This window comes from Lissotriton helveticus, chromosome 2_1, assembly GCF_964261635.1.
Source record: "Lissotriton helveticus chromosome 2_1, aLisHel1.1, whole genome shotgun sequence".
In the NCBI taxonomy this organism is placed as follows: Eukaryota; Metazoa; Chordata; class Amphibia; order Caudata; family Salamandridae; genus Lissotriton; species Lissotriton helveticus.
In genome coordinates, this window is record NC_136059.1 from 2,091,965,786 (window position 1) to 2,093,119,218 (window position 1,153,433).

Below are 1,153,433 nucleotides of genomic sequence, written 5' to 3' on the forward strand. Positions count from 1 at the left end.
TCGGTACATAACTAGATAAAAGGTCAGCGCCAGAGCTGTTATGTCAAACAAGGTAGGACAAATATAGGTAAAAGGTCGTACATCAACATAGGTCTATATTGGGGTACATTGTGCCTTTCCTACCAGTCATATTTAAGGCAGTACTGCCATGTCTACATACAGCTTTAAAAGAAAAGCCCTAAGATCATTAGAGGAGGATTGGAGACACAGAGATGCTCATAGGGACCTTAGGATGAACTTTCTTAATTAAGTCTTTTGTTTGGTTCCTTTTGCACGCAGCGCTACTGACACCACTGTGTTCGAGCGTGTGAATGGGACTTGCATCAGGCCTTTTCAATCAGTTTATTTAAAATGGGCCATGAGACTGTTGGAGCATAATATTTTTAAATTGCATAGTGAGTCCCAGCAAATATTTTGTGTGGTATTTTATGATAGTGTGCTGTGCTCAGAACACCAATAGTTCCTTCTTAAAATGGGCATCTGCATACTTTCAAGCTGGCAGAAGCTGTGCAGAAAAGCTTTGCTATCTTTTTTCCTGAACAGACCTAAAAACTTTATATCTTAATTCTGCCTGTGAAAATACTAGCAACATGATTTTCTAGATTTAATTTAATGGTGAAATCAGATTTTTAATAGCTTAAATTGGCAACTTAATAAAAATGTACTTTAAGCTGCCTTTGCGAAAGTTGACTTACAACCAGTTTTGCAACTGACCCCTCCAGAGGTGAAATAGTTATTCTGGCTGGGAGACTTTATGATTTTGGCTCTGAAGATAATAGCCTGTCTCTGAGCCCAGGAAGAACAAATGTGATTTAACTGCTGACCACTCTGAAGAGATTAGCTCCCTGGGAGCATACAGGAACAGGTGGCAGAAAAAGGCAGCTTTAGCACAACCTCTTTTGACTTGGAGAGCCCAGCTCTTCCTGTCATTTCTCTGGGCAATCATAGACAGGCAGGCTCCAATTGCAGTAAGGGAGAGAGCCAATTACCCCTGTCAGGTGTGAGGATAGCACATCTACATAGGGGGTGGCTAAGGAGCATCTCTGGTGGCATTCCATATAAAGCAAAGGCTACAGGCTAATTTAAAAATAGGGCCTTGTAGAAGTGTTGCAAAGGGAGGTGGGGGACTGTGAGAAAATAGAATTGGGTGACAGGGTTTTTACAATCACTGGCTTGTGCACAGGATAAATCTGACATGTCTACACATCACCATTCCAAACATTCCTGGATCTGGAAAGACTGCATTTGAAGAAGGCAGCACTACTGGAACACATGCCTGACTCCTGTTGGAAGGGTGTCACTTAAGGACTTTTGAATTCAAAGACGGGAACTTCTGTCCAAAAGAAAAGCTGATGGCATCCTGTATGCCTGACTGAGGAATAAAAAAGCAGGAGGATCCCTGACTCAAAGAGTGCCAAACTGACCACAAAGGACAGTCATCTGTAGGAAACCTAGCTGGAGGGAGACCGTGTGCCTGCCCTTAGGGAATGTGATCTGAAGGACTGATCACAAGGAACTTTCACAGCATTATTTTACACTTCTGAAGGATTAGGAGAAGTGCTGAGGCTTGCTCAGGAATATTGTACATGAGGCAGGCAAGACAACTAGGTCCATCTTGCTAAAAACCATTTGCTTCACTGGAAACATGTTCAGCTGGACCTCCTGGTAAAGGCATCCAGACTTGTGGGGCCGCACCTGGCTGCAGCTTCCAGTCTTGTCCTGCAGGAGGATTTTTAATTCCCAAAAAAGTGAACAAGGTGACTCCGAACTACAGACCAGTCCCAGCTAGAGCTTATGGTGCCAAAACAAATAGCTTCAGCTTAAGTTCAACTATGGCATATTAGATTTCGAGGGAGCCTCACTGACCATAGCCTTGTCACCCTGGAAGACTTTGACTTCCATTATTGAGAATAGGTTTTAAGGTTAAAATTTTAACTGGAAGGACACCCTTAGTATGTCTTACCTCAACTCTACTGTGGTCAGCCAGAAATTGCACTGTAATCCTGACCAACGGCAAGCAGCAATTTCTTTAAAGTGCTTTTTATCTAAAAAATTATAATAATTATGATTCCACTTCCATTTAACCTACTGTAATGATTTTGGTTTCTTTGTGCTCATTAACGTTTTATCTATTTGTCTAAATTGGCCTGGTAATTTAATTGTGTTGCCCTATTTACTTTAAAATCGTGGCTTACTCGGAATGGTGTTTTGAACCAACCAGAGTGGATTTATTAGGTTTGCAGAAGTACTTCCTTACCTGATAAATAGCACTATGGGCCTGATTCTGATGCGGTTAGGAAAGCATTCCCACCTAGAGCCCGATTACGATGCAGTTAAGAATGCCTCTTAACGGAATTTGCTCCTTCCGAATCAGATCGGGAACATCTCTTCCCAACCGAGGGCCCGATTACGATGCAGTTAGGAACATTTGCTCCCTTTGAAGTCAATAGGAGTTCAGCCAAATCGTATCTGAAAGCATCCGAATGCATCGTACTCAGTCGGTTGGACTCTCCCGATCTGAGTGGGTCGGAAACCATTTCCAAACCAATTAGGTCGGGAAGCTTTCCAAAACGCATCAGAATCGGGCCCTTAGTATGACATAGGCCATCAGAGTAAATATGCAAATGACATTACCAACTAACTTCAAATTGTAACACTGTAGAAAGAGAACTGGGTTACTCTTTAGCTTTCATAGTATTCAACAGTCCCTACTCTGCTGCCTAACACATCCTATGTGCTCCTCACGATCCATATCAATTGAGCCTTTCTCCTGGTCGTCGTTGTGTTATGCAATCCATCCACCTAATCCATGTTACACCTAAGGCATAATGTCTAAATATCTAATGTTTTTGAATAGCTTCTTTCTTCATAATATCCCTAGATTTTGTGTTATTTTTTTGTGGAATAGTTTTGCTGGCATTTTGACTTTGGGCCCTGCGAGACTACCATTCAGATTTTCAGTGTGTCTGTCTGACCCCTAAGCATTTGGTAAAATTCGCTAAATCTAATTATGTGTTTAACATTTAAGTATGACCACTGTACCTTGGTGCAGGAAAAGTGCCAGTGGCATTAAATGTATATGTCATATGTGACATTTGGAGTGTAGTGAAGATTTTCAACACCCTTGTGTGACTGTAAGCTAAAAGGGTGAATTCTAAAACATTTCACTAACTCAAGCTGAACAAAAATGCTTATAAAACATACTTTTATACATAATTTAAATCACCCTAGAAGAATCTGGCAGACCACAAGGCTGAGAGCTTAATGTATGGAAGTGGGACATGTTGTATGCGAAGAACAATATAACCCTCTAGTCGTTCCTTATATAGATGGCATGTTTGTGTTTGAAAGTTTTTTCCCACAAGTTAGTATAGGAAAGTGGTAGAAAATCTAATCAAAGTTTAGTTTTAACATTTACCAAAAATCTAGTTCAATGATAAAGTTTGATTTTTGCTAACTGTAATGAAAAATGATTTGAAAAAAACATGTGAGGAGGCCAAGAGGAAGTGCTCCAAAGTGGATTAGTTGAGATGTAGGTAGTTAGTTAAGATTTGATCATGATTTGTCTCCAGTCCTTATCCACCATGCATTTTAACAATTCCTCTCACCAACAATTCACCAGAACATAACTGAAAAGAAGAGACCAGATGAGAAGAAGTATTATACTTCAATTCTGTTTTTGCCTGGAGAAAGGCTAATGGAAATGTGTTTATCCTTGTACCATTGCTTTTGATGAGATCACAAGGGTCAGTTTGGCCAGCCTCTTATTGCCAAAAAATAATCTCAATCTAACCAGTGGGCTGCTGACTAGCCTAGACTATGTTAGTGGCGTTAATGAGTAGTTAAAACATTTTCACATAGCTCCATCATGCTCTGGACCACAGAAGCCTTTCCATTTGTTAGTGAGACATAGCAGAGATTAAGGTATCCCACGTTTTCAAGAAATAAGGGAGCTTGGCTTTAGCAGGACACAGTGACAAAGAGGTTTCTCTCACCCTTACAACTTTGAGTGGACTATCCTAAAATAGCACCAAAATAATGGAAAGCATTTGAGGTTGCCAACCTGAAAGAGCCCTGGGTCTGCCCATATCTTTCCCGCCTCTACAATACAAAACAGTTTATGGCTAGCTATTTCTTCTATTTATCTTTATTGATAGAGTCGAATTTTCGTCTTTTACAATATTGCATGTAGTATTATAATACCATGATTTACATTGTCCTTTTTTAACTTGAAGAACTTATAGTTTTATCTGGTTCCATTAAATCAATTATGACAACGTTTTGTCATTTTGTTACTTAAATGGTTCTTTTACTAAATTGGTTTGCAAATGTTATTATTTAGCTTTATGTCTTTAATATTGTTTTGGTACATGTGAGAAATTGATTATCTTTGGGGTGGGTGACTACCCACTTTCAGGAACAATCCCAAACCTTATCAGGGACAACCCTTGAAATTACTAAATTAATCTGATCTCAACCCACTTGTAGCTATTGAATAGGGCAAACAGGCTTCATTTAGGGCAATCTGTAAAGTATTTATGCTGGTCCAAACATTAATAAGGTAAAAATGAGAAGTATTAACCCCCCCGCCCGCCAAACCAAATCTGAAAAATAGAGTAAAATATAATTAATAAAAGGACACCAAAATCCAAAAAGGGGAAGTGGAGATATGATTTTTCAAGTTTTAAGTAAAAATAGTGCCATGAGAACAAAATACTAGTTTGACACAGACCCCGAAGGAGTGTGAGTCAGCCAGACCAACCAGTTTCTCCCTGGTCAAAGATTGTATATTTTGAGTTTAGTTCTTTAAGTCTCAATCCACAGGAGTATTTTCTAAAGCCGTCCAGGCGTTTTGGGGAGGCAGTTAGCGACTCACAGGGTACCCAGTTGTGGCCAAACTGCAAGGTCCAGTCCAGGTCAAGTTGCCACTGGTCAGCTGGGCACTTGCAGGGAAAGGCCTCTTGTAGCTAGTTGTCCTCCTGTAACGTTTACAGGAGGTCCAATGTGTGGCCCTTGGAGTCTACAGCATTCTCCTGTATAGAATAGAGAGCTGATCCAGTCCTTTCAGGGCTCTTTTCAAGGTTGTAAACGGCAGGTTCAGTCCTCTTCTACTCTTTCTCAGGTCCAGAAATATTATGAAGTGGTTGCCTGGAGGTGCCACATGTGTGCCTCGCATGTCTGGGTGGTGGGAGTGACTTCTGGGCATGCCCTAACCAATTGGGTAAAAGTTACCAGAACCAACCCTACCCAATCTGGGCATTTTAAAGTGGCAAAAGCTTAGCAGCTACAGTAATCTAAGGCTCAGAGGGCTGGGCTTGTGTGTGTGTACAGGATGTATTATGGTAATCATAGTATCCTCCCACATCTAACCCTAAAACCAACTTTGAAGCAGTCACTGTATCCCCAATAAATCCAGAAATAGAATTCTTGTAAAAAAATTGATTTTCCAACATCCAGACAGTGGATACACACACATTGTCTTGGCATCCTGTTCTCGCCCACTTAAGTGTGCCACAAGCCATATATTTAATGTCCCATAAGACCTGTCAAGCAGAATTTAACACTCCAGCAGGATTTGACACTGTAATGTTAAAAAGAGGTCCAGAGTAATTGTAGCCCGCCTCGGGGTGGGGACGGGGCAAAGGTTGGGCCCTGCCCAGCCATCAGTTAACATTTACCTGTGACATGGGAGGCCTCTTTGAAGTGTGTGCTAAGTGTTATATGTAAAGCTTCAGCAGACCTGTTGAGAAGGATTTGATATTTAATCAGGATTTGACTGTAATGTCATAAAGATGCTCACAACCACACTCTGCATATTCTGTTAGGTTCTGAGGGGTCAGCCTGCTGATGGCTACTGGGAGGCATTTCACAGCCATTCACATCTATTCAGAATATTACTGGGTAGCAGAACTGGGAGAATTAATGAAAATTGGTCTCTTGAGACTTCAGGAGGGAAATGTAACTTTCTAAAAGAACATTTTCCTCAGTAGTTAAAATAATTCTGACCTCATCATTGAATTGGGGGTTAAATAACTATTAAGACAGTTGTTTCAATATTTTTCTAGCTATTTCGTTACAGAAAGTAGCTTTATTAAATGTAATATTATTACCCAGTGTTTTGTTTTCTTCCCAAACAGCCATCCTTGCTACAGTGAAAATACCTTTTGGGGCGATTTCACTGTAAGGACTTGTTTAACATCGAGAGTCTACTTATGAGCTGGTTTGTGTCAGTCTTGCCCCACACAAAAGGAATCAAGAGTGATGCAAACCTTATGTGTGCTTAATAAAGCCATTCACTGCCACTTTGTGTGGCCTTGAGCGGCTCCATAAATCTGGAGCAAGACAACACAGAGCAAATCACTGCACTGCCTTACTCTGCCCTGGGAAGCCATTCCATGGGTGTTGAGTGGGTGTTCCAAGGCAGCACCCATGGTTTATGACGCATTACCAGATTTCCCTGGACTGTTAGACCTAGGAATGCACCAAAAAGGTATGCATTCTCAGGTGAGGTGTAACGAGGAGAAACATTTTTATTTATCCTTGTTACTTTCTCTTTCCATGTGTGCTGCATTCTTCATTCATTTCCACATCACGCAGTGCAGCAGGGGGACTTGCTGTGCTGCACTGCATGATATTCTCATCAATAGGCCTCTAAATTCCTACATGTTCTTCTTTTATGTAACATGCACCCTGCCTTATGGGCAGTAAGGCCAACCCAGGGGTGAATTATAATTAAAAGAAAGGTTTTGACTTGTTAAATGGGTTATTTGGCGGGTTGAACTTGCAGTTTAAAACTGCAACAGCCAGGCTACAAAATGTAGGCCTGCAGTCATGTTTTCATTGTTACTCAGTTTTGGCTGCCTTGGTTATCGCCCCATCACAGATACAGAAGCAATAGCCTTGCATTTGGCACATTTAAGTTCAAGATCTCCTGAACTTGGCACTTTCTGCAGCTCCGAGGGGTACATCTGACACTTTTTGCCTCAGGATCCCTTGTACTGTCCACCTTGGTACATGTGCCCAGAGACATGGTGCAGAGCTGGGGTCTGGATCTTCCGTTTATGCAAAGCAGTTTCAAATTGTGCACTTAGAAGATAATTTCGCACTGGGTCCTGTGATCGGAAGAAGGAACTCCAAACAGTATCTTTGTTCCATCTGTACCAGGACTCCTATGAATTTGAATGGTGATCATACCTTTATTCTAGCACTTGACCCTGTGCAAAGGTGGAGGCTTGGACAATGATGGCGTTTTGTCAATGTCCAGGCATTTAAGTTTTTTTTGTCTTGTACTAGAACTGCAATGACCTTTAATGATGTTAGCTGGTCCCTGTATACTAGAACAATTTAATTCTTTGCACGTGTAGCATGGTTTTGTGTATGCAATTAATGTTTTATTCTCTGGTATTTTAATTGCAATGGTTTTTAGTAACCATGCCAATAAAGTATACTTAAACTTGAAATCTGACACTGTAGTAGGTGACACAAAGAGTGCTGCTGCCCACTTGTGAAATTGAATTTACACAGCCCTGGGTACACTTTGTACCCCATGCTAGGGACTTATAGGTAAGTCAAACATGCTAATTGGGGATATGCAAATGTTACCATGTTGAAAGGGGAAGCACATAACCTGTAGCACTGGTTAGCAGCCAACATAATTATAGGATCCAGCAAAAGGTGAAATATTTTATGTGACCCTGTTGAATAGGCAATTTATCAACAGTACTGCTTAAATACATCACGTGGAATAAAACTCTGTGTTAGGCCCTTGCTACCAAGGATTAGGTCTAGTTTACTCATTTAAACTGTGTTTTGACCAAGCTAGATATTGTAGTGGTAAATCATGGCATACTCCATTCCAAAGTAATTATCCAAACTCTCACAAAAGGTATATATTGTTTATCAGTGGCTAAGAGCATGGGTGAAAATGACCCCCTACCTCCTGGAAAAGTGTTCATCAAAAACCCATCACATATTCTTTTTCACTTCTAAATGTTGGCCCTCAAGATTCTAATCAGATATGGCCATCTTTCACTCTCTACGATGCTGAGATGGCCTATCTTATTCTTAACAGGGGGTCTCCATCAGACTTTCTCAGCCATGACTGACGACTTGATGCACTATAATTGGGGAACAGAAAATTGCAGGCTCTAGCTTACAGTTGCACCTAAATTTAACTTGCTACTTATATGCTTCCTACGGAGACTCTAATAACCATCATTCCATCCACTTGCCTTATTTTACCACTCAGCCATGTCTCTTTACTTTTCAATTAATGAACTTCATATTTTGAAATATGGCCAAAAGGTAACTGTCAATTATTGAGCACACACAAACCGTGAAGTGTGTCAGTCTTCTGGCATTCGGAATGATTTGCGCCACATGACGTTCTTATCTAAGCTGGAAACATATTATACTTTGCATGCAAAGAGTTTTCATCACTTCAGAAACTCTTCTCTATAAGTGTTTTTACAGAAAAAAAGATTTTATTTCTTGAATTTTTATGTAGTTTGATAGGTTGCATTCTTATGTTCAAAAACATAGCATCAATGCATTTAGTGGTAACCCTTCATCAGAAGGCTGCATTCATCCAATGTATCTAAATATTCCTGCAGAGATTAGAGTGCAGACACCGGTCAACGTCCCTGAAGGGAACAGGGAGGGCTGCACAGTTAGGAATTCCAGCCTGCACGCAAGTGTGTGATTCAAAAGCAAGTTACTGTAGATATGCATTTAAGTGGTTTCTGATGTGGAGTCCTTCAAAACAGTCATTATAACACACTACATAAAGCTGTCAATAATGGTCCCAATACCCTGCTGCTCTTCAACTTGTACATGTTTTACAACATAAACACTTAACGAACAATGGAAACTCTACATCCACTCTGAAAATGATGATGCTCAAGTCTACCTACACACTACCAGCACTCATCAAGCTTTTACTGGGGCATTTGATGTCCTTAAAGCCAGCAACAAAGACAATAAAATGGAGCAACCTCAAGCTAAGTAAAGAAAAAATACTTCACCTAAAGCCCCATTCCATTCTGATTTCTGCATTGTTCTGAATACCCCTCCAATGAAGCCGCCTTCTTTGCCTGTCTTATAACCCATCTAAAACAGCCAATTAATCATGTTATAAACGTAGTTGGTGTATGATTTTCTAGGAGTGGTAACATTGAGCGATCCAGCATTATACATCCTGTGACATCCTGTGGGTGGCGAGCTATTTAAAACAAGCATGGTTACAGCAAATAATATGCAGGCATCCTATGGTACTGACTCAGATACATCCAAAAGATTCAAGTTTGCCGCAGCAAGACGTATTGCTGAGCTGAAAAAAGGTGATCCAGGCAGACCAATCTTAAGCAGATTTCTCATTTAGGGAAACACACTGTGCCAATGTGCCCATGGTTACCTTCAACAAAAGGACAACCATTTACAAAATTGGCCTAGACATAATCTCAAACTTCTTGAGATTCAAAATCTTCTTTGACTAGTACTTAGCTTACTATTTAGACTTATCTTGTCAAGGTTTGTGGTACCAGTTCGTAGACATCGTACAGTAAGCATAGGGATCTTTTTGCAAAAAACTACAGACTACACTATTTACCTGGAAGTATAGGCAGACTGTAAGAACCAAAATTCACCTTTGCTTTCAATTATATGCCCTGCATACCAATTTATATTTTAGCAAGCCCTTCGTTCTACTAATCAGAATCATACCGTCTCGAACACAGAATTCTATATTTAGGATATTGATTGATATCTCTATTTTTCATCTTCTTAAATGTTCCATACATTTGAACAATCCTAACTAAAATTTTCATATTTTAGAAAAATCTTCCTAAAAAATGTGTTTGTATGCTGCAGTTTTTTTGGTTGTGCTTCATTCTAGCTATGTGTTTTAGTCAATTGTTCGGAAAGGTAATACAAGTTGTTATATAGAAACTAGCAAAGATCCTCACTTTACCTCCTCAGGAAGTGTATAGATTTGGTGCTTTCCCAGGTGTGCATGTTTTAATAAATCCAATTTGTTCTGCGTCACCTTACTCATGATTTTTTAGGCCACTCAAAGCTATGTAGGGTGGCTTTGCATGGCTTCACAAATCTTTATAAGAGCTGTGCGTCACGCATATACCACTTTACATGGTGCAAAAGTGATGCAGGATTCTCATAAATAAACCCTAAGTCTGGTGGCATGCTTGACATCTGGTTGGTGCTGTTGTTCAAGTCCAAATCCCACACATTACTATTGGGGCCTTTGTTGTAAGCAGTTGCAAGCTTCATTGGCAGACACATACATGAACATACACATAACAACCGAAAAATGAACAAAGGCAAACATTCAGCCATGCAACAATGTTGGAATAAAGAAGGCTGTGCAATAAGCCAATAGACCTATTGTAGCAGTTTGGGGAAGTGAGTTATTGTTCTTTGTCTTGGGCCACCATATTTTGCTAATACAAACACAATGCTCTAGCTCCAAAAAAGGCTTATGGATACATCATTAGCAAGATTTCCAATCTCTAATGAAGAATTGTTTATAAAGATGGAAGTGGAATAATTCTATATTTTAAAAAACTATGCAAAATAGCCAGATTAAAAAAAATATTGTTCGACACACATGAGAACTTTTGAACCTTTTAGAACCACATAACTCTCATATTTAAGGGACAGGTCTGATTTGCCTATTTTGTCCTAGGCTGGGAAGGGTAGGGGTTGCAAAGCAATGCACTTTTAGTAGTAAATGCAATATGAGAGGGTAACTATGTAAAATTATCGAAGAACTGCATAGCTTATACCCTGTCAAAGATTATTTTTCTTTGAAATGCATTAGACTGGATACATATTCTGAAGGGTCACAGCGGGAGACTGATAATTTTTTAATAGTGTGAAAGGTAGCATTGTGCGCAGCCTATTGAAACTATGACCTACACTCTAGTTTTCAAATCCATGTTTTCTTCCTATTATTTTTATGTTAATAATTAAATATCTGAATGTAGTAAGAATTTTTTATACAAAGAAACACGTTCTGAACCTTCATTGTAATATTCAAATGCTATTAGAGTAATTTGTTCGATCAATACACCGCTGTTGTCTTCTAGTGTACTTTAACAGTAACTGAGGGGAACTATGCTTTTAGATGCCTTCTTTTGCCTTTAAGATATGATATTTTCTTTGTAACGGAGCTGAACCGATTGCTAATGTCTGGAAGATGTCTGTCATTTTGAAGGTCTAGATTATGAATGATATGAAACTACTAACTAATAAATACATTCTACAATACTGAAATCAGCTTGGTAGCTGCCACCGACTATATAGCGAGTACCTCAATAACTGTACTGCTTTAGTTGTTCTGTGTAGAAGTCACGCTACTTATCTGTGCACATCGTTACATTAATATAAACAGCCCTTTTAATGTTTCACTTTCATAAGACTGCACCAGATATGTTGCCGCAAATGCAGTTGTTGTTGTGAAGTATTTTCTTACTTTGGTCCTCATTGGGAAATATGTTATTTTGAATTACATAGGGTTTTTTTTTTTTTAAGTCGACAGATAGGTAACATTGAAGTGGGTATTCATTAAAAGACAGTAGCGACGGGTGCAGCACCCCCTACATTAATCCAGCTTCCACATCCTCTGAGCTCATGCTGAACCAGCCATTAAGCCCACTTCACCATTCTGCATTCTGTACATTTCATGCCTCACTCTAAAAAACACACAGAAAACTAACAATGAGATAACACTCATGACAGCAAGACGCACATATGCTGATCATTCCATACCCAACACCACACACACCACAGCCCAACATCATAAAATAGGGTAACATATCTAATGTAATCAGTTACACCAAATAGCCACAGAACCTCAGAGGCATAAACATCTTCCTACCACTTTGTCTGCAACATGTGGTATTGCTTCTGCAGATGAAATTTCCAACGGAGTCCCAGTATTGTTGTCACAATTTCTGATGCCTTCTTGCGTTTTACCAAAACATTCTGCCGTTTCATCAACATTTCTATCACAGTCCAAATGACATTGCTATGTTCCTCCAAAGTACCAGAATTACTATACTGATGTCTAGCCAAATTAACAAGCTTATGCTCTATAACATTGAGTCTGCACGATGAAATACAATTTAAATTCTAAACGTTACCACTATAACACTCAGCTTTTACTATATTAGAAAAGACTTTGGTGACTCCAACCGGATCAGACCAACTAGCTGCACCCTTGATGGAATCCTTGGTCTATTTGATTTCGGACTTTTGTTTCACATTAATAGACATTCTGCTGCTTTGTCTCCCAACAAATGTAAGAAAGACATCTTGTCTTTTTTTCTTGACCTTTTTAAAGATACTCAAAAAATCAATGTACTTTTCCATCATAATCTTGTTTCTTAACCACCACAGAAATGTTTTGACCTAGCATACTGTCCCCTCTACAACTCAAAAATAAAGTTGCCTGTCACACTGTCTGCTGTGACTATATACGTCAATAGTATAGCTCAGGGGACCTTCTTCTAAACCAACCCTCTTTGTTATTGCTAGCTGAATTGACTCCTTAATGATGTATTAAATATTTCCACTTGCCCTTTATATTCAGGGTGGAACCTGATTATGCTTGATCCGGTACTTCTTAAGGAGTTTTTGAAAGACATTCCTTGCAAAGTAGGAATCATTGTCTAATGTAATGATTTCAGGCAATCATTTGCTGCAAAATACATCATTCAAAAAGTAAATATTCTCCTCAGAATTCATTTTCTCTATTAGGTCATCTTTTCGCTATTATTGTAAAATAGTATACTGACACCGTTCCATAACCAAAACAGTTTCGTAAAATGTAAGTGGTCCAATAATATTAATACATAACATTCTCCATGGACTATGTTTTAACTCCATGTGTATTGATTCTGGAATGCATGAGTCAGCCATGTTATCACTAGCTGACAGAATTTTCATTGTATAACCCAAGAATCTAAAGGTTCATCCATTTTTGGCCACAAGTAATGTGACCCAATGCGTATTTTAGTCAAGTATATTTCTAAATATAATCTGCCAACATAAAAATTGTGCATTTCAGACTCTCATGTGGGATAATTTTATCATCTTGCACAAATCTTCACATCCTAGTTTATCCTGTAATTTGATAATGGATTGAAATTCTCCAAAATCATTATGCTCTTTGCCCTAACCATCATTCTGAGGCTGGTATACAATTGGTAAGACTTTATCATTCCAACATTCTTCAACAGATTCATCAGCAGTAATGACCTCTTGGACATCCTTGCTAGTATCAAAAACTGAAAACCCAGCTTTCTATTCTTCCTCCACATCGTCACACAAATCATCAACTATTTATAATCTAGATATGCATGCTCATTGCTTCTCCCTTTAACATATTTAATTACATATTAATAAAAACAAGTATTTGTAATGCAATCGGTCTTGCCTTTGGGACATTATATGCATTTAAATTTGCAGCACATTAGCCTGGGTGCTGAAACATTTACTGTTCTTTAACATGGAGGGAAAGTAGGCACCAAACTGCATGACACATCAGGTATGGGAACACATGGAGAGAAACATTGCCTTTCAGCACAAAATGGTATAGTCCAAAGCTCTGTGTTTAATATAAAACCAAGGCCTTCGGTGGTCATATCACTGAAAATACAAGATTTAAAAAAAATATTATTGTCTACGGGTGCTCGTGGAAGACAATTTCTATGGACTGGAATCTAGAGAATGCTAAAGTGATTCTGGTATTTTACTGACCGCTGCTGGTCGTTTTCTATCAAGAAAGTTAAATAGAGGCAGTTGCCAGAAAAATAGAAAAAAGAAAATCCCTTGGCAGAAAGCAATTCTGGTATTTTACTGACCTCTGCTGATCGTTTTCTATCTAGACAGTTAAATAGAGGCAGTTGAACAGAAAAAAAGTCCCTAAGCAGAAGATAGATAAGGGCTGATCTCTAGAACCCACAAAGTACATACACATATACGTATATACTAAAGTATAGAAGTGTATACTAAAGTATATACAAGAGGTCTCAAATGCTCCGCCTAATGAAGTTTGGCAGCTAATCTGGATACACATGCTATTATAATTTTGCCACCACCTGGAACTAAAAAGGCATGCTGTTTCCTTTGTATTCCTGAGGTACTGATTGATGCCTCCAGCGAGGACCAGTAGAAGTACCACTGGACTCAGGATGTTATAGTAAGGCCTTATAATATTATAAAAGCTATAATTTTAAAACAAAGAAATGCTGAAATTCACCAGTTATAGTAAAATTATAACTTCAGCCCCCACCAGGATCTGCTTATATCCTCACATATTACATCAATCATGACATGTTAAATTATATCATTGATAACACTATAGTCATAAACAGCATGGAGCTATTGAGTGTACATGGGTGGGTTCATACCATGGAAATAGCATAAGTCTCAGACGCAGCATTATTGTGCATGTTGAAATGTATGTGGTGCACAAAGTTTGGAGGGCAATTAAAGAGGCAAAGCCTGAGTGCAACTAATGTTTGCACACAGGTATGTTTGAAAGTAGGTTGAGGGTTAAACCTCGGTTTAATGTTGCTTGGACAGGTGTTATTCACAAACCATAAGCTATCTCTGAGAAAAACCTTGGAGCCATGCTTTCAAGCGTGAGCCAAGGACTGCTTACATAAACCATGTGTACTCCGTGGAGCAAAATCTTTAGCCTTAGCAGGAGCTCAGTTACAACTAATATTAAGACTGTGGGTTCTTGTTACCATGGCAATTCATTCGGATTCCCTTCACCAAGGGACTTTATCTTTAATGCACCCATAGTTCACTCACAATTACACGTCAATAAGCAGAAGAATGAGTGTTCATGGAAAACAATAGGACACTTGCTGCTTTAATACATGCATTGTAGGTTAATGGTCAACCATATCTGCCTAAACTCTTCAAAGTCAATGATACGGCTGATAGATCCTGTAGACCATCAACCTTTCTCACACATCTCGTTGACTGCACTGGAGCTGAAGCAGACACTTAGGAGTGGAATTGTAAGGCAAATCAATGCTGTCACCAAGATTTTATCTTAGTTTTCAATATTTTTATTGAAGGAAAAGACAGAAAAACATGTTACATTTCCAATATAGACTACAACGGAAAACACAGATGCTATATATTTCAAATGGTAAGGGTGAATGTTAGAAATTACAATATTTGTGTTATGGGCCTTCTGTCTTTGCTTGTCTAATTCTACTGTCTTTAGGACTCTATGTGTTTTACCACTGCTAGACAGTAATAATGCACATGTGCTTCTCAATTCAATCTTGTGCTGTACATTTAAACTCAGTTTGGTCTAGTCAACTATCCTAAAAGCCAATGCACCCATGACACAGTATGTTAAATGTCATTTGTGGGCTGGGATGTATTTACATCACGCTCATTTATGACAACATTAATTGTATGGCAGGATCACCACTGTGCTTTCTCTTCATTGCAATATTAATATATTACAGGAACCTATAGAAGGAAAAGTGCTTTCGTCATGTAGGAAAAGAAAATGTTTGCCATTTTCAAAATCTAATCTTTTACTGAAATACTTTATTTCATAAAAATGTACTTTGTGTTGCCTGTGCAAAAAGTGGCCTGAATTCAGTTTTGGTATTCATCATCTGTGCTGGGAGAGTTAACAACTCTGGCTCAGATGACAGCAGTCTGCCTTTGAGACAGATACAGCTGATGGGTGTTTACTGCAGACAATTTAGCAGGGATTAGCTATTGTGGGAGTAGACAGGAACAGTTTAGAGAACAAAGCATATCTTTTACACGGACTTATTTGTTTGGAGGTGCCAGGGTAAAGTGTCTCCAGTTCATTCCCGGGATCTTCCTAGACGGGGAACATCCTTTACAACGCAACTTTTTCAACGCAGTACCTTTACCACGCAGGTATTACAACACAAGTCGTTACAACGACTTGCACTGGGGGGTGCTGTAGGATAGGGAATAGTTTCATTTACTATCCAAAACCTTCCCTACTATTCACGGGGACTGGAGTTGGAATAGTAAATTAAACTGTTCCACTATCCAGTGCCCCCCAACGCAAGTCGTTGTAACGACTTGCGTTGTAAAACCTGCGTGGTAAAGGCATGCGTTGTGAAAGCATGCGTTGTAACAACATACATCCCTGACAGACTCTATCATCTTTAGGGGTGAGAAGCAGTTAATGACTGGTGAGGTAGGAGGAAAGCCCCTGTACTTTGAGGTGTTGATTAAGAGCTAAAGATGAGATTGCCTGGTGGCAGATGATTTGTGCCATATTAAAACAGTTGCCCCTGTGAAATTTTACAGTAAGACAAAGAAGAAGTGCTGTAAAAAGGAGGCAAGATACTGCATGACGATATCTAGGATTGGGTGGCAGAAAGCAGACAATCATGGAATAGTGCACAGAATAAATCTGACCACTACCTCTGAACATTTTTGGACCAGTTAAGATGCCACTTCAAGAAGGCTGCAGAATCCAGCTGAAACTGATCTGAAGTGGCTGCCCTCCTGTTTGACTGCTTCAGGTAACAAAAAGCAGAAGAACTCCTGATGCCAAGAAGGCCCAGTTGACCCTGAAGGACTGGGCCCTGCAAGTGACCTGCCAAGAGAGAGACCTGGGGGCATATTATCAAGGACAACATTAAAAATTATCGCCACTTTAGCGGCAGAAAACTGCCGCTAAAGCGGCGATAAGCGGCGATAAAGCGGCGATAATGGGCCTGATAATATACCCTTGAAATTCCAATGGAAGTCCATATTCTGGTGTGAACATGGGCTTCTATTGGAATTCTCCAGGGCATATTATCAAGCCCATTATCAACGCTTTAGCAGCACTTTTCTGCCGCTAAAGTGACGATAATTGTATCGCCGTTCTTGATAATATGCCCCCTAGTGCCTAGAGGCATGCCATAAAGATCGAGGGGTTGGCCAGAAGGAACTTTCCCTGCATTTAGGGAAAAATTGATTTTTTTCTCCTCTGTACAGCTAGGACAAGATGCTGAGGTTTGCCCAAGCAGTTGCTACTCAAGGCGGACAAGAAAATCAGGTTTGTGCCACTCAAAGTTTTTTTGCAATCCCAACTGGTTTGATAGGTCTTCATGGTGAAGGTTAAGCTCGGTGATGCCCTGCCTGGCTAGAGCTTACAGCATTGTCCAGAAGGAGAATTTTAACTTCCAAAAAAGTGACTAAAAGCTTGATTTTGAATTCAGCAGACACGTTTCTCCATCACAAATGTGATGGATATTTATTTATTTATTTTAACGACTTGTAGAGCGCCTGGTGACCCGAAGGCATCCCCGCGCTGTAATGATTTTGATATCCAGATGAGATGGAGGAGAAAAAAAAAAGAAAAGGGGGGACGTTATTTCGGAAATAGAAGTGTTTTCAATTTTTTTCTGAAAATAAGATAGCTGGGTTCCAGTCTGAGGGTACGTGGGAGTGAGTTCCATCCGGTGGAAGCTTTCACAGAGAAGCGTCGGCCTCCAGTGCGTGTCTTTTTAAATTTGGGGATGTTGGCTAGATGTTCATTCTCGGACCGCAGGGATCTGGGAGCTATATAAGGAGTTATCAGGTCGCTGAGAATCGGAGGGCCAGCTCCATTAATCAGTTTGTAAGCCGTGCACATGGCTTTGAATTCCACCCTTTGACGCACCGGGAGCCAGTGCAGGGCTTTGATGGCAGGTTTAGCTGACACTCTGGAGGAGAGGTTCATGAGTAGTCGGGCTGCAGCGTTCTGTGTTCGTTGTATTTTAGCCAAGGTGGCCTCTGGGGCACCCAGGTAAACCATGTTACTGTAGTCCAACTGTGACAGTATTAGCCCTTGGACTAGGAGTTTTCTGGAGGTGGGCGGGAGTAGGGGAAGAATCTTGCGGGTGGTGCGCATAAGCCCAAAACAGGTTCCTGCAGTTTTGGCCGCTTGTGTTTTCATTGAGAGCTCGGGTTCTAGCCAGACTCCTAGGGTCTTAATTTCTTTTTTCGGGGTGGGAATTTCCCCGAACACGTCTGGCCAGGCTGATGGGGGGATGGTCACTCATTGCTATCCCATGAGCATCACTTCGGTCTTCGACCCGTTTAATTTGAGTGATGATTCACACATCCAGCCATAGATTTTCGTAAGGCAATTTGCCAAATTGTCTGGGTGGTCGTCTAGTTGGGATAGGGAGACGACCAGCTGTGTGTCATCCGCGTAACTCACTATTTTGATGCCGAGGGGTGTCACCACGTCTTCAAGGGGGGCCATATAAGCATTAAAAAGCGTAGGGCTTAGAGATGATCCCTGGGGGACCCCGCTCGTGAGGGGGAGGGTGGACGAGTGGTGATTGCTGTCCCATACCTGGAAAGTGCGCCCGGCAAGGAAGGACTCTATCCACCTGAGCGCCATCCCGGTGAGCCCTGGATATACCATTGAACATTTTACAAGTGCATTATATCAAATAGCACTATTAATTTGGTGAGTGGGATATATGTCACTTTGTGATGCAGTAACGGCCCGCCAAACATCATCGAGAAGACCGTCAACAAGCAACTGGCCGCCTTCCTCGAGACGAATGGCTCCCTCGACCTCTCGCAGTCTGGCTTCCGGGCCAACCACAGCACCGAGACCGCCCTGATCGCAGCCACAGACGACATCCGAGCCCTGCTCGACAATGGAGAAACAGCGGCCCTCATCCTCCTGGACCTCTCCGCGGCCTTCGACACTGTCTGCCACCGCACCCTAGTACAGCGCCTCAGCAACGTCGGAATCCAGGAGAAGGCACTGGAGTGGATCACCTCCTGCCTCACCGGAAGGACACAGAGAGTCCGCCTCCCCCCGTTCAGATCGGAGGCCACCGAAGTCATCTGCGGCGTCCCTCAAGGCTCCTCGCTCAGCCCAACTCTCTTCAACATCTACATGAGCCCCCTCGCAGCCATCGCACGCCAGCACAACCTGAACATCATCTCCTACGCCGACGACACCCAGCTGATCCTCTCCCTCACCAACGACCCCGCCACCGCCAGAGCCAACCTGCACGAAGGGATGACAGAAGTAGCCAAATGGATGTCGAACAGCCGCCTGAAACTGAACTCAGACAAGACGGAAGTCCTCATCCTGGGATCCTCACCCTCCGCCTGGGACGACTCCTGGTGGCCCCCCGCCCTGGGCAGCGCACCCAAACCAACTGACCACGCACGCAACCTGGGCTTCATCCTGGACTCCTCCCTCTCCATGACCAGACAAGTCAACGCCGTCTCCTCGTCGTGCTTCCACATCCTGCGAATGCTACGCAAGATCTTCCGATGGATTCCCACCGAGACCAGGAAGACGGTCACCCAGGCCCTCGTCACCAGCCGTCTGGACTACGGCAACTCCCTCTACGCCGGAACCACCGCCAAACTCCAGAAGAGACTCCAGCGGATCCAGAACACCTCAGCACGACTCATCCTGGACATCCCCCGCCGCAGCCACATCTCCGGACACCTGAGAGACCTGCACTGGCTCCCGGTCAACAAGAGAATCACCTTCCGGCTCCTCACCCACGCACACAAAGCCTTACACAACCAAGGACCAGGATACCTCAACAGCCGCCTCAACTTCTACGCTCCCACGCGCCAGCTTCGATCGACCAGCCACGCCCTCGCCGCCGTCCCCCGCATCCGAAGAGCCACCACAGGAGGAAGGTCCTTCTCCTACCTGGCCGCCAAGACTTGGAACTCCCTTCCGACCCACCTCCGCCTGACCCAGGACCACCTCGCCTTCAGGAAGCAGCTCAAGACCTGGCTATTCGAGCAGTAGCGGACCCCCCCCCCCCCAGCGCCTTGAGACCCTCCGGGTGAGTAGTGCGCTATACAAATGCTCTGATTGATTGATAAAACAGGCCTTAAGTCTGAATATAAAATCATGAACAAGGGCGCAAGGATGGCACCTATTTGATCTGCAAACCAACCTCAGAAGCTACGAAGTTGAGGTTGTAGCTATTGGAGCACTTTAGGCCAAAATTAGCAGTTTTAGTGGGAGCTTGATGATAATGCATTCAATGTCAAGAGACCCCTAACAGTCGCAGACTTAGGCAATGCCCCCATGGAAGATTTTAACTTTAATTTCAGAGACTATGGACAGACATATTAAAAGGTTGTGCAACGTAATACAACAACCAATTGCAAAGAGCAAAACAGTACATAGTTTCGAAGATATGGTACTGTTTTTGCCCTGATACACTTTAGACTGCCATGCACCAATGCACACACCCTTCCACCATATGGCAAGGGTGTGTGTGTATGATTTCAAGTATAGGCTTTCTACTGGTAAGGTACCCTTACAGTACAAAATATTACCATTAGTCATAATTTGAAATTTTCCATGCTATGCGTGTTTCACATAGTGTTGCCACCTGGCCACTAGTATTTCAATATCCTGGCCAGTACCACTATAAGCAAAATCAGATAAAGCTGGAATTGTTTGCCCTTATTGGTGCATACTTCAAACAGTGAATATAAATAAAAAAACACTTTTACATGTGTTCTAGGGCTGCCTTAACACTCCCTAACTAATAAGTCAAGTCAAGTTTTTATATGGTTTGGTACTCCACTGAGGACCACAAATGATATAAAATTCAATTCTTACAGCTTTTTAAAAGTTCTCATGTTAATACAAAGATAAAAGAGGTTTTAAAAATGTATAACGTTTATAACAAACTAATTCATTAGGGGGAGTTTTACAAGCGATAATCAATTCCTTGACGGTGGTGATGCGGCATCTGAGGTATATAGGATACAGATGTTTTGCTCTCGCCGCTACTACTTTTAGATTGGGGCATATGAACAGTAGATGCTCTAAGTCCTGCTCCCCGCCGTTACATAGGCTACATATTGATGACTCGTTTTGATGCCATTTTGATGTTATAGATTGGGTGGGTGGAATGCCCAACCGGAGCAGGATGATTAATCTCCTAGCGCCGTGAGTGAGATTAAAATCTATGTAGTTCTGGGTTTTCTTAAATACCACTGATTCAGCAAAGTTTTTATATAAAATTAGTTTGGCGCAGTGCGATAAGTCAAGGTCAAAGCTTAGTCTTGGGGTATAGCATTTTAAGAAGAGTTTCAATTAAGGCGGTGTCCAAGTCAGCAACAGATCAGTACTAATATTCGCCAGTTTGAGGGCGAAAGACATGTTTTTATAAAAAACGTGCTTCGTAAAATCATTATCAAAAGTCTCTGTTTTAAGCAGGGAGCGAAGTGTACCATCCTTTGCATGGAGCAGGTTGTATGCCCACCTAATGATGTTTGCGATACCTCGAGAGTAAGAGCTCGTGAGCGATAGTTCAAGGCGGAGTGCTTGTACTGGGATAGACTGCGCTACTTTTAGCATTTTCCTCAAAATGTTTCCTTCTTTTAGGTCCAGGAATGTCCACTGCTTTATAGGTATGCATTCCAGGGCATACGATAAAACTGCAGGGATCTTCACACTGTAGACTTTAAGCAGGGAGGAAAAATGTCTATTTCCCGAGACCACATATAACCTTAGCAGTGCTCCTGCGTGTACCTCTGATTTTCTCGACACGTTTAGAAACTGGCGGTTGTTTTTTAGCGACTTAGAGAAGATCCTACCCAGATAGGTATACTCCTCAACTTCTTCGATTTTTTCGTCACCGAGTCTCCAACAATATTTACTGCTTTTTTTCTTCCCTGAAAAAGAAACTATTTTTGTTTTGGCTAAATTAGGTATTAGGAAATTTTCCTTAGTATACTTATACAGGGCATCCAGATCATTTTGTAGTCCAAAGGGGGTTTGGTCCAACACTATAATATCGTCCGCGTAAAGTAGGGTATGAACTTTTTGGGCAGCTACCTTTGGTGGGAAGTTTAGTTCTTGCTGTAGATGCTGAGGCAAATCACTGAGGTATAAGGAGAACAACAACGGGGCAAGGAGGCACCCTTGCTTAAGTCCGTTAGGGGTTGGGATCGGGTTAGTCAGGCCCTTTTCCCTCCCCATTTGTACTTGGCACCAGGTGTCTGTATGCTATGCAATTATAATTCGTAACAACTGCTCAGGGATTCCTAATTTCTTCAGTTTTTTCCATAGGGTCACTCTGTCCACTCGGTCGAACGCTGTGGTAAAGTCGATGAATGCTGCATACACAGGCTGGGATTTAACTACCACATATTTGTCGAGGATAGTTTGTAACATCGCGATGTTGTCTAAGACTGAGTGCTTTGGCCTAAAGCCTGCTTGGTAGAGCGGGATCAGTCCCTGTGTGAAAGCCCATTTTTTTAGTTGATCAAGAACCTCTGCAGCAAAGATCTTTCCCGTAGCATCCAGTAGTGCTATTTGCCGGTAATTGCCAGGGTGTTGTCTCGGTCCCTTTTTATATATCGGTATGACGATACTACCCTTCCAGGATTTCGGCAATTTCCCTGTATTGAGGATGAAATTGAAGAGGGGAGATAGTATCATGCTCCATCCCTTAGGGTCAGTCTGAAGGACCTTAATAGGTATTTGGTCTGGGCCGGTGTCTCCTGTTGTTCTTGCCTTCCTTATATGCATTTCTGCAGAAAAGGGGGACACAGTTCCAATGGATGAGGTAATTCCTTCGCAGTTGTTTGTGGGAGTTATAGGCCTTTCATAGTTAGTGTTTAATTTATACAAGTTGGTCAAATATATCTCCCATTCTTTAGGGGGGACTGGGATGGCTTGCAAGACCTTTTTTGTGCCTGTTTCTTTAGCGATTAGTGACCAGTAAGTACGGTGGTTGTACTGTTTTGCTGCTATCCGCAGGTCGACCCAGTTTTTATCATGTGTTATACTTTTTTCCGTTGTTTCTCCCTCTTGCGTTGGTTCTTTAATTTATTAATTTCTGCTTGTCTTGATATAGAGGGCCCCAGGAACTGTGATCTTATTAATTTATTTAACCTTTTTGCGCTTGTAGATGGCCTACTAGTTTTATTTTTGAGTCTTGCTGGTACAGCTTGTTGCAATTTGTGTTGGAGCGTTGGTTTTAATGTCTCGATTATCGTCTCAAAGTTTGTTATTAAGTTGGAGGAATAGTTTGCTTGAAGGAGCTGCTTAGTATTTATTAGAGTGGTGACTTTATTGAGTGTATCGGAATTCCAATATATCTGCCTTTGGTTTGTTTTTACCGTAACTGTACTGGATTTAAACATGATGTGGCTTGTTGGGCATGTGGTCGTTGTCCATTGGGTGTGTAAAGCCAGGATGGCATGGTCGCTTCCTTGGACAAAGTAAGTCTGAAGCTGTGAAACAGACCCATACGTATCCAAACTGCAGATCATGTAATCCAAGAATGATTTGGAATTCGTTCCCTGTCTCGTATAAGACGCGGGGATGTCACCTTCCACATTTCCATTTAGGATAGTTCCATTTAGTAAAGGTAGTGATTGTAATAATACTTTCCCCCTTTTGTCAGCCTTGCTTCTGGTCGGGAACAATGGGACTGAAATTTCAAGAGCTTCCTCCTTATACCAGCTTGCCCATTTAGATATTTCTGTGTTAGATAGTTTTCCGTTGAGGTCACCCTAACTAAAAATTAAAGTCAACAATGGCAGAAAAGCCATGGTAAAAATAAATACATATGATTCCAAATGACATCCTATTTAGTATCATGTCAGGGCCTTTGCAGACTATTCAAACAACAAGTGGCCGGTAAGTTCTCGTGGAAAGGTGGCAACCATACTCACAGAGTTGAAAAAGTATTGTAACTTTTCTCAGAGTTTATGCCTGTCCCTAGAAGGTGTTAACTTTTAATTCAAAATCCTGTCTAACATTTTTTTCATTTTAGTATATAGAGCTTTGCAACAAAGTCAATAGGTAATTTCATTCATCAGGAGGCGAGAGCACCTAAATACCAGAAACATTTGTACTCTCTCACAAAAACCCTGGTTCTGCAATCACTAGAATACTGAAAACACGCAACAGGCAGAAACGCTTTACCTTGCTCGCCGCTCCGATTCTCAGGTGATGCTGAGGTGGGAACGCTTCACTGTGCGGCACGTTTTTATGCAAGACGGAATCCCCTTGGCAACAGTAATGGGACCAGGGTAACGGCACAAGCGTGAGTTTGCCAGACGTTAGGCATGCATTGAGAAGTGATACAAGAATAAAGAAAAGACTGCATTCGAGAATAAGTCATGAAAACTGTAAATGGACCTGTGAGACATTTACTGCAGATTAATTTGTAAACAAGGGCTAACACTGTACGATGTGTGAGATGGGCTGCACCTTGTAATTACCCTAGTCAGTTTCTATATATATATATATATACACAAAACATCCAACTCCCACAAAGAAAAACTCTGTGGAAAAAGGCACAGGCACAAAGTGGTTTCAGGATTCGGCATCAATTTATTGGATCATGTCGCCCTCAATCCCAGGTACAAGATATATATATACATGTAAACGGAGTACATGGACATTGCTTTACAGATACCACTTGTTGTATCCAAAAGAGTAATGTGTGCCATCAACAAGCGTTGACAACAGGTGCCACCGTCAGCTAGCAAGACCCCGATGACCCTCCAAAAGCCCATCTCACACAGGGCAGGAAAACGGAGGAATGGTGTGTGAGGTGAAAATGACAAAGTAGTCGTGGAGCACGGATGACCTCGAGAGGGTCCCAAAAGTCCTCCTCAGGGCCATAGCCTTCCCAGGCAACAAGTACCATAATTTAAAATGGCATAAACGAACATCCTTAATGGCACTTACTTCATATTCTGAATGGCCTTGTATCATGATTGGCAAAAGACGTTTCGACAGAACACCTTGAGCGGGCTTCAACAGAGATGTGGGATGTCTCAAATTGGCCAACAAATTTTGGGTGAAAGATGTTTTAATTTTTGACTCTGATGTTTTATGTAGATAACCATACATGATCTCCTGGCGAGTAGTCGGGCCCTGATTGTCTCTTTCTGTCTGCAAACTTCTTATATTGAGACTTAGGATGTAATGTTTCGTAACCGTTTGATCAGTTGTGTACATTGCGCAAAGAAGTTGTATAAATGTGGTATTTGGTAATCTGTAGTTGAGGACAAAATTGTCAAGAAATGGGGATGCCTCCCCTAAACAGTAAAGAAGGGTGAGATTCCTGTGGTGGCATTGCATAAGTTATTATATAAGTTATTATAGGCAGATTCATCAGCCCAAGAAAGAGTTAACCATGAACTAGGTAAGGTGGATAATTAACAGCGTATGTATTGTTTCAACTCCTGGTTTACTCTTTCGGTTTGGCCGTCAGATGCATGTGAAAACTTGCTGTACATTGTGTCTTGATCTGCAAGGCAGAACACCAGGCTTTCCATAGTTTTGAAGTAAATTGAGTACCACAATCTGAAACTATGGATTTTAGTAATCCGTTATAATGTATGATATTCTTAAGTAGAAGCTGTACAGTTTCTGCCACTGTTGGTAATCCTGCATATGTGATAAAGTGCACCGTTTTTGATAAGCGATCTACAACCACCAGAATGGTGTCCATTTTTTGGTCTTTAGGGAAGGCCATGACAAAGTCCAATGATATGTCTCCCCAGACTCTGTTGGGAGTCAACAAGGGTTGCAAATAGCTTTTTTTTTTGTGAGCGGTCAGGCTTAGCTCTCCTGCACATATCACAGAGTTGCACATAGTGAATTATATCTCCTCTCCAATGTGGCCACCAAAAGCTCCTGTTGATTAGTTCTAGGGTTTGTATTTGGGCTAGATGTCTGGCCATTGGGTTGCCGTGGCAACATTGGATGACTTATTTTTGTAACGTAGTAGAAGGCACATACAATTTTGATCCTTGAAAGAGCAAGTGATCCTTAAAGGATCGACTGTGATCCTTTTTTGCCTTCAGTAGAGACACTGACCACTACAGTGGCGTTAGTCTTTTCCTTCTGACTTGAGTGGTTTCCAGAGTCTGCCTATCTCCATTGGTTCTCCTGCATCAAATTAACTTTTGTTTGTCTTTGGACACACAGAACGACAAATCATAACTTTATTTCTATCACCCTTATGTTCAAGTATAAGTGGGTCTAACTGTAAGGATAGGGCTATTAGGTCTTCACAAAACATTGGTTGGGGATCTATTTGTGGAACTTGATCCTTTAGATCTTCTTTCAATCCCTGTTAAAATATAGTGAATATTTTTTCTTGAGGCCACCTTGTCTCCTAAACAAGGTAATTAAACTGTGTTAAATAAGATTCCAAATCCTTATTTCCCTGTTGTAGTTCCAGCAGTTCTCTATCAGCATAAACAGTCATGATTCAGTGCTCAAATACCCATTCAAACTCGATTTAAAATTGCGCCAATTAAAGAGAAGTGGGTCATCAGAGTTTACCAAAGGAATGGCCCTCATGGCCGCATCACCACTTAATTTCAATATCAGAAAAGAGATGCGAGATTGTGTGTCAGGGAATGCAGTCGGGCGCACCATAAAGTGCAATTGCACTGAGTCAGGAAGGTTTGCACTTACATGGGGTCACCAGCGCAAAGCTCTGGAGAAGCTAAAGAAGCTGGGGCTGTCATGGTGACTGAAACCATAGGCTGATGACTGTGTATACCACTGGTAGGATTGGCTGTTCATTCAAGCTTTGGTATAACCTGAGATTGGCCAATGTGGTCAGTGCGGGGGGCTACTACTTATATTTGGAGGGTCTGCATCAATTCGCAAAGCTCCTCCAATCGCTCCTCTCATTCTTGGCCAGTAGCCCCTGCCCTTCAAGTTTATGACACTAAAGCAGACAGCAACGCTCTCTACCTAGCAGAGGTAAGGGGATTCGATAGGGCTGACGGCCTCTGTAAATCCGGGCACAGGTTCCTTATAGATCTGGTGATGTTACCTCAAAGTGTCCCTCTCTCTCCCTTATTGCTTGATATGGGCAGGCGGTCGATCGGTGATGTAGCCAGGTTGCGCCCACTGCTCTTTTGGGCTCGCATTAGGCAGACCCCAGAGCTTCTCCTCTTTGCTGAAGCCCTTACTGAGATCATACAGTTATACCAGTTGCAAAATAGGCTGGATTTCGATTGTTAGAAAAATGTTGACAGCCATAGGTCTCCAAGCGCTCTGGGAAAGGTAGTAACCCCCAAGGAAAGATATAATTTTTTTATTGAAGTCCTTTAGTAACATTTCTGGTTGACATCGCATAATAAATTCATCAAGAAAAAATACAAAAGAAGAAGAAAAGTAATGAGGCATTCAAATACAATAATTGGTAACAAATAAATACCCTTCTCGGTATCCCTCCCAAATTTCAATCAAAATAAGATCCCCAAATTTTATCAAATCTTATTAACCCCCCTACTCGCGAAGCATACGTTTGTTCAGTTTTCTTAACTCTCCTCATTTTCAGTAACCATTCATGTATGGATGGTATCTGTTCTGATTGCCATTGCTGTAATAGCAGAGATCTGGTCACTGCCATTGCAATGTAAACTAATTTAGCTAACTAATCGGAGAGCTTAAGATCAAAATAAAAACCATATAGCATCAATTTTACGTTCACAAAAATCATAATATTATAATGAGTCTTAAAAAAAGCAAATATCTCATCCCAAAATACCCCAATTCGTACACAGTGAACCAATTAGCCGGAGAGTGATATAAGCACCTAAAACAATTTGCTGGGTAATTAGGGTACATTTTAGAAATGGCAGCGGGTGTCCGATACAGCAGCCATTTACCAAAAAATAACATTCTCCGCCAATTGGCGCCCCGGAGCATGCTAAAGTTACATTTGTTAATAGTTCTCCAGGTATTCAGACACAATAAATGATTTTCCTGCTCCTTCTATTTTTTGATGGCTTTTTGACTTAAATCCATCTCCTTGCTCTGCGCTAAACATCGCTTCCAGGCCCCAGGTTTTGTATCACACTCATTCACGAGAAGATCATTTATAATTGGACTTGCTTGGTTCAGCTGTGTAATGTCCAGTTGAACTAAAAATGTATGAACCATATTGTAATACCCTGACAACAAAAAATTCCTATGAGTCAAATGTACCATTTCTATCGGGGTTATCCATAATCCATTTCTCAAGAAATCTATAACTTTAACAAAACCTGCCCCGGCCGAATTCTCTGCTAAATCTGACCCTTGTGCAATCCCCAATACCGGTAATATGCTAGCCAGCAAAGTTTTTGCATTTATGGGGGGAAGTGAATATCTTTTAAATAAGGTGCAGCGTATTAAAAAAAACATATTAGTGTCTTATAGCGAACTAATATGGGAGATGTGATTACCTGTAGAGGGGGAGGTATCTGAATGTCATTGCACATTAAATCGAAAAAAAAAATTATAAATACATTTTTACTTTGGGTTTGACCTGTAAATCTTGATAAATACTGCGCAAAGTAAGTATTATAGTAGTCCCTAAGATTTGGCAGGGCGAGGCCTCCCTGATCCAACTCCTCATATAAAGTGCCTATGAAGGGGATCAAAATTTAACCCATACAGGTCTTTGATTGAGGCTGAAAAGAAGACTCCCAAATATCTCTTAGGCTTAGTATTGATACAGCTACATATATCGGGATGCAGTTCAGGATCTCCGCCCCCACATACCAAAATTTCCGTTTTCTTTTTATTAATGTGGAATCCCCCCAAGGCCTCGAATTCCTCAAAGATCTGAAATACTCTGGCTTGGGAGCGAATTTCAGGTTTAATTAGAAGCATGATATCATCCGCATATAATTTAACCTTAGCCATTAATGGTATCGGGGGAAGAATATCCGCGCAGTTCCTCAATGCAACTACCAATGGTTCGATAAAGAACGCAAAGAGGACAGGCGATAGTGGGCAGCCTTGCCTTGTGCCACGCTTGACTAAGACCGACCCAACCTGCACCATGTTTATAATAACATTGGCTTTGGCACCAATATAAAGATTTTGAATTAGGGTTATAATTTTACCCGATATACCAAAATTCTCCAAAATAATAAGGAGTGTCTCCCAAACCACCAAATCAAAAGCTTTTTCTGCATCTAATAACAAAACTAAAGCAGGGATACCTCTTGTCTCAAAATAATCTAAGGCTTCAATCAAATAATGAGTATTAGTGATCAATTGCCTACCAGCAATAAAACCATTCTGATCCGGGTGGATCAAATCAGTTGTGAATTGATTAAAGCATATTGAAAGAAGTGTTGTTGTAATTTTATAATCAGTATTCAATAAGGTAGTGGGTCGGTAAAAGTTTGGATCTTTAGGATCTTTCCCCTTCTTCAAAAAACTCACCACGGTACCCTCCCTAAAAGAATCCGGAATCAAGCCTCCCTCCAACATAGAATTCAATAATTGTAAAAGTATATCAGAAAAAGCTCCAAAAATACTTTAAAAAACTCCGCAGGCAGGCCGTCTGGACCACATGCCTTACCATTTGGAAGCTCTTTAACAAACAATTCTAATTCTTCCATGGAGAATGAGCTTGCCATTGTTGATTGCTCAATTTGAGAGAGAGTGGGTAATGCATACTTTTTAAACATTTTTTTCAAATTTGAAAGGTCTATATTATGTTGCTGACTATAGATGTTATTGTAATGACTAAGCATTATCTTCCCTATATCAACCGGATCTACAGTAAGTGGGCACTTTAATCCTCTTATCAAATTAGCAGCAGCTTGCTCTCTGACCTGCCAAGCTAGGAACTTCCCTGTAAAATTACTTTCTTCATATAATTTCTGGGATTGTCTATGGAAGATCTCCTCACTTTGGGCATAGTAATCTGCGCTAAATTCCCGTTTCGCCTCATCAAGTTGATGTTGAATAGTGCTAGATGGATTCAATGTCTTAAATTACTTAACACTTGTATTTTTTGTTCAAGCGAATTCTTCTTAAGTCTAACTGCTTTAAATATGGCTACATCCTTACCAAAATGAATCCACGGATAAAAGCCTTTAAAGCATCCCAGACCATGTTAAGTGAGGCTGATTCAATGTTACGAGAAATAAAGCCTCTAATCTCTATTTTTAAGGAGTCGACCCATGCTACGTCATTCAGATATTGGTTGTTAAACACCCAACGTTTAGGGGTTTTTACAATTTTCCCTAAAACAAACTCGGAGGCTAACATGGCATGATCAGAGAACCCATTATGAAGAGTCCTCTGTTGATTAAAGTTATCTGGAAGCCAAAAAAAAATCAATTTGTGAGGATGACTTAAATCTCCCTGACCAACATGTACATTCTTTTTTCGCCGGAAAATGTGTGCACCATGGATCGCAGAGGTTGAGCGTTATTTTATAGTTTAGGATGATTTTCAGCGATTTTGGCTTGGGCTGTTTTGTAGATTGCGTGGTAGAGTCCAAAGTGGAATTAATCAGAATATTAAAATCACCACCAATGATGACATCACCTGTCACCGTCAAAAGAGATTGAAACATCTCTTCATAAGCTCTAAAATTATCTTCTACTGGTGCATAGAAGCTTACAAAGGTAACATGTCTTTGTCCATTTTGAATTTTACAAGTAGCCCTACACCAGCGTCCCTAACCACCTTCCTCAGAATGTATAATTTCCGCGTGGATATTCTTATTTAAAAATAATGCAACCCCCCTCTGAGATTCCATGGCTGAAGAGAAGCCACGATAAGAGGCCCATGCTCTGAACATTGGAAACTCGGCTAATTTTAGCGAAGAAATATGTGTTTCCTGTATGATTATTACCGAGGGGTTCTCAGTTTTAATCCACATTTCTATGACCCGCATTTTCTTTTTATTATTTAAGCCATTAACATTAAAAGAAACTATTTTCAAATACTCCCTACTAGACATCCAAAATAAATTCTAAATTTTTTCCACCCAACTCTCTCTTTTCCCTATTTTGGTTGAACCTACCAAGCAAGAAATGATAGAACAGAAAAGCACAAAGGACTTCATTTTTTCAATACTTTTTCCCCCAATCCCCCCCAGTGACCCCTTCCCTCCCCTTCATACTCCACCACCTACCCATGACTTCCATCCCCCCATCCTGCGGCCCTTCTTTCCTCTCCCACGCCAGCCTCAGACCTCTATCTCCTAACACGTGGGTGTCCTGTTATTACACCCCTCGGACCCTGGAACCCTTCCTCCTCCTCCTCTTCCTCACCTTCACCCCCACAATAACCCCTGCCCAGCTCTGCAGAAAATAGACAAGCAATTCCCTTTGATACACCAATTACTGAGTGCACCTAAAGTCTTCTTCTAATCTTCTGGTCTTAAAATAACCCTTCAGTTGTAATAGCGAAGAAAAAAAAAGAAAAAAGAAACCTAGAGAAAAAGAAGAAGACAAAAGAGAAAGAAAAAAAAAGGAGAGAGGAAAGAGAGCACGTTGTGCTCAGTAAGACAATAACTTTTTCTCTCTTTACCCTGCTAGAAAATTCTACCTCTTTTCTTTCTTCGCTCTCCCCCCTCCCTCTCTCGCCTATTCCCTCTCCCCCTCCTTTTACATCTTGTGCCCTTGAGAAATTTCCTTCAGTAAGTCTTGTGCTTCATCCAAATCTACCAACATATAGAATCTGCCCTTTGCCAATACTTTCAGTTTAGATTGCTGAGCAATCATGGCCTGGGCACCGTTGGCTTTGAATAGATGAAGCATTTTCACAAACTCCTTCCTCCTACGTGCTGCCGCTGCGGACATATCGGAAAAAATCCGGCATTTGATTGTCTCATTTACTGAGAATTGTCTTTGCTGAATTGCTTTAGATAAGATAGATTCCTTTATCCGGGCGTCTGAGAAATTTAGTAGAATTGTGCGAGGTAATGTGGAGTTAGGAAAGGGTTGGGCTGGCACCCGGTGCGCTCTGGTTATTGTTAAATCCCCTTCGTGTTCTGGGATTACTTTCTGTTTTAAAAAGGAGGTCACCCATTGCACCGTATTCGACCCCTCTAGCCCCTCAGGAACTCCCACAATACGGAGGTTTGATCTTCTGGTATAATTTTCCAAATCGTCCAATTTGGTTTCCAATGCTCGTCTGCTCTTAGCAATCACTGTAACATCTTTTTTAACCTCCATCATCTGATCCTCCAAGGTTGAGATTCGAGTATCAGCTACTTGAAGATGGAGTGGAAAGCTGGAGACTGAGTCCTCGATCTTCTCCAGTCGCTGATGGATTGAGGCCAGTTCGGCTTGTTGAAATCTTTTCAGCTCCCGAACCCCATCCAATATTAAGTTCAGCATGTCCTTAACTGTCATCTGGATTTCACCTACGGACTCAGTATTCATGTCTAGAATGGGGTTGAACGGAACAATTAAAGATGTTGAACGGGTGTCCACAGCCGATGGTGAGGGCGACTTCCTTGATATTGATTGAACAGTATTAATATCAGTAGTGATTGATTGAATACAGTCCAGTGACAGTGCTGCTTTGGCTGACTCATCTTTTCTTTGTACTGTCAATAATGATGTTTGCTCATCTTGATGAAGAATCAGAGCAGGCATTGGAATAGTATTAGATGCAGGCTTGCTTATTGCAGGGGACTAGGTGAGACCAGAATTAGTAGTGACTGATTGAGAACCCCCTAAATTACCATCCATGTGCAAATTTTGAGCTGAGCAATTTATAGACTGTGCCGAGTTTATGCTGGGTTTTTCATAAACAAGGGAAACTGTTTGGATCCTTTAAACGAACCAGCCATTTTGTTTTTAACTTCATTTGGACCGTCATGGTCGGATTGAATAGGATGCGCAGATTGGACAGGATGGAGAGCGTCCGGACCAATACTTAACCCCCTTGTTTCGCCCGGTACCGGGCTTTTGGATGTGCTGGTTTGAATTAGTTGTTCAGTCGAAGGTCCCTCTAGCTCATGGGTACTCATAGTACGGCCCGCGGGCCAGGGGTGGCCCGGCAATCCTTCCCTGGCGGCCCGCGGACCTTGCAGACATCCTACCAATTTATTTTGTTTTTCGTTTCAAGATTGTCTGCTGCAGCGCGACTCTGAGAGTCTCCGCTGCTCTGTGGGGGCCAGGGGCGGGCAATTCTCACTCAGCCAGAGTGGAGCTGCAGGGGCCTAAGAAGAGGTGGAATACAACAAAGCCTTTAACAACCTATGAAGTGCTTTGGTGTGGCTGTGTGTGTCAGGAAGCTGTCTCACCCGGGCCTGACACACAGACAGGGTGAGATGACAGAGGGTGACAGAGGGCGGTCGAGGGACAGAGACAGAGGGAGGGATGGAAAGAGAGGGAGACAGAGGGAGAGAGGGAAAGGGAGGGAGAGAGAGAGAGAGAGAGAGAGACGGGGGAGAGGGAAAGGGAGGGAGAGGGACACAGAGAAAGGGAGACAGAGAAAGGGAGACAGAGGGAGGGCGGCGACAGAGGAGGACGATGGAGGGAGTGAGGGTGATGGAGGGAGTGAGGGTGGCAGAGGCAGTGAGGGTGACGGAGGGAGTGAGGGTAACAGGGAATGAGGGTAACAGAGGGAGTGAGGGTAACAGAGGGAGTGAGGGCGACGGAGGGAGTGAGGGCGACGGAGTGTGGGCGAGGGAGTGTGGGTGAGGGAGTGTGGGCGGGAGTGAGAGGGGGAGGAAGTGGGAGGGAGTGAGAGAGAGAGAAACAGACATATGGAGGGAGACAGAGGGAGGGAGGGAGGGAGTGAGGGAAACAGAGGGAGGGAGGGAGGGAGGGAGAGAGGGAGGGAGAGAGAGAGTGAGAGAGAGAGGGAGTGAGAGAGAGGGGGTGAGAGACAGACAGACAGGGAGGGAGGAGCGAGGGAGGGAGGGATAGAGAGAGAGGGATCAAGGGAGGGAGAGAGGCAGGGAGAGAGGGAGCGAGAGAGGGAGCGAGAGAGGGAGCGAGAGAGGGAGCAAGAGAGGGAGGGAGAGAGGGATGGAGGGAGAGAGCGAGAGGGAGGGAGGGAGAGAGCGAGAGAGGGAGGGAGGGAGAGAGGGAGGGAGAGAGGGAGAGAGCGAGGGAGGGAGCGAGGGATGGAGAGAGCGAGGTAGCGAGGGATGGAGAGAAAGAGGGAGGGAGGGAGAGTGAGGGAGAGAGAGGGAGCGAGAGAGGGATTGAGGGAGACAGAGCGAGAGAGGGAGGGAGGGAGAGAGGGAGCGAGGGAGGGAGATAGATGTGTGTATGCCGGGTGTGGTGGCGCAGTCGAAGAAGGCATCCGCTGCAGGGACCTGTGATCAACCTCATGGTCATAGTTTTTATTGTTGATCTAGCCCCGCCCCCTCCCCCACTGACCCCGCCCCCACCGGTGCGGCCCTCTGAAACAAACCACACTGTAAATTTGGCCCCGAGAGAAAGTTTGTGAGTACCCATGCTCTAGCTCATCTGTACTTTCCTAAGACTCCTTTCCAATCGTCTTGGTGGCATCCTTCATTTCCTTAGCCTGCTGCCGACGAGCTTTTGCTTTGATCCGGGTGTTTAGCAGGGTGTTTAGCAGCTTGCCCATATTGTCAAAAATTGTCAAAATTGCCCCTTACTGATACTAGGAGTTCTCTTTTCCACTCCCTGAGGTCAAATAAACAGTAGGTTGTGCTTCCCAAATTCTGCTTCTCCCAAAACACGGAAGAGAAAAAAAAAGGACCTCTTATCTATCAAGTGGGTTATAAGTCTCGAGTTTCCTTTCGTGGGAGAAGAAAAAGAAGGCACCGAAGGTATTTTGTTTTTTTAAACCTTTTCCTCTCCCCTTTCTCCTTATTATGTATCTAATATCAGATTACTGAATGCTGAATACAAATCAGTCCAAAATCCTGGAAACCGTCCCGCTATGCATGGGACACTGCCAAGTTGAGCAAAGTCGGTATTGCAGGGAAGCAACCCCGGGGAGCATTAACTTAAACCCAAGGCTGCGCTCAACTGCGGTTACAAGATTGCTTTTCTCGGAAAAACACCAGCTATTTTGAATCCGGCATCCAGCGTTCAATCGTCCTCAGCGCGGAGACATCAAAGTATTGTGTTTTTATCTAGGAACCTAAATCGATATTTCAATTTTATGCCCTTTCTCGGTTATAATCAATAATATCCCTATAAAGGCATAGGAATCATATCCATATTTAGTCGTAGCCCATGCAGTCACATTAAGCAAGGCTACTTCCCCGGACTCCTAGAAAGCACAACGAGTTCTCTAAACAAACCAAACCTCCAGCAACCTGGGAAATCCCCCTTGCTTTTGTTTTGATTCCGTCCTAGAACTCCTGTGAAGCACTGCAAGAACGGCCAGTTCTTAGTGACATCTTTATTGACGTCTTATATCCAACCTTACGTCAAACCCGGCACCTTTCAGGTATAAATATACCAACGATGCCTTAAGCAAACACACGGTGGTGGTTTTGGAGCAGAGCAGCTATCTACTTGCCCGAGAGCCCAGCTGATGTGAGAGCCCACGGACGCTGCCCCTCCCCTTTGACGCACTGAGAGAGACGCTGTCTTTTCTCCTGCCGAGAAATCCAGCTCCGGTGTTTCCAGATACCTTCGCGGGTTACTGGGATATCGAGTCCTGAGAGAGAGATACAAGACCTCCTGCTTTCCACGTTAGTCAATGTATATATGTATGTATATATTTTATCTATTTTAAAGTAGCATATGACTAAGAAACCATATCCATGCTTTTACAATATTATTTTATAATTCTCCTTTTACTGTACACACTTTACTTTACTATGAGTATTGCAATTGTGGCAATTCATTTCTCTTGCCTGAGAAAGAAGACTGCTCAATAAATAACACCTTTTATTGAAAACGCCCGTCTCTCTTTTTTCTGCACTCTGGTTAAACTAAGTATGCACACTTGACTGAGCGAAAAATAGCTGTCTATTGTTTTCACACGACTCTAGAGATACACTCTTATTCTGAGGGAGCAAAGTTGTCATGTTTTATGGTTGTCAGAAGCTAATCCCTTCTTGTCTATCCAGGGAGGTTAAACTCCTCCCCGTTTATTCGAGAAAGTTTCTAGCGACCTCTGAGCTAGCTGGCAAACCTTAAGTCTAATATAGTCAGTAGAGACCTAGATGACCTCAGTCCTACGTCTACACTGCTGTTTTTATTATTCCAATGCGCAGAGCCTATTGGGAATATAGGAACTTCACTACATGGGGCCCAACGTTTGGTAAGGCGATAAATCTAACGCAAGACGTTAGAGTAACTCAGTCGTGCTTTTTCACACAGACCCTTTTTCCAGTAAATACTCCAAAAGACGTCTGGAGTGGGTAAAAGGTTAAAATCCGCCGGAACTTAGTAGGAAGAGATTTCTATGCATAGTTTCTGGTTTAGTCAACGTTGAAGGATCCAGTGTTCCAAAATATTGTGCACCTAATTTTTGTTTCCTTGAAACTTGATCTGCAACAAAAAAAATTCTGTCAATTAAAATGGGAGAAAGTGATGACGAAAGGGAGGCAGCTAGAATAGCAGCTCAACTCCAAGCGGATGACACAAGTCTCCAACAGAATGACCCGGATGCTATACTCATTCCGGTCAACATAAGAAAAACTATAACTCTTAAACTTATAGAAAATGGACTAACACCAAGAGGTGGTACAGTCATATTCATGGTAGAGGCCCATGAATATCGACAGACAGAGGTATTCTATTCATGGATAAACTTTCCAGCAGCAAACGCTGTCACACACGACTTCCACTATTACAAAATAGAGGAACCTCCGGAAGAATACACCCCTTTCGAGGAGGTGGAAATCCCATTAAATTACCAAGAGCACCTGCTCTGGTTTAAAGGCGCCCTAAAACATAATAATCACATCACCAGGCTAGGTCCACTAGGTAGACCAGGAGCAACGTGGCCGGTTCTAGCCAGCTACACACCACATCCAGGCATCGAAAAGATGTCAGACCGGGAACTTTTAGCCCACATAAAAGTACTAATTAAAATACATAGACAATTAGTCCAATATGTAATGCGGACTTCAACAACCCAACCAGCTATTAACATTCCACAGCTGACCCCTCAGCAGGGGAACACAAATAAAATTACACCACAGAACATACAATCATGTCTGGGTAAAGTACCCACAAAACGGGAACAAATTCCATTCTGGTTAGCACAAAAAATAACTCAAATAGAGGCAGTATTTCCGGATACTACCTCTACTGAGAAACACAGAATTCTGACTATCTGTCTTTTCCGATGGGGATCGCACCACATGTGGAGGACTGTGACACTTGGGGCACAGTCTTTGCTTCCATCTACACAAAAACACATGGTGTCCCGTCTATGACGGTGATACCAGATGTACTAAGACAGATTCAAAATGAATACGGTCCAGAACCTGCTTTAACTCTGGGTATGAAATTACTGAAAGACTTTAAGCAGGTCTCGGCTATATTATTAGCCAACATAAAAGGAGAAGCAGCATCTGTGGCGATCCGCCAGAAATTGAAAGAAACAGATATAGCAGACAAACCAATTGAATTTGCCAGAATCATAGAAAAATCCTATGAAGAACTAGGAAGAGATAGTTTGGGTGGGAAACCAGTAAAACCCCAACTAACTGAAAATCCTGAAAATGTATTTATTAAAAATAATCTAAACACTCCAAAAAAGAGCTGGGATGGAAATAAACAATCCACTCCCAAAGAAAAAAGATTCCAGTCCAGAGGAAGGTCTCCTCGGCAGAGAGAAAGATCTCGGGACCAAGGACACAAGTCTCCCCAGAGGGAGACCTCTGAGAAAAGATACAACCTTAGAAATAGGGATAATCTGAAGAAACCTGATAGATATCAAGATATTGATACACGTCCCTCTCGATCTTTTCAGACTTCCTCGCAGAAATCGGAAAGAAGAGGACGATCAGAACACAGGGAAGGGCACGTCAAGTCCAAAGACAAGGAACCTGCTCATCAAAGTAAAAAATTTAAATTTCCTAGAAAGAAGGTAGCCAGTATTAAAATAATTAAACATGCCGAGGATAGTGAGGACACAACTGAAAAACAGAGAGTGGGCCCAGACAATGCTAGACAGCGCAGCAGAAGTGACAATAGCTCGCAAGATCCTGATGAATCATCTGGAGACAGTGGCCACGAATGAGTACATTCAGGTGGAAACTGCAGATACCAGAGTTAGCAAACCTCATAAAATATACGAAATAACATTACGTATAGAGGGAGATAAGACTAGGAAAGTAAGGGGATCAATTTTGGGATAACCTTAACAAAGGCTATGACATCCTTTTAGCTGAGAAAGACTGGCCACCAGAGTTTGTCAGGGAGTGCCCTCATGGCGAAGAAATGATTATGCCTGCCTTCTCAAATCATAATTCGATTCATAAAAAATATACATATGCAAGAAAATGGGCAGTAGCCCAAGCTCCTGCGTTATATAAAAATAATGTTGGATGGGATGAGGACTCTCCTCCTCACAAAATCCAGTTAAAATGTCAACCAACTGCACAAAGGCAGTATCCAATTAAGCAAGAAACTAAAAAACAAGTCAGGGAGATCTTAGATCAACTTGAATACCAGGGGGTGATTGAAACATGCACCTCACAAATGAACAATCCTTTGTTTCCTGTCTCCAAGCCAGACGATTCATATCGTCTAGTTTTGGACTACAGACACCTTAACTCATGTTGCAAGACATTTGCAGTACAAAACTCACACAGTGCAGCACTAATGAATAACATTGTGCGCAAAAAATACAAAACAACATTAGACATCTCAAATGGATTCTTTTGTCAAAACATTGCACCTGAAAGCAGTAATTTGACCGCTTTCTCAATAATGGGGTCGCAGAAATTTCTGTCGACTCCCACAGGGATTCAAGAATAGCCCAGGATTATTCTTGGCAAGAGTAACAGAGTTACTACAAATATATGATGATGAAGCATTATCATATGTCGATGACATCTATCTAACAGATGATGACTTGGATACTCACTTGAAAAGAGTGAACCACATAATACTTGGGTTCGCAGCAGAGGGTTACAAATTCAACTTTAAAAAGTCACGAATTGCCCATCTAACTGTCCTGTTTTTAGGATATGAATTATCAAGTGAAGGCAAAAGCTTAGCGGACAATTTCTTAAAGAAATGCGCTGTACTCCAAGCACCATAAACGCTGAAGAACTTACAATCAATACTAGGTTTCCTGAATTTCGGAAGAACATACATCCTAAATTATGCAGAGAGGGTTAAACCTCTCTATGAATTAATAAAACCTGATTTTAAACCAATCAATTGGACTCAAAATACACAGAAATTTTGAGATCATTGCAAACAGACATGTTAGCTAAAACAAAATTGCAAACTCGCGAAAACACACGCAACCTTGAAATCCGAGTCATCCCAGGAAGATGCAGATTCACGTACCTGACCTCTAATGAGGGAGAAAAGGTACCAATAGCTTACAAATCACATTTGTACACACAAGCTGAAAAAACATTCAGTCCTGCGGAAAACATTGTAAATGTGGTTCAAACAGCTGTAGCAAAAGAAAGAGCCCAAGCCCAAGGCAGACAGATAACTGTTTTAACAGCAGAATCAGCCTTTGAGGCATTAACAAGCCCACGCAATTTGACTACCGTGGCACTAGATCCAAAATGGATACAATGGGAAAATTCTCTTGCTACAGAAAAAGTGAAATACTATTTTGACCCGGAACTGAAAAAATTAAAAGATCTAGCATATGAAAAAGAATATTCTCTGCCAATCGAAATTCTGCCTCTCGAACGGTACAGATGTGTAATCCACATGGACAGATTTGCACAACATTACGATGTAGAGAAGAAATCCTACAATGCTGCGTGCGCGATTGTTAAAGGTCGCTGGCGCTGTGGTAAATTCAGACCAAAAATCACAAAAACTGAATTACTGAGAAAGTGTTCGGCTCAGCGAGCTGAAATCAGATCTTTAAGGATGGCGCTTGAAAATGCTGATCGTGAATTCCCGACACTAATATTGTGCATTACTGCGTCAAATCTTACAATAATGACTTGCAGAACTAGGTTCAAAACGGTTACAAAGATGACACAGGTGCCACAATAAAGCATAAAACACTTTGGGAACAAGTAGTTTGTTTGCAGAAAGAACTACAAAAGACTCACGTGATACATACACTGGGTCATCAGCGTGATGGCATTCATGTTGCAGGGAATTCATTGGCTGACACAGCCAAAGCGGAAGCAACTAAACAGGCTTCCGTAGCCACAAAAAAGCGTTCAGAAAAATTCATAGACGGGAAAACCATGCTGGCGGTAAAAACGTCTTCAAAAGGCGACTGTGCAGCATTACCCGTGAACTATCCACTCAATTATACATACATAATCGATGCAAACTCCGTTCCTTTTGCTCGAATCCCTGGAGTGGGGGATAGAGTAATTCCAAACGAACAGGAGAATCTTCTTGATTCAAGAAGCACATATGGGATTAGGTCTAAGGCACCAGAAGATCAATGAATCTCTGAAAGAATTACAATTAGAATACTGGTGGCCGGGAATGAGCCTGCAACAACACAAATTTGCAATAAACTGTCCAATCTGCAACAGAGATCACAGTGGCGAACCGGCCGGAGTATTGCCATGGCTCTTCGTTTAGATAGTGTAAGGCTATCTATACGCAAAACCCAACAGGGAAATGCGACCCATTAATATTTAAGACAAGATTCACTTAAAATGTAGACACCAGCGCTCGGCTGACGCCAGAACTGTTATAAAAGATTTGCGAGTCTATATTGGCACATACGCAATTGGCATGCTACATTCTGACCAGGGTCCTGCTTTTAGCTCTCGAGCTTATAAGGAGGCCATGACCAGCATGGGCATTGCATTGCGGTACTCTTGTCCCTTCCATCCTGAGGGAAATGGGATTGTGGAAAGAAAAAACTGAGACATAAAGCAATCTATAACGGCAAGGGTATTAGGTTCGGGTGATGGGTGGGTCAAACATTTAACAAGTGTCCAACGTAGTCTTAACCATCTGCCAAGAAATTCTCTAAAAGGTTTCAGTCCGTACGAACTATTGTTCGGTACTAGAATGCATATTCAGGACTTAGATAGTCAGACTTCAGTGGTAGAAGAAAAATGCTTTGATATCAAAGACCATTTGGCTATTTTACAGGACTTAAATGAAACAAAAAAAGACCTGAGCAACGTAAAGTTAAAACAGCAGCCAACAACCACTGACGATGAACCACCTGTCCCAGCAAGGCCTGTCTGGATTCAAAGATTGGGGATCTGGTCAGAGAGAAGATCGCGGTGAAGACGGAATTTGGGCCTTCTTACAGAAAAGCAGTACCTGTCTTAGCTGTCAGCAGAACAAGATCAGTTGTATTACCGCCCCTTGCTGGTAAAAAGGAGAACCGAGTTGTATCAATTGACCTGGTAAAACCACAATCATGTGGTCAATAATAAGTAGTAGGCCCAGTGGACTCCCAAGAAATAGCAGAGTACCAAAATTTGCTACAATACAAGAGGTTCAAACTGAGAGACTAATCACATTTGATAAACCTACAGTGAATCAACAAGGACTATGCAACAAAGCCATGGAACTTATGCCTCTTAAAACCCAAATTGCAACAGTTCGTCAAGAAACACCTGTCTACAACGATGTAGCCTCAGACTATGCTAATGAGACAAAGAAAATTCCAAAAGCAAATGAAAATCCGGAAGCGATTCCAACAATTGACAGAACTGCATCTGGCTACTTCATCAATTTCGATGACTTTTCTGAGGATCCAAGCGAGCCTGAAGAAACGCCAACAACAAAAACTTTGAAAGACAAATTAACTGAACTCTTTCATCAACTCAAAGAAACCTATCTGATTTCTCCATGGATTGAATTTTGGATTGTGTTAGGTGTACTTTGCCTCCTGATTTGGCTCATCATGGTTCTTTGTTTGGGAAAATTCATTGCGGGAAAATATAGTACAATGGACACAGCAAGTCAGGACATCAACTTGGTCCTAAAGCCACACAAGTCATCTCACATCGAGAAAAGAGAACTATCATCAGTGAATGTCACAGCCAATCCAATACCCGGTGGGGTGGCATGGGACAAATCTGATTACGAAATCTATGGCCCGGTCGAGCTCTTTAAATATCCACACCAGTTCAAGGTTTCATTAAGCGACTTTGTAAAACCGAGTACATTTTGGGACTTTGAAAGTATTAATGATATGATGTCAGATTTAGTAATGTGGGCAAAATTTACAGAACATGATTATTTACAGGGTTCATCTAACTATGAAGAAATGTACTGCTACAATCACTTTGCACACCATTATTTGCATAAATCTGCTCAACCTAGAAATTTTTTAAATTGTAATTAATGGGAACATTGTGCAACTCCACCAAAAGGTAGTTCAAAAACATTTTACGAAAAATTCCCTTACTTCTAGGGGTTTAACACAAGTGAAGCAGAAATGTTTTATTTCAAAATGTTAAATAAGACAGGGGTGAAAACAACACTGACAAATACTAAATTGATCTATTCGGAAACATTTTATGAAAAAATGACTACATTTGGTTTTGTTTTTTGGAAAAACAACATTGAAACAAAAACCATCTGGGGTACCAAAGATTGGCAGGTCCAAGGTATAGAATCATTATTTAGAGCCTGCATGATCCCAGAACAAATTATATCCTTGAATGACACCATTCAACAGACAACCTGTCTTGGCCTAGCCAAAATTAAAGACTTAAACAAACCGTCTATTCCAAAGCCAACACCTGACAGTAATAGCACTACAGATGTTGAGATAGACGTATCCCATATTTTTAACCAAAACAGAACACATCCTGATTGGAAAAAATGGTTGATCTGGCCCACAGACACAAATAACTGTCAAGATAGATTCCTGAACAAAATACAGGGGTTCAAATTGACCAGGCCAGACCCTAGATACTCCCAGAGACAACATCCAGGGATAGTTACAACATACAGTGTAGGGAAACTCTGCCTCGAATGGCTACAGAAATCCACACTGGCAGAAATTAAGCAACACTTGACTTTACTTAAAGACGGTGCTGACTGGCATGATTTCATAATGGGACCACGCAAACAGCGTCAAAAACGTTTCATAGCGGCCGGTATATACGCTGCGTACAACGAAGCTTGGAAAGAGACGCAAATTGAAACAGCAGAAAAAATACGGGAAATTGACCGTATTAATTTGGAAAAATCACTTTCTGTTGTGGACAATGGGTTAATGACTCTGTCCTCCAGAATATATTCACTGGACAGTATTGTATCATCTGCTATTGATATAATAGAGCAGGACTTACTAATGTTACAACACGGTCAGTCCCAATTACGTTCTATGTACAGCTTGGCTGGACATTGCAAAATCTGCGTTCAGGCTACGTACCATGGCGTTTATTCAACACAACGTCATTATTCTCTATCTTTAACCTTACTGATAAACAAATCAGTTTGGCACAAAAAGGAGCAGACTATACGATTCTGAGCATTGAAAAACTTGAGAGATTACCACTGACAATGTCAGAAAGACCTGTCATTGAATGGATAAAATACGGAATAATTACAATTCCGATAACAACTTTCCAATTTAAAAACTGCAAAGAGTATATACCAGCGGGCCAGTATGAAAGATTGGGTAAAGGGTACATCAAGTCATCATGGACATTACCTTATACACAAACATGTTATAGTGAAAAGGAACAGAATGTATTTCTTAGTGGCAACAATTGTAAACGATCACTAAGCGGTATACTTCTGTGTCAAGGTATTAACTTGCATGGGGCCTGTGAGGGGACTTCAAATAACCTTTCATGTCACCAGCATGGCACACCTGCAACACAAATAGAGCCATTCTTCAGACGGCTTTCTAACGGGAGCTATATATAATAGTGGACCACAGCTGTTGTGGCATGGTGCCAGGAAAAGCTTATCTGGTGAGCGTTAGTTCCATGGTCACTTGCTGTATGCAAGTATTGTATCCAAACAGCACTCCAGACACAGAGGCAACAATTTGGCCTTCTTTGAATATCTCTTCTATTCGAATTGATACTTTAAGCAGAATTAAGTCTGTTCTTTTACAGACAACGGTGCCCTTAACGTCATCAAAAGAAATGTATGATCTGCAAGTTGCAAGGACAACGGCAGAGATACATAGCCTTTTATCAACAAATTGCCCCGTTCATTTCGCAGAAATGCTAAGCCAAATCCTAAATATGTCAGATACCAGTGGTATCCCACATGTATTTAAGACAATTTTTTCGGGACTGTTAACACCCTTCAAAACAGTTCTGGGCATTTTTCCTAATTTTGTCCATTCTGTCTTTGGCGGCCTACCACTTCTTTTGGGACTCGTAGCAGGAATTTTATTTTTGATACTTCTGCTCCGATATGGCAAGCCAAGTCGCAGACAAGACTCCAGCAACGATGGAAGAAACGATCCTAGCTATACGCTATCGGGACCGCATAACTAAAGTGCTTTTATTAGCCCGGCTAAGAGATCTGAATATGACCTGGTTTCTTGCATTCCGACCCATCTGGCAGAATTGCATCTTACCTGTGCTTCGATGTATGCTATGCGGAGAAAAATGCGTGTTGGACGTCTGTCTTACACTACCATCAGCAGTACCATTGGATACTGATACTTTGCTAAGTTCTGTAACGGCTCATGCATCGTGTTGTCCCCAGCGACTACCCATTCTGATGACGGCATTCGTTGAAACTTCGCCACTACGATTAGGTGGTAGTGAAGTACGAGATGAGAGCAACATCACCCAGGTACGACCTTCTGTGAGCATTGCTGATCCTAACATCGATGATAGCAATCATTCTCACGACTGCACTGTTGCGGCATTTTCAAACTTGGTCGAACTTTCACCTGAAGCCGTAGACAACTTTTTTGCGAGTCTGTCTGAAACGATGTTCTCCCCTGAACAGAAAGAATAACTTTTTAAGCAACAAGCACACAGCGTTCCCTGAACTCTGAATTTGGCCTTCGGCTTTGATAAACAAAAGCTACTGAAAATATTTGGAACTATTTTAAAGCAAAATAATTTTTTTGCCCGATTCCAAAATATTTACCTTTTTCAGGCACTTGGACTCTGCTTAAAGTAGAACTATTCTTAGAGAACAGAGTTTCTATTTTTGGGAACTCTAGAGACAATATATTACCTCAGTCTCTAGCACATTTACAGCAACTGTATTTATATGTGATGAAATGGTCTCGACCTTCTTTTCTGTATTAAGAGCCATTTCATGTGTAAATTTCGCAAATCGTTCAGCTAATGTTTATATGCATCATTTTAACTGAATGATTACACTGCTTGCAAAACGTACAGTACCAATAATCCTTTTCATGTATTTCGCATACACCATTTCAAATGCAGAAAATGTATTTTGGGGTGGGTTGGAATACACATGCACCTTTAAATGTTTACTATTGCTTAGTTTTAGTAATGATGGACATTAGATCGTGGAGTGGGTATTGTGTTTTTATCTAGGAACCTAAATCGATATTTCTATTTTATGCCCTTGTTCGGTTATAATCAATAATATCCCTATAAATGCATAGGAATCATATCCATGTTTAGTCGTAGCCCATGCAGTCACATTAAGCAAGGCTACTTCCGCGGACTCCTAGAAAGCACAACGAGTTCTCTAAACAAACCAAACCTCCAGCAACCTGGGAAATCCCCCTTGCTTTTGTTTCGATTCCGTCCTAGAACTCCTGTGAAGCACTGCAAGAACGGCCAGTTCTTAGTGACATCTTTATTGACGTCTTATGTCCAACCTTACGTCAAACCCGGCACCTTCCAGGTATAAATATACCAACGTTGCCTTAAGCAAACACACGGTGGTGGTTTTGGAGCAGAGCAGCTATCTACTTGCCCGAGAGCCCAGCTGATGCGAGAGCCCACGGACGCTGCCCCTCCCCTTTGACGCACTGAGAGAGATGCTGTCTTTCCTCCTGTCGAGAAATCCAGCTCCGGTGTTTCCAGATACCTTCGCGGGTTACTGGGATATCGAATCCTGAAAGAGAGATACAAGACCTCCTGCTTTCTATTACCCAGGTACGGAGCTGACTAAGCCCTTAAAGAGAATTCTTGAGTCAGATTCTTGGCAAAACAAACTTTACTTAAACTGCTACTTACTTACTCCTTCCCACGTATTAGGCTTAGGTCAGGTACACCGGGGTAGGCGTATTTAGAAGCACCAGTTGTCTACGCTAGTCAATGTATAAATGTATGTATATATTTTATCTATTTTAAAGTAGCATATGGCTAAGAAACCATATCCATGCTTTTACAATATTATTTTATACTCCTCCTTTTACTGTACGCACTTTACTTTACTATGAGTATTGCAATTGTGGCAATTCATTTCTCTTGCCTGAGAAAGAAGACTGCTCAATAAATAACACCTTTTATTGAAAACGCCCGTCTCTCTTTTCTCTGCACTCTGGTGAAACTAAGTATGCACACTTGACTGAGTGAAATAGCTGTCTATTGTTTTCACACGACTCTAGAGATACACTCTTATTCTGAGGGAGCAAAGTTGTCATGTTTTATGGTTGTCAGAAGCTAATCCCTTTTTGTCTAATCAGGGAGGTTAAACTCCTCCCCGTTTATTCGAGAAAGTTTCTAGTGACCTCTGAGCTAGCTGGCAAACCTTAAGTCTAATAAGTCAGTAGAGACCTAGATGACCTCAGTCATACGTCTACACTGCTGTTTATATTATTCCAATGCGCAGAGCCTATTGGGAATATAGGAACTACACTACAAAAGGAGGCAGAAACCGCCGCGCCGTTTCTTCTCCGTTTTTTTCTTTCCCCTCACACTTGAACAGGACAAGCGGGGCAAGCTATAGTCATAGTGCACGCCAAAGAATGCCAGAGAACGCCAGCCGCCGGCCGCCATCAACCCCTGACATCGGAAGGAGGAAGGAAGGAGGAGCAAGGTGAGGCAGGGATTCCAGGTGACTGTGCGGAGGCGTGGACTGCGCCGAACAGCCCATCCGGTCACGTACCCTGCTTACCAACCCCCAAGGAAATATGAGCTCAAACGTGAGTACTGGGAATGGGTGGAACGACGGGAAATCTGCAACCTAATGTGGACAGTTTAACAGCAGAATTTTATTTACATAAACAGATTAGATATTTAGAGCCTTTTTTAGACACAATCCAGGTCCCCAGGGACAGGATGTTGTTTATGCATTTTAGATTCGGAACTCATAAGTGTTGTCCATTTTACGTTCGCATGCCCGGCATATAACATCTTGAGGGCAAAGTGGCTAAAACCGATATGTCAACAACTGGCAATACAGGACTATTGGGCAGCCCTGCAAATCTTTAGGTCTTATCCCAGACCCTTTTATGCGCGCTGCGCGGAAAAGTTTCTTGGCCAGGCATGGCTGATTAGATGAAAAGCCCTTTCGAGAACAGCACAGCATAATTCGATCAAGCCTGTGGCGAAACTGCCCCAAGGCCCCTAGGTCGCCTAGCCAAGCTCCAGAATCAGATCTCATGCACAAGCACTTTATTCGTTAATAATTCTTGTTGATATTTCAAGGAAGGCTAGAGCCTTTTATCAAGTGTAATAGGGCTCTCAGCCAAATCCATAACTAAGATTCTTACTAAAATGAAACATTATGTAGTTTTTTCCCCCTATTTTTGCTGCATACATTGTATATATTTTTATTGATATGATGTGTATTCATTTTTAACCAATTGAACCCAACAATTGTGCTACGGGTCGTGGGGCTGATAGTCTATTTTGATGTATTCTTTGTGTATGTAACTTTTTATACTGATGTATGTTGTATTTATCCTGTACTGCAATCATAAAAGGTTTTCATAGCCTTTATGACATCAGTTGTCGAAATAAAGCTTTATATCAACAATGGCACATATTTTTAGCACTACCTGGGCAGCTCTGAGGTATGTTTGATAACTGTTATTTCGAGGAAAATCTGTTTTTTTTATTTAAACTGAGGTTGGAGACCGGAAGGAATAGGCAAGAGGCTCAGAGACCAAGCAGGCACAGGGGACGGGAAATGAAATGTCGTTTTTTTCTTTTTTTTATGTTTGCTTTTTGTGATGTCAGACTTCCAATCTTGCTGTTGCCCAGCAACACAATGTTCGTATTTAAAAAAATTGCCGTGCCTTTAGCAGAGTGCTTCTCTGACACTGCGACATGTCTCTTTATTACTAGCACTTTTTGCTGCTTCCTCAGAGCACGTGCGGCAGCAGATTGAGGATAATTAGGAGACCAGATGACAATTCCACTGTGATGCCACATCATGAGGAACCAATAAAGGATTGATAGGATAATTCCATTGACAGACATTTAACATGCAAGCCTACTAAGATGATTGGAGCTGATAGAAAAGGCAATTTGAACGTGTCTCGGGCATTGTTCGAGTTATTGATGTATCACTACCTTGTGTGCAGTGAAAGTGAATAATAAATTCGAAGATAAACTCAAAATATATTTGATATGAACAAAAAAGTGGTTTGCTGATAAATTAATAGCAGGAAAACTAGCTAAACAAAGGATGCCAAGGAGTAAGCTTAATTTTAAAGGGTTACTGCATAATACAGTCTGTGGAGACAAAGGTATTCCTTATGCCTTTGTGAACAATAGGAGTCTTATTCCATGCATGTCATTAATTATCCTCAGCAGAGGTTCTAGAGCTTTGCCATTTTTAGATGAGGTATTCTGGTTTAAAATTGAGTCCTAATACCTTGTTTCTTGCCTGTGTTTGAGCAACAGCGATTAAGTAAGCAATTCATTTGCTGTTTAATGCTATGTGTTTACTCGCTAGCACCACAATACTCTCTAAACACCTCAATATCTATAAACCACCATGCTTTCTGAAATCGAGCAAGACAATATCAGAAAATAAGAAGAGTGTCAATGGCAAAAACCTAATATCCTTCAATCGAACGTCTTAAGGCAACAGGATCATTTCAAATTTAGAAAAAGGCCTGTTATGCTTTCTGAGCCCCCACCCCAGAAATTTCTAGCAACTCAAATCATCAGAATGTCAGTAGACCCACGTCGTACTCAATTGACTTTACTTGCAGCTGACCACAGGTCTTACACTTCATGCAATTATTTGGGCCTTAATGACACTTCTTTTCCACTGCAATTAGAAAGGTACTTCCGAGAGCTCTCAATCTTCCGGGCACCCTCTCTATCTACCGGTTCCTCTCCTCTCCATGCCTTCCCCTCCTCGTTTCCTTCCTTCCTTTCTGGATCTCTGATCAAGATTCGGTGGCATGTCAAACACCCTATAAATTAGCAATGCATACAATTAAATAAAATAACATCTCTGGACTATATTTTTGGCAATGTAAAGCATTTTGCAGCTCCCAACTGTCATCAGCTCTTTCGCAGTGTTGAAATGGAACACATATTTAATTATGATATATGTACAAAACCCTGTGTAATGAACTACAAATTAAATATGATCAGGGCCACTGGATGTATGAGATTGTGTGACTGCAGAGGTTTTCGCACAATTAAGGATGTGCTGCATTTGCCACATACGTTATCATCTGCTGCATGCTCTTCGGATTTTAACAAAAACAAATGCTGTTTCTAGCTCAAACGGCTGAAAGGTTACTAAAAACAGCAATATGAGCTCACGCATTTCGGAAGATCATTCGCAAAGGTTAACTACTTATGTTTCAGTTGCTCACTTATGTATTTTGTTGTTAATGTGGTACTATTAGGTGAAATCGTTGCACAGACATTATTACCATGTCTAAAAATCACAAAATAATCAAGTGATACTATCAAAACGTGTGCTGCATTATTTGCATAAATCGTCGTTTCTTGCTGCTTACTTTTGTGCTCCCCTGTCGCAAAATTCCAATGGCCCTGCATATGAATATTAACCAACCTGCTAAATAGAATTTTGGAGGATTTGACTCTAGCGCACCACATTCTACAATTATAAACAAATCATCATTAAATCAAAAGCAGAAAGGTTTCTACAAACTTCAGTGGAGCATTTGTCTTGATCCTTCAATGACCCTGCATCCCATATGTTCATTGGCTCATTAACAAACTGCCTGTTAACAGGTGAAATATGCTGATGTGGTGGGTTTGTTACTTTTGAAATAGGCTGAGATCGACTTGCATAAGTTTGATTTGCTCTCAGATGTGAACAGAAGAGCATGGAATAGTGAATGAAGTGCATATGATATATAATTTCAATCACTACTTTTAAAATGTGAAGCCTTAAATAGGACGAGGATCAAGTAGAGAAGCTCTGGGGTTTATGACCTGAATACATCCAACTACACTTAACAGATGAACTCCTGAGAGGCAAAATATGCTATTGGTTACTTTAGTAAAGACGAAATGCCTATCACTTCAGGTTAGATTTCTCTTTTTGTAGTTAGGTCATATTGTCCTGCAAATGATTAAGCCCTTCTCGAAAGGGCACAAGGCTTAGTTGAGCATAAAAGAAGTGATGAAAAGCAGCGCAGAGCTTACGTCTTGAGTAGAAGATTTATGCAAATTAGCTACCATTCCCATCTTAAAGTTTAGATTTGTATTTGACAGTAGGTTGGAAAAACTAAAACACATTCCTCTAAAATTACACAGGCCTATACTTCATACTGCCATTATGAAATAATGGGGTAACCCAATCTATGTCCTTGGACCTGGGCATCAAGTGGTACAGAAAACAGTTGGCCCTGGACCTTTCTTTTATCAAACAAAGCAAATTTTGGGAAAGATTATGATTTAAATCTAACTTTATGCATGCATACAGTCGGCAAAAGGTTATTTAATCCAAACAAAATCCTTGGATGTGCATCAGGCAAATCCTGATGCACATCTAAGGATTTTGTTTGGATTAAATAACCTTTTGCTGACTGTTTGCAAGCATAAAGTTATATTTAAATCATAACCTTTCCAAAATATACTTCACTCAGTACATTTTGTAATGAACCTGCATAGCATACAATGTCAAAGGTCCGACGACTCACTGTAGCTTTGATGTTGCTGGGGTCAAGTTAGAAGTGCACAGGAAAGGACTGTGAGTGCACTTCACCCACCGCATGTGTTATAGAAATATTCTACAAACACACTGCTAAGAAGGTACAGTCAGGTAATATCTTCTGTGTACACCAAGGAACATGTGAGCGACTGCAGTGGCAGCAAGTAAGCACTCTTCCAGCTTGTGCGGGCCTATGTTCCTTCCTTTGTGGACATGTGGGTAATCACGAGCACTCATTCTTGACAGATTGTTCGATGCCAGAGGAACGGGCAATATCCCACTCTTCATGGACCACACCTGAATTCTTGCTTCGTGACGTATGCTAACCATGACTTCACTGACACTGATGATTCGACACACAATGCCATATGTGGTGACATAATGGATAACAATATTTCAAACTATATATTTGTCACTGTAAAAAATGTGATTGTTTTTTTTGAGCAAGGTGCTTCAAGTGACATCAAGTACAATGAAAGAAAAGTTCAGGTTGACTATGTTGTCCCTCAAAACACTGAAGTAGATAACTTGCTCTTATTGAGAGGTGTCCCATCTAGTTTAATTGAATGTACACTTCTCATATTCTATTAGCTGGGCATAGCTAGATGATTCAGAGGAGAGCTATTCACAATATGGAGTCATCTCACTAATTCATCCTACCCTATGAGGAACAGCTTAATTGACTTTTTAAGTGGTGATCTTCCACTTTTCTAATCATCATAGAGACAAACCGTCAAACCAATTGTTTAAAATCCGTGAATGCTCTCACCCCCACCACCAACCTTGGCATTACACTACAACACCCACATATTATAAAATGAAAGATGTGTCCTGCCTCCCCTTCCACCACACCTGGCATGAACTTCACACACCCAATTATTAAAAAAAATAAAGACCTTGGGGCAGATTTACAATACAATAACACAGCCCGGTGCAGCAAGTTATTTTGCTGCACCGCATTGCGTTAGTTTGGAGGCACAGGGATGCAAAATATTTACAACAATATGTTGCATCTCTGTGCTTCCCCCTGCTCTGGCTCACAAATAGCTGCCATGCGACGACCCAGGCATATTTGCACCATGGTGCAAGGACGCCTGCGTCATGGAGAGATTGTTTATGTGCAAGAAGGATTCCCTACCAGCGCAAAAGCAGTCAGAAATGGCGTTTTCCAACTTCTATGTGTGATGCATTAGCACACATTGAACTTGTAAAACCTCTTTATTTAAAGGATTGTTTATGTGCAGGAAGGGACACCTTCCTGCACATAAACAATCACCAGAGGAGAAAGTAATACATTTCTCCTCGTTGCGCCTCCCTACGCCTCCCCTACGTAGCATTCAGACGCATTTCCAGATCTGGAAATGTGTCTGTGTCCATGTGTGTTGCGTGGGAAAACCCACATCAACACCCATGGAATGCCCCTTTCATGCAAAGTGCTGTGTGTAAAGGGGCCGTATTTACAAGGACAGGAAATGCCACACAAGGTGGCTTTTCCTGTCCTTGTCAACATGGGGCAGAAAAATGCGCTGCCGGTGCGTCACTAAAAGTGACAGACTGGCAGCGCAAGGGGCTTGTAAATCTGCTCCCTTGTGTCATGGCACACACCCCTACCAACATCTGGTCGTTGTTCACTTTCATTGCCAAATTCATAAATAAAATAACAGTTATCTCTTGCCCGCCATACTCTGCACCTAACCTGCCCATTCCCACCCTAAGCTAGTCTTTCTGCTTTCAGTTTGTGGGGGAGGGACAGTACCCTGCTGACTGCAGCGTTGTAAGAGACCTTGTTACAGCAAAATGCTATTTTTTGTCAGCCGTACCACTGATAGACTCACATTGCTTACTGGGGAGATGAAAGTTGGTGGTACTGGGATACAACAATATCCCTCTCAGGGACCTTTGAGAGGTTTGAGAAGGCAATAGTGTTTGCAGACTATCAAACTATCAACCTTCTTCCCACACTTTATTCTGGAATACGGAGACTGGAAACCGCCAGCATCCTAGTTAACAATGGCCTGCCAGCAGCTGACCTAGGTCAGTGCTTCCCCTTATTGAGGAATGAAAACTGCTCCCATTGCAGAAGCAATTGGTTAGGTCTTTTGTCAGGATGACCAGGGTGTGAGATAAGTGATTCCTCTCACCTCAGGAAAGGTAGCTGTAGTATTTTAGTCCATACATACATGAAGAGATGGAGCCGAGGCAGATGTGGTTGAATTAAGTAGTTGGTTTATTAAGCCATTAGTAGGTTAACAGAAGGAATAACTCTGGAACAAGCAGCCCCACCAGGAGCAGCCTCCTAGCTACTCAGACCATTCTCAACTGCCAACTCTCATACCAAGCACCCAAGCATTCCATACAAGTCAATCACACCAACATTCTTACTTGGAACACTCACACTGGCTGAGAAGCTAGAAGCAGTGAAATGCAGGAACATAAGTATATAACTCAGAATACTACATTATCCTCTTCCTCACGAAAAGAAAAGAAAGAAGAAACAATCAGCGAAGAGAAAAACTATAGACAATGAAATTACAGTTGATGATAATAATCCGTAAACCCAGGGATGAGGAGAAAACCACACCACGAGAGGGAAAACAGACAAACAAGAAAAAGAAGGAAGAAAGAGACAGTAAACACAAGCACTGACACTATCCTCTTCCTTTAATATTGAAAAAGATAAAGATTTTCTCACAGAGCAAGTGAGTAAGACCTAGAATGAAGGAAAGACCTCCAAAAAGGTAGACTGTGGTAGACAAAAACCACTCCTCAAATGAGGAACTCAGAAAACTAGGGCCAAACCCAAAACGAAGGTGTACATAGGACAAGCCTAAGAACACACGAAGCACTGGAAGGTGCAGCACAATGTGGCAAAATTCCACTCCTCATGTGAGGAACACAGAAAATAAGAGGCTACTCATAATTGAATGTGTTACCAAGGAAAGACCTAAGAACACACGCGGCACAAAATGGTGCAGCACATTGTGGCAAAATTCCACTCCTCATGTGAGGAACCTTGAAAGTATGGGGTCTACCCATAAACGAATGTGTTATAAGGACATACCCAAAAACACAGCGGCACGAACAGGTGCAGCACAATGTGTCAAACCAACACATGAAAAAAGTGAAGCACAACCAGCTTACACACAAGACAAAGTGAGCCAAATAATGCCTACACGCAAATGAAAACGTGATGCACATGGCGACTTACACACGACACTGAAAATGTGATGCACAGGGCGTCTTACACACTGGACACGAGACCATGCACACAGATTATGTACAACAAAGTGTCCAACATAGGCAGAGAGGGTTTAAAGTTCTAAGAAGAAACTTAGACCCTATAACCCAGACATGAGGGTTAACTAATGGTAAAAAGACGATGAGGGGAAATGGGACTACAACCCAAACCCATCCCAAAAACAGGGATACAATGATACACAAATGAGGGTAAGAGAACCCTTAAACAAAACTTTTGCGCAGACATGAGTAAGAGAACTCACGTACCAAATTTAACCACAAAAATGAGGGTGAGAGAACCCCAAAATACGAGGGTGAGAGAACGCTTAATCAAAACTGTTGCGTAGATTAAACACAGTTATGCAAACATGAGGGTGAGATAACCCATTTTACAACGTGACACAGTGTTAAAATGATAAAGAACTGACACATTCCTTAAATAAATATTCTGTAGAAAAGACAACATGCTTGTTGATTAATGTGCAAGTTAAAAACATGTTTGGTGATTAACCACAGTCAAAGGTGTGCCTGTCACCGGGATGATGGACAGGCAAGACGTATGTGCAGGAGCTTGAACAATTACATAATGTTCCACGTTGAACGGAACTTGCAGGTGAAAGTAGCTTCAAACACTCGAGACTAAAACTAGTAAACAGCTTGAAACACTCGTACCTTGCTGGCGGAAAAGGAAACAGCACCTTGCTGACAGGATTCCTGATATGGCAATACCTCGGATGAGGTCGACAACGAACAAGTGATGAGGAGCACGCAGAGGCACAGGACAACCAAGGCATAATTGCGTAAAGACCGGTGTAAAATGTCCCGTTTCCTGAAAAGGAAAATACTTTGCTAAACGAAGAGCTAGAAGGTGCACTTTGGCGAGTGTCCGTTGACTTGGACTCCGACGGATGAATGGAGGAAACGGAGGCTCGTGAGGCTGGAGAGAAAACTTTATTGAGAACAGTGGTTGACAGAACACCACACAGCATAATCGATAAAGTGAATGCTAGTTCGTGCAAAATCCAAGATGAAGGCACGCTCAGGGAACGTAAGCCGGGTGGCTCACGGCGCGCTCCTGCTCCTAAACGTACAAGTGTAGCAACACCAACCACGAACGTCACAGAAGGTTGATGAGAGGCTCCGCGCGGCACTGCGCACAAGGTAAGTTGCACGAGGCATTTTTAAAATTTGAAACAAAGCCCAACTCTCCAAATGAAAAGCCTTGCAAGAATACACGAAAACGTCTATAATCATGAAGGAATCCAGTCACCAAATCGGCCTCCGCCCAATTAGACAGCGATGCTCAAAGTTAAGAATTAAGTACATCCTTCCAAACTGTCATGACGGTCGTTTACAAAATAAAACAGGCAGTCACAAGAAAAATGAGTCCACATCCAAACAGATAGATAAGCCAAAAGCCAAAATAACAAGACCTTTAAGTAAACTTTCACCGGATTAAACTTGTTTATGAACAGGCTGTTAAAACACCCAGATACTGAGTCCAAAGGTAGTAGCTGTACCCTGTTACCTTTAGGCACTATGTTAGACGTTGTTTCTTACGTTGTTTCTTCAGCGTCACGTAGGCAGCTTTAGAGATGAATTTCGATGCAGTGGTGGGAGCACCGCGTACCTTTTTTGAGAAGTTGGTTCTTCTGACAGCTTTCATGCTGATTTTCTGACATGACTGCACCACTGGTCTAGGGCTGTCTGGTTTTCTGGACACTGGTGGGGCTACTTCGCGTGATTGTTGAGGTTCCTTCGTCTTGAAATACTTGTTGCTTGTTCCACATTAGTTACTAGTGAGTAGAAATTCCTGTCAGATGGCACGTTGCACGCAGGTAAGTCTCCTCAAGATCCTCGCCAAAAATAATGTAGTATTTTAGTCCATACATACATGAAGAGATGTAGCCGAGGCAGATGTGGTTGAATTACGTAGTTGGTTTATTCAGCCATTAGTAGGTTAACAGGAGGAATAACTCTGGAACAAGCAGCCCCACCAGGAGCAGCCTCCTAGCTACTCAGCCCATTCTCAACTGCCAACTCTCATACCAAGCACCCAAGCATTCCATACAAGTCAATCACACCAACATTCTTACTTGGAACACTCACACTGGCTGAGCAGCTAGAAGCAGTGAAATGCAGGAACATAAGTATATAACTCAGAATACTAAAGTAGCTAGGGAAAGTTAAGGAAATTCATGAAGTTGAAGGCACCAATGCAAGCCCTGTCCATTTATAAATAATTGTAATGTGTAGAAGAGAACACTTCATTCCATCTGTAGACAGCTTGGCACTAACCTAGGTGGAGGAGGTAAAGTCCCAGAACTAGTTTGGTGTGGCTTGCTCATTGACCTAGACACCTCCAAGGGCAGAAGGGTCCAACCATGTGGATTTGTTTCAGAATGCTGGACTGGAAACATTTGCAGTAAGGCAAACAGGATGAGCTGCAACATTAGAAAGGGGTGCCACTGGAAACATTTTTCTCATGGGTTAAGGAGTGTCTGGGATTCACCCTCACCTAGTGGCTGGTGAGTTCTACAAAGGTAGCACCTCACCCAGCTCATTAGAACACTTTCTGGACCAGTGGAAGAACAAAAGAGGACTGTAACTGCTGAATGTAACCTGTGTGTTGACCTCAGTTGCTGAACCTGCTTCCAATTGTACCCAGGACTGAGAGGTCGACTCAAAGGATCAGTTGACTATCCTCCTATGTGGCTACAGGGATGCAGCAAGCTGCAAAAGGCCTATTTCCTGCAGTGACCAGTTGACCTGTACCTACCAACTGGACCCTACTGGTGGCTTCTGTCAGAGGGAGTCCTGGCTTCTGTTATGTTATGTTATGTTATGTTATGTTATGTTACGTTGTTTTTGTATAGCGTACGGCTACTCGGACTGGAGTGTCCCGACGCTTTTTTTCCACCCACGGCTGATAAAAGGTAACACAACACAGTAAAAACAGAAACCACAAAAAAATAAAAGAACCATTTAATAAAGAAAAAGACTAAGAGTTAAAAAGCCACGTCTTCAGGCTCCTCCTGAACTGAAGCAGATTGGGAACGCTACGTAAGGAAAGCGGAAGCGAATTCCACACCTGGGGAGCTCGACAGCTAAAGGATCTACCTCCAGCACGAGCCTTCCTTACTCGTGGCACCACAGCTTTAAAAAGGGATTCCGAGCGGAGAGAACGAACTGGATGATAAAAGTTCAACCTCCGCTGCAGGTATCCCGCCCCTGATCCATGCAGAGCTTTATGCATCAGGGTCAGGGACTTAAACAGAATCCGCTTCCTAATAGGGAGCCAATGAAGCTTCTGAAGCAACCCCGAGGCACGGGCTCGCCTACCAAGACCGAAGATTGCCCGGGCAGCAGAGTTCTGCACCACCTGGAGCCGCTGGACCAGGTAATCGGGGAGGCCAAGAAAGAGAGCGTTGACATAGTCCAGCCTCGAACCGATAAGAGCCTGAACGGTAATCCTCCTGTGCTCCTCCGATAATAGAGGCAAAAATTTGCGGAGCATCTTCAGGATTCCGTAACAGGTACCGGCCAGGCCAATAATGTGGGTTCGCAATGCCAACTGGTTGTCTAACTTGACGCCCAAATTTTTAGCAACCTGGGAGGACTGAGCGGGAGGATTCATGTCGGACGGCCACCAAAGCTGCCAATCTGGCTCGACGACGCAACCAAAAAATAAAATCTCAGACTTGCCCGAGTTGGCCCTCAAACTGTTCCGTTGGAACCAGTCGAAGACCAGCGCCAGGCAGTCCCGGATTCTCTCTCCATCAAACTCATGATCTTTTCTGCAGGTGAAGAGGAGTTGCGTATCGTCGGCATAGGAAACGATCTGGGCCCCATGCGCCTCCACCAAGTCCGCCAAAGGGGACATAAAGATGTTGAATAGCGTGGGGCTCAACACAGAGCCCTGTGGAACCCCAACTCCCAATGGCGGCATCTCGGCGGAGCTCTGAGAAACCCAGACCGTCTGGCGGCGGTCTTCAAGGAAGGAAGTAAACCACCTGAGCACCGTCCCCCTGAGGCCGATGTCATAAAGCCTCGCTAGAAGCGCCTTATGGGGGACGGTGTCGAAAGCCGCCGACAGATCCAGCATGACCAGCATGGCCCTTCCGCCGACATCCAAAGTCTCCCTAATAATCTCAGTTACCTCCAACAGGGCTGTTTCCGTGCTAAAGTTGGGACGGAAGCCCGATTGCGATGAATGGAGCAGATTGTTAGCTTCCAAAAAGCTCGACAGGACACCGTGGGCATGTTTTTCCGTGATCTTCGCCAGTGCAGGTAAAAGCGAGATGGGCCTGTAATTCGCCAAAACCTCGGTGTCAAGACCCGTTTTTTTTAGGAGGGGGATCACCATCGCTCTTTTCCAGGAGCTGGGGACCCTTCCCTCCCTCAAGGAGGTATTGAGGACAGAGTTGACCAGGGGATTCACCACCGCCGCCATCCCAGCCAAAAATTTGGCAGGGCATGGGTCAAGTGGCGAGCCACATTTAAGATTGGCCAATAACATCTGAAAGACATCACAGGCAATAGTAGGGAAGTCGGACAGCGTCCCCGCAGACATCTGAGGAGGACTACAGTCCACCCTCTCACCAATGCCTGCCTCCGGTCCCTCCCCGAAGGTGGCCTGAATGGCCTTGATCTTACTTTTGAAGAAGCCAGCAAGATCGCGCGCCCAAACATCCGCTGAAGCTGGCAGGGGCGGATGGGAGCTGGGGGTGGTAAACTCCTTCACAATTTTAAAGATCTCCTTACAGGAGTTCTCCGCTGCCTCAATCCTCCTTGCCAGATAGTCCCTCTTGGCACCAAGGATGTCCCGATGGTAGGCCTTCACAGCCGCCTTATAGGCAAGCTTTGCCTCCCCATCGTACATGCGGCGCCACGCCCTCTCAGCCATCTTGCACTGACTTCGGGCCACACGGAGCGCCTCCGTAAACCACGGGGCCGATTGCCGAGCCACCGTGGACCGGGGGGCAGCCTTAGGAGCTAAATCATCCAGCCTGTCGATAAGCCAGCACTGCAGAGACTCCACATCGCTGTCTAAATCACCCGAAAGATGGCAAGGGTGATCCAGCAGCGCCTGCTCGAGTACATCAGGTGTCACTCTATACAATGCACGCGAAGCTGGTCTGAGCAACGTGGGCGCTCTATACTCCAGGCGCGCCAATTCCATCACTGCAAAGCTAATCAACCGATGGTCAGTCCAGAGCATTTCCCGCGTAGCAACCTCTGTGGGTGGGACAGATGAAAACACTTGATCCAGGGTATGCCCCTTCTCATGTGTAGGCCCCGACACGCAAGGCACAAGACCCAGCGGAGATGTAACATCCAACAGTTTGGCCGCATCCGAGTCATCTATCACATCCAGATGAAAATTAAAATCACCGGCCACAATGCAGTGCTGTGTGGTCAGTGCCAGCTCAGAGGTGGCCGTCTGCAGATCCTCAAAGAAGGTGCCCACCGGGCCTGGTGGCCTATATACCAACAAGCCCTTCAAGGCCTGACCCGGTGAGAGCCTGATCGTAAAGGCCAGCGACTCGGCATTCCCAATGGAATTCAAAGGAAGTACTGAGCATGGAACACTCTTTTTCACTACCACAGCTACTCCCCCTCCCCTGCCCCTCGCTCTGTCCATCCGGAAGATGTTATACAACGGAGGAATGGCAGCGAAGACGTCCGGATTGGACGCCTCTCCCAACCACGTTTCCGTTAACAGCAGACACAGGGGATTTTCTGCGACCAACAGGTCGTGGATATGCTGGGCATGGCGGCCAACCGACCTCGCGTTCAACAGCAGGCAAAGATGTTTCGCACCGACGATGGCCGGGCGAGGTGCCGCAGTGCACGTCCAAGCCGGCGTCCAACCACAGGCCGGGCAGCGACATTTGCCCCTAAACCGACCCGGGAACACCGAGCAGCATGAGCGAGAAGTGGCCTGCAGATCCCGCAGTGACGCAGAGGAGTAGCAAATCATTGCAGCCCGTGTAAAGCCAGAGTCTCCCGCCGCCCCGACGCCTCCTGGCGCGGACGGGCAGGACTCTGGCACGACTCAGGCGCAGTGAAGGCGCGCCCGCTGCGCGTCACCGCTGCGCGCTGAAGGGGAGTGTTAAGTGGGGCGGGCGGAGGAGGCCCCGAGAGCTAGAGCGCTCGGTCCGGCACCCACACCCAAGATGGCGGCGCAAATGCAGCAACAGGCTGAGAGCCCCCAGATCCCGGACCCGCTAAGCAGCGGTGAAACAACTATTATTGTGCAAGGTAGGGGCCAGTGCCCTGTTAAAACAGGGATGCGCTAAAATAAAATGCCCCCTAAATGCTAAAGCGAGCGTTTCCTCGAAAAGCGCAGCGCGCTACCAAATTACACCAAAATAAAGATAAAACAAACGTTTCCTTAAAAAGCGCTATGCGCTGTCAGGCAGAGCAGCGAGCAGCGTGCAGGTCGCCAGCCAGGTGGAATGCGAATGGTGAATCAGGCTGACCCGCTCAAGGCCAGCCTTAAGTGGGGCGGGCGGAGGAGGCCCCGAGAGCTAGAGCGCTCGGTCCGGCACCCACACCCAAGATGGCGGCGCAAATGCAGCAACAGGCTGAGAGCCCCCAGATCCCGGACCCGCTAAGCAGCGCTGAAACAACTATTATTGTGCAAGGTAGGGGCCAGTGCCCTGTTAAAACAGGGATGCGCTAAAATAAAATGCCCCCTAAATGCTAAAGCGAGCGTTTCCTCGAAAAGCGCAGCGCGCTACCAAATTACACCAAAATAAAGATAAAACAAACGTTTCCTTAAAAAGCGCTATGCGCTGTCAGGCAGAGCAGCGAGCAGCGTGCAGGTCGCCAGCCAGGTGGAATGCGAATGGTGAGGCTGTGAGTCCGCCTTCCTCGAAGCGGGACCCGCGGAGCGGGTACCGCAAGAAGTGGGTTGAAGGAAATTAAAACAAAAGGCTCTGCAAGATGTAGCAACAGCGTCCAAGGCAGAGAGGAATCCCTTCTACTTGATTTTCCTTGGGTTATACGAGCCTTAGAAGAGAATAAGAGTAACTGCCCTAGAAAGTGTGAAAAGTATTCCCAAGACCTTTGAAGCTTCAGCAGGACCGCGTGCAATGGTGTACGATTTAGAGAGCACTTCATTGCTTACAGCTTCCAAGGCTTGCCAAGCTGAACGATTTTGAGCTCCAAAAAAGAGACAAAAGTAAAAATCTTGATTGAGTGAAGGTGTGAAAAGTATCCGACTAACATAAGGAAGATATTTGCAATTTAATGTAGATTTTTAAGCTCTGAGCTTCTCCTACCAAAACCAGTGGCTTGAATGGGACTTTGGCAAACAGGTACCCACATTTAAGTAGTCTTCGTCATATACACCCTTCAACTTGGCCTACTGGAGGGTTTCAACATTCATTTCAGAGAGTACATCAAAAGGTAAAATCTTTGACCAGGACAGCCTGCATAGTGTATCTGACTTCCACTCCATAGCAGTTGGTCCACAATCACAGACAGGCCCTGTTCAACTGTGAACGGTGCCTTCTGACGGGCACTTTTCTTGCTACTTTTTGCCATACAACTTTACAAATTCATGTTTCCAAAATCAGCTGTCAAGAATAAAATGTTCTTTATATTCAGAAATTGGTTGTGAGATTATTATTATTTTGTGTTTTGACAAGTGTTCAGTACTGCTAAATACCTTATGCACTTTTCCTTATGTTAAGAATGTCTGCAGTGTGCAATAGCAACACTCAGTTGAGCTCAGATTTATTCATGAGACGTGTATGTTGAACCTGACCGGATGTTGGACTTATTACTTGAGAAGGACTCACGTCCTTCCCAACTAATAACCCATTTGCATACAGCACCTCTATAATACTTGTAGAAAAACAGCAATTGTTAACTTTCTCATCATAATGTTGAAAATCATTAACACTTGTTATGAAAATCGGTGGTGACAAAGATATTTCAGTTGTGGTAGCTAAGGCATGCAGGTCTATGGTAAGTGATTTATGTTGTCCATATGAATACATAAGACCATCTCATTCTTCTGTGAAACTTGACGTGCTTTGTGTGAACCAGAACATGAACTAATATTCTCAAAGGATTACTCACAAAGGTGTGGAAAGGGTTAACATTAAAAGGACAGTGACATTCTGCAAACCTGCAAACATACAGGATTCTTAGCACAATACAGCCTCATCGGTGCGGCAGCTATTCCGCCGCAGCGCTAAGGGGGCGGGGCGGCCGCACGGCGGCCGCATGCTGATGACGGAACCACTCCGTCATCAGCCGCGGTTGAGCTTTGCTCATGACGGAGCGGTTCCGTCATGGCCCCGCCCGCTCAATAGAACGCGCTGCACAGGCGCCAAATCAGCACCGCGCAGGCGCGGCTGCCGGGCCATGACGGAACCGCTCCGTCATCAGCACAGCCCAACCGCAGCTGATGACGGAGCAGTTCCGTCATCAGCATGGAAAGGGTTAAAATGTGTATTGAGGTCACTGCTGCAGTTCATGCTGCTATTTTGTGACAGACCAGCTGCAATGACCACTGGCACTGACAAGAACATTTCATGTATAAAGGACGATACCACAGTTTGTTGAGAGATTCGTAGTTATGTGTTTGATGTTGTCTTATTCTAGGTCTGAATGGGAACAAGAAACCAATCAAATATATGGCTATTCACCCAAGTAGGCTTTGTCCCTATTTCTTCAATAACATACTGACTAGCAGCTGCCAAATAAAAGTGCTTTGTGACAACAGTGTTTTAAAAGCCAGCCATATTATTACCTTAAAGCAAAAATAGCAGGGTAGTTTTTGAAATGACTGCTTACAAACAAAATAGCTAGTGTGAGATAATCCTATTATGCGTTTTCTTTCTGGAGCAAATTGTGCATAGTACACTATCATTTTCCATGGTGGCTTTTCCTGTAAAATGATTTTTAGTCACATATGTGAGATCAATGAAGCAAGACATAATGTAATAATTGAAAGCTCGTAACTAACGTTACTTGTTTCATTTGGAATGCTGTTTGCATGAGATTTGTACCATTGCAGGCTTTGTGTACTGAGGAAACACCCAGCATTTCAGGTTTCTGAGGATATTAAGTCTCAAACTTCCATGAACACTGCCCTGTGAACGCAGCCCAAAGAAGCACTCATTTCACATTAATATTCAAGCCTGAAGGCACCACAAACGCATTCTTCCTCGCTGATTTGCTCCAGCACATGTAACACTAAAAGAAATATGCCAGCAATTCAAAGCATAATATGTTTGAATGGGACACTGATATGACTGGTTTCAAAAGAACGAAGATAACCTCCACACCATGAAATGGAAAATTGATAACACAAATTGACCTATTTGGTTTAAGATTCAACATGAAAATAGTAACAAGATAGAATGTGATGTGTCCTATGCTCTATGCTGTTAAGATCCAAGTAGCTAGTTTCCTTTTTAGGTCTTGCTGGCGTTGCAGCGCGAAGCGCTGCAGCCAACGAGACTTATAGCCGCCTTCATCCCTGTCAAGGGAGTATCAGCTGTGAACGAGCCCGATACAGACCTGGGCACGAGCCGACCCAGGTCTGTGAACACGCTTCAAGGTTGAGCAGCTTGTGCACGTTTGTTGGACGTCAGGCGCCGCAAGCGCCGCCAGACCAATTATCCCAGCATGAAACTCTACTTCCTGAAGCCACAAGACCAATTATCCCAGCAGGAGTCTCCACTTCCTCAGGCGCTGCAACAATTATCACAGCATGAAACCCACTTATCACAGCATGTCAACAGGCGCCCCAGGCTGCTGGAGCACTCAACTATAATTAATGTGCAGTTGAGTGCTCCAGCAGTGTGGGGCGGCTCTCTGCATGCTGTGATAATTATCACTTTGGGGCCTCATGCTGTGATAATTAGGGCAGCATGCTCTATTTGCAACACTGAACATTTTCAAAGAAGGCAAAGCAGCGACATTCATTGGAGACACTCACCCTCACTAACCCTCACGCCCTCACCCCCCTCACTCGCCCTCACCCCCTCAAACCCCCTGACCCCTCACACACCTCCTCACCCTCACACACCCTCACTCTCACACACCCTCACATACCCTCACACACCCTCACACACCCTCACTCACCCTCACACACCCTCACACACCCTCTCACCCTCACACCCCCTCACACCCTCACACCCCCTCACCTTCACACACCCTCACTCACCCCCTCACCCTCACACGCCCTCACCCTCCCACTGCCTCACCCTCACACCCCCTCACACCCCTCACCCTCACACCCCTCACCCTCCTCACCCTCACACCCCTCACCCTCACACCCGTCACCCTCACACCCCTCACCCTCACACCCCTCACCCTCACACCCCTCACCCTCACACCCTTCACCCTCACACCCCTCACACCCCCTCACACACTCTCACCCTCACACACACTCACCCTCACACACTCACCCTCACACACTCTCACCCTCACACCCCTCACATACCCTCACACACCCTCATTCACCCTCACACACCCTCACTCACCCTCACTCACCCTCACTCACCCTCACTCACCCTCACACACCCTCACTCACCCTCACACACTCACACCCTCACCCTCACAACCCCTCACCCTCACACCCCCTCACCCTCACACCCCCTCACCTTCACACACCCTCACCCTCTCACCCTCTCACCCCCTCACCCTCTCACCCTCTCACCCTCACACACCCTCACCCTCACACACCCTCACCCCCCTCACTCACCCCCCTCACTCACCCCCCTCACTCACCCTCACACACACTCACACACACTCACACACACACCCTCACATACCCTTACCAGCATAGCATAACAAAACATAGCATAGCATAACGAAACACAGCACAGCATAGCATAACAAACAAAAGCATAGGATAGCAAACGCACAGCATAACAAAGCATAGGATAGCAAAACACAACAAAACATAGCATAGCAAAACACAACAACGCATAGCATAACAAAACACAACAAAACACCATAGCATAACAAAACAAAGCATAGCAAAACAAAGCATATCATAGTAAAACAACAAAACATAGCATAACATAACACAACAAAACATAGCAGAACAAAACATAGCAGAACAAAACAGCATAACAAAACATAGCATAACAAAACATAGTATAACAAATCAGCATAACAAAACATAGCATAACAAAACATAGCATAACACAGCAAAACATAGAATAGCATAACAAAACAAACCATAGCATAACATAACAAAGAATAGGAAAACAAAACATAGCATAGTAAAACAAAACAAACCATAGCATAACATAACAAAGAATAGCAAAACAAAACATAGCATAGTAAAACAAAACAAAACATAGCATAGCATAGCATGACATAACACAACAAAACAGCAGAACAAAACAGCAGAACATAACAAAACATAGCAAAACAAAGCATAGGATAGCAAAACAAAACATAGCATAGCAAAACATAGCATATCATAGTAAAACAACAAAACATAGCATAACATAACACAACAAACCATAGCAGAACAAACCATAGCATAACAAAACATAGCATAACAAAACATAGCATAACAAAACATAGCATAACAAAACATAGCATAACAAAACATAGCATAACAAATCATAGCAGAATAAAACATAGCATAACAAAACAGCAGAACATAACAAAACATAGCATAACACAGCAAAACATAGAATAGCATAACAAAACAAACCATAGCATAACATAGAATAGCATAACAAAACAAAACATAACATAACAAAGAATAGCAAAACAAAACATAGCATAGTAAAACAAAACAAAACATAGCATAGCATAACATAACACAACAAAACAGCAGAACATAACAAAACATAGCAAAACAAAGCATAGGATAGCAAAACAAAACATAGCATAGCAAAACATAGCATATCATAGTAAAACAACAAAACATAGCATAACATAACACAACAAACCATAGCAGAACAAACCATAGCATAACAAAACATAGCATAACAAAACATAGCATAACAAAACATAGCATAACAAATCATAGCATAACAAAACATAGCATAACAAAACAGCAGAACATAACAAAACATAGCATAACACAGCAAAACATAGAATAGCATAACAAAACAAACCATAGCATAACATAGAATAGCAAAACAAAACATAACATAACAAAGAATAGCAAAACAAAACATAGCATAGTAAAACAAAACAAACCATAGCATAGCATAACATAACACAACAAAACAGCAGAACATAACAAAACATAGCAAAACAAAGCATAGGATAGCATAGCAAAACATAGCATAACATAACTTAAAACAAAACATAGCATAGCAAAACATAGAATAGCATAGCATAGCAAAACATAGAATAGCATAACATAACACAACAAAACAGCAGAACAAAACAGCAGAACATAACAAAACATAGCAAAACAAAGCATAGGATAGCAAAACAAAACATAGCATAGCAAAACATAGCATATCATAGTAAAACAACAAAACATAGCATAACAAAACACAGCAAAGCATAACACAGCAAAGCATAGGATAGCAAAACACAGCAAAGCATAGGATAGCAAAACATAGCAAAGCATAGGATAGCAAAACACAGCAAAGCATAGGATAGCAAAACACAGCAAAGCATAGGATAGCAAAACACAGCAAAGCATAGGATAGCAAAACACAGCAAAGCGTAGGATAGCAAAACACAGCAAAGCATAGGATAGCAAAACACAGCATAACATAGCGCATAACATAGCGCATAACATAGCGCATAACATAGCGCAACATAGCGCAACATAGCGCATAACATAGCGCATATAATTAGCGCATAACATAGCGCAACATAGCGCAACATAGCGCACAACATAGCGCGCAACATAGCGCATAACATAGCGCATAACATAGCGCATAACAGCGCAACATAGCGCAACATAGCGCATAACATAGCGCATATAATTAGCGCATAACATAGCGCAACATAGCGCAACATAGCATAACATAGCGCACAACATAGCGCGCAACATAGCGCGCAACATAGCGCATAACATAGCGCATAACATAGCGCATAACATAGCTCATAACATAGCTCATAACATAGCGCATAACATAGCGCATAACATAGCGCATATAATTAGCGCATAACATAGCGCAACATAGCATAACATAGCGTGCAACATAGCGCAACATAGCGCAACATAGCGCATAACATAGCGCATATAATTAGCGCATAACATAGCGCAACATAGCGCAACATAGCATAACATAGCGCGCAACATAGCGCATAACATAGCGCATAGCGCATAACATAGCGCATAGCGCATAACATAGCGCAACGCATAGCGCATAACATAGTGCATAACATAGCGCATAACATAGCGCATAACATAGCGCATAGCATAGCGCATAGCGCATAACATAGCGCATAGCGCATAACATAGCGCATAGCGCATAACATAGCGCAACATAGCGCATAGCGCATAACATAGCGCAACACATAGCGCATAGCGCATAACATAGCGCAACACATAGCGCATAGCGCATAACATAGCGCATAGCGCATAACATATCGCATAGCATAGCGCATAACATAGCGCATAGCGCATAACATAGCGCATAACATAGCGCATAGCGCATAACATAGCACATAGAGCATAGCGCATAACATAGCGCAACATAGCGCATAACATAGCGCATAGCGCATAACATAGCGCATAACATAGCGCATAACATAACGCATAGCGCATAACATAGCACATAACATAGCGCATAACATAGCGCATAACATAGCGCATAGCGCATAACATAGCGCATAGCGCATAACATAGCGCATAACATAGCGCATAACAGCGCATAACAGCGCATAGCGCATAACATAGCGCATAGCGCATAACATAGCGCATAACATAGCGCATAGCGCATAACATAGCGCATAACATAGTGCATAGCGCATAACATAGCGCATAACATAGCGCATAACATAGCGCACAACATAGCGCATATCGCATAACATAGCGCATAACATAGCGCATAGCGCATAACATAGCGCATAGCGCATAACATAGCGCATAACATAGCGCATAGCGCATAACATAGCACATAACATAGCGCATAACATAGCGCATAACATAGCGCATAGCGCATAACATAGCGCAACATAGCGCATAACATAGCGCATAGCGCATAACATAGCGCATAACATAGCGCATAACATAGCGCATAGCGCATAACATAGCGCATAACATAGCGCATAACGCATAACATAGCGTATAGCGCATAACATAGCGCATAACATAGCGCATAGCGCATAACATAGCGTATAGCGCATAACCTAACCTAACCAAGCATAGCGCATAACCTAACCAAGCATAGCGCATAACCTAACCAAGCATAGAGCATAACCTAACCAAGCATAGAGCATAACCTAACCAAGCATAGAGCATAACCTAACCAAGCATAGAGCATAACCTAACCAAGCATAGAGCATAACCTAACCAAGCATAGCATAGCCTAACCAAGCATAGCATAGCATAGCCTAACCAAGCATAGCATAGCCTAACCAAGCATAGCATAGCTTAACAAAACACAACAACACATAGCATAGCTTAACAAAACACAACAAAACATAGCATAACAAAACAAAACATATCATAGCCTAGCAAAACATAGCATAGCATTCCAAACACAACAAAACATAGCATAGCATAACAAAACATAGCAAAACAAAGCATAACACACACCACACGCACACAACCACGCACACACAACCACACACAACTATCTATCTATCTATCGGCCTCACTCTATCTGTCTATCTATCGCCCTCACTCTATCTGTCTATCTATCGCCCTCACTCTATCTATCGGCCTCACTCTATCTATCTAATCACCTTCACTCCATCTATCGCCCTCACTCTATCTATCGCCCTCACTCTATCTATCGCCCTCACTCTATCTATCGCCCTCAGTCTATCTATCGCCCTCTCTCTATCTATCTCCCTCTATCTATCTATCTATCTATCTATCTATCTATCTATCTATCTATCTATCTATCTATCTATCTATCTATCTATCTATCTATCTATCTATCTATCTATCTATCTATCTATCTATCTATCTATCTATCTATCTATCAATCTATCAATCTATCAATCTATCGCCCTCACTCTATCTATCGCCCTCACTCTATCTATCGGCCTCACTCTATCGGCCTCACTCTATCTATCGCCCTCACTCTATCTATCTCCTATCTATCTATCTATCTATCTATCTATCTATCTATCTATCTATCTATCTATCTATCTATCTATCTATCTATCTATCTATCTATCTATCTATCTATCTATCTATCTATCTATCTATCTATCTATCTATCTATCTATCTATCTATCTATCTATCTATCTAGCTATCTATCTATCTATCTATCTATCTATCTATCTATCTATCGATCTATCTAACACCCTCACTCTATCTATTGCCCTCACTCTATCTATCGCCCTCACGCTATCTATCGCCCTCACACTATCTACCTATCGCCCTCACTCTATCTATCTATCTATCGCCCTCATTCTATCTATTTATTTAGATACTGATTGCCATCACTCTATCTATCTGTCTAGCTATCTATCGCCCTCACTCCTATATCGCCCTCCCTCTATCTATCTATCGCCCTCACTCTATCTATCTATCCCACTCACTATCTATCTATCCCACTCACTCTATCTATCGCATCACCACAGCATCACTCAGCACCACCACAGCATCACTAAGGGGCACAACATCACTATGCGCTACCACAGGATCATTGAATGCAACAGCATCACTAGTCGCCACCACAACATCACTCAGCGCCACCACAGCATCAATCTGTGCAACCATTCAACAACAACTGGGTCAAATATGATCTCTCAATGTTTCAAGCTTTATTACAAATGTCACAAAAAGAGGTTAGTATTTCACTTCTGTTCTTGGATTTTCGTCACAATAAAATACACTGAACATATTCTTCACAAAAGTTATTTACAAAAGTTTAAGCTATTGCCATTATAAATTACAATAACTTTTATTTTAGTATTAATTATTAAAAAAATTCAAAGCCATTGTTATTTGTAATATCAATACATCTAAGTCACGTGAATACAACACATATTGCATTACAAATGCTATAGGTGTCACAAGTTATAACTATTGGCATTGTAAATGACAAAGCTATTATTTTTGCTATTTTCAAAACCAACACATATATAAAAAATGTGTCATTTACAATACCAATAGCTCAAACTTTCCTACTGCGAGACCTTATGCATTGCAAATGCTTGTTATGCATTGGCTCCAGGGAGGTTGTCTCTATTCTGCTCATTTGTAAAATTGAAAGACGACTAAAACCAATTGTAGCTGTATGGTGCTTTTTTGCCTAGCATCATACATATTGCCTACTATTATTAAATGAGAATTAGTACGATTTAGTTGAGTCATAGTGACACCTGTTACTTACTGAACTTAGAAATTACAGTTTTCACATGTGTTTTATTGTCATATAGAATTATAGATGGATGTCTGTGAATATGGGGGATGTTTTTTCACAAAGGGGGTTGTAAGTGACATCAAAAGCCAATGGGAACAAAGCTCAAGTGTTTGACGATATCAATGACAACCTCGAGGTGAAACACTTCCCCATTATTCACAATTTAGCCATCTATAGTGCTATGTTCTCAATGGTCCCCTCTATTAATCTGCCCCTGCTTCCAACATATGAATGAGCAGAGTAGTAATGAGGGAGCATATATAGTGTGGTCTACCATCCAATCTTTGAAATGAAACATGGCCACCTACCATCCACTCCCACAACCCTATGAAAATTGTCCACCCAGTCTCAATCCAAATATGAAATAGAAAGATTTGATCTTCTGCCACCCACCCTCACCACCCCTCCTGGAATTTGCCCTCCACCAGACTGAGAAATAAATACCTGGGGTCATATTATACATGCAGCACATTTTCTTTGTTTGCGCCTTTTTAAAAGTGCGCCCGGCGCTAACAAGGAAAATGCACCAGATTAGGATGAATGCTGCAAACCTGCACTGCACTAGGGAAGCACATTCATATGAAAAACGGAGCAGCTGCTTTGAAGCTGCTCCAGGTTTCACAGTTCAGGCGCCAACTTACCTACACCTTTAGAGGGATTAGCGATCCCCTTGCAGGCAGGTGCAGAGAGTGACTGCACCTGCCTGCAACAAGATGTCTGGGTGTCCATAGGATCCCCTCCCCCCTCCAGAGTTCTGCAATCAGAGAGCGCACTGATAGTTTGCAAAAGTTTAGGTGGCACATTTTTAGTGCACCTTCAGATATCTTCTTTGCCTTTGCACCAGCATCTATAATACGGAGCAGGCACAAACGCAAAGGGATTACCTCATTTGCATGGGGCAACACCCACAGGAATATGAATAAATACCCTCTGGCTATAGTGGTGGTGCCAGCGCTCTCAGTATTACATAAGGGCCCACACAAGCATTTGCGGTCCCTTCTGTAATACCAAAGTAGAATGAGTGTAGAAAGATTTTTTATTGTTTCAGTAATACCAAAGTGCCCCGGCGGCACTGCAAGCGGGCTTGAATGCCCATCGCACCTCTAAGACACTGGTATAAAACAGCCCCTGGCATCGAGCCACCCACCCGTACCACCCTCTGAATATTGTGCATCCTGCCCACATACAAATATTCCATAAATATACTTTGCCTCAAGTCATCCTCTGCAGCATCCTCCTGTCCCAAACTGAAAAATAAATACCTCTTGCCACCCACCTTTGACTATGCCATGCACCCACTTCCCCCAGAGATGTCAGAACAATTGGTAACTACTTTGATTACCCACTGTTTTGGTTGTTGACGTTACAGGCTTGCAATGGAAGCCATATACTTAATTAGTATTAATACGTGTGGCACCCCAGTTAAAACATCTGGACTTGAGAGTGAAGCCAGCAGGATAACCAGAGATACATTCACCTCTAATTACTATCTCAAGGTATAAAAGTTAGAAAATGTTGCCAAATGGTGTAATATGTACCTTTGTTTATGTGTCTAGCAGTAGGCCCCTTACAATCTTTATTGCTCTGTGGGACCGCTGCTGCTCTAAAAGAACATTTTCACTGCCAATCGCAAAGGAGAAGGGGTCCAATCAAAAAAACTAAACGGTCCCCTGGGGACCCATTCCCTATGGTTTTGGCTTACCACTAATTTGAAATTGGTGGTTAATACGATTGTTTTGTAACCGCATATGCGGTTGCAAGCAATCTTACATCCCACTGCGACTCACTATTGGGATGGCATGCCTCTTGGCATGCCCCTTCCTAATAGCGACTCACAAAAACTATTTTGTGAGTCTGTGGCAGGCTACTGACTCCCAAACTAGGTTTGGTACTTGCTACAACCTTTTTTAATGGTTGTAAATGGGTTGATTTCCCATTTGTGATCGCTGAAAGCAGTTGTACATGTGGCCCTTGGTTTCTATTTTGATGGCTCTTTAGCTGTGTTCTTTAACTTATAATTACAGCAGTTTTTCTTAAATTTGTCATTAAACTTCTTTGCTCATGTCTATGTTTAGGGGAGGGAAAATATTAGCTTGGTCTTAGGAAGTTCAGGGCAGGCGATCCCTGGAAGAAGGCAACATCATGATTGTCTGTGGGCAATTGTTCTATTTGGAGCTTTTACCTGCATGTATGACAAAAACATATTTCATTATTTTTCATCTACAATTCTAAATCAAATTCCTTTCAATTGATTGTGATTTCAACTGCCCAGGAACACCTCTCTATATGTGCTTAGTTGATTTCAAGGCGGCCTTTGACTGTGACCCACAGAACAAGCTATGGGTCAAACTTCTGCAATGGCGCATTCCACCCAACTTCTTACGAGTAATTAGGCTGGTATATTTGGACACATGGGTCAAGATAAAAATTGGAAATGGCACGTACGTATCAAAAAAAGTTCAAACAACAACTGTAATAAAACAGGGCTGTGTGTTAGCCCCCCTTATTTTTAATTTGTATTTAGCTGATCTCTCAACAGAGCCAGATGGGAAGATAGGTCACGCACTGAGCGTTGAGGGATAACAAATGTCACACATTCTATATGCTGATGACCTATTATTGTTTAGTAACACTCAAACAGGCCTTCAAAGGCTGCTCAATTCCCTTGGGATTTACACTCAACAGTATCGTCTGGAAGTGAATTTTACAAAAACAAGTGAGATGGCATGCAATCGTGCCCCACAAAATAGTCGAAAATGGCTTCTTAAGGGCAATAGAATTGATGAGGCTACCACCTACATATACTTAGGGGTCAAAATAGACAAAAACTGCACTTCTGCGTCTGAGAAGAAGGTGATAAGGGGGAAAGCACATTGATGGATTCTCGTAACTGGACAGATCCATCGGAGGTCACGACCTGAAACCCATGGGACCATTATGAAAGCCAAATTGATGGCAACTCTTGCGTACGGATCAGAGATAGTGCAAGGTGACGAGGCTCCTCTGCTTGTTAAACTGTTGATAGAAGCCCATAAACAAACCTTTAGGCATTCCCAGGTCGGCCTCGCCTGCACATCTCTTACTAGAATTTCTACTTACAAAACAGACACTTGCCAGGCCAGCGGTGTTTGTAAATCTCTGTTACAACCTGTGTGCAGCAGCCGAAAACACTATGGCTAATCCAGTTTGGTCCAAGATCAATCTACAACAGGGAAATGGCCTGCATAAGAACCATCTTGAGAATAGCAGTAGGACGCTGGAACTCTATGAGCTGTGAAACTCTAAAATTCCTGGGCAAACTTTTAAGAAATCTGTAAGTAAATCAACCAGATTGCAAAGTTGGGCGGCAGATAAGGAAAGTTTGTCTAGACGTCGTCATAGGTGGCTGTTGCTGAAATCATATTCTACCCTGAGAGAATCACTCCTGCTTGCAGCACCTTCTCACAGGAAGATTAAACAGTCATTTTCGGCCCTAAGATTTGGCGAGGTAACCACATTGGGCCTCATGCCAAAATGGATGATGTGTGGCTTAAGTGAAAATCGGACCTGTCGTTATGCCATCAAGGGATCGAGACTTTGCTCCACATTGTATGAATCTGTCCAGTATTGATCGACCAACAAAGAACTCCAGTATGACGAGAGTTTCTTGACTGTGGAATTAAGTCCTGCAGGACTGCACTTGTGGAGTCGAAGGACCCCAGTAACACAATTTTGAATATTAGACAAGTCCAGTTTTTTTTACCATTTTCAAGAAATGAATTAGCATACAGGTTGAGTGTTGAGTAAACCTGAGGGGGTCCTTGAAACTGACAGTAGGCTGTGACAAAACCGTAGTTTTAAGGTAAAACTCACATGAGCAGGTAAACCCCTAGGACACACTGCTTGGGACCGCTATATTAGCTGTTCCCTATCCCACTATGCTGAGGCAAAAATGTAATTAACCTGGCACCTTTTTACCTTGCACATTGGCATTTTAATGATGCATATCGGCACTTTTTCAGGGGGAAAAAACCTTGTCAATTTAGTATGGTGCATATACCCGCTTTGGTCCTGCACACAAGCACTTTAATTATCTATAGCAATTTATCTATGAGAATTCCAACTGCCCGCGTTGCAAATTTGGACTTTATCCATTAGGGAAAAGGCCAGTCCCCGACCAGTCATCTCGATCCATCTAACATCTGTATTCGGCATCTTTATTTATATAATTAGGAAGGAAAGTCAAAAGTTTGATGGTCTAGTGTCAAGATGCCCAGTGGCTGAAGAAGACGTATGACAAGTCATTTAGTCTCTTTTGTATTCATTTGTAATCTTTCTGAATTGTATGATTGAATCAGGTTTATGGTTTTAATTGACTAATAAACTATTAAACTACCTAGTAACTGACGAGTCTAGCTCTGGTTATTTATGTTTTACCCATACTTGTTATCTATTGTTCCGTCTAATAGAATGGAATATACTTTGGCAAACTATTGTAAATTTTTTTCAGACTCGCCTACGTAAGCACAATTCTTTCTTAATAAGATACGTATATTTTGTGCCTCTGGGCAGGCAATTGAGGTTCCATCGGACATTGCTGCTTCCTAATCTAAAAATGTGCATTGTTTGTTCAGAGAGGACTAAGAACATAACATATCGGAGATTTGGTGGAGAACCCGGCAATGGGAAAGTGAATTGTACCAGATTTTGATACTTTTTTCCATTTCAATTCTCACTAAAGATTTTGAATGACTCGTCAAGTTGCATTGACTACAACGTGAAGAAGGTGAAGCACTGATTTTGTTTTATCATATAAAATATAGGGGTACATACACAAGAACGCTTGATAACTACCGCAAGAGTAGCGCAACGCAACTTTCAACATCGCAGCCTATTGCGGGAAAATAACCCTGCGACAATGTGGAATTCACAACATGGCGGTAGCATGCAATAATTTGCCAAAACCGCTGCCAATGGCTGCGATACAACCACCTCGACGAAGATAAAAACACAAATCCCACCGCAAAAAAACCTGCAATGGGCTAAAGCGCGACCAGAACACAGTGACAACCAGCGCAAGGGCAGCAATACTCACGCGCAATGCGGGAAAAAGCACATGAACAGCATACAGAAAATGCCACAGAACAAAATTCAACAACAGCGGAGTACCACAGATGCACCCTGCTCAACTGCAGAGTACAACATGTACACCACAACATCCAAGCAGCGTGGAAGAACAGAACCGACCGGCACACCGCATGATAGAGACCAGTGGTAGAAAAATCAGAGCCACAGGAGCGACACACCCACCGTGCAGCATACGAACATAAGCTGGAGTGCACCTTGACATTGACAACCTCCCGATACAAACAGCAACCCCTCCACAATTGAACACAGGACACAACTGGTTCTGCAATTGTGCACAACCTGGCAAATCACATCTGAAACCGCAGGAAAAGATAACATGACAATTTACAAGTACAACCTGAAACCTGCAAATATGTTTTAATCACACATGCAGTTCAGTTGGACATCTTCTACTGTTAAATGATTGCCATTGATGGTCACAATGTGATGTGCTCATGAGAAGTAAGTGTCAAAGATGGTATTCCTTTGGGCCATTCGTGCCACAGCTGCAGTGGGATGTGGGCCACCTATCCCATCACCATCATCATCGTTCAGTACCTCTGGAACTGGGATCCATGGGGCCATGGTGTGAACACAGATGTTGTGCAACACACAACATGCAACAATCATTTGCACACGATGTCTGGGCAGTACAGGAGCTTCCCACCTGTACCGTCCAGGCACCTGAAACGTGACTTCTACACGCCAAATGTGTGTTCAACGATGCCCCTGGTGCGAATGTGGGCCACATTGTACTGCCTCTGGGCGGGTGTGGCCGGGTCTCGGAGGGGTGTCATCATCCAAGGGTGAATATCCTTGATCACCTGTGACAGTGCAGGGAGAAAAGAGTCAATATTTGGTTCGGCAGGATGTGATGGCAGGTCCACCAATCCAGTGACGCCTGGGCTATCTGTGTGTGGGGTGAGTGTAAGTCAGCCCTTAGTGAGTAGCTGGTGCTGGCAACTACACCAACAGTCATCAGGCACTCAGAAATGCCTTGTCAGAATGACAATGGGGGATGACTTGAGTCGCACAGGGCTATTAGCCCCGGATGCACAGCGGCTGACATGGGCCCCACTGCCAGGGGACGCTGACCTGCTGGATACTGGGGTAGGGCCATGTGGGTAGAGCAGTGCTTCAAATGTGTTATGGCTGCATTCCGCATCTCCACACGTTCAGCTGTTGTGTGGCTGTGGTGCCATGAAATTTCTGTATTGTGTGCAGGGGTAGCCCAGGGTGACCATGGAGTAATGTGGCCGTGTCTAGTAGGGGGTCGTGTAGTTTGACATGTTGAATGTGGTTTGGTCATGTGTGCCTCCCCACAGTTGTGCGTTGGAGGCTTTGGGATGGGGGGGGGTGTTGATTTGGTACTTGCCAACGCGCAGTTCCGTTCCATATGTGCCATCCTGGAAGCGCTGGTTGATGATGGACTGTTGGAAGATGGAGGAATCATGCACACTGCCTGGGTAGTTGGCAACGATATTACTGAAGAGTCCCCGGTGGTCCACTATTGCCTGCACATTGATGGAATGCGTGTGTTTTCTGTTGCAGTAGAGGTGTGCTATATCCGCAGGGGGCACAGGTGGGACATATGTGCAGTCAATTGCCCCCAACACGGCCAGGAATCCGGCTATGGTGTAGAAGCCTTGCTTTGTCTCCAGATGTTCCTGCGCAGTGTTGGGGAAGTTATGGTACTGGGGTATGAAGCTGAGGATGGCATCCAGGACAGGAGGGATGAACTTTGATAGGGTTGACTGTGAGACCCCTCCGACTCTGGCAGTTGTTGGTTGGAAGGTACCAGAGGCCAACAGGTGCAGCACATCCAGCAGCTTTGTCTGCGGAGGGATGTTGGTTCTCCGCTTTGTTGGGACCATCAGCCTGTGGGCGATTTGGGTCATGTTGCAGAGAATGGTTGCCCTTTTTGAGCCTGTAGTGGCTGTAGTGGTCTGTGGAGGGAGTTCTGTGGGGCGGTGAGGCAGCGCGCAACAAAATTTGTTTTATTTATTTAATTGTTTACTTACTCAGCGCTGCCTCTGTGGTGGTCCGCGGGGTGGTGCGGGTCCAGGTCCTGGGGGTGGTGGTGGTGGGTGTTGTGGCCCCCCTGTTGGTGCTCCGAGCTGCATGATGAGTAGCTCTATGGTGTCATTTGTTCTTCCGGTATGGCTGTGTGCGGGGCTCCATTTCATACCACAGGTAGTCGCCCATCTTTACACCTGCTTGAGGCAGGTGTTAAATACCTGCGGCTACCGTGGCTTATTGCCTGTTTTTAGTTCGCTTCGCGGATCTGTCAATTTGTTGTGAAAGTGGCGGTGTTGTTTTTCGTGTGCTTTTGCACAGGAACAGTTACTCTGCATCTTATTAGGGTTAGTTGGTGGTGTCCACCATGGTATTAGGTTTTGGGGCAGTTATCGAGGGAATACTAACGATGTCTGCTGTTTGCACCAGCTTGTGAAAGTGGTGTTAGTTCTATCTACACTTTTGATGTGTTAAGGTGGAGATAAATCGGAGGCAAGTCCTTGTGAATCTGCCCCATAGTCTGTTGTACAAAAACCATGCAGTGGCATAACGCAAAACGATTTGCCCCACCAGCAGGATGTGATGAGGGGCCTCTGAGTCCTATATATCACAAAGACTCATTGGTCTTGGGTTCAATGGGTGCATCCTGAAGGGTTGGGGAAGGGCTGTGCCGCAGAATAATGTTAAACACATTAACTTGTTCTAGGACAAACCTATTCCATATTTTTGGTTTCTAAAACCCCAAACTGCATTCCAAATTTCTTTACAGGTTCCAGACTACCTGCATCATAATGGTGATTTTCGAGCTATTCGGCATACAGACTTCACAAATAAAACAAGTGAAATGTCAGATATTTTGAAACGCTCATATCACCTCACATAGGTCTTTTCATTTCACTAAACCAGGTGCTTCTCATGGGAGTCCATTTGGGCAGGACTCAGAGAAAAGTGTTTGAGGATGATGTGGGGCCATCGACTATTAATCAATTAAATAGCATGGTTGAGAGTCGGAAAAAAGGCTTTACTTGCTTGATCAAATATAAAATGGAACATGTTGTTGCTTTGGAAAATGTGTTTCTAGTTAATTAATTTGGCAAACTGCCACTCAATTGATATGTGAATTTTGTGAGGTGGGCGTCGGAGAAAAGCATCAGAAAAAGCACGTGAAGTCTGAAGTCACGTTCCAATGCATTACTTCCGGATACATTTACATTTTTCAGTGACCCACGCAGTGCCCAATGATATATGTTCTGTTTTTAAATACCCAGTTCTAGAAATTTCTAAAAGAAAATTTCGTTCTGCCAGCTATGCTCGAACTATGCTAGTAATGATAAGGTTCGCATGTAAGCAAGCTGATTTATGCGGTTCCATGTTTTATTCAAGATATTACATAAGGTGGTTCTCTTTTTTTGTGTATTCGGTCACGCGTTCTTATTTTTGTTTTAATTTTTTCTCCAATACCCCATTTCAGCCCCCCTCTAACTTACCTTATCGCAAAAATGGGCAGGTTTTTCTTTTTGGTCGGTGTGATATCACAGAGACAGATTAGCGCTCTTGAAATCTTTTATTGTGAGTGTTTACATCATTACTTTTTATACTTATCCTTTCAGAAAAGATGCTCATTTAGGAGTGATAAAGTTTAGAGAAAGTTGTTTTGTGGGTGATCTTATCAGTGAGGATCTATTTATAATATTGATGTTGTGTGCCTGGAAAACTAAAATTAAAAAATCTTACTACATGGGCCATACCAGCTTGTAAGAGTGAACAGGGACATACGTTTTTAAATGTGTAATTGCCTAGTTCTAGTGGTATTCAGAGTTCCTGTTACTGATGCTACTGCCGAAAAAGCGCTTCAACGCCTCATCAGGGGTAGTAACTGTTATAGAAATGCAATTGCAATACAACACAATACAATATGCTTTAATTATTTGGTGGTATAGTACCACTGCACAATTAGTCACTTCTTACTTTACCACCCAGGTGAAAGAGCTGGCAGTAATTAAAGTTCTGTTCAGGTGGCGGGAACCTCTCCTGGCTGAGCACAAAGTCCATCACTTGCAGTGCATTTATTATTTCTATGGTAGCATTCGCCATGGAAATAGATCTCCATGGGCAATGCCATCAGATTATCAGATTGCAATTAGAGTTGGTAGATTAAAGTGACCAACCATCTAAAATCGGGCCAGTTAGCTTGAAAGGTATTTTTTTCGTTTTTGGGAGACCTAGCAAAGGTCGAGGGAGTGCCCTTTGCATGATAGACTGAGCAGCCTACCAACACCTTTTTGTGCTTTATTACATGGGAAAATAAAAGCAGCATTATCTGTGATTTGTCTAGTCATCGTTATGACTCTAGCTTAAGTTGCATAGAGGGTTATTGTTCCCGGTGCAAAGCACAATGCTACTTTACGTCAAGGAGGCATACCTTGGGTGGTACATGTACGTTACTATGCACCTCGTCGTCCTTCGTCATCATCCCTACTCTCCAGAAAAGGAATCTACCCTAAGCCAATCACAAAGCTGCATGCAGGTTGTCATTGGTCTGAGCGCTGGGGTATAGATGGGGAATGGGAGACTGGGCATGTTCTCCACCAGCCTGTAATGCAGCATGGGTGGAGAACATGCAAAGTATGCATGACTGTTGGGCCAGCCAATAAGTCATTGCATACTCACAGAGAGCCCACCATCCCCCCCCTGCTTTGAGAGCAGAGCAGCCCTGTCCTGCTCCACAAAGATGCCACAGCAGACACAAATAAAATGATAATAACAAGTTATTATTATTTTATTTTTATTTTGCTTCCACTGCTGAAAGCAGTGGGGGGACGCTCCTCCGCCTTAGTGGAGGAGCTGCCACTGGTGTGTGTATTGGTATAAGGCAGTCTAAGGTATTCAAGCACTACTGGTAGAGCACAGGGACTATATCACAGTAGAAGTGGTGTGCATATGCTCTCTCCTTTTCACATAACAAACATTGGCACACTGTGTGCCACAAGACCTCAAGCAGGCCCTGGTACAACCTCTGAATAGTAGCGCAGGCTTTACTGCCTGTTTCATGGACTTTTTTCTTACAGTAAGACACGATAATACAAGCTCCCCTCTTACTATGGAGTTTGTTGAAAATAAAGTTGATGTGTGTAAGAGGAGTGTAATTTTCCAGAGTACTTCTCCATTAATAAATGCTGCAATAATATCCAATGACTTCAATTCGTTATCTTGGTTTTCCTCCAACTTAATTTTTTCCATCAAGTACTTTTCAAGCAACAATGCAAAGTATCTGTTCACCAGCATATTAAAATGATCAAAATCCAACATTCTTGGAGAGTCGCGCGAGCGCGTCGACCAAGATGGCCGCCACCGCCGGAGCTCCGTAAGTCTACCAGCCCAATTAGCCGGATAACGACGAAATTCTAGTCAGGTTTTCACAATTTACAGCGGCGCTTGTCTTCTAGCACCATTTCCTACCTGCTGCTTTGTTTTTGGGCGATTTCTTCGAGGGACAGTGATTTTACTCGCTCCTCGGTCCCTTCCCCTGCCTCTGCTCCAGCTTCTGCCGGCTTGCTCTGCTTGAGGAGCGGAGTGAATTCAAGGAAAGGGCCTGGCTTTGGCCTGGCCACGCCCACGCTCTTGTTTAGCTGCTGCACCAAGCCTTTTTGCAGTACTTTTGAGGCATTTGCATCCTTTTTCCCACATATTTACTGAAATTTGAGGTGATTTTTACTTTTTTGCAGTTTTCTGACATAAAAGGTTATTTTTTCTCCTCAAGATGGAAAATAAAAATTTGCCTACTAATAAAAGGAAACAGCAGATATCACCTCCACCAACTAAGTCTAAGGTTGTTGAATCTTCTGAACCTTCCCTTGCTTTGATTTTTGAGGAAATTCAAGCGCTGCGTCTGAATACAGACTCTATTGCCACTGAAGTGAAAAATGTGCGCAAAGATATGGCTTCAATCTCCATGAAAGTGTCTGATAATTCTATAAAAATTCAGGACAATAAAAATAAATTAGACGCTTTTACTCCTTTGGTGAGTCAAATAGTACCAATGCATACTCAACTGCTGGAATTGGAAAACCGTAATAGACAATACAATCTTCGCATTTTCAATCTTCCTGAAGAGGTTGAGGGATCTGATTGCCGATTATATCTGGAGTCCTTGCTTCCTGGTCTCTTAAATATCAAATTTCCCAAAAAATTTGAAATAGATAAGGCTCACAGAATTCCCTCACTCAGGAATCCTCGCCACTCGAAGCCCAGGCAGATGATTTTTAAGGTTCTGCGACACCATCATTTGGTCCTTATCAGGAAAGCTGCAAGAGATATTCCCTCCCTCTTAGTCAATGGTTGTAAAATCTTTATTCATCGAGATTTTGCTAAGGAAACGGTTGCTATTCGCAAGGAATTTTCCTCTTTTCGTCCACAATTGCGAAGCCTTGGTTTTAAGTATGGTCTATTTGATCCCTCTACGATGAGAATCTGGAAAGACGCCTTTTCTAAATCTTTTCATCGTCCTGAAGATTTGAAACTCTTTTTAGCGCAACAAGCTTCACCGTCAATGGACACTCATGATCCAGTTACTTGAAGACGTCTACTCTGAGTTTTCCTGGCTTATATACTTCTCTCTCTTCACGGGCTCCAACGGTTTCTATGGCCATGCTTAAGGAACGTGTGTGCGTCTCTATCTTCTTATTTATGTCTCTGTTTCTTGTTTGTATTTCTCCCTTTTGTATCCTTCCAAATATTATTCTCTACATAGAGTTACTTTTTCGCTGTGGCTGTCTTTCAGTTCCTCTTCCTTTGACTCGTTTCCTCTCCTCTTCTTTCTAGCTCCTAATGGCTAATACTCACTCTGTTAAACTTGTTTCACTTAATGTCAAGGGCCTGCGGCATCCAGTAAAATGCACAAAAATCTTGGACTACCTTGGTGCCTGCAAAGCTGACATTTGTTTCCTTCAAGAAACGCATGTTGATGATAAGATTTTACAATATATGAAGAAAAAATGGGTTGATAATATTGTTTCCTCACCTGCATTAGGGAAGAAAAATGGAGTTGCGATTTTCTTTGCAAAACGGTTGCAATGTCAGATTCTTAGTAAGTTTAATGACGCAGAAGGTAGATATGTTCTGGTTAAGGTAAAAGTTTATGACTCAACCTTCTATTTGCTTAATATTTATGGCCCTACGGCTGATGACCCGTTCTGGTCTGCTATCACTACTGAAGTTCTGAAGTTAGGACAAGTTCCTTTGATTGTTGGGGGGGATTTCAATGTGATTATTGATCCGTTGCTTGATAGGCTTTCCTCTGCAAAATTCCGCCCTCATAAAGTTTTTTATGCCTTTAACTCTTTCCTTAGATCCTCCAAGTAGGCTGATGTTTGGAGAATACACTTTCCTACTGATAAATGGTTTTCTTTTTTCTCTAATTCCCATAATTCTCATTCAAGGATTGATTATTTTTTACTTACGCCTTCTTTAATCCAGTCAGCTGACAATCCTGTTGTAGGTAATATTGATATCTCGGTCCATGCTTTAATCTCCTTTGTTTTAAATGTGTCCTCTAATTTTAGCAAACAAAATAGATGGCGTATGAACACGAATGTTGTACTTAATGACACGCATAAACCTAAACTATTACAAGCTGTTCAGGACTATTTTTTACTGAACCCTGATGGTTCAACTTCACTTGTTAATCAATGGGATGCGTTCAAGGCTTACATTAGAGGTACCACAATTTCTATTATGGCCCATGCAAACAAGCAATTTCACTCTAAAGTTAAACTTTTGGACAAACAAATTGCCAAATTTGAACGTTTATTTATTTCTTCTAATGATCCTACACACAAATTTACCCTACAAAAGCTTTGTTATGAATTTAACGCTCTACTTAGTACTAGAGCAGGGATTCAACTTGCAAAATCCAATGCCAAATTTCGCTTTAATGCCAACAAGTCTGGGAAACTCCTGGCAAATTATTTACGAATCAAGAAGGATAAGACCCAAATAACCTCGATTCGCGGTGCTAACGGCCAAGTTGCTGTATCCCATAATGACATTGTCCAAGAATTTTTATCTTTTTACTCTACCTTATATAGTAAACCTGATATCTGTGATGATTCTTTAATTGACTCATTTTTAAATAAATGTAATTTACCTCAAATCTCTCCCTCCGATAGATTAACTTTAGATTCCCCAATTACTTGTAATGAGATCTTAATAGCTATTAAATCCCTTCCTAAGAATAAATCCCCAGGCCCTGATGGTATCCCAGCTGAGTTTTACAAAGAATTTGATTCTCACCGTTTACCTTATTTAAGTGCCCTTTTTTCCCATTTTGGTTCCTCTGGCACTATTTCGGGCTCCTTTACGGATGCTTTAATCATTGTTCTGCCAAAACCTGATAAGGACCCTACCCTGGTTTCTAATTATCGTCCCATTTCCCTAATAAACCAGGACTGTAAGCTTTATGCTAAAATCCTTGCCACAAGATTAGCTCCTATCCTTCATTCCATCATTCATCCAAATCAATCTGGTTTCATGAAAAACAGATATTCTGCAAACAATACCAGAATGCTTTTACACGTTATTGAACAAAGCTCTCACCTTACTTATCGTGCAGGAGTGATGGCTTAAGATGCTGAAAAAGCATTTGACAAAATTCATTGGCAATTTTTATTTAAAACTTTATTGTCTTTTAATTTTGGTACTCACTTTATTCGTTTGATTTCTGCCTTATATTTTGCCCCCACTGCTCGTTTGTTTATTAATGGTCAGATTTCTACTTAATTCCCACTCTTTAGAGGTACTAGGCAGGGTTGTCCCCTTTCCCCACTGTTATTTTTATTAGGAATTGAACCTTTTCTTAATTATATTCGATGCTGTGATGCTATTCAAGGTGTTGCGATAAATGATGTCACTGTTAAAACTTTAGCATATGCAGATGATGTGTTGTTATTTATTAACAATCCTCTCTCCTCTGTTCCCTCCCTCTTAGACATTATTAAACGTTATTCTGTAGTTTCAGGTTATAAGTTAAATGTAAGTAAAACTGAATTTTTTCCTTTAAATGTTTTTTGTACACCAGATATGCTACCAAACGCAGATATTCTTTGGCAAAACATTAAGCTTAAGTACTTAGGTATTTTATTTGCCTCTTCATTGCCTGCTACGTTAAAACTTAGGGGCATATTATCAAGCCTGTGCGATAAAATTATCGCCGCTTTATCGGCCGAAAACGGCCGATAAAGCGGCGATAATGGGCTTGATAATATGCTCTAAGGAATTCGAATCGAAGCCCATGTTAGATGTCTTCACATCTAACATGGCCTTCGATTGGAATACCATAAAGCATATTATCAAGCCCATTTTCGCCGCTTTATCGGCCGTTTTCGGCCGATAAAGCGGCGATAATTTTATCGCACAGGCTTGATAATATGCCCCTTAATACGGATTTTATACTTGATTACATCAAAGACAAAACATCCAAATGGTCTCCCCTTCATCTCACCTGGTGGGGGAGAATGGAGGCTGTAAAGATGAATATTGCACCAAAAATCTTTTATTCTTTGGCTATGATTCCCACTCAGTTTCCTCTTAAATTTTATAAATATATTGATAAACTGCTATCTAAATTCCTTTGGTCCAACAAAGTTCCTCGTATTGCTTACAGAAAATTAAAACTGCCCAAGTCCCAGATGGGATTTGCCCTTCCGGACTTTTACCTTTACCATAAAGCTTTTATCTTAAAACAAAGTTCCTTGTGGTTTACAAATTCACAGGTGGTCAAACCTCCAATTTGGTTTGATATAGAGTCCGCAATTGTACGACCCTTTTCATTGCCCTCTTTGATGTCAATGTCTTCTGCATCCAAGGTTGTTCATCTGTCATCTATAATTAAATCCTCTAGATTAATAATTAATGATTTGGACTCTAATTTTGATTTACCCTTACTCTCTACAGTCCACTTGTCTTTATGGCATAGTGCTTTACTTAAACTAAACAGAAACACTAACTTCTGGTCCTCGTGGATTTGAAAAGGAATGTTATATCTTAAAGATGTATTTTGTGGAAATGCCTTTATTCCTTTTGAGCAACTACAGTTAAAGTTTGATATCCCGGCTTCTGATTTCTCAAAATATCAATCTTTATGTAACTCAATTTTGGACTCTTTTCCCAATGGTATTCCCTCTTCCACCACTAATGACCTATTAATTTACCTCACGGCTGTTACGTCATCCCCCAAAGCAGTCTCAGTTTTAATAAAAAATTTACCACCTCTCAGGGCTCCAATGTTGGTGCAATCTCATCTTTTTTCTGGATCACTTCGTCATATGTTATTTGAATGTACAATCATTATGAAATTTTGGGTGGATGTTTGGAACGTCATTCTGAACATTTTACCTTTACATGATGATATTTCTTATGCTGTGTTAATATGCAAGTCGGTTGCCCTCACTCATCCTCTTAATGATTCAGAGGCAAAGTTATTTAATTTTTTAATTACAGCTGCTTTAAAATCCATTACTTTTTGTTGGAAAGACGCCTCTTCTCTTTCAGTTCATGCTTGGTGGTCTTGGATTACCTTTACCAGAAGAGGAGCTCAGCTGTCTCTTAAAGGGGTTACTCAAAATTCACAGTCATTTCAATCTTTTTGGTCACCTATTGATTCGTATGTTCTACAATGATGTGATTAATATATTTTTCTGTCTCTTGATGATTAATTGTTTCTTTAGTTGCCATCTTTGTTATATTTAAGCAATTTGTAACTCCATATGTTCTGGTTTTTATGATTCTATGATATCTTCATTCCCTTGTCCTCCCTTCCCTTTCTCTCCCTTCCCTCCTCTTCATTTTTGGTTTATTGCGTATCATATGTCTCAATTACTAATTTTCGCATGTACATATTATTTTTTATGTATTGTAATTGTTTATTTCTTTTGTTACATGAAACTTCAATAAAACCGTTTTGAACTTAAAAAAAATCCAACATTCTCCGCTGCAATGTTGATAATATCCATGTTAGTATCAAGGAATAGGAGAGGGCAATGCTGAATGTGAGCCTAGGTTTGGCACCAGCACTTATTTCTTCACACCAACTTCTATTTATGACAGTTTAAAACCAGGGGCCTCATTTATGAGAAATGACGCCTCGCTGCATGAAAGCAGCGATGCGTCACTTCTCAGTGCGCACTCCTTGTGACATGATTGATGCGTCATATTTACAGTATGACGCATCATGTCGCAAGGAGTAACAGATACGTCAGCATTTCTGACGTATCTGTAAGCGCAAAAGTCACGCATTGCTGGAGTGTGTCACAAAAGTGACGTAACTCCAGCAATGTGTCCTTTCACATGGGGAAAGCCCCATGTGAAAGGGCTTGCGTCAGTCTTACGCCTGCTGTGAGACAGGCGCAAGATTTTGACACAACTGCGTCCTAAAAGTGACGCAGTGAAATCTCATAGATTTCACTGCGTCACTATTACGAGGCCTTTTGCAGGGGAACGCCCCCTCTGCATACATTGTACCTGACGCAGGTATAATGTAGCGCAGGGGTTTACAAAGTGACGCATCTGCTTAGATGCGTCACTTTGTAAATAGTGCGCAACAGGAGGCATGTTTTACGCCGCTGATGCGTCACAAAAAGTGACGCATTGGAAGCGCAAAACTGACGCAAGGCCTCATAAATGAGGCCCCTGATGTCTATTTTTTAGATGGTACATCGGCACAGTACTTAACAATTCAAAAGGCAAATAATGCCCTTGAGTCCAGACCATTCTTACAGTTTTGCGTGACAATGAATAGTACAAATTGTCACCTTTGTAGGAGTGTTATGCCTAGTTGTTACCAATGGTACTGGCTTGTGGCAGATCTGGCATGGCCTCCTGGGAAATACTTCTGGGCCCTGGCACTTTTTTTCTTTTACAAATTAAACGTTTGTAGTCAATTACATTTCATTCATTTAGTGTTCCAGACACTGTGCCTATGTGTTAAGGGCATGCTAACATCAACAACATGCCTGCTATTCATATTCTCCATTGTTTACATCGATAGTGCTTTAACAAGTATTGACTACTGCTTTCAACATGTTGTACACGTCGTGTGTCTTTTATGCAAGGGACTGAACTCCGCTAAGCAGTGTTTCTTTTGGCTGCTGACCTTTTCCTTTGATTGTAAAGTACCTCTCACATGTACACATTCCTAGTCTGACCTTTCAAGTCCTCAGGTAAACCTGTCAACAGTAGCCATTTGCAATAAAGGCTGTGTTCAGAAATCATGGTGTTTCTTTTCCTTACATATGTTAGCTGCATTTCAAGAATACTAATGTTTACTGAAAGGGCTAGGGATACGGAATTCAATTCACAAGCATGTTGTTTTTCCACCCATAATATAGGTGCATGAGAAGTGCACCCTGCTGCCACAGGTAACAGAATCTGATACACATTCTGTCTTTGTGGAAATCTATGTCGGAAACTTTTCTGACTTTAAACTGAATCCCAAGAGTATAGCAGATTTCCTTTTAAAAGCTAGAAACCTTGAAAGGCTCTTTTAGTATGAAATTCTAGGTCCACAAGTCAGTGCAGAGGCCAAAGGGATCGATCTGCAGTTCTCCCTCCAAAACGTCCAATTAATCATAATCAATCACGTGGTGGTGTAGACTAAAGCCAGGGCCGGACTGGGAACCGAAACCGGCCCTGGCACACTGCTTGGCCAGCCCCCCTAGGGGAGAGGAGGGGGTGCGGCCGAGCTGTTTGCAGGTTCCCCCAAACCTGTCCTCTAAACAAAACTCTATTCTAGAAATGTTGCTAGCGAAATAGAACACAGGGTTGTGAATTGACCAATATGGTTAGTGTGTGCTTTTACAAAAAAAAAATGTAATTTACCTAACCACCAGTCGTCTTACAAAAAAATATTTTATACAAAAGTATGCATGATGAATAACTCCATAACGAATGCACTAAAAAGCTGATACTACACAAGTGCCTGCAGTGCACACCACTTTCGCTCATGCTGGCAGCTCCACAAGTCTATTCCTTGCTGCCAGACAGTGAATCTGAAAGTCAAAGACCCTCACATCGGACCCTGTCACCTATTCCTCTAACTCGCTCACCTACTTATCCCACTACCTACCTATACCATATACTTGCTCACTCCCCTCAAACTCACTCATCCCACTCACACACCTAGCTATCACTCATCTATCCAGCTCACTCAGTAAGTGACTCACATTCTTCATTCACCCACTCACACAGAACACTTTGCAGCTCACTCCACATGCCTACAGACTCTAGCACGCTCCTTATCATCTGTAATCAAATTAAGTTCATTCCCGTTCAGCCTCTGTGCAGCATTTCACTTCCATCTCTGTCACAGAGCAAGGTCTACAGGGCACTCCTTGTACACACCCCTGTTCCGTGAATACACTGTGCAATCCATGCACACTCACTGCACAAAGGATGAACAATTTTCACAGGCAAGTTATAGGCAGAGATTTTGTTAAGACAACTGCTGGAACTATTATGTCACTCTCCTGTAACTCTTACAAGTAAAATAGTCAGATTCAGCTGCTGCAGAAACCAGCTGGTATTTAATGAGTCAAAAGTTCAAATGCCTGCCGGTTGACTCCGCCTTTCATCTTCCCGGGGTGAATGAAAAGTGTGGCATGTGGTTGGCAAATTGTGTTTACTTTTTATAGCAGCACGGAATTAAAAGGTCTTGTTAAAAAACGCTGAATAAAAATATGTTCTTCTTACATAAAATGCAACAAGATCCCCACACCAGCATTACGAGGCATACTTACTGTTACGGGGAGCACCTGGATGCCTTTGGGGTTTCTCTGGAAGACTCTGCTGCTGGCGCAGTGGAGAAACTCTCTCTCTCTCGGGGTGCTGGGGAAGTGTTTGTCACTTTGAATAAATCCACGGGCTGGGCCGGAATTAAAAGCAATGAAAGCTTGGTTAGGCCCCGGCCCGGCCCGTGGATTTATTCAAGGTGACAAACGCTTCCCTTACTCAAAGTCAGATCTGACTTTGAGTAAGGGAAGCGTTTTTCATCTTGAACAAATCCACGGGCTGGGCCGGGGCCTAACCAAGCTTTAATTGCTTTTAATTCCGGCCGGCCGTGACTCCCCCAGCGACAGTCAGGCCAATTAATTAATTGATCCTCACCACTCACCTGTGGGCGCCAGGTGGCCGCCAGCAGACATGGCCCGGGGCAGGCCACAAATGGTTAAATAAAGGATGGGTTGAGGGCCTCTCTCCAGGCTCAGCTCCAGCCTCTCGTCGTCTCACTCTCTGGCCTCCTCTGCCTCGCAGACAAGCGCCCTGTTTTTTCGGGACCCCCATGCGATTGCTGATGAGCACCCCTAACCAGGCCCACTGACTCCAGAAGCCCACCCTAAGGGTCAATGACGCGCCGCGCAGACGTGGTGGAGACGGAAGACTCTGTGCAAGGTGCTGTGCAGTCAGTGCCACCACCCAGTGTATGATTTTTTTAAATAAATATACATTTTAGTGCTATTAGTGCTGGCCAGGGTGGTGCGTGCAGCACCACCAGGTAGCAGCTGCATTTTATGCAGAGAGGTGTGAGTGTTTTCTGCTCGGTGACGCCAGGGTCCAAATCGGCCCCCAGGAACAAAACCGGCCCCCTGCCACAAAACCGGCCCCCACCCCATCCAGCCTACCGGGGGATTGCCCGGTGCCCGGAGTTGCCAGTCCGGGCCTGACTAAAGCCCGTGGTATGTCTCGCTTTGACAATATAAGATTATATCTACAGTGATCTACTAAACATACTCATGAACATACTCATGAAAGGTTGCAAAGGATACTGAACCAGTTACTTAAGAGTCTGGGTTCTGACAATGCTCAGGAGGCTCCTAACTGGAGCGTTGTGGGTTCTGAGAAGGTAACCGACTGGAAGGATATGTGGTAATGTACATATGTTTATGATGTTGTTTGGTACAGATGGTGGGCAGGTGAAGAAGATCTTGCAGGTTGCTCTAATGCACTGTTTCTGTATTATTTGTTGGGAAAACAATAAGAAGATGACGAAAAGAAAAACCTTATAAAGTGGCTATTAAGCGGTTGGTTTGAATGCACCATTCTTCCAATAAAAGGCAGGATCAAATTAAGTTTTTGCTACACCAACAACAAAGCGCTCCAAAAAAAAGGTCCAAACTATCTGAAGAACTTAGCTTCACACTAAACCGCAGATAAATAAATCTTCTTGTTGGGTAAAAAATAGATTCACCTGCATTGTTTCAAGTGGATGAAAAACGGAAAGAGATCCATAGGAGTACATGGCCCAAGAATCTGGAATACTTGTGACTGCTCCTTGAGATCTGAACTCCATCACTGCAATTCAGGTTGGTCCTGAAAGCAGAAGTGTTCAGAATCACTTTTTAACATTTCTTCCAAACCATTAATGTCTGCAATTGCATGATATAAGCTATGAGTGGGCCACCCATAAGAATGGATTTAATCACACCCTGATTTGAGCTTTTTCTTTCATTGTATGCTGTTTTGTCTTCACTTGTGTTCTGAACTTAATAAACAGTAGCATAGCATATTAAAAACTCATAAATAAATAAACACATTAACTAATTACTTATCTAGTATATGTAAAGTAAAGGACATAATGTCATCCATGACGCATTTCGCTCCGTGAAGGAGCTTGTTCATATATATATAGTCACAACAAGGTTCCCCTTATGGAAGTGCCACACAGGTAAGTTGTTTCTCCCATCTTAATTCACGAAGATTGCCAGCAGTTCTTGATAAAAACAACATCCCATGATTTTACCAGACGCGTTTCGGGTCCTCGTGACCCTTAATCATTGGCAATTTCACACGCAGAACAGGACCGGCAAAATGCAACATTATATAAAACAAACACCTCCCCAGTGGGCGTGGCCACTCCTGTGGCCTCATGGTACTTGAATTTGCAAGTTTCAAAACTCAAGTGAGTCTGTCCTTCTAATGCATGCAATTTACAGTTTTTTTAAACACCCCAGTGGGCTGATGCATAGTCTCTCATAGAACAAGCTGCATTTTAGATTCTTCGTGACGGATTACCTCCCTAGTGAAAGCCGGATGGCCTCACCTCAGGGACGCTGCGCTTGCAGCGGGGCATCTTCCGTGACCATGGAATGCCGCTAAACACAGTCACAACAAGGTTCCCCTTATGAAGTGCCACACAGGTAAGTTGTTTCTCGCATCTTTATTCACGAAGATTGCCAGCAGTTCTTGATAAAGCCAACATCCCATGATTCTGCCAGACGTGTTTCGGGTCCTCGTGACCCTTAATCATTGGCAATTTCACACGCAGAACAGGACCGGCAAAATGCAACATTTTATAAAACAAACACCTCCTCAGTGGGCGTGGCCACTCCTGTGGCCTCATGGTACTTGAAGTTGCAAGTTTCAAAACTCAAGTGAGTCCGTCCTTCTAATGCATGCAATTTACAGTTTGTTTAAACACCCCAGTGGGCTGATGCATAGTCTCTCATAGAACAAGCTGCATTTTAGATTCTTCGTGACAGATTACCTCCCTAGTGAAAGCTGGATGGCCTCACCTCGGGGATGCTGCGCTTGCAGCGGGGCATCTTCCGCGACCAGGGAAGGCCGCTAAACACAGTCACAACAAGGTTCCCCTTATGGAAGTGCCACACAGGTAAGTTGTTTCTCCCATCTTTATTCACGAAGATTGCCAGCAGTTCTTTATAAAACCAACATCCCATGATTCTGCCAGATGCGTTTCGGGTCCTCGTGACCCTTAATCATTGGCAATTTAACACGCAGAACAGGACCGGCAAAATGCAACATTTTATAAACAAACACCTCCCCAGTGGGTGTGGCCACTCCTGTGGCCTCATGGTACTTGAAGTGGCAAGTTTCAAAACTCAAGTGAGTCCGTCCTTGTTGTGATATATATATATGTATATATATATATATATATATATATATATTTATATATCTATTTAGGTATAGATATTTGGCCCCTGGTGGGTTGCTCTGGGTCTCATTCCTTCCTCACAGGGCCTAGAGGAGCACTGTATCACTACCCTGCCCCCATATATTACTTTTACAACTAACCACAAGAGAGAGGACTAAGTTCCCCATTTCTATGATGGCTGCCTTCAACATTTTTCCTCACGTTGGAAAGGTCTTGGACATACATATATCTATATATATATGTTAGAGAGAAGTTTTTAATTACATTTTGTTTTCGTTCATTCACTCAATTTATAATTAATTCACATGCACATGCTTAAAAAGAATGATTTAGTCATTCCTCTCTTTTGCTTTTTGTATGAAACTGGATCTCTATATAGTGAACTAAGATGAAATGGTATACAGATGTAAAAGTAGAAAATTTTTACACTCTATTTGTGATAGTGTGGGTGAGCAGTTAAACTTATTAGAGGGTCATGCTAAGCATTTGTTGCACTCACAGAGGCAATAAATGAGACGCACGTTCAGAATAAATCTGAGACCAATTTGCTAAATAACACTGATTTTAATATAGTTTTTTGACCAAGACCTTCATTCACAGCTTAGTACTTTTCTTGTTATTAATTTTCAGAGTTGGAAAAATAACTCACAGTTGCGAGCAATTATGCATAATAAAGGTCTCTTAAGAAAAATAGCAAAATGTAAAGAAAATTGTGCAGTTGGTTCTCTGGGTTCAGCTCCAGGTTTTAGGATGGTAGCAAGGCCAGGTCCAATGTTCCACCAGCAAATCATTTGGATCATCCCAGATTTTGCTAGGAGCAGGGTGCTGAGGTAATTGGTAGCAGGGGGTGACTCAAAACAGGCTGCACAAGGGTACTTATATATAAATCCATGGTACCCCAAACAGGGGCATAAGGGCCTCAGGAGCACAGCTGGTTTGTCAGCACCCAGGCAAGGCAGGCTGAGTGCAGAGTAGGTAGGTCAGCCGGGCTCTGTGTATAGGTCAGGAGCAGGCTGGCTGCAGGGATGATTCTGGGACAGCTGGGACACTCACAGAATAGGTCTCTGGGGCCTCAACGTCCCTTGATGAGTTCTTAGGCAGTTGGAGTCCAGATTAATCTTTTTGTCTTGGTGTCGGTTGCAGATGATTCGGTATCTCAGACATTGCTACAGCACAGCTCCGCTAGGTCCTGGTGTCCTTTAACATAGTAAGAGGACAGATATGACCTGCCAGAGCTGGTCTAACTCTTCTGGTTTGGTTGCTGTGTCGGCATCGCTGGGGAGAGACTTTGTTGGTAAGCTGGACTCTGTGGGTTCGGTGCCTGTGCACCTCAGGGGAGTAGTTCTTTACTCCAAGGGAGTTCTCTGGTGATTGTTGAAGGGCTGGAGGTGCTCCATGGCTTTTGGAGGCCTCACAGCAGCAGTACAAGACAACACACCACAATGATCGAGTCCTTGAGGCAGACGGCTGGGTTTCGCGCAAAACTTCTCCAGCAGGAGCGCTATTCTCTTGGGGTGAATGTTTGATTTGTTCAGCCTTCCGTTCATCATCTGTTCTTTTTGCATTTGTTACCCTAAGTGGGAAGGGTATGCCCAGATGTGGATCCCTTGCTGGCCAGAGACAGACGGCCTGAGGGTAGGTTCAGACCCTGGTACAGCGAGGACCACAGTGGGTCCTCCTTGCAACATTTAGCGAGCATCCCTGTTACGTCCCTATTGAAACACCTCCACTCTCCCCTTCTAGGTGCTACAATTTCCAGAAGGTATATTTATACCTCCGATAATAGCTCTCTCATATTTTTTTTACACTACCAGGATTACTACCGAATCCACAATTAAGGGGACTTGACCCATAGTTCCAAAAGGTGAAATAGCACATGCCGCCCCCTTAGAGTAGACAAGGATTTTGACGGTCCTGAAGAATTGCCTAGATCCTCTTGGGACATTTTTGAGGCAAGCAACATGTTGACCCCCGGCACAACTCACTAGGACTGACACAGGTCTAATCTTCCTCTTAGAGTCCATGACTCTCTAGTCTGTTTTTAATCATGGCCCAGGTACTCTGTAAATAAAAGGGTTGGAGAATCCAGGAGCCATTTTTATTACACATTCACTATGCCACTTCTACTTACTATAACAAGGCAGCCTCACACACATACCATCTAGATTCACGACGGCAAACCGAGAAGACCTCCGGCAAAGAGCCCCCCTGTGGGGCCCGTTATGTATTGCAGTGCAGGCCCAACGAGGAGCTGCCCTATGATGAAGCATACAACCCCCGGGTGTGTGAGGGCCCTTGCTCCTTATAGGAGCTATCCCTGGATAAATACGCCCATCTTGACTCTACCTAGCACATTACAGGAACTAGCCACCACTGTCGTGGCCTGCCCCCTTGCAATTTCTCTCTCCCCCTCCGCCGCCCCCTCCCATGTCACCACTAGGAACAGCATACCCTTTCTATGTATCAGTCCCTTGCTGGCTGTACCAATGGATTCAAGCTAGCTTGACTGATGAGGGGTGTTCCCGTGAAACCGGTCCGAGGATGCTTGTTTCCCATCCAGGGAGGACCCGGCTTGGCAGTTAGGGTTGGACTGTTCGCATGAGGAGCATGTTCAAGACTGATTCATATGACTGGGTCCAAACTGGAGTGGCGTAGTGAGCAAAAGAACGATGAATTTAACCCAGATCTTCACCCACCTATGACCACTGCCATTGGGTGTTGGGCATAACCCTAACCCTGGTTAGCTTATTCTCTCCAACACAAATAGAAGAATTTGTAAAGTGGGGTCCAAATCACCCGCCCCACTTTAGACGTTGTTTTGTCAGAATGTGGGCTCACCTCCTAATCAAACTAATCATCCTGCCTTTCCTCCCACCAAAAATGGAGCAGAACAGGGGGGTTGGCATCCTCCTCTAACTGGAGATGCCTGGGTTGCATTTCAAAGGTGTTATCGCCTTTGAAGCATTGTGCCTTGGAATGCCATTCAGGCCTGGAGAAGGAGAGAAAAACCTCCACCCAGAGCAGGCATTGTTCCTGGCCTCTAAGAGGGAAGGGTCTCACCTCATGTGGCGAGAAACATGTCTGGTTGTAGCAGGCTGGCTAGACTAGTCAGGGACCACACCAGTGTTTCGTAGATTTTCAGGGGGCACCTCTAAGGTGCCTTCTGTGTGCATTTATTAATAAATACAATATTGGAATGAGTTTGCATTTATTAAGACGAGATGGTTGGTACCAAACATCCCTGTGTACAGTGAAGCCATCATGGTGCTGGGGAACCCGTAATGATGGATGTCCAGCCCATGTACTCCATATGACTTCCCTGTGCACATACAATATTTGAGAATTGAGTTAGATATTGTAGGGTCATATCTGCACAGAAGGATATGACCATACATGCGGTATAGTGTCCCCTGACTTAAGGCAGTATGGCCTGCAGTAGGGGTGGCATACCTATACCTCTTGCAGTGCCTGAGGACATTGCAGCCACACACACACAGCCTGCAATGGCAGTGTTCACTGCCTTGGGAATGGTTCCCTGGGGTGGCACAATTTATGCTGCAGCCCTAGTGGACCATCTTCAGTCCTAATGTCCTAGGTACCAAGAGTGCCATTTGCTAGGGACTTACAGGGGTTGCTGAAGTTGTGCTAATTGTGGTACAATTTTAGGAAAGAGCTCTGGCACTGGGTACCTGGTTAGCAGGGACACAGTATACTTTCATTCAAAATTACATCATTTCCAGGCAAAAGGTGAGGGCTACCCATGTCAAAAAAGGCACTTTCCTATACTTTTGTTTTAAGGCTCACTTACGTTTCTTTTTACTTTTTTCTCTTGAGAATTGTCCATGAAGCAACATAATGGACAGAGTATGTAGTAAATCTTGTACTGTAAGAAAAGGGGAGACCCTATGTAGTATAGGGGTCGAGACATATGGATTGCTAGGGCTTGATGAAGTGTGGGGAGAACATATGTGACAATTGGATTAAGATTTGTGTTGCCAAATAATTCTAAAAGCAAATGTATGTGTAATGATTCCAAATCAGTTGTCTACTTGGGCTTAACTACAGGTTGATGAATGAGTTCATGGTTGAAACCATTCTACAGGACGTATTGACCATGTGTCATGAAATGTTCTATGAATGTACCTTTGCTCTATTTTTATGAGAATCGAGTTTCCTCATTCTGAAATGAAGCAATGACTAAAAAGGAAATGTTGGATGAAAAGAAAGAAGACAACACAATGTTAGATGAGTCTTCTGTTTACATTGTTTGACAAAAAAAGCATGTGGTCACTTTAAATTTGCATTGAGGATGGCTACGCCCATCCATGATCAAGCCTCTTGGTGTTAGAGGTGAAACACGTAGGTTCTTGGAGGACTACAATGCTACTGGAGATTTGAACAATAAAGCACATTAAATTCTCCATCAAAATTGGGAATACAGTGCCTTTTTTCTGTAAGGAGCAGGAAAGTGGAGTAATATATATATATATATATATATATTAACAAAAAAACAAAGGTTACAGAGATGTTAAAGTTAGGTTCAGATTTCACTCGTAGAAAACCAGTGAAATTGAGCAATTACAGTTACCTGAGCTAACTATAACTTACGCCCTCAAAAAGCACTGCTTATGACTTCACCTATTACATCACTCATGACATGGCCGGTGACATCACTCATGACATCACTGGTGACATCATCCAGTGAGTGTAAGTATTTTCTAAAAGTTTATGATTGTTAAACATATATACTAAGCTCCTACAAAAGTTAAATTAGTATACTAGGTATACTATTAATCAGTGATACTACTCTTAACATACATTATGTGAGTGGCTGTGTGATTTTGTGTATCCATGTGTGAGTGGATGTCTAAGTGGCTTTATGGGTGTATGAGGTGATGTATGGGTTTACAAGTGGATATGTGAGTAGCTGTGTGGGTGAGTGTGTAGCCGTATGAGTGGCTATATTTGTGAGTAGCTGTGTGGGTGAGTGAGTACGTGTGTGAGTGGCTGTATGGGTGAGTGAGGGGCTGTGTAAATGGCTATATGGATGGGTGAGGGGGTGTGTGAGTAACTGTATGGGTGAGTCAATGGGTGTCTAAAAGGCTGTATGAGTAATTGACTGTGTGTATTCATGGCTTTATGGGTGACTGAATGGCTGTTTGGTTAAGTGGGTTGGTGTGTGAGTAGCTGTATTGGGTTAGTGAGTTTCTGTATGTGAACGGCTGTATGTGTATGGGTGAGTGAGCAGATGTGGGAGTGTGTGTCTAGATTTGTGAATGAGGAGTAAGTGGTTGTGTGGGAATGTGAGTGAGTATGTGAGTGCGCGTATGGGTAAGTATATGTCTTTGTTGAAAGGCTGTATGGGTGAGTGAGTGATTGTGTGAGAGGCTTTATAGGTGAATAAGTGGGTGTATGAGTAGCGCTATGGGTATGAGTGTGGCTGTGTAAGTGGCTTTATGGAAGAGTGACTGGTTGTATGAGCAGCTATATGGGTGAGTAAATGGTTTTCTGAGGGGTTGTAAGAGTAAGTGAGTTAGTATGTGAGTGGCTCTATGCATGAGAGAATGATTGTGCCAGTACTGGTATGGGTCTATGAATATGAATGTGAGTGGTTGTGTGAGAGGTTGTATAGGAGTGTGAGTGGGTGTGTGGATGGTTCTGTGGATGATGTCATCAGTGATGTCATCTGTGATGTCACTTGTGATGTCATCAGTGATGTCACAAGCCATGTCATGAGTGATGTATATGTGAGGTCAATCAATCAATCAATCAATCATATTATTTGTAAAGCGCGCTATTACCTGTGAGGGTCACAAGGCACTGGGGGTGGGGGGTGCTGCTACTGCTCAAAGAGTCAGGTCTTGAGGAGTCTTCTGAAGGCCAGCAGGTCTTGGGTCTGCCGTAGGTGGGTGGGAAGGGTGTTCCAGGTCTTGGCGGCGAGGTGGGAGACCACCAGGAGTCGTCCCAAGCCAAGGGGGTTGATCCGAGGGTGAGGACCTCCGTCTTGTCCGAGTTCAGCTTCAACCGGCTGTTCCTCATCCATTCGGCGACGGCCTTCATTCCTTTGTGTGGGTTGGATTTGGCGGTGTGGGGGTCCTTGGTGTGCGAGAGGATCAGTTGGGTCTCATCGACATAGGAGATAATGTTGAGGTTGTGCTGTCGGGTGACATGGGTGGGAGGAGCCATGTAGATGTTGAACAGCGTTGGGCTGAGGGATGAGCCTTGGGGTATACCGCAGATGATCTTGGTGGCCTCGGAGCGGAAGGGGGGGAGGCGGACACTCTGTGTTCTGCCGGAGAGGAAGGAGGTGGTCCAGTCCAGGGTCTTCTCTTGGATCCCGGCATCATGGAGGCGTGTTCGTAGTGTGCGGTGGCAGACAGTTTCGAAGGCGGCTGACAGATTCAAGAGGATGAGGGCCGCTGTTTCTCCATTATCCAGCAGGTACCTGATGTCATCAGTGGTGGCCATGAGGGCAGTTTCGGTGCTGTGGTGGCTGCGGAACCCGAATGGGTCGGGTCCAGGATGCTGTTCTCCTTGAGGTAGCGGCTCAGCTATTTGTTGACGGGTTTCTCGATGACCTTTGCCAGGAAAAGGGGCAGGGAGATGAGTCGGAAGTTCTTGAGGTCCTTGGGGTCCGGCTTGGGTTTCTTGAGTAAGGCGTTGATCTCTGCGTGCTTCCAGCTTTCCGGGAAGGTTGCTGTCTCAAAGGAGATGTTCATAAATTTCCGGAGATGGGGTGTGATGATTGTGCTGGCTTTGTTGAAGATGTGGTGTGGGCATGGGTCTGACGGTGACCCGGAGTGGATGGAGTTCATGATCCTGCAGGTTTCGTCGTTGTTGAAGTTGGTCCAGGAGAGCAGGTGGTTGGTGTGGGTGTTGGTCGCGGGCGGGAGGTCTGAATGGTTGTCGAGGTGGTCGTGGCATTGAAGCTGTCGTTGATGTCGGCAATCTTGCGGTGGAAGAAGGTGGCCAACGAGTCACACAGTTCTTGCGAGGTGTTGGAGCTTGGGTTGGAGAGTTCCTTCAAGATGTTGAAGAGCTCTATGCTGTTATGTGCATTGTTGTGTAGGCGGTCTTTGAAGTAGGCCCTTTTGGCGGTTCTGATGAGGTGGTGGTGTCTATGGGTTGCATATTTGTGGGCTGCATAGCTGTCTGGTGTTCATTCGCGGAGCCAGTTCTTCTCCAGTTTTCAGCATGTTCGTTTGGAGGCCTGGAGGTCTTCAGTGAACCAGCAGGCTTTCTTGCTGGTGTCGGAGGGTTTCTTGATTGGGGCGAGGGTGTTGGCGCAGTCGTGGATCCATTGTCTGAAGTTGTGGGCGGCGGTGTCGGGGTGGGGGGGGTTGGCAGGTGGGTTCTGGGCGAGGGTGGTGGTTAGCTGATCATCAGTGACTTTGCTCCAGCTGCAGCGAGGCATCTGCTGGGTGTGGTAGTGCGTGGTGGGCTTCCTGAAGGTGAAGTGGATGCAGCGATGGTCGGCCCAGTGGATTGGTTGAAGGAGACATGGGGCTTGCGGAGAAGATGGGGTCGTGCGTGTGGCCAGCGGTGTGGGTGGGTGTAGTGATGAGTTGTCTGAGTCCCAGGTTGGCGAGGTTGGCGATCAGGGGGGTGGAGTTGGTCTCGCTGTTGTTCTTGAGATGGAAGTTTGTCCCCGAGGAGGATGTAGTCCGTGGAGGCGAGGGCGTGTGTGCTGATGAAGTCGGCGATCGAGTCGCTGAACTGTGATCGTGGTCCGGGGGTCTGTAGATGAGGGTACCTCTGAGGGTGGTGTTTGGGTTGGTGTGGATCTGAAAGTGCAGGTGTTACGTCGGTGTTGAGGGTGTCGTCAGTGTTGGTCGAGACTCTGAGGGTGTTCCTGTGGACGATGGCGATTCCTCCTCCTACTACGTTGGTGCGGTCCCTACGGGTGATCTTGTAGCCTTCCAGGATGGCTATGGCGGTGTCGGTTGCTGAGGCGGGGTATAGCCAGGTCTCTGTCAGGAAGGCGACATCAGGGAAGAAAGAGTCAAGTAGGTCCCAGAGTTCAACGGCGTATTTGCGGGACGAGTGGGTGTTGAGGAGGATGCATCTGAGATAGTTTGGTTCGTTCCTGGGCGGTGGTTTGGCGGGGCGGTAGCTGCTGAAGCTGCAGGTCCGACAGGTGAAGGGTCCTTGGGTGTGCTTCGGGCTGGCACTGAAGCAGGTGTGTTCTCGTCCAGGGTTGAGAGCGTGGAGGGTGCTGGCATCGTAGCGGCGTAGGGCGTTGTCGCGTATGCGGGGGCCAGGGGTTCTAGACAGTGCATTGTGGAGGCGTAAATTATAGTTAGCTCAGGTAACTATAACTGCTGAATTTCTATTTTTCTACGAGTGAAATCTGAGCCTAACTATAACGTTCCTTTAACCTTTTTTTTCAGTGAATTTCTAAGGTTTTCAAATTCTATTTCCTAACTATAACGTCCTTATAATCTTTGTTTTTTTCAGTGAATTTCTAAGTTTTTTAATGTTAATTTGTAACTATAACATCCCTGTAACATTTGTTTTTTTCAGTGAATTCATAAGGTTTTTTAATTCAATTTCTTAAATAGTAGAGCAAGAGTGTGGAGTTCCCCAAAAGCTCTCAGCAATCCCACTGTGTGGGATTTTCTGGAGGTAGTAGGAGGGAATCATGGCCCCCAAGGACCCTCATCATACAAGGGAACTTCATCCCTTAATCAGTAGTGCTCCAGTAGGGGCATTTGCAGAGTGGTGGAGAAAGGGGGCGGGCCTCGGATGAGCTCTCAACAATCATGCTACGTGGGACTTACTGGAGGTAACAGGAGGAGTTGGTAGCTCCCAAGGACCCTCAGCATCCAACTGGATGTCATCCCCCAACCAGTAGTGTGCCAGGAGGTGTGTTTGCAGAGTGGTGGTGAAAGGAGGCAGGGCCTCAGATGAGCTCTCAGCAATCCCGCTCTATGGTACTTACTGGAGATAAGAGGAGGTGTTGTTGGTCCACAAGGACCTTCAGCAGCGAAGGGGACTTTACCCCACAACCATTTGTGTGCCAGGAAGCCCCTTTACAGCGTTGCTGGGAATAGGAGGGGGGTGGGCGCACTCTGCCTCACGCTCCAGCACTCAGTTTGTCCCAATGCATCATAATAAATGCAGTGCATGATAACACTTTCTTCGGTGTCAGGCTTTAGTTTTTCACCCTTGTTGGTGCCTTTGATGATTTACCCTTTCTTTTTTTTTAGGGGAGGGGGCGCACAACCTGCCTCTCCCCAGGCCAATTGTCTCCCCTCCTTTAATTCCTGCATGCCCCTAAACCTGGCCCACCCAAGGGCCTTTTACTAAAAAAGAGCGAGGGCCTGCGCTTTTTTTTTTATTGTTTGCTCTTTAAAAAAAAAAATGTCTGTCCTGGCAAGGTCTCTCGGGAATCCCCCCAAGGGGCCGAGGGGGTCAGGGTATTCCGACCCTGCCCCTTTCTCTTTTTGTTACATTTCATTTGGGGGAGGACTTGGCTGAAGCTGAGTCCTAAGATGGCTGACAACACTTCCTGGTTTGAATTGTTGTCAGCCAATCAGACTTGAGTACAGGAACTGTCAGATCCTCTGAGGATCCATGTCCTTATATATACACATTTACATGTATTTTAAAGCTCTGCAACTACTTAATGGATTTACACCAAATAAGGAAAAAGGCACTTCCCTGGACCAATATCTAGCTTTCTGCCAAATTTGGTGTAAATCCAGTTATCAGTTCGAGCTGCAGCCGTGTCTAAAGTTACCTTTGGAAATTAAAAAGGGGAGAGGAGTTGGCCTAACGGCTAAGGCTCTTGACCTTGGACCTGGGGATCTGGGTTCGAGTCTCGGTAACGACGCCAAAAACTCCTGTGATTCTGGGCAAATCACTTAATCTCCCCGTGCCTAAAAAATGAAAGTGTGTCCTCATGTAACGTAACTGGTGCTATGTAAAGCGCTCTGATAACTGATTCGGTTCGGGTCTAGTTCGCGCTATATAAAACACTGCAAAAAATAATAAAATGAAAAACACCAGTTTGGGACACCCCCTTTTTTCGGAGGAGTCCCCACTTTAATCTTGGGTCGGCCCTAGAAGGTCGGTGCTTGTTGCAGGGCATGAGATGCCCTGTGTACTATACAAACAACTACATCCAGTCAAAAAGGAAATGCACACTCCAGGAAGTCGATTGGCTAATGGGCTCCTGGGGAGACTGCCTTGCATTGAGTCCCAGGGGATGGGTCTGAAGGGCAAATATGTAGCTCAGTGAGGGGGGCCCATTCCCCAAACCATTATTGGCCAAGGGCACGGGGTCACAAGGGCCATATCCCCTCCCCAAACAAATATATGAGGCTGGCCTGAGGGGAAGGGTTCCCAGAGCTATTATGTTTCCTGTGGTGGAGCCAAAGGCACACCCTTTCCCATATTTTGAATAAAAATAAATGTGCCACCCTTTCTCCCCCTGTGGTCCTTGATTACCACAGGAAATTATATTTTTTTAAAGTGTGAGCCCAAACTGTTTGTCCACTGTATCACACTACTACCACTGCACCTCTACAAAAATGGTTTTCAGCCGGGGAGAGAGGGGCCTCTGGAACCCCAACACCTCCACCCACAGCACCTAGTGGGCAGGGTATCCCTATCCTGCCTCCTATATGGTTTTTTACGCTTATTTTTTAGGACAGTTGACTCAGTCCCTGACTACTAAAATGCCTGGCACCACATCTTTTTTGACATGGTGGCTACCAATCTTTTCTTATCTAGAGATCGGTCTGCTCCACATAATGAAATATCTACATATTTTAAACCTTAATTTCACAAAAATTACTGAATGGATTTACACCAAATCACTAAAAGAACACTTTCTGGACGAGATCTAGCTTTCTGTCAAATTTGGTGTAATTCCAATCCAGCGGTTTTTGTGATCTCACTGTGTTCCATTTTCCGATGGAAAATGAATGGGCCAAGCAGCCCTCGCTTGACAAACCACCTCGAAAAATTCCAGGAAAGAGCTGAGGTGGATAAAACTCTTTTTTGAAAAGTTCTAAGAAGATTTGTCAGATGGCGGCAAAGTTATAAGCAAACTGCATTTCTTACGTCTTAATAAACTAAACACAAGAATTAAATGACAGTGATGGATAAATGTTCCTTCCACTGAACCAAGGGAGGGAGATATATATATTTTTTTACTTTTTTGCTTTAACCATATTTTACTTTTTTAGTCATACAATGTTTGCTAAAGTATTAGCATTATTAATAAAAATGAGTATAATTCGTATATCGAATTAATATAATGGATATATTTTAATATTAATATATACAGAGCATAAATCTCCAAAGTATTTTTGTAGCATTTACAGTTTGAATGAATAATACTATTACTTAATCGGGCATTACTTGCTGGAATCTGTTTTCCATGTATGAGAATAGCTGCTCAAATGAATACTCCATTGAAGGGAGGCACTTCATTAAAAGAAGTAGCTAATTAAGGTGAGGCAAAATCCAAGTGCTTACAGAGGTATCAGTTTATCCTCAGTGAACCTTTAAGCAAAGCAGTACGTGCGCTCTTTGAATGTTGGTGCAACATGTGGTGCATCCCATAGCCGAAATGTACTTTTTGCATATCACTTAAAAAAAAATATTGGTCCTAGTGGCACAAGTGCACCACTAAAGAACAACAAGCTAATTGACAAGTTCGACTTTGTACGCTTTATGTGCGTTACAATATCCAGTTTGCATTGTAAATAGAAGTTCATTAGTAAATATCTTAGGAAGTTTGTATGAATAATTAGACAATGCTATGACCTTTTGTAAACCAAGACCCATCCAGGTGGAAAACTTCTGTTGTATACATTGTGCTGGTTACAGAGGAGAAATACTGTTTCCCGCCTGAAGCAACAAGGTCAGTGTAAAGGCCTCAAACCAAGACGTAAACTCGTGATGTAATTGTGCAATTATTATGATTGGTTCAGGCCAGAAGACACGACTAGTCACTGGTGCCTAAATCATCTCGCAATTCCTCGAGTAAACAATAAAAACGATCCTGGTGAGTGACAAAAAGGCACAAACTCTAGATTTCAGGACTTCCGAGGATGACTAAGAGCCTGCTGAGCGTCCTTTCAGCCTCGTGTTCCCTCGCCACGTCCACAGCTGCCCAAGTTACACATTCAGCGATTCCTTTCACAGCAAATAGCTATTGCAATTTGTAAAGTATTTTAGAAAAGAGTTGACTCTGGCTTAGATGCGTGCTAATGTTTTGGGACTATCCTTCTTGCAGTCAAGATTGGCGTTGGGAATGCCAGTAATTGTTGCCAGGGGACGAGAGAGGCTCTGCAGCATCAGTGTCTGGAACCTGAAGGCACCACTGACAGCTGTGCACTGACTTCTCAGCTTTCCCTCTATAGCAGCTCATCTTGCAGCTAGGGAAAGTGGGCGCTAGGGACGCTGCCCTACCATACTAAGCTCGTTATTTAGGTTACAGGATAACTGTTGAAATACACAGTGGGATTCAACTCGAGAATTGGTATTTTACTGTGAAAAGAATGGCTTAAAGTGTTCACTCCACTTAAACTCGAGAATGCCTGGATGAGGTTGTGCACAAAAAGCACGCCGGCTGCACTTCTTCCAGTGTAATCAAGTGTGTGTTTGCAGCGGGCATTCTTACAAAAAAGGGATCTGTGTAATTAAAATGGTGACTGCATCCAGAGATAGCTTTGTAATTTCACAGCAGGTCACCGAGTTAATCAGGGCTGTCTTTGTGTCACTTTATATTCCACTTCTCTCTTGTGGTGTTGTCTACTTTGTACATTTGCTTCTCAGAGTCAATGATTGCCTGTCTACCTTAAACACAGAAAGAAGCAGATACAACGATAAACTGATGGGTAGGTAAGTAGGTTCGGGGGAGGGGGTGTTTGGGGTGTTACATCTCCCCTAATAAATGTATTCTCTGATAAATAGTTGGGTACAGGTGCTTTCAGCCAGGTATTGTGAGATGTCAGTCGGATTTCAGCCAAATCCTTACATACACACAGACAAAATCGCACTCACACTCTCTCACTCTCTATTTTGAAAGTTCTTAAAAATATTGGTTATTGCTTTTTTAAAGAGGTTTATACAGCACGATCTAGACCTGAAGGTATCAGAGAGCTTTACATGAGCACCAGTTACGTTACAGATGGACACATAGGGGAAGATTTACAAGCCCCTTGCGCCACTTTTGCGTCACTTTTAACATGGGAAAAGTGACGGAAAAGTGACGCAAGGGGCTTGTAAATCTGCCCCATACATTTTTTGTTAGGCGCAGGAAGATTAAGTGATTTGCCCAGAATCACAGGATGTTGAGCGTCCCTGCCGAGACTCAAACTGTTGTGTTCTCTCTCTTAGTACTTCTACCAATCCGCATTACTGGCCTTTACACTACCACTTACTACACTCTCATGCACCCTGCTTGTTGGGTTATGTATTTAAACATTATATGCCATCCTGATTGTTGGAAAATTTGAAGTTCACCCCTCCTCCCCCCTTCCACAATTGTATTGACCAAGCCACGCCTCTGCTGATGGGGTGCATTATACACGACCACACGATGTACCAGTTGGTGCAAACGAAAATAACAAGGATGGACACGACATGCAGAATGTAGTAGCAGCAAGGTCCTTTATCTTCATCGACAGAAAGCAAAGCAGACACTGAATAAAATGCCCAGGAAATGATGAGTGCACGCTCTTTGTCAAAACAAATTAGTTTTCTGATACAATTGCATGGACATGCCCCACCGGTAAAAGCAACAACAGCAATCAAGCGATCAAATCACTATATCTTATGCCCTATAACTGGAAGCATGTTACATGAAAACTAGCCTATGCAAAATATAAACGGCAAAAAGGAATGTTTTCTGTACATAACAGAAAAGCACGAAACATACCTATGTGATTTGAAACAAAACCTACATAACGCCCAGAAGAGCATGGTATAAATGCTGCTTTACTCCAAACAAACTAAGGCAATAAATGAACTCGATAGAAATATACGATACACTGCACAGTACACACCAAAGGAGAACAACACATACAACTATGCTTAATAAATCCATAGCCATAAATGCTCAGCTCTTCGTGCGCTGTGCTCGTGCAGGTACTCAACTGAAAATGCTAACAAAGTACAACCAATATTATCAGCCCTACATCCATACATATCAATGAAAGAAAAACACAACTATAGAAACCACTAAAATACCTCAGCTTCATAGGAAATGTATCTATGGAAAAGCACCGCAGAGAAATATGAATAATGCACTGACAGCCTGATAACCCTCTCCCAACCATTTGGCACATCATGTCACTTTATCACAGATTCCACAATGCATGTGACAAACACAAAGGGGCATATGTACAAGCCCTGATCACCATCACAACATCACTATTACTGATGTTATGGTGGCGATAGGGGCTGTGCCTTATGTGCATGGTTGCGCAAACAATATTATGCCATTTGAGACTCGGAATGAGCCCCGGCGAGCATGACTGCTTTATCCATGCCTTGACGTCTCATGTGCGAAGCCCCTCATTATTAGGCGCCTCGTGTCCCCGTTTCTTCGGGGTGGTGCTCGCCCTGCGGCGGGACAGCAGCAAATACATCCAGCTCCGTGGGGTCTCCGTGGGGTATTGTTAGCGCAACCATCGGAGGATTTATTCACAGACTACACCTCCCAGAAGCCAATGTGAACTCTTATACAAAGTTGTCCAATCAGGACTCACGATAGAAGTTAAATGCCTGGGAAGGTGTGGTATCACTGCGCTTTGTCCTTTAATCACCCTCCGAGGAAGAATAAGTTCGAAATGCATCAGGGTGTGGACCGCTGCTTTTAAGGACTGGCTTTACATAACTGCTGTACCGAATAAAGCTTTTGGGGAAAAGCTTCCTGTGTCTGTGTGCTGCCTAATCTGTTGGACACCCCACGGAGCTGGATATATATATATATATATACATGTATATATATATATATTACCTACTGGCGGTCGCCAGTAGGTATATATAGTTAGGATTTTTTCTCTATGGGATTTTTGAAAATTCTATGTCTAATAACTTTGGCGTTTGTTGACGGAATTGGCTGAAATTTTCAGGAAAATGGCACATTTTGTTTCTGAGCAGCCCTTGAAAATTTGGGGGGGTTCGTCAAGGGGGGGCCGAGAAAAAAGGGGGGTCCCAAAACGTGTTTTTAACATTGAGTTTTCCATAGGGCGGTTGGCCTCACTTTTAGCCCGAACGGCTGAATGGATTTGCACGAAACTTGGCAAAATTGTAGGGACTGGTAGCCCGATGTGCCTTTTGTAGGTCTCAATATATGTGCTACAGTGGATTTTGAGAAATTAACGTTTAAAAAAAGATATATATCTGTAACAGCGGACCGGGCAGCGCTCCAGGATGCGTACTTTTCGCGCAACGGAGCTTTGTGAAGCGAAGCTGATTGGTTCTCCGGCGTCTGTCAACATTCCAAACAGTCCGTAGCGGCCGCCATCTTGTCTCTCGGTAGGATCGAGAGACAAGAGGAGGCGAAAGCGAAGGGGCAAATGACCATAAGGGGGAATAGTAGATCCTCGCTGACCCCCTAGGTTTGATGTGGAGGTTTTAAAAGGGCCCCGCGGGGCAAAAAAAAAAAATAATAATACTAATCGAACGGCTGAATGGATTTGCACGAAACTTGGTAAAATATTAGGGACTGGTAGCCCGATGTGCCTTTGCTAGGTCTCAATATATGTGCTCCAGTGGATTTTGAGAAATTAACGTTCAAAAAAAGATATATATCTGTAACAGCGCTCCGCTTCGCGTAACGGAGGTTTGCGAAGCTGATTGGTCATTCTGTCACTGGGCTATAGTTGGGCTACATCTGGCTGATATTTGGGCTACATTTGTTTTTTTTCGTCTCTGGCGGCCATCTTTGGGCTACATTGGGCTACATTGGGCTTCATTGGGCTTCATTGGGCTACATTGGGCTACATTTGGGCTCCAACATATATATAGGCCAATGTAGCCCAATATATATTTTTCAAAGTTAATGTTCGTAAAAACCACTGGAGCATATATCTTGAGACATAGCAAAGGCACATCGGGCTACCAGTCCCTACAATTTTGCCAAGTTTCGTGGAAATCCATTCAGCCGTTCGAGCTAAAAGTGAGTCCAACCGCCCTATGGAAATGAAGGAAATGAATGGGTAATTTGTAATTAGCAAATAGCTCATCGCAAACTAGGAATGGTAAAGAATCGCTATTTATTCCTTAAAGTTCGCTATTTAGGAAATGCAAAAAACTTTGATGATACATATGGCGGTTCATCTCTAACAAGATAAGAAGCATAGGGATAGATTTATGATGACTGGCGCATCACCAGGGATGTGTTAGTCATTCTGTGCCGCTGTTCCGTCACCTATGGTGTGCTGCATTTACAATGCGGCGCATCATGGGGCAAAAACAGCACAGATGCGTGATGTATCTGTGCCGTAAAGGTGGCGCATTGCTGGAGTTGTATCGCAAGTGTGATGAAGCTCCAGCAAGGGTCGGGGGTGCCCCTGTCGCAGGGTTTCTGTTCTCACACAGAACTGTGGACAGAGGATTGGAACCTCGGCGAATTAGGGTGTCCCAAAACTCACCTTAGTAATCAAAAACCCCTTAGCAAGCTAGGTACAGTGTCACATTGGATATAACAAACTCTCAATGTTTAGACAATCCAGAATATGAACTTATAGTACCTCAGGATACGTGGAACTCATGAACAGTCGGTCGTTATATATTTCTTAGAAACCAGAACATGGAGTTAAGAAGAACACATGTGTATTTGAAATGTTTATTTACTAATGCCGTCTTCTCAGGCGTAGTATCTTAGATAATACAAGTACACATATTATCAGTAGCAAAATTACCAGCATAGTTACTAGTACATAAAAAGCGAATGGTGACAGTATGTTAACATGCTGTAAATGAATAAGAGTTAGCAACACTTATAAGCAGCCGCGGGCCGTGGAGGGAGTTACGGTGGGGCAGGGAGGCGGGGAGGGGGAGGGGCAGGGTGGAGAGGGCTCCACCCTGCTTCTCCCCCTCCCCGCCTCCCTGCCTCACCGTAACTCCCTCCACGGCCCGCGGCTGCTTATATCTCACCCTCCCTAATACACATATTATATTATTTGCTAAGAAGGTCTCTTTGTGTTGGTTTAGGGCGTGCCCATACTTTAGTGTCTTAGATTTGAAGGAATCACATCAGCATACACCAGCTCTCTCTTCATGTGAACCGCATCAAGTGTTGTGTATGTGTGTTCGGCAAAGCAATATAAAACCCGCCTCATGCCCAGAATTGGCAGAAGTTGCACTTATGTTATGAGTATGAAGTCGTGGAGATCAGACCTCATAACAATTCTGTATCGTGTTGTTCTTGAAACTTTAGCACTCGCTGTACAGATATAGTTCAACAAGCAAAGCAGATAGTAGAGCAATAACATATTATTCTCATGTAAACCACGATGAACTACTAGGTTGAAAGCTAAAGCAACAACTAAGTGTCGTGTGCAGAAGTTGCAAAAAAGGAAAAATGGCGTTTAAACCGGTAATGAGCCCATGCTAACTTAACACGGTGTAAAGATATCCAGGACCTAGATGACACCTCTCCATGATCCGGAAACGAACTGAATAAGATAATAGAAGTGCCATCTCATGAGAGCAGATTGCAAGTTTATATGTGGACGGTCCGCAAGGTAAAGCATTAAAAACTAGGAAAATTTAATGCTAAAGAAAAATAAAACAGCCAAGTACTTTATCGAGTCTTAAGCCAATAGGCAAGGTAAATAATAAAAACTTGACAAATAAGTCAATGAATTGTCAATGAAATGCTAGTACTCAGCATATCAAACATGAAAAAGGTCTATGACATAACTGTGTATGCAAAATAAGCTGCAACAGCCTCCAATAGGAAGTCACCGTCTTCATCCGAAAACAGTTCAGCCATCCAATTTAAAAGCGGAAAAGAACATACGTGCTCTCCCAGCACCGGATCCTCTATCACCATCAGAGGACAGCTCGGTGGGTTTTCAAGAAAGCTCTGTTCCAAGAAAGACTGTGTTGCCGCCAGTAAATTCCAGGGACCAATTAGTCCATGCATCAATGCCACAGCCATAATCCTTTCGCCAGGACAAACCAACTCGTGAGTAATGATAGGAGTCATCAGCTGATTAAAGTCGACGTCAGGAGAAACCGGTCCGCAGATACACAAATCAATGGCCCAATCGAAATCACAGGTCAGGCAGTGAAATACAGGCTGGACACAGGTGAAGTAGGAGAATCGAAAAGATAATCCATATGCCGTGCTTAATATCGCCAACGGCATTGTGCCATAATATTCTAGCATGCGATTGCGGAACAGTGTCAGCAGCTGCAGGGCGGGAGGTTGCATAGGAGGGACATCCATATTTAAAAATGTAAAAAAGCACAAGAGCGTCCGCTGGTAATGCAAGTAAAAATGGCAATCCACGAAGCAGAGTGGAAAAAATAGAATGAAAGAAAGCAGGGATGACTCCAAAGATTTTCTCAAATGAAGTCACGAGACCACTGGTAACAACTTTAAAAAAGTGCGCCAGGGCCTTTGTGGAGGATGCGGTAAAGATAGTCCGAACCATCTTGCTGAAATGGAAAGGCAAATCTGAATTGAAAAGGGTCTGCACCTCTGTACGGGTGTTCGCTATGTGAAGCACGAAAGTTTCACGGGCCGAACTCAAGGCCACCTCTCTCTGAGACAAAAGAGCTCTTATTCTTGCCATGCCGTTGAAATCTGCTCCCAAGGTTGGTATTTGTGGCGAGATTGAAAACTCCCTATGTTCATGTGTGGGAGGAAATAGAACATTTCTGCAGCAAATAACCCGTTCACTTACTGTTACGATAAAAGGAATACTTTTAATTAACCCAGAACAATCTTCATTATTGAGCATGAAATAACTACCATTTTCCAACAACTTGAACGTGGGGATGATAGCAGGAACTGGCGTGCCTTGCAACACGCAAGCCATATTTGGTCGGTGTTTGTTGCATGAACCGTGTAACTGTATGTGCCTACACATTAGTGAATGATCTGGCGTCTCAGTGCATTCCTCTCCATTCAGATAAACTTCTTGATCATCTTTGAAACATCTGTATGTGTATGGAAGCGACCAGACCTCATGAAGAAAAGCACTACCTAAAGGTTCATAACGACCTATTGGTATATATTTCATACAATTTGAAAACTTATATAAAGCAAAAGGCAGCGTTATTAAACCGTGGATAAGGCACGTTGCCAAAAAACCCGCAATCCTCTGCTGATGATGTCACTGAGCATGTCATGAATGATGTAATATGTGACATCATCAGCAGTGGATTACGGGTAATAGTATCTCTAGTTTACTCCCCTATAGCTGTCTTTCTTTTAACATAAGTGTCTGTTTCCTTCCCTTATACTTACTGTTTTTGGTTCGCTTCCGGTTCGCGTACCGGCGAGCGAACTGGGAAGCGAACTAAGAGAAATAGAGGTTGGCACAGTTCCAAATATTGTACCAATTTTTTAATAACGGGGAGGTAGTTCTGAAAAGAACTTTTTTTTTAATTGTTTTTGTTGTTTTATATTTTTTTTATTATTTTTCGGAACATTTTTTTACTTTTTTTTGAATTTTTCTGAACAGTTTTATATTTTTTTGGGTTTTTCTTGGAGGGGGCAATGAAAACGATTCATTGTAAAGGGCTCAACAGGAGCAACAAAACAAAAAAAAAGTATTTATTATTTTGGGCGTTTCGTACAAACTTGCATATGATAGTCAATAGCTCTGTTGATCAGAGTGATGCTTCTTTCTCCGTAGCAAATGAATCCATCGCAAAATACGCAGATGTGTTTTACTTCACCAAATCTCATTTGTATATTTGGCACCATCTCCCTGCCCTCTGGTCCCGTTACTTCCGGTACAACAGATCTTCTGGCCATAATAGGGAGATTATCTAGGTCGTTCCGAAACTGTGCAGCACTGTAGTTGTTAGGATGCCACCTAGTCATATGGCGATGCATTGTGTAGTTTCCGAAACTGTATTTTTTCTCGGTTCCTCTGGACAGTCTATCTTGACATATAAGGCAAGTTACGTATCTTGCATTTACTTTTTTCTGACCTTTGGGAATTTAAAAAAATTGCCAAATGAAGTTTTCTTTCCGGTGAGACGTCCTGGGCTCCTCAGGCAAAAACTGCCTCTCTTCGTGCTCGTCGTCCTGTTCCTCTTCTTCCTCTTCTTGTTGAATTATAACTTGAGCAGGTGGTCCACTCTTCCTTGGATGTGGTGGAGGTGGTGGGGAAGCACCAGCTGAAGCTACTAAAGAAGCCATTGCTCAGTGATCACAAAGGGTCTTTCTCTCACAATGATGAAAGTCAGAGTGAGGAAAGAAGGAGGGATTTTCATCATTTGGGAAAAACAAGAGTTCTCAACCAATGAAAAGTGTTCATTTTAGATTATATGACCTAGTCTTACATCATTAGGAAACCAAAAGTGAAATGAACCAATGAAAAGTGTTATTACCAAGTCACATGACCTGCTGTGTTTACGTTAAGCGCTTTGCAGGGCCTCCCGGTTTGCTTCCAGAAACCTGCGCTTTGCGACTCGCTTCGCGTACCAGTTCGCTAACGTAGCACGTCATATGACGTATCACGCGACAACGTGAAACGTCATGCGGACGGGAGGCGTCACGATGTTGTTTTGTAACGCGGCAGTTGCGGTAAAGAAACGTTTACCGGCTCGCGGTCTATTTCACGGCATCAAGGTCAGCTAACGGGAAGCTTCCCGATTCGCGAAGTGGGAACGAAGAAAAAAAAATATTTTTAAAAAAAATTATTCATAAACATATAAAATATATTTTTGGATTTAAAGAAGAATACATTTTACAGCTACAGATATTAGCTGTTAAAAAACCAATGAAATTCACTGAAAAAACCATAGGTTATAGACCATATATAGTTAGGAATTAGCATTTACAAAACCTTGAAAATTCACTGAAAAAACCATAGGTTATAGACCATATATAGTTAGGAATTAGCATTTACAAAACCTTATTTTACTCACACAAAACCATTGAAATTCCATATATAGTTAGTTGCACTAACTATATATCGCGCACACGCAATCCACTGCTGATGATGTCACATATTACATCATTCATGACATGGTCAGTGACATCACTGATGACATCACTGATGACATCTCAAATGACATCACTGATGACATCACTGATGACATGTGATTTGACATCAATGACCACATCACTGATGATATCATTCATGTGACAATACAATGCATCTCCTCACATTTTAATATAACCTCTGTTTCACCCAGTGTTAAATACAGAGTATAATTTTTGAAACCATTGACACACCAATACTAGTTACTACATACGCACTCACTGATTCCTATGTCTACACACACATTCACTCATTCACCCATACAATCATTCATACATACAATCACTCATCTTTACACTATCATATGCACTCATACACCTATACAGACACTCACAGTCTGCCACTCATCCATGGAGTTACTCACACACGTAGTCAGTCCTGTTAAAGAATCAATGACACTTCCATTTTCTTGTCTATACAGTTAAACATAGAGCACCTTACATTTTCAAACATATACTAACACATACTTACCTTCTTATAGAATCATTGATACAAGTACACATTGATCTGCACAGAGTCACACACCTCCCAGCCAGCCAGCCACACACACACTCAGTCTCCCATACAAATACTTGGACAATCAATCAGTAACCCATATAGTTAATCATATAGCTACTGATCAACACGTGCAGCAGTTTACAGAACAACAGACATAATGATGCTCAAATTAAGATAGTTTAGTCACTAACCCATGCACTCAGTGAGACACATTTAATCACTCACTCATACATTCAGTCATGCACCTACTAAATCCTTTGTCCAGATACTTATACTTCCACTCATTCTTCAATATGTAAGACACATTTTAACTTTACAGAAACACACAGTCACTGGATGATGTCATCAGTGATGTCATCAGTGATGTCATTTGAGATGTCATCAGTGATGTCATCAGTGATGTCATTTGAGATGTTATCAGTGATGTCATTTGAGATGTCGTCAGTGATGTCATCAGTGATGTCATTTGAGATGTCATCAGTGATGTCATCAGTGATGTCACTGACCATGTCATGAATGATGTAATATGTGACATCATCAGCAGTGGATTGCGGGTGCGCGATATATAGTTAGTGCAACTAACTATATATGGAATTTCAATGGTTTTGTGTGAGTAAAATAAGGTTTTGTAAATGCTAATTCCTAACTATATATGGTCTATAACCTATGGTTTTTTCAGTGAATTTTCAAGGTTTTGTAAATGCTAATTCCTAACTATATATGGTCTATAACCTATGGTTTTTTCAGTGAATATATATATATATATATATATATATATATATATATATATATATATATATATATATATATATATATATATATATATGTATATATATATATATACACATAAATATATATATATATATGTATATATAGATAGATAGATAGATAGATAGATAGATAGATAGATAGATAGATAGATAGATAGATAGATAGATAGATAGATAGATAGATAGATAGATAGATAGATGTTCAAGGCATGTAGTTAAGAATAGTAAATCTGCACTTGCCTATTTGAACTTGCCTTCTCGATATTTTGGTCCTCGATATGTTTGACATGATTTTATGTCCACGCAATATATTTCTTTCTGATATTCTGTCAGTCATCCCCCTTAATATTTATAAAAGGACTTTTCGTTGTGCCCATCTTGGCTCACAGTTTATTGAACTTGTAAGCAAGATTAATTTGCCACCATAAACCCGGACGGATTTTCCAGAGTATTAATCTTACACACCTTGCCTGTTTAGAAGATTCGCTTGACTAAACAAACTTTCCCATGCATGAACAACTCACAGATTGAGAAAGCTGCATTGTACCTGTTTTTTCCCTTTACGTTAATTACAATTGCAGCCATTCCTTTACAAAATGTGTTCACAAAAACAGACTTTTTTAAATTGGGATTCGGCAAGTCATTAATCTGAACCTGATTGAACAGTGGGATCCTAACAAGCAAGCAATTACTATTTAGTGCTCAATCAATATATCATACAAATTGCAATTAAAAGTCTGCCATATAAAAGATGCAGAGCAGTAGCAGTCATTGTACAATAATTAGAAGGCAATAGACTGTAAAATATTTGCCTTTAACTAACATACTGTTGTTTTATATGGAACATTTTCTGTTCAACATATTACATTGAAAATAAATGTTCATACTACAGATATCTTTAAAAGTGATGCATGGATGTTAATTTCGACTCATAGTCCCATGCTTGCATAGACGCATCATCAGCGTAAATTGAAAGAGACGCAAATAGACGACCTCCAACTAAAAAGGCATCACCCAACCCTTCCTTATACTCCAAAATCCACATCTGGGAAGAAGGCACAAATCAGCCTGAAGAGTGGTGACATAAAAAGGGCGAATGGCTGCAAATTAAACAAACAGACTACAGACATGTTGCTACTCACTAAAAACAAACATCTGATCTCACATATTTTTCGTTATCAATAGTTCTGGTAAGCATATTTATTGAAGTGGGCTTAGTTTGGAATGCCATTGACTGGGTCCAAAACTAACCCTGCCAAAAAAAAAAAATGACATAATGTTTATCCAACATCCCTTATAAATCATCGTTGGGCAATTGAAACTGGTCGTCTTACCAATGGAGTATTAAGCTATACGTGTAAGAGGTCCTTATTGGATCCATTTTACAAGATGCTATCAATATGTCCTCGAAAAAATGCAGGCTTTTGTTAAAGAAACTAAACAAGAAGGTCCAAGAAGTTATCAAACTACAGACCTTTCTCTAATATGTCACGCAGGAGTCAAAATAGAAATGCGAAGTAAGAAAGTATTTTCTAAAATATTTGGAGCCACCCAGTCTGCTTCATCTGGATAACATGGCATGTTGTCGGTTCTAGTCCTCAAATATGTCCCACTAAACCTTGTCCAGCAAGGAATAGGAGTTTTACTAAAAGGCTGTTTAACGTTTCATAACATGTTCCTGCATGAACTGGTTAAGAATCCAGGAGTCCTGGTTGACTCATATTAACATTGTCACTCACATTTTTATGATGACAATGTTTTTTTCCAGCTGGCCAAATGTGTTCCTTTTACACCAATTCATGCCAGAAAACAAGATATGTCATAAAGAAAAGTATTGACTGCCAGAAATTATTTTACACCACCTCAATGAATGTTTATATTTTGGAGTGCAATCAGCTTGCGAACCTATACTCATTTAATTTTCACTTGAACAAAACTTGCTTTTACATTTGAAAAAATGACTTTCAGCTTGAACTACCAACTTTCAAACTATTCTAATGTTTGGACGCTTCTTAGCTGTCATTCATTTGCAGAAATACCATCCTCCCTGAACTCTCTGAATGTGTAACCTGAACCTTCTGGTCTTTTCTTCCACTATTGAAAACATAGGGTCTTTGATTTACTATACACATCTTTATATATCTATTCTACATAGAACAGAATCTGCGTTAACTAACACTCATTGCCTTACTTTCCTTATTCTATATAAACATTTAAAAATAATCTCTTTCAGTAGTTTCACTGCTTGTTGTCAAGCTCTGCCTGTCCACTTCTCAAGATATCAGGAACTAAACATTGTCTCCCATTGCCTCACCGAATGGTACAGGGGTGTACCAACCAATTTTACCAAAGTTTATTAGTCTTGTGATAAAGTTATATGTCACACTGGGATAAAATGAAGTCAGGCCATATTACCAAGATGTGCGTTAAAAAACACACATCGCACATTTCCCTATCGCCGGATTTTATCGCCGTGTTAGCGCGTCATTATCAACGTGCAACACGTAGGCGATATTGAATCCGGCGATAGTCGGCGATAGGGAACATTAGCGCGTGAAAACAAGCATTGTTGTCACGTGCTAATGTGTGCCTTGATAATATGGGGGGGTGGATTCAGCTTTCTGATCCACACCCCCATGTTATCAATGCCTAACACCTGATCAGAGCAGGCGTTGGGAGACCTGCGATAAACGCTGGGATGCCCTAGGGTAGCTATGCGCTCTATAAAACCCAAAATCAAATCAAATCAAATCAAATCAATCAAATCATAAACGAGTTTATCACAGGTCTCCTTCTCCCAACGCCTGCCTTGGTAATAGGGTGTTACCACCTCCAACCACATTTTACATGTGGTTGGACGTGGGAACGCCCACTTTGCATTTCATTAGCGATGTTTCTCGCTGACATGCCAAGTGGGCTTGAGGCAGGCGTTAGCATGCCCTTGTTAATAGACCTCTAGTTGTATCTCCGCTTTCTCGGCACAATTCACCGAAAAAGCGGTGATACTTCACCTTGGTAATATGGCCCCCATTTTTTCCACTAATAAATGTATCATTTTGTTTTCTCTTCCTACTTCGTGCATTGTGAAATACGCTATTACTCAGAGCTAACACCCTCTGTTATCCTGTTCATTACCTACTTATGTCCTGTAATTGAGCAAATTGAGCCATATTATCATAACTTGTGAACCCATTGATATATGGTACCTACCTCGTGGTCGGACCAGAGACTTGAGCACCGCAACGTCACTGTCACAATGACATAATTAACTATGTGAAACCCAGCCTCTCTAACCAATTGGATCTAAAACAGATGCTTTAACCCTTGGCAGAGCAGATGATGTATTATACTTTGAAAGTAATTTGAAAAGTTCATGACACTCAACTGGAGTTCACGTGTGGCCTCTTCTCTCACCTCAAGAAGAAAGTAAACATTGCCCTGAACATCACCACCTCAGTTTACTCAATGAATAAGTGTACAAAGAATTCCAATAAGTCATTTACTGACAACACCCTACATGGAATACGCAGAGACAGGACTCTAGAAAGACAATGGAACAAACCAAAACTCACTTTAGATCACATTGCATTAAGAGTCAAGGGTATACATGTTAGTCTACATTAGATCAAAATAGCATACCTCAGTCTCGCATTGGTGGAACTGATAATATGAAAAAAGAGTCATTGTGCATCTTCAAAGAGATGGTATCTACCAGCTCTTGAACCAACATACTGGTACCTTCCATTGAAATGTGTGATAATTTATCCTATTTCAGCAACAAAATATCTGCTCTAAAATAGGGCTTCTCAAATTCAGCCAAGCAGCTTCAAAGACTGTATGGCACACACGACTGCTTGCGAACCAAGTACAGTTTTCTCACCCCACTGAAATTTAATAATATTATTTGTCTCTATATATATTTCTTTTGAACTAAAAACATTTTGAGTATTTAATACTTGTCCATTAAACAACACTATTGTCATCATAGGGCCCACACTGTGTTTTGAAAAATGATCTGATATCCCAGGTCTTCAGAAATCCCTAGAATTTCACTTGAATTGTAAAATATAAATATAACAGTGTTGCAGGAATTCTGCAAAGGAGCAGAACTATACTTGGGACCATAGAACATCAGTATGTAGGGGAGTGAGTTACCATACCACCTCAGTATCTATGAGCCCAAGTCTGACCAGCTATAGTGCCTCACTTGCCATCCTAACCTTTCCAGAAAGACAAGTGGTTTGGAACCCGAGAACACACTACCGACCCTCTAAGGAATCGTGGTAACAGGACACACCCTTTCAATCTCTCACTCGTACTTGTCCACAATAAGATAATAAAGAGACACAAAGGAAGTGTACTATTTTTATTTAAACCATTGTGCTATAATATGCAGTAATTGCAACATAATTTATTAACAGGTAAATCTTACTAATGTCATCAACATAGTTAATAATCCATATATAATAACGTGCCCTGTCATGTTATCTGACAGAGCTGCCTAAATCCTCCCCCACTACCAAAGCTAAGTGGTTATAGATTATAGATTAGTTTGTGGTGGACCTCATACCTTAGCACACATAGGAGGATGTTCTACAACTCGGCTGACGTAGTGTTCTTGTCTCAGGACCTTTGCTTAGTGAGTCAGTGGAACGCTATCCCTAAGTTAAAGGTTCACTGTATTGCTGATTACAATATTGGGTGTAGTGCTGTATGAAAATTTGTCTCTTTTTAAAGTATCTGTGGAATTTTGTATACATGTTTTAAACTCTTTATTGTAATATGTATTTTGTTTAGAGACAAATGGTCTAATAAACATACTTTTACTACTACTACTACAGTGAGTCAGTGTTTTCTAGAACCCCTGCTGTTTCTAGTTATATGACAAGATATGTGTATTCAAGACAGCAGCTGCATTCTCCTATTATGTCTGGGTGCTAGTGTCTGACCCCAGAAATTAAAAGGGGTGGTGTTGTTTGACCTTGCCTAGGCTGTTCAGAAATCCTGGAAAACAAATAAAATGTGAAAACATTTGGTGTCTCTGTGTAAAAATGCACTCTGGCACAGAAGCAAGTTCAATATTTAGTAATGCGTGTACAAAAAAGAGGCCTACAACATGCATAATTTGGCTAACATAGAGAAAACGACAATGGGCCATGTGAGAGAGACACGACTGGAACATAGCTTCAGTGTGTTTATAAAGCAATAATAAGAATTATAGGGAAAGTAATGTCTTGTGCATTAATACAACTAGATTTATATGGGATTGTATGTACTACAAAAACAGTTGTTAATAAAGGCCACATAAACTTTTGGTGTTAAAGAAAGTAATACAAAATCCACAAGGAATACTTTTGACATTTACTTCCTAGTTAGATCTGTTTCAGCAGTGCCATAAATATTAATAACACAATAAAAAAAATCTGAGCACTGGCAGTAGACAAGCATCGATAGGTTGTTTACCAGCTCATGCTGTCTTGCTTATAATGATTCACTGATAGAATATTGGAGCTAAAAACATTGATGTAAAAAATCTCAAAAAAATATATAGAATATAAAAATATCGGCTCCCGATACTTAAACAGGCAAGTACAAAAATATTGAATACAAAATATTGAAGTAAAAAATATACATGTAAAAAATATTAATTTAAAAATATATATAAAGTAAAATAATATATATTAAATATATAAAATATTAATATTATCTTTCCAAAATACATTTAATTTAATATACATTTTAACTCAAAATAAGAAATAAACCTAATTTAAGAAAATATAAACACGCAAACATAATAATGTATACATATACACATATTTACTTTAAAACAAGTTAACTATTATCTTTATTGAATTGTTAAACTTGTAAATTATATATACATATATCAATCATTTAAAACTAAAACACATTCTATAATTAATTAAAACATTAAACTATTATAACAAAATCAAAACATACATTTCACAAAACAATAAATACAGCAGTAGGGAAAGCGTTGGATAGCAAAATAATTAAATTTACTATTCCAACTCCAGTGAGTCAACAGTAGGGAAAGTGTTGGATAGCGGAGGGGTAAAAATTACTATTCCCATGCCAATGAGTGCAACAGTTGGGAAAGTGTTGGATATCAGAGGTATAAAAAATACTATTCCCACTCAAAGTGCAACAGTAGGGAACGTGTTACATAGCAGAGGGACAAAAATTACTATTCCCACTCCAAAAAGTGCAACAGTAGGGTAGGTTTTAGATAGCAAAGCATTAAAAATTACTATTCCCATCTAGAGATTGCAACAGTAGGGAAAGTGACGGATAGCAAAGGGGTAAAAATTACTATTCCCACTACAAAGAGTGCAACAGTAGGGAAAGTGTTGGATAGCGGAGGAGTAAAAATGACTACTCCCAGTCCATGAGTGCAACAGTAGGGAAAATGCTGGAAAGCTGAGGGGTAAAATTACTATTCCCACTACAGTGAGTGCAACAGTAGGGAAGGTTCTGGATAGCGGAGGGGTAAAAATTACTAGTCCCACTGCAGTGAGTGCAACAGTAGAGAAGGTTCAGGATAGCAGAGGGGAAAAAATTACTATTCCCACTCCAGTGAGTGCAACAGTAGGGGACGTTTTGGATAGCAGAGGGGTAAAAATTGCTATTCCCACTCCAGTGAGTGCAACAGTATGGAAATTATTGGATAGCGGAGGAGTTTAACTTACTATTTCCACTCCAGTGAGTCCTGGCTTTCCAGCCATTCGAGCCACTGAGTGTTCGAGAGCGGCAGCACGTCGCTGAGTAGCAGCAGTGAAGGAGACAGCGAGGGCAGCAAGGTAGCTGACAATCGAAAAAATACCCGGCCAAAAAACAGCCAGGGAATGTCGGGCGGCTTTTCCTTCTAGTCACTCACCAAACGCTCACCAAGCACCCATCGGTGCTGTTAGACCGTCAGCCAGCCAGCCAGGCCAGCGGATAGAGACAGAGTTCTACACCCATTACATCAGGCATCTACATCCAGCTGCGGCCTGCGGGTGCGGCAGGCTGCGAGCAGTGGCAGCTGTGGTCACAGCTGCGGAGCCCATTCGGTTCTGTCCGGAAAGGGCTTGCCACAGTCTTTGACTGCCGATTGCCGTGGTGATAGCGAGCAGACTGACCAGCTGTTTGTGAGTCCTTCATGAGTGTTTTTTTCTCTCCTTTTTCTCCCTTTGTATATGCCATATACGTCTGCACATCTGCAATGTACCTGCAGCCCCATATAATCATACAACTAAACTTTAACTGCAAGCCCTGTAACCCTGCATCACCCCGAATCATCAGTTGCCTGTCACCCTAAGATCACCAAATGTGGAGAGTGGAGGGGAGGTAAGTGGAGGCGACCAAGAGGAGAGTACTTTGCCATACAGGGAGTGCCATCTCGCCTACCTGTCTGGGGGTCTTGCCTGTGCCAGTCCCCTTGTGTCGCTTGGCACTGTGCGTTGATGCCGCAAGTTGGGTTGGCACCGAGTGAACTCAGTGTCGAATAGCAGCCCCAGGGAATTTATCTGACCCCTTGCAGTGTATCTGAGAACCTGTGTATCTGCAACCAGCCCTTCCTCTTGGAAGACTATGGGAAAAACAAAACCAAGGACTGGAAACTGATTTGGAGTGCAGTGCTGCGGAGAACACAGAGGAGGTTGCGGACTGCGCACCTGGTCTACTAGGGACAATGAGGGCTAGAGAAGCACAGTGAGAGGAGGGGTGGCTGGCAGTAGGCAGTCAGCAGTTAGCATCCTGCGGCATTAGCTGCCAGAGTAGTCCCGGGGGAGACCCAGAGTACCCAGCAGTCCCAGCAGAGGCCAGTTCAATGGCAAGAGGCTGCAAGTGGTGGGCAGCCAGTGTGGGATGTGTGGAGGCCGAAGAGGACAACGAGCCAACCAAAGAGGAGGATCAGAGGGTGCCTGTCTAGAATACTCTCAGTCCTGGGAATATTAGGGCCTGCCTCATCAATGCTGGATCATTGAAGAAGCATTTTGTGGATGTGGCGGATTTTATTACTGACAATTGTTTAGATCTACTGTTTATTACTGAGACTTGGCTTGATGCTTCTTCCAACCCCATTGTGGCCTTGGCCACTCCTGAGGGTTTTAAGGTTCATAGAGTCGACTGCCCAGTGGGTAAAGGTGGTGGTTTGGCCATTTTGTATAAGGATTGTTGGACCCTTCATAGTGAATCACCATCCGGTTGCGGTGACAGTGAGGCTACGGACTTTAGCCTTTAACTTTCTGACCATTTCACTTTGGGGGATCCCTGATATATCGGCCACCGAGCTCAGGTAGGAGCTATTTGGACACATGTGGGAATGTGTTTGCGGAGTGTGCTCTGCGTTCTTCAAATTATGTGTTCCTTGGGGATGTCAATCTCCATCTTGATCAAACCGATTCTACTGACTCTGTCGCCTTCGTGGACTCTTTACAATTGGCCAACCTCTCCCAATGGGTTAAGTATCCTACCCACCAAGGAGGTAACACCTTGAACACTCTGCTCTAATTTTGCCCTGTTGGTGGAGAGGCCGAGACCAGTCACCTGGTCAGATCACTAGCCAAAGGTCAGTACTACGGGGCTCGCATTGATCGGGCCAATAACTATGCAAAAGAAATCTTTGCTATTGTACAGAATTTCCTGGCACCTAGTGCTCATGTGACTGGGGCTCCAACGTCGGGGACCTGGTGCAATACTTTGGCACAATTCTTCAAAGATAAAACCACCAGCATACAAGAAACTTTTTCTACGCTGTCTTGGAAGCTTTTGAGTGGGCTGCAGGTCGGGCTGATGGCTGACTCCACCCCCACGTTTTCCACGGGATCTTGATGGCTCTTAAGTCAGGATCACCTAATGACCCATGTGCTGCTAGGCTTCTGTCAGTTGTGGCTGACACTATTAATGCTGAAGTGAACTTAATGGTCAACCAGTCACTCTGAGAGGCGTATGTTCCAAAGGTATGGAAGCAGGCGTTTATTCTGCCTCTCCTTAAAAAGTTGTGTCTCAATCCTTTGCTTCCTGAGAATTACCGCCCTATTTCGCTCATACCTAGTTTGGTCAAGGTTCGCAAAAAAATCGAGACCGACCAACTTACTAACTACGCTGAGACATCTGGCTTGCTCCAACCGGCACATTCGGGATTCCGTGCATCTTATAGCATGGAGTCTGCCCTGCTTGAAGTGTCAGAGGCTATTCGGGAGTGCTTGGATGCCGGCGGGAGGGCCGCATTGGTTATGCTAGATCTCTCGGCGGCATTCAACACTATGCCCCACTCTCTGCTTCTTGATCGTCTGTCAGAGATAGGCATTTCTGGCTCAGCCTTGAGGAGGATCAGGTCTTTCTTGGAAGACCGGACACAGCGATTCTGGCTTCCTCCCTGCTCCTCGGAGCAGTTGCAGGTAACCACTGGGGTGCCGCAGGGGTCATTCCTTAGCCCCCTACTTTTTAACATCTATGTGACTTTGCTGGTCTATCTTGCGGAGTCACTTGGGGCTAAGGTGATGGACTATGCGGATGACACCCAGCTCCTGTTTTCATGGTGCAGGGAGGATGATTCGGTAGTGGCGGCACAACATTGTCTGTGTTCGGTTTTTCCAGTGGCTGGCTAATGCTCAGCTGAAATGTAACAAAGGGAAATCGCAAGTGCTCCTCTATGGTTTGTTCACTTTATACTTTAAAGAAAGGCTTTGGCCCTCTGGCTTTCCCCATCCTATGGCAGACAAAATTGCCGCAAAAAACCTGGGCGTCTGGTTCGACGACAACCTGAATTTCTCCACACAAATAAAGAAGCTGGCGGGCACATGCTTTGGCACTGAAAATCTTGAGGAATTTCTTCCCTTTTTGTCAAGGAGTGCCAGAGAAACAGTGGTCAGGCTCTTATCCTGTCCCGCTTGGACTATGCCAATGCCCTACTGGTAGGCAGCCCAGGCTACCTTGTTAAGAAATTGCAAGTTGTTCAAAACTCGACGGCCAGATTGCTGTTTGGACTGACATCCAGGCACAGTGTGCGCCTTCATTTGTGTTCCTTGCACTGACTTCCAGTTGACTCGCAGTTGAATTTTAAGATGCTGACCATCGCTCATAGGGCCCTCCATGGGGTTGGCCCCATTTATTTGCAGAGGAGGTCTGCTTTTTACACACCAGGAAGACAGCTATGCTCATCCGCTCAGTGGCTGTTACAGACCCCCAGGTTCAACCGCCAAAGACTGGGAGGTGTTTCATTTGTGCAAAAAGACAGTCTGGCTTGGAACTGAGGTTCCATGAATTCTGAAACTGGATCATAAAGGTCGTGGTTCTGTTACAATTTTGGTAACAGCGAACCGTAAACAGTGAGCTCAGCAAGCATGAGTGTTTTCGTCATGTTACACCGATGGATTCACTGTGTATTTGACGATTTCGTTCTGAAACCCTTGGGTTCCATTTTGTGCATGGCAGCCATTTTATGGTTGCCCTCACATAGGCCCATGACTATGGCTGAACAAGTCTCTGGGACATGTGCAACTTAGCTTGAGTTTGTACTGACTCCTGTTTGACCTGAAATGAACTGACCCTGCTGCCTGAAGCTGACCTTGCTAAACCAGTTCTTGCCCTTTAGCTGATCGAGATAGAGATTAAAGAGCAGGACATTGCTGAGTTTATGATACACGCACACACCTTTCTATCTTGCGTCTCATCTGTTTCTGTTCCTTCTTTATGGCCTATTTACGATGGGGATGTGCCCGTTTTTATTATGGGTCCGATCGACCTGTCTGATGAAAAATGTTAAGTTTAACCAATGATTGATTTTGGGCTGGACAAACTGAAAAATGGGCTTGTCATCATGATACTGCTTTTGTCGTGGAAACATGTGAGTGGTCAAACTGTAAAGAAGGAATGTTTGATTTTTTGCATGCTTGCAAAAGCTAGGACTGCCCCTTACTTTTGTGCTGAGTCATGTAACCCTAAAACATATAAAAGGCCTCTGTCCTCTGTATTCCTCAGACTGCCTCATTCAGTTGCTACGGCTTCTGTGTGACGTGGCCTCACTTATTAAATTTAATAAAGATGTCTTTTCATATTTCAGCTTCTCTGCCAAGTTCTTTGTTATATTAGTAAGTATTCCCTGAGAATGAAGATTTACAGTTCTTCAAAACACGTTGCCCTGGGCTCTCAGGTGTATTCAGGACCCACTGCTTTTGAAAAAACTGAAAACGTTGCTTTTCAAGTTGCTGTTTTGTGCTCACTCTGGTCCTTTCCTTTTGTTAGCGCTGGGACACTTTCGAGTAGCTGCGCGCTGTATAAATTTAATATAACATAAAATAACATAAGAGAATAAACAAACAAACAAAAATGAGTACGCGCAAAAGTGGATCCTTGTCGCCTAAGGGTTGCATGGCCGAGCCCCATCCGAAAACCAAAATTAGAGCAGGTGTTACCTCCTTTGACATTTAGCCCACCACAAGGCATAACAATCTGGAGACAGGACCAACAGGACCAACTCAGAACTGCTACAATTTGACACAGCCTAAGATTTACACAAAATTTCAGTTTTTATAAAAACCCAGGGGATGCCGTCTTATCAAGCTCAATCGCAGCGCTAGGTCTTAAAAGTCCGATTTCAACACTCAAATGATTCGACAGTGGGATAAACAGGACACAAATCAATGACAAAAGCACGACATTTGGCATAAAAAGGGACCCCGTGTTGAATGACTTACCATCTCACTCACATCGAGCGCACAGTGCATCAGCTTTAATATCAGCTGCGCAAAGTAATGCCAAAACACTGCCGCAAGGGCCCCAAAGTCACCCAGATGCTGGAGTGCCAAAAGCAATTACACCCAGCAATCTAGAAACAACAAGGAAGCTGGCAAAGCCTCTTGGACAAGCAGGAACACATAGACCAACAGGAAGATGGAGGTCGTAGAGGAAAAATAGGGAATAATTATAGCACAGAAAAGGACTTGACAATAATAGAAATAGGCATATCACCAATTGCCAATAAAAAAGCAAGGATCAACTCGACCTCATCGCCAGATCCCCGTCTGTTACTGTCATCAACTCCTCACAGCACGGAACTAACATTAAGACAAGAGTTAGAACATTTAAAGGAACTCTGCAACATTGATGCAGGGGACTGGGATGAATTACTGACAAATCCTACACAGCAAACACCAGTGTGTCCCAGGTTGAACCTTCATAATTTCCCCACACTAAAGAACATAGAGCTGAAAGGGACCCAGGGAAGGGATGCCCTATCACTGACGCCTGACTTGGAAAATTCAACCAGTCTTCAGCAAAAATTGAACTCTGAAAATGCCTGGGCTAGTTTACTTAAAACAGTACAACTTCTAGTGGAAGCCCTTCAGTATCAATCAAACAAAATGGACTCAGTTAACTGTATTAAACACACTGGCAGTGTACGTGGTGACAATTGAGGAAAACTTGGTGCTCTGAACTCACATGTTAAATTACGAGAAAGGGAGCTAAACTGTGGAGCTCCCTAAGATTGCCATCTCTACCACCCAGCCAGACCATCAATCAGAAAGGGTGTTTAATTACCGATCCATCATAGACTCTAATGCTAGAGGGGATGAGAGAATAGTTGAATGAATGAAATATGATTTATTCACGCGCTACTATGCCCACTGGGCGTCAAGGCGCCTAACTCAAAAAGATTAGCTGCGGGCAGACAGAGACACGAGCTCACTGATATGCTTTGGAAAAACACCAAGTTTTCAGAGCTTTCTTGAAAAGATCCAGAGAGGGCTGTAGTTTAATCTCCAAGGGAAGAGTATTCCAGAGCTGAGGCGCCAGAATAGAAAAGGCCTTGTTCCCCCATCTTACCGTCTTAGCGCGTGGGACTACCAGTTGGTTAAGCTCTAACGAGCGAAGACATCTGGTTGGCACATACCTAGAGAGCAAAGAACCCAAGGCATCAGTCGGGCCTGCCCTCAAGGCGCTATAAGTAAGACAGAGAAGTTTAAAAGAGACTCTGAAAGGGATGGGCAACCAGTGAAGACTCTTCCTTGCCGAGGTCGCGGAGGACATCCATGGCAGGGCCAAAACGAAACGCGCCGCGGCATTTTGCACAACCTGCAGGCGTTGAAGAAAGCCCTTGTTGGCCCCGGCATAGAGTGAATTACAGTAATCCAGCCTTGAGCCAACAAGGGCGATCACAACCTGTTTTCGTGCCTGTGGGGAGAGATAGTACGCGATTCTTTTCAGAATCCTGATGACGCCCCAACAGGTGGCCACTGTCCTATTCACCTGCAGCTCCATGGAGAGCCGGGTGTCAAAAATGACGCCTAGGTTCCTAGCAGATTGTGTGGGTGTGGGGCAGATGCCTAAGGATGAAGGCCACCACTCACCTGACCACATTTCCTGGTCTTTGCCGAAGACCAGGACCTCCGTTTTGTCACCGTTCAGCTTTAATGAGTTGAAAATCATCCAGTCTGCAACCAGTTGCATACAGGACTTAAAGTTGGACGCGGTGACATTCACGGAGTGAGTCAGGGACACCATAATCTGCGTGTCGTCGGCGTACGACACGACCTCCATCCCCTGAGATCTTACAAGTCTTGCAAGGGGGGCCACATAGATATTGAACAGGGTCGGACTCAATGCCGACCCTTGTGGTACCCCACAATGCAACGACTTGACAGGGGAGAGGTGCTCCCCAAGCATCACTCGTTGCTCTCGCTGGTGTAGAAAGGAGTTCAGGAGACTCAGGGCCGGTCCTGCTACCCCTGCCTCCCTTAACCTAGATGTTAAAGTACCGGGAGACAGGGTATCAAATGCTGCTGTTAAATCCAGCAGCACTAGCACGGTCGTCTGTCCAAGATCAACTTTCCGACGGATGTTATCCGCGACCTTCGTCAGTGCAGACTCAGTGCTATGTAGCTTTCTAAAGCCATGTTGGGACCCATCCAAAAATCCTGATACATCCAGTAAGTTGGAGAGATGACAATTCAGATGGGCCTCCAACATCTTAGCAGAGGCCGGCAAAAGGGATATGGGCCTAAAGTTCTTCAATAGACCAGGGTCAAGGGTGGGCTTTTTAAGAAGTGGTTTTACAATGGCCCTCTTCCATGCCACCGGGAAGATACCTTGCTCCAGAGCTCCATTCATAATTTCCAACATTGGAGGAAGAATAGTGTCCCTACAGTCCTTTAGTATTCTCAAAGGAACCGGGTCCAGGGGAGAAGCAGATTTAGTTTTGTCTAACAGGAGGTTAAGACCCTCCAATGAGAGCAAGGGAAATTGGTTCAAGACTTGGGGAGAAGACGCATCCCAGGATTCAAGCTGTTTAACTCGGGAGAAGTCTTCTTCACTAAGAGTGTTCCTCTGTGATTGAAGAGCCACATAGATGTCATCAATTTTATTAAAGAAGAAATCTGAGATGTTATTACATAGCTCCTGTGAAGCAACCACGGGATCAGGTACCTGGAGTGTGCATAAGGAGTCAACGATCTTAAAAAGCTCTTTAGAGGACGTAAGGGAACAGGTTAAGTTGGTAAAATAATCCTGTTTCACCTTAATGACCCTATTTTTGTAGACTCGTAACAGGTCCTTATAGACTTCTCGATCTCTGGGATCCCAAGACTTGCGCCAACATCGCTCCTTCCTTCTGCATTTTTGCCTAAGGAGTCTCAATTCTTCCGTGAACCATGGAGCTGTTGGCTTATGTCGTGCCACGTGTTTGAATGAGGCGGGCGCTAACTCATCGACTGCTTTAGTAATAGAGTCAGCGAGTTCTAGAGCCGTCTCATCTACCATCCGCTGGGATGTGATGTTCGTGCTACGAATAAAGGGGGCCAAGGCCTCATTCGTAATATTCTTAAAGCTTCTTTTGAGGCATTTCTTGGTCCCTACCTTGACCTCAGAACGGGGCATGTCCAGGAACAATGGAATGGCTAAATGATCAGACCAAACTATCGGCAAAGGAACGCCGACAGTTAATCTTTGATCATTAGAAAATATCCCATCAAGGATGTGGCCAGCCTTGTGGGTTGGGTGCAACACTCTTTGGACAAAGTCACAAGCTTCCAAGGAGTTAACTAGGGAGGATGTGTCCTTAGATGCCAAATCCTCTAGATGAAAGTTCGTGTCACCTAGGATGGTAAAGAGCGATCTGCCAAAGTATGGTTCCAAGATCCTGAAAAGCTCCGAGCAAAAGTTAGCTCTGGATCCTGGGTGTCTATATAGAAGAATTCCAGTGAAGGAGCTCGAGGGGGCATTCACAATACAAAAATATAGGGCCTCAAATGAATCTGTCGGAGTCGATAGAGATTTTATGGTGCAGGAGAGTGTGGACTTAAAAAGAATGGCCAATCCACCTCCTCTGCGTTGCACTCTATCTAGCCTCTGTAAGGCATAGCCTTCTGGAATGGCTAAAAGGAGGTCGTGGCCAGAGGTCTCAGAGGCCCAAGTCTCAGTGATAAAAACCCAGTCAGGTTGTCTAATGCTTACAAAATCATGAAAGTCAATGTTATGTTTAATCAAAGACCGCGCATTAATTAAAAAGCCCTGCTTGGGTTGAGAAATTGGCAGGCCAGGGGGAGAGCGAGCAAGCTTCCTAGCAGCCTGTAAAGAGAATTTAAAAGATGTTTTACACGAAGGGCAGGACCTCGCCAGCCGTAGGACCTCCGGAAGGAGCCGATGGTGACAGCGGCTCACCGGGGGTCTAAGAAGCGCCAAGTCACGAGACAGTACCTCGCTAACGGACCCAGCGGATAAGTCAGACATCGCAGGATCCAGCCCGTCCTGCAGCCCGTCCTCAGCGCGGACGGGCGCAGACGGGCTGAACTCAGGCGTAACTCCGGCGTCAATCAGGCGTCCCCGCTGCGCGTAACCGCTGCGCGTCTGCATGACTCACTTATATACACGCCTAGCGTCCTTCTGACGACTAGAGCGTGAAGCCTACCTTCTAGCGCCAAAAAGCGGCACCAAATACATCCAAGATGGCGCTACCAGGAGGAATTACGCCGGGAAGCGGACCCGCCCAACAGCGGTGAGTATCCCAAAAGTTAGAGTGCAAGTGAGGGCCAGGCACAATTAAGAACAAGGAAAAAACGCTAAAACAAACAAAGAAATAAAACGAGGTGAGTTTAAAAACGAGCAGCAGCTCTGGTCCTGAAGCGCACAGAGCGCATGCACAGGTCGATTATCAGCTAGCAAGGAGGAGCAGGCAATTTTCCTGACTTAAATACACGCCTAGCGTCCTTCTGACGACTAGAGCGTGAAGCCTACCTTCTAGCGCCAAAAAGCGGCACCAAATACATCCAAGATGGCGCTACCAGGAGGAATTACGCCGGGAAGCGGACCCGCCCAACAGCGGTGAGTATCCCAAAAGTTAGAGTGCAAGTGAGGGCCAGGCACAATTAAGAACAAGGAAAAAACGCTAAAACAAACAAAGAAATAAAACGAGGTGAGTTTAAAAACGAGCAGCAGCTCTGGTCCTGAAGCGCACAGAGCGCATGCACAGGTCGATTATCAGCTAGCAAGGAGGAGCAGGCAATTTTCCTGACTTAAATACACGCCTAGCGTCCTTCTGACGACTAGAGCGTGAAGCCTACCTTCTAGCGCCAAAAAGCGGCACCAAATACATCCAAGATGGCGCTACCAGGAGGAATTACGCCGGGAAGCGGACCCGCCCAACAGCGGTGAGTATCCCAAAAGTTAGAGTGCAAGTGAGGGCCAGGCACAATTAAGAACAAGGAAAAAACGCTAAAACAAACAAAGAAATAAAACGAGGTGAGTTTAAAAACGAGCAGCAGCTCTGGTCCTGAAGCGCACAGAGCGCATGCACAGGTCGATTATCAGGTCGATTATCAGCTAGTTAACTATATAGATTCCAAATAAGGTGGGATAAGAATCAAGCCCGCCTCTGCTGAGGTTATGGAGGATCTGTCCAGCACTAGGCTGCCCTGCACTGGGCTAGCAACAAATATAACTCTCACCAACCAGAACAGAGTAGAAGAAGCAGCTACAACACTGGCCCAAGCAAGCACAAACCACCACAAGCCCATTTGCCGGTCAAAGTAAGATAGCCAAGTGAATGACCTCAACAAGAATGGGAAAGTACTGGAGTTTATATTAGTATATAGATCAAGAGGGGCACAAGACATATTAAATTCGAGGGAACATTCTTCATTTATTATCACATATACCCTCGCTATCGGAGGTAACCTCAACAGATTTGGACTCAGTAGAGTTTGTCAGCCAAGGTGATCCTCAGCGGGGTGAGGTCAAAAAGACAACATGGATACTGGAAAACATTGTACAAAAGATATTACTGGAAAGATTGACATTTGAAAACTGGGGTTTGAAGATAAAAGCTATCAACAATTTAATAAATAAAGCAAATTTCGTAGCGCGCCCTGCATCGCTAAATGTGATGCAGCATGCGATACGAAATTTGTTTTATTAATTAAATTGTTTACTTACCTCCAATTATCCATATTCTGGTTTTTAGCACACCCCCCACCCTGCCCCTCCACCGCCCTGCCTTTCTGCCCCACCGGAACTCCCTTCACGGGCCGCGACTGCTTCCCACACTTCCCACCATTTACACCTATAAACACAACAACACACGTCTAAAATTAATTAAGCAATTACCATAATTAATTACTAATTAATTAATGTAAAATATTTAACGACTAATTAATAATTCATCAATGAAAAATACATTCCTTCCCACCACTTACACCTATAAACATCACAACACCTAAAATTAATTTCACAATTACTATAGTTAATTTAAATTAATTACCAACTAATTATTAAATCATTAGTAATAAATTAATTTACACATTTCACTCTATAACATCACAGTTAAACAAATATGAATAAATAAAAAATATTCAATACATTTTATATAAGTAGTTCCTATCCCATTCCCCTATAAACCCACAACCCACTACAGAACTAAAAACCCAAATTTCAAATTAAAAAAATTCAATAACGACTAAAAATAATCAATGCATTTAATATAATTAAATTACTTCCCACCCTATTCCTGTATAGACCCACAACCCGCTACGAAACTAAAAATGCAAAATTCAAATTAATGTATATCACATACATATAAAATATATGCTAAAATACATAACATTAATAAAGAAATCAATATTTTTAACAACTATATTTCTGCAAACGATAGTAAACACTTCGATATTTTAAACATCGATATTACTTAACTAAAATCGATATTCTTGACCACGATGTTTTGTCTGTCGATATTTCTGATCCACAATATTTTAACTCAATATTTGTGGAAGTCGATATTTTTGCATCGATATTCTGTATCTGCATCGCTTAGAATATATGCTCTTGGGTTTACATCATTATGTACTGAAGCGGGATCACGTGGACTTAGATTACAGATACTTAATTCAAAGCTTGTATGCAACAGTTGCTCATGTTTTTCGTTCCACAATACTTCTAAAACAGAGCAGTGATACTGCAAATGAGTGACATGGTCCAATCACTGCTCCATTGACACATTCCTGAGGCTTGTTGTACATAAAAGCCTTCACCTATGATTGCAATTCGTTCCAATGCTCGAGTGTGAAGAGAACGTATTCTGCAACTTTTTACCTTGTTGAATTTCTCATTTATAACTTGTTTCAAATTGCATTTATTTTGGACTGGAGGAGGCGGGCTCCTACAAAGGACCTTACTTAAAGATATGTAAATGCCAGGAACATGATCTTTGAGAAAGCAATTCTGCAATTTATTGTTACTTTTTATTGATTTAGAATTCGAATTAGAACCCCATTTTACTGAATCTCTGATTCACTAAGGCTTTGCACTTTCACAAAGTGACTCAAAGCAGTACATAGCTATTTACTTTCCAACGCAAAGGGCATTTGGTTCTGAAAAGGTGCCATTTTCTCACCTGAAAATGTGCCTTGCACAGCATTTCTTCTTTGAGGCGTTGCTAGGGCAATATTTATGCAGATAATTGCAAACACCCATAGATTTTGACACTAACCCTGATCTACTTCAATACCAGATGCTCTTTGCATCAAAAACTAACACCTTTGGTAGAAGTCGTTAACAATGGAAATGTTTTCAATTCTCAAAAACCCGTGCATTGCATGTGTGTTAAGGTTCACAGGTTAAATCCAATGCGTGGGATGCTTCTGAGTTTGTCTAGGCATGAGAGTTTGTATTAAAAAAATATACTTCCACTATAAATCCTAAGCTCCATAGCACACACTTATCTCTGCACCATTGTGTGAAGCTGTGTGTTGATCAAGGCAGCTTTGTTGGAGGGCCAGAGCAGGGGATGTCAGCAGCAGTTATGCTTTTTCCTGTGGGCACTGCAGAATAACAAATCAAATGCTGGCTGTGTTGCATTGCATGAACAATTATTACATTTGATCTAATAGTCGTAGGGCCCGATTCACAGAATGAATTTAAGACTAAATCATAAACTTACTACTATTTGGTATTCACAGAATGCACTTACTACTTTCGGGATTCACAGAGTGAACTTACTACTTTCGGGATTTACAGAATAAACTTACTACTTTCGGTATTCACAGAATAGATTTAAGACTACTAACTCTAAGTCCGAACTCGGGCCGGAAATTCCGGCCTGGAGGCGGAGCTTCCAGCTTGGGGGCGGAGCTTGCGGCCCGGAGGCTGTGCTAAATGGGGGGTCAAGGCAATATCATACGCGGATGACACTCAATTGGTCTTTCCCTATACAGACACGTCAGAGGCAGCTTTTAGCAAAATCAGGGGCTGTCTTCGAGACGTGGCCAAATGGATGAACACTAATAAACTCAAAATGAATGCGAGCAAAACAGAGGTCTTATTTTTTGGAAATCTCAATCACCCACCACCAGACCTTTGGTGGCCTATGGAAATGGGCCCTGCCCCATCTCCTGGTACCCATGTAAAAAACCTTGGAGTAAGGTGGGATGAGAACCTGTCCTTCTTGCCGCATATACAACAGCTTACCGCTGGCTGCCTGCATAAACTCAGAAATTTACGAAAATTCCTGCCCCTGTTACCAGTCGAGTGTCGAAAAACGGTTGTTCATGCAACAATCACATCTCGGCTCGACTACTCCAATGGCCTTTTCCTCGGTCTTCCCAAATATGCGGTGCAACGCCTACAGATCGTGCAGAATGCGGCTGCGAGATTGATAAAACGGGTCCCTTTCAGACAGCATATCTCTCCGCATCTGCACGAGCTGCACTGGCTGCCAGTGGCCAGCAGAATTAAGTTCAAGGTTCTTACCTTGGCTTTTAGAGCACTAAAAGGCTCATGTCCGAATTACCTAAAAATCCGACTCCCCCGTTACCTCCAAGAACGAGAGCTCCGCTCTAACTCCCTGCTCAAGCTTATTACTCCGCGTGTGAGGAAAGCTAGACTTGGAGGCAGGTCCTTTTCTGTTGGCACAGCTAAACTTTGGAATACCTTGCCCCCTGCCATCCAATCTGCCACTACAGAAGCTAGCTTTAGGAAGCTCCTAAAAACTTGGCTCTTTATGCAATAATCTTGATCTTCCCTAGGACTATTCGCTCTTGGCTGTAGGACTCCCCAGCGCCGGGACACCTCACCTGAGGTAGCTGTTCGCGCTTTACAAGTATCTGTATTATTATTATTATTAAGTTCATTCTGTGAATCGGGCCCTCTCTTTTAGAGTAATTGCTGCTTCACCATGAAATTATATTTTGTTCATGAATAAGCCTCCTCCAAACACATGGGGCACTAGGCAACTTTTATACTCTGGTTGAGCTACAAGAACGCCACACTTTCGTCCTTGAAATGTAGTGAATATAGCATGCCTTCAGAGAAGTGAGGTCTCTATGTGCACAGTGGTGTATTTTCATCCATGTGTTCTATGCAGTGGCGGCTCCTCCGCTAAAACAGAGAAGCATTGCTCCTCTGTGCAAGGAAAAATAAAATAACAATGACATATTGTTATTGTCATTTTATTTTTCCGATTGCATGTAGTCAGTGGCCTGTGTGGGGCAGGGTGGGGCTGGCCAGAGCAGGGGAGGTGGTTTGCACTCCCAAAGCGTGCATTAACCATTTTGCCGGCCCTCTTGGACCGAAGAAACAATTCATGCGCACTTTGCATGTTCGTTCCAGGCTGCATTACACAGCCTGGTGATGAAGATGCACAGGCTCTCTGTTCCAGTCTAGGTGCTTAGCCACAGCGTTCAAACCAATCACAACACTGCATTGCAGCATTGTGATTGACTATGGGGGGCCTCTGAGTCAGGTGCTTCAAAACTACTGGCCGGACTGCAGAAAGGAAGAAGGAAGAGGATGAAGGGGATGCAATGGTGGGGCATCCATTCTAAGGTAAGTGTGTTTTGTTTGTTGTTAATTAACCCCCACCAGCCCCGTCTGGTAGCAGCTGCTACTGGCACTATGATTATAGTTCCAGTACTTTTATAAACCCTCTGGTGATTCTACTCAAAGTTTCATCACACACAGTTTTGCAGTGCAGGGCCTGGAATGCAAAATAGGGTGTGCCACCTCTACTTGTCAATTATCGGGAATACTTTGCGACAACAGTAGCTGTGTTTAATTGAAACAAATGTGCTTGGATACATTTCCATCAGTAGTTCAGCATTTCAAAGAGTGCAACAGAAAATCTGATAAGCTATTTAACACAACTTTTCTCACCCCTTAATGTAAAATGTAAAGACTTCATGAGGGCATGTGTAGTACGAGCATTCCTCACCCCCTTGTGGAGACTTAAAGGCAACCCGTTAATGACCCAGGTGCAGTGTGTACCTGGAGAAACTCTGACAGTCAGTTTCTTCTTCACTGTTAGTATTGTTGCAGATATAGCCTTATCCCACAATTAGAGGCTGGCTCTGGCTGAACAACTCTGGCAGTTTAATACGTGAATCTGTTGCAATCAGTCACATGGTAATTTCAATAATATTTTACAAATTCTTCTTTCTTGGGTAGGAATATCGGTAGCATATTTACAAGCCTCTATCAGCACAAGCCTCTATCAGCACTGTCACTTTTTTATGCTCCTGTAGCATAGAGCAATTTTCAATATTTACAAGGTGGCGCTAAGCCAATTAGTGTCGCTTAACACGACCGTGTAAATATACCCCTTTCTGACACAGTCCTCTCCTGCTGGGGCGTGTAATGGGTGGAATGGGTGGTGTGTAGACGCTCCACAATTTTCTAGAAAATATGCTCTTTTGTTTCCTGAAGAATAAGTTGAGGGATAATCAGACCTAAAATTGAATAGAAATATGCCCACACAAGTCATTTATCAAACATTCCCACCAGCAAAATGACCACCACCTCAAACACCTTCCAGAAAATCGCAAGATTTTCACTCAACACACTTCCTCAACACCCCCAGGCACAACAGCTGATCCTTTTTCAGGCTTCCTAGTTCACCTAACGTATTCATTACTTCTGTCTGTTTTTCCTTACCCATCAAGATGCTAGGAGGGATATATTTTATTGAACATCAATATGAGTTCAGCTAAATTGGAATTAATAGATTTGCCATGGAATTGCCACCAAAGTATGTCTCTAATTATTCACAAAGACATGCTGGTGGCCTCTTAAAATTACAAGGCTGCACTAATTTAGTAGCTGGTTGAGACTACGTTGTTTCTTCCAAAGTGACAGGAGCATCACGATAAATAGATTTGCAGCTAACACAGTTAAGAAACACAATTATGAAAGGCCAGTGAATTAAATTAAATGTAACATTAATTTCTGAACATAATCATTAAATAAATAAATACATGATCACATGATCTTGAATCACATCCACACATTTAGAACTTTCAATGTGGAAAACGTATTTCAAACATATAGGACTGTATACAATGTATAAGAAGTACAGTAAGGAAAACAATAAAGTCCCTCAATATGAATGCCTTGGGAAATTGACCTAATTTCCTCCCTCGCCTAGGCTACTAATGCCAATTTGGAAAATCTCAATGCCCTGAAGTGTACTGACTACATGCTTACAACAATCAAGTATCCCAACTGACTGTCTTCTGAATAAAGAAAGAAATTCAGGACATTATGCATTCTGGACAAGGACCATATTACTTACCCAACCTGCTGGTGCCATGCTGGCCACCTAAAACAAACTCTCAACGCAATCAACAAGATTCAAGTATACTGGGAAAAATGTTCTGCTTCCTCTATCTATTTGCATCAGAGATAATTTTCTAAGATTCATCAGACTATGAATATACAAAAGTTCTCTCCTTCCAGTTTGGGAAAGCAAATGAAAGGAGAGAGGTTACAATCATTAGGCAGATACTTTTGTGACTATCATGCAAATGTACAATTTGCAATGCCACCTATTTGGATACACATCACATTGCAAATTGCATTCTCATTTGCAAACCAATTGATTGAAAAATTCCAAAGATGTCTTATAGAGGGTTCATTTGGTATCTTCCAATGTAATCAGTGCACTTTAAACTTTAAAAAATGGTGCCCCTAATGTTACATTATCACAATTACCTTTTGAAAATTTCACATGGTTGTATTTACATTTTCAATTGCCCTCGTATGTACATTCTCTTTTCATTATATTGTAATGCATAAATGTTGCATTGTTTGACAAGGTTGTATTCTATTACCATGTTTGTTCAATTATTATGCTGAGCATCTTGGGCAAAAATCCAGACTCAATTATGTTCAAACTGGGATCAAAAATGGAGGAAGTGTAGATCTCAAGGCTATGATTGTCAAGTTCAAAGAAAATAGTACTGCTGCTGGATTCAATCTAAAAGTAAAAAACAAAATCATATTAACAAGAATCTTACAAATTCTTAGAATTGACAATGAAGCAATAGAGAGCATCAAAGACTCCATTTTCTTAGGATCATGGCTATTTCAAGATGGTGATTGCAGTCCTGAAGTCAGAGGGCAGCTACTACTAGGCGGAAAAGCATTGCAAAGCTTGGACAATGTGATAAAGAGGACAGCAAAGATACAAATCTTCAAAGAAATGGTCTTTGCTGTGGCAAAATATGGATGTGAAAGCTGGACAACTAATAAAAAAATTCATTGAAGAATTGATTCCTTCATACTCTGCTGCTGGGGAAGTCTTTTGCGTATTCCAGGTACTGCTAGAAAAAGAATCAATCAATACTTGACCAGATCAAGCCAGAACTTTCACTAAAATTGATTATGATAAAACTTAAATTCAAATATTTTGGCCACCTAATGAGAAGAGACTCCTTGGAAAACAACATTTATGAGAATGATGAAAGGAAATGGAAAAAAGGAAGACCAAGATCACAGTGATTAGAAACAGTCAAGAATTATAGAAACAGGATTCTTCCAGACCTAAAGAATTATGTTATCGACAAAAACAATTCTAGGAATATTATTCATTGAATCTTCAAGAGCTAGACACAGCTGATAGGATAGAACAATAAAAAATGCTTGAATGTTGATCCTTGTGGTCAGTTACATTTTCAGAATTGTATTGCCATTTAACATTTAGAATAGACTCAGATGTACTGGGTAAGGTTTGTGGTTAGTATTTGGAGATAGGGTTTGAATAAGGAGCAATCATTAGAGGATGGGGTTTAGATTAGGGCTCCAAGGTGTACTAGACAATATACGAGTAGGAGCAGGGGAGGAGGTTGGGTTAGGGGTTGCTGTTAGGGACCAGCCAGTAGGAGTTGGGGTAAAATCAGGTTAGGTTTCAAATGTAATGGTGATCTTGTAGCTGTTAAATACAAACTGCATGATGTCATGGTAGGTGCTTTAACTAAGTAGAGGACACATTTTGCTGATTTAGTGGCTTTAGTTATGTGAAAGAAGAGAGTTTGACTTCGCCTTCCACAAATATATTGAGTAAACTTCTACATTTCTTTCCCTACATGAATATAGTTATCATATTGAATGAATGTGTGTTGGCATGATACTGTAATACTGGTTGGTAAGTCACTGTAAAAATTCTGAGCAGATTCTCCACTTATTTCAGACCATGGTGGTACAGACATATCTAAAGTTAAAATAGAGAGAAATTATCCAACCAACACTATGCCAGTCATTCTGGCTATCATTCAAAGAATTATCAAAGCAGAAGGCGTTACGTTTGTTTCATGGTGTCCTTTATCAAAGTGGCAGCAATTTGTTTTGAGGAAAGTCAAGGTATATTTGCCAAGTCACAAATTATGCTGCAGAGCTTCCCTAAATCTATAAGAAGGAATTTCTCCCTACAAGTATTAGACTTGACACCTTTGGTGTGGTTTCCCCAGACTTTTTGCCTCTACCTCCTATATATTTTATACTGTGCTAGATTTAGTTTTTGCTGGCTTAGATGCTTTGGGCACTTTGCCACTACTGATCAGTGTCCAAGTGCAAGTGCTCACTGTGTAAATTGTTATTACAAAGGGTTCTCCCTGATTGGCATATTTAATTTACTGGTAAGTGCCTACTAAAGTGCACAGAGTGTGCCAGGGTCTGTAAAATCAAATGTTGCTAGTGGCCTTGCTTCAGTGATTGTACCACCCACATGAGTAGCCCTGAAATGGTATCTCAGACCTGCCACTGCAGTGTCTGTGTGCAGTTCTAAACTGCTATATCGACCAGGCAAGTGCACCCACTTGCCAGGCCCTAACCTTCCCTTTTTGTACATGTAAGGCACCCCCTATGGTAGGCCCAAGGTACCTTCTTGGGCAGGGTGCAGTGTGTGTGAAAGGTAGGACATGTACTGGTATGTGTGACATGCCCTGATAGTGAAATACTGCCAGTTAAATTTTTCACTATTGAAAGGCTATCTGCCCCATAAGAGAGAATGGGAAACAATATGTAACATCTTACAAGCATAACTTCCCATTGGAACAAGATAAAGAATTAAAGTTTAGGCTGCCTGAACTCAGAATTTAATAACACATCTTTTAGTAAAGATGGTTTTTAAATTGTGTGTTTGAAAATGCCACGTTTTGAAAGTACAGAATATCATTGTCCATAAAGGAATCATTAAACAACATTCATCATTCAAAGTATTGTCACAGTAGTGATCATCAGTACATTCATACAGGGAAAAACTTCATAAACATAAGATTTATACAGATGATTATTTAATTCCAAAAGTTTTTTCAAATTTAAATTGCAATACTGGCAACGGACATACTACTGATGTTTTACATTAATTTGTCTGAAGTATATGGAACACCTTTTGCTTACAAATCATATGGAAAACAAAGCACCATATTAAACGAGGTCAAACAAAACATTTCATCTGATTTATGTTCTGTGTTATCAGTACATCTATAAAAGCTAAATGATGTTCTTTAGTCGACGTTTCGGTCCCACGTCGGTCTACAAGATCCCCGAGACCATCAAAAGGATGGTATTTGTTGCACATCCAAATCTAATATAATACAAAATATACAAACTAAACATCCCTGTATTTACAAAAGGTATCATCTGCTTCACACTCAAGACACAATGGTGATCCATAACCATAGTGTAGTCCCAGCAAAACCGAAAACATGCCACCTCACAAGTGTATATAAAAGCTCTTGTGATCAACCACAAAAACACAAAAATGTCAATATTATCTACACAAGTAGCCATTAAAAGAACCTAATCGCTTTAACAAGATACTTCCAAAGAATGTCACATGAGAGACTACCCCTCTAGTCTCTTGAATCCAATAAGTCTGATAAACCATGAAAACATAGCATATCCATTTTTTAATACTCCATAAAGCTGACTCCATTCAAAGTTCAAAAAGTATACTAGTCATATCCAATAATTTGTGAGTATTATGCTATGTACCAGCACTTTGTGGTGTTTTAAGCTGAGGTGTTTAAGGTTTGGCATGATGGCAGTGTGCTAATTTGATACGTTACTTTGCTTCATGTCTTGGAGGTGAATGTAGGTCTAATTCATTTTGAAGACATGTAAGTATTGGATATGACTAGTATACTTTTTGAACTTTGAATGGAGTCAGCTTTATGGATTATTAATACATGGGTATGCTATGTTTTCATGTTTTATCAGACTTATTGGATTGAAGAGACTAGAGGGGTAGTCTCTCATGTGACATTCTTTGGAAGTATCTTGATAGAGTGAGTAGGTTCTTTTAATGGTTACTTGTGTAGATACTATTGACATTTATGTGTTTTTGTGGTTGATCACAAGAGCTTTTATATACACGTGTGAGGTGGCATGTTTTAGGTTTTGCTGGGACTACACTATGGTTATGGATCACCATTGTTGTCTTGAGTGTGGAGCAGACGATACCTTTTGTAAATACAGGGATGTTTAGTATGTATATTTTGTATTATATTAGATTTGGATGTGCAACAAATACCGTCCTGATGATGGTCTCGGGGATCTTGTAGACCGACGTGGGACCGAACGTCGACTAAAGAACATTGTGTTGCTTATATAGATGTTCTGATAACACAGAACATAAATCAGATGAAATGTTTTGTTTGACATCGTTTAATATGGTGCTTTGTTTTCCATATGATTTTTAAGCAAAAGGTGTTCCATATACTACAGACAAATGAATGTGAAAGATCAGAAGTATGTCAGTTGCCAGTTTTGCAATTTAAATTTGAACAACCTTTTGGAAATAAATAACCATCTGTATAAATCTTATGTTTATTAAGTTTTTCCCTGTATGAATGTACTGATGATCACTATTGTGACAATACTTTGAATGATAAATGTTGTTTAATGATTCACGTATGGACAATGATATTCTGTGATTGAATATACCCAATCCCAAAGGGATTATCGGGTTGCCCTATCCTATTAAAAAAAAAATTGAAAGTAGACATTTTCTTGTCTAATCATTCTGTGGGCCTCTGCCTGTTTGTGGATTGACTGCCTGGTTTTGGAATGACAGAGGCTTGGGATGCACACTTTCATGTAGACAGCCACAGGGGATTTGGGGTGTGCCTGGCTCTTCCCGGATGACTTAGAGCTGATCTGAATAGAGATCGGCTGCATTTAGAGTAGTAAGAGGCCTTGCACCTGTATATAGCCTGTCTCCCTTGCACAATTATGTCGACACCCCTTGTGGTCATACTGCACCAGTGAGGACAGAACTGGTTCGGACTGGGCTCAGAGACCCTGCACAAAGAGAACAAAGACAAAGTGGGGTATAAGTAGTAGACCTTAAACCCCAGAACTTTAGGTCACTTCTGGACTCAAGAGGAACCTTTGCCAAGAAGAAGAGCTGAAGAGCTGTGAGGAGGAGTGATACCCCTTTGATGTGTACTGTGTGGAGTTGGCCTGCAGTTGCTGTATCAGCCAAGGAGAGCAAAACGACTGGAACTTTGCTGTGAACCTGCTTGAAGAAGATCTCCAAGGGCCTGACTGTGCTGGCCTCCTGTTCTGAAGTCTCAGGGATACAAAGATTTCACCCCAAACTCCCTTGAACTCTGCTGCTGAGATTTCTGACCTACCAGGAGGTGCCTATGTGTGGTGTGGGCCTCTGGAAGCTGTTCCCGCTTTTGGGAGCTGGAAGACACCTGAAGAACTGAAGCAATTGATGCATTGCTTTTCTTGCAGATTTTTTCCCTGATGCAGCAATCCTATGCGAGAGGAATTTCCTGTCGCGACTGCATCGATTGCCAAAGCATCCTGGATTTCCACGCATCGCACCTGTGCAGCAGGTTTTCCTGACGCATCACCTATGGACCAGAATCGTCTTGGATGGACGCATCACTTCCCCCTACAGTCCAGATTTGACGCATCACTTCTACTGTAGGCAGCAGAACTATTTCATCGCCTCCCCAAGGACTCAGGAACAGACGCATCTCTTTCTTTCGTGGCACTTCCCATCTCTGCGGCTGTTTGGCCTTGTGAATTTTGACACATCTACAGGTACTCTGTGTAGAATCACGAATCCATAGTTTAATGTGGACCAAGTTACTTAAATCCTTTGAAAAGTCATATTCTTATTACATATATGTTGTATTTTTGTCATTTTGGTCTTGTTTAGTTTAGATAAAAACACTTTATTTGTCTAAACTGTTGTGCTGTCTATTTGTCATGTTATCACTGTATTACTATTTGTTTTGAGTACATATCCTTTACACATTGCCTTTGGGATAAGTCTGTCTGCTTGTGCCAATCTACCCAGGGGGTGAGCAGGGGTAATCTAAAGTGTGTATCCCCCTTACCCTGACTAGAAGCGAGGGTCCCTATTTAAAAAAAGGTACCTACGTCGACCAACTAGAGACCCCTGTTTCTAACAACAGGCATCTCATTTGTGAGATGCGTGCACCGAGGTGCCTATGGCTAAGCTATGTCTATGTGTAATTAGGTTTAACTCTTAAAATTCACGACTGGGATAACTGTTTCTTACCTGACTGTGACAATGATCACCACATTTCAGCCTCAAGTTGCTTATGACTCGCAATATGCTTTATAAATTAAGGTAGGTAGAATCTGAAATTCTTCTTCCAGCTCTGCCTTGCCGCTTCATTGGTGCAACCCTAGAGTGGGAGAAATGATACATGGGTTTACATACTGAAAGGTAAACGAAAAAGAAAAAAGTTTTGCAAAATTTAGATCCATCTTGAAAAGATCTACTTGAGTGGGAGGAACATATACAGGAACTTTTGATGTACATCCCTGCTAAGACATGCAGCTACAAACAGTCATGCATTGGCAGGCTGTCGCTAGTCTCCTATTTATCCATCGGAAAAATGTGGCATTCAAGGTCGGGCACAAATATAATACATTACACCTTGTTGTTTTTTCTATTTAAAAAGTTATATTTTAATATCACAGATACGTTAATTTTATTAACACAGCGTTTGTCTTGTTTTAAAGGATGGTGTCTTCTAAATGACCTCATAGTAAGACAAATAAATAATGTGTTAATAGTGTACAATACCGTTCCACTAGAATGTAACAACGAAAGTGTTTCTAAAGACCACATAGTATGAAATAACTATTCTGTTAGTTGCATTATATACTTAATAATATAACTTTCTTTCCTGTACAACTTATCTTCCAATGGTAAATAGTTTCGTGTTTATTTACCTCGTAGATGAGTGGCCCAGGTAAATATTGTCACCACAACATCCTATTCATACAATCCAAACAAAATATGTCCCTAGCTAAAAATGGAAATGGTTTAATTAATGCATGAACGAAACTCCCATTTCAATACCACAATTTATGCCTATATGTTCTCATATTCAGATTTTTATAATGATGTGTATAGAGTCTTTGATAATGGAAAAGGCCAGCGAAGGTAGCCCTACTTCGATGTAAAATACATAGAATAAAATGGAGTTTCTGTATATCGTGTCAGATTTCATTTTTACTGAAAATTGAATGATTCTTACGTGCTCTCTTCACTTGTGTTTAAAATAAGAATACAAGTCAGAAATAGTATTTTAGATACTATACAAGTATCAAAGCTGTTCTTATTAGTACCAATATCAGAGATGTTACTAATACCACTTTGATTCTATTTGACATCTGCTCCCAATACTGCCCGATTGTAGAACCGCACACTCTATTTACCATTAGCCTCATATCAGGGACATTGAACTTGTGATAGGTGGGAGCTGTTCTCCAAACAGAGTACTGAAACCCGAGACTCCTCTGTGCCTAGGAAAAATTGTATCATCATCATTATATTTAAATCGTTTTAATGAATTAAGTATGATTTATCAGGAAGCCAAGGTCCTCGGGGCAACCATAAATCTCTATTTTCCGAACTTTGATTACAATTCTAGTCGTTTCTGGGCTAGACGGTGGCTTAACCCCAATATTGGAATCCTTAACTAAACTTCAGTTCTGTTTAGGCAGTGAAAAAATGGCTTCAGACTTACCCTGTGTAGCCTGACAGCAGGCTTGTGAACTCTGCTGCACAAGCTTGTCAAAATCACCCTTTTCACATGTAGGAAAACCTGATTTTAAATAACCCACACTGTTGCTCACAAGGTAGAATACATAATATGTAAACGTGCAAGATGTGTGAAATTTAAAATGGCATGTTTCCCCAGTGACTAGGCCCAAAATAGCATTGTCAATATTTAGCCTGCACCTGACACACAGAAATGGTCAAAGTATTGGTTATACACTTTAATCCATAACTCTTGACCTACATCGGCAACAGACTCCATTCATTTTTGAAGTTTTGTAAAAATGTAATCTAATTGTGAAGTTGGATGTTTATTAGATATATTGGAAATTTAACTTTAAGAAATTTGCCGTTTCCCTGCATTAGCTCTCCAGCAACCACCCTGCCTGTACCTGGCCCCAAATAAGGTGAGAATGAGGTGTGAAAACTGCTCCCATGGCAGGAACAACGGCCCAGGAGTGGTGAAGTATTATTTTTCCTTGCAGGAAGGCCTGTTAGGGAGAAGCCAGGGACTGGATTATCTTTAATGGGGCCAGCTCTGTAAATAGCAAATGCTAGGTGACACATGGAAAGTTCCAGTTTAAGTCCAAATAGTTAGACTGGCCCAAACCCAGTGGTAGGAAAACTAGTTTAAGTACCGTAACCACAACTCTGGGTGGACATGCATGTTCTGCAAAAGGGAAAAATAATTTCTACATCTTGAATGTTGAGATTAACTGGCATTCCGGTATTGTTTGGTTCAAAGCAAACAAGAATTGCTGTAAAAGTGCTTATGGTTGCCCCCAAGAACTTAAACCCCATTTGTTAGAGATTGCCCGGGCATCTCATTCACCCAATAGTTAGTGTCAGGCATAAATGTGACAAGCACCATCCCCAGAACAGTCACTGGACCTTCAGAAGAGAACTGGACCAGTTATCTATGACCTGAGGGGAGTCCTGATGGACTGACTTGCTTCTCCTATACTCAGGACAAAGAAGTGGACTCCAAAGGTCAGTTGAGTGACCTCCTGTGTGGTTACAGGGAACAATTAGCTGCAGGCGATCTTCTCTTTGAAGTGCCCAGCTGATCAATGGTAACTGAATTTTGCTGTTGACCACTGCCTGACACCTTGAGAGTCTCTAAGTGCCTCCCCCTGAAGTCCTGGGGGCTTTAGAAGCATACAAGTGTGGATGCGTGGGCGTGAAAGAAAGTTTGGAAACTTCTGAAGCTTTTCCTACACAGCTCAGAGGGGCCCATTGAAAGAATTATCTGACCAGCAGTTCCACAGTGTCTGATTGGATTTCAGCTTCATCCTACTCAAACCTTCCTGCATTCTGCACAGGGATTAAGAAAATTTTGATTGAGAAATCCCCAAATCTCCAGAGCGCCAGCTGGAGTAACCTGCTTCAGGTATCCGAACTTTGGTTCCACGGTGGTGGCTACAATTTTAGTGGCATCTGCGCAGGAAGAATTGTGTTTCTCAAAAAGTGACAAAGTCTATTTCAGTGTTGAGACTTAGAAGAAATGACAACCCTTTTCTTAAAAAAAGTGACAAAGGGGCAGATGTATCAAACGTTTTTTTTGTCGCAAACGATGCTATTTGCAAAATAGCAGCGTTTGCAACAAAAAAATCGGAAAAGGCGATGTATCATTGAAATCGCATCGCAAACTTAAGGAATAGCAAATTTTGCGATTCCTTAATTTTGCATCAGCATTTAAGGAATCGCAATTTGCGATTCCTTAAATGCTATGTATGAAGCATTCAGGTTTAGTGATTTTACACTAAGAAATCACAAATTACCACCAACTTGTAGTTGGTGGTAATTTGCGATTTCTTTTACAAATGAACTTTTTGGCATTTGAAAAGGTGCCATGTGGCGCTCATACATGCCCTTAGGGCATGTATGTGCACCATATGCGCACACATGTAAATTTCAGGGGTGCAGCAGGGTGTTCTTAAGACACCCTTGCACCCTTGAAAATATTCTCAATTTGCGATTCGCAAATTGCGAATCGCAAATTGAGAATAACTTCACATTCATTCCTATGGGCCTCCTGGCCTGTAGAAATGAATGGGAAATTATTCCTTATTTGCGAATTCGCAATTTGCTATTCGCAAATAAGGAATTTTAGGAAATTGCTAAAAAATTGCGATTTTGTAGATACATACCATTTTGCAATTCTTAAATAGCGATTCTCAAAAAATCGCTATTTGAGAATCGCAAATAGGTATTTTAATACATCTGCCCCAAAGTCCCTATCTGATTTGGGACTTAGAAACCTTTCAAACTTTTTGACTTCCACCAAGACCTATCCACTTGGTCTATCTGTGCATAAATCCATCACAGTCGGTCACAAATTGCACATAGGTTCCAGTCCACAACTTTCATACATATCATTAGCGCATAGTGCTTTTTGGAGCTATTTTTACTCAAGATTTTAAAAATTCTCCTTACTGTATTTTTACTGATGTTGTGTCTTTTTAAAAAAAAAAAAATGTTACTTTATTTTTCTAATTAGATTTGTTTGTTTTAATTGCTTTGTGATTTGCCTATTTTACTGTTTTTGTACTACATACATACTTTCCACATTGCCCTTTATTAAACCTTCTGCTCTGTGACGTAGCCACAAGGGTGTTGAGCACAGGTTTACTTAGTGACTTTGAGTGTTTACCCTGACAAGAAGAGTTACTATTCCTTGAGGTGGACAGTCATCCATCCCAAATAGTAATCTACTTTCTGAAAAAAACGCTGTCACAACCTTAACATACCTTCATTTTCAGTTATATCTGAAGAGAAAACTCTGCAATGTAAATAATATATGCATTTTCATGTTTTTGATATAAAAACGTAATTTTTATTTCTGATCAGATTCACTAAGATTTTGATGTGAGGAGATGTATTTTACTCATCGAATACTTCGGTTTGCTCCTAGGAGTAAACCAGAAGTGCCTGTGACTTGCTCCTTAATCCAAAGAAAAAATTAAGAGTTCCACAAGAATAAGTTTCAGCAAAATCTTTAGGATAATGAGCTTATATATTTACTTATTAGTTTTGTATGGAGCACATACCTTAACCTTGCTGGGGTGACACCAGAGAGTATGTTAGATGGGTGACCCACTGTTTGTTCATGTCCGTCTACCTGCCACAGTAAAGTAGTGAATTTCTGAGGTAATGCATTAACCCGCAACACAATATAAAGAGGGGGGGGAAGGGAGCTAATAGAAAAAGGCAAGGTCTAGTACCAATGCTCCCTAGAACTAACGTAGTGCTCACTAAGGGGTAACTGTTCCTAAAGAAAGAAGAGCAGACAACCTATTATGGTTAAAAAAGTGTTGAAGTGTTCTCTCAAAACGGCTGGGTGTTGGTTGATGGTGACGGAATTTCTCCTTTTGCATATAGTGCCCTCACGCACAGTTGCGAGTGTCATGCTTCATCATCGGGCGTGGCTCCTCATGGGGGTGGCGCTGCTGTCCTCCACGGGCCTCGCAAGAGGGCTCTTTATCTGAGATCTTTTAAGGAGACGCAGTAGTTGTGCATGTGGGTGTGTGGGCCTAAAAAAAGTGAATGAGCGAGTCACAAAAAAAACCTTGCGGTACCCAGAAACGATGTTTTCAGTGGTTCGGAAGATAAGGTATAAAAACAAGGAATGGGGAGCACCTCTTATAAGCAAGTATGCCGGAGGGATGAGTGTCTTCCTGGTGATCTCAATATCTGTGTAAGTGTGTGATCGGTGAAGTTAGGTCAACATGTTTCGCGCTTCGAGGTGGTCTCTAATGGATCCAGGAGCGCTTCGTCAGGACCATGAAGTGAAAAATGAAAGAAAGTAAGAGTAGGAATCAGAGAACAGGCACGCAGTACTCCCACTGTACCTATAGTCAGGTGACAATGCATCTACGCGCTAATTGGAACGCCTGGATCAAGTTCATTTACCCAACACCTCTATTCAGAATGGCTGGCCTCGCCGGAGCTCACAGCGGTAATGAGGATGAGTCTAATCACGCTCCCCTGTGGTGACCAATTACCTGCCTATCCGCTTGGAGTCCCCGGTTCTCGTCGGGGATTGGGTAAAGGAACTCGATCCAAGCGTTCCAATTCGTGGGTAGACGATTCACAGGGAAATTTAATATTTGATTTAATTTTCTCTCTGCATCGTCCCTCGAAATTCCCCCTGTTAGAAATGTGGAATTCCGGTTGGCTAAGGCTTGCGCCAAAGCCAGGCAGAAACCACCATTCTACGTCAGGGCAAGGAAGTCACCGGCCAAGATAACCCCTGCTCACCCCCTTGGTAGCTTGGCACAAGTAGTCATGCCTATCTCGGAGGCAATGTGTAAAGCATTTGCGCACGCACCCACCAGCAACAACATCCCAGGCCCCCCACAAAAGGAACTCCACACAAGGTTATATATAATGATAGCCTTTGTATTATATCAAACACATTAGATAATAACCACACAATTTACACTGTGCCACTGGCAAGGGCGGAATTTACAGGGGATTATATACATGGGACAGGGCCACCCGGACCCCTGTCAGGAATAAGCGCTTGGTAGAACTAGCACTTAGAACATAGAATAATTGTAGCACCAAATAGCAAATGTAGTACACAAGCGGTGACCACTGGTAACAGGGATGTACCTCCTACGCAATCCTAACCACCGTAGGCACATATCACGCAGGGAACCATGAACACACTAGCATAACCTATACTAGATAAAACAACCTCCTAAGCATAAACATATGTCTAGAGGTATCAGAACACAGGGTGCGCAAAACATACTACACACAGTACATTTCCTAATACCCAAAAAGCAGTAGCACATGAATGATAAGAGCACATAAATCACATTAGGGTCCAGGTTGTGTCACTGCGCCAAAACCTAAACGGAGCAGCTGCCCACTACTTGCTGGGCAGCTGAGGACAAGAACAGGGCCTAAATGCTGCAGCTGGCACTAAGTGCTGCGCAGCTGTGGAAGGCCAAAGTAGGGGCGAAGGAGTGCGACTCACTCCTGAGTCCAGAGACATGTCCCTAGAAAGAAAGACCTAAACGGTGCAGCTGCCCACTACTTGCTGGGCAGCTGTGAAGCAAACTGCGACACGGGGCTCTCACTAGCCCTTCAGAACATTGCACCAAAACGTTGGAGCCCTCTTGGCTCTAGAAATCAGCATGTCCCCCAAGGAACTGCGGGGGAAGGGACAAAATGGGCCCTGGCACAACGGTGCCCTCTGGGCCCTGCTAGGGCTCTTTAAAATAACGTTGCCCCCGCTGGATCCACGCACGGGCTCTAGGACAATGTCTGTGGGGCATGGGAGCCATCTGGCTCTGAGAACGCTGTGCCCCCACAGAGCGCACTGGCTCCTAAAATCATGATGCCCCCATCGGTGGAGCCAATAGGCGCTCAGAACTGCTGGGACCACTGCTGGTGCGGCCCGCTGCCCAGGGGTGGGCGCCCGTGGAGAAAACAACCCCGAGCCCTCTCCTTACCGGGCTCCAGGGGGCAATACTCCTCTCCAATGCACAGGGGGGGCAGGCACCGGCAATGTGCCTCGCGGCCCCCCATCTCCAGACACAGGCGGCAGTCATTGTGGGGCTCTCTCACCTCATGAGAGCCCAGTCCTCAGTCTCGACACGCTGGTCTTCACCCGGTCCCCCATCTCGGGACCGGGACTTTTGCAGATGGAACCTGCAAGGCTCCGGGACTCATTTTCTGCAGCGCAATGGCTTCCTGTGGCGGCGGGCAGCATCTCCGGTCTCCCTCTCAACACGGGAGACCGGAAAGGTGGGACAAAGGCTTCTCCCAGGCAGGGGGAAGCGGAAAGGGATGCACTCCAGGCCCCTCCCACAGTCAGGCGGGCGCGGGCCTGGCTTCCGGTTTTGCCACGGCGGCGGCATCTTTTTTGTCGGAGGCTATAATGAGGGGTAGGCACCCTCGGTGAAGAAAATAAACATAGAAGCGTAGCGGGCACCCCCTAAGGTGCATATAAACGGGGTGGGTACCCGTAAATAAATAATTAAATAAACGGGGTGGCACCCTTATGACAAAATGAAGGCGGGCAAAGTCGCAGGGTAGGCACCTGCACCCACCAAGATTAAATAAGCGGGGTGGGCACCCGTGAGGGCCATAAAAGGTCTGGAGCTCTTCCCCTGAGGGAACACGACAGCGCTCTGCCCCCTAAATGCAGAATAAAGCGCTTCCCAGGCGCTAAGGGAGAAAGAAACCCCAGTTTAACAAAGCAACTGGGGAAAAGGGACTTTCAGGAGGTCCTGGGCATAAAGACATGGAGCAACTAGCTCCCCAGCACAGGGAAGCCCTCCAGCAACAAAGTCCATCAGCAATCCAGGAGTTGGGCAGGGCCCAGGGAGGCAAGCCTTCCCCTGGGCCCCAGCAGCAGCATGCCCCATTAGATTCAAGTCAGGGACAAGAACATTTAACATGAGGTCACAGCCTCTTTTTATACACCAAATCCCTTTGTCTCCAAAGGTGCAGGCAAGGGGTAAACCAGATGCAACTGGTTCCTGAGCATTTTGTTTTGCTCAGCCCCTCTCCCTATTCACAGGACAGGCCAGGGACATCATACGCACCACAGGGGGTGGAGCCAGCATTGTGGAGCGAAAGCCCAGCCCTATTCAGATCCCAGGTGCAGCCCCTCCCTGCCATCAACATGCAGATCTCCCCATTCACCACCGGGGCAAACCCATCCTGACTCCTGGAGCCAGGCGCACCAGCCAGCTCCAGACAATCACAAGCCAGACAGTCAATTCACATTTACTGCACAGGCAGGCCAACTTCTAGAAGTGGCACTCCCACACCAGACACATGAATGCCGCACACATCATCGCGCTGTAAAACCTAAGGTCGGGGACAATCGATATTTGCCCGGCGGTATTGCCTCTGTAACCCACGAATTATTAATCAATGAAGAGGCAGGCGCTGGAGACTGGAAAGCAGGAAACAAGGTTTATTCTCTCCGGAGGAGAACACAACAAAACAGACAGCAGGTATCGTCATGAGGTGCTCTACCCGCATCTCTGAGGCCTGGCCTCTTATACACAAGTTTGTCACTTTATTGCATGTAACACATTCCCGCTAATACTTTGATGTACGGAAAGACATCCCCGGGATCTCCCCCTCGGGCCCGTTCCCACACACATTTACAGTAGAAGTCCCCACCCCGGTCACAACAGGTGATGGTTATCGCGCAGCTGGATATTCCGCCGATTCATGGAATGTGGGAGGTTCGATTGGATCTCGAGGGGAGGGGGCTTTGATCAACTCGGGGGTCCTTTGATGAGGGAAGCTTCCTACTGTACGGAGAGGGGCGAGGAATAGTATCGGCAGAGCTAGGTGTTGGCCTGGGAGCAAGGAAGACAAACGGGCACAGGAAAAGGGGGTTTTTGTATCAAAGGGCCGGGGACTATAAAAAGAATGAAGGGAGGGGTCGCGCTGGGAACAGGATGGGGCTTTGAGGCAGAGCTGCGCTGAAGAGGGGTTTATGACTCAAAGCATGTGCGAGCGAGGGGGGGTTGGTCAGCGTGCAGGCTTGGTGAGGGCGAAGGGCTATGTCGGGGGCAAGTGGCATGCAAAAAGGGCTGTTCCGATCAAGGCACCTAAAATGGCGGGCGCGCACGACAAAAGTGTGGCATCAGGGGAAAAGGCAAGATGGCGCAGATAATGTTCACCAAACCGTACTAATTTTCCACAGTCCTCCCTTTAACATATTCAAGACATCTTGCTGATCTATTTCCTATTCAAGTCTATTATGGTGGGCATAAGAAAAAAGCAGTAGGAACCCAGGTGAAGGAGTCGTAAACATTTCATTTAAGATCTCTAGTTTTAGAAGGTGGGCCTATTGATAAACTTTGATAAACTTGTTTGCAGGAAAGTCATAGTAATGTAATACAAAAAAATGATTCTGTAGCGGGCAGTGAGTACATTGCATACAGGTTATTATATACGGGCTCTATATATATTTGGTTGGAGCATAATCAATACAATGGTGGCTGGGAGAGAAACGAGACGTAGCAAAAACGATGATTGAGGGTGTCAATGTTCGAAGTTAATGAGTTCTCCGTACTGTTTGTCGTCCTTTGTTGGCGCTGTGGAGCACCGGCGGTGGAGCTAAGGGTCCAGCTCTATTCTAGGTCCCGTGTTGCAGGGCACGACCTTTTCCTCGCGTTTCTGGTCAAAAAGGTCCTTTTCGCCCTGTGTCCTTTGGAGTCGATAGTCAAAAAGTTCAGATGGAAGAAGAGTGTAAAAATAGTCCATAGGGTAGGTCGGAGAAAAAGGGGGATGGAGCAAAGGCCAGACCGAGAACAGACTAGGGGAACGGAAAATTTCAGGTTGGCGGGCTCATGACCGAGTTTAGGGAGCGGGGACCTTTCGGCACACATTTGAACATTAGGCAGGGGCATCAGGTTAGCCCTTTCCTCTCACTTTGTCGGAAATAGTGCCTCGTCCTGCAGCTCCTTTCTGTCGCGGTCTCGCCTCGGCCAACGTCGCAGGTGTTCCAAGATCTGTAGTCAGGCCACGTGCTCCCACATCCGGTCCTTCTTTCCTCCGACAGTCGTACCCTTAAATGAGTTCAAAAAGACAGTCTTTAGAGAATTGGCAGAGGAAGGTAATCACATAAGTCTATTTCTCTCCCAGCTCCAGGTGAATGAGAATAGAAACGTCCGATATATTAGGGTTCACAACTGACATATAAATGATCGATGGTGGGCCTGCTGGATTTACTACGACTTTCCTTCACAACTATTTATTATAGTCACAACAGTTCATCTGATGGAGACCCACCTTCGTAATACAAGCCTGACAAAGCTATACCATTCTCTAGGGGTTTATATTTACAAAGGGTGTTGCGAGCTATCAACATGGTACTAATAGGTATCTCGCTGAGGGACGAACATAGGCTAAACATTTTTCATCTTATCAATGCATCCTGCCTTTTAACTAAACATTTTCACTTTTCAACAAGGTTCATTGTAATGGTTTTCTTCGCTTAGGTCTAGTCTTTAACTTTGTAAAACATCATTCTGGTTCCTATGCAGCCTCTCACGGCCTGATTACTAAATTAGAAAAGACAGGGGTCTCATGGGAAGAACAACTAGGGGCATAGAAAACTGCAGTGAGGGACTATCATCTTGCTTTGTGTTATGAGGGCATTATTTAGCAGAAGGCCACAGTTCGGTTGGTAAGCGTTCAGTGATATTTTTCGAATTCCCAACTCTGTAGTTCGCTCATCAACAAATTATTCCTAGGAACAATGGCTGGCCTGCGTTAGTCATAAATTGACCCATCTCTTACAACCGGGGGTGAGGGACAGTAAAAATCTCATCTAGGGCAGCTGATACAAAACTGGGTGCGTCCTGGGAAGATGGGAAGGTTTCGATTACCTTTACGGTTTGGGGATTGCGACAATTCAGAACGTGGAAGGTCGCGTTATCTGGGGCACTCTATTCCATCAGGGGAGCCGCTGACATGTAGTTCCCTTATTACGAGTCAGATTAGGGAACCTCAGTCGTCTTACCTGTCCTTTCCCTTATGGTCAATTCTTGGTTTCGTCGATTTAGCAGAAAGGAGAGGTAGTGACATGGTCTCATGGTGATTTTATTACAGACAAGTTTTGTGCAAATACTGGCCGTATTTGGAGCCAATTGGGTGGTGCGCTAGGGGTGGCAGTACGCCAATTTCGGAGCTAATCGCTCGGAAGAGTGGGAGTGTGAAGGAAAGAGAGAGAGAGAGAGAGAGAGAGAGAGAGAGAGAGAGAGAGAGAGAGAGAGAGCAACAGCAGGCTAAATAGTACACGTGCGACATGGAGAGTGGCAGTGTATTTAAGAAAGGCTATTTAATGCATTACACAGCAAAGGGCATTTACGGGTCTGCGTTAGAATCTTGAAAGCATGCAGTTTGAGGCGGACGAGCATTAGACAGGGTAGAGGGGACATGCTTTGAGAAAGAGGAAAAAAGGGTACCACTGTGTCGCATTTTCTTGCATTCTTGGTCCTTCGACCAGTTGAGTCAACGCTTCAGTCACACACACACATTCTCTCATAGTTTCGAACATACGTGACATGGGTTCATTCGTGCAGCATGGGTTAAGGGTGATCATTTTTCATCAGATCATACTAAATTTATGGGCTCGTTAGCTACGTGAGTAGTTTGTGGGCGTGCTTAGGCGCCACCTTGCAGCGTTGGTCCGCTTCGCGTATCGGACGGGGCGAGGCTTCAGATCCTCGCCATACCTCGGTTGCGGCCCCTGATGTAACCTGTAGAGGGAGGGAAAAGAGGGGAAGGGAGGGGGACAACATTCGCGCATATCAAATACATGTATTCGAGAGTCCTTTACTTACCTCATACTCGTCTTATCCCCTCGGGATAGAATCCCTGGGGTTTTTGGTTTCTGGGGCCAAGGAGGGGGGGGATGGGGGCAGTGCGATCCATAGGCTGTGAGTAGGGAAACGTAAAAAAGGAAACCAGAGGTACCTAGTGCGAGGTATCTAGTTCGTAGATGTATCTCACTATCGGGGTCCTTAGATCTCCTTCAACGCTGTGACGTTCTAACGTTCTTCAGTTCTTTGGTCAGCTCTGTTCCCTAATACCTTTGAGCGTCGTACTTTATAACATTTACATCGTTTTATTTTACCCTTCTTTTACATTCCATCATTTATACCGTTGAAGGCAGAGTATCGTGTCGTAGATCCGATCCTTCCTCCGGGGCTGGGCAACCATCTTCTAATAACCTTAAAGAGAGAGCAGAGTAGGGTGCACAGAAGAGAACTCTCCCGCCGATCCCACATTTTTAAATAAAGCATGCAGTACCCGTTCATAATTTCGAAAAACCTTTATTTTGCAAAATCATTTCAGTACGTGGATGTATGAGGGTGCAATCGTATTTGGCCGGACACGGCAATGGCTAAAGTGCGTACAGTGGGGGTGTTGTTTTGCAGCAATAAAAACATTCTATCAAGTGGTTGGGGGATCGGGGGCATTTTATGTCATAATAGTCAGACTAGTGGCAATCAGATTTCCTATATGCATACCGTGTGCGTGCGTCATAAGCGAGGTTATACATCAGCTATAAATATATAAAAAATATAATACATTGTACATTTGTAATCATCATTTTTAACGGGATCCTTTTTACATGTTCGTCGAGTGAGCTCTGCTTTCTTCCTGTCAAGTGTACAAAGGATCATATATGTCTCAGAACATCAAGTTTTGTATTAGTAAAAAGGAACACCACGAGGTGTACGTAAGTTCCTATCGATACAGGCGCCATTTTGGGCGGGGCCGGGTTAGTCCGGAGGTAGCATCAGAAAAAAGTTTCCTACAACCGGCGGTTGGACCAGAGTCCTTTTCGGCAGTTCTAGAATTCATGCTAACAGAGGGAGTGGCAATGTTATGTTTATTTTGTTGGCGATCAAGGCAGTTGTCCCTTACCGGAAGCCTGCAGGGGCCGAGGGCTCCTCCGGGTACCTTTGCAGACTCTTCAAGGCTGTGGAGATGTTGTCGGAGGTGGGGGCTCGTGCTCCGGTGGGCGAGCGACCGAGTTACATTGCTGTTCAAAGTTACTCTAGCGGCCGAGGCCCGCCTTCTAGCGGACCCAGATGCCATTTTGAGGCCCTGCAGTAGTCCCCTCTCGTCGAGTCTGCAAGAGTGGAAGAGACCTTCCTGAGGACAAAATAGGGAACGGAACTCTGTGTCGTGGAAGCGGGACGTTCGGCTGGGGTGCAGCTGTGATGCCCCCACTTGGGGGGCGAGGGAGACTCGTTCACGCCGTCTCCTTCTCCCGGTGCACTCCAGGCCGCTCCCTTTCATGGGCATGCACGATGGTCTCTCCACACCCTGTGCTCCACAAGGCCCATGCCCAGTGCTACGGAGGTATGGCCACCTGCGGCGCACATTCGGTGCTGCACAAGTATCGGTCCAGCCATTGCATATTCAGTGCTCCGAAAATATGGGCACCATTCCACGTTCGGTGCTGCGCAAGTACTGGGGCACCACCGCCTGGCTGGGGGAGTTCGGCGCTGGGCCGGGGGCTGGGAGACCTCCTATCCATGGAGGTGGGAGAGGCTCGTCCGCGTCGCCTCTCCCTCCCAGCCCAATTTGGATAAATTGTTGTGGAGGTACGTGCAGGACATCCCGCCGCCCAGAGCTGCTGCGGCTGTCACGGAGGGGAAAAGAAAGAGGTGTCTCGTTCTTCTCTGGACCGGGCTTCCTTAGGTTATCGGCTGCAGCCGGACTCAGTTGGCCCCGGTCTCTGGCCATTGGTGGCCGGACCGGGAGGACATGTGGCGGGACTGCCTGCAACTATCCAGGGCCGTTGCGGCTGGGCCGGGGAGGCAGGTGGCGGGACTACCTGCAGCTACCCAGGGCCGCTGTGGCCGGACTCCGCTGGCCCCTGCCTCTCCTCCGGCTCCCCCATATGTTAAGATTTCCTGACCAAGTGTTGGCAGCAGGGCCCGCCTTATATGGGTTGCCGCCGGTTGGGCGTAGCCGTAACCCTGCCCTACTTTGGAAGGTTCCAGAATGGGGGGGGGGGAATGTTCTGTTGACTTTCATTTTCTACAGTTTACCGTTCTTGTTTCTAGCGTTATTGTTTCTTGCTTGTTATGTTAAAAATAAAAGTTCGTGTTCAACAGTGGCTTACTGATTTCGTTTCCCATTCCTTTCTTTCCAGGTTGTTTCAAGCTAAATTTCTGTTAACAGAGTTTATGTAACACGACAGCACGTGTAGAGGGATGACGCAGATTCATACATTACGTACACACAAACTCAGACGGGGAGATAGTAAAAGTATGACATACAAGATCCAAAGACAAGCATAAAAACAGTTATTGGCCATAATTATCTTTTTCCGTCTGTTAATTTAGGGCTAGGCTGGGTTCCCGTCTTTACATTGTCCGACCTAGGAAAACTCGAACATGTCGCTGAAATTGTTCTGGCGAAATCTGTGCCATCGGGCATAATCGAACGTGGTGGTTCTATCTGGTCTGTCCATGTGAGTCTGATTCTTCTTTGTCTCGCGCCTTTTCCCTTTCTGTCGGCCTGTTACTCCTGTCGGCCCTCTGCCCCTACTCACGCTCAGTAGAGTCGGGCATTGGGCTTTCCAGTGTCCGACATATCTACAAAAAGCACATTGGTCTGGCCCTAAGTCTGGCCGTCCTGTGCGTAGTGTCGGGGGATAACCTTCGGGTCGTGGTGTCCAGGGGTTGTCCTGTTGATATGTTCCTCTACCTGCTCTGTCCTCGTCTTTTTTCTGTCGTTGCATTGCCTCTTTTCGCCACATACCGAGACTGTCGAGCATAATAGGCGTTGTCTTATTATTACGAAGGGCTATTTCTAACGTTTCTATTTTATCAAGGTCGAAGGATCCTACCAGTGGCCACTGTTTGTCTTGACTTTCTTTGGTATACCTGTGCCACAATTTATTATAGGCTATGGTGACTAATCCATAGTTTATGAACATGTCCTTATTAGGGGTACCTTCCAGCGGAGCTAGATGATCCACCTCTAATAAACGGTCCGGGCTGAACCAATTATCAATCAGTGGGGAGAAGACAGACATGACGGCTCGCAACGAGGGACAAAAAGTCAGCACTGCCTATCTTATCACTGTGCGCAAAGACTAGACAGAATATTTCTATTCTACGTTGTTTGCAGGCAGTGAATACCTCATGAACCAATAACAAAAAATAACCAATAACAAGGAACAACCAATAATAAATAAAAAATAATAAAATAAAGTCAATGGGGAGAGTAAGTAGGGCGCAAAAGTCTGCGTCCTCTACCCTTTCACTATCCGTAAAGAGGAATCTGTTATTTCCTGTTTGCAGACAGAGAATCTCCAGAAGACAATCCGTGAACAGTAGTTCGGGGTCAAAGAACCCAGTTAATCAGTGTGGGAGAGGGAATCTCCCGAAAACCGTTAATAAATAATAGGATTCAGTGGGGGAGAAAAATAGGCACGACGGCTGCGTTACCTATCCTTCACTGTTTGCAAAAGGGAAAGAGCCTACTGTTTCTCCGCGTGCAGACAGTGAATCTCCAAATAAGTTAACAAAGAGTAATACTAGTATTTTCTGAACAATCAGTCAATTATTTTGCAGTTTGTCGTGTTTACACGACCTTACCCGGACCGCATGGACAGTTTCTTGTCTTCCGAATCCAGCGCCCGATCGTCCTCTTTTTCTCGTATTTCTCACGGCACTCCTAATGGTTCCCAGTCAGGACCGTAGATCACTCGAGAGAGGTCTGTTCGGAACTAGTGAAGTTCGGATGATCGGCTGCCAGACGAGGGTCTATTGGGCAAGAGCTCTCCCGATCGTTGCAGTCGTTCACTCTGTCGTCTGGACCTCTCCCACTGGATCCACGAGTCGCTGATGGGCCCCACGCTTGGGACGCCAATTGTAAAACCTAAGGTCGGGGACAATCATTATTTGCCCGGTGGTATTGCCTCTGTAACCCACGAATTATTAATCAATGAAGAGGCAGGCGCTGGAGACTGGAAAGCAGGAAACAAGGTTTATTCTCTCCGGAGGAGAACACAACAAAACAGACAGCAGGTATCGTCATGAGGTGCTCTACCCGCATCTCTGAGGCCTGGCCTCTTATACACAAGTTTGTCACTTTATTGCATGTAACACATTCCCGCTAATACTTTGATGTACGGAAAGACATCCCCGGGATCTCCCCCTCGGGCCCGTTCCCACACACATTTACAGTAGAAGTCCCCACCCCGGTCACAACAGGTGATGGTTATCGCGCAGCTGGATATTCCGCCGATTCATGGAATGTGGGAGGTTCGATTGGATCTCGAGGGGTGGGGGCTTTGATCAACTCGGGGGTCCTTTGATGAGGGAAGCTTCCTACTGTACGGAGAGGGGCGAGGAATAGTATCGGCAGAGCTAGGTGTTGGCCTGGGAGCAAGGAAGACAAACGGGCACAGGAAAAGGGGGTTTTTGTATCAAAGGGCCGGGGACTATAAAAAGAATGAAGGGAGGGGTCGCGCTGGGAACAGGATGGGGCTTTGAGGCAGAGCTGCGCTGAAGAGGGGTTTATGACTCAAAGCATGTGCGAGCGAGGGGGGGTTGGTCAGCGTGTAGGCTTGGTGAGGGCGAAGGGCTATGTCGGGGGCCAGTGGCATGCAAAAAGGGCTGTTCCGATCAAGGCACCTAAAATGGCGGGCGCGCACGACAAAAGTGTGGCATCAGGGGAAAAGGCAAGATGGCGCAGATAATGTTCACCAAACCGTACTAATTTTCCACAGCGCAGCATTCAATCTCATGAGTTCGCACATACCAAACTCGACCCTGCACTCCCCACGCCTCAGGAATTACCATGGACACACATATTCCCCATGCATTCCTATGGGAGGGCAGGCCACTCTCACATACGCACTCAGAGAGCGCACACACTTTACACTGCGCCACAGTGCTAAAGTGCGCAAAGACCAGAAATCACTATACTTATGTCATATTAAAGGCAAAAAGTTCAGGGGTGAACCTGCCAGAAGGGCCAAGTCCAACACCCCCTTACTGTCCCACTGCCCCACCAATGTTACCTGGACAGACTGCCAATTATGACATGTGGGAGTTTGAGAGGCCCATTACATCAATCTGCAGTGCCCCCAGCCATCATTTTGCGTTACACCACAGGCCTTGTGGGAATCTCCTGACTACCCCCTGCCCCCACCACCTTAAAATTTGGTACATCTTTTCTGCCTTGTTACAAGATGACATCTCTGAGTCCTCCCCCAGCATCTCACAGGTCTGGCCAGGGTAAGCATTGTGAAAGTACTGTCCTGACCCTTGGCTCCTGAGTCTGCATAGGTGGGTGCAGCATGACTTTTCAATATTCTACTAATGTAACACTGGAAATACTGGGAAATTGTTTCAGGCCCGTGTTTTTTTAGATTTTACCAAATTCAATTCAATTCAATTCAGTTAATTTATATAGCGCGCTACATACCCAGAGGGTCTCAAGGCGCTTGGAGAAGGGTGGGGAATTACTTGTCGAATATCCATGTTTTAAGTTGCTTTCTGAATGCTAGGTGGTTCTGAGTGAGGCGAAGGTGAATGGGAAGTGAGTTCCATGTTTTAGCCGCCAGGTAGGAGAAGGATCTTCCTCCCATGGTGGTTTTGTTGATGCGAGGTATAGCAGCAAGGGCTTGGTGGGAGGAGCGTAGCTGGCGGGGGGGGGGTGTAGAAGGAAAGTCGTGTGTTGAGGCATTCGGGTCCAAGTTCGTAAAGTGCTTTGTGTGCGTGGGTTAGGAGGCGGAATGTTATCCTCTTATTAACGGGGAGCCAGTGGAGGTTTTTCAGGTGACCGGAAATGTGGTCTTTACGCGGAATGTCTAGTATGAGTCTGGCTGATGCGTTCTGGATGCGTTGGAGTTTTTTCTGAAGTTTTGCGGTGGTGCCCGCGTATAGGGTGTTTCCGCAATCCAAGCGGCTTGTAACCAGTGCGTGAGTGACCGTTTTTCTAGTTTCTGTGGGGATCCAGCGAAATGTTTTTTTGAGCATGCGAAGAATGTTGAAACAAGATGATGAAACGGTGTTGACTTGTCTGGTCATCGAGAGTGAGGAATCCAGAATGACTCCCAGGTTCCGTGCGTGGTCTGTTGGGATGGGTGCTTTTCCAAGGGACTCTGGCCACCACGAATCGTCCCAGGCGGAGGGGGAGGTACCTAAGATAAGGACTTCTGTTTTGTCGGAGTTCAGTTTCAGACGACTGAGCTTCATCCACTCGGCTACTTCTCTCATTCCTTTATGTAGGTTGGTTTTGGCGGTGTTAGGGTCTTTGGTGAGTGAGAGGATCAGTTGAGTGTCATCAGCGTAGGAGATGATGTTGAGGTTGTGTTGGCGTGCGATGGCCGCGAGGGGGCTCATGTATACGTTGAAGAGGGTGGGGCTGAGTGAGGATCCTTGAGGTACGCCGCAAATGACTTCAGTGGCTTCTGACTTGAATGGTGGAAGGCGGACTCTCTGGGTTCTTCCGGCAAGGAACGATGTGATCCATTCCAGTGCTTTTCCTTGGATTCCGATGTTTCTGAGGCGTTGTAAAAGGGTGCTGTGACAGACTGTGTCGAAGGCTGCGGAGAGGTCGAGGAGGATGAGGGCGACTGTGTCTCCATTGTCCAGTAGAGTTCAAATGTCGTCTGCTGCTGCGATGAGAGCGGTCTCAGTGCTGTGTTTGGCTCGGAAGCCTGACTGTGAGGAGTCAAGGGATTTGTTGGTTTCGAGGAAGGCGGCGAGCTGGTTGTTGACAGCTTTCTCGATGACTTTGGCCGGGAATGGAAGGAGCGAGATGGGGCGGTAGTTTTTCAGTTCTGTGGGGTTAGCTGTGGGTTTTTTCAGAAGGGCGCTGAGTTCGGCGTGTTTCCAGCTTTCCGGGAAGGTGGCGGAGTTGAGGGAGCAGTTGATGACGTCTCGGAGGTGAGGTGCTATGATGGAATCTGCTTTGTTGAAGATGTGGTGAGGGCATGGGTCTGTGGGGGATCCTGAGTGGATGGAGTTCATCAGGCGGATGGTGTCCTCGGTGGAGATTGGGTTCCAGTCGTTAAGGGTGTTCAAGGGGGGTGAAGGTACGGCAGAAGGTTGGGTGGGTTGTTCTCCGGGTTGGTTGTCAAAGCTGTTGTGGATGTCTGCGATTTTGTCGTGGAAGAACGAAGCAAGGGAGTCGCAAAGGGCTTGAGAGGGGGTGATGTCGTTGGAGTTGGCAGTGGGGTTGGTAAACTCTTTGACGATGTTGAATAATTCCTTGCTGTTGTGGGCGTTGTTGTCCAGTCGGTCTTTGAAAGCGGCTTTCTTGGCAGTCCTGATCAGTTGGTGGTGTATGCGGGAGGCGTTTTTGAAGGAGTCCCTGGTGCTGGTGTTTGGGTCTTTTTTCCAGGCCTTCTCAAGGGAGCGACAGAGTTTCTTGGATATCTTTTTTTTTTTTTTTTAAACCTTTATTTATATAGAAGTGTACACCGCTATTTAGCAGAACATCCCGGGGGCACGGCAGCATATCGAAAGGCATATTATCATGGCATACATCGTTCACAGTTCCGGATAAGTGAGGTTCAATTTTACCAATAAATCAGGATGACACCAATAACGTAAAAGCTGCAATATAACATAAAGAGACGTGGGTGTCGGGAGCCTAACCGTAAGATATAGTCATACATCGGACGAACCAAACCAAAAGTTCCGCATATTGAGACGACCACAAAGAAGGTATGGGTCACATAGCAGAGAATCAGGATATACGTGCATTCAAATATTACGAGCACCGAATAGACGCCCGCCCAAGTACATCAATAATGCAGCAACAGTTAAGACATGAATCACAACAAATCAATGAAAAACTCAGGGAATTATCCAATAGACCGATCCCACATCCGAAGAAAGGAAGAAAGAAAAAGGAAAACCAAAAGAGCGAAGGAAAAAGGCCATAGAAATACAAAAAAGAAAAATAATAAACCCCAACCCCCAACCCCCCCACCCCGCACACCTGTAGATGGCTACGGCCTACCCCCCTAGCAGCGTGCCTGTCGCCCAGTAACTAAACCCGAAATATAGAAGAAAGAGGAGAAAGAATAGAGAGGAAAATAAGGATCCGAAATATAACTGCGAGGGAGGAGCCAGAGGATATGATCAAACACTTCGGCCACGACCCTCCCCGACCAACAAATGAATAAGTATCAAATCAGTACTACATCTTCACATACAGCAAGAACCACAGGGAGGGGGAGGAGGGAGAGATCGTAACGTTTCACCGTGTCAACCGTGTCAGAATACAAACATCAATGCAACGGGCAGGTAGACCAGCAAACTATCATGTCGTGTAACTCACCCCCAACCCTTCCTGATCACGAAACCAACCCAAGAAAGGATAATGTGGAGCGGACCACCCAATAAAAAATAATCATAACGTAGGCCAGAGTCACGACAATGATATAAATCAGGTAGAGCTTTCGTACGGTGGGAATACAAAAAGTCAATTAAGCAAGTCAATTGTAGCAGTAACGACAAGGCAAGCAAAGGCAAGCCGGAGTCCAGGTGCGCAGTTCGACAGTACAAAGGTAACCCTCCAGAACAAAAGTTCGAATCCAACGAAGCGGGAGCAAACAGTGGCCCACCATGAGTCCCAGGTACCCGGGAAGGAGCAGATCTCCGTGGCGTGTGGAAGTCCTCGAAATCCAGGCGACGAGGAAGCAGAGGGTCAAAAGTCAGCGGCCCATCAAGCGGCCGAAGAACAGCAACAGCAACTCCTGGCGCAGCCGAAGGGGGTGAAGCAATGGCGGCATCAGGACGACAGGGGTGCATAAAAGAGCGGCGGCCCAAAATGGCGGCGAGCCGCACGGGGTCAGCAGAGGCACCGGGGGCCAAGACAGCGTATAATGACAACAAGGCGTCCAGGACATCTCCGGGCGTGGGCGCCCGAGTACACACCCAGGCCTCTGCACAATCCGGCCGGCAAGGAGCATCGGTGCAGAGCGGAGTACCCCCCACGTTGTCGGCAGCCATCTTGTGAGTTTTGCCGCCCCACACTTCACCGTGGGCCCCCAAACAGTTCCCAAATGTAGGACTTTACAGACCCCCGGAGGCTCCCAACAACGGCCTCACCGGCACAGGATGAGAGAGCGCCCGATGGGGGGGGATCCTCTCCGAACAGCGGCAGGCCCCACAAGCAAGATCCAGGCGCGGGGTCCAGGACCGCCGGACAGGACAAAGGCGAAGGGACCCCTTCACACGGTCAGCCCCCGACACAGCTCGTCCCCCTCCAGCCGCACGGCCCAGTCATCGGGCCGGTTCAGGATCTCCGGGGCACACGCACAACGGTTCCCACCAGTGGCTCACTTTCGCGGCCGGGGCCGGCAATCTCTTCTCCGCCGGTCGGGTCCCGCAGGAATCTCTTCTCCGCCGGTCGGGTCCCGCAGGCGAGGTCCCGGTCTCGAGCGCCCGGAGGCTCCAATCTCACCGAGAGCACAGCTGCGGATCCACAGCACCCAGGGACCTCCGGATCAGACGGTGAGTAAGAGTGGGTGTTCAAAGGTCGAATTCTGTATGGAAATAGCGTCGCAGTGAAGGATATATGACAGGATAGTCGGAGTTAGCCGGAGGGTCGACGGAGCCGAGCTAAAAGGCGGCCATTACGTCCGCGAGCTAGGCTCCTCCCCTTTCTTGGATTTCTTAAGATCATCGTTGAACCAGGGGGCGTTTTTGCTGCCTAGCTTGATTTGACGTTTTTTCAGGGGTGCTAGGTTGTCGGCGCTGTTGGTTAGCCATTGAGTGAGGTTAATGGCTGCTTGGTTGGCGTTCGAAGAGTGGGCAGGGGGGTCTTGAAGAAGCGATGAGGAGATCTGGTCGATGGTGATTTTGTTCCAGTTTCTTCGCAGAGTAGGTTGGGGATGGTTGTGGGTTGTGGTCTTTTTGTATATAAAGTGAACGCAGCTGTGGTCCGTCCAATGGAGAGCTGTGGTGTAACTGAACGAGATATGTTTGCTGGAGGTGAAGATAGCGTCGAGTGTGTGACCTGCGTAGTGAGTGGGGGAATTAACAAGTTATTTAAGTCCGAGGGTGGCGAGATTGTCCAGAAGGGTGGTGGTGTTGCTGTCGTTGCTCTTTTCTAGATGGAAATTGAGGTCTCCCAATAGAATGTAGTCCTCGGAAGGGAGGGCGTGTGGGGTGATAAAGTCAGTGATGTCTTCACTGAATTGTGCACGGGGTCCTGGTGGTCTGTAGAGGAGGGTGCCTCTGAGTGTGGTCTTGGGGTCGGTGTGGATCTGGAAGTGAAGGTGTTCGGCGCTAGTGAGATTGACGTCTGAGCTGGTAGAGACGCGGATGGAGTTCTTGTGGACGATAGCGATGCCTCCTCCTGTTTGCTTGGTGCGGTCTTTTCGAATGATCTTGTAGCCTTCCGGGACGGCAATGGTGATGTCTGGGGCTGAGGAGGCGTTCATCCATGTTTCTGTTAAGAAGGCGACGTCCGGAGAGATGGTGTCTAGTAGATTCCAAAGGTCGATGGCGTGTTTGTGGACTGAGCGGGTGTTGAGCAGGATGCATCTTAGGTGGTTAGTGTCAGGTCTCTGTTTGGTGTTATTGGATGAGGAGTTGGTCTTTGTGCCGTCATACTTGCAGGAGTTGCATGTGAAGGGTCCATGGGTGTGTCCAGGGGCGGCTTGGGCGCAGGTGGGGAGTCGACCGGGGTTGAGGGCTAAGAGGGTGGAGGCGGCGTATGTAATGCGGGTGGGGTGGGGGCCAGGGGGTCTGGCGCTGGGCGCGGGCTTGGCGCGGACGGGCGTAGACGGGCTTACCTTTGGCGCACCTTCAGCGTGACCGCAGCGCGTGGACGCTGCGCGTTGGTTCATCTGCTTCAAATGGAGAGTGGAGGGGGCGGAGCGTGGGAGGGTCAGCTGGGAGGCGGGATCTAGGTGCAGGGAGGGTCTGGGACGGGCCAAGGGGTCAACACAAAATGGCTGCAAGGCAAACAAATGCACGAAAGCAAACCATCCAAAGCGCCACACACCTCGAGGTGCACCACAACCAAAGCGCTAGCGGAGATCAATGCGAGGCAAGCAGCACCACACACAGAGCCATCTGTCATCAATGTCAGCCGTCCAACAACACGAGCGCTGCACACAAAGCCCAGCAAAACTTTCCCGCACTGCCACCAAACCACGCAGGACTCGAGCGCCCCACAACGCCACTCAAATGAAACACAAACAGAAGCCACGAGCGCTGCACAATGCCACCCAAACGAAACACAAACAGAAGTCACGAGCGCTGCACAACGCCACTCAAATGAAACACAAACAGAAGTCACGAGCGCTGCACAATGCTATACAAATGAGATATAAACAGTACAGCAAGTGGATTTGCAGTAGTATATACTATACCACCAGGAGAGGGAGGGAGGGGAGCGACCGTTTCTGCGTGGAGCAGGATGGTCACAGCTCTACACGAGGGCAAGCGCAGGCTCAGGTATATTTTAATGTTTGCATAAAAGATAACATAATATAACATCTATATAATGATGATTGGTGCTGTTTTTAGTGATGCACCTGTCGCATTTTAAATATAATGTTGGAACATTATATTAAAACTTATTATTATACTGATAAAATGAAAATGTATGTAATTTTGGAAACCGAATACAAGTGTTGCCAAGTAATACGTACTAGAGTCAAAGTGTTGTATGCAAGTAACTACTGTACCTTTACTCCAGCCCACTTTCCCAGTAGCCAGACAAAAATCAACATAAATGGAAACTCGGTTTAGCATTGTAACCAACAGTAAATAGCAATGCAGTTTGCCAGAGGACACTACACCCGCAAGAAGCAAGGGGCATATCAGCAAGACAATTATCGCCACTTTAGCGGCCGTTTTCAGCCGCAAAGCGGCGATAATTGTATCGCCCTATTAGCAAGGTCACGCTATCGCGTGAATCCTTGCCTCATCTCCCTTTCCCTTAATGCCCAGCTTTGGATCTCTAATGAGATGCAAAGTTGGCGTTGCGCCCCAGAATAATGGGAGAAATGTCGCTAAGCGACATTTCTCCTATTATCAAGTCTCACGCTAACCTGCAGAGCAATAAGAAAAGTAGCGCTAACCTTGGTTAGCGCTACTTTACTTACGCCTGCTTTTCATTTGACTTAGCCGTGATATCCAATGGAAGGTGGATATCATGGCTAAGTATGCCCTGGCCTATTACCAACATGGCGCCAAACGTTGTGCGATTATCGCTGGAATCCCAGCTATAATTGCACATTTGGCAGCTAACTCGGTTGTTTTCATCGCTCTGGAGATAAGCGTGGCTGATAGCGCGCTATCTCCACAATAAAAACAAGCGATAGATGGCAATAATTATCCTAGCGCTAAGTGTCCTTAGTGATAATTATCGCCAGTTGTTGGTGATATGCCCTCAAATGTCTTCTTTAAGGGCAAAAATATGCGTTCACCCTTCAACTCCTTAACACCACAAAACAATCTTGAGTGGGTGCGGGGGCTGTGTGGTGGCGAGGGGGATGCCTCCGTATTTGGTATCCACAGAAGCGGGAGCAGCTAATTGATGAGCATGGGTAAAACGATTTCTTGCACAGGAGTGGAAGAAGCAGCCATTGGAGAGTTCCGTTCAGCATGCACGCGCCATTCATGATGAGGGCGAAGAGGGCACCGGAAGTTACTTCATTGCCCTGGCGGCGAAACTCCCACGAGCTCAAAATGAGGATAAAGAGCACCGTACAAAAAATGTACAATTGAAAACGTGTTTATAGACTATCAGTGAGGGAGGCATAATGGCGTCTTCCATCATCGCCTGTCATGCAGATGACAGCGTATAAAACCTGCACTCCTCCGTGGCTCTTCTTCCTTCTCGGCATTCTCTGCCAACGCCTGCTTTAACAGATGCCTGGCGTACACGAACCATATGATTTATTGCTTCGTTCCATCAACAGGGCGAAGGAAGCACAGATATATTTCTATTTCCCATTCCTAATGAGGTTTCGTCTACATATTTTCAGTGACAGAAGTGGTTCTTTTTTAAATTGAGCTGACAGTTTATGGCACAGGGCAGGCTGTAAATGTTGTCTTTTTCCACAAATATTTGCTTCGAATGCGTCATGCTCAAAATACTGAGCAAGCTAAAAAGGATTTTTGTATGAAATAAATGGTGGACTCCCGAGCGAGTTTTTTAACACAGCAGCAGCACAAGATGGCGGCTGACCTTACAAGCTCCTGACTCCACTGTTGTTCAAAGACACTTCTCCAGCTCAAACACAGTAGGGTTTGCAGTACAAACCTATAGTATTTTATGGAATGCAGCCCTGGGATTGATAGTATGACCCCCAACTTTCCAACTCTTCTGCTGAAGTCTATGCTGCTTTGCTGAATGCAATGCTTAAACAAACAACATGTGAGTGCCGGAATAGTAGTTCTGGTTGATTATCATTACAAACCAGAAGTGCAGAATCCTGCTGCACCCGTCTTCGTCCCTTTGTGGTGCTGGTGGCCTCAGCATTATCCTGGTCCTTTCTTGTGGCCTGCTCTTTGCAGCTGTCAACAAGGACACTGTTCTCTTCCTGTACATGGGGATGCATCACTGAAATTCAGGAAGCTAAGACCTCTAGAGTAGGACAAGAGGAGGATACAGCATTGTGCGTTTGTCTCCCCTATCCCTGGGGTAGCTGATGGTGCAGTCTAGATGATGAGAAGCACTATCATAAAGCTGTGTCGCTTCATCATAGGCAACAAATTATTGAGAAATGCATTTTAACATTTAAGATCTAGGCCTTATGCACTTTTTTGGCATATGCATTGTCCATCTTGAACAGTCTAACCTCACTATAGTAATTAATATCCGATACCAGTATTCTGTACAGCTTTGCTTACATATTGGCAACATAGCATGCCTTTCAATTATTGCATCTTGGAAATCTGCTAAAGTAAAATGAGTATTTATTGGCAGCACTTATGTCATTCGAGGCACTGTTTGCGATGTTCACTTTGGTCACTTTAAAAACTATTGGGCTCAAGTGAACACTCTGGAGGCCAAATTCCCTTACATTTACCTTCCAAACTTAAACTGGGCTCCCAGAATAATTTCACCACCTAGTCGATTTTACATGATGTTCTTTCTGTGAGACAAACCAAAGAATTAGCATCCTCGAAGACAATTTCTCTAAAGTCTAAAGTTTGCGATCAGGTTTCTGGTCCTGATCTCCACCTAAATGACACAGAAGCATTCACAAACATTTGTCCTTAACCTGTACGATTTGAAAATGCAGCTTGGGTCTGACAGCAGGAATTGACAGTCCCATCGCAGAATATTTCATATTGTGCAGGTTAGAGAGTGAGAAGAGAAGGCTGCTGGATGTTTGATGAAAAACTGATTTTACATCTTTTGAAACTGAAGTGTCTATCTCATTTGAGTCCAACAATGTGCACTCGATTGCCTCCTATTTAAGGCTGACCTAAATGAACCAATCATTTTTCGCAGGACTCACCATGGCGTGTGAAGGAAATCTGCTATAGAGATCCCATTACTTCTTTTATGAGTATCCAGAATGTACATCTTTCAGGGCCCAGCAGAAGACATATATGTCACCTGAAAAAAAGTAATGACTATACAATCATGGCTTTAAGCATTAGCTACAAGCACTGATTTCGAAACCTGGTAATGATGTGAAATTGCGAGGATGATCCCCGCAAATGATTCTCTCACCCAGGAGAATCGAGGCTGTAGCTGGATAAAAGGCACTGTGAACTGATGGAACTTCCAACAGGAACCAGATCCGATGATCTTTGTAAATAGATCCTCTTACAATGAACACTAGTTGAGTCTGATGATACCATGGCTACTTTGCTTCTTGTTTTGTTAAGTTGGTGCTAGTCAAGGGGGATTACATCGATCTTGGGGTTATGAATTGTTGCAATTTTAATATTAAACAAGTTTGAAGGTTTTATAGCAAAATGGTAAAACCTGATTAGTTCCACCTGTACGTATGAGACATTAGACTATTCTTAATACACTTCCGTATTTAAGTATTTAATTATTATTTCTGGTCACCCTTTCTGTGATTAGGGCCCTGATGCTTAACAAGCTATAACTTTACTCCCACCACATCCTACTCAAAGTATCTACTAACAAAGAGAGGACTGAAGCTAGTTTTTGGACAGGATATACTCAGGGACAGCTCTTCTGCTATGGCAGATTGTAATCCCTCTGCTGAAATGAAGCAGACAAAAGTAAAATAAAATGACAATAACATTATTTTATTGTCATTTTATTATTCGTTCGTTTGTTTATTTATTTCGAAGGTTAAAAACCATCATGAAAATACATCACAATAAAAAAAAAACATGATCATAAACTTTCTCGACGACATCTCATTAAAGAAAGGAAAGGGGCATCACATTTAAACAGGAGAGTTATTGATACTAAAAGGGCCAGAGTGCAAATGACATATAAAGAGTCCAAGTCACATAATAGATAGCTCCGTTGCCTACCAATTTCAACAGCCCATAGTGTTTCTCAGTTTAAAAGCAACTTTAAGAAAGCTTATAATGGCACATAAGGTTCGCATTTCGGTGGCTCTTTGCAGAAACAGTAAGGCAGATTTGGCATGGATGATTTTGGAGTCTTTTAAAATCCCTACTAAAAATCTTTGACGGGGTGTTTTAAAATAAGGACACAATAATACAAAATGAAGGGTGTCCTGCGGAGACCTATTGTCGCAGCCGCAGGCACCCTTCTGCTCAATTGTTGGAGTAAACCCTGATGGGTGAGCTAAATTGTGGTGCAACAAATTGAGCCTAAAACGAGTCAATAAAAACCTCTCGTGCTGACTATGCAATAAAAAGAGGTAAGGTTCCATGCCAACTTGGTTTGAGACTAGTGAATGAGCCACTACCGAGGATTTAATAGAGTCAAACTCCCTCCTCCTGCCCCTAAATTTGTCCAGCAATTGCCCTTGTACCGAGTGACTGGTGTATATGTCCACCAAGGATGGGTCCAGAAATAATCTTTGTTCATCTATTTCCCCCAGGGTATCTTTAATGTATTTCAGCCAGGGGATTTGGAGGGATTTTTCTTTCGTCAAGCAATCCTGGATGATCTGTCTTGATAGTTCCGCGTGAGGATTTAGCCAAATTTTGATCCAGGCCAATATGGGTCTCAGTCTAATCAAGTCCGCTATATATGTTATTCCCAGCTCATTGTGTGTTACTGCAGCGGAAGTGCTCAGCGGGAGTTTTAACAGTTTTTTTAAAAATTTCTCTTCCTCGCTTTGAATTAGTTGAGCATCTCTGAAACCCCAGACTTCAGATCCGTAAATAGTCTTTGAGATGCTGACTGATCTATACAGGGTCAGCACCTGCTCTGGGGACCACCTTCCCATTCGACGAGCAAAGTTTAATATGGCTCCATTAGCTGAGACAAGTCTCCTCGCCCTTTCCTCTACCAGCGGGGCGAACTTTAGCTTCTCGTCGAATAAGAGACCCAGATATGGGAATGTTTTAACGCTGTCCAGGACATGATCCCCCAGTTTAAATACAAATTTCTTCTGGGGTTTCTTCCCCACTATCATAATGAAGGATTTTGTCATATTTACAGATAGGTCCAATTTTCTCATAAAATCTGCAAAACCCTTAATTAGGCGCTGCAAGCCGACCGCCGTCCGGGCCAAGAGGACGGCGTCGTCGGCGTACAAAAGTACTGGCAGATGACGTGAGCCCACCTTTGGACAATCGGTTCCCAGTGCTAAAAGATCACTCTCCAGGCCGTTTATATAGAGGGAAAACAAAAAAGGTGCCAGGATACACCCCTGCCTGACCCCGCCCGAGCACAGGAAGGGATCGGTACTCACCCCCCCCGCACTGTAGCGGACCTTGGCAGTGGTGTTCCAGTGGAGTTCCCTCAAGATGTTGATGAGGTCCGGATCAATCCCCAGATTAAACATGATCGACCATAGTTTGACTCTGTTAACATTATCAAATGCAGCTGCTAAGTCCATGAACCCCATGTACATGGTACCTTCAGACGCTTTGGTGTACTTAGCAGTAAGCAGGTACAGGTTGAGGCACTGGTCGGTGGTTGATCTCCCAGCTCTGAACCCATACTGGGTGTCCACCAGGATATTATGTGTGTCAGTCCAATCCTGTAGACGATTGAGAAGTGCCCTCCCCAGTACCTTAGCAGAGACGTCGATGAGCGAGATTGGTCTATAACACTGCGGGCTGTCCCTACAGCCTTTCTTGTAGATCGGGACAATCACCGCAGTGGACCATGATCTCGGCAGGCCCGTTTTGATGGCAGCATTCAATACTCTCATTACCACTGGGGCCCAAAGATCCGTATTGCTAAGAAAAAGATCCGGCGGGGTTCCATCTGGGCCCGGGGCTTTATTTCGTGTTAGCCCTAAAATTGCCTTAAGAGTTTCATCCAGAGATAATTCGAGTTTTTCTGCCCTTGGCCCCCTCCAGATTCCGTCACCAATGTCTACATCCTGCTGGTTATACAGGGATTTGAAATGGGCGATCCATTGTTCCGGCAAAATGTTTGAGCTGATGACTGGGGAGGTTGAGTCATGGAAACATGGTTTATTTATAATTTTCCAGAACTGGGTGTAGTCCTTGTTTTCACCGGCCTCCCTTAAGTCTGCCCAAATTTCCTTTTGGAGAGTGCTTTTTCTAATCTTAACCTGGGTTTTGTAGTTTTGTCTACAGCGAGTAATTTCATTTTTGTCCCTTGGTGTCATTTTCAGGCTCTGTTTTAAGTCTCTTAACGCTTTAGAACAATTAGTATCAAACCATCTGGGCGTGGATTGCAGGTTTACGGGCTTCTTGGTTGTCAGGAGTTTCTCTATAATTTTAGTTAAGAGTTCAAATGCCTCTACTACTCCTCTGCCCTCTATTGTGACATCTAGACAGGCCTCTATGTGGTCTTTCCCTTCACTGGCTAATTTAACATAAAAATCTTGGGGGTTAATCACTGACCACCTCAGGCGTCTCCCTTGATCTGTTGGTTTGATTTCCACTTGTTGGATCACCCCTGATGCATTTTTGATGAGATCTTTCCCTTTAATTTCTACTATAATAGGGTTGTGGTCACTAAAGGGACTCCACTCTGTCCTGGTATTTATGATCCTTTCCCTAGCCCAGGCAGATATCATGACGTAATCTATTATAGAGCCCCCTCCTTTACCCTTAAAGGTTGGTATTGGGCATTCACCAGCCTTATAAGCGGCTAGATCCATAACCATAGTAAGGGCAAAGTTTTCTAGTAACTTCATTTATTATTCATAATAGGATATGCTGCATCAAGGCCTCCAGGCACTTGGGGGTATATTTCCTAAGTTTTAGCAATGTGTTTGCGTCACAAAAGTGATGCAAATCGACCCAACATCTTTTTTACGACTTCACTTTCCAGCGCTAAACCAGTTTTGTGCTTAAAATCACTCGAAAGTAGCGCAAAGCAACCGCTTTGCAATACTTAACACCAAGGTGGCGTACCATGGGTGGTGCAAGGGCAGTCCCATGCAGCCACCCAAGGTCTCTGATGCTAAGCCTTATTTATTCTCAAAAGTAGACAGGGTGTAGCATGAGAAAATAGCGGCCATTTCAAATAGACACTATGAAAGAAAAATGTTTTAATTTCTCCTTTTTTCCGACTTTTTATGTGTGCTGCGCTGAACAGCACACATACAAAGTGGGAAAAGGTTTAAAGTTAGTTTAATCATGGTATTTTGTACTGCAAGCGTTCCCTTCCAGTACAAAACGTATGCTAGACTCACGGAGACACCCTTGCACTATGGTGCACATGTGTTTGTGGCACCATATTTCTGCACCAGCGCTATTGAGAGGTGGTAGAGTGTCATATTTCTGTAAATATGGTGCTCTCCTGCTCTCTCCTTCTCACACAGCGCAGCACTTTCGGCTGCTGCACTGCGCTCCCTGAGAATCTAGTAGATCTGGCCCCGGATTTCATAGGAGGTTTGGCAAAGATATTCTGTAAATGGCAAAATCCTGACTACTAATAGGTGGAAATTTCGACCCCGTCATGTCATATCCTGCTGTGGTACCTACTCACTTTTCCATTAGTGTAACAGCCAGAATACGTCTCTGCAGTGTTGCTTGATACAGTCTCTCTTGAAAATTCATCTTCTAGGTACGCGGGTTTCAGACTATAAATCCTGCATTTTCGTATGGGCTTTGATCACATTTCCAGTATAAATGCGTCCAACCTCTCTAATCTCCTAAATCAATATATGGTGTGAAGGTGTGAAATTATATAAATACTGTTACGATTCCAGTTTCAGGAATCCTAACCACATGGGTGCCTCGCTGTCCGGGTGCTACTGAGTATAGTGTCAGTAGTGAAGTATAAGGATGAGAGAAGAGTATAAAAGTAGATATGAAATCTAAATATATTCAATTGGATATATCATTTTGTCCGTCATGTCACGCACGTATTGTGCTTGGTGAAAACGAAAATATAGTTTCTTCTTTACATGTACAAGCCTGTACTCACCTTTTTTGATGTACATGGTCATTTCTTCCACTTTTACACTTGCAGCAGTTTGTATCAGAACCTGCCACCTGTTCCACAGGAACCAGGTTTATGGGTACCATGACAAGGAGGCTAACATTTCATATTTGACCATCACTGGTCTTGACCTCATTGTTAAACAATTTCACAACTTGATTTGGAAGTTGAAAGAATGATTAGACAATGTGTAGAATGTAACAGTGATAGAGTGTATTACTCATATTCCCTGATGGTGTACAGGGAATTAACTCTAGGCCATGAGAGACCAGTTTTATTGATATTGTTGGTCCATTAAATGGCGAGAAAGCAAAGCCTTATTTACTGGTAGCAGTGGATTTATGCTTACTATGGCCTGAATTTTTATATGTCGGAGACATTTTATTCAAGTCTGTAACAGTATTTTTACAGTTTTTTTTCCAACATTAAGAGTTCCCTTGTTCTGTTTTGACAGACAATGGGACGCAGCTATGCTGAAAGGAGGTTGCATCTTTCCTGAGTGAGTGTGGCATTTACCATGTGAAATGTTATTTGTACCACCCCAAGACCAATGGCATGGTGGAGGTTTCTAATAGGACAATTAAGGACGGCATTTAAAATGGTGAAGACAGTTGGGCAAATTGAAAGAAAGTTCACCAAGAATATTTGAACCCTATGGGTTAGTGCCCCTTTTCTCCACAAGCAAGGCATGTTTTGTGATATTTCTAGGTAAAAACCACATTCCACTTTGGTGCCTCTTTGGATGAGCTGGAATAAAGAGTGGGTGCATGTTTCGGTGAGGGATGATTGGAGGACAAGGGAATACAGCAAGATGGATTGGAGGAAAACGTATTTTAAGAACTGATAATGTAAGGAGAAAATTAATGTTAAAGTTGGTGACTATGTGAGGATACATGCTCCAGTTGGTGCAGAAAAATGGACGAAATTCACTAATACTAGGAAAGTGTTCAAATTGTTTAGCAATGCTGTCAAGACCAAGTGATGGTCACATATGGGATTTTAGCTGCTTTCAACGGTATCCATAAACTTGGTTCCTGTTGAACAGGGAGTGGCTTCTGATACAAGCTGCCACTGTGGTGTGATAAGTAGGCTCACTCACGTCAGAATAATGGCATGCTTAAGCGTGTTCAAGTAAGCAAGGCTGCAACACAGAGTGGTAAGAAAAGTAATGGACGCTCCACTCTGTATCTGGAGCATTATTTAGTGTCGTGATTTTTTGTACTTCTGTGTTTTTGTTGCTATTGCAATTTTTCCCATGTTTGTTTATTTGTAAAAGATAAAGATGTGCAATGTCCTCTCTGCGAGTACATGCAGCATTCTAAAATGTAGAACTCAGTGACCCAAGTGGAGAGAGTTTTATGTGGGAAGAGTTGTGGCAGTTGATGTTCGTGGCTGAGACGGAGAAACCTGTGCTCACCTTTCCTGTATGTACGTGATCATTTCTTCTACTTTAACAATAAGGTGTCAAAAATATTCCTTTGTTGGGAGCAGGAGGGCAGTTTGCGGTGTGAACGATAATGTGTCTTCACGAGACTCTGCAGACTTCAGTTAGAGTAGGAAAGAACATCCCACGGTCTCTGAACTGCTTGACACTGTGTCCTCAGAGAGGTTTAAAGCTGGGAACTCAGTCGCCTCAGGAGAAAAAAAATACATCTGCACAGTTTCTGCTTTTGAGTCTAGTCTGAAATGTATGATCCTTGCGAACAGGTAGGAAGGGACATTGACAAATAATGCATAATTTGTGCAATAGCGTCATTGCCTCGTCTGCCAGTGAAGATTCCAACTGAGTTACTAGAATGAGTTATCCCCTTGACAAACGTAATTGCCTCATTATGCTGTAAGGAAAGTTGAAGTAAAATCCTGAGCACACTGCGTGTGTTGTAAAGCACGATGGGTCAGAACTAATCATATAAAATTGCCAAGGATATAGAAGCAAAATGATGAAAGGTGAAGTGCCCTGCAGAGGATGTTGCTAAAAACTAACGAAAAAATCTCAAGTCTCACACATAAGAGTTTGGGAACCAATTAAACTATTTAAAGAAGCCTCCCAGAAAAAAAATGCATACTATGCATAGATTAACAAAATATGTAGGCTTTCTGAAGTCTGCAGCACTTAATTGTAGCAGATCATTATAGAAGAATAGTTCAAAATGCAAAATATAACAAAAATGGAAGCATTGATAGAAATGCATTTAATTTGTGAGTTCATTTCCAGAGTACTCCCACAGCAATTTAGGTCGGAGGGTCACATGTCAAGCAGAGGGCACTAGGCCCCATTTTTATCAGCTGGGGTCTTTCACCACTGATATCCAGGGTCCCCATACTGCAGACTGACCAACTGGGAACCAAGGGGCACATGCATCAAGGTAAATTGCATTCGCAAACGGTGCCAATTGCAAAAATCGGCCGTTTGCGAATGCAATTTCCTTTTTTGGGATGCATCATGTTTTTTTAATTTTTCGCAATTTAAGGAATCGCAATTATGTTGCGATTTCTTAAATTGCGATTGCATTTAAGAAATCCCAATTGCGATTTCTTAAATGCAATGCATCACACTTTAGAGATTGCGAATTCGCAAATAGGGAGAGGTAAATTATCATGAAGTTCACCTTCATGGTAATTTGCGAAAACCTTGAAAAATGCACAAAAGTGCATTTTTCAATGTTCCATTTTACACACACACATGCCCTTGGGGCATGTGTGTATGAAAAATGTTCTTAAAGTTAAATTTCAGGGGTGCAGGGGGTGTCCTTTGGACCCCCCCTGCACCCTTGAAATAGCATTCTCATTTTGCGATTCCTTAATTGCGAATCGCAAAATGAGAATGGCTTCACATTCATTCCTATGGGCCTCTAGGCCCATAGGAATCAATGGGATGGGATTCCTTAATTGCGATTCGCAAATTGTGAATCGCAATTAAGGAAAATTAAGAAATCGCAAAAAAAATTGCGATTTCTTGAAGCATTGCCGTTTGCGATTTCTTAATTGCGATTCCTTAATTTTCGCAATTAAGAAATCGCAAACGGGAACAATGATGCAGGTGGCCGCAAGTACCCCTTTTAGCGCTTGACTCCCAGGGTAGCGAGGCGAAGGCAACCTAGGATTACTCAGGGACGTGTTGCGGCCTACTCGCAGAAGTCAGCAATGAAGCAAAGAACACTAGGACTATAATATAATAGTACAATAGCACTTTTTTACACACTGCTAAATACTATGCACAATTTTATAAACAAATATAGAATGGCACATGTAAGCGTCAATGGTGACACACGTGGCTGGTGAACATTAAGTTTGGTGGGTGTAAACACTGGTCTTGGATAGATAGAAGCAAGTGAGTGAAGCAAGTGAGCCGATCAACTTCTTGGGGGGATCGAGGGATAAAATCGGGTACATTTTATAATGCAAGTTTCACATAAACTGGGTATCAATCATTAGGCTGAGGTAATATGAATTTTTATGCTCAATTGTGTCCCCTACTACGTACCCCAACGGCTCCATGTATGTGCCTAAAGCGCATGTAAGTTCCCTCCATAACCCGCTATGAAGACGCAAATACATTTGCGTCCAACGTTAACATGTCCTCTTTCTAATCCGCCATGAATGGATCGATAATTCAGTTCCTAAGTGTGCCGTGCCACCGTCTTTACATGGTGCACTTTCATGTTTTCATGGCTCTGGCGAAGGCCCTGATTTCTGCCATCAAGCCTTTTTTCCTGACTTCTGCCTCTGAAAACTGCAGCGAGGACCTGCATCTGCATCCCTGAACTTTGACTTACTCTCTACGCGGCAAGTGGTGCCCGGCTCTGCCTGACTGCCTGCCAAAACTGTATTCAGCCTTCAAGTTATCTGCTCCGCTCCTCGAAAATACATTCCTGTCTAGTAGTTTAGGTAAACATCCCCCCAGCTGCAGAGTAAAGGGCCCGGCTTTTCTATCTCCATGTACGTAATTCATAGCTCCTGTCGCCATGGTAAGCCCATAGCCCTCGCATTACACGTAGACACACATGCACGCATTAGCAGTCAGTATAGAATAGCCTCTGCCCGAGAGACCTTTTCTTTAGATAATACCGTTCTCCAAACACAAAATACCAGATATGATTTAGGAACAAGTTGATCTGACCCACCAGACTTCTGTCTCTAATCCTAGCGTTAAATGTCAAGTCCCCTTCACCCTCCAGTTCCACGTCAGTCACACGTCATGCTGCTGCACGCGCATCTCTGCCATATATTTCTGCTGACACTGCAGGATTCTTCTAGGGATCCACCCACTTCTATGACTGAAATGCTGAAATATTTCTTCTTCTATGTGACGTTTCTGGCACCCACCTCCGTGTACACCCTTGTGCACGCCTTCTGATTACATATTGTTACGCACATGTTTCTTATCTTGTTTCTTTCAGCCGTTACGCCTTCTGAACCCATCACCACTGTAATGATATTATATATACTGCGTACTGTTAATAAATCATGGTACATGTCCATGATTCCCTTCCTGAACCCTCGTGGTGATGGATCATGCTACCTGGTTCGAACCAATTCCATTTTATGGAATAAAACCCCTTAAAACTCAGACGCCACGGACTCTGTGTCTCTTATTTTGATTGAGCTATTTTATTGAACTTTACCACATAGAAATTAGATATCAGGTAATTTAATTTACCACAGAAATTGGCACCCCAGATGGGACACTCCCCCACCTTACGCGCCGGTGGTGCGTTGCAGCCCTGGTCCCCTGCCACAGCCGGACGGACACTCATGCGCATCCACAGGATTTCCTGTATCTCCCTCAGGCCAACGGAGGTGACTGAGACTGTGATTGATACCCAGACGAGGCGGTGAGGAGTGCGGAGGATCCCGACCCGAGTCCAGCCGAGAGTGCAAGGTCCGAGGTGTCTTGAGGCCCACCAGTTCCGAAGTACCTACGTCACGAGTCGAGTCGAGTCCAGTCCGGTGTCGAGTTTTCCGAGGCCTTCTGTTCCGTGCTTCCCGGTGAGTACCTTTGCTGGGGACGCATCTAGACGGGTGCATTAGTTTGCCCCGGTCGAGACGGGTTTGGGTACATAGACCCGGTCTGCACTGTTTAGCAGTGTATCTGTGCTGTTTAGCAGTACATCCAGTAAATGTTACTAGTTAATATGTGGTTTTAATGTCGTGGTATGAGTGATTGTTTGATCTACATTACTGTGTATTTATGGTGTTCGAGTTCGAATAAGTATCAAGTATCAAGGTTCAAAAATGCCGCTGTTCAGTAAGTTACGACGGTTAGGAACTAGAAAGGGGATTCTAGAAGAAGCAGTACCTGTTCCACCTAGGGACACTCCAGGGCACTTTATGTACCACAAGCATGGCTTAGATGCCATACTGTACTTAGACTTGTGGGTCGATTATACCAAACACTTAGAGGAGAAATATAAATGGCCTGTTTCAGGAACATGGGATGCCGAGTGCATCATGAGAGTAGAGGAAGCATTATTGAAAAAGAAAGCCCGACAGTCACAGAAAGACGCCATAGAATTATGGCGTAAAGAATCACATAGACGCACAGAAAAAGAATTCAGAAAAGCAGAGAAACATAGAGAAGATTCAGAAAAGACTCGAGAAAACGAATTAGTCAAGGAAGGTATACGAGTTCGAACAGAACAAGTAGACCGACAATTAAGTACGCTTAATAATGGCATGTATCCAGTTCGGGCCGAGGGCCTGCCCAAGGCGACCCCAGAAGTACCAAAGAATCTGCCCCTTCCATTGGTTCCGACTAAATTACGTCACAAGACCGCAGCAGAGATTTTTCTTTCTTCCTATTTGGATGATGCAGCCCCAGCTTATACTCATGCACCTGCCCATGTGCCCGTCCCACCTGTACCTGCACCCCATAATCAGCAGCCCCCGGGTCCGCAACAGCAGGTCCTCGCTGCAGCTTTGGTCCCGAATCTTGCACCCCCTATAAATACCCTTAATCCTTTTGGGATTGGCATAGTTCAGGTCCCAACGCAGCCAGGTTATGGTCAAGCCTCCGGCTCAGGAGGCGCATCTGGAGGTTTTCGAACCCCGCCGCAGTTACATCGAGTGACAATGAGAGATTTCGCAATGGCGCGGACACCTAAAGGTGCCGCAGCAGAACAGCTCAGACAACAGCTTACAGATTGTAGATACGACACTGTGCCTGGTACGTCAGGACCCATGTTGTTAGCGTCCTTACGCTTAAGACGAGTTACAGATTATCTGATAATGTTACCAGAAATGCCAGAACATCTAGACAAAATGTATCACTTTATTAGAACAGGAGAAGGACCCGAGAGTGTTGGTGACGCCATGTCACGTCAGAAAATTGAGAACAAAGGTTTAATTATGCGATTTTTGGTAAATTGTCTGATAAGAGAACAAGATCAGGCAGGATTTCCACAAAGTGAGATGGATAAATTGAACAGATGGAGTCAGAACATGGCTGAGGGTAAACATGATAGAGAGAAAAGTATACATGCTATGGTTAGAAAGGTCCGTAAAGAAATCATAGATATACATGCTCGTCGAGAAACTGAGGAGCCACTCGAATCAGACGATCTAGCCTCCTCCCAGGAGGAGGATGAATCAGAGAAAACAGTAGAAACATCGCAGCAAATAAGTCAAGACACGATAGCCTATGTAGGTAAGGGTAGATACTTTGATAAAACGTTACGCCCAGAAAGCAAGCGACTTTTTCACTCTGCTATGTCAAATCCGAAAACGCCTGAACATCTATTTCAGGCTGCCGATAAGGTACTTCAACATCGGATGGGGTACCATGTACTCAATTCTATGGATGAACAAGAATTAGCCAGGTCAGCAGTGCAATGGGCTGACAATTCTAGTATGTATAATGATGACACAGTAGCACAAACCTTTTTGAATCTGTCCCCAGACGAACAGCGACTGGCTGGTATGTACATGATACAACACCTTCTTTTATTGTATAAATGCCAACGTTCTGATCCAGGTCCCTTATCTGATGTACTAATAGAACTACTCATGAATAAATGGAGAGGTCTAGGTACCGATCTAATTAAAGTAATTCTAGAACAGCGACACAGATATAGTGCTTTCTTGAACCCACAGTTTGTTTCAACCCCACCCCCAGAAAGGAAAATGGTATACTTCGACCGACAGAATCCCTTACGAGAAGTACATCCAGTCCAGAATGCCGATGACACCCTTAGACGTGTTTTCGTGTACACACCGTTATCTAAAATGGAACTATTAGAAATGAAGAAGATAGTACCTAGTCATGATAAAGATCCAGCAGGTTTTCATCGTGAAATAAAAGACATGTTACTTATGGGAGACTATACCTATCCCGACATTATGAAAATATTGAAAGTATTACTGCCTGCCGGTATTTACGAGAAACTCAAAGAAAAAGACTGGGAGGTGGGAGAGCAAAAGATTGATTGGGCTGCATTAGAGAATGAAGAAACGGCTCGAACCCCAGGTCTAGGGCTTGGGGACAAAACTAAAGCATTACCAGGATTGTTAGTACAGGTTCTGCCAAGATTATTGTCAACTAAAAAGGAAGACTGGGGTGCAATCTCAGCCTGCAAACAGAAACCCGATGAAGACACTAGTGATTTTTATTCTAGGTTTGAGAAATGTTTTAATATTAATAGTGGCCTGAAACCAAGTAGTGAGTCATACCCACATCTTTTTGTACTGAAACTAGTTGAGAATTCCTTGCCTCAAGTTAAGAATCATGTATTAAAGGTCGAGAGCACATGGCAAGCAAACGCGCCTTCCCAGATGTTACAAATGTTACAGTACCACCAGAACAGAGTCAGGGAAGAACATGATCATGAACAAAGACGTATGAAAGACACAAAAATGAAAATGTTAGTTGCTCAGTCAGTTCCAGCTGACAGTCAGAAAAACGGCATGACACAGTCCAATAAGTCAGCAGTTCCCGTTAAAGGGACATGCAACTACTGCAAACAGCCAGGCCATTATATAAATGAATGCACTGTTTTAAAATACAATATAGCAACAGGAAAAACTAAGGAGAGACTGCGTCCTCCTAGACAGGATCAGGTTCACCAACACGTACCCCAGAATGTACAGCCTATGCCTGCTCCACAACAGACAGTACAGACCATAGCGGTACCCCAGCCACAGCCAATTGCCTCAACACAACACGCAACTCAGCAGATGTACCAGTATGCACAAACTGACTATCCCGAGTATCAGCGATACACATGAAACAGCCTAGAGAGGGAAGTTGGCTTGCCTCTCATTGAGATTCCTGTAGATCAAGAGGGTCCTTATGTACATAGTCAGGTATTAGGGAAAGATAGAAAGTTTTTGATTGATACAGGGGCAAGCAGAACAACGATAAGTCACGACGAGGTTCCAGGGGCACCCCTCTCAGGCTCACAGAATGTTTCCCTTGGTTTTTCAGGAAAACCTATTATTAATGAAGTATCAAAACCAGTTCCTCTAGCAATTGGTCCGTTATCACAAACTACAGACTTATTGCTTACGAAATCATGTCCAGAAAACTTGTTAGGTATCAAGACACTGTAGGCTCTAGGAGCAGTCATATGTTGTTCTCCGGAAGGAGTTAGATTATTTTTACGTGACTTTAAAGGTCACTATGTGTTGAGAGATATTGATCCCAGGTTACAGAATGTTCCTGCACAGTTATGGGCACAAAGCCCAACTGATGTAGGTTGTATGCACATTACACCATATCGAGTTACACTCAAGCCAGGAGTTGTCTTACCCCGAATTCGACAATACAAGTTACCACCAGATGCTGTAGTGGCTTTACTGAAAATCATTGACAAACTCATTGCCCAAGGAGTGGTTGTAGAGACCGACTCCAATATCTGTAATTCCCCTATCATTCCGATTCTTAAACGCACTGATCCAAGTGCACCACCAGTTTATCGATTAGTGATCGATTTGCGCGAATTGAATAAATGCATTGTGCCACAGTATCCTGTGGTCCCAGACATATCGTCTTTATTGACTGCAATTGATTCTGAAGCCACGTTCTTTACTGTAATTGATCTGAAGAACGCCTTCTTTAGTATCCCCATTAATCCGGATAGCCAATACCTTTTCGGATTCTGTTTAAATGGTCGAAGCTTTAAATTCGCACGCGCACCTCAAGGATTCACAGAAAGCCCCAGCATCTATAGCCAAGCATTGAAAAGACAGCTCGACAGTATCCACATGCCTGACAATACTGCCCTACTCCAGTACGTCGATGATCTGTTGATCACCGCTCGAAGTGAACACGAATGTGAACATGCCTCACTGACAGTCTTACATTTTCTGGCTGACAAGGGACACAAGGTGTCCCCTTCGAAGTTGCAATTCTGTGTTCAGCAAGTGGTTTACCTTGGGCACTTGCTGTCCAAATGGGGAAGACAGCTAACACCCGACCGTATCCAGTTAATTGTAAATATGACACAGCCCAGAACACAGAAGGAGGTGCGGGCCTTTATAGGCCTCACTTCTTATTGTAGACAATGGATCCCTCAGTATGCATTTCTAGCCAAGCCACTTATACAGTTGACAACACAGGAGGCAGCGTCATCGACTGTCCTCCCTTGGACTCAGGAACATACACAGGCTTTTGACGAATTAAAGAAAGCTTTATGTCAAGCACCAGTCTTAGCGACACCAAGTTACAGCAAACCTTTTACACTATTTGTCACAGAACGTGAAGGTACTGCATTGTCAGTCCTCACTCAAGACCAAGCAGGGTCACACAAACCGTGTGCCTATTTCTCCAGCACATTAGATCCAGTAGCCCAGGCTTTGCCTGCGTGCTTGAAATCAGTAGGAGCAACAGCTCTAGCAATCAGACAAAGCGATTCTATAGTGTTAGGACACCAATTGACAGTACAAGTTCCACATTCCGTGGAAGTTCTTTTAAACCGTACACAGACTCAGCACTTGACTATAGCACGACTAACAGGTTATGAATTGACATTATTTCAGCCACACATAGAAATCAGACGCTGTAACACATTGAATCCAGCTACACTTTTGCCATTAAATATGACAGACCCTTTGGCACATGACTGTGTCGAAGTCATTACCATCATGACGAAACCCAGACAAGACTTGACAGACACCACATTACCAGATCCAGACCTGACACTTTATGTGGATGGTTCATGTATGAGAACAAGCACAGGAGAGTTAGTGGCTGCATATGCAGTAACAACAGAAACTGATGTCATAGAAACACATCGTATTGACACCCTGTCAGCCCAAGCGGCAGAGCTCATTGCTCTGACCCAAGCTTGTATTCTAGCCAAGAACAAGAAAGTTAACATATACACAGATTCCCGTTATGCATTCGGAGTTGTACACGACTTCGGAGTCCTCTGGCAAGAACGAGGTTTTTTAACTTCACACGGTGCCAAGATCCAGCACGGTCCCCTCATTCAAGCTCTGTTAGAAGCAATACATTTGCCTACAGCAATAGCCATCATGAAGTGTAAAGCACATATTAAAGTCACTGACAACATTGCCCAGGGCAACGACCTGGCAGACCGAACCGCCAAGCTCACAGAACAGACTCACACACCTGACTTGACGAAGACAATAATCCCGATGCCTACTCATTGCATGACAGTTAAGGATCCCGCCCTAGATGTAATTGACATACAGACACATGCTACACCAGACGAAATCAGGAAATGGACTGAACTGGGAGGGATCCAGACAGAACAGGGATGGATGACGAAGGGAAAGGCCACATGGTTTCTCCCCGACTCTATGGTTCAGGTTATTATTACCACAGCACATAGTCCTGCACATTTAGGAGAGAAAGCCATGTTAGACAGTATTCAAAACCTTTGGTTCAATAAACATTTACGAGCAGCAGCAAAGCAGAAAGTGCGTACTTGCATGATCTGTTGTCAGTTCAACCCAGGTAAAAGCATTCCCGTAGAGCAAGGTGGATTTCATCCTCCCGATCACCCTTTTGAAGTCCTCCAGATGGATTATATCCAGATGGAACGTTGTCGAGGATTCAAATATGTCCTCGTAGTTGTCTGTGCACTTTCCCGTTGGACAGAAGCATATCCAGTCCCAGATTACACTGCTCCGACCACTGCCAAACAGCTGGTACGTGAATTTTTCCCACGGTACGGTTTGCCCCGTGTCGTGTACTCAGATAATGGTCAGCCATTCTCGTCCGAGTTAATGAAACAGGTATCACTCCTGCTCGGCTATCAATGGAAGTTTCACTGTGTCCGACATCCCGAGGCAGCAGGTCTCGTGGAACGTCACAATCAGACTCTGAAAATTCGTCTCGCCAAGATTTGCAAAGAAAAGGGCGTAGACTGGATAGTTGCATTACCCGTTGCCCTCTTCTACATGAGGATGGTAGCGCATTCGAGAACAGGGCTATCCCCGTATGAGGTGGTCTTTGGCAGGCCACCGAATATGTGGGGGACTCCTCTGCCTAGAAAAATCACAGATGTTGACTGTAATATGCTGACAGATTACCTTGCCTCCTTGATGTCTGCACTACAATCATGTCGTTCACAGGTTGCTGCAGCCTTTCCCGACAACACCGATGTAAAGCCACATGGGATCATTCCGGGGAATCTTGTCCTCATTAGGAACTTTGATCGGAGGAGTCCGCTGGAGCCCCGTTGGCAGGAGCCGAAACTTGTCCTGCTAACCACGAGGACTGCAATCAAGGTCGAGGGCCGCAAAGGGTGGCTCCACTCCAGCCACGTCAAGATATTTCATGGACTGCTTCCAGTTACAGACTCTCAGCCCTCCCCCTCTAAGGACTGCCCAGATTTCAGTGACTCTAAACTTCCCCTGATAGAGAAAACTCAGTCCGAGGAGTATAAATCCAAACTGAGGTCTAGCAAGTCAGACAGTTTAATTGTTTAAGTCCTCCCCTAGGTGAATCGGTTAGACCTGATTCTGACATGTTCCCGCTAGACCCCGATAGAGAGAGAGATAGACAGAAACAGCTCAAGAAACGTGAATATTGTAAATCTCTCCACAGTCACTGCATAGTGACATTATTGATTATGTTTTTTCTGAGTCTTATGATTATTGCTGCAAGTATACTGTTAAACTTGTACTACCCTATTTTCAAGCATACACATTCTTCTTCAAATGTTACTATCGAGCACACTTTCAGTGAATTACCCCCGCATGAATTGGCATACAGACTTGCGCTGCGCAACAATACATTCATTAGTATGTTACAACATTCCCATCAGACCAGCAATGCTACCAATTGTTGGATATGTGGCCGACTCCTCCCCTATCAGAAATACAAGGGAGTTCTGCCCCTCTTTCCATACCCGTTCACACACAATGGTTCCTGTGGTGCATGGTTTAGTTTAATAAATTCCTTAGATTCTGATTCCGTAGTTTACCAAGGCAATTGGGTATGGGGAAATCTGAACACTGTTCTGCACAAAGTATGTTTCCCTGACAAGGAGGGTCTTCCCAAAAGGACAGGGACCGATCTAGAAAACGAAGTATATGGATTAGGTAATTTTACACTTAACCTCATGATTCTGAATGTCGAGTCCGAAACCAAGCCAGACTTACCCTCTATGTCAGTATTACCTGTTAAAGGTGAATTATGTGTCAGAAAGAATGGTTCAGTACACCTAGGTCATAGCGAATGTACCACTGTAGTCAAATTCAGTGATAAAGGCAAGTCTACATTCAAAGCTTCCCGTCATTCCTATTTTGTTTGTGGCCATACAGCATACATACGTTTACCCCTAGATTGGGATGGTACTTGTTACATTGCATTCCTTCTGCCACCTGTTTTTCTAGCCCCACCTGACTATCATAGGAACTCCCACCTAGTACATACTAGACACAAGAGAGAACTCCCGATTGTCGATTATACTGAAACGGCATGGGAGCAATATACAGATTTCAATAAAGGTTTCTTTCCCTACTTAGGTACTGTCTCGAATAGTAAGCTGATACGTAGATTGACCAGAACCCTTGAAGCAGTAGTGAATGAAACTACTTCCGCCCTAGGCAATTTAACAGAGGAACAGTCTGCTATGAGACTTGTTGTCCTTCAAAATCGTCTTGTTCTTGACGTCATCTTGGCCGATAGGGGCGGAGCTTGTAGAGTCATCGGATCGAGTTGCTGTATTTTCATTCCACAAAACGCACCTTCAGTATATAAAGCCATTACCCGTCTTCACAAAATTGCTAGTCAGATACACCAGAATCCAGGCACCTGGACTTGGTCCGGTTGGTTCTGGAGCGTGTTATCCACTTGGGGATGGAAAGTCCTATCCTTCCTAGGGATAGCCCTTCTCATAGTATTCAGTTGTTGCCTATGTCTACAATGTGGGCCGACGATATGCGGTTTGTGCGCCACATCATGTATTCCCCATTCAAGTTCAAGTTCAAATTCCCGTCAGAAAAAGGAAGAGCAAATGATGTTATATGAACACATAGATGGATTAATGAAGATTGATATATCATGAAGGGTCCGTAGGGGACAAGGAGGGAATGAGGTAATATGAATTTTTATGCTCAATTGTGTCCCCTACTACGTACCCCAACGGCTCCATGTATGTGCCTAAAGCGCATGTAAGTTCCCTCCATAACCCGCTATGAAGACGCAAATACATTTGCGTCCAACGTTAACATGTCCTCTTTCTAATCCGCCATGAATGGATCGATAATTCAGTTCCTAAGTGTGCCGTGCCACCGTCTTTACATGGTGCACTTTCATGTTTTCATGGCTCTGGCGAAGGCCCTGATTTCTGCCATCGAGCCTTTTTTCCTGACTTCTGCCTCTGAAAACTGCAGCGAGGACCTGCATCTGCATCCCTGAACTTTGACTTACTCTCTACGCGGCAAGTGGTGCCCGGCTCTGCCTGACTGCCTGCCAAAACTGTATTCAGCCTTCAAGTTATCTGCTCCGCTCCTCGAAAATACATTCCTGTCTAGTAGTTTAGGTAAACATCCCCCCAGCTGCAGAGTAAAGGGCCCGGCTTTTCTATCTCCATGTACGTAATTCATAGCTCCTGTCGCCATGGTAGGCCCATAGCCCTCGCATTACACGTAGACACACATGCACGCATTAGCAGTCAGTATAGAATAGCCTCTGCCCGAGAGACCTTTTCTTTAGATAATACCGTTCTCCAAACACAAAATACCAGATATGATTTAGGAACAAGTTGATCTGACCCACCAGACTTCTGTCTCTAATCCTAGCGTTAAATGTCAAGTCCCCTTCACCCTCCAGTTCCACGTCAGTCACACGTCATGCTGCTGCGCGCGCATCTCTGCCATATATTTCTGCTGACACTGCAGGATTCTTCTAGGGATCCACCCACTTCTATGACTGAAATGCTGAAATATTTCTTCTTCTATGTGACGTTTCTGGCACCCACCTCCGTGTACACCCTTGTGCACGCCTTCTGATTACATATTGTTACGCACATGTTTCTTATCTTGTTTCTTTCAGCCGTTACGCCTTCTGAACCCATCACCACTGTAATGATATTATATATACTGCGTACTGTTAATAAATCATGGTACATGTCCATGATTCCCTTCCTGAACCCTCGTGGTGATGGATCATGCTACCTGGTTCGAACCAATTCCATTTTATGGAATAAAACCCCTTAAAACTCAGACGCCACGGACTCTGTGTCTCTTATTTTGATTGAGCTATTTTATTGAACTTTACTACATAGAAATTAGATATCAGGTAATTTAATTTACCACAAGGCTCTGAATGAAATATCACAATACTTTGGCGCAATGCAAGCCTTATCCACGAGAAAGGACACTGGGTTGAGGATTTTTCAGTTTAATTACCATAAACATTTGCTGAACAGATATACGTATTACAGAAAGCCTAGTAATGCAGCGTTACATTGCCTATCATTTTCAAAATGTATGTTGAATCTTTTTTCAAGTATTTTTTCCATTCTACCCCTTCATGGTAGGTGCTAAACCATCATATTATGAATCAGTTTCTATTTGGGAAAGTGTGAAAACTAAAAGTAATACACATCTCTGCTAGACCTGGCAACTTTAGGTTTTTTTCCCCTTTACATTTTGCCTTTTGCCTGCACATTTTTGCTGATTCGTTTTTATTGGACTTAGGACTCGGAGCCCTCTATCTCTGCTAACCAGTGCTAAGGTGCATGTGCTTCTTCCCTAAACATGATGACATTTGTGTAAATCTGACTGGCATATTTGTTGTACTGGGAGGTCCCTTGTAAATTGGCATACCACATACCCGGGTCCTATACTTCAAATGCTACAGCACTGATTGTGCCTGCTGCTGCAATGCCTGTGTGTGCAGTTTACTGTCAGGTCGACTTGGCATTTAAACCAACTTGCCAAGCCTTAAACCACATTTTTATTACATATAAATTACATATAAATCACCCCTAAGGTAGGCTCTAAGTAACCCTAAGGGCAGGGTACCATGTACCAAGTAAAAGGCAGGACATACAACCTATTTCCTTTTTCACTAGTGTGAGGCTTACCTCTCTCATAGGCCTGCACTGGGAATTCCGCAAAACACTTTTAAGCTGTATTTCCTGATCGGAGAGGAGTAGCCTTTTCATGTTGCAAATATTTGGAATGGTAATGACAAATCCTCCTTATTGATGAAGTTGGATTTAACATTACTGTTTTAGATATGTCACTTTTAGAAAGCAGATGTTTCTCTGTACTTATTGCCCCTTGTGCTGTTAGGCATGGCACCTTTTGACGTGTTTCCCCTGTCTTTTTGCTTTCTGACCTTCTGGTTTTTGATGGTGTGCTGGACTTCATTTTGGCTGGGTTAGTGTATTTGCGCACTTTCTCACTGGTACTCAGTGTTAAAGTGCAGGTGCTCCTGCAGTAAATTGTGGTTATGGATTGGTGTTTCCATGATTGGCTTATTTGATTTACTACTAAGACCCTAGTACAGTGCACTGTGTGCGCCCTGGACCTGTTAATCAAAGGCTGCTATTGAGCCAGCAGCACTGATCGTGTCACCCACTCAAAGAGCCTTTCCAAGGATTCTCAGCCCTGCCACTGCAGTGTTGGTGCGTGGTTTTGACTGCCATGTTGACCTGGTAAGTGCACTGACTTGCCATGCCCTAATCATCCCTTTCCTTACATGTAAGACACTTCTAAGGTAAGTCCAAGATACTCCCATGGGTAGGGTGCAGAGTGTGTGATAGATTGGACATGTACTGGTGTGTGTTACATATCCTGATAGTTAAATAACGTGCATTTTGTTTTTCACTATTTCAAGGCTATCTGTCTCATAGGTTAACATGGGAGTGGCCTTGTAACACCTTATAAGCATATATTTTCATTGGGACAAGAGAGAGAGCTGGAGTTTAGACTCCCTGGACTCAGAATTAAAAAATATATAATTAGGTGAAGATGCTTTTTTATATTGTGTGTTTGAAAATACCACTTTTAGAAAGTGGGCATTTTCTTACTTAACCGTCCTGTGTACCCCTGCCATTTGTGTATTCACCGGCTGGGTTCAGAGTGACAGAAGCTGGGGATTTGCATTCACAGTAGACAGACATCAAGGGGTGGTTGAAGGGTCTCCTGCCTTTCCGGAGTGTCTCATAGCCAGGCTGAATAGACCTGGCTGCTACTAGAGTAGTGGGAGGAGTTGTCAATTGCACCTTAATGGACTGTGGCTGCCTGCCACAACACGATCTACATCCCTGTAGTGAAACTGGCCTGAGCCAGGCATAACTGGTTTATGTGTGCCATAGGAACTTTGTTTGTGCCATCTTCAAAGGAAAATGTGGTATAAATATTGGGGCCCTGACCTCTGTGGGATTAAGGAACTTGCCAAGAAGAAGAGCTGGAGAAGCTGCGAGGAGAGACTACCACTTTGCTGTGTGCTTTGCTGTGTTGGCCTGCAGGGGCTGCTTCTGTCTTGGGCAGTCAAAGGACTGGACTAGACTTTCTACACACATCTCTTTCTGAGTGTCTTTAAGGGCTTGAGGTAGTGTTTGCCCCCTGGTCTAGAAATCTCAGGAATATCAAAGATTTCACCTACCTCTAGGTACCTGCATCTGGAACTGTGTGTTTCATTTGCCACAGAGGGAAAAAGCAACCTGACACATCAACGAAGCTGCTGCTGGCTTCGTGACCTAAAGGCACCGCAGAGGACACCACCACAATTCGCACGCCAACCCTGGCTTTACCGATAACGCTGTCAAATGCCGCAACTGAGCCACTGCTTGCACAGTGACCTGTGGGCACTGCACTCCGCACTGCCTCACTTCACACACCGCCTTGGTCTCACAGATGACGACGCTGCAATCTGACATCCACGCCACTGCCTGCACCGTTGTTTGGAAACACCTCTCAAAAAGTTACACGATGCACCTCCCCATCCCACACCGCAGTCTTTGCCCACTGATGCTGGCTTCATTGACTCCAGATCATCTGCTGACAAAAGCACTTCAACAACAATGACACTGCTGCTTGCACCGTGACCTGCCAGCACCGCAACAAGCACCGCAACAAGCACCGCAACAAGCACCGCTCCACTTCGCACCTCAGCCCTGGACTTACCGATGCCACTGGACAACCGTCACTGATCTGCTGCTGGCACCGTGACCTGAGGGCACCACACACTGCACTACTCCACTTCACACTGCAGCCCTGAAACCTGTCGACACCGGCGCTCCTGACTTCAGCCACACAAAGTTCGCTCTGCAATGCCTGCCGACACTGGCACTTAGGATCTCCTTGCAAGGTCCACAGTGCCCTTCATTTCTAAAGGTACTGTTTGCTGGTCTTCCCGACACCATAGCTGGCCTGTGACGCAGCGGTCATTCAGAACTGTTTCCTCAAGATGCAGTGGTTGTCCCAGATGGAATTGTCAACTTCAAGGAGCTGTTTTATTTTTGCTTGCTGAGATGTTTGGATACCTGTATGTTGAATTCTTATCGTTTGGTCTTGTTTTGCACGGAGAAATATTGGCTATTTTTCCAAAACTGGTGTGGTGTCCTTTTGTAGTGTCTTAATTTTATTACTGTGTGTTATGTGCAAATGCTTTACACAATGCCTCTAAAAAAGCCTGACTGCTCGTGCCAAGCTACCAAGGGGTGAGCAGGGGTTATTTTAGGAGTTATTCTCCCTTACTTTGATGAAAAGAAATGGTCCCTTCTTGTTCAAGGTGCAAACCATCACCAAATAGACCCCATTTCTAACAATGCCTGACAGCCTGTATCCAATACAAGGCTGGGTTGGGTGACAGCTACACTTTGTATATTACCTCTAGACAGCCACAAACACAGGAAAGTGAGGCTCATCTGCATTCTGATCACTCATCTGCATTCTGATGGGTCTTCCTGGGTATGGAGGAATGGGAGGGCCTGACAATTACACTTCAATAGGTAGTGTCCTGTCCACAAAGGGCTGATTTATCCCCCACCCACAGACAGCGTGACAGATAAGACTGGGTTGAAAGTGATCCTTGTGCACTTCAGAGACCGGCTTTGAAGTCACCTTCTACATCAAAGGCACTTTTAGGTATAAGTACTGGATATCTGATCCCCTGAAATCAGACACTTCTGGATCTTGAACTGAACCTCTGCCAGAAGGGCTGCTGTGCTGCTTAAAGGACTAAACTGATCTGCTTTTCCGGAAGGACTGCCTTTGTGCTTGTTGCCCTGCTGCCTGCTGCTCCCTGACTTTGCTGAAGGAGAGCTGGACGCTGCCTTCAATCCAAGTGTTCTCCAAGGGCTTCCTGGCTTGCCTCCTGTTTTCTGAAGTCTCAGGGGCACAAAAGACCTGCTGTAAATCTGCTTGTGCTGCTGGACTCTGCCCTCTGTGAGTCCTACCCTTGCCTGAGGTGAACTCTCTAAGTTGCTGGCCTCTGAAGTGGGTTCTTCAGCTGTTTTATTCAAAACCGATGCATCATCACCACTGTGACAATAGGAATCAAAGCATCGACACCAACGGAGAGACTGTTCGAGGATAGCAGTTCCACAGCCTGTGCGGCCTGACGATGATGCTCTATGTGGATCAACAACAATGAAATGTCTTCACTATGGCGAAGCTTGACAAAGAAGCAGCAACCTGACTGCATGGAAAACATTGACGCATTGAGCTCTCAGCGTCAATGCTTTGCTTTATCCAAGGTATGTTCGTAGCGGCCCTTGCATAGGTCCTGTAGCCAGCCTGCCCTCCATTGCGGTTGGCCTGATCTTTGGATTGCACCGATCCTTCGTGACCTCAAGTAACCCTTTGACTGCTAGTGACTTCTAAGCACTATTTTTGCATTTAATCTTTAAAAATGTATATCTCGACTTCTACTGATTGGCCTTTTGTCATTTTCTTTTTTTTTACTCAGATAAATATCCTCTGTTGTTCTAAACCTGTTGGAGTCATTTTGTGGGGTATTCATTGTGTTACTGTGTGTGTGTTGCACAAATACTTTATACAGTGCCTCTTTAGATGTCTATCTGTTCTCTGTCAATCTTCCTGAGGGTGAACAGAGGTTATCATTTAGTGTATGTCTAGCTTACCCTGACTAGAGTGGTGGTTCCTGCCTGGCCTGGGTGCATACCTCAGCCAACCAGGAATCCCATTAATAACAATCTCATCATAATCACAGGTCAAAAACACCAGAGCTGATAAACCTTGTAGCATCACAAAGAAATGCTACTGCCCAACTATATAAATATTTCAGGTTGAGAAAAATCACACACCTTGCTGGAGCCTCCATCAACAGTCCCTTTAATATCACAGACAGACGTATCAATGTAAATGTTGACATGCCTCCACAACACATATATTATGAAATAACAGCCATAGGATAACAGGTACATTTGTTCCAAGCAACAAAAAAACCAATTTGCCTCCTGCAATCACCATGAATTATGTTGAGAATGCTAACTCTAAACAGATTTAAAATATGCAATATTTATTTCAAGAAAAATCTTTTTCCTAGTTTCAGTTTTTGAAAATACATATTTAAATGTGACATGTATAATTTTTTATTTTGCTTCAATTAACTCAATTTCCTTTCTTTTTTTAAGTAAACACATGTTTAGTCCACAAATAGCAGCTTGTCCTTTTGCCAAGCACTCATGCTTACTAGTGACATGCAGGGACAGATTATAACATGCCTACTTATCATCATCAAATATCTGGGAAGTCATCACATGAAAGGGTTTTTCATCAGCATTATGCAAAAGAGAGCCACAATTATGTTAAGGAGACAAATAGTCAACAATAAAACTCACAGTATGTTACGAATGGGGTCAGTATCTCATGTGACTTCCATTCAATCCCTTTCACTGCAGTAAACACACAGAAAGTAGCTATAGGAAATTACCATCCTTTGGTGGTGTACCCCCAGATTTTTGCCCTATCTGTTTTTTCTAGCTAAAGAACTCTATGCACTTTACCCCTTCTAACCGGTAGTAGAGTGCCTGTGATCTCCCTTTTTAAACAAAGTCACATTGTCATAACCTTAATTGGCATATTTAACTTACCTATAAGCCCATAGTATATAGTACAAGGGGTACCAAGGGCCTATATATTACATTTCACTAGATGAATGCTGCACCGATTTTGCCATCCACTACAGTGACAGTGTAAAGAATGGCCTCAAACCTACCATTGTAGTCTCACTAAAGCAGCTCTTAAACTTTAATACAACCTGTCAAAACAAACCCTTTTGACAGGTTTAAACCATTCTTTTAAATGTTATTAAATCAGCTCTATGTTGGGCTTTCGGCACATAAAGCACAGTGTATGGCATTTAAAAGTACAATACATAGAAATGTGATGTTACACGTGTCTTTGAAGTGAAAAGGCCTGAAAAGCTATTTTCACTGAAGCAAGGTTGGCTGCTCTATAGAAACAGACTGGGTTGCAACAATAAATTTAATAATGTTATCTCCAACTGGAAAACACCTAAAAATTTAATTCTTAGTCTTGTAGTAATGCTTATTAAAAGCACAATTTACATGTGAGGTCGGATGTTTTATAAATATTATAAAAAAGGAACTTTTAGAAAGCTACCCTTACCCTCCCTAAAGCCTCTGGAGGCTATTTTGCGGAAGCCTCTAGCTGCCACCCTCTGACTGCTTAGACCTGAATGAGGTATGAATGCTGCTCCCAGAGCATGGAATAAAGTCTTAGGAGTGGGCAGGTGCTTCAGTTCCTCTGGCAAGAAGGACATTTGGGCAGTGCCCCGGAGGCGAGGGCCAGATGTACAAAGCTTTTTCTGCTCATAAATGGCCCTGTGAGCAGGAAAAAATAATTTCTTGATGTACCATACTCTATTTGCAATTCGGTAACGTATTACCAAATTGCAAATAGGGTTTGCAATTCGGTGTCAGGAAGGGGTATGTTAAGGTGTTCCTTCCTAAAACTGAATCGAAGTGGTATATAAGAATGTTTTGCAACCAAAATGTGGTCACAAAACATTCACATTTTGCCACCAACTTGTAGTAGTCCTTCGCAGATGGAAAGGGGTCCGCCAGGGTATGGTAGTACAATCATGTTTTCAGAGCAGGCAGTGGTCCCAGGGACCACTGCCTACTCTTTAAAACTGAATAGAAATCTTTTCTTTTTTACTTTTGAAACCCATCCCTTTTTCCCTTAAGGAAAATGAGCTGCATTTTTAAACAAAAAGCTTTATTGTAAAGCAATCACAGACATGGTGGTCTACTGACCCCAGCAGGCCTCCCTGTGTTGTTACCGATTCCCAATGAGGCACAAAATAGTGACCTACCTCGTGAATATTAATGAGGTAGGCGTATTGTGACCCCATTAGGATTCGCAATATGTGTGTAACAAACATTGGTACATCGCTGTTTGCTAAAAATGTGCAATTAGGAAAACATAAACGGGATTCAACGTACATCTGGCCCTTAATTGTCTTCAAAGGGGGCCTCCCCTATCACATGTAGATGACAGGTGACACCTGCACAAGTATCTTCTTTGTTCTTTGTTCCCACAGCCAGACTCTAATACCAGTGGAAAGTAGCTGCCCCAAAACTGTTTTAAAGTAAACACAAATGTCATTGCCCTGGTGTGGGTACACTGGCTCTGCACAAGGGGAGAAGGGTTTCAGCAACTTGGAGTTAGGCAGAGTGGGGCACTGTGGGATACTTTGCAGTAGGGTATACAGGAAATGCTGTAAAATGGGTTGGGTAACCCTTGGGAACTTTTACCCCACTGGTTACAGTTGTGTCAGCAGTTATTCCCACCCAAAGGCTGGTGCCAAGCATACATCTGGCACCCACAGTACCTGCCTCCGAACAATACTGGACCTGAGGAACATCAGAAGAGGACTGAGCTTGCTGTCCACAACTTAAGAAGAGCTTTGAAGGACCCAACCTACTCTCCCTTTGGTAGATAGAACAAGGATGTTGACTCAAAAGGTCATAAGGCTGACATCCTGTTCAAGCTGCAAAGACACAACAAGCTATGATAGGCCTTTCCTAAAACTATTCAGATGACCAGTTTCAGCTAGACCTACCTTGTCATTGCTGGTGGCTTCTGCTGGAGTGAGCCTTGGCTCCCAGGATCCCTGGGCTCAGCTATCATGTATTTATTTTAACATCCTGAGAAACCTGGAACTTGGAAACTCCTTGGATCCTTAGACCTTCACAGCACCAGGACAAACATGCCAAGCCAATCTGCGTAAGGTACGTTGCCACTAGACTTAAGGTTCAGGTTTCCCCTACTCAGAGCTTTTCCGTTGCAGAAACTCCAGTTTAGCTGGACATTGCAGGGGAAGGTATAAGCCTTGTGGAACACTCCCCGGCTACTGCCTTCAGCATTGCTTAACCCTCTGTTAGCTCAGCAAAAAGCAGTCAGGCTTATCTTAGAGGCAATATGTAAAGTAATTATGCAGCACTTCAAAGAGTATTAAAGTGAAAACACAACACAAGAAAAAGTCCTACCCAATTTAGAAAAATATAGAAACATTTTATAATGTATGTGACATCAAAATGACTAAAACTGAATCAGTAGAAGCCGAGATTTGCAATTTTAAAGCTTTGAGTGGAAATAGTGCTTAGAATAACAAAGTAACCAACGGTGTTTATCTTGTCGCGCCAGACTCGGTCAAAGTCACAATTTCAGGCCCACCGTGATGGAGCATGGTCCTGGATACAGGGACCCAGTTAGGTCCAATGAGCAAACTATCTTAAATCCTGGTTTGCGGAGCATTGTGAGATCCAGAATTGAGGATGTGTCTTGCAGTGGCAGTTTCGAGGACATGCGAAGTCCTGTCTCATTGTCGAGTATGCCATCAATGAGAAGATGTGATGCGAGTCCTGTGTCGAAAATGTGTCGTGCACCAGGGGTTTTGAAAATGCTGCAATGCGGAAACCTGCATTGTCATCAAGGGTGCGGTCGACAAGAGGCTTGCGATACTAAGTTCAATAGAAAAGAAGAGTTCTTGCTGTTTCGTTCCACAGCGACCGTCTGCACCACCATGCCTGTATTCTGGCTGGTTTTCAGATTCCTTGGGGAATAATATCCGAGAAGCAGACGTGTATGGGGACGCCCACTTTGTATGTAATAGGTTTAGGTGTAATTACACTAGGTATACACCCTGCATTAAGGGACTGTTATATGGACGTGATGGGATGTTAAATGAACCGTCTTAGTAAGATATTTCTCGCAGCTGTCCCATTATTGTAGCCGGTTTGAGGTTAACTGATTAAGACGCCTGTAAACTTAGACGTGGCCTTGCTGGTTATTTTTAATATTCATTGAGATATACATTCAGGATAACATCGTTTAATATAATACCTTTCTGTGTCAGGAACGACGCCTTTAAACTTGGGTGTGGCCCTGTTGGTCAATTTTAACTTTTATCAAGATATGTACAGGGTTACTACTCTAAATATAATACCGCCTTTGACAGGGAACAAAATCCAGTAAGAAATCAAACGCTCTTCCCAAAAAGCCTGGAAGGGCTTGACCGTACCTTACTATAATGCCCTGAAGAAGTCCTGTAAATGGATGAAACACATCGGCTTCCCGTTGTGTAGAACGCTGAGTTTTTCCTGGAATAAAAATAAAGGAAAAAGAAAAGAAAAAAGAAACACTGAAGACTTCTTTGCTTGCGATACTAAGGCCTGCATTGAGGATGCATCGTGCAGCTGAATGTTCCCAGGACACTGTAGGCTGTGATGCAATGTCTGGCACCTGGGCTGCGGTGCTTTCAGTGCAGGTGCTAGGAGATGCATCATACAGCATCGGTTCTGCTCACAGGGCCACAGCTGGGCTTACACAGCACATTCAGGCCCACATTCATGGGTACATGACTGGGGTGGCTCAACTTGGGGGGGGGGGGTAGGACTCACACCAAACAGAGTCTAGGTGTTGAGGTCAAGGTTATTGGGGCCTTTTCTGTCACTGAGACTCTGATCAGGAGGGTAGCCAACTAGCCCTTGGAGTCACTGTGGTGGTCCTGCGTTCAAGATGCATGACTAGTACTTTCACTCAGGTAGCAAGGCTACAGAGTTGCAATCCTTTTTGCTGAGCAGTGCAGTAGTCCTTTTGAATCTTCCACAGGTCCAGGGGTATACTGAAGAGTCGATTCCGAGGGTCTATCATTTTAACTGGCGCCCACTTTGAAGCAGGAGTAGGTTCAGGCGGTATCTACCTCTAGAGGGACTTGGAATTTCCTGCCTTCTTGGCCTGGCACCAGCTTCTCTGGGGTCACAAAATACTAGTTTCAAATCCTTTGTGGGTGTGTGCTCAGGCTGAACTTTTGTGATGTGCAACTGTTGTAGGTGACAGCTCCTCAAACCTCATCCAGTTAGAGAAGATCCATCTTGCCAACACCTATTTCCCCTTTGTCTCACTGTCTTGGAGCCAAACACGAAGACCAACCGCCAGCTACATTTAGTCATGCGAACCAGCATACAGGCTGCAGGCACCAATTGGTTAGGACAAGAAAATGCCAACTTTCTAAAAGTGTCATTTTCAGAATTGTAGCTTAATATCCAACGTTACCATAAAAGAAGGTTTTAAATTACCATGCTTTAGACGTCAAATTCAATATTCCAACGTGCTCCTATTTGAAAGTTAGCCCTTATTAAATGTAATAAGGTAACCCAATGTTATCCCATGTGAGAGGAAGGCCTTGCAGTTGTGAAAAACGAATTTAAGAGTTTTTCACAACCAGGTCATGTAAAAGGTAAAAAGAATATGGCCAACAGTTTAAATACAATACACTCTGCCCTCTGGGCTGTTTAGGGCCTACACTAGGGGTGACATATGTAATAGAATGAGAGTTTAAGACTGTGCAAGGGGGTTATTTTGCCAGGTTGAAACTACACATATAAGCTGAACTGGCAGGCCTGAGACATGATTACGGTGCTACTTAATTCAGTGCTACAATCAGTGCTGGAGGCTCTCTAGTAGTATTTAATTTACAGGCCCTGGGTACATGTAGTACCACTTTGCTAGGGTCTTATGAGTAAATTAAAATGTGCCATTTGGGTGTAAGCCAATGTTAACATGTTTAAAGGAGAGAGCACAATCACTTTAGCATTGGTTAGTAGTGGTTATGTCCGCAGAGTCCTAAAAACCAACAAAAACTAGTTCAGAAAACAGGCAAAAAGTTTGGGGATGACCCTGCAGGGCCGGTCCAACAATCTCCCTTTATGCTTTACTTTCTCTCAGTTCTGCTTACGTCTGTTCCTGATCACAACACAGCCCATCTTACAGCCCCATCACAATCCAAAGATCACCACAGTTCATTTTACATCTCAGCTTGCTTCACAAGTCACCCCGGTGCTCGGAACAGAGACAACCCACTGTGTCTGACAAGTAATAGACAAGTAAGGCTGTTATCTTTGAAACTGTACCACGCAACCAACCAGTTTGTCTCTGTCATGGTTTGGTTCAGGGATTATAGCATTTGACCATTAAAAGTGTTCTTAATTCCCCTACTCTTATCAATTAAAGATTGCGGAGGAGGCAGAAAATTCACGTTTTTTTTTTGGCAAACCGACCGATTGACACTTTTTTGACACTTTTTTTGCCTGAACAGCACCATCTTCTGTAATACCCTTCCCTCCCTGTTCTTTCACTAAGGGTATAAACACAAGATTGGCGTCTATCATAAATATTTCTTTTTAATATTAATTATTCACAATTTGATTTTAATGTGTTCTCTCTGTTCTCATTTGTGTGATGTTCAAAGCTCAGAGAAGCAAAGGGAATATTATAAAACTATTGAAGTATAAAACAGATGTGGAACATACAGACAGTATTCAAAATGACAGACACGGTTGAGAAAAGCAATGTACAGGCGTCAGTGCGCAGTGTATAAAGCATGGACAACACGACACACTGCGTGGAAAGATAAGACTACAGAAGACATGCTGTAGAAATGCTATAAAAATGTCAGCCCATTGTGTATGCTATGTAAAGCATATGCTTTTAAGCAGTACTGCACATAGACGGCACAGGACAGTTTGTTTACTACATGGAGCAGATTCGAGATTCCAATGGACATGCTGAGCAAAGCACAGGCCGTACTGCCCTAGCTACCCAATCGCCTTGCACGTCGAATCACGTACATCAGGGGCATGCGTGGATTCCTGTAGACGAGTCCATCTGCAATAACCTTAAAAGACTGTCAATTTGGGGATATCACTGTTACTTTGAGTCAATCTATTTTAATTCCTTTATTTGTTTCTATGTCCCAGTCATTGTGAAGTTAACATAGAATTTTTGGTACAACCATTGGTGTATTTTATTAATATCAATGCTTAAAAGTGATCTGTAATACAAAAAACACTGCCAAAATGTGAGTAGTTTTTGTTTTTCATTAAAAACAGACAACAAAGGACTTGTTTTAAAAACATGCAAAAAAATGATGTGCACGCATAGATTTAGTATATAAACCTGAATTATGTTTGTTTATGTTTATGTTTATGAATTTTTTTTGCGCGCAAATACCCGAGGGTGTTTTGGCGCAGATCGGACTCCTGAGATGAAGCTGCCTTATAGTTAGTGGTCAAATAACCAAGTTTTCAGGAGTTTTCTAAAAATGGTAGGGGTTGGACTGGTTTTAATGAGCAGGGGAAGGGAGTTCCACAGCTTGGGGGTGGCAACTAGAAAGCGCCTGTCTCCCCAGCTGGCAGTCCTGGTACGCGGGACAGCAAGAAGATGGGTGTTAGCAGAGCGAAGATGTCTTTGTGGGGCATAAATACGAAAGGCATCTTTGAGGAACCTTGGTCCGGAGTCATGAATAGCTTTGTAAGCTATGCAAAGAGCTTTGAATTTTATACGATTCTTAACTCTTAGCCAGTGTAGATGGCGTATAGCCATGGTGGTTGAGCGACGACTGGGGATGTTAAGCAGGATTCTGGCCGCTGCATTTTGCACGGACTGCATTTTTGCTAAAATCTGTTCCTGTGTGCCAAGAAAGAGGGTATTGCCATAGTCCAATTTTGAGAAGACAAGGGTGGTAATCAAGGTTTTCCCGGCTCCTGCCGGGAGGTACGGCAGCAGCTTTCTAATTTTTCTTAGCATGAAAAATGATGAAGAGACCACCTTGTTCACATGGTGTTTGAACAGCAGTTTGTTATCGAACACAACACCGAGGTTTCTGACCTTGGCAACCGGGGTCGGGGGTGGACCCATTTCACTGGGCCACCAGCTGGAAGACCATTCTGGTGCAAGGTTGCCAAAGGTCATAACCGTGTCTTGTCCGAATTAAGCTTCAAGCAATTACTAGACATCCATGAACTGATGGTCCTTATTCCTTCCTGAAATCTTGCAGCCACAGCTGGCCCGTCTTTGTGTATTGCCATCACCAATTGGGTATCATCCGCATAGGTGGTAAAGCGGAGACCCTGAGCTTTAATGACTCTCGCTAAATCTGCCACATATATATTAAATAAAGTGGGACTTAGTGCCGAGCCCTGTGGCACCCCGCACGGTAGGGTAAATGTTGGCGAGCAGAAGGATCCTAGTTTTACTGCCTGGGTACGATTTGCCAAAAAGGAGGCAATGAGGTCCTTGGCCTTATGGATCACTCCCAGGGAGGTGACACGGTCGATCAGGATGGAATGATCCTATCTATAGTTGTTTGGAGGAGGTAGTTGCATGCACATTACCCATGCTTTATGCCACTCGCCAAGCTCGAATATTGAATTCAGTTGGCATTTAAATGTTTCTTTAATTAGAAGATCTGTGTACTGCCGTGTATAGCATATAAATGTAGATAGGTTCAACGTTTGAAAAGCACCTAAAAATATGCACGTTCACGCATAGACATAAATGGAAACATGTTTGCCTTTGCAGTAATATTAATCTTTTACTAAATTCCCTGGGGACTGGTCTCTGGCGAGGGTTGGGAAGACAGGCTCACACGGACCCCTCTGTCTACTGTTCGTTCAGGTTTGCTTTATGACTTCAGAAACTCTGGCCTAGTTAGGAGCAGAGATTGGTGGGAAAGTGATCCAGCTGGATCTAAGAGCTTATCTGCTGTGACAGAGGCTTCATCGGGGATCCTCTTCTTTGGTTTTGGTGGGCTTCATACACGATTCTCCTACTTGAAAACCCTATCAGCTGCCAGGATAGAACAAGGGTATACCCTTTTCAATCCCCTTTCTGTCCTCCGTTCTGATAGGGACGTTAGGTAAAGTGATAAAACCTCGTCTCTGCCCAATCAGGCTCCTGTTCTGTTCTGTTCTGTTATGTTATTTGTGTCTTTTATAGCGCTCGGCTACTCAAAAGAGTGTCCCGGCGCTTTATTGACAACCTGAAAAAGACAAACACAACACAGAGATTAAAAGGACGGAGTCTGGAAAATAAAAGAGGGTCTAAGAGGCAAAAAGCCAAGTTTTCAGGCCCTTCCTGAAGGTCAATAAGTTCGAAGTACTGCGCAGTGTCAAGGGCAGAGTGTTCCAAAGCTGAGGAGCCCGCAACCTAAAGGAACGACCTCCGATACAGGCCTTCCTCGCACGAGGAACAATGGCAAGAAACATCGACTCTGATCTCAGAGAACGTGACGGACGATAGAAGGCAAGCCTCCTTTGAAGATATTTAGCCCCCGAGGCATAGAGGGCCTTGTGTGCAAGAGTCAGGGCTTTAAAAGCTATCCGCTTCCAGGTAGGCAGCCAATGAAGAGAGTGCAACAGGCCGGAGACTCTGACACGCCTGTGCAGGCCAAAAATGGCTTGCGCTGCCGCATTCTGGACCACCTGCATCCGTTGCAGGAGATACTCCGGCAGGCCCAGATATAGGACGTTGGCGTAGTCCAATCTTGAACCAATTAAGGCCTGTACCGTAGTCCTCCTATGATCCTCGGATAGCAAAGGGAAAAACTTCCGAAGCATCCTGAGGAGACCAAAACAGGTACCAGTGAGGGCAAGAATCTGAGATCTTAAGGTCAGATCGTTATCAATTTTAATCCCCAGATTCTTAGCTAGCTGAGACGATCGCATCGGAGGAGACATATCGGCGGGCCACCATACCTGCCAGTCAGGATCGGATTGACAACCGAAGAAGAGTACCTCAGATTTATCTGAGTTGCACTTGAGGCTGTTCAGCTGGAGCCATTCAAAAACAGCCCCAAGGCACTCACGAATACTCTCTCCATCAAAATCCTCTCCTTTCCCGCAGGTAAAGAGAAGCTGGGTATCGTCGGCATAGGATACGATCTGGGCCCCGAAAGACTCAGCCAATGCCGCCAGAGGGGTCATAAAGATGTTAAATAGATCTAAGATATACTGTTCTGCACAGGGCACGCACAGCATGTCTATGGATTGTGCTTGTGCGAAAGTAACAAAATGAAAAGCACCCCTCAGTCATGAACAATCCACGGAGCCCTTCTGATGCCCCTCCCCTGTGCTAATGATTTGAACAAGTTACTCTGTTAGCAGCACAGGTCATTGTAATTGTAATGAGAAGAAACAAAATGGCAGAAATCTACACACAATTTTGCTGCTTGAATTTATATACAGAATTTTCTCCTTCTATTCTTACTGGTTGGTCAGTGCCCGAATGTTCCTATGCAAAATCCGCCACTGGGTGATACCCTCAAAAGGCCGCACACTGATGGGGAAGGAAGGCCCCACCCCCAGTCAGGAAGCCTCCTAAAAGTACAATGCACCCAGCGCAATGGGAACAGCATTAACAGTCTGCAGACCATCAAGTCATGAACAAAGAAATACAATGCCTCACTCCCATGAGCCTAATCCAACATGTCAGAGTGTGTCCACGATAAATAAAGGCAAAATATAGAGTCAAACACAATGGAAACCATAATTAAAAACCCCCAGGATGATACCCCTGCAGTGACTTACTGTCAACAATGTCATTCATTGTAATCTTTATTTCGGCCCAATTGAGCCATAAAAGATGCATAAAAACATACATACAATCCATTCTCAAAAAATGATTTCATACATAGGGATAGCACAGAAGGGTTTGGAATTTGTAATGTTAAAAGGTTCTAAATAATCTAAAAAGGCATATGATTAAAACAGTAAAATCCTGCAAATAACAATGTACATGTCGAAAAGGTTCTCAACGTTGAACACAATCCTTTGTGCAAAGCTCCTTCCTTCTACTATGAACCTGGCTAACAAGAAACCACAGTGGCGAGTAATAAAAGTTCATGCACTTCATTCTTAACCTCTACACACATTGTCCAGCTCCAGGAGAGGTGGACAGCTCTTATTAATTTCCCTGGCAGACTTTAAGGGAGAACGACTAAATGTACCAGGGACTTCTCTTGCTGCTTGGCACCCTCCTGGCAGTTTCCAGAGCTATCAAAATCATTGTGGGTGCCCCTGTCCTTCCTGGGGCACCACTTTCCAGTAACATGCACATTTTGTTTGGGAACCAATGATTTTTTGCAGCGATCTTTACAGCATGCCTCAATGCCTTTGAAGTCTTACTTTTCATTCTCATTTAGTGTTAATTTCAAGCGCCCATCATTTTGCTCTCTCTTTCTTATTTTGCTCAAGTGCATCTGCCCCCAAAAGAGGGGCGCCAGGAATATTTCTTTTTGAATGGCCAATTAAAGTATAAGACCTGCACAGGCCATAAACAATTTACTCAAGATCCCATCTGCGACATGCTACCTGTGGTCTTGTGCTGGGCAGAGTTACACAGTAGTACTACTCACGCTGCCTGCGCAGGTGTACTCATTTGTACGCAGTTTCCTATCCCAGAAGTGTGGAAGGAGCTGGAGAGCTGGATTCTACCCATTGGCTCAATGGGATCAATAGAGTTTCTTTTTACAGCTCTGGTCCATGGGACATGAACAAAATCAGACCTGAAGAGCCCCACATGTCTTCCTGACAGCCACAGGTAATAATAGATGACTCTTTATGACTCCCATCCCAAACTCACCACACTATGCAGGTGAATGAACGATAAAGGATTTCTAATATTTTTTTTAAAAACACCTGATGACTGAAGAGCTATGATGGGGGAAGAGTGTGTCACGAAACGAAAGAACAATTCCAGAGTCTGACACTGCTGTTTAGTTCAAGAATATCATTGTTTAGAAAGCTCGAGAAGAATACAAATAATACATTAATACTCGTGGGTCTTAATCTTTGGAAGGAAAGGTGTTTATTTCTTTCCTCGGTGCAGCCTTCATTTATGCAAGAATGTGCTTCTATTATAATCGTACAGTTCGCTCTTCCTTACACTTCAATGTTTTGACATTGTTCTATTTTATAAAAAATTGCGTACATATAGCTCATGAAATAAAACCAATCTGACTATGTCGTTTATCTCAGAGGTGTATGCCTTCGTGTTACTCTGCTCATTGGTTCAATGTATGCCAAAGAACTGGTGAAAGTCGAGGAGTTGTATTAAATACTGGGGGCCTCATTTATGAAAAGTGACCCATCGCTGCGTGAAAGCAGCGATGCGTCACTTCTCAGTGCACTCTCCTTGTGACATGATGGATGCCTCATATTTACTATATGACGCATCATGTCGCAAGGAGTTACAGGTACGTCAGTATTTCTGACGTATCTGTAGGCGCAAAAGTGACGCATTGCTGGAGTATGTCACAAAAGGGACGCAACTCCAGCAATGTGTCCTTTCACATGGGGCAATCCCCATGTGAAAGGGCCTGCGTCAGTCTTATGCCTGATGTGTGGCAGGAGTAAGATATTGACGCATTTGTGTCCCAGAAGTGGCGCAGTGAAATCTCATAGATTTCACTGCGTCACTTCAACGAGGCTTACTTGCGACAGAACGCCCACCCTGCATACATTATACCTGGCACAGGTATAATGTGGCGCAGGGGTTTACAAAGTGACGCATCTACCTAGATGCGTCACTTTGTAAATAAGACGCACAAAAAGTGACGCACCGGTGGCGCAAAAGGGACGCAAGGACTCATAAATGAGCCCCCGGGAATTTATGAAGGGTACAGGCTTACATCTAGCAATAATCTCATGAAGGCTTAATGTATAAGTAGCATAAATAGGGTTTAAATAATAAGTCGTTCATACCTGTAAGGTTTTGCGGCTGGTGGTCAAAATGACGATGAGTGATGCAGAAGGTGAATATACTTCTCATAGTGTACGGACGTGTGTGTGTGTGTAGGTGTGTATGTGTGCCACACATGCATGTTTGTAGAGTGTGCCTATGCATAGTTCATATATAAAAGAAACGTTTTTTTCTCAAGAAATGATTTCTTCTTAAATAAAATATTGTGAAGCAAACACGTTACCATCTGCTTGCTTCTCAGCAGTATATTTATTTATTTAGCTATCTATATGGTATATTAAATGATATGTGTTACATTACGGTTACTTCAGATGACAGAACTCTAACGCACGGCACAATTGATGGCAATGGGCAATTTCTAGGGAAATAACCTTTACAAGATTCTTCAAAAACTTTACAAAAAGATTGATCCTTCTGTTACACGACATTTGAACAATTCCGTTTTAAAGGTGTCATCTCTTGAATTGTAGATATATTATGATTCTGCCCTCAATTATTAGTCATTGATATTTGACAATGTGCTCTTAATAGGAATCAATCATTTTGAATATACTAACTAGCCCCTGGCAATGATGTGTGCTTGCTTGGGTCAGTAATAATGTTTAGTTTTTATGGATGATCGAAATCGGAGGTGTAGAGGAAGGAGGTCAGTACAGGAATTGAACTTGCCCCAAATGTTTGATTTGTTCCCCATTCTGTCTATTACTTGTGTGTCGTTTGCTTTCTCACCCTAAGTGCATCAGTTATGCCCAGATGCGGGTCCCGGGCTCGCTTTGCCACTGGAGTCAAGCTAGACTGAGTGGTGATACCCTGAAACCGGTCCTAGGATGATTGTTTCTGGTCCAGGGAAGACCTGGCTTGGCAGTTTGGGTTGGACTGTTCCCATGAGGAGCAGAGTCCAGACTTATTTGCAAATGGCTGGGTCTGAACTGGGGTGGCTTCCTGAGCAAAAGAACAATGGATTTAACCCAGATCTCTCGACTAGGGGTGCATGCTTGATTTCTTTCTCATTCCATCCATCATTTGTGTGTCGTGTGGTAACTTGGGCCAGTAATAATCTATCGTTTTTGTAGAGGATCAAAATCAGACATGTAGAGGAAGGAGGTCAAATGCAACATAGAAACCTATCAGGGACAGAAAGGAATTGAACAGGATGAAGGTGAATTAGGATGCGTCACAAAGGCAAGGAGAAATGCACAGATGGGAAGATCATGTCCACAGAAGGCTGTGTAGGACTTTCCTCTGCAGAATGCTAAAAGAGGGAGCTTGTCATGGATTTCAGTGGTGTACTTTCCAAACTGTCTCGACAAAGGTTCTGTGCATGTATTAGAGTGGTGCAAGAGCACAGAGGAAGCTAGGAAATGACCTAGTACAGGACTCTGAGTGCAGCACCACAGGTTCGCAAGACCTCTTCCACCACATAATGCTCATCAACTCCCAGGGTCCCTTAACCCCTTCGCTGCCAGGCCAACCCCCGCTCCCCCGCAAGCCATGTCTTTTTTTGGCTATTGGAGGTAGTTCGCGCTTAGGCTTCTGCAACATTTTGACCACTTAAGGTATCCACGCCAAATTTGCGTCCTTTTTTCCAACATCATGGGGATTCTAAAGGTACCCAAGGTTTGTGGATTTTCCTGGAGGGGACCCAGAAATTAGCCAAAATACAGCTACATTTGGGTTTCTTTTTTGGAAAAATGGGAAAAAAGGGCTCAGGATGAAAGCGCCTGCTTTTTACCTGCAAATGGTATCAAAAAAGGGGCTGTGATGCTAAAATCACCCTCTTTCCAGCTTTCAGGGACAAGCAGACGTTTGTCAGAAAACCAACATTTTTTACACAGTTTTGGCATTGTTTTGGGAAGTAGCCTCTTTTTGCTTTTTTTGTGCTTTCAACCTCCTTCAAGTTAATGGTACAAATGGGTATAAAAGCAATATTGGATCCTAGAAAGCTATGCATTTTAGAAAAGTAGAGAAAATTCTAAATTCAGCACAAGATCATTTGTGTAGATCCTTTAAGTTTTTCGTATAGAAACTAGCAGTTGAAAATAGAAAAAAATTAAAATTAGTTAAAAAACAACAGCCATTTGTGCCAACGTTTTTACTTGTAACTTCTACTAACTATGACAGATGTTTAAAACCAATAAACCATTACATCTGCTGAATCCTTCTGGTTGTGGGGCTATATAGGACTTGTAGGTTCACCAAGACCCCAAGGAACCCAGAGCCAATGACTGAGCAGCGTCTTACAATAGTTTTTTAATATGTACGGGTATATAGCAATTAATTTGGGAAAATGTATACATGGAAAAATCGGTATGAAAGACACCTATGTATTTCTGAAAAGTTTAGAAACAGTAGATATTTGCACATTTCCGAAATTGGGACTAGCATGAGAATAATAGGTCATTTTTCAAAATGACTTCTTTTTTACACATTGTCTTTCATTTGGAAGGCAGAAATACATCGAAAGTCAAACGGTAATAACAGTTGCTCTAAAATGCTGTGTTACTCTAAGTCTCCCGATAAAAAATGGTACCTCACTTGTGTGGGTAGGCCTTGTGCCCACGACAGGAAACGGCTCAAAATGCAAAGTGGACACACCACATTTATACAGAGAAAAATGACCCTTTCTTTGCAAGGTGCCTAGCTGTAGTGCTTGACCCCTAGCTGTGCCGGCACTCAGGGAAACCTAGCAAACCTATACATTTTTGAAAACGAGACACCAAAGGGAATCCAGGATGGGGTGACATAATGGGCTTTCACCAGGTTCTGTTAACCAGAATCCCTTGCAAACCTAAACAATCATAAAAAAACACATTTTCCTCATATTTCTGTGGTGGGAAGTTCTAGAATCTGCGTGGATCCACATAATCCTACCCACCCAGCGTTCCCCAAAGTCTTCTGAGAAAAATGGTACCTCACTTGTGTGGGTAGACCTAGTGCCAGAGACAGGAAATGGCCCAAAACGCAAGGTGGACACACCACATTGCCTAGCTGTAGTTTTTTAACCCTAGCTCTGCCGGCACCTAGGGAAACCTAGCAAACCTATACATGTTTGAAAACTAGATATCCAGGGGAATCCAGGATGAGGTGCCTTGTCTAGCCCTCACCAGGTTCTGTTACCCAGAATCCCTTGCAAACCTAAAAAATTGTCAAACAAAATACATTTTTCCCACCTTTCTGTAATGGAAAGTTCCGGAATCTGCATGGATCCACAAAATTCCACCCACCTCGCATTTCCCAAAGTCTTCCGAGAAAAATGGTACCTCACTTGATTGGGTAGGAGTAGTGACCGCGACAGGAAATGGCCCAAACCGCAACATGGACACACCACATTTTCACAATGAAAAATGACCCTATTTTTGCAAAGTGCCCAGCTGTAGTTTTTGAATCCTCTGCTGGCACCTAGGGAAACATAGCAAACCTATACAGTTGACACCCGGGGGATGTCATGGAGGTATGGCTCGTGTGGATCCCCCAACGTTTTCTTACCCAGAATCCCCTGCAAACCCCAAATTTAGCTGAAAAAATCACCTTTTCACACAATTTTGTGTGGGAAAGTTGTGGCATCACCGGGCTGACACAAGTTTTCTACCACTCAGCGTTCTCCTGGGTCTCTGGATAAAAATGGTGCCTCACTCGTGTGGGAGGCCCAAGTACCCGCAACGGGCAAGGGCCCAAAACGTGTTGAGGCAACATCAAAATTGCCTATCACAAAACAACCTGGTTTTGCAAGGGAGGTCACCTGGATTTTTGGCCCAGTGCTCAGCCGCCAGCTAGGGAAACCTACCTAACTTGAAAACCAGGTTGGTTTGTGATAGGTAATTTTGATGCCGCCTCACTAGGTTTTGGGCCCTTGCCTGTCGCGAGTCCTTGACCCACCCATGCGAGTGAGGTACCATTTCTACTGGGTTACTTGAAGAAAATTGGTGGGGGGTTAGGAAATTTGTTATTACTTTCTGCAGCCTGAAAATGTTGGCACAATAATGCAAGGAAAATGTGATAGACACATTTTGAAGTTTGCAGGACATTGTGGGTAAGATAACTTGTTGGGATGCAATAGAGAGACATCACCATGTACTCCCATGTCCAATATCTACAGTTGGTATGTTATTCTTAGATGGAATGTACACCTTGGCAGAGAGACAAAAAAGACAAAGATTACTGCACAGCCATCTATTCCTCAAGCACACACACATACTGGTTGGATTTGGCATGAGGGCGAGTGATGGTTCAGTATATAAAATGTTATCACCATGAGATTTCACAAAAATGAAATGCACTGTCAATAATTGAAAGGACAAATAACTGAACCAGTGACTTGCAGCTCGTGAGCTGTAAAGCCATGTCAAGGCCCCAACCACTTTACAGGCCATTCACACACCTTTCATACGTTATACACACAAGACCATTCACACCACCAGGCACAAAACCAACACATTACAACATTCATAAAAAGGGACAAGGTACACCCTGCTGCAGAAAGACAGAAAAGACAAATATTTCTGCACGAGCACCTATTCCTCAAGCACACAGACATACTGGTTGGATTTGGCACAAAGGTGAGTGAGTGGGCGGGCACACACAGCCCAGGATTAGAAGGGCAATAGGAGCAGTACATACGACTCTCCTTCCGCCCACCTCTTCGCACACACACTCCACATTTTTTAGCGGGAAAGTCTTTTTTAGCCGTGGGAAAAAGGTGATCAGGAAAGTGGCAATCTTTTAATCTAGCCACATCCTCCACCACTGCTTCTTTAGAAACTCCTGCCAGTTCTACTAAAACAAGGCTGCCTATCAAAGACTGCTGAAACTGAACAAATGTCATCGTTGACTCTGCAGAACAATCCTTAAATACAACAAAGGCATTGTAGCTTGCTAGATGGAATACATGGATAGCCAACTTCTTATACCAAATGAACGCCTTACGAACAGCAGTGTAAGGATCCACCCTCTGATCTACTCGATCTCCACCACCCATGTGCTTATTGTAGTCTAAAATACACACAGGTTTGCGCACTTCAGAAACCTGACCCCAAACAGTCACAGGTGAAGTACTTTCATCATGGATAGTAGCCAGCATATAGACATCACTCCTAACAGAAAATGTCAGCTTTATTTTTACAAACCAGTTCTTTTGGGTAATCTTTATGCTTAGAGCGGATTTTGCCACAAGCAACAGTGTCCACTTTGAACAATTCCTTGAACAATGGCACAGCAGTGTAAAAGTTATCTACAAATAAATGGTGACCTTTGTTAAAAAGTCCTCTGCTCAGTTCCCACACAATTTTCTCTGCAACTCCAAAAGTGGACAGACAACAAGGGGGCTCAACCCTGAAATTATAGACTTATGCAGTACTACTCTCAGACAGCATATACATGTTAATTCCATAGAGTGCCCTCTTGCTAGGAATGTACTGCCTAAAAACCAATCAACCCTTGAACAGGACCAAAGACTAATCCACAGCTATTTCTTTCCCAGGTACATAGTTCTCTGAAAACCGATCAACTAAGTGTTCAAGGACAGGCCGTACCTTAAAAAGAAGGTCACAATCAGGGCGATTGCGGGGCAATGCAAAAACATTATCAACAACATGCAACACCAGAAGAAGAAGCAAATGCAGATTACGATTCATGGTTGCTGGAAATATAGCTGTTGCCATCAAGGGATTAGTAGACCAATATGAAGACAGAGATGGCTTCCTAATCAGGCCCATCAAAAAAGTTAAACCTAAGAACTTCTTCAGCTCATCCAGATTTGTGGGAGTCCATCGGGTAGCTCTAGAGTGGGGCCTAAGTCTGGCACTGTTGTCCCTCATATACTGTTCAGCATACGAATTAGCCTGCTCAACAATCTCAGCCAAAAATACATTGTCCAAAAACAACTGAAAGAAATTTATAGGCAAAACATTTAAACAATTCACTCTACACCCTGCAACACCATTAAAGACAGGCAGCACCAGCTGCACCATGTTTGGGTCAACCCATAGTCCAGTACTTCCAATGGGAAGCCTTGCAGACTCAGGCTGCAATCCAGATGCCTCTTGCTGCACTATCGGCACATCAGTGTCCTCCTGCAAAACAGGCACTTCATCTGCACTGAGAGTAGCTTCATCTGCACTGAGAGTAGCTTCATCATCAGATGATTCCATGTGAAGAGAAAACTCACTGCCTGAATCTTCCCCTCCCTCCTCTGCCTCATATGCAGAGTCAGTATCATAATCATTGTCAGAAAAAACCTCGAAAAGCATCCCAACAATCTGCTGAGCAGTCATCCTGCGGCTAGCCATAATCCTTAGTTATTCAAGTAACTTGACAAATAAGTCAACAGTACCCAAAGTGTATAAAAAAGTAAGAAACAAAGTGTGGATTTATAAAACTAAAAGAAAAACTACAAGCATATAGCAGTAGCAAGTAAAAATCTATCAATACAAAGCACACACAGACCAATATACAGTAAAACAATCCACTCACTTGCCAGAGGCAGCTCCTACTCTGCACAGACACAGCAAGCACCAATATCCCACTAAAAAAGAAAGCATAAAATAGATTACACAAAAAGCAACACAATACACATTGTACACAAATACAAGGAAAATGCCACAGATAATGAAACAAAAGCTAAATAGGCTTCTAATATTACAAAATTTCCAAAAAAACACATTCATGAAGGTCACATTTGTAGTAAAGAATATAAAAAAACTTTTCCTTACCAAACACTTGCAAATAAACTGCAGATCTACCAGTGCCAAAACCGCAAGCACAATTTACAACAAAGCTTTGACCTAAAATGAAAAGGAAAAAACAAAATGTTATGATCACAAATAATGGCACATAGACCATCAGCTGAACACACAAAATTTCCCCAGGGGCACATGAGCTTAAAAATACAAGGCCTATGGGGGCAGAAAGTGCCAGAATACACTCCCCAAAACATTTTGCACCATAAACAATAAAATTCCTGGTGGTCTTGCAGAATTCACCCCCTTTTGGCCCTAAAAATATATGGCCGATCTGCCTCAAGGGGGCAGAAATAACCAAAACATTCATCCCCAAAAGGGGAGCAATCCTTGCACAAGGATCCCCATAATTAACCCTGGCATCTAGTGGGTTTCAACACCCCCTATGGGGGTTAGATCAGCAGTAAAAATGGCTGATCTGGCCCCGGGGGGGCCAAAATAATGGAGGTAAAAAAAAACACCCCCATGGGAATGACCCTTGCCCAAAGGGTCATTCCCAAAATGCGCACAAATAAATCATAATCATGGTCAGAAAAAAAACTCGAAAAGCATCCCAACAATCTGCTGAGCGGTCATCCTGCGGCTAGCCATAATCCTTAGTTATACAAGTAACTTGACAAATAAGTCAACAGTACCCAAAGTGTATAAAAAAGTAAGAAACAAAGTGTGGATTTATAAAACTAAAAGAAAAACTACAATTATATAGCAGTAGCAAGTCAAAGTCTATCAATACAAAGCACACACAGACCAATATACAGTAAAACAATCCACTCACTTGCCAGAGGCAGCTCCTACTCTGCACAGACACAGCAAGCACCAATATCCCACTAAAAAAGAAAGCATAACATAGATTACACAAAAAGCAACACAATACACATTGTACACAAATACAAGTAAAATGCCACAGATAATCAAACAAAAGCTAAATAGGCTTCTAATATTACAACATTTCCAAAAAAACACATTCATGAAGGTCACATTTGTAGTAAAGAATATAAAAAAGCTTTTCCTTACCAAACACTTGCAAATAAACTGCAGATCTACCAGTGCCGAAACCGCAAGCACAATTTACAACAAAGCTTTGACCTAAAATGAAAAGGAGAAAACAAAATGTTATGATCACACATAATGGCACATAGACCATCAGCTGAACACACAAAATTTCCCCAGGGGCACATGAGCTTAAAAATACAAGGCCTATGGGGGCAGAAAGAGCCAGAATACACTCCCCAAATCATTTTGCACCATAAACAATAAAATACCTGGTGGTCTAGCAGAATTCACCCCCTTTTGGCCCTAGAAATATATGGCCGATCTGCCTCAAGGGGGCAGAAATAACCAAAACATTCATCCCCAAAAGAAGAGCAATCCTTGCACAAGGATCCCCAAAATGACCCCTGGCATATAGTGGGTTTCAACACGCCCTATGGGGGTTAGATCAGCAGTAAAAATGGCTGATCTGGCCCCAGGGGGGCAAAATAATGGAGGTAAAAAAAAACACCCCCATGGGAATGACCCTTGCCCAAAGGGTCATTCCCGAAATGCGCACAAATAAATTCCCTGGTGGCTAGTGGGTTTCTGCCTCCCAAGGGAGCTGATTGACCCAAAAATGGCCAAATCAGCCCTCAGGCGGGGCAAAACATAGATAAGAAAATATCACCCACGTGGGAGCGACCCTTGCCCAAGGGGTTGCTCCCAAAATATGCAAATAAATTCCATTGTGCCTAGTGGGTTTCTGCCCCCGTGGGGGCTGATTGGCCTCAAAATGGCCAAATCAGCCCCAGGGGGGGGGGGCAAAACATGGATAAAAAAATATCACCCCCATGGGAGCGACCCTTGACCAAGGGCCACTCCCAAAATGTGCAAATAAAATGTTCCTGGTACCTAGTGGGTTTTGCCCCCCCCCACCCCCAGGGAGGCTGATCGGCCTAAAATCAGTCAGGGCCAAAAAATGGATAAATATGCCCCCATGGATTCCTGCTCCACGATCGCGGGGCTCACCCACGATCGTGGAGCAGGAATCCATTAGAAACAGGAACCGGGGGAAAGGAAAAACTCTTTTCTTTCCCCCTGTGTCCGTTCCCCCCTCAAAAAAAAACCCTGAGAGAAGGACTCACCTTTTCCTGTCCTCTCTCTAGACGCGCTGGAAGCAAATGGCTTCCAGCGCATCCCCAGCAACCTATGATAACATTTGGCGCGCCGTGAGCACGCCGTCATCTGATTGCCGAGGGAGGCGTTGGGGGAGGTAGCAGAAGCGCTTCCGCTGCCTTCCCCAGTGGGGGCATGTATGGGGGCAGCCCACTGGGGAGCGACAGCACTTCCACCATGGGCCAGTGCCAAGACGTAATGGTTACATCCTCGGCACAGCTCCGCCGTTGCTGAGGACGTAACCATTATGTCCTCGGCACCGAAGGGGTTAAGCCGTAGGTATTTTTCACACGTACACACATTCTCCCTCTTACAACTTCTTCTTCTTCTCTCTTTTACATGCCTTTTCCCCTTACCCCTTCCTCATTTTTGGCTCCTTCTTCTCCACTTCCTCATGGGGAAGAGGCCAGGTTGCACCTTCAGCTTTCCTCGGACATGTACCCAGTCCTTTGGTGAGTTCTTGTTATTTGTGACATTCACTTCAGTTTGGAGAGACCTTCTTAAGGGCTTTAGTAGAGACAATCGCAGATTTACTAATCTCTCCTTGAATCTTCAGAGTAGTCTACTGTCAGAAAGGACAATTCTAATTTACTCAGTTTTTGAAACTTTTTGCTCCATTCTCTCGTCATGTTTCTCTTTTGAGCTTTCTAGTATTTTGAGTTTGAAGGGGAAAGTTATGTCAGGCATTTTGCTTTTGTTTATTCATGCATTTGTTTATACCTTTAAAAATGTGCTACCTAGTGCCTGTTTTAGAGACCCAGAGACACTTCAAAGCAGAGAGAACTACATCTGTAGTAATGGGATAAATAAGTAAACTACCTTTAAGACGTGTCACTTTCATAGGGCCTCTTCACGATCCAGGCTCTCTTTGTTAGTTAGAATAATACTTGTATAATATTTCGCTTTTTAAAATAAAATATTGTTTTGTGTTAAAATAAGTCTTATGCCTGTCTTTAGTTTATTTCTAAATGCGCTCAATTTTGTCTGGTAAGGGAAATGGCATTGAGTGAGATTACAAGATGTTCCCAGGATCACACTGTACTATGACCTCAGAACCTCGTGTGGTACGCCTCATGGTTGGAGATTGGTTTATTCTATTTCAGGAAATGAAGACACTAAAAAATGTAAAGAGAACGAAAATAGTACTCCCTGTTCCACTGCTCAAATACCAAAATGTCTGTATGGGTTTTTTTTGCAGTTCATTACAATGAACAAAAGTAGTTTCAGGATCCTCTGAATATTGTACCTGAGAAGACCTGCAGAGAAGAGAAAGGAACTTTAGTTCCAAAGCAACACTTCAGGCCAGCAACCATTTCCTATCCACTGGACCCCACACTTAGGTCACTTTTCTATTTGGGATAAACAAAAAAATGCAGCCAATATTTCACCATGCAAGCCAACTGGTGTTTCCATATAGCCCAGTCCTAGGAGCACTCTTTGGGCCCCACCACCTACACCGCCATCAGATCATTGAGGAATGCCACCTACAAGACATTACGACGAAGGTGACACCAGGATAGAGCCAGAGGACACCATGTCACATTCACGCACTCTAGCTGACTTACATAAATTAAGATTAGATCATACATTTTATGGGATTACATTTAATGCAAAATTCAGTAGAACGCATACGTTTGGTTGCTCTACTTTCAATTTTCCAAATGTTGCTTCTTACGCAGACTATACTGAGATTATCGCCCCTATCAGAAAAAAAGATTACTAACACTTATTACAACGTCTGTAGCTGTATGACCACAGTGGCAAACTGGATATGTCGAAATTACCTTAAATTGAACAGTGAGGAAACCGAGTTACTGGTCTTTCAAATCAATCTCCTTTCTGATCTCACAACTTCTGGCCCACGGAATTGTGTCCTGTTTCAGTCCCAGTCAGTACAGATAGAAATACTGATGTCATACTTGACAACAAAGTGACCTTCCTTTCGCACCTAACCAAAATTGCTGCAGTTTGTTTCCCTGTCCTCCTCCTAATGCAGAAAAGTCTTCCTTTATTTCCCATCCGATTATGTAGGACGGTGGCACAGGTTCTAGTTTCCTGTCATCTGGATGTTCCCAACACTTTATCTTGGCCTCACTTGTAATCCATGCAATTGTATACAAGTTGTTTAGAATGCTGCTTCTAGGCTTCTGGTAAACATTCCTGCTTGTTATTCCATAAGACAACACCTGTGTTTGCTTCATTGGCTTCCTCTACAGAAACGTTTAGCCCTTAAGGCTCTCTGCTTTATTGATTGTACACTCAATCGTAGAGACCCATTTTATATGAAACATAGGGGCATATGTACAAGGACTGGGGAAAACTACCGCTAACACTTGTTAGCTGCAGTTTTCTTACTACTGTGTACTGCTAAAAACGATCGCCTTGTTAGCAACGTTTGTACGTCACTACATGGCGATAGCTTCAGGGATCAGCGGTGAAAACTACCACTAACATTAGCATGATTGCGTTAGGAGTTCCAGTGTTAGCGGGCGAAAACCAACGTCAGCCCAATGTAAGTTTTTTTTTGCCTCTAATGGAAAAAATAGCCTATCAGTCGACCTCCAATGGAAAATAGGCAACAAAAACAATGAAATGCAGAATAGAGAAGCCAGGGCCAAGTGCAGCACACATCAACAAGCCACCCAACATCCAGGATGACCAGGATGAGAGCCTGGATGCCTCGCAGGACCTGCGTCTGGAGGCTGGATGTCTCACTGGACCTGCGCCTGGAGCATGGATGCCTTGCTCGACCTGTGTCTTGAGCCTGGATGCCTCGCTGGACCTGCCTCTGGAGCCTGGATGCCTCACTGGACCTGCGTCTGGAGCCTGAATGCCTTGCTGGACCTGTGTCTAGAGCCTGGATGTGACGCTTGACCTGCGTCTGGAGCCTGGAGTGGGATGCGGAGGAGCTGTGGAGTCGATGAGCCGTGGCGGTAGACATTGAGGCACGGCAATCGCCCGTACATGGTGGTAAAGTCTGGCCAGTCGCATGGAGATACTTTGCTGACCTGTGTGAGAAGGCCGCCTTGCACCCCTTGGAGCTGTGAATGGTAAAAGCGATCCTGCACACCAATGTAGGGAGGTCTGCATCGCATACTATGATCCACCAGTACACTGGGGTGCACAGAGAGGATTACCAACAGTGGACAGCACCTCTCTGCATTACAGGCCAGATGAGGTTGCGGTGGCCGGACACTGTGGAAGGTGAGGGCCCTGAGATGCGCCAAACTTGTGTTGCGGGAGCACTGCAAATCCATGCCTAAGGGGGCACTGCTGCATCAACTGCATCTGGAGGTTCCCCAGCGGTCTTGCTGGCAACTGCTGAACCCACTTGGCTGAGGCTCCTGCTGCCTGAGTCACAGATTTGGAGATTTTAGCCGATTGCGCCACCAAGGTGTCAATGTCCAGGTAAGGAGAAGGTGGGACACATAGCGGAAAAGGCCCAGGGGTCGAGTCACCCAGGCCTAGCACCTATAGATGATGCACCCCAGTGTCGGCTCATGCACTATGGCGGAGGTGCGTCGCCCCACTGTTTCCAAGCAGTGGAAGAAGAGGAACAATCTTGATAACTTCCTGATGTTATTGTGCCATGTTTCCTTTGCGGGCGGGAGGGTGGGTAGGGCTGCTCCACTCAAGGAGCAGGGCAGGTGCGGAGTGGCATGCCCACTCAAGTGCACAGTGACTGGTTCGTTGGCCCGCTCAGGCCTCAAAAAGAAGTCATGCGCACTGTCCTGTTCTCAATGCAGGCTGCATTATAGCCTACATGGAGAAAATGCCCACATCTCCAGAACCTGGCTGAACGCCTCTTCCCGGCGCCAATGACCAATCCCAACGCTGCATTGCAAGTTGTGATTGGCTTAGGGGAGTGAGCCTGGCTGCCTACTTCCTGTTCCTGGAAGCAGTCTCAGGAGAGCATGAACAACGAAGACACAGGACCTGGCTTCGAGGTAAGAGTTCGCTCATCTAAATATTTACAACACCCGCTCACACACACACACCCGTGTCCACCCCCATCCAGTGTTCTTTTCGGTGTTTCCCACCTCCCAGCTGTCCAGTCCCCCCCCCCGCTGCACTTCTCAATGGCGGCCGCTGTGCGGCCATGCGTAGCGGTCGTACCACTTGTGTGCCAAAGGTATATATGTGGTTACGACGCATACCATTATGGGCCATATGTTTAAAAATAGAGTTTTGCAATTATTAAATTGCAATTTTCAGCAAATTGCAATTTGAGAATCGAAAAATGCATATTCCATATTTGCGGCTAAGAGACCCATAGGAATGAATAGGAAGGCATTCTCAATTTGCCATTAGCAAATAGAGAATCGCAAATTGAGAATGCAACTTCAAGGGTACCAGGGTGTCAAAATGACACTCTGTTGCACCCCTGAAATGTGCATGTGTGCACATGTGGCAAACATACATGCCCTAAGGGCATGTATGTGCGCCACAAGGCACTTTAAAAAATGCAAAATAGTGCATTTTTAAGTGAAATCGCAAATTACCACCAACTTCAAGTTAGTGGTAATTTGCGATTCCTTAATGCCAAATCGCACTTTCTAAGGTGCTTCTTATATTGCATTTAGGGAATTGCAATTTGCGATTCCTTAAATGCAATCACAAAATAGGGAATCGCAAAATTTGCGATTCCTTATTTTGTAAGGGGGTTTTAGTGTGCTACATTGCACACTGCTAATTCTGCGAATTTCAGCTTTTGCGATCGCAAATTGGCTTCATACATATGGCCCTATATCGCATTCCATTACAATGCATGCTAATACTAGGCATATTGGTACAGTAGGGAAACCTTGAACCCTAAAATTAATCTTTGAGCCCCAAAAACACACACTAAAAATCATATTTGACCCAAATGCACTCCCCAATTTTCATGATTGACCCCAAAACACACCCCAAATTTCAAAGTTTGCCCCATATTACACCCCACATTTCATCCCCGACTCCCGAACCCAGTACCCACCCTAAACATTAAAAGTACCCCATCACTGACCTCACAATGCGGTGTACTGGAATGCAATGTAAAGGCACCTGCGTTGTTGGATTTGCGTTCTAAGGGCATTACGATGTAATGACTGCGTTGAAATGGACGTCTCCCATGCCAAAGGCAAGCCCCTATGCGTCCGTCTGCCCCTGGACTGCGCTCAGCACCAAGGACCCTTCCTCTCTGACAATCCACTCCTACGGCGCCAGCTTCCTCCTCGCCATCAACCCTGGATGCCACATCGCCTGCCAGGACCAAAATCTGCTTCAGACGGGACATCGCCATCGCCATCACTGACCGCTGCTAAATCACCCGCAAAGACCACCCCGACCATCCAGGAGGAGACATTGCCATCACCTACAGAAGCACACTCCAACGGACCAAGCACTCTAATGACCCAACGGTGACCATGGAACGCCTCAACTTTCTGATCCGGACCAACCCCCAATCCCATCCTTTGCGGCACCCTCATCTGAAGGCCCCCCGAGCCATGGACACTCATTCTCCGATATCATTGTAGACCTCATTGCAAACCAGGCTCTCCCATCCACCAACGACATCCTACTCGGCAGCTCAAGTTCCACCAGGACAACCCTAGTGACAAGAACACTATCCCCTCCTGGGGTAGGTCCCCAACATCAGCCTCAAGCAGCAAGCTACATAAAATAACACACAGTCGAGCACGTCTGCTCGACCATCGGGACCTTCAACTACAGCCACACCACCGGACTCTCCTAGATCTACCATCATTTTATACATCATGTCTTCACCATGCTCACTGTACACAACTGCCATCATCGCCCATCTCACAGATGGATCAAGGCCACTGAAGTACGTCTTGTCAACTCCCTCAGCACCACCACTCCACCAACGCTTACAGATGATGACACCGCAACACGCAACCGCCACCGATGGATCTCCAACGGCACCCTTCAAGAACGGCACTGCGTCAGAACCTTATGCCTGCATAATGGCAGGTGTAAGGGTGATGCAGTGCCACAGGTTTAGGCTGGCCCCATTCATTTCTGGAGTTGCATCATGGTTGTGACACGACTGCAGCAATGGGTGACTTAAGCGCAGACAGATACGGCAGGATTCCAGATGTGTCTGTCATTACTTACGTCATGGAGCGCTGTCCAGTAAATACAGCGCATTTGGGGTGTCGCAAAAAGGGGGTAGTGAAAAGTGTTGCACCGCTGTCTCGCCGCAGGGTTGCAACACTTTTGATGAGTGAGGCCCAAGAATGCGCACTATCTTATTGATGGTACGCACTCCTGCCCTGTAGTTTTGTTGCAGGGCAGCGCAGCAACATTGCTTGTAGCGCCATTCAGCAACAAAACCTGCTGAAATGAGGCCCCAAGGGTTATCTACATTTTTAAGGCCAGCTATTTTTTGGTCTTAAATAACTGCCTCTAACTACAGTTAGAGGCAGTTTTTTTGGTCCTCCAAACATAAGGAATCCCCTTGTAAATATTGCTAAGTGGGGTTAGTGGCCGTTTTTGCATGGGAACGCCTCCCGTGCATGTCATTATCGCTAACAGAAGTGGCGATCTTTATAATGGACATTTTCACTGGAAAACTGCCACTAACAGAGGTTAGCGTCAGCTTGTACATAAGGCGATACAAATCTCGCTGCAAAACCGTTGGAAAAGGGCTGCTAATGAGGCGTTAACTCCTTGTTCATATGCCCCATACATTTTCCTGATTTACTCCACCTCACTTCCTAAGTTCCTCCATGCTGTACTTTGCTACTGGGCCCAGAATCCCCATAAGTACGCATGGAGGTGGTCCTTCTCTTACGTAGCTGAAAAAGCCTGGAGCCGGCCTCCTCATCCCATTAAGGTCATGTCCGACAATTCTCTATTTAGGAAAAAAAATAAGATCAAGCGTTTACAAAATTAACTATTCCTCTTCATTCCGAGTATTCAGCGCCAAAATGCCCTATGGTGTTTATGTGCTCTGTAATTTCCAATTAGTTTATTTATTCTGTACATAGAGCTATTTTTATGAGGAATACACCAGATATGTGTGTTTGGTAGATTTCAATGGTCCTGGGTAATTAAATTAACTGTGGTCACTGCACTGTACCCTACTGCAATGTACCCCACTGAACTATTTCGCCCTGCACCACTGTACTGTATGGCACTCTAATATACCCCACTGCACTTTATGGATTTTTAATTTGACAACACTACACTGTACCACACTTAACTTTATGTAACTTCACAGTGCACCACTAAACTGTATGCCACTCCACTGCATGGTACCCAACTGTACTCCAGTCCAGTATATGCTATTCCACTTTACGCCACTCTACTGTAAACTAGTCCACTGTATGCCACTCCACTGTATGCCTTTCCTCTGTATGCCACTCCAATACCTGATTCAATGTTGTTCCACTCCACTATGCCACAATATACTGTACCACAGTAGACTTCACAACACTCTCTTCCTGTCTATATTACCACACTCTACTTAGTAACACTCCACTATACAAAACTAAATTGGATGAATATTCCATATTTGTTACTAACATTAGAAAAACTATTGAAATTCACAAAGAAAACAAAGGTTATAGATAAGTTATGGTTAGGAAAACTTTATTTATGTTTCCTATACAAACGCAACTTAAACTAAACAAATATTAGAAATTCTAAGGTTTTGGATATATTTTTAATTTATCCTTTAAGCACCACTTTCAAATTAATATCAACCACAATAATACTTATGCACCACCTTAAAAATCATATAACTCATGCACCTCTATACAGAGTCTAATCACCTCAATCGCCACATTAATTAACTACAACTCGTTACTGGGCCATGCACTATAATATGCCACATTATTTATGATAAAATAGGTATTGTTATTAATACAATAATTTTACATGCTATAATGTCTGTAATATGCATGGGTATAGGTAGTGCATGAAGAAGGCGCGAGTTATAGTTAAAGTAGTATGACAAGTGAGGTGAGAATACTGTGTACAGAGCTGCTCGAGTTATATGAACTTTATGGTGGTGCATATGTATAAATATGAGATATAAATGTGACTTAAAATAATTTGAAAGTAGTGTATTAATGATAAATGAAAAATATAAATATAACTTTAGAATGTCTAACATTTGTGTAGTTGGGTGTGTGTAGCAAACATAAATAAAGTTTCCTAACTATAACTTATTTTTAACCTTTGTTTTTTGTAAATATTCTTAATATTAAGAGCAAAATGCCAGGTAGCATGCTGTTTTGCAGTAAGATGAAGATTTACATTTATAAATATACTGTAAACTTCTTCTTTTATTTATCAGTGATTGTATTGAAACATTAGCGGTCCAAACTGGAACAATTCATGTAAACAACACTATTGGTTTCTAGTAACCTATAGTTAATGGAGGTAATGACAGATGTTTGACCCATTGTCTATCATTCCAAAAATCTGTAAATAACTTGACGGCCAGTCATTTGACGTTTCTCCCAAATCTTTGCAGTAATAATTGTGAACTGACACTTTGTACTGTGCATTTGGTATTACTGTACTAACAGATGATGAACATAGGAAAAAAGGTAATAAAATGTGACATTGATTTCAATCTGATCCAACTAATATTAGCAATTGTAGGGAAAGGTAACCTTTTAGCATGTTTACCCCCAATTTGTGGAATGACTGGCTATGGACTTTTTGAACACTGGAGCGCTGCCATCCAGCTCTCCATATATGTGGCCTGACCTGATAAAAGCATAAATGTAGAATTGGCTAATTGTGATTGGCATAGGTAACTTACCTATATGTCCCTATTCTATGGTAGCTAATGTAGCCTGGGTCTGTATATTGGGGGGCATACTATCAGACTGTCACACAATGCAGTGCAGCAAGATTTTTTGCAGCGCTACTTTGCATGATGGTAAGAGGGCAGGAATGTGCCATATGTAACATTTTAGGGCTCACTACAGTCCCCTTCTTGCTATCGTGCATTATGTTATGCCTAGTCTCAATGCATGTAAGATTGCTTTTGTGCAAGAAGGGGCACCTTTCTGCACAAAGCAATAATTTGAGGCTTTTTCCTCTTTCTAGGTGTGCAGCAGAATGCAGCACATCTAGAAAGAGGGAAAAATAAGGAGAAATAAAGATATTTCTCCTTGTTAAGCCTACCCTGGTAGGGGTAGAATGTTGACGCATTCCCAGATCTACCACTCATGGAAATTCTGGGAATATGCCAAAACCCATGACTGGCAGCATGGGAACATGCAAGCTCCACCCATAGAACGCCTTCCTGGGCAGAGTTATATAAGGGAGCATCTTGCGCTGCCTTACATTAATCATGATTTATCAAGCACCGCAGGGCCACGCTAGGTGGCCCTGCGTGGCTTGGTAAATCTTATCTAGAATTTGTGTTGCTACTGTGTTACATTGTGTGGCACAAGGGTGACACAAAAGTTTGATAAATATTGGCCAAAATGTCACTAGTGGACTGCATCGTCCACCACTAAAGTGAAAATGCAAAGAAGGTCTTCGGTACTGCCCCTGAAGCCTGAGTAAACAGTTTCAAAACTGCAAATTCCACCTGGCAAAATGAAGTTTTTCCCAGGCCTAAACCTTCCTCTTTAATACCTGTAAGTCACCCCAAAGGTAGGCACTAAGTGCCCATAAAGTTGTCCTGGAATGTCTAAGCACAGTGCTCCAAGAGAATTATTTCGAATTCAATAGATCCATATATAAGCAGGTACAAGGAGTATCTATGGGCGCGGCATGCGCCCCGAATGTGGCCAATATATATATGGGTGAGTTCGAGAATCGGTTCATATATAACGAAATTGCCCCTTTTTTCGAAAACATCTTCCATTGGCATCGTTATATCGATGATGTTTTCTTTATTTGGAGCGGCCCAGAAGAGCAACTGGGGGAATTTACCTTGTGGCTTAACCTATGCAATCCTTGCCTTAAATTTAGTACCAACAAAAGCAAGATCAGGATTGAGTTTTTAGACATCTGGATTTTGGCATCAGAGGGACGAATAGAAGTGTCATTGTATGTGAAGCCTACAGCCCGCAATACTCTCCTCCGATATGAGAGTTTCCATCCTTGGTGCCAAAAAGACGGGATACCATTTAGTCAATGTTTGAGGCTAAGACGTAATTGTACGTCTATGCGTAATTTTGAACTGCATGCTGAGGAATTAAAAACTAAACTTCTCAAACGCGGCTACCCACATAGGCTACTTAAAGATTCATACAAAAGGGCCAAATACTATAACAGAGATGCGCTCCTCAACCATGAGAACAAGACAACTGAATCAAAACTGGTCTGTGTGATACGCCATTCTAATTTCAATAACCATATACGACAAATTGTCTGTTCACAATGGCACATACTTAATTCTGGAACCGCAGCAAGTACTATTCCTAAACCTATTTTTGCATTCCGCAGGAATAAAAATCTTAGGAACTACTTGGTCCACTCCAAACTTACATCAGGACCCCAAACACTTCAAAAATCCATTACTGGATCCGATCCTGTGCTGGGTACTCATAAGTGTGGACATTGCCACGCATGTGACTCAGCCATTGTCTCTTCGGAACTGACATGGGGCAAAAATAAATTCATTTCTAAAGAAATGACAAATTGCAGATCCTCCAATGTGATCTATCTCATCTTGTGCCCTCGCCCCTTGGGGTATGTGGGCGAAACTAGTCGAGAATTTAGATTCCGATTTAGTGAACACAAGTCAGCCATCAAAAATAACAAAAATGGGGCACCATTGGTGGCTCATTGGCAAGAAAAACAACATGGCCTCAGTGACTTGAGATGGAGAATTCTGGAAAAGGTACATAAGCCTATTGACAACAACATCAACGGCTACCGTGCTAAAAGAGAGGTCTTTTGGATCTACTCTTTGGGCACGGCAGAAGTTGGGTTGAACGAATCAATCCCCTGGCATAATGCCCTTTCATAATGCCCGCACTTATTGAACTGACGATTTACTTGGATCGGGGATTGGAACCTCTTATTATACTCGTACTGTTGCTGTAACTAATTTGCCTCCTTCTGAGATTCCATGGCACTCCGTCTGGTTCTGAGCCACAATTATCCCTATTTTTTGTGACCTTTCAGTATATTTTTAATTCATTCGTTTTTTTAATTCCTATTTTTACAGTTGAATTGTCACATATTATTTGTTCTTGATATCACCCTTTCCATTATCCCATTGTGGCCATTCTGTCTCGATCCCCTGATCAGACTACGCCGTAGGCAGTCTCCATTCTACCTCTGGGACCGCGCATGCTCACGCGGATAGTCACGGGCAGTCCCCTCTCTACCTTTCTTACCGCGCATGCTCATGCGGTGTGTCATGTACGTTGGTGGACTGCCCTCCGGACCTCAGGTGTACCTGGTTTACATGGGCGGGCTTTCTGGCTATGTATATAAAGATCTCCCCCATGCCGGTCTCTTGTCCATTTCGGCACCCTGGTCGGAGCCTCGCCATGACGTTTTGAGAAGAGATGCGCAAATCCATTGTGGTAAGTTTTTCCCACTCCTGGACCTATTTAGTTATTTTCTACACTGGTGCCTCGGTTACCGGTGGTTTCCTGACCTGGGGTCCCGTGTGTTTTTTCTGTTTATTCTACAGTTCTGAGAAGTCGCTCTTTCTCCCTTCGGGGGCACTTGGTTAAGTACCTAGAATATCGAATTGAAAACGTGTGTACCTTGTGTGTCCATCGTCATCTGTCCGGCAGGTAGCGACAGCCCTGAATCTTATTGTATACATTTATTGTATCTATCATTCTGTTCTGAATATTTACAGAAGAAATTATTTGCGCCCTGACGAAGGATTGGTCAATATCGGTCCTGTTCCGAAACGCGCGTCGGCGCTCTGTGCTGTTTTGTTTTTTGCCTTAATTTTGTTAATTGTTTTCTATGGTGTATATATATATATATTCTGTATTAACTGTTTGTATATACTGTGAATTGGTATGACTGATGATGGTTTGGATGGGTGTGATTGGTAGTTGTAATGAGGGTATGAGAGGGTTGTGTCGCATATTATTTGATATGTAAATGGATTTTGTATATATTTGTATATATTTATGTCATTAGAATTGTTGAATCAATGAATGAAAAAATTCAAAAAATAACAATAAACAGATATGTTTTCTAAATAAATTTTCTTTGTGTGGGACTGTTACAATGTTAATAGGTTAGAGCTTTTGCCTTCAATATATATCTAGATTTAGGGGGGGGTTCCTGTGTTTATGACTACTGTGTTCTTCCCTGCCTCCTCCCCTAATATTTGAACCCAGGTACCCTCTAGTGTTTTTGATTGCAAGAAATATCTACAACTTTGAAAAAAAATGTCTCTGGTTTTCTACATTTGATTTTGATCATTTTGGTGTCTGTTTTCCCATTAAAATGTTCTCTATTTTAATAAATTAGAGTGGTATTTGTATTGTGTTGTCATGTCTACCCATTAGCTGGTTTGAAGCTGATAAATGCTTTACACATTTCTCCTAAATTAAGCATATCTGCTCTGTGCTACAGTTGCCAAGGGTTCAGCAGCTCAGGTTTAAATTATTGAAATATAAGTTGACCTAGTTAGGAACAATGCCATTATAATTTGAAGAGGACTACCATACCCTTAAACTAATACTCCACTTTCTCACAGTGCTCTGCACTGGTTTCTGCACTGGATTCCTCATTTGGTTCATTATAGGTGTTATGTTATATATATATGTTAATTTAAGCAGTCTAGCTAGCCACATGATGAACATCGAGATGTATATGTATTATGGGTTGTGTAGGTACTTGTCTGGTGCTGCACAGTTTTGTGCGGCACCTCTAAGCTTTTGTAATACTAAGTAAAGCAATGTAATGCTTTGTGTTACTTTTTGCCATCTTATGCTGCTTTCCACCACCACAAAAACTTAGGGGCTGATTAAGAGTCTGGCAGACCATGAACCACCAGACACGTGGAGGCACGGTGGTGACAGTCTCCTGACGACCCTATAACAATCAGGGTTGTCAGATTGCCAATGCCCAGCTGCAGCCACCAGGGAAACTCAATTCCCTGACAGTGTTGCGGCAGTCAGGCGGCAGTAATACGATTGGCGAGATCGTTGTGTTCGCACCAAGCATATTACAAGTTTCCTTTCCACTATGTGGCCTCACGCCATGTGGATGCATGTGCACCCCTGTGTGCATAAACACAAGTTTCTACAGTCCATGCCATGGAGGAACTTTTTTTTTGCATTCCCATTGCGGGTCTCATTTTCTGAGGCACTGCTGTTGGGGCACCAAAAACCAGCCCACCAAACAGGAGGAATCTCCTATTCTGGCTGGTGGCCTGACCACGGGTTTGTCCCTGCGGCGGTGGTGAAAGCCCTAGGCAAATCATGCCTTGTATGCTTGTTATGCACTACTTATATCTCTGTAGGTTAGGGGCTTTCAGTCCATGCATGATGGTTGCTCTCTCCCCTTCATAAGGTTACATAAAATATGGATTTTTGAGCCAAATGAAATTTTGACTCTCCTGATATTCTGCCATTGCTGGAACAACCTGTTTTTTCTATTGTTACTATTTTCATAAGTTGATTATTTACTTTTATTTTATTCTATACAATTTTCTCCTGTAAAGTAACTGTGGGGAAAAGCATTTGTCAGAGTCTACAAAATAAATAATACTAAGATAATCATCTACAGACCTTGCACTGGCTCCCCATGAGGGAACACATCCAGTTTAAGACCATGTGCGTAAGCCATCGGATTGCTCATGGCAAGGGCCCGTTTCATCTCCATAGGTTACTAACCATATACCGTCCCAAACGCCTTCTGAGATCTATGGGCAGTATACAGTTCTTGGTTCCCCGCATCTACAAATCACGGATGGGTGGGCGTTCTTTTAGGTTCTTGGCAAGTAAGCAATGGAACGATCTCCCAGTGGAGCTCCGTATGGAACCGTCAGAAACGAGGTTCCGCCAGAAACTTAAGACCTATTTGTTTCCCGTAGTTTAGTATCAATCCTCCGCCCTCTTTCCCTTTTCCTCCCATTAGTATGAGGTGATTTCTGTCTGATTTTAGGTGGGAAGGCATCCTAGCGCGGAGACGCACTGTTTTAGTGTATTCAGGTGCTTAATACATGTTTTTATTATTATTATTATTATTTGAGGGTAGTCCAACAAAAGTTACAAGAGTCTGTAATTCTTGCATTTTGAAAAGTACAGAGTATCACTATGCACGCAATGTATGATGATAGCAGAAATCAAGGAATACTCTTTGTAGGATTGGTTGGAAAGGCTCTAGTATAGTATATGTTTCACACTACTGGCATTTCACTTACTAGCACACTTTGCATCTTACAATTCTGGCACAATTTTGTGCATCACGGTACTATAAGTTTTTTTTGTTGAATTGAGATTTGAGCGATGACCATGCCCAATGATCATGATGTTCTTCTCTTGACAGAGCACTTAAAGGAGAAACTAGAGGATTACATGTCTCAATTTCCAAAAGTGAGGATTGTGAGAACAAAGAAGAGGGAAGGGCTCATTCGAACTCGGCTGCTAGGAGCATCATTGGCTACAGGAGAAGTCTTGACGTTCTTGGATTCCCATTGCGAAGTCAATGTGAACTGGCTGCCCCCCTTGCTAAGTAAGTTTTTCTTTAACCTCTTCATAACTCTTTTTTACAGAATGCTTAATAATAGTGGTGACTGTAAAATATATCTGGAATATAATGTAATAATGTACAGCTGTACCACTACACTTCAAGTAAGATCAAGAATGCTGCACTACCCATGAAATGAATGGCAATTTTATAGCATGTTCCACTGGTTGTTAGCATGTTTCTAATTGCTTCATTTTCCACCTCCACACACTTTATCAACCACTGATAGCCTCTGTTTCTACTGTATTGGTCTGTGCTGTGTGCTCCTCCTCCATGCGTTACTCCCTTTTCTATTGATTACTCCAGGTTCATCCTCTCTTCACAAACATCCTCTAAATTTTGGACAATATTTCTGCAGAATGCTTTGTAGCTCTGTACTTTGGTGCGTGCTATACATGTACATAATGTTATAATACTTGGAAATTTATGGGGAGTGTGTTCATCATGAGTTCCAGCTGACATTTCAGTATTTCTATTGAAGAATGGTCTGAAAGGCCAGTTGAAATATAGGCTGGTTTGGGCGGACATCACCTCTGATATAGTCTGCATTATTAAACTTGATCCTTCATCAAGAAGAGCCCCCAAGGCCTTACAACAATTTGGCAAGAAGTGCCAGTAGCAATTTCCAGACTCCATGGGTCGATACAAGAAACTCATCGTATTGAACTATAAACTGGTGTACAGCCTTGTTTGAAACATGGGAATATGGTTGTTTACCTGGCAAAGTTAGATACCTCCCCTCAATGCAACTGGAGATAAAGACTAGGAGGGTTATTTACAAGCCACTTGTGCCACCAGTGCATCACTTTTAATGACTCTCTGGCATCACAGAGTGTTTACCCATATCAACGATGCCATGCTAAGCCACTTTGCATGCCTTTCCATAGCCTCGTAGATATGGTGTAAGGCAGCACTGCACAAGTCACTGCATTGACTTATACTTCGTCAGGGAGGCGTTCCTTGGGCGTTGTGGTGGGTTTTCCCATGCAACACCCATGAATTTTGACGCATTCCCAGATTTACAAGAATCTTTAAACCAGGAATGTGTCAAAACTTTATGTCTCCCCAGAGCAGATATAGAAAGGAGAAATATGTGTATTTCTCCTTGATTTATCCTCACACAGCACACGCAGAAAGAGGAAACACCTCCTTGGATTGTTTTTGTGTAGGAAGGGTCCCCTTTCTGCACAAAAACAACCCTGCCAATAATTCAGACATCCTTGCACCACGGTGCAAGTGTGTCTGGGTTGGCACTAGGCAAAATATCAAGAACCGGCACCGGCTAAAAAGACAGGAATGCACCGTATCTCGTGAATACAGTGCATTCCTGCTCTTTTGACTTTGCATAGGGCAGCACAGCAAAAACACTTGCGCTGCTACCCTACACCAAATCACTGTAAATGAGTCCCTAGCTATCTAAAAACGAGTGAAGGTATTTATTACTATTAAAGTCGAAGCTTTAGTCTATACTACAAGTACAGTAAATGTTTGTGAAAAATTGGGTTCTTGGTTGATTGGGGTGTGAGATCTGGCCAAACAGCAACCACAATCCCTTGCAGGGTGGACCACAAAAAGTCACAAAATTAACATGTGCTTAGGAATATTTCAGGTTTTATTAAAAATGACTGCCTCTGACCTGGACACATTACTGAGAAAATGTTTCTGATAAGGTAAAGTTCAGCAGGGCAAAGATACAAGAGGTGTCCGAGGTGGAAGTGTTGTTGTTGGATATCTTTAGATCGAAGCCGCAGTGAAGATTTATAAGTTCGGACTAAGTCTCTGGAATGGAATTCAGAAATCACCAGTGGGATGAGGCAGAGGAATGAAGCCAAAAAACACTTCCCCTTTAGCGTAGGACTGCTGAAAAGAATGTGCTACTGTGGAGAAGAACATAGCCAGAGAAATTGCAAAGTCAATCCAACCAACGATGCACCCTAGGCAGCTTGATGAGCAGGTTGATCCCAGTCTCCTCCTGGTTCTCAGTGCAGGTTTTGGCCAAAATTCTAGGTTTTGTGATTTGGCAATCTGGACCCCTTTAGCACCACAACCAAAAGTCCAGGATTGGTGGGACACCTCTCAGGGGTTCAGGACCCACTCGGGCAGGGTCCGGGTGTGAGTTAAAGATGGTGGTAGCCTTTTGTGTCCTTGTGACTGTGAACAGGAGGCCAGCAAACTAGCCCTTGGAGTCACTCTGATAGTCCTGGGTGTACATAAAGATGCAGAGTTTAACAGCAGGGCTAACCTCTGAGAAATCAAGTCAGGCTCCAGGCAGCAAAGCAGTCCTTCCAGCTATACCAGAGCAGTCATGCAGACTGCACAGCAGGTCAGAGGAGCAGGCAGTTCTCTGAGAGCCCTTCCACCGGTCCAGGCGTGAACTGAAGAGTTGGTGTCTCAAGACCTATTTCTATACCCTGGCGCCCTCCTTCCGGAAGGTGGGAGAAGCTTCTAGACAGTGGCTTTGAAGTGCATGGAATTTCCTGCCTCCCCTGCTGTGGCTCCAAGCTGGCTGCAGTGACAGTGTGGTGGTCATAGGTCATTTACTTAAAGACAGGGCACTCCCTATTCAGTTACATAAGGGGCTATGCTTATCTCTGTCCCCCATCCTGCTAGCAGATGATCCTTTAAAGCACACCTAATCCAGCTATTGTACGACTGTCTGAGAGGAATTCACAAAGTTTTACTGTTAGTTACAACCATTCATGTGACCTAAGACAGGCTGCGAGCATAAATGAGTTCATGGCAGAACAATGCCTGCTTTTAAAATTGTAATCAAAAACTTTACTTTACTATTTAGAAGGGTTTTTCATTAGAATTCAAAAGACAACAGGCATTACATGGCTTTCTGTCCCCATTGAAAATGACAGTTTATTGAATGTAACACGGAATCCGCAATGCTATCCTATGGGAGGGGTATGGCTCACACTGATGAAAAACAAATGTAGGAGTACTTCACTACAAGAACATGTCAAACTTAAAAGTACATATCCAAATTTTAATTACAATGCACCCTGCCCTATGGGATACCTCGGGCTAACCTTAGGGGTAATATATGTGTGATGAAGTGGGAGTTAATGGCTTGGCAAAGGGGGCGTTTTTGTCAAGTCAACATGGCAGCTTAAAACTGCATTCATGCTGCATTGGCAGGCCTGGGGCATGTATGTTATAAGGTGATACTTAACTGTATGTCACAATAACTGCAGCATGCCCACTGGTAGCATTTCATTTAAAGGACCTGGGTATATGGCATACCACTTTACAACTCTACTTCATAAGTAAAGTAACTGTGCCAATTAGGTGTAAATAAATGTAATCTTGTTTTATGGGAGTGAGCACAAGCACTTTAGCACTGGTTAGCAGTGTTAAAGTGCACAGAGCCCCAAGGCCAACAAAAATGCATTCAGAAAAAGGTGCTGAAAGTTTGGGGGTGACCTTCAGATAGGACCAGTTCCAACAATGGTGAGTTGAGATGTGCATTCCGTTTCCCCTTGGAGCAGAAAACACAATCAGTAACATTTGGTCTCTGGTTTCCCATTTGTGAGAGTACTGACATCTCAGGTAGCATACAGGCCACACTCTGGGGGAACTTGGCTGCTGAGTGGGCAGTGGATTTTTTCATATGTGGGGTTTTTATGTGATATATATGACAAGTCCTTGCTCAAGATCTTGCAGCCAGATGCAGACAGATAGTGTTTCTGTACGTCTAGCTAAATTGGCCGTAAAGCTGCAAGAGTATAGATATAATGTGGAACACATTCCAAGATGGAGCAACACAAAAGTGGATTGCTTATCTAGCTTATTTTAGGCTATTGTGGAGGTGATAAGGTTTATGATTCTTAAGAAATGGTGCCGTGATTACAAGATATAGTAATGAAAGGAAAATGTGATATATCAAAGGAGGAGTGGGTGAATGTGTAGAATGAAGATGGGAGTTTGAGCGAGGTGGGATAATTGATAAGGAGAGGGGTGATAGAGAAAGTTGTGAGAGTGTGGAAGCAAGACTCTATTTCAAAATGTTGAATGAAATGACAATTGGAAGGAAGGGCATGTTTGTCCTACTTGTACTGTCGTGTATTTCTATAGGTTCTGAATCAGTCCCCCTATTCCTGACCCTATTCTGGTTAAACTAACTATCAAGTTAACTAACAGTCAGCCCATGAGGCAAGAAAAGCCCCCATGATGCAGATACCGTTATCTGACGCAGTCACACTACGGCACAGGAACGTGTTATCTGATTAGGTCATAACGCTTGAGATCTAATTAGACAAGCGACATTCCTCCAGCCCCTGATAAGGCATACGACGTTCTCATAACAAATCAAACCTATGACAACCTGGAAAATCCGTGCGGCCATTGTTTTGATTTCACAGAGAACTTTAGTAAAGAATGTGCTAACGAGCAAGTCGTATGACATCTTTATTGACGTATCTATGTCCATCCTTACGTCAATCTCGGCACCTTTAAGGTATAAATATTGCCGATCTTGCCCTATGCGAACACACGCGTGGTGACAAGACGGAGCAGCCATACTTGCCGAAGCCGAGAGCAGAAGCAGACCCCGCTGGCGCAGCCCCGCCTTCCTGACGCGCTGAGAGACGCGCTGCTATCTCAAGCCGAGAGACCCAGCATAATACCTACAGCAGTAAAGGCCTAGGCCAGACGTTAACTAGGTCTACTACTGTCGATACTAGACTTAATTTTTGGGTTTGCCAGCTAAGCTCAGAGTTCGCTAGAAACTTTCTCGAATGTTCAAGGAAGGAATTAACTCCCCTGATTAGACAAGAAGGGATTTAGTTTCTGACAACCATAGAACATGACAACTTTGCTCTCCCCTAATCAAGAGTCAATCTCGAGAGTCGTGTGAGCACAAGGCAATTATTTTACTCAGTCAGTACGTGCATTCTTAGTCTCATCAGAATGTAGAGAAAAGGAAGAGACGGGCGTGTTCAATAAAAAGGTGTTATTTATTGATCAGTCTCTTTTCTCATACATGAGAAATGGATCGATATTATTGCAATACTTATAGTTAAGTAAAGTGCATACATTAAAAGCAATAGTATAAAATAATACTGTAAAAACATTGATATGGTTTCTGAGCCATATGATGTTTAAAATGATTAAAATATATTTACATACACATATACATTTGACTAAACGTACTCAACTGGTGTTTCTAAATACGCCTACCCCGTGTACCTGACCTAAGTCTAATGCGTGGGCGGGAATAGAAAGTTACAGTTTAAGTTAAGTTTGTTTTTGCCAAGTGAATAACTAAAGAATTCTCTGTGAGGGGTTATTCAGTTCTGTACCTGGAATTTAGGATGAATGAGGAATGGTATCTCTTTCTCTGCTCTCGATATTCCAGGCTGCCTGCGAGGGCTGCCCGAAAGCGCCGGTGCTGGGTCTCTCGGCTTGAGATAGCAGCGCGTCTCTCAGCGCGTCAGGAAGGCGGGGCTGCGCCAGCGGGGTCTGCTTCTGCTCTCGGCTTCGGCAAGTATGGCTGCTCCGTCTTGTCACCACGCGTGTGTTCGCATAGGGCAAGATCGGCAATATTTATACCTTAAAGGTGCCGAGATTGACGTAAGGATGGACATAGATACGTCAATAAAGATGTCATACGACTTGCTCGTTAGCACATTCTTTACTAAAGTTCTCTGTGAAATCAAAACAATGGCCGCACGGATTTTCCAGGTTGTCATAGGTTTGATTTGTTATGAGAACGTCGTATGCCTTATCAGGGGCTGGAGGAATGTCGCTTGTCTAATTAGATCTCAAGCGTTATGACCTAATCAGATAACACGTTCCTGTGCCGTAGTGTGACTGCGTCAGATAACGGTATCTGCATCATGGGGGCTTTTCTTGCCTCATGGGCTGACTGTTAGTTAACTTGATAGTTAGTTTAACCAGAATAGGGTCAGGAATAGGGGGACTGATTCAGAACCTATAGAAATACACGACAGTACCTCGACAGGGGTTGAGGAAAAGAGTGTGTGGCCTTGTGTATAAAGATCACTTGGGACCAAGCATGACTGTGAAGCGATTCAAGGAGATATTTTGGTGGCCAAAGATATTTGAAGAGGTTGTTCAATGGGTAAAAAGAAGGCAAAGCATGCAAGCAAAGGGAGAAGAAGCTGATGGTAGGGGGAGGAAAGATTTAGCACATACAAGGACCAGGAGAGCTGTGGACAAAAGTGTATGTAGGTTTTCATTGGACCCATGATGAGTTTTCCTGTTAATCTGAGATTTTCAGATGTAATGGTAGATGTGCACATAAAAGATTGAACGTAGATTTTTTTCAGGAACAAAAAGACAGGAAACACATTCATGATTTTGAAAAAAGTGTTTGCAAGAAAAGGTATACTGGGACAGATAATGACAGACAATTTACATCCAATTAATTGGAAGGCAACAGATAAAGGCTTAAACAGGTTCAATGATGCATGAACAATCATAGTCAACTACCTGTGCAACACTCCTGGAAATGTATTTCTTTTACTCTTGCCATTTTATATTTATAGACCAGCAGAGATCCTTTCAGAAAATTGTCCAACAATGTTCACAAGTTTTCAATCAAAGATCGACCAGTTCTAAGAAAAGTCAATTATCTTACATCTGTCAATGAGAGGATTCCAGATCTGTATTTCCAGATTTGGAAACTCTTTGATCTCCTTTAACTCCATTAAATCACATCCTGAAGTTTCTCTCTGGAGTTACCTTCGCTGAAACTGTCAATATTGTCTTTTTGGAATTTGAATTAAATTTGTTACAATCTCAAGATTTACGGACACTAGAATCTCTCTTTTCTCAAAACTCCCCAAGTTTCTTTAACTCTAGAGGATTAATCAGCCAAAACGCCCTTACTTGAAAATACTGAGGCCCACATTTCTCATACGTTCACACAACAAAACAAATCAAGCCACCAGGCCGCGCTGTGTGAAGGGCAGACATTTGCTGTATTTAACATTTTACAGTGTATTCCTGTCCTTTCCTTGCTCTGTGTCATAGTGCAAGGGTGTCTGTATTTAAGGCAGGATTGTTTTTGTGCAGGAAGGGACACTTACCTGCACAAAAACAATCCTTAGAGGAAGAAATTAGTAAAAATAAAGATATTTATCCTTATTTCACCTCCGCTGGGTAGTCATAGCATTTTGATATATCCCAAGTCTACCACTAATGTTAAAAATGGGAATGTGCAAAAATCCATGGATGGATGCATGGGAAAACCCAAACTCCACCCATTGAATGCCTCCCTTGGGCAGAGTAGTGGTTTGCAGCGATTTGCACTGCTTTACGTTGCTCCAGATTTATTGAGCCATGCAGGGCCATGCAGGGGAAACTTGCTTGGCTTGATAAATCTGACTTTAGCATTGCATCAGCCTTGAATCCCCTTGCGTGGCGCAAGGGCGACGCAACACTGTGATAAATCTGGCCCCAGATTTCCATAGAGGTACTTAATAAGATTAACAAGACTCTTTTTCTGCCTGCAACTCAGTGATATTCTTCAGTTTCTACACTCCATTGCTGCGATTGATTCTTCCTGGTAATCCAGCTGACTAGCAGTTTGTCTCAGTGTGTTTATAGCGAGACTCCACCCTGGTGAGCTCTTGCAAAAACTTCCTTCTCGTACAAGGTCCAAGATAACTACTAGAACTAGCAGGATTTCATGAAGCCCCTGGTTCTGATCTCCATATGTAATAAACAAAAGCACTTCCTGACGTAGAATGCCTGGATACAGAAAACCACTAATATGTTCAGGGCAACTACTAGTAACAAAGAGTGAACTCGAGCTGGGGCAAATATCAATCCTTCAGGGTCTATACAGAGGATGCACAACAGGGTAACTGGCAGAGATTTTTTTCTGTTGAGACTTGGTGCTCATGACAGGTACTAAGGACCTTGCAGACTCCCGACAATCTATTAGACTTGAGGGGAGTATGCATTATGGTACACGTGTCATTTCATTTTGCTGTTTCAGTTGTTATGCATATCAGTTATGTGTTTTGGTTAACATTCTATGAGGCAAGTGATCTTGATGAATGCCGGATCAGGGCATGGGAGATTGGTCCTTTTCAGATATGGTAAGTGTTGGACCTGGCCCTCCCTTCAGGGTCCCACCCAAACATTTTGTGTTTTACCCTCCACTTTCTGCAGAATTCATTTTTGTTGGCCTTTGGAATTTGTGCGCTGTACCACTGCTAAAGTGCTTGTGTTCTCACCCCTAAACATAGTTTGATTATCTTATTCCCAATGGACTTATTTAATTTGATTGTAAGTATCTTGTAGAGTGACATACCATATACCCAGGGCCTGTAAATGAAATGGTTCTAGTGGGCATGCAGCACCTATTATGTCATCGACTTACGTAGCATCTTAAAATAGGTACCAAGCCTGCCATTAAAACCTGAATGCAGTTTTAAACTGCCATGTCGACTTGAGAGTTAAACCCCCTTGCCAAGCCTTAAACTCACCTTTAATTACATTTGTCACCCCTAAGGTAGGCCCAGTTAGCCCATAGGGCCGGGTGCTGTAGAACCAAAGGTTTGGATATGCAGTTTTAGGTTTTAAAAGTCCTGGCAATGAACAAGTCTGAAATTCATTTTTCACTACTGCAAGGGCTATCTCTCTGATAGGATAACATTGGAGATGCCTTATTACATTTTATAAGTGTAATTTCCAAATGGGAAGAGATGACCATATGATGTTTGGTGTCTCTAGAATCACAATTTAAATCCCTAACTTATGGTGAAGTTGGATTTTAAATTGCAATTCTGAAAATGTCACTTTTTTGAAAGTCGGTATTATTTTTCCTTTAGCCCTTTTGTGCTTGTGGCCTGTCTTGGGTCACATAACTGGGTGTATCTGACAGACTTTGTGAATTCCTTGATACCTCTTGTCAAGATTAGATGTGCCTGAATGGGCCATCTGCTGACAGGATGGGGGGCAGAGCTGAGCACAGCCCAAATTGCCACTGAACAGCTTGTGCTTTGCCTTCATAGAAATGTCCTAACAACACTGCATCGTCACTTTAGCCAGCTTCGAGCCAGGGCAGGAAAGGCAGGGAATTCCATGCACTTCAAAGCCACTGTCTAAAAGCTTCTACCACCTTCCAGAACCAGGGCACCAAGGCATAAAAAAAGTACCTCAGATACAAACTTTTCAGTACACTATGGACCTGTGGATACTCTACCAGGAACAAGGACTGCTGTGCAGCTGGAAGGACTTCCACTCTGCCTGACTGATGCTCTAAAGGATCTGCTGTCCTGCTGTGCTCACCTGCTGCCTTCTTGCCTGAGGAAGAACTTGACCTGCAACTTTTTTTTTTAAACATATTTTATTGGCATTTAAGTATCAGTGGTACATAGTCAATTCGTTCCCCAATCACAACCATCTCTGGTCCACAGTTCAGAGTAGTGTCTCTAGCTACATAGCTGTTCACTTCGCCATATCTATACTTGTTGCGTAACTCTCTGCCGTGCTATAGAACTCTAGGAGTAAGGGACTGCCGTCCAATATGATCATGAAACAGTTCTACCCCAACTGTCCCCTCCACCTCCCCCATGCCCTCGCTGCTGTCGATTAACCTGCCATTATGTCTCTCATTGCACGTGTGATCTGGGTCTCACTCTTTATAAGCTACGCCGGAGGCCGGACTCACGGAAACCTTCAAGCCTGTAAATGTTAGGGTGCTATGGTCTACTTATATCGCCCCCTATCTTCCCTCCTGTTCCTGGCTATGAGGGCTAGCCGGTCGTGACCTGGCCTGAGGTGTGCTGGGAGCAGACTCTTGATCTACGTTCTACAGATCATCTACTAATACTCCCCAAGCCTGCGCTCTCTCTAGTCTGCTTACGCCCCGTTGCGCATTCCGAAGCAGTATTCTATGCTCGCAGCCCGCCCACTTCTCTAATTCCCGCTTCCATCAAGCCACCCCAGGACCCGCTGGTGCCTTCCATGTGCTAGTGAGTTCGTGTTTTGCCAGTATATATGCCAGATCCTGGAACCTTGCTGTAACCTTAGTCTTAGCGGAGTGGGAGAACTGGTTGAGCAGCACATGACTGGGGGTGCATGGGATCTCCTTCTCTATGATGGGCGCTGTCTCTCTAACCACTTCGTGCCAGTACCCTCCCAGCTGCGGGCAGCTCCATATCATATTGATGTAGTCAGCTCCCACCTCCTGGCAGCGAGGGCAACTCACATCATCTTGGTGGAAATAGCGATTAATTCTGTCAGGTGTGATGTATGCTCTATGCAAGGTGTAAAAACGAATTCATTGGAATCGTGCATTACGGGATACCTTGGTGGCCCGGAGCAGTGTGTTTTCCCAATCCTTATCCTCTAAAGGAGTCCCAAGGTCCGCCTCCCATTTACCCCTCAGCCCCTCCAATGGCCTTGTGGAATCCCGCTGAATGGTTCGTTACAGGCACGATACTGCCTTGATGTCGCATCCCACCTGGCTTATGTATTCACATGTGGAGTGAGTGGGTGGTTCAGTTGACCCCTGTCCCCAGTGCCTGCGCATGGCCCAGTGACCACCCCATATAGTAAAAAGTGTCCATGCAGAATGTCCCAGTTTGCTCGGAAGGCCGCGAACGTGAGCAGTTCACCGTCGCCATATAGGTCCCCTATTTTCGTGACTCCTACTTGCTCCCATTCCTCTAATCCCCCCAGTGGCCCCCATGTGGGAGCACCTCAAGTAATGCCACCGGCATCTCTGGGGAGTAAGGACGTTTTGTTTGTGTCTTCTGGAGACACCTAGCTCAGCAGTTCCGTATCACCCTGTGTTCCGAAGAGCTTATCTTACGCTGTTTAATGGTGCCCATTAGTGTGCTCATGACATCCACCCTATTCGGGGTGAATGGGGGCTTCCTCCTCTCCAGATCTAGACTACCTGCCACCCATTGCGTAAAGCGTTGGAGTTGTCCTGTCAGGTAATAATTCTCCATATCCGGCACTGCTAACCCTCCCTCCATCTGCGCCCTTCTCAACGTAGCTAAGGCCACTCTGTTTCTGCCGGATCCCCAGATAAAAGTTGTAATACGTGAGTTGAGCGAGCGAAATCTGGCCCTGGGGATCCACACCGGTAGGGTGGTGAAGAAATATAGCAATCGGGGCAGGGCTATCATTCTCAGTAGGGCAATTCGCCCCGCCACCGACAGGGGTAGCGTTCCCCAGAAAGTCATGCAACCTTTTAGCGATCCCAAGGTCCCCCCTACATTCCCCTCCTGAAATCAGAGAGGTCATGATATACTTTCACCCCTAGGTATCTAAAGCAATGCGGCTCCCATGGTAGGTCACGCAGGTCTATGGGGGGCGGGACATCTCTTGTCACCGGAAAGAGTTGTGACTTCTGCCAGTTAACGCATAGTCCAGTAAGAGTTCTGAACTCTTCCATCATCCGCCGGACCCCCTCTAAAGCAGCAACAGTGTCTTTTAGGAATAGCAGGAGGTCGTCCACATATAATGCAATGTGATGTGTCTGGTCACCTAGTCGGATACCCTCATATGGCTTCTCCGAGCGTGCTACACACGCAAGTGCCTCTATCGCTAGAGCTAATAATAGGGTGGAGAGGGGACACCCCTCCCTCGTGCCCCTCTTCACCCGGTAATTCATGGAAATGGTGCGGCCCGTGCGGACCCTCGCCACTGGGTCCTTATATAGTATTTTAAGCCACTAGAGGAACCCCTGTCCAAGCCCCATGCACGCGAGCACCTCATACAAAAATTCCCATTCGAGACTATCGAATGCTTTCTCAATATCGATAGCAAAGATCACCCCCTCCGGAGCGTCCTCCATGCCCTGCTGTAAAACTGTGAAAAGACGTCTGATGTTAAGGGTGGTATTTCTACTAGGGATGAATCCTGCTTGGTCGGGATGGACCAAGGAGGTCATATGTGGCAGCAGTCTGGTGGCTAATATCTTACTTAGGATTTTAAAGTTTAAATTTAGCATCGACAGCTGTCAATATGCTTGCCACTCCATTGGGTTCTTGTCAGGCTTGAGCAGGGAAATCATTACCGCCTCTCGCGTTGTATGTGGTAAACTCCCATTGTCCCATGTTTCCCCGTATAGTTCCACCAATCTAAGCGTTAGTTCTGCAAGGTATGTGGCATAGAATTCCTGTGATAGTTTGTCGGTGCCTGGGGTTTTCCCTTGTGCCATAGCTTTGACCGCCACTCTGATCTCCCGTTCTGTTATTGCGGGCCCCAGTAACTCTGCCTCCTCGGACTCAAGGGTGCGAAGCGGGAGGAGAGACAAATATTCTGCAATCCTATCTATTTCGCGGTTGCCAGTGCTTTTGTACAAGTGGGCATAGAAGTCACGGAATCTGTTATTAATCTCCTCTTGCCTATGCAAAGGCTGCCCTATCTGGTCATGTATTGTCAATATAGTACTTACCCCGCTTAGACGGGTTGGCAAGCCATGCCAACAGTCACCCTGCCTTGTCCCGTTCAGCATGCGTCCTCTCCATGTACTTCTGGTAGTCGAAGCAGTGCAGACGCTCTTCCTGAACTGCTACCTCTTCTTTGGCCTCTAGTAGTTCCTGCCTAAGTTCTTGGTGTTCCGGCTGTCTACGCTCTAAGTCTTTGAGTGCCACATCCGCCCTCTCTATGTCTGCTATAAGCGTCCTACCAACCCCAATAGATGTTGCCATGCACCGCCCTCTGATTATTTATTTATTTATTTATTTATTCAAAGTTTTATATAGCGCGAACAAGATCCTTACAGATATCAGAGCGCTTCACAGTGACAGGGTAGGGGCAGTAGGAATGAACAGAGGTAATGGGAGCAATGTAGTAGTCACTAAACATGAGAGGAAAATAATAACATACATAAAACATATCAATATACAGTACGGTAAACAAGTAATATAAGACGGCACAAGTCATTGATACCACTACAGAGGTGTTCAGGTACAGGCAATGCAGAGTCCCTGATCCAGCACCTATAAGGTTCAGGAGATCTTGGCCAGAAGGATGGTTTTCACCTCTTTCTTGAAGAGTGCAGTGGAGGAGATACACCTGGTTTCAGGAGGGAGCGCATTCCAGATGCTGGGTGCCATTCCTGAGAAGGAGCGCTTGTAAGTTTTCACTTTCCGGAATCTACGAGGTTTCAGGAGTAGATTTTTTGAGCTTCTATTGGATCTCGAACCTCCTGATATAGACAACTTTTGAGCGAGGTAGTTGGGTGCATTGTGGTGAACGGCCGCGTGTGTCATAACTGCAATTTTTAGTTGTATTCTGGCTTCAAAAGGCAGCCATTTTAGGGACTTTAAGTCTGGTGAGATATGCAAATGTTTTCTTGGGCCAGTAATGAGTCTTGCGGCAGCGTTCAGGGAGGCTCTTAAGGGTGCTGTTGTGGATAGCGGGAGTCCACTGAGGGCCACAATTCCGTAGTCTATTCGAGGGATGACTAACGCTTGTACAGCAGTTTGGAAGTCTTCAGCAGGGAGGAAGGGTTTAATTTTCCTCAGTGTGTTGATTTGGAAATTAGATGCTTTTGTGGCTTTGCTGACGTGCTGCTGCATGTTGAGCTTGGCGTCCAGTGTGATGCCTAGGGATTTCGCTGAGTCCACGATGGTGGGTTGGACATTGAATGCAGTTAGGCTGTTGAGCCATGTTTGGGTGGTGGAAATTTTCGCTGGGGGTGAGATGAGAAGGAACTCAGTTTTCAGAGCATTAAGTTTGAGGTGATTATCGGCTAGCCAAGATTGAGTGTTGATAAGCGTGGAATTCAGATGTTTGATATCTTCCGGAGATTGAAGCTTTAGGTACAGTTGTGTGTCGTCGGCGTACATATGGAATTGGACATTGGAAGCTTGGAGCAAGGTGGCGAGCGGTTCCATGACGAGGTTGAACAATGTGGGGGAGAGGGAGGATCCTTGAGGAACACCTAGATCTGCAGGCACAGGTGAAGATAGCACATTGTCGATCTTGAACTTCTGAGACCGGCTGTGAAGGAAGGACGAAAACCATTTGAGAACAGTTCCCGATAGACCCATTCTAGTGCTTAGCAGCTCCAGCAAGTTCTCATGTTTGACCGTGTCAAATGCTGACGAGAGGTCAAGAAGGATGAGGAGGCAGGACTCATTGCGATCAAGAATTTGGAGGGCGTCATCAATTATGTGTGTCATAGCTGTTTCCGTGCTATGTTTCGATCGGAAGCCTGATTGATGAGAGTTGAGGAGGTCAAATTGGTCAATGTGTCTTGTTAGTTGGAGTTGGACACATTTCTCCAGCAGTTTGGCCAGGGTGGGGATATTGGTGATGGGCCGGTAGTTGTTTAGGTCAGACGGATCAGCTGTAGGTTTCTTCAGTATAGGTGTGACTTGCCCCACCTTGAGGGAGTCTGGAATGAGGCCTTGTTGCAGGGAGCAGTTGATGATTTTGGTCCAGAGAGGGAGGAGCAAGGGGATGAAGTCTTTTACAGCATTCGCAGGTAGAGGGTCTGTGAGATGATTAGAGGGCTTCAAGGTGCAGAGCAGTTTGTGTATTGTTTCTTCCGAGTAGGTATCGAAGTACAGCCAAGATGCCATGTTTTTAGGTTGAGTGTTAGCCATTCTGGTGTGGTTGGGGAATCGGCTTACATCCATGATGAGGTCATTTCTTATGTTGTTAGTCTTTAGCTTAAAGAAAGCAGAGAAGTCTTCACAGTGTGGTGTGTCGCTTGTTGGGCTATTTGATTGTAAGGGTTGTGCCTTTGTTTGGGTCTTGATTAGTTCGAACAGTTTTCTTGGCCTGTTTTTTGCTTGGTCCAACTGGCGGCTGAAGAAGTCCAACTTTGTGCGCTTTATTTTCCTGAAGTAGGCATTTCTCTTGTTTTTAAGCCTTTTAAGGTGCAGTGCTGAAGGGTCCGATCTCCAGGTGCGCTCTGCCATTCGCATCGAACGCCTGTCGTCATTGGGTCTGTCGTCATACCAGGGGTTAGAAGTTTTGGTGGAGATTCTCTTCAGTTGCAGTGGGGCGACTTCATTGACTAATGTATTCATAGATTCAAGGTAGTGGTCAGTCAGTGATTGGACATCCGAGGCACCTGAAGGGGGAAGGAGGAGATTGCCGATGTGGGGAGGCAGAGTGGAGGGGTTGAGATTCTTCATGTCCCTTTTCCATGTTTTGGATTTGATTGGTTGAGCCGTGTTAGGTTTAACTTTTTCATTGATAAAGAAGGTGATAATGTGGTGATCTGACCAGTCGCAGGGTAGAATCGTCTCCAATTGTGTAGAGTTCTCTTTGGCAATGATGAGATCAAGTATCGCGCCTTTGTCGTGTGTTGGTCTATCGCATATTTGGGTAAGGTCAAGCGCATTAAAGAAAGTTTAGAGACTATTCACCACTGTGTCTTTCTGATCATTCCAGTAGAGATTGAAGTCACCCAGGTAGACTTGGGTGGTCTGCAGACCGGCATTGGAAGTGATCATGTCCATGAGTTTTTGGGTGAATATGAGATTGTCACCAGGCGGGTGATAGATGATTTGTAAAGCACAAACTTGTTTGCCCTCGCTGGTGATGTCGAGGCAGAGGAGTTCACAGGAGGAGAGGGAGGGGGAGGTGACTTTAGTAACGGAGAGGTTGCTCCTAAAAATGCATGCAATTCCCCCGCCCGTCTTGTCTGAAGACCTGTCCAGCCTAATGATGCGATAGTTAGGGGGGACTAGTATGTCCAAAATCGGGGTAGAGGCTTCAGTGAGCCAAGTTTCTGTTAGAATGGCTAGGTCCAGATCCCTAGCTGAGACGAGATCAGCGATGTCGGAGGAGTGTCTCTGGGCCGATCTGCAGTTGAGTAGGATGCATTTGAGTTTGGGAGAGAGAAGGGTGGTCGAGCTTTCTAGAGTGAGGGGAACTTTTCTGAGGTTGTTAGGGACGGAACCTCTGTTGTTGAGTGTTGGGAGCCTCAGAGGGTTTGTAAGAATTGTGGGTATGGGGATGTGTGTGCTGGATATGTGTTTTTCCGGACCTGGGCCATAAGAGCGTAGGAGAGAGCATAGGTCGCGGTCCGACAGTGGGTTGAGGACACGGCGGGGGCGGTGGGAGTTGTTGCGAACGGGGATAGTCGGCCAGCGCGGATGTCGTTGGAGGCGAGGGTATGAAGGGCGGGTGCGTCCTTTGTAGGGTAGAGGGATGATGGGAGGTAGACTGGGCTGTGCTGAGAGAAGGTCTTTGATTGCGTGGACGTCTTTTTTGATTTGTAGAATATCCTCTTTGACTTGTTGGAGGGTGGTTAAAGTCAGGTCAGGAGGTGCATTGGGGATGGCGTAGGTGGTGAGAGCCATTGGTGAATGGTTGTGTAGTGAGCTGGAAAGCGGGCAGGGTATCGAAGGGGGGGATATACTAGCGTTGTTGGAATGTTCTGCGGTGCATATGGGTGGGATGGCATTGAAAGAGTGGGCGTGTTTGTGGGCGGGGGGTGTGGGTGAAGTAGGCGGTGAAGGCGGTGGGTGGGAGGCATAGGTGGTGCCGTCAGTGGGAGACGGTGCCGGTGAGTGGAAGAGTGAGTGAAGGCTGAAGACAGTGGGGGAGACAGGAGGGTAGTGAGGGCCTTAAAGGCCTTCCATTCCGCAATTCTAGAGTCCGTGGAGGCCGCATTGTCAGCAAAATATTGTACGATATGTTCCCTAGTCTCGCGTTGGAAGACTTGGTCTTCCAGGGCTTCTGGCTTGAGGCGCCATGTAGGGATGGGCTGTGATACCATCCCCCCTTTAGCCTAAGCATGAGCAGGTTATGATCCGAGATTGCTCTGGTCAGGTACTCCGCCCCCCCAAGTTGGGTGCAAATGCCCGGTGTACTTAAAAAAGTGTCTAGGCGGACATGTAAATCGTGGGTGTGGGATAGGTGCGAGTAGTCCCTGTCAGTCGGGTGCGCGCTGCGCCATACATCCATTAGTCCCCAGTGGGCTTGCCAGTTTCGAAAGGATCAAGCTACAGTATGTACAGGAGAGTCTCGAAGTGGCGGGTGCGATCTATCCAGTTCGGGATCCGCTATGCAATTGAAATCCCCCCTATTAGGACCGCTCCAGTCATGTACGGAGCCATCACACCCAACTATTGCTCCAAGAATCGAATATGATCTGCATTCGGGCCATACACATTTACAAGGGTAATATCCTGCCCATCAAGTCTCCCAGAGACAAGCACGTATCATCCCTCAGGATCAATTTTATGCTCAATAGGTTGAAAGGGGACTCCCGCTAGCACCCAGATCATGACTCCTCGGGCAAATGCTGAATATGATGTGTAAAATCCAATGCCTGCGGAATGCTGGAGCATCGCTATCTGCACTCCCCCCCTATTCAACTGACAGAATATTTCATACCATTTGCTCATGGAGTGCATGCCCCTAACATTCCATGACATTATGTTATAAGTGGCCTGTGTCGGGTGCATGAGTGCTCATACTCCCCCTTGTGCGCGCCCCTGTACCCAGATCCACTTTGCGTGCCGCGTAGCAGCCCCGTGCGGGATATCATGCCCTGGCTATTCCCCTTGTCGACAGCAGTGCCCCCCCTGTTAATATCAACCCTAAATAAACATCCCAACTCCCCCTCCCCAGGACAAGCAAGAACTTCTCTCCCATCCAAACTATGTCTGAACAGCCAAAATCCGGAAGCGGTGGTTAGGCCAATGTCCGCCTGGAGGACAGCTGTCCTCTACGCCCCCTCGGGTTCCCCCCCAGCACAGGGGTCTCGAATAAGTACCAAGGGACCCCTCTTGGCAATGTGTAGGGTGGTACTAGCGCCATGCCCCACCTCGCCTCGATAAAGTCTTGATTATACTTGCGTGGTCCGCTTCACATCAAGTCGTCTGCTGATCTGGGAGTTACATGCGGCATGGCCTGGCTGGCATCCCCCACTGAGCTTAAGCTGATCTCAGAGTCCGAGTCCCTTTCCTCCTCTCCTGAAGGCGACGGTGAGTCCCGGGCGAGCGCTGCGCTCAATGAGGCCACCGCCGCAATCGCACTGGCTCTAGCCCAGTTCGATTCTTCCGTCGTCGGGTAGTTCTTTAGGTCGTCCCTCTGTCAGGAGAACGCGCCAAGTTTTTTTCTGCTGGGTTTTTGTCCTTCCATTGCGGCCCTTGGGAATCTTGCTCCTCAATCCAGTCCCAGACATCCTGGGGGGTGGTGAAGAATGTAGTTCCCCCCTGAGCGCACTATATGAAGTTTGGCTGGGAATACCATAGAGTAGGACACCCCCATTTGATGCAGTTTCCTTTTGACCGCGATGAAGCACGCTCTCTGTTGTTGCACCTCCCGGGAGAAATCAGGGAAGATTCGTACAATGTTGTTGTCCACCTTGAGTTGCCCTTTGAGGCGTGCCTGGCTCAGTACATGATCTCTATCCTAATAAAATAGGAGGCGGGCCACTACCGGCCGTGGCGGCCGGCCCGGTTGTGGTGCTTGAGCCGGGACTTTGTGTGCCCGTTTTAAGGCGAAGAATGTTGACAGGCCTTCTTCCGCCATAGCTGTGCGCAGCCAGTACTCAAGGTATGCCACCATGTCGCTCCCCTCAACTTTTTCGGGTAGTCCTGTGACTCTAATGTTGTTTCAGCGGGCCCTGTTTTCCACATCTTCTGCGCGTTGTTCGAGGATCAGGACTCTTTTTTCTATGTCTGAGACCTTGCGTGCAGTAGCTGCTACTGGCGGCTTCAGGCCTTCTATCTCCTCTTCTGCGACCGTGACCCGGTCAGCTAGCTTTCTATGGTCTATGATTGTGTCAATCTTGGTCTCCACTGCCGTCTGCGATTTCTGTATGGCCTGCAGGATGTCGTAAAGTGATAACTTCTCTTGGGGTGTCGCCCCTTCCTTTGTGGTCCGTGGGCGTGATTCTCCATTTTTGGCACTCGTTACCTCTTGAGGTTCGCGTTTCTTAGTAGTTCGACCCATGGTGCCAGTGGCATGGGCGTTCGCTGCCACCCGGTGTGGTGTTCAGATTGACGTGCTGCTCCGCACGCCTCGCTTGCCGTTTCTGGTTCCTGGGTCATGACTGTGCCCGCCTCCGCTATGTAGTGGGTAGGTACCAAGTCATGGCCTCACTTCACTCGTTTTGTCAGATGGCGCTTTATCTGCTTGCCGATATCTTCTCTGAAGCACCCTGGGTCCACTGTGCTTGTTGCGGTCAAATTCCTCCCTTACTTCAGGACCTCCTGCCTCTTAGGCCTGTCTCCTCCTAGCCGGGCAGTGTTAAGTCGCGTCAGGCCTGGAGTCGCAATTGCCACTGCAGGCTCACAAGTGGCTCTGTGTGCTCGTATGTAGCTGAACAGAGTTTCAGCCCACCTTATCAAGTGGACCCGTCCCTGTCGCCTTCCTCCCACGCATACCTCAGCATTGGTGACTGCTGCACTGTCTTCCTGTATGGCCCAGTCGTTTGGCTACAAGTCCGCAGTGGTGCCCCTCCACCTCAGACTCAGTGACTGTGTTGCAGTCAATACTATCCCTGGGGGCCACCGGGGCCAGTGATCTCACCAGTTCTATCTCAGTGCGGGTCGCTCTGCAGGCCCGGCGTGGTGCGCCGCTGCTCCTCTGCTTCCTTTGTCCCTCTCGTGTTATGCCAAGCCTCACCAGGCATCAGTCCAAGCCTCTCAGGGGTGCCAGGCACCGTCCTCAGTGCATAAGTGCTCTGCCGTATGTCCCGCCGTGCCTGCTGCCCTCGCTGACAGATTCTGTCCCCACAGTGTTCTCCCAACACTACCTGCTGTATGCGGCCACCATTTTGTGTCCCAGTTCCAAGGCCCTGAGGATTGCGGAGCACTGCGAGCTTCTTGTCACTCTGGCCGTGCAGGTGCTCCTACCCCTCCCGAGCCAGTGCTGGTTCTCTGGGGCCAGGTGTTCAGTGGCTACTGGTGAGTGCCCTCCTGTGCCGGTCCTGGGGTCCGCTCCGCCCAGTGCTGCAGTCTTACTAGCGCCGTTCACAGATCAACCCTCCGGTTGTGCTCCCCTTCAGATCCAGGCACTCCACCGCATTCAGCAGTCCGCACTTCGTTCACCTTGGGACACAACCGCCGCACGGCTGCCATTTTGTCCATTCCGCCCCACTGCGGGTCTCTGTCCCTGTAGTGTGCACCCATCACTATCTGTTGCATGCAGCCGCCAGCCTGTGCCCTTGTTGCAAGTCCGTGAGGGTTGCGGATCGCCGCGGGTGTCCTGCTACTCTGGGCCGCACAGCTTCCCCGATCCCTCAGAAGTCAGCGCTGGCTCTCCGGGTCCCCATCAAAGACAGGCAATCAGCAGCCAACGGTGAGTGTCCTCATGTGTCAGTTCCGGGGTTCCGCTCCAGTGAGCGTCGCCTCCTCACTTGCGGGTTACATAGACCAGACCTCCGGCAGCTCCCTCCTTCCACTCTGCAGTCAATGAGTTGGGTATACCACCGTACTCGGCAGGTTGCACGGCGTCCGTCTCAAGGCTACTACCACCCGCGGCCGCCATTTTGTCTGTCCCGCAGTTTTGCAAGTCTGCCCCCAATTTATGTCTGAGGTGGGACTTGCAGCCCTCGGCAACGCGTTGCCCCAGCGCCCTAGAGCTTCCAACACCTCCTGGGCCTATTTCTGGGCTTGGGGCCCCCTCAATCGGTCAGGATGGTGCTGGAGAGGGGATCACTGGCAGGAGCTCCGATTCAGGCTCCCGTCTCCATCGGCCAACTTGACCTGCAACTTCATCTTGACCCCAGGATCCCAGGCCTCCTGATCTGAGTCTCAGGGACTCAAAGGGCTCCCCAATCAGTTCCAGGATGACCCAGCTGTAATGAGTTCCTGTAACCTTAAAGGTGCCCCTCAGGTCTAGGACCCTAGATGTGGCTAAGCATTCTTAAAATCATGCTGTTGGGCTGTCTGCCACCTATTTGCATCGAGACCGTACCACTCGCACTGAAATTCCTACCTGTTTCTTCGCACAGCGCACACCAATTGCAAGCGGAGGACCGCTAACGAGAAACACCAGCCTGCTTGTCCACAACACCTGCCCTGCTCTTTAGGCCATGCTGACCACTGCCTGCAACACTCTCCTTGCTCCCTGCAACCCTCTCCAAACAAACAGGAATCCTAGCACAAGACTTGAGAATAATCAAACTTCAGATGGACTAATATGGGGCTGTGTCTGAGCCGCGCTCCATCACGGTCAGCCTGACCTTTTGACCTGGCCCAGCACAACCAAGTAGACATAGTTGGCGCTTTGTACTTTTGGGGGCTAATTTTTGTTTTAATCTTTAAAAATTCATAATTCCTGTTCTACTGATTGAAATATTGTTGTTTTAGTTTTGTAATATTTAATAAATTGAGCTCCATTTTTCTCACCTGTTCTGGGTATATTTTTGTATGGTGTTATTCACTTTTTACTGTTTGAAGTGTTGCAGGCATACTTTACACATTGCTTCTAAGTAAAGCCTGATTGCTTTGTGCCAAGCTACCAAGGGATGAGCACAGGTTAACTTGGGGTTTAATTGTGCCTTAACCTAAACAGGATTGTGGTTCCTGCTTGACCATGGCTCACACCCCAGTCAACCAACAACCATATTTCAATTTGTAAGCACGCCAAGAAATATACGGTCCCATTAACAAACTTTTCTCCTAGCGTAGTACAGCAATCAAATTTACTGTGTTAAAATTAACACGGAGACAGCTGTAGAAAGACTTGTCTGTTGCTGCTGTTTTGCCTTTTGCTGGTGCTCTGATAAAGATGCCTGGCAAGAGTCACAACTTCGCACCATGGTGCAGAAGTGACTGTACACATCTAGCATTGGATTTGTCCTGGAAGCATACCCTTCCAGTACAAATTCCATACCTAGACAAACTCAAAAGAATTTCACATATTGGATGTTTTCTGGACACTTCATCACACAAGCAATGCGTGGATTTTTTCATGACATGAATATATTTCGTCTTGTAAATACATGAGTTTTTAATGTAAAGCCAGTTCTTGCAATCTTAGAAGATCAGGCTTTGTGTCAAAATCGATAGGTGTTTGTGCTGATCTGCTCAAGTATCTAGCCCTTGATACAAAGCAGGGCAAAGCACCTTTTACATTCAGAAAGGGTCACCTATCCAACACAAAATACCCTTTGCACTGGAAAGTAAGTGGTGAAAATCCTTACTAAATCAGAGTCACAGTGTCATCAAATATGAAATAGGATGTACATTAACTACCTTGGTGGCAATTGTGTTACTGTGGGCAGGTTCTGCAGAGGACCTACAGTAACAAAAGCAGCAATGCTTCATAATTGCACCCCCCCACCAGTTGGGGGACAGGTCCAACAACATTGCCAGGACTGCTTTGGGTTCCCAGTCCAGCCCTAGCTTTGTGAGTCATGTCAACCTTAAGAGCATCAAGAGGGTCCAAAGCACAGTTTTAATGTTCCCTGGTAGAAGGCATCTGTATTGTCATTTTATTTCATAATCTCATAAGCCAGGCAGGAAGTATCAGTGCAAGGCTAACAGTATATTGACTTTTATGGTTCTCTAGTCTGTAGTCATATACCTCCTCTTCCCATTTTGAGAAATTATTTTTCCATGCTTCTATGTTCCAGACAAGGGAGGAAAACAGAATAAAAATTGTTTTTATAACTGAATTCCCAGAACAGATGGTCTGCTATTGACTGCTGTGTTTGGACTTCAGTTAGAGCCTACAAAACTCTATCAGGCACAATTGTTGAAAGATAATCAATTAAGACACTCTGGAGTTTCAGAACAGAAACAGAATTGTGTCTGTCTTCAAACTTCCAAAGTAATTGAAAATCCATGACCTCTCCCAATCACAGTTGGTGGCTATCAATATAGCGTTACCAATAGATTTTTTAATTCAAATAATGACTCACAAGGACATTGCACTTTAAATTTTGATCCCTGAGCTATCAGTGGATCAGGACCTATGATTCAGTATTCCTTGATCCATGCTGGGTGTGCAGATGAATGTAGCTCTCTTGCATTACTGAAATATCCAATATCATCCAAAATGTCAATATGTGTCTGCACATTCTTCTTTTGAACAAAAGACCAAAAAAAGTGCATGCTTTGAAGTCAGTTCAAATAATCTTGGCCAGAGGTATCTAGCATTTTCCCTGTTGCAAACAGCCCGATTCACAGAATTGGCCCGTTTGTAACTGGAAAAATGCATTTTGGTATGTATAATTCACGAATTGCGATTCAGTAACATGTTACCGAATTGCAGTTCGAAATTGCAAATACATACCGATTTGGTATTAGGAAGGGGCATGTTTAGGACATCCCGTTCTAATACCAAATGGCAATGGTATGTAAGAATGTTTATCAACTGAAATGCAGTCGCTAAATATTTGCATTTTACCATCTACTTCAAGAAGGTGGTAACCCATTCTCCTTAGTGAATGTTTGTAAAAAAAACTCTAAGAGCAGGCAGTGGTCCCATTTCTTTTTTAAACACAACCTGTTTTCCTTTAAAGCAAATGGGCTGCATTTAAAAAGAATTGCTTTCTTAAAAAGCAATCTCAGACATGGTGGTCTGTTGGGTCCAGCAGGCCACCAACCCTGTGGTTTTAGCGATTCCAAAAGAGTCGCAAATTGCGACCTACCTCATTAGTATTCATGAGGTAGGTAGATTTGCTACTCACTAGGAATCGCTAAATGAAATTCTGTGAGTTTCATACATTAGGAATAATGATTACCTAACCTAACGATTCAATGAGCATCGCAATTATGCAATTGCTGTTCCCAATATTGATGTATGTGGCCCCATACCAGCTATTGACTTCAAGGAATTACTTTTCAAAAGCAAAGTATTTTCTCTGGTGCAAAATATTTTTTGTTTCGTTTTTCTAAACATTTGGATAACTTGACATTAATGTGCGTTTATCAAATGGATCCATTTTATCATGGATATCGTATTCCAAAGCCTTTTCTTCTACAAACCATTGTAATTTGGAAATTTAGTCTAATTGCTTCAATTGTGGTGGACCAAGATTAAAGGTGCCAGATTACATTGCGATGTTAACAGAAATCTTAGGGCAGGAAGGTGTGTTCCTTAGGACATGACATTATATGGTAACTTACACTTAAGAATTTGTAACGTGCTGCCACATTTATAGTGAAGCCAAATTTGCATCCTTGTTTTCCCACATGCGGAGAATTGAAAAGACACCCCTTTTAGGGATTTTTTTGAGGAAGTTTCTTCAAAAATAACCGTAAATATGGCAAGCTTGTTTTTTTCAAGTAACAGAAAAAGTGGTGATCAAGAAAATTAATATGTTTTTTATAAAAAATACTTCAAAAAGATGTTTGCTGTGCTAAAATAGCCGTCTGGTAAGCTGCATGCTGTGCAAATTGGTCCTAGATATTTTACATTGCTTTCACTTCGCTTTTACACTGCTTAGCAAATCTTTGCAATTGAGTACGAATGGTTTGGTTTTAGAACTTTTTTTTACATATTTTAAACCCTTTACCTGTTCTCTCTCACTACCTCCCACTGCAGTTCCTGCCAATTGCAGAGAGGGTAGCAGCCCCTCCCCCTAGCTTCACGAGCTTCCCTTGCAGTTACAGTCTAGTGTTCTGTTAGACGCTAGCCATAAAATGGCATGCTGGGCCGGACGCCAAGGGCAAGCCTGTCTGCGCCTGTCCACACCAAGACTGCGCCAGCACCAGGACCCCAGGCAGTTTTAACACAGAACAACAGAGGAACATAAAGTATGCTAGTAAGGAGTTTCGCAACTTAAGGTATGCACTGAAGGGTGCCTTAGACTTGATCTGTCCTACTTATGGATAGGTAATGGGTCTAGCTGCGAAGTCTATAGTTACACACTGATACTATCCTGCTGCCATTAGATATTCACTCTCCTCCTCTATACCACTGTGCCCTAGTGAACGCCATATCCTTGATTAAACACGCCATAGAAACAGCCATTCTTATCAACTTCTAGAAACTCGATATTCTGTTTATTACTACAACCCAGGCAAACTGCATGTCTAAGCCTGATCTTTTATCTGCAGTCCCCCCTGGCGACATAATTTCAGACTCGATCGACCTTTATGAAGAGGAGGGGGCTTTGAATTATTTACAAAGTCCAGATTAAGGCCAAATTTGCTTTATCATCAAATGAAGACTGTGAGGCTCTATCTTACTGGTTCAAAGTAACCAAAAATAAATCCTTTAAAGGCTTACTCATTTATCGCACACCTGGCCTGAGTAATAGGTTTCTTGATTCCATAAATACATTACTTGAAGACCTGGTCTTTACCTCAGAATTGACAATTTTGGGAGACCTACATTTACACCTTGACCAACCAGAAGACAAACAGTCTCGAGACCTGTTGGAGACTATGGATAATTTTGCTACGCAAACAAATGTTGGACGGAATGCTGAATAAATCATACATTCACCCCCAGTCAAGATATCTGGGTTAAATCCATTGTTCTTTTGCTCACCATGCCACCCCAGTTAGACCCAGCCATGTGCAAATGAGTCTTGACCCTGTGCCTCATGGGAACTGTCCAGACTTAACTGCCATGCCAGGTCCTCCCTGGACCGGAAACAAGCATCCTGGGAACGGTTTCCGGGTATTACCCTTCAATAGCCCGGCTAGCTTGAATCCAGTGGCACAGTGAGCAAGGAACCCACAAATGGGCATACCCATCCCACTTAGGGTGAAATGTGCTTTAAAAATTCATAGCTCTGTTTCTACCTATTTAATTTTTTTTGTTTAGATGTAATTTAATTTATTATTATGGGATTTGTCTTGTGTTGTGTATTCAGTTGATTACTGTTTGAATACTTGAGAGTTACTTTAAGCTGGGGGCATGGATATAACCTACATTCTTTGCCTCTGCCTCACACCAGGCCACTGGGAACTCACCACAGACTTGGTTCCGTACCTCTGTCAGTGGAAAAATCTCTGGTTTTCCCCAGTTTATGTGTAATCCCAAAACGATCTACCTCAGTCAAGAACAGTGGGAGGTTGTCAGCGGGGTTTGGCAAATATAGCACAATATTGTCTGCACAGCGTCACCAATAGAGGACTAGGCTTAAACTGCAATCCCGATAAGAGAGGCTTCCCTGGAGGTATCGTACTAGGTGATGCATCGCTATTATGAAAAGTAGTGGCAATAGTGGACATCCTTGCTGAGTGCTTCGGGAAATGGGAAGTGACCCAGTTAACATGCTGGTAACTCTAATGCGTGCTGTTGGTAGGTGGTATAATAAATGTATCAGCCCGCCAGGACGCTCAGTCTCTGCAGTGTTGCATGAAGAAAAGGCCACTCCACAGAGTTGAAGGCCTTCTCGGCATCCAACAGAGCCACAATGGCCAGAACGGTCTGATCTATTCTATAAAGGGCAGCAAAAAACGTTTGCAAGTTCGGTGCAGTAGATCTGTGCAATATAAATCCAGCCTGTGCAGGAGAGACTATCTGTTCCATTAATAGCACCAATGGATTGGCTAACATCTTGGCTAATATTTTGTAATCAAAGTTTAATAGTGAGAGAGGCCTGTATTAGCCGTTCCGCAGTGGGTCCTTCCCAGGCTTTAAAAGTAGGACTATAACCACTTCTCTAACTGGATGGGGAAGAATTCCCATCTTTAACGCCTCTGCAAATACCTCTAATAAGTGGGGTGCAAGTAGTTGTTTATAGACCTGGTAGAAAGCCCCTGAGAAACCATCCAACCCGGGTGCTTTGGTGCCATCAATAGCATCAATATTTGATTCAGTATTTTAAGGCATTATCCATCGCCGATCACAAACCAGCGTATCTTGAAATCTTACGACTCGGTAGAGATGACCTGATTTTACGTACAAGCTTGTTTTTACAAGAAGCAGTTCACTCACGTGCCTCTTTGAGCGATTTCTAATGGTATAAGAGCACATAATAATGTTTGGTGTATATAGTTATTATCACCTCTTTAGTCGAACACCAACTTAGGTGCTATTTTGCAGGTATGTAAGCTCAAACAAAACTAATTACTCCTGCACCATGCTGCTAATAATGTAATATTGCTTACAACCAATTGCACTTTAAATCAATATGTTGCTGCTGCTAAATGCCTGCCCAACCCTTTTTTTATATCTTTGCAGCCACAAATGCCCAAACACCATTACTTGTACCTGCACGATGCTGCTTACACTGTGTACAGCTAATTGCACTTAATTTTTAATATGATGCTGTTGCAAAATGCATGCCCAAACATTTTTTACTTTTGCGCAGTCTTGGAAGCTTAACCATAATCAACTACATTTGTATTATGCTGTTAAAATTCCTCACAACTAATTGCACTTTATTATACTATGATGTTGCTTTTACATGCCTGTCTAATTGTTTTTAAACGTTAATTTTATTGGTTTGTTTACTTGTAAATTGCTATTATGGTAGTGCTGTCGTGTATTATGCCTTTTTATATATTGTATATAGTTGTCATTTTTCTTATCAAATTTATGTGTTCTATCTAGCCTTAGGCACCATGGATCTAAATAACATTTTAAATATGAACCTATATGAGAATTTTAATAGGAGTTGTATTTTTTGTTGGTGGTGATTGAATTGTGCTTTTATGGATCTTTGTATCCGAGTAAAGATTATTGAACTTGAACTTGAATAGCATCAATGGTTTTCATAATTTTTTTCTTGGTGAAGGTCTCACTTAGGAACTGCTGCTGTGCATTCGAGAGCCAAACCAGCGCCACCTCGTCTAGGGAGGCAGAGGTGGCCTCCAAGTCATTTGTCGATTTGGAGGTTTATAGATCAGTGTAATAATCAGTGTAATACGCCAGCAGTTTCCGTTGTATACTGAGTGGGTCCTTCATGTACTTTCCCTCTGCACCCTGTAGTCCTGATATATATGAGAAGCCTCACTGTGGCCGCAATAGCCGAGTCAGCGTGCACCCCAGTCACTCCTCCTAACCGTGCCTATGGGCTTTGGCATACTTTCCCCAAAAATGAGCCTCTCTCTCTGCTGCCTCCTGGTACTCGGCCAGCAAGGCCGCTCACTTATTAAGATAGTACGGGTATTCCCCATGGGCTGCGCACAATCTAAGGCTGACAATTCGCTCTCTAAGCGGAATGTTGTGCAGCGCAAGTCTCTCAGAATTCCAGACTGTTTGGATATACAGACCCCTCTAGTGTGTGCCTTAAAGTCCTTTCACAGGAAAGCCTGCAAAGCAACCAATCCCTCATTGAGGGCAAAGTATTGAATTATGGCCATCCGTAGCACCGTCCAGATTACAGTCATGTTAGGGAATCGCCACTGTCGCTCGAACCCAACCGCTCCCGGTACGTGCACACACAGGACAACCGGCGAGTGGTCTGACAGCATGCAGGAGAGGTGCCCAACATTCAGGACACAGGGAGTGAGAGTGTTTGATAACAGCCAGTAGAACACGTGGGTCCATGTGTCATGCTGCTATGAATAGTGAGTGTATACGGTTGCCTGAGGGTGTCATAAAGGCAAAGCATCTAGCAATGTATGTGTAGCACAGAGAACCTGCAATACCTTTAGCGAACACTGCTTATTGATAGGGGTCGCAGCCCTGCTGTCACGATTTGGGTTCAGCAAAATGTTGAGATCTCCCAGAATAATATAGTCTGCATCCACTAAATCTATTTCTGACTGTAAGTGCTGATAAAAGGGAGGGGCTTCTATATTCTGGGAGTACACATTGATGAGCAGCACTCGGTGGTTCGCCAGGTGGCCTGTGAATAGTAAATACCACCCCTTCGATTCGGTGATTGTGAATATGTGCTGGAAGGGCAGTGTCGTACGTATCAGTATAGAGACTCCCCATGCGTAGGAGCTATAGTTGGAGAAGAAGCAATGTGATTTCCAGGTAGTGGCAAACTTAGACAAGCTTGTGGATGCTAGGTGTGTTTCCTGTAGAAACATTATACCCATCATGTGTTGCTGACAGTGCTGCAACACCTGTCTGCAATTGCGCATGTTATTTAACCCCCTTACATTCCACGTCATAAATGTGATGTCTATATATGGTTGAACGTCCACTTTGTGTGCCATATAATGCGAATGTCATACAGTCCTTCGAACAACCAATGGAACCATGATATGTGACACTAAGAGCATAAAATAAGGAAACCCAACTAGCAAAAGAGTGCCTACAGTTCCCATCCCCCTCCCACCACCCATACGTGGCAGATCCCTGCTAAGTACATCCCTTACAGAATTAATTTCCCAATTTAAATGCTCCCACAAACCACAAAGGGCCATAAACAGGCTCATGTGTGAAGATCACATGGGGTGGAAATGCCATGTCAACCCCCGCATCTTGTATCATACAATGTGTTACAAGTGTTTTATAGCCCCAGTGATATTTCTCAACATCTGCTAAACATTAAAGAAAGGGCAGCATGTTCGCATTGAGTGAGGAGCTATCAGGGCAGAGATGCATTGATATGCAGTCCCAAAGTCAGCCAGACGGGAAGAGGTCCACACTGGTATTTGATTGGTCATCAGGTGGTGAGCTTCCTGGGAAGGTGTCCCCCCCCAAACGGCGCGCTGTTTTCTCAAAGTACTTCTTACAAAAGGCTTGAACATCAATGGGGCTGTTAAATATGCCCGGTTTACCGTTGTAGTGTACTTTGAGGTGGACTAGATAAAGCACGCCATATTTATGGCTCAGATTTCAGAGTGTGGCCTTCACTCCAGTTTATCTACGTCATGATTCCTGAACAAGGAACGTAAAGTCGGGGAATATGGACAATGCTGAGCCCTGCCGGGTCAAGGGGCTCCTTTCCAGTGCCAGCCGTAAGACAGTGTCTCGGTCCCTAAATTTAAAGCCTACCAATTATGGGCCTGGGAGGACAGCCGTGGTTAGGGCACGGCCCTAACGATTGGTGTGCTTGCTTAGCATCAAACATAGCTGTAAAGAATTCCACTCCTAACAAGTCGGTTAGCACTTTGTCAGTTTGACAAAGTGATTTAGTCGCCCACTGTTTGTTGACTCTGGGATGCATATAATACATATGTTATTCTGTCAGCTCTTCTCATCTAAGTCCTCGTTCCTCATGGCGATTGTTTTCATCAGCTTTTCCATTCGGTCCCGTTTCTTGGCCATCCATGCTGCCCCATCTTCGAAAACTGATATTCTGCCTTCCGCCATATCTAGTCAGGCAACATGCCGATCTATACGTCCCCCCAGAACGTCCAGTCTCCTGTCTAGAGCGCCAAACCTTCCATCTAGGGCCTTGAAGCCTGAGTGAAATTCTGCTGTTTCTTGGGGGGGCTCCCTCCCATCGCTCCCACCACCTCCTCATCTGTCATATAGTGATTCTGTGACACCCCTAGTTTTTGACAGTGCCAAATGGCAGGCGACGCTGTTTAGGGTCTTTGTACACCATTGCAGCCATGTATATGTGATTGCCCCGCTCTCTGTGTGTCCAGGTCTCTGTGCAGATACACATGGTTGCCCCCTGCAGCTCAAGCAGCTCCTCAACAGGGGGATATCCAAAGGTTTTCTCAGGCTCAGTCTCTTGCTTTCCACCACCGCTGGTCAGGGCGGACCACTATGGCTGCATGGAATTCCCCTGTAGTGCAAGCTGCCACTGTAGGCCCCATCAGAAGAAGGCTGATGCCTCTGGGTTCAACCGGGAGGCGCTGCAGGCAGGACAAACCAGATGTGGCTAAAAGCAGAGCAGGCAAGAAGGGAGGACGGGCAAAGGGAGAAGGCAGTGGGGCAACCCAGCATGGCCTTGCGACCAAGGGTCTAGGTCGCCCACAGCCCATAACACCACAGGGCCTCCGGGAGCATCCCAAGGCCACCCTTACCTCTATGCTTGATGCTGTTCCTGCTGTTGCTCATTTGCTCGACTCCGCCACCATTCCCCCCTCACCAGAAATACCTCCCAGGTAGGCCACAGCAAATTGATCCGGTCTTCTGCTCTGCAACCCCACTCTCCGGACGGCCACTCGGTTAGATCAAGAAGTGTAGGGCGCTAATCAGGCCATTGCCTCCTTCCCACAGCTGCTGGAAGCATGCTGAAAAATTCTCAGGGGAGGGGAGGATCACTGCTTTCTCTTGTAAATGTCGCAGGCCTCTGCCACCATTCTCAACCAATCTGGAATTTGGCCCAATGTTTGCAGCTCCTCAGTAATGCCTCTCCACTTCCGGTGCACCTCACAGACTTGGGGCACCCGCCAGGGTGTTAGGCAAGCAAACACTGTGTGGGGATGCAGCCATGCAGCCCGGAAGGGCTCCGATGTGTGGAGATGTCGACGAGCTTCAGCTCCGTGCGTCTATTATGGTCTGGAGCCTGGCCGGCATGTATATAACCTTCACGTCTGCAGCGGGAAACATCCTAAACCACGATGATTGAACCACGACTCACCTGAACAACGAGGAGAAAATAACGAAGACTGCTGAAGAACATCGGCCGGAACTACGAAAGGCTGAACAACGAAGTATAACGTATCCTGTATAACGACACTCCTCAGAATTAAGGGAAGATTAGGTGGGGGGGTGGGGGTCTCCCCCCCAAAAAAAGGATAAATAAAAAATAAAAAAATAATGGTATGCGTTGTCAAAGCATACTAGAATAGAACATTTAGATCAGTTTTTTTTTTTTAAGTGGTTCACGCAAGAAATATTGCAAGTACAATAGTGCCATCTAATGGCCAAACACGAGATGTTTAATTTCATGGTTTAGGAAGTCGTGCTAAAAAAGATAGTGGTTAAAAATAGCTCGTGGTTAGGCTTTCGTCCTTAAGGCAGTCGTGGTTTAGGCAGTAGTTGTTTAGACATACAATCGTCTGCAGCACATCACTATGAGGCCACACTCATAGCACCCACCAGTATGTTAAATTTGTTTCAATATAGAAGTCCAGGGCAAATGACTGGGTGTCAGTCGATTCAGTTCTTGATTTACATAACATTTTTAAAATTTATGTTTTCACAAAGTACCACCAAACTACAATCTAAGAATCTTTTTAAATACATGTCTGTCAGTAATTGGGTCATTTATTTGGTAGATAGTGACTCCAACCAACTGAATACAAATATTCTGGTTAGGCTAATGCACAGTTCTTAGAGAATCTATGCTCAATGCCAAGTTAGAGATACAGCTGAAGCAGCAGATTATCCCAATAAAAATAAATATAGAATACAAACAGTGCAAACTATTTTAAAGTAAAAAAACAACACACACTAAAACCACAAACCAATTTAGAAAACGAGAAACATTTAATAAATAAAAAGACATCAGTAAAATCAAACTCAGTTAAGGAGAATCATTAGCATGATTTGTTTTAAGTTCTAAGTCAAAAAACACCTGGAAAGATGAAGCCCTATTTTAAATATATTATTGATGTTTGCATAGGCATGGGCGTGATTGCAAGCCCACCGTGATAGAACAGGATGGAGTACGATTAAACAAAATATGTTGCCCCAGTCAAATTGTTTACCTTCTACTTAGTATACAGTTTGGAGATCAAAGTGTTCCAGCAAATACCAAGGCAGTAGCAGGTGAGGTTCTCTTATAGTCAGATACATCCTTGTACTTCTGATGAGGCCATTGGTTTTGGTGCCACCTGCTCAGAGCTGTATCTAGCTATATTTCGTAATCACTAAGATCAATTTTCAGATGATAAAAACTCTCCAATGGGACAAGGATTGCAGTTCCGGCAAAGCAGGCCTTCATGAGGTTAGATATTTCATTACCACAAGGTCCTGCTGAATCTGTATTTTGAGTGACAAAAAAAATCTCTGACCAGGACAAGCCAGCTTTGTTGCCCGCCTTCAGTTCGTTCTCCCTTGACAACTCTAGGGATCTTATCCCAATTCTTCCACTTATTTCCGACTGCTGGAAAACTGTTTTCATTACTGTCAGTCGGCAGCCCATAGGGCCTTATGGCAGGCTGTAGCATCAGGTCTCTCTCGAGCCGTGGGTATTCCATGGTCCAGTCCTCTATGGTCCGCTAGTCCGTCTTGGAGCCGGAGTCCGGCTGCATTTTGTCTCCTTTTGTTCAGCTAAACAAGAGGTGAGCCACCTGACCTTTTGAGAACACATTCAGCCCTCCAGTAATATTTTTTAGCATGGTCTTCTTTCAGTAACTGTTATCTCCACTGTTTTGGTAATGTTAGGCGGATGTGGTGGTGAGGAATATGCCTCCTTTTCACGCATGCCGTCACCCTGCATACAATTAAAACGCAGTTGTTACAATAACCGCGTTGTAAATATGCATATCATTACCCCGCAAGTCGGAACCCGACTTAAGGAGGGGGGCGCTGGATGTTTGAATAGTATAATTTACTATTTCAACCCTGTCTGTGCGGACAGTAGGGAAGGTCTTGGATTTTAAACCCAAAACCTTCTCCCCCCTCCGCAAATCATTGTTTCGACTTGCAGGGTAATTGTATGCGTTGTTACAATGCAGTCGTTGTAACAAGCATGTTGTAATGGCATGTGGGGTGACGGCTTTGTTGTGAGGGCTGTTTACCGGTGGTGAATCTCCTGCTCTTGAAACTTTCTCTGTGAAGGGTACCCTTCACAGAGAAAGTTTCAAGAGCAGGAGACCGACGTTCGTGCGATTAATACCACGATAAATCAGTCTACCCAGACAAGACTTCTAGCAGAAACATCTTATCCGCAGTTACAATTGACGTTATTTATCACTGCAGAATTTCCAGTTGAATATACTGAAGGTGGCAAACAAGTTTGATTTCCGCCCTGTCTTTTTAAAGGAGCTTTTCTCGAAAAATGTAGTCATGATGATGGTCTTATTGATGCCTACAAGCAAGACCGAAACGTCGACCTAATCACCATCTCCACAGCATTAATGCATGAAGGATTCCCTTGTATACCAGTGAACTTGGTCTTCTTCCTTTTTCCCATGGAGTTGTTGATATGTTATGAATTGAATTGTTGATTTATATGTACATCCATTCATAACTGCTAAGATTTGATTTATCTCTTTTTATCCCCATGATTTGTATTTCTTGATCGATTCAATACTAAAAAAAATTCAGATAAAATTAATTTGCTGTGTGCTTATTTTACTCTCCTTTTCCTTATTCTAATTTCATTGAATGCCTATGAACAACATAAGAATGATTTAGTTATCCTGTGGGTACAACAGGGTTCAATTACTTAATCAACCCTTGAATGATATACGTTTAATCAGATTTACTTAGTCTATAAACAAAATCCCTTGTAGTTATTTCCTATTTCGAACTATCCATTGCCTAAGCCTACAAGGGTTTATTGGGTTACCCTACATCTCTTTATACCTCTAGTTATAGCACTTTTTCGCTTTATTGTAAAAATTCCCTGAAGCCATACATTCAAATTGGCTGAGTCAGTTCTGGACTTTGTTCCTCACCTTTGTCATGAAAGCTAAAGTAAGTAATCTTCAATACCAGTTGATCTTGAAACTACAGTACAATACTATGGAATCAATTGACAAAATTCCACAATATCAAACATGTCAAACGCTCTTTGCGCAATGGATGAGGACATTATTATTATTTATGAATTTATATAAAAAATAAAGCCATTTTAGATATGTGCCTCGCTATTAATAATTTCTTTGAAAACAAATTGGGTAAACAGAGGAAGGCTATGAAGGCTTCAGCATGTTTGACATGGTGAAAATGCCTTAAGTTTCATAACAATCCCTAAAATAAGTTTAGTACCACTTATAAAAACATACCTGAGTAAGCCATAATCATATTTGAGAATATGATCCTTTGCTATGTTCCTCAGCCATGCGCACTCTAGTACAGTTCTATGAAAAGTTCATGTGGTACGGCATTGCATGTATATCTCCACATTGTCCAATGTCAAATGTGAAAATCCCCAGTGAAGGACATATGAGAACGATTGCTCCAACAAACAAAACATGTATATGGAAGGAAGACACGTTCAGAGTTACGAAGAAAAAGTTATCATGTTTCAGTGTAGAGTCAAAAAGATTCCAGGGTGTTACTTTATTTGAAAAACATTTTTGTCCCAGTGAGATGAACCTGCCAATAAAGAGAATGGTAGGTTTATAGCACAGGTCAGTCCTACGCCTGTACGACCCTGCTATTCAAAGGCACCTAGCTGCACACGTGTGATTCATGCACTGGCTGATACAAATGGCAGGTGAGAGACTTTCATATATGCCTACTGGCAAACTTTGTAATTCCTCGAAGGTATGCCAGTGGGAATTTTTGATCTGTCTGGAGCGGTTTAGAGATAAAAATATGTTTTGACAGGAGGTGTCCAAGCAGAGGAAGAAATCTTCCCATTGTTTCTTTTTAGTTGTCCAGAAAGCCTTTCTTCAACTAGTTTTACTTATGCAGTGATCAATGCCGCCAGCTGTATGCAATTGATCAGCTGTGACAAATTGCTCCCTCTGGGTATTCTGGAGTTTTTTTGCAATACACCTCAAATTCTGAAATAGAAGCAATTTCTTTTCCAGAAGACGTAAAAAGTGGTTATGAGTCACTGTCTCAGGACGCTGCGGCAGCCGGGTGCAAGTACGTGTTGTGGGCTGACAATGGTTTGCAGGGGTCGCCGCCTGCATCAGCCTTCCCTGCACACGAGGGGGCAGATTTATGAAGGCCTTGCGCCGCCGGTGCGTCACTTTATTTGACGCAACGGCGGCGCAAACAATGCGCCCTATTTACAACGTGACGCATCTAGGAGATGTGTCACGTTGTAAAGCCCTGCGCCATAAGGAGGCGTTCCTGCGCAGGGGGGGCGGGGCGTTCCTGCGCAGGAACGCCTCCTAAAAGTGGCTGAGTGAAATCTATGAGATTTCACTCAGTCACTTTCAGGACAATGCTGCGTCAAAACCCTGCGCCTGCTTGAAGCAGACGTAGGTCTCGACGCAGCATTGTGGAGATGGGTTACCCCCGAGCCTTGCTGGAGCTGTGTCGCGCTTGCGACGCAGCTCCAGCAATGTGCCACCTTTAGGGCACAGATGCGTCACGCATCTGTGCCGTTTCTGCCCCATGGTGCGCCGCATTGTAAATGCGGCGCACCATGGGTGGCGGAGCAGCGGCGCAGGATGACTGGCGCATCCCTGGGGATGTGCCAGTCATCATAAATCTGCCCCCACGTCTTTGCAGTAAACGTTGGCCCCATTGTTTCTAGACACCAAAATGACCTTATTGTCCAGGGATACCCGTCTTCTTGGTAGCACCAATTATCAGGATGGCATCAATAAATATTGCATAACTCGTCCTCCTGTTTTTCTCTTTTACTGTATTAAAATATTTTTTAAACTTTCAGTAGGAAAAGTGTTTTCCAGCTTTCATATAGATTGCCGAATTACACTGAATCTTAAATGTGGCAGGGCTTTGATATTGGTGCTTTCAAAGCATTGACGCTGTGCAATACAAGGCAAACCCTTATACTGAGAACCAGGACTTTTAAGTATACTTATGGACATTTTTCTGTAACCTAAAATTGGAAACAAATATTTTTGAGCACACCACTCCCCTCAGCCTCGGTTTACCTTTTTTCCCTGCTAGGAACTATAGGAAGCTTGACATGCTGGATCATAATTTCATTTACTATGCGAGTGGCAGATTTTGTATAGGTCCATCCCAGGGTGGACCAGTTACGGCAAGCAAATCAAAACAATCATTTCGAGTGGAACATTTTCCAAACCATAAAAACACAGGCTGCACAGAAGCTGCCCACACCCATATTTTATATTGATGGGGTGCCATGGTGCCCACCTGGGACATCCCATCACATTTTGTATGTGGAGGTCTACGGTGAGAGCCTCAGGGCCCCCGTGACCCAACGACTCACTGCTAGCATAGAAGCCAACATCTTTAATTATTTTCTTTTTAGTGGGGTGCCCCGGTGACTACTTGGTGCACCCCACAGCATTTGATATGTTGGTGGATGCCCTGACAGCCTTGTTGGCTCCCCTGCCAGCACCCATCCTATGTGCTAGTAGGAGCCATCATTGCAGTTTTTCTTATGCTCTCACTGGGCAGAAGCGATTCTAAGGTTCCCTACCCGGGATGTGGCCCGGGAAAACATTTTGTGCTCCAACTCAGTGGGAGCAGCTTTCTGCGCCCGCTTGCTGGGAGCACAGTACACGTTCCTGTCTGTACTCTCGGGCAAGCAAAAGACGGTCCCGGGTATTGAGGTCCCTGGGACACTGTTCCTGGGCTGGCCCCAGGGTATGAGGTGCCCCTCCCCATTTTAAAAAATATATCCCAGCAACGGGGTCTTTGGGGCCACATTGAGGTTTTGGGAAAGGTGTCACCAGCCCCATCCCCATTATATAAATAATGGCCCCATGGGATGGGGGGACTTTCTTCAGGCTCAGGAATGGGGAGCTCATTTATAAAACAATGGCCCTTGGGGATGCTGTCTCCAGGACCTAATGAAGGCTCAGAGCTGAGGGCTGCATTGCCCCTAAAAATATAGTGCACCGACCACCCAGAGTCTGGCACATCCTGGGGTTTTATAAAAAAAAGGGCAGAGACGACGCATTTGTTTCCTTTTTAAATCAGTGCCATTATCCACAGTTTGTGAGGTTAGTCAGATTGGACTACACCTAATTGGCACATTTAATTTACTTGTAAGTCCCTAGTAAATTGTACTAAATGTACGTAGGGTCTGTAAATTAAATGCTAATAGTGTTCCTGTGGCACTCATTGTGCCATCCGCTGGAGTAGCACTTTAACCCCTTCGCTGCTGGCCCGTTTCCGCCGCTGTGCGGTAAACAAACGAACAGGGCGGGGCCGTGACGAACCCCAGCCGTCATCAGCACACGAGCACCGCGGAGCGTGACGGCTGGGTTTCGTCACCAGCATGCAAGGGGTTAAAACATGTCTTAAGCCTGTCGCTGCAGTCTGGAGTGAAGTTTCAAACTGTTTTTTCAACCTGGCAAAATAAACCGATAAGTCACCCCTAAGGTAGGCCATAAAAGCTCATAGGGCAAGAAGCAGCGTGTGTAAAATGTAGGTCATGTGGGTTTATGTTTTACATGCTCTGGTAGTAAAAAACTGCAAACTTTTTTTCACTACTATAAGGCCTAGCTCTCCCTTTGGCTAACACTGATTTAACTTATTAGATTCAATATTTGCTCATTTTGGTGTCAGAGCAGATAGATAAATACTGTTTAGACTCATTTTACTGAATTGTAATTTAAAATCCCCCTTTAATGGTAAAGTCAAATTGTAAGTCACAATTTTGAAAATTTCACTTTTAACTAGTTGGCATTTTCTTTTCCTAACCATTTCTGCCTGTTTTCCGGGCCATATGAATGTGAAAGGCCCTGCTGTTGGGGTTTGTGTATTCCTCCCAAACAGTGGAACAAAGGGGATTCAGTGTCAAGAGGATGGGCAATCCTGCCAGGATGGCAGGGGGCGGAGCTGTTCCCTACTCCATTTACAATTCAAAGAGACTTGCCTCCAGCACACACAAAGGAATCTGACACCAGTCTTTTATCACCCTAGGCAATTTGGAGCCTTGACGGGGGAAGGGAAGAACTTTTCATAACCAAATGTGAGGATAGTAGAGGGTGTTTCCCCACACACAAAGGCGGGCACCAGGTGTATATGTTGGACCCTCAGAATCACTCTTTAATACGCTCCTAGACCTGTGAAAAATTCAGAAGAAGGACTGCCCTCCTGCCAGAAGGACTTCCTTGCTTCTGAAAAAACTGCCTTGCTGCCCTGCTTTCTGAAGAAGGAGGATAAGTGCCTGCTCCTTGAATCCAGGACCACAAGAGTAACTCCAGGGGCTGATTGGTTGCCCCTCTGTGTGAGTTGCAGGGACATAAAATGTTCCTGATGCCTTGCACCCTGCTGTTGGCCTCTGCTGGAGTGAGTCCTTACTCCCCAAGTGGTGTCCACAGGTCCTGGCCATTTGGGAGTGGTGTTGGTGGTATTTCTCGAAAAATCTGAGACTTGCAAACATTTTCACCAAAAACTGCTTTGAGAACAGACAGGAGACTGGGATTTACCCGCAAGCCAATGGGATAAAAGTCAATCAATCAATCAAGCAAACATTTGTAGAGCTCGGCAAATCACCTGTGAGGGTCTCGAGTTTGGTCCCAGTGTGTTATCTTGTAACCTTCGGGGATGGCGGTGGCAATGTCTGGTGCAGAGGTGGGGTTAATGCAGGTTTCTGTGAGGAAGATGGCCTCTGGGGTGTTGCAGGTGTACATGTTCCAGACCTCTGTTGAGTGTTTACTGAGTGAATGTGAGTTATGTAGGATGCCCTTGGAGTTGTGTTGTGGTGTTCTTGTCGATGTAGCAGGTGTGGCCTTGTTTGCTGTGCCACTGGTATCATTGGTTAACATAGCTGATCTAATACTCACTCACAAACCTAACCTCCTAATCCGAACTGAAACATGATTAAAGAGTCGTCCATGCCTATCCTCGACATACTGGTTCCCCCCAATCATGATATCACCAGACTAGACAGACCTGCATTCACCGGAACAGTGTCTCACCTTCATCGAGCAATTCATGGATATCCTGACCACAAATACTGGTCAACAAAATACCCAAATATTCCTCGGAGATCTCAATCTCCATTGGAATGACCTTAACGACCCAGTGGTAAATAGCCTCAAAACATTCCTCTCAGACCTTGACTTTATCCAAATCTGCAACAGCCCCACACATTTCAAAGGCTCAATCCTTGAATTGGTTATAGCCAATCCTGAGGCAATTCAGCTTAACATGATCCTCCCATGTGATTGGTCTGATCATCATTCCATCACTTTCTTCATTAAGGAATCAGCTAAACTTCGCTCAGCACAATCTACGAGGCCTAAAATATTGAAGAGGAACCTAAAAAATTCCATACCCACATCCGCCAGTGTCAACCTTCTGCTCCCCCCGGAAGACCTATCTGATGTTCAAGCTCTGACAAACCACTACTTTACCTCTATGACCACGATATTAGACACAACTGCTCGGTTGCAACTGAAGGGGCTCTCCGCAAAAGACTCTAAACCCTGGTACGACGGTAGACTCAATGAGGACAGACGAGCCCTAAGACTAGAGGAAAGACGATGGAGGCTATCACCATCCCCAGACCCCCTCATACTGATTAGAGTCACCAGAAACTCCTACTATAGAAAGATCAGACATTCAAAAGCAAACTTGTTCAAAAAATCAGTTAGGCCAAGCCAAAGATCGACCCAAGACACTATTTGAAATAGTCAATACTCAATCTATTGACTTATCTCACCCTCCTGTAGCTGGCACAATGCATACCACCAAGCTGCGTTGAATTTGCCTCCTTCTTCACGAAAAAGACAGAACTCCTAAAGACAGACCTATTTAATGCCTTAGTAGCTCAGACTGATACTCAGAAGGGCATATCATTTCCCACTCTAACCACCCAAATCACTTGCACATCTAAGATCGCCCTAAAAAATAACGCCCCCTGGTCCTCCTTCACAATTTATAGAGAAAAAGCAATTCTAAAAGTGCTGACGTCCTTGAACCCCTCCAACCACTTCTCAGACCCTCTTCCAGCAAACTACCTAAAAGACTTCATACCGCTGCTATTGTAACTTTGGATAAAGATTATCAATGCCTCCCTACTCCAAGGAATCATTCCTGAAATTCTCAAATCGGGGCAAGTATCACCCAACCTAAAAAAAAATGACTGCAGACCCCACAGACTTAAATAATTACCAACCAATTTCGAAAATCCCAACTCTGGCTAAAATCCTAGAAAAATGTGTACTCATCCAGTTGGACAACCACATCGCCAATGTCAACTGGCTCAATAAATACCAATCTGGTTTCCATGCAGGGCAGAGTACTGTATGGGCTATGATCTACGTAGTAGATGACGCACTAAAAATCCTAGACCAGAATGAAGCCTGCCTGCTAATCCTGCTCGATTTATCTTCGGCCTTTGATACCGTCAAACATGATAATCTCCTAGACCTCTTGAAATATAGAATGGGCTTATCAGGGTCAGTACTAAGTTGGTTCACCTCTTTCCTCCTAAATAGATCCCAAAGTTTGAAGGTCAATCAATCCCTGTTCATGGCCATCCCAGTCACATTAGGATACTCGCAGGGCTCTTCCCTCTCACCTACACTGTTCAACCTATTCATGGAGCCGCTCACTGATATCCTCAACTCAACAAATATCTACTATCACATGTACGCAGATGACATGTAACTCTATTTAAAGATAAACTCTCTGGAGGACATCAAATCTCTCAATCTAACGCTACAAAAAACTCAGTCTTGGTTGACAGAAAACCACCTCAAGCTAAACACCCTTAAAACTGAATTCCTACTAATCGGTCCACCTAACCAATCAGCCATCATACAAGAATGGCTTAAACAACTTACAGTGCTCAACTGCCAACCTCTTATAATTGATTCAGCAAAATAGCTAGGAGTAACTCTGGACAGAAATCTAAACATGCAGAAACATATCAGTACAGCAGCAAAAGGAGCAAACTTTCAGATGAATACCATGAGAAAATTAAAACCCTTCCTACCTGCAAATGCCTTCAAGCTAGCAGTCCAAGCACTAGTAACCCCTAGACTAGAATATGGTAGTGCAACTTTCTGTGGTCTCTCCAGATCTACAACTGCCCCTCTAAGTGCATCAATCAACTCAGTGGCCAGGCTCATCACAGGTTCCCAAAAAAATTGCCACATTTCGCCCGACGTCAAAGCACTCATCTGGCTACCTTTCGAAGCAAGAATTAAAAAATAAATCGCCTGCATGATGCACAGAGCCCTACATCACAACACCCTAAAACTGGTTCTCTCACGCGGCAACAGATCCTCCAGGAGCACCGGCAACCTCCTTCTGAAGCCACAAAGATTTGCCAAAAAGAAATCATATAACCACGCCTTTTCTGGAATTGCTCCAAGTATTTGGAATGCATTTCCCCAGGCACCAGACTGAATACTTCTACTGCCTCTTTCAAAAACGAATCTAAATCTCTTCTCATTACGAAATTCACTTGATCATTGTATCTAACTCTCAGAACGACTAGCTGTATAGTAGGACATTACTTTGAAATACCGGATTTCTTTTGTTCAACTACATTACTTGTAAAGCGCTCTGATACCTGCAAGGGTCATGTTCGCGCTATAAAAAACCTTCAAAATGAAATTTAAAAAAATAATTTGGTTGCTTCAGTGCTGAAGGTGAGGCTGCAGCGTTGGCAGGAGAACGGTCGTCTGGTGGTACGCAGGTGGTGTGTCCGGGGTCCAAGGCTCGGAGGTCAGTCATGGTGTATCTTTGTGGGGTGGAAGAGCCAAGGTTCCTGGTGCTGGATGCAGCCCAGAACTGGACGAGCGCAGATGGGCTTTGCTTTGGGGAGCTTTAGGTGCACCGGCAGCACAGACACGCTACAGCCTTCATTAAGTAGGTCCTGGGAGGAGGGAGGGATGCAGGGAGGAAGTGGGCTGGGCTAGGCAGAAGCGGGAAAACAGGCAGCAGCCAGGAACATCAATGGGAAAAACAAGGATAAACAGTGAGAAAAAAACTCTGAAAAAGCAGGAGAAGGTGCTCACAAAATGGGGGAAAGCAAGGAGAAAGCAGTAAAAAATTAGGCAGAAAGCAGGAGAAAGCGATGCAGCGGCACAGTATAGCTGGGCCTGGGACCTGCTTAAAGAGGTTGAGCTGTGGCCTCCATTAAGTAGATCCTGGGTGGAGGGTGGGACATTGGGAGGTGGTGAGCAGGGCCTGATGGGAGGTGGGAAAACGAGCAGCAGGTGGGAGTGGCAATGGGAAAAACCAAGATAAACAGAAAAAATGAGGGAAAAACAGGAGAAAGTGCTCAGAAAAACAGGGGAAAAGAAGGTGAAAGCAATACAAATGAGGCTTGAAGCAGGAGAAAGCACTCAGAAAATGGGGGAAAGTAAGGATAAAGCAGTACCAATAAGGCAAAAGACAGGCTAGAGCAATGCAGCAACACGGGACAACTGGGTGTGGGAAAGTGCATAGCCGGTGGGATTGACATCCCTGCAGCTCCTGCTACATTCTTCTTCACATTTTCGGCTACAGTCTGCAGCCTTATCACACTGTAGAATCTTGACTTCTGAAAAATTATTTAAGTCCAAAGGTAGAATTCTTTACTGAATCCTTGTCCAGTTGCTCCCAACTATGATGCCTCCTCCTCCTCTCACACAGCCTCTGCCTTGCCCCTCTGAAACTCTACCTTCTCCTTAACTTTTTCAATCATTTCTTCTGTGTCTGAAGGGAAGCCCAGAGAGGGTCCATCCACCCCTTGTATCTGACCTGCACTTAGTCGTGGTCAGACTTAACTTTTGACTTTGAACCGGTCTTTCTCGGCCAGATATCCGTGGTTGGAGCTTTAATCATTTAGGCTCTATTGTCACTGAAAAAAGTTCAAATTCAAAACTCAGATTCTACTGATTGGATGCAATTCGTTTTGATGTCAATTTATGTATTAAAAATTACTCCATTATTCTAAATTAGTTTGGGATTTTTCTTGTGCTGTGTTTTCACTTTATTGTTATTTGTGTGCTGCATGAATACTTTACACACTGCATCTAAGTGAAGCCTGACTACTTTTGTGCAAGCTACCAAAGGTTTAAGCACAGGTTAATCTAGTGACTTTTTCGGTTTACCCTGACAATGATTGTGGTTGCTTCTTGAATAGGGCTTCACCCCCCAACCAATAACCCACATTCTTACACAGATTGAGGTAATGAAACAATGTTAACATTGTTTTGTGATTTCTATGACATATTCAATTGTTTGATACAAAAAAGGATCAGACCATTGATGGTCTAAATTCATTAAATGTAAGATTTAGTAGAATTTCCAGTCAAGGGTTTTAATACTTACTGGTATATTAAATAGGTGTCTTCTCTTTTAGAATACTCATCACATTGTTATGTACCAATGGAGTACGGTTAGTGCTATAGAGTGCACTATTTCAGGACACAATGGTGTGGTCGCGCAGCGGACGTGCCGCTGGTGCGCCGAAGGCGTGCGTAAGGCAAGCCCATCTGCGCCCGTCCCCTCCTGGACCGGGCCTAGGGCCAGAATCCCTGGTTCATCCATACGTGTGTCCCGGAGGTATACAAGTAAAGAATTGTTAGAGTTTTCAAAGGCCAAAACAAAATGCTGCATTTTGAGTTTGAGTTAAGATAAATCATTCTGTCTATGTGGTTTCTCACTCCCACCAACACAGACGATCAGGGCATTCCAACCTACCTCGCTTTCTCAGAGTGTTGAATCATTAAAACATTCGGGTATGATCGAAGCACACTGCGGCCTTACTAATGTCAGGTCCCACACCAAACACAAGCATGAAATAGCAGACATGATATCTATGCATAAATTAGACGTGCTTTTCATCACGGAAACTTGGGCAAATGCAGCTTCGGACCAGGACTTTGTAACAGCAGCCCCTAAGGGATTTCGGTCTTTTAGAGTAGACAGGCCAACCAAAAGAGGGGGCGGAGAGGCTGTTATTTTTAGGGAGCAGTTAAAGCTAGTTGCTCCCCAGCTTCCACTCCTTTCTAAGAAGCCCTTCATTTTGCCATTGAACTAAATTCTATAAAAACCTTTAGAGCCATTCTACTCTATCACCCCCCCCCCAGGCGCTAGAAGAACCTTTATTCATAATCTAGATGGATTTATGGAACCTGTTCTCGCCAGTAATGAGTTTACAATTTTGGGTGATTTCAATGTTTACCTAGAAGATAGTGGGGACAAGGAGACTGTAGCCTTGGTAGAGACGCTAGGGCCTCTAGGCCTATCTCAGACGGTGCGAACACCTACCCATGAGGCAGGACACCCACTTTACGGCATTTTTACTTCTGTGCATGGACTAATAATAAAAGAGACTCTCCCGCTGACATGAACAGACCATTCTTTAATCAGATTTTATTGTTTAGTCCCAAAAGCCCAGTTGAGAGGGACGACAAAAAGCCATTCACATACACGGCCTGGAACAAAGTGGAAAAAAAACAATTGTCCAAATGTATCTGGACAGAACGCGTCCGCTGCTAAATGTTCCCCCTGAGTTAGCAGTCACTAAATGTACAGACTGGCTAAACGAGGCCATTAAGGCCACAGTATCCACTGGGAAAATCTCAGGGAATCGGAACTCGCCATTGGCCCCCTGGTTCACTGACCCCAGCAAAAAGAAAAACAAAAGTGTAGTAGACTCGAAAGACGCTGGAGAGTTAAATACAACATAGCGGACAAAGAGATATATAAATCCTCTCTAACTCAATATAAAAATCTGCTAATATCGGGAAAAAAGGACTTCTTTACCAAACAGATTGAGAGAGCCACAAATACCTCAAAATAACAGTTTGGGGCAGTAGAGAAACTGTCGCCTCTATCTAAGAATAAAAGAATCAAGACCGTTCAAGATTTCTGTGATATGATCGCAGTGGCTTTCAAAAACAAAGTCATAGACATCTATAACGCTTTTTAAGCTACCCCCTCTCGCAGCCCCACTAATTCACCTCTGACCCCGAACCTAAGGGAAATAGTCTTCAATGGTTCTCTCAAATTTTCCCAGATGTAGTGGAAAAACACATTAGAGGAATTAAATCTGGGTCCCCACTTGACCCCTGCCCACCTGCATTTCTGATAGATATAGCGGAGATGGTGAGCCCTGAGCTCACAGTAATCTTCAACAATATGTTCATCTCGGTCAATTTTCCATCTCTATGGAAAGACTCCTCCAGGCTTCCACTGTTAAAAAAAAACAATCTGGATGTGTCTAATCCGAATAATGACCGCCCTATAGCTTGGCTGCCTCTTCCAGACAAAATAATAGAAAAAATCATGAACAAACAGTTAGCCCAATTCATCCCGGAAAACGAATTACTTGATCACTCCCAGTTTGATGTCCGACACAAGCACAGTACTGAAACAGCATTAATTAAGGCCACCGAGGAGATCAGGACTCTGATGTACAGAGGGGGCATGGCCTCCCTTGATCTTCTTGATTTATCAGCTGCGATTGATACTGTTGATCACAACCTTCTGCATCAGCGGCTGGAAATGGTGGGGGTCATGGGAGCGGCACTGGCCTTGCTTTCCTCCTTTCTGAAGGAAAGGAGACAAACAGTGACTTTGGACAAGTATAAATCAGATCCATATGTCCTCCCATGCGGATTTCCACAGGGATCATCTCTGAGTCCATCCCTTTTTAATGTGTATGTATCTGAACTCGCCCCTTTGATCAGAGAGTTCAGCTTTAGTCTTACGTCTTACGCCGATGACACCCAGATAGTGGTTGCAGCGTACAAACATCAAACCTCCCCCACTCTACAGTTTCAGAACTGTATGAGGGATATAAATAGATGAATGAGAAAACAGTGTCTTAAGCTTAATTCTGAGAAGACCAAGGTAGTAGTCTTCGGTAACCTGCAATCCAGACGGGATAATCTCTGGTGGCCGGCGGAGATGGGTGAACCGCCAAAACCAGCTCAGAAGGCAAAAAATCTGGGAGTTTTGATTGATAATAAACTAGCACTATCTTACCAGACAAATTCCATCGTCTCTGCCTCCCACTTTTTGATAAAGAAACTCAAGAAGATTCTACCTTACATCCCCACTGACTCTAGATAGATGGTTGTAACCACACTGATTCAGTCACAATTGGAGTACTGTAATGGGCTCTACCTAAGTATGCAGAAGCAATATTAACTCCATGCATGCGGTGCATTTTCCCGCAGTGCGCTGAAGTTTTTAAAAACCCGCGGTTCATGACGAGCTCAGCTCGTCATGAGTGTACGAGAGGTGTACCTCATGACGAGCTGAGCTCGTCATGAGCATCGAAGGGGTTAAAAAAGCTCCAGACAGTTCAAAATGCAGCTGCAAGACTTCCGCTGAATGTCCCTAAGCACAAATCAGTAGCCAAGGAAATTCGTTGACTCCACTGGCTTCCAGTGGAACAACAAATTAAATGAAGTCATTATGTCTAGCATACAAGGCACTGAGCAACACAGGATCACTATTTCTTAGAAATCTCTTTGCCTGGTATGAACCGTCCAGACAGTTACGTTCCACAGGTGCTAGACTTATGAAAGTTCCGAAAATACAATCCTCAAGCTGGGGCGGCCAAAGTTTCTCGTATGGCACCGCAAAACTCTGTGACATGTTCCCAATGGAGCACAGAACTGCAACCTCCTTCACCATCTTCAGGAAAGGGCTTAAAACCTGGCTATTTCAGAACTAGAAGCCTTAGCTGGGCTTACCGCAAACCTAGCGCCCAGACACCTCCGGTTATTTCCCCACTCAATAAATATTACTAACATAACATATTTAACACTAAGTAGTTGTGAAACAAATGATCAATGCCGAACTACTTTTTAAATAGCCCTGTCTAGTTAGCCTGTTTAAGTGGGTGTGCCTCAAAATACCAAGATTACCAGCCCAACTGCTGAGTTCTTTTCAATAGCATGTATCTGATTTTAGTGGGTATGTTCTGCAACCTGCCATTTGTAATAAATCTCTGTTGAGATGCGCCATGGGGACTAAAATCCCTGAATTGTTTCTATCTAGCCCTAATAAATAGTGTCTAGAAGACAGCATCTGGGTTAAGAGGTGTGGTGCTCTCCCTCAAAGAGCTTGGATACTATCTCAACTTTGTACCCCTCATCTCACTGTCTTTACGATTCACAGGTTATCAGCCATTCATGGCTTTGATCTTAGAGGTTACACAGGAGTAATTTTACTTACAAACCTTATCCTCAACCTTTACATGTCTTAGGATGTCCTAATAGTCATGGTTCTTTAAGTGGCAAACTTAATTTGCTTCTACCACCTGCATGTTTTTGTGGCATATGTCTGTCTCAACTAGCCCAGATATGAGTCACTTCTCCTAGTCAATATCTTTCCATTCTTCAGGCTATGGGAGGTGAGTCCCCTGTGGTCTGTTGTGATGTATTCATTGAAGTTGCATCCAGTATCCAAGAATCATTCAATCCTCTCTCAGTACTCAAATTCTGGTTTCCAATGTATTGTTATTAGCATGCTTGAAGGATATGGAAGTCCAAAGCATATATCCCCTTCTTTCAGTCTTGCTCTAAGCACTAGAAACTCTGCTTTCCAGGTTGGTCTCAGGAGAAAAACCTTATAGCACCCCATGGTGGAATGTACCAGTTTTTGTTGACTGCACAAAGTAATTATTGATGCTGAGGACACCTGTTAGTCACGTACCTGAGTCCTCTTTTCAGTTTCCAGTAATGGACTCTAAATCTGTGTACTCTTTGGAGTCCAGTGGAGGTTCAAAAGTTATAGTACAACCCTGTTTTCTTCTGAGGATATTCCTATAGTAGCCCACTGAGACCGTTTAATACAGGCCTGAATCATCTGTCCAGCTCTACCACAAAATAGACACACTCACTAACTTACTGCCTGTTATGCCAAATGGCATGTATGGCAGCAACGAAGGACCTCCACTACTGTCTTTCTTCAACAAGTTTCTGTATGGTGCCCCAGCTGTGATTCAATGTCTTCATTTCTATGTCCACAGATCAACTACAGGTATTCTTTGGCCTGCCTCTCTTCTGTTTGACTCCTGGGATCCAATGGCGAGCTGGTGTTGTGATTGAGTCTTGTTCCCTTCTGATGGTTCTATCCATTTCCATCTTTTTCTTGTAATGATGGTGTTCATGCTCTCTTGCTTGCATCTGGTGAGCAGTTTCTGGTTGGAGATAATTCTTGGCCAGAAAACGCACAAGAATTTCTTCTCTGGTTACTGGTGTGGAAGACTGACAGTTTAGTGATGCCACTTTCATCATCCGCCAGTATTCTGATCCATACAAGATTGTAGACAGAACATAAGTCTAAAAAAGCCTCAGGATTGTGTTGGTGCTATACTGAGGGGACATACAGACACTTTTAAAGATCCTGAGGGCATTCCTGGCCTTGTTCAGTCTGATCTTGATGTCACTGCTTGTCGCACCATCATGTCTGATAGCACTGTCTAGGTAGGTGAACTCCTCAGTCATGGCTAGGTCCTCTACATCCACATTGATCGGTAGAGGGTTTGGGATTTTGAGTGGCATGACATCTGATTTATTCATGTTGATCTTCAGGACCATTTGCTGTACATAGATTTTGCGGTGAGACATATTTTCCTGCATATGCTGTGTGTGCGAGAGAGCAAGGCTAGATCATCCGCATAGTCAAGGACTTTCAGTGTGGAGGATAAGGTCCATTTGACGCCTCTGCCTTGTCTCAAATTGTGCATGGCATCACCCATTTGACAACTAAGTTGAAGAGCAATGCTGATCATGCATCCCTGCTCACACTGGTCTTGACTTTGAAGCTATACTCACTATCTCCCACCTTATAGGTAATATTATCATAGAAGCTCTTTATGAGGATAACTTTCTGCTGTGGTAGGCCATAGGATATCAGAATACACCAGAGGCTGTTCAGCGGATACTGTCCAAGACTTTCACAAAATAAATAAGTTGATGTAAAGTTTTTAGGGCCATTCCCTTCCTAATAGCGACCACAAAGCCATGTATGAATGTTTTGCAACAGCAATTGCGCTCTCAAAAAATTACCACCCTCTTTAAAAGGGTGGTAAACACTCGCAAAAGGGAAGGGGTCCTCAGTTGAACACTTCAGTTTCTGCAAATCCAGGGGAAAATATTTTTTACGGGATGCAAGTGGTCCCAGTGACAACTGCATGCCCTTAAAAAACGTTTAATTTTTCTTTTTTAAATGCATCCCATTTTCCTTTAAGGAAAACGGGCTGTATTTTTAAAAAAACAGCTTTTTTTAAAAGCAGTCCCAGACGTGGAGGTCTGCTGAGCCCAGCAGGCCCCTGGGAAGGCCAGCCATTCCAAATGGGGTCGCAAATTCCGAGTGGCTCATTAATATTCATGAGCCTCGCATTTTGTAACCCCATTGGGAATTGCAATCAGTATCTCTGACACTGTTGTACAGTCTAAATTGCGACTTGCAATTTAAGATGCGCAATCGAGCACAAATTGAAAGTCGCAATTTAGAATGGTCGTACATCTGGCCCATAGTCCGTGCATTCCAGAATCTAATACTGGGCTAGCACTTGGCACTCATCCTGTCAATAGTTTCCTAACGGTTTTGACTACTGTCAATCATGCCTGTCTATTTTAGAGATTCTGGAATTCCCTTGTGCCCCAGAAGATTTATTGCTTGCCTTTTCCTTAACAAATGCTTCCAATGAGACAGAGTTGTTAGCTTTGTACCCAATCCCCAACCTGGAGGACCAGTGCATTGCAATTTGTCTGGTCTTTACTCTTTGACCTGTTTGGGTTGTGTGACCCTGCCAGGAAACTACACACTTGCCAGCTTAGCTGTCTCGGTCATTGAGACATGCAAGGCCCTGAATCACTTCAGGGTAGCAATCCTCTGAGGAGAATATAGATACAGGTCACCCATATATGAAACTCTATTTTACTTTCAGTCACATGATCCCTCACAGCTCTTACATGCCCTGTTTCCCTTCTTGAGCGAATGACTCCACTGAAACCTTCAATTCATCAGATGAGGAGACACTACAGAAATCAGAATGGCTTCCTCTGGACTATCTTCTTTTGTTTCTTGTCTCCTATAAACTACTTTCAGTAAGCAGTGCTAAATCACAAGTTAAGAAGAAGAAGTAGGATGTTGCAGATAAACTAATTCTTGCTTAAATTATTCTTTCACTCCATGTTGAAAAAGAGTACTTTCAACACAGTTAGTTTCATTTACCAGCTGATGTAAATGAGGCACATATGTCAATGCATCCCTATCACCATGCGGAATACCAAACAATTAATCCTCAGTCAAGTACTCCAAGCAAGGATATTCAAACATCATTGTAAATGTTAACCGGAAGAATAATCACAAGACTGTAAACAAGAATCCAAACTGGTTACTAAAGGACTTGCCTAAGCCAAGGCTGATGAAGTAAGACAGATAATCAGGTAAACCACTTTGACGTAGTGTTGATGCAATTGTGCAGAGGAAAAGCATAATTTACCCTAAGAGAATACAAAAGTTCTCTTGACTTCACTGGATCACAAGGAAAACATAAAATATTTAGAAAAGACCACTGGGATCTTGATGCTGGGGTAATCTTTAGCAGCAAATTCTCAAGCCTCAATTGTTGTAACACTCATGAAAGGTCCCTTATGGGTGATCCAAAGAGTTGCTCAAGGAGTAGTTTGAATCACAATCTGTGGAGGTCTTGACACGGGGAAGGTCTCCTGAGTCTTTTTCTTGATTGTCCGTGGAACAAGTGGCTCCTGTTAATAGCCACAGTACCACCCTGCACAGAATAGTGCATGCCAAAAATGTGCCAAGCGTCCCCTTGAGAGCATCCAAAAAGACCTGTTTGGCAATCTATCTGCTCTTGATTGAACATGAAGAATAATACTGAAGGCACCAGCAAAGCATCAAATTCTCACTGACATCAGGAAAGCGAAGAGAGCCAAGCAAAAATTCCAGCTGTAGAATCCGGAAAAAGCTCAAACTGCAAAAAGTTTGAAAGAGGGTGAAGATTGCAATGAAAAATAAGAGACATAATGTAATACAATACATTTTCCTCTCAATATTGCCTCCTGTATATATGATTCAAGAAAAAAATGATATTACAGGAATAGAATTCATTTTCTTTTAGACTTGGAAATTCGAATAACATTCTATAGATAGGCTACCATCTTGGGAAAGATTTTTTGTAAGTTTGGCAACATCAGTTTTCAGAAATGCATGACATTAGGAGGTAAATGTAAAATCCCAAGATTGAGATCCTTTGATCTGCAGTGAATTCTAGAGTCCCTGCAGCCCTTTTAGCCTGGTGCTCCTGGCATCTCAAAGAATTCCCAGTTGGTGGGGATGACAGAGTCATAGGTGCAGGCTATTTCAAAGTTTTCCTGGGCACCCCCATTTTTTGCTGACTGGTGCTAGTAAGGGTCAGGTACTTATAAGAAGGACCCTTATAAAATAGTTTGTATATGCCATGGTGATGGTGAAATTGCACATTTCACTCCCCAAATTGTGATAAAGTGCTTCCCAAATCGACTTTTGTGCTAGGAGCACTGTGGAGTGAGGATCTACAATATTGTTACATATTCAGAACCCCCGAAGTCTCCCCTAGGTGTCCCAGGGTTGGTCGGGGGTCCTGTAGATATAGGCACAGTCCATACAAAATATGTTGGAGAAATTAACCAGTTAATTTTTCCCATAGCACAGCCCCAGCCACATAGGTCAACAATGAAGTCACTTATTATTTAATAGCTAACGCTAGGCTTTACAGAAAAATATAATTCATGGACTTAGGAGAATGGCATTGATAAATCCAACAACATGCTGTTGTTGAATTTATCATTTAATGTACAGAGAAGTTATAAGACATTCTTCTCTGTAAGCCAAAATTCAGCCTTCCAGAGATCTGTTCTGATTGGTCCGAGGTAAGTGGATTAGCCAGACTGCTTTGCTGAAGTGATAAGTGGCACCTGGGGTGAAGAGCCATTCTGGAAGGAGAAGGTTCTGCTGCATAGGAATGTCAGAGCAATGGGGAGGGGTCGTAAACCATGAGCTTCAAAGGCTGACAGACAGAGAAAGCCAGGTCCATCTTTGCCCACACCCCCTCTGAACCCAGTCAGATGGCAGGCTTAAGGAAGGAATGGGCAGATGCCAGGGGAAGGGAGACTATGGAGATGAACCATCCTGGATGTCGGTTTAACCAGCTCTTGCCTCTCTGCTGAGGCTTCTGCCATATTGAATTTTGGAGAAATAGCGCTTTCTGGGAGATCATTGTGCAACACTTTGGAGTAAATGTTCATGCTCTGGTGTGTTGCCCTGCGTCTCACTGTACATGAGTGCCGTCCTGTGTGACCAGAGAGAACACTAAATAAGTATCTGAGAGTTACAGTGCCTCTCAGATCTGCGGCTTGAAACCACAAAATAAGAAGGGTCCATACTGTAAGTTTGGTTTGCACAAAACAGGCCCTGCACTCTAACTGTGCCTGCTGCACAATCTGGAACTACAGTCCTGTGGATAAAACCTCCTTCTAAAGGGACAAATGAGTTGACTCCTTGCAAGCTACAGGTTAACAGCTTACGTGGACGATCACCACCAAGAATCCCAAACCTAGAGTGACTCCAGTGGATTGTGGGAATTGAAGCCCCAATCTTTCAAGTACCATCTTTCTTCAGGGTTATATGTAGCGCAAACTTAACCCGAAGGTATCTAAGCACTTTACATGAGCACCAGTTCTGTTACACAAGGACACAATCATTTTTGTTAGGCACGGGGAGATTAAATGATTTGCCCAGAATCACAGGGTGTTGTGGCCGAGACTTGAATCCGGTTCCCCAGATTTGAGGTCAACCGCCTAGCCGTTAGGCCACATCTTGGAGCTTCCAGAACCTTGGAGTAAGTTTTGGACACTTTGGAACCCTCAAAGGAACTCCAGGAAGAAGTTCCAGAAGTTTGGAGAACTTTGAAGCAACTTATTAAAAAAGCGCCATGGCAACCAAGCCTGCAACCCTCAACCATGAGCCGGCCTGTCATCCAGGTTCATCCTGTTGAAAAGCTCTGCAGGTCCGACTTTCAGAGTTTGACCAGTAGCTGGTTGAAACCCAAGCCGGCGAACCCTCACCGAATCCGGCCTCTTGAAGAGCATTGAGGGATCCCAGGAGAAAAAAACACGTAAAAGGTTATAAGTCTGAAGGTAGACGAGGCGACCGAGACCAACCACAAGAGCCAACCCACCTTCATCCGAGAGCCCGCCTTGACCTCTAGTTTGTTATGATATGACATAATAAAAATTATTTATAGAGCGCACATACACTAGCAGTTCCTTGGCGCTTAAGTGGAGGGGCTGAAGTCACAGCATGCGGTGATGTTAGTTGTATGCTTGGGAGAAAAGCCAGGTCTTGAGCGACCTCCTAAATTGAGAGTAGGGGGATATTAGGCGGAGTTCGGGGTGCAGGGAGTTCCAGAAGAGTGGAGCTTGTGAGGAGAATCTCAAGCCACCATGTTTCTTTTGCATCTGAAGGCGCAGGGGCCAAGAGATTGGAGCCAGAGGAGCGTAGGACGCGGGGAGGGACATAACGGTGGATACGGGAGGAAATGAATGAGAGTCCCTGGGAAGAAAGGGCTTTGTGCATCAAGCAGCAAAGTTTGAAGAGGCTGCGCTGGGCCACCAGGAACCAGTGAAGGCTCTTGAGGAGAGGTTTAGTGTGGCTGAACTTTGGCTGACCATGGATAAGCCTGGCTGCTTGGTTCTGGGTAAGTTGGAGTCGGTGGGATTGGTACGCTGGTATTCCAACGTACAGGGAATTCGCATAGTCAATGCGGGACATGACTAGTCCTAGAGTAACTTGGATAAGGGCTTCATGAGAGAGGAATCTGCTAATTTTCATGATACGGCATAAGTGGAAGAAGCAGACAGAGACCACCGAGTTGATTTGGGCCCTCATGGAGAGGTCATTGCTGATGGTGACGCCTAGGCTCTTGACCGAGTTAACAGGGGGTGGTGGAAAGCCCAGGGAGAGGGACCAGAAGTTGGAATTCCAGGGATTACCTGGAGGCCCCGTGAGGACCAGCTCGGTCTTGCCAGGATTAAGTTTGAGCTGGTTTACGTTCATCCAACTGCTGATGAAGGTCATGGTGGAGGGGGAGGGATCGATGTTGAAGATGAGCTGGAGGTCATCTGCATAGTTGAAGATGATTACTGATCTTTTTTGGAGTTCGGAGATCAGGGGGAGACTATACAGATTGAACAAAAGGGGGAGAGGGAGGAACCCTGTGGGACTCCGCAGGTGATGTTTTTTTCTCCGAGGTGAAGGTGGAGAGGCGAACCGCTTGACTGCGGTCTTGGAGGAATGAGGTGAGCCACCTCAGCGGCGGGCAACGGATGCCGGCGTTCTCGACCCGATCGAGAAGGACAGCGTGGTCGACGGTGTCGAACCCCGCCGACAAATCCAGGAGCACCAGTGTTTGTGAGGTGTTCAGATCGGCCCCCTTTCTAAGTTCATTGTGGACAGCCAGGGCAATGGATTCAGGTGAGTGTTGAGGCCTGAACCCAGCTTGGTGGGGGTCTAAGTAGTGGGAGTTTTCCACAAAAGTACTGAGGCAGTTTGCTACGAAGGCCTCCAAAATTTTGCCCAAGAAGGGGAGTAACGAAATGGGGCGGAAGCTACATAGTGCCCCAGGGTCAGCTCCTGGTTTTTTGAGGATGGGGGCGAAACTATCGCTCTTTTGAAAGAGTTGGGGACCAAGCCAGAGGTAAGGGAATTGTTAAAGAGAGAGAGGGGAGGGTCATGAATGTTAAGGAAGATCTCCCGGGCAATATGTGGGGGGCAGCTGTCCCGTGGAGAGCCGGAGCGAACTTTCCTACGGAGGGGAAAAAAACCTCCTGAGAGATCAAGGGGAAGTTGGGGAAGAGAGAGGAGTTACGAGGTGCGTCGCAGAGATCAGGGGTGAGGCGGCCTTAGGGATACTGGTTTTAATTTTTGTAATCTTCTCAATAAAAAAACTGTTGAGTGAGTGTCAGAGGGATTGTGAGGGATTGTGATGGCAAGGGTTTGATAGTAGCACGGTCGGGTTTCACTAGTTCTTTAACTATTGAGAAGATATCTTTAGCTTTACAGGATGAGTTCAGGATTTTGGAGGAGAAGTATTCAGTTTTAGCTACAAAGATGGCGGATTTGTAGTCTCTTAAGGCAGCAAGGAAGGTGGATTTTTTGAGGGGACAGTAGTCCAGTCTCCACTTGTGCTCAATTTGGCGTAGAGGTTGTTTCCTGTCTTTAAGGTCCTTAGTGAACCATAGCTGGGCATCGTGGGGTTGTTTATTATTGAGTTTTTTCAAAGGAGCAAAGGTATCTCTCGGTTGGGCTATTGAGGTCTTTGGCCTGTGTATGAACTGAGAGTGGTGAACCGGAGTGTTGGGGGAGACTCGGTATAGACGTAGCGAGGGAAGCACAGAGGGTAGGGATGTCTACCTGACTCCAGTTCCTGATCATAAGAGAATTGGAGGTGCGAGGTTTCATAGTGGTGGGTTTAAGGATGGAGAAAGAGATAAAAAAAAGTGGTTGGACCAGGCACAGGGGTAGATCTGGAAATTAGAGATGTCTAGGTTTGAGACCCCGGCCTGGTCCAAGATGTGTCCTTTAATGTTGGTGTTACAAAAGAAGGGGTTTACCCATTGAAGTCACTGGGAACTGCTGGGTGCTAAATGGTACATAAAGAGAGAAGTCCCAGTACGTGATATCAAATTTACACAAAGCTTAATACAAATAGTGAAATAAAATGCATGAGAAATACCAAGTTGACACACTGTTATTTAATCACAATGTATATTAGACTGCATATATCATTTTCCGCAATAAAAATGCATTAGTGCCCCAGGGAGTGAAAGGGTGGGATAAGGTGTTAAGTGAGACAAGAGGAATGTGCAGAATCGAGCATAGTGAAGGGAATAAGCCCAAAACATGAAAATACATAACAAAACATCACTCTGGCTACAACAGAGAGCCTGTTTATGAAATAAAGCAATCAATGCTCATCAAATAATTGTCAACAACGTGCTACCAGCGCTTATGTTACTATTCTGAATGTTGGTCGCGCAAGTCGGTGCGGGGTTGTATCTGTCGACGTTTTGACCCCAAAGCATAGGATTAGGTACACGTGGGACCTTAAAACGGGGTCTTCATCTGGACATACGGGATGTAGCGGGGCAGGTTATTCATGGAAAATAGGGCCTGCCGGCTCCAAAATGGATTGGAGAAACACAGAACAACTTTAAACGTTGTCAAATGCGCTGGAATCTCTTTGTGTCAATTGCCTCATCACGGTCAGCAAACTAGTCAACTGACGGGTCCATCAGAGCCGTACGTCAGGGAGAGAGCCGCAAACGCGGTCTGAGTATTCTTAGGAAAAAGCCAGGGGGTCCTCTATGACAGACGAGTTAACAGTGGTTTCATGTGGGTGGCCACTTTAATGTGCTGGGTAAAGTTCAGACCATTTAGTGAGTCTGTGAAGTCCCTCGAGCAAGCGCTTTCGCACTGGTCGTAAGGCCAGTAGTTGAAGTCCCCTATGATGAGGATTTTGGCCTGGTTTATGGCCAGGTCGGCTGTCATGCTACTAAATAACTGAAGAAAATTCGGTAGGTGGGCAGGTGGCCTGTAGAAGAGGGCACAGGTTAAGGGGAGACTATTGGAGTCGTGTTTGAACAGCAGGAAATCAACCAAAAGGATTTTGGAGGTGGTAATGGAGATGATTTTGTGGAAATGAGAGATAATGGCAGGGACCTCTCCCCCTATTTTCCCCACTGGCCTGTTTGTCTGGAGGATATAATAGTTGTCGGGGATGGCAGCCAGAATATCCGGAGTGGATTCAGGTGTAAGCCATGTTTCTGATAAAAGCAAGATGTCTGGCTTGATGGAGTCTAAGAGATAAAAGATCTCGAGCTGGTGTTTGACAAAAGAACGAGTATTTAGATACCATATGGATAAGTGGTCTTGGTCAGGACTGCAAAAGTGAGGGGGAGTTATAGGCTCTAAGACCCTGGGACTTGTGAGGGATGTGTGGGGAGGGGGCCCGGGGGAGGGACGGGAGTGGTGTTTGTTGACTGCAGTATTCTGACGGTTTTTAGGGAGCTGAGAAGGTGTGGGTGAATAGGCCATTGTCCCTGAAGAGATTTAAGCTCCCTTGATGTGTAACTTTGAGGAAATTGGGCAGGGTGCGTGGTCGTTGGCCCCGGTCGGCCGCGGACAGGCGCAGACGGGCTTGCATTTGAGCGCATTTGGCGCGCCAGTGGCGCGTGTCCGCTGCGCAACTGGAAGCACATCCCTAGTTATAGGAGGGGACACTGTGTTAATCACGGTGCTCCACCCCCAACTGGCGTACCTTCAGCGCGTGTCCACAGCGCGAAGAGAATCACAGCCCCGGTTAAAGGCAGCGGCACGGTGCTAATCTCGGTGCTCCGCTCCCAACTGGCAGCTAGGAAAGACTGCCATCCTGTGTGAGCCTGCACCCTCCACAACAATCGGGGTAGCCCCGCGGTGGACTGGGCTGCAGGCAGCAAGTGCAGGAGGTGAGGAAAATTATTTTTAGAAGTAGTGTGCAAATAGCAGCAAAGTGCGGGTTTAAAATACAATTTAAAAGCGAGCAAGCAGCAGGGTGCGAGTGTTACTTATGTGCGACTGCTGGGCATGAAATCACCGAGCCTTATGTCCCCCACAATGATTTCCACAGCGTACCTTCAGCGCGTGTCCACAGCGCGAAGAGAATCACAGCCCCGGTTAAAGGCAGCGGCACGGCGCTAATCGCGGTGCTCCGCCCCCAACTGGCAGCGAGGAAAGACTGCCATCCTGTGTGAGCCTACACCCTCCACAACAATTGGGGTAGCCCCGCGGTGGACCAGGGTGCAGGCAGCAAGTGCAGGAGGTGAGGAAAATTATTTTTAAAAGTAGTGTGCAAATTGCAGCAAAGTGCGGGTTTAAAATACAATTTAAAAGCGAGCAAGCAGCAGGGTGCGAGTGGTACTTACACTGAAAAGCTCCGGACGTCTGATTTCCATAGGTTTGACCGTGAGCGCATCACAAGGCAAGACGGTGAACCCTCTTCGAATTTGAACTGGTGGAGACCTTCGAGGGACCCGAGAGTAAAAACTCCAGAAAAGTTTCTTAGTCAGCAGGTAAAAACTTTGAACAAGGACTACTGCGCAGAGCTCCATCTCGGTCAGCCTGGAAACGTTGACTTTATTCTCAGTCTAGCGCGACCAGATGTCCCAATAGCATTACAGGTTTCCATGTGCTATATAGTGATAAATCTTTAAAAAATCATATATACGATTCTCTATATTGGATTATTTTCGTTTTGGCGTCATTTTAAAGATAGCACTATTCTCTATTAACTATTTTTATAAATTGGTGTTGGATTTTTAGTTTGTGTTGTGTCTTAATTATTTACTGAATTGGTGTTTTTAAATGCTTTACATGCCTGTCTCTGAAGTTATGCCTGGCTGCTTGCAGCCAAGCAACCAAGGGTTGAGCATGGGTACAGACCTATTCTGAGCCCTATATTGTGCTATTGGCCTTATTGCCAGTGGTTGATATAAATTAACAACTACTAATAATCCACTTTCCAGAACAGGCTCTTTCGAGGATGTAACAAGTTGACATAAAAAAGGACTGCAAATATGAAACAGGACAAGGAACAATAATACCTAAGGCATTAAGGAACAGGGACAGATGAAGTATAATATCAAGATAGGTACTGGTAAATCAAGGAATCAAAGTACAGATTCACACATAAAATAGGAATAGGTCTTCACGCAAAACAGCAATTCAGGTACAGGTAGAGTCTCAGTAGTAAGCCGGTTGAAATAACTTGCAGCACTGAACTCAAGAAAAATACCTGGCTGTACTGGAGAGCAGTACATGTCCAGAGATGAAGAGCCAGGTAAAAGCAATCAGCCAAGTACTCAGTATCAGAACTTCAACAATAGAGTGAAGGTTGCATTGGCACTTGAAGAGGGCAAACAGACTACAGAAGGCACATGAAGGCTTGCAGAGAAACCAGAAATTGAGTGTGGATCTCAGCAGAGACAGAGAAGTTTGGAAAACCTATATGAAAGCATTAGAGAATACGTATGGACTAGAGACTATGATGACAAACAGAATTTCACCTGCCAACATTATCTTGGTAGGTTTTCATGCAGGAATGTGCTACATGGACCAGCATGCATCAGTGTGCCAGTGTAAACACCAGCCAGGGCTGGAATGAGAAGTTGAGCAAGGTTTGCAGCATGGCAGTGCTGTATTGTGAACCGTGATGAATTTTGTGCCTTCAATGCCCTTGGAAGTGCCTCCTGGTGGCAGAATGGCAGAATCCTGATAGGTTTAAAGACCCACCATATTAAGTGTCAAAGTTCTTTCCAAATGTGCTGCTCCTGTAAACAGCAGAAACCCATAATTGTTTCGAGGATGTGGATTAAATTATGTGAGAGGCTGCCTCAGGATATGATGTACACTTATGTAAGTGGACACCTTGCATTGATCCAGACAACCCTTATGGTGATTTTAGTTGCTTTAGACAACCTTAGAAAGCTCTGTAAGTGGTATCTGTAGAGAGCAACCTTCAGGCTTAGTCCAGAAGGAGTGTAAAGCAGCTTGTTTTACCAGAACACAATCTTATAGGTATAGATTAGGTGAAAAAGAACCACACAGTGTATTTATAAAAATATGTATTTATAATAAGACACTCATTAACACATTCAGATGTCTCTTAGCAGCAGATATACCCAATGCACGCAATACTTCTCAATAGAAACAGGTACTTAGCATAGAATACACAGTGGTCCCCAGGGGGAGACCAAACCATATACTAAAAAAGTGGTATGCGAACCACAACTCGAGTCAAGACAATACTCAGGGGATGTAGAAGTGCCAGACCCAAGAAACCACCCAAGGTGAGTATCTAGGAGCCCCGCAGAGGTCATGTGCAGTGCAGGAACATGACTTCGTTCTCCGTACAAATCAACGTGTAAGTAGCGGTTGCAATTCTAAAGAAAGAGGACCCTTCCCAGTGGAACCTGAAGAAACCCCATGAAAGACAAGAGGGTGGAGAGCCACCCCACCCATGGATACCCTTGGAAACAGGTTACTTGCGCCAGGGAAGCCGGGTGCATAGGTGTGAAGTGGCATCGAAAACCGCTGTCAAACTCAATGGGAGACTTCAGGAAGATGCTGTTACTGGAGAAGGTGAAAGTGTCCGGAAGAACCCAAAGGTGGATTCAAGATGTGAAGAACCTGCAAGCAGAGGGTACAGAGTCTATGCCAAATGGGAGTGAGCAGGGAAGATGAATGCCCACCAATATCAGGGGTTGCAGCAAAGCTGACGGTGACCTTGAAACTGCAGCGATGCTGTGGATGACCAGGAGCTGGATACGAGCCGTCACATGTCAGATGTCAAGAGTTGAGGGGTCGGTGTCCATCGGGAGCAGCAACAAGCCTCTGCAACTGCAGCCAATGTGGAAGTTGAAGAAGGTACAATGTCAGGACCAGCAAGGTCCAGGAGACTCACCACAAGCAGGGAAGTCAGGGCAGACTCCGAGCAATCAGGGGAGCCCAAAGAATTCAAAGGTGACCCTCCATAGTACCCAAAGGCAGTGGAGTTGCAAGAGGACCTCGAACAGCTCACTAAAGAAGCAGGCCCATGGTGCAAGCTGGAGATGCTTGTGGTTGTGGCTACTGAGAGCCCAAATATCTTGGTGGAAGGAAGCCAACAAGTCTTTGCAACTGCAAGTTGACGTAGTGCACAGGGGTTCGGTTCCTGTGGCTCTGACGAAGGATACTAGCCTCAAACTTGGTGAGAGGACAGGGCAGGCCTCAGGGGATGTGAAGAACCACCACCTGTGTTGCTGAGCCTTTCAGACTCTATGGGAGCCCAGGATCAGCAGACCGGTCAGTTTACTTATTGTCCGGGTCTTGAAGACTGATACTGGGAGCACTGAGGGCCTAACAGAGGGCCTTTACAGTGCTTGAAATAATACATCCCACACCGTTTACGGTGTGGGAGGGTATGATTCCATCATGTTTGATACCAAACATGATAGGGTTTGATACAGCCAGTTTTGAGATGGTCATCGCGTAATGACGAGGTGCCCTTCTATATGTTGCATAGATGTCTCACTTAAAAACTGGGAAAATGGACTCCGAAGGCTGTAGGGGTGTTCTGCTCATGCATGGGCACCCTCACTTAGAACCAAGCACCCTGCCTTCAGGTTTAAAAAGGCCTGCTGTGTGGGTGACTTATAGGTTTTAAGTGCAGTGACCCTAGATATAGGGAACCTATATCTTTCGTAAGTGGGGTTAGCCCCAGCTTACACAGGCTGCAATGGCAGGCCTGTAGTGACAGTGTGAATGGCCTCCCATGGGTGGCATAATACATGCTTCAGCCCATGGGGGTATTTATGCCCTGGGTACTTTATTACCGTATACTAGGGACTGCTAAAGGTATCCCAGTAACCAATCAAGGATGTACCTAAGTACTTACCTTAACAATTATGGGGAGAAAGCAGAGAGACTGGGGTCCTGATTAGCAGGATCCTAGTCACACTAGTCAGAAACAGCATAGCACCAGGCAAAAAGTGGGCATAACCATACAAGGAGCTCCTACTTTCCTACATATTACAATTCACAATTTCTGAGCAGATCTGAAAAGTGCTTAATACTATGTGATAGATGTATGCATTTGAGCTATGGAAATACTCTTTGACTCAGGACAGGTGACTAAGCCCAAACTTAATATTTCATCCTTTACAACTTTTTGTTTTTACCTGATCATGCAACTGTTATGATTTGTAGGTCACCTATATACAAACAAGCATTCTCCGACTAAACATTAACAATCAATGCCTGAAGCAAAACAATTAAGCTTTATCAAGTACTCCAATGCATTTATTTGTACTGGATTCTTGTGGTGTCTGTTTGATGTAATTACAGCTCTCTGAATCATTTTGGTATAAAGGTAACGAGTTTCCCTGAAATCCTGTGGGGAAAGGGGTATTACATCACTCCAGATTGCATCTAAAACATCCAATCATCAAAAGGACAAACTTTAATGAACATAATAAAAAAATTGATGATTTGATCTAAAATGGTGGACACAACTTTCTAATTTTCTTTGTATCATATATTTCTGTAAATCATTTGGCGTTACATATAACACACATTACATGCTCCTGCCAAAAGGTTAACAGAGATCACAACACAGAATGATGACCTATTTATTAACTGTAAGGAAACAAAGCACCTAGTAAGCACTAGTAGCCTGCCCAGAGAAGCATTAATTGACCCTGACAATCTAATCAATACAATCTACGTAAGTGCTCAATCAATGCTCAACTACACCTACCCAAAAGAGCCACGTAGTTAGCAAAATCCTATACTCAAGAAGGTCAATTAAGGTTTAGTTGAACAATTGTTTGAAAAAGTGTGAAATAATGAGAGCTCACCCAGTTTTAGCATCAAGTTCAACTTGCTGTACATAAATGGTTATTTTGTGTTAATTGAAGCATACACGATAAGTCACTTGGGAATACTTTGGTGATGGTTGTCAAAAACTAGTGTTTGTGCAAATGAAAGGAAGTAAGTGAATAAAATAATATGTTTGTTAACAATAAAAATAATGTATATTGCAATATGTGTAACAAATTGTAAAAAAGTGCCTCAATGCCTCCTATGAATGCATTATTGAATTCTGGACATTTATGCAAGATTGAACTTTTCAATGCAAAGAATGTTGTTAGAAACTTGTTTTTTGATTGCAGAGGTATGCACACTGTCCAAGCAGGTACCACAATCATAGCCAGTGTATGTGTAGTAGAAACTAAGGGCATGATGTATGACCAGTGTTAATTGCGACTCACAATTTGCGCTCGATTGCAAGTCGCAAATTGTGAGTCACAATTTACAATGTACAACAGTGTCAGAGACACTGATTGCGGTTCTCAATGGGGTAGCAAAATGTGAGCCTCATGAATATTAATTAGGCACTCGCAAGTTGCGACCCCATTGGGAATGACTGGCCCTCCCAGGGATGGTGGCCTGATGGGCTTAGCAGACCTCCATGTCTGGGATAGCTTTTCAATAAAGCTGTTTTTGTTTTCTTAAATGCAGCCTGTTTTCCTTAGAGGAAAACAGGCTGCATTTAAGTAAAAAAAAGGAAATGTTTTCGTTTAATTTTTTAAGGACAGGTAGTGGACCCTGGGACCACTGCCTGCCCCCCAAAATATTTCCCCCTGTAGTTGCAAAGGCGAAGGGGTCCCCTGGGGACCCCTTCCCAATTGCGACTGCATTACCACCCTTTTGAAGAGAGCGGTAAATTGCAGATGTTTTGCGACCGCAGTTGCGGTCGCAAAACATTCGTACATGGCTTGTGATTCACTATTAGGAAAGGAACACCCCTTCTTAATAGCGAGTCGCAAAACACTATTTTGAGAGTCGCAAAATAGTGTTAGTACATGCCCATGAGTAAAATTGCATTCGAAAACGGGTCGCAAACCCGTTTGTGCATGCACCTTTCCATCGTACATCTAGCCCTAAAACCATACCTGTGCTCCCATTCTGCTAGTTTGGCACAGAGCAATCAGGCTAAAGTAAAGAGGCAATGTGCAAAGTGTTTGTGCACACACAGTAACACAGTGAAAACACCACAAACGTACTCCCAGCCGTGGCCCGTCCAGATAGGAGCATTGGGCCAGGTGGGGGAATTTCGACAGATGACGACGAGGGAAATGTAATTATTAATTTATTTTCCCTCATGGTCATCTGTTGAATCCCCCCCAATCCGGCCCCACCACTCTTACCTGCATGGGCCACTCCTGCGTACTCCACACCAGTGTAGAAAAATAGCCAATATGTATCTGAGTAAAACAAGACCAAAATGACAAGATATGAATTTTATAAGGTTAAATCACAATGCAGTGCTTAGAAGTTCATAGTTAGAACTGGGGCTAGCTGGTCGTGCTAGACCAGGACAAATCCAAAAGTTCAGTCCGACTGCGATGGAGCATGGACTGGATATAGGAGTCACGCAGACCCACTGAGAGTACCTTGGATGCATCGAAGCTCAGGGACAATGCATTAAAAAAAAAGAGAGAATGCATTGCGGTTGAAGGCAGTGCATTAGTTCTGAAGTCGGGCAACGTCGTTGATGCATCGATGTCAAGAGCACCATGCATCGGCTCTGAGGTGTCGATGCCGAACTGCTGAGCTGTAGGCAATGCATACCACGAAGCACTGCAAGGCCAGGAATGCATCAAAGTTGGGGACGGTGTGTTGAAGATGTCTGCGATCCAGTTACTGAGACTCAAGGAGCAGTGGGGATTCAGAGGTGCTGCATTGGCAAAGTTGTGGCTACGTTGTAAGTCAGTCATTGCGTTACTCATTTGGCAGGCAGTGTCCACAGCTTTGGTACAGGCAGCTGTGATACGTCAATATTGCAGAGAAATGCGACGGTTCCGAACGATGCTTCTCTGTCCATTAGTTGGTTTCTTGGTTTGCAGTGCCAACCACTCACTTCCAAGGACCCAGGACTGGATTTGGCACCACTTGGCATAGCAGGACTCACAGCAGAGCAGCCTAGGTGCTGGTAGCAAGATGCAGGTGAAGTTTTTGTTATCCCTGAGACTTCAGGTAGCAGGTCAACACAACAAAGCAAGCAGCAAAGTGGCTCTGAGTGTCAGATGTCCAGTACTTATACCCATTTCAGCCTTTGAAGTAGAAAGACTTCAGAGAAAGGTCTTTGTAGTGCACAAAACCCTGGCCTTCCCTACCTTGGCTCCTGACACACTGCAGGGGGATATGCAACTCTTTGCGTCAGGGGAGGCGCAGTCCTATTCAGGTATATGTGTCAGCTCCTCCTTCTCACTCTAGCTCAGGACAACCCATTAGCCTGGTGATGGGCCATCAGGATCTGCAGGGCACACCTCAGCTCCCTTTTTTGTATGATTGTCGGAGGGAATGCACAAAACCCAGCTTTCACCCAACAAAGACTTGTATTCCAGAGGCAGACAAAGGCACAGAATGGTTAAAGTAATAAAATGCCAACATTCTAAAAGAAGCATTCCCAGACCCGTAATTTAAACACCAACTTTACTAAAAGATGTGTTTCTAAATTGTGAGTCCAAGATACTAAACTTACTCTTCCTATGAAATACAAGTTTATCAGTTCTTTACCATCAGGACATGTAAAATTCAAAAGCATATGTCCTACCTTTTTAGGCCTGGCAAGTAGGTGAGCTTGCATGGTCGAAATGGCAGTTTGAAACTGAATTCACAGGCTCTGCAATGGCTAGGCTGAGACATGTTGGAAGGGCTACTCATGTAGGTTGCACAATCAGTGCTGCAGACCCGCTAGTAGCATTTGATTTACAGGCCCTGGGTACAGATAGTTCTGTGTACAGATAGTGCTGTGTACTAGGAACATATCAGTAAATCAAATATGCCAATTGTAGAGAAAACATCACATTTTAGACAGAGAGCACATGCACTTTAGCACTGGTCAGCAGTGAAAAAGTGCACAGAGTCCTAAAGCCAGCAAAAAAGAAGTTCAGCACTCAGTCAAAAACAGGCGTTCAGAATGCAAAAGGTCTGGGGAAAACACTACAAACAATGCCAGGTCTAACAAATGTATATTTCAACAACGTATAAGGAGAGTTACTAATGCATTTATCATCTTAATAGAAATGGATATAATCTATTCCTATGAGGGAAACTATATATTTCATATACTAAATAACTTTGAGGCATGATTGATGCTTTAGAAAGCTAGTGAAATAAATATCTACTATAAACGAACGTTGCTTCATCCTGTTCCATATATCACTATTGCAGCTGGTCGAGAATAATTATTTTTAATTTATCTGCAATGTTTTTAATGGGCGCATCTTCATCAGTTCTGCTTTTTTAGAGAAAAAATGGAGAAACTCCTATTTAGATTGAAGTGGGCCCTATCTGTACCAAGCGAAGAACGTGTTCTAGAATCTTGCCAACTCAAAAACTGTCACAGTGTCAAAGGTTAATATTAAATTATTAAAGTAGACCACTGCAGTGTTAAAGTACACTGTTAAAGTAGACTATTGGTGTGTTAAAGTAGACTGTGAAAGTGGACTATTACTGTGTTAAAGTAAACTGTTATGGTATTAAAGTAGACTATTACATTATTGAAATAAAGTATTACAGTGTTAAAGTGGACTATTACAGTGTTACAGTGGACTACTACTGTGATAAAGTAGACTATTACTGGTGTTTACAGAGTTTGGTATTCCCAAGGGTTGATGTATTGGTTGGGAGGCAGCTGCACACATTGTCCCATTACTGCTTCCAAGAGAGACTGTCCACCCATTCTCTGCCCATACATAGTGATATGCAGCGTGTGTGCTATCTTCAAGTAACCCTGTTTTGCTATGTCCAGTGCTTCAAATGTCCAGCAGTTTGTCTATGCATTTCAATTCTTATCTTCATAATTTTTATGAGCATAATTGCCCGCAGTTTTTACAATGTGTGCTAGTTGCCCATGATGCATTGTGACACCAAAATCACCTTACTGCTTGATTGTGTGAGTGCAAACGCAAAGCCCTTCAGTAAATTCCATGTGATATTTTAGTTGAAGGGTCCTTTTAGAGATCTCGAGACCACCACAACTATCAACAGTAATGCATCTCTTGAATGGCATATTCAATTGTCATATGTGTCATAATGAATGCATTGCGAATAGACAAAGTTTAGAGAAATGGTTCCCTCTCATTAAAAGTTTTTAACCCAAATGCAGAAGAATAAAATAGACATTTTTTCAGCACTGCGCTCTTGGAGCCAGAACAAGCACTGTTGTTTATGTATCCCTGTACCTTGCATGTTATCTCCTCAGTTGACAGATTGAGGACATCTGCAGCAGATGAGTGACACAGATATAGATGATTTGAGTTTTTGCGAACCTCCTTGAAAAAAATAATTGTTTCTAATCACCGACTTGATGCATGAAGTCCTGCGTCTGAAAGGTGGCTCATGTTGAGTAGAAAAGGAAAAAGGTATGACTGGCATTGCAGGGCATGTAGTAATAGACAAGTCCCCTAACCCTGAAAACCACAAACTTCTCACAGCTGGAGTATGCTGAATAGCCTGGAGTCAAGGTGCATGTGCATTTTTTCATGTGATGCTTTAATTTTTCAGACCAGATTGCACTAAACCACAGGACCATTGTGTGCCCGATGATTGACGTCATTGACCACAATCACTTTGGATACGAGGCGCAGGCCGGAGACGCCATGCGGGGAGCATTCGACTGGGAAATGTACTACAAGAGAATCCCCATTCCTGCTGAGCTTCAGAGAGCTGACCCCAGCGACCCCTATGAGTAAGTAGCCGTGACCGGTGGTGGGAAGGGGGTATCAAAGAATGGGAGATGTCGATAAGTTGGGCCAGTTTTATTGTGGATGGCCTGAAGATCATTTACTGCAAATTAAAGGCAATGCACACATTGGTCAACACATACAAACCACCAAAGCAGATAGCAAGATACCAGACTGAAGCTAATGACTGTGCAGATCATCTGATGTGGGTGAAAAAATGTGGGTAGGAGTTCATAAGGAAGAAACAGAGGGGTCTGGAGACTGAAGGAGGAGCATATTATCTCTCATATTCTCTCTTGGTTGTTTGAGGGCAGATAAACTACTGTTGGAAATGGATTAAAAACAGGGTATAATCTTCATAATTCCCCACAGCATTTTTGGCATAGTCGCCATCTCATGGATTCCATGTCGGAGATAGTGTAGATGCAATGGATGAATCAATGACTAAGGGCCAGATGTATCAAAGGGTTTTGTCCATTCTATGGCTATGGGGAAATGTGTTGATACATATGACCCAAGTCCAGATTCCAGTCACACAATGCCCATTAGACTGAAAGGGCTTGAGTCCCCCCCCGTTGTGTTCCGTAGCCCCGACTGAGGCTATGTGGATTTCTGTACCAGGGAAAGCCTCAGAAAAGTACAGCTGGTGAAGGGTGTATCAGAATAAACATTTTCTTTTCTCCAACAGACAGCTTATCACACTGCTTGCAGTATGCTCAAAAGAGGCGATGGGGGTCCCAGGTAATTCACAAGATCAGGACAAAATTCCCACAGTGGGGCTTCTGATTGTGCAAGTCAGTGTGCTTTACTGATCACCCTATGTTTTAGATAGAGAGAATGCTTGCCCATTAATGCTGGTAAGTGACAGCACATATGCACTTTAAAGGCAATCCTGTCATCTTCCTGTGCTTCCAAGGAAATAAGGCAAACATTCAAAATTGTTCCGATTTGTAGTTGCATTTACGTAGTGCCTACTACTTCTTCTGTGAGGGGTAATAAGCACTAAATAAATGCAAAAAATTGAAGAAAGAGTTTGCTTCATTTTTTAAATGCAACGACTATCCTGCAGTCCAGAGTTTTCAATAGATACCAAGGGACCTGGGTGGTATCTCTGGTTTTGGTTCTTAAAGTGCCAAGAACCGACTAAAACATAAGAATAGGCAAACTAATGTTGGGAAAATAGAGGTGGGGTGGATGGAGAGCAAAGAGGGCCTGTGGGTAGCAGTCTCAATACTCTGGGGCAAATATTCCTGTTACCTGTCATTTTCAATTTGTGCAGTTTTATATTCAGCAAACCCGGGCCAAAGGCATCAGGGTGCTTTACATGAGCACCAGGATACATTACACAAAATCAGATGTGTTTTATGGATGGGGAGATTAAGTGATTTGCCTAGGATCACGGATGTTGAGCTGAAGCTGGGATTCAAACCTCGTTCCCCAATTCCAAAGTTGTCAGCTCAGGACGTTAGGCCACATCAAGTCAGTTAGTATTGGCGTCAGTGGCAGCTGGTGATCTTTGTAAGTGGTGTGGCGTAATACTGCCCAAGAGTTTACCTCATTTATTTCAAAATTTGCCTCACTTATACTCATTCACATTCACATTTAAACCCAGATTAACAATCAATTTGCTCTGGGTTTGTGTTACAAAGGGTGATGCATACCTGCGCAAAATGTTTTTCTTAATTCTGTTTTGCACTGGAAAGTTGCCTTAAAGTAACACAAAACAGTGCACGTCATTGCTTTGTGTCACTCTGCATTAAGGGAGCATGTCATGGGTTGTACACGGGCGTTCCAATGCCACCTCCCATGGCTTTTGATGTAAAACCTTATCTACCTACAATAGCAGAGAGTGCTTTGTGCAGAAAATACATGCCACTTGAAAGCAGGAATTAAAAAGGATAAATGTTTTTATTTTGCCTAACATTTCCCTCTTGAGCTAGAAACACATTTTCTTTTGTTAAAACCTGGAGATTTTGCAGCAAATGATGGACTATGTGTCAAATGCGGCTAAACCATAATTATGAGAAAATTGCCACTGCTACATAATCGCATATTTCCAGTGGCTCTGTTGATAGGACTGGAAGCACAGGCCTACCAAAGCAGGTGTAATACTAGGGATCCTGCCCTGCTGCACTTTGTTGCTTTTTATTGGCTTCAGGGATGCACTGCTGTGCACCCTGCAGCCCCATTTTAGAAGATATACTGTGCTGCATGAGGCATGTGCTGTTTATCTGCTAAATAAAATGGACTGTGCCTCTATTAGGGGATCATAGTGGAACTACGCCCCTCAGACATCTCACAGTCCACCTCTCAGAATGTCCTTGTGTGCCATTTGCTCTATTTTGTTTGGTGGACAGACATTTAACAGACTGAAGTTCTGGATCAGAATGATACTGTGTATAGACAGCACCTGGCACTTCAACCCTAAATGCTTTCTGCCACAGCAGCATGGTTTTCCCCAGATTGCTGTGCCCTTGTGTGTTCTACCTTTTTATCAGGGTTATCATCTCTGCAAGTGGCAGTTGGTGGTTAGAAAACCTTACACCGAAGGGAAAACAGTACCTGCTCCAAATGTAAGACACATTCACATTTCAAAGGATCTAAACCGGTAAGTGTAGTCCTGTGGGTTAACAACCTTCTTCAGAGACATGGTCCAGTTTAGCCTCTATTCCATTGCCCAAAGGTAGTCACCTGGACCTCAGCACTGTTCATAATGCCCTATGTCCCTCTTGTCCGTCTCTCCACATGTTGCTGCCTTCTCTCCCATTCCCTGTCATCCTCCCTTTTCGTTGTTCTCATCCTGCCCCTTTCCACCCCATACATTTCTGAAGTAATGAACATAAAGAAGAAGTTTACAACAAATCGCACTCTGGAAACGAAGAGGGTGTGACAATAAGAGGGTATAAGAAGAGAGGGTAAATGCAGACATTATCACTATATGTCCAAACTCTTGCTAAACTCCTGCACACATGCTGCCAAGTCCATGCATACATAGTGGTGAAACCCATTCACAGACAGAGCAGAGGCCGAACACCCATATTCAGTTTTTCTATTGAGCTGGTGCTGAGTTCCTGCATACATAGTACTGCGAACTTGGGCAGACAGAGCTAAACTCTTCCAAGTATTCAGGCTAGCTCCATGGCTGACAGCGGTGAGCCCCTTTACAGATGTAGATCGAGGAGAGCCAGTTCACAGTCAGAGTTGAGCTCTTTCTGTATTCATTCCTATAATGTAAATACCAATGTTCTGTGGGAACTAAGAAACCAGGACCAGCTAATTTTTTTGTGGGAGTATCACACATCTCTCACCCAGGTTAATCTTCTTGATAGGGAGTGAGGATGAGAATGTGGGAGGGAGGATAACAGTGAGAAAAAAGGGAGTGAGAGAAGTAATTAAAGAGAGAGAGAGGGTGTGAACAAGGTAGATACTAGTGAAAGAGAATCAAGCATGTGTGCAAATGTGGACAGATAGGTGAGAAAGAAATGAGGAGAGTGTGGCTGATATGGAAAAGAACAGAGATGGGATGTGAAACAGGAACAACCAGCGTGAAAAATCTATGAACTACACTACAACAACAATGCTAAGGCAAACCTTATGTTACACTATGTTATATGATGTTATGTGCTGTTGAGGAATGTTATGTTATGTTAAGGGTATTTGTGAAGTGCACAGCTCACCCTGGAGAGTAACCTGGTGCTGAGACAGCAGGGGTTATGTTGGCTGTGACTTCTACTTGTCAAGGTGAAGAGCCATATTTTCAGTTTCTTGCACAGCCCAAGTATTGAAGAGGCAGCTCAATGTGTAGCAGTTTTTAGTGGTGGGTTGTTCCTGACTTTGGGCACGAGGTAGGGGAACGCAGGTTCTTTGCATGTTGAGGATTTGTGTGATTTGTGTGATTCTGGCTGAGCAAAAGTGTCTGGTGAGTGTGTTGCATGTGGGTCAGTGAAAGGGGAGACCATGGAGGTCTTTGTCGGTGCAGAGTCATGTGAACACGGGGGAAAGCTTCAGTGGGAATCTGGCCATTGGGTTTTTTATGGTATGAAGTCTTCTAGCAGTCCGACAGAGTGCATTGCCATAGTGAAGTTTGCTGGTGATGAGGGTCTGGAGGACCATCCTGCATGTGCTGACTGGAAGCCATTTGAAGATTACCTTGAGCATTTGAGAGTATGGAAGCAGGAGGTGGGGACTACATTGATTAAAGCAAACTTTACAACATATTTCTTCCATTTCATTTGCTCCCTTCATAAGAAGTCTACCTTTTCCCTGTGTCACAGGGTAGTGCTGTTTGTGGATGGTGCCAATACCAATCTCCAAAGAATCATTTTTGTCACCAGCATACATTTGTTTTCAGCCAATTAAGCACTGGGTTGGAGTGAAGGTGTTGCACACGTGACAGATTCACTTGGCAGATATTTTTAGAATTGTTAAAGGTGGTCTAGTCAATTTTTACATTGTGTTTCACATGGAGCATCAAACATAAACCCTTCACATACTGAAGTACTTTGGCATTTTATATATTCACTTCCCTGGCATGGTTGAAACATGCAAACCCCATAGTGAGTGAATGGAGGCAGCAGCACCTCCTCAACAATGGCAGAAGAGCGTCTCCCCACTGGCTAAGAACCAGCAGCTGAAAAATGAAACAATATTTTATTATCACTTATTTTTTCAGCTGCCGGCTGAGCCACTGTGTAGGGAGGGGTTCGGGGATGCGATGGGAGGGAGGAGGAATCGAGTGGTATGTGCACTTCTAAGTGTGCATGTCTGTTTTGCTAGCCGTCTTAGGCCAGCAGTTAGGTTTCTCCAACCCAGCTGTATTCCACAGTCGGGTTGAAGAAACAACAAAGACTCCCTGTGCCTGACCAAATATTAAACCACCTCACTCAAGCCAATCCTGCACTGATCTCATGCTTGGTTATAGCATTAGAGCAGCACATGGATTGCACAGGGAGCCTCTGATGCTATTCCCAGTGTCTTCTGGGACGAGGTAGCAGAGGAACATCGAGGCACGAGGCAGCCTGCAGCTTCAGGTAAGTCTTATTTTTTTGTTATTAACCACCCCCCAGTGCTCCCAGGTTCCCCCACATCCGCTCCACCTGCCTCAGCACTTCTTGTTTGTGTCAGCCACCACTGAATTGAGGTGTAAAGTATAAATCTTGTGAGGGCAGCTCAGCTTCAAGAATGCAATAACAGGGATTTCTTGCAGGAGCCTCTGTTATTGCATGTGTGCTAATTGTTAAAATATGCCTTGGTGGCACCACAAACAAAGGGAAGGGCTCCAGTCATGGTTCTCTCAAATCATGGTCCCCTCAGTTAAAAAAGCTCCTTGTAAACCCATGTACTGCTAGATGCACATTCCAGTTTCCTACGAGGGAGCACCAGGGATCTGTTCAGGTGAAGGAACATTTGCTCCGCAGTGTGAGTGAGGTGAAAGGCGTTGTGAACTATGTCAAGATACAGGAATTCTTTGAGAGTAGTGGAGCAAGGTTATGGGCATGCACACACTTTCCCATATGCATGGGTCTGCACTCAGGTCTCCTTCTGGTTCTCTGAATGTAAACATAACAAGAAGTAATGTAATTTTTACATGGATTGAGCTACTTCACTAATATGGCTGCCAGCACTACTTCCCATGATGAATTTTTGTTGCAGTATGCACACATTTTAATCTGAGCATCTTTGTCTAACCTTCTTTAATTTGGAGAGACAGAAACAGTGACTGAGTGCAAGTTTAGCTTAAGTGTAGTTATGTATTTTATTGAATAAATGTAACGCTAACAAATTGGGAACTGGCTAAATAGTTATAATTTACAATATAGCCTCATTGCTCTCACAGCAGTGGTTAGCCATTTTAAAGCAGTATTGCAGGGCCAACAACTGAAAAAAGGTTAATTAACTGTTTGAACACTACCTTAGATGACAGAAAATACCACATTGACAAAGATACACATCCCCATCACAATCGCTGCTCCACATGGATAAGAACATTGAAGATTATTGAGACGTCATTACATCTTTGAGTAGAAATGCATCTATTACACATTTTGGTGCTTTTATTACATAAAAAGCAGTGGTGTTAAGCCCAAATATTTTTGAGGAATTGTGAAATATGGAAAATATTCCATGGTTACAGGTTTCACATTGTCCAGCCTACTAGGATTATGCAGCTTGGAGGACCAGGGTATTCGAAATGATGCAAGAAAAAATAAAAATTATCGGGCCCTTTATCTGGAGATTAGGGGTGGGTGGAATTTGCGTAATTGGTTACGCAAATCTCCGCGAAACGGTAAAAAATCTCAGCGAACACGCAGAAATTCCGCGAACACGTGGAATTGCTTGTTTGCTATGCTTTTTTACTGTTCACAAACGCTGTTTGCGTGCTCGGGGAGAAATATCTCGCGAACACGCATTTGAGAACGCGAACAAGCATAAAATTTCGCAAAGTCGCGGAATGCAGAACTTTTGGCAATTTCGCGTTCTCCGCGGAACGCAAAATTACCCAAGTTCCGCAAATTCCACGAGCGGAACGGAATTTACCACCCAGGCCTACTGGAGATATTATTTTCATCGGTTTGAGCTGGAAACAACAATTTTTGTAAAATCAGCATATTTTGGAAATTACGTAGCTAATTCAGTAAATACATAATTATGCTGTAAACTCTGCAACTGCAGAGTCACATAAATCCACTGATCTCACCATTGCCTATAGTTTTATCAAGAAAGTATCTGTAACAATTAATTAAAGCCTCAACATTTTAATTCCCGTCACTGCCTGGTTGATACCTGCACTTTGAATAAAACAACTTGTAATACAAAGCATACATAACAAGTACCTTATCATTTCATTGTGGGATTCTGGTGACATTTACAAACTACAGGACTAAAGATATCACCAGAACCCCTCAATGGTAATATTAGACCAAATTATGCAGTAAATAGTTAAGCATGCTCTGTGTGTACTTAACTTTAAACCATTGTGTAAGTGTGCAAGTAGGTAAACCTCAACCTTAAACAAGAGACAAATCATTGAGATGGTAACCATGTATATGTCATAAATTCCAAAATAATTTTCATTTGGTCCGCTCACTAGACACCATGAGTACCATGAGTGGCCAAATGGCTAAGTTAAAACATCAACAGATCATGAGTGTTCACAAGGAGTGGTGAAATTGGATGTTTGAAGCTTTCTTGAAAGTTTGATTCATCAACTAAGGAAGGAATTGTGGTCTAATGCCTAATCTGTGGATCTGAGGGCCTGATTTGAATCCAGCTTGGCATTGACTGAAAATTGTGCAGGTGTGGGAAATCACTTAATCACAATGTAGCTAAAAGTAAATATGTGAGATACTAGTGTGAGTGTTGGTGTAACAAAAAGATATAAGCCATCACTTGATGAATACTATCTTGCATTATTTTCCATCATCTCCCCTAATGTGCAATGCACTGTGGCTCTGGGGTTAGGTCTATGGTATAGAAATACCAACACACAAATGCTTTTAAATTGTGAACAGGTACCCAGCTTATTATTCACTGGGGATGCCCCTTCCTTTTGATCTTCTGGTGAGCCCTCTTATCTTGTCAGTCAGGTAGAAGCCCTCCATGATTTTCTTTTTCCCGGTTTATTCTTCTCACCTCAAGTCTACTTCTCAATGTCTGCGGTTGCACTTTCTTGGGCACATTGGGAGATTTGCCCCACACACATCTTCTTGTTCCCTGGAAGCCTGTCATCATTATGCAGTTCATGCTACTTTTAATCAGAAAATACACTTTTCCAGTAACCCTTCAGTGCTTTCATTTCTGACATGCACAGGACTCGCTTGGTACCAACCATCATGCAGACATTTGATGCTCGCAGGTCTGGTGCACACTCTCTGAACTCCAGAAGTGCTCGGTGTCTCAGGGATCTGCATTAATGTGCTACTGCAGGAAAGAACAGGCATGAGCATATGTCTTTTGTATGAGCTTAGTGCATTAAAACCAAACCTATTGGCCTTCCAAACGTGTATTTTAATGCTTTCTTGGTTCCCAGTGTGCGAAATGGCAGCCTCACAAACACCGTTTAGTTCTACCAACCCCAGCTACCAAACGTTTGGTTCAAGTTGCGCCCCCGCTAGATTCCTTGCTATTGAATACTCCTCTCATGTTTGATGGAAGTGCTCAGTCTACTGCCACATTTTAAGCACTGGGGCTACAAACTAAAACATTGTCACTCTGACATGATAAACTTTGAGACTAGCTTTCGATTCCAGGGTTTTGCAAATCAAATAGTTCATTTTAACGATTTGTTCCCAAACAACTAGCTCTCTATTTTCATTTATAATAATGTTTCTGTTTATTTAGGTGTTTGGTTGGTGTATTTTCTTGAGCAGGCATGGAAAAGATATCTCAGTTTAGTTCAGAAATTGTGAAATTCTGATGCAGTTTCCGTATAAATGGCTTGCAGAACTAAAAATAATTTGTTTGCCCTCAACACTTACTCAAGTTCTTAAACTCGGTGCAATCCTGTAATCAGAATTGAAGATTTTTAATTTTAAAAAGTCACACTCAGGTATAGAAGTATGTAGTAGCACACATGATGTTTGTATAACTAATTATTTTTTTTTTATTTAAATGGCTTTATTTCGACATATAGAATATCTTTAAAAGCATACATACAAGTAAAATTCATTTCAAAGCATTTAAAGATAAAAACGTATTTTAAAAAAAAAAAAACCCTTGCATGATCTAAGTCTGCAATTTTTACTATTATTTTTTTTTATTTTAGGGGAAGAATATTTAAATTACCTAAAATAGGCATGGTTATAGAACAGGCCGTAAAAATAAAAACATAATTAAACAATTTGTCTAAGTCTTTTTGACCGAATCCGCCATGCCCACCCAAGATACTTCGAGGTGGCGCATGCATAAAAAGTGCGAGTGTCTGAAACAAGAATCCTTAGTGCCTCATTGCAATGTCTAGTTCCCAGTGTACGACACAGGGGTTTTAACCATTTCATCCTTGGAACTTTATAGGCAGGGCACTCAAATAAAAAGTGAGGGACAGATTCATGGCGCTGTGGGCAGAAGGGACACCATGGAGCAGTCTGGTAGGGAATTTTCCAGTGGCTAGTAAGATCCTTTACAGGGAGAAGACCAATTCTAAATTTAAAATACAGGGATCTTTCCCAAGGGGCTGAGATTATGTCCAGATACAGTTCTCTAATGGGGACATCTTTGGACTCCATAAAATTTCTGGTCGACTTACAGATCGAGGCAGAAGAGTTCCTTCTACTTACCACCCAATTCCAATAAAGCTGTTTTATCGTTGATTTGGGCGGGGCTGACTGTTGGTGCCATGCTTCTTCCAGCCCCAGATTGGTGAGTAGTGCTTTAATATCCGTTAGCCACTTTATTTTCGCCCAACCTGTCGATCTCATTATCTCCCGCAGGCCATCCGCATAACTTGAGAGCTCAGGGACTCTCCAGATGCGGGCCCACAAAAGCAAAGGGCGTAGCTTTGCTAGATCTTCAATCGCTAACTAATTGATTACTGCCTCTGCTGTAAAGCGTGCTTGTCACATGTCCGAATGCCGTCAGCCTGACTCACACTTGCAACCTTCTGTTGTGAGAAAACGTGTACCGTTAGTTCTTATAATAATAACATGTTTTAATTAGAGTGCTTTTTAGACTCCCACAGCAAAATCAGGGGCTATATAAAAATAAAGGTAAGGATGCTGAAAGGATAATGAGACAAACTTTAATGGCCAGCGTGAGCTGTCAAGCACCTTACTGAAACAACAAGCGTCTAAGAACATTTTGCCCCTGATTCTGAGTTTGTGGGAGGTTTCTGACCCCTGCACTAACCTCTGTTTCCTCAGAGGTTGGAATTCCAAATTGGATGGTATATAACACACTCGGTAACCTCCGGGTGCTTTATAACTATACCCTTTGTTACATTGGAATATGGTTTGGTATTTGCCTAGACATATGAATTTTGGTGCAGTAAACACGCAAAATAAGCATGTTATTCCCCTACAATTTGAAATAGATCCATTTATTGCACTCAAATAATTCTGAACCCTTATGCAACAGATAAATCCGGGTGCAATAAGTAGCATCATCAATCTAACAAACTTGGAATCATGCCCATTGATTACAATTTGGGGACAAGTTGGCTGCATGCACACCTTCCTGCATACCATTTATACATGTGCTATACAGATATCCTCGCACACCAAGTCAAATCATATGGAGTTTCTGGGACAATATTTTCACAAGATACCTCAAAGTAACAGAAGATGCAAGCCTTGACAAAAAAAAGTACTGAAAGCACATAAAGAATACACATGGGCACGGCATCAAGGAGCAAAGATCAAACCTTATTCATAAACATATACGTACCTAATAACTAATTACTAAATGATAAATATGATCCACACCCTACTGAATGTTCACAAAAACGGATATTTCACTGATACAATAAGCTAACACTTGAAAATGCTCAAAACTGAGCAATAAATATCATGAAATAATACAGCGCTCCTAAAAGAAAATATGCATATCTACTGACCACAATCAAAATAAAGGGCCTTATTTCGATTTTGGCGGTCAGGATACTCAATCAAAAATGTGGCAGGTGTCCCGTCACATGTATTGCAAGTGCATTACAGTCAACAATACTCCAATGACAGACAAGGTGTCTTCCATGAAGTTTTGTGATAACCCTGCCCATCAAACTCTAAGGCCCAAAGTACAACACTTAAACAATTACAAAGGTAAAAACCCGCCATATTGCATTATTTTAGTACATGACAAAAATATCACATTCAGTACGTCGCCCTAACCTCAATCTCTCAAATTAAGTCCAGGTAAATCTAGTTAAATAGAGGTAGGGATAAGAATAATAATTGTATACTTATCGTTTTGATGTAATGGTAGGCGATCTAGTGAATGCAGTATTATTTTTAACCTCAATGTCATATAACAAAAGCGGCCATTGGGGAAGAAAATATCTGGAAAAAGTATTCTACGCTGAAAGATTGTAGCAGCAATGCATCTTTCATCAAATTCTTATGACCAGGCACGGCCCGTGACGGGCGTGCCACTGTGCAGTGACGTGGGTCGGGGGAGGGCAGCCGCACCGGTAGTGGGAGTACCGGCAGGGCGGTGACGTGGGGAGGGGGAGGGGCAGGGTAAGGGCTAGTAATGTATGGAATCTCGACCTTAACAGGTAAGTAAACATAACAATAAATAAAACAAATTTCATTGCGCGCACTGCATCACAAAATGCAATGCAGTTCGCGCAACAAAATTCATTTTATTTATTTTTATGTTTCCTTACCTGTTAAGGTCCGGTTTCCATACATTACTAGCCCCCACCCTGCCCCTCCCCCTCCCCACGTCACCGCCTGGCCAGTACTCCCACTACCGGCCGCTGCTGGGGGAGGGGCAGGGTGGGGTGTTGTAAAATGCGGGAAAGGGACGATTTAAGGTAAGTACCGGAAAGAAAAAAAAAAAACTTTGCTGCGCGTGCTGCATCACATTTGGCGATGCAGCGCGCGCAACAATTTATTTTTTTTTGTTTGGCATTTTACAACACCCCACCCTGCCCCTGCCCCGCCCCACGTCAACGCCCGGGGGAACGCCCATCACGGGCCGTGCCTGCTTATGACTGGACATGCATGGCACCAGGCATTCCCACTGTTGTCAGTCTCTACAGCACCCACCCATCAGGTACACACTCTTTCACAGCTGATGGCCCTTATTGGTCCACTCCAGACTCAGGAAACTCTTGTAATGCAGAGCTTTGTACATGACGGAAGCGAGACATACCGGCCAAGCGCATGCAACATAACAGGTTGCAGGCAGTCAGTGACAGACTGTTATCTTCCATATGCAACTGTATAAACCTTCAATGATTCATTAATCGGACACCCAAAAACTGCAAAGCAGGTCTGATACTATGCGATGATAATATTTTTGTGCAACGCCGTTGTCATTACTTTTCTTAAATGTGAAACTTTCCCCAAGTGAATTTCCAGTTGCTTGTTCTAGCTGAACCAAGTGTTGGTTTCACTCTGTGACACAATTATTCAATCTATGTTCTTGAGGGAAAGGAAATTCTGAAGAGAATCTGAATCATAACATATTCTATTCTAACTTGAAATCTGTTTCATTATCTGTGCTATGTTAATTATTTTATTGGAACAAACGTGGTAAACATATGGGTATGACTTTTTAGAAGCAGTAGGAAATTCGTTCTACATCAATTAGCATTGTAAAATCAATGCTTGAGAATTATATGAATGTATCCAGTAACGGACGATAAAGTTTAGATGGCAGTGTAAACAGCTAATAGAAATTCCTTTTTACATTTTTGGAAAATGCTTTTTTTGTTTTTAACAGTCCTCATGCATGTAGTTCCTTTTTCAATGATCTCAGATATTAACAAACACTATTTTTAAATTTAGTTGTTGAATTTTCTTCTTATACTTCCCCTTTTTATATATGTGCATACTGCTATGAATTGTTTCTTTTCAGTACTTGGTTTTAAAGACTCTGGGATATTCACAAGGACACAACTTCGAATTATCCCCACCGTAACGCAACAAATGCGAAGATAGATTTAACACCCCATTCACAAGCTGGTGCAAACTGCAGACATCGCCAGTATTCCCGCGATAATTTCCCCAAAATGTATCCCCACGGTGGACACCAACAACTAACCCTAATGAGATGCAGAGTGGGCGTTCCCGTGCAAAAGCAAATGAAGAAACCACAACACCACATTCACAACGAACTGCCAGATCTGCGAAGCAAAACAAAAACATGCGATAAGCCGCGGTAGCAGCAGGGAATTAACACCTGCCTTCTGCTGGTGTTAAGAAGGACGACTACCTGCAGCATGAAAGGGAGCCCAGGCAAGAGCCACTCGTGAAGACCCACAGATCCCATGAAGACAATGATCATGCAACACGGATACCCATGAGGGCCACAACACCCCCCGCAACCACCCCAGGACCCCCCGGTCCCTTCCCGCGGACATACAAATACCACGCACGCCACAAGATCCACAACAAGTGCACGATGACGCACAGTGCCTAAATAAATACACACATGTGTGGCCAGAAGAACGAGAAACAGACACACAGCAGTAACAACCAAAACCTTATTGAAACACAACACAAAACTGCAATGTGGAAGACTCCTGTCGGGTCCACCAGGGACAATCTCTACGACACAGCCTGGAAGAGGAAGCACAAAATCAGGACGTGTGTCGTGCGCACATCAAAGGAGTGAGACACAGAGAAATAGAGAAGGAAAGTGAGCCACAGAGAGAAAGAGAGGGACGGGAAGGAAGGGAGAGAGAGAGAGAGGGAAGTGAGATAGAGTGTGAGAGAGAGAGAGAGAGAGAGAGAGAAAGAGAGAGAGAGAGGGGGAAGGGAGATAGAGTGTCAGAGAGAGAGAGGGAAGGGAGATAGAGTGAGAGAGAGGGAAGGGAGATAGAGTGAGTTAGATAGAGGGAAGGTAGATAGTGTAAGTGAGAGAGAGGGAAGGGAAATAGAGTAAGAGAGAGAGAGGGGAGAGATATAGTGTGAGGGAGAGAGAGAGGGAAGGGAGATAGAGTGAGAGAGAGAAAGGAAAGGGAGATAGAGAGAGACAGAGAGGGAAGGGAGATAGAGTGAGAGAGAGAAAGGGAAGGGAGATAGAGTGAGAGAGAGAGGGAAGGGAGATAGAGTGAGAGAGAGAAAGGGAAGGAAGATGGAGTGAGAGAGAAGGGAGAGAGAGAAACCGCCACCCCTGCGCACAAAGACCCCACTGCTCACCAGCTGCCACCGGTGTTTCCATCAGTAGGCACACCGCATGCCTGTGCAAGCTCCAAGCCCCTGTCTTGCCACCTTGGCATGGTCCACATCATGCGGGTCCACCCCGCGGCCCAGTATGTCCCACACGTGACGCTAAGTCCTGAGTCATCAATGGCGGAGATCACATTAGTGCACACATCATCATCGCAGGCTGCACACCCGCACAGCAATTACGTGTGCCACCAACCCTGTGCTACGCCAGTCAGCGCCCCGTGGTGGTTGACCTGTGTTGGCCGCAAGGCCTCGGGTGCCACTATCCCTATGCTACACCAGTCAGCGCCACGTGGTGGTAGGCCCTTGTCTGGCGCAAGGCCTCAGTGCCACCAACCCTGTGCGCAGCAAATCATGGACCCTTAATGATTGAGCACCGTGGAGCGTCCATCATCCAGTCATCACCAGCAGAGGGAAATGTGACGTTGTTGGCCCCTTATATTAGCGGACTTGCATGGCCTGTGCCGGATGGGTGTAGTGTGTGTGCAGACCTGCCCTCATAGAGTGGCTGTGACATGCTGACAACTAGACCAGTGACCTGCACACCACCAGCGAGTATGCCTGCGACAGGTAGCTATGTGGGCCACCCCTTGGAGCGTCAGCGGAGGGGTCCGGCCTGGCTTACGCCGGACCAGTGCAGGGCTTGCAACAATGACTCGGGGGCTCTGGGTGTGGTACAGTCCATGTCCAGACAAGGAAGTGACTAATGCGTGTGTCCCTGTTGTAATGTCAACGGCACCCAGGACACAATTGGCAATGTTTATTATAAACAATGGTTCTGTCAGGTGCCTAAGATAATTATTCCAAACACATATACATCTTTCTCAGGTTATTTTATGATAGATTGTCAAATACTTTGGTCAGTCTTCTAATGAAAGCCTAGTAAAACAGCAAATCCCAAACAAAGAGGACAGAGTGAAAATATCTTTTTAATCAATGAATTATTCTCATTCATGAACAATCTATTTATAATGCATGTAGATTAACCATTGAGACAAAAATTACTTCATTAAAGGCGGCGCATATAGAAACAGTGCGTGCATTGTGACATAAAGTGCATACGTGCGTAAAGTGAGTTTTATAAAAGTGAGTGATTGTGAGGGGGAGAGGGAAGGAAAAACTTGCAAGGCCAGTTTCAGTATTGTTAATTGTAATGTATTCAGTACGCCACTACACAGCCTTAATAACTGAATATCTTATACTGGTCCAGTAGTTATCGTCGACGTTTCGACCCTTGGACGCCTTGATTATGGGTCTGGGGCGGGTCCTCTTCAGGACAGGGGCAGGTGGGGTAGTGGATTCACGCCTGTTGGTCAAAGAGATATGCCATCAGGTAGGGATTTGTGTGAAATTAATAAATGAATTAAAATCAATCATATAATCAAACGCATGCGGGGTAAAGTCAGGTTACTGACTTACTGTGTGAACAAATCTCACCCGTGAGATTTGTTCACACAGTAAGACAGTCACCCGTGAGATTTTTTGTTCACACAGTAAGTCAGTAACCTGACTTTACCCCGCATGCGTTTGCATTACTCGAGGTGCATTTCCTTCGGGATTTCGCACTAACAGCCAACTTCACCCCCTGTGTTACAGATTGCTAGAAGCATTGCGGCTGGGATTTCATATAAGTATTGCCCCTGATAGAAAAGGGTTGTATGATTTTCATATACTGGACCCATGATGAAGTTTGTACAGAATCACACTCGTTTCAAGTACCTCGGTGAGTCATAACAGAGTGCTACTCCTATTCGGTTGATTGAACACCCCATGAGCAACTAATGTTTTGAATTGTCCATACTGTAGCATACCCCTTCTCATGCATAACCTTACTTAACTTAACAGAATCACAGAATATAGGAACCAGATGGCCTATTCCAAAGGGTGACAATTCTGAAAACCTTCAAGGTCCGTAATCATGAAGGACCTTTAGGTGAGTGCAGCAATAATCACAGTGCTCACGCTATTTTAATTGATTTTAATTCATTTATTAATTTCACGCAAATCCCTACCTGATGGCATATCTCTTTGACCAACAGGCGCGAATCCACTACCCCACCTGCCCCAGTCCTGAAGAAGACCCGCCCCAGACCCATAATCAAGGCGTCCAAGGGTCGAAACGTCGACGATAACTACTGGACCAGTATAAGATATTCAGTTATTAAGGCCGTGTAGTGGCGTACTGAATACATTACAATTAACAATACTGAAACTGGCCTTGCAAGTTTTTCCTTCCCTCTCCCCCTCTCAATCACTCACTTTTATAAAACTCACTTTACGCACGTATGCACTTTATGTCACAATGCACGCACTGTTTCTATATGCGCCGCCTTTAATGAAATTATTTTTGTCTCAATGATTAATCTACATGCATTATAAATAGAGTGTTCATGAATGAGAATAATTCATTGATTAAAAAGATATTTTCACTCTGTCCTCTTTGTTTGGGATTTTCTGTTTTTCTAGGCTTTCATTAGATGACTGACCAAAGTATTTGACAATCTATCATAAAATAACCTGAGAAAGATGTATATGTGTTTTGGAATAATTATCTTAGGCACCCGACAGAACCATTGTTTATAATAAACTACTCCACCCAGGTTCTGAAGGATACTGGGTTACCCCGTAGCGATTTACAACAATAGGCAATGTAGCACAAGGTGACAGGCATCCCACTATATGAGCATCATTGACGTAGGTGAAATCACTGTCCCCACACATTCATGCGGGAATGATGAAAGACATGACACAGCAGTGCATAACTGGATGTTTATTGCACATCCAGTGGAGTGTTGCAGCTGGAGCGGTACAGGGTCATGCCAAGCACACCACACAATATGGGCCAGTGGAAGGCCAGCCGGAGTCCATCTGGGGATGATAGGTACTGGGGAAGAGAAAGGGAACAGTCCGCAGTCTGGTTGCCATGTCATTGGTCATCAAACAGGAGATGGCAGTCCATGTCACGGTCCAAGTTGAGTGCAGCGGAGTGTATTGGGGTCAGTGGGAGGTCATGAGACCATGTGCGACACCAAGCAGTAAACAGGCCAGGTGGCGGAGATGAATGCTACTGCCTCCTTCTGACATCAATACCAGCCACGTCCTCGTATGTGTGCTCTGCCCCAACTGTGGGTGTTGCAGTACCGACTGCGGCACTGTGTGTCACTGACACATCAGGGGCCAGAGGAGGATTGTCAGCAGCACTCTGTGGCAGTGGCACATCAGGTTCCGGAGTGGATACGCCTGCCACACTGTGAGGCACTGACACACCAGGGGGTGGATATGTGGACAGTGTGGGGGCAGCAGCATTCATCAGCGCCACGCCTTGTGGCAGCAATGCCATGCTGCAAGGCATGGTAGATCCCAGCTACATTTTACTGATGTGCAGTGGTGGCTGCCATCCTTTCCGCTTCCATCTGCACCATGTCCTCCATGAGCCTCCGCATGTGTTCCAGCTCACGACTGGAATCGCTGGAGTCAGTCTGAGCAGACAGGTGTTCTTCTCTCCGCATCATGACTCCAGCAATGTCAGTCAGGGCTCCTTGAAAACAATGGAGTGGGTGTCCTTTAGGGACTGGAGCTGGTCCCTGATGGGACCTAGACACCCATGGATGGTGTCCATTTTGGCAGCCAAGTGGCCAAACCCCACCAGCACTTGCTCTGCCGTCTCCCTCTGGCCCTCCAGCACCGGCGATGGAAGGCCATGGTTTTTCCTGGGGGTCTTGGGAGAGTGCCAGGGCTGTGGGTGCCACCTGCTGGGTGCTTTGGGTAGTGGGTGGAGTCTCCTCGATGTAGCTGGGCTGCCCTGATCATAGAGGTGAGTTGAGTACAATGTCCATGATGTTTTGGAGGTTTTGGACGTTGTCCTCCTCGTCATCAGTGAAGAGTGGCTGGGACTGCTCTGCAGGGAGGGTTGACGGTGCCCCTGCGATGTGAAGGGGAGATGGTGTATTATAATGTATCCACATGTATGTAGCCACATGGTACAAGTTGACATTTATACAGCATGTCATTGTACATTGTGACAGTGTGTGGATCAGAGCCATGACCCAGAGTCATTGTGGGTGTGCCCTGCTTGATTGTGCATGTGTGCCATTGTGGCCCTCTCCACCCGTCCCCCCAATACCTAGTGGTCACTCACTTTGTTGTGGTTGTGTTGTGTCCTGTCGAACAGTGTCCGGTCCCCCGACTCCGGCCACAGTCCCCACACTGATGACTGTTGACACCAGCTCCTCCATGTCATACAGCACGAGCTGTGGCAGTGGACCCTCACCTTCAGTCTGCATTACTGTCTTCTGGTTGGCTGCGAGTTTCTCCTTGGTCATTCGCTTGATGTCAATTCATCACTTCTTGGCCTCGTCCATTGACCTCCTGTGCTCTCTGACGGCATTCACCTTGTCCACGATGTTCCGCATTATCCCATTTTTTGTTCCAAATGACACGTTGGAGGTGATGAACAGTTATTGATGGTGCTCCATCACCTCCGTGACGAGGATCATGTGTTCCTGCGGATTGAACTTCGTCTTCCTCTTCTTCTTGTCCTTGCCCTTCCCTGTCCCCGAGGTTCCAGGCTGGTCGTCCTGGGTTCTTGTGGGGTTGCGCTCGTCCTCTGCGCCTGCTCCGGCTGCCTCAATGGTGCTTGGATGTTGTTCAGTTTGTGTTTGTGTGTTTTTCTTACTTTTATTTTTATTTTTCCTGCCTGCCATGTGTGTGTTGCAGGCCAAACGCTGCTTATCGCTGATTTCCTCATTGCGCTTTGACCCACCGAATGTTTTTTCGCGTTGGGGTTTGTGTTTTTATCGCCATTGGGGTGGTTGTAGCGCAGACATTGGCTGCGGTTTCGGCAGACTATAACATGCTACCACCTTATTGTGAATTCCACGTTGACACAAGGTTATTTTCCCTCAATCGGCTGCGATGTGTAAAGGTGCTTTCGCTTTTTTTAGTGATGTTTAGCACATGTTCTTGAGAATATACCCTTTAGGGGCATATTTTCAAGCCCCCATCGCCACCACAACGTCACTTTCAGTTGTGGCGATAGGGGCTTACCCCTATTCACAAGGCAGCTTTAGGCTCCGTTAAGTGGCTTAACGTGGCTTAATCTGCCTTGTGAATAGGGCCTCATCACGCTGTTTTTAGCGTGAAAGGGGCGTGCAGAGGGTTTTGCAGTGGGCGTTCCATCGCAACACCCATTGAGTTTGACGCTACCTCCTATTCACAAGGGCAGCGTAAATAGGATGTAGCACCAAACTTAAGACCAGGAAAAATCTAGTCTTAAGGTGGCGAAATAAGGAGAAATGCTTTATTTATGCATGAAGCAGCACACATGTAAGTTGGAAACTGGCATTTAAGGTTTGTTTATGTGCAGGAAGGGACACCTTCCTGTACATAACAAACCTCCCTACTTGCAGACACCCTTGCACTCTGGTGCAAGGATGTCTGCGTTGGCGCTAAGTTGTGAAACTTAGCCACATCGCAGGAGGAAACGCGAGGCTGCATCATATCCTTGAGAATAGAGTGCAGCCTTGCGTTTCTGAAGTGGCGAAGAAAGGCGTTAAGCCAAGAATGCTAACGCCTCTCTCCGCCACTTCCTTGAGAATATGGCCCATTGTCTTGAAGACCAAGTATAATCTTTTTAGATTAGGCAAAACGCGAGGCCCATTTGAGGCTATCTTTGGAAAGTGATTCAAGTTGTTACAGTTATTTACAATAATACATATATGCTAGGCATCAATCCATCACCACATCATCTTACTTAACAATGAATCGTTAATTTGATTTGTAATGCAACTATTCAATTAAACTAACTTTGTTGCCTGTGCTACGCCAACCTCCATATCATTGATGGCATTTTCTTTCTATTGATGTAATCTCCCAAATCCTAATCAAGTTCTTGCAAACATTTGTTTATCAAAATGTAAGTGAAATCTTAATGGTGAAAATCTGTATATCGTCCATTGGCAAAGGTAGTCTTAAGAATTGGCAGATCAATCAACTATGTGAACAAATGGGCATGAATATCCTTATCTGCAAAGAGCTAGGTTTTCCTTGGGTCCAAAATGTTTTCTCTTTTTTCCTCATAAATTTAGCACAAATAGATTTTCAAATAGGATTTTCTATCGAATTTTAATTCCATAATACTCACTCCAAGATGCCTAAAATCACCTAATCCTAACATCCAGCGTACGAATCTCGATAGAAATCTGATGATTAAGTCAAATTTTTCTCCAAAGAATCATCATGTGTTGAGCTTACTTCAGCTGTTAAAAACACTTAAAGTTAGGTCCACCAATTTCCTCAAGGTAAGGTAGCATTCCAACTTCCAGATTCCTGGGATTCTGCCTGTGTTTCACTTTCTGTTGATTCCTCAGTTAGCAATTTCACTCTGAAAATCAATGGCATGCAACTCCATTGCCCATTTAGCCAGGCTGAAAACGAAAACGATCAAACTTGTTTTTCAGATTCACCATGCTCCATAATGAAGGTGGTAAGTATTTCTTGTCTAGGATAATAACTTGCAAAGGAGTAAGTCAGGTGATGAGGTGGGCATCATGCACTGCATGTTGCCCACCTCCCCACTCACACAATCTGCTTATCTCCACTGAATTTCACTATGACTGCTCCAGTCGTGCAACATCCTGATTAGTACTCATATAAATTAATTACATAGCTTGTATTTTACACTTGCTGAGACTGTGAAAAAATCTTTGTAAGATAATAAAAATGATCTTGTTTTCTGCTATTTGGCTAACTGGACACTTCTTCACAAACACAGTTAAAAATAACAACTTAGGACCTGAAGTACAAAGCCATTTTGCAGTCCCAAAGCCTGCGATTTGCAAAATCACAAGGTTTTCAAATGCAAAATGTTTTTTTTGGTACGTATCAAACCCATTTTCCGAATTTGTAACATGACACCAAGTTGCAAAATGGGTTTAGTACCCACAATGAAACACTGTTTAGAATGGGTGTGTTTAAGGCGTCCCTGCCAAATAGTGAATAGTTAAAATATGTATCAATGTTTCGCAAATGTAATCCTGTCAAAAAACATGTACACTTTACAGGCACCTCAAAGGAGATGTCAACCTAGTCACATTTGAGAAGATGCCCCCAGGGAACCTTTTCAGTTTGTGAAAAAGGTTTGTTAGAGATTAGGCAGTAGTCCATGGTATCACAACTAACTCTCAATTAAATAAACAAAACAAAAAAAGCTTTTCTTTCTAAATACAGACTTATTTTCTTTAAGGATATCGAGATTCAGTGAAAAAATGAAAAGGTGGACCTTATATAAAATTAGAACAAACATAGTGGTCTGCTGAATCCAGCCGGTCACCATCTCTGTAAAGGCATCCAATCGTTCTAACATACAATTTACAATGTTTTTTATTAATATTGATTAGGTATTTTGGATTGCAATTCACTATGGTTAGGAGTTTTGTGAACCAACCTATTGGTACATAGGTCAGGTAGCAAAATTCCTTTCCATTCGAAAAATGTCTGTGCACGATTTTGCAACCACTTTTTGCAAATGGAAATTTCGTATTTCAGGCCCTTAGTCTATAAGTAATGTAAAGTAATCTGCAGCAGGACATCCAACTGTGACCGGGTCAAAAACGCAACACTGCATGATGGACGAAGGTGAAGATCAGCTAGCACTTTAAAAAAAAATAATGGATTCGGACTGACAGTAAAGACATGAAAAAGAGTAAAATGTCAATTGACATAATTAACATAATTAATATGACAAATCATCCACTTCTGCACTATGTAGGGTCAGCCACCACGTCAAAGAGAATAGATGATTTAAAAGAGAGCAGACATGTAAGACAGCAAGTGTTGCTGAACTAAAGTACTTGACTGTAGGTGTGAGAGCATGAGCAATGTCAACGACCCCCTTTCAAAAAATTATGCAATCAAGTATTTTTTTTGGCAAGCAAAGTGCTTCTCTGGAAAGATGATACTCGCCCTGAAAAAAGGAGGTTTTCGTGTAGAAACACTTAATGACATGTCAGGAATGTAATGACAAATCAGAGGCAGAGGAGTGTTAGTTTTTTGAGGCTAAATAAACTTGATGACGGAGGGTGAACAGGAGATATTCTCTCATTTGTCTTAAATTAAACTTTGTGTTTCCATTCAATTTTTTTACTCAAAACTTAAAAATGTATAATCTATTGTTCCTTTAATTTGATATTAATTCTTTCTGCCTTTCTGTTTCTTAAAATGTTTCCCATGTCACAAAATTGGTTTTGGAATATTAATAGTTTGTTTTTGGTCTTTAACCCCTTCTGTGCTCATGACGGGACCACTCGGTCACGAGCCACGGACGTGCTGTGCTGGTGACGGAGTGGTTCTGTCACGGCGCGGCCGCCCTTCCTGCGTGGCAGTTTTATTGAGCAGGCGGGGCCCTGACGGAACCACTCCGTCACAAGCACAGCGCACCCGTGGCTCGTGACAGAGTGGTTACGTCACGAGCATGGTGGCGCAACGCGGCCCCCCTGCTCCCCAGCGCCGCGGTGGAATTACCGCCGCGGCCAAGGGGTTAATATTGCATTGGTGCTGCTTAATTACTAAAGACATGTTTCATGTTGTGGGAGCAGAAAAAGGTGCTAACTGTCTTTTATGGCATTTGAGGCAGAGCTGGAAAGTAGAGGTATCCAGCCAGATCCTGGTTCTGGCAGTTATTTCTGGACCAGATCTGGGATCCAGCCAACCCAGGTAAACATGCTCAATTTGTCTTGGTGTCATTTTCCAATACCAAGACATAATTCAGCAACACCCACATGTTGTCTGCATCCCATTCGCAGCAGCAGCCCCACAGGCATCAAGAGGCCATTCTTATTTTCACTTCCAGCCGAGCCCAAAATAAAAGTCTGATTTAAAGGCTCATCAACCCTTCTTTTTGTAAATGTCACCCTGACTAGGAGCTATCTGGAGCCTATTACTTAGATACTAATGCAATGGAAGCATGTAAGGGCACACAGCTTATCACTTGACTTTACTTTAGAGAAACTGTGACGTGGACGTAGGTTTTTCAACTTTCTTCAAATCCGATTTAAGAGATCTTCATGCACTGTAAGAATGCACAATTTTTCTGTGTTTATGAGTAAATATGCAAATAACTATGTTAAAGGCACCACATCATTATTTTCATGTAATTCTTTATAACACTACTCATCCAGTAAAGGGATTAAGAGCATTTTACATCCCACACATAGGCAGGAATAGCATATTGTATTTTTTTTTTTTAAAGAGCTTTATATAACGCTGGGAAGACCCAAGAGTATTAGAGTGCTTTACCACATTTACACAGGCAATAATATCAGACAGTAAGTAAACAAAAATAACAGAGTTGAGCGTTACAACTGGATTGGTGGTGAGAGAAACACCACTGCACTTAGAGATGGGAAAAGGAAAAAAACTTTTTTTATACATACAACCCACTTTGCATGCTTCATCATTCGGTTCACCCTGAATCCTAAACGTCATGGTGGACTCAACCATGTTCCAGGGAGCTTTTTTGAGAAGTGTTGACTTTTTTATAGGGGGTTTAGGATTTAATAAAAATCCCTCATTCACCCCAAGATATCCCTTTATTAGCGGGGTGAGTGGGAACAGTTAAATATATGGGAAGTGGCAAACAGGATATTATGGTCCAAAGACCATGATCTAAATTCGCTTTTCGTAGGATCAAAGGCTTGATTTTACTAAGGAGTTTTAGGTTGTAGAAGTCACTCCTCACTTTATTCTTGAGCTCATGTTTAGGCTTGGGTCCAGTGATTCGGCAGAACCAGTCATGAATAGGTTGCAGTTGAGAGAGTGTATACGTTTTAGCCGCTCTTGGACCTCTGGCACTTTTAGACATTATATGTTAAGAACATTTCAAGAAATGCAAAGTCAGGTTATGAAACATAATGCAGTTATTTTGCTTGCCTGTACTAGCAAGACTTCGTTACTTCCCAAAGGAAACCTTCCTTGCAATATTAGAATATAGACAGATTGAGGAAATAAACAAATAAAGATCTAAACCCACAACCTATAGTTTGCGTGCAGCTGCTTGATGCCAGTAAATTGATCACCATGCTATATTTTTAACTGGAGGTAACAAAATGATCTCAGTGTCAAAAGCAGTAGGTCACTTGCCTTTCAACATGAAATATAAATCTTTGATCTGCATGCTACACAATCTATTTTTCATGAGGCACATTAACTCTATGCTAATTTGAGTCAAAACTGCGATTGGACAAAACACAGAACTGCTACCCCAGAGCATCGTTACATGCTCCATACATTACAGCATTCAAAAAGGAAACAAAATCGTTTTATATGAGGAAATTTCTCCCATAAATCCCTATAGCTGAACGTCTGTCTATTAACCTGTCATGTTTGATTCAAAGTTCACGCAAGCCGCTCATTAACCATTTATGGGCTTGTATATACGTTTTCTTGTAGTTTTATGGTTCAAGCTGCTTTATGGTAATCTAACTGCTGACTGTTATATATGTTTATATGCTTTCCTGATGCGTAAACGTCGTAAATCAGTAATGTCTTGTAATATATAAGTTTTGGATTGTTGAAATGCTCCTGTAAACTGCTCTGACGCCCTATGTAGAGTCATATTCGCGCTATAGAAAACACTAAATAAATAAATGAATAAATAAATAAATAAATAAAATCTTACTGCTTTTAAAATCCACTCAAAATTGCAGGGCACACAAAGTTCTCTGCTGCAGGTGTCTATAAAATATTAGAACATTGGAATGTGTGGAACTCCATTGAAAACAATGGAGTGCTTCGGGCTTCTAATAATTGGTAGAAGAATGAAGCTCCAACGTTTCAGTGTTTGATTTTGTTCAAAGCTGGTGCTGTGAACAAATGCCTCCCTGAGTTCTATGGGATTTAAACTCCCTCGGGCTCAGAGAGGCATTTGTGTTTACTAATTAAAACATTCTGCTCTCTAGGGGCGGAATGTTCTAATAGTCTTAGAGTGCCCCATAGTGGGCTCTAGTCACCATTAAATGCTTGATCCCTTGTTAAAGGCCCTCGCCTCCAGCTCGAGCCTTTAATGCTGGAGCGAGCCTTTATTGTCCTGTAGAGCCCGCTACGGCAGGCTCTAAGGTGTTATTATAGAATGAAGGAACTTTGTAGTCTATTAAGTAAGCTAAATCAGATTTACTGTCACATGTCCTTGTTGCCAATTTCTTTGCAGCAGATTTCTTTAAAAAAATATTGAAGTGGACTTTCAAAGTATGCTTCTCAAGCCCCGCCTCTTGTGCCTCCACCCCTTCTGCTCTTCCACATCTTCACCCCAAACATTTGAGTTCCCGGAGTGAATTGTTTCCAATTCCAGCACTTATGTAAGGTAAATGAAAAAAAAAACTAGGGTAAATAGGAATTTGTGACTAGAAGAATGGAAGGATGATGAATATAATGTATTTGTGAAAAGAACCAGAAGGTAGCGCCTTCGGCAAATGGAAGAAAAATTAGTGAAGAGTGTCAGAAAGAGATAGATTTCTAAAATGGCTCCGCTGAATCAAATACAATTAATAATTAGGAAACTTGTCAGAAGTCTGTACCAATAGCTTAGAGTAGCAAAGCAACCCAGGAAGTATTTTTTAAGTAATCCAGACGTCCTTTAATATCGCTTCCTATGTTATTTTTTAAATACTTGTTGTGCACGCTATATGCCAAATAATATGGTATTTTTACACAGACACGTTCTCAGAATTTCGCCTCCTCTGCTTTTGCTTGCAAATCCAAAACTAAGAGCGCATCAGTGAATAGCTCGTAATGAGTTCCTATGAGATAATCACAGACTGCAAATTACAAGCGATGTAGAGATGCACACCTGTTCTGCTTAGCCATAGTTGTAAATACAAATGAGCTCTCTAAGGCGTTCATTTCTTTCATCCCAAGTGTTTCAAACTCTGCCTAGCTTGTGGAGTGGTGTGCTAATGTCTAAGTCTGACAAAGTGGAGTCTTAGTTTTAAGATAGATAATGTTTCCTTGTTAAGGAATGGTAGAAGAATACTTCTGCAGCTGGGTGCCCACAGTTGACAACTGAGGTGCTCTGGATGGAGGCCTGAGTTCAAGTCCCCGCAAGGGGGTGCACAGCCTTCCACTTCCCTGAAGTGGATAAATTGATAACTTTAAATTGGGTAATAGGAACATTCGTTATTTGCAATGCCTCTAAATATTTGGACCTGTCAAAAAAGCAATCATTATGAAATAAGCAAAGGTTTATGGAAGTTTTTTGTGAAGGGCCTGACCGTGGAGGACTAGAAAATATAAGGTGCAATCTGCACACCTCACATTTGCATTTACAAAGGGGTCTGTAAATTAGTAGGTATGCAACCTGTGCCCAATTTCAAGTTGGAAATGTTGGAATAGAGAATAATGCTCTATTAGCTCGTGTTATTCCCCATTCCAATGTCAAAAAGTACATATGTGCTAGTTGCTCCGGAGATTTACAGCAGCTTTTACATTCTACAAACTAAGGGGCATATTAGCAAGAACCTCGTTAAAATTATCTGCGTTTTAGCGGCAGGAAACTGCCGCTAAAATGGCGATAATGGGCTTGCTAATATGTGTTATAGAATTCCAATAGAAGCCCATGTTAGATGTCCGAAAATTGCAAAAAACACAGTTGATGGACAGAATGTAGAACAATGTCAAACATTCACCCCAATACCCGAATCTGGGCCTAAATCCATCGTTTTTTTGCACTCCACACCACCCTGGGTTAGACACTGGCTATATGCAAATCAGCTCTGACCCTGTGCCTCATGGCAACAGTCCAGCCCGAACTACCAAGCCATGTCTTTCCCAGACCGGAATCAAGCATCCAAGGACCGGTTTCTGGCTATGAGCCTTCATCAGCCTGGATAGCTTGACTCCAGTGGTGTGGAGAGCCTGGGACTCACGTCTGAGCATACCCAGCCCACTCGGGGTGAAAATTGCAAAAAACACAGTTGATGGACAGAATGTAGAACAATGTCATACATTCACCCCAGTACAAGGATCTGGGCCTAAATCCATCGTTGTTTTGCACTCCACACCACCCTGGGTTAGACACTGGCTATATGCAAATCAGCTCTGACCCTGTGCCTCATGGGAACAGTCCAGTCCGAACTACCAAGCCATGTCTTTCCCAGACCGGAATCAAGCATCCAAGGACCGGTTTTTGGCTATCAGCCTTCATCAGCCTGGATAGCTTGACTCCAGTGGTGTGGAGAGCCTGGGACTCACGTCTCAGCATACCCAGCCCGCTCGGGGTGAAAATTGCAACAAACACAGTTGATGGACAGAATGTAGAACAATGTCATACATTCACCCCAGTACAAGGATCTTGGCCTAAATCCATCGTTGTTTTGCACTCCACACCACCCTGGGTTAGACACTGGCTATATGCAAATCAGCTCTGACCCTGTGCCTCATGGGAACAGTCCAGTCCGAACTACCAAGCCATGTCTTTCCCAGACCGGAATCAAGCATCCAAGGACCGGTTTCTGGCTATCAGCCTTCATCAGCCTGGATAGCTTGACTCTAGTGGTGTGGAGAGCCTGGTACTCACGTCTGAGCATCACCCATCCCACTCGGGGTGAAAATTGCAAAAAACACAGTTGATGGACAGAATGTAGAACAATGTCATACATTCACCCCAGTACAAGGATCTGGGCCTAAATCCATCGTTTTTTTGCACTCCACACCACCCTGGGTTAGACACTGGCTATATGCAAATTAGCTCTGACCTTGTGCCTCATGGGAACAGTCCAGTCCGAACTACCAAGCCATGTCTTTCCTAGACCGGAATCAAGCATCCATGGACCGGTTTCTCGCTATCAGCCTTGATCAGCCTGGAAAGGTTGACTCCAGTGGTGTGGAGAGCCTGGGACTCACGTCTGAGCATACCCAGCCCACTCGGGGTGAAAATTGCAAAAAAAAGTTGATGGACAGAATGTAGAACAAGGTCATACATTCACCCCAGTACAACGATCTGGGCCTAAATCCATTGTTTTTTGCACTCCACACCACCCTGGGTTAGACACTGGCTAGAGGTCCTGCACATCTAACCTGGGCTTCTATTGGAATTCTATAACGCATATGAGCAAGCCCATTATCGTCATTTTAGCTGCAGTTTCCTGCTGCTAAAACTGCGATAATTTTACCGAGGTTCTTGCTAATATGCCCCTAACTGACATAACACCTGCAAATAGCGCACATGTAGTAATCAGTTATCTACGGCCTGTTTTAGTCTGTGGGCTCTCAGGCAGAAGACAATGGGAATGACAGGGGACCTATATTTTTATTTTTATTTTAGTTCAGCTTTTGATCGTACCATCCTGTGAGATATGCTTTATCAACTGGCTAACCCCAGTAGCTTACTAGCAATTCTCCAGGAATTGCATTGCCATAATTGGGCCCAGGTAGAAATGGATCGAAAAGGGACTTTGTCTACAAGATTCCCTCTGGCTAACTGTCTAAACTGGGGTGGCGGAGTGAGCTAAAGAACGGTGATGGATTAAACCCAGATCAGTTGACTGGGGGTGAGTGTTTGTATTGTCAACGCTCCGTCCATCACCACCTTTGGTTTTTCTTTGTTCGCCCTAAGTTGGCAGGGTATGCTCAGACGTGAGTCCCTTGCTCACTTTGCCACTGGAGTCAAGCAAGCCTGGCTGAAGACGGCTGCAATGCCAGAAACCGGTCCTGGGAAGCTTGTTTCCGGTCCAGGGAAGACATGAATGTCTGAACTGGGGTGGCGGAGTGAGCTAAAGAACGGTGATGGATTAAACCCAGATCAGTTGACTGGGGGTGAGTGTTTGTATTGTCAACGCTCCGTCCATCACCACCTTTGGTTTTTCTTTGTTCGCCCTAAGTTGGCAGGGTATGCTCAGACGTGAGTCCCTTGCTCACTTTGCCACTGGAGTCAAGCAAGCCTGGCTGAAGACGGCTGCAATGCCAGAAACCGGTCCTGGGAAGCTTGTTTCCGGTCCAGGGAAGACATGGCTTGGCAGTTCGGGCTGGACTGTTCCCGAGAGGCACAGGGTCAGACTGATTTGCATATGGCCATGTCTGAACTGGGGTGGCGGAGTGAGCTAAAGAACGGTGATGGATTAAACCCAGATCAGTTGACTGGGGGTGAGTGTTTGTATTGTCAACGCTCCGTCCATCACCACCTTTGGTTTTTCTTTGTTCGCCCTAAGTTGGCAGGGTATGCTCAGACGTGAGTCCCTTGCTCACTTTGCCACTGGAGTCAAGCAAGCCTGGCTGAAGACGGCTGCAATGCCAGAAACCGGTCCTGGTAAGCTTGTTTCCGGTCCAGGGAAGACATGGCTTGGCAGTTCGGGCTGGACTGTTCCCGAGAGGCACAGGGTCAGACTGATTTGCATATGGCCATGTCTGAACTGGGGTGGCGGAGTGAGCTAAAGAACGGTGATGGATTAAACCCAGATCAGTTGACTGGGGGTGAGTGTTTGTATTGTCAACGCTCCGTCCATCACCACCTTTGGTTTTTCTTTGTTCGCCCTAAGTTGGCAGGGTATGCTCAGACGTGAGTCCCTTGCTCACTTTGCCACTGGAGTCAAGCAAGCCTGGCTGAAGACGGCTGCAATGCCAGAAACCGGTCCTGGGAAGCTTGTTTCCGGTCCAGGGAAGACATGGCTTGGCAGTTCGGGCTGGACTGTTCCCGAGAGGCACAGGGTCAGACTGATTTGCATATGGCCATGTCTGAACTGGGGTGGCGGAGTGAGCTAAAGAACGGTGATGGATTTAACCCAGATCAGTTGACTGGGGGTGAGTGTTTGTATTGTCAACGCTCCGTCCATCACCACCTTTGGTTTTTCTTTAACTGTCTAAGGAACCACATTGTTTTCTTTATTTTTAGTAGATTTGCACTACTCCCTTATTGCTGAAAATGGGGGGTAAGCACTTATAGTGTCTCCTCTAAGCAGACGACCTGGCCATTTTAGACCAGACCCAAGTGGGCCTTTAGAGGAAGCTGAAAAGTTACACTTCGTACTGTGTGGCTAATAAATTAATGGAGAAAACAAAAATCTTTTATTTTGGGGAAACAACAAAAGCATATTAGTGGGTGCTTGGCAATGATATGGTGAAGGAGGTATCCGCATATACATATTTAGGGATGCTGTTCAATAATAAATTACATTGGACGCCTCATTAAGAAACAGTGGAGCCACATGCACTCTCTACAACTAGAGCGCTGGTAACATTTAAAAAATCATATGGTGGTAAATCTCTGTCTCCGGTATTTACCACTTAAAATGCTATGGTCACAAGTCAATGCCTATTCGGGGTAGAACTGCTGACTTTCAGCACAGAGGCTAACTGGGCAAGGTGTGAGTGTAAAAGCCTTACAAAACTGCTAGGGCTGCCCAAAAGTATTATGTGCCCGGCAATACGCTTGGAAGGGAACCTGTATGCCTGGAACTTTCTAGCCTTTAAGGCTACATTAAGCTGCTGGGATTAGCTCTGGACCTAGGAAGATCAAAAATTGTCAGGCCTGTTGTGCTTTGGAACTCTCAAGAAGCAAACTATAATGGGCTGCACTTGTTAAAAATAGATTAGAAGAAATTTCAGCGATGCTGAATGTAGGCACATTTAGAGTATCAGAGGCATTCCACTTATCAAAGGGGGAATTGAGGGAGGCCTGCAAGAGAGAATCTAGGATAACAGACCTCAATTATGCTGTAAGAAAATCCTCCTCGAGTTACATGTTAGAGTCATGGGACAACCAAAGGAATAAATAGCAGCATTCCCGAACCCTCAAATGCGCATGTTGCCTTTAAAATTTCCGGTGGCGCTGAATTTCCAGTATTTAAAAGTGGAGGTATTTAATGCATTTTTTGACTCTGCAAATAATTGTACCTGTGGGTTAAGCGTGATAAAACAAAATGCTAATTTTTTATTAGATTGCCCGCACTTTTATAAGATACGACGTCAGATTTTAAAGCCTCTCTTTTTGAAAAATATAACACCCGTCATCTCAATTAGGCATTGGCACTACTCACAGACATGGAGTCCTTTGATGTGGCCTGCACATTAGCAAATTTCTTAAAAACAACCTTGGGCTAGAACACAGCCGTGGTCGACAGTGGACGATATGGAATGAATTTTATGTTGAGTTTTTGGGAGGAGTGCTGCCACTCAGTGATTTTATGTTGTGTTTTAACCTCTTGGATGCTATGGGAATTCCCCTGCTGTGCTGGGATTTTGTGATCCTTATTGGTTCATGACGAGCTGGGCTCGTCATGAGCGTGCGAGGAGGCTACTGCATGACGAGCCCAGCTCGTCATGAGCGTGGAAGGGGTTAAAGGGTGATCAAATGTGGGAGGAAGGAGATGGCTGTTTTAAATGATTTTAATAGATTGTGCATAGGTTTGGGGGCTCCTTGAGACCAGGGGGCTTATTTGCAAGCCCCTTGCATGTCTGGTGTGTCACTTTCAATATGGGAAAAAGTGACGTACAGGCAGTGAAAGGGGTTTGCAGATAAGCCCCAGGTGCTCTAAGTTCAAGGCCCATCTCCTCCCTTCACATTTGGCTGCAAAACCTTCATTCAGGTCCAGTTTGAAATATGTAATCCACCATTGGGTCAATGCAGTTTGGGGTGGCTGAGGAATGGATTCTTTCTCAGGATACTTTAGATTCTGTGTCCTGCTGAAATCTTGAGCTTTTAGGTCAAAGGCTTCTCGCCATGAGCAGCCCCTCACTGCTTGGGTTCCATTGCTACTTCTTCAAGTTCTTGGGTTTTATGTTCTGAACTTGGAATTCAAAATCTTCCAGGAGTGCAAGGCCTGAAGTCACAGACAGGCAGGTCCCATGAGGTTGGATACCTTCTGTGTGAAATCCCATTGAGAAAAATGTAACTACCTCTGCGGTTCTCCAGAGTGCTTCCAAATGTACGTGTCCACAGTCAGAGTTTCTGGATGAAAACGAAGATAAGGTTTCTGGAAGTAAAAAGAGCCGGATAGGCTACAATCTATTGGAGGATCAAAAGCTAGTTGCCTTCTCCCAGTTCAGCATGTCACCTTACCATCATAGTCTCGCATGAAATTAATTTTCCTCTACTTCAAATATCAAGTTTTGCTACAATGCTGCTAAATGTATTCATACATGCGCATCTAGTGACCTTAAATGGTCAATATACACATGGTGTTTGGTGACATGCAATTTTAAATAGGATACTCCCTTCAGGCAATGTACCACATCTTGGATTCAGTAGAGAGCTTCCATAATTGTGTGATATGGATTTCACAGTTATCCTCCAGTTATTTTTCTGCATTTTGTTAGTAATTTAGCATATTTTACCATTAATGATGCCTTGGGAGGTGTTCTTCTCTGACCGGGTCATTTTAAAACTATTTGATAAGCAGACCTAATTGATTGCCTTGTCAAAATGCAGCCTATCACTTTGTACAAATGTTAATGGATAGTTAGATATAGGGTCCAAGGTAATAAACAATCATTTGTGCCTTCTGCCATTTAGGGAATGTAGGCAAATATCTGCATTGTTAGTATGCATTCTTTAAAGCTGTTAAAGGAAAAGGAAATTTGGATCTAAATTATTGGGATGAAAGGCATAACTTATATAAAATCTGGGGATGTGAGAAAATGTTGATGTAAAGTAAATGTATATCCAAGTAACTCTCCTGTGATGCTCAAGTTTGTAGGCCCTGGAGGTCAGCAGATTCTCGGCAGGCACAAATGTTTAAGGTTCCAAATGGAAATAAAATACACTGGCCATAAAGTTCAGATCAAGATTTTTGGGCTCCCTTAAACCAATGCATTCATGGAAAGCAATTGAATCTCTGAAGTGTGGCGTGGTGACCGGCAAGGATAATGTACCAGCATTTATACTGGGATTCTTGGGCTAAAAACTCCTGATCTTCTTTTAGAGAATACTCTTTAAGGATTTCATTCCACAGTCTTGGTTTGGCAACATGGTCAAGCTCATCTTAAAATTAGCGACCTGAGAGTGACATCTAACCCTAAAATGATTTTGCTAAAGTATGCAACAGCCAATTGTAAGCTAAAATTGGAATAAACCTGTGGTCTCTCTGCAATTTAATTAGTTTTACTTAATATTACTTTGTTGCACTTTGTGATTGGTGGCAAAGGAAGATTAACTAAAGAAATTAATCTTGAGAACAGGCTCGAGTAAGGCTGTGTCGTTGTTCTGGTACACTTCAGCAGGGCTCGAGTGTATGGTAGACGTGGGTAGATGCCGTCTACCCTCTATTTTCAGAGGGTAGATGCCATCTACCCTTCTGCTAAGCTGGCTGCTTTCTGCGGAATGGCACGTTCTTTCCTACTTCTACCCATTATCATTTTCTAACACCGGGACACTTTCAGCAGCGCCTGCATGCTGTCTGCTTTTTTTCCATGCAGCAACGTGCAGGCGGGAAAGGGGCTTATCAGATTCCAGCTGGACCCACAGCAGAGCCCGAAGGTAAAGGGCCATTAAGCCTCCTTTTGTTGGAGTATCCTGGCTGGGAGCTATCGGGAGCCTCATGCCTAGATGTAATGGAGGGAAACACAGGCTCACCTCTTATCACTTCACAGGTACTTAAGAGAGAAATGCTTGTGAATTTGTTCAGTTCTTGTATTTAAGAGATTTCCACACACTGTAAGAATGTCATATGTGTTGCTCGCCCCAGTATTTACACAAATAAAATTTTAAATGCCACTAGTTTATTTTATTTCATTTATAGTGCTATAGCTTTACAGTAGTGGTAATGATCTATAAAAAAGAGATAAAACAAAATAGTGGGATTCATATTGTTATTAGCGCAACGTGTGTTGTAAAGCACTCTGACACCCTGCATTGAAATGAGTAGTACCACTACTCATCCCAATGCTGGGTGTTCGAGCGCTGTACATCACAAGTACAATTGTACATTGACAATAAATTATATGTCAAAAGATCTCTGCAGCAGGTGCCTTAACCCCATCAGATATTTTAAAATACAGACTTTGAAACCAATTAAGCAGAAAAGATTTACTACCACGTTTCCCTTTGTTGCCAATTTCTTTGTGGCAGGGTTTAAAAAAAATAAAACTATAAGTTGAGGCCCAGAATTACTTCGGGTTGAGTTATTTTGGCACAACCCCAATGCAAAATTATAATTTAAATATTGTAATGCGCTTACATGTTCTCAAGATAGACCTGCTAAATATAGGTGCGTTGTTAAGATCTAATGTCACTTTCTGTGATGTTGTGGGTTGTGATGCTACATACAATGTCATGTGCCGTGATGTCACATGCCATGATGTCACTTCCTGTGATGTCACACGTAGGGATATCATGCGCAGTGATTTCATGTACATTCTGCATAACTTGGTGATTCTCCCTACTTCAGTTAGTACTTCGCCGATCTTCGATGTCACTGAAAGTGGGCGGGTTTAATTTAAATTAGTGAATATTTGTGCTATCCGGGAGTATGAATGTGCGCTCGTGGACATTTTGAGTTTGGCAAGTAAGGATCAACTAATGAGGGTTTACGTTCATCCCAAACTTGATTTAATAATGCATTTCTAATTCATCAGCTGTTTACATACGCCAAGCCTTTCACTCATATTTTACATTTCTAACCCAGCTTCTGTACGTCTCGGGAAACCTTTCTGCATTCACGCCAGTGCCTCTGGGCCGTGCTGAGGCGGCCGGCTGCTGCTCTGCTGTCATCCTTCCAAGCGAGTGTCGCATCTGTATAAACATCACAAGTTAATCAAAATCTAATATTGGTGGATTTGCCGTATGACGGGGTCAGAGAGGGGGGAAAAAGCTTCCCCACACCAGCAATATGCAAACATAAATTTGAAGCAGGTGAAGAGAGAGCACGAGCGGATATATTCTCTTCACGTAAATAAAGCAGGCGCTCCAGTGACGTTCGGGAGACGCAGCTGTTTTCTCAATGAGAATGTGGATTGGTTTAGTGCCGAAATTCTAGACGTCCTCCAAGTAATTCAATGTGCATTAATCACATTGCGGTCACTTGTAGTATTTGAAAAAACGAAATAACTGGGGTTCTTGCGCGCAATCAATGTAATCACATTAGATTGGGTTTCCAGGAATGTGGTAAAATTAAATAGATTTGTGCAGTTTAATTTTAAAACTGGTGTGAAAGAGCGATCCAATAAACAAAATGAGGCGGGGAGTCCTTGAAAGCAGAGTATTTATTCCAGCTGAAAGGAAATCACAAGGCAGCCTCAGCTACATACAGCATATTTAACAATTCATCATTAATCATGGGCAGAGATACCCTCTCAGCAATGGAAATTTCCATACAGCATACTGATAAAAAAGAAAGGCTTATTTGGTAAAAGTAATGAAAAGCTTAACAAACAGCTGCTACCTAATATTATGTCAGTCGGGTTTATGGGAATCAAAATAGAGTGGTAGCTTCAGGAGGGTCAGGTGAGCATTGTGTGTGCCCACAGAGTCATTGCACTGACCATCAGGAAGCACCAGAGAGGGGCAGGTGAGCATTGTGTGTGCCCACCGAGTCATTGCACTGACCAACAGGAAGCACCAGTGAGGGTCAGGTGAGCATTATGTGTGGCCACAGGGTTATTGCACTGACCATCAGGAAGCACCAGCGAGGGGCAGGTGAGCATTGTGTGTGCCCACAGAGCAATTGCACTGACCATCAGGAAGCACCAGTGAGGGGCAGGTGAGCATTGTGTGTGCCCACCGAGTCATTGCACTGACCATCAGGAAGCACCAGTGAGGGGCAGGTGAGCATTGTGTGTGCCCACCGAGTCATTGCACTGACCAACAGGAAACACCCGTGAGGGGCAGGTGAGCATTGTGGGAGTCATGTCAGCAATTACACTGACTACCAGATAGTACAAGAAAGGGTGAGGTGAGCACCGGTGTGTGTCCTGCGAGCCATTGCGTTGACCTTCAAGAAGCACCAGAGAGGTTCAGGTGAGCATCATGTGTTCCCTGCGAGCCATTGCACTGACCATCAGGAAGCACCAGTGAGGGGCAGGTGAGCATTGTGTGTGCCCACAGAGTCATTGCACTGACCATCGGGAAGCACCAGTGAGGGGCAGGTGAGCATTGTGTGTGCCCACATAGTCATTGCATTGACCACCAGGAAGCACCAGTGAGGGGCAGGTGAGCATTGTGTACCCACAGAGTCATTGCACTGACCATCAGGATGCACCAGCGAGGGACAGGTGAGCATTGTGTGTGCCCACAGAGTCATTGCACTGACCATCAGGACGCACCAATGAGGGGCAGGTGAGCATTGTCTGTGCCCACACTCATTGCACTGACTATCAGGAAGCACCAGTGAGGGACAGGTGAGCATTGTGTGTGCCCACAGAGTCATTGCACTGACCATCAGGACGCACCAATGAGGGGCAGGTGAGCATTGTCTGTGCCCACACTCATTGCACTGACCAACAGGAACCACCAGCGAGGGGCAGGTGAGCATTGTGTGTGCCCACAGAGTCATTGCACTGACCATCAGGAAGCACCAGTGAGGGTCAGGTGAGCATTGTGTGTGCCCACAGAGTCATTGCACTGACCATCAGGAAGCACCAGTGAGGGGCAGGTGGGCATTGTGTGTGCCCACATAGTCATTGCACTGACCATGAGGAAGCAGCAGTGAGGGGCAGGTGAGCATTGCGTGTGCCCCCATATTAATTGCACTGACCATCAGGAAGCACCAGCGAGGGGCAGGTGACCACTGTATTTGCCTACAGAGTCATTGCACTGACCATCAGGAAACACCAGTACGGGGCAGGTGAGCACTGTGTGTGCCCACAGAGTCAGTGCACTGACAATCAAGAATCACCAGTGAGTAGCAGGTGAGCATTGTGTGTGCCCCCAGATATATTGCACTGACCATCAGGAAGCATCAGCGAGGGGCAGGTGAGCACTGTGTGTGCCCACAGAGTCATTGTACTGACCATCAGGAAGCACCAGTGAGGGCCAGGTGAGCATTGTGTGTGCCCACATAGTCATTGCACTGACCATCAGGAAGCATCAGCGAGGGGCAGGTGACCACTGTGTTTGCCTACAGAGTCATTGCACTGACCATCAGGAAGCACCAGTGAGGGGCAGGTGGGCATTGTGTGTGCCCACATAGTCATTGCACTGACCATGAGGAAGCAGCAGTGAGGGGCAGGTGAGCATTGCGTGTGCCCACAGATTAATTGCACTGACCAACAGGAAGCACCAGCGAGGGGCAGGTGAGCATTGTGTGTGCCCACAGAGGTATTGCACTGACCATCAGGAAGCACCAGCGAGGGGCAGGTGACCACTGTATTTGCCTACAGAGTCATTGCACTGACCATCAGGAAACACCAGTGAGGGGCAGATGGGCATTGTGTGTGCCCACAGAGTCAGTGCACTGACCATCAAGAAGCACCGATGAGTGGCAGGTGAGCATTATGTGTACCCACAGAGTCATTGTACTGACCATCAGGAAGCACCAGTGAGGAGCAGGTGAGCATTGTGTGTGCCCACAGAGTCATTGCACTGACCATCAGGAAGCACCAGCGAGGGGCAGGTGACCACTGTGTTTGCCTACAGAGTCATTGCACTGACCATTAGGAAACACCAGTGAGGGGCAGATGGGCATTGTGTGTGCCCACAGAGTCAGTGCACTGACCATCAGGAAGCACCGGTGAGGGGCAGGTGAGTATTATGTGTACCCACAGAGTCATTGTACTGACCATCAGGAAGCACCAGTGAGGTGCAGGTGAGCATTGTGAGAGCCATGTCAGCAATTACACTGACTATCAGATAGTACAAGAAAGGGTGAGGTGAGCACCGGTGTGTGTCCTGCGAGCCATTGCGTTGACCTTCAAGTAGCACCAAAGAGGGTAAGGTGAGCACCATGTGTGCCCTGCGAGCCATTGCACTGACCATCAGGAAGCACCAGTGAGGGTCCGGTGAGCATTTAGAGAGCGCGGTGAGTAATTACAATGCCTGTCATATAGTACCAGAAAGGGACAGGTGAGTATTGTATGTGCCCACAGAGTCATTGCACTGACCACCAGGAGGCACAAATGAGGGGCAGGTGAGCATTGTCTGTGCCCACATCCATAGCACTGACTATCAGGAAGCACCAGTGAGGGACAGGTGAGCATTGTGTGTGCCCACAGAGTCATTGCACTGACAATCAGGAAGCACCAGTGAGGAGCAGGTGAGCATTGTGTGTGCCCACAGATATATTGCACTGACCATCAGGAAGCATCAGGGAGGGGCAGGTGAGCACTGTGTGTGCCTACAGAGTCATTGCACTGACCATCAGGAAGCACCAGCGAGGGTCAGGTGAGCATTGTGTGTGCCTACAGAGTCATTGCACTGACCATCAGGAAGCACCAGTACGGGGCAGGTGAGCACTGTGTGTGCCCACAGAGTCAGTGCACTGACCATCAGGAAGCACCAGTGAGGGGCAAGTGAGCATTGTGTGTGCCTACAGAGTCATTGCACTGACCATCAGGAAGCACCAGCGAGGGTCAGGTGAGCATTGTGTGTGCCTACAGAGTCATTGCACTGACCATCAGGAAGCACCAGTACGGGGCAGGTGAGCACTGTGTGTGCCCACAGAGTCAGTGCACTGACCATCAGGAAACACCAGTGAGGGGCAGATGGGCATTGTGTGTGCCCACAGAGTCAGTGCACTGACCATCAGGAAGCACCGGTGAGGGGCAGGTGAGTATTATGTGTACCCACAGAGTCATTGTACTGACCATCAGGAAGCACCAGTGAGGAGCAGGTGAGCATTGTGAGAGCCATGTCAGCAATTACACTGACTACCAGATAGTACAAGAAAGGGTGAGGTGAGCACCGGTTTGTGTCCTGCGAGCCATTGCGTTGACCTTAAAGTAGCACCAGAGAGGGTCAGGTGAGCACCATGTGTGCCCTGCGAGCCATTGCACTGACCATCAGGAAGCACCAGTGAGGGTCCGGTGAGCATTTAGAGAGCGCGGTGAGTAATTACAATGCCTGTCATATAGTACCAGAAAGGGCCAGATGAGCATTGTGTATGTCCTGCGAGCCATTGCAATGACCTTCAGGAAGCAACAGAGAGGCATTGTGTGTGCCCTACAAGCCATTGCATAGACCTTCAGGAAGAACCAGAGATGGTCACGTGAGCACCTTCTGTGCACTCCCAGCCAGGGAAAAAAACATTACAACGCATCGTTACAACGCACTACCTTTACAACACAGCTGTTACAATGCAACTGCCTTTACATCGCATGCCATTACAATGTAGTCATTACAACGCATGTCACTACAACGCATACCATTACAATGCATACCATTACAATGCACTATAAGGTAAGTAATGGAGATTTTTTAGTTTTAGGGTGGGTATGGGTTTTGGGGTAAATGGGAATAGTAATTTCCAGCCCTACATTATCCAACACTTTCCCTACTGTTGCACTCACTGGAGAAGGAATATTAATGTTTACCCCTACACTATCCAACACTTCCCCTACTGTTTCAGCCACTGGAGTGGGAATAGTAATTTTTACCCCTACACTATCCAACACTTACCCCACTGTTACCCTAAAAGTATTATGCGTTGTAATGGTATGAGTTGTAAATCATGTGATATAATGGTAGTTGCGATGTTAAAACCACGCTGTAAAGGCATGCGTTGTAATTGTTTGCGTTCTGAAGTCATATATTCCCCAGCCACTGCACTGATGTTCCGGAAGCACTAGCAAAGGTCAAGTGAGCACTGTTTTTATTCCGAGCCACAATATTACTATTTTGGAAGCATCATTAACCCTTATTGGTTCTGAGGAAAATGTTGCAGGAGTATTCCAGTATATGACAACAGCTCCAACATCTCTGCAAAAGGTGAAAATTAGAGGACACTGAACACTCTAACATCGATGCAAAGTGAAAGGTGAAAACAAGATATTTGAAATATGTGTAAGTGTGTGAGAATTTCCAAAACTTTGTTTTCACAACTTTCGCAAAAGTCAATGGAACTTTGCTTTGTTCAGAAATGTTTTTGCTTTGGGACATCCGAGTGAAAATCAAGACTTTTGGAACAATTTATTTTGCATATATCTACTTTTAGGGTGATACAATTGTTACTTAGAATTATATTTTACAGAAAGCCGTATTCCTTTCCTCCCGGACAATATGTGCAAATACAAGCGTAACAAAATTTAAGCTTGCAGAGAAATATTCTGCATACATTTTGCAGCATGCAATTTTGTTGTAAATATGCAAGTAGAATGGCACATGGCAAAAGTTTCTCGCCAAGAAGAGGAAAGTTTTGCACTGGTGAACTAAAATTGTAAAACTTTGCAGTCTTCGTAAAAACGAAAATCAATTACTTCATAAAATTTGGGCATAAAAAACATTGTACTTGCCTACCTAATACATAAACTGTACAGATTGACGCAGAGTTGCGTTATGACCCACTGTATGCATCCTTTTTAGGTCGAGCCTGGTCACCGCATGCGCTGCTCTGCAAGGTATGCTGTATTGGAGTATGGATGTGAAGCCCTGCCCACTCTCCACCCATATTTGTCATTGGCTTGTGTCATTGTCCTTCCTAAATGTTGGCTTCTGATTCATTAACACGCTTTTTAGTCCCTCCTTAGTACAGCCTTTTCTTCATTTGTAACCTCCCATGAGACTGGCCCTTTTGCTTCTGTTGTTACACGGTAGGTCTTATTTAGTCTGTAAGCAGTATTTTCGTTAATGGGTTTCTTGTACTGCATGTACGACATGCTTCCCTGCCACATTCAGGACGCCATGCGCATTTTCACTTTCCAAGCAGCCCGTGACAATGGCGGCTGCTTCTTGGAAATGAAATAGGTCTGGTATTTACAACAGTTTGAGCTATTGGCATTGTAAATAACATTGTTTTTTATTTATGTGTTAATTATCAAAACAGATTTAAAAAAAGCCTTGTCATTTACATTGGCAATAGCTTAAACTCTTGCAAATGCGAGACCTATTGCATTGCAAATGCTTGTTATCAGAAAGCTTCTAATGAGGGCCAATATGTGCATATTCTGGAGACCGATTGAATCTCTGGCTTTAATCACAGGTGAACAGCTGAGAGGCTCATCAGGCTTCAGTTAGAGTCACTTACGTCTTCTGATTTCCTCTCCAAACATCCTTCTTCACAAAAGGACATCTGGCTTTGCACTTTATGCTCCAACTGGAGCTGCGCGTCTGCCCATATGTACAACATTTTGGCACTGAAAAACCGGAACAGGAATTTGGATCAGCTGAAGAGGGTAACAAAAGCAAAAGACAAGCACGATAGTTAACATCAATCTTAATGATGAGGCCAACTCTTATTTTTGGAGAATTTACTTAATTGAAAGCAGAATAAACTAGTGTAATATCCTGCTAAGACCTTGCACTCATGCACCTGGCACAAACAATCTTACATCATTTTTACATGGTGCATTAGTTGTGCTTGTTCCTCTGAATTTGAGTAAATGAAAAATGTCTTGGAGTTTATTATGGTTATACATAAAAAGCATTTATTTATGTCGATGATCAAACTCCATTTATGGTAAAACCCACTGTACATTACTTCAAACTCTCTGCATTTCTCCCCATCCTTGTTGATAATCAGGACTAGTAGTACTGATCGGGAAATCTGCCACAAACCCCATAAAAAAGGTATTTCTCAAACATTTAAACAAAACAATACTCAAATAGAAAAATGTGGGACAATTTTATCACATAATTTCTGTCTGATTCCTAGCTATTTTTCTTTGTTTAAAGAAAAATTAAATATTATCCAGATGCCAACAAATATTGTAATGCAACTAGTTTAAACTTCCTCTCAATCCAATTCAATGTGTATTAATCTATCCAAAATATGTTTCTTAATAACTATATCACTCTCTGTCAATAGTGTTCACATGACTGGGTTCTCAATATTTAAGTTGTATGTTACTGCTGTGAGACATCTTATCCACTTTTGAACATAATAGCAAAAATTATCAATTAAACTCAGTTATTTTTTTGCATGTTAAACTGCAGCAGTAAGAGCCCCCAAGTTCTTTTAACAAAATACACACATAAAGCAGGGTGAAGCCAGTGAACATAAGTTAATATATATGATGCTCTTATATAGAGGCAAATAAATAGGCCACTCACCCACACAGTAGTGGAGGAAATTAGTTAGGGTAGTAGTTATTCTTCACTAATTTGTAAACATGCTGCCCAAGCTTGTTCAGAAAAAGCAATAGTATGGACAAGAAAAACATTAGTCAGTCAGTCGGTCAACTTTATTTTGGTTGGGCAAACTATAAAATTGCACAGTACAAATATATTTTGAATACTTAAATATTCATAGGTATACAACGCATTCCAATGACAGTGGAAAATATTAAAAGGACAACTTCAGTCATAATATATCAATTAAGAATATGCTGCCCCGAAAACTAAGATCAGAACCAGCGAGACAAAAAACCTCAACAAGAGAAACCTTGAAAAAGTGCTCCTGAGGGATCTACTATGTCTCCCTGACTTTTTATAATATTTTCTAAGGCGAGCAGATCAACGACTCTATGGGGTGTCTAAAGTAAAATGATGCTCCTTCGCTCTTGATACAGAACAGATGAATTTTTTGTACTATGGAACTTTAGACTGTTGAATGTCTTCCATTGATTCCAATCATCTTGAAAATGTTTTGGTAAAATCTTCTGACAATGAGGGTCCATCGTAACAGAGATTTAAACCTAGTGTTCAAACCATTCATGTACACAGGAATTTTAAATGGTGATACAACCCTAAGAGTGTTGTATGCAATGGCCTTGTTGTAGACCTTGTTCAAAGATTGTGCAACAGTGGGTAGGATCATCATTTCCCTAACATTCTTGCTCATAGCGTTTTCTAATGACGAGGGGCCCCCTAATAAAATTCACAACAGCAGTGCAGTTGCCAATGGGGGCTAATGAATACAAATATCTCATGCCAATTCTATAAGTACAGGGGTGTTGCTTTCTCAATAGTGGCAGCAAACATTTTTTTCTTGTTTGGTAAAGTGCACAAAATAATGGAAAGTGCAAAGTACTTTGTTTGGACAAGTTGTCACAGGGACATGGGATAAATTGAGCTGACCACCTTTCTTGAGGTGGAAATGCTGCCAAAAAGTGCACTGTGCCTAACCAAAACTTCGTCAGGTAAAATCAACATTGTGAGTTAGTATTAACAACTAAATAAAATAGAAAACAATTAGCTATAGGACTTGCCTCCACAGGACATATCATTCCAAAATGCTCCTACGACTGCTAGTGATGATTGTTGGCCCTGATACAAAAGGCAATTTTAATGCTGTCTTTGACTTTTGAGGTCATATTCTGGGGGTTTTCGAAAAAGTCCCATAAGCCAATCTCGAGCAGTGTACATTTCAGGTAATGAAACCAGGGAATCTTACTAACAGTAGAGATGGCAAGACCGTCCCTGTTGATATCTCTCAAAGAGGCTAAATATTCAGATAGCTAAATCTTTACCCATAATAACAGAGGAGCAAGGCCAACACTGTTCCCTATATAATCCAGCCCTAATTCAGGGTGGCAAAATGTTGTAGGTGCACTTTTCAGCACCATCAATACTCTACTGATAAAATTATTCTCTACAACTTGAAGCTTATTGCTTCTGCTATATCCTCAAACTCCTACACTGTAAGTGGTGATGTATAGGCATTTTGCTTTATAGAAAGCTAATAGTTCTTTTACCGGTTTCTGACCCAATGTAGCAGCAGTCTGGAAAAGCGCATCTGAGGCTCTAACTGTCTGCTGCTCTCTTAAGGTCAACAGGGAATCCGAAGTCAACTGAGAATTAAAAAGGATACCCAAATACGAAAAACTTTTGGCTTTTTCTATCTCTTTTTCCCGCATCATAAAAGTTTTTAATTTTGTAGACTTGAGACCACATACCATGATGTATGATTTCCTAAAATTAACTTTGAAACCAATTGATGTCATAAAATCAGTAAAAGTGTCAAGACTTTTCTAGAGACTCATAGCAGTCCTTGCCAGCAGGAAGATATCAGCGTATGAGAGTAATGGTACAAAATACTTTCCCATCCTTGGAAAACCTAACTTCTTCTCTAATAAAAATGCCTCTAGCCCATTTATATATATGAGAAATGCAAAAGGGGATGAAATTTAGCCCTGACGAACCCCCCTGGTTGAAGCTGGTTGCCGTGTTCTCTCGCGGTGGTTCTCCGTCTGAGTAGGCGTAAGCGGGTCTAGCTGGACTGAACGATTGTGTTCATGGGTAGAACCCCCCGGGCGGCCACCAGTTCGAGTTTGTGAATCTTATAAACTCGTGAATGTTTTCCCATAATTTTTGGGGACATTTCCTCCACTGATTTTGAGACATACCCAGTAGAGTACGGATCCCTGAGACCTACATCTAGTTGGGCAACCCAATGATCAGACTAAGACATGGGTAACCGGTGGATTTGACTGCGACAGTCCTGAAGAAGACCAGAGTGACCTTTCGGGGCACAAAGAAAGCGGTCGAAACATGTTGACTCGAGCAGTGGTAGGAGGGAAGTCTTGAGAAACCTTATTTTCTCACAAGACATTCTTTTCCCATCCTTTCTTTCCTTTTAATCCTGATAAGGGTACCACAATTGGTTCTAATAAAGTATTTCTTTCTTTTGGCACCCCTAATCAGTTTTAACACACGTCCTTACTGCACTAATTTTTGTCACACATACATCAGATCCACGAGGTGTTCCTTCACACACGGTATCACTCATGTATGTTACTCGTTGTACGTATTTACGTATCATGTTGTACGTCTTGTAACGTGGAATTTATTATTTTTTTCCCCTCCCTGATGCTCCGCCCTGGATGTGGCTACACCAGGGCGTCTGTAGCAGGCCCTATGATGAAGCATGTCACATACTTCGGTATGTGAGTGAGGGCAGTTTTTTCTAATTTGGGAACTTCCCTTCCTTATGTTGGTGAACTCTATATACCCATGTTGTATGTGATGCCGTGTTCTCTCCCCTTTCCTACCATATTTTACGCTGACCGTTAGATTTGCATGTAACCTATGTAGAAGGGCAATCAAAGCTGCCTCACTCCTATCCCTCCCATCATTGCCCAAAACTTGTCCCGATTGACAGTGTCCAAAGCACTCGATAAGTTCATGAATGCCAGATTAATCAAACTCTTCATTGAGCATGTTTACTTGCTGACAATCAGAAACAAGTTGAGACACTGTTAAGTCGTGCCCATACCCCGTCTGAAGCCATATTGTGTTTCTGAAAGAATCCTATTCGCGCTGACCACTCTTCTAGTCATGCCAAGAGAACCCTACCTAGGAACCTTACTGTCACATCAATGACTGATTGTAGCCTATAGCAGGCTGGGTCATTTCTGTCCCTCTTTTTATAGACTGAGACCACCACAGCCTCTTTCCATGTCATAGCCAGTGGGCCAAGAATCGCTGCTTTAAAAATGCTAGTTAAAAGTGGGGCCCGCAAGACAGGGTTGCCCTTAAAAGGTTCCAGTGGCACTCCGTCAGGACCTGGACCTTTCGGACAGGTGCCCTGTGATATTGCAGCCTCCACTTCTTCCACTGAAATTCACATACTTAACTGGAGTTCTTGATTTGGAGTATGGACCATCTTCACACCCTGTGACAAACATTAGTCAGTTAGATATATTTGGACAGTTAGGTCACCCATGAAATGCTGACTGTATCTAAAAAACTAATCTTTTAGAGCACAAATTGCCTAAACATGCTATCTACATTTGTGGTGAAATAGCACCACTGTAGTGGAGACAAACTTTAGTCGTTTGTTAGAATTGGGGGTCTCTGATTGGCACAGGTATGTACTTGTGACAAGCAGGGACCCTCTCCTCTAGTCAGGGCAAAGGACTACTCCTAGAAATAACCCCTGCTGACCCTCTAGGCGTCGTGGCATGAGCAGACAAGGTTAATCCCCAGAGTATATATGGTTAAGCATTTGCCATAATACACACAGTAACTTGCCAACCCACCACACAGAGACACAAGACTGTTTTTTCTGTAAAAATATACTCTTTATATATATACTTTCAAGCAGGCTTGCATTACAGGCTTAACGGTTCAAGAATGGTTCCAGTTAGTTTCTAAAATGATACCACAGTTCTTAAATGCGATGTTCAGTACTTAGAATGGTCTCAATAACTCTAAAAACAGCTTCACAGCACTTTAGGCAATGTCTAGAGCGTTGTTGCGCTGTTCGTTAAGGCCCGGGCGCTTCGTAGCTCTCCTGTACGCTCCATACGATAAACAAAGGAAGGGCCTCACTAAACCTCAGATGCCTCGCGTTAGACACGTGCGGCGCGGTCACTGCACAGGAGGGGTACGGGTCATAGTACTCGTGGGCGACTCGTACCGCAAGGGCAGATGCAGGCTTCAGCAGACACTTCAGTCCGGGGCGCACCGTACAGGACGACACGGGGCACAGTACCTTTTAGAGACTTGGGAGTTCGAGGCGCACAGTGCAGAGGTCAGACGTCCCACGTCGCGATGGTTCCCTGGTGCGATGCGAGCTATGGCTCGAGGCTGGGCAGTCACAAGGCACTCCGGTTGTCGATGAGTTGTGGGGAAGGCTCTCACTGCGGCGTACGCTTTGACCCTGGAGGGGGAGCGGCCGGCTGCGGTGCGAACGGCGGTACGATCCTTAGGGACATGACGTACCCCAGCCGTAGTACGCGCCGCAGCTATTCGCTTCAAATAGCAGCGGGGTGCTTCTGGAGCACGTTGGTCAGGAGAAGAGAGAACGCAGGCAGAGTCCGTCGTTACGGTGTGAGCTACGACTCGTGGCCAGAAGCTCATGGTGCTTAGAGTGGACGGCTCCCTTCTTACGTTGCGAGCTACGGCTCGGTTTCGACCACAGTCATGGTGCTCGGGCCGGCGGGGGGCTGGTCCTTACGGTGCGAGTTGCGGTGCAGCTTGGCAGGAGTCGCGTTGTTCGGCGGGACGGAGTGGCACAGGTTCTCAGAGTGCGTGATGCAGATTTACGACCCACTTCGCTTTTCCTGATTAGGGCTGCAGGGATAAGCAGCGCAGCTAGCAGCTCTTCCTTCAGTGGGGGGGATAGCACCCAATGTTCCTGGGGTACAGTTCAGGGGGCAAGTTCACAAGCAAGCCCTTGGAGATTGTTCACAAAGATGCACAAGTAGATTTCAAAAAGTCCTTCAGTCTTTTCTCCTCTCTCCTTCATGCAGCGAGGCACCCACCACAGGCCAGTCTCTCAGGCTAGAGACAGTAGTCCTCCATGCAGCTTTCCCAGGTCCTTTTCTTCGGGCAGAGTTTCTTCTTGGCGTAAACAGGATCTAGTTTCTTAGGAGCAGGGCTCCTACATTTATACTGAAAATCCTTTGTTCTTGCAGGCCAGGGGACTTGAGCCTGGTTAAGGCCATTTTTGGATCAATTTGTTTTGGTGACTCTGGCTTCTTCTTTCAGGGTGCAGGGCAGAGACATCAGACGCTCCGCAGGAGGTGGAGCCAGCATTGTGGTGGCAGAGCCCAGCCCTATTCAGAGTCAATGGTCACTCCTCTCACCTATCCTGGGGGTAATCCCTCTATTCACCACCTGGCAGCCCAGACTGTCTCCTGGAATCCCCCAGCCCTGTCACTCACAGAAACCAGACAGCAGATACACATCCTAGCAGAAGCGGGCTGAAATGGTCAGGCAAGCAAATGCTAACTTTCTAGCATTCGCAAACACAGGATATTAAAATAAACTTTACTAAAAGAAGTATTTTATTATTCTGAGTTCAGGCATACTAAACTTGACTTTCTACCATGTTCCCTGAGCCTGCTGGGATTTTAGAGTGTAATAATTCCAGTAGCCCATTCTGGCCTATGAGAACAGGTATCCTTACAACAGTGAAAAACAAAAATGGCTGTAATTCACTATTAGGACATGCCACACACATCAGGGCTTGTCCTACCTTATGCTTACAATGCACCCTGCCATTGGCCCTACCATAGTGGTGACTAATATGAAGTTAAGGGACGGTTTAGGGACTGGCAAGTAGGTGTACTTGCGCAGTCAGCATGACAGTTTCAGACTGCACGCAGGTTCTGCAATGGCAGACCTAGACACATCTTACTAGGCCGCTTCTGTGGGTGGCACAACCAGCGCTGCAGGCCCACCAGCAGCATTTGTATTTACAAGCCCTGGCACTCCTGGCGCACTTTACTGGGGACTGACAGTAACCAAATAAGCCAATCATGGAAACCAATCAATGTATACACTTTTCATCGGGAGCACTTGCACTGTGGCACTGATTGGCAGTGGCACAGTGCTCTGAGCAGCTAACACCAGCAAAACACATGAGGCACATTAGCAAAAAGTGGAAGGGAGACTCACGCCAAGGTGCCAGGTCTAACATCGTTTATGTACGTTTTGTGTATTGGGTAACTTGAGGGATGGCGGCTGCCTTGAGAGAATTTAGTGTGAGATGACTACCTCATATGCTCTGTATTAGAGAATCTAAAGGAGTGGTGTTTTTGGTAGCTCTGTTTCCTTCTAGCACATCAGTGGGACTTTCACTGATTGAAGTCCTCTGTCTGAATCTGTGGAACTACTGACAGAAAAGTTTAACTGAATAAATATTACCAGAGAATGTTGTGTGAACCGAAAGCAAGCCAATTTCTTGTGTTTGTTTCTCAGTATATACTGACAGATTAGTGCTACTATAAACCTACTTAGAGAACTGGTGTAGAGCCATGCAGCGCTCCACAAGTGTAGAGGGGAGGCACCTGCATCCCAAGTCGCTTAACTTCCATGAGTACAATTTTATGTTCAATTTTTTGTATTAGTTTAAGATAGAGAGTATAAATAATTAAGGTACTACAACATGTAATACATAAATAAAACATCTTGAACAATAAATAATTAATCAACAGAATACATATGAGCAATAATATATATAATGGATAAACTCTAATAAAAACAGATAAATGAGAACCTCATCATGTCATTTCATTTGTATTACATTTAAGTAAGAATAATTGATCACAGAAAGGATAAATGAAAAGACCTACAAGAAAAAAGAAAAAACGAAGAGAGAAAGAAGAAGATAAAAAGGAAAGAAAAGAATAAGAAGATAGAGACAGAGAAAGAAGAAGAGAAAAATAGAAACGTACTCCAGCCTTACTAAAAGAAAAGTGAAAATCAATCAGCAGTGATAAAAGGATATTGAGCCACCAGACCCTGAGAGGCTAAATGGATACATTTATCAAGCGATCTCCATACACCAGAAGAGATAAAAGGGGTATATTGTCCCTCCTCCACCAAAGTGTGAGCACCGTGGAGAAACGAAACCCATGCCCACCATGTGTGATATGATAAGGAATTAAAGGATTTCCATTCTGACAATATAATCTTAACAGCTATTGATAACAATATATCTAGAAGTTGTAAATCTAACTCGTCTAAAAGAAGTGGAGATGAAGCTGCCCAAGGACCCAACAAAACTAGAGGAAAGGAAAGCTCAAACTGGATATTAAAATTAGTAATAAATGCCTGTGGATTAACTCCCAAAACGTTTGGAGAAGGGAGCACTCAAAAAATATATGCTGAGAGGTAACAGCAGCCCTTTTACAGTTCCAGCAAAGATTATCATCTTTAAGTTTGAGTGTATACAGACGAGCTGGGGTCCAATGTAGAAGATTGATGGTGAAAAACTTTGATTGAATCAGAGAAGGAGCAATTGTATTACGTAGGGAAAATTTCCCAATGGTTTTCCAAGTGTCCAGTGTAATATGTTTGAATACATCAGAATCAAAATTGTGTATCCAATTTAGCTTTGTAACCGTAGAAAGAGATGTCGGAGTGATAAACAAAATCATATATATCTTAGAAGCAACCTGTCCTGCCCTACCCCAAAGCTGTAGGAGAGAAACAGTATTTGAGTGTGGATGAAAAGTACTTTTGGACAAAGCTACCTTAATTTTAAGGAATTAATAGAAATCAATATTATTGAGACTATATATTGAGGCCAAAGAAGAGAAAGGTGAAGAATCATTGTTAATATCATAGAAATGCTTGACCAGTGTAATGCCTTTGTTGGGCCAATGTAATCTTGTCTCCGCGTCCACCTGAATCTTAATCCTGGCATTGTGCCACAAAGAGGACCATCTAGAGTTTTGAATGTGTAAGGACACTCTCCTATCAATCCTTTTAAATGCCAAAATGGTGTCCGATATGATACGTCCAGAGAAGGGGAAAGTCAATGTAGACACAGTCATCAAAGCAGAGGTAGGTAAGGGAGAACACAAATATTATTCAATATACAGCCATAACGGAATATGCCTAGTATCAGAAGAAAACCATAGAGCCCCCTGAGAGGCTAAGAACGCCGACTGATATAAGCTCCAATCTGGGAAATTACAAACACCCATATCATAAGATTTCCTCAATTGTTTGTACGCGATCCTAGCACGTTTGTCATTCCAGAGAAATTTAGAGGTGAACACATCCATTTCATGAAAAAAAGAAGAGGAGAGATTGATAGGGAGCATCGATGACACAAAGTTGACAGTGGGAGTTATCTTCATTTTCAATGTCTGGAGACGTCCCCACCATGAGATAAACTTAGTCAAACAGGCCTCCAACAGCTTTTTCACTTTATCTAATACTTGAGATTCATTATTAGAGACGGTATCCGACAAAGTCGCACAAAACCAAATCCCTAAGTATTTAAGCCGCTCAGACTGCCACTTGTATTCCGCATCTCCCATGTGAGAAGAAAAGCATAACCGATTAAGAGGAAACATTTCAGTTTTGTCTTTGTTTAAAGTATACCCTGAAACAAGACCAAATTCTTTGATAATGCGAGAAATAGCAGGAATTGCTCTTTTTATATCTTCTGAGAAGATAAGAACATCATCCGCATACGAGGCCGTTTTGATGAGCTGTGAACAAAATTGAAATCCCCGAATGTCCTGATTAAGATTAAGTAGTTGAAGAAGCGGGTCAATAGACAATAAAAAGAGAAGTGGTGAAAACGGGCAACCCTACCGGGTGCCCTGGCCAAGATCAAAGAAAGATGAGGTAGCTCCATTATTCTTAATATTAACCTTAGGTTGAGTATATAATGACATAACCATTCCAATGAACGTATCTTCTAAGTTATGAGATTGAAGTACTGCTTTAAGAAAAGGCCAGGATTCCTTATCGAAAGCTTTCTCAGCTTCAAGTGCGATAGCTGCCGACGGAGAACTGAACCCCTTTGCTTTCTCTAAAATATGACAGAAAGTGCAGATATTATGCCATGTGTACAATTTTAGAATGGAGTACTACTAATTGTCGGTTTTTTGGAAGGTTGGGAGCTTTTTGAGTTAATATATAATTTGCGGTCTTGTGACTAGATAATTCCATTAAATAATATTTTCTTAACATGTAAATAAACAGTTATTAATTGAGCCAAAGTATTTTGTGTAGCATTATTACAAAACTAATAGAAGAAACTGTCCCCCCATTTGCTGATCTTATCTTGTAATCAATCACTTTATGTATGTGCATTGAAAGTTATGTATATATCTCAAAAGAAAATGCCCTATGGAACAATAATCCCTTAACATAATGATTTTAAATGTAAAATCGTTCTTCTGTCACACAATGCGTGCTAGAACAGGGTGCGTATTTCATCTCATATTGACAGTGCTTAAATCATTAGGGGCTGTACCATGATATATTTTTTACCTCCAGGGCTTCAATTGAATTAATTTAACCTCACATTTATCCGTGCTAGTGCTTTAATTTCAGACAGCAGAGCCCAGAAACAGGCAAAGCTTGTCCACTGTTTCCGAGTTGGTGTGTCTTACAATAAAGCAGTAACTCAAATATCGAGCCAAATAAATTAATGTACCCCCTGGTGGCACATAAAACCCATTCTCTGATCTGCACTGCGCCATAAAAAGCCATCATGACACAGACCCCCTTACCTGCTAATATTTGATCAGGCTGTTCTTGTTTGAGGCCTATTGTTCTTAAATCGAAAAACCTTTATCTAAAATTCACCTGAACAGCAACGGTTCAATCGTGCAGTAGATCCCTCATGACTCCTGCAACATATATTTCATCTCCGTTTTGCCATTCATGATACTGGCTGCAGCTTTCTGAGTGGGTGTTTTAATCCAATATTATTCACTTTTGAGTGGAAACAAAGAGGCGTGGATGGGCAGCTGACCCGGGTGAATTGGATAATGATGGCTGGATTGAGGCCATGATGGCTGCCAGGGAACTGGAGATTTCATGAGACTGTGCTTGATTCAATTTAAATATTTTCGTAGGATCTATTACACCCCAAAGAAGCTGCACAACATGGGTAGATTTCCCACTGCGCTGTACCCTAGGTAACAAGTGGAAGCTAGGACCTTCTTTCACGTGGCCTGGACAGGTTCTAAGACTCAGTGGTATTGGGCTCTGCTCCACTGCACATTACAGGGTGTGATGGGTGAACGGTTTCAGTTGGATCCCAAATGCGCTTTGCTTGGTGTAACCCATGGCTGCGAAGGGTCGGGAGTAGGCAAATTGTTCTGTGTGTGGGTTATTTCATCACTAAACGCAATTCTGGAGGGCTGCTAATAACCATTCGCTGTCCGAATGGCTTTGGGGTATGGACTGTTGTTCCCTGGCAGAATAGAGTCTCAGAGTCTCCGTGTGCTCTGGTTTTTCACTGTCTTGTCTGATCTGAAGTCTGTAGTGAAAGGGCGAGATTTTGATCGATACCTTATATCTATTGATCCAAACCTCGATCTGGTCGACTGAACCTTTGTTGCCTGTCTTGGAAGGAAACAGTACACCTATCTGCAAGTTAGTTCACCCAATAAAGGACTCTACTCTCAAAGATCACGGACAACTTCTAGGTTTCAAAAGTTTATTGTAAAGATATAATGAGCTGCAAATACAGACATCTCAGAATGAGATTCACGAGATACACAGGTCCAATTACATACATGTGCTCTCGAAAAGCCCTCAGACGAGCAACAGAAATCACTAACACAAGTTCTAAAAATAGTAAAGCTATCAGCATAGACGCATATCGCTCCTTCATTTAGATTGGAGGAAAACAAACACAGGTTAGGCGTCCCTACCCTGTTCTAGATGGTATCCCTACTTAACCAAATCCCAACCTAACAAAGGTGTCAGCAATGAATGACCCCCAAGGGAAGTCACCCACTCTAAGTCTCTTGGTGAAAACCTAAAGTTCTCCAGTCATGACCCCTCACTGCCTACCCATCCGCTCTCTAAAGGGTCCTCAGGTCTCTGCTCTAACTCCACCCAGGGGTGCTGTCCCTAATACAAAACAGTCAACAACATTTGAGACGCCCCTTGCGAAACGCCTCTCACGTGGTGCAACTTCAGGCTTTTTCCATGATGCTTTGTATTGGGCCTCAGACGTTAGAGTTGACCTTGCTTCTCAGACTCTTCTCCGGCCCGCTGATACCCCTTAAACATTCCAGAACCCTCCTCCATGTCTGGGCCGTCCACTGAACAGACCTCTATTCATTCATTTATAATTGGATCCCCCCTTTCCTGTTGCAGACAGATATCTGCCGCCAAGAACCCAACTCTCATAGACTTCTAAAAAGGCTTGCAACATTTCTCAGCCCAGACATGTACGTGTAAATCAATGCTAAAACATTTCAGGCCTACAATATTTCTCATTATGATTATAGCATTCAACTTCTTCATTTAATTAAAGCATGTTAATACTCTTATTTTATTATTCAGTAAACATTTTTATAAATCCTGGCCCATTAATGCAATGACCAAAACGTTAAACAATCTATGTCGTGAAAAGAAACACCTTCCCTTTTAGCTCCAGCTCTGGCCCTGAGGCCTACCACGTTCTGCTCTTAACCACATACCACCTTATGTTTAGCAGCTTCACGACATGGATTCAAAAAAAATAATCACATCTAATAAAGTCATATAATGTCACATTTCTGTATTAGTTCCACTTCTACTTAAATCTCTATATTAGCTATACATTTAGAATATAATTTCAGATACTATTAGCACTCATGGCATTTCTCCTCATGTTTTGTGCTTACTACAGGTAAGTGTGATGTACTCATACAATTAAATCAGTTTGCGCTCTCTCAGTTCCCCCCTTTGATGACCTCTCGGGGTCATCACTAACATTTAAACTGCAGTTATTGCTGGCATTCTCTGCGCTTCCAGAGCTCTCAGACTCCTGTACTGATTATCTTGTATGGCAGCCAATCTCTGCAACTGTTCTCTTTGGGCCCTTTCTAACCTTCTTGCTCTGTACCATTTGAATACCCTCACCAATCCCCACAATACTATCCCACAGATCAATATTATGATGATAGGCTTTAGGATATACCGAATAAAGCTTTTTCCTAAGGTGGAAAACCACCCTCCAACTGTACTCATTCCGTGGCCCACCTTTTCCCAGACATTTTCTCTACTCAAGTCTTCGATCTCCTTGTGTATATTAGTTATGTTCTTAATAACCTTCTCAAGGGGTTTCGAAAGGTCTGGAATGTAAGTGCAACATTCCTGGACCTTCAAAGCCTTACAGACTCCGCCCTCTTTTGCTAATAAGACATCTAATGCAAGCCGATTTTGAAGAACCATAGCCCTTATCGATTGCATCTCTCCTTCTACCAGCATTAAGGACTGAGCAGTGCTGGCAGACAACCTGTCGACAACTGTTGCCAATCGTCTAATTTTAACATCATTAAGGATTATTCCCAAAAGAGGGAACATAGCTCCAAAGACATCTCCAACCATTTCGGCATCACCTACATCTCTCCTTCCCCTCGATGATGTCTGACCCTCAATGATCACTAAGTCTTGTGCATGATATATTTTGGGGAAGACAATTGCCAAGTAACATGATCCATACCAGTTGTCAGGTAGTCTCACGTAAGCATTTCTTCCACATACAAAATACACATTTGGAATCACTTGCATTCCCTTCAGAAAATCCTTAGTGTAGTACTCTAAATTAAAAGCATGTTCACAGTCAACTTCACCCACGTATACATTTTCATAATACGTTTTGGCTCGGTGAAGACATAGCTTTCCTCTCTGCGCTTTATCTAAAGCTATTGGACCACTACTACCCTTTCTCTTATGTGACTTCTCTTCCTCGGTCCAATCTAATTTCCCTTGTCCTGATTTTTTCAAAATCTTTTGTCTCCTGTAACGATCATCCACCTGCCCTATGAACTTTTTCTCGACTTCTGACACCTTGCATGTCAGATTATTTCTACGGGCATGTGAAGTATCTAAGGTAATCCAAGGAATGAAGAACTTGGCCAATCTGTCTTCACTCTTCCAGTAATCCCATTTGTTCATCTGCTTATAATTTGGGACTTCTGGCAACACTGAATCGTAATTTGAGAAATAGTATTCAAAACTATCTCTCTCATAAAATATACTAAGCAATAAGCTACATGTAATGCCATATGTCAGAGGGAGGTGATGATAGCGAATTCCTTCATCTACAGACGCCGGCAACTGCATGCAGACGTAGCAATCCTTAACCTCCATGGCATCCACGTATTCATATAAAAGTTTAGCATAAGCATTTGACCTAAAGTCTCCTTGGGACTCGTCTACATGTAACCTGCGGGCTTCTGCAGCCAATAACGCTTTCTCTTGAGTGTTTTCCCTTTTCTCACCAGCAACCATAGGTGTAAGCGTTACTACAGAACTCACATCAGTTACCTTTACCTCTTCTTCATGTCCCTTTACATAAGAAATTGTTACCACTAAAGCTATTAATATTATCACTCCTACTATTAGTGTACCTATTATACATTTAGCTCTGCGGTTCGGGGTGCCGGCCTCCATTTCGTCAGATACTATAGCTCTCTCTTTATCTTTGCAAAAAGTTCCTTTCCTCTCGTTCCTTTACAGTCTTTTTTTAATCCTTTTTGTCTTTTAGAATCCACACAGCTGGAGGCTGACAGCCTTTTTCGCAAAAGTCCTTTAACAGTTCAAAAAGACAACCCTAGCCCTTCTCCATCAACTCAAGGGATTCCCTAAAATTCTCTGCTTCCTGGGCGCTAGGTAATCTTCTTTTTCTGCTTGCTTTATTTACAAAATCCTTTAACAGTCAACTATCAGATTTGTGGTTGCAGCTTCAATAGCATAGTTCAATATTTCCAAGCGAAGAGTGTGCTCTTCATGTGCTGTTATCTTTGTACCAAAGTCGGGGAATTGCAATTCTGTAAGAAACATATGTTTTAACTTGCTGAGGCGGGGAGGTCTGGGGAGCACGAATGTTAGTGACCCTTCTTGTTCGACACCGGGTACCAACAGTCGTATTTCCACGGTGATAATGGGCTCAGAACTGGACACCACCACCGCTCGGATCCTCCCTGTCTCCGGTTTCACAGACATTTGTCGCCAGATATGTCCACTCAGGTGTGGAGTATCTCCTGTTAGGCACACGCACTCTTCTTGACCTTCTTCGGTCCGGTGCCTCAGCGCCCTGAGCACCTTCTTCTGGGTCTGAGTCTTCTGATATCGGAGGAAGGGTTGCTTCTGGAGTTGACCTCAGGCTAGAGCTCCTTCTTTGCGGCCAATTTGCTTCTCCACGTGCCCTTCTACTCCTTCTCCTTCTGGTCTGTTCTCGCTCTCTTTCAGACCTGTCAGGGTCAGACTCGTACTCCCAGCTACTTTCTCCTTCTGTAGCGTCTTCAGTTTCGCTGTTGTACTGACCGTCCTCAGCTTGGTCAGACTCGTTCCCTGCTTCCGCGGGCACCTCTACAGCTTGACTAGCCCCCTCTATGGCTTCTTGGTCCTCAGCTGGACGTCCATCCGAGAGAGGAGCTGTTTCCAGAGGTGCTGGAACCCTTTTCGTATGTGACGCGTGGATCCAATTGGGCAGGCCTCCCACCTTTACAGCCGTGTTTGTGATCAGGATGACCTGGTAGGGCCCACGCCAACGAATATCCAAGCAGCTTCTTCTCACATGTTTCTTCACCAGGACCCAGTCCCCAGGATACAGGTCATGGCAAGGGCCCTGGCACGCTGGAACCTCTGCAGCCTGCACCTGAAGGGACACAGAACGCATGGCGTCAGACAGCCCCTTACAATAGTCCAGGATCATATCATCTGTGATATTTAACAGTGCAGTAGCTGGAATAGATGGCAGCCTCATTGCTCTCCCCATTAACACCTCATGTGGTGACAACCCTGTTCTTCTGTCTGGGGTACTACGAAGGCTCATGAGAACTAATGGCAGGGCATCAGGCCAACTCAGAGTCGTTGAGGAGCAAACTTTAGCTATTCTGGACTTGATCGTGCCATTGATTTGTTCCACAATTCCTGAAGCTTCTGGTCGGTAACTGCAATGTAGCTTTTGATCAATATTTAGTGCAACACAAATCATCTTCACAAGCTCGCTGTTAAAATGTGTTCCCCTATCTGATTCCAAAAAGGCCGGCACCCCGAAACGAGGGATAAGTTCTCTAAGCAGTAACTTAGCCACTGTGAGGGTGTCGCACCTACGTGTAGGGTATGCCTCAACCCATCTGGAGAACACACAAACAACCACCAGGACATAGCGGAGGCGGTTGCATCTTGGCATTTCAATGAAATCTATCTGCATTCTGTTGAATGGACCTCCAGACCTTCCTATGTGACTTAGTGCAACTGGTGTTCTTTTTCCTACATTCAGCTGCTGGCAGGTCACACAACGCTGGCACACTGCTTCTGCTGCTATTCTAAACTTAGGATTGTACCAAGTCTGTCTAAACACTCTCAGCATAGCATCTCTCCCTAAGTGTACGGGACCATGTATGAGTCTAGCCATTGGACTCACCATCTCATTGGGCAACACTGCTCTGCCGTCTGCTGAGACCCAAAAATGAGTCTCACCCATTACACATCCTGCCCTTTCCCATGTTTCCTTTTCAGAATCAGGAGCATTTTCTTGCATTATTGACAGTTCATCCCAAGTATCAACAGTTTCCAGTATCATGGCTAATTCAGTTCTTACATTTATTCCACCCACATCCACCTCTGTGAAAGAGTAACCTTGTTCCGCGCAATACCGCGCAACTTCATCAGCATATCTATTGCCTTTCGAAACAAAGTCCTCATTTCTGGTATGTGCGATGCACTTTACAACTGCGATACTTGCTGGACATTGCAATGCTTCTAACAACAGGCGCACAAACTCTCCATTGCGAATGGGAGAGCCTGAAGAAGTCATGAACCCTCTTTGAGACCATAACTGCCCGTAATCATGAACTACCCCATACCCATATTGGCTGTCGGTGTATATGGTGACTCGAATTTGATTGCCTGCTAAGCAAGCACGTGTCAGGGCAATAATCTCGGCTACCTGAGCGGAGTGTACTCCTTCCAGGCACCCAGCTTCCACAACTCCTTCAATTGTACAAACAGCATAAGCTGCTCTCAATTGCCCAACTTCGTCTCTTACACATGAGCCATCGACAAAGAAAACTTCGTCTGGGTCGGTCAGTGGCTCATCTACGATGTCGGGTCTGGGTTTGGTGCATAGTTCAGTCACATCGAGACAGTCATGGTCTGTATATTCATCATCATCATCAATATCATTTGGAAGTGGCATTAAGGTAGCAGGGTTCAAAACAGAGCATCTCTTGAGGGTCACATTCTCTGCAGCAAGAATAACTTGCTCATAGCGCGTGAGCCTACTGTTGGTCAGATGCTGTGTTTTGGTCCTGGTCATCAATAGTTCAACAGAATGTGGAACGCACACCTCTAACGGGTGCCCCATGACGATATTTTCACATCTCTCAATGCTGACACCCGTTGCAGCAACGGATTTGAGACATCCGGGCAACGCTGCGGCTACTGGGTCTAAAGTAGCCGAGAAATAAGCAACTGGTCTACGGGCATTCCCATGGATTTGGACCAACACAGACAACGCGCAACCTTCTCTCTCACAACAGTAAAGAAAAAATTGTTTATTGTAATCAGGCATTCCCAATGCCGGAGCACGACACAGGTCCTCTCTCAACTGTAGGAACGCCATCAAACAGTCTTTGTCCCATGGTACCGGATCACTCACCTCCTTGTGCGTCAGTTTTTGCAAGGGCTTTGCCTTCAGTGAAAAGTTCACGATCCACTGTCGGCAATAACCCACCATCCCTAGGAACATCCTGACCTCTCTCTGTGTCTTAGGCGCATTCATTTTCATGATCGCCTCTATTCTGTCTGGTGACACCTTTCGTTTGCCTTTCTCAATTCTGTGTCCCAAGTACTGCACTTCTGTCAGGCAGTACTGCAATTTTCCCGGGGACACCTTATGCCCATTGGCAGCTAGGTGATTTAACAAAGCAATGGAGTCTTCCCTGCAAGCTTCTTCTGTTTCTGACGCCACAAGGAGGTCGTCTATGTACTGGACCAGAACTGACTTCTGGGGCAGCACTAGACTTTCAAGATTTTTCTTTAGAAGCTGGTTAAAGATCGATGGACTCTCTGTATACCCCTGAGGGATACGACACCATGTTAGGACGCGATTTTCCAGCTTAAATGCGAAAAGAAAATGGCTATCTTCGTCCAAAGGGATCGAAAAGAAAGCCTGACAAAGATCGATCACAGTGAACCACTCAGCTTGGAATGGAATCTGAAACAGTATCACTGATGGATTCGGTACCACTGGACAACATGAAACGACTATGTTATTAATCTTTCGAAGGTCCTGCACTATCCGAAATTTCCCATTTGGTTTCTGCAGACCCATAATCGGGGAGTTACATGGACTACCCACGATTTCTTTCAGTATTCCCTGTTTAATCATAGACTCGATCACGGGTTTTATGCCTGCAATCGTTTCTGGAGTCAATTTATACTGGGGTGTTCTTGGGAACTCAGCATGCGGTTTCACTACAATTTTCACTGGGTCCACCCCTTTGACCAATCCAATCTCTTCCCCAGTGAAATCCCATACTTCTGATGCCACTGTCTCTCTCAAATCCCAGGGAAGCTCGTCTACTGTTAAAGTAGGGTACAGCTCCACACATATTCTTGAGTTTGCAACTTTGAAATCTGCATCATCATCATTAGTCAATACCTCCACTCCCTGGGGTGTACAGTATATAGTACAATTCAATTTACACAACAGGTCTCTTCCTAGCAGACACACAGGGCTTGAATCGCAAACCACAAATTGGTGCTCATCGCTGTACTTCCCTATTTTCACCTGTACCGGTTCTGTCAATTGGCTGGTTATTCTCCTGTTTGCGACCCCTACCACCTGTATGGTCTCTCCAGACATGGGCAGGTCTGGAACTGCAGCTGATCTGATCGTGGATCTAGTGGCTCCTGTGTCCACCAGAAATGTCGTAGGGCACCCTGCTACTTCTGCTTCAACATAGGGTCCCCTCTGATCTACCTCTAAGGCTGCCCCAAGGGTGCAGTCTTCTCTTTCCACTCTCTGTCCGGTTAATGGGTCCACATAATAGCACTCTTCACCTTCCACAAACAGGGGCATTTGTCTATAGGTCTTACCCATACTCCCTACTCGAGGAGGTTGCGGGAACTGGGCTCGGGGAGGAGCCCCCCCCCCTTTGAGCACCTTTCCTTGGTATGGCGTTACCCCTCTTGTAGGTGCGCTCTGGACCTCTTCCTCCTCTATCTCTTGCTCTCCTATCTCTACATTGTAGGGGCACTCGCGTTTCCAATGCCCCAGCTCGTTACACTGGTGGCACCTAGTCGTTTTCTTCAAGGTAGCGATGTCTATTCTGGGTCTAAAGGTGGAACTCTCCTCATTACCCTTGTTCTGACTGTACTGCTTCTTTCCTCCTGTACCTGTCCCTTGCTGCTGTTGCTGTGGTCCCCCCTTCCCGGCTGCTTGCATCTGTACCACCATCAACTTTTCTTTTAGTTTCTTAGCCTTGGAATCTATCTCATCACAGCAGTACCTGGCATATCTCAATATTTCGTCTAGGGGTTTACTTTGCCAACAGATCGAGTGTTGCTGAATCATTAAACTAATATCCGGTCTCAGTCCCAGGACGAACTTGGACACGAATTGCCCTATGTCTTTTGGATCCATTACATCCAAGCCGCTATACTGTTTAAACGCCTTCAGCAATCTCTCGTAATATTCATGAACTGTCTCTTTGGGTTCCTGTCTTGTTCGGTCTATTCTGACCCAATCTATGTCTTGCATTGGCACCTTCTCTTTCAGCCAAGTCATCACTCTCTCGAATTTTGCCATCACAATCTCGGACGGCCCATTAGTCTTGGCATCTCTCTCTGGCTCCGTTGTGGGCCACTCAGCGCTAACCTTGCATGCTGTCCATAGATCGCCTGGTACTACAATGTCAAACAACGTGTTCAGATCTATCCATAGGACCTTGGACATTTTTACAAACCTCTCGACTTGCTTGTACCACTCCACAGGGTTCTCTCGTAACTTGGGGAAAGAAGTGGTAAAAGCAGCTAAATCTCCCCTACTCCAAGGGACATGTACATAGTTCCCATTTGCAACTTCACGCAAAGGGTAAGCTTCTATTCCCTGCTGTCCTGGTGTCATACCAATCATGCTTCTTCTGCCGGTCCCTTTCTTGGACCACCTCTCTTCCCACTTATCTAGTGCCCTCCATGTCCTTATTCCAGTGATCAGTTCCCTTATATGTGTTTTCAGCCCAATCGTTCTCCTCTCATCTAGGTCTCGATCTGAGTAATGTAGCCTGTGGTTACCCTGTAATGCTTTGGTTCTTGACAAGTCCACCATATATTTGCCTGCTAGTTCGACTAACTTCTCATGGACTGCTCTCGCCTTTCGTGTGATGTCCTTTGCCATATACAGTATTTCATCCTGTTCATACATTTCCATTCTTTCTAAAGGCAGGGTACCATCTACCATGTCATCCAGATCTGACCTTAAGCTGGAGACATCAAGTCTCTTGGCTTTTATCTCAGCTCGCAATATGTCTTTTGAAGGGGGCTCACTGGTCTCCCTACCATCCCAACTTCGAGCTCTGCGTTTGGGCTCAGGAGAGTTAATGGGTGGCCTCCCTTGCTCCCATCTCTCCAGGTCCCATGCTCGGCCATCCGATCTTGGAAGGTGATGGAACACGGGCCTGTTATCCCTACTCTCTCTCTGCCCACTCTCGTCTTCTTCTCTCCTCTCACCGCACATCTCTCTGTTATTTTCCCTCTGGTCGGTACACTCCCTTTGCCTCGTATCGCTCAGTATCCGATACGATCCTTCCTGGTTCCCCATATTCCCTGGGCTGCGCTCATTTCTATCATCACAGGGACTATGGTGCGACCTCTCACAACTCCCATTCAGTTCTCTGGTGCCAGGTACACAGTGTGGACACTTAAAGCTGTTCCTGTACTCTTGCGCTCTCCTCTCTCCCTCACTGAGTATTGGGCGCGCCACCCCTTCACTCCCAGGGCCCCCGTTTTCCAGATCTGTTCTACCTCCATTCCGGGCCCAATGGGTGACTCCCCTACTCCCTCTACAGTCCCACTCCGGACTACTCTCCCCAGCCCCGCAGTGAGTCCGTGTTCGGCTGTCCTGGCTTTCCCTTTCTGCTTCTGCAGCATTGATGCACTTTTGAGCCTTCACTGCCTCATCCCACTGCTTCATGTACTCATTTAGCTCTTGAAAGGATTTTCGTCCAGATCCCCTCAGATCCATTGGCCATCTGGGGCCCCCAGGATCTCCCCCTGGGTCCCCTGCTGTGTGCATCGGGGTGCTCCACTCTCTGGGTATCGGCATCTGACTTGGGGAATTAGTGGTATCGTTCCTCCTTGCCTGCTCTGCTCTTTCTCTGTCTTTCCGTTTCCGTTCTTCCCCTTTTGCTCTCTCTTGGTCATATATCGATATTATAGGACCTATGGTAACAGGTACCTGTAGTGCATCTGGTAATGGGTAGGATGTGGCGCTTTCCGTTTCCGGCGCTCTTTGTACCACAAACCTACCGACTACCTGTTGCACCTGACTAGGCTGGAGCAACTCTTTCTTTGGCTCAGGATCCCACTCTGAACTGGGAAGCGGTCTATGCTCTCCTGCATTGCCCCCCTTTGCTCCTTCAGTATTCTCGACCTCTCCCCCTGCTCTATTATACGGGGGTGGCCTGTCTGTCAGTAATCTGTTTATCAAGCTATCCTCTGTTTCGCTTTCATCATCTTCTTCTAGGGGACTTTTATTTACTGGCGCCTCTAACACTGGGTACAGTTTATTTATTTCCAAATTATGCACTCTCCATCTTTTAGCATCCGCGTCCCACCTGGCATCCTGCACTGCCCTTACCGAGCGTTTCACCCTTTCTTGTCGTCTGTTCATATTCCTTTCATGCGCTGCCCTAAGCCAGGCATCAAGGGCTTCGAACTGGGTTGGTCTAGGCAAGGGTCTCTTTGAGGTCATGACTGATTTCAATCGATGTAACACCTCTAATCTGAACGTCCCGTACTTCGGGAACGTCAGTTCCTCATTTCCTTCAGTAATCTTACTCCACTCTGATATCCAAAGGATCGTATGCAACCCAACATTCACTGCCATATAACGAGCTGGCGTACCCTCCGGCGGGGCTTCTTCCCCTTCATACGATCCTCCCTTCTCTTTCTTAAACAGCGCTTTCAACCATTTAAAACACTTCATAATTATGCGCACAAAATCCAGCCTCGCTACTCTGTTTACTTCCTGATGACAATCCACCAATCCTGTCGCGGCTTTGCTAGCTTGGCCTATCACAGCGCGGTCTTTCTCCTGTCGGCCAATCACGTCGCGACCCTGTCTGACGTGTTCGCTAGCTGGCCTATCACAGCGCGGTCTTTCGCCGGTCAGCCAATCACTGCGCGACACCACCTGACGTCACTTTTCTCCGCTTCGCAGCAGCACCCCTCCTTTCTCAACTCGTCTCCCGGTTATGCATGCGTCCCATTCATACACCGAAAAATGACTACTTCCGACCAAGCGGTCACTTCTCTCGACTGTACGTCCACAGTCTATCTGTAATTGTCAACACAACTGACGAGATGTCTATCGTCTCTCTGATAGGTTGCTTACACACACAGTAACTTCCGACCAGCGTCCGTTACTCACGCACTCACTCTTACGTTCCCCCTATCTCGGTCTCTCGGGTGATCAATGGTACCTCATGACCCCCTTCACACTAGTTGACAATTACTCTGGGTGTCCGATACACCCGAACCACTTAAGCTCTCCTTGAACTTAAGATTTCCACCGGTTGCGCGCGCTCACAACCTGTTCCACAGTCACTCTACAGACATTCAACTCCGCCAGACATTACAACATAGATACAATACAAAAACACCGCAATCTAACACGCATAACCCTTTATACTCACTCTCGACCGATACTGCTGCTTTTTCTGTCTCACGTCATCCGGATCTTCATCTGCGGGCTATTCTTCCGATCATCGATTTCTAGGGGCCTTGGGGTAAGCTAACCTGGCCTAGGTCACCGTCCTCAAGAAGGCAACCATCCTCTATAGCTACCAACTGAAAGGGCGAGATTTTGATCGATACCTTATATCTATTGATCCAAACCTCGATCTGGTCGACTGAACCTTTGTTGCCTGTCTTGGAAGGAAACAGTACACCTATCTGCAAGTTAGTTCACCCAATAAAGGACTCTACTCTCAAAGATCACGGACAACTTCTAGGTTTCAAAAGTTTATTGTAAAGATATAATGAGCTGCAAATACAGACATCTCAGAATGAGATTCACGAGATACACAGGTCCAATTACATACATGTGCTCTCGAAAAGCCCTCAGACGAGCAACAGAAATCACTAACACAAGTTCTAAAAATAGTAAAGCTATCAGCATAGACGCATATCGCTCCTTCATTTAGATTGGAGGAAAACAAACACAGGTTAGGCGTCCCTACCCTGTTCTAGATGGTATCCCTACTTAACCAAATCCCAACCTAACAAAGGTGTCAGCAATGAATGACCCCCAAGGGAAGTCACCCACTCTAAGTCTCTTGGTGAAAACCTAAAGTTCTCCAGTCATGACCCCTCACTGCCTACCCATCCGCTCTCTAAAGGGTCCTCAGGTCTCTGCTCTAACTCCACCCAGGGGTGCTGTCCCTAATACAAAACAGTCAACAACATTTGAGACGCCCCTTGCGAAACGCCTCTCACGTGGTGCAACTTCAGGCTTTTTCCATGATGCTTTGTATTGGGCCTCAGACGTTAGAGTTGACCTTGCTTCTCAGACTCTTCTCCGGCCCGCTGATACCCCTTAAACATTCCAGAACCCTCCTCCATGTCTGGGCCGTCCACTGAACAGACCTCTATTCATTCATTTATAATTGGATCCCCCCTTTCCTGTTGCAGACAGATATCTGCCGCCAAGAACCCAACTCTCATAGACTTCTAAAAAGGCTTGCAACATTTCTCAGCCCAGACATGTACGTGTAAATCAATGCTAAAACATTTCAGGCCTACAATATTTCTCATTATGATTATAGCATTCAACTTCTTCATTTAATTAAAGCATGTTAATACTCTTATTTTATTATTCAGTAAACATTTTTATAAATCCTGGCCCATTAATGCAATGACCAAAACGTTAAACAATCTATGTCGTGAAAAGAAACACCTTCCCTTTTAGCTCCAGCTCTGGCCCTGAGGCCTACCACGTTCTGCTCTTAACCACATACCACCTTATGTTTAGCAGCTTCACGACATGGATTCAAAAAAATAATCACATCTAATAAAGTCATATAATGTCACATTTCTGTATTAGTTCCACTTCTACTTAAATCTCTATATTAGCTATACATTTAGAATATAATTTCAGATACTATTAGCACTCATGGCATTTCTCCTCATGTTTTGTGCTTACTACAGGTAAGTGTGATGTACTCATACAATTAAATCAGTTTGCGCTCTCTCAGTAGCATGTTGTGCATCTAATCCATGACGCCCAGTCCAATTACTGGTGTACATACCTTTTGTGCTTCAAAAAACAATAAAAAGAAGTTAAGAAAATAATGTCTCTTCCAATAATGCCTTCCTATCTGACTTCAACAATGCCTGTGAAAATATTAAAAGAAACTCTTTTCATGAACACTTTGGTCATTCAAATTTCCCTTTTCTTTGACTACCACGGCAAAATATGCACAGATCTCTTTATTTTCGCCGCCCTCCTGGTTCAATCAACACCCTTCTATGTTCAAGACGCCTACCAAAGGCATATTCTCCGAGATTATACTAAAAAGATGGGGAAAACACCTTAAAGAAAGATGCCTCTAATTTGAAGCCCCTGCACAAAGGAAAGAATTTGAAAAACACTTGGAGCAGCAGAACACACGGCAGGACTGACATTCCATGGATGGGCCCCCATCTGGAATGAAGGGACACTCTGGTCTTGTACTTACTTTGACTCTTTGGACCTGTGCGTACAGGGCCAGCTGTACTGGCCATACATCTTCTTCTGTGGGATAGTGCAGGGTGGACTTTCTGGGGATCCTAGAGGAGAGAGTTCCCCTGGAACGTCTGAACACTGGCTCTGCAGAGGATGCCCTAGGAGGGTGACCCAATGACTGCTGCTGGGCCACATGCACCCTGAAAATGACTGTACGGTTTTGGGGCTTGAAGAGTACAGGCATGTAGAGTAGCCTGCCCTTGAGGGTCATGGGTACTGGTGAAGACAAAATCCAAGATCCCCACAGAAGTGAAGGTGCTGAAAATGCCTGGAAGCCCTAAATCAGGCTGGAGAGCTGAAAGGAAAGGAGAGCACACCCTGACCTTTCCTTCATTTGAAGAGGAGCATTTCGAGAACTGACTCAAAGAAAGCAGTGAAAACTGTAGTGGCTAAAGACCACTACAAGGAGAAACATGCTGTAAACCCTACAAGAATTGGATCATCAGGGGAAGATAAACCAGCTTTTGTCATGCCTACTCACTTGCAGTATCCCAGCAGTTTCTGATGCCACTGGGATGAAAATTCCCTATCACGCTCAGTCTATTAATTATCCCACATGTACGGCCAGTGTTCTGGGGGTGGGGAGAGGAGCAATTTTGAGCAGTGCCTATCTGCCTGCTCATAAAGAAATAGCATCCACGGAGAGGTATTGAGGGCTGGCAGGGCTCACTGGAGGGTTGCTAACTTTTTTTTACTACTCACACAGGATGGGGGAGCAAAGTTTTTAACTTATTTCACCTGGAGCACCAATGGGCCTATAAGAAAAGGACCCGCATGAGTGAGGGTGCTCCACAGGCCTGGGTGCTTGTAATGCATCAGTCCAATGCCTTCCCTGATGGCCAGGAGTGAGGTGCAGAGAGGAGAAGGCAGGTGGGAATGGAAACAGACTGGCTGGCTTCCCATGGCACAGAAGTGTGTCGAGCACGGAGCAAAGTCAGGGGCTGAGCAGTCTTGGGCACCCGTACAGCCCCTATCAAATTGAAATCTGGAACTCCAAAGGAGAGAAATGGACACCTGCCATGAAGAACATGTATTCCCACTTTATTTACTGTCCTCCTGCCTGGAAATTTCAATACTCACCCATGAGATTTGGTGGCCTCCACCCTCAAGCGAATCAATTTCACACAGCTAGAGTACACTTAATTAGACAACAGATTAGACAACAGAGAAGCCTGGTTAAACCTTATTTACGCATATTTATGAAGGAGAGACTGTCCTGTTCTAACACTGTGAAAATGACACTGTCAAATGAGCAGGCCTACTTCCTACTCAGTTCAAGAAGTGTATTACTCTTGTGGGTTTAATCACTAAATGTTTGCAACCCTTAAAACATGTGTTGGTGTATCTGACTGCTGTGTGTGTGTGTGTTTCTAAGTTTGTGTGTGAGTCACCATTACATTTCTAAATTCAACCAAGTCTTTTGACCTTTTTTTTTCAAGTGCAGCATTGCTTCAGCTTTGTGACTAGGGACAAGAGAATGGGTTGAGGTGGATTTCTAGAAGGTGGTTATACATACATTTGAAAGACATAAGCCATCAAAGTGCAATAATCTCTGCAATAAGATAGCACTCTGGGTTAATGTTTCTACTGCACAGAACTATGAGAAAAATGCTGATGACAAGATCTAATCGGGTTCAACAAGAAGAGAGATAGGGAGAGTCGCGTGACACTCTTAATCCCCGGTCATATATTCATAAACAAAAAAAGAGTGTCTAGAGAAGTGGGTTTTTAGGTTTTTGCCACAGTGGGGAGCAGTAGACTCAAAATTATGAGACGACCTCACTAGGACGTTTAAAGAAAGCCCTCACTCACCACCTAGTGATGACATGCTTCATCATCGGGCTTCACCAAAGAGACCGAATGTCTCTTTGGTGTGCTGCAACGCCAGAATTACTGCGGAGCGGGATAGTGAGTTAAGGGCGTGTTGTGTGATACTAAACTAGTGAGTGATGAGAGTTTAAAAAGAGTCAGTAGTGTATCACAATGAAAATTTTATTCTATGACCACTAAAGACAATAGTTAAAATAATGTGTATGGAAGCAGTCCACATTAAATTGAGTGGAGGATTCCTATGCATCAGTCGACATGTTTCTTGCCATCAAAACGGTGTAATTTTACCCGGCAATTCTTCAGGACTAAAAAGTGTTCTATACCCTGGTGGTATGGACGCGCTAAGGCCCACCCTTACCTAGGGGCGTGAAAGTGAAAATTCAACAAAAAAGGTGAAAAAGTGCAAAAAATTAGGAAGAATAAATGGCTTCCTAATAACTCCTGGTTTAGGAGACTTCGATTTTGCGGTTACTGCACTTTTCTGGTGTCAAATTGAAACACCATGGATCTCCGGAGGGGAGTGGGAGCGTATTCGGCACACCGCCCTTGACGCTCGGCACCCTCAGTCTACCTGCATCGCCCTCAGACTGGATCCTGAAGATGATCACACAACACGCCCTTAACTCACTATCCCGCTCCGCAGTAATTCTGGTGTTGCAGCACACCAAAGAGACATTCGGTCTCTTTGGTGAAGCCCGATGATGAAGCATGTCATCACTAGGTGGTGAGTGAGGGCTTTCTTTAAACGTCCTAGTGAGGTTGTCTCATAATTTTGAGTCTACTGCTCCCCACTGTGGCAAAAAACCTAAAAACCCACTTCTCTAGACACTCTTTTTTTGTTTATGACAAGATCTAATCTACATATCATAACTGAGCTAATGCACCAGTTGCAAATGCCATCTTTCAAAAGTTTATGAAATAAGTACCATCTAGTTGAGCAGTATTAGTAGCTATTGTTTGCCAGCAAGGCTTTGAATCTGTAACTTACAAATCACAAGTAAATCTCTGCAGTTTGTGTGTTACACACTGAGCTGTTCAAGTGATTATAACTTATTGTATGCCTAGTAATACACATTTAGATTTCTTGAAACTGGTTTGATTGTCTTGCATTCTCACTATGGTTATTTCAGGGAAATGTCTGCTGTCCTCTCATCTTAATTTTGCTTTTAAACTTTATATTGTTTGTTGTATACTGAAAATGTTGACGTGGTTCAACTGCAGAAGTTTCATAAATCAAACTTCTATAAGGCTCATTGAGTGTAAGGAACTCGTCAAAGCTTAACGTTTTTAAAAGTTTAGAGTTTGGACAAATTACTTTTTAGGCCTTGTGCATCACTATCTTCATTCCAAGTCATGTTCATCAAAAAAAAGTCCAAATGCATGAGGTCTGTGTATGCTTTGCCACTTTTGTTACAGCTAATAAAATGTCTTTGTCTGTTGCGTTTTCTTGTTCACTGACCATGTTGAACTGAGATGAAGTAGACGGTGCCTACATCCCCAGCAGTGAAAAGCACTAGTCTGGCCACAAACTATTTCCTGTTGGGGTTTGCCAAGCCTCATTGGCATCGGTGCATGATATAAACCATCCATCTATGTGAGTGGAGCAGTTTATATTTAAGCAATGTTTGCACATTCTGGCTCCAGATCAATTAGGTAAAGAAATAAAATAAAAAAGAATATACTTTCTATTGTTTGGAAGTTATAGCCAAGAATTATAGGTCGGAAAATTATATAACTCTTCTGAACCTGATCTCTAGACCCCCCACTAGGCCAGCAAATGATATTAGAGCATTAATTAGAGCGGCCTTGTGCGAAGAATACAGGTTGCTAATTCTTTCATTTATCTGTAGCCCTTGCACAGAAAATCCATTTACTTTTGAGCTGTTTTCTAGTTATTAAATCTCTGAGGTCATTAAAACCATTTTTGAGAAGCCGGTCTGTAAATCACAGATGCCAGAAGGTCGCCATCGCGGCACATGGGACATGGGCTGCTTTCAAAGCTCTCTTTTAATGGCCTGGCGTCGCTGAACGGATGATTCCTGCCAGAGCAGCACATGGCCCAGGTGTCGTTATTTCTTCTTCAGTGGTGTTACAAGATCAATTGACTTTTTCCCAGTTTGGCTAGGCGCAGGGGTGTTTTTTTCTGACACTGTTGTGCATTTCATGCGGACTCCCATTTCACTCAATGCCACGCCACAGTTTGTTCTATTAACATACAGAAGCAGAGTGTGTAAGGGAAAGTCCTTTGTTGCTGTTACATTACTCTTAATACAGAACATAATGAAACAAAGAAAAAGCAAGCAAAATACTGAAAGTAGATATATTGGAAGAATGTGCATTTAAATCATTTTTTTACAAGCAGTCCTGGCCTCAGCCTCAAAAAATTAAAAATGTTTGTTAATTTGTTGACCCTCTAGCCACTTTCAAATCGCTTGCAGTCTATGGTCAAGCCCAGCAATATAACACCTTTAGGTGACCCAGAGTAAGGCCCAAAAATGTGCCACTGAGACTACTGGAAAGGGTCCCAGAGGGTTCAACATGCCAGTTTAAGGCTCCCAGCACAGAGGACTTGCAGATTATCAGGGTTTGATGGAACATCTTCTAACAGTATCTGGACCCGTTGTTGGGCAAGACAGCACAGGCTTAAGCCTTAAGCACCAGGTCAGTAAGGTACACAGTAAAGATTAAAAATGTGATGTGGCTGTTCCCTCTTATGAAGCAGTGTTTGTTCCCCGGAGCATGCAGATGGAGCTCTGTTTCACAAAGCATCTTTTACATGGCCCATATTTGTTTTTTTATTTTGGATTATGCAGTGTTGCACTGAGCATACATGTGCTCAAGGAGACACATCTAATTACATACATGAGCCTGGGGGTTCAATAGATAGATGAAATGACTCCCCATTTACAACAATGCAATTGTCCATGCATGTTCTTCTACACAATGGGGCTCGTTATGATGTTTAGTGGAAAGCCTCTGCCTGACAGTCGGAATCTTCCTGACTGTGTCAGAGCCCTTCCGACCGACTTGGTCTGTTTACAGTTTGACTGCCTGATTACGATATTTCCGGTTGGAACGTAAACCAGCCTGTCATTCCAACTCAGTTACGACCAACTCGCGGAGTATACCTGTCGATCAGAACCACACCCTATGGACAGCGTTTTCACCATCTGATTTACGATGTCGCATTCCAACTGCCTTTCCGGGTCGGCTTGTTCAACATAGAAAGGCAGTCGACAAGTGGCTTTGGGGGCCCTGGCAGGGCCTCTTTGCCCCGCTGCCCACGGTTGGTGGCCGAGGGAGTACCTAAGGTACCCCCGTGAAACCCTGCACTGTGTGGCAGGTGTGGCAGGCACCATGGGGTGCCTACAACAGGATGGCAGTTTTTGCACACACACCCCATTGCCCCATAGGAAACTGTGGTATGGCCGGTTTTTGGGAGTAACACGAGCTTCCGTAGGTAACAATGGGAATCTGTCAGTCGGTCCCGAATCCGAGACGTATCGGAGGAGGCTTTCTGCCCGACATTGTAATGAGCCCCTATATGTCTTGTTATAAAGCATGTATAAAATTTGCGATCACTACCAGTAAAATTATTGATTGGAGGACAAATCAAATTACCTTATGCAAACATGAAAACCGTAAGCTAATGTCATCAATAAATATGGTCATCGAACAATAACAGTGCTATTGAAAATAAAACCCTGAAATGTTTTGTTGTAATTCACAATATGTTTATACGATGATGTATTTCATGACAGTGCTATTCAGGTAGAAAGCTAAATGAAGTGTAACAGTGGTTCACTGTTTTAGGTGTTTAGAGTCTGTCACTTGTGCTCCAGCAATAACATAAGTTTTCCTTTGAAATGAAATAGAGAGTTTGTTATGAAATCCATACACACACACAAACACACACACACACACACACACACACACATACTTTCAACGTATCTTCCATTGTTTTGCACTTGAAACAGAGTACAGATATGGGAAGTACGTATGGAGTATCTATTTTTCTCACCTATTTCTAAGTATGGAAATATAGTCTGGGATTTTAGATTACATGATTTCCTTGGTATGTCTGCTTCAGGGCATATTTTGTTGTATGAAAATGTAATAACATTTTAAATCTGTAATTCAAGATATGAAATGTGTTCAAGTAAACTGGGCAGACAAAGCTGCAGTGAAGCTGAAGTTTTTTTATCGTTTAAGTTTATTATGTATTTGAAAAAGAAAATGTATTCTGCCATAGCTTGGTGCAAGTGCCATTACAAATGACATACATATATTGGTCTGTGATCACACCTCATTTACACATTTGAAGACTACGACATGCTAAGTCCTATATTTAAAGATTAGCCACAGATGCACAGGTTGGAAGTGAGGTACTCATGGGGTCTGCCAAAGAGACATCTATGTTTATAAATATTCAATCCTTCCCAATCAGAGAATGAATTGAAAAATCTCATAGGTGCCGGGCTAGATAGTTCGTTTGAACCAAGTGGTTGCTCAGACAAGGGTATTTTCTTTAAAGTTGAGCAGGCAGAGCTGGGACTGGTAGGGTGGTTTTTCAAGTCAGGGATGAGCTTCTCAGAGCTGAGGCAGGTAGCCACATCTATAGGTTTAGAGTGTAAAGTAACTTTGTATAACAACTACCAAATCTTATACTGAGGACAGGAAATTCATCACTTTTGATGGACACTTGTTGTAAAAAGCCTCAGTTTAATATTAGGATTGGCTAGGTCTCTTTATTAAAAATTAATTGATTTACCATTTAAAAATACCCAGTCCAACTCCATCCGATGAGGGAATCTGCCAAGATCTGAAGAAAATATAAACGTCCCTTATCTCTACTGAGGAATCCATGACTTTCTGTTACAGTGTTGGAGAAGTTTAAAGTCTGTCCAGGTTCACTAAAGATTTTCAACCTATAGAAAAGGTTTTTTAGGACTGGAAGGAAGAACGTTTAACAGGGCCAAACATCAAATTCAATCTGATTGCACTTAAACAGTTTGGTCACAGTGAGTCAATGACTTGGTCTGCTGCACGAAAGAAACGCTTACATTTTTTTGCACTTCCTACAAATTAGCATGCAAAACATTTTCCCAATGTTTTCCTATTTCTTGATTTCTTTCAAACTTTTGATATCTTTTGTTCCAAATACATTTTTGCCTTGCTCTTAACATTTGACATTTTAGAAATATCCAGTGTTATTTCGGTGTTTACTGTAACTCCCTTAAAACAGATCACTTTTTGAAAGTTTATTTTGGAAGTTCTGAATATGATCATACACCTGAATGTCTTAAACAGTTGGCACGTCTCTCATTCTCTTGCTCAAATCATATATTGAGAAGCGGGGCCGGTTCTAGGATTTGCGAGGCCCTGGGCTAAAAGGGAATGTGCGAGGCCCCTCAATGTAGATAAGTGGCCCCTTGCAAGGAGACCATTCACAGTCACTGTGGGAGACCTATTGTCCAGCAATTTGTCGCCCCCCACAGTTTTAACTTTCAGCACACAAGCATTTTTCACACCTTCAGTCCGATAGGTGTGAGAATTGCTTGTAGGCTAAAATTTAAAACTATGGGTCGCCAAAATGATGGACAATGGGCCTCCCACAGTGTCTGTGAATGGGTCTCCTTTCAATTGAAGGGAGCGTCTCCCTCCCTTATGTATCCAGATACCATCCCTGAGAGGCCCGGGGAGGCGGGCCACTCCATTTCAAAGAAAGGTAACACCTTTCTTTGAAATGGATCGCCAGGGAATCGACAGGACACATCACCAGTGCGTGACCCCATGCTGGTGGGCTCAGTGCGAGGCCCTGGGCAGCTGCCCAGGATGCCCATGCCTAGCACCGGCCTTGTTGAGAAGTATAAATATAGGGGTAGATTTACAAGCCCGTTCCTCCACTTTTGCATCACTTTTAACATGGGAAAAGTGACGCAAAAGTGGCACAAGGGGCTTGTAAATCTGCCCCATACTGCCTTAATGTATTGCGATGAAGTTGTGTTTTTCTTGAAAAATAAATGAACCTTATAGAAAAAGTAGACGTAAGTTCTATAAAAATGACCTTTGAAAGTAAGCTCCAGTCTGTGAACAGAATGTGCTCTAGGGTTGATGTTTTGTTGACAGGCAGCTAGTGAGCAAGAAACAACGAGCACATAGCTGTCAGAACACATAGTCTGCTTTTGCTGGTGAACGTGGTGGATGTTTAGTTTCAAGACGAGCCAGAAAGCAGGTGAAATGCACACTGTGCTCATGCATTGGGCTCTCCAAGTCTTCTCCTCTGCCTCAACTCCTCCCACTTCACGATCCGCCCCTTGGAGCGCGAGCGCAGTCTGCTCGCAGCAGAGGGACTCCCAATGACATGGCCGGATGGCTGTGAAACACGCCGTAGCCTGAAGAGCGGCTTTTCAGTCGTTCAGCACTTTGCGCGCTAATCTCTACTGCCCGACGGTACAGAGATATTGAAAAACAGTCTCTCTGAAGGCGAATTTTTCGGAAGCAGCCGAAGTGCCCCCCGCCATGTTCATATCTCGAGCCTGCACGTGGAACCGGGCTCTTTTTAATTGACACCTGCAGCTAAACCATGTCTTAGAAATGTTTCCAGAGTAGGGGAAGTTACCGTTCTGTCAGTCTAATGTTTCTCAAGTGAGGAGGCATATGTACTGCAGAGGTAGGAAAATCCCCACAGCAGAAAGAGCTCATTTCAATACCCTCTGAATGCCTGTTTCCATCGGAGATTAAGGCGAAAGTAGTCAGAATACAGCACCTTCAAACCCTATAAAGGGAGTTCTTGTCTGCATAAAAGCACCTGCTCTCTCTCGCTAATACTTATTGACAGCCATTGTATCTTGCAGCGAATAAAGACCTCACACTATGAGAAAGGGTGACTGCACGCGATTAAATAGGCCTTGCCGAGAACTCGCTTCCACTGACCTTGAAGAACACCTTTATACATGCCGGAAAAGCTTTTCTGCCTACAGAGATGAATTAAATTATGCCTGTTCGCTGCAGCACAAATAAATCCCTTTCGTAAATGTGATTCGTTAAATGCACATGCAAGCAAAATGCTGAATTTTAAGCCAACAGTTCGCATTGTTTGTTTTCATTTCCGTAATAGGCTTATGTTACCTTGATCTATGAAATTGCCTGTTGGCCTTTGCTGGCCAGCCGTTCTGTCACTCTCACAAAGAGCTCTCAGGGCCTGTGTTTGACGGTGAAATAGCTGTTCTACTGAATAAGAATTAAACTGTTCTAAAAACATGTTTATCCAGTAGCTAATTCGAGCCGTGGTTGCAGGTGGCGCCCGCCGGTACTTACTTTTCCTTATCAGACTGAGCCAGAGCTTGAAAGAGAAAAACCCACAAAAGGGAAAGAAAGCAGAAAAGATCGACAGAGAAGACAGTGACAAAGGGCGAAAGCAGAGCTCAAGAGAAACATGACAAATTGAGATCAAGAGGCAGGGAGCTTGTGGTGATGGAATAAAGAGGCATGAGGTGGAAAGAAGACTACACCGCCTTGGTATTCTGCACCCCTGATAATCATTGAGCAGGCTGCAGGGTTCTGAGCAAAACTTTGTGCACCAGCACTTAGAAGCATTTTTTTTAAGTCAGGCAGTGCAGCAAGTCTCCTTGCTAAGCTGAGCTGTGTGATAGGGAAAGGGCAGGAATGCGGCATATTTAAAAAAAATATGATGCATTCCTGTCCTTTCCACTGCGCTGACGCACAATGGGTTTCATACAGGATTGTTTTTGTGCAGGAAGGGGAACCTTCCTGCATAAAAACAATCCTGAGAAGATTTTTCCTCTTTTTATGTGCTCTGCAGCAAACACCGAGAAAGAGGAAAAAACAGAGGGGAAGTAAAAATATTTCTCCTCGTTACGCCTCTCCTGAGGAGGCGTATGTTTTTTTGGCACGTTCCCAGGTTTACCTGTTCTTGTAAATCTGAAAATGGGTCAAAATACATGGATGTTGCATGGGAACACCCTTGGAAATGCCTCCCTGGTGCAGAGTTATGCAACGCAGCACTTTGCGCTGCGTTACACTACTCGAGATTTATGATTTTGTGGCTTCATAAATCTCTTTTTTGAGTTGCGTCTCTCTTGCACCACGTTTTGTGGTGCAAGAGCCACACATTGAGGCTCGTAATTTTGCCCCTTACTCTTTTACAAATGAAGCACAGCGTTTATCTAGATAAAAACAAAACCAACATTGAAAAAATGCACTCAAAATGTGTCCTTATTTATAGACCCATATCTTTTAACATTTGCAAATATTCTTCTTTGGAGATGAAACAGCATCATCTTATAAAGTTATATAATTAAGACTTTGAGGCAGGCTTCTGCCTGTAACAGTTTGATGTAAGGCGTATACCTTACCTTTACAACATTCTGGTGAAGATGTAAGCCTCTGTAACATATCAAGTAACATATCACGTATATCCTGAAATGTTCCTTTAAATTAAGAAAGACGTGCATGCTTCCTGCTGCAAGACTCATCCACGCAATTGGAAAGAGAAAGAAAAAATACTTTGGGGCATATTATCAAGAACAGCATTAAAATTATCCCCGGTTTAGCGGCAGACAACTGCCTCTAAAGCTGCGGTAATGGGTTTGATAATATGCCCTGGGGAATTCCAATAGATGCCCATGTTCACACCAGAACCTGGACTTCTATTGGAATTCTCAAGGGCATATTATCAAGCCCATTATCGTTGCATTAGCGGCAGTTTTCAGCCACTAAATCGGCGATAATTTTTACCGCCGTTCTTGATAATATGCCAAAAACAGTATGGGCTCTTCATCACAGTTAACGGGCCAATGTAAACCGAGTTCTCCTAGCTCGCACCGCAAATCAGAGTAAAGCTCCATCAGTCCAAGCCTTCGCATTGAGGCTTCGACCACTCATGGGGACTGCCAACGTGAATCTCCATCAACGCCTGCCCGGAATGCCGGCTGGCTGTATACGCTTCACCTACAGCCTCATGAGAGGCTCTGCCTGCTCCTGGTGGCCCACATCAGCGTGAAGGTGACTCTTGGCACTAACTTGAGAAGGTAAACTTCAGCTGGCCTAGCCTAGTGACTGTATCTGACCTGTGCTACCTGAAACTAAAACAGGGTATCTATTGGGCAATCCATGCACAAAATAAAGGGATCTCGGAAAGTAATAAATCACCTGAAAGTTTCCTTAAGAAGGACAAAGGAACTAGCCCACCAAAGTAGCATGCTTCATCAACGGGGCTCTCCTTGCCATAACAATCTGAATGACAGCTTGGTGGTCTCCCCCTGGAGATCTTTAAGGTTGGTTGTGAGAAGGACGTCCCTGTTAGACCTGGCATCCTTGGTGTGTTTTCCCACATTTTGCCTCAGAACTCCTGTTTTTTCTAACTTCATTTTTGGTGTCCTTAGGGGCATACACACTTTACCACTGCCAACTAGTCCTGAACTGCTTGGTCTCTCTCCCTAAAACATGGTTAAATTAGTTTATGCCAAATTGGCATATTTTATTTACTTGTAAGTCCCTAGAAAATGGGCACTATATGTGTCCATGGGATTGTAAATTAAATGCTACTTGAGGGCCTACAGCACTGATTGTGCCACCCACTTAAGTAGCACTTTAAACATGTCTCAGACCTGCCACGGCCGCCTATGTGTGTGCTGTTTTTAAACAGCCATTTCGATCTGATAAAAGGAACATTTTGCCAGGCCCAACCTTTCCTTTTTAATACATATAAGTCACCCCCTAGGGTAGGCACTGCACAGCCCAGAGGGCAGTGTGCAGTGTATTAAAAAAGTTGATTAATAATAAACATATAGATTGGTCACCTGTATTATATATTTCTCTAGTTTTCAAATTGAGAAAAAGTATTGGAGTCCATGGGTCATAATTTTTTTTATATAAATATTTATTAATCTTGTAGTCTCTGATGGTCTTGAAACTCAAATATTTATGACAATATCTTACAAATAATTCCTAGTCAACACGTGTTTCTTCTCATGTGGCATGTATGCCTGGGGTTTTCTCAAAGCAAAGAATTGCTACAGATGCGGGTCTTCAAGTAAGGTCTTCTGTGGTGAAAATGCTGTGTAATTCAGAGCACAAGTGTATTGTATCAGTCCCTGTAGTCATACTTAAAAAGTTAGATATGTACTGTTAAGTTTTACATGTCCTGGAATGAAAAACTCTTACATGTGTTTTTCATTACTGCAAGGCCTACCTCTCCCATAGAATAGCATTAGAGTTGCCTTGTAACATTTATAAGTGAAATTCCAAATGGGAATAGGTAACCACTTCATGTTTGATGTCTCTGGAATCACAATTTAAAATCCTAATTGATGGTGAAGCCAGATTATAAATTGCAATTCTGAAAATCCCACTTTTAGAAAATTGGCATTTTCTTACCTTAGCCATTTGGTGCCTGCAGCCTGTTTCTGGTCAACTGACTGAGTGTAACTGACAGTTTGGCTCTGTGTATTCTTGCTAGACAGTCACACACAATGAGGAGCTTAGCTGTGACTTGCTGGACCATCTCTTACACTTGAATAGGCTGTGTCCTCTCTGCACACAAAGGGCTGCATACCCCCTGTAGTTAGTCTGGACCCAGGGATAGGAAGGCAGGGCATCCATGCGCTTAAAAGGCATGCCTTCAGAAGAGTCTGCTCACTTTAAAGGCACCCCTCTGTATAAATATCTCAGACACTAACTCTTCAGTACACTTCTGGGCCTGTGGATACCCTGCCAAGCGGAAGGACTGCTGTGCTGCTACAAGGACTGCCACTCTGTTTGACTGCTGCTGTAAAGGAACTGCTGCCCTGCTGTGCTCACCTGCTGCCTCTTGCATGGGGAAGAACAACTGGACCTGCAGCTTCATCTTGAACGCAGTGACTCCAGAGGCTAGTCTGCTGGCCTCCTGCTCTGGTACTCATCGACATAAAAGGCTCCCCAGCATACTGCACCAGCGACTGGACCTTCAGCAAGTTCCTGACCCCAAAGTGATGCCTCTCAGTTCCTGGACCCTTGGTGTGTCTTAAGGTTGCTGAAATCAAGCTTTTGGACTCTTCATGACAGTGAATGAGCCAATTTGCACCGAGTTCTCCTCGCTCGCACCACCAATCTGCGTAAAGCTCCACCAGTCCAAGTCATCTCATTGCGGCTTCGACCTCTCATGTGGACTGCCAACGTGAACCTCCTTCAATGCCTGCCCAGGACGCCGGCTGGCTGTTTGCACTTCACCTACAGCCTTCTGCGGCGTTCTGCCTGCTCCTGGTGGCCCACTTCAGCGTGAACGTGACTCTTAGCACTAACTTGAGAAGGTAAACTTCAACGGGACAAGCCTAGTGACTGTATCTGACCTGCATTGCATGGTGGTTGGCCTGGATATTTGAGTCTTAATATAGCTCACAACAAGTTCCTGAAGTGATATCTCAATGCTGTGAACAGCAGAACGATGGTTTGAAAGCAGCATTAAAGCAACCATGTTTTAAGGTGTTGTTTGAAGCCAGACATGCTAGTACAAGCATGTATGTACAAGGGAAGCTTGTTCCATTGGTGCCGTCCAAGGTAAGAAATGGCTCTCCCACCATATTTCACTTTGTGAATACGCTGGGAACATAGAAGCAGTTCATTACTAGATCTTAGGTTCCTGTTCGGAAGGCATCAAGTAAGTCTGCCCTGTAGGTATCGAGGGCCAGAACCTGCCAAAGCTTTTTAGGTCAGGCAGACCTGTTTGAATAATGCTCTCTTTCGAATGGGTAGCCAGTGTAGGGCTCTAAGCGTAGGAGCTGACAGTGTCCTTGGAGGTAGGTTGTTTCCCATACGGGCAGCAGTGTTTTGGACAACCTGCAATTTTGATAGGAGAGATTCATTAGAAGCGAGGATTAGGGCATTGCCATAATTCAGATGACCTATTATTAATTCCTGGGTGAGTGACTTTAGGGAGCTCAAAGCAATCCATCGAAAGTTTTACATGAGAAGGAGCACATTGCCAAAACAAGTACCACAGATGGAGATAATCTGCTCTCTCATCAACAGTTTATTATACCCAGGTTCCTAGCCATGCTACTGGACAGTGGGGTTGGAACAAGTTTTGCCGGCCTCTAGTCTTCCATCCAATCGAGCTGGGCTTTTCAAAACAGCAGAATCTCTGTTTTTCCCCCATTGAGTTGGAGACACTTGCTGTACATCCAAATCACAATTTTTCTCATGTAGGTGACAAATCACTGTTTAACAGTCGCAGTATAGTGATCGATTGAGATGACCAACTGAGTTTTACCTGCATAAGAAAAAGCTTTGAACCCGCAGGACTTGACTAAGCAAGCAAGGTTGTCTTTGTAGATGTTTAAAAGCATAGGGCTCAAGGAGAACCCCTGAGTAAACCCCTTGTCTAAGGCAGTGGTTTTGGAATGGAAAGTGCCCATACAAACAGTTTGGACCTTGTCCATAGCAAATCCGTCAGCAAGTCGAGAGCAGATCCCTGGATGCCTATCTGATGAAGATGCTGCACCAAGATGCTGCCGCCGATAAGTTGAGCAGGACCAGCATGGTGGGGTTTCCAACGTCTAAAGATAACCTGATAGTGTCTACCACTGCAAGCAGTGCTGTCTCAGTGCTGTGGAATGGGCTGAAGTCCGATTGAGAGATGTCCAACAAGCAATTGCTCTCCAAGTAGAAGGACAGCTTCTTGATGACATGGGTCTCCAAGACCTTGCCCAACAGCGGAAGAAGAGATATGGGATGACAATTAGTTGCATCCTTGGAGTCTGAATCAGGTTTCTTCAGGGTAGGTGTAACATGTACTGCTTTCCAGAGCTGTGGAACCGAGGATTGGTTCAGGGTTTGATTACAAAAAGTTGTAATCCCAGGTGTGAGAATAGGGGAGAGAGTTGTCATAATCTAAGGAGGACAAAGATCAGAAGGGGAGCTAGATTTAGCTGTAGCTATCTAATCAAGCATCTGAGTTGGAGAAATAGGCTCAATTCTTTCGAGTACCACTGATGCTAAGTTTCATGGCAGATCAATGATGCAAGAGTCAGTTATGGATATAGTCGTGGAATTGAAACTACGGTAGATGTTATCAAGTTTAGTTTGAAAATGGCTTGCCAAGGTGTCGCAGAGAGACTGAGGTGAGACTGACTGAGGAACATGCCAGGGATTTAGCAAAGGTGCTTAATATTCATATGTTTTCACTGTTTTACTGTTTCAAATATTGCACAAATACTTTACGCATTGCCTATAAGTTAAGCCTGACTGCTCTGTGCCAAGCTGCCAGAGGGATGTGCACAGGTTAATTAGGGGTTTGCTTGTGCACTACCCTGACAAGCATTGTGACTGCTGCTTGATTTGGGCTCACACCCCAGCCACCCAACAACCCAATTTCTCACACTCCCTTTTACTAAGCTAGATACAACCGTAGGAAGGAATAGAATCGCGTAAGGGGTGGTTCAATTTGAAATCATAGGTTGAGAGCTTCAGATTACAGCAATAAAAGCAGGGCATTTCGGTATCCGTCCAACGCAATACCTTGATGATGTGCCAACATCTTGCTACACCTATGCCGGTCTGGTGCATTCATCAAGACTTGGCCCCGCTCCTACCTATATCATACCCTGCTGTCAAGGTGTGTCACTAATATGCCAATCTAGGATGGAGATTGAGGAGAAAAAGATAAAAATTGTGGTTAGAATGTCTGTACGGTGGAATCACTGCTTATTTGACCTAAGGTTGCTAACCTAAAGCAACCTAGCTGCAGCTGTTGTCTCATCAGGTAAGTGCCAAGTACTGGTCACCCTCATGTATGGAGACTCCAATCCAGGGCCCTTACTGCAGGCCAGAGTCTCCCTACACATATATCAATATGTGCACTTGTGGGTTTGTGTGTGTATAGGTAGATTCATAGATCGATAGATGGATATATGATAGATAGAAAGAAAGAAAGATAGATAGATAGATAGATAGATAGATAGATAGATAGATAGATAGATAGATAGATAGATAGATAGATAGATAGATAGATAGATAGATAGGCAGGCAGGCAGGCAGGCAGGCAGGCAGGCAGGCAGGCAGGCAGACAGACAGACAGACAGACAGACAGACAGACAGACAGACAGACAGACAGACAGACAGACAGACAGACAGACAGACAGACAGACAGACAGACAGACAGATAGATAGATAGATAGATAGATAGATAGATAGATAGATAGATAGATAGATAGATAGATAGATAGATAGATCTCGTGAAAATATTCAGAAATGAATATAATAAATAATGAAGCTATCGAAAGGCACATATTGAGGTTCTAAAAGTAAATTTAGAGACAGAGGAACCATTCAAACAGTCAAACAGGCATGAGTGCTCATGTAGTAATTCTTCACATACTCCTAAATGCCTTTGTAAAATGATCCGAATGTTTGTAACAGTTCTAAAATGAGAATTATGCCTCTCAATACTCGTGCATTTAGAGCCACTACCGCGAAAACCAGAAGACCAGCTTACAACATCCAGCAAGATAATGTGCCCACAACATCGACTTGACAACAGGGTACGAGAGACAAATGTTATAAAAAATAAAAGCTCAGAATATGCTTGCAATCGAAACTTCCTCTAAGTGATGCCAAACCGCTGATGGCGCTAATATTAGACTTTTCACTCGATTCAGTTTTCATCTTGCATTTTCCTAACATTTCACTTAGCAGAGTGACTCATCATTTAGAGTTTGCCAGTCTAAAAATTGTTTTTCCCCTGGTTGACTAATGGATTTTTGGTTTAACCCACTGGTGCTCTCAGACTAATGCAGCTGAGACTCGGCCTGCCGGCAAGCAGACTTTCTTCAGATATACAACACAGATATAGGTATATTCATGTACTACAGTCAGCACATGGCTGATGCGCGTGTCTAACTCAGTCTGCACATGCAGCCATATATTTAGCCAAACAATGTTATCATTCCAGGTCCCCTGATGCTCAACCAAGAGAAACTACAATTCTGAAGCTATTACAACTAGCACCAAACTTCAAGCTTGTGTTCAAGATATTTTATTGTTTTTTGTAGGTGAAACGACAATACAAAAAAACTAGACATTTTTTATATTTATAACAAATATATATATATATATATATAAAAATATATACCTAAAATATGTAAATGTCTTGAATGTTATCGGAAAAGAATAGTGAATACGGAACAAACAGTGGATACTTCTCATAGCATTACGCTTTCAACTACATCTATAAAGGATGATAAATATTATTACTAAATACTCTATATGTATGTAGTTATATAATCATCAATCAGTCTCCATAACTGTTTAAATAAAAAGGTATTTTTACATGCTCCCTTTGTTGCTTGGGTATGAATTTACCTTAAAATATGAAAAGACAAGAGGCGTTTGGCAAAGCAGGAACAAGTTGGTTTAATTAAACGCAGTGACCTGGAGAGTATCGACAGAGTAGTGTCTGAAGAAAGTCTCTCATTGTACAGAAGTTTTGCTGACCATTTATACCGTTCAATACAATAGGTACAATAAACTGATATGGCATTCTTAGCTTAGTGTAGTGAATCGTCTTGTGTAGCCACGAGACATGCATGGTTGTAGTGAGGCTTCTCGGGGCTGCGGATGCAATTGTTATGCAATGTGCTTTGGTAAGGGGCCCCAATCTCCTCTAGGACCACCATCCTCTGTCTCCCAAAAGTTCCCACTCCTGCTCATCTGTTTGAACACCTCAGGTGATGAAAATCTAGACAACTTCTTCTGTACCTTCTTCGGGTGCAAGAGTGGTCAGGACTTCATGAATACAGAAGGTGTCACATCACCTGTTGTCCATAAACAAGAGGCCATGAAAGCCCAGTTTGATGCTGGAAAGCAGATTGACAAGGTTAATCATGAAGTGGGTGACTAGGTACTGATAAAGAACCAGATTAGTACAGGAGTTGTTGAGATTTTTGTCACATTTGGTCGTCAAAACCGGTGAGCAGAGTGTCAGCACTTTTGGGAGACAGAGGCTGGTGGTACAAAAGGAGTTTTGTGCCCTTTACTGAAACACAAGCACAGATTATAAAGGAATATCCCAATCTTGATATTGACCCTTGTGAATGGTTTAATTGGTTACAAGAAAGACGATTGTCCACTATCACAGGTACTGTCGCTGCTGAGGGTGAGTCGATCAAAAGAGTTCATACTATAGCCTCACATGGTGGAGACAACAGTGTGGAAATAGCCAGGGGCGGAGGACGCCAAAGAAGGTTGCCTAGCAAGTTTGAAGATTATGTGTTAGACTAAGCTGTATTTTGTTATTCAGGAATCTTACTTGTTCATTTGTTGTACAGCGATTTGTTGTATTTAATGTATTATGCTTCCAAACCTAATTCTTTTTTTCCTATGTTTCTTTTTTTTTCTTCTTTTTTTTCTTTTTTTTATTTCAAATTATTTTTATTGAGGGAACAAAAGGAAATTAAACAAACAATAAATATTATTAATACTAATACTAATAATAAGGATACATAAGATGTATAGTGCAGTGGCTGTCAATAGATTCAATAACTGATAATGGAGAAAGTATAAAATTACAGAGGTGAACACATGTGTCAAATCATAAACGGTGTACAGCCATGATTATAGTAGAGAGTAATAAATAAATAGAATATAGGAAGAATGCAGATATAAAATACAAATACAGAGTGCCGAATGCCAGATGCCCAATACAAAAGTAGTACACATCACACATCAAAGGTAGCGGTTCTATCTCAATTTTACAATAGGTGGGATTACAGCCTTTAGTTATATCTTCCTAGGGCAGAAGTACATTTCACATACAACAGTTCGATAGTCAAGCAAATATTAGCAATAACAGGTACGTCTACGGGGGATCAAATGAGAAGGAAGAGGCATCGAGGGATTTCCAAAGTTTCTTAGTGGAAGCACGCTGGGGGGAGGAATGCAAGGCGCTGGTATCTGTACCTCTAATGCAAGATACCCATTCCTGCCATATCTTAACGGAGACTTCGGAGGCGTTCTTCCATTTACATAATATTACCTTACACGCCAAGGTGAGTAGTAAGTCTAGCAACTAACGGTCATTATCATTGATTACAGTTGGGTCCAGAGCCCCCAGGATGACATAAACAAATTCTCTTGGAGGTTTGATTTTAAGGACATGTTCTATGCAGTTAAATATTTTGTCCCAGTAGTTTCCTAGCGAGGGGCAATGAAAAAACATATGTGCTAGATCTCCTTCGGCCAGATTACAATTCCAACAATTGGGTCTGTCTCCTAATTGGAGTTTAAATAGCCTTTGGGGTGTCCAGAACCCCCTGTTAAGTGTCATATATTTAGTTTGTGACAGTATTGGAGAGACTTTGTTCACAAGAGCCGTGGCATGAATTTTGCTCCAGTCGAACGCAATCCCCGTGGTGTTGGGCTCCCCCTCCACCGTAATTCATTAAGCTTTTGGGCTTTCCCCGGCACAGGAAGGAGAAGTTTGTATACTTTTAACACAAAATGACACGCTGCTTTGAGGCATGTCAATTGTGGTATAAGCCATGGTTCCTAGGGTGTGAGAGAGCGTTTTTTTCCTATGTTTCTGGTGTATGTTTTCTGTTGGCTGTAAAACTTTGGGAGTTAAGTGCCATATAGTTTATCTGCACTGCTTTTAGTTTTCTTTATCCTTACATTCCTTGTTCCTTCCAGTCTCTTTTGAGGAAGAAAATGTTGCAGGGAATAGTCTCATGTAGCCACAAGACATACATGGTTGTAGTGAGGCATCTTGGAGCTGTGCATTCCATTAGTTATGCAATGTTGTGATTTGAATATTGTCCCATGATAGTGGAGTGGTACGCCATCTGTGAGCCTCATCGCACGATAACCAGTTGCAACAGAGACTCGCAGGTGAGGGGCACACCTGGTCATGGGTGTGTCATACTTGCAATAAATCCTCATTAATTTATCTTTTTGGCTGTCTGCCTCATTACTACACATGGTCATAAACAACTAGTAAAACCATCTGAAAAGGGGGACACAGGTGGCTCTAGTGTGGGCCAGTGAGTATGTGTCCAAATGTCCGATGCGGTAAGCGTGTGATCACTGCGTGTGATGTGTATGCTGTGTCCTGATTGGCTGAGTGTTCCTAACTTTATGTTGCATCTATCTTTGTGGTATTTTGGGAATGTGCGCTGTTAGACTTGACATCTTTTGGCGTGTTTCCCTTGTCTTTTTTACTTTCTGACCTCCTGGTTTTGACTCTGTTTTTGCTGGTTTAGTGTCTCTGCACACTTTCTCACCACTGTTCAGTGTTAAAGTGCAAGTCCCTCTGTTCTAAATTGTGTTATGGATTGGTGTTTCCATGATTGGCAAATTGGATTTACTCTTAGGTCCCTAGTAAAGTGCACTGAGAGTGCCAGGGCATGTAAATCCAATGCTACTAGTGGGCTGCGCACAGTTGTAACTGCCATGTTGACCTGGCAAGTGCACCCACTTGCCAGGCCCTAAAACTTCCCTTCTCTACATGTTAGTTACCCCTAAGGTAGGCCAAGGCATCCCTGTGGGCAGGGTGCAGTGTACGTGTGAGGTAGGACATGCAGTGATGTGTGTGGCATTTCCTGATAGTGAATTACTGCCAATTTCGTTTATCACTGTTTCAAGGCTACCTGTTCCCATAGGACAGAGTGGGCAGTTTGTTTATGACATCTTATAAATATAGCTGACCCTGTGAACTAGGTAGAGAAATAAAGTTTAGTATGCCTGAACTCAGAATCTAGGGCCCGATGTAGGTAATTAGTATTTACCGATTCGTAAATACCGAATTTTACCGATTCGGTATTTACAAATCGGTAAATGCTATGTAGGTATTTTTACCGAATAAATTAACGAATCGGTAATATTTGGTAATTACCGAATCGGTATTTACTGATTCGGTAATTGCCATTGATTCCTATGGGCCTTGGGGCCCATAGGAACCAATGGCAATTACCGAACCGGTAAATACCGATTCGGTAAAATTACCGAATTGCCAAGGGGGACAGGGTGTCACTTTGACACCCTGTTGCACCCCTGATTCAGGCTTGTGTGCCATGTGACACACATAGATGCCCTTAGGGCATGTATGTGTGTCACATGGCACAGGTGTACATGCACAGATGTCCATGTACACAGGAATTCGTTATTTATCATCAAATAGTATTTGATGGTAAATAACGAATTCTAAAGGGCCTGTGACACTGTTTTCAGTGCCACCTACATCTAGATTTACCGATTCGGTAAATTTACCGATTCGGTATTTTACAGAATCGGTAAATTTACCGATTCGGTACATTTTAGGCCCTTTCCATGTCACAAACCAAATACCGGTCGGTAACGGCCGAAATCGGCCGTTACCAACCGGTATTTGGTGACCTACATTTGGCCCCTAAAGATGCATCTTTTAGTGAAGGTTATTTTTACATTCTGTGTTTGAAAACACCACTTTTAGAAAGTAGGTCTTTTCTTGTTCAGACATCCAGTAGGCCTCTGCTTGGTTTGTGGATTGACAGTCTGGGTTTTAGATGACAGGGGCTGGAGAGGAGCAGTGGATACAGAAGTCTGATGAGTCAGGGAAGGGCTGAATAGACCTGGGCTGCATTTATAGTAGGAGTAGGAGATTTCCTTTCACCTGAATTGGCCTGGTCTGCCTCTGACAATGCTCTTTCCACCCCCTGCCAGTAAGCTACACCAGAGAGGACAGAACTGGTGGGACATAGACACTCTCTGCCTGAGAGGACAAATGATTTTGGGCTATAAATAGTGGGCCCAACCCCCTGAGCTTTAGAACTATTTTGGACTAAGAAGACTGCCAAGAAGAAGAGCTGGAGAAGCTGTGAGGAGGAACTACCACTTTGCTGTGTGCTTTGCTGTGTTGGCCTGTAGTGGCTGCTTCTGTCTTGGGAAGTGAAATGACTGGACTTGAATTTTCTGCAACTTCTTCTCTTTGAGTATCTCCAAGTGCTTGAGGTAGAGCTCTCCCCCTGTTCAGAAGACTCAGGAACAGCAAAGATTTCAAGTTCTTCTGCCCTCAGCACTGGTGACTGCGTGTTTTGTGCTGTAACAGAAGAAAAAGCAACCTGATGCTGTCTATGATGCTGCTCCTGACTCGGTGTCCTGAAGGCACTGCAGAGGGCACCGCCGCAATGCTGCACCGCAACCCTGGTCTCACTAACGACGCTTGCTGATGCCGCCACCGAGCCGCTGCTTGCACTGAAAATCGACACTGCTGGTTACACTGTGGTTCGAGGGCACCGCTCGTAAAGTTACACAACGCACCACCCTCATTCCACACCGCAGCCTTGGCCTACTGGCTCCGGTGCCATCGACTCCAGTTCGTCAGCCGAGGACAGCGCTTCAGCAACAACTACGCCGCTACTTGCACCGCGACCTGACAGCACTGAGACAAATACCGCATCACTTCGCACCGTGACCCTGGTCTCACCGACAATGCCATCTGATGCCGACACCGAGCCACTGCTCGCACCGCGACCTGAGGGCACCTCACACCGCACCACTGCACTTCATCCCGCAGCACCCGCCACCCGCCTGACTTCAACTGTGAGGAGTTCGATCTGCAAGGCGTGACTTCAAGGGCCTGACGACCCCTGCATTGACTTTCAGAACTGACGCTTGCGGACGCTGTGCTTTCTGAGATCAAAGAGAGGTCGCCGACGTTCTATATCTCCAAAGGTACTGTTTTGCCGGTCTTCCTGACACCTCAGCTGGCTGGCGACACCACAGTCAGCCAAAACTCTTTGGACTTTGTTGTTCACGACGCTGTGATAGCCTTAGACGGAGCTATCGACTTCGAAGAACATTTTTTCTAGGTTATTTTGATAACTGAAGATTTCTAAATATTGTATTGTGGATTTCTATAATTTTTTATCTAGTCTTGAGTATATAAAAATATTGGATATGTTTCTAAACTGGTGTGGTGTCCTTTTGTAGTACATACACTGTATTACTGTTGGTTATGTGCAAATGCTTTGCACACTGCCTCTCGAACAAGCCTGACTGCTTGTGCCAAGCTACCAAGTGGGTGAGCAGGGGTTATTTTAGGAGTGTAACTCCCTTATCCTGACTAGGTAGAAGGGACCCTACTTGGACAAAGGTGCAAGCCCTTGCCACCTAGAGACCCCCATTTCTAACACGCGCCTTTGGCCAAACTTGTTTCATTGGGGAAAATTTCCGCTGACCTGTTTATGGTGTAACTGCCTATCTGTGAGATTGATCAGGGTTTTTCCTGGTTGCGCATTTGTCTTTGGGCTAACTCATTCTGTAGGCTTGAGTTTTGTCGAGTGCTAGAGGACACTAGCAAAAGCTGCCAAAAGTAACCAGCAAACTCCTCAACTGATGGGGGCAAGGGAGATGTAATAAAGGATTAAAAATGCATTGTTAGATGGAAAGAAAAAGCTCATCAGAAAAATGGGTGGACGGACGGCCATCTTGATTCGTGAACTCGTGAGTCTCAGCACCAAACTTCAAGCTGCTGGAACAGCTCTTCTTCAACTCGAAGTATCAAAGAAAATCTGAGAGTCTCCTTTGACTACAACTAAACAAGAGTGTGGCATGTCAGGGGAATGAGTGAAACAAACAAAAGGGACCTTAACACATCCTACATAATTGGGAATCTCATTACTGCTAAACTAATCCGTTTTTGATGAGTATCATTAGTGACCATTTCTGACTAAATACCAAGTCATAGTTCCCCAGAATGAAAGTAATCCAGAATCTGGCAATAGCATAGGAGCTGTATTGTTTTGACATCTGTTAGTTTAAGCAGAATGCTAATATTTTTATTTCACTCTCACCAATGCATGAACTGCACAGATGCTACATATATCTCAATAACATAATTGAAGTAGTGCTCATTGAGAGATATGACAAAAAATAATGTTTTGTTTTATTGGTCACATGAATGCAAGTAAAGCTTCAAGAAAATCAAACAGGCTATTGAAAACACTACTGAAATGGCATACTTTGATCCAAAGCTTCATTCTGAGGTTGTTGTTGATGCTAGCCCAGTTGGGTTGGACACAATCCTTGCACAGCACAGCAGAAATCCAAATTCTCGAAGACATATTGTGGAATAAACAAGTAGAAGTTTGTCCCAAACTGAACATGCTTATTCACAACCTGAAAAATAATGTTTAGCAGTGGTTTAGAAGGGCTGATGGAAATGTACTTGTTTTCTTATTTGGAAAGCTTTTTATGCTTTTGACAGATCATCAAGCATTGTTGACCAATTTTGGCAATCCAAAGGCCAGGATACCTCATTGCATTGAAAGGTGAGGTTTACGATTACAAAACTACAGGTACACCATTGTGCACTGTTCAAAGAAAAAACAAAACCCGGCTGACTACTTCTCACAATTGCCTTTACAGTGCCACAGTACCCCTTCCATGACAGCTGAAACCTACATAAATTTTAATGTGAAATCAACCACACCAGTTGCCATTTCGTTGAAACAAATGGTCACTGCCATGAGCCAAGATATTGACATGTTAAGACTAAATGACATTATTACACTACAGCCTTGGAACCAGCACACTCAACCTCTTACCAGTGACATAGAATACCAGAAGTTAAAAAATGGCAAAGATAACTGTCTGTTACTCAAAAGGGCATTATTCTGAGGGGTTTGAGAATTGTTATTCCAGAGAGCCTGACTCAGCAGGTAATTGAAATGTCCCATGAAGGACATTGTGGAATCGTTGCCACAGAATGAGCTCTCCGAGACTGAGTCTTGTTTTCTCATCTCAATCAGAAAGTTGAAAGAGAATTGAAGGCCTGTCAACTATGCAACTGCCTTTCATCAAAAACTACTCAACACACCTTAAACATAACAGAGTTGCCAAGAATGTATGGAAAAAATTGCCGTTGGCTACTTTGGTTGTCTTGACAATGGACATCACCTGATGGTGACTGTTGATGAATACTCCTGTTTTACATTGATGGAAGATCTCTCATCTATCACTCAATATAGAGTCATCGAGAGATTAGACAGCATGTACATGACATGGGGTGTTCTTGCAATCTTAAAATCTGACAACGGCTCACCTTTCAACAGCCGAGAATTAAGAGACTTTCTCAGTCATTTTTATGTGAAGCATCAGAAGAGCACACCCCTCTGGCCACAGGCCAATAACCTTGCTGAACGTTTCATGAGTAGAAAGCTCTTCAGCGTGCTGTATTGGAATAGCTCAACCATAAAACTGTTTTAAATTCTAACCTTTGAGCTTACCTTTTGACCCCTTACTCGACCACAGGTGAAAGCTCTGCAACTTTGATGTTCAGGAGTACCATGATGACCAAGTTACCTCAGTGGACCAACAGAAGAACAAGTACTGAGGAAGACACCCATATAAATGACTTGGATTGTAAAAGAAAAATGAAGACCTATGAAGACAATCACTGACATGCAAAGGACGTCACTTTAACTACAGGAGATTGAGTGCTTGTCTCTCAGTCTAGAAAACAAAAAATCTGATACTCCCTTTGATGCTGAGCCCTTTCATGTTGTTATCAGCAAAGTACACATGTTGACTGCTCAACCTCCTGGGAAGTCCATTATGTGAGATTCCTCCCATTTCCAACATGTGGCTCATTGCTCGTCGGGCATTGTTGTCAATGTAGAGACTGGGTCTTAGAGGATATAATTGAAAACTGCTTTACTGATGTTGTTCCTACATCGCCAACGCAAATCATGGGCACTTCTACTGCCTGTCCCGAGTTTCCAACGGCACAATCAGGACATGTGATCAGAGCCTCAAAAAAATAGGGACGTTATTAGGTCCAGCATACATGCCCCTTCAATATATGATACAAGAAGATATGCAGTTCCTGAGAGGAAAGGAAGAAAGGAAGAAAGGAGGGGATATGGGACTAGTCTGTCACCAGTTCAAGGTTATAGGGGCAGGGGATTCCCCCTATAGCAATTAGGGCACTCACTCACCCGGCTGGGTGTCATGCTTCATCATAGGGCTTGCTCCTCGTCAGGTCAGCGCTGCAAAACCTGACGGGTTCCCTATGAGGGGCTCTTTGCTGGAGATATTTTATTCCGAAATGCCGTTGGGTGCTTTGTGGGTATGAACTCCAGCATGGTTATTTCTGGGGGTGCTACAGCACCAGCTGCACCTCTACTTCTAGCACCTATGTTTAGAAATGCAGAATGATCTCAGCAGGTTCAAGCAGATTTGAACAACATTCCCCTGCCGTCGCTAAAACTCACATTTGAACAGTCAACAAAAGCATTATAGTTCCTTGGCACAAAATATATATATATATATATATATATATATTCACTGAAAAAACCATAGGTTATAGACCATATATAGTTAGGAATTAGCATTTAAAAAACCTTATTTTACTCACACAAAACCATTGAAATTCCATATATAGTTAGTTGCAGTAACTATATATCGCGCACCCGCAATCCACTGCTGATGATGTCACATATTACATCATTCATGACATGGTCAGTGACATCACTGATGACATCACTGATGACATCTCAAATGACATCACTGATGACATCACTGATAACAACATCCAGTGATTTTATGTTTCTGTAAAGTTTAAATATGTCTTACATATTGAAGAATGAGTGGATGTATAAGTGTCTGGACGAAGGATTTAGTAGGTGCATGACTGACTGTATGAGTGAGTGATTAAATGTGTCTCACTGAGTGCATGGGTTAGTGACTAAACTGTCTTAATTTGTGCATCATTATGTCTGTTGTTCTGTAAACTGTTGCATGTGTTGATCAATAGCTATATGAGTAACTATATGGGTTATTGATTGATTGTCCAAGTATTTGTATGGGAGACTGAGTGTGTGTGTGGCTGGCTGGGAGGTGTGTGACTCTGTGCAGATCAATGTGTACTTATATCAATGATTGTATAACAAGGTAAGTATGTGTTAGTATATGTTTCAAAATATAAGGTGCTCTATGTTTAACTGTATAGACAAGAAAATGGAAGTGTGATTGATTCTTTACAGGACTGACTAGGTGTGTGAGTAACTCCATGGATGAGTGGCAGAGTGTGAGTGTCTGTATAGGTGTATGAGTGCATATGATAGTGTTGTAAAGATGAGTGATTGTATGTATGAATGATTGTATGGGTGAATGAGTGAATGTGTGTGTAGACGTAGGAATCAGTGAGTACATATGTAGTAACTAGTATTGGTGTGTCAATGGTTTCAAAAATTATACTCTGTATTTAACACTGGGTGAAACAGAGGTTATATTAAAATATGAGGAGATGCATTGTATTGTCACATGAATGATATCATCAGTGATGTGGTCATTGATGTCAAATGAGATGTCATCAGTGATGTCATCAGTGATGTCATTTGAGATGTCATCAGTGATGTCATCAGTGATGTCACTGACCATGTCATGAATGATGTAATATGTGACATCATCAGCAGTGGATTGCGGGTGCGCGATATATAGTTACTGCAACTAACTATATATGGAATTTCAATGGTTTTGTGTGAGTAAAATAAGGTTTTTTAAATGCTAATTCCTAACTATATATGGTCTATAACCTATGGTTTTTTCAGTGAATTTTCAAGGTTTTGTAAATGCTAATTCCTAACTATATATGATCTATAACCTATGGTTTTTTCAGTGAATTTCAATGGTTTTTTAATAGCAAATATCATAAGCTGTCGAATGTCAAGTACGTGGTAAGTGAAAACATTTTCGTGTTTATGCACACTGATCTGCTTTGAATGGTGCCCCCCCCCCTCATTTCTATTAGGAGTACTCTCTCTTTGCACATAGTTAAGGGTAGTTAACGCAGGCCTTTGCCCCCGTTGTAATACGTCGTGCCTGCTTCTCTCTCCATTTGATTGATTGTTATCCAAGTATTTACTGTTTTAGAATTGGTTCTCTTTGGTTCATTCTCTATTTACAAACAAACACAGAGTCGCAATACTCTGTTTAGTCTTTGCAGATAACGAAAAATCGTGTAAAAAAAAAAAGAAAAGGAATCGAGCAAAATCAGTAGGCCACTAACGGGATCTCTTTTTGACCTCGCTAAAATAGAAACATTAGGAACAACCCCTCATGACAAATACAAAACTAGTGAAATGAACTGAACTCCACACAATGATGGCTGCAAAACAGCTCGGCTCCGCCACCCACCCCGCCCAAAATAACGATAAAGAGCGGCTGCCATGATTGGTTGCGGAATGGCCACGACGGAGCTACGAAATGGTACTGCTCTCATGCTAACCCCAGCTTCAGTCTGAAACATCCAGAAACACTGTAGACTACCAATTCGATCAGTTCCGGTAGCGCCCCAATGTAACCCGGTAGAGAAGAACTAGCCCTCCCCTCTTTGACTGATGGTTCTTGTTGCCTGTCCCTTCTGTTGTCATTTAACAGAACTATTTAGCCTGCTGAAAGGGGTTGTGTTCCGACCGCTGGTTGGTGGAGACATTTTGACTATATTCTGGACCTGCGTTATCGCGTAATGCGTCATATGACGCGCCGCGTTAGCGCATCCGGAAGTCATCCGGGGCGCGCAGCGCGTAACGTAAGCATAACAAGTCATGTGACTTGTTAATAAAACTTTTCATTGGTTCATTTTACTTTTCTTATTCTAATGATGAAAGGCTTGGTCATATGACCTAAAAATTACGCTTTTTATTACTTCCGAACATTATTTTTTCTTAAATATATGTTATAATGTTCCAGGCTAATGTACTTTCCCGGAAAATTTACAACTGTCCTGCAAGTAAAATATATTCTTTTTTCGAGAAAAAGACCGTTTCTTCGTCCCATGACGGAGCCGTTGAGCAAAAGAGGGTCGACCTGCTGTCTTAGTCGCCGATACGCCTGAATATGAGATTCTTATCGATCACTTTATGTTGCAGGAATAGAAAACACAACAGCCCTTGACCATTTATCTTTACTGCGTTCCTTCGTATTATACCTTTTACCCTTCATGTAATTGGTCTGCTTTATTTCACTGGCCTTTTAATGATTCTAAAACAGTGACTATTATTAAAAACTTTACCAATGTATATACTACTACCATGTTTTCTTTTAAAAACCTTTATTGTGAAAATTTCATTATACAAATACGAGCCTATAACCACGTGGGCCGGCCACGGAGCAAACTGTAATCGTATATGATGAGTACACATTTACACTGTAGAGGAACGTAACGGGCGGGCCATTAGGTTGCAAGAACTAAGGTGTCTAACAGTTACGGAATCGGTGGACGTACATTTTATAATTAAAATACGACAGGGCCAGTTACAATAAAATTATCTAGATATACATTTGCGGGCAAGTACCATGGGTGACGTTAATTCGAACTTTCAATAGTACAGTAATCAATAACACATCAGAACTTAATATCAATAGGGATGTCGAAATATTCAATCAATTCTCGTCCCCGCCCGCCATGTGCTTCAAAACTGCATACGTATCTCGTGATTTCAAGGTTCTGCAACCAGTACACAACAAGGAGTTACGAGTCCCATTTATTCCGGCGCCATTTTGGGCGAGGACGGGCAGGTCCAGGATATAGTCAAAATGTCTCTACCAACCATCGACTATGATGATGTTCATATGCTGTATTTATTAGAGTAACACTCATCTGTCCACATGAAATTAATTTGCCACAATCTAAACATGTCATTTTAATCTTTCCAAAGTTCTTCTAAATATTTGGGACCGTTTCCCTTGCCTCTGATGCTGTCAGTGCCACTTCTTTGATGAATGTACTAGCAGGTCAGGGGTTCTCCTCCAAATCTCTCTTTTATGCAGCACTATAATTAATTGGTGCCACCTCTCCATATGACGATGCATGGTATAGTTACCATAACTATTTTTTTTCGGTTCCTCTGGAGAGTTCATCGTGGCAGATGAAGCGTGTAACGTACCGGGCATTTACCTTTTTTTGCATGTACAGGAAAGGAAAAAAAAAGATCGAGCGTCCGAGTTCTAAGGTGTCCCAGGGCCATTTTAGTGGACCAGGCCCAAATCCAAAGAACAGGCCGCCATTTTGAGAGTCCTGTTGCAGCCGCCTGTCGCTGTAGCATCAAGAGCAGCCGAAACTCAGCTGAATGGCAACTGAAACGGTAAAGGGGCGCCCCACTACAGCAGACGAGCCTCCACCTAGGAAGGCCCGTTCACGCCGCCTCCCCCCCCCCTTCGGGCACCCCACGCCGTTATTCGGAGCAGTATTGTAGGATGGCCACACCAGTGCGGCAACTTGCTAGACATCACCTCGGTGGTAACCGAATCTCAACGCCTTGTGGTGTCTTCTATTCAGAAAACATTGTTATGCTGCCTTCAACCTATTCACCGCAAGTGCGCACACAACTCAACTGCATAGCTTGCTAGACACCAACCCGGTACCATCCGGATCTTGGAATCTCAGCGCCTTTTGGTGTCTTCTTTTCAGAAAATATTGTTGCGCTGCCTTTGGCCCCATTCGCACATCGGTCCGCTACTGACGCCATCTCACAAGCTAATGGGGCGCCCCACGCCGACTTTCAGCATTGTAGGATGACCACACCAGTACAGCAACTTGCTAGACATCACCTCGGTGCCATCCGGATCTCGGCACCCCACTGCAGATGTAGTGCCTCTCAACTATGAAACCACCACGGTGACATCCGGATCTTGGCGCGTTGTGCTGCCTTCGGCCTATTCGCACATCGGTCCGCTACTGACGCCATCTCACAGGCTAATGGGGCGCCCCACGCCGACTTTCAGCATTGTAGGATGACCACACCAGTACAGCAACTTGCTAGACATCACCTCGGTGCCATCCGGATCTTGGCATCTCAACGCCTAGTGGTATCTTCCATACAGAAAATATTGTTGCGCTGCCTTTGACCCCATTCGCACATCGGTCCGCAACTTAGACATCACCTCGGTGCCATCCGGATCTTGGCATCTCAGCGCCTTGTGGTGTCAGTCAGAAAATATTGTTGCGCTGCCTTTGGCCCCATTCGCACATCAGTCCGCTACTGACACCATCTCACAGGCCAACAGGGCGCCCCACGCCGACTTTTACCATTGTAGGATGGCCACACCAGTGCCACAACTTGCTAGACACCACCTCGGTGCCATCCGGATCTTGGCATCTCAGCGCCTTGTGGTGTCTTCTATTCCGAAAATATTGTTGCGCTGCCTTTGGCCCCATTCGCACATCGGTCCGCTACTGCCGCCATCTCACAGGCCAACGGGGCGCCCCACGCCGACTTTCAACATTGTAGGATGGCCACACCAGTGCGGCAACTTACTAGACACCACCTCGGTGCCATCCGGATCTTGGCGCGTTGTGCTGCCTTCGGCCTATTCGCACATCGGTCCGCTACTGACGCAAACTCACAGGCCAACGGGGCGCCCCACGCCGACTTTCAGCATTGTAGGATGGCCACACCAGTGCTGCAACTTGCTGGACACCACCTCGGTGCCATCCGGATCTTGGCGCGTTGTGCTGCCTTCGGCCTATTCGCACATCGGTCCGCTACTGACGCAAACTCACAGGCCAACGGGGCGCCCCACGCCGACTTTCAGCATTGTAGGATGGCCACACCAGTGCTGCAACTTGCTGGACACCACCTCGGTGCCATCCGGATCTTGGCGCGTTGTGCTGCCTTCGGCCTATTCGCACATCGGTCCGCTACTGACGCAAACTCACAGGCCAACGGGGCGCCCCACGCCGACTTTCAGCATTGTAGGATGGCCACACCAGTGCTGCAACTTGCTGGACACCACCTCGGTGCCATCCGGATCTTGGCGCGTTGTATTGCCTTCGGCCTATTCGCACATCGGTCCGCTACTGACGCCGCCTCACGTGCCAACGTATTTTCTCCGCATTTTATACCCTATGCCGCATAACAGGTCATGTGACTTGTTTATAAAACTTTTCATTGGTTCATTTTACTTTTGGTTTCCTAATGATGGAAGGCTTGATCATATGACCTAAAAACAACACTTTTCGTTGGATGAAAACTTTTTTTTTTCCCAAACGATGAAAGCCCCACCTTGTTTCTGGATGTTTCAGACTGAAGCTGGCTTCAGCATGAGAGCACCACCATCTCGTAGCTCCGTCGTGGTCATTCCGCGAGCAATCATGGCAACCGCTCCCCACCAGAAGCCTACAGGAGTCGGGGGCCCCCAAAACTTTTGATAAATCCTCAAGGCGGAGGGGACGCTTTCGAGAATGGGGTCCAAGACCTAGCAGACAAGCGTCCGATTTCCAAGGTGTCCCAGGGCCATTTCAGTGGACCAGGCCCAAAAAGGAAAGAGCCTGCCGCCATTTTGAGAGTCCTGTGACAGCCGCCTATCGCTGCACCGCAAGAGTGGGCGCAACTCAGCTGAATTGCGGCTTTTGACACAGTGGACCAAAAACGGACGGAATGGCAACTGAAACGGTAAAGGGGCGCCCCACTACAACAGATGACACTCCACCTGGAGAGGCCCGTTCACGCCGCCTCCCCCAGGGCGCCCCACGCCGTTATTCGGAGCAGCATTGTAGGATACCAAAACCAGTGCGGCAACTTACTGGACATCACCTTGGTGCCATCGTTCTGCTGCCTTGGAACTATTCGCACAACAGTTTGCTACTGATGACCCACCCCCCGCGACGCCCCACGCCAGAAATCTGGACGTTGTGCTGCGTTGGGACTATTCGCACAGCCGACCGCTACTTCGTTGTTTTTCCCTAAAAATGTTTATATGTTATTACTGTTTTTGTTTTCTTGTATATATTTATAAGTTATTAAAGTTTTATAATCTTACTACTTTGTTGGAGTGCTATATATTTTTAATGTGACACATAATTGTAAAAACTTTGATGTACAAAGAGTCATCCCTGGCATCTTCCGCTTCAGGCTCGGTCCCCTCCCCAATCACAATACAGGATGGTTTTCAGATAATAGGAACGCGTCTGCTGTGACGGATCTCATCGAGTGTGGGCCTTGATCTACTATAACTCCTTTGAAGAGGGGTGATTCTTTACAGCTGGGGCCATAAACTACATCTGCAGGGCTAGCTGATACCCTAGGACCGGCCTGGACAATCGGACACAGAGGAAAAGGAGTGTCAGAGGGTGCGGTAGTGAATAGGGCGAAAGGGAGGTGTCGGGCGGGCACAGGGTGTGATTCTCAGGGAAGAGCAGCGCAGATGGGGGGTGGTTTATTACCCATGCATAAGACAGAGAGCGGGGGTGACCACTGCCTGGGGGAGATGCTTGCGAGGGTGGGGAGTCATGCTAAGGATCGACAGCGTGCACAGAGTGGGTCTGGTCAAGGCATCTAAAATGACCGCCGTGCACGACAAAAGTGTGGCATTTGAAAAAAGGCAAGATGGCGCAGACAATGTTTTTCAACACTTCCTGATTTCCTTCGAATCGAACGTTAACAGACGTTGGGGCATATTACCAAAGTTAAGCGATATTTATCCCTAACGATGCTTAGCAACGATTTTTTTACCGCTAAGCATCGTCAGAAATTATCGCAGATAAACCTTGCTATTATCAAGGTTTATCGCAAATACGATAAAAAACGACCGCAATGCATTAATATCGCTGAAAACTCAGCGATATTCATGAATTACCGAGCTAATGCTCTTAGCCATGTTATCCACCTCCCATTGGATAACATGCCTTAGAACTGCTCAGGGCAGGTGCTAGCTTTTGGAGATATTCGCGCTTATCGCGAATATTTCCAAAAGTTAATAATAGGAGATAGCGATGTTAGCGACTGTTTCCAGTCGCTAACATCTTGGCATGCCCACTTTGCATGTCATTAGTGATAAATATCACTCACATGCAAAGTGGGGCCCAAGATGGTCGCTATCTCCTACTAGCCGTCGCTAACTGGTGTTAGCAACAGCTAGGTAATACAGATATAATTTTATCTCCGCGAAGCGGAGCGCTGTTACAGATATATATCTTTTTTTGAACGTTAATTTCTCAAAATCCACTGGAGCACATATATTGAGACCTAGCAAAGGCACATCGGACTACCAGTCCCTACAATTTTGCCAAGTTTCGTGCAAATCCATTCAGCCGTTCGATTATTATTATTTTCTTTTTTTTTGCCTCGCGGGGCCCTTTTAAAACCTCCACATCAAACCTAAGAGGTCAAGGAGGATCTACTATGCCCCCTTATGGTCATTTGCCCCTTCGCTTTGGCCTCCTCTTGTCTCTCGATCCTACCGAGAGACAAGATGGCGGCCGCTACGGACTGTTTGCAATGTTTACAGACGCCGGAGAACCAATCAGCTTCGCAAACCTCCGTTACTCGAAGCGGAGCGCTGTTACAGATATATATCTTTTTTTGAACGTTAATTTCTCAAAATCCACTGGAGCACATATATTGAGACCTAGCAAAGGCACATCGGGCTACCAGTCCCTAATATTTTACCAAGTTTCGTGCAAATCCATTCAGCCGTTCGATTATTATTATTATTTATTTTTTTTGCCCCGCGGGGCCCTTTTAAAACCTCCACATCAAACCTAGGGGGTCAGCGAGGATCTACTATGCCCCCTTATGGTCATTTGCCCCTTCGCTTTGGCCTCCTCTTGTCTCTCGATCCTACCGAGAGACAAGATGGCGGCCGCTACGGACTGTTTGGAATGTTTACAGACGCCGGAGAACCAATCAGCTTCGCTTCACAAAGCTCCGTTGCGCGAAAAGTACGCGAACTGGAGCGCTGCCCGGTCCGCTGTTACAGATATATATCTTTTTTTGAACGTTAATTTCTCAAAATCCACTGAAGCACATATATTGAGACCTACAAAAGGCACATCGGGCTACCAGTCCCTACAATTTTGCCAAGTTTCGTGCAAATCCATTCAGCCGTTCGGGCTAAAAGTGAGGCCAACCGCCCTATGGAAAACTCAATGTTAAAAATGTTAAGGGCTGCTCAGAAACAAAATGTGCCATTTTCCTGAAAATTTCAGCCAATTCCGTCCACAAACGCCAAAGTTATTAGACATAGAATTTTCAAAAATCCCATAGAGAAAAAATCCTAACTCTATATACCTACTGGCGACCGCCAGTAGGTAATATATATATATATATATATATATTTTCCATTGCTGGTTCCCTTTGCCACTCAGACAGCGCTCAAAGCGGGTGCGGCGCCCTGCAGCTGAACCACGCTGCTAATCCATTTGTCACAGCTCCCTCACGAAGGAACAGATTGGGTCGCACTCCACGGGTTGTTTTTTGCAAATTTTTTATTTTCTCATTACATTCCACAGGCAGATGTTACGATCTACGCGTTTCGGTATTTCAAATACCTTGATCACGATCTGTGATGTCATCAGTGATGTCACTGACCATGTCATGAATGATGTAATATGTGACATCATCAGCAGTGGATTGCGGGTGCGCGATATATAGTTAGTGCAACTAACTATATATGGAATTTCATTGGTTTTATGTCAATAAAATGTCCAGCTAACTATATATGGTCTCTAACCTATGGTTTTTTCAGTGAATTTTCAAGGTTTTGTAAATGCAAATTCCTAACTATATATGGTCTATAACCTATGGTTTTTCAGTGAATTTCATTGGTTTTTTAAAAGCTAATATCTATAGCTGTAAAATATATTCTTTATTACGTGACGTATCACGTAGCCACGTGAGACGCCTCATGACGCGTCGCATAACCGTGACGTATCAGCTCTGCAGCGCAAACAAAACCCGTAACGTAAGCGTGCCGGACCACGCTTACAGATATATATATTTTTTTTAGCCTTAATTAGACAAAATCCACACGTGCACATATCTTGAGGCCTTGCAAAGGCACATCAAACAAACAGTCCCTACAATTTTGCCAAGTTTGCTGGAAATCTATTCCCTTCATTTTTTTTTTACTGTTTCTCTTGGTTTTCCCCTTGTTACGCTTACCGGGACGCTACCCGGTACGCGAACCGGACGCTCCAAAAACACAAGATGGCGGACTCCCGTTACGCTGCTGGTTAGCTGCCCGGTTCGCGTACCGGGAAGCGCCTCTACCGCGAAAAATCGCGGGGGACTTTAATATCCCTCTCATCAATCCTAGGGGGTCAGGAGGGGTTTACCTTGCCCCCTTTCCTTCATTTCCCCCTTCTTTTTTCACCACATCTTGTCTCTCGAACCTACCGAGAGACAAGATGGCGGCCGCTCCGGACTGTTTACAATGTTGACAGCTACGCTGCCGGTTAGCTGCCCGGTTAGCTGCCCGGTGAGCTGCCCGGTTCGCGTACCGGGACGCGCCTCTACGGCGTAAAATCGCAATTTTTTTTATTTTTTTTATTTTTTGCCCCGCGGGGCACTTTAATATCCCCCTCATCAATCCTAGGGGGTCAGGAGGGGTCTACCTTGCCCCCTTTCCTTCATTTCCCCCTTCGTTTTTCACCACATCTTGTCTCTCGATCCTACCGAGAGACAAGATGGCGGCCGCTCCGGACTGTTTAGAATGTTGACAGACACCGGAGAGCCAATCAGCTTCGCTTCGCGAAGTTCCGTTACGCGTCAGGTACGCGAACCGGGGCGCTAACCGGAGCGCTGTCACAGATATATATATTTTTTTAAACGTTAATTTCTCAAAATCCACTGGAGCACATATATTGAGACATAGCAAAGGCACGTCGGGCAAACCATATCTACAATTTTGCCAAGTTTCATGTAAATCTATTCAGCCGTTCGAGCTAAAAGTGAGTCTAACCGCCCTATGGAAAAATGAATGGGAAAAACGCGTTTTGGGACCCCCCTTTTATCTCGGCCCCCCCTTGACGAAACCCCCCCCAATTTTCAGGGGCTGCTCAGAAACAAAATGTGAATAAACTAATGACCGTCGTCAATAGACCCTTTCCGCACTACTTTTAGCAGAAATCCATCTGCTACTTGTATTCAAAATTAAGATCCATATGCTTTTGATATTTTCAACAAATTTATTGGTGAGATTTTTCTCAAAAATACGTAGTCAAATAAAGGAAACATATTATACGGTCCCATTATTTCATATTCATTTTTACTAATTATGCAAACAATCCATTATATATATGGTATTTTAGGAAATGAAATGGATGATGTTAATGGGATTTTAACAGTTAATCGGAGAATGTTTGAAATCAGGAGTATATGTTAAGTTCTGGAGTATAATGCGGTTTATAGACGTTAAGTTTATAGTGTAATATTATCAGTCTATTCAAGACCTCGCATGTATTTGTTTATATCCAGAAATAACTGCCATCACTGGATACGAAATCAGACATATCTTGTATTTCTGAAAATTCAATCACATCGAATCGGTAAGAAAATTCATACAAATAAGGTCACTATAAACTTAACGTTTGCATAATTAGTAAAAATGAATATGAAATAATGGCACCGTATAATATGTTTCCTTTATTTGACTTTTCTTTCAGAACCCCAGACGAAGGGGCATTCTGCCCCGAAATGCATTGGGTTATTTAATTTTGATTGAAAAATTGGGATTGGCAAATGTTTTACTCATTCTTGTAATGCTTATGTCTGAAAATGTGAAATGTAAATGATTATCACGCTTTCATGAAAAAAAATTTGAGTAACAGAATTAAAATGCTGTAAAAAGGAACACTTCTTTTTTGTAGTTGCATGTTAGAGTCCCAGCAGCCATCAGGGGCTGGGCCACTTTCAAGTCCTTCCTGCACAAAAACAATCCTGTCTACAATGCAGGCACACGTGTGCCATGGCGCAATGGTGCCTGCATTGGAGCTAAGCAGTCTAAAGGGTGCCAGAGCAAGGAAAGGACAGGAATACGCTGTATATGGCACATTTCTGCCATCTCACACAGCGCAGCAAGGTGGCTTTCTTCTCTGCGTCAAAGCTTAATAAATCAGCCCCTTAGTCTTTTCTGTTTCTTATGATTGCGTGCCACGGGTAATATCTTTATTACAACAATCAGTCCCAGGCTGTTACTAATCAGACAACTCAAATATTCCATTACGTTCGAGGCAATGTTTTCAGTTCTACACCTAAAATTACCATCGAAATGAGAAATACCACCTGCAGAACTTGGCACTTATCTGATAGTAAATAACCGTGATTTTCTCTGTTGGGATCACAGTAGGCATGTCCTAATTGTATTTACCAGTCCTACAAATCACATCCAGGCAGAGAAAGATTAAACATGAATTCAGTCCCTGCAGAAAATGCTTTGGCACTACGACTGATAGGCTTGCTGGCCCAAATTGCGTCTTTATTACTCGTAATGCTCCCAATGGTTTGGTGCATGAGCCTCTCGAGACAAAATACTTCTCCACCTTTTCTTAAATTACACTGAAAATGGAATTTTGTTTTATTTATGGCTTACGAGTTTGAATTTAACTAGAACTATAAGCCAGTCTGGTCAAAGTTTGTGCAGTGGGAATGTCATATATTCTTCTTTCACATGTTATCATCAGCCAAGCAGCAGGTTAAAAGGTGTTATTTTTTTTAGAAATAAACACTTTTATTTTGTTAGCTCACGCTGCAATATATCATCCTTTTTTTCTTTCATAGTTTGTACGTCAAGTAGATTGGAAAATGTGATTACTGTACACTTCATAGTTCTTTGTCATACATGAAATATGACAATGTAAAACTAAATTTATGATGAATACTTCTTTTTCAGTTTGCGTGTAGGTGTGCATTATTCATGTACCCTACATCCTATCACCGTAATATATCATAAAAACTTGCTCTTTTTAATGCAGCACATCTTACCGCTGAATTGCAGGTCCACGTGGTAAAATGTGTTGCTAATAGCCTGTGTCGTTGTACTCACTCACATTAGCAGACCCCCTGCAGTGATAGACTTTTCTTGACTACAAATGTACGAAATTGTTTGGTTTTCACAGGGTTAAAAACATTTTTCTTTAAAATGTTTATATAGGTTATTAAGGTTATATAGATATTTGTGCACTACAATTGTGCTAATATTATGATGGAAAATTAGTTGTAGAAACATACTGAAACTCAGAGATTGAGAATATGAATGTTTTACATCACAGCACTGACCTTGTGTCAAGCTTATGCTGCAGCCTGGATACACCTTCAGAAATATCTCCTAGGCATGGCACCCATCTCGAATTTTACCTTAATATACATCTAGATGAGAGGCGCCGTACAGACTGTCAGCTGAGAACGTTGTTTGGTGCTGCAAGCCCTGTGACCATTCTGGAACATTGTGTGTTACTTTCTGTTTTGATCTCAAGAAGAACTGAACCCTCTATATATTTATATTAGCCCTCGCGTGCTTCTTTGTACCCAAGACACAAGTCCAAAACAGAAAGTTGGGGGGATAAATAAGTTAGGCAGTATGCAAGTGACATCATGGCATGTGATAACATGGCAAGTCACATCTCGTGTAACATCACAGGAAGTGGCATTACAGTCCATTACTTCACAGGAAGTAACATCACAAGAAGTGACATCAGAGCTGCAAGTTTACACGTGTTTAGCAGGTCTATCATGAGTACATCAGAGTGCATTTTGAGAATTAACAAAGGAAAGCTCAATCAATCAGGAGTTTGTTAAAGCGCAACTACTCACCCGTAAGGGTCTCAAGGCGCTAGGGGTGGGGGGGGGGGGTTGGGGGGGTGCAGGTTCCATTCCATCAAGGAGGGGGTCTGTCGAAGAGCCAGGTTTTGAGGTTTCTTGCGAAGATGGGGAGCGATGTTGTCTGTCTGAGGTGGAGCGGAAGGGCGTTCCATGCTTTGGCCGCGAGGAAGGAGAAGGAGCGGCCTCCCGATCTGGTCCTTCTGGTGCGGGGGACCACAGCGTAGGAAAGCTGGGCTGATCGTAGGGTCCTTTGGGGTGCGTGGAATTTGAGTCGGCTGTTCAGGTATGCTGGTCCGGTGCCGTGGAGGGCCTTGTGTGCGTGGGTGAGCATCTTAAAGGTGATTCTTGCCTCGACGGGGAGCCAGTGGAGTGTGCGCAGGTGCTGGGAGATGTGGCAGTGTTTTGGCAGGTTGAGGACCAGTCTTGCGGCGGCGTTCTGGATGTTCTGTAGCTTGCGGATGAGGTTTTTGTTTATTCCGGCGTAGAGTGCGTTGCCGTAGTCGAGTCTGCTGGTGACCAGGGCGTGAGTGACTGTCTTTCGGTGTTCGAGGGGGATCCATTTGAAGGTCTTACGAAGGAGGCGGAGGGTGTGGAAGCAGGAAGATGAGACAGAGTTGATCTGGCGGTCCATTTTGAGCTCGGAGTCCAGGATGATTCCCAGGTTGCGTGCGTGGTCTGTGGGGGTTGGCGGGTTTCCGAGGGCGGTGGGCCACCAGGTGTCACTCCAGGCGTCGGGGTTTGGGCCCATGATGAGTACTTCTGTTTTGTTGGTGTTTAGTTGTAGGCAGCTGTTTTTCATCCATTTGGCGACGGCTTCCATGCCTTCTCGAAAGTTGCGTCTGGCGGTGTTGGGCTCATTGGATAGGGAGAGGATGAGCTGGGTGTCGTCTGCATATGACACGATGTTGAGTCCGTAGGTTCTGACGATGGGGGCAAGTGGAGCCATGTAGACGTTGAAGAGCGTCGGGCTGAGGGAGGAGCCCTGGGGGACTCCGCAGGTGATAGGTGTGGGGTCCGAGAGGAAAGGGGGGAGTCTGACACGCTGTGTCCTGCTGGAGAGGAAGGAGCAGATCCAGTCGAGGGCCTTGTCCTGGATTCCTGCATCGTAGAGTCTGCGTATTAGGGTGCGGTGGAAAGCTGGGTGGGTGCGGTGGAAAGCTGACCAGTATTAAGGCAGTGACTTGAGATACCTATCTGAAGGAATAAACAGCCCAAATGTGAATGAGGTTTAGTGTCTGACTAACTACAGTAGACAAGCCACTAAGTGCTACAAGCTAAGCATTCTAAACGCACAACGCACAAGCACAGTTCATGTATTGAATTGAAAATGCTACAAACTGCAATTGTGAATATGAAAACTGTAAAATGTATTACCCTGCTAACATACCACCCTTATATATTCTGATAATAATGCACATTTTGACCATTATAAAAAAAATGCAAGTTACACACTGCATTTGATATTCTGACCATGACTAACTATATCCACTATGTAGGATACAGTTACAACTGGACATTATGCTCATACATTCATTCAGATATTATAGACCATACTATATTGCCACAGGATGTTTAGCCATGGGAAATGAGTAATTAGTGAGACGTGTCACATCATTAAACCCTAACATGTAGGTAACAAATCACTTATATACATTCCATCAAACTGCATATAATTTATAATGATAAGCAGTAGGATCTACCGTCTTAGGCTAAGTGGTATCCACATTACAATGAACATGCAGCCGTCTATTAAAATATGGTAATGGATTCGAAAGAGGCAAAGTAGGGCACATGAGATCTATGAACATTAGTGAAGAAAGACATGTGCTGCCAAAAAAATTTCATAACAGTGACATAATTATATTACCAAGTTCATGGTGCTGAAACACCTTTCTCAGTCCCTTGAAGTCACTGGTAGTGATTTTAATGCCCACAAAACAGATTGAATTTGTTCTGTAGTCTCATTCCCATCATTGTCAATATAGTCTCTGAAATCTGATATGGCTTTACATTTTAAGAAAGAATCTCCTGCACATGTTTATACACTAAAACAAACTACATATACTCAAAATTACTCCTGTGCATTTGGCCTGGCCTACCAGGAAGTTGTTTTTGCAGCCATTAATGCAGCAGTTACACAAGAACATGCATGTAGATGGTATCATGGTCCTTAGGTACATGGACAGCCAGCACTTGCTGAGCATATATGAGATTCTGGTGAATGCTCTGTGGGTGTGACTTCTTCTCTTACAATGTCCTAAGAAAAGTTTTAAAAAGAATACAGTGAGAGCATTTCTGCATTCAAGTATCAAGCGGTCAACATCAGCAAAGAAAAAGTATAAAATATTGGAAAGATTTTGAAATCCTTGAAAGGCTTAAATATATCAAGTAAAACATTAAACAGAGTGGTGAACTGACCATTTAGCTGTTTGAGTTAAAAGTATACTACTGCAGAAACCTTTGTGAAGCATGCAGATTTGTCTGAAGCTCAGCCAAACCACCTCAGACTTTCACCGTTGTCAAAAATGTATGTAATTGGAACCCCAGAGATAATTATGAACATCTAAAATTATGAGATAGGCAGATTCAGTTGTTAGAGTGAGACTCTAACAACTACAGAAAGCATTGCTGAAACTTGTCAGACATATAATTGGCCAAGGCTTGGGACACGAAGTGTGAGCTTCATCCTTGTCATGTTTGGAGACCAACCGGTGTGAAGTGGGTTATCAAGCCAAAGAACAAGAGGTGTATACACCAACACTCCTGATTTAGCCAGAAGACTCACACTTTTTTACGGTACACATAAAATAATGTTGTCTTTTGTCACTATAAAACTTCCTTTTCCTAAGACTTGAACAAACCTTCTCTGCCACAAACCCACTCCACCAGTAGTACTACTTGTAGTGCAGCACATTTCAATGTAGATGTGATTAGTTAAGCTGCCTGTGCTCTTAAAATATGAGCTTCTCATCCCATGTGAAGTATGTGTACCACCATAATTATCACATGTGTCTGTGGTGGGCAGCTGCACTCATTTTTAGGAGATTAGGGCTCATTTTGCACCAACAGACAATGACCTAGACTAAAAGAAAAAGAACAGAAATGGAAGAAAGAAGGAGAGAAAAAGATAGGGAAACAATGATGAAGGCAGAAAAAGAGATGATGAAAGAACCTGTCACGATTCAGCTCTGGTGGTTGTACTCTTTTAAATGACGTGGTGTGACTGCTGGAATCTAAGTTCCAGAATGCTTAGGGCTGAGTGAGCTGGCCTTTCTCTCTTTCTCTTGCCTTCTTAGGCATTCCCTTTCCTGTTCTCAGGTGCTTGTCACCTGATTGTTAGTGTCTGAGTCCTTCGTGAAGATACTCGTTCCTGGATCCTATTAGTGAGAGATCGTTCTCACCCTTGATGCGGTAGCCCATAGACGCGCTGGATTGATACCGCGAAGACCGAGGATTGCATCAGTGTTTGCCGCGCTGAGCTGAAACACTCGTATTGGCGTAACCTGGAAGCGTGAGGAAACGCTCTTTACAGAGAAGCGCAGGACCCGCTGGACTTGGAAATACTTGTAGCTAGTGTAGCGCATGCCGCGCTGGATTAGACAGGCTCTTACTCGTGAGTAGAAGGGGTGAAACAGCAGTGGGGAAATCTACTGAACTGTTGGACACACGCATTTGAACGTACACTCATCTGGTGCAGATAAGTACTGGTTTGTCGAGTTGTGTGGAGATTGCAATTCCACTTTAGTAATTACTCTCTGCCTTTAAGAGACTAGTGATTACCTCTGTGAACTTTTATTTTATTTTTGGATTTACTTTATTTTTTCTCTTTTGTGCCTTTTTGATTGACAGAACCTGCAGCAGTGTTTAATGTAAGTTAGTACATACACATAGTTGATATCTATCCCGCAGAAGTTGTATGTGTGAGGTGACGTGTTCTTTCTTCCTCTGCAGGGTCCTTGGCTAGGAAGAAGTGATTCTAGTACCTCTATTTCATATCAGACCTGCTGATTTACACTGCTGCATATTTATGGTTTATTTATCCACTTTTCCCCTTCCCCTGTTGTGATACCCTTTGTTGGAGTTATACAGCTACTCACGGGAGGTATTACATATAGGGGAGGTCAGAATCAGGCATCTGGCATCGCTCCTGCTGTATCCGGTTTATAAGAGGTTAGTCTACTCATGTCTTGGAATATGACAGAGTGACAAGCCCACGGTGTAATTACGGCCTGAGCGATGGATACTAACACTGTTCTAACCTTGGTGTTGGAATCATTGACTGCTCTACGAATGGAAGTGGAAGCCTTTAGAGGGGAACACACTGATTTGTGCAACGAGATGGTCACAGTGAGGAGGGAGGTCGCAGGCCTTTCACGGGGTGGTCTTACTGGTACACATGGGTGGTCCTACATCAGGAATTGGACGCTGCCCCCCCTGCCGCTAGGGATTCAGCGCAGGGACAGAGTGGGGGAGCTAGCCCTTCCACCATCCAGGTTATACAGCCTCTTCAGCTTCCTCTTTCGCCCCCTGAAAGATTTTTTGGGGATACAAAAAAGTTTAACATATTCTTGGGGCAATGTAAGTTGCACTTTAAGTGTAAGCCGGCCGTCTTCCCTGATGGCCAGTCCAAAACAGCGTTTGTCATGTCATATTTGGGGAGCAATGCTGCTACCTGGTCTTTTCCATTAATAGAAAGAAATTACCCAGTTCTTTTTAACTTCTCCAAGTTTTGTGAAGAAATGAGGAAACTCTTTGATAGGAAGGCTCACTCTCTATCTTTAGACAGAGAACTCATCACATTAAAGCAGGGAACGCAAGACCAGTTGTCATATATTACGAATTTCAATAGATTAGTCGTTGAAACGGAGTGGCCTCTTGAAAAACGCACTTCACTGTTTTATCAAGGACTGCGCAGTGAATTGAAAGATGTATTGGCACAGGTTGTTCATATGCCTGCCACTTGCGAGGAACTAATTGATTTAACTGTCCAGCTGGATCATCGTTTACAGGAGAGAAAGGGAGATAAACAAAGTGGTGACTCTAGACTCCTGTTTACCAGACCCAGGATGTCGGCAGAAGAAAATGCACCCTCTTCAGATGGAACCGAACCGATGCAAGTTGGTGGTATAAGAGGTCCTATTAGCTCCGAGGAAAGACAAAGAAGGAGACAGTTGAAGCTATGCATGTACTGCGGAAAGGCTGGCCACTTTATTAAGAACTGCTCTTCTAGAACCAAACTCCCTTATAAAGAAGAGGCAAGAAGGGAAGAAGGTGCCGGTGGTGGAGTGGACCGACCAGCCGGCGGGAAACTAAATTCCTCAAACATGACAGAGACTCCTTGTTTGAGGTCAGAGAATATCGAAGTATCCCCGCTCTAATCAACACCATACAAAACTCTGTGGCTCACATGAATGTGTGTGTAACATTGGAAGTATTTGCAGGAAAGGTCGAATTGGTTCATGCACTCCTGGATTGCGGAGCCACTGGAAACTTTATTGACCAAACGTATGCTCACGAATTGGGTATTTCTTGTATCCGAAAGCTAAAGCCAGAACCGGTAAAAGCAGTAGATGGTACGGCATTGACCTCTGGACCAGTGTGTTACCACACTCAACCTATTCCTAAGCAGATGGGAACAACGCATTTTTGAAAACATACAATGTGACCTTATTGATGCCCCGAACTTTAAATTGGTATCGGGCATGCCATGGCTAACTACACATGATCCCCACGTGCAATGGGCCGCAAGGACCATCAAAATGAATTCCTCGTTTTGTGCTGAGCATTGTACGAAAGAAAGAAACATGTTAAGACTCTCACAAGGAAAACCCTGCCGTGTTATTGGCATCCAGCTGCAGGGTACAGGCGGTGTACCTGGTAACGGCCTTACCCGAAGTCTATGCGGACTATAAAGATGTATTCAGTGAACAGGAAGCAAGTCGGTTACCTCCCCATAGGGAGTACGATTGTGTAATCGAATTAGAACCTGGCGCAAGCATACCTTGTAGCCGGATCTACGCTCTCACGGAGCCTGAGAATACATATTTACAGTCATACTTACAAAGGATGTTGGCCTCTGGGTTCATACGCCCTTCCACTTCACCTGCCTCTTCGCCGCTTTTTTTTATTTCGAAGCAGGAATGCGGCCTAAGGGCATGCATTGATTATAGGGCAATTAATAGAGTTACGAATAAGAACAGGTATCCTCTTCCCTTGATACCAGTGCTGATGGACCAGCTTAAGGGAGCCACTGTGTTCACCAAATTAGACCTCAGAGGAGCATACCATTTGGTGAGGATCAAACGAGGGGATGAGTGGAAGACAGCCTTCCGTACAAAATATGGGTTGTACAAATACCGCGTTATGCCCTTCGGCTTATGCAATGCCCCCGCCGCCTTCCAGTTCTTTATGGATGAAGTCTTACGCGGATTATTGGACGTCTCGTGTATGGTCTACATTGATGACATTTTAATATACTCCAAGACGGAAGAACTTCATGTACAACACGTGAAGGCTGTGTTGAAACGTCTACAGCAACATACCTTGTTTGCTAAACTCGAAAAATGTTTGTTCCACGCAACAGAAGTGGAGTTTTTGGGATATGTGATCGGCCCAGGGGGTATATTTATGGATAAAAAGAAAACTGATGCCATCATCCGTTGGGAATCCCCTACTAGCGTGAAAAGTCTGCAAAGCTTCCTTGGATTCTCCAATTTTTATAGGAGATTTATCAAAGGATTCTCCTCCATTATACAACCCATGATGTTACTGCTGCGCAAAGGAACTCCTTTTTGTTGGAATGATTCAGCAGAGGCAGCCTTTCAGTCATTGAAGAGGTGCTTTATTAGTGCTCCTATTTTGCGTCATACAGATCCGGAACAACCATTCGTGTTGAAAACAGACGCTTCATACTACGCCTTGCGAGGAGTCCTTTCCCAAAGACACCCTGATACAGGCAAATTCATCCTGTTGCCTTTTATTCCCAAAAAGTTGTCTCCTTCTGAAATTAACTACAGCATTACAGATAAAGAACTGCTGGCAATAAAAAGAGCATGTGAAGAGTGGAGACATCATCTTATGGGGCAAAATACACGGTGGAGATTTACAAGGACCATCGCAACTTCCTCTTTCTGAAAAGTGCAAAGGCGTTGACACCTAGACAACTTCGGTGGTCCTTGTTCTTCGCGGACTTTGATTTTCTCATGAAATATCGCCCGGGGCCCCAGAATGGGAAGGCTGATGCCCTGTCCAGGCCCGCGACTACTGCCAATTCCCTCTTGAGAGAAGAAGACGAGGAACCTCCTTCTATCTTGCACAAGGCTTCCTTTCAGAAGGGAATATCAGCCGTGACAACATCAGAGAGTTTCTTGGATGAGGTGAAACGGCGATGTGATGTCCCAGATGAACATGCCTGGGTGGATGAAGATCCTCTACATCGGTGCAAGAAAGAAGAGTTACTGTTTCACAATAAACAGCTGTATATTCCTACACGTCCATTAAGACAACATGCTGCAAAAACGGCCCTGTAACAAAAATGGCCCCCAGGGGCCCAAAACTGGCCCCCTCACCCGTGCGACACACCGGGGGATTGCCCAGTGCCCGCTATGTCCAGTCCGGCCCTGGTTTTATCTTTTGTAGGTGAAAATGTTTGCACATAATTGCATTGGGAATTTATATTTTCAGTTATAGGAACTTTAGCACATAAATTACTGACACATATTAGCATGTACCTAAAGTCTGATATAAAAAACCTGAGTTATGTTACACTGCATAAAGCGATGTCTCGGGCAAATTAAATGTAGACAACGCTGAAGCAAGATGCATTCCTGAAGATCACACTAAAATATTATACAACAGCAAAAGAGTGACTAACGGCTCAAAATAAATAGTGAAGTACAAGCAATAGAATTTGCAGCCAGATACATGCTAAGAAACAAAGAGTGTGCGACTGGTGAAAAAAACTTAGTTTTTTAAAAAGAACCCTCACTCACCAACCTAGTTCGTGACATGCTTCATCATTGGGTTCCCACCAGGGAGACCGAATATCTCCCCGGTGTGCTAATCTCAATGGTTGCACCAAATTTAATGTGCCCCTCAACTGAGATATAAATTCATTAGTGCATAACCCCGTAAGAATTTAAAACTACACCACTCTATCTGCACAGGGAAAAATGGTCACCGTAACTTGGGAGATTTTATGGTATGAAAGCGACTTACTTTTTAGATAAGTAGGCTTTTCTACATGGGCTCTTCGGGGAATCCTTAACGCCGAGCTATTTCTAAACAGAAGAAAACAAAGCGGAAAAAAGCGATGTCCGTTAGGGTATCAGCGCAATATTTACCCAGAACGTTAGCGGTTCCCCGGGGCTTCCAACAGTTTTTCACTTACTTCAGACTCAGCGACTCCCCACAGGCAACCTGTTTAAAGCACATCCGCGGCCCGAACAACACAAGACGGTTGTAACGCGGAAGTAAAAGTAACAGAGAAGGGGTCGAAACGGCGGCGTGAGGTGTGTGTTTTAAAGGGGTATTTGTATAATTGAGGTTTTTGGAACTTTATCGACAGATGCACGGCCAGACAAAAGTACCATCTCATAATTAAAAACGAGTGGCGCATTGGTTTAGGATGGATCAATAAATGTGTAAACTCACTGTTTAGGTGTTTAGACAAAAAGAAGGGGCTGTAATAGGAGAGGTAAACTCTCAACTTCAATTTACAAGCTTTATTGGCAATCGTGCCAAGTGGCAAAATGACTCAGTATTAAATGCTGAGATGGCTGCAGTCTCAAATAAAGTAATGTTGAGTAAAAGGAGGGTTATAATCTAGAATCTAACTTAATATTAAGTGAAAACCCTTTTGAGAATAAATTCAGAAGATGCTTGTCTATATTAAACTTGTGAATAGACTGGCCCAAGGGGTAAATCTTCTGTATGTTAGCTGTATGGGCTGCAAATGGAGGTGAAAAAATTAAAGAGAAAGGCCAGAATCATGTTTTTAGGCAACCGACTTGATCTTATTGGTCCATATGGGATTACTACTAATAAATCAACGCCTCATCGCTGTGCCCCATGAGATGTCATCATTAAGCCCGGAAAGGTGGGTGGAAAGACGGTAAATCCACTGCTGTTTCTTTTCAAAAAGTCCTCCTTGTGATCCCGCTTCTGGTTGGAGTTGCTCTATATTAGTCCACCTGATGTCGTTTGCGGTATGATTAGATTGCAAGAAGTGAGCCGTCTGTTTAGTCGTGTTCTTTTGGCATCTTATATTACTGCGATGCTCGCAGATACGTTGTTTTATTCGTCTTGTGGTCATGCCCACTTATTTCAGTCCGCAGGGGCACGTGATCATGTACACAACGTTACACGAGTTGCAATTGGTGTGATTGCATTGTTGCCATTGTTTTCCTGGCTCCAAATCCAAAACTTTCGTACTGGTGGTCAGATGGCACATGCTAGACCCCCCATTGGTAAAATGCCCCGTGATCGGGGGGAGGCCCCACACATTCAGAACGGTTTGCTCTGCATCTCATTGCTGGTTCCTCTGGCGTGTATGTACTACTGAGTCTTTTAAACTCCTCGCCTGTTCATAAGAGAAAAGTGGCTTGTCCCAGTCATGTTTGTTACTCTTAAGAATATTCCAGTGTTTGTTAATGCAATGACTCACGGCATTAGATATGGGATTGTAGGTAGTAACACACGTCAATGGAACGTTCTCATGGGGGTCTTTGGGATAGTCTTCCAGCAAGGCATCTCTATGCTGGTTCTTGGCTCTTTTGCAGCTTTTGTTCAGAATATGATTCAGGTATCCTCTTTTCTTCAGCTTGTTGGTTAGATCTCGGGCTTGTTCTTTATAATCTGTCAACTTGCTACAATTCCTTCGGAGACGTAGATATTGCCCGAAGGAGAGATTCTCCCTCAGAGGGCGTGGGTGAAAACTTGAATAGTGAATGAGGTTATTTTTAGCCGTAGATTTATGATAGGTCTTGGTCCGTAAGTGATCTCACTCTTTGATAATTGTAACATCCAAGAAGACAATTTTTTCCTTGGCATAGTCATGTGTGAACCTCAGGTGGGGGTCACGGGTGTTGAACCAGTCAAAAAAGGTATGTAAGACCTCCTCAGGCCCCTTCCAGATAATCAGCACATCATCAATGTACCTTTGCCAAAGGGTTACATTTGATTAAAAAGGGTTGTTAGGACAAAGGATAAATTTACATTCGAGATTGTAGACATAGAGGCCCGCTACACTTGGGGCAAAAGTGCTGCCCATAGAGGTGCTGGTGGCCTGCAGATAGATCTCTCCTTGGGATTCCCGGGTAGCACAATCAACCACAAATGCCTGGGAAGTAGTGAAATCCCATTAAGATTGTTCAAGGGTTTCTGTTATTTCCCTTATGGCGTTGTCCTGTGGTATACAAGTATATAGACTTTCGATGTCTAATCATACTAGGAAACAGGGTTCATCCGGCATCGTGACTGCCCGCAGCATAGCTAGAAGGCTTTTGGTATCTTTGATATAGGTACTGGTCACCTGTATCAGTAGTCGCAGAACAAAAATCACAATATTTTGACAAAGGTTCAAGTAAAGAACCTATGCCAGAGACGATGGGTCGTCCAGGAGGGGGTACTTTGTTTTTATGAATTTTTGGAAGGGTATAAAAGTATGGTATTCTTCCTTCCGATGTAGTCAAAAAATCAGACTCTTGTTTCGTAATATGTCAATCGCGTTCTGCTGTTGTCACTAATTCAAGGATGTCTTGTTTGAGAGAAATTGAGGGATCTTCTCTGAGACGAACATAGTTGGTCGTGTTACCCAGGAGTCGTCTGCACTCAAGGTCATAGGCTGCTGCATCCTGGATGAGGATTCCTCCGCCTTTGTCAGCACTCTTTATGACTATGTTGGTATTATTCAGGAGGGATTGTATGGCCTGGAATTCAGTAGCTTTTAAATTCTTGTAAGGAGATGGTTCTTCCAAAGCTTCGACTTCATTAAAGACAGCTTGTTCGAAAGCTATTATCTCAGGTGGTACTGCATGTGGAAAGGGGAAGGTAGATTTGAGTCTAAAGCCAGTGTCACTTGAAGACATCTGGGTGGACTCCATCGTCTGTTTTTCGATGAAGCTCTTGAGTCTCAGTTTACGAAAAAAATAAATGATCACTCTAAAATGCCTATTAATCTCCATTAGATCCACCTGTTTGTAATTTCACAAATATTGTTATATAACAGTGGCAGTCCTTGCCTCCTCATACTCCTAGACTTCTCTGCAGTATTCAATACTGTCAGCTCACAAGCCCTACTCAGTAACCTGACTTCACAGATGAATCCCCTACAACCTGTAGGACCTTTGTGATTGCAGCATCCAGTTTGGCCCCCAGTTGAGATTGTCTTCCTCCTGAAATATATCTACATCTGAGGGTAAACAATTTCAGTGGAACCCACCAGCAACTTATATCTGACGGCACTCATTTCTGGGTAGGCAAAAGTTGGTGCTTATGTCTCACTCATCCCCAGGGAAGAAACTGTCACTTTTTCATATTATATTGCATTTCTCATAGGATAAAACTGAGTAATTTTACAATCCTTTACTTCAGCACTGCTTTTTGTTTGCATTATAGTCTTTGATCCCAACCTCTGAATTTCTTTATCCTTGTAATATATTTTTTATTACATTTAACTTTTTCAACTAATGTGATGTGTACCATTACAATTTTTATGACTTAATTTTATTGTTGTTGAGTAACTCTGGTATATGCACAACTTTTATTCGGAGGAAGGCCTTTGCAATTGAGAACAGCTTTTATGTTTGAATCAGGCATTCTTCCCAGAAATCAATTTACCATTGTCAAATTACATGGCCTTTTTGAGCTCATCTTTAGACTGTCTCTTTCTGTATAATATACTGACGTTCTATATTTGTAATTTCATAGTTTAGTACACACCGTGTATGTACGCAGCACAGCTAAAACTCACCTTTTAAAACACATGCAGGAATGAAACGATTACATGGTTTCTACTGCTATGCACCTGGGGTCTGGTAGTCAGTCCCAACCAATACTGATCAGACAACACCACTGTTCCTCAACTAAAAAGAAAAACGTAAGGTCTACCATTCCAAGAAACCCCGTCTTCAAAATGTAACACTTTGATTATTTGCACTTCATAGGTGTCAACGAAAACCCCCCTCTCATTCTAACAAAGTCTTACTTGCTTTTCCTCTTCTTTACATCCGCACTTCTATTGTACAGTGGTCCATTGCTTTAGAGCAAGGCTTGCAGTGTTTGAATAGCCAGACATACATACCCTTGAAATTGCGATGGATGCTCATTTTAGTCTAATTGGATCAAATACAGAGGTATTATCCACAAAGATTTCCACACACATCACTCGGAGTAAATCCATTGCATGGCACTCCCTCCACTGAATGACAGAAAACTCTTTCTTTCAAGTTGGAGAAAAGTTAACAGTCCATTTACGAATTTCTCAGGTGGTATTAGGCTTCCCTGTAGCAAACATTGGTTGGGTTAGTTTATGGAAAGACTAGGACTGTGTCACTAACATTTTAAAATAGCACCTCTAGAATTATAGATAGCCCTCGCAAAGATGCAGCCTTTCCCACAAATATTACAACTTTTCTGGTTCAAGAAGAAATTGTTATCTCCCTGGATAATAAACTGAATTGCTTTTCTCATTTACACACTGGGTCCACCTTAGACTTTTACAGATCCGAATGCTGTTACAGGCATGGTGTGGAACTCGCCAGTCTCCTTCCCTGTCAACAGTGCCAAACATATCCAAGACTGCACTCGTCACAGACAGCAACCAGGGAGAAGGAGGATAGGGATATGAGAGAAGGTACTCAAGGGACATCTTTGGATTGTATTCACTGAGTGGCAATGCCCTATTTAAGGAGTGGAAGAGGTAGCCAGTAGTGACAAGGACCAGAGGTGGATGGGAGTGAGGGTGAGCATCTGTGGCAAGACATGACATCCTTTGCCTTTCAATAATAATTGGTGGATAATAATCTGACCTACCCATAAGGGCACTGAGCTACTTTGCCACTAGTCGTGTCCTGCTTGCTTGTTGGTAGAGCTCCCACTGTTAATGAGACTCAAATGCTGGTAGGTTTGGAGGCCAGTAGAAGAGAATTGGCTGAAAGACCTGCACACAAAAGCACATAAAAATATGGACGGCAGAGGTCCGGGTTATTGGGCCAAAAAACCAAGCTGGTACCAGCCTGGCAGGATTCTGAGATCCAGCAATAGATCACTTCTCACACCACTCAGAATCCGTACTATTAGAAATGGAGGAAGGCAATTTTCTTTTCTCGCACCTGCTCTCTGGAACCAACTGCCCCGCACCTCCACAACATCTCTGATCATAACTATTTTCACAGCGAGCTGAAGACATGGCTGTTTGACAACTAACTAGCCCTCCCCTTCCAAGCTGACCCCGAGCTGTCCGCAAGTGCCATGAGACTTTCGGGTGATTTGTGCGCTCTATAAATGCCCCTTGATTTGATTTGAAAGCTCTTCAAACATGCGTATGTTCAGAGTTTATGCCAGTTTGATAGAGAATGTGGACATAACCCAGACAACATTTGAGGTTGCAATGGAAGGAGGAACCAAATCTCCAAAGTTTTGTGATTAAACTGTTCAATTTATTGAAGAAATCTTAAATTGAGGTTCCAACGTTTCCTCATTATATTAATTCAAACTATAAACAAAAGGCAATCTCTATTTTGAAATTGACTATCGCTTTTTAAGGACTGCTGAAAAAAATTTTATTTACAAAAATGATGCATTACATTCCAAAAAAATGTACATATAAATTGAAGCCCTGCTGGTCTTGATGAAATGTACCAATTATTTATGGATTCATGTAGATCGATGTTACATTATAAAAAGAGTACAGACAAATTAGAACCATTCACTTTTCTGTAAACTTTCCCTCTTTACATAATTTAGTAATCGCTGTACTCCTATTTCCAAATGCAGTGTTGTATTAAAAGCATCACGCACAGGATAACATCAATTTATCAATATTTCCAAAATATTTAGTGTAAATAATATTTCCTGATTCAAAATGGTTGTGAATCACCATTTACGATTCTGTCTTGTCTTACATTATTGAGAGCTATTGAAAAAGAAAGGTGGAAAAATGAACCTTCAAACACTTAAGGGAAGTGCCAGAGTAGGAAATCATATACATTTTAGAAGTTACCTTAAATAATTTATAAAAAATATTCTGCAAGATGCTCTCATTCTTGTGAAAATTAGTGCATTATTGAAAGCACGCCCATGATACTTCATTTGAAATGTTATAACATTTTGAAATATTAATTACCCCCCAGATTTACTAGAGTGAAAGATATTTCCAAGTTTCTCCCAAGTGCCCAGAAATTACCTATCTATGCAGTTAATGGGATTCCCTCACGCAGATACACTTTCCTTGACACTCAGTGTTCAAAACATAAGGAACGCCATAGATAACCATTTAAACTAGAGCGATACACGCTCATACCACTGTGCATGTGGCATAACCCAGAAGCGGAAAGAATTCATCCTAAGTGAGGGTCAGTGGTTTGTTCTTGGAAACTGATGGCTATCAGAAGTAGTTAACAGAAGGAGTTATTAATTCTAAAATTCAAATGAGTATTTACCTTAAAGTATGAGTGGGTAAACCAAATATATACAATTCAGGAGGATAATTAAAATAAACTCAAAATATTTAGAAACTGTCTAGATGTACAACATACTTGAGATCAAAACTCCCTCCCTATGAGTTATATATGGAGATAGCATACATGTGTAGAACCACTGGTGCAGCTAGAAGTTTGGTAGACTTGATAGAAGTAACCTCTCATGCAGGTGGCTTAATTAGCATGATTCTTTCAAATATCATTGGGGCATATTAGCAAGGAATAGCGATATTTATCGCAAAATGTGCGTAGCGCTTTTTTTATCTCTGCCTATCGCTGGATATGTCAGCAGAGAAAATATGCTACTAGCAAAATTTTTCTCCATTATGCTAAAATATCCAGCGATAGCGGCGAAATGCGTGAATATAGCTGAAATCCAGCTATATTCACGCATTAACACTATCACACATTGGATAAACAGGTAAGTCATGTTTTAGTAGGCAATTGATTACAGCGATAATCGCGCTTAGAGTGATTATTTTTATCGCTTTGCCTGCCTTGCTAATAGGCGATAGCTGTGTTAGCGACTACTTTCAGTTGCTAACAGTTTGGGTACACCCACTTTGCATGTCATTAGCGATAAATATCGCTGATATGCAAAGCGGGCCTCAAACCGGTCGCTATCGCCTAAAAGCTGTTGCTAACTGCTGTTAGCGACAGCTTGCTGATTGGGCGATAAAAATATTGCCGCTTTAGTGGCAAAAAGTGCCGCTAAAGCGGCGATATGGCCCTTGCTAATATGCCCCATTGTTTTAAGACTATTCTTGCCTGCTCTTTGAATGTGAATAGGAGTGTAAATGTACTGGGGCTCTTTAAATTGTCTTTGACAAGTCTGAAGAATTACATGTTGGTGAAACTGAAATTGCTACTTTTACTGCTGTTATATTCATCACCATCTTCAAATCCGCTTGGGTTGCAATGGAAGATGGAGAACACTAGCAGGCTTCTACAAATGGTAGCAACCACAAGCAAAGTTCAGGTGGGTCATTCTGGAGCTGTAAAAAGCTATTGTGGAATGAAAGGAGAATGTTGGGCATTTTTAATGACCAGCTGATCTGCCTACTTTTAACACAGGTAAGTCTATACTGTCCTACAGTTATATACGCACACCTGCTTGTGTTCTCTTTATGGTAGAGTAGCTCCCATCAGGCAAATTTGTGAATGTACTTGTGAGTATGTAACTCCCTAACTGGGTTTTGCACAATCTGGTTTTCTAGCATTGGAAATATTTTACTTTCAAGAGGTTAATATTTGAAGAATTGCCTTCAGAATCAAATACTTGAAGGGTTGGGAAAATTGCTTGTGATTGAATGTGGTGTTGCATGAACATGAAATGCCTTGAAAAAAACGAGAGACAAGCCGCGGTTGGCAAAACAGGAACAGTTTATGGGAGCACAATAACAGGCATAGGGCCTGAGGACTGCCTCAATATACAATCGGATGGTTTCTGACTACATGCGAGAGCGGATGCTGGTGTGCCTGCTAAGAGCAAACGAACAAAAACATTAGAACTTGAATACACTAGCAAGACGAGAATTGAGATTTTGGTCCCTGAGCGACGAACGCCATAGGAAGCCAAGCGGCAGAATAAAGAAACATGAGTGTGCAGGTAATGATTACATGCAAGACGCAACCAGCACAAACAATTGCCCATTAGCAGCCCACAATACTCAAGACGAGAGAAACTAGTACACCGGCACACGAATACGGGCAGAATTAAGAGATACAGCCCTTCTCAACGAAAAGCCCCTGAATATACTGCTCCCACAGTGAATCGAATTCCAGATTGATCAATGCCCTGATGAGAGTTTGGGAACCCTGGTGGCCCCAACTCGAAACGCGTCGGCTTACTGGCTACTAATGGGAACATACTAGTATATTAAATATACATTAGGACTCTGTGAATAACTCTTTAATGTTCCCCGGCATTTGACAGTGTCTGTTGATAAACCACGAAGTAAAAAATTTATTGTTTTTGTATAAGTCTTGTCACGATGTTGTTAGGTTGTGTTTCGTTCATTTTATGAATATATTTTCTGTTTTGTATAAAATGTGTACATGTGTAGTTAGTAAGTTAGAAATGTCAGTGTATTTGTTTATTTGTACATAAACACACGTATGAAATTTTTCTAAAAATAAAAAAGTAATTGGTACAAGTTGAGGTACCGGATCTACCTAATTTCAATAACGGTGTGGTCCACATCTAAATAATTATGTGTTACTAAATAAGAAGGGTGCAGGCATTTGTTTTGTTGTATTGCTCAATATACAATCGGCAGTCATGGTCTTTATACAGTTCATTGAAACAATAAAATAGTTCAGCCAATCCTTTTGTGGTAAGGAATGTGAATTTCTGTCTTTGGAGCCATAAATTAATGTATTTGATAAGGAATCCAGGTGGGCCTCGACTTTGCGTGGACATAATGCAGGTAGTGGGTAAAGTGTCCAGATGTGCGGCATGGTGAGCGTGTGATCACTGCGTGTACTGGGTGTGCTGTCTCCTGATTGGCTATGTGTTCTAAACTTCATGTTACATCTGACTTTATGGTGTTTTGGGATCGCATGCATCCCTTGCCATGTGTGCTTTATTGGGGCCAACCTCGGGGACCATTGTGGTGTTGCTGCGCCTATCTGTGGGGTTGATCTGGGATTTCCCGTTTGCCATTTGTCTGACGGCTATGTGCCATTCCACCTTTGACCTGTCAATCAGTAATCTCTGGCCTGGGTCTCAGGGTCTGCCTATCTGATTCAGGGTTGACGTGAAGTTCATAACGGGTGAATTTGTCAATAAAGATGCAACTTTGTTTCTATACATGAATGTATCATTATTCATATTGAGATTGACTTTTTCAATATTAACAGTGTCACACAAGAAGAAAACTCAAGAGACAGTCTACTAAAATCAAATAACTAGAGTTGACACTTAACTTGGCATGAACATGGGCAATATCCATTGACAATGCGCATGCATGTGTAGTTAAAATCCATTGGACTTGCATCCCAGCACTAATTTAAAGCAGTGATAAGTGATTAATAATTTAAAGCAGTGATACGTGATTAATAATGGCAAGGGTGCTGATGTCACTGGAAAAAGTTGTGTATTCTGGGTTTGCAAGGGATTACTAAAACTGGTCTGGTCCTGCCGGGTGCATTAAGCATACACCATACACATACATTCTATCTCTATTTGGACAGTGCCTTTCAGCAATTGACCTCAGTGTTTCATATAGCTATATGCATTAGCTCGAAAGCATGTCCATCAGTATTGTTCTCAAACCATTGCATTATATGGATGTGATGATTTAAAAGAAATATATATATTTGCACACACTGGTATTTTATGCTGCTGGAGCCCTTGCAATGTCTATATTTGCTGCTCTTGAACCCACTCAACTCATTCATTGCTCCCACCCAATACACTGCTCTCCATTGTTTTAATGCTGTTTTCTGAGAAAATAGAAGCAACTATCTGGCTGCTGTTTTTGTATGCTGCACTCAAACACAGGAAGGTCAAGACTCATGAAGACCTTCTTAGTCACTACAAGACATAATAACAACATCCAATGAGTCTTTTCACAAAATGAAAACAAAACATGCCTCAACAGTCCATCCTACTGTCTACTGGTGTTCCTCCATCTACCGATAGTTCTTCATCTACTGTCATGTTCCTAGTGTATGATACAACCCATGTCTGAGCCAAGTAAACAGCTTGCCTCAGAGCACCTAGCCGGACAACAGGAGGCACACTTACAAGACCAGGTACTGACATTTTATCTTCCTGGTGTGTTGATGGGCAAGAAGAAGAAGCTGGGTGTGAAAACTTGGGGACGGTAAACTTGTGATACATACCCTGCCCATTCCTGCTCTGAAAGCTGTGTGAGTTTGCTGTCCACTGACAGTCATAATATTGAGCACCTAGGCACAGTCATAGTCACTGATAATTCCATCTCCACCTACAGATGTTGATTCATATGCTATCTTCCTACAAGCATCCACTCCCAGGCATAAAGTTTACCTGACAGGTGCTGGTGAATGCTATCATTACTTACCAGTAACTCCATTGTTCGGAGTTAATTCTTCCTTTTTACAGTACTCCTAAACATATTAGGAGGTGACCTCCTGCCATAGGCCCATCCACTGAGTTTTCATCAGTTTTATTTGCTTTCTTTATTTTTAAGTAGAACCATCCCCCCTTCCTACAAAGAGGCAGACCACAATCCATATTCTTGTTCATAACAAGCTATCCCAAAAAGTACCTGGCCTGGAGATTACCCTCCCAAATGCGAGGTTTGGTGGAAAACTACAGCTGTAATGAGGAAGAATAAACTTTGAGTAATGGAATTACTGTTGAGTAATTATAGCATTACCTCCTTGTTTTCTTCCTTGCTACAGCCCTATACATATGAGGAGTACCAATGTTTTGAGGGTAATCTAGGCCACCTTCCGACCTCTACCCCATCATTAATGATAATATTAGATATTTCATAAATGCACCTGTGAAAACTTTGGTGGAGTGCTGCCAAATTCTTACTCCAATGCTTCTGTAAGAACTTTGAAACCAAGGGCCAGTTGCATGAAAAAAAAATGTTCAGATTCCCTAATTGTAAAACCTTGCGATTCGCAACTATGGAATTGGAATACTGCATGAATCAAAGTGTGTTGAACACTCTCTGCAATTACTAGGGGATTGCGAATGACGAACCTCATGAATATTAATGAGGTAGATCATAATTTGTGACTTCCTATGAATTGCAAAAATCACAGGGATGGTGACCTGCTGGGTTCAGCAGACCACCATGTCCATGATTGTTTTTAAATAAAGCAATCTTTTTTTTTTAAAGCAGCCTGTTTTCCTTAAAGGAAAATAGGATACTGTACAAAAAGAAAAATTAATAGTTTTCCTTTAATTTTTTAAGAGCAGGCAGTGGTCCAGTTGAGCATGCGATTTCAGTGCGATTTCAGTGTTTCCAAGGTTCAAAATAAGAGCTTCCAATTCACAAAGTCAAAAGCTTTTTCAACATCGACAAATGAAACTATGTATGCGTAAAACAGTTATCCTGTTGCAACATTTACCTTTGGCCTAAAGTTCTTTATGGTTTTATACTAATATAAGAGTGTAGTATTAAGGATTCTTTTCTTTTTTAGGGAAACAAGTTAGGACTATTATTTTAAATGAAGGGGGTATAATCCCCCCCTTTCAGGACATAATTAAACAGCTGCATGAGCGTATGCTTTAAATACTTAATCATCAATATGTACTATTCTGAGTGGTAGCAATCTTCTCCTAAAGCTTTACAATGTGGAAGTACCCTCACCACACATTTGTTTGTCTCAGGCGAAGCAAGTTGCCTGCTACCTCCGCTGCCAGAGAGGGAACTATGACTAGACATAAACATCTTTCGGAATCCTCATTCAAGGGATTGATTCTCTCCCCATAAACCTTATGGAATGGAACTTAAAGATACACCCTATTCTCTTTTCCTTCCTACCTTTCTATTTTCCCTGTTGTTGGATCTTCTATTTTGTTAATTTTGTTTTCCACCAGTTGTGTACGAGTGCTCCATGCCAAGAATCTACCACTAACGTCTCTTTCCTCATATAACTCTTGTCCATATGTCTGGGAGCTTGTAATCTCCTTCTCCAGCACGAAAGTTTGTAAATTCTTCTTAGCTAACTCTTTGCTTGGTAATTTAGTTCATCTGGTCCCTGTTACAGCTTAACTTCCGAAATTTGCACTGCTTTTGAAAGATTTAGCAACAGCTCATTTTCTGTCTTTATCCAAGTTCTTCTATAGGCCATGATTTCACACGCAATGTTGATTTGTTAGCCCCCAAATAAATTCTGATGATACAGAGCCTTCATTTTCCAAGAAAAAAGATGGGGTTTGTAATGCGGAAATGCTTCCTTCGATAGCAAAGATTTATTAAGGGATTAAACCCTGCCTAGAGGTTTTCCTAGAGGGCCTCTAAACTCGCAAATAAACAGCTGTATGGTATGAGAAACAGTTATGGACCTATATTGCCACTATATTTAAGAGAGATTCAGTAATAATAAAATGATCTAGCCTAGAGGCTGTCTGGAAATTGGCAGAAATGTTTTCTTTTTTCTTCAATCCAGCATTTAATCTGCACCAAGGGTCGATAAGGGTCTTTAATCTTGATGTAGCTTGCAACCACTCTGGGCTTCCTTTGCTTAACCCTGGGGTTGCTCAAATCCATTTCTGGGACTTTTAACACAATTAAAGTTCCCCTACCCCATCATATTTTTAGAGAATTGATCTAGATGAAAAACCAGTTCATGCAAGGGCTCCATCATGTCTGCTACCGAAACATATATTGACACGAACACTAATGTGATTGGTCATGTATCGCCTATCATTTGTACAATTGCCCATCTCCGTTGCTTATCCATTAGTGATTTGAAATTATAGCTCCTAAACAACTTGCTAGCTAAAACAGCTGCTCCCCTTTGTGTTGCAAAGGTGGCAGAATGCTGCACAAGTTAGTATGGCCTCACATGATTTGCGTCTCTCTATACTTGGTAATATGGGTCTTCTGTAAACACACAAAGGTTGGATTCTGCCTTTACTGCCAATTTAAGATGGTACTCCACGTCTTCTTCTTATTAAGCCCATTAACATTGATTGACATTATACTAAATGTATTCCTATCCATACAGCTCTTCTATATAAATCCTACTGCCATATAACCCCGACCATAATTTTTCTCCATTATCATGATCTCTCCTACTGCCCACTTCCTATTTATGGAGGTCATTTTCAGATCTTTCAAAACCTGACAATTGTTAACTACATCCCTGGCGGCAGCAATATTTTTAGGCTCTGGCCTCCCGAGCCTCACCCCTCCACACCTCCCATACCCACTTCTGCAGTGTACCCCTCACAAACAACCCTGTTTATGTCTCCCATTAGATAACCATGCACCCTCTTAGCCTTTCGCATGGATGCCCTGTTCACCCTTCGCCCACGAATGTGATGACTACTTTCAGTGCCCTGACCCCAACAACACACTCCCCAAACAACTCAATAAACAACCTGAAAGCAACAAAAAAGTAAAAAGGGAGAATAAAGAGAAAAGAAAAAGAAGCGAGATAAAGTTTTCCCCCAATATTGCATTACATACCGAACACTCAACTATTTATGTATTTTTCCCACTGAAGTTTGTGCAACTATCTTCTTGCCAACTCAACCTTTTGAAAAATCTTGAACGTCCCATTCAGCAGCACCTTCAGTTTTTCAGGCTGCTGTAAAATGGCCTGGGCCCCTCTGCCTTAAACTTGGGAATCAGTGATCTTAGTTCCTTCAGTCGCTTTGGAGTCTCGTAAGTCATATCAGGAATACCTGCAAGCTGAAGACGTCTGAAGATTTAAAGCTCAGTTGTCTGATTGCCTGCAATATGATACACTCTTGAATTATGAAATCTTCAAAATTTACTAACGTTGTGCATGGCCATGCAGAATTGGCATACTCTTTAAAGGGAACATGATTCGCTCTCATGATCATCAAATCATCCTTAAACTCTGGAAGGACGTGGGTTTTTATTAAGTTTTCTATGACCTCTACTGGTGAGGATGCTGATTCTTTTCTTTCAGGTATACCGACAAAGTGCAAGTTTGATCTCCGTAGATGATATTCCTGATCTTGGAACTGGAGCATACTTGACTTAATCTCATTTGCTTGGGAGGCCTTAGCTGATTCTAGCTCATCTTGAACGTCCTCCATGGCACCGTTACCTCCTCAAGCTGGGCTGAATATTGATCAGTTTTCTTCTTGATTTCATACATTTTGCCACTCAGTGATTGGCAGTAGCGGCTCCTGGAGGGAGTGTTGCGGGCGGCAGGGAAGGGGCATGTTGGGGGGTAGTTAATTCCGCCATATGGCTGATCAGAGTTAGGTAAAGAAACAAATAAATAAAACGATTAAATTGCGCGCTGCAATGCCAAATGTGTTGCAGCGTGCGCAATTTAATTTGTTTTATTTCTTTATTTCTTTTCCTAACTCCAATCAGCCATATGCCTGAGTTTACTACCCCCACCCTGCCCCTCCCCTGCCTCACCGACCCGCAACCCTCCCTCCAGGAGCCGCTAATGGTGATTGGACCAGTGAATTTTGAATTTGCTTTAGCTCATGCATCTCCCCTAAACTAGTAGTCATCAGCTTCTCAATTCTATTATTGGGGAGCTGAGTACTTGCATCGATGTGAGCCTAGACTGAGTAAGTCCAATCCCTTTCCCCATTGTTTAGGCCTGTAGTTACAATGGGCCCCTAAAACCCCTGATTCTTGGCAGAGGTTTGAGCCACATGAGAAGCTAGGGGTAGATTAGATACTGGGTGAGAAATCTTAGAGGTATATTCACAAGAACGTGTGATAACTACCGCAAGAGTAGCACAACGCAACTTTCAAAATTGCAGCCTATTGCGGGAAAACAACTCTGTGACAACATGGAATTCACAACACGGTGGTAGCATGCAATAGTGTGCCGAAACTGCTGCCAAAGTCCGCAACACGACCACCACGACGGAGATTAAAACACAAACCCCAACCCGAAAAAAACTGTGATAGGCTAAAGCGCAATAAGAAAACAGTGGCAACCAGTGCGAGGCAAGCAATACACAAGCGCAATGCGGGAAAAAGCACAAGAACAGCATACAGAAAATGCCACCAGATAAAGTTAATCAACAACAGAGTACCACTGATGCACCCTGCACCAACTGCATAGGACAACATGTACACCACAACATCCAAGCACTGTGAAAGAACAGAACCGACAGGCGCACCGCATGAAAGAGACCAGTGCCAGACAAATCAGACCCACTTGAGTGACACACCCACCGTGCAGCATACGCACATAAACAGGAGTGCACCTCAATATTGACAACATCCCGGTAGGAACAGCAACCCCTCCACAACTGAACACAGGATACAACTGGTTCCGCAAATGTGCACAATCTGGAAAATCACATCTGAAACCACATGGAAATGTAACATGACAATGTACAAGTACAACCTGTAACCACAAATATGTTGTAATCACTTTAATAACACATGCAGTGCAGTTGGACATCTTCTACTGTTGCATTATTGCCATGGACGGTCACAATTTGACGTGCTCATAAGAAGTAAGTTTCAATTATGGTATTCCCATGGGCCATTCCTGCTGCTGCTTCAGTGGGATGTGGGCCACCTGCCCCATCACCGCCATCATCGGCCTGTACCACTGGAACTGGGATCCATGGGGCCCTGGTGCGAACACAGATGTTATACAACACACAACATGCAACGATCATCTTGAACACGATGTCCGGGCTGTAGAGGAGCTTCCCAGTTGTGCTGTCCAGGCACCTGAAATGTGACTTCAACACACCAAATGTGCGTTCAATGATGCCCCTGGTGCATATGTGGGCCGCTTTGTACTGCCTCTGGGCGGTTGTGCCAAGTCTCGGAGAGGTGTCATCATCCAAGGGCAGAGTGCATATCCTTGATCACCTTTGACAGTGCAGGGAGAAAAGAGTCAATACTTGGTTCGGCAGGATGTGACGGCAGGTCCACCAATTCAGTGACGCCTGTGCTGGCTGTGTGTGGGATGAGTGTAAGCCAGCCCTCAGGGAGTAACTGATGCTGACGACTACAACAACAATCATCAGGCACTCAAAAATGCAATGTCAGAAGTACAAGGGAGGATGACTTGAGTCGCACAGGGCTAGTGGCCCCGGATGCACAGCGGACGACACAGGCCTACTGCCACGGGACACTGACCTGCAGGAGACTGAGGTAGGGTCATGTGGGCAGAGCAGTGCCTCAAATATGTCATGCCTGCATTCCGCAGCTCCACACATTCAGCTGGTGTGTGGCTGTTGTGCCATGAAATGTCTGTATTGGGTGCGGGCGTAGCCCAGGATGACCATGGAGTTGTGTGGTCGTGTCTGGTAGATAGTGGTGTAGTTTGACATGTTGAATGTGGTTTGGTCAATTGTGCATCCCCAAAGTTGTGCTTTGTGCGTTGGAAGATTTGGGCTGTGTGGTGTGTTAATTAGGTACTTACCAACGAGCAGTCCTATTCCATATGTGCCATCCTGGAAGAGCTGGTTGATGATGGACTGCCAGAAGATGAAGGAATCATGCACACTGCCTGGGCAGTTGGCGACAATATTAGTGATTAGTCCCCGATGGTCCACTATTGCCTGCACATTGATGGCAATTGTGTGTTTCTGTTGCGATAGTGGTGTGCAGTATCCGCAGGGGGCACGAGTGGGACATGTGTGCCGTTGATTGCCTCCAACATGGCCAGGAATCCGGCTATGGCATAGAAGCCTTGCTTTGCCTCCAGCTGTTCCTGCTCAGTGTTGGGGAAGTGAAGGTATTGGGGTGTGTGGAGCTGAAGATGGTATCCAGGACAGGTGTCGTGAACTTTGATAGGGCTGGCAGTGAGACCCCTCCAACTCTGGCAGTTGTTAGTTTGAAGGTAGCAGAGGCCAACAGGTGCAGCACAGCCAGCAGGTTTGTCTGCGGAGGGATGTTGGTTCTCCGCTGTGTTGGTACCGTCAGCCTGTGGGCAATGAGGGTAATGATGCGCTGAATGGTTGTCCTCTTGGGCCTGTAGTGGGCAATGACTTCCTCGGCATTAGGCCTGTGAGAGTGGTGTGTTTTCAGTAGGTGCGCTGTGTTACACTGCGCTGCCTCTGGGGTGGTTCGGGGGGTGGTGGCGGTCCTGGGGGTGGTGGCAGTGGGTGTTGTGGCCTCGTTGGGGCTCCGAGCTGCAGGATGATTATGTCCATGGTGTTGTTTGTTCTTCGGGTGTGGCTGTGTGCGGGGCTCCGTGGCATACTGCAGGTAGTCGTCCATCTTTACACCTGCTTGAGGCAGGTGTTAAATACCTGCGGCTACCGCGGCTTATCGCCTGTTTTTTGTTCGCTTTGTGGATCTGCCAGTTCGTTGCGAATGTGGTGTTGTTGTTGTTTTTTGTGTTTTTCTGCACGGGAACGCCTACTCTGCATCTCATTAGGGTTAGTTGGTGTTGTCTGCCGTGGTGTTAGGTTTTGGGGCAGTAATCTCAGGAATACTGACGATGTTTGCTGTTAACACCAGCTTATCACGACTTTGGCTGCGATAAAGTGCCGTTAATTTGGCAATAGCTCCTTGTGAATATGCCCCTTAGTGTTCATTGCCGAGACCATACTTTGACTGCTTCTGGTTCCTCCCTATACCTCCACTTGTCTCATGTTCAGGTAGTTGTAAGCTATGAGAGGTATCACAACGGAGCTCTGCTCAACAGTCCCCCTCCATTAAGGACCATTTCTCCCTTGGCCAGAAGCGCCTTGTTGGCCGCCCTCCACTATATTATTGCGGTTATCTTTGTCAGAGCCAGCCAGTCCACATTTTGCCAAAATACTGCTGAAAACTGAACACAGTCTGGCTCCTCCCCCTTCTGTGGCTTCTCTCAGGCTAGATGCCTAGGTAGACGTTTGAATCCATATTTTTTCTTCCATAAAGCCCTCTGTAAAAGTGCTTGTGCCCCTATCCTCTCCAGATTGAGCAGTTCTCATGCACACAACTGGCCACCTACACAAGGCTCTGACCCCGCAGAAGATTTTAGCAGGTGCTGTACCTTTTGAGTTGTTCGTCATAGCGTCAGCCCCACCTGCCCTTTCTCCAACCAATGACCCTATCGTTGGGGAAATCTGCTGTAGCCTCTCCATCAGCAGTCTTTTTAATGCTGATTTCCATCTGGCCCTACTCCTCTGGGGATATATTGGGCCCTTCCTTGGGGATGAAGGAGTTTTTTTGTTCATCGGGCATTGGCAAATCACTGATATTACCAATTGTTAGTTATTCCGACTTGCAACTTTCAGCTTACCAAGTCCATTAGCGCACACTATCCAGTCTTTTGTGCCTATGTCTTGTTTATCGCAGCCCTGTTGCCCAATTACACAAAGCACAGGTGGAACAACTCTTATCTGAGCCCAGCAATTACCGAGATCACCTCTCCAACCCCCAATGGGCCGCTGATATGCCCGTGTTTCTCTTAGACTCTCTCCCCCCTCTACATTGGTTAATATTCAGCATGCAATAAACAATATGACATATCATTTGTATCTGCTCCAAGTTGATTAATACACCAAGATACTTTGTTGCAGAGGCCATCATCCCCAATTATCTTCTAATTTTGTCAAATATATTGTTAGACCTTGTCCATTTGATGGGTTTCACCCCAAACTTTTTATCCTTTTGCCTCATATTTTTCTGACCCTGTTTTTATTGGCTATAAGATTCTGGGCACTTTACCACTTCTGATCAGTGCTAAAGAAGTGCAAATTCTCTCTGTATAGATTGTGACAATGATTGGTTATTCATGATTGGCATATTTGATTTACTTGTAATTCCCTAGTGAAGAGCACGATGTGTGCCAGGGCCTGTAAATCAAATGCTACTAGGGGTTGTATAGCACTAGTTGCCCCACCTGCATGAGTAGCCCTGTAATTGTGTCTCAGACCTACCACTGTAGTGTCTGCGCATGCAGTTATGAACTGTTATTTTGTCCTCAAACCTTTCCTTTCCATACATGTAATGCACCCCTAAGGTAGGCCCAAGGTACCCCCATGGGCAGAGTGCAGTGTACATGAAAGATAGGACATGTACTAGTGTATGTAACATGTCCTGATAGTGAAACACTGCGTATTTCATTTTTCACTGTTGAAAGCCTATCTGTTCTATAGGCTTATCATTGGGGTTGCACTGTAACATTTTTACATGCGTAACTTGCCAAAGGGACAAGATAGGAGAATGAAGTTTAGACTCTCTGATCTCAGAATGTATTAACACACCTTTTGGTAAAGGTGTTTTTTAAATCCTGCGTTAGAAAATGCCACTTTTAGAAAGTGGGCATTTTCTTACTTTACCATTCTGTGTGCCTCTGGCTGTTTGTGTATTCAGCATCTGGTGTGTGAATGGCAGGAGCTGAGATGAGCACTCACTCAAGACAGTCCCTGCGGGGTTGAGGTGTGCCCTTCCATGCCTGGGTGACTCATCGCAGGGTTGAATAGACCTGGTCTGCATTTAGAGTGGTGAGAGGAGTGTTGCTTACACCTGCATAGGCTGTGTCTCATTTTGCACAATGCTGTCTTCGCCCTCATGGTCATGCTGCACCAGAGAGGACAGGACTGGTTTGGACTAGGTTCAGAGACCCTTGCCACAAAGAGAACAAAGACATTTTGAGGTACAAGTATTACACACTTTATATTACTTCCAGGAGCAAGAGGACCCTGCCAAGAAGACGAGCGGAAGGACTGTGTGAGGAGTGCTGCCTATTCAGTGTGAGGGGTGGGTTGGCCTGAAGTTGCTGCTTCTGTTTGTGGTGGAGTAAAAGGGCTGACTCTTTTAGCCCTGCTGTGGTATTCTGCTTGGGAAGACTCTCCAAGGGCCTGTGTGTGATGGCCTCCTGTTCAGGGAAACTAGGGGACAACAAAGTTTCTGTGTTGTTTGCGCTGCAACCTACACATTCACAGAGCCTCTTGTGCTTTGATCTGCAAGCTTTCTGTGTGCTTTATTGTTGCAGGAGCACCGTGGGTTCTAGTATACTTCAAAGCTGTATCTTTTCCATTGTTTCTAAAAGGAAAAGCGTGTGAGGAGTGCTTTGTTGGGCAGCCAGCATGGAGGGTGATGTTTAAGGATCTTTCCTTCACCTTTGTTTCTTTCACCACACATGTGAGCGCTGCCCTGGCCCTGGCCCTGGTGTGTTATGCAGAAGGGAGGGTAGAGCTGGTTCGGGAGAAAAAGCTTTACCTCTCCCTGACAACTACTGGATGAAGAAACTCGGTTTGAGACTGCCGGTTGGCACAGCATAAAGGATGCCTCGCTCCCCACTGCTGTCCTGCTGCCTGAAGTCTCCCTTCAGCAGGATTTCTTCCGAGAGGTGAGAGGGCTGTCAGCAGTAGCGGGAGGCCCGGCAAGGTCTCAGCATGCGGGGAGGACCGAGCAAAGCCTCCCCGCCAACTCGGCAAATCTTTGGAGGAATGTTACTCCCCTGGCTATCATGGCTGCCGAGTGGGAAGGATCCTCGACTGAAGTCTTGCCCGGAGAGAGGGGGATTAAGTCCTTGCAAGTGCTCACAGCTGTGCCACATACCCACAGGCAGCTGCTACAGGATATACTGTTGGGGGCATTGTGTATTTGGTATTACAGGAGCACTGTTGGCCCAATTGGCCCAAGACCGGGAGAGGTCTCCTACATGTTCTTTTACCCTCAGCTGCACCACGTGATCGCGGGCAGCGACCGGTGGCATATCTTTGGAGGTATGGACAAGTTGATTTGGCAACGTGGGCATCTCTTCTGGCTCCCCACCTGCTACCTTATATACCTAAATATTACGAAATATGTTATTTCAAGACTTGCGGAGTATGTGCAGTTGGAGAAACAAACATTACCATGCAATGTCCATTTCCTAATGGTGAGCGATATTTATAATACTAGGAGTAATTATGCCAGTGCACCATATGCATTTTTATGACAATTGCCTGGTGAAAAAGTGACTCATGTAACTGTGGTCTAGTGTGTTTAACATACTGCAAAATGATATATGATCTATGTGACATCATGACCAGGAGAGCGCCGAATTTACTGAAATAGGGCACTATCCTCCCTTTTCACTAGCGCCGGTGCTGAAATCAGCTGCCATTCACCACAGAGCCACCTTTGTGTCATGGTGCAAGGGTGTCTCCATGAGTCTAGCATAGGTTTTGTTCTGGAAGGGTACCCATCCAGTACAAAACCTATGCTAGACTCACTGAGACGCCCTTGCACCATGACGCAAAGGTGTCTCCATGGCGAATGAAAGCTGATTTCAACAAAATACTATGCTTAGGCTGACTTAAACCATTATCCCTCTTTGTATCTTTGTATGTGTGCTGTACAGTGCAGCACATGCACAAAGTCGGAAAAGGAAGGCTAAATGAAAGCATTTCTCCTTCCTTGCACCTACTTCAAAAGGGTACAATTTTCTGGCACTAAACCTTGTCTATTTTATTTAGTAAACATGGTTTAGCAAAAGAAACCTTGGGTGGTTGCATGGGAACCTCCATGATCCACCCATGGCCCAACCCCAGCATTAAGTAATGCAAAGCAGTGCTATTCATTGCTTTGCATTACTTTCATGTTATTTCCAGCGCTAAACAAGTTTAGCGTTCAAAAGTAAATCGGAAAAGAAAGATTTTGCACCGACTTTGTGATGTAAGCACGGTCAAAATCTTAGTAAATCTCCAAGTGCACTGTGAAAACGTTGTGGCTGTAGTACAGTATTATTGTGCAAACTTGTGACTTACATGCTGGTTTATTGACAAATCCTACTGACTTCAATGCTGGAAACAGCAATCTTCTGACTACGAAGCTGGAAAAACTGTTAATGCTTGCATGACTGTGATGCTTTATGCTGGTGCAATAGGGACCTCGCTTAGCTATGGTGCCTTACAAAGTGTGGCATTGTAAAGCCTGAGTGGTTGTGGTGCCAGCAAAATGTTGTTTTGCATAATGGAGCACCATGGATAGATGACGACTCCTAGTGCTGTTTACATATGGAAGATTGTGAAATATCGCATTATGTCATTACCGTAGTTCTGGTCTGACAACTCTGGCAATGGTAAAAATGCTTAATAGTACTTAGCATATTTGCCTGGCCTTTTCACTCAAAATGGGTTGTTATATTGTGTTTTTATAATGCGCACTATTACCTACCATGGTATCCTGGTGCTCAGCAGGTGTGTGTGCCTACCCCTGCCAATAGTATATTGGTTAATTGTATTGACAGGTCTTCAGCTTTTTGTGGAATTCAAGAAGAGAGGCGTACGCTCTGATGTGGAGTGACAGGCTGTTCCATGCTTTAGGAGCTATGCAAGAGAATGCCCAACTTCTGGATCAGGTTCGGTGTATGCATGGGATGTGTGTGAGTAGCAGTCCTGTGGAGTGGAGGTGTCTTGGTGGTTGGTGGAAGGAGATCTAACTGTTCATGTAGGTAAGGCCAAAGTTGTATAGTGCCTTGAATGTGTGTGAGGAGTTTGAAATGAGACCATTTGTGTATCAGGAGGCAGTAGAGCTCCCTGATGTGTGCTGTGAGATCTGTGTGGGAGGTTGAAGATGAGTCTGGCTGCCGAGTTCTGAATGGTTTATATTCTTCTAGTAAGTTGCTTGGTGATCCAGCCATATAGGGTGTTCCTGAAGTCTTACTTACTGGTCACAAGGACATGAATGACAGGTTTTCTATTGTTGCTTGTAAGCCATTTGAATATCCCCCTCTGCATCTTCAGAGTGTGGAAGCAAGATGCTGTGATGGGGTAGACTTGAAGGCTATGTCCAATTTGCTGTTGATTATTTTGAGATTCCTAGCATGGGAGCTGGGTACTGGTGTGGTTCCAAGTCCGGCCGGTCACTAGTTTGAGCCCATTGGTGAGATCTATGTTTCTCCTTTGTCAGTTTTGAGCTTGAGACAGTTGGTTTTCAAACAGTTAACAACTTCGGTCATACAGGAGACTCAGAGTTTGAGTTTGGTAAACCACTAATCACAAAGACATGAAAATGCCAGGTTTGGGATGTGCAGTTCAAGAAAACATTTTCTACCAGGAGTCCTTAGTCATGAGGTATTAAAACAGTTTAAAATAATTAGAGCAAATGCTAACCATCTTCAGGAGCCACACTCTTCTTTTGTACCTGTTCCTTTTATATGTATATGTGCATGCATGCAATTAATGAAGTTGGAACCTATTAGCAATGCAATAGAGCACAATACTAACGGAGTGGAATTACAATAAATAATTTGACCTCAAGAAGGAAAGCTCAGAAGAGATTTAGGATTGGAGTGATACAGGTCAGAGGCCTGTTAGAAAGGTTCCATTTATAAATTATGCAGGACAGCTAAGGATGAGAAAGGGGACTTTCAAACCTGAGAGAAGGAAGAGGGGAAACTGGGCTTTGCTGCAGGGCAGTTCTGTAAACAGACAGATACAATGCAACCCAGTGATGTTGAATAGCTGGGATTTCAGTTTATTTTGGAAGTATCAAGAGATGACACCTGTAGAAAGTAGAACAATATGGAGTGCTTTGTGAACAGTTTCTGATCTCAGTATTTATGATGCTTCTCCTTCAGATGCTGCAGTATTCATCAGAGATCTACACCGTGGCTTTATACTATGGTGGAGTGCTAATGTTCAGGTCCTTGGAGGTTATACTGCAGTCATTAAATGGGCTGTGAAAAGAAAGAGGGAGCCAGGGGAACTGTCTGAAGGTTAGATGTACATCCTTCCCTAGAACATTGATCGGGAGAATAGCTGCACGGTGAACAGTCTTATGATAATCAGGTGGTGCCACAGGGGCTTTCACAAATGTGTCATTACTGCATCTTTCAAAATGTGATAGGATTAGTACTTCAAACGCAATTCTGATGTCTGGGTCTGATGAAAAAAAACTTCACTTTGAGGAACAAAATAGTTGGTGTGGGTCGTTTTTTAACTTGATTTTATCTTGGGCTATATAAAACCAAGGTATTTGGCACCATCATTTAAATACATTAAGACTCCTTGTTGAGAGCCAACCATGAAATTGTTATTCATTGCTGCCATTGATCATGAACACAAATTCCATCTTTGAAGTGTCACGTTTGAGGTAGCCCCTTGATATCCATGCTTCAGTCATGGTGAGGTATTCCTATAGATGATCGATATCATGCCCAGAGGAAAGCTTCAATAAGCAGAAGAATACCATCTGCATACTGATGGATATTGATGGCTTTGCATTGTAGGAAGACATTAATGATGGTTGACAAGAGGACAAAGCCTTGGGGAACCCCACAGACCTTGGTAATAGATTAAGATCCCAATTACTTTTTATGTAAGAGACAGGCTCTGTTTCTTAGGTATTAGGTAACCATTGGATGATAATGTTGTGAAATTCAATACAGAGACAAGTATATTGAAAATTGCTTTTAGGTTGACAGTCTCAAACACTGCAGAGAAGGAGAGTAGGAAGAGTGGAAAGTAGTCACTGTGGTTGTTTATCTGATGTGCTTTGTTGATTATGGCATGACAATGGCGGCCAACACTGTGCTGCATTCCATCCAGAACACAGACTGAACACAGGAAGTCCTAAAGAAAGTCATTAATTTGATCTCTCCATGCTGCTGTTTTGAGACTACCTTCTCAGTGAACTTTCCCTGGAATCACAGATAGGTGATTGGCTAGAAAGTTAGTGCAAAGTGGAATGGAAGCTGTTTATTCTGGGGGCATTACACAATGGCATTACATACTGGCATTGCCAACTTAAGGTACCCTCATGGTGTTGATTTTGTGAGTCTTAGGTTTGAAGACGATATTGGCTTCTGCTCACTTCCACCTGTAATATGTGAGTAGTGAATAAAGTGTGTGTTTCACACAGTACTTAGTTGTACTTAATGGGCTGCTTTTGTTGGAGTTACACAGATAATCGTGTAACTTGTGGAGAAATATCAGATAAATTAGATTTGAAAGCTATGCTGAACTAGCGCGTCGGTCTGTCTTGTGATGGAATACATCTTCTTTACTGAAGTAGGAAGTGGCAGAAAATGAGCGGCAAGGTGTTGTGGGGCAGCTATTTATGTGCAGTACGGGACCACAAAGATAGGTGGACCACTGTATTGTCTTTTCGATTATGTTTGGATGGTCATTGTGCAGAACGCAGTAGTCTTGTTGGACCAAGATATCCAGAATGTGGGGGATTGAATGGGAGAATACAATTTCTGAAATGAAAATTACATTTAGATTTTTGTGAGATGATGATGTTAGAGATCTCTGCAGCATTCATCATTACATACTGAGAAGTGATCATTTTTAAAGCATGTTTGTTCTTTTGGTGAGGCCTGCGTGTCTGGGCATGAATTAGTAGTCTCTCCTTTTTCTTTGAAGAAGGTTAGTACCTGTTAGAATTGGTGAATTAATTGTCCACTAGCTGGCTACCAGGGGTCTCATGTATGAGGCCTTAAGCCTTGCTTTCTGCTACGGTGAGGTTATTGAGCTGGCCAGGCCGTACACTTATTATTAGTGACTTTGTTTATAGCACATACTCTTATAGTTGACTAAATTAAGTACATTTGCATTAATACACCTGATTATTTTTTTATTAAACTATCTCATTCGTTTTTCTTATCTTTTTAGGTTTGGCTGAACAGCACAGTAGTTAGGTAACCTATTGTTACCAATTATTTTGCATACAAAAAACATGGACTTTGGCTCCACTAACAGCCTGATCCATCATTGGTCCGTTTTGCGAGTCCTTAATAGCGATTATTAAGGAATCGCTATTAAGGACTTGCAAAACGGGATTCATGTAGGAATCGCTAAATAAAGTGCGATTCCTACACATTCCTTATTTGCGATTAGCAAATTGCTAATCGCAAATAAGGATTAACTCCCCATTCATTCCTATGGGCCTAAAGGCTCATAGGAATGAATGGGGAGTTATTCCTTATTTGCGATTAGCAATTTGCTAATCGCAAATAAGATAGCGATTTCAAGGGTGCCAGGGGTGTCCAAAGGACACCCTGTAGCACCCCTGAAATGTAATCTACATTGGTGTTGCGCACACACATGTCCAAAGGACATGTGTGTCTGTGTAACATGCAACTTAGAAAAATGCATTTAAACTAATTTTTCTAAGTTTTCGCTATTTACCACGAGGTTTGACCTCGCGGTAAATAGCGGCCCAAAATTACGAATTCACAATTTTAAAATGGTTCATGAATTGCATTTAAGGAATCTCAAATAGAGATTCCTTAAATGCAATTCCTCGCAAATATGCAAATTCTTTAATAGCGAATTTTGCATTTGGGATGATGAATCCCAAATGCAAATATTGCACTCGCAAAGGGCCAGATTCTCAGAATCTGGCCCTTTGCGAGCGCAATTAAGCTTGATGAATCAGGCAGTAAGTGAATTATTTTATGTCTGAAACTACATCCAATCATTGCCTTGATTCTCACGTTCTCGTATGCGTATTCTATAAAAGAAGGGATCCTCATTTGCTACTTTCCCAGCATTCAAAGAGCCAACAGGGATGACTTTGATCTGCTGTGCATTAAAAATAATTCTATGTAAGTCATAAATCAATATTTCTTCAGGGGATTCGGCATGAGTCGCATGACATTTTCAGTGGCTTTAGCTAAATCTTGTTTTTTTCCAACATATTGCTCTACCATTAGAGGTTTACTTGATCCAATTCGACATTTGCACACTACCCTAAAGAGTTAAATGCCTGTGTATGGTGGTTGAATAGGTTGTAAACACTTTCTAAACTGAAGGCACCATAATTATGCTCTGAGTGGGCTGCTGAATATGTTTAAAATAAGTATTGAAAACCTCTTGCACCTCTCACAAAGTTGTTCATTTGAGGACAACCTAATTTAGAGCACACTTTCATCAATGCAATGCCATACGTAGCCATTATATATTTGGGTCGAATCAGAGGTCCGGAGACCTAAAGAACATTACAGGCATTTCCTCATGATCTTTGTTATGTAATATTGAATTGGAGGATGTTCTACTCCTGTGGAGATGATATCTGAATGCACCCTTCCACTAAATATTCACAGTAAAAGTAGATCACATTGATTTTCAAAAACTGTTCAATATATCACTATTGGCACTTTGACTTAAGATGCAGCCTGGTTGAATGTGCAAGTATGGGGTGAATTGATATCCAGGGTAGATGGGAGAGTACAATAAATCAATGTAAAATTATTACATCTAGAGGAATGAACTCAAGGTGTTGACACTTTCACACATATCAGTTGCAGAATTAATGCTGGCGGCATGTCTTTCTAGATTTACAAATCACATTTTATTGTTTGAATGAGCATGTGCAGTAATTCTATTTTTCTATTGACTGTTTAAAATCTAAAGTAGACTTTGTAAAGCTGGTAAAGATCCACTGTCTCGCAAGAGACACAGACTACCTTAAAGTAGTGCCTAGCACATAAATTCCAAATGGTCTCTTAACCCATACATAATATAGGGTATCTAATTAATCCTTCCAGCGGGATATAGTCACCAAGGAATTGAAACAAGCTATAATGTTCACGTTCTTGAGAAACAAACAGCAAAGTGCATGAGAACTTTCATCATGCATTCACTCTTCCATCCCCAAGTAAGAATTCAGAAGCTGAGATCATCCACTATATCCAAGACTTTGTGAAAATGGAACACTTCCTTCCTGATCATTAATTGCAACTCCTCAGGGTCACACAGTCCATCTTTGCCCATATCTAAGAAAACCTTTGGTGCCTGTTGATGCAGGACTACCTGATGTTCCTTACTGCTTCTCCACCTGTTGGAAGCCTATTACGCAGTGAATCGTGAGATTCTCTTGGAACTGCTAGAGAACTTGACCGGAATGTCATGCAAAGTCTGCAACTGATTTCATGTTTTTTTCAGGCGAATGCCAACTGATAATACTTGGCATGACATCCTTGTCATGGAAACACGTATCCTTTCTTGCTTCTCATTGTCAATTGCCAATCTACAATTCAGATAACACATGAGACAGATATAGCCCAGGTGACCAAGCAGAAATGTCCTGGTTGGTAGACATATATTACTAGAATAGGGATAATATTTACAGGATTACAGATAGAAATCTTCCTTCTTGGTACCTAAAAAGAGAATTTACTGTTTCCATGTCCAGATGATATAAAAATGCCTCACAATACCACAGAAAATGCAACATCCTGGAATGTGGAGTGAGCTGGAGCTCTCCTCCCATATTACAACTGTTGTAAAGAGTAGTGACATAAAACTTATGATGAATAGTTCTTTTACAAAAAGAAAGGAAATTACATTTTTATGTCTTTAGAACTGTATTGAATATACTGTTGCAACATAGTCTACGTTAGCATGCAAAAGAAAGAAATTCTAAAAGTCCAAAGGGTTTGGAATCAGACACAAAATCTCTGTCTCAAACCTAAACAGTCTGAATGCATCATCATAGATCTAAAATAGCTACACTATGTACATTCTATCTTGCCTTCCATCGAACACAACTTGAATAATCAGACTTTTCATTACACTACCAGGTGCAAACTCTGCTTTGTCAAGTCCTAAAACACACCTAATCCTCGTGCCAATGCAAGAACCTTGGAAGAGAAACCTTAAGGAACAAGACCCTGAACTCTGAGGTGGCCTGAAACCTTAACTGCAAGCACCAACCGACCTAACCTAATTCAAGGAAGCCTTAAAATGCAAATGTTTCCTGTGACCTTTAATACTCTTGGGGATATCTTTAGGACCACCCATGACTAAGGGATTAGACCTTGGCGTCAATCCATCCTTATGTCCCAGACAAACTGTTAAAATCTAGATCGTGGCGTAAACATTATCGGCGCCATCTTGTCTCTTTTCAGATCCATGCGTGCGTGTAAGCAGCAGCAGCCATTTTGAATGCCATGATCCCTCTGCCTAATGCTGATAGCAATACAGAAAAGGGGGTGGCTGATAGCAAGCGCGTCTCACCCCCTCACAACCCGGCTTCGCAAACACACACACACCCCCCCTTTTTCGACAGCCCCGGTCTCTCCTGCTTGGGCCCTAAACGCACCTCCAGCGCGACCCTGCCTCCGAGCCACATCCCGTGCTGAACCCCCCACACCCTTTCATCTCATTCATAAAACAGGCCCTTTGATAACCTCTTCCTCCTTGCCCGATTGTTCGGCCCGACCCCAGGCCATCACTTAGCCCAACAGATGCAGTTTATTGCCCCTACAGCAGGACCTCGCCTCACTTCAAAGGAGCGGGGATCAATCAATGCCCTCACACCCCTAGATCCGATCGATTACCCGCATTTCTGTTCCCAGCGGAATATCCAGCTGCGCGATAGCCATCATGCGGAGATTAGAGGTGGGGACAACTGTGTTGCATGTAATAAAGTAATAAACCAGTGTATAAGAGGCCAGGCCTCAGAGATGTAGACAGAGCACCTCGAGAAGATACCCTGTTGTCTGATTTGACGTGTTCTGTTCTGTCGGAAATAAACTCCTGTTTCCTGCCTTCCAATCTCCAGCGCCTGCCTCTTTATTTGGTAAATCGTGAGTTGGGTGAGAAGCGGCTAACGCCGGGCAAACCTAGAAAAGGGGTTAAACGACCTGATCTGCCTGAACCCTTTTTCATCAATTGGCGCCCAACGTGGGGCCCATCAGCGACACGTGGATCCAGTGGGAGAGGTCCCGACGACGGAGTGAACGACTGCAACGATCGGGAAGAGCTCCTGCCCGATAGACCCTCGTCTGGCAGCCGATCATCCGAACTTCACTGGCTCCGAGCAGACCTCTCTCGAGTGATCTACGGTCCTGACTGGGAACCATCAGGAGTGCCACAGCAATTACGGAGAATAGAGGACGATCGGGCGCTGGAAGCGGAAGACAAGAAACTGTCCATACGGTCCGGGTAAGGTCGTGTAACACGACAAACTGAGAAATATTTGATTGTTTGATTGGAAAATACTAGTATTACTCTCCGAATTGTTGGTTCTCTTGGAGATTCTCTGTCTGCAAACGGAGAGGGATAAAAGTATTCTCTCTTCCTTTGCAGGTAGTGAAGGGTAGGTAACGCAGACTTTTGCCCCCGTTGTAATCCGTCGTGCCTATCTTTCTCCCCCACTGATTGATTGTTTGCCCGAACATTGTTTGTTTGAGGATTGTATTCTCGAGAATTCACTGTCCACAAACGGGGAAGGATAAAAGTATTCTGTCCTCCTTTGCAGATAGTGAAGAATAGGTAACGCAGGCTTTTGCCCCCATTGTAACCCGTCGTGCCTATTTCTTTCTCGCCACTGATTGTTTGATTGAACGGACATTAATTGTTCGATATTGGTTCTCTCTTTGGGTATTCCCTATTTGCGAATACTGCAGAATAGAAATATTCTGTCCAGTCTTCACAAAGTAGTGAAGGATAGGTAGTGCAGACTTTTGTCCCCGTTGTAACCCGTTATGCCTATCTTCTCCCCATTGGTCAGTAGTTGGTTCAGCCCGGACCGCTTATTAGAGGTGGATCATCCGGCTCCTCTGGAGGGCACCCCTAATAAGGATATGTTTTTAAAATATGGACTAGTCGCCGTAGCTTATAGTAAGTTATGGCATAAATATACTAAAAAGGATCAGGAAAGTCAGTGGCCACTGATAGGATCCTTCGATGACACAAAAATAAGCGTGCTGGAAACAGCCCTTTGTAACAATAAAACCACGCCCACTATGCTTGATAGTTTCGGCATGTGGCGCAAAGAAGCAGAGCAACGAAAGAAAAGAGAAGAAGCGAGAATAGGAAAAGAGTTACGAAAGGCAGCCCACCTGGCCGCTAAGAAACTAGAAGAAGAGATAAAAGAAAGGGAGGAAGCCAGACAAAAACAGGAATCTGAATCGACAGGCCAGTGTCCTGTTAGGACCCCCTCTACGCTCTACCCTGAGCTGACCACCAAACAACGGGCGAACGATGAGCTGCTGCTAGGTCCTCCGATCATCTATATGCCCCCCCCATATGTCCCCTCCCAACCCCTAGTACAGCACTTGCCAGCTCCGAGTACAAATGAGAATAACCTTGAAGCTAGTGCCCCAGCCCTCACGGCCTCCGCTCCGGCCGCATTAGTAACGCCATCAGATGAACACAAGACTAGCAAGCAGCCACCGGGTAGACTGAATAGATTGAGCAAAGATGAGCGAGAGGGAATTGACAAGATAGCAAAGGCACTGGTAGAACGGAAGGAGAGCGAAGAATATACGATGGATATGCACAATTCGCATGCCGGTAGCCAAAGACGGCATTTCATTTTACGGTTTAGTTACCACACCCTGAACGCATATGAGGATAGGTATCAGAATCGGGGTCCTACTAAACTAACAGCGTTATATAGAAAAGTCGATATTGGGGACGAGGCCGAGCGTGACGCGGCGGACCTCTTCATGCAAACGCTTGAGGTTTTCCGCCACCTCACGGAACAAAAAGCGGAAGTTAAGATTACAGTTCCCGAAACGACTGGGTCCTCATCAGAAGTAGGCAACACTATGATGCCTATCAGAGAAGCCGCCCCTTACTGGGTTCCCCCACGAGGTCAGGGAACGAACGACGATATCAACCATGCAGATGCAAAGGGGAGGGTTGTGTACAACTGGGTTTATCAACCATGGGACCGGCAAGATATTTTAACTTTTAGGCAAACCCTGCCCGATTTGAGAAAGAACCCGACAGCATTTTATACCGAACTAGGTACAGCCTTAGGCTCAACCATAATGACTCTAGCGGACATTGACTTGTTTTTCGGGTTATGTCTGCCGGCTGATGTGTGGAAGCAAATCCGAAAAGCCGACCACACAGATCTGTTCGGACATACCTGGAATCAACTCAGTGAACTAGATAGGCAACTGGAGCCCGGAAAGAAACCTGTAAAAGACATACTGGAACTCCCGGACAAAATAGTTCAGAAGCTAAAGACATTGATCCCAGAGAAGAAGGTAGACTGGTCGGTAGTCACGGCTTGCCGTCAGAAACCCCAGGAAGACGTATCAGAATACTTCTCCCGATTTGAGACGGTGTTCTCCGACTACAGTGGCCAAGACATGACCACTGCAACCGGACAACACCTATTCGTACAAAACTACGTAAAGGGTCTATCGCAAGAGGTCTCCCAAAAGTTACAGACGAGCGAGAGTAGTTGGGGGGCCTCCAAACCTGCAGCTATCCTTCAGATGGCTCAGTATTACGAACACCAAAAGAACGAGAACGAGAGGGCGACTGAGAAAAAAAAAAAGGACTTGAAAGAACGAGTGATGATTGCTCAATTGCAGGGGGTGACGACAGGAAGGGAACGGTATAGAGGAAACTACCAACCAAATGCACCCCCTAGAGACCGCACACCCACACCCGGCGCTCCACGAACAGACCTCGATGAAAACCAGTGTGCGTTTTGCAAAGGATTTGGTCATTGGAAGTCTCAATGCCCGGTCCTCCTGGAAATGCTTAAAAATAAAGAGACAAGGGACACGGCAAATGGCCCCAAAACTAGAGGGCAGGGATGAGGGCACACCCATGACACCAACAATGACAGACCTGGCAGACCGAACACATTTGACCGCCCCCGACAGAACCAGTGCCAACAGTCTGACTGCGACAACACTCACGACTTTGCATAGGACGGCCAAGGGCAAGGAAGGGATCCAGTCGAGCTCTATGTTGACCAGCAAGGTCCTTACGTCACCGCTAAGGTCCTAGGTACGAAGTCTCCATTTCTGGTAGACACTGGAGCGACACGTAGTGCGTTATCTAACCGACTGATTCCAAGGGCACCCTTGTCTGGCTCACACATAACATCAATAGGCTTTGATGGAACGCCCTCCACTAACCCTTTATCCGCACCGGTTTCCTTCGACTTGGACAGTAACCCCACTGACACGACATTTCTGCTTTCCTCCAACACCCCCGATGCCATTATGGGACTTGATTTACTAAAGCATTTCCGAGCTACTATCAGGTGTTCACAGGACGGGGTTCGAGTCATTCTGTACGATAACCCGACTCTGCTCAGACATCATCATGCACGACACATGTTCTCCATCTCAGACGCTGACGCATCCTTACTTGACTCTCTACCTCTGTATCTGTGGGCTAAAACTGACGCTGATGTAGGACGAATGATGATCGACCCAGTGCGCATAACTGTCCGCCAAGATGCGATACTCCCAAAACTCCCACAATATCGGATATCGCCCGAAGGTGAGAAGGCATTGGTAATGATTATCCAGTCCCTGGTAGAGGCAGGAGTGGTAGAGGAAGTAGTCAGCAATATTTGCAACAGCCCTATCCTACCCATTGTGAAGAAGCAGGGCGAAGGAGATGAGAAAGCGTACCGCTTCATCATCGACCTTCGAGAGGTCAACAAGGTAGTTGTACCTCAGTACCCTGTAGTCTCAGATATCGCCGCCACCATCCTGACCCTGATTCCTTCCACAGCCACCACCTTCACTGTAATAGACCTCAAAAACGCTTTCTTCTCCATCCCCATCCACCCGGACAGCCGCTACCTTTTCGGCTTCACGTTAAAATCCCGCTCATATAGATTTTGTAGAGCTCCCCAAGGCTACACAGAAAGTCCCAGCATCTATAGCCAGGCCCTCAAGAGACAGCTGGACGCCGTTCAGCTACCGGAGGGAGTGGTGTTGATACAGTACGTCGATGACATCCTTTTGGCGGCCGACACCACTCCACTTGCAGTCACAGCCACCCTCCAACTCCTGCACTTCCTCGCGGAAAATGGCCACAAGGTCTCCAAAAAGAAGTTGCAATTCTGCCAACCCCAGGTCACCTACCTAGGCCACCTCTTGTCCAAAGACGGGAGAAAGCTTACACCCGATCGAATTCAGGCCATTCTAGAAACCCCCGTCCCAAAGACCCAGAAACAAGTCCGCTCCCTGGTAGGCCTCACCTCCTTCTGCCGGCAGTGGTTGCCAAATTTCAGCCTCATTGTAAAGCCACTACTTTCCCTACTAGCCAAAGACGTCCCCTTCCCACTCCCTTGGACCCCCGAATGCCAATCGTCCTTCAAAGAACTTCGAGACGCCCTTTGTTCTGCACCGGTCCTAGGAACCCCCGATTACACAAAGCCCTTCTCTCTCTACACTCACGAAAGGGAGGGGTGCGCTTTGTCTGTCCTGACTCAAACCATTGGCCCCAAGCAACGACCATGTGCCTATTTCTCTGCCACCCTTGACCCCGTAGCGAGAGCCTTGCCTGCCTGCCTTCGAGCCGTAGCTGCCGCTGCTGTCTCTATTCGCATTTCTGTTCCCAGCGGAATATCCAGCTGCGCGATAGCCATCATGCGGAGATTAGAGGTGGGGACTCCTACTGTAGATATGTGTGGGAACGGACCTGAACCGGGGATTCCAAAGACGCCTTTCTCCGTACTTCAAAGCATTACTAAGAATGTGTTGCATGTAATAAAGTAATAAACCAGTGTATAAGAGGCCAGGCCTCAGAGATGTAGACAGAGCACCTCGAGAAGATACCCTGTTGTCTGATTTGACGTGTTCTGTTCCGTCGGAAATAAACTCCTGTTTCCTGCCTTCCAATCTCCAGCGCCTGCCTCTTTATTTGGTAAATCGTGAGTTGGGTGAGAAGCGGCTAACGCCGGGCAAACCTAGAAAAGGGGTAAAACGACCTGATCTGCCTGAACCCTTTTTCATCAAAACCACATACAGTCGAGGCCAACAGCCATACACCCCCTCCTGCTGCAAGGCGTTGGACATCCCCTTGCTATTCTGGGACACACTCATGGAAATGACACCCAATGGTATTGTGAAGTGGGCACAAGACTACATTTAATACATTAGATATATTCTTCATATTTTATTTTTTCTGGGAAGGAGGGTCTATGCAACAAAGATATGCTGCTCTATACTGGAATCCCTAACACCACAATGCATCTTTTCAGAAGAGATGCATTTCATTGCAAGTGCCCACCCCATATGACGTGCTCGGTGGCACAGAAAATAAAACAAGAAGCAATGTGACATCTTGAGGTATTGTGTTTGCATTGCATGATCCTGCAGCGTAGCAGGAGGGTGAACACACACAACAACCGTATACATAGTATATGATTTGCATTATGAGTAAATCCTCATAAAAGGCAACAGGCTCACGGCAGAGTGAGGCATGGTATGTCGTTATTTAAGTAAGGACGCTGATTAAAGCAAAGTAAACATATCTCCAACGCTGATATTAAATCCTGCAAGCCCTGCATGCATAATGCATAATGCAATTTAGAAATATATGTGCTGACTTTCTCACGATCTTTCCCTCTGTAATGTTTTATTTTTTTTTCATTATCACGACCTAATTTCCATTCACTGTTAAAGTCAGATGCAAACATGGCTCAATGGGTAATGATGTCATAAGGCTTAGTGTCTAATTCATTTTTATCTAGGAAGGGATGTGTTCAGTGCCGGATTTATGCCAAGGTACTGACAGCCACATCTTCCCCCACGGTCTCTCCCTCCTTTTTTTTTTTTCTTTCTATAATTCAGTAGCTGACGGTTGGTTCCCTTTACTTTCCTCTGCGCAGCCCACGTACCCGTCTTTTACTACATCAAATTAAGAGATGACGTTAATTGAGGTGAAATAAAGTGCAAGATTTCATCAGTTTACAGCATCTTCGTTCTTGCCTGCAAAGTACATTTCACCACGGCTGTCAGTGTCAATTCGGCTTTTGAGAATCTGCTGACAGCGGTGCTTCACAGCTTCACTTTGCAGGGAAAAACACGTGCCCCCGTCTGTGCAGGCAGCCTAGGATTGCATTCCACCACGGTTAGTGACGGCCTTTCCCCTTATCCAGTGCTTAATTTGTAAAAAAATGAAGTGCTGAAAATGCTGCCAAGGAGGCTACAGCCCACTTCTACCTCCAGTGTGCCCAACTTTAAACACCCGCACTGCCTCAGTCTCTATCCTGTAACCATGCTGTGCTGTCTGTCCCGTAAGACATGCGTTTTACTTCTTTACCTACACCGACAGATGAGTGCGAAAACAAAATGTACACCAAATGAAAATGCTTTTTTTGCACCTATTATTCAGTGCGGTGTGACTGGGTTTGTTGCAGGTCAGGAGGCTGCTTGAGCACAGCAGGTCCTGTCACTGCTAGTGCTGCATGTAATTAGTTTGATCCAGTTATGACTACGGCATAGGCATCCACTGCTCAGCTTGCTGTGACCCTGCCTGCTACAGCACATGCGCTGTCCCCAACCGTAATGCTGCAATGCCTGTGAGACGTGAGTATGGCTGTTGCACCTACTGGGCTCAAGCACACTCAGCAGTAAACATGCTTGGAGGCAGCGCACGGAAACTGCAGGTGACTCCATAGCGCACAAAAGTTGCGGTGGGCCACAGCCACATCAAGCACGTTGAGGATAGTAGCAATGCAGGGCTGCAGGCCCCCACTACAATTATCCAATGAGAGGCTTAAGGGCCAGGCAGTGGCAGGGTGCAGCAGACTCAGGGAATAGAATGCAAGCCATTCGTTAGTGATGACTTCTTGGATTCATGACAGGCGTGACGACATGATCACTAAAGTGATGATACACAATCATGCCTGCTTGAACAGATGGATGCCTCCCTATGAAAACATACCAGCCCGTCACCATGCAAGGTATGTGGTTCTTTTTATTTTAAATTGGGCAATTAATATTAAGACCACCACCTGCAGGACCAGAAATCATAGCCCCTGTGAAAGAAATGCTGGTGCTGAGCACCTGAAAGCACCTGCTCAAATTAAGCACTGCCCTTGTCATCCATAACGGCGCAGTTCGCTGTTATCCGGCCCTGGTACTAGGGTTGAACGTGCGCTTTGGGCATATCAGGAGGGTAGATACATTCTGAACAGCCAGGCGCACCATCCATTCATCTTGCACCTGCCTTTTCAAAATCTAATGACAGCATTTTGTGGATGTCACCGTTGATTGATACCGAGAGGTCCTCCTTTCCGTAATAAAGACATGCAGCACTTCAAGCCAGTGTGATTTAGACTTGGATGGTAATCCCTGCAGACAGGAAGTAAATGAAACATTTTAATGACCTTTTCTTCCGGGTACATATAGGCTAGATAGGGGCCCTGTGTGCCCACACAAACATGTCGGCCGTACGGTACCACTGAAGACCTGGTCAAAGCAGTTTTCCTGAACCACAATACCACTCCTTTGCAGATCCCATAACACATCAGTTCCGTTTCCCGCTGCTACGCGGAGTGCTAAAACCTTGGCATAAGGGTGGCCGTAGTGTGTGTAGTGGGGCTACTTGGAGTGCCATGGAGTGGAAACAAACTCTGCGTAGCCCCACTGCGCGCCACCCGCCTCCCTCCCGCCCTAATTGCATTTAAATAACAAGCTTTAAAAACAATTTAAAAGTAAGGAAAACGTCTTTCCTTAGCTGCGGCCTCCCGGGGCTCCCTCTTCCTCCTTCATTGCGACTTCTTCATCAAAACTGCGCCAGCACATGCACAGTTTTGACGAAGAAGTCGCGATGAAGGAGGAAGAGGGAGCCCCCGGACGCCGCATCTGAGGTAAGCGTTTTCCTTACTTTTAAATTGTTTTTAAAGCTTGTAATTTAATTGTTAATAGGGCGGGAGGAAGGCGGTGCTGGCCAACTCCGCTCCTCCATGGAGTGTGCAGAGTTTTGCCTACTCCGCCTACTTTGCAGAGCGCGGAATCGGCAAAACTCTGCACACTCCGCAGGCGGAGAGGAGCTCTCTGCCCACGGTTAACCTTGGAGCATATTTAACAGCTCAATGCTCTGACATTTCCAAAACACAGGGTGTTTAACCAAGCGCTGGAGGTAAAATTGGCTGCCTAGCCCCAACACAGTCACCCTTGTACGGTAGTGTAAGGGTGCCTGTGTTGCAGAGAAATATTGTTTGTGTGCAGGAAGGTGTCCTTTCCTGCACATAAATAATGAATAATGGCAATTTGTTACTTCTCTGTGTGCTGCACACATTGAAAAATCAACAACAAGGAGAAATACAAGTTTTTCTCCTCATGCGTCATTCTAGTGCCCGCTCTTGCATGGTGATAGTTGTTAGCGGTGCCTTAGATTTACAGAACCTCGTAAATCCAGTGCAGCGTCAAAAAGCAGTGGGTGTTGTGGTGGAATGCCCACATCAACACCCATTGCATGCTCCTTTCACAAAAAGTGATGTTTGTAAAGTGGCCGTATTTACAAGGCATAGTTAAGCCACAAAAAATGACCAAACACCGCTTTGTAAATATGGAGTAGGGCATACCGCCACCAGAGCATTGCTAAAAGTGACACTCTGGTGGCACTATGCCCTACTCCATATTTACAAAGAGGTGTTTGGCCACTTTTTGTACTCTTAACTATGCCTTGTAATACATTAGAAAAGGCCATTTAGCGATTGTAAACAGCCGATTGTTGTGAAACGCACTGTTTACAATCACAAAATAGCTTGAAGCATGTACCCCTAAAGGAAAAAGGGAGGCTTTTGTGAGGTGAAAATGTCAGTTAAAACATGTAGGGCCACATGCATAAAAGTATCATTTTGTGATTACCAATTAGCAATTCATAAGAAGATTTTTAAGCGCACTCTGGAGCTTGTTCTCAATACAAATTTAATCCACAGCTCATTAAGCTTGACAGACGCGTTTCAGCACAGTCGCCTTCCTCAATGTCAATTGTGTTTATGCATTAACAATTCATTTAAATGAAGATAAAGGAATTCATTCATTCATTTGAACAAGGACATAATCAGAATAATCATATAGAGATTAACAAGAAATTATGGCAACCGCACATATAAGATACAATAAATAGTAGGCTCATCCAGGGAGCTATTCGGAAAGTGGATGTACTGTTTTCGAGAATTGTGAATGACTTATGAATTTATTTCGTAACATTTCTTTCTTGGAAAATGTTTGTTACCTCACAGACTTCAATAAGCACTCCAATTATAATAATGGATACATGTATGTGTTTAAAGATGGCTGCCTATTCAGGGCATAATTTTTTTAATGTGATGGAATGTAAAATTAATCATTTTCTTTGATAATTGAGAAAAATAGTCATGATGTATAGCTCTTTCTATTGCCTTTCTGAAATGTGGGTGTCAGCGTATAAAAGTTGACAAGCACTTCAATGAAATAAATGGATGAATTTACATGTTTAAAAATTGCTGCCATAGAAATTCATATTCAAATGAACTGTTGACCCTCCTCTGTTTCGATGAAATTCCTGAATGAATTATGTTCTCTTTATTTAAATTAATTGTTAATGCATACATACAATTGACATTGAGAAAGGCAACCAATGCCGAAATGCACCTAGCTAGCTTAATGTGCTGTGGATTAAATTTGAATTGATAACAAGCTCCAGAGTGTGCTCTACGTATTTTGTGGCAGGGATCTAACCGTAATTGCTATATCATACTCCTACTATGTGTTCCCTAACTTAGATGCTAGGGAGTAGGTATGTGTTCTGTCAGGAATCCCCCATTGGATGATTCAACTCTATTACCTGAAGGGAAAGAGTGTAGGTCCCCATCTTGATCAGAAGTCAGATATCCCTCACAGAGGTATCAGCAAGCAGCTGAGCTGACGTTTCAGTGTGTAGTGACCTCGCAAATGACAGCAAGTGCTCCTCTGCCTTAACCTGGAAAGGCTTGTTTATTATAACAAAAAGCATCCTTACACTCGAGCCAAGACCTTAGTCAGGCCGACATTGTTATGATCTATTGATTGCTCGATCATCTTATGGATGAAAACAAACAACTACATTTACACAATGTGTGTCGAGGCCCAGTACATGGTGTTTAAGGTGTTGTGATAATGTTCGTACTAAGTGGAATCTGTAAGCACTGTAGTTTCAGAGAAACTAATCCTGCATTGTCATGCATGCAAATGTGTGTCAAAAGTCATCGGGTGAAAGAGAAGGCAACTTAGGAAATGTGTATAAAGTAAAAGAGGAGGTGTTTCTCCCTGGTACTAACTAAAGCACATGCCAGTGTGAGTTATAGTCAGGCACTGCATTCAATCCTTTAGAGCAGTGCTCCTACCCAAGCCACTTGGGGCCCCGTGGACCACCTTCCCCAAGGACAATGTAGCCCCCATCTCCGAGCCACTTGTGGCACTGGTTTAGTTATCCTGTTTGTGACCTGTGAATTATCTTCTATTAATTACTGTTGCATTATAGGAATGTATGTCAACTGTGTCTGTTGAATGAATAAGGTGGATCAAATAGGTGTGATTTTTGAGGGCAATCATTGCTGTCTCTTGTGTTATGTCTTGATTTAATAGATTTACCAGGGCAGGGTAACCCATCCTCTCATCTTAAACTAGCCATATCACTGCTACCACAGGTATGAAACGTGGTCTTTGGCCAAAAAGCCACCAAAGTTGCAAATTAAGGCACGTTCACACATATATGTGAGTGTGACAAACCCAAGAAAAAATTTGAACATCAGCAAAGTGATAGATGAAGGCATATGTGCAGCAAACTGTCGGGTCTGGACAATACATGTCATTCTGGATTTGAATAGAGGTGAGACCCACAAAGATGTTTTCATGTTTCTTCATAAGTGGATCCAGCAGCAACAATGCACTGGGAGCATAGTTTGAACTAGTGATCTATTAAGCGAGCATGAAGGGAGGAGAATAATGAGTGCACATGAGATTAAGAGTATTTGTGAGTGAGCAATTGCTTCTAAGAGCTATTGTAGTACAGGCAAAATGTTTTATTAGTTAGTAGTATGACTCAGTATATGCAGGTGCTTAAATGGCATATTACAGGCATTGTAGGTTCCTCCTTATGTGCATACATTTCAAGGCAACCTACAGACCACCCTATCATTGCATTCAAACTTGTGGGACAGTAGCTACTTAATCCCCATCATAGTTTTCCTCCTTAAGACTTGTTTTCCCTGCAGAAAATATGCTAATCTTAAGGTAAAACCTGACACTAGGGCCGACCAACCATGGGCCTTTCTCACAGGTTGGACACGGAGGCTGCTTTGTAATATTTTAATGCTATATCAAATGTTCTTTATTTCATGATATTTTGCTTCATAAACATTTGTTTTTTCAATAACCTGGTTTGAAGGCATTTATATCTTACCAGTAGTTTTTTCTAGCAAACTTACTACATGTTTCCTCAGAGAAATGCCTTGCTACTTTAGCTAACAATAACTCAGAAGCATTATTTACATTTTTTAATAACATCTTAGGTGCCATTCCATTTCCAAGAATTGTTAGTGTGTTAAGATAGGAAAAAAGTTAATTTGCGATGTACCAATACGCTCAGTCTATGTTAATAGACTGCTTATAGAAACTGATAAAAGTGATTTACTTTACAGAAGATTCCACAAAGCATTTGAATGATTAACAAGGCATTAACTAATGGTAGTATAAGATAACTGAAGAAGTAGTTGAAAACTGAGAAGGTATTTCAAACGTGACCAACACTATTAAGCAGGACAGAGGATGAATATGTGAAAATTCACCTTTTCCTAGGATTACCCCTGATTTTCCCACTGTCTCCTCCAGAAGTTAAAGATACTGCTGGCAGGTTCTAAATAGCCTAAGAGTGACTACCTCATCTCCAATTTATACAATAATTCTGGAAAGTAAGATCACTTAACAACTGTAAAAACACATAGAAACCCACAAATGAGTTTCAGTTTTTGTGAAGAAAAAATTTGCTAATTGTTGTTTGAAAGGACAGCACATATCAAATGTTCTTTATTTTATGATAAAATACATTTAGAAATCCCAGGGTGTAATATTCTGCCCACGCTCAAGATGCCTGAACCCTTCCTTGGATGTTAAGAGATTGGCAGCCCACCCTAGAGATGTGGCTACCTATGGGCTAAATAACCACAGAAAACTGCTTTGATCACTGGTCTCCTCTCTCTGGTTCTGTTGCCAGCCTCTCTACCTGAACAAAGGGGCAACCCTTCCGGAGTCTGATTGCCATTAGTCCACCTTAGGCAGCTTTGCCTTATAGCTCACCTTTGGACCAACACCCTTAGGGGCTTCCTGCAAGGGGGAGTTAACACCTCCCCTGTAGCAGACTACTATTGTTCCTAAGCTTGGGAGTCACTCAAACCACTACTCAGGAGGGCACAAAGCTTTCTGATGGCCAGTAACTGTGTGGGACCACTGGATAAACGGGGCTGCAAAGTGGTAACTTTCTAAAAGTTGCAGTTAGACCAGACAGCCTGAAGGTGGTTGTTAGTAATGGGGTTTCTGGTTGGCGAGGGAATGCACCTAAGCCAGGCAGAACCCATGCCTCTAGTCAGGACATGTAAGTTACACACCAAAGATAACCTTTGCTCACCCTCTAGTAGCTTGGCACATACCAGGCAGGCTTATCATCAGAGCCACTGTGTAAACCGTTTGCCCAACACACTCACACCAACAGCAATATATATACACTAGAAAAGAGACTCTACACAAGATTTTATAAAAATATATGATATATATTGTACATATATCATAAACCAAAATGACATAATCGCAAAAACTGTGCATATAATGCTAATACTGAGGTGATACTCAATATTCTGATCATGCAAGAATCAGAACGATATACATTATTCTCCCATGGCACGAAAATGCAGCACCTTAGGACAAAGCACATGAATCATCACATGTCACCAGAAACGCAAGAAGCATGATATATGGGCACATTATACATGTCGTGCAACCTTACTCGTTATCCTGGTGCTACCAGAGTCAAAAATATTATACATCATAAAATATTAGTGCATGACATGTAACAGTAAATAAAGCATATTATTTTCAGAAAGACAACACAGACATAGGCCCAACTGCCCTCCTATTAATAGAGATACAGAAATTAAGGAACAAGTGAATTGCTCAGAGGCTCCTGCATGCCTTTTACAAGTAACACAGTACTTGATGGGATTTCCATCACACAACACTTCACCAGGGCCTCTGTTGAGGATCCCTCCCATAGTGTTGAACTATGGATCAGCGCACCGCAACTTACAGGTACACTTTGTCCCGTGCAATGGGTGGGAGGGAGCACATACTGCAATTCCCTGATTGCAAGTTTGCCATATGCAGCTGCCCACTAGGACACAGGGCAACTGCTGCAGTCACAAGGATTATAATGGACCTGAGCTACCGATGTGGAGGGCCTCCTGTTATCTCTCTGGGTTGCCCGCTAAAGGCAGAATGCCATCATATGCCTCTCCAATGGCAAGGTGCAACGTGTACTTAAGTTGGGATCGCCTGGGTCCAAAGTGGTTAATTAAGTGTACACTACTGCGGCCGCCGGCCAGAACGATAAAGCAGCTGTTCCTTTTGCAAACACAAGTATTTATCTCCCTAGCAGAGAGGTGTATGTATACTCAGTGTTTTGCGGTCCGTTTGGTGACTCATTGCAGCCGGTCTTTGGAGAGCGTGCCTTGTAGTAGGGTTGGCAGGAACTGCTCAAACAACGCTAGGTGGATGAGAGAGTAGTGCTCAACACAGAACATGGTCAGTCACAGGCACCGGTTTCCCAGCTCAGAGGGCATGATGATGAACATGCTCAGCCAGCTCTGATACTTCCTAGTCAGATGACTCACCATGCACTGTTTCAACATGCGCTGATCCAGACAACTCCTTGTTGAAAGGGAAGGAAAGTGCTCCAAACACACCTTCCCACCAAAGCTCTCCCAACAAGCTGCTTTTTCAGAAAAAGTTGGGAAATACATAGCACTCACCCTGCGCTAGCAGGAGGACAGAGGCCAGAAACAGCAACCAGTGTTCACCCTATGCTGAGGCTCTTGAGAGGATACTTGGGTGGCACGAAGTGGCAGGCATGCCAGCACAATGAAGCAAGTAGGCTATATGGTATTTTCTCCTGGCAGCCCAGCAGTGCTTAGAAAAGCCAAAGCCAGGGAACAGCTGAAGGCAGGGCAACAAGCAGAAAAATAATGTAGTAAGTCTGTTAGGCCACTCAGCAAATAGTAGAGCAGCAGCAGAAGAGCACTCCAGAGGAGTCCTTTGAACAACACACCAGTCCTTCCGACAGAGATTCAGTCCCAGTTCCAGAAAGTCCCTCCTCACATGGGGCAAAGCCCCTGTACTTATGATGTAGAGGTGACTTGAAATGAAATCTTAGAAGTGGATAACACCCCCCCTTTCAGCTCCAGCCATCAGTAGAGATAAAATCAGCCCTTTGTGTGAAAGCAGACCACAGTCTATATAAATGTGAGTGTGCAATGCCTCCCTCAGTCACAGCCCAGGAAGACTGTCAGTATGTAGATGTAACTCTGTCCCACCCAACTCTTCCTGTGTGATGGCTGCCTGGAAATTATGCACACAAAAATGGAAATAAAAATATTCCAACTGCACCAGTTAGCATGATTTGTCACTACTATTCCGAATAAACTAAACATGGCAGTGCTACTCATTTCAGATCAGGAATTACAATACAAGTATATATAAGGGAATTCCCAAGACTAGCCTATGAGTGGTGTCGGCCTCACATTGGTGAGGAGCCAAATAGGCTGTTTGTCTCTACCAGGACATGCCACACAATAAAGGCACATGCTCTAACTTTTATTTACACAGCACCCAGCCCCTAGGGCTACCTAAGGCCCACCTTAGGGGTGAGCTATATGTAGTGAAAGGGATGTTCAAGGCCTGGAAATTAGCTTTAATTGGATGTAAACTGCACGCACAGCCCCTGCAGTGGCAGGCCTGAGACAGGTTTGAAAAGCTTCTCTGTGGTTGGCACAAGCAGCACTGCAGGCTCACTGGTAGCATTTAATTTACAGGCCCTGGGTATATGGTATACCACCTTACAGGGGACTTTCATGTAAATTAAAATATGCCAAACAGGGTAAACCAATCATGCCATGTTTTAGGAGAGTATTATAATCCAAACAATGGTTCTTGTAAACTACTTAAAATGGAAGCAGTTTTTAGAAATGAACAGGTGGGAGAGAACACTCCCCAAATAAGAGAAAGAAAGAAGAGAAAGATCAAAAAAGAGATACATAGAGATAAAATGGTGCTAAACAACTATTGAAGGACCAAATACCGATGTCCAGATGGTTTCTTTGAATTCCAACAATTTATTATCAAAGAAAGCACATAACAAAATATACATGTATACAACAAAAATGACGCTCATGGGGTTACACGAACAGTGTTACAATTATAAACCCTAAGATAGTGGGTGAGGCAAAGGCCCCTTTCCTGCTCTAATATTGGTAGGAGGAAAGGCGGAAAGATTAGTTAGATGAGGAGGAAGGTCCCCCATCAGCCTGCATCACCCCAAGGGCAGAGCAAGTGAGCTGAACCCCTCTCCTGAAATTCCACCATCTTAAGATGGCAAAAAAAACTCCAATTAGGGCTAAAGTGGTGCCTCTCTCTATAGGAAGTAACCCATTAACTACTACCTGTCTACCCTTTTATTATTTATTTCAATTTATTTATTTCAAGAGTTTTATATAGCGCTGCTGGACCCTGGAGTATCAGAGCGCTTTACAACAGAGTTAAACACAGTACGAATAAATATCAGTATATGCAGAGTTTGAAAACGGGATAACAGTATTGAAGAAGGTATATGATAAGGGGGGAGTGGGAGACAGGTAAAAAATTAGAATTAAAAAACAGGCGAAACAATTAACATGGGAGAAGAAGAAGAATTCTGACAGGGTGGGGGGAGGGTATAAGAGTAGAGAGAGTGGACATGCTAGGTGCCCCAATATTAATGCCCCTAAATTCAGAATTTTAGGTGGCTTCCCGAGATCTTGACTTCAGATTCCACGGGCCAAAAGAAGACAAAGGAAGAAGGCATGCTGCCGAACCAGGAACTGAGCCCTGCTGCAGAATAAACTGGTGCCAAATGCTGCCAACTGTGAAAGGACCAGGCCTGGGCATAGTTTGCGGAGTTTCGCTACCCAGAACTCCGCAAAGTGACAAACAAACTCTGCGGAGTTCCGCAAGTGACAGAGTGCAGTGCGAACTGCGGTTCGCCCTGACTTTCCTGCTGCTCGGGTAGAAATTCTAAATGAGTGGCAGTTTGCACTCACCAACTTCCCATTCGCGACTAGGGAAAAACTCTGCTGCACTATGCGAAGTGGAGTTTTCTGCACTTCACAAGCTCTGCGGAGCGCAGAAAACTCTGCAAGCACTGTGAACAGAGCAGAGTTCACCACCCAGGCATAGAAAGGATTCGACAACTGTGTTCTGCCATTCCCACCTGAAACCTTTGCAGCCTCCAAGAACCCAGGAGCCCTGCCAGCCTTCACCAATTGCCTGGGAATTCCCTCTGAACTAGTGGTACTAGTCCGCGGCACGCTGCCGTTAAAGACTGCAATGAGGTGAAGACCGGGACGGATTGTGTCGACGCGATTCACCTCATCAACAAAAAGTTGCGTCAGCCAAGGCTTGTAGGTCACCAGTCTGGTAACCAACCCATTCAACACATCCATCAGCCAGAGGGATCCTCACAGTACCCGCAACCGATGCTGGAAACATCCCCAATGCTGTGAGCCTGTACCCGTTTCTGGTGGCATCCACTGCGTGAAAGCAGCAACTTGGGTATGACCACCCTGACCTCGACGGACTGCACTCACTACACCTGTAGCTGAATGCCACCGGTGACGAACGAACTCTACATCCTAAGCCCTCCAGCACCTTTGAACCAAGTCACCCAGACCTGCCTGCTCTACCTGAGCTCTGGGACTTTCAAAACTCTTAATACCCTGGAATAGAACTTCCCCTGAACTCTGGTTGACCATCGTTCCCAAAACTCTGTGGCAGAGTGTTGCTTCCATAGACCACAATGGTAAAGGTGTTGGTGGTACTCCTGTACCTAAACCTATGCTTTTCTTCCTTGTAACTGCGATGTTCTATACTTGACGGTATTACCCAAGGTTACTTAAAACCTGTAAGCATTTTTGTCCTGAACTGCATCTGGTTAAAAAATCGACACACAAGCATTTATAAACTGTTGAACAAAGTTCTTGCTTTTTAAAAATATATATATAAAGATATGATTTTCTTTTTCCTAATTGGTGTTTGATTTATTCTTGAGTGTGTGTCTCATTTATTGCTTCTCTGTGTGACAACAAATGCTAAGAACTAACCTTTGATAAGCCTAGCTGCTTGCCCTTACTACCACAAACAAAGAGAATCAGAATCATCTACTTTTACCTCTGCGCACTTATTGAGGATTCATTGGACTCTCTGCAGAGTGCACTTTATTTTAGTGCACTATATAGAGAGCCAGTGTCCTAAAGTTCTATTTTTCTAACCTGGTGTGGAATATTTTTGTGTTGCATTGTCTTTGTTTTACTGTTGGAAGTGCTGCAAAAATACCTAACACATTGCCTCTAAGTTAAGCCTTACTTCTCTGTGGCAAGCTACCAGAGGGTGAGCAAAGGTTAATTTAGGGTTTGCCTGCTTCATACCCTGACTAGGATTGTGGTTGTGGCTTGAGTAGGGCTCCTTCCCCAGTCAACCTACAAACCGATTTCTAACAGTTGCTTTCCCTCAAAAGTGACATTAAATTGAGCTTGGGTATCAAGTTGGGTTTATTGCCATGATTAATTTGATACCTTGAAGTATCCATTTCAGTTTTTAGGCAGGCTGAGGGATAAGCAACTCTGTGTTAGCCAATGGGGCGACTAATAACTTTTCTAAAGCAAAAAGACAATTTGGAAACGTTGCTATTAGGACAGATAAAAAGCGTACGTCCTATTTCAAGAAAATATATAACTCCCTGACTCAGGACTCCTTAGGCCCTCCTTAGCAGAGACGTGCCTATATTATGAAGGGAATTGGGGCCTTTGCCATTGGTTGAAAAGGAAAAGTCGAACTAGCAGTTCAAAACTGCTCCCCCAGGCTTAAGTGGCTGGCTAGGAGCCATTTGTACTTTGTCCTACACTGGTTGGAATCACAAGTGCTGCAGTTCTGGGTGACACTCTGTCTTTCATCCCTGTGTACCAGATACCTGGGACTTATACGTAATTCAGCTTATGTCAATTTGGGGGTAGCCAATTCACCATACACTTTGTAAGCAGTTAGAATCCTGACACTGAAATCTGGTTAGGATGCCTCAGTGTACTTTCAGAGTGAAAAAACAGCAGCATTGGTCCAAAACTTTAGGGGTGATCATGCAGAAAGAGGCAATTCCTTGCAGTAGCCAATCAGAAGTTTGCAACATTTTATGAATGACAGTAAAGCAGGATATAACAGACAATGGAAAATAGCCAATGCAGTAGAATAGTTGAAGACTTATCAGAAACTCCCCATGCATGCACAGGTGACATAAGTGACTAGGAAACACTTAGGTTAACCCGTTCCATTTGTCGGACGACCCCCGGCCATCCGATGTCACAGTGGGCGTGTGCGGAGTACGGCCAGGGGCCGTCCGAACCCCGCCCACTGATTAATTCGTTCGCACCACAGCGGAACTCGGAATTTCATGCTACACAGCACAGCAAGTGAAGTTGCTGCGCTGTGTGAAAGGAAGAAAGCAGAACTACACCATAGTTTAAGAAATAGGAGCATTTTTTGCTCTCTCCTAGCGTTGGTGCGCCTGTGAATGTCTAGCACCAATGCAGGCACCCTTGCGTCATATCACCAGGGTACCTGCAATGCAGTCTGGATAGTTTTTGTGCAGGAAGCGATACCTTCCTGCCCAATATCTATCCTGTGAGGCTGTTACATCTTTTTATGTGTGCTATGTTCTGCAGCACACATGCAAAGAGGGAAAAAAAGGAGAAATAAAGATATTTCTCCTAGTTACAACAGCGTCAGGTAGGTGCACCTTTTTGGAGCAAATCCATCTTTACAAGTCTTTCTGAATGTGGGTTTATGTAAAAAACAAAAACGAGCTGATGCACGTGATCTTCCATGCACCATCCATGTCAAACCTATCTGATGCATGGCATGGTGGCTCTATGTGATGTATTGATTATTTATTTGTTTATTTATTACATAGCCACGTAAATAGGGATTTGCGTGGGTTTTAAATCCCAATATAGACCCCGAGTGAAAATCTTAGTATATTTTATCCAGGGTGTTTTTAAAAAAAGTAAGCTCCAGGAATAGTTGGCAAAGCAGTACATATTGCATATCTGTACCATGGTGAGAAACGGTTTCAAGGAAGCATACTATTAATATTTCTATATCATCCATGACAAAATGCTTAAGAAGCCATTAAGAGGACCTTCCTTCGGTCACTCTTGACATAACAGCAGATAAAGGTTAATGGGCAGGTGTACTTCGGTTAATGAGGCGTTAGTGAAATCCCGTGTGCTTAGCAGAAACATGGTCTCGTCAGGGCCTATGAGGAAACGCAGATGGTCTGCAGCCAACCGATGACGCAGCTCTGATCTCCTGAGATGGTACGTGTTTCACTAAAACATTGGAGAGGTTTGTGCCCTTGTGTTAATGAGCATTCCAGAAGCGTGCCTCTCCATATGGTGAAACGTAAAGCTGTTATGACACATCGCCTTATCATTTCTGTGCTTTTCACGCTCTACACTTTACTTACTTTTAAATCACAGTTTTAAAACTGAAATATAAAAGCAAGTTATAATGAAACAGCAAAATAAGTTAAATAACATTAAAAGACATCACTTGGCCCAGCAACGTCTTCTGTGCCACAGTATTTAATCTATCTTTTCTATCTATCTATTAGACAATTATTTTAGCTTAGCAGCTCAGTCCGTAACACTAGATTTACAGAAATATGTATCGAAAATCCATTTTGCATTCCTTAAATAGCTAAATTTAGTAATCGCTTTTTAACTAATGCAAAATGGCATGTAAGAAAATAGCAAATACCTAATAACGAATCCTAAAGATGTGCAATCGCAATTTGGTAATCGCAGTTAGGTAATACTACCCCATTCGTTCCTATGGGCCTTTAGCCAATTGATGTGCATTGTTGTGCATTAGCTAACTTGCAATTTGTTTTAATTAATTGGTAATCACAAATTAGGTTATGCAAAATCAAGGGTGCCCGGATGCCTAATGGCCCACTAAAGCACCACAAAAAATAATGTGCACATGTAAAGCCCTTTGAAAAATGCAATTTTGAACATTTTTTTCAAACATTGCACTTGGAGTCGATGGTAATAGCATTTCCTAAATGTACAGGTTACATTTAGAAAATGATTGGTACAGGTGCGTACAGAATTGCAAATTGTGATTCCCTAGTTACATTTGCAAATTTAGGTAATTACAAAAATTTTCGATTACCTAAAATTGCAACCACAAATCTTTTCATATATTGTGAAAGGCTATTTGGCATTCGCAAACAGCCAAAATTACTCATTTGCCCTGTTTGCGAAGGTAACATTTTTGATACATATGGCCCAGGTCCTAGAAACACTGCGCTATGGGCCAGATAATTGGCAAACTCAATGGGTCTGCCAAAGCAATTTTTTTTAGAATGTACTAAACCTATTTTGTGAGTAAGAAATTCATTTTCAAATCACAAAATGGCTTAAGCAACCCATACCGTGTCACAATTAGGAAGGTGATGAAACGGGTATTATGTATTGTTAGACCCGGCTTCCTGGGCGCCAGGGCACTCAGGGGTAACTGCGCTCCAATCGCATCAACTGGAGTGTTCCCTCACTGGTGTCCTGGGGCCTCAGTACTAAGGGACCCAAAACTGGATAACCAAGTACTCCTCTCCAGCACTTGACTCTCTCAGGGTAGCGAGACAGAGCAGTCCAAGTCTTACTCAAGGAGGTGAGGTGGGGTTAGACATTCAGAATACAGTGTAAACCGTACCACCAGCTGATAAACTCAATGTCCAGTCAGTGCTTTACTTTTTATAAAAGAAAAGTACTTTAATACACATAAGATAATTATACTACACATAAAACTAGGATAAACAGTGAGAACCAGAAGTCTCTACAACCTTCTGGGACAGAGTTCTGACCCCAAACAGTATTATAGTGCCTAGACGCCAAGCACTATAAAAACACAGTTAACATGAAAACACACAGTAAGCATTGCATATTACAGATCATGTTACACAGGGCTGTTCTCATTCACTAGAGCCTTGATACCAAACTTTGTATTGAAAGGATATAGTTTCAGCATATGATGTGAAGTCAAATGTTCATGATCAGCCCCATAACTCCCCACCCAAAGCAACAGAAGTGCCCTCCCATTGTGAGTGAGGATACCGCTCTAGTGGTGTCAGTGATCTGATCAAAGGTGCCGGATGTCTTGGCACAGTTTACTGGAGTCCCACTAGTCCAGTAGCCACTGGCTAGCTGAAGAAGGGTAGTGGCTGGACAGAGTGCCAGTTCACCCTGATACCCTCAGAGATCACAAAAAGAAAGGTGGGGGTCAGCTTCACTGGCCTCTCTTCCCAGTTACTGCTTGTACAGGCTCCCACAGCGCAAGGGAGGAGCCTAGAGGGGATTTGATCTCACCTTCAAGGACTAGAATCAAGCATCCTCCTCTCTGGCTCTCGTCATGTGCTGCAAGCTTCTTTCCACCAGCCTCTGTGATGTGCTGTAAGCTTCCTCTCCACACTGGGTGATGTGCCGCAAGCTTCCTTCCCACACCTTGGGCAGCTGTCTGTAATTTCCTTGGTCCAAAGCGAATGCTCCTCCAAGCCTCACAAACAGCTGGTCCTTAATGATGCCTTTCTTCCAGACCGCAGTGAACAATCTTATCTCCTGTCTTCACACCGCGGGGTCGCGGCTGGTTACTGTCAGAGGGCTCTGGTGTGGCCGCTCGTCAGTCATAGACCAGTCTTGAACAACAGCTGACCACTCAGGCCAGACTATTATCACCTCTGATTGATAGGCTCATCCAATCAGAGGGTCTGCTACGTTTGCATTCTGAATACACCTCCAATCACAGACCATTCACCGCGTGTTCAATGCATGGGTAAAGCATGTAGCAGGTCCTGTTCTGGTATCAGGCTGTGCAACCCTCTCGAGAGGAATTTTAATTAACTCCAGCCCAGGAGGCCCTGACCAGTGGGGAAGGGTCCTCTCCACACAGTTAGTGCAGCTAAACCCAGATAAGAGCTGAGTGTCTCCCCAGCCCACTAGGCCTTTCCAAGGAAATAGGGAGGGGTACGGGGGAGCTGGGATGTCCAGCAGAACAGCTCACATTCCTCACACTGGCTCAAATCACCATTCTTCCCCTGTACACCCACGGGCTCTCAAACACACATCAGTCAGACGCAACAGGCCCACAAGCATGGCAAACTGCACAGACTTGGTCAGGAGGGTGCCTAGGGACTCACCCCTCCTGACTATAGATTTATTGCTGCCGCCACTGTCAGTCTACCACAGCCATAATGGAGAGGGCAGTAGCCACTCTCTGAAAAATAGGGGTGCACTAGGCATGCCCCCTCGACCTCAGAGCCAAGCTCTAGGGTCTCAATCCATGTAAACAGGGAGACCCTCAGTGGACATGTATGATTGTCATGCTCACTGAGGTAGGGATCTAGAAACTATACAGTAGCTTTGGAGCGACTTGCCTGGAGATTAGCATAAGGCAGGGGAAGCACTCTCTCCAGAGACATGCAGGAGACTTCCCGTCCCAACATATGCCCTCCCCAGATCAGAATGGCCGGTACTTACTTCCCAGTGGGAGAAGACCGATCATCTGATTGGATAAACCGGCAGGAAAGTCCATCTGCATTACCGTGCTGTAAGCCTGCTTTATGTTCCACTGTAAAATCTAGTCCCTGCAGAGATATGGACCACCTGAGCAACTTTGGATTCTCACCTTTCATTGCCATAAGCCACTTGAGGGGCTTGTGATCTGTTTGAACCACAAACTTTGCACCAAACAAGTAAGGCCTGAATCTTCGAAGGGCCCACACTATGGCAAAGCATTCTTTTTCAACTGCAGACCAGTTCTGCTCCCTGGGGAGTAGTCGGCGGCTGATAAAGGCCACCGGATGCTCCCTTCCCTTTTCATTGAGCTGGGCAAGAACTGCCCCAACTCCCTTGTCTGAAGCATCTGTCTGCACAATGAAGGTCTGACTGTAATCAGGGGCCTTCAAGACAGGTGCATTGCATAGTGCAGTCTTCAATTCATCAAATGCCTTCTGACACTCTTCAGTCCAGATCACCTTCCTGGGCTGCTTCTTAGAGGTCAGGGCTGTCAATGGAGCAACAATGGTCCCATAGTTTGCTACAAAGTTCCGATAGTAACCAGTAAGGCCAAGAAAGGCCCTTACCTGGGTCTGAGTAGTGGGAGTCTCCCAGTCCAGCACCGCCTGGACTTTAGCCTCCAGGGGGCGAACCTTCCCATTACCCACCTGATGTCCAAGATAAACAACAGAGGACTGACCAACTTGACACTTGGTTGCCTTGATGGTCAGCTTGGCCCCCTGCATCCTCACCAACACCTGCTCCAGGTGTCCCATGTGGTCCTCCCAGGAGGAGCTGTAGACAGCAATGTCATCCAGGTACGCCACACAGAACTCTTCCAGGCCTGCCAATACATGATTGACTAGGCGCTGGAAAGTGGCAGGAGCATTCTTCAATCCAAAAGGCATAACTTTAAATTGGTAGAGGCCCACTGGGGTTGAAAATGCTGTTTTCTCCTTGGCACCAGGTGTTAATGCAATCTGCCAGTAACCGCTGGTTAGATCAAAAGTACTAAGGTACTTGGCGGCACCCGACCTATCCACCAGCTCATCAGCTCAGGGAATAGGATAGGCATCAGTTTTTGTCACAGTATTTAAACCGCGATAGTCCACACAAAAGCGCAGGTCAGCTGACCCCTGCTTAGGCACCAACACCACTGGACTGGCCCAGGGACTACGGGAGTGTTCAACAACCCCCAGGTGAAGCATCTTGGCCACCTCAGTCTTGATGCACTCTTGAACCCGGTCTGACATCCTATATGTCTTGCTCTTAACAGGCAGGGTGTCCCCTGTGTCTATGTCATGCACACAGACAGGTGTCAGTCCAGGGGTAAGTGAAAAGAGATGGGAGAATCTCCCCAGCAGCTCTTTACACTCCACCTGCTGTTCAGGTGTCAGTTCAGAGGCAAGCTTAACTCCCTCAACTGAACCATCCTTCTCATCACCTTTCAATAAGTCAGGGAGGGGCTCACTCTCTTCTTCCACCTCTTCAGCCATTGCAAGTAAAGAAACCGTGTACTCCCTGCGAAGACACGGCTTCACCAGATTGACATGGAATACCCTTTGGGGCTCCCGTGCAGCACCTGTGTCAACTAGATAATTGACATCAGAAATCTTCCTAACAACTTTGTAGGGGCCACACCACTTGTCCTCTAGAGCCCGGGGACAAATTGGCTTCAGGATCCAAACTTCCTGGTCCTCCTGGTACCCAGTCAACATAGCCTTCTGGTCATACCACTCCTTCATGAGCTGTTGGCTGGCTTGAAGATTGTTCTTTGCTTTACTCATGAGCTGGGCCATCAGCCTACGGAGGCCCAAGACATAGTCCACCACATCATGGGTAGGGGACTTAGGGTTGCCTTCCAAGCCCTCCTTGACCAATGTCAAGGGACCTCGGACAGGATGCCCAAAAAGTAGTTCAAAGGGACTGAACCCTACCCCTTTTTGTGGTATCTCCCTGTAAGCAAACAACAGGCATGGCAAGAGGAGAACCCACTTCCTCTTGAGGGGATCAGACAGAGTCCCCATCATGCTCTTTAAGGTCTTATTGAAGCGCTCCACCAAACCGTTGGTTGCGGGATGGTAAGCGGTGGAGAAGTGGTAAGTCACCCCGACCTCTTCCCACATGGCCTTCATATAAGATGAAATGAAGTTGGTTCCCCTATCAGTCACCACCGACTGTGGAAATCCAACCCTGGAAAAGATCCCTAGAAGAGCCCTAGCTACCACCTTAGCAGTAGTGCTCCTCAAAGCCACAGCCTCAGGGTACCTGGTGGCATGATCCATCACAACAAGAATGTATTTGTTGCCCGAGGATGATGGAGGGTCAAACGGACCAACTATATCAATCCCCACCCTTTCAAAGGGCACCCCCACAACAGGTAGGGGCACCAAGGGTGCCTTTGTCTGACAACCAGACTACTTGCCACTGGCCTGACAGACCAGACAGGTTCGGCAAAATGTCTCCACATCCTGACCAACTCCTGGCCAGTAAAACAGAGGTGCTAACCTGTCTTTTGTCTTTTTAATGCCCAAGTGCCCAGCTAGGGGTACTTCATGGGCTAGCTGCAGCAGGAAATTCCTGTGCACCTGAGGAACCACCAACCTTTTGCTGGCTCCTGGCTCTGGGTCAGCAGGCTCACTGTAAAGGAGTCCATCTTCCCAAGCCACCTTGTGCTTTCCGACTACTCCAGTAGAGACCTGTTCCTGAGCAGCTTTCCGCAGGCCAACAAGTGTAGGACACTCAGCCTGCGCCTTACAAAACTCCTCATGGGACGGTCCTCCTGCCACAAGCAGCTCCTGCAGCTCTGGCAGGGACCCAGACTCCAACACCTTATCCACCTCTGGATGCTCACCCTCCTCTCCCACTGGAGCAGGAGGTGCCGACACCAGGACAGGTGCCTTCTCAGAATCTGCCCTTGGTCCTTGTTCTGGCCTGTTCCCCTCTAGTGTCTCTTCCGCTAGAGTTGTCCCCACTTCACTAGGAAGTAGTTTTACCTTCTGTGCCCTAGTGAGCACAGCTGATGAAATCCAGGCCATATAGGCCTCAGGGCCTGGTGCTAACCCGGGTTCAACAAGATCATTGCCCAGAAAGCACCCAGCACCCTGCTTCTCTCGCACCCCGACATTGACCATGGCCTTCCTGCCATTCACCTCTACCTCCACTCTAGCAAGAGGGTACTCCATGTCATCACCACTAGCTACAAGTCCATACCCCTTGGAACCAGGAATGATCTCTTCGGTTTGAGATATTTGCGTTCAACCATAGTCCTGTGGGCACCAGTATCCCTCATGGCAGGAACCTTCCTTCCATTGATACTTGCCACACTCATATACCCCGTTGAGTTAGGGTGAATATGCTTAAGGGCTTCTGGGTCAAGTTTCCCAGACGTCCCTGGTGACTAAGTTAAACTCACTTGGGCCTCCCTTCATGTCTGCCCACACTGAAAGCACACTTGCTATCAAGGGTGCCACTGGCACCACATCCTTCACTGGGCAGTCTGGCTTTAAGTGTCCCTCTCGGTGGCACTTATAGCATTTAATCCCCTTCAGAGTGAAAGGACCCTTTCCTCCTTTCCCCTTCTGGTACTGACAAGAGGCCCCGTTCCCCTTAGACTCTTGTCCTGACTGAGAGCCTTGGGAACAGTTCTGGCCCTTCCACTCTGGTTTAGGGCCAGCCTGCTGGGAGTTCTTCTCCCCCTTGAGTTTGGAAAGGGGTTGCCCCTGCCCCCTGTTCACTTATCTGCCATCACTGCAAGTTTCTCAGGATGGATCCCTCTCAGGAAGGTCAGACAAATACTGTCTGAGTGGGACAGAGCACTCCTCCTGGAGACGCTCTGCAATCATCACCTGATTTAGGGACTGGTAATCATTTGCTTCCATCCCTCTCACCCACTCATTCCAGTCTCTCACTATGTCATGGACCCAATTCTCAAAAGGAACCCCCTCTGCCTTCTTGTTCTCACGGAACCACTGCAAGTACTGGGCTGGTTTCAACCCAAACCGCCTAATCAAAGCATCTTTCATGCACTCATATGTCAGACTGTCTTTCTCAGGCTTCCTTTCAATCACTTCAGTCCCTTCCCGAGGGAGGCGACTCAGTAAAGTCGCTGCTTTGGACTGATCATTAAGACCTTGAGCCTTACATGCTAGATGAAAGGCACGCATCCAACTGAGAATATCAGTGCCAGGGACATACATGTGTATCAATTCTTTTGGTACCTTGGTGGTATTTTCCTTTCCCTGAGACTTTGAAGTGGATGCACCATCCACAGAGCTAAGCCCTCTATCAGCTGCTAACTTGAGCTTCTCTTTCTCTAGGGCTATCCGCTCTTTCTCCAATTCCCTATCCTTCTCTTTCTCCTGTCTCTCCCTTTCTTTCTCCCGCATCTCCCTTTCCCGCTCCTTCTCCTTCCAAGCCCACTCTTCCTGTCTGACCCTTCGCTGCTCCTCTTCTGCCTGGCGGGCCATCCTTAGCTTCTCCCTTTCAAACTCCCTTGCTTTCTCCTCTGCTATATCCTTAGCTTCCTGGAGTTTCAGCTGAAGTTTAAGGGTCTCTGCTAGCTCAGTCCCTCCTAAGGAGGCGAATCCTGAGACAGGGGAAAAGGTAGCCCTGGAGATAGGGGGAGGTGAAAGTCTAGGGGCAGGTCTAGGGGAATACCTAGGGGAAAGCATAGGGGAAAGCCTTGGGGAATGCCTTGGGGCTGGTACAGGAGAAGCCTGCACTGACTGACTTGGCAGGCGTGTGGTAACAGTGCTCTCCAACTCTTGCACAACAGTGACCTCTTGCTCAAAGCATTTTCTCATGTGGCTAATCAGGTGCTCCCTGTCCTTAGACCTTGGGACCTTCCACCCCCTTTCAGCACACATTTGCTTTAATTGCTCCACAGTCAAGTTCTGCAATTCCAATTCCTCTCCAATGTTATCTGCCATTTTACATATAGCTTATGGATATCTGCTGGAATTATCAACTGGCCTCAGTGTCCACTGAGTCTGAAGTCTAGTGATCCGTCACCGCTTGCCACCAATGTTAGACCCGGCTTCCTGGGCGCCAGGGCACTCAGGGGTAACTGCGCTCCAATCGCATCAACTGGAGTGTTCCCTCACTGGTGTCCTGGGGCCTCAGTACTAAGGGACCCAAAACTGGATAACCAAGTACTCCTCTCCAGCACTTGACTCTCTCAGGGTAGCGAGACAGAGTAGTCCAAGGCTTACTCAAGGAGGTGAGGTGGGGTTAGACATTCAGAATACAGTGTAAACCGTACCACCAGCTGATAAACTCAATGTCCAGTCAGTGCTTTACTTTTTATAAAAGAAAAGTACTTTAATACACATAAGATAATTATACTACACATAAAACTAGGATAAACAGTGAAAACCAGAAGTCTTTACAACCCTCTGGGACAGAGTTCTGACCCCAAACAGTATTATAGCGCCTAGATGCCAAGCACTATAAAAACACAGCTAACATGAAAACACACAGTAAGCATTGCATATTACAGATCATGTTACACAGGGCTGTTCTCATTCACTAGAGCCTTGATACCAAACTTTGTATTGAAAGGATATAGTTTCAGCATATGATGTGAAGTCAAATGTTCATGATCAGCCCCATAACCTCCCACCCAAAGCAACAGAAGTGCCCTCCCATTGTGAGTGAGGACACCGCTCTAGTGGTGTCAGGGATCTGATCAAAGGTGCCGGATGTCTTGGCACAGTTTACTGGAGTTCCACTAGTCCAGTAGCCACTGGCTAGCTGAAGAAGGGTAGTGGCTGGACAGAGTGCCAGTTCACCCTGATACCCTCAGAGATCACAAAAAGAAAGGTGGGGGTCTGCTTCACTGGCCTCTCTTCCCAGTTACTGCTTGTACAGGCTCCCACAGCGCAAGGGAGGAGCCTGACCATTGGGGGAGGGTCCTCTCCACACAGTTAGTGCAGCTAAACCCAGATAAGAGCTGAGTGTCTCCCCCAGCCCACCAGGCCTTTCCAAGGAAATAGGGAGGGGGACGGGAGGGGGACGGGGGAGCTGGGATGTCCAGCAGAACAGCTCGCATTCCTGACACTGGCTCAAATCACCATTCTTCCCCTGTACACCCACGGGCTCTCAAACACACATCAGTCAGACAAAGGCAACATGCCCACAGGCATGGCAAACTGCACAGACTTGGTCAGGAGGGTGCCTAGGGACTCACCCCTCCTGACTATAGATTTATTGCTGCCACCACTGTCAGTCTACCACAGCCATAATGGAGAGGGCAGTAGCCACTCTCTGAAAAATAGGGGTGCACTAGGCATGCCCCCTCGACCTCAGAGCCAAGCTCTAAGGTCTCAATCCATGTAAACAGGGAGACCCTCAGTGGACATGTATGATTGTCATGCTCACTGAGGTAGGGATCTAGAAACTATACAGTAGCTTTGGAGCGACTTGCCTGGAGATTAGCATAAGGCAGGGGAAGCACTCTCTCCAGAGACATGCAGGAGACTTCCCGTCCCAACATCTATGCTATAATCAACAGTTTGAAATGGGAAGTCGAGCCCGCAAATTACTGACACATCAATGGAGGAGGTGAATAATTCGCAAACAAGAAGACCCCTTTCCCTCTGGGTGTTGTATCAGAGCTGCTGGGGGTGTTGTGGGGGGGGGGGGAAGCAAGTAGGCAGTTGCTCCCAACAAGAAACATTATTTATTTTTTAAAGGAGCACTTGTTGATTTAACAAACACAGGTTGCTTTAAAAAAAAAATGCATTTAGGAATGCAAATGCCTTTTAGTACATATGTTGCCAGTCTAATTGAACTTTGTGACCAGTCTTATTTACAATTGTTGCTCATATGCCAAGGACTGTGCTCATATCTTTGTCGCAGATTGTCTGTCTTCCAACGGTCTTATTTTGTAATGTATTAACTTCGTTTGTTTGCAATCTTTTATAGGTCCCCTGTGATGGCTGGAGGTCTTTTTGCTGTGAACCGAAAGTGGTTTTGGGAACTAGGTGGCTATGACACTGGTTTAGAAATCTGGGGTGGTGAGCAGTATGAAATCTCATTCAAGGTAAGCAGTTGATATATATTGATTGTATAGATAAGTAATATATTTTATTTTTCTTTCAATTATGGCACAGCCCAATTCAAATCATTGAGAGTGGATCTAGCATAGAAGTAAATACAGACATGGGTGGACCTCTTTGTGTCTCTGAAGACAATGAGAAAGAAGACTATGTTTAGGGCCTTTTTTGCTGTAGAATATATTCATATTTTTCACATCCCATGTTACTTAAATGAAACTGGCAAAATCCAGATTCTTCATAATAGTACTGTGTTAGACTTGGCAATTTTTGCAGGGTCATCCTTGAACCTTTTGCCTTCCACCTGGTATTTTTTTCTGACCTGGTGTTGGTGGTTTTAGGACTCTGGGCGCTTTATCACTGCTGATTTACCAGTGGTAAAGTGAATGTGCTCTCTATGGTAAACATGATAAGATTGGTCTACACCTGTTTGGCGTATTTAATTTACCTATCAATCCCCTGTAAAGTGGTATTTCATATACCCAGGGCCAGTAAATCAAATGCTACTGGTGGGCTTGCAGCGCTTCTTGCGCCACCCACCAAAGTAGCCTTGCAAACCTGTCTCAGGCCTCTGCCATTGAAGGGCCTGTGCATGCAGTTTACTAACGCAGTGACATGGCACGTAAAGTGGTTGCCACGTCTGTGACTCCCCTTTTACTCCATGTCAGTTACCCCTAAGGTAGGCCCTAACTCGCCTTATGGGCAGGGTGCAATGTAGGTAAAAGGTAGGACATGTGCCTTAACTGTGTCCTGGTAGTGACAAGCAGCCATTTTGGTTTCTCACTACTGTGAGGCTGCCCTTTTATAGGCTCCCCCTCCCTAACCTCCAGCAAGTGTGCCGCTTGGGGCGGGAAGCTGGCAGGAAGACAGCGCAGATACACCGTCAAGCGGGAGCCTACCCCACATTCTTGTGCCAGGAGGAAGTAGGTTTGACTGCTGAACGCGAAGGAAGCAGTCCGCATAACCGAAAATCAGGTAAGGAGAGCCTGTCCGTGAGTGGGGCTCCCATAAGGAAGGGGAGAGCCCTTTATGTTGCAATGCAAGGAAGTGGGCAGAGAAGAAGGCGCCAGCAGAGCAGACGAAGACTTCGCTCTGTGTCCTGCACCTCCTGCTTCCATTGAGGGACTCTGAGGTGAGGCCGCCCCAAGCCCCGTGCCGCCATTGTCCGCGAGGCCCAGGAGGGATCCAGACAGACTGCAGCACCGAAGGGCTCACAGAGAGCTCTTTCCCGGCAGTTGGCTGTCTGTGCTCGGCAGATACCGTGTGTGTGTGAGCCCTGCCCCCGTATTGAATGTGCAGGGCTCCGGGGACATTCTTGTTGGCAGGATTGGGGTGGAATCTTGATGGAGGTCCTGGTCCTGCAGTTACCACAAAGCCCCCCCACAGTTAGCGCTGAAGCGCTAGGGTGGCAGAGTTGGAGTAGAGGTGCCAGTACGTCTGTGCCCTACATGTGTTGTGGTCAGTTGGCTCGCAGGAAGTTAGTCAGCATGTTCACGGCCTGATTACGCTGTGGGACTACATTGGGGTATATACTGCAAAGCAAATAAATTATGCTACGGCCTGATGTGGTTAGGCTTTGGGGGTTACATTGCTAAGGTTTGTATCCTGCACATCACCATGGTGATTTTATTGATGGGTGCACTCAGATAAGTGTTTACTATGGTTCATTGCTGATGATATGTATGCATAATGTTTCTTTTGTGGTAATGTGTGCCCTCTGAAAGTGGGTACTGTGGCACACCATTGCTAACACTAATGCCTAACCCGTTTTCACTAAGTGTACCTGTAGCAGTAGTTACTGGTTGCTTTTGCTAGCAGTGAATCATGAGTTAAGATGGTTAGGACAGTGGCCTGATTGGCCCTGTCATGCATATAATACCTGTAAAATCATACTAAGTGCCAGGTGGCACAGTGTATATATGTGATTACGTTCTAATGTGTTTTTTGAGTAATACAAAGGCTATTTTTGCTATAACCTTGTGTGGAGTTTCTTTTGTGGTGTGCCTAGTGTGATGCTCTCTGTGAGTGTGTTGTGCAAACGCTTTACACATTGCCCCTAGGGGAAGCATGACTTCTCTACCAAGCTACCAAGGGGGTGAGCACGGGTTATCTTCAGCGTGTAACTCCCTTGCCCTGACTAGATTGGTGGTTTCTGCCTGACTTAGGTGCATGCGCTAGCCAACCAAAAATCCCAGTTCTAACATACATAAATCTGCCTACCAACCACATTAATATTAGATCAAAAACGTAAGGACTGTTAATAAAACCTGGAAAATGCCTTTAAAAGCTAAGTCACTTGGCTTCCTTCTAGATGCTGTCCGCTGGATAATCATGTGTGCATAACAAATCACTGAATCATCACCCTTTCAGCTTCACATTTTAAACTAAATCAGCCCCCTTCATACTCCGTTCATCATGAGATTAGTATTTTGGTTTAGTGTGATTTTTGGTTCTGGGGCACCAACACAATGCTCAGTACCATACTGGATGGTTTCAGCACAATCATTGGCGTCTTCAGAGACCATTGTCCTCTGTCATCTTCAAAAGCAGAAACTAGTACGGAAATAACTAAATAAGCTCCAGGCTCAAATTCTCGGTCTCAAGGAGACCCATCGGTCTCAGACAGAAGGTTTACTATTTAAAAACCTTGACTCTCAGATGCTATCCCTCTCATGCTACTTTTCTGCCCAGAGGAGGATCTCACTTTTAACTCTGGATAGAAGGTGGCGGGTACTGCAGCAAAAGACAGATTTGGGAGGGCGCTGGCTGATAGCAACGATTCAGAAGGATAGTCATTGGCAGTAGCGGTCGGCAGTAGGTGTTTCTGTAGGGCGGTGACGTGGGCAGGGGGAGGGGCAGGGTGGGGGGTAGTAATGTATGGATTACGGAGTTTTACAGGTAAGTAAACATTTAAATAAATAAAACGAATTTTGTTTTTGCGCGCACTGCATCACTACAGAAACACCTACTGCCGACCGCTACTGGTCATTGGTTTACTGTCTGTGTGCTAAATGGTCTGTATATGGATGATCCAGAGGTCTTTGACTTCATTTAAGCTGAACTTAATCCTTGGGTCCCACCTCACATCCTCTGTGGTGATTTTAAGGTGACGCTGCCCCCTCCAATTCTTTTTCCCAGAATGTATCCTCTGACCAGCTTTCTGGTGACCCTGAGTGACGGGGGGCAGTTCACCAGCTACTCTCCTCATGTGCTCTGGTTTACTTTTGGCAGTTTAAGCATCCTTGGGATCTGCGGTTTACATTTTACTCTTGCTTCAAAAAACTTTTTCCAGGCTGGATATATTTTTAGTGAGCAGTACTCTGGTTTCTTCCTCAAGTATTAACGCAACACGCTGGTCCTGTCAGGACACAACTCTCTGTCATTGTGTATTTCATAAGGGGGAGGTTAAGCAGGCATTAGTACCTCAGAGGTGAACATTTGAACATAGGCTTCCATTGGAAGATGGGTATGTTAGCTCTATGAATGCACATGTAAGCAAATTCTCTGAATTCAGTATCGGATCACCTCCACTCCTGGTGGTCTGGGATGCTCTTAAGGCTTAATGTCGAGGACAGACTCTCCAATTTGCCTCCTTTCAACTGAAGGCGGAAATGATAGAGGAAATGGTGGCCCGATGGGCTCTCAGTGTTTTAGAAACTGACCTGGGCAATTGTCTCACGGTAAAGGACAGGCCACATGCATACCTGCTATGGGAGCAGGCTACAATTCTCAGAGCCCCCCTTAAGAAACAAATCTGGGATAGATCGATTAAAATGTTTTAGGGCTTGGCACTTGACCTACTTTTAAAACAGTGAGCAAATGGGGCAAATTTTATTGTTTAGGGTAAGACATAGATCTAGCTCAAATAGTATTCGGCTGATCAGGCATAAGAATGGGTCACAGCAATTTGCTAAGCTTTCCGTATGGTTCCATCAGAACTTGTGTAATGAGGACTACTTATCCTCCCTGAGGATATCTTTCGATTTAACTAGCAGCATCTTACGCATATTGCAACTTGTACCCCTAATTTGGAGCTACCCATTACCCTTGGGGAGGTCGATGATGCCATTATCCCTCTGGCCAGAGAGAACGCAACTGGTCCCAACCAGCAACCAATAGAGTTTTATGCTACTTTCTCCAGTACCTGGCACCAGTGTTGAGGGACCTGTTTAATTCTCTCAATTTGTTGGATAGGGTGCCTGAGTCGTGGAGGGAGACAAACATTGTTATCTTCCCTAAAGAGAGGAAAGATCCTACACTTTGTGAGTCATATCACCTAATTTCATTAATCAATTCCGAATTACAAATCTACACGCATGTCCTTGCTAACCGGTTGTCTGGTATTATTGCAGATATGATGGATCCAAACCAGCATGGTTTATCCCAGGACAGGACACAACATGTCACGTCAAAACTGCTATTATGGCTCTTGAGGTAGCCTTGGTCTGGGTGGATCAATTGATATGATATGGTTGGACGCAGAATAGGCCTTTGATAGGGTCTCCTGAACCTTCCTAAAGGGAGTCATGGAGACTGTAGCCTGTGGCCTAGTTTTCATCTCAAGAGTCTGAGGTCTCAATTCAGGTCTCAAGGCAAAGATATGTAGTTTGGAGGAACAATCAGATCCCATTTCCATATCCTGCTAGACCAGGCAGGGGTGTCCTCTTTCCCCTCAGATATTCACTCTCTGTATTGAATCGTTTATTTAGTCCCTCAAACGAACATTAGAGATACAACCCCTGACTCTTTATCACTTTGAAATACAAATCTGAACTTACGCGGATGACATTGCCATTTTCACCCCTTTCCCAATTAGTGGTCTATGTGCTCTATTGGAAGCTGCTCAGTCATTTGGGAAAGTTGGGGGCTGTAAGTTAAATCAGGAGAAGACTCAGATTGTATCCACTGTGGCCCCTCCTGACCAGGACAGGAGGTGGGATCAGTTTCTGGTATATCTAGTGGTTACCCTAACTGTTAACTGTGAGATCTTGGAAAACAGCTATGGTAAGCTTTTAAACACTCAGGGGAGGTTTTTCTTAAGTGGAATTGATTGCTTCTGCCACTGCACTCTTATTACAAGGATTATCCTCCCTCAATATCTTTATTTTTTTTTGTCTCCCACATTTTCTAACGGTTGTTCTTTTTACAAAAGTCAAGTCATTATGGCAGAAGTTTATTTGGGTATATCGGAAGCCCCGGTGCAAGGTCCATTTCTTACAGCAGTCTAAGCAAAAGGGGGGTGGGTTCATTTCTGGTCCACAGACTCTATTATCTGGTGTCTTTTTTCTCATGACTTTGGTTAGTACTGGGAAGGGAGCACTGACCTTTGAGCCGTATGTTTAGTGAGTTCCTCCCGTTGGGGGAATCAATCATCTCCGGCATGGTCGTAGTATATATAATACATTTCAAGTGAACCGGGTTTAAGGCTTTAAAAGTCTTCCATCTTATTTGGAGTATCTTCAAGAAAATATTTCTTGGCATTACCTATTTCAACCAGCTCACATATTTGGGCTATAATCCCAGCTTTCCAGACTGTATACAGGAGGGTTACAGAAAGACTTGGGAAAGGCCAATCCCCTGACCTAAGGCCAAGTATTTGATGGGACGGTCTTTTCCTCATTTGATGATCTAAAGCAAAAGGTTTCTCACCCATCAACAGTCTTTTTTAGATATTTGCGAATGTGTCATTTTCTTTTTAGCCTAAGGAAGATGATCTGAGTTGTATGAACAATCCCTGTTTTGATCTTACTAGGAATGCTCCATCCAAGAGAAATATAGGGCTGGTCTATAAATGAATATATCTCTCAGCTCATTACCAGGTGGACAATGTGTTTCAGGAGAGGGCTCATAAGTGCAGTATTCGGCTTAACACGGAAGTCACATGCGCTGATCATAAGTATAGCAATATGTTGTTTCATTCAGCTTTGAACCTTTCCCTTATTAAAGTACACCATCGTAAATGTATTAAAGACTGTTATTACACTCCTCATCGTCTTCATACTATGAAGCTTCGGTCAGATTGTCACGTATTTGTGCATTGGTATGGCGCTCTTTTTACCTCCAGGAACCTCTTTTCTATGAAGTCACGGGGCAAAGTGGTGTCCTCTCCTATAGAGCCCCTTCTGTGCATCCTGTCTACTACAGTCTGGATGTCGCTAGCTTCGGTGAAAAGATACAATGGTCTCATACCGGGTGATTGTTATTATTTCCCTGCGGGGTTTTACTCTATTAGGTTGCATCTTAGCCCTGATCCTACATAGGTACAGATGAACAGAGGCTATCTCCTGGGATAAGTAAATCCTGTCTGCACCTAAGGATTGGGGTATTAGTGAACAGATGTAGCATGACCTGTTTGTAGTTTGAGTGTCTACGGCAGTCATATGTTGGTACCAGGTGTTGTGTAGGAGTGCATTGAGTAGTGCGTAAAGAAAACTAGCGCTTGGTTCAGTATGGGTGTATGTGAGGTGAGAGAGGTCCCTGGGCATACGTTGAAAGAATGTAGAAGGAGAGTTTAGGAGATAAGGCATACAACTAGCCCCGGAGGGGCTCAAGAGCACCCCAGCTAAATACAGCATGTACAGAAATACAAAAAATACTTACCTTAGAAAACATTCATAGGCTGTAGGATTGTCTTCGGTGAGATATCTGTCATCTGGTCTCCCAGAGGTGCCTTGTCTTGGTGCAGTGCAAAAAAAAAGTCTCTAAAAAAGTGGTTGCAAAAGTCAATTTTTAGCCTGTGTAACTTGAGCGATTGGCCTTGTGAAAGTTCTTTTGAGAGATTTGATCAAAGAAATGGCAGACCGCTGCTGTGATGGTGCATTTTCAGCTCAATAGAAGACCTTTAGGATAAGAGCTGTATTAACTTGGAAAAAAACACATTGTTAGGCAGTGGTTTGAAAAATTCCTGCGTTTAAATTTTACTGTTGGACTGGATGGTTATACTTTGAGCAAGTTTTTTCCTAGAAGGATGCTAGAAGCAGGCGCTAGGATCATCATCAAAACAACTGTATTCGGTCCTAGTTAGACCATAATAGTACAAACGATGTAAAAAAATATTCACAATAAAACACACAAGATAAAAACATTTCACGTACTATAACAATAAGCTACTTACAGCCAAGAGAATATAAACTATATAGCATTCTGAATACTTTGTCGGTAATCAACTTATATCAATAATAAATATGTTAAAAAACATACTTCAAATATTTTTTTTTAAAACAACATCTGAATACACAATTAAAATGCAACACAAATCTACAAATGGCTTCACCCCAAAACAACTGTAAACATTTACATTGTAATACTCACTTTATCAACTGACTTTCTCAACCTCAAAGGTTCCTATCTACATATGGCATCTGGCTTTGTGGTATTTTCGGAAAAGGCGCCTTTGGCCAAACGTGTTTTATTGCGGCCAATTTCCTCAACCCTGTTTGTGGTGCCACTATCTATCAGGATCGAACAGGGTTTTCTCTGGGTGCACGTTTGTCTTGGGGCTAAGTGAGACACCTCCTTTGACCTGTCACTCAATAGGCATGGGTTGTGGTTGCAGGACCTGTCTGACCACGTATCTCTGACTCAAGGTTGATGGGAGGTCACCCTGGGTGAATCCAACAGCAATGATACAATTTCATTAGAACTTCTGAAAATAATATGGCAGTCATTGATATTATTTTTATCAACATTCTCAACATTGTGGGTACAGTTGTCACAGCGTACTTCGACATTGTCTTTACTGATATTGACATAGTTATGCATGCCTAGATCATGGTGTACAGCAACATTGTTACTACTGGTAACAACATTGCATGCCTGGATTATGCCATACATTGACATTGTTACAGCCAGTCTCATCACTGTTGTGCAGGCATAGATTATGACATACATTGACATTGCATTTATGGGTATCGACGTTGTTATCAGTGGCGGCTCAGCGAGGGAGTTCTCCGGGGCGGTGGGGCGGGGCATGGAGGGGCAGGGTGTGGGGTAGTAAACTCCAGAATGCGGCGCAACAGAGTTGTGTATATAAATAAATAAATAAATAAAACAAATTACATTGTGCACTGCATCGCCAATTTGGCATTGCAGTGGGTGCAATGTAAAATCATTTTTTTTTTTTTTAATATACACAACTCCGTTGGGCCGCATTCCGGAGCTTACTACCCCCCACCCTGCCCCTCCTCCGTCTCGCTCCACCGCCCCACAGCACTCCCTCGAGAGCCGCCACTGGTTGTTATGCTGGCACAGTTTATGGCTTAAATTGGCATTGCATTTATTGATATTGCACATATCATGGTATTCATTGACATCGTATTCACCCAGTCCAACATTATCTTTAAGTAAATCAATAAATATTTGGTGCTGAAATACAAATTCTCCGCGCTGTGGTGAAATGCATCAAATGCATGAGGAATCTCCAAATACCAAGAAACATTACTGTAGTACTAGGAATTACAAAAGCTCTGCTGTGCAGATAACCTCTACAGCATCTTACACACCCTAGTACAGTGAAGGTCACATCTGGTGTTCTGTCAGTTTGTGGTAGGCCTCCTTGTGGGTGGCTTCCAAGGGATCCTGCAGTTGAACATCTTCTTCGCCTGGGGCATGCCCATATGTAACTGAACTAATGCCCCATTGTAAACTTATGATCTTGGAATATTGCCCAAGCAGTGGGTCCTATCTATAATTCCAATGTGCCCTTCAAAAACAGTTTTCTGCTCTATAAGTTCAATGTATTTTTTCTTCTCTACAAGTCATAATAGAACATTTTCAAAACTTTGCTTGCTCATGTGGATCCACTCGAGACTTCTTAATAAGATGATGCAGATCAAACAATTATTTTGATTTGTGCTATTAAAATTCCTTTGTGGAAAGTAAGGAAGTGCTTGTTGAAAACATCTATTACAACCCTATAATAAAAACAGATTACTGGAAATTATGTTGCCGGCTGTGTCTGGCAGTGGATCAAAAAGGCCTGAGGTGGACTCAGAAGTATGCAGCCTTGACATTCGGTGCGCTGAGATGCAATATCACCGGTCTGGGGCTTCTGAGCAGCACTTTGGGCACCGGCACTAATTATTTTCCTTAATAAGCACAGGGCATGCTGTTAGAGAAGCAGGTATAATTGGGGATTAGTTGTAGGATAACTACTACCATCACATTGAACGCTTCACAAGAAGAACAAGCCACCCTCTTACCGAACACACAGCCGACACAGTACCCAGCTACAGACTTTAAGGTATATTTGAAGTTAAACTGTGTAGATGCGTTTCAGAACGGTTACCTATTAGCAGGTAATTGGACAGTTCACCGGCGGCAGAGCTATTATATTTTTACGTGAGACAGTATATCAATACATAGAGAAATAGAGTGACAGTGAAAAGCACGTCCTTTTGCCATTCAACTGTTTGCATTTTAAATAATTTTGCATTGTTTTAAACAACCCTAATTTGACATTTGTCTCAGTAACATCAATGCGTAGCGATTTAGTATTGTGTGTCCCGTTTCCTATTATCATATTATCTGTCAGCGTGAACGATATAATTGGAATACACTGCGCTCCTTTTTGTCTGGGTGCCATGGCAACTGCAGAGACGGTTCGGATATCAGGTTGTCCCAGCCTGTTTTGCTCTCGTGTCAGATTCTTCGGGGACAGCTGCCAGGCTCTGGCCCGGGCCCCATTCATGTCGTAGTCATTCATTCATTTAAATACGAAGGGCAGGCCCGCAGGTCTCTCTCCTTCTTTGTTTATATTAAGCAAGGATTTTAAAAGCATTTGCACGAAGGCGATTATCCTCTCTAGCCGCGAGCAAGAGAATGCAATTCTTTTTAAGGAAGTCGGATGTTTTCCAAATCAAAATTCTATTTAAGTATACTGGATATTAATAACATTTCACTAAAACATGTCTAATGTACCCAAGTCAAACACTAACTCGGTTAGATAACACAAACAATGCACTGTTGCAAACAACACAAATGATCATTCGATACGTTTATGTAAACAAAGCTCTATTCTTAAGCATTCAGTGGTGGTTGGTTACCCAGGACAGAGACAATGTGAGTGTAGTTGGTGATTACTTCCGTTTGCAATGGGACGCGACACATGTTTCGCTTGGATACAGAACAAGCCCTAGAGCTTTCTCAAGGTGTGGTACAGCTGTAATGATGGTACTAAAAAGAGGCTTGTTCCCAAGAAAATAATTTAGGTCTACTAGTTCTGTTTGTATATTCTCCATGCCTGGTCCATACTCTCGTCACAGAACATCAGGCCATTCCATGTGAGACTACAGCACCAAAGGCCAGAGAAATAGAAGGGCAGATCACAAAGAGGATCATTTATATACTTTCTTTCTCAGTTTTAAAAGTTCATTTGTGCTATTGTTTTCTAAGTGGGCGATGTAAAATGGAGCAAACACGATTTTCCACAACCTGTATGCTTAAACATGTCCACAGCAGGGGGAAAATGAATTTGTTTTTAACTGTATATATAAAGCAATGAATGGGACTAAAAGTAAAAAAAAATCACTTTTCAAATATTTATAAGATCGTGAAAATAATATGGAGGGAAACAAATGTATTCTTAATACAAATACACCTTACATAGTGCAAATCGCTATTCTTTATGTTTAACAAAAGGTTTATGATTCACCAGCCGCGGCCCATGCAGGAAGTTCCTTGGGGCAGACAGGCGGGTGGGGGGTGGTATACACCAGAATATGGATGATTGCAGGAAAGTAAACAATTAAATTAATAAAACGAATTTCGTAGCACGCCCTGCATCGCATTTTGCGATGCAGGGCTCGCAACGAAATTAGTTTATTTAATTTAATTGTTTACTTACCTGCAATCATCCATATTCCGGTGTTTACCACCCCCCCACACTGCCCCTCCCCCACCCCACCTGTCTGCCCCACGGAACACCCTCCACGGGCCGTGGCTGTGACTCACATTTTATGTTTGGCACACTGGTACCGCTAGGAGGGGCCTATTGCAGTGCTACGGGAAAAAAAATGGACTTTAAGGCATGAAATAATAGGAAGCTTCACATATCAAATTTCTAAAAGAGAGTATCTTCCACTGTTGCTCATTACTTGTGCACTGTATATTGGCATACGCATCTTAATATGGGAGTGTTAGACATGGCACCCTTGGCCTGGCGTGGCTTTCCTCCTAACATTTTTGCCTCCAGACCTTCTGTTTGCTGACTTCGTTTTTCTGGTCTTAGGACTCTGATCACTTTACCACAGATAACCAGTGCTAAAGTGCTTGTGCTCTCACCTCAAAAGAATTGGCTTATACCCAATTGACATACTTAATGTACTTGTAAGTTTATTTATTTATGCCATTTCTAAAGCGCGCTGCAAACCTACGGGCATCCTGGCGCTGTGAAAGTGCAACTGAAAGTAAGCATCATGGGGCAGGATGGGGGGGGTGAGACATTTACTCCTAGGGCAGCTAGACTTTAGGGAAGAGCCATGTCTTTACCTTTTTTCGAAAAGGCATCAGTTGGCTTGTTTTCCTGATTGCAATGGGGAGGCTATTCCAGAGATGAGCTGCCGCTATACTACATACATGAGTAGCTTTCCTGATCCTAGGTATGCTAATGAGATTAGTGGAAGAGGAACGGAGGGTCTGTGTGGGCTCATACCATTTGAATTTGTTTTGTAGCGGTTTAGGACCCAGCCCATGCACTGCCTTAAAGACAGTGCATAGAGATTTAAAAAGGATCCTCTGATGCACGGGCAGCCAGTGTAGCTCGGCCAATGCTAGGGTGGTGGAGGATCTTCGCCCTCAATCGACCTTGGTAAAGTGGCACTACCTGTGCCTAGTGCCTGTAAATTAAATGCTACTAGTAGGCATGAAGCAGTTATTGTGCCCCCCACCCCCTCTTGAGTAACATTTTAAAAATCTCTCAGGCCTGCCATTGAGCCTGTGTATGCACAGTTTCAAACTACCATTTCGATCTGGCAAAGTAAACCTTTTCTAAAAATAGATAGGCCACCTTAGTGAACTAGTCTCATCCTGCACTTCTATCCCCCCTAGGGCTGCTATTAAACACTATTCATACAAAATTCATCATATGTCAACACATATGTAATCCTGAATGTCCTTGTTCATTATACAATCTTTATTCATTTATATATATGTTGATATAACCCAATGTATTTCGGGTCCCCAGATCCATCGAAAGGGGTACCTACAAAACAAAGACAATCGGAATGAAATTCCATCAGAAATAAAGATTACATGTTGTAAATAGACATTCAGAAGATGTGAAAGGTCATGTATTAAAAATCATTGCTTCAAGGCACAAGCTGCCAAAGAGGTTCTCTCTGTGAAGCAACAAATGTGTACAAGTCAAAACCAATAATGCATACATTTTAACACCCCCTCCTGCTTGTGTGAGAGGCAAAATACCTCGTACAATCTATCCTGCTATTTGGGAATGCTGTGAATATCATGGATCCGGGATGTCCATACACCACCAATGCTTACACTTTCAAAAGCTTCAATAAACAATCACATTCCCATAAGCCAAACATCCACTAAAGAACGCATGTCACAGATGTTATTAAATCCGACACTCCATTACCTTATTGAACACGCATATGTGATTCCTCCTTGCCTTATGCTGTTCAATGAGTCAAAAAACAATGTTGTGTTGTAAAAGTTAAAGGTTTCCTCATTCATGCCATCGTTACGAATCCTTGGGTGTGGACATAGAAAACAGACCAAACAAGTAGTTTCAAGTGCTCACAACTGAAACTACCACATGAATTAAAGTGCTCTAAAATCTAAAATAAATGTGCCAATTAAACCTCCGTGTAGTGACATGAAGAAAAGTTCTGGAATATTTTGAATAATCGAACAACTCCCTCACCAAACTTCCTCATCAAAGCCCCATTCTGAGGCCGAGTCCTCCCTGGTAGTAACACCCTACCAGGGTAGGAAGAGGTGGCAAATGATGAAGCATGTCACATTACGTGAGTGAGCCACCCTCGTCCAATTCTTGGAATTGCTTTGAATTTAGGTAACACAGAAATAGCAGCACACAGAGAACTCATTGGGTCTCTGGTACTAACCTGCTAAGTTGCTGATTACGAAAACAGCGTTTCTCTGAGGGTATCATGCCAATGTTTGTGTTTGTTTGAGTTAGTAAGTACAGGCATGAGCCCCATAATGCCCCTTTTGTCTCACCGTTGTGATAGTATATAATCGAACGATACCCTTAATGAGGCATGTTAAAAAAGTATTTTTCTTTCATCGATATTTCAACCTATCCATGTGTGTAGGTTTATATTGTTACATATGCAGATCTTTGAAAATGATCCTGCACTGCTCTATGCCATCAATGCATTTATGTGTTACAGCAAACAAATGATGGACGGAATGCTGACAATGCAAAAAATCTCCCCCAGTCAAAAGATCTGGGCTAAATCCATCGTTTTTTTGCCCACTACGCCACCCCAGTTTGGACCCAGCCATATGCAAATCAGTCTTGACCCTGGCCACCATGGGAACAGTCCAGACCGAACTGCCAGGCCAGGTCCTCCATGGACCGGAAACAAGCATCCTGGGACCGGTTTCAGGGTATGTTACCCTTCTTCAGCCAGGCTTCCTTGAATGCAGTGGCACAGTGAGCAGGGGACCCACGTCTGGGCATACCCATCCCAGTGAGGGCGAAAAGTGGTACAGCAAACACATGATGGACGGAATGCTGAAAATGCAAACATTCTCCCCCAGTCAAAAGATCAGTGTTAAATCCATGGTTCTGTTGCCCACTACACTACCCCAGTTTGGACCCAGCCATATACAAATCAGTCTTGACCCTGTGCACCATGGAAACACTCCAGACCGAACTGCCAGGCCTGGTCCTTCCTGGACCCGAAACAAGCATCCTGGGACCAGTTTCAGGGTATGTCACCCTTCTTCAGCCAGGCTAGCTTGAATCCAGTGGCACAGTGATCAAGGGACCCACCTCTGGGCATACCCATCCCACTCAGGGCGAAAAGTGTTACAGCAAACAAATGATGGATGGAATGCTGACAATGCAAACATTCTCCCCCAGTCAAAAGATCTGGGTTAAATCCATTGTTCTTTTGTTCTTTTGCCCACTACGCCACACCAGTTTGGACCCAGTCATATCCAAATCAGTCTTGACCCTGTGCCCCATGGGAACAGTCCTGCCTGAAGTGCCAGGCCAGGTCCTCTCTGGACTGGAAACAAGCATCCTGGGACCAGTTTCAGGGTATGTCACCCTTCTTCAGCCAGGTTAGCTTGAATCCAGTGGCACAGTGAGCAAGGGACCCATGTCTGGGCACATCCATCCCACTTAGGGCGAAAAGTGTTACAGCAAACAAATGATGGACGGAATGCTGACAATGCAGGCATTCTCCCCCAGTCAAAAGATCTGGGTGAAATCCATAGTCCTTTTGCCACCTACGCCACCCCAGTTTGGGCCCAGCCATATGCAAATAAGTCTTGACCCTGTGGCCCATGGGAACAGTCCAGACCGAAATGCCAGCCAGGTCCTCCCTGGACCAGAAATAAGCATCCTGGGCCCGGTTTGAGGGTATGTCACCCTTCTTCAACCAGGCTAGCTTGAATTCAGTGGCACAGTGAGCAAGGGACCCACATCTGGGCATTCCCATCCTACTTAGGGTGAAAAGTGTTACAGCAAAATAATTATCGATGGAATGCTGACAATGCAAACAATCTCCCCCAGTCAAAAGATCAGGGTTAAATCCATTTTTCTTTTGCCCACTACTCTACTCCAGTTTGGATCCAGCCATATGCAAAGCAGTCTTGACTCTGTGACCCATGGGAACAGTCCAGATAGAACTGCCAGGCCAGGTCCTTCCTGGACCGGAAACAAGAATACTGGGACCGGTTTCAGTGTATGTCACCCTTCTTCAGCCAGGCTAGCTTGAATCCAGTGGCACAGTGAGCAAGGGACCCACGTCTGGGCATACCCATCCCATTTAGAGCGAAAAGTGTTACAGCAAACAAATGATGGACGGAATGCTGACAATGCAAACATTCTCCCCCAGTCAAAAGATCTGGGTTAAATCCATCATTCTTTTGCCCACTACGCCACCCCAGTTTAGACCCAGCAATATGAAAATCAGTCTAGACCCGGTGCTCCATGGGAACAGTCTAAACCGAACTGCCAGGCCAGGTCCTCCGTGGACCGGAAACAAGGATCCTGGGACTGGTTCAGGGTATATCACCCTTCTTCAGCCAGGCTAGCTTGAATCCAGTGGCACAGTGAGCAAGGGACCCACGTCTGGGCATACCCATCCCTCTTAGAGCGAAAAGTGTTACAGCAAACAAATGATGTACGGACTGCTGACAATGCAAACATTCTCCCCAGTCAAAAGATCTGGGTTAAATCCATCGTTCTTTTGCCCAATTCGCCACCCCAGTTTGGACCCAGCCGTATGCAAATCAGTCTTGAACCTGTGCCTGTATGACATTCTTCTGCGCTGAACAGAGACGCCATTCACAAACGCCGATCAAAAAACCTAGTAAGAGACGTGTGATCCACCCATCCTGGCACAAATACAATTTTAATATTGTGTCGCTATTTAAATGTGGCTCTTTTGAGCATAACACATGTAGCTCAACACCAAAGCTCAATATCTTGATTGATCAACAACCAACTTATGTCCTGATTGAACCACTTATAAAAGGGTCTGTGAGAAGTTGGCCTGGTATATGATGCTCACTAGTTCTAGTGATCACCTTGTACCATGCCAAGCAACCCTTATGATGATTGGTTGTAAGTCAACCTTATAGACCAGCTATCCTAATGGTAGAAAGGACAAAGCAGTCTTAGGCTAAACTCTGTAAAGGCATGTGAAGCAAGCTGTTTTACCATATACACTCCCCTTGAATATGAAATGAAAGGACACCACACAGATATATATTGAAAATATATATATATTTATTTACTACAAGTATCCCCTATACTCTTTATGAGCACAGAAGCAAATGCGTTAAAACAAAACAGGGTTTTAACTGTCACTCCGCTAGGAGTATCCTGGCGCTGATAGATTGAAGGTGAGAGGGGGTCCTAAACGTGCTAGATTCTAGAGATGCTAAATCAGTGCAAGACAGAATGCATCTGAGGTGCTATATTCCCATGTCTTCAAAGCCTTCCTGAATTGAGTTTTTGTTTTCTGAAATCTTAAACTGATTGGCAGTGCGTTCCAGGCTTTGGTCCCCAGAGTGGCCACAGTTTTTCCTCCTTTTGTTATACATCTAAAAATGGGTGGTTTAAGTAGGTTGGCTGTCGAGACCTGAGAGTCCTACTTGTGGTGTAGGGGGAGAACCGTGCTGAAAGGTACTCAGGTCCTAATTTAAGTGTGGCTCTGTAGGTGATTAGAAGGTTTTTAGAAAGGATTCTCTTGTGAATCGGAAGCCAATGGAGGACTTTAAGTGCAGCTGATGCTTAAGCTCTACGTGGGAGCTTCAGAACTAGACGCGCCGCAGAGTTTTGGACAACTTGAAGTTTTTTTATAGTAGATTTGTTGGCTCCTGCAAAAAGGCTATTGCAGTAGTCCAGGCGCGAGAGAATCAAGGCCACTGCTACTAATATGCACACTGATTCTGCCCAAAAGTGTCGTGGTGGGCTGCCTACTAGTGCGGGGAATCTGTCTGGCAATTCCACCAAGTCCTTTACCATTTCCTCTAAACGCTTACTGCAACAGCACTTTTGTCTTTAAATCCTTATTTATTTTATCTGTCTTTTCTGATCAGGATGCTAATAATATTGAGTCCTATTCAAAATAACAGAGGGGAAATAGGTGGTCCAAGTACTCTCAGACGCCTTCAAATGAGTCGCAATTTCAGCAGGTAAATTAGAAACAAACCTGTCGACAATAAATCGAACACCAACTTCAAAAGACATATCCTGCACACTATAATCCAAGAACGTATCTTCAAACTGAGTAAAAAAATCATACACACTGTCAACCCTCTTTTGTTGATAAGTCGTAAACTTGTCCCAACTTACTTTCTTCAGCAGAATAAGTGAATGCGTAAAAGTAATAATGCAGCCTGGAAAAGCAAGTATCTTGGCTTGGGGCTTATCACCTGGCTTTCTTTCCTGATCCCATCCTTTAATCAAATCCCATCCCCACTAGGCAACATGGTCTTGAGTATGGACCGGTCTCCAAGTATCAACCAAAACAAGGAGGCCAAAGAACAGTTCAATGTCATCAAAAGTCATTACAGTAGAAGAGGCAGCCTCATCAGTTCCTTATAATAAGCAGTTAGTTTTTTTTCTAGGGTCGGGCAAATGAGCTTTAAGGGACAAAACATCACTCCTCTTTCAAGGACTATACACCCATTGTTCCGGAAAATGGGGCCCCTACGCCCGCTCTAGTAACAGTACTGCGCTGGTCCGTCAACTCTGGTATTTCTGGGTGATATATTGGATGAACATCTCTCATCAGAAACTGAGATACCGGGGTAGGACTCTTCTCATGCAACCTACCCCTATAAGCAATTAACGTCGTAATATTCCCCAAAACCTGGCCAGGCTCCATACCACTAGCATACATGCGATCTCCAATCTATATATATAAAAACCCAATCTTTTTTTCACCAAAGTGCCTGTCAACGGCCACTGTAACTCAGCCTTGTCCCTCTTATATTTATGCCATAATGTACTAAACATAATAAGGCCAAGACCATGCTTCACATACATATCAAAACTAGGAGTGGCTTCTGGAGGCGCCGGCTGTGCTTCTTCCAATTGAGCCACAAAAGTACCATATTCACAAAGATCCAAAACAAACTCACCTGATATGAGTAGATCAAACAAACCAATTCTCCACTGACAACTCTTCAGACCAAACAGTCAGATTCAAGGGTTTTGCTGTTCAAGACTCCCGTTGTGATGACCACTGGTTGAGCACCGTCCGGCGGGACAGAAGGGGCACCTGCGAGTATCAGGAACTCTTCATGCAGGGATCACTGATAAGTTAGTCTGACCCGACGATAGCCTCGACCTTCCCCTGTCCGCGGAAAGGGGATGGGTCACTCACCCGAAGGAGTCTCTGCTCGGACGCCAACTGAAGGAAGTTACCAGAGGGCTTAGCACAGGTTAATTTAAGATTGGCTTGTTCCTCACTGTGACAAGGTGTAAGGTTGCTTCTTAACCAGGGCTCACACTCTAGTCAACCAACAACCCAATTTCTTAGAGGAAGGCACTTAATGCGTAATTTGAGCTGGTGGTTGGAGGTGGGGCCCACCACCATTTTTTTTGAGGTTTGGAACTTTTTCTAATAATCATAGTAGATTGAGAGAGGAAGACCAGTGGAGAAGGAGAAGGGAGAAAAATGTGGAAAATTGTTAAAATAGCGAAAAAGGGAGAAGTCAGGGATAAAAAAGAACTTGTACGAGTGGGATAAATGGGAATTGTATGATGGTGGATGAAGAGAGGCAAGAAGGAGAATCAAGATTTGATAGCCTTGGCAATCTGCAACCTTGGCATTCAGGAGTGGCAGTCACGGTGAAGAACCGGAATAACCCACTTACTGGATCTCTGCGGCGGGGGAACCGCCCAAATCTTCCATACCCTTCATACGTAGTAAAAGAAGACACAGGAGCCTTCGTCTGCAGGAGGAACCCAGATTTATTCAATAGCCCGGGCTATGCAACAGAGTCCCAAGCTAGTCAGAGACAAGACAGAGGAGGCTGCTACTTCACTCTGTAGCTTCCAAGCCTTTTATACTTTTTCATACCAGTCTGTTGGCTGTTAGTTCATTGTTTAATCAAGGCAGTGTTTGTAGTTGATAACCATATCCAGACGACGTTTGTAGATGGTGACCTGGTCAAGGCTTGGTACACAAATCATTGTTCACTCGGCTTTAATCAAGGCTTAGTCTTTTCAGGTCATTGTTCAATTGCCATGATCAAAGCCAGGTCTTTCAAGTCATTGTTTAATCACCCTGATGAAGGTCCAGCAGTCAGATCATTGTCCAGATAACCTGATCACGGTGTCAAGGATGTTTACCAGGCTGGGAGCAGGAGATGGAAAATACATTATTTACGCAGGGTGTGAGTGTCTTGTGGCTTTAATGTGATAGTTCCTGGGCAGAAATGCAGGCTGCAAGATGTTTTTTGTCGTGTCAGTTAGAATTTCCTCAGGCATCGGCAGAAATTACCAGGTGGGTCGTGTGGAAGTGTTTGACACGAGATGGCAATGAAAAAGCAATGCAGTCCCGGTGCAAATGATGTCGTTCAGAAGAACACTTTTCCTCAGACCCTACTTTTGCCATTGAGTGGCAAATACTTTAAGAAATGTCAATGTTCATAAGGCCATCCGTTTCTTGTTGTTAGAGGATGGAGGCTTGATGCTCTGGACACACATTGTACAGAGCACTGACAGACACTGAAAGCACAAACAGCAGGAGACCAGGACAGTTACTCCCAAGGCAAGGAAGATGAGGTTTTTCCACCCCGACTGGGAAAGGAGGCTCCAGATCCAGCCTGTGAGGGACAAGTTGCCTTCATCCAGATGAATTTTGGAAGAAAGGCGATGCAGACATTGGATGGCATTGTACACTGCTGGTGCGTTGTCTGGGATGTACATGCAGCAGCTGGAGCCGATCAATTTACACACACCACCACGATCAGCAAGGATGACATCTAGGACCATTCTGTTCTGAAGCGTTATGAGGCGGTCGGCCTGTAGCTCTGCTGTGATGTTGGAGAGGGCACCAGCTGTTACTGTGATGGTGGCTTCAAGGACCCTGGTCAGTCCTCGTACAGCCCGACTGTTGGCCATGGGGCCCCAGAAAGGAAGGAAACCTTTAAAGAAGTTCCCGGTGTCCTGGCCTGCTGTATCATCGGCTGATATGACGCCCCTACGTGAGCGGCGCAGAGCGCCCTTCATGGACAGGTGGTAACCTCCATGGGTAGAATATGTTGGTGGAAGGAGGAAGGCTAGATAGCAGGTACCAGACCAGCTAAGCGGGAGCCAAGTGTAGGCGGCAGTGCCACAGATGAAATAGCTGTTTGGGGATGCCACCAGCTTCGGAGGTGATGTAGAGATTAAAGTTTTTGTGATATCAAACGTACTGGTTCGAACTTTCTTAGTCCCTAGGCCATGAATTAAATCGGGCTCCCCCAAAGACCCCATGCCTGCTGAAATTTTCAAACAGCTTGATCGCGACACACTAAATGTCATCAGAACACTATTGAACGCATCACTAAGGGAAGCGGTAGTGCCAATAGAATGGAAGCATGCTATAGTAGTGCCACTACTGAAAAAAGCAAATAGTGATCCAGAGGTCTTCTCTAATTTTAGACCTGTTTCGCTTCTCCCGATATTTTCTAAAATTTTAGAAAAACATGTTAATAAACATTTAGCAGAGTTTATTAAATCCAATAACCTTCTACATCAATCTCAGTCGGGTTTTTAGAGCCGGGCATTAAACCGAATCCACCCTACTAAGAGTTACGGAAACGATCCGTCAAAAGCTTGACAATGGTGGCACGGTGGCACTCCTGCTTTTAGACCTGAGTGCCGCCTTTGACACCATATCTCATGAAATGCTACTTGAAACTCTAGAGGGAATAGGGGTAAAAGGTCTGGCTTTGGATTGGCTAGCAAATTTTCTTGCAGAAAGATCCTATCAGGTCTTCTCTAAAAATAACATCTCCAACACTTTAACCACCCCTTATGGAGTCCCACAAGGGTCAATCCTCAGCCCAATTTTATTTAATATTTACATCGCCCCTCTTGCGAGTATTGCGGAAAGTTTTGGCCTTACTATCTTTTCGTATGCTGACGATACACAATTGGTATTCTCCCTGTCAACAACGGAAAAAATAACATCTCATCTCTACGTTCTGGGCTACAGAACATGGCGAAGTGGATGCATTCCAGGAAACTAAAATTAAATGGAGATAAAACGGAACTACTGATTTTCTGAGAACAAAAAGAGCTTTGGGGACCAACACAGTGGCCCACAGAAATGGGCCCCCCGCCCTTAGCAGTCCCATCGGCCAGAAATCTAGGAATAATAATTGATGACAAATTGACCATGCGTGATCATGCGGCCAAAACAGCATCAGTCTGCTTCGCTATCCTAAAATGGCTAAGAAAAATTTTGTGGCAACTTCCTGAAGGGGCGCAAAGAACTGTAGTGCAGGCCTTGATTGGTTTGAGGCTGGATTATGGGAACATTCTTCTCCTCGGTACCAACAAAGAGATCACGCAACGACTACAGGTCGTACAAAATGCGGCTGCGAGGGTGCTTCTACGGTTACCGAGGAGGTCGCATATCTCCGAACATTTACACAATTTACATTGGCTCAAAATGGCCAACAGAGCCAAGTTTAAAGCGTTATGTTATATGTTCAAAATAAATACAGGAGAAGCACCAGCGTACCTGCACAAATTGGTTCATAAATACATGCCAGTTCGCTATCTTAGATCAACACATTTGGCGAAATTTGTTGTTCCGAGATTTAAATGAGCACAAATCGGCGGTCGCTCATTCGGATATATGGCGCCAGTTTTATGGAATTCTATTCCATTAAAACTACGCCTTGAACCCAACTATATAACATTCTGAAAAGGTATCAAGGCATGGCTTTTCAACCAAAACTAAGAATTATAGCTGACTCCCCCTGGTTCTGTACCGATCCAAGGCGCCGGGAAACCCTCTGGGTAGCTGTTGCGCAATATAAATGGAATTAAAAAAAAAATAAAAAAAAAAATACAGACACTTCCTTGCACATTTATGACATTCACAGTGTCTCGTTCATCGAGCAGTATCCTTCTTGTGCGGAATCTGGAAAATATTAGTCGATTGGTTGAGTTGAATACTACCATCTCACGGGGTTCATCTGGTGGTAGTAGCGTTGTGGATGAGCTGGTCAGGCAAAAAGGAGCATTGGAATGGCCGGATCTGTTCCACCAGAAGTCATCCAGAAATGTTCCACGCGCAGAATTGGCAGTACCATTGACAGTTTAGGCCTCCTGCATCAACATCCACAATGCAAGACAAGACCCAGAGATGGAAAAGGGGTAAGGAAAGAATAGGACAGGGTGTATCATGGAATGCGGCATCAGTCCACAAACCCAGCAGTTGGAATTGTTCATTATCAGCTGATGATGATGCAACATTTGGATGAAGGTGTTGTTGAAGAATTCTGCACGGCGGAGTAACTCGTGGGCTGGTAACGTGTAATACTGGTGTTCTGCAGGAGTCGGCGTTGGAGTTGGTGAGGTAACAGGATGGTAGATTAGTAACAGCCAACCAAAGATAGACAGAATGAGGGAGACAAACAGCGTCACCTCGGTGACTATGAAGCATTTACTAAGTCGGAGGCTGACATCTTGTTTCTGGATTCGGGTGTTTTGGATGGCGGACATTGTGCTAAGCCACAGACCTCTAGTGGCTGTCTGTGATTGGTGGTTGCTTCACTGGGTGCAGGTGCCAAGGGCCCTTATGGGTTACCTTAGTCTGACACACCAGCACTACTCTCAGCCGGGGAAGATCACAGCCTTACAGTCTATAGGTACGTGGCGAAGTCAAGGGCAAGCCTTCCCTCGGGGGCGCAAGTTGTATCGGTCGGAAGTAGGGACAGTATGGTCGGGAAACAATTTTTCTTGGTGTTGAGCAGAGTTAAGGGAGGGTTCCACTCTTCCTTTCAGTATGCTGTCACTCTCTGCTTCCGTAGATGTAGAATGCAGTCTGGCATCGCTGAATGGGACAAACGTCGGGACTGTTTCTGTTTCGGAGTCTCCTAGTCCTTCCCTCACCCACTGATCATAGGGGAGGGGCAGAGGTACACGCCTGCAGTGCGATGAATGCACTAAGCATGGGCGGAAAATCCGTTCCGCTCGCGGATTTTCGGTAAATTCGCGATCCGCGAACTCCCGCGAATTTACCAAAAATCTGCAAATCCGCGAGCGGCGGATCCGGGGGGCAAAAGTTCAAGCCTTCAAGCTTGAAGTTGATGTAACTATTTTAGGATGGCGCCGGCAAACTGCCAGCGCCATCCTAAAATAGTTACTAAGTTAGCTTCAACAGGAAGCACAAATAGATAAAATAAAGCTGGTGCTCGAGCACCTGCTTTATTTTATCTATTAGTGCTTCCTGTTGAAGCTGACTTAGTAACTATTTCAGGGACAGGATTGTCCTTACTCGCCTCAGAAAGGATATTTCCCATAATATACCTACCTTCTCTGTAATGAACGATTGGCCGCAGCCCTGTATTTCCCCTCTCTCTATGCTAATTGGTTGTGTCTACTCTCCCCTGGCACCATAATGAACCCTATCCCTGCATTCAGGATAAAAATTCCGAAATAAATGATTGATAGATTTTTCCACCCAAAGGTTTGCCGAGATAGTGCACAACTTGACGGGGATGACGCGGTCAAATACAGTAGTAGCAGGTGCATACTGCTTCGCTAGTACATTCAGAAGCTTATCCAGGAGTTTTTATGAAGCTGCCAATCAGCCTGCTGTCTGACCCCCTGAAAACAGTTCTATATGGACTCAGAGTGGGTCTTTACATTCAGGTCCCATAACTTGAAATCTCAGACCATGTGACAGACTTTTCTTCCATGTGTGGAAGGTCAGAGCTAACAAGGAGCCTAAATTAATTCAAAGGGGGTGTAGCAGTTCCCTATCGCCTCTGTTTCAGCTAACAGGTTACCCTTCCCTTCTGACTAATCAAATGGGGTATGGCTGCTCTTTAGTGCACAGAAGCAGTACATAAGAAATGAGATTTACTTCTGGGAATCCGACTATTCAATACCAAATATGAGGTCAAGGGTTAATAATGTAAGCGAAATTGGAAGCTTAAAAACCATGTAAATGTGAAGGAATTAAAACAGGAGGACGTAAGCTTGTTGCGATCCTTACATTAATCCGGAGGAGCAGTGCATCTGATGCATGAGGAACCTTCTATGGATGATATGATGGGTGTCCCACCCCTCCCCAAAGTGGTTAATCACAGGCATGCCAGTCACCAACTATCACTTTATTCTCCGTTAGGATGGGGCTAGGGACATCTCACAACAGAACCGGAATTAACCCCAAGGCAGGAATGAAGGATATGTAGGTGGAAGGCAGATGTTAAAAGGAGTATTTGTGCCCTAATGTGATTTAGTGGCAGGCACTGGGACTTAAAAGTAATGACAGGCATTAATTCCTGTCAGTCGCATAGCCGCTTCCGATGGAGGGTCCTGAACAACAACGACAGAGGTGTGATTTTTGTATGTGAACTAGAAGTGAGTGCATCGGGCACAGGCTCAGCAACCTGAGGAAGCGTGGGTATGCTGCAAATAGCAGGGTCCACCTGGCTAGTATAGATAAGGGCAGACTCCTACCAGTGGCGGCTGGTGAAGTTTGAGATAGGTGGGGCTGGAAGCGCGGGGGGCTGTTGAGGTGCTCTTTAAAGTGACGCAGCATTTTTTGGGAGGCAGGTCGCCCTTCCCAGTTCAAATCTTTTTTTTAAAACAATGGGATAAAATTATGCATTTTCCAGCAAATTGTTAATGTTTTATTTTATAAGGGGGCCTGTGGGCTCAGTTTCCCTGTTAGCATTAGAGGAGTAGGCAACCCAAAAGGGGAACCTACATGCAGGAGTTCATTTTTTTCATAAAAGAGCAGCAAGCCTAATAACTCAATCCACCACTAGAAACTAGATGAAATGCTTCAGAATCCTCAGAGCACAAGAGTAATCCCATACCCAACAAATCTACAACAATATTAAGCACTAACTAACTACTACCTTTATTGTGGGTAACATGGTACTCTGCAACCCCAGAGCTTTAACAACTTGTAAGGGGTATTAAAAGCTATATAAATGCAATTACAATACAACTACTTTTCGTTATAAAGTGCTCTTTAAAAGGCACAGCTCTTAGCCTGATGTGGTGATTCCACTCATTCCCGGCTGAAGCAGGAAACATACTCAATTACCAGAATTATCGAGAGCGGAATTAGCTTATGTGGTATTACCACCAATATATTACAACATGGCTGCAGTAACTCCACCAGGAATAGTTCCACCAACAACAATCCTGCCAAGAGAAGCTTTACAACATCCACTACATATCAGCAATGTTGATCTCACTGCCAATCTTAACCCAGGACCCATTTCTTGCATGTACTCTGACTACTTTTATTAGAATAAATGACCTTTCTGTTTTGCACCCAATTATGACTCTCTGCAGCCATATTCACTGTGTACAGGGATGTTTCAGAGATACTCACATGTCATGATAAAAAATGGATGCATGCACGCAGATTCCAAGACAGGCAGGAAAGAAATTATATTTGTGAAAATCATGCAACATTACATTTCGTCATGTCATGCATGCCCAATGTAGCAATATTATGATACTTAATATATTTACTACAAGCCAATACTGCTTTAATAAATACACAAACATGACAGCATTGTGGCTGACTTTTAACTTGTATTAATAAAGTGAGGTCAAACAATGGATGCTAAGGTTCTGTAAATGGATCAATAGCCCCAAACTACAAAAAAATAACCATTGGTGTCCTGTGCACTGTCTTGGACCGTGAGCAATTTGATGAATGTAATGTTTCATCTACCATTATGAACTTACAGTACAGCTGTTGCAAAGCTCTGAATTCACTCATACTCACTCACAGATTAATTTCATTCTTTATGTTCAAGCTACTGCCTTCTTAAAAGGAGTCAATGATTAAAGTCCCCACAGGTAGTATGGTAGTAACAAAATGTATACCAGAAATATAGTGTTCTAAATACAATTTATAAAAGTATGTCCCATAGGAAGTGATGATAAAAAATCTACACTTTACTAGATTATAGTTTTGTATATTATAAAATATAACATGACAGACATTCTACTGACACGTACACATCTGTGTGCCATCAGCTTTTGGCTCAACCATGGAGCATTGTTTTCTTCTTTTTTAACAGATCTTTATATAGCGCGAACTTGACCCAAAGATTTTGGATATCAAAGCGCTTTACATGAGCACTTGTTGCGTAACACAAGGACACATTCATTTTTGAAAGGGAACCTGGCCTCCCCATTGCATGCACCCTGCCCTCGGATTCCTCTGCAGCGGCCTGTTAGCTGAAGGGACGAAGTCAGGTCCCTGGTATCAGATGTTGAAAGGAGAAGACGAACACTTCATTAAGGTCCCGCCAAAGACAGACTAACAGTTTTTGCCAATTATATCGAACAAAGAACAGAGTCAGACTGAAGGAGTCCCTCACCTGATTACGGACAACTGGGCCTTCATTGTCCACCTCACTCGGAACAGGTGTTTGACCTGCTTTTCTCTTGCCTCTTCTAGAACTAGAATTGTGCTAATTTGAAAAGTGGCTGCAGCATCCCTGGCAGCTCTTGTTAACGCGTGTAGAAGTATACTCAGGATTTCGCCAGCTGCAGTCAGACTTTTTTACTCAGCACTCAGGAGCACGGTGTCTGGGGCCTGAGGAGACCCAGGGGGTGTCAGGGGCCTGAGGAGACCCAGGGAAGGGCCTTGAATGGGTAGAAAAGAGGCGGACGTGAGAGGGGTGAGGTAGGCTATTGAACAAGAGGTGCGCCTTCACAAGCTGTGGCCAGAGCCTCCTATTGAAACGCTGACCTGCAAATAAATAATGGCGGCCGTTCACACTGTACTGTAACAGCAGCGCGGGAAGCGTGTCTGCGCAGTGTGTCTTAAAAAGTCCTTATGACTTACTGCGCAGACTCGGCTTCCCACCTGAAGCCTCTACCACTCCCTTTCTATCAGAGGGCAGGACCCACCTCCCTGTGACGTGTTGGGAAAGGGTGGAGTGCCGTCCTCTACATTCGCTGATTGACATGCAGCCACTGGCGTTACAGGGCTTGAACCTGAAACGCCCGGGGCAAACTTTAGCCAAACGTCATTAGTGGGTGGAGACTGGTCCTCGAGGCTATATCTTTGCCGAGCTGATGACCTCACAGGCCTCAGGGCAGTGAGCTCATCACCCGGCAAAGTAGACTCGGGCCAAAACGAAAGGCATAGATTTCGCTGCCAGGGTCACGTGACATGACACTCGTGATCACTTATCATTGCAGCTACAAAAGCTCTGAGCCCAGCCCCAAGCAATTAGAGGTCTGTGTAAATCGTTTTCTTTTTTTTACTGATTATTAAAATAATGTATTTATATTTATACTTTTGTAATAGCTGACACAGGGGCTGAAAGTAAAGGGGGCGGAGCCCCGACGCCCTCATGCAGAAACCGCCACTGACTGAACACCCCAGGTGCCATTGGGGGAGTCATGTGTGCTCGCATCTAAGGCCCGTCTGTTTGGCCCCGCCCACACACTTGCGGTGTGAACCGTCTTCCCGCCATTTACCCACTATGATGGACAGTTGAAGCTCAAATTCAGTGATGCATAAATCAGCCCAAAAACAATCGTGAGCATTGTCGAGGCTGGGCAGCTGTGCTTTCTTCCCAAATCTACCGTCGAAAATCAGCTGTGATGCTGGATAGAGGCCTTTGCATCCTTGACTTTCACGAGCGCAATCCGCAAAAAAAAAATCCGCAGATCCGCCGATTTTGCGGATCAACAATACGCAAATCCGCAAAATCCGTGGATCGTGGATCCGTGAAATCCGCCCTTGCTTAGAATGCACCCAATTCTTCCGACCTTCTACTTTCACGGCGGTGCGGGTGGCTAGTAACACCTGACGAGGTTGTGTCCAGCGGGGCTCGAGGCTCTTAGTCCGTTGAAAATTCCGGATCAGGACCCAGTCACCAGGTTGGATAACGTGTCCTGGGCCCTCGCTTGTGTCAGGTATGGCCTCATGCACCTGGTGATAAAGAGTACGAAAGGTATTAGTCAGACATTACAGATAATCAGTTAATACACCCGATACATTGGCAGGCCTCCCGAACACAATCTCATGGGGAGACAGCCCTATCCTGGTGTGGGCCGTTGTTCTTCTGGACAGTAGGGCTAAGGGCAGAGCATCAACCCAAGTGACACCTGTCTCGGCTACTATTTTGACCATTTTAGTTTTTAGGATGCCATTGTACACCTCCAGTAGAGCTACTGACTGGGGGTGATTAGTTGCATGAAATTTTTGATTTATGCCCAATGCTGTACAGACATATTCCATATTTTGAGCCGTAAAGTGAGTCCCGTTGTCACTCCAGACCAAGCGGGGCAAACCGAAGCGTGGGAGGTACTCTTTTAATAGTACTTTGGCGGTAGTGATAGCGGTGCAGTCTTTGACGGGGTAGGCCTCCACCCATTGGCTGAAGGTACAGACCACAACTAGGACATACTTTAAATTGTTACATCGCTCCATCTGGATGTAATCCATTTGGAGGACTTCAAAAGGGAAGGAAGGAGGAGAGAATCCTCCCTTAGGAGTAACTGTGCCTTTTCCTGGGTTATACATTAGGCAAATCAGGCATGTTTTAACCAGTTTGTCAGCATATGCTGGTATCTTAGAGTTGTACCAGGTAGGTTCCAACAGTTTACATATCCCTTTTGCACAGATGTGGCATAGCTGTTTCTAGAGGGGTGTTGGGAAAAGCGGTCATAACACGATAAGCCATTAAAGCAGACATAATGCCAAACATCCCCTCTCCTTGAACATCGCCTCTTTTTATTTGCGACCTAAGGTCCATTATTCCAGTGGGTATCTGCATAAGCGCATTCTCAAATCTCTGCATGACCAGGGTACACATGTATTCAGCCCAGGTGGTCTGCTCCATGATTGTCCACTGGGAAAAGGTGGACCATATGTCTTTAAAGGCATAATTATTCCCGTTATTTATTCAACATTCACACTGTTGCCTCTGTAGGTCATTTTCTCGAAGGGACCAAAAGCTGACTGCAGAGCGCAAGGAGGCTAGTCGGGGGGAATTCAACAATTTATATAAATCCTGCTTAACTGAAGACCATGGGGAAGCAGGAAAAGGGCGTGTAGGGGTAAAGCCGCAGGGGTTGGGCGGATGGAGACTTGTTGTTATTCCCGCAGCAAGGACAGGGTTAGCGGGCGTGGTCGGTGTCATAGGAAAAATCGGGAGGGATGGTGTGACAGGGAGAACAGTAAGAGGGGTAATGGGGGCAGGAGTGGGCGGTGGAGGCGGGACATGCGGGGTGTGAGGCGTCAGGGCAGGGTTCATTGGGGCATATGCAGGAGGGTTCTCTAGCATGGAATCATGCAAGGAATGACCTTCTTCTCCCCCTTCCATATGGCCCTTTCCTTTCTCCTCATGAGCTGGATAACATTTTTGCACCCGGGCCCGATGTTCCCTATCGGCTATTTCTACTGACTTTGTCATTTGATTTTGTAAATTTTCTCTGGTGTGGTCGGCCATTGACATATGTTCCTGTTTTCTTTCTTGAGCGTTCTGCTTTCTAGCTCTCTGCTCTATCTCTTTCCTCCAAAATCGGACAGATTCAAACATAGACGGGCGCGTTTTTCTTTTCATTAATTGTTCCTCTAAGTTGGTGAGAACTTGGGTTTATAAAGGAGCCATAAAGTGGCCACTGTAATTCCGTGTTACTTTGTTTAGTATATTTTACAAGAATGAGGAAAACATTATGGCAGAAGGGCCATGTTTAACATACATCGTATGGCCAGGGGTCCCTTCTGGAGGAAGCGGACAAGCCGCCTCCAGCTCGGAGCCCTGCGTACACATACAACAACATAATTTCTTGAACTGACAACTGACTGGCATGCTTAAAAACGGATAACAGACACCAGCGAGTTTTAAAACTCACTTCTCTTGCTTGGCTTTTGCAAAAGTCAACAACAGCAGAATTCATACAGAACAGACACCAGCGGGTTTTTAAAAATTCACCTCGCTTGCTTGGCTTTGGCAAAAGTCAATAACAGCTTGGCTTTTGCGAAAGTCAATAACAGAATCATACAAACTTGGTGGGTGATCAGTCCCCCTTACCTTACAGGGGTAGTTCTCTTCTGCAGACGTAGGGCTGTGTCTTGCTCCAGAAATTATTTGCTAGGGGACTCCAGCGAGAACGCGGTCAAGTGGCCCAGACCGGATGGGGAGTGACAGCGGGTGAGTCGTTCGGCTTACCGGATTGCAAGAATCCCTTGGGTAGGGTACCTCTATCGGAGTCTCTCCGTGCACCCCCTCACATCCACCAGGCCTGACCTTCGTGTTCGTGGAGTCCCTTTTCGGGCGCCATTTGAAGAACCGGAAAAACCCACCTACTGGGTCTCGGCAGCGGGGGAACCACCCAAATCTTCCATTCCCTTCATACGTAGTAAAAGGAGACACAGGAGCCTTCATCTGCAGGAGGAACCCAGATTTATTCAATAGCCCGGGCTATGGAACAGAGTCCCAAGCTAGTCAGAGACAAGACAGAGGAGGCTGCTACTTCACTCTGTAGCTTACAAGCCTTTTACACTTTTTCATCCCAGTCTGTTGGCTGTTAGTTCATTGTTTAATCAGGGCAGTTTTTGTAGTTGATAACCAGATCCAGAGGACGTTTGTAGATGGTGACCTGGTCAAGGCTAGGTACACAAATCATTGTTCACTTCGCTTTGATCAAGGCTTAGTCTTTTCAGGACATTGTTCAATTGCCTTGATCAAAGCCCGTTGTTTAATCACCCTGATGAAGGTCCAGCAGTCAGACCATTGTCCAGATAACCTGATCACAGTGTCAAGGATTTTTACCAGGCTGGGAGCAGGAGATTGAAAATAGATTATTTACTCAGGGTGTGAGTGTCTTGTGGCTTTTAGTTGAACTGCAAAGAACAGGGGGTGTTGGGTGTGTGACAGTTCCTGGGAAGAAATGCAGACTGCAAGTTGGTTTTTGTCGTGTCAGTTAGAATTTCCTCAGGCATCAGCAGAAATGACCAGGTGGGTCGTGTGGTAGTGTTTGACATGAGACGGCAATGCAAAAGCAATGGAGTCCCGGTACAAATGATGCCGTTCAGAAGAACACTTTTCCTCAGCGGGCTTCTGACAAAAACCTGGGCACATCCACATATTCTTTTACAAACTAAGCATTTGAGCCATTCCATTCCTGAACAAAGCAGATAAAGTACATGTGTCATCTATGTCGAAGACAATGCTAGGAGTTGGAAGAAGTGATGGCTGTATTAAAGGAAAGAAGGATACAGCCTGCTGGCAGAAATTTTATTTGGAAAAACTGTCTTTTCACTTGTTTGCTTTGCTGTTCATGTATGTTGCAGTGCATACTGGCATTTTGAAGCATATTGTTTTAATAATTTAAAGTAAAAGTGGCAGGAATTTCAAGGGGCCTCATTCTTCATTTACTTTGAAAACTGCTCTATCACTGACAGCTGTCCTCTGGAGAGTGCTTATAGCCATTGAGAACCTCCACAAGACACTGCCAATATTGTATTCCCAATGCTGAAGATGCAGATCTAATTCACACTGGCTTTTCAAGAGCCCTCAATGATGAGATGTAATATGCTAGGTGGGCCACACTGTGACCGGAAGGACAAAACGTTGTTAAGGAAATCATTTTAATAAAAATGCAGGCAATAGAATTGCAGAGGACTTGTTGAGCTAGCCGAAGAGTTGTGCTCATGGTGCCTTTCTCTTGTGAAGGATATACGCGAGGGTCAAGACAAAAAGAGGTCCTAAAATGCTTTTTCTCTGTGCAATTTCCATAGGGAACTTTAGAAAGTGCTAAAGCTAAAACAGCTGATCGACACCAGCAGAAAGCAAGATCTCTACCCAGAGAGCACGCATTTTTATCATTTGATGGAAATTTGTTCAGTAGTTTTTTAGAAATCATAGTTTAAAATTCATAGATATATTGACAGTTGGGCTGAATTTCGACAACGCAAGACCTCTGATTGGGTGACGGGCGATTTTTCAAGATAAGTATTCAGATTGGCTGGTTGCAACATGAACAAAAATGTTGCAACAGTCATTACAGAACTTGGAAAAAGGACATAATGGCATAGAGTGGGGATAATAGGAACCCCTAGCCTTTGTGGGGGATTTCCAAAGGTTGTTTTGCGGTCCCACGGTACTGCCACAGACCCGCTGAAAAAATAATTAAATGAAAAAGACGGTCACCCTTTTTCCATTAAAGTCCTCCAGGGCTGGGCCTCAGCTTGGGGGGGTCAGCACATCAGTGCAGTTTTATCTCATATATATATATTGTATGTGGAGGGGGGCATGTGTGATTCCTCCCTGAGCCATGTACACCATAGGACAGGAAAGATGCTTCTACTTTTTTCTCCTGCCTGTGAGAGAGCAGGCTGTGAAAACTGGAATGGATTAGCTCCCTCCGTGTGGTACCAAAAATAGAGATTTCTGCATCCAGGTGGAAGCACATAGACATGTGGCCAGCTCATATGCTAGCACCTGAGAATGGGTGCTGGCTGGGGAGCTAGTGGGGCAGACGGGGCATTGGGCCTACCTCAACAGCTCCCAATGGGAGACACAGTTGTTTTCCCACAGGAGACAGAAATAAAAAAAATAAAAAATAAAGATTTGGCTAACTCACACCCACGTCTTAGGATGGATGATGGCTGGGGTGCATTAGAGGCCACAGTGGACTTAGGGCTCTCTCTGCGAGACCCGGATAATACGGAAAAGTGTGGGTGTCCAGTGTGGTACTGCAGAACCTAGAGAAAAATGTAAGGAGTACCTAATATTGCCTTTTATGGTATAATTTGCATATTTCTTACTGCATTGCGATGCCCATGTCTGAGCAGAGCCACCACCACCACCATGTTACAAAAATGTTATAGGGAGTTGCAGGAAGTGCCACTGTCCCACAGAAATCATTTATTAAAAGTAAACCTATATTTTTCAGCTAAGTGATGCAGGGACACCTTCTAGTAGGTCTTATGGCTGCATTATGTGGCCCAAGGAATGTAAAATTAAGTTTCTGACATTGTTTACTATAGTTGACCGAGCCAATAGGCTTGCCCTTTATGTTGATGTAGTTATTCCTTGACAAAGCTAATAGGTTTGTTTTTTATGAGCCTGTTACAAAGCCAGTAAAACTACCATATTTAAATGGATGTATCTTGTATTGTGATGATCACTCTCATTGGCTGGCCATGCATGGGGGTTAGTCGCCCCAGGTACACCTCTCCACCACAGGCCTGTGATGTTATAACTAGGTCTGGTTGTAAGAATATACTTTGCATAAAAAAATCCTAGAATATCACTTAAAAAAACAAATGTTAAAGTGGTGTTATAGTTGAGAGAAAATGTCAGCTAAAAATACAATTTTAAACTAAAAACACAGAAAGTCATCAGTTATAGTTTACTGAGCTAAAAATAACCTGTGCAACACCATGCACTGCTTATAACTTCACATCAATTATGTCATATGGGATTTAATCAGTGATGTAATTTGTGAGATAATAAGCAGTGTATGGAGGGGGCACAGGTTATCGTTAGCTCCCTGAAGTATAAATGTCACATTTCAGTGGTTTTATGGCGTTTTAAAATATTAGGTTACGACTGACATTGTCACCAAACTATAACATTCCTTAACCTTTATTCAGTATGAGTATATATATCAAAAGCTGTGTCATGCCCTCAGCAATACAGAAGTTCAAATTCCAGGATGTGAGTAAGAAAATGTTTTATTCTGCAGCACGTTTCAACCTTGTGGATTTAATGCCAGCCCAAACCCAACAAAGTGCACAACCATTTTTTTAAACTTTAGAAAACCATAGGCAGCATACTTGTCATGTTTGCTCATCATGATACAGGATTTCTAAACTATAACAAAGCAGAATATATCATAAGGGATTGTCAAAAAGGAAGGAAAAGTGAAAAGTTGTATAGTAAATTCACATGTACAATTGAAAGTAATCTTATATGCATGCAATCGTATTTCGTCATACTTCGTGTGAATGCACATTTCAAAGCTACAAATGACACCTCAAGTGGCCAATATCACTTATGCCTACATGCAAATCTTTTTCTTAAGAAATGAAACGACATAAAATGAATATAATTCCTTCATTATATTCTAGGTGCAAATACTTATTTCTAAGTGTCATACTGGAGAAACAACTAAAGAATAATACCAAATGATTTTTATATATATAGCTATATCACTTACTGTCGGTCACCAGGATGTAGATATAGTTAGGATGTAGCTTCCATAGGGAGAGAGTTTTGTCATTTGCCAATAACTCTAGCGTCGTTTAACAAATCCTCACGAAATTTTCAAAACGTATATGCCGGTCACTTCAGCTGCTGTCTTGAAAGTTTTGTAGTGATCCGTCAAGGAGGAGCGAGAAAAAGGGGGTTCTCAAAATGCTTCTTCCCCATGTTAATTTCCATAAGAAACTTTACACAGAGCTACAACACGAACCGCTGAACGGAAATTCACCAACTATGGCAAAATGGTAGCGCTTGGTTTAGAAAGCAACTTTTTTATTAAATCTTGTAAATCCTTTCAGTAGTTACAAAGAAATGTAAAGATTTCTCAAGTATACAACTGAGGCCGTGGTGGATCTGCAACCACTCTTGATCTCGCCTGAGATCTGATCGGCTGCCAACACTTCAATCCAGGAAGTGTTGGCAGCCATCTTGTGACTCGGTTGAACAGAGTTACAAAAAAAAATATTTTTTTAAAGGTAAAACATTTCTGCAGGAGTTGCAGTGGATCCACGAATCGCAACGATTGTTTTTAAAAACGAAGCACAGCTTTCCATGCTTTGTTGAATTAGGCCCCCCGGTGGGTCAGGTCCTGCGGACATTTAAAAATAATGATGGGGTCCCGCATGGGCTAAAGAGAAATAAAATGCAGGGGTCCATGTGACCCCCCGCAGCCCCAGGGACCTTCACCTCTCTGGGGATATATTAAAATATAATGCAGGGGTCCAGGACAAATACAATCAAATGCAGGGGCCACAGGACCAGCCCTGCTGCCCTGGGGACCTCCACCTCCCTGGGGCACATACTTTATTATTTTATAAAATGTGGGGGCCCTGGAGAGCGGCCCCTCCCCTGGCCACAAATGAAATCACTAAGAAAATCACCAAGGGGGTCAGTTGCGGACCCTGGGCCCGGGGACCATCACCTCTCTGGGGTGATGTGATGAAAGGAGGGGTGGCATGGCCCCCCTCCAGGAGTCTTGAATTGAGGGAGCTGCATGTTAGCTGCTCCCTCTGTCCAAAAACAATACTGGCTCTGGCATGAGGTGGGGAACTGGCAGGGACTGCAGGGGCCTTGAGGCTCCCCTTGCATTTCCCAGCAAGGTGGCCATGCCCCAGGGAATGGGGTCCATGGGGCACAATATTGGCCCAGGGAGGGGGCCATGCTGGCCCCTTTCGCATTAAAGTTTTTTTTTATCAAGGACTGACCTGGGTAATGGGGTTCCCAGGAGCCAAAATAGGCTTGTGGAGGGGGACTTGCAGCCCCCATAACATGTAAAGAAAATATATGTATAAAGGACCGGCCCGGGGGATGGGGTGGCCTTGTGGCTCCCCATCTAATTATGTTTTAAAAAAATGTAAAGAAATGGGTATGCACTGGGGGATCGGATCACTGGGGCAAAAATTGACCTGGGAGAGGGCCCTTCAGCCACCCTCCCTTTCAAGTTTAACCCAAAAAATTAAATAAAGGCCAGGCCACAGGAGATGGGGTCCCCGGGGCCAAAATAGGGCTGGAAAGGGGGGCCTCACAGCTTCCTTCCCATGTACAAAAATAATATATATGTAAAGGTCTGGCCCCAGAGTATGGCGGGCCATGTGGCTCCTGTCCCAATTATTTAAAAAAAATGTTAAAAAAAGGCATGCCCCAGGAGATGGGACCCCTCCGCCCCCCTCCCGTTCAAATTCAACCAAAAAAATAAACTAAGGGCTAGGTCCAGGAGATGGGGTCCCCGGTGTCAGAATTGGCGCCGGAGTGGGGTGCGTGGGCCCGTCAAATAAAAGTAATTTTTAAAGAATCAGGACACAGGGGATTGGATCCCAGGGTCCAAATGGTCCAGGGAAGGGGGCCCCTTCCTAAAAAAGAAAAAAACAAAACTCGCGGGAGACCCCGCCCCCTTTCTCCAATACTCTGCAAATGTGCCTCCTGGCACACTCCTGGTTTAGGGATGAAGTCCCCTTAGGGGCCAAGAAAAATTCCTGTTACTTCCAGTAAGCCCCACACTTTGGGATTGCAGAGAGGTGGTCAGAGGCCACTCCCCTTTCTCCACCACTCTCTCAACTCACTGCTTGTGGGGGGATGACTTCCCCTTGCCTTCTGAGAGCCTCAGGCCTAAAGTGGACTTTTTCCCCCAAGCAGCAGTGTACCAGAGGCGTGTTTGCAGAGTGGTGGAGCACGGGGCGTGGTCTCTGATGACTTCTCAGCAATTTATCTCTGTGGGTCTTACCGGAGGTAACAGGAGGGCTAGTTGGCCTGCAAACATTTGGGGAGAAATTATCCAGCAGCATATCTTATGTGCAAATGTTTATTTCAAACAAACCCAGTTGTCTCATACTAAATGCAAACATTAGAATTCAATTGTAAATACCCTAAAATTATTTTAAAAATGTGGAGCTCTTTGCTGATGTTCAGACCATTGGCCGAGTGGAATCTAATTCTAAAATGTAGCGGGTCTCAATTGGCGAAGTAGTTTCTCCTTTTCTCCTCCTCTCCTCAAAATTGGGATTGTATCTATAACAAAGTAATTCAAACAATTGAGATTATTATTGCAAAAATGTTTGAAATGGTGCGCAACAGAGTAAGAGGGATCTGAGTTTACTAGTGCCCTCAAATGTTGTAGAATTCTATTATGCATTTGCAACGTGGTACTTTCCACTTACCATAGCTTGCAAGTCCATTCTAGAACATAGACAGCAAATTCAGTTCTGCACATGTATACACCTTCTAGTTTTACTGGTCTTACATTGACGGCTGTATAGTATTGCACCGTATTGACCCCAAAGAGGCAAGCTCTACAGGAACTACATTTGAAAAATCCCTTCCTAGATGAAAGCCAATTACTTATTTGGACTACTTCAGGACTGCTTTTTACCAAGGGAGTGCTCACCGACTATGCTAGACAGAAAGTGATGTTGGGTTTCTTGGGGAGTATCGATTCTATGATTGGATTCAATAGCACTATTGGCCATTGTTTATTATCAGTAGTTTCTAGTTTATTATAGGTAGTGATTAATCTAACATTGGCCTCATCACTGTCCCTATTGCACTTAAGTTCTGGTTTGTATAAATGCATCTATCATTTTTTGCTCTCATGTGAAGTCAAAGGATACCCCAAATTTCTAAAAAATCAATTTGTATTGAGTCAAAAAAGAGAAATGCAGCAATGGAAAAATATTGAAAAAATAAATAAAATAATAAAACACAATCTCACTAATTCTAATCATGGAAATACTCCACTGAAAGCATATTGGCTAAAGACCTCTAGCTTATCTGGTTGGTTGTTTCATACAACTATGTTTTGTGAAAAATCTTGAATTGCTTTCAGTGGAGTATTTCCATGATTAGAATTATGAGATTGTGCTATAAGGTTTTATTTAAGTTTTTCAATCTTGTAGATGACTGCATTGTGGATCCTTCACGGCATAAAATATACAAAGTTTAGATCCTTATTTGCTCAAAAATTACTGAAGGGATTTTCGCCATATCACAAAAACTAAACTTTCTGGACCAAGATCTAGCTGTCTCTCAAATTTGTTGTTACTCCATTAAGATGTTTTTGCAGTATCAGTGTTTAATTTACTATGGAAAAATGAATGGGAGGATTTCATTCTCAGGTTTTTTTAGAATAAAGGGATGGGAGGGCATGGGGCAGTCACCTACTCGAGCCGTATTGGGCCCTGGAAACATCATCCCCAGGGCCTTTTGTTAATAAAAGGGAGCTGGCCACATTACCCCCTTCCCCAAGCCTTTTTATACTCTGGGGACTCCATCTCACAGCATTACTATTTAAAATAAAGGGAAAGGAGATGTTCTGTCCTCTTTTTTCTCAACCTCCGCTTAATGGATCACCCCAACACTTGCCATGCACAAACTCATCAAAAAGAAACACCTTTTTGGAATGTTTCATGAAGAGTCATCGAGTAGGGCCAAAGGTATTAGCAACATAAAAAATGAATTTTCCTATGGAACAGCTGGCCAAACTATTACAATAACAACTCTGTATTGCTTCCGTGGATACTGATACATTCAGTTTCCTTATCACTTTATATCTCCAACACTCATTTGATCCTCCAACGGACCTTGCTTTGTGCAGATGAGGGGTTGGACATAGAGGATGCAATATCCAGCTATACAAAGAGGACCAGGAATTGGACAATCGAACTACAAGCTAGTATTAAAATTCATATATATGACTCTAAACACCAGACAATTCAGGTAAAGAATGATCACTGCTACTCCGAAACTTCTGAAGAAATCTAGTCTGTCTAGAATCCAATAATTCTGTTAAGACAAAACTAAACAATAACATCAGTACCTGATATTGGGAGTTCTCTCTCTGCTGATTTCTCCCTGTCATTAATAATGCAATTGGAATGCACAATCAGCTTAAGGAGGCAAGTCTTGACAAGACAGAAGCTATAATTTAGGTAATTTAGTTAAATATTATCAATAGTATTCAAAAGGGCAAATACATCATTAATAAACATTTAGGAGCTAAAGAGTGAGGGCCATGACAGATTATGGGCAGTGTTCCAAAGAGAAGAGTCGAGTTTGGCGCACACAGTGTATGCGTCATTTAAAAAAAGAGCAAGTGGAGTCCGCAGGAAAAATCAGAAACAGTCTCTGGGGTCGATATGCCAACTCATCAAACCATTGTGTAATTTAATCCTCTAGTTCTGGGTAAAACCTCCTTGGTCACCCTATTGTGCCAGACAACTCAGTCTTTTGGTCAGTTCGTATAAGATGATTGTCATGCGGCATAAAGGAAGACATGTTATAGAAAGAGGTGGTACTGATCACATAAGTTTGCAGATCATCCGGTATACGTAAACTTTCTAACAATGACTCTATAATAGTAGGCACATGAGTGAGTTCAAGAGGACAGTTTCCCATAGCAAAAGTTCTCAAAGTATCAACTTTGCTGCATTCAGTCCTTGTAAGCAAGTGAGATCTCTTCTAGTAAGACACAGTTTTGCATCACATTGTAAGTTTGGGAAAACTTCTCACAAGTGTAAGACAAACCAGTCTATAAAAATGCAGGCCTATATTAAAACTGATTTAAAAAAATGCAGAATATAGAGCAATGGAATTATAAATTTCATAAGGAAAATCAACGTTTCTAATATTCCTTTCAATTTATAAGAACTCAGAATATATTATTAAATACATTATTAAATGGGTTGCAAAACACACATGTAACTATGGCACATTACCACAGTCTAATGTGTAAAATTATTTCAAATCATAAGATATTAATGTCTTTTCAAGTGTTTTACATTATTACATATTTGACAATTATATTCTGAAGGCTTCATGCCGTTTACATTCAGTATGGCTATGCAGCACCATTTTTGCTTTTCTCATTCGGTGTACAGTTTCACATATGCAAATGGTGGAATTCAGAATGAACCGCTTCAATATCACTGGTAATAATAACTAGATTAGGTTAGATTGAAATTATCCTTCACACACATTACTATTGTTATGAGAATGATTAGGAATTTCATAACACGGGAGTACATCACTTTATATTCCAATACACAATGAAATAATATGCTAAGGCTGGTAATAAAATATAACTCTACACTTCTTAAATGAATATGATTTCATCTATGCTACAATTTTCTGTATGCTTTTACGATGCAGTACCTAAGTTCCCTCATGTATATTTCTCATGTTCTCTTTAACATGTGATGGTGCATCTATATATATATATATATATATGTATATATATATATATATGTATATATATATATATATATTCACTGAAAAAACCATAGGTTATAGACCATATATAGTTAGGAATTAGCATTTACAAAACCTTGAAAATTCACTGAAAAAACCATAGGTTATACACCATATATAGTTAGGAATTAGCATTTAAAAAACCTTATTTTACTCACACAAAACCATTGAAATTCCATATATAGTTAGTTGTACTAACTATATATCGCGCACCCGCAATCCACTGCTGATCATGTCACATATTACATCATTCATGACATGGTCAGTGACATCACTGATGACATCACTGATGACATCTCAAATGACATCACTGATGACATCACTGATGACATCTCAAATGACATCACTGATGACATCACTGATGACAACATCCAGTGACTGTATTTTTCTGTAAAGTTAAAATATGTCTTACATATTTAAGAATGAGTGGATGTATAAATGTCTGGATGAAGGATTTAGTAGGTGCATGACTGACTGTATGAGTGATTAAATGTGTCTCACTGAGTGCATGGGTTAGTGACTAAACTGTCTCAATTTGTGCATCATTATGTCTGTTGTTCTATAAACTGCTGCATGTGTTCATCAGTAGCTATATGAGTAAGTATATGGGTTATTGATTGGTTGCCCAAGTATTTGTATGGGAGACTGAGAGTGTGTATGGGTGGCTGGGAGGTGTATGACTCTGTGCATAGATGTGTGAGCAGTTGATTCACTAGATGTATGGGTTCAAAAGTGCATGTGGAAACAGCTGTATGGGCGGTTGACTGTGTGCATGAGTGTATTGGTGAGTGAATGGATATCTCAGTGCTACATGTCAAAGTAAGTACATATGTAAAACACAGTACATGTGAGAGTTGACATATATAAATAACTGTGCAAAAGAGCCAGTGAATGTGTGAGTGGCTGTATGGATCATTGTGAACTTGTATCAGGGATTGTATAAGAGAGTAAATATGTGTTAGTATATGTTTGAATAAGTAAGGTGTGTATAACTGTATAGTTGAGGAAATGGAGGTGTGATTGATTCTTTGCATGACTGACTAGGTGTGTGAGTAACTCCATGGATGAGTGACAGTCTGTGAGTGTCTGTTTACACTGAGTGTATCTAAGGTTATATTAGAGTCTGAAGAGCTTCATCGTATTATCACATGAATGATGTCATCAGTGATGTGATCAGTAATGTCAAATGAGATGTCATCAGTGATGTCATCAGTGATGTCATTTGAGATGTCATCAGTGATGTCATCAGTGATGTCATTTGAGATGTCATCAGTGATGTCATCAGTGATGTCACTGACCATGTCATGAATGATGTAATATGTGACATGATCAGCAGTGGATTGCGGGTGCGCGATATATAGTTAGTACAACTAACTATATATGGAATTTCAATGGTTTTGTGTGAGTAAAATAAGGTTTTTTAAATGCTAATTCCTAACTATATATGGTGTATAACCTATGGTTTTTTCAGTGAATTTTCAAGGTTTTGTAAATGCTAATTCCTAACTATATATGGTCTATAACCTATGGTTTTTTCAGTGAATTTCATTGGTTTTTTAAAAGCTAATATCTATAGCTGTAAAATGTATTCTTCTTTAAATCCAAAAATATATTTTATATGTTTATTAATAAAAAAAAATTTTATATTTTTTTTGTTTCGCTCCCGGTCCGCGAACCGGAAAGCTTTCCGTTAGCTCAAATTGATGCCGCGACCCGGTCCGCGAACCGGTAAGAAATCAACATCGTGACGCGTCGAGAAAGCGCGACGTATCGTGTTGCCGCGTAATGCGTCTTATGACGTACCGCGTTAGCGCACCCGGAAGTGCTCCGGGGCGCGGACCGAGGCGCGAAGCGCAGCGACCCGGAAGCTAACCGGGGCGCATTCCGCAGCGCGTAACATGAGCGTGAGAGGTCATGTGACTTGTTAATAAAACTTTTCATTGGTTCATTTCACTTTTGGTTTCATAATCATGTAAGGCTAGGTCAGGTGACCTAAAAATAACACTTTTCATTGGTTGAGAACTATTGTTTTTCCCAAATGATGAAAACCCCTCCTTCTTTCCTCACTCTGACTTTCATCATTGTGAGAGGAAGACCTTTATTAGTACTTCAATACTTCAGAAATGGCTTCAGTAGTTGCTTCAGCTGGTGCACCCCCACCACCACCTCCACCTCCTCATGGGAAGAGAGGACCACCTCCCCAGGTCATGACCAACACAGAGGAGGAAGAGGAAGAAATGGAGGAAGAGGAGGGAGAAGAACCACAGTTCCTCGAAGAGGTGCCCCGGGTTTCCCATAAGAAAGCCAGTTTCATCTGGCAGTTTTATTCAATCCCTCCTGGCCAAAAAAAAGTGAATGCGAGGTATGTCACCTGCCTCATCTGCAAAGATAAATTATCAAGGGGGACGGATAAGAAGTATAGTTATGGGAACTATACTATGCACAGGCACATGACCAGGAAGCATCCACTTAATTACAGCCGGGCGGAAATACGGGATTTGGAGGAAAATCCTACATCAACTCCTGTGGCCAGATCAAGATCATCAATTTCATTGACACCAGCAGAGGCACGGGAAACTGTGCCAAACATACAAGAGAATTTTGGCCACATGAAACATACTTGTATGCACTGTGGTGCGTTGATAGCATGTGGCAATATGAGTATAAATGCTATCAACCTGGCTTATGAACATCATAATTGCCCTAACCGCCCCCAGTAATTTTTTTTTTGCTCCTGTTGAGCCCTTTTCAATGCCTGTTTTTTGTTGTTTCCCCCCCCAAAAAAACCAAAAAAATATAAAATCGTTCAAAAAATACAAAAAAAACAAAAAATGTTCAAAAAAAATAAATAAATATATAAAACAACAAAAATATTTTTAAAAAAAGTTCTTTTCAGAACTACCTCCCCTTTCAAAAAAAATTGCTAGAATGTTTAGCACTCTGGCAAGCTCTATTTCTTTTGGTTCGCTTCCCGGTTAGCTTCCCGGTACGCGGACCGGGAGCTAACCAAAAAAAATAAAAAATAAAAAAAGAGTAAGTATAAGGAAAGTAAACAGAGAGTGATGTTAAAAGAAAGACAGCTATAGGGAGTAAAGAAGAGATACTGTTTAATAGATCTATTTACCGAAGAAAAGACGGAAGAGGGTATAATTGTGAAAAACAAAATAGATAAGGAAGTGAAAGAAAAAAAAAGAGAGTATAACATTAACAAAGAAGAGTTTCTTGGAGAATGTGAGTGAATGTTCAAAATAAGATTAAAACATGGGGAATAACAGAGAGAAAAAATAGAAAACAGAAAACAAAAAATAACAGAAAAAGATTAATTGAAACAGCAAAGAAATGTAAGTAACATAGAGCCGTATCATCAACATAGGCAATAAAAGTTTTGCAGCTTTTATTGGCAGAAATGTGTCGCTAAAGCCGCTTTTGCGGCAGAAAACTGCCGCTAAAACCACTTTTGCACCAGTTTTCTGCCAATAAAAACAGCAATAATTTTATTGGCTGTGTTCATAATATGCCCCTTAGTGTGCTTCAACTACACAGAGAAAGCATTATGAACAAATAGTGATAGAGTGATCAGTCAAAGATACTAAGAGTAATAGAGACGGAGTGAGTGAACAAGAGTGAGGAACTGAGAAAAAGAGTGGAAGGAGTTGAGTAAGTAGGTAATAGAGAAAGGAATGAGGGAAGTAGCAAAGGCAGGAAACTGAGGGTTAAAGAAATGAAGCAGTGGAACTAATAGAAGTTAAATGTGATAGAAATGTAACGAAAAGAGTACATAACATTTACCTTATAATTGTCGTTAAATTACTCACTTTTTGTTTTTATACTTTCAATCTGTGAAAGAGAGAACAAACATTTGAAAAAATATTAAAACATGTATTTAAAAATTACAAAAGACAAGGGAAAAGATTGAAGGACAAACAGTTTTTCAACAACTTTGACACTTACAGAAGCTTCTGCTTCTCCAGGCCCCCTACACAGTCCTAAAGATATACATTTTAAACTAACAGTATCTTGATGCAGATGAAGTGAGGCCTATCTTAAAACATGGTGCATCTTTTGCATTGCTGTTGTCTCAGAAAAGTGTCGCAAGACACTAAAATTTTAAATGATTGCTTCAGGATGCCAATAAGATGTGTCCTATCCAAAGGTTTGTTTGAGGTGAGGCCTACTCAGGGTTGCAGATGAAATTTCGAGTTGTTGAAGAGAATAGAGGACATAATACATGTGAAGGTCTACCAATGAAGTGAGTCATGTCCACTGCACTCTTGAACAAAGTCCAAACCTCCTATGTTTCCCTGGACAGACCTAAACTTGATCTGCACAATGTGATTCGTAATGATAGGAAACACAGGTGATGTAATTGAAATACGTGCAATTTCTTTTGCTCATTTCACAATCACATCACTTGTGTTTCCTTTGCTTAGGTATCTCATTGTGCAGATGTAGTCCAGCATATGAAAGAGTACGCAGAAGTGCAGCACTGCATGCAACAACTTTGACACTTACAGAAGCCTCACCTTCTCCATGCCTCCTACACAGTTCTACATATACAGCATAAATGCAAACAGTACAGAATTAATTATACATGTTAAATGGTTTATTTTTGCTGTTCTCAGAATGTATCAAAATTCACTAAAAACAGTGACTTGAAGGTATTCATCATATAACAGCGGGGGAAAAAAAACACAATCAAAATGATTGTGTTTAAAAAACCCATACAACATAACAAATCAGAATTCAGAACTCCTTAAAGTTAACTTACTTTCCATGACGTCAAAGGATGTCCTATGAACAGCTTACACTCTGTTGTGCTGTTATTACTTTCAGCCCGCCACTTTCTGAAAGAAAACCTCCATCGTTTTTAAAAACATGTTACATGCAATAAATGACTTCTTGCTCTCTACCACAAGTTTCCACAAAGCCAAATCTTGTCAGAGCCATTTATAACTCTTGGATTTCTTGTAAGCCAATCCCGTCATTTGGCATTTCTGCAACTTTCAGAATTAAAATGTTGAAGATCATTTTCACAATCCTGGAATAGTAATATCTTCCCCTTCTTGCTCAGTCATGTTCTACATTTCCTATGACACTGATACTGCTTACTATGAAGCAGACTTACACTACCTCTATGACTACTACAATTATTTAATTCTCTACATCACTTTTAATCACAAAGCAATGTAAAACAGTAGACAGCATTGCAGACTTACATTCCCTCTACTCTATGTTTTGATTGGCTGCTTCAATTAGCTTATAAAAAGAAATAGTTTTTCTGAACTCATTCAAAGTGCACTTATTTCTCCATGACGTCCAGTCTTATGGTTAGAAGTTATGTCTCTGAACTACACTTATCCTCAAGGCCAAATCGTGTAGGAGCCATTAGAACTTCTTGAAATTCCACAGAGCACATCCCGAGATTCTTTCCCTAAAATTTTGGTTTTAAAAACACCAGGTAAGAGTTTTTAAGGTCATACGGCAATTTTTTTTTGAAAATTAAAACAGAATCATTGCAGAATGACCAGCCATTTCTAGACTTTAAATAAGCTGTGTAATGTCCTGATGTTATTGAAGGACCGTCATGATATATAATTGCTGCAGTTACAAAAGTCCTTCCTGATATTGACAACTGCGAAGCCACAACATTTTTAATTAAAGTTGTCAATTTTGTTCCATCAGGCCTACATCGTTGGAACATTAAAATGACATACTGGCCATATGTTCGTATAAATAATGTGGACATCATTTCAGATTTACATTGGCTACACTCCATGTTGTGATCAGCTGCTTTTACTAGCTTATTAAAGGAGACTGATTTACTGTCTGGCAAAGTTAAATATATAAATCTTTCTGAGTCTACACTAGTAGTACTTGATACCATACAGTTCTCGCAGTCATGCTGCCATTGATAAGAAAGCCCAAACAGCTGATCTACATCTACACCTTCAGCATGCAATACATCAAGCATATACATTAAAAACTCCTGACAATCTTGCTGAATATTTTGAGAGAATTGTGTTTGGCCTGAACATCTGTCTAACAGATTTCGAATTTCAGACACACTTTCTATGTTTGTTCTATCAGTGCTACATTTCTCTAACACAGAATTTAACAAACTGCAAAATCTTTGATCAGAATTGACCACAATCTCTTCTTTTACATTTTCTAGAGAAAACAAAACATTAACCACTACATTAGCATAGCAGTTGACACCAGAACTGTTTTCAAATTGAAAACCAACAACATCTTCAACAGAATTCTTTTTGTTTCTGCTTATAATTTCAGGTTCATCGACTTTTCGTCTTTTTGCTACAACCTCCCCAGTATTGGTTACATTTCTTCGTTTCCGGCCTACCACACGTTTCTCAAACAAAGGATATTGAGGCAAATGTGGCGCATACTCTCTTCTTAACCTATTGTATTCCTTAACACAATCTAGATCCGCACAAATGCTTGTGACATCACACTCAATCAAGTACAATCCCGATAAAGTTCTAACTTGTGACAATGCCACATATGCCATACCCTCCTTGAACACAGAACTGCCAATATTCACCAATGCACTGTCTACACTTAAACCTTGCGATTTATGGATTGTCACCGCATATGCCAAGCAAACAGGAAACTGCTTACGGCGAACATATAAGTCTTTTACAAGCAAAAATCTAGCAGAGCAACGACCAATTAGCTGTACTTCCTCAATGCCATCAAATTTAATTTTTAAAAATTCAATTCCATCTCTATTTCTGTATTTTACAAAATCAACAACATTACCCATTGATCCATTTACCAGACCTCTTTCAACATGTAAATTCCTTCTTAAAATTATACGGCAGTTCAAGCACACATTCAGAGTCTTTTCAAAACCTGCAGTTTTAGATATACTCTTCTCTAATGAATCCAATTTTGTTTTCAGATTCTCAGACAAAATAATTGTTGATCCCATATGCTCTACTCTGTCAATAGCTTCCAGTTTCACAATCTCTTGCTTTTCTAAATGCAACATTTTGTTGTTGAATTTGGCACATTCTGCAAGAGTTGGCATCAAACATATTCCAGATTTCTTCTCAGTAATTTTCTGAAAAATATTCTCAGGCACAACATCTTGTTCTGGATATAAATTTGACAGTAATCGTGCATGTAAAGCTTCTTTCCCATGCTCGGTCACTTTTCCAATTCTAACATCTTGTAGAATAGTCTTGTAAACTTCATCCTTCGCCTGACGCATATTTTCATGCAGTTCAGCATAATTGAAGTTTAACCATATATTGACGTTGCCAATGCTGCCTAGGCACTTCCTGGTATCTTCATGCATGAGCATTTTGAACACAGGTTGCCCTTTCACTGGTGTCAGCTGCAGAAGATCTCCGAAAACTATGATGTTTTTGCCACCAAATAACACATCATACTCTGTTTTGAGAACTTCTTGCATTCTCAAATGCACAAAGGCAAGCATGACATTGGAAACCATGCTTACTTCGTCAATGATAAGAAGTTTCATTTTCCTCAAGATTCTTGAAACTTCAAAACAAGCATCTCCAGATAGCTTGTGATATTGTAATTTGTTGTCATGCTCCATTGGCAGCATCAGTAAACGATGTAAAGTAATCCCTTTAATGTTATGTGCTGCCAGTCCAGTTGGAGCGGTGACAACACAAGACAGCGATGACTCTGTCCTTTCCTGCAAATAGCATGAAATTGCTTTAATGAGGAAACTTTTTCCAGTTCCCGCTTCTCCACTCACGTACAGTCGGACAGGCTTCAACGACGTACATGAGCACTCTTTCTTGTCATGACTTAATCCATGATCAATTTGCATGGTAACTTCGACATATATTTTCCTCTGCTCAACGTTGAGTTGTCTTTCCAACTCTTCTAAGTTAACTGCATCCTCCTGAGCATGTGCCATGGCTCTTTCCACTCCATTCATAGCAGTGGCAGCTTCATTTTCGATAACAGGTCCTCCTAGTGGATCCTGACTCAATGAAGCAGAACTCTGACTGTCCTGAGAACTGTCTCTGGCAATCTCGGCTGCAATCATTGCTTCCTGCTCAATTTCCGCATTCAACATTTCTACATATTTGGGAAAAGCAGGACATTCTATGGTCTCCTTGGCGGCATTGAAAGAGTCTTCGTAACAGAGAAAATCTCCAAGCAGTTCCTCTTCTGCACGCCAAGGCTTGAAAAGTTGCAAAAGTGCTAAATAGAAAAACTCCTTTTTTTCAGGAGATTCGCCACTCAATTTTCGATGGTTTACCAAGTGGCATTTTCTTTGCTTGACCAGACATCCCTCACTTCCTATTACAGCATACACTCCTTTCTCAGTATCTTCTTTGATGTTCCTCTTGAATATGTAATTTTGCAGAACCTCATACAGACAAACATTCTCGAGGTGACTGCTTCGATTTGGATAATATGTATCCAACATGTTGGTCTTCAAAATGTCGGTACTGTTTGGCTCCTTTTCCGCCAAATACTCAATTTCCCGCACAGGTTTGAGAACTCGATTACGCGTTGCAGCAAGACCAAGACTCGCCCAAACGATACTCCTGGACTTGGCATAGAGACTTGCTGAAGACAACCAGTCAGAACATTCGTACCCTCCGATTTCTCGATGCGACAACATCTTCAGACTGAAACTGTACAACTTCTTGCTGAGGCTCTTTTCATGGGAAATGTCCTCCCACATATCCTTCAATTCTGTCTTCTCTTTTTTGGTGATGTAAGACGTCACATACCGAGCCACAGCCATACAGTTATCAGCCACAAACTGTATATCCATGTTAGCATTCCACATGGACAAAATCACCGGGTTGTAGTCGTTGATGTACTTGGACTCTTCGTTCCTCTTCAAATTGTATGTGTTTTTAGGTGATTTCTTCATCACATTATGTCGCAGCGAAGACATCAAACTGTTTACTCTTCCTTTAGAAATCACCGGTCGTGGAAAACCGAAACGACATTTGGTGTAGAACTTGTCCTTGTTTCGGAATTTACGACGACAGTACTTTCCACATCGATGGCTTTGGAAACGCAGAACTTTTTCTCTTAGGCTTTTCTTCTCATTTGCGTTTGGAACAGCACACGTAGAATACTGTTGTATAAAACTCATCACTGAGTCTTCTGGATCCGTTCCAAATTTAGGTGCATCCTTGATCCACAGCAACATATGTATATGAGGAGCACCTCTTGCTTGGTACTCCTTTCTCCAGAAGAAATCCAACACCTCTCCAAGAGGTGGATTCTTCTTATTCATGATGAAAGACATCATAGCTTCAAATCTATGATTGAAGTACCTACATACATTGACTGGATCCAAAGAGCACAGTTCTCCGGGTGTCTTGAATTCGATGTTTTCTACGTTAGCATTTGCCTCTCGTAGAAATTCAAGTAAGTCTTCCCAGCCATACTCGGCACAGCTCAGAGTGAGGAACCATGTGGGAGTACCTAAGTTCCTCAGCATACATTTTAAATCACCATGACGACGGTACCAGTACTCATTAGTACCACGCTGACACGCCATGAGATTAATCAGGTGAGAATCCAAAATACTGTCTTGGACATTGACTTTATCCATAAAGTCACTTGCCGAGATGTTTTGCATGTGTATACCACTTTTCAAGATGTGGTTCACTGCATATGACAGTCCAGACAGATCGCTTTCAAACAGGAGATGAAACAAATAGGGAATACATTTTCGAAACCTAGCATCTCCTGCATACAATCGCAAAGTCCGGTATTCAGAAGCAGGAATTTGATGAGGTCGCTCATCATATCTTCCTCCCTGACCTGTTGGAAAAAGCTGTGGGAAACACCGAGCTTCCAAACTTTCCTCCCAAACACTAATGGGACTCCCTTTGGCTTGTTTCATTTGAAACAACTCAATAGCATTCCCCATGACTTCCTTGGAATGCAAAGGATGAACACTATAATGTTCATATATTTCTTCACTAGTAGAAGTTTCTACTTTCTCAATTTGACCAGCACACAAATCGCTATCCTCTTCCTCACTTACTTCCTCTTCTGCAACATATACATTCTTATAGTATTTTATTTTTTTTTCAAATACAATGTTGCCTTTTTACCTTTCCTAACATCTACTAAATCTTGCCATATTTTTTTATTCTTTGTCGGAACCCCATTAACTAAGATAACCAGAGGTTCCTCGTCCACTTTTTCTACTCCAATTGTGTTAATGTTTTTCTTCAAATCTAGAGGCAAATAAACAACTCTTCCCTTTAATCCTCTCTGTAAATCTGATGGAGGCAATTTCCCTGTCTTTGGCTCCATTCTTACAATAGCCTGAAAGGGATGGATACTTTGAATCAAAATAGATTCATAAGTATTTAAATCCTTCAATTCAGAAGGAATCTCAACCAATTCCAGATTATTATGAACTGCTCTAGCAGGCATCTGGTTTTGATTTAATTTGCAACAACAATAAGTACACACACGTTGATCCAATCCCAAATCAAAACAATTTTCTACCAACAAGTATGTTGCGAAATCCTTCCATTCACTATTATTTTCCCTTTCACTTTTTGCATATAAATCCACTAACTTAGTCTGATACTTATAATAAGTGCGTCGACAACACACACAAGTGAAATTGGGCCTCTCACTTGATTTCACCTGAAACGTGGCAATTTCCCTCTGGAAATTATCTGTACTGGAAACCTGTACACTATCTTCCACATTACCCGCTTCTTCTTGGTCAATTTCAACATTCTCCTCTTTACTTCCAAAGTAACAAAACTCAATTTCTTCACATATATTCTTCACATCTATTTCAGAACCATGCAAAAGAGCAGCACATAATTTTTTAAGCATAATTGCTGGACTCTTAGCATAATACAACATTCTAACTAATTTCCTCACTTTATTATGATGCACTGCTAGCATCCTGAAATGATGAAAAACACTCTGGCATACTCTCCTGGAAAGACAAGCCAGTGAATGACCATGCAAACCTGTCACTTCTCTCACTCTGCAAGGATCTAATTCTTGCAACAACCTTATTTTCTGCTTCAAACTTTTCTTATTAAATGACCGTACAAAATCACAAAGCAAATTGATGGAATCCTGTCGCACACTGCAAATACTACTACACTTCCAGGTGTACACAGGACCCTTAGCACGTCTTCCTAAAACCTCATTACCTAACACCTCTTCTGCCTCTGTTGTCACAAGTTTTTCTTTTTCAACTGGACAACCATCTTTCACTTCATAAGCACGACCACTGGTGTCAACTGCATGCACCAAATCATTATCCTGGAAATAACTCTCCTCATGAAAAAATGCCTCACAGCTTGAACTATGCATCCATTCTCCAGAAAAAACTTCACAAAAATTACTACGATTAACTATTCTCTTCCATCTACTATTTCTTTTGAAATCATAAATTGCCTTGTTTAGCTTCCTAATTCTATTGATTATCAAAATAAATAACTTACGTTTAATTTCAAATGCCTGATCAATAACTTTCTCAACTTTTTTTTTCTCTTATAAAAAACCACTTTCTGTTGACCTTTCTTAATATTTTTTAACAAATTGCCAATTATCCTGTTGCGGAACATTCGTTTACGAATGTCCCTAAACTGTTGTTTCCTTCTACTATCATGCACAGAGTTATCTCTTGCTCTAGCAGTAACATTTTTGATTGGCCTTTCCTTTCCATTTGAATTGGTTCTCTTTTTCTGGACTGAAACATTTTCTGTAGTAATATTTTTTTTACTGCAAATATTTCTTATGAATGTTTTTGTACTCTTACCCGGTGCTTTCTTGTTGACTCGACAAATCTTTTTGTTAGAGGACTGCTGCTTTTTTTCAATCACCTGCTGTCTTTGACGTTTTGCAGCCTTTCTCAGTCTTTCTTTCGTTGGCATGGTGAAATGTTGAAATGATCTGCAGTTGAATCTGTGGTAAAATATATTAAAAAATGTTATTAACCACTATTACCCAACAGTACATCAATAACAGTAATCAAAAACTTAAAACACTACTTTACATTTTTACATATAAGATTTTTTAGTGCATGGCAATTTTAGAATACAGAAATAGCAGAAAAGAAATGGAATTTATAATCATGTTACCTGTGCTATCTTATATGTGAATCTGATCTAATTATATGAGCATATTTTAATATTTTATTGAAGACACTACACATAACCTGTTTTTGAAGGTGTCTTTATTTTTAAATTAAACGGTTTACATTTTTACTTTTTTTTTATTATAAAATTTTAAAATAAATGTTTATAGTTCCATAGGCTCAAGCAGGTCAGCTTCCCACCCTATGTCATATAATTCGGACAAATCTGCATCCTCATCACGTTCTTCTTCATCCTCAGGATTTAAATTATCCAAGGGATCAACATCCACTGATGTTTCAATTACAAGTTCAATGATGAGGTCAAAATCAACTGATTGCAGATTATCGCTCATGTTGATGTTGTCTTTATCTTTAAAGAAAGATAACAACAATGAGATGTTGCAGAGTAAGAGACAAATCTCAGAGATTATAATAGTAAAATTGTTTAACAAGAGTAACATTTTGCAGCTATTATTTAGCCATGTCCAGCGATGCTGAGCAGGTGAAGCCTATGTCTAATTTTTCAGTGAACAGGACTCATCTCTTCTTAACCTTGGATAAGCCTCACCGACTCTGTGTCCCCTGCAGATACTTAAATGTAAAGGGGCAGATTTATGTTAAATGGCACATCCCCAGGCATGCACCAGTTAACGTGCACCGCTGCTCTGCCACCCATGGTGTGCCGCATTTACAATCAGATAGGAGAAAGCTGCGTCAAAACCCTGCGCCTGCTTTAAGCAGGCATAGGTCTTGACGCAACATTGTGGAGATGGGGCACCCCTGAGCCTTGCTGGAGCTGCATCGCACTTGCGATACAACTCCAGCAATGCGCCACCTTTACGGCACAGATGCGTCACGCATCTGTGCCATTTTTGCCCCATGCTGCACCGCATTGTAAATGCAGCACACCATGGGTGGCGGAACAGCAACGCAGGATGACTGGCACATCCCTGGTGATGCGCCAGTCATCATAAATCTATCCCTAAGCTTCTTATCTTGTTAGAGATGAACCGCCATATGTATCATCAAACTATTTTGCATTTCCTAAATAGCGAATTTTAAGGAATAAATAGCGATTCTTTACCATTCCTAATTTGCAATGAGCAAATTGCTAATTGCAAATTACCCTTTCATTTCCATGGGCCAGGAGGCCCATAGGAATGAAGGTGCAATTTGCGATTAGCAATTAGCTCATCGCAAATTAGGAAATTTTCCAAGGGTGCAGGGGTGTCTCAAGAACACCCTGCTGCACCCCTGAAAAAGAAATTTGGGGGCATATGGCGCACATACATGCCCTAAGGGCATGTATGGGCGTCATATGGCACCTTTTGTTTTTTGGAAAAAAAGCTTTTTGAAAAGAATTTGCAAATTACCACCAACTAGAAGTTGGTGGTAATTTGCAAATTCTTAATGGCATTTTTTGCATATTTTTTGTTTGATACATTGCATTTAAGGAATCGCAAAATTTGCAAATCCTTCAGTGCAATCGCAAAATAAGGAATAGCAAATTTTGAATTAAGGACATTTTAAGTCATTTCCACATGTGCAGTGTTTTCAAATTTTGATTTGAAAATCGTTTTTAGGGAAAAGGAATGGTTTGTAAATTTATGACAAGGACATAATGGTGTATGCTTCTTTATAAGGCATTTCACTGTCTCTGATGTCATTTTCCCCATATTACATTATAAGACCTTTCCCCATGGAGCACATTCCTTGTAAATATGCTCCCACCTGTGCATGGTGAATTTAGATTTTGACTGTTTGAGTCACATAGCCATGTTAAAAGTGACCCAAAAAAATTGCAAAGGCTTTAAAAAAACACTTTCATGTGTCTTAAGGACATTTTAAGTCATTTCCCCATGGGCAGTGTTTTGTAAGTGGCGCAAAAGAGGCATACACCTATCATAAATCTGTCCCTAGCATTTTAAATGATTAATTCATGATGACGATAAGGTGTGGCCTATCCAGAGGTTTGTTTAAGGTGAGGCCTACTCAGGATTGCAGATTAAAGTTACGCTTGATGAAGAATACAGAGGAGATAATACATGTAAAGCTCTACCAATGAAGTAAGTGATGTCCACTTCATTGCGCCAGTCATCATAAATGTATCCCTAAGCTTCTTATCTTGTTAGAGATCAACCGCCATATGTATCATCAAACTATTTTGCATTTCCAAAATAGCGAATTTTAAAGACTAAATAGCGATTCTTTACCATTCCTAATTTGCAATGAGCAAATTGCTAATTGCAAATTACCCATTCATTTCCATGGGCCAGTAGGCCCATAGGAATGAAGGTGCAATTTGTGATTAGCAATTAGCTCATCGCAAATTAGGAATTTTTCCAAAGGTGCAGGGGTGTCTCAAGAACACCCTGCTGCACCCCTGAAAAATAAATTTGGGGGCATATGGCGCACATACATGCCCTAAGGACATGTATTGGCGTCATATGGCACCTTTTGTTTTTTGGAAAAAAAGCTTTTTGAAAAGAATTCGCAAATTACCACAAACTAGAAGTTGGTGGTAGTTTCCAAATCCTTAATGTCATTTTTTACATATTTTTTGTTTGATACATTGCATTTAAGGAATCGCAAAATTTGCAAATCCTTCAGTGCAATCGCAAAATAAGGAATAGCAAATTTTGAATTAAGGACATTTTAAGTCATTTCCACATGTGCAGTGTTTTCAAATTTTGATTTGAAAATCGTTTTTAGGGAAAAGGAATGGTTTGTAAATTTATGACAAGGACATAATGGTGTATGCTTCTTTATAAGGCATTTCACTGTCTCTGATGTCATTTTTCCCATATTACATTATAAGACCTTTCCCCATGGAGCACATTCCTTGTAAATATGCTCCCACCTGTGCATGGTGAATTTAGATTTTGACTGTTTGAGTCACATAGCCATGTTAAAAGTGACCCAAAAAAATTGCAAAGGCTTTAAAAAAACACTTTCATGTGTCTTAAGGACATTTTAAGTCATTTCCCCATGGGCAGTGTTTTGTAAGTGGCGCAAAAGAGGCATACACCTATCATAAATCTGTCCCTAGCATTTTAAATGATTAATTCATGATGACGATAAGGTGTGGCCTATCCAGAGGTTTGTTTAAGGTGAGGCCTACTCAGGATTGCAGATTAAAGTTACGCTTGATGAAGAATACAGAGGAGATAATATATGTAAAGCTCTACCAATGAAGTAAGTGATGTCCACTTCATTGCGCCAGTCATCATAAATGTATCCCTAAGCTTCTTATCTTGTTAGAGATCAACCGCCATATGTATCATCAAACTATTTTGCATTTCCAAAATAGCGAATTTTAAAGAATAAATAGCGATTCTTTACCATTCCTAATTTGCGATGAGCAAATTGCTAATTGCAAATTACCCATTCATTTCCATGGGCCAGGATGCCCATAGGAATGAAGGTGCAATTTGCGATTAGCAATTAGCTCATCGCAAATTAGGAATTTTTCCAAAGGTGCAGGGGTGTCTCAAGAACACCCTGCTGCACCCTTGAAAAAGAAATTTGGGGGCATATGGCGCACATAAAAATTAACAACATTCCTTTACCTCAAAAACGATTTTCAACTCATAATTTGAAAACACTGCCCACAGGGAAATGACTTAAAATGTCCTTAAGACACATGAAAGTGTTTTTTGAAAGCCTTTGCAATTTTTTTGGGTCACTTTTAACATGGTTATGTAACTCAAACAGTCAAAATCTAAATTTACCATGCACAAGTGTAACCATATTTACAAGGAATGTGCCCCACGGAGAAAGGTCTTTTAATGTAATATGGGAAAAATGACATCAAATGTCCTTAAGACACATAAAAGCGTTTTTTGATTGCCTTTGCAGCATGTTTGTATCACTTTTAACATGGCTATGTAACACAAACATTCAAAATCTAAATTTGCCATGCACAGGTGGGAGTATATTTACAAGCAATTTGCGCCACAGAGAAAGGTCTTACATTGAAATGGGAAAAATAACATCAGAGACAGTCAATTGCCTTATAAAGAAGCATACACCATTATGTCCTTGTCATAAATTTAAAAACAATTCCTTTTCCCCAAAAACGATTTTCAAATCATAATTTCAAAACACTGCACATGGGAAAATTACTTAAAATGTCCTTAAGACACATAAAAGCGTTTTTTGATTGCCTTTGCAGCATGTTTGTATCACTTTTAACATGGCTATGTAACACAAACATTCAAAATCTAAATTTTCCATGCACAGGTGGGAGCATATTTACAAGCAATTTGCGCCACAGAGAAAGGTCTTACATTAAAATGGGAAAAATAACATCAGAGACAGTCAATTGCATTATAAAGAAGCATACACCATTATGTCCTTGTCAGAAATATTATAACCATTAATTTTCCTCAAAAACGATTTTCTAGTCATAATTTGAAAAGACTCCACAGCTCCTATGCAGAAAAACACCCTGTCAGTACTAATACTTCACATTTTCTCCAATTACATTTTCTCAAAGAAACAAAATCTATTTGTAAAACACTTGAGACAAAGCAACATTTGAAAAACACAACTTTCTTCATAATTTTCTCCTTAAAGCACACTATTCTCTATCTAAATTAAAGAAATATTTTCTCACCTTAGCAAATACTTTGAGTTTGAAAACAGTCTCAGAAACACACCAATTTGTCTTCAGCAGAGCAAAAGGTATGCACTCCAGAGTCTGCAGCTATCAAAAGCACAGAAATGCTGTAATTCTTCACACATATCTCTCATGTCACCCAATCAAAACTCTTCCCTCACTTTTTTTCAAATGAAAACCCTTCCCCCCTCTGCCCTTTCTGCCTTTTCTGCATGGCAACCACCTCTTGGAAGACTTCTGGTGTTTGCAAGTTCACACAACAATGTTGCAATTGAACTCTGAACTCTCAGTGCACCTCATATCCAGTGCATTCTTTCATTTAATGATTTTTTCCTGACCACTCAAAATACATCTTTCAAACAACTCATCCATGCACCCTAACTTTCTGTTTTCAGCAATCAAATTCCACCAATCACTGTTACTGCTTCATTAACACAGAAACTCCACAGTTTTTTTCATTTTAAACTCTTATTTTTTCAACTGCCATTTCATTGCCACACTTCATCTGACTGCAGGAGAACCTTCTCTCACCATGTTTTCTGTCTGGATTGTTGGACATAGTTACATCTATTGGGCTCAGAGGTATGCTGAGAACAGGAATTTACCTAACCTCAATTTACAAGATGTGGAAATTAAGTGGTTTGGCCACAGAGGATTAAAATGTCACCAATTGATACCATTGGTGAAAACCTTTATGCATTTGCCAAAACCTGACCTGTTAATTGTGCACTGTGGAGGTAATGATTTGGGCACTTTGACTGGGGTAGGTCTGGAAATGCTTTTAAAGGACACCTTTGAGCAATTGATGGCACTTTTTCCTCAGACTGCCTTGGTATATTCAAATATATGCCAAAGACAGAAATGGAGGTGGTCAAACCAATTTTGTCCACAAATTGAGAAGTCGAGGAAGCATGTAAACAAATCTGTTTCAGCTTACATGAGAGACCATGGAATGGGCTCCCTGTACAACAATAACTTGCGTTACTACATGCAAGATATCTACAGAGGAGATAGAGTTCACTTCTCAGATGAGGGCAACAGAGTTTTCATTCTGAATTTAAGACTGTGCATTGGTACCTACTTATAAGTACCTAAATGTACCATAAACCCAAAAGCTCTTCTCAGAGCTACCCTACATCTGATCACTCACAATTATTATTTTACTCTAACTTTTTTCACTAATTTTCAACAAAGTACGCTCCCTGGGGCGCTTCCCGGTACGCGAACCGGGAGCTAACCTCGCTAAATTTTTTTAAAAATGTTTTTTTTCCGCACATATGGGCCTCCTCAGCCACCCTCAGAAAACCTAGGGGGTCAAGATAAGTCTACCGTGCCCCCTTCTACCCATTCTGAACATTATTTGCCCTCCATCTTGTATCTTAATTCGACCGAAACACAAAATGGTGGACTCCCGTAACGCTTAAGGTTCGCGAACCGGGGCGCTCACCAGTTCGCGTACCGGGTCGCTCCCTGGGAAGCGCACCATCAAAAAAGGTGGGAAAGTAGTTTACAGAAAAGCGACTGGAGACAATTTCACCAAATATAGATTACCTCATACTACATACCAATGTCCACCATTTTCACAAATTTGATTGAAATTCCGTTTAACCATTTAGCCTGTAGACCTCTCTAAATACCCTGAGGTAAATTACTTCACAAAACACATCTGAAGTGTTGGAATTGACAACCAATTAAAATGTTACTTTCATTTTCTACTTTTTTTACCTGACATTTGATTGGTTATGTACCTGAATATATATAAAGAAAGAGAGAGAAACACAGCCATTTTGACTACTACTTCCTGAATTACATTGCAAGATCATTTTCACTCACAACTTAAACTTGTTTTTAGAAGGTGAGATATTATTTTATAAATTTGAAAACATTTTCAGATAGTTATATACTATCCCTCTGTAAGAGTTAGACATTGAGAAAGGCTTCTTTATTATAATTATGGATTGATTTAGGTTTCTGTGGTATAATTATGAATTTACTTAGGCTTCTTCTACTATCCCTCTGTAAGAGTTAGACATTGAGAAAGGCTTCTTTATTATAATTATGGATTGATTTAGGTTTCTGTGGTATAATTATGAATTTACTTAGGCTTCTTCACAGGCACTTTTTAATAGTACTACTTCACGCCTGAAACCATACAGTGCCCATAGATTACTTCTCTGTTATAAACTCACAAGTACCTGTCTGAACTTAAACCCAACAGTGCCCTATCACTACTGATATATTTATTTTTTATGCAAATTACAGCAATAAAATGGAAGGTGAGCAGAATGTTTCCTTCGAAATTGTTCTGGACAGCAACAATGAACAAGTTATGGAACCCATTGATGACTTAGAATTCATGGATGAGTCACGGGACTATGAATTACTTCAATGTGTAGAATCGGTCGATCATTTACTCCATTATGATGACGGTCAAATGTGGGAACTTATGTTCACTCAACAAGAGGACATATCGGACAGTCAAATGCTAGACGTTCTATTAAATTTTGAAAAACAATCTGAAAAATAAAATTGTATGTAATATTAAAAAATTGTTTGAGTCTTTAATCATTTTTATATGTAATTCATAAACTAGTTAAATGTTAGAAATGTTATTAAATTTTGAAACACAATCACAATAATAAATAATTGCTTAAAAAATTAAAAAATAATCAACAAAACCAACAATCAATTAACATACAGTATTTGAAAAGTCTATCATTCATTTTTCATTATAGTACGCTGCCCAGAACGCTTCCCGGTTCGCGGACCGGGCGCTACCCACGCAAAAAAAAAACAAAAAAAAAGTATTATTTTTTTGCCCCGCGGGGCCCTTTTAAATCGTCCACATTAAATCTAGGGGGTCAGGGAGGATATACTACGCCCCCTTATGGTCATTTCCCCCTTTGTTTTGGCCTCCTCTTGTCTCTCGATCCTACCGAGAGACAAGATGGCGGCCGCTCCGGACTGTTTAGAATGTTGACAGGCACCGGAGAGCCAATCAGCTTCGCTACGCGAAGTTCCGGTACGCGTAAAGTCCGCGAACCGGAGCGCTGCCCGGAGCGCGCTTACAGATATATATCTTTTTTTAAACGTTAATTTCTCAAAATCCACTGAAGCACATATATTGAGACCTAGCAAAGGCACATCGGGCTACCAGTCCCTACAATTTTGCCAAGTTTCGTGCAAATCCATTCAGCCGTTCGGGCTAAAAGTGAGGCCAACCGCCCTATGGAAAACTCAATGTCAAAAACACGTTTTGGGACCCCCCTTTTTTCTCAGCCCCCCCTTGACGAACCCCCCCCAAATTTCCAGGGGCTGCTCAGAAACAAAATGTTCCATTTTCCAGAAAATTTCAGCCAATTCCGTCCACAAACGCCAAAGTTATTAGACATAGAATTTTCAAAAATCCCATAGGGAAAAAATCCTAACTATATATACCTACTGGCGACCGCCAGTAGGTAATATATATATATATATATATATATATATATATATATATATATATATATGTATGTATGTATATATATATATATATAAATATATATTCTCCACTGGCGGTCGCTAGTAGGTAGTTATAGTTAGGACCTACTTTGGATAGGAAATCCACAACATTCTATTTGGAATAACTTTGGCGCTGGTGGACAAATCTTCGCAAATTTTTCCAAGAAAATGGCCTGCTTCGCTCCGCTCCTTCCTTGAAAGTTTGGGGGTGATTCATCAAGTGGGGGCCGAGAAAAAAGGGGGGTCCCAAAACATGTTTTCCCCATACAATTTTCCATAGGGACCTTTAGCCAGGGCTGCAGCCCGAACGGCTGAACGGAATTACACCAAATTTGGCAGAGAGGTAGAGTTTGGTCCGCAGATTGTGCTTTTTCTTAAATGGTGTAAATCCGTTCAGTAGTTCCTGAGAAAATCAAAAGTGATATCTAGAGACAAAGTACGGCACACGTACCGAAATCCATCCAATTACGAGCACGAGCTGCATGCTGATTGGATATCAATTGTCTGTCAACACTCCAAACCAGGGAGTGTTGACAGCCATCTTGTGCCTCGGTAGCACCGAGTCACAAGAAAACAGTAAAACAAAGTTGAAAAATAAGGAAAGGGGGCAGGGTAGAAACATGTTGACCCTCTAGGCCTGCTCAGGGGATCTCACATGGATCTTTAGGCGCAAAAATGTATTATTAAATTAAAAAAACACGTGGTACGCGTATGGTACTCGTACAAGGTGAAAAAGGAAAAAGAAAAATAGAAGTCCGTTTTATTCTTAATTAGCTCCCGGGGGCAATTTTTTTTATAATGGGGGCTTGGAAGTGTCCAACAGGAACAAAAGAATGAAAAAAAAACTAATGTCGAGGACAGCGATGCTCCTGCTTCCTGCGTTTTATCAGGTCAGTAGACTATTTCCCATAACACAAAAATGTATTGCAATAAATGCATAGAATTTTAACTTTAGCAAAATCAGGATCAATTTGTGGGTGTGGACTGCTTGCTGAAAATGCTGGCGCAGCAGTTGATGGGCTTGGTGCAGCAACAGGTGGGTTGTCCTTCAACCTCTGTGTTGTAGCTCGAGCAAAGTTGTTGGGTTGTAAGTTCTTCACGTGTTGCTCCATATTTGCTGTGCCAAAAGAGTATTTTTTAGATGGATCACACCTTGAAAGAGTTTGGAAAATTTTACAGGTTACTTTTGGAGCATTAACCTTCTTTTGCCCTTCTGGAAAAGTAAAACACTGCCAAATTAGAGCTTCTTTCCTCTTCTTTGGAGGTTCGTCAGGAATTAAATATTCCTTCGAAGAATGGCTGGAAGATGAGTCCATTGCTGTTATTATGGTAAACTTCGTTCTATTTGACAAGATCCTCAGAAGAGATGCTTCTTCTTAGAAAGTCAAAGTAGAATTATTAAAATGGGACAGAAGTTTCAACAGTTGTAATAGGAAGTGTTATGAAACAATCAAATCTCTTCTTTTAAAGTCACATGGCTTTGCGTACGCTTACGTTGTGATTACGTTACTCTTACGATGCGAGTACGCATGACGTTCCACCACGATTTGTGTAATTGCTTTTAGAAGTAATATAGGATTATTGGAACTTGAATTTTTTTTTTTTATAATTTTCCTAGATAATGTCTTCTGTTAGTATGTTCATTAAATACATAAATATATGTTTTTAAACAATTAAAAACATTTGCGTCTTTGAGTACGGGGCGCCGTACATGATGTCACACGGAAACTTTGATGCGACATGTAATGTGAAAGCGTATTCGTAGCGTATACTGAGAATGATTAGAAGTACAAACTATGGTGCGATCACTCTCTCACTGTCAAATCAGAGCACAGGGCGCGCTATGAGAATAGTTAGAAGTGGTCACTAATTGGAGATCCGATTCAGCTGTGTGGCTTAACCACGGTATCATAACGTTACTTTTTAGCCTGTATAAGTTTGAGGTTTGCATGAAATACTATGCTATAGGCAGATATGGATCTTTAGGCAGCGCTTATCTCCATGAAGCTTGGTTATTATCATTTACATATAGGTGCCTGAGGGAGGGAAAAGAAGTCTATCTGAATGGCTCAGACACCTGCTATCATACCAACGTTCAGTTTACTGGAAACGTGAGTTATTTAATTTGAAATAATGCAGATTGTTGTGCAATGTTAGCAGGCATCGTTACATGAATACGGTAACTGAGCGTGTGGTTTGCTATCAAAAAGTTGTGTTTACTCCCCTGCATGGGAACCTGGATGTTTCCATCTGCTCGTCGATTCCGACCTTGAAAGAAGAGTCAACCAAATGAGCCGTATAAGAGCGCTATTGTCTCAAAAAGAGGTTGCTCTTACATCTGCTAGAGAAACATTTGTCCTTCATGTAGCAAACACCCGCACAGAAGTGCATGATTTATTAAATACAGACGTGCCCCTGCATTTTGGGGAGTTAATTCAGAGTATCTTTAATGTGTCCTTGACTATGGGGTTACCTTACTTTTTTCAAGTTAGAAGCAGTGGCCTTGTGACTGCTTTTCAAACTATGGGGCCGATTAGGATGGAGGATTTTCCGCCTCCTCCGGGCCGGCGGAAGCCACCTCCGGCCCGGAGGAGGCGGAAAATCCTCTGCGGAGGCTCCAAAGACCCACCGCCAAATTAGGATGGCTGGTGGGTCTGGAATTCCGTCCGCCGCTTTTCCGCCGCGGTCGGCTTCCGACCGCGGCGGAAAAGCTATAACATGGCAGGCGGTGTCTATGAGACACCGTCCGCCATATTATGATGGTTGTGTAAAACTGCTTTTCCACGGCGGCTTTTCCGCCATGGAAAAGCATACGGACATTCACTTTGGGGGGGTGAATGGGGGGTGGGGGGTGCACATGGGGGGTACCTATGGTACCCCCCTGCATTTGCGTGCACAAAGCAGCAGGCACCGTGCGGTGCCTGCCGCTTTGTGCATGTAAATGTAACACATGCTTTTTTAACATTGCGGCGGTTGCAGCTTGTAGCTGCACCCGCCGCAATGTTAAATATAGAGGATGTGACCGCCACCCTGGCGGTCACATCCTAATCAGCACGGAGGGAACGCCGCAGCCCTTGCGGACGTTCCCTCCTCCTCAAGGGTGGCGGACGGACGCAAGTCCGTCCGCCATCCTAATCGGCCCCTATATTTGGTGTCTTCTCGGCATTTTTTCATTCAATGTTTTCCAGCATCTTTGGTGGAGTCCCCTTAATACTCGCATTAGTTGCCGGTGTGCTTCTATTAATTTGTTTACTTAAATATGGACGCACATCCTGCAGCACACAAGAATATGTCCCGGCTGTTGCTGGTCCACAACCGAATGCTTAGTTATTATGAAGTGCTGCCTCTGGCTACATTGAGTGCAGCTTATGGATTATCGTTTCAAATCTCCTTTTTCACATGTGTTAAACCTGTCTTCCATTGCCTGAGCTGCGATTTCGACTGGCCCCTGGATGTGTGTCTCTGCTGCACGGTGTCTCCCAACGCGGATTATGACCTGCTGATGGTTCATGACTTGCTCTTTTCTGGCGGCGGAATTATGGCCTTAGCAGCGATACATGGAATATTGGGACGTTGGAATGTTTTTGCAGCGGCGCATGACTTCTTGGCACGCAGTTACATTGAAGATGACCCGAGTTTTCCTGCGATGGTGATAGAGGCTCCGGTCGTTGAGGAACATGTATGTTCATTCTCACTATTGAATTGGATGGCTGAAATGTTTTCAGATGAGAACAATGACTTCCTCTTGGAGGCTGTTGCAACATACTGTGCTTATACGCTGTTGGATTAAGACTTTGATTTTTCTACCTATTCTTTATTATTTAGTTACTGTTTTCTATCAAACAGTGAATAATTTTTTTTGCAAATATGAACTTGACTGTGATTTTCAGGCTTGGACTCTGCGTTCGTAATTAGTCCACGTTTATATCACGTTTTTCGATCAAGGAAGGGTGTGGTGGGGCTGAGGCTTGCACTCACACCGTTTTAAGGTAGCATGGGTTTATTAGAAGCCTAAATTCCATTTTTGCTTTCCTGCTCTGCTTTGCACAAGACACGCACTTGTGATATTGTTTAGAGAAGGCTGAGTATTTTTCTTCACATGAGAATAATTTGTTATGCTACATTTCTAGACTGCCTCGCTAGTTTAGTGTGTATAGTGAGAGCATGGAACACCAAGGTTATCTTGGATACTGTGTCCGTTATTCGGAATGATCCTCGCGCGCTCGACCCATAACACATATGCAGCTGTGGCCACCTCTGATACTGGCGCGTTTAATAATGTATTGTGGAGGCATAATTACACACAGTTGGAGAACATTCGTATCCTGACAGTTTGTGCAGAACTCAATGTGATCCACTATGGCTGAGTCCCAGAGGTATGGATCTGCCCATGTAATCCTATGAGACCTTCTATAGTTATAAACTAACCTGGTAGGTAGGTAGGGTGAAATGTAGGTATATTTAAATCTGTTTCCCTTTAGCATTATAGGATGCTTTCTCCCTTTGTATTTTATGGAATAGTAACAATGCTGACAACCTTGTTTCTGATAATATGTTTGGTTGTATTATCTAAGGTACTGCGCTTGAGATTACGGCGTTAGAAATAAACATTTCAAACTTGCACGTGTCTTTATTTACTCCTTGTTTTGGACTGCTGTACGACTATAACGAAAAAGTGCTCTTTTTATCCACCTTACTTGAGGTAATCTAAGTCGCATGTTCTGGGTTGACTAGTCATTCGTGTTTTTGCTATAGGACACAGAACCAATGAGTCACTGATTGCTAGTCTGGTAGGGGGTTTGGGTACTAAGGTGGGTTTTCGTACACCGTAATTCACTGAGGTCCTAAGTCTTTATGCACAGCTCTGTGTAGGAGCAGAATTCCTGCAACAGTAGTTCCAACAAAAAGGCTCGATAAAGGGCCTTAAGTTTGAATTAGAATATGAAATTGAAGAATAATTGATAACCCCAGCCAAGAAAGGGAGCGAGTGTGCAAATTTACAGTGCCTTCGGCCGGGGTAGTCTCTACAATAAAAAGGCTCGATAAAGGCCTGCACTATGAATAGGAATATGAAATAGAAGAATAGTTGATAATCACAGCTAAGGAATGCAGCAAGTAGTTGTGTGTATGTGTGGATGATGTGTTGATTGAGTGGAAGATGAAAAAGGTGAAAAATAAGAAAGGCTGGAGACACGCAAACTACCCACTGCCTTGTCAGTGAAGTGGATCTTTGGATTTCCAGCTCATTACACAGATAGGGTGTTGGATTCCGCAATGGGAGCAAGAGAAACGAGTATCACATCTAAGGAAGCAAGCTAGTGCATAAAGTACACACAGTGTGCGGTAGAAAGGACGCAAAAAAGGAAGGAAGTGTGCAAATTCTTGACTCATTCTTGAAAGAGAGCACTCCTGTGTGTACCTTGAGAGGTGGGACATTCAGCACAACAGGAACCATGTGCTGTCACCCATCACATTCATGTCCCATAATCGTCAGTATTTAAAATATCATAATATATTGTTGCACACCACAATCTATCACTGCACACAAAAAAGGGATTTAGAAAGCAATAATATGTTGCAGTAAACCAAAATCCATGTCTCATGGGTCCATTATCCCCAATAGCCTCACGTAACCTCTGCATACCACCACAGACAGTCTTCATTCATTCATAGAGCAACATACTTGAAGGAGAGCACTCCTGTGTGTACCTTGAGAGGTGGGACATTCAGCACAACAGGAACCATGTGCTGTCACCCATCACATTCATGTCCCATAATCGTCAGTATTTAAAATATCATAATATATTGTTGCACACCACAATCTATCACTGCACACAAAAAAGGGATTTAGAAAGCAATAATATGTTGCAGTAAACCAAAATCCATGTCTCATGGGTCCATTATCCCCAATAGCCTCACCTAACCTCTGCATACCACCACAGACAGTCTTCATTCATTCATAGAGCAACATACTTGAAGGAGAGCACTCCTGTGTGTACCTTGAGAGTTTGGGACATTCAGCATGAGCACTATATTGGAGCTGTAAGATACTGGAAAAGTGGAAAGATGATGGACTAACTAAATCCGAATCTTAATTTACGTGTGATATCCTATGGCCAGTCTTGTATATATCCAAATATATTCACATATATTGTAAACTGGCTACGCTAGGGGAAATATAAATAAGTGTTATCATTTGACTCAGTGTTGCGAATGTGACAACCTCATGTATGAACAACATGTGTCAGTGTGGAGGCTAGTTTACTGATAAATAGGCACATTCCCAATCTAAAACATTTCCCCCATTCAAGATTTCAACTTTTAATCCTTTTTCTCCTCTAGAACAAGTGGAATGACTGTATGGTCAGTTGCTTAGGGAGCCTGGTGATCAAGATTTAAATTTAACTCTCTTTCCAGCATTAACTGACATGGAAAGAGATATTCGTCTTGTACCCTCAAGTAGCCCTCCGTACTTCCCTAATATTAAAAGTTTAAATAATCCATATCAGCCCAATCAGGAAGCTTTATTGAACCCGACATAATACTCAGGGCCCATTTCCCCTAGTCCATTTAATAATGGAACATTAGATGCTGTGCCAATATGTTCTGTTGTTGTGCCAGTTGGTACTGCGAACCCTACCGTAATAACTAACATGATGACAATAGAAGGTTGTACAATAGATACTGGCTGTGTAGAGAATAAAGATACCTTGCATATTAGTACATCTACATATGGTAGTCTCTACGGGAATGTGGCGGGTTTGTCAAACAAATTAGGCATTAATGACTGGGTAGAGTTTGTTACTAAATTTAGCAAAATTTGTTTACAGGAGACCTGGATGCGTGAACCAGCTTATATAAATGGTTTTTACTCTGTTCACACATCGGCTAGACCATCTGTAGGTGGACATGATAAAGGCGGCTTACTAACTCTGATTTCCACGAGATTAAATGGCAGAGTTAGGAAACTACAGCTGGATTCTCCACATTTCCAGATCATAAACATTATGTTGAAGAGAAAACTAACCCTTGTGGTTACTAATTTTTATCATAATAATTTTAACAGCGCAAATACTACTATTGCCCAGGAATTCGAAATTGCACTTACGAAACACATTGAGGAGTTGAAAATAGACTATGTAATACTTTGGGGGGTGATTTCAACTGTAAATTGTGTTCATTGTCTAAACGTAAGGCTTGCCATTATCTAACGGGGGATATGAGCACCCTCCTGGTGGGAAGACTTTCAATTTTTTATTGTCAAAATTTTCACTTTTCTTGACCTTAGACTTCATTGAGCCTTTAAACTCCGATGTGGTAACATATGTTGGAAGAGGTCAGGGAACGCTGATTGATTTTATTATTTTGTCGGATTATTTTAAGTCTGAAACTATGGTTTTTACATATCCAAAAATCATTTTAGTGACCATTACCCACTAACACTACAACTATCGATCTTACTAGATCCTCCCACCACATCAGTCAAGGTAGTCCCCTTATTCTATACTAAAAATAAGGGGTTAACTCGGAAGTGGTCCACTGTCAAACCTGATATCATTCTGGAAGAGATTATAAAGAGTAATCTCGCGCAAGTATTGGACTGTCTGGATGAACATTTAAGTGTTACATCCATGCTCAGATCGTATAATGCAATAACTGAGACGACAAAGGCACTCTTAACTAAAAATCAGTTAAATAGCTCACAGAAATATAAAAGGTGGTTTGATAGGGAATCCTCCCAACTACATAGTAAACTAATCAAGATTTTAAAAATCAAACCACGAAATAGGGTGGGAGTGAGACAGGCACGCATGGATTATAAATGCGCACTGAAGAAACGTAAGAAGGAAATCAGGCAAGGGGCGTGGGGCAAATTCTATGTGGCATCCCAGAGTAAAGATTCCAAACTTTTTTGGAAAACTGTTAATGATGAGTACTTTGGTGATTCAAAAAATGACCATATTGCTAGGAGGAGCCACGCTAGCAACCAAGATGGCCGCGTTAGCTCCCGGCTCCGCTGACCTCCGCCAGCAGCTCGAATATCCTGCCTTTAATCCTGCACTTACACCAGATTTCCTTGTTCATGAAGTTATTCTGCTTCTAATGGCGCAATCCCGAGTTTTCTACCTCATCGGCTGACGAAGATACGCCGTGTTTCCATTCTCGGCCTAACAACGTGTGGAAGCCGGGGCCTAGATTTCTAGCCTATTCGGGTTGGAATTGATCAACATCGGCCGTGAGACCTGGACTGAGCCCGGTCTCCCGAAGTGTGCCGTGAATTGTTGATTTTTGGTGACGATCCTGTGCATGACCTACACCGAGGACGCACCAGCGTGTCACACCGGCTGCCGGGGTGGGGGTCCGGTGCCCGAGGACCTTGCTGCCCTCCCGGGGTCGGCGGGCTGGGGCCCTCACTGTCGGCGTAGGTGTGTTCTGCTAGACGAGGAGCGCCCACTGTTCGACATCAGATTTGCGTGGCCTGTTACCCCGGAGTAGCCGGCCTCCGGGGTTCAAGTCCTGCTCTGTCGCCTACTGAGAGGGGATGGTGCGGACGGAAGGCACGCCATCGCTGCAGGCCGTTATGGCTGCCATTGGGGCGCTCCATTCGCATACCATCGCTGTGTTCCGGACACTGATTGTGAAAGTGGACGGTATCCTGGAACCGGAGGACGACTCTGCGTTAAGTTTCCAGCTAGCTGTGGTACCAGCGGTGCACCGAACGTCTGGAATCGAGGTCCCCGTGCAGATCCCGGATTTAATGAGCCTTGGCGGTCCCCAATTAACAACAAGCCAGCCCGTGCTTATCCCCAGCGTCTCCTGCTCGATTCTGCTGCCGCCTAACACATCTATGGACGGTCTTCTGTGTGGTAACAAGTTCCTCAGTAACTGTTCGAGATACTCGCTGTTCTTGGACACCTTTCCTCGTTCGATTCGTGAACTTTTATCCTGTATTCGATCCTACTGCACTCACATGAACTTTTATGAATGCTTTGCCTTTTCCGTCAAGATGGCGGCTCAAGTGAAGAAGACTCTTATGAACGATCGTACTGGCCAGGGCTGAACTTGATCGCTTAGATCTGATATAATAGCTTTATGCAATGCCGGGGTTGTGCCTATACTGTGACGGGAGTTGGGTGGTTATTGACTATACTCCCCCGACTGGTTTGTATATTTTGCTGACTATTGGTTTTACCACGTCTCGGGGTGATCACTGTTGGCGGGGGGTGCGGGAGACCGGGAGTGTGTTGCTTTCTCCTCCTCCACTTTCTCTCTTTTTCCCTTCTTTTAGGGTAGTTCTTGGGCGACAGGCACGCTGTTAGTGGGGTTAGGCCGTAGCCATTGCAGGGGTGCAGGGTGGGGGGTTAGGGGAGGTTTTTTTTATTTTGCCTTTGTTTTGTTCTATGGCCCTTTTGTCTTTCCTTTTTCCTTTCAACGAGAGGCGGGCTATTTACTCTCCACAGATCCTTTATTGTCCGGGTGTCTACACTGGCTTTAATTATCCTGTATAATTGAGGACGGGGTCGCGCGGATGGGATTGTTTTGGATCGTATAATTGACTGTTTATTTCTCCTTTCTAATGTGCGTAATCGTGATGGGCCATGTGTTCCTTATGATGGTTTTTGTATGAATATTTCCCCCGCCTGTCCCTGTTCTGCATTTTACCGTTTGACACATGATATCTGTAATGCCTGCTCTTGTCTTACTGTTAAAATAAAAAAATATATATAAAAAAAAAAATTACCATATTGATGCAACAATTATGCCCGAACTGTGGGTAAAACACTTTTCCGGCCTCTATAGTAACAGCACTGAGAAATATTGCGCTGCCCACTTCCAACATGAGATATGCCCTTTGGAACCCCCAAATCTAGATGAGGTAAATAGTAAGCATGGGAGAATTTTGCAGATTCGCGGTCCACAAATTCTCGCAAAATGGCAAAAAAATCAGCGAGTTTGTGGATTTTCCAGCGAAATCGCAGATTTTTTTGCCATTTGTGACACGTGTGTCTGTAACTTTGCCACCGCGCCGAAAGGCGCCGAGGTCCCTCGAATGAGCTGTCCATCATAGTGAGGAAAGGGCGGGAGACCCTAGTGTGTGTGTGGAGGAGCCAAACAGGCGGGGCTTCTATGCGAGTACACATGCCTCTTGTTTATAAAGGGCCAGAGACCAATCAGAGCACCAGATGACGAGAAAGCAGCCTCCTGTTCACAGGAAGTACAAGGGGATTGCGCTAGAGAAACTCGTGGATGCAAAGACCTCCATCAAGGATTACATCTAATTGTAGGCGGTACATATGGGGAGGAAGCACACCTGCCTAGCCTCGACCGGGCTCACTAGTTGTTTGGCCGCCAAGGTCCCTCGAGTGAGCTGTCCATCATAGTGAGGAAAGGGCGGGAAGACGTTGCATACCCTAGTGTGTGTGTGGCGGGGCCAAACGGGCGGGTCTTCTATGTGAGTACACATGCCTCTTGTTTATAAAGGATCAGAGACCGATCAGATCACCAGATGAGGAGAAAGCAGCCTCCTGTTCACAGGAAGTACAAGGGGATTGCGCTAGAGAAACTCGTGGATGCAAAGACCTCCATCAAGGATTACATCTAATTGTAGGCAGTAGATATAGGGAGGAAGCACACCTGCCTAGCCTAGACCGTGCTCACTAGTTGTTTGGGGGCTGATTATTTGAGCTTCAAGTCAGGCATGTGCAAAAATAAGCCCGCAAACGAATTTGCGAATTTTTCGGCAATTTTGCGAGATTCGCGGATCGCAAAATTGCCGAAAATTCGCAAATTCCGCGAGCGGAACGGATTTTGCGCCCATACTTAGTAAATAGGGCACTTTCCCAGACTGTAAAGAATAAGGCCCCTGACCTATTTTTAACAAATATCCCCCTGTGGCTCCCGCTATTAACAAAGATATTACGATGTTATGCAGCTCAGGGCCCACCAGAGTCATGGAGATCAGTTACAATAGTTCCCATATTTAAAAAGGGTGACAGATCTGACCAAAATTCTATCGGCCAATTTCTTTAATCAACAGCACCTGCAAGATTATGGGACCAATAATACGGGAGAGACTGGATACTAGGGTTATAGTAAATGGGAAGTTCTCCGCTGTTCAGTATGGATTCAGGAAAGGCCTGGGCACTGTAGAACAGTGCCTTAACCTGCACCTGGTCATCAGTAAATACACCATGGCCAAGTCAACTTTGCCAATTTCTGTAGTGTTATAACCTTGCACGTTTCCAGACATAACCGGAACCCTCCGACATTGCAATCACAATTCTATGTTACCCGAACTTGTCGGTACATCTGGGGTTGCACAATCAATATCGCAAAATAATATCGCATTTATAATTGAGCACAATAACAACCTTTTCTCCAAGATTTTAAACCTTACAACTCCAGGCAGAGGCATTACGAGGAAGATTATATGGGATTAAAAACCCTTTCTTGACACTACCTTAATCGCCCAAGCCTTAAAAAATGTAAAAGTATAAGAGCTTTCAGATCAGTTATAATGAATGAATAATGAATTCTTTTTACACGTCTTGCATATTAATGTTTTCTGACCCTACAGAGTCTACAGGCCCCTCCACCCAGACGGACCATGGGGCATATTACTGCTAATGAATAAGTACGTTTCCTTGTCCAACACAGACTGGGACAATGTAATTTTTTGCATGTTGTGTTTGTTATTGTAAGTGTGCAGCCAAAACGAGTGTACTCTGCATGTATACAGAATTGTATATTTTTAAATTTTAAATCCTTGGAACAGGAACACCCTTTACAGGTGCAGACGGAACTCCACCCACCGTTTGTTTTGTTCTGTTTTAGGGGCACCGGACTAAGCACCTAATGTTAGTTTTCACTCCATAGGCACCAACCACAAGGATCTACTTATGTATTTTAGCCTGGCCTCCCCTTAGGGGCAGGCATCATGTACTAACCTACAAATCTATTTTTCTTCCAAACTACAGATACTACGGATACAACATGAACCGTATGTATAACTAACAGATACACACATTAGGTGTGTCTTTTCATTCCTTAGCACCTTAATCAAGGTGAAGCACAGGAGTGCCATACATGGGGCTGGCTCTCATGTTGTCTTGAAGAAAAGGTGTAGGGGACACCTTGAAACATGTCGACAAGATAGTAGGGACTTTGACCACATTATTGTTCTAATTCCTATATCTAACCCCCTTTTATTATACCAACTAGAGACAACAATAAATATGTTGGCTTACTAGCTAGGTATTTTTAACATACACCAATCACCACTCCACCACCACACACTGCACCACACATAAGTCTCACAAAAAGTGCTCCTACGTATCCTTCACAAGTCTCAGAAACCCCCAAGCAGTAGATACTTGGGATGGCCCCAATGATGAAGCATGTCACCTAAGGGCAACCTTTGGTGAGTGAGGGGACTCAAGAAAAGAATTTTCTTTTCCAACAAGGCGTACCCAAGTTGGGAAACCCTTGTACTACTTTTCCACAGGCTAGGTTCTCACGATCCATTGATTATGGGTTATAGTGTTGAACTGTATTTTGTACTTCGATAAGCTTTAGCAACATTTTCTATTCTGCCAGACAAGCTTCACATATCACTCTTTTCAGGATATGGTTCTTTATCTCATGTGACAGATGGAAAATACTTCTGAAACAAATGTACATTTTTTTTAAAATTTCTGTGAATTGCTTTTTACCTTTATCAAATATAGCTTGAATCGCTCCAATATCAAAATGTTTGTCATCCAAAGTTCTCGCCGAAATCAGGGACATTTTAATACCTTTTACAGTACGTATTATTTCTTTAGAAGATGGGTTTCCCATAGTAGGCGTCTTTGTTGATTAGATTGTCACTACCTGGACTAATGTACTGATCTCTAACACGCTGATTACTATAGTTCCTAAACTGACAGTCTGCCCCCATCAGTCTTACAGCAGTGCTATAGGAATCCACACTTTCTCAATGACTCTGGGGTCTTTTAAAAAATGTGGACCTCAGACTACCAAACTAGGCACTACATCAAAATAGGGCAAGTTCAAATCCCAATGATTGAAGAATTAAACATTTTGGGACAGATTTACAAGCCCCTTGCGCCACATTTGCATCATCTTTAACATGGGAAAAATGACGCGAAAGTGGCACAAGGGACTTGTAAATCTGCCCCTTTGTTTGCTCTGCCCGGAAACTTGAAGCACCTATGCAACCCACATAGGTTTCTAAACAACACACCATTATCTCCAGTCAATAGGTGGATCACCACAATATTCTAAAATAGGTGGAGGAGGACTGACTGACTGCATTTTGCCAACGGATGTAGTAAAAATGAATGTGTGCCAATCTAGCAATGTAAATTAACTGAGGATATGAGTAAAAAAAAAATCAATTTAAAGTTAAATTCAATAAAAGTGAAAAGCAATATTTTTAGCAATGTAAGTCAACATTCCTGTACTGTAGTGACTCCTGATATGTTGTTCAAGATGTAAGGACTTCCAATTTATACTTCCCATCCACACCATATTATTGTTCTACCTAACTGTGCCTTCTTTACACACTGCATGCAATTGCCACTGGTCACAGTAGTAAAAGTTATGGATCACTATGATTTGTGTGCTATGCATGGCAAGGTAATTCTGGTAAACAAAGACCAAAAATAAATGTTTGATTGTACTTCTATTCCAATTGTCGATTTGCAGATTTTCTAGGAGGTGTCACAAAATAATATTGCATCAAATTTGGCACAGCTCTCCTGTGCCGCTTCACAATTCAAACATCCATAAACAGTCAGCATGGTGATATTTAGACCTGACAAAACTAATGCCTTTTACTAATGCCTTTTACACAGAGAGTGGTCTTTGGATCAACCATCTTCAACCATTAGTTTCTTAGGGTAAGCCCTCTTTAGCCACTGCTTTAAGACAGTACTGTTAATATTTAGTATCAGCCCAAAGCAGTATCTCTTCCTCACTATTAATCTATTTACTTTTTGGTGTATCATTCTTGGGTGTGCTATTTTCAGGTTCGAATCAGCTGTCAAAGACTATTTACTGAATGTAGACACTACATTTAAAGGAAAGCTTATCATTACTTCTTGTTTGAGCTAACTAAATATGTAAATGCTCTCTAATATTGGCAATAGGCTATTTGTCAATAAATAGCTTCATTTGTGAATGCTAAATGAAAAACACACAACACATGGCTTTATTGATATCTAACACAATACATTATTGTATTATATTGATATGTGCAGGTTATATTTCTTCTTTAGGCTTCTGCAGCCACAACAGTTTTCTTGTCCTCTTTACATGTTCACAAAGGCAGCAATCTGTTCCTTTTTTCCTTTTCTGTCTCTGATCCTGGGTTCGCTTTTGTTAGATCTGGGGGTCTCTAATTGGCAGAGGTAAGTACCTTAGACCAAGTAGGGAGCCTTGCTTCTAGTCAGGGTGAAGGAATATACACAGTAGATAACCCCTGCTCTCCCTCCAGGTAGCTTGGCGCGAGCAGGCAGGCTTATCCCCAAGGCAATGTGTATAATAAATGCACTCAACACAACAGTAATCCCCAATCCACCACAAACTGAGACCACACAGGTAAGTATATTTGCAAAAATATATCTTTATCTAGTTTGTAGCAGTAAGAATCAACAATATACGTTAATTAATTCTTCAGGTAAATAATGCACTTAATCTTAATGGTTGCACGTACTGCAGGAAGTCTCTTAATAAAAATAGTCTCATGTCTCTTGTAAATCAGTATTAGAAACTAGTAATACTGACTCATTGCGTCATCAGCTCTTCAAAATGACTGCCCAAGTAATGCCCGCAAGTGATTCACTAAAATGAATTACTCCTTCAATTCTATGGGCCCCAAGCGCTGCAAGCGTGCCTCACCACGTGGTCCAGGGACACTTCAGGGCCGATCGGCGCCGCTGGTGATTTCAGCGCCTTCGCGCCAGCACTCTCAACTTCCTCTCTGCCCCGGCCGGTCCCGGCAGCCCTCCGCCCGCTCTCAGGTACTCGGGGAGCGGCGGGGAGCTGACTCAGCGCTCCAGCGCAGGGACACAGGCCAGGGGGGCAGAGATCACTCACGCAGGATCCCTCGGCGAGGTCAGCCCACTCTTTCCCGGCTCCGGCGCTGAACGCACGGCTCTCTCAGAGGTCCCGATGACGGGGACCAATCCTGTCACGGCGTTCGGGGCGAGCCTCCTTACACACCCGGGAGTCAGCCAATGGCAGTGCGGCTCCCGGGACAGGCCTGCGATGATGCTCCTCTCTTCAGCCAACCACAGCACGGCAACAGTAATGACGCTGCGGCTCACGGGCCTATCCCGTCGCGGCGTTAGTGAGGGGGCTCGGCTCCTTCAGCCAATGGGAGTGCGGCGGCTCCGATCTGCACCGCGGCAGCCTCCGGTTATGAACGGCAACTTCACAGGTTATTCCTGGCCCCGGGCAGCGGCGGTGAACAGGCAGCAGATGGTTTTTGAGGGCGCAGGTCACGGAAAGACCGCCCTCTCGGCCTCACAACCGCTCTAGAGGAGGATTCACGAGGGGAGGCACCACAGACCTCCGACCCTCGCTGGGAATGTGCCGATGAGCACACCGATCCCTACTCACGCTCAGCAGTTGATCACCAAGCACGCTCCGGGTCAAAACAGCACGATCTGCACAGCGTCTTGGGCTTCTTTAGGAACCTTTTAACCCTGGGTTCCAGGAACAGGAGGCCAGCTCTTCTCAGGCCCTTGGAGATTCAGTGAAGACACAGCACACAGCAAAGTCTTAGTAGTTCAAGCAGATGGGGGCACAGCACACAGCAAAGCCCTTCTCCTCTCCTTCAGTTGGATAGCTTGGATAGCAGGATAGGTCAGCCCTTAGAGCACACAGCAAGGCAATCTTCCTTCAGTTCCTTCAGCAGTCCTTCTTCTGGCAGAGGTTCCTCTTGATTGTAGAATCCAGATTTTCTGTTGTCAGGGGTCCTTCTCTTATACCCCTAAAAGTCTTTGAAGTCCTTTGAAGTCTTTGTGCAAGTGGGCCCTGAGCCCGGTCTAAACCAGTTCTGGGTGTTGCTGAGGCACTGGGGATTTCCTGGCTTCCTTCTTGCTCGCAGTATCAGAGACAGAGGTGACAGTCGCCCAGCAGGGGGGTGGAGCCAGCATTGTGGTCAGGCAGGCACAGCCCTATCACTATCAGGTGCGATCTCCTCCCTCTTCCCTGGCAGCAGATGCTGCCTTTCATCCACGGGCTGACTCAGACAACCTCCTGGGGGCTCTGCAGCCCCTGTCACACTCAGGCCAGACATTCAATCCACAAACAGGCCCAGGCACACAGAAAGGTTAGACAAGAGAACAGCCACTTTCTAAAAGTACTATTCTCAAACACAGAATTTAAAAACAACCCTTCCTAAAAGATGTGTTAATAAATTCTGAGTTCAGGGATATCACTCACTTATGTCCCATCTTGTTCCTATGAGAAGATAGGCTGGTATCCATTGGGACCAGCCTCCCCCATGTTATTCTATGGAGCAAGATAACCTTACAGCAGTGAGCACACAAAATGGCTGCTGCTCACTACCAGAGCATGTGACCTGCACTAGTACATGCTCTACCTTACCCATACACTGCACCCTGCCCAGGGGGGTACCTTGAGCCTTCCATAGGGGTGACTGATGTGCAAAGACAGGGAAGGGTTAGCCCCAGCCAGTGGGGACACTGGCCAGGCGGACATGGCAGTCCACTGACTGCACCCAGGCACTGCGCTGGCAGGCCTGAGACACCATTTTAGGGCTACTCATGTGGGTGGCACAATCTGCGCTGCAGGCCCACTAGTAGCATCTGTCATCACCAGCCCTGGCACACACAGTGCACTTTACTAGGGACTTCATGGTGAAACAAATATGCCAATCAGGTATACCCAATCAATATGACAATTTACATAGGGAGCACTTACACTCTGGCACTGATCAGCAGTGGCAGAGTGTCCAAAGCATCTAAACCAGCAAAAACGAAATCCAGCACAGCATCAAAAATACAGTAGACAGAGGCAAAAAGATGGGGGAAAACCACGCCAAGGGTGTCAGGTCTAACACCTTTCATGTGCAATCATAGGAAAAGCAAGACTGACTTGTCCCTGGTATTTCTTCATGAAAAAAAAGCAAACCCATCAAGTGGAGTGCCGCAAGGCTCATCGCTGAGCCACCCCATCTTCAGTGCATACATGATCTCTCTAGGCAATGTCATCCATGCATGGGACAGCAACATCCTCTCTTATGCGACGATACACAACTCATACCCTCCGTCTCAGAAAATACCTCCACCGCAAGACACAAGTTCACTCCGTGCATGACAAAAAGTTGCTAACTGAGTGAAAGGAAATTGTTTCAAGCTCAACACTGACAAGGCAGAAGTAGTGATTTGTGAAAAAAAAACATCTCACAATGGAACATCTCTAGTGGGTGGCTGAACTCAGACCTACACACAGCATCCATGTCAGGAACAATGGAATAATCACAACAATAAACTGGACATGCCTGTATCAGTCAATGCTGTTGCTATATCATGCTTCCACACCCTTAAGATGAAGTGGACATTTTAAAATAGCTACCAAGCAACAGGAGAAAAAAGCTGTCACTCACGCTCTAGTCACCACCAAGTTGGACTATGAGAACACCCTCTCTGCAAGGATCACCAAGGGAACCTCCTAGAACACTGTAAATCATCCAGAACTGGGCAGCCAGACTCATCCTCAACCTCCCACACAAAACTCACATCATGCCAGACGTAAGGGTGCTCCACTGGTTCCTGATACGCAAGCATGCTCATTTCAAACTCCTCACACACACATTTGAAAGAAAGTTTTATTAAAATGTGAAAGAAATCTAGTTTCAGAATCACTGAAACCCTGGGAGAAGGCATTTCAGCACACAGAGGGAAGGCGCTTAAGGGAAAATGTTGGCCTTAGTAAATAGAGAGAGCCTGGAGGGAGCCCCCAGCGCCCTCAGTGCAGGGCTGCGCAGAGCAGCATTTGGACTCGGTTTTGGCCTCGGGGCCATGGTGAAGGAAACCTACTAACCTATTGGGCTGTGGAGGCGCAGTAGAGAGATAGTAGCGCAAAGCCATGGAACAGAGGTAAGTGCAGGGATAGGGTGGGCTGGGGCAGATTGAAAAGGGTGTTGGTGAAGGTTCCAGGCAAGAAAAATGTGATTGAAACAGAAAGTAGCTCGGAAACCTACGGTGGAAGCCAATAAGGGAAAGAAGGGAAGGGTATTAACGGGTTTTGCCAGTAACACAGGAGGAAAGGTGCAAAAGGACTCAAAAGGTGATGGCACTAAGTAAAACAAAAGTACGGAAAGGCCTAAAAAAAAAAACACCCGACCTTAGCACAATGGGCGGAGAGGATGGAGCCTCGTCCTTGAAAGAGAAAGGAAATGAAAGAAACCCCCAGGGTGAAATCAGCGGATGTAAAAAAGCACCACAGAGAGAAAACAAATCCCTGGCCACAACCCAGCAGCAAAGCAGACCGGGAGGGGGGGTTATAAATGGAGCCTCGGTTACCAACTCAATTAAAAACTTTGTGGGGAAACATTTTACAGGAAAGGGCATGAAAGGAAAAGAACCGTGCACGGTAGAGAACTTGTTAACACCAGCCAATGTGGCACCCCAGGAGCAAGCTTCACCTAATCATAGTCAATTTAAACTTTCCGGACTCTATCTGGACCCAAGGCTGTCCTCTTCTCCTAATCTCTCCCCCTCTCCGAGCGTATAAGAGAGAGAGATGGTGGGAGGATTCGAGGAAACAGAAATAGACAATGAGGTTCAGAGTAATATCCATCTTATAAAGTTTTATGGATAAAAATGTAGATGTGGAAAATGCACAGGACAAAGTAAATGATATCTCAGGGCCCTCTTTATTTAATTTGGAGGTAACAGCTACCTCTAGCTCTTCCATGCTGGACGCAATGTTAATCTTACAAAAATCTCTGCAATTGCTGCTAGAGGTAGCAGTAATGAACAATGAGGTCTTAAAAACCCAAAGGGATCAGTTTAAAATCATGGTTGGGAGCTAAAAAAAATCAGGGAACTCATGCCCTCCATAGTTAGACCAGTAGGTGAGGTCCATGAAGAGGGGAGTAGGCTTCGGCAGGAAGGTGCACCGCCAGAGGAACCACCGCTGGATGAAGGGCATAATGTATATATCTCACGGCACCCAATGATCATACAAAAACGGGGGGAAATGTGGAGTTATAAGCAGCGAACCCCGTGACCAAAGAGTTGGAAGAGGAAGTCTAGAAAGGACCTAGTTACATCACAGCAGGAGTTTTGGAAGGAAGTAATAGAAGTAGATCAAGGGCCCGTAGGAAAGAAGATAAGGTTAGCCCCACCAAATGTAATTAATTCAGGAGAAGGAACACATGTGAGTAATATAGAAGGTGTAGGTAGGAAAGAAAAAGGCAAAGGAAAATATAGGATAAGGGAAAATAGTATAATCAAAGAACGAGTAGGCAAAAAAGAGGTGGAAAGGGAAAGGAAGTTGGAGAAGTCACCGCAAGGAGGCACCAGAAGTATTAGAGACCATATGGGGAAAGGCAAGGAGTCACTTTGTCACAATCAAATAAGGGGTACATATGAGGTAGAGACAAAAAGCAGTCAGGACTTGTGGTTATTTTTGGAGCCGATTGGCCGAGGTGAAGGGGGGAAAAAAGTGAGGAAATGAGTTCCCTTAAATCGATCACAACTGCTTGTCTCCCTATCTATTTGTGAAAGCTTATGGAATATCGGCACAGAGGATCTTAGAGAAGTAGGCTTTACCTTGAATAGTAAGGGGACAAATATAACCAAGGTTTTACTTTACTCTGGACTAGTGAAGTCCTCAATAATAAAAGCGGAACGAGAGCTTTATAAGGAAGGGATCAGACTAGTTCAAAGGACAGAATTACAAGCTGAAAGTAAGGATGAGAGATCTTTTCTAATGAACCATGCAGGGCTAGGACGAAGGCAGGTGACACTGATCGATACTTGCTGGGAAACAAAGGACTATCTTGAAATTACCATAAGAGGTAGGGAAAGTGTGAGAGACGATGAAGGATCCCTAGCAGAAAATAGATTCAGAGTTCTAACGTCTCCAGGATATGAGGTAGACGGGTGCCTGAGTGAGATAGTTTAGGAGCCTGGGTCGTCGCACAGCCTAATCACACTATCCTGGAATATAAATGGTTATATTAGAAAAGTGAACCAGGATAGCTTTAATAAGATCATCGACAGCAGTGAGATTATTTGTTTGCAGGATACCTGGCTGTGCGACGAAACCCTAGTAATTGAGGGGTTTGCCCATCAGACGAAGGTAGCAAAAAAGAATAGTTCTGGTAGACCCTCAGGGGGGCAACTGACACTGGTCTCATCTAAGATTGCCAGGAAGGTGGTACTGTTAGAGGTAACATGTAATTAGGTATAGGTGGTAGAGTACTGTTATTGAATCTAGACCATAGATTTGAAGGCATAATAATTGTAAATGTATATATCCAGAGGGGGGACGGAAACGCTCATAAAGCTGAAATGGAAAAATTAAATGAGGATTTGTTAAAGCTATCTGAAAATTATCAAGAAGATGTTATGTTTTTGCTGGGCGATTTCAACCACAAGTTAAACCCTTGTAGGATCGATCAATGGTGTAATACATTTCTAATCTCACATAAAATTAGGGAAGCCTTGTTTCCAAGGGGGGTTATGTCAGTATATGATAAGTCTCTAGGTCAAATGCTTGGCGCCCTGGGTTTGGTCTGCGTGAACGGTAGAGTGGACACGGATAGACCAGCAAAGCGCACTTTCAAGACAGGTCAGCAACTCTGCCCTATAGACTATGCGTTTGTGCATGCCTGGAACTTTGATCTAGTTAAGCGCTTTAAGAGGTGGTAAATGCAGAAGGAAGCGATCACTACCCTCTCAAGATTGAAGTATTTGGCATAAAGAAAAAACAAAGAGACACTGTGTTACAGGTCCAGGTCAATTATCCACGACGCCTTACAACTCGGATATCAGAGGATTTTATAGGAAAGCTAACAGTCCTACAGCAGACACTGTCGTTGGATACTGTTCCGAATTTTTATGATATTGGCTGGTTCGAAAATACTATTGGACAACTAGTGGAATGTATTAGGGTTGAAATAAAAGGGAGAAAACCAGGGTGTTGAAGGAAAAACCAGCTACAAAAAACGGAGAGGAAATGGTTCGACGAGGAATGTCGCAAAGCCAAAGCAAATTTCAGACAACGAGAAAGAAAACTCAGAGCAAAATATAATGTAGAACTGCTTCTCAGCCTCAAGAAACAAAGGCGAACTTATAAAATGTTATTAAGACATAAAAAAAGATCCTACAAAGAGAGCTGCTGGGTTAAATTGCTAACGGTAATAGAAGCTAAAGATTTGAAAGGCTTTTTTGGAAATTGGTCCAGGAAAGCTCAGGGAAATCTTTGGGCACTTTGAACTGTGTGGTACCAGAAGATGACTGGGTTACTAACCTGGGGGTAATTCATGGTAACTGGAATGAAAATGAGGGATCAATCTCAAATGTATGGCTAGGAGTGAGCAAGGAAGTTAAGGAGCAATTTACAGCTAGCAAGATCAAAAAAATTATAGCTAATCTAACATTGACCCGAGCAGCGGGCCCAGATAATCTCCCGGCAGTAATTATAAAAAATAGGGCGGAGTGGTGGGCAGACTTCTTTTCAAAAATGTTCCTGGAAATCCTAAATGCAGGTATCATACCAGAAAATTGGAGAGGTGCAATAATAAGACCCATCCATAAAAAAGGAGATATAATGCACCCAAAAACTATAGATTAATCAATCTTTTAGACATAGGTGAAAAAGTATTTGCCAATTTAATCTTGGAGAGGCTTAAAGAGTGGGCAGAAGGGAACCAAATTGTGCCCCAGAGCAGGGGGGATTTAAGGAGGGACATTCAACGGTTGACCACTACTTTGTGCACTGGTCCATTGCGCGGAAGTCGATTGAGCAGACTCGAAGCCTGTATTGCTGCTTCGTGGACTTCCGTGCAGCATTTGACTTAGTGAACAGAGAGAAGATGTGGGAGTCGTTGATCGGGTATGGCATCCCAAGAGATTTATTGAGGTTGATACAAGAACTTCACACTGCGAACTGGGCGCAGGTGATTTTAGATACAGTGGGGGGATTGTCGCAGAAAATACAGATTGGAAATGGGCTGAGACACGGGTGTTCACTGGCCCCTCTATTATTTTCTCTATTCATTGCATATCTACCATCAGTCTTAGGCAGAGAAAGGGGAGCCAGCCCAAAGGTAGATGGAAAACATATCTCCTGCCTTTTATATGTGGATGATCTGGTAATAGTAGACCAAACAGAGATTGGTCTACAAAGAAAGTTGAACAGCTTTAACAAATATTGTGGGTATAAAAACTTGTAGTAAATATGGACAAAACCAAGAACATGAGATTTGGAAGAAGGAAAATAAGGTTCAGTTGGTACTTGGGTCCCACAAAGTTGGAAACAGTAGATGAATATAGGTACTTGGGCATGTGGTTTCAGAAAAATATGAACTGGTCTACCCACCTCGAGGCATTGAAAGTAAGGACATCAGCCTCTGTTGGTGGTTTAAAGAAATGTAATGGAGTAAATGGAGAAAAATCAGACAGACCGTTGTTAAAAGCATATATAGCAATGGTGCCACCGCAGTTTCTATATGGAGCTGAGCTACTTTACCTGAGTGGGAAAACAGGATGGGACGGAGAAGAGGGGAAGGCCATAAAAAAATGTATTATCATTGCCCAAATCCTCAATGGTGCAAGCGGTGAGGTTAGAAACGGATATCACCTCTTGGAACATAATGGTCTGCACGGCGTTATTAATATTCTGGCAGCGCCAGGGACTAGGTGAGGACAATAAAGTCTCACAGTGGTGCAGAAACGAGATAGTGAGGAGTGATCTCACACGGGCAAAAGGGGGAAGAAAAACTCTGATAAAAGTTTGTAAAATGTTGAGGCTTAAGATTAGTCCCCTGACCCTACAAATTGAGGCTGAAAGGAGGGAACGTAGGTCTCTGGAGAAAGAAACCTCACGAGTCAAGGACCAGGAGTACCTCAGGGAGAAAAAATCAGTCTGCTGTGTGGCTTCTTCATGGCAAAAAGAAGCCAACTTCCCGTACATTGATAGATTATCATGCCGAAGTCTGAGAAAAGAAGTGTTAAAACTGAGAATTGGCGTTAACCCCTGTTACACCAACCGTGAAGTAAAAAGAGTAATGACCAATAGTAAAGGGAAATGTAACTGTTCTCTGGGAATAACATGTGATTTACTACACATTTTATTAGATTGCCAAATGGATTTAGATATACGGAAATACATTTTACGTCCAATTTTTATCAAGTATAGTATAAAAAACAGGGCACACGGAGCAGAACTTTTACTGGAAATGAAGGATTTAGATATAGCCTGTGCTTTGGGAAGGTTTATACAAAAAGTAAAAGAATTTTTGAAAAATAACTAGCAGCTCAAGCGCGCTTGCCTACAGGATATGGGTAGGATTCATGGTTGAAAAAGGCTTATTGTTCTTGCCTTGGAAGTGCAGGATTATGCATTTAAAGCAGTGCCCTATGGGAGAGTTTTAAAATAAGATAAAAGTAATTTGAAATGGGCTCAATCATGTATTTTGTTTTAAACTTATGACACGTTTAGGATGTTTTAGGTTTGGAAGTTAATAATGAATAATTTTAACGTGAATTTTATGATGTGGTTTTATGGTGTAATTTGTGATTTCTATGAATTGTATTTTATAAAGATTGCTATGTTTAAGGACTATATAGTCCAAATAAACGTTGTTTGAACTGAACTGAATCTAGTTAAAGTCACAGGTGCAATGTTAATGTTCAATTTCTATTGAACTTACATGACATTAAAATATGCAACATGCAGCATGTAGTTATACCCATTAGTACTATGCCTCAAAATGTGTAAGCAAGCTTCATTGTTTAAGTCTCTAAACCAAATGTGTTAAGACATGCACAAAATGCTTAAAAGTTGACCTTACCCTGACATGCCTTTAATAAACGTTTGACATTACATTGCAGAATGTTCCTGACTGATAATGTTTTGATTTTTTTATTAGAAACTGATAAATAAAAGGAATCCTTTTTTCACACATTAACCCCTTGCATGCTGATGACGGCCCCCATCCGTCATGCACTACGGCGCTCGTGTGCTGATGACGGCTGGGGGCCATCATAAACCCACCCACTCGCGATTCTGCCGCACAGGCGTAGAATCACGGCAGCATGCAAGGGGTTCAATACAATGCTTAAATAAAATTTTTTGATCTTTTAACATATTTTTCTCTTTTTATAATGAAGAGATGAGGTGCTGAATAGCATTCTTTGCTGTTAACGTTTCTATATTACATAGCCTATTGTTTAGCAAACATACAATTTGTTATATTAGTAGGTTAAGAGTGTAGTCATACTCATGGGTAAGGAGGGCTCAGAATCGAACTGCCTCATACACAGAAATAGTTTTACTAATGTTTCATACTTCATGATAATTCTTTGTACGTTTATTGTGCGGAACTGTGAGAAAGTAAGGAGAGAGTCTGTTCAGAGAAGAACATCAAAAGCCGATTGGATGAGAGGAGAAGAAGATACAAGTGCAGAATTAAGATTTCTTTGCTAATTGCAGAAGCTACTGCTGCTATCTGGTTATTTACTACATTGCTAAGTCTCTACTGAGTCTGGTGAACCTCTCTTTATGGGAAGACCAGTTATGTTTGATGGATTGAATTTGAGCTTCATGCTCTATCTCGCTTTTTTTCTCAAACTTGAACTCTTTATGTGTTTCTGCTAACACCATTTTGCCCCATTCTTTAAAATATATTTTTCTTTTCTTTATGGAACACACTGTATGCTTTATTTGTTATGATTTGTTCTAACCATACTTTTTATGATCAATTCTGTAATTTGACTGATACATTTAACTAAATGAATAAAAAGAAAGAGAATTTACCAAACTTCTAATGAAAATAAAACCCTTAAAACTTACACCTAGCTCTCATTATTGAGTAAATAGTATTTTGATTTTGTGATGCTTAGCTCCTTATATTCTCATAAACAATGACAAAGGTCTGTAACAGAGAAGTAAGAGACAAGCACCTGAGTGGAGATCAACCCTGTTGATGGGAGATAGAGATGATAAACCATATATATTTACAATTGATTTCTGCTCCAGAAGAATATTGTAGCAAAGTTATGGTTTAACGTCTTGAGAAGAAAATCTATAAAATACTTGTCTGAGTTAGTGTAATGCCTGAATCCCAAAGCCCAATGCCCAGAACTTGAAGACAGACAACAAGGTGCAATTTTCAAATGCAGATGCTGTTATGAAGGTGTGAGCATTAATAGGGTGATATGTTGTGATTTGTGATTATTTGTTGAAGTAATTTGGAGTATGTGAGTTGAATGATTTGTTGAATTTTTATGATAATTGGTTATTTTGAAGAAGTTAAAGAGTTATAAGGCTCCGCATAGCCTAAGATCCCAGAATATTGAGATACATGTAGAAAACACCTAATAGATATTGAAAAAAGTGTAGAATACACTTCATGGTTTTCTTGTCTGCTAAAGGTTTGTGGTGTAGATGGAGAGGTACCATTCACAATACAAATTGAAATAGGGACATTAGATGAAGTCTTTTTCGGTGAAACATTGGAAGTTGTAAAACACTCAAATATTCCGATTGGTGAATTGTCTTTGATTTCTTTAGGTAAGTACCCAAATATTATTTATTTTGGCTTTGTCTAAAGAAATTGTAAAGGATGCTGCTGCAAAGAGTGAGATCATACTTCATATAATGCCATGCTGGGCTAGGTTATTTAGTGTACTGTTCCGCTTTGAATGGATGTTGACAACACAGAGTGCCGTATAATGAAATGAAATGAAAAATTGCATTTTTATAGCGCATAACTACCCGGAGGCCTCGCAGCGCTTTTAACTGATTGCAGTGGCGAGCTCAGGGTGATTCAACACGCTTTAGCGAACAGATTGGTTTTCAAGGCCTTTCTGAAGGACATCCGGTTACTATTCTCTCGGAGGGATAGCGGGAGAGAGTTCCAGAGCCTAGCCGCAGTATGGGAAAAGGAGCGACCGCCCCAGCGGGCTTTGTTAATTTTAGTTGTGGTTGCTAGGTGTAATGTGCTAGAGCGCAAGGCTCTAGACGGGACGTAGGGCACAACTATGGGATGCAGGATAGCAGGGCCAGTACGGTGGAAGGATTTGTGCAGAATGCACATGGCCTTAAACTGCGCTCTGGCCGCTACTGGGAGCCAATGAAGTTCTTTTAGAGCTTTCTTGGCTGATTGCCAGTGAGGGATATTATACAGTAGTCGGGCAGCACAGTTTTGCGTGACTTGAAGCCTGTTGATCACTCCTGCCGGGAATCCTATGTAAAGGGCATTTCCATAATCCAGGCGGGAGAGTATCAGGGCCTGAACCAAGACCCTCCTCACCTGGAATGGAAGCAAAGGAAACACTTTGCGAAGCATTTTCATTAGCCCCACACACGTAGAGGCGTTTTTTGTGGCTTGGACCGAAAAGTCAAGCGCTTTATCAAGCCAGATTCCAAGGCTCTTTATCTGAGGTTTGGGAGGGGGAGGAGGGCCGAGACATGTGGGCCAGATAGATGTTAGGGTGGACGGAGAAGGGTTGCCCAGCAGCATGATCTCCGTCTTCTCCCCGTTAAGTTTAAGACACGAAGATTGCATCCACTTAGGGACAGCCTCTAGACAGGGGCCTAGGGTGTTAGACGACCCATCAGAGTGGTCCAAAGAGACCACCAGTTGGGTATCGTCGGCATAGGTGACAATACGCACACCAAAGGGGAGAACTATCTTTTCTAGAGGTCACATATAAGCATTAAAAAGGGTGGGGCTTAGGGAGGAGCCCTGGGGGACCCCACAAGTAAGTGGATGTTTGGGGCAGACTGTCTCGCCTTCAAACACCTGGAAGAATCGCTCCTCCAGGAAGGAGGTCAGCCATTCCAGGGCCGCGCCCGACACGCCCAAACCACCTAATCGATGTAATAGTGTGACATGGCTGACCGTGTCGAACGCGGCACTGAGATCGAGTAAAATTATGGCCGCTTTCCCACCCTGGTCCAGCACAGCTCTGGCTTCTTCCGTCACCGCTAACAAAGCAGTTTCAGTTCCATGCTGAGGACGGAACCCCGTCTGAGTAGTGCAGAGCAGATTGTTAGACTCTAGATAATTTACTAAGATGTTATTGACGTGCCTCTCCAGCAGTTTGCTCATCCAGGGAAGCAAGGAAATTGGGCGATAGTTGGCCAAGTTGTTCTGGTCCAATGTGGGCTTTTTCAATAAAGCTTTAACCATCGCGCACTTCCAAGGGGCTGGGACGGAGTTAGAAGTGATGGAGGCATTGAGGACATCCAAGATGACCGGACGGATGGCATCAATGACCTTCATGAGAGTCTGTGGAGGTGCTGGATCATTAGGAGATCCCGAGGTGATTTTGGGAATCAATTTATCTAATGTGATGGAATCAAGAAGTGGAAATCTGTCCAGCAGACAGGGGACGAGAGAGTCGGAATCTATTGTGGTGGTGGGGTCTGTGTCATCATTACCTATACTGAAAGAGGAATAGATGCCCTGAATCTTCTGGGAGAAAAAAGTAGCTAGATTGTTACAACGGGTTTGTGCGCCGTCGGCTGACAGACGCTCCTGAGAGGGAGAGATTAAAGATTTAACTATTTTGAAAATTTCTTTAGGGGCGTTCACAGCCAGACTAATTTTCGATTCATAAAACTGGGCTTGTGCAGATTTTATTTTATTTTTGTAGAGCCTTATAGCGGCTCTGTACTCTGCCTTCTTCAGTTGAGACCGGTCCTGCCTCCAGGCTCTCTCAAGTTTGCGACAGGATTGTTTCATCGTTCTAAGGGCGGGAGCATACCAAGGGGCGACTTTGGATCTTGTTATGGATTTCAGGGAACTCCTCGGGAGAACTTGATCAAGGGTACTGGAGATCCAGTTGTCAAAATTGACCGTGGCAACATTAGGATTGGTCACCTTCGGAGGTGGGTGCTTGGTAAGAGCCCCTTCCCATTCAGGGAGCAGGAGCGAGGCCCATTTTCTTCCCCAGTGTTTCTTGTGATTTTGTGAGGTGGGGGGGAGCTTATGGACCAAGTGAAAGGTATTAAAAAATGATCAGTCCAGGGCAGTGGAATGGGTATCTCGACCGTAAGGTTATCTAGATTACTATAGATGTGATCTAGAAGATGTCCCTTGGTGTGCGTCGAGTGAAAGCCTTTTTGGTGCAGATCAATAGCCTGAAGGTTGGATCGGAGACTATTGGCTGCAGAGTCATGGGGATCGTCTAGGTGTAGATTTAAGTCACCCAGCAAGGTAAAATTTGCCGAGGTGAGCACTAGATTGGCCGTTATGTTGGTAACAAAATTACCAAGGGTAGCAGGTGGTCGGTAAGTTAGGATGCCAGAGAAGGTGGTGGTAGGAGAGATTTCTAGAATGAAGTGTAGGCTCTCGCAGGTTGGCATGGTGGATGAGGTGACACAGCATCTATAGATATCTCTATAAATGATAACCAATCCACCGCCTCTGCCTGTCTGGCGATCCAGATGCTTGAGAGTATAACCCTGAGGAGTGGCCCATACTGTAGTCGGGTCGCTTTCTAACTGGAGCCATGTCTCTGTCAAAAATAGGTCCTTTATTGTGAACTCCTTTTAACAATAGCAATGTCATCCTTTCGATTCTCATCAATTTCCATCTATATTAACACTAATAACAAGAATATAAAAAACATAATGTTCCAACGTGTGACCATAAACACATCAAGCTTATTCACAGACCAATAATCTCATCCCACTGTTCTCACAATCTGGATGATATGTTTCCTGCGTACGCCTCATTCGATCTTTCTGCATTCTCCTTACTCTACTAATCAGATGTACCTTCGTCAATCACCCTACAGCCATGCATCCACTCAATGCATATTCCATTGTCATTCATGAATCCTATCTTGTTACCACTTGTACTACTGAAGCTCACAGGTCCTTCTCCTTTATTTATGTGTTGAGGTCCCAACTCAGGTATGCCGATTTCTCAGGACATGTGCCAAAGCACAATGGACATTATTTCATTCTAGTTTGTAAATCCCATACTCTATGTTAAACTCCTGTCACCTCTACACCATTGTTCCACCACCGTCATCGAAACTCACATCTTGCTGCACTCGCGTTGTTCTAGCTTGAACACCAAATACACCCAGATCGCTTTTTTTTGTATTAGGGGGTTAAGATATCCGACTACTGTGATCTGATCTCCCAACACAGGCACCCAAATCCAACCATCGTTATTTAATTCTAAATTACATGCCCCTGCACTCAGCGTCAAACTTTTATCATCTCTACACCGTCCTTCACCCAGCGTACCCCCCTTTCAAACCTGCTCTTCAAAAAAATAATGTCATCTGTTTGAATCCTTGTGCCTCAAAGTTGCTTTGCTGTTTAAATACACTCCATTATTTCCTGACATCCCACACTGGGGTCAAACTAATTACCATCTCTCCTCTATGGTCCCGTCATCTACAATGGGTGCCATGTTTTCCTACTTATTCCCATGCCACAATGTGCAGTTTCCCATCATACACCTAATAAATTCAAGGTATTGCTGTCCTATCCCCTTCTGTACTTATACATATCTAGAAAGCATTCCATTGTTGTCTTAGGCCACCTATGTTTTGGGGTCCAATTGCATGTCAATGAGCATTCCATTCAGACTCTATCATCCAATCATATGTCGTGGGCGGCATCTTTGTATTCCCAATCACAATATTAAACAATCCACTTTTTCCTGTGCATTCAACAATACTAGCTTTACCCTATATATTTTTATGCATACGTTTGAACAATATTCTAGATAATAGTGTGATCATGGATTGGAATCAATGAGAACTGAATGGATGACTTTTCAGAAAGGAAATATAAAAAAATTGTCTTGTAAGGAATGGTTCGGCCCTCCGGTATATACTATATGCGCTTAGAAACACAGGATGACGAGAAATGAATTCAAGGAAAGAAACAAGCCATTATTGCCTTATTGTGTAGCTGTAATAAACAAGATCACAAGGAAAGCATTGACTTAGGAGTGTGTATGGTAATTGATCGTTTCACAAAAATTTGTGAAAAGTTTGGGCATAAAAGTGTAACTGGGTTAGTTCGGATTGTGGTTTCAAACAGGTGTATAAGACGCATGCCTGTGGGATATATTTTATGTAAAAGGTAAAAAGTAGAAAGTAAAAAAAAATGAACGACCTAATAGATATTATGTCACCCTCCTACTAAAAAGATTTTGGATTATTGTTGTTGAGTTTTGCGGTCAGTTAAAATGCTAGGAGTAGGACAAGATACACAGGAATTTGGGGATATGGACCGGTGCAGTTTGAAGGTTCACTACTGCAATTGGTTTTGAATCTCTAGATGATGGAGCAAATAAAACAATGTGTTCTTCAGGAATGCATTTACACATACCTGAATTGGTAAAGTGAATCTGTAAACGGAGTGATTTTGAGAGATTAGAAACTAAATAGACAATTAAGCATGAGAAGTATAAAAACAATCAGAAGTAGTTGGGGAAATAAAAAGTCGAGTTCACAAGATGTGAACAAAGCTTTGACTTATCGACTACGAGAGAGAATGTGGGTGGAGTATATGTCCATGTACCATGGAGTAGAGGTGATATTGCAGCGTTTATGAATAATTTTCCAAAATTGAGAGACAAACCCATGCAGTCGTACACAAAGGCTGACAGATATGTCAACATTTCAAAGGTGTTGTGGCGTTGTACATTGATTTGATTTACTTTATTTTACGATCAACTGTTTTGCCCTGATCCAGGATTCTGATCTCACTCAGGGGGTCCCTGTTTAACGCAGTACATTGATTTGAATACATTCTCTTACATTGCAGTGCCAAATGATCTGTGGGCTGCATGTAAAGTTGTTGTGCAATGGCCAAGTGAAGAATGTATCATCTCTTATAGTGATGGAGAGACATGAAGCAGTGATCACTTTCCTGAAAGGCTAGGTGCCTTTGAAAGATCTTGACTGGGTGAAGGTTAAAAGAACTCTAGTTTTCACAGAAGAGATAAGGTGTAATGTAGGCTGATATTTTTTGATAACTTCTATCCCCTTTTTAAAAGATGGGTACAATCACACTGTTAGACCAAGTTTTCAGATAGTGGCCATTAGCCGCTGCATTAATAATCTGGGTTCATATCAGAACCCATAGAGAGGGATACAACTTAAAAACATCTACAGGAACCCTATTGGGTCCTGTGGCTTCATCTTGGGCACTGCTTTATAGGGCTACACTGAACTCATCCATGGTGATTTGCTCCACAGACCTATAGTTTACTATGCTTAACACATCGAATGCGGAGTTTACGTCATCAAAATCCAGGTTAAAATCACTCCAAATTGTGAGGTCCAGATGTCTGATAAGAAGGGTGAGTTGATAATTTTCCAGACTAAAGTATTGCCACCTGCTGCTGCCGCCTAGTACAAGTCTGCCCAGGCCTTCTCCTCGAGTTCCTTCTTTCTAATAGCTATGATAGCTAGTAATTTGTTCCTAAAGCTTTAAATGTTACCCTGTTTCTTAGAGTTTCTTGTAAAGTCTTTCTTATGGCCTGGTTAGCCCTAGTAGAGTAAGCAATAAGCCACCCTGGATTGTTTCTTCTGTAATAATACAAAATGCTTCCACCAGCTTGTCATGGTCCTCCTCGCATTTTTTGCAGGTATCAAAGGAGTCCCATTCCTCCACGATGATCGTTTCAAGGAACTTGGGTTCATTTACACCAGACATTTTATTGTAATCAAATTTTTCCTGAGGTTTCAATGGGCGGTACTGATCCAAGAACCTCTACTCTTTTATAGAGAAAAGGAAAAGTCTAAATCAGCATGATCATTGAATTTGTACATTCTTAAGAATGTTAATTAATCTTACATCTTTCACTGAGATAATCATATGGTCAATACTGAAAGTACTCCGGTAACCGTAGAAGGTGGGCAGCACAAGGCCATTTTCTCCCCACTCCTGATCAATTATTTCTAGATTATATTTTTATAGCAGCCTATTTAGTGAATTCCTATAGGGATTGTATGGAAAGTGAGATTGATCAGACTGAAAACAATCTATATGGCCACAGGCACAGCTACTTTTGTTCTGGCATCTACTTTTATTAAAATTCCCCATCCACAAGTACAAAAAGCTTGGTCCCATTTTTTTCAAGATTGTATCTATATCCTTTGCCAGATCTAATACAGCACAGCTGCATGTATTATTAAAGATATTATTGTAGAAATGTATTATGATTAGGTCATGCCTTTGGTCAATTAATATATACACCAACTGGTAATAGGGGGATTTGGTCAATTTTTATTAACAATAATTGGCAATATATTTGAAATAAGTATAGACAGCCTCTCTCGCTTAACCACGGTGTGGCTGGTGTATGAATAGAAAAAAAAACAGTTTATATGGAAGTCATCCCTAGCCCAAGTTTGCTGGATACATACTATATAGGCAGTTTTTATTGTATCATATGTAGCCAGCACTGGTTGTGTATTTTTGATTTTACTCCTGCATCATTCCCACTCATGATTTTTAGATGGTCTGCTAAAGTTCCTATACTGAGGTCTCCTTCCTGGCTAGTCTTCATTTGATTTTTTGAGGCCTGTATCCATGACCCCTTATTAACACTAACATACCCCAAGGGCTAATCATGTCAATCCTGTTTATCTAACTGGGAAAGTGTGGCACATGTATTTGCTGTGGCAATAAAGTGAGGTGGAATGCCATATGAGGCCTGTTGACTACCCTCGGGTGCTCTCGTGGAAGTTCAGCGCAATATGGGATGCTGCGGAGTTCTGAAGTAGGAGGAATTAATCTACTAAATCTAGTAGGTCTGGAAAGGTAACCTAGAGGAGGGCTTCAATTGTACTCGCGCAAGAGGGTCCTTGGGAAAGGTGCTGTAGTAATTGCCCTACAATATTTGCCCTTCAAAAATTCACAATGAAACAGTCCCCTAGGGTTTCCTTGGGTTGGGTTAACGATCATTTCATACTCTTTACATGTACCACTGCTCAAGACAAATCCCCTGCCCACCCCAAATTTGATTTCAACCAATGCACTGACTTGTTATGCAAAGCATAATCCTCAGTATCTTTTTCCAAGAGCCCTGGCATGTCCTACAATATAGTGGTGTATAGAGAACACTCACGTGGGACCTGGGGTAGCCCTTAGGATAGTGTTGATCCTTCCTATTATTTTTGTCTCACAGAGTAGAGTTGTTTTCATTGTTATTAATTACTAGGCCAGGTAGAGGGTGGAGAACCTGAGTTACGGATTCAATTAACTAATTGATTAAAAAGAAAGAGATCTTATTAAACTTCTAATGAAAATAAAACCCCTAAAACTTACACCTAACTCTCATTATTATTACTCATTACTATTGAGTAAACTAAAATAGTATTGTGATTTTGTGAAGCTTAGCTCTTGATCTTCTCATAAACAACTGCAAAGTTTTATAGCAAAGAAGAAGAGAGAAACACCTGAGTGGGGATCAACCCTGTGAGATAGAGATGCTGAGCCATATATATTTAAACAGATTTTCATTCCAGCACATTCAAGGCACTACACACCTTAGGCCCTACCTACCTGAACAATTGCATCTCCATTCACCAACCAGGACTCCTATTTGCTAATATCCCATGCATACACAAAGCCAGATCAGGAGGATAAGCATTCTCTTACAGCTCTACTAAAGCACTCATCACACATTAAAGCAACCACTTCTTGTATTCAGCAAGAAGCTGTAGGCCTGTCTTTTCAATTATCCAGCCTGCCATAGGCAAAGCCAGGCACAGAGAGCTGCTCAGCCCCGGGATCTCCTTACGGGTCATAGTGTGGTTTACAAATACACATAACATAAGAGGGTGTTGGACTTATTCTTCAATGTTTTTTAAATTTTAAAATTGAATCAGACTTTTTTGAGAGGATTGGGTTAGTTTTGGAAATGTTCTTATTTTAGACTCATATTCATAGCTTATGCTTATCTAAAGCTTCAATTGGCACGACGTGAGCTGTTTTTGACTTTGCACTAGCTAGGATTGCTGTCATTTTGCATGCAAATATGATATCACACTGGTATTAGGTTTGCACCATGAGTGGGTTTGCACTTAATTGTGGTTGTGTCCCTGTATTTGTCTGTGTGTTGGAAATAGCCTTTTGCAGCAGGGTTATTCCTAAGTTTTTCTGCTTCTTCCTCCTATTTTTCCTGACCTGTTTGTGTTGGCTTTAGAAATGTGGGCACTTAACTACTGATTATCAGTTCTGATTAACTATCCATGATTGGCATTTCTGATTTACTAGTGAGTCCCTAGTTCAGTACACTCTGTAGGCCAGGTCCTTTAAATCAAATGCTACTAGTGGGCTTGCAGCACCGGTGGTGCCACCCACATGAGTATCCTTCTAAATATGTCTCAGAACTTCAAATGTAGTGTCTGAGCACGCAGATTTAAACTGCCATGTTTACCTGGCAAGTGGAACCATTTGTCTGGCCCTAACCTTCCCTTTTCTTCCATGTAAGGCACCCCTTAGGTAAACCCAAGATTTCCCATGGGCAGTGTAGGTAGGACATGTGCTGATGTGTTTTGCATGTCCTCATAGTGAATTAATGCCACTTTCGTGTTTCCCTATTGAAAGGCTATCTATCCCAAAGGCTAACATTTGAGTTACTTTATAACATATTCCAAGTATAAACTTCCATTGGGACAAGATGGAGAAATCGAGTTTAGGCTTTTTGAACTCAGAATTTAACCACACATCTTTTGGTAAAGATGTTTTTTAAATTGTGTGTTTGCAAAGGCTACTTTTTAGAAAGATGCAATGTCTTGTTTAACCATTCTGTGTGACTCTGATGTTTGTGTAATGACTGTCTGGTTTTGGAGTGACAGGAACTGGGGATGTGCATTCACTGTCGACAGCCAAAAGGGGGGTTCATGTGTGTCCTGCCTTTCCTGTAAGACTCATAACTGAGCTGAATAGGCCTTAGTTACAGTAGTGGGAGGGGTTTCACTTGCACCTGAATATTGGCTGTCTCTCCTTTACACAATGCTGACTCCACTTCGTGTGGTCATGCTGCACCAGAGAGGGCCGAACTGGTTTGGCTGGGCTCAGAGACCCTTCCCACCAAGAGAACAACGCAAATATAGGATATAAGTATTTGACCTTAAACCCCAGAAAATTAGATTACTTATGGAATCAAAAGGAACCTCTGTGAAGGAAAAGAGCTGTGAGTACTGCCACTTTGCTGTGTGTGCTTTGCTGGTTTGGCCTGCAAATGCTGCTTCTGCCAAGGAGAGGACAAAGTACTGTACTTTGCTGTGTATCCTGCTTGTGAATTTTCTTCAAGGGCTAGTGTGTTCTTTCCTACTGTTAAGAAGTCTCATTAACACAAAGGCCTTCATGAAATTGTTCTGGTGCTGCTGGACTCTGCCATCGGTGGGTCCTACCCTTGCCTATGGTGCTTCCTTCCAGTTACAGGTACTCAGAGGTGGGTTTTGCAGCTAATCTCAGCAAGAACCAGTGCAAAGCATCATAAAATGGTGCAAAGTCTGTTGAACGCGACGGCGGACAATGCCAAGTCTTGCCGAACAGCTGAAAACCTCTCGAAAACAATGCAGGATGAGGCGAGGCCTCGCAAAATCTCGCAAAATCAGCTGTCAGCCTTTCAGAACTGATGTCAGGTGATGCAACGCCTTGCCGAGTACAGCCAGAGTTGCTTTGGATTTCGATACCTCACATCAGCCTACAGTACAGATTCAATGCATCACTTCTCCTGCGTGCAGCAAAAGTGATGCATCGCCTCCCCAAGGACTCAGGAACTGATGCATCATGTGTTTCCCAATGTTTCTCTTCTCTGCAGCTGTTTGGCCTTGTGAAATTTGACACATTTACAGGCACCTTGGTGTAAAATCATGCATTCATAGCTTTGATGGAACCAGTTGCTTAAAACCCTTTTATTTTTTTTCTAAACTGGGATTGTGTCCATTTGAGGTGTTTTCACTGTGTTACTGTGTGTTTGGGTACAAATACTTTACACATTGCCTTTGGGATAAGCCTGTCTGCTTGTGCCGAGCTACCAGGGGGATGAGCAGGGGTTATCTAAAGTGTGTAATCCCCTACTTGGACAAAGATGCAAACCTGTGCCAACGAGAGACTCCCATTTCTTACATTGGTGGTCAGCGGTGAGGATTTGAACCGGTATTTGTACTTGACCCACAGTGATTGGTGTACATCACTAGTCTAGTGCAGACCACTATGCAACAAAATAAAAAACTTTTGTTCCTATCCATGTACAATACCTCTAAATGGGAAACCAGCAAGTGTGGTTGCAGAATGTACTTTGCTGTGTATCCTGCTTGTGAATTTGGTTTGGTTTGGCATTGGAATGTTGCTTACATACAAAGTGGATCAACTCAATCAATTTTGCATAAGCTTTGAATTCCCCATGAGGAGCGCCTATGGGAAAGATGGCCTGCAGAAGGCCTTGAGTGCCTGGTGGAAGGCCAGCTGGTCTGACAGCAATGTATTCTCTAGAAGTCTGTCCCCAGTGGAGCTGGTGGACAGGCAGAGGTCCAGGGATCATGAGTTGTAGCTTGAAAGGTTCAAAATAGAAGAACAGGAAATTATTCTGGCTCATGAGAGAAGAAAGAGAGAGCTTTATGAGGTGCTCTTGAGAGAAGCAAAGGAAATGATTCTGGCTCATGAGAGGAGAATGAGAGAGCTTGATGAGGAGCTCTAGAGACTTGAGGCCATGAGTGTCTTAGCAAAGCAAAGGGAAATGTGTGTTGCTCAGGAACTGAGTTTTGCTGAGCTGGAGATGACAGTCAGGAAGGCGGAGTCCAGCTCAGATGGTGGTAGCAAAAATGTGATATCTGGTACTGAGGGAAAAGTACATGCACCTAGAGATGTGGTGCCTGACTTGAAGGAGGGGGTCGGCACACACCAGGGGGGTTCAGATTCATGAGGTAGATCCAATAGTGCGCAGTGTCCCTGAGGTGGATTGGGGAACTGGCACAAGGGGTCATATTCCTAATGGTGGCTCTAGATGAGAGGTTCAGGGAGAGGGGTTCCTACATGGTAGAAGTCTTGGTACGTGTGTGTGTGGAGACCATGGAGAAGAGAATGGGTTGAGTGACAAAAGCCGTCAGACACTGTCTTACCCATCTCAGGAGGATGAAGTAAAGTACTTTTGTGTGGCACTGGATGTTGAGGCAAAGAGTTGCTTAGTTAACACATGTGTGGGGCTGTGTGATTAAATTGTTGAAGAGCATATTTTAAGTCCCTGTTTTCCAGAGCTATGCCAACACCCAGTGGAGTGGGAGTTCTCTGACCCCAGGGAGCTTGCACTGGAGGCAGACCTTTTGGTGGATTTCTGAGGGTCTGAAGAAGCTTTTGGGAGTGATCCTGAAGGGGTGGCCCAGGTTTTCCCCAACCAAGTGAGGTAGGGGGAGGTTGTGGTAGCCCAGATAGGTCCCAGTGTAGTGGGATGGGTGAGGGGTCCCATTTTGTGTCTCTGAGTAGAGGGAGTGGGGTAGGCTGAGTTCCAAGGTGCCCGAAACTCAGTCCTAAGGCCTGGTTGGTTCCTTGAGTGAAAACCAGGAGGGGGGCCTGGTCTGTACTAGGAGGTCATCCCCTGAGGGGATCCCAGGGTGTCAGGTGAGCAGGGGGCAGCTGCTGTTATAAGCATCCCACCAGTTCTGGTGCCCAGCAGCACCACTCCAGTTGAGAGGGTGCATGAGTATAGAGAGGAGGACCCAGTCCCCAGTGGAATGACCAGTGGGTCAACGTTTGCAAGCTCTGAGGTCAGAGCACCCCAGGACTGACCCTGGTGAGGCCACTACTTGCCTGGGGAGTCTTCACACGCTGTCAGGTGGACAGAAGGCTGGAGACCTGCACAAAGCAGTCTCTCACCCAACTCATGAGGAGTGTGTTTCCCTTGGGGGGTTGTACTCACCCAGGAGTCCTGGCCTGCCAGGCATAGGTCCAGCATAAGGGTACAAACCCTGGGTTGGAGGGCCAGCTTCAGGGTGTCCCCATTGACCTGGAGGAAGGGGCAGCTGCTGGCAGTGCCCCTACCGGTGTATCTTCTGGAGTACCTCTCTAGGTGGGAGGGTGCAGAGCCATAGGAGAGGGGCAGGGTGGAGGAAGCCTCACCTCTGACCCCTGTGCTGGCGTACCAGTTCCAGGATAGCACCCCAGAACTGATGGGAGAATTGTGCAAGATACATACCCCAGGTGCCCTGACGATTCTGGAGTCTGGGGGGTACCACTCCAGGGGAGTGGGTGCAGAACCCCAGTGAGGAGGACAGAGTGTGGGAGAGCCCACCCCAGTCTCTTGTTCAGATGCCGGGTACAGACACTGACTGGTGGACCGGTGTCGGGATGCCATACCTGACCTGGCAGGAGGGAGAATGGACAAAGGCAGCCAAGCACCTGGAGCTACCACCACTCTTCTGATGCCACAGAGATTAGAGACCCATGCGAGGTCTGACGCCTGGCTCTCATCACTGACAGCTGTTGGTGGCCACTGTGGCTTGCTGTCCTGCTGAACAGAGTTGCCCCTGGGGAGGGGGGACAGAAGTCACACCCCGGGGTGGATTGGGCCACACCACTGTGTTGGCAATGTGCATACAGTCTGCCTGCTGGCACACATCTATGAGCACAGTAAGTTTAGGTGCTGCACAGATGGGGTCCACATTTGAGGAGAAGTGTTCCTCATGGGTCAGCTTAGTGGGCCCTGAGAGTATGGATAGAGAGATCCAACTGTGTTTAGGGAGACGTAGAACGGTATTCGACCCCTACTGTTGTGGGCCAGGTTCCATGTTCTATCGCCTCAAGCAGGAAAGCCCATTGAGGTATGGATTGATGTAGGTTGGAAGGGGTTATGTTGGAAATGCTGTTTTCCTTCTTCCTCATATTTTTCCTGACCTGTTTTTATTGGCTTTAGGACTCAGTGCACTTTACCACTTCTAATTAGTGCTAAAGTGCATATGCTTTCTGTGTAAATTGTGATTCCGATTGGTTATCCATCATTGGCATTTTGATTTATTGGTAAATCCCTAGTACAGTGCACTGATTGTGCCAGAGGCTGTAAATCATATGCTACTAGTGAGCTTGCAGCACCCTTTAGCGCCAGCCACGAGTAGCCCTGTAAATGTTCCAGACTCTCGGTACCGATGCCGGGCAACCTGAAGTCTTGCCGAGTCCCGCCGGGTGATGCAAATTCTTGCTGCACAGCACCAAGGAGCAACGCCTGATGGCATGAAGCCATGCAAAATGACACATCACCCCTAGTGTGTCACGCTTCGTACCTGTGCGCCAAATTTTTCCACGCATCACCTGCAGACCTGAATCATTTAGATTTCGACACCTCACTTCACTCTACGGTCCCGATTTGATGCATCACTTCTCTTGTGTCCAGCAGAACTGTTGCATCGCTTCCCCAAATACTCAGGAACTGACGCATCATTGTGTTTTCCAATGTTTCCCTCCTCTGTGGCTGTTTGGCCTTGTGAACTTTGAAGCATCTATAGGTACTTTGATGTAAAATTATCCATTCATAGTTTCTATGGAACAATTTGCTTAAACCCTTTGTAGTCATATTTTGAATTTTTGTCGTTTTAGTTTTGTTTGGTTTAGATAAAGATACTTTGTGTTTTTTCTAAACTGGTGTTTTGTCCATTTGTGATGTTTTCACTGTGTTACTGTGTGTTCGGGTACAAATACACTTGTGTCCATATGTAACGCACAACTGGGGCTCATTTAAAGTGCTCTTCTAACTTAGGATCTAGTTTGCACTATATAAAACTCCCAAAACAAATACAAAATACTTTATACATTGCCTTTGGGATAAGCCTGCCTGCTCATGCCAAGCTACTAAGGGCGTGAGCAGGAGTTACCTAAATTGTGTAATCCCCTTACCCTTAGTAGAAGCAAGGGTCCCTAATTGGACAACTAGAGAACTAGAGACCCCTATTCCTAACACCATGTATGTAAATTTTACTTCCCAAACTGTACTTGCATCTAAGAGTGTCTTCAAAACCCTGTTGATGTTGTGCCATGGGTAATTTTTCAAATCAGTTGGATTTTGTACCTAGAGGTCTTTTGCTTACAAAGCGTTTCAACACTTCTGTTGATGTTTCACCATGGATGTGTTTTTAATTAAATGCAATTTTTAATCTAATGGTGATTTTACAGCTAAATATGTTTTTGGCACCTAAAAGGGTTTCCCTACTCCTGTTTATGTTGACTCATGGGTCAATTTGTCCTATATGATATTTTGTGCTCTTTAATGAATTTTACTGCTGACGTTGCATTGTGTGAGATTGCACCTAAATGTGATTTTCAAAGCATGTGCAACATTGTGTTTCGTTTTTTGCAAAAGTTCATAGAAAATTCACAAAGTTAAGCAAAATTTGGTTTGCTGGTATCTTGTGGGACCTTTTTCAACAAGAGACTAACAAAGGGATTGTTGTAATACTGGTAATAATGAAGGCAGTGGTAGTTGCCCTGGGCGTTATTCCAGTCCAATGTTCTTTGTCCACAATGCTACTCTGGGTAGAGACCAGACATATGCAAATCCGTCTTGATCCGGCTCCACTAGGAAGAATCAAGCCTGAACTACCAGACCAGGGGCCAGATGTAGGAGCCCAAATACCGGTCGGTAACGGCCGATTTCGGCCGTTACCGACCGGTATTTAAGAATTGGCATGTAGGGGCCCTATTTTACCGATTCGATAAATTTACCGAATCGGTAAAATAACAAATCGGTATTTTTACCGATTCGGTAACTTCCTGATGTAGGTGGGACTCTTCTGAGTCCCAAAGGCCTTACAGATTTGGTATTTTACCACCCAATCCAATTGGGTGGTAAAATACCGAATCCAGGTGTGCATGCACATTTGTGCATGCACACTTATGCCATGTGACAGACAGACATGCCCCTAGGGCATGTCTGTGTGCCACATGGCACACATGCCTGTATTCGGGGTGCTAGAGGGTGTCAAAGTGACACCCCCTGCACCCTTGCTGGAATCGGTATTTACCGATTCGGTAATTACCGAATCGGTATTTCCCATTGATTCCTATGGGCTGCACAGCCCATAGGAATCAATAGGAAATACCGATTCGGTATTTACCGAATCGGTAAATACCGAATTTTAAAGAATCAGTATTTCTGTTTTTGAAATTACCTACATTTCCTTCCTTCATATTTACCGATTCATAAATACCAAATCGGTAAAATTCGGTATTTATGAATCGGTAAATACGATTTTCCTACATCTGGCCCCAGGTCTCCTCCAGATGTGCTAAAATGAAGCCAGTAGCTAAGATGAATTAAAGAATTCTATCCATCACTCCGTTGTTAGTTGCTTCTTTCACACAAGGGCATATTTAAAAAAGTCAAGGGCAATACCCGCAGGAGACAGTTTTAAGTAGAAAATGCCTTGTTGAAATATTTCCGTGCAAACAAATCTCAAACATGAGAAGAAATACCACACATTTCAGCAGAATTACTTTAATTTCAATTAAGATTAAAGACTAAATTGATTTTTCCTCCTGCATGTGATTTGCACTCCTAAGAATATTCTAAGAGTTCTGCTGATGTTGCACCCTTTGGGAATTTGCACATTATTGTGATTTGAGCTTAAATGTGATTATGCACCTAAATGTGATACAATACTGTGACTTACTGTGCACCACGCAGAATCTGTACCAAAAAGGAAATTGATGTCTAAATGTGATTTTGTGGGTAAATGTCAGTTTTGCACATACATGTGAATTTTGCTTCTAAATCATTTCTATACTTATACTGATGTTGCACCAAGTGTGATTTTGCACCACAACCTGCTGTCAACCAAATGTAATGCTATACACATGCTTACCTTTTACACCTAATAAAAGATCTTGAATTATATTTTCTCTATGCAATTAACTTAAATTGAATACTACACTCCACCTGACTTTGCCCCAGTGTAATTTTCACTAAATTGTGTTTGTGCTCCTAAATGTGATTTTTGCTACAAAATCTGTTTTTGCACCTGAATGGAATATTTTACCTTAATGTGTTTTAAGACATAAATGAAACGTTTTATTCTGTATATATTGATCTACGTTTCAACACTTCTGCTGATGTTGCAACAAGAGTTATTTTGCCCCTTAAGGCATATTTGCTCCAAAGTGTAATTTTTGCTTCTTAAATTGTTTGAACATTCTTGCTGATGTTTCATAAAAGGTGATTTTCACCTAAACGTGATATGTACTCTACAGGGTATTCAATATCCATGTTATATTGCATCAAGAGTGGTTTGCACACCAGAGTACAACTGAGGGGACAACCTGATGCACACCTAATGCAACATTTTAATACAGAATTTTCTTTCTATACAGAGTGATAGCACACTGCTGCATTCTTCACATGTTCCATGCATAATCTGCTTCTCACGACAACAGTCTATTCATTTTTTAGATATTGTTTCATGCAGCCATACCTTAATCAATGAGGGCAGAGCTTTATAAATTATTAGGCTGCAGGATGCATGGATCAAAACCGTTTGAGATACTATTTTCCGTGGTCCATCCCAAACTACCCTCACATGACACAACTACTGCCCCCTGGTGGCTAACCCAGACACATTTTTCAGTGAAAAACTTCCTTAAAAAAGAAAGACTGGCCTACCCTTTTTTAAATTAAGTACATACACTCCTGGACTGATAAACTATGGTGTTCCTTCTTAATCTTCAGGAACTAAAAAGAAAACATATGGAAAACACTCAACTCTCTCGGGTTAACATAAGCAAACATCTGAGCTACATATTACGCTGTCTAATAAGGTAAAGGACAAGAATCAATCCTTGCTTAAATATCTTCGAGGCAGGGGAGTTGTATACTCAAAGCAACACTCCTTTGAGTGAGAATTATGCTATCTTTGTAAGTGTAAAATATAATATAAATTACTTGTAATGGTTTCGTAGTCATAGCTCAATAATCGGGGTTCATACTAGATTACACTTGCTTAAAAATATGCATGGGTCATTCACACTGAACATCTTATACTAGCCATCAGCAGCTGAATTGCTTCATTGATGGCATTCTGATCATAGCACTGATCAATGTATCCACTCTTGTAATCAGATTTTCTGAGAGTTTTCAATCTCCACTTGGAAAAGGTCAGGCACACACACACCCCTCCTTCAATCTGGCGTATGAAAAAAAAAACTCCTGCACCTGCCTTAACTACATTAAGGGCTATTCCCTAGACCCCAGAATCAAAAGGAACCCCCAGATTCAAATGTCAAAAATCGTGAAAGGGGCAGATTGCAAGGAGACATGGCAAAAATAGTGTGCATTTATTCATATGTATATTTATAGACTGTTAACCCTATTGCTGCTGCCGTCGGCCGTTGGACGTCGCGCGAGCTACCTCCCTCGAGCTGCGCACGTCCAACGGCCGACGCGGCCGCACCCGTTTCTTTGAACGTTTAGCACTGGCGCTGAACGTTCGAAGCAGTAAACTGGTTAAAGAGTCACTTGTGTAGATTACATTGTTAGTCCAACAACAGGATATTAATGGATATTGTAATTCTTTTGTTTTTTATTTGGTACTAGCTTACCCATCATGCGTTGCTGCGATCTCCGAAGAAAGGAAATTCAAGGAAACTCGTTATGATAACATTCAATTTACATTGTGTAATTTTTATTGAAACTTATTCAATTTAATATGGAAAACATTTCAAAGTGTTGTTTTAATTCTATTTATTTATTCGAGTGCTTGTGGATACACAATTTTTTGTTTTTCCGTCTGGTGTGTACATCAATATTCGAAAGATTATGAGGGCCCTGGGGGGCCGATATTTAAAAAGAATTTATGCCAGAAACCTTCGCGGGATTGTACTCAACAACTTCCCAAAGTTTCCTGGCGATCGGATGAATGATGTTTTAATTCTATTTATTTATTCGAGTGCTTGTGGATATACAATTTTTTTTCTGTCTTGTGCGTACTTCAGTATTCGAAAGATTATGAGGGCCCTGGGGGGCCGATATTTAAAAAGAATTTATGCCAGAAACCTTCGCGGGAGTGTACTCAACAACTTCCCAAAGTTTCATGGCGATCAGGTGAATGGTGTTCTAATTCTATTTATTTATTCGAGCCCCCTCGCATCCATCGCGCTCCAACACAACCTCAACATCATCTCCTACGCAGACGACACCCAACTGATCCTCTCCCTCACCAAAGACCCAAACACCGCCAAAACCAACCTACACAATGGGATGAAAGAAGTGGCCAAGTGGATGAAGAACAGTCATTTAAAACTGAACTTTGACAAAACGGAAGTCCTCATCTTAGGATCATCCCCCTCCGCTTGGGACGACTCATGGTGGCCACCGGCGCTGGGAAACGCACCCACACCAACGGACCACGCACCTAACCTGGGCTTTATACTGGACTCCTCCCTCTCGATGAACAGACAAGTCAACGCCGTCTCATCATCATGCTTCAACATCCTACGTATGCTCAAAAAAATCTTCCGCTGGATCCCCACCGAAACAAGAAAGACGGTCACTCATGCACTGGTCACAAGCCGACTGGACTACGGAAACACCCTTTACGCCGGAACCTCAGCCAAACTACAGAAAAAAACTCCAACGCATCCAGAACGCCTCAGCCAGAATCATCCTAGACATCCCCCGCCATGCTAACATTTCCGGTCACCTGAAAGACCTCCACTGGCTCCCCGTCAACAAGAGAATAACGTTCCGTCTCCTCACCCACGCACACAAAGCCCTTTACGACCTAGGACCCGAATACGTCAACATGCGCCTGACCTTTTACACCTCCACCCGCCAACTACGATCGTCCAATCAAGCCCTCGCCACGATTCCATGCATCCAAAGATCCACCATGGGGGGAAGATCCTTCTCCTACTTAGCGGCCAAGACCTGGAATTCTCTCCCCACCCATCTCTGCCTTACACAGAACCACCTCTTCTTCAGAAAACAACTAAAAACTTGGATATTCGATAATTAACATACCCCCCCTCCCTCAAGCGCCTTGAGACCCTCTGGGTGAGTAGTGCGCAATACAAATCTTAACTTGACTTGACTTGACATTCGAGTGCTTGTGGATACATGATTTGTTGTTTTTCCGTCCGGTGCGTACATCAGTATTCGAAAGATTATGAGGGCCCTGGCGGGGCGATATTTAAAACAAATTTATGCCAGAAACCTTCACGGGAGTGTACTCAACAACTTCCTAAAGTTTCATGGCAATTAGTTGAATGGTGTAGTAATGCATAAAGGACAAACAGACAGAGAGACATACATTCGTTTGTATATATATATGTAGACTAGCTTACCCATCACGCGTTGCTGCGATCTCCGAAGAAAGGAAATTAAAGGAAACTCGTTATGATAACATTCAATTTACTTTGTGTAATTTTTATTGAAACATACATTTTAATATGGAAAAAATTTCAAAGAGTCATTTTAATTCTATTTATTTATTCGAGTGCTTGTGGATACATGATTTGTTGTTTTTCCGCCTGGTGCGTACATCAGTATTCGAAAGATTATGAGGGCCCTAGGGGGCCTATATTTAAAAAAATGTTATGCCAGAAACCTTCGCTGGAGTGTACTCAACAACTTCCCAAAGTTTCCTGGCGATCGAATGAATGCTGTTTTAATTCTATTTATTTATTCCAGTGCTTGTGGATACACGATTTTTGTTTTTTCCGTCTGGTACGTACATCAGTGTTCGAAAGAATATGAGGGCCCTGGGGGACCGATATTTTAAAAAAATTTATGCCAGAAACCTTCACGGGAGTGTATTCAACAACTTCCCAAAGTTTCCTGGCAATCGGATGAATGCTGTTTTAATTCTATTTATTTATTAGAGTGCTTGTGGATACACGATTTTATGTTTTTCCGTCTTGTGCGTACATCAGTATTCAAAAGATTATGAGGGCCCTGGGGGCCGATATTTAAAAAAAATATATGCCAAATACCTTCGCAGGAGTGTACTCAACAACTTCCCAAAGTTTCCTGGCGATCGGATGAATGCTGTTTTAATTCTATTTATTTATTCGAGTGCTTGTGGATACACAATTTTTTGTTTTTCCGTCTTGTGCGTACATCAGTATTCGAAAGATTATGAGGGCCCTGGGGGGCGGATATTTAAAAAGATTTATGGCAGAAACCTTTGCGGGAGTGTACTCAACAACTCCCCAAAGTCTCATGGCGATCGGATGAATGGTGTTTTAATTCTATTTATTTATTCGAGTGCTTGTGGATACACGATTTGTTGTTTTTCCATCTGGTGCGTACATCAGTATTCAAAAGATTATGAGGGCCCTGGGGGGCTGATATTTTAAAAAAATGTATGCCAGAAACCTTCGCGGACTGTACTCAACACCTTCCCAAAGTTTCATGGCGATCGGATGAATGGTGTTTTAATTCTATTTATTTATTCGAGTGCTTGTGGATACATGATTTGTTGTTTTTCCGTCTGGTGCGTACATCAGTATTCGAAAGATTATGAGGGCCCAGGGGGCCGATATTTTAAAAAAATGTATGCCAGAAACCTTCGCGGGAGTGTACTTAATAACTTCCCAAAGTTTCATGGCGATCGGATGAATGGTGTAGTGATGCATAAAGGACAAACAGACAGACAGACAGACATACATTCGTTTTTATATATATAGATTATCCATATTTGTCTGCTAGAGAATAAATCGGCAGTAAAGACAGCATAATTGGAGCCGGGGTCTTGACTTGAAATTCCTTGTATTCATTTGTGATGAATACAAACCAATATGTATTGCAAATCACCTGTATGAAGGGTAGTACGTGTACCATATATAACACTTATAAATATCACGGGGCAATACAATGTCCTTACATTGTTACAAAACACACATGCTTGGTATAAGAATGTACCCACTGATTTATTTCAAGATCCTCTACAAAACAAGAGCACATGCATAAATATTCTACACAATAAATTATGGTGGTAGTCTCTCTCCGTGGTTAATGATCTTTCCAGGCATTTACTAACACTAATAACATTTTTACGAACTGTACAGAACTGCATTTCATGCAAGACTGCATTTTCATCTACACTCGTATACTTCAATATGTATTCAGTAGTTGTTCAACAGAGCCTTCGCAGAAGTGGAAAATGCTAAAAAACCATCCCCGTGATTAGGCAGATCACTAGATTTTTCCTGTAGCCATTTAAAGCACACCTAAACCAGGCTAATCAATCAGTTCACATAATTGCTCTGAATCTGCTTCATGAGTTGGCTCATTGATTATTGTGACTAGATCACTTTCTGTCATCAGGGACCCCATATTTCAGTTCAAAGCTTTTAATTACTGAGTCAATGCATTCTGCAAACTGCAGTCACAATTTAGCTCACTTAAACAATTAGAGTTAGGTTCTAGGGCCAACATGTACAACTGAAACATTTTGTGAGTTTTTAATTGCGACTTTCTGTGACTCGCAATTAGAAACTTGCAAAATGCGATGTACAACAGTGACTTTGACACTGTTTGCGATTCCCAATGGGGCCGCAATTGACTTGCCTCATCAATATTCATGAGGAAGGTCACACTTTGCAACCCATTGGGAATAGCCTGTAATCACATGGATGGTGGCCTGCTAGGGTCAGTAGACCACCATGTCTGTGATTGCTTTATAAATATATATATGTTTTTAAATGCAGCCAGTTTAACTTAAAGGAAAACGGGATGCATTTCAAAAATAAAAATGAAAACTACCTTTTAAGTTTTTTAAGAGCAGCAGTGGTCCATGGATGTTGGTGCCCATATTCACAAAAGGGAAGGGGTCCCTTGGGCACCCGCTTTCCCATTTGTGATCGAATTAGAATTAGAATATTTTATTTGCATAGTTAATTAAAACCATTGCATTTCAAAATCAGAATATAAAAATTAAATCTACATACTTGAGAAAACCAACGTAACGTGATCACAGTTTCTCAGTTCATTTTAAAACACAGAAATGCATCCTATTAAATTAACCTTTTAAATAGGTACAGTTTTGTTTTATAATGTGTTCTAAAAGCATTTAGGATTCAAGTTTGTGGCATTTTCTTTTCCAGTGCCTTCATGCGTCTTGATAAATTGGCCTTGGCGATAGATACAGTTTTGTTTTATAGTACTTAGCTTTATTCGATTTCTATATAAGAATCATAAAAGCAACAACAGTACATAAATATAGACCAGTACATGTCATCAAAATTACATATGTAAAAAATAAAATCAGGTTGATAAAATAATCGGCTAAACATTCTAGGGTGAGATAATGAGTCAAATTGATCAGGCGTGGAGATGAATACAGCCACTTGATACAAGATCACACCGGCCCATAAGATGGTTGCTCTGTGGTTTTTTACATTTCAACTAGACATATAATGATCTAGGGTAGAAGTCACTTATGCTCCAGATAGATATAGGACCATCTCCTATTTGAGGCTGCCAAGATTGGAGAAAAGGAACAACGTATTTAGTCCTGAATTTGACAAGTACCAAATCGCCTGCAAAGTCCTTGCGCAGAGGTCCTAGCCAACCCACCCTTCTGACATTTAGTATAGTGCCATCGATGTTGGGTGGTAGAGGTCTATTTTTGGGTAGCCAAAACGTAACCTTGTTTCTTAGGTCCATATGCCTTTCATGTTTCACCCTTATAAATTCGGGTACTCCCGAGAGGACGTACACAATAGGGGCCGCCTCTGGAGGCAAGTGTAGATGATTGGTTTTGAGCAACATATTGTTGTGATTGACCACTGTTCCCTTTTATTGTTTGTTTAGCCCTACTCTAGTGCGAGAGCTCCGTACAGTTGTGACAGGGGGATTAAACATTTTCACATGTGAAGTTACTAGTTGGTTATGAATAGTCTTGCTTTGTATGGAGTTTTCGGGCATTTCTGTGGCCGCTAAGCGCTGTGATCGAGTGGATACTGCCATAGTTTTTACATGTAATGTATTGGCCTTGATGGCTTCCTCAACGCCCGTGAGCCTGTCCCCTAAACTAGCCATTTTATCCATCAACGGGGATATTATAGTCTTAATCATGTTCTCGATCGAAGCCATTAAAGAAGCATGGATAGGTGCATTCGATATAACAATGTTGGGAGTATTGGGGGATACGGGATAAGGATTTGGTTTCTGTTGCTTGGCCTGTCTACCCAATTGATTGACCCCATCTCTCTTCCTTTTAGCTTTAGTGAGCTGAGGGGTCAATGCCGAATGCGAGTTTTCTTTTGATCGCGTTAGAGGGGGTGCATCCTGCATACTGTGAGTTGGTTGAGGTTGGCTACAAGACCGAGGGCTAATAGTTGCTATGGCGCAGATAGGAGAATTAATTTGCACATTGTCTGGTTCCACGGGAGGATACGTGGATTTACACATGTTGTTTAGTTCCTCCAGTAAAGACATCTGTGGAGCAACATCAGCAGTCTGTAAAGGAGAACACATTGTGGGTGAACTATCCAGGGCTGGGGATCGCTCTATTCGCTCTAGTTCTCTGACAATGAGGAGCGTTACCCTTTTTAGATAGTGGTCCATCGTTCCTCTGTACAAGTCACTGTGGGCGGAGATTTTTCTGATACCCCCCTTGCAGGTCATGTCATCAGCCATCTTCCAATGTAAACGATTAAACAGTACCACTATGATGGCGAATGAGAAGGAACCATTAGTAGGAGGGGAATAGATAAAGGGTAGCAGTACCTTTAATACTTTTTCTCCTCGTTCCGAACCAAGGGGAAAGGCCCCGTCCCGGCCTCCTCTGGCCTCTGATTGCCGCAGATGGCCCCGCCCTTGTCCTGGGCTTCTCCCGGCGCTACCCACGCGCGGTTCCCGCGATGCGGGGGCTGAGTTCCCTTTTGAAGCGCTTCCGGGCGCGGAAATGGAGGTGGCGGTGGCGCAAAGGTGCCTGGGGGTTATAGTCCCCCGCCACAGAGCGGCAGCGGTGATGGGATGCTGCGGCAGCGGGAGGGAGACCGGAGGAACAACGATGATTGCAGGGAGCAGGTGAGGGAAAGTTCTGACCCCCGCAGGTGTTTGACAGCGCCCACTCCGCCGGGGCTGAGTTCCCTTTTGAAGCTACTCCGGGCGCGGAAATGGAGGTGGCGGTGGCGCAAAGGTGCCTGGGGGTTGTAGTCCCCCTCCACACAGCAGCCGCGGTGATGGGATGCTGCGGCGGCAGGAGGGAGACCGGAGGAACAATGATGATTGCAGGGAGCAAGTGAGGGAAAGTTCTGACCCCCGCAGGTGTTTGACAGCGCCCAATCCGCCGGGGCTGAGTTCCCTTTTGAAGCGCCTCCGGGCGCGGAAATGGAGGTGGCGGTGGCGCAAAGGTGCCTGGGGGTTGTAGTCCCCCTCCACACAGCGGCCGCGGTGATGGGATGCTGCGGCGGCGGGAGGGAGACCGGAGGAACAACGATGATTGCAGGGAGCAGGTGAGGGAAAGTTCTGACCCCCGCAGGTGTTTGACAGCGCCCACTCCGCCGGGGCTGAGTTCCCTTTTGAAGCGCCTCCGGGCGCGGAAATGGAGGGGGAGGTGGCGGTGGCGCAAATGTGCCTGGGGGTTGTAGTCCCCCTCCACACAGCTGCCGCGGTGATGGTATGCTGCGGCAGCGGGAGGGAGACCGGAGGAACAATGATGATTGCAGGGAGCAGGTGAGGGAAAGTTCTGACCCCTGCAGGTGTTTGACAGCGCCCACTCCGCCGGGGCTGAGTTCCCTTTTGAAGCGCCTTCGGGCACGGAAATGGAGGTGGCGGTGGCGCAAAGGTGCCTGGGGGTTGTAGTCCCCCTCCACACAGCGGCCACGGTGATGGGATGCTGCGGCGGCGGGAGGGAGACCGGAGGAACAACGATGATTGCAGGGAGCAGGTGAGGGAAAGTTCTGACCCACGCAGGTGTTTGACAGCGCCCACTCCGCCGGGGCTGAGTTCCCTTTTGAAGTGCCTCCGGGCGCGGACATGGAGGTGGTGGTGGCGCAAAGGTGCCTGGGGGTTGTAGTCCCCTCCACACAGCGGCCGCGGTGATGGGATGCTGCGGCGGCGGGAGGGAGACCGGAGGAACAACGATGATTGCAGGGAGCAGGTGAGGGAAAGTTCTAAACCCCGCAGGTGTTTGACAGTTTTTGGCATTTTCTTTTCCACTGCCTTCATGAATTTCACAAAGCTACAGTTCAACCGTGGGTCCTGAGATGCAAAACAGACAAGAACTGCATTCCTTCGTGTGCGTATCCCTCGTCGATTAAAGTGGTGTTTCAACAAATGTTTTCGTTCATCCAACAGTTTGTCACAGGAGCATAGCAAGTGCAACATATCCTCTTGCACTAAGCCACATAACCGGCAGAGAGAGCCTGCTTTGTCTTTTAGCCAGTGTGGAAGGTGTCGGATGCAGGGTAGCAGACCCAACCTATACCTTAAGAAACACATTTTAACGGTTTTAGCGTAATCCAAACCAAAGTAACTCTGTGGTGCTTGTGTTGAGTAAGAGTTCAGGGTCATCCAGCCATGTGTTCTTTTTGAGAGGGCTGCCTTATCTTCAGCCCACGATTGATGTTTAATTGTTTTCTTAACCAGATTTTTGAGCATTGTATGATTTGTTGAGGCATCCCAAAGCTGCTTTAAGCCTGTATTTACCAGGCTGCTTTTAAGGTACTTGGCTGCTGGTGAGGAAGGGTGTTGCTCTAGCTCCGTCCATAAATACTCACTTAGAGTTCCTTGTTTGGATTTCCTTACTTTATCCCAGACAGTAATATAGGACCCCTGTCTTGCCAGGAGCTCTTGTTGAATACCGAACTCTAGCCTAATTTGTGCTGGGGAGGTTTGTTTGGGCAGGCTAAAAATAATTCTGTATGCAGCTATAATTGTATTCTCGAGGGTCTTTGCATCTCTGCCTCTCTGTACCTCACTCCCATAGGTAATTGTTTGCAGAAGTTTAGCACAAATTACTTGTACTAGAGGTAGAAGAGAGGGCCCAGAGAGTTTGCTGTTTAGTGTTTTTAAAGAAATTGACAGAGCAAGCCCTTTACCTCTGATGCTCGTTCTCTGTGCAGTAAACTTTGCGCTATTGTCGATCTTTACTCCTAGGTATTTGTACGCTGACGTATCATCAATTTGTGTGTTGTTCCAGTACCACGACGTCGATTTTCTCTTGTTCTTACTGATGGTCATTGACTGGGTTTTCTCAAAATTTATAGTCAGTTCGTTTGCTTCAGAATAGCCATGTGTTGTATTCACAAGGTGTTATAGCCCTACTTTTGTGTGGCTTATTAGGACTATATCGTCTCCGTATAGAAGACACGGTAATTGGAGCCCTCCCAGCTTGGGAGCATGAGAGTTGCAGCTGTTTAGGATTGGTACGAGGTCACCTAAAAACAGATTGAATAGTGTGGGAGCCAAGACGCAGCCCTGTTTGAGGCCTTTATTGGTCGGTATGCGCCTTGACAGAAGTGATCCTTCCCCCACCTTTATCAGAACCCAGGTCTCTGTATGAAGGTTAATCGGCAGGTCCAACAGAGGCCTCGGAATCCCCCAACCATTCAATTTAGACCATAAAATGTTCCGATTTATATGGTCAAAGGCAAGCTTATAGTCTATAAAACAGAAGTGGATAGGCATTTTGTTTGATTCAGCCTTATCTATTAACATACCCGTAGATAGAATACTGGTCGTTGTACCAACTGATTTGGCGAAGCCTGTCTGGTTGACCAGAATTAGGGATTTCTCTGTGGCCCATGCCTGCAATTCCTCCAACAGTATACCTGAAAAATACTTTGCCTCGCTGTCAATTAGGGCCACCAGACGGTAATTTTGTGGGAGAGCCTTGTCCCCTGCCTTAAAAATTGAAGAGATGATAGAGCCCTTCCAGGAACCTGGCAGGCTGTTGAAATGTCTGATTTCCCAAAAAAGGGGTTCGAGTGCTACTGCCCAACCGTTCGCATCTTGTTTGTAAAGAATGGGCGGGATTCCTTTCGGTCCTGGGGCTCCCTCACTTCTTTCTTTCTTGATTTGGCGCTTGATGATGCTTTGTAAACTTGACAGTTCGTTATTTAAAATTGGATTCTGACCATCTTGGATGCTGGTGCACTTTTGGGGTGGCTGTGCTTTATATCCTATAAGATTATCCATCACACGATCCGGTATTAACCCCAGGTTGTTATCCGTAACCTGATTAAAGTGATTTCCTAGATAACTTGTCTTTCTTTTGTGATGTTGGATGAAACTCCATCATGCATCGGTCTTATGAAGGAGTTTATGGTTTTCCAAAATCTTGCCCCATCGCTCCGTTTGGTGTCAGAATGTAGTCTTGCCCACATGTTATACTCCACAGATCTATTGGCTTCCCATTTTAATTTTTTCAGTGTTGATTTTAGTTTCCGTAAGTGATCGTGCTTCCCTGTATCCATGGGATACTGCTGAAGTTCTCTCATCATGTGATAAATTGATTTTTTTGTGCCCCTAATTTTCTCTTTGTACTCTCGCATAAACTGTTCCATGCTGCCACGGCCCAGTTTGACATATGTCTTAGGTCTTGTAGCGTAGATGGACATAGTTTTTGTAAATTGTTCCCATTTCGCAATTTCACTAGATCTGGAACGGGCCCAAAAGTGCTTTTTTGCCCTTTCTATTAAGGATTCATCAGTTGCTGCCGAGTATTTGATTTTTTTAAAGTTAATGGTATAGACCGACTCTTTTGGTGCAGCGAATTGCTCAAATTTAGGCTTCACAATTTTCAGGGCGATTTCTTGAGGGCAGTGGTCACTGTCTGTTTTTTTACCTATCCGGAAAGAGGTCGTATATTGAAAAAAAGGTAATGAGATAAAAGTGTAATCCAGTATAGTACTGACTCTTGTTGAGTGAAATGTTGTGGCCGGGGGGCTGTCTCCAGCAAACCTTCCATTTAGTGCTCTGATGTGGAAATTTACCAGTTCTTCTAATCTCTGATTTCCTAGTTTTGTTTGTTTGGATACTTGTGGCTTCCCTTGTGGTGGAATATCCCAAATTGAATTTTGAGTTAGGATCTCATCATCTGACGTGATTCCCATGAGGTTGAGGTTAAAGTCCCCGGTGAGCACGAGATTTGTTGTTGGTCTTTCCCTTATGCACTCCTCCAGGAAGTTACATAATTCTTTGGCTGCCTTTGTTTCCTTTTTAGGATGGACATAGGCGTTGATCAAGGTAAAGTCAGTTTCAACATTTCCTTGTTTTAATTGTGCCAAAGGAAAGTTTACTGCCAATGACGCTAAAGAAGGTGGGCCAACTTCTTTTACGGTGATGGCACTTGTGGCTGAGACATAAGTTACTAGGCCATCTTGGAGGTGCCCATATTTGGCTGTCCTTTTTGCACCAGTGAAGAAACGCAAATATCCCTGAAGATGTGGAGGGTCTACTAGCCATGTCTCTTGTTGTGCCACAATATCAAAAGATCTGATGTAATCTACAAACTCTGAGTCAGATATTTTAGTGGCTAGACCGTTGATATTCCACGAACATATACGTAGTAGATTATGCTTGCTCTCTCTTGAAATTGGGCCGGTTTTCATTTGTTGTTATTTATTGTTCTAGAAAACCATCTTAGATCTGACAATCCAGTTGATGATGACTTATCGTCTCCAATCCGTCGAGTAACGCCGGTATGTTGGTCATTGCTTGTTCCGCATATCCCTACCGCTCCTCTGGGAACCAAAATTCTGGGGCTTTTAGCAGTGTCCTGATCCTCCGCTGTTACCACCGGAATTAGTATTTCTGGGTATCTTGGCTTTATGTATGGGATTATTGTTATCCCCCAATTTTTAAATATCTCGGCCTCAGCTTGTATTTTCTGTGAAATTGCTATAGTTGCCCAAGTTGCTTTCGTTTTTTCTCTGCCCGTACCATCATCGTTTATGAATTCGATTGAGACCAGATCAGAGGTTTTCACTTCTTCCAGAGAGGGGATGTGAGATAACAACCGTAGGATGTTGCCTCTATTAAGTGTATCATGTCTTCCTTTCGAGCTGTAGTCCAGATTGAACCATGTGGTACCTGTTGCGTTCCTTTGTTCGTCTTTAATCCTGGTCTCTTTGTGAATTTGGCTTAATGATATAGGCTCAACTCCTCGTGTTACTGATGTTTTTGCCTGATTGTTGGTAACTTCTTTCACGTCTCTTGTTACTTGACCGGGTATATGTTGATTTGATACAGAAGGTTTAGCCAGTTGGTAGTTCTCTCCGAGCCAAGAGGGGTAGCACGTGGGTTCAGCGTTTTTTGCGGGTGCTGATGTTTCTTCTTTCTGATCAGCCTATGTGTATACGGATGGAGTCACTTGAGTAATGGTAGACAGTTGACTGTCCGTTGACCCTTTGCACTTTCCTAACTTTTTAGGCTCTGGGTTGTTCCCAGACCTTTTACCCGGAATGTGTTCTTGTTTGATAGTTTGAGTGGGATTAGAACAAGTCATTGTGCTAATCTTTGGTAGTCGATTCTGATCGGGTTCAGGAGATGCTTTACTGTCCCCGGGGGGTTGGAGGCATGTAATTGGCCTATCTTGTAGTGGGTCTTCTAGATCTTCACGCATAGTTTTTCCATGTATAGTCAAATTCTCGATTGTTTGCCCCTTTCTGTTGGTGATTTGAGTTGGTGCTATTACCTCTGCAGGAGTCCCTGCTGTGCTAGTGCCTCCCTCGAGTTGGAGTATGCTTTGTTCTGCAACAGGGGTTCTCCCAAAGAGATGCATAAATCCTTCGCGGTTAGAATGTGTTTTTTGTTTCCTGCCTTTACGTTTTTTTGCTCGTCTTTGTTTAGCATTAATTTTTTTGTCTGTGTTGACTTCTGCCAAGGCTTCGGGGAGTAGAGCACCTAACGTTCTAGTTTCACTGGCCTCTGTTCTTTTAGGTGTGTGGGATAGGATGTCTTTTGTTTTGGAATGTCCTTGTTTTTTAGTTTCCAGTGTTTCTGTGTTCCTTGAGACTTCTGTTTCTTTTCCAAAAAGGCCATCAGAAGGTTGGGTTTGTAGACACTGTGGAGGCCTTTTGAGTTGTATGCACAGATCGCTCAGTATTGTTGGAAGTGTAGACAGTTTATCAATAATTGGTCCGCATCCACATCCACCTCTGTCGTGCCTGTTTACGTCTTGCGATTGATCAAGCTTATTTTCAAGAAGCGTATTTAATGTGCCCAGCTTCCCGTCGATGGCAACCACAAATACAGCCAATGTGTCTAATAGCGTTAATTGAGTGTCCATCTTGTCTGATTAGTAGTGAAGGGCCTCTACCAGGAGTTGTATTGTTGTTTTTAACAGGCTGGGCCAAGCGCTTTCGTGCTTTATATATTTTGGGGTTTCTTCTTGGCTTCCTGGAGTTGTTGTATCATTTTGAGCCCCCTTAGGTGCGCCCGACCCCTCCGCCTGTTGTCCCGGATACCTTCAGTTGTCTTGATCAGTGTATTTACAGTCATCCCGCTTCTGCTCTTGTCTTGAGAATATGCAGCAAGGAGATCTTACCACTCTTCCTTTCCCAGGTATGAGGATATTTCTATCACCTCTGAAGAAGGAGTTGTTGGCCTGTCTGCTTTGTCTATCTTTCTTCCAGACTTCGACGTTGTATTATAGTCAATCCCTTGTACATTGTATGGTGTAGCTAAAGCTGCCAAAGAGAGTTCATTTTCTTTGCGATGCTCCTTTGCGCTCACCTCCTTATTTTTGGTATCACTGGAGTACTTTGTTGCCTCTTGACTTCTTTGTTCGCAGATCGTTAATGCGTCGGTTGCGATACGCGTGCCGATACGCGTGCTGATTGTGTTTTCCTCACAAAGTAGACTGCTGCTCCCAGCAGTGTCGCAGATGTCTGTGTGACTGTCTTCTAATTTGTCTACTGACAAATCTTTTACATCGTTGGACTTGTGTACTTGGATTAGGTAGGTTTCTATTACAACTTTTCTTCCAACCTTTTTTCCAATGGTTCTAGTATCATGGGCCATCCAGCTTTTGTTATGCTGAGGGGTTGATGTTATTTGCGGTAAGCTTCTAGCTGTTGGTCTAGGGCTTTCCTTGCTGTTATTGTCACTCTGTGCACCGATGCACTGTAACAGCTGGGATGGTTCAAGAGGTGACTGTAGGCCTGGCAATTCTTTGGTGTTTGAAAGTAAGGTGTCCCCCGTGTTTTTTAAAAAGCAGAACTTTGTGTAGATTTTTGGCTGGAACATGGTTTGGCAGTCTTTTATTTTGTTGTGCTTTTCTGTTTTTAATGTTTGCTCGCTTCTTGAGCTGTTTGTATCTGATTTGTCTGATGTTATGTCAATTAGTGAGCAAACGCTCTGTATTGACGGCCTGGTTTTGGATGGGGGTTCGTCCCTGGTCCCATCAAGCGTCTTGGAGGTTCGTTTGTGTTTTTTTATGCCTCCTTTACTCATAGGACCTCCTCGGACGCGTCCTGACCTCATGCTGCACTAGGCAGGCCTTGGGTCGGCAAGATTTGGAAGTCCAGCAGACAGAAGATGACCTTGATGTTCCACAGTACACACTCAGGCGGTTTTGCCCCTTTGACTTTGCCCCTTTGCCCTTGTCGTTCAGCTTCTGCTGCCGATGCTGCACCCCCAAAAAACCCACAGCAGCCACAGCAACCACTGTGTCCAAGGTCGTCACAGGGAGATAGGAAAGGTGAACCTAGACTGCTTTCTTAAAAAAAACCTAGAGGCTGCTCCGAGCCACCACGCAGCTGTCTCTTGTTCTGGTTCTAGTTCTAGTTCTTGCTCGAGGGGGATTTTTAGCGTTTGAGCAGTGTTTGAGCAATGTTCTTCTCAATGCCTTTTGGCATTTTTTTGGCGTTTTTATTTTGGCGGCTCCGGCCGCAAGAGAAATGTTTGGCGGCTCTGGCCACGTTAGAAAGAGTCTCAGCGGTCTCAGCGGCTCCAGCCGCACCAGAAGCCATCCGGCCGCAAGAGAAAAAAGAAAAGTACTTTAATCACACAGCTCAGGACTGTACACAAAAAAAAGAGGGGGAACAAAGATACAGTATTATACTCCGTGGTGGGGGGGGCCTTGGGTGGGGATCATCAATGAGGACTAAGGCTCTCCCTGACCTTTCTAAATCAGGGGTGTTGTCCTGTCGCAGTGAATGTGCAGTAGGACAGTTGTGAGTGAGGACAGAAGGTTGAATAGGACTTGGTCCTCAGGCTCTCACTGCTCTCTCTGGGTCTGTAGTTACCGTCCGGCCACAAGAGAACATGCCCAGCGGCTCCAGCAGCTAAAGGGGCAGCCAGCGGCTCCGGCCGCGCCGCACCGGATGACAGCCAGCGGCTCCTGGCCACGCCAAGAAGCTGACTACCTGCCTGGCAGCTCCGGCTGCGGAGAAAATGCCCAGCTCCGAGATAAGATCCCGGCGGCAGCTTCAGGTCAGCGGCCCCAGCTCAATCACAGATCGAGTGTCTCCTCTGTGTGGCTACACACTGCAAGTCCTGAAACAGTAGTCACATTCAAGTATCTCCAACTCGAGTAAGCAATTTTGTTTAAGAACAATCATAAAATGCGCATTTTCCTCCTTTCGCTGAACTTGCAGTCAATTAAAGGCAGAAGAAAGTGAAACTGGCCAACAGTATGTGGAATTTTGGTTCGTGTATTGAACATCATCTACGCCATCTTGCAGACCCACGTACGAGCATACACGACAGCCATTTTAGGTACCATGGTCTCCCTGTTCACGATCGCCCGTCAGCACACTTCCCTGACCATGCAAGCCTTCCCCGCGCACCCTGGCTGCCCCCGCACTCGCATGCACAAGTCATGAACCCTCCCCTCCCATGACTCTGTCCCAGGGAATCGCACCCCGCGCCTGACCAACACCTCCTTTCCGTCCATGAATACCCCTCCTTTGATGACCCCTTCCTCTGAGCCTGAACGTCAGCACTGACTGCTGGTCATCCCTTAGCCTGAGGATACAGTTTATTGCCCATTACCGTATGCACTCGCCTCTCCTGAAAGAGGCCACTATTGATCATGACATCCCCACCCCCGGAGATTCGATCAGGCGCACACATTCCAAAGAGATCGGCAGAACACTCAGCTGCGTGATAGCCCCTCCCAATCATATGAGGGGAAAGGGTCTCTACTGTTGTCATGTGTTGGAATGGGCTGGAACTGGGGGGTGTCGGGGATATCGTTCTGATGTCATTCTCATGCTCTACAATGTCCCTGTTGTAATAAAGGACGTTCACATGTCTTAAACCAGTGTATAAAAGACCAGGTCTCAGAGAGGTTGAGAGAGCACCTCGAGACGATACCTTGTTGTCCGATCTGACGTGTTCTACTCCGTCGGAATAAAACTTGTTTCCTGTCTTCCAGTCTCCAGCGCCTGCCTCTTTATTGAATAACTTCGTATGGTATTAGAGGCGTTTTACGCCGGGCAAATTTAACTTAGGAAACAACTACTGAAATCGCCTGACCATTGTAAATTGATCTTTATCAAGTATCCAGTAAGCTGAATAACGCATTGACATACTGTAACACAGATCATCTGTAAACTCAGTCTATAACCGGTAAACCCTGCTGATCTTTCAACGGATATCATCCATTCAATAACTTTACCGCTTCTGGGTCCCATTTGTAAATGGGTTACCGCCTGCTTCATGAAGTCAATAAAATATGAATGTTTTGCAACCATGTTCCGGTCACAAAACATTCATACATGCCCCTGTAGCTCGCTATTAGTAAGGGACGCCCTTGAAATGCCCCTTCCTAATGCCAACTCGCAAACTCTATTTTTAAAGTTGGTAATAAGTTACTAACTCAAAACGTAGGTTCCGTACATGGCAAACGACTATTTAAGGGTCGCAAACGTCCCGATTCCCGATTTGCAACTGCTAAAATGTGTCATACATGTAGCCCTAGATTACCATAGTTTGTAGAAGAAATCACTGGAATGGAATAGCCTGTCCCCAGGAACAAACATTTATTAGACAGTATTTTCATTTTCATTACGCTGGAGTAATCGGAGTAATTTCAGTAAATACGCATAACTGAATTACTGATAAAAATGCAATTATGCTTGTTCACAGAATTAAGAGTAATTTAGGGGAAAGCAACCTTACCACAAGAGCCCACAGAGCAACTGAGAGCAGCTGGCCGCTATCTGTATTCAGCTGCATTTAGAGCTATTTTTCAATTCATGCGAATGAGCACACTGCACCTTGAATTATATCAGGGCAATCGATTTTACAGAAGGGGCCCAACAAACTGTTTGCAGCCACTTATGTACTGCCATAATACACTGGGCTTGCAAAAAGCACGCACAAATGCCCATTGTGCTCCAAGGCACTATGTATAATAAAACCCTGTTTTTTCCCAGCAGATTTCAGGAGCTGATCACCACTTTCACTTTTCAGTTACTCTACATCTATGAGATAAGAATACCTTAGGCTTGTCTATTTTGCCACCTGCACATTCTACCCTGTTTCTGAGTGTCACCATCTCAAAAATAAGATACCCAAACAATTAAACCAGCCAGCAATGAGGTAAAATGTCTTCTCCAACTATCAAATAAATGTCTGCTAAGGCACACTCTCCCCACTACCATCAACAAACATGCTATTATCCTATCAACAAACATGCTATTCTCCTATTAATGCAAGCTTAAGGTGAGCTATACCTAGACTTGCTTGTCTGCCAGACTGTCAGGGGAATGTGTACTATACATTTACTAATGTACTGTCTCAAAAACTAAGGGGGAAAACTATCTGTGCTATTTTTGCTGTTCTAAATGAGTTTTACTGCTAACGTTGAGACATACATGTTGTGGGTGCTCTATATGGTCATCTGCTATGTGCAGTAAGTAACATTTTACTATCTTAGAATAATATACCATAACAAGGAGGCTGCCCGTGAATACTTTTCAAAGGCCACATCACTGTAACTCACCTCAGTATTTTTGGAATGATTTGGGGAAAAATATGAAAGGGATGGGGAGTGACATGTAGCGAACGTTGAGAAAAATTTTGATTTGATTTGATTTTACAACTTGTAAAGTGCAACATATGCCCAAGGGCGTCTTGGCGCTAGGACTACCTAAAAGCTCAAATTTCCACTGATTCAATTTTATCTGAACTTATTAGTTTTTGAACAGCCAAGTTTTCAGCAAACTTCTGAATGACATCAGGGAATTACTATTTTTAATCGGCAAGGGAAGGGCATTTCATACCTTTGCGCAGTTCCAACAATAAAACTCCTCCCCCCAGCGTAACTGCTTGAACTTCGGGACTAACAGTAAATGTGCCTGTGCTGACCTTAAATTTCTAGATGGAATGTATTTCCTGAGGTGTGTTCCCAGATACAGAGGCCCTTTCCCCTGTAGTGCCTTATATGCCAGGCACTGAGCCTTAAATATAACCCTCTTTATAATGGATTATACATATATTATACAGCTCACAACAATATATATCTTTGGGTATAATCTGGGTAAGGAACTTCATGTACCTCAGAACGACCCACATAGACAACGTTTAACCCTATTAAGTTGTATTCCAACATGAATATAAGTATGGATTGGCGAGTAACTGTTGAATACATTGTCTAGTAATGGAATATGAATTTTTAGAACATTTTGTTTCTTTATCATGAGTTTACTTCTTAACAAGCACTATTTCAAGCCTTCAGCTGCCTTATCGCAGTTGAAGTACCAAAAGAGTACAGACCTCTCTATCTCGCTCATGTTCAATGCTAGGTTGCAAATATGTAATATTACCCTCCTACCATTGAGTCTTAAATCTCCTGGTAGTTAAGCAGCACTTTGTTGGGGTGGAAAGATATGCAACATTTTAACTAGTGAATACATCATAATGCTTATATAAGTTGACAGACAAACGGCAGACTCTAGCACAAGTTTACACACTTTTAGAGACTAAACTTCCTAACGTTCTAATCACCTGCCAGTTTTCATGCAGATTCTACAAATAGTCCCAACATCACTAGCAAATTTATATTTGTGACCCCTTTCAAATTTGCCTTCTCTAATTTATCAACAAAAACATCACATACCAACAGAAAACTAAATTTGTAAATGTCTGTTGAATATCACATAGACCTTCCTATAGTCACAAAAGTTCTTATCAAATCGAGATTTTTTTAGACCCTTTCCATCTGTACTCCCCTTGATAGATCTCTATGTAACTAGGGATCCACACACTGGGCTTAACTTAAGATACGAGCAGAGAACTAGGCATGTACAATTTCTTGTGTATTTGTCACAGTTACTAGAAAATTAACACTTTACCTGTCCTTCCTTTACTTACATATCTGGACAAAACTCGAGAGATCAAATGTAATCTACATATGCTAAGAATTTGCCAAATTTAATTTAGTTTGATGAAATGCCCCCAAAATTCCTGCACTAAACTTAGGGGCATATTACCAAGGGCCTTATCGCCGCTTTAGCAGCACTTTTTGCTGCAAAAGCGGCGATTTTTTTATGGCCCAATCAGCAAGCTGTCGCTAGCAGGCGTTAGCGACAGCTTTCTGGCGATAGCGGACGGTTTTCGTGTCGCCTTGCATGCCAGCGATAATTATCGCTAATGACATGCAAGGTAGGCGTTCCCCACTAAAAGCAACTGAAAACAATCACTAAAACAACTTCCCCCTATTAGCAATAAGAAAAGTTGCGCTAAACGCGATTATCGCTAGAATTTAACACCTGCTAAAAACATGACTTACCTGTTTTTTCAATGGGAGGTGGATTGTCAGGCTAAGTCCACCATGGCGTTAATGCGTGAATAGCGCTGGATTTCCAGCGATATTCATGCATTTTGCCGCTATCGCTGGATATTTTATCGCATAGGAGGTAAACGTTGCTAATAGTGTAGCGTGTTATCTCCACGATAATAACTAGTGATAGGCGGCAATAAAAAAAACGTGCTAAACGCTTTTTGCAATACTTATCGCAAGTTGTTGCTAATATCCCCCTTAATGTGTAAACACCCTAAAAGATTGTATGCAGATCGATAAAACCATGGCAAAGTGATTAGAAAATAAACACCTTTTTTGACCTGGTCTTGAAGTTGCCACCCAAGATTGATTTGCATGAAATTTAATCACGGGTAAACTAAACATTCTCGGGTATATTGACAAGCCCCTATTGCCACGACAATGTCACTTTCAGTGATGTCGTGATGGCGATAGGCGCCTCGCCTTACTTACAAGGCTGCGTTAAGCCACCTAACTTGGCTTAACGCTGCCTTGTAAATAAGGCACCCTTTCATGTTGTATTTAGCGTGGAAGGGGAGGGCAATCTCAGCTTGTTGTATTGGGAATTGAAATCTACATGCAAATGCACTCGAGTAGTGGATTGATTGGTCTCCGGTGGTGTGAAAGGAGATGAGGACTTTTTGAGTCTCCTGTTAAATTTGTGTTCACACAGTTGGAGTCACCAGAGAATCCCTCTATACTTAGAGTGTTACATACCATTCTACTTGCCTATTCTGCACGTGTGAAGCTTTATGCTAAACACAGATTTCCTTTTTCTAAGACTTCTACTGAAGTTCGATTATGCTGATACCTTCTTCTGTTCTAACGAATAAGAGACACATGATAGATGACGCTATATCTGGCTCATGTTTAGAAGAGATAAGGCTAGTTTCTTTATGGAACACCTGTTTTCTTTAATTTATTTCTGTATTGTGGTGGTTGTCACAATTCTGTATCGCATACTGTTGCGCCATAAGTTACTGAGATATTTCAGCTTAGGTATTGTTGTACTTATTCAACTTATTTTTGGTTTGCATATATACTGGATTGATTGGTGATACAAATAAAACCCTTTAACTACACTCAGTGATTCCTAGTCCCTATTGTGGGTTCACATAGGCTTCACAAGTTGTAAATGTATTGTTGATGTTTTCTCCCTTTCACTGCTTGATGTCAGCTAACAAAGGTCCATATGACCAATGGAGAAACATCTTTAACTATTTGACTAAGAGATTACGTTGTAAGGCACAGCACTCTTACAGGTTAAAGAGCTATATTTGAAGTCAGTCTAGTGTGTATTTGATTTAGTAGGATCTGACCTGACATTTATAATGAATACATAGATGAAATGCCATGCAGGACAATATTTAATTAAACACTGAGTAAACTAGTTAGCAGGGGATATTCAATAGAGAAGAGGGTCTGATACACATATATGAATGAAAACATGGAAGGAGGTAGGGGAGATAGATCAGTTTTATATTCTATGTTAAAATGTTATGTCCAAAGTACAACAAGAAAACTAACATAGTAATTTGTTCTTTATCTAGCTACTAATGCTTTTGCATTTAAAGTTGTCTCATTTTTACTTTATGATACATTTTAATAAACAGATAACACATTGATACACAACACCTGAACTAGGACAATATGCTATTCATATTTTTTCTCATATTGCGGAAATATTGAAACCTGTGTAATGGTGTGTGTGGTTATGCAGGGTAAAATAGTCCTGATGAGTTTGGCTGCAATGTATTGTCTATCTAAAAGGGGTGAATTAATCTATGAGCTTCATTATGTAGTTCACATTATGCAGTGCAAAAAATGAGTATAAAGCTTTAGGGAACATTTTAGCCTTCAACATAGCTTAAAATAAATACATACATATGAATCTTCAATCACAAAGAAAATATAATGATGTAAAGTCATCACGTTTGGGTGCTTTCTACTGAACTAAGTTTCAGTATGGGGAGGAAACATATTTTTTGCCAGGGGATGAAGTGAGGGGCAGAGAGATTCCCCCTGGGAAACAGAGAACATCTCACAAAATTTTAGTTTTGTACCTTTTAGATTTCCAATGTTTTTTCGATGTTTAACACCAGAAAAAGGGCATTACAATTTGCATTAAACTTACTCCTCTGTGAACGTTTTTCAGTTTATGTGTGGGTTGATATTTCTGCGTAATATAATAACATTATGGATGTATTCCGAGAGACATTTATGTGTTCTCCATGATTAGGATGCCAATGCAGTACACAATTTTCACATCTATATTGCTTGTCATACTCTAGTTGTGGAAAGTACTTTTCCTGTCTCTGAGTGATTATTGTAAATTTTGGAGGCCAGTAGCAATGGCTTTTTATGTATTTTCTATTGAGCATTACCATGCTACATGTGGATCAAGGATCATTTTCAGATCACAGAGGGCTCAAAAGAGAGTGGGTTGAGAAGAAAGAAGTTGGAAAGCAATAGTTGGGCAAGGGAGTGATGAACTAATAATAAGGACCAAACAGAAACAAGAGTAGAGATGCCAGCACAGCACCATAAGTGCCAAATGTGAAAAAATCTAAGCAGGGTGATAAAAGGTAGGGCTTGGGCTTTTTCTGCATCCGTGGTAAGTTTGGCTCTTCTCTGGAAGTATGTATCAGACAATTCCACTGCATGGGTTCTTACACTTGGAAACTGCATCTGGCAAAATGTGATGTAATAGATCCGGGAAAGTTATCCTTTGTTGACAGAATGGGGCATAAACAGTTCTTAGTCTCCAAAAAGTGAGCTCTCTGTTGTAGAGCGCATTGTGGGTGATGTAGAGAGGGATGTATGACGTTACAACGCATACTTTTACAACGCCTACCTTTACAATGCATTTTTTACACCGCAACATCCATTACAACGCACACCATTACAACGCCTGCCATTACAACGAATTCTTTGAAACTACCTTTACAACGCATTCCACTACAACGCATACTACATTTACAACGCATACCATTACAACGCATTACATTGCATTGCATGTAAGGTAAGTGTTGGATAGTGTAGGGGTAAAAATTACTATTCTTTCTCCAGGGGGTGCAACAGTAGGGTAAGTGTTGGATAGTGTAGGGGTAAAAATTACTATTCTAACTCCAGGGGGTGCAACAGTAGGGTAAGTGTTGGATAGTGTAAGGGTACTATGTGTTGTAATGCTATGCGTTGTAATGGCATGCGTTGTAGTGGTGTGCGTTGTAGTGTCATGCGTTGTAATGACTGCGTTGTAAATGCATGCGTTGTAATGGATGTTGCGTTGTAAAAGTTTTGTTGTAATGGTAGTGCGTTGTAAAAGTTGCGTTGTAACGGTTGTATACCGTAGAGAGTCTTGAATTTGATGAGAGTGTCCACCAGAAGTCAATATTGTTTTTCTTTTTTTTTGCTGTTTTTTGTGCTGATTATTTGGATGCTGTAAACCAAATTGACTACTTTGTATTAGATATACTGAAGCTTTTTGAAACATATGTTTTTCTGAGCATCACTCTAAGTGCCCACTGCATAATATCTCATTACTTAACAGGACAACGGGAGCCTGGGGATAGTGTTTCATTACTTACTGGTAATCTTCATGACTCCTGTCTGGTTGTCCTCTAAAAGGTACAAAACTAAAATTTTGTGAGATGTTCTCCTTTTCCTTTTACAGTGGAGTGGTGTGGCTCACTCGTTAGAGGCGGCAGACCCGTAAGCAGAGAACGGCCCGGGACCAGTGTTCAATTCCCGACGCGGCAGGGTCGTGGACCAGGGTCAAAACGGACTCGATAATTCTCGCCTCAGTGCCTACTCTAACCAGGGAATACACTCGGCAACTCTGGGCATTAAGCTTGCCTCATCTCTACAACGGCCCCCCACAGACGCCGGGGATGCCTGGTTTCACCTTGGAGATACCCAGAAAGGGACCATCTCACAGGGAAAACCAGGACGGGTTCCCCTGCGGTCTTCAGCGCCAGGATACTCCATGGAGTCGCAGTGCGCTTTACAAGTACACCCACATTTACATTACCATTCATCGCTAATAAGATGATACCATATCAGCCTATAGAAACAGAGGAACACCCATAAATACTGAACCTCCCACTCCTGCTGAGTACTACATAAGCAATACTTACCCAGCATTCCATCTGAACTATCATGTGCTCTATATGAAGGCCAGCAATTAGGGAGGGGGAGACGTGATGAATGGGACGAGGACAACACGATCAGGGCTAATGAAGATTTGCAGTGAGTAATGAGACATTGCCCCCAGGTACCCCTTTTCCTCGTCCCCTACATCACTAACACGGTATACTCAACATATGGACCGCCACCAGAGGCTGCAAATGTCCCCACACTGACTAATCGGGGTAGCTACAGCATTCAAAGAACTGGACTGCTTCTCCCCTTGAATGTTTAGTTAAGCCACTTTAACCTGATTGTCCGATCTGACCACCTGATTCTAAACTACATGAACGTGCTGGAATGCCATAACTACTCTGTACACAGCTCCCTCCAAGTTGAGGAATATCTGCTTTTCTTCAGGGTTTATCAGCCTTGCAGTGACTCCTTCTGTAGAGTAGCTCCCTAATCAAAGGAGCTGGCATCCGTCGTCAGGACCAATGGTGTATCCTGTTGTAGAGCAATGCCCCTGAAAAGAGAGAGTGGCAGAGCCCACTATATGAGGTTGCTGACCATTTCCGCAGTCACTGGACCCAAAAGTGCAAAGACCCCTGACTTCTGATCCCAAAATTAGTGAAGATGATACCACAGGGGCCCGAAGATGAAACTGAGGTCAGGGGACCGTGAAGACTGCAGCTGCCATATGACGTAAGAGTTTAAACCATTGGCACAGTGAAAGAGAGCGGAGGCCCATCATATGAAGTGACAGAGATCTAAATACAGCTGGTTTGGTTTCAGCAAGAAACACTCTGTTTAGGTCCATGGAAAAATGGGCCCCTTGGTCTCTTGCTTGAGTCTACTGGCCTTTCCCTCTGTTGAGAAGAAATCCATGGGCCAGGACCCCAGAACATACCAGGTCCAGATCCTGAAGCATGCGGTCCCTCATAGGAGTGTGCAGAATCCAGTTATCCAGGTTTGGATACAGGTGAATCTAAATGGAAAGATGCCACCACTTGTTTGAACCCCCGAGGAGCAGGCTTCAGACCAAAGGGTAACACCTGGAACTGGAAGTGTCTCTCCTTGAAACAACGCCGGCGCTGGAGATCGTTCAGGACATGATAGTTGGCATCCTGCAAATACAAAGTACCTATGAGATGCTCCTTGATCATCAAATGGATTATTATACGCTGCAGTGTTTCCATCCTGAAAGGTGGGGCCTGAACAAACTTGTTGAGGGCCTTCAGATGCAACACCAAGCAAAAGCCCCTTGCTGCCGTCTCCACTAGAAAAACAATGGACTAAAACCCTCTCCCCTCACCTGTTTGAGGAACTTCAGAGATTGCTGCCTTTTGAAGAAGGAACTTGAGCCCCTTCTAAGGCTCATCCTCTTCACTTTCTTTTAGGGCCATGGACCTGGCCTGACCCTGAGTCCATTTGGAGGGAAGCAACATCTATTCTGTATCCTTTCCAAACTATCCCCAGCGCCCATAATTCAGAAGTAGACACCTCCCACTCCAGAAGAAAATGTTGAATCCTGATCCCGACTACTGATGCATTGCTGTGGCTGTCTACAAGAGGGCTGAGGAAAACGCGACTTAGATTTTACTGCCTGTTTATCAGAAGAAGGCTGCTTCAGAGAGAAGGAATGCTTCTTTACCAATTTGAGGAGCTTTTCCTCTAGTTCAGCCCCAACAAATTGTCTACCCCAAAAATGTTCTACCCCAAAAAGGAATAAGTGCAGATGCCTTCTGAGCCAAATCTGTGTGTCAGTCTTTCAATACCAGGTTTCTCTTAGCAGCAACACATGATCCCCCAGAGAGAGCTGTGGCTCTCACCACATCAAAGGAAATGTCCGACATATATGCCACTTGCTCCTGTATTTGTTCCAAAAGGCCAAAATAATCTGAAGCATCATCGATGAACCTGAACAGAGATTTATTGTCTGAAATCTGAGAGCCAAATGAGAGCCTGAATATATGTTCTTTAAGGCTGTATCACTCGTTTTCATCAAAAGAGTCCTGGATAAACACATTCTCTGCCAAAGATGGTCTCCCCAATAAACTGGCCACATAAGGGATAGAGTCTGGCATATTTGGTACTTATCCTGAAGTGGATATACTTTTTAAGTACATTTTGGGAGAATTATCTCATCAGGTTCTTTACATTCCCTCTTCAGGACCTCTGTAATATAGGGATGCACTAATATGTCTTGGGGAGCGGCACTCTGAAACTTTCAAAGGCGGGAAGCAGAAGATGTTTCCAGTAACTCTTCGCCATAAACCCCATTTTAAATTTAACATGCATAATACATTCTGGCAACGCGTCTTTCACACTTTCTTTTTATTCCCCACCATACCAGGAGCTTCCTCTTTTGATTCTGAAGACTCAAAAGATGCCTTCTGTATGTTATCCCATACCTAGACTTTATCAGGAAACATCTCTAATAGAGTTTCTCTGATAAGGCACTTCAGCTGTGCCTAATCACTCCCCCTGTGCTGTTTTGGATAAGGGGGAGAAGAAGAAGATGAGTCTGAGGAGAAAGAGGACTCCAAATGCCTCTTCTTCCTCAAATGTTTCCTCAAATGTTTCCCCATCTTTAATGAACAAAGAAACCAGCTGCCAATAGTCATGAGAAGCGAAGATATTTCAAAGTTGAAAACCACTTTACAGGCTTACCTCACTGCAGGTCTTAAGAACTCCCATCACTGCCTCAAAATACCGGGAGACAAGAAGCCAGTGTTGCAGGGTTTCTGTTCTCCCACAGAACTGTGCACAGAGGATTGGAACCTCAGCGAATTAGGGTGACCCAAAACTCACCTTAGTATCCAACAAACCCCTTACCGAGTTAGCTACAGTGTCTCATTGGTCATAACAAAATCCCAATGTTTAGACAAACCAGAACATGAGCTTACAATACCTCAGGTTACGTGGAACACATGAGCACTCTTTCGTTATACAATCATTTCAAACCAGAACGTGGAGTCAAGAAGAACACGTGAACATTTGAAATATTTATTTACAAATGCCGTCTTCTCAGGCGCAGTATCTTAGATAATACAAGGAAACATATTATCAAAAGCAAAGTTATCAGCATAGTTACTAGTCCATAAAAAGCAAATGGTGACAGCATGTTAACATGCTGTAAATGAATAAGGGTTAACAACACTTATTTCTCACCCTCCCTAACTCGCATATTATATTAATAGCTAAGAAGGTCTCTTTGGGTTGAATTAGGGCGGGCCCATACCTCAGGATCCTAGAATGAAGAGATCACATCAGCATACAACAGCTCTCTCTGCATGCGAACAGCATCAAGTGTGTTTGTGTGTGTCAAGCAAAGCAATATAAAACCCGCCTAAAAGCCAAAATTGGCAGAAGCTGCACTTATGTTATGTCTATGAAGGCGCGAAGATCAGACCTCATAACAATTCAGTATCTTGTTGTTCCTGAAGCTTCAGCACTCTCTGTACAGACATAGTTTATTGAGCAAAGCTGATATCAGACTAATAACACATTATTCTCATGTAAACCACAACAAACTACTAGGTTGAAAGCTAAATCAACAATTAAGTGTCGTGTGCAGAAGCTGCAAAAGGAAAAATGGCGTTTAAACATGTAATGTGCCAATGCTAACTTAACGCATTATAAAGATATATAGGAGCTATATGACACCGGCAAGCAGATGCACATTTGTTCCAACAGCAGTGTGCATGTGAAGCGACCCAGTGGGAAGGTATCACAGCAACCAATTAGCTTGGAATGGCCACTTGTCATAGCAGCAGTGTATAACTTAAGGAAAAAAGAAATACTCTCTGAAAATGCTTTGAGAATCATGCTTGAATATTCAGGATATCCAGGTGTGTTTGCCATATTTGACAGGGATACAACAAAATCATCATGAAAATGTTTCTAAGCCCTTGTATCTCTAAGGTACTTTTTTCAATATTTTCTTTTTCAGTTGTTCTTTTGGTATTGTTTTTCACTGAGTTTCGGCACACATATTGAATTAAGGGGTCCATTAGTATGTCGGGCGGATTGCCTCCGCCAGGGTGGCGGTGGCCACCGCCACCCTGGCGGAGGCAATCCGCCTGACAAGCACTCTCGTTTTCCCCTGAGGGGACAGTGGCGGGCGGAAAGACCGTCCGCCGCTTTACCGCCACGGTCGCCTTTCGACCGCAGCGTTAATAGATTAATATGGTGGCGGTGTCCATTGGACACTGCCAGCCATATTACCATGGCACAAAGTAGGGGCCTTTCCGCGGCGGCAATGCCGCCACGGAAAGGCAGGCGGAGTTAGCTGCGGGGGCCCCCTGCAGGGCCCCCAGGTTGCCATCACTGTCGGGGGGCACATGGGGGGGTACCTATGGTACCCCCCCACATGTACATATGCAAAGCGGCAGGCACCGCACGGTGCCTGCCGCTTTGCATCTTGAAATGCGTCAGCATATGTTTTGCATTGTGGCGGGCGGTGCAGAGAGCACTGCCCGCCACAATGCAAAACATATAGGATGTGCCCGCCACTGTGGCGGGCACATCCTGGTTCCCACAACGGGACCCCCGCCCTTATGGCGGGCAGTCCAGATCTCCGTTAGGGTGGCGGGCGGACAAAGTCCGCCCGCCATCCTAATGGACCCCTAAGTGTCCTACCTCTGTAAATCATCTGAGAGACATCTGAAATAAGGAAGATGGTTCCGGGATGCTGGTTCAACTGTGGCAGCGACAAGACCATCTCAACAGTCTTGTATGGTATACATAAGAATTTGCTGAAGTTGAGAATGCTCATTGCAGCCTAGTTAATAAGCTAAAACACTGTGGCATCTCCTGTCTAAGTAAGGCCAAGTGATGGAATGTTATTTGGTAGACGGATTAATTTTATTTCCCGATCCAGGCTTATGTGTTTTATTATTTTTGATGTCTAGAGGACATTTGTTCGCTCACATTTATTCATTTCCCTTCGTTTTGATCAAACCCGTGTTTTTTTAAATTATTTTCTGAGCTATTTCACAGCTGTGTCATTCAAAGGACTACAATGCTTAGCAACATAAGTTGGTTTTATAGTTGATTTGATTTAGATTCAGCTGACATGATTAAGATATGTAAAAAAATGGCCTCAACATTAAATCTCTACAATTTGAAGTGCACTATTTCTTATTCACAATTTTAGACACGGAGGGGCAGATTTATGAAGGCCTTACGCCGCCGGTGCGTCATTTTTAACATGGTAAAAAGTGACGCACCGGCAGCGCAAGGCCTTCATAAATCTGCCCCGGAGTTGTGAGTGGATATGGTGTGCTCACAATCAGGAGTACCTAATTTGCATATTTCAGTAAATTCTCTGTGAATGAAATCTGTGCTGGGACCTATAACTGCTAATACCACCTTTCTTGCCCCAGAGCACAAAATGTGTGGAGTAGAAATAGATGTGGGCTAACACAGCTGATTTTGCACATGCGCCAATTCTCTTGAGTAATTAGCACTGGTGAACTGGGACCATAATGAAAGACATTTTTGTTCGTCTCTCCTAAGTTGTTTGACGAGTTGATTGATAACAAACATCATGTGACATACACAGAAGAATTTAAAAACAATTCAGTTTGAAGCTGTCTTCAGTTAGTAACAATGAGTGTGCGAGTTTGAGAACAGTGTTCAACATTGCAGTATGTTTTACCAATGTAAGAGGAGAAGTGAAGTTTTATTTCCACAGGTCTTTGTACAATTAAACAGTGGAGGGGGCACAAACGCACACATAAACTCTCCCTCACACTCATGTATTCACACATTCATGCACCCACATCCATTCACAACACTCATTCCCACATAATCATGCATGCACGCAAGCATCAAATATTAAAAATAAAACACCTGCACAGCTCTGCCCCGGAGACCCCACAAGGGTTGGTACTGCTGCCATCCTTCATTGGCTTTTCTAAGGTCAGACAATGAAGGGAGGCAGCAGTCCCAAGCGCAGGAGTTCCAGGAGGGTTGAGACTGCTGCCTTCCCTCATTGACTGACCTTAGGTAAGCCAATGAGGGATGGCAGCAGTCCCTCACTTGTCACAGGGTGGAATGGGGTAAGTGAGACTGCTGACCCCCACCACACTCTGTGACTAGGTGTCAGTGATTGACACTCAGCCCTGGGCAGTATAGGGATTAGAGCGGAAGCACCCAGGTCCAAGGCAATGATCGACGCTCCCCCTCGTCACGAGAGGGAGGAATTCGAGGTCCTTTGCCAGGCTGAAGATGTCACACCGGTGGAGCTGTGACTTCTTTAGCCTGACAAAGTTCAGTTGATGCTACTCTCAACTCCAAGTAGTCACTTCATATGTTTTGCACCTAAAGGTGTTCCCAATACCCTTTGGTCCTGATGAAACCCTATATTACAAAAGGAGTCAAAACGTCATCAGCATTTTCAAACGAACAGTTTATGCAACCCATTTGATTGCCAAAATGGCTCTCTGGCAATAGATAAATTATCCATTTGTCAGTTGCTAGTTTAACAACCTGTTTCTTCTTGTCTGTATTGTTTGAATAATTGTATTGTCCTTCGTGGTTGCTTTTTGGTTCCGTTTCATGTAGAACACTATGCACGTTATGCATTACAATGAAAAATACAATTTATTGTTCCTTCTGTCGCAACTTGTTTGTGACTGCTTTATGTCGCTTTTCCTATCTACATCCTCTAACAGTTTTATTGCGCTAGAATGCTTATTAGTGTCTCAAGTATACATTTATCATTATAACAAGAGCCATTTTTATTCCTGATATTGTTTAAACGCCCTGGTTCTTGACTATGTGTTTTGTTCGTTTCAGGAACTATAAAACTTAAAAAAACAACAATAAAATGTTGCTCAAAAACAAATGGTTAAAAACTGCACAGTATTAACATCACTTGGCAGCAAAAGGGCTAGAGTGTGACTACCGCACTTATGGGAAACTGCGACACAGGATTTTTCTGCATGCGTTCAACGTTGTCCCGTCTGTCCACAGGTGCCTGGCTATACCATCCTTGTCACTAAAATATGTTGTGAAGGGAAGGGGATGTGTTATAAGGCAGTTTCCTGTGGGGTTCAATCTTACATGTACATGCTGTGGCATCTTTTAATGTAATGGAATGTAACTCTGTAAGATGATATCTTATGGATGCAAGGTCTAGGGCAGTTGAGCAGGACAGGAAGACGCTGGTGTTTCTGGCTTGTCAGGCACAGGATTTCATCTGCTGAATAAACATAAAGTGGTTCTAACTCTGAGGACCTCCAGTTGTGTTTGGATGCAGAATACAATAGTGTGACAGATATTCTTTTTTTGTTTAAATCGTTTTTATTAACATTTTGCACATTATCAATAAAACATAAAGTCAGAGCAGTGCTCATGTAGCAAGCGGGAGAAGAGAGAAAAGCGAGTGTCAATAGCACGATGCACAATACCCAATAGTAACAGGAAAAAACAAAGATGTAAGTTATGGCGGGTATTTCCAACCATGAGTCAATGTCCCAGGGAGGATAGAGCAGTGCTGGTGAGTCAAGGCACCGAGACGGCATGTAAGCGATTCAGGTATAATGCTGTCCAAACCCAACTGGGGACATAGGGCACAACAAAATGAGGACAACATAAGTTAAGGAAGGGTAGGGTGGAGTCGCCTAAGACCTGCTTCCGTGTCTAGTGTAACCAGGGGGGCCAAAAACTGTCTGTACCTGGTAATAATGGGGCCCTGAGACAGAAGGGTTGGGTCAGCTCGGGTGTCAGCACTACTCTATGTTCCCGCCGGCTGGGGATATACCTTGAGTAACGACCTCATGGAGCGCATTCGGGTCCCCTGTGTCTATGACCAGCCCTTGGAGATTGGAAACCATTGTGTCCCACTGCGGTGCTAGGGGGAACATGCAAATGCCAAGCAGGTCCTCCCGCAGTACTGCCACACCCTCCGCCTTAGCCCAGTTGAGCAGGGATCGGTGCCAAGCAAGTGGGTGGGGCAACACAGGGGATTTCCATCACCTGGTTATCAAGCGTTTGGCTGTTGTGAGACCCAGGTCTAGAAATCGTCTGGCAGCCCTATATTTTTGTTTCTGCTGTAGAGGTGCAGCACATGGGCCTCCCAATTATGGGGAATGGTTCGGGGGTGCAGAATGTGAGGGTGACCATCACATTGTTCCAATAGTCAGTCAGGACCGATCAACCCCAAAGCATGTGAAGAATTTTGGCATCTAATTGCCCGCAGCGGGGACAAGCTGCATCAGTGCTGAGGAAGTACCTGTTGATTTGAGCGGGAAAAAGGTAGGCCCGATGTAGTACACAGAATTGAATGGTTGAGGGGAACGTAGGTCCGGCTGCCCCGGACAACTGCCCACTCTCTATCTGTAAGCGCCCTCCCCAGGGCCCCGTCCCAATGAAGTCGAAGCCAAGTGAGGTCTACCTCCATGTGTTGTCAGAGAGAGGATGCAAACCATCGCGTGAGATGTCCTCCTGTCCACATCACTTGAAGGTATTGCAAAGTGTGGTGTCTGGGAGGTTCCGGAGAGAGTGTCCCTCAGTTGGACGCTAATGTGGCTTTGATCTGACTATTTAGTAGAAACTGCCTAGGGCACATGTTCTCCTCTGCTGTGAGTTCCTGGTATGGGATAAGAGTGCCGTCCTGAAACAGGTTCCCCACATCCTGTATCCCCTCCGAGGCCCAATGATGTAGCTCAGTCACCGTCGTGTAGTTGTCTCCTCGTGGAGTGCCCAGCAGTGGGTTAGTAGACGTGTACGGAACAGTGGTTCTAGTGAGGAAAAGGCACCTACAGAAGCACTTGTATGCTACTGTGAGTAGAAGAGTATTGGGGGGTCTGAGCTTGGAGCAAGGATGGAAAATTTGTAAAAGGTTCCTCTGCGTTAGTGGAGGCTGTAAGGAGGCTGTGTCTGGTAAGTAACAGGAGGATATCCACCTGACGATCCATTATAGCTGGGAGGCCAGATAGGAATGCTAAAATTTGGGTACTGCCAGGCCGCCCAGCTCGGTAGGCAGATACAGCCTTCCCTTGGGCACTCTGTGGCGTGATGTCCCCCATATGAAGCCCAGCACCACTGCCTCCCATTGTCTGAAAAAGGGGGGGAGAGATGACAAGGGGTAAAGTGGCGAAGTAGTAGAAAAGGCTGGAAAGTACCACCATTTTGACTAGGTCAATTCTCTCAGAGATTGCCAATGGGAGAGTCCTCCAGAAACCCATCTGCGACCAAATTGCTGTGGCAGCCCAGTGCATGTTCCCATTGAGGTGATCGCATTTGGTACGAAAGACTTGGACCCCTATAAAGCGAAAAGGGTCGATGCACCAGGCCACAGGTGTTCCCCCCCAGTATGTAGCCTGGATCGGGAGCATCTGCCAAGAACAGAGAAAGTACAGATTTCGCCGGATTAACGCGCAGTCCTGAGGCACACACAAAATGGTTGAGGGCTCGAGCAAGTGAGTGGGGGATATTTTGGAGATCCCGAGCATATCACAGCAGATCGTCTGCGTATAGCAAAATGGTGTGAGTGCCATCTCCGAGCTCAATCCCCATATGTACATGAATGCGGATATGGATCAACAGAGGCTCCCCTGCCAATGCAAACAACAGTGGGGACAGCGGGCATCCCTGTCGGGTTCCACGCCGCACCTGAATCGGGTCCGAGACGTAGGGCCCTGTCCGAATCCGAACCGATGGATTACGATACAGCAATTGCACCAAACTAAGGAAATAGGGGCCAGCCCTAAAGCGAGCCAGGACGGCATAGAGAAAATTCCAAGTCAGCGAATCAAAGGCCTCTCAAGGTCCAACACCATACAGCCTGAGCTTGGCCAGTCGACCAGGGCATATTCCGCCACTCGAAAATAGCGATGTATGTTAAGGGTCGTATTACGCTGCGGAACGATACCATTCTGGTCAGAATGTAATAGATCAGGGACCAGCGGGGTCAGGCAATTGGCTAGGTCTTTTGCCAGAATCTTATATTGCGTGTTCAATATTGCAATTGGCCGATAGGAGCCAGGTGATGTGGGGTCCTTACCAGGTTTCGACAGGGATACCACATTAGCAGTACGCATGGTTGGGAGTAGAGTCGTATCCGAGATTGCCTCTGTGTACATTGAATGGAGATGCGGCACCAGATATTCAGCATAGATCTTGAAAAACTCATCCGGGAGGCCACCCAGTCCCGGTGTTTTACCGGAGGACAAGGACCGCAGTGCGTCTCGTATCTCGTCCTCTGCGATGGGGGAGTCCAGTTCCAGGGACTGGTCTACTGTAAGAGTGGGCAACCCCACATCCTGGGCATTGTCCGTCAGGTGGGTCTCATATAGCCGAGTGTAGTGTTCAGTCACCAGCATGTGAATGTCTCTTTGGGTGCTCCGCTTTCGGCCCAGATCGTTGAGTAATACCTGTACAGGGCGCTGGGGGTGTCCCTGTCTGATCAAATGGGCCAATAGTCTCCCAGCTTTGTCTGCTGTCGAGTGAGAGCAGGACAAGTGTGCCAGGTAATTATGGCATCTCAGTTGGTCCAGGAGGGCCTTCCGTTCATTATGGGCAGCGTCTAGCGCTGCTGCCGATCCGGGTTGTTGACGGCCTGTGTCTCGAGTAGGAGCAGTTGCTCCTCAGTGCGGGATAGTGAGGTGTCTAGTCGTCTGCGGATACTCCAAGTCTGTCCCAGAGAATGTCCCCTAATTACTACTTTAAAGACCTCCCATTCAGTGAGAACCGAGTCCGCGGAACCTTTTTTAAGCGTTTAATAACTAGCTATCACTGATTCTAGTGAGCTTCGGAAGAGGGGGTCTTCAAGGGCCGCGGTCTGCAGGCGCCAGATCAGTATCGGAGGAGGTTGTGCCTCCCAGGCCAAGTGCATCACCATAGGGTTGTGATCGGAGTGTTTCCGACCAAGGTAATCAGTCGTCTGTATCAAGGGAAGGAAAGGTGAGGATACGAGTAAGCGATCAAGGTGAACATGTCATTTATGGACCAGGGAATAAAAAGATTTTACTTTGGAGTGAGGATGGCGTTCCTGCCAGACGACCGAAAGAACCCAATTGCCCATCCAGGATTTTAAAAGTTGTGCATTGGAGGAGGCCGTGGTACTGGTGAGAGGGGGGAAGGAGCGGTCGAGAGAGACATCGAGTACTCTATAAAAGCCTCCTCCCAGGAGCCACAGGATTTCTCTCCACCGGAGTAGTGTCTCCGAGAGATCATCCAGATAGGCACCCTGTGTTACATTTGGGGCATATAAGGAGTCGAGCAATTTTGGCCGGCCCTTCAGCCTGCCACTCACTAAGACATAGCGCCCCATTGGGTCTGTCAGGACATCCCTCTCCCCCAATGGAACCCCTGTTTTAACCCATATCATCACCTCTCTGGCCATGGACGAATAGTTGGTACTGTATATCTGGCCCCGCCAGCAATGGGGCAAGCGGGTAGCTTCAACAGTTGTCAGAAGTGTCTCCTGTAGAAGTGCCAAACTCGTCTTGCGGCATTGCAAATAGGCGTACATGTCATATCGCTTGGAGGGGGTATGAACTCCCCTGACGTTCCAGGTTATGATATTAAGATCGGTCATCTGGACAGTTGAGATCAGTAAACCCCACCCGTGTACTATGGTACCCATTGTGTGAGGCACCCTTTCGGGGAGAAGGGTGTAGAGGCAGCAGGTCCGTTGGTATGGCGACATGCGTAGGGGGAGGTAAATAATAATGTAGAGTGAGGTTCTGTGATTTTCGACTTTGCTTCGTACACAGCCGCCATTTTGTGACAGCCGCCATTTTGTGTTGCCTTCACTCAGGCAGCAAGGCGAACATAGTGTTTTTGCTTTCCCAGCTGCTATGTGCCTCTTCAGTTAAAAAGTAACCCCTTGTCCTTATTTATGAAACTGATGTCAGGGTCTGGCCGAGTTTGTTAATCCATGTCTAGACTGATTGATCCCTGTCTCAGTTGACTGTTTGGGTCCCACCATTCTTCTTTTACTTTATCTAATTTGACTGGCCTTCGCCATTCTTCCCTTGTATTCTCCTATTACACAACTATCCTTTGAAACACGCAAATATGTCCTGCCACCTGCAAATTGAATTACATACACTAGTATTGATTAATTTGAGGGGAAGATAGAACACGAGGTCTGAAAAGAGGGCGTATTCAAGATACCCGATAGCTTGTTTTCAAACTTTTCCTATTTGTCAGTTCTGTATGTTTTGGGAGTAGACATTGTAAATATGTGTACTATAAAAGATTGTGCGCCACAGAATTAAGTGGCAGTCGCCTAAGAATATGCCTTCTCTACTTCTTGGATAACTGTGCTTAGCTGCAGCTAATAAACCTGATTTTCTACGCCTAACAGAGTGTCTCGTATCTCTATATGACAAGGCAGGTGAACCCGGAGATTACAGACGTGCCCTGCGCCGCTCAGCCCAAAAGGCCCGGTTCTCCAACAGCAGTAGAGAACTTTGAAACAGGAAAAAAGCGGGACCCTAACATGAGGAACTGCCCAAACAATCACGCCAAGTCATGGCTACTGAACTAGTGTTGTTGACGACTAGGGGGGGAATAGACCAGTGAAAGGGAGGAGCCGGTGTAAAGACTGTCCCCCTCATTGACCCCAAAAGAGAATGAGAAAGTGCATCAAGGAATTACTAAGAATGGCATGCTTTGGAACAACATCACGTTCTAGTATAGACTAAAATCAAATAATGCCAACTGCAGTTTGCAGGATGACGCCCTGAAGCGGGGAGAGATCTGCATCTAAGGACCATTCAGGTGTAGAGTCGCAGGCTCCAGACTTCGGCAGAGAGGCAGCGGAGTCCACCGAAGATGGAGTTCCAAGATTCTGAGACAATTTAAGTTCAAGTAATGCCGTCTGCAGTCTGTGGAGTGACACCCCAGAGCGGGGAGAAGTCTGTGTCCATGGACCATTAAGGGGTAAACTCAGTGGCACCGGATTTTTTCAGTGAAGCAGTGGAGTTAGCCGGGGATGGAGATCGCATGGGCTTGAAGGCCACCATCGTTTGTAGGGCTTCCTGGCTCTCCTGTTGAATTTTGTCAGGGTAAGGGGCGACGATTTTAGTTCTCAGGTCATTGTTCTTCTTGCCCCAGCAACTACGTCGGCAGGGGTGCTCACGGCGTCGGGGCTCTTCTGGTGGTGTGGGCGCTGTTGCCAGCCTCTGTTCCTAGAACCAGTCCCAGACCTCTTTGGGGGAATCGAAATACTTAGTGTTGCCATCTTTAATAATCCTCAGGTGGGAGGGGAATAGCAGGGAGTAACGGAGGTCAAGAGCACGGAGCTGCTTTTTTTACTGTGTTGAAGGTGGCTTGTCCCTGTTGTACTTGAGCTGTGTAATCAGGACAGAGGGAGACAGTGGCATTTTGTACCTTGGGGCCTGGAAGTTTGCCAAGTTCTCGGAGAATTGCGACCCAGTCCCTGCAGTTCATGACGCGGAACAGGAATGGGCGAGAACGAGCCCCAGGGGGGACTGCAGGCGGGGAGCCTATGGGCTTGCTCTACTACAAATTGCGGGAAGAGCGATCCGGAGGGCATCCCGCCACTCAGACCCCTCAGAGAGGTTGACCACGCGGACATTGTTATGACATGAGCGACTCTCCGTGTCGTCCACCTTCTCATCTAGGGTGCAAACCAGCTCCAGCACATCTTGTAGTGTGGAGGAGGGATTTTGGGATCTGGGTTTAAGGTCCATAATTGCGGTCTCAGCCTCACGGACCCTGTCTGAGAGTTTATGTCGTTCAGCCGGAGGAGCGTAAAGTTCGAGTTGATAGTGTCCATCTGACCCTCCAGAGAGGTGCGGGTTGGGTCCAGAGCATTACCGATCCGCCCTTTCCCCGCTAATACAGTGTCTAGTTTGGCTGCAGGGTCAGGTTGGCTCACCCCTGTCATGGATGTGTGAGCCTCGTGTGTCTTCCCGGCTTGACCCTCAGGGGGTATGTCGCAGTGGGTATTGGTGTGTTGTCGGCCCATAACTATTTGCTGTGCGCTCTGCATAGAAAGCAAGACCAGGACGTCAGACCCCTGCAACTTTCCCACTCAGGGTCCGAGGTCACGCCCAGGACCGAATCACCCGAGAGGTAATAGCGCTGGAATCATGATTGTAGCGATTGTAGGGCCACTCCCGGTGTTAAATCCCATCCGTATCCAGATAACTCGTGGGTTGCGCCGTGTAAAGCGCACACTGTCTTTGGGTGACGCCCCGGCCATTAGACTGGGAGAATGGGATCCATCTCTTGCGTGGGATCAGGACTGGGAGTCCTGCAAATACTGGGCAAGTGCAGACTCTACAGAAGTTAGGCCAGTCTCTGCCCTCTGCGCTGGGCTCAGGTTGGTCCTCTCACCAATAAGAGTATCACGGTAGCCTCCCATATGTCCGGCAAGCCACCGCACTACTGACTCCACAGTAGGTCCAGGTAGGAGCCCCAGGCCCGACTGACCCCTTGCCCACCCACCATAGGCCAGGCAGAGCAGGCGCAGCTCAAGGGCACACACAGTGATCCCACCTTTACAGCTCAGTGGGGACCCCAGGCCTAACTGACCCTCGTGGCCATCCACCACAGGCCAGAGAGACCAGGCGCAGCTCAAGGGCACACAGCGATCACAGCTCCACTCCCCGGTCAGGTCCCAGACCCAACCGACCCTCGTGACTACCCATCACAGGCCAGGCAGAACAGGCACAGCTCAAGGGCACACAGTGATTCCAACTCCACACCTCGGTGGGAGCCCCAGGCCCGACCGACCCTTGTGGCCACCCTCCACTGGCCAGATAGACCAGGCACAGCTCAAGAGAAATGAAATTAAATGAAATGATTTCGCACTTGTAAAGCGCACGACTACCCGTAGGCATCTCGGCGCTTGAACGAATACCGTCGAGGAACCCTTCCTGGCCTTTCCCTGTGAGGAGCCCACTCCTGGGCACCCCCAAGGTGAAGTTAGGCATCCTCAGCGTTGTTGGGGCCGTTGTAGAGATTAAGCAAGCTATTGCCCAGAGGTGCAGAGTGGGACTCATGATTGGAATAGGCACCGAGGCGAGAATTATCAGGTCCGAGGAAATGGAGCCCGAGACCCGCCGAGGTGGGAATTGAACCCTGGTCCCGGCCAGACTACTGCATCAGGGTCTGCCGCTCTAACCATTGAGCCACACTTCCCTACGAGCACACAGCAATCTCCACTCCACACCCCGGTGGGGACCCCAGACCTGACCGACCCTTCTGGTCACCCACCACATGCCAGGCAGAACAGGCTCAGTTCAAGGGCATACAGCGTTCCCAGCTCCACACCCCGGTGGGGGCCCCAGGCCCGACCGACCCTCATGGCTTCCCACCTCAATACACTGCAGCAACAGTCTCAGCAGCCATGTGGTGACCTCCTCATTGCGCCCAGATGCAGTCCTCCCTGGGCCCGACCAACTCCCGTGGCCCCCCACCCTCGAGCAGGCACTGCAGCCAAAGTCTATAGGCCTACCTGGACTGCAAATATTCCACCAAGTGTCACCAGGCAGACAACTGGATCGACCCTTTCGGCAACGATTCAGGCCCTCGTTGCAGTAGTGATCTGCAGTAGGCCTAGGTGCGATCACCGCCTCCTCACCAGTCCCCACCCACATATGTCTTGCACTCCTCTGGGGCTTCGTCAAGGCAGGGGGCAGCGTCATACGGCAGTCCCGTATCTTCACCAGGACCACCACGAGTTATGGGAACAGCAAGGGTGTTGTGACCACCCCAAACACCCTGTTAGAGCCGGGTTCCCACCGATCCACAGGCCGCACCAGCCGGAGCCTCCGCAGAACATCGCAGAGGCTTGGGAAACCCTCATCTGATGGAGCCACCTCTCCGAAGCATGGTAGGCACGCAGCGAGGTAGGGAATACCGTCAATGAAAGTGGATGCTCAGGATAAACGGGGGATTAAATGCGTTCCGTTAGCAAGACGCGTTGCCATCTTCGGCTCTTGGCCATGCCCCCCTCCAGTCTGACAGATATTCTTTATAGTACCCAAAAGGTGAGGAGGCGTGGACTCTCAGCCCATTAGGACGGGCCATGATTAAATAAGCTTTGTGTTTTTAAACTTTGATTGAATTGTTTTGTACATGCCGTTTTTCTTTTTGATGTATAACATACCCAAACATACCATTTTGTAGTTGGGGCACAATGCCAAAAAATGCCACAGAAATCATACAAACGTACTCAGGAGGTTTCAATGCCGGTGATGCTACTAGCTTCTTGGTTAAAAGTTGTAAGTGTTTTAAAGATGAGCCTAGGGATTTTTTTGTGTTAGCAACAGCTAAATAGATGATTGGGTACGTTTATTAACCGATGATCTTCATTTGGGTTTTTAATCGAGATAAAGTATACAAGGTCTCATAAAACATGTTTCCTTTCCTTTAGAACATGACTTGAATGCTGTATTGTTGTATATTTTGGATATTTGCTTTAGAATTCATTACCTGTTTTGGTGTTCTTTTTTTATTTTTTATTTGAAAAGTGTTTTGTTTTGAAATATATTATTGATGAATTTCCTTCATGTAGAGAGAGAGGGAGACAATTGTACAGAATGTTATTTTTTTTTAAATAGAAGAGGAAGTCGAGAATTTTCAAAACAAAAAATGAAATGTTGCATATGTTAGAGAATTTTGTATGTATAGAAAATTCTCCCAGATGTGAACATTTGCATACATTTATAGCTTTTTGATGGTAGGTTAGCTTTCTCTTTCTATATACCAACTATAACTGCCAAAGGCAGGAGTAACAGTGTTTCCATGATAGAAATAGGATAGGAACACTCATACAGAAAATTTCTGTAAGGCTTTTCCACTTTACCTTTGTAAGTTAGTCATAAGGTTTTCTTTATAAATAACAATTATGATTTTCTGGAATTTCAATGTCTAATGATTCTCTTAAAACTTCAAATTTACTCGAGCAAGGAAGATGCATACCATAGTTAGATAACTTAGTGGAGTGTATCAGTGTTGATTTATAGAACGAACTGCGTGCAAACTGCTGGCCACAGGTTTGTCTGAACATCAGCGACTTTACTCCGCTTCCAATATTTTATCATGTAAAAAGTAAAGACTGCACCTCATTTTAGAGAAAATCCAAAAGAAAACTCCATCCTGACTGCCCCAAACTAGTGAAAATCTATTTTAGAGAATGTATTCAACAAGGAAAACCTTTTTCTCTCCAACAAATTGAAGAACTATCAATCAATATCTGTTAATAACAACACAGCAAAGCGGTACAATATGGCTGCAACCACTGCTTAAAAATTCTACCTGTAAATATTATTTAGTATTTAGAGATTAATTGACTTAAACCTTTTTCTTCAGCTCTCCAGTTTCAATAATATTTCTGTGGTAATTAGTTCCATCATGCTTTCCCCCACACATTTCATCTTCTGCTGTGCCAAAGCATCATACCATTCTTTACTCATTTGTGATATTATCCAGTTTCTTATGGAAGTCCATACCTGGTGTATGCACACTAAAAAACTATCACTTCTAGCAACTACATAACCAGCACCTTACCCACTCAACCCTCCTTAATCGTCACTCCCTACAATACCAACTTACCCACACCGCCACAACTTGGTACTCGCCCAAAAACCTCTGAAGCCAACATTCCACTAACTTAACTACCTCTCCCTTACCACCTTCGTCCACTATTCCCCCTACCCAATTGTCTACCATTCCAATTCTCTTAGGATTAAGCAGACTCCCCTTTCCTCCGTCTTCCCCTAGACCACCCCAACAACTTAGACCTGTCCCCCCTCCAAATTGCCCGACCCCAATCCCCTCTGTTGCATGCTGATTAATTGCAGATCCGCCTCCTGCCACACTACTGAGATTGCTGAAACCATTCTTAGTGAAAATATTGACATTGCATTCCTAACTGAAACCTGGCTCACTGCCCACTCCACTCCCATCCTCGACTTGCTTATCCCCCCTGGTTACTCTATCATTAGAAAAGATAGAATCGAACAAACAGGAGGAGGACTCGCCATAATTTTTAAAATTGAACTTAACATCTCGCTCGTTCATCTGCAAGACCCTTCATCCTTTGAATACCTTTGCGCTGATCTCATTATGCCTGACTCCCCCACCCCCCGGTTGCACACTATCTATCATCCCCCTGGAAATAACATCCCCATTACGGAAGAGTTGGCTGATCTTATCATACAATCATCGCTGTCACATTCTAATAATCTCTTCCTCAGTGACTACAACATCCATTGGAACAAAAGTGATGATCCTACTGTCATCTTATTTAATGATACCATGGACATCACCAATATGACCCAACTCTGCCATTATCTCACCCATAACAAAGGTGCCACCCTTGATGCTATTATGACTAACAACGACCTGGCCTCCCTCTCAAATATGCTTCCAGTAGACTGGTCTGACCACTACCTTATCCTCTTCACCATAAATAGATCCATGACTCACCCCGCCCCCATCAGCTCTTTACCTAGGAAATCCACACGCAACCTTCACCTTATTCCTCCTGGCGAATTGGAAGCAACAATTAAGACCCACTTACTTCTACCCCCTCTCTCTGACAGCACCACCGACTTAACAAACCATTATAACAATTCTATTCTTGATGCCCTCGACCTAATTGCTCCAATCAAACTCAAACAACAAAAAAACAACCCTCCTAAGTCTTGGTTCAATTCTGAACTTAATAACGAAAGACGGACCCTTAGACATTCTGAACGGGTCTGGAGGAATCATCCAACCGTTGACAATATGGCTCTCCTTAGAACTGCTAGAGCCCAGTACAAATAACATATCTTTAATGAGAAAGCCTCCTTTCTACGATCACAAATTGATCAAGCCAGAAATCTCCCTAGAGTACTCTTTAACATTGTTAAAAAACAAACCTCCACTGGCCCTCCTAACATATTAGCCTCTATTGACAGATACGAAGAAATTGCCAGTTTCTTTAAGAACAAAATCAACAAGATCGAACAATCCTTCTCTTCCCTCCCACTCTCACTACAACCTACTCCCACCCTATACACCCTCCCCAACACTCCTAACTCTCCTCCGTCCACTTTTTCCACACCTCTTGATCCCTCTCATCCCCTCCCTGCTCTCCCCCAACAAGATACCTTTCTGAAAATAAGCCCCCCTGCTAAAAACAATGCCTCATGGAATGATTTTAGTACAGTATCTGAATCTATGATCACTAATATCATTGCCAAACTAAAACCCTCCTCCCACTCCAAAGATCCTCTTCCCGCCCTTTTGGTTCAAGAACTTACATTTATCATTGCCTCTATATGGACCAAAATCATCAACTCCTCTCTCTCCACTGGCTGTGTCCCCACCTCCCTTCAGCTTGGTCAAATCTCACCCATTCTCAAAAACACCACTGCTGACCCCAATGACCTTAACAACCTTCGCCCTATCTCTAACCTTCCATTCCTCTCTAAAGCCCTCGACAAATGTGTCCTATTGCAATTAGAGAAACATATCGCCTCCTTCAACCTCCTTGATGTTTTTCAATCCGGCTTTAGAAAGGGATGCAGTACAGAAACTGCTATGCTAAATATCACTGACAACATTCATCGCTCCCTAGACAAAGGGGAATCCTCATTACTAATCCTCCTCGACCTCTCAGCTGCATTTGATACCGTCCACCACCCCACCCTTCTCAACACTCACAAAGACCGGTTCGGATTTGATGGCAATGTATTCAAATGGTTCTCCTCATTCCTTCAAAACAGATCACAGCAAATCAAGCTCAGCCACTTTCTCTCTAAACCTCAACCTGTCTCACTCGGCGTCCCTCAAGGATCCATCCTCTCCCCAACCCTACTCAATCTGTTCATGGAACCACTCACCCTCATCCTCAAACAAGCTAATATCAATTACCACCTCTATGCCGATGACACCCAATTATATTACAAGATCAAATCCCACAAAGACATTCTCCACCTCAATGAGACCTTGACCAGAATTCAAACCTGGTTCCATCGGAACCATCTCAAACTGAACCCAAATAAAACTGAAATCATCCTTTTCTCCCTCAAAAACAACTCCCTTCTCATTCAACTCTGGATAAAGGACATTAAAGCTCTTAACTGCCCACTCTCCACCTCTAATTCTGTCAAATCCCTAGGCATCAGGATTGACCAGAATCTAAATCTCATCCCCCACATTAAAAATGCATCCAAAAGTGCACTTTTCACCCTTCTCCACCTCAAGAAACTTAAATCATTTATCCCAGCAGACGATTTCAAACTTGTTGTCCAATCGCTTGACCTTTCCAGGATTGACTATGGCAAGGCAATTTTTGCTGGCACCCCTAAAACCCATCTTGCTCCGATTAAATCTGTCCTCAATCTAGCAGCGAGACTCATCTCTGATGGTAAAAAATTTGATCACATCTCCCCTGTCCTCAAAAATCTCAATTGGCTCCCAATCGAAGGAAGATCCACCTACCAGATTGCCTGCATCACTCACAAAGCTCTTCACCAAAACACCCCTTCTTACCTTACAACAAATCTACACAAAGCAGGTTGCTCCAGGTCCCTGAGGAGCACAAACTCCCTTGCCTTGATCCCACCCAGACTCAAATGTCAAAAGACCAAATCCTGTGCGTTCTCTGGTAACGCTGCTACAATTTCGAACTCTCTCCCTAAGGATCTTCGCTGCAACCCCTCTTACCCTCACTTCAAAAAGGAACTCAAAGTACTACTTCTCAACAAATACTGAGGTATCGAATGTTACTGACTCTGAAAATTTCCACTCCTCTCTCTTCCCTTGTCCACTCCTCTTCCCACCCCCTCTCAATCCATTCATTTTTCTCACTCCCCCTCTCTTCACCCCCCTCTCTCTCCTAACTTTTAATATTCACTTTCCACTTAATGTTATCTCTCTGTTTCTTTGCCCCCTTAGCCCTGTTGAATGCATTATCATACTGTAACTCTTTTTCGCTTAATTGTTAATTTTATCTCATTATGTTCACCATCCTTGTAAAGCGCTCTGATACTCTGGGGTCCAGTAGCGCTATATAAAACCTTTGAAATAAATAAATAAAATAAATAAATAAATATCCCGCCACACATGCCAGTTCCTCTTCAGAATCCGACTAAAATCACAGAAATACACTCTAGTTTCCTATTCATGAGGCCGCCTCCTAAGTGTAACTTTGCTTTCTTACAAATGTGACTTCTGCTTTCTGACAATTACTCTGTCCACCCTGCTGTTTAGAGTAATTGGTTCACATTAACTACGCGGAGTTGAATTTCATATTTAAGTAGTTCACTGTGAATTCAAATAGGAGAGTTTACAGCCCACTAATTATATATACAAATGAATCATTAAAATTGATTTACAAATGGTGCTTTAGTTCATCATTTATTAATGGGTAAATGTGTCTTAACTAGCAATTTAAGTATATTCTAATTAAGCATATTTAGATGTTTGCAGTTTACAAATTCTGTATTGGAAATGAATAGTGTTTGGAAAGCAGTGTTTTTCCAGTTAAACACCACTTACAAACCATTAGTTTTATACATTGAACATGTTGCTTTGAACTCAATCTGCTTTATTTGGTAGAATAATATATTCTTGGTCACTTAAGTGTAAGTATAAAGACTTCCATCAAGGATGATTACGATATATTGTTCATGCTCACAACTATTTTTGAAAATGTAATCTAGATGTTTATGAATCGGCTTGTTAGGTAAAAAAAAAAATCATACATCAGGTATGTATTGTTTACCTTTCATTTAATGAGCCACAATGAATCCTAAGTATTTACATGACTTAACTTCCTCGACTTTGTTCCCTTCCAAGAACCAGGTGGACTTCTTTTTCTTCGAGTCTACCAAACGTATCACTATGATTTTCTTCAGGTTTAGCTCTAGCCCATTTCTGTACATGTATGTGTTTAAAGTGCATCCATACGTCGCTAAAGTCCTATTGGAGTTTGGCTCAATAAAACTATATTGTCGGCGTACTGTAGGTAATCTATTTCTTCTTGAGCCAGTGTGGGCAGGTGAGCATTGATGTTCCGTATAGTTTGAGCAAGATCTGCAAGATATATATTAAACTGGCAGCCAATACACAGGCCCTGTTTTAAGCTCCTACTTGTGTAGACTTTGTTTATAACACTCTTGACATCTGCAATTTGGACATGTACCCATGGTCCTGTATACAGCTCTTTAATTGCTTTTAAGAGGCTAGTCGGTATGGCATGCAGCCATTTTTTTCCACAAGTCTTCCCATGGCACTCGATCAAAGGTAGACTTGAGGTCTATAAAACAGGCAAATAGCTGCGTTTTTCTTGTTTTGGCCTTTTCTGCTAACTGTGTCAGGGCTGTTAGATTTGTTAGATTTATGAGTATCTAGCAAGCATTGGGGCATCATATATGTAATAGAATAGAATGCTCAGGTGGTCAGTTCTCTTCCTGTAGAATTATATGCACAATCCACTGTTCTCAGGTTTGACTCCTCATAAATAACTCGGAGGGCCTGATTTACTTAGGTAAACATACACTTTTGTGTTAGTTTACTCTTTTTGGCATTGAGAAATTGATTTAACAGAAACTTTATGACTGCGGAGATCTTTTTCTGTGTTGTGTTCTTCACCTCGATGGCGAAATCTCTCTGGTCCTACTATTGCCATCAAATTGTAGCTGGCGAATACCTTAAAAGAGTAAACTTGCAGAAAAGTGTACATTCACCTTTGTGAATCACATCCATAAAGTATATGTCTCTCCTGTAGAGTACTGCACGTAACCCGTGGTTCACAGTTTCATACATAGAAAAGTTTCTCTTGGGTTATTGCATTTGTTAAGACATTCCTGAGCAACATGCCTATCACAAGATGCAATCCTAGTAAAATAGTTCAGTGGTGTATGCACCCACTGTTAATCTAAATATTGATTGATATCAGTTATCAAGTTTCCCCAAAATTATTTGGTATGAAGTGCTACAGAAATTCTAATTTAGAGTCACTTAAAGAGTGCTTTATCTATAATGTGCATTAACAAGACTGTATTTCCCCTGCTTATCTTAAGGGACTGAAAATGTTTTACAGTTGAGCAGCTGGGGGCCCAGAAAGCAAACCAATATCTTTTGTGGTACCCCTTCTCGCCTGACACGCTGCATGCCTAGTATGCAAATGTAATAATATATATTAAGAAATTGGATTAATTGTTGAAGGTGATGACTAATCCCCCATCCTAAAATAATAATCATGATCTTTGTATAGGTAAACCTTTAAAGTTCATATATTAGCTCGAGCTCACCCCTGGTATCCATGGCACAAAGAAGACAGGTGTAACTTAGGGCAATGTCGAGATTATTTCTGCAGGTACAAAAAATAAATAAAGTTAAAAAAACGTACAATAAAAGTCCCTGAATTAGAACAAAAGAGTAAATATTAATAAATAAAATGACATCAACACAACAACAATTCAATAAGGAAAACCAGATATATAAACTTGGACATTTTAAAACAAAAACAGCGCCAAAAGTGTTAAGTGCCTACCACAGTAAAGTAGTTGTGATATACTGGATCCTAGGAGCGATATGAGGGTGACCGCCGTGAAGTATGCGTTGGATACAGAAACCAGATTTAAGCCAGTCAGAAATTTTACCATGGGACTTAGGGCCTAATTATTAGGAGTGGGCGGAACTAATAGAGTTCCGCGGAGTTACCCAAAGACTACATAAGACTCCACAGAATTCCGCGAGTGCCAAAGTTACAGTACTTAGTGCTGCTTGTGCTGATTTTAGCGCCAGGAGCTTGTCCCCTGCTGTAAAATCTCCATGAACTGCACCATACTGTGCGTGAGAGGGCGCTGCTTCTTTCTGCTTCTTGAGTAGATTTTCTACGTGACCGTCCGCATTGGTCTAGTTCTTGATTTTCTCACTGCACTCGCCAACTTACCATGCAGCGGTTGGTGGAGTTTTAAAAAAAACTCTGTACTCCAAGCAGAGTGGACAGTGGGCAAAACTCACTGGACTCAGAATGCTTTGCACGAAGAGTGGAGTTTACCGCCCTCCACCTATAAATTATCAATGGCTAGTTAAATTCCGTCCTGTGGGTAATCCCCTGTTTACGCACGGGACAGAACTAGGAGTTTGGCTTTATTTAATACATCCAATAATCATTGGATGAGTTAAATAACCTAACATTCTTTAAACTTAACAGTAGAAAACATACTTTATATTTATGGTAACATCCAGAATTTGGTGTGTTACATGCTAAAATCTGCATTTCAGTCCCCGTAAACTCATCATAGGTGTCATGTATTGCACCCAATTTATATTGTACCCTGTGGTATCAACTTATAATCAGGCCTTTAGTTTAAAAAAATGGAAGTCCAGAATCTTCAGCGGGGCAAAGCATCAGGCTGTAGCCAAACAGGGCTCCACAGGGTCAGATGTCCGTTTAGCATGGCCCCCGTGACTGTTGCTTTTAGCAGGAAAAGCTTGGAGTGAAAGAAATTCAAATTTCAAATCCAGGGAATTTCTCTCTTCTTCTTGATACATTTGGTTCCTTTGACCGATCAAGATTTCTATGTTCTCACTTAATCATGTATTCAGAGCTTCAGCGGGGCAAGGCTGCAGCCTATATCCTAAGAGGGTTCCACAAGGCTGGATTCCTTCCGTGAGTTCCAGCTGATTTGAAGCTGCAGAGAAGCTCTGAGCGGGAGACACATAATCTTCAGCCAAGTAGCAATGCTCCTTGGGAGTATGGAGTTCACAGGGTGGTCTTGTCCTCTGAAGAGCTTGTATTTTTCCCAGGTTTTTAAGGGTGGTAGGAGAAGTCAAGGGAAATACAGCCATGGGATCTAGGTCCTCAGTAACAGCATTTGGAGGGCAGGATTCACTCCAGCAGAGGGCAACAGCAGGGTCCAGTGCAGGTTGAGTTGGAACTCTTCTGCTGGATAGTTGCAGAAAAAGGCCCCTTCAAGCTTGTTGTGTACTCGTAACCTGAACAGGAGCTAAACCTTATGATCCCTGGACTTCACTTCTTTGTCCTAGTTACAAGAGGGAGCAGGTCTAGGGCTTTGATGTCTTTAAGGTCACAGACAGCAGCTTGAGTCCTCTGCTGATCTTCTTCAGGTCCAGTATTATTCTGAGAAGGGTGTCCAGGGATGCCACATATATGCCTGCCACTAGCTTGTGAGTTAGGTGATGATTAAAGCCTCCCTAACCAATTGAGTGAAAGTTCCCAGGGGTAAACCAATGTTTCTGCCTCCTCTACTGCAAACAATTCCACAGTATACCCCTCACACCTAAAATCCAAAATGGCAATTCCCTTTGCCCCTTGTGTAGAGCTTATGTGCCCACCCAGAGGTGTGACTGGGGTAAGATCAGCCCTTCCTCTGTGGTTACCGCTAACGAAGCCTAAGGGCAGCTTTCCCCCATTGGGTTTAGTGCAGGCCTGATTTAATTATTAAAGGATGGGCCTGCCCACGTAGTATCTGACAACTGCTTGAATTTGACCTCTGACATCTGCACGTGGGGGGGATGCTTTGATGCAAATTAAGGTCCTGGGTACAAACCAAATGGTCATCATGCCAGAGGAACAAGAATACCTCCCAACACCCAGGCCTATGTCAGTGTGTGGCAGCAGTTTTCACACCTCATTCAGTGCCATTTACCAGTTCGAAGGGTCATGCAATTTATCCTTCGGGATTTTCAGACAGAGAAAAGTTACTTTTCCTAAATATTTTTAGAAATGTGACTTTGCCATTATGGTGGACTTTTAATAATTATGAAGAAGTGATATTGCATCATATTTGTAGCTGGCCCCTACCTTGAGATACCACAATGAATATTTCTCCTTAATCTTTATCTGTGGGCCAGCCAGTTGTCCTACAGTGAAAATAGATGTTTGAGGCTAGTCAATGTAAGGCTATGTTAACATACATTTCTACATGTCCTACTTTTAAATACCATGCCAGCTGCCTTAAGGAGTCTGGCTTGGAATTTTGTGTAGTCACCCGGGGTGAGAATAGATTAACCAAATGAGAGTTTCAACAATTTCAAGTAGTCTTGGAGCTGGGACAACAGTTTTATGATTCTGATGAGCATGGACATTTATAATTGTGTTGTTTTGCAACATGGCCAATAGTGGTATAAAGACTAATAGATTGCATTTTGTTGAACGTTGAAAATGTTATTGACATACACATGGTAGATGGTACATTACTACATATATGGATGAATGCCATTAAAAGTACAAATACTATCCCAAATATTTTACTAATAATTGATTTGTGTGGTGACACAACTTTGCCTTTACTTTTTGTAGTGATGCTCTCACAATTTTAATAGACCTGACTTTTATGGAATACACCCAATATTTGGTGTTACGCATATAGGCAGTATAAGGTTTTAGCATTCAGGGCTTGCTAATGCACACACTGTTGATAGGTGCCTCCAGTAAGCCGTGTACTACCCTGCTTTGCTGCTCTGAGAGCCAAGTGCTAAAGTGGGGTATGTGGTTTATATTTTAAAATTCTGCTTATGGGGGCATGACACTAATGGTAAAATACCCCACTCATTACAATTGGTACCCAACAATCCATATCTGCCCTGTGCCACCTCATCCTTATTTCTTACAGTAACAGTTCTTGACAGCTAGTGGTTATGTTTTTAGCTTTATAACTAAACTTCGAAATAGGCAGTGAGATACACATTGAAGGATTGTCAATAGAGCATTTATGGATAACTCCAACTCTGTCACCAATTTTGCATGCGTGGACAGGCTTTAAAATGGAGTAATGCTAGGAATGAGGATGTCCAAGACGGATTCAAATGTTTCCTTTAGCCATGCTTCTTTCAGGAGCATTCGAATTAGATAAAGAGTAGAATTCTGTCAGTAATCTTAACTCTGAGTATTTGGTCTACATTTATGTAGAAGACAATACGGAAAAGTTTTAAATTTTATTCCTAAACGTTCAAATTAATATCAGATAGAGCTGTTCCCTGTGCAATGACTTGGGATTATTGGTACATAGGACTGGCTGCTTGAATTGCAATCAATTGTAATCACATAAATGTTCAAAGATATGTTTTACAGAGAGTAACAAGGAGGATCTAAGTGATGCTTGGTTCCTTTCTCTGTCATGGTATGGTTTGCATTTCTGAGGGTTTCTAATCTTGAATAATATTTCTGGGCAAAAATTATTTGGAAAGAACATCAAGGGTTGGCATAGTGAATACACGATTTTTAAATCTTGTTAAGGATGCTATCAAGTTTGCTTTTAAAAAAGCAGTCGGTCAATTATACATTTTACTGTACAAATTGCTGTTGTGTAGGGGTCTCAAGGTTTTGCTTTTCTGAAAACCAGATATTGTCAGATCAGCAGGATATATGTGGAGAGTCTGGCGCATTAGAGGTAGAGAAGTAGTTTTGTCTTGATCCTGGAATTGTGAACTCGGTGCAATGTGGGAGATAGGTATGGTATCATAGGAACGTGTTCCCTGTATTTTAGAGTACATTTGAATCTGAACCACCAAATGGGTGATGGATGAGTGAGAGGAGAATTAGTTATCATTAATACGTTTTGTTTCTGATGTTCAGACCGATATTCTAGATTTGTGAATATACAACAAAGGATGTTTTTTTTTATATATTTCAAGAATTCCTGTCAAATAAAAAGCACTTAGTAAGTTTAGGCAACTCAACATCTGATCCCACATCCATACTCTGTGGTGTTCCTCAAGGTTCCATTTTAGCTCCAGCCTTTTTAAACACCTGTATGGAACTTCTTGGATGAAATCTCAATTTATCAATATGTGCATAATACCCACCTGTATCTCAAATCTCATCATTCGGAGACATCCACATCTAAAAAACCTTCCTCTGAAATCTTAAACAATGGTCGTCCCATAGTTTACTGAATCTCAAACCTGATAACACTGAATACAATTTCATACACAGATCTAATGACACCCATTTATTGATGCTTTCAAACCTACAGTCAATTGGGTTCCTATCATCACCTGCACACAAGATTGCATTTTGGCGATTCGGGCTAGATACTCCATTAACCTGTCCTCAAATAGTGCGCACAAAGTGCATGCAGCCAATTCAATAATATACTCGTTTAAAACATTTTTGCCCTCTCTGAAAATCAGACTAGTTTTTCAGGGTCTTGTTTGTTGCATTGATTGTGGGAATTCCACAGCAATCGGAATGCCTAAAACAAACTTTGAGCCCATAAAAATGGTTTGTCTCTTGGTGGCCAGACTGGATTCTGGTAGATAAAAAAATCAACCACTTTACTCCTGTCCTAGGAGACCTGCATTAGCATCCTTTGGAAGCCATGTCCCAGTCTAAAAGCACATGCATAATTTATAAGCACTTCATAAAAACCATCCAGACTACATCTATAGCTTACTAAAAATGATCTAGTGGTCTAATAGGACTAAGGAGCAAAGCCATTTTTCCTGTTAAAAGCAGCAATTTCTTATATAATTGGGATGCAAGCCAGTCTTTTTCTGGGACTACTCGCCATTTGGAATGTTTACCAGAAGGTGCCACAAGTGCAAGGACATGCCTACGTTTGGGAAAAAAAACTAAAGATACATTTATTTCAAAACCAAGATGTAAAATATTCATCTGTCTTCTCACAATGTTCTCCCATTCATTCGACTCCCATCTGTAAGATTTACACTTCTGCGGTAAATTCCCATTTGTTTTCCTCTCTTCTATCCACTCAAACCCTTGCTGCCTTTTTGTTTCCACCAAATCTTGACCTGCTTATCAAATGCTCTTTCCTTTACCTTCTCAACTGTCTTCCATCCTTCACTTGTGTCCTGCAATAAACTGTTTACCTTATTTGTACAGTTAGATTATCACCCTACTGCCTCTGTTTAGTACTTCTGGATCCTCAATTGTCTTCCCTAATTCACTAAAGGGTTAACACTCTTTCAGTCCTTAGATGTTTCATCTTATAGCTACTCCTTCACTCCAATGTGTCTTCACTACCCCCTTTCCTTTTGAGCAAATTTTCCCTTCTCCAAACCTTTATTTGTACCTCTCTTTCAATAAGTTTCAAGGCCCAAAATATCACTCATGAATTCATCCTGGTTTATGATTAAGCAGATCAATTCTTCTTAATGTTCAGCAACAGATATATTTATATTGATATGTTGATATAAGCTATTGATTATGCTGCACTATATTGAAATGTAAAAATAAATAAATGAAAGCAAGACAACATGCTATCATTGGTTCAAAAATATATTTCACAGTTTATGGTACACCTCTGCCAGTGAATAATGAATAACTACGTCTAAGGGGCTCTTTACGATGGCGAACGGACTACAGTCCGTCCGCCATTGTTCCGGATTTGGGACCAGCTACCTATGAGAAGGCCTCCCCACAATCCAAATTATGATGCGACTGCCACCATGGGGTCGCATTACCTATATTTTGCATTGTGACAGGGATGCATTCAACAGCCCCCGCAGCAATGCAAAAATAAAATCACTTGCATATCCCTGCACTATGTGGCAGGCACCATGCGGTGCCTGACACATGGTGCAGGGATATGTGGGGGGGCACCATAGGTGCCCCCCAGTACCCTTGACCCAGTCCCAGGGATCAAGGGGGCCGCTATGGACCCCCAAATCCATTTCCACCATTTGTTATGCTGCGGTTTGTCCGCTGCAAAATGAATGGATGAAAGGGCGGGGTATCCTAATACCTACAGCGGTGCCTGCAAGCCACTGCCGCAATGTCGGGCTATGTTTCAGTCCGACAGGCGGTTGGGAAAGGACCGCCTGTCAGAACCATGGCGTACAGTCCTTACGTCCGCCACGCATACCCAATGATTCCCCCTGCCATATTGCAGGACGATGGCGGAAGGCCCGCCACCGACCGGCTGTCTGTGGCTGGCCTTCCACCATCATAATGAGCCCCTAAGTGCTTTGAAAGCATCAGTACAAATTATATACATTTCTGGCTGTAATAAGACAAACCTGTTAAGCTTATCATGCTTTAAAAACCTCCCATTTTCATGATTGTCTCTGAGATATTACTCTTCTAATTTCTTTGCATCCTCGCATTTCTGGGTAACTAGAGCTGCAGCAAGAAAATCTGGTAGAATGAGACATTAAAAACTATTCAAAACTCAGAATTGCAAAGGAAAATGTTATGAAATCACTTGCATCATCGATGAAGATAAATCTAATTCAATCTGTTAAACGAAGTATACATTTGAATTATAAAATAAGCATGTTGATATTTTTTGGGGAGGTGAGAGATAATTACAGACTGACTTTTCCTCTGTATTTCTTTTACAAAATCTTGTGGGCCAGGCGGTCTATGATTTCATTATCAGTTTTGAGTAAAGAAAGGCTTTAACATTCTTATTGTGGACTTATAAATGAGATACTCAGCAGCACATTTGGTGGGAGTGGAGGAAAGCTTGAACAGCAACCTTAACTAATGGTCTTGGGACTTTTACGTTTTTGTGTCATGTGTCATAATTCTGGCCTCCGTTATTGATATAGCTTAAGAACATATATGTACTGTTCCACTAATAATATGGTGTAGTACCTTAAATTTAAAAATTTGATAAATATCCATGCACCATGTTAATACATGTTTTAATAACTCATATGTCAATCAATATCTCTCTTTAAATGTGTGTTTCTGTCTCTTAGGTGTGGATGTGTGGTGGTGCCATGTTTGATGTACCCTGTTCAAGAGTTGGGCATATCTACAGGAAGTATGTTCCTTACAAAGTTCCTACAGGGACCAGCCTGGCAAGAGTAAGTACAGGGACTTTAATAAATTGTTCTTTTTGGAGAAAGTGCACTGCATTTGTGAGATAAAATCGACTGAATTAGAATATATGTTCACTTTGCTATGTCACTGTGAAACTGGACATTTGCTGATGGAGGTCAACAGCCCAGTATATGGCCTCTATTTTGAATCACAATATCACAAAATCATCAATGCTAGCAATACTCTAAAGTTGCCAACATTTTTGTTCTATTAATATATCAAACCTATACATATATAATTTGCCAAATGGTTACTTACACTTAGTTGTCCGAAATCAAGGACAGGATTTTTTTTATATGGAAAAGAAACAATGTCATGCAACAGTTGCTTTGTTAAAATGCTGTTGAAACTGCACTTTTAATAATTGTTCTTTGCTGATATTATCAAAGAAACATCACCATTTATTTGGCCCTGCTATGTCAGTCCCCCATACCTTTTCCACTTGCAGTATTTTAATACTTTCCCTGTAAAATCTCTCTGTAATTTTTCTTCCTCCTGTAGACTGCTATTTTCTGCCACTTTCTTGTGCTGCATTGACCATGCCACAATTTCTCCCCAAATCTTTTATATTTATTTAGCAGGGGGGCTACAGAGCAGTTACTTTTTACCTCAATTCATTCTTGACCACTTCACGATTGGTCTCAGGCTAAAAAAATTGACTGTTATTTGCTGTCTGCCTCGCCATACTCTTCTCTATAGACTCTTACACTGGACTGTAAGAACAGAAGGGAGGGTAATGGAAATGATGATGCAATGTGCTATTCCCTCCATGTAACAATGTGTGTGTACATAGGCCCAGATGCATCAAACAAAAATCCGCTCGCAAAGGGGCAGATTCTCAGAATCTGCCCCTTTGCGACCGCTATTTTTGCATTTGGGATGCATCATCCCAAATGCAAAAATCGCTAATTGAGAATTCGCTAAATTGCGATGATTTGCTTTTAAGGAATCTCAAAGTGAGATTCCTTAAATGCAATGCATGAAAGTTTTAAAAATAGCGAATTCGCTAATAGGGCACTCAAATGACCATGAACTTCATGGTAATTTGGAAAAACGTTGAAAAATGCACTAAAGTGCATTTTTCAAAGTTTCATGTTGCGCACACACGCCCTAAGGGCATGTGTGTGCGCAACATATGTGCACAGATCAATTTCAGCGGTGCAACAGGGTGTCCTTTGGACACCCCTGCACCCTTGAAATCGCAATCTCAATTTGCGATTCGCTAATTGCGATTCGCAAATTGAGATTGTCTTCCCATTCATTCCTATGGGCCTCTAGGCCCATAGGAATGAATGGGGAGGTATTCCTTAATTGTGACTCGCAATTTGCGAGTAGCAATTAAGAAATTCTAAGAAATCGCTATTTTTTTAGTGATTTCTTGATGCATTCCATTTTGCTATTCCTTAATAGTGAATCGGTATTTTTCGCTATTAAGGAATCGCAAAATGGGTTGTTGATGCATCTGGGGGATAGTGAGGTAATGAAGTATGCTTGGATAAGGAGAGTAGAAGAGGGACACCTTGAATTATTTACATTGTATATCACAGATTAATAGGTTGATTTCACATACATGATAGTCACAAGGAGCTGTGACCATTCTAAATTATACAAGCCAGTCTTCATTTGCAGATTAAGGGCCATATGTATGAACACATTTTCCCATAGACACAGAATGGGTAAAACCCTTTGATACATCTGGCCCTAACTGCGGTATGCATGTTAACGTTTGTTGCAAGTTGGTGTCTATAACAGTACCTCACAGCTACTAATTCATGCATGTACTTAGAAAATCGAATACCTAAATATGTGTTTAAGACTTGGTACACTTTTATGTCTGATGCTTTAAACAGTGCTCTTGTAAAGAAAGGATTAAATAGAAGAAATATTCATGCACTAGATGCTCACTAAGTAATAATTTAAATTGGCTAGCATAATAGCACATTTTGAGCATGGCCTATTGACAATGGGGCGACTAAGTTTGTTTGTCCTTAAAGAAATCTTCACACAACATTCAATGCCTCCATGTTCTAGAACAACTCTAGGAAAATTAGATCCCTGCCTAAACCTGTGCCAACCCATTTCTGATGCCATATCAGAGCTCAAAGTCATCTACCACGAACTTAAAACTAGATCTACTTGCTGTATCATTGAAAAAATCAAATCCCATATACTCCCCGTTTTCCCATGCTACTGTATAGCCAATTTATAGGGCCCCACAATGCATGTTATTTTGTGGCCTGCAGACCATTATTAAGCACCCACCTGTAATTCTCTGATTCTTGTGGATATGCTCAATCATTGACCACGGAAATACTCTGGAGGAAGAGTTGCTGTTAGAAATGGGGGTCATTTCCAACAGTTTCCATAATGGATGTTTCTTGAAACAGTAGTGAGATGCCGGATCATGGTCTGCCAAAAATGCAGTAGGAAAGAAGCGAGCTACCTTTCTCAGGTGCCTCTCTTTAGCCATTGTCTTGTCTTAAATTGTTACAATCTACATCAGAAAATGTAACTTCATGGGTAGGTGCATAACCAAGCAGGAGGAATGATGAACAAAATTCAGAAAACTCCTACCAGAGTAAAATGGCATAATTTAACTTACTAGGTAGCTCATATCACTGCCTATTCTTTTGGCAACGGAGCATAGTTAGAAACGAAGACTGTGGATGTGGTCATGTTCCATTGCTTTCTGCAGTAAGTTTCTCCTGATGATAAAAGGCCAGAGCAGACAGTCTTTCCTTCTTGGCTTCCCCCTATGCCCCAAAGAATTTTCTGCTCCTAAGTCATATTGCTACTAGCTTCTGATAAACCCCATTTATGTATGGCACATGTGAACCACAATGCAGGAGTCAACCTAAAGCTCCACATTTAGCAACCCTCGTTTCACAAGTTCCCTTCTTCCATATATCATTGTCAATTGCAATTGCTTAGGCATGAGTGGCTCCAAGCATCTCTGACTAAACCGGTCATTGAAAGTAGTCCTACACTGAACCATAGAGCAGCTTGCACTGAATCCTGATCCCATCATGGCTCCTGGCAAAGAGTGGTTCTAAGCCCTCCACTGAATAACATTCAATAAGGACCTCCTGAATCAAGCGCAGCCACTTTAAATATTGAGCTTGTAAGTGACATGCTCTAGCAGCAGGCATGTTCCCTGATTTAACAAGATGGTGCATTTATCAACTAATCTCCCTATCTGTTGTCTGGCATATGTCAGTGTGTATGAATTAAACCACCTTTTGACACGGGCAAAAGTGTTTTCTTTCTCTGTACCCAAAATTATTGCTTGGCAATTTAACTGCTTAATTAATGGAATGCATTGTTCCTTTATCTTTCTATGCTGCAGGAACATGTGGTAGCACCCCCACAACCCTCTATAATTCCAGTCTGCTTTGGAGCCCCGTGGTGTACAAAAACTTATACCTCAGTGAATCAGATCCTTGTGAGAGGGTACATCTTAGATTGTCAACCAGTCCATGCCCAGTCAAATCGACGAAGTCAACGGGTACATTTGATTCTGCTTGCCCCTCACACACACTACAAATAAATTACTGCTCGAGGGAGTGCTGCGGACGGTGAGGCTGGTCCCAGGAGGGGCCGGTGCAGGGTAGGGGGTAGTAAACTCCAGCTTATGGCCGAACGCAGGTAAGTAAAGAAAGACTTAAAACGAAGTACATTGCGCACGCTGCAATGCCATTTGGCGTTGCAGCATGCTCAATGTAATACATTTTTTAAATGTATTTCTTTACTTACCTCCGTTCGGCTGGATGCCAGAGTTTACTACCCCACACCCAGCCTCTCCCCCGCCCCGGCCCAATCCACCGCCCCGCAGCACTCCCTCGAGGAGCCGCTACTGCCCTGAACCCTCCCACAGGCATTCATTTTGATTACCAGAACTAAGTGCGGCTTTACAGTCCGGAACCTGGCCATTAGCAGAACAGCAACGACTACTTCATTTTCCAGACCATTTTAAGCATGTTCAATTTTCACCTTTATCAGTTTGTTAAGTCATCTTGTTGAATCATGTGTAGCCTAATCCCAGCACTGAAACGTTCAACAAAGTAAGATCAGGGTGTCGTTTGACCACTGGTTTCCTGCTTTCATTCTGTTGGAACTGTGCAATGTGAGCAAGAGTCTGATGACCAGGACAAAGAGGAGATCATCAAAAAGATACAAGTTGGCAGAGTCCACTACATCCTGTCTAAGTAGGTTTGAATCTTCTTAGGACTTTATCTGGAACAAAGAATGTTCATAAACACTTTTACTCGATTATGAGAGGCTACTAGCATCAGGCTGCCTGAAGAGGTTGCATGAGAAGGAAAAGAAAGAGTGGGCAGGTTTTCCAGGGACAAAGTGAACTGATAAATTGATGTCTCGCCCAGTCTTAAATCCAAAAATCTCATTTATACTAAGCTATATTGTGCCATCTGGTGTCCTTACATATAGATAGGAAGTAAAAAAAGACTAAAGGTGGTAAAGTGAAACACCTACAAAACCACACCATATCCCGCGTCCTGTACACTTTAAACTTCAGCAGCAGCAGCAAAGTAAGTCGATTAGAGAAAGTGTTTCTTGGTACATGTAAGTAGTCTCTTGGCTCCATCTGGAGAGCAACTGCACTTCCAAGGTGCTGCATACTCTTAGGCTCCTACAATTATGTGCCTTCTTTCAAAGAGACTATTTGATGCTAGGCAATGATGCAGTGCCATCGAGATGTTATACACATGCTGGGAAGTTGTGACACTACATTGTCATGGACATCTCCTTTCCACCTGTTAAATACTACAGTAGCAGACTGACACCCAACTCACTGGCATAGAAACAACCAGATTGCAATGTTTTAATTAAATTTAACATCTCATCGTAGTTGGGCGATATTCGTTTTTTAGGTCGAGGACCGTCGCACTGCGTAGCAGTGGGCGGAGCCGAAGATTTTATGTTTCTTAGAGGGGGCTTGGAACCCGCCCCTCTTCTCCATTGGTTGGCCTAGTAAATGGTGGCAGCCATTGGAGGAGAGGGACGTCACTCGGTTCAAGCCCCGTCTTTTTCGGATTCGGGGGCGTGTTTTTTGCGTTCTTTCTATCTGTGATGTCATCCGTCACTCAGCAGAAAACACGCCCCCGATTCCGAAAATTTCGGAGCTTTGCGGGAGCCATTTCTTTTTTTTTGTTTTTGTTGTTGCTGCTCTCTTATTAGCACACAATGCAAGAATTAAGGAAGTCGCACAGGATTGCAGGATGTTGCGCGACCCTGCCGAAACTTGAAACCCAACCCGGGATTCACTACGATCTCCCCCCTGTGACCAGGCTAATTTCCTCCCTAGTTACCGTCACAATACTACTGAAACTTGAGACCCAACCCGGGGTTCACTACGATCTCCACAATGTGACCAGTCTAATTTCCTCACTAGCTACACCGTCTCAACATTACCCCCAACCGGTTAGCCATGTGGTATCAGAGTGCCTCGCTCGAGCTCTCTTATTAGCTCTGCGGCAACGCGCTCCCTGGGAGTGCCTATGACGCGTTTGTCCTTCCTCAGTGTTCATGCCGCTCCCGGTGATCTGCAGCTGTGTTGGTGAGAGCTGCGACTGCGAGCCGAGACAGCGGCTACTCCCAGGACCTCAACCCCGCCGCCCGCGGCGAGAGAGACAGCAGGGGGTGGCGGACTTGGCAACCATGGTGAGCAAAGGATGCCGAGAGGGTCACCTGCAGGGGTATGCTTGATCAGGAGGGTGGGAGTAGCGGTCGTATGAGGAGAGAGGAACTGTATCGCAGGCGGAGAACGTCCCTTCAGCTTCCACTGATGCCTGCTTGATCGGAAGCTCAGATGGCTGGTTCCGCGATGCGTACCCTATGATAAAAGGCGCCTCCTACCCGTGAAAGCAAGGAACACAGATTAATCCCACAGCAAGCATGCTTGCATAAATTCCGTATCCCCACCCCTGGCCCCTGACCGCTCTCCACAGGAAGGAGTCGTGCAGCCGAGGGGGAGGGGAACCAGGGTTGAACATGGGCAGTGTATTTGTAAGCCCCCTAAAGTGTACATCTAGGACAGTATCCCCTCTTCACTCTTCCCCGATCTGTGTTTGCCATCTACTCTTTTCTCCTCCGCACGAAGTTCCTGACGCCCTTACTACATAGGCATCCTCATCCCCTGCTGCAACCTTATGCCTTGTGTTATAGATGCCATCCCGAAGCTGAGACGCCCCCTCACCTAAGCCTCAGATACAAATTGCCCCAACAATCCCCCTCGCAGCGTGCACCAGGGCCACGTAGCACACTACAAGTCTTCAGCTAAATTTGGCACCAACCACTTTGGCAGAATTATTAACTAACCACTGAATGGTAAGGAGAGTATCGGAGCACTTGCGGTGCCCCCGTGCGTTACCGACTGACCACCCTTGTGACTATCAAGTGCTTAGGCCCAATCCCAACCTGCTGAGTGTCCCTGACGAACTCTAACCCCACAAGGGGGGGTTCACCCCTATTCCTTGGTGTGCCAAGTCCTCACTAAGCCATGTGATCGAAATCTGGTAAACTAACCCGATTATTAATGTGGGCATCAGAGCACCCAGTGTGTTACTGACGAACGCACACAATGCAAGAATTAAGGAAGTCGCCCAAGATTGCAGGATGTTGCGCGACCCAGTCGAAACTTGAAACCCAAACCGGGATTCACTACGATCTCCCCCCTGTGACCAGAATAATTTCCTCCCTAGTTACCGTCACAATACTACTGAAACTTGAAACCCAACCCGGGGTACACTACGATCTCCTCAATGTGACCAGTCTAATTTCCTCACTAGCTACACTACCGCCAACCGGTTAGCCATGTGGTATCAGAGTGCCTCGCTCGAGCTCCCGAGCGTTACAGAGCGCACACCAAGAATTGGGGGAAAAAGCGATTTGCCCAGAATTGGCCGATGTTGAGCATTCCCGCTGAAATTCGCAGACTACCGCTATAGCCTCCAGCCACCCTACAAACTCACGAACCCTTAAGAACGACTCCCTCTGTACCTTGTACCTTGTACCTCTTATATAACTCATGTAATCCAAAGTCCTTATGTAATGCAACTGGTTCTTATGTAAAGTGCTTTGACACCTTCGGGTAATGTTTGCGCTATATAAAATTGCAAATAAATAAACGCCCATCTCAAACCGCCTAGTTCCTGATGCCAGCCATCGTTATCACCAATTAGCATAAACCCCGTGTTCAGCCTATCAATATTCACGCAATGACAGGGTACCATCCCCATACATTCCCGGGCGCAAGATAGTTCCTCAATTACTACTTAAAGGAAATTGCAGCCTTTCAAATAAACGCAAGCAGCTGCGAGGAAATCTTGTAAATTTTATGACATAACGTGTACCAGTGTACAGACTAGGTGGCTGCACTACAGGAAAGCCAGTCCCTGTCTGCTGGACACAGACCTAACAAAGCACCCACTCTCCTCTATTGAGACGTCAGGTTCTCCCGACCCCGGGACACAACCTGCCCGTCCCGAGGCTACACAAAGCAACAACCCTCCTTTATTGCTACATCAGGTTCACCCGACCCAGGGACACAACCTGCCCATTCGAGGCTGCACCAAGCATCTCTCCTCAATTGAACATCAGGTTCTCCCGACCCCGGGACACAACCTGCCTGTCCCGAGGTTTCACTCCGGCTAGCCCCATCCCTGCATTGCCCTGCGAGTTTAATCCAAAGCACCGCTCCTTAATTTAATCTCTGCGAGCCCCTGTAACCCTGGCGCTGACAACAAAATGTAAAGGGCAGCTGGCCACCCATTAACCATTCGTAAAGAAGACCATCACGAAACCGCCGTGAAGGGAAACGTGCCGCCCCACTCCCAGCGATCGCAGTCTCAGTCAACCAGAACCGACAACCCTGCGTCCACTCCAGAATGCTCTTCATGGCCTCAGTGCACACACAACTCGCCGCCTGCAACATTACACAAAAGGAATCTATTTCCGAAAATTTGGCGCACAAACTACCCACTATGTACCACGAGAATCAGTGCACACCCTAAGTCTGCTAACATAACATTGCGTGCATGTGAACATCCTTTAACTGATTTGCAGTCCACCGTCCACTACGGCGTCGGTGCCACTCCCTGCGACATAGGCCTACACAACAATACCAACACCTGATATTTACATCCGTATTATCACCATTGAGGCCAGCATCTCACCACCCAAGTCTGTAAAATGCACAACCACACTCTCTGTGGGAATCAGTGCACCCGCTCATTCAGCCCAAATTAACAAAAGAGACGCTGAATATCCATGCTTATTCTACATAACAGATGTATTGCCACCTGGGCACCACTTAAGGTTATCAGCAGCGCTGTTAAGTCAGAGCTAAACATGATTTGTTGCATAAAATACCTTCAGGCTGGGAGAGAGTGGCTGCACGGCGCAGCAATCTCCAGGTTATGTAATTCCCTTTTAATTCTCAGCGATGTCTTCTTCGTCTAATGGATTTGCCCCTTCGCTGTGCTTGCTCCCCTGCCCCCTGGTTCTCCTGCCCCCTGGCTGTGCTTGCTCTCCTGCCCCTCGCTGTGCTTGCTCTCCTGTGTGTGTGTATGTGTGTGTGTGTGGCTGTGTGTGTGTGTGGCTGTGTGTGTGTGTGTGGCTCTGGGTGTGTGTGTGGCTCTGAGTGTGTGTGTGGCTCTGAGTGTGTGTGTGGCTCTGGGTGTGTGTGGCTATGGGTGTGTGTGGCTCTGGTTGTGTGTGGGTGTGTGTGTGTGTGGGGGGCTCTGTGTGTGTGGGGGGCTCTGTGTGTGTGTTGTGGCTCTGTGTGTGTGGGGCTCTGTGTGTGTGGGGCTCTGTGTGTGTGGGGCTCTGTGTGTGTGGGGGGCTCTGTGTGGGGGGGCTGTGTGTGTGTATGTGTGGCTCTGTGTGTGTGTGTGTGGGGGAGGGATCTGTGTGTGTAGAGGGGGCTCTGTGTGTGTGTGGGGGGCTCTGTGTGTGTGTGTGGGGCTGTGTGTGTGTGGGGGGCTCTGTGTGTGTGGCTCTGTGTGTGTGTGGCTCTGTGTGTGTGTGTGGCTCTGTGTGGATAGCTTTTTTTTAGGTGGCTCTATGTGTGGGTGGCTCTGTCTGTGTGAGGGTGGCTCTGTGTAGGGGGCTCTGTGAATGACTGTGTGGGTGGCTCTGTGTGGGTGGCTCTGTATGTGTGTGGCTCTGTGTGGGTGTAAATGCAATAGGTCATGCATTTGCGAGCAACTAAGCAATTGGCATTGTAAATGGCAGAGCCATTTATTTAACAATTAAGCTATTGGCAATGTAAATGACAATGCCATTTATTTATGATTTAAAAAAAATAAAAAAATAAAATGACATGAGCAATGCCAATAGCTCTATCTTTAATGATGCCGAGACCATTGCATTGTAAATGCTTGTTTTGTGTTGATTTTAGAAAATTTGTGTTAAAATACTCTCTGAGACTATATTGATGAAATACCATGTTCATTATGTCAAATACAAAAAGGGGAAGGGAGTCGGAAAACCTCATGGCCTGAAAATGTTATTGCAGGTCTTTTCTCTCTCTTGTATGCACAGCTATGTTATTTGTGCTACATTCTTCATGCTATTGATAATCTAGTGCGATAATTCACTGCTTACGAACACCTGCACACATTATGTAATTGGAATCATTGGGCCCTATTCAGAAAAGACATTTGGAAGTAGGCAAGGTAGTGCTTCTGTAACGTCTGTAGTATTCTCTTACGTACTGTTACATGCCTTTGTGAATCAGCCTCACAACATCTAAAATGTGAATTAAACTAACAATTAGTAAAATTAGAAAGGACAGTGCCATTTTTCACTTTTGGTAATGGGGAGATGGGCCATTGGTGGACGATTCATGCCTCTAGGAGTACATGAAAGATTACTCTTGTAGTTAGTTCTACTTTCTGTACGCACAAATGCTTTTGTAAATTGGCCCCAACATGTTTAATTTTCTTAATGTGCAAGTTAGAGCGAGATAGGCCCTCTTTATGATTATTCGGGTTGGATGTCTGGTAATGTTAAGACGCAATCCTTTTTAAAAAACTTTCCTCTGCACTTGGCTTGTCCAAATCATTTGTCTATTAGGACTTCAGTTACCAGATATATCATAAAATCAAATAAAATGAAGAAACATTGTTCCTTTTACGTCGTACCCAATTGAACTATATTCAAATAGTATTTTGCTGTTGCCTACCAGTGTTGTCAGTTGATATATTTATTTTTGAGTTTTAAGAAATGTGTTCTGTGTTTACTCAAATACTCCCAACTGCATCGTTAGGCTATAAAGACTTTGGGGCATATTTATGTGTTTTGTGGTGCAGGGTAGCACAGCAAGTCACCTTGCTGCACTGCCCTTCATCACAGGGAAAGGGCAGAAATGTGCCATATTTATCCGATACGGTGCATTCTAGTCCTTTTCCCTTGCCCTGGCGCAGTTTTGCAGCCTCACACACAAGCAGGCGCCTCTACATCATGAGTTAAAGGGGCACCTTCCTGCACAAAAACAATACTGATAGGCCTTTTTCTTTTTCTATCCAGACCCCCCAGGATATAGCGGCATGGATTAGCAAATTTAGCGGCACAAATATGGAAATTTAGCGGCACAAATATGGAAATTTAGCGGCATTTTTGCGGCACTTTATTGTACTCATAATCATTCATTTTAAGCCTTTAATCAAAGGACTCTGTTTTAGCTGAGTATTCCGCTTTGAAATAGGCAACCTGGGATATGGAACAGAGGAAGCAGCCCCCACAGGTGAAGGCTGTTATCCCTTGGAAAGGAAAGAGGTTGCAAGAGATGTTCTAAACTATCCCAGCTCATCCAGATCAGATTTATTTCCTTTTCATTCTGGGACTTGTAGTCCCAGTTTTATAAGTGGCTAAATGATAGGACTACAATATCTAAAATGCAGCTAAGAACCCTGAAATGAGCATGTGCCAAAAACATGTGTGTTTTGCCTTCAGTCACTTCCTCGTGGCCTGCTTGTAGACGTAATCAGGAATGGTGTACTGCATGCAGCACCATGTGGCCGTAAGTAAAGCCCTGCTCTTGCCTGGGAGTGCAGCACCTTTTGTCATGCTCATTGCCCTGTCCTTGGTCCCCTCCCAACCCTGTTGCAATCTTAAATGACTCTCAGGAAGATGACTGAAACATGGCCCTGCACCCTACTAATACTTTTGTAGGGCACAGGCCAGGGAGGGTGCATTGTGCATATACATTGACCATAACAGCTCAGCACGGAGAAAGGCGGGGGTGCACTATCAACCTTTTCCTTTCATTTCAGTTTAGCAACAATTTAGAGACTGCAAGGTCGTGTGACAAAATGTACAACTGCTCACCATGCGATTTTCACGAACGATAAAGTTCAATTGTTTAATAATTTTCACACAGAAATGAACAACAATCAATTAGTGACTGCATGAGATTTGTTGAAGGCGCAGCACACTTGTCCTGTTTAATCATTTCTATGCAACATTTTTAAAACCATTAAACGTTGTGGTCAGTAAATACACCCAGGAATCATGCCTGCCAAGCAAACATCAAACTAGCGAGCCAGATTCCAGGTTCTGAATTCAATAAAGGCTGTTTTGTGAGAAGAGACTGTCATGAAGCCAATTTCCCATAGAAGGCCTTTCCTCAATGCTAAACGGATGTTTAGAGCAACGAAAAATAGAAAAAAGGTTTAGCACAGAAGAGATTAAATAACAGGTAGACCTTGTCCCTTATAATTTTCAAGTTGTCTTTAAATGCTTTTTCATGACTGTATTGGCAGAGCTTAGCCAGGAAATCAACCTCACCACTCACATGTGAGCGAAGGTCAAGCCATTAAGGTCATAGAAGGGGCTAGTTTGACAAAGAAAGGTGGGAAGACTTGGGCCATAGATGCCAATTTTGCATCTAGAGAAGGAAGATCGAGTCTCGCTGTGGGTGCGCCAAGCTATGTGATTCGAGGCACACCATTCAATCTTCTGTGGCAAAAATAAAAAATAAACACATTTAAATGAAATCTAGTGCTCCTGTAAAGCACTCCATTGCACATAGGAGGAGTTTGAGCAATTCAAATTTGTAAATAAAAAAAATTTCTCTCTTTTTTGTGACTTCTGGTGCCAGTACCGGAATAAATCGAACCATGAATGAAAATCCGGCTCTAAATCCCCTCTTCCTGTTTCCTGCCCTAAATCGTAGTTGCCACTAACTGCCAGCAGTTCTATGTTCTGCTCACCTCTGTTATTTCACAAGGAATGCGTGTCACAGATTTCACTGTGGAGAGCCTGCCACGCTGCCAGCCTCGTTTTCTATCAGAGAGGCTGCTCTGCGTCATAGGGGGCAGTGGCCTAACATTGTTGCAGGGCCCAGAGGACCAGGGCTGATACAAGGTAAGCCCTTTAAAACCTGCGACGGAAGGCACATGCTAATTTGCGCATGTGCCTTTCCAAAGCGCCCAGCCTGATTGTGCCTGACTCTCGAACAGAACGAGGTCAGAGTTCTAAATGTATAGTGACTGTCTCTAGTTCGAAAAAATAAAGTAGGAGACTAGAATTGAGGTGGGGGTGGCGCCCCTCAGCCCTAATTAAGGAACCGCCCCTGCTAAGAGAATGAACAATACTAAGGTGTTTGGCACTTTTGTAAAAATCGTGGAATTTTTACAAAAGTGCCAATTTCGTGGCCACTTTTGTAAAGATCGCTGCATTTTTACATAAGTGCGGATTTCGCGGCATACCGCGAAATGGCGAAATCGCGAAATCCTGAGGGTCTGTCTATCTCTACTGCACAATGCAGCACACATAGAAAAAGGAAAAAACAAAGACAAATAAAGATTTATCCAAATTTCGCCTCTCCTGTTGGGATGTGTATCTTTTTGGGGCATTCCCCAGTTTACAAGGTCTTGTAAAATTGGGAATGTGCCAAAAACCATGGGAGTTGCATGGGAACACCCATGCAATGTCCATGTAATGCCGACTTAGGGCATAGTAACCCCAAATATTTGAACAAACTCAAAGCCATGGCTTCAACAATATCATATTGTGTGATGCAAGAGCGATACAAACCGGGTCATAAATATGGCTCTTTGTACTTCAGGGAGAAGGCTGGGTTCAAACTGGAATGGCATGGTGAGCAAATAAACAATGGATTTAAGCCCAGAACTCTGTACTGGGGTGAATGTATGACATTGTTCTGCATTCTGTCCATCACCTGTTGTTTTTGCATTTGTCACCCCGAGTGGTACGGGTATGCTCAGACGTGAGTCCCGAGCTCTCCATGCCACCTGAATCAAGCTATCCAGCATGATGAGGGCTGAAAGCCCAAAACAGGTCCTTGGATGCTTGTTTCCAGTCCAGGGAGGCCCTGGCTTGACAGTTCGGGTGACTGTTCCCATGGGGCACAGGGTCAAGACTGATTTGCATATGGCTGGGTTCAAACTGGAATGGCATGGTGAGCAAACAAAATATGTATTTAGGCCCAGATCTTTGTACTGGGGTGAATGTATGGCATTGCTCTGCATTCTGTCCATCACCTGTTGTTTTTCAATTTGTCACCCCAAGTGGGACGGGTATGCGCAGACGTGAGTCCCGTGCGTCCCGTGCTCTCCATGCCACTGGAATCAAGCTATTCAGGCTGATGAGGGCTGAAAGCCCGAAACCGGTCCTTGGATGCTTGTTTCCAATACAGGGAGGACCTGGCTTAGCAGTACCCGTACCATTGCCTGGCTGTATTTATTTTTGCCACCATTGGCCACAGCAAGAGACATATAATTTGGGGACTTTTTGTTTCATAAGGAAAGCAGACTCTTCTTATTTGGGGGCAGTGTAGATGCAGCATGACGAATGCATTCAACCATAGTCAGTATTTTTTGCTGTTCAAGAAGAAGTATGTTGACGCCTAGAGATCTCAAAGCAGCAATGCATGTTACTGGACTACATGTGAACAATGAAGCTGATGTTCAGTGATACCAAGCAGTAGGCAATGTCCTGGGTTCACAATGGATATACCTAAAGAACAAACAGACTTCCTGTAGAGATTATTTGGCGGAATATCTCGCCATACTTAAAGGATGCTTACCACGTCATCCTTGGCTACCACAATCTATTGCTGCAGGAGTACATCTTTGCTCCGCCTTTGTAATACTGACAGATGGTAATTTAATTCATTGCTTCCCAGGATACACCAATATGAACCTAACTTTAATATTTAGTCACCTCGCTTGAAACAGTGTCATTGCTCTTGAGTGGTTCTTACCCTTCACGCAGCTGATTGGAGTGTAATCTTTTACAGGCAGTCTGTTTGTTCTTTAGGTATATGCATTTACTTCCCTGATTTGTCTGCCTGTGCATTCTCTATTCAGGGGTCCTCTTTTTTTAATTCATTTTTTGGGTTCACAATGGAGCCAAGCTCAGAAAATGTGACTTTTAGGCAGCGGGTATCCCGGCTCCTCATGAGCATGCAGAGCATCTGGAACTGCAGAAGAGGGCTAGAGTAGCAGATTCTTCTGTTGTAACATATGTATTAACTGAGCTGCCAAAGACTTACTTAGTCTTCGTATATGTTGGCTTAAACCATGCCACTCACTGTGCTTAGATTGTTTTTTCAGGACATTTGAGCTGTTGAAGTCTCTGCACTAGCCAGTATCCCTTGTGGGCACATATTTGTATCTGCCTTATTCAGCAGTAGTTACATTAAACCAACAAATGCCCTTGCTGCCCACAAAGTGTTGTGTGTTTGTTTACTATGGCTGTGTCCCCTACCACAACCTTGAATGCTGCTGAAAAAGCTAAACCTGCACCCCCCCCAGAATCACCTACATTGACTTCACCACTGCTCGAAAATGAGCCAAGAGACAATGTCTCCTCTTTACTCACTCTTGTTGGTTTAACTCTTATACCTACTTAAAATGCTTTCTGGAAATGATTGATAGAATGTAGGTTAATAATAGGCATGAAACCCAGCTTTTGCAGAATACATGGAATTAATGGATCTGCATATATCCTCGTTTTGAGAAACATGTTAAAGGCATTGGATGAGATGCTCAGTCAGGTCATGGTTTCTGCAGTTAAGTGGCAAGGATTCCACTTGCCCAAAAGTCATGTGTCCTACTTCCCTTCCTCCTCAATTTTAATAGATGCTATAAAAGCAGGTGCCATACTGGGTTTATCTTTTCTAAGCTGTAAATAAAATGCTAACAAATTATACTTATTGGGTTGTGTGACCAATGCATTTCTACTTCATCATCTAGATCGCTCACAAACCATTATAACCAACTCACAGGATTTTCTAAAACAGCTTGTAGTGGCAGACACCGATATTGGCAACACCAATGACATTCCGGCACTTTCTCCGGATTTCAGCCAAGTAATTGCCACAAATTGGCAAAATATTTTAAAATCCCAAACTTGGGATGTTCAATAACATTTCTCACATACTAATAACTCAGATTTAAATAAATCTGTTCTACATCAAACTATTTATATTGTGTCCAGTTTCCGATGAATTGTCCTTTTCCTGTTTGGACCATAACTGGTTGGTGGCCTCTTCTTTACAAACTTTTTCTTAACCCTGGTTCTTATATTATCCTTTCTTCAATTTCCATCTTCGAAGTAGGAATCACTCTGCACCCTTTTGGCATGACCACCCCCATTTGTTTGGACTGACACTGCTAATCAGGTGCTGGTGCATGTGCTCTGGCCCCTAAAATGCAGTAAAAATGGAGACCTCCTAATTAGCGTATATAACTTTCCTAAAAGTCCATGGCATATAGTTAAAAAATACAACTGTGGATAGAAAAGTTAAATGTCACCTGAATACTGCAGCACTTAAAGTGCAATCCACTAGAGTGGTAGAGAAAACATGGCTTCAGGCTTACCACTGAAGCCAGACTGCGTAATTTAAACATGCAGACCTACCTCTCAAAATAACCCTTTTTGACAGAAAAAACCTCCCTTTTAATAATGTTAATTCATCCCATATATAGGCCTTGTATCCCACAATGGAAGGTTCAGGGTATTTAAAAGTGGGACTTTTTCAATGTAATTGTAAAATGTCCCCACAGTGGGAAAGCCCCAAAAGGTATTTTCACATATTAATATTAATTCTGCTATCTCAAGTTTTGGACCAGCTAGAAAAATAGTTATACCACTATTTTGAATATGAAAAACCCAATCAAATGTTAAAGTCTGCTTTTTAATGAATATTTAGGAAAACAGACTTTAGAAAGTTACCGTTTACCTCCCTGAAGCTCCTGAAGGCTAATTTGCAAGAGCTCTTCGGAAGCTGCTCAGACAATGCTTAGCCTTAATGGGTTGAGAAACCTGCTCTCAGTGAAAAGACTGTGGCCTGGGTTTGGAGATGTGTTTTTCTTCTACTGGGAATAATACCAGTTAGGATGGACCCAGGAACGTCATTAACTTATAATGGGGCCTGTCCTTTCACAAGAAAATTAAAGGTGAGGCTTGGAGAAGCCCAACTTTTGTTCACTTACTCAGGCTGATTTTATGGAGAATGTCAACAATTGTTTGGTGATTTCTGGATGCAAATTGAATTCAGAAAAGTGTGAAATTCTTCCTCGTCATGGATTATGTTTGAAGCATGATTTCAGTACATCTAATTTTACAGGAAATACAAATAACATCAAATACATAGGAATCTGCTTTACCAAATCTATTAAAGAAACTGCTGCGTTGAATCTTAATGAAACTATTAGTAAATGATCAGACTTTCCAAATTGAATCCTTTGTTTTAGTCCTGGTGTGACCACCTTCAATTCATTAAAATGATGGTAGTTCCCATTATTTTTTTCTTTTATAATTCCTATAAATATTCTGTCTCACTTGTTTAACAAACCACGCTAAAACCAGTCTGTGAGAAAAAGAACACATACTTAACTCAACATTGGGGACCCTTGTGGAAGCCCTGTGTAAGCCCCACCTGCTGTCGATGTATCCTCCTGCGTCCTGTGTGGTTCGGACTTTGAATCTTAACAGCGCCTCGCCGGACCCGCTTCGCGGGTCCCGCAGCGCTTTGTCTTTTGGATTGTTGCTGCCTTGGAACTGGTGGAGAGGAGCGCGGGGCAGGCAATAGCGTCAGCGGGGCTGCGAGCAAAAACGCGGGGACTCCAGTGACCAGGAGTCCCTGCGAGCCCGATTGGAGTCACCTGGGCTGCTCTCCCCGCTGGCCACGCCCCCCCGCCAACGGAGTGAAAAGGATACCGAGCCACCGGCTCGTTGGGACCCTTGTGGAAGCCGTGTGGAGGCCCCACCTGCTGTCGGTGTATCCTCCTGCGTCCTGTGTGGTTCTGACTTTGAATCTTAACAGCGCCTCGCCGGACCCGCTTCGCGGGTCCCGCAGCGCTTTGTCTTTTGGATTGTTGCTGCCTTCGAACTGGTGGAGAGGAGCGCGGGGCAGGCAATAGCGTCAGCGGGGCTGCGAGCAAAAACGCGGGGACTCCAGTGTCCAGGAGTCCCTGCGAGCCCGATTGGAGTCACCTGGGCTGCTCTCCCCGCTGGCCACGCCCCCCTGCCAACGGAGTGAAAAGGATACCGAGCCACCGGCTCGTTGGGACCCTTGTGGAAGCCGTGTGTAAGCCCCACCTGCTGTCGGTGTATCCTCCTGCGTCCTGTGTGGTTCTGACTTTGAATCTTAACAGCGCCTCGCCGGACCCGCTTCGCGGGTCCCGCAGCGCTTTGTCTTTTGGATTGTTGCTGCCTTGGAACTGGTGGAGAGGAGCGCGGGGCAGGCAATAGCGTCAGCGGGGCTGCGAGCAAAAACGCGGGGACTCCAGTGACCAGGAGTCCCTGCGAGCCCGATTGGAGTCACCTGGGCCGCTCTCCCCGCTGGCCACGCCCCCCCGCCAACGGAGTGAAAAGGATACCGAGCCACCGGCTCGTTGGGACCCTTGTGGAAGCCGTGTGGAAGCCCCACCTGCTGTCGGTGTATCCTCCTGCGTCCTGTGTGGTTCTGACTTTGAATCTTAACAGCGCCTCGCCGGACCCGCTTCGCGGGTCCCGCAGCGCTTTGTCTTTTGGATTGTTGCTGCCTTGGAACTGGTGGAGAGGAGCGCGGGGCAGGCAATAGCGTCAGCGGGGCTGCGAGCAAAAACGCGGGGACTCCAGTGACCAGGAGTCCCTGCGAGCCCGATTGGAGTCACCTGGGCTGCTCTCCCCGCTGGCCACGCCCCCCCGCCAACGGAGTGAAAAGGATACCGAGCCACCGGCTCGTTGGGACCCTTGTGGAAGCCGTGTGGAAGCCCCACCTGCTGTCGGTGTATCCTCCTGCGTCCTGTGTGGTTCTGACTTTGAATCTTAACAGCGCCTCGCCGGACCCGCTTCGCGGGTCCCGCAGCGCTTTGTCTTTTGGATTGTTGCTGCCTTCGAACTGGTGGAGAGGAGCGCGGGGCAGGCAATAGCGTCAGCGGGGCTGCGAGCAAAAACGCGGGGACTCCAGTGTCCAGGAGTCCCTGCGAGCCCGATTGGAGTCACCTGGGCTGCTCTCCCCGCTGGCCACGCCCCCCTGCCAACGGAGTGAAAAGGATACCGAGCCACCGGCTCGTTGGGACCCTTGTGGAAGCCGTGTGTAAGCCCCACCTGCTGTCGGTGTATCCTCCTGCGTCCTGTGTGGTTCTGACTTTGAATCTTAACAGCGCCTCGCCGGACCCGCTTCGCGGGTCCCGCAGCGCTTTGTCTTTTGGATTGTTGCTGCCTTGGAACTGGTGGAGAGGAGCGCGGGGCAGGCAATAGCGTCAGCGGGGCTGCAAGCAAAAACGCGGGGACTCCAGTGTCCAGGAGTCCCTGCGAGCCCGATTGGAGTCACCTGGGCTGCTCTCCCCGCTGGCCACGCCCCCCGCCAACGGAGTGAAAAGGATACCGAGCCACCGGCTCGTTGGGACCCTTGTGGAAGCCGTGTGTAAGCCCCACCTGCTGTCGGTGTATCCTCCTGCGTCCTGTGTGGTTCTGACTTTGAATCTTAACAGCGCCTCGCCGGACCCGCTTCGCGGGTCCCGCAGCGCTTTGTCTTTTGGATTGTTGCTGCCTTGGAACTGGTGGAGAGGAGCGCGGGGCAGGCAATAGCGTCAGCGGGGCTGCGAGCAAAAACGCGGGGACTCCAGTGTCCAGGAGTCCCTGCGAGACCCAATTGGAGTCACCTGGGCTGCTCTCCCCGCTGGCCACGCCCCCCGCCAACGGAGTGAAAAGGATACCGAGCCACCGGCTCGTTGGGACCCTTGTGGAAGCCGTGTGTAAGCCCCACCTGCTGTCGGTGTATCCTCCTGCGTCCTGTGTGGTTCTGACTTTGAATCTTAACAGCGCCTCGCCGGACCCGCTTCGCGGGTCCCGCAGCGCTTTGTCTTTTGGATTGTTGCTGCCTTGGAACTGGTGGAGAGGAGCGCGGGGCAGGCAATAGCGTCAGCGGGGCTGCGAGCAAAAACGCGGGGACTCCAGTGTCCAGGAGTCCCTGCGAGCCCGATTGGAGTCACCTGGGCTGCTCTCCCCGCTGGCCACGCCCCCCGCCAACGGAGTGAAAAGGATACCGAGCCACAGGCTCGTTGGGACCCTTGTGGAAGCCGTGTGTAAGCCCCACCTGCTGTCGGTGTATCCTCCTGCGTCCTGTGTGGTTCTGACTTTGAATCTTAACAGCGCCTCGCCGGACCCGCTTCGCGGGTCCCGCAGCGCTTTGTCTTTTGGATTGTTGCTGCCTTGGAACTGGTGGAGAGGAGCGCGGGGCAGGCAATAGCGTCAGCGGGGCTGCGAGCAAAAAGGCGGGGACTCCAGTGTCCCGGAGTCCCTGCGAGCCCGATTGGAGTCACCTGGGCTGCTCTCCCCGCTGGCCACGCCCCCCGCCAACGGAGTGAAAAGGATACCGAGCCACCGGCTCGTTGGGACCCTTGTGGAAGCCGTGTGTAAGCCCCACCTGCTGTCGGTGTATCCTCCTGCGTCCTGTGTGGTTCTGACTTTGAATCTTAACAGCGCCTCGCCGGACCCGCTTCGCGGGTCCCGCAGCGCTTTGTCTTTTGGATTGTTGCTGCCTTGGAACTGGTGGAGAGGAGCGCGGGGCAGGCAATAGCGTCAGCGGGGCTGCGAGCAAAAACGCGGGGACTCCAGTGTCCAGGAGTCCCTGCGAGCCCGATTGGAGTCACCTGGGCTGCTCTCCCCGCTGGCCCCGCCCCCCCGCCAACAGAGTGAAAAGGATACCGAGCCACCGGCTCGTTGGGACCCTTGTGGAAGCCGTGTGTAAGCCCCACCTGCTGTCGGTGTATCCTCCTGCGTCCTGTGTGGTTCTGACTTTGAATCTTAACAGCCCCTCGCCGGACCCGCTTCGAGGGTCCCGCAGCGCTTTGTCTTTTGGATTGTTGCTGCCTTGGAACTGGTGGAGAGGAGCGCGGGGCAGGCAATAGCGTCAGCGGGGCTGCGAGCAAAAACGCGGGGACTCCAGTGTCCAGGAGTCCCTGCGAGCCAGATTGGAGTCACCTGGGCTGCTCTCCCCGCTGGCCACGCCCCCCGCCAATGGAGTGAAAAGGATACCGAGCCACCGGCTCGTTGGGACCCTTGTGGAAGCCGTGTGTAAGCCCCACCTGCTGTCGGTGTATCCTCCTGCGTCCTGTGTGGTTCTGACTTTGAATCTTAACAGCGCCTCGCCGGACCCGCTTCGCGGGTCCCGCAGCGCTTTGTCTTTTGGATTGCTGCTGCCTTGGAACTGGTGCAGAGGAGCGCGGGGCAGGCAATAGCGTCAGCGGGGCTGTGAGCAAAAACGCGGGGACTCCAGTGTCCAGGAGTCCCTGCGAGCCCGATTGGAGTCACCTGGGCTGCTCTCCCCGCTGGCCACGCCCCCCGCCAACGGAGTGAAAAGGATACCGAGCCACCGGCTCGTTGGGACCCTTGTGGCAGCCGTGTGTAAGCCCCACCTGCTGTCGGTGTATCCTCCTGCGTCCTGTGTGGTTCTGACTTTGAATCTTAACAGCGCCTCGCCGGACCCGCTTCGCGGGTCCCGCAGCGCTTTGTCTTTTGGATTGTTGCTGCCTTGGAACTGGTGGAGAGGAGCGCGGGGCAGGCAATAGCGTCAGCGGGGCTGCGAGCAAAAACTCGGGGACTCCAGTGTCCAGGAGTCCCTGCGAGCCCGATTGGAGTCACCTGGGCTGCTCTCCCCGCTGGCCACGCCCCCCGCCAACGGAGTGAAAAGGATACCGAGCTACCGGCTCGTTGGGACCCTTATGGAAGCCGTGTGTAAGCCCCACCTGCTGTCGGTGTATCCTCCTGCGTCCTGTGTGGTTCTGACTTTGAATCCTAACAGCGCCTCGCCAGACCCGCTTCGCGGATCCCGCAGCGCTTTGTCTTTTGGATTGTTGCTGCCTTGGAACTGGTGGAGAGGAGCGCGGGGCAGGCAATAGCGTCAGCGGGGCTGCGAGCAAAAAAGCGGGGACTCCAGTGTCCAGGAGTCCCTGCGAGCCCGATTGGAGTCACCTGGGCTGCTCTCCCCGCTGGCCACGCCCCCCCGCCAACGGAGTGAAAAGGATACCGAGCCACCGGCTCGTTGGGACCCTTGTGGAAGCCGTGTGTAAGCCCCACCTGCTGTCGGTGTATCCTCCTGCGTCCTGTGTGGTTCTGACTTTGAATCTTAACAGCGCCCCGCCAGACCCGCTTTGCGGGTCCCGCAGCGCTTTGTCTTTTGGATTGTTGCTGCCTTGGAACTGGTGGAGAGGAGCACGGGGCAGGCAATAGCGTCAGCGGGGCTGCGAGCAAAAACGCGGGGACTCCAGTGTCCAGGAGTCCCTGCGAGCCCGATTGGAGTCACCTGGGCTGCTCTCCCCGCTGGCCACGCCCCCCGCCAATCAGCCTATGAGCTTGGGGTAGTTGGTATAAAAGTGACTCGTACTACCGCTTCGCGGGAGCGCGCCGGGAGAAGCCCGGGACAAGGGCGGGACCTTCCAAGGCCGTCATAGGCCGGAGCAGGCTGGGCTGGGCCTACCCTCTTGTGTTACATACCTAGTTGTTGGTCTTAATACCTGACATAGCTCTCATAATCCATCAGCTATCTCAGGCACAAATGCCTTCCCCGGCAAGGGAGGGTACCCCTATGAAGCAGGGAGGGGCAAAAAACAGGACCCTAGACAACTACTTTCCCCGGGCTGCGGGTGATGGGGACAAGGAGAGCACCTTGATCAGGCTCAGGGCGGAGCGGAGACGCTCTATAGATAACCTGAAACATAGGCCTCTTGGTGAAAACTCTACCTCACCAAGTGAGGAGTCATTCTCTATAGACGATGTCCCCCTCCTGCTGAGGGACTGTACTAATCTTACACCGGCCCTAAGCACGAGCTTATCCTCCGCTAAGACCCCAAGCCCAAGCAGGGTAACCATTGACTTAATTTCCCAACCCCCCCAGCCCTCAAAGCTAGGAAAGCCAAATCCAAGCTAGCCTTCGTGCAAGGAGCATTTGGGCCCCCTCAAAAAAATGTAGGAGGAAGTCGCGGGGTGCCCAGGCTAAATACACATCCAAAATCCCTCACTCCGAGTTTGGGAAGACATTAAAACTCACCCTACCCACTGAGAGATTAGTGGACGAATTACCCCTCAAACCCACTGTGCAGGTGGCCGTTACTCCCGCTTTGATTAATGACACAGGAAATAACATCGCTAGTGCCCCCCTTTCTGTTGTCCCGTTAGGCAATTTGGAATTTATGCTCAGGTCGCTATTATTACCAATTAGCGAGAGCATTAAAAAGGTCGAGATCAGACTTACTATCCTGGAGGCCACATTAAACAGCATGAAAACCTCGGCTGGTTGCCAGGGAAGATCTCCTGAGCTCATTCCCACTTCCACGGCTTCTCAGCAGCCCCCAAATAGAGCAGTGACCTCGGCCCCCCCACAGGCTGTGAATGCCGAGGCCCCCCCACAACCTCCCAGGACTAATCCTGTACCAGCCAAGTCACTTAACTCCAATAGGTCATCTCCCACTGAAGACCCAGGCCTTTTAATACAACCTGCAGACAGCATTGCCCCAACACCTTTAATGAAGCCCCCCCCTAGGCCACGTAGGCCTAACCTACCCCCAGAGGCTAATGATTACACGGTAGTCATGGCGGGCGTTCCTCCACTTGAAGCGGGCGAAGTTGAGGACTTTTGCTCACTAAAAAGTAGGGTAATCAAGTGGCTGAATGTGAATAGACCTCTCCCGGTATATCTAAATAATGAAATCATAATGGTTAGAAGGGTGCCTTGGGTGGGCAAAACATATAAATCCATAATAGGGGATTGCATATTGGTGAGTCTCAGGGATGCTGGAACTGTCTCCCATATATGTCAAGGGAAGAATAGATCACGGGAATCAACTATTCAAACTCTCCGTGTGTCTTTCTTTTTTCCCCCTATCCTTACCCCTGTGCACCCGACTCAATCACATGACAGCTGGATGAGGGTTGGTAGGCGGGGAAGACATCAGGAATTTAACCCCTGGCCACTACACAGCCGCTCAGAGTTACCCTTTCATACTTTCAACCGGTTCAGTTGTTTGAACGGCCTGGAGGGGGTTGATTGACAAAGGGGCAGGCTGTCCAACTCTGCGGGTACTGTCCCTCTAGGAGAAGGGGAAAGAGGGGCCTTAGAAGGGGAGACGGTGCAGCTAAGCCCCTTTGTACAGCAAATTTCACCTAGCCGTGTTGGGAGGATAGTGTCAGATGTGTCCACGGTCATAGATATCGAAAGTATAGGAGGAAGATATGGGTTGGACACACAAGGGTTAGAGACAGAGACACAAATGGGGTCCCAAGGGGGAACAGAGCAGAGCTATGAGGCATTGAAAATTATTTCCTGGAATATAGCAGGTTTGGCAGCTAAATTCAACAAGAAGGAGTGGCTTGATTACATTAGAAAATTTCATGTAATCAGCCTACAGGAGACATGGGCCCCGGAAAACAATTTCCACTTGCAGGGGTACAAGTGCTTCTTCGTACCTGCGCAAAAATCTAGATCAGGGAGAGCCATGGGAGGACTATCTATTTATGTAGACTTAGACCTACCGGGCAGTTGGTCTACCCCAGATTGGAATTCCCAAGTGATTCAAGCAGTACGGTTTACCGGGAAGGGGTTAAGAGCCACAGTTTTGAACATTTATAACAACGAGGTTGCGGGAGACCGTACATCATTTGTAGCAGAATTGGAATATAGGCTGGTCCAGGAAATAACAGTCCAGAAAAAGGGGCAGTCATATGCGCTGCTGGTCATGGGTGACTTTAATTGCCACCTTTGTCCGGCACTGGTCACAACAAATACAGACTGGTCTCAATGTTCCGTGGAGAAGGGGCCGCATTTCTCCCACACGCCGACAGGGTTAGCTTTTAGTATGCTCCGGCATAAGTATGACCTTGAGCATACTATTAGTATGATGGGTACACAAAAGGATGGCACACTCCCACCCACCTTTAAGGGCAGAGGATGCTCATCTGTTATAGATTACATCTTGGTCTCAAGATCCCTGCTAAATAGAATTATTAGCGTAGGGATCGATTGGAGCAGTTTTAGCGACCATAACCCACTTGTACTGGAGTTGATGTACCGGGTGGGCTCAAAAAGCAGAGACCAGCGTACAACCACGGAGAAGGTAACAGATCAGGGTAGGAGATTAAGGTGGTCCAAAATAGATGGGGAAAGGTTTTATAAGGCCCTTGCGGACGTTGGTAAATCCGCTTTTAATGACTGTTTAGATGCAGAAGTTCATGGACCTAGGCTACTTGAAGCATTCGATCAGATTGCCAACCTGATTGATGGCTTATTAAAAACTAGTGCGCCCACAAGGACCCTTGATAATCCTCGTTGGTTCGACAGAGATTGCTCTAAAGCACTGAGGGAGCTTAAAAGCAGCCTTAAATCCAAACCTAGGGACCCCCCAAAAAATCAGGGTGTGTAGGGAGAAATACAAGAAAGAGACTAAGAGGAGGAAACTTGCTCTACAGGGAGAAGCGTGGGCAGACTTAAGAGAAGCAGGGGAAAAAAAGGATATAGCCGGATTCTGGAAAATCATTAATAAACCTACTTTCCAGGAAAACGACATCCCGGAGATAGGGTCTAACATCCTCCCAGAACAGTGGGTCACTCATTATAGGGGCCTGTATAATTATGAGTCCAGTACTCCCGTGGAGCTACCTGAAGCCCCAATTCAGGTTTCAACGGTTGTATTTACCATTAAGGAGATCACTGCTGGGATAGAGGGTTTGACTAAAAATAAAGCCCCTGGCCCTGACGGAATTCCCCCCGATCTGTTCCTGAGCTGCATAGAACTCTGGGCCCCCTTAATGACCAGGGTCATAAACACTGCCATCACCTGTGGCCTGCCACCGTCATGGTCTAAAGCCATAATTGTGCCGATTTTTAAGAAGGGTAATAGGGACGACCCCAAGTGTTATCGCCCTATCTCCCTGATTGATGTATCGGCTAAACTCCTGGGTAGGGCGATCCTTAATAGACTGTCCGAGTGGACCGAAGAAAATAACATCTTCTCGGACACTCAATACGGATTTAGGACCGGGAGGTCCACTAGTGATCAATGCCTGAACCTTTACATGCTGACTGCCAAATACACTATGGCCAGTGATGAACCCATTTACATGGGATTCATGGATTTGGCAGCGGCATTTGATCACGTCAACCGGGAGACACTTTGGGACATGATGTCTTGTATGGGGATAGAGGGTGGCCTAATTAACATACTAAGGGAACTTCATAGTGACACCTCGGCCAGGGTTCGATTTAACAGGGAGGGGGGACTGACCGATTCCTTTCCCTGTATGAGCGGAGTTCGGCAAGGCTGCATTCTTGCCCCTTTTTTGTTCTCCCTTTATATAAATAATCTGGAACAGTTTCTGTTAGATTTAAAGGCTGATTGCCCAAGGGTGGGGTCGCGCCACATTCCTGTTCTGCTCTACGCAGACGACGCGGTCCTGCTCGCACGCACACCAAGGAGCTTACAAATTCTGATTGACGGATTTGTTAAGTTCATGGGTGCCCTAGATCTCTCCGTCAACCTGGGCAAATCCTATGTGCTCCTGGCTGGTAAAAAAACCCTCCACTAAATTTACTTACACAATTGGAAGTCACATAGTAGAAGAGGTTAAAACGTTTCCTTACCTAGGTGTAACTTTTGATGGTGCCTTACAGTTCAATTCCCTGGTTGAGGAGCGTTGCAGTAAAATGATCGCTTCCAATGGGGCTATAGCAAGTTTTGGCAGGAGGGTAGATAGATGGAGTCCGGAACAGGTGATGAACCTGTACAGCTCCATATCCTGCTCTAAAGTAATTTATGGGGCTGAAGTTTGGGGCTTCGTTAACACCACAAGAATCCAACGGGAGGAAAACAAATACCTAAAAACCATCCTGAGGGTACCCCCAAGTACTGCCGGCTTCATAGCACACAGGGAATTAGGGAGTCCGCACTTAGATGATTTGGTAAAACTCAGGCCAATTGTGGCCTGGTTAAAGATCTGGGTTAACCCTGATGCGTCTCTAAGCAGAGAAATTTTAAAGGACTGTTTAGAGAGGGACAAATGTATGCGTATACCATGGCTCAACTATGTGAAGAATATTCTAGAGGAAATAGGCTATGGAAACCTCTTCACTAACCCTGCAACAATTTTAGCCCAGCACAAGATGCAAGTAAAGAAAGTTTTTCTTGAACTGAAAAGTCAACGTAGAGCTGAGGCGGAAGGGCTTAAAAAGACAGTGAGGGCCCATAACCTGGTCAAGAGCATTGAGGGAATGGAGCCATATTTGTACCTTATGCATAATGCACAGGACAGATTTTTGATGTGCCGTTTTAGACTTAACCTACTCCCATTTATATTGGCATCACCAGCAGGGTTTTCTACATCAATTGAACAGAAGGGATCCTGCGGCTGCGATAATAGGTCTCCGCAGGATTCCCTTCACCTAGTCTTACTGTGCCCTCTTTTTACAATGCCCAGGCGTAGATATCTAGTAAAAGTTCTAAAACAAGCCAAATTGGAACACGCTAGTGAGGCACTAGTCTTTTTACAAAAAGCTTCGGACCCTTTTACACTGTGTTGTATAATGAATTTTATCAAAGTGGCGGTCCGTTTAAGGGTAACTAGGGGGGATGAATGATGTGTTCTTGATTTTCTTTTTAGTAATGTGCTGCACTTTTCTCCTGCTTTGTGTCCCATGTTAATATTAATATTTTAGCTACAGGATCTTGAAAATGTTTAATGACTTTTTATCTATGTAAATATGTTTGTGCTTTTATGGTGATTTTTAATCATCGAATAAAGATTCTTTGAAGTTGAAGTTGAACTCAACATTGTGGCATAACAACCTCACTAAATTAAATACATTCATGGAGGAAAAATGTTTTACTAGGGCTACGTCAGCTTATATAAAATGACATTCCACTTTCCTTCTAGAAAGCACCATGTTTGCTTAACTTTATTTCAAAACATATTAGCAAATTTGAATTCTTAATTTAAACCATTTTCTGAACATAAAATTAAGAAAATTCTGGATTCTATAGACTCCAACAACAGGGACGTGATTGAACTGCCTGGAATCACTAACACACTGGCTATGGCTACTCTCTCATGCCTGAGCAGTGAACAGTTCCTGGAAGGCAGGTTTCTGATCATCCCACTCAACTTAATCTATCATTCCAGTTGATGTTGACTGCACTCAAGCCTTGATCCTCCTGGACCTGTCGGTGGCATTCAACACCCTCAATCGTGACATCTTGATGGAACGCATTGCTGCAGCAGGTCTCAGAGGAGCTGCTCTAAAGTGGTTTCAATCCTTCTTAGTAGACCGGAGACAATCAGTGTGGCTCTCGCCTTCCAAATTCGGCACAAGCATCCTCAATTGCGGAGTACCGCAGGGTTCATCATTTTACCTTTTCAACGTATATATCCAACCCCTCATATTCATGGTCTGTTAGATGGGTGCACGGATTTATAACTATGCTGATGACATGCAGCTGATTTTCTCCATAGATGATTCCATAAATTCCAAAGAGTTCCTAGGGAATACTATGCTACTTATTAGGAACTGGATGCATGAAAATCAGCTAAAATTAAATTCAGATAAAACTGAAATAATTATCTCTAACAATAAACTTCTTCATTGGACCCCTACTCATTGGTCCGCAGAACTAGGACCGGCACCTCCCCCTAAGAACTCGATTAAGAGCCTAGGCATTCATATTGACTCTGTGTTCATCATGAACTCACAGATTGGGGTAGTTACCTCAGCCTGTTTCTTCCAACTTAGGAAACTGCGCAAAGTCAGAGGTTTTTCAGCATGGAGGTCAGCATTCAGATCATCATTGCCCTGATCCCGTCTAAAATTGACTATGCCAATGCAATCTAACCAGATACACCGTCTGCAGCTGATACAAAATCAGGCAGCAAGAATTATCTATCAACAAGGCAGATGCTGTCACATTAAACCACTGCTGAAGGAGCTGCACTGGCTTCCAGTAAAGCAGTGTTCCATGTTTAAAACAGGATGCATTCTGTTCAAAGCCATTCATGTTACTGGCCCAAAGTACAATTCCCGGGTACTCCCCAACTCGCACTTTACTGGTGGTACCGGGCTTCAGACATAAACAAACGGGAGGATTGCGCTTCTCAATTCAGGGACCCAAGTTCTGGAACTCCCTGCCCACGTCATTGAGAATAGAAACTGACCATCTGCGTTTCAGGAAAAAGATATGGCTTTTTTCGCGAGCCTACAGTTAGATCTGGCCTTCTCTTAGTGGTGTCTCCAAGGCTGGATTGAGAAAATATATCAGCGCCAATAAACCTGTTGGTGAACATGAGCTCTACAAATTCTCAATAACATAACATACCAGTACCACTGATACACATAAACCTCACTTTTTACAAATGCTATCATTATGTCCAACAGCTTCTGCCATTTGCAAGACCTTTAGTGCTTTTTCTACTTCTAGACTAAAAATGGTTGTTGAAACACAATGAGAAGATGACTTGAACGTATCATGGCATATGCTTAACATTAGGAAGTTTCCTAGACTGTACCACAACTCAAACTTTATTCATTATTTATACTGTGTCATCCCATCAACCCTAAACAAAATAAACTCCAGCTTACAACACACATTTTTCTTTGCAATACTAATTTTTATGATTCATTTGAATCATATTTGTGTACTTTCCCATATACTTATGCATTTTCGTTACACGTTTGAAAAAAAGACGATTTTTTGCACTAATGTTCCATTTAATGTTGCAAACATAATTTTAGGAAATCTCTCTGATGACTGAAAAAATATGTTGTCACTATTATAGATTTAATGCTTCCTTTTCATACAAACAAAAAAAAAGTCCTGAAGGAATAGTTTAAGAAAATCTTTCAAACATACATTGAATGATTGGTTAATAGATCCAATTAATGGAATCAAAAAAAGTCAAAAGCGGAAGAAACCAAAAGAGATAATATTAAGAAGCATACTCAATGCACACATACAGAAGAAGCCCAAATACTCTTGTTAATAAAATTGCAACACTAAAATGCACCCAGGTGCTTAAACAATAAACTTTTATAATACCCTTGTACAACTCTGACCTCATTTATGCTTCACATTATAATGGGAATTTTTTAGAACAACCTTAAGCACATAACTAAAGAAAACCTACTAGACCCTCTTTAGTCCCTGCTTTAGATGAGGTCATGGAATACAAGGACTTTGCTGTAAATGTGGGATATGTTCAAGTTTTTTCAAAAATGACCTTGAGCCTTTGTCCAAAGGACCTAATTATGAGTCTGGATGCCGAAGACCACCAGAATCATGGTGATGCGGCAGTGGCAGTCCAACCACTATCGCACCGGTGTTCCAACGGCCCCATTATGGCTTGGGTGGTCGGACTGCCATGGGACCGATTACGCTACCAGGGAACCACCATTCCCTGACAGTGGCGCAGCATGCCTGAGACTACAATATGCTTGGCGGGACTGCTGTGCTCCAGCCAAGCATATTACAAGTATCCTCATCACCATGGTATTCATGGTATTTCCTTACAAGGCCCCCTGGTGACTCATGCCATGTGAATGCAAACAGGGGGGCACAAGGTGTGCCCCCCCTGTGTGTAGGCACACCAGTTCCTGCATGGCATCAACTTAACAGTCCGTGCAAGAACTGTTTTTGGCGTTCCCATGGCAGTGCCTATTTTTAGAGGCACCACCGTGAGAATGGCAAAAAGAAGCCAGCCAAGCATGAGGAGACTCTGAATCTGGTGGGAGGCCTGACCCCAGACTTGGTGGTGCGAGAGCGGGTTGCAGGGATTGCACTGCCAAACTCGTAATCAGGCCCTAAATGTTTTGTCTGTATTCAACACAGCCAATTACAAGATTCCTCTGGATGTGCTACAATATGTAATAGCAGCTTTTCTCATTGATTCTGATAGTTATTTAATGACTGATATCGAAATTACAGATGAGTAATTTTTTTTTTAAGTTTGAAAAAGTTTTATTGAAAAGAAGAGGTGTCATTATACAAGATAAAATACTTATGTCATTGCATTACAAATTTCACAATAGCATTTTATCATGAATTGGATTGACTGTTAAGAAACATATAAGGCGAGTAATATGAGGGATGTAGATTATTCAGCGAGGAATTAAACATGAGGAATATTTAGGGGTTCAAGGTGGTTTAGAGACTTCTGGTTGTATGGGTGTTTATTAAGAAGCTTTTTTGGCAGTAGTATCAAAATACAATGTAACAGGCAACCATAATTCCAAACGTTTTGTTGTCATTTGTGCAAAAGGAAATATCTAATCTGTGATTATGGCAGACCGCATACCACCATGCTTTGTATGAAATTTTTACGGAGTCCTTCCAGTTTACAGTAATTTGCTGAAAAGCAACCGCTAGTAATAAGTCAATAATTTTGATATTAGGAGTAATATTTCCCCATATAGGTGAGAGGCTTCCTGAAAATATATGAATGAAGGAAAAAGGAAATTTAGTTCCAAAAAGTAAATTAATGTGGGACCATACTTGTTTCCAAAACTTAAATACATATGAGCAGGAGAAAAGCATATGAAATAAATCAGCGTATGGGGATGAACAAGTCCAGCAAATATAGTCGGAAACCTTTTACTTAAAGTGTTTGTGGTCAGTAGGAGTCTATTATATACGAAAAATAATGTTTGCTTTGTGTTAGCAGCTCTGGATGAATTTCAAATTTTAGTACAAATGTTATTCCAGGTTTTCGGTGGCCAGGAGATCATGAGGTCATGCTCTCAGGTTTCCTCAGTCTTGGATTTTTGTCTAATAGTGTCCTGGCCTTGTAGGTAACTGTAAATGGTAGACGTTTTGGGCCTAGTGCGTAACAGAGTATAAGATCATGAACAGTATCAGGTGTATGTGTGTTCACCTGTGTAGTATTTATGTGAGTATGGACATCTAACACAGCTCTTTTAAGGAGGTTATATTTATGAATGAAAGAGGGAGGCAGATTAAATGATTGGCTTAGTGCAGAAAAAGGCATGAATTCCAATTGGGAAAAAGTTGATGAATCCAAATTAGACCCTTTTGCCTCCAGGTCTTCCAATAAAAAGGTTTATTGCGAATAAGCAAACTCGTTATGCCAGATTGTTGAGTTTAGGAAGGAGTGTGTATTACTCTGTGCTGAAAAATTAGGTTGTAAAAGTTTGGAAGTAAATTTGATTATGGGTGTAGAGAGTGATTGTGGTTTGCGTGAGAAGGAAAGATATTCATGGAAAGAAAAGGAAGAGATGTATGAATGTTCAATGGAAGTCCATAAGGGGGAATCTTCTATGGAGTCAAGCAGCCAAAATGAAGCTTGACGCAGTAGGAAAGCTCGTTGATATGCCGCAAAGTTAGGGAAATTAACACCTTCATTTTTAGGGAGAAATTATTTTGATTAAGAAATTCGGGGTTTCTTATTATTCCACTAAAAGGAAGTGAAAACAGAGTTGATCTTTATGAAGAATTTAGCAGGAATAGGGACTGGAATATTGGAAATGATATATATAACTATAGAGGAAAGCATCATCTTTATCGTGTCCAAATGGCCCCACCATCCATACTAATATTATAAAGAGAGAGTCCAAACCTTTGAGGCGGGTAATCTCAGTAACCACAGCACCAATCACAACACCCAATACAGCATTGGAAAGGGCAGTCGCAGCAGAAGGACATAGGCTATGCAGACGGGCACCATATATATATTTCTTTTTTTTGTTGCAGAGTTTTATATAGCGCAAACTTGACCCGAACTGAATCAGGTATCAGAGCGCTTTACATAGCACCAGTTACGTTACATGAGGACACACATTCATTTTTGTTAGGCACAGGGAGATTAAGTGATTTGCCTAGAATCACAGGATGTTTGGTGTCGTTACCAAGACTCGAACTCAGATCCCCATGTTCGAGGTCGAGCGCCTTAGCCATTAGGCCAACTCCTCTATACATTTAAAAGGTAAAAGAACTGTGCCAGCAAAGTAGTCCCTTGTGGGCGTGTCTGCGTTGTGCTGTGGGCGTGGGCTGGGGGTGTGACTAATGCTGGGGGTGTGTGCTACGGCCATCACATCGTGGGCTGTGGGTGTGTGCTGGGGGCGTGACACACGCTGGGGGCGTGAGAAATGCTGGGAGCGTGTGTCCAGCCTTCATGCCTTGTGAACGCAATTGCTCCGCATCAAGGGGCACGCTGGGGGCGTGAGAAACGCTGGGGGCGTGTGCTACGTTTGGCCCTTCATGCCATGTGGGTCGTACATTAATCAGAAGATCGTCTGCTGTGGCCGTGTGCTGGGGGCGTGACAAACGCGTTCACCTGGAGGCCTGGTAAGTAACGTTACTGCAGCCTCTCCTGCATGCTGTTACTGAACTCTCTCATTCAACGAAATTACACGCGCCTGCTACCATCAACCAGGGCTCTAGCCAGGCTCAGGCGGCGGATCAGTACACTAATTACACGTGCCTGATAACATCAACCAGGGCAGCAGCTGGGCCTCAAGTGGGGGAACACGCAACTGAGCGTGTCTGCGGGGACAATTACTGCAGCCTCTCCTACTCGCTGTCACTCAACTCTCTCATTAAACGGATGTACCCGCGGCTGATAACTCTCTCATTCAACGACATTACACGCGCCTGCTAACATCAACCAGGGCTGTATCCGGGCTCAGGCGGCAGATCACTACACCAATTAAACGCGCCTGCTAACATCAACCAGGGCTGTAGCCGGGCTCAGGCGGCAGATCACTACACCAATTACACGCGCCTGCTAACATCAACCAGGGCTGCAGCTGGGCCTTCTCCGTCCCTATTCTAATGAAACAAAAACTGTTGTCTACCGCGAGATTTTAAAATAAATTGCCCTTGCCAAATACACACATTACACACATTCTATTTCATACCTGGACAACTTCGGGGTGAGCTGCTAGTGATAAATAACGAGGATGCCACTTGGTTGTTAATTCTGAGATTTTTTTAATGCAGTTGTTCAAACAGGCGGTGACAGTATCTGAGATTTAGGGAGAAGAGTGTAGGCCTAAATATTTAATATGATTAGGGCTCCATTTAAAATTGGATTGGGTAAAGTCCAATTTAAAAGTATATTTGGTTAAGGGCAATATCTCGCACTTATCATTATTTAGTTTATATCCAGATATAAGGGAGAATGCCTGCACTTCTGCTAAGAAGGCCAGAATTGAAACAACTAGTCTTGATATGAATAACAAGATGTCATCAGCATAAGCTGCAAGTTTAACGTGTGAAGTTGTTGTATGGAAGCCATGCATATTTGGATTTTGACGTACCCTGGAGAGGAATGGTTCCAAGGCTAAATTAAAAAGGAAAGGGGATAGAGGACAACCCTGACGGACACCTCTGCCCAAATCAAAGAATAGCAGCACAAGGGTTGGAGCATAAAAGAGATATTAAAGAACTAAATTGAGGGCCAAATCCAAACCATTTCAGGGAGTGGAATAAATAAGGCCATTCCACCCTATCGAATGCCTTTTCAGTATCTAGTACTATGGCTGCTAAGGGTTGTTTTAAATGGGAAGATTTTGATAAAACGTTAAAAAATAATTGTGTGTTGTCCGTTATAAGTCGTCCTTTAACAAAACCAGATTGTACTTTATCTAATAAATCTTGTAAATAGGATTCTAATTGGAGGGCGAGTGCTTTGGAGAAGATTTTATAATCAATGTTGACAAGGGAAAGGGGTTAATGATTTTTATAAAAATGTGGGTCTTTACCATCTTTGGGAATAAGGCATATATGTGCTTCTGTAAATGAGCCTATAGACCCGCCCTTGGAGCAAAAATAATGTATTAGGTTATGTAATTTAGGCAGTAAAAGTTTGGAAAAATGAAGAAAAAACTTAACAGTAAAGCCATCAGGGCCTGGCACCTTGTCTTTTTTAAGATGTTGGAGAGCAACCAAGAGTTCTTGCTGTGTGATGTATGACTCCAAGGAAGACAAATAAGGAAGGCCTTTTTGAGGTGTTTTGATGTTGGAAAAAAATTGTGATAAGGTAGACTCAGAAGTCTGTGTTTCCGAGGTGTACCATGATTTCTAAAAGAGAGAAAATTCATTTACGATCTCTTCATCTTTGTTTTTTAGAATATCTTGGTCATCAAAGATAGATTCAATATTTACTTTAGTATGCTTTATTTTTAAGTAGTTGGCGAGAGTTTTCCCAGCTTTGTTTTTGCCACTGTAGAATTTCGCACTAGATTTCAGCAGATAAAGTGAGGCATTATCAGTCGACTTTTTATTGAAATGGAGTTTAGCATCTATAAGAGCTGTAAGACATTCTTTGGTATTTGAAGTATAATATAAGTGTTCCAATCTTTTAATGTCTTGGAGAATATTATTAGCTTGTGTACGTGCAGTTTTGCGCTTTCTGGCTACACATCTAGTAACAAAGTCTCTTGCAGATGCCTTGAAAGCATCCCACATTGTTAAGAGGGGCATTGACTCATTTTGGTTAATCATAAAAAAGTAATTGAAAAAATCGGTAAAGGAGGAGGTAAATATTGGATCAGAAACAAGGGTGTTATTAAAACGCCATCTTCTGGGAGTAATAATCTTGGGTATAATGTCGAGATTGATTGAGACAGGGGCATGATCAGACAACACAATAGGGCCAATATCTGCATTAATAAGGGCTTGGGCAGATGAGTACATTAATTTTCTCAGCTAACTAAATATTTGTGGAGCAACCCACTGATTTTGGGTTTCACCCCTCATCGGCCAGGTATCAATTTCATTTAGTGGGGGGTAGGAGATTTTACTGCGGGAGGAGGGTCTTTATTTGCTCTATTATTTGTTGAATTTCTTAAAGCGTTGAAATACCAAATTGATATTGGTACAGAGATTTCCTGGTGAGTAAATGATGAGTCTTCAATATCGTTTAATATAGACATTATGCGAAAGGAGTCAGAATGCAAAACCTTCATAGAATAAGACTCTGAGGGGGAGGTGAGTGACCTCCAGTGTCTTGTTCTAACCATTTAGAAAGAAGAAGGTATTGTGCAAGACTCTTAGAGTTGAATTTTTGACACTGATTTGTGAAATTCAATTGTTTCAATAAAATATACTAACATTTGTGCGACCAATGACATATAAGCATGTCAGAGCAGCAAGAATAAGTGATCGCTAGTAATAGTAGTAGCTTGTCATGAACATAAAGGAGTGGCAAACAATATATCATATGCAGCTTGAATTCATCCTTTCCCCTCAGAATGAAGTGTTTGTGCATTTGAAATAATTGTAAAACTACTGCATAATAAATGTGGCAAATATAAGGCACTACCAAAGAGAATCTGATTCAAAATGGCAGGCACGTTGCTCCTCTTCAGAATGCACTCCGCATTATCATGTTTATCAGCAGAGAAGTCCTCTAAAGTCATCGGCCAGTTAAATGAATTGTCTGGAATGGAAGAGTCTTGAGTGCTGATTTTAAATCAGGTTCCCTCCAAAACTGCATGGCTATTGGACATGAAAGCAAGGCAGCTTCAAACAACAGCCATCTTATGTCAGTGTCAAGTCATGCCCCACATGGAAGCTCCCTTGAAAGTAGAGATTGAGCTAGTATGCACAACTGATTGTGATTTGGTGGCAAGGAGAAATGTTGGCCAAGGGCAGGCAAGCAATTTCTGTAAACTGAATTTATATTTTAGGATTAGTGGTTCCTGACAGATTCTTGTGGTAAGGAGGCTATATCGTGAATTACACAGAATTGACTGAAATAATTTAGATACCATTGCCCTTTGATCCCAAATCCATTACACTTACAACACAGTCTTTTTAAATGCCTTAAATTATTTAGATGTATTTGCAATACACTAATGAAGCTAGATACCACTGGTTTAAAGCCTTCTAATGAATGGCACAGCAACAGTATCTCAAATTAGGCCTTCGTATATTGAATATTGCATACGCTTAGCATGTCTCTTTGGGTTGCAAAAACTGCAAAGGTTTAGCAAAAATGTTATCAAACAGAACTGTGTTTTCCAGTTTTCCAATCAGATGGTATCTAGATTAAGCAGTCCAGTGCTGAAGCCGAGAGCAGCACCTTAGTCGCCAGATTACTCCTCCCAATATTGGATCCCTCAATAAAAATACACACAGAACTGCAGCGCCCTGCCGGCACAGCACTGCCTGGGAGGCACATTTCCCTATATTTTAGAATGTAACCATCTGTACTGTACTGTATCACTGGAGTTTAAGTTCTTGAGTTGCCAATTACACTGGCAGTCCAATTCAGTAATACATATGCAGCAAACCCAGTTGTAAATACAAAATATCAACCTGTGATTGTCTTCTTGTTAGAACAGAACAGAAATTTGTAGTGGACTGGCACATAATAGGTGTAAAATCATAATTGGGATGTTTGCACCGCAGGGCCTGCAGAGAATGTAGCATTTGAAGGCATACAGAGGCTTCACACAACAGGGACCTGTACCTACACATCCTACAGATATCATTTCATTCCAAAAATATAGAAGGATGCAACAGATGTGCTGTTTGATTGTCCTTCCATTGAGGCTTGTGTAAATTGCCAATCGCTGGTGAAAACAGGGCTTGTTTCCATGAAGCCTTCTGTGATCACACCAAGTAAAGCCTCTATTACCAAATTCCCAACATACAGAACTCTGCTTTAGCAAACATTGTTCTTTGCTTCCCTTTATCATTTTAAAAATGCATTCTGGACTGTGTCAGAACCGTTGTTCATAGCAGCTTTCACATTTTTTCACGAAGCAGCACAATTAATGTTGGACATGAACTGTGAACATATTTGGCCAGCAGAGTAAGTCTCGAGCTTTCAGCTTTAGATTAAGACAGATACTCATGGCGGGTATAGACAGCAGGAGGGCATCGTGAAATGTGCAGCTAAACTCCTGAGAACACTGGACCCATCCCGAGTCCACTGCACTCATAAGTCAGAAACCAGTACTGTGCATATTACACAGCAGCCTGCCCCTCCCCAGCTGAGCCATCCCAGCTGCTACCAATTGGAAGTCAACCATGGCATTTGAGGCAGGTCTCATGGATGCCACATTAGTGACGACATAGAACAAAGGTGATGGGAGGAATGCTTGCAATAAGTCTAACTACTGGCAACTTCTTGGGGTAGCATTTCAAACTATTGTTCTTTTGACACTTCAGTTTGGACCCAGCCATATGCAAATCAGACTTGACCCTGCTCCAATATGAACAGTGAAGCCTGAACTGCCAAGCCCGGTCCTGCTTGAACGGCAGCACAAGCAGTCCAAGATGGGCTTCTCCCTGACTGGGGTTCACCAGTCAGATACTGCTTGTGTCCAGGGGTACAGTGAGGACAGGACCCATATCTGGGGACACCCCTGCCATTTATGGCGGTACATCAAACACACTAAAGGTGAAGGGAGGAATGCTTGCCATAAATCTAACCTTTGGCAATCACTTGAGGTAGCATTCCAAACCATCATTCTTTTGCTCACTTTGTCACTTCAGGTTTGGGCCCAGCCATATGCAAATTAGTCTTGACCCTGCTCCAATAGGAACTGCCAGGCTAGGTCCTCTCTCGACTGGAACATAAGGAACTCCAAACAGGTTTTGACTGGTGTTCATTGGACAGGTGCAGCTTGGGTCTAGGGTCACAATGAGCATGGAACCTAAGTCTAGACACACCCTTGCCACTGAGGGTGGTACATCAAAGGTGATAGGAGGAATGCTTGCAATAAGTCTAGCCATTGGCAGTCACTCGGGTTAGCATTCCAATCTTTCGTTCTTTCTCCCATCATGCCACATCGTTGTCACCTGAGAAAGAGAGAAGAGATCGAAAAGACATACATGGCTCGGCATGACAGGCAGTCTGAGCCTACCTAGGACATTTTTGATCGTATCTGCACATTGCCACATGTAGGAGGGACCAAAGAATTTGCAGTAAAAAAAAAGTGCCTAAGTTGCCCAACGGTAACCACGTGCACAAATTAACCACTGCCCATCAGTGGATCTTTAGTGTTTTAGGAACTAATAACACCAGATTTAGAATTGATATGACACAAAACATCTCTGTATTTCACAGGATTGTAGCAGATATTGTTCTGTGTATTATTTTGCACAGGTGCTCTCAGGCTATGTTCAGATGGCAACTCATGCAGTTCATAGCTGAGGAAAGGTATTGGGTCTGCTGTAGGTATTGGACTACATTTAGAGAACATCATGAGGTTTATGTAGGGGAGTGCACTGCTCATTGTATGAGGGCAGGCAGTAGGCATGAGAATAGCTCTGGCACTTGCAACGATTGAGGCAGTGCTAGTACTGCCACTTATAATATGAAGAATCTGATCTAGGTGCAGATCACAACTGGATACAGGCTGGGAGTGTTACAGGATCATGGGAAGAGGACCACTCCATGTATGTGGTGAATTAGGCCCCTGCACTGTGTTTTGTTTTCTGTTTACTAACTGCTCTCAGAAAGTGCTTAGCCGACAAATGTGAAAAGAAATATAAGGCAGAAATGTTGACATTTGTAGCGACTTCAGAATAGTGAAATAATTGTGAATCAAGCTCTACTTTGAAAAAGGCTAAAAGAGTATCTCTTAATTAGGGATGCCAGAGGCACACTACGTACTTTTCTATTGAAATGTAAACTTGTCAGAGTCCAGCCAACAAGCAGCAAGTGGCAACTCTGCTTAAATATAAATGATGGTTGATTTTGGACTGAAGGGTGACATTCCAATCAATCAACTAATTAAGTTATCAGCTCTTCCTTTTAGAAAGTCAGTCAAACTCGCAGGCGCTCCTATTTATTAGCCAGGACCTAAGTGATTGTGTAATGAAATGATTTTGCCATGTCATGCTGTCCAGCCATCCGTTTAATTTTGAATGGATAATTTTGCTAAATATTTTGGTATTATAATTGTGCATGTATTATGTGGCTTTTCACAGTGGTGCTTTTATGTAGGAAGTTATCATTGCAGATTAATGAGTGTCTCCAGTACAAAGAGGCCAGGAACAACAAACTTAAACAGCCTAAGAAAGAATCTTGGGATCGACTTCATCAGACTGCTATTACAAATAACTCCAGAGATTTCTGGATGTAATTAATGCTCCCTTTCTCAAAGCATCTTTAGACCCAAATTTAGATTCTCATGTGGATGAAGAAACTTGGGTCGCACCCTTTTCTAAAATCTTTGACCCTTTCGAAAAGGCATGGATTCTAATGCAGAAAGAGACCAAGCTAACCACACAATCAACCCTCCATTTTAACTATTTGGAGGTTAGGGAAGCTCTCCTGCAGTGTTACCCTAATAAAGCAGTAGGACCCGACGGTACGCCAATAGATTTTTAGTAGATCATCTGGATCTTTGGAGACTACTACTGACAAACCTTTTCAGTGTAGTTGCCACTATAGGCCCACCAGATTCCTAGTTAAAATCTATTTTATTCCCTATATATAAAAGGGTGAAAAATCTGAATTAAAAAACTACAGGCCAATTTTGCTTTTGGAGAGTACCGCCAAACTCATGGGACGAGTCCTACTGAACAGACTAGAGGAGTGGTCTGATAGTAATGATGTTCTTATTCAAGCTCAATATGATTTCAGAAAGGGGGGAGGCATCCGGGATCAGTGCCTTAATTTAAGTCTTCTCATTACCAAGTATACGCAAGCCAAATAAGGTATGCTATATGTTATGAAGATAAATGCATACGATCCAGTAAAGAACCAGAAGAATCAGGTATGCTGAAGAGCTGTTTATTTCCTTCGGTCAAGTAACAGGTTTTATAACAGAATAACCAAACCGCCCCTCAAGCTGCCCTAACTACATGGTTCCTTATTCAAATAACAATACACAACCGCATAACACGCGGTATTTTCCAAACACAACAATGCCTTGTGAGAAGAACATTGAAGCGGATACGAGCGCTCACGCACTCACGTCAGCTTCAAATGTAGACACGCGAGCACACAACACACCTCCCCCTTTTTTTAAAAGATAAAACTAAATCTTTAACCATCCTCGTCGCCAGTGTTATGAAGATAAATGCATACGATCCAGTAAAGAACCAGAAGAATCAGGTATGCTGAAGAGCTGTTTATTTCCTTCCGTCAAGTAACATGTTTCATAACAGAATAATCAAACCGCCCCTCAAGCTGCCCTAACTACATGGTTCCTTATTCAAATAACAATACACAACCGCATAACATGCGGTATTTTCCAAACACAACAATGCCTTGTGAGAAGAACATTGAAGCAGATACGAGCGCTCGCGCACTCGCATCAGCTTCAAATGTAAAAACGTGAGCACACAACACTATACTTGACATTTATGGGCCTCTCTGTAGCATTCAACTGCGTTGTTTACCAATCTTTAATGGACGATAATGAAGGAGATAGGCATTGAAGAGGCAAATATTACTTTTATTAAGCAGCTATACTCTTCAGCCTTTGGCGTCAGCTATGGCAGGCAGAGGGAGAGCACCAGGTGTTTTCCAATAAAGAGGAAGGTTCGACAGGGATGTGTCCTGGCCCCATTTTTATTTTTTATCTACACCAATGGGGTAGAATCCCCCCTGCTAGAAGCTACCACAGATGTACAAAAGGTGAATCAGGTGCGTGTCCCCATCCTCCTCTATGCGGATGACACTGTCCTTATTGCTCGTATAGGATCAGCTCTCCAGAAATTGATAAATACATATCTTAATTATATGCACAGTTTGGACCTCAGAACCAATGAGGCGAAGACCTTTGTATTAATTACTAGTCGTAAGGACAAGAAGGCCCCAACTTTTTATATATCGAAGGGAGGAAGGTAGGTCAGCTAGACAATTTTTCATATTTAGGAATGACCTATGATAGTTCACTAAATTGGTCCCATATGCTAACAATTAGGAGCCTAATGTTGGAAAAAAGCATCAACGCTCTCCTTTCTTTCATCAAAAAGCTGGGTGCGAAGCCTTTAGACATGGTTAACCCCTTCGACGCGCATGACAAAGCCAGCTCGTCATGGGCGTTACCTGCTCTACGCGCATGACGAGCTGACTTTGTCACGTAACGCGCGATTTTCAAAATCTCAGCGCGCAGCGGGAAAACCCGCTAGCGCGCATGCGGTTAAAAAAGTATATTTGGCTAAATCCATCTCAGTTGCAACCTATGAGACGGTTATCTGGGGCCACTCCAACGCCTCTGCTCTCTAGATTATAGCAACACAGTCTGGAAAAAAATAGCAGGCCTCCCCATAAATTGTTCAAACTTTATTCTACTTTCAGAGCTAGATGTCCCTTTTGAATCCGATTTGGTGAGGCTCGCTCCAATCCTTCTATTGCACTCAGTTTGGAGATGGGAATCCAATAAACGTACAGACTTTATTACAAAATGCCTCTCACTGGAACAACTGCTTAGGATCCCTTGGATCATGTATATCAAGAAGAGCCTAATCTCGTTGGATTTGGCACATATTTTGAAAAACCCTAGTAATTGCTCCATCCTTTACAAAAAGGAGATTAAAACACGATTCCTGAGCCACATATCAAAGGAAAGACTTAAAATCAATATGCCAAAACACAGAGTAAATTCTTATTTAGAGGGACCGATTACTGATGAAGGGGTGGACCCATATTCACTGTCTGTAACAAACCAACGCCATTGATTTATTTTACTAGGTTTCGCACAGATCTGATCCCTTGTATGTTGGCATACCCATCAGGAATATTCTCACCCCACGATCTCCCTCCCTGTAACTGTGATGCTGTATCCAGTATCCACCCAATCTAATTTGCACATTGTCTACTTTTGCAGATTTTATACAGAGCATTGTAAAATATTTATACTACCTATTATGCGCAAATATAGTTTTAGACAATGTCGTCCAGGGCTATTCTTTTTAAAATCATTTCCTGACAATCATATTTGTTATCGTCTTGCTTTCTTTTTATCTCTTGCCTGGAAGACTAGGAGATTATCTATTAAGAATGAAATGTATATTTTATCTTTACATATTAGATGAATTTTTACTATGTCTTTCTAAATCTTATGAAGATTGTTATTTATTCTGTATGTGCTTTTATGATCTTATTTTCTTATGATTGGATGAAGTGATTTGACTGACTGAGTGCTGTACTCGTGTTGTGCCATGTAGTTTTGCTTTCAGTAGTCAGTAGCTACTGGAAAGAGCTTATGGTGAAATGATTTGCTGAAACCACGAACAATACAAATTCTAAATGATTTGGGGGTCTGTTGGCATGTCATGCTTTTCCCAAGTTTTGCTCTCAAAGATCTTGTGTTGTTTCGTGCAATAAACGTGAGAAGGGCAAGGGTATGGAAGTGCAGGCTTTCTCAATGGACCAGTGAATCTTTGGTGCCCATGCTCATAGACTACATTTTCAGCTGGTCCACTGAACTTCTCCTTCTCCTAAGGATGATAAAAAAAAGAGTACTATTGAGCTTGTCACAATAATATAAATAGTGCAATAATACATATATATGGTGCAATGAGACTTGTTGGGATGAAGGTGCACTTTAATAATAAACTTGTAATATTATGTTGCATATTAATCTAATGCACTGTGGGAGGAGGCTGGCCTCTACAGGTCAACATGTGCCTTTTTAGGTCTGCAAATACTCTTTTCCAGGAATATGAACACAGAAATGTTTTGGGTTACCCCCCACCCACACGCCTTTTAGCCATTGGTTATTTGATGTGCCATTCACAGTTTTAATTAGCTTCGAGAAGTATACCATTGGTTTCCATTTTGCAGTGACGTTTGATGTTGATGGCAGCCTTCTTTGGGATCACATCTGTTCTTAACAGTTGAGTGTGCATTCCATGCTCAGACCCGTGCTCCTCCTCATAACTCTGTGTGAGGCTGGCCCGCTCCCTTCACGGGTGGGGTGGGTGTTACACATTAAGGTGAACATGAAGCAGTGTTTATTGCTCAATACAGGTAGTGGCACACAGGCTCCACTAAATTACTATGACTGTGGAACTGTCTGATTAAGAGTGGTAATCAATCTCCTCTGTCTTTGTGAGCTGGGTATCCCTTTACAGTGGGGTACAATGCAGGCCTGGACAGCAGTAGGGGTACGTACAGTCACAGATATCCATTGCTTACCACATTGGATTGTTGAATTTAATAAAAGAGGCTCTGTCTCTTGTTCGAGACAGGGATGAGAGCCAGTACTAGGGTCTTAAGAATGTGTGTTGAATCCTGGGACGCACAGTCCTAAGCAAGAGCAAGAACCCCATTGCTGTACAGTGAGATGCTGGCATGATGCAACAAAGTTCTGTCTGCTCCTCTGGGGAACATATATCAACCATGCAGGTTAAAGAGGCCCATGCCTCCTTCTGAGAGTGCTGCTGTCTGAGGTCTGGGGCCATTAGCTCTTGCTCCACACAACAAAGTAGTCTTTTCTGAGTGTTAGAACATGAGTCCTGTGCTCACCTCTCGACACCCGCATTCACCACCGTGCCCAGGCACTGCAGTTTACCTCGGGTTCATTGCTACTAGCTGCAGGAAAGGAGCCACCAAGAGGAGCTTTTGGAGGTACTGCAGGGCTGCAGAGAGTTGGCACCTAAATTACATTTCAGCCTGTGACACAACAGTTAAGTTAATTCACAGCTCGCTCTAGTGTCAGCTGTGACAATGGCACGCATTGCGCCCAGATGTCTCGTTGCCCGTTACTGCACCTGTAGCCTGAATTTCCCTTAAGAGATGCCCTTTGACTTTCCAGTTTTCAGATAATGTAAATGGTGTCATATGGGGGTATTCTTGGCACGATGGTGCTTTGTCCTGCATAACAGTTATATTGGCATCATTCAAGTAATTATTGATCTCTTATAGGCACCTCTTGGCTCAGTGGTTCTTCTACCTGGTGCAATTCTTGCTCTGACAGATTAGTAATTCTTTATACATTTTTGCTATTCTTGGCATAATGGTGTCAAGCCCTGGTGTAATGCCTGCACCTGCATATTAGTGATCATGCTTGGCTATTTAATCACATCATTAATGCTGTGTGAGGCCACCCCTTGAGGCAACACCCACATTTATGCATGCACACACTGTTTATTGCACTCATTCACCCATCCACTCACTTATCTGTTAAAAACCCATGCGTTCACTCATATTTTCAACTGTGGATTCCTAATCACTCATGCACCCATCCACACTTCTGAAATGCAAACTACCAAATCGGCAAAGCTGCACTTTCAATTATGAAATAATTAGGCATTTGCCTCTGCCAAAAGTTGTTTTAATTGGATTAATTCTTTTAGGTGGTGGCACCATCCTGCAGGGCAAGACAGCCTCCTAATTTAAACACTTTATTTGTATGTGTTTTGTTCCATGTCTTGTAAGGGAGCACATGACTATACTGCATTTTCTTAAATGAAGTGCCATTTACTTTGCTTAGACTTCTTTCGCCCTCAACCTCAATTTGCCATTTAGCGGGAAACCTTACTCTATGAAGTAGGTTCAGAATCAAAAGACGAATGACATGCCGGGAGAAGAAGCACAGTATTTTCTTTCCTTTTTTCAAAGGAAGACTAGCCTTTTACATTCCTAGAGTTACACCCAATTGGAGTGAAATAAGTTCTTTCACCTTTTCACTTTCCGTTGTGCAGAGCAAAGAACATTCGTGATTTTAGGGCTCATAACGGGTACATTTGAGTACAAATCCCAGCTTTCCAACTCATCTTAAATAGGGCTCAATTTAACATGGTAATTTATTTTGAAACAATCAAGAAAATTCTAGAGAAACATTCTTAAAATGTAGTCTTGAGAAGAAGAAAGAGCAGACAAAATTCCTAATTCCAATATGTATGCCATGTACTAAATAACATTAGACAAGAGAACTCTTTCTGTTTAAAATAGTGATTATTAGTATGGAATGGAATGAAAAATCATTTCCAGAGCGTAACTTTCACCCAAGACATCTTGGTTCTATGCAGAACAACACAATTGAAGGAATGCAGACCAAAAACCTGGGAAAACGTTAACAAAATGGAAAGGTTTTTAAAGCCTTACTAAAGGAGAAGGAGAGGTAATGGAGTTGATGCCAATATGTAATAAAGTTAGCAACAGATGAGCGTAATTAGTAAGAGTTAACAAAAATAATAATAGAAACTTCATCTGATCTGCTCAAAGAGTTTGAGGTAAAAGCTTTGCTATGTGTATAAATAACGAGTTTTGCATCGGACGGTCAAGGTCAAAGCCAGTCAATCCATTTGCATTTGTTTGAATGGATTTTTTGTGTTGCTCTCTCTGCATATCACAGATTTACACAGTCATCTATTTAAACAACTCAATAGAGTGCATTAAATATTCTGATATCACAGGCCAACATTCAGAAGACTGAAGCATATCAGAAAATCTCCTTAATGCAAGCAAAATGAATGCTCTTAAAATGATAAAAAAAAACTAGAACATGTATTCACCTTAATTCTGAAAAGTGACACGAATTGTTGAGTTTATGCATTCCAATACGCTTAATGCATGCATGTGCACGCTTAATGCATGCACGTGCTCACTTATTTTCACTTGCGGATTCATTTATTGGATAATTTCCTTTATTATTCACCCACTCACTTCAATGTTAGGCACTCAAACCATGTTTGCACTGCCACTGTTGTGGATGGCACAGTAGGTGCTGCAGTGCACTAGTGGCATTTAACTTTACAGGCCATGGGTACACCATGTAGCATATACTACCTCCATTTAGGTAAGTTAAATATGCTAATCTAGGTTATGCCAATTCAACCATATTTAGCACAGGCACTTTACTATTGTTTAGCAGGGGTAAAGTGCACAGAGTTCCACAACCAGCAAAGCTGGCCAGGGCACACATTTGGAGGTACACTCGCAAATGTTGGCCGTTTCCTATATGCTCCAAAAATATTTGATGTGGTAACAAGGTTGGGGAAAGGTTGTCTTTTGTTCTGAGTGGCAGATTTCCAACCCATATCTGGGTCATTTTTTTGCTATAAGGAATCGGGTTCAAGTGATTAAAAAATGGGGGCCCATTTGGTGACAAAGCAGTACTAAACTTCTAGTGTGGTTCACTTAGCCGTTTTTTTAATAGTGGAAGTGGAAGCTTTAGTGTTTTCAGTGCAACTCTACACCGCTCTTCTTTCCATATGAGGGAGGGACCTGTGTTTTGTGTTCCATTCAGAGAAAACAACGAGTGGTAAATTATGGGTACATTGTCAGTAAACTAGCAGGCAAGGGAGCATATTTATTTTGAATAATGTGGTTCTACCCAAAAAACCTAAAGACATCAGCCAGAATCACGCTGTGTTTCCGAGGGCCTCATGACTGTATATCCAGTTCTACTCACAAAAGGTAGACATTTGAGCAATAGATTTGAATATCCAGAAACCAAAAGGTTGTCCATCCAATATCATTGGAGATAGTTTGCCGTTTGTCTGTGCAATTGGGGTGGCAGAGTCAAAATAGGCTTAGCTTGCCCCAGGTAGTATGAGGCCTGATAGCTCCCTAAACATATTTAGCTGTGTCATTATGTCAACCACCTGAGACTTTGTTTCTCTGATCTATAGCAGCATGTCATCCAAGTACAGTGAAATTATATGGTGATGTCTTGAAATCTCTAACCCCTTCTCCATCCCAAATGTTCTGAAAGATTACTTCAAAGGTTCCATGACCAAAGCGAATAATATGTGTCACAGGGGGCATCATTACTGGTATCCTACCTGTAAGACCTGGCCTTTTTTGGCATGGTTTCCCCTAACCTTTTTGGTTGACGACCTAATGTTTTGACCTTGTTTTGCTAGCCTTAGGACTGAAGCGTGTTTGGCACTGCTGTGCAGTGTCAAAGCACTGAGTTTGCCATATACTCATATACATACTGTGGATCCCTATATTTATGATTGGCTGATTTGAGTTAGCTGTAAGTCCCTTGGCACGGGGGTAAGACCTGTACCAGGGGCATGTATCTCAAATGTGTCTCCATGGGTCTGCCACACTGGTTGTGCCATTCACAGAGGTAGCACCATGGTGTTGCTACAGTTTTGCCCAGGTGGGACCTGTGTGCATGGGTTACTGTTACTTTGCTTGGCATTTAAAAAGCTCTGTGCCAAGGTTCTGTATGTCTCTTGCTATATAGGAGTTCTCCTTGGTGACAGGGTGCATGAATACATTACCTGCAAGGGCCGTGAATGGCACCGGGTGATGTGTTTTGTATGATGACGCCTACTTCTCACATTGGATTAGCAAGAGGGGATGTAGCGAAAGCCTATCAAACATTATTTTCTACTGGCGGAATAGTAACTGTATAGTGTTTGGTATCGATGAGCTCGTAATGGTGAATCCTCTCTGGAAGTGTGACTGGGTTCAACATTAAGGTTATGGATATGTCACTTTGGGAAACCGGGCTTTTTGATGCTTGGGCCTGTTTCTTAATTTGCAACAGGGTGCTATGGGGACAGACACATCTGTGCATTCCTGACAGAGGGCCATAAACGAGGGTTTCACAGGAAACCCTGGACATCTGACTGAAAAGGGCCTTCTGGGACAGTTACTTGGGGGTGATCAAACCTCCCGGGGCAGGATGGCAGACAGGGCAACATTTAGAGAGGGCCTGTGTATTTAAAAGTTGGCCTTTTGAGCTGATTGTATCTTCAAAGGTCATTGTGGGTATATCGACTTGTATTTTGGCCTCCGAAAGTAGAGACACTTTAGAATTTAGAACCATACTACGCTGCATCGCTACTGAGGCATTGACATGAGGAATCATTAAGGCAGAAGGGACAGCAACTGGACTATCCACAGACATTGTGGCTTGGAGTGTGTCGTGTTCCAAGAAGGAGACTATCACTTGGTGGATTTTGCCTGGATATTGCTAGCCTACTGCTATTCTTTTCCAACATTGCCCTCAGATATGACCACTGAAAAAAGTCAAAAGGTTTCTTTATATCAAGAGGTGTGACTTAAGCATTTAGAAAGTCCTACAGTGCCAAAGCCAGTTAGCTATCTGATGTGTGGGGGTGATTTTGGCACACAGCTTCTTTACCATCCTTTTGAGTGGATGATTTGCATCCTTGCACTGCTTACTTTCAGGAATTACTTTTTTCTTTTGCTTTCAGCAGTCTATAAAAGTGCATGATATTTCTTTCTCTCTCCCTTTTTGCAGTATGCTCCTTCTGCCTTCGCACCCCAGCCTTACCCCATGCTCTCCGTATTTATTGTGGTTTCCCACTGTCTCAGTTTTTAGTTGCTTTCCCCATGCTTCCCTATCTACTCGGATTTTCTTTTAATTCCCTCCTGGACTCCTGCACTGCTTCCCCATCACTCCCTGAACACAGCTACTCACCTGTGACATTAACTAGTTCCCACCCATTGATTGGTTGCTCCAATGCCCCTGTGAGTCCTAATTCTTTTTCCATTTAATTTGTTTTTGTTTTAATTTTTATGAGGGTCTGGCAACAACAATTTGCTTTTGGGCCACTCCTTTCTCTAAAAGCACTTTTGTGACCCTTTCAATTATTTATTTGTTTCATATACTTTTTTGAGGTGTGTCAACAATTTTAAAAGGGAAAAGAAAAATGAAAGCATCTCACACCATTTACGAATGCATGCATCATGATATATCCACATGCATACAATATAACGCTATGGTCAAAAGAGAGGGATAGAAAATCAGCCCTAACAATAGCATTGTTTTTCTTGATGGGGAATTATTCATAGTAGGGAACAGGATATGCAGTCATATGTATAGAAAGGGTACTTCTTGTAATGCTGTAGTTCATGCATCCAGCTGCCACCCAAAGACTCAGATTAATTAAATCCCCTTTGGCGAAATGGTCAGAGCACGAAGAAATTATAGTGAGGATGCAGATTTTGCCACAACTCTGACAGATATTAAATGTAGATTCCTCAGGCGAGGATATGAAGAATCTATTGTTAACAGAGCAGCAGAAAGAGCATGGAATTTACCATGTGACAATACATTGAGACCGAAACAGAGCTCTAAGAAAATGTCTAGCTCCAGTGATAAGGTTAGATTTGTGACAAACTATTATTCCAATACCGGTGAATTGCACAACATTACATCAAAAGAATTGGCACATTTTGACTTCGTACAAACTATTGGCCCCTTTCTTGACTGAAAATCCGAGTATGACTTTTAGGAGAGCACGTACACTTGCTAATATGATTAGTTCCAGCTACCCATTATCTTCTAGATAAGGCAACTGGCTTAGTGACCACATTAAGGGCTTTCATAAATGTGGTCACTGTAATGTATGTAGATGGGCGGTAGACAAAGTCATGTGTTTTAACTTCAATAATACAGGCAATTTCATGAGCCCCATGTTTATTAACTGTGCAACAAGATTTGTAGTATATGTGATTGTGTGTACATGCTTGAAAATATATGTGGGAAGTTCTATACAGCCCCTGAAAGAATGTATTGCTAAACATTTTAGGGCACTGAAAAGCAATGATTACAAACATCTGATTTTTATACATACCATGAACACAAGTACACAGGGGCATGTTCACCAGTTCAGATTTCATGCTATAGATCATGTGAAGAGCAATATCCGTGGGGGTAATAGAGAACTACTTAGATGCTGTGAAACGTCATGGATAATGAAACTGCATGCTGTGGAACAGGGGTTAAATATAGACAATAAGATGCATTATTTTTTATAGGATTAGAACGTCTAGTACTCCATTCTGTAACACAAGCCCATGAATGTGATTGGATGAGATGTTACGAGATATAATTGTTAACCATTGTGAAATCTTTGCATACTCATGTTTTTGAGTATTCGTGTGATTATAATTGTTATATGCCTGGGTATCTGTGTGGTATTGCGGTTTTACCATATTCACATGATTACTGCTAATGAAGGTGATCTACTGTATTCTATATATGTGACATGTATTTAGGATGTATTCTAAATTGTACTGTACCTGGCACTGCCCACATATTCTATTGACGTTCTTTCCTCTTATTTCTGCAGATACACATTTATGCTTTCCTCCTTTCTCACTTCTGGGTAAAGAGATATGTTTTATTAGATATCCATATGATGATTTAGTAGAGTAGATATTGCTGTTCTCTATTATGACTTTAGATATTCAATTATAACATTGGAAGATTGGGTGTTTGTAGATGAAGGTCAGTGAACTCTTTATAATGTGGACGATAATCTACATTATCCTGCTTATATGCTTTTTGAGTTTGAATTGATCGAAATCTACTGGACACATGAATCTACGATGCAGAGCCTATTACAATATGGGTGCTGTGACGTATGTTTGAGAGTTTACTTCTGCTCGTTTATATATATTGAACTCCACCAATATAATTAGATATAAAGGTGGTATACTAGTACTGCGATTACATATTTATATATATAAAATATCGTAAAATGTGCACAGATTTGTATACACTGAGTTTATATTGTTCGCTACTCTTATACATAGAGATTATGATTGGACATGACTTGATAATGTTCGGTCTTAACTGTATTTCTTATACGTTTTCATTTTATTGACTTGTATTACCTTTCACCTACATTGAATGAAGTCGTTGACTGGTTTTAACATTATTATTTTCTTTCAATCGGTTCTGAGGAACCTTCTAACAACGGGTGCAACCTTTTCTGTAAAAGATGCGTTAGAGCATTAGGCATGGAGTGCTACACACTGGATTTGTAACACCCATTATTCATACTGTTATGGAGTTCTTATTTAATGGATTCTTAATACGTATTATCGATATGGATTGAAGATACTAAGGAGCATTAACATTACTGGCTTTGGATTGGTCCGAAGCAACCTTTCAAAAATGGCCGCATTCCTTTTCACATTAGATGCACCAAAGCATTACTGACGAGTCCTAACATTACTGACTTTTGGATTGGTTCGGAGTAACTGTTCAGAAATGGCAGTGACTCTTTTTGTATGAGATGTGCTAGAACGTTAGGCATGGGGAGTTATATATTTTAATCTTAACATCTATTATGTATATTGACATAGAGTTACTGACTGGTTCTAATACTTAGAATCGAATATTGTGCTACGACCGGCTTGGAGTTACCGCTCAAAGATGGCCGCAAACATTTTTTCACAATAGACGTGCTAGGACATTAGGTATGGTGGGCTATATATTGGACATCCAATATGGCGCGGTTGGCCCACGCTATATGGACATGAGGAGTACTCTCCTGGGAGGCACAGATTTTTCTCTAAATATATGTGAGTACCCCATATGGGGTTATTATTTTTGCACTGAAAATCTTTTTACTTTCTCTCCTGGAGTACTCTTATTGTTGATGTACGTCGACTTTTAATTATAAGTTATGTTATATGATATTTGGTTGTGTAGCTTAAGTTCTAGTTGATACTACATCACTATGCTCATGTTTTTCAAGTTATATATAAACCCTTTATCAGATAAGATTTGGGCTTGCTTTTCTACTCCTTATATATAAGGTAGTATTAGCAATAAGGCAGACGCTTTATAGCAGGTGCTCACTGCATTTATCAAGTGTGAATTGTTCCATATTTTGACTCACCGTACATTTGACTTTTGATATATATTTTTGACCTAGGACTTATGTATCTTATGTTTCTACTGGACTCTGGCACTATTTTGCCTTACAGATTCGATATTTACCGTGTGGACAGTTCTTCACATATCACTCAAACAGGTCATTATGAACAATTTCTCAAGTATTTATGATATAATGGGCTACTCAAAATGAGAGGACCCTTATCACTCATGATTTGTAACGTCTGCGCTAGGTGATGCACGATGTGTTGTGAACACTGGTCACATTATTTTGACTTTTGAATCACTTTTAGGTGTTTCTTGTTCCTTCCTTTTCTTTTTCTCTACAGCTTTTTTTCTCGTTCTGCTTTTTATATTATCTTGTTGAGTTTTCCTTTTCTTTTACATGCACATGGGATTTTGCTTTCTTAGACCTTTGTAGAAATGTATTTCATCGATTTAATTTTCATCACTCTCTTTTCTAATTCATGGTTTCTGCACATCAGTGGTTGGTGATGGAGCACAATGTTTATGCAGAGTATATAAAGTTAAAATGGTCTATTTAATGCCCACAGCCCTGAAGAAGTTGAGGTGCTTACCACCTATCAACAAAACACGTGTTGGCATGTTATTTTTAAGCTCATTATACAATTGTTTTGGATTGTCTTTCTGTCGGATACAACTGTAATGACATCTACCACAAAGTCATTGTGAAGACTTGGACTATACTTTAAGGGCCTGCAACTTGGATTAAAGTGGACTGCAAGTTACACGCTATTTTATATATGATTATTCAAGTGCTCAGATTTGTAGAATAATGACTAGAGTGGTCAACCTCGAAGCTGGGGAACTGGGGTTGAGCCTTGGCAGGGACGCTCAACATCCTGTGATTCTGGGTAAATCACTTAATCTCTCCTTGCCTAACAAAAACAGTGTGTCCCTCTATAATGCAAAAGGTGCTCATGTACAGCTGTCTGATACCTTCGGGTCAAGTTTGCACTACATAAAATTCCCCCAAAAAACAAAAAGCTCAAATGACAGCTGTGTCATGACGTTTGTGAATACATGCATAGTGATGGATGTTCGCGCATACGTCACCTGGCTGGGACCACCATGGAGTCATGATGCAGTTGTGCACATTTGTGGAGATGGATGCACTCTTCATTGTACTAGTGCTTTTTTTGCCGATGCTGTTTAACATCGGAAATATTCATTTTTTCTTTTAGCTGATCCTAATCAGCATTGTACTGCTTTAGAAATGTTGTAGGCAGTTTGTCTTAGTGCTTCAACTAATAGTTTTATTGTCTTGTGAGGGCTCAAGGGTCAATAACTGCCAGTGGGTCTGCCAGGGTTTGTGCCTCCTGACATGAGACTGAAGAAAGATATCCGTTTCTGGAGGTTAAGGCAGCTAACTATCTCATTCTATTAGCAGATGTAGGACAATCTACAAACAATATATACAGCTGTTAGAAAGCTGGTATGTGCTTGCCATTCTTCAGTTTTTCTCAAAGCTTAATTTGTGAAAGAATGCGTGCTGATGCCTAAAGATCCACTCAGAAGCCCATGGGCGATGGTATTAAATGGCGGCTCAATAAACACGAAGGCTCCGAAGTCTTGAATCCACCTCATTCTGCTTAATAGTCTATCACTCTTGCAGATTCCTGCCTTTTACCATAGTGACAGTTTTCCATCTTTATTTTCCTAATGTTTCCCCCTTCTGTGTTTTCCCTCTCTTGCTTTCAGTAAATGTTTGATGAGGAAAACTAGGTGGCAGTTCACAAAAATGAATGATAATGGCCCCCACCAGCAACTATAGGTTCAAATTAGGCACTGGTTTTCTTAGATGTTGGTATTTGGAGAAGATCAATTTGCTGGTTCTTTCATGATGTTGGATGAATGTGTATTGTGGCTGCACAGTTAACCAAAGATATTGCTTCTGAGCTGTGCTTACACTATGAGGCTCAAAGGTTTCAGATGGGAGTTTGATACACTGGGGATTTCATTAGACCATAGCACACACCCATGGCTGTTGAAACAGCCTAAGGGGAAAAAACACCCAGGGGAAAGGAGCTCTTCCTCCTGCACCAGCGACACAGAATAGGACTCATATAGCAAGGCATGGCCTTAGGAACTGACCTACATAACCAGATTATCAAGAAGCACAGCTGAGCAGCAGGGGGATGGATACAATGGATGATGAGAGGTGAGGGAGATGTTAAGTCTGTGCTTCTGTGCTAGCTGGCTGCTGCCCAAGGCCTTTCAGGTGTATCACCAACATGCTTTTTACACTATGACCATTAGGTGGAACTGCTACTTGGCAGCCATTGGGATGCCATCACCACTCTCACTGCCATAGCAAAGGTTTCTGGCTAAGGATGTTGCTGATCTGGCATGGTGTACTGTGAAAAGTGCATAGGTGTTATGGTGGTTTCATTGGTTGCAATAAGCTACAGTCCTTTTATAATAAATCACTGTTGCACAATACATATCTTCATGATACTCTAGTGGGCTTGTACGTGAGAAGATGTTTTTTCAACCGATGCCTAAAGGGGAGTGAGCCAATCTACCCAATGGCTGAAGAAAGCTGACCCAGAGCCCACTTCTCTATATTGTTCACAGGAGGTCTTTGGCTATGCCAGATCTAATAAGAACTGAATGAACCACTGGAATTAGTTATGTAGCTTTTCCTGCATTGCTAGAATACCAAAGTTAAAGAAGGGAATCACTGAGGGCCAGAAGTGCAATAACCTAAATACCTAGGTATGATTCACAGATATGTTGCGTCTTGATCAGGCCTTTGTATGACTTAGTCATGATTTTCCAGGAGTAAGATATACTTATTCAAAACAAAAATGGTTCTAAACCAGGCCTGGATAATCAAGATCGCTTTAATTTAAGTCAGAGGTACGAAATTGAGTTACTGGTTGAGGATGGGGGAAACCTTTCTCAAGCAGCAACCACAGTTAGCTCCAAGAAACCGCTTGGTGTATGCGTACCTTATAAATATTTTAACATAACAATTCTTCTCGGTTTGAAGTCACAGGCAAACCCGAAATTAACCTGGCCACAACACTCAGGAAGCTTCTCACAAAGCAGTCAGGCTTAACTCAGAGGCAATGCCAAAGGCTTAACTCAGACCGTCCGCGCTCCATCCGCGCACAGCGCCAGCACCCCAGCCCGATGTAATACAGAAGGTTCGGTCCTCCAGGGATGTACGAGGGCCCAACTTATGAAACTTAGACCAGTCGGTAACAGACCAGGCTGTTTGTGTCTCACTTTTTACTTAAGTCCTAGGGCTGGATTGATCACATGCCCCAATTATAACACCACACTCCCCAGGATCACCTACATGCCAATTAGATCTACTAAGGCTGGAGTGGTGAAAACAAAATCCACTGACAATATTTCAGTGTGTAAATGTCTTCTACTGAATGCTAGGTCATATGTGAAGCACGGTGTTTAATGTGCCTTGCTAATAGAAGAAAAGAATATTCAAATTGCCTTCATATCAGAAACATGGACAGATATTAGTTCTGGTCCTGTCATTGTAAAAGTCACTCCTCCAGGCTACCTTTGTCACTTCCTTAACAGGCCTCATAAAAAAGGAGGGGGCCTGGCTATAATATATCTTGCTTTAATTAAAGCCACCTTCCATATATCTTGGCCTGTGAGGCACTGGCCTTTAGTTTCCAATTAACAAGCCGTCATACGTTCAAGGGCATCCTGGTATATAGACCTCCAGGACCCAGACGCTTTGCCACATCCTCTTTTGGGAATCTAATGGAAGAGGGGATGAGCTCAGACTCCTTCACTATACTAGGGGATTTCAATTACCATCTAGAGGTATTGGAGGACTCTGACATAGTAGCCCTCACAGATTTGATGAGGAGTGCTGACCTGATCCAACAGGTGTCGAGCCCCACACACTGGCAGGACACACTTTCGATGGTATTTTCTCAAACCATCCCAATCTACAGTTTATGGGCATGCAGCCTTTGACCTGGACCGATCACATGGGAGTTCAATTTGAAATTCTCCTCGACGTCTGTCCTATGGTAGAGAAAAACCCTAAGAACCAGATTCTATGCAGATCCTGGAACACCATTGATAGCACAAACCTACAGGCAGTACTTATGGCCTCTATTGGTCAGTTATCTGCAGATCCAGAAGAGGCAGTCACCCACTACACAGCTTGGGTAGACTCAGCCTGCAATAAGCTAGCCCCAGCTAGAATGATACGCCCCAGAAGAACAAATCCCACAGCCCCCTGGAATTCAGAAGACCTGAGGAGACAAAAACTTTCCTGTAAGCTCTTTGAGCGGATCTGGAGAAAACACTATTTGGAAGAGGACAAACAGAAATACAGACTAAGTCTATCTATCTACAAACATCTCATATTTGAAGCAAAGAAAACCTTCTACACTAAACAAATTAATTTGGCAAATAACTCTACGAAAGAGCTTTTTAAAACTGTTTCTAGTCTGGTCTCCCCCACTATGACAAAAGTCGAAGCAAGTCAGAAACTTTGCAACGACATTGCCAAGTTCTTTCTGAATGAAGTAGAAGCTATCTTTTTAAACTTCAGTCACCCTAATTCTGAGGAAATAAGTACACGGACAAAGGGAAGGCTACCAATTACTGGCTCCCCGATGATCTTTAATAAATTTGAGGATCTGTCCACAACAGATACTGAAAAGCTTCTTCTCTCCACCCGATCAGGTTCCCCCTATGATCCCTGCCCAGTCTCAATAATTAAACAGGCACATGTGCCTGTAGCGCTAGTCCTCACGACATTGTTTAATGCAATGTTTGAAGTCGGACTCTTCCCTAGCCCCTGGAAATCGGCTTCGATACTGCCACTACTGAAAAAACCCAACCTGGACCCAAAGGAGCAAAATAATTTCCGACCCATATCCCATCTTCCGTTACCAGCAAAATTGGTCGAGAAAAATATGAATTCACAGCTCAACACTTTTCTAATAGGGAAAAACGCTCTGGATACAACTCAGTTTGGGTTCAGAAAAGGGGCATAGTACTGAATCTGCATTGATAAAATCTACAGAGGAGATCAGGGAAGCTGTGGACATGGGAGGCAAAGCTGTCTTGATTTTGCTGGATCTGTCCGCAGCCTTTTATACTGTCCATCATGGTGTTCTGATGGACCGTCTGGCTGAATGGGGTTTCCAAGGTAAAGCCCATGACCTCCTTACATCTTTTTGTCAAACAGATCTCAGACTGTGGCATTGGGTAATTTTAGTTCTATACCCTTTTCACTGCTGTATGGAGTACCCCAGGGGTCCTTCCTTAGTCCTACTCTTTTTAACATTTATGTTATTTCATTAGCGATCCTGTTCAGATCATTTGGCTTCAGTTTGACTTCATACGCAGATGACACACAAAGAGTGGTGGCTCTGCGGCCTGGTCAGACTTCAGGAATTGAAGACAGGTTCCACGATTGGATGGGAGCAATTGGAAAATGGGTGTCACAGAACTGTCTAAAATTGAATTCTGAGAAGACTGAAGTCATCCTGTTTGGTACGTACCCTAACTTTTGGACCTCTAGATGGTGGCCTAAAGATATGCGATCGCCTCCTGTTCCTGTAAGGAAAGTGAAGAATTTAGGAGTCATTATCGACGAGAAACTTAGTTTTGGGAACCAAATCAATGCTATGGCTTCTTCCATCCATTTTTTAATCAAAATGATCAAGAAAATAGTGCCTTTTTTGCCTACATCCTGTCAGTGAACAGTAGTCACAACACTTGTTTTTTCCAGACTTGACTATTGTAATGGCTTGTATTTAAATATTCAGGAATGTTTTGCAAACAAACTCCAGATGCTACAGAACGCAGCCGCAAGGCTGATCACAGGCACGCCCAAATTTGCATCTATTTCTTATGATTTAAGGAAACTTCATTGGCTGCCAGTCAAGCATCGAGTACGTTTTAAATCTCTGAGTATGGTGTTTAAGGCACTACATGGGACAGGACCTGATTTCCTAAAACGGAAATTACAATGGTATACACCGGGCAGAACCCTGAGCTCTGGTGGAGCCAAGCTGGTGACTGTGCCATTTATTAAAAAATCTACATGGGCAGGGAAAAGTTTCCCTTTATGTGCAGCCAAAGCCTGAAACGAGCTTCCCCCATTTTTAAGAAATGCCACGGACCTACTCACTTTTCGGAGAGTCCTTAAAACCTGGCTGTTCATGCACTGCTCCCAGATAGCTCACCTGGATCTCAGAGAATTAGTGGTTTAGCACCAGGACACCTTCGGGTAAATGTCGCGCTTTATAAATAATGATAACATAACATAACATGTTTAATGTATTTGTAACACCGCAAAAATACACCACAAAATGATCCCACAAGTGGTTTAGAAAAATAGAGTAATTGTAATGAATTAAATAAGACCTAACTACAGGGGGTATGGAGTTTTTTTCATTGGAAGCAGGTTACAGCCTATTCAAGTGTAAGTAGGGATGGGTGCAGCTCTCATCCTGCCAGTTATGGCCCATCCAGGCACACCTAAACTCTCTAATGTGTTTGTCTGTCTAGGAGGAACACACAAAGGCCAACTTTCAGCTACGCATACTCATGTGATCCAGGGACATTCTGCAGGCACTAAATGGGTAAAACAGGAAAATGCCAACTTTATAAAAATGATGATTGAATATGGGTATTGCACTCTGTTTTGACGTAGCTCAATATTTATTCGGTAGGTGTGCTGCGCTAGATTAGTGCCTGCTAACTATGTAAATCAAAATATGTTCGGCCTGGTCCCGAAAAGGTCACCAGGGCTATAGCGCGCACTACAAGAAAGCTTAAATTCTCCAATTATACGTTTCGAAACAGCTTTATCAATAATTCATCATTGTTTCATTATTATTCATACATTTGTTACACGATGAACATTATTTCCAAATTTAAACAGTTACATCATTTTATCATGAATACATGTTTCACAAAACAATATATTGTAAAAAACCCAATGCATTTCGGGGCTCAGGCCCCTTCGTCGGGAGTCTGTTGAAGAAAAGAAGGAAACTTAATTACTAAGGATGCCGCAGAGGCTTTTGTAATTTGAATTTTATGTCATTTAATTTTAGTGTTTCTTACCACAGGCGTAGGGTAGCTCGAAAGAAATTAAATCGAGTGGAATATTCTGTAGGTTACAGTCGATCTACAAATAAAGGGATTGTACAGGCTTCTTATATTCTGTGAGTTTATTATTAGCGAAGAACATAAGCAGTTTTGAATTAATAGAATGGTTTACCTGAATTTTAAACGCAGATTATCTGTAAAAGATTATATTGATGGTCATTCAAAAGGAATTTACCGTATATCACAATTTCAGCGTGATACATAAGCAAAATAAAAGTAATCACAACAATCATGATTTGCTGGCTCACCTGCAAGTATTACGTGTGGCCACAATTGTAAATATCTGGGGGGGTAAAAAAATCCAAAAGGCATCACTAAGTATCGCGAATTATGGCTCAAAATACCGCAGTTCATGTAAGAAACAAACATCATTTACCTGCGAGCCTTTTTGTCAGTTCAAACGGTCTCGCTGGAAAAATTAAGGCGATTCGACTGAAAATGAAAAAGAACCGCATTTAGTGACTGGTTCGCGGTTAAACCGCCATGCGGCTACCGTGTAGGTAAAATTTTATTCTTACCAATTGAAAAAGTGCTTGTTCTATGTACGGCGTCTCCGACCGATCTGTTTGATGCGGATAAAACCGTTTCTACGATAGTCCTTTTTTGTTTGGACTGAAAGGTGTCGAAATACAAAAAGGGCTATTCGAAAAGTGTTGAACCGCCGCCATTATTGAAAGGAAGACTGAAGCATCAAAAGCCCTTGGTTTGTTCGAACTGAAGGGTTTAACACATGACTAAAGTTGAAGGACTAGTCGAGGAGTATTTTTCGACCGTCATTATTAACAAACTATTCTTATAAAGAACTCAGCTTATACGCGACAAATGTCTGCTTATGTTCTTCGCTAATAATAAACTCACACAATATAAGAAGCCTGTACAATCCCTTTATTTGTAGATCGACTGTAACCTACAGAATATTCCACTCGATTTAATTTCTATCGAGCTACCCTACGCCTGTGGTAAGAAACACTCAAATTAAATGACATAAAATTCAAATTACAAAAGCCTCCGCGGCATCCTTAGTAATTAAGTTTCCTTCTTTTCTTCAACAGACTCCCGACGAAGGGGCCTGAGCCCCGAAATGCATTGGGTTTTTTACAATATATTGTTTTGTGAAACATGTATTCATGATAAAATGATGTAACTGTTTAAATTTGGAAATAATGTTCATCGTCTAACAAATGTATGAATAATAATGAAACAATGATGAATTATTGATTAAGCTGTTTCGAAACGTATAATTGGAGAATTTGAGCTTTCTTGTAGTGCGCGCTAGAGCCCTGGTGACCTTTTTGGGACCAGGCCGAACACATTTTAACTTTATAAAAGTGGCATTTTCCAAACATGAAATGTTCACATTTGGAAGTTACTGCTTATTAAGTATGATAAGGCAATTCCAAAGTTAGGATCAGCCTACATCAACAACCAACTCAACTTACATCAACCGGCAAGACACATGCACACCTTCTCGATAGCCCTTACGAATATCTCCCATATTGGTCGCAGCCGAAGCAGTGACTGTTCCTTCTCCTACATTGCCTCCAAGACCTAGTACGACTTGTCCCTCCACCTCTGAACTGTTCCCTCCCAGGAGGATTTCAGAACTAAGCTCAAGGCCCGGCTGTTCGACATAGACCCCAAACGCCGAGATACCCTAAGGTGTGACAGTGCTGTGCTCTACAAATGCTGTTTGATTGATTGAGTCTATGGAGAGGTAGGCCTTGCTGTAGTTAAAAAACAAATGCAACTGTTTTTTACTAGCCCAACATGTAAAACTTAAATCTACATGCCCAACTTGTTAAATATACTGCACCCTTCCCTTTTGGTTGTGTAGGGCCTACCCTAGAGGTAACTTATGTGTCTTAAAAAGGAAAGATTGGGCCTGACAAAAAGCTTATTTTACAAGGTCGAAATGGCAGTTTAAAAACTGCACACACAGGCAGCGGTGGCAGGCCTGAGACATGTTTAAAGGACTGCTTAAGTGGGTGGCATAATAAGTGCTGGCGGCACACTAGGTACATATAGTATTACTTCACTAGAGACTTACAGGTAAATTAAATATGCCAATTGGGGATAAATCAATGTTGCCATGATTTGAGGATTGAGCACATGCACTTTAGAACTGGTTTGCAGTGGTAAAGTGTGCAATGTCCAAAAGGCCAGCAACAAAAATATCAGTAAAAATGGAGGAGGAAGGCAAAAAATGTGGGGAAATACCACCATAAGGCTAACATGTCTAACAAAAGGAGTTAGACAAAACTGCTCATGGAAAACACTTTTGCACTAGCTACTTCCTATCCTAATAAGAGCAAAATAAAAGCAGTCCAGGTAACCTCCCTTTATCATGTACTTTAAAACTATTAAAATCAAATTATAACTACGATGACTGATGTCCTTCTTCTCCTCTTCCATTCACTTATTCTTCTGCTCATCTTCATCGTCTCATTCAGGAATTACATGGCTGTGATTTAATCTTGGGGCATTAATGCAAATGTCTTTTTTTAAGTATGTGAGCGATTTGTCTGGGATTCACAATGTACCTCTAACATGCTAGCAGGGCCTATATAGTTGTTCATGATTTCCAGGACCGTCTGTACTTCTCAAAATGTACTCAATGGTTTTCCATGTGTTAGAACAATGGCATGACTAAATAAGGCTGAATTGTGTATTTCAACCTTCCTTTATCACATTATGAACTGTGAGGTTACTCAATTCACTTTTTCATCTGCCCTTGATAGGAGTAGATATTTTAAATGCATTGTCTATGCCAAGAAACAGCCTCCAAAATATTTGTGAATGCCCATAGCAAAAACAATTTGCTATCAGTTTTAAACTTTTGGGGTACTTAGAAAAAGGATGCTGGTTCCCGTGACAACATGTCCTTAAACATCATGTACCACGGTTTCATTATTTTAGCTGTCGGACTGTTTCTAGTGCTAGCTTGTCACCATCCGTAGAAGGGACACAGGTTCCAAAATTAATTAAAATAAATTGTTAATGCTGCTTGTTGCATGAGGTATTCCGCAATCACCAATATTCCAATCAATACAGCAATTATTCATGGTCTATTTTTGGTTCCCCACAGCAGACAAAAGACTGTCAGAAGGTGACGTGACATGCTAGGCAGAGGTGTTGTGTTGCACAGAGTGTGCCAATGTGCTACCCTCATTCCCTAAAGAGACAACCTTCAAAATTGTTACTAAGCAACAGTGGCCAAATGTTCAGAGAAAGGCACACCAGACCTCTTTGTTATGGTTAGGAAGGGTCCCATGGTCTCGTAATGTAAATTAATCCACAGCTTCCTGTAGTCTTGGGAAAAATGTGAGTTTATTTTGATTATGTTCTGGAAAAATACCAGGGTAGTCATAATGCATGCCCCTGCGGTTCGGGGGGGGGGAAACCCTTTCATGTTAATTACTAAATTTAAGGACTGCCAATAAGGAAGAAGATGCACCGGCAATTGAAATAACCTTCTGAGCTCCATGAACCCCTTCGAGCTACAACTTAAGGACTCAGCTGCCTTCCTGCAGCTTAAACACAGAGATAGTTGGTTTGCAAAGAAAGGTATGACATACAAGGTAGTGAACCTACCCTGCTCCAGGGCGACAAATCACCCCTTTCTCTTCCTTTGGACATGCCATCTCAATAACAACAGTCAGCTGGATGGGGTGCCCTTCCTCCCAGTCTCAGAATGTCCCCTGCAGGGGTGACCTAATAATGTGTTCTAACTCACATCAGCCACCCAATAAAATAAACAAGCATTTGCACTGCAATAGGTTTCGAATTATTAAACTTGGAGCTATTGGTGTTGCATTATTTAGCAATGCCAATAGCTCAATCTTTAATAATGCGAGACCTATTGCATTGCAAATGCTTGTTTGCATTTGTCACCCCGAGTGGGACAGGTATGCCTAGACATGGGTCCTGTGCTTACCATGCCACTGGCGTCAAGCTAGCCTGGCTAATGAGGGGTGATGACCTGAATACAGTTCCAGGATGCTTGCTTCCAGTCCATGGAGGACCAGGCCTGGCATTTTGGGCTGGACTGCTCCCATGGGGAGCAGGGTCAAGACTTATTTGCATACATTTTGGTCCAAAGTGGAATGACGTGGTGAGCAACAAAACAATGGATTTAAGCCCAGATCTCGGTACTGGGGGTGAATGTTTGACATTGTTAAGCATTCTGTCCATCTATTGTTCTTTTTGCAGTAATCTAGAGATGGTATTAAAAGTCAGTAGAAATCTCTTAAAAGATATATAACCATTATAGTTCCATATTAGCCAGTTTCATTTCTATTGATATGCTGGGGTCAGTAGTGTTCTGAAGTTGTGAGGCTCAATGGGTGCTTAGTAAAATGTGCATCGAGTAGCTACACAGAAGAAAAATAGGGTAAAATATCCACTGTTGCATCAAAGAGGTGGAGGTGTGTACATTATTACAAGTGAATGTTATTCTCTACAACAATAAATATGCATAGTCACAAATTGATGTGGGATCGACTTCAACCATGTTTTTGAGATGGTCTATTTACACTATTCTGATCAAATCGTAAGTTACTTACTGCTATAAAATGTCGCAGCACATAGCCGATTTCACCACCGCGAACTTTTGCAGCAAGCAATTGGTGTGCATTGGAAAACTCCCGAGTACCAACATCAGCATAAAGGATAACCACAGGGACATCAGGATTGAAGACTGGATGTTTATGATCACCTTTAAACACAAGCATTTGCAATGCAATAGGTCTCGCATTACTAAAGGTTTGAGCTATTGACGATGCAAATATTAATACATGGCCAATTGCTCATACTTTCAGGAATGAGCGACCTATTGCATTGCAAATGCTTCTTATTCTTGTACTCCAGTCATGCTACTCCAATATAAAAAAATACAAGTCAGGCAAAATTTGGGGCTGTTTATGGAAACAAAAGTGTGCAACATTCCAAATGTTGCACCTTAACTTTTCGGAAAAATTGCAGACTTAGCAGCCGTCAAAAGGGAGCATTGAGCAGCTCCTAACCTGGATAGCAAGCTGGCCTGAAGAAGATGACTGCCATTAGAATACTAATACTTATGATGCGAGGAGCAGGCTGTGCAGTATTTTGAGGTACTGTTTGTGGTGAATAAAATGCTTTGTTCCACATACAAGTTATGAAGCCCATGGTATGGCAGATTTTTCGACCGCAAATTACAACCCTCTTTACGGAAGCCTGAGATGTTTGACCATCTATTTGGGGCTCATTAGGAAGGCGACGATGAGTTTAATTTGTATGTGAGACGTGGAGTGTTGTCGCCACCTGAGAGCTTCTGTCGAACGCCACAATGTGCCACTGACGTTGCTGTCAGCTATTCCTGTGTCAGATGCAAAGTTGGGGAGGGCATGGGGGAGGAATGGGGGCGGGCAGGGTCTGTAGGCGGAGCTGAGAACTTGTTTGTCCCAAGTTCAGAGGCTGAATGTATACAGTACTTATGGTGTCGCCACGTGAGAGCTTCTGTCGAACGCCACAATGTGCCACTGACATTGCTGTCAGCTTTTCCTGTGTCAGACGCGAAGGGGGGGAGGGGGTTCAGGGTCTGCAGGCAGACCTGAGAACTTGTTTTCTAAACCCAGCACAAGAGGCGGCATAAAGGGAGTGTATACAGAGCTGGCTCACACCAGACCACCTTATAGATAGATGTGTCGCTATTAGCAGCGCGTTAGTCTCAGCAGACAATACATGTAGAATGTTGATGAAAAACTACAAGTAAATAAACCGGACCTTTGGCATCGCAACCAATAAAACACAACCGCCCACTGGGCGTGCAGCCAAGAAAAAGCAAGTGTGGGGACAGCCAAGAAATGGTGCTCTCCGTGTGCCGCAGATTTTCAATTCGATAGGAGCCCATTACAGTCTAATGTGGAATCAATACAATATAAACAGACTATTAACATTTGTATTTGAATCCCAGAGGCTGGATGTATACAGTACTTATTGATAACCTCGTCAGCCAGTAATCTGCCTCATGGCATTTGTTAGCATAAAGATGGTGTGTGCTTACCTGTATTGTGTTTTTTATTTGGAACGGGCATCAGACGCAAAAGAAAAACAAGGTTAGGCCGCGAAACCAAAACCACGGTTGTAGCGCAGGAGACGCCATCACCGTCGCCGTGCACGTTGGCTATCCCTGCGCAAGCTGTGATGAGAAGACACGCCGAGCCGAGGTAGGGGATGTGTGTGTGTAACCGCCGGAGGGCCAGGGGGGTTCTGTATGTATGTATGTGTGTGTGTGTGTGTGCATACGTGTGTGTATGCGCGGCTGCGGGGGGTTCTCTATGTGTGTGTGTATGTATGTGCGGCGGCGGGGGGTTCTCTATGTGTGTGTGTGCGTGCATGTGTGTATGCGCGGTGGCGGCAGGGGGGCCATTGGGGGGGTTCTCTATGTGTGTGTGTGTGAGTGTGTGTATGTGCGGCGGCGGGGGAGTCTGTATGTGTGTGTGTGCATGCATGTGTGTCTGCTTCCAAGGAGTCATGGGAGATAGGAAGCGCGCGTGACCTGATCCATTTACGCGCGCGTGCACATCACTTGTCTCCTGTCTCCCTTGACTCCTTGAAAGCAGAAATGATTACAATAGAGATTTGCAGTGACGATCGCTTCGCTATCGGTTCGCAGTGCGAAACCTAAAAAGAATATTTAACTCAGTCAACATCAAAGGGAAAAAAGAGACAGACAATGAAATCACTGCAGGCTTTAGAACTGTGCTAAGTAGAAATCTGGCGTCAGCATCACTAAACGTGTTTGGTAGATATTTTGTAACCTTAATTCCATGGCTCCCGCTCCCTAGTACACCTATCCTTAATCTGCATTGCTTCCAGTTTCGGCGGTGTGCTTGAATCTGTACAAAGGCGCACACAGCAGCCCAGCTGGCCGATGCCTAGGGCCTGCCCTGCACTTATGCAACAGTTCTGAATATGATTCTATAGGGAAGTGGGTGAAGGAAGTATCCAGCTTTTGAAATATTCATAGCCCCAAAGGAAAATAAAATGTGATGTTAGAATGATTGAAAAAAGATGGTGAAGGATAGGAGATTGAATGAAAAAGATAGCAAAAGAGAGGACGGAGATGGCATGTGAGACATGCAGGTGGAGAGACTGAAATTTGTGGATGTACGAACAGAAATAAAGATACAGGCAATAAAGTATTGGTCTGAAGGCATGCTATATCAAGCACACGATTATAGTTCATTTGTTCAGGCCACATGCATAATTACATAGGTCACGCCTCTTGTAAATGGTGCCTAGTGATGCCTCTTTGGCCATGTCCATTTAAACCTTTAAATGTGGCCTTCAGCCAAAGGCCGAGAGCCGCACTCCTCCCAGCGCATCTGTTTGCCAATGCCTGACACTGGGGATGATTAGAAAGGACCCTTTGGTGCTTTGTACCAGAGGGTTTCCTTTTTTTTAATTCAGCAGCTCGGGTTGCTCGGGAAGTGCTTCCTAAGCAGCCTGAGCGTGTTTTTTTAAAATTTGTATTGACAATCAGCGTGCAAGGCAGGCTGACGTCATTACTTTCCTAAAGTGAAAGTAAAACAAGCCAATGGGCTTACTTTCACTGAACAAGTGTTTGGGCATATCTCATTCCCTGAGTACTCACCCTCTCAAGAGAGGTATTGTTGGAAAGGGACAAGTCTTCCCTTTCAAATGGTACCTCTGTCCAGGGGATCACCGCAGGAGACTGATTCCCAAGCAGGGATCCACCCACTAGACACAAGGGATAAGGGTAGCCGCCCCTTAGTAGAAGCTATCTTTTTAAACTTCAGTCACCCTAATTCTGAGGAAATAAGTACACGGACAAAGGGAAGGCTACCAATTACTGACTCCCCGATGATCTTTAATAAATTTGAGGATCTGTCCACAACAGATACTGAAAAGCTTCTTCTCTCCACCCGATCAGGTTCCCCCTATGATCCCTGCCCAGTCTCAATAATTAAACAGGCACATGTGCCTGTAGCGCTAGTCCTCACGACATTGTTTAATGCAATGTTTGAAGTCGGACTCTTCCCTAGCCCCTGGAAATTGGCTTCGATACTGCCACTACTGAAAAAACCCAACCTGGACCCAAAGGAGCCAAATAATTTCCGACCCATATCCCGTCTTCCGTTACCAGCAAAATTGGTCGAGAAAAATATGAATTCACAGCTCAACACTTTTCTAATAGGGAAAAACGCTCTGGATACAACTGAGTTTGGGTTCAGAAAAGGGCATAGTACTGAATCTGCATTGATAAAATCTACAGAGGAGATCAGGGAAGCTGTGGACATGGGAGGCAAAGCTGCCTTGATTTTGCTGGATTTGTCCGCAGCCTTTGACACTGTCCATCATGGTGTTCTGATGGACCGTCTGGCTGAATGTGGTTTCCAAGGTAAAGCCCATGACCTCCTTACATCTTTTTGTCAAACAGATCTCAGACTGTGGCATTGGGTAATTTTAGTTCTATACCCTTTTCACTGCTGTATGGAGTACCCTAGGGGTCCTTCCTTAGTCCTACTCTTTTTAACATTTATGTTATTTCATTAGCGATCCTGTTCAGATCATTTGGCTTCAGTTTGACTTCATACGCAGATGACACACAAAGAGTGGTGGCTCTGCGGCCTGGTCAGACTTCAGGAATTGAAGACAGGTTCCACGATTGGATGGGAGCAATTGGAAAATGGATGTCACAGAACTGTCTAAAATTGAATTCTGAGAAGACTGAAGTCATCCTGTTTGGTACTTACCCTAACTTTTGGACCTCTAGATGGTGGCCTAAAGATATGCGATCGCCTCCTGTTCCTGTAAGGAAAGTGAAGAATTTAGGAGTCATTATCGACGAGAAACTTAGTTTTGGGAACCAAATCAATGCTATGGCTTCTTCCATCCAGTTTTTAATCAAAATGATCAAGAAAATACTGCCTTTTTTGCCTACATCCTGTCAGTGAACAGTAGTCACAGCCCTTGTCTTTTCCAGACTTGACTATTGTAATGGCTTGTATTTAAATATTCAGGAATGTTTTGCAAACAAACTCCAGATGCTACAGAACGCAGCCGCAAGGCTGATCACAGGCACGCCCAAATTTGCATCTATTTCTTATGATTTAAGGAAACTTCATTGGCTGCCAGTCAAGCATCGAGTACGTTTTAAATCTCTGAGTATGGTGTTTAAGGCACTACATGGGACAGGACCTGATTTCCTAAAACGGAAATTACAATGGTATACACCGGGCAGAACCCTGCGCTCTGGAGGAGCCAAGCTGGTGACTGTGCCATTTATTAAAAAATCTACATGGGCAGGGAAAAGTTTACTTTTATGTGCAGCCAAAGCCTGGAACGAGCTTCACCCATTTTTAAGAAATGCCACGGACCTACTCACTTTTCGGAGAGTCCTTAAAACCTGGATGTTCATGCACTGCTCCCAGATAGCTCACCTGGATCTCAGAGAATTAGTGGTTTAGCACCAGGACACCTTCGGGTAATTGTCGCGCTTTATAAATAATGATAACATAACATAACATGTTTAATGTATTTGTAACACCGCAAAAATACACCACAAAATGATCCCACAAGTGGTTTAGAAAAATAGAGTAATTGTAATGAATTAAATAAGACCTAACTACAGGGGGTATGGAGTTTTTTTCATTGGAAGCAGGTTACAGCCTATTCAAGTGTAAGTAGGGATGGGTGCAGCTCTCATCCTGCCAGTTATGGCCCATCCAGGCACACCTAAGCTCTCTAATGTGTTTGTCTGTCTAGGAGGAACACACAAAGGCCAACTTTCAGCTACGCATACTCATGTGATCCAGGGACATTCTGCAGGCACTAAATGGGTAAAACAGGAAAATGCCAACTTTATAAAAATGATGATTGAATATGGGTATTGCACTCTGTTTTGACGTAGCTCAATATTTATTCGGTAGGTGTGCTGCGCTAGATTAGTGCCTGCTAACTATGTAAATCAAAATATGTTCGGCCTGGTCCCGAAAAGGTCACCAGGGCTATAGCGCGCACTACAAGAAAGCTCAAATTCTCCAATTATACGTTTCGAAACAGCTTATAAGAAGCCTGTACAATCCCTTTATTTGTAGATCGACTGTAACCTACAGAATATTCCACTCGATTTAATTTCTATCGAGCTACCCTACGCCTGTGGTAAAAAACACTAAAATTAAATGACATAAAATTCAAATTACAAAAGCCTCCGCGGCATCCTTAGTAATTAAGTTTCCTTCTTTTCTTCAACAGACTCCCGACGAAGGGGCCTGAGCCCCGAAATGCATTGGGTTTTTTACAATATATTGTTTTGTGAAACATGTATTCATGATAAAATGATGTAACTGTTTAAATTTGGAAATAATGTTCATCGTGTAACAAATGTATGAATAATAATGAAACAATGATGAATTATTGATAAAGCTGTTTCGAAACGTATAATTGGAGAATTTGAGATTTCTTGTAGTGCGTGCTAGAGCCCTGGTGACCTTTTTGGGACCAGGCCGAACACATTTTAACTTTATAAAAGTGGCATTTTCCAAACATGAAATGTTCACATTTGGAAGTTACTGCTTATTAAGTATGATAAGGCAATTCCAAAGTTAGGATCAGCCTACATCAACAACCAACTCAACTTACATCAACCGGCAAGACACATGCACACCTTCCCGCTAGCCCTTACGCATATCTCCCATATTGGTCGCAGCCAAAGCAGTGACTGTTCCTTCTCCTACATTGCCTCCAAGACCTAGTACGACTTGTCCCTCCACCTCTGAACTGTTCCCTCCCATGAGGATTTCAGAACTGAGCTCAAGGCCCGGCTGTTCGACATAGACCCCAAACGCCGAGATACCCTAAGGTGTGACAGTGCTGTGCTCTACAAATGCTGTTTGATTGATTGAGTTTATGGAGAGGTAGGCCTTGCTGTAGTTAAAAAACAAATGCAACTGTTTTTTACTAGCCCAACATGTAAAACTTAAATCTACATGCCCAACTTGTTAAATATACTGCACCCTTCCCTTTTGGTTGTGTAGGGCCTACCCTAGAGGCAACTTATGTGTCTTAAAAAGGAAAGATTGGGCCTGACAAAAAGCTTATTTTACAAGGTCGAAATGGCAGTTTAAAAACTGCACACACAGGCAGCGGTGGCAGGCCTGAGACATGTTTAAAGGACTGCTTAAGTGGGTGGCATAATAAGTGCTGGCGGCACACTAGGTACATATAGTATTACTTCACTAGAGACTTACAGGTAAATTAAATATGCCAATTGGGGATAAATCAATGTTGCCATGATTTGAGGATTGAGCACATGCACTTTAGAACTGGTTTGCAGTGGTAAAGTGTGCAATGTCCAAAAGGCCAGCAACAAAAATATCAGTAAAAATGGAGGAGGAAGGCAAAAAATGTGGGGAAATACCACCATAAGGCTAACATGTCTAACAAAAGGAGTTAGACAAAACTGCTCATGGAAAACACTTTTGCACTAGCTACTTCCTATCCTAATAAGAGCAAAATAAAAGCAGTCCAGGTAACCTCCCTTTATCATGTACTTTATAACTATTAAAATCAAATTATAACTACGATGACTGATGTCCTTCTTCTCCTCTTCCATTCACTTATTCTTCTGCTCATCTTCATCGTCTCATTCAGGAATCACATGGCTGTGATTTAATCTTGGGGCATTAATGCAAATGTCTTTTTTTAAGTATGTGAGCGATTTGTTTGGGATTCACAATGTACCTCTAACATGCTAGCAGGGCCTATATAGTTGTTCATGATTTCCAGGACCGTCTGTACTTCTCAAAATGTACTCAATGGTTTTCCATGTGTTAGAACAATGGCATGACTAAATAAGGCTGAATTGTGTATTTCAACCTTCCTTTATCACATTATGAACTGTGAGGTTACTCCAATTCACTTTTTCATCTGCCCTTGATAGGAGTAGATATTTTAAATGCATTGTCTATGCCAAGAAACAGCCTCCAAAAGATTTGTGAATGCCCATAGCAAAAACAATTTGCTATCAGTTTTAAACTTTTGGGGTACTTAGAAAAAGGATGCTGGTTCCCGTGACAACATGTCCTTAAACATCATGTACCACGGTTTCATTATTTTAGCTGTCGGACTGTTTCTAGTGCTAGCTTGTCACCATCCGTAGAAGGGACACAGGTTCCAAAATTAATGAAAATAAATTGTTAATGCTGCTTGTTGCATGAGGTATTCCACAATCACCAATATTCCAATCAATACAGCAATTATTCATGGTCTATTTTTGGTTCCCCACAGCAGACAAAAGACTGTCAGAAGGTGACGTGACATGCTAGGCAGAGGTGTTGTGCTACCCTCATTCCCTAAAGAGACAACCTTCAAAATTGTTGCTATGCAACAGTGGCCAAATGTTCAGAGAAAGGCACACCAGACCTCTTTGTTATGGTTAGGAAGGGTCCCATGGTCTCGTAATGTAAATTAATCCACAGCTTCCTGTAGTCTTGGGAAAAATGTGAGTTTATTTTGATTATGTTCTGGAAAAATACCAGGGTAGTCATAATGCATGCCCCTGCGGTTCGGGGGGGGGGGGGAAACCCTTTCATGTTAATTACTAAATTTAAGGACTGCCAATAAGGAAGAAGATGCACCGGCAATTGAAATAACCTTCTGAGCTCCATGAACCCCTTCGAGCTACAACTTAAGGACTCAGCTGCCTTCCTGCCGCTTAAACACAGAGATAGTTGGTTTGCAAAGAAAGGTATGACATACAAGGTAGTGAACCTACCCTGCTCCAGGGCGAGAAATCACCCCTTTCTCTTCCTTTGGACATGCCATCTCAATAACAACAGTCAGCTGGATGGGGTGCCCTTCCTCCCAGTCTCAGAATGTCCCCTGCAGGGGTGACCTAATAATGTGTTCTAACTCACATCAGCCACCCAATAAAATAAACAAGCATTTGCACTGCAATAGGTTTCGCATTATTAAACTTGGAGCTATTGGTGTTGCATTATTTAGCAATGCCAATAGCTCAAACTTTAATAATGCGAGACCTATTGCATTGCAAATGCTTGTTTGCATTTGTCACCCCGAATGGGACAGGTATGCCTAGACATGGGTCCTGTGCTTACCATGCCACTGGCGTCAAGCTAGCCTGGCTAATGAGGGGTGATACCCTGAATACAGTCCCAGGATGCTTGCTTCCAGTCCATGGAGGACCAGGCCTGGCATTTTGGGCTGGACTGCTCCCATGGGGAGCAGGGTCAAGACTTATTTGCATAAGTTTTGGTCCAAAGTGGAATGACGTGGTGAGCAACAAAACAATGCATTTAAGCCCAGATCTCGGTACTGGGGGTGAATGTTTGACATTGTTAAGCATTCTTTCCATCTATTGTTCTTTTTGCAGTAATCTAGAGATGGTATTAAAAGTCAGTAGAAATCTCTTAAAAGATATATAACCATTATAGTTCCATATTAGCCAGTTTCATTTCTATTGATATGCTGGGGTCAGTAGTGTTCTGAAGTTGTGAGGCTCAATGGGTGCTTAGTAAAATGTGCATCGGCGAGCTACACAGAAGAAAAATAGGGTAAAATATCCACTGTTGCATCAAAGAGGTGGAGGTGTGTACATTATTACAAGTGAATGTTATTCTCTACAACAATAAATATGCATAGTCACAAATTGATGTGGGATCGACTTCAACCATGTTTTTGAGATGGTCTATTTACACTATTCTGATCAAATCGTAAGTTACTTACTGCTATAAAATGTCGCAGCACATAGCCGATTTCACCACCGCAAACTTTTGCAGAAAGCAATTGGTGTGCATTGGAAAACTCCCGAGTACCAACATCAGCATAAAGGATAACCACAGGGACATCAGGATTGAAGACTGGATGTTTATGATCACCTTTAAACACAAGCATTTGCAATGCAATAGGTCTCGCATTACTAAAGGTTTGAGCTATTGACGATGCAAATATTAATACATGGCCAATTGCTCATACTTTCAGGAATGAGCGACCTATTGCATTGCAAATGCTTCTTATTCTTGTACTCCAGTCCTGCTACTCCAATATAAAAAAATACAAGTCAGGCAAAATTGGGGGCTGTTTATGGAAACAAAAGTGTGCAACATTCCAAATGTTGCACCTTAACTTTTCGGAAAAATTGCAGACTTAGCAGCCGTCAAAAGGGAGCATTGAGCAGCTCCTAACCTGGATAGCAAGCTGGCCTGAAGAAGATGACTGCCATTAGAATACTAATACTTATGATGCGAGGAGCAGGCTGTGCAGTATTTTGAGGTACTGTTTGTGGTGATTAAAATGCTTTGTTCCACATACAAGTTTTGAAGCCCATGGTATGGCAGATTTTTCGACCGCAAATTACAACCCTCTTTACGGAAGCCTGAGATGTTTGACCATCTATTTGGGGCTCATTAGGAAGGCGACGATGAGTTTAATTTGTATGTGAGACGTGGAGTGTTGTCGCCACCTGAGAGCTTCTGTCGAACGCCACAATGTGCCACTGACGTTGCTGTCAGCTATTCCTGTGTCAGATGCAAAGTTGGGGAGGGCATGGGGGAGGAATGGGGGGGGCAGGGTCTGTAGGCGGAGCTGAGAACTTGTTTGTCCCAAGTTCAGAGGCTGAATGTATACAGTACTTATGGTGTCGCCACGTGAGAGCTTCTGTCGAACGCCACAATGTGCCACTGACATTGCTGTCAGCTTTTCCTGTGTCAGACGCGAAGGGGGGGAGGGGGTTCAGGGTCTGCAGGCAGACCTGAGAACTTGTTTTCTAAACCCAGCACAAGAGGCGGCATAAAGGGAGTGTATACAGAGCTGGCTCACACCAGACCACCTTATAGATAGATGTGTCGCTATAAGCAGCGCGTTAGTCTCAGCAGACAATACATGTAGAATGTTGATGAAAAACTACAAGTAAATAAACCGGACCTTTGGCATCGCAACCAATAAAACACAACCGCCCACTGGGCGTGCAGCCAAGAAAAAGCAAGTGTGGGGACAGCCAAGAAATGGTGCTCTCCGTGTGCCGCAGATTTTCAATTCGATAGGAGCCCATTACAGTCTAATGTGGAATCAATACAATATAAACAGACTATTAACATTTGTATTTGAATCACAGAGGCTGGATGTATACAGTACTTATTGATAACCTCGTCAGCCAGTAATCTGCCTCATGGCATTTGTTAGCATAAAGATGGTGTGTGCTTACCTGTATTGTGTTTTTTATTTGGAACGGGCATCAGACGCAAAAAAAAAACAAGGTTAGGCCGCGAAACCAAAACCACGGTTGTAGCGCAGGAGACGCCATCACCGTCGCCGGTCACGTTGGCTATCCCTGCGCAAGCTGTGATGAGAAGACACGCCGAGCCGAGGTAGGGGATGTGTGTGTGTAACCGCCGGAGGGCCAGGGGGGTTCTGTATGTATGTATGTGTGTGTGTGTGTGTGTGTGTGCATGCGTGTGTGTATGCGCGGCTGCGGGGGGGTTCTCTATGTGTGTGTGTGTGTATGTGCGGCGGCGGGGGGGTTCTCTATGTGTGTGTGTGCGTGCATGTGTGTATGCGCGGCGGCGGCAGGGTGGCTGTTGGGGGGGTTCTCTATGTGTGTGTGTGTGTGAGTGTGTGTATGTGCGGCGGCAGGGGAGTCTGTATGTGTGTGTGTGCGTGCATGTGTGTCTGCTTCCAAGGAGTCATGGGAGATAGGAAGCGCGCGTGACCTGATCCGTTTATGCGCACGTGCACATCACTTGTCTCCTGTCTCCCTTGACTCCTTGAAAGCAGAAACGATTACAATAGAGATTTGCAGTGACGATCGCTTCGCTATCGGTTCGCAGTGCGAAATCTAAAAAGAATATTTAACTCAGTCAACATCAAAGGGAAAAAAGAGACAGACACTGAAATCACTGAAGGCTTTAGAACTGTGCTAAGTAGAACTCTGGCATCAGCATCACTAAACGTGTTTGGTAGATATTTTGTAACCTTAATTCCATGGCTCCCGCTCCCTAGTACACCTATCCTTAATCTGCATTGCTTCCAGTTTCGGCGGTGTGCTTGAATCTGTACAAAGGCGCACACAGCAGCCCAGCTGGCCGATGCCTAGGGCCTGCCCTGCACTTATGCAACAGTTCTGAATATGATTCTATAGGGAAGTGGGTGAAGGAAGTATCCAGCTTTTGAAATATTCATATCCCCAAAGGAAAATAAAATGTGATGTTAGAATGATTGAAAAAAGATGGTGAAGGATAGGAGATTAAATGAAAAAGATAGCAAAAGAGAGGAAGGAGAGGGCATGTGAGACATGCAGGTGGAGAGACTGAAATTTGTGGATGTACGAACAGAAATAAAGATACAGGCACTAAAGTATTGGTCTGAAGGCATGCTATATCAAGCACCAGATTATAGTTCATATGTTTAAGCCACATGCATAATTACATAGGTCACGCCTCTTGTAAATGGTGCCTAGTGATGCCTCTTTGGCCATGTCCATTTAAACCTTTAAATGTGGCCTTCAGCCAAAGGCCGAGAGCCGCACTCCTCCCAGCGCATCTGTTTGCCAATGCCTGACACTGGGGATGATTAGAAAGGACCCTCTGGTGCTTTGTACCAGAGGGTTTCCTTTGTTTTTTATTCAGCCGCTCGGGTTGCTCGGGAAGTGCTTCCTAAGCAGCCTGAGCGTGTTTTTTTAAAATTTGTATTGACAATCAGCGTGCAAGGCAGGCTGACGTCATTACTTTCCTAAAGTGAAAGTAAAGCAAGCCAATGGGCTTACTTTCACTGAACAAGTGTTTGGGCATATCTCATTCCCTGAGTACTGACCCTCTCAGGAGAGGTATTGTTGGAAAGGGACAAGTCTTCCCTTTCAAATGGTACCTCTGTCCAGGGGATCACCGCAGGAGACTGATTCCCAAGCAGGGATCCACCCACTAGACACAAGGGATAAGGGTAGCCGCCCCTTAGGCAAGGGCTTATGCTCCTCCAAAGCCCCTTAAAATTATCAGTATTTCTGCCCATTGCACCCGATCTGCCTCCTGCGAGGGCACAAAGCACACTAGACACTAGGGATTTTTTTTTTTAAATAAAAATATAGGGGTGGGGTCCCTGGTGGACAGCCACCACCCCTATATTTTTATATAAAAAAGTCCCTGGTGTTTAGTGTGCTTTCTGCACTCCCAGGAGGCAGATCGGGGGCAATGGGCAGAATATAGCAACAGTCTTCCTTCCACCCCAGAGGTGCAGATGTGGGTGATTACCCCCAATCTATGCCCCTGACAGGGAAGAAAGCCCATTAGACATCAAGGATTTTCTCTTTTTATAAAAATATTGGGGTGGAGACTGCCCACCAGGCCATTGCAAAGCCACATCCCAAATTTATATTTTATCAATCTTTCGGCACCCTGGGAGCAGTTATGGGGTAATTTACCCTTGATATGCCATCCCTGAGAGGGGGGGGGAGCAGAAAGCCTATAGAGATCAGGGATTTCCTATTTTAAAATTAAATATAGGGGTGGACCTAGTAAATTGGCCAACAGTCCATCAGCTCCCTCTTTGGGTCAGATGGGGTAACTAAACCTGATCTGCTCTCCAGCTAGATGTCAGGGAACGATTTTTAAAATAAATAAATGAACACCAATTGTTTTGAATTTGAATTGTGTTCCTTGGAGGGTGGGAATCGAACACTGAGTTTGGAGTTCTGAATGCTGAAACAGAGCGCCATCATCTTGTTTGGCGAGCGCTCTAGGTGCTGTGCCCTGGCCAATATAAAGCGGTACAAAAGGGGATGATAGACGGAGCGTTTGAGCAAATCAAACACACACCCCCCAGTCAACTGATCTGGGTTTAATCCATCACCATTCTTTAGCTCACCCCGCCACCCCAGTTCAGACATGGCCCTATGCAAATCAGTCTGACCCTGTGCCTCATGGGAACAGTCCAGCCCGAACTGCAATGCCATGTCTTCCCTGGACCAAAAACAAGCATCCTGGGACCGGTTGCGGATTTATAATCCTCATCAGCCAGGCTATCTTGAATCCAGTGGCAAAGTGAGCAAGGAACTCACGTCTGAGCATACCCTGCCAATTTAGGGCGGACAAAGCGATACAAAAGGGGATGATGGACAGAGCGTTTGAGCAAATCAAACACTCACCCCAGTCAACTGATCTAGGTTTAATCCAACACCATTCTTTAGATCACTCCGGCACCCCAGTTCAGACATGGCCATATGCAAATCAGTCTGACCCTGTGCCTCATGGGAACAGTCCAGCCCGAACTGCCAAGCCATGTCTTCCCTGGACCGGAAACAAGCATCCTGGGACCGGTTTTGGATTCATAATCCTTATCAGCCAAGCTATCTTGAATCCAGTGGCAAAGTGAGCAAGGGACTCACGTCTGAGCATACCCTGCCAACTTAGGGCGAACAAAGCGATACAAAAGGGGATGATGGACTGAGCGTTTGAGCAAATCAAACACTCACCCCCAGTCAACTGATCTGGGTTTAATCCATCACCATTCTTTAGCTAACTCCGCCACCCCAGTTCAGACATGGCCATATGCAAATCAGTCTGACCCTGTGCCTCATGGGAACAGTCCAACCCGAACTGCCAAGCCATGTCTTCCCTGGACCGGAAACAAGCATCCTGGGACCGGTTTTGGATTCATAATCCTCATCAGCCAGGCAAGGGACTCACGTCTGAGCATACCCTGCCAATTTAGGGCGAACAAAGCGATACAAAAGGGGATGATGGACAGAGCGTTTGAGCAAATCAAACACTCACCCCAGTCAACTGATCTAGGTTTAATCCATCACCATTCTTTAGATCACTCCGCCACCGCAGTTCAGACATGGCCATATGCAAATCAGTCTGACCCTGTGCCTCATGGGAACAGTCTAGCCCAAACTGCCAAGCCATGTCTTCCCTGGACCGGAAACAAGCATCCTGGGACCGGTTTCGGATTCATAATCCTCATCAGCCAGGCAATCTTGAATCCAGTGGCAAAGTGAGCAAGGGACTCACATCTGAGCATACCCTGCCAACTTAGGGCGAACAAAGCAATACAAAAGGGGATGATGGACGGAGCGTTTGAGCAAATCAAACACTCATCCCCAGTCAACAGATCTGGGTTTAATCCATCACCATTCTTTAGCTCACTCCGCCACCCCAGTTCAGACATGGCCATATGCAAATCAGTCTGACCAATATAAGGCGCGAAAGTGACGTCAGCATCCCGGAGACCAGTTTTCCCCCTGATCAAGGGAAGCTCTTAATGTACAGCAGAGCAAGGTTACTCGACATTACAAGAATGCGAGCTGCCGTTCCCGCTCGGCTTTAAATTCTGATAGGTACATCCCTGCATGCACTCATTGCATTTGGGCAGCCTCCTCTCCCAATGGTGAGATTCATTTTGTGACAGAGGTCAAGAGCACCAAGGCGCTTCAATCAGGTACTCAATCTGGGAATAACGGTTATTTAAAGGCACTTCTTCTTAATACCAGCTCTTTAAAAAAACATGATTTTTATATTTGTGACTTGTTGCTAGAATTAAACCCTGATATAGTGTTTCTAACCAAAACATGGCTCAATGAAAATTCCAACCCTACTTTTGCAAGCGCCATTCCCGCTGGATACCTGATCATAAGGAGGGATCGCGCAGTGGGTAAGGGATTCGGAGTTATGATTATTTTTAGAAAGAACATTGCCTGCTCTATAGTCCCCACAGAAGAATTAGACGAGGCTGAATGCCTTGGATTTCATTTTTTTGTCTCTGCACATCAATCCTTGGCTGGAGTATTAATTTACAGGCCCCCTGGCCCGGCCGGGAAGTTCCTCGATTCTATTAGGTGCTCAATTTCACCTCTTGTCTCCAAATACAAGCACTGCTTGGTTCTAGGTGATTTTAATATCCATATGAACAAACCAGCAGAACAGGAGTCCATCATGCTGCGGGAATCATTGGCTAATTTTAGCTTGCTACATTATGTTTATCTCCCGACACAAGAGGAGGGACACACATTGTATCAGATTTTCTCCGATGTAGAGATAGAAACAGATGTGCCCCTTTCCCTAGTACGGTCTAACCATCACCTTTTAGGCTTTAGAGTATTTAAAAGGACACATTTCCCTCAATCTTATGTGAAGCCTCATCCCATCACTTCCAGACCTTTCCATCAGATCACCCCAGCAGCCTTGAGCGAAGCTCTCAGTCACCATCTGATGTCCCTTAGTGGCAACCTCGAGAGTGGTTGCCACCAAGGAGCTTGCACGTCTTGTCTTTTCCCCAGCTAAATCTGCTAGAGGCTAAGCCCCATGCTTTACTAAAGCTCTCAGGAAAAGTAAAAGTGCCTGGAGAGGGCTTGGTGGAAAAGATTTAATCCCAAAGATAAAGACACTTATAAACAGGCCCTTAAGGTCCACTATAATGAAATTCTACGGGAAAAGAAAAATTTCTCATCTAAAATTGAGAGAGCCGGGAATAAAAGTAAAGAAGTCTTTAAAGTAGTGAAAGACTTTACTTCCCCTAGGGTGGTCGACAGACCTTTTACTCCCACCTCTGAATGGACTAGCCATCTTGCTTCATATTTTGCAATAAAATCAAAACGATTCAAGATTCCTTTGAGGATTCCACCCTGGCCACAGGACTGAACATAGGCACTCCACCTTCAGTCACCCCTGAGAAAGGTGCATCCCTTACACAGTTTCCCCCCTGTTCCTTTGGAAAACTCTCTGGAGACTATGAAATCCCTCAAGTCTGGCTCTCCCTCAGACCCCTGTCCAGCCAAAGTGCTGTCATCTGTTGCAGCGATCATTAATACAGCCGGCATTGGGATCCTCAATGCCTCGCTGAATAACGGCCAGATGCCGGACAGTTGGAAAAATGCAAAAATCCTCCCACTATTAAAAAAACACTCTGCAGCCCCCTTGATGGCATCAAACTGTAGTCCAATATCACTACTACTACTTTTTTCTCCAAAGTCCTTGAGAAGTATGTGCATTTAGTTACCACAGAAAACGTGGAAACCAACCATTTGCTCCATCACAGCTGGTCTGGTTTCAGATCTAATTTTAGCACAGAGACGGCCTTGCTTGAAGTCTCTGAGGTTAATAAAGAGAATTAGATAAAGGAGGCAAAGCAGTGCTGATTTTGCTAGACCTTTCCACGGCTTTTGACACTGTGCCTCATGACTGGCTGCTGCAGAGACTTCAGGAGTGTGGCCTTGGTGGCATGGTACTCAAGTGGTTCTCCTCCTTTCTGAAGGACAGGCATCAATTGATTTGGTCTCCGCCTTTTGCTGCCCCCATTTCCCCCATGAAGGTGGGTGTTTCTCAGGGCTCGATTTTGAGCCTAACGCTTTTTTTATTTATATGTGGCCCCCCTTGCTCTCCTGGTTGAGTCATAGGGTGCAACAATTATTTTGTACTCAGATGATACTCAACTCTTGTTTACATGTGACAAGGGTGAGGAGTTTAGGGGTGAGGAGATTAACAAGTGCTTGACAGGGGTGTTCACCTGGCTAAGGCTGAATCAATTAAAGTGAAATCCTGAGAAATTTGAGATAATCTTCTTTGGTTCTTCATCTTGTGACGTATGGCGCCAATAATGACCTTTAGACATGTCACCTCCTGCAACATCAGTAAATGCAGTTAAGAACCTGGGGGTCAAGCTGGATGACACTCTATCCATGAAAGCTCAGATTCAGACAGTTGCCGGATCTTGCTTTGGCCTCCTAAGAGTGCTAAGGAATGTTCTCCCTTTACTATCTATCACCCACAGGAAGGACAGTAGTCCAGGCTCTCATTGTCTCTAGGCTGGCTTACGTGAACATCTTGTACCTAGGCCTCCCGGAATACCTATTGAATAAGCTCCAGGTAATCCAGAATGCGGCGGCCAGGGCGATTCTCATGTTGGGACATAGAACGCAGGTCTCTAATCACATAAAAGCATTGCACTGGCTTCCTGTTCGGAAGAGAATTTGTTTTAAAGCTTTGGTCTTCACTTGTAAAGCTCTACATGATACTGGTGCCCTCAATATCAGAAAGAGAGTTCAGTACAATATCCCTGGTAGAGTCTTGAGGTCTTCCTTTCAGCAGCAGGCAGTTGCCCACAGTTCTCCCACGCCCGTATAGGCAGCTGCTCCTTCCGAGTTCAGGCTGCTCGCCAGTGGAACTGTCTGCCTGCGTCACTCAGACGGTTGCATGATTTGCTTGCCTTTAGGAAGAAGCTGAAAACCTGGCTATTTCACCAATAGCCCTCACTTGCCTTTAGCAACAGTGACAGCTCTGCCCAGAGGTCTCTTAGTGCCGGGACACTCTTCCTAAGTAGCTGTGTGCTCTATAAGTACCAATTTAATATAACATAAAATATAGGGCTGTGGGCTGCGCACCACGGGCTTGCCTATTTCCCATCCCAATTAAATGGGGTAACAGTCCTTCTGCCCCCCCCCCCAGTGGCAGATGGGGTGATTACCCTGAATTTGCTCCTGAGGGGACAAAAGCCTGGGACACACCAGGGAGTGTTTTCATTTGTATTAACTATAGGGGTGGAGGCTGCCCAGCATGGGCATGACCATGCCCGACCCCAAGTAAATGTAACAACAGACTTTCTGCTCCCTCTGAGGGGCAGATGGGGGTTACTACCCCCAATCTTCTCTCCATGTGGGGCAGAAGGTCCACTGGATGCCAGGTGTTATTTGTATTTTTTTTCATATAATTGTGTGTGCTGCCCAGCATAGGCATGGTCATTCCCCCACCCCAAGAAAATGGAGCAGCAGTCTTTCTGCTCCCTCTGTGGGATAGATGAGGTAACAACCCCGAGCTGCCCCCTAGTGGGGGCCAAAAGTCCACTAGACATCAGATTCATTTAATATATATATATATATATTACCTACTGGCGGTCGCCAGTAGGTAGTTATAGTTAGGATCGTTTTCCATAGGAAATCCGCAACATTCTATTGGGAATAACTTTGGCGCTGAATGAGGGATCAGCCTGTAATTTTCCTTAACTTTGCCTTGCTGCGCTCCGCTCGTTGCCTGAAAGTTTCGGGGGGATCCGTCAAGCGGGGGCCGAGATAAAAGGGGGTCCCAAAACGTGTTTTCCCCATGTTAATTTCCATAGGGCGGTTGGACTCACTTTTAGCCCGAACGGCTGAATGGATTTCCACCAAACTTGGCAAAATTGTAGGGACTGGTACCCCGATGTGCCTTTGCTATGTCTCAAGATATATGCTACAGTGGTTTTTACGAAAATTAACTTTGAAAAAATATATATTGGGCTACATTGGGCTAATTAGAACCCAAATGTAGCCCAATGTAGCCCAAAGATGGCCACCAGAGACAAAAAAAACAAATGTAGCCCAAATATCAGCCAGATGTAGCCCAACTATAGCCCAATGACAGAATGTCCCAGAGTGTTCTAAAGAACAACTAGAGCGCTAACAGTCTTACTTATGACAAAAGTATGGCACACCTGAAGTCATCCTGATTGGAATAAAGTGTTAACGCTTAAAACATTTAATTTGCAAAGGAACAAAATGAGGGGGTTCATTTTGCCATAGAAATTATGATTAGTGCTGAAGAAAGAAAAATTAGGGCACATTTTGAGTGACTTCTCAAATCCTCTTATATTTCATTAAAAAAACTTCTAATATGCAGTCTCCCAAGATGGCCACCAGAGACAAAAGAGCCCAAATGTAGCCCAAATATCATCCAGATGTAGCCCAACTATAGCCCAATGACAGAATGTCCCAGAGTGTTCTAAAGAACAACTAGAACGCTAACAGTCTTACTTACGACAAAAGTATGGCACACCTGAAGTCATCTTGATTGGAATAAAGTGGTAACACTTAATACATTTAATTTGAAAAGGAACAAAATGAGGGGTTTCATTTTGCCATAGAAATTTTATTTATATATATATATATTCACTGAAAAAACCATAGTTTACACACCAGTTATAGTTAGGAATTAGCATTTAAAAAACCTTTGAAATTCACTGACAAAACCATAGGTTTCACACCAGTTATAATTAGCTGGAAATTTTACTCGCATAAAACCATTGAAATTCCCACGTTATAGTTAGTTGGACTCACTATAACTTGCACGTCTGCAATGCACTGCTGATGACGTCACATATTACATCACTCATGCATATATTTAAATATTTAAACATTACTCGCTAATATATGTATTCACTAAGATACACTTAATAAGCCAGTTAACCAAACAATTTTTTTTTTTTTTAAACACTGAAAAAACCATAGGTTTCAGGCCTTATATAGTTAGGAATTAGCATTTAAAAAACCTTTGAAATTCACTGAAAAAACCATAGGTTTCAGGCCTTATATAGTTAGGAATCAGCATTTAAAAAACCTTTGAAATTCACGGAAAAAACCATAGGTTTCAGGCCTTATATAGTTAGGAATTAGCATTTAAAAAAACCTTTGAAATTCACTGAAAAAAACATAGGTTTCAGGAGTTATATAGTTAGGAATTAGTTTTTAAAAAAACCTTTGAAATTCACTCAAAAAACTATAAGTTTTAGTGGTGTTATAGTTAGCTGGACATTTTACTCATACAAAACCAATGAAATTGCTCCTATATAGTTAGTTGTACTAACTATATTTCGCGCACCCGCAATCCACTGCTGATGATGTCACATATTAGATCATTCATGACATGGTCAGTGACATCACTGATGACATCTCAAATGACATCACTGATGACATCACTGATGACATCATCCACGTGACAATCACATACACCTTTTCATACACTATTACAATTTTTCATCACTGTTTGTAAAATACAGAGTATCATATTTAAATCCATTGTCACAGCAATACAAGTATCTAAAAATCCACTCAGTGATTCATAGATGTATACACACATCTAATCACTTACCTATGGATTCACTCCTACTTGCTGTCAATGAACAATAGAACACTATCAAAAATACTTATACATCTATATCGACATTAAACAACAGCACGCATCCTATTCACATATGAAGTCATCCTACTCACTTATGCAAACAATGGATCATACTTACATATTTACTTAGCAAAACACTTATACAAACACCACTTCTTCTATTCATTTAGATAGTAAGTCATACTTAGTGAATTATAAAATCATTATTACAAGTATACAGTTATCCATACAGTCACTCACACAATCATTGTGTCTTATGTATACTTATTTATATACAACAACTGACACATACACTGCCTTTTATTTTTCTAGTTTGTTGGACCTGTACCTTTGAGAAATATATTTGCTCATCACCACACCCATAAAGAGATTCCCTCACCCAAACTGTTAGAACATGTAGTTTTAACTTCATATATCTACTGAATCAACTATTCACACATCTTTGGACAGTCACACACCCCCCACCGAACCACACACACTTTCACACTCCCATACAAATACTCAGTTAACTAATCAATAACTAATATAGACTTTCACATAGCTAGTAACCAACTGTAGAATCAGTTTACACAACAACTGACAAAGTGATACAGATATTCACACAGTTTAGTCACTATCCACTATATTTAGTGAGACTTTATAAATTGGTCAAGTAAACAGTCAATTACACTGCTACTAAATCCTCCATCCAAATATTTATTTATATATATCCACTCATTCTTCAATGTAAATTGCTATATATATAATGCATATTTAAATAACGAAGCAAACCACATTCATTGGATGATGTCATCAGTGATGTCATCAGTGATGTCATTTGAGATGTCATCAGTGATGTCACTGACCATGTCATGAATGAAATAATATGTGACATCATCAGCAGTGGATTGCGGGTGCGCGAAATATAGTTAGTACAACTAACTATATAGGAGCAATTTCATTGGTTTTGTATGAGTAAAATGTCCAGCTAACTATAACACCACTAAAACTTATAGTTTTTTGAGTGAATTTCAAAGGTTTTTTAAAAACTAATTCCTAACTATATAACTCCTGAAACCTATGGTTTTTTCAGTGAATTTCAAAGGTTTTTTTAAATGCGAATTCCTAACTATATAAGGCCTGAAACCTATGGTTTTTTCAGTGAATTTCAAAGGTTTTTTAAATGCTGATTCCTAACTATATAAGGCCTGAAACCTATGGTTTTTTCAGTGAATATATATATATATATATATATATATATATATATATATATATATATATATATATATATTACGCTCCTCGTCCCTTACCCTTTCAAAGAGACACAGCACTCACGGGGGGAAAGTCGTAGATTTTATTATGACTTTCAAACGCACCAGACGCGTTTCGGCATCCGCCTTCCTCTGTGGTACAGGGGTACCTGTACCACAGAGGAAGGCGGATGCCGAAACGCGTCTGGTGCGTTTGAAAGTCATAATAAAATCTACGACTTTCCCCCCGTGAGTGCTGTGTCTCTTTGAAAGGGTAAGGGACGAGGAGCGTAATATTTTGCGGCAGCACTTACCGCAAATGCAGCACCCGTGCATGAGTGCGTGAACCAAGTGCAGGAGGAGCGAGGATATATATATATATATTCACTGGAAAAACCATAGGTTATAGACCATATATAGTTAGGAATTAGCATTTAAAAAACCTTATTTTACTCACACAAAACCATTGAAATTCCATATATAGTTAGTTGCACTACCTATATATCGCGCGCCCGCAATCCACTGCTGATCATGTCACATATTACATCATTCATGACATGGTCAGTGACATCACTGATGACATCACTGATGACATCTCAAATGACATCACTGATGACAACATCCAGTGACTGTATGTTTCTGTAAAGTTAAAATATGTCTTACATATTGAAGAATGAGTGGATGTATAAGTGTCTGGATGAAGGATTTAGTAGGTGCGTGACTGACTGTATGAGTGAGTGATTAAATATGTCTCACTGAATGCATGGGTTAGTGACTAAACTGTCTTAATTTGTGCATCATTATGTCTGTTGTGATGTAAACTGCTGCATGTGTTGATCATTAGCTATACGAGAGGCTATAGGTGTTATTAATTGGTTGCCCAAGTATTTCTATGGGAGATTGAGTTTGTGTGGGGGTGGCTGTAAGGTGTGTGACTCTGTGCATAGATGTGTGAGCAGTTTATTCACTAGGTGTATGAGTTCAAGAGTGCATGTGGAAACAGCTACATGGGCAGTTGACTGTGTGCATGAGTGTATTGATGAGTGAATGGATATCTCAATGCTACATGTCATACTAAATACATATGTAAAACACAGTACATGTGAGAGTTGGCATATATAAATAACTGTGCATGAGAGCCACTGAATGAGTGAGTGGTTGTATCGATCATTGTGAACTTGTATCAGGGATTGTATAAGAGAGTAAATATGTGTTAGTATATGTTTCAATAAGTAAGGTGTGTTTAACTGTATAGTTGAAGAAATGGAGGTGAGATTGTTTCTTTGCATGACTGACTGGGTGTGTGAGTAACTCCATGGATGAGTGGCAGTGTGTGAGTGTCTGTATACACTGAGTGTATCTAAGGTTATATTAGAGTCTGAAGAGGTTTATCGTATTAGCACAAGAATGATGTCAAATGAGATGTCATCAGTGATGTCATCAGTGATGTCATTTGAGATGTCATCAGTGATGTCATCAGTGATGTCACTGACCATGTCATGAATGATGTAATATGTGACATCATCAGCAGTGGATTGCAGGTGCGCGATATATAGTTAGTGCAACTAACTATATATGGAATTTCAATGGTTTTGTGTGAGTAAAGTAAGGTTTTTTAAATGCTAATTCCTAACTATATATGGTCTATAACCTATGGTTTTTTCAGTGAATTTCAATGGTTTTTTAATAGTAAATATCATAAGCTGTCGAATGTCAAGTACGTGGTAAGTAAAAACATTTTCGTGTTTATGCACACTGATCTGCTTTGAATGCTGCCCCCCACCCCTCATTTCTATTAGGAGTACTCTCTCTTTGCAGATAGTGAAGGGTAGTTAACGCAGGCCTTTGCCCCCGTTGTAATCCGTCGTGCCTGCTTCTCTCTCCATTTGATTGATTGTTCTCTTTGGTTCATTCTCTATTTACAAACAAGCACAGAGTCGCAATACTCTGTTTAGTCTTTGCAGATAGCGAAAAATCGTGTAAAAAAAGAAAAGGAATCGAGCAAAATCAGTAGGCCACTAATGGGATCTCTTTTTGACCTCCCTAAAATAGAAACATTAGGAACAACCTGTTGATAATACCAATGTGTATGTACATAAGCGGCGTTCATTTGTGTTCACAGTACCCCTTCTTGATTGTTTGAATCGAGCATTGAATTGTTCGAAGTTGGTTCTCTTAAGAATCTTCTCTGCCTGCAAACGAGGAAGAATAGGAATATTCTCTCTCCCTTTGCAGATAGTGAAGGGTAGGTAACGCAAACCTTTAACACGTCGTGCCTATTTCGTTCCTCATTGATTGATTGTTTCCCCAAACATTGACTGTTTGGGAATTGGTTCTTTTTGGAGGTATTCCCTGTTTGCAAATATACGTAGGAAAATCTTTGCAAATAGTGAAAGGGTACGTAATGTGGACCTTTCTCCCCCGTTGTAATCTGTCATGCCTATCTACTCCCCACTGATTGATGCACCTGTTTCACCCGGACCATTTACTAGAGATACGTCATCTGGCCCGACCAGAGAGCACCCCTAGTGAAAAGGACATATGCAATAATAACGAAGTGATCACTGTATCCTGTTAACAGAAACTTTAGCATGAAACAACCTGGAAAGAAAAGAATAGGAAAACGAAAATCAGTAGGCCACTGATGAACATAAACTTTTATTAAACAACGAACAAAGAAACGATAACATAACGTAATGATAAAACCTATTAATGTCCTAGAAACAAGAAAACGTTAGAAATATGCCAGTGGTGAGAGACCAGAAAAACAGTAAGAGAAACCAAATCACCCCTCGCTGTCCCACCGCCTGCCACGCCAAAAAAATCGATAGACTAGGGAAAATGCAAGTCAGTAGAACATCCGCCCCCACTCTGGAAACTTCCAAGGTGGGGCAGGGTTGCGGCTACGCCCAGCCGGGAGCAGCCCATATAAGGCGGATCCTGCTGCCACGCCTCGGCCAGGAGATCCTAACGTAGGGTGTAGCCGGAGGAGAGGCCGAGGCCAGCGGGACCCGGCCAGGGGATTGCCTTTACAACGCTGAAGAGTTTCAGGGGGGGGGAATGTCTCCTCGACCCTCCCCTCTCTCTCCCAGTCCGGCTGCGGTGGCCCTTGAGAGTTGCAGGTAGTCCCGCCACATGCTCTTCCGGTCCGGCCACCAACGGTCGGGGGGCCGAGGCCGACAGGATCCGGCTGCAGCCGATAAACCAAGAAACCCGTTCATGGGGCCAGAGCCAGGGGCGTCCGGCCGACATCCACCGGAAGCCCGGCCCGAAGATGGACAGGACACTTCTTCTCTCTTGAACAATGGCTGCGACAACACTGGGGGGGGATGTCTTGCACATGCCTCCGACCCCCCCCCCTCGTCCTCATCGCCTGGTCCGGCCATAACAAATCTCAAGCGAGACGCCGTGGGGTGCACTGGGAGGGAGAGACGATGCGAACAGGCCTCTCCCGCCTCCCCAGTGGAGGCTTCCCACCTGCACCCTCGGCGCTTCAAGCGCCCGGAAAAGGGTTCTTCCACTGTGGCGATGCTGCAACGTCTCGCCCGGCAGGGTGGAGCCCGTCCGCTCATTTGACCCCGCGATCGCCAGTAGCTACCGAACTCTCAAAATGGCGGTCGACCTGGCAAGAGCGGGCCCAGCATAAAGAAATGGCCCGGTCACTTGTTGACTCCACCACCGTAGTCCTCCACGACCTTGAAGATTCTACAGGAGCCGCGGGAGTCTCCGACCCCCGCAGACACCCCCGATGGGGAATGACTGCCATGATCGCCCGTGGAGTGACGAAACTGTATCCGTGGGACGTCGGCGCTCCCATGCTGGCGCCAGCCTCACTTTGAATTACTAGAATCCTGCAGACCTCAGTTCCGGTGAAAGCACAGTGTGACCCGGTAGGAAAAATTGTTGCACCCCCTCCCCTTTTTGACTGATAGTTCAAACCACCGATCCTTTCCTTTGCCCTTTTAACGGAACTTTGGACTGCCTCCCCCTCTTTTACATTTTCTAGAGAAAACAAAACATTAACCACTACATTAGCATAGCAATTGACACCAGAACTGTTTTCAAATTGAAAACCAACAACATCTTCAACAGAATCCTTTTTGTTTCTGCTGTGACCCTGCTACAGCACAGGCATTGTCCCCAGCAGTAATTCTGCAATGCCGGTAAGAATAGCTGTGGTGCCTACTGGACTCACTCACCCCCGCGGCGCCCCACGCCGTTATTTGCTGGGCGGCAACTTACTAGACATCACTTTCGTGCCATCTAGATTTCAGCGCGTTCTGCTGCCTTGGAACTATTCGCACAACAGACTGCTACTGACGACCCACCCCCAGGCAACATCTTCTGAATTTTCATAATTTGAAAGAACTAGTAACATGTCCTCATCAGGAATTCAAAAGAAATTGCCACGGTCTCTTCGTTGTTTAAATGTTTTTACTGTTTTTGTTTTGTTGTATATATTTATATGTTATTAAAGTTTTATATTCCTACTACTTTGTTGGAGTGCTATATATTTTTAATGTGACACATAATTGTAAAAACTTTGATGTACAAAGAGTCATTCCTGGAATCTTCCGCTTCAGGCTCGGTCCCCTCCCCAATCACAATACAGGATGGTTTTCAGATAGTAGGAACACGTGTGGTGTGACGGATCTCATCGGGTGTGGGCCTTGATCTACTATAACTCCTTTAAAGAGGGGTGATTCTTTACAGCTGGAGCCATAAACTACATCTGCAGGGCTAGCTGATAGCCTGGACAATCGGACACAGAGGAAGAGGAGTGTCAGAGGGTGCGGTAGTGAATAGGGCGAAAGGGAGGTGTCGGGCGGGCACAGAGTGTGATTCTCAGGGAAGAGCAGCGCAGATGGGGGGAGGTTTATTGCCCATGCATAAGACAGAGAGCGGGGGTGACCAGTGCCTGGGGAAGATGCTTGCGAGGGTGGGGAGCCATGCTACGAATCGACAGCGTGCAGAGAGTGGGTCTGGTCAAGGCATCTAAAATGGCTGCCGTGCACGACAAAAGTGTGGCATTTCAAAAAAGGCAAGATGGCGCAAACAATGTTTTTCAACACTTCCTCATTTCCTTCGAATCGAACGTTAACAGACGTTGCTGCATATTACCAAAGTTAAGCGATATTTATCGCTAACGATGCTTACCAACGAATTTTTTACCGCTAAGCATCGTCAGAAATTATCAAAGATAAACCTTGCTATTATCAAGGTTTATCGCAAATGCGATAAAAAACGGCCGCAATGCATGAATATCGCTAAAAAGTCAGCGATATTCATGCATTACCGAGCTAATGCTCTTAGCCATGTTATCCACCTCCCATTGGATAACATGGCTAAGAACTGCTCAGGGCAGGTATAACTTTTTGGAGATATTCGCGCTTAGCGCGAATATCTCCAAAAGTTGGTAATAGGAGATAGATATCTTGCATGTTGTAATGCAAATTATTGTGGTATATGGAACTCATACCATAATCTCTCAGGAAAGCAGAAACTGATCCTTTTGGGACCACCTGAAAAGGCCTACGGGGTGAGGGGTACTCTACTTTGCCCCCTTTTCACGTTCCGAACTATTTTATTTTACTCTCTTCTGTAATTACACAAAATAGCAGGGATAAGATGCATCGGAGACACACAGTGAGAGAAAGGAGGCCAGAGATGAAGAAGAGATGTCAAATACACATTGGAGATAATATAGTGGCAGAAGGGAAGTAAATATGAGTAAACTTACCATGTAACATAAAAATGTTGCACTCTATACTATAAGTCTCATTTTATACTACAATCACTTCGCTACAACCTCATAAATTAAAAATAAAAATGAATAATGTCTCAAACAATTTTTGATTTCTAAATATAAATTTATTCTTCAGAATTTTCTAAATTTGAAAGAACTAGTAACATGTCCTCATCAGCAATTTCCTCATGAAAAGTCTGCAATGATGATTCTTGTAACTCTATGGTCTCCAAACATTCGATAAATTCGCCATCAACAGATTGATCAAAAAAATCATTCAAGTCATCTCCTCCTTGTGACAATATTTCATTATTGGTGCTGTCAATTTCAATCAATGTAGTGGAATCATTCAAGTCATCTCCTCCTTGTGACAATATTTCATTATTGGTGCTGTCAATTTCAATCAATGTAGTGGAATCATTCAAGTCATCTCCTCGTGACAATATTTCATTATTGGTGCTCTCAATTTCAATCAATGTAGTGGAATCATTCAAGTCATCTCCTCCTTGTGACAATATTTCATTATTGGTGCTGTCCATTTCAATCAATCTAATGGAATCATACAAGTCATCTCCTCCTTGTGACAATATTTCATTATTGGTGCTCTCAATTTCAATCAATGTAGTGGAATCATTCAAGTCATCTCCTCCTTGTGACAATATTTCATTATTGGTGCTGTCCATTTCAATCAATCTAATGGAATCATACAAGTCATCTCCTCCATGTGACAATATTTCATTATTGGTGCTCTCAATTTCAATCAATGTAGTGGACAATTCAAAAGAAATTGCCACGGTCTCTTCATTGTGAGCCATTTTATTTTGAAATTGCTTGCTGTAAATTGCAGAAAAAAATAATCACTTTCATTTATCGTTTTTAGTAATACATAATATAAAACTAACTTTATCAAGTATTTAGTATAACAGAAAGGACTGCAAATAAATAACAGAAAACATTTTTCAAATTATCTTCAAGTGTACAACATAGTTCCCCTTACAAATTAACAACTCACCTTTTTAAAAGTAGGAGAAGTGTTAGTACTGTGTAAATCAAACACCAGAAATTCACCACCAAAAATTCCTCACAAATGTACCTCAGACAGTAGTATCACAAAATGGCTGTGGTTTCCTCTCATTTGACATATATACATAACCAATTAACTTTCATCACACACAAATACAAAACCAAAGTAACATTTTAATTGGTTCTAAATTTCAACACTTTCAAATGTGTTTTCCCCATGCAATTTTCCATAGGACATTTACATACATCTACAGCCTGAATGGCTGAACGGAATTACACCAAACTTGGCAAAATGGTACATCAAACCTAAGAGGTCAGGAAGGATCTACTATGCCCCCTTATGGCCATTTCCCCCTTCGCTTTGGCCTCCTCTTGTCTCGCGATCCTACCGAGAGACAAGATGGCGGCCGCTACGGACTGTTTGGAATGTTGACAGACGCCGGAGAACCAATCAGCTTCGCAAAGCTCCGTAACGCAAAAAGTACGCGAAGCGGAGCGCTGTTACAGATATATATCTTTTTTTGAACGTTAATTTCTCAAAATCCACTGGAGCACATATATTGAGACCTAGCAAAGGCACATCGGGCTACCAGTCCCTAATATTTTGCCAAGTTTCGTGCAAATCCATTCAGCCGTTCGATTATTGACATTTAGATACGTCTACAGCCTGAATGGCTGAACGGAATTACACCAAACTTGGCAAAATGGTACATCAAACCTAAGAGGTCAGGGAGGATCTACTATGCCCCCTTATCGTCATTTGCCCCTTCCCTTTCGCCTCCTCTTGTCTCTCGATCCTACCGAGAGACAAGATGGCGGCCGCTACGGACTGTTTGGAATGTTGACAGACGCCGGAGAACCAATCAGCTTCGCTTCACAAAGCTCCGTTGCGCGAAAAGTACGCGAACTGCAGCGCTGCCCGGTCCGCTGTTACAGATATATATCTTTTTTTAAACGTTAATTTCTCAAAATCCACTGGAGCACATATATTGAGACCTACAAAAGGCACATCGGGCTACCAGTCCCTACAATGTTGCCAAGTTTCGTGCAAATCCATTCAGCCGTTCGGGCTAAAAGTGAGGCCAACCGCCCTATGGAAAACTCAATGTTAAAAACACGTTTTGGGACCCCCCTTTTTTCTCGACCCCCCCTGGACGAACCCCCCCCCAATTTTCAGGGGCTGCTCAGAAACACAATGTGCCATTTTCCTGAAAATTTCAGCCAATTCCGTCCACAAACGCCAAAGTTATTAGACATAGAATTTTCAAAAAACCCATAGAGAAAAAATCCTAACTATATATACCTACTGGCGACCGCCAGTAGGTAATATATATATATATATATATATTCACTGAAAAAAACATAGGTTTCACACCAGTTATAGTTAGGAATTAGCATTTAAAAAACCTATTAAATTCACTGAAAAAAACATAGGTTTCACACCAGTTATAGTTAGGAATTAGCATTCAAAAAACCTATTAAATTCACTGAAAAAACATAGGTTTCACACCAGTTATAGTTAGGTGGAAATTTTACTCGCATAAAACCATTGAAATTCCCACGTTATAGTTAGTTGGACTCACTATAACTTGCGCGTGCAATGCACTGCTGATGACGTCACATATTACATCACTCATGACATGGTCACTGACATCACTCATGACATCACTGATGACATCTCAAATGACATCACTGATGACATCATCCAGTGAATGTGTATCTTTCTGAAAAATAAATATTTTTTATATATGTATATCTAAAGGTTGACGGAAGAATAAATGGGTAAATAAATGTCTAAATGGATGTTTTTTTGTGTAAAATTGATTGGTTAACTGACTTATTAAATGTATCTTAGTGAATACATATATTAGCGAGTAATGTTTAAATATTTAAATATCTGTATCTGTGTCTCACTTTGTGTATAAGTGGCTGCATGGGTTGGTGAGTAGCTACATGAGTGTGTATATGGGTTATTAGTTGTTTTTTTGAGTATCAGTATCAGTGTCTGTATGGTTCGGTGGGGGATATTACTTAGAGCACAGATGCATGAATGAGTGACTCACTATTTGTATGTATTTTGAAGACAGCATGTGTGCAAGACTGTATGGGTGGATGATTGTGTGTATGGGTGGGTTAGTGAGTATGTGTTTTTATAATTGATTGTTTAAGAGAGTAAATATGTTTCCGTTTCTGTAGAAGTATGTGTAGTGGTGTGTATATAGCAGTATAATCAAGTAAATGTTTTTTTGATAGTTTATTTGCATGTGTGAATTTGTGTGTGAGTAACTATATGGATGAGTATTAGTGTGTAACAGGATGTATAGGTGTATGAGTACATATGATGAGTAAGTATATGCATGAGTGACTATATAGAACTGTTGGTGAATGAGTGGATGTGTATGTAGATGTTGGAATTACCTAATAAGTTGTTGTAATTGGTATTGGTTTCTCCTTTTTTAAGAAAATGTTAGTTTCTATTTTTGAATGTGTGTGTCAAAGGGTATTTTATGCTGATAGGAGGTCTGCCACTTTATCACAAGGATGTTGTCATCAGTGATGTCATGAGTGATGTCACTGACCATGTCATGAGTGATGTAATATGTGACGTCATCAGCAGTGCATTGCACGCGCAAGTTATAGTGAGTCCAACTAACTATAACGTGGGAATTTCAATGGTTTTATGCGAGTAAAATTTCCACCTAACTATAACTGCTGTGAAACCTATGATTTTTTCAGTGAATATATATATATATATATATATATATATATATATATATATATATATATATATATATATATATATATTCACTGAAAAAACCATAGGTTAGAGACCATATATAGTTAGGAATTAGCATTTAAAAAACCTTGAAAATTCACTGAAAAAACCATAGGTTATAGACCATATATAGTTAGGAATTAGCATTTAAAAAACCTTATTTTACTCACACAAAACCATTGAAATTCCATATATAGTTAGTTGCACTAACTATATATTGCGCACCTGCAATCCACTGCTGATGATGTCACATATTACATCATTCATGACATGGTCAGTGACATCACTGATGACATCACTGATGACATCTCAAATGACATCACTGATGACATCACTGATGACATCTCAAATGACATCACTGATAACATCTCAAATGACATCCCTGATGACATCACTGATGACATCTCATTTGACATCATTCTTGTGCTAATACGATAAACCTCTTCAGACTCTAATATAACCTTAGATACACTCAGTGTATACAGACACTCACACACTGTCACTCATCCATGGAGTTACTCACACACCTAGTCAGTCATGCAAAGAAACAATCTCACCTCCATTTCCTCAACTATACAGTTATACACACCTTACTTATTCAAACATATACTAACACATATTTACTCTCTTATACAATCCCTGATACAAGTTCACAATGATCCACTTTGTTGGAGTGCTATATATTTTTAATGTGACACATAATTGTAAAAACTTTGATGTACAAAGAGGCATCCCTTGAATCTTCCGCTTCAGGCTCGGTCCCCTCCCCAATCACAATACAGGATGGTTTTCAGATAGTAGGAACACGTGTGGTGTGACGGATCTCATCGGGTGTGGGCCTTGATCTACTATAACTCCTTTAAAGAGGGGTGATTCTTTACAGCTGGAGCCATAAACTACATCTGCAGGGCTAGCTGATAGCCTGGACAATCGGACACAGAGGAAGAGGAGTGTCAGAGGGTGCGGTAGTGAATAGGGCGAAAGGGAGGTGTCGGGCGGGCACAGAGTGTGATTCTCAGGGAAGAGCAGCGCAGATGGGGGGAGGTTTATTGCCCATGCATAAGACAGAGAGCGGGGGTGACCAGTGCCTGGGGGAGATGCTTGCGAGGGTGGGGAGCCATGCTAAGGATCGACAGCGTGCAGAGAGTGGGTCTGGTCAAGGCATCTAAAATGGCTGCCGTGCACGACAAAAGTGTGGCATTTAAAAAAAGGCAAGATGGCGCAGACAACGTTTATCAACACTTCCTGATTTCCTTCGAATCGAACGTTAACAGACGTTATCTCTCCCACACTACCGGTCCCCCTGGGCTTAAACGCCGAGATAGTAGGGACTGCATCCCGTGGAGATAGGCCGAGACGTCACTCAGCAGAAAAAAAAAAAAAAAAAAAAAAGTCGATAAACATACAATAAGTTAAAAGTCAATCATTCTTGTTTCCTTGTAGTACGCTCCCCAGTCCGCTTTCCGTTACGCGTACCGGGCGCAACCCACGAAAAAAAACGATATTTTTTTTTTTTGCCCCGCGGGACCCTTTTAAAGCCTCCACATCAAACCTAGGGGGTCAGGGAGGATCTACTATGCCCCCTTATGGTCATTTGCCCCTTTCGCTTTGGCCTCCTCTTGTCTCTCGATCCTACCGAGAGACAAGATGGCGGCCGCTACGGACTGTTTGGAATGTTTACAGACACCGGAGAGCCAATCAGCTTCGCTTCGCAAAGCTCCGTAACGCGAAAAGTACGCGAACCGGATCGCTGTTACAGATATATATCTTTTTTTGAACGTTAATTTCTCAAAATCCACTGGAGCACATATATTGAGACCTAGCAAAGGCACATCGGGCTACCAGTCCCTACAATTTTGCCAAGTTTTGTGCAAATCCATTCAGCCGTTCGGGCTAAAAGTGAGGCCAACCGCCCTATGGAAATTAACATGGGCAAAACGCGTTTTGGGACCCCCTTTTTTCTCGGCCCCCCCTTGACGAACCCCCCCAAATTTTCAGGGGCTGCTCAGAAACAAAATGTTCCATTTTCCTGAAAATTTCAGCCAATTCCGTCCACAAACGCCAAAGTTATTAGACATAGAATTTTCAAAAATCCCATAGAGAAAAAATCCTAACTATATATACCTACTGGCGACCGCCAGTAGGTATATATATATATATATATATGCAGGAAACACTCCTTCCGAAAGAAGAGAGAGCAGAGACCCAAGGGGATGTATTTGGAGGCTTTATTGCAGATAGTGGCGGATGCATTTCTGGCTGTTGATGTGCCTTCGTCAGGGCCCAAAGCCTCCACAGGAATATCACTCTGTTAAAAGTCCCGCCCCTCTCTTAAACTCGATGTCACGAGTCCGCACCCCCCCCAGAGAAACCTGAGGCAGCACACCTGTGTAGTATCCCGTGCATCTGGGAAAACTACAGGTCCCAGAGTCCCTTGTGAGTGGACCATGGGGGTTAGTGCTGGGGGGATAAAGTAAAGTTACAATTCTGTGCGTGGATGCGGGAACATAGCAGGGTGAGTCTAAAAACAAAACAAAATGTCATGCTCCGTTTTTTAAAAGCATGTTTGTCCACAACGGAGCCTCCCCAGCTCCCCTCGTATGCCTAGCCCCAGATTACAGGTGTCCATTGAGCAGGGGCGGCGAGGACAGTGCCTACAGCCCAGAACGAGGTTAAAATAACCTCGCCACTGCCGGTTTTTCCTCCTGTGCTCCGAGGCGGGATCAGAACCGTCCAAATCACTCTGGTGCAAACAAGAAGAACTGTGAACAGTCCTAGCCTGTGATGTCCGAGCCCAAGGTGAGGCGGGGTACTTTGTGATAGCGTCTCAGGCTGATGCGTGGATATGTGCAGGAAACACTCCTTCCGAAAGAAGAGAGAGCAGAGAACCAAGGGGATGTATTTGGAGGCTTTATTGCAGATAGTGGCGGATGCATTTCTGGCTGTTGATGTGCCTTCGTCAGCGCCCAAAGCCTCCACAGGAATATCACTCTGTTAAAAGTCCCGCCCCTCTCTTAAACTCGATGTCACGAGTCCGCACCTCCCCCAGAGAAACCTGAGGCAGCACACCTGTGTAGTATCCCGTGCATCTGGGAAAACTCCAGGTCCCAGAGTCCCTTGTGAGTGGACCATGGGGGTTAGTGCTGAGGGGATAAAGTAAAGTTACAATTCTGTGCGTGGATGCGGGAACATAGCAGGGTGAGTCCAAAAACAAAACAAAATGTCATGCTCCGTTTTTTAAAAGCTTGTTTGTCCACAACGGAGCCTCCTCAGCTCCCCTCGTACGCCTAGCCCCAGATTACAGGTGTCCATTGAGCAGGGGTGGCGAGGACAGTGCCTACAGCCCAGAACGAGGTTGAAATAACCTCGCCACTGCCGGTTTTTCCTCCTGTGCTCCGAGGAGGGATCAGGACCGTACAAATCACTCTGGTGCAAACAAGAAGAACTGCGAACAGTCCCAGTCTGTGATGTCCGAGCCCAAGGTGAGGCGGGGTACTCTGTGATAGCGTCTCAGGCTGACACGTGGATATGTGCAGGAAACACTCCTTCCGAAAGAAGAGAGAGCAGAGACCCAAGGGGATGTATTTGGAGGCTTTATTGCAGATAGTGGCGGATGCATTTCTGGCTGTTGATATATATATTTCTATATAGGGCTGGAGCCTACCCACCATGGGCAGGGCTATTCCTCCACCCCCAACTAAATGGGGCAACAGTCTTTCTGTCCCCATGGAGGCAGATGGGGTTATTACCCCAAACAGCCCCCTTAGGGGGCAGAAAGCTGATTAGACTCCAGTGCATGTTTAAGAAAATACATATAGATAAAGGTGGGAGCTTGCCCACCATCAGCATGGCTACTCCGCCAGTTCAACTAAATGAGGCAACACGATTTCTGCCCCTCTGGGGAGCAGATGGGGTAACTACCCCAGATTTCCCCCTGGGGTATAGAAACCCCACTAGCACCAGGGATTTCAAAAAGGCACCAAAATAAACAAATGGACGGGGTGGCTTACCCTTACATCGAGCAACACCTCTGCACCAGTTGGCTCAAAAGTGTATTTATGCGCCTTTGGGGGCAGATAGGAGGCTTATCCCAATTGGGAAGGAGGCTCCAAACTTGGCCGGGAGGGGGGGGTAAAAGTACACCTCACACACCACCCCAAAAGGAGCAAACCGGTCTTTTTTCCTGACAGTAGGTATTCCTCCTATTTGCCCCTGATGGGGCAGAAAGCCCACTGTATGAAAGGAATATATATATTTTAACTAAATAATGGGATGGGTCTTCCCAACATAACATCAGTTCCCACCCTCACCCCTGGAACCTCAACAGTCTGTCTGTTCCCTAGGGGACTAAAGCATTCCATCCCAATAGCAAGTAAAAGAACATTTGATTATTTTGATTGTTTTTATATATGAGTCAGGAGAGTGGGGCTAACTGATAATATCATCCCACTTGCACTAATGAATGGGTGCGCTTTTTGAGTTTTTCGTAGGCTGCCTCCTGGAAAACCTAACAGACTCAGATGGTTAAAAAAAATAGATATCTAGGGGAGTTCAGGGTGGTGTGCTTTGCATGGATTCCACACAATTCTCTTACATACAGTGCACTGAAAATCTCAAACTATGACTAAAAACACAAATTTTCCTCACATATCTGTGAAGAAAATTTCTGGAATCTTTGGGGCGCCACACATTTTCTACCACACAGCATTCCTCCAAGGTGCCTGATATAAATGTTACTTCACATGTGTGGGTAAGACAAGAGACCTTGACCTAAAAGTCCCTAACATGCTACATGGAAAGATTAGCAATAGGGGTAGCTGTGGGATTTGAGGCTGTGTTTGCCCTCAGACCACTGAAACCGAACCAACCGTTTGACCTTGGCTTGATCCGATCCTATTGCGGGCACTTTGTCCAGCCACACAAGTGGCACTACGCTTTTATGCGAACAAGTGGGGTAATGCTGGGTGGTTGGGATTTTGCGTATTACTCTGCCTTCCAGAAGTTTCTATCACAGAAATGTAAGGAAAATGAATGATTCAGAAATCTGTAGCTTTCTTGGATTACCTATTGGTTTCATATTAGTTTCTACCACAATCTGCAAGTAGGTTGAGAACTCACAAAAATAGGAGAAATTGGCTACCTCGTTCAAAAATGCCAACTCTGGTAAAAAAAAAAAATTGTATTCATCTCTGCATGCTCCTGAAAGTTGGGACGATGGTGACCTTAGCACAGCAAACAGTTTAATGATGCCACGTTTAGGAAAAAGAAAACAGACACTTTTATCCAGAGTACTTTATTTCAATTTTTCCCTAAACAATGAAGATTTAGCTATATTTTGCCTACTTTTTCGGTCCCTTCTAGGGCAATCCACAAACCCTGGGAATCCAGGATGTTGGGAAAAAAGGACATGTATTTGGCGTGGATACATTATGTGGAAAAAAAAGTCTAAAAGCCCTAAGTGCGAACAACCTCATATAGCCTGTGGGGGCTCAGCAGTTATGGGGTTAAGAGACTCCATTCCTCCACCTTGTACATCTGATTTAAAACATTAACAAGACTAAGGCCAACAATACCACCATCGATAAAAAATCATGTTGCGTGGCTCAACACTTCTGTTTCTTTAGACTTCTGTATCGTTTAATTCTTTTGACCCTCTCTATTTTTAGAATGTGTTGGGGGTAAGGCTTCTAGAATTCTTGTACAGCAACTGGTAAATGTGACGGATCATTATCTAGACACACTACACAGAACCACGCCTGTCTTCTGAATTTTCAGTTTTTGATTTGCATGTTTAGTGGTATTCTAAGCATTGTTTGCTTTTCAGAAACTGAACAATGGTTGTTGTGACACAGACGAGTAATCAGTAGAGGAAGAATGTTTTCTCAGCCTACCAACAGAGGAGCCAGATTAGGGAAGTTAGCACTACACAATGCAGAAACACTAATTGGAAAACGCACAGTTCATTTCCTTACCCATTCCCTGAGCTAAAAGATGCGCAAGGCGGCTACGGTGCATTACAATAGATAATTAACAACCCTCGGTGCACGCACTATTATTTAATTAGTTTTGTGGCTCATGCAAAGTCTGTAATTAGGCGCAGTTGTTCGGCGCGGCTCCTATCTCTCGGTCTTCCAAGTTCTCATGATGATTACGACTGCACTAATTCAATTTTAAGGAGCATGAAAAGAGAGTCATTTGTTTCAAGTCTGTCAAACTATTATGTCCGGACGTGGACATGATAATGGATAATCATTTTTGTAATGTCTGAAAACCACGTGCGACCTTCGAAGTCAAAGGCAGCCATTGCCGAGTCCTGAAGGTCTTGCTGAAAGCTATAGTGGGATATTGTGGGCTTGAACAGTGAGATCCCACGAAGAGGGTTCAACTAACATGCATTTATGCTGTTTGCTTGCAAGAATATGTATCATTCCGACAGCTAGGTAAATGGGTGGAAGTCTGTTTGCTCTGGAGTGAGGAGCTATTTGAGTGACTCCTGATTGTCCATATGTTAATGTTAATGTTAATGTTAATGTTAATGTTAAAATGGCTCTTCTATAGCGCGCGGCTACTCCAAGGAGTGTCCCGGCGCTTTGGCGAAGAGAGAAACAAGGAAAAGTATACAGCATAGCAGTGCTCCAAGAAAGGGCAGAATTTACAAAGAAAAAAGCCAGGTCTTTAGCTCCTTTCTAAAGGCTAGCAGATTGGTAGCCATTCTTAAAGATCGAGGGAGATCGTTCCAACAACGTGGCGCAAGGTACCGAAAGGAGCGACCTCCGATTCGAATGCGCCTGATGGAAGGAACTACCGCTTTGGCCTCAAAGGCAGACCTAAGAGTTCTTCTGGGGACATAGAAGGCGATCCGATTACGCAGATAGATTGGGCCAATTCGATGCAGCGCCTTGAAAGCCAGAGTCAAAGTCTTAAAAGTTACTCTCTTGGCGATCGGAAGCCAATGGAGTTGCTCTAGAAGCTCTGAGGCCCGCGCCCTACGAGGGAGTCCAAAAATGGCCCTGGCGGCCGAATTCTGCACAGCCTGCAGTCGGGCCATCAGATATTTAGGAAGGCCCAAATAAAGAGCATTCACGTAATCAAGCCGAGACCCTATAAGGGCCTGCACATGCATCATGGTTTCATTTGCCAAATCATCTAATTTTAAAATTATATTGTATAAAACTTGTTAAGTTTCTATCCCATAAAGGAAAAGATGAGTGATGGAAGGTGTAAATCTTATTTCAAGACACCCATTTTTGGTTACAATATATTGCCACCAAATTTTAAGAGAGAGCACTACCACCCGCTTCCTCCCCCACCCCTGCCGCCTCTCTCCCTATACAGCAAATTGCCCTCTTCATGTCTACAGCGTTCCAACTGCAGAGATTGGCTCTAACCTGGAATTTTCACTTTAGTAATCATTTTACAAGAGTAAATTCACCTTTTGTAAACTTTCACTGGTAAGTATATTTTCTCACACTCAATATGTGCTAACGTTCTTGATGGACACGAATTGTTAAATGTTAGTGAGATGATGATTATAAGATTGCAGGTTGCGTTAAAGAATGCCACGTCGTTATGTGGAAAAGTCAGCCCATATCGCACCCAATGCCCAGGCTGCTGGTGCAGGGCGACTCTTCGTTTCCATCTTGAATAATTACCAAATAAAGAGACGGGCGCTGAAGGCAGGAAAACAAGAACAGAGTTTATTACTCCAGAGGAGAGCATGTCATTTGGGACACTCGCATAGCGTCTTCGGGAGGTGCTCTAACAAGTTTCTCTGAGGCTTCGCCTTTTATACACAGGTTCGTGGCACACAGGCATCCTTTTATTACAATCAATACATTGTGTAGTATGAAGGTATTCCAACACGTGGCTACAGTAGGGGCCCTTATCCTTCATGCAATGGGAGGGGGCTGTCACGCAACTGAGAGTTCTGCTGATTCCATTGGAATGTGTGTGCCTGATCGAATCTCAGGGGGCGGGGTGGTCATGATCAATAGTGGCTTCTTTCAAGAGAGACGAGTGCATACAGTAGTGGGCAATAAACTGCATCTTCAGGCTAAGGGATGACCAGCGGTCCGTGCAAACAATTAGGTTCAGAGGAAGAGGTCATCACAGGAGGAGTATTCATGGAGGGACAGGAGGTGTTGGTCAGGCGCGGGGTGCGATTCTCAGAGACAGAGTCATGCGGGAGGGGAGGGCTCATGACTCGTGCATGTGAGAGCGGGGGCGGTCAGGGTGCATGGGGAAACTTGCAGGGTCAGGGAATTGTGCCGATGATCGATCGTGAACCAGGAGACCATGATACCTAAAATGGCTGTCGTGTACGTGTGTGCATGGGTCTATGCTAGCGGGATGACACAGTCAGTGTTTTAGCGATATCCGTTCTGCTTACAACAAGGGGTACAGTGAACACAAAATGAACGCCGCTTATGTACATACACATTGCCATTTTCAACAGTCGCCGCTTTTTTACATAAGCAAGTTCAGTTTCTACATAGTTAATGCGATAGGCAGAATGCACTACATGTTAATTTACATTTGTTGGGTTCTTCATACAATCCTAGGGATCGGCATCATTTTTTAGTTGGAGTCAAGAAAAGAGGTTCCGAAACATTACAGCATCAAGTTCAGACTTTTTCTCTGATGACATTAATTAAGATTAATCTGATACCTTCGGGTCTTATCAGTACTTTGGAGAGCTAGATACATGGGTGACCGACGAAACATTTTTGTAAGCAATAAAATTGAGGAAGGAATGCAATTCAATGTAAACAGCTAGTCAAGGGGTGGGTAGAAAGTTCAGGAAGAGGGGGTCTTAGTGAAAATGTCTTTTTCAACGACGAGCCACCATTGGTAGACTCTGGTAGTCCGTTTTCTTTTTGTTGGCACTTTTGAGCACCGGCGGTGGAGCTATAAGTCCAGCTCGGAATCATCCTTACGCGTTGCAGGGTGCGATCAGTACTCTGCTGTTAGATCACAGTCCTGTTTCCTAACTCATTTTCTTAGGGGTGCCTCATGCTGGGCACCTGCGTGTCTTTCTTTTTCCGTGGCAAAATCCCATTCCATAGTCAAAAGTTTATATGAAAGAGTTTGTTGAATTATCGAGGGAAGAGAGGGCGGAGTGGGGCCAGATCTTCGAACACACCAAGAGACCAAGGGAGAAAAGGACAATGAGCAGGCAGGCTCATCAGTCGGACTCAAAAGGGGACGGGGACTTCAGGCACGAGTGGGTCAGCAAGTCGAGGGCTTCAAGGTAGCCCTTCATTCTTTCATCTGCCGAGTTTGAGAGTTGTGCCTCGTCCCGCGTCTCGTTGCTCTGCGGCTCCACCTTAGGTTGTGGTCACATGTGCTTCATGATCTGTGGCCAGGCTGTGCGTCACGTCCAGCTCCTCTCCTCCGGTTATTATATCTTTAAATGAGTAGAAAACAAGTTTTTAGAAAAACTGGCAGGAGAAGACATTTATACATCTCAATTCCGTCCCCAATCCTATGTAGGTGGGGGATAAGTTCATCGGTCACAGTCAGAAGTCGTCATTTATGGAGTCTGTAGGAGTGCATTGCTATGGAATTCATAACCCTGTTCGGTGCTCATTCGTGACGTACGTGGAAAAAAATAGGACCTTTATACGCAGTGAATTATATCAAACTCAAAATCGAGTCCTTATGTAGAGACTCGCCCTTCCCTTTAACCCAAGTATCGACACTCTTACATTTCCCTTCGGGGTCGGCTAACTCTTGTAAGTGGGACGTTATCGTCATGAAGAAGGGGGAGGGGTTGGACGTAAAACATGGCTTTCCTGGGAAATGACCGTTAATCAAGGTCATCAATTACGTTTCGTGGGTAGCTGACATCGGATTGATCAGGGGCGCGTGGGTGCTTTGGACAGGGAGCTGGGGTCGATCGGGAGAAGTGGGGTACTCTGGACATTCGTACTCAAGGGCAGAGGAGCGAAGTAATTTGTGCATTGGGAATAGCATTTTTAGCGAACTGAGAAACAGAAGGCCATTGACGTTATAGTCCCCCCATAGAAGGCCAGATTAGGGGACATCCGTCGTCTTATCTATCCTTTCCTTCATTACCAACTCGGGTTCTATCGCTTTACAGGAAAGGGGAGGTAGTAATATTGCGAGTCACAATCGTTTAGTTCCGGTCAATTTTTCCAAAACACTTTTGTGTTCGAGGAGACCCAATTAGGTGTTGTGCCGGGCGGAGCACAACGTTACCATACAAGGGAGGAGGGAACGGGGGGGGGCTTAGAGAGTGAGAGGGAGAGAGAGAGAGAGAGAGAGAGAGAGAGAGAGAGAGAGAGAGGGAGAGGGAGAGGGAGAGAGAGAGAGAGAGAGAGAGAGAGGGAGAGGGAGAGGGAGAGGGGGAGAGAGAGAGAGAGAGAGAGAGAGAGAGAGTGACCGCACTCTAAGTGGTCCATTCAGTACACGTGTGACATGGAGAGAGAAAGAGAGGGGGGGGGGAGGGAGAGAGAGACGTGTACAATAATGGACCATTCAGTGCGCGCACAACATAGAACAACAGGGGTTAAGTAATATGGAAACACAAACGGAGGGATGACGTAGATCCATACATCACGTACACACAAACTCAGACGGGGGAGACAGTACAGGTATTACATACAAAGATCCCAGACAAAACATAAACAGCTATTGGCCAAAATTATCCTTTTCTGTATGCCGCGCACCCTTATCATCCTAAGCTCTTTTTACCCCTTTCTTCTCTTTTATTTGTTGGCTGCCTTTTACTGGTGGCTTTGATTGTACACACTTACGCCGTTGGCAATTGGTCATGAACTGACCTGGTCGGGCTAATGCTAACGGGGTGTATTCGAGTCATTTTTTAGCAAGTGCGTTTCTAGGCTGAGACACCAGTTGGTGTCAATTGGAGAACAATGAGGCAGCTTTTAGTTACATGTCTATGAGGATGTGAAAAAGGATGCAGTAGATTTTGAATGCATTGGCAATATTCCTAGTCCTCTCGGCGGAGGATACTTGTGTAAACCTTACCTCGAAATATACCCTAAACTTTTCCCTATTCAGTTAAGTGTGGAGTGCTTAATCATGTGTGCACATTATTTTTGGTGGTATTATTCGGAATGCGTGGGCACCATAATCAAACGCCTTTATCCCGTCTTCTTCGTCCGTTAGATCACCATTTTCCTTCTTTGTATTCTTAATCGATGTTCCAAGGTGACCTGCAGAAAGAAGGAAAAAGAAGGGGGGCGGGGGCAGCATTTTAAGAACACATCAGCGCGCATAAACCCGAAAAGGCTTTTACTTACTACATACTCGGCCTATCTCCCCGGAACGCAGTTCTTGCCAACTCGGCATTTAAGCCTAGATGAACCTTTTAGTGTGTGAGAGATGATTATCGGAAGCCGGTGGATAGCATAGGTCACCCAAGTGTGGTATTACGGATCGTATGTAGGGAGGCCAGATGGCACTCCTTTGGAGCGACTTAGGGGCATTTTTAGCACAATTTTTTCTGATACCTGTAGCATATAAAGTATAGACTGAATTCCAGGGTCTTTTATTTAGCGGTTGCTATGGTCTGAACAAAAATGTGCAAAGTACATACAACAAAACCTGTACCATTCATTTTTGGCAGTATCTCTGCGTACTATACTTTTTAATCCTTAAACAGTGGTCATTTATTCGAACTTTGACAACTACGTTTGCCTTTTCCAAAAATCTTTAATAAGAATGTCGGTGCATAAATATGGGCCTACAACCCCGTGGGCCAGCCACGGAGCAGGCTGGAACTGTAGATGCGGGGATACTTTATTAGTAAAAACTTTAGTGGAGTCAGTGGTCGTTTATTTCATAATAAAAGTGCGAAAAGCGCAATAAAATCATGTCGAGACTTCAGTGTGAGCGAGTGTCATAAGTGTTGGGCTTCCAACTTTCAATAATCATGATGCGTCAAACTTAACAACAATTCATTGTCCGAATGTTCAATTAATACCCATTTGATGTCCATTTACCGTCTGAACACATAACCAGTACCCATCCAATATCAATTCTTTGTCCGAACATATAACCCGTACCCATCTCATATCAATTCATTGTCCGAGCTGACAGTATACATCCTGGCCCAGAGCTTCTTTCGGCAGTCCAAAAGTTCCGTTAAAGGGTAAAAGAAGGGATCGGTGGTCTGAACCATCAATCAAAAGGGGAGGGAGGCAACAATGTTCCTACCGGGTCATACTGTGATTCCACCGGAACTGATCTGAACTGTAGTCTGCAGGATTCTAGTCATTCAAACTGAGGCTGGCGACAGCATGGAAGTGCCGACGTCCTGCGGCTATATTTCCATTGTTCCGTGGGCAATCATGGCAGTCATTCCCCGTCGGGGGTATCTGCGGGGGTCGGGGACTCCCGCGGCTCCTCTAGAATCTTCAAGGTTGTGGAGAACTATGATGGTGGAGTCAACAAGTGACCGGGCCATTCCTTCATGCTGGGCCCGCTCTTGCCAGGTCGATCGCCATTTTGAAAGTTCGGCAGCTACCGGCGATCGCGGGGTCAAATGAGCGGACGGGCTCTACCCTGCCGGGCGAGGCGTTGCAGCATCGCCACAGTGGAAGAACCCTTTTCCGGGCACCTGGAGTGCTGAGGGTGCGGCTGGGAAGCCTCCACCTGGGGAGGCGGGAGAGGCTTGTTCGCACCGTCTCTCCCTCCCAGTGCACCCCACAGCGTCTCGCTTGACATTTGTTATGGCCGGACCAGGCGATGAGGACGAGGGGGGGGTCGGAGGCATGTGCAGGACATCCCCCCCCCAGGGTTGTCGCAGCCATTATTGAAGAAAGAAGTGGCGCCTGGCATGTTTTCGGGCCGGGCCTTCGGTGGATGGCGGGCGGACGCTCTTCGCCCTGGCCCCAGGAACGGGTTCCTTGGTTCATCCGGTGGGGTAAGCCTTGGCGTGTGACGCCTCCCCTGGGCCCCTCGTGCAGTGGCCTCTCCACTCCCAGGCCCTCCATGGATGCTGGTCCAGACTGGGAGAGAGAGGGTCAACCTGCAACTCTCCAGTGTTACCGCCACCGCGGCCGGATCCCGTCGGCCTCAGCCTCTGGTTGATGGTGGCCGGACTGGGAGAGGGAGGGGAGGGTCGAGGACACGGGCATTGCCCCCCTGCAACTCTCCAGGGTGGTCGTAGCAATCCCCCTGGCCGGGTCCCGTTGGCCTCAGCCTCTCCTCCGGCTACACCCTACGTGATGATCTCCGGTCGAAGGTTGGCAGCAGGACCCGCCCTATATGTGTTGTTTCCGGCTGGGCGTAGCCGCAACCCTGTTGCACTTTGGAAGTTTCCAGAATGGGGGCGGATGTCTGCTGACTTGTATCTTTCCCAAGTTGCCGTTATTTGGGCGTGGCAGGCAGTGGGACAGACATGTTTGGGGCAGTGAGGGGCAATGAAGCCTCGTTGCCTTGTGACCGTTGCAATGTCACGCTTGGTTTCTCTTACTGTTTTCAGGTTTCTTATTACGGGCTTATTTCTAACGTTTCTTGTTTCTAGGACAATAATAGGTTTTATCATTAAGTATTGTTATCGTTTCCTTGTTCGTTATTTAATAAAAAGTTCATCAGTGGCCTACTGATTTTCGTTTTCCTATTCCTTTCTTTCCAGGTTGTTTCATGCTAAAGTTTCTGTTAACAGGATATAGTGATCACTTCGTTATTATTGCATAGGTCCTTTTCACTAGGGGTGCTCTCTGGTCGGGCCAGATGACCTTCCTCTAGTAAATGGTCCGGGTGAGACTGGTGCATCAATCAGTGGGGAGTAGATAGGCATGGCAGATTACAACGGGGGACAAAGGTCCGCATTACCTACCCTTCACTATTTGCAAAGACTAGACAGAGCATGGCGACTCTGTGCTTGTTTGCAAATAGAGAATACCTCCAAAAAGAACCAATTCCAAACAGTCAATGTTTGGACAATCAATCAATCAATGAGGAATAAAATAGGTACGACGTGTTAAAGGCTTGCGTTACCTACCCTTCACTACCGGCAAAGGGAGGGAGAATATTCCTATTCTTCCCCGTTTGCAGGCAGAGAAGATCCTTAAGAGAACCAACTTCGAACAATTCAATGCTCGATTCAATCAATCAATCAATGGGGAGAAAAATAGGTATGACGGATTACAATGGGGACAAAAGTCTGCATTACCTATCCTTCACTATCTGCAAAGACTAAACAGAGTATGGCGACTCTGTGCTTGTTTGCAAATAGAGAATCTCTCAGAAGCAATCAATAAGTAATACTAGTATTTTCAAACAATCAATCAATCAATTTCGCAACTCGTCGTGTGTCACGACCTTACCCGGACTGGACCATGTGGACAGTTCTTCGCCTTCCTTTTTCCAGCGCCCGATCGTTCTCTTTCTCCATGTTTTTACCGCAGCATTCCTGTGGGCTTCCAGTCAGGACAATAGGTCACTTGAGAGAGGTCCGTTCGGAATCGGTGAAGTTCATTCAATCGGCAGCCGGACGAGGGCCCTCTCAAGGCAGGTATACTCCAATCATTTAGATGTTCACCCCATCGTCTGGACCTCTCTTACCGGACCTTATGTCGCTGATGGACCCCGCGTTGGGACGCCAATTGTGGAAAAGTCAGCCCATATCGCACCCAATGCCCCGGCTGCTGGTGCAGGGCGACTCTTCGTTTCCATCTTGAATAATTACCAAATAAAGAGACGGGCGCTGAAGGCAGGAAAACAAGAACAGAGTTTATTACTCCAGAGGAGAGCATGTCATTTGGGACACTCGCATAGCGTCTTCGGGAGGTGCTCTAACAAGTTTCTCTGAGGCTTCGCCTTTTATACACAGGTTTGTGGCACACAGGCATCCTTTTATTACAATCAATACATTGTGTAGTATGAAGGTATTCCAACACGTGGCTACAGTAGGGGCCCTTATCCTTCATGCAATGGGAGGGGGCTGTCACGCAACTGAGAGTTCTGCTGATTCCATTGGAATGTGTGTGCCTGATCGAATCTCAGGGGGCGGGGTGGTCATGATCAATAGTGGCTTCTTTCAAGAGAGACGAGTGCATACAGTAGTGGGCAATAAACTGCATCCTCAGGCTAAGGGATGACCAGCGGTCCGTGCAAACAATTAGGTTCAGAGGAAGAGGTCATCACAGGAGGAGTATTCATGGAGGGACAGGAGGTGTTGGTCAGGCGCGGGGTGCGATTCTCAGAGACAGAGTCATGCGGGAGGGGAGGGCTCATGACTCGTGCATGTGAGAGCGGGGGCGGTCAGGGTGCATGGGGAAACTTGCAGGGTCAGGGAATTGTGCCGATGATCGATCGTGAACCAGGAGACCATGATACCTAAATGGCTGTCGTGTACGTGTGTGCATGGGTCTATGCTAGCGGGATGACACAGTCAGTGTTTTAGCGATATCCGTTCTGCTTACAACAAGGGGTACAGTGAACACAAAATGAACGCCGCTTATGTACATACACATTGCCATTTTCAACAGTTATGAAGATGTTTTCTGTTGGAGAATCGTAAAATTCCAACTTTAAAAAAGTTCAAACCTTGGGAATGGCAGTTGACGTTCAAAATACCATGAAGTTGGGCATGACAAAGTATTCAGGCTGCACAAAATTCAGAATAATGTGTAATGACATTTGTTAACATATGGGTTATATCTCCAAGCATAGAGTGCATTTGGGACCTAACGGTCAGAAAAAAGAATTTAAAGTGGTTACCCTAATACATGAATCACTATAGTAAACAGGCCCATGGTGCTCAAGTAAGCACTGTAACCCTACGAGATGCGATGCCCTGGTTTGACGAACTTGGGGGCATATTATCATGCAGGGCGTTAAAATTATCGCCGTTTTAGCTGCAGAAAACTGCCGCTAAAGCGGCGATTATGGGCTTGATAATATGCCCTGGAGAATACAAATAGAAGACCATGTTCACACCAGAACATTGGTTTCTATTGGAATTCACAAGGCCATATTATCAAGCCCATTATCGCCGCTTTAGCTGCAGTTTTCTGCCGCTAAAACGGCGATAATTTTTAACGCCCTGCTTGATAATATGCCCTTGGACTTCAAACTAAAGATTACTTCCATATAGCCTCATTTAAAATCAGAACATTACCTGTAAATAGAGCCCAATTGTAGAACATACTGTTGATTAAGTAAATGGAAGAGTAACATTTGTTAACTTTTAAGAAAAATAAAATACACATTTATAAAGTAAGTAAGTCAATAAACTATAGTTGGTAGATAAGGAGATCACCATTATCATTTGTAGCTCAATGGATTGGATACCATAGGGTTTAAGCACTTGCCAAGTTTAAGATAAAACTAGATTATGTTATGTTTCAAAAACATCTTTTGTAAGAGCCATGTTGAGTTTATTCCATTGAGGGATGCCTGCCTTGAGACATGAATACAACCAAGCTCACAAATATTTGGATAGTCACAAACGTTTGGTAGAAGTAGCCCCACTTCGTTAAAATTCAGAAATGCTCTGTGAGAAATCGGGCTGTTGGTTGTGGGGGATGTTAACCCTTCCCAACCAACAAATACATTCCTTGTCAGGGTGAACCACAAAAGTCATTACATTAACATGTGCTTAACCGCTGGTAGCTTGGCACAAAAGCAGTCAGGCTTAACTTAGAGACATTGTGTTAAGTGTTTATGCAGCACAGAAACAGCACACAAGAAAAATCCCGAACACATTTACATAAATTGAATACATTTTAATAAAATTAGACCATGATGACAAAGCTTGACTCAGTAGATCAGGAGATATGTAATTTTAAAGGCTTATGTAGAAATAGTGAGAACAAGCAAAACGAGCTACCTGTGGATATCTGGGCGCACTAGACCAATACAAAGTCATGAGTACAGGTCAACAGTAATTGAGTGCAGTTGAGATACAGGGACCAGGTGAGTTCTGCTGAAAAAGTTACCTTCTCAAAATATGTCAATATACATAGTTGGAAATTTCAGGATTTCACAGGAGTAGCTCAACTGATCCCAGCCAAGCGCCCAGGACCTGGGGAGTCACCCCTTAAGTTTCAAGAACATACTCCAGCTGAGGCCAGCAGAGATCAGTTGAAAATCGAGGCAGGACCCGTCAGGGCCAGGTGCAGCAGGTCAGCTAGGCAGTTGCAGAGAGACCTCTGGAGCTTGTTGTGTACCTGTGGCTCAGAGCAGGAGGTCAGACACTTGACCCTTGAATTCATTGTGATAGTCCTGGCTTCAAGGAGATAGTCCTCTCAACTTCAAGCAGAAAGGCAGGTCTCAAGCGTCAGGGCAGTCCTTTAGAAGAACAAGGCAGGTCTCAAGAAGCATTGCAGTCCTCTGGTAGCATCACAACAGTCCTCTGAGAAACAAGGCCGACTCAAGCAGCAGGGCAGTCCTCTGGAGTACAAGGCAGTCCTTCTGATGTCTTTCACTGGTCCAGGAGTGTACACAAAATGGGTCTGAGGGCTCTCTATTTACACATACTGCCAGCTTTGAAGTGGAAGAACGCTAGAGTTTCCCAACCATGGATATTTCTGGAATTTTCTTCCTCCCTGCTCTGGTCCCAGGATGCTGGAGTGACAAAAGGCTAGTGTGAAGTTCTTTGTATCTCAGCTGAGGCAACTGCTTTGAAGTATAAGCAGGCTGTGCACAACTCAGCCCCCCTACCTGGCAGGATGGCTGATCCTGCCAACACCAGCACCCCTAGTATGTGGCTGTCTGGGAGGATACACAAAGGCCAACTGCCACTCACATTTAGTCATGAGACCCAGGATACAGGCAGACATCAAATGGCTAGGACTAGAAAAGTCCAAATTTCTAAAAGTGGCATTTTCAGAATTCTGACTTAAAGCCTAGCTTTACCATTAGTTCTTTAGAGATCAAGCATGACTTTCCACCTGCGCCTTACTCATGTTACCACATATTAAATGTAATGGGGTAACCCTATGTTATCCTATGGGAGTGGTACGCCTCACAGTAGTGAAAAATAAATGTGAGTTTTTTTACTACCAGGACATGTAAACCTTAATAGAACATTTCCATTTTTTTAAATACACTGCTCCCTACCCTATTGGCTGGTTAGGACCATCCGGAACTCAGGGCCTTTTTGATCCCGCAGTGGCTCTAAACAATAGATGGACAGGCAGAAGAGACATTGGGTGGAACTGTGACGTTGCAGGAGGTCCAAGAGGCCATCGCTACAATGGCCACTGGGAAGACCCCAGGCCCAGATGCAATACCTCCTGCAACCTGTGTAAATTATTCTCGGGCTATACTACTCTGAGGCATGGTCTCTTACGCAGGCGGCTATCCTGTCAATTGACCTGGTGAAGACTTCCGACACGATATGCTGGGATTACAGTCTCGAAGTGAGGAAACACCTATATCTAAAAGAAGGGTGGGCAAATTGGGTATGACTGTTATATAAGTGCCCTACGGCACAGGATTGGATGGGCAAAACTATATCCTCACAATATAAGATAACACATGGTACCCGTCAGGGTTGCCACCCATCACCACTGTTATTTGCCCTGACAATAGAGCTATTGGCTGCGTTGTTTCATCAGGGAGGGGAGGTTATAGGGCCGACGATGGATGGGGGAACACATATCATCTCCCTAGCTACAGATGAGCTCTTGATTTTTTTGAGCAATGCTGAAAGGGCTCCGAACCCTCACTGCGGCTTCTGGACAGTTTGGGGGTACTATTGGGTTTACTGGTCAATAAAAAAGAGACCTAACTGTTCCTGGCGGCTGGTCCCTAGACCAGACCCCGAGCCAACCGGTTGACCTTAACTGGACATCCAATATGTTCAGATATTTAGGCATCCATATCTTCCGCTCATTGGACAACCTGAGGGAAGGCAACCTAGAGAGAACCTTTAGGTCACTTAGGTCCAATGTACTTTCATGGTGCACCCTGAGGCTCCCCATAATGGCTAGGATCTCACTGACCAAAGTGATCATGCTGCCCTGACTGTTATATTCCTTTGCTAATTTACCAGTACTAATGCCAGTGGGGTGGTTCCAACAACTAAATTCTCTAATATGGAACCTAATTTGGGGTTACAGGAGGCAAAGAGGCTTGCTGGGGACCTTGCACAGCCCCATGACCGAGCGAGCCTTGGAAGTGCCGGATTTCAAGCTCTACATTCTGGCTTCTTAGCTGCAATGGTTAGCTCAATGACTGGAAGGAGTAAACACAGAGGGGACATTCCTGATGGAGCCTAAGAAGTTTCCCCATATCTTGCCGGTGAAATTGTTGGACCGCACAACTAAGGTTCCATAAAATTCAATGCTACAGACCACCACCATACAATCCTGGAAGCGCTGCATGGCAAAGATACTTGAGGCCCCAAGATACTCACCAGTGCTGCCTTGGGTAGGGCTACCCCCAATGGGAGCAACAATCGATCATCTCATGAGACCAAATATAAATCTGAATGGAGGCAGGGTTCGAAACGGTGAGCGACTGCTACCAGGAGAAAGTCTGGCTCCCATTCGCAGTTCTGATGGATGAGTGTGGTCTTCCACCCGGGCAGTTCCTGCAATATGAGGTTCTGACTCAGGTGTTTGGTCTGCTGTGGGAGCTGGTCAGCGAGGAACCAGAAACCTATAAAGTCCTTCATTCGCTGATTACCCTGGGTTCGGCTGGGGATCAAATTAAATGGTTCTACGCCTCAAACCTTAGAGCTTCCCTTACCCCTCTACAGGCCTTGCAGGGCAAATGGTAACTCATCCTTGACAGATAATTAACTGACAAGGAATGGGGTAAAGTGCTGGAATCTACTAAGAAGATATCCCGCAAAACGCAGCTGAAATATATTACATTTAATTTTATACACATGTCGTATATGACACCCCACTGCCTATTCACTGCTTTTGGAGGGGAACCAAAATGCTGCTGAGATGCAGCCAACCCAATGCAAATTACATACATATGACTTGGGGCTACGAGAAGTTACGCACATATTGGGCAGATGTGCTAACTAAGATTAATGCCACACTAGGGCATACACTTAGCACTACAGTGGGAACCTGTCTGCTAGGGCTCTTCCCCGCACTCACCCAAATGCAAAGCGGGGAGTTGATTTATTAACTTGGACTTGATATTGGCCAAAAGAAGGATAGCCATGACATGGAAGTCTGCCACTTGACTACAAATAAATGTTTGGACCCGAGATGTGGTTACTTGGGCAAATGCAGGAAGTAGGGCTCTGCATAGGTAAGAGGCGAAAGGGCAGAGACAACACCCAATTGCAGAACAATGGAAAAACATATTTTTTACTTGGAACATCCAAGCTACTCTAATAATGCAGAGGAAAATAGCGAAGACACAACAGACTAAAATTATAGTGGTTAACAGTGACTGCCCTTAACAATATCTAAAAGATACAAAAAGAGAGTATAGCCCCTTCTTGAGAAATAAAGTCAGGGCCCCAGACACAAGATCTGACCAAACCCAGACAAAGTTGCCCCAATCCTAGCTAGATACCCCGGAATCCCCACTCGCCCCCACAAGTTGGACCTCTCAAATCTATATGTACTTCTATCTCCTGCGCCAGTTGAGTTTTAAAGTTTGTTTGCCAGTTTAAAGGCACATAGATGGCAACACAACAGACTTTGCCCAAACGTAGTAGCCTTACAAAGGACAATCCCAAAATATATGTGTAAGGCCAGAATATACAGGAATTACACACAGTGATACATTTCTTGAGTACGAAGGAGTAAGTAGGATCTCTATAGAGGAACCCAAAACCAGTATAAGTAATCTCTTTGTAACTATACAACTGCCAGTTGCATAATGTATAACCTCCAGTGATGTATGACCTTTACTGTAAAGGGATGAATCAGAAATATGCAAATAAGTAAGGGTGAATTGTTTTATGTATAAGTAAAAAGGACTAATCCCGAAATCGGTAGCCTTTTACCAGCGCCATCTTTCAGTGGCTAGATTATTTGACTTTCGATATATACGCAAGTCACATTTATATACAAATACACAATTGTGCCCTATATGGGCTTTACTATCATTCTGTTCAACTTATGCAATCAAGCCCTGGATGGACATAATTCTGGATGTAATAAATACTCAGTGATATTAGCCTCCTAAGTTACAATTCAAAAAGTCGTTCTCAAATATGTTAGCATGGAACACATGTTCACTGCTACCTTCTGGTGAAACGATTATAGAAGACACAATAAGAAAGATATGGAAAGTTAAGAAAGAATAAAGAATTTTAGAGAATCATGTAAACATTTGATCAATTTCAGCCCTTCCTCAATTCATTCTGGCTGAATATACATATAAATTTAAAATCACATTTGCCCAGGGCAGGGTACTAACATTCTCAAAGAAATACGACAATCCAAGAAAAGAACTGTTAAGTAGAAAAACGGCAGCGCAACCTTCTTTGGAAACACCAGCCACTTCGGAGTCGGAAGTCACTGAGAACGAATCCTCCGGAGATGATGCCCGGAGTACCTTGAGATCAGGCCTGGTACGTACTCCTTTTCACGAGGAGTTCAAACTGATGAGACAATCATACCAGAAGGGCAACAGGGGCAAACCCCCAGAACGGGGAGGAAGAGGAAGACGAGGAGGGGCAGAGGCACTGTAGGAAACGAGCACTCACCCCCAATGACAAGGAGCAAGAAGGTGTACAACAAGAAACGCTAGTGCCTACAGAGAATCTCACTATCATCAATCTAACTAATAAGACACTAACAGAAACAGAGGAATCTGTACTTAAATTGGGACTTACATTCTGTCCACAAAAGAGAATGGAATTCACCCAAACTCGGATTGATGTATTTAAATTTACACAGAAGCTCAAACTGCACAAATACTTTAAAGTCAAACCGAAAGCTAGCAAAAGCACCAAAACAGGAGGTTTGAATCCAGCCACTGACATCTTGGCGAGCAAAGATCTGGAAGCAATCATGACCCTTAAGGAATTAAGAACTGAGACCCCAAAGACGCTTTATCATCGATGAGCAGATCCCAACAATTGTCTATTACAGGCATCGAACAATGTGGTGGCCTGACTCCCTTCAAGCCAGCATCCCAGTTTCTCCCGCAAATGGCAGTGGATGCCATTGACATTTTTTCTGAAGCCGTCATAAACGATCTGGAAAAACAAAGATGGAAACAAAAATACAATAAGGATGGTGAGAACAAAGGAAAACACAATTTCTCATTAGAACAGCAAATGGCTCTAAAAAAGCTGAGGATGGATGAAGGGGTCGTATATAAGCCCTCTGAAAAAGGGGGGAATATTGTCCTTCAAACCAAGGCCAATTATGAGGGGGAAGCTTTAAGACAATTGAACAACAAAGACACCTATATTTCCATCAAACATGATGAATATCGAACCAGCACGGAGAAGTACTTTGATTTGATATCTAAATGGCATAAAAAGGGACTACTGGAAATGGAAGAATATCTATTTTTGAGACGGTTAAACCCAGTGATACCGGCGTTTTATCACCTACCCAAGGTGCATAAAGACAGATTTGCACCACCAGGAAGACCTATCATGGCATCTAAGTGTAGTCTCACGGAATACATGTCAATTTTGGTTGACTTTTTTCTGTTGCCCCATGTGAAAATTCTACAGTCCTATATCAGAGACACCAAGGACCTGCTAAGCAAGTTGGACCTTTTACAATGGCAGGATGGTTATGTCATGATGGTATTGGACATAACCAGCCTTTATACCTCAATAAGACATCAGGACGGTTTGGAAGCCATGAAGTACTTTCTTGAAAAAAGACCATTAAAATACACACTGCATAGTTGCATGTTGTTGGAATTTGTTGAATTTTGTTTATGCAATAACATTTTTCTTTTCAAAAAACAACTATATAAGCAAATCTCTGGGACAGCGATGGGCACCTGCTTCGCCCCCAGCTATGCGAACTTGTTCGTTGGCTGGTGGGAGGAGTAGGTGGCCTGGAGCTCGATTAATCAGGAGTGGACTAAAAACATCGTAAGATGGTATCGTTTCATTGATGATTTATTCATCGTATGGAACGGACCATTGGAGATGGCCAAAGAATATATTGGGGTTTTGAACACCAATATGGTGAATCTTGAATTCTCTGGAGAAGTGAGTTCAACATCAGTTAACTATCTAGACCTTAATATCTATGTGGAGAGTGGCCATCTCAAAACCAGGCTCTTTCGTAAAGAGACGGCCGGGAACTCTGTTTTACAGGCTACAAGTAGTCATCCCACAAACCTGGTGAGAAGTATCCCCTATGGGGAACTTCTCAGAATCAAGAGAAATTGTTCTGATGAAAGGGAATTCCGTAGGGCTGCCAGAGAAAGTATACATCGTTTTCTGGTTAGAGGATACAGTCAAGAAACCCTTAATGCAGCACTTGAAAAGGTTAATGTATTGCAAAGAAAGGATCTGCTCAAGGATAAAAAGGTGGTTCTTAGTGATGCCAACAATAGTGAGGGCAAATGTCGACTAATTACCACCTTTTCCAGTGATGCAGGTAGTCTTAAAAGGATCATGAAAAAGAGTTGGCATATATTGAAGACGGATGATGTGATAGGAGGAGATCTTCCCCTAATTCCCTCATCACGTTCAGGAAAGCAAGATCATTGAAGAATGAATTGATACACACTTACCCCACACCCAAACTAACCACAGGACTTGGAACTATGCAAGGTTTTTTCCCCTGTGGAAAATGCAAGGCCTGTAGAGCTAGCAAACGTACTCTGTCGTATGAAATTCCTAGTGCAGGCATACGTACGCGAATAACCAAATTTATGACATGTAATACACCGTATGTGGTCTACTGTCTTGAGTGCCCATGCGGTTTTTGCTACGTGGGCAGCACGGTTCATCCTGCTAAAGTCAGAGTACTTGAGCACATGAGAGCGATAGCTAAGTGCGATGAGTCTTATCCTGTCGCCAGACATTTTGATAAGGAACATCAACAGGACAGGGATGTCTTGTCATATTTTTGTTTAGATCATGTGATGGACAACCCCCGAGAGGGTGATAGGATCCTGAGATTAAGACGATTAGAGTCCCGTTATATAATTGATCTATGCACTAAGACACCACGTGGGCTAAATAGTCATGAAGAACTTGCTATACACTTGGGTGAATGAAATTAATTGTGTACATCACGATGATTTTGCTGTATTCCAACCTTAAATGTGATTTTAAATTTATATGTATATTCAGCCAGAATAAATTGAGGAAGGGCTGAAATCGATCAAATGTTTACATGATTCTCTAAAATTCTTTATTCTTTCTTAACTTTCTATATCTTTCTTATTGTGTCTTCTATAATCGTTTCACCAGAAGGTAGCAAAGTGAACATGTGTTCCATGCTAACATATTTGAGAACGACTTTTTGAATTGTAACTTAGGAGGCTAATATCACTGAGTATTTATTACATCCAGAATTATGCCATCCAGGGCTTGATTGCATAAGTTGAACAGAATGAGAGTAAAACCCATATAGGGCACAATTGTGTATTTGTATATAAATGTGACTTGCGTATATATCGAAAGTCAAATAATCTAGCCATTTAAAGATGGCGCTGGTAAAAGGCTACCGATCTCGGGGTTAGTCCTTTTACGATGTTCACATCGGAAGTGGGGATGTTTAAATACTGTGGTGACATGGCGTTCCGGTAAACATAGAGAAAGGTTTATCCGAAACGCGTCTGTTTATTTTGCGAGTGCGGTTCCTTTCTGGCGGAAGCCGTGGTGAAAAGGAAATGGAGCTATTGTGTTGATGCGGGTGCACCCCCGCAATCGAGTCAAACCTGTCTGCGTGTGCGCTAAAGTGTTTGGTGCTGAGGAGCGAGGATATATATATATATAAATATATATATATATACATATACGTATATATATATTTCAAATAATGTACATCTACATTTATAAATGTAAATTGTAGACCTGAAAATATCAGAACAATAATGCCTTCTCAGTCGAAAAATCTGACTTCTAAAGTTACCAACCAAAGCAAATATACACCCAATAATGTGACAAAGGCCTCACATTTCACTGCATAAGTAGCAGAGATTGACACAGTGGCCAAGTGGCCTCATGAAACAAAAAACTATTTGAAAAGAAATCAAAATGGTATATCCCAAATATCAGCCAAGTGGCCCAAATAAAGAATTATTCGATAATATGTGACTGGGATCCCTTGTTGAAAGCTAGACAGGATATAAAGGGCAGAATTAATGGCTAAGTGGCGTTATGCAAAATTGGTAATTCGTAGACATGATGCAAAATTCATTCCATCCATGATATTGCAGCACTTGTCCCATATTTGATAGACAGAAAGATTCAGTGTTTACCTGCTCAAAAACGAGCAATATCGTGTTAGTGTATCTATTAAAGGAATATAAAAAAACACACAAATAGAGTTTAATTAATAGGGCTCTAAACGGGAGGAGGTCAGAGGGGACAGAGCAAGGGATCCAACTAAACCAAATACTGGAGGGGCAGAGGGCAGAGGTCTGACTTGGAAATCTGGAAGCTAGGCAAAAAAGGGGGGACAATGAGTGTGATCACACAATTCTGCTACCAGTGTAGAAATGATTCAGACCCTAGACAATATAAATGAGGAAAAATGAAATGCTAAAACTTCAGTAAAGTACCACAACAGCCAATGTGTATATAAAGCTCCTCACTCTCATTCAGTCCTCCCAGAAACTTGCTGCAGAGCAGAATGATGTATTCAGACTCCTTCTGCCACTGGCACCTTTCCTTGTTCCCACCTCTGACTGCTCTCTCAATCCTGTCAATGGCAAAGAAAACAAGAAGGTTAGCATTTGTTTGATGCATTGTGGGCCAGTGTCCAAAATCAGGGTATGCCTGATCCAAATTTTTTATTAGCCTGTAGTATTCCAAAATGCGTTTTTTTACCAGGCCTCTCGTGCCACCAACATACTTGAGACCACATGGGCATATGTGGGCCTAGATGGGAAAATCACTCCCGCAAGTCATGAATTTGGTAATTCGTGTCTGTTTGACTCGTGGCTGTGGTGAATGCTCTGACATTGCTGTTTTTCCTGCATGCCTTACACCTCCCACATTTGTAGAAGCCCTTTTGTTCCTGCCAACATCCCTCTTTTCCGTTAGATGTAACTGTAATACAGTGTATGAGAATATCACATAATGATTTAAGTTTCTTATACATGAGTTGGGGAAATTGACTGACTGTTTTGCCAATTACAGGATTACTTCCGATAAGATGCCAATGCTGAGTCACCACCTTTCTGACCTCATTGTTAAATGTGGTGATAAGTCGCACTGGATTATGACCCTCATCTGTCTTTATGTTTTTTGTCAGTAAAGTGTCCCTTGGCAACTGGGATATCTTGTCACTTGCTGTTCTTAATATTTTAGCCAGGTAGCCCCTAGCACTGCATCTCAGATCCATCCCTTTCTTTTCTCCCTCATATATGGCTTCAGCGCTGCATTTGCGTTTAGCTCATAGCAGCTCGCCATAAGGGATGCTCCATTTGAGATTCTATGGGTGACGACTGTCTGCATGTAAACTGCTATTACCCACTGTTTCTTTATGAAACAGTTCAGTGTGTAATTGGCCCTCACAGATCAGAACTGAAACATCTAGGAATTCCTTCCTGGTGTGATGTATTTTGTGTGTGAAAGACAAATTCAAGTCATTATGCCCAATGTGCAACAACAAAACTTCCACATCATCTTCCCAAATGATGAACAAATCATCAATGTACCTTGTCCATAGTGGAACGTGGCTTGCCCATTGTTCTTTGTCTTCTATCAAAGCATGGTTAGCTTCTCACCACCCCATGAGGATCCAGGCATAGCTTTGCACAAAGCAACTACCCATCGCAGTGCTGGTCAGCTGACGAAACCACAGGTCGTTAAATACAAAAAAGTTATTATTAAGACAAAATTCCAACATTTCAAGCAATATCACACTACGATCAACCTTAAAGATAGGGTTGTATCTAAAGAAAAATTTGGAAGCTTCAATACCCAAGGTATGATCACAGCAAGTGTATAATGCTGTAACATTCATTGTTACCAGTATGAAATGTGTTTGCCATGGGATGTTTTGAACCTTGGTAATGAAATCGGTGCTGTCCCTGAAATAAGGTGGGAGGGCCAGCACAATTGATAATAAGAAAAAGTCTAAATACATAGAGGTATGTTCAAAGAGACTATCTGAGGCTGAAACTATTGGTCTGCCTGGATAGTTCTCTCTGTTTTTAGGTAGCATGTAGAAACAGGGGACTACAGGATGTTTCACGCTGAGAAATGCAAATTCTTCTGTAGTAAATAGTCCGCTGTCTCTCCACCTGGCAAGTAATGATAGATAAGTGACTGCACAGTGTTTGTAAGCCTGAGGTGTAGTTCTCTCAAAATCTCTGCTGTAATCAAGTTGCCTGAGTGCCTCTTAATTGTATTTATTTACATCCCAGAGGACCACGTTCCCTTCTTCGGGGGTTTGATGATAATGTCATGGTACTCTTGTAACTTCTAAGGGCTTCCCTCTGACCCCTGTTGATGTTGGATGCAAAATTGTCCCCTTTTTTATGCCATATCCGGATCAAATCTCTGATCACCACTTCATGAAACGTGTCAATCATGTCATGTGGGGTGTTGGGGTTACAAGTTGATTTGGCTTTGAAAGGGATAGTTATCATGCTGTCTAGTTCTAAGTTAAGAGACTCCAAAAAAATCTCTGTCAGTTTCCCACTCAGTGGATCCCCCCTCCAGTTCCACCAACGTAGCAAGACCCCTTATATCATCAAGACTCCAATCATTGGCAGCAGTACCATGAGCCAAAACTGATGAAGAACTCGTATCAGGGAGTGTTTTCACAGGGTTCTGAAGAAATACTTTCTTCAGTTTCAATTTTTGTACAAACAAGAATATATCAATCCTAGATCTGCATGTATATATATATATATATATATATATATATATATTCCTCCAATCCCGCTTGTTTCAAAGACATATATATATATATATTACCTACTGGCGGTCGCCAGTAGGTAGTTATAGTTAGGATCGATTTCCATAGGGAAATCTCAACATTCTATTTGGAATAACTTTGGCGCCGGTTGAGAAATCAGCCTGAATTTTTTAGCAACTTTGCCTCGCGGCACTCCGCTCTTACCCTGAAAGTTTGGGGGGCATTCGTCAAGCGGGGGCCGAGATAAAAGGGGGGTCCCAAAACATGTTTTCCCCATGGTAATTTCCATAGGGCGGTCTGTCGCACTTTTAGCTCGAACGGCTGAATGGATTTTCACCAAACTTGGCAAAATTGTAGGGACTGGTAGCCCGATGTGCCTTTGCTATGTCTCAAGATATGTGCTCCAGAGGATTTAGAGTAATTTAGGTTAAAAAAAATGTATATATCTATAGCCGCGCCCCGGTACGCGCACCGGGGAGCGCTCCGGGCGCGCCATGCGACTTGCGCATGGCAAGCTGATTGGTTCTCGGGTGTCTGTAAACATTCGAAACAGTCCGCAGCGGCCGCCATCTTGTGTCTCGGTAGGATTGAGACACAAGAGGTGGCAAAAATCAAAGGGGGAAATGAGGAAAAGGGGGCAGGGTACACCGCGGGGGGGGGAGCGCCCGGTACGCGCACCGGGGAGCGTACCATGGAGATAAAAAATGACAGACTTTTTTTTTTAAAATAGCATTTTTTTATAAATTGGAGGTAGTTCTGAAAAGAACTTTTTTTTTGTTTTTGTTGTTTTATATTTTTTTAGACTTTTTAAAACGATTTTATATTTTTTTTGGATTTTTTTCAGGGGAAAAACAAAAACAGGGATTCCAAAACTGCTCAACAGGAGCAAAAAAATGTGACAATTTAAGGACCGGCAGGGCAGCGGTGTTCCTGTTTCTTTATGGCAATGTGTTCAACACTCTGCTCCCCATAGCAGAGCAGTTCGTCACACTGCGTGCACAGAAATTTGATGCCTGCAAACACCGGCTGTATGTTAGGGACCATTCTTCCACGGGGTGGTCCCGAAGGTGTTGCTCCACCAGTGGAGGTGCTGCCGCCATCTGTGGGTAAATTCCGTGCCAGCTCCCTGACACTCTCCCTGGCAAAGTTGTTTGGGTGTCTTCTTTTGACATGCCTGATTAAATTGGCATTTCTGAAGCTATATTTTTTTAGAGGATTGCCTCTGGATAAAGTACTGCCACATATTTTGCAGGTTACTTTTGGAGCATTGACTTTTTTTTGTCCTTCAGGGATGTCATAGAATTTCCAGATGAAATGGTCCTTTTTCTTCTGGTGAGGAGGGTCCTCATCCAAAAATTCGTCAGAATCACTGCTGGATGACTCCCTTGCAGCCATTGCTGTAGATCAGGAAAGTAGGAGATGAAGACAGTACACAGAACAGCTCTTGCTCTCTCCAAGTACAAAGCAATAGTGAGAGAAATGGGTGGGTTTCACACAATTTGGAAAAAAAAAGTTCTGAATCAATGAAAAGTGTTATTTTAAAGTCACATGGCTTGACGCGCTTACGCTACGCGCCCTGGGGCACGTCCCGGGCGTGTATCGTAAGCGCATCGGGCGCTTACGTTGCGCGATCGTATGCGCTTCCGGGTGCGCTTACGCGGTGCGCCATAAGACGCATCTCGCGGCTACGCGATACGTGTCTTATGACGCAAGGCGTGGCGGCTACGCGATACGTCACGATGTTGTTTTCGTTCGCGGCAATAGCGCTATCGGGACGCTCACCGGTACGCGCCCCGGGGCGCGCCGTAACATTGCGCTTACCCGTGCGTTCACTGGTACGCGCCCCGGGAGCGCCCCGGGGTGAAACATAAAAATAAAAAATAAATAAAAAATGACATAATTATACAATATAAGTGATGTCATGAGTGATGTCACTGACCATGTCATGAGTGATGTAATATGTGACGTCATCAGAAGTGCATTGCACGCGCAAGTTATAGTGAGTCCAACTAACTATAACGTGGGAATTTCAATGGTTTTATGCGAGTAAAATTTCCAGCTAACTATAACTGGTGTGAAACCTATGTTTTTTTCAGTAAATATATATATATATATATATATATATATATATATATATATATATATATATATATATATATATATATATATATAACATTTTAAACACAGTTAAGTTGTAGTTATGGAGTTATCGTTACCAAATAAAACTGAAAAAAACCCTGAAAATCTTCAAAATATAGCTTGAATGCATAACTTTCAAAACAGAACACACACCAAATGCAATGCTCATGAACTACAGATAACTTCGGGAAACGGCCACTATAACGCGGCCGTTTCCACTAAATCATTTACCACGCATGCATTACAACGCATGCGTGGTTACAACGAGAGGCTTTACCACGCATACCTTTACTACGAAATACGTAGTAAAGGCATGTGTGGAAAATGCAAATGAAAAAAAGGGGGTTTGGGGGGTCTCCCCATAAAAAAATTTTTAAAAAGCGTTGGAAAAAATGGGGGGCTGGGGGGGTCTCCGCCCCAAAAACAAAACTAACCTGAAGAGCCGAAGCTGATGCAATCAACGTCGTTCGAGAGGAAACGGAAAGTAACTTCCGCTTCCTCTAAACGACATACGACCGACGTAAGAAAAGAAGATGGAGAGAAGGCGAGTTAAAAGGTAAGGGGCATTTTAGTAAAAATATATATATATATATATTAAGGGTTAAGGGCAGGGGTAAATATAAGGAGTGGAGGCTAGGGGCATGTAAGGGGAGAGTTATAACCTTTATCAAGATTATGCCCTCACCATGCATAAATTTACAACGAAAAACGTTGTAAATGTATGCGTGGTAAAGGAATATTCGAGGTAAAGTTTATGCGTGGAAAACGAATTCCGTTGTAACGCATGCGTGTTAAAGGCATGCGTTGCAACAGAATTTGTTGTAACGTCATACAATCATAACTTCACAGATGACAGAATCATCTCACTGGTTGCATTATATATTACCTTACCATTCACATTATCAACAAGACTATTAATGCAGAATCCCATGTGTTTGTGTTATATTTTAAATTAAAGGTAGGCTGAGTAGTTCTCATGTATGGTTATTGTTGCAAGTGTTGTGAGGTCATAAGCATTGCACTGCATTTTTGCAACCTTGGCAGTTCAAGATTGCCACTGATGTAATAGATCTCCGGCAAGAAGTGAATCTCTAGTGGGAGGGATTACAGTCTTTTACAAGTGTTTCAATTCTCACTAGAATATGATGATGCCAGGACTGTCAGGTTTGATTCCAGTTGGGCATGCCACTTAGATGTTTTTGGGTGTGGGTCCTACAGTTCATGGACATGCACTTCTCAATTCCTTGCCTTGCCTGTGCCATCTTCCAGCTGTTACCACTGAGAGGGTGTGCTGCTGTTACTGATGCTAATGTTTAAGGTTAATGATACTAACTTGCTTTCAAGACCTAGCCAGGGTAGCACTACAACTATCCCTTTTTACCTTAATACCCCATACTCTAGCATCAATGCTCTATACCCATACTTTAACCTCAACACTCTGTGTTTATATGCAAGCTGCCATGATAAGCACGTTGCAACTTATGGGCACACTGGGTATTATACAAGCTTCTTGGACAACAACTATGCTGTCATTCAGGAAGCAGGTCAATAATTTGAACTGTACAGCATGCCTTTGATCAGTTAAATAATGTTCTATGTGAGACACCAGAGTTGAATGTGCCAAATCTCTATGAACCTTTTATCAAGCAGACTGTTTCCTCAGACAGCAAACGTGGCATAACTCTGTCCCAAGTTAATCAGGAGGGTGAGAAAACCCAGCGTCTATTATGAGCAAACTGGGCTGCCATTGAAAAGGAATGCTTTATTATTATGTTGGTTTTGAAAATATAACATTGTTTTGACAACATTTAACATAGTCACTGATTATGGGATATTCCCAGTGTGCTCTTGTGGGCCGTATTTCTTCAGAGATTGGACTGACACATTAAGGATAAGGCTGAAACTTTCTACGGGAGTACTGATCAAGATTCAATGAAGATAAGTGCATTGGATGAATGGGATTCTCGGGGTGATGAATTGCTTAGCTGTGCAGTCTACTATGGAAGGGCATGGTATAATGTTCCTGACAATCTGTACAGCTGGGAAACCCTGCACTTTTTTCTTTTTTCCCCAATTTACACCCTGAGATTCTTGCTTTTGCAAGAGGCAGATGGGCGCCTAATCCCTAGGGACTCTACAACTGGAGATTGATGATCCTCGAGGATAGCACTTGGTGTGGTCCATGAGAGAGGAAACCATTAATGTTCTCTATAGCCTTAGTCTTTTGGAGATAAGATACCTTACCTTCGTACCAAGGCTCAGCTCTGGCTAGTGGCAGCTGTTTTATATTGTTAAGGCTACACCCAGGAGAGACTGCCTGTTGTTATCCATATGAAAGTAGAATTCCAGAGACTGGAGATCGATGGTGGCCCCACTGTGTTTTTGAAAAAAATGTATGATATGTGCGGTCATTGCTGGCATAACACTTCATGAACATTAGTACAAGTGAAGTAGAATAAAGTGTGTTACACATATTACCAGTTCATCTATTTTGAAAGCAACCAATGACTGATTTAGATTATTTCGATTATTTTTCAAGAATGGTGTCTGGAAGATCAAGAGCAACCCACAGAGGACAATGACATTCTTCATTTAAACATTCATTATGAGTGACCCAATAAATGGGCCAGATTCCCCACCCCTGAAGTTACCAATACCAAGGCTAACAGTGGCCCAGGAAGGGGAAAAATCTGGCCCATTACTCATTGGACCGTAAGGGTCCACTAAGGGCGGGTGTAGCCAACCGCCAATACTGTAAGTCAAGGTGTTTGGAGCTCTCACCCGGTGATACCCCACTGATGCCATTATGCCTTATTTTTTTAAACAGGGGGTCCGCAACACTATTGGGAGACCAACCCCTATCACTATTACATTATTTACCCAATTTATGGTTGACCCAAGAAGTTACAGACCAAGATCGTCTGCACTGCAGTCCTCCTTACATGGTGGCATAATCAAAATGGTGATTGTGGTCTCCAACGTGGCAATCTGCCTCATCAGCCTGTGAGCAACTAAGGTCCCTGGCCCATAGATGACCCAACAGAGGCCAAGAAAGAAGTGCTGATGCTCTGGGACCTTTGTGCCTGAGGAGGCAGTGGCACTCTGATTGAGGCCATGAAATCTCATGGCTGCTTCACCCTGCATGACTGCCAAACGGGCCTGAGGTGGCGATTGCCGTAGCATGGCTATGTGTCAGCCTGGGGATAACTGGTCCTGGAGCACAATTAGCTGACCAGGGCCTGCAGACCGACAGATAACCCTTTTGGGGTCCTGTCCCTGCAATTTGTCTCCACTGTCACACCCACATCGAGGTCACTGCTGCCATTCCCTCCTTGCGGACCAAATACATCAGAACTGGTCTTGAGGTAGGGAGCAAAGGCCCCTTTGTGAATCTTTTAGATGGGAGGTGTGCCCTGATGGGGGAGCAATGATCTATGATGATGATCTTCTCAAACCAAAAAGTATGGAATCAATAGAAAACTACAAAGGCACACGGAGATGCCAGAACTGTACTCACTGCAACAATGTAATTTGCAGTAGCAACATCCAACATCCCCAAACAGGGGAAACTATCACAACTAAACTCAATGCAGATTGCAATTCTTCGTATTTGATATATGCCATTAAATGTCCATGTGGCCTTTTATATATAGGGAAAACTGAACGAAAGGTCAAGATTCGTATCTCGGAATATAAAAGTACCATTCGCAATAACAACATTCACAGCAGTTTAGCTGTTCACTGGCAGAAGAATCGTCATACGATCGCCCAGTTAAAATTCCAAGTGGTCGAGACAGTTAAACCCGCACCTGGGAGAGACCTAACCAAAACCCTCCTCCAAAGGGAAATGTATTGGATTAGGCGGTTAAACACTCAAGACCCCAAAGGGATCAATGATAAGATAGATATAGGGTGTTTTCTGTAATACTTCCATATGTGGTCACATAAATAGGCCGTGATTTATAGTGTCAGAGCAACACAACATAGAGCGACATTTATGTGATGTTAACAGTACACTGTACAGGTATATTTGATTTCTAATGTATTCCTTAATAATTTACTTTAGTATTTTGGTTTAGCACTTATTCATGTATATCAGATCACTTGCACCTTCTTTCTTTCACATTTCCGATCACACTTTTTCATTTGCAGTCTTTGATCAGAGGTCTTCCGTGATGGTGCTAGGAGTTTTTTGCAAGTTTCATTCCACATCGGCGTGATGCGTATATAGGCAAGAGGCGTGTTCCAGGCCTCGGTAATGGTCTAAGTATAATAATATTGAGTCAGTCCATCATGGCGCACCCATGAGTATTTGTTTTTAGTCCCACGTTGATTTCAGTTGCTTTCGGAGTGACGTGAATTGTAGTCCACCGTTTATGGTCATGGAAAGGTGGATTTAAACGTATGGCGGCGAGCACCAAGTTTGTGTACACCGTTAACACAGAGAAGTTCAGAAGCGGTTGAAAGAGCGTGCCACCAGCTTTGAAAGACCTTTCAAGGTTAGTTACATATTTGGACGGTTAGACCAGTTTGGTAGATCAGTTTGAGACAGTGTTGGTTCTAAGTGTTGTTTACTTTTTGCAGTTGGACACAATTTGACGCACCACGAAGGGGTTCGACTATCGTGTTTTAGAGTTGGTATTAATATATCAGCATCTATCCAGGTCAGTGACTGGTTATAGTTTTTGTCAGCAAACAACAGAGAACATTTTGGTACCCAGCACGTTACGGTATTGAGCCATTCATATGCATTGATTTTAGATTGCGGTTATTGCATTTTCATTTGATGATCCAGCGAGTAAGGCAGTTTTGGGTACGTTCTTTTCATAACAGCATATGGTTTGTTGCACTATGGACACAATAGGGTGCAGTGGTATCCAATTTCAGGAAATTGGTTGATTTTTATGCAGCAGGTTTTTTTTATTCTTTCCTGTCTAAATTTATTTTATCCACTGTGCACCTAAACACACACTCATTTTCCTCTATGTAACACTTTATGGAATAGTCACAACAGAAAAAGGGTATTAAGTATACGGGATCGATGGGCGCTCAAACAGTATTAACGTCCAAGTTTCTTTTATATGGTCAGGAGTTGTGGTGCTAGCAGGGAGGGGGGACCCACAAAACCCCTCAATTTAAATGTGCAACATACACATCTAAAACATAAACACAAAGTCCTGCGCACTCAAATCAAGTATAGCAAACAGTATTATAATATAATTGAATAGAAATCTGTCCAACGTCGGTTCTTAAAGTTTCATATATATCTCCTTTTATTTGGTCACCAAATCATTGACACTTTACAGCCAGCCAACACGTGTTTCGTTGTAGGTTTGTACATACACATATGCTACAACTCTTCAGGGCTGGAAAAATACAAAAATGGATGACCTGTAGCAAGCCTTCTTTAAAACAGTCAAATGATAGATATATACAATTGTAAACCTAGCCTTGAAATTTCCTATCCAGAAGATACCTCATCCAGTGGAACCCTTAAGTAGTAGAAATAACATAGTCCGTAATGCGATTGTCGTGACTAAATCATATTTGTAATTTAACGGACAAAGGTTTATTCATGCAAATCGTGATAAACAAGTGTACAAAGACAGCCGTGCCAACTCTAAACTTATACACTGCAGTAAATCAAGAGCATTATAAACTACGTCGTTCGCAATGCAAAGTATATAAATGAACAAATCCAGAGAGAGGCGTGACACATAAAACCGCAAGCATCCCCCGTGTATGTGACAAAAGATAAAAACATTTAATTCTCCACAAATACCTCAATGGCTGAATCCTTAGTATTAGGGCTACTCATGTGAGAAAAGATAGAAAAAGGGGGAGAAAACACACATAAGGGCAAGGTATTAATACTCCATACTCCAAAGATTGAGTACCCTCATATAGGGAGCGAAAAGCCAAGTATAAGAGGTTCTTACCCCACGTCCGGTGATAATTCCAACCCGGTGGGGTAACCTTGTATTTGGAAGATAACAGTGCATGGAACTCTGCAAAGTAATTAGTGCCAAAATTCAGAGATAAGGTAATACTGCGGGCGTAAGTCAAGTGGAGCTCTTTATTATATGCGCGTGATGTCCTAGCACTAGTATTCTGCCACGAAACAACAAGGTATATGGGGCACTTCTGTAAACTCTTAGATTGTTTAAATTCAAATTAAAAACACACTGGGAATTATTGGCCAGTGGTTTGTAAGTCACTCCAAACATAGCACAATTTGATGCCAACTATATTACGTCATGAAAGGCACACCAACCAGGTGGTAACGTTTGTCCTACAGTCTACAAACTCTTAACGACTTTAGACTTTCAATTCAAAAAGATCCTAGAAAACGGTTGTCCTGTCTCCTATACATGCAATGTGGCCTGCATCACACAGTAGCCACCTTAAACGACAATCGATATATCACACTCTCGCATACCTAACAAACAAAAGAAACCATACATCAAAATGTGTAATCTCTTACCCGATATTATTTAAAATATTGCCGAAGACACCAGTGGTCCGCACGTCTGTGCAATAACTAATGACTGTTCCCAATTCTCGTAGTCAAATAGGAGTCCTTCAGAACCACACGGATGCGTGTGGTATCACTCACTCTAAATCCAGGGAAACAAGATCTGTTAGTTCTGGTTGCCCAAAGTCTGGTCAAAGCCCAGACTACAGACGGGAAATATAAAAAGATAAAAAAGTAAGAAGAATATCCAGTGGACGAACGGTGTTTACCTGCAGTGTATAAGTGTAGAGTTGGCATGGGTGTCTTTGTACACTTGTTTATCACAATTTGCATGAATAAACCATTGTCCGTTAAATTACTTTATGGAAAAGTGATGTAACGGATCGGGAATTTACATAATGTCATGAGTAGAATGACTATAACTGCTTCTTTGAACACATGGGTTCAACTGAATTGAGATCATGTTTTATTTATCTTGTGCTTACAGATCAAGCCCCGGAAGAAGGGCCGATGGCCCAAAATGCATTGGGCAGCTCTTCAAATGTTTTTGTGCACTAAAATGTACTTATCATGAATGTATAGAAACAATGCATTTTGATTTGTGATAACAATTAAAACATTTCAGTTTTGGTTCTGTTGGACATGAGCAAAACTTAGTGGTAATTTTATGTTTTTGAAAGTAGGAATGTGAACACACATCTACTTTATCTCATCAACCAGGTGATGGTTAGCCAATAGTGCGTAGAGGCCAAGTGGAAACACTTGACACACATTTTTTTTAATTCAAGCACTCAAGGGCAGTGTGCAGGCCTCAACTGCACGCCAGGTTAGAGTAGTAGATATAACCTAAAAAGAGAAAACCAGGAGTAGCTCCTCTTTATCATTATTTTCTTGGGAATGGATTGAGTCTCATGCACAGGATGGCCCCAGTCAGGAGTCCCCATGGTGTGTGCCCAAATGGAGAGGACTGAGGAGCAGAAATGGAGATGCCCCTTTGGAGGAGGAGGAGGCCAGCGGGAATGACAGGTAGCAGTGGAGGTGATGCCGGCCATGAGCAGGAGTGGGGCAAGCCCATCCTCCTCACTTGGAGAGGACATTACATATGGGAACACACCTTGATACTGACACCAGTTCTTTAGGAACACACAGATGACAAATTGACCATAGTGACTCCTGGAACTGAGGATGGGCTTATTTGAGCTGGGGGAGGTGGTGTACGTTTTCCATGCGATGGTGGGGAGTGGTGGTCTGAAGACTGTAAGATCTCAAACTGCTAATATGGACACACTGGCCATCTGTCTTTACTGTTACCTTCTAGTAGGGTGTGAGGAGACCTTGGTGCATGGTTTTTGAATGGTCACAAGCCCCTCTTTTACATTTTCAGTTCAGGTGGGTTAATCCATTAATGCATGTCTGTTGGATGATATTTTGGATGGGAGGCACCAACCTGCTTGTCCTGGGGAGTGGGAGTTGGGAAGTTTATTATTTGATTGTTGAGATGGGGAGTTCGGATAATGCCCTGGAGAACTGCTGCTTACTTGCTACAAGCTGGGTGGTCCCTTATGCTCAAGCTGCAATGGACCAGTGGTGTCCCCAACCTTGCCTAACTGCACCCACAATGGTCCCCATGACTTATAAAGTTATACCTTGGAATGTTAGGAGGATGCATACCATGGCCCAGAGATACAAAGTCTTTTCCTATCTTAATAGGCGAGGGGTCCAAATTGCACTTAAGCAAGAGATACATCTTATTGCCAAAGAGGGAGTGACCCTACAGTATAGGCGGTGAGATCAGGGTTATGATACAGCCTACTTAGCCTTTACCAGAGGAGTTCTTGTGTGGATATGCCTAGGGGTTCCCTTCCAGCACACAGGTCATCTAAGAGACGCAGCAGGCAGATTCATTGTGGTTACTGTGCAGTTGAACTGCAGGGACATAACTTCAGGGAGCATCTATGGCCCAAATGTAGACAAGGTGGCATTCTTTGCAGAATTCTCAAAGGCACTAGACCCCTTTAAGTGGCTTCCATGCTTCTACAGGGGATTACAACTGTGTAGCTGACCCTATGTTGGATCGGATGCACCCCTTGCTGAGAGATTCTCCATCAATCAGACTTGGCTACGCGTTCCTCGATTTGCAAATTGAATGGGGACTGGTAGAATCATGGTGCTTGCGCCATCGGGGGAGGAGGACTATTTCTTTTTTTTCCGGCCCAGCATGACCTACATGTACACTTAGATGTGTTCCTCAGTAGGTCAGATTGGCATGATATTGGGCATAGGATAGAATAGCTCTCCAGGTCTGTATCAGACTATAACGGAATGTTGTGGAAGCCTGTATGGGAGAGGAGCATCCTGGTGTCCTGTTGTGGGAGGTAAAACCGGAGTCACTGGACGACCTGTCTTCTAGGACTCTGTGAGGACTGCCATTCAGCAATACTTTGAGGACAATGCTGGCTCAGCATACTCCCTGCAGGTAGAATAGGATGCCGTCAACGAAGTGATCAGGTGTAGATGGACAACCGAGTTGATGGGGGTGCACCAGTCGTTACTGACCTGTCCTCTGAGGAGACGCTGCTGGCCGCTGAATAGCGTAGGCTTGGTCACCCAGAGCTGCAGTCTGAACTCTTAGAAGTCATAGAGTGAGTTGCGGAGCAGGTGGATCAAAAAGGATTGCTACTAATAGGACTTGCAAACCCAGTGAGACTGGGCTCGATTATTGTCAATTTTGAATCAGATCAGGGTGCTAAGGTATACCACCAGGTAAATGTCAGCCAAGAATTCTATACAGATTACTCCACTCACTACAGCAGCATCACTATTTGGCCACTCGCTGACATTGATGCCTTTTTAACACCCTTGCCTCTACCAACACTTGCTGCTGAAGTGGCTGAAGGATTAGGGGACGAAATTACTTTGGCCAAAATCCGAGCAACCATAAGATGCATGGCAAGGAATAAAACACCAGACACCAACAGCTTCCCGGCTGAATTCTACTCTGCCTATGTTGAAGATTCAGCCCCCAAATTAGTCAGTCTTTACAAGGAGGCCCAGAATGCGGATATTAACCATCCCTATCCTCCACGAGAGATGCCTTAATCGCACTCTTACTGAAACTCAGGAAATATACCCAAGATAAAAGGGCCTAATGCCCATTATCAATGCTGAACAGAGATTACAAAATCCTTAGCAAGATTCTAGCCACCGACCGACTCCACCATATGCCTACATTCATCCACCGAGAGCAAGTGAGATTCATCTCTTGCCGCAATACAGCTCTTAATGTAAGCAGACTATCTATTATCGGTCGGAGGAGTCTCTGGTTTGCAACGCCACAACTGTTAACATATATCAGGGCATATGGTGGGTGTTCAAACCCATCACATCGAGCTAAACGCAGATGACCTAATAATCTTTCTACATAGTACGGCAGCGGCCCTTGAGGGTGCCTGAGACATCCTTGAGCCATTTGGCTTCCTGTCTGGACTCAGAGTCAACTGGTAGAAATCTTGCCTGTTCTCCACAATGGTACCACGTGACCCCCACAGAGGTACTGACAACGTTACAATGGGAACCTCACTGCTTAAAATATCTTGGGGTACAGATTTATCACAATCCTGCTGACTTATTAGAAGGAAATGTGGGTTGGCTATTCAAGCGCATAAACTGAGCTTTGAATTTGAAATTTCCTCTCCCACTTTCAGTGACAGGCCACATTGAACAGTTGAAAATGATAGCCCTCTCTTGTCTGCTAAACGTTTTGTAGTACTTTCACTCTGGATACCCCAAGCAAGATTTAGGGAGTAGGACTTAATCCTCACTGCCTTTATTTGATACTCAGGCTTCAGGCATGTGGCCCTGTTATGATGGGTGAATATGATGTTGATATATGCCATGATATATGATGGCCCGACAACGGCAATACCAATAAATGCAATGTCAATGCATGCCATAAACTATGCCTGCATAACGATATCAATACCCATAAATGCACTGTCAAAGTGTGCCAAAAAATATGCCTGCACAACAGTGTTGATACCAGTAGAAACAATGTCAATGTATGACATAATCTAAGCATGCATAACAATATGGATACCAATAGAAAGAATGTCAATGTGCGCCATGATCTGGGCATGCATAACAATATCAGTAAAGACAATATCGATGTACACTATGACAACTGTGTGCATAATATAGAGGATGTCGGTAGAATTATATCAATGACTGCCACATTATTTGTAGAAGTTCTCCAAGACTCACATGATTGCTGTCAGATTCACCCACGGTGACCTCTCCAAGTCAGTGATACTTGGTCAGACAGCCACCGTGATCCCAACCCATACCTATTGAGTGACAGGTCACAAGTGATGTCTCACTTAGCCCAAAAACAAATGCGCACCCAAGGAAACCCCTTAATGATCACACAGATAGACAGTTGCACCGCAAACAGGTCTGAGGAAATTGCTCCAATAAAACATGTTTGACCAGAGGCATGCGTTCCCCAAAAATATCACAAAGCTAAATGTCACATGTAGAGAGAATCACCCACCAATCAGAACACAACATGCACAGCACACATAGTGATCACGTGCTGCCCACACCAGGCATCTGGACACATATACACTGGCCCACACTAGCTCTCCCCAAGGTCGAGAGCCATCTGTGTCCCCTTATTAGATGATTAAACTTGTTATGTATGAGTAAGCTGCCTTTCCAAAAATGCAGAATTGGTTTATTGTCCCTCACAAGATGTATTTATTGTCAGCTGAAACTGTGCGCAGGGAGAAACTTTCTTCAGAATCATTCTGTCGATAATCTCCCAGCCGCTGCGTTTAATTAAACCAACCTGTTTTTGTTTTGCCAAGCATCTCTCATTTCGTTAAGGTAAATTTGTATCTGAGTAACAGCCCTCTCCAGGCTGCAGCATCAGGTGGAGGATGGAGGATTGGTAGTCCTTGGATTCAAGGCCTATCACCTAGCCACACACCTCCAGTGGCTGTCGCAATGGCTGGCTGGTAAACTTAACTCTGGGCTGGAGAAGGGCCCCTTAGGTTCAGACCTACATCACTTGGCTAGAGTCCTCCTCAGGCTTAAGAGCCCTGGTACAGGTGGTACCATGGCATTTAGAGTACTGAGGAGATGCTGGTCTAAATGCCAGCAGAACACTTGAGTATCGATCCCCTACTCACCCGATATTCTACTGACTTTGCTAAAAGTACTCCCGCGTGGGGGTGACTGGCGTGAGCTGATGAGCAGGATAACAGCAGGTGCAATTAAATATGAAGATGTCTTTGCGGCTGAGATGCTCCTTCCATTTGAAGAGTTCCGCACGGCATACAAGCTACCTCAGGGCCATTTTTTCTTCATGGAGTGGTGACAACAGCGATCCGCAGACACTGGGGGATGAGAATGTCAGAACCTCCCCACTCTAAAAGATGCCAGCGCCTTTTCACCTTCTTGAGGACCTCTAAGGCCGTCACTTGCCTATCCTAAAGAATTAGAAGGGTAGCAATATAACCTCTGAACACTCTTAGAACTAGATGGGTGAAGGACCTAGGGACCCCCTTCTCAGTAGAAGACTGGGTAAACATATTAGACAGGATTCCCCAAATTTCAAGGAACGTCAGGTTCAATCTTATAAACCTGTATGTACTATACAGGATGTACCTCACACCCTGTAGAATAAACAGACACTTTGTAAGTTGGGAGGTATTTTTAAAAATTAATATTGATATTTACAGGTTACATATAATGACAAACATAAAGACTTGTATTTCTTTGGTTAATCGTAGCTTTGGGTTTTTTGTGGTGAGGTCGACGGTGCAACATTGTACGCCCAGAAGGACTGGCTCACAAGTAACATTTAACATTTATTCTCGCCTTAGGCGGGTTTCTAGTTAGAAACATGAAAAATAAAACGCAAAACCTAAAGTGGTGGTGGTTGTTTGTGACAGAAAAGTACTTCTCGATTAGAGGTTGGGTTATGCTTAGTCTATGGTGGTTTGAAGGAGTCTATGAATTTATCTAGTTTAGACCACATTTCTCTGTATGGGTGTCTTCCTGGTGTGTTTCTGAGAGTGGTGTAGTCTGCTCCTCTGAGGAAGATCACCCAATTTAGCCACCGTTTGAATGTGGCCTTGGCGGTGTCTTTCTAGTTCGTGAGTACTATCTCAGTTGCTTAAGTGAGGAGGAAGTCAAGGAGATTTCTGTCTTCCTGGGTAGGGATGTCCGGATGAGATATGTGCTGTGACTATTGTGGCGAATGTTTGTCTGAGGCAGCAGCCCAGTGTCTTGTTTGTGACGTCTAGCACCTGTTTCGCCCGGACTCGTTCCTGACCGGTTGCTCCCTCCTCGCTCCTCTCCCATTGCTGCTGCCTGCCCTTGGTGAACTTCGCACCCCTAACTGGACACTACGGTATCGCCTGCGCTTTGTAATATTAGCGTATTGATATTTTTAGAAGCTGATAAACATAACGTAGGCTCCGCATTGTAATTGTATTGTTATCATAGCGCATGGAATTGTAGCGCCGCCCGCCCTGCTTTGTGCACAGTGCATTGTGTACGCGACTTTGTGTGTTTACTTTACCAGCAACTGCAAGTAGTTTGATTGCACTCTCGGTGCCACAGGCGATTTGCTGCCCCTACCTCGCCTCCCCTTTGACCTCCATTTTGTTCTGCCTTGTTGTTCCCAGGCACGCCCCTCCTCCCCGCTACCGCCTCCCAGCTGCTGACCCTCCCACGCTCCGCCCCCTCCACCATCCATTAAATGCCAGATGTCCCAACGCGCAGCGTCCACGCGCTGCGGCCGCGCCGAAGGTGCGCCAAAGGTAAGCCCGTCTACGCCCGTCCGCGCCTGGACCGCGCCCAGCGCCCGTCCCCCTGCTCTATGCCGCCCCCAACCCCCCAGAGTAACTTATGATGCCGCTACTCTCCTCGCCCTCAACCCCGGACGCACCCCACTTTGCTGCGAAGCTACCCCAGGACGTACCCACGGCCCATTCGCCTGCCTCTCCTGCAAGTTCAACTGCTTCAGGACCCTCACCAAACACACTTCCTCCACGCACAGCTCCGAACCCAATGACTTGAAATGCATCCTACTGAACACCCGCTCGGTCCACAGACATGCAACCGAACTCTGGGACCTAATCGACACTGCATCACCTGACATAGCCTTCCTTACTGAAACATGGATGAATGCTTCTTCTGCCCCCGACATCGCCATAGCCCTACCGGACACTTACAAGATCATTCGAAAAGACCGCACCGATCAAACTGGAGGAGGCATCGCCATCGTCCATAGAAACACCATCAAAATTACATCCAGCTCTGACGACAATCTTGCAACCGCCGAACACCTCCACTTTCAGATCCACACCGACCCCAGGACCACACTTAGAGGAACCCTCATTTACAGGCCCCCAGGCACCCGATCTCAATTCAGCGACGACATCACAGACTTCGTCAGCCCGCACGCCCTCGCCTCCGAGAACTACATTCTTCTAGGAGACCTCAACTACCACCTTGACAACATTCTCGACAACAACACCACCACCCTTCTGGACAACCTGTCCAATCTCGGACTCAAACAACTTGTTGACACCTCCACTCACATAGCCGGACACACGCTCGACCCTATCTTCACCTCCAGCAAGCACATCTCCTTCGATCACACTACAGCTCTCCACTGGACGGATCACAGCTGTGTTCACTTCAGCTACAAAACAACCCTGACCCACAACCGTCCACAACCCATTCCCCGAAGAAAATGGAACAAAATCACCACCGACCAACTCCTCACATCACTCAGCCAAAACACTCCCACCCTAGCAACGGACCCAGACCTAGCGGCCACCAACCTCAGGCATTGGATTACCCACAGTGCGGACGAACTAGCACCCCTGAAAAAACACCAGTCGAAATCATCCAGCAAAAAAGCTCCCTGGTTCAATGACGACCTTAAAAAATCCAAGAAGACATGCCGCACCCTGGAGAAGAATTGGAGAAAAGAACTAACCTCAGGCAACATGGCCTCCCTCAAGACAGCAACCCACAAACACCACCAACTGATTCGATCCGCCAAGAAATCAGCATTAAAGGACCGTCTCGACAACAATTCTCATAACAGCAAGGAACTCTTCAACATCGTCAAAGAATTCACCAACCCCCCCGCAGCATCCAACGACATCACTAACTCCCAAGACCTCTGCGATGCGCTATCCTCCTTCTTCTACAACAAAATTGCCGACATCCACAACAGCTTCAAGATTACTCCCAATGACCAACTCACCCCACCCCCTTCAGATCCCACCCCTCCAACTAACTACCTCAACTCCTGGAACCCTATCACCATTGAAGACACCATTCGCCTCATGAACTCAATCCACTCTGGCTCACCTTCCGACCCCTGTCCCCACTACATCTTCAACAAAGCTGACTCCATCATCGCTCCCCAACTCCGCGATGTCATCAACTGCTCCTTCAACTCCGCCACCTTTCCAGAAATATGGAAACACGCCGAACTCAGCGCCCTTCTGAAAAAACCAACAGCAGACCCCTCAGAACTGAAAAACTACCGACCCATTTCCCTCCTCCCTTTCCCGGCCAAAGTCATTGAGAAAGCCGTCAATAGCCAACTCGCAGCCTTCCTCGAATCCAACAACTCCCTAGACCCCTCACAGAACGGCTTTCGAGCCAAACACAGCACCGAAACCGCCCTCATTGCGGCGACCGACGACATCCGAACACTCCTGGACAACGGTGAAACAGTGGCCCTCATTCTACTCGACCTCTCCGCCGCCTTCGACACGGTCTGTCACAACAGCCTCATACAACGCCTCAACAACATCGGCATACAAGGAAAAGCCTTGGACTGGATCATCTCGTTCCTAGCCGGGAGAACCCAGAGAGTCCGACTCCCCCCTTTCTACTCAGAGCCCACCGAAGTCATCTGCGGCGTACCTCAAGGCTCCTCACTCAGTCCCACCCTCTTCAACGTCTACATGAGTCCCCTCGCCTCCATCGCACGTCAACACAATCTCAACATCATCTCCTACGCCGACGACACCCAGCTAATCCTTTCCCTCACCAAAGACCCCAACACCGCCAAAAACAACCTTCACGAAGGTATGAAAGCAATAGCCGAATGGATGAAACAGAGCCGCTTAAAACTCAACTCTGACAAAACGGAGGTGCTCATCCTAGGATCCTCCCCCTCAGCTTGGGACGACTCCTGGTGGCCTTCCGCTTTGGGATCTACGCCCACACCCACAGACCATGCACGTAACCTTGGCTTCATTCTAGACTCCTCCCTCTCAATGTCCAGACAAGTCAACGCCGTATCGTCCTCCTGTTTCAACGTCCTCCGCATTCTCAAAAAGATCTTCCGCTGGATCCCCCTCGAAATAAGAAAGACTGTTACCCATGCACTGGTCACGAGTCAACTGGACTATGGCAACACACTCTACGCCGGAATTACAACAAAATTGCAAAAAAAGCTCCAGCGCATCCAAAACGCATCAGCGAGACACTTAAAAAACCTCCACTGGCTTCCCGTCAACAAAAGAATTACCTTTCGCCTTCTTACCCACGCACACAAGGCCCTCTATAAGCTAGGACCCGAATGCCTCAACACCCGACTGTCCTTCTACAATCCCATCCGCCAACTAAGATCATCCAATCAAGCCCTCGCCGCAGTCCCGCGCATCCGAAAAACCACCATGGGTGGCAGATCCTTCTCCTTCCTGGCTGCCAAGACCTGGAACTCACTCCCCACCCACCTCCGCCTTACTCAGAATCACATCTCCTTCAGAAAATAACTGAAAACATGGCTATTCGATAAACAGTAAACCCCTCCCTCCAGCGCCTTGAGACCCTCTGGGTGAGTAGTGCGCTTTATAAATGCATGAACTTGAACTTGAACTGTTTCCAGAAATGTTTGACTTGTGTGCAACTGAAGATGAGGTGTTCTAGGTCCCCTCTCTCTATTCCGCAGTTCCAGCAGGTGTCGTTGTCCTTTAGACCTATAGAGGACACGCGAGCTGGTGTCCAATAAGCTTGGTGAAATAGCCAGAATTTGGTCAGTGCTAATACTGGGGATATCATATTCTTAGATGGGGAAGCCCACAGTGTTTGTAGTTCCTGTTCTGTGATTTTGTTAAGGTTGTTTAGATAGCTATGAAATCATAGAGTTGTATATCTGGTAGGTTGTGTTTTTTTTCAGGATGTTAAAGGTGTATGGCGTTCCTTCCGTTTCTAGTTGTGCTGGGAACTGAATTCCTTGCTTCTTCCATGTACTCATGTCTAATGTTTTCCGTCTGTATTTAATCTTGTGGTTAGACCAGAGTTTCTCCCACTGCGAGTTTTTGATGCTGATTTCTAGGTTGCGGTCTATCTTCAGTAGCGCCTGTTTCGTGAACTTTAGGATCGGGTTGTTGTTGAGTGCTTGTTTGTTCGATGTTAGTAGTGTGAGTGGCACGGTGTTGTTCAGCATGGCTTCCTCTATGGCTAGCCATGTTGGCGTGTATTTTTGTCTAGGGAGCAACCAGTGCATCCCTTGTATGGCTTGAACGCTAGTTGGAACGTTTTCAGATCAGCAAGGTTGAGCCTGCCCAGTTTTTTTTACCAGCCTCAGCTTGCGGAGGCCTATTCTAGCTTTTTTCCCTCTCCATATACATTTTTTGATCATTAGGTCTATTTTCTTGTGGAAGTCTTCTGTCAGGGGCAGGGGAAGCATGTCTGCTAGGTAGTTGATTATAGGTGTTACCATCATTTTGATGGTGTCTATTCGACCCCATCATGTGATGAACTTGGGTGACCACGTGTCTAGTAGTTCTTTTATCTTTCTCAGCGTGAGCATTTCGTTCAGTTCTAGTGTGCCTCTTAGGCTTCTTTTAAATTGGATGCCCAGGTTTTTGACAGCCTTTGGTTGCCAAGCTAGTCCTGCGCTACCTATTACTTCCTTGGTTGTGTGTATGTTGAGTGGCATACACTCCAATTTGTCCTTATTGCGTTTGTTTGGCATATGTTTCGATTGTGCTCATGAGTGCTGGTATGGAGTGGGCTGGGCTGCTTGTTAATATAAGTAGATCGTCTGCATAGGCGGCGATCTTGGCTGTTGTGTTGTTTATTGTTATCCCTGTAATGTCTCTGTTTGCTAGGGTGTCTTTGATCAGAGGTTCTAATGCTAGTAGAAACAGTAGCAGGGATAGTGGGCATCCCTGTCTCGTCCCTCACTCTAGTTCGAAGGGGGTTGATGACCCGCCGTTTATGGCTATTTTCGCTATTGGCTTTTTGTATAACGCCATGACTTTCTTCGTTTACTCGTCCCCTACATCGTACGCTTGCAAGCACTTCTCAAGGAAGTTCCAGGAAACCCTGTCAAACGCCTTTTCGGCGTCGAGTGTTATAGCGACGGCCGGGCGGAGTGAGTTTGAGGAGTGTTCCATGACTTGGCATAGGAGTCTGGTGTTGTCATGCGACATGCGAGATTTCATGTACCCTACTTGCGTGTTTCCGATCAGCTGGGGTAATATTTTGTTTAGTCTATTGGCTAGTACTTTTGCGTAGAGTTTGCAGTCCAGGTTAATTGTTCTGTAGTTGCCTGGATCTCGGAAACTACTGGGGGGAAATCATGGGAGTACTAGCTTAGGTCATAGACAGAGAGTTCTCATATACATCAGAGCATTGTTTGCTAATTTGGTTCCCTCACACAGTGAAACCTAAAACCGCAAGCAAATCCCAGGACTTAACCTTTTGGTGGTGATCTGGAGGCAAGAGCTTGAGAGATGGACAGGCTCCTAGAGCATAAATCTGCTTTGCAAAGCTAGATGCAGGCAAGGATCCCCGACACAACCAGGGCTTGCGTAGCGTTAGTAGACTCCCTGACACACCCCAGCCCCTCAACACTGGAAGCGATGCCTCAGTACGCACTAGAATTGTTGCCATCCTTTTAGACTAACTCTGAAGTGTGATATACATAAACACCACCTCACAGATATCCACAGTCATATCATGCAGGTGGGGAAATATTCACATACAAGGAACCCCCTTTGATATCCATATAAGTAACATCTGGGCTCTGGGGACATCCATGAAGGAGGGGGGAGACTGAAAGGTTGCTATTCATGACTGTTTGCTTCCCAGCTGATATGTCTTTTACATATGCTGTGAAGAGAGATCATACAATATGACATAACATTAAAATGTCCCTTTTTATCAAATGGCAATACAAGTTGTTTAAAATAGGGGTCCAATAAGGCATCATCATGGAAAACTGAAATTCCCAGTCTTAATATCCTTGTGATATATCATTTTGGTGTAAACTTCCACACATATATTTCAGCTGCCTTTAGCAGCCAGAATGTCTGGTTGAAAGTTGAAATCATCTATTTTCCCGTGGATCTTACAATTCCAATGGAGCGGGTCATGGCTGAGTATTAGTGGTCATATGCTCAACTGTCTTGCTTTGGGCATATGCTCAACTGCCCTAATTTGGGAATCTGAACCTTGTACAATTGTTTTGTCAAGGGCTTATATGAAACTCTGGAGCTGCATTGCAGAGTGAGGAGCCCTCATGCTGCCTAATTCTAGTTAGGACTAAGCCTGTTCCCCTGAGAAATTCTGCTAGCCTGAAGAACATCTGAATGCTGACCTTGAACTGACTAAAAATCCCAGCCAGCCTATGGAGTTTTGCATTGCATACAAGAGCCTGAACTCACTTGTCTATGCTGTAAGCGAGGTTGCTATAAATTTGACCTTGTGATCATCAAATGTCTATGAATGTCTGCAGAGTCACTTGCACCCAAGGATCATCGATGAAGATAGGATTTCTGAAAGATGGACTGCTGCCAGTGACATCTGATGTCAAGTACAGCTCTCTCAGCTCCAATTCTTCTTAATTTTATTCAGTTGCTATATTAATTCTTTGACCTTCCAAGGTGCAGTGAGTAATCACATCAAAATGGACCGCCAGATCAACTCTGTCTCGTCCTCCTGCTTCTACACCCTCTGACTGCTACGTAAGACCTTCAAATGGATCCCCCTCGAACAGAGAAATACTGCCACTCACGCCCTGGTCACCAGCAGACTCGACTATGGCAACGTACTCTATGCCGGAATGAACAAACGCCTCACCCGCAAGCTACAGAACATCCAGAAGACCGCTGCAAGACTGGTCCTCCACCTGCCAAGACACTGCCACATCTCCCAGCACCTGCACACACTCCACTGGCTCCCCATCGAAGCTAGAGTCACCTTCAAGATGCTCACCCAAGTCACTTGCAACCAAGGATCATCGATGAAGGTAGGATTTCTGAAAGATAGACTGCTGTCAGTGACATCTGATGTCAAGAACAGTTCTCTCAGCTCCAATTCTTCTTAATTTTATTCAGTTGCTTTGATATTTCTTTGACCTTCCAAGGTGCAGTGGGTAATCACATCAAAATGGACCGCCAGATCAACTCCGCCTCGTCCTCCTGCTTCTACACCCTCTGCCTCCTATGTAAGACCTTCAAATGGATCCCCCTCGAACACAGAAAGACCTTCACTCACGCCCTGGTCACCAGCAGACTCGACTACGGCAACGCACTCTACGCCGGAATGAACAAACACCTCACCCGCAAGCTACAGAACATCCAGAACACCGCCGCAAGACTGGTCCTCGACCTGCCAAGACACTGCCACATCTCCCAGCACCTGCGCAAACTCCACTGGCTCCCCATCGAAGCTAGAGTCACCTTCAAGATGCTCATCCAAGCCCACAAGGCCCTCCACGACACTGGACCAGCATACCTGAACAGCCAACTCAAATTCCACGCACCCCAGAAGACCCTACAATCTGCCCAGCTCTCCTACGCTGTGGTACCCCACACCAGAAAGACCAGATCGGGAGGCCGCTCGTTCTCCTTCCTGGTGGCCCGAGCCTGGAACGTCCTGCCGCACCACCTCAGACAGACAACATCGCTCCCCATCTTCGCAGGAAACCTCAAAACCTGGCTCTTCGACAGACGCTCGCCTTGGTGGACTGGAGCCTGCTAACCCCCCCCCCAGCGTATTGAGACCCTTACAGGTGAGTAGTCGCGCTTAACAAACGCCTGATTTATTGATTGATTGAATCACTGATTGGGCTACATAGTATTCAATATCAAATATCTTCTTATAGGTGCTTTACTTTCCATGTGTGCCTCATTTCATATTGTCTATTAAGACACTGCTCTATTTTTATAAGTAACAATGCTTTTAGTAGCATACAATATCCATATAAAAAGGAACACATTCATTACTGTATGATAGAACTGCTAGTCCCACATCTACATCAAGGCCACAGAGGGGAACTAGTCATCCCAATCTGAAGGTAACGGCATTTAATTTTCTCTGTGTCTGTGATATGGGATGCCATCGGACAAATGAAGAGTGTTAGACCTGACATCATTGGCGTGAGTCTCCCTTCCATTTTTTATGGATTGCCTCCTCTGTTTTGATATGTTTTTGCTGGATTTATGTTTTGGGTACTGTGCCACTGCTCATCAGTGCCACAGTGCAAGTGCTCCCTATGTTAAATTGATATACTAATTGGATTGGGTTATTTGATTTATCTGTCAGCCCCTAGTACAATGCACCATGTGTGCCCAGGGCTTGAAAATCAAATGCTGCTGGTGGGCTAGCAGCACTGGTTGTGCCACCCACAGAAGCAGCTTGTAAAATGTGTCTCAGGCCTGCATTGCAAGGCCTGTGTGCCGTCTAGCACTGCCATGTCGACTTGGCCAAGTGCACACACTTGCCAGTCCCTAAACCTTCCCTTTGCTTCATATTAGACACCCCTATGGTAGGTCCAAGGACAGGGTGCATTGTAAGTATAAGGTAGGACATGCTCTGATGTGTGTAGCATGTTCTATTAGTGAATTATAACCATTTTCGTTTTTCACTATTGAAGGCTACCTGTTCTCAATAGGTCAGAATGGACAGTTAGATTATTACATTCTTATAATCCTAACTGACTCAGGGAGAACGGTAGAAATTCGAATTTAGTATGCCTGAACTCAGAATAGTAAAATACATCTTTTAGTAAAGTTTATTTTAATATTCTGTGTTTGCAAATACCACTTTTAGAAGGCAGGCATTTCCTTGCCTAACCATTTGAGCCTGCCTCTGCTGGGTTGTGTATTCCTTGTCTGAGTTTGTGTGTGACAGGGCTGGGGAATTACAGGAGGCAGGCTGGGGCAACCCAGTGGTGAATAGAGAGATCTGCATCTAGATGGGAGGGAGGAGTTTCACCTGGGACCTGAATAGGGCTGGGCCTTCCCTCTACAATGCTGGTTCCACCCCCTGTGGCTTGTCTGATGTCTCTGGCCTGCACTGTGAAAGGAAGAAGAGAGTCATGTAAACAAAGTGCTCAGGAACTGGTTTGAACTTGGCAGAGGCCTCTCTGCCTTCAGAGAACAAAGGATTTTGGGTATAAATATTGGGACTCTGATCCCAAGAAATTAGATCACTTCTGGAACAAGAAACCTTTCTGCCAAGGAGAAGAACCAAGGAAGCTACAGGAGTTTGGACTGCCCCTCTGCCAGTGTGCTGTTTGCTGGGTTGGCCTGAAGTGGTTTCTTCATTCCCAAGGGAAAGGAGAAGGAACTTTGTAAGGACTTTCATCTACAAAATGTTCTCCAAGGGCTTGAACTGTGCTTGCCTACTGCTGAAGTCTCAGGGACAAAAGACTTCACCTCCAGCTCCCTCCTGAATTTCCTTGCTGGGAATTCTGACTCCAGACACTTGCGTGCCACTGGGAGCTGGAAGCACGACGCATCGAGAAGAAGCGTGTCTCGACCGCAGCTGAAATCATCACAACGCCAGAGAAGCGAGCCTTCACTGCATCTCCCTGGAAGCGTGTGTTCATAGAAGCTGCCTGCTGTCGCATCGCCGGAAAAGCGTGACGTCATCGAGAGAGTCGCCATCGCATCACAGGAGAAGCGTGTCGCAGGGCCTGCCGCGGCTCCAAAGTACAGAGTCGTTGCAAGGCTGGCAGCGCGTCATTGCATTGTCATCGCATCACCGCATCAAGGGCGCCATCTTCTCGTATGGCAACCGGATCATCGCATCGCATCAAGGCGCCATCTTGCTCACCGCAACGGGCCCGCAGGCCGAGAATCTACGCATCACCTCCGCACCGGTAAGGCTCACGACGAGTCCCCTACTCTGCGCAAGCATTGAGGAAGGAGGAAACCGTTCCCCCGGGTAACGGAACCGACCCATCTCCCCTTTTGCGAGCCTTTTGTTCACTTTGCGTTACACATCCAGGTACTTTGTTGAGAACTTTATCGCATTTGCCAACAACTTGAACTAAGAGACTTTAATCACCTTTTAAGTAATCTTAAGTGTAGTATTTTGGATTTTTGTCGTTTGTGGTCTTGTGTTAAGTCTATATAAAGAATACTTATTTTTATAAAACCTGTGTTGTGTCCATCTGTAGTATTATCACTGTATTACTGTGTATATTCACAAATGCTGAACACACTGCCTCTAAGATAAGCCTGTCCGCTCGTGCCAAGCTACCAAGGGGGTGAGCAAGGGTTATTAAGGAGTGTAATCCCCTTATCCTGACTTAGAAGTAAGGGTCCCTATTTGGACAAAAGTGATAACCATTGCCAACTAGAGACCCCCAGATCTAACAGAGAGTATTTACATGCTTTTGGCTGCTATGTAGCTGTTTAAAGGAGCCTTTATCTGTATGAATGGGGAACCTTTAATGTGAAAATAGTTTAGAATTCTTCATTCGCTCGCTAACTTATTAGCTCTGATGCTTTAGAGAAACTGATTGTTAGTCCCCAGAGTACATTAGCTGATGTGAGGAAGAAAAGCAAGTCTGCAAATGTGTGGGTAGAGAGTTCCTTAAGTGCATTATTATTTACATTGCTAGTTGTAGCTGCGTAGCTCTATATGGAAATTCATCTCCTCTAAAATAGTTGTTCTAGATAAGATGAAACAATCAAATGTAAAATAATCTATGCTTTACCATATGGACTAGCATGTATTATGTGCATATCACAAAATAGTACATGAGGTAAGCTTCATTGTGATTAACTTCAAATAAACATCTCTTTTATTCACCAGCAAGGAAGCTCTGGCCCATTTCTTCCAATTTGCTCTCGTCAATAGACCATTTTAGTGGTTTGAAAGGAAAAAGAGATAGCAACATATTTAAATCTTAAAGTACAGTGTGACCAGTAGGATCACACAATAAAAAGCCTGAGTCAGTAACTTGAATTTAAAAGGTTTATTACAAACTCAACATCAGACTAATATAAATCAATCTCAAGAACAAACTATAAGTACAGGATTACCAAAGTTGAGTACAATATTGGTCCTCAACAGTAAGGAGCATATAAGAATTTCTGTGGCAGCTATGTAAAAAATAAGGAAAAGGATTTGATGACAAGACAAATGGTTTCGATCCTTCTCCCCTTACATTGATAAAATTCACAACATCTTTTAAACCCTACCCTAAACGAAAGATAGAGTAAAACCTATTGAATCAAGTAAGCAAAAAAGGTGTCAGCAACAGAACCTCCGAAGAAGTTCTATAGGTAAGGAGTCATGTATAGCAGGAAGCCACACAATCAGAGATGACAAGAGAGGTCTCTAACTCTCCAAGTCTAAAGGGATTCTGACTAAACCCAGGATGGTGACACTAATTTTAATGCACAAGGAACATTCAAGAAATATGACCTCATACACATCATAGGACTTTTCCAGTTCCCAAGAAAGAACTTGGTGCCTTGAACACTACACCCATATTCCAGTCTCCGCTTCCAAGGAGGCCTTGGATTCCTCTTTTTGGGGCATTTGCATGACAAATCTGTTTTGCGAGTCCTTAATAGCGATTTTTTGTGAATCGCTATTAAGGACTCGCGAAATGGAATGTATGTAGGAATTACAATATTAAGTACGATTCCTTAAAATTCCTTAATTGCGGATTGCAAATTGCAATTCGCAATTAAGGAATATGAATGAGAAGACATTCACAATTTGCGAGTACCCATTAGGTACGAGCAAATTGCGAATGCAAATTTAAGGGTGCAAGGGTGCCAAAAGGATACTCTGTTGCACCCCTGAAATATGTATGTGTTTATATATGGCACACATACATGCCCTTAGGGCATGTATGTGCGGCACATGGTACTTTGAAAAATGCAAAAAAGTGAATTTTTTAAAGAAATCACAAATTACCACCAACTTCAAGTTGGTGGTAATTTGCGATTTCTTATGCCAAAATCACACAACTTGGGTGCTTCCTGCATTGCATTTAAGGAATCGCAATTTGCGATTCCTTAAATGTAATCACAAAATAGGGAATCACAACTTTTGCGATTCCCTATTTTTCGATGCCCTTTTGGGATGATACATCCCAAAAGGCCTTTTCCCATTCGCAAAGGGGCCGATTCTGAGAATACGTTTGCAAACGGGAAAAGGGCTTGATACATATGCCCCTTTGTCTGATATTACCAACTGGTAACACTCCCGAGTTCTTCATTGAAATTATTTCACCTTGTCAGTTCTTCCTCACCTCACAATCTCTGAAAAATAATGTGCTTTTTGCTAGCTAATGAATTCCTTTAGTCTGCACCTGTATAGGAGAAAAACATGCAGAAAAACTTTCTCGTTAGTATTAAATGTCTTGACTGTAAGCGTAAGGCACACAATAATGCTAACTTAACAGTTAATTTAAATGCATATTAATTCGACAACCTACATACAATCCAATCAATTATACTAAACTCTTATATGTGGCACAAAAAAATAATACATATATTATTTACCAAAAACTACACTGGTCACAATTTATAAAAAAAGCATTGAACACATATATGATTCATTGTCACTAATTCCTGGAGAATGCGTGTATTAAATGCATTTTAGAGCACCACCTTACAATCTAAGCCTATAGTAGATTAATATCAACAATCTAGGAGTCTCTGAAAAGGAGCAACATTAATATGGACACACATATATTCCAAAAACTCACAATAAATGCACCTTTTATAACTTATAATGCACCAAATCTCATTGGTATCATTGCATCACATGAGTACATAAGGCCAAAGGTAAATATATATATATGCCTAGCCAAATGTAAAAGGATGTAGTCAGAATTATGTTACTCCAGAGGAAATTATTTTAATACATTAGAAAACTGATCTTCAGTAATGGACCGAAAGGGTAAACAACCTTTACAACGCAACTTTTACATCGCAGAGCCTTTACAACGCAACCATTACAACGCAAACTATTACAACGCATTGCTCTGGGGGGCGCTCTAGGATAGGGAATAGGTTAATTTACTATCCAATAACCTTCCCTAGTGTCCACGGGGACTGGAGTTGGAATAGTAAATTAAACTATTCACTATCCAGCACCCCAAAGCACTATGCGTTGTAATGGACTGCGTTGTAATACTTGCGTTGAAAAGGCATGCGATGTAAAAGCATGCGTTGTAATGTCATACATCCGACCGAAAGCAGTGGAAGTCGTATCCTTATCTACTTGTGACAAAAACTGACTTTTTAATCCAGTTACATGAGTTTTGACACTATGCACAAAAGCACAATACCTTTCTAATAAATGCCCACCAGGCTTTGGCTCTGGGCTTCCTTTATTGTCAAAACTACCTCAAAGACCCCATCACTTTTTTAGGTACATAGGAGATTGACTTTGTTTGTAGGCCTGAAGTGGTCAATTTCCAGACGCTGCTCGTGGGGTAGGTGAATCGGCCCGGACTTCTGCCGCCGAAGGTACCATACCTCCCCAGCCGGTCCCACGGGAGCAGACTGAGAGGTCCATCAGGGATCCTGTTTAGGGCATTCACACTGCAGCAGGACCGACTGGCCTGCTTCCTGGTATTACTGACTAAATACGGTCGTATACCTGCCTGCAAGTTTTTGACCCTTCACTTTTGTGTATATATGTATATAGTTTTCACTACAATTTTCACAGTGTGGTACGATTCCATTAGGTCCTGAAGAATTGCCATCAGGCAAGAAACATGTTGACCGATAATTGAGGGTAGTAGTCCAATTCACTCTAATAGTGTCAGGGTAATTGTCTCTCCCCTCCCACACCACCATCCTTTGTTTTTAACCAAGGGAGTCTACTACGAGAATAAATTTAATATGTGGACTGACTCACCTTTTTTAATTTAAAATTCACGTCACGACCACACTCCCCAGGCCCTCTCACACGCATGCACCATATGGCGGGAACAGAAGATCTCCGATAAAGAGCCCCGGTTTCGGGAGCCCGTCAGACATTGCAGCGCCAGTCTGACGAGGAGCAGAGCGCATATGATGAAGCATGACACCTAGCTTGCTGGGTGTGTGAGGGTTCTAGTTCCAACAAGGGGATTCCCCCCACTTACTAGCACACACACCTCTCTCCGTCACTCTTCCCGGGGAACTTTTGTACATCCCTTTGTGCCACGAGTCTATAGGACGAGTACACTGGACCCCGTAAAATATTGTCCTATCCTAGTCCCTCCTCTTTGTATTGACTGAAGTGGTGGTTACCCTATGGCCATGAACTTAAAAGTATACTCCTCTATACTGCAGAATCCCATTTAAACTCCATCATGTTGCACCCGCATATTGTGAGAGAAGATTCTCTAGTGATTTCAGAGAAGCTCCCATTTGCTCTTCATAGAGACAATTACATTATTGGGAAACCAGGCCTCTTTGGGTAACTAGATGCCAGAAAGCCCTATAGAACCCCAGGTCCCAAAGTTCTAAATATGCTCCCTCCCTCTTGCTTCACATTCGCAAGTCTATTTTTTTTACCAATAATACAAATATTAGTTTGTGAACTGTTCTAGACATAGAATATTTTTTTTCTGCATTATTCATTAAATTGGGGGCAATTATTCTTTATTATGATCATAGCTTTGTTGGGGAATATTTACTGTATGAATTATGTTACATAAGAACAAAATATCAAGATCCCATAAACACACCTATGATATGAATCAATCAATCAGAGTCTTATAAAGTGTGGCTACTCATCTGTGAGGGTCTCAAGGTACTGGGTTCAAGGGGGCCAGGACTGAGGTTCAGTCAAAGAGCTAGGTCTTGAGGTTCTTTCAGAATTGCGGCAGTGATGGAGATTGCCTGAGGTGCAGCGGCAGGAAGTTCCAGGTCTTCACAGCGAGGTAAGAGAAGGATCTTCCTCCAGCCATGGTCTTGCTGATCCGTGGGATGGTTGCCTGGGCCACTTGGGCAGAGCGAAGATGTCTTGTGGGAGATTAGAAGGAGAGGTGGTGGTTGAGATATGCAGGTCCAGCATTGTGGATGGCTTTGCAGTTATATGTGTGAAGCTTAAAAGTGATTATTGTGTTGACTGGTAGCCAGTAAAGGTCTCTCAGGCGGCCGCTGATTTGGTTGTGGCATGGGATGTTCAGGATGAGTCTGGCAGGGGTGTTCTAGATGGTCTGCAGTTTTTTGGGAGTTTCTGGGTGGTGCAGGTGTCGAGTGCATTGCTGCAGTCAAGTCTGCTGCTAACGAGTTCATGGGTGAACACTTTCTTGGACTCCGTGGGGATCCTCTTAAATACGTTACAAGGGAGGTGGAGCGTCTGGAAGCAGGAGAATGAGCTTGCATTGATTTGGTGGTTAATTGAGAGCGAGGCGTCCAGGATGACGTTGAGGTTTGGTGCGTGGTCCGTGCGCTCTGGCCACCAAGAGTCATCCCAGTAGGAGGGGGAGGAGCAAGGATGAGGACTTCGGTCTTGTCTTAGTTAAGCTTGAGGCATATATCTTTCATCCTTCATCCCGTCATGGAAGTTGCTCTTGCGGCTGTGGTTTCGTCTGTGAGGAAGAGAACCAGCTTGGGGTCTCCGACGTAGGAGACGATGTTGAGTCCGTGGCTTCTGACAATGGCTGCAAGCGGGCCATGTAGATGTTGAAGAAAATGGGGCAAAGGGAGGATTTCTGAGGCACACCACAGCTGATCTCTGTGTGTTCTGATTTGAACAGTGGAAGTCTGTCTCTCTGTGTTTGGTTTGGCCAGTGAGGAAAGAGCAGATCAATTCTAGGGCTTTGTTGTGGATGCCGACACCATAGAGCCTTGCGCAGAGGGTGTGGTGGAAGACGGTGTTGAAAGCAGCTGAGAGGTCCAGGATGATGAGGGCTGCAGTCTTGCCTCAGTCGAGGCGGGTGCGGTTGTCATCTGTAGCAGCAAGGAGATCAATCTCAGTGCTGTGGTTACTTCTGAAGCCTGATTCGGAGAGGTCCAGGATGTTGTTTGTTTTGACAAAATTTGACAGTTGAGCACTAATGACTTTCTCAATGACTTTGGCTGGGAAGGGGAGCAGAGAGATGGGTCTGTAGTTCTTGAGGTCCGTCGGGTCGGCAGAAGGTTTCTTCAGCAGGGGGTTGAGCTCTGCATGCATCAAGTTCTTCTGAGAAATGTTGCAGACTCGTTGGAGCACTTGGTGGTGCAGCAGAGTTCGGGTCCGATGGAGGTGGTGACTCTGTTGAAAATGTGGTGAGGTCAGGGAATCGAGGGGACACAAAGTGAATGTGCTTCATGATCCTGGAGGTGTTGTTGTCGTGAGGGTAGTCCATTTTTCAAGATATGCTGGGGGCTGGAGCCATTGGGTGCGGTGGCTGCAGTATGATTTCTGATTTTCACTTTGAAAAAAAATACATAATTGCGGTGTTTCCTTTGGAATATGTAGCATAACAAAATCTAGGGCCTCAGTTACAAGGAATTGGCATAGGACAGTGCCGCAAGTCTTTTTGCTGCGCTGCCCTACGTCAATATGAAAGTGCAGTAATGCATGGTATTTATGAAATACAAAGCATTCCTGTTCTTTCCCCATGCGCTGGTGCACAAATTGCTGCCCAGCGCCAACGTAGACACCCTTGCACCTTAGTGCAAGGGTGCAACCGCTGCAGGCAGGATTGTTTTTGTGCAGGAAGGATCACCTTCCTGCCCCAAAAAAAAACAGAGAGGCGTTTTCCTATTTTTATTTGTGCTGCGAAATACAGCACACATGAAAAGAGTAAAAAATGAAAAATAAAAATATTTCTCCTCGTTATGCCTGCTTTAGGCAGGCGCAAGGTTTTGGTGCTGCCCCAGGTTTACATGATTAGGTAAATCTGGGGCAGCGTCAAAATCCATGTTTGTTGTGTGGGAAACCCCTTGTCAATGCCCATGGAACACCTCCTTAACAGGGACTAAGGCAAGGCAGCGAATTGCACTGCTCTGTCTTATTCCATATCTATAACCCTGCACAAAGCCACGCAAAGTGGCAATGTGTGTACTCATAGATATGACTGAGAGGCTTGCGCTGCCAGCGCATTAAAAACAATGGGGCAGATTTAAGTTGGGAATGCGCCACGTTTGCGTCACGCAACTGCGGCATAAACGTGGCGCATCCCTACAACCCATTTACAACGTGACGCATCGAGCCAGATGCGTCCCGTTGTAAAGCCCTGCGCCACCTGTGGGCGTTCCGGCGCAGGGCGGTCGTTCCGGGGTAGGTGCGCCTCGCAAAAGTGGCTGAGTGAAATCTATAAGATTTCACTCAGTCACTTTCAGGCCAATGCTGCGTCAAAACCCTGCGCCTGCTTGAAGCAGGCGTAGGTCTTGACGCAGCATTGTAAAGATGGGGCACTCCCGAGCCTTGCTGGAGCTGTGTCGCGCTTGCGATGCAACTCCAGCAATGCGCCACCTTTACGGCACAGATGCGTCACGCATCTGTACCGTTTTTGCCCCATGGTGCGCCGCATTGTAAATGCGGCGCACCATGGGTGGCGGAGCAGCGGCGCAAAATAACTGGCGCATCCCTGGGGATGCGCCAGTTATCATAAATCTGCCCCAATGATGCTACGGCAGTGCAAGCTTCTCAAATGTATACGCCGCTGTGTGACATAGAAACACAGTATTAGGAAACAGAAATCAATATTTTTCCTGTTTTCAGGCCCCTTTGCAGTGGCGGTTAATTGGCCAGGTAGTGCAAAAGCATGTCTTCAACACATTTTTGCACGTCAGTTGGTGTAAAATGAATAGGCACCAGATTACATTTCTGTACTGTGGCCCCAAGACCCACATTAAAATCGAACCTATCCCTGCAGAGGGCGTTTATTGCACCGCTCCTCTCTGTTTTTCCCTGGGTAACAGCAAAGCTGCTGATTAATGTGTATTTAATTGATCTTCTTTCAGCGATTACATTCCAATGCGTCTTCCCTGTAATAAAGTAAATGCAGTCATCAATCGTCAGGATGAGACTGCTCGAGGCATTTACTTGTTAAGAAGACAAAATGTACAAATGTGCCAAAGATGTCTCTTGTCTCCCTGTCCCAACGACACAATCTTCAACTCTGCCGGATCATAATGTACTAACAGCTCTCTTATTTTGTGTGCAGAACCTTAAGCGCGTGGCAGAGACGTGGATGGATGAGTATGCGGAGTACATTTACCAGAGGAGGCCTGAATATCGGCATCTCTCCACGGGTGACATCTCGGCTCAAAAGGACCTGCGCAAACACCTCAAGTGCAGAGACTTTAAGTGGTACATGACCGAGGTGGCTTGGGACGTACCAAAATATTACCCTCCAGTGGAACCGCCACCTGCAGCATGGGGAGAGGTAAGCAACATACATATGCTTAAAGATAACCCCAAAAGTGCCCTTCTAATTCATTACAAAAACTGATGCACAAGGCATTTTTCTCCTAAATTTTCAACATTATTCGGTCCGTAAAAAATAAAATTCATATCTATAAAAATGTGTTTTGTTTCCCGGTATCGACTGTAGAGCTAGGGGAGTGTGTATCATTTGGAGGGTTGCCTGGTCTGCTCATTAATGACAGAAATATGCAGACCACGTATCCAGGGTCGAACTTTGATATCTTATGTTGCTAGGCTGTATAGCTCCACTGATGTAACCCAGAACCAGTTTCTGCTCCTTTTAAAGCAGCCCCACATGGAGCAATCCAATGCATTCAGGAGCATCCTTGAGTATCATTGGAATCACTCAATTTATCTTGGAGAGAATAAATGCCAAGGGAGAAGCAGCGGAACCCCAGGGCCACATGGCCTTCCCACTGCAATTTTTAAAGACAACTTACAACTTTGGAGTAATGCAAACCTGCAGTGTGTTTGATAACATTCTAACCAGCCCGATCCCTTCATTGTGGCAAGGGGTGTACCTGTATACAAAAAAGGAAGCAGGGATGACCCTGAGAGTTAGAGATTTATAGCCCTGCTCGATGTGGATGCCAAATGTTTACCTCACTGATTCTACAAGAGCTACAGAAATAGGCCAACCGAGTGAATATAATACCCTGGACTCAGACCAGGTTCCGTAAAAATGTGGGAACCTTAGACAACATTATGATCAGTCGCGGCCGCTGCTGGTAAGATCCGTGGGGCTGGGTGGGGGGGGGGGGGGTTCGAGAGACAAACACAAGGGAAAATTGAATAAATCATTAATTTTCTCTCTTGGTCATCTCACAAAATCCCCCCCACCACTTTTACCTTCAGCAGCCGCAGCTGATTATGATACCTGCCGTTCTGGTACGTAAAATCCTGGTTAACCACTGAGCTTTACATGAATGTTTTATTGATTATAAAAAAGCCTTTGATAGCATTGAGAGTGACAAGCTGTGGCAAAAGCTGAGTAATTGGGGTCTTCCATCAACAATATTAAACTGCATCATAGCGCTATATTCCAACAATTGCATCCAAATTAATTTATTAGGGATAGCCCCCTGTTAAAAGAGTCCTCAGAAATAAAGGACTGAAACAAGGTTGCGTTCTGGCAACCTTGTCAATATACTCACTGCAGCCATCGAGCCAGCTCTGGAAAATCCCAAAACATGCCCTCCAACATGTAATGGCCAACTACTGCACATCATGCAATATGCTGATGATACAGTATTGTTGGACGTTTCTGAAGTTGAGCTTCCAAACTCTCTCAATAACCTGTCTTCTTACTGCAAGATAAATGGATTAGAAATAAATCCTGGAAAAACCAAAATTGTCACCCTCACAAGGTTCAGCGGTTTCCCTGGTCCTGGAAATTAGGGGAGCACACAATTGATAAGGCCAATTGATATAAGTTATAAGCATTAAGATCCAGGCCTCTGGAACATAAGCCATTCATCTGGAAGCTCTGCAAAACCGAGCCACAGGGTTAGTGGCTGACCTCTGCAAAATTGCAAACCATATTACAGACCCCTCGCTATTACCATTACTGCCGGTCATAAAAGTTACATTTTTGTCATAATTAGCTTACAAACCCTCAAATATTCCCAGAAACATTTGGGGACTGGTTAAATAAGAGAAATCAAGACTCTTTTGCCAAATATTAAGACTCACAAATTGTACAAGAGAATCACAGATCAGGTTTGAATTCTGTTTTACAGAATAAACATTGGCAGGCCAACTTGTTGAAATTTTAGTTTAAACTAAAGAAAGCTGGAGGTGGGAGCATCAAATTCCACCTGGGCAAAGATTTGTTGGAGTCATCACCCTGGCAGGATGCCGTGTGGAAGTTACTGGAAGACCTGCAAATAAGCCAGTCATGGGATCAGAATATATCATATGAAGCCTATAAATTCCATTTAGGAAAGGCGGTAAAAATGTTGTCAATACAGGAAGATAAAAGGAAGGAAATAAAAGCTGATGATCAACATGTAGTAGCAACCTATACCAAGATTTAGCCCCAACCATATTTGATTCTACCTCCGGTGAGCAACTGCAAGCTCAAGTTATTAAGATTACGGATGGACCTCTTTGATGTTGGGGTAGTGACCCAAAGATGGAAACATATACTTAAAGATAACTCTTGTCATTTTTGTTCTTTCCCAAAGGAATATTTGGCCCATGTCTTATGTACTTGCCTCAGTTCAAAATGGCAATATTACTTTGATTAAAGCCTCTATTTGAGAACTGCAGGTGTACAGCTGTCAAAAGGCAGTTAACCAATGAATCCAGGGCATGGACAGCATATTTCACGTTATGTGAATTTCACAAAAAGTTACGACATTTCGAAGACATGGATTTTTATCTAACTGTCTGTCACTGGAACACTGGTTCTACCAGACAATTATTTTTTGTATAAGGTATTCCCTCGTTTTAGGGAGATTCTGTTACCCTCGTCAGCTAGTAGGGGCTCTTGTCTCAGGTGCTCCATGTATAGATTGTAGACCCCTGGTAGGAGAATGGAACCTGATAGATACCAGAGAAAGAAAATATGTGCTTGGATCTGGATGAACTCATCTGGATCTGTTGGGTTCTGTTATGTATGTATGTCTCGATCCATTGCATAACTATGTTGTCAAAACCCATACAGAACATGAGAGTTTCAAGTAGGGTTTAATGCTCAACAGTATTGAAGGCAATGGAAAGGAACACACAGTACTGGGAGGAAGAGGGGACCATTATTTTCGATTTGTTAAGTGCAATCAACCACTTGAATTCTTGCCATTGTCGGTATACTCCATTGTGTTCTAAAATATGAAGAAGAGTGTTTTATTCAATGTTATCAGGTAGATGGTTCTCATCAGGTTCTTGATGATCTTCCCTAGGAATGTCAGATAGGCGATCTGATATTTTGTAAAATCATCAGGCCCACAATTTGCTTCTTCAGGAGGGAGAGTATTAATCTAAAGGGCATCCTCAATGGAATCATACATAAGAGACGTGTTAACAGCGGCAAGTAGTGGTGGCACAACTTACTCAGATATGACCTTTACTACAAATTATGGTATTACATATTTAAATTCAGTCGCCTTGAAAGACTGAGAGATGTCTTATCACAGTGTACTTAGAAAGAGGGCTGTAGGTAGTCTAATTATGCTGCTCGGTGAGATAGTTGTGCAGAATCAGGTGCTTTTAGGAAGATTTGTCAACATATATCATGCATGTTGTCCTATTGCAGCATTGTTCCTGTCAGCTGCAGTCCCATGCCTCACCATTTTGCAGAATGAATCCTCTCACTGATGGCCTTGTGACATAGCTAAGCAGCGTCTAGTCATTAATGTTAGATAGACCTACTAAACCATAGTGAAACATATTCAATTTTATTTTTCTCTGTCATTGGTTTATTCTCATATATGCTTCTCTAACCAAAGATGGCAAGTGTAAGACGAACCTTAATTTGACATCCTTTTCTTCAACCATTGTCATGCACTCCGCCAAATGATTATTTGTTGTGGTACTCGGCTCTGTGCTCAAAACTTTGAGACTGCTGTGGCACCAGTGCTGGCTGAGGCAAGTGGGAGCCCTGTGTCAAGCATAAGAACCCAAGATTTGCTGTCATCCTTGCTGCCAACACCTTAAGTGAAGTTGATTCCCAGGTGTAATAAGACACCATCCTATTGAAGCCCCAGGAAAGCTGAATCCTACTATGAAAAGTGGAGGAAATTACTTCTTAAATGGAAATTCGACTTACAGACCATGTTAGAATTGCACTTTAGAATGCATTTAAACTGCTGCAGAAATGTTTTCACATAGAAAATGACACATAGAAAAAAGTGCTTCCTGCATAAACGTGAAAGAATCTGTATTAATACTGCTAATAATATATTATTCTCTCATATATTTAGAGGAAAGAGTGTTTATTAAAGTTTATACGAAGTTATGTATAAACATTTTGTAATAGACAATCCTTCTTAAATGTGACTCTTTAACTACTCTAAAAGCCTTTTTCTTTTTATTCTTGCTCACTGCTTAATAGAAGTTTATTTAGAACATTTTGCAACTTGCTTAAGAATGTGCTGACTTTAAGCTGATGTTTCCTTAGCCTCATCACACCGCATTAGATCACCTACTTAATTAGACCGCATTAGATCACCTACCTAATACAATGAGCTTTGATGTAACTGTTTGAATAAATAATGAATTAGATATATTTTTTATGAAAGCTTCATAGAATATTATTGCTAGTTTACGCTCATCATATCCGACTTGCTTTGTATTCACAATGGGCATAGAGAGCATCTTTTAGCCTAGGTAAGGATGTTCTCATTAGCACTTTCCTCCATGTATCAAAGTCCTGAAACAATGGGGCATATTATCAAGGGGGTTTATCTCCGCTTTTTTGGCTTTAAAAGCCAAGAAAGCGGAGATAAAATTATCTCCCTATTAGCTAGCTATCGCTAACACCAGTTAGCGACAGCTGGTAGGAGATAGCAACCATCTTGGGCCCCACTTTGCATGTCAGTGATATTTATCACTAATGACATGCAAAGTGGGCGTGCCAAGATGTTAGCGACTGGAAACAGTCGCTAACATCGCTATCTCCTATTACCAACTTTTGGAGATATTCGCGCTAAGCGCGAATATCTCCAAAAGCTAACACCTGCCCTGAGCAGTTCTTAGCCATGTTATCCAATGGGAGGTGGATAACATGGCTAAGAGCATTAGCTCGGTAATGCATGAATATCGCTGACTTTTCAGCGATATTCATGCATTGCGGCCGTTTTTTATCGCATTTGCGATAAACCTTGGTAATACCAAGGTTAATCTGCGATGAAAATCGCCGCAGCTCAGCGGTAACATTTTGTCTCTAACCAAGCAATAGCGATAATTATCGCTATTGCTTGGTAATATGCCCCAATGTTTTTCACTAGAATGGCTCAATGTTTATAGTGGGAATCAGGAGAAGAAGCATCGGAAGCTGACAACACCATTGGAGGAGCGGTTTCCATTGTATGAGAGGAGATAAAATCTAATAAGTGTAATGCATTATTATGTGATTTTATATTAATGATTGTTCCCAGCTAGTTAACAAAAGACTCAGATCCAGATTCTTTTCCCCTGTCTTGCGACTCTTCTGGAGAGTTGGTCTTTTACTTTTGTTGTCAACTGCTAATGCTAAAGGTGACTTTATTCTTTCTGTATCTATTTGTGATCAATGCTTCTATTTTCTATTTCTGATCAATGATTCTATTTTCTGATCATTCTTTTATTGATGATTGCCTTTGCAGCTGTAGGAAACTCAGCTGGGTTTCCAGAATTACTCTTTAAGAGTAGTTTATTTTTTATTCTGAATCCTATGTGTAGTTCAATTTATATTCCGAATATTGCTCTTTTCTGAAAAAACTCTTCATGGTTCTAGCTTAGGTTGCCTTAGCTAGCTTAGTGAAACATTTCATTTATGGAACGCTTTGTACTGATTTATGCCGCCACTGATCCATCTTTTATTGATATTTCTGTAAATTGACTAATCAGAATGAAGAAGACAAAACAATACAAATCCTTTAACCCCTTTGCTGGGGCGGCTATTCCGCCGCAGCGCTAAGGGGGAGGCGGGGCCACGCGGCCCTCCGAATCTTATGACGGAACCGCTCCGTCACGCGCCTCGGGCGCGCTGTGCTTGTGACGGAGTGGTTCCGTCATGGCCCCGCCCGCTCAATAGAATGCGCCGCGCAGGCGCGAAATCAGCACCGCGCAGGTGCGGCGAGCAGGGCCATGACGGAAACACTCCGTCACCAGCACAGCCCACCCGAGGGGCGTGATGGAGCGGTTCCGTCATAAGCGTGGGAGGGGTTAAGATAAATAAAGATGTTGAAACATCATCAACCTCTCATCTTTCACTGAACAGTTATAATCTAATTGCTGATGATATATGAATAGCTTATGTCTTTGTTTTTGCTCCATTCTACCATGAAGGCAAAGGTCCATTGACCTTTCAAGAGCCATCAGTATTTCCCAAAGGATGAAATCTGCAAATTGGATGTTTAGGCCTAAATTCCATTCTTGACTAATCTTCAGGCTCCTGCAAAAATAGTAAACAGAAAGAGAAGCATAGAAAAGAAAGCATTTTTGGAATACCATTTACTGGATGGATACACTTTCCAGTGCAGCAAAAATGTCTTGAAATTCATATTCAGGCAGACAGTGCAGCATAGTTGGAGGTGATTTGGATGGAAAACAACGTTCTGGATCAGTAACATAAGACAGCAGTTACTAAGTATGGAAGAAAGAATGAGGTCTCTGATTGGAGGGCAGTTTCAAGCAAAAAGATACAGGAATAATCTGATGAACAATCATAAATGTTACAAAATATAATGGTTAAGCCGTATTGATAATGTATGACTAGGGAAAAAACATCAAGACTGTTAGACCTTAGTTTCAGTAGCAAAAGAAAAGGTGGTTGATTGTGACTGCTCGCCATATTCTTTCATTTTGAGGTTAAAGTGACATAGTTTATAACTGGTGTTTCTGTAAATGATTTATGTAGCCAGTAGCAGCTAGACTCACAAAATCAAAGTGATGCTAAGAAGGGAAAATTCTTGGATAGTAACAGTGCAAGCAGAATAATGGTGAAACTTTAGAGACACTATGTGTCGGAATGTTGTAAGATAATTGTACTATAATTCTGGGAGGCATTGCAGTAATTGTTAGAAATGGCGTTTCTGGTTGCCTAGGGTTTGCACCTAAGCCAAGCACAAAACACCACTGTAGTCAGGGTAAGGGAGTTACACATCCAAGATAACCCCTGCTCACTCCTTTGGTAGCTTGGCGAGCAGTCAGGCTTATTTGTGTGTAAAACATTTGCACAACACACACACACCAGTGACACAACATATACACCACAAAAAAGGACTCCACACAATATTATATAAAAATATATAAAATATATTATACACAAACCATAGACCGAAACACCAGAAATCAGTAATCACTTTACCAACTAGGCAATTGTCAAAACATCACAATGTGTGCAATCAAAGAAGGTCTGTTATGTTGCAAAACATCATGAAACAGCATTATTGTGCATACTGTGAAGGCATACAAGACATATATCAATACGTTCAGGGCAGGTGATGCAACAGATCATGAAATGCATACATGAATCACCCACTATCCCCATAAATATGTAAGTCGCAGCGCCTTTGCTCTCCTATCATATGCTGCAGGTATGTAATGCCAGAACATAGGGCACAGGGACACCGGTGCAACTATTAAATTCATTACAGTGTTTCCCAGTGAGGGCTTTGCATCAGCCAAAAGAGGGCGCCTTGATCGAGGTCTCCACCCCACAGCTGCAGCAGAGAGGCAAGGGCCTCAAGGTATAGTTCATCAGGGGGAGGCACCTGCACTTCAGAAGTCAGCGTGGAGACCTCACTGGGTCCCCTGCATGATAAACAGGCCAGGTATCAGTTGCAGGCATGTGTGGTCCCACTGGGGTTTTGACTGCGAGGAGTGCAGTGTGGAAATACCGGGACGGCTCGGGTACAATCACGGTGAAAGCACACCAAAAATGAATGGAGTGATGCCAAGGGGTGAGAGCAGGCCGCTAAACAATCTGGGCAAGGAAGCAGATAAAATACCTGTAGTATTTACCAAGGCAGCCGTTCCCAACACTAAGCAGCCTGATATTGCAGCAGCTCCAAGGGCCTCTCAGACTTCTGTCAGTCATGTGCACACGGAGCTGGGTCACCCGTGAAGGTACGCAGAGTTACGGGGGGGGCCTCTTATTCAGCCATTGAACAGTACCTGGATAGTGGAGGTGGTCCTCACGACCCTCTGCGTCGTCCTGCACACACATCAGCAAGCCGCCTGATCAGGTCCTGTGGTCCCCACAATTCAGTGTTTACTGGGGGCGGGCAGTCTGGCTCGGATATTCGTGGCACCTTATTGTTGTCTCTGTAACGAGCTGGGAGAAAGGCAGCTTGTAGATCCGCCCTGCACTGCCTGCTTGGTTGGAATTGGCTGATAAAATAGCGCTACCTCCCTCTGCATGCCTTCCCTGTGGGGAATGGCAACAGGGAGAAGCCCAGGACCCCCTTTTTAGGATGTTCTCACACTGTGCTCCCTCTTTGGGGGAAGGCAAACCCCACAATGGCAGTATGTAAACTGCTCAACACACGCTATTTGGACTTTAATTGCCAAGTCACTGTGGCAGTAAACGTCACATGCAGTAGAAGAGGCCGGAGACAGGTTTGAAATGCTACTTCTGTTTGTGGTGCACGCAGCGCTGCAGGCCTGCTGGTAGCATTTAATATACATGCCCTTGGTATATGGTATACCACTGTATAAGTGACTTACATGTAAATAAAAATGGCCCAACAGGGGTAGACCAATCATACCATGTTTAAAGGAGAGAGCACACTCACTTTAGCACTGATTAGCAGAGGTAAAGTGCCCAGAGCCCTAATGCCAACAAAAACAGGTCAGAAAAAACAAGAGGAAGGCAACACATTTGGGAACAACCCTGGAAAAAGGACCAGGTCCAACAGTAACATCAGAGACACAGTTAAAGACTCAGATAAGCTCCCTCTGTTTGCCCACAGGAATGAGGGTGCTAACCAGAATAAAGAGCTTGCAGAGTGCCTAGGGGGTATAACGAGCTCTCAAAAAGATATTGAGGTCCTCTTTCAAAAACTGTAGTATGTAGTAAGCCATGAAAACGGAAATATCTGTCTGAAATCATTAGGCCTTTCATCTATAGGTAACGTTGGAATGTCAGAAAGAAAGCTATCTTTGAGAAATAACTCACTGTAATCATTACATCTTGAAAACCTTCTGAGGGCGTTTTGCAAATGTGCCTTTTCTGCATGGTAACCCCAGATTTAATTTGCATTTTTCTAGACCCTATTTTCAGGGCCGGACTGGCTACCGGGCAGTTGTGTGTGCTGCCGAGCAGGGGAATGCTTTCGTTGATGGGGACCTGTGTGTGCAAAACGAAATTAGTTTTGCTTTTTATTTTTTCATAGCGCACGCAGGTCCCCATCAACGAAATACGCCCATACCACGGAGAAATCATCCCCCTGCTCAGCAGCACACACAACTGCCCGGTAGCCAGTCCGGCCCTGCCTATTTTCAGTGGTACTAGGACTATGTGCCATGTAACACTACTATTCATTGCAACAGTTTATGTGTTCTGGCCCTAACATTGAATTGGTAAATCAGGTTTCTCCTGATTTCTCCATTTAACGTTCCTCCAGTAAAGCCAAAGTAGAAAGCACAGAAAATGCATTGGAAGGAAGTTAATGATTTGTGTATTACCATCACCCCACTATACGACAAAAATATATGGCTCCCAGTTGCATCACACTCCTCTGGCTGGACTACAGTTTAAATGATCTACAGAAACCCAAAGTAATGAAAAGTACCTTTTCCACATAGGGACACATGTTTTATATATGTTAGAATTACATCCTTAAAGTTTGCCCACAAGGCAGTATATCTAAATGTTGGTCTTGAACCTTTCTGCAGTGTCATCCTCAAACTTTGTGCTTTCAACCTCCTGTTTTCTGAACATGTTTGTGTTGGCTTTTAGGACTCTGCACACTTTATCACTGCTAATCAGTGCTAAAGTGCTTGTGCTCTCTCCTTTAAACATGGCAAATTTGGCTTACACCCACTTTGCACATTTAATTTATTTGGAAGTCCCTGGTAAAGTGGGGCTACATGTACCAGAGTCCTGTAAATTAAATACCACTAGTTGGCCTGCAGCACAAATTGTGCCACTCGCTTAAGTAGCCTTTTAACCGTCTTTCAGGTCTGCCACTGCAGCCTCTGTGTGCAGTTTTATACTGCCATTTCGATCTGGCAAGTTAAAACTCTTGGCAGGCCAGACCCAAACCTCCATTTTTATTACAGCTATTAAGTCACCCCTAGGGTAGGTTGTAAATAGCCCAGAGGGCAGGGTGCAGTGTCTATAAAACTTTGGACTTGTACTTACACGTTTTACATGTCCTGGTAGTGGAAAACACCTACATTTGTTTTTCACTAATGCGAGGCCTACTTCTCCCGTAGGATAACATTGGGTTAACTTATTACATTCATTAGGTGATGATGTTCAATTGGGAGCAGGTAGGAATATTGCGTTTAATGTGTAAAGAATTATAATTTTATAGTCATCTTTAATGGTAAAGTCAGATTTCTAAAAATGCTACCTTTAGAAAGTTGTCATTTTCTTGCCTTAACCATATGGTGCATATGGTGCCTGCAGCCGGTTTAGTGGGTCACATGACTAGATGTAGCTGGCCTTTGGTTTTACTGTTTTGCTCCCAGACAGTGGGAAAAAGGAGCACAGTTGTTGGCAGAATAGGCCATCTCTGACATGATTAAAGGGAGATGCTGTCACCTCCCACATTTGTGCACCAAAAAGGCTCTGTCTGAGCTCACTCACAAAGGATTTGTCACTGTCTATTGTTACCCAGACAATCTGACACTTCAAGGGGGTGGAAGCCTCTAGGATCTCCTACCACATCAAAGTGGGCACCACATATAATATTGGCCCCTCAAACCCAACTCTGGAGTGCACTTCTGGACCCGTGGAAGACTCAGAAGGACTGCTGTGCTGCTCTGTCCTGCTGCCGAGTGAGGGACTAAAACTGCATCTTGAACCCAGGACGTCCAGAGTGATTCCAAGGGCCAGTTGGTTGGCCTTCTGATTGGAAGCCTCTGTGACAGAACAGGCTCTAACCATCCTGAACCCAGCTCCTGGACTCAGTCTACTGTGAGTCTTTCCCCCCAACTGGTGCCACCTCAGTCATGGCCCCTTGGAAGTCTACTTGAAGGTGCTTTGCCGGCTCATCCGTAACCCCAGCAGAAGCTATGAGGTATTGCGCATCACCTCGCAGGACTCTATGTCGGAATCGCTGCGCAATGCATCCCTGATACATTATTTCGCATTGCAGCCCCCAATCCCTCAGGCACGCTCTTGTGTGACATATCTCCTTGCAGGAAACGCATCCCCACCTCAGTTCTTTGGAACTGCTGTTGCACAATGCATCTCTAGGCACAGACTTTGCATCTCCACCACAGATCCATCGGAACCACTGCTGTGAAACACATCTCCACTTAAGGACCTTGCATTGCCTCTGCTGTGCAACGCCTCTTGTATGCGGGCCTTTCCTCTTGACTCCACAACCAGGATTTTGGGTACTTTTTTCAACTGACCTAACTTGAACCCTATAACCTGCCCATGCTCCACTGCAGTCAGCATGAACTTGTGATTTTATCTCAGTTTCGCACGACCAGATAACCACAGTTGGTGCACTATTTTTACTTAAATGTATGAAATTGTGTATCTCCAGTTTTACAGATTGGGTATTTGTTGTTTTGGTGTCAAATAAGTTATTACATTTTCTTCTACTTTTCTATTACTGTTTGTAGTGCAGTATAATTACTTTACACATTGCTTCTAAGTTAAGCCTAACTTAATTTGTGCCAAGCTACCAAAAGGTTAAGCACAGGCTAACTTGGGTTTGTATGCAATTATTGCTTGAATAGGGTTTCACACCCCTCACCCAGTAAGCCAATCTCCAACATTAATATATTAAAAAGTGGCACACTGTATATTTAAAAATGTGCCCTCCCTGTGACTGAAGGCTTAAAAGTGATTTCACTGTGTAGGTTCATCTGCATTTTCCATTGGACAGTAGTGATTACAATATTCAATTCTTTGTCTCCACCTTGGAAAATGCTAGTTAGGTAATTACAATGTATTTCCTACTTAATTTGCAAAATCATATTTAATAGTGGATTCAGATTTTTGATACCGTGAGAGGAAAAGTATCTATAAAAAATGTACTTTAGGCTGACTGGGCCAGATTTGACTTCATTCAATTCTGCTGCTCATCACACCTCCAGAGCTGAAATACACATGTATAGCTGCAAGAGGTGATAACCCTGGTAATAACACCATAGTCTACCTTTGAAACCAGTAAGGACCGGGAAGTATTAAGTAGTGATCGCCTAGAAGATATTAGCCTTCTGGGAGGAGACAGGAACATCTGGCACTACAAGGACAGCCTTAGTACTTCCAGGTATAACTGTCAGATAGGACTTGATTATTCATTCACAAGAACCTCCTGTCTGCCAGGATCTAGACACAGTGGGGGAGGAAACTTCTTTGGACCTCTTCATTTGGGAGGGGTGCTCAGCTAAGTAGGGAGTGACTAACAAGCAAACACAGGCCTTTCTGTTGAAATAAGGGTTCTGCTACATCAAAAAATACAAGTTTACATTAAGTTAAAGAGTAAGTGCTCCGGAAATAGGTGGGGAGGACCGTGATAAAATTCTTATGATTGAATGGCAAAATATCCCTATTGGCTGGCTAGTGCACAGACTAAATCTGGCACCACATTCGTGTATGAATGAATTAAAAGAAATTTATAAAGCGCATTTCTACCCGGAGGCCTCGTAGCATTTAAGACGGACATACATTTGGCGTGGCAAGTTATTGGGTAATAGTAAAAAGATGGGTTTTGAGGAGTCTGCGGAACGATTGTAGGTTGGATTCCTTCTGAAGTGTAGGAGGCAAACAATTCCAGAAAGTGGAGGCATTCCAAGAAAAGGAACGTTCACCCCAACTGTATTCTTGGATTTAGAAAACCTCCATCTGAATTAAAACGGCCTACTGGAATACAGAAAACTCCTGACTTCTTCTGGAAGAAGTGAACTCATTCAGGGACAAGAAGGCGCATAGTGGTACCCAAGGACTGGAACTGCTCTCTAAGGGTCAAGTGGCTCACCTCCTGTTTGCTTGCTTCACAAAGAGCAGAAAGACTACTGACTTCAGATGACTGGCCGCTACTGGAGCCCTGGCTGGAGAGATACCGGGTACATGAAGCTCACCCTGAAGAGCCCAAAGGCTGCAGGACTGACCTGAAAGAACTTTCCCAGTCTCTGGGGAAAAGTTAGACTTGGAGACAAAAAGTAAAACTCCCTTCACATCAAATTAGACTATATTCATAATATAATCAGACTAACAAATAACACACACATAGAAAAATATGCAAGGCTGTTGTCAGAATGTTGTAAGTTTTACATAAAAAGGTAAGTGTTTAACTTGCTTATATGTGATCAAATGGATGTGAATCTATTTGTGGAAGATTTCCAAACAATTGTTCTGCATAAGTTGGTTAACAACAAAATGCAGTACTGAAACACATCAACAAAAGAACACTGGGAGGAGCTTCGCGGGCATCCAAGATGGTTGCGTGAGCAGAGGGCTCCCGGGACCTGTGCCGCCCCTCCGCAAATATCCTTATCATATCCTTCTTTTGACCATGGGCCTTTGAAGACGGACTCTTGTGGACCTCAACATCCTTTTCAAAATTGGATTCGGACGTCGGGAGCTGTTTTTATATCGATTTCCATTTTTGCGGCCTGCCCCGGACGGAGCCGGGGTGTTGTGTTGTTTCACTGGCTGGGGAGTAGTTAAACAACAACGGTTGGAAGGATCCTTCCCGGTCGGCCTCATCCCCACTTTCTGTTTCGCTTTACATCGAGAGCTCCGAGTTGCTGGCACTCTCTCAGACCTATTCCGGACTTGACTAGGCTTTGCCTTGTTGTCGGCCTCTACGTCTCCTTAGGGTTTGGGCCCCCCGCTCTGCTGCCGTTTGATCAACTTTTGGCTCATTTCTTGTCTTTACTGGCCCCACCAGGTTCGGCCATTTTCACCAGATCTAGGGTGCCCCTTTGGGGCACTGCTTCCAATATGGCCACCAAGCCAGAGCTGGAGAAGCGCAAGACAAAGACTCCGGTCCGCGGGGGACATACCCAGACTAACGTCATGGATAGATACACCCAACCGATGGGGACCCCCGGTGGTACCGGTCGTATTCTTGACGACCCCAGGGCTGACCCGCCCGTGCCTGCGGATGTCTCTCTTCGAGAAGTCATGGCTGCCATTACCAGCATGCAGGCCTCTATGGGACAGCAATATGAGGCTCTTGCATCTAAAATCGACACTGTGACGGTGGATGTCACGCTGATTAGAGCAGACATGGCCAAAACTAATGAGAGAGTGAAGGAGTTGGACTTAAAGACCTTTAGCCTAATCGCTGATGTCAGGGATGTACAGACTGAGATCGGCAACTTGAGATCCTCGCACGACTCGATGGCCCGTCGACTCGAGGAGCATGACAACAGGGCCAGGCGCAATAACGTGCGCATCATTGGCGTGCCGCAAAATCCCGATAACCCTGCGGTCGATCTCCTGGTGGAGGACCTGGTCCTGAATCGTCTGGCTCCCGCCGGACTTAGCAAGTTCTTTGCGGTTGAGCGGGCATACCGTATTCCGGGTGGGAAGGTGAAGCTTGGTGCCCCCCCGAGACCGTGTGTTGCTAGGATTTTCCATTTTCGGGATAGAGACGCTATTCTCCAAGCGTCTCGAGAACATGGCCCCTTGAAGTTTGACAATAACACCGTGAACTTTTATCCGGACTTTACTCCCCAGGTCCAGCGACAGCGACAGGGGTTTCGGGGGGTGAAGAAACACCTACGAGACCTGGGCCTCAAGTATGCTATGCTGTTTCCGGCTCGACTCCGGATCGAACATGGGGACCGCACCTTCTTCTTTGACCGTCCAGACAGTGTCAGTGACTGGCTTGATTCTTTGCCAAAAAGGGATGACCGATCTGAGCACCCTGGCGGAGCCGAGGGGGGCGCGTCGGATCAGGAGTGATATTATGATTCCCGACGTCTGTTCTTTATTGTTTTTCGCCTGAGTTTTGCTCATTGCTCCTTTATTATTGCTGTAATGAGCCCAGGGGTGGCGGGGGTGTAGGGGACTTTTCCTGCTCCTGGGGTTCTTTGTGTAGACTAGTTTAATGATTGGGCGACAGCACACTGCAAGTTGGGGTGGTTTTTAGTTCGTATGCAGGGGTGCAGGGTGGGGGGTGTTGTAACGGGCTTTTGTTGGGGGGTGGGGGATGGGTGTGTTTGTTTCTTTGCTTCCTTCACAAGGCACCGTGTTATCTGCTTAGCTTCTTCTCCTGCGGGACTTAGTGGGGGTGGGGCGTTGGTTCCTTCTTGGGATGGGGGTAGTGAGTTGAGACTACTGTCCTGGAATGTCAATGGTCTGGGAGACAGGATAAAACGAGGGGTGGTGCTGCAGTTCCTCCGACGACACTCCCCTGATATTGTCCTACTGCAGGAAACGCACTTAATTGGGAATGTTTGCCAGGCGTTGAATAGACGTGGGTATCGATTGGTCGCACATGCCGGATTTACCTCTGGCTCTAGAGGGGTGGGGGTTCTGATAAGGTCCTCTCTTCCCCTCAAAATCGACGATATAATGCTTGATGATAGGGGTCGCTATGCTGCGCTTTCTGGGAGATGGGAGGGAAAGACGCTTTCTGTAGTCTCCACATATGTACCTCCGGGCCTACAGGCCACTACCTTCGCTGACTTAGGGCAGCTTTTTTTTGGGCTGCCTGAGGGTTTTCTGATCCTTGGCGGGGACTTTAACTCTGTGGTCTCCGGCACCTCTGATCGTTACCCCCCCCCCCGGACTTGCCTAGGTCCCAAATGTGGCTCACTGAACTGATTGAAACCTTTGGATTAACAGATGGTTGGAGACTCCTTCACCCCACGCAGTTGCAATATACGTTCCATTCCGGGGCTCATGGTAGCCTTTCCAGGCTTGATTATTTCCTTATGCCTGCATCGCAAGCGTCCTCCATTAGGGAGATCCGCCATCTTCCCTGGGGCATCTCTGATCATTCCCCTCTTTGGTGTAGTGTTGAGACTGGGGTGGGTACTGCAGGTAGAGTTGCTCCTATTAATCCGTGGTACCTTCGGAATCCCGCGACCCGCTCCGCCTTGGTGAAGGCTATTGACTGTTACTTTACTGAAAATGTGGGGTCTATTTCTTCCTCTATTTCATTGTGGGAGGCGTTCAAGACTGTGGTTCGTGGGCATTCATTGTCATTGATTGCTGCTGTTAAAAAGGCTAAATGTGATGAACTTGCGCGCATCGAATCCGAAATTACTGTGCTTGAGAACGATCTCGATGTTGAAGTCTCCCCTGCTAAATTGCACTCCCTTAGCTTGAAACAGGCGGCCTGTAGAGCCCTTGTGACTGACGCTGCGAAAGTCATGTATAGGGAGCAACAGGGTAGGATTTACGATGTGGGTGACAGAGCGGGTAAGTTGATTGCATGGCTGGATAAGAAGGAGAGGATGAATCGGGTCGTGCCTGTGATTGAGACGTTGACTGGTGAATGCGTTACCGACCCCGTGGGTATTGTTGGATGTTTTGTTGACCACTTACAGACGGTGTATGCCTTGGTCAGTGACAGGGATGAACGTGACTCTCATTTATTGCTGCGCGATATTGCCTTACCCTGCCTCTCTGATGAGGATAGGGCCTTAATGGATGCTCCTATCACGGTGGACGAGGTCGCTGCCTCCATTCGAGCCCTCCGGTCGGGTAAGGCCATGGGCCCCAACGGCTTGCCCATTGAGCTCTATAAGCTGCGGCTGGACAACATGGCGCCTCACTTGAGGAACATGTTCCTTGAGGCCCTTGAGTCTGGTGTCCTCCCCATCGATCAGCGTTTGGCCACTATAGTTGTGATTCATAAGGAGGGTAAACCACGTGATCGTTGTGCCCAATATAGGCCTATTACGTTGCTTAACGCCGAGCCCAAAATACTTGCTAACTTGTTGGCCACTCGTTTGGTAAGGGTGATTGGTGATCTGATTCATCCGGACCAATCCGGTTTTATTCCGCACCTGAACACCGCCCTTAACCTCCGGAGGCTCCATGGAGTCCTCGCGAGAGCTGGGACTCTGACTGAGCCGGCCATTTTGGCGTCCCTGGACGCCACTATGGCTTTCGACACCATCGAATGGCCGTACCTTTGGGCTACTCTCGCTAAGTTTGGGTTTGGTCCAACATTCATCGCCTGGGTCAAGCTTTTATACGAGAGGCCGCTGGCCCAGGTGGTTGTTAACGGGAGGGTCTCTGGCACTTTCACGCTCGGCTGAGGTACCAGGCAGGGCTGCCCATTGTCCCCATTGCTTTTTGCCCTTGCTATGGAACAGTTAGCTGAATGGCTTCGCTGGGAGCCCTCGTTGAAGGGCATCCGATGGACTCCTGACTTTGAGGACCGAATTTCGCTATATGCGGATGATATCCTCCTCTACCTCACGTCCCCTCGTAAGCCCCTTAATGTGCTCTTTGATGTCCTTACCTCTTTCGGGAAGAACTCGGGCCTTGTTATTAACTGGAACAAGTCTTGTGTTTATGTTTTGGCCGGAGAGCTTCCTCCGTTACCCAGTAGATTCCCGATCCAGTTAGCTCCATCCGGCTTTAAATATTTGGGTATTTTCATCTCCTTGGACCCCGCCATTCGATATGACCGTAACCTTCGAGCCCCCCTTCAGCGGCTTCAGCTTGATGTTGTTCGATGGCGCCGGCTCCCTCTGTCACCCTTGGGACGTGCAGCTCTCTTTAAGATGATGTCGCTACCTCGATTTTTATATGCCCTCCAGAATTCCTACGATCCTATTCCCCCTGGCCATTTTCGAGAGGTGGAAGGCCTTCAGAGACGGCTGCTTTGGGATGGGCGTGCGCGCATTGCCCTCTCCAAACTCACTCTTCCATGGTACGATGGGGGTATTGCCCTCCCGGACATTAGACGCTATTACTGGGCCTCTCAACTGAGTGCTATTAATCACGCCACCTATTCCCCCGGTTTGGCGCCAGCCTTTGCAATGGATAAGTGTCTTCTGCCTGGTGGGAATTTCACCTGGGCGCTGTACTCTACAGTACCCTATAAGACTCTGGCCGGTCCCACTAAAATTGCTGTGCGGGTGTGGCGTGATGCGAATGCTGCTCTGGGTTGGAAGGATAGATTGATTCGTGCGACTCCGCTGTATGACTCGGATGGTTTTGTTCAATGGGACATGATAGGTATAAGCAAGGTTGATGATCTTTGGTCCAAAGGGAATGTTAAGACTTTTGAGGCACTTAAGATTGAATATGAGCTTGACGATCGGGAATTTTTTCGATACGTCCAGGTGCGACATGCCCTGTTGTCTGTCTTCCCCAAGGGGGCGGAGATTCCTGAGTCCTCGCCTCTGGAGGACCGTATCCTTGATGGCTACGTACCTGACAGCACAATTTCGCTGATTTATAAAAAGCTCATTAACAACAGAATCGACTTGCTTGTGCGCCTTAGGGCATTGTGGACTGCAGATGGGTTGGAGCTGGACGATGAGGACTGACAAATGGCCGTGTCCTCCCCTAAGGAGGTGGCTATCCCTGCTCGCCTTCGGTTCGTCCAGCTCAAGATCCTACATCGAGTGTATGTCACTGGTCCGAGTCTGGTACGTATGGGGCACTCGGTGGATGGTCTGTGTAAACGTGGATGTGGTATGAGTGGCACCTTCCTTCATATACTGTGGGAATGCCCTGAGGTCGCAAGGTTCTGGTCCCGAGTGCATACCACCATGGAGAGGGTTACGGGGGTCACACTCCTGCCTGAAGCCAGACGCTGTCTCCTCAATGTCTGGGAACCAAATGATTATAATACTGCACAGATCTGTTGGGCAACCCTCGGTAACATGATTGCTAAAAGGGACATTGCGCAGTTATGGGGTTCCCACAGGCTGCCCACTGTATCTGTATGGATGGAAAACATGGACTGGTGCATGTTCAGAGAAAAGACGGTGTACATGTCCCGGGGCAGGCCTAAGAAGTGGAACAGAATCTGGTCTCAGTGGAATGCCTATCGTGGGAATATATGTACTCCCCCTCTTGACTTTGCCCTTAATATCCCATTGTCTCCCTAAGTGACATTCCTGGTTATCGTACTTCAAATGTATGTATTCATTGGTTTCCTTGCTGCCCCCCCCCCGCCTGGTTCTGGAATTGATGTCTGTAATCCTTTCTGCATAATGACTGTGATTGCTCCCCGCTCCTACATGCGTCCCGACAATGATTCTTGCCCTGTGAAGTGTATTTGTTGTCTGTTCTGTTTTACTTTCAATAAAAACTTTAAAAAAAAAAAAAAACACTGAGAACGTACTTCACTCCTCCCATTACATGTTTGGAATAAGGAACTGTGATTCATTAAGTTGTTTAATAGTGATAAATGGGAATCGGTCACTAAATCTATAAGTTGTATGGTGATTCGTTTTTAATCTTCTGGATATTTATGTGTATATATATATATATACATATTTAAATTGTTATACATTTTTATTGATAAGAATAAATTGTATATTTTTTATATATGTTATATTTGATACTCTTGTGCATAGCTGACACCATAGCCGGATTATATTACTAATATATTCTCATTTGATCTGAGAGAGTGGGTTTTTTGTCTTTAAGAAGATCCAAAAGTCCTGGGACTTGTCCATGAGGTTTGTGCCCTGGACAGACAAGAAATCTAGGTTTGATCCGCTCCAGGAATTTTGCTGTGATAAAAACAGGTTCAAGAGGGCTTTGCAGTCAAAGTTATGACAAAGCCCCCATGAAGCACAGTTTCCAGCCATTCGCCCTGGAAATTTAGACTTCCAAAAAAGTGCCAGATTGCCAGATTAATAACCTATTTTGTGATCATAAAAGCTCTTATGAATTTTGCATTAAACCTTTAAATATTCATATCTCCTTTCCCCTTTTTCACCTCTTTTTAAAAAAATATATTTTTTATTAGTATATCTGGTGCACAAAAAAGATATTTGTTCATTACAAAAGAAATAGCGTTAAAAACATCCATATGGTTACAATACATTACATTTGAGCTAAGACCACAGACATTTACAAAAGTTCACTATGATGTTAAAAAACACAGAAGTACGCTGTGAGATACCTACAAAATTTCATTATCCAAAAAACTCATTAGAAAGCATTATACAAACAGATTTTGCTTTTTTTTTTTTCATCTGGCTTCCCTCCAAATTCTAAGTGGGGCCCAGATATTCAGCCCTCGCTCGCGCATCCTCCTACCCCTTCGGGAATAGAGTGCTCTGAAAACTTTGGGTTTGCGCACAGTATAGAGTGATCTGTTATTACCACCCGCAAAGTCTGCTGAAATATTAAGATCACAGCACACTATCAGGGGCTGAGGCCAGTTCGCTAATTCCACTTCTAATCTATCAACCAAATCTGGTTCATCTTGATTGGATCCGTGAATTGTGCACAAGGTTATCCCTATCTTTAGTTCCACTATTGCCCATCTTCCGAACATATCTACCAAAGACCGCTTACTACCGTCCAAGTTATTCTTGGCCAAAATTGCATCCCCCCTAACGGTGGAAGTCTGGGTAGAGCATCCTATTACATCAAACCCCTTAACATTCAAGAGATGTCTCTTGGACCAGGGCAGATGGGTCTCTTGTATACAAATTATGTCGAGATGATTCATCCCTATAAAATGCCCTAATCTGTGCCTTTTATGCCAATCATTCATCCCCCCTATATTCAGCGTACAAATCTTAAGTTTCCTCATGATTGATCATTTGTTCTACCTCTCGCAGAAAACCCCAAAGCTGACCATCCACAATAATGAAAACTATAAATTTTTTAACTCTCAAAACAATGCACCAGGTACATTTTATTTTTTCACTTTTCCCCTTTTTACCCTGCCCTACCCTTATCCCTTCTTCCCCCCGTGCCCCTCACACGCCCCAACTGACCCTGGAATCCCTCTCCCCCCCTCTTCACCACCTACCCAAGCCCCCACCCCTTTTCCCATAGCTGCCTACCCCCTTACTGGACTCTCAGACCTAGGTCTGTGCATGAGATGTACACAGCGCTACCAGACCCCGGTCTCTTAATTACATCCACAACTAATACTTCTACCAGAATGACCCTTTACAATTCCAAAGGGGAGGGGGTAACCAAAGGGGAGGGGGTAAGGTAAGACATTCTTCTTCCAATATATTAAACAAAAAACAAACCAACACAATTTCAGGCTTACCCCCCTTCCCTTCTCAATCTTACCCCCCTTACGCCATTTCTCCATTAAATTCAGCTAGAGATGATTTTCACCATTTTCCCCATCTCCCCCACATCCCCACTGGCCAGGCATATCATAGATTAAACAAATTATTTATCTAAAGAGTCCAAGTATTCTTGCGCCTTTATTTCCGAAGAGAAATATCGAGTAGTTCCTTGATTAATGATTTTGAGCTGTGCAGGGTTGACCAGGTACGCTTGGATCTTTCTGTCCTGGAAGGGTTTCAATAGCTGCCTTAGTCTCCACCGCCTCTCTACCGTTACATAGCAGAAGTCTGGTCTAACAAAAAATGAACCCCCACTATTCTCCTGGAGTCTGGCCTGGCCTTATCTGCCATGGCCTGCCTTAACAGAAAGTTTCCGAGGAAAATTAGTATGGCTCGTGGCTTATTACCCTCTTTTACCGGTGTTCTTTGTTTAAAGGGTATACGATGTGCTCTTAGTTTAGTTTAGTTTAGTTTATGCCATTTGTTAAGCGCTTGGTTGCACAGAGAACAGTGCGTCCCCGCGCTGACAACCCTACCTACATCTCTTCAGCTAGCTCACAGAGGGTGAGCAAAGGGACACGGGCGTACTATGCTGAATTTATCTTGGGGAAAAGATGGGTTTTCAGCCTCTGTCTGAACTCTCTCAATCTCAGAGGCCCAGTTCCACTCGGAAAGCTCTGGAAAGGCTGCCGAGGGAGGGGTGACCATATAAGCCCTAGTGTCAGACCCCTCGAGATCCTCCTGGACACCTAGAACTCTTAAGTTATTCCTTCTTAGCCTGTTTTCGGACTCCTCTAGCTTCCATTGGATGTCCTTTATCCGATCCTCATGAGACTCCACAAAGGTCACCGCATTAGCTGCATCAGCTTCGACGACCACCATTCTTTCCTCCAACGTAACCACTTTCTCCCATATTAGAGAATGCTTTTGAGAGTTTTCTTACTACCCCCTGCATTTCTCGCATCCCCGCCTTACGGCTATCTTGTCGAACCTCTTCCCTATGTGCGAGGATAGCTTGATGGATAGTCTCTAAAGTAGGTGATGATACATCCATTGGTGCTTGAGGTGTTTTACCAGAGGCCCCTGAGAGTGGTGTAGTGGCGGAATAGTCCCATGTGAGATCCTTCTTTTCCTTTCCCCTTTGAGTTTTTTTCTTAATGGATAGTTGATGATCCTCCTCACTGTCCTCGGGGTCTGATTCTAGGCTACTTGCTTCCTGTGAGGTGCTTAATACTTCTTCTGACCATTCAGCTTCTTTTGTCACTGTGAAAAAGCATTCACTGGACTCTTTCTCTCCTTCATCCTTATTTCTGTCTTCCATTGGGATCTTAACAGACGTTATGTTGTTTGTATTGTGGCTCCCGGACTGGCTCACAGGGATAATAGTCATAGCAGACTTGGTGAGATCGGGTATCAGCCCATTGTGTACATTAGCTCCATTGGTGCCAACATTCCTATCAGTGTCCTCTCTGCCCCCCCTTGATGGGTTATTCGGCGTTAGCTCTAGCTCCAGTTGTTCATGCTGCACATACTGCTCAGTCTGTACTGCACTCCCTGAGTTCCCACTCCCCACCCTAACCATGTCCTCTTTTGCTGGGCTTGCTATCATATACCCCCGGCTGGTAGCCCTTTTTCACCTCTGATGTCTTTTTGCTCATTAATGTTTTCTCTATTTCTCTAATTTGGTATGGGAATTTTACAGTGTTGTCTTCTTGCCTTTTTGGTATTACTTGAATTTAAAATAATATTCTCTTGGATTATTTGCTACTTGTGTCATAGCTACAAGGGCTTTTAGCAGAAATTCTCTAAGAACTATGTTTTGACTTAACCCGATTATGTTCATTAAGTGTGTTTAGTGGGCATCCCTCCCAAATTAATAATCAATTCCTGACAGAGTGGAAGGTCTGTTTTGAAGTTAGTGGAGGTCGTATGCCAAGTGGCAAGATTCTCTGGTAAAAAGTAAAAATAACAAAAAGCTTTGAACTGTAGTGATTTATTTTGAGCATCAATGGAACACGAGATGACATTTTCCTGAAAATCAGAATGACCTGTATGTAGTCCAGCAAAGTGAATGTTAAGCAACATATAATGTTGTCTTAAATTCTCTATACCCTAAAATAGCAGAATTGTGACAAATGCTCATCACATGAACTGGTAGTTCGCTGGTGGGAATACAAATTGTATTTTGCGAAAATACAAATAGTTACATTGTATACATGGAGTTTTAAGATAAGTATCCTCCAACACCTTAGGAACCAATAGTTAAGCCTCATTGACTCTAAGATAGAACAATTGCAACTATTTGATGAGTGAACTAATATGTTGATAATAGTTTAGGCTAATTAAGAGATGAAACATCTGCCAAGATGTTTCACCAGTATTATAGATTATGATAAAGTTGGTCTGTGAAGATACAAATCTGTGTGTGGCTTGATAATGGCTTTTACGTTGAAGGTTTTGTGGACACTGTAAATTACTACAGGCAGTCCAAATATCATCGGGTTCAAAGGTATCGTAAACTGATGCCTCCATTTGGTACAAGCCATTTTTTCTTTGCTGGTAACTCTCCTTCTAAAACTCTCATTTTCTGTCAAAATATGAGACATACTGAAAATAGTGTGTTCTTGTCCATCACTTCTCTGCAGTTGTAATAAGACAGCCCATTTCCTCTTTCCCTAGCAAACAGTCTCTATCATAAACTTCTTAGATGTGTCTAGGCTGCCCAAGATTGGAGCTTGAGTACATAGTCTATTAAGTATAAGACATACTTTTTCATCTTGAGAATGCCAACAAACCCTCCTTTTCGTGTATTCTTTATTTAAGACACAGCTCATGTAATTTTTTAGCTTTGCAAAATCCTTAATAAATTGGCAATAAAACGCCATTAGTTCAAGGACACTTTTATTTTCTTTGCATTGATGGGAAAACAAAATTCAAGGATTTCTGATACATTTTTGTGTCCTTTGAAACATCATGTTCATTCAACATGAAACCATTACACACAGTCTCTTCTCTATTGAAGTCACATTTTTCTGACTGGCAAGTTAATTGATTTTATTGAAGGCTTAATAGTACTAGAATTAACTGGTTTTGATGTTCAGTAACATGCACATAATATCCAGATAAATTAGTACAAAATAATTCCAGGCATCAGAGAAAATGTAATCAGGTAAATGTTGAAAAGTGGGAGAGGCATGGCACAAACCAAATTCAATGAAGGAGGTAGTAAACTCCTTGCAAATTGAGTTTGTGGAGTATTTGTGCTCCTTGTACTGATTTGAACATGTCTTTTATAAAAAGTAAAGTTTATCGATCCTTCATGGTAATTTGATTTTAACCTCTATCATCAACACATTGTCTGATCTCACTCTTTATTTCAATCAAAATGGAGATAAATACATACAAACAATCTATTCATCAAATTCTCCTGTTTATAGGCTTTAAGTATTTCATTCTCATTCTCTGACAGCAAGAGGATTTTCCCAAATGAAAAGACGGATCAATGTTCAATAGGTGTTGCTTCATCCTATTATCTTTGAGATGCAAGAGAAACAGGCCTTGTGCTTAGTTAACAATAAAATATTCTTTGTACTTAGGTGGCACTGAAAAGGGATTGTTCACAACAAGGTTTGAAGTAGCTGTTGAATCTGTCATTTCCTCAGTAGGTGACCATGAACCTCTTGAAGCATAACATTGGTCATGACAAAAACTTGATGATAATGACATGTTTCTGGCAGCCCAATTGATGTACAAATTATGCCAAATAATTATAACATTCACAACATAAATTTAGGATGCTCTTAGATCAAAAGAGAGCAAATGCATGTGGTCTCCAAAAGAGACCTGCAATGATAGTAAAGTGTTCTTAACTGATGCTGAGTCCTGCCGTGTGCCCCCAACAGTTTGGACTAGCTGAGGGATATTTTTGCTCTCTTGGGGATATTGGGCAAGATGTAGTGGGTAAACATTTGCAATTACCAAAGAACTCATTGTTGATATTTGCTTATTTGGTGATCACAAACACTAATGTATGAAAGTATACTTTACACTTTCAGTGATTCTTAGTGGGTCACAAAAAACCTACCTCATTAATATTCATGAGGTAGGTCTCTGTTTGCGACTTATTAGGAATCGCAAAAATCACATGGATGATGGCCTGCTGGAGTCATCAGACGAACATGCCTGTCATTGCTTTTTAATAAAGTAATCTTTTTTTACAAAATGCAGCCTGTTTTCCTACTTCCTGTGCTTAAAAAATGCTTACAAAAGGAACGTGAAAGGGTCGCTTGGGAAATCCTTTCCATTTACGAATGGGTTACCACCTACTTGAAGTAGGTGGTAAAATGCAAACATTTTGCAACAACATTTTGGTCGCAAAACTTTCACACTTACCACTGCGATTCAGTATTAGGAAGGGATAGGCTAAACACGCCCCTTCCAAGCCCCAAATCGCAAACCCAATTTGTGATTTGGTAATAGGTTATCCAATCACAAATTGGGCCTTTGTACATTGAAAAATACCTTTTTTCATTTGCAAAAGGCCTAACTCTCGAATTGGGCCGTTTGCGGACAAAAAACAGCTTTGTACATCTGACTCATTGTTCTTGAGAGCCCAATCATGATCAATAAACATCTTACTCACGATAATTTACAATAACAGTGGAACATTCATATTTATTCCATCTTCAGTTCTCCAAGTGATTAGTAAAAAGAACAATTGGCTGTTGAAATCACCCATTGAAGATCCAATACAATGTGAGTGTGGGAAGATTGTACAAGTGAGTGGAGAGAATAATGGTTTGGATGGTGGTGTGAGATATATGTTGATAAGTGAAATTTAGAGAAAGTTTGTTATTTTGATTGATTCTAATGATTTTCAATAATCCATAGAAATGATGATGTGGATAAATACATTTGTATTGATTTATACAGAGGCAAAAGATCTTGTGGTCACATTGTTTGACTTCAATGTGGGTCTTATAAGAAGAGAATTGTTCATTAGTATTGTCATTTTGTTGTTCATTGGTTAGTTAGGGCTCAGCCTTACTGATTTCAAGTACGAACCCGTGTTGTTATCTGACTATGTGATAAAAGAGCATGTGATGTTTTCTTCTGCAGATTCGAAATGTGGCAGCAAATCTATGTGTGGACAGTAAACATGGAGCCACTGGCACTGAATTGAGGCTGGACACTTGTGTGAAAGATGGCTCTGAACGGACATGGTCACATGAACAGGTATTTAAATTAATTCTTCACATTTTTATTGACTGTAAATCCAACAAAGATTTCTTTAGGGTAGTGAAACAACTATTGTTATACAATGTTGATAGAAACTCAAACATGAACATTCATAACAGAGAATGATGTTTTAGCATTTTTTCAGAAGTGAATTAAATATTATATTTTGGATAGTGATCACAAACAGCACAGCAAAGGCCATGAATTTTAGTAGCTGGATAGGTTTTCAGACCGATTGGATAACATTAGACATTTTTTCTTACTGCAAATAATTATGATTATTGAATTTCTGAACAGTAGTAGTGATAGTGAACAGCATAATAGGAGTCATCAGTTTTTAACGGAGGATCAATAGTCAGTTCTCTTCCCAACGGATAACATTAGTCCATCATGTCTTGTGAGAGAGAATTATGACGCTTACATTCTATGAACTGTGTTGTAATGAGCAGTGTTGCTCACCATCAATGTAGTGACTCTGCAGGTTCAGTGGTAATGGTCTGTGATTTACTATTTGTGTTATTTTTTACTTCATCTATATTTTTAGGGATTCTTAAAGAATTATTCCATGTTCACCATTAGAGCTAGCTAAACGTTCCTTATGTTTTTTTATAAATGTGGTGACTGTTATACAACATTTATTCTCAACCTCAGAACTAGCCTCGGTGAGCAAGCCCTCAAATATGTTGGCGCCCAATTCAATGTGGACATTTTTACAATTAGAGATATGTTAATTCCTTGGGCATACCCCATGTGAATGATATGTCTGTTTCGGCAGATGTTCACATAGGTACACAAAGGTAATTACTCAAGTGTACAAATATGAATTTGTGAGAATCACTATGAGGGTTAATGGCACATTTTAACTCGAGAGTCAATCTTAAAGTTATCATTAGCATCTGCGACTAAGGAGTATTTTAGATAGAGAAACAAATTAATTTTATGTTGTGACTTTTTTTTACCTTTCTTATGCATAGAGTGATTAATATGAAACTTAATTAAGTTAGCTGTGAGTGGTCTAAACGTTTTCAAGGATTTGTAATTATTTTTTTCCTTTCTTATTCCCCATCTATAGCTCTTTACCTTTGGATGGAGAGAAGACGTGCGGCCTGGGGAACCACTTCATACTAGGAAATTCTGCTTTGATGCTATTTCTCACAGCAGCCCTGTCACACTGTATGACTGTCATGGCATGAAGGGCAACCAACAGTGGAGCTATAGACCGGTAAGCTTCACACCAGTAGCTGGAGCCTTCTTGCCTTCAAATAACATAACAAAACATGTGGTTTTCGTAATGCACACATTTACCCCATGGAGCACCTTGGTGTTGAATAACAGGTGTTTGTAGTTACCCAACTCAATGGTACTCATTTTATCATCCTCTGAAGTATGAAAGGGGAAGGGGCCTGCTTGAACACACACCTGCAGCCATGAAATCAAAGTCCAGTTTACGGAGTAGGTGCATTAGTCCAGTGAGACAACAGACCGGGCATAAGAGTTTGACATAATAAAAATGGCTATTGAGCACCAAAGGTCTCAGCAATGGACATTGCTCTTATTGACAGGATGTATGTGTGTTATCAGAGAGCATGTTCTTGCTGACCTCTATCTGTAAACAAAATTAATTTATATCAATGCACAGTGTGCTTTGATCAATTATCAAGTTTCAACACTTTAATGCATATGTTGCATTTTTTATGAGACTATGAGGGAGTTAGGTTTTCTGCCCAGACTGGTGCCAAAACTGAGTGTATCACAAATTCTAAGTGTCAGCAGTGGCCCAACCTGTAACTGGGAGTTCTTCTAAGAGTAGAGCATCTGGAACTGGTTTATCATCCTGGAGGACTTTGAGGAAAGTGACAATTTACAGTCAGCTCCACTCACTGTGGAGCCCTAGAACTGTGTGCGTTCAATGAGTCAACCCATCAGGAAGGGATGTGACTCACGCCAACCATGACCTTAATAAACTGAAAGATAGATCATAGACTCTGTCAGGTAGACCTGGCCACGGCAGGCCCAGCAGGATTCTAGGGTTTATGACCAGCATTAGGCTGGAGTTGCCCAGAGATAAGCATTTCTAAAATACTAATTTGTTTCCACAGTAGATGAACAACCAGCGGGACAATAACATATGATAAAGTCCCAGAGCTACCAGCAGGCCCCAAGGCCCTCAATTGAAAGCCCTATTTCTGTATATCTGTGAACGCTGACCATGGTGCTCTGCCAACGAGCAAATTACCCAGTCAGGCTACAGGAGACGCCCTTAAACCCATGAAAATCCGGGTAAGTAACAATTTTGAGGCAACACCCGTCCTTATTGATATTATTCGTTAAGATAGTTTCATGAATAAATGGACTAAATAGTCCATGAGCCTAATAGCATCAAAAGATTCGTACAGCAACACCTTACTTGAGAATAAAGCGAATTATCTTTGCAGACACTGGACAACAAATACAAGGGATCAATTGCAAAATTCCACGCAGTGCAAAGTGTCCTCAGTGCCAAAGCCAAATAATCAAAATAATCAAAACAAACTTAGGCAAAGGGCTAATTTAGTAGTAACAAATAACCCAAAATATTCTCTAGATAATTCATATTACAAAATAAAAACGTCCTTTTTTGTTTGCTACTGGGAAGTGTCAAATACATTTTGCCCCTCTAGCTAAAACAATGGGGTCTCATCAGGACTAGGAAATATTGGAACTACCTGGAAAATCAAATGTTAAAAATAAGTAAGGTATCTGAAGTGGAGTGGCTAACTATGATATATGTAAGACAGGGCATTACCTAAAAGTCCCTGAAAAATAGGGCTAAAATGTGCAAAGGCATGCCGAGTGGCTAGCATGCACACCCAACTGTGCAAATGAAACAGTTAAGTACTCACTGTGGGCGTGGACCTTAGTTTTCAACTTTATATACACACAATATGCATGGACTACACTCCATATCATAATAGTACTCTTTGCTGCCAGCCCGGAAATGAATGTGTAATGGTGATACATGTTTCTGACCAAACCGAATTGCTCTGGACCTATGAGACCTGAAGAAGTTCTTATGAACAAAACATGTTGGCTACTGGAGATAAATTGGATCATGTTTTAATAAATATTAAGAAGTTAATGGAATAAAGCCTACTTTTATACTCCACATTGGATCATCGTGCGATTGCAAAAGGACTTCTACGTTTGCCTACATGATCTTATTCTTTTCTTTCTTAAAAAGTGGACTTTGTTTACAATACATAGAGTCATGAACCATATTCCTGATAGTTTTGGAGGAGGCAAAAAACTTCATTTGTCTTATGTTGGGGGACGGTGGTGGTAGGTCCCTTGTTCCGTGCACTCGAGAATCACTTTATATAATATTCTCATTTCATGATGTTACTAAAATAATGTGCATCTGATTGTTACTACCTCAGCCCCCAGACTGTGACTTATTTATTTTGAGTAGTTGACTTGAAAAAGTTGTGTTCTTCACAGTGCAACCAACAGTGGTGCTGATTGGAATAGGAACGTGTAATATTTCATTTTCTTTCTTGACTATATTGTTAATAGAACAATGGGCAATGGTAGGTTTTAATTTCTTTTGAAAATGCTCTCAGTTATGTGTTTGATCCAAAACCTTTGGTCTGTCACAGCAAACATGAAGAAGTACTAGTTGCCACTTAGGGTGTCACTAAATATCCTCGCATGATGTAGTTATGAACAAGCACTTCCCCAACTTCTGCTTTGCTTTTAGATGTGAACATTGACAACAGAGGGTCTGCGCTAATAAGGACATTAACCATCCCCCATCAGGATTCCTCCAATTCGTGAAACTTCCAGATGAGATGCTTGCACATGCCATTCTCACTTTGGTATCTAGTAGACTGACTGATTTTCTTGTTTACGTCGCGTGTAGGAAGACTGATGTGTAATTTGCTGAATTACACTTGGGAATCAAACCGTGGGTATAGTCAAAACACTTCCCTAGGCATGATCATTGACAGTCGTCTTGGAGTTTCTTGTTGTGATTTACTATTAATTTGCTGTTCCAATCTGGCCAAAATGTATTTTTGAACTGCAAGTTAATAATATACCATTAGTGATGAAAAAGCAAACAAGCTTATTTGTACTATGAAAGAAATAGATCATATTTTAATTTGATCAATTTGAAATGTCATTTTATATTTGGTACAAAAATAAACTTTTTGTAAACACATACCAGCTAGAAGTACCCAGTTCCACTCTCTCTGAAGCATTCTCTCTCTGTATCACGTGCATACAGTCTTAAATGATATTTCACATAATATCTGAATCACACTTTGTCACATGCATTCTCACTCAGACACACTCACAAACTCTTCACCATCACTCTCTAAAACTGACTTGCATAGAGGTCCAGGCTATCACAATCCCTCACGCATTCTATCTTGCCTTCTATCAAGAATAAGAGGGCATATGGAGCCAGAGACAGTGGCTTGCTTCTGTGAATCGGTATTAGAAAATCTGCAAGTGTGTGAAAGACCTGTCTTCAGTGGCTGGAGCAACATTATTGGTGAAAGTCAAAGGTAGGGGCGTTCAGTCAAGAGTGGCAGCAAGGCTTTATTAGCATTCCCCTTCTACTGTCTGTGTGTATTTGCTCCTTCTGTACCTCTTTAAATCATTCAAGGTTTTGCACTCCTTACTTTCGTTGTATTGTTTCCCTTTATGGTTTCTAACCGTTTACTTGAATTCCGACTTTCGTATAGATTCCAATTTGGTTGTGTTGGCTGACCAGTTGCCAAGACTCTGCTTTGCCTCAGGGTGATGGTTTGTTACTGGTTGCTTTGTTTGCTGTCCCCCTTACTTGCTATAGATTTGCAATTCCACACTTGATGGTGTCAGCTTCCTTCACTGTGGCTTAAGTTCACTGCAGCCCGCCTTCTTGAAGATGGTAAGCATTACCACCAACGCCTTCTTTTAAAGTTAATTCAAATTCTTATCAAGCATAGTGGAATTTTGTTTTTCATACCTTCAGTGTACAATTATCGTTCACCTTTGACAGTGCAATTTAGAATGCTCTGAAGTACAAGAGATGTGTCGTTGATGAGAGCTCAGGATCCCAGTTATCTCTCACACTCCCATTGCCCTCTGGTGTGGATAGTTTTCAGACTCAGTTGGCCAACACCCGCGAATCCTGGCAGTTCATCGGGCCACTATGCTTTTTCAACATGATTCATTAATCCCCTAGTTGGAAATGGCCCTTTGTGCAACTTCATCTTGAACCCAGGACCCCAGAGTGACTTAAAGAGCTAGTCTGCTGTCCTCCTGATTTGAACGTCAGGGACAAAAAAGGCTTCTCATCCAGTTTTTGGACTCAGCAGCTGTGAATTTCGGACCCACAAGGGTATGTCTCTCAGGTCCTGACCTACGTAGTGGTCTAAGAGCTCTTGAGGTCAAGCTTTTAGGCTCTTTGTGACAGCAAACGGGCCGTTCAAACCAGAACTACATTGCTTACACTGAAACTCAGCATGAGCCTCCGCCAGCCCTTTCTCTTCAGACGGTAGCTATGGCCGCCCGTGGAGGTCTGCCAATATGAAGCTCCAGCCCTCCTGTCTGTGACACCGTGCCCGTTCATTGCACCACGCCATCTGCCGCCCGCGACACTCTTCTTGCTCATCACGGCCCTCTCTAATGCAAATAGAACTCTTGGTAATAAACTTGAGAAGGTAAACTTTCAGCAGGACTAATTTGGGACAGTATCCAACCCGGGCTACATTGTGATTGCCAGAATTTTTTACTTTGACCCCGTCCAGAGCCACCAAATAGTCGTGGTTGGCCCTTTCTGCTTGTAGGTGCTATTCTACAGTTTATTCGTTAAAAAATCATAACTCCAGTACTACTGATTGGATTTTGTCATTTTGGTCTTGTTTTATTTAATAAATTAAGCTCTATTCCTCTAACATTGTGTAGGATTTATTTCTATTGTGTTTTCTGTGTTGTACTCTTTGAAGTGTTGTACAAATACTTTCACATTGTCTTTATGTTAGGCCTGCCCGTTTTGTGCCAAGCTACCAGGGAGTTGAGCACAGGCTAATTTGGGGTTTACTTGTGCCTTACACTCACAAGGATTGTGATTTCTTCTTCACCAGGGCTCAAACCTCAGTCAAGCAGCAACCCAATTTCTAACATTGGTGATCAGTGTTGAGGTTAGAAGTTGTGTTTGTTTAGTGCCATATAGTGATTTGGTGTACACTACCATCCCAATTCAAGTTTTGAATTCTCCCTGATTGACCTTTTTGCTTTTTTCTGTAAATTCACTCCTACTCTACCTGACTGATTGTGCCTGTGGCCTCACCTGCAAAGATGGAGTTTGAGATTGTTAACCTCGAGGGCTTCACTGTGACCGAGCTCAAGGAATTTTGCCAGGAGAGGGGGTTGCCCACCAAGAACCATACCAAGAAGGTGGAGCCCCAAAAGTCCTTAAGGGCATGGGCAGAGGCCCACCTGTTGGCACTCACGACAAATGACCAGGAGGACCAGGGTGAGGTGGAGGGATTATAGCATGACGTGCAGGAGAGTCTCGGAGTCTGTTGTGGAGAGGAAGGGACTTTCAACCCCGGGATTAGAGATGCCTCCTGGTGCAGGAAGGAGTGTGTTCTCTCACAATCTGACTCCAGAAGAAGAAGCGGATAGGAAGGTGAAGAGGGAGTACAGGCTGGAGCTGGCCAAGCTCGAGATGGAGGAAAAGAGATTGCCCATGGAGGCAGAACAGAGGAAACCAGTCACGGAGGACAAGAAACTGGCTATAGAGGAGAAAATTACCTTGGAGTGTTTGGCTCATGAGATGAGCCTTAAGAAGCAGGACGTCAAGGGCAGACAGGCCAGACACAGCAGTTATGTGGCAGCATATCTTCAGTGCCCTCTAGAGACAAGAGGGTCTATATTCCCAAAGGTCTGGCACGTGACTTTGTTGTGGTAGACAATACTAGCAAGTGGACTGAGGTTTATGAGATTGTCTTACAGATGGACAAGATCCTGGAAGAGGAATGGGGGGTTAGGCTGTGGAGGCATACCTCTAGCAAACGGAGGGACACCCTACTGGCCCTAGAGAAAGGGGACAAGATGAGGTATCCCCCAATGAGGGAAACTGTTGTAAATGAGTTGTATAAACAACAGGATACTTTCCTTAAGTTACAGGATAGATTTATTAAGACACAGCGGAGCGCACACCTCGCCAGCTGACCAGACATCAACTGACAAGAGTGGAACTCTCAAATGACCAGATGTGGCCATCTTGTGAGGAGCACAAGTATACTACACATCTTCCTCCCTTACCGGAACAAAAGAAATAAAGTAAAGAAACGCACACAAGGAAAGCTTAAAGCATGAGAGACAACAACAATAATCATAAAGACATGTAGGAGGGTGCGTTTAGAGAAAGGCAACTAAGCGTTTTGGGGTCAAGAGTGAAGTGAGGAGTAAGAGCGCCCAAATGTTGTAAATGAGTTGGATAGACAGCAGGAGACTGTCCTTAAGTTACAGGAAAGTTTTATTAAGACACAGCAGAGCTCACGCCTCGCCAGCTGACCAGACATCAACTGACAAGAGTGGATCTCTCTAACAGTACAAGGTAGAATGCACATGGGTATTCTGGGAGGCTGGGGAGGGGGGAACATGAAGGAAGGACGAATGACCAGAGGTGGCCATCTTGTGAGGAGCACAAGTATACTACAGAAGCCCTCGTCAGGTAATATAACTTTACCTGAGGGAAGTATATGTAGACGTTCAGGGACAATCAGAAACTGGCCCAACAGACCTGCATGGAAGGCACTGGATGGTTGGCTGTAGGGCAGTGAAGTAAAGTATTATCAGGGGCTGTAAAACTGGATTGCAAAAGAGCACATGTTCAGCCTTTGTTTTGCAAATCTGCACCAAACTGATTGATAGTGAGCTCTCTGACCCCAGGGGGCTAGCTAAGGAGGGTGACCACTGGGTGTGCACCAGGGTCCAAATAAGGGACCTGCGAGTGGCCCCAAGAAGGGTGGTTCAGGTTCCCCCCAGCAGAGTGATGGAGAGGTCATAGAAGACACAGACGGATCCCAGATTAAGGGTGGAGAAAAATGTGCCCATGCCCCTTCTGAGCAATAGGGAGGAGTTTCTAGTGGACGGTGGCTCAGGGTGCCAGATTTCCAACCCCACTGCTTAGATTTTTCCCAGCTAGGACTCAAGCAAAGGAACCCTGTCTTTCCTAAGAAGCCACCCACTGGTGGGACCTCTACCGGGGTTATAAATATGGCATTGGGGGTAGGTAGTTACCTCTGCCAGGTCATAAATCATGCCATGATCTCCCTTAGCTCGGAGGTGAACTCAAAGAGTGAACTGGTGATCCCTGAGGGTGGGTGGTGTCACTTTCACAAGGTGAAAGTGAATCTGGTCCAAGTCCCTGCTCTAAAGGACACCGGTGCATGCCAGACTATGATTGTGGAAAGGCTAGTTCCTCCAGAGCAGTACACTGGTCAGGTGGCAAGGATGATTCAGGCCCATGGGCAGATCTTTTCTGCCCTTCTGCCCTATTATCCCTGGAATGAAGAGGGGAGATGACCCAGTGGAGGGTAATTGTTAGTCTACAGATTCCTGTAGACTGCATTGTGGAACATGAGATTACCCAGCGTCAGGAGAGCTTGAAGGGGCGGCAGCCCGGGTTTGGGAGTACTACTCCCAAAGGGGGGGACACAGGAGCCCAGATAGAGAAGCAGGATGAGGGAGGATTCACCCTTGTCCTGTGTTCAGCTTTAGGGTCCAAACCCTGGGCTGAAAAGCCAGTGTTATGATACCACTTATGTACTCGTGGGAGATAGAATGGAAGTAGAGTTCAAGACATCCAGGGCCTACTGCTCCCCTCTGAGAAACCTCAGAGGACAGAGAGCCCTGGATGACCCAGGGCCTGTCTTTGGACACTGAGCTATCCGTGGCATATGTTGCTTGTTGTCTTATGGACAGATGTCTGATCCAACGGATAGAATGGGCCACATCACTATCTTGGCCACGGTGGTACTCTCTGCCTACTGGGGTGCATCTATGAGCAAGTTTAGGGTTGGATGCTGCACAGCTGGGGTCCACAGATGAGGAGACAGGTTCCCTATGGGTCAGCTTAGTGGCTCATGAAATTGTAGATGATGGGATCAACTGAGCTCAGGGAGGCGTAGAAATTACAAGTGCCCCCACATAACAGTGCCTTTATCCATGTTCAATCGCCTAAGCAGGGAAGTCCATCAAGGTATTGATTAGTCTACCCTGGCTGATGGGCTAGGTGGGGTTGTGCTGGACTTGGCCCTTTCTGCAGGGTCATCCCCAAATGTTTCATCAATGCCCCCCACTTTTTGGTGAATTTGATTTTGTTGGCCTTAGGCTCTGTGCACTTATTACATTGTATAAGTGTAATTTCCAAATGGGAAGAGATCACTAGTTCATGTTGTGTGTCTCTTGAATACAAATATATGGTAAAGTTGAATTTTAAATTACAATTCTGAGTATGAAACTTTTAGAAAGTTTCCATTTTCTTGCCTTAGCCATTTGGTGCCTACAACCTGTCTCTGGTTCACATAAATTGGGCCTGAAAACAGCTGGCGATTAGATAGATTAGAACTGCCCCAAACTGTATTCGGAAAAAAACGGAAATTCTTTTTTTTGGCACAAGCATTACATTTGATTCTTCCTTGTCATTTAAACCGCAGGTCAAAGCAGTCTCTGCCAGCTCATTTCCTACCATGAAGTCCTTGAGGAGGATGTTGTATCTGGTTGTGGTGGCTTCCCGAAGACCTTTGTTCATGCCTAGGTATCCTCAAAATTGGACAATGTCTATTGCAACAACAACAGATCATTCAAAATGTGGCTGTGTCCTTAATTCGTAAGGTTCCTTTGCATCATTCTGTCTTTGCTCCTCTTTGCCAGTTGTACTGATTACCGGTTCTTAGCCACATCAAATTCAAAGCACTGCTCTTAGCCTATAGAACTCTGGATTAGAAGGGATCGCAGTATTTGAGAAGTAGACTTAAGGCCTACTGTCTGGACATATCCCTGAGGTCCAATTCTTTGAAGCTCCTGCACATCCTAGGGTTTGTAGGGCTAGGCAGGGTAAGAGATCTTTTGCTCTTCTTACAGCTAAGCTTTGGAACTCACCTCCGGTAGCTATCTGCTTTGCACTATCAGAGTTGATCTTCAAGAATGGCCTGAAGACTTATTAATTGAATGGCTAGGCCATGGACCTAGGCTGTTTAGTTTGTTTCTGGGGTGGTCCTGCTGCTAGTGCCCGGACGCTCTCTCTGGAGTAGCCACACGATTTACAAGTGACAATTGGATTGCATTGGAATGGACCTCAAACATCAACTCTTTAGTACCATTCTAGACCTGTACATACTCTCCCAGGAAGAAGGACTGCTATGCTGATACAAGGGCAGCCACTCTGCTGGACTGCTGCTCTAAGGAACTGCTTCCCTGCTATACTGACCTGCTGATTGCTATCCTCTTGCCGGGGAAGAAGAACTGAACCTGCAACTTCAACTTGAACCCAGGACTCCAGAATGACTCAACGGGCTAGTCTGCTGGCCTGCTGATCTAAGCCTCTGGGATGTAATTGGCTCCCCAACCAGCTCCTAGACGCAGCTATATTGTGTGTTCCTGACCCCACGAGTGGTGCCTCTTAGGTCCTGGACCCTTAATGTGGCTCACAAGCTCCTACAATCAAGCTTTTGAGCTCTTTGCAACAACCAACAGGCCCGTTTGCACCAGAACCACGCTGCTTGCACTGAAATTAAGCATGGGCTGCCACCAGCCTGTTTGGCACGACAGCATATATAGTTGGTGGGTTACCCCAGACATAAAGCTCCAGTCCACTCCAGCCTGTCCATCTGTGACACCCTGCCTGGTCCACTGAACAACCTATGAAAATTGCAAATGTACATAAAACATTATCTTTAGAGATAAAATAATGTCAAAATATAAAACAGCTTATGTATTTATGATAGAAAAGCAAGAAACTATTAGGAAATTTCCCCAGCTGTAAGGAAACAAAAACACTTGACATTTAGATAACATTTCTTACTCAGAATCTTTTAGGTCCAATAGAATGTTCGGCATTACCAGACTCAGGAGAGGCAGGCTGCTTTATGGATCTTTAAGTGATCCATCAGCATGATATTCCTACAAGAAGAAAAACATGTGAACCAATTACAGGCATAGATAACACTCCATTGACTTCAAGACAAGTGTATGAATAGACTTTGGAGCTGAAATTAGCTACTTATTTGAGACATTCTGAAAAGATCGGCTTCAATTTGTTTGATAGCCCCAATTTTCATATTAATTTTGGGAAACTCTTTGTTATGACAACATAATTCAACGATTAATTCGAAATCTATATTAGTCAGTTTATTTAAAAATTAAAGTCCGACATCGCATCCCATATTGTGATATCCTATTATGAGCAAATTTAAAAAAGGAAATAGCATCCCAGAAGTGTATTTAGAGCTTCAAAATGTGCTTAGTGTGAATGGTACAGATTCCTTACCTCCGCATAGGGAATACTACAGTGTCATAAACCTGATTCCTATTGCCACCAATCTGTATGGTCAGATATATCCTTTGACTATTCAGGTTAATGGACATTTAAAGAAATATATGCAAGAAAATCTAGTAACATGCTCAGTTAGACATGGTAAATCGCCTGCAGATGCTCCTATATTCTTTGTTTCAAAATCTAAGGGTGTCCTTGAGACTATGAGTAGACTTTTGAGAACTGAACAGTATGGTAGTACAAAATCACTATACTTATCATTCATTTCAGTTTTACCAGAGCACGTTGGCAGTTTCAAAATGTTTGTTTATTTGGATATAAGGAGAGCTTATATTCTAGTAGGAATCAGGGCAAGGGGTGAATGGAAAACACCTTCAATCTCTTAAAGCAGTCTACTTCCCTTGAGAAGTGGCATGGCAAATTTCTGTTCTATTGGCTCCCCTACTATCGCCTCAGTTCTGTCTCGGGTTTTGCATTCCTCACAGTCAATGTTTTCTTTCACTTCCCAGTGACCTTTACCTGAAGTCTGACATGCCTCTCAATTATGATTTAGTTTTGTCGACTTACTAGCTGCCTGTTCCCTGACTGGCCTCTGGATTACTTTTTATTGTAGTTGCTTTGTTTACTGTCCCTCTTCTTGAATTCTGGGTTTGCTATGGCTTCCTTTGCATGTGTCTTAGGTTCACTGCAGTCTGCCTTTTTGAAGCAAGTAAGGATTTTTTATGTATGTATGTATGTATGTATGTACACATATAGTATTTCTATATCATTTTCTTGCAAAAGGGCAGATGAGTGATTTATATTGTCAAAGATAAGTATAAAGTCTAAAAGTAAGAGAGGCGAGGAGTTGGAGTTTGGTTGAGGATTATCAATGGATTTTGATGTAGTCTTTTTAAAGAGTGCAGATATACATTTTCTTGAATTAAATGTTTTAGGCATGGCTGTGCTCTAGCATCATATCGTAAATGCATTTCTTGGCCTCATATGCAAAGAATACAACTATCTCTGTAATGCAGTGTAAAGTACAGCTATTAAGATAATTAGCCTAACACACTAAATGCTGTCAACGCCATATGCATACACAGAAGGAGTGGTGATAATGGCAGGGGATTTTAGCAAAGGTTTTAATGGGAACCTCTATTCATCGGGTCATTGTAATAATACAAATATAGGGATTTCCCTAGACACTATTAGTAGGACTGGTTGTAGGCGGGTGCCAAATTCACCCAAAAGAGATGGACTTTACGTTTTAGTTCCATATACACCAAACGCATTTGAGAAAAACATCAAATTTTTTACATTTGAACTACTGAGGATAGGATCAAAGGCAGAAATAGGGACCCTAACAAATTCAAACCACACCTTGGTCGAATTACAATTAAGAAGGCCACTAGAGACTGAAGATAGAAATAAAGAAGATGAGTCATACATGATGCTGGAGCCAGAGCAGCCAGAGTATTAATATTAAGGACTACTTAGGAAATAATGATACACTAAGCATGTCTCTAAGCAAGTTATGAGACACTTTCAAAGCTGTCCTTTGTTGGAAACATATGAACTTGGAGTTTGCACTAAACAGGAACAGAAGCCTTGTTCAAACAAAGTTAGAGTTGGAGTTGAAAGTGCAAACAAAAAATTCTGTACTTGATCAGATTTGAGAAAGGTGCCCAATATTAAAGGCCAGCTAAATATAATATTAGCAAATCTGAAACTGCCCTGGAAAGGAAAATATATCAACATGGCAACAATGCACTCAACTAATTAGCCATAATCTTACAAGTGACAAGTCACATAGCAGTGAAACTGAGTATCAGTAGACTGAGTGGATACCTGGCATTTGGCGATAAGGAGAACAGTGCTGTTTTTCAGGACTGCAGTATTCCTAAATATAAGGCTGTGTAAGAGGCTGTTTAAGATATATCTAAATTTCACCAAGCTGTCAAATAATCAAAGGAATGTACTGACTGAGCACTTCACAACAGAAATTACAAATTGATTTACAGAGTATAAAATACTTCAAATCCTCTGGCCAGATGGTTTTACAATCTCAGCTCAGCTAATGCCAGTACTGCCACATGTGTGGTAGATTTTTCAGAGGGGGGGGGGGCAATGACTGAACCTATGGATGAAGGAAGATATAGCAGTCCAACACAAACCAGATAGGGACCCAATGAAATGTTCAACAGGAAGACATACAGCACTACAGAACCTTAACTTTAAACCATAAAAGAAAGTCTTGGCTAACTGACTGGCAGAAGCCCGTTCAGGACTAATGGATTACATTCCATCTGCATAAATAAGAATTGGCAAGCATTTGACAATATGAGGAAGACAATTCAACCTGCTGAAAACTAAATCAAGAAAAAATGCCACATTAATTTTGGACTTTGATACTAAAAGGACTTTTAACAGGGTGAGCTGGTTCTCTTTAAAACAAGAGATAGAAAGATTTGGCTTTACTAAAAAATGAATAATAATTTAAATAACATCATATGCTCAAAGAAGAAAGGATATTGGTTGATAGGATCATTTCAAAAGAGTTGAAAATTAATAGGGGTACTAAGCAGGAGGTTTGTTCAATATCCCCTGTACTGTTTGCAGTGACTATGGAACTATGGCAATGGTGATCAGGCAGTCTCTGTCCAGCTAGGTGTTGGATTTAGAGGAAAGGAGCACAAAATGTTGTTTTTTGTGGATGATGTTCTGCTTTCCCTGACTAATCGGAGACCCTCAATCTCTTCATTTCTTGAGCTGTTGGCACAGTTTGGTTTAAAATTAACTCTGACAAATAAGACACTCTATATATAGGGTATGAATGACAGGAGAGAAGACTGTTTAGTATTAATGAAGGTGTGATGAGATGCTTAGGGATCACATAACATAATGGGTAACAAAATATTTAGGTCAAACAAAATAACACTGTAAGAAAAAATTAAATATGATCTTGGCAAAGTTACCCAAATATGTTTAATGGGTTGGTTGGAGAGCTGCAGTCCTGTCAGTATAGAGAACAATACTTGTTTTAAACTGCAGAAACGAATAATAATGTTTAGGTGTCATGGGAGGCCTAAAAGATAGTCATTATATTGTCCATAGATAAGGGCCACCTACCCTTCCCAAATATCAGACGTTACTTCAGGGGTGTTGAGAATCTTAAATGAATGGTCGATGAGAAAATCTGAGTAACACTGGGTATACGTTGATGGAGCAGCGGCACGTAGGACAATAGTAACATTTTTTTAATGCTCCAAAGCGACACAACCGAAGAGGCTATAATTTAACCACATCACCAGTGTGACATTAGAGGTAGTGGACTCTGTGTCTTTGACTAGTTGCTTGCAATATTCCCCTTTCCGCTGTCCATCATAGTACGGATTTCACATCTGCATAGAAAGGGATTTACTACAAAAAAACAGGAAGCAGATTCAACAAAATTGGACTCTGTGATCTTTCAAAATTCCACTGTGACAGAACTAGAAGGGTTCAGGTGCCATCAATTAAGGCAATGGGTCACCTACCTAACCATTAAAGAGATTACAAAATGGCCACTAATATGGTTTGAGCTCTTGGTAACATAGCTATGAAATGGAAAAGGCACTGTATTTAAAATATACAAAATACTGACAATGCCACAAATACTAAAATATAGAACAATATATGAAAATACAAATATTACTGAGGAAAGCAGAGCAACATCACAGATGAGTGAGACTTTGAAGGAACAAGTACCCACACGAACAAATCTGCCGTATACAGATAATCCACAATTGAAGTTATGATGGATTGGAATCTAACACCTGACAAGATAGGTAAAATGATGAAGAAAGCCAGGGATCAATGCTGGAGGGGCTGTGCTGAGCCTAGGGCCCCAATTCATATTTTGTGGAATTGCAGTAAGCTAAAAGTGTTCTAGAAAGAAGAGCTCGGCCATAATAGTAGGATTCCTGATACTGAAGGACCCAACAGTGCTAACAGTGGACTTGTACCATTTTGATTATTTGTCCATTAAAAAGAGGTAGCCAGAACTCTGGGGTGGGGAAAATTAGCCAATTATGAGTTTGGCCATAAGAATCCCTTAGGATATTATGCATTACTTGATGGAATTTGTATATCCAAGTCTGATTTTCCCCTTAATTCCTCATTTTGGGTTACGTTTTCACCACAGTTATCCCTCGGTTATCATCATTCTTGTGGCATCTTTAACTGCTGTTACAGAACCCACTAGAATTAAAAAGTCACTAGTAATAAAGGCCTTAGAGCACTATCCAGTGTTGCGGTGAAAATAGTAATTGTACCTCAATGGGAGCAAAATTCTACACTTAAAATGGTATAACAAAAGTTGGGACACAATGGCAATGGAAATTCTATTGATAAACCTAACAGAGGACAAATATGACTTCCAATTACCATTGCTGGCTGTACTCACATACATGAGTAGATTCTGTGGAGTGGTAATAGCCCAACAAAATGGAGACTTTTAAATGTTTTAATAAGTTATAATATACTTGAAGAAATTAATGTATCATATAACCTGAATCAGCATTACTAGCAATTTAAATTTTTTTAATATGAGCTTGAAGTGGCCTATATCATTAAATGTAGAAGAACTTTCGGGGGGAGTTTTTCGGAAGCAATGGTAAGCTCTAGGACATCTGTTGACTAGGTTTTATAGTAATGGTTGATGGAATGCAATGCTAAAGCAACACTGGGGTACAACCAGTTGCGGCTAGCGCAGGTAAGCACGGTCAGGCAGTTGGGTGGGTGGGTGACAAACGACAGAATAGGGAAAATAAATAAATAAATACAACCACTTACCTTACACTTGTCGAGTCGGCGGTGCGTCGAGTGCAAGGTAAGTGGTTTTATTTATTTATTTATTTTATTTTCCCTATGCCAGCACTGGACGTCACTGGGTGCAGCATGATTGTCAAATAGCTGTACTTTACACTGCATTACAGAGATAGTTGTATTCTTTGCATATGAGGCCAAGAAATGCATTTACGATATGATGCTAGGGCACAGCCATGCCTAAAACATTTAATTCAAGAAAATGTCTATCTTTTTAAACTGTCTAAGCCATATTTGTAACACATGCTACCACTACCCATAAGAACCAACACCCAAGATGAGAAACATATACAGATTTCCATATGGATGGTTGCCTGCCATTGTATGCTTCCTGAGGATCTTGAAGAGGGACACACGCTGGAAGATTTCTCTGTCATTCAACAGTTTACTCCACTCATCATTCTTCTAAATGAAGAACATGGCACATTAATACTTCATGGCAACTTGACATGCAAAGTATATAGTGGCATGGATTCAATAAATGAATACTGCACACATAAGGCTACTTGCAAAGTTCCCTCTGCTGACACACTGAACCCAGCCCAAAATGTTACAAATACTGAGACGACTGGTAACTCTAGGTGACATAGTTAAGAGCAATCACAGAGAGAAGTCTAAGGTTTAATCTTCAAGAGAAACACAAATAAATCATCAATCAAGAAGTATATATTGATATACAAATTTCAACCATATAAACAATAGAATTCTTGTCTTTCTTGATGTTCGGCAGCCGACGCGTTTCGTCCTAGAGGCAGGACGTCATCAGGGCTGCAAGTGCAAACATACAATACAATCACATCAGTACATATGTACAATCTTAATCATTGATATCCTAAAAGCAAAGCCAAATCGTTTTTTGACTATTAAATAAAAAACAGCTTATTGTGCCGGGTGGTAATAACTGAAAATTCAACATATAATTATTGCACTACTAGAAACTTGTGGGAACTGTTTGCCTAGAATTCACACGAAACTTCATATCTGCAGCTCATTCTTTTTACATGAAAATTACACCTTCATCCTGGGATAAGAAGCTAGCAAACTGTAGCGTAAGTATTTAGAAAGAATCATGAGTGAACAGCTCACCTCGTACAATTTTAATAAGGCTCCTCTGTCTTTGCCTTTAAATTCTGAACCTTTAGTCTAGGCAGTTTGCTACAAGAGGCCCGATTCTTCACCAATGTACCGGTAATAGTAATGAACTGAGGTAAGGCAGAAGAAAAGGAAAACCGATCAATTACCAAAAATGTGCTATATATCTACACAGTTGTACCTTCACTATTCGAGTCTTCTCATGCTTTCCACTAACCAAGTCACTCACAGTAGCATGTTACATCTATAAAAATTCCTACCTTGTGAAACACTAAGTCAATGCTTCTCTCAAATCGATTTATCCTTTATTTTTTAAATCGAGAGTCCTTTAAAAACTGTTCTGCCAGTGAAATATCATACCTGAAAAAATTAATAAACCTTCATGTATTAAATTGCTCAATAATCCATCATGAAAGGAAAGAACTTAGACCTTCCTATTCACTCACCGCATTTCAGTATAATGCAACAACAAGAATAATTGGCATCTATTTAGCAGTGTTCCTATCACTTCCTTCCGAAACCATCCATTCTGAAAATACAGGAAATGAACAAATTATGTAGCTCTATTGCTTCCCTCCCTCTAAGTTATCCGTTGACTAAAGTTCTGCCTAGTATTCTCTGCTTACCCTTGATAACGTGGCCTCCTGTTCCTCTCCACACCATCCGGGTACGATAAATCCCGAAGGTAAAGTGCCGTGGACTCCCTGCGCTTTAAAAGAGCCCAGTAACCAATCACAACACGCTATATTTCGCGCGCAATCTAATTCCGCTCATCTGTGAAACAGTGAAAGTTTCCAATGAGGTCCGTTATCAATATTGTTTCTGGCTGCTTTTCATTTCCGCTCATGCGCAGCTTGCTTTAGGCATATTGTACGAGATTGCAGGCTGATCTGTTAACCGTATTATTTCCGGGTATTTTTAACATAGTTTCCGGTCATGCGCAACTGTAGGTACGTCTTGGTAAACAAGTTTCCATTCAAGTCCGCTCTGTGAATAATTTGTTTCTAATCGAGCGTGGAAGTTATTTCCGGGTATTTTTTAACATTGTTTCCGGTCATGCGCAACTGAGGGTACGTCTTGGGAAACGAGTTTCCATTCAGGTCCGCTCTGTGAATAATTTATTTCTAATCAAGCGTGAAAGTTTAATAGCATATTTAGACGCGCCAATTAAGTGTTAATTCGGAAACCAACCAGATCCACAAACTGACAGTAAGACGGAACACTTGCATTCAAGTACAAAAAATCTGAATTTGTGAGTCCTCCCGAAATAATTAAGCCCGACTTCCTTTCGTGAATACCTGCTCGCGCTATCTTATTATTTCTGCGCTTACATTCCCCCGAGTGATTTTTTACCATTACTAATGCCTTTGACTGCGTGTAAATGTTTTAAATTTTGAAACGAACCTGAACTATGCTGCATTCAGATCCTTAATGCTAAAGAGTGCATCCATAATCATAAACTTTTGAATATCATTTCGAAAAATAAGATAAGGGATCATCTAAGTATTCAGGTACTTGATCACATATGTCATGACTATAGTGCCCAGATGTGGGCAAGGAAAGACGCTCGTGTCAGAAGAATCAATGAATAATCAATAAAACCACAGTTTGCCTGCTCGGTATCCCAGAAAGTGTACAGTAAACAATTGAAATAACACATAAAACATCTGTTTTCACAATAACTGATACTGGTCATATACATAAATTGAATACCGCAATTCACTAATAATTATGCCAAAAAATGATGTAATTCAGAATCGATGTTCAAGCCATATTTCATCGTACGGCATTTAATTATCCAACGTGCTTCAGTTTGACGGATTCGTAGTTCCCAATCCCCCCCCCTCACATGTTGGGACACTTTCTCTATTCCATGAAATTTAAAGTCCATGTTGGCGCCATGTTCCTTCTCCATATGTGCATAGAGTGGGGATTTTATGTCTCGATTTATAATCGCTCGTCTGTGCTCTTGTATCCTTATTTTAAGGGGTCTTTTGGTACTCCCTATATATACTTTGTTACAACTGCAAATAATGGCATAGATTATTCCAACACTATTGCAATTGATAAATTCATTAATACGGAATTGTCTAGTGCCATTGAATTTGAAAATGTTTGTTTTATTCATGCCATGAGAGCATATTACGCACGTCCCACAGGTATAAAAGCCTTTAGGCTGTGTGGGAAGCCAATCTTTGATATGTGTCGATGTCGGACGAATGTAATTCGTTGAAACCTTGTCCCTGATCGTTGGACATTTCTTGAACATTATTACAGGCTTGTCATCCAGTATAGTTGCCAAGCCCGGGACACCTTTGAAAAGGTCAATTGTTTACTGTACACATTCTGGGATATCGAGCAGGCAAACTGTGGTTTTATTGATTATTCATTGATTCTTCTGACACGAGCGTCTTTCCTTGCCCACATCTGGGCACTATAGTCATGACATGTGTGATCAAGTACCTGAATACTTAGATGATCCCTTATCTTATTTTTCGAAATTATATTCAAAAGTTTATGATTATGGATGCACTCTTTAGCATTAAGGATCTGAATGCAGCATAGTTCAGGTTCGTTTCAAAATTTAAAACATTTACACGCAGTCAAAGGCATTAGTAATGGTAAAAAATCACTCGGGGGAATGTAAGCGCAGAAATAATAAGATAGCGCGAGCAGGTATTCACGAAAGGAAGTCGGGCTTAATTATTTCGGGAGGACTCACAAATTCAGATTTTTTGTACTTGAATGCAAGTGTTCCGTCTTACTGTCAGTTTGTGGATCTGGTTGGTTTCCGAATTAACACTTAATTGGCGCGTCTAAATATGCTATTAAACTTTCACGCTTGATTAGAAATAAATTATTCACAGAGCGGACCTGAATGGAAACTCGTTTCCCAAGACGTACCCTCAGTTGCGCATGACCGGAAACAATGTTAAAAAATACCCGGAAATAACTTCCACGCTCGATTAGAAACAAATTATTCACAGAGCGGACTTGAATGGAAACTTGTTTACCAAGACGTACCTACAGTTGCGCATGACCGGAAACTATGTTAAAAATACCCGGAAATAATACGGTTAACAGATCAGCCTGCAATCTCGTACAATATGCCTAAAGCAAGCTGCGCATGAGCGGAAATGAAAAGCAGCCAGAAACAATATTGATAACGGACCTCATTGGAAACTTTCACTGTTTCACAGATGAGCGGAATTAGATTGCGCGCGAAATATAGCGTGTTGTGATTGGTTACTGGGCTCTTTTAAAGCGCAGGGAGTCCACGGCACTTTACCTTCGGGATTTATCGTACCCGGATGGTGTGGAGAGGAACAGGAGGCCACGTTATCAAGGGTAAGCAGAGAATACTAGGCAGAACTTTAGTCAACGGATAACTTAGAGGGAGGGAAGCAATAGAGCTACATAATTTGTTCATTTCCTGTATTTTCAGAATGGATGGTTTCGGAAGGAAGTGATAGGAACACTGCTAAATAGATGCCAATTATTCTTGTTGCTGCATTATACTGAAATGCGGTGAGTGAATAGGAAGGTCTAAGTTCTTTCCTTTCATGATGGATTATTGAGCAATTTAATACATGAAGGTTTATTAATTTTTTCAGGTATGATATTTCACTGGCAGAACAGTTTTTAAAGGACTCTCGATTTAAAAAATAAAGGATAAATCGATTTGAGAGAAGCATTGACTTAGTGTTTCACAAGGTAGGAATTTTTATAGATGTAACATGCTACTGTGAGTGACTTGGTTAGTGGAAAGCATGAGAAGACTCGAATAGTGAAGGTACAACTGTGTAGATATATAGCACATTTTTGGTAATTGATCGGTTTTCCTTTTCTTCTGCCTTACCTCAGTTCATTACTATTACCGGTACATTGGTGAAGAATCGGGCCTCTTGTAGCAAACTGCCTAGACTAAAGGTTCAGAATTTAAAGGCAAAGACAGAGGAGCCTTATTAAAATTGTACGAGGTGAGCTGTTCACTCATGATTCTTTCTAAATACTTACGCTACAGTTTGCTAGCTTCTTATCCCAGGATGAAGGTGTAATTTTCATGTAAAAAGAATGAGCTGCAGATATGAAGTTTCGTGTGAATTCTAGGCAAACAGTTCCCGCAAGTTTCTAGTAGTGCAATAATTATATGTTGAATTTTCAGTTATTACCACCCGGCACAATAAGCTGTTTTTTATTTAATAGTCAAAAAACGATTTGGCTTTGCTTTTAGGATATCAATGATTAAGATTGTACATATGTACTGATGTGATTGTATTGTATGTTTGCACTTGCAGCCCTGATGACGTCCTGCCTCTAGGACGAAACGCGTCGGCTGCCGAACATCAAGAAAGACAAGAATTCTATTGTTTATATGGTTGAAATTTGTATATCAATATATACTTCTTGATTGATGATTTATTTGTGTTTCTCTTGAAGATTAAATATTTGATTGTTTCTGAGATAAATAAGCACTCCCAGCTCTCTTTTCTTGTATATGTGCTAGTCTAGTCTGGGGTTGGGACGATGCCCCAGTAGCTGGTGGAGTACTAATCAATACTATTATCAGTGTACTATCCCTAGTGCACCCTACTATACCCTACGTCGTCCACAAGCCTTGTTGTGTAACAGAAGTCTAAGGTTGCCTTGGGAATTGAGGAATTGCCTGAGCAATCAATAACCGTGTGCCCATATCCTTAGTACGCCCTATAGCTTTACCTAGAGATTTTTGCCAATTTCAGCACTGCAAGTTCCCAGGTAAAATGTAGCAGGGCCACTGATTTACTCTGTACCTTGTAATTCTTAGTAAAGCTGAAAAATCTTTTACCAGCCCCATCAAAATTAGGTTGGCGGGCTTGTAATTGGCACAGCACTGTGTAACAGTCAGAATGGTTGTAGGTTATTCTATGAGGATCTGCAGAATTACAAATACTGTGTTCAGATGGGGTAACATATAAACAGAATCTGCAGCAACAATTTAACCTTTCTTTAGGGCTGGGCAGAACTTGAGGAGTTTTACTCCGTGGAATTTAATGGAGTTAACCAAAAAAATCCATGAGATTCTGGAAGTGGTTAAATTCTGTTCCGTTGTACTGCTCGTGCTGATTTTTAGCACCGGAAGCTTGTTCCACGCTGTAAAATCAGTACGAACAGAGGGCACTGCTTCTTTCTGCTACTCAATTAGATTTTGTACTCCACTGGAAGTTTGCCCAAAGCAAGCAGTAGCTTTCTTATGGCGAGTGCTAGCAACCTGCTGTGACAGCCTGGATTAGGAAATCTCTATGGGAGGCAGTCTAGCACTTGGTTTTTCTCGCTCGCTCTTGCAACTGAAAGTTGGCGAGTTGTGCATGAAAAAAACTCTGCCACACTCTAAGTGGAACAAGTGGGGAAAACTCTGCTAACTCTACTGTGATAGCTGAGTTTACCGCCCACCCCTTACATTTCTCAAACAAGTGTATTTATGAATCTCACAATATGAAGTCTCCTTGGAAAAGGAGTGAGCTCTGTGTGTAGCAATGGATGCATGTGAATGTTTTAGTAGTACTTTAAGGCTTACTATGGTGCCAAATTGTTTGGAGTTGAACTTTGCAATAATCATTTGTTTCTCTTTCGTTTATGCCTTTAGGATAAAACACTGTTCCATTCTGTGAGCAGTAGCTGTATTGACTGCAACCCAGCCGAAAAGAGGATTTTTATGAACAGATGCGACCCCTTGTCAGAAACCCAGCAGTGGCTTTTTCAACATGTTAACATGACAGTTTTGGAAATATTTAATAACAATGGCGGATCCTAGAAAAAGAATTAAGAAATACAGATCATGGACTGCAAGCCAGCCAGAACCTGCGGTGAGAGGGGTCATACAATGGCTTGCCTTCGTCCAGAATGCAGGTTCTGAGGGTTGATGAAAGGCGGAGACATAGCCCTTGAACCTCCACTCATGAGTTTAGCCGAAGAGCTTGGACAAACTCACCAGCTGCTGTTCAGAACATTAGACCGAAGATTTCCTTGCTGGCCAAGGAGAAAATTATTTAAACTTATGAACTTGGATCTGCATTACCACAGTGGAATGGCGTTCTAGAGTTTTCTCAGGTGAAATCCTGTTGTAATATGTAGCGACAAATGGACACTTTTTAGCCATCCGTATGGGACGGGGTGGGGGTTGGGAGTAGGGCAGAGTGAACAGCATGACCGCAATGACTTGCAGGAAAAAGGCACAGTAGAACAATGCTGATTGGGTGCTAGCAAAAATCTCAAGAATGAGGACTCAGTATATTTTGTAGAGCCATTTTTAATAAATAACTATTAGCTGTATGGACTTGCTTACTCAGCACTGTTACAAATATATTTTCAGATACCATTCTGATTTTGAGGCTGCAGACGTGAGCAATCTAAATAGAAACAGACTTGTTTATATCAGCACTTGATAAACACCAGATCTGTAGACAGATCGTACTAGCCCTGTGCTTATGAAGAGGAATCGATTTTACCTGATTTACGGAGCAAACAATTGATCACAAGTGTATGCTTATCATTCAGTGTGCAGTTGCATCCTTGGGATTCACTTACCAATAACAGATGCAAAAATGCCAACTGCAGCAATCTGTATTTACCTTCCTGTGATGTTTGAAACAGCATTGTTAATTTAGAGATGAAGAGAAACAAAGTGTGATGGGAGTGTGCTAAGGTTGTCATTTTGTATATGCAAGTTTCTATTTAACTGTGCGACCAAACCATGACTTTTAATTTCCTAAAATTTTGTAAAGGTACATTGTCATTCTGCAACTGGCTCCCGGAATTGTGCGTGAAATCAAAAGGAAGCTTAGAATGTTTTGCATTACTTTGAGAAGGTGACAAATTGGAGGGCTTGTCAAACAGTGATCATTGTTTGCAATGTAATTTAATAAAGTTTCATATGAAACGATATTTTTAGATTGCACCTAACAGTCTTAAGAATCGCCGTGTATTTAGTCAAGGGTCTAGAGTGAGGAAAGTATCACTGGTCGCTAGATTCAAAATTAATTCGGCTGTAAGGGACCCTATTTTATCTCTGGAGCAGAAACACTTTCAGTGTTATCAGGCCAGGAGTGTCTCATTGTTCAGCAAGATATAAGACATAAAGAGGGTTCAGCATGCTGACCTTAACAAAAATAAAGGGAAATCAGGTTTGATGGAAATGTGCTCAGTATGTAGGGTCTCCGGTGGTACAATAAACAGGATAGTGGAAAGAGTCAGTGGGATTGGTGATGTATACTGACTGCTCTATGTCTAAGTGAACAAAGGGACTGAATATTGGTTGGAAGACATGCTCCAAAAAACTGAAAATAGAAACACAGCTTATAAGTCCTGTAAGGCATAACGAGTAATGTCCAAGTTCTGTAGTACTGTGTCCAATGTTTGGCAGCATATCCATCAGTGATTCAGAGATCAGTGTGTGGCAAGCAAGTTCCTATTGTTGCATATTGTGCAAAAAGGGGTAGGACTGTGAACGAGAGCAGACCTGCCTCATAATGCAACAGGTTTGGGAGCTCTTGGGAAATGAGTAAACTATTTTCAGGTATCTCAGAATGTAGGTTAATTACGGGGATGCACATTGGGCGCAATAGTACACATTTCAAGTACAAGTAAATTGCATGATGTTGGACAGATAACACCTAAAGCATTATCTATTATTCACACATCCTACAAAGGTTAGTGGTTACTGCACCACAACTAGGATTCGTTTAGAATTTAGTGCTGGTGTTTTTATAAAGCTGCAAGTTGACAAATATCCGTGTCTTTTGGAATAATAAAATCATCCTGGTGACCCCACCATTACAAATAGACCCCATTTAGCTGTGCTTTCTCTCTGCTGTATTGAAGTCAGTGTGGATGAATTGTCTGGGAATCGATGTGCTTACATTTATTTTGCTGAAAGTGTTTGGATTAGTATTGTGGAGGTATGGACCTTTAATTCCAGAGGTGAAAAGTCAAGAAAATGGTTGTTAAAGACAGCAATGGTGCACCTACCAATGCCCTCTGTTGACTCAGAAGGGTTCAAAGAAGATCACTCATAAAATATATCGAGATTAGTTCAATAAAAACAATTAAAAATGGAATCGTTTAGCAAATACAGATTAAGGGGAGGAATGATTTTGGAGTCATAGATGAAATTCCAAGATGAGAAGTTAAATGCTGAAGTAATGAGTGAACGCTCTGCAGCGATTACTGCCAGAACAATAAGTGACACAATGTTTATATTGAATCAAGTCACCACTTATACGCCATTCCCAGGTGGCATCAAACTACACATTTTCCAAAGATACTTACTCAGACAATTGTTGGTCACTGGTGTAGAGACAGGTGAATTAATATGCCATCATGGGCACCAGAGAGAATTTGCTGGCAACCAGAAACCAATGCAACAATTTATCTTCCATATGTATTTCTAGAAGACTGTAACTGAATGGTACCTAGATAGCATGAGTGAGATCTGTTCACTTCAGAAACATTTTGTTTGTTTTGACTAGTTATCATGTTGCCTTCTTCCTGTAACCATGAAACATTTCACAGCACAAAAAAACTGTTGAAAAGTGTTTGTTCGCAGTCAACCTACTGCCCATCTTGCTTGGAGATATTTCAATTTCCTACGGTTTTATTCTTTGTTTCAAACACATTTACCTTAAAAACTGCTCGGAACCATGCACAGATATCGACAACTAAGGAATTAAAAGACATCAGTACAGTTGTTACCAAGCACTATACTTTGAGCCATTTTGTTTTCTGTCTCTTTCTTATCTATCTCAACCAAAGTAGTGAGTGCTTAGTAAATAAATATACTTTTGATTTTCACTTCCTGTCCTGGTTTTGTGTTTATCTATTTTTCATTCCTATCTGCTGATCATAGACACCTATGTTTTTGTTCAAGTAGTCGAATTTCAATGTCACCTGCGGATGGACATTCACTACCGGCCACCCACTCAAGGCAGCGTGCTCTTTCTTTCTAAGTTGAAAAAGAGCTGAACACCCGAATGACAGATCTCATGTGGAATCATTAGGATATTCAGTAGTAAACAGGTAGGTGTGCATGGAGTCCATGCTGCTGTGACAGATGGACAGAAGCATTTTGCACCTAATCTTTAACACAAGTGGCGATCTGTATATGAGAGAGGGAGATGCACGGACCACAATATGATAACTTAGTGGTAGTTTATCTATTGAGAGGGGGTATCATTATGTTTCCACTTAACAGTATTTTGAGAAATGTATTTACCTTTCTTGGATTATCACTAGGAAGTTAGCCTGGGTATGATAATCGGAGGACAATTAATACTTTGAGTCATATAACTATGCAACTATTTGTTGTCTCTAGTTAGAGATAATGCTCCCCCCAAAGGAAACGAAAGTGAGAATGACTAACTTGGCAGTGGTGGGCGCCCTCTGTCTGTATGTTTATATTGTGGCTGGTACTGTGTTTTATGGAAATTACTGAGTATATCAAAGATGTTTTGTCCCTCAAGAATCTATTAATGTGCATTTTTGCGAGGCTTAAGCAAGTTTTGACATATCCTGTTTTTAAATAAATCATGGCCGCGTTTTGCACCTGCTGATCCAGCGCTCTCACCAAAATATTGCACAAATTACACTATTTACTACCACAAAACTTACACTACAACACTAGGCCCATAACAACAATAGAGCGCTTGAATCATGAGGCGATAAGATCTAAATATAGTTGTTTAAACCATCTGCAATAATCAAGACCAGCTTGTCATTTTAGAAAGTTTATTTTAACACATCTAGAAAAACTTAGGTTTTGGTATTTTATTAAACAAGCATTAGAAAAATGTCATAAAGAAAGATTTATTCAGTATTAATAAAAAGAGCATAAATCAAGAATTATTATTCATTAGCAAGAATAAGTAAAATTAAGCATTTTCCAAAATCCTAACTATATCTCTGTCTCTACCCTCATCACCTAGTAATAAAGTAATTAATAAAAACTCCTGTCCTCACGTGTAAAGTCCATCAGCATAACATCGTCCTCCAGATTTTCTCGAGCGTAAGCCAACTATGTGTTCTCTGAACCTATTCTTATACCCTAATTTTAGCTGAGCTAACTATTTTTCACATTCCAGCAGACGAATTCTAGTTCTCCATTGGCTGAGCCACCTCGTACCACAGTAAACTGTGACACCTCTTTCTTGCATGCCCGGGCAAATTCACTAGTCCATTGTTCATTTAGAAGTCTTGGCAGTTCTTCCTTAGGCTGCTACATTTTGTAGCGACAGCTTCCTTTTTAACCTTGAGCTTAGTCAGCTCTGAACTCCCGTAGCACGTTAGCAAACGTTAGCAAATTTCTCCAAAAAGTCATCTTTTTAGCAGTTCAATCCAAAACCTTTCAAAATAAAAGCTCAGAGGCCTTTTCCATCCTTCTTGGAATTATTTTCACTTGAGCCATTTTCATCATTAGGCCTCTTTCAGAAAGCGTCAATTTTCTGCGCCACTGTCCCTGCGTCACTTTTAAAAGGGTACTATTTTCCTGCAGCCATCTCTAAGCTTCACTTGTAAAACTATTATATAAACAAACACAAAGAATAATTAATGAAAGGAATACAGTTTATTCTGTTGCCTCCCATCATTGCTAATTATTAACCCATTAGTCTAAATTACCTAGCAGTAAAGCACAAATAAAGCAGCATTTTATATCTACCTGTCTTCATGAATCCATAAAACCTTATGTGCACCTAGAATAGTAGGAATGACATCACATAGACAAGGGAAGCAAAATAAGCACATGCCATTATTTCAAAAACAGCTGCTATTAGTTATGACATGACAATAGACAGGATTAATTTATTATTTTCCACATACATAAGAATGCAACATAATGCACATTTATGAGCACACATGTTAGTTTCCCACGTGTTCTGTGAAAATGCAACTTTAAACTAGGTTGAATTATTATACACATATCACAAGTTGTTAGCATTATTAATTTATTTATGGAAGTGTGACTTCACAGGTTTAAACAGAATTCTGTTTTCTATCCCGCTCCATCAACTCCCTCATCTGGTGATTAACAAATCACCACACTAGCACCCAAAAATTTAGCAAAGATTTTATCTAAGATGAACATGATTCAATTTCACCTGTGTTAGTATTTCTAAAGACTTATCTTATCAGTTTATCTACAATTCTCATATTGAGTTTTAAGAAACCCCTCTAGTTCTATTTCATTCTCTTGTGTAACATACAACTGAGCTTCAGCAAAAGTGTTGCAAAAACTATAACTAATAAAATGTCAGTATCTTGCTTGTCATATTGACCTAAAACTTCTCCTAGTTAATCTCTAAAAGAACAATAATCTAAATTTAACCAAAGCAGAATTATATTTTCATTAAGCTTGCAAAGAAAAATAAAACAAAAATTTTAAAAATTTTACCTAAATTTTCTAAAAATTTCTAACACCCCCCTTTTTCAAATTTTTTTTTTTTTTTTTTTTTTTTTTTTTATATACTCTTTAAACCTTCTAACAGTTTTTCTTCGACCTAATGTCACAAATTAATTTTTCAGCTAACAGGATTTCTTCGACCTTGTGTCATCTAACAAGATTTCTTCAGCCTTATGCCAAAAATAGAAACCAAAAATTTTAACAGGCATGTACTTCAATCATTGTCACTTTTGTTTTCAATCTTTTCCTGACTGTGACTATTTACCTCCATTACAGGTATCACTTCTATTTTCTTTCCTGCCTCACTTTTCTTTTTAGAATCTTTTTGACTTGATTTTTCATCAATCTGTTTCTTTGATCTGTATCTTAATTTGAATTTTAGGCCTTCATTTTCTTCTGGCCAGTTATCACTTTTTCTTAGTAATTTCTTCTTTTGCTTGGTCACTTTACATTCTGTTCTCCAAGCTCCTTTTCTGAATTTTCTTATTTCAGAATCTTCATCACTTTCATCAGTTTCAGTGTCAGACATTTCCATTCTGGACTCAGGTACTTCTTTACTCAGCAGCTTCACTCCGTTAGGAACGTCATCTTTGTAGCTGGTACTTGGCAATTCATTTTCTTCTTCAATTACCTTCAACTTCCCAGTTTCAGAATTCCTGTTCCTGCTTTCAGAGCTACTTTTCTGCTTTTCAATACTCTCCTGGTCTTGAATCATAATCTGATCACATTCTTCTTCTGCTTCTTTTTCTGGCAGATTTCCATCATTTTCTGAGTCTTTTTCTGAGTATTCAGTCACAACTTCCAAGTCTTCTTCAATCAAGGCTTGTTTTCTATTCATGTTCTCCAGATGTCGACCAACTTGTCGATCTTCAAGATCTGGATTCTCTTCAGGCTCTTCTTCAGAATCTGAATCATCAATTGTGACACTATCCTCATCAGGATTTTCAGGTGTAGATACACTAAAAGTATGGCCAGTGTCAATCCACCTCTTCAGTCTTTTGCACTTCTCTGCATTTGTTGTGACAAGACTGATTAGCCTCCTTTTCTGCCACCTTGGCACTAGAGAATTTCTTTTTAGACGAACCTTTTTCCTGATCCTTCTACCTGGTAACAGATCAAGTACTTGCTCTTTTTCTCTTGTTTGCACTTCAGTTTCATCTTTATCAAACACAGAAATCATTTCATCTGATAAATTCCTGCAGTTCTCCAAATTGATGCCATCATTGATAGTCATCATTCTCTTCTCTGGTATGAATGTCTGTCTCATGACCTTGTCCATCATAATATTACGTGGACTTAAATCTGTCTTTTTATCAGTAGTGTTTCTCAGAAACATCAAAACAAGTGGAAGAACATCTGTCCACTTTGTACCTGCAGCTAGGCACATTTTTGCATCTTTGTCTTTTATAGTACCGTTCTCTTGCTCCTCAACATCTGAAATTTCTGTTCTATCTGTACAATGGAGCAATCTGTTTTCAATATGTTTTCTGTTATCTGATAACTTTGCAACAATAATTTCATCATTACGTCGCGTCTGAAATGTTTCAATCCATTTTGTAATCAAACAGTAAATCACAAAAATGTAGCACAGTTTGTCATTCAGTGACATCTCACAGAAATCCATTTGTAATCTGTTCAACGAACCACTCTCCTGTAATTCTGTTTCTATTCCCACAATTGTTCTCTTAATTGTGTTCATTTGCTGATAAGTCAGACACCTCTGGTAAAGAAATTCTACGATTTTATGGTACATATTGTCCATGTCAATAATTATGCTATTTGGTAAAACTACTCTACCATCTTTGTGTGACAAAATCTCATCCTCATCTCGCTGTCTAAAATTTGCACTCAACCATGTGTTTCTCAACCATGTGTTTTTCTCCTCATGAGTTGCATCATCTCGTAAGTCTTTGACTACCTGCCATGTTTCAACTATAGATGTTAGTATTAGTGAACTCAAAGCATGTTCATCATTCATTTTGTATGCTGCACATATCACGACAGCAAACCTTTCTGCCAATTGAATATCATCAATCAACCTTTTAATTAAATTTGCATTTCTGAAAAGTGAACCTGCAGAAGTCAATGTTTCAATCTGTTGATTAATTACATCCTTTACTTTGATGTCTTTACTCAAAAGAACATCAATTTTATTCCAACATTCTGGGAGTGCATTTAATCTTTGTGGACTGTTTTCTTGTTCTTTAATTAATCCTGTATCTCTTTTGTCTTTCTGTTCATTAACAAAATTTTGCAATGGCAATGAAGCCATCTTAATCTCTTGAATCATTACCTGTCGCTGTATTTTTAGCTGTTCATTCAGCTCATTTATCTTAATCTCCTTTTTATTTGAGCATAATTTTGATTCATCAGGCTGTATCAATTTAATCAGATCAGTCTCAGACTTCTCATTTGCTAAAACCGAAGTCATCTCTGTTTCTTGCTCGGTTGCAATCCCTACTAATTCAATTTCAAGTACAATAGAATAAACTTTTTCAGTTAATGGGACCTTTAAATTTGTGGAATTAATTTCATCTTTTCTAAGTACAGGCACTATCTCTTTTTCCAGAGTTTTCATGGACTCCTTCAAATCATTTGATGAATTTACATAATCAGGAATATTAATTCCAGAAGTACCAAGCATCTCATCATGCTTTTCTGTTGCATTAATTTTAATAAAATTCTGAACTGGCACTTTATCAGTTTGATCTGACACTTTTGGCGTTGTATTAACCTGTTCTGGGGGTCTTCTTGAATTTCTGTTCTGATCCATATTTACAACATCTATTGTACATGGATCTATATTTTCTACTCTGACACCTTTATTATTTATTTTCGCTAATTTTGGAATCTTTAATTTACTCTCGCATTTGGCAACAACCCTTTTCATTTTCTTGTATAAGGAAGACATTTTATTTAATTAATTTAGTAAACGTACTCTCTAAATTTGCCTTGCAGCGTTTGCTGATCAATTAATTAATTAATTTAATTTAACACTATCAAATATTGAAAACCTTATAATTTGGTCAATTTAATGTATCTCCTAATTTACCTGTATCACTAATTATAATTAACCTGGAAAGAAAAATATCAATTTGCAAAAATAGTAGCAATGCAAAATTTTATTTTATAACAGTAAATATCAACATATAATCACGTGTTTTAAATGTACTTATTTTTCACTTACATACCTTCTGCAACATATACCTGTGGAAAAAGAAAACCTAATCTATTTGCTTTTAAATTTACATAAAATTGTTTTGCTTGTAAATAACCTTTACCCCTTCTTATTAATTTATTTAAACCAATAATTTAATTTGACTTGTAAATCAAAAATCACCAAATTTGATACAATGTTGCTAATATTGCCCAATCTTGTTTTTTTCTTTGATGGGCTCTACAACTATACTTGTATTACTAATGTCAGCTGCAAATGCTTTATTGACAACTTATATCCCCTGTATTACTTATTAATTGATAGCAAAATGTGTTGTGGTAAATATCAAGAAATTAATAAAAACGAAGTTTTGGGCATTAATAATGTGGAAAAACTAAATCTTTGGCAAAAAGTAAACAATATCAATCATCACGAGTGTTTTGACTAATCAGCATGTGACTGTACAGCGCTCAGCCAACCAGAATGCCCACCAAGTCTTGACCAATCCAGTCGCGGTCTCTCTATGACACTACGTCGTCTGAGCCAATCATAATAATGTTCTTTTCTAGCAACAGCAAACAGACCTCCCTCAACCAAGCCTCCTAATGGAGAAATTAAGATTTAGGAAGTATAGCACAATCTTACTATCACTTTAGGGCCAGCGCCCATCACAATAGCCAGCGCACAACAAAACACGAAGCTCAGGGCAATTAGGAATAATTCTAGACCTCGCCCAGACTTGGAACCACACACGGAGCTTCGCCCAATCAGAGCGCAGCTCCCCTGACTAGGACTAAAAGCGAAGCCTCGCCCAATAGCTCACGAGCCTCCTCAACCAATAAGGTCGCGGCCCCTGTATGACGCTGCGCGTCAACAGCCAATGGGTGCGCGGCCTTTCTATGACGCGCCGGAACTTCCACAAATCACAGCGCTGTCCCTTCGTGAATATTTCAAAGTCTGCACAAGTATTTCAAAGCCTGGCAAAGTTACAGAAAAGGTGTTACGCGCAATCGTTTTATTTTATTTATCATGCATTCACTCGCCCACTTCAGTCATAACACCCCTCTCTACTGAAAACAGCAGTACCTTTACATCAATGGAAACCAAAGCGGACACTTTATTTTACTCGAGGACTTTTGCAAAATTTACAGGCAATAATTATGCACATTAGTTTACCCTAACGCCACTATTCTAAATAAAGAACTGCTATTAACAAATTACAATGCAGCTCAGTTCTGATGCTGCGCGTCGCTAGCCAATGAGTGCACAGGCTTTCAGTGACGCTGCGCGTCAATAACCAATCAGTGTACTGTTTTTGTGCTGACGCGACGGACCTCATTTAATTACAGCGCGGCCCTCCTCGTAATTATTACAGTATCGAGGGAGGCTAGCAGGCTAAAAGAATACAGCGTATTAATACGCAAAGGCCTTTTCAGAACCCCGCTCGACGAGAGCGCGGCTCCCCCTTGCAACAGTCTCCAGACAACACACGGAGCTCTGCCCAATCAGAGCGCGGCTCCGTGCATGACGCGTCGGTGTTCCAACCAATGGCAGCGCGGCGGCTGACGCAAGCAGCCGCTGCAGCTGGCAGCTCTCCCCTTCGCCTCTCGCTCGGCAAACAGCCCCTCCCTCACAAAATGTATTTACTATGGAGCGCTCTAAGTTCTTCTTTTGATATCAACGTTTGGGAAAATTATTTTTTTAAAATAAAACGGGCATTTATTTAGTGGACGCTTGTTAAGACCAAATTTCTCATTATAAGACACTCCAGTCACTTCAATTAATCGGAGTGTTGTGACACGTTTGATTGCTTGACAGCAGTTTTTCTTATTCTTTAAGGAACGTGTATACTACACGCATCTATGTTTATTTCAGCAGTATTATTGAAATAAAGGGAACAAAAGTAGACGTTTAGCTTGTTACAGCATAACGACACCTCAGCCAATCAGGGGGCAGTTTTTCATATACAATGCTGACGCTCTAGCCAATCCGAGCGCGGCAATTCTGACGTAAGCAGCTGCTGCAGCTGCAGGCTCTCTCCCCACACGTTCTCACTCCTAAAACCAGCCCCTCCCTTACAATTTTCGATCGGGGCACTTTTTAATCATTTTAAACTACGGAGAACAATATAATACTATATTTAAAGCGTGGAATGTTTATAAATTTAATTCTAATCGCTTTTTACTTATTTTAATGAGTTTAATAACGTGGAATACCTTAATTATTGCCTAATTAACACAAAACATTCTAAAATGCTCCTGAATGTTTTAAATTAGCACAGTTTACCTTTTTATACTTTTCAACTATGCTGAATACTTTTCAATTGAATTTTATTAGCGTGCAGAGCTTTTAAATGTATTTAAACACTGCACAATACTTTTAGAAAGTCTTAGAATGGTACAGACTTTATCCTGAACTTTCCTAAGTACCTTAAAATTACTTTTGGTACATTTTAGTGAATATTTAAAACGAAACACATCTGTCTGCTTCTCTAATTAGGATAGTTTACATACATTCAAGTATCCACACTTCGGAATAGTCGGCGCTATTCACACTAAGGATAATTTCCATTTGTCAGTAGAGCAACTCTTACTCTACCCTTCTAACACGTAAGAATATGAACTCATTTTGCTCTGAACCCACCGCGAAGTGAAAGTATCTAAGAGTTCCACTTGAACATACCTTACAAAACAATCACGCACTTTCACACTGAAAATTCCCTAACTTCAGACACACATGAAATCCGTACAGGACTCTCACCTGTTTATAGAAATCATGCACCGTTAGCAAAATAACACCGTTATCCGTACAGGGCTCTCACCTGTTTATAGATATAAAACATGTACCCGTACAGGACTCTAACCTGTTTATAGATAATCATGCACCGACATTACCCTGCCCTTCACTCAAGCTCGAATATAACTAATACTCTTATCACAGTGAGTTTTATGGAAGGCGCTTTGTCCCTATTCTCATGCTGCTCTAATTTCTTAGAAAACCCTTACTATTACAAGATTCACACCTAGCCCTAAAACTGTGTTGCACGGCGACAACACTGTATTGCACGGCGACAATACTTCTGGTACACGGCGATACCAACAGTGATACTCGGCGATATCACAGAAACAGATCAGATATTCTGCATGACTACATTCTCATCACACAGTTTTTGTACCGGTACACACATAGTACAAAATAAACAAACTCAACATGTGTTAAAACTTAATCCTATGAATTTACCAACATATATGTATCATGCATGTAACATGTATGTCAAAAACAACATATATAAACCGTCCGATGGCTACCAGAAATTGATCCAGCGCTCTCACCAAAATATTGCACAAATTACACTATTTACTACCACAAAACTTACACTACAACACTAGGCCCATAACAACAATAGAGCGCTTGAATCATGAGGCGATAAGATCTAAATATAGTTGTTTAAACCATCTGCAATAATCAAGACCAGCTTGTCATTTTAGAAAGTTTATTTTAACACATCTAGAAAAACTTAGGTTTTGGTATTTTATTAAACAAGCATTAGAAAAATGTCATAAAGAAAGATTTATTCAGTATTAATAAAAAGAGCATAAATCAAGAATTATTATTCATTAGCAAGAATAAGTAAAATTAAGCATTTTCCAAAATCCTAACTATATCTCTGTCTCTACCCTCATCACCTAGTAATAAAGTAATTAATAAAAACTCCTGTCCTCACGTGTAAAGTCCATCAGCATAACATCGTCCTCCAGATTTTCTCGAGCGTAAGCCAACTATGTGTTCTCTGAACCTATTCTTATACCCTAATTTTAGCTGAGCTAACTATTTTTCACATTCCAGCAGACGAATTCTAGTTCTCCATTGGCTGAGCCACCTCGTACCACAGTAAACTGTGACACCTCTTTCTTGCATGCCCGGGCAAATTCACTAGTCCATTGTTCATTTAGAAGTCTTGGCAGTTCTTCCTTAGGCTGCTACATTTTGTAGCGACAGCTTCCTTTTTAACCTTGAGCTTAGTCAGCTCTGAACTCCCGTAGCACGTTAGCAAACGTTAGCAAATTTCTCCAAAAAGTCATCTTTTTAGCAGTTCAATCCAAAACCTTTCAAAATAAAAGCTCAGAGGCCTTTTCCATCCTTCTTGGAATTATTTTCACTTGAGCCATTTTCATCATTAGGCCTCTTTCAGAAAGCGTCAATTTTCTGCGCCACTGTCCCTGCGTCACTTTTAAAAGGGTACTATTTTCCTGCAGCCATCTCTAAGCTTCACTTGTAAAACTATTATATAAACAAACACAAAGAATAATTAATGAAAGGAATACAGTTTATTCTGTTGCCTCCCATCATTGCTAATTATTAACCCATTAGTCTAAATTACCTAGCAGTAAAGCACAAATAAAGCAGCATTTTATATCTACCTGTCTTCATGAATCCATAAAACCTTATGTGCACCTAGAATAGTAGGAATGACATCACATAGACAAGGGAAGCAAAATAAGCACATGCCATTATTTCAAAAACAGCTGCTATTAGTTATGACATGACAATAGACAGGATTAATTTATTATTTTCCACATACATAAGAATGCAACATAATGCACATTTATGAGCACACATGTTAGTTTCCCACGTGTTCTGTGAAAATGCAACTTTAAACTAGGTTGAATTATTATACACATATCACAAGTTGTTAGCATTATTAATTTATTTATGGAAGTGTGACTTCACAGGTTTAAACAGAATTCTGTTTTCTATCCCGCTCCATCACTGCCTGTTCTTTTTGTTCAAGGTGATTATCTCACAAAAGTCCACCTAAAATCAGCTGGATTGAAGCCTGTTCTGTCTGCATTCTGAGAGGGAGCATAATTCTTGGGCAGCATCACTAGCCTGAGAACAAACTCTGCTCAATCTTTCAAAACAATAGCTTTCTATATCTATGCTAAAAAATACTAGGATCAGTTTAAAATGTACTCAATATCATTAATCGCCTTAATCGGCTCTGAAAGAGAAAGTGAAGAATGAGCGACTAGCTGCGACTACGAAAATATGGAAACACGTCAAGGGCAGCGTTACTTTGATGTTCACTGTTTCTCATGTCTCTATCCTCCCTCCAGTGCTTCGACTGAAAGTGTCTCGTCTTCTGCGGATGTTGTTATTAAGAAATGCTAATGTATAATTTATAGCCACAATTAAAAAGCACTTTTACTCGAGTGTCACAACACATTGACAACTAAATGGGGCTGTGATTTGGAACACAGTGTACAGCAGCGCGATTTAGTGTCACTCGAGGAGAGCCGACGCACATCTCTGACGTAGAATACCAACGCGCAGAACGCAAGGAAGGCTAGGTTTGTTTCACCTTCATCAGGCACGCGGCAGAGGACGCTCCGCGGCTCCAGGCACTTGCGAGCCTCCCTTCATTAGACGCCTCTCCAGGGCCGGACTGGCTACCGGGCGGGCGGTTGTGTGTGCTGCCGAGCAGGGGGATGATTTCTCCGTGGTGTGGGCTTATTGCGTTGATGGGGACCTGCGTGCGCTTTGAAATAAAAAAAGCAAAACGAATTTCGTTTTGCACACACAGGTCCCTATCAACGAAATCATCCCCCTGCTCGGCAGCACACACAACTGCCCCGTAGCCAGTCCGGCCCTGCGCCTCTTTGTGGAATGATGCGGCTCAGGATAATCAAGCTAGCATGATCACGTCTGGCAGATGATTAACGTGTTATTCAGAGTAATTTTTTTTGTAATTTCCAGCTATTTTTACTTTTTTTAAACTTCATATGTGAGCAGGGCCGGACTGGCTACCGGGCAGTTGTGTGTGCTGCGAGCAGGGGGATGATTTCGTTGATAGGGACCTGTGTGTGCAAAACGAAATTCGTTTTGCTTTTTTTCTTTCAAAGCGCACGCAGGTCCCCATCAACGAAATAAGCCCACACCACGGAGAAATCATCCCCCTGCTCGGCAGCACACACAACCGCCCGGTAGCCAGTCCGGCCCTGTATGTGAGTGATTGAATGCCAGCACGGTGGCTCAGTGAGTAACAGCTCTCCTCTGACATCTCAAATGCCTATGAGGCACGATAGAAATACTACAGTACAGTACAACACAGCGATCTGAAGGTGGACAAGTTGGACTATCTGTAATGTAGACTGACTTTGATTATTCGGAGATAACTAGATTGAGTACCGTTACATTTCTCCTATAGATCATAGCTGTTAGACCTGACAGCCATAGGGGGGAGGGGTGTCTTCTTTCAAACATTTTTCCTACTCGCCTCCTGTTGATGAAATCGGTTTTTGTTGGCTTTAGGACTCTGCAATTTAGCATTGCTAATCAGTGCTTGCGCTCAATTCTTAAAACATAGTAATAGTGGTCTTCACCTGATTGGCACATTTAATTAACTAATACTCTCTAGTAAAGTCATACAACATGTACCCAGGGCATGTAAATTGAATGCTACCAGTGGGCCTGCAGCACTTATTGTGCCACCCGCTTAAGTCGCCCTTTAAAACATGTCTCAGGCCTGCCATTGCGGCCTGAGTGGAAGAGGTGTGGCGCCGCGGCCAGGGCGACTGACGCTGGAATCTGGGGACCACGGTTCGATCCCCGGCTCCGGCGGCAGGTAAGCCCAGCACCATGTGACTCTGGGCAATAGCTCGCTTAATCTTCCCGACGGCCCCCCAGCGCCTAGAGACCCTTACGGGTGATTGTGCGCTTTACAAATGTGGACTTTACAAATGTGTGTGCTGGCTTAAACAGACAATTCAAGCTGACAGAATAATCCTTTTGTTAGGACTAAACCTCCATTTTGTATATATATGTCACCCCTAAGGTAGACCCCAATCAGCCCCTTCTTTGGAAACAGGTAGAAATGTCATGTTTGGTCGCAAAAATATTGCCATTTAAAATATTCTTTAATGGTAAAGTCTGATTTAAATCACAATCCTGAAAAGGCCATTTTAAGAAAGTTGGCATTTTCTTGTCCAAACCATTTGGTGCCACTGTATCCTGAGTTACATGACTGTGAATAGAGTGGCAGCTGGTCTTTGTGCATACTTCCAGACAGTGAGACAAAGGGGGACTAGTTGTTGGCAGGATGGGCCATCCTGCAATGATGGGAGGGGTGGAGCTGTTCCCTAGCCCCACTTACATTTCACAGGGAATGCCTCAGCACATTCACAAATAGCTTGACACCAGTCCTTGGTCCTTTGTCATCCTAGAACTCTTGGAACCTTGAGTAGGAGAGGAAGGTAATTCCAGAATCAGATGTGGGGGAAGTCAAGATGTTTTCTCCCACATCAAAGGCTGGCACCAGGTATGAAAATTGAACCCTCAGACCAAATCTTCAGTACACTCCTGGACCTGAGGACAATACAGAAGAAGGACTGCCCTGTTGATTGAGGCCTTCCCTTTTCCCTAGAGGACTGCCCTGCTTCTTTGGGCTGTCTTGTTCTTTAGAAGACTGCCCTGCTGCTTGAGGCCTGCCTTGCTCTCTGAGAACGAAGATTGGGCCTGATCTCTTCATTCTGGACTAACCTGAGGGATTCCTATGCTCGTAGTTGGCTGACCTCCTGTTCTGAGCTACAGAGAGACACCAAGCTCCAGTCCCCTGCCCGCAAGTATCTAAAGCCTGATACTAGCCTTTTGTCACCCCAGGCTTCTTGTAGCCTTGACCAGGGAAAGGAACCAGGTATGAGGGTAGCCTAGAAAATTCCTCCACTCCAAAGGATGGCACCAGGTATAAATATTGTACCACCTATGCTGCTCTTTAGTTCACCACTGGACCAATGGACATTACAGAAGAAGGACTTCTTTGTTCCCCAGAGGACTGATCTGCTGCTTGAGGCATGTCTTGTTCCTAAGAGGACTGCCCTGCTGCTACCAGGGCTTGCCTATTTCTCCAGAAGACTGCCTTGCTGCTTGAGGCCTGCCTTGTTCCCCAGAGTACTGTCCTGCTGCTTCAGGCCTGCCTTGCTCTCTGAAAAGAAAGATTGGACCTGTTCCCTTTATCCCAGGCTAACCTGAGTGTCCCCAAGAATCAATTGGCTTACCTCCCGTTCCGAGCAACAGAGACACAACAAGCTTCAGATGCCTCCCTGCGACTGCCCAGTTGAGCTGCTGCAAATGGCACCCTGGACCTGCAACTGGACCTATGTGGACCTGTCTGAGCCCTTTTGGCCTCTGCTGGAGTGAGTTCCTGATGCACAAGAGGTGCCTTCCCATCTACTGGATCCTTGACTGGCATCAGTTCAGCTCCTCCTGTGAAATCCTAAAGTTTGAACTCTGCATGACAGACTTTGATAAGGTAACTTTTTCATCAGTACTAACCTGGTCCCTGTATCCGCACTCCATAGTGGTCAGCTTGAACTTGTGGCTTTGTCCCTGTCTAGTGTGACCAGATTCCCACAGTTAGCGTTTTTTTGCTTCTCAGCACTGTTTTTACTTAAAGCTTTAAAATTTCATATCTCTGGTTCTAGTGATTGCATTTTTGTCATTATTTCTAAATTGATGTGGGATATCTCTTTTGTTGTGGCTTCACTTTATTACTGTTTGTGTGCTACATTGCACAAATACTTAACACCATGCATCCAACTGACTGCATTTGTGCCAAGCTCCCAGAGGTTTAATTACTCGTTAATTTAGTGAATTTTGTGGTTCGCCCAGGCAAGCATTGTGGTTGTTGCTTGGGTAGCTTTAACACTCCCTTTAACCAATAAATAACCCAATTTCCTGCAAAAGTGCTGATGCATTTTTTCAAAGATTAAACATGAAATTTACCAAAGGAAGGATGTTTCATGAATCATATTTGTACACTAGATTTGATGCATTGAGAGTGCTTAAATTGAAGTTAGTTTTGGTGACATTTATGGTCAGTTTTAAAAATATCTGTAATGCATTTTTCATAACAATACAAATAACCAATGCAAGAAATCAGTTATCAGTTATTAGGGTGATTAGGGGGCAGTTAAGTATACCAGATATATAATCATAGGGATGTGCAGTAGCTTGGGCTGTTAGACAACTCATGGTGCAGACACATACCTCAGGCCTGGAGGACCATTGCCCCGGCATCCGTACAACTCCTAGGTTTCCCGGCACATTGCAGTCTACTGCCAGTTGTGGGCCACTCATGCCAGGAGTGCGTACCTTAAGTTAGTCGCATGCCTATGGCGGCCACACATCCGACTTGCTTTCTAGTTTTTCAATAAAATCAACCCACTTATCATATCTCTCCCCCTCCCTCATCTGATGCTATTTGGCAGACTGGACAGTTACCTCTGCCCTAGCCCATTTCAGCAGGTCAGTTTTACATCCCTACAGTGGGGGTGTTCTGTTATGTTATGTTAGTACGGCTCTTTTATAGCGCACGGCTACTCCTTAGAGTGTCCCGGCGCTTTGACAAAGACCCGAGAGAGGGAAAATCCAGGGCAGAGTATGGGGCAACAGAAAGATTACTGAATAAAAAGCCATGTCTTCAGCTCCTTCCTGAAAACCAGTAGATTGGTGATTTTCCTAAGAGAAACAGGCAAGGAGTTCCAGCATCGTGGTGCCAAGTATCAAAAAGAGCGACCTCCAATTCTAGCCCGCCTGATGGGAGGAACAGAAGCCATGGCCAAGGATGCCGATCTCAAAGTTCTAGAGGGCAGATAAAAGGCAAGGCGCCTCCGAATATATCTGGTCCCTGCAGAATGAAGCGCCTTAAAGGCGGGAGTCAGCGCCTTAAAAGTAATCCGTCTTGCGACAGGAAGCCAGTGGAGCTTTTTAGGATCTCCGATGCGCTCGCTCTTCAGTGAAGGCCATAAATGGACCTTGCACCAGAATTCTGCACTAGCTGAAGGCGCGCCATAAGAAATTTTGGCAACCCCAGATAGAGCACATTCGCATAATCTAGGCGAGAGCCTATCAAGGCCTGTACAGTGGTCTTTCTATGCTCCAGGGATAGGATTGAAAAAAAATAGCATTTTTAAAATGCCAAAGCATTTCCCTGTGAGCTCGCGAATCTGAGGCCCAAAGGAAAGGCCATCATCAATCTGGAAGCCAAGATTCTTCGCCTTGGAAGAAGCATCTGCCGGGGGGTACATGTCGGGAGGCCAACAGGCCTTCCATCTCGGATCAGGAGAGCAGCCAAAGAAAAGCAATTCCGATTTATCGGAATTACATTTCAGACTGTGCTGTTTAAACCAGTCAAAGACCGCTCCCAGACAGTCTCTGATACGCACGCCGTCAAAGTCAGAGCCCTTAGTGCAGGTAAAAAGAAGCTGGGTGTCATCAGCGTAGGATACGATCTGGGTGCTGTTGTGGACCTTCACACAATGGCGATTCCTCACTTTGACAACACCAGGGTTAGAATCCCAAAACCATCAATGTGTTTATACTTCATTGATGTTGGGTGCACACTTAGGGCTTGAATAGTATCGCGGTTTTCCCGCATCCTCCGGGCCGGCGGAAGCCACCGCCGGCCCGGAGGATGCGGGAAAACCGGTGCGGAGGCACAAAAGACCCACCGCCAAATTAGGATGGTGGTGGGTCTCAGAATCCGTCCGCAGCCTTTCCGCCGCGGTCGCATTCCGACCGCGGCGGAAAAGCTCTAACATGGCTGGCGGTGTCTATCAGACACCGCCAGCCAGCCATATTAGTATGGCGGAAATCATATGCTTTTCCACGGCGGCTTTTCCGCCGTGGAAAAGCATACAGACATTGACTTCGGGGGCCCATTGCGTGCCCCCTTGGTGAAGGGGGGTCAGTGGTTGCACATGGGGGGGAACCTTTGGTACCCCCCTGCATTTGTATGCATAAATCAGCAGGCACCGCACAGTGCCTGCCGCTTTCTGCATCCAAATGCAATGTATGCATTTTTTACAATTGCGGCGGGTGCAGCTTGAAGCCGCACCCGCCGCAATGGTTAAAATAGGGGATGTGACCGCCAGGGTGGCGGTCACATCCTAATTGCACAGGAGGGAACTCCGCAGGCAATGCGGAGGTTCCCTCCTACGCTGTGGTGGCGGACGGACTCAGGTCTGTCCGCCATCATAATCGCCCCCTTAGTAATGTCTGAACAGGGTTCAGATAAAGGAGTCCCCGATCGACTCCCCTACATAACGCAACACTTATTCAAGTATCTGGTGATCACTGGGCAGTGCCATAGCATGCTTGGAAAATCAGCTTCCACATGAGCACAACGGGGGCAAGCAGGGGACACACCTGCGTACATGCGCTCCACCCTTTTCGGTGTCAGGTAAGTGTGGTGTAGGCTATTAAACTGGGTTTACCACAGCCTGACATTCATTGATACCTTCTTTACCAACTCCAGGCACTTTTTCTAGACATTCAGGGTCAATTCCCATCACATTCTAGTTTCCCACCAAGTTTTCAACTGCCTCTCCCCCGGGTTCGGCAACTGGCTCTGCAGTGTACCATAAATATGAGTGACCGTCTTGAGTTGGTAGCCATGAGTCAGCAATACTGTCAGACCTAGGGCTGACTCAGGCACCCTCTGTGGATCCCACCAAATCTGTCTCTGCAGAGTGGACAGTGCCCCAAATAGCAGGTAGCATCCTCGGCTCAACCTGTATGTTTCCTGCACATTATCAAACGTTCGCCAGTGCCCATTCTCAGCCATGTTGCTTCAGCACATCACCCCACCCCACCTCCGTTCCACCCTCCATTAGAAATTGGGATTTCATATGCCGTGTCTGTGTGAGGGACCAGATTGGTAGGTCCAGTGAGTATGGTTACTGTCCCCCCGTGCAAGGACATATTTTTTCCAACATACCCCGGTCACATTTAATAACTTATGGTCTGTTCTGGTAGCCAAGGCAGATCCATTAGGTAGTCCAGAATTGTAAATTCTCCCAGTTCCGCCAGCACATCCTCACTTTCCTGCCTCCTTGGCCCACCAGCCAGCTTGCAGCCCATTGTAATAGGCCTGAAGCATAGTATAACTGATAGTTGGGTGCTCCCAGTCCCCCATTATACAGAGGAGTGTATAGCTTCGTAAAGGCCACCCTGCATCTATCAACTCCCCAGATTATTGACATTAATAGCAACTGCAGCTCCCCAAAGAAGGTTCTAGGAGCCAATTATGACTGAAGACTTAAGATAGGTAATAAGCAGTTTGCTGGCTGACAAGGCCCCAGGGGCTGACTGATTGACGGCGGCATTTTACTAGGAATATGCAGATATACTGGCCCCTAGACTACTGCAGGTATTTCTGGAGGCAATGGAAACTGGTATACTGCCTCCAACGCTTCGCAAGGCCACTATCATAACCATATTAAAGCCGGATAAGGACCCAGTCAATCCGGATTCATATTGTCCATTATCCCTAATAAGCTTAGACGCCAAAATATAGCCAAGTTACTAGTAAACAGATTGCAACCCATGCTACCCCAGATAGCGTTACCAGATCAATCGGGGTTTATACCAGGGCGGTCCATGGCACATAATTTGAGAATGATTTTTGGCACGCTACATTATCTAGCCCCCCATGTACAGGCAATTGCGGCACTATTAGAGGCCACAAAAGCGTTTCACTCGCTAGAATGGAAATTCCTATTTACTTTATTGACTCGAATGGGTCTTAGCCCCATATTCATCAGGCAGATTCAAGTACTATATACGAGCCCAACAGCGCGAGTTAAGGTTAATGGGCAGATATCTGAACCATTCGCTATTTCGAGAGGGATGATACAAGGCTGCCCACTGTCGCCATTACTATTCGCCATCACTACGGAACCGCTGGCTGCCAAGCTAAGGCAATATCATACACAAAAAAGCATCGGGTTCATGATGAGGGGCCTTTTAATATCTACGTATGCAGACGACATGTCGATATATCTGACTAATCCCAGGGAGAATTTTGACACGGTTATGAGGAAAATGATTAGATTTGGGGTCTGACTGGGATCCAGATTAACTGGTCTAAATCGGTTATGATGCCACTAACAGATGACACAATCCCGTTTGACTCGGAATTAAAGATACAGTGGACAGAAGGGGAGACATGATACCATGGTATTTGGATCAGTAGATCGATGCAGGAAATATGGCTAGCTAATTATGGCGAAGCAATAGATTGGCTGGAAAGCAAAATTCAATGATGGAAGAAGCTGCCACTGTCCTTAGTGGGTAGAATAGCCATTATGAAAATGGTTATATTGCCTAAACTACTTTATTTATTTGTGAACATCCCTATGCCGCTTACCGCAAACTTTTTCAAATGACTACGGTCAAGCATTTTAGAGCTGATCTGGGCGGGCAAGCAACCTCATATCTCCTGGAAGATATTGACGTTGCCATTTACGCAAGGAAGGCTAGGCGCTCCAGATTTTTTACTATATGCCTACAGTGTGCAGCCACAGTTTTTTCATTTTTTGACACCACCCCACGCCATTGCAGCCCCATGTTGTGATAGAAACGGATAGAGTTGCACGCCGTCCATTGAACACAGCTGTATACACGCCCTATAAACGTCCACAACAGGAAATAGATACGGTAGAGACGATGAGATGGGCGTGGAAAGGTATTGTGAAAAGAGCGCAACAAGAAGTATTATATGCTCCCTCTGTGCCCATAGGAGATAATCCTTTGCATGGCCCCTTATTGGACAAGGCAATTAAGTTGAGAGAGAAAGCACACAAATTGGAGATAGGCAGTGATCTCTTCCCAAGGGCACAATTTTAACTATAACACAGATGTGCGAGTCACGGACGCCCACTGCATCTGATATGCAGTTGTATCACCAGATCAGAGCAGCATGTAAATCCAGAATTGCTGAGTTCCCTAGTGCGCCACCCACACTATTAGCACTGAAGAATGTTCTCATTAATTCATCTCCCTGCAAATTAATCACACGCAAATGCACCATAACACAGAGGGAATACCCAAATTACCTGTACTACATCCAAGGAGGACTGGGAGAGAGATGCCGCTAAGACTATCATGGACAGTCAATTGCAATTCTGTTGCTCCCAGTTGGAGCACCTATCGCCCAACTATAAGCTCAGGCTGGTCCACTTCAATTTTCTACATAGATTATACCACACACTGTCACAGCTATATGGCATGGGGCTACACCCAGACGCAAGGTGCTGGAGATGTGTTACACAGGAGACCACTTTTGCTCACTTACCCCGGTATTGTGGGACGATATAGCAATGTTGGGCGGATATATTTAAACATACAGGTCATATAATAAATACCACGATACTGGATACACCACTGATGGCACTTTTGGGATATGTAAAGGACTTCACGAAAGAACGCAGCAAGCTCACAGCTATGCTCCTGCTACTAGCGAAGCGACAGGTGGCCATACACTGGAAAAAACAGACCCCCTCCCCACGATCGCAGGATGGATAAGGGCTGCGATGGTGACTTGGTTGCAAACGTACAACTAAGGTATAGCTTATTGGTTAGACAGGATGGCAGTGGAGGGGGAGGGAGGGGGAGTGCTGGGTTCCGTTAGTGTTAATAATTGGACAATACAGATTTAGCAGGTATACACCGCATAAAGAAGGGACATTGCGTAGTGATCGATTATCGCTGCCTGCCCATGGGGTTGTTGGCAAATACAGCTGTGTAAAATAACCTTAATGATTGCACTGCCTGCCTCAGGGTTGTAGGCAAATAGCTGTGTACCTTGACGTATTTTGCAATAAACACTATTTAAAAAAATAAATAATAATAAAAAAAGGTGCTAGGCAATAACCCCGGCAGCGCTGAGAAAAGATATAAGAGCCTGGGCAAGAGCTACATCTTGAAGACTGCAATTCTCCCCATGGGATAGGTTGGCAGTTGGGTCCAGAATGGCAGTGAGTGTGGGCCTTTGTGACAACCCATCCCAGATTACCATCAATGAGGTTTCGGTCGCAATGGTACGCCGCAACATACAAATATTTAAACTTGTCTAGGCACCAGAGGAGCACAGTGGATAGGTGTAGTTGCTCTATTCCTTCCGGCATGTTGAGCATGGGGAACATGCACAATTTGTCCCAATTCACCCTGAGACCCGACATGGCCCGAGCTCATCAAGGAGTTCAACCAGAAGAGGTACATTAGTGTTGTCTCCTCGTAAATAAATCAGTGCATCATCAGCATAGAGGGAGACGTTATGGGTCTGCCACCCAATGACGATTCCCCAGTCTGGACCTTTGGATTGCAAAAAGCATGCCAGAGGTTCCATGGCCAATGCAAATATTATGGGGAGAGCAGACAGACCTGTCTAGTGCCCATTTGTGTGGCTATGGGGGTCTGAAATCTCTGTGTCGGTGCGCACCCTGGCCAACGGATCTTTATATGAGGAAGAAACCAACCTTTGAGATTCCGGCCTCACTACTAGCTTGCTTTGGGACAACTCTGCATATAAATACATTTTCAATATCCAGCAAGGCCACCCACACTGGGTGGAACTATGCTTGGCTCAGTCCATAATGCGAAACAGCCATCTACGTTTAAGGAATGTGCTCCTGCCAGGGATAAACCCATTCTGGTCAGGGTATATATCATTATTTGCTCTATAGGAATTAACTGGATGCCAGTTTCTCAACACCATAAGGTCTGTCTTTAAAAGGGAGAGTGGCCTCTAAGGAGTCCAATTGAAGGGATCTCTCCCAGTATTGGGCAGAACTACTCCCATCGCCTTATTCATGGAGGATGGTAAACTTCCCCTCTCTCTGGCCCCCTGATATTTGTGTAGTAAGTGCTGACCCAGTCCTGTGGTATATGCCCAGTAAAACTCCATTGGAAAGCCTTCAGTCCCAGGGGACTTGCCACGTGTCATTTGCTTAATGGCCACCCTAATCTCTTAGATCAATACCGGGGCCTCCAGTTCCTGCCTTTGGGTCTCCGTAAGGGCTGGTGTGGCCACTCTGTCCAGGTACTGCTGCAAATCATCCCTGGGAACCTCTGGGGGAGCTGCATATAGTCGACTATAGTAAGAGTGGAGCACCGTTTTAACGCTCTGTTGTGTGTTTGCACGTGCCATGGGAGGAGCACTTGGGGCATTAATCAGAGTTTTTGGCATTTTTGACTTCAATAGCCAAGTGAGCATTGTGCCTCCTTATCACCCCTCACATCTTGACGCGTGATATATTCCTTCTAATCCAGATTGCAGAGCCGTTAAGAGTCTTGCTGTGCTCCTTCTGTAACTCCCTCAGATCTGGGACCACTCCCTCATCTGCTCCATCATGGACTTCAATGTCACTAAGGCTGCCGTCAAAGAACATAAGAACTTTACAGGGCACCTTCTTAGCACCCACTGCCTCTGAGAGACTTATCACCCACTACTTAAACGTGTCACATTTCGGCCCGGGATCAGCGGCTGTGCCCTCATTATCAGTGAAGTACTGTTGTATGGCCAACCCTATCTGATTGCAAATATTGGATCTTGAAGCGTTGCCATTGGCAGACACCCCACTGGTATCCTGGAACATGGTCTTCCCCAGTTCATGGTAATTAACAATGAGTTATGATCCAACACCATACGTGCCAGATATTCTGACCCCACCAGCCTTGCACATGGCTCCACTGTCCCAAAGGCAATATCAATTATGTTGAGCAACTAGTGTTCTCCTGAGTAATGGGAAAATTGCCTACTGGTTGAGTGCAGACCTGCCATAGTTCTGTGACCTGCGTATGTGCAGCGCACTGCCATAGCATTTGAGTGTTAGCTGATGCCTGTGTATCTAATGTGACCTATCCAGCCGCATATTCTACACATAGTTATACTGTCCACACCACATAGTTGTACAAATGCAGCGTGGTAAAAAAAAACTGGGGGTTAGCGAAATATAGAAAGGGGACTGGTTGGTATTTAGAGTAGACAGTGTCACCAGAGGCAGAGGTGCTTGGTCTAAATTGCCCTCAAGTACCACATACAAACCTTTTGGGTCTATCCTGGTATGTCTTGCAGTGAATGGTACACCAGGCACTACCCAAATCGGTACACCTCAGGCGTAGCTCAACTAGGTGGTGCTGTAAACATTGCCCGCCAACTTCGGCCAATTTCTGTTGTTTCCCTGTCATCAAATGCGTCTACTGTTCAAGCAAAATGTACATGTATAAGTTTAAGATAAGTGTATACTTTGTAATGTTTCACCTGCGTGGCCATGCCATGGACATTCCACGTCAAGAAGAGAATCCTGTCATTTTCCATTTCATCACATGGTGGGATCCCCGCCAGTGGGGTCCCATCCTTATCCCCCAGCCTGCCTTTACCAAGCTACCGTTTTTGCGTAATAACCTTCGCTTAAAGTCTATAAACATACAGTCACACACTAACCCCAAAAGCCCCCCTCCACAAGCTAAGCTACAGAACAGTCTGAGTCAAATAAAAACTGCACATGGAACATGTGCAAGCTAACCATTCCACTTGGATTGTGGGGTGACATGGTACTATACAGCAATGAAGATCCCACCCGCATTTCAACCAAGCACCATTAATGTTCCCCCAGCTACAGATGACAACGCCAAAGTAAGAAGACTCCAAGCACTGGAGTCTGCAGCCAGAACCCACTGGTTCATCTTGACATACAGCTGGACTCACCAGCCCCATCAAGTTGCATGTTCAGCCGTCATTGGGGTGATGTGATGTCAGATCCCACCCTCAGGAACTCCACCAGCTCATTGATAGTGTATTGATCTGGGAACATGGGTGACCTCAACCCTGAGTCCTGATCCTCTGACTCTAACAAGTCCCTCTCCCTTCATCTCTGCCACCACTTGTGCTCATTCACATGCTGCTTGCTCTTTAGATTGTTTGTGTTGGGTCCTCTGGTCGGTATGTCAGTGTACCCTCGCAGGGAGCCAACCCATCCCCCCATTGCCCGCCACCAGTGGCAGCAGCGTCACTCCCCTGGTCTCCAAGCAATCCTATCCTTCCTGCGGCATGTGAAAGAAAAGTGATTTTTCACCATCCTGTATGCAAAGATGCACCTGGAATAACAATACATATTTGATGTTCAGTCATCATAGTTGGCATTTGATCTTCATAAACGACTTGCAACTCCTTTGCTCATCTGCAGTATAGTTAGGGAACACTGTCAGTTTGCTTTTTTCAACCTGTCAGAGACCCTTGTTGCACACTAACTTCAGGATGTTGTCCCTGTCTCTGTAGTTGAACATGCGTGCCACCACTCAGCGGGGAAAAGCACTGTATGGAGGCCAATGACCACTGATAAAACATAAATGTCTTGCCACCCAGGACCGGGGTTTCCAGACAGATTTCCAAGTACAATTCCATACTTGGGCTGTCCACCCATTCAGGCAGGCCCACCACCTGAATGTCAGTGTGTCAGTTATGGTCCTCTACTTTCAGTTGTAGTTGATGAACCTCTTCCTTTAATGTCACAATATTCGCCTGAGCCTCTGCAAGGGAGGGACAGATCATTGTCAGTGCCGATTCTGTTGTGCCCATGCAATCCCAGAGCTTTCATTAGTCGTTCTGAAGGAGACCTACTTCCACAACCACTATGTCCATCTTGGGGCCAAGAGAGGTTTTAACATCCAGTACATCCTGCAGCAATTCAGCACATTTATCAGAATGTTCTTGCAACCTGCTATCTAGGGCATTTCGCTTACAGTATTGTAGCAGCACCCCGGGCCCCACCTCCCTGACCCACAGTCTTCGATTTCACCATCTTCTCCTGGCAGGGGGCCTCCAGATCTCCCTAAACCCTAGTAAACCTCTTTGCACACTCAGAGGTCCCTCAGGCCCACCAGCTGCCAGTCAAACAGAGCTCACTGTGAGGGCCGGGTGAAGGAGCATTAACCAGTGTACTAGGATGCCTTCAGCACTTATTCATGGTTCGTCAGGGATGCCCATTCCATTTCCTTCAAAAAGAGGCAGCACCACAGTCACATCCTCAGGCCCCAGGGGGTAGCAACAAGCAACCCCTGAGGGTGGGAGGACCCAAGCGCTCGCTCTTCTTCCTGGGGGGGGGGTTAATGAGCTCAGACCCGAAATCACTTCCCAGGCCTGAGTAATTTTTGTATGCCCGTAGGATGCACAGTGCTTTAGTCACAGGACACACAACTTTGCGTCACCTCATTCTGTGATCCTCAGCCTCCAGTCCAGAGAGGACTCATCCATTAGCCATCCGCAGATGACTGAGGTGGATTTTGTGGGTTCTTCTTCTTCTGAATCCTCTGCTCCATTGCTTTCTTGATTGGGAGATTCAGACAGCCAGCAGCCCCGGAACATGAGGGACTGGCCTTGACATCAGCTTGGGCCCGCTCTATTTCAATAGGCCCCAGTGGCTGGGGGAATGTTGATTTTTCACTCTATGCCCCCATGGGCCGGCAAGTGCTTCAGACTCAGGTGTCCCTGCATTGCCCATGGTACACTGTGAACATCTGATGGGGCATAAGCAGATTTTGGATGGATTTTGTCTGGAGTAGGGTGTGGAGCTCTACACCATGCGTCTTCACCTAGCTCCATCTTGGCCACAAGCCCCTACATCTATGGTAAAACCATGTTAAATGTTTTATTGAACGAGCATTCACTTGGTTCCTTAGCAGTCCTTAAATAAGATTATCATCACAAACGTCAATGGCGGTAATACCAAGTTTTTTAATAAAAGTAATTGTCCTGGTGGTGTGCTAGAGGGCACATGTCACAATGGTTGCTCTACTGTAAAGTGCTTCATCTCCTTGTGCTCCTTTACATTATTAGGACACTTTTATTGCATCCAGCAGCCACAAAACTATTTATTTTCCTCTGAAATAGTGAGAAACATTTTAATTTGGTTCTTGGCATTTGCAAACTACTAGATCCCTTCCTCAACTGGCCATCCTCCCCCAACCAACCACTCTGCAAAAGGGCCTTCTACCCGTATGTTTTTTTACTCTATCAGAAGTTCACAATGCTTGCTCCTGAACCTAGCGCCATTGATCCAGGGAAAGTTCTCGGATGCAGATCTTACATCATGACCTCATGAAATGCTTGAAACATCACATTATGTCATAAGCATGCTGTGTCTCTAGTCCTGAGCTTTCCTTTACAAATGTGCATAATTCCAGTTCGTTCATTGCAAGCAAACCAAAGATATAACTGCATTAGATTGTAAATTATGATATTCTCAAATAGGGAGAGAGATGATAAGCCTTTCGGAGGCTTTCTCTCCCTCTCTTTCTCTCTCTTTCTCTCTCTCGAACCTCCCTCCCGCCCTTTCACTCTCACTCTTCCTCTCTTTCTCTCCCTTTCTCTCTCTCTCTCTCTCTCTCTCTCTCTCTTTCTCTCTCTCTCTCTCTCCCTCTCTTCCTTTCACTCACTCTCTCCCTCTCTTTCTCTCTCTTTCTCACTCTTTCTCTTTCTCTCTTTCTCTCTCTCTCTTTCTCTTTCTCTCTCTATCTCCCTCTCTTCCTTTCGCTCTCTCCCTCTCTTTCTCTCTCTTTCTCTCTCCCTCTCTTCCTTTCACTCTCTCTCTCTCCCTTTCTTTCGCTCTCTCTCTCTGACTTTTGATGAGCGCATGACACACCTTCTTAACTTGAATTTTGTCTTGCAGGCTGTAACTTACAGATTGTCCAGAGAAGACCCATCATGACTCTTCAAAATAGTTGTTTTGAGTTTAATTTGAATAAAATGATTTGTTTGGAAATTCAAAGACGAATGAATGATTCGCCTTTTTCTGACCACATTTAAATGTTAATTGTTGTAATTGTGCAACATCGGGCCAAATATTTTGTTCATGATTTCCTAAAGTTGTTGTAACATATCTCTGGTGTCCGGTGGGCGGTGCGGGCCGGGGGTGGTGGCGGTGGGTGTTGTGGCCCTCTTGGGTGTCCGAGCTGCATGATCAGTAGCTCCATGGCATCTGTTGTTCTTCAGGTGTGACTCTGGGCTGGACTCCCTCTGATGGTGCAGGTTGTCGTCCGACTTTACACCAGGTAAGAGCAGGTGTTAAATCCCTGATGCTAAAGGGCCTAATCGCATGTTTTATGATCTCATCCCCTATCTGGCTGGTTGAGAATGTTGAGAAGTGGTGTTTTTGCGGCTTTTTGCACGGGAACGCCTGCTCTCCATATCATCAGCAATAGTTGCTGGTGTCATCTGTGGCGATGTTTTTTTGTGGCTGGTAGCGCAGGAAAACTGGTGATATCGGCTGTTAGTACCAGCTTGTTAATAAGGCAATATATTTATCACCACTTTGGCTGTGATAAAGTGCCGCTAACTCGGCGATTAGTCCATGAGACTATGCCCCTCGTAGTGGTAGCGAGTTGGAACCCAGTTCCTTAGAGAGCAAGCCCTCACTAGAAGAATTGGGGTCAGAGGAAAGAAACTGAGGTGTAGCAGAGAGATCATACTGAGATGTCACAACAGCAAAGGCCTAACGTTACTGCCTCTGGTTTTGGGCTTGAGGGGGACCATGTTGCATCAATCCATAATGACGTACCTTACAGAATGTGGCAGCAACCTGGTCCACCTGAGGAATGGAGGCAAAATGAAACAGTGACAGACAATTGTTATTCAGCTTGTGTTCAATGCAGTGTTAATTTACTGATCCTAAATTATGGTTTTGTGCCCTGAAAGAACTGCTCTGTAGGTCTGAGTGCTCTACTGTACAGCACACTGATTATTTTCAGTTGAATAGGCTCTGTAGGAATGCAAACATACATTGCAAACATTTCATTGCGGCATATAAACAGTGCCTTTTCCACAATGAAAAAGACATTCATAGAATACATGCTAAAGCTAAAGAAAATATTTCAAAAGGTATAAAAATATACACCTGGTCAGGATAGTCAGAATGAAATTTGATAATCTAGGAAACGTTATTTGCCAACCCAATATTTGTGGGCAGAATGCAGAGGCTACTATCCTGGGAAATCCCTTATATCCCTGTCTTTAACCTTTGAGGAGTTGGTGATTGTAGTATCCCTTTTAGGTTACATCATTAGAATTGTTATGTTTTCTTATGTGTTCTACATTCTATATGTGGGAATTGCTGAGTCCTATCTGCCTCTCATTTCTTGGTGGTTGTACAAGCTGTTTCCTCTTGTGAATAAACTACCTTTACTTCAAGAATTGGTCTTCCAATTACTTCAGTGATGAATGAGCGATACAGAATAAATGGAAATTCAGGGTTTCAAATTCAATATCAACATTTCTCAATCCCACATCAACATATTGGTAGTTGTTAGCCCGCAAGGTCGTAAAGTTAGACCACACCCAATGTAGCTGAGGTGTTGATCTTTAGTCGCATGTTAGGGCTACAAATTACATGTTAAATTCTATTACCCCAAATTCCATGACTGCCCTGCCCATGCCTTTCTTGAACCATTAGAGATTTAAATTCATGCCTATCCTAGAATACTTTTTACTCCACCGCATGTGATTAGCATTGTAGAACTGAATACTGCAGCTCATCTTACGTTTCCATGCCTGGTCTGAGTTCAGTCATGTTTCTTTTTCACAAAGTAGTTGCTCACAGTGGCATATGAACATAGACTCTCCCTTCAGTGGGCAGTGAGGATTTGAGCACAGCAGTAGAGAAATGTTTCCAGTTTAACAACCATAACAATATCTGTTTTCTAATAAATGGGATGAAATCAAGGTATCTTTTAGACGTTTTATAATATCCATTATGACTCAAAAATATACATGAATGAAATCCAGATTTGTTTCCTCAAAATGAATTTGCATTTCACTCAAATCTCTTAATTATGAACAGGATCTCGCAGTTGATGGAAAACAAGATGGAATGTATGGATTAACATGTCTGCAAAGCTATTTTCAAGCTATTTAAATTTAAAGAGGGACGAAGCCGGAAATCCAAAATTGTTGTTTGACCTAGTAAGCACAATAGCTGCACGCGGAACCACAGATTCTTGCAAACGTTTTAGACACCAAGAAAGAGACCTATCATCCCAGTTTTCTACTGAGATATTCACTTCCTACAAGCTGTGTACTGTTACACCTAAGAAGAAAAACGTGTTCAACGCACAGAGCTATCTTGTGGTCCTGATCCAGATATTGTTTCAGACTCTAATCATAAATATAGCAATATGTGTAGCCATACTGTTGCACTGTTGTCCACTATAGATAACCTTAACTGCATTAATAGCGACACATGTAACCGATATACACCATTAATACAGTTTGTAAGCATACTGATAGAGCAGAATTCATCTGGAGTCAGGCCTTGTTTTATTTTTTGTGGCACAGACAGACTGCATTTAAAATTGACACGCACATTTTGGTGCAAGTTAAAACACATGGCCCATAAAAAATATGAAAGTAAGGCCTAGTCAGTCTGAAATGCTTGTGCTGAATTAACATGTGTTTTTGCAGTGTAGAGAAAAGTGGCCTTTTTAGCTTTGAAGATTAATAGAATGTGTTTCTCTCTTCCCAGCTCATCCCTTGCAATCTAAATTCACTATTCCTGTCTTAAAAGACTTTGGCTTGTTGCATATTTAGATTAACATTTTCACACCTCTTTTTATAATGTGTGTGAATTAATAATGCACCAAACACTACACATGGGGCTAAATACTTTTTGCATGAAAAGCTATCTAAAACACTAAAGCATGTTGCTGTGTGCGCTGTATTAACTGTGTGTGCTTTTAAATTCACACTAAAGCATAATAATGCTATGTTGCACATTGCACATTTTTTCATGTTGTACACAAATTAGAAAAAGCTGCTTATGAACTAATAGCTTGGATAGGTAAACATTTATAAGGGGTATTAGTATGAGGGAGGGAAACATAATGGGCTGATTTACATGAAATTAATATTCTCTTTGTGTTTATTTTGGTTTTTTTGGCCTACAAAACATGGCTGCCTGTGAATCCATCAAGGCTATGACTTGCATTAAAAGAAGAGAGCATGCGCAGATCTGCTTGCCTCAAACCATGGAGGAGTCAAGGCCACTTTGAACATTCTTGTGACTGTGCCAATATACCAGTGAGCCTGCGCTGTGGAAGGAAGGAAGGAAATTAGAATGAAACATTTTTCCTAGAAAATGTTGCTAAACATATAACATTTATTCATCATTTGCGCTTCTTTTGTTAAAACTGGTATGCTCTAGAATTTTCAATGAGTCAGGATAGTGAAACCTCATGCCATTATGGTTGGCCAATCAAGTACAAGTTTTTTCTGAAGATGCAACATTTTGTGTAGTCTGCCAAGAATTAGAGTATAAATAATGACCTCTCTGGAGGCGTGGTTGGCTTCTAGGCTCATATGGCTTTTGTTTGCTCACTGGCTGGCTTTCAAAAACTGCCAAAAACTGAATTACTCCATCGCAGTGGTGGGAATAAAAAGGCTTGGTATACTCCCGAGCTAAAAGCTCTTCAACAGACTTGCAAACAACAGGAAAGGAAGTGGAGGAAAAACTACTCCCAAACCTGTAAAGACAGCTATAGAACGGCTCTACGGAAGTATAAACAGGAAATTAAATCTACTCAGTCTAATTACTTCCAGGATAAAATCATGTCGGCTGCTAGCGCCCCAAGGGAAATTTTAATTTTTTTTAAATCCCTTGTCACTCCCCCGGCTCCTATTAGTGACTTTGGCTTAGCTGACACCCGCTGTAGGGAACTCGCAAAATTCTTTGCCTCTAAAGTGGTTAACATATATTCATCCTTTCAGCAGATACCCATAGAGTTATCTCTGCCCCTGCCTCTAGAGATGATTAAACTTGAGGATTTCATTCCCCTTGATTGCCCGAGTGTCCAGGCCCTCTTACATAACTTAAAATCAGGCTCTCCAGCTGACCCCGCACCCCCGACCATTCTTAACCTGGTCTCAGACACTGTAGCCCCAGTCATCCAGGAGTTGGTTAACTCCTCCTTAGCATCGGGAATAGTTCCACCCTCATGGAAACAGGCAAAGGTAAAGGCGTTGCTGAAGAAACCCAATCTTTACTCAGAAGATTGGGCAAACTACCACCCCATCTCCCAGCTACCCACCATCAGCAAACTTGCCGAGAAACATGTAAATGCCCTGTTAGCCGCTTTTCTTGAAAATAACAACTCTTTACACTCCACCCAGACGTGCTTCAGATGCAAACAGGGTACTTAAACGGCCCTTATTACGGTGGTTGAGGAAGCAAGGAAGATTGTGGACAGTGGAAATTGTGCAGCCATACTACTTTTAGACCTTAGCGCGGCCTTTGATACCGTGAATCATTCCATCTTGATTCAAAGACTGAGCAACGTTGGGGTCACGGGCTTCGCATTAAGGTGGCTGCACTCTTTCCTGTCCGATAGGACTTTCTCTGTGTTCGAAGAAGATGCCGCATCCCCCCAAATGCATCTACAGTGTGGCGTCCCTCAGGGTTCGTCCCTCAGCCCAACCGTTTTTAATATCTATATGAGGCCATTGGCTGAGGTGGTGCTTCCCTGGGGGGTGCAACTGGTGACATGTACGCTGATGACACCCAGCTTATCATCACCCTGGCAGGACAGGAGGCGCCACATGGCAATCTCTCCTCCTGTCTTTCCAAAGTCCGCGAATGGATGGATGCATCCTTCCTAAAACTCAATGGAGCAAAAACGAAAGTGATGATGCTGGGACACAATGCACCCTCCTCGGTGGAAGCCTGGTAGCCAGGTAGTCTGGGCCTGCCCCCCTCTCCGAAGGAGCAAATAAAGAGCTTAGTGGTCTGGCTGGACCCAGCTCTGAATTTTTCGGTGCAAGCCCGGAAGGTAGCCGCAACTTGCTACGCTCTTATTAGGCTACTCAGGAAAATCATTAGACTCCGGCCATTTGAAGCTAGGAGGATACTAGTACAGGCCTTGATTCTGTCTCGTTTAGATTATTCGAATGTGCTATATCTAGGGACCCCGCAGAGTACAATTAAGATACTGCAGACCGTACAGAATTGTGCGGCCTGGATGTTACTCAACATCCCGCGAAGGACATCGGCCAGACCAGCACTGCGGCAACTTCATTGGCTTCCAGTGCAACAAAGAGTTGAGTTTAAGGCTCTGATCACTGTTCACAAAGCGGTGAACAAGGCAGGACCACTCCTTATTCAACCTATGTTTCATCCTTATCTGACCTGCCGGACCCTAAGATCCAATAACAAGAACCTACTTGCAATCCCCAAAACAAAGAGAGTTCGCACGGGAGGCAGACGCTTCTCCATACAGGCCACAAAACTGTGGAACAATCTTCCTGATATCCTCAGATTGGAGGCTAACCATCTTAGATTCAGGAAGAGGTTAAAAACCTTCCTGTTTGCTTAAACCTTCTGGGAATGAATGGGTCTTGGAAGAGCTGGGATGCCTTCGGGTAGCCATGTGCTATACAAATATGTAGTCATTCAGTCATTCATTCATTCATTAAGATAGAATTAGATGCTAAACTTTAAGTTTATGCTTTGACTAATTAATTAGGTCTGAAAATATGTATTTGTCTTATGCATTTATTTCTCTTTAAGGGAGATTTTTGCCTACTATTTAATTATTGATTAGCCTTGCAAGACTATTTTTCTTAGAAACTCTTTAAGAGTTTTGACTGATATTTTGTACCACATTTTCTTTCCTACATGTAATGCTTGTATGCAGAATGTAATGTGTTCTGTATTAATGCTATTCTTCCTGTTTTCCAAATTCTGTAACCTGATTGATATTTTACTAATGAATAAAGGGTCAGAGAAAAACTTAACTTTTGACTAGAAAATAAAACCCTTTAAAATACTCAACAAATCTCTTCATTGGCTTAAATAATAATTGCATTTTTGACTGTTCAGGTTTATTTAAAACTCCTGAAGGTAATACATGGTGTCAAGGGCCCAACACATTTTTCAGCAGTAAAATAGAGGTAGAATGAGGTTTTTGCATTGAGAAATTACCAGAAGAAATTACAGCTCCATCAATACTTTCATGAGACATTTGAGCACTAGGTGTCAGTACACAATGGGAAAAAAGTCCAGGAAAGAAGAAACTGGTGATGACCGAATAACGGGCAATTATAGTAGAGGAGGCAAGAGCAAAGAAGGATAGACAGGAATGCCCTGCAGGCTCCCTAGAAATTATGCTGCTGGCTATTGCTGCTTTTCGAGAAGCATTACAAAGGAAAATAAGGTTCTAGAGATAGACCAGGGGCTAATAAGAGGGTGTTATGGCCCTCTGGTGGAGAGGGTTACAAAGTACACAATGCAACATAGACAATATGCGGAAACAGCTAAATATTCTAGAAAAGAGAGAAAAAGTGCTGGAAACAAGGGCCGAGGAGACAGAAAAAAGGTCCAGAAGAAATATTATTCCGACTATAGGGCTGTCAGAAGGGGTCAATTGAAAATTACTTCATTTATTGAGTCATGGTAGAGGGAAGTAGTGGCTCAGGTGGGGCTCTCTCAGCATTATATTCTGGAAAGAGGAGATGTGCCTGCATAGGCACTAGGCATTCAAATAATGCGCCATCGCAGGGGAAAGCACAGGGATGTGTCATATTGCTGTACATATATCATATCCCTGCACTATTGTAATGATGCAGTTTGGCGCAGCAAGATCACTTGCAGCGCCGTACTGCATCATTTTCTAGTAAATATGCCCCAAGTTGTGCATATGGTTTGTTTCTGTTTTGCAGGAATATTGTAGGGTTGATAATAAAGTTGCAGATCTTTGGGCTTAACATGTGCTCTTTCTTTTCAGTCTTTCTCAAAATACAATTGACCAGAAGATTGATTGGTGGGTGGCAAGAAACATACTCCCCATTTAAATCATCATCAGGGAGGATAGAATGAAGTGAAAAAGCCAACAGAATGACATCACACTCTGTCATATAAACAGAATACCTTCTGGCTACTTTTACTAATGCTATTCAAATCCAAACAAATATACAACAGTGTCAAATAGCCCAGTCCATCAGTGAACTTGAATGAGAAGCTCTATCACATAGCATGACTAATGGGTGGTTTGGCAATATAGGCAATGTGGCTCATAAACGATTTATGTGAAAAAAAAATCTTATATACTATCCAATTATAAGAGAGTATAAGATGTTAGTTATTGGTGAGGAGAAGAAAAAGAAGATGGAGGTAGTACGAACCCAGAGTGATTTAAAATCTCTTGCTATTCATGAGGCAGGTTGGTCTAAACCAGTTATTGAACTACATCAATCTTCAATTAATGTTTACGATATGCTGATAGTTTTGTTTCTGATGTGACTGGGTAAGCAGAATATCAAATGATAAATTGGTCTATATTGTTTGGTCCCTTAAGCCAAGTTATGATGCAGCCCCTGTTGGAATTTCTAATGCTTAATTTAAGAAGCATGTTGAAAAGAGGGATTTAATATATCTATACCTCCCCCCATTATGTAGGAGCAGTATTGTTTATTTATAAAAGAGTGAATGCCAGTGTCCAAAGTTTTCCTTACAAGCCTGTCACTAGCATTGCTAAATACCGAGATTGGCGAATACCAACAATATTTAACCTTCAATACACATTTTCTTCCACCATATACTTCCTGTCCCTCATCTTATCTCACTCTTGCAATATCCCATTTACATTATCTCTTTGTCACTGTTTTTCCGTCTTTCTCTTTCTCCCTTTCCTTCTTTGTTGTCTTTATAGCTCTTGCACAGGGTCAAAATTTGGTTATGGAAAAAATGTCCCAGGTCCTAAAAATGACATACTGGTGGGCCCCACCTTCAATGACTGCCGCAGATTAAGCACTGTGTAGCAGTTGTATGCAAAGTCCAGATTACTTGAAAAAGATAACCATTTAAACCAGTATTAAAGAAGTGTGCCAGGTCAGTTACGAGCTTATATAGATGAATAACTTTATTAGGTGCTGTCTGCAAGGTTTTTGGAATATTTGGACAGTTGCTAGAAGAAAAAGGTGCAGCTCTCATCTTGATTCCTGTGGAACATGTTGTTCTCCCTAGAATCAGAACATACCATCACATACTTGTGCGATGGTACACAAACAGTAAATCTTGCAACACTGGCAATTTGTATACTTATTTTGTTGACTTTTAGCTTGCATTTGATGAAGTGAACTGTAGTTGTGTATGGACCAAAATAAAAAACAAAAATGGGCATCATTCATGGCTAGATACTACTAATACATGTTTTCATAGGTTCACTTAGAAAATGAAGGACGCATATTCTGATCCCTTTATTATGTACTATTTTCCTTGATGATTTATAGGTCCAGTAATGACTTGACCACTCCTTCCATCCAAATGTATATGAATGCCCAGATCTTTAACGGAGTCAGTGCACCATTCAAGAGGAAATTCACATTCCCACTGCAGCGTGCTAGGGGTAAAAGGAAAGATAACTGATTTACGCCAGTTGATGCCCAGGCCAGAGTGTTGCCCAAATCAAACTATTTCCCTTATAAGGGCCTCCAGGTCAACGCCAGGCTCCCTAACATAAAGAATAATATCATCTGCATAAAGTGAAACCAACAAGGGGCCAGTGTTGAATTGGAGACCCCTCTGTAAGTGTTTCTCCTGGAAATGCCAGGGGACAGCCTTGTCAAGTACCACGGGATAGAGAAAAGGATCGGGAGAGGGTACCGTTCAGGCAGAGTCTCGCTGCGGGGCGACTGTACAATAATACGGTGGTGGCAATAAATCCATAGGCATCCCCATGCAGCGCATAATGGACACTCAGTGTCCAATAAAATGGCGGCTGCTGGGATCTCAGGGTTAATCCTGTGAAGGATCAAGAAAAGCGTCCTAAGATTCAAAGTGGTAGAACGATGGGGGACAAAACCCGATTGGGCTGGGGAAATAATGAATTCCATCAGGAGAGATAGGCACATAGCGAGAATCTTTGCCAGAATTTTATAGTCTAAATTTAGTAAGAATAGGGGGCAATATGTCCCAAGGAGGATAATGACAGCCTTGCGAAAGGTAAGGGGTAGGATTTGCCTTTTGAGGGCTTCCACATACACCTCAATCAGTTGAGGCGCCAGTAGGTCTTTGTATGCCTTGTAAAAATCTCCAGTGAAGCCATCCAAGCCAGGGGCCAAGGATCTTCTAAGGGCCTCAATGAGGGGTGGTAACGCAATGCCAGTCGGCCAGCCAATAGAAACATTATGTGGTGAAGAGTGTTAATATCCCAGTCCAGCTATGGTATCAAAGTGGCGATGTATAGGATGAGAAAGTCAGCCAGTGCTCACACTTGAAAACAGTTCTATGTTGTGTTGGAGCCGCTGATCGGAGGAGAGGATCTGGATTAGTCCGCAATCACCTGGTTGTTGTTGTGTTTGTACGCGTGGCTGAATTCCTGCGCCTCAGTAGGGGTGTCGAAAATGTGGGTCCAGGTTTGATATCGACTTGCAGTCTGGACGGGTAAAGCATGCCATACTTTAGACCCAGATTTCTGAGGGTGGCCTCGACCCCATTGTATGTATGGCGGGCTTCTTGCACCATGAGAGTAAAGTCCGGATAGACTGCTAGTTTAGAGCCTTGCCATGTGCTGTCTCCTCGTTCTCTAGTGAGGCGCAATGCCGTATCACGATCTCAAATGTTCATGCTGTGGGCGATGATAGGTGTTGGGGGGCAGCTCAGATTGGGTCGGGGGCCCAGAGTGCAGTGCGCATTCCACCAAAAACCCAGGGGTCAAGGACTCCCTCCCAAACATGTCCGCAAGCAAGGTTTCAACAAAGAGGTCAAGGCGGCCAGTCACAGTGGTCTCCGCACCCCCAAAATACGACGTTGTTGCTCCTACTGCGCACTTTGAGGTCTTCGTCTTTGATAGCCCCGTCTTTGGGTATGCGCTCCATGCGCTCCAGCCTTTTGAGGGACTGTGCAGTACCATCCTCAGTGTCAGATATGCGTGCCTTGGCAACATCCAGGCGCCTGTTGTGTGCTTGAATTTTGGCCCCCATGTCCTCCACGGGCTTGTCTAACGTGTCAAAGCGCCCATCCAGTGCTCGAAAATCCGCCCTCATCTCCTGGAGCCATGTTGGTGACTGAGCAATGTGGTCGTCTATGTGATCTGCACCCTGGCCACCCTCTGCCATGATGGGGCTGCCCTCTTGACTTTTCTCAGCAACCATTTCAAATGTGAGGGTCATTTGTTTAGGATCTGTGCGGCCCATGCTGCTGTGCGACTACACAAATGGCAGCAGCACAATGCCTGCGCTGAGGCAGGTAGAGGGTGATGCAGGAGAGTCAAGCAGCAGGTGAAAAAAAAGAGGGGGGAGCGTGGGCATGGCACCGAATGCAATGGTGCCAGTGAGTCGTTTCTTTGAGCAATCTGGCAGAGGGAGGAGAGGCTCCCAGAGGAGAGAGCAAGATGACTGGTGCCAGTAGATGGTCCAGACTCTCTTATACATGGGAAAAAGGGACCACCACCTTTGCAGTTGGAGCGTTGGGCTTAAAGGCTGCAGGCTGGATGGATGCGTGATATTGCATGGGGGCAGCCGGACGCTGGGGTCGGAGGATCTACCCCTGTCTCCCCACTATCCACACCCACTAGTGACTGTGTGGTCATCGCCCCGGCCCAAGCGCCGGCCCTGTCCCTGGGAAAAACTAAAGGTGATGATGGACGGAGCGTTGACAATACAAACACTCACCCCCAGTCAACTGATCTGGGTTTAATCCATCACCGTTCTTTAGCTCACTCCGCCACCCCAGTCCAGACATGGCCATATGCAAATCAGTCTGACCCTGTGCCTCATGAGAACAGTCCAGCCCGAACTGCCAAGCCATGTCTTCCCTGGACAGGAATCAAGCTTCCCAGAACCGGTTTCTGGCATTACAGCCGTCTTCAGCCGGGCTTGCTTGACTCCAGTGGCAAAGTGAGCAAGGGACTCACGTCTGAGCATACCCTGCCAACTTAGGGCGAACAAAGAAAAACTAAAGGTGATGGTGGACGGAGCGTTGACAATACAAACACTCACCCCCAGTCAACTGATCTGGGTTTAATCCAACACCGTTCTTTAGCTCACTCCGCCACCCCAGTTCAGACATGGCCATATGCAAATCAGTCTGACCCTGTGCCTCATGGGAACAGTCCAGCCCGAACGGCCAAGCCATGTCTTCCCTGGACCGGAATCAAGCTTCCCAGAACCGGTTTCTGGCATTACAGCCGTCTTCAGCCGGGCTTGCTTGACTCCAGTGGCAAAGTGAGCAAGGGACTCACGTCTGAGCATACCCTGCCAACTTAGGGCGAACAAAGAAAAACTAAAGGTGATGATGGACGGCGCGTTAACAATACAAACACTCACCCCCAGTCAACTGATCTGGGTTTGATCCATCACCGTTCTTTAGCTCACTCCGCCACCCCACTTCAGACATGACCATATGCAAATCAGTCTGACCCTGTGCCTCATGGGAACAGTCCAGCTCGAACTGCCAAGCCATGTCTTCCCTGGACCGGAATCAAGCTTCCCAGAACCGGTTTCTGGCATTACAGCCGTCTTCAGCCGGGCTTGCTTGACTCCAGTGGCAAAGTGAGCAAGGGACTCACGTCTGAGCATACCCTGTTAACTTAGGGCGAACAAAGAAAAACTAAAGGTGATGATGGACGGAGCGTTGACAATACAAACACTCACCCCCAGTCAACTGATCTGGGTTAAATCCATCACCGTTCTTTAGCTCACTCCGCCACCCCACTTCAGACATGGCCATATGCAAATCAGTCTGACCCTGTGCATCATGGGAACAGTCCAGCCCGAACTGCCAAGCCATGTCTTCCCTGGACCGGAATTAAGCTTCCCAGAACCGGTTTCTGGCATTAGAGCCGTCTTCAGCCGGGCTTGCTTGACTCCAGTGGCAAAGTGAGCAAGGGACTCACGTCCGAGCATACCCTGCCAACTTAGGGCGAACAAAGAAAAACCAAAGGTGATGATGGACGGAGCGTTGACAATACAAACACTCACCCCCAGTCAAATGATCTGGGTTTAATCCATCACCGTTCTTTAGCTCACTCCGCCACCCCAGTTCAGACATGGCCATATGCAAATCAGTCTGACCCTGTGCCTCATGGGAACAGTCCAGCCCGAACTGCCCAGCCATGTCTTCCCTGGACCGGAAACAAGCTTCCCAGAACCGGTTTCTGGCATTACAGCCGTCTTCAGCAGGGCTTGCTTGACTCCAGTGGCAAAGTGAGCAAGGGACTCATGTCTGAGCATACCCTGCCAACTTAGGGCGAACAAAGAAAAACTAAAGGTGATGATGGACGGAGCGTTGACAATACAAACACTCACCCCCAATCAACTGATCTGGGTTTAATCCATCACCGTTCTTTAGCTCACTCCCCCACCCCAGTTCAGACATGGCCATATGCAAATCAGTCTGACCCTGTGCCTCATGGGAACAGTCCAGCCCGAACTGCCAAGTCATGTCTTCCCTGGACCGGAATCAAGCTTCCCAGAACCGGTTTCTGGCATCACAGCCGTCTTCAGCCGGGCTTGCTAGACTCCAGTGGCAAAGTGAGCAAAGGGACTCACGTCTGAGCATACCCTGCCAACTTAGGGCGAACAAAGAAAAACTAAAGGTGATGATGGATGGAGCGTTGACAATACAAACACTCACCCCCAGTCAACTGATCTGGGTTTAATCCATCACCGTTCTTTAGCTCAATCTGCCACTCCAGTTCAGACATGGCCATATGCAAATCAGTCTGACCCTGTGCCTCATGGGAACAGTCCAGCCCGAACTGCCAAGCCATGTCTTCCCTGGACCGGAATCAAGCTTCCCAGAACCGGCTTCTGGCATTACAGCCGTCTTCAGCCGGGCTTGCTTGACTCCAGTGGCAAAGTGAGCAAGGGACTTACGTCTGAGCATACCCTGCCAACTTAGGGCGAACAAAGAAAAACTAAAGGTGATGATGGGCGGAGCATTGACAATACAAACACTCACCCCCAGTCAACTGATCTGGGTTTAATCCATCACCGTTCTTTAGCTCACTCCGCCATCCCAGTTCAGACATGGCCATATGCAAATCAGTCTGAACCTGTGCCTCATTGGAACAGTCCAGCCCGAACTGCCAAGCCATGTCTTCCCTGGACCGGAATCAAGTTTCCCAGAACCGGTTTCTGGCATTACAGCCGTCTTCAGCCGGGATTGCTTGACTCCAGTGGCAAAGTGAGCAAGGGACTCACGTCTGAGCATACCCTGCCAACTTAGGGAGAACAAAGAAAAACTAAAGGTGATGATGGACGGAGCGTTGACAATACAAACACTCACCCCCAGTCAACTGATCTGGGTTTAATCCATCACCGTTCTTTAGCTCACTCCGCCACCCCAGTTCAGACATGGCCATATGCAAATCAGTCTGACCCTGTGCCTCATGGGAACAGTCCAGCCCGAACTGCCAAGCCATGTCTTCCCTGGACCGGAATCAAGCTTCCCAGAACCGGTTTCTGGCATTAGAGCCGTCTTCAGCCGGGCTTGCTTGACTCCAGTGGCAAAGTGAGCAAGGGACTCACGTCTGAGCATACCCTGCCAACTTAGGGCGAACAAAGAAAAACCCTGCGGCGCCTCTGAGACGGAAGAACCAAGTGTTGCAGGCCTGGTGGGAGCGACGTGTTCGCTACTGAAGTTGCATTCCGATGATGTCGAGTTGTAGCTTATTTACGCTGCATTTATGGAGGATATCGCTGCTGGGCTGTAGTCCGCTGGCGGAGCTTCAACGCCGCGTGACCATGTTGGTCGGCCGCTTGGCCACGCCCCCAACTGCTCCTTACCTTTTGTATGACTGTATCCTCTCACACAGATTACATGCCTAGAAGCACACAAACTATAATTTCTAAATTGTACCTCTGTTTGTACTGTCTTCTTCCCTTATTATTGTTTGCTATTTATTATGTAGGTTGTCGGCATAGTTATTTTTTCCAGGCTTTACTTATTTCAGTTGAACAGTCCCAATCCCATCCAGTTCCAATCTGGTTCAATCTACACGTGCTAACTTGTCCTTCTCTTTCCAAACCTTCAGAATTACCTTATCCTTAGTGATGTCTTACTCTTTTTGTTTGTCAATTTTATTCGGCAGCCCAGCAGAATTTCTAACTTCTGCCCAACAGCCACTGATTAATGATATTTTTCACACAATTTTTTCTACTTTCGCACCCTATCCCCACCTTCTTTTATAGCATTGTCTGTTTGCTTCCCTTTATAATTTCCCAGAAGCCCTAAATGCCTAACCCCCTTCTTCCATCGGAAGGGCGTTTGTCTCCCCCTAATACATTACATTATTTAGAGGAGGTCTCTTGCCTCTTTCAGGGCTGAAAATTGGGGTTTTCCCACTGATGGGACAGGAGCCAGAAGGTTTAGAATGAGCATCAGAAATTATTGGGACCAGCCAGATTTGCATCTCCAAGTCAAAAGATGTTATGTAAAGGCTGTCCTGTGTTCTTGCAACTGTTCCTGTACCCCTCTAAGATGAATAATACGTGTTAAACAAGTCAGTTCTTGACAACACCTCTGTCTCCCTGGGCCCAGTAGCCAAGCCATTGTTCTCCGGACAGCAGAGTCATTAATAGGCCTGGCCACAATTTCAATTATGCTGGAGTAATCAGAATGATTCAGATAATTGTGTGTTACTCTTTGACACAAAATTATCGATTACTATGCAATTACACCTGCTTGCTCAATTTAGAGGAAACACACGTCCTACTGCAAGAGCACTCAGTATTCATACTCTGTTGCATTTAGGGCTATTTCTTAGCACAACATCCATCCTTGCATCCATTTTGGGCTATCTGAATCTAGCTGAACCTACACTTTGAAAACAGCTTTGGATGTTTAGTCACTGTACAGGCACACTATTAAAATATGTTGTTTTCCTCTTATTTATATGTTAAGCTCCAGGCCCATGGGCTTACAAGGCACACTTTAGAGTTAACATTAATATATAAAAAGAGGTTTTCCAACGTTACAAAGGTATATTTCCTTTCCATGTGTCTCGCAGGGCTACAGAGGTGCTTCCGGCAGCTATATATATTTGTACTATATCAGTGGTGTAAATTCACACTGCTGACAAATGACATTTAACTTCCACATTAGTGGTGCAATTTTTGTGACAACAATTATGGCCTCCAGAAAGCTTAATAGGTTAAATAGACGAACTGAGTGGTGCTAATATTGACAGTACCATTTCAGAGCTAGAACACTCAAATTGCCCCACTAAATAGCAGTGTCACAGTACGCAGAATCATATTGCTAGCAAGAATAGGATCTTGAAAAATACAAATATCTGTGTTGACCATGCAAAAAAAAGGCAGATTTCCAAGCATTATTAGAGGTATGAGTGTATTAGTTCCCGCAAAGCAGGAAATTATACATTCATTCACAAAAGGAAAGTTGGCCTCAAAAAGCTCCTTGACTCTGTAAAAGAAATTGACTATCTGACAGGGGTGCTGTCCTACCTAATATGTTCAGACTTACTTTTCCAGGGGTGTCTAGAAAGTGCAACTCTAACGTTATACCAAGGTAAATTGTGTTGGCCATTATCTACGTGGAGCTGGCCAGAAACAATTCCTAAGGGGCAGTTCAGTAGTAAATTTTGTGTAATACCCTTCAACAGACCATTGTAACAAAGAACAGGAGAGGATGGAGAAGTGATGGATGGAAGTGTTGTCTTCTGTGGACAGCATCCATTTTTGATTTTGGAACCACCGTGCTTACATACAGAGTTTCCTATTCTGACAAAGGTAACCCTAATGACAGGTGCTTCAAAAGTGATTACAAAGCATCTACGTTATGAAGCACCTATCTTGCACAGATCTTTTGGTATGTGCGGGCATTATTAAAAATATTATTGTTAGAAAGTCACCCTTATTGGCCTGTTCACCCCCACTTTTTTGTGTTGACTCACACTGGTGGTAGCTTACTCTGACCGTGCCCTGGGCTCTGCTAGTCTGACCCAGGGCCAGTACTGTTAAACACGGATCACTGAAATAATATCGAGTGACAAAATATCGACCTTCAAAAATATCGTTGATAAAATATAGACTGTCAAAATATCGACTTTCTATGTACAAACAGGTAAGTACAAAAATATCGAGTTTTAAATATCGTTTACAAAAATATAGTTGTAAAAAATATCGACTTTAATAAAAACAATGTTTATTTACATTAATATAAAAAATTAATTACTAAAATATACTTAACAATACTTAAAATAACTTTTAATAATTAAATAATTAATGAAAGTAAAAAAAAATATTTTTTTATTCATATTTCTTAAAACATATATATATATATATATATAGTAACACAATTTAATTAAATAATAGCCAATATTATTAACTTACAAATACAAAAGAGTAAAAATTAATTTAATATAATTTAATTTAATTTAATTTCATTAAATTAATTTAATGTAAATTTAATTTTACTTTATTTTTACACTGTACCCCTGTACCCCAAAAACCCAAAACTGACCCTGAACCCTAAAAAAAAACCTTTACCCAAAAACCCAAAACTGACCCTGAACCCTAAAAATACCCCTTTACCCAAAAACTAAAAACTGACCCTGAACCCTAAAAATACCCCTTTACCCAAAAAACAAAAACTGACCCTGAACCCTAAAAATACCCCTTTACCCAAAAACTAAAAACTGACCCTGAACACTAAAAATACCACTTTACCCAAAAACTAAAAACTGACCCTGAACCCTAAAAATACCCCTTCACCCAAAAACTAAAAACTGACCCTGAACCCTAAAAATACCCCTTTACCCAAAAACTAAAAACTGACCCTGAACCCTAAAAATACCCCTTTGCCCAAAAACCAAAAACTGACCCTGAACCCTAAAAATACCCCTTTACCCAAAAACTAAAAACTGACCCTGAACCCTAAAAATACCCCTTTACCCAAAAATTACAAAATTTTTCATTAATTATTATTAAATTACTTTCCACTCTATTCCCCTATAAACCCACAACCCGCTACAGGAAATAAATAATTTAATTTAACATAATTAGCAATTAATCAATTAAATTAAATTAATTACCAATTACATTTTAATTAATTAACAAATATTTTTTAATTAACAATTAATTAAATATTACTACCAATTATTAAATTTACATATTTAATTAATTATAATTAAATTACTTCCCACCCTATTCCCCTATAAACCCACAACCCGCTACAGGAAATAAATTATTTAAATTTACATAATTAGCAATTAATCAATTAAATTAAATTAATTACCAATTAAATTTGAAATAATTAACAAATATTATTTAATTACCAATTAATTAAATATTACTACCAATTAATAAATTTACATATTTAATTAATTATAATTAAATTACTTCCCACCCTATTCCCCTATAAACCCACAACCCGCTACAGAATAAAATTACACAATAATTAAAAAAAAACATTAATTAAAAATAATTATAACATAAAATGACACTTTTCACACATATTATAACATGAAAAAACACTATAAATAATTAAATATTATTTAAAAAAACGATATTTTTTACTATCTAGATTATATACTTGGATATTTTCACTTTCTATATTATTTACAGTCGATATTACTTCACTTACCTTAAAAACAATATTTTGGCTGTCTATATTCTGTCCTGTCGATATTTTGTCCAAACGATATTTCAAACTCGATATACTGTCCAAACGATATTTTGGAGTCGATATTATGTCTGTGCACCGTTAAACACAAACACCTACATTGAGATACACTTATAATTGGCATGACCTACTTTAAATGTTCCAATTAGGTAATAGGGCAAGGGGATGAAAACTACCCATTAGCTCCTAGTATATAATAGGGCATGGCAGTTTAGAGGTCAGCAGCCTTTGTTGCATATGCATGTGTGTGCTGCTGAGAGTCTGTAGTCATTTTCAAAGCAGCCCTGTGGTGCAGCACTGCTTTTAAAGGTAAATTCACTGCAACCTTGACGTTAGTGGTATGGGAAATGTAACAGTGATAATCTACCTTATTAATGAATTTTGAGTACCCCAAGGTCTCCCCTAGGTGTTTCACTGGCAGAGGTTCATGTAACTATAAACAGGGTCCCTATAAAAGATGTTTTAGAAACCCTGGTGAGTGGAAGCTGCCCATTCAATTTTTTCCCAGTGTAGCAAATTCATTACAAAGTCGACTTTGGTGCTGTGAGCACTGTGACGCCATATCCAAAATCATTTTTGCATATTAGGAACCTCCCAGGTCTCCCATGGGTGTTCTGTTGGGTGTGGGGCTGTAATTATGAACAGGGGATTTATCAAGGAGGTTGTGTAACCTCTAAAGAGGAAGAAATTGCACATTTCATTTCTCCCCATTGAAGATAGTTGAGCTCATAGGCTAACATGGCAATATTTTACGGACACATAACTATTGCTAGGAAAGTATGAACATATCATTCAAGGACTGAACAGAATGGTATTGACAAATCCAGCAACGTGGCATTGTTAAAGTTATCATAACTTGCATGGAAAAAGTTATAAGACTTTTCAGTTCTGTAATCCAAAATCCAGCCTTTAGCACTCTTCCCTGATTGGTGAGTCCTGAGGGCATTAGCCATGCTACCTTAATTAGGTGACTTGTCGTCCGCCAGGCACAGGCTATCTGATATATGGAGCTTTGTGGGGCTCAGGAGTGCCACAGCAGGGGGTTGAGCCATAAAGCATGAGGTTCAAAATAACAGCAGGTCAAGTCAGCCTGTCCGCCTGGGCCACCCCCTCTCTCTGCCAGATGGGAGGCTTAAGGAAGGAATTCAAAGATGTGAGTTTGGTTCTTGCTGCTTTGCTGGGACTTCACCCATTATGGATTTTGAGAGAATGGTGCTTTCAGGGTCAAGACCATGCCACACTTTGGAGAACATTGTCATGCTTTGGTGTGTTTCTCTGCACCTCATTTGACAGGGGTGCTCCCCTGCCTGTCTCCAGAGAACACTGATTGAACACGTCAGAGGTGCATAGACCCTCAGTTCTGCTGCCTTAACCTACAAGAAGAAGGATTCTCCTGCTGGAATCCTGATCTGCACCCCAAGGAACAGCCTGATGAAGACTGTACCTGTTGCACTATCGGGGACTACAGCTCCGAGGACTTTTGTCTTGGTTCAAGGAGTAAGAAATGACCTCCCTGCAGCTGCAGGTTAACAGAGATTAGCTGACCCTTCTGTAGCCAGAGTACCCAACCTGGATTTTGACCAGTGATTTTTAAGGGGTTGACCAAGTGCATTGTGGGACAATGAAGGAGCCAAGGAGATTCCAGACCCCTTGATTTCTGTTTTGGACACTTGGAACCCACCAGGAGGCCTTCGGGAAAGACCGCCAGAAGTTTGGTAAAGTTTGGGAAACTTTTTGGAAAAAGCTCCATATGGGCACATACTCAACCGCAGGGCACAAGCCAGCCACCTTCAACTATGATCCGGCTAGATTCCAGGTTTGTCCCACTGAAGAGCTCCAGACATTTGACTTCCAGGGTTTCACCAGGAGCTTGCAGGAGAGCTTTGAAGGCCCCCGGCAGAAAAAGCTCCAGAAAAGTTTCTAAGTGCAAAGGCAAAATTTTGACCAAGGCCTCCTGCGTGCATTATCCGAGCAGGGCTCCATCACGGTCACCCTCAAACTTTGATTTTGTCCTATTCAGATGTCCAGAAGTGGTGCCATTGTTTTCTAAGCACTAGAAAGTGTTTATTCTTTGATATTCATATTTCTGGTTCCCTACATTGGATCAGGGCGAACACATACAGGAGATAAAGGTCATTTGAGATGTCATCAGTGATGCCAATAGTGATGTCACTGACCATGTCATGAGTGATGTAATATGTGACGTCATCAGCAGTGCATTGCGGGCACGCGAGTTATAGTTAGCTGAACTAACTATAACAGGGGAATTTCAATGGTTTTGTATGAGTGAAATGTCCAGCTAACAATAACATGTGTGAAACCTACGGTTTTTTCAGTGAATTTCTAAGGTTTTTTAAATACTAATTCCTAACTATAACGTGGCTGAAACCTATGGTTTTTTCAGTGAATTTCAAAGGTTTTGTAAATGATAATTTATAAATGTATTTATTGTTATATGTTTTTATACTGATTTACTATATTGTTTTAAAGTACTTATTTTAAGATATTTTGGGGCCCATTACGATATCGGGTGGATCGCCACCGCCATGGTGGCGGTGGCGATCCGCCCAACATTCATGCCCGCCCACCACCCATTTTCCCCCCTCCATATTACTATGGCGAGGGGGACCGCGGCGGACGTAAACACTGTCCGCCTCTTTTCCGCCCCAGTCGCCTTGCGGCCGGTGCGGAAAATGTTTAATATGGTGGCGGTGTCTGTTAGACACCGCCAGCCATATTATGATGGGCTTGCAGACATGCCTTTCCGTGGCGGATATGCCGCCACAGAAAGGCATGCGGAGACTCCCTGCGGGGGCCCGTTGCCCAGAGTCCCAGGGGGCCCGCTGCGGGCCCCCTGGGACTCTGTGGGTTGGGGTGCACATGGGGGGTACCTATGGCACCCCCCCGCATTTCAAAGTGCAACATGGCAGGCACCGTGCGGTGCCAGTCGTGTTGTGCTTTGAAATGCACAATGTGCATTTTTACCATTACGGCTGGCGTCACTTTCAGCACTGCCCGCCACAATGGTAAAAATACAGGATGCGCCCGCCAGTGTGGCGGGCGCATCCTAATGGCCAAGGCGGGACCGCCGCTCCTATGGCGGGCGGTCCCGTTTTGCACGGGGATGGCGGGCGGGCAAAGTCCGCCCGCCATCCAAATGGACCCCTTTATTTTTTAAATTACATTATATATTTTTAATATAAATTGAAAAAATAATGTTTTTAAAAATATTGAAATTGTAATATTTAATTTATATATATTTTATATAGCAGACAATGATATCTTATGGAAGGAAATTCAAGTTACAGTAAGTATGGTTAGAATTACTTTTCAGGATCAGTAGTGGGCTGAAAGACGCAGCACTGAGGTCTCTCCTGATAACAGGTGAGTAAATCGAAATTCGTAGTTCGATTGATTTTAGAGGAATTTTTTTAAGTTCCAAAACTCCACACTTTTAAGAACTTCCAAGTAAAACCAATCAATGTTAACCTATGGAAGGAAATTCAAGTAACTGTAAGTATGGTTAGAATTACTTTTCAGGATCAGTACTGGGCTGAAAGATGCAGCACTGAGGTCTCTCCTGATAACAGGTGAGTAAATCGGAATTCGTAGGTCGGCTGAGTTTAGAGGAACTTTTTAAAGTTCCAAAACTCCACACACAGAAGAATTTCCAAGTGAAACCAGTCAATGTTAGCCTATGGAAGGAAATTCAAGTTACTGTAAGTATGGTTAGAATTATTTTTCAGGATCAGTAGTGGGCTGAAAGATGCAGCACTGAGGTCTCTCCTGATAACAGGTGAGTAAATGGGAATTTGTAGTTCGGCTGATTTTAGAGGAATTTTTTTAAGTTCCAAAACTCCACACACAGAAGAATTTCCGAGTAAAACCGGTCAATGCTAGCCAATTGAAGAAAATTCAAGTTACTGTAAGTATGGTTAGAATTACTTTTCAGGATCAGTAGTGGGCAGAAAGATGCAGCACGGAGGTCTCTCCTGATAACAGGTGAGTAAATCGGAATTCGTAGGTCGGCTGAGTTTAGAGGAACTTTTTAAAGTTCCAAAACTCCACACGTAGATGAATTTCCAAGTGAAACCAGTCAATGTTAGCCTATGGAAGGAAATTCAAGTTACTGTAAGTATGGTTAGAATTACTTTTCAGGATCAGTAGTGGGCTGAAAAATGTGGCACTGAGGTCCCTCCAGATAACAGGTGAGTAAATCGGAATTCGTAGTTCGACTGATTTTAGGGGAATTTTTTTAAGTTCCAAAACTCCACACAGAAGAATTTCCAAGTGAAACCAATCAATGTTAGCCTATGGAAGGAAATTCAAGTTACTGTAAGTATGGTTAGAATTACTTTTCAGGATCAGTAGTGGGCTGAAGGATGCAGCACTGAGGTCTCTCCTGATAACAGGTGAGTAAATCGGAATTCGTAGTTCGACTGATTTTAGAGAAATATTTGTACGTTTCGAAAATAGACACTTAGAAACTTTTCTGGTGAAAACCACACAATAGATTCCTATGGAAGGAAATACAAGTTACTGGTAAGTACGCTTAGATTTACTTTTCAGGGTCCGTACTGGACTCAAAGATGCAGCAGTGACGTCTCTCGTGTTAACAGGTGAGTAAATCGGAATTCGTATTTTGGCTGATTTTAGAGGAATATTTTGCTCAATTGTGAAGGGCGCGTCTGAGGTGACCTGTGTGCAAACACGCCCTGTGGCATGTTTTAAGTTGGAGAATTAATTCCTCTTCAATCCTGAGGTCTCCTGTGGGCCAACTAGCCCACCAGGTACCTCCAGTATGCGCCAGGGAGCTGCCTTGCAAAGAGGTGTTCAGAGGCCATGCCCCCTTTTTACAACACTCTGCAACGCAGCTCCGTGGCACTTACTGGAGGTACCTGTTGGAATAGTTGGAATAGTTGGAATTATTTCCCAAACTTAAAACGTGCCACAGGGCATGTTTGCACACATATCACCTCAAGCCCCGCCTCCTACCTTCACCACTGTGCAAACGTGCCCCATAGCATGTTCTAAGTTGGGGGATTAAGTCCCCTTGCATACTGGGAGTCCCAGGGGGCCAACTAACCCACCAGGAACCTCCAGTATGCGCCAGGGGGCTGAGTTGCAGAGAGGTGTAAAAAGGGAGGTGGCCTCATGAAACCTCTCTGCAACGCAGCCCCCTGGTGCGTTTCCAGAGTGGGAACTAAATCCCCTTGAATACATGGGGGTCCTTGGGGTCCAACTAGCCCACCAGGACCCTCCAGTATGCGCCAGGGGGCTGCGTTGCAGAGAGGTGCAAAGAGGGAGGTGGCCTCATTACACCTCTGTGCAACACAGCCCCCTGGCGTGTTTCTAGAGGGGGAACTTAATCCCCTTGAATACTGGCCTATCAGGAACATCCAGTATGCGCCAGGGGGCTGCGATGCAGAGAGGTGTAGTCAGGCCATGCCCCTTTTTACATCTCTCGGCAACGCAGCCCCGGCACATACTGGAGGTTCTTGGTGGGCTATTTGGCCCTCAGGAACCCCCAGTATTCAGGGGAATTACTTCCCCCTCTGCAAATTCGCCAGGGGGCGTGTTTGCAGAGAGTTGCAGAGAATGGGCGTGACCTCCTCCCGATCCCCTATTTTTCATTTTGTTTTTAAGAGGGGGGCTATATATCCCACCTTCTTTTTCTTTTTTTTGGGCCCTAGGGACCTCATCCTCCAGGGCCTGACCCCCAAAAATGTATATTTATTTTTTGTTAACGGGAAGGGAGCCACGTGGCCCCCCTTCCGTGGCTAATCCAGGCCTTGGGGACCCCATCTGCCCGGGCACGGCACTTTTTAAAAAATTTTAATGAGGGGGGCTGCATAGCCCCCTCCTCAGGCCACTTAAGGCCCCGGGGACCCCATCCCCCGGGGCCGGCCTGCATCCTTTTTTTTTTATTATAAAACATGTAATATTTGGGGAGGGGGGCCGGAGACCCTATCCCCCAGGGCCTGGCCCTCCTCGTTGGGGGCCATGGGGGGGATCCCCAAGCCCCCCACAGTTCCTGCCGGCTCCCCGCATCCTGCTGGAGCCGGCATTGCTTGTCTGCTTGGGGAGCAGCTAACATGCTGCTCCCCATGCAGAAAAGCAATCCGCTTTGATTTTTGAAAGAGAGAGCAGGTTTCCTCGACATTGGCGTAATCCAAATCTTTTTAAAATGGGGACTAAAAACAACCGCCTGTCAATAGAATTAAATTTACAAAATAAAATGACGTGAATCGCAGATTGGGGGGAAGTGTAATCACAGGGGCAGGGCCGGAGATCGTGAGTCCAAACATTCATAACAGGGAAGGTGACTAAGCTATGGAAGGTCCCCAGCCTAAAACATGTAAATAGGAACCTGTCATAAGCACCGGGGACGAAGGATAAGTAAGGTTGAATATTAAAAGTAGGTAAGTAGAAGTGTAATAGTAGTTATACCTGGTTTTTTTTAGTGATTTTATACAGTTTTTTAACTTTATTTGTAAATATTTTATTCATTAAATAACATTATATATTTTTCAGAAAATTGCAAAAAAAAATAAAAAACATTAAAACTGAAATATTGTTAATTTTTTTTGTTTTATGTTTTTTATTTTTATATATTCATAATATTTTGTTTTTTCCCCAAAAATTTCGGAGTTGCGCACCCAATGCGTACACATCATGGTGGATGCGCGGATTCTAGCCGCCATTTTAGAAAAGTCATGAAGGATCAGCGTACGGTGTGCGACGGCTGCGTGTATTTCAGTTACATCATATACATTTAATATTACGTGATGTGTGTGACTGGTATGCGGCCAGTCCGCGACTTCTGCTCCTGTACATTTGCGACACATGCGCATCAAGGTACGCGACGCTTACACCGTGGCGGGTCCTGCGTGATGTCATATACTTACTGGGGTGCGCTGGGTGCGCGACTCCGGCAAAAATATATTATGTTCTAAAATTATATATATATATGTGTCTTTATTTTACATATTAGGGCAAGAGATTATCTAAGATATTCATAAAAATAATATATTTGTACTTATAATAAACTTATATTTTTCATATATTTTCGCAAAGTCGCGTCGGGTGCGTGCTTGGTGAGCGCAGAGTGCGCGGATCCATTGTGACCTCAAAAAACGAGATTACATTGGTTCATAACATTTCTCACTGTAACTATTAAAGGACCCCACCCATTTTAATCATTCTTGTTGGAGCATCTTTAGAGAGACATCTCTTTTCCTACAAGAACCCTTTTTGCTTGTTTTTTAGGTGTTTTTCAAAAAATATCAAACAAAATGGCATCTTCTTGCAGGATCATAAGGGGTGGTCTGCACACCGTAGTTTGCACAATGTAATCCATGTTTTATCGACTTTACAAATTGCGTGCGGAACTGGGCCGTGCATCGCCCTAGGTGCACCTTCTATTGTACCATGCTGTGGGGAGCGCTTAGTCCACGCTCCACTCCCAGTCGCACTGCCAGGTAGGATACTAGATCCATTTCAATCCTTTTTCCATTTCACCAACATTTTTATTCTTTTAAACACAATCCTTGACAAAGTTTCTTCTTCTTTAAGTCCATTTAACTAATCCACATGTATCAAATATTGCATTGTTCAGTGCTTCTCATTATCACGTGTGCCCATCCGGGCCTCTTCGGGAAAACGATCAAAGAAACGCAAAAAGTAGTTCCGAGCAGCAATTCTTTATTAAGACCCAATGCATTTCGGGCATATTTCCAGCCCTTCGTCAGGGGTAACTGTGAATTAACATTTAGAAAAAATTCATTAATACTCCATACTCTTCTAATTTACATTATTACCAGTATTTCACATGAATATATATCAACCCAATGTGACTCTTCGTCTCAAATTCTATTTAAACCCAAAACAGAACTTCCATATTGTGCTATCTCCTCAAAACCAAACCGAAAAATTCTCCTTATGTGATTCCATGTTCCCTCTGTTAACAAACTGAATTATACGCTCCCTTGCCCTTCTGTTTCCCCCGCCCGTCTGTTAGATCATTGCGCGCTTTTTACAAACCTCGCCGCAACTCGTGTCTACTCTCCTTTTCTTACAAACTCCCTCTTTCTTCCTATCCTTCTCTTCGTTGCCACATACAAAGCCTCTCTAAAATTACTTTTTCCCCTCCCACTGTTTCTTAACATTCCTGATGTTTCCAAATCTCAACATTTACTCATTCCTCGTATATTACGGAACTAAACTCTCCACATACCTGCTCATTCTAAAGTATATTTTAATGCACAGCGCGCACCTGAAACAATTCTTTGTCTCCGGAAAAAGACTATCAGATTTAAACCCTTGTGCTCCACCCCCCTAAGTGTGTATTAATCGATCACCTGACGCCCTGATTCTACCTAAGAACCACGACCCCCATAATGCTCTTGTCGTAACCGAAGTAAATACATTCGTAATTGTGTCAAATTATAAACCAAACAAATTATTATGAGTATACAATTTGCTATAAAACGAATTTTTTCGAGTCCATATATTCACTGTCTTAATCAAGAGAATGGCCACTTCTGTTGCTAGGAACTTGCTATTCGCCTTCTGTGGATACCATGGTGCAAGGATAACTGTGTTGTGCGGAGATCAGTAAAGGCATTTTCCTCTTTCAATGCATGCTGTGGAGTGCATCATGCATTGAAAGAGGAAAAAATGAGGATAAATGAAAACAATTCTCCTCGTTGCGCCTTGCTACACCAACTCTAGGATGGCGCAGCACTCACACATATCCAGATTTATGTGATTTCTCATAAATCTGGAGATGTGTCTAGTTCTATGGGTGTTGCATGGGAACACCCACAGCAACACCTATTGAATGCCCCTTCAACGCAAAGTTCTGTGTATGAAGGGGTCGTATTTACAAGGAGAGGAAAAACCAAGCAGGGTGGCTTTTCCTCTCCTTGTAAATATGAAGGAATGCCTGGTGCCATCACTACGTTACAAAAAGTGACGTACTGGTGGCGCAGGGTGCTTGTAAATCTTCCCCATAAGTGCTTAGGTATTGGCAGACTGATACAATAAGAACATAGTGCTGGATGGGTGATTGAAGAATTGCATGAGACCGACAGGAGTTATCCTACGCTGCATGGGTACTACTTCAGTATTCAATGGAGTGGACCAATAGTATGCATCTGCTTAGAGATTTGTAGGGATTATGCACAGAATATTTTATGTGTACTTGTGTTGGTACCTAGTTCATTTTATAGGAATACCACTAGTAACTGGAATGAGGACAGTGCTGCAAACAGAATAAACACTTAATTTATAAGTGCCTACGTATTGGTGGAGTGATAGGATAAGTATATAGTGGTAGATAAGTGATTAAAGAAGTGCATGGGACTAATTATATGATTCATTCACTGCATGAGTACTAACTGGTTATTTAGAAGACTGTATCAATAGTATGTAGCTAGTTAGAGGTCTGCTTGGAAAGTGCACAAACTATTACAGCTGTACTTGTATTAGTAGCTAGGCCTTTCCATAAGTTCATGACTAGTAACTAAATTAATTACAGTATTACAAACAGAGTGTATAGTGAATTTATAACTGCTTAGGTATTGGTGGAGTAATAGGATAAGTAGATAGTGCTGAATGGGTGATTGGAGAAATGCATGGGACAGACAGGAGGATTCCTACACTGCATAGGTACTAACTGGGTATTTAGATGAGTGTATCAATAGTTTGTAGCTGGTTAGAGGTGTGCATGCATAGTGTATAAAATAATGTACCTGCACTTGTGTTAGTGACTACCCCATCCCTTAAGTATACAGCTAATAACTGGAGTAATTTCAGTGTTGCCAAGAAAGTGTGTGCTGAATTTATAAGTGCTTAGGTATTGGTGGAGTGATAGGATACGTAGATAGTGCTGGATGGGTGAATGGAGAAGTGCATGGGACAGACAGAAGGATTCCTAGACTGAATAGGTACTAACTGGGTATTTAGAAGAGAGTATCAATAGTATGTAGCTGGTTGGAGGTCTACATGAATAGTATACAGAATATTGTAGCTGTACTAGTATTGGTGTGTCTATGGTTTCGAGAATGGTAGTCTGTATTTTAGGGTGTGAGGAGGTGCATCAGATGATCACAAGGATGATGTCATCAGTGATGTCATTTGAGATGTCATCAGTGATGTCACTGACCATGTCATGAGTGATGTAATATGTGACGTCATCAGCAGTGCATTGCGGGGGCGCTAGTTATAGTTAGCACAACTAACTATAACAGCTGAATTTCTCTTGTTTTGTACAAATGAAATGTTCAACTAACTATGAGGTCCATGAAACCTGTGTTTTTTTCAGTGAATTTCGGAGGTTTTTTTAAATGCTAATTTCTAGCTATATTGTCCCAGAAACTTGTGTTTTTTTCTGTGTATTTTATATATATGTATTTAATCTCCTCTCAGTCTTACAAGGAAGGAATCCGCACTCAGGCTGTAGTTTGGAATTATTTAATCTGCAAAGGACGTGATCCACATGTTTCGGCTCATCCGAACCTTGATAACGATACAAGATGTCATTGTAGCATCCTTATTTAAATGTACAAATACCTAAAGTTGCCAACATTAACAAAGGACTACATATGACTTTTATTGGCCTGGCCACAATGTGAAAATTCAGGAATTGATACAATAAAGAAAAGAAAACAAGTGTCAATGTAATTTCAGCATATCTTGCCCGGTGACCGCCATACCTGTATGTTCGTCAACGTGACTTATTCATAATAAACATACTTAGGATTGCAAACATCAACATAAACAATGGACGACACATTACTTTAAAGTGAAAGGCTATCGGTCATATTAATCTGGGCACGTTGCGTTCTATAATGGTTCTTACACGAAAGAAAAGAAAAAAAGGGGTGTTATTATACATACACTATCCCTAAATAAAGTTCTAGCATTTATAGTTCCATTCCTTTCACAGCTCATTTGAGACATTATGAGTGATGTCATGAGTGATATAACTGACCATGTCATGAATGAGTAATGTCTGAGGTCATTAGCAGTACATTGCAGGGGCGTAAGTTATAGTTAACTCAGGTAACTATAACTGCTGAATTTCACTGGTTGTGTATGAGTGAAATCTGAGTCTAACTATACTGCCCCTGTAATCTTTGTTTTTTTCAGCAAATTTCTAGTTTTCTTTTTTAACGTTAAGTAAGATGCATATCACAATGGATGGTGGGGGGTTGGAAGCAGGGCCTGGCATTGTGCTGCCCCCACACAAGCTTGCTGCTCCTGCCTTCCCTCCTCCTAGCCATCCATTGTCCAAGTCCATGTCCCTGCTCCCTTATTACAGCCCTGTGTGGCCGTTGTTCTGCCACTGGCCTTCCCGCCTTCTCTGAACATTTAGCTTGCTGCCCCATCCACCTCCCCCATCCCCTGTTTACTGCCACACCCTTCTGCCCTCCCTGGTCCGTTGTGCTGCAACTGCTCCTCATGCCTGCCCTGCGTGGCCTGTTGGGAGGGCCCTTCCCCTGAACTCTCTTGTCTGTGCCCAGGTCCTGACCCTCCCTTCTATCCTCCATGGTCCTTTTTGCATGCCCCTGCACCCTCCTTCTTGCCCATCATAGCCATTGTGCTGACACTAACCCTCCTGCTTGCCATGCATGGCCTTCTGTGCTGCCACAGCCCTTCCCACCTTCCCTGTGTGGTCAACTAACTACTCCTGACCCATCCCACCTTCCCTCCATGGTTTGAGTGTATGCCATTATAGTCTCACTGTTGCTCTCCATGGTGTGTCTTGCTTATAGTGCCCAACCTGCCTGATCTCCAAGGTCATCTTGCTGCCCCTGCCCTGCCCCCTTGCCCCCAGCCCTCTGTTTCCATGTGCAGACCCCTATTCCCTCCCTCCTGGCTTGTCTGTTCCAATGTAATGCCCCTGATCCGTCCCTCCTGCCCTTTATGGTCCGTTATGCTGTCGCTTTCTCTCCTGTCTGTCCATTAAGGTCAGCTAGCTACCATTGCCTCTTTCTTCTCTGTTCTCTGTTGTCCATGTGCATGGTCCTATCCCCTCCCTATTGCTTTCTATGGATTGTTGTGCTGCACTCCCGTCCCGCATGCCCTGTGTGGTGTATTGTGCTGCTGCAAACCCTGATGCCTGCCCTGTAGGGTCAGTTTGGAGCACCTCTCTATGTCCCTCCTGTCCTCGGTTGTATGATGTTACAGCGCATACTTTTACAACGCACACCTTTACAATGCATTTTTTACAACGCAACATCCATTACAACGCATTCCATTATAACACATGCCATTACAACGAATTTTTAAAAACTACCTTTACAACACATTCCATTACAATGCATACTACCTTTACAACGCGTACCATTACAACGCATAACATTACATTGCATGTATGGTAAGTATTGCATAGTGTAGGGGTAACAATTACTATTCTAACTCCAGGGGGTGCAACAGTAGGGTAAGTGTTGGATAGTGTGGGGGTAAAAATTACTATTCTAACTCCAGGGGGTGCAACAGTAAGGTAAGTGTTGGATAGTGAGGGGGTAAAAATTGCTATTCTAACTCCAGGGGGTGCAACAGTAGGGTAAGTGTTGGATGGTAATGGTATGCGTTTTAATGGTATGCGTTGTAAAGACTGCGTTGTAATGACATGCGTTGTAATGGTGTGTGTTGTAGTGTCATGCGTTGTAATGGTTGCGTTGTAATGGCATCCTATGTAATAGATGTTGCATTGTAAAAGTTTCGTTGTAATGGTAGTGCGTTGTAAAAGTTGCGTTGTAAAGGTTGTTTCCCTTGTCATCTGTTATCTGTGTCCATATTCCTACCCCAATTCCTCCTGCCTTCCATGATCCAATGTACCATACTTGCTAACATTTTGAACTTGGTAAGAGGGAGATTTTGAAAAAAAACTAGGGCATTGATTTTCCCATTTGATTTGCATTGAAAAAGAGGAGATTGTAGACAGGAGACAGATCAAATAAAGCCAATTTGGGCTTAAAAACATTTGACTTTTCCTGGCTCAATCGGGTCTGTTGGCATTTGTGGTTGTACTACCACTGCCTCTTCCTTCTGCCCACAATGGTCTATTAAATTGCCACAGCCTCTCTTGCCAGTCCTGTATTTTTGGTTTGTTGCCCCTGCCCCCATTTCCACTACCATCCATAGTCTGTTGTGCTGCCACTGCCCTTCCTGCCTGCCCAGTGTGGTCACATTGTTGCTTCTGCACCCTCCTGCCTGCCTTCAATTTTCAGAGTCCATGCCCCTGGCCTCTGCCTCTCAACAGTATCCTAATTAACAACTAGATTGCTAACATTCTATATTTATTACAAAAGTGTGGAACGCCTGACGTCATCTTGATGTAATCAAAACTGTAATACCTAGAACATTTCCTTTAGGGTCTTATTTGCATCAAAATTATGGTTAGTGCTCTGAAAAACTAAAATGAGGACATATTTTCTGAGGTTTTCAAATAGCGACAAAGCACTTTTTAATTATTTGTTATCTTGATGTTGTTTTATCCAGTTGACCACTTGATTAAATGTTGCACTTAGGGGAGAGGATGTGGTGTTAATTCCAGAGCTACAGACTTTGCAACTGGGGAACCAGGTTGGAGTTTCTGCTTCGGCTCGACATTCTGTAATTCTGGTCAAATCACTTAGTCTCCCCATGTCTAAAACCAAAATGAATTTGTTCTTGTGTGATGTAACCAATGCTCATGTAAAGCACTCTAATACCTGACAAGCCTGCACTATATACAACTGCAAAATTACAAAAAATAAAAGTGTTTTGCACACTTCTGTCATTGGGCTACACGTGTGCTACATCGGCGTGATATTTGTGCTACATTTGGGCTCTTTTGTCTCTGGTGGCCATCTTGGGAGATTTATTTGTTATGAAGTTGCCTAATTTCCCCAATTACTACAGTCTCCTCAGTAGGAAATACTTTCAGTTTTTTACTTTGATTCCATCATGAAGGCATTCTGATGTTTCACACAATTACCATATATATATATATATATATATATATATATATATATATATATATATATATATATATATATATATATATATATATATATATATATATATATACCTACTGATATATATATATACCATTGATTTATACGCGGCCGTCCAGCCGTGGAGTATGCACCACCCCGGTACCCTGGGGGTCACGAAAGTGAAGCAGCAGTCGTACTTGGAATCGAGGACGGGCCCACTTGTGGAGTCCATACAGGACTTGATTGTGTGTTTCCCGGACCACACTTCCCAGAATGCACGGTCTCATTTGAGCCTCCCATTGGTGGGTGTGTTATATATAAAATGGGGAAGTGGGTCGGCGGTTGCGCACACCGCTTCCGTTAAAGCCCCTGAAGAGAAGCATATGGAGCTTCGAAACGCATCGGGCAGATCCCGTACGGAGCGGCGTCTACGAGTGGATCCCCGTCCTCACCTATACATAAACCAAGCTGCTGTTCGCGTGCTACTCAAAGGTGGACACCTTCGAGCATTGATATATATATATATATATATATATATATATATATATATATATATATCACTGAAAAAACCATAGGTTATACACCATATATAGTTAGGAATTAGCATTTAAAAAACCTTATTTTACTCACACAAAACCAATGAAATTCCATATATAGTTAGTTGTACTAACTATATATCGCGCACCCGCAATCCACTGCTGATCATGTCACATATTACATCATTCATGACATGGTCAGTGACATCACTGATGACATCACTGATGACATCTCAAATGACATCACTGATGACATCACTGATGACATCTCAAATGACATCACTGATGACATCACTGATGACATCTCATTTGACATTACTGATCACATCACTGATGACATCATTCATGTGATAATACGATGAACCTCTTCAGACTCTAATATAACCTTAGATACACTCAGTGTAAACAGACACTCACAGACTGTCACTCATCCATGGAGTTACTTACACACTTAGTCAGTCATGCAAAGAATCAATCACACCTCCATTTTCACAACTATACAGTTATACACACCTTACTTATTGAAACATATACTAAAACATATTTACTCACTTATACAATCCTGGATACAAGTTCACAATGATCCATACAGCCACTCACACATTCACTGGCTCTTATGCACAGTTATTTATATATGTCAACTCTCACATGTACTGTATTTTACATATGTACTTACTTTGACATGTAGCACTGAGATATCTATTCACTCACCAATACAGTCATGCACACAGTCAACCGCCCATACAGCTGTTTCCACATGCACTTTTGAACCCATACATCTATGCACAGAGTCATACACCTCCCAGTCACCCACACACACACTCAGTGTCTCATACAAATGCTTGGGCAACCAATCAATAACCCATATAGTTACTCATATAGCTACTGATCAACACATGCAGCAGTTTACAGAAGAACAGACATAATGATGCACAAATTAAGACAGTTTAGTCACTAACCCATGCACTCAGTGAGACACATTTAACCACTCACTCATACAGTCAGTCATGCACCTACTAAATTCTTCATCCAGACACTTATACATCCACTCATTCTTAAATATGTAAGACATATTTTAACTCTACAGAAAAATACAGTCACTGGATGTTGTCATCAGTGATGTCATCAGTGATGTCATTTGAGATGTCATCAGTGATGTCATCAGTGATGTCATTTGAGATGTCATCAGTGATGTCATCAGTGATGTCACTGACCATGTCATGAATGATGTAATATGTGACATGATCAGCAGTGGATTGCGGGTGCGCGATATATAGTTAGTACAACTAACTATATATGGAATTTCATTGGTTTTGTGTGAGTAAAATAAGGTTTTTTAAATGCTAATTCCTAACTGTATACGGTGTATAACCTATGGTTTTTTCAGTGAATTTTCAAGGTTTTGTAAATGCTAATTCCTAACTATATATGGTCTATAACCTATGTTTTTTTCAGTGAATTTCATTGGTTTTTTAAAAGCTAATATCTATAGCTGTAAAATGTATTCTTCTTTAAATCCAAAAATATATTTTATATGTTTATTAATAATTTTTTTTAAATATTTTTTTTGTTTCGCTCCCGGTCCGCGAACCGGGAAGCTTTCCGTTAGCTCAAATTGATGCCGCGACCCGGTCCGCGAACCGGTAAGAAATCATCATAGTGACGGTATTGCGTTGCCGCGTAATGCGTCTTATGACGTACTGCGTTAGCGCACCCGGAAGTGCCCCGGGGCGCGGACCGAGGCGCGAAACGCAGCTCTCCGGAAGCGATCCGCGGCGCGTCGCGAAAGCGCGATGTATCGCGTTGCCGCGTAATGCGTCTTGTGACGTACCGCGTTAGCGCACCCGGAAGTGTCCCGGGGCGCGGACCGAGGCGCGAAGCTCAGCGACCCGGAAGCTAACCGGGGCGCGTTCCGCAGCGCGTAACATGAGCGTGAGAGGTCATGTGACTTGTTAATAAAACTTTTCATTGGTTCATTTCACTTTTGGTTTCATAATGATGTAAGGCTAGGTCAGGTGACCTAAAAATAACACTTTTCATTGGTTGAGAAGTATTGTTTTTCCCAAATGATGAAAACCCCTCCTTCTTTCCTCACTCTGACTTTCATCATTGTGAGAGGAAGACCTTTATTACTATATCAGAAATGGCTTCAGTAGTTGCTTCAGCTGGTGGACCCCCACCACCACCTCCACCTCCTCATGGGAAGAGAGGACCACCTCCCCAGGTGATGATCAACACTGAGGAGGAAGAGGAAGAAATGGATGAAGAGGAGGGAGAAGAACCACAGTTCTTAGAAGAAGTGCCCCGGGTTTCCCATAAGAAAGCCAGTTTCATCTGGCAGTTTTATTCGATCCCTCGTGGCCAAAAAAAAGTGAATGCGAGGTATGTCACCTGCCTCATCTGTAAAGAAAAATTATCCAGAGGGACGGATAAGAAATATAGTTATGGCAACCATACTATGCACAGGCACATGACAAGGAAGCATCCACTGAATTATAGCCGGGCGGAAATACGGGATTTGCAGGAAAATCCAAGATCAACTCCTGTGGCCAGATCAAGAATATCCATTTCATTGACACCAGCAGAGGCACGGGAAACTGTGCCAAACATACAAGAACATTTTGGCCACATGATCCACACTTGTATGCACTGTCGTGCGTTGTTAGCATGTGGCAATATGAGCATAAATGCTATCAACCTGGCGTATGAACACCATAATTGCCCTAACCGCTCCCAGTAATTTTTTTTTTGCTCCTGTTGAGCCCTTTTCAATGCCTGTTTTTTGTTGTTTCCCCCCCCCAAAAAAACCAAAAAAAATATAAAATCGTTCAAAAAATACAAAAAAAAAAAATAAAAAAAAATAAAAAAAAAATACAAAACAACAAAAATATTTAAAAAAAGTTCTTTTCAGAACTACCTTCCCTTTCAAAAAAAATTGCTAGAATGTTTAGCACTCTGGCAAGCTCTATTTCTTTTGGTTCGCTTCCCGGTTAGCTTCCCGGTACGCGGACCGGGAGCTAACCCAAAATTTTTTTTTTTTTTAAAAAGAGTAAGTATAAGGAAAGTAAACAGAGAGTGATGTTAAAAGAAAGACAGCTATAGGGAGTAAAGAAGAGATACTGTTTAATAGATCTATTTACCGAAGAAAAGACGGAAGAGGGTATAATTGTGAAAAACAAAATAGATAACGAAGTGAAAGAAAAAAAAAGAGAGTATAACATTAACAAAGAAGAGTTTCTTGGAGAATGTGAGTGAATGTTCAAAATAAGATTAAAACATGAGGAATAACAGAGAGAAAAAATAGAAAACAGAAAACAAAAAATAACAGAAAAAGATTAATTGAAATAGCAAAGAAATGTAAGTAACATAGAGCCATATCATCAACATAGGCAATAAAAGTTTTGCAGCTTTTATTGGCAGAAATGTGTCGCTAAAGCTGCTTTTGCGGCAGAAAACTGCCGCTAAAACCACTTTTGCACCAGTTTTCTGCCAATAAAAAGAGCAATAATTTTATTGGCTGTGTTCATAATATGCCCCTTAGTGTGCTTCAACTACACAGAGAAAGCATTATGAACAAATAGTGATAGAGTGATCAGTCAAAGACACTAAGAGTAATAGAGACGGAGTGAGTGAACAAGAGTGAGGAACTATGAGAAGAGAGGGACTGAGAAAAAGAGTGGAAGGAGTTGAGTAAGTAGGTAATAGAGAAAGGAATGAGGGAAGTAGCAAAGGCAGGAAACTGAGGGTTAAAGAAATGAAGCAGTGGAACTAATAGAAGTTAAATGTGATAGAAATGTAACGAAAAGAGTACAAAACATTTACCTTATAATTGTCGTTAAATTACTCACTTTTTGTTTTTATACTTTCAATCTGTGAAAGAGAGAACAAACATTTGAAAAATATTAAAACATGTATTTAAAAATTACAAAAGACAAGGGAAAAGATTGAAGGACAAACAGTTTTTCAACAACTTTGACACTTACAGAAGCTTCTGCTTCTCCAGGCCCCCTACACAGTACTAAAGATATACATTTTAAACTAACAGTATCTTGATGCAGATGAAGTGAGGCCTATCTTAAAATATGGTGCATCTTTTGCATTGCTGTTGTCTCAGAAAAGTGTTGCAAGACACTAAAATTTTAAATAATTGCTTCAGGATGCCAATAAGATGTCTCCTATCCAGAGGTTTGTTTGAGGTGAGGCCTACTCAGGGTTGCAGATGAAATTTCGAGTTGTTGAAGAGAATAGAGGACATAATATATGTGAAGGTCTACCAATGAAGTGAGTCATGTCCACTGCACTCTTGAACAAAGTCCAAACCTCCTATGTTTCCCTGGACAGACCTAAACTTGATCTACACAATGTGCTTCGTAATGATAGGAAACACAGGTGATGTAAATGAAATACGTGCAATTTATTTTGCTCATTTCACAATCACATCACTTGTGTTTCCTTTGCTTAGGTATCTCATTGTGCAGATGTAGTCTAGCATATGAAAGAATATGCAGAAGCGCAGCACTGCATGCAACAACTTTGACACTTACAGAAGCCTCACCTTCTCCATGCCTCCTACACAGTTCTACATATACATCATAAATGCAAACAGTACAGAATTAATTATACATGTTAAATGGTTTATTTTTGCTGTTCTCAGAATGTATCAAAATTCACTAAAAACAGTGACTTGAAGGTATTCATCATATAACAGCGGGGAAAAAAAAACACAATCAAAATGATTGTGTTTAAAAAACCCATACAACATAACAAATCAGAATTCAGAACTCCTTAAAGTTAACTTACTTTCCATGACGTCAAAGGATGTCCTATGAACAGCTTACACTCTGTTGTGCTGTTATTACTTTCAGCCCGCCACTTTCTGAAAGAAAATCTCCATCGTTTTTAAAAACATGTTACATGCAATAAATGACTTCTTGCTCTCTACCACAAGTTTCCACAAGGCCAAATCTTGTTAGAGCCATTTATAACTCTTGGATTTCTTGTAAGCCAATCCCGTCATTTGGCATTTCTGCAACTTTCAGAATTAAAATGTTGAAGATCATTTTCACAATCCAGGAATAGTAATATCTTCCTCTTCTTGCTCAGTCATGTTCTACATTTCCTATGACACTGATACTGCTTACTATGAAGCAGACTTATACTAACTCTATGACTAGTACAATTATTTAATTCTCTACATCACTTTCAATCACAAAGCAATGTAAAACAGTAGACAGCATTGCAGACTTACATTCCCTCTACTCTATGTTTTGATTGGCTGCTTCAATTAGCTTATAAAAAGAAATAGTTTTTCTGAACTCATTCAAAGTGCACTTATTTCTCCATGACGTCCAGTCTTATGGTTAGAAGTTATGTCTCTGAACTACACTTATCCTCAAGGCCAAATTGTGTAGGAGAACTTCTTGAAATTCCACAGAGCACATCCCGAGATTATTTCCCTAAAATTTTGGTTTTAAAAACACCAGGTAAGAGTTTTTAAGGTCATACGGCAATTTTTTTTTGAAAATTAAAACAGAATCGTTGCAGAATGACCAGCCATTTCTAGACTTTAAATAAGCTGTGTAATGTCCTGATGTTATTGAAGGGCCGTCATGATATATAATTGCTGCAGTTACAAAAGTCCTTCCTGATATTGACAACTGCGAAGCTACAAAATTTTTAATTAAAGTTGTCAATTTTGTTCCATCAGGCCTACATCGTTGGAACATTAAAATGACATACTGGCCATATGTTCGTATAAGTAATGTGGACATCATTTCAGATTTACATTGGCTACACTCCATGTTGTGATCAGCTGCTTTTACTAGCTTATTAAAGGAGACTGATTTACTGTCTGGCAAAGTTAAATATATAAATCTTTCTGAGTCTACACTAGTAGTACTTGATACCATACAGTTCTCGCAGTCATGCTGCCATTGATAAGAAAGCCCAAACAGCTGATCTACATCTACACCTTCAGCATGCAATACATCAAGCATATACATTAAAAACTCCTGACAATCTTGCTGAATATTTTGAGAGAATTGTGTTTGGCCTGAACATCTGTCTAACAGATTTCGAATTTCAAACACACTTTCTATGTTTGTTCTATCAGTGCTACATTTCTCTAACACAGAATTTAACAAACTGCAAAATCTTTGATCAGAATTGACCACAATCTCTTCTTTTACATTTTCTAGAGAAAACAAAACATTAACCACTACATTAGCATAGCAGTTGACACCAGAACTGTTTTCAAATTGAAAACCAACAACATCTTCAACAGAATCCTTTTTGTTTCTGCTTGTAATTTTAGGTTCATCGACTTTTCGTCTTTTTGCTACAACCTCCCCAGTATTGGTCACATTTCTTCGTTTCCGGCCTACCACACGTTTCTCAAACAAAGGATACTGAGGCAAATGTGGCGCATACTCTCTTCTTAAACTATTGTATTCCTTAACACAATCTAGATCCGCACAAATGTTTGTGACATCACACTCAATCAAGTACAATCCCGATAAAGTTCTAACTCGTGACAATGCCACATATGCCATACCCTCCTTGAACACAGAACTGCCAATATTCACCAATGCACAGTCTACACTTAAACCTTGCGATTTATGGATTGTCACCGCATATGCCAAGCAAACAGGAAACTGCTTACGGCGAACATATAAGTCTTTTACAAGCAAAAATCTAGCAGAGCAACGACCAATTAGCTGTACTTCCTCAATGCCATCAAATTTAATTTTTAAAAATTCAATTCCATCTCTATTTCTGTATTTTACAAAATCAACAACATTACCCATTGATCCATTTACCAGACCTCTTTCAACATGTAAATTCCTTCTTAAAATTATACGGCAGTTCAAGCACACATTCAGAGTCTTTTCAAAACCTGCAGTTTTAGATATACTCTTCTCTAATGAATCCAATTTTGTTTTCAGATTCTCAGACAAAATAATTGTTGATCCCATATGCTCTACTCTGTCAATAGCTTCCAGTTTCACAATCTCTTGCTTTTCTAAATGCAACATTTTGTTGTTGAATTTGGCACATTCTGCAAGAGTTGGCATCAAACATATTCCAGATTTCTTATCAGTAATTTTCTGAAAAATATTCTCAGGCACAACATCTTGTTCTGGATATAAATTTGACAGTAATCGTGCATGTAAAGCTTCTTTCCCATGCTCGGTCACTTTTCCAATTCTAACATCTTGTAGAATAGTCTTGTAAACTTCATCCTTCGCCTGACGCATATTTTCATGCAGTTCAGCATAATTGAAGTTTAACCATATATTGACGTTGCCAATGCTGCCTAGGCACTTCCTGGTATCTTCATGCGTGAGCATTTTGAACACAGGTTGCCCTTTCACTGGTGTCAGCTGCAAAAGATCTCCGAAAACAATGATGTGTTTGCCACCAAATAACACATCATACTCTGTTTTGAGAACTTCTTGCATTCTCAAATGCACAAAGGCAAGCATGACATTGGAAACCATGCTTACTTCGTCAATGATAAGAAGTTTCATTTTCCTCAAGATTCTTGAAACTTCAAAACAAGCATCTCCAGATAGCTTGTGATATTGTAATTTGTTGTCATGCTCCACTGGCAGCATCAGTAAACGATGTAAAGTAATCCCTTTAATGTTATGTGCTGCCAGTCCAGTTGGAGCGGTGACAACACAAGACAGCGATGACTCTGTCCTTTCCTGCAAATAGCATGAAATTGCTTTAATGAGGAAACTTTTTCCAGTTCCCGCTTCTCCACTCACGTACAGTCGGACAGGCTTCAACGACGTACATGAGCACTCTTTCTTGTCATGACTTAATCCATGATCAATTTGCATGGTAACTTCGTCATATATTTTCCTCTGCTCAACGTTGAGTTGTCTTTCCAACTCTTCTAAGTTAACCGCATCCTCCTGAGCATGTGCCATGGCTCTTTCCACTTCATTCATGGCAGTGGCAGCTTCATTTTCGATAACAGGTCCTCCTAGTGGATCCTGACTCAATGAAGCAGAACTCTGACTGTCCTGAGAACTGTCTCTGGCAATCTCGGCTGCAATCGTTGCTTCCTGCTCAATTTCCGCATTCAACATTTCTACATATTTGGGAAAAGCAGGACATTCTATGGTCTCCTTGGCGGCATTGAAAGAGTCTTCGTAACAGAGGAAATCTCCAAGCAGTTCCTCTTCTGCACGCCAAGGCTTGAAAAGTTGCAAAAGTGCTAAATAGAAAAACTCCTTTTTTTCAGGAGATTCGCCACTCAATTTTCGATGGTTTACCAAGTGGCATTTTCTTTGCTTGACCAGACATCCCTCACTTCCTATTACAGCATACACTCCTTTCTCAGTATCTTCTTTGATGTTCCTCTTGAATATGTAATTTTGAAGAACCTCATACAGACAAACATTGTCGAGGTGACTGCTTCTATTTGGATAATATGTATCCAACATGTTGGTCTTCAAAATGTCGGTACTGTTTGGCTCCTTTTCCGCCAAATACTCAATTTCCCGCACAGGTTTCAGAACTCGATTACGCGTTGCAGCAAGACCAAGACTCGCCCAAATGATACTCCTGGACTTGGCATAGAGACTTGCTGAAGACAACCGGTCAGAGCATTCGTAAGCTCCAATTTCTCGATGCGACAACATCTTCAGACTGAAACTGTACAACTTCTTGCTGAGGCTCTTTTCATGGGAAATGTCCTCCCACATATCCTTCAATTCTGTCTTCTCTTTTTTGGTGATGTAAGACGTCACATACCGAGCCACAGCCATACAGTTATCAGCCACAAACTGTATATCCATGTTAGCATTCCACATGGACAAAATCACCGGGTTGTAGTCGTTGATGTACTTGGACTCTTCGTTCCTCTTCAAATTGTATGTGTTTTTAGGTGATTTCTTCATGACATTATGTCGCAGCGAAGACATCAAACTGTTTACTCTTCCTTTAGAAATCACCGGTCGTGGAAAGCCGAAACGACATTTGGTGTAGAACTTGTCCTTGTTTCGGAATTTACGACGGCAGTACTTTCCACATCGATGGCTTTGGAAACGCAGAACTTTTTCTCTTAGGCTTTTCTTCTCCTTTGCGTTTGGAACAGCACACGTAGAATACTGTTGGATGAAACTCATCACTGAGTCTTCTGGATCCGTTCCAAATTTAGGTGCATCCTTGATCCACAGCAACATATGTATATGAGGAGCACCTCTTGCTTGGTACTCCTTTCTCCAGAAGAAATCCAACACCTCTCCAAGAGGTGGATTCTTCTTATTCATGATGAAAGACATCATAGCTTCAAATCTATGATTGAAGTACCTACATACATTGACTGGATCCAAAGAGCACAGTTCTCCGGGTGTCTTGAATTCAATGTTATCTACGTTAGCATTTGCCTCTCGTAGAAATTCAAATAAGTCTTCCCAGCCATACTCGGCACAGCTCAGAGTGAGGAACCATGTGGGAGTACCTAAGTTCCTCAGCATACATTTTAAATCACCATGACGACGGTACCAGTACTCATTAGTACCACGCTGACACGCCATGAGATTAATCAGGTGAGAATCCAAAATACTGTCTTGGACATTGACTTTATCCATAAAGTCACTTGCCGAGATGTTTTGCATGTGTATACCACTTTTCAAGATGTGGTTCACTGCATATGACAGTCCAGACAGATCGCTTTCAAACAGGAGATGAAACAAATAAGGAATGCATTGTCGAAACCTAGCATCTCCTGCATACAATCGCAAAGTCCGGTATTCAGAAGCAGGAATTTGATGAGGTCGCTCATCATATCTTCCTCCCTGACCTGTTGGAAAAAGCTGTGGGAAACACCGAGCTTCCAAACTTTCCTCCCAAACACTAATGGGACTCCCTTTGGCTTGTTTCATTTGAAACAACTCAATAGCATTCCCCATGACTTCCTTGGAATGCAAAGGATGAACACTATAATGTTCATATATTTCTTCACTAGTAGAGGGTTCTACTTTCTCAATTTGACCAGCACACAAATCGCTATCCTCTTCCTCACTTACTTCCTCTTCTGCAACATATACATTCGTATAGTATTTATTATTTTTTTTCAAATACAATGTTGCCTTTTTAACTTTCCTAACATCTACTAAATCTTGCCATATTTTCTTATTCTTTGTCGGAACCCCATTAACTAAGTTAACCAGAGGTTCCTCTTCCACTTTTTCTACTCCAATTGTGTTAATGTTTTTCTTCAAATCTAGAGGCAAATAAACAACTCTTCCCTTTAATCCTCTCTGTAAATCTGATGGAGGCAATTTCCCTGTCTTTGGCTCCATTCTTACAATAGCCTGAAAGGGATGGATACTTTGAATCAAAATAGATTCATAAGTATTTAAATCCTTCAATTCAGAAGGAATCTCAACCAATTCCAGATTATTATGAACTGCTCTAGCAGGCATCTGGTTTTGATTTAATTTGCAACAACAATAAGTACACACACGTTGATCCAATCCCAAATCAAAACAATTTTCTACCATCAAGTATGTTGCAAAATCCTTCCATTCACTATTATTTTCCCTTTCACTTTTTGCATATAAATCCACTAACTTAGTCTGATTCTTATAATAAGTGCGTCGACAACACACACAAGTGAAATTTGGCCTCTCACTTGATTTGACCTGAAATGTGACAATTTCCCTCTGGAAATTATCTGTACTGGAAACCTGTACACTATCTTCCACATTACCCGCTTCTTCTTGGTCAATTTCAACATTCTCCTCTTTACTTCCAAAGTAACAAAACTCAATTTCTTCACATATATTCTTCACATCTATTTCAGAACCATGCAAAAGAGCAGCGCATAATTGTTTAAGCATAATTGCTGGACTCTTAGCATAATACAACATTCTAACTAATTTCCTCACTTTATTATGATGCACTGCTAGCATTCTGAAATGATGAAAAACACTCTGGCATACTCTCCTGGAAAGACAAGCCAGTGAATGACCATGCAAACCTGTCACTTCTCTCACTCTGCAAGGATCTAATTCTTGCAACAACCTTATTTTCTGCTTCAAACTTTTCTTATTAAATGACCGTACAAAATCACAAAGCAAATTGATGGAATCCTGTCGCACACTACAAATACTACTACACCTCCAGGTGTACACAGGACCCTTAGCACGTCTTCCTAAAACCTCATTACCTAACACCTCTTCTGCCTCTGTTGTCACAAGTTTTTCTTTTTCAACTGGACAACCATCTTTCACTTCATAAGCACGACCACTGGTGTCAACTGCATGCACCAAATCATTATCCTGGAAATAACTCTCCTCATTAAAAAATGCCTCACAGCTTGAACTATGAATCCATTCTCCAGAAAAAACTTCACAAAAATTACTACGATTAACTATTCTCTTCCATCTACTATTTCTTTTGAAATCATAAATTGCCTTGTTTAGCTTCCTAATTCTATTGATTATCAAAATAAATAACTTACGTTTAATTTCAAATGCCTGATCAATAACTTTCTCAACTTTTTTTTTTCTCTTATAAAAAACCACTTTCTGTTGACCTTTCTTAATATTTTTTAACAAATTGCCAATTATCCTGTTGCGGAACATTCGTTTACGAATGTCCCTAAACTGTTGTTTCCTTCTACTATCATGCACAGAGTTATCTCTTGCTCTAGCAGTAACATTTTTGATTGGCCTTTCCTTTCCATTTGAATTGGTTCTCTTTTTATGGACTGAAACATTTTCTGTAGTAATATTTTTTTTACTACACATAATTCTTATGAATGTTTTTGTACTCTTACCCGGTGCTTTCTTCGTGACTTGACAAATCTTTTTGTTAGAGGACTGCTGCTTCTTTTGATTCACCTGCTGTCTTTGACGTTTTGCAGCCTTTCTCTCTCTTTCTTTCGTTGGCATGGTGAAATGTTGAAATGATCTGCAGTTGAATCTGTGGTAAAATATATTAAAAAATGTTATTAACCACTATTACCAAACAGTAAATCAATAACAGTGATCAAAAACTTAACACACTACTTGACATTTTAAATAGAAGATTTTTTAGTCCTTGGCAAATTTACAATACAGAAATAGCAGAAAAGAAATGGAATTTATGTTCATGTTACCTGTGCTATTTTATATGTGAATCTGATCTAATTTTATGAGCATATTTTAATATTTTATTGAAGACACTACATATAACCTGTTTTTGAAGGTGTCTTTATTTTTAAATTAAACGGTTTACACTTTTACTTTTTAGTATTATAAATTTTAAAAATAAATGTTTATAGTTCCATAGGCTCAATCAGGTCAGCTTCCCACCCTATGTCATATAATTCGGACAAATCTGCATCCTCATCACGCTCTTCTTCATCCTCAGGATTTAAATCATCCAAGGGATCAACATCCACTGATGTTTCAATTACAAGTTCAATGATGAGGTCAAAATCAACTGATTGCAGATTGTCGCTCATGTTGATGTTGTCTTTATCTTTAAAGAAAGATAACAACAATGAGATGTTGCAGAGTAAGAGACAAATCTCAGAGATTATAATAGTAAAATTGTTTAACAAGAGTAACATTTTGCAGCTATTATTTAGCCATGTCCAGCGATGCTGAGCAGGTGAAGCCTATGTCTAATTTTTCAGTGAACATGACTCATCTCTTCTTAACCTTGGATAAGCCTCACCAACTCTGTGTCCCCTGCATATACTTAAATGTAAAGGGGCAGATTTATGTTAAATGGCACATCCCCAGGCATGCACCAGTTAACGTGCACCGCTGCTCTGCCACCCATGGTGTGCCATATTTACAATCAGATAGGAGAAAGCTGCGTCAAAACCCTGCGCCTGCTTTAAGCAGGCATAGGTCTTGACGCAACATTGTGGAGATGGGGCACCCCTGAGCCTTGCTTGAGCTGCATCGCACTTGCGATACAACTCCAGCAATCACTACCTTTACAGCACAGATACGTCACGCATCTGTGCCATTTTTGCCCCATGATGCCCCGCATTGTAAATGCAGCACACCATGGGTGGCGGAACAGCGGCGCAGGATGACTGGCACATCCCTGGTGATGCGCCAGTCATCATAAATCTATCCCTAAGCTTCTTATCTTGTTACAGATGAACCGCCATATGTACCATCAAACTATTTTGCATTTCCTAAATAGCGAATTTTAAGGAATAAATAGCAATTCTTTACCATTCCTAATTTGCAATGAGCAAATTGCTAATTGCAAATTACCCATTCATTTCCATGGGCTAGGAGGCTCATAGGAATGAAGGTACAATTTGCGATTAGCAATTAGCTCATCGCAAATTAGGAATTTTTCCAAGGGTGCAGGGGTGTCTCAAGAACACCCTGCTGCACCCCTGAAAAAGAAATTTGGGGGCATATGGCGCACATACATGCCCTAAGGGCATGTATTGGCGTCATATGGCACCTTTTGTTTTTTGGAAAAAAAGCTTTTTGAAAAGAATTCGCAAATTACCACAAACTAGGAGTTGGTGGTAGTTTCCAAATCCTTAATGTCATTTTTTACATATTTTTTGTTTGATACATTGCATTTAAGTAATCGCAAAATTTGCAAATCCTTCAGTGCAATCGCAAAATAAGGAATAGCAAATTTTGCTATTCCTTATTTTGCATCAAACTTGTTTGATACATACCATTTGTCTAATTAGCATTCGCAAAGGCAGAAATTCGCAGAATTTCGATCTTTGCGAATGCTAATTAGCTTGATACATATGGCCCCAAGTGAGGCCTGTCTTGCAACATGGTGCATCTTTTGCATCACTGCTGCATCGGTTTCATGTGGCACGTTTTTTTTACACCATGACATATCTGCCTAAATGCATCAATTTGTAATTTTGTCGCCTCATAGCAAATCTTTTGCACCGCCGCTGCATCATAAAAGTGACGCACAGTGGCGCAAAAGAGGCATACACCTATCATAAATCTGTCCCTAGCATTTTAAATGATTAATCCAGGATGACGATAAGGTGTGGCCTATCCAGAGGTTTGTTTAAGGTGAGGCCTACTCAGGATTGCAGATTAAAGTTACGCTTGATGAAGAATACAGAGGAGATAATACATGTAAAGGCCTACCAATGAAGTAAGTAATGTCCACTTTATTGCGCCAGTCATCATAAATGTATCCCTAAGCTTCTTATCTTGTTACAGATGAACCACCATATGTACCATCAAACTATTTTGCATTTTCTAAATAACGAATTTTAAGGAATAAATAGCAATTCTTTACCATTCCTAATTTGCAATGAGCAAATTGCTAATTGCAAATTACCCATTCATTTCCATGGGCTAGGAGGCTCATAGGAATGAAGGTGCAATTTGCGATTAGCAATTAGCTCATCGCAAATTAGGAATTTTTTCAAGGGTGCAGGGGTATCTCAAGAACACCCTGCTGCACCCCTGAAAAAGAAATTTGGGGGCATATGGCGCACATACATGCCCTAAGGACATGTATTGGCGTCATATGGCACCTTTTGTTTTTTGGAAAAAAATGCTTTTTGAAAAGAATTCGCAAATTACCACAAACTAGAAGTTGGTGGTAGTTTCCAAATCCTTAATGTTATTTTTTACATATTTTTTGTTTGATACATTGCATTTAAGGAATCGCAAAATTTGCAAATCCTTCAGTGCAATCGCAAAATAAAGAATAGCAAATTTTGAATTAAGGACATTTTAAGTCATTTCCACATGTGCAGTATTTTCAAATTATGATTTGAAAATCGTTTTTGGGGAAAAGGAATGGTTTGCAAATTTATGACAAGGACATAATGGTGTATGCTTCTCTATAAGGCATTTCACTGTCTCTGATGTCATTTTTCCCATATTACATTATAAGACCTTTCCCCATGGAGCACATTCCTTGTAAATATGCTCCCACCTGTGCATGGTGAATTTAGATTTTGACTGTTTGAGTCACATAGCCATGTTAAAAGTGACCCAAAAAAATTGCAAACGCTTTAAAAAAACACATTCATGTGTCTTAAGGACATTTTAAGTCATTTCCCCGTGGACAGTGTTTTGTAAGTGGCGCAAAAGAGGCATACACCTATCATAAATCTGTCCCTAGCATTTTAAATGATTAATTCATGATGACGATAAGGTGTGGCCTATCCAGAGGTTTGTTTAAGGTGAGGCCTACTCAGGATTGCAGATTAAAGTTACGCTTCATGAAGAATACAGAGGAGATAATACATGTAAAGGCCTACCAATGAAGTAAGTGATGTGCACTTTATTGCGCCAGTCATCATAAATGTATCCCTAAGCTTCTTATCTTGTTACAGATGAACCACCATATGTACCATCAAACTATTTTACATTTCCTAAATAGCAAATTTTAAGGAATAAATAGCAATTCTTTACCATTCCTAATTTGCAATGAGCAAATTGCTAATTGCAAATTACCCATTCATTTCCATGGGCTAGGAGGCTCATAGGAATGAAGGTGCAATTTGCGATTAGCAATTAGCTCATCGCAAATTAGGAATTTTTTCAAGGGTGCAGGGGTATCTCAAGAACACCCTGCTGCACCCCTGAAAAAGAAATTTGGGGGCATATGGCGCACATAAATTTTAACAACATTCCTTTACCTCAAAAACGATTTTCAATTCATAATTTGAAAACACTGCCCACAGGGAAATTACTTAAAATGTCCTTAAGACACATGAAAGTGTTTTTTGATTGCCTTTCCAGCATGGTTGGGTCACTTTTAACATGGCTATGTAACACAAACATTTAAAATCTAAATTTGCCATGCACAGGTGGGAGCATATTTACAAGCAATTTGCGCCACAGAGAAAGGTCTTACATTAAAATGGGAAAAATAACATCAGGGACAGTCAATTGCCTTATAAAGAAGCATACACCATTATGTCCTTGTCATAAATTTAAAAACAATTCCTTTTCCCCAAAAACGATTTTCAAATCATAATTTCAAAACACTGCACATGGGAAAATTACTTAAAATGTCCTTAAGACACATAAAAGCGTTTTTTGATTGCCTTTGCAGCATGTTTGTATCACTTTTAACATGGCTATGTACCACAAACATTCAAAATCTAAATTTTCCATGCACAGGTGGGAGCATATTTACAAGCAATTTGCGCCACATAATTCATAATTTTCTCCTTAAAGCACACTATTCTCTATCTAAATTAAAGAAATATTTTCTCACCTTAGCAAATACTTTGAGTTTGAAAACAGTCTCAGAAACACACCAATTTGTCTTCAGCAGAGCAAAAGGTATGCACTCCAGAGTCTGCAGCTATCAAAAGCACAGAAATGCTGTAATTCTTCACACATATCTCTCATGTCACCCAATCAAAACTCTTCCCTCACTTTTTTTCAAATGAAAACCCTTCCCCCCTCTGCCATTTCATGCCTTTTCTGCATGGCAACCACCTCTTGGAAGACTTCTGGTGTTTGCAAGTTCACACAACAATGTTGCAATTGAACTCTGAACTCTCAGTGCACCTGCATATCCAGTGCATTCTTTCATTTAATGATTTTTTATTGACCATTCAAAATACATCTTTCAAATAACTCATCCATGCACCCTAACTTTCTGTTTTCAGCAATCAAAATCCACCAATCACTGTTACTGCTTCATGAACACAGAAACTCCACAGTTTTTTTCATTTTAAACTCTCATTTTTTCAACTGCCATTTCATTGCCACACTTCATCTGACTGCAGGAGAACCTTCTCTCACCATGTTTTCTGTCTGGATTGTTGGACATAGTTATATCCACTGGGCTCACAGGTATGCTGAGAACAGAAAATTACCTAACCTCAATTTACAAGATGTGGAAATTAAGTGGTTTGGCCACAGAGGATTAAAATGTCACCAATTGATACCATTGGTGAAAACCTTTATGCATTTGCCCAAACCTGACCTGTTAATTGTGCACTGTGGAGGTAATGATTTGGGCACTTTGACTGGGGTAGGTCTGGAAATGCTTTTAAAGGACACCTTTGAGCAATTAATGGCACTTTTTCCTCAGACTGCCTTGGTATATTCAAATATATGCCAAAGACAGAAATGGAGGTGGTCAAACCAATTTTGTCCACAAATTGAGAAGTCGAGGAAGCATGTAAACAAATCTGTTTCAGCTTACATGAGAGACCATGGAATGGGCTCCCTGTACAACAATAACTTGCGTTACTACATGCAAGATATCTACAGAGGAGATGGAGTTCACTTCTCAGATGAGGGCAACAGAATTTTCACTCTGAATTTAAGACTGTGCATTGGTACCTACTTATAAGTACCTAAATGTACCATAAACCCAAAAGCTCTTCTCAGAGCTACCCTACATCTGATCACTCACAATTATTATTTTACTGTAACATTTTTCACTAATTTTCAACAAAGTACGCTCCCTGGGGCGCTACCCGGTACGCGAACCGGGAGCTAACCTCGCGAAATTTTTTTAAAAAATGTTTTTTTTTCGCACATATAAGCCTCCTCAGCCACCCTCACAAAACCTAGGGGGTCAAGATAAGTCTACCGTGCCCCCTTCTACCCATTCTGAACATTATTTGCCCTCCATTTTATATCTTAATTCGACCGAAACACAAAATGGTGGACTCCCGTAACGCTTAAGGTACGCGAACCGGGGCGCTCAACGGTTCGCGTACCGGGTCGCTCCCTGGGAAGCGCACCATCAAAAAAGGTGGGAAAGTAGTTTACAGAAAAGCCACTGGAGACAATTTCACCAAATATAGATTAGCTCATACTACATACCAATCCCTACCATTTTCACAAATTTGATTGGAATTCCATTTAGCCATTTAGCCTGTAGACCTCTCTAAATACCCTGAGGTAAATTACTTCTCAAAACACATCTGAAGTGTTGGAATTGACAACCAATTAAAATGTTACTTTCATTTTCTACTTTTTTTACCTGACATTTGATTGGTTATGTACCTGAATATATATAAAAGAAGAGAATGAAACACAGCCGTTTTGACTACTACTTCCTGGTGTACATTTCAATTGGATTTTCACTAATCACTTCAACTTCTTTCTAAAGGTAAGTTGTTATTTTAAAAACTGAACTATATTGTGCACTATAAGTTAATATGGTAAACTTTTTCTGATAGTTATATACTATCCCTCTGTAGTAGTTATAGATTTAGATAGACTTCTCTGTTATAGTTATGGATGGAGTTAGGCTTCTCTTTTATAATTATGAATTTACTTACGTTAAATCACATACACTTTTTTATATTCCTACTTCCACTCTGATACTATACACTGCCCAAAGATAAATTCTCTGTTAAAAAATGCCTATCTAAAATTAATCCCAACAGTGCCCTATCTCTACTAATATATATTTTTTTTATCCAAATTTCAGGCAACATGGAAGGCGAACAGAAAGTTTCATTTCAAATTGTCCTGCAAGAGAGCAGCCAAGAATTAATTGATCCAAATTATATAGAATTTATGGATGAAACTTGGGACCAAGAACTACTGCAATGTGTGCAAGCAGTGGATGACCTCCTTCAAAATGAGGACATTTTACACCCTCATAGATTACAAGCTATGTTCAATGAAAATGACGACATTTCAGACAGTGAAATGTTAGAAATGTTATTAAATTTTGAAACACAATCACAATAATAAATAATTGCTTAAAAAATAAAAAAAATAAAAAAATAATCAACAAAACCAACAATCAATTAACATACAGTATTTCAAAAGTCTATCATTCCTTTTTCATTACAGTACGCTGCCCAGAACGCTTCCCGGTTCGCGGACCCTTTTAAAACCTCCACATTAAACCTAGGGGGTCAGGGAGGATCTAGTATGCCCCCTTATGGTTATTTCCCCCTTTGTTTTGGCCTCCTCTTGTCTCTCAATCCTACCGAGAGACAAGATGGCGGCCGCTCCGGACTGTTTAGAATGTTGACAGACACCGGAGAGCCAATCAGCTTCGCTACGCGAAGTTCCGGTACGCTTAAGGTCCGCGGACCGGAGCGCTGCCCAGAGCGCGCTTACAGATATATATCTTTTTTTAAACGTTAATTTCTCAAAATCCACTGGAGCACATATATTGAGACCTACAAAAGGCACATCGGGCTACCAGTCCCTACAATTTTGCCAAGTTTCATGCAAATCCATTCAGCCGTTCGGGCTAAAAGTGAGGCCAACCGCCCTATGGAAAACTCAATGTTAAAAACATGTTTTGGGACCCCCCCTTTTTTCTAGACCCCCCCTGGACGAACCCCCCCCAAATTTCCAGGGGCTGCTCAGAAACAAAATGTTCCATTTTCCAGAAAATTTCAGCCAATTCCGTCCACAAACGCCAAAGTTATTAGACATAGAATTTTCAAAAATCCCATAGAGAAAAAATCCTAACTATATATACCTACTGGCGACCGCCAGTAGGTAATATATATATTACCTACTGGCGGTTGCAAGTAGGTAGTTATAGTTAAAACCTAGTTTCCATAGGAAATCCGCAACATTCTATTTGGAATAACTTTGGCGCCGGTGGACGAATCTTCGCGAATTTCTCCAAGAAGATGGCCTGCTCTGCTCCGCTCCTTCCCTGAAAGTTTGGGGGTGATTTGTGAAGCGGGGGCTGAGAAAAAAGGGGGTCCCAAAAAGTGTTTTCCCCGTACAATTTCCCATAGGACCTTTAGCCGGGGCTACAGCCCGAACGGCTGAAAGGAATTACGCCAGAGTTCTGTTCGCAGATGGGCCTTTTTGTTAAATGGTGTAAATTCATTCAGTAGTTCCTTAGAAAATTAAAAGTAAAATCATAAGTATATCTAGAGGTGCATACGGTAAGCTTACTGTAAGCTTACTGTACTCTGTACCTTCCCGAGCACGAGCTGAATGCTAATTGGCTGTCAACTGTCTGTCAACACTTTAAACACCCTGACCCCCTAGGCCTGCTCAGGGGTTCCCACAAGGACCCTCAAGGCCCCCCAAATTTTTTGGGGGGACAAAAATCGCGGGGTACGAGTACCGTATGAGTACCGAATGAGTAGGTACACGTACCTTTCCGAGTACGAGCTGCATGCTCATTGGCTGTGAACACTCCAAACCAGGAAGTGTTGGCAGCCATCTTGTGCTCGGTAGACCGAGGCACAAGAAAGCAAAAAAACAAATGTGTAGAACGCAAAAAAGGGGGCAAGGTAGAACCAGCTTGACCCCTCAGGCCTGCTCAGGTGGTCCCACAAGGACCCCGAGGCCCCAATATTTTTTTTAAAAACCCGGTCTGCTTTTTTTCAAATTACCACCCAGCGGGACAAATTCCCGGGGGCATAGTGACAAAGAAGTGTGGGGGGGCCCAATCCCCCCCACACTGTCCCGGGGACCACCACCCCCCGGGGCAAAGCAACTCAGGCCCCTGCCGCATACTGTAGGTTCCAGGTGGGCTAGTTGGCCCCCATGGACCCACAGTATGCAAGGGGAATTGGTTCCCCCTCTGCAAACGTGCCAGGGGGCTGCGTTGCAGAGAGGTGTAAAAAGGAGGGTGGCCTCATTACACCTCTCTGCAATGCAGCCCCCTGGCACATACTGGAGGTTCCTGGTGGGCTACTTGGCCCCCATGGACCCCCAGTATGGAAGGGGAATGAGTTCCCCCTCTGTAAACGCGCCCGGGGGCTGCATTGCAGAGAGGTGTAAAAAGGGGCATGGCCTCATTACACCTCTCTGCAATGCAGCCCCCTGGCGCATACTGGAGATTCCTGGTGGGCTAGTTGGCCCCCAGGGACCCCCAGTATGCAAGGGGAATTAGTCCCCCCTCTGCAAACGCGCCCGGGGGCTGCGTTGCAGAGAGGTGTAATAAGGGGCGTGGCCTCATTACACGTCTCTGCAACGCAGCCTCCTGGTGCATACTGGAGGTTCCCGGTGGGCTAGTTGGCCCCCAGGGACCCCCAGTATGCAAGGAGACTGAATCCCCCAACTTAGAACACTCTACAGGGTGCGTTAGCACAGTGGTGAAGGTAGGGGGCGGGGCTTGAGGTGATGTGAGTACAAACATGTCCTGAGGTGCGTTTTAAGTTGGGGAATTAATTCCTGTTCAATCCAGAGGTCGCCTAGGGGGCAACTAGTCCAACAGGTATCTCCAGTAGGCGCCTCGGAGCTGTGTTGCTGAGTGTTGTAAAAAGGGGGCGTGCCCTTTGAACGACTCTCTGCAACACAGCTGCCTGGCGCATACTGGAGGTACCTGGTGGGCTAGTTGGCTCACAGGGGACCTCAGGATTGAAGAGGAATTGATTCCCCAATCTAGCTCACAACTATTCCTGAAAAGTAAATTTAACTGTACTTACCAGTAACTTGAATTTCCTTCCATAGGATATCATTGCTTGCTATATAAAATATATATAAATTAAAAAAATATTAAATACAAAAAAATATTACAATTTCAATATTAAAAAAAATTTTTTTTCAATTTATATTAAAAATGTCTAATGTAATTTAAAAAATAAAATATCTAAAAATAAATAGTTTAAAATAATGTAGTAAATCAGTATAAAAAATATAACAATTATTACATTTAAAAATTATCATTTACAAAACCTTTGAAATCCACTTGAAAAACAATAGGTTTCAGCCGCGTTATAGTTAAAAATTAGCATTTAAAAAACCTTAAAAATTCACTGAAAAAACCATAGGTTTCAGCCATGTTATAGTTAAAAAATAGCATTTAAAAAGCCTTAGAAATTCACTGAAAAAACCATAGGTTTCAGACACGTTATACTTAGGAATTAGCATTTAAAAAACCTTAGAAATTCACTGAAAAACCATAGATTTCACACATGTTATAGTTAGCTGGACATTTCACTCATACAAAACGATTGAAATTCCGCCGTTATAGTTAATTCAGCTAACTATAACTCGCGCGCCCGCAATGCACTGCTGATGACATCACATATTACATCACTCATGACATGGTCAGTAACATCACTCATGACATCACTGATGACATCTCAAATGACATCACTGATGACATCATCCTTGTGACAGAGTGGCAGACCTCCTCTCAGCGTAATATAACCCTTGATACACACATTCAAAAATAGAAACAAAAACTGTTAAAAAAAATGGAGATACCAATTCCAGTTAGAACAACCTATTCAGTAATTCGAAAAATCTACATACACATCCAGTCATTCACTAACAGTTTTATAGAGGCACTTATAGATGTACTCACTCATCATATGTACTCATACACCTATACATCTTATTAGACACGGACACTCATCTATAGAGTTACTCAAACACAAACTCACACATGCAAATATATTATCAAACATCCATTTATGTGCATATACAGCTATACACCCACCACTACACTTACTTCTACAGAATCGTACACATACTTACTCTCTTAAACAATCACTTATAGAAACACATAATTATTTATACAGGAACTCTTACAATCTCTCGCTCTCACATATACTCACTTATATACATCAATACTCACATATACTAGTTTAACACATATGTGGTTACTCCTAAAGATACTATTGAGACAGTGATTCACTCACTAACACACCCATACACACACACTCATCCACCCATACAGTCCTGCACACAAGCTGTCTTCAAAACACATACAAACAGTGAGTCACCCATTCATGCATCTATGCGGTAAGTAATACCCCCACCAAACCATACAGACTATCATACTGACACTCTAAAAAACAACTATTAACCCATATCGACACTCATGTAGCTAGTCACCAACCCATGCAGCCACTTATACACAAAGTGAGACACTGATACAGATATTTTCATATTTAAACATTACTCGCTAATACATGTATTCACTAAGATACACTTAATAAGTCAGTTATACAATCATTTTTACAAAAAAAACATCCATTTAGACACTTATTAACACATTTTTTCTTCCATCAACCTTTAGATATACATATATAAAACATATTTATTTTTCAGAAAGACAAACATTCACTGGATGATGTCATCAGTGATGTCATTTGAGATGTCATCAGTGATGTAATGAGTGATGTCACTGACCATGTCATGAGTGATGTAATATGTGACGTCCTCAGCAGTGCATTGCGGGCGTGCGAGTTATAGTTAGCTAAATTAACTATAACGGGGGAATTTAAATGGTTTTGTATAAGTGAAATGTCCAGCTAACTATAACATGTGTGAAACCTATGGTTTTTTCAGTGAATTTCTAAGGTTTTTTAAATGCTAATTCCTAACTATAACGTGTGTGAAACCTATGTTTTTTTCAATGAATTTCTAAGGTTTTTTAAATGCTAATTTTTAACTATAACATGGCTGAAACCTATGTTTTTTTCAGTGAATATATATATATATATATATATATATATATATATATATATATATATATATATATATATATATATATATAAACCCAGTCCTGCTCCCGAAGGAAGAAGGCACGTACACAAGGCTATCAGGATAAAGCTTTTTTATTTTTTTGGGTCTCCCTCGACCCCGAGATTAGAGAGACGCGTTTCGCCTTCGCAGAAGGCTTTATCAATCTGATATATATATATATATTACCTACTGGCGGTCGCCAGTAGGTAGATATAGTCAGGACCTAGTTTCCATAGGAAATCCACAACATTCTATTTGGAATAACTTTGGCGCCGGTTGATGAATCTTCACGAATTTCTTAAAGAAGATGGCCCGCTCCGCTCCGCTCCTTCCCTGAAAGTTTTGGGGGGATTCGTCAAGTGGGGGCTGAGAAAAAAGGGGGGTCCCCAAACATGTTTTCCCCATGTTATTTTCCATAGGAAGTTTAGACACGGCTACAGCCCGAACGGCTGAACGGAATTACAAGAAATTTGGCAAAATGGTAGACTCTGATTCGCAGAACACGCTTTTGCTTAAATGTTGTAAATCCTTCCAGTAGTTCCTGAGAAAATCAAAAGAGAAAAAATATATATATCTATAAGCGTGCACTGTGCGCACACCGTGCGTGCACCGTACGCGTACCGTACGAGTACGGTACGCGTACCCCCGATTTAAAAAAAAAGAATCAAACATTTTTGGGCCTTGGGGGTCCTTGTGGGACCCCCTGAGCAGGCCTAATGGGTCAGGGTGCTTCTACCCTGCCCCCTTTTTGAGTTCCACAGTTTGTTTTTCTGCTTTCTTGTGCCTCAGTCTACCGAGGCACAAGATGGCTGCCAACAATTTCTGTTTTGGTGTGTTAACAGACAGTGGCAGCCAAACAGCACGAGCTGCATGCTCATTGGCTTTCAACACTTCAAACCAGGAAGTGTTGGCAGCCATCTTGTGCTCGGTAGACCGAGGCACAAGAAATCAGAAAAACCAATGTGTAGAACACAAAAAGGGGGCAGGGTAGAAACACCCTGAGCCCATAGGCCTGCCCAGGTGGTCCCACAAGGACCCCCAAGGCCCAAAAAATGTTTTTTATAAACCCGGTCTGTTTTTTTTCAAATTACCCCCCGGGGGGACCAAATCGCGGGGGCATAGTGATAAAGAAGTGTGGGGGGCCCAAATCCCAGCGTCCCCCGGGGCAAAGCAACGCAGCCCCCCTGGTGCATACTGGAGGCTCCGGTGGGCTAGTTGGCCCCGAGGGACCCCCAGTATGCAAGGGGAATTAGTTCCCCCTCTGCAAACGTGTCAGGGGGCTGCGTTGCAGAGAGGTGTAAAAAGGGGCATAGCCTCATTACACCTCTCTGAAATGCAGCCCCCTGGCGCATACTGGAGGTTCCAGGTGGGCTAGTTGGCCCCCAGGGACCCTCAGTATGCAAGGGGAATTAGTTCCCCATCTGCAAACGCTCCCGGGGGCTGCGTTGCAGAGAGGTGTAAAAAAGGGTGTGGCCTCATTACACCTCTCTGCAATGCAGCCCCCTGGCGCATACTGGAGGTTCCAGGTGGGCTAGTTGGCCCCCAGGGACCCCCAGTATGCAAGGGGAATTCGTTTCCCTTCTGCAAACGAGCCAGGGGGCTGCGTTGCAGAGAGGTGTAAAAAGGGGCATAGCCTCATTACACCTCTCTGCAATGCAGCCCCTGGAGCATACTGGAGGTTCCAGGCGGGCTAGTTGGCCCCCAGGGACCCCTAGTATGCAAGGGGAATTAGTTCCCCCTCTGCAAATGCGCCCGGGGGCTGTGCTGCAGAGAGGTGTAAAAAAGGGTGTGGCCTCATTACACCTCTCTGCAATGCATCCCCCTGGGGAACACTGGAGGTTCCTGGTGGGCTAGTTGGCCCCAAGGGACCCCCAGTATGCAAGGGGAATTAGTTCCCCCTCTGCAAACGCATCAGGGGGCTGCGTTGCAGAGAGGTGTAAAAACATTTTTTTTTCAATTTATAATAAAAATATGTAATCTAATTTAAAAAATAAAATAAATAAAAATAAATATTTACAATAATATAGTAAATCAGTATAAAAAATATAACAATTAATACATTTAAAGATTATCATTTACAAAACCATTGAAATTCAATGAAAAAACCATAGGTTTCAGCCACGTTATAGTTAGGAATTACCATTTAAAAAACCTTTGAAATTCCCCTGTTATAGTTAGCTGTACTCACTATAACTCGCGCGCCCGCAATTCACTGCTAATGATGTCACATATTACATCATTCATGACAAGGTCAGTGACATCACTGATGACATCACTGATGACATCACTGATGACATCATCCTTGTGAAAGAGTGGCAGACCTCCTCTCAGCTTAATATAACCCTTGATACACACATTCAAAAATAGAAACTAAACTTTTCAAAAAAATTGAGATACCAATTCCAGTTAGAACAACCTATTCAGTAATTCCAAAACCTACATACACATCCAGTCATTCACTAACAGTTCCAATTGGGCACTCATACATATACTCACTCATCATATGTACTCATACACCTATACATCTTAATACACACGGACACTCATCTATAGAGTTACTCACACACAAACTCAGAAGAATCCTGTGGCTGCTGTTCTGCCATTTTGATATGAAAAAAGCTGGAACAAAGCAGAGATCCTTCTCTCAGGAAACCAAAAGAGATAGTGAGGAAAGTGGGTGGGGTTTTTCAAGATTCTGGAAAAGAAACTACTATAAACCAATCAAAAGTGTGGTTTTCATGTCACATGACTTTACGTGCGCGCAACGTGTGCGCACACATGCGTGCACGTTGCGCGACCGTCGCATATAAATGACGTTTTATCCGATTTTCATAAAAGCTTTTAAAAACATGAAAAGGAGGCAGGGAAGAGACTCCCAGAGCCCCTAGCCCTTCTCATGGGGTCCTTGAAGGACCCCGAAGGGTAAAAAAACCATTTAAAAAAAAATCACGAGGTGCGCACACGTTGCTCGCACCCTCGAGGCAGAACTGAGTCAAAAACAATAGTGGAGAACGTGAAAAGGGGGCAGGGTAGAGACTCCCTGACCCCCTAGGCCTTCTCAGGGGGTCTCTGAAGGACCCAGAAGGGCAAAAAAACCATTAAAAGAAAAAAGAAAAACACGAGGTGCGCGCACGTTGAAAAAAAATGTATTGACAAATTTGACTGTTTATATTTTGATTGAAGATTTAGACTATACTGTTTAACTTTATCCAAATCATAAAAAATAGCTGTGCCGTTGCATATTACAGGATACAGTCAATGTATTAAAAATAAACAAAAGCAGTTTGTTGGAAAATAAATATATAAAAAATATAAAAATTTATAGAGAAATTAGCATTTTAAAAACCTTGGAAATTCACTGAAAAAACCATAGGTTTCACACACGTTATATTTAGGAATTAGCACTTAAATATTTTGTAAAATCACTGAAAAAACCATAGATTTCACACATGTTATAGTTAGGAATTAGCATTGAAAAAACCTTAGAAATTCACAGAAAACCCATAGGTTTCACACACATCATCATTAGGAATTAGCATTTAAAAAACCTTGCAAATTCACTGAAAAAACCATAGGTTTCAGGCCTGATATAGTTAGGAATTAGCATTTAAAAAACCTTTGAAATTCACTGAAAGGCCTGATTTAGGGGCCAATTATGATGGCGGACGGACCTGCGTCCGTCCGCCACCCCCGAGGTGGAGGGACCGTCCGCAGAGGCAGCGGCGGTCCCTCCATCGGAATTAGGATGTGACCTCCACCCTGGCGGTCACATCCTGTATATTTAACATTGCGGCGGGTGCTGCTTGAAGCAGCACCCGCCGCAAGGTTAAAAATGCATGCTTTGCATGTGCATGCACAAAGCGGCAGGCACCGCGCAGGTACCCCCCATGTGCACCCACACCCCCCATTCACCCTGGGGGCCCGCAACGGGCCCCCAAAGGAAATACCGTATGCCTTTTCACGGCGGCAATGCCGCTGTGGAAAGGCATGGGACCGCGGGCATCATAATATGGCTGGCGGTGTCTCGCAGACACCGCCACCATATGTATGCACTATTTCCGCTGGTCGCGAAGGTGACCGGCAGAAAAGCGGCGGACGGTTTTGCCGTCCTCTGTGGACCCCCCAGCCATCCTAATGTGGCGGGGGTCTTTTCAGTCACCGCAGCGGTGAATCCGCATCCTCCGGGCCTGTGGTGGCTTCCGCCGGCCCGGAGGATGCGGATTCACCTCAATCGTAATCGGCCCCATGGTTAGGAATTAGCGTTTAAAAAACCTTAGAAATTCACTGAAAAAACTGTAGATTTTAGGGGTGTTATAGTTAGCTGGACATTTCACTCATACAAAACCATTGAAATTCCTCCGATATAGTTAGTTGTACTAACTATATCTCGCGCGCCCGCAATCCACTGCTGATGATATCACATATTACATCATTCATGACATGGTCAGTGACATCACTGATGACATCTCAAATGACATCACTGATGACATCATCCACGTGATGATACACCTCATCATACACTAGTATAACCTTTCATCACTCACTGTAAAATACAGAGAACCATATTTAAATCCATTGACACTCCGATACAAGTTTCTAAAAAAACACTCAGTGATTCCTAGATCTATACACACATCTAATCACTTACCTACAGATTCACTCATACATGCAGTCAATGATCAATAGAACACTATCAAATATACTTATACACCTATATCGACATTACACACCAGCACACATCCTATTCACTTATAAAGTCATCCTATTAACTGATGCAAACAATGGATCATACATACATTTACTTAGCTATACACTTATACAAACACCACTTTATCTGTTCATATAGATAGTAAATTATACTTAGTGTGTTCTAAAATCACTATTACAAGTATACAGTTATCTATACAGTCACGCATACAATCAGTGAGTCTTACGTATACTTATTTATAAACAACAACTGACACATACATTTCCTTTTATTTTCTACTTTGTTAGACATGTACCACTAAGAGAGATATTTGCTCATCACCACCCCATAAAGATATTCACTCACCCAAACAACTGTTATAACATGTAGTCTTAACATCATATACCTACTAAATCAACAATTCACACATCTTTGGGCAGTCACACACCTCCCACCGAACCACACACACATTCACTCTCTCATAACAAATACTTAGTTAACTAATCAATAACTAATATAGACTTTCAAATAGCTAGTAACCAACTGGAGAAGTAGTTTTTACAACAACTGACAAAGTGATACAGATGTTCACACAGTTTAGTCACTATCCAATATATTTAGAGAGACACTTTAAATTAGTCAAGTAAAGAGTCAATCAAACTGCTACTAAATCCTCCATCCAGATATTTATATTTATATATCCACTCATTCTTCAATGCAAATTGCTATATATATATTACATATTTAAATAACAAAGCAAACCACATTCACTGGATGATGTCATCAGTGATGTCATTTGAGATGTCATCAGTGATGTCACTGACCATGTCATGAATGATATAATATGTGACATCATCAGCAGTGGATTGCGGACGCGTGAGATATAGTTAGGAGGAATTGCAATGGTTTTGTATGAGAGAAATGTCCAGCTAACTAAAACACCCCTAAAATCTACAGTTTTTTCAGTGAATTTCTAATGTTTTTTTAAATGCTAATTCCTAACTATATCAGGCCTGAAACCTATGGTTTTTTCAGTGAATATATATATATATATATATATATATGTATTTTTTTTTTTCATTTATAAATCTTTATTTCGGTAATTTATCACCATAAAAGATATTAAGGAAACATTTCATAAAACTGTTAAAACATTAAGAGATTAAAACATTCCAAGGTCCGTCAGAGTCCATATGAATATTTTCATTAGTGCCGGCTATCGCATTTTTACTACAGTAAAGTTCAGTGACCGGCCTTAAGGCACTGTCTTCTCAGGGACCACATTGCACCTAAGTATTTGGCCACTGCAAAAACGATGTGGTCCGAAAAATCTGTTTTCAGCACTCTAAACGTGGCCAGGCACTGTACGAACCCCAAATTCCTGCATATAGGGACAATCCATTTCTTGCGGGTCGCGTCATAAGCCGGGCAGAAAAAAATTATGTGCAGCTCAGATTCATTGGCCACTCTACAAGCCGGACATAAGCTGACTGCTGATTCACTCCACTTACTAGTAAGGGCTTGAAGTGGAATAGTCCCGTGCCTCCATTGCAAATAGGGTTTCCTGGTTAAGACAGGATATAATTTATCCAGGGCTGGTTCAAAGCTGTAGATATCCTTGGTGCGTAAAAATGACTCCGTAAATGTCCCAAGGTTTTGTCAACGACAAAGTGCCGCTAATTTATTTTCATAGAATACCTTTGCCAGTCTCTTTTTGGGAATTAATGGACAAGTGGATAAAGGGTCTGACCAGAGTGTCGAGAGACCTAGACCCTCCAACTCAGTTTTGATAAAATTGAGCCATTTAATTCTCCCTACGTTAGGCATAGCAAGCACCTCCTGAAGCCCCTGCCTATAGCTAACCAATACTGGGACTGCCCACAACCTACGCCAATAAACCAAGGGACGCAATGCCAGTTCTTCATCAAGGGGTCGCATCCCCAGATCTAACCTTAGTGGGACAAGAGGCGTACTGGGGGGAAGTGCTACCACCCTCCGAATGAACTTGTTCTCCTCTTTCACCAGGTCTGGAGAAACTGTGTGACCCCAAAGCTCGGAACCATACATGGCAGCCCCCCTTGCCTGTGCCCTATAGATCTGGAGAGGTGGACCAACAGGTTGGATGGAGGACCTGTTTTTTCCCACGAGCTTCATAATCCCACCCGAGTACTGAACCAATTTGAGGAGTGCTTTCTCTTGATGTGTGCGCCAGGACATTTTCTCATTTAGCACGACTCCAAGGTACTCAAAGGTTCTCACCCTTTCGAGTCTGCTTTGCCCGATGTTGGGGCTAGAGTGGAGTCTTGGTGGGGGATTGAAGACCATAAATTTAGTCTTTAGGGTGTTAATTTCTAAACCATGTTCCCCACAAAAATCCACAAAGCCGTCAAGAACGCGCTGGATACCCATCGCAGACTTTGAAAGCAGTAGGGTGTCGTCAGCGAACATAAGCGCCGGCACCCTGCTGCCTGCCAACTTAGGAGCGTCGGAGTTAGCAACCCCATTCAAATGGGAAATGACCCCGTTGATGTAGAGGCAGAACAGGGTCGGTGCAAGCACACAACCCTGCCTTACCCCCTGTCAACGGGGAACCTATTCGATAGTGCCCCCTCCTTGCCACACCTCACCTGTGCAAATTTGGCAGTATGGAGATGAATATTCATCTCCAACAAGCCCCTAGAGACCCCCAGTTTGGCCAACACTTCCCAAAGTTTTCTGCGGGGGACCAGGTCGAAGGCCGCCCTCAGGTCCACGAATACAGTATAGAGGCTGCCACCCTCCAACTGTACCGTTTTCCAAAAGATAAGGGTGGAAACCTTCCTTCTAAATCCCGCTTGGAATGGGCTCAGAATATCATATTCCGTCATCCATTCCGACAGACGATCCAGAAGTAGCCTAGTAAAAAGCTTCTGGGAAACGTCTATCAGGCTTATTGGCCTATAATTGGCTGGGAGCAGAGGCGATCCCTTCTTAAATATGGGGACTATCTCTGCCCCCAGCCAAGTTGGGGGGATCGTCATGCCATTCAAAATCGCATTGAACAACAGCCTAAGATATGGGGCCCAGATTTTAACTTCATGCCTATAAAGATCACCTGGGAGCTTATCTAAGCCTGGCGCCTTTCCAGCAGCAAGGCCCATAATCGCCATAGTGAGTTCCTCCAAAGTGAACCCATCCATGGGGGATACACTTTCAGTAGATTGGACCATTGCTAGTTCGAGTGGGTTCCCCAGTTGGTCCAGCTCGGGCGCGCTCTACAGGGTTTTGAAGTGGTCCTCCCAAACAGCAGATGCAATATTTGCTTCTACTGCCGCTAGAGGTTCAGCTGAACCATGCTTGACGATTTGCCAGAATTTCCGGGCGTCTCGAAGTGCAAGGGCAGCCGTCATTTCAGACCAGTTATCCTGGTCCCATTCCATTTTAGCATTGCGGAGAATGGACTTATAGGCCAACCGCTTTTCCCTAATCTTGCTGGGAGTTTCCCAAATTTTAAGGGACTCCAAAATGGCGGCCTTTGCTCTCCTGCAAGAAGCATTGTACCATGTGGCTCTTCTCCCCTTGGCCTTTTTCGACCTGTCCACAGGGTTCAGTACCTCTGCTAGGTTAGAGCAAAGCTCAGAGTGAATATCCCTAAGCACAGTAAGCTCAGCAGGAGTGGGTGACTGAGGAATGAAATCCGCAACTTTTTCTAGGGCAGAGACCACAGTCGCATATAGCCTCTGGATATTATTAGGGTTCTCCAGGAGTTTTGGCCATTTAATTCTACGTCTATTGCTAGTTGCGACTAAACCAACAGGAAATGCTAGATTTTCTTCTGCGGTACCAGTGGGCGATCCCTGGACCGCAAACCTCAATGATAGTACATTGTGGTCACTGTCGGTCCTTGTGATTATCCCAAAGTCCCTCACTTTAGCCCAATCCTTCATTGAAACCAGGATGTAATCTATCTGTGACTCATGCCCTGGTCTATTAAAGGTGTGCTTAGGTGGAATATCTCCCTTAATTCGCCCATTACAGGCCCTCAATGAGTGGGAAAGAGTAAAAGATGTTATTTGGGTGACTAGAGGTGACCATGACTTTGCGGGGGGCCCAACAAAGTGGGTATCTCCCAGAGATCATCCTCTTCGCTAATTACCCCTTCCAGATGATCTGGGGGGGCTCATACTGGATATTAAAGTCCCCCCCAACTATAAGTGAAGGGCAGAGGGTGGCAGAATCAAGGAACAAAGCTAAATCCTCAATTGTCCCCGAAGTGCCTGTTATCCCAACCGCTCTTGAATATACGTTAATCAATGCTACACTCACACCAGATGCCCACTCCAAAACAACGCACTGAAAGTCCGCTGAGTTGGTTTCAAGGTTTCTCGCCCTGCATCCAAGGTGGGAACCCACCCAAATCAAAAGGCCACCAGATGGTCGACCCCTCCCGCCCCATTTTGCCGCAATCTCAAAAGAAGCGTACCCTGTGCGGGACTGTTTTTCCCTGGCCCACGTTTCCTGGAACAAGCATATGTCATGTTCTTCAATTAAATCCGTCCACTCTGGGGAGTCTAGTTTATTGGCCAACCCGGCAACGTTCCAAGAGAGTATGGAAACTACGCCAGGAGCCCCTGTTTTATCAATAGCATTAGATACCAAGGTGCACCTGGTTGTCCTGGACTGACTGTGCTTGTGACAGGACAACCCCTCTATTACCAACGAGTTAATTTCATACGGTGCCTCAGGAGGGGGGTTATCCTTGCTGTTTTGGCCAACTCTGTCTGTATGAGTAGTTTTATCATTTGTTGGCTCAATTAGTATGGTGCCCGCACAGTATTCAGGAACATCCCCCTCAGAGTGACTAATCTCACCTGTAGTTTGATTACAGTCTCCAGGGAGAGATTGTAGTAGTGGGGAAGCAGAGCGCGGAGAAGAATAGGGCAAAGAACAGTGTGAATCTGCCAAAGACGGTGTATCAGTAACCCTATGTAAAAGTCAGTCCACGTCCTCAAGGCACCCAAATCTGTTATAAGTGGGTGCCCCATTCCACCCACCATGTGTGTCTTGCCAGTAGTTGGGTAGCCCCCCCTGTACGCAATTTCTCGCCGGAATCCTATTCCAATTTCCCCCCTATTGGGGTGTGAGCGGGGGGGATAAAAGTAAGTTAGGGGTCTAGATGCTATGGGCGAATTTACTCCATAATTGCTCCATGAGTGAATAAAGTGTGCAGTGTTGGGGTCTTCGAAAGAAACAATAACGCAATCACCTGTAATAGACTTATGCGAGGTGCCTATCCAAGGGACCCGTCGCACCATAAGAATTTTACTTCTTAGGTGGTTGGGTAAAGGCCTGTTTACATTGAGCCAGTGGATTACCTTGTTTTTTAATGAGCCGAAGTCTTCCTGCTGTTGATATGGAATTTCCGGCACCCCCGTTAACACAACGACATACGGTCTTACATCTGGGGGAAGATCAACATAGCCCCTATAATTATTTTCAGTAGGTTTTGTTCTCTGTGGAGTGGAGTGGTAAGTGTTATGGTCTTTAGCCCTCGGGATTGCCATAGCTTTCGGGGCTGGTGCAGATTGAACCGGCAGGTGGTTTGTGCCCTCCACTACCCTATTAGCAGTAGTACTTGTAGTGACCTTATGTCGAGGTTATATATATATATATATATATATATATATATATATATATATATATATATATATATATATATATATCGAAACTCCACAAACGCCACTTCCTGATCCACCCAGGACCGGCGAGGCAGGCAAAGTAGGAGACGGACCACTGGATTCACAGGTTCTTTACTTTATTGCAGCTGATAAAACAGGAGGGCAATACGCGTTTCGGGCTTCAAGAGCCCTTGTTCACATGCCATATATATATATATATATCCAAAACTGATGTTCGCTATAGACCCCTGCCGCTGCCAGCGGCGGGCCCCGACGGGATAGCGAGTCCCAAAAGATTCCAAAACTTATCCTCAAAGGTCAGAAAAGGATTGTCCGGGCCACAAAATGCAGAAAAGCGTGCTTTATTTCAGAAGCTCCACTCGGCGCATTTTGAAGGCAAGCCTTCTTTCTCACGAGTGCGAGTGTTTGTGTTTGTGTCAATAATATAGAAGTTACATGTTACAAAAAATGGAAAACAGACTCGCAGAGCTGAATGACATGAAATAACGGAGCTATATTGTAACTGCTCACGGTACACAGTAAATTTGTAATGATAATGCGAAAAGATACAGGCATAACATATGCATAAATTTTGTGCACGCATTTTGTGACATTGTAGAGAACAAAAATGCAACATATCTGAATTGCTGACGCTTGGAACCAGCAGCTTGCTTGTATAGTAAACTATTAGGAATCCCGCCCCAGTGGGCATTTCAGGCATGCGTCAAACCACGAAAACTCATGATGGCTTTCCATCGTGTCAAAACAGACAAGCATGCTGCCAATAAAGCATTCCAAATTCAAAACACCTATCTCAGAGCCTCGCTGGTCCAGTGGGCTCCACCAGAGCTCCCAATTAATTACTGATAACACTATCAGAGTATACTTAGTCCAGCCCCAGTGGGCAAATTTACCTGGTATTAAATTGAACTAAATTAAACAGGCATGTCAGTCGCTCCTAGGTTCTCTGATATGCATCATACCAAGGTCGTCTGGCCAAAATAAACGGGAAAGTTCATACAGTCTCTACTGCCATACGTGCTTCATTTGTTCTCGTGCCATAGCCGTGAGAAAATTAGTTCTCCTGATTCAGCTTCCCAAAGATCTGTAAAATAAAACAGAATGAACTGTGACTCTGTGAATGAGTCAGTGTATCTCTTAAAAGACAACATACACCTCACATACCATTTAAAAGTTAAGGTTTGAAGCGCAAAATTCTACTAATCTAACTGTTCTTAACCAAGATGAACGGACAGTTCCTCATCAAGATTATGGCCTTCCGGCTGCATGGTGTGGTACTTTATGATGAGTCTAGATTCAAGTCTTCGTAGTTCCTGTATTCTGTCTCCCCCCTCTCTCTAATGGGCACAGAAACAAGAACGCAAAAGGACAGTAGGCAGGCATTGCTTTTTGTGGTGCAACGCAAAATGTCTGGCGATAGGGTATTGTTTATCCCCTTTCGTGATCGCTCACAAGTGTTCAAGCACTCTCTTTTTGGCAGGATGCTTGGTACTGCCTATGTAGTGCAGTTGACACGGACATTTGAGTGCATAAACTGCATGGTCAGTTAGACATGAGACATGGGTAAGGATTTTGAAAGGTTCAATATTTTTGGACAGTTTAACCTCTTTTGTGTTTTTGCTAAATCTGCAAGCTTTGCATTTTCCGCATGCAAAAAACCCTCTAACAGGATTTGTCTTGCTGTTACCAGGGATCATTGTGGTGCATATCATATCCTTAAGGGATTTGGCTCTGCGGTATGTAATTTGGAGATGTTCACTGATTCCCTTGATCAGATCTTTGTCAAGTATAAGGACATCCCAATATTTGCCAATTGCTTTCCTAACATTCCCCGCTTGTCCATGAAAATCGGTGATAGACCTAGAAGTGATTTCTTGTGAATCTCCTCTGGTTTTTTCTTTCTCTTTGATGAGGCTCTTTCTCTCTATTAAATTGGCTTTCTTGGTGGCTGTGGCAATGCACTTTTTCCCATATCCTCTCTGTCTAAAGCGTTCAGTCATAACGCTAACCTCTCGGGCATAATCGCTTTTGTTAGAGCATTTTCGTTTGGCGCGTACGAATTCGCCTATAGGTATAGAGTTAACAAAGTTACTGGGGTGGCAGCTTTGAGCATGAAGGAGACTGTTGCCAGCCGTCTCCTTCCTAAACAAGATCGATGACAGACAATTGCCCTCAACTTTAATTTTCAAATCAAGAAAGTCAACCTCATTGTTGTCCAAATGACTAGTGAATGAAAGGTTAAATTTGTTGATATTGAGTATCTCAACAAATTCAGTGGTTCCGTCCCAGATGACAAAAATGTCATCAATGCATCTAAGCCATTTGATGACCTTTGTATGGTATTATTGGGACTGCCAGACCACCTGCTCCTCCCACCAGCCCAGGTACAACCCGGCAGAGCTGGGGGCGAAGCAGGTTCCCATCGCAGTCCCGAGGAGCCGGTGGTACACGTCTACATTGAATAGAAAGAAGTTCTGTGTGAGGCAAAGCAATGCCATATCCAGTATCATTTCGGTGTGAAATAGATACAAAATGGACCTTTTTCTAAGGAAATGTCTGCAGGCTTGGATTCCTAGTTGATGTGGGATGTTGACATCCAATGTCATTAACAACCCTCCTGGTTTCCATCCCACACCTTCAATTCTCCGCAGGAAATCTCCCGAGTCTCTCAGGTACAAGGGAAGTTCTTGCACAAGTGGTTGAAGGAAAAGGTCGACATATTTCAATGTATTTTCCCAGCAACTCCCCCTTGAAGAGACAATTGGCCTTCCTGGTGGTTTGGTCATACACGTGTGCAGTTTAGAGAGCAAGTGCGGAGCCGGTATCTTTGCATTGGTGCCTCACTCTCAATTAGGCCCCTGTCCTTCCACTCTACAAACTGTACCCGATATTTTGTCGGGCTGACATTGTGTGTAACTCTACCGCTTTTTTCATATTTGCCAGTGTCACTAAGCTGGGAGAGACCCTCCTCGATGTACATTTCACGTGGAAGTACAACGATGTTGCCACCCTGATCGAAATCCGCTAAAGGTGGCAACACCGGGGCCAATCATTGCCTCTGGAGGGGGGCCACGCGGCCCCCTTCCTTAATTTTTTATTAAAAAAAATAATTAGGGTGTAGGCCCTGGGGGATAGGGTCCCCAGGGCCCACAAAATTGAAAAAGTAATCCCTTCTTAAAAAAAAAAAAAAGACCGGCATCGCACCGGAGGCCACGCCCCCTCATTGCACCACTCTGCAGACATTCCCCCTGGCACGTTTGCAGAGGGGGAAAGAATTCCCCTTGAATACTGGGGGTCCCTGGGGGCCAACTAGCCCCCTAGGAACCTCCAGTATGCGCCAGGGGGCTGCATTGCAGAGAGATGTTCTGAGGCCATGCCCCTTTTTACACAGCACTGCAACGCAGCCTTGTGGCGCTTCCTGGAGGTACCTGGTGGGCTAGTTGGACCCCGGGGACCCCAGGATTCAAAGGGACTTATTTCTCCAACTTAAAACTCGCCACTGGGCCCGTTTGCACAGTGGTGAAGGGAGGGGCGGGGCCTGAGTTCACATGTATGCAAACACGCCCTGTGGTGCGGTTTAAGTTGGGGAATTAATTGCTTGTCAATACTGAGGGTCCCTGGGGGCCAACTAGCCCACCAGGTACCTCTAGTAAGCGCCACAGAGCTGCGCTGCAGAGTGTTGTAAAAAGGGGCGTGGTCTCTGAACACCTCTCTGCAACGCAGCCTCCTGGCGCATACTGGAGGGACCTGGTGGGCTAGTTGGCCCCCAGGGACCCACAGAATTGAGGAGGAATTAATTCTCTAACTTAAAACGCGCCACAGGGTGTGCTTGCAGACATATCATCATAGGCCACGCCTCCTTCCTTCACCAATGTGCAAACACGCCTTGTGACGAGTTTTAAGTTGGGAAATTAATTCTCTTTCAATACTGAGGGTCCCTGAGGGCTAAATAGGACAACGTATCTCCAGTATGCGTCAGGGAGCTGCGTTGCTGACAGGTGTTCAGGGGCCACTCCCCTTTTTACACCTAGCTGCAACGCAGCTCTGTGGCGCTTACTGGAGGTACCTAGTGGGCTAGTTTGACCCTAGGGACCCTTAGGATTGAAGGGGACTTAATCTCTCAACTTAGAGCGGTGACAGGGCGCGTTTACACAGCGGTGAAGGCAAGGGAGGGGCCTGACGTGATGTGTGCAAACACGCCCTCTGCCACGCTTTAAGTTGGGGAAAAAATTTTACTTCAAACCTGAGGGCCCATGGGGGCCAAGTAGCCCACCAGGTGCTTCCAAGAAGCACCACTGCGCTGCGTTGCAGAGAGGTGGTGCAGGCCGTGCCCCTTTTTACATCTTTCTGCTACGCAGCTCTGTGGAGCTTACTAAATGAACTACGAATTCCGATTTACCCACCTGTTATCAAGAGAGACCTCAGTGCAGCATCTTTGAGCCCCGTACTGCTCCTGAAAAGTAATTTTAACCGTACTTACCAGTAACTTGAATTTCCTTCCATAGGATATCATTACCTGCTATATAAAATATATATAAATTAAAAAATACATAAAATAAAAAAAAATTACAATTTCAATATTTTTAAAAACATTTTTCTTTCAATTTATAATAAAAATATGTAATGTAATTTAAAAAATAAAATATCTAAAAATAAATAGTTTAAAACAATTGAGTAAATAAGTAGAAAACAAATATAACAATTAATACATTTCAACACTTTTCATAAATAAGGCCCTAAGGCTTTAAAGCAGATGCGCTGGCTGATATCTCGATCTCATATCTATTTCACCAAGCCTCAATTAAGCAAATGGAATCTGCTAATCTGTATTGTATGTGCTCTTATTTTAATGTTGTGGTGCATTTACTAATTGAATGAAAAGTGTCCACTCACTATTTCAGTGCTTAACACCTTGGCTGCGGAGGGAATTTCGCCGCCGTGCTTGACATTCAAATCGCGGGCATGGCTTGGACGGCACCTGGCCGTCATGCGCACACGCCCACTGTGACTCATGATGGCCGGGGGCTGCCTTGAGCACGGAAGGGGTTAAATAAATAAAAAAAATTGATAAAAGCCTCATTGAAGCATGTTCAAGTGTACATTGCTAAAGACATTGGGGCCAATTCACAGAACTAATCTGAGACAAAATCGTAAACTTACTACTTTTGGTATTCACAGAAGGCATTTAGTAGTAGAAAAGTTAAGATTTTGTCTTAAGTTAGGATTTTGTCTGAAGTTAGGATTTTGTCTTAAGTTAAACGTAAGTTAAACTAAAATTTGTCTTAAGTTTTGGTCTTAAAACAAACTCCTAATTTAAGACAAAATCCTAATTTACCACAAAATTCTAACTTTACTGCTACTAAATTCCTTCTGTGAATAACAAAAGTAGTAAGTTTAGGATTTTGTCTCAGATTAGTTCTGTGAATCGGCCCCATTTTGAGTAAACCTTTATGTAGGTCCTGTGACTGAATAGAGGGCTGGTAGAAATTGACATCAGAATAGATCCAGTTAAGCTGATTCGAATGTCTTCTGAAGAAAGTATGACCATTCTTTAACTAATGCTAAATATACATGTTTCAGGTTTACTGCTGGTTTATTAAGAGGCTGGAATTTGCAATAGGAGGAATCTGTGAAGCATAAAATGCTTGTAAAGTGAGGAATGCGGTAGCCATTTGCACCCTCCTCCTCATTTATCAGAGAACAGGTAAGGGGCACTGTGCATATAATCCATGTCACGAGAATCCTGGAAGGAGCAATGCAGGATCTTTGTGTTGCTCACCAGCATTGTTCTAAACTCTGTTACACTGCAGAAGTCCGCTCAAAGTGGAACTCCTTTTGTACCATGGACTACCAGAGTCTCTAGGATGAAGCAAAACATAAGCAATGGTTGGAGGCAGCGTATTGGTATTCATAGATACTCCTTAGCACTAGTTTTCAGTTAAAGTTTCCACAGTGTACAAGTGATTCCACCATACATCATTCATTCATTCACAAAAAATTTCATTTCCTCTTAGTCAGGGTTGTGGTTGGTGTTGTTTTATTTCTGGAGACGTCACAGCCGACACGTGTTTCGTCGTTATGGGATTGTAACCCACGACTTTCTCTAGGCTGTCAGATAAAAAAATTCATATTGTCACATACTATTTGTAGATATTATAATGTATACATTACTTTAGTTGGTATTGTTAGTGTGACCAGGTGGTGTTTACAAATATACATCTTATAGTTGGATACATTTACATTTTACAATTGCCAGTTGGATATTTATGGTTAGTTATCTTTTTGCCATTTGGTGTACATGAGATGGTTTTAGCATCTTAAGTGGTCTATGGACCCATTTAGAGATTATGGAGAAACCGTGATTGGTCTTATTTATGTGCATCTGGTTTTGGCCATGCAAAGTGACTAAAATCTGAGGTTTGTGTCTGTGATAACATGCATAATTGTGTGTCATGCATTGAATACCTATTCTCCGAGATGTTTTTCTTTCTGCAGGAGAAATGCGGACGAAAGCTTTAGTACAGGTTATTGATTTATCTAGGTTGCATCTGTTGTAACTTTAAAATTCATTGCACATGGTTTATTTTTTATGTACTCACGTTATCTGAGGTGATATTTCCAACCCTCAAAGGGGTTCTGTTCGGGGACTCAATACGTAGATTATACGTTCTTTTATTCTTGTAACCGGAGTTTCGGTTATTTGTTCAAACAGCTGTGAATTAATTAGTGTTATTGTTACTATTCCATTTTTTTATTATCATACATATGTTTCATTTGTCCATACATAGTTTTTCACCATTGGTTGTAACCCATTATCTTTAGTTAGTGTGTGGGCATTAGAGAGCGATCTTTTAATTTTCGCCTTCTTCCCTCATATTTTCTTAATTTTCGCCCCCCTTAAGTTAGCAGTCGGGCGTTCAGTGCGTTCGATGGCTAATCATGGTTACTATTATATTATGGGATCTTTTCCCTTTATCTCGGAAATCGTTATTCTACCGATATTAAATTTTCTCAAGGGTATCGACTTATCTCATGCTTACAGGAAAAAGTTTGTTAAACCATGCGTTACTCGTGTCGATTTCACCCCTCGTTTGCTGTAATCCTTAAGACTACGGGTCATTTATTTAAACTAACTCCCCGGCTTTGGATAGTTTCCCTTACCTTTCCGCTGGATACTTTGTGTTAGAAGTTCCGTCCCCGCTGCCGTTTCCATGTAGCAGTATTAGCTCACCCGTTTTCGTGTGATTCATTTCAAGTGGCAGAGTTCGTGATCACGTGTCTCCATCCACTTCCGGTTTTCGGCATTATTAGACTAAGCACTCTTTCTATCGAGTGCCTGTTACTATTACGGTGGCCATTTTGGCCTCCCTAGTGTGGTTTAGTATCGTAGTTGCCCAATGCTTTGTTTAACAAAATTACCTCAATTTTTTTGATCTCTGTCACAATTATTACGAATTAAAACCAATACCTGTTAGCTTATTTTATATTTATTTAGCATAACATATGTTCGTTCGGTTATTTAGTGAACCTACTTATTTAATCATGACAATTGATCGATTGTTTAAGACCAATTGTGTTTGCGTTAGTTTTTAAAAAAAAGCTATTGTTAACTTATTAATTCATGAGTTATTAGTGCTTTTGTATCTCAGAGTGTTCCGTGAGAATCGGGTGCGTCTGTGTATGTGATTTTGACCCTTTATATGCAAACTCTATAGTCTATGTGGAGAGCGATTGGTGATTATAGTATTTGTGATGATGTGATCTAATGAAATTATTCTGACAATTATTTGTTTTTGTGACATTATTCGGTGTGGGCCAGTTGTGCAGTGATTCTAAGTTTTCTCCATTTAAAATGGGTTCAGAACATAAAGCATGCCATTATGTGGCCAAACACATTGATGGAAAAATAGTACAGGCATTTGAACATTTCAACATTTCATTATTTCTTTATGTTATTAACTAAGTGCATCATGTTCTTAGAAAGTAGTGTAGCTCATGGTCAATGTTTAGACCTAGCTCTATACTTCTAAGTGTCATTATCCAGATTGCTTCCCTTCTCCGTAGTACAAGTTCCCTGTTCCCCCCCTCTTGGGTAAGTCGAAATATGTTCAAATCCGAAGAATGTGAAACAGTGATTTGTTGTTTGTGCTGGACATATCGACATATGTGCTGCCACTGGGTAACGCATATCTCCTTGTTTGACAGCCCTAATGTGCTCATTGATTCTGTCCTTTAATGGTCTCTTTGTACTTCCTATATACCTTTTCCCACATTTGCAGTCTAGAGCATATATCACAAATTTGCTGAGACAGTTTATGGTAGTGTGTATAGGGTATTTCTTTTTGTCTGGTCCTTCAAATTCTTTCTTCTTTTTGTATGACCATTTGCAGGCAACACATATACCACAACTATAAAAACCTGGGTCTGTTAGCCACGTGGTCTTGGCTATGGTTCGAGGGTAACTGGGGCTTAGTATACTCCTCAGTGTCGTTCCTTTCCTGTATGTTAGTGTAGGTTTTTCAGTTATGTATTTGTTTAATGTTGTGTCTGTCCTGAGTAAGTGCCAATGCTTGTTTAGACTTTTACGTAGAATGGTGGCCCAGTTGTTATAGCCTGTTACTAGTCTAATCTTTTCATCCTTTCTCTTAACTTTTGGTTTTTCTTTTAAGGTCTCAGCTCTTGTGACACCATCTATTCTCATTTCTGCTTTTAGTAATTCTTCTTTCTTTTACCCTCTATTTGCAAATCTTTTGATCACCCCGTTCTTATGGACCTCAAATTCCATGTCATTACTGCAGTTGCGGCGTGTTCTTATTAGTTCTCCATAAGGGATTGCTCTTTTTTGGTGTACTGGGCGGGCACTTGTTGCGTGTAACAGAGAATTGCACGCTGTGCTTTTCCGGTATAGTCTACTTTGGATAGTTTTGTTCTCAATATAGAACTCAACGTCCAAGAGCCGGGGAGTTAGTTTAAATAAATGATGGGTAGTCTTAAGGATTACCGCAAACGAGGGGTGAAATCGACACGAGTAACGCATGGTTTAACAAACTTTTTCCTGTAAGCATGAGATAAGTCGATACCCTTGAGAAAATGTAATATCGGTAGAATAACGATTTCCGAGATAAAGGGAAAAGATCCCATAATATAATAGTAACCATGATTAGCCATCGAACGCACTGAACGCCCGACTGCTAACTTAAGGGGGGCGAAAATTAAGAAAATATGAGGGAAGAAGGCGAAAATTAAAAGATCGCTCTCTAATGCCCACACACTAACTAAAGATAATGGGTTACAACCAATGGTGAAAAACTATGTATGGACAAATGAAACATATGTATGATAATAAAAAAATTGAATAGTAACAATAACACTAATTAATTCACAGCTGTTTGAACAAATAACCGAAACTCCGGTTACAAGAATAAAAGAACGTATAATCTACGTATTGAGTCCCCGAACAGAACCCCTTTGAGGGTTGGAAATATCACCTCAGATAACGTGAGTACATAAAAAATAAACCATGTGCAATGAATTTTAAAGTTACAACAGATGCAACCTAGATAAATCAATAACCTGTACTAAAGCTTTCGTCCACATTTCTCCTGCAGAAAGAAAAACATCTCGGAGAATAGGTATTCAATGCATGACACACAATTATGCATGTTATCACAGACACAAACCTCAGATTTTAGTCACTTTGCATGGCCAAAACCAGATGCACATAAATAAGACCAATCACGGTTTCTCCATAATCTCTAAATGGGTCCATAGACCACTTAAGATGCTAAAACCATCTCATGTACACCAAATGGCAAAAAGATAACTAACCATAAATATCCAACTGGCAATTGTAAAATGTAAATGTATCCAACTATAAGATGTATATTTGTAAACACCACTGGTCACACTAACAATACCAACTAAAGTAATGTATAAATTATAATATCTACAAATAGTATGTGACAATATGATTTTTTTTATCTGACAGCCTAGAGAAAGTCGTGGGTTACAATCCCATAACGACGAAACACGTGTCGGCTGTGACGTCTCCAGAAATAAAACAACACCAACCACAACCCTGACTAAGAGGAAATGAAATTTTTTGTGAATGAATGAATGATGTATGGTGGAATCACTTGTACACTGTGGAAACTTTAACTGAAAACGAGTGCTAAGGAGTATCTATCTATTCGAAGGCTCTGCCGAACTAGAAGAGGAAAGTGGTTCTCTTCTCCTTGTAGCACCGTAACCTATTACAAAAGACCTATCAATAAATCCCAGGTGAACTTTCCCTTGTGGCGCCAATACCTAGTCTAATACCACTAGCCTAATTGATAAAGCGTATTGGTATTCATTGGTATAGCACGTTTTACATGCAAAGCAAGTTGGCCAGATCGACTTCCAGCTCTCTATTGACAAAACTGTATAGTTTATTATAAATGGGACCCTACATCATCCCTTGAGTGTGAAGTGTGGTTGAAAATTGCTTGTGTACATAACAGATGGGCTGCACAGTACCGGGTTTCTCCTTCATGTATATAGCTCCAGGTTTAAAGGGTGCGCCATCAAACTAGCTGTATTAAGAAAGTTGGCTGTCGCTCCTTTCCTGTTTTATCCCCTGCACTGCCCTTCAGTCTTTCCCTCTCCAACATTATCAGTGTTTTGTCCAGTACTGAATTCGCATCCACCTCAATTGAGCAGGAACATTTTTTGTCTGCATTCAGGTACACCTGAACAAAATGGCTCTGCATTCTATGTCCAGTTCACCAAAAGTGATCTGAGCCTTCCAATATCAACTGAAGGAGTAAACATGTCATATAGTCAAACTCATTGGAAATATTTGGATATCTGCAATAAACAAGGGAACCCGAGTAAGCGTGCAGCTTTATTTGCAAGCTGAACTGTACGTAGAAAAAAGGTGCTCATAACATTGATTGTATCCCTAACAAATGGAAAACTTCAACTGTTTCTGCAGACATGAAGGCATGCGATCCAAGTATGCAAGCCCAGCTATCGACTCTAAGGAGCTCTTTGCATGAGTAGAGGGAAAAGAAACAAACCTGAGGCTACTGTTACTGTGAACTGAACAAGAAAGAGTTAGAATGACTGAATTTTTGAGAACTGACAGCTTAAAACCCAGGGCCAGATGTACGACCACTCCATTTTGTGAGTCGCAAATTGTGATGTTTTGTAGCTCGCAAATTGCGACTTGCATAATGTAATATAACACAGTGTTTCAGACACTGTTTGTGATTTCTAATGGGGTCGCAAATGACCTGCCTCAGCAAATTGCGACCTACTGGAAATGGCCAGCACTCACAAGGAGGGTGGGCTGTTGGGGTCTGCGGATTGCTTTTTTAATAAAGCAGTTTTGTTTAAAGTGCCTCTTTTAAAGGAAAACGGGATGCATTTAAAAAGAAAATGAATTGTTTCTGTTTCATTTTTCAAGAGAAGGCAGTGTTCCGTGGGACACCTGCCTGCCCTCAAAAAACATTTTTGCTGCCAGTCACAGAGGGGAAGGGGACCCCCTAAGGACCCCTTCTTGTTTGAGAGTGGCTTACCACCTACTCGAAGTAGGTTGTAAACTGTGAGTGATTTGTGATCGCAAATGCGATCGCAAAAACATGGTGCATACCATCCTGATTCACTATTAGGAAGGGATGCCACTGGCATAACCGTTGCTAACATTGACTGGCATACACTATTTTGTAAGTCACTGACTCGCTAAATAGCGTTTGTACATACCACCACTCTTATTTGCGGTAGCAAACAGGCCCAATTTAAAAAAATGGTCTTACATCTGGCCCCCAGTTGCTTCACATCCTAATCTGAGAATTTTCACCTGAAAGGATATATCAGAAATAGAACACCTTATGTTCTTCCTCAGCCAGAGCAACGGTCATGATCAATGACACTGGAGCTCCCCACATCTATTGCATGTCTCCTTAAGAGAGGGCCAAAGCATCCTATTGCCCATCTACCAGGAGATAAAGACGCATATGGGGCACACTAATGCTGCAAATGCAGACTGGCGAATCAACCTTTCTTTTCATATGCCCAGCTGCCACTTCTTGAGTGACTCACGGAATTGTGGTATAAACATAATTGGCCCCCTAAGATACCTGTAAATCTAAGATTAATGGGAGACTCAACCACAATGTTTGCACTGCTTCCTGACTGCACACTCCCATTGTTGTGATGACAAGTACCACTATGTCTGTGACTGATAATTAAAGTGCTCTGCCCCATGAACTCTGTGTTCAGCTGCAAACCGGTCCCAGATCCTTGTTTCTGGTCAAGGGAGGACCTGGCTTGGCAGTTCAGGCTGGACTGTTCCCAAAAGAAACAGGGTCAAGACTGATTTGCATATGGCTGGGTCCAAACTGGGGTGGCGTGGTGAGCAAAAGAACAATGGATTAAACCCAGATCTTTGGGACTGGTGGTGAGTGTTTGCATTATTCAACCTTTCGTTGAGTTTGGGTGTGGTTCCGTCAGAGTGGAAGAAGGCCATGGTTATCCCGCTACTTAAAAAACCTAGCCTTGACCCAAAGGTCCCAGCTAACTATAGGCCGATTTCGTTGCTGCCGGCTTGTGTAAAAATCTTGGAGAAGCACGTTCAGTCGGTGCTCTCCAATTTTTTGGAGTCCCACGAGATTCTGCATGACTCCCAGTCAGGCTTTCGCTCTAATCGTAGCACCGAGACCGCGCTCCTTGAGGTTTTTGAAACCATCAAAGGGGTGTTGGATACCGGGGGCAAAGTCATGCTGGTGTTGTTGGATCTGTCGGCGGCTTTTGACACCGTCCCCCATGATGGCCTTCTCGCAAGACTCTTTGAGATTGGTCTTCGGGGGACGGTGCTCAAATGGTTTTCGTCCTTCTTAGCCGGCCGCCGGCAGACGGTCTGGACACCACCTGACTCTGCCGTGATGCCGCCATTGGGAGTCGGGGTCCCTCAGGGCTCTATTTTGAGCCCGACCCTTTTTAACATCTTTATGACCCCTTTGGCGGCGGTGGCGGAGTCATTTGGTGCCCGGATCGTGTCGTATGCCGACGACACCCAGCTCCTTTTCTCTTGCGAGAGAGGGGCTGACTTTGACGGGGAGAGTATCCGGAATTGCCTTGGGGCGGTGTTCACATGGTTCCAACTGAACAGCCTCAAGTGCAATTCCGATAAATCGGAGGTACTCTTCTTCGGGTGCGATAAAGAGCCCAGCTGGCAGGCATGGTGGCCCGTCAACATGTTTCCACCATCCGGCTCTTCCCCTATGGCTAAAAACCTGGGGGTCAAGATGGACAAGGGGTTGACGTTGAAAGCCCAGATCCTTGGGGTGACCGGCACCTGCTTTGGCCTATTAAAAATGCTGCGGAGGTTTCTGCCTCTTCTGTCAGAGGAGCATAGGAGGCTGACTGTGCAGGCTCTGATAGGCTCCAGGTTGGATTATGCCAACATTCTTTACCTGGGCCTACCAGAGTACCTGCTACAGCGGCTTCAAGTTGCGCAGAATGCGGCGGCCAGGGCCATTTTTGGTCTAAATAGACGTACTAGCGTCTCTGGGCTACTGCTGACGCTGCATTGGTTACCCATCCGCAAACGGATCGCCTTCAAGGCTATGACCTTGGCCTATAAGGCGCTCCACGCGGTGGGGGCGCAGTATCTCCAAAAGAGACTGGCCTTTTACCATCCGGCTCGTTCGTTGAGGTCGGAATCTCTACTCTTGGCGGCGGTCCCTCGTGTTAAGAGGGCCCGCCTGGGTGGCCGTTCTTTTAGTCTATTGGCCCCACAGATGTGGAATTCGTTGCCGCTCCCACTTCGGGGGGCTACTACTCTTCTTGAGTTTAGGAAAGGGCTCAAAACCTGGCTGTTCTCCCAGTAGGCCTCCAGGTAGTTCTTCTTTTATTGTCTGTTGGTTGTTTATGTTCTTTTAAACTGTGTTGTGTTATCCTGCATTACTTCCCCTTACCTAAAGCGCCGGGACACTCTTTTTGAGTAACCGTTGCGCTATACAAAACAATAAATAACATAACATAACATTCAGCATTCCGTCCATCACATGTTCTTTTAAATTTAAGAAAGTGGGCATTTCAAGACTCTTACTGCTCTGTGTGCCTGCAGCCTGTCTCCAATACACGTCTGGGGTGGGTGACAGCTGCACTTTTTACATTCCCTATAGACAGCCACAAACACAGGAAGGATAGGTGTGTCTGCATACTCATATGCATTCTGATGGCTCTTCTTAAGCAGGAAGGGAGGGGTAGCTGATACTTACACCTGAATAGGGAGTTTCCTGTTTCCCACAAAAAGGACTGATTACCCCCTACTGATAGTCTGGAGCCAGGGCTGGGCAGAAAGGACCTGTGTGCACTTCAAAGACCCTTCTTTGAATTCACCCCCATTTAAATGACACAACTTTGTATAAGTACTAGGTCCCTAACCCTACCAAGACAATACACTTTTGGTCCTGTGAAGAACCCTATCAGGAACAAGGACTGCTGTGCTGCTACAAGAACTGCCACTCTGCTGGACTGCTACTCTGGAAGAACTGCGTTTCTGCCCTGATGTGCTGCCTGTTGCCAGATGCTTGCTACCCTCTGCCCTGCTGAGGAGAAGGACTACACTCATCTCACTTGCTCCCAGAGTGACTATAAGGGCTTGTTGGCATGCCACCTGTTCTGAAGTCTCAGGGCCATCAAAGACTTCCTCCAACCCTGCAACATCACCTAGATTCTGCCATCTGTGAGTCATGCCTTGCACAGTGGTGCCAATGTGGCTACTTTTTCATCAGGACATGCATGAGTCCTGTAGCTGATTTGCCCTCTATCGTGGTCAGCCTGAACGTTTGATTGACCCCAGTCTAACATGACCGGATGTCCCGGGTTGGCACTTTATGACTCTAAGCACTATATTTTGATTAACACTTAAAATATTCATAACTCCAGTTCTACTTATTGGATGATTCTTGTCATTTTTGTTTTGTTTCACTCATTAAAATGTTATCTTATAGTCTAAACCTGTATGGAGTATGTTTGTGGTGTTTTCATTGTCTTAGTGTGTATGTGTGTGTAATGTAGAAATACTTTATTTATTGCATCTTTAGGTAAGCCTGACTGCCTTGTGCCAAGCTACCAGAGGGGGAGCGCAGGTTATCTTTTAGTGTGTATCTAACTTACCATGGCTAGAATGGTGGTTCATCTATGGACAGGGTGCATGCCTCTGCCTACCAGGATCCCCATTTCAAATAGTCTGTATAAGTCACAATAGTCAATTTTATTTATGAATTTCATTTTTGGCAGTTTTCTTTAGCAAAAACCTGGCCTGATAAGAACATTTTAAAAGAAATCAAGGCATGTAATCCGGAAAGCAAAGTTCATAAAGCAAACAATTTGCAACTGGACAACAAAAAAATAGCAATTCATATCAGCATATGTGCTGTACCATAAAAGAGGTACCTTAGAAAACAATTTTCATAAAACAATCAAAAGTCAACAAAGAAACAGAGAAAGTCAGCAGGTGAAATCGGGCTAGGCACTTTGGGTCAGCAGTTAATGAAACTCGTTCTAACCAAAGGGTTTCGCAAATAAGAAGATTTTGAACTTTATCATGGAAGAGGTTCTGTAAAGACCTGGTTGGAAGAGGTTACATAGTGTTATTGTGCTACCAGAGAATGATTGTTTTATATAGCTTTCTTGCCTGAATGTTGGCGGTCTGAGTAGGAGGGGTTCAGCATTTCTTGATTCTTGTTCAGCGCCCAAGACTTTCGTTTTCCAACATAGTAGGAAGGCGAGGAGTTATGAACAACTTTATAAGTGATGCATGCCATCTTTAATTGGGCTCTTGCCTCAATGTGGAGCCATTGCAGAGTTTGGGGAGTAGAAGAGATGGGGTAATCACATTTTAGAAACAGTTTAAACACTTTAATTTGTTTATAGGACAGTATGTACTTAATTTCCTTTACACTTGACCAACAGGTTGTTTTAAAGATTCAACAGAGATTTTGTCAGGCTCTGGATGTGTCTATATTTCTTATTTTTGCATCACTTGTTAAAGTTAATGGCCCCTAAACCCCAAGATTATGTGACTCTTTATCTTTTAGTTTTTTTATCCCCTTTTTAACTTTAGTGCATCAATGGGCATATTTACAATAAAGTGGCAGAGCGTGGGTTAGCTCCAAAATATATAACGCCACGCTCCATCATTTTAGAAATGCAAAGATGTGCTGTGTTTACAATAATACAGTGTACTCCTGCTTTTCTCCCTGTACTGTCTCTAAACCTAGCTGCCTAGTGCCAAAGCAGGCACCCTTGCATCATAGTGCAAGGTTGCCTGCGTTGAGAGAACAATTGTTTATGTGCAGGAAGGTGTCCCTTTCTACACATACACAAATCCAGAATGGCAATTTGCAATCTCTATGGTATTTTATGTTACGTTATTATAATTTGTATAGCGCACTAATACCCATGGGTGTCTAGGGCTTTTGGTTCTGTATACTGTGTCAGGAAAAGCTAGTTTCTAAAGAACCATGTCTTGAGTAGTTTCCTAAACTCAAGCAGGGAGGAAGTCCTACTAAGATAAAGTGGAAGGGAGTTCCATTCCTTGATGGCATTGTAATTGAATCTCCTCCCACCCCAGTTCATCATTTTAAATCTAGTATTGGGCACAAAGTTGGCATTGGCCGAGCGTAACGGTCTATTTACCAACTGAAAATGTCCCAAAGAATTTGTGGGCCTTCTTTGTGCAGTGCCTTATGTGCAGTGAAGAGAGCCTTGAAGTTTAACAGGCTGACCAACTGGCCGCCAATGCAATTCCTGGATACCTGACCTAATGGATTGATATTTGGTAACGTCCAGGACTAGTCTAGCAGCGACATATTGCACCACCTGCAGCCTTCTGAGTAGGTTGGATTGCAGGTTGATATATAGACCATGACAAAAATCCAATTTTGAAAAAACAGGGAGGTGAACACGATTTTTCTGGCATTTTTGGGGATAAATGGGAGAATCCTGCATAAGGTTCTGATGGTAAGGTATGAGGAAGACACCACCTTAGAAATCTGATGCTTAAAATTAAGTTTCTCGTCTATAATGACCCCCAATTTTTTAGCTTTGGCTACTGGTGTACGAGGGGGGCCAAGGGTGTCTAGCCACCAAGCTGGCGACCACGGTGGAAAAAGGTTTCCAAATAACACCACCTCAGTTTTACTTGAGTTCAACTTCAAGCAGTGCCTACTCATCCTGTTTCTCACTGTGACCATACAATCATGTAGTTTGAGGGCATAATTATCTTCCTTGTCCACTGTTGAAATTACCAACTGGGTATTGTTGGCATAGGAAGTAGGGATTAAATAAAAATGTCTAATCAGGGGAGCTAGTTTGGAAACATAAATATTAAAAAGCGCAGGGCTCAACAAGGAGCCCTGCGGTACCCCACAAGGAAAGACAAAAGGTGCTGACTTAAAATCGCCCAGGTGTGTTCTATCTGATAAAGACAACGTTAAAAGGGAAAGGGCCCTTCCTCTCATACCTATGGCCTTTAATCGTAGGACCAGAAGTGTATGGTCCACGGTATCATTCGCCACAGATAGGTCGAGGAGAATGGGAGCTGCCAACTCTCCGCCGTCCAGCGCAATGCGAATTTCCTCCATGGTCTTTATCAGAGCCGTCTCGGTGCTATGACTCGCTCTGAATCCAAACTGACTCTGGTCTAGGATTTGTTTGTCTGCAATAAAAGTGGAGAGTTCAACATTTATTATTTCCTCAACAATTTTTGCAGGAAGCGAGAGTTTCGCAATAGGATGGTAGTTATGTCCAAGTTTTTATTTTTTAAAGCGGCAATATGCATGCCTGATTCCAGATGCTAGGAAAGAGTCCTTGCGAAAGCATCTGATTGAACATACTGGATAATTGTGGGCTAATGAGATGGCTGATGTTTTGTAGGATCCTGTGAGGACAGGGATCATCTCGGGATCCTGATTTGGTCACTGAAAGAAGCATAGCTATTTGAGCTGAAGATGTAGGGGTAAAATTTAAAAAAAAGACTCTTTGACTCTAGCTTCCTGTTCTGTAACATTGGTGTTTGATTTATGGTTGGCAAACTGATCATGTATTTGATCCACCTTTAATTTGAAAGAGTGAGCAAGTATGTTACAGTTGGCGGAATCATCTTTTATAGCTGTGGTCAAGTTCTTTATGGTCTTAAAAAGTGCTTTGCTGGAATTACCAGCCTTCTCTATTTGCAACGTATAATATTGGCACTTCTCAGCAATTAACTTTTTCTTATAGTCTGCCAACATGGATTTATACTGATGTTTTTCTGGTGCTTCATTATTTTTGCACCAGATTCTTTCTTGCCTCCTGCAGGCTTGTTTATCTAGTCTTAGGGCTTCAGAGAACCTGATGGGGTCCTTCTGTTTTTGTTGATCCCTGTGACAGGTGCTAAATTAGCAAAGTTGGATTCCAGCCAAGTAGTATATTTTCTAGCTGAGGCCTCTACTTCTAATTCAGGATCCGGTTGGCTTTGTACTAACTGGCTTTCAAGTAAACTCCGGTCAATTTTATGCCAAGATCTCCCAGTGGACTTGGTGCTAGAAGTATTAGTAGTATTAGATCGGGGCAGATTGTATCTGAATAGAATGGCATGGTGGTCAGACCAGGTTAGAGGGTGAATGGATAGATTGGAAATGGCAGGGTTATTGAAAAAGACCATCTAAGGTATGTCCTGCTAGATGCGTGGGGTATTGTACAAGCTGTTGGAGTCCTAATACTGATATGATATCGAGAAGCTCCTGAGTATCTCTAACTGCTGATATTTCAAGATGGAAATTCATATTACCTAAAATGGAGAAGAATTTGAATTGAAGACCTAATTCTAATAATGAATGGAAATTAGTCAGAAAACGACTTATGGGGCTTGGTGGACGATAAATCAATAATCCTTTGAATGTCTCTTGTCCAAGAGAAGGGAGGGACTCGCAGTCTGACGAGGATATTATTGAGCAATGTGAAATAAGTTTGCTCCTGTGAATTAGTGCAAACCCCCACCTTTTAGTTGTCTATCATGTCTAAACACTTTATACCCAAGCAGAACCGCGATATTGAAATCAGGATCAGATGTATCTTCCCCCTCAGGTTTCCATTACAAACAAGACATCCAACTCATTGTCAAGGATAAAGTCAGAAATTTCATATTTCTGTTTTATCACAGACCTAGCATCAATACGAGCTAACTGAAGTTCCATATTTCCCGGGCCTGATTAAACTGAGTTTCTACAGGATATTTGCATCAGCTGAATGGCCCTAGGGAGTTTAGTAAGACATTCTGAGCATTGAGGGTGTTCTGATCTTAACAGCTTTTCGCAGGAAATTAGATTATATGACTTACCCCTAGGCCGGCATAGCGTGCATAGGCTCTCCCCCGAATAATTAATTTTTGGCTTGATTTTAGTGTTAGAGCCAGGGGTTCTGGCCCTAGGCCCAGTCCAGGCACGGACGGGTGCAGACGACCTTGCCTTAGGTGGCCAGCAGCGTGCCCACTTCATGGGTCCGCTCCAGCCTGCACCTAAATACATGCCTCTGGAGACTAGAACACTAACCGGGGCAGAAGTGAGGCCCTGGAAGTGCTGGCTATGATTGGTCTTCCCTCCGATTCAATCGGCGTAAAGCCACGGCGGACTGGGGAAGCCAGGAGGTGGCGGTGAGTGTGCAATGAGGCAATGTACAAAAGTGCAAAATGAGGAAGCAATTTAAAATGTAACAACACTAAAAACAATTTAAAAATGTACCGGCAAGTATCTAAGAGCCGGCGATATGTGCATCTGCATTGTGCAGCACACATAGAAGTTGCAAATCATCATTATTTTAATGATTGTTTGAGTGCAGGAAAGGACACCTTCCTGCACATAAACCATCATTCAAGGCAATTTGCAATTTCTATGTGTGCTGCATAATGCAGCACACATAAAAACAGCAACGTTTAGGAGAAATAAAGCATTTCTCCACATTTTTTGATGTTAATATCAGGTTTTCCCTGGTTTAATTTTTGCGCAGACTCCTATTTATACCACCCTTGGAGATAGGGGGCAGAGTCAAAATCAATGGGTTTTGCAGTGGAAGGCTCACCGCAACACTAAATGCCCACCCCTATCATGCTAAGAATAGCGTGAAAGGGTGCCTTATTTACAAAGGCAGTGTTAGGCTACGTTAAGCTGCTTAACGCTGCATTGTAAATAAGATGAAGCCCCTATCGCCACAGGAACATCATAGAAAGGGAAGTTCCAGTGGCGATAGGGACTTGCAAATATGCTCCTAAGTACTTCTCTACAGACAGAACTGAAATGTGGTGGCAAAGCCTATCCATTTGACTGGCTACACACTGTAATGCCCATTTAACATATTGCAGATTAAGACTCTCCGACTGAGCAAGCAGGACCTTTATTCCTAAAGAAAACCTGTGCGATCGAGCAGTGCCTGTGAATGCAGCGCAAGTGTTGTGCTGCCCAGCCCTCAATAAACAAACAATTACATAAATAATGTTGACATGCATCTCACAATTAGTAATTCATTGATTCCCTACGTCCACAGTAGTGAGCACTTGAAGAGCCTATCCTCTTCAATGTTGTTTTTTTGATTTTCTGCCTCTATTAAATGTGAGGAAATGTAATTTTGATTATCTAACGAGGCACATGTATTGGTCTGTCGTGCACTCCATTTTTCTAAATGATATAACCACACATCGATATCTAAGTGATATGTAGTACTGAACTGTTGAATAGTATAATTGGAAAATATCAGATCAATAGCAGAGCTAGCATTCTCATTTCGAGCAACACGTGCACAGCCAATACTGCCTCCTTATTCCACCTACACAAAAGCAATAATTTTGTGTATGATTTTGTTATTCAGTGAATACAAATGCATCTCTTACCAACATCTGCCCTCCAGCAACTGAAGCACCAATCTTCCTTTTGAGCTATCTGACCAGAAATGTATGTAGTGTCAAGTAGCAAATGATCACTGAAATGGCAGATTCTTTAAAATATCTAATTTTCATAATGCATTTCATCAGTTTTCGAATGGGCGCTGCTGATTTGCTTCAACATCTGCAATAGAACGCATAGCACAAAAATTACATTTTGGCAAGAATCAAAACATTGAATTTTAATGAGTGAAGACGAATGACTCATCCTGGATAAATATTCCCGCTTTGTCATTTTGTGCTATGCTGTTGCTCGTGCGACTGTTCAGCACCTACACGTTTGGTTCTTCTAGAATATTTGACGGCATTAAGAGTGGAAACAAACTGTCAAGAGACGAGCATGGATCAACTTGAAGACGATCCTCTTGAGTTAGCTTCCCTTCCAATTGCTAGATTGACTAAATAAATTCTAAAGGCTAGGGGCCCGATTCACAAATGTAATCTGAGACAAAGGAATCCTTTTTTTCTCAGATTACTTTTGTGAATTGGGCCCTATGTCTGTTCCAAGACCAGGGGCTCTAACTGTACCTGTAATATCCAAGTCTCAGAATATTGTTTATGATTCCCAAATACTTGAACAGCACTCTATTTTCCCCACTTTTTCCCTTCATTTCACCGTCTCCAGCACCGTTTTCCTCCAACTAGCACTTTGTTGTGGCCCCTTTACTAGAAGACAGTATTGCATACTTAAATATCGTAGATACTGAATATAAAACTTGAGGTTTTTATGTTAACTCTTACAAAATAGGTGAAATGTAGGTGCATATTTACTAGAAAATGATGCATCACAGTGCATCAAGCCATCTTTCTGCACAGAGCTGCATCACTAGGATATTTACAGCAATATGACACATGACTGTGCATTCCTCTACACTGGAGCACAATTGGCTACCTAGCGCCAACGCAGGAACCCTTGCACCATGGTACAAGGGTGTCTGTGTTGAACCATGGTGACACCTTCCTGCACAAAAACAATCATTGATGACGTGTTTTCCTTCTCTGTGTGTTGCAGAATGCAGCCCACATGGGAAGAGCATAAAACCAGGAGGAAAAAGGTATTTCTCCTCCTTGCACTTCCTGGGGAGTAGTTAGAATCTGACACATTCCCACAAGGTGTTTTAAACCTGGGAATTTGTCAAGGGGCATTGGTGTTGCATGGAAACACCTACAGCAACACCCTTTCATGCAAATTAATTCATGAAAGAGGGCCATATTTACAAGGCCATGAAAAACTACGCAGGGAGGCTTTGTGTGGCTTTGTAAATATGGCTCAGCATTATGCCCCACCAGAGAGTCAAAAAAAGTGACGCTCTAGTGGCACAGGGTCTTTTAAATATGCCCCTTAGATTTACATTTGATCTAAACGTTATCTCTCGAAATCAGTGACAAAGAAGGTACAAGGTTTTTTTGTTTTAAAAAAAATAGTTTTCATAGTAAACAGTACAGGTCATTAATGTAATTCGATATAAAAACAACATTTTATACAGGTAGTTCAAAAGTCATTTTTCTGATGGGGCTTCTGGGGTATATAGTCTCAGAATATAATTTGTGAGAAGGACTTGGTTCATAAACAAAAGATGAAAGCACATGCTGACAACAGACAACATTTGAAGGGCATAGTCTTTAAGGAAGGAGATCGAGTTCTCACACGCCATATGTTCTCACATGCCATATGCAGATAAGAAAATATGATGCTCCGTTTGATGCAAAACCTGTTCAAGTAGCATCTACCAAGGGACACATGGTGACTAGCAAGTGCCCTGTGAAGGCTATTACCAGAGACTCTTCTCACTTCTTGCATTTAACTCATCATTCATCAGATCCACATGTCGAAGGAGAGACTGATAATGAAGCACCAGTGACTGCTGTTGTCCACCATTAACACAGATCCTGTACATTGATGGTGACAGTTTCTAATGACAAGATCAGGTCAAACAATTAAAGTGACAAAAAGATTGATTTAAGTGAAATAAATATATTTTGTAAAAGTTTTAAGTTTTAATTTAACAGAGGGGGAGAAGTAGAGTCTTGCAAGTTAGCAATGGCTGAACCCTATTGGCTCCTGCTGAACTCCATAGAGCTCTGACTGAGTGTTAGAGTGTATTCAATGAAAGATCATTTAGAATGTTGACTTTGCAGTTACACACCGGCAAATAAAGACATGTAATACTAAGCATCGTATTTGGCAATGTCAATGGTGGGTACCCAGGTTGCAAAAGATGCTACTCAGCCCTTTGTGTATGGACAGGACACAGCTAATTTAGGCGTAAGTGAGGCTGTGCCCAGCTCCTCCCTCCCATCCTGTGAGAGATGGCACATTGAGATACGCCTATGCTCCCATTGTGTGTGGCTGTCTAGGAGGTATACACAAAGCCCAACTTCCCACTACACCCAGTCATGTGAACAGAGACAGGCTACAGGCACTAAATGTATTATGCAAGGACTGGCCAACTTTCTAAAAGTGGCATTTTCAGAATTTCAACCATCAGTTTGGATTTTAAATTGTGATGCCAGAGACAACAGACTTGAAGGGTTTATCTCTCCGCAATTGGAAATTACACTTATAAAATAATAAGTTAATCCCAATATTATTCTATAAAAGAGATATGCCTTAATGTAGTGAAAATCTAATTTGAGAGTTTTTTTACTACCAAGGCATGTAAAACTTACAGGTGTATGTCCTCCTTTACAATACATTGCACCCTACCCTCTGGGTTGTCCAGGGCCTACCTTAGGGGTGATTTATATGTATACAAAGGGAAGGTTTGGGCCTGGCAGACTTAGCCAGGTCGACATGGCAATGTAAACTGCAGAAACAGACTCTGCAATTGCAGGCCTTAGATATGGTTAAAGAGATACTTAATCAGGTGCCACAATCAGTGATGTAGGCCCACAAGTATCATTTGATTTATAGGCTCAGGGTACATGTACTACCACTTTACTGGGGACTTATACGTACATTAATTATGCCAATTGGGAATGAACCAATATTACCATGTTTATGAGAGAGATGACAAGCACTTTAGCACTGGTTAGCAGTGGTAAAGTGCACTGAGTCCTAATACCAGCAAAAATGAGGCAGACAGTTTGGGGAAGTCCACCCTAAGGCTGTCAGGTCTAACACTGCATCTTCCCTGAAGCTCTCAAGACAGGCAAGGTCCTCTCAAAGAAACCTACACTAGACCCTTATAATCTTGCCAACTGCTGGTCCTTCACTCATTTCCCATTTCTCAGCAAGTTCAATAAAAAAATCAGTTTATGGTCAACTGCAATATCGCATTCAATGCTTAACCATCTCCTTCATGACTACTAGTCTGGCTTTAGGGCACACTGCAGCATGGAGACTGTTACCTTACACATTGTACACAATGGCCTCCTGAACAAAGATGAAGATAATACCTGCCTCCAAAGCTTGCTGGATCACACGTGTGCCTTCAACACAGTTGACCATCCAATCCTCAGATTCACCCGGGAATCCTGAATGGGATTTTCCAGTAATATTCTTCACTGATCATGCTGAACTGGGTCAAAGTCAAAAGTGAAGGCCGACCACAATGGATCACAAGTTGTGTAAAGGAAAGCGACCTGGTTCATTCCAGTATAATATTTACCTTCTGCCTCTTCGGGAGAAAAAGTGGTAATGGACGAGCTTCCTGTGAGGAAAGCTGGATCAAAAATGGGGATAATAATAATCCACATTTGTAAAGCACGTACAATCACCCGTAAGAGTCTCTAGGCGCTGGGGGCCGTCGGGAAGATTAAGCAAGTTATTGCCCAGAGTCACATGGTGCTGGGCTAATCTGCTGCAGGCACCGGGGATCGAACTGTGATCCCCAGATTACGAAGTCAGTTTCCCTGGCCGTAGCGCCACACCTCTTCCTTCAGCAAGAGTAGACTGTGATGAGCAAACCCTCACTTGCAGTCACTCCAAATCAGTTCTGGGGCAGTACCTCTTCCCAATGGGTTTGGGGCCACGATGTCTAGGAAGACAAAAGGGAAGCAGGCCTGGGTGTGAGCTGCATCTGCCAGTGACAGGGTAGCATCATTTGAAGCTCTGGAAGAAGCTAGGCACAGGCCACACATCATCTTGTTCAAGTAAGAAAACACCTCTTCACACTGTAACCCTTTGTACACTATCTGGGAGCAGTTCACATCTCATCACAGTGTACTCATAAGCAGTCATAAGACACTGGACAGTGATAGAAAGTGCCTTTTTGGCCTTCAGCAGGAAATGTACAACTTTCCAAAAGAGTCATTTAAAAAAAAATAGCAATCTACAATTTTACTTGATCATTACGTTTTTTTTGTTGAGTTATATATAGCACAAACTAGACTCGAAGATATCAGGTGTCAGAGTGCTTTACATAAGCACCATTTTCATTACAGATGGATACATTCATTCTTTTTAGGCACTGGGAGATTAAGTGATTTGCTCAGAATCACAGGATGTTGAGTGTCATTGCAGAGACTTGAACCCACTTCCCCAGCTTCGAGGCCGACCGCTCTAGCCGCAAGACTACACCCTCTCCCCTCAAGTGGCTTTTCAATTACTATTAAAATGAGTCCTTTGATAATTTTTCCAGCTATTTCCAAAGTGTAATCAAGCACTTTTCCCCAACCTCGATATGTAAAATATTAAATATACAACCCCTATTTTTTTTAAACCATGCACCTTGCCCTATGAGCATTAAGGGCATAGCATATAGGTGACTTATAAGTATTAACAAAGAGGCTTTAGGCCAGGCAAAATGTTTGTTTTGATCGGTCAAAATTGCAGTTTAAAACTGCAGGCCTTGAGGCATGTTTTACAGTGGTAATTTAGTGGATCGCACAATGAGTGCCACAGCCCACTCAAATCCTTTAATTTACAGGCCTGGGTACAAGTGGTACTGTATACTAGGGACTTACACGCAAATTAAATGTGCCAATTAGGGATAAACTAATTATAACATGTTTAAAGAGGAGAGCACATGCACTTTACTACTGGATCCCATTGTTTTGCCTGGCTATTTTAATGGTTACATTTGTGAGCATCAGTGGTGTATTAAGTACAAACAACTCTGAGCCTGTTTTGATGCAAAAGTCTCTTACTTAATAAATTGTTAGAGGTCACTGTGACCCGCACTCCTTAAGATTTTTGCCAAAGTCAGTTGCTGCAGTAGATATTGAGTAAAAGAGCAGCAGCTGTAGATTGGAATGATTGGAGAACAGTAAACAGAGTATAAATAGTAATTCCGAATGAGTAAACAGAGTATGTCCACACCACAGACAGACCTGAGCAATCCATATGTTCAATAATATAACCTAAGTGATCATTTGATTAAAGAAAGCCCCCTGCAGATATTGAATAAGGGTCTCAACTTTGTACCGACACTAACATCAGACATATTTGGCTTGAGAATAGAAATGTTTGAGTTTTTTCAGAAGGTGAGATTCAGGGTGCTTTTCTCTAACAAGCAGATAGAATAAACGGAGACTGAGAGGAAGACAGGCCTACATAGGAATTATTGCGTCTATGCCCCTTGAGCAAACATGCAGAGGGAGTTATTGGCCTTCAAAAAAGAAGTGACTAAGGATCTTGAATCCCTAAAAGACAAACCAACACCAGTCTTCCACAACTTAACAAATTGGAACCAGTGGTTTTAAAAATCTTGGCAAACTGGACTCTGTGAAAATAAAGCCGTTTAGCAAAGGTGAAGCTATGGTAAATGTGGTTTCAACAACAGGAGAGAGAGGGAAAAAGGACACTCTCAGTCCCCCAGGTAGATTTATTCAAAGACAAAAGAGTGCCAGTTTTTTGGTGTGTGTAAGCATAGACACGTGAGAAAGGTTCGGAAAATAAATCACATTGGATTTTACAGTAAGCCCTTACTCACCACCCTGGTTGGTGACATGCTTCATTATTGGGCCCACCAGGAGAAGCCGAATGCCTGGTGTGCTACAACGCCAGGATACTGCGGAGCTGGTTTTTGTGACAATTGTGTGAAAAAGTGAGTTAAAAATGTCAAGTTTGAATATCACACACAAACTTTAATCCGTGGTCAACCTGACATATTAAAAATATGTGTAGGGAAATTACCAAGTAGATTGATTGGATATTTCCACTTAAAGTGGGGTCGACATGTTTCTGCCCGTTATGTGTGATTTACTGGGCATTCTTCAGGACCATGGGGAGTGTACCTCAGCGGTATGGACGCGCTAAGGCCCACCCTAACCTGAGGATGTGAAAGTTAAAATTGTGTAAAAATTAAGTGCAAAGAAAGAGAATAAACCAACAAGTTGTGGGATTTACCTCGAAATCAGAGGAACCTGTATAGTCTGAAAAAGCAAAAGACATACAAACATGTAGCAAGACAAACACTGAATTAATTGGGTCTGTCTTATGGGTTCTCTAAAGGACCGATCTCAGAGTAAACGTGCTAAAGATTAATCATAATTGTGTGACCTTGGTGTCATAGTAAGTATTGTTGTGCAGGATCCATCGGTCTGCAGCGCAGACAGATGCGTGGACATGCACTATGCCTGGAAGAAAAAGGCGTAACCGGTGGCCCTCCACGCCTGTTAATGGCGTCTAGATCGATACTCGTGCAGAGAGATCAATGGGACAAAATGCGGGGCCTGTGAAAGTACACTGACTAATAAATGACCCAGCGTTATAATGTAGTTCGGTGAGGAATCTCACTTGTTAATAAAATTATCCCCGCCCCATAGGTCTCGGGAGGGGGGTGGAGGTGAAAAATGGCACACCCTGTAGGAGGGAAGATAGCAAAATAACAGAAAACAGTATTAGAAATGAGGTAGGATGCACACGGCATCGGCGAGCACTTTAACTGAGTGTTGTAATGTAGATCGGAAACTCACGCCCGCAACGCCTGGCACCCACTTAGTACCTACGATCAGCCTCATTACCGGACCTCGTGGATAACCTGTGGCCGGTGGTGAAGCACTAAAGTAGTTGTCGGTGGAGGGGGGCCGGACCGGTCGCGGTGCCTCGCGCCGTCCTCGTGACGCGCAGCCAATGGACGGCTGTACTTTGAAAGAGAGGCTTGGGACACAAGCTCTCGCCTAAGAGGTATGACGTGCAGCCAATTGGCTGCAAGGATGGAAAAGAGGCTTGGAACGCAAGCCGACTTTAGAGTTTAAGGTGACTGAAACTTATTGACAAAATCGGCTGCAAGTGTAATAGTACTCGCTTAGGTCTCAAAGGTGCCTGGAGGGAAACAAGGGCAGTTCGATACTGTTTGGGGTATACAGTCAGAATAACTTTGTTTATATAAAAAAAACTCTGTTTATATACAAAAGGGGGGTAAATTACGACTGAACAGAGAGTGGGAAATATTGACTAGGAACAAAGAGGCACAGACAATTCATTGTGGGGAATTGTTCTAGTATTGTCAGGATGGTGTGGGTAACTCATATGGTCCTAATCACTGACATATTGACTGCTAGAATATGCATATCAATCATGTGATTAAGTTACATTCTCCCACCTAGAAGAAAGGAGGTTTTTTAGATTATTAGTTGAGTCAGAGCTTTAGCGTGGGGGTTCATGACAGGATACATTTTATGTAGGGGGACTAAACTACGCTGACTGGAAGATCTTAGTTACAGAAAAAGTCATTTGCGTTTTAGTACCGATGACCACGGTATCCCGTCATTTAAACCATCGATGTGTGTCCCCAATCTGTACACCCATCGTTGCTCTTTCTCAAAGAGTACATTCGTGATGCTTTTTCCGGTGGGGATTTGCTCAATGATCATCCAATGTAGATCATTCGGGGTATGATTTTGTTGAAGGAAATGTTCACTCATTTTGGTTGTTATTTTCCGACACCTGATGTTGCTGCGGTGTTCGCAAATGCGCTGTTTAATTTTGCGGGTGGTCATCCCCACATATCTTTTTTGGCATGGGCAGGTAATCAGGTAAACCACATTTGCGGAGTTGCAGTTTGTATGTGCTCCCTGGATCCATACTCTGCCTGGTTCCAGAGCAAGCTGCTTGGTATGTTTGGTTAAATGGCACACACTACAGTTTGAACACGGGTAGTGCCCGGTTATTGGTGGCAGACCCCAGGTATCTGTGATTGATCTCTCGTTTGGCATGTTGTTTATTTCTATTTTTGGACGTGTGTGGACCAGGGAATCCCTCAAACTCCTTCCCTTTTTAAAATAGAAAAGGGTTTTTTCCCATGTTTTATTATTGCTGGTGATGATATTCCAGTTTTTGTTAACTGAATTTTTCATTGCGTCTGATAGACTGCTATATGGTAACGCACGTCAGTGGTGTATCTTTTGGTTATCTCACGGACTTGTCTTCCAGTAATGCTTCTCGTGACTGGTTCCTCGCACGTTTGTTGCCTTTGTCTAGGATGTGAGTTGGATATCCTCTTGCTTTGAGTCTCTGTGTGAGGTCAGTGGCTTGTGCCCTGTAGTCCCTGATCATCAAGAACAAAAAGGGGTTTGGCTTAAGTGCAGTAAGGCTACGCCACAATCAATAACAATAAAACAGATGCCAATACTGCTCAATTCTTTTCTCTGAGACCACTCAAGATGAGTACCATGTCCTCAACTTGATAGACCACTCATTCAGTCCTGAAATATATCTCAAAAAGTTATTTTATTTATCTTTGAAATGTTATTATTTCTTTTTTGTTTTTTTTGCATCAGACATTAATGTTTTACAATTCCCAATTAAATTAAACACTACTTCCTTTTTACAATTGGAAGGAGGGGAAAGCTCCTACTACTAAAACAATGTGTGAATATATACATAGGGGTGTTAGAAGGCATGTGCAAACAGTGCAAAGGCTTCCAAGCTACACAATTAAACTTCAGACTCATTCATCAGAATCATACAGCATCATATTTACCACATACAAACAGAACATGAAGCACAAAGTGGGGGATTTGTGAAGATTGTGTGTGAAAATGTCCCTGAGCTTATATCATTTCTTAAGCCAAGGATCTAAGGAGAATCAATAGAGGCTTTTTCTTTTAACCACAATGAGTAATTAGGCCACCATATACTCTATACATTCAAACTATTTACAACAATGATTGGCCTAAAGCGGGCAAGAAAAAACAAGAAAAACAAGGTCCTTGTTTTTCTTGTTTTTTCTTGCCCTCTTTAGGCCAATGGGATGTGCCCTGCCGCACCGGAGACAGATCTCTGACTGCAACTGTGGCCTGAGAGGCGAGGTACAGCCTGCCTGAAGAGAGGAATCTCCCCTGAGCAAGTTGACTGAATGAGACACTCAGTCCCACGTTCAGCACTCTTGAGCAGCTGCCCTACAGACTTAGGCTACTACTGCACTTGATAAGGTGTGGACTCTCACTGAACCCCATGCTGGGTGATCCCAGATGCAACGGAGCAGCACCTAGAATAGGAGTGGGCGCATACCTCAAGCTGACATAATTGACACGGCTCTGTTTCCCCTGAGGAGTAGTACAAGAGGTGGACCTTGCTATCTACCAGCCGCTGCCAGAAAGTTGGTGAGAGTCACCTTGAAGACCACTGCCTAGGCTTTGCAAGCTGCATAGCATTCCTTAATGCAGAGACAGTGATAACAGAGCCGAGACGGGCCCTGGCACCCCCATCGGCCTTCAGCTTGATAGCACACGCCACCACACTATGCCAGGTTTGAAAGAAGCAAAGGATAATTCAGTGACGTTTCTCTGGAGCATGGCTCTGCAAGCAGACGAGATGGCACCCTCCCCAATGTCGCTGGCGGGGGAGCCATCCTCTGGCCCATCACTCAAGGATATATGGACTTTTTCCTACAAGAAATTTGTACAGATATTACCTCACTCAAACATGAAATCAAGTCCTGCTTACACAACATTTGAAGAGATCTCTCTGAAATACGACCTCGAGCGGACAGTCAACGTCTGGTCTGAAGACCAGGAGGAGGTGTTGTGGCAGGTGACAGCCTTGGAAGAACAAACCAAGCAGGAAGATTTAGAAAATTGATGTCCCTGCAACAACATCCACATCAGGGGTTTCCTAGGAATGCTGAAGGCAGCGACATCATGTACTTCACAGCGGTGCTTCTGCAGATGATTCGTGGAGACAGGGATGCCCCCACCCACTTTGGATAGGGTCCACAGTGTGACTACCGCTAATGGTCATGCAGAAATGGTCCCTGACATCCTGATCAGGGTACACTTCTTCACAGAGAAAGAGGTGATCATGGGCGCAGCCAGGGATAAAACTGAGCTAATGTTTCAAGGCTTTGCAACACAACTCTACCAATCACCCTAAGGAAGCGGCAGGACTTTAATCCTATCACTGACAAGCTAGGTAGCTTGGGAATCCGCTATGAGTGGGGTCATCCCTTTGCTCTTCTGTTCCAATGGGAAGGCAAACAATGCTCAATAACATCTTTAACTGAAGCAAACACACTACTAGAACTACCGGATGACTCTCAGAAGGAGGGTGCCTCTCCACCCGAGACCCAACGAGGCGAGATATCAAACCTAAATGGTCCACAGTTCCATCACGCAGCCCGACAAATGCCAAACAGAGACATCTTCACAAGAAGCCAAGCGCAATATTATCCAACACCTCTGGAGCCTCAGCGGGGATGCCCCCCCATTTGTTCAACATGGGCTCCCTTTGAACTTGAATTTAAATGCCAAGTGGCTTGACTCCACGTCCTAAGGAAACGGCAGGACTTTAATCCTATCACTGACAAGCTAGGTATCATGGGAATCCGTTATGAGTGGGGTCATCCCTTTGCTCTTCTGTTCCAATGGGAAGGCAAACAATGCTCAATAACATCTTTAACTGAAGCAAACACACTACTAGAACTACCGGATGACTCTAAGAAGGAGGGTGCCTCTCCACCCGAGACCCCACGAGGCGAGATATCAAACCTAAATGGTCCACAGTTCCATCACGCAGCCCGACAAATGCCAAACAGAGACATCTTCACAAGAAGCCGAACGCAATATTATCCAACACCTCTGGAGCCTCAGCGGGGATGCCCCCCATTTGTTCAACGTGGGCTCCCTTTGAACTTGAATTTAAATGCCACGCGGCTTGACTCCACGTCAATGAGAACGAACTGTCTCTGTTGGCCCCTCTGCTTGCCCTGCTGCAAATGGTGGTGAACCTCGGGCAGGGGGAGTCTTGCAACACTTGGAATTCACTATCCCGCTGTCCTCTCTGATGGCCCCCCTATTGACTTTCTCTACTGGAGGGTGACTCCTCTAATGGGTTTGGAGCACCTCGGTACCGACCTCTGCAAGATGAAGAAATCACAGTTAGACTCTGTTGATCTGTTGTTACTACTTGTTTTACTCCACCACCCTGATCGACAACCTCGCCAACCATGGACTCAGACAGCTCGTGACAACACCCACCCAAGCCGCCAGCCACACGCTTGACCCCACCTTCTCCACAAGCCCTCACGTCTCCTTCAATCACACCATCGAACCCCGCTGGACCGACCATCACTGCAACCATTTCACCTTCAGGAAGCCCACCACGCACCACGCACCACCGGACCCAACAGATGCCTTGCCGCAACTGGGGCAAAGTCACCGACAACCAGCTAGCCACCACCCTTGCCCATTGGCCACCTGCCGACCCCACCAACCCCGACACCGCCGCCCACAACCTAAGACAGTGGATTGACGACTGTGCAAACACCCTCGCACCGCTCAAGAAACCCTCCAACAGCCACACCTGCAAGAAAGCCACCTGGTTCCCCAAAGATCTCCAGGCCTCCAAACGAACATGCCGAAAACTGGAGAAGAACTGGCTCCGCGAACGAACACTGGACAGCTATGCAGCCTACAAGAACGCCACCCACAGACACCCTCACCTCATCAGAGCCGCCAAGATGGCCTCATTCAAAGACTGCCTAGACAACAATGCCCACAACAGCAAAGAGCTCTTCAACATCGTGAAGGTACTCTTCAACCCCAGCTCCATCACCAATGACATCCCACCTTCGCAGTACCTGTGCGTTTCGCTGGCCACCTTCTTCCACGACCACCACCCGCACCAACAGTCTGCTCTCCTGGACCTGCATCAACGACAAGTACACCAGCAAGATCATGAGCACCATCCACTCTGGATCCCCGTTAGATCCATGCCCACACCACATCTTCATTGCACCCCATCTCCGGAAAGTAATCAATATCTCCTTCAAGACAGCAACCTCCCCGGAAAGCTGGAAACACGCCGAGATCAACGCCTTACTCAAGAAGCCCAAGGTGAACCCCAATGCCCTCAAGAACTTTCAGCCCATCTCCCTGCTCCCGTTCCTGGCAAAATTCATCGGGAAAACCGTCAACAAGCAACTGACCCGCTACCTCGAGGAGAACAGCATCCTGGACCCGTCCCTGTCTGGTTCCGCAGCAACCATAGCACCGAAACCGCCCTCATCCCCGAAACCGACAACATCTGGACCCTGCGAGACAACAGAGAAACAGTGGCCCTCATCCTCCTGGACCTGTCAGCAGCCTTCGACAAGGTCTGCCACCGCACACTATGAACACATCTACATGACGCAGGGATCCAAGAGAAGGTTCTGGACTGGACAACCTCCTTCCTTTCCGGCAGAACACAGCGCATCCGCATCCTCCCTTCCCCTCTGATGCCACCAAGATTATCTGCGGCGAACCCCAGGGCTCATCCCTCAGCCCATCGCTGTTCAACATCTACATGGCACCCCTCGCCCACATCGCCCAACAGCACGACCTCAACATCATCTCCTACGCACACGACACCCAGCTGATCCTCTCCCTCACCAAGGACCCCCACACCACCAAAATCAACCTCCACAAAGGAATGAAGGCCGTCGCGAATGGATGAGGATCAGCTGACTGAAACTGAACACAGACAAGACGGAGGTCCTCATCTTAGGCTCTATCCCTACAGCTTGACATGAGGATATATTAATTTATTTAGAGCTAGAAACACTGGTCATTATGCAGTCAGGGTAGTGCTAACAGGGAAATCAGTGACAAGTTGAACATCTTGTGATAAAGCTTGCTACATTTAATTATGTGACTCTCACTGTCCATAGATATAGGATCCTGGATCTTTCCTGTATTACTTTTCCACTTTTTTTTACCATTGGCCACTCGCTCCCAACACCACCTCCGTGCTCATTGACATGCATGGAAGTTAGCGTTCCAGCCTTTGGCTTCATTTGGCAATAAAAAACACTTCCTGTTCATACAACTCCTCCCGCACTTCGGCAGCGAGACGTACACAGGCTGGACCTTGCTTCTTCAGGTAACATACGAACCCCTACCCACGCCATATATAGTTTCTTCAACTCAGTTTCTCCAAACCAGGTTCTGACCTACGCTCATGCTTCTTTGCAGGCCCAGCTGAACACGGATGCACCCACCCGTGTGACTCCTTTTCTATTGATCGCCCCATCCTTTGCTCGCACTAATATTCATCGGCTGGGTTGGAATTATCACCGGTTCTTCAGTGAGTTGTCCCAGCCTCTGACTACACGTTTTAAATTTCTATTTCACGTTCCTTTGACATTTACTTGCCCGCTTCCCTGGCACTTTGTAACTCATTGCAGGCTATTTTTATTTCTGCTTTCTCTTAACCTTAGAACACGCAACCTTAGCGCATAAAGCAAGTAATGCGATACCCCCTTTTTTCTGTTTCTCACGACCATCATGAGGTGCATGTCACTTTTACAGTGTTTTCGTTTTACACTGGTGCACACCGCTGCCACTTTTTCGCTTATATTTATAGACTTCTATCTTTGACACATGACTCAATGTAGTACATTTCAGTAACTGTGTTTTATTACTTCTCCTATGTGGCTGATTTGTCCTCCATTCTGGCATGTACTACGAAATGTGTTCCTTGTGTAAATATCTTTTCAATGAAACGTGGCTTTCGGTTACAACAATTGAAACGTGAACTTGGACATTTAATGTTTATTTATTTTTCACACGCACCAATACCATATGTCACTCACTCTTTCACGTATGCACTAGGTATTTGACCACTTGTTTGCTCTTATCAACAGTAACCCGTTCCGGTTATAGTGATGGTTTTAAGAATGCGGGATTTTACCTTTGATGAACCCATTCCAAATAAATATTTATTGTGTAGTCACTACGTGTATTTATATTTTTCTTTTCAGTTCCTGGCTTACCTGCCATTCTTTCTTTTTTCTCAAATAGGTTTCATTAGGGTTTCCACTGATAGTTGGGTGTTGTGTGATGTCATCCCACTGATTTCACTGATGAATATTTGACACCTTCATTTTACAGTAGCTTTACCATCATTTTGATTATTCATATTGTATTGTTCCCAGCCCTGAAGAGTCACAGGTACTTACCTGTTGACGAAACACCTGTCGGCTGGCGTTTTTGCTTTGACAAATTCTACTTGCATAAACATCATTCATGGAACTACCGGTGTCGACCTCCTTTTGATTTCTAAATCAATTCAAAACTACAAATTGTATTAACTGTATCGCTATACGTGTGCCCAGTACTTGCTTTTAATAAAAAAAACGACCATTGCATCAGAATCATACTGATCGTGCATTCCTCCACTCAAAATTATTTTTATTCTCGACACTTTCTTGATCTCCGATAAATGAACCTCCGGTTACCTAAGGTAGGCAGAACAAATAATCAATCCATAATAAGAAACCTGCAATGGTCTGCAACCCGTTGCTGTTGACGAACCGAGTGGTTTGAGCATCGATTTCAAACGCTTCTTCAAAAAGTACAATGCAACAATTCTTAAATTTCCCTCCTGTTCAAGGACACCGCAAATGCGGGACATGCATTGGTTGCCATTAAACCATTGAGGGTAGCTACTTGGCGCATACAATTTTTTATTGGAAACACACTGTTTTCTCCAACTGTAAATCAAAAAATGTGGTTTATGGAATCATCTGTCCTTGCAACAAATTGCACGTTGGTAGAACTAATCAGGAAGTACATTAACGCATAAGGCAGCATCAATCAAGGATAAGAAAAAAAGTACTTTGTGAACCATTGGATTTATGAAAAACACTTGGAATCGGATATACAGCGAATGATTTTTTCAGTGATTCAGGTAGATCATCAAGGCGGAGATCCAGAAAATTGGTTAACACAACAGGAGTCATTTCGAATTGTTAAATTCCATACAGCTATCGATGGCCTCACGAAATGACTGAACTTCAACATTTGTAATGAGTTCATTCTTGATACAACTATATAAGTTCACTCTTAAGATGTATGCAAATTTGTTCGTTTTCACAGATTCAAACTTTTTTTTCAACTGTTAAAGATGAGGATATAAATTGTGATATTTCTAATATCACAAAACACATATATAGCCATATATGTTCCTCTTGAAGGCACATTTTCTGCGTCTCCAATCTTTGTGGCCATCTTTTCCCAGAAACCACTGGGTCAGTTCAAGTGTCATTTTGAAATCAATATGCCAGCAATTTTGGTTGCTGAATTCTGATCAGGGTTATTTTTGTTCCCACTCGTTTTGATTAATAATCTTTGTATTACATTTTTTATTTTATTGATTTTTTCAAAATAGGATAATTCCATGTGACTCTGATAGGCAAATTTAATATAGCGTGGTGTGGTACAACCCGTTCTGAAAAACTTTATTGTTTTCCACATTCAAAACATGTTTGCAACAGAACACTTTCAATAAATAGGTACGTGTACCCGGATGAAATCTGAATGATCGCATCACGGCACAACCCATATCGGACACTTCGATACAACTTTTATGCGTGTAAAGATAAGTATCATGTAGCCTTTTTGGACATTTCACGTTGTGGATGATTTCAAATTTCTTACAGTAGAAGTTCTGTGGTTTATACGACCATTGGTTGGGGGTTATGTTTTAATTTAAGAAGGTGTCTGTCGTGTTTTACTGTTACTTGTGACACTTCTCATTATGCTTAACGTGTTAAATTGGGGACAGCATTATGCCTTTTATAGAAGTGATCCACTGTTCATTTTTGATTCTAAGACATTGACAACATAGACATGTGAAAGGAAATCGGTTGAACTGGCAGGCAAAGCATGATTCTGTAATTAATGTGAGTGTTTGTCAACAGCAGCAGGTTGTGGACCAATGCAGGTTTCTTATTATGGAGTGATTATTTGTTCTGCTTACCATAGGTGTTTGGAGGTTTATTTATCTGAGACCAGTCCAAACATGTCAACTGCTTTTTGCACCAAACAAATGTATTTCATGTGATACTACTGGAGCTCTGAACAAACTACTTTTGAAAATTTCTTGGGATCTCTCTGGAAGCCCGATATGGACACTGTTTGGTGTTGGCCCACTAAGAAAGGAGCTGAATTTATATAATTATGGAAGCTCTATGGACATTGTTGTAAATAATTTGAAACAACAGAATCAAGGCCATAAGGAAACTTTCTGAATTGCGGTGTATGCAAAATTGAGATTGTTTTGGTTAATTTTGATTAATTTTATGTTTAGATGTGATTTTATCCTTCTTTTTGTATATGTCTGTTAGATCTGGGGATCTCGAGTTGGCAATGGTATTCACCTTTTTCCAAATAGGGACCCTTACTTCGAAGTCAGGATATGGGATTACACTCCTTAATCACCCCTGCTCATCCCCTTGGTAGCTTGGCTCGAGCAGACAGGCTTATCTCAGAGGCAGTGTGTTAAGCATTTGTGAATATACACAGTAATACAGTGAAAACACTACAGATGAACACAACACATGTTTTATAAAAATAAGTATTCTTTATATAGACTTAAACACAAGACCACAAACGACAAAAAAACCACAATACTACACTTAAGATTACTTAAAGGATGATTACAGTTGCTTAGTTCTAGTTGATGATAAATGCGACAAAGTTCTCAACAAAGTATCTGGATGCGTAACGCAAAGTAAAGAAAAGGCTCGCAAAAGGGGAGGTGTGTCGGTTCCGTGATCCGGGGGAGATGATGCGTCGTGCCTCAATGCTTGCGCAGAGTAGGGGATGCGTCATAATCATTACCGGTGTGGAGGTGATGCGTAGATTATCGGCCTGCGGGCCCGTTGCGGTGCGCAAGATGGCGCCTTGATGCAATGATCTGGTTGTGATGCGCCCTAGATGCGAGGATGGGATGACGATGCGTAGATGCCCTGGCAGCCTTGCGACGACTCTGTACTTTGGAGCCACGACAGGTCCTGCGGCTCGCTTCTCCAGCGATGCGATGGCAACTCTCACGATGGTGTCACGCTTCTCTGGTGATGCGACAGCAGGCAGCTTCGATGAACACACGCTTCAAGGGAGATGCGACGAGGGCTCGCTTATCCGGCGATGCGACAATTTCAGCTGCGGCGGTGACACACTTCCTCTCGATGCGTCACGCTTTTAGCTGCCAGCGACACACAAATGTCTGGAGTTGGAAATTCCCAGCAAGGAAATTCAGAGGGGAGCTGGAGGTGAAGTCTTTTGTCCCTGAGACTTCAGCAGGAGGCAAGCACAGTTCAAGCCCTTGGAGAATATTCTGAATATGATGAAAGTCCTTAAAAAGTTCCTTCTCCTTTTCTTGGCAATGAAGCAACCACTGCAGGCCAACCCAGCAAACAGCTCACTGGCAGAGGGGCAGTTCAAACTCCTGCAGCTTCCTTTGGTTCTTCTCCTTGGCAACATTTTTCTTGTTCCAGAAGTAATCTAATTTCTTTGGATCATGGTCCCAATATTTATACCCCAAAATCCTTTGTTCTCTGAAGGCAGAGAGGCCTCTGCCTAGTCCAAACCAGTTCCTGAGCACTTTGTTTGCATGACTCTCTTCTTCCTTTCACTGTGCAGGGCAGAGACATCAGCCACCACACAGGAGGTGGAGCCAGCACAGGGGAGGGAAGATACAGCTCTGGAGCACTTTGTTGACATGATTCCTTCTCTCCTTTCACAGTGCAGGGTAGAGACATCAGACAAGTCATAGAAGGTGGAGACAGCATTGTAGAGGGAAGGCCCAGCCCTATTCAGGTCACAGGTGCACCTCCTCCCACCCATCTAGATGCAGACCTCTCTATTCACCACTGGACTTCCCCGGCCTGCCTCCTGGAATCCCCCAACCCTTTCACTCACAAACCAAGACAAGGAATACACAACCTAGCAGCGGCAGGCCTGGACAGTTAGGCAAGAAAGTACCTACTTTCTAAAAGTGGTATTTTCAAACACAGAATATTAAAACCAACTTTACTAAAAGATGTATGTTATTATTCTGAGTTCAGGCATATTAAATTCAAAATTCTACCATGTTCCCTGAGTCAGTTAGGATTATAAGAATGTAATATTCTAATTGCCCATTCTGGCCTATGAGAACAGGTAGCCTTCAATAGTGAAAAATGAAAATGTCTGTAATTCACTATTAGGACATGCTACACACATCAGAACATGTCCTACCTTATACTTACAATGCACCCTGCCCCTGGGCCTACCATAGGGGTGTCTAATATGAAGTAAAGGGAAGGTTTAGGGACTGGCAAGTGGGTGCACTTGGCCAAGTCGACATGGCAGTGCTAGACTGCACACAGGCCTTGCAATGGCAGGCCTGAGACACACTTTACAAGCTACTTCTGTGGGTGGCACAACCAGTGCTGCAAGCCCACTGGCAGCATTTGATTTAAAAGCCCTGGGCACACATGGTGCACTCTACTAGGGGCTGACAGGTAAATCAAATAACCCAATCATGGAATCACCAATTAGTACATCAATTTAACATAGGGAGCACTTGCACTGTGACACTGAATAAAAGTGGCACAGTGTAGCAAAAACATATCAAAACAGAGGAGGCAATCCGTCAAAAATGGAAGGGAGACTCTCGCTAATGATGCCAGGTCTAACACGTGTCCCCTCCAGCTGAAATGTGGGGAGAACTACCCTTCCCCTTTAAAAATCATGACAAACCATCAGCGTTGGCGTGTTCTGTACCAGGGCGGTGTTCCACCGTAATATCTATACCCTGTAGAGAAATGGTCCACCTCAACAACTTTGGGTTCTCACCCCTCATCTGCATCAGCCAACTGAGGGGCCTGTGGTCAGTCTGAACCCGGAAGTGAGTCCCAAACAAATATGGTCTCAACTTCTTCAGTGCCTAGACCACAGCAAATGCCTCACGCTCAATTGCACTCCACCTCTGTTCCCATGGAAGACACCTCCTACTGATGAAGACTACAGGTTGGTCTAGGCCCTCTTCATTAATCTGTGATAGAACAGCCCCCACACCATGCTCTGAAGCGTCTGTCTGAACAATGAATTCTTTTGAGAAGTTGGGTGCCTGAAGCACGGGTGCTGTGTACATGGCAGTCTTCAGGGAGCAAAAGTCTTCTGACAGGTGTCCGTCCAGTTCACTTTCTTGGGCTGCTTCCTGAAAGTCAGCTCAATCTAGGGTGCAACAATGTTGACATACTCTTTGGCAAACCTCCTGTAGTACCCTGTGAGTCCTGAAAAGGCTCACACCTGTGTCTGAGTCTTTGGGGGTTCCCAAGCCAGGATGGTATCAATCTTGGGTTGTAGGGGTGCCACCTGGCCGCTTCCTACCTGGTGACCCAAGTACACCACGGAACCCTGCCCGATCTAGCACTTACTCGCCTTGATCGTGAGGCCTGCCTCGCACAGTGCCATTAACACTTCCCAGAAGTGCTGCAGATGTTCTTCCCAACTGGCGCTGAACACTGCAATGTCATCCAGGTAGGTGGCACTGAAATCCTCCAGTCCAGCCAACACCTGGTTGACCAACCTATGATAGGTGACTGGGGCATTCTTCATCCCAAAGTGCATATTCTGGAATTGGTAGTGCCCATCTGGTGTGGAGAATGCTGACCTCCTTAGCCCCATCAGTCAAGGCAATCTGCCAGTACCCAGACATCAAATCAAATGTGCTGAGGTACCGTGCAGCCCTTAACCGATCAATGAGCTCATCAGCTCTGGGGATGGGTTGTGCATCAGTCCTGGTGACTGAATTGAGCCCTCTGTAGTCCACACAGAACCGGAGTTCAGGTGTGGCACCAGGCGAGGCAGCCTTTGGGACCAAGACCACTGGGCTGGCCCAAGGACTGTTTGAGGACTCAATGACCCCTAAAGCAAACATCTTGGAGATTTCCTATTTAATGTAAGCCCTAACCTTGTCAGTCACTCTGTAAGCCTTGTACTTGACAGGAGGACTGTCTCCAGTGTCCACATCATGGACGCACCACTCTGTGACACCAGGAACCAAGGATAATAGATAAGAGAATTGCCCCAACACCTGGCGACAATCTTGCTGCTGATCAGGGGTCAGTGCGGCAGAGAGGCTGACACCATCCACAAAGGAATGAAGGCCGTCGCGAATGGATGAGGATCAGCTGACTGAAACTGAACACAGACAAGACGGAGGTCCTCATCTTAGGCTCTACCCCTTCAGCTTGACATGAGGATATATTAATTTATTTAGAGCTAGAAACACTGGTCATTATGCAGTCAGGGTAGTGCTAACAGGGAAATCAGTGACAAGTTGAACATCTTGTGATAAAGCTTGCTACATTTAATTATGTGACTCTCACTGTCCATAGATATAGGATCCTGGATCTTTCCTGTATTACTTTTCCACTTTTTTTTTACCATTGGCCACTCGCTCCCAACACCACCTCCGTGCTCATTGACATGCATGGAAGTTAGCGTTCCAGCCTTTGGCTTCATTTGGCAATAAAAAACACTTCCTGTTCATACAACTCCTCCCGCACTTCGGCAGCGAGACGTACACAGGCTGGACCTTGCTTCTTCAGGTAACATACGAACCCCTACCCACGCCATATATAGTTTCTTCAACTCCGTTTCTCCAAACCAGGTTCTGACCTACGCTCATGCTTCTTTGCATGCCCAGCTGAACACGGATGCACCCACCCGTGTGACTCCTTTTCTATTGATCGCCCCATCCTTTGCTCGCACTAATATTCGTCGGCTGGGTTGGAATTATCACCGGTTCTTCAGTGAGTTGTCCCAGCCTCTGACTACGCGTTTTAAATTTCTATTTCACGTTCCTTTGACATTTACTTGCCCGCTTCCCTGGCACTTTGTAACTCATTGCAGGCTATTTTTATTTCTGCTTTCTCTTAACCTTAGAACACGCAACCTTAGCGCATAAAGCAAGTAATGCGATACCCCCTTTTTCCTGTTTCTCACGACCATCATGAGGTGCATGTCACTTTTACAGTGTTTTCGTTTTACACTGGTGCACACCGCTGCCACTTTTTCGCTTATATTTATAGACTTCTATCTTTGACACATGACTCAATGTAGTACATTTCAGTAACTGTGTTTTATTACTTCTCCTATGTGGCTGATTTGTCCTCCATTCTGGCATGTACTACGAAATGTGTTCCTTGTGTAAATATCTTTTCAATGAAACGTGGCTTTCGGTTACAACAATTGAAACGTGAACTTGGACATTTAATGTTTATTTATTTTTCACACGCACCAATACCATATGTCACTCACTCTTTCACGTATGCACTAGGTATTTGACCACTTGTTTGCTCTTATCAACAGTAACCCGTTCCGGTTATAGTGATGGTTTTAAGAATGCGGGATTTTACCTTTGATTAACCCATTCCAAATAAATATTTATTGTGTAGTCACTACGTGTATTTATATTTTTCTTTTCAGTTCCTGGCTTACCTGCCATTCTTTCTTTTTTCTCAAATAGGTTTCATTAGGGTTTCCACTGATAGTTGGGTGTTGTGTGATGTCATCCCACTGATTTCACTGATGAATATTTGACACCTTCATTTTACAGTAGCTTTACCATAATTTTGATTATTCATATTGTATTGTTCCCAGCCCTGAAGAGTCACAGGTACTTACCTGTTGACGAAACACCTGTCGGCTGGCGTTTTTGCTTTGACAAATTCTACTTGCATAAACATCATTCATGGAACTACCGGTGTCGACCTCCTTTTGATTTCTAAATCAATTCAATACTACAAATTGTATTAACTGTATCGCTATACGTGTGCCCAGAACTTGCTTTTAATTAAAAAAACGACCATTGCATCAGAATCATACTGATCGTGCATTCCTCCGCTCAAAATTATTTTTATTCTCGACACTTTCTTGATCTCCGATAAATTAACCTCCGGTTACCTAAGGTAGGCAGAACAAATAATCAATCCATAATAAGAAACCTGCAATGGTCTGCAACCCGTTGCTGTTGACGAACCGAGTGGTTTGAGCATCGATTTCAAACGCTTCTTCAAAAAGTACAATGCAACAATTCTTAAATTTCCCTCCTGTTCAAGGACACCGCAAATGCGGGACATGCATTGGTTGCCATTAAACCATTGAGGGTAGCTACTTGGCGCATACAATTTTTTATTGGAAACGCACTGTTTTCTCCAACTGTAAATCAAAAAATGTGGTTTATGGAATCATCTGTCCTTGCAACAAATTGCACGTTGGTAGAACTAATCAGGAAGTACATTAACGCATAAGGCAGCATCAATCAAGGATAAGAAAAAAAGTACTTTGTGAACCATTGGATTTATGAAAAACACTTGGAATCGGATATACAGCGAATGATTTTTTCAGTGATTCAGGTAGATCATCAAGGCGGAGATCCAGAAAATTGGTTAACACAACAGGAGTCATTTCGAATTTTTAAATTCCATACAGCTATCGATGGCCTCACGAAATGACTGAACTTCAACATTTGTAATGAGTTCATTCTTGATACAACTATATAAGTTCACTCTTAAGATGTATGCAAATTTGTTAGTTTTCACAGATTCGAACTTTTTTTTTAACTGTTAAAGATGAGGATATAAATTGTGATATTTCTAATATCACAAAACACATATATAGCCATATATGTTCCTCTTGAAGGCACATTTTCCGCGTCTCCAATCTTTGTGGCCATCTTTTCCCAGAAACCACTGGGTCAGTTCAAGTGTCATTTTGAAATCAATATGCCAGCAATTTTGGTTGCTGAATTCTGATCAGGGTTATTTTTGTTCCCACTCGTTTTGATTAATAATCTTTGTATTACATTTTTTATTTTATTGATTTTTTCAAAATAGGATAATTCCATGTGACTCTGATAGGCAAATTTAATATAGCGTGGTGTGGTACAACCCGTTCTGAAAAACTTTATTGTTTTCCACATTCAAAACATGTTTGCAACAGAACACTTTCAATAAATAGGTACGTGTACCCGGATGAAATCTGAATGATCGCATCACGGCACAACCCATAGCGGACATTGACAACATAGACATGTGAAAGGAAATCGGTTGAACTGGCAGGCAAAGCATGATTCTGTAATTAATGTGAGTGTTTGTCAACAGCAGCAGGTTGTGGACCAATGCAGGTTTCTTATTATGGAGTGATTATTTGTTCTGCTTACCATAGGTGTTTGGAGGTTTATTTATCTGAGACCAGTCCAAACATGTCAACTGCTTTTTGCACCAAACAAATGTATTTTATGTGATACTACTGGAGCTCTGAACAAACTACTTTTGAAAATTTCTTGGGATCTCTCTGGAAGCCCGATATGGACACTGTTTGGTGTTGGCCCACTAAGAAAGGAGCTGAATTTATATAATTATGGAAGCTCTATGGACATTGTTGTAAATAATTTGAAACAACAGAATCAAGGCCATAAGGAATTTTTCTGAATTGCGGTGTATGCAAAATTGAGATTGTTTTGGTTAATTTTGATTAATTTTATGTTTAGATGTGATTGTATCCTTCTTTTTGTATATGTCTGTTAGATCTGGGGATCTCTAGTTGGCAATGGTATTCACCTTTTTCCAAATAGGGACCCTTACTTCGAAGTCAGGATATGGGATTACACTCCTTAATCACCCCTGCTCATCCCCTTGGTAGCTTGGCTCGAGCAGACAGGCTTATCTCAGAGGCAGTGTGTTAAGCATTTGTGAATATACACAGTAATACAGTGAAAACACTACAGATGAACACAACACATGTTTTATAAAAATAAGTATTCTTTATATAGACTTAAACACAAGACCACAAACGACAAAAAAAACACAATACTACACTTAAGATTACTTAAAGGATGATTACAGTTGCTTAGTTCTAGTTGATGATAAATGCGACAAAGTTCTCAACAAAGTATCTGGATGCGTAACGCAAAGTAAAGAAAAGGCTCGCAAAAGGGGAGGTGTGTCGGTTCCGTGATCCGGGGGAGATGATGCGTCGTGCCTCAATGCTTGCGCAGAGTAGGGGATGCGTCGTAATCATTACCAGTGTGGAGGTGATGCGTAGATTATCGGCCTGCGGGCCCGTTGCGGTGCGCAAGATGGCGCCTTGATGCAATGATCTGGTTGTGATGCGCCCTAGATGCGGTGATGGGATGATGATGCGTAGATGCCCTGGCAGCCTTGCGATGACTCTGTACTTTGGAGCCACGACAGGTCCTGCGGCTCGCTTCTCCAGCGATGCGATGGCAACTCTCACGATGGTGTCACGCTTCTCCGGTGATGCGACAGCAGGCAGCTTCGATGAACACACGCTTCAAGGGAGATGCGACGAGGGCTCGCTTATCCGGCGATGCGACAATTTCAGCTGCGGCGGTGACACACTTCCTCTCGATGCGTCACGCTTTTAGCTGCCAGCGACACACAAATGTCTGGAGTTGGAAATTCCCAGCAAGGAAATTCAGAGGGGAGCTGGAGGTGAAGTCTTTTGTCCCTGAGACTTCAGCAGGAGGCAAGCACAGTTCAAGCCCTTGGAGAATATTCTGAATATGATGAAAGTCCTTAAAAAGTTCCTTCTCCTTTTCTTGGCAATGAAGCAACCACTGCAGGCCAACCCAGCAAACAGCTCACTGGCAGAGGGGCAGTTCAAACTCCTGCAGCTTCCTTTGGTTCTTCTCCTTGGCAACATTTTTCTTGTTCCAGAAGTAATCTAATTTCTTTGGATCATGGTCCCAATATTTATACCCCAAAATCCTTTGTTCTCTGAAGGCAGAGAGGCCTCTGCCTAGTCCAAACCAGTTCCTGAGCACTTTGTTTGCATGACTCTCTTCTTCCTTTCACTGTGCAGGGCAGAGACATCAGCCACCACACAGGAGGTGGAGCCAGCACAGGGGAGGGAAGATACAGCTCTGGAGCACTTTGTTGACATGATTCCTTCTCTCCTTTCACAGTGCAGGGTAGAGACATCAGACAAGTCATAGAAGGTGGAGACAGCATTGTAGAGGGAAGGCCCAGCCCTATTCAGGTCACAGGTGCACCTCCTCCCACCCATCTAGATGCAGACCTCTCTATTCAAGTTTAAATACTTTATTCGACAACATTGTCATAAAAGCAGATCCCTAAGCTTATACAAATATAAATACTAGTCTAAAAATAAAAAGGTATTAAATTCTAAGCAGTTTATACTTGTTGGCGAATAAAACAAGAAATAATCATTTTTTTAAAAAGAGACACAGCACAAAGTTTAAATCACAGGGTCTAGTAGTGCAGTTCATAGGAGTTTTAAAGTGCGCGTGCGGATTATCCATGCCCACCCCATATATTTAGCCACTGCAATTGCAAGATTAGGGGCACAGTTTGATCTTAAAATTCTTAAGGCATCCAAACATTTCCTAGTGCCCAAGTTTCTGCAAGCAGGCTTCAACCATCTATTCCTTGGGGCAGCATATAAGGGGCAAACAAATAAAAAATGTGGGATATCTTCAGCATGAATTTTACAATAAAAACAAGTATTTACATTGTCCGGACACCAATTGGCTGTGAAAGCATTTAAAGGTAAAGAGCCAATTCTAAACTGAAAATACAGTTTTCTATCTAGGGGTTTGGAGATCAGATCCCAAAACTGTTCAAATTTCGGGATTGGTTTAACTTCCAAAAACTGGGATGTCAAGGCAGAAGATTGATCAGAAGTCAATGCAGCAGTGTTTATCATATCCCAGTACAATTTTTTCAATATGCTCTTAGTCGGGAAATCGCCTGGGTCTGCTGCAGACCATAAGTGTTCAAGGTGCAACTTTTGAAGCAATAACCTCACTTCCTTAAGCCATGGTACTTTGTGGAAGGTATCAGAATTATCAACATCCAAAAGGGCAGCTGCGTAATGGCTCAGCTCAGGGGTGGTTTTTATGCGCCTCCAATACAAAAGGGGACGCAGTCTGGCCATGTCCTCGATCCTTTTCCTCCCAAGATCGTAATGGAGTGGGGTCGAGGGAGTGCTCTGAGGAGCACCAATTATGCGCCGTAAGAATTTGTTCTCTGCAACTGCTAGTTTGTTCAAATTGGAGAAACCCCATAATTCTGAACCATAAAGGCATGCACCCAGCACTTTCATGCCATAGATCTCCAATATGGGCTGGATTGGTTTGGTGAAAGACAATTTATGTTTCAGGGCAATTGCCCCTGCCAGCTGGTTAAATTTAAGCACTACGGAGTCCATATGTGATCTCCAATTCATATTAGCATTTAAAGAGATGCCTAGATAGATAAAAGCATCCACTTCTTCCAAGTGAGCCCCGTTGTAGATCATTTTCCCCTTAAATTTCATGGAGGGATTCAAGTTCATAAATTTGGTTTTAGATGTATTTATTTCCAAGCCCCGAATTCGACAGAACTCACCAAAGGCATCTAATGTCTTTTGTAGGCCACTAGGGGTCCGCGAGACCAGCAAGGTGTCGTCTGCAAACATTAGTACTGGAACTCGTTTCCCGTCTAATATTGGAGCATCCGTTGGAGATTGCTTCAAGAAGTCAACTATGCCATTAATATATAGAGAGAATAGGGTGGGGGCCAGGACGCAGCCCTGTCTCACGCCTCTCTCCACAGGGAATGATTCTGTGACATCGCCCTGGGCACCCCACCTAATCCGGGCATAGTTGTGCTCGTGCAGCCTTACAATCAAAGTCAATAATTCGGGGCTTATTCCTAGTTCCCTTAGGACAGTCCAAAGTTTTTGTCGAGGGACCAGGTCAAAAGCTGACTTTAAGTCAACAAAAACAGCAAAAAGGGGACCTTTTAGCAGGGTTACATTTTTCCAGTAGATAGTTAAAAAGTGGAATACCTGGTCGACAGAGGAAGTTAAGGGGCGAAAACCAGCTTGGTATGGGGAAAGGATGTCCTTATCGGCTATCCAGGCTTGAATCTTATTTTGTACCATCCTGCCCATCAGTTTTTGGGCGCAGTCAATGAGACTGATGGGCCTGTAGTTGCTTGGTAAAGCCTTATCCCCCTTTTTGTAGACTGGAATTATTTCCGCGCCTTTCCATGTTGCTGGAATCTTTGCCCCCTGTGCTATGGCATTTCCAAGCCACACAAAGTATTTGCACCAGCTTTCTCTGTCCGCTAAAAATACATCCGCCGGTATTCCATCAATACCTGGTGCCCTGCCTCTGGTCACTCCATCCATAGCCTCCTGTACATCTTTCGCTGAGAATAATTCATTAGTAAAGAATACCATCTCTATGGGGAAATCAGTATGTAACCCTGAATTATCTGCGTACTGAGGTTTAAAAAAGTCTACCCAGGACTCCTTTGCTACATGATTTTTTGGACAATCTGGAATGCCCCCAGATCCCCACTTTAGTATGGCCCAGAACTCTTTCTGATGTTTCTCAACACATGCTTTCTTTAGGTCCAGCCAAAGATTCTCATCCCACCGCTTTTTTGCCTGGATCTGAATTTTCCTATATTTGTCCCTGGCATTTAAAACTCCTACTTTAGATCTTAGTGCTATACTAAGATTTTGTCTAGCAATTCTGCAAGATCGATCATACCATCCCCTTTTTATGGGTGGTCCAATACCCTTGCTCTTCTTGGATGTTTTCAAGAATAGCTTCTGTATATTATCAAAAAACTTTGGCTGAGACTCTTCAATCTGTGCTTTAAAATTTATATCATCTGTTAAAACCTGTAGTCTGGATACTTCATCAATGACTAGCCCCTTAAGTACCTGCATAGCCTCTAAATTATCTGCTAGGGTTATCCATCTAATATGGCGGAGATTGTTGGTTGGAACAACTTCTACATTCGTCAGGTTTCTAGCTACATTTTCGCAGGTTACTTTTTGTTCTATGTTGAGGAGCAATGACAAAGGATTATGATCGCTCTCTAACCTTGCGATAACCTGCATATCAACAACTTTACTCCATCCTCTAACATCTACCAGGATATAGTCTATTCTACTACTCGATCTTAGGTTATCAAAGGTATGCCTACCCTGTCGGTCCGAAAGGGTTCGGCCATTGGCAGCCCTCAGTCCTCTGGATAGGCATAGACTTTTAGTCTGGACAGCTACTTCCGTCCACTTTGTTACCATCGGAAGATCCAACTGGGGAATTCCCCACCTAGCATCTTCCTCTTGCGTCAGATCACTATCCTCACAACCTAGAGGTTCAAATGTTGTATTTAGGTCTCCTCCCACCAAGATAATGTGCTGAGTAGCTAAGATCTCTAAATCATTATCTAAGGCACCTATTATATCAGAAGATGTGCCCCCTTTGGTTCCCCTTGCATAAATATTGTATATTGCCATCTTGTGGCCAACGCCCCAGTTGAGCACAATAGAGAATAGGTCACTATTGATAATATGAGTGTGCCTAATTGTACATTGCAAAGATTGACGTATCCATATGAGTAAACCCCCTGAGGGGCGACCCTTAGTATTCTTTTTCGCGGGCACATAAAAGTTCAAAAAGCCCTGTCGAAAGACTGGTGTCACTGACCATGTTTCCTGTAACAACACAATATCGTGCCTGTCAATGAACTCACACCAGTCTGGGGTCTCTATTTTATGTTGGACACCCGCAACATTCCAAGATAGAAACTTAATGCTATCTCCACTTTCCACACTGCTCATCTTTGGGGGAGTAGTCAGGTTGTGAGAAGACGGGCAGGGTAGAGAACTAGATACAACAGTATTAGTACTACTAGAATCAGTTAGTGGTGTATTATTTACTATAACAGGGGCATGGTCCCTGGGATCAGGAGACAAGCCCTCGCAACAATCCAATCCTAATGTACTTGGGATACTAATGTTTCTATGTTTATCCTTTATGATCTTTTTCGTCTTCCCTGTGGACATTGTTTCCAGTCAATCACATTGACTTAGACCTGAAAGGGCCAAGAACCTATTTTCTGTTGTGATTCCCCAGTTATTTACATTTTCAGGTATTTTGGCTTTTCTTATTACAGGGTTCCATTTTGTTTTTAATAAGGTTGGATTTAGATGACTTCCCTTTTTTGTATAAAAGAAATCCAACGTTAATGGCACTATTTCAGTAGATCTACGCTGAGGGGGATATATATTGGCTAGAATATTTGGTAGAACCTCAGGATCTGAGAAGTGCAGCACCACGCAATCTCCCCCAAACTTTTTATAGCCACCCCCGATCCATGCAACCCTTCTAGCTTTTACTACTTCCTGTGCCAGCTGGTCCCTGCCTCCTGGTTTAAATGCCATGTTCTTTGATAACCAATGGAGTGATTTATTAATCAGAGACGAAGTGTTCTCTGTATGTCCTGATTCAAGTTGGGGGACATTTGCCAGGACCAAGATTAGTGGGGAAGCTTCCACTACTAGTTCAACCGGACCTTCCTCTACATTGTCTAGATCTTTTGTACTTCTAGAAGTAGGCCCTGAAAGGTCCTTATTAATAATATCTTGGTTTGTTGCTCCTAGCCCTACTCCTCCTTGGGCTGACCTCCTCATAATATTCTGGGAAGTACTTGGTTGGGGATATGACCCAGGTGCAATGTTAGTAATTTGTGGGTCAGCTATAACTGGGTTCAATAGGGCGATGTTTGGGCTTTCCTCAGTTATTTCTTGCAGGAGTACCCCCAATCTAGTGACCTCCTCCGTGAGCTGGTCAATTTTGCTTAATAGTGGTTTCGTTATAGATCTTATTTTATTATCTATAGCATTCAGTAGCTTCTTGAATTGGTCTTCCTCCAGATATGCCTTTGCTTCCCCCTTACCCCCCATTTTATCTTCAATGTTCCTCTGGGGTGAAGGGTCAGTATACTTCTTGCCCGATCGAAGCCCCCCCCTTTTTGGTACATTCTTTCCCCCTCCCTTTGTTACTCTAGGAGCTGGGACTGGTGCAGGGGTTTCTTCTTCTACCGTGATAATGTCTATGTCACTTGTAGGTTCTGGAACAGGTTCGTTGATAGCAACTAATAATTGCGTTAATGAATTAGATTCTGGAGCCTGGAAGACCTCATTACTAATGTCAAGAGCAGAAGTAGATAATGGCGTATTATCAATAAGCATGTCTGGCGAATAACTGAGGCCCAAAGATGATCTTCTATGCTGATTAATTTTAGCAACCTTCTGTACCATGTAATTATCAATTGTATTCAGTGGAGCAGATGATGCTTTAGCTTTGGACATGGTCCGCGGTGGCAACAAGGCAAAACTAAGGGCTTATAGACAGAGAAGTAATCCAGAATTTTTCAAAGTCTGTAGGGGATCTTTCACTTACTTGTATACAACTGGGCAACGTTTCTGGCCCTGCCCCTGCCTCCTCCTGCCGATGAGGGCCGTAGAGGGCCCGCCCTTTGCCCGGGCTTAGCCCCGGGCGTCCCGCTCGCGTCCCGCGATGCGGGGGCTCTCCTCCCTTTCTAGGGCTCTGGCGCCCTCTGCAGCGCGACGACCCGCGTCACTGCAAACGCGCCGCCGCGAGGCCTGCCGGGATTTACGGTCTCCCGGAGCGGCGGCGCGGAGTCCGGTGTCCAGGGACTCTTGGCGGTGGCGGCGGAGATGTCGGCGTCCCCTCGCGCCTGCTGCTGTCTGCACAAATGACTCTCGAGGCGGTGGCGGCAAATGCAGGTCAGTGGTAGTTCCCCCTCGCTCTGCCGGGGCTCTCCTCCCTTTCTAGGGCTCTGGCGCCCTCTGCAGCGCGACGACCCGCGTCACTGCAAACGCGCCGCCGCGAGGCCTGCCGGGATTTGCGGTCTCCCGGAGCGGCGGCGCGGAGTCCGGTGTCCAGGGACTCTTGGCGGTGGCGGCGGAGATGTCGGCGTCCCCTCGCGCCTGCTGCTGTCTGCACAAATGACTCTCGAGGCGGTGGCGGCAAATGCAGGTCAGTGGTAGTTCCCCCTCTCTATTCACCACTGGACTTCCCCGGCCTGCCTCCTGGAATCCCCCAACCCTTTCACTCACAAACCAAGACAAGGAATACACAACCTAGCAGCGGCAGGCCTGGACAGTTAGGCAAGAAAGTACCTACTTTCTAAAAGTGGTATTTTCAAACACAGAATATTAAAACCAACTTTACTAAAAGATGTATGTTATTATTCTGAGTTCAGGCATATTAAATTCAAAATTCTACCATGTTCCCTGAGTCAGTTAGGATTATAAGAATGTAATATTCTAATTGCCCATTCTGGCCTATGAGAACAGGTAGCCTTCAATAGTGAAAAATGAAAATGTCTGTAATTCACTGTTAGGACATGCTACACACATCAGAACATGTCCTACCTTATACTTACAATGCACCCTGCCCCTGGGCCTACCATAGGGGTGTCTAATATGAAGTAAAGGGAAGGTTTAGGGACTGGCAAGTGGGTGCACTTGGCCAAATCGACATGGCAGTGCTAGACTGCACACAGGCCTTGCAATGGCAGGCCTGAGACACACTTTACAAGCTACTTCTGTGGGTGGCACAACCAGTGCTGCAAGCCCACTGGCAGCATTTGATTTAAAAGCACTGGGCACACATGGTGCACTCTACTAGGGGCTGACAGGTAAATCAAATAACCCAATCATGGAATCACCAATTAGTAAATCAATTTAACATAGGGAGCACTTGCACTGTGACACTGAATAAAAGTGGCACAGTGTAGCAAAAACATATCAAAACAGAGGAGGCAATCCGTCAAAAATGGAAGGGAGACTCTCGCTAATGATGCCAGGTCTAACACGTGTCCCCTCCAGCTGAAATGTGGGGAGAACTACCCTTCCCCTTTAAAAATCATGACAAACCATCAGCGTTGGCGTGTTCTGTACCAGGGCGGTGTTCCACCGTAATATCTATACCCTGTAGGGAAATGGTCCACCTCAACAACTTTGGGTTCTCACCCCTCATCTGCATCAGCCAACTGAGGGGCCTGTGGTCGGTCTGAACCAGGAAGTGAGTCCCAAACAAATATGGTCTCAACTTCTTCAGTGCCTAGACCACAGCAAATGCCTCACGCTCAATTGCACTCCACCTCTGTTCCCATGGAAGACACCTCCTACTGATGAAGGCTACAGGTTGGTCTAGGCCCTCTTCATTAATCTGTGATAGAACAGCCCCCACACCATGCTCTGAAGCGTCTGTCTGAACAATGAATTCTTTTGAGAAGTTGGGTGCCTGAAGCACGGGTGCTGTGTACATGGCAGTCTTCAGGGAGCAAAAGTCTTCTGACAGGTGTCCGTCCAGTTCACTTTCTTGGGCTGCTTCCTGAAAGTCAGCTCAATCTAGGGTGCAACAATGTTGACATACTCCTTGGCAAACCTCCTGTAGTACCCCGTGAGTCCTGAAAAGGCTCACACCTGTGTCTGAGTCTTTGGGGGTTCCCAAGCCAGGATGGTATCAATCTTGGGTTGTAGGGGTGCCACCTGGCCGCTTCCTACCTGGTGACCCAAGTACACCACGGAACCCTGCCCGATCTAGCACTTACTCGCCTTGATCGTGAGGCCTGCCTCGCACAGTGCCATTAACACTTCCCAGAAGTGCTGCAGATGTTCTTCCCAACTGGCGCTGAACACTGCAATGTCATCCAGGTAGGTGGCACTGAAATCCTCCAGTCCAGCCAACACCTGGTTGACCAACCTATGAAAGGTGACTGGGGCATTCTTCATCCCAAAGTGCATATTCCGGAATTGGTAGTGCCCATCTGGTGTGGAGAATGCTGACCTCCTTAGCCCCATCAGTCAAGGCAATCTGCCAGTACCCAGACATCAAATCAAATGTGCTGAGGTACCGTGCAGCCCTTAACCGATCAATGAGCTCATCAGCTCTGGGGATGGGGTGTGCATCAGTCCTGGTGACTGAATTGAGCCCTCTGTAGTCCACACAGAACCGGAGTTCAGGTGTGGCACCAGGCGAGGCAGCCTTTGGGACCAAGACCACTGGGCTGGCCCAAGGACTGTTTGAGGACTCAATGACCCCTAAAGCAAACATCTTGGAGATTTCCTCTTTAATGTAAGCCCTAACCTTGTCAGTCACTCTGTAAGCCTTGTACTTGACAGGAGGACTGTCTCCAGTGTCCACATCATGGACGCACCACTCTGTGACACCAGGAACCAAGGATAATAGATAAGAGAATTGCCCCAACACCTGGCGACAATCTTGCTGCTGATCAGGGGTCAGTGCGGCAGAGAGGCTGACACCATCCACTAACCCATCATGCTCGTTTGCAGACAGGAGGCCAGGAAGAGGCTCGGTCTCCTCCTCCATCCATCATCTGTTGCTAGGAGCATGCCCACTTCGGACCTAAGTGGGGCTTTAGGCAGTTAACATGCAGGACCCGCAAGGGGTTCATAGGAGACCGTAAGTCACCAGATAGGTGACATCACTCTTGCACTCCACCACCTCATATGGACCGGTCCACCTGTCCTGGAGCGCACAAGGCTCCACAGGGGCCATGACCCAAACTTTCTGTCCAGGTTGAAGCTCAGTCAGAGTGGCACTCTGATCATACCACTGCTACATTTCCTCCTGGCTGGCTTCCAGATTCGCCTGAGCGAGATCTCTGAAATGCTGAGTCTGGTTCCTGAAGGCCAGCATGTAGCTATATACATCCTTGGGGAGGTTTTCTGGGAGATTGCTCCCAGCCTTCCTTGACCAAACTTAAACTCTTACTGGGTGACCATACAAAAGCTCAAAGGGGCTGAACCCTAGGGACTTTTGTGGCACCTCACGGTAGGCAAACAGAACGCATGGCAAGAGGACGTCCCACTTACGCCTCATTGGTTCCTCAAGACCCATGATGATGCCTTTAAGGGTCTGGTTGAATATTTCAACCAGCCCATTTCCTTGTGGGTGGTAAGGAGTGGTGAACTGCTAGGTAACACCACACTCCTTCCACAGAGACTTCATATAATTAGAAATGAAGTTTGTATCACGGTCAGACACCACCTCCCTGGGAAACCCCACATGGGAGAAGATCCCCATCAGTGCACGTCCCACCATGGGGGCTGTCACTGTCCTGAGCAGAATGGCTTCTGGGTACCGGGTAGCATGGTCTACCAAGACCAGGATAAACCTGTTGCCCATGGCTGTCTTGGGGTCCAGTGGCCCCACAATGTCAATGCCCACCTATTCAAAGGGGGTACTGACTACAGGGAATGGTTGGAGAAGGGCCTTGTGCCTCCTTCCACTTTTCCTACTTGCCTGGAAAATTTGACAGGTCCTACAATGAGTATCTGAACTCTTCCGCATCTGGGGCCAATAAAAGTGGGAGACAAGCCTTTCAAAGGTCTTGTTCTGCTCCAGACGCCCAGCTAAAGGAACATCATGAGCCAAACCCAGTAGGAAGGCTCTGAAGCCCTGGGGTACCACCAGCACACAGACTGACCCAGGCTCAGCAACCTTAGGCTCGCTATACAGGAGACCATTCCCCCAGTAGATCCAAAGTGATCCAGACTGATCAACTGCTGCCTGGTTTGTGGCCTGTTGCCTCAAACCCATAAGAGAAGGGCACTCCTGCTGCTCTTCACAAAATTCCTTCCTGCTGCCAATGGGTCAGCTCAGGTAGGTTCCCCAGTTCAGAAACTTGCTCTCCTGTAGGTTCTGTGGCAACCCCCTCAAGGTCTGCCTCCTCCTGGACCGTGGGAACAATGGGGGCTGGTTTCCCGCACCCCCTATCTCTTCTCCTTAAAGCAGGTCCCTGGGACATACTTTCAGGCTCCAGGGTCTCTTGAACCCCCTTAGCTGCCATAGACCCAGTGATCACACACGCCCACTCAGGCAGACCCAACATCTCTAAATGCGCCTTCCACTCCACCTTAGCCCAAGGGGAGCTTTCTAAATCATTGCCTAACAGACAAATCAACAGGCATGGATGGCCTCACAGCTACTTGAAGAGTACCAGAGTCCCCCCCACTCAAAGGGAACTTGAGCCACTTTGCAACGGCTCTCTGTGTGTCAGCTGCAACAACTGGGAAGAATGCATTGGGGACCACCTGCTCTTCAGACACCAAGTGACATTTGACAGCTGTCACACTGGCTCCGGTGTCTCTCAGAGCCTCCACTCTATGGCCATTGATGGTCACCCACTGCCTGTATTTTTTAGTGTTATCAGGCAGCTGAGTTCTAGGGACCATCTCAAAGACTCCTAATGAGACAAGGAACATTTCTGCGAGACCCCACCCACCTTGGGCACCCATCTCCTCCCCACCCAGGGCTACACTGGCCATCTGAGGGGGTGGCCCATACTGACCCTTTTGGGGACACTGGGGATCATACCAACCGTGTCCTACCTGCTTACACTGAAAGCAGGTAACAGGCCGCCTATGAACAGGTTTACCTGTCGGGGATCCTGACTTCTTCTCAGGGGGAGGCTGGGAACCCTTACCATGGTTCCCTTGGGAATTACTTTGGGGACCTTTCTGGAACTCCCTCTGTTTACCCTTGTTCCCCCACTCTTCTGCTGGGGACCCTGCCCACCTTTGGTGGAGTCTCCCACAAGACCCTTGTGGATCCTGGTACTGACCCAGTTGTCCACCTCTTCAGCAAGCTTTCTAGGGTTAGTCAAATTGCTATCAATAAGGTGCTGGTGTAGCTCTGGAAGACAATAAGCAGACAAATGCTCCCTAGCAATCAAATCATAGAGCGCTTGAAAGTTATCAAAATTGCTACCCCTCACCCAACCATCCATAGGTCTGCAAAAGAAAGACACATATTCTACCCAAGTGGTTCCCTCCAACTTCTTACAATTCCTGAACCTCTGTCTATAGAGTTCTGGAGTTAACCCATACCTTGTCATCAGTTCTTCTTTCATGTGGGCATAAGACATCCTATTATCACTGGGCAAGTCTAACAAAGCATCCCTACCTTCAGTTAAAAAGCGGCCCCACAACCCCACTCCCCAATCCTTATCAGGGACCCGGTGGGCCAACATTGCAATCTCATAGGCTGCAAACCACTGCCAAATATCTTCGTTTTTGTGGAAATCTTTGATGACATCCTTGGGAATATGTACCCTGCCTTCTGAAGGCACAGATGGTGCGCTGCCACCAGAGGGATTGATTTCTAAGCCCTTGGCCTTGAACTCTAACTCCCTAAACATTCTCTGATGCTCCATTCTCATTGTCTCTCTTTCCAAAGACAACCTGTTATTCTCTGTTTCCCTCTGACTCTCCATCTTAAGCTTAGCCAACTCCAGCTTCATTGCCCTATTTCTCTCCCCGTCTTCCAACTCTCTGGGGGACAGGTCTTTAGAAGAGATACTGCTGCCAGGTGGAGAGACTCCCCCTCCCCTAGCTGAAAACATTGGCCTCTCAATAGGCCCATCTGCATCCACAACTGGCTCCACCACAAGATCATGGGCATTTCTTTCTTGCTTCTACCCAGGCCCTCAGCGCCTTCTGGTAGTCATACTTTTTAGAAATGCCTGGTGTAGCAACTTTCAATTTCCTGCACAGATGTTTAAGCTGTTTCACAGTGTAGGTATCCAACCGCTCTTCCTAAAAATTCAAGATCCATAGATGCAACAGATGCTGGTTTACTCAAGGTAGGAAAAATTGGAAGTTTTCAGGAAAAACTAACAGTCCAAGGAAAAAGATTCAAAAAAAAATGTGTGGTTGCGTTTGGTCTGCATTCACTAGTAGTGTACATCAATCATTGTATATGAAATGGAACACAAATGCAAAGTCCATATCCTCACCGCTGACCACCAATGTTAGATCTTGTGGTCTCTAGTTGGCAATGGTATTCACCTTTGTCCAAATAGGGACCCTTACTTCTAAGTCTGGATAAGGGGATTATACTCCTTAATAACTCTTGCTCACCACCTTGGTAGCTTAGCACGAGCTGACAGGCTTATCTCAGAGTCAGTGTGTTAAGCATTTGTGAATATATACACAGTAATACAGTGAAAACACTACAGATGGACACAACACAGGTTTTATAAAAATAAGTATTCTTTATATAGACTAAACACAAGACCACAAATGACAAAAATCCACAATACAACACTTAAGATGATTACTTAAAAGATGATTAAAGTTGCTTAGTTCAAGTTGAAGATAAATGCAACAAAGTTCTCAACAAAGTACCTGGATGCGTAACGCAAAGTAAACAAAAGGCTCGCAAAAGGGGAGATGCGTTGGTTCCGTGATCCAGGGGAGATGATGCGCGTGCCTCAATGCTTGCGCAGAGTAGGGGATGCGTCATAATCCTTACCGGTGCGGGGGTGATGCGTAGATTCTCGGCCTGCGGGACCTTTGAGGTGCGAAAGATGGTGCCTTGATGCGATGCGATGCGATGCGAAAAGATAGCGCCCTAGATGCAGCGATGCGATGACGATGCATAGATGCCCTGGCAGCCTTGCGACGACTACGTACTTTGGAGCCACGACAGGCCCTGCGCCACGCTACTCTGGTGATGCGATGGTGACTCTCACGATGGCGTCACGCTTCTCCGGTGATGCGACAGCAGGCAGCTTGGATGAACAAACGCTACCAGGGAGATGCGACGAGGGCTCGCTTCTCCGGCGATGCGACAATTTCAGCTGTGGCGCCGACACGCTTCCTCTCGATGCGTCGCGCTTCCAGCTCCCAGCGACACGCAAATGTCTGGAGTTGAGAATTCCCAGCTAGGAAATTCAGAGGGGAGTTGGAGGTGAAGTCTTTTGTCCCTGAGACTTCAGCAGGAGGCAAGCTCAGTTAAAGCCCTTAGAGAATATTCTGAAGATGATGAAAGTCCTTAAAAAGCTCCTTCTTCTTTCCTTGGCAATGAAGCAACCACTGCTGGCCAACCCAGCAAACAGCACACTGGCAGAGGGGCAGTTCAAACCCCTGCAGCTTCCTTTGGTTCTTCTCCTTGGCAAAAGGTTTCTTGTTCCAGAAGTGATCTAATTTCTTGGGATCAGGGTCCCAATATTTATACCCCAAAATCCTTTGTTCTCAGAAGGCTGAGAGGCCGCTGCCTAGTCCAAACCAGTTCCTGAGTACTTTGTTTACATGACTCTCTTCTTCCTTTCACTGTACAGGGCAGAGACATCAGCCGCCCCACAGGAGGTGGAGCCAGCACAGGGGAGGGAAGATACAGCTCTGGAGCACTTTGTTGACATGATTCCTACTCTCCTTTCACAGTGCAGGACAGAGACATCAGACAAACCACAGGAGGTGGAGCCAGCATTGTAGAGGGAAGGCCCAGCCCTATTCAGGTCCCAGGTGCAACTCCTCCCTCCCATCTAGATGCAGATCTCTCTATTCACCACTGGAATCCCCAAATCCTGTCACTCACAAATCCAGACAAGGAATACACAACCTAGCAGAGGCAGGCCTGGACAGTTAGGCAAGAAAATACCTACTTTCTAAAAGTGGTATTTTCAAACACAGAATATTAAAACCAACTTTACTAAAAGATGTATTTTATTATTCTGAGTTCAGGCATATTAAATTCGAATTTCTACCATGTTCCCTGAGTCAGTTAGGATTGTAAGAATGTAATAATCTAACTGCTCATTCTGGCCTATGAGAACAGGTAGCCTTCAATAGTGAAAAACGAAAATGGCTGTAATTCACTATTAGGACATGCTACACATATCAGAGCATGTCCTACCTTATACTTACAATGCACCCTGCCCTTGGGCCTACCATAGGGGTGTCTAATATGAAGCAATGGGAAGGTTTAGGGACTGGCAAATGGGTGCACTTGGCCAAGTTGACATGGCAGTGCTAGACTGCTTACAGGCCTTGCAATGGCAGGCCTGAGACACACTTTACAAGCAGCTTCTGTGGGTGGCACAACCAGTGCTGCAAGCCCACCAGCAGCATTTAATTTACAAGTCCTGGGCACACATGGTGCACTGTACTAGGGGCTGTCAGGTAAATCATATAACCCAATCATGGAATCACCAATTAGTACATCAATTTAACATAGGGAGCACTTGCACTGTGGCACTGAATAGCAGTGCCACAGTGCCCAAAGCATATAACCAGCAAAAACATATAAAAAAAGAGGAGGTAATCCGTCAAAAATGGAAGGGAGACTCACGCCAATTATGCCAGCTCTAACAATGTCATTGATTTTTTCTCTGTGTATTTTTAACATTTGTACAGGATTTATGTGAATTAAGTAAAGAAAATATTTTTTTTAAAAGGTTTTGAAGTGAAAAAGAAAAAGAAAACATTTAATAAATGTCTGATGGTCATACCACATGTGTGTGTGATCTCAGTGGTGAATGATTGTTTGAAAATATATCAGTACTGGAATTGGTGTTGTTTCTTTGATTAATATAGGGCTTGGCCCTACTGATGATTGGCCTTACCCTGTGATGTTCTATTACCTTTATAAAAGTGGCATTTTCAAAATTGTAATTAAAAATTGGACTTCACCATATTTAGGATTCTTCATTACAATTACAAAGACATCAAACATGAACCTGGACATGTAAAACGTAAAAGTACATGTCCAACTTTCAGGGGACACAGCACCCTGCCTCTGGGTTCTCCATGAATCTAGAAGTGACTCATGTATTAAAAAGGAAGGCCAAAGGTTTATTTTTACCAGGTCAAATGGTATTTAAAAACTGCACACACAGGCGGCAATTGCAGTCCTGAGGCATGTTTCCGTGGCTATTTATGTGTGTGGCACAATCAGTGTTGCAGGCCCACCACTAACATTTAATTTACAGGCCATGGGCACACGTAGTGCCACTTTACAAGGTATTTACAAGTAAATTAAATATGGCAATTGGGTATAAGCCAATGTTACCTTGTTTTAAGGAGTGAAAACATGCACTTTAGCACTAGTTAGCAATGGTAAAGTGCTGAGAGTCTAAGCCAAACAAAATGAGATGAGCAGAAATGTAGAAAGAAGGCAAAACGTTGGGGGAAGACAATCCTAAGGTTGATATGTCTAACATACCTTAACTCAATCCTTCTCTGGTAATGCCTCCAGAATTTGGAATGCCTTTCCCAAAGAACGGTATGACAACCAATCCGACCTTCACTTCAGGTAGACTTAAAACTGTCTCTCCTCAATTAATTCCTGAACTAATCCACCTATACTACCCTGTTTGACCTACCTAGTACCCCGTCCAACAAACTTACTGATCACTCTGTACTCAATTACAACCCCTTCTCTGGAAACCCCACCACTGCCATATGCTGTATTTATTTCTGCACCCACTTGTATCTGTATCCTGTAAATAAGCCCTGTTTACCTGCTTCCTGCCATATAGTGGATGAATGTTCTCTCCCTATATTATATGACTTGTAGATATGCGTAATGTAAATCATGTCAATGGTGTACTGTAACTCCTGTAAATCTGTATCTTGTGATTATAGCTTCTATAATGTAAATATATATAGATTGATTATAGAAGCTATAACCAATGGCCTTGGGTCTAGTTTGTGCTATATAAAACTCAAATAAATAAATGGAAAAAGAAATAGAAGAGGGTTCGGTAGGGTGCTCACAGCTTTCTACCCTTGACGAGGTAAGATGTACATGCTGAGCTGCAACATGCAATGGCATCTAGCAAGACATTGCACAAGGCTATCCTAATGATATGATATTGACCCAAGTGGGCAGATTAATTGAAATATTTACAGATCCAGGTATTTCACAAGGCTTTCCTAAGAATGCGATATTGGCACAAATGGGGAAGATTAATAAAAAATATTTGGACAATTATGAAATACAAGTTCCTAAGCCATTTACCCAAAAACTACCTGATAAACTAACTTTTATAACATTCTTAAGTTGCTCTGTCATAATAGCTGCTAGCAATTTATTGAGTAAGTGGCTCTTTTCAAATCAAATTAGGCTTGGAGGGTCTTCTACTTAAAATAAGATCAAAATATACAACACTGATGCTGACAAATCAAATAGTTTAATTAGCCATACAAAACAATGGGATTATTTAAAAAGTATACCCTGAGTATGACAGTGCATACAACAAGAGCTACAAATATACTTCAAAAATTTTTGCTAATGCAAAGAAGTTTTATAGAGGCTAATTTGCCGCTCAAATACCAGCCTCAATATGTTTTTGTCTGTCTATTATGCAATGTGTTTGACCTGGTCACATGACATATTTGTATGTGCCCTAAGTATATTTCAGGCTACTGAGCATGTTGATACATATATTCACTCCTGCGACGCGGCTGTGTGATAATGAAAGGGACAGGGAGCTCTACAGCGCAGAGCTCCCTGTCATATCCTTGATGCAAAAAAATCCCATAGTAGGGATAAGTGAGAGAATTGAATGACGAGTGCACACACGTGCATGTACATGAGTTTGCTGTGCTGTGCATCTTAAGTCTCACCATGGACCTTGATCACAGAAATATGTTTGAGTAATTGTGCAGTGTCCACCAGTTTTTTATCAATGTGGTTTTTACATTTCTGGTATTCAATTATAAAGCAAGCTTACTCATCTTCATGTTTCTGCAGCTTCCATAATGCACCCAAAACAGGTCAAGGAAAGCTATCTGCTTTTTGCATTATTTATTGTGTTTCATGAAGTGAGTGAAGTATAGGCGGGGACACCAACAACAGGTACAGCCCTGATGGAGGCCACTGACCTGTACTGGTGTGAGAAATTTACAAAACATGGAGACAAGATATTAGTGGACAGATGACTGATTATAGCCCATCATAAAAACCATGCAGCACCTTTTTAATCATATCTTGGGCACTCCATTAATAAAGTGAATATTCTCAAAGGAGTTTCCCCCAAGATATTTTTCATTTACCTGAATCCCTGTGATTATTCAGTCAATTTTATCTGAACTCCCAGATAGCGATTGAGTCTTCCAAGTTGGTATCTACCTACCTTGGTGTGGATGGGTTACTGAAGAGGAAGCATGCCACAATAAGTGGATGAGGTGACCTATCCATAACTGCTGGATACCTGCAGTTGACATATGCTTGATTAAGTGACTGAGGGCTTGTTACAAGTGAGCACACGCATATGCAGGCTAGTCATATCAAACTACCGTCTTGCACAACCAGATATGTAAGCACAGGTAGAATGTCGCAAAGGGGGCTCTGCAGGGATTAGTACTGACCTAGAGTAGGCCTTTTAACGTGAGTGGGCATTCATAGTGCAAGTTCCTTCTCAAGATCTGAGGTGCTGAAACTCTATTAGAATTATAGGCAACATCTGCACTAAATTATACGTAGGTCTACATTGTCCATCAAGGTATCTGTCTACAAGTAAACATACATCCCAAATATAGATATACAGACCATAACATCACATCTACTATCCTTATGATACTCTAATAATTGTCATGTTTCCCTGACTCAGGTCATATTCACATTTCCGGCTTTTGCCACCCCTACTGCGCTAGGCATTTGTCCCCACTGCTGTCCAGCTTGAGGGTGAAAGGCCTCCACACACAATTTAACATTATGTCACCCAGTTAATGTGAAACAAAGAGGAGGGGAGAATGTGCTTCTGTGAATCAGCTTATCACACTACACCGGGGCTATGTCAGCTCAGGCCAATAGAAACAAAGGAGGAGGACCAGACCTTTGGAGTCAACTAGAATGGCTAGCCTTTGTAGCTTTGATGGAACGGGATTAGTCGGCAGCTGTGTCGGCAGGGGTGGAGCTAAGGTTCTCAGAGAAGCTCTTTCCACAGACAACTTGAGACTCCCATATTAGAAATGCCCGAAATACTTTGCAGGAGGGTTGGGTAAGGGGTGGAGTGATGTGGTACTCTACAATTGGCTAGGGCTCACTGGCTACTAGAACGTTCCATGACTACTTAAAAGCCCATGCACAAGGGAGAGGCTGAGAAAAAGGCACCTAGGAGCGATGACAGCAAAAAAATGCACAACTGGAAGGAGAAGCCACCTGATTTTACTTCAGGTGACTCTCAAACACTAAGCTAGGTGGCACCAGGGCCAGTGGTACTGGCCACCTAATGCCTACCCCCTTGGAACAGTTGGGGGAATTGGGACTTCTGGGGACCTGGAGGATTACTCTTGGAAGTTTCCATTATAACTCATTTGCTAGTTTTAACTCTGCAATACACATAAACGTAAGGGTTTTCCTGGCAGTGACAGGCAGTGAAAACTGACCTCTATGTCCACCCAAACAAATGAGGTGAGCAGACACACAAGCCAACCTCCGATGTACCTTACTCCGGGCCGTCAGAGAGTTATGATCAAGGCAGAGAGAGTAGTCTCCTCTGTAGTTGCACCATTAGTCCACCAATATTTAAAATCAGTAGGTGGACCATTATATTGTGGTAAATATACTCCATCACAATTGCAACGGAGTGTGCTTACCACCAATATATAAATCAGGGCCTTATAATGAAGTGTAAGTTCATAATGTTAATCCATGGAGATTTTGTTTGCAAATGCTTGAATAGTGGCTGACTGGTGCTTGTAGTAGTAATACAACTGTATGTATTTGCCAATCAAGATGAGATACCTACCCAAGGATATAAGCATTAGACTTTGAGCCTTATTATGACTTTGGTCGTATGGCAGAGGGCTGCCATGCCAGTGCCCTGCTGCCACATCGCCAAAGCAATAATGCCATTGCAGTGCCTTAGCACTGCAATGGGAACGCCATGTTCCTGCAGGGCATGGAACTGGGGGTGCATGCAGATAGGGGGGCACACCATGTGCCCCCTGCTTGCATCCCCCAGAGCAGAGCCAACAGGGGGCCCTGTAGAGCCCCCTTTGTTTCTTCAGCACCGCACTTTTCATGGGGGGCTCACTGGCATGAAAACTCTGGCTGTGAGGAAACTCCTAATATGCTTGGCGGTGACGCAGTGGCACTACCAGCATTTAGGGGCCTCAGATCACTGCAAGACCACCAGGGATCACGTATCCCTGGCGGCAGCAGTGGCCCCATGGCAGTCCGATCACCCAACTTGTCATAGGGCGGTCGAACCCTGGGAGCGGCGGCAGCCGCACTGCCACAGTAGGTGTGGCAGTCAATTTGACCGCCAAACTCAAAATAAGGCCCTTTAAATTAATCTAACGGCTACCCACCCCAGTTTAATAAGTGTGTCTATAAACTCGACAAGTTATATTCAGTACTGATATGTTGATTATGGTCTTGTTGTGTGTGTTTTTTCTGTTGTGTAATGACAACACAAGACCCATTAAAAATATAGCATTGATAAAATGTAAAATAAATCTGCAAAAAGTGCTCTGTGAAAGATCACCTTATGTAGGTGCTATTGATTGGTCGCTATCAGTCACCGCTCTGTGAAATTAGCAAAGTATTTGGACATGTGTTGTTATAATATGAGACCTATGTGTATCTTTACCTAGAAATGTGTTTAATTCAGGAATCAGATCATGTATAACTTAACTATTCAGCCTTTAGTAAGTAAATGTCCTTCTCTCTGTTTAAAAAAAAATCATTCAGACACAGAAAATCCTTTTATGTCTCCTCTTTTTCCTGTAATTGCAGTCAAAATACTCATCCTTCTTGCCATTGCATATAGTTCAGCCAATTCAGAAACAATGAGTTGTATCCGAGTCAACCTTTTAGATCTTTTACCTGGTTGCCATCTGATTTTATTTAGTGGTAGTTTGCAAATGTAAAAACAGCATTCTGAAACTATTCTCAATTACTGAATGGATTATAAATACAAATAGTGAATCAGTATCAAGGAATCACTAACACCAATTTTGTATTTTCTACTGATGGCTGTTTGTTATGCTAAATTATTGAATGTCTAAATTAACTGTTAATACAAGCGGTTTACTAATTTTGGGCAAGATGTGCGAAGCATTTTTGAATTCACAAACAGCTCGATTCGCAGAGTAGAAATAGGACAACAAAAGTAACACCATAAATGTAGAGAACCTGGGGTAGTATAATATGTTTGCAAAAACATTGGTTTACAGGGAAATAAATCTCTTCGTGAAGTTTCACCACCAGGGAAACACAAATTGCATGCATAACATTATTTTTTAAGACAAAAGTTTCAGTTTCCAAAAAATTGACTACATGGCACAAAATCTCCAGATTTTATATTTCCTCAAATAAACCAGAAACAGTGCTCATGCTTATCAGTGAAGGGAAGGTGCTGTGGGACGTGGTAAAAAGTGGTAGACAAACAGTGCATCACTATTTAAAAGACATATGACTCCTATTGCAATTAATTTTAACAATATGAAAGGGGGCTATATAGGTCTTGGTGTCGACAACGTTTCAACTCCTGTTATTCGGAGGTAATCATCAGGACTGAGTATGAGCGTTTTGAATGTGGAGAAATACAGTAATAAGAAAGAAATACAGACACTTAGCAACAATACAAAAAATAGGTTATGTGACTTGCCTATAATTATGAACTGGATTGTGGAAGATACAAGAGGAAGCACCTCATACAAACATATGATTCGCAGAGCAGGCACTGGTCCCATGCAGCACTGTCTACTCTTAAAAAATGGAACATACTCTGTTCAGTTTCTTTCAAACACATACGGATTTCCTATAAAGGAAATGGGTTGCACGGCAAAAAAAACAAATGTATTTATTGTTATAGCAATCACAGGCGGTGGTCTGCTGAACACAGCAGGCCACCATCCCTGTGATGGCTGCGATTCCTAGTGGGTCGTAATTTGAAACCAACTTCACTAAGGGCCAGATATACAAAGCCTTTTCCTGCTTTAACGGCCCGATTCGCAGTTTGGTTAGCAAATTACCAGTAGCATAAACATTATTCGGAAATTGAGATCAGTATTTGGAAACAGTTCTTTGGTGCATCTGGCCCTCAGGGTTCTCTAACCATTTTCCGAATGGTTAGCGAATCACTAATGTTTTGCACCTCGCGCCAAAATTGTATACAAAAATGTGCTTTAGCATTCTACCAAAGTCTAACATGGCAATGTTTAGCATAAAATGCTATGCTGTCAATTGCTCACTGGCAAACAGTTCCTGATTTTTTTGCTGAAGAGATCTTACCAAAGCTGTATACTTAAAAGATACTGTCGTCCTTAAGAGCGTTGTTCTTCATTTTGAGTTTCTGGAAAGAATGGCGATCAATGCTGTCTTTCTAAGCAAGGTTATCCGCACACATGCTGCTCCTCTATTCCCTTTTTGCATTCTCTGTTTATACTTGTGGGTTACAACTTTATGTAGGGAAACTAATGCAGGCCTCAAGCTGCAGCAACAGCAATTAAAAATGTGAAAACCAACGATGTAAAATACAGGGATGGTAAAGCCAAGGATTTAAAATCCCAACTTTTGTTTACAGCTGAAGATTAACACATGCTGTAAGATTGAAAAGTATAGGCTGATGTAACAAACAAGGATGTCCAAACCAAGCAGTGATTCTAGCTAGATATAAGCCTTGGCTTCAAGCTAGTATATTTATATATATATTTTTATTTATTGGGAAAATATTATTGCCACAGAAGAAAGTCTTCATAAAATTATGTAAGCAAGTTAAAAATACATATTAAAAAACATCAAGCAAATACTTTGTGCATTCAGAAAGACACCACATAATGGCACAAGATCAATGGAAGGGAGCAGGGCATACTTCTGCATCGCGCTTCAAGCCTCTTCCTGCACCCTGCATGGCTGGTTACTTAAATAGCAAAAACGTCCATACAGAGAACACAAACTATGAACCGGCTACATAGAGGATACTACTCTTTCTTCTTAGCACGTGTTAAAATAGGCCACAATCTGATTATCATTAGAGAGGGGCCACGTTAGTTGAGGAAACAGGGCACCTAAAACTAGGTGCGTCTTACAGCAAAGCTCACTAATAGGGTCAGGAACCTTTGGGTCACATGTGGGAAGGATGAATTCAGATTATCCCCCGGGGCTTGCCCCTCGACCATCTTATTACACTGAATGACACTCCATCCAACCCAATGTTAACCCATGACAACCCAGGACATCCTGCCTTGCACAACTGCACAATCTGAATAGCAGCTCCATTAACACGATCAGGTAACCCATATGTAATCATAGGTTTTGATGACATTCTCCTAACTAGTTATGACAAATATCTGATACCACTGATCTACTGCTTGTTGTTCTAATTGGCCTGCGTGGGAAATCCACACTATTTCTTATCCTTTTTCTTGTAAAAGAAGGTCATCTAGGCAATTTAGGGGTTCCTATATGTATGCGATCATCAAAATCGGGAATGACTGCCTACACATGGTGAGGCAACAGCCACCTCCCCCATACCGTACCATCTGGTGAAAGCCTGTGCTCTTGAATTGAATTGTGAAGTGAAGGCTTGGTCGTAACAAAACAAATGGCAAATGATTTGCATTATACACGTATGCACCTCAGTCATCAACATCACTCTAGGTTGCAGTCCTCCTACTGCTTGGCCAAAGCAAACTTGTTTTTCTACATTTGTAGACACTATGACCTAAACCGAATTTTAGATTAATTGTTGCTACCAGGTGACCCAACTAGCAACAGCACAGACATACATTCAATGCCTACCTAAGTCCTGGCAGCTACGCCACCAAGTACTGCACCCTCATCAAGATTTTAGCCTTAATACTAGGCATTCATTGTACATCCTGTTCTAAAACAGCTGTCTTGTTTCTTGCGTAACCTCAGCATGCTTACCGAACCCCCTTTATGAGGAATGCTGAGCTGCCTGATTGTTATTTTCTCTACTTTTAAAACAAAACCTTCATAGCAGAAATAAATGTTATCCTGTGTGATCCCTTTTTGTATTTTATGCTGCAGCGACTTCCTTAACCACTTAATTCACTGACCCAAGCAATGATGTCTTGCATGCCATTATTGGGTAAGGGGGTAAACCTGTAAATAATAAACATAAAGGGTGGGAATGGAGGTGGATACCCCAAAACAATCCATGTTTGAGCAGCAACACAAGAAAACACTGACTATAATAATTTATACACCATAGGGAAGCTATATATGTGGCAAACTGAGATAAACAGGGCCAGATGTACATACATTTGTGTTTGCAAATACCTAATGGCTAATGTTTTATTATTCGCTATTAGGTAATCGCAAACAGTGATGTACTACAGTGTGTTTTAAACTGTTTGCGATTGCCAGTGGGTTGCAAATAGACCTTCCTCATTAAAATTGATGAGGTAGGTCGCAATTTGAGACTCATTGAGAATGACAAAATTAAGCAAAGTTTTTTTTAAATACAGCCATAAAGAAAAACTAGATGCGTTTAAAAAAAAATCATGAAACGTTTTCATTTTATTTTTTATGAGTTGGTGGTGCTCTGTGCAACAATCTTTTTACAATCATGCACAAAGGTGAAGGGGTCCCTTGCGGACACCTTTTCCTTTGTAAATGGGTTACCACCTACTTGAAGTAGACAGTAAAATACGAATGTTTTGAATCTGCATTTCAGTTGCAAAACATTCACACGTAGCACAGCGAGTCACTATTAGGAAGGGATGCCCTTAACACACCCCTTCCTAATACTGAATCATCAACCCATTTTCCGATTCAGTAATAGTTACCGAATCACAAAATAGGGTTCTGTACATATAAAAAGCTTTTATGCTACATACATTTGCCCCTAAGAGGTTCGTAGCAGGACACTTCTACCTTAAAGCTAATCAAACCATCATTTCTGAAGGCTGCCAATCTAACTGTGGCCTAGATATTGTCTCATTTAATTTATAACATCAATTAAAAGCAAGGAAAAATATGCCCAGAATCCCATGAAATTAGTATTTCGAGCATCTAATCTAGTTTACATTAGCCTTTTTTTCCCTGGTTAAACCTATGTTCTTTTTGCTATAGTCTGCGTTCTTCCGCACCATTTGGGTGCTGTTAGCCTTGTTCACTACTGTTTTCTTACTCACACTGTATATCTGTAAAGGAATGTTCACCACCTCTGGAAGGTAAGGTATATGTTGAAGCTACTGGTTGCATATCTGACAACTAAAAGCCAGCACCATTCTTTATAAGTTATTTCCGAATGTTTGATTGTGGAACTGCCTGAGCTAACCTCATAATGACCCCTGTGAGACGGCCAGGAGATGGCCACCAACACTTTTCTAAAGGTTAGCTAACTACTTTCCTCTCTCAGGTCGCCACATTATGATCCCAGAAACAACCATTTGCCTGTGCTAAAGATTTTCGTATGATTTAGGCTTTGCATGCAACCTTTAGGCTCTAAGAAGGGAAATATTCAGCATCTATCTATCCCTAGGTTTGCTGATACAACTAGCATGTAAACCATAGCAGTAAAGTAAGGATCTAATAATTTCTTTTGAATTGCACATTGCATGGTATTGTTGCCATACTGCGATAGAGAGAGCAATTCCCTTGTACTGCACTCCCTAACACACTGCCTCTCTAGATGCTAAACATCATAAGGCATATACTACTAGAGTGCAGCTTCTACCAGCTAGGTGTTTCATACCTCGCCTCTGCTCCATTGTCCCTTTAAGGAATGGGTTCTTAATTGCTCAAGCAGATGGACAACGTGCTAGAATACCCAACCTCAGAATGTCAGTTGGGTCTACTTTGTAGTTACCCTCCTTCCTTCTCTAAAGATCTGATGCATGTGTCCATGTCAATCTCGCCTCAGTATTCCATCTTTAAGCCTACATTAAAACCCTAGATGCTAACAACTATTTTGCTATGAAAAATATATCAGTAGATATACTTTAAATGATGTTAGGTTGCACTTTCATTGGGAAGAATTGATCAGAAATAAAGTTATGATATTCTTCAAAATGAATACTGTCACTCTAGATGAATGGTCTTCAAGTTTATTGAAAGGAGAAAAATCTACTGATACAACTCTTGAATCTAGTTTCAAACCATCACATTCAATTATTCTATTGCTATTCCTTGATTTGAGGGTATCATTCTATGCCTACCTCACAGTCTAGTGATATGAGATGCCACACACCTTCCGTCTTGTGAAATCCACTAATTACAATATTTACAGCATACAGGCAAACTCACTCAAACTAAAATGACATTCTCAAACTTAGAAACAACATCTGATTACAGACACAGTGGAGCTGATTCCTATGGTAGTCGTAGGCACCTCCGCGGTGCTGTGGTGGCGTAAAACGTCATTTTAGTTACTACTGCAGCAGTCCTCGTGACCACCATATTACAATGGACAAAGATAGCCCTTTTTCCATCCGTCGCGGTGTTTCTGGATCCACCCGAAATTTCGTTCCACAACAGTGCTAAATGGAGCCAATAGAGAAAGCCCGCCGTGCGGAATGACGCTCCATCCACTGGACAGATCACGATTATTCAACCAGCCCATCTGAACGCGGCGGAGAAACCAGCTCTTCTGAGATGGCGGAAGCACAACTGAAGATAGAAACTTGAGTCTGTGACACCTCCACACGTCCCTGGCCGTCATGGATCCTGCTCTACAACCCCTTCTGCTGTACCTTATCCACTACCAGCAGATACAATGCCGTCGCGGTCAACTCCGAAGGTAAGTTAAAAACATATTCCCGCATAAAACCGCTGTACAACAACAACATACCACTGTTGCGCTGAAATACGCATCCTGTCAACATCAGACACCCTAGTGGAGACAGGAACATGTGCTATAGTCTAAGTACACATGTCTTCCATGTAGGTAAATTGTCACCTCAGCATCGGGGGCACTCATCTCCATAGAAATTATTGCATCTAGCCCGGTCATGGCGATGATGTCACCGCAGTGGGAATGCCACCGTAAAACTTGCCCACAATGTAGTAGGAGTCTAGCACATTGTCCCAGGCAAGCAATATCCTCATTACAACCACCACACCACATAATATTAAGAGAGGTACCACTCTGTACAACATATCTGCAGCAAGAAGTCATGTGCAGGGACACTGTCTATAATGACATCTCATTAGGATCATCAGCAATTGTATAGTAACATGAGTGAGGGATGTGGCTATAGTCCTTTCAAAAGGACAATAGTCTTCATTGCATCCAAATAAGGGTCAGTCCACATGAAAGTGGTGTACACATTAGTATTGTACAGGTGAGGAGTGTACAGAGCAAAAACACATAGAGGAGTAACTCACAATGTGTAGGCATCAAATGGTCTTCTTGGGGCTGGTATGACTCTGAATACCACATAGTGGAGTAAATGAAGTGTAAATTTACATCAATGTATGTGAAAAGTCACATAATGTTTGTTTGCCGTAGCCATTCAGAACAGAGAGAACAAAGTTAAGCAAGAGTCATAGCTCATCCCAACACGCACAACAAAGACATTGCAGTGACACACTTTTCATACTCACAAATGATGTGGACAACAAGTATTTGTACCCTAGGACTGCAAGTTCACACCAACACACTGCACATTGCTCTGGAAACAACTCATACATGTGCCCAAAATCTCCAGCAGGTGTCTGATCATGTAAACAAACAGGCACTTATCAACTGGATCATACATATGTGTAAGGGTCATGCTCAAAGGCACATACACATCAATACTACAGGTAATGACAGGACAATCGCACTCTGAGTGCACACATTCAAATGTACCCATGTGACTATGAAGCCAGACCTACACAAGGTGATTACACATCTACACTGGTGTGTACACATCAAGATAGATTCCACAGATATGACGAACCATGTCCACCCCTTAAGTCGTCATGTGAATAGAATTTTCTGCTGTTGGGGTACCACATCCAAATATGACATGTGTACACAACTAGAGACCCTACAATAGAATGATTAGGACAAGAGTAGACCATCACAGACATGCATCATTGCGCCCTCAAGCCTTTGAGTCAATAAGCACAAAAGTTGCTGTAACCTCTGGCAACCTCTGCAAAATCAAATCAAGGAGATGCCAATGTGGATGTGGCACACAGAGCATGTAACAGATGAACATATACACATTGCACTGCATCATTAGCAAGGACAGCGACAAGACTCAGAACATAAATAACATTTTTACTACATAAACTCTTTATTGGCATCAAAAGTGCAAAATATTAAGGTCAACAGCCAGTCCAAATGTCAAGTCAGCACATGTGGTTAGGAAAATGTGCGCAACAAACATGTAACACAGTCCACTGCCATGGGAAATACCCCAGGATAGGGGGCCTGAAATGGGCAGTACAGGCACCCCTCAGGGTGGAATGGGATGTGAAGGGGGACTTGGCTTCAAAATTGTGTGGAATTTGAACTGGGAGGGGGCTGAATGTCTGGGCTAGTCAGAGGCAGGACCTGGGAGGGTGAGAACAGGCTGAGGTAGAGGGATCCGTGGATGTGGGAGCTTGAGGGCTCGTTGGACTGGGTGGAGTTGTGGCACAGGGATGCGGAGACATGCTGTGTGAAGGCTCAGTGGCTGATGGTGAATGAGGAGGGCTGAGTCTCAATTGTTTGGGGATCCGATATCCCCCAAGTGTCTTGCTACAAGTGAGAAGTGAGGTGGCCCCAACAGCCTTCCTCTTCCCCGAAAGTGTAGCAGGTGGTGAATCTTCCAGTGGGAATTTGCTGGGCCTGGTAGTACACTAGGTTGGGGGTTGCCTTTTCCGCTGTCTCCCCTGTTGTGGACATACACTCCTCACTTTGCTCTCTTGTCCACGTTTCACAGGGGTCTGGGTGGTAGTGGAAGTTTTGGGAGAAACAGCTTTCTGAATGGGTATGGGGGCGTTGTGGCAGGCACCAGGTCCACAGCAGACAGGGAAAGTGTTTGTGTGGCTTTGGGATTGGGTGTGGGGATGGGAGTGCTCTTGGACGGTGAGGAATCTTAGGTATGCAATGTGGATGCATTTTGTTTGTCCCTATGTCTCTGAGTGTGCAGTGATGGGCGTGTTGTCGCGCTGTCATGTGTGATCCCTGTATGCTGTGGTGATGGAGTAAGGTGCCTGGTTTGCTTAAAGTACTGTTGTTGTGTGCTGGGTGTGGATGACTGGGTGCTTGAGTGCTCTGGTGTGTGTGTGCTTTGGCCAGGTGGGGGCACTGGGAGGGTGGTTGCGGAAGGGACTGAACCCGGACCGGTCGGGGCGCTTGGGACTGCTGAATGGCTCCAGTCACTGTGGAGGACAAAGACTGGACACCTCTGTGTAGGCCACACACGTCCAAATGAATGCCCTCCATGAATGCAACAACCTGGGACAACTTGTTGCCATGGTCTTGGAGGGCATTCAGCAGCACAGTCTGACCCACACACAGCTGCCGCAAAATGTCTATGGTCTCTACACTGAGGGCAGTAGGGGAGACAGAGGCAGGGGCAGCGGTGCCTGGGGGAAGTAGGCTCTACCCTTCTCAGGCTGTGGGCATGGATAGCACTTTGGGGAGCACCAGGGAGGGTGAAGACAGGAAGAGGTGTGGTGGACGAATATGAAGACCTTGAACTTCCTGTGCCCACCAACACCGAGGAGTCACTGCTGGATTTGGAAGATGTGGAGGTTGGTGTTTCTGGACAAGAATCCTCCGGGCCACTCCTGTACCCCTCCGAGGTGCTGGTCCCCCCAGTGTCGCTGTACTCCCGTGGACCCGTTGTGCCAGTAGCTTCCCCAACCGTGTCGGGCCCCTCTCCTTCCCTGTCCTCGGTAGATGCTGCAAGAGATAGAGCCATAGGTTCAGTAAAGTGACATACTCACAAACACTATATGCAATACAACCAAAAATATTTGGACTGAAACTCCCACATTTAACTACTCCATGTACTGTCTGCATATTCCCAATGTATGCAATTATCAGCTGATGCATGGAAACATGCTTATTTGATAGTCATGCTCCATGTTACGTGGACACAGCCAAATTGCTGTGCTTGTATCTACAGTTCAACATCACATACAATCATCTGTAGGCACACCTACACGCCTGCAGGTAAGAGAGCTACACATCCAAATATGTTGTGTTTCTCACACTTGAAGTATGAGTTCACCGAACCCCACAGATTTAAAGTGAAACCTATCCATTGTCAAATGATATTACCTTCTTAAATCCACTATGTTGGGCACTGAAGCACAACTGCAGTTGTACATTGGTGTCAACATTGTAGATGTATCAATTATCGGGAAGTTCACAGCACACATCTCTAAATATACACTAACATGATGCTCACTGCTGTTATGATGGCGGGCGGATCGCCATCTGTATCTGATTTACCCCCGACCATATTAGTATGGCGGGGTACCGCTGCGGACGGAAAGACCGTCTGCTGTTTTTCCGCCTGCAAGATTTCTTCATCAATAATCTAATGCTAAAACCCACCTCTCACCCTCCCTACTCCATGTCCAACTTGAACGCACTCTTAATTAAATTTAGCACTTATTTGGAAAACTATTTGAACATCCACACTCCAACTAAAACATGCAAACTTAGTCTAAGACAAACCCTGCAACACACTGGTACTCTTAATACCATACTGAAAATAAATGTTACTTCTTGAGTCAAGAAAGAAAATGGAAGAAAACAAAACACCTGATAACAACATGATACTGAAGTTCTTCTGTGCAAAACACAGACAACTGATCACATCAGCCAATGCTAGGCATCAACCCCATTATTGAAGCCACCAACTGAAGCAGAACACTCTTCAAAACAATCATGCTTGACCCTTTTATCCCACTCTCCACAGACATGTGCATTGCAATCAACCTTTTTTCAGTGAAAATATATAGAAGATCTGACAATACATCAACAATTAAAAGCCTTATTCTTCTCTTACACCCTCCATTAGAATCCTTCGATGGTCATCCTTCAAAGCCTGTCTCTCACAGATCTTGCTAACACACTCAACTTCCTGAAAATCACTTGCTATGAAGATGTCTTAACCTTATACCTTATCAAAGTTATCTCTCTCCTTCTTACCATGTCCGCAACTCCCTCCCCCAAAGTGTAATCCTCAAGCTCTCAAGACAAGCCAGATCTTCACACGCCTAAAGAATCCTGCACTAGACTCTGACACATTATCAACTACAAGTCCATCACTCACCTATTCTTAATTGGAAAGATCGTCTTAAAAACATTCTATACTAAACTTCAAGATGACATCAGTGCTACCCATCTCCATCATGGCTACCAATCTGGCTTCAGATCATGCTTCACCATTTAGAATGCTACCTTCCACTTGATAGATGATGCCTACTAATGACAGTTGAAAATGACCCATGCCTTCTTATATTGTCAGACATCTCAGTTATCTTTGTATAGTCTTCTGTACTACTCTCTTTCTCACCATAACGTCTCAAAAGAGATTCATGGCCAATGTCCTTCAAAGATTCTCCTCCTACCTTTCCTGCTGACATAATTTAATTAGCATGAACACCTCCAGGTCCTAAAAGCTCTCTATCACCTGCAGAGTCACCCAGGTTACTTACTGTCCCCTGCCATCTTCAACCTTTACACAGAGCCTCTGGGGCTCTACTCACAATTAACAGCATCAACATTCATCAAACCACTGATGATATACCATACTGTTTGAACGTCTCTTCCTCTTCCGCTCCAAACATCCAAGGCCTCAAAGACTGCCTGCACTCCATACCTACCTCGATGTCCAGTAGCTACCTGACGATCAACTCCACCATGACAGAATTCATATTATTTTCGGTTAACAACAGGCAACATATAGTTCAAACCAGGCTCAATGACATCAACCTTGACAGTTTTGAACCCCTCTTCCACCACTCAATGCGTATTCTCTTTGATTTACCTTAGTCATTGTCATGACCTCCTGATGCATACTCTGTGTAGTGGATGTGGCGCTCTGGGCTCATGTTTTGCTATCCCAGTGGGGCCTTATGATGCTATGATTCTATGCTCGAGTTTCCATTATCACCCTGATTCCAATACGTCCGAGCTTGCAAATATTTCCTGAACAAATGAACCAATGATTTGGCTTGCACCCGCTGTTACTAGGGTCTTGGAGTGTTTTCCCTTGTGCACATTTAGACAACATGATACATTTGTTTTCTGTTAACTGCTTCCATCCGTTAGTTTGCACCTGCTCTTCCTGAAAGGTCAAAACCAGTGTACTAAAGTGTTTCCGTCAGGAGTATTGGAAAATTTCCAGATCGTCACACGCACCACGTGATCTTGTTGTATCCATTGGACCCTGAGCATATACATAAACTACATTCATACCCGAGCCACTTGCTTGGCCTACCCTGACTGCAGAACAAGCTTCATTTTTACCCACTCACCTGAGAAATCGACCTGATCTGGGCAGTGCTCTTTTACGCTGCAGTTTAAGATCTTCTGGTTATTCCCTTGGCTACAGCACCATCAACGCATCCTTCGTCTATACCTCCTGCACAGCAACACCAGTTTCACTGCGACTTCCTGAGTTGTGGCCTCGAGATCTTCTTCGGACTTAGGACAAGTTGAAGTACTAGGCTAAGTGCTTGATATCGAGTAAGTGCGCACTGTATCTTATTATTAATAAGCAGGCGGATGTATCGGCATCTTCAGGATTATAGACTTGCCTCCAAGTTTCCTTCCAGTGACTTCCCTCCAGTTTCTTGATTGTTCTTGCTCCAGACCCTCCAGCAACCTTGGCATTTGAACTGTGTTTATACAAGGACTAGAGACTTTTCTCTGTGTTTCTCAGATGAACAGTAGTACCTAAAGAACTGTCATCAGAGCTCTTGATAAATGTATGAACCCTGTACCAAGATCTATGTTTCGAGGTTAGCCCTTGGACTGTCATTAACACCAGGTTTCAAGTGTTTCATTGGGAGTGCCAGTATGTCAAGTTATTCCTTGGAAGTGTATAGCTACAATTTGTGATTCTGGTTATTCGGTTTCCTTGCTGTGTGTTTGATAGATACATTAAGTGTATGTTACTTAAGGTATTGCAAATCCATTGTTTAAGAGGCCTGTAGCATATTGATGGTAATTGCCTTTTCTTTTTATTTCTAGTGTGTTGCGTTTCCACAAAATCAGAGGTCATGATCCAGTGCACAGCTACCTAACTGACTCAGAGTGTCTCCAGTTAATGGTGTGCCGCACAGTTGCTGACCAGAACCAGTGCCGCAAGTCTCTCTTTTTGTAAAAGTTTGTTCCAGCCTCCCTTCCCCCCAAGGATCACCCCTTGTTTAGTGAGAAGCTATTTCTTGAACAGCCAAGACCTGTGGGGATAGGAGGTCCAGCATCAGTTCTAGTATCATCTCCACAATTGGAACCAGGTTGGTGCATGACAGAATGTAAAACCTTACAAGTTTCTACCACTTGGACGATATGGACAACGAGATGCACGGTTAGGACATGGCCCAGGCCCTGTCTGAGAATGCCCCAAGTATTTTAGACATAGCAATTGCAAGAGGCTCAGTCCTTGCAATGGGAAATTTGTTGCTTAAGTCTAACTGGTTTGATGTCAATCTCGCCACCTACCATGGATCTTTGAGGAAGGGGCTGTAGCAGTTCCCAAGAGTACTAGTCCTGTCTTGCAGCTCTCACACTTTGTTGATTTGGGAATTCAAGAAGTAGCTTTCGCTAAGCAGAAGTGCTATTCCTGTACATGTCACAGTTACCACTCCAATCCTAGTGCCTTCAGCCTCACCAGAACAGTTTTTGGGCTATAGTATTAAGTTTGATGGCTTCTGGAATCACTGCCAGTTACATTCCCTTTGTAAACCAGAAGCCTTCTCCTCTGATACTGCCAACATTGCCTTTATCATTTCCTACCTTGGGGGGACAACTGCCAGCTGGGCAATACCACTTGTTGAAATGAACAATCCAGTTTTATAGGATTTTGGAAGGTTTAGAGGGGTGATGCGCTGTCTCTTTGCTAAGCACACCTTTGTCCAGGCCAGCGATAATGAGTTGTTAAACCTACTTCAAGGTAATAAGGAGCCCCTTACTTATATTGCTGCCTTTGGTAAAGTAGTTACGGAGACCAAATGGCCTGAGGTAAAACGACCCTATTTTATAAAGGGTTGAGAGATGACCTAAAGGATCCTTGGCGCACATTGCAGATTCACTCTCAGATTGTTCCAAGTTAATTAATTTAGTTGTCAGGGTTGACCATAGATTAAATGAATAAAAGGAGACCACTCTCCAGGAGAACCCACAGTGCTGGTTGTGTGGTCAGAGCAGAAAGACAATGAGTTTAAAAGTCAGGGCAGTTCAGAACCCATACAGTTCTGGGGCTTGCATGGTCTCCTGACCGCAGAGGAAAAAGAGCGTAGAAAGATATTTAACCTGTGCTTATATTGGGGGAAAGTTAGACATTTTGCATGAGAATATTCAAAGATGGGAGCACACTCCTAACCTCTCCGCCGGATCGCCCCTTTGCATCCTGGTACATGCAGTTCGTATGACTTGAAGAGTTAGGAAAAAGTTCGTAAGTGTTTCACCAAGGTTGGTGCAAGTAAGTACTTGGTATTTCCAGTATCTCTAGACACGGCTCATGTTTCGGGATAATATTCCTCATCAGTAGAGATCAGTTCTTGGGTGGCTGAGAAGGCTGCCAAATAACAGTCACAGGCTTTGTTGCCTCTCGGGCGCGAAGGTGCATCTCCAATAGCTTGTCAGCTACGGGGGCTCACGGGAGCCCTTAAAACTTTTAAAGATGGGAGCACACTCCTAACCTCTCCGCCGGATCGCCCCTTTGCATCCTGGTACATGCAGTTCGAATGACTTGAAGAGTTAGGAAAAAGTTGTAAGTGTTTCACCAAGGTTGGTGCAAGTAAGTACTTGGTATTTCCAGTATCTCTAGACACGACTCGTGTTTCGGGATAATATCCCTCATCAGTAGAGATCAGTTCTGGGGTGGCTGAGAGGGCTGCCAAACAACAGTCACAGGCTTCGTTGCCTCTCGGGCGCGAAGGTGCATCTCCAATAGCTCGTCAGCTATGGGGGCTCACGGGAGCCCTTAAAAGTATTCAAAGATGGAAGCACACTCCTAACCTCTCCGCCGGGGAGGTTAGGAGGGGGAAAGTTGGACATTTTGCATGAGAATGCTCTGCCAAACAGAAGGAATTCAGAAGGCTAGTGCCTTGATATCAAATTCATTGAAAGAAAACTAGAGAGCCCGGTGACCTAGGTGTCAATCAGTTGGGTGCCTTCCTTGAACCAACCCCACATACCTGGCTAATACTTCACCTACAATTCCACAACACATAACAATTTCAGTCAACCTTATCATCTCATAACAACAGTAGCAAGTCCTGCCGATGCGTATAGAACACAGAGTTACCAGAAATTTCTTAGTCTTAGCCAGTTCATTACATATTCCAAGGGTTAGAAAAAAGGTACCAGAGCATGCTAGAGCCACGGATGGATCTGAGCCCTCTTCTGGCATGATCTATACAGAACTATTCTGTTATCCATAGTATGTGAGATGGGACATACAGAGATTTTAACCCGTTTGGTGCTTCGGACGGACCCCGGCCATCATACGGTGGGCGTGGGCGCAGGACGGCCGGGGCCAATCCGAATCCCGCCCACTCTCTAAATTGCCCTCACAGGATGAAAATCGGCACCACCCTCAAGGGGTTAATCCTGGATCCCATAGATACACCTACATTTGTTTATTTTTATTTATTTATGATTTGTAATTCGCATGGCTGCCTCAGCAACGAGGCGTCCCAGTGCAACCAGAGACCCGAGAGAAAAAGCGAGAGAGCACAGCCTAAAGAACCAGGCATTTTTTATAGATTTACGAAACGCCAAAAGATTGGAGATAGCTCTAATGTGTGCGGGGAGAGAGTTCCAGAGTTTTGCCGCTAAAAAGCGGAAGGAACGGCCCCCTGCCCTTGCTCCCCGAACTCGAGGAGCACAGACAAGCGCATGGTCAGCAGATCTCAATGCTCGCCCAGGCACATAAGGTGTAAACAGGCAAGAAAGCCCACCCGGGGCTTGATGCGTTAGAATCTTATGTGAGATACACAGCACCTTAAACTGGATGCATTTCTCAATAGGTAGCCAATGAAGCTTGGGGAGCACATGTGCCACCGAGCAGGATCTAGGTAAGGCCACCAAAAGGCGTGCAGCATTCTGGACCATCTGCAAGCGTTTGGCACTATGTTAGGGATCCTTTGCTTCAGTTGCATAACCATGTCATTGATTGATCCCTCCATTTTGTCACCTTTGGGTCCCATTACTGTAAACTCATTGCTATAGTAACGCACATGAAGCACCACCTCCCTTGACTTGCGCAGCCTTAAAACCAGGGTCCTTGAATCACCTTCCCGTAGAATACCAGGACTTCCAAAACATCTTTGATGAACAGAAAGCAACACATCTACCTCCCCATAGAAAATTTGACTGCTGTATTGACCTGGTTCTGGGAGCTGCACTACCCTTCAGTTGCATTTATGCTCTCTCGGAGCCTGAGATGAAACACTTAAAGAAATACCTAGATGATATGCTAACCTTAGGATTTATATGACATTCCACTTTTCCTGCATCACCAGCACTCTTCTTCATTTCGAAGAGAGACAGCAAGTTGTGGGCATGCTTAGACTACAGAGCCTCAAACAAGGTGACCATTAAGACTAGGTACCCATTGACACTAATCCCAGACTTGTTAGAAGAGGTGTTCAAGTCCATTGTGTACAATAAAATAGTGCTTACCACCTTGTCCGCGTTAAACAAGGTGATGAGTGGAAGACCGCCTTTCGAGTTAAGTTGTGGTATTTTGAATATACAGTCATGCCTTTAGGATTGTGTAATGCCTCAGCGGCTTTCTAGTGCTTTGTCAATGTGGTTCTGCAAGATTTGATGGATGTTTTGCTGACATCTTTATCTATTCACTAAACTTGACTGAACACAGAAAACATGTCATGACAATCTTTCAATGATTCCAAAAGCATTATCTTTTTGCTAAGTTCAACAAATACACAATCCATGCCCAGTCTGTTGAGTTTCTGAGACCTATCTTATCGAAAAAAGAGGGTGACCATTGATAAAAGAAAGGTCCAGGAAATTTTAGATTGGCCATGGTAATGGAAGTACAAAGCTTCTTGGGTTTCTCAAGTTTTCATCTCTGTTTTATCACACACTTTTCTGATGCTGTAAGTCACATCTCATCACAAGACGTTTGCAATAGAAGGTGCTTTTTGAGTGGTCCCAGGAGGCCAAGGATGCCTTTAAATTATTTAAGGAAAGATTCACTATGGCTTCTGTACATAGACATCCATACTCCATGCAGCTTTACTTTGTAGAGGCAGATACCTCCCAGGTAGCTGTGGGTGGTGTTTTATCATAGCTTGACAGCACTACTGGACAAATGCATGCAGTTGCCTTTTTTTCTAAAAAATTGTTGCCAGCGGAACAAAATTACATAGTTGCAGAAACTCTGCAGTTCAAGCGCCTCTGGTAATTCTCTTGGCTCCAGCTCCCTCGACGTATCGTCTGTCCTTACCTCCTGTTCAGCTACTCCAGTTCCTCTGTGAGTACATGAGGCAAGACTTTGAGATCTTCTTCGAACTAAGGACAAGTTGAAGTACTAGACTAAGTACTTGATACCAGATTAGTGCACACTATCCGTTAATAGTAGTAGGCAGGCCGGAGTATCAGTGTCATCAAGATTATAGACTTGTCTTCAAATTTCCTTCCAGTGAGTTTTCTCCAATACCTTGATTGTTCTTGCCTCGGACCCTTCCTGCAACCTTAGCCTTTGAATTGTGTTTATACAAGGACTGAAGACTTTTCTCTTTGTTTCTCTGATTAACCTCTACCCTGTTCCCACTCCCCACTGCCATATATCCTTCTTCACATATATTTTCCAACAAAGTTTACCAACATGTGTACGTCTTGTTTTCTTGTGATATATGTTGCCAGCAGTTTATTCAGCAGTACTTGTAGAACTTACTTTTGATTACAGTACCGTGGTCATAACAAGCTATGACATCACACGATGTCATAAATCATTTTGACAAGCTCATAAATCATAGAAATGACAGATCATCAATCAATCCCTTAGCTGTCATAAAACATTTTGATAGGCTCGCAAATCACATGACCGGTCATGTATCACAATGCCTGGCAGGTCATAAATCATTTCTGATATATCGCAATCATGTTCTGTTATCTGTCTACCATACTTGTGACACCTCCTAGTTTGTTCAGGCCATCGTGCATGCCGTTAAATGGGGTCATAAAACTCCCTGTGATTTTGAAGCTGATTGCGCTGGGGAGTAGCCTCTCCCTAGAGTTAGGCCCAAACTTGCTACCTGGTTTGTTCATTTGTGTGCCCTGCCATTCGGCGACTCTGCTTGCTCCTCCCTTCCAGCCTGCTCACCCTGCCATATGGCAATCCATGGTGATAGGCCTTCCTCCTGCACACCACATTGCGGGTGTCCCTCCTTGCCAACAAATGTACCCCTTCTTAGCAGCCACGCCGCATGTCTCCCTGAGGCTCCCCCATCCTCTTTGTTGCTTCCCCTTTGCTTTTGCTCCTTTTTATTTTATTAATTTTTTTAAGGGGGTGCTGCCTACCGCTGCCCTGGCTGCTCATTAGTTGGCTCTGAAACTTTCCGCTGTAAGATGCACTCTACCCTGGGGGGGCCGTGGCTTAGCCGGCTGCAAGATGGCCGCACCTTCAGTGGGCTCTGCCGGCCAAGCCATTCAATCTGCCACGATCCTGCGAACTCCGGAGGAGCTGACTCTCCACCCCATGCCATTTCGACTCCCTGCATCGTGGGGCACCGATTGATCCCCCGGCAGGCGTGGCTACCGGGCCTACCTGATGGCGCATAGCTGGTGGCCGCGCCGGGCTGCTATGAAGCTGGAGGACTATATTTGAAAGAAAGAAATTAGGAACTAGTGTTTGAAAACCATGGACATAGAAGGACTAATGACAGCACAGACTATAGTGAGACAGAAAACATGATACAAAATTATTTTATTATTCTTATTTCATTGTGATAAAAAGCACAGTTGTCATTTGGGTATACATAGTTATTGTGTGCATGCCTTCATTAGATATGTGGCTTATTGTCTACATATATAGACTACTGTTGTCAGATCCTATACAGTTTTTATAATGATATGACTGGAATAGGGATCTATACAAGACTGATTTTAGAGATATTTATACATTAAAACATGGCTGAAAATGTCAACTACGCGCGTTTCGGCTGGAGGCCTTCATCAGGGAGCCATGTAGATATCCAAGTTGACCTGTACATATTTAAAAGATAAAAACAATAGTGGTGCTTGTCAATGTCCGTGAGAAGTCCTAGATATATACATTTTCGAAAAAATACAGTACACATTTGGTGGTGATACATTTATACAGTCTTAAGGCATAGAGATAATAAATGCCTTAAAGAGAGGAAACAACAACAAGAACCTGGCCTAATATTTACAATTATATACAGTAGGTGTTGTAACCAATATTGGATTAATGCATTTGCTCAATAAAAAAACAACAGACACAATTATGCTATTTATCTAACACAATGGGTTTGGCATATTTAACAGAGAGAGAGGTAGGGAGAAAAACTTAACAGCGAGGGCTCTCAAAGTTAACATAATTTGAGGGGGGTAGGGATGAAGACTAAGAGGGGAAGGGCCCGTGGGATGTGTCAGAAAATGAACCAGTGGAACAAGGGAGACAAGACAGAGATGACAAGGGAATGGATAAAATTAATACCTGAACATGTGATGGATGTTGGTTCACATAAATGGAGTATGTTGGTACAGATAGAGGATGGTCTATCTGGACGGTTTTAGCTATGGGTCAATGGTAAATTGAATTAGTGGACAAGAGTGCAGCATAAACAGTGGCAATGAGAACTATATACAGATCGCCAAAAGAAATCCAGTACCTGTGCTGTGTATCGCTGGCCTGTATTCTGCACTTCAGATTGCACATGTGGAAGTGGTCTCTGGTATTTGAACTATGAAGTAGAGAATGACCACTTTAGGGATTTTGATGGCTTCTGCTATTGAAAGTCAGGGCTTATAGACAAGAGACTGATAAGGAAATAATTATGATACCTGTGTGGGTGCTATTGGTAGACCAGAGACTGCACGCTGTAGGTATTAGTTGGATGATGGATGGATGACCTATGTATCAGAATATACATATATATTAGGTGTGACAAGTTGATTTCAAACAGGGAGAAACAGACACGAAAGTGTGAAATCACCTAGGTACCTGATGCTTCTGTCTCGTATTTATATGACGAGGGGTCTGTTGGCGGCTCTGGTTGCAGCAGCAATCTACATATTTGGGCAGAGCATGAGGAAATTAGACTATTTCCTGAGGGTTATTATGATCAGAACATCATTCATTTATACGTGGTCAGTGGTTTATTTCTTCATTGTTACCTGCGAGGTGCGCCAACGGTGTATATTTGGGGGGGTCTGGGGGCTGCAGAACGAACCGCCGGCGGTTGTCGTCCCGTTTGTTGATAAAACGTCGTTGCAATTGCAACGTTACTGCAGAGGGGCGCATAAATGGGAAAATGTTTAATGGAGACTGTCCTTGTTGTAATATTATTCCCTACTCTACATTCGTTCGTTTTATTATACGTATTTACCTTCATTGCGTGTCAGCGCGGTATTGTAACTGGGGTCTGTCGGCTTCACGGTGTCGGCCGATGGTTGCCGTCCTCTTAACCGCAATGCATGGATGCGAGGTATGGCTGGAGAGGGGGAAAGGGACAACGGGGCCAAAAGTTGGTAATTGGCTGTTTCAGGCAAGACATGTCAAGACACCCGTTCGTAGAGCATGCGTGTATGTATTTTGGTTCTTACCTGATAGTTTGTTATCAGCGTAATTCGATGGTGGGGTCTGGTCGGCGTTCGTCTGCAGGCAAACACGGGAGGGATTGAAGCAATGGCGCCAATTGCATTTAAACAGGGCAGGTCACTGTGAGTGGTCAATTCATGTGGGTGTTTAGGATGATATAAAGGTAGAGAAAGGACTATGGTTCTGAAAGTCCTTATTCCTAGCGGTGAACTCGCCGCCATATTGGAACGGTGAAGAATATATTCAAAGGTAATAGGAGATCGATAAATAGTCATACCTATAGCTTTCAATTGCATGAATCCGGATGTGGTAAAGTTAGGGAAATCACTGTCTAAATGTTTGCTGGGGTCTGCAAAGTTTTGTGGAATTGTTGCAGTTCGAAGTATTGATACTTAAAGTGTTACTGAAAGTCAGCAGACATGTTGGAGTGGCTGGCACATTTTGGTTCCAGAATAAGTATGTTAAGTGATTATTCTAGGACTGTCCAAATTATTTCAGAGAGGACATCCAAATAATATTAGTGCATGCTTAGCAATGCGCGCATGATCTGGGGTACTTTGGGATTCTAGGGGGTGTCCATACAGTTTTAACCATGATTGTAAGTAAGTACTTGGTCCCATGGGATTTCGTTGTTCATCCCCTTGGTATATGTTTCCAGGGTAAATATCCAATATACCTCACGACATTTGCGTACCTGAGTGCTAAGAGTGCCAGTTGTATTGTTGATTTTTTTCTAGGATAAACCAACGGATGTCATTCGAGTTATGTTTGGCCTCTTGGAAGTGTTTGACTAAGGGGGCTAGTTGTTTGCCTGTGCGAATGGCCGATCTATGAAGCTGGAGGACTGCCTGCATTATCCCGCTGGGACCGGGATGCCCTGTTGATGACAGCCTGCTGCCCAGCTGACTCTTCATCCCGGTAGGTCACGCTTCTGTTTGGGCAATCTGCGGCTGGGTTGGGGTCACGCACGCTGCACCGTGGAGTCCGGGCCTCTCCTCCCGCTGTAAGGTGCCATCTGGCGGCCTAGGAGCCAATCACCTCCCCATGCACGCCTCTTGTGGGCCGCTGCACGTGATGGTAATCACCAGCCCTCCTCAGCCTTTTCATCAACAGAGGGCACACCTGCAGCTCTGGTGCCTGGACCGGCGTGGGCCTCTGGGGAGACCCTGTCCTTGCCGCCTGCAGCATGGGATAACCTCTCCCTCGCCTTACCTTCCTGCCTCCGGCCCCACCCGGCTTTACCGCCCAGCTTGCTTCCGGCTCCTGCTACTGCCATTTCGATCCCCAACTCCACTCATGTGGTCTAGCATCTCACCATCTCCTACCCAGATCTCCACGACTGCCTTTGGGCCTGGACAGATGCCGCTATTTTGTGCTGGCCCTGACCTTGCTGGCCTGATTTGCCAGTCAGCACCCTTCCTGCCTCAGCCTTTCTCTTGGGGCCTGTGCTTGCCACACCGTCCAATAAGCCACCCTAGGGCCACAACTCCCCTCAGTGTCTCCCGCCTCTCCTTAAGCTGCCTCTCTGTGTGGTTCTGGTAGTGGGCTTGTGTGGGGACAGCGGCCCAATCATGGGGAAGGCTGACCCCAAGCAACCGAAGCTGGCCTTCGAACAGCACAGGCAAACATGACAAGATGGGGCAGCCTTGGACACGGGCGAGCCTGCCGCCCAGACTGATGTTGACCCGACTCGAGAGGATGACCTAAAAACCATCATGTTAAATGCGAAAGATACTGTAACTGGTATCACGACCCAACTCGACCAACTGTCCGCTCGTCTGCATACTGTCAAAGCCCGGGTTGACTCGCACGATGCACAGCTGACTCTCTTGGAGGCGAGAGTATCTGATGCTGAGGACGCCACGACTCCAGACCATCATAAACTACTCCAATAGGACAAAGTTCTAGAACTGATAAAGAACAAGAACGAGGATTTAGAGGCGCACTCCCATAGGAGCGACCTCCATATTACGTGCATGCCCAAATCCTCCAACATCTCCAAAATGGAGGACTTTGGTGAGCAACTCATTCAGCACCGATTTGGCAATGTACTATCCCCTGTCTTCATTGTTGAGCGTGCCCACCACTCTCTGGGCCCTCGGCCCGCTACTTGCTTGCCCGCTCGTCCAATAATTGCCAAATTGTTACATTTTAGGGACCGTGATGCAGTTCTCCACGCAGCCAGAGAGAAGGGTGAAATCTGTCATCAGCGGTACTCTGTGGCATTTTATCCTGATTACATGATGGGGCAAGCTGCTCATCTTGAGTTCCTGCCGGCCAAGCGGCTGATTCAGAAACATGGTGTCTCATATTCCTTGGCATACCCAGCTAAGTTGCGAGTCAAACAAGGCTCCCAAGTGCATGTCTTCACAGAGCTGAAGGCGACCCTGGCCTTTGCGACAAAAATAGACAAGCCACAACGATCCTCACCACCCAGTTCCCAGGCGGCTGCCGTTGGCAATTTGAGTGACAATGACTGAGTATTGCCCCTACTATTGGATTCTTGTTGTTCGAGCTTTCTGACATGATGCTCTGTGCCTTGGCTAGATTACCTCCTGCTCCTGTAGCCACACTTGTTCCCACTCTCATTTGTTGTTATCATGTTTGCTGGTCATTGGGCCGAGGAGGTTTTCCTTGGCGAGGAGTAACCTACTGTTCCCAACTTAATGGCCCTGCCTTTACCTCTCCCTCACACAGCAGATACTGGCCCCCAATCTTGGCTACCCAATTCCTTATTTTCCTCCATGTGATGCACCCCCAGCATCTGGGCGCTCTGCTGTCTTCCTTTGTTTTGTATTGATGTCCATGATAATCTGCGGCTTGGACACCCTGTCCTTGTGGCAGGGGTGTACGCCGGGCAGGCCATGCCTCCACTGGATGACTCCCTCCATTTTCTCTGATCTTCCCCTGAATTACAAGGAGTGCAGATGGATTCAATCCCTCAATTCAGTGACTGATGGCCTTAACGAACACGAAGAGACAGCGAAACAGATAGGCCAACTATAACCCGCTTGTTACCATCTAACATAGTGGTCCCTGACAGGCCCCCATGGCAGGATCCTACTAGGCTGCACACCACGACAGGCTAAGTGGGTTACATCATGGTGGGCTATCAAAGGGTGATTGCATAAAGAACGACGGAACACGTTCTGTACAGCACACGCTTGCTGTACATCACTATAGGGGTCAATGCCACATTGCTCCAGAAATGAACGACTAACATCTTGACTCTGAAACAACTGTACACGTTGACATGTAACTATCACAACTGTACTATTGCCTGAATTATATGCTTTGACTACCAGATCATGCATCACGCGGTGTGAGACTCGCTGTGTTCCACACACCATCACTCGACTATTGTGCTCTTTATTGAAATCAATAGACTTTCATGTATTCAACACTGTAATTATCACGTAATTATATCGACCATTGTGCTTTGAATTCCTCACGTATTCAGTACTGTAAATGTCACAATATTATAAATGGACTACTATGCTCTTTATTTAAATCTATATACTTTCATGTATTCAACACTGTAATTATCACGTAATTAATCGACCATTATGCTTTAAATTCTTCACGTATTCAGTACTGTAAATGTCACGATATTATGAATGGCCATATGATTCAGCAGATCACTTGAACTAGGCAATGAAATGTCACGATATTATGAATGGCTACATGATTCAGCACATCGCTTGAACTAGGCATTAGAGTCAATGAGGCAGCTGGATCCATCTGCCCTCTCTGAAATCGATCCAATGGACTCTCTCCCATTCCCTTGCAACCAGATTGGCTGCACACCTACGTGCTCGGTAACCTATAAGAGTCTCCCTATACAATGAAACTCACTGACTAATGCAGCGACCACGCAGGACTGATGCCTGCTTGTCCCACGCAACATTGCAAACCTAAGGTGAACCACTACCACCTGCGCCACGTAATTAGACAACTGACCGTCGTTTCTAGTTTGGCAGGGCACCCGGCATGGTTTTAATCTTAATCACTAGCTTATCAGGGCACTTCAAGCAACCTCTGTAGCGGTTTCACATAATCGCACTCACTATTCTAAAGAATTCCGCTCACTATCTGAACAATCGCGCCCACTATCTATTGATCTTAATCACCAGTACTTAAGGGCAATTCAAGCAACCTCTGTAGCGGTTGCACACGCCACCGGAGCACTTTGTAAATATTTGCGAGCCGTATTGTTAAGGGGCTCAGAATAGTGAAGTAAAAATTCCTCAGTGCGCGAGAATTTTTCGTGGTGTTCGGTGCCATCTGCATGGCAATTGGTCCTCTCACGGCTGTGTTTTTGTAAGGCTTCACGCAATAGGCCCTAGGAATGTTGCTCTCTCTAGTTCCTGCATATTCTGTTCTAGCACGCGCATCAGATGTCAGGGTCCGTTCGCGCATTCACGACTCTGTAGTTTTCTTGAGCTGTAAGTGCGCGCATGCTGTCTCCCCGTCCAGGAGAAAGCCATAAATTCTCAAGCTGTCAGAGCTGCCGGTAATTGAAGGCAGATGCTTGTTTTTTAAGCTACATTTTTTGATTGCTTGGACCACCGATAATTGCAGTCACAAGGCAAGTTGTAAAACGGGGAGGCACAAATGAGCAAAGAATGCCGGGCATTTTAATCTTCCCTTTCATTCAGTGATCTTAAGACTGCCCCGAGACTTAGGGAAACAACTCTGTGTGTGATTCACTGGAGCAAACCGGAACATCAAAGCCCTTGAAACACATGGGGAAAGATCGTTCGCTTTTGTTTTACTATGGACGTCTAATTACTTCTCTACATCGATACACTACGTGCGTGTCTGGTGAAGTACACACGTGCTAAATTCTTCTTCTCAATACACGTGTGTCCGTTAAAATTATTATTATTTAAAAAAAAAAAAAGAATACCAGGTGATTGATTTCTAAAAAAATGTTTGCAAGAGTCAGTAGGGCTGGTCTTGGCAAGGTAGTGTGAGGATTCATTTTTTTCTTTATTATAGGCATATTCACCAAAAGAAAAAGATGAAAATATGTCGCTGTTTAAAAATGCAAGTTACATTGTTCCAATAAACACATTTAAATAAAAGACCACATCTAATCTTATAACGGGTGTTTCCTAAGGCAGGTACACTCAGAATAGGTGCAGGAATGTGTTTTTTTAGCACATCACAGTAAAATATAATTTTTATTGGTGCAAACAAAAGTACTATTGGCTGTTAATTAATGCAACCTGAAGACGTCTAAAAACACAAGGATGACCAAAAAAGTAAACAAAGGGCAAAACATTGGGGGAAAAAAAGCATCGGCAATGTAAAGTATTGGACCATCAGCTTCGGCAAAATGCTGTTATTTCACAGTGCAAGAGAGCAGACTGACCCTATACATCTTTTACCGGTTTGAGTGCTTTTAGTGCACAAATAGAGTGGTATCAAAACCGATATTTCACAAGGCACCGTGAAGTATGAGAAATATTTCATGGTTCCCTGTGAAATAAAGATTTCACTATCTTAATAACTGCAATCAACTAACTCGGCAGTCTTACCATTGTCAGAAATATTAGTGTTATGAGGCAAGAATATTCAATTTTTTTTTTTGAGTTCGTCAAAAGGCAGCAACAACAGTTACATTAACAATAGCCATCCACTATTATGTCACGGAAAGGTATGGTCTACACAGCTCGTATCAAACAATCTCGCAGTAAGATTATTCAAGTTATTTGGAAAGAAATTTGTGGGACATTCTCCATCCAACAGCATTATTGTCAACCATATGAACTGGTACCACATTTTTTGAGGGGGAAATCTGCAAACTGTGTGGTAAATGATGTAAATCCACAATTATGCTGTAAACTGCGCAGCCTGAGCATAGCATTTTTCCATTAGTGAGTAGTGAGGGCAGAGTAGTGAGTGCAGAGTAGTGAGTAGTGAGTGCAGAGTTGTGAGTAGTGAGTAGTGAGTGCAGAGTAGTGAGTAGTGAGTAGTGAGGGCAGAGTAGTGAGTGCAGAGTAGTGAGTACAGAGTAGTGAGTAGTGAGTAGTGAGTGCAGAGTAGTGAGTAGTGAGTGCAGAGTAGTGAGTGCAGAGTAGTGAGTAGTGAGTGCAGAGTAGTGAGTGCAGAGTAGTGAGTGCAGAGTAGTGAGTAGTGAGTGCAGAGTAGTGAGTGCAGAGTAGTGAGTGCAGAGTAGTGAGTAGTGAGTGCAGTGAGTGCAGAGTAGTGAGTAGTGAGTGCAGAGTAGTGAGTAGTGAGTAGTGAGGGCAGAGTAGTGAGTAGTGAATGCAGAGTAGTGAGTGCAGAGTAGTGAGTAGTGAGTAGTGAGTAGTGAGTGCAGAGTAGTGAGTGCAGAGTAGTGAGTAGTGAGTGCAGTGTAGTGAGTGCAGAGTAGTGAGTAGTGAGTAGTGAGTGCAGAGTAGTGAGTAGTGAGTGCAGAGTAGTGAGTAGTGAGTGCAGAGTAGTGAGTAGTGAGTGCAGAGTAGTGAGTGCAGAGTAGAGAGTGCAGAGTAGTGAGTAGTGAGTGCAGAGTAGTGAGTAGTGAGTAGTGAATGCAGAGTAGTGAGTAGTGAGTAGTGAATGCAGAGTAGTGAGTAGTGAGTGCAGAGTAGTGAGTGCAGAGTAGTGAGTAGTGAGTGCAGAGTAGTGAGTAGTGAGTGCAGAGTAGTGAGTAGTGAGTAGTGAGTGCAGAGTAGTGAGTAGTGAGTGCAGAGTAGTGAGTGCAGAGTAGTGAGTGCAGAGTAGTGAGTAGTGGGTGCAGAGTAGTGAGTAGTGAGTGCAGAGTGCAGAGTAGTGAGTGCAGAGTAGTGAGTACAGAGTAGTGAGTGCAGAGTAGTGAGTGCAGAGTAGTGAGTAGTGAGTGCAGAGTAGTGAGTGCAGAGTAGTGAGTAGTGAGTGCAGAGTAGTGAGTAGTGAGTGCAGAGTAGTGAGTGCAGAGTAGTGAGTGCAGAGTAGTGAGTGCAGAGTAGTGAGTGCAGAGTAGTGAGTAGTGAGTGCAGAGTAGTGAGTGCAGAGTAGTGAGTGCAGAGTAGTGAGTGCAGAGTAGTGAGTGCAGAGTAGTGAGTAGTGAGTGCAGAGTAGTGAGTAGTGAGTGCAGAGTAGTGAGTGCGCAGGGTGAGCAGTGTGTGAGCGCGCAGGGTGAACAGTGTGTGAGTGTGCAGGGTGAACAATTCCAATCCAAACCACATAATTCTATTACACACCACATGCATACACTCCATAACACATGGCTAAAAGACATTGCTATTTACAATGCCATTAGCTCGAACTCAAATAAATCCGAGACCTATTGCATTTCCAATGCTTGTTTAAAAACCGACCCGTCCCCACGGTCACGAGCACCACACTGTACGACGGTAACATGATCGCATTACATACAGCAACTGAGCACGCTGTATATCACCATCTACTCACTTGACTCACACTGACATGAGCACAAGGGTCGGCTCCATTTGTATCAACCACCCCTAATCCACACTATGTTGTTTAATGGTCTCAGCCACACCATACGCCAGTTTCTAATGGCACGCACGCACGCATGTTGATTATCAACAGTATGCTTTAATCTAAAAGTACTCTCAAATCACACGGACATCTAATCTGCACGGAGCCAGGCCTTCATACGCCGATATGACACCATAAGCCGGGTTTTTAATGACATACAAGCATGCTGATGTTCAACAGTATGCTTTAACCTAAACGTACTCTTAAATCACACGGACATCCAATTTGCGCAGAGCTGGGAACTCACACTCTGACATAGTCGCAAACACGGCATCTGCACACGGACCGCCCCACCTGCTCAGGTATTCATACTGCCGTATAGTCCCGACCTGGATGACCCAAACCATTTATTTTCATCCCTTTTAGAGGTCACAACTCCAGGGCCTCCACCGATTTTGCCGCTAGGAGCCGCCATTTGATGCCCACGTAGCCAGGATGTTTTCTGGTCTATCCAGGGTGAGTCTCCCAACCCCCACGCTACATGTACCTCCCTCCCAACACCAAGCAACAAGCCTAATTACCGCCTTCTCCTATTCATAGGCTGTCATTGTTCATCCCCGTCCTGTCCTGATGAAGTCCCACGTGACTACCTAATGGAGCACACTACAGGTTGAAACATCGACGATTATAAGGCTCAGATCGACCAAGGCTCTGCACACCCAGGGGAGCAGTAGTAGCCTTTGGTCCAACAGACTTGTCTGGCCCACTTTTGTTATTTCCCCATCTATGTATATAAGTCCTGATCACTCTGTACATATTGCACACTCATTGGGCCCTGAGCACATTTGTCACTTGTTTATTATTCATGTATATATTGTACTATATTTTGACAGCTGTAATCTACTACATATGTAAAAATTGATGAATGATTTAAATCTGATACAACATAAAACAGTAGACACTAATATTGAGTCATAGCCTTTATTGTCTGTACAGATTTTCTATTCAGGAGGTTGAGATACTGATGTGAACGTTATAACCATAATGGTGTGACATTAGGTGCGCTGAAAAGTAATTTATGAGAACCCGACAGACCCACTTCTTGTTTACTAATTTATACCCAGGTTCTGAGGGACACAGGGTCACCCCATTTTGTTTAACAATCACCCTGTCCTTGTGGCAGGGGTGTACGCCGGGCAGACCATGCCTCCACGGGATCACTCCCTCCCTTGTCTCTGATCTTACCCTTACCAGTTGGGGCTCGCTTGGGCGGGTGGGGTTGGCACCTCAACCTAACGGGGGGTTTGTGTGGGTGTGGGGGGAAGGATTTACTGGGCTTGTTGCCTCCTCCTCGAGGCTTGTTGTTTGTTTTGGTTGATGGTGCCTTTTGCAACATGTTGTATGCTACATGAGATTCTGCACCGCATATCTCTTCTCAAATGCTCATGGTCCAATTGCACAAATGTCCCCATCTGTCACTCACTATACTGATGCCGTGGTATGTCGGACACCACACTCTGGACTTGGAATGTCAGGGGACTTAATGATCATCATAAGGCCCGCCTGGTACACGCCCACCTCATCTGACACAAGGTAGACATTTGTTTTCTTCAGGAGACCCACCTGCTGCCCGCCACATCTTCCAGGCTTCTCTCTAAATATTGGGGCAAAATTCACTCCTCCTTTTACTCAAGCTACTCTAGCGGAGTATCCATCCTAATGTTCAGATGGCTTCCCTGGCACACTTCTCAGGTTATTGCGGACCTGGGGGTGCGCTTTGTCATCCTGCACAGCACTCTCCTTGCCCAACCTCCAATCCTTGCAGTGATATATGGTCCCAACTCCGACAACCCCGATTTTTTCACATAGGTGTGGCAACACATCTCCTCCCTGGGCACTGCCGCTCTGCTTTGGGGGGGGGGGTGAATTTAATATTGCACCTTCTGCCACCCTTGATCGCTCCTAACTGACAATTCCCTGCTGGTTGCGTGGCAGCATACCCATCCAGGAGCTGGCATGGGCATGTGCGTGACAGGCTCGTGGGGCTGCTGGTCCCATTTGGACCTCTGGATTGCCACTCGAGATGCCTTCACGTGGGTCACCTCTGTGGAGCACATGGCGCTCACCCTCTCTGACCATGCTCCAGTGTGCCTCAGTGTATAACAGGGAGGCGAAGGCACTTCGCTTCGGTGAAGGGGATCGCCCTGTCAAGACTCTTGCCAATCTCCTAAGGCAGCCTCATGGCGCCTCTTATATCACCGCGCTCCAGGATGGAGGCCGGGACAAAATGGCTTCTCCCACGGAGGTAGTGGCCAGATTCACCGCCTTCTACTCTCAACTCTACACTGCGGGTTTTGCCCCCGCGTGACATCCTTGATCAATACTTTGATACTCTCCAGCTCCTCTGGCTGGGTGACAGCCACTAGGAATACCTCAACAAGCGTTTCTCCAAGGAGGAGATTCTGGCTGCTATTAGAGGCCTACTAGGTGACAAAGCTCCCGGGCTCTGACGGCCTGCCTGCGTCCTTTTACAAGATTTTCGCTCCCTCCTGGTTCCACATCTCACCGCTATGTACAACAAATCTTTTGAGTGCGGCCATTTTCCTCCGCTAGGCCCTGCTTACACTCCTCCTGAAGTCGGACAAGCCCCCCAAACTCTGTGACTCCTATTACTCCCTGTCTCTCATTGACACCTATAACAAGATCTTTGCTAAATTACTGGCCTCCTGTCTTCTTCAATCAATCAATCAATCAATCATACCATTTGTATAGCGCACTACTCACCCGGGAGGGTCTCAAGGCGCTTGGGGGAAGGGGTATGCTACTGCTCGAACAGCCAGGTCTTGAGTTGTTTCCTGAAGGCGAGATGGTCCTGGGTCAGCCGAAGGTGGATGGGGAGGGAGTTCCATGTTTTGGCAGCCAGGTAAGAGAAGGATCTTCCTCCGGCGGTGGCTCTTCGGATGCGTGGTACGGCTGCAAGGGCGAGGCTGGTGGACAGTAGCTGGCGGGTGGGCGTGTAGAAGGTCAGGCGGTCGTTGAGGTACTTGGGGCCCAGGTCGTGGAGAGACTTGTGTGCGTGGGTGAGGAGCCGGAACGTGATCCTCTTGTCGACGGGGAGCCAGTGCAGGTTCCTCAGGTGGCTGGAGATGTGGCTGCGTCGGGGGACATCCAGGATGAGTCGGGCGGAGGCGTTCTGGATGCGCTGGAGTCTTTTCTGTAGCTTCGCTGTGGTTCTGGCGTAGAGGGTGTTTCCGTAGTCCAGTCGGCTGGTGACGAGTGCCTGGGTGACAGTCTTCCTGGTCTCGGTCGGGATCCAGCGGAAGATCTTGCGAAGCATACGCAGGGTGTTGAAGCACGTTGAGGAGACGGCGTTGACTTGTCTGGTCATTGAGAGGGCGGAGTCCAGGATGAAGCCCAGGTTGCGTGCGTGGTCGGTTGGCTTGGGTGCGGTGCCCAGGGCCGGGGGCCACCAGGAGTCGTCCCAGGCGGAGGGCGAAGATCCCAGGATGAGGACTTCCGTCTTGTCCGAGTTCAGTTTCAGGCGGCTGTCCTTCATCCACTCGGCGACGTCTTTTATCCCTTCGTGTAGGCAGGTTCTGGCGGTGTCGAGGTTGTGCTGGCGTGCGATGGCTTCAAGAGGTCTCATGTAGACGTTGAAGAGGGTGGGGCTGAGTGAAGATCCTTGCGGGACGCCGCAGATGACTTCGGTGGCCTCGGAGCGAAACGGGGGGAGGCGGACTCTTTGTGTTCTTCCGGCGAGGAACGAGATGATCCACTCCAGTGCCTTCTCTTGGATACCGATGTTGCTGAGGCGCTGGACTAGGGTGCGGTGGCAGACAGTGTCGAACGCAGCGGAGAGGTCCAGGAGGATGAGGGCCACAGTTTTCCCCCTTGTCGAGCAGGGTCCGGATGTCGTCGGTGGCTGCGATGAGGGCGGTCTCGGTGCTGTGGTTGGCTCTGAAGCTGGACTGCGAGGGGTCGAGGGATCCGTTCGTCTCGAGGAAGGTGGTCAGCTGTCTGTTGACGATCTTCTCGATGACTTTAGCAGGAAAAGGGAGGAGCGAGATGGGGCGGAAGCTTTTGAGGTCGGTGGGGCCGCTGTAGGTTTCTTCAGGAGGGCGCTGAGCTCGGCGTGCTTCCAGCTCTCCGGGAAGGTGGCGGTGTTGAAGGAGGTGTTGATGATATTCCGGAGTTGGGGTGCGATGGTGGAGTCGGCCTTGTTGAAGACGTGGTGTGGGCAGGGGTCGGTCGGTGATCCGGAGTGGATGGTGTTCATCGTGCGGGCTGTGTCTTCGGTGGTCACGTGGTCCAGGTGCGAAGGGTGGCGGTGGGGGGCGTTGGTTCGACGGTTGGGTGCGTGGGTGGTGCGCCAAAGCTGTTGTGGACGTCGGCGATCTTGCGGTGGAAGAAGGAGGCGAGGGAGTCGCAGAGGTCTTGTGACGGAGTGATGTCGTTGGTGCCCGTGCTGGGGTTGGAGAACTCCTTGACGATGCTGAAGAGTTCCTTGCTGTCGTGGGTATTGTTGTCCAGTCGTTCCCTCAGGGATTTCTTTTTGGTGGTGCGGATGAGCTGGTGGTGCTTGCGGGTAGCGTGTTTGAGGGCGGTCATGTTGTCGGTGGTCCGGTCGAGGAGCCAGGCTTTCTCGAGGGTGCGGCAGGTCTTCTTGAAGTCCTTGAGTTCGTCGGTGAACCAGGATGCCTTCTTGCTTCTGGGTCTGCTGGGAGGGTTCTTCAGTGGAGCGAGGTCGTCGGCGCAGGCGGACAGCCACTGTGTGAAGTTGCGGGCAGCTTCGTTGGGGTCCCTTGTGTTGGCGGGTGGGTTCTGGCTGAGGGAGGTGGTGAGCTGGTCCGCGGTGATCTTGCTCCAATTCCTGTGAGGTACCTGTTGTGGGTGGTGGTGGGTCGTGGTTCTTTTGAGGCTGAAGTGGACGCAGCTGTGGTCGGTCCAGTGGAGTCCGGTGGCGTGGCTGAAGGTGATGTACTTGCTGGAAGAGAGACGGGGTCGGGAAGCGTGTGGCCGGTGTAGTGATAGCTCACCCAGATCAGTCCAGCTTCATCCCTGGCCACGCCACCTCGCACAATTGCCGGACTATATTTGCTCTCCCGGTCCTGGCTGCCCTCCTGGACACCACAAAAGCTTTCAATACTCTTGAGTGGCCCTTCCTCTGTTTCCTTCTCCCTCACTTAGGCTTCAGCCCGGTTTTTCTGCTCAAAGTCCAGCTTCTTTACACTCCCCCCAATGCCCGCCTTCGGATATACGGTCAGATCAGAAAGCCCATCCCTGTTGCAGGGGGCACAAAGCAAGGATGCCCACTCTCACCCATGTTATTCACTATTGCTATGGAGCCCCTTGCTGCCAGGTTCAGGAAACACCACACCCAGAGGGTTCTCTGCTTGTGCCTTGGTCATCTCCATGTATGCAGACTACGTCACACTCTACGTCCGCAATCCCCAGGACAATCGAGGCCCCATGGTCCATGAAGTGGTGCACTTCGAGGGTCTGTCTGGCATCCAGGTCAACTGGGTAAGTCTGTTCTTTTTTCCCTCACTGACGCTAATGTCCCCTTCACTCCGGACTACCGGTTTGTTTGAGCGTCGGGCCCCACTAGATATCTGGGCATTTGGCTCAGCAGGGATGTGGACGAACTTTGGAAGGTGAATTTTGGCCAAGCAGTGGACTGGTTGGAGACCAAGATCCACCTTCGGCGACGATTGCCCCTGATCGTGCCGGGTCGCATTGCCAAGATGGTGGTACTTCTGAAGTTTTTGTATTTATTCTTGAACATCCCCATCCCACTCACGGCTCACTTTTTTTGCAGACAGACTCCGCTCACTTATAACTACAAACCTTGTCTGGGCCGGGCACTAGCCCAGGAGCGCATAAAACATTCTCACACTTCCATTATTGCGTGGGGGACTGAGTGCCCCAGACTTCAAACTATATACCCTAACCGCTCAAGCCAGCTTCCTTCACTTCTGGTTGCACCCGATGCCTTTTCAACCTCACGTTGCAGTGGAGGATGACCTCGCTGCCCCCTGGCCGCTCCCGCCTGCTCTCTTTGCCCCTGTAAAACCCTTGTGCGGCAAAATAGGCATGATGGATACCTTGCGCTGGGCTTGGGTCAGACTCAGGAGGTACTCCGGCTCTAGCATGCTCTCCGCTAATGTCATGCCCATCGCACGCAACCCGGCATTCCCCCCTCTGCAGACTGCCGGAATGGTTAAGCGCGCAGTTCGCCTGGAGCTAGTCACGGTGTCGGACCTTTATCCTCCTAATATGTTCTTTACCTTTGCTGCCGAATCCAGCCCCATGGACACGCTGCTGTATTACCAACTTAGAGCGTCCTGCAGGGAGATTCACCCCACGTTTCCTCAGCCCCCCATTCGATGGCTGCCCTCGACTTCATTTACACATCCAGCTCCCCCCACCAGCTGGTCACCAGGATTTAAGCCCTCACGCTGGTGGCGTCCCTGACTACTGCTGACCATGCCTGTGCTGCCTTGAGTGAGGACTTGAGCGCCAATCTCTCTCAGGAGTTCTGGTTGTCCTGTTGCAATCAGACCAAACGCCTATCCCCTACTTACCACTTGTGCCTCATACATTTTAAATACTTGCACAGATTATACCGCTTTACTGTCATACTGCACAAAATGGTCCTCATTCCCAGCGACAGATGTCTGCGATGCTCTGCTCCTGCTGCCGACTTTTCCCACCTGGCCTAGTTGCTCAAAGGTCTCTGCCTACTGGCGCAGTGTGTGCTCCGCCATCACCGAGATCACCTTTGTGCCTGTCACACCAGACCCACTGCTTTGCCTCCTAGTCTTTGTGAAATACTGCCCAGATGCCTCCCACAAGCTGATCGCCATGCTGCTCGTTCTTGCACAGCATAGGGTCTCCATGCACTGGGGATGGAGGTCTGCACCCAGGATCAGCGCTTGGCTCGAAAACGCTGCACGTTTTCAGACACTTTTGTCCAAATTCTGGGACCTGGTGCCGGCAGCCAGCCGTCCGATTGACATTTGGGGTCTCCTCATTTCTTACCTACAGCGCCAGAGCGCCCTGCCATCTGCGGCCTCTCCCTCACCCTCTGCGGGCACTCTGCTGGCAGCAGCCACCGGGGTTGGCTTGTGATATACAGCGGCCCCTTTCACATGCCCTAACGATTCCTTGCTAACACTTCCATTAGCACCTGGCCTCTCCCAGGCGTTTCCCTGTCTCTCCTGCTTCACTCCACAAAGCTTTTCCCCATATAATGTACCAGGCTGATTATGCATGATTGTCCCTATAGTGTATGTAACAGGTGTGGTTTTCTTCACTCATTACGGACCTTCCGCCTGAATATATTGTAACATGTTGTGCAAATTTCTCAATAAAGGTTTTGAAAAATCCCCAAAAACAAGATGCACCCTACCTTGGGCATGAATCTGCGGCCACACTGTGTTTCTCAGGCAATACTGGATGCTCTCCCAGCCATTGGTTTTGCTATAGCTGCCAGCTCGCCTACTTTTCTCCTGGAGTTATCATCTGTGCTATTTGACCGGGCGCCTTACCATGCCCCACCGGCCAATCTTTCGGACCATGAAATGGTGTTGCTGCCACCCCGTTTGTGCGCCTCTGCCAACCCAATTTGGATGGCGAGGAGGAGGCCCCTCCTTTTGAGCTGCTTGATGTTGCTGCTTCCCAATTGGATTGCCAAGCCTTTGGGGGGCCATGAATGCGAACGCTGTCTGTAATCCTTGCCACGTTGCTGAGCGGCTAGTTCCACTTCTTGCAGTTGTGTGCAGGCACAGTCGGATTCCATTAAGTCCCCCCAGCGTGTTGTCTCCATTCGCAGATGTCATGAATGAAAGAAAAAAACAGTCATAAGCCCCCCAATTTATTTTGGGGTGTGAGTGATGTGGCTCACCACCCCCAAACAGCATCCTTTGCTAGACTGACTCCATTACATGGCTCTGTTAGCCACCCATAATGTGGACCACTGGCAAACAGGACAGTGAGAACCCTCCTAATTCACCACCTTAAGAAACAACCTTTGAGCTGGAATCACAGGCACCTGAAAACCAGAAGTGGAACCAAGCCACGATAGTTACGGTTCCAGTGCACTAGGAGACACTTTAGTTCTACGCTCTAAACCTTTTTTGCCAAGGATGCTCCATGGCTCAGTGGTTAAAAAGCTTGCTGGGAAAAGGGGCGGAAATACTTTCTTGTTTGTTCTGGTCGAGCGCTTTGTGGTTAGGCCCTAGTCCTGCTTTGTGACCCCCAGGCTGCATCACAATGGTACCATTACCTGATTTAATGCCCACAGCTCTACCTGGAATCAACCAAAACCCCCTGGGACATGTGGGGGTAACCTACTTCTTAAAAGCACTGTGCCATACATTTTGTGCACGTGTGAAGACTTGTGCCAGTGCACTCCTGTCTCTGCCAACTTATCCTTAAATACTGCCAATATTCTTAAGTTCAAACACTTCTATAGGCTGCCACCATCAGTGTCCATGTTAGTCGGCTGGTGTCACATAGACTAACCCACTAGAAAGCCTTTGCCTGTATGTCCCATGGTGTTAATTTCTTTGGTTTTGGCCTGAAACTGTGTGGCCCCCGAAAATGGACATACCAGTTGGGCTACTGCCATAATACGGGAAGGGTGGTGTCCTGTGTCTCATTACTGCTCAAACTTGCCCAGGTGCTTATATATATCCATATATGCTTTTTTTCTTTCTTTTTTGCCTTTGGGGCCCACCACTAACGCGGTATGATGAACGCCCTCAGTGCAGCATGTCATGCCACAATGGGAAACATCTAGCTTGCAGATGGCCCTGCTCAGGGATGGCAATCAGAGGATAGTAACGCTTGAACCTAATGTCCTGATGCCATCTTCCTCTTTCCCCAAAGAAGCAGACCTTTATAATATGAAGTAAAAAGAGCAACCCTTGCCTGTCTACACAGGTGTGCCCCCAGGCCCAGGGAGGCGCACTCAAGAACCCGATTTACAGTCCCACACTCAATCTCATGCCTAACCATGTAGCCACACCCAGTGGTGTGTGATGCACCCTCCACTTTGTACGGAGCACGTATTAGGTAGTACTGTTCCTTTTTATGTGTTTTCTTCTTTTTTTTTGTATACCAATCACATGGATCCCAGGGGTACACATATTGTGTGTACTCTTTGTACACTATGTCTCCTTGCTGCTCAAGCCTGCCCGGGTGCCTATATTCACATTATTATTGTTTTTTTGTTTTTTTTATAACCTTGCTCTGGGCTCCTCTATCGAGGTATGATGAGCGACCTGTGCCAAGATTCTCTAGTCCCAACCATCCAGTCCCGTCCCAACCATCCTTCCACGGAGCCGCGGACACGATTGTTGGGACTAGAGAATCTTCTTAACTTGTTGCTAATTAGCACCAGATCCCTCCGTATTTCAGGCTCATGTCGCCATTCAACAACTGGTAAAAAGTCCTCATTGCAGGTACTTCTTGATAGATATCAAAATGAATAGGCACATTTAGCGTATTACTTACATATTAATACATATAGTACTGGTAATTTACCCCTTTTTCCTGACGTGAGTAAGGTGGGGATCTGTGCACCCCGTCCTGAAGAATAAGCCTTGCTTCGAAACATGTCGACGTACAAGTGAGGTAGTGTACATTAAATACAATATTACCTCCACCACACCCTTTTAATATTACCAGCATGGATCCCGAATAAAAAAATGTTCAGCACTCATATGCCAGGATTTTTTTAAACACTCACACGTCATTTCACTCCTGACCCCACCACTCACATATTGTTCAATACCCTCATGCACCACACATAGAGTTTACATCAGTGCTCCCGCGTAGTTGCTGGTTAGTAGCCCGCCACATTCCGCAGAGGCATGATGAAGCATGACACCAAGGGTCCTTTTGGTGTGTGAGGGGTATTTAAAGAACACTGTGTGCTCCCCACCACTGTAGGGGCCATACCAAATGCTTTACTGTGGATTCCTTTTGTTTATGTATATTGTGACAATGAAAACGCGGCACGTTGCAGGATCATGAACTTGTACCTTTCCGTGCCAATGTATTAATTGGCAACTTTATTATTCTATTTTTTTGTGTGCCTTATTCACTGCGTCTGTACCACAACCACACCAAACTCATAATCTCCTCCCATTTCCTGATTTTCCTTTGTCTCCCACAAGATGTATGGCGGGGATAACCCTGCTGACATCAGACCAACTGCCCTCACTACTGTACCAATATGCGTTAAGCCAGCCGCTGAAATGGCCGCCCACGAGTAGTGTAGATACACAATTCCAATCAATCATGCAGCATTGATATGTCTTATTGTGTCGAACATAGCTGTGCATGGGCTTGAGAGCCTGGCAACAAAACAGCATTTCTGCTGGATGGGGACTGCGGCATTAAACATAGGAGCATTCCGTCTATCCAAAAATATCCATCCATCAATCCATGTCCAAACCTATCCATTCATGCTTTCACTCATCCATCGTAATTATCCACCCTTTCCCGAATCCATCGATCCTTTCACTCATCCATCCATCAAACCTTTCACTCCTTTATTCCATCCACCGTTTTACTCAATCCCTCCTCTTACTCATCCATCATCCAGCCTTTCATCCATCCTCCCTACCTTTCTTTCATCCATTCAATCTTTCACTTATCCACCCATCATCCGCCCTTTTATCCAATCATCCACCCTTTTTCACTCATGCATGCTTTCACTCATCCATCGATCTATTCATCCATCAGCCCATATACCCTTGCTCACTCATCCATCCACTCACTCATCCACTCACCTACCCACCCACCAACCCTCCCTTTTACGTTATATATGAATCTTTGTCGCAGAGCAGACATGTACAAACAAAGTGCCACACATTTTCTTTAAATTACCTCCTGATAATGTCTTGATTCTCTCTCTCTCTTTCTTTCACTTTTTTCTTATAAAAACAGGCATACAAATGCAGGCAAACACACAAACATAGCAGGCACACAATAGACTCAGGTATGATAAAAGTCATCTTTTCTCTTCATATACCATGGCTTTTCTAATTGCCATTAAGGCCGGACTGGCCATAGCCTGATTGCCGCTGCCAGGGGGCTGACATGATTCCTGTGCTTGCACGAACACACAGGATAGTATGAATGTGATTGACAGCACAGGGCCTGAACTGACCCTGCTGTCAAGCACAGCGTAATGGTGAGCACCCGGACATTATTCAAATGAGCCCTGATGAATAGCTCAGCTGGGGCTCAGATCAGGGCCACAGAAGCGGCGCCTTGGCTGCCAGAGACACGTTTCACTCCTGCTCACAAGCACAGCCAATGAGCCTACCTTTTTATGAGTACTGGTACTCTCCAGGGCAGTAGAGAAGTGCCGGTACTCAGTACCAGCCCATTTAAAGCACTGATTGTGCACAGATAAGTCCCTTGTTGCACAGGAAATGAGTTCATAGGGCTCAACAGATATTAGTGTGCTTTGTGTTCTCAGCTTATTTACTGAGACGTGCATCCCACCCAATAGAATTGCCCAGCCACAAATTGTTGTGCCCTTCAAGCTAACGAACAACTTTTAGTGCATGTTAACGTAATGCACCGGCTTCCCCTTTTACCCTCGGAGGTTTAGAGCGGCTAATTCCAAAACAATAATGGTTAATCTGTCTGCGCTGGGCCTGACCCATCCCTATCGAAATGAGCACTGATCCTGAATGTATTGAATTAGTTGCACGATTTCAGAAGACTAGGATAATTCACTGACACCCGTAGTCTTATTCTGCCTGGGGTGGGACCCGAACCCTCGACCTTTGCGTGCCGTAGCAGTCTCTCTAGCTAGCCAGCGACCTATATTTTGCACCATTGCAACCCTGCTTCACCTACGAGGCTGGGGCCCTGTTCCCCACTATCCAAGTCGGCCGCTCTAGCCTTCACGCCACATCAGAGGTCCTAATTAGGGGGCAGGTTTTGCAAGTCTCCCAACTGAATGAAATGCCCTCAACCCGGAGCTCTCGGGAACTTTATTGACACTCTCTAGTGGGTTATGCTACAGAAATGGGGCAGGCCAGTCTCCCCTCCACTTGCACCAAGCAAAGCACACTCAGTGCTGGCTGGAAATGCAATTCACCGCTAACTCCATGGCAATAGGAGCCTTTCCTACTTCAAGCCTGTGCTCGCCTAAACAGACCCGAGGCCTCCACTACTGCTAGTGACGTTGCTGCTCCACCTGTACCTCATATGCAGCAGTCATGCTCCTTGTTGCGACTCAGGCCCTGATGGAGACTGGTAGGCTCCAACCAGGAAAGGGGAACGTGCAGGCAGCTGCTCGTGCCACGGTGCATTGGCTCCCCAGGGCCAGGCTGTTCAGGCGTGGCATCACTCGGCCTCTAACCCCCTGGAGCGCTCCAGCCATCGCTCCTCCTAGCCGCAGTGGTGCAGGGCTGCGGTGCTGCGCTCCCCTCTATCAACATCATTCTGGCACTACTGACTAACACCAAACCTCGTCCCTGTGGTCCTCCTGCCCACCAGGCTGCCCGGGATGCTGGGTTGGGCAGCCCAGCGACACCCTCGATGATGTGAAGGTGTGCAAAACTTCTCCCCGCATCTCCTCTCAAAAGTTGTTCAGCGCACTGCCCCATCTCCCAAAAGTAACCTGTGCTGGACTGGCAGTGCGCTTGTAGCACCCACATTGTCTCCTCCTGTCCTGCAGCAGGGCCCATCCATTGGCGGTGGGGTGGGGGGGTGTTCAGTTGCAATTCTCGCGTGTTTGGCCTCCCATTGGCTAGGTATTTTCGTGCTACCTTTAGCTTGCTTTTCCCAGGGGGTGAGGGTAGAATCCTCCCTTTGTTGTTGGGCGCACTAAGCCGCCCAAGCCGGCTGACATGGGTCGCAGGCAGCGGTTATGGTGGCCCATGAGGCCCCCTTCCGGGGCAACCTCTGCTAGAAAAGTAGTAACTAGTGAACTAACCATAGAGCTCTCGATTCATATGTGAACTATGTACCTAGATTTGTGTTCTGAGTTTTTCCTTGGAAGTGTCATTAACTCCAATCTATGTTTCGAGAGTTTCATTGGGAGTGCCAGTAACAAAATCTGTATTTCAAGTTATTCCTTGGGAGTGTGTAGCTCCAATCTGTGGTTTTGGTTATTTTGTTTCCTTGCTGTGTGTCTGATAGAGACTGTAAGTGCATGTTGCTAAAGTTATTGCACATCCATTGCTTGAAATGCTGTCTCCGCGGTTAGCGGTACAAAAGGGGGTGGTGATGGACGGAGCATTTGAACCAATCAAACACTCACACCCAGTCAAAAGATCTGGATTTAATCCATCACCGTTCTTTAGCCCACTCTGCCACCCCAGTTCAGACATGGTTATATGCAAATCAGTCTGACCCTGTGCCTCATGGGAACAGTCCGTTATAGAAGACAGGGTTAACCCATGTAAGTCACTGGGACCTCAGTGAATGAACGCTATAGACAGAGTGGTCCCGGACTGGGAAAGGGGAGAAATTAAAGAGAATAGTAGTACACTTATACTTACATACATAGAACCAAGAAACGATGTACAGAGTTTTTTATTCACAATGTACTGAGGGCCTCAGTCAATGGCTGTGCATTTGAATACATTTAGTGAAAATTTGTTATAAATACATGCCCATAAACAAGAGGGGGGGGAAAAGGAACAATTGGGTAAGAAAATATAAGCAATCTTATAATCTTCAATGGAAAAAGGGGAAAAAGGGCAATTAATACAATTATTCTGAAATTCCCAACAAAACTAGTGAGATCTCCTGGTCCCAGGGTCACAAGTGAAGTACGAATCAGTTCAGTAGACTTTATGAACACCATGCTCCTAAGACAGCTGTGAACATCATGCTAGCGGTAGAGGCTGGTGAGGTGGAGTAGAAGTCTACTTTTCGACCCAAAATGAAGTGCAGGGAATTTGCCCCTTGCTAGGAGGGTCTTCTTCAGGACAAAGAGGTAGGGCAATGGGAAGGCAATCCTCCTGTGGGTAAAGAAAAGAAATCTTCAGTCAAAAAAACAGGGAGGTATCATCAGAGATCACTCGACATAGTGAGTATAACTAGTCTAATTTGCAGGAGAAAAACACATAACAGAGCGACTAGGGGTAGTGACTAGAAGATATAGACCTCAATAGAGTGAGGATTGTACACAGTTCATTCCATGGATGTACAGAGAATGTACTGGAATCACGGACGGTTAGGTAAGCTGCTCCTTTTCATAGTACATTCTCTGTACATCCATGGAATGTTTGTGTCTTGAATGTACGTCAGGAGTATTTTTGTCCCTTCCTTTGTTTATTATAATTTCTTCGCAAGATCACTGCTTGGTTGATATGCCCAAAAGTCCATGACCGTGATCCAAACTGTGTACAATCCTCACTCTATTGAGGTCTATATCTTCTAGTCACTACCCCTAGTCACTCTGTTATGTGTTTTTCTCCTGCAAATTAGACTAGTTATACTCACTATGTCGAGTGATCTCTGATGAGACCTCCCTGTTTTTTGACTGAAGATTTCTTTTCTTTACCCTCAGGAGGATTGCCCTCCCATTCCCCTCCCTCTTTGTCCTGAAGAAGACCCTCCTAGCAAGGGGCAAATTCCCTGCACTTCATTTTGGGTCGAAACGTAGACTTCTACTCCACCTCAACAGCCTCTACCGCTAGCATGATGTTCACAGCTGTCTTAGCAGCATGGTGCTCATAAAGTCTACTGAACTGATTCATACTTCACTTGTGACCCTGGGACCAGGAGATCACACTAGTTTTGTTGGGAACTTCAGAATAATTGTATTAATTGCCCTTTTTCCCCCTTTTCCATTGAAGATTATAAGATTATAAGATTGCTTGTATTTTCTTACCCAATTGTTCCTTTTTTTTCCCTTTCCCCCCTCCCCCCTCTCCCCTCTTGTTTATGGGCATGTATTTATAACAAATTTTCACTAAATGTATTCAAATGCACAGCCATTGACTATGGCCCTCAGTACATTGTGAATAAAAAACTCTGTACATCGTTTCTTGGTTCTATGTATGTAAGTGTAAGTGTACTACTATTCTCTTTAATTTCTCCCCTTTCCCAGTCATGGGAACAGTCCAGCCCGAACTGCCAAGCCATGCCTTCCCTGGACCGGAAACAAGCTTCTGAGGACCGGTTTCTGGCATTACAGCCGTCTTCAGCCCGGCTTGCTTGAATCCAGTGCCAAAGTGAGCAAGGGACTCACGTCTGAGCATACCCTGCCACACTTATGGTGGCCAAAAGCGGTACAAAAGGGGGTCTCCGCGGTTAGAGCCAGGTGAGTGTATGACAGGCATCAATCCCACCCACAAAGAATATATTGCCAAAACCAAAGGTAGCCTTGCACCAGATTGCTCTCCTAAAGAAAGTGAAAACAGTTTCTTCCAGAAAGTGATGTTTAAACTGCAATTCTTGCCCTTGTACTCTGACCTCTGCTCAATGACCTCCTCCATTCCACATTGCTTCCCCCTTGAGAACATCCAACATGCGGTAGCAACTTTCATTTTGGGCCTAAAGCAATATGATTACATTACCCCTGTCTTTATGTAACTTCATTGTCTCACCTTGCTGTCCTCATGCGCTTCAAAAACAACTACTTAATTTACAAATCCATCAATACCTTGCTTGTCTTGCAGACAAGCATGCTCTCTCTGGTGGCTCTTAGTGCACCCGTAGCAGGGGCTCCATCAGATTTGAGACTAATAAATTGAAAAAGAAAAAAAAAAACATTGCATGAGGGTTTTTCCACAGATGCACTTAGGATTTGGAAAAAAATGCCTGTATCCAACAGGACCTCCCCAACCCTGCCCAATTTAAGAATAAGGTGCAGATGCTAACCATGAGAAAATTCTACATCAGTATTCAGTAGCTGTAAACTGCTGCTCCCAGAGCCCAGCTACAGCCCATATCAACTCTATGCATTCTTCTTGCCTTTGGCATTTTACCTCCCTCCCCTGCCTTTTGGTTAAGTTTGCTGTATACAAATACCACAAACATACCTACATAAATAAATGCATAAATAGCAAAGTGAACAATTTATAATGTTCCTGTCTATTTAACCAGTTCCAGAGGAAGATCAAATGTCTGTCATCCTACATCTCTCCTCTCCACTTACCTGTATAGATTATTTCATATGACAGAAGTCCATAAAACCCATCCATCTTTTGGAAATATAATGACAGCTGATATTAGTATCTACAAAAATCATTGCTTGTGTTTCAATAATAACTACATCAATAATGCTAACCATAATAATTTCGCACATGGATGGACTTTTACTCACGTAAGTACTTTAAGAACTCTTACAATATTAGCAAATCCCACACATTTTTTGTATCACACTCGTGTCACAAACGTTTTTAAACAGTTCTCATGCATAATGCAAGCGAATTCGTCATAACGCAATGTCATGTAAACAAGATTTGCATGGGTAGAAACGTATCACATGAAATCTGAAATAACACTTGAAAGCATTACCACATGCCAGTGGCTGTTTATCGCTATCATTCACAGCTAGAACCTGTCGTCCCAGCTTGATTATAGGCGCAGATAAGACATCGATCGTTTGACGGTGCGTCCAAAGACAGGGTCATTCTCGATCGACATTGCAGACCAGTACTAGCTTCCTATTTCTTTGGGGGACAAATAAGAGTTCAATCCCAATAATAAAACCTTCTTAGTTACTACCAATATTGTCTGAGAGGAAGACCTCATGGAAATAAATATATGGGTCGAAACAATAACCTGTGGACTGGAAATAATTATATTATCTGGACCGTGCACTTAAATTGGAACAGTCCAGAGCGTCAGTTCATGTTTTTTGTAAATAATATTAGTGCAACGTTATTCACTACTGCAACCATTCACTATTACTTCTCCGTTTTATCTTGGAGCACCTGTTTTAATGATTCTTTTGATCTGGGTACGGAGAAACAATAAATGTTATGTCATGTTGTTTTATGATGTTATGTTATTTTATCAGTGATTTTATATTGCGCCAATCCAATGTGAGGGTATCCAGGGGCTCTGTCACAGGTGTATGAATATAACTGCACATATGGTTGTATATACCATGTCAATAATTGGGGTCAATGAAGCATAGGGTTATGGATTCCTCCGAGGAACCATTGTGGTTTCAGATTATCTTTTATAGCCAGCCACTGATTTTTGAGCAAAATTTACTTTCATTTTGATTTGTACATGCTCTGTGTTGTAGTGCTTTTATATTTTTTTGTCATAATTGTTTTTTTTAAATACTCTTGCTGCTACTTTACTGCCTGTGAACAGGCGTTGGCACATCATGGATTTTTAATTGTGAAATCCTTTCTCTGCAATGCTGCATCTGTTCGGTGATGAAAGAGGGGTGGGGTGGAGCAGGGACTAGAGAGCAGGCCATAATTTTCTCTCAGAAAAAAATAAGTGATGGGTGGAATGCTTGAACTCTCTGAACCAGAACACAAGCAACCCTGGTTTCTCCCTAGTTTAGGGGCCCGATTAGGATTGCGGTGATTCCGCATCCTCCGTGCCGGCCCCCAGGGTGAAGGGTGGGTGGGGGTGCACATGGGGGGTACCTATGGTACCCCCTGTATTTGCATGCACAAAGCAGCAGGCACCGTGCGGTGCCTGCCGCTTTGTGCATGCAAATGCACTGCATGCAGTTTTAACATTGCGGCGGGCGCTGCTTCAAGCAGCACCGGCCGCAATGTTAAAAATACAGGATGTGACCTCCAGGGTGGCGGTCACATCCTAATTCGCAGGGAGGGACCGCTGCTGCCCCTGCGGACGGTCCCTCCACCTCTGGGGTGGCGGACGGACACAGGTCCGTCCGCCATCCTAATAGGGCCCTTAGTTAGGCTCTTCAGTCGGGTGAAGCTTGATTTCAGTGGCACGTGCGAACGGGTCCCACGTCTGGGCATACCAGTTACACTTAGGGCATTGAACTGCAGTAAACAACACTGTGATGGGTGAATTGTTTCAATTAATCTCAGCCATTAGTGATTATATTGAGCCGCACCCCAGTCCATTGCTTTTTTGGACACAGTGTTACTCAGATTGGACTCAGCCTTCTGCAAATCAGTCTCCGGCCTGCTCCTTTAGGAATAGTCCACCCCAAATAATCAAGCCAGGTCCTCTCTGAATCAAAACACAAGCAATCAAAAACCGGTTTCACCCTAGTTGGGGTTCCTCAGTCGGGTGCAGCTTGGTTCCAGTGGCATGGTGAGCAGGGGAACCACATCTGAGCATACCTTTCATACCGACAGCCTCACACTGAATGTTAGACCTGGCATCTTTTGGCATGTTTCTCCTGGCTTTTTGCTTTCTGACCCTCCAGTTTTTACTCTGTTTTTGCTGGTTTTATGTCTCTGCTCACTTTCTCACTGCTGTTCATTGTTAAAGTGCAAGTGCTCCTGTTGTAAATTATGTTATGGATTAGTGTTTCCATGACTGACATATTTGATTTACTGGTAAGCCCCTAGTAAAGTGCACTGAGTGCGCAAGGGCCTTGAAATTAAATGCTACTAGTGGGCCAGCAGCACTGATTGTGTCACTCACATGATTAGCCCTGAAAAGGTATCTCAGACCATCCACTGCTGGGTCTGCATGTAGTTTATAACTGCCATGTCGACCTGGCAAGTGCACCCACTTGCCAGGCCCTAATCTCCCCTGTTCTTACACATAAATCACCCCTAAGTTAGGTCCAAGGTACCCCTGTGGCAGAGTGCTGTGTATGTTAAAGGTAGGACATGTACTGGTGTGTGGCATGTCCTGGTAGTGAATTACAGTGCATTTCATTTTTCACTACGGAAAGGCTATCTGTCCCATAGAATAGAAGAGGAGTTTTACTTATAACGTCATATAAGCATACCTTCCCATTGGGACAAGAAAGGGAAATGGAGTTTAGTATGCCTGGACACAGAATGTAAACATGCATCTTTTAGTAAAGATGATTTTTATGTTCTGTGTTTGAAAATATCGCTTTTAGAAAGTAGCTATTGTCTTGCTTAGCCATCTTGTGTGCCTCTGCTAGATTTGTGGATAGACTGTCTGGCTTTGGAGTGACAGGGGGTGGGGATATGCATTCTCTGAGACAGCCACAAGGGGGGCGAGGTTGATGTGTGTCCTGCCTTTCCTGAATGAGTCAGGGCTGGGCTGAATAGACGTAGGTTGCATTCAGAGTAGTGGGATGAGTTTTCACTAGCACCTGAATCGGCCTGGCCTGCATTTAAAGTGGGGTGGAATTTTTCCCTTGCACCTTAATAGGCCCTGTCTGCCTTTGACAATGCTGTCTCCACCTCCTGCTGGGAAGCTGGGCCAATGAGGACCAAACTGGTTTGGACTGAACCCAGAGTCTCTCTGCCTGAGAGAACAAAGAGATACTGAGTATAAATATGGGGGCACAAACCCCAGAACTTTCGAACTCGCTGGAATCAAGAAACCTGCAAGAAGAAGAGCTGGAAGAGCTGTGAGGAGGAGTACTTTCCCTTAGCTGTCTTGTTGCTTTGTTGGTTGACCTGCAGTTGCTGCTTGGGCAGTGAAAGGACTAGACTAAACTTTCTTTACTTGTGCTGAGTATCCCCAAGGGCTTGAAGTAGAGCTTGCCTTCTGTTCTGTAATCTCAGGGACTGCAAAGTCTTCACCAACCTCTAGGTACCGCTTCTGGAACAATTGCTTCAGTTGCCACAGAGAAGGGAAAAGCTACTGACTCCGTCACCTACTCCATCACTGGCTCCATGTTCTGAAGGTATCCCAGAAGGCACCACCGCATCTCCAACTGCAAACCAGGTCTCACCAAAGATGACAAACAAAGACGCCGCCACTGAGCCACTACTTGCACCGTGACCTGTGGGCACGCACCCCGCACCACCTTGCTTCACTTTGCCTCCCCAGTCTCACGAACGCCGTCACTGCCTACTGACTTCGACCCTCGTGAATACATTGTGACTGGGGGCACTCCTCATAAGTTTCGTGACGCACCGCCTCGTCTCACAATGCAGTCTGGGCCCACCCACGACAGCTCCCGCTAACCTGCTCTGTCGCTTGCACTGTGACCTGCCTGCACTGCAACGAGCACAGTCTCACTCCAAATCGTAGCCTTTGTCTCACTGACACTGCTGGACAACCGTCACCGAACCATTGCCTGCAGCACGCTTTGAGGGCACCCCCCGTTGCACCACTTCACTTTACATCGCAAGCGTGATGGTTGCCACAACAGGCTCACACCAATGTGTTGGATGCAATGGAAAAGGTACTGCTTACGAGTCTGCCAACACCCCCGTCCAATGCAATCAGACGGAAGTGTTGGATTCTATTGTTTTTAGTATTGGGGTAGCCCCAGAGGGAGCTTCCGACTCGGAAGAACTGTGTTTTTAAGATATTTCTGCAATTTTAAAGGATATTTTGCAAAGTATATATATATTTCAATATGGTCTGTTAGATTCTTATTGTTTTGGTCTTGTTTTGGATATATAAAAATATTGGATATTTGTCTAATATAGTGTGATGTCCTTTTGTAGTGTTTTCACAGTATTACTGTTTAGCAATATGCAAATGCTTTACACACTGCCTCTGAGATAAGCCTGACTGCTCATGCCAAGCTACCAAGGAGGTGAGCAGGGGTTATTTTAGGAGTGTAACAACCTTACCCGGACTAGGAAGAAGGGTCCCTACTTGGACAAAGGTGCAAACCATTGCCAACTAGAGACCCCCATTTCTAACCTTTAAGTAAACAAAAAAGTGATGGGTGGAATGCTTGAATTAATCTCAGCTAATGGTTATTACTCAAGGTCACATATGAATCCATCATAGTTTGCTTTAAGAAAATTAGAGCACTTTAAAAAAAATCAGTTTTCAATTTTGAAATGTAAACAAAGGGTCTGTGGTCTACTGACCTTTGATTGTAGGCAACCGTAAGGAATTGTAATTTGAGTCTTTCCTAATTAATATTTTAGACAGGTCATTCTGTAACCTTCCCCCAACTCCATACCCCCCAATTCAGTAATTTGCAAACTAACCTATTAGTACATAGGTCACAAAACAAGATACTGGTCCCAAAAAGATGTCTTAATTTGCAACCACTTCTTCTTTGCACATCTGTCCCTTAATCTTTTCAATAAATAGAACAGCAATAAAAGCTGTTACATATGATCTTTTGGAGGAAAGAGCAGAACAGAATGTTGCAGAAAAGCAGACTCTTCTGCCTGATCTTCTAACATAACATTGTCTTCACCATTTGCTTTTCTGAGAAAGACGGTCCCCTGTCCACTCCAAGACCTCTTTAGTTAAAGGTGACCTGGAATGCAATCACCATGCAAAACAAAGCTAAAGGAACTTTACAGAGGGCCTAATTAGCAGAGAAGAAGATAAACCACCATTGTTCATGCTAAGAGCGGCACAGAAGATTTTGAAATCGCCTGTATTCGACCTGCACATGGACCATCAACATCATCTGCTTCCATCTCAAAATTTTAAAAAAGGGGGTGAGAATTTGGGTTGTTGGTTGACTGGGGTGTGAGCCCTAGTTAAGGAACAGCCACAATCGCTTGCAGGGGAACCATAAAAAGTCAGTAAACTAACCTAGCTTAACCCTGAGTACCTTGGCTAAAAAAGTAGTCACCCTTAACTTAGAGGCAATGTGTAAACATTTTATGCAGCACACAAACTGTAATAAAGTGAGAAAACAACCCAAGAAAAACCCCAAACTAATTTAGAAAAATAGAGCACATTTTGATACATTATTTGACACCAAAATGCCAAAAATCCAATCAGTAAAATCAGTTATGATTTTTTAGTAAAAACGAGTGCCTAAAAATCACAGCGCCAACCGCAGACATATAGTCAAAGTCGAGAGTTATGGGATTGGGCCCAGCAGTGCAAACCTTTGGACAGAAGAAAATCTGAGAAAAAGTGTCTGAGAAGGTAAAGTTCAGAGGAGTAAGGCTGCAGGAATTGTACGAAGAGGGAACTTTCTAATCGGATGGTCTTCGGCCAAAACCGCGGTGAAGACTTCTACATTCATACTTAGTTGTCGAAATGAAAGTAAAATAATCTACAGTTGGACACATTAGCAGGCTTTAGCTGAAGAGAGTTCCACAAGGTTGGAAACCTTGGCAAACAACCACTGAAATCGATGTGATGCTGTGGAGAAGAAGATAGCGGGAGAAGCCATGAAGTCAGTCCTACTGGTGATGCACCTCGTGCAGCTAGTCGAGCTGGTTGGTGCCATGCTCTTCCTGGTTTTCAGAGCACTTTTGGGTAAAAATTGACTAAGTCCTCAGTTTTGGTTTATGGCCATCAAGGCACCATTAGCACTACAACAAAAGTTCCAGGACTGGTGGGACACCTGTTTGGGATTTAGGAATCACTCAGGATGAGTCCAGGTGCAGGTTAAATATGGTGGGAGCCTTCGATGTCCCTGTGTCTCTCAACAAGAGGCCTGCAAACTAGCCAATGAAGTCACTTCTGGCAGTCCTGAGTGCCGATGAAGATGCAGGGCTTAACAGGATGCCTGGCTTCTGAGGGTTAAAGGAAGGCTCTAGGTAGCAAAACTGTTTTCCAGGTACAGCAGCAGTCTGGCAGAGTGCACAGCAAGTCACAGCAGCAGGCAGGCCTCTGAGAGTCCTTCCATAGGTCCAGTAATGAACTGAAGAGTGAAGGTCCTATTTTTACACCCTAGTACCCTTCTTCCGGAAGATGGGAGAAGCTTCTGGAAAGGTTCTTTAAAGTGCATGGAATTCCCTGACTGTCATGGGTCTGGCCACTGCCTAACTCGCTCCATGGTAAAATTGAATACAATTGTGTGATGTGCCATGTAAGATCAAGAATAATTAGATGGGAGGTTTTCATGGTGAAATACTATTTGCTTGGTTATACGAGTTTGTGTTTTGAACTGGTTATAAAAACCTACACCGATTGCAGTGCAAATGATAAACTGAACTTTCTGGAAACACAAGTATGCAAATGATGTATTCCTCAACATCCTTCTCCTACACATGCACACATTTAAACTGTTAAAAACGTGTTACACATGTGAAGAAATAACAGCGGTTGAGCCAGGATATTTAAACCGCTCCCGCTCTTCAAGTCTTAATTTGCCTTGTATACCGCATCATTTACCTGACTGCTTCCTAGTCTGCATCGGCCCCTGCTGGAGTTCTCCTTCCCGGCTCCATTCTTCTCTGGCTGCGCTCGCTCCTGGATGTGTACCCCCTGGCTTCTAGCTTCTTCCTGTGTCCAGCTCATCCACGGACGCTGTATAATGAAACACGAGAAGAACAAAATGATTAGAACAGCTACATAATAAAAGCAAGGTAAAATAGACGCCCTGCTTGCATTCCTGTGAGTCATAAGAAAAACCTTTTATTTTCATTGATTGTTCAGAGTTCAAAACATTTTATAAGAAAAAGAGTAAATTCAATTCAAGTGAAATAAGTAACAGTATTGAAAAGCAGTAAGGAAAACAAGATTAACATTCTGGTGAGGATTAACCATAATCACGGAGGAACTTTAATCGTCACGAAAAAGGAACACTTTTTGACTATTGTGCTCTGTGCAAGTTTTTTATTTTATGTATGTTTTCTTTAAGCATTTTCAGTCAAATAAGCAGGTGAACTGGAAATCGGTTGTAAGATCAGCTGATAGTAAGTTAGAACTATATGTGCAATAATTCGAGAAAATATGAAAAAAGGAATGATATCAGGTTTATAAATCTTGATTCTTTTTATAGGATGGTTGCTCTCTATTCTCCCGCCTGAAAAGTTCATAAGCAATATTGAAAGAGACTACATTCAGAAGTACAAATATTTAGTAATGCTAATGATGATATAATGTGCAGGGCAGATAATGTATAACGCACTTGAATAATTCATATGATCGCTTATATGTATGTTCTTTTCCTCACATGCATAGTAGCAATATGAAGAACAATTTCTCCGAACAAGAGTTGCATGCTGTTTGAATTCCTGACCCCCGAGATTCGAGATATCCTAGACATTCCGAGGGAGAACTTTCCAGTCCAACAAGGCATCCCGGTATCTTCATTATATTGTCATTTTTTCTTGTCCCAATCCCCTTTCTCCCTGGGGGCTCCCGGATTGGCAGTGTGTAGATCTGCCTATTGCCTTCCTGTTAGTTCCCAGACGACTGGGGGAATTGTCGTCGCCAAAGCAGAATAATCTTGAGTGCATGTGAGTGGCTTGTCATATCACTGACTCCCCTGCCCACGCTCCAAGCTGACTGCAGTGACAATACAGGGACATTAGGCCCTTTGTGCGGCTGCAGAGCACAAGCTATGCAGGTATATTCAGGGCTGTGCTCAGCTCCGCCACCCCATCCTGCCACCAGATGGCCCATTGATGCACCCCTAATCCTTTTTTTGTGTGACTCTCTGAAAGGGATTCACAAAGTCTAACTGTCGGCTACACCCAGTCATATGACCCAAAACAGGTTAGCATTTAAAAAATGTTATTGAAAAAACTAACTTTATCATCAAAGAGGATTTATCATTGAAAATTCATATGTACCAAACATGATATTTCTACCTGCTACCAATTAGGAAATACAGCTTATTAAATGTAATAAGGACTCCCAATTGTAATCCCATGGGAGGGGTGGGCCTTGCAGTAGTGGAAAACCAAGTTAGGAGTTTTTAACTAACAGAACATGTAAAACTTTAAAGTTCATGACAAACCTTTTATTACTCAGCACCCTGCTCTATAGACGATCTAGAGCCTTACTTAGGGGTAACTGATATGTAATAAAATATTAATTTAACGATTGACAATGGGGTTTAAATGCAAAGTCGACATGCAGTTTAAAATTGCATTTAGGCTGCAATGGCAGGCTTCAAACATGTTTTAGGGTGCTGTGTAGGCTAGTGGCACAATAAGTGCTGCAAGCCTGCTAGTGGCATTTAATTTGCAGGCCCTGCATATATGGTGTACTCCTTGATAAGGGACTTATAAGTAACTAAAATATGCCAATTAGGTATATGCCAATCAAGCCATGTTTAGGGGAGTGAGCATCAGCACTTTAGCACTGGTTAGCAGTGGTAAAGTGAACACAGTCCTAAGGCCAATGAAAACAAATTTCAGTAATAAATTGTAGATAAGTAAGCAAATGGTTTTGGGAAAGACCACCCTAAGGCTGACAGGTCAAGCAACAGGAATCAGCAACTCTCATTGTAGCCCCATCCTGTCTCAAGCAAAAGGAAATTAGCCATACCTCTACCATAAGGTCTTCTGGGTTTTGCTCTATAACCAAGCTCTTATCCACAGTTTGGAATTTCTCTACAATTAGGGCACATAAGGCACACAATGAAGACTGCACCATTTGCTGCAAACAAGTGTATTATGGAAGGCAAGGCAGAAATAATAGGACCAGCAGTCAATTAGTCCATATGAAAAACAAACATCCAATCCTATGAGAAAATCTGATATAAAAAGACAGAAGCTGATAATACAAAATAACTCAAACTGGTAGATACGTTGTTTAAGCATATTGCATGGGTTTTGTACAGTATTTTGAAGATTCTCCCTCCAGGCATGCAATATACAGCAGTGTCTTGCATGTTACTCAATTAACAATTATGGTTGCAGAAGCATCACAAATGTAACTCCTCCCATGTCCAATTTCTGAATTGATGCAGCCACGAAGAGTGTTCGAAAGGGTAAGTCTTGGGGCTGGATGTTCTACCTTTTAATAAATAGTCATTTTAGTCATTCACTGTGAGAACATTGATTATTTATTAGCTGAAGTAGGTGGCAGTCCACTACAAGTAATAATGGTGCTATTCTTGTTAGGTCAAAGAAAGTTTTCAGGAATTTAAACCTGAGCTTAACCTGTGTTAGCTATGGCACAGAGAAGGAAGACTTAACTTAAGAAATGTTGTAAAGCAAATATAAGTACCAAAACAGTTATAAAACACAATGCAATAAAAATCCCACTCCAACTTATAAACATAGACAATAGTTTAGTGAACAAAATTACAACAAAACTAAACAAACAATAAGGGGAACTGCTTTTTTAAAGTTTTAAATAAAAATTAAAAAAAGTAAAAAACACAATCCTTGGGCAATTGGTCATGCTGGACTGGGGCAAGGTGGAAAGTCATGGCCAGCCATGATCGATCACAGGTGGATACAGGATTTCATCCTGTACAAAGAGTTACCTTCTGTTCTTAGAAACATTTCAGGGGGTCGTCAATGATTCAATGTTGTCTACAGTAGGTGGAACCTGAAGCTGGGCTCAAAGGTGATGGATCATTTTGGAAATCAGGGGCCCCTGCAAAACAAGATAACTTGCCAAGCGCAGGGAAGAGTCTAAGGGGAAGATTTACAAGCCCCTTGCAAAACTTTTGCGCTGCAGTTGCTTCACTTTTGTGACGCAACAGCGGCGTAAACAATGTGGCAAATTTACAACGTGACACATCTAGGGAGATGCGTCATATTGTAAAGACCTGCGTGACATTATACCTGCTTCAGGTATAATGTATGCAGGGTGGGCGTTCCCACGCAGGAAAGCCTCGCAAAAGTGAGGCAATGAGATCTATTCGATTTCACTTCGTGACTTTTAGGACGCTACTGCATCAAAACCTTACGACTGCTTGAAGCAGGTGTAAGGAGTAACACAGTGTATTGGGACTAGGCTGCAACACGCATTGCTGGAGCTGTGGCGTGTTTGCGACACAACTACAGCCATGCGTGACTTTTTCGCCAACAGATGCGTCAGAATTTCGGACTCATCTGTCAATCGTTGTGCAACACTGTGCCGTATTGTAAATACGGTGCATCTATGGTGGTGCAAGAGTTTAAACGCAGACGCAGGGAAACTGACGCAACTATACAGATGCGTCAGTTTCTTGTAAATCTACCCCCAAATATTGAGGAACAAGCTTAAGCAAGAACTAAATAATGTGAGTGTGCATTAACATATAATGACAGTTCATCTAATGATTAGAAAAACTTCTAATAATTCTGTATCACAAGATATATTTACATTTTGTGAATTTTTCATTACGATATTTAAAAATATACAATATCAAACATCATTATATCTTATTTACATGAGTAATGTCCTAAGCAGTAATCAATTATAAGTAAATGATGCATTCATTTATGGACCATTGTTTGTTTCTGTGAACGGTCCAAGAAATCCTGTTCAGTATACCTCTGATGAATACACATGACTGAAAACGAGAAACATTAATTCATTAATACATGATTCATTTACAATTTTGTTCATAGTGCGAATGTCTTCGATTTTATCCACGTGCGTTTCAGCAGGAATTCCATCATCAGGAAGCCATCACATCATGCACTGAAAAGGACACAAACTTTTAAATATCATTTACCTGGCCTTATGGGCATCTAAGTCCAACTTAATGGTGACTTATTAATGATAAATGGTGGGGTTAGGTCTGTCAAAGGGGGTATTTTGACATGTCAAATTTGCAGGTTAAACCTGCACAGCAAGGCTACTGGTGGTAGGTTTGCTGTCATGTTTTGCATTGTTGTATTAGTGGTGGCACAATATGTGCTGCAGTCCGCGAGTGACATTAGCATACGGGCCCTGGGAACACTTTCAACCATATACAAGGTATTTAGATTTTATAAATATGGCAATTATTAGTATAGCCAATTTCAAAATGTTTTAGGGAATAGAGCACATGCACGGAGGCCTCATTAGTAGAGCCCCCTTGCACAAAAAAACAGTATCAGTCCCTAAAAATGTGGGTGATCATGCAAAAAGAGGCATTGTAGTACATTCTCTTAGAGACAGTAAAATATCAGTCTCTATCATGACATCATGAAAAAAGTTAACACTTGGAAACGCTTGAAACTTGCCAGCTATAAAATAATTTGAATGGGGATATGAATGATATCACCTTAACTAATACATCGGAACAAGTCGGATATATCAGCCCCCTGCGCTCTTAAACCTAACTTACAGGAATGGAGGTATAGCAAGATGCAAAAATGAATGTGAACGCGTACCTTTATTTAAGGCATATTTCAAGGGGCATTGTTCATACTAGGTATCATTAAACATAGTAAATGCAAAATAACAATACTGGCAGATGTTGAACCACTTCTGAAAAAAGTAGAATCCATGATTAAGAGCTAGGAACTTTTGGAAATGTCTATTTGTGAACCATGACTACGTTAAATATTCATAATGGAAATTATATTGTATTGGCATAAAGTATGAATGGATATGCAGCATTTTTCAACCTGTCTCTGATCATTTGCAGTGTTTTTACCAATGTCCGAGAATTTCTCCTTCTAGCCCAGCCATATTACTTGAAAATCAACTAATGCATTGATGCATACACATATGCACACAGGCGCTAACAAATGAGTGTACGTTCATATGTGTGCAAATATAAACATAAAGAGGTATATTTACTAAGCTCTACGCAACCCAGCACAGAAGCCAAAAATGCTGTACTGTGTTGCATGAGAAATAGAGAGCAAGACAGAACTATCGGCCACATGCATCAACGTGTTTTGCATTCGCAAACGGTGCGATTCGGAAAAATTGGCCGTTTGCGAATGCAAAATCCGTTTTTGGGATGCATCAAACCTTTGTGCTTAATTCGCTATTTTTAGCATTTCTTAAAAATGCGATTGCATTTAAGGAATCGCATTTGTGCGATTCCTTAAATGCAATGCATCATTTTTAAAAAAATAGCGAATTTGAAAATTGGAAGTGCAAATTAACACGAGGTTGAGCCTCGTGTTAATTTGCGAAAATCCTCAAAAACGTAAAAAAATGCATTTTTAAAACTGACATGTTACAGACACACATGTCCTTAGGACATGTGTGTGTGAAACATCCACTTAAAAATACATTTCAGGGGTGCAAGGGAGGGTCCTGTGGACCCCCCCCTGCACCCATGGAATGCATCAACATTATGCGAATTCTAATTTGCAAATTCGCAATTCCCATTGATTCCTATGGGCCTTTTGGCCCATAGGAATCAATGGGAAATGCGAATTTGCAAATTAGAAGTCGCATAATATTTGCGAACCGGCAAAAAAAGCGAATTTTACCGAATCGCAAATATTAAGAAAAAATAATCATGCATCCCGTTTTGCGACTTCCAAATTGCGATTCGGTATTTTTCGCAATTTGGAAGTCGCAAACGGCCGGGATGATGCATGTGGCCGTATATGTACAGACATATGGCCCTCTATTCCTCTCGCCCTAGCGCCAACACACAATCAGGCAGCGGAGCACCACGCACACACTTTTCCACCATAGTGTAAATATGTATGCATGACTCTACTATCGGTTTTGTATTGGAAGGCTAACCTTCCAGTACAAAATAATATGCTTTGAATAACTTCAAACTGTTTCCTACATTGCATGTGCGCTATATACTGCAGTACACATAAAAATTCAGAAACGAAAGAGAAAAAAATAAAAAAAATCCTTGACAGCAAATATTTTAAAATGGTGTAATTTTTTTATGCAACACCCTGTCTACCTTATTTTTAGTAGATAGGGTTTTGTGTAAAAAACCATGAGAGCTTACGTGGTAACACTCATGGACTGTCCATGGAATGCCAGTCTCTTAAGTAAAGCCATTGGCACTGCTTTGCTCTTCTTTCTAGTGAATTTCCAGCTCAAAATAGAATGTTTTGCGTAAATTTACGACAAATTTGTGATGCACAAACCGCTCAAAACATTAGCAAATAATATACCCCAAAATGTTTTAACAAAACCTCTTGTTATCAATGTTTGGCTTGGTGTAAATAGCAAACTTATGTGTTATTCCAGGACAATTTTTAGCATGCTTCAAGTCTGTAGGTTCTCAAGAGGATTAGGTTCCAACTCTAAGGGAATAATTGAAGAGAGAGAAGCAGCATTAGTGTATCTGTCTTCTATATCTGAGTAAATATTTCATTGCAAACACCTGACAGTATGTTTTTTCCTGAATGTATTCAACTGGGATACTGGAATAAGATTTAAAATAATGAAATAAGAAATAAGGTAATAGGCTTTCAATGTGAACACTGGTATATGACTTATTAAAACAATAACAATGCTGTTGAATTAATGGGTTCATTATAGCTAATTATTTTCTGCATATAATGAAAGCAGCAAGTTCCATAGACAGTCCAAAGAATTTGAGAAAACAAACAAGCAGTGGTCATCAAAGTGCATGTTTGAAGGATTTTGTTCCAAGAGACTGCTCAATATATGGGTATCAGTCGGTTTGATATATGGGGATATTCAGTTTATTGTATGAACATCAAAAGTTGCATCAATCAATCAAAGATAACTTTATTCGGTTCCAAGAACCATGAAAGCTTATCAAATGTACAAAATACTTTAAAAAGATGTTTCCATATCAAGGTTGTGCAATAAATATCATTAAAAACCCACATTTCATATAATTTATGGAATTTGCCATTTTCAGAAAGTTATAATCCCACATGCCCAATGCTCAAAACAACAAGCTGTAATGACAATCATCAAATTTCATTACTACAAGACAGTTATCATATTAGAAATATAAAAAATGAAATAAAATGCATGTTTATCCTATGTGACTCGTATCATTTTCTCATTGACATTGCAGTTTAAAACTAACTGCAAACAGCAGTGCAAATAGAAACAGTAGACAAATAGTGCACAAAGTTAAAACCATCCATGTAGGTACAAGGACGAAGTCCCCTCAAAAGTGGGGCTAAAAATTGTACCCTCAGCTCTGTATAAAGAGGGTAAAACAGCATAAGGATCAGGGAGCTCTGAGCTGCCAAATTGTCACATCAGCAGGGATGAATTCATCAGCCTCCCCTCACTGTGTGTGAAATGCCGCGAGAAAGTGCAAAGTGCATAGGTTAAATCTAGTCATAAAAAAATCGTATCTGTACATTCCTAGTAAAAGATAGATAACATTTCTGTTGAGTAATTGGCAAACTTGGGACACCTAGCCCCTCCAATTTTGTATTCACTTCAGACCTATGAGCCTCTTTTATCATGGTTTTCGCATTCATATGAATACTGGCGGGATCATCAAAGTAGTGCCCCTAACCAATATCATGAAATGTATCTCTAGCAAATCGTAGTTAAGGGATTGGTAAGGCGCAATCAAGATTGGTACAGTCCTTGATAACTTCCCTTGAAAATGTTAAGTCCTCCCACAGCCATATTTTGACCCAAAGGAATAAAGGGGCGGTATCAATTCGATCCTCTAGGTAATCTAACTCCACCTCGGAATGACAAAAATGTGTGGGGGCACTCTTTGGGGTCATCTATAGTCTTTTGATACATTTATTTTCCACAACTTGTAAACAGCGACTTTTATGATGACCCTACACTCCTGCTCTGTAAGATGCAACAGATAAGCATTTAGCTTTATTCAGGGTGATCATTTCTGTCACCGGCTTATGGCCTAACTTACAGGCAAAGCGGAATATACCTTCCACTACCCGACTAGTGTGTTGTACCCTTGATGTAATGAGAGAATCCTAGTTCATTTTATTTTCAGAAATATTTCCCAAATATGTCAAATTAAACACCGTAGAAACGGTCTTGCCCCTTACTACAAATTTCTTGTTTTTGTTGGCCTGAGGCTGCATACCATGAAATATGATTTGATAAAGTTCATTTTTAGGTCCAATACTAACACAAAATCTGTGAAGGAATCCACTGATTTCTGGAGACTGTTGGCTGTCAAGGCCATTAATACAGTACCGTCAGCATAAGACAACAGGGGGACCGGTTTGCCTCCTATTCTGGGAAAATCAAGTTCCTTCTCTATTAAAAATGACTCTAGGCCATTGGTATGCAATAACAAAAGACAAAGAGTTAAAATGTACCCCTGTCGCACCCCTTCGGTAGAAACAATAGGCCTAGTCTTCTCCCCACGAGGGCCATATCGTATTGCAACAGTGGTGGAAGCGTGAAGCCTACATAAAAGGGAGGTAAGCGCTTCTTCAATACCCATTTTCTCCATTAGTCAACACAATTTCTCCCGATTGACAGTGTCAAAAGCGCTGGCCAAGTACATGGAGGCCAGGTGGATAGAGCTCCTACTGGCCTTCAAGTACTTGCCCATAATCAGGGACACATTTAGGCACCTTTCTGTGGTACCTACCCCCCTCCTAAAGCCATACTGCATTTTTGACATGATCCCAGTATTGCTCGCCCAGGTCTCAAGAGGAGCTATAAGACCCTCCCCAGAACTTTTACAGTTGCGTCAATAAGGAAAGTTGGCCTGTAACAGGCAGAGTCATTCCTATTGCCCTTTTTAAACACTGGGACCTCGTTAATCTCCTTCCAGGTTGTTAGGATGGGACCAATCACCACTGCTTTGAAAACATTAGCACGAGGGGTCCCCAAAGTTTGGGATTGCTTTTAAACAAATCTAGTGGGACCCCAGCAGGACCTGGGGCTTTCAGGCAAACACCCTTTGCTAGGGCTTCCTCAACCTCAACCACTGTAAAGGAGGCGCTAAATTGGGAGGCTAAGATTAAATCTGATGGCAAATCCACTCCTTTCTCCTGGGATAAGATTGATTTGAGATTAAATATGACCGAGAAGTGGGATTCCCAGGCTTCCCCCAGAATGAAAGAACCTGCACGCCTAACTTCCTCCAAGAATAGAGGACGATTTATGACCTCCCGAAAGCTTTTGGTATCTCTAAAAGCACTGGCCCTCTCCAGATCTTCCCAGGCTAACTTCCTCAATTCCTCTTTTCTTAGGATGATGTGTTTTTAAGCCTGTCTGGTGCTTTTATTTTGACACTTGTCCCGTGGGTTCGCATGGAGGGCCTTTGTAAGATTCTTTTGGGTTCTGGAACACTCAGCATCAAACCACCTTATCTCCTGATCATCCCTACTCACTACTGTTCTTGTTAAACTTTTCGCCACATCCGCACAGATCGATTCAAAATCCCGGACAACCTCATTGGGGGAAGAATTGTGTTGGAGGCATCTCATAATGGGATTTAAACTTGCTTTAATGGCATTCTCCTCAAGTTGGATGTTATTTATTTATTTTAACGGCTTTATATAGCGCGAACAAGACCCTTGCGGGTATCAGAGCGCCTTACAGGGCAAATATAGGTGACATCAAGACAAATAAAAATATCATAGGTTACAATAGAGGGACGTAGTAGAATATTATAGATTAGCAAATATATACGCAAATGTATGAGTAGTTCAAGTGAATTTGGCCAAGAGAATAGATTTCACTTCTTTTTTGAAAGATGACGTGGAAGGGTTCTGTCTCGTTTCTGGTGGTCACAATCCTGGGAGCCATTCCTGAGAAGGATCGGTTGTATGTTTTCTTCTTGTTAAATTGTTGTGCTTTCAGAAACTGATTGAAGGAGGTCCTGGTGGTTCTGTTACCACATGATGGTTCCAATTTCTCAGCCAGGTATATTGGTGTTTTGTGATGTAATGCTTTGTACATCATACAGGCGATTTTTAAGTGAATTCTAGCCTCAGAAGGCACCCAATTGAGGGCTTGCAGGTCAGGGGAGATGTGACAGTTTCTTTTGGAACCTGTGATGAGTCTAGCTGCCACGTTGATAGAGGCTCTTAGAGGGGCCGTCGTCGATTTGGGAAGGCTGCAGAGAGCCACACTGCCATTATCCAATCTAGGAATTACTAGAGCTTGAACTGCTCGATTAAAGTCATTTGCGGGCAGGAAGGGTTTCAGTCTTCTCAAAGTGTTCATATGAAAATGTGCTCCTTTTGTAGAGGTACTGATTTGTTTTTCAATGTTTAGCTTATTGTCCAGGATTATTCCCATCAATTTCGCTGTGTTGATGATGAGAGGTTGACTGAGTGCTGTTAGCTGTGGGTGCTTCATCCAATGACGATGATGGTTGATGGAATTTGGGGAGCAATTAGGAGGAATTCAGTTTTGAGGCTGTTTAGTTTTAAGTGGTTTCTGCCAACCAGGTCTGCGTTTTTTTGGAGCGTTGAATTAAGAGATTTGATGTCCTCAAGTGAATGAATCTTTATGTAGAGTTGGATAACAATTATTTTATCCCATTTTAATCTTACCCCTTTATTGGGGTTGTAGGGAATGGGGAGAATATCTCCTTTCCCAACCTGGGCTGTTATACTAAGGGAAATGATGAGGGGATTATGGTCACTAGCAGCATTTGGTTCCACCTCAAAATGACCAATGAGAGGGGCACACTTTCTTCGTATGAACATAAAATCAATGAAATTGTACCTGCCTCCACCGACAAAAGTGGGGCACTGTAATGAGGGGCAACTGACCAAATTATTGGTCAGACACAGAGCATTTTCAAGGATAATGGTGTTTAGGGCTTCGCCCTGTGGTGTGTGAATAAAATGTGACGGGTTGACCCTCTGTGTCCCCCAACCCACATACTCGTTTTGTACTATACAAGCAGATAGTACATTTAAAGTCCCCCACCCAAAAGATGCACAAGGGCTGCCACTTCCCCGCTAACTAGTTGATATCTGCCTGTAATGCTTCAATGACATAAGAGCTATTTGGGTAAAGAAATTGTAATCAATGTCAATGGCCCTCCTTTTGCCCTCCCTGCCGGTGATGGAGTTGCGTGGATATTAAAAGAACAATAACCATCCAATACAATGTTAGTCTGATGCCAAGTTTCCTGAATACAAATAATATCAAAATTCCCAATATACTCTAGCCATACATCATTTGATAATTTTGGATGGATGCCTGAGATATTCCAGGATATAATTTTGAATGGAGATGTTATAGGTTCCTGGTTCGCCATGTCCAGCCGAGTGCAATTTGTGACGTGCTTAGGGGGGCTAGTTGCTTGGCCAGGCCCCCCCCCCCTCCTCCAGAGTTGTGAACAGGGAATGAAGGGGCTGGGCAGATGCAGGTCTCAGGTTCAATCAGGTGGTTGCCATTGCTAGTGATGTTTTGGACAGATGAGCCCATTGATTTTACAAAATGCCTATTTCCAATGTCACCATCAACTGCCTTTAAGACTCTCCCGGGGTCGTCATGTTGTGATCTTACACTTCTCAGCTTTACTGAACTACCAGATTGCTCTGGTAGTCAGTCTATATCTGTGAAGCCAGAGAGAGCCTCAAAGCGGTTAGAATGATTAAATAAAGTTGACTTGTGTGGGAGGCGACTGTTCTATGCAGGCCATAAAGGCTGTTGTCTCTTAAGTGCCACCTGTTGGGGGGGATAAAAGAAGCCAAATGGACAAGCCTTTATCTGTTCAGTGGGTGAGTCTCGGAGATATTCCAATGCAAGATGCACACACCTATTGTTATTAAAATTGAGGATAACGCAATCCCCTTCTGTGTATTTGGCTATTTTACTACAACCAGCTCACCTGCCTTGCCATGATAATATGTTCAGACCAATTTATCTACAATGGAATTTTCCTAGAGCACCAATAGGTTGACTTATTAATAAGGCTCTGACAACTTTTGTGTTGGACGCGAGGGAGATAAGGAGCCCCTGTCAACATCACTGTATAGGGTGTAGACTCCGGGGGTAAAATTAGAATGTTACTAGCCTCCCGCCTGGTTGGAGGGCCATTCACAATGTCATTTGCCTTTGTGTTTTTTTGAGGCTGAGTCCCCCCACCATGGGTGCCGAAACTTGGTTGATTTGTAACCTTGTGCCCGACCTACAGTTATACCCATTGGAATTTCTAGCTGATCCACATGCCCGTAGAGGCTGAGCCATTAAGTTTGTAACAGAATTGGAGGAGATAAGGGGAAGCTTGTGGGTTATTGCCTGGTTATTTAAAGTGGATGCCTAATTTATGGTGGCTGCCCCACCCCTGGCGGCGGCGCTAGGGGCATCCTCTGCCCCTTGGCCTTTACAGATAGGTGGAGTAATCATGCCATTTTGCTTTTTTGGCACCACTGTTTTTACTGGCGCCTGCAGAAGATGGTCAAGGTGCATCTCTATACAAACCAAACAAGATAACATGGGTTTCAGAGCATCTCACACTACTTTACTGACATTGTCAGTCAATGTGTCCATATCAGTCTGAGCAATAATATTTCCACCCCATTGCGGACTCTGCCAGCATTTCCTGAAGGGTGGATTTGTTTTTTTCTCTTGACCTTTGGAGATTGTCCCTTCAGTTGATGGTCGTCCCTAGTTCTGTGCGCTTCCTCTTCCATCTTGGAACCCGCTTTTCCCATGGATGGTTGCATGCTAGGATCCTTGACTTCATATGTGACGCCTGGATCACCCTGACTCAAGATTACAATGGTGGCTGGAAATGTCAGTTGAGGCCCCTGTATAGAGTCAGATACAGCAATGACTGAATTAATATCCCCTAGAGCAGGTACTGGTTGGACTGAGAGATCCGGAGGTGAGGCTAATGAGAGTCTTCATTCTGCTAGTTCTATTTCTTTATTAATAGCCCTTACCACTTTTTGGAGGAAACCGTCTAAGGTAGCATCTGTGGTTTTGGTAACAGGCATGACTTTCCATTTCACCATGGTGGGAAGTGTCTTGCGAATACACAACTAAAAGAAATTAGAACTTTTTACCTTCACACAGGTCCTCCTGGCTGGCAACTTGACTCCTTTATACAGATGTGTAACCATAAAAAGCCGAGAGGGTGGGCCCAGCCCAGCCTCCGCAGGGCTCTGATGGGGGCGGACGGGCCCACCTCACTTATGTGCACGATGTTAGTGCCTACTCCACAACTGCATCAGCTGCATCAAAAAGCAGGAGAGAGGTTGCACCCTGGGACTTGTGGTCCCACTAGGGTGTGCAGCTGTTAGGTGTCTGCGCTGTCAGCGCGTAATGCAGGCGAGATGGTAGTCTGGAACTGGAGTCCCACCAGGCTGGTGTAGCAGAATAGGCTATGCCCCCACAAAGCTGCCAAAGAAAAGTGTGGGAGTCTACTTTGGGTCACAAGTTCTCCTCGTAGGGTCCCCAATATTTGCCTTTCCTCCGCAGGCCCAGAAATTAGCAGCACCTCTCCTACTGGGAGTCTTCCTTGGGGTGGATTCTCTTGTCAGGCCCTCTTTGATAATGATTCCCGAGGACTATTCTCATTTGGTGCCTATGCCACTCCCCAGCTGCTTACCGTCCTTCTCAGTAAGCAGTCGTTGTGACAGCAATCGGTGGACTCCACTCTTCTCCCTTGGTGTGGCTCGTTTCCCAGGGGCGGTTTCAGGTCCCGATGCCTCACTCTGCCGGCCTTGCATCTGGTCCCGCCTACAGTTCACCGCACTACCTACACTCTCCGTGTTTGCAGGGGAGAGCCAAACATTGTCTTTTTACATGGGGATCATTTCAGAACAGTTACAGTAACTCACAAGTCTTCCCTCAGTGGCTGTCACAGCCTCAGAAGTGCGGCAGGCAGACAATAAGCGGTTCTCCCACTGTTTGTGACACCACCAGAGCCAGGAACGATACGCACAGGCTCTGGTGGACACTGCACTCAATGGGGAAAGCAGCCCCTCTGGAGCATTGGTGGGCCGCGCACATGGGACTCACGTCGGAGTCAGGTGAGACGTCTTTAGCTGCGGTGGGCCTTGCATCATATTTAATTTGTTAGCAATAGTTTGCTGCAAGGAATAATGTAGGATTTCAAGACAACAAGTGTATTCAGAGCCTGATCTTGGCTGACTGATCATTTACTTGCCCTTCCAAGGCTGGAACACTTAGCACTAAGGGCCTAATTTTTGAGGAAGTCACTCAGCACAGCACGTTACCTTGCGTGACAGGGAAAGAGCAGGAATGTGCCATATTTAAGTAAATACGGTGCATTCTTGCCCTTTTGTTTTAGCTCTGAAGCCCCTAAGCACCCTAGCACCAATGTAGTCACCCTTCTATTTCTTCTTGGTTCACCTCCCCTGGAAAGTGTAAGATGTTGGTGCATCCCCAGGTTTACAAGATCTTGTCAATCTGGGGTTGCATCAAAATCCAGGGGAGTTGCGTGAGAACACCCACACAATTCCCATGGAATGCCTTCCCAGGGCAGAGTAACGCAACACAGCAGATTCGGGCTGTGTTACATTACTCCAGAAAGTGGCTTTGCATGGCTTAAAAAATAAGGCTTAATGTTTGCATTCCTCTTGCACCATGTTGCGTAGTGCAAGAGTGACTGAAACAGCCTTATATATACTCCCCTAAGTTTCCAACTGTTAACATTATGCTTACAATTTTGCTGTATGTTCTGCACGTTCAATGACCTGAATGCATTTAGCGGATCGCCAACTCAAAAGTTTTTTGAGGAGTATGTTTTTGGGCATTCATAAAGTCCTCTTGTTCTCCTTTCCACCCTGGAGGGGCTGGCATTTTTCTCAGGGCAAGATCTGGCTTACCTCACTAACCAGGGCAGGAAGGCGAATGAATCATACCGAGAGGGGGGTGTAAGGAAAGGGTTTTTCCTATGTAAAAAAGAAGTATGCATTTGCACAGGAGTCCTGCTCCCCCAGTGTGGCATTCCCTTGTATCGATGCAACACAGTCCATCAAACATTGTTTAATGGTCTGGTTTGAATAACAAATGATCTAACATTGAATTGTTCCTTAGGTTGGGAAGGCTCACACAATTAGAAATATCAATTTAAAACGTGTCTTGCATGAGATTTACTTTTCATAAATGATTGAAAAAGCTTGTTTTCTCTGGATAAAAATTAGCTACAATTCTAAAAATTAGGAAATATAATAATTTGGGGCTAACTTTTCTAGAGCTTATTATTAATGTCTGATTAAACTTTTTATAAATGTTAAAGCCTTTGCTTATTATGATTTTTATAGAGTTTTTAAAAGCCACATTCTCAATTATGTTTCTCAAGATATAAACATTTGCATGTGGTATAACATAATAATGAACTATGACATTAAAAATCATAGCCCAGATCTATTAAAAATTCACGCAATGCAGTGCGGCTTTGAGTGAATTGGAGGAAGCAGAACAGTGATGCTGTTTTTGTCTCCCCCTGTGATTGTGAACTGAAAACTGCCATTTTCAATTGCACACTCACACATGCCATATTGTAAGGGTGGGTGCATTCTGTAAGGAATCGTTTCTGTAAATGCAGAGGTCTCTTACAGTACAAAAACTACCCTTTAACACTTTTCCTGCTTTGCATGCATGCTGTAGAATTCAGCATGCAGGCAAAGTTGAAACAATGATGGGAAATGAAAGCATTTGTATTCGTTGCACCTGCTTCAAGGAGGCACATAGGGGCATATTATCAAGGGATTTATCTCCGCTTTTTTGGCTTTAAAAGCCAAGAAAGCGGAGATAAAATTATCTCCCTATTACCTAGCTGTCGCTAACACCAGTTAGCGACAGCTAGTAGGAGATAGCGACCATCTTGGGCCCCGCTTTGCATATCAGAGAAATGTATCACTAATGACATGCAAAGTGGGCGTGCCAAGATGTTAGCGACTGGAAACAGTCGCTAACATCGCTATCTCCTATTACCAACTTTTGGAGATATTCGCGCTAAGCGCGAATATCTCCAAAAGCTAACACCTGCCCTGAGCAGTATTAGCCATCTTATCCAATGGGAGGTGGATAACATGGCTAAGAGCATTTGCTCGGTAATGCATGAATATCGCGGACTTTTCATCGATATTCATGCATTTCGGCTGATTTTTATCGCTTAGGAGATAAACCTTGATAATATCAAGGCTCCTAAGCGATAAAAATCATCGCTACATGGCGATAAAATTATTGCCGCTTAGCCAACCTAGCGATAATTATCGCTAGTTGTTGGTAATATGCCCCACGATGTTTGTGTAAATCTTTGTCTACAACTGTTTGTGGAAAGGAATTTGCGTCAGAACCTATCGGTGGTTGCATGTCAGAACCCATCGGTGGTTTCATGTGAATGCAAATGTACCACCCAAGTAACTCTCCTTTGAAGTAAAGCAAAGCAACGCATAGCTCAATATTATATATATATTAATGTTGGAAACTATCCAATGCAAATCCTGATTTGCATAGGATAGTAAAACCCAACAAAACACTTTGTATCTGGTTTTCACTACAAAATACATACAATCCCGGAGTAAAGTGTCAGTAAACACGTGCCCACGTGATCATATAACTTTAAAAATGTTTGGACAAGTTATATTGTAGTCCGTCGTATAAAGTTAATTTACATTTATAAAAAACTATTTTTGAATTTATAAATGATATCTAATAAACATATAATTTATTGTTTCTAACTGGATTTCTAAAATATATATGATTTAAAAAGTACACATACATAGAGGATAACATAGGAATAGTATCATTAGCTACATTTAAAAATGGTATATTTAAATTAATTGTGTCAGTTTACTTTGCATGTGAAGATGCATGACCTTTTACATAACATTCTCACATATCTACAATTTTCACAGCTTTGTGTAAGAAAACCCATGCATTATGTCAGAAAACGTCATTATGCTACTTGGAAAGGATGTAAAGGAGGCAATCAAGAGTTTCTTTCGAGGTTTAGTTGACATGTGTGAGAAATTATTATTAGTGGTGTTGAGATTTTGTGGTGAGCTCAGGGAATTGTTAGAGCTTGTTGTCATTGTAACTATGATCCAGATGTACAACCCTCAGTGTCTGAGACACTGTTTGTGATTCCCATATGAGTCGCAAAGGACCTACCTCACTAATATTCATGAGGTAGGTTGCATTTTGCGACCCATTAGGAATGGTTGGCACTCACAGGGATGGTGGCCTCCTGGGGTGAGCAGACCACCATGTCTGTGACTGCAGTTGTATTTAATGCAGTCATTTTCCTTAAAGGAAAATGGGATGCCTTAAAAAAGTTACAATGAAGCATTTCAATTTCATTTTTGGACCTCTTCCTGCACTTAAAACACATGTTTGCTTCAGTCCCAAAGGGGAAGGGTGTCTCCTGGGGACCTCTTCCCAGTTGCAACTGGGTTACCACCAATTTGAATTGGTGGGATTGTTCTGAGACCTCATTTGAAGTGGCAAAACAATCTTACATCCCCCTGCGATTTGCACTTAGGAAGGGACGCCATTGCACACGCGCCTTTCTAATAGCAACTTGCAAATCCTATTTTGCGAGTTGTTAACAGGTTACTGACTCATAAAATATGTTTGATATAGGCTACAACCCTTTTTAGTAGCCACAAATGGGCCCATTTCCCATTTCCCATTTGCGACCGCTAAAAACAGTTCTACATCTAGCAGGATAGCTGTTAGGTATTGCCTGTCTTTTGTTTTTAGTCCTTGGTGGAGCCTTCATACTGTTTTTGTAAGATGTCTGTTTGTGTGTGTCATATTTTTTAGATAGTTGTAATTTTTGTTAATTTTTCAGGTTTTTTATAGGGGATATAATGTCCCATAGAGATAGGCAGGTGAATTCTGAGGAAAGGAGGCAGGTGCATTGATTTGGCTGGTGGTACACTACCTGCTACATATGCTTGCTGTTGGTGATCATTTGGGACTGGGGTATCATTTGCAGGAAAGAAGGTAAAGGTGTGCATCACATCAAAAGATTAGTGCATCAGGACCAACATTGATGGGCTAACGTGGTGTCCCATGAGGCAGGCCTGCTCCACCATACTGACATTGAATTTGCTGGTCAAAAGGATGTTTTCAAATGTACCTGTTTATAAATATTTGTATTTATTTGAAAAGTTTTATAAAGCGCGAACAAGACCCAAACGGGTATCAGAGCACTGTACAGATTTGGCAAAAACATGGGTAACCAAAACACAATGGGACTGTGGGAGAAGTTAAAAACAAGGGCTCGACCAGAATAGTAGCAGAAGTGCCCACGAGCATGATAACAATTAAATAAACAAACATACACTAGATCGCACCAACGAAGTACACTATGAATCACATTATGACAGCGCAAGAGTATGAGAACAAATTGATGCTGTTAAAAATGCTGTTAACGTTTGTTCAAGAATAGCCATTTGACAAGTCTCTTGAACGATGCAGTGGAAGGATTGGACCTGATCTCAGGAGGCAGGGCATTCCAAATTCTTGGAGCAAGACCAGTGAAAGCACGATTGTAGGCTCTTTTCTTTTTGAATCTTGGAGGTTTCAAGAGTAGGGTAGACATACTTCTTAGGTTCTGATCTGAGAGCGAAAGTTCAAGCTCAATTGCCAGGTAGATTGGGGTATTGTAATGTTAGGCCTAATGAGTCAAGCAGGATATCTTGAAGCGGATCTAGGCTTCAATGGATAGCCAATTTAGTTGCATAAGATCAGGGAGATGTGGTCATGTTTTCTCAGACCCGTGATGGGTCTGGGCAATGCGTTTAGGGTGGCTCTGAACGAGGCCAAGCTAGCATTGGGAAGTCCAGCAAGAGTCACCCTACCATATTCCAGTCTAGAGATCACCAGGGATTGAACCGCTGGCCTGATGTCGTCAGGGGGAGGAAAGGCTTGATTTTTTTAAGGGTGTTAAGTTGAAAGTTGGCCCCCCTAATAGCTTCACTAATGTGGGCTTGCATGTTTAAGTGCTTGTCCAAGGTGATGCCTAAGTATTTAGCAGAGTCTACCACATGAGTGGTGCAGTTAAGAGCAGTGAGTTGTTTGAGCCAGTCGAGGGTAGCTGCTGAGTGATTAGGGGGGCAATCAGAAGAAATTCTGTTTTGAGACTATTTAACAGAAGATGGTTCTGAGCTGATCATTGTTGGGTTTGTGCAAGTGCAGCATTTAGCGTTTTTATGTCCTTGAGATGAGATCTTAAAGAACAGTTGCGTGTCATCCACATACATGTGGTACTGAATGTTAGCAAGGTTCAGAATGACAGTAAGTGGTTCCACAAAAAGGTTGAAGAGAATGGGCTAGAGCGCGGATCCTAGAGGCACTGCGATCATGACAGGGGTACTAGAAGCAAGGGAATGGTTAACTTGATCCTATGTGTGCGGTTATGTAGAAAGGAGGCAAGCCAGTATAGGACCGGGCCCAAGAGATCCATCCTGTGCTGAAGAAGAGCAAATAGGTTTTCATGTTTGATGATATCAAAGGCTGAGGAAAGGTCCAGAAGGATCAGGAGACGAGGGACATTTTGGTCAAGGGATCTTAAGGCATCATCTACAATGTGTGTTAGTGCCATTTCAGTACCATGCCCTGTTCTGAAACCTGACTGATAGGGGTCAAGAGTTGAGGCAATCAGGTATCCTACCCTGTGAGAGGGATTCATGAATGATCCTGGACCAAAGAGGAAGAATGGCTGAATTTAGCTCTTTAAAAAACTTAGCAGTTAAAGGATCACTGAAATGGTTGGAGGGTTTAAGGGACGCCATGTTGTGTAGAAGCTCCTTGACATCTGGGAGGAGAAAGGAATTTCAAGAGGTGTTATTTTTGAGAGAACAGCTACAAGGTGGGGATATTGGAGGATTCCACCAGCTTATCTGACAATGCGGAGAGTTTTGGAGGCCTCTGAGTTGGAGTGATAGGTCCAATTTGATTTTTCTTGTTTTTTCAGAGAAGTGAGCTGTGAAAATGTCCCCACTAGGGAGCAAGGACACAGTAGTGAAAGAGGTGTGGCGCAGCAGCCAGGGTAACTGAATCCGGAACCTGGGGGCTCACGGTTCGATCACCGCCGGCAGATTAGCCCAGCACCATTCTATACTATTTAAAAGTAGAACAAACTATTGACAGTGTACCTGTAACGGCCTAGCACCTGACCCGCTATACCTAATTAGTATGCATTCAATGGAAATCCCCCATCGATTGTATGTGCACACTGTTAATGCATCCACTGCCACGGTGCAATCCAATACAGGATTATAGCAATTATACACAAGCCACAAAGGTGCATCACTTAACAACAAGACAAGATAGACACATAACAAAATCTCAGGTTTGTGTCCAAAATGTTTTTCTTTTAGTCTCTGTCTTCACTCCACAAGAGGTTGCCTTGGGTCGGATTACAGCCGTACCGAGGCAGGATCGGGTGATTGCCCTATTTTACTCTTGGCACACCTTATTGTTCTTGTGTTAACATGGGCTTCTATGGGAATTAACTAGGGCGTATTATCAAGCCCATTATCGCCGTTTTATCGCCAGTTTCCTGCCGATAAAACGGCAATAATTTTAACACCGGTCCTTGATAATATGCCCCAGAGTGTTTTAGTGATCCATCCAGTCTTGGTGAGTACTTATTTAAAGTATTTCAACTAAAATCAACATGAATTTATATGTTATCTATGTTCACACAAAACATGCAGATTGGTACAGGACCAAAAAGCTGTGGATGTTTTAGAATTGTATGAGCCAGATTTGCTTTTATTTCACACAGCGCTTCTCAAGATGTTGTGCTGCATTCCGTGAAAGGCAGAGAGTGAAACAGCAAATGTATATAAAGATAGTGCTGTTTTCTTCACTCCCTTCACTGGTGCACATTCAGGTGGCATAAGCCAATTGCACACATCCTTTCTCCAAAGTACAAATGTATGTGAATTCCATAGCAAATGAATTTTGTACTAGAATACACACTAACAAAAATATCCTTAAACTATTTCCTGCTTTGCTTGTGCTGTACAATGCAACGCACGTACAAATGAGTAGAAACATGAAGGAAGTATGCTTGCTGCACCTACCTTGAGAAGAGGTAAGGTGTATGCCCGAATTCATGTTTGCAAATTTTAGCTGACATGTATTTTATTAGAAACACAATTATGTTTGTATGTGAATGCATATTTACCTATCATGGAACCCAGCCCTGATGCAAATATTCGCAAGGTACAACACAAGTCCACTTTAAGATACATTGTGAACATTTCCAGCATATATTTTTATTTGTTTCATAATATATCCAACTACAAGCAATTGTGTAGGGTTAGAGTCATAAACATAGGGCAAAAATGTGCCAAAGCTGACTGAAATTTGGGCACTGGTTTGTAGCATGTGACCAACCATGGAGGACCCATGTAACGCAACCTTGATGCTAAGTTAACTAAAGTAGTGCATGGTATGGCCAAAGTTGTTAAAGTATACTCAAGAGTACTAACCTGTTCTTTGGGAGCAATTTCTAATTCAAAATCCAACCCAGCATAAAGTGTTATGCGGGTATTTACTATCAAACATAGATGCGTTGAATAGTATCCAAAAGTAATACAAATTTGTGTTATCTTGCATCATGGGGCATTCCATGGGTGGTGCATAGGCATTACCAGGGGATCACTGAAATATTATCGACGGTCACATTATCGACTAGCTAAAATATCGTTGAAAAATTATCGACAACAAAAATATCGACTTTGTATACTTATTACACCAACTACAAAAATATCGAGTCAAAAATATCGACTCTTTAGAATATCGAGTACATAAATATCGCCTTAATAAATATTGACTACAAATATATCGTTTTTCATTAAATTACCCCTAACACTACAAAAATATCGACTACTAAAATATAGAGTACTAAAATATCGTTTCAAAATAAATATCGAGTTCTTTTTTGTACCCTTTCATGTCTAAAATACCATATTAATCGTCAATAAAAGTCATTGCTCTATACAAAAAACACTTTACATATAATACCTGTTACTTTTATAACATTCCTATTTATCTACATTTGCTATACATTCTATTAAATGCGTTCTATCATTTGAAAAATATTCTTTACATTTAACTAACATTTTCATTATTTTTTTCCACTTACACATCTATTTTATTTAACAACTAACCTGCTTTAATGCGGAAATCACCACATACCACCATTCTCACATCAACAAACACACCAATTAACAACAAAAAAATTCAAACTAGCCTATACAATGCTTCATTTCATCCTACAACCAATCACATCAAAGCACACAAAATACACATACTATAAAAGGGATACATGCATTCTACCATTTGTTGCTGCAAACTCTATAGAAAGAAGATGCCAACACTCTGAAGATTTTGTTCCTGAACAAACATCGTTAAAGATCCAGCTGACTAGCTAATTATTCAAGTAAGTTACAGTGCATTATTTAGAAATCTAAATTAGTAGTCTACTATTTTACTTATATCTCCTAACTATTGCACTTTTTTTAATTTGTATCTCCTCCTACATTTCTGATAGAAACTACTCCAAATAAATTCATAATACATGCTCCTATTTCTTCACCTGGAAAATCAGATAGTAAGTATATATTAATGCTCTGTTATACACCAACTGCTGTTTTTAAACACTATTTCACAAGATTCATTCTTTTTTTTAAACATTTTATTCACAGATATTCTGAGATTTTCCGATTTCAACACTACAAATGTATTAAACTACACTAATTAAACATGTAAGTATATATGTTTTTGTTAGTAAACACCCAATATTAAAAATGCTATTTTCTAAACAACATATCTTGCATATTACATCTTCCCTACAGATCCAATAAAAACATCCAACATCAACTATACCAAAAGACAAGACTACCCTTGTAAAAAATGTAAGTATACTTGTAATTTGTCTAAAACTTCCGAAAAAAACGAAAACTATGTTCTTAACACCATGTTATTTATTTTATATTTCCTCTACAGAGATTCTGAATACATCATACATCTATTCTACCTACAGCAAAGAAAACTACTTATTTAGAAGTTAGTATACTTTTAAATATTTCCAATTTCCCAACGGTTCCAAATATTATTTATAATATTTAACATTTATTTATTCTATCTTCTCTACAGATCTGAACTTTACTACCTTGATGTACTCCACCAAATACTACAACTCAACTATTTAAATAAGTAAGTATATGTAATGTTTACATCAAATGTACTACTAAGCAAAATAGAAAACTGCTTTTTCCTAGGAAAAACGTTTGTTATGTGTAAACATTAACTTAGCATTTCTATATTTTCATACCAACAGTAAATAAAGAAATACATACAAGAAAATCCTTCAAAATACAGTTCTGCATTTGTGATTACTACTTTTAGTAACTGTAAGTATAAAAACATCATTAATTATGTTTGCACCACAAAGTGAAATATATGTTTTTTGATTTTGTTTCTTTCTACTCTTTCCTAGAACAAGTAAAACAAAATGACAGAAGGTCCAGAATTTGTTATGTCACAGAAAAATAAATTACTGTTATGTTATATGGGTTATGTTTATAATCAGGAAAGACAAAGTGGTAGAAAAGTTTTCTGGAAATGTACCAAATATTACTCAAACAAATGTTATGGAAGGGCTACTACTGAGGAAACTAATGTGTTATTTACCAGGGAACACAATCATCCCCCCAATGTCACAGAAATTGAAATAAGAGATGCTTTAGAAAGTATAAAAACTGCTAGCACACAAAGTGATAAACCAACAACACAAATCCTTAAAGAAGAACTGTTAAAAGTCCCAGCCCATGCTTCAGGTCAACTACCCTCTATTGACTCCCTTAAACGCACAATTGCATACACTAAAAGACTCACTACCACAACCCAACCCAACCCTACTACTTTTGAGGAAATTATTATTTCACCAGAAATGTGCATCACACACAATAAAGACAAATTTATCCTTTTTGACAATGAAAGCAGTACAAACAGAATCATAATGTTTGCAACTGCAAGTAATTTAAGAAAAATCCAACAGTGTCCCCAATGGATGATGGATGGAACATTTAAACCATGCCCAAAACCTTTTTATCAACTATATTCCATCCACGGTTTATACCATAACTATAACATCCCTTTCATTTACTGTTTGCTACCTAACAAACAGCAAAACACTTATACAGAAATATTAAATGTTCTCAAAAATGAAATCAATAATTATTTTCCACAAAAAATAATTATCGATTTCGAATTAGCTATGATTAATAGCATTTTGAAAACATTTCCCCACACAGCAATCCAGGGTTGCTACTATCATTTCAATCAGAGCATATGGAGACATCTCCAGAAATCAACTTTAAGTATTCTATACTCAACAGATAGCACCTTTGCCTATCAAATTAAAAAATTGATAGCACTGGCCTACGTTCCTGTTACCAATGTAGCGGAACACTATAATTTATTAATTGACAGCACATATTACAAGAGGAATGAAGATAAACTAACCCCATTACTGGACTATTTCGAAGATACTTGGGTGGGAAAGTTGCACAGATCTGGACATCGACGCCAACCCAAATTCCAAATCCCTTGGTGGAATGTCTATCTTAGTACTTTAAACTAAGAGGCTAAAACAAACAACAGTGTAGAAGGGTGGCATAATGCTTTCCAAGCTACCACAAGCAGAGCCAAACCCACATTCCATAACCTACTAGAAGCTTTGAAAAAAGAACAAAGCTATCAAGCACTAAGAATGGAACAATCTGTGACCCAAATTGGTCCAAAACTAACTAAACAAACTAAACAAATGTTCCGACTACTGCAAAGTCAAGTCACACTATATCCTACAACTAGAGGATTAGAATACCTGTCAATAATAGCTAAAAGCCTACTATAAAAATGTCTACAAAGTATACAAATGTCTTCTTACAATAATGGTAAATATAAAAATCATAAACATTTCTAAACAATTATAAATAATACATATTTGTTTAAGAAACTTATCAAAATTTTTGACATTATTTCTGAACAAATATGCAATATTTATAATTACATCACACATACACATTACATAAAGATCGACATTTCCCACCCAATAAAAAAACTACTTACAATTTTTGTAGATGAAAAAGACGTAATGAAGCAAAATACAATCCATACAATCCATTGCAATGTAGGACAAATCCAATATGGGAAACCCTCAAAAACCCGAAAATTATGTAAAAATTAAATAAACGCTCCAGGAAATCCCGAAAACAGTAGTGTGGACACTTTAGTATTTAAAGTGATAAACACACAACTTTTAAAAAACGGTCACGCATATCAATGTATCAATCCAATACGAAACCCTCCAAAAACCCGAAAAATTGTTTAAAAATTTAAAATCCGCTCCTGGCAAACACGAAAAATAGGAGATACATGTCAAAATATAACCATAATAAGTCATACATTAGTTTCTCCGGAAAAAACACGCTTCCTTCCATGTAGTTTTCATGCGTGGAACCGGAACCTGTAAAAAAACATACATAACGAAACCCACCCACAAATAGCCCATAACATTTGTAAATACACTCACAATTAACATTAACCATGTAAGAAGACATTTCCTAACACTTAAAATAACACTAGAACTAAAACATACACGACGCATCTATAACGACGACATTTCACCTAAACGCTACATAAACAATTCATACATACACACAAAAACACTACACAGTTCAAATATACCCTCAAACATTACCACTCAGTTATAAATTGTATGTAAAATTAACCTTACCTCTCTCCACACGAAGCAACTCCCAACCGCGAGCTTCTCCAGTCCTGAATGAAGCGCAATAACCTTACGCGGTAAAAAAGTAGTCCCCTTAAACCATTTTTGAAAAGCTATCATAGAAAATACAATGTTATAGTAAAAAAATATAATACATACACATTGTTATTTTAACAAATTAATACACTAGACTCATTATAATTTAAACTGTTTAAAAAATATAAATATATTTAATATTAATTAATATATAGTAATTATTATATAATAATAATATTAAAAAAATTATGTAACACTTGAAATAATATATGTAAATAATTTCTTATTGTGTACATTTATTGGAATAACTTTGTGTTTGTTTATAACTAAACATTATAATTGTTTATGGTAATAATTAATAATAATAAAATATATAACTTATTTATTGTTATTAATAAAAAAATTATAACCATTTAATATATAAACAATGCCCTGAAATAATGTATTTTTATTTCTCTGAATGTATGTTTTTCAGAAAAGAAGAGATAAATGATTATGTTTATTAATTAATAATAATAATAATAATAATAAATATAATTGTTATTATTTTTATTAATTATTACAAAATGTTTTATAATAATTTCTAAGTATTATAAAAGTATATAATTGCATAAATAATCTTTTGCCAATACCAGATATTATTATAAAACATATTCTTCCCCTATACAGTTATAAAGTTTACAACATAATATATTTATATGTTTCATTTAAAAACAACATTGCCTGAAATATGTACCAAAAAATGTCTTACTTTGTATTTCCATATCTTGAGCAAAGATAATAATTGTCATGTTACTTTACTTTATAAAAATGTAAATTTAAAAAATAAATATTTAATAATATTAATATATAATATTAACATTATTAAATATAAATGGAAGAAGCAGGAAAAAAAATGGTTTTTTATTTATTTCAATATAAATACTTGTTACTCAAAGTTAATGATGATAAATATGTTTATTTACAGAAAAAATGTAGTAAAATAATTTTGTGTTATAATTTACAACATGTACATAAAAGATAATGTGTTATTCAGCAAATGCTACATTTAATAAAAATGTTATGTTATTTTTGATTGTGATTGTATTGTAGTACACATAAAAAAATTTAAAAAATTTAATAAAGTTTTGTGAAAACATCCATTTAGCATTATTTTGTAATATAATAACATGGTAATGTACAATTATATGCAAATGTGCTGGACACTGACCAATTAATATTTACTATTGCTACTCCAGTGAAGCTAATATCATGGAAGGTGCTGTACACTGACCAATAATTATTTACTATTCCTACTCCAGTCAAGCTAATATCAGGGAAGGTGCTGGATAGTGACCAATAATTAATTACTATTCCAACTCCAGTCTAGCTAATATCAGGGAAGGTGCTGGACTCAGAAAAAAAATTATATTACTATTCCAACTCCAGTGTAGCTAATATCAGGGAAGGTGCTGGACACAGAACAATTATTAATTACTATTCCTACTCCAGTCAAGCTAATATCAAGGAAGGTGCTGGACACTGACCAATTAATAATTGCTATTCCTACTCCAGTCAAAGTATTATCAGGGAATTATTTTTTTTAAAATTTTATTTCATTGATTTAATATAAATTTATGTTATATTTACCCTGTACGCCTGTACCCCAAAAACCCAATACTGACCCTGAACCCTAAAAATATCCCTGTACCCCAAAAACCCAAAACTAACTCTGAACCCTAAAAATACCCCTTTATCCAAAAACCCAAAACTGACCCTGAACCCTAAAAATACCCCTTTACCCAAAAACACAAAACTGACCCTGAACCCTAAAAATACCCCTTTACCCAAAAACTGACCCTGAACCCAAAAAATACCCCTTTACCCAAGAACTGAAAACTGACCCTGAACCCTAAAAATACCCCTTTACCCAAAAACTGAAAACTGACGCTGAACCCAAAAATATACCCCTTTACCCAAGAACTGAAAACTGACCCTGAACCCTAAAAATACCCCTTTACCCAAGAACTTAAAACTGACCCTGAACCCAAAAATATACCCCTTTACCCAAGAACTGAAAACTGACCCTGAACCCTAAAATTACCCCTTTACCCAAGAATTTCAAACTGACCCTGAACCCTAAAAAATACCCCTTTACCCAAAAACCCAAAACTGACCCTGAACCCAAAAAATACCCCTTTACCCAAAAACTGAAAACTGACCCAGAACCCTAAAAATACCCCTTTACCCAAAAACTGAAAACTGACCCTGAACCCAAAAAATACCCCTTTACCCAAGAACTGAAAACTGACCCTGAACCCTAAAAATACCCCTTTACCCAAAAACTGAAAACTGACGCTAAACCCAAAAATATACCCCTTTACCCAAGAACTGAAAACTGACCCTGAACCCTAAAAATACCCCTTTACCCAAGAACTTAAAACTGACCCTGAACCCTAAAATTACCCCTTTACCCAAGAATTTCAAACTGACCCTGAACCCTAAAAAATACCCCTTTACCCAAAAACCCAAAACTGACCCTGAACCCAAAAAATACCCCTTTACCCAAAAACTGAAAACTGACCCAGAACACAAAAAATACCCCTTTACCCAAAAACTGAAAACTGACCCTGAACCAAAAAATATACCCCTTTACCCAAGAACTGAAAACTGACCCTGAACACTAAAAATACCCCTTTACCCAAAAACCCAAATCTGACCCAGAACCCTAAAAATACCCCTTTACCCAAAATCCCTAAACTGACCTGAACCCTAAAAATACTCCTTTACCCAAAATTAATTAATATTATTTATTTAGCAATTAATTATTAATTAACAATAACAAAGAATTTAATATATTAGCACATTAGCTGTAATTAATTTAATGTAATAATTAATCATATTTTTTCCAAATTAATTAATTAACAAGAACAAAATATTATATATAAAAACATTACTCTAATTAATGTAATGAACTAATTATTTTTAATTAATTACCAATTAATTACTAATAAAAAATATGTACACAATTATATTAAATAATTAACTAATTATTATGAATTAATTACCAATTAATTACTAAAAAAATTATGTACACAATTATTTCAATTTATTAACTAATTAATATGATTTATTTATCAATTAATTAATAATTAAAAATATTTACAAACATATATTAATTAATTATTTATTTTAAATTACTCCCCACCCTTATCCCCTATTAACCCAACATCCCGCTCCTAAACATTAACTACAATTTATAACAATAACAAAGAAGTTAATATATTAGCACATTAGCTGTAATTAATTTAATTTAATAATTAATATGTTTTCCCAATTAATTAATTAACAAGAACAATATATTATATATAAAAACATTACTCTAATTAATTTAATTAACTATCTAATATTAATTAATTACCAATTAATTACTAATAAAAAATATGTACACAATTATATTAATTAATTACCTAATTAATATTAATTAATTACCAATTAATTACTAATAAAATTTATGTACACAATTATATTAATTAATTAACTAATTAATAATAATTATTTATCAATTAATTAATAATTAAAAATAATTAAAAACATATATTAATTAATTATTTATTTTAAATTACTCCCCACCCTTATCCCCTATTAACCCAACATCCCGCTCCTAAACATTAACTACAATATATATTACTATTAATACATTTTATTTTATTTTAAACCTTTTTTCTACATATTATCGATATTTTTTTCTTTGACTATTTATCGATATTTTGTCTTGTCGATTTTTTTGAGTCGATATTTTTGTACTCGATATTTTTTTATCATTATTTTAATCGATATTTTTCCCAACGATATTTTTGTTTTCGATATTTTATTATTGTCGATATTTTTAATTCGATATTTTGTCCATTCGATATTGTGGAGTCGATATTATGTCTAGTTACCATTACCAGGGGTTTTGGCATAAATCCCTATCTATTACCATTGGTAGACAAAATCTTACACTCCCTTGAGGCAGGTGTAAGAAGGGGCAAACTTTTCATTTATTCTAGTTTTTCTATTTTTTATGTGTGCTGCATTGGATGGCACACATACAAAGTGGAAGTGGGAAAAACCGTAAAGCATAATTGTTGTACTGTAAGGAACGTCGGTTTCGCAAGTATGTTACCTCAAAATTGAAAAATGGCAAAATTCACATGAACATTAACTAAGGAAATTATGAGATCAATCGTACCTTCACCAGTATTCCTTTTATGACATGGGTCCAACTAGACAACCTAGTCACCACAGTTGCCATTGCCATGTCTCAACGGGACTTTCCTGTTTTGCACCTTATTGCTTTACGTTGCACAATATGTTATGTATACTTGATCTACCTGCTTTTATTTTGTTGTATAATTTACATCACTGATTGTAAAGTGCTCTGATATCCGCAAGGGTCTTGTTCGCGCTCTATAAAACATTCAAATAAATAAATAAACAATGTGGGGGACTTGAGACGTTGATGGGAAAATGATGCAGGTCTAACACACCCCACTGCATCTGCATCAGGAATATATCGAAGGGACACAATCCAAGACTTTTTCTTCACATGAGCGCGCTCATCTACAGTGTCCAAAGCCCAGTGCACTTCAACTCACTGACACTTCTGTTTCCATGTTGGCTGCCCTCTGGACTTTCTCCGGCGCACTCCATGTTGCGCAGCAGTTGACTGTTTTGCATGTGTTTTCTGTTTCCGTTGGACTGGTGTCCAATGTTCAAGTGGTTGCCAGCACTAGACATTCCGTGCGGAATCGCTTACAATCACCCCACACACATCCAGCACAGGCATCACTGTACATGTGGCCCTGCCAATAAAGGGGCCGGGCGCATGTGCCCATAGCCAGTTCAACATGACATATGCGTGTGTCCCTGTGGGCTTGTAGTATACATGTGGGCCCTGGGCCCTATAACATTACATTGTGCTGTGTACATCGGATGCAGACATGTCACTGCAGGCACTGGGTTGGAGCTTGGACATGTATCTTTGTCGTCACCCACTCAATTCGTAATGGGAGTAGCCAGGGCCATAGTAAGCACAGCCAACATGGGTGTGTGACTGCTATTTGCGCGCCCCTTGGCGTGGTTCTGTGCTGTGAATGTTCATCTGCATGTGTCTCTATGGCAGTGTGGGTCTCATTAGTGGGGTGTGGGTGGGCCCTGAAGGATGATAGACCCCTTCGTTTGTGTCCTGGTTCGCATTCCATGGGTCTGGTCCCACCCACAGTTGTTGAGCCACCTCCTTTTGGCGTGCTGACACATGGCATTGGGGTGACATGTGTAGGTGGGTGAAGTGTCGTGAGCCAGCTATACTTGCGGGTGCTTCCAGCTGTTTGGTCTGTTGCAAGCTTGGTATTCCCCCCTGAGTTGCTTGGCTGGCCGGGTCCTGGTGGGGGGGTTGCGTGAGATATCCATGGGCTGTTGTTGGGTATTAGTGTCGACGGTGTGGTCATCCTTCCGGGCATCACTGATGTGTGGTGTTCTGTGCTCTAATGGAGATGTTGTGTGCCTCTCTGTAATGTGAAGGGAGGTGCGTGTGGCATTTGTGTTGGCATATGTGTTGGCGCATTGTGCTGATTTGCATGCAGACTGTATGACAATGTACATTGCGACTGTTTGGGGGTGCTGGATTCTACTACGGGACAGTGTACATTGTCAATGTGGGTGTGTTGTTCGTGTTATGTGTGTGTGCTGCAGTGTGCCAAGGGGATCTAGGAAATGATCCTGGGTGTTTGTGGGTGTGCAGTGCGCTACACCTCGTTGTGCATGTATGCCATTGTGCCCATCTCCCCGCGTCCACCCAGTCCCTGTTTGTTGCACTCCTTATTGATGTTGTGTCAGGTCCTCTCGAGCTGTGTCCATACTCACCATCTCTACACTGATGACGGTGGCCTGGGTTTCCTCCAACGTCCCTGGGAGGCTCTGAAATGCTAACTCCTGTCGCCGTTGCTGACTTCCTGTTGGCAGCGAGTTGGTGCCTGGGACAGGTAGTCACGTCATGCCGGCGCCTATTGGCCCCCTGGATTGGCCTCCTCTCCAGTCCGACTGCAATCCAGGTGGTCTGCTAGTGGGTCAGTTGCTGGTAGTGTTCTGTCACGTCCGTGACGCTGGTCTAGTTTTCCTGCGGTCTGCACCCCGTCTTCCTCTTCCTCTTCTCCTTGGCCTTTCCCGACCCCGTTGTTCCATGCTGGTAGTCTGTGGAAGTTGTGGGGTTCGAGTTGGCCTCTGCGCTGGGTCAGGTTGCATCCATGTTGATACGTGCTTTGGCTTGCTTCTGGTGTGTTTTTTCTGTAGTTTTGTATGGTGCATTGTCCTGCCATACACGTGGGATTTGCAGGCCTGTGGCTGCTTTTCGCTACTTTTTGTACCGCATTTGGACTCATCGCATGTTTTTTTGCGTTCGTGCATCGCATTTTTGCAGTGTGTCATTGATTTTCATTTGTCACATTATCTGGTGTCTATTGCATGCTACTGCCTTGTTGTGAATTCCACGTTGGCACAGGGTTATTTTCCCGCAATAGGCTGCGATGTTGAAAGTTGTGTTATGCTACTCTTGCGGTAGTTATCACACGTTCTTGTCAATATGAAATGAAATGAAATGAAAAATTGCATTTTTATAGCGCGTAACTACCCTGAGGCCTCGCAGCGCTTGAAGATAAAAATGGCTAGCGCAGGCTCAGGGTAGATCAGCAGGATTTAGCAAACAAATGCGTTTTCAAGGCCTTTCTAAAAGACAGGAGGTTGCTGTTTCCTCGGATGGCGAAAGGAAGGGCGTTCCAGAGTCTGGCCGCCGAGTGGGAAAAGGAGCGGCCACCCCAGCGGGCTCTATTAATTTTAAAAGAGGTGGCCAGCTGCAGGGTGCCAGAACGAAGGGAACGGGCTGGAACATAGGGCGTGACCAGAGAGTGCAGAATCGCTGGGCCTGCACGGTGGAAGGATTTGTGCAGAATGCACAAAGCCTTGAACTGCACTCTGGCAGCCATTGGCAGCCAGTGGAGGTCTTTCAGTGCCTTCCTCGCCGACTGCCGACGGGGCAGGTTGAACAGTAGGTGGCCCGCGCTATTTTGTGTGACCTGAAGCCTCTGAAGTACCGAGGCCGGTGCTCCCAGATAGAGAGCGTTCCCGTAATCCAGGCGGGAGAGAATCAGGGCCTTGACCATGATCCTCCTCGCCTGGAAAGGGAGCAGGGGGAGCACCCGCCGGAGCATCCTCATTAGTCCAAAGCAAGTGGCGGCAGTCTTGGTAGCCTGGACTGAAAAGTCTAGGGCGGTGTCGAGCCAGAACCCGAGGCTCTTTATCTGGGACCTAGGGGCGGGGAGAACGCCCAGACATGGTGGCCAGACGGATGCAAGAGCAGACGGGGAAGGATTGCCGAGGAGAATGATGTCTGTCTTCTCCCCGTTAAGTTTCAGACAAGAGGCTTGCATCCATCTGGCAACAGCCCTTTAAATTTTACTTCTAACGTCATATCCAAATGGAACACTTTGGTGTAGCAAACTACATGTAGACCACAAATTTAATCTGTATTTGTGTGAATTGTGTGTGAAAGTCTTTGTGGTCAAACCACTCAAATTTTGATACCTGCATTTATAGTCCACATATCAAAACATTATTCAAATAAACACCCACAGTTGCAATCTCATATTTTTCCATATGATGTATATTATGACCTCTTGTGGCACTAAATGTATTAAACATATCCTCAAATACATGATAATAAAAATGCAGGAAAACTTAATGATGACACTTTTATTTTTTTCATTAATGACAAAATTCACTGTTGAGAAACAATACATTTCATACCTCATGAGAAAAAGTAACGTTAGGTATTTCAAAGCACATATTTGTTCACACATCAAGGCTTCAAAAATGTACAACCTATTTTTGACATGAGGCACACACACATTCACTAGGAAATGAAGACATTTGGAGCTGTTGCCATACAGCCTAATGCAGCCAAATACATTTGCTGGGCCAAACACCTTCATACTGTAGATCTTATCTTTTTGCTTGACGCTTTCCTTTTAATAATGTCCTTTCAGAAGGTTAATTCTTATGAGAAGTATTTATATTTGTCTACTCCAAAATGAAAAATGTGTGCATTTAAATAAAGAATGTTAAAATGAGTGCACAAATTCAGATTGTGTTAAGTTTAGATGCCAAGTAAATGTGTACTCTAATTGTTATACTGAGGTTGGAGATATATTTAGCAATATCAACATGTGCAGCATTTTAGAGTATGAGTTATGTGTAGAAAATTACACAAACTGTGTTTTTAATATACATGCATCTTCATTTGTCATTACAAACAATAATACATTTATAGAACTATACGTTCAAACAAAGAGAAGCATACCTTTTTGTTGTTTCTTAGATAAAAAATCAATGCCTACATTAGTAATATGTGCAGAAAATGCCAACACAGTTTCCCCATCTAACAACATTATTTGAAATTGTATATTGGCAGTGCATATTGCAACAAACGATTTATGGAAATATTTAGAAGTGTGTGTTTAATACTATTGCTATGTATGCATAATGCACATTACAAATACATTCTCAATGAATTTCAGAGTTATATAAGCAATGATGTGTATGTTAGTGTGGGGGAGGTGTTTGGCTCAAACATCCTGCCTCAGAGTAAAACTCATAATAGTTGAGCTTTGCTATCAGACATCACTTTGCCTTTTGAAGAAAGACTAGCACAGCATTGCAAGGACAGTAGTCATCAGGAAAAAATACATTGAAATGTGTGACATCCTTCAACAGATACAAAGCTCACTCAATGTCAAAGGACAGAGCTTGCCATGATAAAATTGAAATCATGTGAAAGAAAATTAATCCTTAAATCTATTCTGTGAAGATTGTTTCATTTATATACTTTCTTAGAAACATTTTGAATGATTAACAAAAACGTACCATGCTAAAAGAAAAGCTCATAAAATGTGATCCATTTATGAAGCAGCTAAAGATTAGCAAAATATGGGTAAACTCCAGCACCAAACACCAGTAACTATGCCACCAGCAACAGCAGCACCAGCAACAGCAGATTCAGCATCAGAGCCCAAAGTAAAACTAAAATAGGGCAACACAGGGCCGAAAGGTCACAGATCCTGGCTTTATTAACAATAGCACAAACAAATTCCAGGAGACTAAAATACGTTGACAGGTACTCCTAAGTTATGAATCGCCAAATGAGGCAAATTAGTATTATTATGTAGGGATGCCAAGAGTCCTTTTACAATCTTGCCCAGCAAATTTGAAGCAAATACATTTGTATTGCTTTGTTGCATTTGATTTTTGAGTGGGATAGGGTGAGGGTTTTAGTTACAGATGAATTTGTTAGTCATATTCCATTACAAATATTTATAGTTTAGGTATACAGTGTGAATAGTTTTGTACATGTTTTAAGTTCAAAGATAGTAGTTGTGAGAATTAGAGAGACACATGTTTTACTTAATGTTTGTATATATATATATGTATTTTTAATGTTTAGCCTAGTAATATATTGTTAGGTAGTTTTATATTTTTAAATGTTTAGAGTCTTACATTAGTGTAGTTATAAAGAGTGAGTAGCCTGTTGTGATATACATGTGTTAGATTTCAGAGTTAGTTATTTAGAATTGCAATAAAATAGGCTTTTTGATTATTAACATCATATAATTAGATTATGTCATTTTAAAATTTTTATATATTTGTTATTTTTATTTAAACATTTCAAATCCAATAATATTTTATTCTTTGTTAACAAAGGATGCTAAGTATTCAGCAAATGGATTACTGGCATCAGATGAATTAAAGTATTTAAGTAGCCATAAATATTTCTATTTGAAGACTATACAGATATATCTTTTAAAGCAAGATTTTTATCCGACATATGCAAAGCATTTTCAGGTGCTATTGTGTTAAGAATGCTTCAGAAATTAAATACAGCATTCAAATTGAATGACCAGCACATGTTGCATAATATATAACTTGACACAAGTGCTTAGGTCAAAGATATTTATTTCACAGTTTCTTTGTTTAAAAAAAACTGTACACAGTAAGTACAGATAGAAATAAACCCACATTAATTTTGATGTTTTCATTTGCAGCATAAAAATTCAGAGCACAGCACAAGATGCACTAATAACTGGTTGCAAAATACTGGTTGCAATTTGTGACCAGTATTTTTTGTAATCAGGGTGGTCATTTGAAAAACAACTTATGTACTAATAGGTCGGTTTGCGATTTATAGTGGGTCGCAATTTGACCTACCTCATTAACATTAATGAGATAGGTTGCAAATTATGACCCACTGTGAATCACAGCTATCACGAATGGTGGCCTGCAGGAGTTAGCAGACACCATGCATGTGATTTCTTTTTAATAAAGCAATGTTTTTCAATTCAGTCATTTCCCCTTAAAGGAAACAGGATTGTATCAAAAAATAAAAGTTTCTCTTTTCATATTGTTAATTTTAACAGACACAACAGCCATTCTCACAACTGCCTTCTCTTAAACAAACTCTTTGTTACAATTGGGTTACCTCTCTGTTCGTATTCGGTGAGGTATTAATGTTTTGCAACGACAATTTGGTTCCAAATCATTAATGGATAGCATTCTGACTCAGCATTTGGAAGGGATGGCTTCAACACACCCCTTGCAAATACTGAATCAATATTTTTGCACATTGAAAATTGCGATTCGGTAACTCATTCCCAAATTTAGGTATAGTTTTCATACCTACTTTTAAAACAAAGTTGGAAACAGATGATTCTGTGTATCGGGCTGTTTGCAAATGCAAAGGAACTAAGGGGCACATGTATCATTTGAAATTGCGGTCACAAAGGGGCAAATTGACAGAATCTGCTACATTGCAGCCGCAATGTTTGCATTTGGGATGCATCATCCCAAATGCAAAAATCGCAATTTGCGATTGCATTTAAGGAATCGCAAATTGCATTTATAATAGCGATTTCGCTATTATGGACAGCTAAATACCGATTATTTTAAACTGATGGTGTTTAGCGGAAACTTTGAAAAATGCACTAGGCCCATAGGAATGAATAGGAAGCCATTCTTTAATTGTGATTCGCAATATGCAATTCTCATTTAAGGAATGTTTAGGAATTGCTATTTATATAGCGATTCCTACATGCATAGGTTTTTGCCAGTCCTTAATTACTATTTCTTAGTAATCGGAATTAAGGACTCGCAAAAGCCTACCTTGATATATGTGCCCCTTAGTACATCTGGTCCTAGGCACACATCCCTTCTAAGAATCCATTTGAGTTTGTTATTCTGGAATATCCCATCTCAGTATCCAGAGACTGATGTTCTTCCAAATCATTTGAAGCTCTGACAATATTATTATAAAGAGTGGCACATACTTCTATCATTTTTCACACAGTCTTTAGAGTGCATAGTCATCTACCTCCTAATTGGTTTGAATGGAAAATTTAGATGTTAAAATGCCAAATGACCATTCTGTTATATTCTTTGAAGGTAAAATTGTTTTTTAGCTTCATTTTGTGAATTGTGAATAGGTGTGCAAGTCTCTATTTTAGATAAACATTTCAACTTGACATCTTTTTTTAATGGTGACATTTTACATGCCTTGCACTTACACAATAATATACTTAGAAATTATTCTGCTTGTAGCACGTTTCTTAGAAGTATTTTATCATGTTGTTCATACACTGTGTTCAAGGCTAGGAACATTGAACACAACACCCTTGCTTATTAGTTCTCCAGTTGGAGACAGCTCTGAGTCCCAAGACAATCACATCAACACTGCACCTTTGACACAATGCCATTGGAACAGAGTTTTTAATATATAAACCACCTCTGAGTCAAGAGCTGAAGAGGAGCACTTCTGTGGATTATCCTGCAAAGGACAGTAGACTGCTCTACACCAGCTCAGCTACCTGATACATCATACACAGGTACGAGGGTTTGGTTGTCCCAAGTAAGTTGGCAGAGGGTACTCCCACTATGCTCTTGCTAGTTTAGGAAGTATTATATAGAGGTATATGTAGGAATGTAATTATATAATCAATCAGCAATGTTATAATGGAAATGGTTAACAGTAGTACACACTCCAGATTGAACCGCATTCGATTACCAATTCAATCACATGACACTCCCATTAATCTATATGAGTAAAGATACATCAGGATTCCTAATATAGTGATTAGAAGAAGAAGGCAGGGGAATGTAATAAATGTTGGCCAAACAAAAAAGACTACAGAGAGAACTAGCTAAAAATGCAGGAACAAAGAAGGGAACAGTGTACTTAGCCAAAAAGGTATGTAAAGCTGCAGGGAGAAATAAGGAATAGTCGTACGGTTCCTGGTGTCAGCAGCGGAAAGGAGCAGCAGTGAGACAGCCAAAAATCAGTCAATGCATGTTGATCCAGAAGAAGCCCAGTCCGCACAGAAGACAAGAGGATACCTCTGCTCTGATCAAGAGGATTGCTCAATGAAAGTGCTGGGGGTAAGCTGCAATGAGGAAATCAACACGGCAGCTGTTGGCAGGAAAATTGTTCATGGTAGGGAATTGGAAATGAAACAAAGCAAAGGGCTCTGGAAATGCTCCCCCAGATGGTTCCTTCCCAGTAAATAACAGGGTAAAAAAGAACTACAAGATAACCACTCCACCAATCAGTGCAGCCGCTGCACTCTAGTCAAATAACCAGCGAGCCCATGATGTTTCCAACATGGCCACCTGCATCAGAACTTGTAAGGTTTAAAAATGATCCCCCAAAATAATTGGTCAAGGAGGTGAGTTCATGCACACAATCACACCTAACGACTTTCCCTAGGCTGTGTGGTGCAACTATCCTAGGGCCCCGTTGCGTCTCAGATGGGATATAACAGTACCCCTCCCCTAAGGCTCCCTCCCCTAAGGCTCCCTCCCCTCAGGATGTGGTTTGGATGTGTTGTGGGCATTGAACAAATGCACCAGATGATGAGAATGCTCATTAAGGGATTAATTCCAGGTACGTTCTTTAAGGGGATAACCTACCCAATCCCCTAGATAAAATAGCCTACCCTGGTGTCTCCTATAATCCAAGATGCAGTTGACCTCATATTCCTCTTGACCATCAACCATTAGTAGAGGTGGTGAGGGCATAGCTTGAGTTTTAGAGGAATAAGGTTTAAGTAAAGATGTATGAAAAACAGGATGGATTAGATAATCGTTAGGCAATTCCAATGTGATGGCTCCTGGGTTTACCACTTGTTGTCTCTTGAAGGGACCCGCAAACCTGGGCTGTAATTTCTTGCCACCCCCCCCAAATGGACGTCTTTTGATGCTAATCATACCAGGTTGCCTGGTACATAACACAGCACAGGGCTCAGATGTTTGTTTGCCTGTTTCTTTCTGTTTTCTCTTGCTGCCTGCAAATGTTCCTGAACAATTTTCCAGATCCCTATTATGTTTGGACATGATGTGTCAACTGTAGTTTCTTTCTCAGTGGTCTGTATGGGCATAGTTTTTAGATAGAAACCCATCAAGTAAAAGAATGGCGACATCCCCAAAGCAGAGTGTTGGCTGTAGTTGTAAGCAACTTCCGCCACAGGGAGGGCTTTCACCCAACTACTCAACAGAGAGGATAAGAGACAACAGAGGTATTGCTCCATGGACTGGTTAGTTCTTTCAGTTTGTCCATTATGATGGGGGTGGTAAGCTGAGGACAAACAGAATTCCATGTGGAGTGTGGTGCACAATTCTTTCTAAAAACGAGACATGAACTGTGCCCCCCATCAGATACTATGTGTAAAGCTTATAATTGTATTATATGTTGGCTAAATGTGTGAGTGAGCTCTTTTGCTGTGGGAATCTTAAACAGCAGGTCAAAACGAGCCATTTTTGTTTTGTAACGTAATTCCCCACAACAAGGATCGTAGTGTAACCCATAACTTTTGGTGGATCTGTCACAAAATCCATGGTAATGGTGTGCCATGGTGAAGCGGTGGAGCAAGTGGTTGCTAGAATGATGCTGGAGGAGTATGTAAGGCTTTGGTGGTGGTGCAAATGAGATAGGAAGACACATAGAGCATATTATATCATGCCCAATATTTCCCCACCTAAACCATTAAAGGCATATTTTTTGAGACTTTGTAATGTGAGGATGGCAAGTCAAAGGCAAGGAATAACACCTCTTGATGGTAACCCAGAGTTCAGGCAGAAAAAAGAGGTGTGTGTTGTGATACAAACCCCCTCCTGTTTTTTAAACCATAGGTTGGACAACCAAGAAGTCCATTCCACCTTTTCCAAGCTTTTCTTGACTTCAACTTTAAACTAATCAGAGGCAGAACAACCTATTATACAGTCTTGGACATCCTGGGTACAGTGTTGGGTGTAGAGGGGGAGTTTAGCTGGGAATCTTGCATATAAGACAGGATAACGGATTTCACTTGTTGAGCAGCAGGCCTGAAAGTGGTAATGGAATTAAATTCATTAAAAAATAACACCCATCTAATTTGTTGTGGGGTCAAAGCTTGTGCTGAGTGAAAGGATTCAAGGTTCCTGTGGTAAGAGTATATTGTAATGGGATGACAAGCCCCACATAAATAATGCCTCGATTACTGGAATGCAAGCTTCGTCCTACAGGCGCAACAGTCCTATGCGTCCGTATTGTTAGATGATGCCCGACAGGCATGGCTGGCCACGCGAAGTAGGATTTACCAGTGGGGAGACAAGTCCTGTACTATGCTTCATAGGCTGTGTCAGAATACCCTGCAGCCGTTTACACTGCCGGGGCTCACAGATGGCGATGGCGTCATGGTGACAGACCCGGTGGAGTTGGTGGCTAGCTTTGCTTGATATTATGCGGAACAATATGCGCCGCAGGATTGCCTCCCGGTCGATGCGGTCGATAAGTTTATTGCTGACCTGCCCCCGAGGGCCGTCTCTGATGAGACGCGTGTGGCGTTGGACCTCCCTCTTACAGTGGAGGAGCTGGGGGAATGCGTTGGCACAGCTTAACACCGGAAAGGCACCCGGGCCGAGTGGCTTCCCGTGCGAAATCTGCAAGAAATTCCAGCTCCAATTGGGGTCCCACTACAGGGCTGTGTTGGAGGCAGCGCGGGAGCTGGGTCTGCTGCCAGCAGACTGGCGACACGCTGAGGTGGTGGTGTTCCAGAAACCGGGTAGGCCGCCTGCTCGACATGATTTGTATCGCCCTATATCTTTGCTTCACATTGAGGCTAAGTTGCTGGCAAAAGCGTTGGCGAACCGGCTTCTCCCCTACTTGGCTGATCTGGTTCATCCAGATCAGGCCGGCTTCATGCCTCACAGGGCGACGCGGCACAACATCAGACGGGCACAAACAGCTGTAGATGCGATGGGGGCCACGGGAGAACGGGCTGCCCTGTTATTGGCGGATATCGATAGGGCGTTCGATTACGTGAGCTGGACCTACTTGTTTGCGCTTCTGCCCCATCTTAACCTGGGTCCTGTGTTTATTTCGTATGTCAAGCTGTTGTACACCGACATAACGGCGTCCGTGCGAGTCTCCGGGGCGGTTTCCGGGAGGTTTCTAACTGCTCGTGGGACCCGCCAGGGCTGCTCGCTGTCCCCGTACTTATTTGCGCTGGCCATGGAACCCCTGGCCTCTTGGGTGCGAATTGATGCGCAGCTACGGGACTTCAGGTGGGACGGGGGACTCACCGACAGGATCGCACTTTATGCGGACGACGTCCTCTTCTTCCTTACAGACCTGGATAGATCGGGCCCACGGGTACTGGAAATCATGCGCATATTCGGCGAGGTTTCGGGTCTGTATCTTAACCCGCGTAAATCCACCTTGTGGGTGCTGGGTGATGAGGCATATGCGGGTTCCTGGGCGTCGGCCTTACAGGTGGCGGTCAGAGGCTTTTTTTTGTTTTTTCTTTTTATTCCTCATATACCAATAATGGGTATTCTGGATAGGGTATCTCCACCTCTCCAAGTTACAATATGCCAACCTCCAGTATCAAATCCAAGGAATTTAATCAGGGGTAGGAGAGGAAAGAGAATCCCCCTCCAGACTTAACTGTTTGCAAGGTCCACTCCATACCCTTTAATCTGGACAGCCCCCGGTTGGGTTGGAGACCAAGCACCAACAGTACCCAGGTGAAATCATAGGAATATTTCTCAACGGTTCCGCCAAGCCACTAAGGCTGCCCAGGTCTTAACGAGGCTAGAAATATCAGATGCGATGTCGGACTCACTAGTATAAATAATATATCTAAGACAGTCAGCAAAAATTGGGGCATTCTCTGACTTCCAAGACTTACATATTTCTCGTCTTGCTAAAATCATTACATAAAATATGAATTTAGTCCTCATCTCCTTAAGCTGGTACCCTGTCTCTAGGCCAAAGAGAATAATCATAGGAGTGATAACAAAATGTATATCTAATACTTCCTGTATAAATTCTTCAATCTTAGACCAATAGAGGAATAGTCTTGGACACTCAACAAACATGTGCAGATTATCCGCAGCAGGACACTTACAACGTGGACAACAATATTCGAGATTTGTAAACTTAGCCAATTTCTTAGGGGATATGTATACTCTATATAAAGTAAACAGATGATTTTGTTTTAAAGGGGCTGGTTTCACCACTATGTACAATAATTTAAAAGAATCTCCCCAAAGTGCCAGTATATTGTCAAATTGCCCTGCTGCTACTTCCCCCCATAGTTTATTAAGTTCGAGTTCTGTAACTTCATCTTTCTCGTTTAGTGCCTCGTACCAGAAGGAGATCTCTTTTTTCCCAGCGCCCTTTTTTCTTAACAAGTTCAAACTTGGAATTGCTTATGGGGCTCCAAGCTATGGTGCTGCACCAGCTGGAGAGCTGATAAAATTTGAACCTAGTGAGAGTTCCGTTAGTCAGCCGAGAAAGTGCATCCCACCCCAATAATTCTGAGCCATCGAGAATAAATGGAGGAGGAAGATGGCGGCAGGCTGACGCCGGTCGTGTGAGCTCTGTCCCGATCGGGGGATGTCTGGTCGTTTCTCTTGAAGACCTGCACCCGTACGATATGCCGCGCAAGAGATTACTTGCGGTAAGCATAGGTGATCTATTTTTCTTTCCCTTTTAGACCCTATTTTATATCAAATCTTCTATTTCGTCCCTCCAATACTGCTGAGGAGGGAACCGACGCCGCGCCGAGCTGGGTGCACTAGGACCTGGAGACCTGATGGGCGCCGCCTCCGAGCCCAATACTGGGTGTGACGCTGGATGTGACGCGGTCGGAGACCGGCTGAGGCGAGATGAGCGAGGAGCTCTGGACAGTGTGAGCAGGTCTGGCGTATGGAGGAGAATCTGGAGTGCTGCAGCAAGGGTCTACCCCAGAAGGCGCAGGATCCTTGCGGTGAGCGGGTATCGTTCCTGGGGTACTGAGGTGGGAGGTGAACCATCGGATGCCCGCAGTGTGCTTATTTCAGACAAGCAGATTGTAATACTGAGTGGCAGATATAAGCTACAGTCAGCGGCGGAGGCTTGTTATTTTAGATCAACAGCCTCTGAGGGAATGGACTCTGATCCCAATACAATTCCTAAGACCCCCTTAGTGACCTCAAAAGAACCTTCTCAGCGGCAGGAGTATCTTAAAAAAAAGTATAATAAAAACTTGGAGGCAAAGTAGACATTGCAAGAGACCTTGGTTGAGGCTGCAGTTCCTCCAGTTATAAGGAGCAGATATCTCCTTCGTTCCTTACCAGAACAGGAATCTCTACAAATTTCCTCCTAAATCAGACGCATAGCCTGTTTCCAGTCCCTCTGACCCCACGACAAAAAAAAAAAAGAGAGGAGGGGGGAAGTAAAAACGAAGAGGTGAAAAAACAGAAGAAAGTATCTGCTGTATTAAAGCCGGCTCCCTCCTTAATATCTTACTTTAAGATAATGGAGAAAACAGTATCTAATTTGGACACAGCCACAGCTACAGCCACAGCCACAGCCTCTAAGCAGGGGTTACCCCAGGCTGATTTACAAGTGTCTACCGCTACTGTTACTGGACCTGGCTCGGAAGTGACCCTGCAAAATAGGTATGCCCCTTTACTTACAGAGCCAGAAACGGACTTACGAAACGACTCCACAAACACTCTTCGACTGGGGGATAATAGGGAGAACTCCAGCCCCCATACTTCTGGGTTAACACCACAGGCTACAGTTAGTACAGTTGGTGGCTTCCCTTCGGAGGTAACAGACCCACTAGTAGGTGTCAGCCAAAGAACAGAACAGCAACAGAAAGTAGGAGAGGAAAATATGGAAAGTCTATTTAGATCCCTGCGTGATGATCTTTTGGCAAAACTGTTACCCAAATTTGAAATATCTGAAGGAAACCAGAAAGAAATTACACAGAAATGTACTGTCCTTGAAAGTAAACTTGACGATATCAGTACAAGAACAGAAGCCCTAGAGGGGGAGGTAGCAGTTCTCACAAGAGTCACGCAGGCACATTCAAAAACAATATCTGAACTGAAAGCCCAGAATCAGACCCTACAGCAGGATATGGAGCGTCTGGAGATTCATGCGAGACGCAATAATCTGAAATTCTTAAAAATCCCTGAGGGGGCCGAAAATGGCGACGTAAAGTCTCTGATTTGCAAACTTTTGAGGGAAGGTGTCCTGAAGGATAGATCTGACATTAACCTTGAAAATGAAATACAGCGAGCTCATAGAGATCCCTTTCGTCGTCATCCCGACAGGAATGCTCCCAGGAAAATCTTGGTAAACTTTCTATCATATTCAGTCAAGGATCTAATACTAAGTAGAGCTCTCGTTGATTCCACACTTCAGATCGACTCCTCCAAGTACCTAATCCGCTCGGATGTTGGCAGAGTGACCGCACAGAGGCAGTGGGAGCTGGGGTCTCGGATGCAGGAATTAAGAGGGTTGGGTGCACAAGTTATGATGAAGTTCCCAGCCTCACTACGGGTGGTATGGAATAATAAGACTCATAACTTTACGTCCCCTCAGGAAGTAGATAGCTTCATTGTTAGCTTGAAAGAGGCTCAGAGATAGTTTGATACCACAGAACTTCTATCATGAGAATTTAGTAGGCCTTATTATTGGACTATAGTATATGTAAATATATATATATAGACATACTGAGTCTTAAAAAAAAAAAAAGCTTAAAGAAGCAAAATAAGAAGGAAGAGGGTCTGTAGGAGAGTAATATCTTCTGACGAAAAAATTGAAAAGGGGAAAGAAGAAAAAAAACATATAAAAAGGAAACAAAACAAAAAAAAATATATACATATATAGAAATATAAAACCTTATACAAAAAATATATATATATAACTTTAGGGTGATAGTTGGGTGTAGGAACCTTTTTTTTTTTTTTTTTCAGAAAGGACCAGAGTCCGGATCGGGGAGAAGGGCCCCAATGGCGATACAATCGCCAAAGGTAATAAGGGGTGGTTCCTCATGGGGGGAGGAGGGTGGTAGGTGGGAGGGAGGGGCACAAAAGAGAAATCAATTTCCTCATAAAGCTAGAAATGATGAGATGGGTATGAGTCAACCTGTGTTTAGAGTAGACACCGCTGTAGATATTGATGTTAACTATATAGCTATACAACGATATAACCGATATGTTTTCTTCGTGATGAATAAGGAATATGGAGAATAAAATAAAAATAATAAACTGGAATGTTAACGGGTTAAGGGAGAGTAAAAAACGTTCCTCCTTTTAGAAGAAACCCACCTCGAACAACAGGAGTGTAGGATAGCTTTTAAAAATCAAAAATGGATACAGGACCTCCTTTGCTCTCAACAGAGTGGTAACACCAGAGGAGTGGCGATAATCACTAGAATTGATAGCGGGATAAGAGTTGAAAAATATGAAACTGATCATACAGGTAGATGGCTGACTGCATCTTTAGCCATAAAAAATATAAAACTGACTTGTGTAGTCCATTATGGACCAAATCAGGATTCCCCGGAGGCTTTGATTAGCATAAAAACCAGTCTGCTTGAATTAAATGCTCCCATCAATTTAGGTGGTGATTTTAATCTTGTTCTTGATCCAAGATTAGACCGTACCTCCAAGGTGGCTTCGCCCCCTCTACTTAGATCTAAAAGAGAGCTCAGGAATATCATGAGGGATTTCAATTTATTGGATGTCTGGAGGATCAAGAACCAGAACATCAGAGACTATTCATTCTATAGCCATAGGCACAGACATCATTCACGCATATACTTCTTCCTTATTGATCAAAGTTTGTTCTCTGAGATCTTGTCTACCTCCTATATCCCGGCAATATTATCTGATCATTCCTTGGTAGAGTTAACAGTTAAACTTCCACAAAATAATCAAGTTAGGAGATGGACCCTAGATAGATCCTTATTATTACAGGAAGAGCTAAAGAATGATCTATTGATACTTATGGCGGAGTACTTTGAATTTAATAAGGCGACTGCATCAGATCAAACAATATGGGAAGCCTTCAAGTCATTTATAAGGGGGATACTTACAGCTAAAATGATAAGAAGAAATAAAATTAGAAAGAAGTTAGAGGAGGACTCCATATCCAAAATAAAGCAAAAAGAACAAGAACTACAGAAAGCCTCCCTAGAACAGCAGACTAACCTGACATCAATACAGAAGGAGTTGGAGAGTTTGAAAGCTAAATATCAGGCTAATCTAGATAAAATCATCAAGGAGAGATGGGATACAAGCAGGCTGCAAAACTTCTCCTATGGAGAGAAATGTGGCTGAATTCTGGCTTGGAAGGCTAGATCCGATCGTACTAGGAATCAGATAAGTAGATTGAGAATACCGAGCTCTGGGGACATATCTTTTGATAATGGTGAGATTTTGGAAGAAGTTACAACATATATGCAGAATCTATATAAGGGCAATCTTGATAAAACATCAACTGAAGATGCTGTTCACTGGTTGGAGGGGCTAAGCCTTCCACACTTAACTGAGAGAGATAGCCTGTTTTTGAGTTCTCCGATCAAAGAGGGGGAGGTACATGACCAACTGAAGAGAATGGCTAGGGGAAAGGCAGCCGGCCCAGACGGGCTTCTGGCAGAAATATATCAAATGGGGTCTGACATTTTAGTTCCCATTCTCACGTCCTTATTTAACAAAATACATCTAGCAGGAATGTCTACTCCCCCGACTTGGTCTGAGGCTACGGTTACCTTGGTTCTGAAGCCAAATAAAGACCCTACAATAGTTGAGTCATATCGGCCAATCTCGCTGCTAAACGCAGACTATAAAATCTTTGCGGGCGTGTTGGCAGCGAGATTGGCAAAAGTAATTAAGTCTTTAGTTCATGAAGACCAGAGGGGATTTATGCCTGGCAGACAATTGAACGAATTGACCTTCCAGGCAATTGCGGCAATCGACTTTGCTACAGTTGAAAAGCTCCCATTAACTATTGTAGCTATCGATGCCGCCAAGGCTTTCGACCAAGTTAATTGGTTGTACTTATGGGACGCTTTGTTAAGGTTTGGTATACCAACTCATTTTATAACATCCATGAAAGCATTATATCTCCATCCTAGAGCCAAGTTTCTTGTAAATAACTTACTAACAGATTGGGTCCAAATTACACGCGGCACCAGACAGGGATGTCCCCTCTCTCCCCTATTGTTTAATTTATATCTAGAGCCCTTAGCTATACAGTTAAGATAGGATACTCTAATTGAACCTTTCCACATTAATTAACTAGATTTAAAATTTGCCTAGTATGCGGATGACCTTTTAATGTTTACATCTAATCCTGAAATATCAATCCCTCAACTATTCCATCATGCAGAAGAGTTCGGAGAGGTCTCAGGATATAAAATCAACAAAGAAAAAACCGAGGTCATGCAATGGAATCAGGAGGAGCAATTCCCTGGAACAAAATCTCGGATGAGGTACCTAGGTGTACATCTTGTTCATAACATTTCAGAGACATCCAAAGTAAACCTAGACAGAGTATATAAGGACATCAATGTGCTCTTACATCGTTGGTCGGGACTACCATTGAACATTTTTGGGAGGGTGAACCTAGTAAAAATGGTCACTTTACCAAAGATCACCTTCCTATTTAACTCGATACCACTATCATTCAATTCCAAGGAAATCGCCAAATTGCAGGGATGAGTAGGATCTTTCATCTGGAATTCTAAATCGCCCAGGATTTCCCTGAAAAAACTGAGAAGGAAAATGAGGTCAGGTGGACTGGCTATGCCGGACATTCTTCATTATTGCCATGCATTTCATTTTAAAAACTTTAGGATATTGGCTGATAAAGCTGATACATCTTGTTTGGGTTTGCTATTTCAGGCACTACTACATAATATTCCTCTAGGCCATGAATCTCTTTTATTTAAGTTTGGGGACCCAAAGTTTTACAAGAAGGTTAGACTAAAGGTCTTGGACACGGCTCTGAGAAACTGGGTGTTTGTAAGAAAATGATTAGGCATCTCTTATTATTCACCTCTTGCTCCAATTTGGGATTCCCCGGGAACACCCGAATGTCTCAGAGATCAATTATTGCTTCCCCTTAAAACAGCTGGCATCATGCAATGATTCAGAAAAGGGGGTGGTGATGAACAGAGTGCCTGAATTAAGCAGACCACTCTTACCCAGTCCAAAGATCAGGGCTTGATCCATCACCGTTTTTTAGCTCACTGCACCATCCCAGCTCAGAACTTGGCTATATGCAAATTAGTCTGTTCCTGTCCCAGTGCATGATGGGAACAGGGCAAACCAAACTACCAAGCCAATTCTCGTACTGGGAAGGAAACAAGCTTCCGGGGACCGGTTTCTGCCATTTCAGGCGTCGTCGGCCCGGCTTGCTTGAATCCTGATGGTGCAATGAGCAAGGGACTCACATCTGAGTATACCCTTCCACGCTTATGGTGGACAAAATGATTCAGAAAAGGGGGTGGTGATGAACAGAGTGCCTGAATTAAGCAGACCACTCTTCCCCAGTCCAAAGATCAGGGTTGATCCATCACCGTTTTTTAGCTCACTGCACCATCCCAGCTCAGAACTTGGCTATATGCAAATTAGTCTGTTCCTGTCCCAGTGCATGATGGAAACAGGGCAAACCAAACTACCAAGCCAATTCTCGTACTGGGAAGGAAACAAGCTTCCGGGGACCGGTTTCTGCCATTTCAGGCGTCGTCGGCCCGGCTTGCTTGAATCCTGATGGTGCAATGAGCAAGGGACTCAAATCTGAGTATACCCTTCCACGCTTATAGTGGACAAAATGATTCAGAAAAGGGGGTGGTGATGAACAGAGTGCCTGAATTAAGCAGACCACTCTTACCCAGTCCAAAGATCAGGGCTTGATCCATCACCGTTTTTTAGCTCACTGCACCATCCCAGCTCAGAACTTGGCTATATGCAAATTAGTCTGTTCCTGTCCCAGTGCATGATGGGAACAGGGCAAACCAAACTACCAAGCCAATTCTCGTACTGGGAAGGAAACAAGCTTCCGGGGACCGGTTTCTGCCATTTCAGGCGTCGTCGGCCCGGCTTGCTTGAATCCTGATGGTGCAATGAGCAAGGGACTCACATCTGAGTATACCCTTCCACGCTTATGGTAGACAAAATGATTCAGAAAAGGGGGTGGTGATGAACAGAGTGCCTGAATTAAGCAGACCACTCTTACCCAGTCCAAAGATCAGGGCTTGATCCATCACCGTTTTTTAGCTCACTGCACCATCCCAGCTCAGAACTTGGCTATATGCAAATTAGTCTGTTCCTGTCCCAGTGCATGATGGGAACAGGGCAAACCAAACTACCAAGCCAATTCTCGTACTGGGAAGGAAACAAGCTTCCGGGGACCGGTTTCTACCATTTCAGGCGTCGTCGGCCCGGCTTGCTTGAATCCTGATGGTGCAATGAGCAAGGGACTCACATCTGAGTATACCCTTCCACGCTTATGGTGGACAAAATGATTTAGAAAAGGGTTCATCAGGATTCAAGCAAGCCGGGCCGACGAGGCTGAAATGCCAGAAACCGGTCCCCGGTAGCTTGTATCCTTTCTGGTGAAGAATTGGCTTGGTAGTTTGGTCTGCCCTGTTCCCATGATGCACTGGGCCAGGGACAGACTAATTTGCATATAGCCAGGTTCTGAGCTGGGATGGGGCAGTGAGCTAAATAACGGTGATGGATCAAGCCCTGATCTTTGGACTGGGTAAGAGTGGTCGGCTTAATTCAGACACTCTGTTCATCACCACCCCCTTTTCTGAATCGTTTTTGGCCACTATAGGTGTGGCAGGGTATACTCAGACATGAGTCCCTTGCTCACTGCTCCATCAGGATTCAAGCAAGCCGGGCCGACGAGGCTGAAATGCCAGAAACCGGTCCCCGGTAGCTTGTATCCTTTCTGGTGAAGAATTGGCTTGGTAGTTTGGTCTGCCCTGTTCCCATGATGCACTGGGCCAGGGACAGACTAATTTGCATATAGCCAGGTTCTGAGCTGGGATGGGGCAGTGAGCTAAATAACGGTGATGGATCAAGCCCTGATCTTTGGACTGGGTAAGAGTGGTCTGCTTAATTCAGACACTCTGTTCATCACCACTCCCTTTTCTGAATCGGCATCATGCAATGGCAGGATATTCTCGATGGTGGCGGTCGGAGGCTTGTTATACCTCGGTATGCTCCTGTCCGAGTCTGCGGCGATCTCTTGGGAGCGCAACGTGATACCAGTTTGGGAAAGAGTTCAGTCGGACATTAGAACGTGGTCCCGGATGCCTCTTACTATATACGGTAGGTCTGCGATTTTTAAAATGGTTGCGCTCCCACGCCTTTTGTATCAGCTGCAAACCACCCGCACCCGGTCGCACCCCAGTGGTTCCGGCAGGTTAATTCTGTGCTGGGACGCTTCTTGTGGGCTGGGGGTGCCGCCAGGGTGGCGCTGGGTACATGTTTCCTGTCCACATTCTGTGGTGGTCTTGCAAAATCTGACGTGCTGTCATACTACCAAGCCTCCCACTTGTTAGTGCTGAATGAATGGTGGTACGGTGATAGGGGAGACCCAGCATACGCCTTAGAGCGCTCGCTGATGGGTGTTCACACACTGCACATGATCTTGTATTCGGCCAGACTACGGAGGCGGTTGCCCCGAGCCACGCAGGTGGTGTTTATGATATGGCGACAGGCGCTGCGTCGCATGGGCTGGTGGGGCAGATTGACAGCGGAGACTCCTTTGTGGAATAACGGGCGACTCCCCGCATTGGCATCGCTGCCGGGGTTTGGCGGATGGGATTCTATAGGGATCTCTTCGCTGGGAGATGTCGTATCCGGCGTAGCCCTCAAATCATTCCAGGAGTTTAGAGACGAGTTCCATATGCCCAACACTCAATTTTTTAAATACCTACAGTTCCGCCACGCACTTGGGGCCAGTTTGGTGGGTCTGGAGTCGCTGCCGGAGTTTAGCCCCCTGGAGGCGAAGGTTTTCATGGGAGACCTTGGAGACAAGAAGGTGTCACGTATTTATCAAACCCTAGTCACTCATTGTTCCTCCTCCCTACTTACGTTGAAGGAAGCCTGGGAAAGGGACGTTGGACCATTGGATGAAGACGATTGGAGAGAGGCTTTGGAGTCCCCGCGAGGGACTGCAATTGCGGTGCGCCTAAGACTAGTCCAATTTAAATATCTACATAGGGCCTACTATACGCGAGAGCGACTATGGAAAGCGGGTTTGATTGGGTCCCCAGAGTGTTTGCGATGTGGAGCTGAGATGGGTACTCTGCTGCATACTGTGTGGTCTTGTGCTGGCCTGACCCGGTTCTGGCGGGGTGTATGGAGCTGTCTGTCGGAGGTGCTGGGATGGGATCTTCCCCGTACTCATCGTCTGGCCCTTCTCCATGTACTGGAGGGCGTTGGGGGAAATACCTACAAGCGTCACCTTTTACTGCTGGGTCTTGTCGTGGCCAGACGGGACTTGGCGCAAGCATGGAAGAGTGATCGAGCCCCCCCGCTGAGCGTCTGGAAGGCAGGGATGGATTATTGTATAGGGCAAGAGCGCCCGGTGTTTGAGGCAAGAGGATGCCCCCGAAAACATTACAAGATATGGAAGAGGTGGGAGGAATATAGGGGTTTAACTCTGATCCCTCCAGTGGAACCTGACGATGGTGTGGATTTGGTAGATGGGCTCCAGGCCTGAGGAGACGCTTGTTTCCTAGCTCGATACAAACAGTTACTAGAGGCTTGCTATGATTACTTGCGCTGGGTTAGGGAGGGATAAGGGGTGGGTAGAGGGGTCGCTGGGAGGCCGTGGGTGGTGGGGGGGACGGGTGGGGTTGTTTCTGATTGGGTTTGCGACATGCTCATACGTTCTTTGATGTTTTGGCAGGGCTCTCCTGACTGTGGAGGACTGCATATATGCCTTACCTGATCAATAAAATAAAAATTTTGTTGTGAAAAAAAATTAAGAGGCCTGGAACACATACTACATAGGACTTTCTACAACTACATCACCTAAACTATGACTCAGTTAATGATTTAGGTGATTTAGCACACAGAGAGAGACTAAGTATAAACAGAGACAAAATGGTACACACAGAGGGTGCGAGACTACAGGCAGAAAAGGTAAAGATTTAACATGTAAGGGCTGTCTAACACACACCAGCAGCCATATCATAATAGGCCTCTGTAGAGGCACATGAAAAGTTGCAGGCAGTGGGAGAGGGTTGGTGCAGACAGAAAATGAGATACTGCAGGCAGAGAGTTAACTGGTACAATCAAAGGAGAGATGATGCAGGGCTACAGGCAGAGGAAGAGATGGTGCAGTCACAGAAAAGGTGGTGCAGAGAAAGGGTGAGATGCTTCAAGCAGAAACACAGATAGTGCAAGCAGACAAAGACATGATACACACAGAGGATAAAATGGTACAACAGAGAAGAAATACTGGAAACAGTAACAGAAATGTTACATGCAAAGAGTAATTGAAGGAGAGAGAGGGAGGCATAGTGAACACAGAGATAAAATGATACACACAGAGAGTGCGAGACTATAGGCAGAGAAGGAAAAGATTTAACATGTAAGCGCTGTCTAACACACACCAGCAGCCATATCATAATAGGCCTCCACAGATGCACATCATAGGATGCAGGCAGTGAGAGAGGGTTGGTGCAGACAGAAAATAAGATAAGAAGAGAGGGGTAGACTGTGAGGAGAAACAGGGTAGATTATAGAAAAAGGTGCAAATATAATTCTTTAATTTACACAGACACTCAGTGTGACTTTAAAAAAAATGATCTTTTAAATTTCAGCTTCTGTGCCAACTTCCTATTATTGTGAGATCAAAAGGAAGTATCAGTGAGACCGCTGAGGACAATTAAGAGAATTAAGATGTCACCAATCAATGCCATTCAGCCAGATTCATCTTAAATGTCTGTCTAGCTCTATATGTCCTATAGCCTTACTCACTTCAAGAATACATCAATACCATATTTTTAAACACATCAACTAAGCAAATTATTCAACCAGATTCTTCTAAAATGAATCTTGACGCACAGTGTGATCTTAGCCACATGAGAATATGACAGACAGAGGGAGAGCTATAGTGCAGACACAGAAAGTAAAGATGGTGCACAGAGAGGGTGACATACTTCAAGGAGAAACACGGATGGTGCAAGCAAACACAGAGAAGGTACACACAGACAGTGAAATCATACACCACAGATCAAATGCAGAAAACATTTAAAGAAAAGTGACATACAGAGGCTAAATAAAGCACACAGAGGGGAAAATAGTGAAAAGAGAATACAAATTCTACAAGCAGAGGGTGTAAGACTAGACGCACAGAAGAAGAAGATTTAACATGGCACCCATTTTGTATTTCTAGCTGCCATTTCGTTTGCCATGTGCTCTGCCCAACCTTTCTGTTAACTGTTCTTCTAGCCTGCCTAGACACAAACTATGTTTGGCATGCTCCACTTGGCACATGCCTACTACACTAATATAACTGCCAGACTATTTTTTACAGCTGTATGAAGATGTAAATCTCCTCACACTTTGCTAAGCAAGCAGATTTTGCATACCCAAATTAGTCATTTTGCTTGCTTACATCAGCCAGGACTGCCCCTCGCTTTTATGCTGAGTATGTAACCCTCACATATATAAGGCCGCAGTGTTCTGTACTCTTTAAACTGCCTCATTCAGTTACTAAGGCCTCGATGAGACGTAGTCTCAACTCATTTGACTTTAATAAAAATTATCTTTTAAAATTCAGCTTCCTTGCCAACTCCTTATTATTGTGGGATCAAAAGGACTAAGTATCAGTGAGACCCCTGAGGAGAATTAAGAGGATTAACATGTCACCAATTGATGCCATTCAGCCAGATTCATCTTAAATGAATCTTGACGCACAGTGTGATCTTAGCAACATGAGAATATGCCAGACAGAAGGAGAACTATAGTGCACACAGAAAAGAACATGATGCAAGCAAAAACTATATTTTATAGGCAGAACAGAGACCATATATATAAGCAACACATTACATGCATTTCTCATTTCAACAGCACACCCTGTATCTTTATTGCACAGCATAGAGACTAATTGGGAAATTAAGAGGCCTGACGCACATTCTGCATAGGTCTGTCTAGCTCTGCATATCCTATAGCCTTACTCACTTCAAGAATACATCATTACCAATTTTTTAAACACATTAACAAAGCAACTTATTCAGCCAGATTCATCTAAAATGAATCTTGACGCCCAGTGTGATCTTAGCCACATAACAATATGCCACACGGAGGGAGAGCTATAGTGCACACAGAAAAGATCATGATGCAATCAAAAACTATATTTTACAGACAGAACACAGCCCATATATATATAAGCAAGACATTACATTCCTTTCTCATTGCAAGAGCACACCCTATATCTTTATTGCACAGCACAGAGACTAATTGGGAAATTAAGAGGCCTGACACACATTCTGCATAGGTCTGTCTAGCTCTGCATATCCTATAGCCTTACTCACTTCAAGAATACATCATTACCATATTTTTAAACTCATGAACAAAGCAACTTATTTTGCCAGATTCATCTAAAATGAATCTTGACGCACCGTGTGATCTTAGACACATAACAATATGCCACACAGAGGGAGAGCTATAGTGCACACAGAAAAGAACATGATGCAAACAAAAACTATATTTTACAGACAGAACACAGCCCAAATGTATCAGCAAGACATTACATTCATTCCTCAATTCAACAGCACACCCTGAATCTTTACTGACCAGCATAGAAACTAATTGGGAAATTAACAGGCCTGACACACATTCTGCATAGGTCTGTCTAGCTCTATATGTCCTATAGCCTTACTCACTTCAAGAATACATCATTACCGTATTTTTAAACACATCAACTAATCAAATTATTCAGCCAGATTAATCTAAAATGAATTTTGACGCACAGTGTGATCTTAGACACATAACAATATGCCACACAGAGGGAGAGATATCATGCACACAGAAAAGAACACGATGCAAGCAAAACCTATATTTTACAGCCAGAACACAGCCCATATATATAAGCAAGACATTACATTCATTCCTCTATTCAACAGCACACCCTGAATCTTTACTGACCAGCATAGAGACTATTTGGGAAATTAACAGGCATGACACACATTTTGCATAGGTCTGTCTAGCTCTGCATGTCCTATAGCCTTACTCACTTCAAGAATACATCATTACCATATTTTTAAACACATCAACTAAGCAAATTATTCAACCAGATTCATCTTAGATGAATCATTACTCACAGTGTGATCTTAGACACATAAGAATATGCCACACAGAGGGACAGCTATAGTGCACACAGAAAAGAACATGATGCAAGAAAAAACTATATTTTCGAGGCTGAACAGAGACCATATATATAAGCAAGACATTACATTCATTCCTCAATTTAACAGCACACCCTGAATCTTTACTGACCAGCATAGAGACTAATTGGGAAATTAACAGGCCTGACACACATTCTGCATAGGTCTGTCTAGCTCTATATGTCCTATAGCCTTACTCACTTCAAGAATACATCATTACCATGATTTTAAACACATCAACTAAGAAAAGTATTCAACCAGATTCATATAAAATGAATCTCGACGCACAGTGTGATTTTAGACACATGACAATATGCAAGACAGAGGGACAGCTATAGCTAGAAATTAAGAGGCCTGACACACATTCTGCATAGGTCTGTCTAGCTCTGCATGTCCTATAGCCTTACTCACTTCAAGAATACATCATTACCATATTTTTAAACACATCAACTAAGCAAATTATTCAGCCAGATTCATCTAAAATGAATCTTGGCGCACAGTGTGATCTTAGACACATACCAATATGCCACACAGAGGGAGAGCTATAGGTCACACAGAAAAGAACATGATGCAAGCAAAAACTATATTTTACAGACAGAACACAGCCCAAATGTATCAGCAAGACATTACATTCATTCCTCAATTCAACAGCACACCCTGAATCTTTACTGACCAGCATAGAGACTAATTGGGAATTTAACAGGCCTGACACACATTTCGCATAGGTCTGTCTAGCTCTGCATGTCCTATAGCCTTACTCACTTCAAGAATACATCATTACCATATTTTTAAACACATCAACTACGCAAATTATTCAACCAGATTCATCTTAAATGAATCATGACTCACAGTGTGATCTTAGACACATAAGAATATGCCACACAGAGGGACAGCTATAGTGCACACAGAAAAGAACATGATGCAAGAAAAAACTATATTTTCGAGGCTGAACAGAGACCATATATATAAGCAAGACATTAAATTCATTCCTCAATTCAACAGCACACCCTGAATCTTTACTGACCAGCATAGAGACTAATTGGGAAATTAACAGGCCTGACACACATTCTGCATAGGTCTGTCTAGCTCTATATGTCCTATAGCCTTACTCACTTCAAGAATACATCATTACCATATTTTTAAACACATCAACTAAGCAAATTATTCACCCAGATTCATATAAAATGAATCTTGACGCACAGTGTGATTTTAGACACATGACAATATGCAAGACAGAGGGACAGCTATAGCTAGAAATTAAGAGGCCTGACACACATTCTGCATAGGGCTGTCTAGCTCTGCATGTCCTATAGCCTTACTCACTTCAAGAATACATCATTACCATATTTTTAAACACATCAACTAAGCAACTTATTCTGCCAGATTCATCTAAAATGAATCTTGACGCACAGTGTGATCTTAGACACATAACAATATGCCAGACAGAGGGAGAGCTATAGTGCACACAGAAAAGAACATAATGCAAGCAAAAACTATATTTTACAGGCAGAACGCAGCCCATATATATAAGCAAGACATTACATTAATTCCTCAATTCAACAGCACACCCTGAATCTTTACTGACCAGCATAGAGACTAATTGGGAAATTAACAGGCCTGACACACATTCTGCATTGGTCTGTCTAGCTCTATATGTCCTATAGCCTTACTCACTTCAAGAATACATCATTACCATATTTTTAAACACATCAACTAAGCAAATTATTCAACCAGATTCATATAAAATGAATCTTGACGCACAGTGTGATTTTAGACACATGACAATATGCAAGACAGAGGGACAGCTATAGCTAGAAATTAAGAGGCCTGACACACATTCTGCATAGGTCTGTCTAGCTCTGCATGTCCTATAGCCTTACTCCCTTCAAGAATACATCATTACCACATTTTTAAACACATCAACTAAGCAACTTATTCAGCCAGTTTCATCTAAAATGAATCTTGACGCACAGTGTGATCTTAGACACATAACAATATGCCACACAGAGAGAGAGCTATAGTGCACACAGAAAAGAACATGATGCAAGCAAAAACTATATTTTACAGACAGAACACAGCCCATATATATAAGCAAGACATAACATTAATTCCTCAATTCAACAGCACACCCGGAATCTTTACTGACCAGCATAGAGACTAATTGGGAAATTAACAGGCCTGACACACATTATGCATAGGTCTGTCTAGCTCTATATGTCCTATAGCCTTACTCACTTCAAGAATACATCATTACCATATTTTTAAACACATCAACTAAGCAAATTATTCAACCAGATTCTTCTAAAATGAATCTTGACGCACAGTGTGATTTTAGACACATGACAATATGCAAGACAGAGGGACAGCTATAATGCAAACACAGAAAGTAAAAATGGTGCACAGAGCGGGAGACATGGTTCAAGGAGAAACACAAATGGTGCAAGCAAACACAAAAATGGTACACACACACAGTAAAATGGAGTAAGTGACAGAGTAGAATTTATGGAAAGAAAGAGGAAATTAAAGAAAGAGTTTGGGAAAGAGAGGAAGTCAGTCAGAGAGAGAGAAAGAGAGGGACAGTGAGTAACTGCAAGGGAGTGAGGCAGGTATAGTGACTAACACAGAGGAAAATGACAAATGCAGTGAAAGCAAATGAGGGACAAAAAGAATGGGAGTTAGCAAAAGGGAATGAGAAAAGGAAAATAAAAGAAGTGGATTGACAGATGCAGGGAACAAAAAAAAGTGAGAGGCAGTAAGGGAATGGGACCAGGAGAAAAAGAATGAGAGTGATGTACAAAGAAGAGAACATAAAGTGGGGAAAGAGGGGAGAAATTCAATGAAAGACAGTGTCAGTAAGGGAAGATATATGAAGGTGAGAAAAGAGAAAGGAGGGAAAAAGAACCATATTAAGAGAAAGGAAAAAGGAATAAATGAAACAGAAAGATGTATGGAAAAAGAAAGGAAAGAAAAAGAACAGTAGTGCAAAGAAAGAGAAAGAAACAGTGAGAGACATAAACACAGGGACAGTGAGAGACTTCCACATTAGAACACATTTATCTTATTAACTTAAACTGCACAAACATAGATCCCCTTACAAATTAACAACTCACCTTTAAAAATGCTTTTGAAGATTTAGAACAGTGTCAATCACACACCAGATTTTCTTGAGCAGAATCTCTGAAATGTACCTCAGACACTGCAACCAGTAAATGGCCCTGATTCCCTCTCATTTCAGACCCATATTCTTGTACATAACCAATCAAATTTCTTCCCACACAATTTCAAAACCAAACGAATATTTCAGTTGGTTCTACCTTTCAACATTTGAAAAGTCACATACAGTTCAACCTTCCCCCTCTGCACTCTCTGCCTGTTACCATGGTAACACTCCATACAGCACCTGGGTGGACACACCGGTCAGAAGTTCATATCTCAATGTTGCAAATAAATCCAGCAAGGCTGTTTGACTTTGCAATACACCTGCTTATCCAGTGCTATGTTACTTTTGATGACTTTTTCCCAACCAATAACATTTTGCCTTCTTAAAAAACATTACCATGCACCCTAGTTTTCAATCTTAAATTTTAAGAAACAAATAATCATTTCTAGTTATTCAATTGCACTGAATCTCATCCACATTGTTTTCTAAACTCTCAGCTTCAAACTGACATTTGACTTCCAGAGCCCATCTGAGTACTACCGTATCTGCCTTAAAAATGCTAAAAGTTTGGATTATAGGACACCGCTATATTCACTGGAGTGAAAGGTATGCAGCAAATAGATGTTTTCTCGACCTTGATTTACCAAATGTAGATATTATGTGGATTGGCCAGAGAGGATTGAGGAGTCACCAATTGATGCCATTTGTAAAATCCTTTTTGCATCTCCCACACCCTGACCTCATAATTGTGCACTGTGGTGGCAATGACCTGGGAACTTTGACTGGGGTAGGTCTGGAAATGCTTTTAAAGGACACCTTTGGCCAATTGATGTCACCTTTTCCACAAACTGCCTTGGTATATTCTAATATATGCCAAAGGCAAAAATGGAACTGGTCCAACCAATATTGTCCACAGATTGAGAAAGCAAGGAAACATATGAATAAGTCTGTTTCTGCTTTCCTCAGAGACTATGGCATGGGTTCTATATACCACAACAACTTGCGTTACAACATGCAAGGCATCTATAGGAGAGATGGTGTACATTTTACAGATCAGGGGAACAGAGTTTTCCTTTTAAACTTTAGACTCTGCATCGGTACTTACTTATAGGTACAAAAAACACTCAATAAACACAACGGCTCTTTTTAGAGCCACCCAACATCTAAACACACAAACTTGTTATTTAAATCTATTTTTTTTTGTTTTTTATTCTGGAGTGCGCGCACGGTGCGCGCACCTCGCGATTATTTTTGTAAAAGAAAAATGATTTTGGGGCCTTCAAGGGTACTTCAGGGACCCCCTGAGAAGGCCTAGGGGGTCAGAGAGACTCTATCATGCCCCCTTCTCAAGTTTTCCACTTTTGTTTTGCACTATTCACTTAAAATACACAAAATGGCGTCTGGAGGGTGCGAGCACCGTGCGCGCACCCCGCGATTTGTTTTGTGAAAAAAAAAGATTTTTGGGGCCTTCAGGGGTACTCCAGGGACCCCCTGAGAAGGCCTAGGGGGTCAGGGAGACTCTACCCAGCCCCCTTTTCAAGTTTTCGACTTTTGTTTTGCACTATTCTCCTAAAATACACAAAATGGCGTCTGGAGGGTGCGAGCACCGTGCGCGCACCTCGTGATTTTTTTTGTAAAAAAAAAAGAAGATTTTTGGGGCCTTCAGGGGTACTTCAGGGACCCCTGAGAAGGCCTAGGGGGCCAGGGAGACTCTACCCTGCCCCCTTCTCAAGTTTTCCACTTTTGTTTTGAACTATTCTCTTAAAATACATAAAATGGCGTCTGAAGGGTGCGAGCACCTTGCGATTTTTTCAGGTGGAAAGCAGCTACTATTTAGAGCAATCTCTACACCATCGACACTCCAGATCTGCTCACCTCAAATGTCTGCTTTTCTATCAAAGTCTTTAAGCATAGGATCAGCACAGTGCTATCCACGCCGAGTTAGAAATGGAAAAAGTATTTTGCCAATTCTACAGCAAAGTTTTTAAGCATATACATATATATATATATATATATATATATATATATATATATATATATATATATAACCACCAAGATTTAACAGATGGTAATGTTGGGGCAGCGATTGGATCGATTAGAAGTAGTGTAAACCTTTGGTCAACATTGCCATTATGCCATTATCTGTGGCCGGTAGAATAGTGGTGGTCAAGATGGTGGTGCTTCCCACTGCTTTAGTTTTTCTTTACCATGCCAATATTGGTACCTTGCAGGTTGTTCTGAGACCTGGAATCACTAATCAATCAATCAATCAATCAATCATATCATTTGTAAAGCGCACTACTCACCGGTGAGGGTCTCAAGGCGCTGGGTTGGGGAATGCTGCTACTGCTCGAAAAGCCAGGTCTTGAGGAGTTTTCTGAAGGTCAGCAGGTCTTGGGTCTGCCGTAGGTGGATGGGGAGGGTGTTCCAGGTCTTGGCGGCGAGGTGAGAGAACTATCTGCCGCCTGAGGTCACTCTTCGGAAGCGGGGGACTGTAGCAAGGGCGAGGTCGGCGGAGCGGAGCTGGTGGGTGGCGGTGTAGAAGCTGAGTCGCCTGTTGAGGTACGTTGGTCCGGTGTTGTGGAGTGCCTTGTGTGCGTGGGTGAGAAGCTTGAAGGTTATCCTCTTGTTGACCGGGAGCCAGTGCAGGTCTCTCAGGTGGGGTGTGATGTGGCTGTGGCGAGGGATGTCGAGGATCAGGCGTGCAGAGGCATTCTGGATGCGTTGGAGCCGCCTCAGGAATTTGGCCGAGGTTCCTGCGTAGAGGGCGTTTCCATAGTCCAACCTGCTGCTGACAAGGGCCTGGGTGACTGTTCTTCTCGTTTCAGTGGGGATCCACTTGTAGATCCTACGGAGCATGTGGAGGGTGTTGAAGCAGGAGGAGGAGACGGCGTTGACCTGTTTAGTCATGGAGAGGGTAGAGTCGAGGATGACCCCTAGGTTGCGTGCATGGTCAGTGGGTGTTGGAGCGGTTCCCAGTGCGGTCGGCCACCAGGAGTCGTCCCAGGCCGAAGGGTTGGATCCGAGGATGAGGACCTCCATCTTGTCCGAGTTCAGCTTCAGTCGGCTGTTCCTCATCCATTCAACAACGGCCTTCATTCCTTCGTGAAGGTTTGTTTTGGCGGTGTGGGGGTCCTTGGTGAGGGAGAGTATCAGCTGGGTGTCATCGGCGTAGGAGAGGATGTTGAAGTCTTGCCGACGGGCGACGTGGGCGAGCGGTGCCATGTAGATGTTAAACAGGGTTGGACTGAGGGATGATCCCTGGGGTATGCCGCAGATGATCTCGGTGGCTTCGTAGTGGAAGGGGGGAAGGCGGACGCTCTGTGTTCTGCTGGAGAGGAAGGAGATGGTCCAGTCCATGGCCTTCTCTTGGATCCCAGCGTTGTGGAGGCGTGTTCGTAGTGTGTGGTGACAGACCGTGTCGAAGGCGGCTGACAGTTCCAGTAGAATGAGGACTGCCGTTTCTTCGTTGTCCAGCAGGGACTTGATGTCATCAGTGGCGGCGATGAGGGCAGTCTCGGTGCTGTGGTTGCTGCGGAACCCGGACTGGGAAGGGTCCAGGATGTTGTTCTCCTCGAGGTAGCGGGTCAGTTGTTCGTTGACGGTCTTCTCGATGACCTTTGCTGGGAACGGGAGTGGGGAGATGGGCCGGAAGTTCTTGAGGTCCTTCGGGTTTGCCTTGGGTTTCTTGAGTAAGGCGTTGATCTCGGCGTGCTTCCAGCTCTCCGGAATGGTTGCTGTCTCGAAGGAGGTGTTGATGACTTTCCGGAGATGGGGTGCAATGGATGTGCTGGCTTTGTTGAAGATATGATGTGGGCATGGATCTGATGGAGATCCGGAGTGGATGGTGTTCATGATCTTGATGGTGTCGTCATCGTTGATGTTGGTCCAGTAGAGCAGGCGGTTGGTGCAGATGGTGGTCGTGGGGGCGAAGGTCTCAGTGGTTGTCGGGCGGTCGTGGCGTTTAAAATATTGTGGATGTCTGTTATCTTGCAGTGGAAGAAGGTGGCCAGCGAATCGCACAGGTCTTGCGAGGGTGGGACGTCGTTGGTGTTGGAGCTGGGGTTGGAGAGTTTCTTCATGATGTTGAAGAGCTCTTTGCTGTTGTGCGCGTTGTTTTCTAGGCGGTCTTTGAAGGAGGCCCTTTTGGCAGATCTGATGAGGTGATGGTGTCTGCGGGTGGCATTCTTGTGGGCGGCGTGGCTGTCTGGTGTTCGTTCACCGAGCCAGATCTTCTCCAGCTTTTGGCAGGTTTGCTTGGAGGCCCAGAGGTCTTCAGTGAACCAGCTAGCTTTCTTGTTGGTATGATTGTTCGAGGACTTCTTGATCGGGGCGAGGGTGTTGGCGCAGTCGTTGATCCAATGTCTGAGAATGCGGGCGGTGGTGTCGAGGTCGGTATGGTCGGCGGGTGGGCTCTGGGCGAGGGTGGTGGTTAGCTGATTTTCGGTGACTCTGCTCCAGCAGCGGTGAGGCATCTGTTGGGTGCGGTGGTGCATGGTGGGTTTCTTGAAGGTGAAGTGAATGCATCGGTGGTCGGTCCAGTGGAGTTCGGTGGTATGGTTGAAGGAGATGTGGGGGCTTGCGGATGCTTGTGAAGCTGCAGTTCTGGCAGGTGAAAGCGCTGTGGGTGCGCTTTGGGGCGGCCAGGAAGCAGGTGTGTGATCATCCAGTGTTGAGTGCATGGAGGGTTCTGGCATTGTAGCGGTGTCGGGCGTTGTGGCGTTCGTGGTGTCCAGGGGTCCTGGCGCTGGGCGCGGTTCAGGCACAGACGGGCACAGACGGGCTTGCCTTAGGTGCGCCAGTGGCACGCCAGTGGCGCGCCCGCAGCGGCGCGTAGAGGCTTCCATATGAGGGGATGTGGGAGGGAGGAGCAGCTGCGAGGCGGGAGCGGGCCGGCCAATGGGATTGCAGGTGGGCGGGGCCACAGGGACGCAGCGGCGGGAAAAACGAGCAGCAGCCGTGGGAGAACTGGGCACAGGAAGGAAAAACAAGTTTAGGCAAGAAAACAAGTACAGGCACAGAGGAATAAAACCAAGTCTGGGAAAGAAAGCAAGTTAGGCACAGGGGAATAAAAACAAGTCTGGGCAAGAAAGCAAGTACAGGCACAGGGGAATAAAAACAAGTCTGGGCAAGAAAGCAAGTACAGGGACAGGGGAATAAAAACAAGTCTGGGCAAGAAAGCAAATTAGGCACAGGAGAAAAATACAAGATTAGGCAAAAACAATGCAGGCAGAGCCGTGCAGCAGCGTAGGGAGCGACCTGCCTGCGAGCAGGGTCATAGGTCGCTCACTACTTTCAGAATTGATTTTGGGGACTGGTAGATGCAGAGTGTCACTAGCTAATTTGCAGTGTCCTGTAGAGGAGGGTTGGCTGGCTGCATTGCACTTTGAAGCATATTACCTGGCAGCGTAACTGCAGTGGTTCAACCAGTGGATGTATTGTAAGTTGCATCCTGATGAAGGTGTTATTGGGGGGACCTGCATACCCTCTCATGAATTTATGGTGCAGCGAACTTGCATACCTACACCGTCCTCATCAGATATGCCATTTAGGTGCTTGAAGACGCTTTTGGTGGGACTGCAGGGTAGACTGCTTACGAGTCAAACCATATTGGAGATCTGCATTAAGATGGAGAATTGTGTTTATTTGAGGACATCATAAGACTTTGGGTTTCCTGATGGCCAATTTGTGTTGCACCAGGCAATTGTTGTCATTGTTAGGCATCACACTGGGCAAATGGAGTCTTGGAATCTGCAACGCACAAATTCTGTCATCGGTTATGTACAATGACAAGTCTTGTTAAACTAGTCAATCAATCAATCAATCAATCAATCAATCATGCCATTTGTATAGCGCACTACTCACCCGGGAGGGTCTCAAGGCGCTTGGGGGGAGGGGTATGCTACTGCTTGAACAGCCAGGTCTTGAGTTGTTTCCTGAAGGTGAGATGGTCCTGGGTCAGCCGAAGGTGGATGGGGAGGGAGTTCCAAGTCTTGGCAGCCAGGTAAGAGAAGGATCTTCCTCCGGCGGTGGCTCTTCGGATGCGTGGTACGGCTGCGAGGGCGAGGCTGGTGGACCGTAGCTGGCGGGTGGGCGTGTAGAAGGTCAGGCGGTCGTTGAGGTACTTGGGGCCCAGGTCGTGGAGAGACTTGTGTGCGTGGGTGAGGAGCCGGAACGTGATCCTCTTGTCAACGGGGAGTCAGTGCAGGTTCCTCAGGTGGCTGGAGATGTGGCTGCGTCGGGGGACATCCAGGATGAGTCGGGCGGAGGCGTTCTGGATGCGCTGGAGTCTTTTCTGTAGCTTGGCTGTGGTTCCGGCGTAGAGGGCGTTTCCGTAGTCCAGTCGGCTGGTGACGAGTGCCTGGGTGACAGTCTTCCTGGTCTCGGTCGGGATCCAGCGGAAGATCTTGCGAAGCATACGCAGGGTGTTGAAGCACGATGAGGAGACGGCGTTGACTTGTCTGGTCATCGAGAGGGAGGGGTCCAGGATGAAGCCCAGGTTGCGTGCGTGGTCGGTTGGCTTGGGTGCGGTGCCCAGGGCTGGGGGCCACCAGGAGTCGTCCCAGGCGGAGGGCAAAGATCCCAGGATGAGGACTTCCGTCTTGTCCGAGTTCAGTTTCAGGCGGCTGTCCTTCATCCACTCGGCGACGTCTTTCATCCCTTTGTGTAGGCAGGTTCTGGCGGTGTCGGGGTCTCTGGTGAGGGAGAGGATCAGCTGGGTGTCGTCGGCGTAAGAGATGATGTTGAGGTTGTGCTGGCGTGCGATGTCTGCGAGAGGTTTCATGTAGATGTTGAAGAGGGTGGGGCTGAGTGAAGATCCTTGCGGGACGCCGCAGATGACTTCGGTGGCCTCGGAGCGAAACGGGGGAGGCGGACTCTTTGTGTTCTTCCGGCGAGGAACGAGATGATCCACTCCAGTGCCTACTCTTGGATACCGATGTTGCTGAGGCGCTGGACTAGGGTGCGGTGGCAGACCGTGTCGAACGCAGCGGAGAGGTCCAGGAGGATGAGGGCCACTGTTTCCCCCTTGTCGAGCAGGGTCCGGATGTCGTCGGTGGCTGCGATGAGGGCGGTCTCGGTGCTGTGGTTGGCTCTGAAGCCGGACTGCGAGGGGTCGAGGGATCCGTTCGTCTCGAGGAAGGCGGTCAGCTGTCTGTTGACAATCTTCTCGATGACTTTAGCAGGAAAAGGGAGGAGCGAGATGGGGTGGAAGTTTTTGAGATCGGTGGGGTCCGCTGTAGGTTTCTTCAGGAGGGCGCTGATCTCAGCGTGCTTCCAGCTCTCCGGGAAGGTGGCGGTGTTGAAGGAGGTGTTGATGATGTTCCGGAGTTGGGGTGCGATGGTGGAGTCGGCCTTGTTGAAGACGTGGTGTGGGCAGGGGTCGGTCGGTGATCCGGAGTGGATGGTGTTCATCGTGCGGGCTGTGTCTTTGGTGGCACCGTGGTCCAGGCGTCAAGGGTGGCGGTGGGGGGCGTTGGTTCGACGGTTGGGTGCGTGGGTGGGGCGCCGAAGCTGTTGTGGATGTCGGCGATCTTGCGGTGGAAGAAGGAGGCGAGGGAGTCACAGAGGTCTTGTGACGGAGTGATGTCGTTGGTGCCGGTGCTGGGGTTGGAGAACTCCTTGACGATAGTGAAGAGCTCTTTGCTGTCGTGGGCGTTGTTGTCCAGTCGTTCCTTCAGGGATTTCTTCTTGGTGGTGCGGATGAGCTGGTGGTGCTTGCGGGTAGCGTGTTTGAGGGCGGTCATGTTGTCGGTGGTCCGGTCGAGGAGCCAGACTTTCTCGAGGGTGCGGCAGGTCTTCTTGGAGTCCTTGAGGTCGTCGGTTAACCAGGATGCCTTCTTGCTTCTGGGTCTGCTGGGAGGGTTCTTTAATGGCGCAAGGTCGTCGGCGCAGGCGGTCAGCCACTGTGTGAAGTTGCGGGCTGCTTCGTTGGGGTCCGTTGTGTTGGCGGGTGAGCTCTGGCTGAGGGAGGTGGTGAGCTGGTCTGCGGTGATCTTGCTCCATTTCCTGTTCGGTACCTGATGCGGGTGGTGGTGAGTCGTGGAGTCCAGTGGCGTGGCTGAAGGTGATGTACTTGCTGGAAGAGAAGACAGGATCAAGCGTGTGGCCGGCGTAGTGGGTGGGGGTGTTGACCAGTTGCTTGAGTCCGAGGTTGGCGAGGTTTTCCAGCAGGGCGGTGGTGTTCTCCAGGTGGAAGTTGAGGTCCCCGAGGAGGATGTAGTCAGTGGAGGGGAGGGCGTGCGGGCTGATGAAGTCTGTGATGTCTTCGCTGAATTGTGTGCGTGGTCCCGGGGGTCTGTAGACGAGGGTGCCTCTGAGGGTCGTCTTAGGGTCGGTGTGAATCTGGAAGTGGAGATGTTCGGCTGCGGCAAAGGAGTCTTTGGCGTCGGTCGTGATGCGGATGGTGTTCCTGTGGAAGATGGTGATGCCACCTCCGGTCTGGTTGATGCGGTCCCTCCTGATGATCTTGTACCCGTCCGGGATGGTGATGGCGATGTCGGGTGCAGAGGAGGCGTTCATCCAGGTTTCCGTGAGGAAGGCGACGTCCGGTGATGTAGCGTCGAGGAGGTTCCAGAGTTCCACGGCGTGTCTGTGGACGGAGCGGGTGTTGATCAGGATGCACTTGAGGTGGTTGCTGCTGGTGTTTGTCTTGGCGGGAGCGGGGCAGGTTTGGAGGCAGGTGAACTTGCAGGTGCAGCAGGTGAAGGGTCCGTGGGTGCGTCTCGGGGTGGCTCGGCAGCAGGCGTTGGTCCGGCCGGCATTGAGTGCGTTGAGAGTGGCGGCGTCGTAGGTCAGTCGGGTCGTCTTGCCTCGGCGGGGAGGTCCAGGGGTCCTGGCGCTGGGCGCGGGCTTGGCGCTCAATCGGCGCTCCCGCTGCGCACGCACGCTGCGCGGTCGCTCTGGGGGCGTCATAAGTAAGGAACCGGGAGGGAGGAGCAGCTGGGTGGCGGGAGCGGGGCGGCGAATGGAATTACAGGGGGGTGGGGCCGCAGGGAGGCAGCGGCGGGAAATTCCAAGAAGCAGCGGGAAATTCCCAGGAGCAGCGGGCAGCGAGCGAAGGAATCTGCAGGCAGGAGGCGGCAAAGGCAGGCAGGAGCGGCAGCAGTGAGTGGGGCGACCAAGCCCTGTGGAGGGCTGAGCGGTCACATCGTTGTGCCATGCCAGGCGTGCAAACATTACAACTTCCCTCACAGATCTGAAAGTTAAAAGGGAGACAGAGCTGATGATTCAGATTTCTGATATTGATTGGGAAAAGATCCTAGTAATCATACCTGTTGTTTCCCGAAATGCCAGATTTATATTAATTGATTTTTGTTTTCTTCATAAAGCTTACCTGTTGTAGCATGTTGAAGATGCAGGGAATATGGGACATAAATGTTCCATATGGTATGCTCCTGCCCCTCTTTGACAGGTTATTGGGAGGTGAAGGTGGACTGTGTCAATGATTTCATGCAGCTAGATATCCTTTGCTCACCTTGGTCTTGTCTACTTGGGAGTTACCCATGCCCTAAAAAGCGAAAAATCTATTTTAGATTTATTGATATGGCATTGATTCTTGCACAAGGAGATTTGACAATGCATTGCAAATCTACTGGGGGAACTTAAGTGCTTAGGTGAAGGGATGAGCTAGTTAAATGGGCTGGACTTGGGAGTACTGTATTGTTTCATGAATTTAAAAAAGGGTGATGGAAAATTGCTCGAGTTAGAGCATAAGAACATTTAGTTGGTAATGTTTGAGCTCCAGACAAAGGCTCAGATGCATCTGACAGCTCTCGGAATTTGCAGGAAGATTTCATAAGCCACTCTCTGTTTCTATAATGCGGAGTCTTGGCACTAATGTTCTGTGTTTTGTGTGACAATAAAATAATTAACATTTTGTTTAAGATAAATACTTTGCAATGGGTGCATTCAGTGGCAGCCACTTTATCTTTTATCTCAAGTTTTTTCGAATCATAGCATATTGTGTTGGTGCAAGTGCCTACCAGGAATTGCAAGATTGGTAGTCTTACAAATTTAGTAATGGGTGGAGCATTTGTAGCAGAGCACAGTTTGTAAGCAGAGTTAATAATTCAAGAGTCTCATCTGTACTTCTCGAATAGAAGGTCATGGAGTCCTCTTCAAGTCTCCAGAGAGTGTTGGGGGCATGTTAGTACTCTGGTCATCTTCTGAACTCATCAAACAGGCTGTGGATTTCACACATATAAAGGAGCAACAGGACTGGGCAGCAGAGGATTGGCATTCCTCATGCTTAGTCCTAGCCTTGAGGAATTAAGCACTTCATAGCTCCAAACAAACGGCCATGACAGGAATGACAGGACCGGGTGTACAGTTCAAATTCCACAGCACAATATTCTGTTAATTAAAAGGAACATAGGGACATATTATCAAGAACTGCGATAAAATTATCGCCGCTTTAGCGGCAGGAAACTGCAGCTAAAACGGCGCTAATGGGCTTGATAATATGTCCTTGTGAATTCCCATAGCAGCCCCGGTTGTGGTGTTAACCTTGGCTGCTATGGGAATTCACAAGGGCATATTTTCAAGCCCATTCTCGCTGTTTTAGCGGCAGTTTGTTGCCGCTAAAGCAGCGATAATTTTATCGCAGTCCTTGATAATATGCCCCTGTAGTCTGTTTTCTATAGTGTTGATAACATTTTGACCTTGTCAGTGCATTAAAGGTCATCATGAGGACAGGGAAAATCACAGTACGTAGTGTAGGACATCTAGTTTTCCTGGGATGCACTAAGTTATACATCACTACCAGATTAAAATGGGCTACTTAGAAAGTTGTGTAAGGAATTGGTAGAAATGGCCCGATGGTCCAAACATGAATGAAACTTAAAATTACTGATTACTCAAAAGGTATGTGATTCTAGTAATGCAGGAGTGGCCATAAGAAATCCTAGTCGAGTAATCCACTGTCTATTCGAATTACAAGACAACATAAATTTGACACAGGTATGTAATTCATGGAACATGGATATTATATGATGTCTACCTTTATCAATTCTCACCGATAAAATCATTAATAGAATTTGTTTTCCTGATGAAGACGTTAGTCTGCTAAAATGAAAAACATGAGAATACATACTGCATCATAAAAGCATGCAAAGTGTTCTAAATGATGAAATGTATTAAAAAATTAAAGAGGTAAAATGAGAACTACACATGAACGTATTTACGAGTTGTTTGATAATAACAGTTAAATGTGCTTCACACCTGAAAATATATGTGCGCATAATAAGGTTCTTGAAATGAAAAATCATCTAAACTAGAGAGATTTTACATAGTGCAAATCTGAGCTTCTGGACGTCTACCTAATAACACATGTATGGAGAGTGACAAGTAAATAACATGAGTTGATAAAAGATAACGTACAAATGATGCTGTAAATTATTTTTATTTTTATTTAGTAGTACCGAATATTGAGATGTAGTACCTGAAAGAACTTATAACTGCTATAATGGAAAGAATCGAAATTCATATATGAAAACGTGTGATTTATAATGGAATTACCTGGTAATGATTCAGCTTCATTTTCGTGTAGGCCTCAAGTGCTTCTTTTACCCTGCGTTAATGTAAAATCATGTGAGACAGTCACCTAAGCCCTATAAGAACTTTCTGTGGAGTTTCATTTCTGCATTTGCTAACAAAGGACTCGCTTCTCACTAAGAAGCATATTCGATAGGGGGGTGTGGCTTAGCGCTCATCGGAGATGGCGGCGCTGGGGTGAGGCTCGGTGGCGGCTTTGGGAACTATACCGCTTCATGCCTACCTTCTCCTGCTTAAGCAGCATGATTGAGCACCGAACCGCTTCTGGATATCGCGGCGCTGCTCCGAAGCCCTTTTAGTGAGTCCACGACGGGAATTTCTTCAGACGCTCGCCTCAGGATCCCGGCCGATGTTACGGCCGCCATTTTGTCTGCCCGCCGATGCGCTTTTAGCGCTTCTCCCTACTGCCGGTATTTGGATACCTTGCCGGTAATATGCCTCATTTACATAGCGCATTTGCCCGCTTTTTCTCGTGACTGTTTTTCATACAAATAGGAGGATTTTGTAAAAAAAATGTTTTACTCGTGCTTGCTTCAAGTTGCTCACTTTATGCCACCTCATGTATATTGTTTGCCGCCATTTTGTGAAGCTGCTCGCCTTTCCTTTAGCTTTTTGGGTGGAATTTCGTGGATATTGATATGTGGGCCACCTCATTGTCCGCTCTGTCACAACTGGCACAGCCTATGCTCCTATCACAAATAAACAGTGCTGCATTTCATTTCATTTGAAGCAGAGGGCTCAGCTTTACGCTCATCTGGTCATCCTTCTATTCTCCTCATTCGAGCTGGTTGCTGTTGTTCCTATCCCGGGACCTCATCTGTCTCCCGCCTTGCTGCAATTGTCTTCTGCGCTTGTATATTCTGCAACTGCGCTCAGGCTTTTGCGTTCGCCTTTGCTGGGCCCAATATTACGACGTCACCTTACTGTGAAGTATTTTGGCAGCTCTAGTCCTCTCTTCCTCAGTGGGTAAGCGTACGCATGCGCCAGGCACTTTTTCTAGCGAGCCGCTCTTAACAATAAGTGGACTTCACTCTCCATGAAGCTTTTTTAGTGTCTATTTAGCACCTATTTTTCCTTGGTGATTGTAACGCTTTGTTGTCCCCTTTATGGGCAGGCTTAAGTCCTCACTACGCATGCCCTCCACATCTAAGGTTGCTTTTGTGAAAAACTCTAATGTTTTTTCAGCCTTCTCCAAATTAGAGGATTCTCCTGCCTCCTCTGGCACTGACATAGCAATGGAGTCTTCACAATCTTCACAGGCAGCCCCGGCAAAGACCAACGTTACAAGGCTAAAAAAGGATCCCCCTTCACCACCTAAACGATCCTCTGGTGTTTCCATGGAACTTTTATTGGATGAGATAAGATCTTTCCGGCCTTTCTTGGAAGAAATTAGAACTTTGCGTCCCTTTATGGAAGAGACCAATGTCAAACTCCAGGCGCTTACTGATAATTGGTCACAGATTGACACAAGGGTCTCTTCTGTTGAGCGTTCTGTTACATCTCTCCAAGAATCCTGCTCCACAGTAACGAATCTGAACTCTCAAGTATCCAACCTTCAGAGACAGGTGGAGGAGTTGGAAAACAGAAATCGACGCAATAACCTTCGCATTTACGGCCTGGCGGAGGGACTTGAAGGTTCTGATCCAATAACCTTCTTTACTTCCTTTCTTCCTAAAGTGCTTCGGCTTCCAGAAGGAACAACCCTCAATATACAACGTGCTCATCGGCTAGGGCACTTGCCCTTGACGGCTTCCTCCTCACAAAGACCAAGGGGAGTCATTCTTTACTTCCTGGAATATACAGATCTTTTGAAGGTTTTGACGGCTGCCAAAGCGGCTCCCAATTTGTCATGGTCCGGCTCCACCTTATTTTTTGCCCAGGATTACGCAAAGGCTACCGCAAATCGCCGAAAGGCATTCTTGAACTTGAGAGATGACCTACGCTCAATGGGAGCAAGATATGGCCTCTATCACCCTTGTTTGTTTAAAGTCACCTATAATAACAAGACCACTACTTATGAGGATCCAGTACGCCTGCAAAGCTTTATTAATGCCCACAAGACATCTGCCATGGATGCTTCTGGGTCCTCTTCCTCTGCTCCTGGTTGAATTGTTTTCTCATTGATTGTTTTCTCATTGATTAACCTCTCACATGTTTTCTTCTTTCGTCTTACGGTTGCATGATGTTTAATCTTCACTTTGACTAGTTTTTGTTCTCATTCTGTTTCCGTTCCAAATTGCACTGTTGTTACTACTGTTTTTCTTTTAGGTTCTTATCTTTGTTTATGGTTGATCTTATCGCTCTCTCCTTTTTTACCATGCAGGATGTTCTTTGCCTTATTCCAAGATGTTTCCCTGCCTTCCCGCTGAGCTAACCCTGGATGTGTCGCCTCATCCGTGTGGCCCTGACCCTCCCCGATTCCTTCTCGTTTTCTCTTTTTGTAGGTTTGTTACTTGCATGCTTCTTCCCTCCGTTTTTTGTTCTGACTTGTCTTTTTTCCCTTGTATCTTTTTTCCTTTGTGTGTCCATGACTGATATTTCTCATTGCACGGTTTTTGTTCCCTTTCTCCCTTGCTTCCTCCTTTGTTTCTTCCTTCTCTTCCTTTCTTATATGTTTTCTTCAGATTATGTATATCCTATTCCTCTCTACCCTCTTATTCTGTTTTTTCAGAATCTTCCTCAATTTTATGCATTACTCTTTCCTTCCGCATCTTCTTTCACTCTCTTTTTTCCCTTCCTCCACTATCTTTTCTTACTTCTTATTCAGTATTTCTCATCTCTCTCCTTCTTCTTATTCATGGGTTGTTACTCTTGCTCTATTTACATTTTATTTACTGATTTAATGTATCTGTTATGTCCTTAAATATAATTTCATGGAATGTTAAGGGTATAAATTCCCCATCCAAACGTCAACGTATTTTGTCGCACCTTGCCAAATTGAATATCGATATTGCTTTTCTTCAAGAGACTCATCTTTCTGATGTAGAGTCAGCTAAGCTTAAGAGGGGATGGGTGGGTGAAGCCTTTTATTCGCAAGGTGATGGTAGACGAAATGGTGTTGCAATTCTATGCTGCAGATCTCTTCCTTTTACAGTCCTTTCCCAAGAATCTGATACTAATGGCAGATGGACCCATGTCAGACTATCTCTTAGAGGTGTTCCAATCTCGCTCCTTAATGTCTATGGACCCACCACGGGCGAACTTCTTTTTTGGGCTGACTTTTCTCCACGTATCACCCAATTTATGGATGATAATTTTATTCTCGCTGGAGATTGCAATCAACCCCTGGACCCGTTTATAGATAGGAACTCTACCGCTACCTACATCCCCACTAAATCACATAAGCTTTTCGCCCAAGCTATATCTCAACATAAACTTGTCGACTCCTGGAGAATTTGTAACCCGACCCTAAAGGAGTTTACCTTTTACTCTCCACTACATCGATCCCAATCACGATTAGACTACATATTCGTTTCCCACAACCTTGCCCAAACGCTTACTGCAGCTGAAATTCCCATTTCCAAACAAATAGTTTGGGAAGCTTTTAAGGCAGCTGCGCGTGATTTTATTATTGGCTTTGTCGCAAAAAAATGTAGAGCTGCTCGCCAACTCACTAAAAGTCTCCTTGATGACATTAAACGATTGGAACACGCCTATTTCACTTCTCATTCCCAAGATACTCTGACAGCTTTAGTTTCTGCTAAAATGAAATACAATACCAAGTCCACGGAAGATGCTTCCCTTTATTTGCTTAAATCAAGTACCAAGTTCTATGGGGGTAGGAATAGAGCTGGGAAAATCCTTGCTAATTATTTAAAGGTAAAACATAATGAAGTGAATATCGAATCTGTTTTTGACACTGACGCTCATTTGCAACACAAGGATGCCGATATCCTTGCTACATTCTCCAGCTTTTATGAAACTTTATACACCTCTGATACCCAACCTTCCCTTCAATCTCTTACACATTTTTTCTCGAATATCTAAAAGCCTGCACACTTTCCTCTTGATCTTTCCTCTTTAGAGGCTGACCTTTCACAGACAGAATTGTTTACTGCGCTCCGGCGTCTCAAACTCAACAAAACCCCTGGCCCTGACGGCTTTACCGTTGAGTTCATCCTCCATTTCTCTAAGATATTGATTCCCAAATTAGATTCCCTTCTTAACACTTTTGCTGCACTTGGTGCCTCATGAGGGACCTTTTCAGACGCACATATTTGTTTAATACCTAAACCCGGGAAAGATGTCCAACACTGCAAAAATTACAGGCCCATTTCCCTCGTAAACATCGATTACAAACTCTTTGCTAAGTCATTGGCGATCAGGCTAGATAATTTACTTCCTGATCTTTTAGGCGAAGAACAATCTGGTTTTGTTAAAGGCCGTTATATCACTGATAATGCCAGACTTTTATTTAACATTTTATTGAAATCTTCCGATTTCCAACACTCCCTTGCAGCGATAGCCTTGGATGCCGAGAAGGCATTTGATAGGGTTGAATAGCCTTATCCCTTCCACACTCTCGATTGGTTTGGTTTTGGCCCCAAATTTGTTTCTTTAGTCTCCTTGTTATATTCTCACCCTCGAGCCGCTGTTTATGCGAACGGCCAAATTTCTCCCTACTTTGACCTAGGTAGAGGAGTTCGCCAAGGATGTCCCCTTTCCCCATTTCTTTTCAATCTTGCCCTAGAACCTTTCCTATCCAAACTTCGCCAAAACCCCAATATTCACGGATATCAGACTGCGGAGTCTTCTATTAAACTCGGGGCTTACGCAGACGATATCTTGCTCTTCATCTCCAATCCCGTTGTTTCCATTCCTGCCTTTTTAGAGGAAGTACGGTTTTATTCCTCTATTTCTGGCTATAAGCTTAATAATGATAAATGCGAAATTCTGCCCCATACGAAGTTTACTTTTAAACCTGACTTCACCGCATCTAATTTTACTTGGAGTCCCTCTCACATTAAGTATTTAGGTTTGGACATTACCCCTTCCATCCCTGAAACTGTCTCTTTATGTTTGACTAAATGCACTCAGAAGATCTCTGATCTTACAACCAGGTGGCATCCTCTGTACCTGTCCTGGTGGGGCCGTTTAGACACTATTAAGATGATGTTGTTCCCTATTATTCTTTATACAATTTCTAATATCCCTGTCCCTATCCCAGCCAAATTTTTCAAGAAGATTAATTCTATCCTTTCCTCCTTTTTATGGCAAAACAAGAGATCTAGAATGTCTCTTGCTAGACTTATTCGCCCTGCTTCAGAAGGTGGGGTTCATTTTCCTGATTTCCCAGCTTATCAGAAGGCATTTTTGCTACGTCAAGCCTCGCTTTGGCTGCAGGACCCTATTTCACCCTGCCCCTTATGGACTAAGGTTGAGCGCCTCTTCCTCTCCCCCTTCTCCTTTGCTGAGTACATTTCTTTCTCCCGCAAACCCTCCTCGATTCCTACTCCCATTCATAAATTCACGGTCAAACTCCTCCTATTTTCTTGTCCTCCACCTCCTACGACTGTTGCTGCCTTTCTCTCAACCACTATCTGGCATAATAAATATCTTTTGATTCATGGTAAACCCTTTTATTGGAAATCCTGGAGGTCCAAAGGTTTGATTTGGATTTCACAACTCTTTTCTCATTCCACCTTTTTACCTTTTCATACCTTACGCTCTACCTTTGCTTTACCCTTGTCTTTTGCTCCTAAATATCTTTTACTCAAAGCGGCAGTCATGGAGGTCTACACAACACTTACGCAGGCGCCATCTCCATTTTCCCCTACTCCTCCTGATCCCTCACTTCAACTCCACTCCGCCTTGCGAGCTTCTTCTACAGCCTCTGCTTTATACAAACATCTTCATGCACATACCATTCCCATGCCCAAGTCTAAAGTGGAGGAGCAATGGGAACATGATCTCTCCATATCTTGGCCGGTTTCTTTTTGGGACAAGATCTGGACAAAGGTTCGTAAAACCTCCAGGGCAGCGTCTTTAATGCAATCAATGTTTTTCATTTACAATCGAATGCTCAATACCCCTTCTACCCTCAACAAACGATTCTCTTCTACTCCAGATGTCTGCTGGTCTTGCTCTCTGCCCAAAGCCACCCTGTTCCATATGTTATTTCTCTGCAAGGATGTTCTTGCCTTTTGGTTGCAGGTGTGGGCTCAAATTAATGTTATTTTTCACACCTCTATTCCCTTGTCTCCCACTCATCTTTTTTTGGGAAGCCTTTCCCCTTGCTGGGACGGCACTGCTCTTAATGTCCGTATTGTTGATTTGTTATTGGCTGTTGCTTTCCAACAGATTACTATCAACTGGAAGTCTGCATCTACTATTTCTTTCAAAGCATGGTGGAATAATGTGTGCCACAATCACAGGCTGGATACTGCTTTTGTCTTTCCTGCTCAGATGGCAGCTAAACGTGTAGACTTATGGCTTCCTGTTATACTGTTTTTGGATACATGTGCAACTCGTTCCTTTTCTCCACAGCCTGCTCAGCAGGAGGTTTTTAAACCTCCTTGATGCCCTTGTCATTCCTTTTCCTTTGTTTAACACTACTACCTGCATACCCATACTTGCATTTGCTTTCATGTATAATTACTTTGTTCCTTCTTTTTGCTTATTATTGCCCATGATAAGTTTGTTGTATTTTCATCGAGTATATTATGTCTTCGGATGTTTCTTTCTTTCCTTTTCCCTTATTCCCCACCCATCCCCATAACTCTTTTGCTGTAGCATGTAATGATACTTTTTGTATTTTGCTTAATAAACTTTTATTGAACTCAAAAAAAAAGAAACATATTCGATAGAAATGTGACAGTATTATTGCAAACGCAGGGAAAGGCGCCTGGGAACAGAGTAAAGCTCCACCTACCTCCATGAAATTGACAAAAAGGATCACAAATAAACCTAATGGAACTTAATGACATTTGCAAAAAGGATTACTTAATTGTCTCGAATGTATGTGCTTGACTAATCACCCCCAACAGCCCACTATGAGTGACCAACGAGAACCCCATGTACTGATGGAATTGATACATTAAGGTGTGTAAACCTGGATCATTGGATGTATAATTGCCCTATCAGAGGAGGAGTGGGGGCTGGCTATCAATTTCCTTTCCTTCCTGGCATGCTGACGGACAGGCTTGTAATTCCTATTATCTTCGCTATGCCCCTTTCCATCCACACTGGGTGAAATAGATTTTTTTTTTTAAGTTCAAGTTTATTAAAACCATACATAGTAAATATGTAATAACAAAGCATCAAGAAAGTGTAAAATTACAGGAGAAACAATAAAAAATATAATGCAGGAGTGTGATGAAACGGAATCAATAAACATTTAGCATGAGCTAAGAAAAAGGAAGGAAGGAGAAAACAAAATCACATAATGAACTAATATAGTATATGTAAGTACAGCAATGTATGCAGTAAATGAAGCCATAAGAAAGATAAAGCAAGAGCAATAAATAACAATTAGGAATAAATATAAACAAAAAGTTATGCAAAAAGACAACTAAAGTGAAACTCATGGAGGTTTACGGACTTCATCAGATGAGGTGGTATTAGGACTAGGGGAAGGGAGTGTAGATAAATAAGTGGTAAGAGGAATCCATAGTAAATCCCTCTTAATGGCAAGAGAAATAGGGGAAACATAGTAGGTATCAAGCCTATGATTAAAACAAATAGCATTCCACCAAGCAGAGTAATTGACTTTTGAGAAATCTTTCCAATTAGAGGTAATCAGATGAAAGGCTACAGCTAAAAACAAATCTAGTAATTTAAAGTGAGAGGGGGGTTGGGGCAGATCCGCAGACAAGGAACCTAATAGGACGTTAGAGGGGGAAAAAGGGAGCTGTATGTTAAAAATAATGTTCATACGGGACCAGATTGTACGCCAAAAGGTGTCAACAGTGGGACAGTGAAATAACATATGGAGTAAGTCAGCGGACGGGCATGAGCAGGACCAGCAAGTAGGTGAGAGGTCGGGAGAGAATTATGCTAATTTAGCTGGAGAAAATAACAAACGTTGGTAAATGAAATAGAGGGTTTGAGTAGTATTGGCAGCTCTTGACGTTTTATGAATCTTGACCCACAATTTATCCCATAAAGAGACTGGCCAAGAGACTGATAAGTCTTGTTCCCAGGCCAATTCAGTTTTCGTTTTGGGTCGAGCAGAGGGGATCAATAGACAATTGTAAATACGGGAGGCAGAAGGAGAAGAACCTAAAAGCAGGGAGAGATGCAAATAAAGGGGAGGTAAGTCAGGAGAGGAGGGGAGAGAATGGAGATATTGAAGAAGAGCGGGAAGTAAAAGATCATATTGCTTCCGAAAAGCATTGGGAAGAAGAAATTGAGTTTGGAGATCAGCAAAGGTTAGGGGAATATTATCAAGAAGGAGCTGGGAGATCCACATTAAACCTTTGGATTTCCAAGATTTCCTGAAAAATGAGCGATTTTTAATTCAGAGTAATTTATTGTGCCAAATGGGTTGTTGAGATAAAGATTCAAAAGAGGGGTATTGTGGTAAATAAATAAATAATACCCTATTTTTGAATGAATAAATGAATAACAGATAGCTCAATAAATAAGAGTCAAGATTCGAGGTAGTAGGAGTTTGGCAGGTTTAATACAGCATAAGGACAGGAACAGGACCACCTGCACAGGAATAGGATGGCAGCTGCCGGGGACAGGATCGGGAATGACGGCGTAACTTTTAATAACAGTACATGAGCATATATACATAACGCAAACACATAGCATTACATTGCAATAGGCGTAGCGGTGGGTGGAGCAATAGGCGTGACGCGTAGCAGTCGCGAAAGATAAGGGTGAAAAGAGGTGTAACAGGGCGTATACATAGACATGTGATGCAAACGTAACAGAATATGTCATGAATGGGGCGGAAACCATGGAGGGGGCTACCTGAGGAGCCGGGACCTCTAACCTGATGGTGCGCGCAAACTGGCAATGACGTATCACTAGGAGAAGCTGGGGGCTTCGAACTCTGTGCTAGGAGCAGAGACTGAAGTCTGGAGAGTCAGGGCGACATGTACCTAAGCAGTATCTAGTATCTGATGTTTAGGGAACATGTTGATATAAACTAGAAGTCAGGAGGGGAAAGGCTAACAGACACTAAGACTGGACCATGCATTATTCTACATGTAGTGCGTGATGAAGAATATTAAATGACCATTAATACAGTATTTCTCTAACATGGGGCCGTAAAGGCTAGACAATGACGGAAACTATTGATGCAGTTCAGTAGCTTTAGGAATGCAGAGGAAGAGGACTGAACTGATAATCTGGAATCATAACATACTCTTGGCAGACTCAGAGGCAGGGCCAAGCTGAACCGGGCACTGCGAGGCAGGCAGTAGGTGAAGGGTCGAGGATACAGGTGGGGGTTGTATCACTCCTCCGCGGGGCTTCAGGAGACAGGAGACAGGAGCTGAATCTGGTGTCCGGGCCCTTTTGAGGCCTAGAAACGGGGACTTTACAATGGAATAACGTGCACACTGAGAAACGTGGCAACGTAGCTTTACATAGGCCTGATATTCGTAGTATTCACGAGAACTGGAAACTGCCATACTAGAGGTGGACACAACTGTAATTGCGTCTTTAATCAAACATGGGGAATAACATATGCATATTAATCATGCACATATAACATATGATGGAGGACGCGTAGGGACACAGAACATGGCAAAATTTACTTTTCCACATTATGAGGAGGGTAATAGAGGAGTCAAAAGGCTGCAGAAATGAGCAATGACAGGTGAATGTAAAAAGGAAGCGTTAGCAGAGAAAGCCAGAATCTCAAGAAAATCGAATGGCAAGACAGAGACTTTTACATGGATAACCAAACCGGAGAATGAGTAGGGAGTTCCGAAGACAGCCAGCGGGAGGCTTGCTTAAGGATGAAGGAATAATGGTAGGATGTAAAGTCCGGAAACTTAAGACCTCCATTCGTCTTATCTTTTTTAAGGAAATATAACGCAATCCGTGCAGGTTTATTCTTCCAGAGAAATTTCGACAAGATCGAATCCAATTTTTTGAAATAATATCCAGGTATTCGAACAGGTGTCATTGAAAGAGAGTATAAGATGATAGGAGCCAGCATCATTTTAATTGAATCTAACCTACCCCACCAAGAGAGGAATAGAGGATGCCATTTGGCGATAGAATCAGATAATTTTCTAGTAAGATAATCAAAATTGGCTTTCAAGGTATCCGAAATAGAGGGGGAAAACCATAGTCCTAAATATTTGATTTTGTTTGGTTGCCAGGAGAAGCCAGTTTGGTCAAAGAAATGACGGAGACACAGGATACTAAGGGGTAGAACTTCACACTTATCACGATTAAGGCGGTATCCCGAGACCAATGAAAAAGCATCAATCTGATGAAGAAAAGAAGGTATGGAGGACTCAGGGTTGGAACAATACAAAAGGATGTCGTCTGCATAAACTGATAATTTGACTTGATTAGGGCCTGGGTTATATCCGGTGATTTGAGTATCCTGTCGAATCTTTGTTAGAAAGGGTTCTAGAGCAACAATAAACAATAAGGGAGATAAGGGACAGCCCTGCCTAACTCCCCTGGAGAGAGAAAAATAATCAGAAATCTTCCCGTTAGCAAAGATAGAAGCTCTGGGGCCGGAATACAAGAGGGAAATAAGAGAAATCATTTTAGGGGGAAATCCTACACATGTAAGGGCGCGAAACATAAAATCCCAACTAATCCTATCAAACGCCTTTTTGGCATCTAAGGCTATGGCCGCAAGCGGATAGTGTATAGAAGAGGCTTTGCTAAGAACGTTAAAGAAAACTCTAGAATTGTCAGAGGACAAACGACCCTTAACGAAGCCAGATTGTTCAGGGCCAATAAGTTCAGGTAATATGGGGTCAATGCGAAGAGCAAGCAATTTAGCAAAGATTTTATAATCCGTATTTACAAGAGAAATGGAGCGGTAATTCTTACAAAATGTAGGATCTTTATTATCTTTGGGGATCAAACAAATCATAGCATCTTGAAGAGTACCCTGGGAAGAACCATTGACAATAAAGGAATTAAAAAGGAGGAGCATATGTGGAAACAGAAGTTTAGCGAAATGATTATAAAATTCAATAGTGAAGCCATCAGGGCCAGGGGCTTTACCGCGTCTTAGGAGTGAGACTGCATGAGAGATTTCTGCCAAGGTGATACCTGTTTCAAGCAAATCGAAGTCAATATGGGAAGAAGAAGGAGGAGCAAGTGATTGAAAATAAGAGGACAGATCAGAAGGAAGGAAGGGGAATGGATTCAGGAGTGTAAAGTTGTTTATAAAAAGCGACAAATTCCTCCAAGATATCAGCATCTTTAAAATGGGAGGTGCCGGAAGAGTCCGTGATAGAAGCAATCCGGGTCCTGTCTGGTCGAGATTTTAAATAGTTGGCCAAGAGTTTTCCCATTTTATTTTAACTCCCATAGTAAGGAGCACTGCTCTTCAAGAGATAGGAAGCCGCAGCATCGGTAGATAGTTTATTAAAACCAACTTTGGCTGTAAAGCTCCACCTACCTCCATGAAATTGACAAAAAGGGATCACAAATAAACCTAATGGAACTTAATGATATTTGCAAAAAGGATTACTTAATTGTCTCGAATGTATGTGCTTCACTAATCACCCCCAACAGCCCACTATGAGTGACCAACGAGAACCCCATGTACTGATGGAATTGATACATTAAGGTGTGTAAACCTGGATCATTGGATGTATAATTGCCCTATCAGAGGAGGAGTGGGGGCTGGATATCAATTTCCTTTCTTTCCTGGCATGCTGACGGACAGGCTTGTAATTCCTATTATCTTTGCTATGCCCCTTTCCATCCACACTGGGTGAAATAGACTTTTTTTTTTTAAAGTTCAAGTTTATTGAAACCATACATAGTAAATATGTAATAACAAAGCATCAAGAAAGTGTAAAATTACAGGAGAAACAATAAAAAATATAATGCAGGAGTGTGATGAAACGTAATCAATAAACATTTAGCATGAGCTAAGAAAAAGGAAGGAAGGAGAAAACAAAATCACATAATGAACTAATATAGTATATGTAAGTACAGCAATGTATGCAGTAAATGAAGCCATAAGAAAGATAAAGCAAGAGCAATAAATAACAATTAGGAATAAATATAAACAAAAAGTTATGCAAAAAGACAACTAAAGTGAAACTCATGGAGGTTTACGGACTTCATCAGATGAGGTGGTATTAGGACTAGGGGAAGGGAGTGTAGATAAAAAAGTGTTAAGAGGAATCCATAGTAAATCCCTCTTAATGGCAAGAGAAATAGAGGAAACATAGTAGGTATCAAGCCTATGATTAAAACAAATAGCCTTCCACCAAGCAGAGTAATTGACTTTTGAGAAATCTTTCCAATTAGAGGTAATCAGATGAAAGGCTACAGCTAAAAACAAATCTAGTAATTTAAAGTGAGAGGGGGGTTGGGGCAGATCCGGAGACAAGGAACCTAATAGGACGTTAGAGGGGGAAAAAGGGAGCTGTATGTTAAAGATAATGTTCATACGGGACCAGATTGTACGCCAAAAGGTGTCAACAGTGGGACAGTGAAATAACATATGGAGTAAGTCAGCGGACGGGCATGAGCAGGACCAGCAAGTAGGTGAGAGGTCGGGAGAGAATGATGCTAATTTAGCTGGAGAAAATAACAAACGTTGGTAAATGAAATAGAGGGTTTGAGTAGTATTGGCAGCTCTTGACGTTTTATGAATCTTGACCCACAATTTATCCCATAAAGAGACTGGCCAAGAGACTGATAAGTGTTGTTCCCAGGCCAATTCAGTTTTCGTTTTGGGTCGAGCAGAGGGGATCAATAGACAATTGTAAATACGGGAGGCAGAAGGAGAAGAACCTAAAAGCGGGGAGAGATGCAAACAAAGGGGAGGTAAGTCAGGAGAGGAGGGGAGAGACTGGAGATATTGAAGAAGAGCGGGAAGTAAAAGATCATATTGCTTCCGAAAAGCATTGGGAAGAAGAAATTGAGTTTGGAGATCAGCAAAGGTTAGGGGAATATTATCAAGAAGGAGCTGGGAGATCCACATTAAACCTTTGGATTTCCAAGATTTCCAGAAAAATGAGCGATTTTTAATTCAGAGTAATTTATTGTGCCAAATGGGTTGTTGAGATAAAGATTCAAAAGAGGGGTATGAGGAGGGTAATAGAGGAGTCAAAAGGCTGCAGAAATGAGCAATGACAGGTGAATGTAAAAAGGAAGCGTTAGCAGAGAAAGCCAGAATCTCAAGAAAATCGAATGGCAAGACAGAGACTTTTACATGGATAACCAAACCGGAGAATGAGTAGGGAGTTCCGAAGACAGCCAGCGGGAGGCTTGCTTAAGGATGAAGGAATAATGGTAGGATGTAAAGTCCGGAAACTTAAGACCTCCATTCGTCTTATCTTTTTTAAGGAAATATAACGCAATCCGTGCAGGTTTATTCTTCCAGAGAAATTTCGACAAGATCGAATCCAATTTTTTGAAATAATATCCAGGTATTCGAACAGGTGTCATTGAAAGAGAGTATAAGATGATAGGAGCCAGCATCATTTTAATTGAATCTAACCTACCCCACCAAGAGAGGAATAGAGGATGCCATTTGGCGATAGAATCAGATAATTTTCTAGTAAGATAATCAAAATTGGCTTTCAAGGTATCCGAAATAGAGGGGGAAAACCATAGTCCTAAATATTTGATTTTGTTTGGTTGCCATGAGAAGCCAGTTTGGTCAAAGAAATGACGGAGACACAGGATACTAAGGGGTAGAACTTCACACTTATCACGATTAAGGCGGTATCCCGAGACCAATGAAAAAGCATCAATCTGATGAAGAAAAGAAGGTGTGGAGGACTCAGGGTTGGAACAATACAAAAGGATGTCGTCTGCATAAACTGATAATTTGACTTGATTAGGGCCTGGGTTATATCCGGTGATTTGAGTATCCTGTCGAATCTTTGTTAGAAAGGGTTCTAGAGCAACAATAAACAATAAGGGAGATAAGGGACAGCCCTGCCTAACTCCCCTGGAGAGAGAAAAATAATCAGAAATCTTCCCGTTAGCAAAGATAGAAGCTCTGGGGCCGGAATACAAGAGGGAAATAAGAGAAATCATTTTAGGGGGAAATCCTACACAGGTAAGGGCGCGAAACATAAAATCCCAACTAATCCTATCAAACGCCTTTTCGGCATCTAAGGCTATGGCCGCAAGCGGATAGTGTATAGAAGAGGCTTTGCTAAGAACGTTAAAGAAAACTCTAGAATTGTCAGAGGACAAACGACCCTTAACGAAGCCAGATTGTTCAGGGCCAATAAGTTCAGGTAATATGGGGTCAATGCGAAGAGCAAGCAATTTAGCAAAGATTTTATAATCCGTATTTACAAGAGAAATGGAGCGGTAATTCTTACAAAATGTAGGATCTTTATTATCTTTGGGGATCAAACAAATCATAGCATCTTGAAGAGTACCCTGGGAAGAACCATTGACAATAAAGGAATTAAAAAGGAGGAGCATATGTGGAAACAGAAGTTTAGCGAAATGATTATAAAATTCAATAGTGAAGCCATCAGGGCCAGGGGCTTTACCGCGTCTTAGGAGTGAGACTGCATGAGAGATTTCTGCCAAGGTGATACCTGTTTCAAGCAAATCAAAGTCAATATGGGAAGAAGAAGGAGGAGCAAGTGATTGAAAATAAGAGGACAGATCAGAAGGAAGGAAGGGGAATGGATTCAGGAGTGTAAAGTTGTTTATAAAAAGCGACAAATTCCTGCAAGATATCAGCATCTTTAAAATGGGAGGTGCCGGAAGAGTCCGTGATAGAAGCAATCCGGGTCCTGTCTGGTCGAGATTTTAAATAGTTGGCCAAGAGTTTTCCCATTTTGTTTTGACTCCCATAGTAAGGAGCACTGCTCTTCAAGAGATAGGAAGCCGCAGCATCGGTAGATAGTTTATTAAAACCAACTTTGGCTGTAAAGCTCCACCTACCTCCATGAAATTGACAAAAAGGGATCACAAATAAACCTAATGGAACTTAATGACATTTGCAAAAAGGATTACTTAATTGTCTCGAATGTATGTGCTTCACTAATCACCCCCAACAGCCCACTATGAGTGACCAACGAGAACCCCATGTACTGATGGAATTGATACATTAAGGTGTGTAAACCTGGATCATTGGATGTATAATTGCCCTATCAGAGGAGGAGTGGGGGCTGGATATCAATTTCCTTTCCTTCCTGGCATGCTGACGGACAGGCTTGTAGTTCCTATTATCTTCGCTATGCCCCTTTCCATCCACACTGGGTGAAATAGACTTTTTTTTTTTAAGTTCAAGTTTATTGAAACCATACATAGTAAATATGTAATAACAAAGCATCAAGAAAGTATAAAATTACAGGAGAAACAATAAAAAATATAATGCAGGAGTGTGATGAAACGTAATCAATAAACATTTAGCATGAGCTAAGAAAAAGGAAGGAAGGAGAAAACAAAATCACATAATGAACTAATATAGTATATGTAAGTACAGCAATGTATGCAGTAAATGAAGCCATAAGAAAGATAAAGCAAGAGCAATAAATAACAATTAGGAATAAATATAAACAAAAAGTTATGCAAAAAGACAACTAAAGTGAAACTCATGGAGGTTTACGGACTTCATCAGATGAGGTCGTATTAGGACTAGGGGAAGGGAGTGTAGATAAAAAAGTGGTAAGAGGAATCCATAGTAAATCCCTCTTAATGGCAAGAGAAATAGGGGAAACATAGTAGGTATCAAGCCTATGATTAAAACAAATAGCATTCCACCAAGCAGAGTAATTGACTTTTGAGAAATCTTTCCAATTAGAGGTAATCAGATGAAAGGCTACAGCTAAAAACAAATCTAGTAATTTAAAGTGAGAGGGGGGCTGGGGCAGATCCGGAGACAAGGAACCTAATAGGATGTTAGAGGGGGAAAAAGGGAGCTGTATGTTAAAAATAATGTTCATACGGGACCAGATTGTACGCCAAAAGGTGTCAACAGTGGGACAGTGAAATAACATATAGAGTAAGTCAGCGGACGGGCATGAGCAGGACCAGCAAGTAGGTGAGAGGTCGGGAGAGAATGATGCTAATTTAGCTGGAGAAAATAACAAACGTTGGTAAATGAAATAGAGGGTTTGAGTAGTATTGGCAGCTCTTGACGTTTTATGAATCTTGACCCACAATTTATCCCATAAAGAGACCGGCCAAGAGACTGATAAGTCTTGTTCCCAGGCCAATTCAGTTTTCGTTTTGGGTCGAGCAGAGGGGATCAATAGACAATTGTAAATACGGGAGGCAGAAGGAGAAGAACCTAAAAGCGGGGAGAGATGCAAACAAAGGGGAGGTAAGTCAGGAGAGGAGGGGAGAGACTGGAGATATTGAAGAAGAGCGGGAAGTAAAAGATCATATTGCTTCCGAAAAGCATTGGGAAGAAGAAATTGAGTTTGGAGATCAGCAAAGGTTAGGGGAATATTATCAAGAAGGAGCTGGGAGATCCACATTAAACCTTTGGATTTCCAAGATTTCCAGAAAAATTAGCGATTTTTAATTCGGAGTAATTTATTGTGCCAAATGGGTTGTTGAGATAAAGATTCAAAAGAGGGGTATGAGGAGGGTAATAGAGGAGTCAAAAGGCTGCAGAAATGAGCAATGACAGGTGAATGTAAAAAGGAAGCGTTAGCAGAGAAAGCCAGAATCTCAAGAAAATCGAATGGCAAGACAGAGACTTTTACATGGATAACCAAACCGGAGAATGAGTAGGGAGTTCCGAAGACAGCCAGCGGGAGGCTTGCTTAAGGATGAAGGAATAATGGTAGGATGTAAAGTCCGGAAACTTAAGACCTCCATTCGTCTTATCTTTTTTAAGGAAATATAACGCAATCCGTGCAGGTTTATTCTTCCAGAGAAATTTCGACAAGATCGAATCCAATTTTTTGAAATAATATCCAGGTATTCGAACAGGTGTCATTGAAAGAGAGTATAAGATGATAGGAGCCAGCATCATTTTAATTGAATCTAACCTACCCCACCAAGAGAGGAATAGAGGATGCCATTTGGCGATAGAATCAGATAATTTTCTAGTAAGATAATCAAAATTGGCTTTCAAGGTATCCGAAATAGAGGGGGAAAACCATAGTCCTAAATATTTGATTTTGTTTGGTTGCCAGGAGAAGCCAGTTTGGTCAAAGAAATGACGGAGACACAGGATATTAAGGGGTAGAACTTCACACTTATCACGATTAAGGCGGTATCCCGAGACCAATGAAAAAGCATCAATCTGATGAAGAAAAGAAGGTATGGAGGACTCAGGGTTGGAACAATACAAAAGGATGTCGTCTGCATAAACTGATAATTTGACTTGATTAGGGCCTGGGTTATATCCGGTGATTTGAGTATCCTGTCGAATCTTTGTTAGAAAGGGTTCTAGAGCAACAATAAACAATAAGGGAGATAAGGGACAGCCCTGCCTAACACCCCTGGAGAGAGAAAAATAATCAGAAATCTTCCCGTTAGCAAAGATAGAAGCTCTGGGGCCGGAATACAAGAGGGAAATAAGAGAAATCATTTTAGGGGGAAATCCTACACAGGTAAGGGCGCGAAACATAAAATCCCAACTAATCCTATCAAACGCCTTTTCGGCATCTAAGGCTATGGCCGCAAGCGGATAGTGTATAGAAGAGGCTTTGCTAAGAACGTTAAAGAAAACTCTAGAATTGTCAGAGGACAAACGACCCTTAACGAAGCCAGATTGTTCAGGGCCAATAAGTTCAGGTAATATGGGGTCAATGCGAAGAGCAAGCAATTTAGCAAAGATTTTAGAATCCGTATTTACAAGAGAAATGGAGCGGTAATTCTTACAAAATGTAGGATCTTTATTATCTTTGGGGATCAAACAAATCATAGCATCTTGAAGATTACCCTGGGAAGAACCATTGACAATAAAGGAATTAAAAAGGAGGAGCATATGTGGAAACAGAAGTTTAGCGAAATTAATATAAAATTCAATAGTGAAGCCATCAGGGCCAGGGGCTTTACCGCGTCTTAGGAGTGAGACTGCATGAGAGATTTCTGCCAAGGTGATACCTGTTTCAAGCAAATCGAAGTCAATATGGGAAGAAGAAGGAGGAGCAAGTGATTGAATATAAGAGGACAGATCAGAAGGAAGGAAGGGGAATGGATTCAGGAGTGTAAAGTTGTTTATAAAAAGCGACAAATTCCTGCAAGATGTCAGCATCTTTAAAATGGGAGGTGCCGGAAGAGTCCGTGATAGAAGCAATCCGGGTCCTCTCTGGTCGAGATTTTAAATAGTTGGCAAAGAGTTTTCCCATTTTGTTTTGACTCCCATAGTAAGGAGCACTGCTCTTCAAGAGATAGGAAGCCGCAGCATCTGTAGATAGTTTATTAAAAGCAACTTTGGCTGTAATGTTATGTTATGTTATGTTATGTACCTACTCTTTTATAGCGCACGGCTACCCAAACGGGTGTCCCGGCGCTTTAGCAAAGAGATCAGAGACCAGTCAATCCAAACCGCAGCTCAGAAAGTCGTGGCGATCACGCAGAAAAGAGCCACGTCTTTAGTTCCTTTCTAAACGTCAGAAGACTATTGGCTTTCCGTAAAGAGATCGGAAGCCCATTCCAATGGCGGGCCGCTAGATAGCGGAAGGACCGACCACCCATCCGAGCGCGTTTAATAGAAGGGACCACGATCGTGGCAGATGAAGCTGATCGCAACACCCTCTTTGGAACATAAAAGGCCAGTCTCTTCTTGATGTACAAAGGGCCTACAGAATGCAGGGCTTTAAAAGCCAGAGTCAAAGTTTTAAAAATAACTCTTTTAGAAATCGGTAGCCAATGTAACTCTTTAAGCAAACCAGAGGCTCTGGCTCTGCGTGGAAGGCCAAAAATTGCCCTTGCAGCAGAATTTTGGACTATCTGCAATCTTGCCACCAAATACTTCGGCAGGCCCGCATAGAGTGCATTAGCATAGTCAAAACGTGATCCAACTAATGCCTGCACCACTATTTTCTTATATTGCAGTGACAGCAACGGTAAAAATTTTCTGAGCATCCGCAGGATGCTAAAACATTTCCCTGATAGTGCATTAATCTGGGATCTAAATGACAGATCAACGTCACAGATCACACCCAGATTTTTGGCCTGCATTGACACCGCGTCTGGAGGAAACATGTCTCGAGGCCACCAAGATTTCCAGCATGGATCCGGAGCACAGCCAAAAAAAAGCAACTCAGACTTGTCTGAGTTGCATTTAAGGCTGTGTTGTTGAAACCACGAAAAAACGGACTCAAGGCAGTCCCTGATTCTTGCCCCATCAAACGCCTCTCCCTTCCTGCAAGTAAACAGGAGCTGGGTGTCGTCAGCGTAGGATATGACCTGGGCACCAAAAGCCTCCGCCACCGCCGCCAGAGGGGCCATATAGATATTAAAAAGGATGGGGCTCAGAATGGATCCTTGAGGAACCCCCACCCCTAGCGACGGCATTTCAGCGGAGAACGGTGGTGCCCAGATCACCTGTCGACGGTCAGATAAAAAAGATCTAAACCAGTCCAACACCGTCCCGCGAAACCCGATCTCCTGGAGTCTTAAAAGGAGACCGTCATGCGGGACGGTGTCGAAAGCCGCCGACAGATCCAGCATGACTAGTACAGCCTTACCTCCAAGATCGAGCGTCTCCCTGATAGCTTCAGTGACCTCCAGAAGGGCTGTCTCTGTGCTATAATTAGCACGAAACCCCGACTGTGTGTCATGAAGAAGGTTGTTGCTCTCGATATAGTTGGTAATCGAGAGCTGCACGTGTTTTTCAACAACCTTAGCTAGAGCAGGGAGAAGGGATATCGGTCTGTAATTAGCATGCGTCAAGGGATCTAAATTAGGCTAAATGAGGTCCTTCAGAGAAGAATCTGTGGGAGATTCATAATAAGAATATTCTAACTTTTTAATTTTGGCAAGAAAAGAGAGGACTGCTGCTCGAAACCTTTTTTTTTCTCTTAGAAACGTAATTAATTATAAAACCTCTAGCGGTTGCTTTAAAGGAATCCCATACCATGACCGGAGAAGACTCTGGGGTGGAATTAGTAGTGAAAAGTCTTCAGTGAAGAAACTGAATTGGCCAGAGAAGTTGGGATCAGCAAGAAGCGAGTTATTAAAACGCCATCTGCCAGGGGAAGGAGAGAAGGGGATTAGGTCAAGAACAACAATAACAGGGGCATGGTCAGAAATGAGTATGGAACCTAACTCTGAGGCAAGAACGCACTGGGTAAGGGACTTACTAAGAAAAAGGTAGTCAATACGGGATTGTGTTTTATGGGGAGGGGAGAAGTAACTGTATTCCTGGAGATCGGGATGACAGAGCTGCCAAATATTGTCATGTATTCCTATCGGTTCTGAATCGATCCCCCTATTCCTGACCCTATTCTAGTTAAACAAACCAACAAGTTAACTAGCAGTCAGCCCATGAGGCAGAAATTCCCCATGATGCAGATACCGTTATCTGACGCAGTCACACTACGGCACAGGAACGTGTTATCTGATTAGGTCATTACGCTTGCGATCTAATTAGACAAGCGATATTCCTCCAGCCCCTGATAAGGCATACGGAGTTCTCATAACAAATCAAACCTATGACAACCTGGGCAAAACCCTGCGGCCATTGTTTTGATTTCACCGAGAACTTTAGTAAAAGAATGTGCTAACGAGCAAATCGTATGACATCTTTATTGACGTATCTATGTCCATCCTTACGTCAATCTCGGCACCTTAAAGGTATAAATATTACCGATCTTGCCATATGCAAACACACGCGTGGTGACGAGACGGAGCAGCCATACTTGCCGAAGCCGAGAGCAGAGCAGACCCCGCTGGCAGCAGCCCCGCCTTCCTGACGCGCTGAGAGAAGCTGCTTTCTCCTGCCGAGAATCCAGCACCGGCGTTTCCGGGTAGCCCTCGCAGGCAGCCTGGAATATCGAGACCAGAGAGAGAGATACCATTCCTCATTCATCCTAACTTCCAGGTACAGAACTGAATAACCCCTCACAGAGAATTCTTTAGTTATTCACTTGGCAAAAACAAACTTAACTTAAACTGTAACTTTCTATTCCCGCCCACGTATTAGGCTTAGGTCAGGTACACGGGGTAGGCGTATCTAGAAACACCAGTTGAGTACGTTTAGTCAAATGTATATGTGTATGTAAATATATTTTATTCATTTTAAACATCATATGGCTTAGAAACCATATCAATGTTTTTACAGTATTATTTTATACTATTGCTTTTAATGTATGCACTTTACTTAACTATAAGTATTGCAATAATATCGATCCATTTCTCTTGTATGAGAAAAGAGACTGATCAATAAATAACACCTTTTTATTGAACACGCCCGTCTCTTCCTTTTCTCTACATTCTGATGAGACTAAGAATGCACGTACTGACTGAGTAAAATTATTTGCCTTTTGTTCACACGACTCTCGAGATTGACTCTTGATTAGGGGAGAGCAAAGTTGTCATGTTCTATGGTTGTCAGAAACTAAATCCCTTCTTGTCTAATCAGGGAAGTTAATTCCTCCTTGAACATTCGAGAAAGTTTCTAGCGAACTCTGAGCTACGCTGGCAAACCCAAAACTTAAGTCTAGTATCGACAGTAGTAGACCTAGTTAACGTCTGGCCTAGGCCTTTACTGCTGTAGGTATTATTCCAATGCGCAGAGCCTATTGGGAAGATAGGAACTACACTACATGGCGCCCAACGCGTTTGGAAAGGGCGATAAAACTAACGTAAGACATTTAGAGTAACTCAGTCGTGCTTTCTCACTCAGACCCCTTTTCCCACATACTCCAAAGACGTCTGGAGTGGGTGAAAGGTAATATCCGCCAAACCTCGCAGGAGGAAACTCCTATGTATGGTACTTGGTTTAGTCAACGTTGAAGGATAAACAGTTCCAAAATATTGTGCATCTAATCTCTGTTTCCATAAGAAACCTGATCTGCAAACAAACAAAATAACCTTCAGGACAGTAAAATGTCAGAAAATGAAGAAGAAAGAGAGGCAGTTAGATTAGCAACTGAACTCGCAGATGCTGATGCTACCATGCAAGCAGCAGACGCGGATATAATACTCATTCCGGTCATCAAAAAGAGATCTATAACTCTAAAACTTATAGAAAATGGACTGACACCTAGAGGTGGCACAGTCATATTCGTAATTGAGGCACCCTAATATCGGCAGACAGAGGTATATTATTCATGGATACATTTTCCAGCAGCTAATGCTGTAACAAAGTACTTCCACTATTACAAAATAGAGGAACCTCCTAATGAGTACACTCCTTTTGAGGAGGTGGAAGTACCACTCAAATTCCAAGAGCATTTGCTCTTATTTGATGGCGCCCTAAAACATAATAATCACATCACCAGGCTCGGTCCTTTAGGTAGACCAGGAGCAACGTGGCCGGTCCTAGCCAGATACACACCACACCCAGACATCAATGGGATGTCTGCAGCAGAGCTGTTAACACAGCTAAAACAATTAATAAAAATTCATAGACAATTAGTTTAGTATGTGATGCGGACATCAACAATTCAGCCAGCGATTAAACTTCCACAGCTGACCCCTCAACAAGGGAACACAAATAAAATTACACCACAGAACATCCAGTCTTGCCTAGGTAAAGTACCGGCTAAACGGGAACAAATACCATTCTGGTTGGCACAGAAAATTACCCAAATAGAGGCGGTGTTTCCTGACACCACCCCATTAGAAAAACACAGGATTCTGACTATCTGTCTCCCAATGGGAATCGCACCACACATTGAGGACTGTGACACTTGGGGTACAGTCTTTGCTTCCATCTACACAAAAACGCACGGTGTTCCATCCATTTCGGTGATACCAGATGTGCTAAAACAAATTCAAGACTAATACGGTCCAGAGCCCGCTTTAACTCTTGGTATGAAACTACTGAAAGACTTCAAGCAGGTCTCGGCTATATTATTAGCCAACATAAAAGGTGAAGCAGCCAACGTGGCGATCCGCCAGAGGTTAAAAGAGACAGATATAGCAGACCAACCAGCTGAAATTGCCAGAATCATAGAAAAATCCTATGAGGAACTAGGTAGAGATAGTTTAGGTGGAATACCAGTAAAACCGCAACTGACTGAACGTCCAGAAAAAATATTTTTTTATAATAATTCACCAAAAAAGAACTGGGATGGAAACAAACAATCCAATCCTAAAGAAAAGAAATTCCAGTCCCGAGGAAGGTCTCCTAGGCGAAGGGAGAAATCTCCGAACCAGAGACACAGGTCACCCCAGAGTGACCCCTCTGGGAAAAGATATAACCTTAGAAATAGGGATAATATAAAGAAGCCTGATAGATATCAAGACATTGATACACATCCCTCTCAATATTTTCAGAATTCCTCGCAGAAATCGGAAAGAAGAGGACGATCAGAACAAAGAGAAGAGCACACCAAGTCCAAAGACAAGGAACCTGCTCAGCTAAAAAAGAAATTACAATTTCCAAAAAAGAAGGTAGCCAGTATCAAGGTAGTTAACAATGCCGAGAATACTGAGGACACAACTGAAAAACGGAGAATGGGCTCAGACAATGCTAGACAGCGCAGCAGAAGTGAGCATAGCTCGCAAAGTCCTTATGAATCATCTGGAGACAGTGGACACGAATGAATATCTTCAAGTGGAAACTGCGGACACCAGAGTTAGCAAACCCCACAAGATATACGAGATAACATTGCGTATAGAGGGAGATAAGACTAGGAAAATAAGGGGACTATTTTGGGATAATCTCTCCAAGGGCTATGATATCCTTCTAGCTGAAAAAGACTGGCCACCAGAGTTTGTCAGGGAGTGCCCTCATGGCGAAGAAGTAATTATGCCGGCCTTCTCGAATCATATCCCAATTCATAAAAAATACACACTTGCTAGAAAGTGGGCAGTGGCTCTAGCACCTGCTTTATATAAAAATCATGTAGGATGGGATGAGGACTCCCCTCCTCACAAAATCCAGTTAAAATCACAACCTACTGCACAAAGGCAGTACCCAATTAAGCAAGAAGCTAAAAAACAGGTAAATGAAATACTAGATCAGCTAGAATACCAGGGGGTGATTGAAACTTGCACCTCACAAATGAACAACCCTTTGTTTCCGGTCTCTAAACCAGACAATTCATATCGTCTAGTTTTGGATTACCGACACCTTAACACATGTTGCAAAACTTTTGCAGTGCAAAACTCACACAGTGCTGCACTAATGAATAACATAGTGCGCAAAAAATACAAAACAACCTTGGACATCTCCAATGGATTCTTTTGTCAAAACATAGCACCAGAGAGCAGATATTTAACTGCATTCTCAGTAAATGGCACTCAAAAACAATTCTGTCGGTTAGCCCAGGGGTACAAGAACAGCCCGGGGGTATTCTCAGCGAGAGTAACAGAATTACTTCATCTATATGATGATGAAGCATTATCTTATGTCGATGACATTTACTTAACAGATGATGACTTGGAGACTCACTTGAAAAGAGTGAACACCATAATACTTGGGTTCGCTGCAGAGGGTTACAAATTCAACTTTAAAAAGTCCAGAATTGCCCATCTGACAGTCCTGTTCTTAGGATATGAATTATCAAGTGAAGGCAAAAGCCTGGCTGACAATTTCCTAGAGAAATGTGCCGTACTCCAAGCACCTAGAACACTAAAAAACCTACAGTCAATTCTAGGCTTCCTAAATTTCGGAAGTACATACATTGCAAATTACGCAGAAAGGGTCAAACCCCTTTATGATCTAATTAAACCAGATTTTAAAAAATCCAATTGGACTCAAATACACACAGAAATTCTGAGATCCTTACAAACAGACATGCTAATTAAAACAAAATTAGAAACACGTGATAACACACGCAATCTTGTGATTCGAGTCATCCCAGGGAGATGCGGATTCACATACCTAACCTCTAATGAGGGGGAAAAGGTACCAATTGCATTCAAATCACACTTGTACACAGAAGCTGAACAGAAATTCAGCAACAAAGAAAAAATTGTTCATGCAGTTCAAACCGCAATAGCTAGAGAGAAAGATCAAGCGGACGGTAGACATATCACAGTCAGAACAGCAAAATCAGCCTTTGAAGCATTAACAACACCGTGGAATTTACCAACAACAGCATTGAATCCGGAATGGATACAATGGGTGAATTCTATCACAACGGACAAAGTGTACTACTACTTTGATCCAGAACTAGAAGAATTAAAAAATCTAGAATATGAAAAAACATATCCTCTGCCAATCGACATTCTGCCTCTACGACATTAGGCCTGTGTACTCTATATAGACGGACATGCTCAACCCTCCGTTTGGGGAGAACAAGCATACAACCCCACATGTGAGATTACAAAAGAAGTGTGGCGCGGAGGTAAACTAAAACCTCTATTAACAAAGACACACTCAGTAGAAAGTAATTCAGAACAACAAACTGAAATAATAGCATTGAAAATGGCGCTAGATAATGCGGATCGCGAATTCCCGACACTTATAGTGTCAGATTCATATTACTGCATCAAATCATATAACAGCGATTTGCAGACATGGATTCAAAACGGTTACAAAGATGACACAGATGCACCAATAAAGCAGAAACTGCTCTGGGAACAAATAGCTCTTTTACAGAAAGAGCTACCAAAGACTCACGTGACTCACTCACTGAGTCATCAACGTGATGGCGTTCACGTTGTAGGGAATTCATTGGCTGAAACAGCCGCAGCGGCAGCCACTAAATCGGCTCCCGTAGTTCGAAAAAAGCGTACATTAAAATACATTGACGGTGAAACAGTGCTGGCGGTGAAAACGTCATCAAAAGGCGACTGCTCAGCGTTACCGATCAACTATCCACTCAATTATACATACATAATCGATGCAAACTCCGTCCCTTTTGCTCGAATTCCTGGAGTGGGGGATAGAGTGATTCCAAACATGGACAGGAGAAACTTGTTAATCGCAGACGCACACATGGGCGAGGGTCTCAGACACCTTAAATTAAAAAATTCACTGGAAGAATTACAATCACGGTACTGGTGGCCAGGCATGAGCCTGCGTCACACCATGTTTGTAAAACGCTGCCCGAACTGCAATAGAGATCGCAGTGGGGAGAGAAACAGTTTGATACCTCGTCGTATTACGGCAGATAATATTACCAGTAAAAAGAATGGCTTGCGATTAACATATACAGGCTAGTTTCCACTTATAATGTAGATCACCAGCACTCGGCTGACGTCCGGACTGTTATACAAAGATTTGCGAGTCTAAATGGCATATACGCTAAGAGCATGCTACGTTCGACCATTGTTTTCACTCAGGCCCACCAGCCTGGGGGGAAACATGGCCGAATGAGCACAGTCCAGCGGGAATCTTCTCACTTCCTTCCTGAGGGTACGGGATGGTGTAAAGAAAAAACCAAGACATAAAGCAATCTATAGCGGAAAGGATATTAGGTTCGGGAGCTGGGTGGGTCAAACATTTAATAAGTGTCCAACGTAGTCTCAATAACTTGCCAAGAAATTCTCTGAAGGGATTCAGTGCGTACGAATTATTATTTGGAACTAGGATGATGATCTCTGACATTGATAGTCAGACTTCAGTGGTGAAAGAAAAAAGCTTTGATATCAAAGACCGTTTGGCTATTTTGCAGGACTTAAACAAAACAAGAAAAGACCTGAGCAACATAAAGTTGAAACAACAGCCAACAACCACTGAAGAACCACCACCTGTCCCAGCAAGACCTGTCTGGATTCCAAAAGTCGGGGATCTAGTCAGGGAAAAGATCGCGGTAAAGAAGGAATTTGGGCCTTCTTACAGAAAAGCAGTTCCTGTCTTGTCTGTCAACGGGACAAGATCAGTTGTACTACCGCCACTTGCTGGTAAAAAGTAGAACCGAGTTGTATCCATCGACCTGGTAAAACCACAACATGTGGCCGATAACAAACAGTAGGCCAAGTGGACTCCCAATAAGTAGCAGAACACCAAGGTTTGCTACCAGTACAGAGGTCCTAACGAAGAGGCTCATCACATTCGAAACGCCTACAGAAGAACAACAAGGACTATGCAATAATGCAATAGAACTAAGACCTCTGAAAACCCAAATAAAAACATTTAGCAGAGACACACCACTCTATAATGAAGTACCAAGTGACAATGCAAGAAACAAAAATCCTGAACCAATTGGAACAATTGACAGAACTGCATCCGGCTACTTCATAAACTTCGATGATTCCTCTGAAGGCTTCAGTGAATCAAAGACACAGCCATCATCAAAATCCTTTAAAGACAAAGCTAAGGAACTTTTGAAACAACTGAAAGAAACATATCTGATTTCTCCATGGATTGAATTTTGGGTGGGTTTTGGTGCATTTATCCTCATACTTTGGCTCATCATGGTACTTACTTTGGGACGCTTCATTGAGGGAAAATATGCTAAAATGGACACAGCAAGTCAGAAAATCAACTTGATCCTCAAACCACACACATCTTCACACGTCGAGAAAAGAGAACTTTCTTCAGAACTTTCTTCAGCCAACTTCACAGCCAATCCAATACCTGGTGGGGTAGCCTGGGACAACACTGACTATGAAATTCATGGTCCGGTCGAGATCCTGAAATATCCACACCAAATTAAGATCTCATTGAGTGACTTTGCAAAACCAAACTCATTTGCTGATGATTGGGACTTCGAAAGCATTAATAACATGATGTCTGACTTAGTAATGTCTGCTAAATTTACCAAACATGATTATTTGCAGGGTTCTACAAATTATGACAGTATGTATTGCTATAACCACTATGGTAACCACTTTTTACATAGATCTGCACAACCTAGAAATGTTTTAAATTATAATCAATGGGAACATTGTGCAACACCTCCAAAAGGGAGCTCAAGAACCGTTTACGACAAATATTCATATTTTTCAGGTTTTAACACAAGTAATGCTGAAACATTTTATTTTAAATTGTCAAACAAGACAGGAACCAAAACCATGATAACCAACACAAAATTGTTATATTCAGACTCATTTTTCGAACAAATGAATACTTTTGGTTTTGATTATTGGGACAAAAATGTTGAATTGAAAAGTGTTTGGGGTACAAAAGATTGGCAAGTACAGGGTATAGAAGCTTTGTTTAGAGCCTGCATGATCCCAGAACAAATGATATTTTTAAATGACACTGTTCAACAAACCACCTGTCTTGGTCTAGCCAAAATCAAAGATTTAATTAAACCGTCTATTCCAAAGCCAACAATGTTTAGCAATAACTCTGATACAGATGAAGAGATAGACGTAAACCATATATTAAACCAAAACAGAACACATCCAAATTGGAAACAGTGGTTGATCTGGCCCACAGATACTAATAACTGTCAAGACAGATTCCTGAACAAAACACAGGGTTTCAAAATGAACAGGCCAGACCCTAGATATCCCCAAAGACATCACCCAGGGATAATTACCACCTACAGTGTGGGCAAATTATGCCTTCAATGGCTACAAACTTCCACACTGGCTGAAATTAAGCAACACCTAACTTTACTTACTGATGGTGCTGACTTGCGTGATTTCACTTTGGGACCACGCAAACAGTGTCAAAAGCGTTTCATAGCAGCCTCTGTATATGCAGCATACAATGAGGCCTGGAAGGTTACTCAAATTGAAACAGCAGAGAGAATACGGGAAATTGACCGTATTAATTTGGAAAAATCACTTTCTGTAGTGGACAATGGGTTAATGACTCTGTCCTCCAGAATTTTTTCATTGGACAGCATTGTGTCGTCAGCAATCGATATATTATCACAAGACTTACTGTTATTACAACATGGTGAGTCACAATTGCGTTCTATTGTACAGCTTGGCTGGACGTTACAAAATCTGCGTTCAGGCTATGTGCCTTGGCGTTTAATCAACACAACGTCACTATTTCAAATATTTAACCTTACTGATAGACAAATCGGTATGGCGCAAAAGGGTGCTGATTATACAATCTTGAGCATTGAAAAACTAGAAAGATTACCAATGACAATGTCAGAACGACCTGTCAGTGAATGGATAATACACGGAATCATAAATATTCCAATCTCAACCTTCAGGTTTCAATACTGCCAAAAATATATACAGGCTGGCATGTACGAGAAATTGGGAAAGGGGTACCTTAAAACAACTTGGAACCTGCCCTATTCACATGCATGTGTCAGTAATAAAGGACAGAAAGTGTTTCTTAGTGGCAACAATTGTGAGATGTCACTAAGCGGCACACTTCTGTGTAACGGAATTAGTTTGCATGGAGCCTGTGAAGGGAATTCATACAACCTTTCATGTCACCAGCAAGGCGCACCTGCAACAGAAATAGAACCATTCTTTCAAAGACTCTATAATGGGAGTTACATTCTTATTGTAGACCGCAGATGTTGTAGTCTTATGCCCGGGACTCCTTATCTAGTAACTACTACTGCGAAGGTCAAGTGCTGTGGACGCACATTGTTCCCCAGCTCCTTCCCAGACAGGGAGGCAAGGGCATGGCCCGATTTGAAAATTACTTCTATTCGAATAGATACTTTAAGCAGAATGAAAACAGTCCTTCTTCAGACGCCTACCAGGCTCTCGTCATCAAAAGAAACGTATGATCTACAAGTCGCAAGGACGACTGCAGAGATACATACATTATTATCAACTAATTCCCCCGTACATTTCGCGGAAATCCTGAATGAAATCTTAAATATTTCTGATACCAATGGGGTCTCAAAGGTATTTAAGACAGTATTTTCGATGGCATTAACACCATTCAAAGCCATACTGGGTATTTTTCCAGATTTCGTCCATTCGATTTTTGGCGGACTTCCCCTGATCCTGGGACTAATTGCAGGAATCCTATTCTTAGTCCTTATTTTTCGTTATGGCAACCCATGTCACAGACAAAACACTTGCGACAAGGGAAGAAACAATCCTAGCCATTGGATACCGGGACCGGATATCAAAAATCCTGGGACTCTCCCGGCTTAGAGACCTGAACATGACTTGGTTTCTATCATTTCGACCAATGTGGCAAAGATGTGTTTTACCTGTATTGAGGTGTCTGCTATGCGGAGAAGAATGCGTGTTAGACACCTGTCTGACGCTACAATCGGATGCGCCGATGGATGCAGAAACATTGTTGAGCCCGATTAAGGTTCATGCTTTGTGCTGCCCTCAAAGGCTACCAATCCTGATGACGGCATTCGTGGAAGCTTCACCACTACGATTGATGGGTAGTGAAGTTCAAGATGAAAGCAGCATCGAACAGGTACGACCTTCTGTCAGTAATGCAAATCAGAATGTCAATGGAGACAATCATGCGCAAGAATGCATGATTACACCTATTTCCGAGTTAGTGGAACTTTCCCAGGAAGCTGTTGACAGTTTTTTCGAAAGCCTAAATGATATGATGTTCTCACCCGAACAGAAATAGAAACTTTTGAGCAAGCTCGCACACGGCGTTCCCTGAATTCGGCCATCAACTTTAAAAATAAAGTCACATGAACATTTTCGCTCCAGTTCACGGACAGCAGTTTTTCCAGCAGCCCCAAAATATTTTTGCATATTTTTCGGGACACTATCTTCTGCTTAAAGTAAGAACTATTCTTAAAGAACGAAGGTTTCTAATACAAAAATTTTTTTTTAGATAGCTTATAGACATTAGCTGCCCGCTGGCATGTTCATAAAGATATTTTATTCTGTGATGAAATGGTCTCGAAACTTTTTTCTGTCAGAAATCATTTCATGTGTAATTCTCATATACCAAATAAGCAATAATGTATACAAATGCGACTACTTTGGCATTATTCTACAGCTTGAGTGCATACAATATATATGTCTGCAATTTTTCAGTATATTTGAAAATTTCAAAATGCATTTATGTATTTTGGGGTGGTAAGGTATACACACTACTCTATAGTATGTTGTACTATGTTATACTATGCCTAGATTAGTAAATATGTCCATAGTTAGCGTGGAGTGGGTGTCATGTATTCCTATCGGTTCTGAATCGATCCCCCTATTCCTGACCCTATTCTAGTTAAACAAACCAACAAGTTAACTAGCAGTCAGCCCATGAGGCAGAAATTCCCCATGATGCAGATACCGTTATCTGACGCAGTCACACTACGGCACAGGAACGTGTTATCTGATTAGGTCATAACGCTTGCGATCTAATTAGACAAGCGATATTCCTCCAGCCCCTGATAAGGCATACGGAGTTCTCATAACAAATCAAACCTATGACAACCTGGGCAAAACCCTGCGGCCATTGTTTTGATTTCACCGAGAACTTTAGTAAAAGAATGTGCTAACGAGCAAATCGTATGACATCTTTATTGACGTATCTATGTCCATCCTTACGTCAATCTCGGCACCTTAAAGGTAAAAATATTACCGATCTTGCCATATGCAAACACACGCGTGGTGACGAGACGGAGCAGCCATACTTGCCGAAGCCGAGAGCAGAGCAGACCCCGCTGGCAGCAGCCCCGCCTTCCTGACGCGCTGAGAGAAGCTGCTTTCTCCTGCCGAGAATCCAGCACCGGCGTTTCCGGGTAGCCCTCGCAGGCAGCCTGGAATATCGAGACCAGAGAGAGAGATACCATTCCTCATTCATCCTAACTTCCAGGTACAGAACTGAATAACCCCTCACAGAGAATTCTTTAGTTATTCACTTGGCAAAAACAAACTTAACTTAAACTGTAACTTTCTATTCCCGCCCACGTATTAGGCTTAGGTCAGGTACACGGGGTAGGCGTATCTAGAAACACCAGTTGAGTACGTTTAGTCAAATGTATATGTGTATGTAAATATATTTTATTCATTTTAAACATCATATGGCTTAGAAACCATATCAATGTTTTTACAGTATTATTTTATACTATTGCTTTTAATGTATGCACTTTACTTAACTATAAGTATTGCAATAATATCGATCCATTTCTCTTGTATGAGAAAAGAGACTGATCAATAAATAACACCTTTTTATTGAACACGCCCGTCTCTTCCTTTTCTCTACATTCTGATGAGACTAAGAATGCACGTACTGACTGAGTAAAATAATTTGCCTTTTGTTTACACGACTCTCGAGATTGACTCTTGATTAGGGGAGAGCAAAGTTGTCATGTTCTATGGTTGTCAGAAACTAAATCCCTTCTTGTCTAATCAGGGAAGTTAATTCCTCCTTGAACATTCGAGAAAGTTTCTAGCGAACTCTGAGCTACGCTGGCAAACCCAAAACTTAAGTCTAGTATCGACAGTAGTAGACCTAGTTAACGTCTGGCCTAGGCCTTTACTGCTGTAGGTATTATTCCAATGCGCAGAGCCTATTGGGAAGATAGGAACTACACTACAATATCTGTCAGGGACTTACGTCGAATGGTAGAGGTAAATTGAGTGTGCATTTTGGATTTGACAAAAGTGACTGAGGAATATCTATCGAGAAAGGGGTCATGAACTTGATTGCAATCACCACCAAAAATATTATAATTGTCGTCAAGAGAGATTAGTTTGTCAGAAATAAGAGGCCAGAAGGTATTGTCAACAGAAACGGGGGCATACACATTAAAGATAGTAATAGGAACATTGTCAACTGTTAGTTTTAAGATCACCCAGCGACCATCAGAATCAATTTCCTGATGAGTAACAGAAACAGTAAACTTTTTGTGAACTAAAACAACAACACCATTCTTTTTCCCTAAAGCTGGGGAGAAGAAAACATGACCGACCCAAAGCTGTTTCAATTTAGAAGCTATTTAATCCTTTAACATTCCACGAGGTAACTCTGAATGTAATTCAGGAGAAGTAATCATTTTTACACAAAAAGCATACAGTGCAATAAACAAGCCTAAGATTAAACCATGTTGCAAATGAGAGAAAATGTAACTAGAAAAAGAAAAACAGAGAATTGAGTAATTAACAGGAACTAGAGAAAGCAAGAAAAGAGAGGAAGAAAAAGAAGAAGGGTGAGAACAGTAAGGAAGAACAGGGGAGGAAGAAGTGAAAGAATAAGCAAGAGTTAAACAAGGAAGAATAAGGGCAGGAAAGGATCAAGAGAGAGTAGAAAGAGCAATAAGAAAAGAACATATAAGAACAACCAAGTGGGTACATGAATTGAGATCATACCTATAAAGGGAGGATTCAAGGATACAAGGGGAGGGTAGGAACCAGACGGGGCGACGGCACAACCAAGACCAAGCAAAACGGAGGACCGGGAGGCATCACGTCAGAAGGAGGAAAGAACTGTGGGAATAAAAACAAGAACAAGATGAAGACGGTAAATTAACAAACAAGGTACATAGAAAATGTAGTTCAAACATAAGACCAACAAATTAACAAAAGAGGCAAGTCAACACTGAAAAAGAGGATACATAATCAGCCAGCATTTGAGGAGGAGGAATCCATGGAGTCAGTATGATGAGAGTTTATGAAACTTTGAAGACGGAGCGGATCTTCATAAGTCGTTGTCCTGTTGTTAAAGGTGACCATAAAGAGGCAAGGGAGGAAGAGTCCATATCGAGCGCCCATAGCACGAAGAGCAGGTCTCAAGTTGAGGAAAGCCTTCCTTCTGTTCGCGGTAGCCTTGGCGTAATCCTGAGTGAAAAATAGAGTAGATCCGGACCAGGTAACACGTTGAGAAGATTTAGCTGTAGAAAGAACCTTCAATAAGTCTGTGTACTCCAAGAAATACAGGATTACCCCTCTAGGCTTCTGTGAGGGGAAAGCAGATGAGGAAGGGCGGCCCAATCTGTGCGCTCTTTGAATATTAAGCATAGTGCCCTCTGGCATATGAAGGACTTTGGGGATAAAGGATTTAAAGAAGGTGATGGGGTCGGACCCCTCCTGTCCTTCTTCAAGGCCGTAAATACAGAGATTATTGCACCTGTTACGATTTTCAAGCTCCTCCACTTGACGCTGGGGAACAGAGACTTGAGAGTGAAGAGGAGGTATTTTCGCACAGACGTCTGACATGGAAGAGATCGATTGTTCCACTGCAGTAACTCTGTTGTCGAGTTGCGTCCAGGTGTCAGTAAGGACTTGAAGTTTAGCGTTAGTGTCTTCCATGAATGGGCGCAACGCCTGATTTCTTCTAATAGTATCTCCATTGAGACGGGCGAGGAAGATTTAGGCGGTGACGGAGGG

General features: G+C 43.4%; 1 protein-coding gene across 1 annotated transcript; it reads left to right on the forward strand.

The window, feature by feature from the left end:
- The first annotated feature begins 231,755 nt into the window (after window positions 1-231,755).
- On the forward strand, window positions 231,756-839,741 carry LOC144820016 (polypeptide N-acetylgalactosaminyltransferase-like 6). Its single transcript, XM_078677677.1, has 8 exons — window positions 231,756-231,929; window positions 299,499-299,682; window positions 473,100-473,217; window positions 630,969-631,076; window positions 786,912-787,133; window positions 813,320-813,436; window positions 814,512-814,661; window positions 836,539-839,741. Exons 1-8 carry the CDS (start codon window positions 231,773-231,775, stop codon window positions 836,704-836,706), a joined length of 1,224 nt encoding a protein of 407 aa, XP_078533803.1. The 5' UTR covers window positions 231,756-231,772; the 3' UTR covers window positions 836,707-839,741.
- Window positions 839,742-1,153,433: the final 313,692 nt, after the last annotated feature.

Excerpts from the sequence above, each read along its gene's own strand:
- LOC144820016 (XM_078677677.1), top strand. The coding sequence starts at position 231,773 with ATGTCTCAATTTCCAAAAGTGAGGATTGTGAGAACAAAGAAGAGGGAA. Across the intron at positions 473,218-630,968 it reads AGTATGAAATCTCATTCAAG|GTGTGGATGTGTGGTGGTGC; the intron begins GTAAGCAGTTGA and ends TCTGTCTCTTAG. Across the intron at positions 814,662-836,538 it reads AACAGTGGAGCTATAGACCG|GATAAAACACTGTTCCATTC; the intron begins GTAAGCTTCACA and ends TTATGCCTTTAG.